Genomic DNA, 1075718 nt, shown 5'->3' with positions numbered 1-1075718 from the left:
GCTTGTTGTTGGCCTTGAAGAACTCGGCAGCATCCTCCTCGGCGCTACCACCGATCTCACCAATCATGATGATACCGTCTGTCTCCTCATCCTCGAGGAAGATCTTCAGGCAGTCAATGAAGTTGGTACCGGAGAAGGGGTCACCACCGATACCAACTACGAGGGACTGGCCGAGGCCGGCCTGGGTGGTCTGGTTGACAGCCTCGTAGGTCAGGGTTCCGGACCGAGACACGATACCGACACGACCACGCTTGTGGATGAATCCAGGCATGATACCAATCTTACATTGGCCCTACAACATAGAAAACGAGCATATCAACACTCCGCAGGTCCTTGCCATATCACAAATTCGGATGCGAATGAACTTACAGGGGCGATGATACCAGGGCAATTGGGTCCAACCAGACGGGTCTTGTTCTGAGTCTTCAAGATATCCGTGATGCGAACCATGTCTGTTGATTCCGAGTCAGTTCTTGCGCAAAAAGAAGCTACATTTCGCGGAGCAAGGAGACATACCGTGCTGGGGAATACCCTCGGTAATGCTGAGAAATACGAAAAATCGGCGTTAGCGATGCTCAGTCACTGAATTTTCTTGAAATGGGAGCACAACTCACCAAACAACCAAGGGAACCTCAGCCGCGATAGCCTCCTCGATACCCGCAGCCGCGAGAGGGGGACTGTAATATATCAGTATCAGTTCCGACGACGGAAACCAGGGATCATGAATCCATACGGGACGAAGATGGCAGAGGCAGTGGCACCAGTTTCCTTCACAGCCTCGCTGACATTTGCGAAAACAGGTCTATCAAGGTGCATCGTACCGGCCTTCTTGGGGTTGGTACCACCGACAACCTTGGTTCCTGGGAATTGTAAGCCTCTGAACTCTTGTCGTAGACCCGCACAACCAGTATCAAGGGGTTAATCGTAATGTACCATAGGCAATGGCTTGTTCGGCGTGGAAACTGTTTGTAGCGGAAAAAAAGCAACGTCAGCATCTTTGTATGCAGCGGAAATGGGGTACGCAAGATATCGCCACAACATACGTTCCCTGCTTTCCGGTGAAACCTTGGAAGATAACCTTGGTGTCTCCATTGATGCGCAGGTTGTTCACAGTCTGGGAGTAGATCGAGCTTCCCTGGCTGTAAGCTCGTCGCTGCACAGCAGCGGCATTCTGAAGGGCAGAGAGGGTGCTACGGCGGAAAGCCTGCATAGTTGCCTGTGAGATGCGAAGAATAGAAAGATAGAGGGGAGAGTGCACCAGTAAGCGTGCTAGAAAAGAACTGAAGGTCTGTGGAAGCTTTGCAGAATATATCAAAATGACATGGGACACTTCAGCAGGAAAACGCGCCGGGATGGGTTTGGGGTTTGGACTTTTCGGGACAAAGCTTTAAGCGGATCCGATTTGTCGCGGCGGTCGGTTGGCTCCCTCGGCGTTCCTTTTTTCCTCCCCTGCTATCTGATAAAATTAATACCTGATCACATACAAATATCGCTGATAACAACTCTGCCCCTCTGTCAAGCGGGATCGTGACTATTCTTTCATCTTAGCTTACCTGGTCGGGACGATCAGCTTTGCACTTTATATTACCGTTCATAACCCTTGCATTGAGATTTTAGGGGTCTACTTTGATCTGCGATCGTCGCAGTAAACCATTCCACAATGGCGTCCCTCACCATGACATTGCCGCCACCATCTAAACCCAAGAACAGCAACGAGAAACTCCCACCAGAAAATGAACGTTACATGCGAGCTTGCTCTGATATTGCAAATGCGCTCATTCAGGAATATGAAGCGCAGAGGGATTCATCCAAGCCGAAGAAAGACATTAATCTCAACAAGCTGCGCGGCCAAATCGCGAAGAAACATCGCCTGGCTACGCAACCTCCCTTGACAGCTATTATCGCTGCCGTGCCGGAACAATACAAGAAATATATCTTACCCAAGCTGATTGCGAAGCCTATTCGGACGTCGTCAGGAATTGCCGTTGTCGCCGTCATGAGCAAACCTCACCGTTGTCCGCATATTGCTTACACCGGTAACATTTGTGTCTACTGCCCTGGTGGACCTGATTCGGATTTTGAATATTCGACACAGTCATATACTGGCTACGAGCCGACGTCGATGCGCGCGATCCGAGCGCGGTACGATCCGTTTGAACAGGCGAGAGGTCGGGTTGATCAGATCAAGTCTCTCGGCCATAGTGTGGACAAGGTGGAATATATTGTCATGGGTGGCACATTCATGTCTCTTCCGCCGGATTACAGAGAATCTTTCATTGCTCAACTGCACAATGCGCTGAGTGGGTACCAGACGGACAATGTTGACGAGGCTGTTCAGGCGGGCGAAATGAGCAACATAAAATGCGTTGGTATTACGATCGAGACGCGGCCTGATTACTGTCTGGATACTCATCTGAGTGATATGCTTCGGTATGGGTGCACCCGATTGGAAATCGGCGTGCAAAGTTTGTATGAAGATGTTGCGCGGGACACGAATCGAGGCCATACTGTCGCTGCGGTGGCAGAGACATTCAAGCTGGCCAAAGATGCTGGGTTCAAGGTCGTTAGCCACATGATGCCGGATCTGCCGAATGTCGGCATGGAACGGGATCTTTTCCAGTTTCAGGAATATTTTGAAAACCCAGCCTTCCGTACGGACGGTCTGAAGATTTATCCGACGCTGGTCATTCGTGGCACAGGGCTGTATGAGCTTTGGAGGACGGGTCGCTACAAGAACTACACTCCCAACGCGCTGGTAGATCTCGTTGCTCGAATTCTTGCGCTGGTCCCTCCATGGACGCGTATCTACCGTGTGCAGCGAGATATTCCCATGCCCTTGGTCACTTCCGGCGTGGAGAATGGTAACCTTCGAGAACTGGCTTTGGCACGCATGAAAGACTTTGGCACAACATGTCGCGATGTGCGCACCCGCGAAGTTGGTATCAATGAAGTAAAGAACAAAATCCGCCCCTCGCAAGTGGAGCTCATCCGCCGAGACTATACTGCCAACGGTGGTTGGGAAACGTTCCTCGCCTATGAAGATCCCAAGCAGGACATTCTCATCGGCTTACTGCGCCTTCGAAAGTGCAGCCCGACACACACTTTCCGTCCGGAATTCACCGGCCAGCAGACGAGTATTGTGCGAGAGCTCCACGTGTATGGCTCTGCGGTACCACTCCACGGCCGCGATCCGCGGAAGTTCCAGCACCGAGGATTTGGAACCTTGCTAATGGAGGAGGCCGAGCGGATCGCGCGAGAAGAACATGGAAGCCGGAAGATCAGCGTCATCTCGGGAGTTGGTGTCCGCAGTTACTATGCTCGTCTCGGGTACACACTGGACGGTCCTTACATGTCCAAGATGCTTGACCCAATTGAAGATGAAGTATTCTGACTCGAATAAGCACGAGAACGTTTTGTCTTTGTGTGTTTGATGTCGAGAATTGATATGATAATGATGATTTCTAAAAGCTGCGCTCGCAAAAGTCGGGTTCTGTCCAGAGTACATGGCATAATTGGGTGTTCTCAGGCGTTTCTTGCATGATGGCTTCAATCGCATGATGGCGTTAATGTTCCGATGCATTACAATTTCGATCCCCGTACATGTCTTGGCCACTACTTTCCATCCTTGGGTGTAAACATGTTGACAGTCCTTCTGTTCTTTCAGTTTCCAAAACTCGAAATGATAGGATTGGATACTGTTTTGTGCGGGGCCCAGTCTGCTATTCTGCAGTCCTCCTTGTAACAGTAAAATGTAAAGTTGAAGCAGCTCTATGTCAAACACAACGACACAATATGTACTCCGGACAAACCACGGTAAAGAAAGTGTGCTCTAAAAACCTCGAAGACAGGTACCGTTGAAGCAAGAACACCACACCTGATTAAAACAATCACGTACATCACAATCGCCGGAATGAAGGCTTAGCAAATAATGTGGGTTTTGTAATCGTCATCTGATCGACAGCCGTCGTCAGTCGAATCGGAAGAGATACACGCATTCATGAGCGTCCCCAGATGCACTCGACATATCCTTTTGTTCCGTAAAACGGACATAAATCAAATGGCGAGTTCCATGTTTTCTTGCGAGAAAAAAATATACGAAATTGTCTAGCTTAGCGAGATAGCACCTCTCCGGCGGCTTCTCATGTGCAGATAAGCCTGGAAGGCGCAGAAAACGAAGAAACACTGCCCACGACAATATATCAGCACATCCGCTCCATAGCACTTGACGTACAGGATGGTGGTGCGATAGACTTACAGCGTATATGATCACCGCGGTGAAAATCGAAGCCGCAACTGCACCGCCATCTTCGGGGTCGTTTTCCGATCCGGTGAATCCATGGTGTTCGCTCTGAATACATTGTCAGCAGGCCATCACAATAATCCAGTGTTTTCTGTGGTCGGAGAAAAAGGGCGGCCGAGGCAGCAAAGATGGTTGTTGAGCGAATACGGTAGGGCACCAGACGAACCTTGTATAATGATCCGAGGACGGACAGAATGACAATAGCGAAGGCAGAGATGACAACGCTGTATCGGAGGTATCTGTTAGTCTTTTGATCCGGTCTGGAAGGCGACAATAACCTACCAAGACCAGGCATTTAGAACAGATACAACAGGCTTCATTTTGACGTTGTCGTGACCAGAGATGCGATAAGTGATTGATAGACGTCAAGCAATGCGGTTTCGCTGAGGTCGATTTATCCTCGCAAAGATCGACAACTGGTGTAAGAGACGATGCGGGTGATATATCAAATACAGAGTCGATTGAGATTTAGCGGCTTCGCTCATGTGAGCTCAAATAATGGAGATGCTGGAGCTTTTGATGTTTGTACTCCGTATGCTCTGCCGCTTGCACTTCAGAGGGGAGGCGGAGAGCTCTAATTGATCCGCCTTAGCCGCATTTGGCATGTGAGGTCCAATGAGCGTCGTCTACCCGTCACTTCCGTCATCCACTGGCGAAAGCATCAATATGATTTCGATCTTCAACAATAATTCCATGAGACAAACAGAATTCCAGGGTCCTTCAATTGATCAGACGACAACGCACATGCTGAATCAAGCATTTCCAAGAGATCTAAAAATAAACTCAGTCCTCCCTGTATGGCGCGAAACAGATGGTCTGGAGTCGTCCGTGTACATGAACGTCAGCCGGATGTATGAGGATTACAAAACGAATATTGTCTGTGGGACATAATAAAAAAATTGATTGATTGTCACAGTTTACCTCATTACAGTTGACTCCCAGCTACTACTAGAATATGCCGTAGCAGAGGGTTTGATTGAGATTTGGGCTCTTATTCAGGAGGCATACCAAGCTTCTACCGAATAGCAAGAGGCTGGCATTGAACGCGTACCCGCCGGCTGAGTCTTTGAAGAAGGAAAAGAAAACGAGGAGAAAGACAAACGAGCTCACCATCCTGATGCGAAAGAACATCAGAAATCCGACGTTTAGGTGTAAATGCCGGATAGCAAAAGAAGCTGGATTCCGTCCATTCTCATTCTGTACTTCAGCACCGGAACGTTCGTGCCGGCCACGAACACGAGACTTTATCCTCAGGCTGACGATTCGACACTCAGTTAATGAGAGGCACCTTTCGCTTCGTATTGAACAGAGTTAGCTCATGAGCACATTATTGTATGAGTGATCTTCCTCATGGAGCTTCCCAATAGAGGTTTGCTCTATCTATATATATGCCAGCAATAGTTCCTGTATGAGACATATTCAATGCTGTTGATTCCACCGTACACACTCATCGAACGTTACACCCGAGCCACCAAAGATATCCAAAGCACTACCAATAGTCAAGTCGACCTTTCCATGACTGCTCAAGTGGACCTTTTCAAGATCCTGCAGACTTCGGGCCCCACCAGCGTATGTGATGGGTATTGAGCACCATTCGGCCAGCTTCGCCACAAGCTCTTCATCAATACCCTGCTGTAGCCCTTCCACATCCGCAGCATGAATGAGGAACTCGGAGCAATACGGCTCAAGCATTGAGATTGATTCTGGGACAAGGTTAGCTTCGGAGTGGTGAGAAGAACAAAGAAATTGAAGTATACCCTGGTTAATCTCCATTTCTGTGATCGTCTGCCAGCGGTTCATGGCCACGAACCATGTGTTGTCCTTTCTGCGACAGCTGAGATCCAAGACCAGCCTGGATCTGTCACCTCCTAGGGCTGTGAGAACAGACTGCAATCGTTCAAGAGAGAACTTTCCTTCCAGGAAAAGGAAGGAGGTAATTATAACCTACAAAAAGATGAGTTACAGATTCATTTTACCAAGCGAGAGCACACATGGTTCAACCATATACAGCCAGAGTGAGAAGAGGACCTACCTTGTCCGCACCCTGGTCAATCCAATACTGAGCATTCTTGTCATTTATCCCCCCCGCAACCTGTAGCCCTCCTGGCCACGTACGGAGCGCTTCTTTTGCAGCTTCATCGTTGCCAGGTCCGAGCATCACAACGTGACCACCACGCAGTTCATGCTTCCGATATAATTCTGCATAGTGACTGGCAGGGAGCTTTGATACATAATTTGTTTTTAGGTCCGAGTCCCTATCACTCAGGGTGCCTCCAACAATCTGTTTCACTTGACCCGAATGAAGGTCGATACAAGGCCGAAACTTGGTCATCTTGTCAGATTCAATCCGTTCCCACAGAATGGTTGCTGGCAATAGTGGTAACATCCACAGTTGTCTTGATAGGACGAGGGGCAGCGCTTATCTTATCGCACGTGACCAATAGTTTGTCCGAAAAAATGAAGCGGTCAAGGAGCTTCGAGCGATGACCCAGATTCTACTTACACTACGCCTGCACTAAACAAATCAATTCGAAATGATCGGAAAAAGAAAGAGAGATACAGCCATTGTGTCAAGATCGCCCAAGACAGAAGACGAAGAACAGTCCTCTACTGTCGCAGACACCTCTGCTCATGACCTGTTCCGGAAATTTTTCGAGGCTCAATTTGAGCCCTTGGAGTTGCCCGGTGGACAGATCAATCGCGAGCAAGAGTCGCAAGAGGACGAGCAGGATTGCAGTGATGGATTGGAGTCTGGATCGGAATGGGATGGTGTGTCCGAGGAGGATGAAGGCAACCACGTTGAGGTTGTCGAGCACCAGGATAGAGCCACGAAGGACAAGGAAATACTGGACAAGAAAGCCCGGAAAGCTTTTATGGTATGTTTTCTAGATGGGATTTAGAATAAGGCATGGTTATACTAAGCTCTACGAAACTGCCAGACCGCAAAGCCACCTACATTGTCGATGGAATCGACAACCACAAAACCTGCTTCTAAAATGACCAAGAACGAAAAGGAGGATGACGATGATGCTATGGATGCGGAACACCTAAAGAATGATCTTGCTTTGCAACGATTGCTCAAGGAGTCTCACCTTTTGGACTCCGCATCGGAACTTGCGCCAACCGGCAAAAACCGTCTGAAAGCGCTAGACCTGAGGATGCAGTCTCTCGGGGCCAAAACATCGCTCTATCACCAGAATATGCCTTCGTCGCTCCGTAGGGGGATCAAAGCCAAGGCACTGACGAAGGAGGAGAAGCGACGACGAGAAGCTAAGGAGAATGGAATCATTCTGGAGAAGCCGACGCACAAGTCGAAAGTCAGCAAGGGCCGGCGAGAACGTGGCATCGCAGGTCCTGGCATCGGAAAGCTCTCAGGTGGAACCTTGAATTTGAGCCAGCGAGACATTGCCGCGGTTCAAAGCTCGCGCCGGTCAAGTAGAAGAGGCACAAGTAGAGGAGGCAGAGGGAAAACGAAGACAAGGGGACGGCGTTAAGCCGACTCCCCAAGATGTTGGCACCTGTGTCGCCTGAGGTTGTCAAGTCACAAGGGTCTCTTGCAATCTGGCGATTGCCATGGCATCGTTCTAGGTCACGACAGAGAAGGTCCAGCTATGGACTGCCACTGCTATCCCCGGAAGGCTCTTGATGACTCTCGACCTGTTTGCGAAATTCTCGGTCCATTCCTTGCCACTATCGTCGCCACTGACGGAGCTATTGATCACTAGCATAGCCATTACTCGAGACAGCCTCTTTGAGCTGCATTAGCTTGCGAAGCCATTCCGCCGCTGTGCAGCAGTCGTTTCGCTATGTAACAGAGAGCGACGCCTGAAAATTGATATCGCTCCCCATTTCGCCAGTTCATTCGTGTGCCTCTAGTTTGGGACTAAGAAACCTTATTCTCCAGTCTTATTCTAGGAAATATTTGTCGAAGCACGTTCTAACACCTCAGTGGAAGTTTTGTGACTGTTCGGGTAAAAAAAAAGTGGTCCGAACTGGTGCACTGTTCCAGATATGGTGAAACCTCCGCTTTCCGGGTTGCGATAGGACTGAAACGCCCCCTGAATTCGAGAACCCTGTCGTTCACTTGTTTGGGATTAGTTTGTGGAGCCGTCACTTTTTGGCTTGCTAGTTGCTACAGAGTGCGAACTTTTATGGGGCAGAAGTACTCCGTAAGACTCTGGAAAAGCAATCAAGAGACCTATCTACTCCGTACCTAATCGTGGTTTCAGATCATCCGAGAAGCTCCAGGCCCAGCTGCAGAGACTGCTTTTTTAGTCTTGACTACTGCATTGATGACAACATGACATTGATACTCCGTATTTTCGCTCCAAATTCCACCGCCACAAAGTATCTTGACTCGAAGTCGAGTCTGTGACCTAGATAGTGTATGAATGAAAGTTACACGGTCTCTTCCGATCTCGCGAGCTATCTGGTTAGGCCTTGCCACCGCGACGCTCCAAAACCGAGAAATGACCGGATCTTCCCCCAGGTCTGGCCATGTCTGTGCCCTCCTTCGCCAATCGTCAGCACATACCAGATCTAGACTACCTATCTAAGTGACGTCTTGGTATCTAGAGGTAGTCCATCACCAGCAAAACTGTGGTTTTTGACTCGACGACCTCGTCCGAGGCATGCTCATAGTGCCGTGAATGCAGATATCAACAGAGAATCATAAGCTCAAGCACTCCGGCTCTCGCCCTCTAGTTTGACTGAAGGATGGTTTGAGCTCTCCGCACAGAAGATGAAGTGCCTAGTCTCATGTAGCTAGCTAACGATCTAATGCAAGTCGGAGTTGTAGAGGAACATGCCTACTGGCTTTCTCGCCGACGATGCACCCAAGATGTTCAGATGTGGTCATGGCGAGCCCCTCCCGGTTGCCACCATGTAACCATATCGACCGTAGCGTGAATACCATATGCCATAGTATGCATATGCAATACCTGTACTGGGGGTAGTACACGAAGAACCTACACAGTCTCTACCAAGCAATACTATCTACAGATTAATAATCATGGAGGTCTTGACCCCGTCGCTGTGATTGCTCAACGGCAACCTTCAGGTGCCTGTTTCAGAATCTGCAATAAACCCCTCTCGGCACGTCGCACCCTCGAAGGCGCTGCCAACGGCGCAGTCAGTGATTATCAGCAGACCAGCGAATCAGCCATCCACTGACATGACTACGAGTCAAGACTAAGACTTGAGATCTATCTTTAGTGTCGAGGACTCCATTTTGAATATAAGGAGTTTAAGGGCATCCTGTTGCTGGATAGGGAATGGTCGATCGTTCATCGAGGCCATTGCTGGTCATGTTGACTCGCAGAAGGTGGAGAATTGGCCTATGCCTTGGTTTTGGATACGGCCTTAGTTCCTACCTGGAAATGGTCCCAGTTAGTAGTGTCTATGACTTCTTGGTTACTAACGTGCTTCGGACAGGGAACAGAACGCCCAACACGCGAGGGAAAAAAACAAAGCATATCTATATGGCTCAATGATGAGAGTACTAATCAGAAAACAAGATGAAAACCCTGTCGATAATACTGAAGTTGATAACCTTCTCGGTGTAAGGTGGTAGTGTCAACGACCCAGGATACGTAATCACCGCAAGTAGTGCTCAACACCTTGCTTGGCATTCGGTGGATGGATTATGGATACCCTGAGCACCACGATGTCGCGATGTAAGACATTGTGGTTGATCTAAGAGACAGCGCAAACTTAATCTCTTCCGTTTTGACATCCGAGGTTTGTGGTTTGAGCCTGCGAAGGGGCCTTTCGGTCTGCCAAAACAATTCTCCCCAACAGCCTCATACCTCCTCATTGTTGGAGTGGGTCCATGATCACAGGAAGCGATTAATGCAAAGTCTGCTGACTTGGCATGACACTCCTTGGTTTCAGACTTTTTTTTTCTAGCTTCAACAGCAGTTTTGCGACTTACTTGGAAGACTATGGTTGATGGAGCGAGACTACTAAGAGAGTTTCTCGGATGTTTATCAGGATCCGGGATAGTCGATCAACCGAGGAGGATCTCCCAACTTCCCAAGCGGCTGTCTGTGTGAGGGGAAACTTGGAAAGCAGCGTTCTCATGGCGATCACGTTCGATTTTGGTACGCATTCTTCCATGAATAATCAGGAAGGACGGCCTGAGAAGTGAGAAGACTTCAACAGGCGGATTATTATTGGCGATATTATGATATGCAGGTTCCGCCTAACCGACAGAGATCGATACGATTCCCCGCAAGTTCTTAGCAGTTCGATGCTGCAATAAGGAGCACTAAAAGTTACTAAAGTAAGGCACGGAGTGACTACGGAGAGCCTAACCTGGTATGAGGCCTCTAGGCTGAGGCCCGAGGACACAACCACCCAGTGCATACGGAATGATAGTCGCATAATCTGATGGTGAAGGATTCGAGTAGAGAGAGAATTCGCATCAAAACTTGACTTTGCGACGGCAATAAGATAAAGAGTTCAAGAGCACTACTTGCACTCTCACTGTGCTTTGCGGGTAGATACGGACTCGTCTACGATGTAATACCAGCGGCGGGTGAGAGACCAGTGATCAGCACTTGTCTCGATCTTCAGAGCCTCGAGGTTTCCCTTATTCTCTTCCCAGCCGCCCGATTTTTCTCACTACGGGGGATTTTGCCGTCAGCATTGACACGGGTAGGGTAATCGAGTCCACAGTGCGCCCTAGCTAGGCTGCCTGGTTACCCTGCTAGTATCGACATACTCCGTACTAGTTACAACATCATATCATCGTCGTTCTTTCTCAAGGTTCTGGAACCTTTTCTAGTGGTTTCAGAACGGGTGATCAAACTGCACGTGCTGAGTCAAGTTACTTCGGGAAATACGAAAAAGAAATACGAAAAGAGACCCATAGTTGAAAGTTTGTTCACAGCCATGACAGATGTTGCCTATTGCTGTAGAAGACTCTGGGCAGTCACTATGGACGTGTGCAACAACCCATGCACCCGATGATGATCACCTAACCTGAAGCTCCTGACCATGATTACTCACTAGTAAATATACTAGTATATATGAGTGTGTGTCCAATTCTGCAGGTTAAGACCATGCGACGGAGAACCGCTAAGCATGTAGATACTAGTAGTAAATAATAACTACTCCGCAGTACGTAGACACTACGGGAGAAGTACCAAGATAGTTTTCTGGACGCTTTGAATTGTGAATGGAACTATTTTCGATCTAGGCTGAATTGCCTGATACGGAAAGAGTTAGGGCTTACAACACTCGTTTCCCCTTTACCCCTGGTGGATCTCAGCCGGTAGGAAAGCCTCTGGCATCAACTTTCAAGTCCCCCAACAAAGACTATAACACTTTGGACTACATACAAATGTATGTACGGAGTAGTTTCAAGCTTCCTCTAGCCAACTGAGAACTTTAGGTGACCTTGACCTTTGAGCTGAGGAGAAAGCTCTCAAGTTCTGTCTAAATACGGTAGACGTCAAAACCGGACAACAGCGTTCGTCTTCCCTTCAAGTACTCACTCTGTGCTATTCGAATCGGCGTTTGGGCCAGTCCTGCCCATGCAATCGAATCCCCGCGGAAAAGGTCTACTGACCGTCTCGAGTCATGGCCGCTTCATTAGCCTCCTATGCAGATCTCCCCTGTAGCATACCAATCACAACCTCCTTAAAACCTCACCTCCACACTCAACAGAGAAGCATCTGCGCTTGGGTCGTGATCTTCTCTGTAGGTACTCTCCTGTCGCACTCTCTGCACTGTTGGGTAGTAGTAGGAATCACAAATCCTTGAAGTCCATCGCTCAAAACTGTGGAGTGTATGCAGTCTACCGCCTCTGAGTAGCTGAACTCCGAAGCAATCAGTTGATACAGGAGCGATCGGACCAATGATGGTTGCCATTGCAGTGTCATCGGCTTATATAGACCCGGGGACGGAGTTAGATTGCCGTAGGCCCGCAGCAAGTACACATGCAACCATAGAAGTGTCTTCACATATGAAATGGAATTTCATTTCAATGTGACAAGTCAAAGCCGAAGTTCTAAACACAGCTTCTGCAGCATGACAGCGGACAAGGTGGTCCAGGAACAGAGAATGATAGTTCAAGCAAGCACTCTGAAGATACCATAACGTTGCCTTTTTTTATCAACCCTAGTCTAGCAAGGCAGGTTAGCTTAGTCGATCATCGTTATGATCCGACAGTCGAGTATAGACGCGTCTGATCACTTTCGCCCAAGGCAGTGAGGATACACAGTATCTGAGTGAATGGCAGGATGACATGTACAGAAGATGGCACTGGTATGTGGCAATTTGATGACCTCACTTCATAGTATCCAAGTATGCTTTGATAGTACAGAGTATGGAGTACCCTCCATAGATTATGTTCTGTGGCGAGAGTGAGGGCCGTCATCTCATTGCTACGATAACCCCTTCCAGTCACCATGATCAAGCCGGAATTGACCCCAAGTCAAAGGATCCCTTCATCATTTAATAACGATGATCCAGTATTCCGTATCGGCGATAGCCTGGATCAATGAATCATGAGTCTAGAACTTATGGTTTGAGCGTTGGATGATATGTGCTTCAACATTCCTCTGCTGGAGTCCAGTGTTCTCTTCAAGTTGGTAGATTGACGAGCCATTTTTCTTTGTTAATCTGCACGAAGATGATCTCTTACCATGGTGTTATTGTCTACTGATCATCTCATACCTAGCTGGCAGGCTGTTGTGTGCACTGTGGAGTACCATGTATGTTCCTAAGGTGCACTATTGCCACTGCCAGTCTGCCACCAACCGGCTCAGGTTGGACTGGGATTTAGCGGTACCTCATTGGCTGAGGGTAAGCGCTCATCTGAGTCTTGAAACACAGGGCGGATGCTTCACATTTGTTTTCCCGCGCCTGTTTTAACTGAATGGAGGCTTGGCATTCTTGAATATGGGGCCAAGAGTTGACCAACCAACGGGCAACGGCACCTTCCCGAGTACCTGTCGATTCCTTGACTGACAAGTTGATAGATCGCTTGATTGCACTGATCATGACAAAAGAAAAGCTAAAAGCACTACCACAAAAGTAAATGTAGCTAGCTCTACATAGCTATGACAAGTGCCCACGACAGAAGCTTGGTGTGTTACGTGATTTTAACTTGAGGTTATGGACATGTGATTGTCCCAATTTTGAGACTTTTAACTGCGCTCAGTGATCACGACTATATGTGCACTCTGGATGCAAATGGTTAAAAGAGACCAGATCATACGGCAGAGAAAAGGGAGGGCACTCAATTAAAGTAGCCGCTGAGATGATTAGACCTTTCTGTAAGGTACAGTAGGGTAGTCCGGACTCCTGACAGTCAGCTTGCAGACTGCACCTGCATCACTGCAGAATGACCCTCAAATTAAAATGCTATAGGCTGATTGAATGTCTGAAGGTAGTGATCTCTAGATCAGAGCGATGATCAATGGCTGTGGCTCTCTATCTGATCATATCAGGTACTGTAAATGACCTTGTCTACAAAATAAATAATCCGTGATTGATATAAATACTTTTGTTGCACTACCAAAGCATCACTCCTTTACATAATTGTCAATGCAATCATTCTTTACCTTCCATGGAAAGCCCCTTATTTCCTGTTTCGGTGACATATCCGAAATACGGGCTCCGAAAGAAGCTGGGTCCAAATTAGCCTCCTATCTCATTGATTCCAGAATGCAACTGTCCGGTAGTCGCCTTTGCCTCTCCCGATCTCCACTTCACTATATTCTCGGCAGACTGGGTTTTCAAGCTGTAGATAGACCTTTCGATGTAGATAATCTACAGAGTTGTCAGGCTACGACCGCAGTCCATCTATTGTATGGGCCATAGGGTATTTTTGTATTATCAGTATCATCTGGCCCTCATACCATTGGGACGTACAGCACAGCTTACCATGGAGTTTTTTGGGGCCCGGCCGTTGGCCCTAATAACGGCATGACTCTCTGTCAAATTTGGGCTTGACAAGCCCATTTGCAAGCAAACCTAGCTGCAGATCCGCACCAACTATCGGTTTTCGCTGTGCAAGAATACAAATAAAAATATACTTGATCCAGAAGAATCACCCGAAAGGCCCCCGGAACTCCAATAATAAGAAGAGGGGGCAATGGCACCCAAGTGCAGGGTAGGCAGGAAATGGGATCAATGGAAGTTGTCCTTGACCTGGGTACGGATTAGCCCCGCTTGTCACAAGAGGTACAGCCAGACGGTAAGTAACTGTTCGAATACTAATAATCTTTCAACTTGTTTCTAAATTCAGCCGGGACGAGTGGATCTTTCCATGTGTGTAGTGGATCATGGTTCCCAACTTGGTAAGGTGTAGTATGGTAAGCCGTAATTAAGCTGTAACGTACCACGTATTGAGGCTGCAAAGGTCCCCATCTATTGTTTACTTTGTAGGCAATTGGACAGTCCCTGGCGCCTGTCTCCATTTTCCCCTACCTACCGTACCTTTTATGGAGTTATCCGTGAGATTACGCCCATGGATTATGGCACTGGAAGCCCTGCTGTTTTTCTGATGGCGTGTCCACCAGAAGGCCCCAAGCACCTAACCAAGCGTACAACTGGGCGACTGGTCGGTCGGCGGTCCCTTTTCTCAAGGTCCAAAAAACCGATCAGTATTAGTTATTCTCATTATTTGTATATAATTATTATTCTGATAAAATATTTATTTAGTTGTTACTTGTTAGCTTCTTTTCTGTCCCTCTTCTTTTTTAATTAATTTTTTATTTTTTATTTTGATTTATTTCAGAAATATCAGGCTTTATTATTATTCTTATTATATTACTCCAACCATCTATCATTCGCCGTCATTGCGCTAGCCAGCCAGTCTTGCTTGAAATCACCTCCTCTCATATCCAACAACACTGTCAAAAAGGACCTGGAAGACCTACCTCATTCTTCAGCCATCTTACTCTCTCCCTTTCTTCCCCCCCTTTCCCCTCCTCTCCCCATCCAACTCGCATCAAACCTCCTTCGTTTCTTTTTCCTTTCATTTTCGCCGTGCGAGAAGTTATCATTCGAAGAGAATTGAAACTGGGCTGGCCCACCTCAACTCTCCGTAGCCCTCATTTTTATCTGATATCACTCTCCCGCCTCGGTGTTCCCCCCTTCTTTGTTGGCGAGTATAGCATCGTCAGCGCCTACAACTCTTCCTTGTCCTGGGAGGCTGGTACTCTCTTTACTGTGTCTGGATAATCGCTGCGTTTTGCATTCGACCGCGGCCATTGTTTCATACACACTCGTTTTCTTTTTTTTGCTTGATCTTTTTCTACTATATTCTTTATTTTCACCGATCTCTTCCCGTCGAGAGCCGTTTTAAGGGAAGTTGTTTTGAGTGTGCGTATACCCGCTTCCTTTGAATTTGTTTTCACTAGAAGCCATGACACCAATCCTTTCATCCAAATATGAACGGCTCCTTGGGCCTATTGCCGTCAGACCTATAATCTCCAGCGCTCGGCTGACGATTATCCGCAGATTACCTCTTTCACGAAAGTGAAAATGTATACTCAACATAGTGCCCAAATGGCACCCCCGCAAAAACCGGAGACGTTTATGTTGTCGAACGAAGCGCAACAAAGTCTCCCTCACGATGCGCAAGTCGCGCTTCAACAGGTTGACAATCGTAAGTTGATGATCTACTTTCATTAGCAAAGTCTTTGCTTCTTACTTGTTAGGCTATTGAACGCTTGCTGACAACAGTCATAGTGAAGTACTTCCTTCTTTCGGCGCCGGTAGACTGGCCAAGGGATCAACTGATTCGCCGATTTCTACTGCCCACCGGCGATTATATTTCCTGCGTTCTCTGGTTAGTTTGATTGCCGAGTTCAGCAAAGCTAAAAAGGTGGATTTTGTAGGCTGATTAGTGGCAGGAACAATCTATTCCACATCTCCGGCACTGATATCGTCCGATGCCTCGCCTTTCGTTTTCAAGCCTTTGGCCGGCCGGTCAAAAACTCGAAGAAGTTTGAGGAGGGTATCTTCTCCGATCTTCGAAATCTGAAAGCTGGCACCGATGCGACACTCGAAGAACCCAAAAGCCCCTTTCTCGATTTTCTCTATAAGAACAACTGCATCAGAACACAAAAGAAGCAGAAGGTCTTCTACTGGTACAGCGTGCCACATGATAGGCTTTTCCTCGATGCGCTGGAACGTGACCTGAAGAGGGAGAAGATGGGGCAGGAGGCGACCACTCTTGCGGTCAGCGAGCCGGCCTTGTCGTTTGAATTTGACTCGTCGCAGTCGTTGTATGAGCAACTGACAAAGGCACAACAAGCAAATTCATCATCCTTTCACGCGGGTACGACTTTTGGCCAGTCCAACTCCCCAATTGTTCGGACTGTTGACGCAATGCCTCCTCCCCAGATGGCTCCCCAAATGGCTCCTCCCGCGATGCCAGTTCTCCCAGACGATGCTGGCAATCAGGCGATCTACAGTACGATGCCCATGGCTCATCCCCTGACCCAGGCCATAATTAAGCGCGAGCCCGACTATGGGCAGATCCATTATGATCGCAATGGCATCCCGATTCGCATACACCAGCGGCATGCTTCCATGCCTAGTTTTGTTGTCGAGTATTCGCCCGCACCGTCCTTTGTTTCCTCACAGTACGAAGACTACAGCAACCGCGGCTTATCATTCGAACCCGTCACCCCACCACAGCACAGCATTCCACTTGGTCCCGAACCGGCCTACATCGCGAACGAGGACACTGGTCTCTACACGGCGATTCCTGACATTACGTCTGCAGCTGCCTTCAATCCTATGATGCAGCTACCGCCTTCGAATCTCGCAAGCGCTCCTTACCCGATGCCCGCCAGGACATACCATTCGAACGTATATTCAGTGATCGAGGGTTCTCCAACGTACAAGCAACGTCGTCGTCGCTCTTCAATCCCACCCAGTGTCGCGGCCACTGGGCATGCCCAAACGACATCCGCACCATCTCAGCAGATTGCGTATGCCGCTCATAGGCCTAGTGATCTTCGACGTTCCGTCTCAAATTCCGTAGCGCCGGCAGCAGAAGGGGAGGAAACACCTGAAGCTTCCACTCAGGTCGCAAACGGATATGCTTCTGCAGTTCTTCCACAAAGAAATTTGTTGCACGAGATGTCCCGCAACGGGACCCCGCTCTCAAATGTGTCGGAAAATCCTGAGCCGAATCCTCAGATGACGAGCCATCAGGATGACCTGGTCACGCTTCCCAATGGGGAAGCGTATGAGGCAGCTGTGCAGAACAGTGTTTCAAATAAAGTGGAGCGATTCGCTCCTGGCCCCGTTCGCCGCGCCCGAAGCGCTACAATGATGGAGCTAGGACCATATCCTCAGAAGTCCCATTCGTGTCCGATTCCATCGTGCGGGCGGCTTTTCAAGCGATTGGAACATCTAAAACGGTGAGTTGCATATTTTAATCTCCGAGTCTCTTTCGTTCGACCGCTTCTCTGGGACTATCTGCAGGGTGTTCCCCTGCCTTGATTGCTGTAGCCGCCGACTAACACTTAACCGCCCAGGCATGTGCGCACCCACACACAAGAGCGGCCTTACCCCTGTCCTTACTGCAACAAAGCCTTCTCCCGCTCCGACAATCTTGCCCAGTAAGTCTTAATCACCGCCTTACGTCATAGAATCCTCGCTCATTTTTCCCTTGCAGACATCGTCGTATCCACGAGGCTCAACAGGATGGCCAGCAACCGCTTCCTTCACACGACGAGGACCTTGAAAATGAGGAGAACGAACTTGGATCCGACAGAGATTCATCGCCTGGTGAAGCTATGCCCAGTTCTATGGTCAATTCCGTGGGCATGACATCGATGCCGTCGACAATGTCGTTGACCTCTGCGATGCCAAGCATGATGGCTCCCCACATGATCGCTTCTCAGCTCCTACAACAGCAAATCTGAGCAATTACCTTGGGTACGCAAACGGAACTTGGGAATGAAAACGGAAATTGACCACTTGCGTGTATATGGCTATGACCCTCTAATTTATCCAGGTGTCTCATCCCTTCCTACGCTTGGCCCTTGGCCAGACGCAGCATTCCCTGCCTCACGTCACTCAATGGCCCCCAACCTGCAGCAGGCTGGCGGGCTACTTAAGCGTGATGTGAATGTTGAATTTGAAATTTTTCGATCACTTTCATGATGCACATCGAGAACTTTTTTGGAGGCCCTCTGTTTGAGTTCAATGTGGATTTGTGCGCTGATGTGTGTTTTTATCCACGCGATGACTGCTTATCAGCTAGTGTTTGTACTCGGGCTCTGTATGTATTACGGTTGCCGCTGGCCTGGCTTCCATTTTGTCCGTACAGCCTGATTCTTGCGAACTGACACTATGGACACGCGACTTTAGCCAGTTTCTGACGTATGACATTTCTTTTCTGTCTATTTCTCTTTTGTCATTGTGTGCTATGTTCGAGAGTTGGGTTTTGCCTGTATTACTTTTTCCCCCTTTGTTATGGAATCTGGAAGATCGAAACGGAAGGTAATGCGCGATGCGGGCTGGGTCAGAACCGGCGTACAGCTTTTGAGGAAATTTTGTGCAGTATCATGTTCGGACCATCAATTCTGCTTGCCAGTCTGGGATGTGACCGCAACTCAAATCATAGACCGCCGTCTGAGAGATGGAGTTACGTTTAAAATTTGGAGTGGATCAGATGAGTACATAGATCACAGCATATCAATGGCATATCATTTATCATGTCCTTGCGTTGGAACACCTGCAGAGTAAACCCTCCCTAAGCTAATCCTGCAGAGTCTTCCGCATCACTAGGGCGCATCATTCGACCAGCTCACCACTGACCAGCTGCGTTGGTTGTCAGATCTAGATCATCGGGCGGAGTCACGTGCATCGTCTGCTGACGTCGGTCCGATTCTACAAGACACAAGATCACCAGCAGGAGCGACCTCCTTTTTGCTTTGATTGATGGTATTACTAGGTCTTTGCTGGCTATCTTGATGCAAATAGCTCAGTTTCGTAATTCCTCACCATTTTCCCAGCATGCTCCCATCCTAGCGAACCTGCAATAGTTCTCGTCCCTTATCTCCAGATAACAAGTTATTGTCTCTGGATTACCCCAGACTTATGCTATACTACCATTTCACCATTCGCTCCCACCAGCCTAACATTATCTTTCTTTTCTCGCGGTCGCTGACTTCAGAGTTTCACTCCTTGGGCACGGGATAGCCTTGTGTTCACAGGAAAAGTCGGTATCCTAGCTGTGTTCAAACATTTCGGAGCAGCGACATCATATCAATGTCGGGGACGGATGACCGCGTGGTGGACGAGACTTCTCCCCTGGTGGGACCTAACCGTACGGACGATGATGATATTGTGGACTCAATCACAGTCAGCCAAAGGCATCATGGAGTTCCCCAGGGTGATCAATCGGGGAATTTCGCGGAAACGAAGAGTAGCTGGTATCTTTTCTTGTTGACGCTGAGCATTGTTGGGTATGTCCATCCCCATATCTTTGAGGGGGACCTTTCCTTTTTTTGACGTCGCGGCGATATTGACATTATGGTTTAGTTTGCAGGTTGTGTGGTCGGTGGAGCTATCGAATGGATCGGTAGGTGGTCAAGTGTTCACTTTTGGGCGGTGGTTGTTACACGAAGACGGTGTCTGATGGTCCGATACATATGCAGCCTTTCCTTCTGTCCCTTGGAATGAGCAAGGCTCTGCTTGCCTTTGTCTGGATCGCGGGACCCCTGACCGGTACACTTGTGCAACCGTACATCGGCATTCGGAGCGATAACTGTCGGATATCGTGGGGTAAAAGGAAGCCTTTCATGATTGTTGGTGCCGCGGCGACCATTGTGGCGCTCCTTGCGCTTGCATGGGTGCAAGAGATTGTTGGAGGTTTTCTCGGGATTTTTGGCGTCGATCCGGCCTCTGATGGCACTCGGACGACAATAATCTTTCTAGCGACAGTCTTGATGTACTGTCTAGATTTCGCCATCAATACTGGTAAGCACATTTCCACCAAACCGCTGTCAGTTGGCGCATGGATGGTAATATTTCGGTACAGTTCAGGCAGGTATTCGAGCATTCATCGTCGATAATGCTCCCGCTCATCAGCAGGAATCGGCGAACGCTTGGGCTAGTCGGCTTACTGGGGTGGGCAATATCCTTGGATACATCTTTGGATACCTCGATCTGCCCAAAATCTTCCCCTTTTTTGGAAATACTCAGTTCAAGGTGCTCTGTGCATTGTCCTCACTGGCGCTCGGTATTACGCTGGGCATCAGCTGTTCTTATATCCATGAGCGAGACCCAAGGCTCGAAGGACCACCGTCCTCAGATAGTCTTGGACTTGTTGGCTTTTTTCGGCAAGTGTTCAAGTCGATCAAGTTTCTGCCTCCGCAGATCGCCAAGGTTTGTGAGGTTCAGCTTGCGGCCTGGGTTGGCTGGTTTCCGTTTCTATTCTACGCAACGACATACATAGGGCAGCTCTATGTCAATCCTATCTTCGAACGGCATCGAAACTTATCCGAAGATGACATTAATAAGGCCTGGGAAGAAGCCACTCGAATCGGAACGTTTGCACTTTTGATTTACGCAATAATCTCGTTTATTGCTAACATGATCTTGCCGCTCTTTGTTGTCCCGACATACAGGCCGATCACAAGGCCGGAGCAGGCTTACCCGGATACTCCAGAGGAGAGCGAACCCTGTCTATCTAGAAGGATGTCAATCTCAAGTCTGCCCGTCGGTGTCGCCTCAGAACCCGCCTTAGAAACCCCCAGCGGTAAGCCAACTGGAAGTGGAGATGAATCAACATGGTTATCGAAGCTGCAGATACCTGGGCTGACGCTGCGCCGGGCATGGCTTATCTCTCACGTCCTGTTCGCGGTCTGCATGTTTAGCACCTTCTTCATCTCCTCTTATCAGGCTGGATCAGTGGTTATTGGACTCGTGGGCATTTCGTGGGCCTTGACTCTATGGGCTCCCTTCGCCCTGATCTCCGCGGAGGTGTCCCGCATTGATGCGGAGCGTCGGACTCGGCGGCATCAAACAGAGATGGAAATACCTCCTGAACATTATGCCGCTGCGAATGTCGCTGGTGACCACGGTGATGGTGATGATTACGACGAAGATCTAGAGAACGGTGCTCGACCGCGACGCGCCAAGGTCAAGGACCAGGAGGAAAATCTTGCCCAAGCGGGCATCATTCTCGGACTCCATAACGTGGCAGTGTCTGCCCCCCAGATCTTTTCAAGCTTGATTAGTAGTGCTATCTTTAAGGCCTTCCAGAAGCCTAGGGGAGAGCCTTGGGATGACAGTGTTGGATGGGTGCTTAGATTTGGAGGATGTGCTGCTTTAGTTGCGGCTTGGCTGGCCAGTCGCCTTGGGGATCGCGCGGCGTGAATTGAATGTTCCATCATCTCGTAGTCGGGTATTTATCTCCATAGATAGGTACATTGTACTATAAATCCCGTTCTTGCCACAAATACTCTTTATCGAAGATCAAGTCTTCAAATTTTGAGATGTTAAAGGATGGGGGGCGGCCTCCGACAAGCCTTGTGGATATCGGGCTTGGCTTCGGGCGGGCGTCTCCAACATTGACGGCTACCTGTCCCCAAACCAAGGTACTTTACTTTACCTGATCCATCTATCTTTCCCATCGCAACATTCCACCTTGCCACTAATACTTCGTTTCGTTTGTGGTTTGCCCTTCTTGCACTGCATCTGTCAGTTATTATTATGTGCGCCTTGGTTTGGCGTCAGAGACTCGCAGCTGGGGTTAACCGCTTGGTGGTTGTGTGGACTTCATAATGGCGAGCCAACTGATGGGCGACGTCCTTCACCAGCTGATCCGTACGTCCTTCATTGCTGCTTTGATGTCTGCGCCTATGAATTGTTTGCTGTCATTTGACTGGAAACAGTTTTGTTATGGATCATGTAACAGTGATAGTGCCGTGGCTAACCTGTTGTCTTTGTTCTGCAGGGAGAGCCGCCGACTCGGACGAGCCCGATGATGGTACGCGCGTTGATCTCTTATACTCAGAAACCTCTGGGGTCGGTTGCTGATGAGCTATTTCAGATGTTCCCAAAGCCGGAAAGAAAGAGTTCTTCAGCTCCTGGGCTCTTTTCATCCTGATCATGCTGTTGATGTTTGCCCTGTTTACGAGTTATATACTGCAACAAAAGAAGATCCAGGCGGTCCACGAAACGGTTCTGTCAATCTTTGCTGGTACGTTCAACTTTGTCTCTGCTATTATCTGTCTCCCATAAGGGTCGGCGGTCGCTCATGCGCATTAACGCAGGTATGTTTGTCGGGTTGATTATCCGGTTGAGTCCCGAGTCGCCTATACAAGATAGCGTCACTTTCGACTATCAGTTCTTTTTCAACCTTCTCCTTCCTCCTATCATTTTGGCCTCAGGCTACGAGTTACACCAGGCGAATTTTTTCCGCAACATCGGCACTATACTCACCTTTGCTTTTGCGGGGACATTCATCTCCGCGATTGTGCTGGGCTTGGTTCTTTTCATCTGGACACGGATCCCGTTGGATGGTCTGAACATCTCTTTCGTCGAGGCTATATCTGTTGGGGCCACGCTCTCTGCGACGGATCCGGTGACGATCTTGGCCATTTTCAACATCTACAAAGTCGAGCCCAAACTTTACACGGTCATTTTTGGCGAGTCGATTTTGAACGATGCCATTGCCATTGTCTTGTTCGAGACAGCGCAGAAGTATGCGGACAGTGATGCTGGCTCGCTGACGATCCTCAATCTCTTTGAAGCTATCGGACTCTTCCTGCTTGGCTTCTTTGGTAGTATGCTGGTGGGCATGATTGTTGGGATCATGACCGCACTGGGGCTGAAATACACGCACGTTCGTCGCATGCCTAAGATCGAAAGCTGCTTGATTGTCCTCATCGCGTATGCCAGCTATTTCTTTTCGAACGGTGTCCACCTATCCGGTGAGTGTCTTTGGACCTTCTCCAGCGTCCCGGTAACTGACAGGCTTAGGCATCGTCTCTCTGCTGTTTTGTGGTATCACGATGAAACACTACGCCTACTACAACATGTCACGGCGGACGCAGTTGACCACCAAATATCTCTTCCAGGTCATGGCACAATTGTCGGAGAACTTCATCTTCATCTATTTGGGCCTCGATTTGTTGGTCGAAACGAATTTACAATTTAAGCCTCTGTTCATTCTTGTCGCCGTCTTTGGCATCTGCCTTGCCCGTTATCTGGCCGTGTTCCCGTTGTCCAAGGCGATCAATTGGTTCATCCGGTACAGGGCACGCCGTCACGGCTTGGAAGTCGCGGACGAGCTGCCCTTCGCCCATCAAGCAATGTTATTCTGGGCGGGCCTGCGCGGAGCTGTGGGGGTTGCGCTGGCCGCGGGGCTTACAGGGGTGAACGCGCCGGCGTTGCGTGCCACTGTCCTGGTTGTCGTCGTGTTGACCGTCATCATCTTCGGAGGTACGACTGCTCGCATGCTGGAGATTCTTGGGATTCGGACCGGCGTCGTCGAGGAGATTGAGTCCGACGATGAATTCGACATCGAGGTCACCCATGGGGGCACCTATTACAAACGGTCCGACACCGGCCTGGGATATACGCCCCGACGCACGGATTCTACCATTCCCCTGGACGGGATACGGCGATCAGGTCTCGGTGACAGGACCGGCAGCTATTCCAGTGGCAACAACCGCCGCCCTAGCCCGCCCCAGTCGGCTCGGGGCCATGCACGGATGTATTCCAACGCCTACACTTCCAAAGATGCGCGCGATAGATCATCGACGGCGACGCTTCTCGGGAACGGGGCTGGAATTCACAGCGATGGCAGTGCTACTAGTGAGGATGAATTCGGCCTGAGAGCCGTTGGCCGCGGCCGAGGGGCATCAGAGCCGGACCAAGCTGATGCATTTGATTTGGATATCGATGATGGTGCATCTGACGATGATCTACCCCCCTCTGCGCCGGCTGCGGCTTCTAGACTGCGGCGGTCACCGTCACAGGCACAGAATATGATGCCTTCACAAGCTGTTCCTTCGAGCGGAGCGTCACCCACAAGGAGAGAGACAGGACTGAGTGCGAGGGAAGCTCTTCGTGATTTGTTCTCGGGTGGGCCATCTGGCGATCATGCCGCCTGGTTCCGACAGCTGGACGAGGACTTCATCAAGCCGCGGTTGCTTCTAGATCAGTCACACCACAAGGGCCCAGGTGCCGTTTGAGCCACGATGCTATGTATATATACTTAATGTTTTGTTATCCGATTTTCCGGTGTTTCTCTTCATCTGATTCTTCTTTGTTTGTGACTCTGCAGTCTCGGCCTGCTCATAGATGGTAGGAGCCCGGGCTCAATTGCGCAGATTCGTGTTGTAAATTGGTACTGGGCTACATTTACGCCCGTGGCTTCATATTTTGCATTTGATTGGGACTTTGGGGTCTGGAACCCTGAAGGGTGGTGCTTGCAGTTTAAGCAACAGACTTATGGTAGTAGAGGGAGTCCGACCCCCCTCTTTGTCCCGTTTTGTCCTTGAGATAAACTTTCCATACAGAGTGGAAGATATCATCAATCTTATCATGATATTGTTGAACGTACCGATAAGCCGGCAACTCTGAGCCTCGGAAGACAGGCAATCAGTTCCGAATAGGCAAAACTCGCGCTGACTTGCGCCTTTCTCCTCATCATCGCTAAAGAGTCAACTCAAGCCATCGTCAAGTTTGTGAGCTAATGCACGCTCCTGGCTCTTATCATCGCCATGAAGCGCCGAGATTGGATGCTCTCTCCGTGTCAGATTGTTTCGCTCGCGATAGATAACTAACTAATTGAGTATCAGAATCCGGCCATCGCCACTACCACAGTAACACAAAGCATTGAGTTGCTGAGATTGGCTCCTCTGACTTCCCGTGCCTTTAGCTCAGCTGTTGAACCCCCACTCAGGAGGACAATATGACGACGACATTATGGTTGAGACGATGAATACTCCTTATCAGACAGACATTGGGTGAATGCAACTCCATGCAAGGGATCCTAGGAGGTACACCCCTCCTTGTCAGAACTCAATCCTCTCGTAACTCTACCTTGGGTCGCGTGCATATTCAGATGGATATTAAATATAGATACGCCAACGTGAGATGGATTAACTTCGATGACCTTTCTTGCTAATCTGCAGCTTCATGGTCCTCTCGTATTGTTAACTCGTATCTCACTTTGTGCACCAAGTCATGGTGGAAAATACTCGAGCTATGGACGTCAAGTCCAAGGCTGCGCCAACAGTCGATCCTGATATCGCTGTTGAGTCTGGTGACATGGAGTTACTGGGTGTGTGGCATGGTGTATCATCTGCAATGAGAATATGCTGATGGATATTGATCCTTCCAGCGACGCTGGGGTACAAGCAAGAGCTTCGGCGACACTACTCCACTACCCAGATCTTCGCGGTTGCATTCAGCATCATGGGATTGTTACCCTCCATTGCATCTACCTTGTCATTCTCGTTGCCTGCGGGCCCAGTGGGCATGGTCTGGGTAAACTATTTCCATGAGTTGCAGTGCGGAATTTGGAGTGTCCCTGCTGACCAGTGACAGGGTAAGAGCTTTGGGTCCCTGTCTGTGGACGCATTCGATCAGCGGTATTGACTGCCCTCTAGGTTGGCTCGTTGCAAGCATGTTCATCTTCATTGTTGGTTTGGCTATGGTACGTGATTTGACTGTATACAGAATTGACTGCCCGGTGCTGATCGTCTGTCTTTTCATAGGCTGACCTGGCATCCGCGATGCCCACCGCTGGCGGTCTTTATTTCTGGACGCACTATTTCAGCGATGAGAAATGGAAGAACCCGCTGAGTTTTGTCGTTGGATACAGCAATACCATCGGTCTTGTGGGTGGGGTCTGCTCGATCGATTGTGCGTGGAGCCCTCCCCCGGTCTGGTTGTGTCTGAGGCATATGCTGACGTGCAGGATGTAGATGGGTTTGCAACCATGTTGCTGTCACTCGTTTCCATCGCCCGCGATGGGGAGTGGACCGCTTCCCGCCCGGTCGTGTATGCCACATACGTCGCTTGCGTCGTTGTACACGGGTTGATTACCACATTCTTTGCGCGAATTATGCCGAAGATCCAGACGCTCTGCATCGTCAGCAACATCGGGCTCGTGGTAGCAACCGTGATTGCGCTCCCTGTTGGGAAGGCGATGAATGGCGGACCCGTCAACTCGGGTTCCTATGTCTTCGGACATGTTGAAAACCTGACCACATGGCCAGCGGGGTGGGCGTTTATGCTTGCGTGGCTGTCGCCTATCTGGACCATTGGTGCCTTTGATTCCTGCGTCCATATGAGCGAAGAGGCTACTCATGCCACACGTGCGGTACCACTCGGTATCCTCTGGTCGATCGGGCTATGTGGCATCCTGGGGTTTCTGTCTCTTGCAGTCATAGCAGCCGTGATGGATACCAAGCTGGACAACGTTCTGGGGACTGCTTTTGGTCAACCGATGGCGCAGGTAAGCTTGTCAAGCCCTAAAGGACACCCGCATAAGCCCGAGCTGATCACCGCCAGATCTACTACGACGCACTCGGCAAACCCGGTGCCCTGGGCTTCATGGCCGTTGTCGCCATCGTTCAGTTCTTCATGGGCCTGAGCCTCGTCCTCGCCGCCTCCAGACAGAGCTGGGCCTTCTCCCGCGACGGCGCCCTCCCCTTCTCCTCCTTCTTCCGGCACGTCAGCAAACGCATCCGTTACCAGCCAGTCCGCATGATCTGGGGTGTCGTCGCAGCCGCTATCATCATCGGCCTGCTCTGCCTCATCAACAACGCCGCCTCAAGCGCTCTTTTCTCCCTCGCCGTCGCGGGGAACGCTCTCGCCTGGATGACCCCCATCTTTGCGCGGCTCGTGTGGGGTGGCGAGCGCTTCCAGCCGGGGGAGTTCTACACCGGATGGCTGAGCAAGCCTATCGCCGTCACGGCCATCGTGTATCTCTCCTTCGCGATCGTCTTGTGCATGTTCCCCACACTGGGACCTGCTCCAACTCGTAAGTCTTTCCTCTCTGTAGGTAATAAAGGCGTTGTGCTGACAGACTTGAAAGCCGAGGATATGAACTATACCGTCGTCATCAACGGTGCGCTTTGGGGCGGTGCACTGTTGTATTATCTTCTGTATGCGCGTAAGTTCTACAAGGGACCGCAGGCGACGGTTGGACAGTCGTCGTCTACTCCTTCGGAGACGAATCTGGAGGGGTTGGTTGGGGAGAAAGGTGTCAATTGACGAGGGTACCTGTCTCTCTTGATCACAGGATGATCGTGTTGTTTCTTGTAATTACCGGTTTCCTGTTCGAATTGGATTACATCTACTGGCGATTTTCAGGCTGGATATGCAGGTGAGTTTCAAATCGATTAGTAAATGTTAGAAACACGTCGCTTCGTTAAGTATTAATAAGCCATGACTTCCCTTGTACAATAAAATAACTCTATGTAGACTATAGGCTACTGAATATAATCATAATTAAGGATTACATCTCGGCACCTCAATTCGTCAATTGCTGCTGCGCTGCCGATCTTCGCCCTCTACTCCGGTATTTCAAGAACGTATCGACCGGCAATCTTACCTTGATCTATTACAGGGCTGTCAGTGACGGATCTCGAACGGGCATAGGAAAAGGACTAACCCATTAGCTCAAATATGCGCGGAAGATCCTTCAATGGCGCTTTCCTGAACGGCGCATGGATGAGCCCCCTGGCGAAGAAGTCGATCGCCTCGACGCCGTCCTGGCGGTTTCCTACGTAGCTGCCCTTGATGCTGATCATCTTGACCACGGTTTTGAACACGGGGGCTTTCAGGTATGCGTCTGCGGGCATACCGATCGCGACGATGGTACCGTGCGAGCGGACGTAATCCGTAGCTTGCTGGAAAGGCTTCTCCGAGACGGCGAGTAGGAGAACAGCGTGGGCGCCTAGTGCGCCCGGGGTGGCGGCTTTGACGTCCTCGACGACGTTCTTGGATTTGGTGAAGTCGATGTAGGCCTAGGCGTCCCGGGAGACGTTAGTTGGATACGCGCAGACAATGCAGGCCGTCTCTTACCTCTGCACCGAGTTTCTCGCACATTTCTCGCTTCTCATCGCCGCCGTCGATCGCTACGACTCGCAATCCCATCGCTTTGGCGTATTGCTGGGCGAGAGAGCCTAGGCCCCCTCCTGCGCCCACGATCGCGACTGTCTGCCCGGGGCGTGCGCCAGATTCCTTCAGGCCCTTGTAGACCGTGAGACCGGCACAGAGGATGGGAGCGACCGCATCGAGGGGAACATCCTTTGGGATGTTCGAGGCATGAGTGGCTTTGGCAACACAGTACTGCTGGAAGGTGCCATCGACAGTGTAGCCAGACATGGTCGCCTGGGGACAGAGAGGCTCCTCAGACTGCTTGCAGAATTCACATTCCATGCAGGATCCGTTCAACCACTTGATACCTGCGTGATCGCCAATCTCGAAGCCAGTCACCAGGTCGCCTTTGGCCACAACAACCCCGGCACCCTCGTGGCCTCCGACAAGAGGCAATTTCAGCGGGAGGGGCCAGTCGCCCTTCATGGCATGCAGGTCTGTGTGACAGACACCCGAGTAACGGATCTTGACAAGGATCTGATCGGGGCCGGGTTTGGGCACGGGGATCTCCTTGTAAACCGGTGGATTGCCCTTCTTTTCGACCACCTGGGCCCATTGTTTGTCTGGTATGGTCATGCTGACTGGTGTTCTCAAGATGCAACTGTGAAAGAAGAAACAATTGGCCAGTCAAACGAGGTAAGAATGATTTTGAAATAGCAGCAAAAATGAAAATTGTCGAGTAGGCATGACAGATTTCGCGTGGTTCTTATAACTTTCAATAATGGAGAGATTCCCATCAGTGGCTCGAGGGAGGGGAAAGTAAGAAATCAGGTGGTCCATTGTCAGGTCCGATTCAGACTGTGACGTCGTTGGATTCATCTATGAAAGGCCGAGTATTTCATGAATGACAGCAGGGACTATACAGAAGCAGGATGAGCAGGGAAGATGAGGTGACAGGCGAATGGGCCCACTGAGATGCAGGGTGAACTGCTTATTCCCCATGCTGTCCGACTGCTCGGAACGTAACGGGAAGCAGAAACGTCAGAGATCTTCCTCATCTGGAAACACACATCTGGTTCTGAAGATCAATCCAACAATTTCCAGCTTGCAGTCTGCGTGGATCTGACCATATCTACCTATCCTCGGGGCCGGTGGATGACTGTCGGACACGCAGAAGACATCACCAATCAGGCTTGCACGATCTCATCATATTAAGAGTTCGGTGTTTCTCCAGATTGCTGCAAGGAGGACTTTCCAGCCGTCAGGGTCAATGCAAGAGTCCAGGTACCATATACCTTGGGAGAATCAATGACACTTAAATCTGAACTCAAAGCTGGCTCAGCCATGCAAGAGTCTCGGAACTAACAGTGTCGGGTAGATCGTAAGATCATGAGCAAGGAGGAAGCGAATTGATGCTACAATATATATATATATATTAACTATATATATATTAACTATATATATATTAACTCAGGGTGAATAAGGGATTCAATGGCCTAATTCATGGTCAGTTGGCGATGCGATCTCCATAGTATTTTTCTAAGACTGAATGTTTTCGCCTCAGGCATGACTACGGAATGATTAGTCCTATGCGAGGAAGAGATAATACGAGCTCAGTAGCTTCCGAAGGCTGATATTACGAAATAATAGAATCAATCTAGACGTATCCTTAAGGTACAAGGATATTGAAGTCCAGGAGAATACCACGCCCATGAGATGGTCGCCAGGCCGATATACAACAAAAATACTGCGTAGGGGAGCGAATAGGGCAGGTCACAACAGTCTGTATAATTCGCGCACACAGAAGCGCCAGGGCCATGCACCTCGTAGGTGTCTTATTTCCTGTGTTTCCCCAAGCTCCGATGCATAGACGGGTGGCTGCGCAACAACCGCGTCTACTTGGATATGGTCATTGGTCCTCACAAAAATTCCATGGAAGAACAAGATGAATGCCCTTCATTGATCATCGATTTTCTGAGCAGCAAAGTGCGTGGTGTCAAGCCATTGCTGGGGTTCTCTAGTCCTTGTCCAACAGTCCATGGGAAATCATACTCAGCAAGGCCTCTGCGGTTTCAGGTGACAACGGTCATCATCCACCATCATCAGCCGTGCCTTCCTTACGTTTGGTATAACAGGCAATCTTGGTGCTCCTCCATATACCCCTGCGCGTGGTATCAGGCGATGCTTGCAACAGAGACACATCACGTCTATAGAAAGGATTTGCAGACAGTGCGGAGTATTGGGATTCTATCAGAGAATAATAATGCCACGAGTGTCATTGCGAGTGTCATTATTAGAAGAGAATCAGTTGGATTCAATCGCCGTGTAATTTATGAGCATGGCGATGATGTTTTGAGTGTAATTACCGGTATCGGACACATAGGCTTGGCATTGAATACCTTAATCTGGAGTAGTGAATATCGCGCAAGGGCAGGTTGACAATGACAAAAAGGAAGCAGACCTTCATGCTCACTGCTTTAGAGGACTTTCGGATCGTTTCTCTTTTCCAACGCTGTCCCTTGCCTGACTGCTTCATCGAAGTGCAACCTATAGGTTGGTGCTTGCAAATTCTTGGCGAGTGAAGATCCAATCGATCGGCCAGGTACCTGGGATCAGTGGCGTACGTAATCCCAATACACGTACTGCCAGGCTGTACGTGTATGGATCGCGGACAGTGCCCAAAAAAGCGACGAAAGAGGAACAAGAAGAACAAGTAAAGTGAAGAGAGGGCAGAGAGAAAAACTTGGGCAAAGGGGGGGAAAAGGCTGGAACGACCAGTTCGAAGATCCAACAGCAGCATCATTATTATCATCATTATCATTCACTATTACTTCCTTCCACCTTCGACCCTTTCTTTTCTTCATCCTCCATCTCCATCTTCATCTCTATCATCCATTCTATCTTCATCTTACCAACTACATCTCCAACTTCTCCATCTCACTTGTCTCCCTATTCCCTTGTCCACAAGCTCCGTCAGCCGCACCACAGTGTCAATTCCCGATTCGGGAGAACCACAGGCGGGTGCTTGTTTTCCATCGCATCCGAACCTGAGCCACTCTGGCGCTGACGGGAGTTTGTTGGTTTGGTCCAACATCCACAAAGAGCTCGCCTTCATCCAATTATCCCCAGAGGTTTCTGTCAAAACGGTGAGGCAACCTCTTCTACTCTCATTTGTCTCTCCCCTTATCTCCCTTCCAACTCATCTTCCGACTTCACAACCTGTCTCATATGAACTGACGATCCATTTCCTTATTTCAACCTCTAAATCCATCTCTTCTTATACCAAATCCTGTCTCGGAGCTAATTCTTCAAGCAGTTGAAATCGCCGCGACAGGTGCGAAACGCGTGATTGCCCGTCCCTTTTGGAAGATACCTTTCCTCTCTACCCCCTCTTCGCTTGGACGACCGGCCCTGTTCAATGTCCACTTGACAAAGTCGCCTTTTCGAGCTTCAGCTACCTTATCACTGCTCCTGTTGTATTCGAATATTCGCCGCCGCGTTCTCCGGCACACGCGGCCATCATGACGGGGGCTCCGCCTTACAATCCCCAGTCTCCAACGCAGCAGCCTCGTTTTCCCGTCTATTCTCCTCCGAATAAGAACCGTTCATACTATCCCAACAATGATCAATACCAGCAGCACCCTCCTCAGACACCACCGGCTTTCGCTCCACAGCCGTCACTGTCTCGGAGTCCCCATTACTCGCATGCGCCTTCTCCCTTACCAGCTACACTACCTCCACTAAATGGTGGTGCTCCTCCGCCAGGGCATCATGCGGAGCCTTCGTCGCAGTATCAGGCACATTCATCCGCAGGGACGCCGCAGTTTTCATTACCAAGGCCATACTCAGCATCGGTGATGTCCAACAACGGCGCATCTCCCTATAACCACTCCACTCCATCTCACGCCCATCCATCCGCTCGCCTGGAAAGCCTATCACAATCGCCTCCAAAGAAAGAGACAGAACCAATCTATTCCATCGGAGGAAATGGCGCTCCTGGATACTCATCATCAATGATGCGAGAGCCCCGGCCGGCTTCTCCCCCTAGGGAAACGGTATGTCTTCACTTCGACCATTACCTTAGCCAAATGTGAGATGAGTACATTTACTGAGACTTTATCTCCATTGTTTAATAGAAACATGCTCGCGCCGCCGACCCCATGTCATTCGCCAGCATTCTTTCGGGTCCGACTGAAGAGAGCTCCCCTAAAAAGCAGTCCCTTCCAGAACCCCTACCCGCCCCGGCAACCACAATAACACCCGCACCACCGACCCTTGCCGCAGTGCCAGCCACGAGAAGACTCACCCCCCCTCCAGCGGCGCACGTTCTTCCACCTGCCTCCCAACTTAAAGTTAAGGAGCCGGAACCCATCTCTGCCACAGCCTTGCCCCGACTTGAGAAAAAGCCGAGCGCTGAAAAACGTCGTCGGAATGTGGAACAAGAACCCAAATCCGCCGAAGCGCTTCCTGTCGCATCCGCTAACGGTACTTTCGAACCGACGAAAGCCTCTCGAGTCTCCAGCCGCAAGACATTAACCGAACGTGATGCCGAAACCATCAACAAGATCATCGCGGAGATTGACAATGCCGACAAGAGCGATGTTGAGTCGCCTGGCTTTGAGGCAGAGTATGAACGCTACATCGTGACGAGCAAGAAAAGGGCTTTGGATGCGGAGAAAGCCGAGGGCATCAGGCGCAAGGTAGGCCTCTAACTTACATCTTTCCACATCTGAAATCTCAGTGTACTAATACAAAGACAGCGTCGCCGGCACGATTTCCTGGTCAAGCTCGGTAAAACTTTTGAGAAGCAGGCAAACGCGGGAGTGGATCGATTCCGGGTCGGAAACGAAGCGTCGGTCATTGCTGAAGTTCAGGCGAAGGAGGTCCAGGATGAAAAGGAACGCAAGAAGGACATGCAGCGGAAGCGGCGGCGTGAGAATACGGTGCGTTTGGAAATGCAGAAGAAGCTTGAGGCAGAGCGCAAGGCAAATAAGGCCAATGATGCCGCCGAGAAGGCCAAATTCCTTCGCGAAGCTGAAAGGGCCCAGAGAAAGATCAAATCGACCAAGCGAGCTCTTGAAGGTGTCACATCGCCGGAGGAAATCGGAGAGGTCACGCCGCTCGCTCCTAACCTGGAAGGAGGCACTACCAGCTCATTTCACATCGGTCGCAGCTCCCCGTCGAGGCGCAAGTCTGGACGCTCGGGAACCTCACGGCCGAAGAAATCCAAGGAGCAGAAGCAGGCCGAGAAGGATGCGGCCGAAGCTGCTTATGCTGCCATGGAGAATGATGAGCCCTTGCCTATCGCTCCCAAGGAAGATCCGAGGAAGGAGACACTCAAGAAGGAGGCCAAGGGTGCACGTTCCAAAGAACCCACGCCTGCGCCCGTATCCACGTTCGATTCGAAGGGTTACAATCAGATATATGAACAGATCTGGCGGGATATTGCCCGGAAAGACATCCCCAAAGTCTATCGCATCAAGACCCTTTCTCTCAGCACGCGTCAGGAAAACCTGCGGAAGACAGCTCAGCTTGCCAGTAAGCAGTCTCGCAAATGGCAAGAGCGTACGAACAAGAGCATGAAAGACACGCAAGCCCGTGCCAAGCGGACGATGCGTGAAATGATGTCCTTCTGGAAGCGCAACGAGCGCGAGGAGCGTGATCTGCGTCGTCTCGCCGAGAAACAGGAGATCGAGTCCGCCAAGAAGGCAGAAGCAGAGCGTGAAGCCAATCGTCAGAAGCGCAAGCTGAATTTCTTGATCTCCCAGACTGAACTGTACTCTCACTTCATTGGCCGAAAGATCAAAGGTGCCGGAGCAGATTCTTCGGGGGATACCGCTGTCGACGCCTCAGATGAGACCATCCAACCTGGCAAGGCCCAGAACCACACCATCGACCTGCCGCCTAGCGTCGCCGACGTGGGCACCAAAGTCACCAATTTTGAGGACCTGGATTTCGACGCGGAAGATGAGACGGCTCTGCGGCAGGCGGCCATGGCTAATGCCCAGAACGCCGTCAAAGAAGCTCAGGAACGAGCACGTGCCTTCAATGCTGAAGAGAACCCGATGGCTGCTCTCGACGAGGGTGAACTGAACTTCCAGAACCCCACGAGTTTTGGCGATATCGAAATCTCACAGCCTAAGATGCTTACGGCCAAGCTCAAGGAATACCAGCTGAAGGGTCTGAACTGGCTTGTCAATTTGTACGAGCAAGGTATCAACGGTATTTTGGCAGATGAGATGGGTCTGGGTAAGACCATCCAGTCTATATCGGTCATGGCGTACTTGGCTGAGGTTCACAACATCTGGGGACCGTTCCTGGTCATTGCGCCAGCATCGACACTGCATAACTGGCAGCAGGAGATCACCAAGTTTGTTCCTGATATCAAGGTGCTGCCTTACTGGGGTTCGGCGAAAGATCGCAAGGTCCTCCGGAAGTTTTGGGACCGCAAGCACATCACTTACACCAAAGAGTCAGAGTTCCATGTCCTTGTGACATCGTATCAGCTTGTCGTCCTCGATTCGCAGTACTTCCAGAAAGTCAAGTGGCAATACATGATTCTCGACGAAGCCCAGGCCATTAAGTCGTCTCAAAGTTCGCGGTGGAAGAACCTGCTCGGATTTCACTGCCGAAACCGTCTTCTGCTCACTGGTACCCCGATTCAGAATAACATGCAGGAATTGTGGGCCCTTTTGCATTTCATTATGCCGACCTTGTTTGACTCTCACGATGAATTCAGCGAGTGGTTCTCCAAGGACATCGAGTCTCATGCTCAAAGTAATACCAAACTTAACGAGGACCAGCTCCGGCGTTTGCACATGATTCTTAAGCCATTTATGCTTCGTCGCGTGAAGAAACACGTCCAGCAAGAACTTGGAGACAAGATTGAGAAGGATGTGTTCTGCGACCTGACGTATAGACAGCGGGCCTACTACGCCAACCTGCGGAACCGCGTCAGCATCATGGACCTCATCGAGAAGGCCGCTGTTGGCGATGAAGCCGACAGCACGACACTGATGAACTTGGTCATGCAGTTCCGGAAAGTCTGCAACCATCCCGACCTGTTCGAGCGGGCAGAGACAAAGTCACCGTTCTCGGTCGGACATTTTGCAGAAACCGCCTCGTTCGTCCGCGAGGGACAGAACGTGGATGTCCGTTACTCGACGCGTAACCTGATCGAGTACAGCCTACCGCGCCTTTTATGCAGCCCTAGCGGTCGTGTTGACGTGGCTGGGCCGGGCAATGAACAGGCTGGTTTCCGAGGCAAATACCTGCAGCACCTGATGAACATCTTCACCCCGGAGAATATCAAGCGCAGCATCGACGAGGATGGTGGCTTTTCATTCCTGCGGTTCGCCGACACCTCCATCAATGAAGCGTACGAGCAGTCCCATATCGGCGTCTTCGAGCGGGCGGTGCGCCGTCGTGGCCAGAGCAACAGACTGTCTCGCCTGAATGTCATCTACAATGACGATGACGAGCAGACAGCAAAGTCTGTGCTTCCTCATTCCCTCTTCAATATTGTCCAGCGGAACGATCAGCAGGCTGTCCGCGACGTTACCGTGGAGGGCTACATGCGGGATTTAATGAATGTTTCTGAGGCGACGTTCGAACGCGGAGGCCTAGATGTGATTGAACCCTGCGCGAGCCCTGCCGCATCGGCGCCTCCGATCACCATTTCCTGCTCTGGTCAAGCGGCCGTCAGGGAAATCCAGGGTGCCTTCTTCAACGTCTCCGTTCGTCATGTCCTCTTTAGCACGCCTTCTAGACAGATGGAGCAGCAGATCCTTGAGAAGAAGTTGGACCCCGCCCCGTTCTCGCTCCCACCCATGCTGCCGAAGCCGATATCCACCAAGGGGCGGTACACGCACATCGAAGTTCCATCCATGCGGCGTTTCGTCACCGATTCGGGCAAGCTGGCCAAACTGGACGAACTTCTACGCGAACTCAAGGCGGGCGGTCACCGTGTGCTGCTGTACTTCCAGATGACGCGCATGATCGACCTGATGGAAGAGTATCTCACCTACCGCAACTACAAGTACTGCCGCTTGGACGGAAGCACCAAACTCGAGGACCGTCGTGACACCGTGGCCGATTTCCAACAACGGCCCGAGATTTTTGTGTTCCTCTTGTCCACCCGTGCCGGTGGTCTGGGTATCAACCTGACTGCCGCTGACACTGTCATTTTCTACGATTCGGATTGGAACCCGACCATTGACTCGCAGGCTATGGATCGAGCGCATCGTCTCGGCCAGACCAGACAGGTGACCGTCTACCGGCTCATCACGCGCGGCACCATCGAAGAGCGAATCCGCAAGCGAGCCCTGCAGAAAGAAGAGGTGCAGCGCGTTGTCATTTCGGGCGGTGCGGCCGGCGGAGTTGACTTCAACACTCGCAACCGCGAGAGTCGGACCAAGGATATCGCCATGTGGCTGGCGGATGATGAGCAGGCCGAACTGATTGAGCAGAAGGAGAAGGAAGCTCTAGACCGCGGTGAGGTGTTTGGGGCTGGCAAAGGAGGCAAGAAGGCGGCTCAAAAGAGAAAGAAGGATCTTACGCTTGACGACATGTATCACGAAGGTATGGCGCGACTCCCAATCCATTTTCCATTGACGATATGAAGCTTACTCTTTCTTTTCTACTACAGGAGAAGGAAACTTTGATGATATCAGCGCGAAGCCTTCAGGTGCGGCAACGCCTGTATCAACTGCGGACAACATTGGCACGCCCTCGTCGACACCTGTTCCCAAGCGAGGACGAGGACGTGGCAGCGGCAAGGGATCGTCGAAGCGAGCTAAGACGACCACGGAGCGCTTGCGATTGATTGATGGTGATGGTGGACTGGAAAGCTGATGTGCACAAGACATTATTAGGTACCTACCCGCATGACTGAATGGGGCTACGGCGTTTTTTGAGAGACTACTGTGATCTTGATGGATTTGTGCTTATTGTTCGCGGCAGCTTATGTTTCTGCCTTGTATTAACATGTCAACTTTTGTTTCTCTAATCTACCTGTCACTTTTCGTGAAAGACGGCTGGAGGGGATGATGTGAGATGAAAAGCAAAGAGAGATAAGCTGATTGAGGTTGACGAGGCGATAGACGAGCATGCGCCTGTATGCGGCTGGTTTTCCTGCACCTGTTCTTCTTTTGTCCATTCATTATTTTGTCCTGATTGGCCATACGGTTATGACTTGGGACCCTGATCAAGAGTGGGGAAAATGTGCGCTTCTGTGGTGTACTCTTCTGGGGCCATGATTTGCCACGATGGATGCTGGGATGGGCTTCAGCTGAAGTGAAAGATTCTTCCTTGCTTGGGTTCATTCCTTGGGCGACTACAAAATCGTAGTGTATGAGTTCATGAAAAAAAAGTCGAGGTCATCATCATATGTCGTATGTTACGTTGCACTCCGAAGACGGACAGAAATGTGAGGAGACTTCTTCCTCGGCCACCGTGGAGGATTCCGAGGATATGCCGCGGGTGTTCCGTTTACCGTACTTTACCTTATGTTACCATATAACCCACCTTTCCCCAGTATCGGATCATACGGCAACGGTAATTCCGTAGCGTCTACAATCTTCATTACCAGCCAATCACCTGCCGCGTATTAGCAGCCACTCGCGAGGTGCATTTTGCCCGAACAGGATTAGCGGCATGGTCTCCCCCCTCCCCCGTCGGTGGCTGAGGCACCTTGAGGCAATGAGGCAACGGTCGAGTCACACATTGGCTTTTAGTCATCGTCCAGGTTCTTTTTTCTCGGTTTCTGCGACTGTTCTGCCCTTATACTGGGCGGCGACTGGATCCAATCTCCTGCTTCGGCGTCTGGAAAAGTAGTGTCGTCTGAAAACCAGACTACCCCGGTCTATTTATCCCTTTCGTATTTCTTTTCTCCCATTCATCCTCCCCTCCCAATTCGACCTTTTGCTTGTTATCTACCTTCCGTCTCAACACCACAAAACCAATTCTTGCCTCGATTGAGTCTCTGCTCGCTCGCTCGCCGCCGTCACCATGGAGTCTCTTCTCCAGCAGTCTCGGGCGATGTGTCCGTTCCTCAAGCGCACCTCTCCCACCACTCTGCGTACTCTTGCCACGGCTACCCGTCCCAGCCTCAGTCCCGGCGGAGGTACCATGTCGAACCTCCAGGTCATCGCTCGTCGTTGCCCTGTGATGAGCAAGGCCCTGGCTGTCCAAAGCGCCCGCATGGCCGGCGCCAAGAGGTTCACCTCCTCTGCCGCTGGTGTGCCGGGTATGAGCAGCAAGCATTTCCGTCCCACTCAGACCAGAAGAGCGCTGCACGGTACTGGAGGCAATGGCGCCAACCTGAGCCCAGATCTTTACAAGAACACCGACAGACGTGCGTACTTTCTCAGCGGATAAATTGAATATATGTAGCTAATTGATTCCGAACAGTCGAACCCACCTTTGGCAACGGCAAAGGCAAGACCCCACTGACCACTTCTCCCGCGGCGGTTTCCGGTCCCCGTCCTGAGGCTCCCGTTTCCGCTCCATTCAACTACAATGCTTTCTACCAGGGTGAACTGGAGAAGAAACACAAGGACAAGTCCTACCGCTACTTCAACAACATCAATCGTCTCGCCAAGGAATTCCCCCGTGCTCACACCGCCTCGGTGGAAGAGCGGGTGACCGTGTGGTGCTCGAATGACTATCTCGGAATGGGTCGCAACCCGGAAGTGCTGGCCACCATGCACGAAACTCTGGATACCTACGGAGCCGGCGCCGGTGGTACTCGCAATATCTCGGGACACAACAAGCATGCCGTGGCTCTGGAGGACACGCTCGCCAAATTGCACGGCAAGGAAGCGGCGCTGGTGTTCAGCTCGTGCTTTGTTGCCAACGATGCCACGCTCGCGACCCTAGGAAGCAAGATGCCCGACTGTGTCATCCTGTCGGACAGCTTGAACCATGCATCGATGATTCAGGGTATCCGTCACTCTGGCGCCAAAAAGATGGTCTTCAAGCACAACGACCTGGTCGATCTGGAGAACAAGCTGGCGTCTCTGCCGTTGCATGTGCCCAAGATCATCGCGTTCGAATCCGTTTACAGTATGTGCGGGTCCATCGCCCCAATTGAGGCTATCTGTGACCTCGCCGACAAGTACGGCGCCATTACCTTTTTGGACGAGGTCCATGCTGTGGGTATGTACGGTCCCCACGGGGCTGGTGTTGCAGAACATCTTGACTACGAGATCTATGCCTCTCAGGACACCCCCAACCCTCGCTCCATCAAGGGAACGGTGATGGACCGCGTGGACATCATCACTGGTACTCTGGGCAAGGCGTACGGGTGTGTTGGAGGCTACATTGCCGGCTCTGCGGCTATGGTGGATACCATCCGCTCCCTCGCTCCCGGTTTTATCTTCACGACCTCGCTGCCTCCGGCGACGATGGCCGGAGCCAATACGGCCATCCAGTACCAGGCACGTCACAAGGGCGACCGTGTGCTGCAGCAGTTGCACACTCGGGCCGTGAAGACGGCACTGAAGGAACTAGATATTCCCGTGATTCCGAACCCCTCTCACATCGTACCTCTTCTGGTTGGCGATGCCGAGCTTGCCAAGAAGGCCTCGGACAAGCTGTTGGAGGAGCACGGAATCTACGTCCAGGCGATCAACTACCCGACCGTGCCTCGCGGTGAGGAGCGCCTGCGTATCACTCCCACTCCGGGACACGTCAAGCAGCACCGCGACCACCTGGTGCAGGCCGTCCAGGCGGTGTGGAACGATCTGGGCATCAAGCGCACTAGTGATTGGGCAGCCCAGGGTGGGTTTGTCGGTGTCGGCGTGGAAGGCGCCGAGGAACAGAACCAGCCCATCTGGAAGGACGCACAGCTCGGCCTGGTCGAGTACGAGAGTCTGGAGCAGGCGGTCGAGCGTGAGTTCCAGCAGGCGCCTCGCATGCAAACCGCCGCTCCCATCCAGCCTGCTGCGGCTCCCGCTGCCTCCATCCCCGTTGGTGTGGCTGCATAGACAGGACGCTGCCTTATTGGGTAGTGTGTATCTTGCATATATAATTCACCTTCCCTTTGCACCTGAAAGATCTATGTCGTGGAGGTTTGGGTAAAGGATTAATATTCTCGCTCATTGACAATATAACCTTGTGCTCAGGTACATGCACTTAGTATGTATTCACAATTCCTTTCTACGAGGAACATTCACATATACGTCCGAACCGGTCTGTCATTACCGCACTTTTGAGTTCGATAGATCAATTCAAGGGCCAGTCTCTACCTCTAGCATTTCTCACAATTATAACCCCGTCGTAGAAGGCTTAGTGCATAGTTCAAGACATTGTAGGCCTCTGTAAGATATGAGTGACATTTACAGTCCAACGATCGCGCTATCATCTAGTTACAATGGAAACCCCCAACGCCATGACACCATGAGACAAGCGCAGAATTGCGGGAGACAGGCAATCCAAAACCCAACTTTTCTAGTTATCATTTTTCACATCTGACAAGGGAAAAAAAACCCACAAGGACAGACAATCATCTCCTTCCACCGCGGCTCACCTTGGGAAACTCCACAGGAACCTTGAGACGGGCAATCCGTCTCGCGGCCGCCTCGGCCTTGCCGCCCTTGATATTCCATTTCGCGAACTCGCTCTCACGTGGCTTATCGACGCGGCAGCCCAGTTCGCGGAAGTACTGCAGGATGGTGGCGCTCTCGAGCCTCAGGTCGTCGCGCAGGTCGGCGGGGTCGGTGGCCAGCTCGTTGGGCGAGTTGCCGCCCAGGGAGCTGGCGCCGCCGTCCTTGGCGGGCTGCGGAGGGATGTGCAGCGACAGAGCGCAGATGGTAGTGTGCAGGAAGGTGAGGTCGTTCTTGGTGAGGTGGGAGCCCTGGGGGGCGAACTTGCGGCGGATGGCGTCGATGACGGGGTCCGGGAGGGTGCCGGCGTCGGACTGGCTTGTAGTCTGCTGCTGCTTGCTGGTAGAGGCGGGGTTGCCCGAGGCCGAAGAGAGGATGCGGCGCAGTTCCTCGCGGGGCGGGAGGCGCTTGCTGCCTGGTCCGGCGGACGACTTGGGGTCTCGGCCGGAGCGCAGGGAGCGTGAAAACTCGAGCAGGAGAAGGATGAAGCGGAGGAGCTGGAGGTGGGTGGTATTGCCGGACTTGACGACCGCCTCGACGCGGCGGGAGACGTAGCGTGAGGTCGTGGCCACGGGGAGGCCGGCGGAGACGGTGTCGGCCCACTCCTTGACGCCGGGGAGCTGGCGGAGGGTGGCCAGCCCGTTGGGGACGAGCACGTCGATCGGGTAGACGTCAGCCGGGTGCGTCGCGTCCAGGTTGGCCTGCGGGATGGGCTTGTTGGCTTGCACCTGCGCCTGCACGGCGGCTGCCTTGGACGCGATGTCGGCCGCGGCGTCGGCGGGCATGGATGAGAGGATGGCCGACTCGGCGGCGTTGGCGGCACCCGCGGGCGCGTTGGACAGCTGTGCGTTCTCGGTCATGGACTGCGCCGCCTTGCGTGATTGTTTCGTGCCGAAGGTGTTGGTGAGTTCGGTGCGTTGCGTGCGCATGTTTTTCTATCGCAGTCAGCATCAGCCAAAAGAGTCGAGCAGCTGTACACAAAAGCAGAGAGCATACCACTTCCTCCTCCTCGCTGCTCTCCTCATCCTCCTCTATCAGGGGCTTCATCCTCCTCACGGCTCCTCGCACCGTCAACTTGCGCACCTCGATAAGCTGCCAGGTCTTCTTTTCCGGGTCCACCACGGCAACGTAGTGCTTAAGCTGGGAGTCAGCGTCCTCCTCCGCCTCGCGGCCCACAAAGTCCAGCTTGGGGTGCTCGGAGGATTGCAGCAGGAGCTCCGACGAAACAATCCCCTTGCTGCGATTTGCCGATGACGAAGAATTTGCGCGGGCTTTGAGGTACGGCGTAAAACGGAGGTTGCGTGGGGCGTTGACGCCGGGGGTGGTGACTGTGCAACCTGTCAATCGAATTGTGCATTGTACAGCAAATGTATATCATTCATACTTATCACAGGAGCCAGCTCGCTATGCTCATCTACTACACTGGCTGACAGAGGTGGTAGGTCCTGAACCTCGAGTGCGGGCTTCTTGCTGGGACGTTCATGGCGATCAGAGTCGCGCTTGCGCTTTTTTTCGACTTTATCAGATGGCATACTGTTCCTTTAGGAAGGAGAAAAGAGAATCAAGAGAGGTATTGGTGAATGGCGTGGTGTTGTAGCTTAGCTACGTTGGACTGAAATGTTCGAAAGGAAAAAAATTGCCGGGTCCAAAATTTGGTTCTCCGCACTCAAAGGCGGAGATGCTCGTTATTGGACACACGAACCAGAGCACGGTGAATTGGTACATGTCCGTTATTCTTCATTATTATTATTACCGCGACGACTACTGCTCTGCGCATTTCAAAGCTCTCAATTAGGATCTACGATACTGATTGGAATTTGTTGTCATCGTAATTTTTGCCATTTCATTTTTAATAAACTCTCGAGGGACACCTCTCCATGGCTCAAGGTCTCACTAGAGAACAAGACCTGAAGTAAGAAGCGAGCAATTGACCGGTCCTCATGCGAAACCCAAAAAGGTTCGGTGAACAAAGACAGTACAGGGATGAATAAAAATGAAGAATCACTTTTTCTTCAAACTTTCCCACCGACCTCTCCAGCCTCCACCGAACACAGTCGCCTCTCCGAGAAAATAAGGACACGGGTATGCGTATCCCACACTGTCTGATCAAGAGAAAAGGATATCGAAAACGTTTGAAGTGAGCCCGAGGAGGATGGAAGCAGGCTGTTGAACGGCGGACTCCGAATTCGACCACGTTTGAATAGGGGGAATTCAACCGTAAACAACTTTTCGTAGGAAATCGGACCAGACAGGTACCCATTGGAGCGGCTGGACCACGGAACGATCATAACAAAAAATCATCATCGTAACGTCGTCGGAATATCATGTTCGGCGTTCAACTTGAGCATCAACATGAAGAACCGAGATGGAGTGGGCGAGACGTTTATTTCCTGCAGAGGGGATTAGCACCAGGCCAGATCCAATTGATTTCCCATCGCTTTGATTCGTGATGGTGATGAAGGGGGAAACTCACGATCTGGCTCTCATCTTTCTTCTCTTACGCTTAAGGCGACGAACGCGCTTCTTTCTCCACTTGGCTCTCATCTTCGTAGATGGTTCGAGACTGAAGCTGGTCAGTCAATTGCCTGAAGATGAAAGTCTTGAAGGTGAGGGGGGGGTTCAATACTCACACTGCTGCGAGGATGAGAAGATGGTTGCAAGAAGGATGGAGAGCTGCGGCGGAGCAAGCTCTTTGTGTGCGCTGTGGCTGACTCAGCAGAGTATGCCACTAAGGGCTCGCTAGTGGTCCGGCCTCTCTGATTGGCTCGTCAAGGATGCACTGAGGTGGCTCTCTTTACCGAGCTTATATTACGTCAGCCGGATTGTTTGTTAACTACCATTGAATGCAGGACCTCGCCAACAGTTAGTCTAGGTAGTACTCGACCAGATGTTAAGACATGTCTATTGCTTTTGCTGTGTCTATCTCTCAGTATATCTACACTTACTGAAACCGTTACGGATGTGTATTGGCGAACTGACATCGATCATAGAGTATAGTTCATGTCATGACGTAAATGTTTGTCTATCCAACGAGATATTCAAAACGTTTCGTGGCTCCATGCAAGCGTTGATAGGAAGCCCTAACCCTACCTTCAAACACCTTCAGAATATATCAATAGGTATAGCGGTAATTGGGTGCAAGATCACCCAGCTGTTCTTGCTCCTCCGTAGTAAGCTCAACGGTAGCACCGTTGGCCATGGCCTGATCACGCTTCCGGTTGTCGTACCAGACTGCCGCAAGATAAGCGGTACAGCATGCTGCGGAGAAGCAGAGGAAGGAAAGACTGATGATATACCCATTCCGGTAAAGGGGTGCGTCCTTCTTCAGGAAGGAATAGGTAGCAATGATACCACCAACTGGTTATGGCTGTCAGCGATCACCCCTCTTACGTGTCGAGGGTATTGCAACTTACTGTTACCGAATCCGATCTGCCATGCTGTTCCCACGCCCCGGCGACGGTGTCCACTCAGGTTCATGGCGTACCAACATACGACGACGGCCATTGAGCTGTAGCAACCACCGGTCACCATGAAGAGTGCCCCATACTGGACATGCCGGTGAGCCACGCCGTGAACATTCAACAGGATCCCAAAGCCGCCCATGGCAATCAACATGGGGATCATAGCAAAAATGTAGCGGTGCCTGAACTTATCCGAAAGGGTGGCAATCAACATGGAGAAGCCGAACGCGGCTGCCCACGGGGCTACTGAGTAGAGTTGGGTTTTGATCGCTGGTAGCAGACCGTCAGCAGAGCTAATACTTGCAGGATTTTCACGACACATACGGGAGTAGCCATAAGTCCTGATGATGGTCGGGGCGAAATACGCATATCCTGCACGCTGTTAAGAATGGAACTCATCCAAGAGACATGTCGAGTCCAGCTCACCGTATGCCGTGACAATCTGGCCGAAATACATCAAGCCGCCAATGAAAATCTTATCTAAGAACATATTTAGCGAAACGCAAAACCAGAAGACTGGTGCAATACTCACAGTCCTTAAAGACAGCCAGCACATCACGCACGGTTAGCTTGACATCTCTGCCAGCGGCGCCGACGTCCTTTGCAAGCTTCGCACGGATGAACTCTCGCTCTTCGTCATTCAGCCACTTGACGTCTTCCGGGAAGTCTGGAAGCACGAAGAACCAGACAAGCGAAACAACACAGGTGAGGACGCCTTCGATGATGAAGACCCATCGCCAGCCATTGTAGCCTCGAAGCCCGGCCATTTCGCCAAGACCACTGGCGAGAAGACCACCGAATGCGCCTGCTAGGGTGGTGGAGCTAAAGAAGAAGCTGAATCTTTTCTGTGCCTCGCTGCGCTTATACCACATTCCCAGCAGGTAGAAGCCTGCCACGTCGCCATTGGTTATTGACTAGGCCAATTGTTCTCTGAGGAAACAGACTTACACCCAGGGAACATTCCCGTCTCAAACATGCCTATCTCATATACGTCAGGTCTCATTCAACCGGCACGTATATCTATATTCTGTGATGGGATAAATACCAAGGAACCAGCGAGTAGTCATCAAGCCGCCCCAGCTCGAAACCAATCCTTGACAGATCGTCACAAACCCAAATAAGAACATGCACAATGATACTGCGGTATGTCAGCAGTCTGTTCCCTATCGCACATCAAGACGAAGTACATACACCATACATGGGGCTTCAGCTTCTTCAGCAATATGTTGGAGGGAATCTCGAACAGGACGTACGGTACGAAGAAGATGGTCAAAGCAGTGTTGTACTTGTTATTCTCGATATTTAGATCTTTCTGCAGCCCGAGGATTGCGGCATTGCTGATGTTGACTCTGTGACGGCGCATCATAGAGGTCAGTTCATGCACGGAGCTCGGTGTTTGAGGATTGATTGCATACCGGTCCAGAAATGCGAGCAAGTACATGACACACAGACACGGCACGATATGCCAGTCAATCTTGGCCATCAACTTGCGCTCCGTAGTCGTGGTGAGAGGAGGGAGGTCTGCGGACACAGTATAGGTCTCGCCCTCGGCTTTGCCATTATCTGTTTCGGAGACGCCTATGTATGCGATGAGGGGTTAGCAGTCTATTTCTCAAGGGAGTGATGTCTCGTAAACGAAGAGAAAGATTATCAAGGACACACACTTTTTAAAGCCATATTTAATGATTTCAGGGCGCAATTATTCCCGCACCTCTTGGAAAAGGCTGATACCGAAAGCTGACACGACAGAAGGGGAAAAGAAGCAAGAAACAGCTACTGCGCAGAAGATAATGCATGTTTATTTCTCACTAAGCACGCACGGTGTGACCTTGGGCAGCAGCCGTGCGCCGAGTCAGGGACAATCAGCAGAGACTCAGATGTTTCTATTTGTCAAATCATATCTACCATTAACCGATTCTAGTCTACAAAAAATGGGATTTTCGGGGCTGAACAACCTACGCGATACATCTTTTGGGGATCGGCCACGGCCGAGGTGACTGTACTCCAACGCCAAGGAGTGAGCAAGGAGTCCAGGAGGGTCGATAGGTGCACCGATGCGGAGATAGCGCTTATTATTTGCGAAGGCGACACGTAATAATTCAATTGATAGACAAATCAACAGACTACTATGTACTAGTACTACTGAGAAGTAGCAACACGAGCATGTCGGTCAATTGACGAATCTCCAATCCTCAGTGCCGAGCGAGTCCCCGCAGATTTCCCCGGCCAAGCTTTCTTTTTCTTGGACTTTGGAGCATCTCCGCATTCCTATCCGCAGGAGAGGCTGGCTCTTACGAAGTAGAATGGGAATACTGTTTATTGAGTATTTTCATGGATATAACTCCATGAACCATGGTTTAAGAACTATAGTTTGGTTCCTAGGAGCTTCTACTAGATGATGTTGCATTGCACCCATCCTGATATCATTGCTTGGGTCATTGACCAATCTGGTCATTGAATAGCATCAACTCCGCATAGTATCGGGTTGGCGGGCATTGATGGTATTGCGGTAATAGATAAACTCCTCGCAAAGGAGTCATTCTGTCAACTTGCAATGCTAGGCCCATTGACAACGGGAAGACTGAATTGTCGATGGCCACTCTAGTGGACATGCACAATCTACGCGGGTATTGAAGAACGACAATCAGCTGAAAATCATCGCCAGGGATTCTGGATTGATATCAGTCGGTAATCATACAATCAGCACAGCTTGAAATCTCCAGGATTGACGCTATGCGAGATACATAAGCTGAGAAGGACCCATCGAAGACTAAGTGAGGGATAAATTGGTCGAGAAGCCGAGCAGCCGTCCTCTACAATTGAGCAGCTCACTCGCTCGACCCCTCCTCCACTGCCTTGCCCCATGCCTTCTCGAAAGCCGAGTTGTCCTCACCTACTGCGCTTGAACCAGCTTGGTTCAGATCTTGGGTATCCTCCTCGTCCACCATCACCGGGGCGGTGGAAGGCGTATCAGGGCGATCTCTTTCGGCAGCGAATTGTTCCGCTTTCTGCTCCGCGCCTGGCGGCTGGAAGTCAAAATTTGAGCTGTAGATGACGGCTGCGAAGGCTTCCAGATTCCGGACATTCTGATCCATGGCGGTAAGATACATGTTGGGCGGATTTGTGCCGTTGCCAATAACATGCGCCTGCCGTGCCATGACAGCCAGTACATTCGCGAGTTTCGTCTTGAGATCCACTGTCTTCACCTGTGGGACAACTGTGGCAACCGATGTGAATGATTGTGGTACGCTTTCTGACGCTTGTGGCGACGACTGGAATGCTTCCTTGATGCAATTTTGCATCAGTAAGTCAAAGCATTCATCGTTGAGGGCTTGCAGGACGCGGCCAAAGGTTGGCGATTCAATCAGGTCAGCCGTCTCATCGAGGAGATGTCGTAGAGTCGAGGCTGACTGAGACGTCGAGGGTTCAGTCACCCCCGCAACTCCCGACTCCTCCAACAAATGTTCCTCCTCTTCACGAGGAGGGAGCAGATAGGACAGCCATTTTCGGCTTCTATACCCGGGGAGTCAGCGCAGGAACCTTATCTTATGATGGAACTGTGGTTGGGCATACCTTCTATCCTCCGGAGTGTTGCCTTCCACCTTCTTGCGGATGTCCAGAGTCAATTCCGACAGCTTCCCCACGGAAATATCTTCCCGGGGGTTCAAAGAGCCAAACGCATCTGTGACCGCAGCCTGAACCTCGTTCATCAGGTCCTTCCAGCCACGATGGAGCAACCACCAGCTGAATGCAAGATATCGTCGGTTTGTCTCAAAATCATTCCCCAGGGTCTGAGTCAGATCATCGTCATCATGATCCTCAAGTTTGATCGTGGAGGCATTTGCTGGAGGAGTAGCCAGGGAGATCACACTGGATAGATAATTTCGGCGACCAAGAAGGTTGAGTTGGATTCGGGTGAAAATGGTTAGTAAGGATAAGGTGTAGATGAGAGTAAACGATCTGGTGACAGCTGCAGTTCCAACATTAGCTAGCCCGTCTTAGCCAGTCTTATAAGAGAAAAGACGACGTACAAGTGATCTTGACCTCGCTCCAAAGTTGAGTCTTGTTCCGCTTTACCCGTGCCGGCCCTTCGCCATCGATGCCTGGTTCTCCTAATTGACTTGTGCGGACAAACCCATCGCTCTGGAAGCTTGAGAGGCTCCTTCGATCATCATCGGCCACACTGGGTGACACCGAGCTCAGGTCCGACACAGTCCCCTCACCAGCCTGGAGCCGAGCCAATCTCTCCGCCCGCTTCTTCTGCAATTCTTTCGTCAACTGCTCCACAGGAAGGGCTTCGAGGATATCTTCCGCCGCGGTCGGCAAGAGGGCCAGAACAGTATAGGTACAGTCCGTCTGATTCTGTTCAAAGCGTCGCCGTAAACTAGACAGAGTCAGTCAGTCACCATAGCCGAGCACGCGAGCGGATGGATTCTGTCCATCTCATTTCGCCAAAAGACCGTGAGGAACTCAAAAAGGCAACATACTTTTCCCGGGCGATTCGATCGCTGCTCATCCGCTCCCGTGCCTCTGTTATCTTCGACAGCACATATTGTCCCGCGAGATAGCCAGCTCCAATAACGCCGGCCCCGATCGCGAGACCTCTGCGATTGCGTCGGAACCAGCGCCTAGTAGCTCCAATCATGATAGAGCTAGATGATGGAAGAGCAATGAAAGTCAAATCATTCAAAATAATGCATTACATATCATGAGATTTCAAGGAAGCAGAAAAAGTCATCAAAACGATGTCTTAATAGTCGTAAGTTGGAGCAACAGAGACACAGGAGCTGTTGGTTGGGAAACCCAAGACCAAGAGAAGAGCAGGCCTCGGCTAGAGTGAGTGGGAGAGATAACAGTAACGGCCGACACCGTGAACAGCGCCCGGATGAGGACCAGGTCAAGAATGGATGAGTCGCCGACGATCCTCATCTAGGTCATAATTGCATTAAGATTCATATACCTTTACATTACTCCATCAGTTAATCAGTTAATTTCTACATCTACAGCTATCCATAGACAATTATAGTACCTGATTCTTCAGTAGTCCGTTGCCGCATTCTATCGGCCGGGATCTCCCTCTACTGCTCCGTGGATAGCCTGCATTGTCTGTACAGACTGGAACTGTACCTTGGGGGTATAGATGTCACTGTCCCTCGTTGATCTTTCTCCATCCCTTCTTGGTCGTCTGCAAACACTCTGTTCTCATGGACTACATCATGCTTATTTTCCTCTCCAAGTCATTCGACCTGAGCTTATCGTGTTCCTGAAAGTCTCAACAGCGAATAACTACCTATCTCTCTAGAGAGGTACCTTAGTCTTTTCCCCCCTCTCAAACCGCAATCCACCTGCCCTGCTTTCCCCCACATCCAGGTCATTGAATCGGGACTGGTCTCCGTGATACTGGCTTAATAGTTTGCCGTCATACCTGGCTCATTAATATTTTTATGCTTATTGCTTGCTCCCTTTCGCAGCAAAGAAACAAGGCAGTGTCGGTTAGTGCTTAAGACATATCTCTCCTTGATACCGTACGACCCCTGCGACGATGGAGCCCCGCAGGACCCCTCCAGAGTACTTCCTGGAGATCTTCGCAGACACAACCACCGTGAGGGATGTATTAAAAGGTTTGTGAATCATTGATATCGGCTTGCCATATTATCATATATGTTCCCTATCCTCTATTAACAGCAGTCGTGTTGTCGCCAATTGTCCTGAAAACACTCCTGCCTAGCGCTCAGCTGACATCACTCCATCCCAACCAGGCATCCTCAACCTCATCTTCTTCCACCGTTACTTCCCATCAATTCGACCGACAACCTTCGACGTTCTTGACTTTACCCTCCCCGCCATCGACGATGTCGAGCTAGAAACTCTGATCGAATCCCGCATCAGCGCCCTGGTCCGCCAACACACATCCGCTACCAGCACCCATGAAGGCGGCAGCGGCGTACGCGGTCGCATCGCGGTCGAGTTCTATGAGAAGAAGCGCAAACGCTCCGGGGCGTGGTTCAGCGGCCTAGCGGGCAAGGGAGAGGAAGAGGTATGCTGGGAGGTGTGGAATCTAGATGTGACGATCGCCACGCCCCGGACGGAATCAGGTATCTACTTATAAAACCGATGTCCCTGCTACAGGAAGAGAACATATAGGCTGATTATCCCCGTCCAGAACGCGCCAAAGTCCGCAAGGCGATGGAGAACATGCTCCAAAAGGCCGCACTGAAGATCCTCGCGGTCGTCAACCGGGATAAAGATCACATTCCGCCGATCACCACCAGCGACTCCAATCCCTTCCCCTATCGAATCGTACTGAATCCCCGCTCGGACGGCTGGCAGAATCGGTTCGGCTTGTACTGAGACACTACATCGACTTGGCTTCTTTATCGCCAGATCTCCATGCAGGTATCCGCTGGTCTACGGCTCCTGCGTGGATCAAGATCGACTCTCCTAATAGATCGTCGCGCCGCGCCTGGAGTTGCGGAGTCGGTTGGTGATTTTATTTTTCTTTTGCGGCCGCTCGTTCGGATATAAATGTACATCACCTACGTTATCGCGACATGAAGCTCATTTTTGCGAAAGCCATCATGAAGGCATCATTGGACCTTACGAATGCATGCATGAAAACAAAGGACCGGTATGAGGAATGGCCAAAGATACTGCTCAATTACCCAAAGAGGCATGATCGCGTTAGGTAAAATTTCATCCAAGGATAAGTATAGCCATGTCCTGTCCTTTTTCAACAAAAGCAACCTCCACCATCCTACTCCGATCACGGCAAGTGCAAACAAGAAGTAGAATGTCACCGCCCCGCTCTCCCTAGTCGACCCCGATACCTTAAACCACTACTTCTCCGCTCACTCCGACAACTCGACTTTCGGATTGCGCCGCGCAGGCCATAGGCCTGACAAGGCAAGAATCGATGTTTTCTTTCGCGGCTTGTGAAGGGCAAGCCGTGAGAGACTCTATATGCTAATACCGATTCTTAGCAATGCATTTACTGCGACTTGGAGGCGGCATCGGCCTGAGCACGGAGGTTGGCTGAGGTAGATCCGCTAGCGAAGAAGCGGCCCAGCACAGGCTGGAGGAAAGAGTGGAAGACAACTTGAGCGCCGCTGCAGATGACGAGTTAGCATGGTTTTCATGTCATCGCGTCTACCGGGGCGGGCATACTTGGTCTGGGGGAGAGCCATCCACAGAATGAGGACGAACTTGAAGATGTAGTAGAAGGCTTTTTCACGAATTAGCAAAAGCTCCATAATTGGAAGAAAGCATCAGATTGCAAGAACTTACGGAACCAGTAGGCAGCGTTGATGGCACTCTCAACAACAGTCAGGAGGGCGTAAACAACCCAATACTATGATTCACACGGTCAAGTCAGTCTCCAATCGCTGATGATGGTGCATCACGTGCTATGAAAACAGCCTAGGCTGTTCCTTAGCAGGCGGCGGAAAGATCGTCTCCGCCTCCAAGGTGGATTGGGGTTCACGATCACAAGCACATACCGTCAACCACTGTAGCGATCAGAACACGGTCAGCCGCAATCGTTGAGTCTATCAATTACAGGGGCTAGGCAGCGGGAAAACTCACCTGAGTATCATCTGCCTTGCCAGAGGTGAACAGGGCATTAAGAGAGTAGTAGCCAGGGATCAGGAAACCGGCAAAGTTGACGAGGAACTCGCCAGCGATGTTGAAGAAGACCAGGAAGGTGTAGATTCCGGCCAGGCCGAGGATGACATAGACCTTCGGAACAGAGGTCTGGCGCTCCAGGTTGTTGAGGACAGGGTACTTGGAGAGCTATAATATCACCCCACGAACAAATCAAGGGTTAGTGGCTTTTCTTTATTTCTTTGCATTTTCGACTTTCTGTCTAAACAGAGAGATCGCTGAAGAAAAGAAAAGGCAAGGACAGGACAAAGGGTGTGGAGTAGAAGTAGTCGAAAGGCGTGCTGGGTCTATCATCGCCAAACACACTAACAAAGCTGACGCACAATAACCATCTACTTACCTCCTTGTCAAGCTGGGCTATGGTGTGCTGAGCACGATCCTGGAAAGTAGCCATTTCTGCTGGATTTCAATGGTTTAATGCTAAGTACAAGGTAGTAAAGGTAGTATTAAGGACTGCCTGAGGTGGATCGAATATAAAGATGAAGATGTAAAGAGAAGACAACAAGGGGAGAATGTTATCACAGCTCAAGAGGTTCGAAAGGGTCGAGCTGGCGGTTAAGAGGACGCAGAATGGTGCATGACGGTGCGGTGTGTCACGTGATTGGGGTGACGTCGAGTCCAAGCAAAGAGGCAGATGACGTGCGAGGCATCACGGTAGGTAGAATAGCTTGTTTACTCTACACAAGGCACCTTGTATCATGCTGTAGTATGCTAGCAAGCCCTTGCAGACCAGATCAGTAATGACCCAAGCTGTTCATAAACTACGGAGGGCTTTATATGTCCCTGCAATCTCAAGGAGAAAAGACCCACCTGTAGAGTGCTACGACGTATCATTGTCAAAGCGCATACGAGACATATGGGCAAAACTAAGTGCAATGCCATTGTTGACTGGGGTAGTTACTAGGCGAGAATCCCTCATAGTCACAGGGTCTCTTCGTGTGAGCAGGTCTAACAGTGAATACCTACTGCTTGGTGTCTGCTTTTAGGCAGTGAGACCAACTGATCGGAAGATTACCTACCACAACACAAATAATTGTAGACGAGTCAAGCATTGGGAATATCCATTTATTACCAACCCTCGTTGATCGTCGATTACAGCAGAAATGCCTCGAGTTGTTCCAAGACGAGCCTTGTTCTTTACAGAGAGCAGAAGTGGTCAACAAACTGAAATGAGAAACACTGAAGCAGGACAATTTCTGCCCTCAAGACATCTCAATATGGCATAACACAAAGGGGTAGAATAAGAAAAAGGAGATAATAAACAAGACGAGTCGCTCGTCTTGATTTAAACGAAGCATTGCGCCATCAACCAACGTCCATACGAGCCACCAGATCACAAAACGCCTCCCAGAAGCGGGATATGAAGATAAAAGAATCCGAAGCTAGAGGAATACATGTCAAGGGAAAAAATCGCAGGGAGCATCAGACGGAAAACTATGGAAATCACATCTCCGCTTGCGACGTCAGCGGACGTGAAAAGCAGACAATAATGCCGTGTCATAAACCTAAGTTAACCTCATTGGTTGGCATCATGCGTCTTCCGAGTCAGGGCCGCCATTTACAATTCCCGCACTATCCCGGTTGCTATTGTTGAACGTGAGTTTCAACTTTGGTTGCGTCGGAGTGGCAGCGGCAGGCGTCCCTGCAGACAGTGCAGGAGCAACAGAGACATCATTGCCAGATGATGACAGAGAGTCGTCGAAATCGGCAAACTGTGGGTAGTCCTCGGTTTCTTTTCTCAGCACCTCGACACATTTCGCCTGTCTCTCAGTCAGAAATCTATGAAGGCAAAAACAAGTAAAATGACAGAAGATAAGCTTACTTCAATATCGTTGGCATCCTGGAACAGGATGCTTCCATCTTCATTGTAGGTCCTCGCATTCTGACACAGGAGATGGATGTCATTGCGGAAGTCCCTCAGATTTTGATATTCCTCGCGGTTTATCTTCTTTCTGATCATCTCCATGGCGATTGGGTTCTGAATGATCAGGTAATAGTCGGGATACTGTGATTTAGGAGGTGGCTTCATAAATGGCTCGATGATCGAGCGCGTAACCGGCCCATCCTCACTGTCGGATGAATCCGCTGGCAGCTCTTGTTCCATATCCATCAGCGCCTGGTATGCGGTGTTGAGAATCCGCTGGAGCGTGGCTCGGTCCTCGCTACTCAAGGTTTCCACAGGTTTCGGTTGTCTGCCTCTCTTGCGCTTCGGTTGCGGGGTTTCCTCAACGGGCTCCTCTGCCTTGCGTTTAGGCGCAGGACCCCTACGACCACGCTTCTTGGGTTGCGGGGTCTCGGAGCTCTCACGCGATGGCTCTGGCGAGGACTCCACAACGCCCATGGCTCTCTTCTGACGCTTCTCCTTATTGATTCGGCGACGCTCGACTCTCGCTTCTTTTCGGGCGATAGCATTCTCGATCGAGTCATCCTCGGCATCCACAGCCATGAGCCACTGTTCTTCGGTAAGACCATCGTCATAGCGAGTAATTTTGCGTTCACGAGCTCCACGACCGGTAACCTCAATGTCAACTTCTTCTTGAACGGGATTTTCGTCGGCAAGATAAATATCCGGGAGTTCGTCTTCTCCCATCAGACGCGGATACCGATGGCCAGGACCATAACCATCGGTCTTCTGGCGTTCCTTGTCAATGCGCTGGAAAGTAATCAGCTCCTCGTCAGAGCGAGCCATGATGTCGTTCAGGTCGTCGTCGTCCATTTCGTCTTGCTCACCAAGCTGGTCAGCAGCCTCCGCAGTTTCGAGTAGCGTTCGAAGGAGCGCATCTCGCTCTTCGTTTGTGGACTTGTTGTCAAACTTTCCAGCCTGAATGACCTTGCCATCCATGTCAAGCTTGAACTGCGCACGTTCAAGAATCTTCTCTTCAACCGAATTTGAGCTGATCAGACGCAAGATGCGAACCTCGTTCTTCTGACCGATACGGTGAGCACGATCCTGAGCTTGCAAATCTTGGTGAGGATTCCAGTCTGAATCGAAGATGATGACAGTGTCTGCAGTCTGCAGGTTGAGACCGAGACCACCGGCGCGCGTCGAGAGCAAGAAACAGAAATAGTCCGAGCCGGGCGCATTGAACAGCTTCAGCAGGTCCGAACGGTCATCGGACTTGGTTGAACCATCAAGACGAAGGTATTTCATACCCCGAAGGCGAAGGAAATCCTCCATGATGTTCATGATCTGAGTCATCTGGAAGAACATCAAGACGCGGTGACCCGTGGCTCTGAACTTCGGGAGAATCCTATCCAAAAGCTCAAATTTGCCTGCGGTTCGCCAAATGAGATCGTTGGTTCCACGCCCAGGATTCATTTGATCTTCAACGGGCTCGAAAACGAACGGATGATTGCACAATTTTCTCAACTGCATCAGCATGTTGCTCAAACCACGCATGCCAGTCTTGCCTCCTTTGCCGTCACTGACAACCATCTTATTGTGCGTAACCAGCTGTTTATACAGCCTCGCTTGTAGAGCAGAAAAGCGACATTTGACGACACGTTCTTGCTTATCAGGCAGATCCTTCTCGACATCTTTCTTCAGACGTCTAAGCAGGAAGGGCCGAAGAACCTTGTGCAAACGACGGATGACCAGCAGTTGTTCTTCTTCGGAGAGTTCCATGCGATCCTGACCTCCAGTATTTGCAAAGGGCGTGTTGAACCACTCATCGAACGATTTGACCGATTTGAAGATGTTTGGCAAGACGAAGTTAAGCAGCGCCCACAACTCGGGAAGATTATTTTGCAAGGGGGTACCAGTCAAAATCAGACGATAACGGCTGGTGTAGTACTGAGACAAAGTGCTACTCAGCTTAGATTGGGTGTTCTTCATACGGTGACCTTCGTCAACAATCATGTGCGTCCACTTGATCTTGCTCAAGATTGGACGGTCCTTGATGATGTATTCGTATGTGGTCAACAGAACTTGGAAGTTACCCCAGCGGATTTGCTGCTGCTGCTGTTTGCGCGCATTGGGGGGACCCTTGTAGACAACCCTGGAGACACTTGGCGCCCACTTTTCAAATTCCAGATTCCAGTTTGTCAGAGTGCTGAGGGGCACGATAACCAAGAAAGGGCCGTTGTTCTTCTTCTTCTCAATAATGTATGTGATCAAGCTGATGGTTTGAATAGTCTTTCCAAGACCCATCTCGTCCGCCAAAATACCATTCAGGTTGTTGTTGTAGAGCGAAATCATCCACTGCAGACCCTTCATCTGGTACTCCTTGAGGGTACCGCCAACAAGAATCTTAGGCTGTTCGGTGACCTCTTCCTTAATACGGTGAGCGACAGCATAGTAGTCAATCTTGCGTCGGCCGCCCTCTTCGTCGTCATCGGATCCGATATCCTCTTCATCCTCTTCTTCGAAGAGCTGTTCATCCTCCCCATATCGTTCAGCTAGGCTGCGTTGCTGCTCCCTGACCGAGGCAGCAAGTTGCTTGAGGAAGCCATCGGTCTGTTTGAGGAGATGAGAGATACGCGAATCTTTGGCCTGTCCCAGAAGCTTCATGTAAGTCTCTTCATCGTTGGCCTTTAGGGCCTGAAGACGTTGTTTGGCAGTACGTTCGACACGTTTCTGCTCTTCACGCTCCATATGCTGGTGGTGCTGAAGCATCATGCGACCAAGCTTCTGCATACGCGTGCGCTGCTGATTAGCAGCATTCTGCAACTCGGCGCCATGGTTCAAAATAGCTTGTAGTTGATCGTATTGTTTCTTCTTCTCCCGAGTCTCGCGGGCATCGCGTTGCTGCTTCTCCAACTTTTCAGTGATTCGGGCTTCACGAAGGGACTGCTTCTTCATGCGACGGTGGCTAGATCGATTGGCAGTCATGCCGAGATTATCAAAGTGGAACATTTCATTCTGAATCTGTTTGCGGAAAAGCCTCTGCTTGGGCAGAAGATGAAGCATCTTGTACTCGATCAATGCCTTAAGCTTCAGCGAGTCATCACCGCTGGGTGTATCACTCTTGCTCGTGTCCCACACCCCAAGATTTGCAGGAAGCTCAGCGAGCTCAGCCTTTCGCGCATTGATTTTGTTGTAGAGGATCATCTCACGGTCCTCACGCAGCTGCTCCAAGTCAATGCCGGGTGGCATCAGAGCAGGAATGCGCAGGCGGTTGGCGCGAGAAGCATGATCAGTGAAGCTGACGCTTTTAGGGAAGAGCTCATAGGGCGACTGAAAGGTTTCATAGAAATCCTTGGACTGTGGCGCTAGATCTGGGGTCGGCTGCTCCGACTTGGCCTGAGTCACGCTTTCTAAGACACTCTCTGCGCTCGCGATACCATCTGAGGGAGTAGGAGTCTGAGCCTTTTTGGAGGCAAAAAGCTGCTGTTGGACACGCGGTGGTATTGTGAGGTTCTTGGAGAGCAGCTTGAACGCCAGAATCTGATTTCTGAGAGTTGTAAGCTGCTCCGCAGAGAAACTTCCACTGGCGACAGGTGCACCCTTCTGAGCAGCAGCAGGATTGGCAGGTTGAGATTGAGCGCCAGCCGGCGTTGAGGCATCTTGAGTGGGACCTGACGAGGGGATCGGGCCATTTCGACCTAAGTGGGGAAAGGAAAGTCAGTAAAGAGGAAAGCAAAGCTTTAGCATAGAGCTTGTAGGGCGATCTAACCATTGATACCATTTGCAGCTGCAGACTCCGGAGTCGCGCCGTTCAACTGCTGTTGACGATGTTGCGCCTGAAGTTGCTGCTGCGCGAACTGCCTTTGCTTTTGGTATACTTGCTGTCGCTGGACAGCAGCAAGTAGGTTGTGAGCTTTGAGGTATTCAGGGTCGTCGTGGCGAACACCCTGTTCCTGCATCTGCTTGAATTTCTAAGAAAAAGTTAGACGCGATCCTATTTGAATATCCAAGATCGAAAGGCATAAAAGAATAACCAAGATTCGTATCTTTCGATCCTGAGAAGGGGGAAAATACTATACCTGGAGGACTTCTTGAATATGCTGCTGCGTCAAATTTGGCGGCAGGCTCATGTTTCCAGCCGCCATATTGGGCGCTGACTGGAGTGAAGCCATATTCAAGCGCGTAGTCGATGTCTTACTTCATAAGCAGGACAAGGACGGTATTGGACGACTTGAACTACGACAAGACCCGCGACGGAATTGTGAAGAAACACGTAGGGGGAAGGGACTGGAAACAGAAAATGACAATTCGCGACGGTGGAGCGACCGAAAGCGCGAATTGGCTAATGTGTAGTAAAAGAAAACTCCTTCTGTCGATGAATGCGACTGAGAGCGACCTTTATCTAATAAGTTGCGACAGGTTTTGTGATGTTTGGCGTGGATCGGGGTGACCACCGGGCGGTAGGTGACAAAGCGAAGGCGAGCAGGAGGGTGGGGGGGAGGCTCAAGCACGATGGTGGAAGGGGAAAAAATGACTTCAAGTGAAGGGGGGTAGTTAAAAAAGGCGCGTTGAAGATCTGTATGGATGAAATGGAGATGAAGGGGACGGAAGTGTCGCGACTTTCCGTGCTGGTCGGGGAAAACTGGCGGTGCTCAGCCTGTGCCTGTAACAGAGAGAGGCAGGCGGCGAGACGTTGGAAGAAGATTTCGTGTTGTATCACGTGATCCTTGCTGATTCAGCTGCCGTCCGCTTTCAGTCTTGGCGGCAATATCCGCCACCAATCACAGTGAACGGACTTTATTTACAAGGTACAGAGAAGAATAGAGGATACCAACAGAGCGCCAACAGAATACAATTGAGGACTATTTCTATGAGCCACACCCCGATAATATCTGGTACCATCCCTTATCCCGATTGTTCAAGTCTTACTATACCGCTGTATAGTACAAGCCCGGCGTCCGGCGCCGCTGCCCTTGAGGAACAGTCCGTACAGCGATGAAACGCCTTCGGTCTCCTCGATTACGCAAAACAATTGAAAGACGAAGCTAGAAATCGCCAGTCTCTTTTGAGTGATCGACTACTTCAACGCAACGCCTTCCAGCAGCGTAGCAGTAAAAGTCGAAAAATTTTCATGAGCAGAATGAACGGAACGCCTGTGCAAAATGACTCTTGTGATAATTCGAAAGACAACCAAAGATTCCCTAACTGTGATGAAAACTGATTGCTCTTACACATCGCCCACAGACAGCATGGGCCGTTTCACAGGCGGCGGCGGAGGCGGCTTCTTTGCTCGCGAAGGCGGGGGAGGCGGAGGAGCTTTCTTGTTCAATGCCGAACTGTTCAAGGTCCCCGAGCTAGCTCTTCTGGAAATGGCATTCCCGTACGAAGGAGGGCTCGAGCGTCCCTGGTAGAACACGTCTGAATGGGAATTAACATGCGCAGTGGATTCCTCGTAAGAATCAGAATACGGATTATCTGGCATCATGCTGACAGGCCGAGGGTGTGAGCTATCTCTGCGGGAGACGAAATTTTCACTGGTCGCTCGTGATTGCCACGAAGATGAACCAGACGGCTGCAGGTGCCGCAACTGCGAAGGGCCCTCGAAAGTCGAGGTACGGTTCAAAATAGGTCGCTGGTAAGGCGTCTCCACTGGGTACGCTTCTGTCACGGGCAGAGTTGGGGGAACAGACGAAGTATGACGGTCTGACCTAATGATCGGTCGGGGACTAACCCCGTTGGTTAGCTCCTCATGCAGCGGCTCGTAGCGTTCATGATAGGAATGTGCGGTATTGGAACGGGCACGCCCGGTTCGGCGACCATTTGGCGTTTGCGATTGGAATTGGCTAGGACCCGAATCAGCTTCAAGCAAGCTCGTGCGCGAATAGTTTTGACTCACTCTGCAGGCCAATCATTTTTGATTTGGAGAAGTACTTCTCGGCACCGTTCGTGGTAATTGAGCTGCGCTTCGAGGAATGCAGCCAACTCTGCGACGCCTTCTACCTCCGCGTCCTTGATATCGTACATCCGCCTGTAAACGTCTTCGTTGGCCTCTTCGTACTTGACCTTCTGAGTACGCAATTCTTCTTCAACCCGAAAGTCCTCTTTCTTCGCTTTCTGCATCTTTGAGAGTGACGTATCGTAGGCCAATCGTCGGCTGTCAAGCTTCTTGCGGGCAGCCTGCTCGAGTCGTTAGAGGCCATGGTGTTCGTAATGGATAGACCCGTACAGAGCAAAATCGTACCTGGTATTCTTTCATCTGGGCTAGAGATCGTTCAAGGGACTCAAGATAGGTGGCAGTAGCTTGTGAGATATAGGTTTCCTGCACACGAGCAATCCGCTCCTCTGCCCTCCCAAACACTATTCGGTAGAAAAACAACGTCAGATAACCAATCGCTTGTCAAGCAGCAGGAGTAGGATGGTCGCTTACTTGTCAAACAACGGCCATATTCGGAATTGGCATCGAAATCCTCGCCATGGCTGACCATGCTGCTACCCAAATGAGCAATAGGCAGTGTTTTCTCCTTGTCATCTCCTTCGCTGCGCTTGGAGATGGACTTTAAATAAGCAATCAAGGATTTATGAATACGGTCGGCCCCTGGAGAGTGACAGATGAATAATGTCAGCAACGGGCAACATGAGAAAATCCCGTGCCATAGGAAGCAAATCTTGCCCACCTTCATGTTTCACGTTCATTTCGGTCTCCAGTGCTTTAAAGTCATCGGAGAGATTAGTCTTGACTTCACCGCCCATCCTCTCGCCTGCCCATTGCTTGAAGCGGTCGAGCTTTTTATTGACGTTCATATTGGCTGAATATGTAGTAAGTATAGGTGTAGACGAAGCGTTATGATGGAGGACACGTCGACGGGGAAACGAATGGGGGTTCCTTTTAAGTCTATGTAGGAACCGAATGCGGCGGTTGCAGATGTACAGAGGGTAGACCGTTCTGGCGATGGACTATTGCAATGAGAGATAGCAACTGGAATAGTCCAAAAGTCATGGATTGAACAATGGCGGCATTCAGTAAATTTAAGGCATATATTCACACTGAGCGAAAGGCAATAGGACTGGTTTTTGGGCAGAAGAGGAGGAGGTTGGGAAGGTAGAAATCAGGACGATTGTCCTCATGGGTGGGAATGCTTGGGAATTAATGGAGAGCAGGTCACTCGCCAGAGGGGTGAGTGAATGTTATTATCAATTTTAATCAATCCAAATAAATAAAAGTCTCTATCCCTACAATCATTATTCGTCAGGAGCAAAATATAAATATTAATTGATTTAATTACCCATAGTGGTCGAGGGATGGCATTGTGATTCTGTGACAAAAGTGCCAATCGCAGCTGTCTGAATGCGCCACCGTCCAGGTACAAACTCCGGGAGTCCAGAACAAATCAGTACCCTCCCTCCCCACCCTCCAGTTCCTTCTCTCCTCTTGGCAGCATTGTCTCATCCGGTCTCAGACATTCACACGGAGTACCTAGATGACAAGCGGAGTTGATACAGTGATACCAAAGTATGATTAATAGTGAACTCTACCTGTGATACCTTGCTATATGTGGTTCATCGACTATCATCATATTCATGGAAACAATGATTAACCATCGAACCAAACGAGTACTTAAGCTGTCGACCACCTAATAGGAGAAGGTGAGTGCATGTGGTCCATTCAGATGGGTATGATATCTGGGACTCCTGAAACCTGGTTATCTGAAACTTAGCTTCTTGGTTAGCCTGGAGTCTTGCACTGTTATTGTTAGGCTTCATTGGCCGTAATCGTATCTGTCTACAGAGTAACCTGTACTCATAGTACACGCGTTGGTGGGCCGCGCGTGGGCCGTTGTCGAGGATGACAGTCCCTTACTGGTGGATTGCAATTTCAGAAGTTCAAAAGGAGACGGAGCTTTGCCACGATACTATTTACAGAACAAATCAAGCTATCTGTATCTATACCGTACAGTACTCTAAACGCCTCACGAGGTATCAAAGGGAGAGCCAGAGACTGCAATAATGTATGGTCCAAGTCGGAAATATATTTAAAGCTGGTAGATTGGTAGACTTGAGGCGCAAAGAACTGATGGCTTAGATTGCGCGAACTCTACTATACAACATCTTCTGTAATGCATGGAAACTGGGAGCTGCAAGTCTTTAGAAGAATGAGAAATATATCTCACATTGGAGTGTGATATACATCTGCTCACTTTCACCTGATTACTCGCTGCAAAGTTAGACAGTCTGTAATGCATCCTTAAGAGAACTTAATAACAACATATCATATGCTATATGTGTCCTAACCAAGAAAGTCCATATGTATTCGTTGAATTTTAACCTATTAATAGAGTGAAGTTCACAAAGTGTATACACTGTACACCAACACATATCCTCCATCGGTCTTCCAACCTCAGCGCAAAAAAGTCATTTACCAAGCGCTCCCATGATGTCAAATGTACAAGGAATTAAAGCATACAGCATACAGCGTACAGCACACAAGAGATACTCATCTGTGCTCTCAGTTATTCACATACAGAAAGGGTCTCCTGTATATCCAGTGGGATTGGTCAAAATGAACGAGCTTGATAGCTATTTTACTTCATCTGGCCACAGAATATACTCATTTTCCGCAGCTAACACAGCATCAAATTCATTCCAAACAACAGCATCGTTGGTGGTCGAAGCACGGGAATCATTCAAAGCGCCGAATGGGTCAGGCTCGTAGCAGACGCTATCGTCACCAAGGGGCCGGTTCACATTCCAATCCTCACCTAGGCCAGAGTCAACCGAGACATTTCGATTCCGACAATCCAGAGCAGCAGCCGAGTATTGCCCCGGCGTCACGCCCATGACCTTTTTGAAAATGCGATGGAAATGACTGGGCGTCAGGTTGGCCTCGCTGGCCAGCTTCTGAAGCGTCGGTTTGCAGCCGTTTAGGACTTCCAAATTGATGGTTTCACAAGCCTTTTGTATCAACTGGACTTGTGGATTTGCCGCCCAATGCGTTTCCGGCTTGCAGCGCTTACAGGGCCTGAACCCCGCTGATTCTGCCTGTGAGGGTGTGTCGTAGAATCTGACATTGGCCCGGCGGGCAAGGCGAGCTGGACAGGATGGGCGGCAGTATATTTTTGTCGTCAGGACGGCGTAGACGAATGTATTGGCCGTTGCATCGCGGCTCACAACTGCTTGCCAACGTGCAGCAGCAGATGTGGATGGTCTAGCGGCCCTGGCCAGCGGAAGTATCTTCTGCGGGGCATCGTTTGAATCACCATGCATTTTGAGGTATCTCAGAAAACAATGAGATGAAGTGCAAGTAGAGATGCTAGTGATGATTCATGGGATTTTGCAACACTTGGTGTTGTTCATGGAATACGACAAACCCTCTCTGTGCAGCTCGCGCTGCTGATTGGTCACTTTGAGAGCAGAACCTCGTTTCCATAAGTTACCTAACAGGATCCGAATCAACTAAAAGGTAGGTATCCGACCTCCCTTATCTGTATCCAGCCAGAATCAGAATCAGTGAAACAGAACAAGTGGTCGTTTAGAAAGGAGGAATACAAGGGCTGGCTATTATATAATATCGACAAGTCTAGGACGGTGCATAACGGGAGTCGAGTGAAACTTGTCTTTATAACTCAGCTACAAAAGTTGGATGAGGTCAACTTCCGAGAATGAATGACCTCGGCGGTTGAAGTACATCTGAGAGAAGCCTAAAGAAGGCTTTTTGTCTTCCATGCTGGTAGCAATGCAGCAACAGCGGTAGTTTATTCTGAGCCATCTGCTCTGACCTGAAGGGTAAGTGTGCACACTCTAGAGGTTTGATGCCGCACGATGGCTCATCATGTTGAACACCGAATGAACGAGAAAAGGGAATTTTCCTTGATTACCACGAGGGTTCTTCCGCTCTTGCTGAGACATGTGTCATGTAATGCATCCCGAGACAGTGGATTCCAACCCATTTTTGTTCTGATCATTTTGGTCTTCATGAAAAAATTTTTGTTGGCCACAACCTTAATTCGCTAAGGACGTGTGGAAGATAATCCGCAGTCGCCTAAGTACATATGTCTCATAGCAGTAGAGCATTTTCAACCCGTCAAAAAGAACAAAACTCCGCACAAGATCACATTTAGTCCTTGGTCTTCTGGGTACCGCGGAGCAGACCAGTTCTCCGGGCAGCAATAAGACCGGCTTTTTGACCGTGGGCGGCGTAGCGAGAGATGGTAGAGGCCTTACCAATGTGCTGGTGGTTACCACCACCGTGAGGCTGTAAAGAGAATCCTTGTCAGGTATTGTTCGAGAAAAATATATATAAAATAAGTGAAGGGCAGATCTTACGTGATCAACGGGGTTCATGGCAACACCACGAGTCTTGGGCCAAGAGTTGCGCTTGACAGCGAACTTGTGCTTGGCACGAGAAGCCTCTGTAGATACTCGTTAGCAACCGACGCCCTTCAATTCTTTCCATACTAAATGAGAGTTCGGGAGTCTGAGTAACATACTGAGCAGAGGCTTGTCGGTACGACCACCACCAGCGACGATACCAACCATACCACGAGCGGTGTTCTTCACAACCTTCTTGGCACCACTGGGGAGCTTGACTCTGGTCTTGCCCTCCTCAGGGTTGTGGCCGATAACGGTAACGTAGTTTCCGGAGGTACGACCAAGAGCACCACGGTCACCAGCCTTCTCCTCGACGTTGGTAACGACGGTACCCTCAGGAACGGAGGCGAGGGGGAGGATGTTGCCGACGGTCAGGGCAGCGTTCTTTCCGGCGTAGATGAATTGACCAGTGTACATGCCCTCGTTGGCGATGAAGGTCTCGGTAACCATCTTGAACTTGTAAGGGTGACGGAACTGAACCTTAGCGAGAGGAGCACCACGGCCAGGGTCGTGGATGATCTCCTTCACAACGCCCCTGACATATCCATGGCGCTCAGCAAAGTCGAGCGTGCGGAACTGGGCAGGAGCCTTGTTGAGACGGGTGTGAGCCGCTGAAGACGGAAAAAAAAATATCAATCAGCATTTCTGGATTCTCGAGTGTAAAAGTTCCTGCAACGTCTGCGATGCAGGTTATTCATTTCATTGCGGTCGCACTCACTGAAAATGGATCCACGACCCTTCCTCTGATTACGGATCACACGACCCATGGCGACTTTCTATATGTTGAAACCTTTGGGTTAGTATTCAAAGAAAGACCGCCAGCGACCGTTGGTGGGAGTTTATCAATTTCTCGTACCTCAAATCGAAAATGGGCTTGTCGGGTTGGTGTTGAGAATTCGTCGGAGGATGGGCTGTGTGGGCTTTAGGGCGAGATCGCTAATCTAACCGAGTTGGCGCTAGCGCCATTTGGGCCCTGGCGCGGCTGTGATTTGCGCGCGGATAACGTGACGTCTTGACCTTCGTGAATATAGCCCTCAAATACAAATCATCACTTGATGCCGTTTTCCCAACTCCTGGAATAATGGACCTTCTAGGCTTGTGGTCTTCATGGCTATAGTCCTTCATTCCAGAGGAGTCTAGATGGATTGTCTAATAAAGGCTGACACCTATCCTCGATATACCAATGAAGTTTGGTACTGTCTTTACAGTTTTGCTTGGAGCAACCCTCTGGCTTAATGTGCTCGCTTAAATAATGCGTGGGCTTTCATTCGAATGGATCCAAGATGAGATGCATTTGCGCTTATTTCCTGCGACAAAATACGTGGTTCTCGGGTACAGGAGCACGCTGAGCTTCAACGACTTGGCGAATCCTGCTCCCAACCCCTCATTTATCCCTCAAACTCTTCTGGATAATATCAGATTATTGACAGTACCCTTCAGGCACAACTCTCTGTTAAGAATCGGTATTGTGCCGCAATTTTGGAGCTAATAGGCATTCCGATGGGCTTCTGTCATGGACAGGCCCAAGCAGTTGAGAGATTTGCCACGATGCATCTCAAAACTTTGAGAATCTCAGTACTTCAGAAAGTTCGTCTAGTCTTTTGACGAGAAGTCAGAATGTCTGCATCCAGTATGCTTTTTGGAGAGATGAGGATTAGATATCTTTGGAGCATGCCTGAATCGTTCTCCCTCCCGTACGTCCTCCTTGACGGTTCATCCTTCCTGTGATGGTCCGAGTGGCCCTGGTTGATCAAACTTATGATGGTCTTCAGTCGATTTTCGTCATTTTCGTTGTCTTTTCATGGAGGGTAAACCTTCCTGGCTACAGTTGATGCTCACTCCTAGGGAACGCCCCTGTGATGACGCACATAATCTGCTTCAGTGTCTCAATTCCCTAGGCTCAGTTGTATGCTTGTATGAGTGGTGCACCTAGAATCTACACATTTATAGCTATCTTTGAGTGAATTCATAAGAGATTAGAGTGTGCCTGAGCAAAAAACCTGTCACCGCCTGATATTGACTGGTACCATTCATAATGCCGGACAGTCCAGGCGCGTGGAAGCCGCGCTTCAACCGAGTAGCGTCAGTAAGGGAACTTCTTCGCGGCACGGACTTGCCCACCGTCACCTCGTCCTCGAATGCATCACGTCGAGACAGCACCCCAACCATGTCGAACATGTCTCTTTCCGACTCAGATCTCTCGTCGCTATCGTCAGCGCCTCCTTCAGAAGATGAAGTTGGTCCTATGGCTCTCGATGAGCCTGTTGGCATCACCAAGTACTTCAAGAAGGAATCCGAGTCTCCGCCGCCGAAACGGGAGCCCTCACCACCTCATGAATATGTTCTAGCTGATAATCCTGACATTGCAGTAAGTTTAGACAGTCGCTTGAGCTTACAGAAGCTCCCATCGATAGTCTGACGCGTCAAACTATTCGCTACAGCCTCTTTGCTAACTTGTCGCAACTTTATAGTTTATTGTGATGTTCCGCGCGCGTTTTCATGAGGTCTTCCCGCGATCGACGCCACACTTTGGACCCCAGGATATCGAGAGAGGTGTCGTGGAACTTCCACCAGGCGATTATATTGAGAGGCTTCTGTGTGCATTGCTCGGTCTCGTGCTGAATCGGAAGAAGGATGTTGAGTATGTGCACCTGGTCCCTATACCATCACATGGCTACCGCACCATTTATTCCTTATGCTCGTGCAAGGCTTTTGCGACCAGATAGCTAACTATTTCACGCTGATCCATAGCCGAGCCCACTACCAGCGACCACTTGAAGAGGCGATTCAAACACATGCCTCCCAATGGCCCAAGGCTTGGCAAGGAAAGAACCCCCTTCATGGGGGTCGCACCTTTGCAACAATGTCACCCGAAGAACGCGTATGCCAATGCGATGCGGATATTTCATTACAAGTCCAAGGCACTGATAGTTTGAATAGTTGACCTTGTTGAAGTCGCTGATTCTCTGGTCCCTTTCTTCGTCTGAAGCCGTTCAAGCCAAGATTAAAGAATCCTACAAGCAAGCCCGCCATGAGGACGATCTGAACCAACCGCTTTCAGTCCAACCATGGGGCCGTGACAGCCTGAAGCGTCGGTACTGGCTGGTCGAGGGTTTGGATGATACGCATTTCAGGTTATATCGCGAGAGCAACCCGGCCCTTAAGAACGTTACGTGGTGGAGTGTAGCTGGGAGCATACCCGAGTTGAAGGCAGTCGCAGACAAGCTGGATGTGGAGAAGAGTATACATGCGAAGAAGCTCAGTGAGCGGATCAAGAATGCCATACCTCGTTTTGAGGGCTCAGAGGAGGTACGCTGCTATCACCGCCCGTGCTCTAACCCTTTTTATTGACATCCTGCAAGAAACGCAAAAGACGGGATTATCGCATTGCCCGCAAAGCCGCCTTCACTCGACCGGAGCCTGGGTTTTCACTGTACGAAGGCCGGACTCGTGGCAAGAAGCTCAAGTACACATATTCAGATGACGAGGATATCTTTTCCGACGAGTTCCCCTCAACAAGACGATCGACACGGAACGCTTCCGGAATTTCAACACCTGCAGAACCTGCGGGGCCCAGATATACAGCAAGTGGTAGGCAGATACGCGCACGAGCGGGTGGCCTGTACGGTGAGAGCCTCCTTAGTGGCCAGCGCGGCGAGGAAGCCGAAGAAACCGGTAGACCGCAAAGGTCTCGGGCGACTCGCGCAAATGGCTATACGGACTACAACATGGACGATGAGTCGGACGCTGGTCACTCCAGTGGAAATGAGTGGCAGGGTGGCGCGGAAGAGGAAGACAATGATTTCGAAGGCGACGATGAAGGCGACTTGAGTGGAGACGAGTCGGTCATAAACGGACAAGATCGGAGTCTGGTGGTGCAGTTGAGATACGGCAAGGGAAAACTACCAAGCAGCCCTCACGAGCCTGTCGAGGAGCCGTCAGCAGAGAAACTTCAAAGTGCGGATGCAGACACAGCAGACACAGCAGACCCGTCAACGGCCCCTGAAACTCAGCCTATGAGTCAAGTGCTGGACTCTGAGACCAACAGACAGACAGAGGCGCAAGCCCCGACTGTGGATGTCGGGAAAATGCCCAGCATTGTGCCGACGAACACAGCTATTTATGAGCAGAAGGTCCATCCGCTGAATGAGCTTAACGGTCAACAGCGAGAGACGCGTGACGGTGCTGAACAGCCTTCCGGAACCGACTTGTCGCGAAATCAAATAGCTCCCATGAACGCTCCAAATGAGACGGGTTGAGAATTTCGTGAATCACGGCTACTCCAAGTTTCTTACCAAAAGCGATGTCTTCACCTGACACTCGAATAGTGTCCTGTGGCGCAGTGTTGCCACTTCCGAAAACAATTATTACGAATTCAGGCAAAACAGGAGTTTGTTTCCATCGAGAGTTTGTCAGGCTGTTGTTGAGCGGTATGTTCACTTCCCAAGGTCCATCTGACCTGGAGTTCGCAATGGTTTTTATAGCAGGATGATTTTATATGAGGCTCAGGGGACATGTCACACCTAGCCCAGAACTCGGCCGCTGATCCAGTCGCAAGGACTACTGCTGATTCAACACGTACCTACGCTAAATGTATATTATTTTTGACGCGGAATGAGACGCATCAAAAGCTTAGACGAGAATCGCGAAGTATGGTTTGACTTTTTGCTTGCATATTGATTACGCTATGCAATATGAAGTCATTGACAACGAAGAAGAAAAGAACGCCAAAGCCCTAACTCCAATAATGCAATGCGAGTCTGCGTCCCAATATTGGAATGTGATGCAGAGAGACCTTAATCTGCACCCGCATTCGAAAATTGCGCCGTGTAGAACTGTAAGAACTCCGAGAACGTCAGCTGCAGATCGACTTGATTCTTGAACCATATCTCAGAAATAGGTATATTCTTGCGTCAATGTCTCGCTTGACCACATTAAAAGATGTGCACTTACGTCTTCGACCTTGGAAGCAAGTCGAGGGTCTTTTGTTGTACGCAGGGGAGGAAGCTTCCAATTATTGACTTCGTACCACCACCTTCGTAGTCTGCTACCGAGAGTCTGACCGCTGAGAGAAGCTGTGCGGTTCCAGTAACGCCAGCCAGAAAGCGCAAGAGTCCAAAGAGTACCCTGGATGAGTGGTAGAAGAACCTAATATTTGCGACCCATTTCATCAGCATTCCAGCGTTTCAATTCATACAGCGACAGCAAGGTCTCTCAACGCATAGTCGAGTATCCGTACCTGGTCCCGAATGGTAATCCACGCAACTCGTCCCCATGTGTCGGCACCTCGCAAGCTGGCGAGATAGCTCTGTTCAAACCGCAGATCGGGTAAAGGAGGAAGAGTATGACGGCGTGGAACGGGCCTAACCATGCGACTGGGATCAACAATATCAGAAGGGATGCTGTCAGCTTCGGAGGAAGAGCGTCGTGCCACTGGTCGCTTCTCCGAGGCGGCGGTTGGAGGATTGATGTCGTGTCTCGGGGATGGATCCCGCTTGATTGAGGCGGTTTGGATGGTTTCTGCCAGTTCTAAAGCCGGGTCGGCCATTTTTTGAGAGGTTTGAAGACGCTATATAACGAGTATTCCGAGTGAGTTTGTGGATGTCGCTTATCGGGGATTGTTCTCGTGTAGGTACACCGGACTTTGGAGGTTATCCAGTCTCCTGACGCAACAAATCATAAGGATCGCCTGGACGGGTAACTTGGCCGCCGGCGGCCGATCTCACCACGGTAAACCTTTCCTGCCCCTCCTCAAAACACCCCGCCTAGGGTATTATTATTATTATTAGTGCTCCTCCTTCTCTTCTTCTCTTTCTTACTCCTTGTCACTCCGCTTCCTCCATTGTCCTTTTAAACATATCATATCGTCAATTGCAACAGGAAAAATGGCCGCTGCTCAGGGATACCCTTTGCTGTGCTTGGAGAACCCTCTTCTAGGTGCGTGTTATCACATCTCCGACAACGGACACAACTATGTAACGGACGTTGATTTGAGTATGCTGACTTTGAAGGGTCTTAGATATCCAAGCCGTCGGGTACGTCACTGATGGATGACATCGAAAAGTCTAAACCAATTGGATATCAACTGATTGAAACTTGCACAGTGATGCCGCTCTTCTGGAAAAGTACGGTCTTAAGGCCAACGATGCCATCCTTGCAGAGGAGAAGCACATGGGACTCTACGATGAGCTCCTTAGCCGTGATGCTAAGTTAATTGCTGGTGGCGCTGCACAGAACACCGCCCGCGGTGCCCAGGTATGCGGTGTAGATCACCTTTTTTCAATCTGACGCCACTGCTGATCGAGGATATAACCCAACAGTACATGCTCCCCGAGAACTCCGTCATGTACATTGGCTGTGTCGGTAAGGACAAGTACGCGGATATCCTCAAGGAGGCCTGCAACCAGGCTGGTGTCCATACTGAGTATCGTGTGGACGATGTCCAGCCCACCGGCAAGTGCGGCGTCGTTATCACTGGTCACAACCGTAGCATGTGCACTCACCTCGCCGCGGCAAACGAGTACAAGATTGATCACTTGAAGCAGCCTCAAGTCTGGTCTCTTGTCGAGAAGGCTCAGTACTACTATGTTGGTGGATACCACCTGACAGTCTGCGTCCCTGCCGTTTTGGCCCTTGCCGAGGAGGCTGCTGCCAAGAACAAGGTGAGCAAGATGCCCTTCCTTCTGCATTCTGCTCGATTGAGGTTGACGTTTTGCGATTCAGGTCTTCATGCTTTCTCTTTCCGCCCCCTTCATTCCTCAGTTCTTCAAGGACCAGCTTGACAGTGTCATGCCCTACACCGACTACACTTTCTGCAACGAAACAGAGGCTCGCGCCTACTCCGAGAGCCACGAATGGGGTACGGATGATGTCGTCGAGATTGCGAAGAAGCTCGCTCAGCTTCCCAAGAAGAACACTAGCCGTCCCAGAGTTGCTATTGTCACCCAAGGCACTCTGCCCACGGTTACTGCTACCATCAAGCCAGACGGTGAGGTTGAGGTCAAGGAGTTCCCTGTGCACGAGATCCCCAAGAGCAGCATCAACGACACCACCGGCGCTGGGTAAGTCGTCATCTGTCATTCTGCTAATGGTCAACGGAAAATTTGTGCTGACGGGTGTTGTTTGTAGTGATGCGTTCGCTGGCGGTTTCTGCGCCGGTGTTGTTCTGAACAAATCTTTTGAGGAGAGCATGGATATGGGCCAGTGGCTCGCTAGCCTGAGCATTCAAGAGCTGGGACCTTCGTAAGTTTCTCTTTCATCTTTCTGTTGTACCGAGGTCCTTGTCGAAAGTGGGCCATATTTTCGAGAGCCCGCGTCCGTTCACAACTGCGTCCAGTTTCATTGCTGGTGGACAACGGTGCAAGAATCATTTGAACGAATGATGACTAACATCATGACTTTGCCATATAGTTTCCCCTTCCCCAAGAAGACCTACACCAGCCGCTCATAGAATACCAACCACTTATTATATGGACGCCCAGCAAGCCATAAGGGGCTATTGCGAGCTTGCAGCATAAAAATATTCCTGGATGATTCAACCCTCTATACCCAGTTGTCCTTGACTTAACGTCTTAGACTTTTTTTCTTTTTTTCCTTTCCCCCCCCCTCTTTTGAAGACCACTTCCTCCAAAGATTGCGTACAACACTGCGCAGGTTTACGAGTTAGGGTACCGTTAATACGTGGAAGCCGCAGGCTGGTGACGTTCTCAACAACGATGTAATGAACGAATCTTTCGGTCTCATATATACTCAAAATTCAAGAAATAGAAACGAGCCATAAATTCAAGTCCCTTGTTTTGACCTCGACGTGACAGAAATTTGACGATATTCGCATTGGAATTTCAAATAGCTCTCTCCTAACAAACGGCAAAGTGGAAGCTGTCCATTTTCCACAATTTTGAAAGCACCCGAAGAAAGTACAAAGGATAGCATGGCTCGTTATTATTCTAAGAAGTAGCCGTCTCCATCAGCATGAAAAAGTACCAAAGGTCTACCCTGAAGTCAACTGTCTGATTCTCAGCAGATCCGACGTTTCGGTCCCATCGACGGGAGGGCCTCACCACCATTGTTGGAAGGTGGGATAGAAGATTAATTGCATGTAGTCAGCTTGTGTGAGATAACAGCAACAGTCGCGATCGGAGCTGCTCAATAGCCGACAAACAGTCCGAGCATTTTACCGGAGCTAGACTGAGGGAGAAAACAGTGCACATGATCGTGAGCAAGGTTGTCGCTTTGCTCTCCGAATCAGAACCGGACGATCCGCCCGTCCCGGATTGAACGATGCTTGAGAGGGCTGTGATCGCGTCCCGCGGCTACTGGTCTTGTTGTCAATTCACAAACCAATGGGTCTCGTGTGAATCACCCGCCCTGGCCGTAAGATGGAGTCTGCCCGATAGCACCGAAATGTGAAGCAGATCGACGATTGCTGGGACCAGAACTTGGGAAGCCCGCTCCGGAGGATAATGTACTAGCCAGGAACGCATCGTTGGCCCATGATGCATTTGCTAAGCCACTTGACATGGGCTGGCTTGGTACTCCGAGAGAAGGAGGGGAAGCCGCTCTTCCCAGAGGGCTTCTATCCCAGCCTGTTCCCGAAAGACCATGATAAGCTGCAGGAGTTGAAGAAGACATCCAAGGGGACATTGAGCTTGACCCGCCAAGAAGGTCGTGCATTGAGGTTTGTCCAACGAGGCTTTTCCGGAAGATGGGCTCGTTTGTGGTCATATCAGGGGATGCATGGTGAGGGTCTGGGCTTCTGGTGTCTGCTGTATTGGCTTGACCTGGATGTTGTCCCAAGCCTGGAGGCGTCCTTGGAGCCGAGGATCCACCAATGTCAGGTGACAGTCCGCTGCTCCAAATACTCGGAATACCGGGAAGGGTAGGACGAGAAGTGTAGGACTGGGACAGTGGAGCTGCTGACCCAGCTGTGGGGTTTGGCATTGAGAGCTGGAGGCCAGGAGGAGCAATCGGAGGATAGCGAACAGCGGCATCTGTCTCGCGAAGGCTCGAATTGAGGCCAGATTCGAAGAAATTGCTAGGTATTGATTGGTGATTGGTGTTTCGAGGGAAAGCCAGCTGGTCCGGAAGTGCGGGAGCGTTTTCGTACGTGTCCGACTCAACCAGTCGTTCGACCCCTTCGACAATGCGATGCATATTAGCGGACATTGAAGCAGAGGCAGATTGCGAACCGCCAAAAGTGCTCCTTGAATCCGCAACGTAATTTGCGTCCTTAGTGGCCTGCTGAACATCCTCTCGTTCAACGCTCGCCGTGGAGAGCGTGTTATGATGCCCGGAGGGGCTGGCGAAGAACTGGGAAGGAAGGCCCTCTTCTTTGTAGATAAAGGTCTTCTTATCCTCATCATCCACAAGGGCTATAGGAATTCTCTGAGATCGCAAACAGTATCAGTAAGTAATCGAATGATACAAAAGAACCAACAGGACACTTCGTACGTTGCTCACAACTAGATCAAGACCGTCAATCACGAATTCACGGATCCGGTACAGCATCTCAATGTTTGGATGACTTCTTTCGACTCCAACATCGGTCATTCGGGGCTTCTGCTGGCCAGTAGCACTCAAATAGCGACGGGACGCGGCGTCTTTGTCGAGCGGCGCAAACCCCAGAGTCTCCTCATCTTCTTCCAAGAGGTAGTCGATTTCCGGAAGATGAACAACGTCGAAAGTTGATGCGAGGAGGCTCAACGTATTGGCATAGATCTTCCAAAACTCCGTAATTTGAACAGCGAGAGGGGTATCCTTCTCTTCCTTATGTGCCACCAGTGAATGATTGACGATAAGGAGCCAAGAACTATAATGTCGTAGAGCAGGTAGTACGCGGCGCGCAACAGCGGTGACCTTGTCCGGTCCGCTCTTCGCGTCTTTGCTGAGCGAGTCTTCGACGGCAAACCTCTCCAGCTCTGCTAGAAGGATTTGGAGCAGCGTGAAAAATGTCTTAACGTTGATGCGCTGAAAAAATAGCCGTGAATTGGACACTGACTCTTCTGAATCCATCAACAACAATCTCAGTAAATGCGACGTGAGGGGCCTTACCATCGGGCTGCGTCCACGAGAAGTCCTCTGCTGCGATGTTAATGAGGCAGAACTTTTGAAGCGTCCCTTCAAGTGAGCGCTCCTTCAAGTCAACGGCTAGCTGGTTCAGAACTTCACTCTCAAGCTCATCATGCTCGGGAAAATCATTTCCTTTGTAGCATTGGGCGTGAAGATAAACGAACCAAGGGGCCAACGCTCGCCCCGGAATCCCTGCATCCTCGGGACGAATTAACTCTCTTTTACGCCAAGCATGGCGCACCTTTCTGAATTCTATCTCCAAATTACCCTTGGCAGATGGATGAGGCTCCTGGGCAGCTAGGGCTCGGTATAGGTGGTAAGTGGCCCGCAAGTGATTGCCGTCAGCGAGGGCTATTACTGCCAACTGGTTGTGCGATGCGCCTGAAGCAGGATAGATGGCTATAGCCAAGTCATAGTAGCCAATAGCGGGACCCCAATTGCGGTCCTTGCTCACCAGTTCGGTCTCGCGGTAACGCGACAGATCGCCAAGACGGATAAGTGTTGAATGGCATGATTGAAGGACACATGCACGGAGAGCGTCAGAAGCCTCGACTGGAGGCTGCGCCGATAAATCTAGGTAGGTAACAAGACTTGTCTCAATGAACGCCCTGGAAATTGACGGGGACGACGTTGCTCACTGTCAAAGTTGAACTTCCGCGCAACTTTTTCAAGCTCCGGGATACCTCCGAAGTGCGACGACAACTGCTGTATATATCCTCGATAAAATCTCTGGCTAGATTTGATAAAGTCAAGGTAATGCTTTTCGAGTTTGCGTCTTTCTACCGGCTTCTTCTTTGCATTCTCCTCGCGAAACTATGATACAAGCCACAATTAGTTAGTGGACCGCCTGCGCAATGTTATACAAAAAAAATTTGTGACACTCACGCGGGAGAGTAATTTGCGAAACCGGGTGTTAATTTTAACATGTGCATCCCAGAGTCGGGTTTCAACATCGATAGAGCGAGATGTTTCAAAGTCTTGGATTATGGCATTCTGACAAGCGGCGCGAAACCTGCGACGGACAGTCAGATCGATGTGTGCGCAAAGAAAACAAGCCAGCCTCAGTTTATGGACTCACTCGGAAAGGTAATGCGAGATTTCGGTAAACGTAGGCTCCTTCTCGGCAAGGCTCTTTAGAAGCTTCCCTTCGGCTTCAAGCGCAGTTCTATAGTGATGCGAATCAGACATGTGCCATTCTGTTGCATCGGAAAGTAAGTGAAGTACTAACTGCCACGCATTTTGAAACGCGGACGCCATGCTCAGGGTGGGCTTGATCGTGTTGTATCACTCCACCCTTGACTTCGCCCGTCAGATGGCTATGGCTGGCTGAGAGTCTGCGGGCGACGAAAGTAGTGAACGATCCATCAGTAGTATGGCGATTGGGCGCTAAAGAAGACGAATAGCCGGAATTGCAGAACAGTCTGCTGGGGTATCGGTCAGGAAGATGTGACGACAAAGTAAGCTGCGCGAAGATGGATGACGAGGGGTTGAGGCCACCGCTTATGGGAATGCAAATCCCATATCACGGCAACTTTTTGGATGCCCGTCTGCAAAAAAGAAATAATGAGGGATGGAGAGTGGAGTGGAGGAGTCGCAATAGGCACTGTTCCTGTGGCTTGCAGCGCATTGATTGGTCTGTGTCTCTGTGGCTGGTGTATTTATGCATGCATTGTTTAGCTGGTAAGTAATCGGCTTACATCCCTGTATGTAAGATACAGTTAATGCCATCATCCACAAGTTCATATCAACTAGAAGAATCAATCGGTCCCCTCATGTAGTTGTTATAGTAGTTCTTTTTTCACTCTCAATCTGAAAACATATACTCTAGGTAAACCACAACCAAGAGACCACAATGAAAGAATTTCTCGTTTCAACCAAGCGCAGCAAGCAATACCACTGAGCACTGCAGGAGTTCTCTCCCACCGTCCCAGTCTGCATCTCTCTCCACCAACCAGACGACACTATTGACCCTAGAAATTAAAAGGAGAACAGCCAACTCAGAGCCGGAAAGCCTTAAAACATGTCTAAACGCCCTCGCGTCTCAAGGGCCCCCTCACCGGGTCAATCACCTGAGACCTGGTCAAGGTCACCGTCCCCAGCATATTCAGCGCCATCTTGCGAACGTTCCAAGATACTCTTGCAAGACACGGACGAGCCTGCTGTCGAAGTGATGCATTGTTCACTTCCTCCCCATAGGGACGTCATTTTCTTCTCCTCCTATGAAGATTATGAAGTACACTATTTACAAACGCACGTCAACAGATGTTCAGAGTGTGGGAAGAATTTCCCTACAGATCGATTCCTGAATCTGCATATCGAGGAGAATCATGATCCACTCGTTGCTGCGAAGAGAGACAAGGGAGAGAAAACGGTTCGTCAGCCCTGTGAACATTGTTTTCTGAATCAATTACTGTGTTAACAAGGATCACGGCTAACGGGAGCCCCTGCGATGCAGTACAGTTGCTTCGTCGAGGATTGCGACAGGAAATGCTCTACGCCTCAAAAGCGACGGATGCACTTGATTGATAAACATATGTTCCCAAAGGTATTTTCCTTTTACGATCGCGATTTCTCATTGTAACTAATAACTAAGTCGCAGACGTACAATTTCTACATCGTCAACGACGGTATCGATAAGCAAATATCTATGCTGAGATCACCAAATACACACAGACGACGCATATCGGCTACCGCGCCATCACTGCAGGAAGGAAGGCTGAGAAACCGAAAGACATCCGAATCGCACTCACCTGCGGTCTCTCATGAAGTGTCCAAACAAAGCGTGCGACATGTAAGTCGGGAGGAAATGGAAATCACTCAACTAGAGGAGTCCTTGTCCGCGTTGCGATTTGTCCCGGCAAGTGTTAGTAGAAATCAGAGGAAAACCGGGAGTAAGCCTGACTAAATCCATGTAACAATACTTTATTCCACTGTTAGACTAATGCAAAAATACATCATGGAAACGACTCAGCATCTCAAGGTTGCGCAACACGGACATAAGTGTAATGAAGGCAAGCGAGAGTATACCAAATAGTCTTCTCCTCCCGTTAAAGACATACAAGTATGTTGACGACATTCTGACCGCTGGGACTGATAACGACAACACAAATCGACCGCTCGACGCAGCGAGAACGCCAGTATAGACGACACCTTTCGGATCTTCTCTCGTTCTCTGGAGCCTCCCCAATCCCCTTTTTAGCAGCAATGACAAGCTGCTCCGGGGCTATGGCCAGAAAAGACTGGAAAGCCACGACCGCATCTTCACCGTGTATGAGCATCCTGACTAATTTATACAAGACCCAAACCAGGTGGTGAAAGGAAAAAGTACCAAGAACAAAGGCCTCAAGCACAAAAATAGAAACATAATAGATGAGGGATTAATTCATAGACGCGGGTATATAGCAACATCACATATCATCCATGTCGATGAGACTGAAAGCATCAATGATTCACAGGCCAGTGAGCCGCGATGGAAATAACGATTCTGTTCACTTTGCAGTCAACAAGGTAGGGTACCCTAACAAGTTCGGAGAACAAATAGGGCGCTTGCAATGCTCCTTCTTCGCAGGGGAATGGGTTTCTTCAGCGGGCAGATCGTCTGTCGGAGTCTGGAAGGCTGCATGCGGACCGGTTCCAAAACGGACGGACAAACGTATTCCGGAAGTCATAGCTGATTTTCTAAGACATCAGCATAAGCATCCAAGCTTGACCCAACCAAATCAACTATCGCCCAACTTGTGTTTCCCTTGAAGGTCCTTGCCCAGACCCGAACAATAGCGACGCTTAGTTGTTTGGCCTTGTAAGGATTAGCCATAAATTCCATATCGGGCGCCCCTGGCGGGTCAACTGCCATGTCAGTCTCGTCCATCATGCTCTTGATCCACAAAAGTAATTTTCTTTCATGGTCTGACAACCTCTGCTCCGAGTGCGTAGCTGGTATTGAGAGTAGCCATCGGCTCAAGAGAAAAGCGCATTCCAAACTGCAAAGGGAATGCTGAATACTCCAGAAGAACGAATGGGTTCTCGCCACAAAGTCGATTCCGAGACGTACGGGGATGGACAGTGCATGGGCAGAATGCAGTAAGGCCATAATGAGACGTGGGCTCCTTGCTATGGGCGGGGACTCGCTTAAGGCCCTGGCAATCTGAACTGGGTCTTGAGTGATCAAACGACGGCAAGGGCCCAAGTCAACATGCAATCTGATGTAAGCGAGACCTAGAAGGGCAGTAGAGGTGAACGCAATCGGCCCTGCTGGATTCTGAGGATCAATGCTGGATTCTGGAGTGCGTTTCCATAATGCCTTCCAAGCGCTCAGAGAGTTGTCTAAAACAGCCAAGTCATCGGGTCTGAGACTTGTGCCTTGCATAGTGGGCGCAGATAGACACAGTTGACGCGCGAAAAAGATTTGCTGTATAATAGCGTGTATAAGGATATAGTTTCCGAGGGGCGAGATTGGTGCCGAAGAGTTCGAGATGCTCGACTTTAAGAACAGTTTGGCGAATGCCTCCTGGAAAGGAACATCCACCCCAGGCCGGGTGCGACTGAGCCGTCTCCACTGAGTCGCATTGCTCGCTTTCCAGACGTCGTGAGAGCATGGCATGTTTAATTTCAACTCCGCGTTCAGGATCAGAGGGGGGATGTTGTACATGATGGAGTGTAGATTGAAAAAGCAGTAGACGATGAGCTTTGTGCGTCTGTTGCCCTCTCTCCGTATCCACTCCTCCCAGCTGTTTGGGTCAGGACTGGTCGCTGGTTCGGAGAGTCCATGCTCTCGAACGAGCCTTGCCAACGTGCTTTGCAACGATAAAATTTCCCGAAGGAGTTCGGGATGTCTTTCCCAAGATGCAAAAACCGTGAGTAGCAAGAATGTGCGAATCACTTCCATATGAGCATCCGAATCATCTGATACATAGATTGAGGGATCGACAGGATGCGGCATAGACTGCTGCTGTTGCTGGAAGGGGCTACTAGCATGATTCGACATGGCCGACGAGCCGCGCGAGTTGTGGAATCCCGAACCGGGAGAATAAAAATTCCATGTCGGGCATGGCACTTGCTTGCTGTCTCTTCTTCGGAGGCGCTCGAGCAGTATTGTTTTTGCTGCGTGAAACAGGTCAATTCCTCGATTGTTTTCGAATCGATAATGCGACCCTGCTGCCGCTAGTGCGAGTGTCAGCTCAGGAGAGCATTTGGCAACCGAAAGTGTTGGGACATGAATAAAAGGAAGATGCTCATTCAGTCCGTTGATATAGCCAGCAAAGAAGCGAGACAGAGCGTGTCTTGATGGAGGTACAAAGCCCTTCGGGAGAATATAAGCAAACTCCTCAAGTTTGGAAACGAAGACCTGGCGGTCAGCGTTTGAGATATCCCATGCCGGACGTGGACCATCGTCGCCGAAACCTAGTCGATCATCCACTTCGTGGGATTCGGGTTGCAGTGAAGGTAAACGAGATCCAAAATTTGAGAACGACGGAGGATCGTCGGCCGAGCGCGGGTCATTCATGATTTCTGTACCTAGCCTGGACGTTTCACGAAGAGATGGCTTGGAGTCAATCGAGAGAGTAGTTGGCAGCATGGGTTCCTCGACAGTGGAAAACACTCCTGAGTCCCAGTCGGACGAGAGACCAACGCTTTCTAGAAAGACAGTGAAGTCCTGGACCGGATCACCTAAGTCAGTGAGATCAAGGATCGACGGTTCAAGCCCGTAATTTTCGGTGATTGGCCTGTCCGTGACATGAGGGATTGGCTGAGGAGGGCCGACGGTATGTGAAGGCTTTCGCATCGACTCAAGAGCTTCCTGTTGGCCTTCAAGAGCTACATGGCTGGCAGCATGAGACAGGAGATTCAGATCATATCCCCATGAGGGGTTGAAATGCGTTGTCTCTATTATCGGTGCTGGCTGGACATGGACCTCAGGCGGAGGCGGCGGGATCGGCTGTGGCTGGACTGGTATTGCATCTGCAAGCTCGAGCATTCGCGACTCATGATGGGCCGTCTGTATCATAGAGGATGGCGTCGAAGGCACCTCATGGTTACTGTGGTTTCGATGTTCTCGATTGGCCGCAGCCTCGGCGGGATGGACTAAGCGCTCATGTCGTACAAGTAGGTCGCTACAGAGTTTTCCCTCATATTGTTAGCGCCAGTCGAGACCTATGCAACGTAAGGTAACAGCCTACCTCCTTGCAAACGATTTGGAGCATATGTCACATGAGAACGGTTTTTCCTTCGTGTCTACGATAATGGATTAGCATTTCCGTTATTCCTCAGCGCACCCACAGGGCCAATTCCAGGGTTACTCAACGAGTGCGGAGATGTCGTTGGAGGTGCTCCAAGCGAGCGAAGGACCTGCTGCAATATTCGCAGGACAAAGACTTTCGATGTGGCGTGGCATTTTTCTTCTTCACTTTACCTTGAACAGTTCTCTCTTCCTCCATGGCGAATTGCCTTGGAATTGGAGCATATCCTCACAGATGAGCAACAGACGAGCGGGGAAGAAAAACTGTGGGGTCGAGGCATGAGGGGGGTTACTAGCTGTAAAGAACCAAAGGATAGTCAGTCACGTGAAGCCATAGTCCATCCGCACTGAGGGAATTTTTTCCAGAGCAGCACACGGCCACGCTGATAATAATGATATTGGTCGAATGTCGCATAGGTAGACATTCGGTCTCATTGATGGCATATATATTTATCTAACGCTCTGATAGAAGAATGTAGCTCATGTTCGTCCAACAAATTGTACTCCGTAGAGTTCTCCGTCCCTGACATGCAATTGATAAGGTATATACTCCATCCTACTTGCATATTTACACTCCGCCATCCCCACTGGTGCGGAGATAAAATGATTTACCCAATATCTAACCTTTCTTTCCTTCATGTAACTCTTGATGAGACTATCTCGATATTCGGGTGTCTAGTGTGAACGGAAGAGACGGGGAAAGGGATCACTAGTCACTACAGCAAGAACCTAACCATGGTATTACATGGAGAATGTGATGATGGCATTATAGCCCATTGGTTTGCTACTGCAGCTACTGATGGTGATGAGGAAACCCACATGGGTTTCCTTCCTCTTTATTTTAAGGACTGAATATACTACTGCACCATGTGGCCCTCAGCTGTAATCTATAAATTCGGCGTCACCAAAAGGCCCGGAGAACACTGAAAGTATCGATCCATATCGGGTTGGGAAAAATAAGACGAAATATATATTTGCATTGCATAGCACCCAACACCAACAATACCTACAGCACTTCGATATTCTCCGTCAGGAAGGTGTGTACGAGGCAGAGGATAATGAGTGAGTGAAATTAATTTATGAATGGTCCCTTCTCAATCGATAAGACAACCGTTACTTGGCCATGACTTCCGAACCATTCGCTACTCGGGAGGAACAGAAATATGCTAGGGCAAAGCACATCAATCCTTCTGCTTGTAAATTAGATAATACTACAATCATCATTACTTCTGGTTTGCAAAACTAGATCACTTATCTTTTCTCAAGAGAACCGTTAGATCCATGTGGAAGCCTATGTATATGAATACAGCTACTAAAGGGACAGCCTGGGTGAGGTAGGAACGCGCGACCCAATTTCTACATGTCAGCTTGAACAGGCTTGAGGGGATGCCAGGCCATTGAGTCGTGATTTCAATCGTTCTCAGGCCTGCACGCGGAAGAGCTGAAGTGCTTAGCTTTCAGCTGATATGGAAAGACACCACTCAAAGCGAGGCAGAGACACAGAATGAACGACCAACTGTGTGATTTGAGCTTCAAGCCTGGGTAAAGCCAGCATGAGAGGTTCAAACCAGCAGCGAATCTGAGTCAGGGATGCATATTGAATCCCAAGGTGACGGCGGAACCCATGGAGAGCTCTTAATGTGCCTGGAGATACGGGTCAAGACAGTTCGCCCAAGCTGGACTCTCAGCCACTAGATGAGAGCTTTATTTCGAGGCGAAAGGGCCCATGACTAGGACGAGACGATCTCATAGCTTTCTCCTACGATCTTGGAGAACGTGCGGATACAGTATACCACTGCTCATGCTCGCAGGCGAGACTGTGTTGGCCTGGTCCTGATGTTCTGGAACTCTGGTTTGCTCCATAGACAGCTCGTATGAAAATGCATGTGGGCCCAACAAAGTAAACTCCATCGTGTTGGAATACGGAACCCGAAGTATGAATGGACACAGTATTGGATGTATTGTTCGTCATTCCGAAAGATTGTAATGCAGATAGTATTCAGTCTGTCTCAGTCTGGGAAAAGTTTGAATATGGAGGAGCATAGTCCGCTGCTTTTATGAGGATCCCAGTCTTTCTAGGGGATATCTAGAAAGAGGGACATGACAAGGGAATACTGTGTAGATGGCCCCAACGAACTTAAGATCCATCCCAACCTACCAAATGGGAGTGATGGGCACTTGATGAATATGACGATCCGATGTCAAAATTACCTAGTGTTGAAGTGTGAACCCACCAACACTGATTCCGCAAGCTAAGAATAGCTCACTGAAATTGAATCAGTGAAGGCAATTATGGTGATAAGTATTGGGAAAGGGGATGGATTTAATGGAACGGAGGGGCTCTATTGTTTCAGACTGTCTGGCCCCTGACAAATCTCAGCAGCGCGGCGTGTTTGAGAAAATGATTAGATACTTCCGTTGCGTGTCGGAGGTATTGTCCCCGACCGATCGGGCCTCCACAGAGATACAGTTGTTGTCAGTGTCGCAGGAGGGGTGATCACTCAGCATTATATTATTATTACTTCTTTGCATGCTTATTGTTCATTTAATTATCCCTTGCGGACGAGCCAAAGAAGATAACATCTGAGTGTTTGATGTCCTTGTACTCCTACTGCTGGCGTCCTCTCTCCCTTCCCCGCGTCTCTCAGCTTCTGAGACTGCTATAGTGAAGCAGTTAAAGCCGGATCGTGAATTGGCTTAGCTCTTGCTTATCCAAAGCGTCAAGGTCAGATCAAAAGAATCAGGTATTCACGGAGGAGTTGTGTACACACAGTCATTACTTTCACTGTAAGCAGGCTAGTGATATTTTCGCTCCTTGTTATCCCTCTGGAGCTTAACCTTTCTTCTTTGCTGGCCACTCTTCGCTCTTCCTGCCAAGTGGGCTTTGTTTCTACTGGAAGGAACAAAAAAATGATCCTATAGACAGATTGACTGATCAGCGTCGTGATATAGAGAACTCTGGACCTCGCGCCGGTTGAAGTCAAACAGCTGTCAAAGTCGCACAGTCAGTCGGCCATATAGCTCTCGGGAAAACGCCGGTACTATGTTATGCCATTGAATCCGAGTGTATCCATAGGGCATAAGATCGCGCCAAAGCTCGATACAGTTGCGATACGGTCATTATAAAACAGCGTCCGCAAGATATACCAGCTATGTTAGCGTCGAAGATTCAATATTCGGCGCCTTTGGGCATGACAGGATCCCAGGCTACGGCACCAACATATCATATCGGACCATCGCACAAGTCGACAACGGGGACGTCTTCGCAGGACGGGATGCTGTTTACAAGCCCAACAGAGTCGGAGTTCTCCTTGAAGGATGGTCATGATGCCGTTCGGTGGGTGCCACCTAATCTGTCTTGGAGGTTTCCGCGGACGGCTGATTGCAACTTTTCCAGGTCGTGGGATGAGAAACAAGTGATCAACTGGTTGCACAGCATAAATTGCGGCCAGTATGAGTCTTTATTCAGAGGTACACATTGAGTAGCGGCATGGTACCCAGAATCTAATATGACGGAGTCACTGACGGTATCCAGCAAACAATTTCAACGGAGACAACCTTATTGAATGTGACCAGAAAATTCTTCAGGAAATGGGTATCAAGAAGGTCGGCGATCGAGTGCGGATTTTTGTAGCCATCAAAAAGCTCAGAAACAAGAGTGTCAACAATCTTAGACAAACAAACATGGTGAGTGAAGTAGTGTCACAGATGGAACCTCGGCTTACCCTGATGAAGAATCAACTCGCTGCACTTGAGGCCCCTACGTACGCTCCGACTTCAGACTCTCGACTCACCAACCTCCGCCAACGAAGTTCGAGCAATCGCCGTATGTCTCGCTTAGTCGACAATGGTTCACATGTCTACTCCACGGGAAAATCATCGTCACGCCCAGGGTCTCCGTTGAGAAATCAGCGGTATGCTGCGAACAGCCCAATGGAAACTGGTCGGAAAGAGGGTTATTTTGCTCATCCCTCCTCCGGCGGCTCGAATTCTGGCCGAAACCCAGGAACACCTAGCGACGGCGGCCATAGTCACAAAGGTGGCTTACATCTGAGGCAAAACCCTAGCATTGATGGTCTGACAATGGGTGCTTTGCCCGCAAATTCGCCTGTTATCAGGGTCATATACACTGGCGGACAGACCAAGGTGCTGGATATCAAGCATTGCAAGACCGCTGACGAGATTATACTGTGCGTCCTCAAGAAGCTGCAGCTACCCGAACACCAGTATCGCAACTATTGCTTCTACGTGCTCGACGGCTTGGAACCAGATCCCTCGAACTGTAGGCGACTTGCGGATCACGAACTCATGGAGATTTGCGAAGGGTCGAGCAGGTCCGAGCGCGGACGTCTCATTCTGCGGAAAATTCACGCTGGGGAACCAGATACTGATGAGCTCCGTCGTGCTTCTCAGCTTGCGCTGGATGAGAGCCAAATGACACACATGAATGCTCTGAGCAGTTCAAATGTGCGCAATCAGATTAAAATACAACAACTCACAGGTGAACCATGGCATCATATCAAACAACCATTGTCGCCTGCGTCTGCCCGGCACCCTCAGGGTCATACTGAGCATGACCCATCTCTCCAATTGAACACCGAACGCCCCTCTGTGGCCAAGTTGCGATCTTTCTTTGGGGCTCGCCCACCTAGCGAGATGATTATCCATGAACTTACGTCATATTTCCCCGGTCATCAGCGTGAGGATATTGAAAAGACCATGCGCATGTCGATTCGGAGATCCCAACGCCTCAGCCGGGCAGCAAGTCGCCTGAGCGTCCTCAGCAACACAAGCTATGCATCGAGCTTGAGGGATGCGCCCCCGATTCCGAGCATCGCTGACACCTGGCTCAATCCTGGGGCGCAACCTACACGAGCCTCGAGGCCGCTCTCGGTGTCCAGATTCAACCTTCCGCAAACATCATATAGAGATTCCATTGCCTCAAGCTCTCTTCAGCCTCTTCAGGAGGAGTCTCCCATTGAGCCGAATCGCAAATCATATGTTTCCTTCGATAGTGGATCGGATGATCCGAGTAACTCTCGCCAAAGCCTTCTTGATGAGAACGCGAGCGTTGCAGCGACAGATGGCGGATCTTTCAATGAGAGGTTGAGTGTCTTGGTGGCTGAAGATGGGGAAGAGGAGGACGATGGCCTTAACGAGTTCCTTTCAGGGAATAATTTTGCACCCAAGAACTGGATGAAGGGATCTCTGATTGGCGAGGGATCGTTTGGTAGTGTCTTCCTTGCTCTTCATGCGATTACTGGAGAGCTCATGGCTGTCAAACAAGTGGAAATACCTTCGGCGACCAAGGGTACTGAGTTTGACAAGCGGAAGAACAGCATGGTGACAGCACTTAAACATGAGATTGAGCTGTTGCAAGGCCTTCACCATCCAAATATCGTCCAGTATTTGGGCACCTCTGCGGACGACCAATACCTGAATATTTTCCTGGAGTACGTCCCGGGCGGCTCAATAGCCACGATGCTCAAACAATACAACACCTTCCAAGAGCCGCTGATTAAAAATTTCGTACGTCAAATTCTGGAAGGTCTTTCCTACCTCCATAGTCGAGACATCATCCACCGTGATATCAAGGGCGCCAACATTCTGGTGGATAACAAGGGCGGTATCAAAATTTCCGACTTTGGTATTTCCAAACGTGTTGAAGCCTCTACTCTTCTCGGTGCCCGAGCCAGCGGGAGCGGAGGTGGTCATCTTCATCGACCTTCTCTGCAGGGAAGCGTGTATTGGATGGCACCGGAAGTCGTGCGACAGACAGCCCACACAAAAAAGGCGGACATCTGGAGTTTGGGCTGCCTTGTCGTGGAGATGTTTATTGGGGCCCATCCTTTCCCTGATTGCAGTCAGTTGCAAGCTATTTTCGCCATTGGTAGCAACAGTGCGAGACCCCCGGCTCCCGAACACGCGAGCAAAGAAGCCATGGCCTTCTTGGACATGACCTTCCAAGTCGATTATGAGAAAAGACCCACCGCGGAGGAGTTGCTGCAGAGCCAGTTCTTGTCTGCACCGCTGGCGTGAGATGCAGCCCAATTTCAGACATGATTCAATAGCCCGTCGCCGCTCCTTGGATGATAGCGCGCTGCTCATGCTGTCCGCCACAAACATTAGACGTTTCCCAAGGTCCATTCCCTCTTCATTCCGAAGGCGTATCGAACTTTGCATCTTCCCTTTTATGAACTTGAATACCCCAGAGCCTTCCCGTCTTATTGTTCGCTTTCCTCTTTACCACTTCCTAAATGCAAGGCTATCACCTCAAAGGGCGTTTTGATATCCGGTAGAACTCTGATATTTCATTGATTGCATTTGTTGCTTTTCGTGTGCCATACATAAGCGGGCATCGCAGCTCTTGAATAGGATCAAAATATGACATCTAATGTCCGTGCTTTATGTTGCCTTGGGTACTAGATCACAAGAAGCTTAAAAGATCTTTCGCGTCTAATCACGGAATTTATGTTCTCGACGTGAAGGAGGCAGTCGCTCGTATATGAAGGGTTGCCACATGGCGCAGCAGTGCGAAAAATAATGTTCATGCATAAAAGTATGTTTTTTCAGCTCGCCAGGAAAACGTAAATTTATCACATGATTTCTATAATACAACTTGATTGCCAGTCAACATAAAATACAACATGAGCTAGCATATCGCTCAGAAGCCACCTGGTTCTTTGAGTCTGGCATGTTTGTCCCAGGTGACGAAACACATATAATCAGGTGGATAAAACTCGACGTCTAATCGACCATCTTTCCATAGAAGGGAATACCCATGGCGCTGAGAAGAAGACGGGCGTCCTTGTCGGTTCTGGCAGTTGTATGAATCGTGATGTGAGCACCAGGGATCATCTTTGGGGGGTACCTATTCGGAAAAAGTACGTTAGCCTGAGAGATACATGTAAGTTTGTTTGAAAAACCACATTTCGACTTACATGTCGTAGTTGACCTCGATTTCAGGGAAAAGAGCCACGTTCTCGGGCTCAAGACCGAACGTGATGTTTCCGCTGCTATCACCGCTGGTACCCTTGACACCTTCCCAGTCCTTGATTCTAGGCAGAACAACATCGACTAACTTTCCGAAGAAGTGGAGCATATCCTCACCGCGCAGTTCTGCTTTCACCGCGACGGTGTCTCTACCAGGCGCAATACCCCAAGTGGCAACACTGGCCTTTGATTTAAATGTCTGAACGCGGACATTGGAAATAGCCTGAACGGCCATACCAGCGACATGAAGCCAGGATGAGTTCTCCGTAGCAGCTTGCTTGACGTAGCTGTGGATGGTGATGCGCTCGAGCTGGGGAATGTTGTTGAAAGTGATGGGTTTGCGGAGCAGTCGTAGGACATCGCCGCCACGAGGCCCACGTAGCGGTCGGTTCTTGTGGTAAGGAGAGCTGTCGTCCCACTCACGGAGACGAGAACCTTTCGGTGGGGGTTTGAACCCGGGAGGGGTGTGAACGTAACAGAGGGTGAGAATGTCTGGAGAGATGGTCGATTCCCATGTCTGTGTTACTCTGGGAAGTGAAAAGGGGCCAGGAACAAAGAGTCGAGAAGAGGGATCTGATGGTGGAGGAGGTCTGTGAGGGTGTAGAGGGCCACGGTCGTATTTGGGTGAACGGAACTGATAACTACATTCTGGTTTTAGTATCAATGACCTCTTGAGCGAACGCAGCTTGAACTAGCAATGAAATAGAACAATAATGCTTACCGACTTCGAGGCAACTGTGTTTTACGCACCCTTGACCTCGCTACCGGATCAAATGACTTCACAATGTCGTCCGATACGCTGGCACTTAAAGAGCTTGACGACTCGAGGTCCCTAATTGGGGACTTCGACGATGCCTGATCTGAGGCATTGCGCCGCCAACAAATGCTCTGAAGGCGAGATGATGGTGCAAAGGCCCTTGGCAATGACCTTGCCAGGAACCTGGATGACTCGCTGGCAGCCATTGGGGTTTGAAGACGGGGTTGTTGATTCAGTCGATCAATATCGGATTTCCAAAAATTACTTCCGGCTTGGAGTCTCGGTAGGTCACGTGCAGGAACAGAGAAATTTGAGCCTGGACGATCTGGCATCCATGCAAGGCAACAAAGGTCACTCCGCATAACAAGAGGCTCCACATGTGATCAGCTTCATCACCCCGCCAAAAAGATAGCAAGCTAGATATACATTTTCTAGAGGTCTCCACTACTTCTGTTCCGGAATTATTCTCATGGCTTGTTCCTTGTTGCATTTTTAGCATCTTACGATTTATCTTATGTCATTTCTAGATCATCTCGATTTTGTCCTCTTTGTGACCCATGAACAATCAACATTACTGCTTCTAGTGCCGCAGAAGTCTTGTCAGAAGAGCTAAGCACCTGATATGCTCACTGACTCAACCAAAGAAATCATTCTTGCACTTGACAAGAATATTGGAGCCTGAGCTCACCTTTGTTGTTACTATACATACCCAGAGTCTTCCTCATGTCGCATCCTACTCGGTACTTTGGACAACGCACCTGTCTCCTTATCACCTGAAGACACTTATTGCCTCCCTTCGAATGCGCTTAGTGACATTTGCCCTAAGCCTTAAGATATGAGTGGCATTCATCGATTCCTTACCCGGCGCGAGCGAAATAGCAGGAATGCAAAACAGAATAAAGATGAGGTACGGTATGAGGGAGCAGCTTTCACCAGGGTCTATGAATGCTAATACGCCTAAGGCTTCGACGATATTAGCCCGTCCTCTTTTCCGCGGATTTTTCGCATCCGATCGCAGGCCGGAGCCAGACCAAGAAGAGCAGAAGAAGGTAAGGAGGAATTTGCCCTGGCTGTCCCCCGTGTGAGATGTTCACAACTTTCATAGCTAAAGATACTGGGGCGCCGCATCGCACAACTTGGCTATACTGGCTTGAAGGAAGAGCATTTTGAGTATGCGCTCCAGTCCGCTCAGGGGGACATTGAGAAAGCTTTTGATTTGCTCCTCATCTTGGAGGATTCGATTGAGGGTATAATCAGAGCGTACACTCCAAGTACGAAACTTCTTGGAGCAGTCAACCGACAGGGTGTTACCTGCTACCTAGACGCATTGCTGTTTGCGATGTTTGCTCGTCTAGATTGCTTCGAAGCGATCCTATACAAGTCGTTCAACGACGAACCTCGTCGCAAGCTCTCAATATTGCTAAGACTCTGGGTCAACATGCTGCGCTCAGGAAAACTGATTACAACAGACATTGTACGTATTGACCTTACTTACCTTTTGTTAATTCAAAAAGTACTGATATTATTGGGCTTAAAGACCAAGCATTTGCAGGATGCACTCGCTGAATGTGGCTGGGAAGATGCAGCTCAGCTTCGCCAGCAAGATACTTCAGAGGCTTTTACATTCATCACAGAAAAATTAGAGTTGCCTCTGCTCACGCTAAAGATGGATATCTATCACACTGGAAAGGAGGATGTGAGCAGCGACCACAAATTTGTCAATGAGAGATTGCTGGAGGTAGCGATTCCTGAGCCTGTCGATGGGAGGACAGTGACACTGGAGGACTGTTTGGAATCGTATTTCAACAATAGGATTGAGGTCAAACGCCACCTTGAGCGACGCAATACTGCCGGCTCAACCAGATCTTTCGATTCCACGTCCAAAGGCTTTACATCGCATGTCGAGACTGTTGAGGTCAACCCGTCTCCTACAACTTCTCCAACTCAGTTGAGTCCACTGCGGTCCGAGGACCCAGCGCCATTAACGCCGATAATAACCCAGTCAGAAGTAAGTGGCTCAAGCACGCCTCGAGGCGCCCACATTCGGCGGACCAGCATCGTCCAAGAAAGATTCGTACCCAGCTCAGAAGATGGAGCAAACGCTGACGGTGGCACTACCGCGAAGAGTCACTCCAGGAGAGGATCTTATAGAAAGGAAGTTATGATGCCTGCGTGGCAATTCTTCAGTCTGATACGTAGGTGCATTCGATCCCCAGCGTGTGGGAAAAGAAGGGATTCTGATTCCAACTCCTATAGCTTGGTACACAGATAACACCCCAACGAATGATGCCCAGGTCGCGGCGCATTTTTCGTCGAAGAGACCAATACTGGGAATGTGCTTAAAACGTTATTCCATGCTTCCGAATGGGAAAGCTGTCAGACTGAGCACATACGTCGATATACCCACGGAAATTGGGCTTCCCCACTTCATTCAAGATGACAATATGGACGCAGACGGCCCCATTTATGGAAACTTCAAGCTGTCTTTGCAAGCGTTGGTTTGCCATCGAGGTAACTCAGTCGATTCAGGTCATTACATCGCTATCGTCAGAGGCACTAGTGCTGGCGCACCTCCTGCCAGCTCTCACGGATCGGAGCCTTCCCCAGACGCTCCTAGATACTGGATGCGCTTCGATGACCTGGCAGAGGAACGCGTTACCCTCGTCGACATTGAGCAGGCGCTGAAACTCGAGTCTCCATATCTCCTGTTCTATCAGATACTGCCTATCAATGAGGATGCGGCCGAAGCAAATTTTGCCACTAACGCTCCTTCCTCCGTTACATCGGAAGATTTTGGTGAACTTGATGCCGCGGGGATTGTGCGGAAGCTCCAGACATTGTCGACAGATAATACTGATTTTGAACTTACATCGGGATATGTTTCTGGCCGGCCAAGCGTCGAAATTACCACACCAGAGGACCCTGTAATCGGATTGACGGATGCGACTGGAAGGCAACAAAGCGTAGCCTTTTCGAATCCCGGCGATTCAACCAATAATCTCCAAGTGCATCCTGTCTCTTCGAAGTCGCCACGGATCCTGCCAAGGGACTTGGAAGACAAAAATTCCTTTTCATACTCCAGACGCGAGTCCAGATCAGCCAGAAGTAAGCCTACCAGTCGTGCCGGGAGTCAAACTAGCGAAAACAGGATTAGTGCAACATTCTCTCGCTTCACGTCCCGGCGCAGCAAAGAAAAGTTCACCAGCGACGGCTCTGCGGAAGACGACGTCGACGACTTTGCTGTGGACAATGACCTGGCCGGTCAAACTGGAGAGATGTCCGAGCGAATCAGTAGGGAGAGGAAGGAAAAGAGCCCCCGACGCTCCAAGGATCACGAGCGTTCTAAAGGCAAAGCGAAGGATCGGTCGCGAGAAAGATTTGGAAGAAAGCTGGAGCGGGAGTGCATAGTTATGTAACACTGTTTCATTCATTGCATCTACTCTTTGCTACTAATTTTGCTTGGAACCCTAGGGGAAAGGCACTTGATACCCAACCATGATTTACGATGCCTGTCTTAGCGAGAGCGCATTCGCTATTCTGTTTTATCTTCCTGTATGTCCATAGAGCACATGCCACACTAATCGAGATAGATGAAGAAGGAGATGCATTAAGAGACGTTCGAAACAAAAACTCACTTGAAAGAGATGTAGTTCATGGATTTTCTTGTACAGAGCCGTAAAGCATATATATTTCTGCCTGAGGCACCAGGAACTCCGCCTTCGTCAAGCTCCCCCCAATCTAGGTGATCATTCATTTATGACCAGATGATCAAGGATCAACATCAACTAATCAGTGCTCCTCCTTACCTGCCAGGCTCGTCGAGGCCTCGCTATGATTTAAAAGTCTTCCTTCTCTTTTCATAAACGGCGCATCATGGCGCTGAATGCATCCAGCGGTTATGTTGCTCCCAGCAACTTGACCGAAGCTCCGGATGCCTCACTCTCCATGTTTGATGTCCGACGTGTTCAGCTGAAGTTCCCATTAGCTGCGGATTTTGTCGCCGCACAAGTTGCTAACAATGTGCTCATTCTGGCCTTATCGACAAATCGCATCCTCCGTATAGACCTAGATACTCCCGAAGACATTGACGGTAACTGGAACCCTCTCAGATCATGCGCTCTCCCGCTGTCCTCGTAGCAATGCTAAGGCGTGTTGAACTAGATATTGACCTCCCAAAGAAGTCCTCGGAGATCGGAGTGATTCGTCGAATGTTTCTTGACCCCTCTGCATCCCATTTGATCATTACTACGACTCTTGGCGAGAACTACTATCTCCATACTCAGTCCAGACACCCCAAGTCACTGTCGCGTTTAAAGAACGTTTCGATCGAAAGTGTTGCCTGGAACCCGTCGCTACCAACGGCTTCGACAAGGGAGATCCTGTTAGGCACTACAGATGGTCAGATTTGGGAGACCTACATAGAGCCGTCCACGGAGTTCTATCGGCGCGAGGAAAAGTACGCCCACTCAGTTTACAAACTTTCGGAGGGGTCACCTGTGACTGGAGTTTGGACGGAACTGGTTCCTACAACGCCCGAGCAGAGACGAGTGCTGATCGCGACACATGGCAAGCTACTATATTTTCAGGGGCGGGCAGGGAGGCAAGGCAGTCAAGGTATATATGCTGAGCTCTTTCAACGGGAGGTACCAGTGGCGCACGAGATTCAGAAACCATCTGGTGCCGCGCCGTCGATGCTGGTGATCTCCGCCACCGCGGTTGATGGGCATAATGCGGATAGTTACGCCGAGAAAGAGTTCGCCTGGCTCAGTTCGCAAGGCATCTACCATGGTCAATTGCCTTATGCTTCAGGAAAAGCGGAAGGGCCCTTTGAAGGCGCCAGGATGCTACCGCGTTCCATGTTTCCTGCGACGGAGTCAGCTCGTGGAGGCAAGAAACTAATCCAAGATCCTATCACCGCTATGACACTGTCACAGTGGCACATTCTAGCTCTTGTCGAAGGGAAAATCGTTGCCGTCAACCGCATGAGCGATGAAATCATCTATGAGCAAGCAGTACTCGAGCCTGGACAGAGTACGTTAGGGCTTCTGACAGACTCTATGCAGCATACATATTGGCTGTTTACCAGCAAGGAAATCTTCGAAATTGTTGCCGAGGACGAGGACCGGGATGTGTGGAAAGTCTTCCTGCAGAAGCAGATGTTTGACCAGGCACTTGAATACGCTCGTGGTAGCGCGCAGAAGGATGCTGTGGCTACTGCTTCTGGCGACTTTCTAGCCAGCAAGGGCCGTTACCTAGAAGCGGCCAAGGTTTGGGGTAAGAGTAGCAAGGGGTTTGAGGAGGTCTGCCTGACTCTGATCAATCGTAACGAGCATGACGCTTTGCGGAAATATCTCCTTACTCAATTATCGACATACAAGAAGTCATCTACCATGCAAAGAATTATGGTTGCGAGCTGGCTGATAGAGGTTTTCATGTCGAAGTTGAACGCTCTTGACGATAACATAGCCACCAAAGCTGAGTTAGCTGAGGGAGCTAGCACCGAGGATATCAAAGATGAGCTGAGCAATGTTCGGGCCGAGTTCCAGGAGTTTGTGAACAAGTACAAGGCCGACTTGGACAAGAAGACTGCGTACGACATTATCAGTAGCCATGGCCGAGAAGAGGAACTGCTCTTTTTTGCGACGGCGACTAATGACTACAATTACGTCCTGTCTTATTGGATACAACGCGAAAAGTGGTCCGAAGCACTTAATGTCCTACAAAAACAGACGGATCCCGACGTCTTCTATAAGTATAGCAGCGTGCTGATGACCCATGCCGCGACTGGTTTAGTGGATATCCTGATGCGGCAGACTAACCTGGAGCCGGAGAGACTTATCCCTGCGCTTCTCAATTATAATAAGACTGTGAACGTCCCTCTCAGCCAGAATCAGGCCGTGCGATACCTCAACTTTATCGTTGTCAACCATCCCAAGCCATCGGCTGCAGTACATAACACATTAATCTCAATCCACGCCTCGAGCCCTTCACCTTCGGAAGCGGGCCTTCTCACTTACCTTCAATCTCAGCCGTCTTCGCCCCCTCCCTACGATGCCGACTTTGCGCTGCGGTTATGCATTCAACACGAACGTGTGCAATCATGCATCCATATATATAGTGCGATGGGGCAGTATCTTCAGGCCGTTGAGCTGGCTCTGCAGCATGAAGATATTGAACTAGCCGCGATCGTTGCCGATAGACCAGAAGGAAATGACAAGCTTCGCAAGAAACTGTGGTTGCTTGTAGCGGAGAAGAAGATCCGGCAGCCAGGCACCGGAATCAAAGACGCCATCGAGTTTCTGCGTCGATGCGAGCTTTTGCGCATCGAGGATTTGATTCCGTTCTTTCCTGACTTTGTCGTCATTGACGACTTCAAAGACGAGATTTGCAGTGCTCTGGAGGACTACTCGCGGCACATTGATGCACTGCGCCAGGAGATGGACAATTCGGCTCAGACTGCACGACAGATCCGATCAGAGATTGCGTCGTTGGATATGCGTTATGCAATTGTGGAGCCGGGGGAGAAATGCTGGACTTGCTCCTTACCGCTGCTTAGCCGCCAGTTCTTCGTCTTCCCGTGCCAACATGCATTCCACAGCGACTGTTTGGGCAAGGAAGTCCTCGAAGGCGCAGGCGGGAAGAAGAAGTACATCCGTGATCTGCAAGGGCAGCTGAACAACGCCGATATATCATCTTCTCGAAGGGAGGAGATAGTAAAGGAGTTAGACGGGCTGGTTGCTGAGGCATGGTACGTTTTTGTTCTTTGCTTTTCTTGACCAAATGCGACAAGACCCAACTAATTCCGCCGACAGTATCCTCTGCGGTGACCATGCGATCAAGCAAATTGACAAACCATTCATCACTGGTGCCGACGTCGATGAATGGGCTTTGTGATTATCTCGAGACTACCTGAGATTCGAGGCCTCTGACCTATTGTTTTCTTTTCTTGTATTTTTCTTCCCTAGCGCATGCCGATTGATTCCCCTTTGGTTGCATACTCTTGGATTGAGCGTTCAGCATGATGTATAGTTAAGGGAAGGATTCATCTGTATTTGAGACAGTGTATCTATAAATGCGTAAATGGATCAAAGAAGACGTATCACGTGGCCTATTACGTGCTCGCCGTCGCGAAACAACGATTATGTCTGTCTGGCACATTCATGGACCAGAACGACCGTCAAGGCCCAATTAGTCTAGGGCAGAACTATCATACAAGCGTTAGGATATCTCAAACAAAGCGTAACAAGACAAGACAGAACACGCGATTCCGCCCCAGAAGCATCAATCGTGACAGAAGCCATATACGTGCATATGCATACAAAGTACTCATCGTAACAATCGCAAGAGTTCCAGATCTTTCGCGACGGCGGGACTAAACGGCGCGCAGTCCTCCAGGAACCGCAGCATCTCGTCGGTCCACCGTTCCCAGCCGACGGGGAGGGTCTTGCGGACGCGCGGATCAGGGTGATGGGAGATACAGTAGAAGAGGAGGACTTGACCGAAGAACCTGATGACGGTGCGTCAGTATGTGCAGCTGCAGTGCAGGTCATGACAAGACAAGACGAGGCAGGGGAGTGGGTAAGCTTACTGGGAACAGAAAGCGAACTTGATCGGGATGCAGCTCTTCATTTTGCGGAAGATGCCCCCGACCGGGGGCCAGTCCATTGCGTGGCGGAGGCCGTTGCGCATTTGCTCAAGGTCGTGGTCTGTGATGTGTTGCGGGATCCGAAGCGCTTTGTACAGGTACGGCCGGCCGATGTGGAAATTGGCGATCATGTAGCGGCCGCGTAGCATCGCCTCTGTGACTGCTATGGCAGGCGATAGGGGCCGGTTATGATCGATGGGGAGAGGGGAGATCGGGGCCGGGGGAGGGTTCGGGTCCATAGGGGTGCTGGGTTGAGGGTCAGAGAATTGCAGCGCGGGAGGGAGATTGATGCGCCATTGCTCGAGTTGGTGGCGAAGTTCGGCGTTGACGGCCGGGAGGGGGAAGGTTCCTGAATCGGCTGAGGATGGTGTTAGAGGCCTCGGGCAGCGCAGGAGGAACAGGGTCAGAGGCGAAGACTTACAGTAGAAGTACAGTGAATGGCGGATCCGGGTAAGGATGATACGGTGGGCGACCTGCGCGAGGAAATGGTACTGGAAGAAGGATTCGTCTATCTCTTGTGTAGGGGAAGAGAAGCGAGCTGGCACGAAGCCGACGGATTCGAAGCCAATAAATTTAGGGATAGGGACGAGTTCCTCGAGACGTAAAAGTCCACTGGGCGGAAGATGCAGTTCCTGTACAAGGATGGTCTCGTTCATGAGAGTGTTCCAGTATACCCGTGATTTCATGTCTCCTTCCCACTCGTCGAAATTGACATCATGGCTTCGATTGTTAGTGGCTGAAAGCATTGCATGCCCGGAAGGGAAGTCAAAGGACTTACTTGGTTAGCATTGATAAACAGCACGTAGCAGCGCGGTGAATCATGGCCCAGGAATCCATGGGACGAAGGATCTGGCTGTAGTATACACTTCGATATCAGGTCAGCAGGCGCTCGTTTGGGGAGAAATGAAGCACTTACGAGGACAAGAGGTAAAATTGACAGCTCTGGATGTCATTGTCGCACATCAGGAAGCCAATCCGTCTCCGAGCTTCATTGAAGAACCGTAAGCCTGGCGGCTCCTCTTGGATGACCCCCATCCACTCCGGCGGTTCAAAGCGACTGCTTCGAGTTCCTGGCAAAGGATAGTTTCCTTCCTGATGGCTCAGGACAGCCAGACAGCCCAAGGCCATCACATTCAGAACCAGGCAGGTTTCAATGGTGTAGCCGAACCCGCTCTCAATCGCCGCACCCAGTGTGAAAGCGAAATAGAAGGCCTTGTCCATGATCGGCGTGAACAGATTGAAAGTAGCAAAAAATGCGTCCGAAAGTCCCTTGATCATAGCAAGGGGCAGTGCTTCCAGCCAGTCCTCTCCGGCCTGCGGGGGATACGGATATGTATACATAGACAGATGGGGACGCTTCATCTCCAGGTCAATCACATAATTCCTCCCCAGTCGTTCATGGGCTTCGAGAAGTCTCTGGGGCAAGATCTCTCGAGCTCCAGGCCAGAGGATCACGCCATGTTGACTGAAAGAGATCGATACATGGCCATTGGAGTCTTTTGTATTGGACCGTTCATCAAACACAAAGTCATCCGGCTCCCCCATTTCGGGGGTGAGATGCTGCGACTGCGAGTTTGACAAGGCGGCATGCTTGTCACTGGCGCGGCCACTCTGTCTCGGGGTAGCTGCATCTCTCAGGCCCTCAAGTGCATTAAGCATCTGTTGATGGAGAGGCTGCATGTCATCACGAACAGCCGACGAGATGTTCTCGAGCTTTGTCTCCAAGCGATGGAGAGTGCTCATGATCAGACTAAGTGACTGATCTCGTCTGAAAAGAATGTCAGCGACAAGAAGCCCCCGCCAGGCGCTGTCATCCCTCGGGACTTACTTGGACGATTTGCGCTCATTGTAGACGCACTCCAGGCCGAGCGACTTGCACAGTCCACATTTTGGGCGCGATTCATCGCACCTGGTCTTTTTCAGGCGGCAAGTCTCACATGCCTATACTTATGTCAACGATGGACCTGATGGCATTACAAGGCGAAAAACTTACTACAGTGGCGATGAAGTTCCTAGGCTTCTTGACGGATCCGCCCAAAGATTGGGGTGGTTCTGGTGACAGGAGATCATTGATGGGCAACAGGCCATTGGGACTGTTATCGATAGGCTCTGGTGGTGAGCCACCGTGGAACAATGACTCCTCGTACGGACGCTTGCTCATATTGCATGGTTGGCAAGTCGACGATCACTTTTTACTTGAGGATCACTGATACATCATTTAACAATCTATCCGGTAGGCGCCCGTATTAGTTGATGATGATAAAATCCTTTAGGTACTCTCTATGGGATAAGATATCAGTCATCGCCATCCCGAAGCGGAAGAGTCTTTTCTCTCCGTCTCGGCGGTGGGTGCGGCCGAAGCCGACGAGCCAATCACATCAGCCAATTCTACGGAGTACATCGTCTCATTTGCTCTCTCTCCCTGGATTACTGATATCAGATAAGTATTTCAGCTTTGTGGAAAGTCTTTAGAGTATTGCGTGAACCGATTTTTGTGGATGAGTGGAACAAGCATCCGCTGCTACTGATACACTACATACATCTGGGACATCAGGACTGAAGATTCATCACCAAGTCATCGAGCTCACTGAAAAGCAGGCGAGAATTCCCATAAGTGAAATTTAAAGCCAGGTTGCAATCAAAAAGATACTCTGATAGAAGATGTCAGATGGAATGATTGCAGTCACACCTCCGCAATGTCGATGAGAAACACGCAAGATATGTCACAATCCCACTTTCCAATGAGACAATACTTGCGTAGATAGCAAAGATTACATAGCCGAGCCAGAATGAGACATTGTCAAACAAAGATGAGATCAGGTGGAATGTTGTTGAGGGGATACTGGCAGTTGGTGGATAATGGATCGTGAGGGTAGTGACATAGGCATATTCCTGCGTGCCTATGCAAGAGGTTATTCCTGAAGCTGACTCGAGAACCGTTTGCTGACGGCAAACACGCTGCTTATTGTGTAACAGCCACGGAAGCTCATGAACAGTACTGCGTAGACTGCCAGTCCCTCATGAAGAGGGCTATGGAGACCGTAGAACGGTCTCATATTTTTATCTATTGCTTGTCACTGGGCGGAATGTTACACCAGAATATGCCATCATTCTTCAGCAAGCGCAGGAGAGTACGTAGTCGACTCGTCAGACGAGGATCAAGGGTGGATCAACATGGGAGCATCAGTGGGATAAGTCTCATGTAGGGTGGCTATCTGGTGATTGTACTCCGCACAGAAAGGGGAGTATTCGTGATGCATCCTGGATGTGCCTTGTAGATCAGTCTGATAAAATGTAGTCAGCACAATAATCAACAAGTGCAAAGATGCGGAGGCCACTCAATGACTCAATCTAGAAGAAATGCGCGATTCATTGTTCTTTACGATGCATGATAATTATCAACGTCAATCTGGAGAGCTGCTAATGCGCTGATCTTCTTTTTACGTAGTTTTCAGGAGCAATTCAGGAGTAAGTCCCAATCACCCGAACTACATCGCTCTCGCTCTGACAGTGGGCTGGCCGTAACCCATGTCCTCGTGAACTGCTGTAACCTCACGCCAGTAAGGTACATCAATCCTTAACGACCACTCTACAATAAATACTGTTCATAGCTGTATTCAAGTATTTGGACACTTTACAGGTGACATTTGGGAGGTTTCAGAACTATGAGAGGTGAAACAGAAGAACTAGGAAGACGTTGCCTTTCTGGACTCACACAGCCGGGGGTAGCTAGATTAGGCGCTCACCGGCTCAACCATGCCATTACCTATATTACATTCTGTTTAGGGGAAATCGTAGACATCATACAAGCAAGACATGTCTAATTTTTCGTCACTTTGACTCCATCCTTCGCAAAGCTGGTCTTGTTAAACGAACACCAGTGCTCTTCACTCGTTGTCTCGCTGCTTCAGCATCTAGCCCTCCCTTCAATCCCGTTTGAACTATATCCGAACATTCAGAGTCCCAGTATGAGGAATTTTACCGTTAGTGAAGCGGGAGATGCTTGTGGGACGAGGACATCCAGCTCCGCTATCGATACAAACAGTTCAATGTGTCTGAATTCAGGGCTACTGCTACAACAAGCGTCGGTACAAAGGCCTGCGTATATATGACGACTCGATAAGTCTTCCGAATTGTTATGGATAATAACTTGGCGGTGATTGCACGTATACCGTATCCTAACGTTGGACGTTCGTGCAAGAAAACTGCGTCGCAAGTTGCGACCATGGACTTTGTAAGTCATCTTCCCCTGAGAATGAGGAACAGAAGCGTACCTCTGACCCTTCGCAGGCAAGTCTATCCTTGAAATACCTGTCCCAAAAGTCTTAGCTTGGAGTTGAAAAGCAGATAACCCTGTGGGATCCGAATATATACTTATGGAGGAAGCTACTGGGAGGCAACTTGGCGGGATCTGGGATGATCTGAAGCTTACCGATAAGTTGAAGACTGTGGAGGAGATTGTTGCTATTGAAAGAAGCCCCTATCTCTATCGTTTACGCGGTATGTCAAGACCATTTCAGATGATGGCCTTCTAAGTCTGGCAGAGAAAATCTACTTATAGAAGTCTCTACTTCGTGGATGACGCGTTTCTAGGGTACGAAAAAGCTGAAATCGCGAGTGATGCACCTCAATCACAGAGGAAGGAAGTCGAGAGTCATTTTGTGACAGGACCACTGTCCAATAACGACTTCTGGGACAAAGAACAGGCATCTTGGGGAGTCGATCGTGGCCCCTGAGAGCTACTAGATATCCGCCCGTGATGTTATCTTTTCTAAAACATGTTCACAGGGAAGTGCCATGAAGATTATCTCAAGGTAATAGCCCGGCGAGAGATTGCCTGGATTAGTCGTTATGCGACAGCAACGACTCGAAAACCACGACATGACATGTTTGTAGTTGCAGACTCGCGAGTCGCCCCGATTCCCATAACGAGCTTTACAACAAGTTTCTGGATGTTTCCGACTATCTTCTGCCGAACAATAAAGAGCTGAACAAGTCTACCATTTGGCACTGGGATACTCATGCTCTGAATCTATTTGTTGAGGGGAACAAGGTTACAGGATTTGTAGGCTGGCAGGATATTTGGGCTGGTCCTCTCTTCCTCCAAGCTCGACGTCCGAAATGAGTAGCTTACAATGGAAAAACCAAAGCTGGAATTTACCGAGTAACTACAAGGCTATCGAAGATAAGACGAGCGAGCTCTGATCCGGCTCAAGTGGAAAATCTAATGTATTCTGGGCATATGCATCGACACAAAGAGGACAGACCCAGTCCTCCACGAGATTTTGACTTACCTCACGGGCGTACAAGAAAAGATGCAGTAGTACTTTCTACAAACTCTTGGGATGACGATATTCTACCCTTCAAACGGTGCCTTATCCGTGGTGCGAGGTATGTTCTAGGTATACTTTAGATGCAATGTGACCAACTGATATACGAACCGCAGCCATTGGGATGAGAAGACCAACGAGGTGCTTGTCCGATAAAGTTCACTGATGAGGAGCTGAAAACACACTATCGAGAGGGCGAAGGTTGGAATGAGCAAGCAGACTTTTGGGACGCACTGCGAGGGTTTGTGGACCGGGATGGGTGGACTTAGAATCAGGATTACGAACGTGCTTTTGAAACCTTCGTTCAACTTAGAGAGCTTGCATTACAAGATCTAGAGGAGATGAGCGATTTCATTTTGAAAAGCAGACATGGTGGGCTGCGAGAAATATCTCTGGATAGATCACGCCTTACCATCCACTTGAATCGATATTCTATTGCACCTGATCCACTTATGGCCTACTTGCCACGGGATGTCCTTGAGAAGATCCTATGTTAGCATTTTAGACTCAATGGCGAAGTTGTCTTCCAGTCTCAAAAAAAGCTCAAGGTGAAGAGCAATAGATGGACCCCTGATTCTTGAAACCGGGGAAACACAGCCACTGAGCCAACCATACTCTCTGCATATTCTCCGCGCTCTGGAAATGCGGTGGCACCGTGGCAGGGATTGGCAAGACAGCACTTGATAAAGAGCGGTTTCCCTCTTACAGCAGGCCTCAACTCTCTAGGAGTATAATTCGGTCTGCTGAGACTCTCGAGTCAAGAGGCCAGTGCCAGAAATCCAGAAAATTTCCCAAAGAACGGGGAATAGATCCCACTAGATAGACAATGGATGCTCGGTCGTCTGCACACCTTCTGGCAATGATCCTAATTAACTTTGGAAGATTGCAGGTGATGTATGTCCGGGTTTACGTATTACCCCATATGGAGATAGAGTGCTGTATGAAAGTAAGGACAGTTACCTACCATAGGTTTGGACCTCTTTTGGACAAATCACATCATTGAGAGGTTAATCGCATTTTGACATTGCCCCATAATTGCCGCTGATGATAGGACCGAGGAGTTCCCATATTGACTGGGCGACCCGAAGATCGTGCGGGGTAATCGACAGACCAGTAGTATTTGCAACGGCAGGTTGCTAGATCGCTCTCATTTTTGAGGTTGCTAGTGCAGAAAAGAAGGCTGGTATCATGATTATTGGAGATCCTCTTCCGCCACATGGGGGAAAATTTTTGATCATGCGACTTCGTAATCGTCAGAATGTGGGAATCCCTCTGTTACCTCTTGCGCTATGGACATGCTGCTCAACGATCAGTCAGAATCATGCAATCATGTCCACGAATATTCTGGTAGGGAAGGGAAGGTAGACACGCGACCCGAAGATAGTCAGCGTAATTCCATATATTTTGTTTTGCATGGTTGACCAGAAGTATCGCTGATCTGAAGGACGGAAACTGTGTCCTCTCTGCCTGCATTCGCTATCCTTGCTGCTATCCTCAATTACGTCCAGGACGCACTCGGTACAAAATACTTGCACAAGGTATCTATGTAGGGTAGATCCATGCATTGGGGAATGTTCTGTCCCACCAGAGCAGCCAACCATACTTGCCCGTAAGTGTTTACAATTATCCAGAAGCGACTTGACTAGGAGCCTATGTGGGCTACCTTACACAAGGGAAATAACCCCTATGCAGTCAGAGAAAGAGGTCTCCACAGCCCACGGATGGGTGCTGAATTGGCTCTATCCCACCTTATTCTTGGTCAATGCCCGGCCGCACTGCTAATGGACATAATGGAATGGATTAGCACTCGTAAACATACGTATCTAAACGCAATGGCTGAAGCTGCTGTGGTGAATAGCCGTCCATCATTCCAGCCATGCATGCAAAATCCGCCAAACCTAACGGTCAATACGAGGAGCTGAATAGGCAAGAGGATGTGCTCAACCGAAGAATTAGTGTAGACATGGACGATAGGTCGGACTACTTCTCTGGTTGGTTTCAACTGGCGTTTACCTTGGAAGTTGAATGCGAAGTGATCCAACACGGACGCCTTGATCAACCGACGGCAACTGAAAGTGCCAGATGCCGAGTATGGCGAAGCAGGAGCGCCATGATTGTCAACTCCCAGCCAATATTTTGAGGAACAGTCCAGTACCATTGCGACAAGCATAGACGAGGAAAGTCTCCGGCCATCTCTGAAAACCCTAGCAAAGACGCATGCCTTTGGGGGAGAGGCCACCAAGGTATCAAAATACCTTCCTAGAAGGAATCTTCAATGAACGACTTGGTGCCACCAGAGTCGACAATCAACTAGAGGCAAGCATCAAGCTCATATTGCCCAATTGGGATTGATTATAATGACTTGAGAAGGTTGCCGGATCCGTAGGGAAGCATAGAAAGTGATAGAAAGTCATAGAATCACAAGAGTGCCGTCAGCCAACAGATAAGAGATCTCTTTTTGTAGTGGCAGGGAAACAGACCACGAGAAGATGGCGTGGTGCGTTTTGTATGGTTGAGAGGGAAGGAGCTTATCGCGTGATGTCAGCTAGAGCGGTTGATCAAGATGATGTCCGCAATTGGAACCATGGTGATCGGGAAGGTAAACTGAAGTAGCTACCGAGTTGGACTAGACAAAGTCTCCTCAACAGTTCAGAAGGTACTGTGTACCTGCTTATCAGGAGGTATATGTCATGCTCTCCATGATTCGTATGCACCCTGACCAATCTTCCAGTCTGCTGTACTTGTGAGTCGGTCTCAGGGCAACAGCAGCAAGCGCATCAGAAACACGCAACGCCAACTGCAAGGTCAAAAAAGTCTACACTTTACTCCGTAGAGACACATGCATACAGAAAGGAAGCGGTCAAGCTTGGGCTAACGTAGGGTGCAGCTCAAGGGCCTATTCCCGCTCTCTCACCGCCGAGATTGTGCACTTTGATGGAAAGTCAGTCCGTCCATTCCTCTGCCAGCTGTTGCCAGGCATGCGCATCCAGCATGCATGCCAGCCACGGCCAAGCCGTTTTCTAGGTCCTTTCCTTGACGGCGAGTCGAGATTGTTGTCTTCACAGTGACAGGAGCGGCAGCCAGTCGAATATTATGATTAACTGACCATGCATTGTTCATTCCTCTCTCCTGATGAATGTGTCAAGTGTCACCCCGCCCGCTGCTGTGGAAATCTGATACATTGGTTTCTAGGTGTAATTGCTTTTTGGAAAACCCCCGCAAATTGATACAATTCCATGATTGCATGGATTGTGTTTGAGAATCCCGCGCGCCAAAGGCTGTTCAACGTTGATTGCGCAGATCAGGTATCAGTTGTGCGACACAGGGGGTATTGCTTTGCATAAGCAGTATTGGGACCATTTGAGCCGGGGCCATACACATGAAAGTCTTATTATTATGATCCAGGTACCTGTTCCTGTTCCTATGAACTGGTTATCCCATATCTAGACCTTCGTTTGACTTTAATTAATGGTGATATAACCTAGAGAAGTATGACAGGGATATCAATAAAAATACAGTAGTAATATGATGCTAAATGCTGATATCTGTTCCTGAAATGACGTTTCCCCATGCTTTTCTCTGTCTCTATGAGACAGTTTGATCATTATCCTTGACAACCCCCAGGCTTTCTTGGGTCTCAGACTCTCGAACCAGGTGATCATTGGTCATTGCGCTATCCGATTTGGTGTGGCGTCATGTAGCCTGAATTTAGTATCAATTCGGCGGCTCCCTATTGGTTCAGATTGCAGTAGCGGCAGTGCATGTAGCCGAAAATGGAGTAGCCTTACCACCACCGTTGCTCCGCCATCGGCGAGGGAATTACTGGGGGTGGCCCATGATGCATCATTGTCTTCCATCATCCGGTTGACTGGTTCACCACCGAGGGTCTCGCCCAGCATCGACTCCCACATCATTGTTTATCCATACTCAGCAACCCTTGATGGCAAAAGCCATTGCTCTAGATGGAAGCTGTGGTGCAATTGCAAAATGGAGATAGAAATGCCAACTGGCTACATTATGGGCTTTTTGAGATATTAACTACTCATGGTGCTAAGGTAGTTATTTTATTTTTTTTATCACTCTAATGAAGCGTGTTCTCTTAAGACCCTGTTTAGTCTTTGGACCTGCAGGAACTTGTTTAGCACCGTTGTCCCCTTTGATTATTTGGTACCTATTATGTACGATGGACGGAGTATTTCCAGGCATATCTGATTTGCTATCCAGCCTACCACAGCTGCGGAACTCAGTAAACCAAGAATCAAGACAGAATACTAGGTATCTTATGCTTTTATCAGCTGCTCCACAGCAGGTCTAACAAGTAAACTCTGTTATCTCTAATGCATAACCGCTGATCCAAGTAGCAAATGTACACCTTGCCCTGGGAATCTGGGACAAACGTAGCAGATTCATAAGCATGTCAAATTGATCATGAAAGTCGCAGCCTGAATGATTCGGATCCGAATTTAGGCATAGGGAGGGAGACTACAGAAGACAAAAAAATCAATTGACAGTGCTCAGGAATGCCTGGAGAGTTCTAATTCCTTTCGAGTACCTGGGTGATAATGATTTTAATTACTGGAACGCTACGGACTGATACATCGTCATGTGGCCAAGGGAACAACAGTCAATTAGCCGTTCTCAACGACTTAAGGTACCCAAGTCTCAATAATGGAGCTAGTGATTTAGATTTGTTTCCGTAGTTCTAATAATGAGGATATTCAAGATAATAATGGAGACGACAGTGATGATGACGAGGATGGGAGGATTTGCTGTTGTTACCTGCCCATAAGGAAGGATGAATCATTCAGGGGGGTGTGGGGCCATTTCCGAAAGCAGACTGGACCTCCTAGTGCCGCCTGCGACCAGCGCCCATCTGCCAGCAATCAGGAAGGGTGGGCCGACCGGAGATCACCCCTTCGCGCGTATTGTCGTTACCTCGTTACCTAAGTTACTTTACCTACCAGTCACCACGAGGACAACGTATTGGTATGGAAAGTATGACAGCAGATTGGCTCAGGCGGAATCCACTTTGGATCCGCCTCGAATGTCGTCCAGTCGCAGGACGTTTCGCGCTCGTTCGGCCGCTTTCTCTCCGTCACTGGCCTGTTACCTTACTTCCTGCTCCCCCAAAGGTTCCGAGTGCCGTCTTTGCCTTAGGTAACGGAAGTGTATGCCTGCTGCTTCCCACCCCTCCTCCCTTCCTATTACATAACCATAGCCGGCCCAACAACCTGACATTATTGCTCATCGCTGGTCTATAGTTGCAGTCATACAGTACCCGCAATCTCCTTATCCATCCTCTCCCCATCCCTATCGCCTCGTCTTCCCTACTCCATACTCCTAGTCTGTCCTGTTCCTTCTCTTCTTCTCTTCTCCCATCGTCTCTTTCCTTCTACTCTTCCTCTTCATCATCGATTCGAACCCGCCTAAGCTTTTAAATCGTCCATCCAGCACTACCTACATACCGACCTAATTTGCCACCTTCCGACCGTCTGCTCAACAACTCCTGTCATCCTTATCCCGATCAACCACAACCCTCACCAGCCTCCCTTCTTCTCGACCTCAACCCGTTGCGACTCGATAGTGCTTCTTAATACCTAAAATCAGATCAGGTCTCTGTTTCTCCATCTGTTCTGAGCAGGTGCACTCGTCTTGTCCGCTTCGAGCTCTCCTCACCGCTGTATCGTCTCTTTGGCCTCCCGAACACCTCCAGCTACCGTGACTCATACCGCTAGTCGACCACGGATAAGAAGTCATTTGTGACCAACCTTTCTGCGACTTGCAATTCATTCCAGTACCGTGCTGCATTGCAACAGATATACTAGGCGTGAGGGTATCGATTTGTTTGAGCGTGAGATCTGCCTCGCTGTCTGTCAATCTCCGCCAAACCGGGGCCGGGTGCTGATATCTGGTTCTTCGACTTTGTTGAAGACGCCTGATACCAGTTGTCCATTGCCTTCTCTGGCCCTTTCTATATACCAGCTCTCACTTCTGCAAGTATTGCATTGCACGCCCTCTGGAACTTATGACTTTTTAATCCTCGGCTTCTGAGTCACACCATCTTCCTCGCCCTTCAGCCTGGTGTTCGAAGGCAGCTTTATAAGTTACGAGACTTGTTTGTTATACTTTGGCATTAAGGTTACGATATCACGCAGCGTTTCTATCGTCTCTCAATTTCTTCTCACCTCACAACTTCTCGTGTCCTCCTACCGGACATAGCCGTTCACTCGAAGCTCGCTCTCTCTTTATTCTATTCACTCTCATTCTGTGAAACGATATACAGATGAACCAATAACGGTCTTTATTATTTCCTTGCCTCGTCAAACCCTCCTTGGGTACTCTGAACCGCGCTTCGCGCCCACTCTCATCTTTCCTTTTTGTTATCATCTCCGGTATTTATATGAAAGTCTGAGTCAACAATCGGTGTTTCGCTTTTCATCTCTTTCGATTCTTCTGTTCCCTTTATTTGTTGGTCCTCTTCGGTGGTGAAGGTCCTATTGGCATTGCAGACCTGGTTTTCTTCTTGATCATATTTTATAGCCTGGTTGCTTCTTCTTGCTTTCTGTTCTGCATTGGCCTTCCGAGAGGTCTCATACTGCCTCGTCGGCCTTACCTCATTTGTCTAAAGAGACTGCTCTCACGGACCGCCACCAATCCTCTCTTCCAACGGACCTCATACCTTTTTTCAAACGAACGTCGTGCTATCCAAACCATCCGCCATGGATTGCTTGAAGAACAACTTTGTCAAAGGCCAGCTTTTGGATGGTCGTTTTAGAACTGTGGCTCCCTTGAACCATGGATCCTTTGGTATGGTCTTTCTCGCTACAGATATCAAGACCGGCCAGGAAGTGGCGATCAAGTGTTTGACCAAGGCACCATCCGATGATCCATCGGCTCCATCTGCGATGGACGATCGTTTTGAAGAGCTTCATTGTCACAAGCGCCTTGCCTACCATCCGAATATCGTGAATCTTATTCACTCATTCGAGACGGAGGCTCATTTGTACCTCGTTCTGGAGTACTGCACCAACGGCGATCTTTATGAAGCGATTCGGCACAACCGCGGTCCGTTGGAGACGGAGCATGTTCGCGATTTCATGCTGCAGCTGGTTAGTGCCGTTGAGTTCCTTCACTCGAATGGCATGTACCACCGTGACATCAAACCGGAGAACATCTTCTTGACGCAGGACGGCACGATGAAGCTCGGTGACTTTGGCTTGGCAACTCGTGCTGCTTGGTGTCATGAAGCGTGCGTTGGAAGCGACCGCTACATGGCCCCCGAACAGTATGACCCGGGTACTAATGGCTATTCGCCTGCCAAGGCTGATATCTGGGCGATTGGCATCTGCTTGTTGAATGTCCTCTTCGCTCGCAATCCATTTGCAACCCCCACGGAATCGGACATCCTCTTCGCGGATTACGTTCGTGATCGCCAGTCTCTGTTCGACATCTTCACCAACATGTCCCAGGATACTTTTGAGATTCTGAGAATTGCCTTGGCCATCGATCCTGAGAAACGCTCGCTCGCCGGTGTCCGTGATACCCTCCTGCGGGCGGTTTCCTTCACTACCGACGATGAAGTATTGGACGATTTCTGCACTGACGACCGCGAAGTTGTTCCTGCAAGTGCCAACCGCGAGCCTCTCCGAACCCCTTCGGTCCAAACCACTTTTGCGCACCAAGGCGATTCTTTCCCCTGGGCCAAAGCTTTGCAATCCAGCCCACCCCAAGCCATTCGCCAGCTGTCTGCTATCCCCGACAACGAGAGCTACTCCGAAGACCTCTTCCCTGCCTCGGAAACGGCTGGTACGTCTTGGTTCTCCGTTCATCACGGCACTCCATCTATGGCATCCGTTCTCGACTCCGCCCTAGGTGACTCTTTCAAGTCTGCCGCCTTCCGTCCGATTGCCCCTAGGTACCCGCCTCCTTCGGATCCTGTGCCAATCACAGGTTCTCTTCCGAGCCATGCAGCCAAACCGGTACCTTCTCTGTCCATGGTATTTGGGCGGAACAAGACCGATCAGATTTCGAAGAGCTGGAGCGACCTTTGGGATGAAGATGAGGAATTCGAACATGAGGACGCCGTCTTTCAGGATCGGCACGAGGCAAACTCCCGTAGCTGGAGCCATGAGAGCAGCACCTTGGATGTTCCTACTCCCGCGACTGGGCTTCGTGAGCCCAAGTCGTCCTCGCTCCTCAATGCTCGTTCTTCTGCGCAGGAGACGCCTTCCACCAAGCCCGTCGATATTACTGCCAAGTCACCTCTCCCCAATGTTGGTACTCCCGCCATGAGTTCGGCTCCTCGCTTCTCGCAAACCTCACCCAAGAAGTCGAATCTGGACAAGTGGGCTGCACTAGGCGACAAAAGAAGAAACTACAAACCTACAGAAAGATCATTCGGCCAGCCGAAGTCTTCAAACAGCATGAGTTGGCGAAAGGATTGGGGCCTTGGCTCATCTGGATTCGACTACGGATCTTGGGCCAAGAAAGATAACCTCGCGCATCAGGACCGTCGGCGTCGCCCGTTCCCGGAGAAGGGTAAGCGCCGTGATGCAGTGGAATCTCCAAAGGCCGTCAAGCCTTTCATTCCCAGCGGTTACGATGGAAGCGTCGACGAGGATCTTGATCTTGTGGGTGGCTGGCACGACCTTCACCTCTAATGCCATCACCGTCATCAGCAGCATCGTCTCTTCCCCTTGTGTCAAATGTCCTTCCGTCCCGTTGTTGCGTCTTATCCATTTCTGGAAGAAGAGCAAAGAAAACCTATATACGCCACCCCTTTTTTTTTTTTTTCCCCCTTTTTTTGATTTCCTCTTCAACACTTCCCTCGCCTCTCTCCTATTTCCATTGAGAAAAACAAAGTGCACTCTCATAGATAGAATTTCTTCTTCGCGGCATTGGAGCGCGTGGTCATGTCTATCGTTTTTATTACTGTATATTATAGCTCGCTCTGGAGCATGCAAACGGTGGCGGCGAACGGTTCAAAAGTGACTCACCAGCGGTTTAACCATTGGGATTGTATTCCAAGGAGGTTGGGTGCTCTGTTCGAGTTCAACATTATGTGTTCACATACTCTTTCTTCAACATCAAATGGTGCAATGTGTGACGGTTTGGCAATGGCACAGGGGCAAGGAGCGATAATGCAGGGCGAAAGAGATGGATGGTTTACGTTCATCGCCTGCTATTCATCGAATCTTCTGCACGAGTCCGAAGGAAAAAGCGGGAAAAAAAGGAGGAAGCTGCGGGAATAGCGACTATTGTTCTCTTCCACTTTCTGTCTATTGTTGGCTCCTTCAAAAGAGCCAATGCACTGTACTGTATGTAGCTAGCTAGGTGGAACAGCTGATTAGGTAGGCTGTGAAGTGGACAATAATCCCAAGGACTAGTCCTGAATCAACAATTTCTCGTGAATCGTTTCTTGCTTTCATTAACTATTCCTCTAGTAATTCAGTTAAAAGGAGATGAATCACCGCTGTGCATATAGCTACCTATCAACTCCTCCATGGGGATGGCATTCTAGAGGCGGTGACGAGGGTGGAAAAGGCGGTCACACACTGTTGGACGATTGGAGACGGCCGCAGAAAGCCACCTCAACCTGATGCAGGGACGAATTCCTTTGCACATGGGCTGCAATTGTGGACACAGTTTCATTTTTCCCTCGGACATGTCGAATTAACACTGGCCGTCGTTGTCTAGAAAAGCAATATTTGAAAGCCTGCCTTTCGCACCTCTTTATTCGATCTTCTTTCATTCTTTGCGACAACTGGCCCAAGCAAGCGCGGCCGAATGCACGCGGTAAGCCCATGTATTGATAAGCCTTCTTTTTCTTACTTTCACTTTATTCTCCGGAGCGCTGACGCCATAATGCATTACTCATGATTTGCAGAGGCCCAATGTACACACCATGAATATGATCTAGTCGACTAATTCAAAATATCTTTCGACATCCCTTTATCAGTGGCGACTTCAGGGTCAAGTGTGCTAGCAGGAAGTTTAGGGGATAACGGCTTTTGACTGAGCATACCCTTTCTGCCCCTCTGTCACGCCGTGTGCATGATGCTTTGGGGCCGATGTGTGGGTGCATCTCTCGTTCATTTGGCCACCCTTGCCCTGCTTGCGGCTGGAGAAGCGGCACGAGAGCACTCACAGCCACTATGCCTGGCAAGGGGCTGGCGGGATACTGAGGCCGAGTTTATTCGGTGGCCTGTCTGCATCGAGACTCGATGGAGCAGGGCAGGAACTACGGTCACTGGGGGGCCTTCTGTTACGGTATCGACTATTTCAGACAGTTCGTCGCCGACCAGCGCCGCCAGCCCTGCGACTGAACAGCAACACCCTGGTCAGGAGCAAGAGCTGGACACAGATTCGCCTCTCGATAACGCCAACTTCCTATCCTTTGAAGATTGGAAGAAGCAGAATCTAGCAAAGGTTGGCCAGTCGGCGGAGAATGTAGGGGGAAACCGGCGTGGTGTGGTGGCAGGGAATGAGAGCCGACGACGGCCTACAGGGATCAGCAACGCGCTGGATTCGCTGGGGGAAGACGCGGAGATTGAGCTTGACTTTGGTGGATTCGGGGCTGACGCGCCGGAGGCCGCGCGACCGCCGTCGTTTGGCTCGGGGGTTCAAATGGGAGAAAGCGCGGGGTCAACTGATAGTGGACTTGGTGGGGATGGGAGTGCCCCATCTCCTGGAGTTCTGCGGTCAGGCGGCTCGCGCAGGAAAGACGCTGGGACGACGTGCAAGGAGCGCTTTAATTACGCCTCCTTTGACTGCGCTGCTACGGTGCTCAAGACCAACCCCGAGTGTCAGGGCTCGTCTTCCGTACTGATCGAGAATAAAGACAGCTACATGCTAAATGAGTGTCGGGCTAAAAATAAGTTTCTGATTCTCGAGCTGTGCGACGATATCCTGGTGGACACTGTGGTTCTTGCAAACTACGAGTTCTTCAGTTCTATCTTTCATACCTTCCGGGTCAGCGTTTCGGATCGATATCCGGCAAAACCGGACCAGTGGAGGGAACTGGGGGTTTTTGAAGCCAGGAACACCCGTGAAGTTCAAGCCTTCGCGGTGGAAAACCCGTTGATATGGGCTCGGTATCTGAAGATTGAGTTTTTGACGCACTACGGAAACGAGTTCTACTGCCCTCTGAGTCTCATACGCGTCCATGGGACGACAATGCTGGAGGAATACAAGCATGATGGCGAGGCCAGTCGAGTTGACGATGAGATTGTTGACGAGACTTTGGAGCCGGACCATGCCGCCACTGACGCGGAGATTGTAGAGCAATTTGAAAATCCATCCGACGTTGGTGCCGAAACTCGTGAAGGCACGGGCAGGAAAGTGCAGGCTCAAACCCAGGATACTTGCCCGAACCCAGCACAAGGGCTGGAGAGGCTTCTGGCGAATTATGTAGATTCTGAGACATGCAGTGCGCAGGCTACACCGACGAGACCTAATGGCCAGGAAAGAACTGACGCAGCTGTTCAACATGACTCGCCTTCGAGGGACACTACGCCACCGGGACCTGAGGACTCTGTGCCTATTGTGCCCGGTGAAGATAATGGTACCAAAGACGCACCCGATGCTCGACGAGCTGCTGGACAGTCCGGAGCTGACGGCACCCCTTCTCCCGCTTCGACGGCAACCATATCTGAGCCCGTGCAGCACGATACCACGTCGGAAGCAGACCAGAAATCTACAGCCTCATCCCAGGAAGAACAAGTTCCTCCAGTAGACTCAACCAAATTTTCTGCAACTCAACCACCATCGCCTAACCCGACTACGCAAGAGTCGTTTTTTAAGTCTGTCAACAAGCGGCTGCAGATGCTGGAGTCGAACTCGACTCTGTCTCTTCTATACATCGAGGAGCAGTCGCGTATTCTGCGTGATGCGTTTAGCAAAGTCGAGAAGCGCCAGCTGTCGAAAACCTCCACCTTTCTCGAAAATCTGAATGTGACTGTTTTGAATGAACTGAGACAGTTCCGCGAACAGTATGATCAGGTTTGGAAGACGGTTGCGTTGGAGTTTGAAACCCAGCGCATCCAATATCACCAGGAGATATTCTCCTTGAGTGCGCAGCTGGGTGTCCTGGCAGATGAACTTGTCTTTCAGAAGCGGGTCGCTGTGATTCAAAGCATTATGGTACTCTTCTGCTTTGGCTTGGTCTTGTTTTCTCGGGGTGCAGTGAGCAGCTATATGGAGTTCCCCAGCGTGCAAAATATGGTGTCTCGATCCTATAGTTTACGATCGTCATCTCCACCATTTAGCTCGCCCTCCATGAGTCCCAGTTCTACCAGGCCGACGTCCTCATATCGTGGTGGCCACAGAAGGAATATTACAGACGACACGCAGGACAGTGCGCCGAGCCCCACTATCGCATACTCGCCGCCAACACCAACGTCGGAGACATCAGTGCCATTGGAGTCCATAGAGAAACGAGAACCATCTCCATGTCCTGGCGATCTTGAATTGCCAGACATCGAACCTCCTCAGTTCCGGTCGCAAAGTAGCCCTCCTGTCTTGAAGAGTGGCGAAGACAGCGACGACGGGGGTTCAGAGGCATCTGGATCCATGGAGGCGTGAGCACAAGCACGCACCTATTGGGCCAGCGACACGGCTCGGGGATGCTCGACATGACCTCTAGCCTCATAAGGAGAGCATTGTCTGAAAGACGAGCGGCTGTCACTCGGGCAATGGGCGGGTACAGAGTCATAAACAGTCTTTGTTGCAGATTTCGACGGCCCGGAATGCTAACTCTTGCCATTCCTGAGGGCTGGCTTACAAGCTGAGTTCTCAGGTTCAGCTGAACGCTAATCCAGCTCTTTGTCACCAGGACTTGCTCAGAATCAACCGAGTGACGTTGACTGGGGAACACTGGCCTCATGTGACTCCTCTATTTTCTCTATTCGGCAAGAGTACTCTGTACTCACTGCTGTAAACAACGGATGACGCAGTGGATGATCATTATATTTTCGTTTTATCTGTGTACGTTTTAGGAGTGTTGTATAGGACAGGGGCGGTTGTACACTTGTATTCGATATCATTGTATCTATGTTTATAGTATGTTTAGATACCGCTATGATTATGATTTGAATGACAGACGATGACCTATCGATATTCAATCATTATTTATTATTCTCGTTGAGCCTTCTCGTATCTGTTCATATGATGTCAAGCATAGCAATGTCAGGGTTCCCGGTGGCACACTGTAGTTGCCATGACAACAATCGGCACGGTTTTTCTTTCTCTGCTTATCCATCACTTCCTCCATCCAAGGTCATTCATTCTGCATTCATTCTACATATTTCTCATACATTACAGTCATCTCCACGATCTACACTCAGCACAGGACTTATAATCTCTTGCTGAAAGCTCCCTGTGAATACAAACGAGAACGCAGAAAGCGCGTCTGAAAATTCCACCCCTTTGTATACAATGGACTCCACACCCAACGCCCCTCTGGCCGACCGGTCAACAAACACCCACCTCGCTGCCGCGAACCAGGACAAAGTGAACGAGCTTAAGTCCGCATCGGGGAATCCGGACTCAATGGAGTACCATCGGTCAGTCCTGCAGGGTAAACTGCAGAACGAAGATAAGTGAGTTTTCCCGAAGTGCTTGACACCCGATTACTCTGGAGAGATGCGACGGGACGGGCAGCAAACTCTGTTCTCGTCATAAATCGTGCATTATTATTATGCTGGAAGGAAGATTTGAAGTACATGTCTGACAGTAATTGTGGACAGAAACCAAGCGAGCTATGTTTCTCCATCGGATGATATCATGAGTCCCTGCTCGAAGAAGCTGAGTGATCTGAAGGGCAAGCGCTTCAAGAAGTATGTCACCTGCTTGAGTCTGAATATCATTATTATATTTTATCTTTGAAGATGATGCTAACAGAAATATGTACAGTGCTGGAAAGCCTCAGTCGCTCTTCGCCAAGCTGGGCAAGAAGAACTTTGAGCAGAACACGGCGGAACATAATAACAAGAACCTTGGAGATGACAATACGGCCTAGACATGGTCAATCACTCGATAGTATGCGGAGCGGAGGGCAAGATGTCGCATATTTCACATTTTCCTCATGTTCGTGCGCTGGTCGCATCGTTGGAGGTAAAAAAGTGAGCATACATAGCATGACCGCCTCGGTCTCGAGTCCTCTGCTTCGTGCATCTACCATCTTTCGGTATCCACAGGCAGTGCCTGTGTGATTACGATTGGTTGACATTATAAGGCTGGCTCTGCTGCCTTTGGGTTTCTGGGTGCCTTGATTTTTCTGGTCTGGGGTTCATACGGAGATTATGTGGGATAATAGAGGAATTGGGAATGGACTCGTGTCTCTTTTTTGGTCTTTTGTCTTTGTATCGATGATCCATAATGGTAGCTTGGGAAAATAATGAAATCATGTCGCTGTCTTTGATACTGCTGGTTGGAGTCGGTCTATGAATTCGTCTTTCTCTCTTTGGCTCGGTAAACCGACAGAACCTCGGATCAACCATCCAAGCTGCAACCCCTTGGTATCGTAATATCTAATCAACTATCGGTTGACAAATAGGTGTCAATTGGTCGTTACATTTTTAACTTCCATCTATCTTATAGCAGCATCGCGCTCTGAGTCTGCCTCCGGACGGTGAGAACAGCGGGTCAGCCGAGGTTCAAAAACAGTGCTCGGCTGCTTCTCCGCAAACTGCGAGTACTCCGCAATCAGCTCCATCTTGACCGTCGTACGACCCTCTTTTGTTCCACACTCTTGCTCAGCTTTATAATCGTCTCTTTGCCCTGCTTCATCTATCCGGGCTTTTCGATTTTCTAGTCGACAGCACCTTGCTAGAGTTCATTTTCTCTCGTTGATCCCCCACATACACAACATGTCCGCCTCCACAAGAATTCCCCCCATCGCTCAGCCCTTTGTGAGCGATCGGGCAAAGAAGGTCCTCGACCTGGTATGTTGTCTCTTCACATCTTACCCCCAGCTACAACTATGCTAATGCTTTCCGCGGCGCTCAGGTTGAAGAATTCGTCGAGAAAGACTGCATCCCCGCCGATGCTCTATTCCATGCCCAGCTCGGCGAAGGCGAGAAGAGATGGCAAACTACCCCGGCTGTGCTAGAGGAGCTCAAAGCCAAGGCCCGGAAGCTGGGCCTGTGGAACATGTTCCTGCCCAAGAACCACTTCTCCCAGGGTGCTGGGTTCAGTAACCTGGAGTATGGTCTGATGGCTGAGTATCTCGGCAAGAGCAAGCTTGCTTCTGAGGTGGGTGATTCGGAGTCAGACACTTGCAAAGAGTGACGGCTAGGGTGCTGACGGGTGATTTTTTAGGCGACGAATAACTCTGCCCCTGATACCGGTAACATGGAGGTGCTGGCCAAGTATGGCAATGAGGCGCAGAAGAAGCAGTGGCTTGCTCCTCTGCTCGAGGGCAAGATCCGCTCTGCTTTCCTCATGACCGAGCCTGATGTTGCCTCGAGTGATGCCACAAACATTGAGCTGAACATCCGGCGCGAAGGCAATGAGTACGTTCTTAACGGATCGGTATGTGGACGTTCCACTCGCCTCTACGAAGAGCACTTTCATACTAAACCAATTCTCAATAGAAATGGTGGTCGTCCGGCGCTGGTGACCCCCGTTGCGCGATCTACCTAGTCATGGGCAAGTCCGACGCGACCAACCCGGACCCCTACCGCCAGCAATCCGTCATCCTCGTGCCTGCCGGCCTTCCCGGCATCACCGTGCACCGGATGCTGACCGTATACGGCTACGACGACGCCCCGCACGGCCACGGCCACATCACCTTCACCAACGTGCGCGTGCCCGTCTCGAACATGGTCCTGGGCGAGGGCCGCGGCTTCGAGATCATCCAGGGCCGCCTCGGCCCCGGCCGCATCCACCACGCGATGCGCACCATCGGCGCCGCCGAAAAGGCCCTCGAGTGGCTCATCGCCCGCGTCAACGACGACCGCAAGAAGACCTTCGGCAAGCCTCTGTCCGCCCATGGCGTCATCCTCGAGTGGATCGCCAAGTCGCGCATCGAGATCGACGCCGCCCGCCTCATCGTTCTCAACGCCGCCATCAAGATCGACCAGGGCGACGCCAAGTCCGCCCTCAAGGAGATCGCCCAGGCCAAGGTCCTCGTTCCCCAGACCGCCCTGACCGTCATCGACCGCGCCGTCCAGGCCTATGGCGCCGCCGGTGTCTGCCAGGATACGCCCCTGGCCAATCTCTGGGCCATGATCCGGACGCTGCGTATTGCCGACGGACCCGATGAGGTCCATCTGCAGCAGCTTGGGAGACGTGAGAACAGGTCGCGCCAGGACGCCATTGTCGCCAAGCTGAAGTACCAGAAGGAGGAGGCGGAGCGGTTGCTGTTGGCTAGTGGATTCCAGAAGCCCAAGAGTCATCTGTGATGACCTGGTGGACGTAGACATAAAATAATCGGACAAAATAGTATGCAGGACAATGAGAATGTCTTCTTTATATACCAAATACCAGTACGAGAGACTACAAGGGTGTACCATCTTCATCGTGAACAAGTAAATAGAGCATCTAACTCCGGTATCTAAAGTCAAAACATGTTACTACTTTTCGCTAGATGATGCAATTCATCTAAGGTATAAACCCATCCCATGGTATCCCCCACCTACCCACCAGAGACATGAGACAGAAAACCGAACAATCACAGCAAATGCATCACTCGCCAGCGAGTTGTCATAACCTTTCAGTAGTCGTCATCTTCCGCTTTCGTGCGCTTCGCCTTGGCCCTCTTCTTGTTGCCCTTGAAGTGTTTCTTCGAGTTGCCGCGCACCTCTGACACGTCCACTCCGCGTTCCAGCGCAACCATCAATCTCTCCTTGCGGCCGTTCAGCTGCTTTCGGATCTGCTGACCTTGCTCGGTGTACTGGGCGTTAAACGGCAGGGTAAGCCGTCCGGCTGAGCCCTTCGCGCCGGGGCCGAAGAAACCCGTGTCGAGATTCCGCGACCGCGACCCCTGGACGGCCTGGCCCTGTTTGGAGGATGAGCCTAGGGACAAGAGTTCCGCGTCGTCGTCGAATTCCTCGCCGCCTGCGTTGGCCTGGGCGGTTCTTGCGAGCATTTCCTGTCGGCGGGCCGGGAGATGGGCGGTGTCGTACAGCTCGCGGTTGTACTCGAGCGGGTCGATGGGCTCTTCACCATCAGGGACGGGGGGCGGGTGGCAAAAGAGAAGTTTACCGTTGACGTAGTCCTTTAGTACGTAGCGGGCCGCGCGCGACTCGTCGGGCTGACCTTGGCCGGTAGTAGCGAAACCACGAGCTCTGGCGTAGGCTCGCAGGAGATCGTGGGCGCTGGGAATGCCCGTGCCGCCTTCTTCCAGCGGCCGAGTGAGAATTTTCACGCCATAGACATCCTCCAGGAAGTGCTTGGGGATACGCTGCGCGACCAGACCAGCTGGACCAGTGAATTCGCGCTGCTGGTCGATGGGGAGGACACCATTCACCACCAGTTCGGCCTTGGTTGTTGCGAAGTTGGGGAAGACCAAACCGGGGCAGTCGCAGAGCATGATCTCCGGCGACAGGTAGAGTGTCTGGAAGTGTTTCGTCTTTCCAGGTGTAGCGGAGACAGATACCTTCTTTGCTCCGAGGAGGGCGTTGATGGTACTGGACTTGCCGACATTGGGGTAACCGACCAGACCGATTGTTGTCTTCTGCTTGCGCTGTCCCTCGCCATTGTCGTTATCCGGAAGTGTGCCCGGGGTTTTGGACAGGAAGAGTTCTTCCAGCTCCTCCACATCGAGAATATCCGTCCTCCGAGATTTGCGGTACTCGGGAAGCTCAAGTCCCCCATCGTGCTCAGTTTGTCCATCTCCTTCGGCTGATGCATCCTTGGTATCTTGTTGATCTTTGATGTTCATCGAACTCGTCGCATTGGCGAGATCATCGGCGTCCTCTTCCTCGCTCTCACTGCCTGTTTCTTCGGCCAGAAGCCGGGCCTCGTTCAGCTCCTTGGCCAGATGAGCCGAGAAAAATCGAAAGTTGATATTGTTGCGGTCGAAGTAATCAGCCCACATCTCTCGTTGTTTCTCAGTGAGCATATCTGCCTTGTTGACAAGCAAAAGGTTCTGCTTCTTGGGGTCGATCTCCTTCACATAGTTTTCGAGATCCTCCGAGCGAAACATCAATGGATTCCGAGCATCGACAATCTGTACAACCAGGTCCGAACGTTCAATGACTCGCCACAGCTGGCGCCAGACCTCCAAGTTCCGCTCAAAGGGCGTCATCAGAAGATCGTTGTTCTCCTGAAGCTCCGCAAGTCCTCTTCGCCACTCCAGAAAACTCTCCTTCTCCATCGTCTCCAGCTGATCCCTGGTCGTCGTGGAATCCCATTTCGGTCTTCTCGGCACGGTCAAGCGCCCCTTATTCTGCTGATGCTTCTTCCTGGCCGACTTCTCCTCTGACGCGGAAAGAAGAAAAGGGTTCTTTTGATCCGAGTGAATGATCTTGATGTTGCTCATCTTCTCCGCAGTAAAGTCGGTGCCCGCCAGTTCGGCGGTGCTGAGAAATTCATCGAGGGCGGCTTGCTCCGTGATACTGCGCATCTTCACCCACGACGCTTCTTTGGCAGCATTGGTGACATAAGTACTGCCATCCTGCGCGGTACGAGTAATAGCAGTATTATGCGATACTTTCTTCTGGCTCGATGCTTTACCCTTGCCGAATCGATCTTTCATGAGGGTGTTTCCCAACCCGACGGAATTTTTGGATTTTGCGAGAACCATGGTGGCGATGTGTGCAGCCCAATCCGCTGACTTCCACCACTATTAGAATGTAATTCTTTCCCTTGTATAAATAGAGTGAGAGCTCGTATCCAGAGGGAAAGAAAGGAAGTTTTAATGCTCGGAGGCAAAGCAAAACAGAGAAAAAGTGGTATTATTAATGATGGGTGAAGATTTCCAGAGAGAAAAAGAAAAGCCCCGCGCGGATAAGATAAGATGCTGAGTCATCCAGCATCGAGAATTGTTGGGACAAACAAGAACAATTGCCGAAGAAACAGGGAGATTCAAGGCTAGAATATCCGTTGCTCAAGTTATTACTGGCTTTCAGACTTCCTCATCATGACCCTCTGACTCTGCAGACTTCAGAATGTAGTAGTGACAACGATGTTTCTGCCCAAGGCATGAACCTGCCGATAAGGGACCACGTGACTCGATAACATCCCACTATCGCGAAATTTTGATTTTTGATCTCCGAACGAGAGTTGGAAAGAGAGTGACAGAGCAGATTAGACAGTCAAGCTTTTAGGGCGTCGATAATAATCAGATCAGCAAGATGCCTCCTCGCAAGCAGTGGATGTACGTTGACGGATCCGTTCCATTTGATGCTCGTCGGCACCAAGACTAATTCTAGAGCAACAGTGATAAGAAAAATGCCACCACATACCAGCTCTTTCACCGATCTCAAAATGATCCTTTGATTCACGACCCCGAAGCTGACGATCGTGTCTTGCATCCTGTTTCAGGGCCGCCGCTTCCAATCTCAGAAGGCTCGAAGCGGAGCAAAAATCTTTCGGATCTGACCAGCGAATTTGGATCAGACTCCGTTCGGCACAATGAGGGCGAGGCTGCGACCTATGGCATTTACTTCGATGACTCGAAATATGACTACATGCAGCATCTGCGGGAGCTGGGAACTGGTGGCGGCGAGTCGTACTTTGTGGAGGCTACGAGCAAGGGAAAGGGCAAGGCCAAGGGGATGAAGCTGGAAGATGCCCTGAAGCAACAAATGACGCTGGACGATACGAGGAGCGAGTTTGGCGCCGGCAGTGTCTACGGATCTGAATATACTTCGGACCTGCGCTCGACCACTTCATCATACTCTCGCAAACCGACATACCAGGACCAACAAAATGTCCCCGATGCGATTGCAGGTTTCCAGCCTGACATGGATCCCCGTCTTCGTGAAGTGCTCGAGGCGCTTGAGGACGAGGAATATGTTGACCCGGATGATGAGGAGGATGTCTTCGGCAAATTGACCGACCATGCGGAGGAGCTGGATGCAGGCGACTGGGAGGACACACTGTTCGACGAAGAAGACGAAGACGACGGCTGGGAGTCTGATGCAACAGAAAAAGCACCCGTGCAGATGAACACTACTGAGGCCAAGGCGGACCACGGCGGTGTTCCACTTCCTCCAAAATCAAATGACCAGGAGCCTGGAGAACTGCCAAGCCACGACACACCCGCTCCAGACATGGGCCCTGAGGACCAGGGATGGATGCGCGAGTTCGCCAAGTTCAAGAAGGACGCCAAAGTGAAAGCTGCGCCAGTAGCGCCGCCAAGCATCGTTCCTTCGGAGCAGCGCAGCACTCTCGCTTCCACCATCTTCACCGTGGGGGGCACGCCAATTCGCAGAAAGAAGCGCAAGGGCGCACTCACCAACCCCTCTGCGTACTCTATGACGTCGTCTGCTCTGGCCCGTACAGAAGGCCACCGGCTTCTTGACGACCGATTCGACAGGATAGAGGCGCTCTATGCCCTGGACGAGGAAGGCGAGGAGTACGACGATAACATGTCCATGGTCAGTGGCATGACTGGCATGACTGGTATGACCGGCATCTCCACCGCTTCATCGCAAGCGCCCAGCCTCATTGACGCCAACGGTCGCGAGGTAGCCCCGCGACACAACTTCAATGAGGTCATGGACGACTTCCTTGCCGGGTGGGATGATAAGACGAGCGCCCAGGCGAAGCGTAAGGGCGCCAAGGCCAAGAGAGGCAAAAACGGCAACGAGGCAATTGGAATCAAGATGTTGGAGGAGATCCGACAGGGTCTCGGGCCTGCTAGGGTGCCAGGAAAGGTTTCTGGCAGGGCATAATTCTCCTTAAACGAACTGCGACGATGCATCTTCATTTTCTCCAGCTAAAAGCTTTGGCATTGGGCGTTTCGGCATTGTTTTTTAGACCATATCCACACGTTATTTCATGAATGAAGTATGATGCGTTTTCTTTGCATCTAATATACGTCCATCTCAGAAAGGTAGAGGCAGTAGTTGAAAGTTCACCGCGACGAAGGGCTAGAATTCTGTACAAGTCTGCCAAGTGGAGGTCTTTCCTTCTCCTCCACCTATATATACAAGTGGCTCTATAATACATGGGTATATGGATTCATCCATTCCAAATACAACATCACAAATCTTCTCAGGCGCAGAAAGATCCTCTCCAGGAGGACGCAAATCATAGAGCACCCCCGACCTTTTCAACGATCCACATCGCCAATCGCACCTTCCAAGAGACTCGTCTTTCGGTCCGCCGTAGATCCTCGCGCGAGATGGCTTGGGAATCTTTTTGCAACCAATCGGTCTCAGCCCCCAATTTCCGTTTCAAATCCTGGTCATTGGTTACGACCAGCGCGCCGACTTCCAAATCCAGGCTGTAGCTGCGCTTGGTGTAGTTGCTGCTTCCGACAAATGTCATACTGGGGTGTTCTTCCTTTGGCAGAGTAATCCACAATCCCTTGGCGTGATAAGTCCAGCCTCCTGGTTCCCCAACGGTCCCGCGTCGCCATTCTTTGAGTTGGATGGAGTTTGTACGTTGTGCCTCTGCGACTCGGTCCAGAAACTTGGCTGAAAGATGTGTGTAGGCGGCAGGGAGCATGCCAGAAACCCCCGGAGAGCCATAGAATCCATTGGCCCACGGGGAAGCGGTAAGCACGGTACCTCGGGTAGTCGAGGCGGTGTGAGAGGTCGATGTGCTTGCTATGAGGAGAGAAGAAAGGACGGGATGTATGTTGAAGTAGCCAGCGGTAAAGAGCCAGCGGGCACCAGAGAAGACAGGGGAAGTAGAAAGAAGGCGCAGAATAGCTGTAACCGCGGGGAACTCAGTAGAAGTATCAGGCTTCAACAGCGGAGTGAACTGAGCCACAGGGTATACGAGTGTTTGACTCGACGAACCCCATTCAGGTGCTGGCTTAGTATTAGAGGGAGGCTGGATGAGGGGGTGCAAGACAGTCGTTGAATAGGCAATGAATTCTTCCGGGTCATCCAAGGGACAAGGGGCGCCGTTGGACGTCGGCCAATCCAGGAGGTATCCTGAAGCCTTATGTGGATCCGGTAGAACCTGAAAGCTGAGGCTGCACACAGCGTCATGTATTCCCGCATAGTAATCGGCCAGTTCTTTGTTCTGAAAGACATGGTACCTATCCAAACGATTGGTGAAATAATCTTCCGAGAGGTTCGCACTGTAAATAGATGATCAGCTCATCGTTATGCATTTGTGACTTAGATTACCGTACCCAGAAAGAATAATTTCATCATCGAAGCCATACAGCTTCATGTGTTGAAGGCCCCAGCCCTCGTTGATCCTTCGAGGGATCCATTTCTTTCTCAGTCCTGTCAGATTGGGGGTGTGGAACACCCGAATTTCAACCCTATCTGGCCCATGTTCAGCAACCAGAGATGCCAGGAGAGAAGCGCAAGAAGGGTTTGGAGTCTCCCGAGTCCCTCGTAGGGCATCGGTGAGGATGGATATTTTGAGCTTGGGATTATCCCGAAGCGCCTGGTTTATGGTTTCGATAAGCTCATGTTCCGCTTTGCCTATGTATAAAGTGGAGAGGTAGATGCGCTTTTTGGCATTCCGTATCTTATCCTGTATTCCAATCAGTTAACAAAAGACGGTGGTCTTCATTGATTGCCCCATTGCTCCTTACCTTGAGAGTGCTATAGAAACTTGCAGGGGAATCTAAGATAGTAACGTTGGAAGCTGGAACCTCAAATCGAGGCGCCACTCTATCCAACTCAACCGTAATTGTACCCAAAGGAGAGGCTGATGAGGGCGCAACCGTGCTGGCGTTTGATGTATAGGCGGAGAATTTGCGGTCACAAAGCCTTGTCCGAGCAATCGGCCTGCGCCCAGCGCATCGCAGAGCGTTGCCTCCAATGCGTTGAAACATCCTACCTATATCTTCTTGTCTACCCGACCGACAAGAGACTGCAAGATCAATAGCAAGACGCCATTGAGACCGACGTGTTCGCAAAAAAGATGGAACCGCTATTAGACACATCTTCGGCAGTTCGATGATAGAGAGCAAACGGTGCAAACAGTGTCCGCGCTAGACCGCATCAGGAGGCTCTTTCACCTCCGTCGTGACGGGCTGCCCGCATCCTATCTCGAACCTCAGCTTTGCAGACTGCCGACCAGCTCAATCGCTGTATATCGCTCAAGATGTCGACCATACTTCGTACATTGCGGAATTTGAGGAGGATTGGACTCAAGGTTGGTCGTCGGATCGAACTCGGAGCCTCGGAACCTTTGTGCTAATCTCTTTAACCCTGCACAGGAATATGGACATCAGATGCAGGTACGGTATCCGAAAATGCGATGGAGGGTGTCCATGAGCAGACAGAATGTTTTGTTTGGATGATGACTTACTCTCTTGCCCCTTCGGCTTCACTTTATGACAGTATATCGGTATAGCTTACCCGCAATTATCGGCCGCGACAAGTGACTAACGCAAGCACAATTTATAGGTGATACCAAAGCTGGCACCTTGATCGCTACCGACCGCTACGGCAATAAGTACTACGAAAACATGGAGGAGGAGCTTCCTCGTGAGTGATGCGAGCAAGTTGTCGATGGGTTGCCGTTAATAACTGTGACAGTCCGGACAAGATGGGTCGATTACAAGGAGAAGGAATATGACCCCGCGCAGATCGAGCCTGGCTGGTGAGAATATCTCGAATCATCACGATGCAATTGTTTCGAAATAAGACTGCTAAATCAATATGTTGTTCAGGCACGCCTGGCTGTCTTACATGGTGGATGCGCCTCCAACCCAGGACAAGATTTTGCAGACTGGCCTCCGCGCGTGGGAATTGCCTGAGCACAGGCCTAACCTGACTCTCAGCCGTGGCGCTTTCAAGACCTATTCGACGTTAGTATCCCCCCCCTATGGGAGTTCCCTCCTCGGACCTGAATTGTCCGCTATGAGACGCTCCTTCCGGTGCGCAATCACTAACTCTATTTTCAATAAAGTGTGAAGCCCAAGTACTCCGCTTGGACCCCAGTTGCCGCTCCTCGGTAGGTGAAATTTGACGAGATGATAGAAGTGGAGGTCAGGCATGGCTGGCGCAAGCTTCGTTTGGTTTCTTTGACCCTCTAGCCATTAGCTCTGTGGTTGGGGATGTAAATAAAGATGTTCTATTGCTCGTTCGATTCTATCAAAAGGATTCAAAGTTAAATTCCTGCTTCTCGCCTGACAGTCAGACGCTATATGTCCATAACTATCAACAAGAAAATATCATGAAGGTATTTTGTAGCCAAGAAATATCACAACAAATGGCTCGCGGACAAACCAGACAAGAGGTATCCTGGTGTTAAAGGACATAGAGGCCGGAGCCTATATTTGACCAATGTCGAATTGGTCGTCGATCTTCAAGCTCAACGCACCACCACAAAACCTCCTTCAACTTTTCGATATCCCCGCTTGCCTCATGAGCGCGGGAGAGCGCATACCAAGCCTCAGAGTTATCCCAGGCGGTGCCACGTTTTGTCAATGCCGACAAGAGGGCGTAGGCTCGGTCCCGGGCAGCGATACGGTTGAGCAGTTTAGGTTCATCCTCCTCAACGTCAGTTGCAGGAATCTGCCGGTTTGATGGCATTGGCCGATCCTCTAAATTGTCAAAATCCTTATTTTGAACCTTGTTCAAGGTCGCATTGGTCTTCTGAGCGGTAGCCGGTAGGTATAGCGTTGACATCTCCGCATGAAGATCATCAGCATCTGGTCGGTTCACAGGCATCTTCCTCTCCCAGATGTCGAGGAGTAGATTTGCCAGGCAGACGGTCGCTTTGACATGATCCAGATCACGCACCAACGCTTCCTCGAAGAGCTCCATTGCGTCATGAGGGCGGGATTGAGCTTGTGCCAAGAGCCCCCGTTCGGTGTGGAGGTCGGCCCAGAGCTCGTCACAGCTTTTTACTTCAGCCCAACCACGGCTTCTAAATGCTCTGGCAGAGGATTCCTGGGCAGCAACAAGAGCTTCCACACGGTCAACATGCTTGGCGGCCTCTTCGCACGCTTCTTGCGCATCCTCAAATAGCGAAGCGCGTCGATAGAGGCCCGCGATCAGGAGCCAAATCTTGATCAGGACAGCAAGAGCGTGTTTTTGCGATTGGACAGGGGAGAATTTGGTAATCGCTTTTGTAGGTGATTCAAATCTATATGGTAATCGAATGTCTTGCTCAGGTGGCTGTTTGGGATGACCCGTTGGAGGAGGCGCTTGTTTGCAATCCATGTTATGAGCTGCGGGTCGCAGAGGCTGCTTCGCGCTCTGTGGTTGGTTTGCAGTGCTTGATACCGCAAGACCGACAGCATCTTGAGCGACGCCTTCTCCGCTACCTGGTTGCTGCGGCATCCCAGTCCCGTTGGTAGCCGCGCTGACTCCGTTGGTCAGATCTTCAGTGCCATTTACGTGAGTCGAGCTTTGAGCTTCGGGCTTTTTAAGAGTACCGCTGCGCTTCCGTAATTTTTGCCGCGTCGAATCAGATCTGCCCAGCGGTTGTGGATTCTCAGCATTCCCATTCTGATCGTGAGTAATTTGGATTGCGGGCGCAAGATCGGTGTTGGGTAATTGCTCGTTGTGAACCGAAGGGCTGGTACTGAGAGGTTGCGTTTCACTGGTAGATTCGGCTTTACGTTCGGAAGCGCGTGAGGCTTTATGTCTGCCAAAAATACTTCCTCGTAGACTCTTTACTGTACCAGCGGCGCTTTTCGGTGGAACGAGATGCTCTGTTTGGCGGTCCTTCTGTTCATCAGCCTGAAGCTCCAGTTTGTTGAACAGCGTTGCAAAAAGGCTGAGTAGTTGATCGCTGTGGTTAACAGCAGCCTCGGGGCCCTCCTGGAGCTCAGTGAACGCTAATTGTGTCATGCGTGTCTCGATAATGCGCTCCTTTTCTCGGCCCCGCAGATGATCGATCAAAGCATGCCGTATCTCGGTAGTAGTTGAGGCGTCTCCAGTGTCTTGACCTTGCCTTTGTGACCCTCTCCTACCGTTGACCAACGATATAACGGCCCTGGGAAATTGCTCGAATGCAGCTTCACAGGAGCGCTCAGCAATGTCGTAGTCTTGTTTGGCACTGAGCAAGAGTGCAAGTAAATGCCAAAGGGGCACTAGGTCTCGCTCTCTGGACAGATCGGACTGTGGGCCGTGTGCTTGCGTATAGGACAGAGCCGATTTAACATAACCGATGGCACCATCCAGGTCTCGGCTTTCCGCGAGCAAGAGGGCGAGAGTATACAAAGATGAATAATTGAACTCATCACCGAGCTCTGGAGCAATGCTTCTTTCTAGATTCTCGATGGCCTCCGCACGGATATCATCCCTGTCTTCATTTCTGGGCGTCCAACTCGCCCAGTTTGCAAGCCCCGTCCCAATTGCTCTGTAAGCAGTGGCGATGACACGAGGAGACACCACCTGCGCATCGGCCGAATCTTGCCGGATGACGAGCTTTCCTTCCTCCCCGTTGTCTTCAATTTCTTGCACGTGCTTAGCGACGAACTTTTTCAAGATTGCAACCAAGTCTTTCGCTTTTTCAGCCTCCTTAGCTGAGCCGAAACAGACAAGCATAGATACTCCTTCTGCAAGCGTCTGGATCAAATTCTCGTCGCTTTCTAATTCACCATACTGTGCCGCTTTCTCCGCCCTTGCTTTGGCCCCGAGGACAATCTCAATGTAAGAATCGAGTGCTTTGACAGCGAGATCGAAATCTGCCAGAGCTGAATGGACATGGAATAGGCGACGCAGGATCAAGTAAGAGTGGTAGGTCTTTGTAGCGGCGCGATAAAGAATCTAAGGTACTGTTGGTCAACATGCCCCAGGCTGCATGAGGTTAGCCGGATAAAGCACGTACATCAAGAACATTGCGGCCAACAGAGTTTTGGCCGCCTTCACCCAGGTCTTCGTCGGTCCAATCCGGTCCACATAGTTCTTGCCAATTGCGGATCACTTGCTCGACCCAATCCTCTATTTGCTCATTCGGACTGTTGGCCATGGGAAATTTCACTTCACGCAGAAAGTTGGCCTCATAGATCGCTTCTACACGCCGAATCTCGCTGGCGAGTTGGGGACGGTCGGGACCGCTCGTCGGGGAGACGTACAACAACCCATTCTGAAGAATGGCGGTCAAGAGGTCGTAGTACGATTTCCAGGTTGCTGATTTCGCGGCAGGTTCACTCGGTCCCTCGGGATGTACAGCCTGCGCAGACGAATGCTGTTTGACGTAGGGATGGGCAGACCACAGCCTACATAGCTTCAAAGCTGTCTTAATGAGCTCAGAATCCCCAGAGTGTGTCCCTTTGACAGCTTCTTCGCTGGCAATAGATGCAGCCTTTCCTAGCAATTTCTCCGACCAATGTAAGAATTGCGAGCATTTCGAGGAGAGGGATGTGCTATGGCTACTCAGCCATGGTGTAAGTGTTTCGAGTATCTTCAGCGCGTCATGGGGTTCGGATACCATTGCCTGGGCAGCTCCTATACGTATGTCAGACCAATAAGCTGAGCGCACAAGAGCACTAACTGGCCCACCTTTCATGTAGCAGCCCTTAACCAGGCAGACCTCCGTCCATGGGGAGATATTCTCCCCCAATTTGTCTGCTACCTCTCCGAAGTCCCTCGGCAGATGAGCTGCTGCCAGGCCCGGTTCACTGAGGGACCAATGGAGCCAACCAAGGCAGACTTGAGCTTGGAAGATCTCTTCTGGAGAGCCATCTCCGTTTTCAATGGTAGATAGCAGCGGGGGTATTAATTCGGGCAAGGAAGACGAGGAGCTAGAGGATGATTGAGCAGTCGACGGTCTTTTCTGGTTGTATTCGGCAATCCGAGATTCTGCTGTAGCGACCTGCAGGAAACCTACCGTAAGGGAAAGTGGAAAATCAGCGTCTGAGATGTCAAGCAAGCAAGGAAAGCAAGGGAGGCCAGTAATACATGTCTCTTGAGGCGCATGTTTGGTCACCTTCCGAATAAGCTCGGGGACTTCATCCCATTTGTTCTGGCATCGCGCACTGTCCAACGCCACAATGTAGCGATGGCCCTTCTCAGAGACCTGACCCTACATTCAGCGTCAATGACGTGATATCCAGGCACGGCAGGTTGTTCAAATGTAGAGGGGAACACGTTGCCTGGCAGTCGTAACTCGGGGAAGACCGCACTCACCGTCATAATGGAGGTACGCTTGAAGATGGAGAAGAGCTGCAACGACTATGGAAGGCAGTAAGAATATCATCCATTATCCATGCCCAACCCCGAGGCTACTCTGCAATAGAATCACAGGATAAGAAATGAGAATGTTCCCCCAACAGTCCAACTAAGCCAATGAAGATAAACATCATCGGCCAGGGGAGACCCGCACGGGAGTAATTTACAAGCGTATGGTACCGTCACGTACCGAGGCTTCATGTGGCCCGAGCTTATTTTTTTCTGCTACCACAAAATTTTGTATTTTCCTTTTTGATAAGAGCAAACCTCGGAGGGACGACAGCCTGCGAGAAGCTCAGGTCATCAGGTGCGCAAGATGGCATCCACTACTCTGCGTGCTGTGACGCATCGGTTGACGGCCACGCCTGTCGATCAATTGCCTCAGATCGCATCATTCCTGGCAACATCATTGAGCGATTGCGGGGAGCTCCTGTCTGCGACACAGAATCAGAAGACGGGCAAGTCCGAATCTGACAATGCTGTGCAGATTCATAAGCTCAAAACTCGATTGGCCAGTTTGCTTCAGGATAGGAGCTTTGAGGGACGATGGACTGCGGTTGTTCTGATAAAGGCGACGGTGGAAGCTGGCCAGTGGGAAGTGCTTCGCGGATGCGAACCGCTTGTGCGCGGTCTCGTTGCGATTTTGGCTGTAAGTCGTCGAGGCGGTCGCTGACTAGCCAGGTCAATTGCTAATTCTTATTTGCGCAGAAACCGGATCCCATCTCTACGAAGAAAATGTGCATAATCACTTTGACACGGATCTTTCATCTTACCTACCAATATCCCACTCTTGTTCGCGAAATAACGACGCCGTCACTACCGGGGTTCATCACTTCGTCGTTGAACCTCATCTCGGTCAAGCCGTCCTCTGAGCCCGTCAGAAAGTTGAAGCCCAATACGCCGTTCTTGGAGATTGTCCTGAGCGCTTTCCTGGAGCTCATCGCAAGACACCCAACGATATTTCGTCCATTTTCTGCGCAGATTCACAGCATCCTCCAGGAGATCATTGGTGCAACATCTCCGACGTTTCCCGGCGCAACGGTGGATCTAGCGGAGCAGTTGTTCATCGCGCTCCACAATTGCGCACCGAAGAACAACTCCGCAGAGCAATGGAGGAACGCCTGCCGAATGACAATCTCTTCGGCTCACAGGGCCGCGGACTATGTTTTGAGAGGGGTGGTGGAACAGTGGGAGTCTGTCGATGCGACTTTGAGACAAGGCGCTCAGCCACAGGACTACAGCCAGGTGGTGGCTGATGCTGGGCCAGATGCGCTAGGACTTCCCGGCTGGGAGGGCATTCATGCCGGAGTGGAAAGATTGACGGTACTCTTACGCTTGTTATCCCGGTTTTTGACAGCACCGACGGCCTCCGCAGTGACAATTCCACTGGGCTTGATTTTGGATCTGACATCCCGACTGAGTGCGACCACTGTTCCAGCACCAGGTGCAGATGTGCCTGTCAACTTACAGATTGGCCGGGAGGAAAGGGACGGCCTCTGGGCTGAACTACCTCGTATCCACGCTGTGTGCATGGAACTACTTCTGAGCGCCGTGGATGCTCTGGAGACGGGCGTCGTCCCAGTAGCGCAGACGATCTTGGAGCAGGCCCTCTGGGTTTTCCGGGCCGAGAAATTCAACAAGGATGTCCGTGCCTCTGTATATGACCTTGTCCAGGCTTTGCTCCCACTTATGGGACCGTCAACGACGAAAAAGAACGTTTCGTCACTCACAGACGTCGTCCGGTCCTGTTGCTCTGACATCTTACCACCAACGGGTGACTCAGTTCCCTCCGCGGCGTCAGATCCCAAGGGCAAGGCAAAGATGAACCAGGCCACAGTCAACGCCGACTCGTTCTTGCACCCTGCCTCCAAACAGAGTCGACAAACACAAACTTCAACCACGTTCCCCAACCTGAAGCGAGCCGCATCCGATCTCCTTCCAGTCGTTCTCGCTTTTGTTCCCATCGAGTTCCTCCCCACCTCACTCCGCGCCGAAATCGATCGGACAGTCATCCTCACCTCAGACAAGACCGGGATGCTGGCAAGCGTGCTTAATCCAGTCCCGGCCATGAAAGGTCGCGGCACGGGCTCCAGCATCATGCCCTTCCTGGCGCGATGCTATTTCACCGAGATGGAGGTCGAGGGACTGATCAAACCCAGAATGCCCGTTCTGATGCACGCACCGGGTATTAGCGGGTATAGCAGCATGGCCCACGACGACGAGGATGAAGAACAAGAAGAGCAGACCACTGCCGCTGTGCAGCACGTTGCTCCCGAACTTACAGGCTTCCTCAGACCAACCGCCACCCCGACTATCCAGGGCAACCTGCGCACCACCGAAACGGTAAAGGAGCACGCGCCGTCCATGCACAAGCGGAGCCTGCCCGAGGAAACCAAGCCAAGGTTCCCAGCCGCGTCAGCGGCCAGTCTGACAGACAATAAAGCCGATGATGTGCAAGCGAAGAAAGCCCGGCTTGATAACGAAGCTGTGTCGGCCCAGCCCGCCCTTGGCACGGCCTCTCCTGCTTCGTTCACGGCCACGGCGGCAATCTCTATCCCGACGGCCTCTATCACGGCTACCTCTGCGCCGATGCCGACGAACACCATGAAGGCGGCTACGGCTGGTGCGGACGTTTCGATGTCCGGGACCGCAGTAGCTGCCGCGGAGGCAGGCGACGACGACAGCGACGATGAGATTCCTACGCTGAACATTGAGCCGGATACGGACGAGGAGGACGACGAGGAGGATGTGACGATGGATGGTTGATAGTGGATACTCTATGGATTTATTCTAATGCTACCTCACAGTGCATAAAATACACATACAGTTCGATAGAAATAGAAAACCGACCCAAATGGTTCAGCGCGATCGCGCTACAAAAAATATCCATAGATTCTTCAATCTACCCGTCTATATGTATGTATATGAATATGTATCTATATCTACGGCATACACACAACCTAAACCGCATTATAAAACCCTCAACCCTCTCTCCCAGTATTTTCCTCCATCCCAGTATCGAAACCACGGCTCCCTCCAACACCACCACCCCTCGCCCTTGGCCCCGAGCCCCAACCCACGGAGCGGACTAATGGGCAACGGCTCCGTCAACCAGAGCCCGCCCCGGGCAAAATCATCCGCGATCGAGGCGCCGGAGAAAAACAGCCACCAGAAAGCAAACATCACGTTAGCGGCGCGTCTGATGGGCCGCGAAAACCGGTATCTGGCGTTAATAGACCGCGCAAGCTGGTTCTGGATCATGATCCCAACAGGCTGCAGGAGGAAAAAGACCAAATGGGCGTGGGGCGTCGTCTCGGCGAACTGAGTATAGCTTCCGCAGGCGTGGATTAGGCCGCTGAGAGAGAATGCAGTGACGGCCGTTACGGTGCGTCGGATGCTGGGGCGTACTGCCAAGTGTTCAGGGAGCAGAGAGAGGAGGAAGTTGGCGGTGGAGGTGAACCCGAAGCGGAAGAGTTGGTGCCACCATTGACTCCAGCAGCCTATGAGGCCATGGTCGAGGGAGGGGCCGGCAAGCGGGCCGAAGGAGTCGGAGTAGAGCCAGGGAGCATCAAGTGGGACGCGCGTGAGGGCGCGCGAGGCGTTGGGGAAGGCGAGCGAGAGGCCTAGGAAAATGATAGGGTTGAGGGGTGTGATGAAGCTTAGAGCGGCGTAGACGCCGAGTCCGCTCAGGGTTTCTCGGTAGAGACGCACGAGGATGACGGGAATAGTCGGGAGTGGGAGGTAGGTGAAAGGGAATGGGCGGGCCGGGGCCGACGAGACCAAGCCCCAGAAGTATGGGTCGTGCATCATGAGGACCTTGACCAGGTCCAGGAGGAGATAGTGCTTGAGGAAGGTGAGGAGGAAGGCGTTCAGACGCGCTCGTGCGTCGAGCTGCGGGTCGGCCTCATTGCTGGTCTTATCAATTGCTTCACGGGCAGACCGCCCATTTCTGATAGTCCGTTGCCTCTGTAGCGAGTCAGGCAACGGATCCAAGGTGGATATGCGCCAGTTCCATTCTGGTCCTCGCATATTGAAGAGCAGGCCCAACGCCCAGTTGAGACGGTGCAAGAATGCGCGGGGATACGGCTGCCAGGCGAGGGTCTCTGACTCCCGCTGGGATGCATATTGCTTTGCCTTGAGGATGTGACCATTCGCAGCCTTGTCGCTGGACCGAGGCTTATTTTCGTTGTCTGGTGTCCGCACTTCGTCCGGACATGCTGCGTTACACGAGCGTCTCTCTATTCGCTCGAAATCTCTTTCGGCATCGTTAAAGACTAGAATCGTTGCACTCCAGATAGTCCACCAGGCTGTCACTAAGCCTCCCATATAACCATTCCCTCCCAAGAGCGCACGCCGGTGTCGCGTGACATCAACGGCTGTCCCGAGAATAAGAGCAAAGACGACGGGGCGAAGATATCGCGCTCCACGCCGCCGGGATATCAACAGACCACATAAAGGAAGAGCGGTGAAGACAAAGAGATGCCACAGGTAAAAGGGTTTGTAGTCTCCATGCTGGATGAGGAGCTCGAACTGGTCGCGGTTGTTGTCAAGGATTTGGCGGTAAGAGCTGGGTTGGGCCATTAGCAGTCCAGTTCCTTGATGTCAAGTCAAGGATTGTCCAGATTTTGACTGCCGATGATATATCCAAGGATGAAGATTTTTCAGAGAACTAGAGCCAATGTATCTTGATCAGACTGCGACTTGACTATCTAGATAGAATGTAGATGGAATTCAGTGGTCGATGCAGGACTTTGAGACGGAGAAAAAGCAAGGGAAACTCGAAGCGCAGAAAAAGTAAAAATGCACACAATGCAAGGGATGATGCTCAGGATCATGATGCAGGCAGAACAATATTCACCTTCTTCTCATTACCTCTTGCAGTATTCTTCATATTGCAACATTGATGCTTGATGCTTGACGCTTGACGCTTGGCCTCTTGTTCGGATGATAAAAACCTAGAATCGTCATTTCTTCTGCTTTTGTAGAGCAGATAACAATGATGAAATGACCGATCGGATGAGATAAGACTGACATCTTAAGAAATTCATACATTTGTTTCATGCCATCCTGAGACAGAATAGATGTGTTTGAAGGACTTTTTCACCATGAAAATATGCAGCATGGGTGTATTTTGTGTAAATGTATGGATACGTTGGTCATACAGGCTGCACTTGTAGTTAATCCATGCTGTGGAACAAGACAACAACAGACGGATAACTGCACCATGCTGGATCGCTACTCTTAGAGCGTGTTTCGACTGAATTCTGACGGTACATCTAAGCCCTATAACTCCTGGATGGAGACTCATCCTACTACTGCACACCAGTGACAGTGTCAATATAAGTACTCGGTAGCTGGTGCCCGAATTTGGATGCCTGGGGTTAGTGGCATCAACCTTGAATTTAGCTTAATTCAATTTTTCCATCATGAATTACGAGGATGACTGTTCTTCTTCCTCTTCTTCTTGATATCTCTGCTATGTCCATCGGCTAGGTCCACCCATGGCTGCTACCTCCTTCGATACACATCACGCAATGGTCCTCGAATCAAAACCATCAGAGTGAAAAAGTCCCACTGTGGATAATTCCATCCCCAGAATCTACCCAGAGATCAGATGAGCGGAGATTCCCCACCAGACATCAACTGGAGAAGTGACTCATGGAACGGAACGAACAACCGGGCTAAGAGCTATTTGATCCCCATAGGTACCCATGATCTCGTATTGGCCTTCCTTTTATGTGATCGCTGATGACCCTTATGCAATAGGGCCCCTTCATAACTCCAGTGTCAATGAAATTATGAACAGTCTGCTTCAGCCTGCTTCCATATCCTATTCCTGATCAGGCCATCTTCCCTGCATCTCATCTCCAGTGTCCAGTGCCGCTTGTGCATCAGGTCGATTAACTCCGTCTTCGCCGACTTTCAAGCCCCGCTACAAACTCCATGACCCTGACTCGGAAAAGCCGTCTAATCTCCTATCCCCATCTGCTCTTAACAGCTCCTCCCAGGTTGCCCTCGACGAGGTCAGCACTAAGACCTTCGCCAGTCCCCAGTATGCTTTCCCAACGTAGTTCCCATAATGATCGATCACTCCACCACTCCGTTCTTTCATTATCATCTTTGCGTTTCATCGGCAGAAAGGAGATCCGATCACAGCGAGCCTCGCGGCCTATGACGCTGTTGTATCCTTGTAGGTGCCCAGAGGCTAAGCTAATCACCATGTTCCCCTCATGCCTGTCGCCCCGTCCCGCCAGTTATTGGAGCTAAAGGCGCCACTACTTGCCGATTTCCCGAAAGACTAGATACTCATACTAAACTATCGGCGATAATAAAACAGCGGCTTTCTTCTTTAGGCCCAGTAGTTGTCTGATTCTATTCTAGTTGGGAGTTTGACTCGCGCACTTTGATTAATCTCCGAAGCTGCTACTTTTTCGGATGTACACAGTATGAACCAACCTCCGGCCTCCATTCTTCCTCTGTAATCCTACCTACCGACTGTCTTCTTTTTGGGTTGTTACGATAGTATGTATGATCAGCATTCTTGTACTATTCAAGCTTTGAAGAAATAGAGAATATCCCCACACTTGGTGGCTCTTCGTCCGGTTGTCAACCTGCACAATCCTATCCTTCAGCACGGATGGGCACCAACAACAGCCAGTCAGCTTCGGCTGATACTATCGAGCCTGTTCAACCTACTCGGATACCGCACTGGCGTCTGCTCTTTGACCAAGGTGTGCTCACCCAAGAGATCATTGATTATAGCTTCGCCGGTTCAGGCACAGAAGAAGACCCATACCTAGTCACCTGGATTCTCAATGATCCTCGGAACCCCCTCGAATTTCCCACGACGAAGAAATGGGTCTACACCATGGTCATGGCGTGGGCGACGTTAGCCGTGTCACTGGTCTCGTCGGCATACACTGGCGGCATGAAACAGATCATGGAACAGTTTGGCGTCGGCGCAGAAGTAGCAACTCTGGGCGTGTCCACATTCGTGCTGGGGTTCGCGGTCGGTCCCCTCATATTTGCGCCCATGAGCGAGCTCTGGGGAAGACAGTATCTCTTTCTGATCAGCTACTGCGGATTGACCATTTTCAACGCCGCGTCCGCAGGCTCACCGAACATTCAAGCGCTCATTATCTTCCGATTCCTCGCCGGAGCTTTCGGGTCGTCCCCTTTGACTAACGCAGGTGGTGTCATTGCGGACCTTTTCTCAGCGAGCCAACGTGGTCTGGCGATGAGTCTGTTTGCGTCGGCTCCGTTCCTGGGCCCGGTCCTAGGGCCCATCATTGGTGGTTTCCTGGGCATGACGGAGGGGTGGAAGTGGGTGATGGGGTTCTTGGCCATCTTTTCTGGCGCACTCTGGATCATCGCGGGCCTCATCGTCCCCGAAACGTATGCGCCCGTTCTCCTTCATCAGCGAGCCGTCAACCTTTCCAAGCTTACTGGCAAAGTCTACAAGAGCAGGATTGAAGCTGAACAAGGAAAGAAGACGCTTGGCCACTCTTTGAAGATATCGCTGTCCCGCCCATGGATTCTGCTTCTCCGGGAACCCATTGTTCTTTTGCTGTCAATATACATGGCAATCGTGTACGGAACTCTGTTCATGATGTTTGGCGCCTTCCCCATCGTGTTTGCCGGCCAGCGAGGCTGGAACCAAGGCGTGTCAGGGTTGGCTTTCCTGGGGATAATGATTGGCATGATGTGTGCTGTGGCCTTTAGCATCTTCGATAACAAGCGGTATATCAGAACCCAGGAGGCACATGATGGCTTTGCGCCTCCTGAGGCGCGCCTGCCTCCCTGCCTGGTCGCTTCGGTGGCCATTCCTGTTGGTCTCTTCTGGTTTGCCTGGACAAACTACCCTTCGATCCACTATCTGGCCAGTATTTCCGCGGGTGTGCCGTTTGGTTTTGGCATGGTCCTTGTCTTTCTCAGCCTCATGAACTATCTGATCGATGCGTACACAATTTACGCTGCCTCCGTGCTCGCTGCTAGCGCCGTCCTGCGCTCGGTTTTCGCCGCCGCATTTCCCCTGTTCGTAAAGTATATGTATAGCTCGTTAGGTAAGTCCCTTTTCTTTGGTGTTGCTGTTTTGGTGAAAGTTAATCAGGTCCAGGTATTCACTGGGCCTCGTCCATACCTGCCTTCCTGGCACTTGGCTGTGTCCCCTTTCCATTCCTCTTCTACAAGTACGGGCCTGTCATCCGAAGAAGATGCAAGTTCGCCGCAGAATCGGACACATTCATGCGGAAGTTAATGGAACGAACAGTCAAAGAACCACAGGAAGAGGAGAAGGAAAACCCGGGCGTCATGGCGGCCCCGAGCCAGGTAACCTTGGAGCCCACCTCTGCGGAATCAGAGGTAGATAGGGTTTCCTTGGACCGTGCTAAGCTCAGTCGGAGGCAGTCAAGCCTCTCAACCAAATCTGCCAGTTCATATGGGTCTAAGAAGATGGTGACATCGCAGGACGTCTACGATGCGAATCCCTATGACATTGACCGTGTCAACACGCGCGGCTCGTTCAAGGACTGAGCTCTCGAAAAGTAGCAATCTATATAGACTCTGCATGGATACAATGAACTCATCACCCTTCATAGACAGCGACATTCTTCTCTTCTGGACAAGGTAGCTCTACTCCGTACCCATTCCCTTTGCAGTAAGACCATGATGTGGATCACGTGGAACCGTGGCTTAGCGCGTTCCTGTCGGGCTGTCAGCTATTCCTAATCTGGTAAGGTTTGATCCACAAGCTTCGCTTCAATATGAATACTATGCCGTCGTCTTCTCCATATCTATCCCGCATTTGCGTCGCGTCAAGCGGACGTTAACGGACAAGCATCCATCCCTTGCAGCAAGGATGGGGCGACCCTTTGCTAAGCGGAACATCGACCAAGTGGACCTCACCGTTGACGACGGAGACACTACTCCCCAAGGGAAAAGAGCAACGCGTCCTGGTAGCAACACAACTGCTACCACTACTATCACTGGCCAACGATTCGGCGAGAGTACCGAGTTCGTGCCGCTAAGCCAATCGTCTCAGGCGATTATCCTAGACGGAGAGGACGATGCGGAAGCCGAGGATCTGATCCAGGGAAGCCAGGATGATTCCTCCTATGTTAGCTTCATGCACTACGGGAGCCTGCGAACCAAGATTGTGGGGGTCCGGTACTACGATGGTTACGCGACTGTTGGCGAACACGTGCTTCTGCATCGTGAGCCTAATAATCCGTATGACCGAAATGCGATCCGTGTTTTGAACGTCATGGGGAATCAGATTGGTCATATTCCCCGAGATGTAGCTGCTCGATTGGCGAAGTATATGGTAAGGGATCGAACCGGAGCTTCTGTAAACAAATGGCTTGGTTCTGGACTGTCGATTTAACGTCATTTATTGCAGGACTCGAAGTCGCTGTTTATTGAAGGCATCTTGACGGGAGAGATTGGCTCGTTTACGTGCCCAATTATGCTGAAGCTGTACGGTACCAGTCATCCGGAAGAGCGGCAGCGGCTGAAGCGCATGATGATTGATGATCGACTTCCCCTGACCGAATTTAATCGGTGGGAGACTCGCGAGCGCAAAGAGCGCGAGCGGGCGGAGAAGGATGTTGCTAAAAGGGGTCGCGGTCTGGCGTCGGGCAATGGACAGCAGTGGGAGGCTGGCGTTAACCCGATGTATGCCAACCTTTACGCCGGTGACGGTTTCAGTCAGACTGGGGAGAGATTGGAAGACATTATTGGCCAGAGCAGCACCTTTAATCCTCGTGATATTGGCCAGGTGACGGAGAATTTTGGTTTGAATGAGTCAGACTTAGTCAATATGCCTATGGCAGATACTCCCGCAGCGCTGTCTACTGAGCTTCTTCCGTACCAGCGGCAGGGACTAGCCTGGATGATCGAAAAAGAGTCTCCGCAACTACCCGGGCCTGGTTCTCAGGACGTGGTGCAGCTCTGGAAGAGAACTGGAAACAGGTTTACCAATATCGCCACCAACTTCTCAACGGCTATCCCACCCCCTCTTGCAAGTGGTGGTATTTTGGCGGATGATATGGGTCTGGGCAAGACAATTCAAATAATCTCATTGATTCTGGCCAACTCGCAGCCAAAGACTCCAGAGTCATCCAAGACCACTTTGATCATTGCACCTGTCGGAGTCATGAGCAACTGGAGAAACCAGATTAAAGACCATACCCACAGTGAGAGCACGCCAAGTGTGCTCATCTACCATGGTGCTGGGAAGAAGGAGGCTGCAAAACTCAACGAGTATGATGTGGTAATCACGAGCTACGGTGCTCTCGCTGTGGAGTACAACCCGAATGCCAAAGCAGCACCTAAGCAGGGACTCTTTGCCGTTCATTGGCGTCGTGTCGTGCTCGACGAGGGTCACACAATTCGAAACCCCCGAGCTAAGGGTGCGCTGGCTGCTTGCAATCTGCGCGCGGACTCGCGTTGGACTTTGACCGGCACGCCTATTGTGAACACCTTGAAGGATCTGTACTCACAGATTCGCTTTCTGAGACTGGCGGGTGGCTTGGAAGACATCGCAGTCTTCACCAGCGTTCTCATTCGCCCTCTGACCTCTGACGATCCAAATGCTCGTCTCCTTCTTCAGGCACTGATGAGCGCTATCTGCTTGAGGCGAAGAAAGGACATGGAATTCGTCAACCTCCGCCTGCCGGCCCTAACCTCGCGTGTGCTGCGCATCAAGTTTCATCCTCATGAACAAGAGAAATACGACATGTTCCAGTATGTTTCCTCCTCTGCCATTAAGTCGATGACCGGCTGCTGACCATCCACAGATCCGAAGCGAAAGGTATGCTTATGGACTTCAAGTCCAGAGAGAAAGGAGGTACCACGTATTCTCATGTGCTTGAGGTCCTTCTCCGTATGCGACAAGTTTGCAACCATTGGGCGCTCTGTAAACACCGCATCGACGCCCTGGCGGGTCTATTGGAGAAGCACAAGGTTATACCATTGACCCCGGAGAACATTAAAGGCCTTCAGGACATGCTGCAGCTCAGAATCGAGAGCCAGGAAATGTGTCCTATATGTCTCGATACACTAGAGCAGCCCGTCATAACCGCTTGCGGTCATTCCTACGACCGAGGCTGCATAGAGCAAGTCATCGAGCGACAGCACAAGTGCCCCCTCTGCCGCGCCAATATCGACGACACCTCCACCCTCGTCGCTCCTGCCGTGGGTCTCGGCGAAAGCGCCGATGACGAAGTTGTCGCAGACCCAAACAACCCAAGCAGCAAGATCGAAGCCCTGATCAAGATCCTCACCGCCCAGGGCCAAGCTTCCGACACCAAAACTGTCGTCTTCAGCCAGTGGACCTCATTCCTTACCCTCGTCGAGCCTCACCTGCAACGCCACGGCATCGGATACGCCCGCATCGACGGCAGCATGAAGTCGACGGCCCGCGACGCCTCCACATACAAGTTCTCCAAGGACCCAGAGTGCAAGGTCCTCCTCGCGAGTCTGAGCGTCTGCAGCGTTGGCTTGAACCTTGTCGCGGCCAATCAGGCCATCCTGGCCGATAGCTGGTGGGCCCCCGCAATCGAGGACCAGGCCGTCGACCGCGTCTACCGTCTCGGCCAGAAACGCGAGACAACAGTCTGGCGTCTCGTCATGGAAAACACCATCGAAGACCGCGTGCTAGAGATCCAGGACACGAAGCGCAAATTGATGCTGGCGGCCTTCCGCGAGAAGGATAAGAAGGTCGACGATAGTGCTACCAGGATCGCGGATCTGGAGAAACTCCTTACTTGACCGATAGGCCTTGGCCTCTTGTCTCTTCGTACTATTTACAATACTTAATACCCTATTTGTCTGTCTTTCTTTGACCTTTCTTCTGTTTGACTATATGGTATGGAGCATCTCGGGCTTTCCAACATCTAGACTAGTGATCGATGTTTCTCTTTTTTCTTTTTATGTGTGATTACTTCAATATTTTTCGGATTTTGTCTCGAATTTTCCTTTACTGCCGGTCAGAGTACTTGGAGACATTATCAAGACTTAGAATTCAAGAAAGCTATAATAGACTCCATTCTCAAGCTCGAGTCGCCCTACCACATTCACCGTTACGTTGGAATCATCAAATATTTTTAAGGATGGCCGTAATTCGTTCATTGTATTTCTCCTGAAGACGAAAAGAAAATCGACCACGCTGAAACGCCTTGCCTTGCCTGTGCAAAACCTAGTGATGAAAGTCTCCTACTGGAATTTCAGATTCAAAGGAGAGAGAAAGATGTCTTCACACAAAAAAAAGGAGGAATATGGAAAGAGAAGTATTAACGAAGAAGGAAATATGTAAATGATACACATACACAGAAGGGCACCAGGAAACACAGAGACAACCATGCTCGCAGGAACTGATGGGGATATCATGAAATCAGATGCTCGCAATCACAAAAAGCAAAAGAGAATCTATTCTAAGTTTAGCCATCCTGCGATCTACTGCGTCTTGCAGGAGCTTCCCCCGTCCTTCTTGCCATCCTTTGACTGTGCAGGTTGCGAGGTGGCCCCGTCCAATATTTGCATGGGCTCCGACTCAGCACTCGCACTGAGGCTTTCCATGCGTAATGGTGGGTCCGAGGACTGCGAAGACGGCGTGGACGGATCTGAAAGAGCGGGAGGGACCATGCCGTCGTGTTGCGGCGGTCCGGTCAGAGCCCGGTACGCAGGCTGAGTACCGTGGACTGCCCCATTTTGAGGCACGGCCAACGTTGCATTCGACGTCGACTGAGAGCGTGACAAGATGGGCCTATTCGGTGCATGGGCGAATGGGCCATCATCATAAGAACGAACAGAATGCCCATAATCATGTGACCTAGGGGGAGCTGTAGATGGCGGAGCTACTTGAGATGATGGAACCCGGGCTTGGTGAGCGGCCGCGTAGTGCATTGGCAGGTTGGGCCTGCCAGGCCAGCTTTGCCCTTGAGGCTGAGACATGGGCACCAAGTTGGAGAGTCTCTCCGCCTCTCTGCGTCTCGCCGCATCTCTCATGAGCTCTTCTCTCCTCTGTCTCTCAAAAATCAGTCGCTGGTATGCCTGGGGATCAGTACGCCTGAGCCGTTCCTCATCGAGCTCTTGCTGGACATCCTTCCGTTCCTCTTCTGTGAGTTTGTCATTGTCTTCTCTCTGGAAAGTCTCGGTGAGGGCGATCTTCCGAATTGCCCGTTCCTCGCCGTTGTCTTCTTTGATTATCTTGTCCAGCACATAAGGATCTTTCCCCACAAATTCGGAAATGTCATGCTGCTTTACCGCTTTAGCCGGGAAGAGATACTCATTGAGCTTTTTAGATGCCCAGCGAATCGGGTTCTTCTTGTCCACAACCCGAACCGCAAGCTGTGTCTTAAAGATGGCCTTGTTGTAGATAATCTCCTCAAATGTTCCTCCAGCGATGAAGCGGTAAACGAATACCGGTTTTTGTTGGCCTAGACGATATGCGCGTCCGACTGCCTGTTCTTCCCAGATAGGATTGAACGAGAAGTCGAATATCACGACGCGGTTCGCACCCGGAATATTCAAGCCCAAGCCACCCGCTCGGGTTGAGATGAGGTACACTTTTTCCTCAGAAACGGTATTGAAACTCTTGGTCGCCGCTTGTCGAGTGCTGATGGGCGTCTTTCCGTCCAGACGGCGATAACTACGATTGGAGACCTTGAGGACATGCTCAACATAGTCGAGAGTCGGTATGCTGTGAGAGAACACCAACACCTTGTCACCCGCCCTGATTGACTCGCTGATGATCCTGTCGAGAAGCTGTGCCCGATACGACAAATTTAGCGCCTTCATGTCAGGAACGTTGGCGAACAACCGCTCTTGCTCAAAAACCAGCTTCTCGGAATCAGGAATGCCCGCTTGCGTTATAGGTTCATCACCCGGTAGCATCTCATCCAAGCTTGACCCTGCCCTTTGCGCTTCATTAGCGCGGCTGAGAAGTTTGTCCCTGAAGCAAGCCGGATGGTTATTACAGAGCCCAAGGATTGCCATCCACGTCCAAAGCTTTGCAGTTCCAACTTCTGTCTTCCCCTGGACTACAGAGTCAACATAGGAATCATATGCTGCCTGTTGCAGTTCGGTCAAGGGAAGAGTGATGACAAATTCAACCTTTGGCGGCAAATCGCCCTGCAGCACAGTGATGGCGGCACGGTTAACTTTCGGTTCGAGAATCTCCTTGAGAACCTGAAGCTTCTTGAGCGACCTTCTCCTCTCATAGTGTGTGCTGTCCACGTAAAGACCTTCCTCGATGGGCTCTACATAGTTTGCCTTGAATTCGGGAAATTCCCCAAGATAACCTTTGGCAATCCAGTCCACCATGGTGAAGTAATCAGTCAAGTTGTTGGCAAGGGGAGAACCAGTCAGGGCGATACGACTCTTAGAACGAAACTGCACAGCCGCTAGAGATATTCCCGAAGTAGAATTCTTCATTTTATGAGCTTCGTCGGCGACAATGATGTTTGGACCCTCTAGAAGCCATTTCCTCACATTTGCATGTTCATCATCCCGTAGAGGTTTGCGCATCTTTTTCGTCTCTTTATTGTGTATCCACTTCCGGAATATGTCGTAGCTCATGATCAGGATTCCACCTTCTTCATCCCAGTCAGATACCTCTCGCAACCTCTCGGAAACTGCCATTGAAGCCGTAACTATTCTCACAAACCCAATACACGACTCTTCAGGAGTCCACATGAGGAACTCCTCGTACCAATTATCGATCAGAGACGAAGGACAAAGAATCAACGTTTGCGATCGGTGGAAGCATTCGGGGACCTGCTCGCTGATCTTCGGATCATTGGAAGCAGCCGCGGCAGATATAGTGTTAAGCAGCGAAATGACCTGCATTGTCTTTCCCAACCCCATCGTATGGGCGAGCAGACAGCCTTGTTGCTTCTCGTCCTGTATCAACTCCCGCCACATAAACTGAATGCCATTCAATTGATGCGGCTTTACGCGTTGACCAATATGCGGATCCAAGTAGATGATTGGGTCTCCAAAGCTCACTGCTTGACGAGTAGGATCGGTGTTGCTCACACCCATAAGCTTCATCTTGTGTTCAAGCCGTCTTCGCTCTTTTTCCTGCCGCGCTACACGCTGCTGTGCACTTGCTTGATTTCGTTTGACGTCTTGACTTTCTTTGACTTCCTTCTTCCGCTTCTTGTGAGGCGCATTGACATGTTCAGAATTTTCTCCTTCCGACTCATCGACATGCTCGCTTGAGGTGCGAGTGCTTTTTTCGCTCGGTTCTCTCGCGAACTTCAGACCCTTGCAAAGTCCTAGTCCCTTGCAGAGCTCTTTGTGGAAGACTTTGAAGTCAGCAATTTCGTCCTGGGCCTTGAGGATATGCTTCTTGCTGATCCCTTTTGATGCTGGAATGTAGATGCAATTAACCCAAGATATGAATTGTGAGGCGGTCCGCATTAATAGCTCGCTCTGTTCACTATCGAGTTCGGGTATCCCTATCTGACCTTTCAGAAGAATTCCAAGACCCTGACCGACAAGTTCCTTCAATTCACCATATTCGTATTCAGGTATCGATGAAGCCATCTCTTCACGCTCGCTATCAGGCATGGCTGCAATTAACTTTGCAAGCAATCTACGGCGATCGTGGCGTTCCTCGAGAACTTCCCAAGGGTACGACAGCAGACCATCGAAATCATTGTGGTCAGGCAGATCTGATGTGTTGAACTTGCGCGTCGATTTCGACCCTTCAGGTTTCCGGTTGATGATTTCTGGTCGCTTCGGAATCTCGACGACTACATTGGAGCTGAGTCGGGGAGGGGGAGATATCGAAGGACTTCGTTCGATCTTCAAGCTAACGTCATCCGATTCTGTCCACCTGGTTGGTCGCACAGGATTGAGTGGCGGCGTTTCGATCCTGAATTCGTCTGCTGAAGCTGGGGGAGAGTCCATTGTGAGGTCGATAATCTCTGACCGTTGCGCGTTATCGGAAGAGTCAGGAGAGGGTGAGCTGGTTGCCATGAAAGGCGACCTCTTGGCCCTTGATTTACGTCTGATTCCCGAGGGACTGATAATGTCATCATCGCTTTCGGACGTGGAGGGCGTCGACGCCGGTGTTGTTCGCCTTCTGTCGATGCTGTCCCCGTTTCCAGGGTTTTCAATAAACGAGGCCCCTCCCTGAACCTCGGAGTCGTCGATGAAGTCATCCTGGAGGTCAGAAGAGACATCGGATTCTGAGTGAAGAGACTCCTCGTCTGCGGCCCTAACCTCTGGTTTTGGCAATGGCTTTGTTTTTGGGGCAGAAGCTACCTTTGGCGGACACTTCTCTTCCTCCAAAACCGAGACACGCCACTTTTGCTTCTGTATATCGATAATAGTCTGCTCCATGCTTTGACACTGTGTTTGTAACTCCGATTTTGAGGCATATTCACTTCCGCGTATTGCTTCGAGCACTTTGCCTAACCGTTTCTCCAGCAAGGTCACGTCGCGATTGATGGCCTTGACTTTTTGGTAAGTACACTTCGCCCTTCGAGCTGTGACCCAAAGCTTCCGGGCCTTATATTCCTCCTTCGGTAAGCCATTCTGGCGCCACCGATTCACAAATTCAGCCATACAATCTTCGATTACTGAGTCAACCTCAGCGGGAGTCAGCTTTGCCGGTTTACTTTGAGCAATATCATCGCGTTCATTAGCAATCTCCTGCCAAGTTTCTTCATCAAACTCTCCTTCTGAGCCTGAGTCACCGTATAATGGGCAGACGTCTTGGTTGTCTTCCACGGCAGGATATTTCTGAAGGAGATATGAATAAGGATCGGATGGTTCCAGTGTTTGCGACGAGCCGGCAGCCCCTGCTTGTTCTAACTGGGGCCATTTCTTTATGTTCTCTTGTGTAACTGACACAGTTCCATTTGTGGCAGTGTACAAAGTGAAGAATTTCTCGTCGTGCTCACTGACCTTCGAGTGGTCATACGGGATCAGAGCCATCTGACTACTTTCAGTATCAGAGCTCAACTGAATGGGTTGCTGTCTGAAGAAATAGTTCATGCACTTTTTCACGAAGTGGCGCTGAGCGGTAGGCAAATTCGGAGGACCAAGCATTACGAACGAATGATCCTCCTCACCGGAAATAGATGGATAGAATAATTGCGAAGGCAGAATCCGATCTGGTCCAATGTACCAGTCCTTGTCTTGCGGAATGTTCGAGGACTTCGACGCAGGAGGGCTCCTTTGTGGTTCGGGCAGAGAGCTCAAATCCAGTCTGCGTCGCTTCTGTCCTTCAGCATCAACCACGATATGTTCATAAGCACGCACGCGTTCGCCAGGGTTGGATTTGTCTATACGTTGTTCCGCAGGCGGGCTACTAACGGCGGGTGGAGGGACGCTTGGAGGCCTCTCGCTGGTAGTGGTTGCACTTTCACTACCTTTAGCAGCAGCGGTCGTTGTAGTAGACTCGTCGCCCCTCAGACCACTGGAAGTCGCGGCATCCGGGGGAAAGGTCCTTTTAGTGTGAGATACTGTAGATGCTGAGGGGGTCATCCAATGCGGGCGCTGCATCAGATCCTGAGGAGTCGCTGTTGGCGGCACAGAGCTCTGATGAATAGGTGACGAGAACTCTTCGAAAGGGCCTGGAGTAACGGCTGTCAAGTGACTTGGGGTAACTGAATACCGACGGTCATCAAGTTGGGAAGCAAGCTCCACCCTAGAACGCTGGTATTTTTGAGAACGTCGCTGAAGGTAGCGTATTGCCATAAGCATAGAGCTACGATGGCCAATAGCTTTGAGTCCAAGCTCTTCCCGTAGAGTCTCCTTGTCGACATCATGCAACAGCACCTCCCCGGTTATCAAATTCTCTCGAAGAGCGGCTTCGAATTGGACAGGGTGTGGCCGAGGGGCCTGCGACGCAGACTGGGACCATGGCGTCTCAGGATTATGGCAGAGGAAGGCTACTACCTCGTCAACTGTCCAATCGAGGGGATCTCCTCCATCAGATTCCATTCCGCCTGGTGGAGCTAATTTTGTTAATGGAATCTCAACGTAGTGAGGTGAAGCCAGAGTATCTTACAGTAATCCCATCAGCAGGTCCAGCTTATCACCGAAATTGAGATTTCTCTTGAGTGATAAGGCACCATTTGGTCACAGGAAAGGCGAGATCTGAGAGAAGCGAAGGACGATCAAAAGTAAAGAAGAATTGGGCGGGAGAGCAAGAGAGTCGCGATCTCACAGATCTCGCAATTCACTAAAACCCTAGCTGCTAAGCATATGACATCACATTTCCAGCTGACTTTACTGATTTTGGGTTATGGAAGAATTCTGATGAACTTATCGCGTTGATGGAACGAGACGCGCCAAACTGATACTGTCAAAAAGAGAGATCGGCGGTCCGTTATCGCGATAGAGCTCTTTTTCTGCCGGTAGTCAAGGCGGTACAAGAGGCGGTGTACGGCGTAGTCCCACCAAAGCTCCGATGATTAATCGCCGACGGCCCCTCATCGACAGTATTAATAATGGCCTTTTCTTGCAGGAGACGTTGATTTATTCGCACCTGAACAGTCCTCAATTGATTTCAAACTCCTTTTCTGGGCTTCTTTGAGTGCTGAGATTCCACATTGCAGAATAGACACCGCTCTTCAAAATGAGTGACTCGATCTATACTAATTATCCTCCGGAACTGAACCCCGCACAGAAGGACTTCCTGGTGAAGGCTATCAAGGATTGGGCTACGCAGAATGGCTTGATGGTCCGACCTCCTCCTACGTTCATCTCAAAAGAGTCTGACCCGTATGGTGTACTGGCGACGAACGCTCCAGTAACGTTATTTCCGAGTCTCTTCCCAAGGGCATGCTTCGACGAAGCCAAGGCATTGCAGACTGTGTACAACAAGCTTTATGCTGCAATTACATGTAATGAGGAATGGCTGGGCACGATTATGGAAGAGTAAGACTCTGATGCTTTTCTGTGGCCTGGATTCAATGCAATGCTTCTTTCGGAGTACAGCATCTGTCGAAAGTTCTGCACTAAAAACTGTTTGACCTGTAGTCTGATTGACGTTGACGACTTCATCTCCCGTCTGTGGAAAGTTCACCTCTCAGTCAAGAAGGAGGGTTATGTTCAGAATTTGTCGCTTGGTTTATATCGATCCGATTACATGGCTCACTCTCCGACAAACGCGGACGCCCCTTCTTTGAAACAAGTGGAGTTTAACACTATCTCGTCGTCCTTCGGCGGCCTGTCTTCTCTGGTGCGAAAGCTCCATTCAGAGCTTCTTACCTCCCCGCCAGGCTATCCCATCTCATATCCTCCGCACCCACTGTTCGAGTCGAACGTACCTCCCGAGAACACTGCTGTGGAAACCTTGTCAGCCGGGCTGGCTGCAGCGCATTCTGCTTACGGGCCTTCGAAGTCGACCCCGGCTCTTCCCACGTGTATTCTGTTCGTGGTACAGGAGAACGAACGGAACATATTTGACCAGCTGGCACTCTCCAGACAGCTTACTACCGTCCATAAGGTTCCCGTTTTCCGACTCCTCAGTACCGAGATTTTGGATCACACATCGATTCCCGGCTCAAACGCCTCTAGGCCTCTCATCTACAGTCCCCCTCACTCACCAGACACGCGGTTTGAAGTGACAACTGTGTATCTCCGCTGCTTCTATGCCCCGACGGATTACACCTCCGAGCGTGACTGGGAGGCGCGGACACAGTTGGAGCGTTCTGCAGCGATCAAATGCCCCACCGTCCTGAATCAGTTGGCAGGATCTAAGATTGTACAACAAGTGCTGGCAGAGACTGCAGGGCCCGATCACCTTGCGAACTTCATGGCAGACACCGACCCGGCCACTGTCGCCCGCTTACGGGAAACATTTGCGCCTCAGTACGACCTTTCTTCAAACGGGCAGGGCCGAGAATTGGCTCTGAATCCCGAAACAGCTCTCAACCACGTCCTCAAACCGCAGCGGGAAGGAGGCGGCAACAACATTTATAAGTCTGCCATTCCCGGCTTCTTACGGTCAATTCCAGAAAGTGAATGGAAGCGGTGGATCCTGATGGAACTGATCCGCCCGCCGGCTGAGGCCAAGAATGTGGCTCTGAGGAGTGATGGCGAGGTACTCAGTGGCAAGGTCATTGGGGAGTTAGGTATCTATGGTACTATTCTCTGGGATCAATCCAATGGAAATGTCCTGCAGAACGAGCAAGGCGGGTGGTTGATGAGGACGAAGGCGAAGGATGTTAATGAGGGGGGAGTGGCCACGGGATTCTCCAGTTTAGATAGCATTCTTCTTTTCTAAAGTTCCTTCACAAGTCCTTTGTTAATGATAGATACATATCTTCGAATACTATAATCCTTTCGTATGAATCTGGTAGCCGATTTTTCTATACTCCAATTTCTTCTTCACTGTGCCAAAGACGTGAACGACAAACTAACGTTCTTCAACTTGGGATTCAGTCTTCTTCCAGCCAAATTAATATACAAGCGACACTCCATCTCCATGATAGCAGCATCCCCTGGATGGCTGGCCCACTCTGCAGCTAGACACTGTCAGACCGCCTTGAACCAGCCTCCACATCCCTCTCGTCGCCTATATCTCCCCCCTGCGCCCACACCGCCACGCCTCAGGGAGCTCCTCAGCCGGAAGCAGCCTCCAACTCCTAAGCTGGAGCAGAGAAGCCCTCTCCGACAGCTGCCAGAAGAGACTCAACGCCTCGCGGATTCGCTGACTAGGGACGTGGACCTCTCTACCATCCAGAAACAAATCCAGAGGGTAGTAGGCCGGCACGCCGCCCGCCAGAGTCCTGGAGCGCAGCCGCACGGCAGTAGTACGCCCGTCGCCAGGGCCTGGGCCCGGGGCCCTCCTGTACTCGATCTCCATAGTCGTGTTATACCTGATCTGGTCCAGCGACCAACGCGCAACACGCTCGACCTCCACTTTCCCCACGGTACGACGGTTTCTCATCCAGCAGGATAGCGCCAGTGGAGTCCTGCACTGGCGTCCTCGGCGCATGTTGAGGCTATTATCGCGCGGCCGCTGGGCTGCAGGGACGACCATCCGCGCCTTTATGTCGCGGTATGTGAGGCGTGGGTCTGTCCGCATCCAGTACTCGAGGAGCCAGGCCGCCGGGCGGATGGAGATGTATGTAGGAAGGGAAACGCGCGGAGGGGGCGGCCATCGCGGTCCTTGACGACTTGGCCGTTCTCGACGAGGTTTCTGAGAGGAGGGAGATCATCGAATATTGGTGCCTCCAGGCGGAAGAGGAGAGGGGGTAGATTGTTTTCGGAATAGGCTGCGTGGTGGGTGTTGACGCAGGTGTGGTATGGGCCAGGAGGGGCGTCATCTGGAGGTGTGTTAATTGGCATTATTTGACGTGAAACATGTAACACTGACGATGGCATGTCAACTGCTGCATAGCTGAGATGTAACATATTAATACCTGTGCCATTGTAATGCAGTAGGAAGGGACATACCAGGAGCATCAATAGGTGGAGAGACCATATCTTATGAAGATAGGCTTAGATGTGTTATTCTTGAAATACGATACTGAAAATGAAGAGTAGAGAGTAAGAATTGTTATACAGAAGGGAAAAGCAGGAAACTCTCACATTTATACCTGAGTGTTGAAGCCCTGTGAATATAACACCAGGAGTCAACATTGTGAATAGCTTGGGGCTAGGGGGTCCTTGCTTAAGCAAACTCTGAGAATATGTATATAGAGAAGGCATATTACTCTGAGAGTAACATACCTCTATGGACTGGGATATTTCTCTGATCTAAGTAACAGTGATTCTCAAATTTAATAAAGGGTACGCATAGATGTCGACGTTAAACTGAATAATTATACATGTTTATACGAAATCCGCTTAGCTATGACAAATCATGCTCAGAATTTAATGCTATAGAACCTGCAACTACGTTACCGGTCTGTGTGGCTTATACTGGAGGGAATGATCTCAGATGAAACTGTTCTTTCAATCTTGTAAGCAGCTGACTCTTAAGTTTGACATAAATAACAGACTTATATATAAGATGTCAGAAATGACTGGAGGTTTAGTCGTATGATCAATTATGAGCGTGTACTCCTGTTTGGCATCCTTGACTATTTACTGCGTCGTTTTAGGTTTTAAGTCTGTAAGTATACTCGAAAGACTATAAAATATATCATGCGGTAATCCAAACCAGCTGATGCCAGCGATTTTGATCGATGACTCTACAGCATTGAAGGGTTGATGAATTGAAGAAGCAAATTGATTTCACTGGTCGGCTCACTCTGCCCAAAGAGGAAAGTGCAACCCTTGCATATCATAGACTCGTGGCAGTCACGCTATCCGCGGAATGCCGCCTTGGCAATCAACCTTATCCGAACGACACCATTTGCGGTCCAGAGGCCCAGTGGACAGCATTACAGCTGTTGAAAATCAGAAAGCAAAGAAAGACACAAAGCTCAAACGATAACAATAGACACTGAAGCCCCGAAGTCAACTCCAAGGCCAAGTCCGCTCCAGCAATATTCCCTGGAAATCGAGGACTTCCTCCGCGTGAAGGGGTATCTGTAGAAACGAAAGGCCATCAGACAAAAAAGACAGACAGAAGACAAATTGACAAAGGCACACCAGACTCCCACTAACAAGGGGAAGTAAACACAGGAAGCGCAGTTATTGAAAGGTAGAGGTAGCCTCACATGACGCCCTCCACATAAGGCATTTCAAAAAGGAATCGCTGCCCGGCGTAATACTCGTTGAGCGCGACGTCGTATACCCATTTCAACGCGCCCTCGTCGGTAGGACGTGGGCGACAAATCAGCCGCAACGTCATAGGCTCGCAGATGAGGGATGGAAATACTGGATCCGGCGATGGCGGTGCAGTCGTACGAGAAATTGGGACAACGTTGATCATGTCATCGAGGTCGAACTTGCTGGCAAGTTTGGCGTACAGGGAATCGGTATTGCAGAAAGGTAGCGCCTTCTTGAAGGCCTTGTGCTGGCGCTTCATTTGAAGCCGGTGGCGCGTTTTCAAGCCTTTGGGTACGTCCTTGCGCAGGCCAGAAAGCTCCTCTTCGCAAGGGCGCGGCCAGTCGACTCCTTGACGCGATTCTTCCTTGAACAAAAAGTCGAAATTGCAAGGGCACAGGTCTCCATCATAGAGGGTTTTTTCCAGAGGAGAGTCGAGATGGCCCACCTCGGGAACAGTAAAAGTAAGACCCGGAGAACTGGGGACAGACGAAGGAACGGGAGAAAGGACAGGGGAGCTAAGAATAGGCGAAAATGGAACAGGGGAGCTTGGAAGAGGAGAAGGAGGACTTAAAATGCTAGTCACCGACTCCTCAGATGCTGCCCTCTGACCTGACGAAGAGCAAGGCTTGACGGAGGGAGCTGGCCTGGACGGGGGAGGAGTCAGAGGTAGGTATTCTCTGATGGGAGTGGCAGGGTCAAGGGCATCCATATCCACGTCCTCTTCAATCTTTGCCGCATCCCTTTTCTTCTTTGGAGTGCGTGGCCCACGATGCCCACGTCTCTCAGGCCCATAGTTGTCCGGAAGGGCGATGCGACCACCCGCTTCCCCGAGCTCAGGATTGATGAGCCCAGGAGTCAATCCACGGGTAGAATTTAGCACAGGGTCGATGTCTTTCTCTCTCATCCTTTTCAGGACATCTTGCTCAAGCTGACAACTGATCTTGTTTCCTGAGCTCCAGGCAATGAGGTGGAAAGCTTTGCGAAATCTGACATTCCGCTGCTGAAGAGCGTTGCGCTCAATTGCAAAATCCTTGTGCATCCGGTCAATGATGTCTTGTAAATGGATGCGCCTGTCGAGTCGCATCCATGCCTCGACTCTGAACTCCTCGACGTCAGAGGAAATGTGATCGGGAAGGATCTCGATGTCTCTGACCCATTTGCCGCCCACGACTTTCATCTTGGGCGGCTCTCGCTCTTTCTTCTCGTCCTCCTTTGTTGGCTTGAACTGATAGAGGATGGCTGGGAGATTGTCCCAGGACCAATCCTTCTGGTCCTCACGGAAGCTGGTAAAGTTCCGCGGGTCGATGGCTTCGGTGCTGCCCTGCCGAGGAGTTCTCTCTGCTACCGTATCAGGATCGGTTTCAAAGAGACAAAGGAAGTCGACTCACTTTTGTTGCCCTGAAGCTTCTCAGAGCTCTTGGAGCCCTTGGGACTCTTTCTCTCGATTTTACCCATTGTTGAGGGCTGCAAACCGATGTCAGCCATGCCAAAGAAACAGTGCTGAACCTAGGCATTGCTGGGCAACACTTGTGCACACAACTCAAAGAGCACTCATCACCACTCACTTGATGCTGTCTTGGAACTTGTTGCTGAAAGCTGATGGTTATGGTGATCTGTGGGAGCAAGCTGGTACTTGCGAATATGAAGTGGGAAGGTGTTTGAGGAAGAGAAATCCCGAAGAAGACAGATCAGGAGAATATAGAGACGAAGAAGAATTGGACTTCGCCATACTGAGTTCTGAGAGCTCCTCATTCTTTCGATTTCTCAATAATGCGGAGGTTGGTATAGTCGACTGAAGCGGGAGAAGTTTGGTTGTGCGATGGTGATGAAACGGAGTGAGCTAATATTCACTCGACATGCCTCCTCTAGTCTTTGTCTCCCTCGCCTCCTTAGCGAGCCCCTGAAAACCCCAGACTCACAAACACATCTTGACATGATCTGTCGGAAGATGTCTTTCTGAAACGCAGAATTTTTGTTCTTCAAAATGATACGCAGCTTGCCCATGTTACTATCATTTCTGGGTTGTCCGCCGCACTTCCTGGACGAAGCCTCTCGATACGCATGTCCGCTGTCATCCTCACTGACACTGCAGACCCACCCAGCCCCTGTCCTTCCAGCGCCGCAGGTACACCACGCGGTGGCTGGAAAGCTTCTTTTTTAAGAACAATACAGCTGAACAATCCTCATTGGTTTCGCTGAAAGCTGGAACATGGTAGCCGGAAATAGATCGCGTGGCTGGATAGCAGGTGTTTCGTGGAGTCTATTGTCTGGTCTGCTGCACGTATTGTAAGCTGAGAACAATTATATTGACTGCTGCTCGCTGCTGAATGGCCTCCCGTCCCCGGCAGGGCAGGAAGCGAGTGGAGATGGTGGGCCCGAGCTGAAAATCGCTTAGTCGGTGAGACTATTGTATTTGAGTATAATGAGGCTGAATAGGGTTTTGGTTGTGCTTCTGTGTTTGTCTAGAAGAAGACTAACCAGGCTGGTGGGCTGGTGAGGGGCTTGAGGGAGTGGAAGACGGTAAAGGGCCATGAAGTAGGAACTTCCATTTATAGCTGCTAGTCTCGGTCTGAGGATTGACTTTGAGAAGCAGAGCTGAGGTGTGTTTGAAGTACAAGTCAGAGAGGATGATTGCTGTAGGCGGAGAACACTTGGTGGGAAGGAAAGTCTTGTACAAAGTGTAAGAGGCCAATATGAGGGTAGATACATAGAGAAAGTGCTGGAATGAGGTGAATGAAAAAGTAATGTGGCATGCATTCCTACCTCTGTGAAACGAACTTGTACAATGTGCATGCTGCCTCTGTCACTATGTCCATGAAAACCGAAATCAAAGCAAAGCCTGGGATTCTCAGCGTAAACAACATTCCTGTAAAATCATCTCGAAGACCCAAGTACTCGTTACATGGAAAAGGAGATAGAAAAGAATTGAAGAAACAGGCAGCTTTACCAAACCTCAACGCCAGCTCCTGGAATGTACCGAAGACTCCCTCCAATTCGTCAGTAAGCACTCAGCCTTTCAAGACAGTAGCCCAAAAATCATTACTAGATCTTTTGGTGGACTTGCCAGGGTTCAACGTTTCTGTTACCCGGTGCTTCGTGCTAGCATCGTCGCCTGCTGACGACTCGTCGACACTCACTTCCCCAGCACGTCTGCGCTTCCGGCCCCTGTCCATGGTCACTGACGCCTCAATGTCCGAATCGTCAACGCGTCTGCGCCTCGATCTGGCGATTATGTTTGCCGGCTCCTGAGACTCCAGATCCTCATTGCGTCCAGGCTTCAGGGTATCTCTATCAACAACATCATAATCGCGGAGAAGCCAATCCTCGTACGACATGTGGTTCTTTTTCAAAAATCTCTTCAAAGTCATTGTGCGGCCAACAGTGTCGTCTTCATCGTGGAAGGGTTGGGTGGGAGGCTCGATGCAATGGGTCAAACCATCTACCTCGGGGTATTCGAAGTCGACATGCGTGGAGTCAATCGTTGTAGTTTGCGGCGATGCAGTTGCTCTCGTGTGGCTGGATAGAAATTCAGTTAGTATAGAGCTCGATCTAGGGAACAGCTGCAATCTTACGTATCAATTGCGAAATCTTGCTGCGATAAACTCTGCTCTGCTTCGATCTCGTGGCTAACGCGGGCGTTAGCTACGCTCTAGACTGAATTAAGAAGGCCAGGATACGTACCTGCTCGAATCCATTCTCGAATCTGCCTGCGAAGCATGAAGTGGGCCTGGACGGCGGCCTTTGCACTTCTCATCGAAGCTCCTGGAAGCGGTTTCTAGATTCGGCCTTCCCTGCTTCGTAGGAATGATGTTTTCTCCTGGTATCGGGATGCGTCCGCCGGCTTCACCCTTTGATGGGTCGATCAAGCCAGGCGTCAGTCCCCTGGTGGAATTATTCTGGGTATCAACTCCGATAGCCTTGAGCATGCGATCAATGTCCCAGATGGACTTTTGCGCGTTCCAATTAGCCACGTGGAAGGTGTTGCGAAAGATTTCCCTGCGAGACTCAATCTCTTCCGCGGTCAATGTGTACTTGGGATTGACGCGGTCGATGATATCCTGCTGGGTGATGCGACGGTCCAAACGCATCCAGGCCTCGAGTCTCCATCCTTCGACGTTGGAGGAGATTTGGCTCGGGAGAACGGGAAAGCCATTGATCTGCTTTCCAGTAATTGCACTGGTTGTTTTATAGACACGGTGTCTCGATTTGCGGTAGTCCGTTCTGGGTCTGAGGACGTAAAGGACGTCAGGCAAGTTTTCCAGACTCCAGTATATTTGATCACCATGAGGGGTGGTTTGATCGTCTGCAGCTGCTGGCTCGGGCTTTACCAGGTTCTTGTTAGTGTTTATGATCAGACATTTGTGCTCCACTAGTGATGAGGAGTCAGCGCTCGAAGGAACCGCAGGCTGACGATCAAGTCTTCCTTGAGTTTGAGATAGAACAGAAGGCTCGAATTTTATCCGAGGCCGGTGTTGCGGTGCAGCTTGAGTAGCAGAGAGAGGCGATGGTCCATGCATCAATTGAGAAACAGGCACTCTTTGGTAATTTGGGAGAGAAGGCAATCCCACAGGCAGGCGAGGCTGCGAGACAGATATTGAAGAGCGCCCACCCGTCAATTGCGCTCGAGTAGCGGACGCATCCTGGAAAGTCGAACAGGGGGGGAGTCCAACGGTAGTACGCAGGGGAGTCAGAGGATCGATTTGATAGTTAACAGATTGAGAAACAGCCGAAGTGTTCCAATCTCCCTAATTTAAGATACTTGGTTAGACATCTCATGCAAGATAACAACGACGGATGAATTATGGCATGTCGGCTACAACACTGAGTTGAAGCTCGTCCTTGAGCAGGCTTAAGAAGGAATTAACTTGCCTCGACGGTAAGAGGATTCGCTCGTTCCTCAAGTGAATAGAACTCTAGGCCGGTGTAAAAGCCTGGTCCTGGGAAAAGACCGCGGCTGTGATAGAGAGCTGTCTGACAGAGGCCCATTCGAGTGGAGATGTCCATTGGTTACGTATAGGTCGTCCTCTGGACACCGGGGACCACGGAGTGTTTGCGTTCTGATGTGAATATCTTTTAACGATGTAGGGCACTCTGAGAACCAAAGGGAATGAGATAAAGCAATGGATCCCCTGGGTGAATATGTTCTTTCACATGGTCAGTCCTGTTTACGTTTTCGCACATGTCAAGAGACTCACAAAGAGCAATCAATCGCAGTTAGTGAGGAAGGTAAAATGTGATCATAGACTAGGGGCTTTCCAACAAAAGTAGTACACAATTAAGAAATGCAAGCCTAAGTTAAGGATGCTATTGTGAAGAGATAAGAAGGTGTTCTGGTGGAAGAGTGAACGCGTCGCCAGTGATGATGGTGAGAGCAAGCGTCCTTGGGAGGATTGCAGAGGCGAGTAAACAAAACATCCTGTTGAGTCTCTGCCATTTTGCTTCCTGCATCAGACCGTTCATTTTCGTTCTTTTCCTCTCTGCCTCACTTCTGGCTTATACTGTCTCAAGCAATTCATCAATCTACGATCATGCTCCGGGTTAAGCTTTCCATTGTATTTTACTCTCTGTACTCATCTCAAATCCAGTATTTGAGGCAATAGAAAGTACAACTGGCTCGATAAGGATCAGATTATCAGTAAATACATCATCGCCTGCCCCAGGTATACTAGGCTTCAGGGATACGACGCGATGTCTTCTACCACGAAGGTGTTATCTGGTAAACTGGCGGTACTACAAATTTGAACTCCCTTTCAAGTATGCTAATCGTATGTATCACTCATAGTAGTCATTGCAATTTAATTGCTACCGGCATCTTACCGCATCATATTCATATACATTTGACGAATGCTCAACGTATAGTCTTCGAGCAGATACAGAGTGGCTGCAGACAGAGAAGGCATAGTTGCTTAAGGGCAATCTTGACGATAGACTATCAACAGGCTCAGTCTTCAGTTCTTTGAGACAATCTCGCGCCTTGTCATCTTCGAGTCCTGCGCGGTTCTGGGTGTTTCATTTTCTCTCTGCGCACAACAGAAGTATATATAAGCAAGCCAAGACTTGGGAGTCAATAAAGCTTGTCGCTTTCTACTCTACATCTCTTCTGCACCACCACAGCTGAAACCTGATTAAAAGCACAACTGAGATAGAATAGTTTACCTTATTGCTCGAGCATATCGAAATTTTACACCAGGCTCAATTGACTACTGTCCACCCATGAGCAGTCGCGCTACCCCTCTCCTCCGCCTGATCGAGAATGTAACCACCAAATCCCGCAATAAGAACCAACCCTTGCCCAAGAAATACAGCCTACAGATTGCATGCCACGTCAAACCGAACGCATCCAGCTCCCGAGAAGGTATCATGGCGGTGGGGGCAGAGAAAGTCGATGTCTGCGTTGCCGCGGTACCGAGGAACGGAGAGGCGAACGCAGCTGTTTCGCGGGTTTTTGCCCAGGTATTCTTACTCATGAGCACTTCGCCTATACAGCGTGATATTTCCCGCTGCTAATACCTCTCGTACTTGATAGATATTTGACGTTCCCAAGTCCAATGCGGAAGTAATCCGCGGTCTGAAATCGCGCGACAAGACTCTTTCTATCACTGACCTGGACATTGGGAAAGACGGAGAAGAGCAATTTCTAGAAAGAGCTCGCCAGAGACTCGAGGAGGCCATTATTAACTACAATTGATTCTCTAAGGATAACAAAATTCTGGTTGGATATGCCCATTATCTTTCTCAAGTGTCCCAGTCCGCTGTACCGTGACATCACACGGACCGCGGGACATTTTCCTTATCGCGCCGATCCGCAACAACAACTTTTTTACCTACCAACACAAACTCAACAACCCACAGCATACTGCGTAATCACAAGCACTACAATGACCTCAACAATAGACAAAGCACACAGCCTCCAAACGCGACCGACACCATCCAAGCGAAAATCCCCCGAGGAAACTAACGCGTCAAAAGCCTCCACCGCCAAGGTCCTAACCTTCACCTCCCGCAATCCACCCTGGACCTACCTCAAACTCCAACTGTACGCTCTACACCCACCACTCCACCCACGCATAGGTACTAACTCAGGTCCAATCGCAGAATCACCCAACCAGCGACATCAACAAGCCAATTCCCCCTCGACCCTCTAACCGCAAAAACTCACCTCACCGCCGCCCTCGCCCAGTTCCTCGGCCTCACAGGCACAGCCATCCCGCTCGACATCCTGAAAATCGAGCGGGAGAACCAAGCGCAGACAGTCTGGATCCGCGTCCCATGCTCGGACGCCGCAGCCGTCGTTGCTGCGCTGAGCTCCTGGATCGGTGGCGGCGGGGGGAGTAAATCTGCGACGGCGACCGGGGGGAGCGTGGCGTGGCGGGTGTGTGCGAAGGGGAATTACCTCGGGGCGGTGGTACATGGGTCTGGGGGCGATTTGTTTGTCCCCTAGGGTTTGGTTTTATTTCCAGGGAATTATAAACCGGAGATGAATGAGATGGAATGTCTATGCGTTTGAGGTTCTGTCGCGTCCCTGGGACGTTTGATGGACACGTTTGACGGACAGGGTGCCCCACGCGAACGTGCTCCGCGAAAACAGAGTCCCTGGATTGTCGACGAATGGAGTGCTACATACATGCTCCGTCGATCAGATGTGCCAATGGCATAACCGCCAGATCAGAGGCTAGGGTAGCATCAGGCGTGATAATGGCCAGAATACCGGACATCCAGGACACTCATGACGGCAGATGCACTCGGATGAGTTTGCCTTCTACGATCATACAATGGGTGGGTCGTCGCTTAGGTTGCGAACACAGATTTTCGTACAAATATTCACGACTATTGTATGAAATGATAGCATAAAAAACAGTCCCCCATGCCCAATATTCATAAACGAGAGATGTATATAAAGCTTGCAAATGCCCTTTTCTGTTCAGACAAAACACCGAAACTCGCATGCTCGATTGAAAGACGATCAATGCCGACGCTGTACAAACACGATAACCGATGGACTCTGATATACAGACTTCAATTTAAATCAAACTTTTTCGTCTTAATTCACTTCCGACCGTAGCCACCTCTCAAACGGATGCCTTGGCCACGCTTGTATCGGTCCGGGACCGCAGGCTTCCATCCCCAAACATGGTGGACGAGTTCGAGAGCCCCCGGGACGGGGTGTTGGCCAGGACCTTTGCCCGCAGCGCATCGCGGATATCCTCGACGCTGCGGTTCCTCCAGTCGGGGTATCCAGAGGTGCTGAGAGGGAAGAGGACGAGGTTTTCGTCCCGAGAGGCGAAGTCATCCATCTTGGGGGGCGGCATGGCGGTCATGATGTCGAGCTCGATGGCGATCTGTCTGCAGTATGTGTCTAGGGGGAGATCGTTGACGTCGTGGCCAAAGGGGTTCTCGATTTCGCTGCCGATCGTGGCAAGTCCGAGGATGATGTATGCGGCGACTGTGCAAGTTAGTTTCTGCACACATATGCGACAGGAGGGAGATGGCTTACCGATAGAGCCGGGAATAGTGATAAATTTCAGGGCGGGATAGAGTTGGAATGGAAGCACCAGGACATAGATCCAGGCAATCTGAGCAATGGCAATACTGTAGGCCACCGGTAGTGGCGTATCCAGCACACGTTCGGTTCCAGTGAGGACTTCATTCAAGGAACACAGAGCAGCAACTGGCGGAAGTAATCAGCAACATCGTCCAGACGCCAAATGGCACTTGAGAGGACGAGGACTTACTGGCTTGACTCTGGTGAAGACTGACGGACAGAGTGCCATTCGCAATGCAACGGTCAATATATGCAGACAAGTGATTGAGAATCTCCAGGGGCAGATGTCCCAGAGGCTTCTTTGAGCGCTTGACGAGCTTCCTGGGATTCGACTCGGCGAAGGAGACGCCGAGATATTCACCAAACGCCTTCCAGGAACTCTTCTTGGGCGGCTGAAGGTTTGTACGATCGTGGGCCTCCTTGGCAAAGGTATCCAGGTGTCCGACCAGGCCCGCCAGGTCTTCGTAGGCAATATCCGGCTCGAACCGCAGTTTGTGCTTTAGAGCGACGGCAAAGGCGAGGATGAGGTTCATGGCCGTTCTATATGGGTTAGCCCGGGTCACGATGTTATTCTGGGTGAGGCTTACAGTTTGCCCAGCAGGTCATCCTTCTCAAATTCACCTTCTCTTTCCGCCGTGTTGACCCAAATTGTGCGAGCAAGGTTGCGAGAAGTCTGAACCAAGAGCGCCCAATATTTTCGTCCATCTGCCCATCTGAGACACACTTAGCAATAAAACAATGGTAAGCTGCGGAGTTGACTGCATACCTCTCATAAGCCGTAGAGCTTCGGAACGAAAGAGCCAAACCGACGACAAAACCGAGAACCGTAAGGAGGATATTGTTAATGCCAACTAATGGTACGATCAGCCAGCGATACACCACATATTGCAGCCGAGCCACTTACGAGGATGTACGAAGTATGAGATGCATGTGATCAAAGTCGACCACGCCGCGACAAAGAGCATAGGAAGAATCAGTTTGGGCAAGACACTACCATGCATTCGAAGAAAGACCGGCCATTTCGAATGCTTATCGAGGTCTCGGGGACCGTGCTATCCACCCAGCAAATCAGTACCGGATCAAAACCACAGGAGCAAAACAGACAACACGTACAAAGTAGCTGTCAAAGTCATCGTTCTTGCGACGGTGAAAACTGAATTGACTTTCGCGGGAGTCGGCAAGGTTTGCGAGAAAGGTTGGTCGAGGCGTGACGCGTCCAACAGGTTCCTTTTCCTCGTGATTGACAGGTTGGTTGTGATGGACAGCATGGGCATGAACATTTGCCTGGACTGGAGGAGCAGCATCGGTCGTTGTGCCTGCACCTGCAGCGTCTGCAGCAGGTGGAGCCGCATGTCCCTCCATTATGGTAGACTGGAAGACAGAGGTGAGAAGTAAGGAGAGCGAACGTCGAAGGTTAAAGGATTAGTTCGAACGAGTGGAAGAGGAATTAAACTTGTAACCAGACAAGTCGGGATGATGAACGAATGTTGTAAGTCGAATCTCAAAAAAAGGAAACTCAAAGAAGGAAACAATATTAAAATATTGAAGGGTAGAGTGAAAAGAAGAAGAAGAATGGGATACGCTAGTCTAAATAATCGTAGGAAGGATCCTACGAGGCTACCTTACGGAGTGAACTAGCTGGTACTACTAGGTACTAGTCTACTACTAATATTAATCACATCGATCGCCCTCCGCATTGGAAGATTTCAGGTCTGGATTGGGGGCCAAGCGATGGTCTTTGACTGCGATGGAAAACTTGATTTGTTCTATTGTCCTTCAGCCTGGTCTAACGCCATCGACATTTCTATGGCACAGATCCCGTTCAGCTTTACTACTATCACCGCGTACGTCCAACCTCTATGCCACGTACTGATATTAGTACATACAACTTTCATGTATCATTGTACAACTGAGTACAGAGCCCAGACTCTCTCCTGTTTCAAAGAGCGCCACGCAACCAAAAACGTCAGCGCGGGAACTGCCGTTGCTTCTAGGCACCATCGCTCATTGGCCAGGATGCCTGCGGACAGTCTCGGGTCCAGCCACGCCGCAGTCCAGGCCTTCTTCACATGCACCAGTCAACGGCTCCTCCGGCGAAGTTTCGATTCTGAGACAGATGGACAACTGGCTGCCAAGTGGCTTGGATGTGAGCCATAAATATCTTTTGCTCCGAAAAGGGGCGTCCGCTAGAGACGCCTCCATTTAATCATTCAAGTTACTTGACTTTCCATGAATATATCTAAGTATATCATCTAAGATCTAGATAGAACTGTCGACTTGTTTATCCCAAAGTTACAGCTGTATCTGGCCTTCAATAACGTCCTGGTTAAAGTATCACCTAGGTAGCTGTAAAGGACTTTTTTGGAGTGTGTTAGTAGGTGCTCGAATCTGTGCAGCATTAGTAACCGCTTGTTACATAGGCAGCTGTGACTTAGCTTTTGCGCACTGAGCGAACTTTGCTTATGAATTTGCTAAATCCATACGCGTATCTGATTCCAATCGACTCAAGGCTGCTGTCGCCAGCCTACGACGAGCGCGTATACATCGTCTCACTTCAGTTCGTCCTCCCACAGCAAACATTTTCAAAGCACACAACCTAAGATTTGCTGGGGGGAAACTGTTGCCTTTGCTTATTTTATTGAGTGCCGATCCACTGGGGGAGGCGTGGTGAATATATTTTATACATTCGCCAATTACACGTACCACGCGCATTGACAGCAATTTTTAGAATTATAACCCTGATGAATTTGCGATTAATGGCTTAGATCCCATTTTAAAGTACAATGTCACTTTTTTGCGATCAAAAACAGATCAACTGACTCTATTAAATATCACTCAGAAGACAACTACGTTAACGCTTCAACCGGTCATCAGTTGGCACTGCCGAACTGGGATCAACCATGATTTCGAGTCATGGCGCTAACAAACGCTCGCAGAAATCAGGCGCTTGTTTGTTTTGGTAGAAGAAAAGGATGCTTCGCCAGTTCGCCAGCCGTTTTTCTCGCATCTGGATGCCAGACAAGCCTTCCTTTGGCGAGATCCAGAAACGGTTCCCTCTTCCTCTCCCTCAAGCAAGGAAACTGTGTCGCCTAGTTTCCGGTCGGGGATCAGATCTTCGCAGAGAAAGATACCTAAGATGTTTCGTCATCTGGGCATAATTCGTTCGAGATATGAGACCCAATAATACATTACTGTCAAAATATGGCCCACAGAAATACTCCTCCGCGGTCTGGCGTACTCTGCCGTCTTCTCGTCTAACAGGTTCAGGCCATGCATACTCTCGCATGTATTGATACCTTTGTATCACCTCTGGAGGGGTTGGACCAAGTAAGGCTATCATATCAGTGATATGTAGTCTATCAACGTAGCGACCTTGTTGATCATGGATATGCCGAAATAGCTCTTTGCCTTTGATCATATCCCACAATTGGTCTGGTATTAGTGGATGCAACAGCCTTGGACAACAATAGGACGCACCAGAACACCAAGATTCCAAATATCCGCAGGCATTTGCCACCCATTACCCAGTATCACCTCTGGCGCCCAATAGTGGTCCGGCTGAATAGGCCAGATGCCCCAGTTGTCGTCTTCCTCGAGTTTGGTTGCCAAGCCAAAGCCGACAAGCTGTGGTATACTCCTGGGGCTTTTGAGTGGCCCAAAGCCATTATAGGACTGATACACTGGTCGTCCCGTCGAATCAATCTTAAAAGCCATTAGTTTTTCAAGCTGAGAATCCATGAAATCAGCAAGCACGGTTGGATCCTCGAATGAGACCATGATGTTTTCAAGTTTTAGATCTACCTTAGGCAGCCGCCTAAACTCAGTATCACCGACGGGAAGCCAGGCGACGGTAAACTTACCCATATGAACTATCCTGCATTCTTTATGAAGATAGTCAAGCCCCATGAGGAGAGCACAAACGTATATTTTAATAAGGGGCAGTGGCATCTTTCTATCGTCAAAGCGCCGCTGATACGTCGACAATGGCTCCCTCATAGGTGGATATGCAAGACACGAATAAGAACCTTCTGGACCTTTATTCTCATAAGAGTCTAGTAATTTCATATCAGTGAGTGACCGCGATGTGATGGACCTGGTGGAAATGTACTCTTTAACCTAACGCTCATGATAAGCGGAACTCGCATAATTATTGGCGATTTTCAGTGCCATAAAGCTCTCTGGCTCTTCGATATGCCAGTCTGTTTGTTAGAAAGAGAGAGAGCTTCGAATTCAACAAAGGCTACACTTGCAGATCACGCGCAAGCCATACTGTTGAAGACACACCCTAGCCAACCTTGGCCAGAGTTTGGTAACGATCGGTGAGTACCTCTCCAGGCCTAACTGGGTAAAAGTACTTGGAATCGTATACTGGCGAGATCTCTTCATCAACGAGTATGACGGGCGGTAAAGGTGCCTCAGGAGAAGGCATGGGAAACGATTTGTTGCGAAGCAAGGCGGACAAACGAGGAATGGACGGCTTTATAGTGTGCATTATACAGTTACTCCCCGTAAGCCGACGGGAGAATGTGATATTGATAGTTGTCGAAGAAGAAGATCAAGAAGTAGACTCGGTCTCTCCAGTAGAAACGCAACATCGCATTTTACAACTGACCGTTCCAAGGCAATTGCCAAAAGGCTGAGGGACAAATGTTCGAAGAACTGCCCATGGACCAGCGTGAGTATAGGGTTAGTATACATCAGGGGTTAAAGGCTGAGCGGATCACCCGACTCGCCCAGCTAACCCTCCTTAGAGCAGCAACATCTGGAACAGGAAGCAGGCGCTCGCAGTTTTTGCACGTCAGATATCCCTAATGAAGATCTCATATCCATACGTCAATGAATGTTGCATTGGACTTCTGAAAATGAGTCGCATTGTGTCGGTTGAGCTGAGGTAGATGCAGTGTGCCTTTTAAAAATAGTCGATCTGTCCGATGACAAGCCAATTAATAGAGCAGAATTACCTTCGATTGAACATGATTATAATGTTGGCGATGCCTATTGCAACATCGGGATAAATTCAAGTTGTTATTCTGCATGATTACTTCTAATGAAACCTGAGTGGCTAATAATCCTTGGAAATTCGGCCTCTCCGGTCCCACTTCGACTTCCCCTCACGCCCTGCGCATGAGCGCACCCTTGAATGATTCGAATCAGCTACTGTAAGGATGTACATGAGTGGTTCTCAGAGTGAAACTCTCAAAACTGAATCAGAGTAGCAGGCACTTACTTTGTCGAGTGACTCGAGTCAATATCTGCCTTCAGACTGAATAAGGATTCTCCATCTGGTGTTTGTCTCATCTTAGACCCACAACCTTAGCACACTTTAGCAGCTATGGACCATGGAACCTGGAAGCAGCCTACGCACTCTTGATATTACTTGGGTACGACGTGAGAACAGTATGCCTGAAGAAACCACTTTGGCTCTTCGCACTCACCTCAGTCCAGTTTCCCCAAACGAAGTTGAAACACCAGATGAAGCATGCAGGAGAAGGGAACAAATGTGATTTGCCACTGTCTCGTCCATGAAACACTACAGGGGCACCCCAGCTGCAAGGCTGCAGAAGGCTCAAGCCGCAATCTACGGGGTACAGGGTGTCCGACCTTGCGCAATTTATAGCTTTTTATTTCCTTAATCCTCAATTAACTCATGACAATCGTGGTAGGCCCATCTCATAATCCTGCCTAGTTGATATCGGGGATAAAGAACATGTTTACCTTGGCGCTTCTTTAAGAGCACCTGGTATAATCTCAGCTGCAGTTGATAGAGGACTCGATGAAACGCCTGTTTAAACTTTCGCAGATATCTGCTAACTCTTACTGAATATTTAGAATTCACGTACGCTTTCCTTACCTCGCAGCTGAGATCGTTGACTGCTCTTCATTCTGAGTAGGGTAGTACGTCTGTATATCTGCAACCTTTCGCAAGACACATGTCAGCAAGCACAGCCTTTGAACCCAGAGGACTGCTTTCTAAGCCCAACCATTCAAACATAGCGATCTCCTGATGCAACAGAGGAGTTCTAACTCAAAAATCCCCGACCACTGTCCCAGTGAGCAGTTTATCTTCTTCAGCGTGGGCTTATTACATTCGCCTCAGATCCTCTGCCTGCACAACCTCTTATGCAAGTCAAAGCATATTTCCTCGCCGGAGTCTAACTCGGCGGGTTGAGAGCCAAGGGAATGGAAATCGACGTACAAGTGCGTGCAATACTTTGATCTCCTTGAGAGAAGGTTTATCCTCATGGAGAGTTTGGCCAGTGTAATGGAATTGCCAAAGTAGGAGTTGCTGTTTCAGTCATGACACATGTAACGAAACCGACATATTAGGCTCACTATGACGGAGGGCTACGGATGTCCGTCGTGGATCTGGAAGTTCTGTCAAGTTGTGATTTGGGCTGTTTCTTGGACGGACGACGATTGAAGTGATACTTGTTACTTGGTATATAGAAGTGAGGATGGCAAACGATACATAGAGGCATAGTATCTGGGGTGACTAGCCTTTGGAAGGTTCATTGATAGTCCTGAGCCATAGTAGTACGTATGTTCCGAAGGAGTGTGGACTTGGTGTCTCTACTAGATAACGTATGCATTGGCATATGAAAAGCTGAAAGTCCATCGCATATTCAGATTGTGGGTTAGATTAGATTGACTGTAGATGCAATATTAACGTTGCTATCAAAAGGACTAGTTTGCTTCTGGGGAAGGACAACTGGAATACGCCAGTTTGGTGGTTATGCTCTATTGCATCATCCTATACCCATCGTCATGACTATCTCTACAATCAGGGAGCAAGCCCGAGATGAGAGGTCTGGGGAATTCAGAGTGGTCCACACGGTCCCTTGGTCAGTTTGAACATATGTACCCAAGCTCGGAGACTCTCCTTGCCTGCACTTTCTAAAAGCTTCGTGAACCGCGTCGGATATTGTATCAAGGAATGAAAGTCAGGTTGATCCTCCTTCTGCTGAGTCTTGGCCCATGATCTGTAAAGTCTGAAAAGCTTCATCAGATGCTAACTAGCCAAAAAGCTTGGGATAACCACAATTTTCTGCAGAGATCCAATGGTCGCTGTCTGGACGATCGGCGCCCAGATTGCAAAAGATCGTCCACTATTGATATATGTGGAGCTAACCCACCTGGATCCGATCAGGCATGTCTACATTTAGCCATTTAGGGCAAGTCAAGTCATATCCGATTTTGAGCATTTAGACCAATTTTTGTGTTGTTGTATATGGCAAATGTCAAGAACTATCAGCCATATTCGGAAGCTGTGTTAATGTTTGACCTGAACTCCGGTAAGAAGAGTGCCTAGAAGGCGACTCCAGTGCATGGCTGAGTGATTTTTAACATAACACAGTTGAAGAGCGGGCTCAAAAGAAGGATACTGGGTTGGTGTGTGATAAACAAAAGATCTCATTGCTCTGATCAAGCCGGTGACTTCTGATAGCAAAGTTTGAAAGTTCAAAATTGAGAGTCCGAATTCAAGATATGCTGGTTTCTCCGGATAAAAGGAGAGACTTACCCAAATTTAAGTCAGGAAAAATGACCTTTGATATTGTGATTTCCGTCCGAGTGCCATGGGTGGCCAAACGATTACGAGCGGTTTGGTAGCTGTCATGACTCGCTGGAAGTTTGAGGCATCAACTTTACGGCTGCTTCATCCATGGTCAAGGGCTCTGCGGTATTCTTGGTCGACCGCAATCATTCGAGTATATGATCCGAATAATTGCTCCGTTTGTCAACCAATAAGCGAAGATAAACCTATAACTCTCCATAGTAGGGACCTCCTTAGACCTTAGGTCACTACTTGAGTGTACAGATAAGTACGAAGCATCCGTGTTCGGGTACCATATCTATACAAGGGACTGCAAGAGTCCAGATCCTAAAGGTGGGATTCGCTAAATGTTCGCTTACATCTTGGTGGCCCAAGGTCCAAATGCCGACATTCTGCCGGATTAGGTAGCGAATCAAGGGCCAAAGCCTACTGTAGACGTTTCAGCATGGCAAAATATATTCCACCATGGAAAAATCGCATTAGTTAGATGTTTGAGACGGTGAAAAGTGCTGTTAGAACCATAAGTTATTTGTGATACACTGATTCTATCTTACTTTTTGTGTGGAGGCGGGGGAGGCGGTCTGCGCTAACCCAGAGAAGCGAAGGCCCTCGTGGAAAAGTCGGAACCGAGGCAAAGTGGGAAGACTTGTTCGGCGATTCAGCCACTCTTACACTTGGGCCACACTCTCTTCCCTCTTAGTCTTTCTGATTATTGAGACAAAGTCTTGATTCATTGCTCCCCACAATGCTCCTGCCTTCCGCTTACTCCAAGTTCCACCACGAATCTCAGATCATCTAGATACCCCTTAGGTATCACCTTTTCGTAGCTGAAACAAGTCAAACGACTTCTGCTGAGTACTGAGTAGTCAATAGACCCCGCGAGTAAGGATGCAAGTGAGATTGCTTGGACCACGTATGGCTCGCCATTATTGGCTTCCGCAGCTGCAAGAAACTTGGTGGATCTCCAGGGGTCGGAAATTTAACCAATCATTCTGTCCTGGAATCGTCAAGTTTGGCGAATGATCCCAGCTAATTCATCTTTTTGACTTTGGAGTCTCGAGACTGGCCGGGATATAGAATTATCATTGACTTCGCTGAGAGAGCGACGGCGCAATTTTGTGTCGTCGTCGGCGATTTGTCGTTTAGATCTTCGACGGTGGAGTCGAAGGGGAACGATGGGTCCTGGATCTGCCTATAATAGCTACGAGCTACTATCTGATCCCAACAAACTTTCGGAGATACTACTACTTTTGCAACCACATAAGATGGACCATGGTGGCGACGAGGCATTATTGGATCTCTCCTGGAAATTCCGTGCAGCTGGCGACCTGGACTGGTCTGAGAACTATGGAACACACGTGGAGCCCAATATGGGAAGCTGAATCCCCACCGAAACTTGGCTCTCTGACCACAGTTGATTTAGGGCCAGATTCTGGCTGTTGGGCTCTTGTGTTGGATATTTGGCTCCGTGCGCAGGATATAACAACTGGCCAGCTGTCTCCTGCTGCATTCGTCCTCTAGGGTGCCATTTGATCCTTTGTCACCATCGACCTCGCTCGTCAAGACTCTCTGGATTGCCGAGGGCTGTCTTCAGAGCCTCTGGCTGTAAAGTCTCTGCTTGCCTCGCTCGCAGTTTGGCCCGAACATGGCTTTTGGTTCCGTGACTCTTTGATCGCGTTGATGACAGTCATGCTTGCGTGACTCAGACCATCCGACGACACCACTGACCTCTTTTCCTCCACGACTGGACCCTGTATATTTTCACGTCGATCAAAATCTCTAACGACGTCGCGACAATGAGACTGCCACCTCCCGAAGTGCTGGCTACATGGCCGATACCCAACTACGTCGATCCCCCCACTCGCGGGAATGGTGCCCTCATCGTTAATATTGTCTGTTTATCTTTCGCATTCGTCGTTACGCTTCTTCGCCTTTACACTCGCTTGAAGATTACGTATAGTCCCGGTCTTGATGATGTTCTGATTGTGATTGCCCTGGTACGTGATAAGACTCGGCGATGACAGATGCTGGACCGTTGCTGATCGTCTCAGGGCTTTGCCATTGCGATGTGTGCCATTACCTCTCTCGCGACGGTACGATACGGCTGGAACCGACATATGTGGGATGTCCCACCGACGTGGCTTACTACTGTCTCGAAACTCAATATGGTTTTTCAAATTCTGTTCTCGTTGTCTTCCTCTGTCACCAAACTTTCGCTCCTATGGTTCTGCAAGCGTCTTCTCGGCGCCGGAAGTAAGGGCCTTTACCGAACCTACAACTGGTGTCTTATTGGGGGAATGGCTTTTGTCTCCCTCACCTGCGCTCTGTTTCTGCTTTTCAGCATCTTCCAGTGCAAGTAAGTTAGTTGACAGTCTCATGCTCTTGCTATGACTTACATCTGCCTCATAGTCCGATTCATGCTTATTGGGATGTGGCGCCCACTTATCCATACCACTGCTTGAATGATGGTGCCATTGTCTTCGCAGCAAGTGTCATCAATATCTTCACCGATTTCCTCGTCACTGTCCTTCCTATGCCGTTGATTTGGAATTTGAAATTACCTACTCGACAGAGGATTGCCGTAATTTCCATCTTCAGCCTGGGTATTGTGGTCAATATAGCAGGCTCGGTTCGCACGGTGTACGTCTACAAGAGCATGGTCGCCTCATACGATACCACATGGCTGGGCTGGCCAGTCCTGCTCGCCGCGTCTGTTGAAATCAACATAGGCCTGGTATGTTCTCGGGATGAAATGGGTATCATTGTTCACGGCTCACAAATGACCAGATTTGTGCCTCTGCTCCGGCATTGCGACCTCTTGTCGGTTTCTTTCTACCTCGTCTTCTGCAAACTTCCCGCAACTACGCCTCTGGTACGGGTCGCAAGAGTAACAAGCTGTTCTCGTCAACCGGCCCCTCGAAAGCTTCGCGACTTGAGTCACGTCAGTATGGTATTGAGGGGCTTAGCATTGCGGAACCGTTTGAGGTGATGCGCACCGTCGAGATGGAAACATGGACTGAACCGAGGGTTTCCCACCAGTCGGCCACAGGAGACCATGACCTGTCTTCAAGCCGCACCCGAGTGGCAACACCGACCACTCATTTCGACCTGAAGAATGAAAGCACTGTGTACACTTCTCCGGGGAGTCACAAGTCGTCGGCGTCGCTCAATCGCGATAAACCTGGGTCACCCTTTGGGGACGAACACCTCATTTGAATGCCGCCCCCGTGGGGATTTGATGACCTGATCTTTGTTCTGAAAATAATATTCCTGTATTGTGTTACTCTACGCATTATTACGACGTGGACGAAGAGCTTCCACCCAATGGTCTGTATACCCTCTGACGAGGCGATTTCTTTGCAATTCCTGTATATATTCATTATTCCAATGTACACAATCTATGTCCGTCTTGTGGAATTAAGCCATCGTACCCATGGTGGTTCGACGGCTCTCGTCTGTTCTAAATGTGGTCTCACACGGCACCTCCCTAATAAGCCAACGGTAGTATTTAGGTTGAAGGCGAAGAGTGTGCTAAAGGTCCTAGTGAAGATCTTCAAGCTAACTGAGCTGCATCTTCTGGGGTCAATTCGTAGAGCCAAGATTGAGTGCATGTCGCTTGATCATTATCAACGTTCTAGATCGTCGGTTTGATACTCCGCAAATCATATCCTTGGCTTGTTAGTGCGAGAAACGGGCGATCCTTATCGTGCGGAGGGAGTTGTTGGCAGTGGGCATTATTGTAGAAGCTGGCAACGGGCATCTCTAAGGTACAGAAGGCCTTCAGCATGGGGAACGGGACATATCATCGGAAGTCCATTCCTCTTTCAAGACACCTATTCCCATTCCCATTATTAATAGGAATCAAGTGACTGACCGGCTCCATCCTTGCTTCGTACTCCATACTCCAATCTGCTGCTCCTTTACATTTGTGTGTCGCCGACAGTGAACGGTGGCTGCAAGCTCTGCTATTGGTCAAAAACGCCGACGAGCAATGACGCGCGGGGCGGCATTTCAGAAGCAGCTCCATCTGTGTTGCGGTCTTGCGATAGTCAACATGTATATAAGGACGCAAACCCCTGGTTTCGGTTAAGTTTTGGACTCGCTCTCATTGGAATTACTGCTTGACTTTCTTCTGTCATCTATTCTGAGTTTGTTGATCGAATTTGGAGCTTCAATTCTACCTCACTATTTCAGCGCCCTTGGAGCTCTTATCGCCGCTCCCCACATCTTTTATCTAGGTTCGGTGCTGGGTTGTCCCACTGGTATAAGTACGACCTTTCGCCTGCTGAACATTCTTCATCTTCAAGTTCTTACTCCGGCCTCGTAGAATCAAACCTCACAATGGCATTCCTTGCTCGTTCGACTCCCCGGCTCCGCGCCATTTCTCGCTTCCCTGTCGCAGCCCGCACGCTCACCACCTCCCCGCACCTACGAGCAGCTGCGAAGCCTTACTTTACCGATGAGCCCAGTGCTCCCAAGGTGGTCACCGCGATTCCGGGACCCAAGAACAAGGCCGCCACTGCTGAGCTGGACAAAGTCTTTGATGTCCGCAGCTTGAACATGCTGACAGATTATACCAAGTCTATTGGTAATTAGTACGTTCATCAGGTCGGCCGTTGTGGTGCGAGTTAGGCTAACATTGTTCCTAGCATTGCTGATCTTGACGGGAACGTGTTGCTCGATGTGTAAGTCATCATTGTCCTTTCAGAACCGAACATCTGCTCATGCAAGCAATGTCTAGCTATGCTCAGATTGCCTCCATTCCTGTTGGCTACAACAACCCCCACCTGCGCCAGGTCGCTTCCTCTCCCGAGATGGTTACTGCTTTGATCAACCGTCCAGCTCTGGGCAATTTCCCTTCGGCTGATTGGGCTCATGTCCTAAACACCGGTATCCTCAAGGTTGCCCCCAAGGGTCTTGACCAGGTTTTCACCGCCATGGCCGGCTCCGATGCCAACGAGACTGCCTACAAGGCCGCGTTCATGTACTACCGTCAGCAGCAGCGTGGAGGCCCCCAGGCTGAGTTTACTGCGGAAGAGATCGAGACCACGATGAACAACCAGTCCCCTGGCTCTCCCCAGCTGTCGATCCTTTCCTTCAAGTCCGCATTCCACGGCCGTCTCTTTGGCAGTCTGTCCACCACCCGCAGCAAGGCCATCCACAAGATGGACATCCCCGCCTTTGACTGGCCTCAGGCTCCTTTCCCCTCTCTCAAGTACCCTCTGGAGGAGCATGCACAGGAGAACGCCCAGGAGGAACAGCGCTGCCTGCAGGAGGTTGAGCGCCTCATCAAGGAGTTCCACAACCCCGTCGCTGCCGTGGTTGTCGAGCCCATCCAGTCCGAGGGCGGTGACAACCACGCCTCGCCTGCCTTCTTCCAAGGTCTGCGCGATATCACCAAGCGCAACAACGTGCTCTTCATCGTCGACGAGGTGCAGACCGGTGTCGGTGCCACCGGCAAGTTCTGGGCCCACGATCACTGGAACCTCCAGGCCCCTCCCGACATTGTGACCTTCTCTAAGAAGGCTCAGACCGCGGGCTATTACTACGGCAACCCAGCTCTGCGCCCCAACAAGCCCTACCGCCAGTTCAACACCTGGATGGGTGACCCGGCCCGTGCCCTCATCTTCCGCGGCATCATCGAGGAAATCGAGCGTCTGAACCTCGTTGAGAACACTGCCGCCACCGGAGACTACCTCTTCGCTGGTCTGGAGCGTCTGGCCAAGCAGTACCCCGAGCATCTGCAGAACCTTCGCGGCAAAGGCCAGGGTACCTTCATCGCCTGGGACACCCCCAAGCGCGACGAGTTTCTCGCCAAGGCCAAGGGCGTTGGTGTCAACATCGGTGGCAGTGGCATGAGCGCTGTTCGCCTGCGTCCTATGCTGATCTTCCAGAAGCATCACGGTAAGCATTCTGCAGCCTGACATCCCGGATGAGAAACTAACGTGTTACAGCTGATATCCTCCTGGAGAGTGTTGAGAAGATCATCAAGCAGCTGTAAGCTTATAGGGCTTCTAGCTCAACGGGGCAATTGGCTTTCTTTGGTCTTTTGATTTGCACTATTCGGCGTTATGATTGATTTAAAGCGGATATCTCACGGGTTCGAGTTTTTCGGAATAGCATATATGATGAGTTATATTCTAAAAGTGGTAATCGAATATGATCGCTTCCAGTGGATATTCTCCGAGTGTAGAGAGGGTATCGGCAATTTTATAACAAAGGAGCGCTGTAGAAACATCATTGACCTGAAAATCATCTGGAGGTCTAAGAAAGGAAAGGAGCAAACCCCTGCGCAAGCCCATTTACTAACCCGATGCCGTATGTATAACACCGAAACTCCAAGCTCATGCTGTGGTGAACAATTCGTCCACTTGTAGACACCCCTATATCCAAGCAAAATGTACTTCCTGCCAAGAACCACCAACCGAATATCTAGGCCTCCTCCTCCAACGCACTGCCATCCCTCCTACAAGCCGGTCAGTACCACCACTCACGCAGGAGCCGAGGAGATAAACGTACGGGATATACTTAACCCCCGAATCCTCCAAGTTCGTAATGACATCGTCTGGCAACTAAACATTTATAAGCTTCGTCCGATATCACTAGTTGATGCTGGAAAGTGTCAGCTCACCGATCCCGTCACTTTAACAGCATATGTCCCCGCCACGTATCCATCCAACCGCTGCCAGCGGGCGACCCAGCTAGTCGTCGGATCGCGGAGGGTAATCAGGCCCTCGAAGACCTGTGAGGTGCATTCCTGGATGGCGTCGTTGTTGCCGCGGAGGCCGAGAATATTATCGCAATTCGGGCAGCCTTCGCGCATGAATTTCTGCGCGTAAAAAATGAGATTAGTGGGTGTGATAGGGTGTTGAGGCGAGGTGGACGTACACTGTGTAGTTGGACGAGACAGCAAACCATGCAGGCACGCAGAGTGCGCTGCTGGCTTGGGGCGACGTAGAAGGACGAGGACATGGCTGGTCTTACTCTCTCTTCAGACTTTCCTCCGGGGGATGACTGAGATTGACGGTCGAGTGAGCAAGAAATGAGGGCTGACCTTGGTATTCTGGAGAAGGCAGCGGTCGAGGAGAAGACTGTCGAAGAACGGGAAAGGGAAATGCCAAGACCGGACGGAAATGGGCCAGACGGATGGAGGACTGGCACGCCGCCGCCAAAGGGAGCGAAAAAGAAGGAAGAAGAAGAACTCAGGAAGCGCTGACAGTTGATCTCTACCTTTCCCTTTCTTTCTTACTTCTTTCTCCCCTTTCCGTATTTATCTATCTCTCTGCGAAAACCTTGCGTTTGCTCTCTCCGATCCGTCTACCATCCGTGGAAATCGCCCTCGTGCCCATCTACCGATTCCATCGCACCCTTTCCCTCGGTCGATTACTACACTTCGCAGATGGCTTCATCCGATCTCGAGGCCGCCACTGCACTGAAAGTGCAAGGGAACAAGGCATTTGCAGAGCATGAATGGCCTACCGCAGTCGATTTCTACACGCAGGCGATAGAGAAGTACGATCGTGAACCGTCGTTCTTCAGCAACCGAGCGCAGGTATGTTTGGGGCGGAGCCGGTGTCTATACCAGAATGTGAAGGAAATGTGAGGGCAGATGCTGATACAGTGGGACACAGGCATATATCAAACTTGAGGCGTATGGGTTTGCGGTCGCGGATGCCACCAAGGCTCTGGAGCTTGACCCCTCCTATGTCAAGGTTCGTCGAATGTGCATTTTCAAGAAAATTTGTTGCAAAAATGGTGGCTAACCGTGCTGCTAGGCATACTGGAGACGAGCTCTTGCGAATACCGCCATCCTGAACTACCGCGAAGCCGTCAAAGACTTTAAAGCTGTTGTAAAGAAGGAGCCCAACAACCGCGATGCGAAACTAAAGTTGGCAGAGTGTGAGAAGCTCGTGCGGCGGTTAGAGTTTGAGAAGGCAATTGAGGTTGGGGAGCCGCCGTCTGCGTTCGAGGACTTGGATATTGATTCGATTGCCGTCGATTCCTCCTATGATGGCGTTCGCTTGGAGACGGAGATGACTCAAGAGTTCATCGATGATATGATTGAGAGGTTCAAGAATGGCAAGAAGATTCATCGCAAGTATGCGTTCCAGATCATCAAGGCTGTCAAGGATATCGTCTATGCGGAACCGACGATGGTTGAGATCGGCGTGGATGAGGGTACTAAGTTGACGGTTTGTGGTGACACACACGGTGAGTTTGGCTTTCTGCGCGGTGTCGGGTGACTTGCCCACTAAACATGGAGCTAGGACAATTCTTCGACCTTCTAAACATCTTCAACATAAATGGCTACCCCTCCGAGACGCATGCATACCTCTTCAACGGCGACTTTGTCGACCGTGGTTCGTGGTCCACCGAGATTGCGCTACTCCTCTATGCATACAAGTGGCTGCGCCCCAACCGCATCTTCTTGAACCGGGGCAACCACGAGACAGACGACATGAACAAGGTATATGGTTTCGAAGGCGAGTGCAAAGCCAAGTACAACGAACGCCTGTTCAAGGTCTTTTCCGAATCCTTCTCCGCGTTGCCCCTGGCCACATTGATTGGCAGCAAGTATCTTGTGCTGCACGGTGGCCTCTTCTCCGACGACCAGGTCACTTTGGACGATATCCGGAAACTGAATCGGCACAACCAACGACAGCCTGGACAGCAAGGGCTGATGATGGAGATGCTTTGGACAGACCCTCAGACCGAGCCTGGCCGTGGGCCCAGCAAGAGAGGCGTTGGCCTGCAGTTCGGACCCGATGTAACGAAGCGCTTCTGCGAGAAAAACGGACTGGAAGCTATCATTCGGTCGCACGAGGTCCGCATGGAGGGCTACGAGGTCGAGCACGACGGACGCTGCATCACCGTCTTCTCCGCGCCCAAGTACTGCGATACCACCGAGAACAAGGGTGCATTCATCAACATTGGGCCCGAACTTAAGCTTGACTTCAAGGTCTTTGAAGCAGTGCCTCACCCCGACATCAAGCCAATGGTAAATTCTGTCTTTTTCGATCTGCTCAAGCTACAAAGCTAACTCCCTCTCGATAGGCTTACGCGCAGAATTCCATCTTGTCGATGATGTGATATGACCTTTACGAACTCAGCACTGGTTGGCGTTTGTTTTGGATAGGAGAAAGATCTCCCTTGTTTGGTCAGAACATAGCGACCTCTGGTTATGGGAATTAGATGCTACATATGGATGTTTTTGGGATAACAGACGTGGTGTATCTATTTCTTTTGATCTATGTCTTTGATCCCTTGCATAGCGGAACAAATCTTTGTGGACGAGATCGGTACACGATAGCTTTTTGACCTAAAGTAACATTGACCCCAACACTTTCATCATTAAGCAGTTCTCTTCCTTGACCTTTTCAATGCAGGAGAAGGGGAATGTAGTCGCTCACAATTGCTCCTAAATCGAGTCACCTATGAGGCCGTTCACTGGGCAATTATCCGCCCACTTTACCCCACGCAGTCCAGCTCTTTAAGAGCTCCATCGTCATTCACCTCCAGCTACTCCGTATATTTCTTTTTTCTTTCAATCTATCAATTCTTCAACATCCTTTCTACCCAAAAGAATTGTGATTGAAACGAAAAAAAGATGGAATACGACCCCAAAACCCGTATGTTCCCCATTCTCTCTCAAAGAGGGGCACACCAATCTAACCCCACTCTGCTTCACACTCACAGCGCAATACCTCACCTCCGATCCATCCAGCTTCGGCTACGTCTCTGCTCGCGAACGGTGGCCGGTCATCATCGTACGTGTTTTCGCACTTTGGCTCTTTTATCAATTTACAATGACTGATCAGGAAGGGTATAGACCAGCGCAATCGATGATCTTCACCGAACCGTAGCCGACGTCACTGACGAGGAGAAACGCAAGGAGGGCAAGACTATCATTGAGGAACTGGCGAAGTTGAAATATGAGATCCAGCACGACAGGAAGCTGACGTATGTGATTTCTCCATTCATCTTGTATCGAAGAATGGCTAATTGATTGGTGTTTTTTATTAGACCGCTCCCCGATGATGGCCAGCCAGGTGTTGCCGAGTATAACCAGGAATTGGAGCAGCGAGGAACGCCCTCATGGCAGAATGCTTCATGGTTGTTCTCGGAATGCTATCTTTGTGCGTTTCACGGTTTTCATACATGCTAATACGGACGGTGCTGACGAAGACAGACCGGCGCATCAGTACCCTATTCGCAATGTCCAAAAACTGGAAGGGGTACGATGTTTTCTCCCGGCAGAAGATGTCTACGTTCAAGTCGTCACGTCCAGCGGTACTCGAGCTAGCAGCGCGCTACCATGAGCTCGCGCTTCACGCACAGAAAGGCAAGGGAGTAGATGGTAAGGCCGCGGAGGAGATCGAGCAAGCCGATCGATTGCTCTTCTCTGAAATGTGCGAGATCTGCCTGTGGGGTAACGCGACAGATCTTTCTCTTTTGACCTCTCTCACATACGAGGACATCCAGAAGCTGCAGGGTTCCAAGGCGCGCAAGGCGGCCGAGGAGAACATCCTCGTCAACGACCTGGATGCCGCCTTTGATGTTCTCGCCAAGGCGCAGAAGGAGAAGAAGGACGGCGAGCGCCGTGTTGATATTGTGCTTGATAACTCTGGCTTTGAGCTGTTCGTGGACCTCATCCTGGCCGGCTACCTCCTCTCGGCGGGCCTAGCGACAACCGTGGTACTCCATCCAAAGGTGATCCCGTGGTTCGTGTCGGACGTTACTCCGCGGGACTTTATGGATCTCCTCAACGCTTTGGCCGACGCACAGGGTTTCTATACGGCCCCGGATGAGACAGGACACGAGTACGAGCCCCTCACTGAGAAGGAATTGGCCGAGGTGAGGTTCCTGTTTGAGCAGTGGAGTGAATTCCACAGCGAGGGAAAACTGGTCATCCGTCCGCACGCTTTCTGGACCGCTGGAGGCTCCTACTGGCGGATGCCGTATGTCGCACCCGATCTGTTTGAGGATCTGAAGCAGAGCGAGCTTGTCCTGTTCAAGGGTGATTTGAACTACCGGAAGTTGACCAACGATGTGAGTTTCTCCTCAAGTCTGCGTACTAGTATTTGCTTTCATCGCTAACTCTATTTGACAGGCCGCCTGGGACCCAACAACCCCGTTTACAACAGCCATCGGCCCTCTGGGCCCCAGCTCCGGTATCCGCATCCTCTCCTTCCGCACCTGTAAAGCAGATGTCGTTGTGGGTCTGAAGCCAGGTGAAGACGAGAAACTCCGTGAGACGCAAGGCGGGAACGACCCCAAGGCCCGGAAGTGGGCTTGGAGCGGCAAGTATGCCGTCATCTCTTTCTGTGACGGCAAAGCGTAATTTTATATCCCTTAATTGAATAGAATAGACTTCGAAATATATAATCATCATATATACCAAGGCAAGCGTTCCGACTGATCTCTCAGCTGAACTCGGATATCAACCCCGTACGAGCCTGATTGCTTTTCGGCCATGGTGCTCGCTTCGAGCCTAAGCAATTGTGGTATTACCTTCGATAGCTTGCATCAACATCCGCGGCACGACTTGTCAGGTTCCTGCCAGAAGTGGATCACGCCAGTCCGAATAGATTTGCCGGACAATTTTTATAAAATTTCTGTCGCAGTACGATGTAGAACTTGCACACAAGGAGATGCCACCGTATGGATACACCATTGGTCCGGCCTATCTGCCTAATCTGTCAGTCACAATGCGAATTCGGCCCAGAAGCGAATGATCCTCTCCGATGTTGTATCTCGCATATTAGCATCGAGATCGTGACCGGTCTTGTTCCTGTCGTTATATGTGTATGGAGTATAGTAACAGTTGATCACTGGTATCTGGTCCATATTGTACTGTAGTCATGGTCAAAATCTATTCGGAACAGATAGGTATTATTCTCCAGGCCACGTACGAAGGAATGCTCAACGATCTTTCTCTTTAAAAGTCACATCACCTGTAGTGATTCAGGTCGTTCATACTGACGACGTTTCTTGGATAGAGGGAAAACGGTTCAAGCATGAATCGGCCACGTAGTATGTCGGATTCCACTCTGTTTGTACAAAGAAGTAGATTAGTTGTGGTGGCAGTTTAAGCCCACTCGGCACAGGGGAGCAGAACTCAGGCTTGGCTTTGCCTGCCTCGAGTGTCCATCAGCCTACCGTCTGTTTGGTAGTCCCTACCTATTTTCAACGACCTAAGTTTGATCGCCAGCCATTGCAATTTCATCAATTTGTGGCATTATCCACTTACTACTCTTTTTCATTATTTATCTGCACCAAAGATGACCGTACCTCTACATGATGACGCGATAAGCTCAGATATGGGCCCGCTCCCAGACCACCAGTGTTGTACTGCTTGCTCATGTCTGAACGAAGAGAAGCATAAACACTCCAGACAAACAAAGCAAAAGCTGAACTACTAACAAATATACAATCGGCACGGCCATCCAGCTTCCCTAGCTCAAACCCATTTCATCATGCATCTCGAAAGCCCCTTTAATAAGACGCGGTGAGATACTCCTTCAGTTCCCTGATTGTGGGAGACTCCAGGAAGAAAGAACTCTGGATATCAACCTGCAGCTCGGTCGCGAACTTTTCCTTCAGGACGAGTGACAGAAGCGAATCTATGCCAAGTGCAGACAACTCCGTTTCATCTGTCAGACAGTCCGGTTCCATTCCAGTCTCGGCAGCGAGGAGGGCTAGTGCGTCACGGACCAGCTGAGTGTTCGCCTTCCGCTCACATGCTGTTATTGGCAAGTCGACTTCCGGGGTGGGCGACCCGATACCTGAGACCTTCCGGTCGGACCCAGATGATGACTCTGTTGTCGCACTGGGTTGAAGCCGTAGCTGCGGCAGGTCTCGGGGCTGAACCTGGTGAGGCAACCGCCCGTCATCTCCGTCCGGGGGGTCGAAGAAGCGATTCATCAGTATACGAGGCAGCGGACGCAATGTCATCTCGCGGACATTTCCGATAACACGGTCCCCACGCAGAACGTAGACATCGCCGAAGAAGAAACCCGAACAGTTGCGGGCCGGGTTCATCTTTACATAGGATCGATACAACTCTCCCGGGACCAGTTCCTCGGCGAACCGCATTGATTTCCACCCGTCCATTACATAAATTGTATTGTGATGGTCGGTCGCATGACCGGCGTTGAGTACGAGTCCCGCAACATGGGTAATGGGGTCGATGTGGTGGGGAGGCGCCGTCCACCTACCATCATGGCTAGGCGCAAGAATCACATCAGCGACAGCTTCCAGGCCGTGCAGCACCGCCGACTGGATACCGCGATAGAGTTCTGAGTAGTCCACGATATTTTTGAAGAGTGTGTACACCAGATCCCGCGATACCCGGCTCGCTTGTCCGTGATCCGCCATCTGGTGTAGTGTGGCGATCCGGGTGGTCACCAGGTGGGCGTAGCCGGCCCATTCGTCCTGCCAGCTCTCTCTGTCACCGCATGTTACGACACCACTGGCCAGCTTCTCCTCTGGGGTCTGTGAGGTGTCGTCCAGGAGGTGATATAGGGACAGCTGCATCGCCATACGCTGGAGGTCTGCCTGCATGCGCATCCGAACCCATTGTGGTTGGGACTGATCTTTTCGTGGGATCAGCCCTTGGAAGACCCTTACTTGACCAAAATCCATGGCCGGAAGTGGTGATTCAGGCTTGAGGCGGGAGTACATATATCTCGCCAGTGAGAAAGCAATGTCCGTGTAGGCGAACTGCAGAAGGGCAATTTAGTCTAGCACACAGCCTGTCAGGATCGTTTTACGCGACTCACCACTGAGACAAGCGGGCGCCCACTCATTTTGTGCCCTGATGCAACCGCAAAAAAGTCCTTGTTCATCACGTCAGACTGTACCATGATCTCCCCGCCATCGGCCCAGAACGACTCCTCCAGAATTTGATGCACCAAAGCGGTGCGCAAGGATGGCGGTGCCGCGGAAACGGAGTCAGTTGCGGGCCGTTTATCCTTCACCAGCAGCCAGTCTCCGTTATGCTGGATCCAGTGGTTCTTCAGGTCCCACTGATAGGGTGGCAAGTTTAGCAGGCGGACCTCCGACTCAAAGGGTCGATACCACTCATTCCACTCCAGTGGAACTCCAGCCTCCTGAAGGGTGCACATGCTAATGGCCAATGTATGCCAGTTAGTCTCATCTGACCGCAAGCTTGGCACAATTACCTCGAGATCTGCGACAGTGGCGCGCACGGCACCCGAGTAGGTCGGGTGGACTCCAATTTCCACCCATGCTGTATGGGAGCCGGCAAGTCCCATATCCTGCGCTTTCGCAAGGGCTTCCGCGAACCGGACGGGCGCCCGTGTGTTATCCCGCAGGTATGAACTGGCGACTAAGGTCCTACCTTCTAAGGCCACGTCACCCAACGTGGGCGAAATAAATGGGATCTTGAGACTTCGGAAAGGGACCGACTTCGCGATTTCTTCATATCGATCTAAGATGGGCTCCATCTGCAAGGAGTGAAACGCAAACGGGACTTTCAACTTGGCAGTGCGGTACCCTTGTGAGCCTAGGGACTCCTGTATGTCTACAATGTCCTTGATAGATGCAGTGATTGTAATGCTTTGGGGCCCATTAATACACGCGACTTCATATGCTCGACCTTGCACGCAGCGACGAATGTCGTCGACGGTTGCCTGGACAGCTAGCATTCCATGGCTGTTAGCGGTGCACAGCGTCTGCATAAGCAGAGCACGCTGCCCAACCAAGAATATCACGTCGCTGGCGGACAGCACACCCGCAGCATACAGCGCGGCGTATTCGCCCAGACTCGCCCCGACAACCACGGCAGGCTTAAGTCCGAGCGTTCTCCAGAAGCGGCACAGGGCGATCTGCACGCAGACGGTGGCAAGCTGAGTCACCAGCGCACTTAATTGAGAGACATCGACGCCAGCATCTGTGATAGCCGGAAGTATTGAGCCAAACCCATTCTGTTGGCAGATCTCATCCAGGCGCTGGATTTGCTCCCGATATGGGGGATACTCTTGGAAGAGTTGCCCACTCACTCCCATGTAAAAGCTTCCTTGACCCGAGAAGACAAATGCGACTGAGGGCGGTTTGCTCACTAGTCGTCGAGTCTCCACATTAGGCAAGCGCCGATGCAGCCCTTGGACGATCTCGGTTATCGAGGCGCCATGGACCGCGATACGACACTTGTGATGTATGCGGCGGGCGGTGGTAGTGTACGCGAGGCTCGCCAGCTGTGTAGATGGGTTACCCTCCAACCAAGTAATCAGTCTTTCGAGGTTGCGTCGCAGGGAAATCGTGCTCTTTGCGGATACAGCCACGACGAATCGTGTCTGCGGAGGTCCATGAGGATCTGGCCGTACCGGCGGCTCTTCCAGCAGCAAACTGGTGTTCCCTCCCGCCGCGCTGAAGTTGTTGACCATGATGAGTCGTTTCCGGTCAGACCGGTACGGCCAAGGGATTGTCTCCATGGGGATGCGGACGTTTAGTCGCTCAAGATCCGGGAATCTGGAATTCAACACTGTTTTTATGCCCACATGCCGGGGGATTGCATTATGCTGCAAGATCAGAAGCGCCTTTATTAGTGCTGTAATGCCAGCCGCGGCCTCCCCGTGGCCCACATTGGCCTTGACAGACGAAATATACAGCGGATGCAGGCGTCGAGGCACCGAAGGACTGAAGACACGGGTGACGGATTCAATTTCGGCCGCATCCCCAGCCTGTGTGCCGGTGCCGTGCATCTCAACCAGGTCCACATCGTCCGGGCGAATGCCGGCCTGCGTAAGAACGGAACGATAGAGCTGCTCCTGGGTGGGTGCATGAGGATGAGTGATGGAGACGGCCTGGGATGAGTGGTTGGTAGCTGTACCCAGGATTACCCCAAGGATGTTATCATTGTCTTGCTGCGCATCGGATAGGCGCTTAAGGACTATAGATCCAATCCCATCGCCACGACAGTAGCCATCGGCGCTGTCATCGAACACCTTGCAGTTTCCGGTCTTGGATAAGAAAAAGCCCTGGCTAAGGCCCGCAAAGCTATCTGATCCCGTTAGGACGTTCAATCCCCCGGCCACAACCATGTCGGCCTCCCCGCGGGACAGCACCGTGCAGGCGATCTGGATCGCACTTAAACTGGCGGAACATGCTGTATCACAATTGAAGCTGGGGCCAGAGAATTTAAAAAAGTAACTGATCCGGCCGGGGGCAAATGCCCGATAATTGCCTGGTATAAAATACATGTCGATGCTCTGCCCGGCGTTTGCTTCGCGGTAGTCGTCAGAGCATTGGCCGTAGGTGGTCCCTACTCGGTCTCGGGTGGTTGAACGGGTGCGGTCAGGCACGTACCCAGACTGCTCTAACGCTTCGTATGCGGTGAGCAGTGCCAGGCGGTGGGTGGGATCTGTCTGTCCTGCTTCACGGGGGGACATATCGAAGAAGCCGGCGTCAAAGAGTCCGGGGCTGTCAATGAAGCAGCCGAACGGGGTGTGGCTCGTGTTTGGTCGTTTCCCAGTAATGTCCGTATGGCTCTCGACGTCGTACCGGTCGGCCGGAACCTTCTGGTGCACATCCCGTCCATCCTCGAGGAGCTCCCAGAACCGCTGCAAATCATCCGAACCCCCAGGCAACCGACAAGACATTCCTACCACAGCGATCTTGGAGTCGACGGCGCTCGATGGAGGGATAAGGCTATCGTCCAAGATCCACTGGCCAAGATCTTTTACGCTGACATCGCATTCGGGGTAACCTGTGTGCACTGCAGATAGCAAGTCATGGACGACCGGTGAGGATGGCCTGAATGCCTCGAGCTGCAGCTTCATATCATGTCGCCAGTGGGGAAACTTTGTGGCAGCAGCGAGAACGCTGCTCCAGCGAATTATACTAGTCAGAAGCACATATGTGGCCGATTCGAAAAGATCTCCTACACAGTCGCCCGCCAACGGTTGGCCATCTCCCATTGACAGCATAAGAGGAGCTCCCGAGAGACGTCGACTGGCAATGCCAGGGTGGACTTCGCTCACTACCCACGCGCTGTGTGTTCGGTCGTACAGGTGGGCTGCGTGACAGGGTCCTCCGTACACAGGCAAGGGGGCACGAGGAGCCGATTGAACCTTTCCGGGTTTGTTAAAGAACATGCGCAGTCGCGATGGCGGACCGCTGACGAACACGCTGCCATCTGGCTCCACGACACTGATGTAAACCTTGCTCGACGGCGGGCTCTCCTACGCAACGATTCATATCAGTTCCCTGTCGTTCAATTGCGTCATCGACATCGGCCTGCCTACCATAGAGGTGTTGAACATCTCCAGCTTTTCTTGCACCGTCTTCTCGTCCAATCCCCTCACAACCGTAGTCCAACTCTCCGGTGGCCCGTCCAGCCGTTGCGGCTCCAGGTCCTGGGACTTTTGATAGAGTAAGATACCGGCTCTCATAGCGATCCGGACGACCTCGGCTGCAGTGGTGGGCAGATCCAGCAATGAGGGGGATGCGACGATAGCCGTGGCGGCCAGAAAGCCCAACCCAAGCCCGGTAAGTAGTGATCTCTGGGCATCGAAGCCATATTCATGAGGTCGGCTCTCGTAATTCCTATCCCTCGTCAGATAGATCTACCATTGTCTGGTTGCGAAGGGAGCTCACCCAACGAAGAGACATAGTGGCACAAGACACAAGAAGACACACTCGAAAGCTCCGGACAAAGATCCCTTGTGCCAGTTGTAATTTTCAGCCAGGTCGAGAATAGACTGAAATGGGGGAATAAGACTTCTCAGTTCGGGTGGAAGACGGCGGATTTCCTCTCTGACCACCCGGGTGGTCTCCTCGAGAACTCGGCGCAGTACGACATGCTCCGGCGATTGTGAATGCAGCCGCAGGCGCCGGAGCAGATCTGGCAAATCATCATTGGGAAATTTGTTGCTAAAAAAGAAGAGTTTCATCCTCATTATGTTTGTTACAGCAGGCAGCGAGCCTACGCAATTTGTGCTTACAGTCAGGCTGGGCCGCGTCCGCTTCATAATATGATTTATCTTGGACCTCTACGCTTATAGCATACTGACTCTGTTTCGCGCCTCAGGTTTTCCGATCTTAACCCAGCGGCCTTGGCGCCACCCTCATTCCTTATTCAAAACATTGTCATGCTAGGGATTTCTTAGCACGGTCGCGTGGTGGGTTGCATCTGAAGACCCGGGCACAGTAACCTGGCCATCCGCTCATGCTGCGACCTAGTAGGAAACCTAAGCACATATCCGCATGCAAGAGTCTTACATGATCGCCCCTATGTCTAACTAGAATCCATGCCAAAGTCCGTTGACTACAATTCTACTGCTATTTGTGGCAGAAAGGGCCTCGAACAGGATGGCTCTGCTGGCTCTCCAGGAATGCAATGTCAGGCAAGCAAGGGCTCAGGGTGACCATGTGGATGGGGCATGACTCAGCTTTCTGCAACCACAGGGTAGTATAGAATTTCGAGCAGCCAGTTGCAGCCTCGAAGAAGCATCGAGGAGTTCCAATCATTTGCCGCATACTCCCTGCAGGTCTTGCAGAACACTCGGTACAGGCCTACAAAACCATGCATGCATAATATCAGTGACGTGTGACATTATCTCCGCCATCTTTCATCCCTTGAGTTAGCGGTGAGAATGCCACCTCATCCACTCTGCAAGGAGATAGATCAGCCACATGGCTGTTATCGTATCCTGCTCATGAACGGAAATTGGGTCACCTGAGCTGGACGACAATGGACGTCGGGCAAAAAGACTCTAGGAGGATTGACTCCCCTCTACAACACGTAGATAGCATTTAAGCCCCTCTGTCTGGGTCATTTCATATCAAGATGCTCGTGCAAAACGCCCATGGTACTCGGAGTAAGAATCACTGCGCCATGACCATCCCCCAAGAAACCGATCAATATCTCCCGATCCAGAGAGCCCTGCAACGCCTCAATGAAGCTGCTGAACGATGTGAGCAGACCCTTCTCAGTGACCAGGATAATAGTATAGAAAAATGCAGTGCCAGACAAACCGCTCGTGACGATCTGGTTCTGGAGGCACTCAAGTTCCTCCAGATTGCCCAAGGCCCTATCGACGCCGCCGCTACTTGTTTCGAAAGGGTGGGACATAGCAGCCCCCAAAGGGCTTTGGATGAAGGGATAACTGCTGATTAGGTTGATAGACGGCTCACCTCGCGAGCGTCCGCACCTTGCTGGAGATGGGAGTCTTCGAAGCGCTCCCGACGGGGGGAGTATCTCGCAGTACGACAGAGTTGGCGCAGGAACTGGATGTCGAGGAGTCTCTTCTTGGTAAGTGCACTCTTATCGATGATTGCCGTCTATTCACAGATAGACTAGCCCGTCTTCTGAGAAATTCCTCGCTGTACGGACCTTTCGAAGAGACCGGACCTGGCCAGTACCGCCACACCCCATTCTCCGAGGCGTATCTGCGCCCCGAGATCCGCGGCATGTTTCGATTCGCGTAAATGTTTCTCTCCCAATTTAATGTTCATAAATGCTGAGGAGCCGATAGGATGGACGACCATATGCCCACCCATCTTAAGCTGCATGAATTCCTCCAACGCAATGGCTGGCGGGAACCTTCGTCCACCACTGACAATCCGTACACGTATGCCCACAAGACAAACGGGAAAAGTATGTTTGAACACCTCTCTGAAAGGCCGGAGCGAATGAAGGCGTTCAATGACGGGATGACGGTGCAGGCGATGACGCCGCTGTGGATGATTGATCTGTTCCCCTGGAGAACTTTAGCCCAGTTCAAGCCCAGCCCAAGCAACATTGTCGCGGTTGATATAGGCGGCGGCAAGGGGAAGGCCATCGACCGGATCCGGTCTCTGTGTGATGGCTTGCCGGGGCGGTATATCCTGCAGGATCAGGCGCATGTGGTCAAGAGTGTAGATGGCTCATTGGATCCTGCGATCGAGAGAATGGCCTATGATTTCTTTACTGAGCAGCCTATTCACGGTAAGATGCGGTTTACAAGTGAATCTTTCGCTTTAGCTCATAATGTTCACCTAGGAGCTCTAACCTACCTCATCCGCCGTTGTCTCCACAACTGGCCCCAGGACAGCGTGGTTCGGATCCTGAAGAATATCGCTGCGGCCATGGAGCCAAAGAAGTCACGGCTTCTGATTGAGGAGATTGTCGTTCCGGCGGAGAAGGCCGGTGTCGAGGAAGGGTGGATGGATATGATCATGATGTCTCTGGGGGCCAAGCAAAGGACATTGAAGGAGTGGGAGATGGTGCTGGGTCTGGCTGGATTGGAAGTCAAGAAAGTGTATCAGATTTCGGGGAATTGCCACGGACTCATTGAGGCCCAGCTGAAGTGATCGTCTTATCTCGTGCCATTTGAGAACATACTCTAGGTGATCTCATTTCTTTTATCTCCGCGTTACCAAAAAATATAGACCGCATCCAAAACCCTCCAAATTCTTATCTCCAATATCACATCACCTGTCGACTAGCTGCCAGAAGAATCTACCCCAGTTTAATAGTAGGCACGCCCTTTCTCTCAAAATAAAGAAGAAAGAAGAGAACAAGATGTGGATCTGTTGCGCGGGGACAGCATCTCTTTCCTACAAGTAAATTACTACACTTCGCCAGGCTCCTCGAAAATATAAAATAGTGTTCAGCTGGATAAACCTCGAGAAACAGAAATGCCAGAACCGATTGGATTATTGGACAAAATCTGCTGCGAACCAGGATTCTCAAATACTCAAATCTAAGGACGTAACTGTTACTGAACCGCTCATGGCTTCCGAGCGGTTGTATTGTCTGCCTTTGTGGGAAGTATTACTGCTTCTAGTAATTCGCCGTCACCGAAGACTACAGAGTAGTGCGTATCATTGTTATGGAGATATAGGCAATTTGCAATATCTATGAAAAGAGACGGGAAACTAGTATTCCTTAACATAGCACAAACGAGTTTCCTAAGGGTATACTGGCCAATCACTGGACGTTCGGTAATCTCTGAGAAAAAGAGGGACGATGAAGACACATGAGAAAAGGCAAGAATCGTAATGTTGAAGAACTTCAGGGATATTAAAGCTGAGACACTTGGCATAAATCAGACCCCGACGCCAGTCCTTTAAACCCCCCAAACCCAACGCTTTCCCAAGACCAAAAAGAGAGAAGAGAGATATTAAATGAATGAAATGATCATGTATTGTACGCCTTCACAGATTCCTTGCCCCCTTCTTTGCTCTTGCGAGTCTGGTCCTTTCGCTTGAGTCGTGCTTGGGCAGCCAGCATCCGTTCCACCGGTATAGAGTCTCGTTGTAATGCAGCCAGGCTGTGTCTCTTTCCCGTTCGTTCGGTGAGACGCAGGTCCGCCAAGCCGGATATGGGATCCAAGCTGTATCTTGACGGCGCACGGCGCGCTTTTTGACGATGGGTACGATATTGTTGGCCCTCGTCGCGGTCGGCTAGGTGGCGCGCAAGGGAATCGAGTGTAGTGAGAGTCGGCAGATGCGTTTGATAGTCATGGTGGTTGTACTTCGACTTTTCAGCAAGTATCTCGGTAGATACGTCAATAGGTGCTAACTCAGGGGGCGAAGACGGCGGAATTGGGTCAGCAGCAGCGACCGTCGCTCTACGATAACGACGGCCCGGGGCTTTAAGAGGTGAGTCTGTGAAAGGCAGCTGTTGAGCATTGATTCCCTCCATACTCAGGGCTTGAGCAGCTTTTTTTAAATCGATATCAATGGTGGGGTTGTGTAGATTACGTGAGCGTCGGTTTTTCGAGCGTGGGCTCGGACTCGGCGGTTCATCGATCTCCTGCGACTCTTCGGTCTCGTTGCGCTGAGCGATGGTATGCCCAAAATCGTGCACTTGGACACCAGTGTAGTCCTTGTGCGGACTGTATGAGTGGCGGCTGCGGATCTTACTGTCGGGAACACGCTCAAATGCCGCTACCTTCAATTGGAGAAGGTCAATCTGGTCCTGCATACGACGTCGTTCTTCATTGAACGACTCTCGGAGGTCTTCTTCCATTTCGCGATGTTCCTGTGAAGCCGTTTTCAGGCGGTTACGATAATCCTGAATCCGCGCTTCAAGTTTGATCTCTCTTTGCTTGAGCTTCGCTTCCTTCTCTTTGCGTCGCCCTTCGTATTTGCTCATCTCTTGTTTGACTCTCGCCAAGGACTGCTTCAGTGTGAGATTTTCTCGGGCCAGCTCAGAGGCCTTCTGCTCAGAGCTTTGTGCAAGTTCCTTGAGTTTGTCGAACTCAACTTGTTGGAGTTTCATCTCCTCAATCCTGGCATTCGCCCGACTCAAAGCCTGCTGAGTTTTAAGCAGCTCCTGGCTTGGCTCGTTAGACGAGTTATTCCCTTCTCGTTTCTCCACGAATTCATCCACCTCAGTGCCGACAACACCATGCTGCTCTAGGAGCTTGCGTAGGGTGTTGACTCGATGCTTATACTGCAGGGCTAAAGCCGTCTGTTTAGTCAAATCTTGAACCAATTGCTCTCTGTCTGCCTTTGCGTTTTCCGCTACCATTGTGGAAGCGAGCTGTGTGACGTGTCGTTCCATTTCGGCGACCTTCACTTCCTCCTCCTTCAGCTTCTTAGCCAGACGCGAAGCTTCTGCTTCCTTCATTAGAGCGAATTTCTTGGCAGCGGACCGATACTGAATCAGCTTTCTGATTTCGTTCGTCGTTTTCGCGCGGTAGCTGTCAAACTCGGCTTTCCAGTATCTGCCAGACTGAGAGCGTGGGTCATCGAGATTGACGGTCTCGTCATCTTCCCTGGTCGCCTGCGGTGCCTCCTTTGACGCGGTGTCCGTGGAAGGATTGGGATCGACTTGTTGGCCGTTAGTCGTCCTAGAGTCATTGGGAGACTTGTCCCGAGAATCCAGTAGTGCTTGCGTGAGTCTGCTTCGCGGCTTGCCCTTGCTGTCTGAAGAACTGGACAGCCATTGGCTGCTTAGGTTGCCGGACAGATTCGTCGGCGTTCTGGACGATTGCGCGGACGCATCGTTTCGCTTTCTCTCATTGTCAACAACGCCGTCACCAAACGAGACTGTCTTTCGCCGATTTGCAGCAGTACCCGGTGTGACCAATATGCTTTTGGTCGGCGACACCATCGCGTTTACTGCCATATCCAGGTCCGTCTTGTCAGCCTTGGTGACATTTGTCGCGTGATAAGCAACTGGGGGCTTCAAGAGATCACTTTTGCTCGGCTGGCGACTCGCTAGTTTTTCATCCGACTTCGAGTTCTGGTCGCTAACCTCCTCGTCTTCCGCTCCTGGAGTGCCAAATAGGGCACTTTTAAAGGCGCGAATAGCAAACACAGGAGCTGGTGTTTCAGGAGGATCCATAACCTTGGAGTTGTCTAGGGAAACGAACAATAACACAAAGTCAGCGCGCAACCATGATGATTCCGGTCTTCAAAAAGATAAATGCAGGTAGTCGATCATTGGTCACCACCGACCATTGAGTGGGTGTTAAAGCTCAGGGCGGGCACTGATGGACACACCTGCGGAATGCGCGACGTGGTTGCTCTGTCCACTTATCCAGTCCAGCATTGCGTCTGCGGTGGAAACTCTGACTTTCAATTACCAAGCTGGATAAAAGACGCATCGCAACAGCGACGCCATTGGTGTATCAAGAGGGGTTCGCGCAGGGCGTGAGAGACGTGGAGCGCTGTGCTTTGTTTACGCTGCTCCAGCGACAGCGCTAACAGCTCAGGGCGGTGAGCGGGAAAACGACGGAGCGAGACTGGCCAGCCAATTGAGGGTCCATCAAGTGCCGATGGGTCAGTGCCTTGGTTTATATAACGCTCTTCCGTTAAGTTACTCTAAGCTCCATCCCGCCAGCCCAAGAACAACTCATTCTTCTCAACCTTGTCACCCCAGTCAGATATAGATATGTTCCTTTCGGAGATATAGAGGGCTGCAGCTTCGGCTGCATCTTTGTCACTCGCGTCTCACGTGGCAAAGACCTACTGAATCTGGGTTCAGACTTACTACACCGCCCACCGCCCCGCTATGCCTCACAAGCAGAAGAAGAATCCTAGCAATGTCCATAAAAACGGCTCTCCCCGAGCGGAGAGGAAACAGTCGACGCCGAATACCACTCCGCTTGCTCAGCCTGGACTAGCGACGACGAATTACCAGGAGATCCACCAGAATGAGGCCGAGGCGTTACGCTCAATCTATGGTGATGACTTTGAAGAAATTGAGCACAGGCCTTCTGCCTGGCAGGTGCGCTTGATATTCTCCGACTAGGTTTTGACGCGGCTGACATTGAGCATTGTAGCAAACGTCCGATGTGGCCTTCAAGCTTCATCTACGTGCTTCGTCAAATCCCGAGGTCCGTGTTGATTTGCTAGTTGAGCTGCCAGCGACATATCCCAAAACGTATCCGAATCTTTCGCTGGGTAATTCAGAGAACATTCGTCACAGGGCTAGGTTAAAAATTCAAGACATTATTCGAAACAAACCGAAAGAGCTGCTCGGCTCTGAGATGATCTATGAGCTCGCCGTGTCGATACAGGATGTTCTCGAGGACGTTGCCCAGGCGCGAGCCCAGGATAAGGATCTACCAAGTTTAGAGGTGGAACGCATGGAGCAAGAAGCTGCTGCCAATCAGCGTGCAGAGCTGGAACGGCAAGAAGAGCTTCGAAAACAGGAAGCGGCCACAGCAGAAGAAGAGCGAGCTCTGCAGCAGCTGTTGGAGGATAAGCTCAGAGAACGGACGAAGGCTCGACTCTCCAGGCGAAAGAGTAGGTCTTCTGGTGCAGGCCTCTCCGGCTCTGTCGATTCGGTTGACCACTTCCCCGACGCCATTACTTTTGATCCACCATTGATCATAAGCGATACAAATGAACAACCGCTAGGTTTTAGGGCTGTATATGGGAAGACACTTCTACAGAGCAGTCCTGGAAAGCAGACGTTCACAGTCAGACCCGTGGTGTCCGAGAGCCGCTCACATGCACCTCTTATTGTCCTGAAAGAGCTTTCTCTCGACGGAAATGGGACGGCACCGCTGTATTTTCGGGAGCGAATGCGTGCCAGTGAGGACAAACTAGAGGCTCTGAAAAGGCTACGACATCCCAATCTTGTGGATTTTATTGGTTTCAAGATATATAGGCCCTTAGAGTCCTTTGACGCCCAAGACAGCACCTGGAGAGTTTATCTTCTTCTTGAATATGCGAACAAAGGGTCCCTATCCGAGTTCCTGGACATCGTGGGGAGCGTGTCAGTGGAAATTATCCGTAGTTGGATGATCCAATTGCTCGAAGCTCTTGAATTTTATCATCGCAGCGGATTCGTGCATGGGAACATCCACTGCGGGCGCATACTGCTTTTCAGGAGCCCGCAAGGTGGCACCATTGTAAAGCTGCAGGGAAGCATTGAAGATGCGCTCCCCGATACGGAGAACAGCAAGAGAGCCCTGACGACCTCCAAGTCACCCTTCTGGATGCCTCCTGAGCTCACACAAGAAAGTTCGCCTCTAACAATGAAGACTGATGTATGGGACATGGGTATAGTCTTTTTACAGATGGCGTTTGGAAAGGATGTGTTGCAGCGGTACACATCAGCAAACGCACTTATGGGAACATTGGGTTTATCAGCACCTTTACAGGACTTGCTGCATGAATTTTTCAGACCAGATCCGAAGAAGCGTCCGACCGCTTTCCAGCTCCAACCCTTCGAGTTCTTCCGGGTCGACACACCTTTGATTGCTAGCACGAGTACTTCGAACTCGGTGTCACTGCCCAGACGCCCACGCCTTGACTCGACTGGGGGGCTTCCCGCTTTCTCGCGATACAACCAAGACTTTGATGAAGCGGGGCGTCTGGGCAAAGGCGGCTTTGGACAGGTTGTCAAAGCTAGGAATAAGCTTGATGGTCGGTTTTATGCTATCAAAAAGATTTCTCAAAGATCAGCCTCTGCCCTCAAAGATACTCTCTCGGAGATTATGCTGCTCTCGCGACTCAATCATCCATACGTGGTTCGCTATTTCACTGCATGGCTGGAGGAAGAGTATGATAATATCGACGAAGAAGCCATCTCATCGACCGAGGGTGATCCCTTCGCTAGTCGGGACGCAAACGGTTTTGGCTATAGCACTGGAGGGCTTGACTTTATCAGCTCCAGCGGTTACCCCAAGATCGAGTTTGCATCTGATAGTGAGGACGAACATGATGCAAACCTATCTCAAGGAGGTGGCACAGAGTCTTATGATGCTTATCGCGAGGAGAGCGCCGCGGGGACTGAACTAAGTCGAGTCAGGTCCGGTTCCCAGGGCAGAGCCCATCTGACAACTCTTTATATACAGATGGAGTATTGCGAGAAACATGTAAGTGTCCCTTGTAGTCGCTGAAAGGCAAATTGCTAACTTTGCCAGACTCTTCGCGACTTGATAAAGAACGGCTTGTACGATGATATCGATCGTTCATGGCGACTGTTCCGTCAAATTCTTGATGGGCTCAGTCATATCCACAGTCACGGCATTATACACCGCGATCTGAAACCAGACAACATATTCATTGATGTGGCAAGCAACCCAAGAATTGGAGATTTCGGCCTGGCTACCAGTGGGCAGTTTACCACAGCTGTGCGCTCCTCGACCACCGCTGATTTTGAAGGCAATCTTACACGAAGTCTTGGGACTACTTACTATGTCGCTCCGGAGATGAAGTCTGGTTTCGCAGGTCACTATAATGAGAAAGTCGATGTGAGTATAATGGTACCAACGGTAGCCAAGAGCCGGGTCGCTAATTTGTGGTAGATGTACTCCTTGGGTATAATATTCTTCGAGATGTGCCACCCTTTGCCCACAGGTATGGAGCGCGACCAGACTCTACGGGCGATTCGAGAAGAACATCATGTTCTCCCACCGACTTTCCAGTACTCGGAAAAAGCAGTGCAGGGAAGCATTATCGAATCTCTATTGAGTCATAACCCAAAGGAGCGACCATCTGCCTCGGAACTTCTTCAGAGCGGCAAGATTCCTCTCCAGGTTGAAGAAGAGACGTTTAGGCGAGCGATCGTGCATCTCCTCTCTGATCCGAATGCCCCCGACTACAAGAAGATTCTTTCGGCCATCTTCTCGCAATCGCCGAAAAAATATGAAGATATTGCCTGGGATGTGGACTCGCGTGCTGCTCCTGCTGCCAATGAGTTACTCGTTCAGAGTTTAGTCAAAGAGCGACTGACCGCTATATTCCGCAGACATGGGGCGGTTGAGACTACTAGGCAAGTGCTGTTCCCTCGGTCTCAACACTACAGAAGCGGGGCCGTTCGACTGCTTGACGCATCGGGTAATCAGCTTCAGCTACCGTTCGACCTCACCTTGCCGAACGCACGCTCTATCTCTAGACAAGATCCCTCGCTGGAGAAAACATTCGCTTTCGGCACAGTCTATCGCGAGATGCCCCATGGCAGTGAGCCCAGAACTCACAAAGAAGTTGACTTTGATATCGTATCGCACAATACCCTTGACCTGGCGTTGAAAGAGGCGGAAGTTATCAAGGTTCTCGACGAGATTATCGAAGAGTTCCCGCCGCTAAGGTCGTCGCCGATGAGTTTCCTCATAAATCATTCCGACCTTCTGCAGCTCATCATGGAGTTCTGCCGCATCACTCCCTCTCAGGTGCCGTTGGTCAAGGAAGTTATCAGCAAGTTGAATTTTGGCAAATGGACGATGCAGAAGATCAGAAGTGAACTCCGATCTCCAGCCATTGGAGTCGCCTCCACATCGTTGGACGACTTGGCCAGATTTGATTTTAGAGGTTCGTTTCACTTTTCCATTTTGCAAGACGGTGGCTAATGCCAAGTCAGACACTCCTAAGCAGGCTCAAAACCGGCTCAGGTCCATCATGGAAGGCACCGAGTTTGCTGAGCGACTGTCGCCCATTTTCGCTCGCATAAACATACTCGTGACGTACTTGCAAGGCTTCGACGTCAAACGGAAGATTTATGTCAATCCTCTTGGAAGTCTGAACGACAAGTTCTTCAGAGGCAGTATCCTTTTTCAATGTGTTTTTGATACTAAGCGACGGGACGTGTTTGCAGCTGGCGGTCGGTACGACCGGTTGGTGCAAGAATTCTCTCCGAAGGGTCGAACGAGCTGCTCTCAAACACATGCAGTTGGCTTCAATCTGAGCTGGGACAGACTTGGCTCGGCTATGCTAGAGTATATCAAAAGTACGACGAAAGCACCTACCAAGCATGTTGAATCGGACGCTGGGGCTTTTTGGAAGACCAGGAGGGTAAGTCAGATTCTTTCATTTGTGCCTGATTTTTATCCTGACATTGGCAGTGTGATGTGCTTGTTGCAAGCTTCGATGCGACAGTGCTGCGCACGATGGGTGTCAAGCTTGTGCAGGATTTGTGGGCTAGCGATATCAGCGCTGAATTGGCCGTCGACGCTTCATCATTGGAAGAACTCCTCTCTGAGTACAAAGAGCACAACCATAGCTGGATTGTCATTGCAAAACAAGATAGCAAGGAGCGAGGGTTCAAAGTGAGGTGTCTCGTTCCCAAAGAAGAGCTCGACATCAGGAGCTCCGAGCTCATCCCTTGGCTTCGGAACGAGATACGTGCACGTAAGCAACGCGAGGGCGCACCCGACCTGCGGCAATCGCGATTACCAAGTCAATCAGATGCGATCGCTGGAGCTAATGAAAGATCGAGTGACGTACGCATCTTGACCTCTCAGCACCGGAGCAAGAAGACGAACAGAAGAAACATCGTCGAGTCTGGTATGTCATATTCGCAGTTATCATCATTCCGTGAACAATTCAACTAACCGGAGATAGCTCTCGTTCGTGCCCGGGAGGTAGTCGAGAAGGCAATCAACGGGCCCATTGCCGCTATTGACACTCGAGACGACTTACTCGAAGCGATTAGGGATACGCGCCTGTCGGATCCAGAAAGCTGGCGCTCGGTCATTCAAAGTGCCCCGTTGACGGAGCGGAAGTACCTCAGTCAGGTCCACGAACTACTACTGGACCTTTCCAATGAATGTCGCGCGAATGATGGCCCCGACAGTGTCAGCAATGCCTTTATTTACAACTACCGGACAGGGTCGTGTCTGTATTATGACCTTGGGCGTGGAAGTGAAAAGTAAAGGATCAACGAGTGATGAAGTACCATGTTATGTTCTATCTGTATTGAAGTTCCATTTATTAGGCGTATGCTGTCTCCTCTCATTGTTTTGATAGCGAATATACCCGCCAGATGAACGCCCGAACGATATGACTAGTATGAAAATCAAGAACAGAAACAAATGAAGACAATTTGAGGTATCTTTGCTGTTGTACACAAGACCAATGGATTTTATGAGAGCCATGAAGAAATCAATCACTATCATCATCACTTCCGTAAGCCACAAGAGGACCGCCAGTATTCGCCGGGGCTTTTTGCGTCGTCACATTGCCGCCGGCCAATCCCCTCAGTGCTGCCACAGTTGAGCTTGAAAAGATACCACTGTTCTCTGATTGTGACGGAAAGGCGGCGGAAGAGGACGACGGCGCCGGCTCGATCATCAAATGCTGCTCTGGAGCCTCAAGCTGGCCGGCCCTGCCTGCGTCCTCCAACTCTTTGGTCCGAGCATACCACACATCATCCGGAGCCTCATACCCTTCCAGCCCAAAGCTGCCCTCGATCTTCTTCTTCTTCCGCGCCTCCGGGTCCCGACCCTCCAGCTCCGCGACGAACTCAGCGGGCAGTGCCCTCCGCACCGCTTCCGCCGCCTGCTCCTCCAAGCGCCTGGCCTCCCGCTTCTGCGCCAACGGGTTCGGATCCACCGTCGCCCAGCGCACGTTCAGAATCTCATTATGATCCAGACTCTGGTGCGCCATGGCCTCCTTGGCAAACTGCGCATTCGCCTCGTTCGTGTACGTGACAAACGCCACCCCGCGCGAGGTCAGCACCCGGATCCGGTCGATCTGGCCCCATTCCGCGAAATGGCGCGAGACCACCTCCTCGATGTCATCCGTTACATGGATCCGCCCCACATACAGCGTGCGATTCTGGCGCGTGAACGAGCCCACGCCGCCCATGTCGTCACGGTAGTCGCTGAACTTGTCCCGCCCGAAACAGTCCACATTGGGGTTAAAGAGGTCGTGCAGCGTCGGCAGGCGGTGGAGGTACTCGCACTCATGGCCCTTGGGGCAGACCCCGCGCGCGAAGAACAGGCAGAAGTAGGAGCCTGGGACCTTGTCCGCGCGTGTGTACCCGCTGTCCTTGGCAATGTTGCAGCGTGACGGCGCGGCGTGTTTCGAGAGATACTTGTCCTCGCGGTCGCCGCCGGACCACTTGTTGTACCAGATGTTGAAGACGGTGCCCGTCTGCGGGGGCGGCTCGGATTTAAGCGTTGCAGGGTCGACCTGGGGCCGGGCGGGGCGTCGTTTTCGCCGGATTATCTTCTTTGTCTTCTTTTGCGTGCCATCGGCGTCTGTGGTGGCCGCGACGGCGGTTTCTGAAGGTTGGGTGAGAGCATTTTCGTCACTGGGAGTGAGGCCGCTTGGCTCGGCTGATTCTGTTGGTAGAGATGTTGGCTCTGTGGCATGTGGAGGATCAACGACAGCTGTCTCCGCCATGGCTGCGGGGTTGAATTGTGTGGTGGTTGTAGGTTGCGAGTTGATTGTTGAGTAAAGAAAGACTGCGATGCCTCCAGGTGAAATCACGAGGCGATGTTGGGATTATGTAAGCGATGGGTCTTGGCGCGGTTTTTGCTGCAACAATTTTGATATGCTTTGCCAGACGGCGTTCCTGAAGCTGTATTCGGGACATTTTATTTCATTGTGAAGATTCTCTCGTTTCCCTGTCTAAGATAACTGCTATTATACCGACAAGGCCTCTTGGAGCGGTCTTCTTTCTCATTACCAAGTTCATATACATTCGAAGCGTAAGAGGGGTCCTGGGACTCCCCCACCGTCAAGATGGTGAACATTACAGACAAAATCAAAGAGTACGTTTTGCCGTATCTGCTCACAAGGCCAGGCAACTCATGTAGCAACTATGCAGGATTGAGGATGAGATGCGCAGGACGCAGAGTAAGTCATCCATGCATCTATCCAGAGAACCCCGCAGCTAACTCGGAGAACAGAAAACAAGGCCACAGGTGGGACTCCAATGCATGCGTACTTGAATCCATGTTCTGACTAGATCCAGAATACCATCTTGGTCTGCTGAAAGGGTGAGTATTGGCTTCCTGAGGCCTGTGCTTGCACAACACTGACCCGCGCGCAGAAAACTCGCCAGATTAAGAGCACAGCTGCTAGAGCCCACCGGCGGCGCCGGCGGCGCCGGCACAGGATTCGACGTGAGCAAGAGCGGCGACGCCCGAGTTGCTCTTGTCGGTTTCCCGTCCGTGGGAAAATCGACGTTCTTGTCCAAGATCACCAAGACCAGGAGCGAGGCTGCCGCGTACTCCTTCACGACGCTCACGGCCATCCCCGGTGTGCTGGAGTATGGCGGTGCGGAGATCCAGATTCTTGATCTTCCGGGTATCATTGAAGGTGCTGCTGAGGGTAAGGGGCGAGGACGACAAGTCATCTCGGCTGCAAAGGTGCGTCCGCTGAACCGTTTAAAAATGCTGAGCAATGATCTTCTGACCATGTCCAGACGAGCGATCTAATCCTCATGGTCCTGGACGCCACAAAACGCGCGGAACAGCGGGCACTGTTGGAAGCAGAGCTGGACGCTGTGGGGATCCGTCTCAACAAGGAGCCTCCGTAAGGACGCACGCAACCCAACCCCCTCGCACCGCTATACTGACTTCAAAAGCAACATCTACCTCAAAGCCAAAAAGGCAGGTGGCATGAAAATCACCTTCCAGACACCCCCCAAGAACCTCGACGAGAAGATGATCTACAATGTCCTAAGAGACTACAAGATCCTCAACTGCGAGGTCTTGGTGCGAGACGAGAACGGTACGCTCAAGCCAACGGCCCTTGGCTTATACTCCAGACTCCAGACCCCATACTAACAGACAACCCCAGCAACAATCGACGACTTTATCGACGTCATTATGAAAGACCACAGAAAATACATCAGATGGTACTAACCAACCCCTTCCCCTTCACTCACTCCATTAGACTATTACTAACCCACTAAAGTCTCTACGTGTACAACAAAATCGACAGCGTCAGCCTCGACTTCCTCGACCAGCTCGCCCGCGAACCCCACACAGCCGTGATGAGCTGCGAGCTCGATCTAGGCGTGCAAGACGTCGTCGAACGCATTTGGACAGAACTGCGCTTGATCAGAGTATACACGAAACGGTAGGTCCACCCCGACCCCTATTACAAAAATCCGTGGGGAATTGACAATCATGCAGGAAAGGAGAGGACCCCGATTTCTCAGAGGCGCTGATCGTGCGCAGCAACTCGACCATCGAGGACGTCTGCGACTCGATCCATCGGACTCTGAAGGAGACGTTCAAGTATGCTTTGGTCTGGGGTGCGAGTGCGAGACATATTCCCCAGCGGGTGGGACTGGGTCATGTTGTTGCGGATGAGGATGTGGTTTCGATAGTTGCCAAGTAGGCTGGACATAGTATGCTAGGATATTATGAATGAACGAATCCGAAGGTTGAACAGTTATCAACAGTCTAGAGTTATGAGATCTTTGGGCTACTTCAAGGTTCTGCGGTGATTGTCACTTTGGGGTGTAAGGTTGACATACACTAGTGCGACAATGGCAGTCAGGAAGGCAATCCTGATGTCTCTGTTGCAGATGTAGTGCTTACAGTTTGTTGACTACAGCAATTTACACGGTGATGATAAGAGCAAAATTCGTAATTGCGATTGATCAACTTATTAACAAAACTGATACCAATATATCCAGCCCGTAACCCATGACTCCAGAAAACAAGAATACGACCCAGCAATTCATTTAAGCAGCAGTGGCAGCGGCAGCGGCAGCGGCAGTGGCAGCAGCAGCAATGTTCTGCATGCCGATAGTGGGCTGCACACCAACACGCTCCTTGGCAAGCAGATCAACCAACAGAGGGCTGGGGAGGCTGTCCCGCTGGGGGTGGAAGGCAGCCTGGCTGGCCTTGTACTTGCGTACACTGTCAATGTAGATATCGAAGAGGTAAGAAGAGTCCAGAGGACCTCCCTTGGCTTCGGGATGGAACTGCGTGCTGAAGATGGGGCGAGACTTGTGGATCATACCCTCGTTGCTAGAGTCGTTCAGGTTGACAAAGTAGGGCTTCCAGTCAGAGGGCAGGGTCGACGCATCTACAGCGTAACCGTGGTTCTGACTGGTGATGTGGCAGCGTCCAGTGCTCAGATCCAGAGCGGGGATGTTATGAGCACGGTTACCATACTTGAGCTTGATGGTGCGAGCACCAGCGGCCAGAGCAAGCAACTGGTGGCCCAGGCAAATACCAAAGATGGGCACCTGGGAGGTCTCCATCAAGCGACGAAGGTGGTAGGTGGTCTCCTGGCAGTGAGTTGGGTCACCGGGGCCGTTGGAGATGAAAACACCGTCGAAGTGGTGGGCCACCTTGTGGATGGGGTAGTCGAAGGGGAACACAGTGATGCTGGCGCCACGGCTGACCAGACTACGCAAAATGTTCTCCTTGACGCCACAGTCGAGAACAGCGACGTGGCACTGAGGATCGGCTGCGCTCACGTGGAAAGGAGCCTTGGTGCTGACCTGGCGGACGAGGTGGATCTGCTCAGGATCGGTGAAAGCCTCGTCTTGGTCGGCGTCGTACTCCTCGCCAACGGTGATGCGAGCGAGGGAAGAACCCTGCTCACGCAGATAGGTGACGATAGCCCGAGTATCGACACCGGAGATGGCAGGAACGCCTTCACGAGCACACCACTCGCCGAGAGACTCGACGGCGGTCCAGTGGCTGTACTGCTCAGCCACATCGGCCACAACCACACCAGCAGCCTGGAGGTTGGGGGACTCGAAATACTTGAGAAGACCGTGCTGGTCGCGCTCAGCAGAAGGGACGCCGTAGTTGCCAATCAAGGGCTGGGTGAAAACCAAGATCTGACCACGATAGGAAGGATCGGTCAGAGACTCGGGATATCCGACCAGAGAGGTGGTGAAGACGGCTTCACCGGAGATGTTGGTGCGAGCTCCGAAGGACTTGCCGTGGAAGATCGGACCATCTCGGATCGTGAAGGTGGCACGCTCATGAGCAACACGCTGCTGACGAACAGTGGCCATGAATCGAGCCTGAAGAGAAGCATTCACGGATGTGAAGGCTGAAGCCCTGGCGGGCATAGCCTTGAAGACACGAGCAAACATTATTTGTTGATGGAGACGAAGAATTGTGGAAGCGAGCCTTTATGCGGGTGGTCTCAATAGTTTCCGGAAGCTTTCCAGAGATGATCCGAGATGTAGTCCTGAGGGTCATTATGTTAGCAATGATTTTATATTTCGCTTGGCCGGATGGTGGTGGCGGGTATGACATCCGTGTGGCCATGGGCAAGACAAGGACAGGACATACCTGAGAAGTGAAGACGGTGGGTGCCAAAACCATAAGCGCGACTGTGCTGTTACCAGTCACTGAATATCTGTTGATGGAATGGGTGTCTAAAAAGACATGAATCGATCAGAGAACGATGATGTAGTTGTGTTGCGGGGGGGTTGTTGATAGATGTCTAGGACTGACAGAGGATGGAGAGAAGAGGAGAGAAAAGGAAGAGAAGGAGAAGCGGGCGGGAGGCAGAATTTGAGGGCGGCAACAGAAGCTGCTGCAAGAGTGCGATCTTCGGCTCGGGTTGGGCGGCACGTGCCCCGCTACACCGACTGCCAGGGCCCAGAGGGGCTGATGGACCAATCACAGGAGCTGTATTTCGAGTTCCGGGATCGGAGGGGCTTTTCCGCCAGCCTTTTTTTTTTTTTTTCTTTTTTGTTTGTTGGCAACTCATTACGCTATGGATTGGGCAATTCTGCAGCAATTGATAATGCGATTATCTTCCTGATTGTGATCTCTACATACTTGGAGTAACTTAAGTGGATAGAGAGTCAGAGACACCGCTCATCAGATAATGCCTTGGGCGCACTAAGGGATCTCCTTCATCACAATGGTGTCATCATCAATGGCTTATCTTGAGATATGACTCACCGGATCTAGTCCCAACTCTCAACAGCCAAGATGGGTACTTGGGACACTTTTGACAATACGGTGTTTCATTGGTTAAATCAGAAAGATAATCCCTCCATGATTCCTCTTACCTTCTAGGGAATACACTAGATTTATCTAGTCTAATTGCTATGGACTAGCGAATTGGTGGCTCTGTATCTTATCATTTGACATCAGTGTGTCGAAATAATATCTGAAACAGCATGCATTCGTAGAAAGAGAAGGGGAAGAACCATCAATTTATCGGATCTACTAGATAACATTTTACAACGGGTACTTATGCTTCTGTGAAACCGTATCACTTGTCATTCCTGAGTAGGGGATACAAAATCCATCACCCTGAGCTTTCCGCTGCTGAGCAATTGCGAATCGGCGACTTTCAGGGCGTGCGAGCTTCATGCTACGCCACCTCAAGCATGACTGTAGGGGTACAGGGTAGTACTTTGTCGCACAGCTTCCATCAAATCGGGAAATTTCATCGCCGGGACCTCCAAGGCAAGACGAAAGCCATTGCTATATATCGAACACCAGGTTCCTCTGTAAAGGGTCATAATGTGGTTCCCATCGAGCAGAGTCTCCCTAGTAATCAATGGTTTGCTTCAATTACCTCATTCAGGCCCTCATAGCCATAACACTTCCAGCAGAGACCCTTGGCTGGGGTGTGCTGCCATTTCAATCCTACGAACACCAGCAACAGCCAGTCCCACAATCCCAATCTCTTCTAGAAGCTCCCGGGTGCGATGGTTCTGGCATTGTCGACCCCAGTGGCCGATGTAATGGCGACGGGCTTGTCGACCGTCCCCCAGACCACAGGGATCGAGAGGGATTCAAGTTCGAGAACCCGTCGACAGACTGCAAATACGTCTCGCAGATGCACATTTGGGACTCATTCAAAGATCTGGAGAAGGATATGAACAAGCTCTTCACCCTTATCCACAAGAACGTGAGTTTCACCGTGGTCGGACACCATCCCATTGCGGGTCACTACAACGACCTGCTGCATTTCTATGTCAATGCCCTGCGGCGAGTGAGTGTTCTGTTCCTCGACCATGCGGACAAGTTTGAGATCCACCCCCAAGCGATCCATGGAGGCTGTAATGAGCGATGGTCTGTGCAGGAGGTCAACTTCAGAGGGGTGATGAATTCAGGTGAATCTGCGTCAATCATGTTCAGGGAGCAGTGCTGACATGGGACAACATGCAGGAGATGACTTTGACATTGTCAACGTCTGGGTAACTCGATGGGATCAGGGGCAGATGGTGGAAATCCGCACGTATATCGACTCTGCCCGGATCATGGAAGCACTCCATAAGAACGAAATCTGGTGGAATGGAACCACTTTCCGAAATAATATTCACTACATGCCTGGCCCTGCAGGCATGCCTGACCTAAAGAAATTGGAAGATCTCATGGGGTATCCAGACGGACGAAAGTATGAAGGTTGAGATAATTGGTTTATAAATTGTTTATCAGTGTTAGCGAAATATCGACTGAAATCATAGCTCTGCACCTTGATTTAGTTATGCATTCATACTCAACAAATTTAATCAAAATGCGAATCAATCGAGAGTTGTGGATAAGCTATTGTTGTACAGCGAGAAAAACAAACCAGTTGGCCCCTCCGCAGCGTAATTCCCAGACCACTTCACATGAACACAACCAAAACAATCATCGTCCACCCCCATCTGGAGTACCCCGTACAACGCCCCCACAACTGAGAGAGAGCCTTCTACCGCAAATTATTTCTCAACGATTGCTGATGTGAAATGCTCTGAAACACCATGACCGAGCCAGGACCGCGAAAGCGCTCCAGAATCGCCTGCACATCATGCCAGTCGCGCAAACGGAAGTGCTCTGGTGACCAACCATGTAGCACCTGTGTACAGTTGGGGTCGGCCTCCGAGTGCCATTACGATATCGAATCTCGCAAGAAGAAAGATATCAAGGTCTTTCGGCCATCAGTCGGTCTATCGATGCGTAGACCTAGTGTCATCGAAGAGACACCCCGGCCGAAGAGCCAGGAGCAGTCGACTCCGGGGGACTCGACGAGCATCGACGTCAGTTCCCTCGAGGCCAATTCGGGCGCTGCCTTTGTGCGCAGGCTAGGTCTCAAGCTGGATCCGGCCAATGCGCCGAGGTTGCATCTTTTCGCCTGGAACGTCGGCGCTCGTCACCCGCCACCATCGTCCATGCCGACGTCGGCCTCGGCCACTGACGTGCCTATCGTGGACATCATCTCCCAGGACGAGATGCGATCATTGATGACGTTCTACTTTGAAAAAGTCGATCCGTGCTACCCATTCCTTGACCGAGATGTTGTGCTCCGCCAGGTCAGCAGACGATGGCTGCCTTCCTCGTCCGAGTCTGCCCTGCCATACGGGCCCTACGATGCGGTACTCTGCGGCATTGCGGCGCTCGGGTTTCTCTTCTCACGGCGACGAGCCGTCCCGGCGGAGTACCGAGTGGTCCAAACCGCTCGACGCATCCTTGAACATAGCCTGCTCGTCGACAACCCCCCGTCGGTGGACATCGTCACCGGCTGGGTGCTCCGAGTCGCGTATCTCCGCATGACAGCATCCCCCCACGTCGCCTGGATGGCCAGCTGCACGCTGATGCACCTTATCGAGGCGTCGGGTCTTCATCTCGAGCCCTTACCAGACACCTCCCTCGGCCAGACGACCACACCCTGCGCCCCAGAAATCCGCCGCCGTCTCTTCGGCATGGCCCGCCACCTCAACGTGTGGATCTCCTTCGAACTCGGCCGGTCCCGAGTCGTCCTGCATGGCGCAACCTCTCTCCCACCCGCACCACGGTCCCCAAACAGCCCTTCGGAGATCTTCAATCTCCTCCCCGTCTCGGAAAGCCTCGACCCAAAGCAAACCCAAGACGCGCCCGGCCTGGAGTCCGCCCTCGCCGCCGTCCTCGACGTCATCCACGTCCAGCCACCCTTGATCCTCGCGCAGTGCAACCTCATGCTCTGCCTGTACCGGCGGCTCCGCGCCCTCAACTCCAGCATTTCCGGCGACCTGCTCGACCGCGTTCTCGCCCTGGCCGGCACCGGCCTCCGCGCCGCCCGCGAAATGGTCGCCTCCGTCTGCCCCTGGCACCAGATCGCCAACGTCCCCTTCCAGATCGTCTGCACCCTCCTGGCCATCGACAGCCGCGCCTCGCTCGCCCTCCTGGGCGAAGCAATGCGCACCCTCCGCGAGATCGCCGCCGCCTACGACACAGAGGTCATGCGCGAAGCCTACAGCACCGCCTACCTGCTTATTCTACTGCATCAACGCCGCAAGGAAGAAGACACGCGGGCGCTCCGCGATGTTCTACGCGTCAACGCGAACGCGGCCGCCACGGCGCCGCAGGTCAGCATCGATGCTACTGCGGGGGGAGGGTCTACCTCGCTGCAGCGCCCAGCACAGCCGCCGCCGCCGCCGTCTGTGGCCGATCTGTCGGAGATGTCCTGGCTGGGCGACCTGATGATCGATATGCCGAGTTTGCAGAATTTCGATCTGGATCAGTTCCTGATGACGGATGTGCCGTGGCCGTTGCCGGAGATGGGGATTTGACGCGTTGCAGATTCGTTTTGGTTGTGATGGATATTTGTTCGAGGCAGTGAGATACCCTTGGCTTTTGGCTTACATTACTAGCTATGTTTCGTTTCAATGCGTGGCATTATCAGGACTTGGTCCCTCGAAGTAATATGTACATGGGCATCCCTTGGTATTGACATAAACTGAACGCTACTCGGCCTTGCCCTGCTTGTCTTTTCTCTTCTGGGTCCTTTTTCTTGTGCCTGCCGTCCGCACGACGACGCCAAGCTTCCACAGAACCCACAGCAGGCCCAGCCCAACGACCACGACCGTCCCCAGCTCGATGGTCCTGCCCCGGAAAAATCCACCATCCTCTCGCAGTCGCAGAACAGGGACTTCCAGCTCTTCCACAAGCTGATCCTTGCCCTCCGCCGGCGCCGGGTGTAATTGATAGAACATCGTCCGCGGGCCGAACAAGCCCTCCCAGCCGAGATTCACCCGATCAAACGGGTTGACACCCATCTTGGTACCGTCTTCCGCCGTGCAGGCCCAGAAGACAATCGGCCATGGAAGCGCAGCGGAGTGGTACCCGGACTCGGAGGGGGGCAGGTATCGCAGGTGCAGGGGGATCGTGGCGTTCCACTCCTCTGGGCTGGCATCCGGTTGCAGGGGCGTTGCGAGCTCGAGCAGCCAGTTTGAGCCCCAGCGGGAGACGAACCAGTCCGGGGCTTCGAGGTCGGTTTCTCCTGCGACGGCGCGGAGAGCGGCCAGATTGTGGGAACTCAGGAAGAGGGGGTCTGTTGTTGAGAGCTGGTATTTGTCACCGAAGATCCACGATGGCAGGGTCAGGTATGTGTGGAGGGCGCATGTCGCGTCTGGAGGTGCGGGGGGCTGCTTCAGCGACGCGCGGGGCAGGGATATGGTCAGGGTGGGATGGAGCCCAGTTGGAGCGGGGAAGGAGATGGTGTAGGTCGCATCAGCTGGAAGAGGATGATGGCGCGAAGGAAATGAGAATAGGGTTGGTTCTGGAACGGTGTCAGCTTGCTGGAAACTTCAGATGTGCTCCTGTATACAACGTACTCAACTTTTCGTCCTGTCCCACAACTCCAAGTAGACCACCCATTTTCAGTTCCTCGGGCTCGATGGCGCTCTCCACACCGAGAAGCCCGACCTCGACCTGGTGTGTATCTGCGGCATGCTTCTTGATCTGCTCGGTCCATCCTTGGCCCGGTGATTTCGACCAATACCCAGAAACGGTCAGCGCATGCGAGATGCTATCATAGTTGACATCCACCGAGTCGGCAGAGAGTATTGATTCCGCATGACGAAAGCATGTCTCGTCCGACCGGTCACAGAACTTGTGTTGAATGAAAGAGACGAGATTCTGCATGGAGGGGAGACGACTGTAGTACTGGAAGGCGGCAGTGGTAGCAAATCGTTCCGAGAGGATAGGAGGTTGGATAAAGGAGGACTAAAGAACTCGAGAGTTAGAGTGCATCCCGCGATTCAATGACCGACGAATTGAACTTACCCTGAGGCTGTCACATTCCAGCGACTCATCGAATACCTTTTTTAACAGCAAGCACAATCCCTTCCTGTAACCTACATTAACCACTGCTCAGAGAATACCTCTCGTAGATACGCACCCTGTCTCCCCCGATGTCCCAGGGGTATAGTAAACATGCAACCCAGGCGATATCCGACTGGAAAACGGCGCTCCGATCTCATAAGGCCGCTCCGTCACCCACCGGATGTGAAGCTCGTGACTCGATTTCAGAACCTGCCAGATCTATACAGGCATAAATCAGTTTAGCTCACTGCTAACTGTAGAGTCACCAGCTTACCTCTGAGGGAAGCTCATCAAAGCCCAATGTTGCCCGCTCCTCGCGCGCCCCGTCCAGGTGTGTAATGGACAGCGCATCGCTCGTTAGCACGGCCTGGTCAACGTGAAAGGGAGTTTCCGGTTTCTGGACAAAAGTGATTCTTCTCCGCATTTTTAAGCCGAGGTCTGAAGCTGGACTGGTAGATGGTTCGGTGCGAGAACGAGCTGTTGTCCTTGTTCTCCGCAGCTGACAACTCTGGTTAGCGTGTGTGTCTCCTAGGGCCGATAAGATAAGAGCTTCTTCACTTCGCGCATATGCTAGCATTCACTTCTATATTTTGTAAGCCCCATAACAGTCTCTTTACGGGTTATAAGTCTACGTTCTACTCTACCTAACTTGTCTTTCCCTCGGCTCCCCTAAAATTGGCCCCTCAACAACAACATAAACCCGAGACCAGGGACAAACTTTCTCTCACGCAAAAGAACCCCGGAGTCCACATTTCAAGGCTCTGACAACATCGGCGATTCGACCGGCTACAGCCTATCACTTCATTGGGCAGTCGAAATACCTCACTTTGTCAGGAGCCTCTAAAATACTGCCCTCCGAGTCAAGAGTTCCCAGACTCTGATGACTCTGCTGACGAGGACTATCCACCATCCAGCACCAGGAAGCAAAAAGAACACTCAGCCAGTTCTAAGCTAATCAAGATCGCTACATGCACTGCTACCTGCACCACCATGACTGCCAGTCCTTGAGAATGAGTATTAGCCTTGGAGCTTGCAGCCAGGTGCTATTATTGTCAACTCGAGCGGCAAGACAGACTACCATTAGTGGGACTTACTAAAACTTATCAGCAAAATTCTTGCCATGTGTGTGATTAGGGTGGAATAGATTCAATGCGCTATTCTACCCTATACGATCCTGGTTTTATACTATGATGAAAAGCAATCACTGAATATCCACCTTCACATACTCCCTCTCAACTTCCTCTTCCACATCCTCGTGTTCTTCTTCCTCTTCTCCCTCAATGTTCAATTCACTACTTGCGCCCTCCTTTTCCACCTCGTCCATTTCCTCGTCGGGTTGTCCAACTTCTCCCTCAACCCTAGGAAGTGCAACCCTCAGAACCCCATCCACCAGTCGAGCCTGGATCCCTTCCACGGCAACGTTATGGGAGATTGGCACCTCCCTTTCAAACACCCCCACGTGACGGCCTCTCTCCCCAACCAGCAAAGCCCTGTACATCTCTTCGTCAACTCCAGGACGGTGCACGACACCAGCCATGCGGAGGGTAGAGCGCGATGGGTCATAGGCGATGCTCAAATCCGATTTTTGAGCTCCCGGAAGCGAGGCGTGGATGATCGTTTCGGTAGACGTGACGAAGATGTCGACCAGAGGCGTAAAACTGGCTGTGTCGGGTGAGTGGTGAGAAGAGCGGAAGCGAGGGTGCATATGGTGGAAGTTGTAAAAATGATGGCCGAAGCCTCTGCCCCCTCTCCCTCCCGGACCTCGTCCTAGTCCGCTGAACATTCCCCATGCGTGGAATTGAGGGCCTAGACCACCTCGTCCATGGTGAGAGTGGTGGTGATGATGTCCGAGTCCTGGACCTTCGTGTGCAGCCCATCGGCTGAATCCATGCTCCTGCTCATGGCGACGGAAAAATCCGCGACCACCACGGCCACGGCCACAGGAATGACCGAATCGGAATTCTGGCTTATCTGGATGTTCATCACCTTCCTTACCCTTTTTGGCTCTTTCTTTGTCCCCCCTTTCCCCGCATTTTGAGGGCTCCCCGGAGCTGCTTTCGAAGCTGTCATGGTATGGAGGGGGATGATGGTGAGCAAAGAAAGGATGTTCTTCTAGCATGGAGATATCCCAGGCTAGGGGATGCTGACTGAAATGACATGAATGCTGCATATTGAGCTGGATGACTAATGATCGTATGTACTTGATCTGGTCTGTAACTCTGCCCGGTTGAGATTTCTACGGATTTGACTACGATATATATACCTATCCAGGGCCGCTACAATGACTGTCATGAGTCAACTTCTTGTATGTACACGTACACCTTGTGGCCTTGAATTGCCACCCAGGCAGACAAGTACTCGTCAGACTCACCGTGAAGACGTGATGGTACTGATAGGCAGAAGAGACTACGTATACTGTCATTGCCATAAATGATTATCAAGTCCGGGGAGGCAAATCGGTCTCGGGGTTTGGTAGTCTCCGACAGAGCATTTCTCGGGGTTTTCCCCGGAGACGGGCTCGGAGATCGGATATAGATCAAGACCCCAAAGATTATCGCTTGATCATTCGTAGGATACGTCTGTGATATGCAACTGCAGTGAGGTAAGCGTTCAGAATTCCAAAATGAAGCATGTATCAAGGCCAAAACTAGAAACTCCAATGAAAGATACATGTACAAGTTAAGAATGTGTTTGAATAATAAACTGTATCTAACTATATCAACATAGATATACAGGTCAACAGCGGACAGGACAGCAAGTCATCCAACTACCCATGCGTTTTCGCTATCTCCTTGATCATAGGGCTCGCAGCATGGATACGATCCCCCACAAAATAAACAGTCGGAATGGAAATGCACACGGCCGCAACGATCCCCAGCGGCGTGCCCGCCATCTCTCAGATTCTGGTAATCTCATGTCTTGCAATGGATGAAAGATATTTTTCGGCCATTTTCCCTAGGTAGTAACTTATCAATCTATGGTGAAAGAAAATAAGCAGATCAGAGTCATATAAGGGCCCTGGTTTATGCCTAGTTCTTGCTTTTGGTCCTCCTAAATGGAACACTGCGTTATTAGATCAATAATAAATCAACATAGCCTCTTGTTCCGGCTCGGTAAGGTCAATGATGCTTCTACCATGCAAATATATATCCTTACAGTATAAGCTCCTGTGGAGCACAAACCTTACGTTCATAAGTTTCTGCTTAATTCCTACCAGAGCTTTTACTATGCTAAAGCATTAGGCCTTAGACAAGGCATCCCAGACCTTACTTAACACGCGTCTTTCACTCTCTCCATCAGGATATACTCAGCGCCCACTACGTTAGGTTAAGAGGAGAGCTCCAAGAAAGGATTTCAGAAACCAGGATGTGAAGGATGTTGCCAAGCTGCACATGATTTAAACCAAGTTAGCCAAAGCAGATTGAATGGGGCGAAACCAGCACGCCATACAAAATCAAGTATTGTAACTTCACTGGCCACAACATACTATGGCCGGCATTTAGGTCTGGAATCCTCGCCAGAATCTCCTTACCATTTTCCAGTTATTAAGAGAACACTTTATTATGTAGCCCCTCAGGCAACTTAATCATGTTTTACACACCAACTGCTAACCATACAGCCAATAGTCTGCTGTAGTGCTAAAACGTCAGATTTAATATATCTCAAGTTATAGTTGCTCATTATATAAGCAAAGTGAAAGCAGATGTTCCTGCTATGGATAGGCGGGAAGAGAAATGAAGCAGAATGGAAATGATCAAGTATTCTGTTGAAAGGAGGGTACATGTTGTATCATGGCCTGCTTCCTTTCTTTGCTCTTTGATACATAGATGGCAGTGCCCTCTGTACATGCTTTTAATAGTTACGTAGCTAGCCACTTAGAATGCTTGAATAAACCCTGTATGCCTGCATTCTAGTAGCTAGGAAGTCACCCACCCCGCTTCTTAACAAGCTCTTGAACGCATTTAATGAACAGCCCTCTCCCCACTAATCTTCCAGTTTAAGTGTGTTTTGTCCAGCTTTGCTAGACTTCCGTAGCGTGGCGTTGTCTGTCATACAGATACATCACTCCATCAAAATCCATCAATATGAGCTTTGGATTCAGCGTTGGAGACTTCATTACCGTTATTGAGCATGCCAGGAAGATCCGAAAAGAATTTTTGGGAGCGCCTGCTCAATTCAAGACTATTACAGATGAGTAAGAGCTGCTCTTATCTTGTAACCTTGCTTGTATGGTGAAACTGATTCATGGTGGTTCTCATGGACTAGATTCAGAAACCTCTCATTCGCGATGCAAGATGTTGAAGTTAATTTATCCAGCAAAGAGCTAAATGTTCAAGAGAAAACCGAGCTACAAAGGATAATAGGAAGCTGCCGTAACCTCCTCGCTGAAACTGAATGGACGATTGACAAATACAAGGAGCTGGACGCTGATTCCAACAACGCAAAGAACATTCTGAAAAGGGCATGGAAAAGGTTGAGCTGGGAACCGGAGGATATTCGCGATCTTCGACTCCGTATCAGCAGTAATGTTGGCTTTCTCAACTCATTCAATGGGCGCATCGTTTGTTCGGATGTCACAAGACTGGTGAAACACCAAGATGATCAGCAATACGAGATGATACTTAACTGGCTTTCCCCAGCTACTTATGCAATGAAACAAAGCGAGTACAGCAGTCGACGCCAACAAGGAACTTGCAAATGGCTTCTAGATACACCAGAGTTTCAAAAGTGGATTGTCTCACCAAACCAGACATTGTTCTGCCCTGGTATTCCAGGTGCTGGAAAAACCATCCTTTCATCTGTCATCGTCGACGAGATTTATTCCCGATACGGAAACGACAGTGAAGTTGGGATTTCATACCTCTATTGCGACTACCAACGCCGTGAGGAGCAAAAGCTCGAAGACCTACTCGCAAGCCTGCTCAGGCAGTTTATCCAGGTGCAGACATCCTTGCCTGACAGCATAAAAATCCTTCACGATAAACACAGAATCAAAGCAACGCGGCCGTCAATCAGCGAAATACGCAGTGCTTTATATTCGATTTGCCGTCACTTTTCACGAATATATATTGTAATTGACGCTTTGGACGAATGCCAAACCTACGATGGGTCTCGGTCGAAAATTCTAGACGAGATATTCAACCTTCAGCTCCAATATCCCGTGGGATTCCTAGCAACTTCAAGATTCATCCCAGATGTTGTCGCCAAGTTTCAACATAAGACTACACTAGAAATTCGTGCAGCAAAGCCAGACATGATGAGATATCTGAACGCCAATCTGGATAAGTTACCGTCATTCGTCTCAAGAAATCCAGAACTACAGGAGGAGATAGTTACAGGGATCGCCAACGTTGTTGATGGGATGTGAGTTCTCTATGCTACTGTCTACATCTGACACCCAATCTAATATTGGATCAGGTTTCTCCTTGCCCGACTTTATCTTGATTCACTGGTAGGAAAGAAGTCCCGAAAGGCGATTCGCACCGCACTTAAGGAGCTATCTGCTGGATCAAAAACTTATGATGAGGCATATAGTAATGTTATGGAGTGCATTGACGCGCAAGTACCAGACCAGAGGGAGATGGCCAAAGACATTTTGTCGTGGATTACTTGTGCAACCAGACAGCTTACCACAGTGGAGCTCCAGAATGCTCTTGCCGTAGAGCTAGAGTCGTCTGAGTTCGACCAGGAGAACCTCCCTGACCTCGATGACATGGTCTCCGTGTGTGCAGGCTTGGTCACAATTGATGATTACAGTGGTATGATTCGACTGGTCCACTATACGACACAGGAATACTTCCTGCGAACATGGACAAGGTGGTTCCCAGATGCACATTATAGCATTGCGGCTTCATGTTTGACGTATCTCTCATTTGATTCTTTCAAAGAAGGTCCTTGTGCCGCTGATGAGGAGTTCAACGCACGACTGGAGAGTTACCCCATTTATTCCTATGCCGCCCAAAACTGGGGTCTACATGCAAGGGAAGTGTATCTGAAGGTCAAAGCGTTAATATCCAGATTCCTTCACTGTGGCCCAGCGCGTGCCAGTGCAGCACAGGTTCTATTGGCACGAGGTTCACCTTTCGGTGCAGGCAGAAAAACACAAGGAATCATGGGAATACATCTCGCGGCATATTTCGGCATAAATGAGCAAGTCATAGACTTTCTGAGAGATGAAGCATGTCGTAGTGCAGTGGATAGCTTTGGACGAACCGCATTACACTGGGCAGTGATGGGTGGGCAGATACGGACCGCTGAGGAACTTCTTCATGAAGGACTTGATGTGAATGCAACTGATACGGAGTACAAATCGGCCCTGCATTACGCAGCAAGTGAAGGCGACACTACGCTGATCTGCCTCCTCTTAAGTAAAGGTGCACTTACCGAGCTTAGGGATTTGGATGGGCAGACTCCCCTACTGGCTGCAGCAGACAACTTTAAAGTTGCCGCTGTAAAAGAGCTCCTGAGCGCTGGAGCCACAGTTAATGCACTGGATGCGATGAATCGAAATGCATTACATTTGACAGTGATTGGCGCAAGGCCAGACACTGTTTGCCTGGCAGAACTGCTGTTATCGCGAGGCATTAACGCTACCTGGTGCGATGTTGATAACATGACTCCACTCCACTATGCAGTCGCAACCGGAGGTCGCCAGGTTGCGGACTTACTTCTCCAGGCGGGCGTCAATATCAATTCTGGCATCGAGAGGAAAGTCTGGACCAGGATCGTCAAAGACGGGAAAATCCTCTACCAGGAACATCAGCTGGCTGACTCGGCGAAGCAGAGAATTGGGGATGCCGCCGGCCTCACGCCGCTGCACTTCGCAGCTTGCACTGGCCATTGTGCAATGGCAGAATATCTCTTGAGCAAGGGCGCTAATCCAAATGTGCGCTCTCAGAACGGGGACACGCCGCTACATTTTGCTCTGAGCCAGGGTATCAGAAAGAGCACCAAGAGTTGGAATATTTTGCCAGATGATGACGCCTGGACAGACAACAGGTGGCAGGTGGAACTTTCTGTCGATTACATATCCGACGACTATGGAGACGAAGCAGATGAGATTTGTCAGTATATTGACGAACAGCGATTTGGGGTATTCAAAGCACTCCTTGCAAGCAGCACCATCGACGTGAATATCCAGAATGCTGAAGGCGAATCTCCACTTCATAAAATTCAATTTAATAAAAGTGACGCTGAAGTGGTTTTTGACACACTACTCGCGAAGGGGGCTAATGTTTTCGCGCCCAACTTGAAAGGTCAAACAGCACTACACCTCGCGTGCAGTGCAGGAGCTTTAACAATTGTTCGCAAGTTACTTGACAGTGGTTGCTCCATTGAAACCGTGGATGCCGAGGGCCTGACAGCTTTACACTATGCTGTGCGCGAACATAGGTGTGACACAGTACGGGCGATCCTTGGCAAGGATGAGACTGCAAGTCAACAACTCTGCCTTGAAACAGATACACGAGGGCAGATCCTTGATGCATCACTATCTGAAATCTGGTTTCTGTTCCATTGATATGATCACAATTTCGCTTCATCTTGGAGTGAGACTAATGGATGTTGACGAAGACGAATCCCCAATAAGTTTATACTTGCGAGGATTCACACTGTCAGACGGGACATAAATCTCCCGCTTTCGTTTGGAATAAGGAGCCGATGCGCTCTGGACAAGCTCAGAAGGCTTGAACCTAGCACATCTAGCAATGCGCAGCTGGAGGGTGGATGTTGAACTCCTGGAGGCTCTATCAGCCTACGGCGTCGACTTGACCGCAAAGGACAAAACTGGGAAAAATATCTTGCACCACGGAGCTATTCATGGTACAACGAGCAAAGAGATCCTTAACCTTGCCTGGGGAATCAATGTAGCTGTGAATGACAGAGACAAGGAAGGCAAGTCTCCATTTACATATGCAACAGAAGCATTCAACAAAAAGCGGTTGCACACAGGATTTGGCTCCCCAGATAGATGGAAACATTCATTGGGGAACTTCAAAAGCCTAGCTAGAACCGGTGGGTTTGAGCTTGAGTTCTAGGCAGAACGTGTGTCTAGACATATGCATATATGCGTGAACCTGACATTAGATGGGATATCTATTTACGCCAAGCACGTGTCCATCTTCATGTGAGTCACTTATAGGTGTTTGATCTTGGCCTTGTGCTCTGTGCTCGTAGCTAGACATCCTAGATTTGCTTGGTTCCGCAAGTCTTTCTAATAATGTGCATATAATGCATTATATATTTTACATTGTATTCGGATCTGCGTGTCAACGCGGCCGGTTAGCACTACCCATCCTGCAACTTAAACCTCACATGCTTTTGTTGTTAACAGTCACATGCACTACAGTCATGGTTAGCTGCAGCACGCTAAAAACCTTTCAGCATCTTGTTTTCTTATGTTTTCTAGCTCTCCTAGAGTGAGCACTGTGTTACTAGCAACAATGCTTAGGGCATGCAACTCAGGCTGGATGTTGTGCCTACTTACTGCACCTGTAGAAGCTAAGAACCAGATCACAAATGGTGATGCATCAGGGACCTATGCCATCAGTTCGCAAATTGTTGGACTCTATGCATATACCTTGACCTAGAACAGCCAATCATCGATTAGTATTTTGTGTTGTTGACGGTCTGCGAATCATCATGCGACATCACTGGGGATTCTTCTGCGGTACTACCCCGGCCCAATCCGCCGCAGACCCTCGACCAGGCACTGGCGCAGGCTGCGGCGTACTGTCTAGGGGATGAGCATGAGACGATGCTTCGTGCGGAGAATGGTGTCTTGGGAGGCCCAGATACGAGTCATTCAGCTTCTGCTTGCTCGTGGAGCCAATCCAAACTGGATGAGGAGCGACACACAGTGAATCAGGCCCATACTTCACTCGGCCATCTAGACCGCTCAGAGGCTAGAGATGATCCAGATGCTGCTTGACTATGGCGCGGATGCGCAGGTAGTCGACCACCTAGGTATCCCTGTCTTGGCCCAAGCAGTGATTAATGGGAATCCGCAAATCATCCACTTATTCCTGGAAAAGGCAGGGGGCGCTGTTAACCAGCCGCTGCCGTCAGAAAGGTGGTATAATAATTCAAGTGTATACTGTCCCTTGGGCGGGTCATTGCTGCATGTTGCGGCATACCAAGCATCCCTGGAGACAATACAGTTACTGTTGAAAACGGGACTGACCGCTTAGCATAGGACGATAGTAATGCTCTACCCTTTCATTCGGCATGCCAGGCTGGGTGGATAGATGTGGTTGAGCTGCTCTGGTCACTTTCTGACTCTTATTATCTCGACAGCAAGGCGACTAAAGAGGGATGGACACCGTTTTTCCTGGCTGTGGTTCCTGCCTCCTATGATGAAAGCACAGTGGCTGTCTTGACCTTCTTGGTTGAGAAGGGGGCAGATGTAAATCCTGGGGCGGACTCCGCTATAGCCATTGTCCCAATACCTGCAGCTTACTCAAAAGTCAATGCCTAGCGGCATCAGCAGACATTCCTTTAATTCAGCTTTTGTAAACTCAGCCATGGCGCCAGGTATGCTTTTAGGTGTTTTTCCGGGGTATGTAGTTTGCTTTCGCATTATTTCTTTTAAATAGTGTTAAGGGACGTTCCAGATAACGATAAGGGTTTGTTTTGTTCGGGACCCAGCAATGTGAAGAATTGGGCGATACTCCACTCGACCAGAGACGGGGACGGGGATAAGATAGGACCGATATCTCCATAATCCAGAGCATCGATTTGGACGCAATCACGTGCCATGCATGGGAATTAGAACTGTAGAAGATTGGATACTTTTCTTTATGAATCATCATTTACGGACTAGGCGGGGGTTCCACCGCAGCCAAACTACATAGGATGCGGGCTACCGTATAAATACGGCCAGACTCACACCAGCCAAACCTCCCTTCCCCGTGCATCTCCTACTGGTGCACTACTACGCAATCTTCAGCTCATTTCTTGCTAGCTAAAGCCTAGCAATATGCAGAGGCAGCGGAAGGCCCACAAGAAATCAAGAGATGGATGTGCGCAATGCAAGGTGCGGCACAGTCGGGTAAGAGACACATTGATCGTCAAGTAGATCAGCCATATCTGACTATCCGTCAGTGCAACGAGGACCGCCCTCGATGTCTGAACTGTAAGCGGCTGTCAATTCCCTGCAGCTTCTCTTCACCGACCTTACCAACCATACCTCTCAATGACGACAGCCTTGCCGACCTTGAACTCTTGGACTATTGGTATCGTCATCCTCTGATACCTGGCTCGTCGGAGCTTGATCGGGAGCTCAAGCATGGTTATATCCGTCTTGGGTTCTCTCATCCCTATTTGCTTAACAGTATACTTGCCTTGATGTCTCTGAGGCGTTTTGGTGAGGACCACTCTTGCACGAGCTGGTATGCCCGGGCATTGGCGCACCAACAAGCTGCAATCAGCCGCGCCAGACCGCATTTCCAGCGCCTTGATAGTTCACACCACAAAGCCATCTTGGCGTTTTCCACCTTCACTTCCCTGTATGCTGTCGTGGAGCCTATTCATCGCCCGACTTGTTTCAACTCCGATCGTTCTGATGTCGATCCTATTGAGGACTTCCTACATGCTATTCAGTTTAGCAGACACACTACTGCTTTTGTCCAGCAATATCTAAGTTCTGTGGTCCCCTCAGACCCGTTTATGGCCTCGAAATATTCCCAGAACAGGCTTGAAGTTGCTTGCAACCTCGACGCCCATTTTCCACAACTGCCTATCCTTCGGGACTTTATACGAGGAATATGTGAGGGTGAGCATCGAGCTACTTGCCTGGATACTGTCGAACGGCTTTTCACATGCATGAAAATCCTTCTTGAGAATCCCGGCAATAATCATCACATAATGGCCATCTTTACGTTGGTCAAAGATATGAACAGCATATTCCTGGATATGTGTACTGCGCGGCATCCAGGAGCACTTATAATCCTGGCACATTTTGCGGCAGTGATGAGCCTGAACCAGGGTCTCTGGTTGCTCCAGCACTGGCCAGCTGTTCTTTTGAGATGTATCCGAGAACAGTTGAAAGACTGTGGAGGTATTCTGCGATGGCCGACGGGGATAATTTCCCAGAACAATAACGCTTCGCGATTCGCTGTACACTAGCATGGTTGAAATAGCTCCACCTATCTCATGACACCTTGCATTTCACTAATATACCTATAAAAATATCCCCTTTGTCGTGCTATGACTTCGAGGGTGGCCGCTCGTCTGTGATCGCCTTAGCTGAAACGGGAGACATGTGGTCAATTAACTGGCCTTGAGATGCCTGGTCACTCTTCAAACTGATTAATCCAAGATCCCTGAATCTGATATGTGGACCATGGGCGGATCAATTAATTGTTTCAAGAGCGGACGAAGGCTTCTATTAATAATGCTGGTGTGAATGTATTCAATTCAAATGTCTCGCGTATCGGCCTTGGAAGGTCATCCAGTTTGGACATGAGACCTGCTTTGTCGAGTTTGTGTTTAGGTGCTATGTCTATCTCGGACTCGTGGTTGCTGGAAACAAATGCCTAGCGTGGCCGTATCTATACGGGAGCTAGGGTCCACCACTAGCCACTCCATCCAATCCTGCAACTTTGGTAACTTTTATATTTGCTCTGAGACCCACATCGCAAAGAAAACCTCTGAGGGAGGTTGATATAGAGCAGCCCGAAATGATGTTCTTAACTCCGTCCTATTCCAACCTCATATATGTACGGATGATTAGAGTACCGTATCACTAATGGCTCGTTAGTCCTCCTGTTTTACTAGCACTGGCAAGCAGGCTTAAATCCGCAGAGCTTCGGAGTCCGGCAGTGCGGAGAGCGAAATGATGTAGGACATTGCCATAAACTCTGCCCCATGTCTCTGATCCGTACATTGGCCTCCTTGCCAATATCGTAATATATAAAGGGGAAAATTGCTCCCTCACCTCTTTCTGAATCTCAAGCAGCGTATCCAAATTCGAACATCGTTTCGACCACTATGGCAGCACCCAAGATCGTTCTTGTCACTGGAGCCAACACGGGCCTCGGCCTCGAGATTGTTAGGGCATTGTGTGGTAGCAATGACCCCTATGACATACTTCTAGCTTCTCGGAGTCTCTCAAAAGGGGAAGCTGCGGCCGAAGCCCTTAAACAGGAGTTCCCAACGAGCCCCAGTTCTGTTTCAACTTTCCAGCTTGATATCTCGGATGATGATTCCATCATAAACGCTTATCAGGCAATCTCCAGCAAGTACGATCGACTCGATGTGTTGATCAACAATGCAGGTAACTGCGTCTAGTCCACCTCGAAGATTTCACCATGCTGATCAGTCTGACGGGAAATTAGGCATCCAGCTGCCTAGTGGAGACACAATGGGTCGCCGCAAAGCCTGGAATGTGACCTATGATGTGAACGTCACCGGCACCCATATCGTCAGCGAGACCTTTGTGCCTTTGCTTCTGAGATCCGCCAGTCCTCGCTTGCTATTTATAACTAGCGGCACGTCGTCTTTGGTGGAGACAACAGAGCCGAATTATTTCTTTAATAGGTCACCCCCAGCTGGCTGGCCGAAAGATCAGAATATGTCCCTGTTGGCCTATCGGGCCAGCAAGACCGCTTTAAACATGGTTGTCAGAGACTGGCGCAGAGTATTGAATGAGGATGGCGTGAAGGTCTTCGCTGTCTCGCCTGGCCTTTTAGCTACAGGACTTGCTGGCGGTGTTTTTAGCAAAATGGGAGCAGCGCACCCGAGTGTTGGGGCAGAACTAGTTAAGGATATTGTGGAGGGAAAGAGGGATAAGGATGAAGGGAAGATTGTCAAGCGGGATGGTGTGCAGCCTTGGTAATAACCTTGGTCTGTTCTTGTCTCATTCTTCGGGACGTCTTTTGTAGCCTAGAGGGCTGTAAAGAAATAGTCAATCCCGGGCCTTATATTTACGCAGTCTAGTGAAAAACAGTGTCTGCATATGCGTTGATGCAATAGTCTCTTGCGCAAAAGTATTCCGAGCAAATATTAACTTTGACAGGTAGGTCTGAGACAAACGTCTTTGTCATGAAGACCCTTTCATTCGGCATGCCAGGCCGGGCTGACTCGTAGCATCTCGAGAGCAAGGCGACTAAAGAGGGATGAACACCGTTATTCCTGGCTGTGGTTCCTGCCTCCTATGATGAAAGCGCACTCTCTGTCTTGACCTTAATCAAGAAGGGGGCAGATGTAAATGCTCAAGACTATCTAGGGCGGACTCCGCTCTCGTTTTACATTCAACAACAGGGAGCTTACGCACGTGAGAGAGTTATTGATCTTCTCAGTAAACATGGCGCAGATACCGAAGTAATCGGCCATTCGGAGGGCAGAACCGTCAAGAATTGGGCAATTGAGAAGGGTGCGTGCATAATTGGGATAAACAGGTAACCATCCATAGTGATTATGAAGTTTAATGCATAGTGGCTATCTATACATGCATGGAACGGGTTGGTCAAGAGTTGTGAGTTGCAGCCAGCTTTAATCAAGGCTCACGCATGGTTTTCATGAACGGCTTGATATCTGAAATTCGGCTTCGGCGACTCCCAATTAGGTAATACCCACCGAACAAGTTGTACAGGAGAAAAGGCGGCAAATGAAGAGGATTAGATACATGTCAACATTCCAGCTAACGTTTCCTCCAGCAACTCAAGCAAATGCTTCTCCCAACTCTCCGGCTTCGGCGTCCGTGTCACCCTCCATGCCGGTCCATAGCGAACTTGGTGAAGTTCTACGTAATCGTACGAATCCCAAAAGATCCTCTCTTCTGCCCTTTCAGCCAGCGGTAGAGCGGCGCTGCCTGAGCCCCGTTGACGATGACTTTGGCCAGCACCGGAAACGTGACGCCGTAGTTGAGCTAGAAGAAGCTTTGGATCTCGTTGTCGGACCCAGGTTCCTTCCACAGGAACTGATTACCGAAAACCCCAGAATCACAAACTCGTCCCCGTACTTTTCTCAAAGCTGACGGTAGAGACCTTCCAGGCCTTGGCACTGGGACGTAAAGCTGCATTTCGAGGCAGCGTTCACAACCAGGATCACTTTGGGTTTTGGTGGAGAGGGGGAATTCAGCTCCTTTTTCAGTCAATTGGTAGGTTAGATGTATATACTCGGTACTTGAAGGCTATGGAGATGCGTGCTGTCCAGCTCCTTGAAATTATAGAATGCGTATTCCTTTGTAGCCATTGTTCGATGATACTATTTTCTCTTATATATGCACATAGTTCTACGGGTAGTAGCGCCGAGTCCATGTATGAGCCCAACGCCGATTGCTTTGCCGAATTGGACGACACTGTACATCCCCAAGCCAATTAGTTTCCCATTCAGTCTGATTTAATTCGGAGGTGGGAGGAGAGGTAATGAGCTACCGCGCTCCATAAAGAAACCCAGCCAGAAACCTCCCAGGGCCGGCACTGCGCACATCCACCAAAGCCTCCCGAATCAGATTCATCCGTTTACCGACGAACAATCTCCATGCTCTCGGATGTGTCTTTCTCCTTGATCGAGTTAAGCAGGTTGATCGCGTGCGGTCCCCCAAGCATATGCGCGATGCTGAACGGCAGCCCTAAACGGTACAAGACAAGGCTGCGAGACTGGTGCGCAGCAGGTGGGCCACGGGGAGATCGCAATGGCCGTGCACCAGGTTAATGGGTATATGGTGAAGCTGAGCACCATGCCCCAGTTGTGCCAGCGGTGAATAGCCTGGGAGAAGATAATCGGTGGTGTCAACGACCAGGAACTCGAGGTAGGGCTTGAAGTAGAGGTCCTCGGCGATGGTGAAGGTCAGGTAAGACGAGGTAGAGAGGAGGGGGAAGAACGCGGTGGAAGACGAGGGATACCTTTTCACTCAACTCTGCCAGACTATTCAGTAGAATTATCTTACATTCTACATACTGATGGTGATATGTGGTCATTGGCTGGAGATGCCATTCGGCGGGTTTTGCCAAAAGAGGTTAGTTAGGGTTGCGCCCATGAGGGGGCAGGACAGTAATCATTCTCATCCATCATGGGCTTCTCCCTTTCCACTACTCTCTGCATGAGCTTCAGCGAGAATGAACCGGCCATATGATATGATCGTGTATGGCGCCACCGGCTACCTGGGTTCTCTGGTGGTGCAGTACCTGTGGGCCAACAGTCCGCCAACCCTCCGATGGGCTGTTGCCGGCCGCAGTGAGCAGAAGCTGGTGGCCCTTGTCAACTCTCTAGACCGAGCCCAATCTCATCGCAAGTTGCCTCATATAATGGTTGCCACCCTCAGCGACGATGATCTTGGGCGCATGGCGTCCCAAACACGTCTGGTGCTCAACACGGTCGGGGTATGTCTGCAGTCTCCCGGGTTTCAGTCAAAAAGGCTGACAGTATAGCCATTCTGTAAATATGGCACACCCGTTGTGGTAGCCTGTATCAAGAACTCCACTGCCTACGTGGATTCCACAGGTGAACACGTCTGGACGCAGCACCTGGCAGCGCAGTGGCACGACAAAGCCATGGCCAACAAAGCAATTGTATGCCCGGCAGAGCCCTATACCAAGAGATGCTAATTGCTGACCGTCTGACGTAGATCATCCCCCAATGTGCCGTGGAGTCCAGCCCCCCAGACCTGATGACGCTTCTTCTCGCGCGCAGACTGCGCCGGCCTCTTGGGCCCGTCTTCTTCACAATCCAACATACCTGGACAGGGTACAGCGGGGGAACGATTGCAAGCATCCTTGCCGGTCTGGAGACGTACTCGCTCCGGCAGATGATGGCTGCCAGCGCCCCTCGCGCGACCTGTATCCCAAACGCCGGCCGGCATCACCCTCATCCCCCTCCGGTCCTGCCCGTCCGTTGGGATCGCTTCCTGGGTAATCTCACCTTCAATCCTTCGGCCATGGCGGATCGAGCAGTCGTCATGCGCACCTGGTCCCTTCTACAGCGACACGGGGAGCGGACCGAGCAATACGGTGAACGATTCAGCTTCCAGGGGTATACAACAGCGTCGAGCTGGCTGCAGGCGTGGTCCTCGTTCCTAGCCATGTCGGTCGCACTTTTTACTGTTCTCATATTTCCGCCACTCCGGTGGTTGCTGCGGTGGCTCTCACCGCAACCGGGAACAGGCCCGCAGGTGACCGGGGAGAATCATTTCGTGGAATGGAAGGCCACAGTCGCAGTGGATGGGGACGATGTGAGCCAACCCAGCGCAATGGGTGCCATGCGTATGAACACGGACGTGTATAGCGTCTGCGCAACGTTCGTTGGTGAAGCTGCCTTGACGCTGTTGGAAGTTTTGGACGGAAATGACAATGGCTCGATGATAAAGAGATTAGGAGGGGGGATTCTCACCCCTGCATCACTGGGGATGCTGTATGTTGAGCGGCTAGAAAAGGCCGGATTGGAGTGGAAGGTGACTGAAATAGGGAGATGAGTAGGGCATATATCGCTTGATTCCAATATAAGAGTGCAAAACACGAGTGAAAAACTACTCAATAGCATAAACCAGCTTCTTTCCGTCTCACGGATCCACGTCTTAACTATGCATGCTCTTCTCTAACTCCTTCTTCAGCTTCTTAAGTTTCCGCCGCAGCAGCCCAACCTTCCCCCGGCGGTTTCCCGGTCCCTCCCCCTGGGCCACAATCTCAATCATTGCACCGTTGAGCAATCCGCTCCCAACCCCAGCCCGGTTCCCCGGGCGAGAAGACACATGCTGCTGACCAGCCGAGTAAAAGCCACCCTCCTCGCCGCCTGAACAGGATGATGGACGCCCCCTCTCTTCAGAACGAAATCGCTCCCGCGTCACCTCGCGTTCCCACTCGTCAACCCCCAGGGCCCGTTCCACCTCCGTGAGCAGGTAGGATATCACCTGAATTGCCATTAGGATCTGCAGTGCACCGTAGTTGGTGGGCTGGAAACCGCCCCACTGCAACGGTGGGATAACGGGGTGCATCCGTTGGCGATAGTCCGGGCCCCCGGCCATTGATTGTACCGACAGTGCGTGGATGAAATGCGATATTTGTCTTGAGACGGTGGTATAGAGATCGAGAATCCGCGCGTAGCCAGTAGTAAAGAGCAGGGCTGTGGGTAAATCTGGGCTCGATAGGTCTCCTCGAACCGTACCTGAGGATGCAGGTGGAGGCATCTCGCGCTGCGTATACATGTCTACAGGAGAAAAACAAGACGAAGCCTGGCTGGAAGTGTCACTGTCAGGGTAGGTATGCGATGGTGCTTCACCCGTGGGAGTTGGACGAGATGTCAGGGGAGTGGGCAGAGAGGCAAAATAATTGCTCGTTTGCATTGCAATGTCGATAAAGTGCTGTGTTTTGTTAAAGATGTCAATCAATGGGTACCCATGGGCGAGCGTGTCGTCGGGTTGGTCACCGCCACAGGTGGTTAGTTTCGAGATAACAGCGGCTGGTGACGCAAACATCGGGCCCCATGGCTCGGCATGAAGAGATTGCTCGAGGTTGAATAACGATAGATTGATGTTGGAGAGCTCTCGCGTGATATCCTGCAAAGAGGCCAGTCTCTGCGGTGCGCATGTGGGGGGCATTGCAGGGGTATCCTGGGTGGTTCTGGTTTGATTCCCCATGCTGGGCATTTGAAAATAGTCGGTAAAATTAGGCAGCGGAGGCACGCTCTCCGATGTCCACAAAGAGGGAAAGTGATTTTCCCGCGAGCTATACCGCGGGCTTGAAAGGCTGAAGATATCCGACATGTTCCAATCTGCAACGGATGGAGGAAGAGATGGTACTATCTCAGCCATCTCAATAGCCGGAGGGGTGGGCTGAGTACTGATCTGGCTGGTATGAACTGGCTCTCTCGCACTTTCTGGACTGTCCTCTCCTGGTGTCGATTCTAAAACACTCAAAGATCGTTTGCGACGCTTTTCCCCCGCATTATCCAGGCGGCTGCTGCCACGCTTGACCACCTTTTCTTCCACGGTAGTCCTTGCTGGGCGACCGCTCCGCGATGGAGGACTCCAGATACACTGACGGTTCAATCGCTGGCATCGCACACACATGGTGCAGTTTTCGAGTTTTGTGCAACGCAACTTTTGAGCATGACACTGGTCGCAGGCCGCACGGCGAGCAGACGGATTCACAATGACTCCCACATGAGACAAGAGGGGTTGGGAGGGCATATTTTCCTTCTATCCAGAAGAATTGAAAGAAGGAAAACCACCGATAAGATTTTAGTTATTTATTTTCGTCCATAGCGAGGCAGATGTCCGAATAGGATGGTGAGAGACGGGAGTGATTAGAGAAAGAAACAGGTGGCTTATGCTTTAAAATAGAGGCTGTAGGCTGGATGCAGGACTTCCCTCGTATTATGATCCAGGGTGTTTGTGGCTATGCTGACTTGCATAAAAACAAGTAGTGGCAGGGATATGCAGCTTTAGTGGCGGCCTTCTATGCAAAGGAATTAGTTATGTCGCTTGCGGCCAAGCGTTACAGGAGAAGTTGGTAGGAGAAATTGGTAAGTAACACCTGCATAAGATTAACTAGTAGCAGTTGACGTCTGGATCCCACATGTATGTACTTAGTCATCGACACCAAGTGGATCAAAGCTTAGCTCTTACGCAATTTAAAGAAATACCAAGAAATTACATGGCTCAAGGCATGCATATCGCCTGGGATTATAGCACCTGTGATTAGGTTTCTACTATAATGACCTGACGCATGGTAGAACCCTTGTTGGTGTAGCGAATATACACTGCAATAGTTCCAAAATATAGAAGATGCGCTTCGACGGCTACCCTACGAGGATATTATTATTCCTGACCTGTAATTACGCTCCTACTGCTGCCCTCTGCCTCTTCCTCTGCCTCTGCCTCTTCCTCTGCCTCTGCCTCTTCCTCTGCCTCTGCCTCTTCCGGGGCCTGGTATGGGATACTCCCTTCCCTGCCACCGATTTCTGGTCTCCTCCAGTAAGTCCTGCGGCGTTTTACCCTCCGCATTTGGTTGGCTCATAAACATAGCAGTATCCTCCCCGGCAGCCTCCTGCAGAGCACGCATCATCTCATCCTGGAGCCTGATCTTGTTTTCAGTTGTCACGTCCTTATCTCTCCCATCACGGCGTACATGGTCATTCAAAAACCCCCGCGCTGCCGCATGAAAGGGCGTCTCGCGGAGAGAATTCTGAGCCCGGAAATCCGCCCCGTGCTCAATTAAGAACTTTGCCGCCGAGACCTGCCGCAAATTCTGAGCAAAGACGTGTAATGCTGTTTTCCCGTTGTTCTCGGCATGATTGATATTGGCACCGTGTGACAGGATTAACCCCAGGAGTGTGGTCTTGACGGGGTCACCCTGATGGGAGTGGTACCCTAATAGATGTAGGATGGTACAGCCAGAGCCATCGGGGATCCGGGTGTCAGCCCCGTATTCGAGCAAAGTGCGGATAGCAAGCTCCGCGTGCTGGCTACAGCCGCACATAGCGTGGCTTATAGCAGCATAGTGCAGCGGCGTGGATCCAGTGTTGTCAACACGGTTGATACCAGTCGAATCATGGTCAAGGAGCAGTCGAAGGGTCTCTGTGATTCTGAGCTGCTTATCCAGGAGTCTACAGTTAGAACCTCCAGGGCCGCTAGCTGCCCAATGCAGTGGGAGTCGCCCATCACTGTCACAGGAGGAAGCCAGGTCGGGACTGGTATTGTTCTTGTCACGTTGATGATCCAAGAGCAATTTAACAGCATCAGGATTGTAGAATAAACTCGCCAGATAGAGCGTCGTGACATCATACGCGTGACCTTTTGTGGTCCTGAACTGGAACGGTACCCTGGCATGATGGAAGTGTTGATGCTTCAGGTAGATATCGGCACCGGAGTCAATGAGCCGTTGAAGTAATGGACCATCGGCCCTCGACACAGCAAGCCCAAGCACACTGTCTTGCACCTGGCTTCCCCGCGGAGAGAGATCATTTGGCAAAGGGGGAACAACATCTGTCGCTGAACAGCACCGGTCGAGAAGGAGATGAATCAACTGATGGCCCCTCGCAAAGCGATCCCGAACCCACTCAGTCCAATGGAGACCCTCATCTTCTACTTCATCTGCGTCGTTGTCAAGATACATCAGCGACCTCGCAGCTAAGAGGATTGGCGTTGCTCCGGAGTCGTCTCTCTGATGCAAATCCACCGGCCCGAGCGGTAACCGATTCTCTGGACTGTCATGGCGGTCCAAGATAAAGCGCACCACATCAGCATTTGCCGCACCACATGCGTCGAGCAGCAGATGGAACTTGGGGTTGAATCTCTTGACAACTTCCGGGGCCGCAGCGTACACCTCCAAGAGGATGTAAAGAGCCTCGGGACTGCCGTACGAGGCTGCATTGAACAAGGTGTCCTCCAAGTAGGGTGTCCCAGGGGCGATCACATCCTCGGGAGAGCATGAGGCGATGAATTGACGGAGTTGAGGGAGGTCGTTCTGCTTGATGATGTTCACGAGGCGGTTTCTGCGCCTGCCAATCACTTGAGATGGGGATTCCGGGCGGTCGAAGAGGTCCGAGATAGGAGAACCGCTCTCTGCCATGATAATTCATTCTCCTTTTTGTCTCCCGTGCTGTTTTCTTCTTATGTCAGTAGTTCATCTGTGGAAAGAGAGAGTGTGTGTGTGCGAAAGGGGGAGATGTAAGAATACAGATGCAAAGTAAGATGAAGAGGGGGAAGAAGAGGGTGTAATCAATATATTAATAACTTGGGCGCCCCCACTAACTATACCTAGTACCGTAGTTCCTAAGCCCCAGCACTAACAGCTAGCTCGTAGTACTTGATCATATCAAGTCAAATACATACTGTCTGTGAATTAATTTAGTATCGAAGAAAGTAGAATACTAGGCTAAAGATGCCATGGCATCTAGTTAGCTAATAGTCTATAAGGTTGACATATAACTACTCATGCACTACGTAAGTTTCAACCGTGGATTTGAGTCTCCATCTCTGTTGTAAGACTTGACACTGCCAATACAGTAACCCAATTCTACGTCAACTTGGGTTTTATATCCCGCTTATAGAAATGGGCATCCTCATATACAGACTTTCCTCCAAACAGCTCAAGTATTACGATAAAACCATGGATCGGTCGGTGCAACTCCGTCTGGCCGCCAATTCTCATCGAACGCGCCATCCTGGGGGCTCAGCCTAGTGCGCGCATTGATGTTTGCAGTAAAGCCGTCGTCGATTGTGATAGTTCGCAGCGATGGCCAGAGGTACGCCAGATTGTCCACGGAGAAGGTGCCCTGCTCGTGGAGCCATGCTCCCTATTCCTCATTAGTACATCCATACATAGATCTATGTAGAGAGAGACATGTCTATATATCAGGGGAAAGGGAAACCAAAGTCATTCAGCAACTGGCCATAATCCGCATTCGGACTGGGCGACCCCTGCTCCAACTCAGTCTGGTATTCCCAGTAACTGTAACAAGTACTACGTGCCAGTGTGTATGTTTTTCCTACCTTTCATCTCCTTTCTCCCTCCCCAAGTTATATTCCCTCATGTAGAAATGGACTAATGTATACAGCCGGCGGGATACCTGTGATACCTTGGCGGCCGAATTTGGCATCACCACCGCCCAATTACTCGCCTGGAATCCGGCCATCTCGTCAGACTGCACGTCTGGGTTCTGGTTGGAGGAAGCGTACTGTGTGGGGGTTTCATCGTAAATATCTAGGTACATGTCTTCGTCGAGGGGCTATTCAAATGACATTCTACACAGAAATCCGCCCCGGGTAGAGTTCTGGCTCAGTAGCTGTATATATACTGGGACCCCTGGTATAAAGCTACTTTTCTCACTAGTTTACCTCCTATTGAATGGAAATTCTGTCTAGTTATATGGCTGGCTATCATTCTGGAATCCATATACCCAATGTATATTTCTAGATAAAGTCCAGACACCTCAACACTCTGACTCAGAGCTTGGTCAATACTCCAATGTTAGATTCTATAATATAACCTACTATATTATAAATCCATGTGCTGATACACTATATGGATGGGCCGTTAATAAGTGAATATTTAGGAGTGTTCTTCTAATGGTCTGGTGGGAATCACTGTTAGCTTCTCTGATACGACATCAGCTCTCCATATCAATCATGACACACTCCCACATTGATTATTCAGATCAAGGTCTTTAGGAATATAAACATATTATCTTTTTCTCTTCAAGAATCGAAACACGCTAGAATTTCAATCATAATATGATCATTTGATTTGGGCTGTACAATCTGCAATTGCCTTGCCACCGCTGACGAGATTTGATCAGCCCGACCCTGCTCAGATCTACAATTCTTGTAGCCAAAAATGGGGTGGAAATGATGGATAGTATGTCTCAGTGTTTGTACCCATAATCTTAGGTTAATGCCAAAAGGAAAGGTCTGGGTCGGTCCGGGCCGATAGAATCATCCAACAATCAATCCGTATCCGCCAGGCCGTGTCTCTTTTGGTACAATTTGATTGTACAACATCAACTCACCTTGAGCCTGTAGCGGTCCTCTTTTCCGTAAGCATCTACATTATCGGATTCAATACTTCGACAGAAACAAGCGTGCCTGGTCAGCTCAGCGCCTAGAAATGCACCATGAGTCACACCCTCGCCACTGGCGCCTAACCAAAAATATCCTCGAAGATAGCAACCAAAGCCAGCATCCAAGATACAGCCGCCATCTAGACTATGTTTGCGAAAATAAGTGTTGATGATCTTTCTTCTTCAAATGGATGGAATCTCATCCGCAGCGAGCGTTATCGCGGTCATCCAGCTCGCTGGGAGCCTTGTGACGATTTGTGGAAGTTAATTCAGCTGACCCCAGTGGTTAGTACGGTGATCAGTACCGCAGGGGTTCCCATGCAGTATAATTAGGGAGCGAGGTTGTCAAGGCGTGTTACCCTTCAGGTGAGCCACCGACCTGGTGCCGATATAGCGCGGAAACTCAGAGTCGTCAAAACTTTCCTCCAGGACCTTCCAAGATGTGTAAGGATAGCTTCATATCAGGAGAATTCGGCGACATACTGACGACGCACCATTTTCCTGAAGGCAATCTATACCACCAATTATTTACAATCGTGCATAGTTATATGTATGTATCCCAAATGTAGATGAAAGATCGTCCAAGATTCAATATCCAGAATAGGGATCTTCTCTAATTATATTTTGGCTACGCAAATAGTGGTCTGGGCGTAGCGAATAAGACTCGAGAAAAGTGGTTAGTGCCTATAGAAGGGTGGGTCAATCTGTGATCGTCCCACATATCGATCGGCAGGATCATCCATCCACTGATGCTGCTCTCCGCTACCCTATTTCTCAGAGCAAAGGCTCATCGTTCTTGAATGGTCTCAGAAGGACTCAAATTAGGTCCTCTACCCTTGGGTGTTATAGGGGCTGGGTGGCGGTTAGGCGACTCAAGTGCACAGGTACAGCCTATCTGGAGAATAACCCACCCATTATCCTAGTGAAGCTAGTTCCAGTAGTCTTGGATGGCTATTCAAGACTACTGGAATTTAGCTTCTGTAGTTTATACTCCTTGCATCCGCTTATGGAGGCTTAACCAATGCGGCAGGGCCCTGTGCGAGTTCTGAGCTTTAGGCTAGTATATCATGGAAAGATCTACAGGAGAATGCATTTACATTCTCCCTCCTCATCAGAGACGGGGTGTAACTAGTGAAAATAGTGACACATAATTGGTAGTATGTTACGCAATTGCGCATATGCAGAATGAGCCTGGCTACACAGTGAGTTACGCCCGCCTCAGATCCTGGTGTCACCTTTGTTGATCTCTAGCATATAAATAGAGCATGAGAAGCTCGCTCTCTGGGCACTCATACCCCTATTACTATTCTCCAGTAACTCTTACCAAAACATCGAAGATGGTACTTTTTGCTAAACTTCTCATTCTGGCATTAACTGCTGCCGCCACACCTATACTTCGCCGTGATGTTGCAACAGTTGAGAACGATATAACGCAAAAAATCCACCCGCAAATTACAAAACTAAACAACGACGTCAATGGTTTCCCCGCTAGTGGTTTAGCCGGAGCTATAAATATCCACAACGATTTCCAGAGCCTTGCTACTACTGTTGTTGCTACGATTGACGATATCAAGTCCACTGGCTCCTTTGGCACTGTATCTGGGACTACTATTCTTGCCGACGTCCAACTGCTAGTCCCCACGCTCTTGGCTACATTGAGTGCTATTGGATCTCAAGAACCTTCTTGGGCAGCTTTTCCAGGCGGCAAAGATCTGGTTCTTAGCGATCTCCAGTCTCTCCATACAGCCTTCCACAACTTCAACAACGCTATGAATGCAGCATTGCCTCTTCTTCTAAAAGCCGGGAGCCTCGCAATTCAGGCTCAGATGGATAGTGCCTTCACCACTGCAATAGCTCCCTACTCCGCCTAGGGCCATTGATTAATTTTGTGTCATCGGACAGCCGCCGTTGAGGGCATATAGCGATGATATATCCGGTTAGCTTCAAGTGTGGAGGAAATTGATGTCCGGATAGTGGAAGGTCATCTTACCGCTGGCAACGGGACTATTCTCAAATTCCCGCACCCCACTATGTGTTTTTAAATGTTATCGTCGAAAGTGGAGAGATACTTGCAGCCTCGTCTTATGGAAGGCACAGATAGGTATTCAACATGCCAGTTGCCTTACCCTTTTGGTCTTTTCTCAATCAAGAAGTATTACTTCAATTAAATTACTTTTCCTCCCTTAGTTACATAGGCCCATCAGTGCACTCTATATAGTCTGCAGGGCGTCTTGTCCTCAGAAACTACCAGGGAGGGGCCCACTGCGGGCTGTTATCATATCAAAGGACTTTGCCGTGCCATCCTAAAGCAGATTCTTGCTCGAAAATCACAGCTATCCAATAGTCGCTTGAGTACAAAAAAATAGTGGGTTTCCTTACATGGCGCTCATGGGTCTCCTCGTTTCAGCGCTATCCGTCTCCATCTTTGTACAGCGTTTTCTCTCGCAAGATTAGACAGTAAATTAAAGTAGGATCGTTGTTATTGCTCACACGTCTTCCTCCGCCTCTGAAAGAGTATATATGAGTTGAATTAATCATCTCCGATGGTAAAGATGGAAGGAAGCTAGGTTATCTTATATCTGCATATGCTGCCTAGGGCAGATAATCCACTAAGCCTGGTTTAACTGTCCTTTACAAGGATGGATCCTCTATGAGTAGACATCTCTGCTATATATCGATAAGCTTCTTTTGGAAAATAGACTCGTGTTCCGTTTACCATACTATTTCTCGGAGCAAGGGCTCATCAATCTCGAATGGTCTCAGTGGCTACAACGATGACATAAGCCTCCAAACACGGATCCCAAGTCTAGCAGTTAGCATTAAGTGACAGAACCAGGCTTACATTGAATGGGATTCAGCTTCACAATTCCTTTCCTAGCAAGTTTGTTTTCATATCACACATCCTCTCATCCGTTCCCCTCAACTGCCTTGCACCGATGCTAGTATTACGACTTGTAACATAATCAAAGGTGATACCTGTCCAACACGCTGCGAACGGCTTCCAAGAGGGTTTGTTCCTTCTGGACGGTAGCTAGGATATCCCAGAGTTGGTCTTTGCTTCCAGACTGGATATCCACTAGCAGTCCAAAAAGTGCACACTTGTAGCACTCCACTTCTTAAGCGACCAAGGCCGCCTCAAGTTCTCCGCCTTGCCATCTATCCCAGTCAGGTTTGTCAAATTTACCTTGGCGATAGCTAAGTAATCCAACTGACAGCTCCAAGTCAGGTTTGCCCCATTCATCGTCGTGCTGGCCAGATGTCTGCGATAACACAGCTTAGTGGTATTTATTCATTGAGCGCCCCGAGCCCTCCAAAGCGTATGAAACTGCCTTGGGGTTCTTGGCGTCCATCATGCTACTAGACATAACAATGAAATGTAGTCGCCTCGAGAATACATGTGTTGACGATCGGGCGGAATGTTCTGAAGAGAAATCTGGTTTTCGAAGAAATAGAAGAGTATATTAGTGCCTTGATGAGATAGCTTTCGACTTCAGCAAGAGATCGGAAAGTGGGCGGAGTAAGTAGTTAGCTACGTAACCGACCATAAAGTAGAGTAGCTTCCACGTGACGTAGGAGCCAAAGATGGAAATCGCTCAGCTCTAGGACGGTCCTGGTTTGGCAGCAGTCCTGCTTTATTAGTAGTCCTGATTTGACAGTTGACAGGGGGAGACACTGTCATGAGCCCACAGGACGGGCGCTAAACCAGATTAGGCTAGTATTGGAGTACATAGCCCCACACCAATCTCATCCATGGTCGCACGACGGAAAAGCGGAGATCAGCGGCTTCCTTCCCCACTAGGCTTAACCCAACGATCAGGTACCGTACCTAGGTAGAGCGGGTATGCTGAAGTACAGCCGGAGCAGACGGGAAGCCCTTTTAAACCCACTTCTCTAACTTGTGTGTACCACTTCGCCGGTCTTGCTGGCAAGACAAATCAAATCACGAAGAAAAATAATCTCTCATGATATTTACAGAAATGCCGCTCTAAGTGATAGTGATGGGGACTCCCTTTTTCAGTCTCCTAGTTGACAACCGCTAACACTAGCTTAATGTCTCAAATATGTCCCCAACCGGAGAAAGCATGAAGCATGTAAAACGTTTTGTCATTCGAAAGTTGTAATCAAAAGTAGTAGTGAGGTTAAGCTAGATGGTACCGTATTGGAGATTAGATATTTTGATGGTTGTCTTCCCTGAAGGATAGCCCAGGTATATAAAGGCAAGGGGAGATTAGGAGTGACTTGGGACTTTGTAAACTTTTTAAGCTCACCTTAGAGATGAAAAATAAAAATTGTACAGGATAAGCTGGATTATACTAGTGGATCAGATGTGATTCGACAGCCCTGAGCAACAGTCTCCAATTCATCTTCCTATTGAGGGTTGGCATAACAGGATCCAAGGTTATGGCTTCAGCCCTTCACCCGAAGCACCCAGACTCCCCGCTTGGCATCACAAGATAAAAAAAGGAAAAACAACAGCATGTTCTAACTAAAGAAAAGGAAAAAAGAAAGAAAAAAGATCTGAACTACGGTCGACTCGTCCGAGCGATCGATTAGTCTGATCTATAGAATCAGCTGCCTAAGTAAATACTCCCCAGAAAACGCTCTTAATATCGAAAATCGCGGTGCAGTATTGTACCAAGGCGCCATCGCCCGCCCGACATAGCCTAAGTAGCCCCAGCCACGTCCATTGCTCTCAATGCGAGCGGCTGCGTGTCATCTTCACTATTTGTGTTGTTGGCTTCAATCCACCCTGCAGTGACAGCCTCTTGAAGCGCCCAGCTGTGTCCGTCAGTGGAAAGCCATAGCTTCCGTATGCGCGGATGAGGAGGTTTCGTAGTCGCCAAAACTTCAATAAATTTCTTTAAACAATCTTGGTACCAGGGAGGCTCCTCCGGGAAGTCTAGGATTTGCAAACCATCCACACAGCAGGCGATCACCGATGGGCCTAAGGGTAATAAATCGCTCAACAAGCCGATTGCATCTGGAAGCGAGTTCAGGTCTGTACTGAGGCGGCGAATCCGAGCGGGTGAGAGATCCGGCAGGTATTCAGAATCCAATGCAGAGGATAGATCCGACGGGACCAACCTCACCATCTGAGAAATCAGAGCATACACCATCTTCAGGAGCTCTTGTGGACGGGAAAATGTCCGGTAGTCCTTCGGGTTGTAGTAGCAGAAGTACGAGATTACGGGAACACGTAGTTTTCGAAACTTGTCGACGATGAATGCTGTGGTCAGTGCGTTTGAGCTTATGTCTCCCATCGTTTCGGGACCCTCGAGCCATAGCGCCTCGGACGAGATAGAGGTGGTCCATTGTAGTAGACGATGGTAAACCTGGGCGTTCGTGGATAGGTAGCTGCTCTCCATAAGCAGGCTCGCCTCTCTCTCGGACGATACGTAATCAGTCATCCATGCCGTGTCTTCTAGGATGGTCTGAGTGGCCCAGCTTTGGTCGTCATGTCTATCTTGCTTGGACGCTTCGCATGCTACAGGAGCAGCATCAGGCATCCGAGGCCACCCGAGGCTGATAGGCTGAGAAGCATCACCCTTAGCCGCAACGCCTGAAATGTAATTCAGCAGATTCAACGGTACGGCTGAATGGGTGGTACCCAGCTTTGAATCCAAGTGTGACCCAACGATAAATGCCTGAACTAGGGCACCCATCCCCTCGCGCACCTCGTTCAATATTATTGAGTTGTTTTCATCACTCAACTCTTTGATATGATAGTCGAGGCTCTCAATCGAGCTTTGGAGTCGATTCCTGAAACTGCTCCCAAAACTATTCTTCCAGCGCTGAGCTCGCGAGAGTTGCCACTCCTGGAGTATGTGGATTAGAAGTCCGAATAGATTCGAATAAAACTTGATGATATGGGCTTTGATGTACTCGCTTCGACTCGCATTTCGGATAGTTTGGAATAACTTGTGCGTCTTGTCGGACAGCTTTTCGAGGCAGTCTGAGATTAGCTCAGCAATCTCTTCATGTTCTAATGTAGCCTGGATTGGGAGTTTCAGTCACACAATCTCTCGAATGCGTAAAGAGATTGAGCACTGACATTAATGCAGGCGGTTAACCCCCCGATTAAGATTGAGGTATACTTGTCTCCGGAGGGAAGCATTTCGAGGAGGTATTGATGGTTGGAGATCCTTGCGGCTACTTTCCGGAACCATTCTTTCACCCTGCCTCCCTTTGACTGTTTTTTGGCCTCCAATTCATCTTGTACCGCGCGCACAAGCCCCTTGAGCTTGTCCGCTGTCGGATCCTTGATAAGTTCAGCGAGATCTTCACTATGGCCCTTGCGCTTCTTCATAACCTCCTTGATGGCATCCTTCCAGGTGTCTTCAAGCTCCTTCGTTATGTCATTGAGGTCATTGAGTTCGGAGGACTCGACGAACGAAGGAGATCTAAAACTGCGGCCAGAATACATGACAGTCAGAAACCAAGACCGAAAAGCGAGTGTATGGCTTACACATTGCATTCTGGTGCTTTTTCGTTCCGATATATGCGAACGGTTTGCTCTACAGATTCACTGTACAGTCTCTTTCCTTCGCTCTCTTGCTTAACCTCCCGCCTTACATGCTCATTGAGGCCTTGCCTGTCATGTTAATTGTCAACGAAATCCCAGCTGATAAGACGTAGGCTTGGCAATTAAGGGCGAGATACTCACACCAACGGCTCCTCGGGCTGCTCTTTATTGATTTTGAAACTAAACTCTCGCAAATTTGCCAAAGCCTCGCCTGCCTTATGCCTGAATAGACTCATGGTGACTTCAGCGCAAGGTGAAGGGTAAAAATTGAGACCTGAATCTTGAAACAAATCTCGAACAAGCTCACGGGAAAGCCAAATAACCAGGGCAGACAGGCAAGACAATACAGGCTATCTGACTAGGCAATGCGGGGCCGTCTGTTCTTGGGGCTCGAACTCGCTTGGTGCTTTTTCTTATGATACCCAAGTACGGCTTATGGACAATCTTTGCCCGCCCAACTCGCTGTCAGCTGGCGCGAAAAAAGCAATATTCTCGTATTTCAGTTACATTCAGCTGTAAATTACCATTACTATGGCTGTGTGGAGACTTAGCTCCAGTCATATATCAAACCACTCCGCCAAAAGTATCTAGATATCCATCTCTAGCTAATAGAAGATGATAGTAGTAGCAGGGTCAACACGGCAGGGACATAACAGCTCCCATCCAGTGGAGTCCCAAACAAGAATGAGCAGAGTGCTCCCATTCAATGAAAGCGAGCCGTCATGTTGAGCTACTTCGATTATTTTAGCACTTGTCAGTGCGTTGATAGAGACACGCTGCTGACCACTTCAGACCCCTCCATGTGTGAGATTCTCTGGTCTCAATCTGGCGTTTGGGGCTGGGTGGGGGGAGGGGGAAGTGGGGGCGTGCGGCTGCGATAGAGCTTTTGACGTCGAATCAAGGTCCCAACGATCCCCGCGTTGACCAGGCAGTACCGCACGCCACGCAGTATTCGCTAGCCTTTGAGCAAACATGCATATAGCAAACAACTTTCGGAATTTCTTGCTGCAGCAGTTCGAGGCATTGAGTAAGCTCCAGTGGAAATCGCTGCTTTATTAGATAATGATGGATTTCTAGTCTATATACACGCCCCTCTAAAATATCCACGCACAATGATATCAGAATTTAGTATGGCGACTGCCTTCCTGCATAACTACACGGCACCTTTAAGACAGATTTTTAGTAAATATTGCAGAAAATCAGCCAGAATAGTTTCCCAGGCCCCTCTAAGGGCTATTATAAGCTCTGACAGTATGATATTTCTAAGAAAATTTGCCTGAAGATAATTCTTCATCTAATTCTATGCTATTTTCAATAAGATTAAGATTATGTGAGAGAGGTGGCTATCTAATCAGGATGGAGGTTGGCCAACCCTTCGGAGAAAGTCCGCATAAACTAAAAGCAGGTCGCATAAACTACAAGGTTAGGGTTGTGAGTCTGACCAATGCACATTGTTGATCAACTACCCCTCGGCGGGGCGGGACGCTCTATGGACCATGAGCCAATGCCCGTGGAGCTGTCGTCCCACCGAGCTTAATAAGGAGGCTGGTGTTTGAGGGCGAAAAGGTTGCAAAAGCGAGTTTGAGGGATGTGTGAACCTAGAACTCTAGGCTTACATATAAGAAAGGGTGTTGCAAGAAAGCTGACACACTGATTGCCTCAGAGACCTGGTGTGTTGGGTTTAAAGTCAGTCCTACCGTCTGCTTCTCTTTCTCAGCGTGCAGATTCTAAATTTTGACACAGGTTATCGTCCAATATGGCATCAGAGCAGACGTACGATTTCATTGTTGTTGGAGGTCAGTATACATCGCTGCAAGAGTCGCCAACATAGCTCATTGTATGATCAGGCGGCCCCGCTGGATGCACCCTCGCCGCATTCCTCGCCAAGTCTGCCAAACGCCCCAGCGTTCTTCTCCTTGAAGCCGGCAGCCGAAACGACGACAAGTTCCTCCGGATCGACGGTAAGCGATGGACAACCTTCATGGAAGAACAAATGAACTGGGGCTACAAAACAACCCCACAAGAACATTGCAACGGCCGCCAACTTGACTATTCTCGAGGCAAAGGACTAGGCGGATGTTCTACTATCAATTTTGGAGTGTACACCGTCGGGGCTAAGGATGACTACGACGAGTGGGCATCTGTGGTCGGCGATGAAACCTTCTCGTGGAAGAACATGCAAACACGGTTCAAGAATCTCGAAACATTCGCGGGGTCTATCGACGTTCCACAGAACCAGAAGTACGGTGGGCACCAGACCAGAGATCATGGCGACAAGGGTGGTTTGCGGGTTGGGTATGCCAAAGAGTGGGAGGATGATCTCTCGTTGGTTCTGGATGCCTTTGAACAGGCTGGGCTCAAACGAAACATGGACCATAATTCGGGTAACCCCCTAGGAATGGGTCTGTGTATCAATTCGTCTCACAAAGGGCTACGGACGACTGCGGTAGATTTGTTGTCTGATGCTCCTGACAACCTTTTTATTGTCACAGACAGTCCGGTGCAGCGCGTCATTTTAGAGGGCAAGACGGCTATTGGTGTTGAGACCAATAAAAAGAGGTGTAAGTCTCCGTCCAGACCACTTACTACCTTCTATCTTCCACAATCCTAACGTCTGAATAGATCTCGCTGCCAAAGAAATTATCCTCTCAGCTGGTTCCCTCGACAACCCCAGGATCCTAATGCACTCCGGCATCGGCCCAGCCAACGACCTAGCAAAATTCAACATCCCGGTCATTCAAAACCTTCCAGCAATCGGCCAAGGGCTGCGCGACCACCTCTTCGTGCCGATAATCCTAGCCCGAAACCCAGAAACAAACGACCGCAACACCTTCTTCCAAGACCAATCCGCCATGACAGCAGCGATGAAACAATGGGAACAAGATGGAACAGGTCCATGGGCCCGATACGCCTGCCAGCTCGGCATCGGCTGGTTCAAATCGGAGCAAGTAACCTCGTCCGCCGAGTTCAACTCCCTCCCACCATCTGTTCAAGACTTCCTCAACCAAGAGACAATCCCGCACTACGAGATCCTCACCCATTTCCCAGCACACTTTATCTTCCCACAGCTCTTCAACGATTACAGCTATATTTGCATGCTAGTCTTCCTCATGAACGAACAATCAACCGGCGAAGTCCGACTACAGTCATCTAATCCAAACGACCCACTCCTCTTCGATCCCAAATTCCTCGCCCACCCCTTCGACAGACGGGCCTGTATCGAGAGCTTCCGTCATCTCTGGGAATTAACCAAACACGAAGCCATTGCCAAGGATACCGTATGGACGATCATGGGGCCGGCGTCCGAATCGGATGAGGACATTTTGCAATTCTGGAAGGATAATGTCTCGTCTAGTTGGCATATGACTGGCACCGTGAAAATGGGCAAGAACGGTGCCGATGATGCGGCGGTTGACAATCATTTTCGTCTGTTTGGAATCGAGAATCTTCGTGTGGCAGATATGAGCGTTGTTCCTGTTTTGCCGAATGGTCATACCCAGGCTACTGCTTACGTGACAGGGGCGACATGTGCGGATGTGTTGATTCGGGAGTATAGGTTGGATGAGAAATGATCCACAAAGCAGAAAATTGCTTTGTTTGTATGGCGAGGTGCAATTGATCACTTGAATTGAGGTCTCGGTCTGAACATAGTTCATACTATTGCATGACTCTCTTTTGCGTGCTCGACATCTTGTATCATCGGGGTAGCCCATTCCAGTGTATCACGATTGCTTGAGATGCAGACGCCGAGACTATTGGGGCGTAAAGCGGTTCCTGAGAGAATAGGACCATGTGACATCAATATAACTATCAAGCTATATACATTGAAGATAAAGATTCCCATTCTATTCTGGACGGGAACTTTCCACTCGATCGTAGGAAATGCAAGTTGCACCTCTTCAGGAATTCTGTTTGTTTCACAAGTCACTAGAACAGCTCTTTTGCGGTCCCGGCTATTTTCCGGATTGTTCGGCAGAAGGTGGCTAATAACGGGCCCAAATATCGCCTTTTTGAGCCATTTCTCTTATCTGACTGGGGTTGAACGGACAAGTCAAAATCCAGATGGGAGTGGACACTCGCTGCGGGGAGGCAGCTTCACCAATCAATGGCGAGACTATCCTGCGACCCAGACGGGCCGTTCTGTCTGAGCACACTCCAAACGGAGCTTGTCATTGCTTAGTATGTGGTGCTCCGCCGTTTCGATGTAACCCTAGCCAGGGAGGACATGCGGCGTCCCGGGCGCGTATGAGGAAATAGGAGATAAGCTCTGTCCCTGGCATGATCCGCCAAGTTACTCTTAAGCCAGACCTCCGCACTTCTCTCCTCCCGCTCATATCACATCGCTTTATCTTATTGTCACCGCGACGCGCACTCGGCCATGAAGGAAAAGCCGAGGACCGAGCCTGCACCTGATGGCCAGGAGGGGGGCTACAGCTCCTTAATAAAGCCCCAGGCTCGCCAGCCATACGACCCTACGGTCGCCTTTGAGGAATATCACTATTATGCCAACAAAACCCGAGAGGAAGAATTGGGTTTGGCAGCGCCTCATTCCAATGTTCGAAAGCTCTTTCAGAAGGCCGCTCAGACAGACGCTCAGGATAACATCCCGACCACGACTCTGACTGAGGCTGACTTCAGAAACCCAGAGAGGCGGCTGCAGATCACCGATGAGGAGTGGACAAATGCAAGTCGTGCCTTCAGGTCTGCCTCGGCCGGTGCTTGTGAGTTGGAGTCAAGGTTTAGATTGGGGGGCTATCATCTGTGCTAACGATCTGCACAGGCTTCTTCCTCATTACTACTGACGTTTTGGGACCATACGGCTCGGGCTATACCATGGGTACACTCGGATGGGGGCCAGGTGTGATATCGTTTTGGTAATATTGACCAGACAGTGATACTAATTACAAATATAGGCGTCGCTTTCTATACAGTCTTTGGATTTATGGCTGGCTACTCGGGATATCTCGTCTACCGTGTCTTTCTTGGCGTTGATAGCTACGAGTTCCCAGCAAAGAACTATGGTGATCTGGCGTTCAGAACGGTTGGCCGATCTGGACGATATATTACCAACTTCTGCCAAGGTCTGGCGCTACTGCTTATTACTGGTCAAGTTACGATTCAATATGGACAGAACATCTCCCAGATGTCCAAGTTCAAGCTATGCTACGCCGTTTGTCCGGTGATTTTCGCTTGCGCAGGCTTCCTGATATCGCAAATCCGTACATTACGGGCCTATGGCTGGGTGGCAAATCTTGCCGTCTGGCTGAATATTTTTGTTATTCTTATGACTATGGGTGTTATGGCAAACTCTCCACCTAACTACACCGTCGCTGTACTCGGATCCGCGGGCAGTGCTGTGAACCGGGATACTATCCTTCCCGATAAGCAGGGCAACTATCCTCCCATTATCCATTATAGCAATATCCCTCCTGATGGACTGATCGGCTCAGTGAACGGGATGCTCTCAGGCGTCCTGGCGTATGCGGGTGTTCAACTCTTCGTGGAGTTCTTGGCTGAAATGAGGCGCCCTCGTGACTTCATTAAAGCGATGTGGGGTGCCCAGTTCTTCATTTACAGCGTATACTTGACCTACGGCTGCGTCGTGTACTACCTTCAAGGGCAGTATAGCTATAACCCCAGCTACCAGGGAGTGAGCGCCTATGGATGGCAGACGGCCGGGAACATGATCACCTTAATTGGTGCTCTCATTGCCGGTGGCCTCTACGGCAACATTGGTGTCAAGGTTGTCTATAACAACATCTTCTTGGATATCTTCAAAGCCCCCCCACTCACCACTCGAGTTGGAAAGATCATGTATGCCGTTCTGTGTCCGATTTGGTGGATCATTGCGTTTGTTATCGCAGCTGCCATTCCTGATTATATGGGCTTTGTTTCGGTCATCTCGGCATCTATGCTCCTCAACCTTACATATAGCTTCCCGCCTCTCTTTGCGCTAAGCTTCGATATCCAGAAGAACTGCATCCGACAAGGGGAGGGCTTTGATCCGAGCACGGGACACGTCACCAGGGTGGGTAGCACCGTTCAGAGATATATTCGTGGATTCTTCGCGGGCGGCGTCGTCCAAGTCGGCGTCAACATTTGGCATATCATCTATTTCCTAGCATCACTATCGATGTGTGGTCTGGGAATGTGGGCCGCTGTAACTGGTATGTCTGATTCTATCTATCCTTCAAACCTGTGGGAGACAAATCTGAACTTCCTCATAGGAATGATCGAAGCCTTTACCGAGAACCAGTTAACCTCCTTCACTTGTGTCTCGCCTCTTAACCTCAATGCATAGGGTCGTTAAGGAATACATTTTGCAGCCTTGGGCTTTGGGATATCACATGGTGCTTTCACCAGGCACTGTCGTTCGACTCATATCTGAAACACCGATCAGGACTTAGATTATTCTGCTCTTGCTCCAGAGACCTCCAATGAGTATCTCTCCGCCTCCTGTCTCTAGGTATGCATGCATTTACTGGTGGTCTTTTTCAAGATTTTACCGCTATCCGCGTTAAGAACCACATGGGTTTGGCGTTAGTAGAATTTCAAGGATTCCAGTCACTCATTGCTTATGTCAAACTTGTAAACGCTTCATGAAACACGCCGGTACAGACAAGGGGATTTGACTGCTAGATTTCGACAAAGTTTATAAGCAAACGCACCAAGAGTGCGAAGGGGATGCTTGGATGTATAAATATTTAGCCCAGACGGGCACAGAAGATCTAATTGAGGTTAAGCGCTGACAGTAGCTGATGTAAGACAGTTTCCTGCACTCTCTTAGCATGGTTTATTAATGCTGATTTACTTTCTAAGTCTTCCTTGCAGACTCCGTATTTAACCCGCATGTCTTTTGGATATGTATGATGTGAATGCTAACAAGGGAACCAAAGTTTTAGACTTGCTCATATTCCGGCAGATGATAATGGCACGGAATTCATCCTACCTCTACGCAGCTTGGTTACCCACCATACTAATTTTACTTACTCAACATACATACCAGAGTAGATAGCAGGATCAACTAAGACAGGGGTTTGGAGGGAGCTGAAAGGCAGGGCGGGGTGGGAGGGAGGTCCTCCTAGGGTACTGTAAGATGCAGTCAGCTTGACATCCATCAGTGATTGGATTAGCTGCGCCTCCTCCTGCTGCTTGTGATGGTGGTGCTTTCCTAGCGTGTTTGATAACGGGTCACTTGGCCAAATGGACATGGTCCAAGGGGATGCTTTGCTTACGCGCTGCTGCTTCTGCTTCACTTGAGCCCATTAGCTGGGCGCTCTCCTCACCTTAGTACGGACACGTCATGACTACTTTCTTTTTTTTTTTTTTTTGTCTGCTATACATTAGAGGACCCCTCAGGTTCATAGGCTCTGAAAACCAAAGTACTGCATCTAGACCACTCACCCCCGCAGGATCTAGCATCTCAAATTCGCCCCCGCGGCTACGAATCGGAGTTATATATGACTTTCTGGCTCCCTACCTCAGCTTAATCCAGATACCAAGCAATCGCTTCCCCAAGTTTTTTTTTTTCACTTTTTTCCAAGCCAGCCATACCTGCTCGTCACTATGGCCTATACCGGCGTTGAAACGTCAGTCACTCTTCAAGTGGTTGATGATACGGAACCCCCTTCCCCAGAGGAAAGCGGCACATTGGTCGTTACTGAGGAGGTCGAAATATCGGAACATTTGTTTCAGCCCATCAAATATACCTATGAGTGTTATAACTATGATGGCAGGGACTTTACAGAGACTCACGCTGCCCCCTTGAATCTCGAAGTTGTGAAAGAGGCGGAGCAGCTCGTCGCGGAGGAGCAGTCCTGCGTGTTTGAGATAGAGACGAGGGTCGAGGTCAAGCGGCCTCGGAATGGGGCTCACGAGGATGATTATGATTATTCACTGGACTGGATGGAGGTGCGCGGGATCAATGAGGCCAAGATGATAATTCACTCACTGCCATTGCTGGATGCTATTCGAGAAATTGTCAAGTACTACCCCAGGTAAGTCTCGTACACAAGGAAAAAGAAATGGTGGCATCAAGACTAACAAAGGCCCACAGCCAGAATCTCATCGGTGACAAGGTCACGGTCCACGAGCCGTATATGGTGTTGATCCATCACATCCGGGAACTGAAAGAGCTGAAGGCCCGATTAGAGAGCAGTCTCACCGCCGACTCCGATAATCGTATTCTAGAAAAGTGCCGCCACCTTCAGGTCCTGCTTGATTTCCTGAATCTCAAGTTTCAACGGCCGTTGGCCCAAGCTGACAAGCGACTGCTCAAAGAAACCCCCACTGTTGTCTTCGAGGACATCTGGTACCTTCTGAAGCCGGGAACTTTGGTCTACTTCCTCCATGATGGTCTATGGCTTGGTGGCGCGATTGAAAGTGTGAGTCGCAGGAGCAAAGACAGTGACAAGAAAGAGGCCTGGATAGTCAACGTCTTGTTCCAGGACGTTGACTTTTATAAACACGCGCTTGGCCGCGCTCCTTGTTGCATTATCATAGAGGCCTTTGACGGTGAGAAACTTGTTACCAGTCTGCCAGTGCTCCCATGCCAGTTTCATGACCGTCAGGACAATGGCGCAAGACGGGCAGCGTTTCAGAAAAGGGGAGCTTTAGTTGCTGACATCGTGTGGAGTGGCTATAAGTACATGAAATATAGTGGGACGACAATGGACAGGAAGAAGAAAAAGGTAACCGATCTTTGAACACACAAGAAGTGTTAACACAGTTGCTGACGTCCTCAAGTATGAAGGCCCTATTATAATCGGTCCCTGTGACCTAGAGATTGAGTTTCCCGAACACGACTGGAACTTTGATTGGAGTCCAACCGATATCGTGAATGCGAAGATCGGAGATAAAGATAATCGAGACCCCATTCATCCGACAATTCCCCTTGATCTGAACGTCGATGCCAGTGATAAATCGCTGCTTTCCGATGATCACCTCTTAATGATGGTCCCAGTCATGGCTGCATTTGCTTTGTCGACTAAGACTTGGGGTAATCTCTAAATATCAGGAACTGGTAGAAGAACATAGTTTTGCTGACGAAACGTACAGAGCCTGTGAACATTGACTGGGTTACGGAGATGGATAAACCAGATACCATCCCCGACGCAAACACAAACCCCGAAAACCTTGACATTATCAAAGCACTATCTGATCGCCAGATTAAAACAAAGTTTCCTTGGTCTGCAGATTTTATCAAGGATAAAGGAGAAGGCGTTGTGGTGCTGCTTCATGGTCAGTTAAGCGCTCGATTCAGGACAATTTCTCCCCTCTTAGCTGACATTGTGGGCACATGACAGGACCCCCTGGAGTTGGAAAGACATATACCGTAGGTATGCTATCTGGAACTCGCACTGGAAGATGCACGTCAAGATTCTGACACCATTGTAGAATCAATTGCAATAAACACCGGCCGTCCCTTGATGAGCCTGACAATAGCAGACCTTGGAGCCAGGGAAGACGCGATAGAAACCAATTTGACGAAATGGTTTGCACTTGCTCAAAAATGGCGGGCAATTCTGCTTCTGGACGAGGCAGACATTTTCCTCGAACGTCGAGAACACAAAGATCTCGCCCGCAATGGAATCGTTTCTGGTAGGCTCAATTCTATGCACCCTTTATGGATATGGGTCACTGACTGCATCCTCAAAGCTTTTCTCCGAAAGATGGAGTTCTTCAGGGGGTTGCTTTTCCTGACCACCAACAGAGTCGGTCACATCGATGAAGCATTCATTTCACGGGTCCATGTCATCATCGGTTTCGAGAAGTTGGACTCCAATCAGCGCAAAAAGATTTGGAAAAGCTTTCTGGATAAGCTCCGCGCCGAGCGGAAGGGCCAGATTCGGGTCACACCGGCCTGCACCAACTACGTGCTGGGAGACGAGATGAGCTCCATGGAGTGGAATGGGCGTGAGATCCGGAATGCGTTGCAGACGGCCATTGCCCTAGCCGAATATGACCTTCGTAGGAGCGAAGACTATGAGGAAGGGATGGAGATCACCGTTGAGGGAATTCACTTTCAGAAGGTTATGAAAATGAGCCGGTCCTTCCGCGAGTATATGAACAGCATCCAGCGGGATACAGAGGAGTATCGCGCCACAAAGTTTTACGGCCGCAACGACTATTTCCGAACGGATAACACTTCAACTGCCACGCATAATCCGAGACCTGCATAGTTCGCTGGGCGGGAGAGGAATAGTTTTGCATAGCTCTTGGAATAAAGCATGCCCTCCTCATCAGTCTGGGGTTCAATGTCTTCCCATCTATCTCATATGCCGATTCTGAGGCAGTGACATTTATCTCCTGCCTGTAGCTGTCATGCTAAGAGCTCCAGATATCTGAAACGAGTATGGCATGTTGTGATTGGCTCTCTCGTAAAATCATTTAGGAGCCACCTACGCTCGAATATTTCCCAAAATGGCCAAGTGCCCTCTTGATTTATGAGTTGATTATTTGCCCCACAAAAGCTTGGCTTCGGGAGTGTACATAGTAGCCTCGTAGGCACTAAATCTGGTAATAATTGAACGGACCCATAGGCTACACCCGGTCAGGTTATAGTTGGAAACTCACGACTTTCACATCGCCACCGCATTGTTGCCTAAACCTCAGTGTCCTAAAACAGTATCTATTGAGCGCGTCTCGGAGCAGATGCGAGCTGGGTTCAAGGAGGTGAACGGTCCTCACGTGCCTACCCATATGTGCTTTGTGGAAGTATAAAGTGGCCGACAGTCTCAGGCACAAGACCTCACAGATACTATCTTTTTCTTTTCAGGAGACTCCTGCCTTCTTCAATCGTCAGTTTTCACTCTCGAATCATGCGCTTCCTTCAACTACTCTCCGTCTCGCTTGCTGCCGGCGTGCTGCCAGTGAGAGCTTCAACCTGCCCTCCTTTCCCTTCTTCGATGATCGAGTTCTCCTCTGAATTCGAACAGCCAGATCCTCCTATGGTAAAGGCTGAGTATAAGACCAACTTTATCCAACACAAGTGGTAGGCAACAACTAGTGGTGCCCGCCCTCCTCCTGTCGTCAAACTAACAGAGCAACAGGAATCAAAACCTGTCGCACATCACGACTGGTTTCATCAGTAATTCGCCATCTCAGAGGTTTGTTCGGGTTGACGAAGCCTTCAATGGTAGCCTGGCCTCGTCCTTCTTCAATTACGCCAACACTACCCAGGAAGGGTTGGTGGACAACACTTTGACCACCTTTGGCCCCAAGTCCAATGAGCCAGCTATATGGAGGGGATTCGTCAACTCGAACTTTCCTTTGTTCCCTGAAGACATACTAGTCAAGAATGGTGCTGTTTTTGGCGGACTGATCCGGCGGCAATTCAACAAGGACCTCGTGGCAGCTGTAAGTAGCCTTTTCCGGATTCAGCTTAAAGCCAGGCAGAGTACTGAAGCGAAAATAAATCTCATCAGTGGAATATTATGTACCAGGGAGCTATTCCTGTCACCGTCTACGTGAGCAACTGCAACGTCGTGGTTGGGTACGACTATTTTTCTCCTGGATTGCGTACCCGAGTTATCACTGAATACTTCAACATCCAAGCCTGAGCTGCTTCTACATCACGGATTTGCGCAGAAGGAGCGGTAGAGTTTCTATCATCGGTTATTACACCAACTGCCCAAAAGAAACAACGTTTGGTCGACGACCAAACACCAAACTAGATATGCTCTCGTGAGAATCGATTAGTTGCCAAATTTCGTCTTGTCGATGACATGACAATCGAAATTAGTTAATCTGAATCGTGTGAAAGAGCAACCCTCAATCGACAAGTCCTCTGGAATAAATTTCATTGTATTCGAGAACTAGCTTGTCATGGACAGAAAATTATCGTCAACCTACGCGCCGTTCTCACGTTTAGTACTGTAACTTGATTTTCTCTCGGACGCGATGATTTTTCTTGCCACCTCCAAGACTGGTTCTCGTTCAGGCTTCCCATCTTATCGGGCGTCTCCCTGCTGTAAGTACCGCCCACGTGCGCTGACAGAACTCCAGGGCATTGATCGTGTGCAAATATGAGCGGCAGCCTGTATCCCGATGACTACAGCTCTCGGGGGCCCAAGAGCTTGAATCATGCGATTCACCATATGCCCCTGCCCTGGGATACTGTCGAACCCCTTTTTTTTGTGGTTCCGCAATTCCAAGGGAGTCAAGGACTAACCCTCTCTTGTCCTCTCAGGCTGATAGTAACTGATAATACTCGCATTTCATTCGCTTTAGTCAATCTCCCGAATCTGCCAAAACTCTTGCAAATCGACTTCGATTCTATCTGAAACGACGAAGCCTTTTTGCCGTATCTTGCGAATAATGCTCAATACTTTCTCCTGTGCACGACGCTTGAGAACGTGGGTTCCAGCCATTCGCAGAGGAAATAACAGGAGTACTGCTGGGATATATGTATCCGAGAGAAGACGTGGAGACAGATCCAAAATTGTGGCGACATGTTTGTCGACTTCACCTTGGTTAAGCTGAGGAATTGTCCGTGTCATCCAGCATGAATAAAAAGTAAAATTTCTGCAATGATATAAAAGAAGAGCGTGGTAAACGATGACGGCTAATCGGGTAAAAGGCTCTACGGGCGACGTTTGAAAATGACTTCCTTCTTGCCAATTGAGAAGACTTTTTTTGATCTCGAGTCCTTCTAGGGCAAGAGCATCCAGTGTGGTATCAAAGGGTCTCAAGTTGTGAGGAATGCTCTCAATTGTGTCAAAAAGTCTAGAATGTTTAGCTGCGCCCCGCAATCAAGTTAGTAAAAGTTGACTTGCCTTTTAGCAAATGTGGAAGTCTGTATCATCAACATGAGAATTTCCTTCATGGAATCTGGCCAGCTTTCTCGCGTTGAACTCCACTGCCATTGATCTGGAGAAAGTGTAATATGGTCACCATAAAGAATGGCTCTGTTGGCCTCAAGAATCCAGAATGCATCAATCAAGCTCTTCGTGGATAATGAATGCGGATTTGTAGGTTCCAACAGGAGCAGCATTTTTGATGCACCGAAAACCAAGTGGTTTGCGAATGAATTGCCGGATTTTTCAGCCATCAGCTGTGTGGATGGTTAGTGGAATTTTGCCATCTTATAAATATAATCATACCTCAAAAAGACCATGGAGAAATGTGCTCCAAAACACGTCGTCTCTAAAGACTCGATTTGCCGTCGAGATTGCTGAATGCAAATTTTGTATTGACCTACCGCAAGCCCGGAACGCAATATGCTGAGGAGACTCACGCTCACCAAATGATCTGATAGAGCCTTTCCTACTAGCATCCAAAGCCCCGATTGCGATAGCAATGTGCAAAAGCAGAGGGTATTTTCCAATGATAGTGACTATGTCTGCATTTGTGGCAGCAAAGCCTTTGCTAAAGTGGCATCGCTGAAGGAAGGATGCAAAATGATCCAGATATATGGCGTCGTCATGCTTCTGCACTTGCATGGGAATTGTACAAGACAATGCATGTCCCGAAACATGGACAAATTTCACTCCTGTCTGCTCTGGCCGCTGCGCGCGCACAGATTTTCTTTGTCCGGACGCATCTTTCACAGGGGTGCCCCCCATCACACTGTATATCATGTAAATTTGACTGGTCTCATTGCCACGGGCTAGTTCCTCAAACCTTTGCCCGTCGGTCCGCACAAAGCTGACAGCGCTTTGTGTTTTTGCGCTTGTCTAGAGGCCCAACAGTACGTCTTGTGATTTTGCTAGGTCGTTCACATAGCTCTGAAGTCATGATTCAACTTGTCATTAGATATCCAACTGTTTAACAAGGTCTGAAAAGTCTGATTCGGGCTTGCAACCCTGTCATGTGCCCATACACCTCGTGAGTGCAAGGAACTTGATGTGGCTTAGTGGGTTTATTTTTAGACTAGTCTGTTTAGGCACCAGTGATCCAACCTTGATTTGGATCCCAGGAAGCACTAGCAGGGATTTAAGAGGCTTGGCCATAGAGACCCACTGATCGGCAGTACTAACTCTAGGAAAAACATGGTACAAATACAATCCGTCTTCGCCTGCAGTCGTACCTTGCTATGGATGAGCCAAGCCTCCGCCATCGCCAAGAAGCAGGTTTCCACCCACGCTCAAGGCTACAGATCACTCGATGCCTCTCTACTTGCGTGTGATGCACTGTGTGGAGTTGCGCGGTTCCCTTTCCAAGGTTTCTATGGGTCTTGGTGTGTGATAGCCTGACCCCACAGTCTCCCTATGCTTGCCATTGGATATAGTCAGTGCTTCATTTACAACCATTAAGCTGTCGGGAAGGATCGCTGTGAGTTAGCCATGTGTTCTACACCCATCTGCCCTTATGCCGCGACACTTGCTTCTAATATGTTTCTTTCTCCATGTGGACAATGACATCATGGTCAGTGTATATCACTTGAACTGACGGCTTTAGCGTTGAGGTATGTATCAGTAGCTGCCTCATTGTCTCAAATCAAAGAGATCTTATAGAGTATAGGGATGCGGGTTCTACACACGCTATGCATTTCTGCAAGTATATCCTCTACTATTCAAGCCAGAGAAGCAGTCGAATTAATACCTATTACCATTCAAGCTTTTCAATAGACTTCTCAAAAGCACTCAAGTCAATCATACACAGGATACAATCAGTCAAACTCCTGCAACTGCTTTGCATCAGCAAGAGCCGGCCACCACGAAGCTCGATGTTTGACAAAGAATTCCGCCTCGGGTTTGGCATCATCAAATGCCCGAGGATCATCCAGCGTCCCAGCTAGAACAATCACACCACCCTCAAACTCCTTCCGATCGGCTGTTTTGTACAGCAGACAGCCACAGCTCCCACAAAAGTTGAGAGTCAGGTGCATGCCGCTCTCATGGGTTTCATGGTGTTGCTTTGCGGTCCCTTTCACAAGGCGGAAGTGATCCTTAGGGACTAGGATGTTGACGGAGCTTCCACTGCTGAATTTCCGGCAGGTGAGACAGTGGCAGACGGCCTAAAGCCAAGTTAATATGGAGTATGGAGTTGTGGTGCGGCAGCAGAGTCTGGGTTTGGCATACCTTGGTGAGAGGCTCGCCGCTAAATTCGTACTGGAGTGCTTTACAGAAACAAGAACCAGATGGCATGATGGAGGATGTTTGTGTCACTTGTTGTAAGTGATATTCATGGTAGAGATGAAATGGGAACGTAGTGGTGTCCAAGCTCGATATATAGGCTTTTATTAAAATCTGGACCAGGTCAGAAGACTATGTTTGTCTCGAATGCCATGTATTTCAAGAGAGTTTAATGTCCTAGTTACCATTCGAGAAGAGCGGTCCGATTTCTGGATTGAAATGTAGTCTGTAATCCGTATAGATGATTGATCGAGATCTACAGCGGGGCGGATTGCCGAGCCATTGTTGTATGTTCTCCGACGCCACTTAGTCGTTGATGGATCGTATGATCAACCAACAATCGTGTCAAGGATCGGAATCTAATGGATCAATCCAGATCTAGCGAGTAGAAGATGTCAAATGGCTTTCCTTTCTGTGTTGTTCAGATGATTGAGGATTAAGATCCCTAATAACTTTATTTTCTTCACACTCTCTCTGACAGGTGGCGGACTCGTTTCGGTCTCTAACACCACGAGGAGCACAAAACTGGGGATAGAGTGTAATCCACAGCTTTGATAGATTGGAACAGATCTCAGGTTGTAGATTCAGACATTTTTTCCTTGCTATTGTGGTCAGTAAGAAATCTCCAACCAGACAGGTACATGACGTCTATAATCACTTTGCAGTCCAAGTGGAACTCACATACCTCCACTCTCATGTCAAACAAATCGCATATCCTCCCTTTAAAACCAATCAAAGAAGCTTGTTCAAATCTAGTAGCCTGATTTCCCATCTGTGCTTGTGCTGCTTGATAATTCATTCTTTACTGTATTCAGTTCAATGTTGCGCCAGACGCGGGATTCAGCACCCTGGTTTAAATCCCAGTTAGCCGCTTTAAATATACCCCCAGTTTCCTTGGCTCCGTCCAAACACAGCTTAAATGCTGCCAGAGATGGAAACATCAAAAATTCACATCCCTGTTGAGCAAGAGTGCAATAAAGCTTATCTGCTTGGCAAAGTACTTTCTCAAGTCAAGCCATTATAGCATGGCGCTCTTGCTCTGCTTGGCGCATAGAAAGGTTTATATTTGGATTAGCCCACAGCACAAGCATGATATTCCCACAATGGCGAAAATGGGTGTGTAAAAGGGTGATCATGGCATCATATGCCAGATCTGTCGAGTTCTGAAGAGTCCTTGCTGCAGCTAGCAGTTAGATAAAGGTGCAGGAGATTGCAGTAGATTATAGCAGAACTTGTCGAAAATCAGGCATGGTGTAGAGATGAGAAGAATTCAGAGCAAGAAGCAGCAGCGGAAGCCGTAGCCTGGACTCCACCAAAGCACGGGCCGAGTAACGTCAGGCTTTTGGTTTCGGGGTTATATGAAGGTGAATTGAAGATGGATTGAAGGTGAATTACAAGTTCACCTTCCCTAGCGCCTGAGATGACATGTGGTTTTTTATTTATGTCTACAACAGTACAACAGCACAATCTCTCCATAGTTTTAACGGATTGGAACATATCTTAGGTTATGGAATTCGGACATTCTTTCCCTTGCTTGTTAAAGCCAGTGGGAGTGGTATCTAACCACATAGGTCTATAAGCCTATATTACTTTCCACTCTTAAGTACAACCAATTCTAAATAACACCATCTAAGCACATACGACCATAGGGTGTGGAAAACAGGGCTCCCCGTCCCTTTAGCTATACTTAAGCCATATATAGAATGCAGTCAATCCTTACGCAGCCCTTTTGACCCTAAATATGCAGCATGATACTTTTAGTGTGAATGCTGTAATAAGGGCTTTAGGGTGCTGGTGATAGCTTATAGGGGTAATAATAGCTCTAGGGGCTGATAAGGGCTCTAGGGGTTACATAGGAGAAGGAGTAACATCAACAGCCTACTATACAATAATCTAGTAATTCAGCTCCTATCAAATAAGTTCTATATCCTTATAGTAGAAAAAATAAAGTTAATAGTTATACTTACTAAATTTAATAACATTAATTCTCCCTTAGCTTCCCTTATACAGTTATATACGAATACAATCAGAAGTGCTCCTTACTGCTAGGTCTAGGTCCACCCTCTGGAAAGAGTTATTCTTAGCTACCAAACCACCTCTTATAGAACCCATTTCACTCTTTAGAAGTATATTTAGGGGCTTAGTAATTCTACCAGATTTAGGGAGAATATGTTCCTTGCAGCTCCTAGTTTTATTCTTTTGGAACTCAGCTTATTTCCCTAAATTAGGCATTTGGCGGCTACAGTTCAATATCCCAAAGGCAGGTACTGTCCCACGGAGGGTCAGGATTCCGCACTGAAAGAACACCATGACACCTTTACTGGGGTTGTTACAGGCCGATCTCAACAGATCTGGGTCAAGCTGGGAAAAACCAGGTGCGCCCTGCGCCGTAGATGTCCAGGGCGAAAGTGACTGGTGATCTGATATTTCCTCCGGGAATAAGAGCCTTGAAACCGTAGTTCCAGTCATTTTGTCCCCGGAAAGAAGAGCCACTCTTACCAGTCCAAGTATCAAGATGCTATCGGGGTCGCTGTGTATATATCTTGTCGTTCCTAGCTATCGATTATGCTTATTCTGGGACAACTATGGAGTGGTTCGGAGGCCAAACTATAATAGTATAGTGCATTTCCACAGCATGATCAAAAGGTAGCTCTCACTGTGTTCCATAGGTTTAAAAGATTCCCATGCCGCAATTAAGTGGAATAAATCTGGCTACGCGGTGCACATACAAGGTTGTAGAAAAAGCCGCAACACCCCAAGTGTTAATACTGACGAAATTGAGAACGTCAGCATGAGCATAAGGGTCTATTTGAATTTTTGAATCTTTCGAATAGACTAAATGTTGGACCACGATTACGCCCTACTAATAGCATCTAATACGGGGACAAGCTACGCTATCACCAAGCAAAGTTAAATATAAGGGATATATCTAGTAGGAGAGATAGAATGAACAGTACGGCAGTTATGCGCTGTCATGTTGCTGCTCACGGTGCAAAATAAGGTTCCCTTAGTACAGGTGAAGCCGGGGTGATGTGGCCACAGCCGCCTTAATTGAAGTTTACCACGAAACAGACTTCGAAGATCGCCGTTTTCATCTGTCAATTGCAAACAATGAAGTAATATCACAAAGTTGCAAGCCTTCTTTATTATTCATCATTATAAATGCCGAGCAAGCCCAGCTCTTGCTCAAGGCCCTATTTTCCCTGCTCAACACGTAAGGGCTCTATCTTCTTTTATATAAGAACAAGATCCCTAGGCACTGTAAACTATATTCAACAACAAACGCCATGGCTTCTAGTCTTTTATCTTCGCTAGCTTTCCTAATCACAGCAACCATAGTCATAGCAAACCCAACTGTGACCATCTCATCAGGCGTTGTGATAGGAACTACAGTCACACCAGTTAATCAACAAAGCGCTACTGCAGTAGTAAATGCTTTCTTGGGCATTCCATTTGCAAAATCCCCACCACAAAGATTCTCCCCTCCTGAAGCGCCGGAGCCATGGTCAACTCCGTTACAGGCACAGTCCCTGGCACCCTCATGTCCTCAACAAAATATTTCAGGTTAGCTTTCCTTAATCATACTGAGGAGAAATATACAATCTGCTAAAAACTAAATGATTTAGTCAACGGCCTCAGCTTGGAAAGACAGCTGGCACTTCCAGTAGCTGGAGATATTCAACAGAGCGAGGACTGTTTGTATTTAAACGTATATGCACCACAAAATTCGTCTTCGTCAAACCTAACGGAAGTCCTGTTCTGGATCCATGGGGTAAGTCTTCTGTACCAGTAATTGCAATTTATGCCATAGACTGAGCTATTCTCAAGGGAGATCTGATTGGCGGCTCTGCGTCTCAGTCCTTGTACACTGCCTCGCCACTGCCAATCAATGAGAACGTCGTGCTTGTTATTCCCAACTACCGTTTAAGCAGTATGTTGCATACCCAGTCTTCCTTTATAGCACCGAAGGACTGATCAGGCCTACAGTGTTTGGCTTCTCAAACTCCCCGGAGATTCCCTCAGGACAGCAAAACTCCGGGTTTCTCGACCAACGGCTAGCTCTCAATTGGACTCAAAACAATATCAAACAGTTTGGTGGTGATCCAAGCAAGGTCACAGTATTTAGCGAGTCCGCTGGCGGCTGGTCAGCCAAGCAGCTTCTTGCTATACCACCTTCGCCACTTCCATTTCAAGCAGCAATTATCGAATCAGAGGCACTTGAATTGCCCGGAAATGGAACTGCGAACTACCAGAATGTTTCGCAACATTTCAATTGCACTGATATCAATTGCCTTCGTAACGTTTCGATGAGCAGCATTCAAGACTATGTCTCGAAGAATAATCTGTTTTTTAAACCAGTTGCCGACAATGCGACTTCTGTCTCGGATATAAGAAACAGCATCAACAATGGCACATTTGCTAACGTATCAATGATCATTGGGACGAACAAGAATGAATTAAGCCAATTGGTGTTCCTAATCTCAGGCGGTGGCACTTTCAATGTGAACCAAACCTTGGACAACATATGCGCCGCAATCCACATACAAAAGCCTCTCTGTAACTTATTTATCGGGCAGCTTCAGAAATTGGTGGGGGGTAACTTGACCTGGCCAGACATTAGCCGGTATGACATTCGTTATTTCGCTCTGAAGAAATGGAAGGGGACGAAGGCTAATACCAGCGAATAGCATTGTTACAGATACAGTCTTCACCTGCCCTACAGGGGCCATCGCCAACTACACAAGTGGACATGGTCTCAAGGTCTGGCGATACCGTTACTCAGCTTCTTTGAATGATACAGGAACATTCCCTGGAGAAGGCGCGGTTCATGCATCTGAGGTACCGATAGTATTCGGTACCTATCCAACTGAGAATGCAACGGACCAGGAAGTTGCTCTCAGCAAGTATATGCAGCAGGCATGGGCCAGCTTTGCGAAGAACCCAGACGGTGGGCCCGGATGGCCCCAGATAGGTACGAATGGAGGTCTTGAACTGGCTGATATTGGTAGCGGCAATAGTTCTGGGGAAAACAACATCACATTTTGGGAGGCGGACAGTTACTGTGGCACTCTTCTTGGGTATGCTGAACAACTGGGATTTGCATGGTAAAGTTGCTATTTCTGAAGCCTACCTTTATTAAGGTCAGAATTCGGTCAGAATAGGATGTCTTTCTCTAACAATAGTCGTCTTCTTTATGGACATTTTCAGTATTATATTAAGATTGTGTGAGCTTCTGGAACGAGGCCAAATACGCAAGACTCATTTATCAGCTATCACATAGTTTTAGTGAAGGTGTATAACAAGTAGTGACTGGCCAGCTGTTTAGTTGCCCATTCTTCAGTGTGTAATAGCAGTTCAACATGTTTGTCTCACATACTAGGTGTTGAACATCACGGTGGCTGAAACCTATGGCAAAATTGGGGACAGATATACATGAAGCATCCCACCTCTGTAAAAGATAACCTTTAGTCAATCTTATTATCACTTGTTCTCAACACATACAAGTTCGAAATTTGCAAATGCAAATGCAAATATTCCAATGTCTTACGAATATTTATTCGTGCCGAACCCTAGATTAACTTATCGAATCAGACGTTGAATTGAAAACTAAGGCAAGGCACTATATCATGTCTCAGCAACAAATTTCTTCACATATTGTCATCAGCACTATTTCTGCTGGGCACCCCGTCATACTGTATAGGTCAGAAATGCGGACTTCTTGATAGATCTGTTTTGGTGAGAGGGAAAGGAGTTAAGGAAATAGACTAGCAGTTCACTTGCCGCACATTATCCATCGACGGGAACCTGACTGTTTGGAAAGCAGGCTTTCAGTTACGGTGTCGCAGTACAAACTATGTTCAAGCTTCGATTGGTTCGACCAAGGACAGGCTTGACAGATTCTAGTACAATCGCAAGACGGCAGCTGCTATTCCCAATCTACATTCATCCGATGGTGATGAAGAATATGTTATCGAGCCGCGTCCTCCCACACAAGTGTTAGTTTAGCTTAACTGATCTATAATCCAAATAAGGGAAGTTGTAGCAGAGAAAAGAACAATAAGACACCCAAAAATAATGTCCTAATGCAGGCAACTAAATGCTAACCTGAACATATTTCTCCGCATCTCATAACTTTGAGGATGTATAAACTGTCAAGATTTGGGGGACTTGATCTTGAGCGACATTTGCTCCACATGTATGCATCCCAGATATACGGCACGGACGTTACTTTAACCTACTAGTCTCAGAATACCTATCCAGGTAGGATAAAAGGGGGCAAAAAGGAAACAGAAAAGGCAAGAGAGAAAAATCTGCTATTCGATCGGATCTCTTCTTTGACAGGGACAACGTAGGAGGAAACACCGAGCATTCTATTCATCCTGGTAATAGCGAAATTTCAACGAAATCCGTCCTCTTCTGCAAGCGACAGTCGTCACATTTCCTATAAAAAGGAATACCTCATTATTTCCCTCTCGCCCTTCCTCCCTCTCTAAGTCCCTGAAGGATGTTTGTCCCCATCAGAACTGCCTTAACGTAAGACTAGAACCTAGTAGCCATGGCTTTTTAATCACCATGTACTTAATAGCAAATATTTTCTCCGAACCTCTTGACTCAGTGTCAGAACGAGATGTGGACGTGGGTATATCTGCTGCTGCGATATTTACTTCCGGTTGTCTTGTTACTTGTCCATCATCAACGACGCCGGACTTGACGCCGACGATCAGGTACAGAGCATGTTGGTGTACCTCTCTTACCACTGTGTCCCTATATGTATCCAGAAAACTCTTGAAGTAGTCATGTATCATAGTCAAAGAGTATGTGGCGACAACGGGAGTGGTAAACTCAGTATAGCGTTCAACCTTCTTTGTCCACCGACCAGATATACCACCTATTCCAGATATACCACCTATTTCCGCGGAGATAGAAGGTATGCTAACGTTTGCAGACACTAGTCTCTCCGTAGAATATCTATAATCCTTCATGGCGGATTTTGTAACCCACTCGGGGTCAATTTGAATCGGAGGGATGAGCCAATTCAGAGGGTAACCATAATCTGTTGTAACAGCTCCCAGAAGGTGACTAACTGGAGATACCGAGATAGGAATTGGGCTCCGAAGAAGATAGTACAACTTCGGTGTGTTCATAGAAAGTCTTAAGTTTTTAAGTCTGATGTTGATCTCTGAAAGTTTACTTTCTGTTCTTTCGCTTTCCGGAATTGATTTGGCAGCTTTCAGAGGTGAGGAGAGCGCTATTAGCTTTTCGATGGACCTGAAGAGTTCACTTTTTATGGCTTTCAAGCGGGGAGATTCGTGCAAAAGATTCCTCCCAAACCCTTGGCCAACTGAGTTAGCAAACTTTTGATCCTACCGGTAAACGAGTACAGACCTACCTCCTGTGGACTCTGATATATCGTTATAATCAGTGAGTTTGGCATCGATGCCCTGAAAGCAGTCTAGGATTGGGCCCAGAATGTAATCTATTTTTTCGGCCCAAGCAAGAGTGTTCTGTTCCAAATCGAGATCTGCACGCCATAGTCTTAGCTTGACGAGCATATCGTCAAAGAATACAGCATCATGAGTGCCCCCATGCTTCTGTTGGTCGAGAGACATGAGTTCCATCCGTTCCACGATCCCGTAGTAATACTGTGTTATAGATGGTAGTTCTGTCATAAAGCGCACATAATCTGATATAGATGGTAGTTCTGTCATATTGCCCACATAATTGGAAAACAAAAAGAGAACAGAAAAGAAACCTCATTCTAAGCTTGTCCACTACATATAAGTCTAATAGTATGGCTGTCATACATGGCAAGTCCGCATGCGGCTATTTCTGCTCTGTAGAGGCACTTTTGCCACCTCTGTTTGACATCATCGAACGTCAGACATTGACTAGACAGCCAAACACCGTGTGCAGTATCCTTGCGGAGTCATGGAGTCATTCATTGAATATGTGTCTCCTAAACAAATGGTCTAAAAAGACTACCATCGTCTGCGGCTTGTGGGTTTGGTGGGAAACTCGACATCTTGCTTCACCTGCACTTATGATGGATCCTCTGACAGCTTTTAGTTTATCTCTTACTATTCTCAACATCTTCCTTAACACCATTCCATCCGTTGTTGAAAAGGGTGACGCAATGTTCAATCTTGAAAAGAAGCTAAGAAGATTGCAGGATATTATATTTGCCTGTGAAAAAAGCTTTCATCTATGGATTGTGGTTTGGGATCGACCAGAAGAGACAGATTCCATAATGGCTGAATTGTTCAGCACTCGCGGATGGAAACATATAAAGGAGAGCAAGGAAAAAATTGAAATCGCTCTAACAGACATCCATGATTATCTATGCCTTGAGAAGTATTCAAACTTACAATCAGCGTCTTCGGTTGCGGAGTCCACAGAAATTCCAGCCCTTGCCAAGGTAAAGAAAGCCTTAGAACACGTGTTGACGTTACTATCACGACGCTTTTCTAAAAGAAAGAATAATGCTGTTACAACGATTCCAATTGGGTTGGATTTCGAGAAATTTCAGACTTGGAAAGACTACACAGCTTCGTTGGAAAGCGATGATCCTCTCCCACGACCAGATCCCTCAATTTTGCGCATGATCCTAGGGATACTTGGGCCCAATCAACTTCTTGACAAGAGAGTCAATGAATTGAATGAGGAGATTACTCGTTTACATAAACTATCCAATGACTGTTACGTATTAAAGGGTCACGGCACAGACCCACCAAAGCAGCGTCAGGACGTGAACGCAGCTTTGAAAAAGAGAAAGTTCAGGATTATTGCTCGCCAATTATTGTCCTCGATTCACCAGCAAAGCAGCCGCTTTCCAGTTTCTCTATGGAGTCTGGAACTGCTTTATCCGGAGGATTTTACGGACGGCGAAAGGGCAATTGACGAGATCATGAGAAGCTGCAATATATCTCTAGCTACCATGGTTAACGTATCACCAAATGGGCCGTTGATGTCCAAGGAAGTCAATCTAAAACGAATCGAAGGTGCATTCTTGCCAGAACGGTGTACAACGAGCGATTTAGCCACAGCCCTTATGGAGTTCTATACACAGCCCATCTATACGGTAGCAATACAGGACCTTGCAACTCTTCAACTGTATGCAAATGGAACCCCCCGCATATGGACTGAAAATTGGCGAAACTTGCTTTATGGAAGCAGGGAGGACAGTATAGTTCGAAACGCCTTTGAACTCGAGAGAGCCAGGGTAGCTGTTGGCTTTACTATGTGGATGATCCTACTGTGGGAGACGGATTGGTTCTCACATATCTGCAGCTGCTCATTTCGCTGCATCCTATTCCCGAACGAAGAAGCTTGCAGAGTGAGAACGGCAGAACTCCGGCGGCCTGAGCATATCTACTCACCACAAACTGGTTACAGCGAATTGACTTTAGCCGAACATAGAGCCGATAATGTCACAAACCGGCGAGCACCTCTCCATGGCGAGGATAACACCCCTCGACCTTCCGCGCAATGTCAAGTTTGCGGCCTGGAGGCAAGATTACAGGACAGGCTATACCTTTTCGGAATCCTTCTTGCAGAGCTCTTCTTATCATCACCCATTGAGCTTTCTCGTAATAACGCGGGTCATCTCACGCCAAAAGAAAATATTAATAGAGAATACTCATCAAATATGTCAATCATAATGGCGTTGCAACCGCCCGTGAAAGGCGCGGTAGAATTCTGCTTTACCAACGCTCATGAGCGCTATTGGATAACGCCGAATGAGGAGTTCTCCACCGGACGCGTGGAGCAACTACTTGAGAAAGTCCTTGAACCTATGAAGATTTACTACAATGTTGTCAGGGAAGGTTTTAATCTTCATCGAGAAGCTAAATTCTTTGAGCTCGTGCACAACTTTGAAGACAAAAGCTTCAATCGTGATTCTATTGATGCTGATGGTCGGACTCCCCTTTCCTGGGCTGCAGAGAACGGTCATGAGGGCACTGTGACGCTCCTACTGGATCAAGGATCAAACCTTGGCTCTAGAGATAAAAATGGTCGGACTCCCCTTTCCTGGGCTGCAGAGAACGGTCATGAGGGCACTGTGACGCTCCTACTGGAACAAGGATCAAACCTTGACTCTAGAGATAAAAATGGTCGGACTCCCCTTTCCTGGGCTGCGGAGAAAGGTCATGAGGGAACTATCAGGCTCCTACTAGACGAGGGTTCAAACCCAAATTCTAGGGATAAAAATGGCCGGAATTCCCTTTCATGGGCTGCAGGGAACGGTCATGAGGCCACTGTCAGAATCCTACTTGAAAAGATAGCAAATCCTGACTCCATTGACAAAAACGGCCGGACTCCACTTATATGGGCCGTCGAAGAGCGTCATGACAGCATTATTAATCTGTTAATGGAGAATGGAGCCAATTCTGGATGTCCACTTTTGTGGGCTGTGGAGAAGGGCCAAGAGGGGACTATTAAGCTCTTATTAGACAAGGGAGTCAATCCTGACTCTACTGATGCAGCTGGCCGAACTCCACTCTCAAGGGCTGCAGAGCAGGGCCATGAGAGCGTAATCAAGCTCCTACTGGACAATGGATCAAACCATGACTCTAGAGATAAAATGGGTCGGACTCCCCTTTCCTGGGCTGCAGAGAAAGGTCATGACGGCACTATCAGGCTCCTACTAGACAAGGGTTCAAACCCAAACTCTAGGGACATGAATGGTCGGACTTCCCTTTCATGGGCTGCAGAGAATGGGCATGAAGCAACCGTAAATTCATTACTTGAGAAGGAGGCAAGTCCAGATACTATGACAGGGATTGCTAGGGCGCCGCTATCATGGGCTGCGGAGCATGGTCATGTAGGTATCGTGCGCCTGTTACTTCTTAAAGGTGCCGACCTAGAGGCCCGAGCACCGGATCGTCTTAAGCCACCTTGGGCCCAAAGGGAATATTGGTATGGTCGGACGCCGCTGTCATGGGCGGCACAGAAAGGACACCTGGAAATTGTCCAGTTGCTCCTAGATAAGGGTGCTAACCCTGACCCGCGAGATCTATATACTTCTCGAACACCACTTATGTGGGCAGTAGAGAACAGCCAGGAAGAAATCGTCAAACTGCTACTGGAGCGCAAGGCTTTCCCTAACGCTCGTGATAACCAAGGGGCCACAACATTGTCGATTGCGAAAGCGAAAGGTCACAGAGGAATTATCGAGTTGTTGGACGAGAAAGGGGCTTACTAATTCTGAATTATGTCCCTCAAACATTGTCAACCAGACCAGTGCCGAATCGATTTATTACGTTGAAACACAGCTGGAGGCGTCTCACACATCTAGTTCATTTCGGAGTACATTCTTATTCGCCCCATCGGGGAATACTGTTCTGGGGCCAGGATGTTCCTTGGCATATGGATTTGTACTTGAACGCAATCGTTGGAGACTTTATCAGAAAACAGCCGTGCCCTTTTCGTACGTTAATTTCAAAAGCTTTGATATAGGTAAGAACAAGGAAGATATATCAATTGCCTAGTAAGCTCAGATAAGGCTCAGCAATGACGAAGATCAGGGGTTGCTGCCCTAATTGCCTACTGTGTAGATAGGATCCTTCCAGCGCTTTGGACACTGGCTCACACTCTTTGCTGGTTGATATTATTCGGTAGTTAAAGAAACCAAGGATGAGGCACAAGGGATTATCACTCATCAGGAAAGCTCGACATCAAAGAAAGTCAACAGTTTTCTTTTCGACAGTGCTCTGTATATCTTGTTGTTACTTATCCAAGAATATATCTCCATACTTAATACAGTTAATAATATTAGTGGTTTCTACTTGACTAGGGCAAGCTAGGAAAGGCAAAGAAGATGTTCTAGCAAGCACTACCAGGGTATTAAGAGGGTAATACGCCCAGACCATACGTCTACCTTAGGAGTAGTTAATAACATTAGTCTTCTCTACCGCAATCAGAGCAAGCTAGACAAGGCAGAGAAGATGTTTCAGTGAGCACTGGCAGGGTATGAGAAGGCACTGGGTCTAGATCACCATACAATGCAGCAGGTTGCGGAGGTTTTAAACGCCTCAAATAAATCTCCGAAGCTTCATAGATGGCAAGTGGTGTTTAAGCTTGGCTACAGAACATAGCTAACATTTTATACAGGAAACACCTTCTCTCTGTTCATAGCAGAAGGCAGTCACGCTAGTGTGCAATCATACAGTGCTAGATTTGGCTACGCTTGTACCTTTTGTTTGTCTAACACTGGATCTAGGAAACTCTGTCCTTGGGTTCACAACAGAAGGTGGTCATGGTCCTGACTATATAAGAACAGATTCATGTAGTATAATGCACGCCATATCCGACTAGGGTAGGATAGTCTTTCGTCCACGGTTCTCCATTCTTTAGAGAAGACGTAGTGTCTTCTGGTTTGCCGTGGAACGTATGTTGTGGTATTGTCCCATCGACGAGGCAGCAACCGAGTTCTTACTACATGCACTGTTTTCGTTTATAGCTTGGCTAGTTTGGAACTAACCCCATAGGAATACAAATCAAACAGCATTTTTTTTTTTTGGGGGGGTGGGGGGTGGGGGGAACGGTGTAGTTCCACTCAATACAACATATCTCGTAAAGGATTCTGAGGTTGAAGAGGGCGGGGTAAAACCTAGCTTGATTTGCCTCACCTGAGCAGCCAATCATTTTTCGCCGAAAGATAACCCTAACAGAAGGATAGCTGGATCTTGCCGTGTGAGATCTCCCAGCTATCGATGTGCCACTGCCAGTGCTACAGACTACCCCCTCTTCATCTGCTGTCTCTCTCTCTCTCCCTGCGGCTCCGAACAGAAGGATAGCTGGACGTTTGTCTTTCGCCCCTTCAGCTATCGCCTACGACCGTCAATACTACAGATCGCTCCCTCTCCTTGTCTCACCTTCCCCTACCGGGTCTCAGACAGAAGGATAGCTAGGCTTTGTGCGTTGGGTCTCCTTAGCTATCGTATGCGAGTATAGACATTACAGTAGTTGTTGTTATTTTCGTTTTATGCCCCGACCCCTCGCCTTATGTTGATTTACCACTGGACCAAAGTACGAATTCACACCCAGTCTAGTGTATGGTGTTTATAACCAACTCCTTAGGCGGATATGCAGGATAGATTCTATTAGACCCCTTTCTATCATCAACGCAACACGGGGGTACAGTACCAGTATTGCCATTTATTTATGTAGATGCTAGTGCTATGCTAAGTAATCTTCGGAACCGGTATTTGGCAATGGATTTAATGACGTTAAATGCTACTCACTATCTCTGTACGTAACGTCTATTTACGGTGAACCATTACTTTCCGACGAACTTGCTGCATCGTAAGGGTCTGTGGCGACCTATGCCTGGCCTCGTGTTCTTCAACTCTCATGGCGCGCGGCTTTGAAATCTCTGGGAATCGTCTCTGCAACGTCCAGTACCGCGCGTAAGGTGCTACTGCCTTCCGTGGCGTCTTTTATCTTACCATCCTTACCTTGACCTGCTCCTCCCAGCATTCAGATGTGGTTCTGGGGTCATTGTCAAATTGATTGATAATCCTAGATGTCCCAAATCAAGGTCTGATTTACGGATGGACGGCTAGACGCCAAGTTGCCAACGGTCAACACACGCGGGGCGGGGAAGGGTGTACGGTACCTTGACATGTCGCTCCTTGCACTGCTTACAGCCCCCGTGGGACTTGGCGTGGGCTCTGCGTTGTCTGGCCATCAAGCGCGGCGATTCTCCCGTACGCTCCACTGGAGACGGGGTAGACCATTGAATGGGTACGTGCGTTACGGTGATAATGGAGGGCGGAGACCACCAGCCGTCCGTCGTATAAATACGGTGGGAGCGGCAACTAACCTAGCTTTGGTAGCGGCCGTAGCGCCACTCAACCCCCAAGCAAAAAACCTTGTCCATCTCGCCAAGCCCGCTGCATCGTATTAATACGACAAGGTTTGCTCCATGCAGCCACAGGCCCACGCCATACATTCTAGGATGCGATAGGGAAGCTCTATGCCATATCCGTCTTGATCAGCAAAGGCAAGCAGTAGTACTATTTGGTCGATCAAATCTCCCCGAGATAATGGTCTGGTCTATTCATCGACTCGCTGGCTTTGTAGACAACTACTTAGGATGGATTCGAAGAGTTTCATTTTCTGAATACAACCTTGGAAGGTAAGCCACGAAGGGCAGTTCATCTGCACTAGATGGGACTAGCGTTCTGTGCCCTGCTGGGGACGGGGCTGCCGCCGGCAAAAAGACCACAAGCCTAAGTAACGGGCGGGAGCCTGGCCTTCTAGCCTGAGTGGTCGACTTGCTTGTCTACCAAGATTTGACATACTTCCTGTGCCCATGTTTGCCTAATATAGCCGCCATCGCGAGGGGGGCTTTCTCAAAATCCGTCTGGAGATATCGGACCTTACGGAGAACATCCCGCCTAGTAAAACTGCGATCAAATTAAACTTTGTAGCCCAACTCCTCAGTGCCTTTAGCACAGTTTCTTATTTGCTGAAGCAGGAGTTAAGCCTGCGTTCATTCCACCCGATCTAGCGATCGGGTGTCGAAAACCCCGGCTCCGGAAGTTCATAGCAGCATCCCAACTCTCGTGTGACACATAAAAAGGCGCATGAGAATGGCCAGTTCGTGAGATATGGCTATAGAAAAGCACTGAACGGAATTGCTTACTTTTTCCATTCATTACAGAGTACAACCAAAGTGACGGCAACAAGCGCCATGCGAGCCTGGAGACACACTTCCACTGCGCTGCCTCTTGAAAAGGGCATGACGCTTGTGGAAGACGAGCCCTATCCTTCCGGCCCTCTCAAGCCCAACCAAGTTCTCGTTAAAGTCAAGAGTGTGGGAGTCAACCCAGCAGACCCTACCTTCGCCGAGCTGGGCTGGCTGGCCAGAGCTCTTATTAAACCCAGTCCAATCCCTGGTATGGACTTCAGCGGCGAAGTGGTGTCGACTGGAAGCAATGTTACGTCTTTGAACCCAGGCGATCGCGTTTTGGGCAGAGTTGACACGCAAAAGGGCCAACCAGGCTCCATGGCGGAGTATACAAAAGCCGAGATTGAAGGTTGTGTGCCAATACCACCTGGCATTGACTGGGACCAGGCCGCGGGCGTCGGCACTGCAGCCATTACCGCCTACGAGAGCCTGGTGCTGAATTCAAAACCTGGCGATTCGGTCTTCATCAATGGAGGTACAGGCGGTGTCGGAACCTTTGCCATCCAATTTGCGAAAGCCCATGGGTGCAGGGTGGTGGTGTCATGCTCAACCGCCAAAGCCAATCTTTGCAAGGAACTTGGTGCTGACGAGGTAATTGATTATCGAACGGAGGATCTAGTGTCTGTCTTGAAGGGAAAGGGCAAGGTTTTTAACCTGGTGGTTGACTATGCGTATCGGGAGGAAACGAACCTATACAAGGCTTCGGATGACTTCTTGACCGATGGGGCAACATATGTCATGGTGCCTGGTGGGTTATCGGGTGCAATAATTAAGACAGTCAGCAAACACACGCTCTGTCCTTTTATGTTGGGTGGTGGGAGAGCCAAGTTCAAGGCATATTTCGCAAAAAGCAACCGTGAGGCTTTCCAGCAGATATCCGAATGGATGGCGGCTGGGAAAGTCAGGACCGTTATTGATTCCGTTTTTGAGTTTGAGGACATGCCCAAGGCGATTGAACAAATCAAGTCTGGAAGGAGCACAGGGAAGATAATAGTCCATGTATAGTCCGTCAAGATGTTTGCATTGCCTGGTCCACGGGGCGTTGCATTGGCTACCCTCATCAACATGGTGTGTATGCAATATCTTGGTTGAAGTATCATCTCTTTTGTTATGGACCGTGCCTTTCTTTAGATCGCAATCTGCCATATATTTGAACCAGCATATCTCGAATATTTGAAGTTATGTAGCTATATACTTTACTTTAACGTGAGGGTTTCCAGAATACGGAGGTTGCTCTCAAATATCGCGCTGTTGACTGTTTGCCTGCGAGAGGTATGAGATTTGAGAGCGAAGGACAGAGTCAGCCATCTATTCCTGAAGAATAATTTATGCTTTTGTGCTTAGACAATGGATAAGTGATTGCAAGGTTTGGGTCAAAAGCACAAGGGATTTTGTAACAGAATATGTGCATATACATCCATCTGACCCCGCCCCGTTGGAGTCTCAGACAGAGATCCCCCAGGCTGAGGCTTGACACCAGTGCAATGAGGCCCATCCTCAATGCTTGAACTGCAAGCGGCACGACATCACATGTAGCTTTTCCACACCTAGTCTCACCATCACACCGCTTAGCCAGGATAGCCTTGCCGATCTTGAGTTGCTGGACTACTGGCACCGGCATCACGTTCCAGTAAACATAACAGGGCCAGTCAGGCGACTAGAGCACAATGTTGTCCGCCTTGGCTTCTCCCACCACTACCTGCTCTATAGCATTCTTGCTCTTGCCGCTCTCCAGCTCTTTGACGAGGACCGGTCCCAGACCAGATGGTACGTCAGGGCGGTCGCACACCAGCAAGCCGCGATCACTCGGGCTCGGCCGCACTTTCAGGATTTGGAAGAGTCACAGCACCAAGCCCTACTGAGTTTCTCGTTTCTGACCTCAATGTATGGCTTGGCAGAGCCTCTCCTCCGACCTTTTCCCCCTGGCTGCCATCAACCACATTTGGACGCAATCAAGGAACTCCTGCAAATTATTCGGTTTGGTAGATGCTCGGCTGTGCTCGCCCAGCAACATGTCGCATTGTTGTCTGTTCGGACCCCTTCCTTATGGCGAAATACCACCCACAGCGGCTTGAGGCCACCCAGGGACTAGAATCAAAATGTCCGCAACTGGCGCGGCTACGGGTGTTTATAGACCGCCAGTGCAGAGATCAGGAGAGGGCCGTGTGTCTTGACGCTGCTGAGTCTCTCTTTGCCAGTATTGCTCGTCTTATGGACAATCCGGACGATCAGACACAAGTCCGGGCGATATGGGGATGGGCAAGCAACGTTGACAGCACCTTCTTGGATATGTGCTCTGCTCGGAATAAAGTGGCACTCGTAATATTTGCCCATTTTGCCGCCCTGATGAGTCTAGGGAGAGGCTATTGGTATTTGCAGGGCTGGCCATCGGTGCTCCTGGGACAGATTCGTGGCCTTCTGGAGGACGGTTTGGAGGATAACTTACGGTGGCCTGAGGAAGTTGTATTTGGGAATAGACCCCTCGTTCATCTTGCCGCATAGCGCTGCAAGATTGTCTCAGTCTACCATGCCTGGGTAGAGGTCTAGGGGAAGTACTAATGGCGCCAGCTAGTCTGTGCTTACTGTTAACATGTGAACCTAAATAGCTGCGCTGCTCGCATCATAGCATGTCAGTCTGGTTAAGACATAACCACACTTGCACGATTTCGAGGCTGGTAGGGAGAAGACTACTCAGGCGCTGGGGTTTAAGGGCTTTGTCAATGTCAGTCCAGCCCAAATAGAAGTACGCAAGGCCAAACAGGTGAGAGAAAGGGAGGCCCGATAGGGAGAAGAAGTAAGGCGGGAAAGAGGGTCCAGATGAAACCTTACTATTTGAAGGCATTGTGATCGAGTATCAGCTGGGAATGCTAACATAGTCTATCCCCTAATCTGGCGCCAAGCTGTTGACTTAGCGGTTTCGATACACCAACTCTGGCTAGTTATTTTTGTTAGCATAATCATTCACCTTCGGGGGCGACCCTAATAATCTGTTAGTGCCAGAGCACTCCTTTCGCTTCCGTCTTTGTATCCATGCGCCTGTTGAAGCCCTTGAACTAGCTCTAGGACTTCCTTTGCCAAGTCGCTGATTGAGAATGGTAACATGCCATGGAAAGTGTCGGTGAAATGGCAGGAGGTGGCTGTTATCCATTGGACTTTTTACTATCGGCGCAAACTTAGACAATAGCTAGACCAGCTTCGGATGGCTCCATCCCTCGATTTTAGTACTCTAGCTCTTTGGTTAACATTTTAATATGGAAGATCAGCCTTCGCAAAAACACTAGCAAAGTTGTGGAAATATATCTGTAATCGTTTTGGAGCCTTTCCTCATCCTTGCATGCCTTCTTATCTATATCCATATACTGTAAACCCCATCATTTGAAGCTACCCGATTTTGCCTGAGAGAATGGACATGTGGCTACACCTCTCGCCTTGATTACCTCCATGTCGAGACTCATCTCTTCCAATCCTTTTCCCTTCTGTGGCTCCGGCCCTATTGTCATTAAGTTGTATCCTTGAGGCAGATACCGGTCCCCGCCCGAACCAGGCATCCTGCCCCCGAATATTCTAATCAACAACGCCCCGGGTCCCCATTTTGACCAGAGAGTCGGTCGGATGTACCATGGTTGCAGGCCCTTTCTTTCGAAGTTGTACAGATTCGTTTCCGGGTTTGGCTTATCATGCACGAGTTTGACGGCAAGGAAGGAGGGACGTGGAAGCGCAAGATATCGAAGGACTAGCTTTCGTAAATTCCGGACGAGGCCCAGCACAATAGAGAGGAAAAAGCTGGGAGATTCGAGACTGCGGCCGTGAGCAACGTACGCTTTTTGCACTGGAACGGGGCACAGAACTTACCCAAGGCTCGTCCTCATGATATCATCCAAGTCAGCACCCAACATCTGCCGCACCACTGGTTTTATGACGCCGGGAAGCGCAGAATCCACGTAAACTCGGACGTATTGATCGTTTGTTGCGGTCGGTCTCGCGACTTCTTCCTCATAGTGGATTGTCCACTTTCTCAGTTCTAACGCGAACTGCAGGCCATCTTTCCACCCTTCTGCATTTGAGGGAAGCGCATCAAACGGGATTCCCATATCTTCGCCCAGGTTCTTGTGAAAAATGCCAAGGGCACATTTCTCAACATCCGTAAGCTTTCGCCACTCTTCTCTCTCAATCACATTCAGGATCTCGGCAAGACCATCACCTAAGGTGTGGAGAAGATCATCGTCGGTAATTTTGTTGGCACGGCGGTAGCGGGCATGGCTGAACGACGACAAGTTAGTAAACTAAACGAGAGGCTGCCATTCGCTTCCAGGGTGAATGGGAAGGGTGTGTGTCCTACGTACAGATAATTCATTCTCGCCACGGCTGATGCATAACGGTCCGAATCTCGAGGCTGGGACTGCGACTCCCGTAAGAGGATCTCCGTGTCCACAGCGCGTTTACCCGCGTTACGCCTGTTGTTCTGGCCAGTAACGGCGAAAAGCTTCGACATCGTCGGAATACCTCCGGCCTGTTTTTGGTAGTACGGCATAGGCTTAGTTCAGGTAATCCAGCATCGATACGCTTAGGCCAGCTAGCCACAGATGCTTTATCGTACCTTTAGTAGGGCCATTCGACGAGCCTTAGCAAATGCATATGGAAACTCCATTTCTTGCAGTTGGGCGATAATCGCATGAGCTTCTTCGACTGTCATGCTTGATAATGGCCTGCCGCCATTGACGAATGGGGCCTCTATCTTTGCCATGCGGCGGTACCGAAGAAGCTGAACCAGTGCCATATAGCTGGTGAGAGCTAGGACAATTGCCAAGGAACAATTGTTCCATAGTGCATGGAAAGCTTCAGCTGCCCCAGGCATCCTGTCAGCACTCCCTAGAAATTCTCGCTCTGAATCAGGAGAGGTAGGGCTATCGAATCGTCGTTTCGCTGCTGAATATCTTGATAATCGGGTGCAAAATAGCCAGACGCTAACTAAAACGTATTTCGCTTCAGGATTGCTTTCGAAATGATTCGAAAGGAAGTACCCGAGGGTGATCGAGGATATTTAAAATAGCTTCGAATTTGCAAGAGAGGACTGTGAATCACTATCCCAACATAACCTGATATGGAGAAGCAAATATTGTTTTCGGAATGGTTGGGCTTGAAGTCCCAATGCTGGTTATAAACGAGAATCGAGATATTGTAATCGAATCCCGTGCACCGAGGCTGCTCACCGAATCCCGACTCACCTACGAACAAATCATGCAGAGTATCATTTATGAGTCTAATAATTATACGCTGCTGATAATATTTGTTCTATTCTCGACATTGGACAGTTAGTCACGTTAAAGATGCAGCCAGAAAGTAGGGAGGGTCGAGGTTCTGGACATTCAAGGTCTGCCTTCTCAACCCTAAAATAAACGGGACCCTCTGCATGTCGGGGTGGCTGCCATAATTGGATCTTTTGAGATTTTCCACATTTTCAAGGCAAAGCCTATCTAGTATTCAAGTCTCTACGTAAACTGCATAAATTAAGGAGGTAGTAAATCATAAGAAGGTCCCATACCTCCGGTTCTCTGATTGGTTTCTGTGATCATATGTCTCCGATTACAATATCTCGGTCCCAGAGTCTCTCCTGTATATTGAACTCAGTGGATTCTCTTTTTATCTCGCGCAGCTTTGCTATGACATAATACAACTCATATTCCATGTTGGATGTCTTAACCCACCCGATGCTCGCCCATTGCATCACCGCCTGCATGACCTTCTACATCCTCTCCATCAGGTAATATTGCTATTAGCGCTCCAAGTCTATCAAAACCTGATTTAACAATCGCCCGCTAGCCATCATGCCCCTGTAGACTGGACAAAGGGGGGTTCTCGCGATATAATAGCACAGTTGTTCGATCCCTTCCTGTCAAGACCATGAATAAGGAGTCTGTATAGGACTTAGATAAGACTTGACTATCTAACTATAGCCGGTTTCACCTCTGTCCGGAAAAGTGTTAAGTCGAGCCGTATGCATAACGAGTCTATCAATAACACTTTTGAAATCGTCCAGGAAAACAACGTCCGCGGCGCATTTAAATACGATGTACGGCTGCTCATCAGTTAGCCAGGCTCTTTGTCTGTATGGAGACGTACCTTCCAAAAGGGATTGACTCCTTCATTTCCGAATAGCTGGCTAATAGTCACAGCTACATCCACGACCATGAACGCGATCGAGATAAGCATGCATAAGAGCAGTATCCCAAATCGTGGACTGATTCGGACTAATTCGACTGAAGTGAGATCGTAGCCTCTTTTGATACTGTATATCAACCAACATGCGGTGAAAATCCACCAGCCGTCTCTAAGGGATAATCAGTATCGCTGCATCATGAGCACAAAAACATTTCAGACACGGAACCCCATACCTTACAACAACTTCCCAGGGACGAGTAAAGGCGAACGAGTTGTTGCCGAGTCCGTTGAAGTATTCGAAGTTCAAGTAAATCTCCGCAACCCAGTATGGAGTTACCAGTATCACAGTGCTGATAAAGAATGTGCTAGCCAGTCGCGATAGAAAGGGTTTAATCTTCATCCACGAGACTATGTTATGAATGAAGTAAGATATGTACAGCAACGTGGCCGTAGAACTGAGATACCTATCTACAGGTTAGCCGTGATATTTTACAGATTCAGTATTCCCCGTTGACTCACCACCCGTACGTTGGATCGGCGCAAAAGATGAAGGTCCCATGCCCTAGAGAAAAGACAAGCTGGATTTCTCAGCTCCAAAGCTACTTGGTCAAGGGAGGAGACGGCATACATACCTCTAAGAGGATCAATTTATGCAGAAGCACGCCTTTTCGGATATTTGCCAGCGTGATCATAATTAGGATGATCAGCCCTCCAACAAGGAATCCTTGGCTCCATGCCTCCAGAATAACATACTCCAACCCCATGGCCGCTCGGCCATGCCTAATTGGACCATCCCGGCCCACGCTCCGGCTCATAGTGTCGGTTGGATCCTGGAGTGATTCCCAGCCGGCATGGCCACTGTGCAACTCTTTGTTCTTGTATCTTACCTCTCCACCGTAGCAAAAGCCTATTCAGGTTGAAGGTAAAGACGGCTCTAAATTGCAATGAGATCGTGGACCCACTGCGGAAGGAGGAGGGCTCCAGGTGAACAAAGCCATAGAGGCTGGGTCATATAAGAAGCTCGATCGCCTGGTAGCCAGATTTAAAAACAGGGGTTTGCCTCTCGCACTGATTGAAGTCGTGGAAATTTACACATTCGTTCAACCCTTGAACCATGTGCCGTTTAACTTTCTATTTACTGAGGGGGAGAACCTTCCGCGGTTCACGGGTCTCACTCCCAAAGCTCACTCTTGGAGTCGGCACGCGATCGCGACCGTGCTTGAGAACTACAGCGTACGTTGATTTGACAGACCAGCGGGTCAAGCGGTTTACGTAACCTCAACAGAGTTCTTGGCTGAGGTTTCACGAGTGGGAAGGTTTAACTCTAATGCGCGCCAAGCTCTTCCGTTGATACTCCCGTTGGCCCCTTTTGGGAGATTCAGCATGTCAGATTCGGAGGGTGTAGATGGACCAACACAATGGTACCTGGTCTCTTTCGATAGAACCAATGTCTCCTTATGCTCTCTGCAATTATTGATTGTTAGGCTGGCGGATAGTAATGAGACACCGCAGGCCCCTCAGGACCGGTTTATATAGCCCATCGCCATTGAAAAGAATGCCGTCAGGCCGTTGACTTGGACCTGCCGGAGATCTGGGTGCTCCAGCAGTGGTTGCCATGAACGGGGACGAAAGCAGATAATCGGCGAGCTGGAGTTCCCTATTCCATGCACAGCGCAATGAAACTCTCCCTTCTCAAGGTTACCGGGGCACCGGGGCAATACACTTCTACCCTGGTATTTGCAATGGAGATCAATATAATAGTATAGACCGGCTCAATCCTCACAATGACAGAAGCAAACCCCCAAAGCGCGCAGCAGATACAGAGGTCATCCTCATCGAAGTCTATGACCACCTTCCCGCTCGGAGATGCACGTTCGCGGGATCGCGCGGGAGATTTACCTGCATGCGCGGTACAGACGCGCCGGTAAAATCTGCGACGAAAGACATAATGCTTACGCTAGGGTCATTGGTTGTGGGTATTTTCATTCCGCGGACGGCGATGAGGGGCGGTCTTTGACGGAGGTAGAGCGCTGCGCAGTGGGTGCTTTCATAAAGCGCCTGGTGATGCGATGGAGATTCGATTTACGGGCCTGCCTAGTTATAAGTATGGGCGGAGATGGGGCGCATTTTACGGAGGAGTTGTGCGACTGGATAAAGTGCTCTGAGGGGGTTGCTGTGAAGCTCCAGGGTCGATCGGGTGATTGGCGGGCAGTTAATAGATTTAAGGATGAGGCCTTGCGCGGCTGTTTGGGGATGGGGCCGTGCCTGACAACAGTCATGCAGCAAAGGGGCTATGATCTGCACACGGCCTTGCCGGCGGCGCAGGACAAGCGTAGGCTCGATGACATAGATGCCATCTACGCTGAGTTCGCGCGGAGGACTATGTGGGGACTTATCCGTTCGATCGCCCTACAGCGGTTGATTTGTAGTCGCAGGTGTTGGGACTGGCTTGTTGAAAGCAGTGTCCATGGATGGATTGCGGTCAACCAATGAACGTTGAGTAAACGTTGAGTGTTGAACTACCGAGGTTTAAATTGATTACAAGATCAGATCACAATGTGCACTTAACTTCACAACTGATACAGTCCATCCAGCATAGTAGATACAGCGTTGCAATTGCAATTTAATCTGGAAAAATTAACGCGGTCCTCAGGCAAAACCGGTCTCTTCCCAAACTCGGAGTCAATCCAGAGATGGAGCCCCGCCGATCAAAGCGAGCAGGACGCCCTCGTCTGGACGCCAGCAGGGACGCCATCCTCTCCGAGGATCGTCGCGCCCAGGTCCGTCGCGCCCAGCGCACATACCGACTGAAGAAGGAGGCCTTTTTTCGAAATGCGACTGCCAGAGCCGAACAGCTTGAAGCGAGAATGCGCACTGCCCTTGAAGAGGTAACCTGCCTGTCCGAGGTCGCCACAGAGGCGCAGCTGCATCTCTCCCATCCTGATATCTATGCGCGTCTGAAGCGGCTTCGTGGAATTGTAGCCGATGGTTATGATCCCATCGTGACCGGTGCCCCTGCCGAGCCATCTCCGGATTCATCCGATCAAGGGCCAGTATTCGGCGCGCAAGTCCAATCCCCCAGACAATACCCACCTACCCCTCCTCTACCAACCAGGCAGTGCACCTACGCATTCCAAGAAGTGCGCTTCGCTCGTCGGTTACAGCGATACTGCCTCGAGCACGCCTTTCGTCTCTTCACGGAATTTCAGTCGGATCCGCGTGAGTTTCACCGCGTGTTCCGGCTCGTCCCCTGTGTGAGGGATCGGGGAAAGACCCAACCACGCTTCCGGCAGCTCTTGATGGGCGGACGTACGGATCCTCTGGAGGTACCGGGTCTACCCTTTTACAGCGTTGGCGGCGCGGGTACGCATTTCCCGGATGTTGATGAGGAGGGGAATGCGGTATACCCGGTGAATAGTCGGATGCCACGGCGGGTTTTAGGGATATTGCCGTGGGAGGAGCTGGGAACCAAGGGTGAAGAAGCACTGGAGGTCTATGGGCTTGGAGGGGAGTGGTTTGATAGTCGTGATGTGGAGGGGTATCTCAGGCTGCATGGGGTGGACGTAAACGGAGGTTTGTTTCCTACGCTGCGCATATCCAGTAGAGCAGCGGAGAGTGATCGCACTCGGTCCTTTGTCTTGGATGTCGAGGGTTTCTTTTCACGTGAGTTCTCCATACTGCGCGATTGTTCCTATGCTCATCGCTCCAGGACTCCTCTCTGGGCTTGTCATCCTTGGCCGCGCACCTGGGTTTAGGAAGACGGACGTCAGGCGTGCATTTCAAGCGTCGGTAAAGAGGATTGATCATATATAACCGGTAAGTCATCCTAGAAGCCATGTTCAATATGTACCTCGGAGCCTTCGGCTGATCACAATATTCTAGGGAAGGACATGATTACAATATAATCTGTTCCGGTCCGACTTGGTATAACGTCCTGAGCCGGTATCTTTATCTCCATTTTGTGATACCAAAATCGCTGCCAGCATGGCCTCACTCAAAGATCAATTACGGTCGAGCCCATCGACACCGACTGCTACCGTCCTGTCGTTCCTCCCATCCGCATGGGCGATCTAGATGACTAGGTCTACGCTAGCAACATCCTGGCCATCAACGCCGCCTACGCGACCGCCACAGCAGGCCAGCACCTGTGCTCCATCAGTAGCTATTGTGCGGCCCCGCCAGCTTATCCCAGAACCTCATCTGCCGCGTCGAGCGCATCCGCGATACGCAGACCTTCCAAACAAAAGGCATCTCCGCGTGGTCCAGTCCGGAAAAAAATCCAAACAGCTATGCCTGATCGCAACAGCAGATTTCCGTTGATGAACCGATTGACATGGTGAATTGTGTTCGACTTGTCCGCAGCTCCCTGTCCTCTCATCCTTGACGGCAGAAACAGAGACAGAGAAAACGCAAAAAGATCAAGACTGTCATTGTGCAGCAGATAGCTTTCCGGACGTAAATCTGACCGGATGATACATTTCGATAGATGTAATAACAGCTTCCACAGCTTGATGGCACCTTTTTAAGCGCATTTCCAGATTGGCCGTACCAACATGCTGGTCGATATAGGTTTGAAGTTCACCACCACTGGCTTCAGCGAACAGTAAACCTTGCGTGTTTTGGAAACGCCATGAAAATTGACCGGTTGTTAAAAGTAGGAATGAGACACAGAAACAGCTGCTAACTGGAGATTGTATTCCAGAATTACATCTGCAGTGGGTTCACTATAATTATGAGTCTTTATTATATGCTATATTAATAACCTCATAAAGATGATTTCTAGGTGTATATTTATTTTAAAGGTATATAGAGTAGTAAAAGACGAATAAGAGACTGATAATATCTTAGAATGGACCATCATTCATGGCCAGTCTTGTTGTAAGTTGCTGAAGGTATCATACTTATTCTTTAGCTGAATGAGTAAGTCCTGATTAAGAGGAATGGAAATGTAGTCATCCATATCCACATCAACACATTTTCAGGATCACCAAACATAGCATGAGCAGTGAATGCTATAATGGGAGTATGTAGTAAGTTATGGGCTTTCTCATATGCCTAGATCCTCACAGCGGACTCACATTCCCCCATGATAGGCATTTAAATGCCCATGAGAACTATATTATATCGCTTCCTTTAAACACCTCAAATGAAATTTTTGAGCATCCTAAGGGCAACTTTCCAATTAATTTCATTGTCTTCGGCCAGCAGGATAGTCAATGAACACATAAATCCAGCCAATATGCGTATTAGACGGACGCCAAGAGCAGAGAGGACTCCATTCCAGACATCTATTGGACAACAAGGAGTAGTGACACAGGATACTACATCTAAATCCAATGCAGCTTAAAGATCTACTAATACACTTAGGCAGACCAGAACAAGCATAACAAGCAGAACAAACAGGAAAGAACTAAGAGTGTTTAGAGTAAATGCCATTCTAACACATCAATCAGGATAACATTAAAGACCCAGAACTACAGGGCCTTGATAAAGCCTTAGCGAACTCAGTCTTGTCTGTTAATATATCCTTGTCAGATCTAACAGCTATTGCCTTAAATCGGTTAGCTTACTTTGATTTTAGGACTATATGGCCTGATTGCTCTGTAGTTAGTGCTTATTCCACCTTTGCACTTCCTAAGTCCTAAGTCCCAAGTCTGAGCCCAACCCCTCTTCCTACTTACAATATCTACATTGGTGTTGTCCTTTATTTTCAGCTCACGCAGTAGGATGGATATTACATCATCCTCCACATCATCGCTGCTCCAATAGTGTTTTACATCTAGCCTATCATGTCGGCCGTTCAAAGTGCCCCCCTTCCCCTGACAACCACATTTACACCACCCAGTGCGTGCCTTAGAGATCTATGGGCCGCCAGCAGTCCCCCTAGTCACAACTGGTGGATGAACCTGGGCCCCCTCAACACCACAAAATGTCTCCCGTCTGGCTGGGCAGCGACTAACTATTTTTCTCCTGGAATATGCCCCAGTGGCTATGTCATTGCGACAACCTCAAAAATCGTGGCACGAACTATGACAGAGACTGTCGCAACATGCTGTCCAGTGTAAGTTAACTAGCATCTACCCTGTTCAGCGGTCGAGCCAGGCTCACAGTAAACTTTCAACTTGGTTTTCTAGGGACCTTGATTCAAAAAACACGTACTCCATTCGACCGAGCGACGCAACGGATTCAGGGTTCTGGTGGGCGACTGAGGTGTGTGCCTGGGGACCTGCGGCGGGCACTATGACGCGATATGCCTATATGTCGTTCGACACGGATGGGAAGGAGACGAGTATGACTGGTGCTATGAGCAGCCCAGGCTCGTTCAATGCTTATGGTGTGGAGGTCCGATGGCAGTCAACGGATTTCACCACCCCGCAAGCCACTGTGGCCATGACTACCACCACACAAGCTACGCCAACCCAGACACAGAGCTCCACAGGAAGCTCATCCAGCCTCAGCACGGGCGCGAAAGCCGGCATCGGCGTGGGTGTCGCTGCCGGGGTGGTTTTAGCAGTGGCCCTTGCGCTGGGCCTACTATGGTCCCGGCGACGAAGACACCAACAGCCCAATGCGACGCACGGCCAGCCTGGGAATCCCGATTACAATGGACTGCCTGAATTGAGTGGCACAAGAGATAAACCCCTCACTTATGAAAAGGCAGAGTTACCAGCCAACCCTGCACAAAATCAGATAGAACTATTTGAGCTGGACGGGCAACATCCCAGATGAGAGTTATTGATGTAGCGACTTGTCGGAATAATGTAATCTAGCTCTTACAACATTATTTGTCTTGCAATAGGTCGTTCTTCCCACCGCATCTCCTGGCCCTGTAGGCCGATAAGCGTTACTTTGACAGACCGCATTGAAGTTGGGCATACGCGCTGACCAGGATATTAAGTCTAGTCACCAGCTGTTGGTCGCTCATCGCCAGTATAACCTGGAAGGGTGATATCAGTATAGTACTGACCTAGTACCTTATATGGATTTTGATGGTAACTGATTGCATGCACTCATAGTATTCACTGGTTATCCCATTCCGCATTTGGAGTCCACTTCAATGTCTTTGGCACTGACTGCCGCAGCGAGGCGTCTAGAAAACTTACCGACGTTCCAGTCAGTGCCGTAATAAAATGGAATAGTAGACACTGGAAAGCCGCCCAGGTGGTTGCAAGAAAGCTTGCTGGGACCTGGCAAAGATCAGCGTCATTATTCATCCCTCTATCAAGAACAATTCGAATCGCCTATCCAACCCCAGAGAAATTAGGGTTTGGCTGAAACCTTAACTTAGTAAGTTTAATGCTACATAGGATATGTTTGGAATGGCTAGGAATCATGGAAAAGGTGTGTATGGGTGAATCCTATCCACCACATTATTATACCCTTAGTGTTGGCGATGCTAGCAAAGGATTCTAACTAGGAGCCAGCAGGAACCAGGATTAAGTGGAGAACACGGCCTTGCATTTCCAAAAGATGTATTTGAATCCAGAAAATAGAATTCTAAGCTACGGTTTGAAGCTAACCCAGTTGGATAGGCTGAACTTTATCTGAGGCAGGGTCCAGGACCCCCAGCTTGGAGGCGTCGACCTAAACCCAGCCCTCCAACAAACCTCGCAAATCACCGAGACGCTGGGGCGACTATTAAGAACATTGCGAGCCGTACCCTCTACATCCCCTCGATCTGAGTCACCTGGCACGAATCTGGCTTGGACTGGGTCAGGGAAGCACCGCTCTCTCGTCCAGAAGATAAGACGCCCTTCTCCGCGTCCATCACGCTGTTTGTTCGTTTCCCTGTCTGAATTAGGTCGGGGTTTTCCGCTTTGAGTTTGGCAAAGTTCTTCTCTGCCTCCCAGTTCCAGATGCTATCACTAGCAAAAACAAGATCCATCTCTTCCAGCGTCCTTTGATTCGATTCAGGATACAGCGCCCACACGATGAGGATACTGAGGAAGTTTACTCCGCCGAAGATGTACAGAGTCTTCTCGTTGAGACGTTCAAAAATGGTCGGAAGGAGAAGTACCTGTTCGTGGAGGCTTTAGTACGGTGCACCGGTAATCAACAACTGCGGACTCGGAAGAATCCTTACCGTCCATCCATTACCGATCGACCATCCCACGACCCCCCAGGCATTACCGCGGGCACGGACCTGCAGGGGGAAGATCTCGGCAGGGTACAACCAAGGCACAGTCAACCAAGTGGCACCAAAGATCATGGTGTAGAGAAACACAAAGAAGGTGGCCGCACCACCGACACCCGCACGGGAACTTGGGTCGGCCTTCATGGTCGCACGGGCAAGACCTCCGGCGAGGAACATGCAGATACCCTGCCCAACCGCACCCCAGTAGAGGGTCCAGCGCCGACCAATCCGGTCCAGGGTGAAAACACAGATCAAGGTGGCGAGCTGCAACGAGAGTAGTCAGCCGGATAAATTCACGTCAACAAACACGGCGTGGACACGGACAGGCGTACCATATATGTGATATTGTTCAAGCCGGTCACCCAAAGGCGTTCTCCAGCCGAAATGCCAGCAATTTCAAATATCTTAGGGCCGTATATGGTGATGCCGGCGATGCCAATCCACTCTTGCAAGATTTGCAGCCAGATTACCAGCTGTACACGGCGACCTGTGTGAAGCTTGCCCGACCCGATGCCAAAAAACATGTGGAAATAACTCTGCTGCTTGGCGGTTTCCTTTTCCATATTGCTGATGCGAACGATATCATGACACTCGGCTGCGGCTAGGTCGCCATCTGTGCCACGCAAACGTTCTAGGATAAAGTGTGCTTCTTCCTCACGGCCCACTTTAACAAGCCAGCGAGGTGACTCGGGCATGAACCAGATTATGACAGCGAGGATGATTAGCGGCACGATCTGAAAGGCGATGGGGAATCTCCAAATGAAGGATGATGTTGGGTCATAGTATTTGGAAGTCCCACTATGGACGTTATTAAGACTTGTCGCGGACAGATAGCATGTCATGTGCATCACTCACAATTCAATCCAATAAGCAACAACGACTCCGAAGATGTTGAGGGTGAACTCCAGCGCGATAAACTGGCCTCGAGATGTATGGCCGGCGGTTTCGGTGGCCCATACGGGAGTGACGGCGTTCAATAAGCCCGTCCCGATACCGTTAAACACGCGGGCTGTAGCCGATTGTCAGTCTCCTCCGCGACGTTTAAGTCAAGGGGCAACGGACCGCAATACATCCACTCTGCATTCTGTGCCGAGCACTGCAAACAGGCGCCGATAATCGACCAGACGGCGCCCAGGCCGATTGTGGCAATCCGGCCATAACGATCACCGAACCAACCGCCAAGGAGACAGCCAAAGAGGGTTCCAGGAAGGTAGTAAACAGCAACCTAGATGGTCAAATATCAATCTTCAGCTGTGTTCTCCTTTTCCCCTTTCTTTTTTGGCATCCTAGTAGGGAGAACGGGAAAGATAGTCTTACAATGCTCCCTTGAAGCAGCGGTTTGGTCACCACAACACTGCCTTGTTGTTCATCAAAGTAGCCAAAACCCATCAATTCAGCATAGTTCCGATTTGTGTTCACACCACCCATCAGGCCTTGATCATAACCGAAAAAGAAAATGGAAATTCCGGCCACTATACAGACAGCATTGAGAAGAGATTGCTTGTATAGTTTATGGGCCACATTATGCTTGGACAGCGCTCCAGTCCAAACCATTGTGGTGAATAGCAAGATTATGATGAGTTTTTTGTAAGAAGAAACGAGAGAACGATATGAGGTAGAAGACAGCAGATGTCTTGACAGAGATGGATTGCAACTTGCCCCAGAAAAACTAGAATCTTAGGGTTGACAAAAGCTGGGGAAGAGTCGCGTTTTGAATGGCGGCGCACCTCTCCTAGACTGTCTGTGCCTGTATACAAGTCATCCAGCACCTGCGGAGTTCTTTAAGGTTTAGCTGGCCAGCCATTTGGGAGCTCAAGGCGAGCCTGATTGGGTAGATGAACACGTGCCCGCATGAATTTTTAGGGGTCTGATATTGTGGAGGTCACAGTTTGGTTCCTTGGAATGAACTCGTATAGTGCGTTTCCTTGCGGTGGCAATATGGAGTTGCTGTGAAATTCGGGGAAATTGCCCGAGCTCCCCGACACAAGCCATCCCATAAATAAATCCTCGGGGTCTTCGCCGCACATGCACCTTTACCCACCAGGTCTATTTTCCCTTCCCTCACTGTCGATGGCCAGCAATTCGTCCCCGGATTCAACTCGTAACCCGAGCACGGACGGGCTGGGGGAACCCCCGGCGAGGAAAAGACGGCGCGTCATTGGAGACGAAAGGGTAGGTTGTCATTGTCTGTCCCTTTACCCTTTCCCCACAAACCCCAAAATTCTTTTCCGAGGAGAGCGCTTTTGTGGAGATGAATCTCGGCCGGAATACATGGATATCTTCCATGATGTAGCGGTTGGCGTCGTCTTCGTGTGCCTCCTCGAAACCAGCCAATTGCATGGATTCGCAGAGAAGCTAACAATCGCAGACCACCCTGCGCCGCCAGGCGGCCTGTCAGTCTTGTCGGCTTCGCAAGGTCAAATGTGACAAGCAGAAACCTTGCTGTTCCGTCTGCAAATCCAGCGGCTCGACATGCGAGTATCCCGAGAAAGGCGCTGAGAACCTCACGTAAGGGAGTGGACTCCCCGTTTGGAGATCGGTCATACTAACGTGGCGCATGGCAGACTCGAATTAGCCACTCGCACCTTACTGGAAAAGCTCGATCAGCTACGGGAAGAAATCAGTGACCTCAAAGATACAGTGCATGGAGGAGGTAAGAACAATATCTTTTTTTTTTTATTCTTTTTAACAAGTTCGGAGGAAAGAACACCCATTCAGAATGCCCGGTATTGAGGAAAATGACAACGGACGAGGGGATAATCGTGATCAACTGACTGATGGGGCTGTAAAGACAGTGATGAAGGCCAAGCACGAGCAGGACAGCTCGGTCCACCGATGCCACGCAGTGTTCAGAAGGAAAGCAATACGGCGACGACTTTGCCTTGCCTGGAGAGCTCAGGAGATTTCCTTCAAATCCCGCCGTGCAAGATGAGCGCTGATACCGTCTTGACTTGGGAGATTTTTGGGGGGAAATATTCACAAGACACCTTGATCGGAGTGCTTTTCCAATCCAAAAAGGCCAACTCATCATCGTCAACTCAGAGAAACTCCAAGATGGTCTCGGCCGATGAAGCCGCGCCGACCAGTGGACTACAACCGCCGGATGATGAGCGAATCCCTTTCCTGATCGACAACTTTCTGCAAAATGTCCATACCAAGAATCCTATCCTCGATGTAGAATCCCTCGTGCAGCATGGCCGCAAGTGTGCGGCGCATGGCATTGGCTGGGACGGCCTCTCATGTCTCGTACTTCTGGCATGTGCGCTTGGTGCTCTCGCGAAGCCGTTCGACTGTCCCCCGGCCGCTCGGCAGTCAGCTCTGCCCTGCGCATCCGTCAACTCTTCCCCAGGAAGTCGCTCTACTCACGTTTTTGCACAGAATCTGCAGCAAGCTGATGCATATTTCACTCTCGCCTGTCGTCGTCTTGGCTCACTTAAGCACACCCTGCTAGGAGCTCAATGCTATTTTTTTGCCGGTGGTAGGTCACACCCTAGAAGAATCCCCAATGCTTATATCTTAACATTCCGAGTTTAGTGTACCTCATGTACGCACTGCGGCCTGTTCTGTCGTGGCAGTATTTCTTCCACGCGTCTGTTCTCTTCAATCTGCATCTCAAGGCGACGTACGGTGTAGAAGAGAGCCTCGTAGGGGCTCTGGGGGTTCCGTCACAACAGTTAAGTGCCGCAGATCGTAAGATCAGGCGGCTGGAGCATAGCCTGTATTGGTCGTGTTTCAAGTCCGAATGCGAGTTCCGTGTCGAGCTCCCTCTTCCACAGTCAGAACTCAGCCATGGCGAATACCCCAGCCTCTTCCCTTCGCCTCCGTCGCCTAATGCAACGGACGGACCTAGGAGTGCCGCTTCCCAGTCTCCTAACAGAAGTTCCATTGGTAGTGGTGATATGGCGCTGGATCCCTTCGATGTCGACCCAAGTATGGGCGAAGAAGAATGGGAACTACGACAGCATGCCAGGCGCCTATGCAACGAGGAAGAAAGCTGGTATTACTACCTTACAGAGATCGCGTTGCGACGCATCGGCAACCGCATCATCAATACTTTTTTCCGCCAAGATCCTGCTTCGTGGCTGGATATCAAACCACTTCTTCGCATAGGTCAGGAGTTTGAAGCCCAGGTCCTATCCTGGTCAGCACATCTTCCTCCTGCGATGCAACGCTATGAAACAACATCTCTTATTCGCGCACCGCATCTAAGTTCCCGAGATGGATGTGCAGGGAACCATGTCTCTCGCGAACTCAGCTGGGCGGTCGATAACAGGCTTGTTGAAATGCAAACGTGGCTCTATCAACCCTTCCTTTACTACCTTATTCACATCGGGGTCTATCCTCGTACATCAATGCACGATGGCTACGCAACCTATCGGTCCGCTGTTCCAGAGCAATCTACTCGCGATGGCCACATCAATAGTCTCTTGAATCCAGCTTTCACCACCGGGCGTCCGACGGCCACCTCCCACGAGTTCAATTTCCCGTCTTCTAACCAGTTCAACGTCTGTGAGGCGTCGCTGGATAATGAGGAGTTGACTGTCCTTCGGGCCCTGATTGCATCAGGAATCCAATGTAACCTTAGGACCTTGGACGTGCGTTCGGTCGGTCATCGCCATCATGGTCTATGGTATGACCTCCGAAGCATTATGTGCGCATCGCTCATTCTCCTGGCCGTTGTCAAGAGTGGGAATGCCGCGTGGATCCCCGGTGGTGCCGAGACCCTCTGGGGGCCCGACCCCGGCGGCACTCACGTCTCGGGCTCACTGGTGCCAATTGGGGGGAAGATTGGGAAAGTTCTGGCACAATTTGACTTCTGGGCGGGGGAGGCACCGGACCTGTTGAGACATCAAGAGATTCTGGAGCAGGTTGTTAGAGAAGTGAGAGGTGCATAGCTTTCTATCAGGTGTTGACGGCAATGAGCTGTTGTCCGGATGATCCTAATGCTATTCCGTCTGGGCTGTCCTCTACCCTACGTTGTTCTCAAAAAAAAGAGCAAAAGGATAAATAGCCGGCTCCATCGCCCTGATCTGTCTTTGTAAACTTTGAGTCGTCATATGCATGGACGAATGATCCAATGGCAGCGCACGCAGCGTTTTCTAAGTCAGGGCATTAGACATTATCTGTGCAAAAGGGCCAAATGATGAATGCAATCATCACGATTATTTTTCACTTCTGTAGTGCCGCTATTGTAACCTATGAAGACGCTTTATATGCGATAATGGTACAGGATTTCAGATGCCGGACCTCTAGCTTCGAACCCCAGCAATGAGTGTTTTAATACCATTTCCTGCCTTGACCTCCTCAAATGCCCCTTCAGCGTCTTCGAATGGTACGATCTTGGTAATCAAGTCCTTGACCTTCACCTTGCCAGTTGATATAAGCTCAATTGCCAGTTTATAATCACCTGCTGCGTATCGGAAACTGCCTCGAATATTCAGTTCCTTGGTGCAGGCTGCAGTGATCGGAAAGTTGATCTCCTCTCTACCCATGCCTCCTTGGACAAAGGTGCCACCCGGCTTTAGAACATGAATACCAGTGTGGACCGCAGCCTCTGCACCCGACGCCTCGATCACAACATCCGCCCCAGCTCCGAACTCATTAACCTGCCTCAGCCGTGACGCATCCTCTGCCGCGGACGCGCATTTATCCAAGAGGAACACCGAAGTCGCGCTGTAATTCCGAGCAAACTCCAGTCTCTGGGCCTGCACGTCTACCACCGTGATATGGGTCGCTCCGAACGCCCGGGCCACGGCAGAACATAAGAGGCCGACAGGTCCGGCTCCAAAGACGACGACCGAGTGCCCTGGTTGCACCATTCCTTGCCGAACCAGATGCACAGCAACACTGAGCGGCTCAACAAGGGCACCTTCCTCCATCGTCACATTGGAGGGGAGCTTATAGCAAAAGTCTTCCGGGAGGGAGTAGTACTTGGCCAAGGTGCCATCGTACGGGGGGGTTGCCGCAAAGGCCATCTCGCTGCATAGGTTATATTGTCCCGTCTTACACGACATACACCGCCGACAAGGCACACCCGGTTCAAGCGCGACGCGATCGCCCACTTGGAGTGTGGTCACTTCGGGTCCCACTTGTACTACGATGCCTGAGGACTCATGCCCGACGACCATAGGACGTTGCAGGATAAATTGGCCGATCCGGCCGCGCTGCCAATAGTGAACCTGGTACATAGACAGACACTCTGTTAACGCTTAAGCTTTTCCAATCCGCGTCGAGATCATCTCACATCACTGCCACAGATGCCGGTAAACTTTACGTTCACGAGGACATCATGAGGATCGCACAACCGTGGCACAGGGCGATCTTCAAACACCAACTGGCCGACGTCTCGAAGTACTAACGAAGTATTCTGTGATAAGGGGGGGTTAGATGACTATGTTGTGTCAGTTACAACAAACATCTTTAAGGATCCAGATAACTTACTGGCATTTCTCCCATCTCGAAGACCAAACCTGTGCACGCCGGGGTTACGGGGTATGAGTGAGCAATTTGGAATTTCTAAGTCAGTAAAGCGGCAAGCACATCTCATATATACCACTCTCAGTGGGCAGTTCGTTTTAGACTTGCACAGCAAGGAAGTGTCCTTCTACGCTTACGCAGATTTGGAGGAAAGGTATTAGCAAACCTCCCCGTGGAAAAGACGCTGCATGATTTTTGCGTCGGCGATTAATGCCGTTTTGGCCGGCTCCGATGTGCCTCAACACTGTTCATGTTCAAGTCACAGCAGACGGTGGAACAGCATGATTCCCTCCTCGAAGTCAGCTGGGGGAAGACTGGCCAGAATTATGTGGAGCTTTCGTTCGGGGAAAATGGCGAAACCGCCGGAACTCAATCATCCAAGCATAATCTGCCTGCTGATAACCCCACAAATGCGGCATTTCCTCGTCGTGCTTCCACTCCAGCTTACATGTATTCAAAAAGGAAAAATGGGGCAAGTGTGTAAATAGTGAAAATAAACAGATTGATCAAATAAAAAGGGGAACGAATGTGGGTGAATTTATTTCGAGTCACGTCGCGAAGGCGTCCGTAGGCCTGGCCGTTCCTCCCTGTCCTGAGTACTTCTGCCATCGGTTCTCCTTGGGAATTTTTCAGTCATACTCCCCTATGAAAAGGCAATTTCAGTAGAGCGGTTTGCGAATCACAATGCAGCCTTCACAGAACCACTATATCGGCATTGATGTTGGTACTGGGGGTGCTCGCGCCTGCATTATCGACGACGCAGGCAACATTGTCGGTTTAGCGTCTGAGGATATCAAGCTATGGCAGTCAGGAAAAGGTCACTATGTAAGCTGTCGTCTATCCATTATATGCCAGACTGTGAGTAGTGCTAATCCTTGGTCGGAACCGCAGGAGCAGTCGACCTCGGACATCTGGCGCGCTACGTGCTCCGCTGTACGTCGCGCCGTCAGGGAAAATAACATCCCGCCGACGATGATCCGGGGCATCGGATTCGACGCAACCTGCTCCCTTGCTGTCCTTTCTACCGAAGATGACAGTCCCGTGTCGGTCACTTCTCCCGCGTTCGATACCGACCGGAATGTGATCCTGTGGCTGGATCATCGAGCAGTGGAGGAAACCGAACGAATCAACGCAACAGGTCACAAAGTGCTCCAATACGTAGGAGGGGCGATGTCAGTGGAGATGGAGATACCAAAGATTCTCTGGCTACGGAACAACATGTCTGCGGAAAGCTTCTCAAGATGCAAGTTCTATGACCTGGTAGATGCTCTTACGCACCTGGCTACCGGTAGCGAAACTAGGAGCCTGTGTAGCCTCATCTGCAAGCAGGGATACTTGCCAAAGGAGAGAGATGATAGTGTGTCTGGCTGGCCTAAGGACTTCTTGGACCAGATTGGGCTTGAAACCTTGAGCAAGACGCATTTCCACTCCCTTGGTGGGATCAACGGAGAGGTGAGATGTCCTCGTGGCGCATTTCTCGTTGTGGGGCGGCAAATGAAACTGACCTTCAGTGTCGAGATAGAACGGTCGACATCTCCACGCTGGAGAATTGGCCGGGTGGTTGTGCGAGAAGGCTGCGCAGGAGTTGGGACTACCGTCGGGTATTGCCGTAGGCGTTGGAGTGATCGACGCCTATGCCGGATGGATAGGAACAGTTTCGGCTAAAGTAGAATTCGCCGAGCCTTCAATGAACATCGGATTGCGGGCCGAGGGGGAACAAGGATATTTTACTCGCCTTGCTGCTGTTGCTGGTACATCAACGTGCCACCTCGTCATGTCGCCCAGTCCTATATTCGTGCCTGGCGTTTGGGGTCCTTACCGGGATACTATTATTCCCAGCTGCTGGATGGCAGAAGGAGGACAATCTGCAACAGGTCAACTCATCCATCACGTCCTGGAAACTCATCCAGCTGCTGGGCAAGCGAAAAAGCTTGCTTTGGCCCGTCAGACTGATATCTTCACCTTCTTGAACGAGCGTTTGAAGGAAATGGCAGAGGAACAGCATGCTCCACACATTGCATACCTGGCACGCCATTTCTTTTTTTACGGCGACCTCTTCGGCAACCGTTCTCCAATAGCTGATCCAAGTATGGTGGGCTCTATTGTTGGTCTTACCAGCGATGTATCTGTGGACAGCTTAGCTATCTTATACTACAGCGCATTGGAGTTCATCGCCTTACAGACACGCCAGATCGTCCAAGTCATGAACCAGGCTGGCCATAAGATCTTCTCCATCTTCATGTCCGGATCCCAATGCCGGAATAACATCCTTGTGCACCTCATTGCATCCGCATGTGACATGCCGGTTGTGGTTCCTTGCTATGTCAGCGCAGCGGTTTGTCACGGTGCCGCGATGCTTGGTGCCAAAGCCGCAAGCTCAGATAAGCAAGGGAAGACGACGGATCTCTGGACAATTATGGATCGCATGAGTAAACCTGGAAAGGCTGTCTACCCGACAACTAACCGCCATGAGAAGACACTTCTCCTCGCAAAATACCAAGTCTTCATCGAGCAATGCCGCAGGCAGCGGGAATATCGAGAGTTGGTGGATAGAATGATCGCATCCCTACAATGATGGAGCTCACTGGGCGAAGGGATTTATCAAACTCTGAGGTTAACAAGCTCGATAACACGGAATAACTGACGATCCTGCAATCTGGAATTCATACCTCCAAAAATCTTTGAGTATCACAAACATGTGTACAGGACTAATGCTCTTACAGATGGCCTGCAATATTCCCAGTGTGCGTGATAATTCTCACATTGTCGTTGAGGCTGCTCTCGTATTCAACATTTCTGGATCCCAAGTCCTAGCGGTGTATCTAGGGAAGTTGTTGTATTAGACTCCGCATTTGACGCTACCGACAATTTGCATATTTCTGTTCCTCTAATTGGGCCCCAGCGAATGCAGAAAAAGGGACGAAAATGAAGGTTCTAAACTCCGAAGACACAGATCTTAAGATGTCTAGCCCTTATCCAATTGTTAAGCCGCCACAATACTCTTTCTCTTGCATAGTCTTGATTCAGCTCTCTTGATTGTCCTCGTGAGCAGCAATGCCAAGATACCAATATTTTTTTTCTTTTAATTGATTTTGCTTTATCACCTTGATCTTGCTATTTATTGGCATTTGTGTATAACATATTAGTGAATATAATTACTAAATAGAGTGGACTGGGGAGATATAAACAGAAGAACTGTGGGTTGTATTAGGGGAAGAGAGACGAGTAGATGCTAAGCAACATGTCAGCTAATGCAGGATGTGCTGCTTGAGTGAAAGGATGACTCATTCTTGTTTGCTCTCTTTATGCTTACTGGGTTGATTTTGTTTGAGACATGCTCGGCACTGAGATCGCTTTCAGCAAGGTGTCGAACCGATTATACCCATCCATGGCTGTTGAGAAGGATAGTCTCCACCTATTTGACTTGTACTCTTACGAAGCCCTAAGACGTAAAAAGTGTAAATTGCAATGAGAGGATACGAGAGGCAACTACCTTATCAATTGTAGGTAACAATGTAATAGCAAGAGCATAGTTACCAGCGTATCATCCTTAGTCATAATTTAGGCATTAACTTATAATTATTCGAAAGCAGAACTTAACTGACTAGTCAGTTATTTACATGAATGTGATAAATATTGGGGTTATTCATATTCATGTCATTTTTATATTCATAATCGCATTTCCTTACTCTTTCAGAGCCCTAATGGCTGCTACACAATGTGCACAACCTCATGTTCAATAATTGTGATATTAGATTATGGCACTATAACAAAACATAAGGAGAAACAGATGGTGTTGAATGAACCTGTCTCTAGGGTCCATATCTAGTAATTTATAAGGGCCTCGGTTCGTCATATAGTCCAACCTGGCTTCGGGGAAATCTAATTGGCCACATCCAGAGCAATGCTCGTGTTCGGACCATCCAGCCGCATTTGGGGAGACAATTAGATATAAACAGCTGGCCCCTTCTTTCTCGTCCATGTCTCTCTATCATTCTAATGTGGTGAATTGATCTCAATTTCTCTGAAAGTGTAAGTACCCTAGAAGCAACGGGAAAAGACAGGAAAGAGAAGGAAGATATGGCTCGAGTCCTCCTCACTGGTTCGTGTTTCACTTCGAGTGAATTCTACAGGGCCGAGCTTTAACTGATACCAATACACAGGCGGCAATGGATTTCTTGCAAGCCATATTTTGGATCTCCTCTTGGAACAAGGGTAATGCAATTTCTTTTGCCCCAAAAACAACATTGTTACTCACGTTGATCTTACGTGTTCGTAGATATTCAGTTGTGACCACTGTCCGCAGTCAAGAGAAGGCAGAGCAGATCCGTGAACGCCATCCATATGCATCCACCACACAGCTAAGGGTTATCATCGTTCCTGACTTTACGAGCGCCGGTGCTTTTGATGAATGCTTCAAATCCGACGCGCCTTTAGATGTGGTCATGCACACGGCGTCTCCCTTTCGTTACTCGATAACTGATATTCAGCGAGAACTCTTGGACCCTGCCATCATTGGGACTGTTGCGTTGCTGGAGGCAGTTCAGAAGAATGCACCATCAGTCAAGAAAGTGGTACGCTTCCCCGCAGCATGATTAATTGAAAAACACTTGACTTCAGTTCCCGTACTTTTTTCTAACTAATTACAGATTGTAACATCTTCTTTCGCATCGATCATCAACAGCTATAAGGGGAACAGCTGGGTCGATCATGTTTATTCCGAAGAAGACTGGAACCCAATTACTCCATCGGACGCTCATGTAAATGCCCTCAACGGATATAGAGGTTAGCATTCACTTCGTCACGCGAGGGATGTCCCTATATCTGAAACTAAAACTTCAATCTAGCAAGCAAGACTTTCGCCGAGCGAGCATGTTGGGAGTTTGTTGAGAGAGAGAACCCACGTTTCTCTCTGGTTACGCTATGTCCAACGTTGATGTTTGGCCCAGTTGTACACCCACTGCGCAATCTCGACGAACTCAACACGTCAAACCAGCGGATCCGAAATTTTATGGCAGGTGAATATAAAGCTGAAATTCCAGACACAGGGACATCGTTCTTTCTCTGGATAGATGTTCGTGACGCCGCCTTAGCCCATATAAGGGCGATGGAAGCTTCAGAAGTTATGAACAAGAGATTCTTATTGACTGCTGGTTACTTCTCAAACAAGGAGATCTGTGAAGTGATCCGTGGATCCTTCCCTGAGTACGGACCGCAACTCCCAGAACAAAACACGGACAGTGGCGGGTATCCCAGCGAAGGACTTTACGGTTTTGACAACTCCCAAGCCACAAAGGAGCTTGGCTTGACGTATCGGCCCCTATCCACAAGCATTACTGACACTGTAATGTCGCTACAAAAATTGCAAAACTAGAACGGAGTTCCTAAAGACTTTTGTATGGCTATTATTGAATGTTCAGTTTACTATTCGTTTAAAATATTAGAGACAACGTTTCTGAAGGAAATGCTAAAATACAGATCCCGTCCCGTTGCGATTTCTTGACTTGGAACGATCTACGGGGTAGTAGTGAGAATGATCTAACATTGTAAAGAAGAAGATTCGATTGCATAACTCTAGTCCTGTTACTATTCTATTTGAAGATAGTTAGGAATAGTACAACGGTATTACCTAGCCTGAAAACAATAAGGCAAATAGGAGATATATCTTATGTAGCAATGACTTCATTGTGTAAGGATATCATTCTTGAATATAGCAGCTCATAAATGTAATCTCCATCCTGACCACTATTACTATCGCTCCAATCACAATTACCACCGCCACCAACGGCTTCTACTGCGAGGTTTTTCCTTCACCAAAGGGGTGCTTTTGTTGATTAATCCCGCAAAAGACTGTGGAGAAAGTGGTACTGCTGCCTGGCAGTTTATTTACCGAGTCATCCACCCGTCCTTCGCCTTGCAAAATACCCACCAAGAAGGAAGAGAAGTCCAAGAAGAAGTCCGTCAAGGACATGTCCAAGGAGGAGAGAGTCAGGTCATCGAGTCATTCTTCTAGCTGGCTATAGTCATGTTAGAGAAGGTTTGAGAGACTAAATTATGTGCAAGTGGAGGAGATTCAGCACGACCCAAGGAAGGTAGGAGCTACATCAGAAAAGCATTTTATATTCCTAGTACACGAAATAAAATTCTTAGAATGAATTCACATGGATAGATTTTCTCAAACCCCTTGAGGACAACGTGGACGCATACTTTTAACTAATGGTTATCTCTAGCTAAAATCGTAGCTAGGTTTGAAAGGGCGTAGATGAAAGCTAAGTCATCACAAATCTTTAATTATGCACTTAGTCTTGAATAGGTTGAGGTCACCACTGAATGGAAACACGCGGACCATAGTTACAACATTAACAAACACATCCGCATGCAGCACCATTCAAGACCCAGATGACTTAGCTATGTGTAAACTTCTACCACTCATTTCCTCAAGAAGCAATGTCTGTGCCATGTTTGCAAATATACTGGATATTGATCCTGCCAAATATAACAGCATTGTCTATCCCCAACAGTACTTGTATTCTAGAGAAATAAACTGGACTTTACAATTAGATTCTGACATTTATTTAAAGTTAAAATCTAAATAGAAAGTTGAAAGTCTTGGATGCGTTCGGTCATGAGAACTAAACTCTAACTACCTGGATCATATGATGCTGGCTGTGTTGCCTGACATGAAGAGGGTATTCCTCTTCACTAGTATTAGATCACTGTGAAGTCAGTGTCTTATGACGGCTGAGTTGATCAGAGATAATTTATGTCCTAGATACAGTCCAGCCTGGAGCCTCCGCAATTTTGCCTTGAGTGAAATATGCGTTCAAGCTGTCGTCCTTGGGCAGTAACGGCTTAGGCGCCCAAAATCATTAATGCACACGTGGATGGCTATAGCCGTATATTATGCACTTACCTGATCAGCTAATTGTGGTCTTTGGAGGTCTACAGTCCCTTGGTCCTTAAACGATAAGAGAGCTTGCTGGGTAGAGGAGATGGAGGACCTAAATGGTCTGCAACTGCTGGATAAGTGACCAATCGGAGGTGGGTAAAATAAGCTTATATGGATCAAGACAATGAGCTTAAAAGGCAATCAGCCATGTTACTTCCTGTTAAGCAAAGCTGTAGCTAATTGACTATTGAGCATCTGTCGGCGAGGTATCAATTATATCATGGGAACTCAAGCCCCATCGAGTTACCTATTCCTCCCTTTTCCATTCGTCTATAGTCGTCAGCAGTATGAAATGTCGTACTCTGACTTACCGAACGCAGTTCCACAGTCTAAAAAGCTTTCTGTGATTGAAAGCGCCAAACCATTGGCCAATAGTCAATACAGGCTCTAGCTTCAGTCAATTATAGTTGTCATAAAGACTAGGCTCATGGCATGTCGCCACATTTTTTTCAACACACAACTTCTCTATGTAATTCACGTTCTAGACTCAATAGGCGGCTCAGGTGGGCCGTTTTCAGCGACTTGGGATGCAACCTTTTCCACGAGGAGGAAGCCTTCGTAAATCGGATTTGAAGTTGGCTGGATTTCCGCCATTTTATGCTCTAAACGCACAAGTTCACACCCCACCCAGGCCCCCGAGAATTAACATTTTACAAACTTAAGCTCCGAAAAGTGCCAGTTTGGTTGTTCAGTATGTGTCAATTTTTCCTGCATTCGGGTACACTGCCAGTCCAGATAATCCTTGGACGAGAGCTTCGAAATCTAGATCGCGCAGAGAATCATCATGACCTCACATGCCTGAGCTTGTTCATTCTCTAGGTGTTCCGACTTGGATCCTTCGCAACACATGAAAGGACAGTAATTGTATCAGATGATCCCCAATATAAAGAACTCGATTAACCCGTCAACCCTAGCCATCGAATAATATTTCAACCCAAACGACTATACCATTACGTCCAGCAAAACAGATTCGATCTTCACAAGACAATGCTTTATAGCTTTGCAATTTTATTCATCTGGTGCATTCTTTGCCGGCCTTCACTTGGATGGGGAGATGTCGGTCATCGTACGGTTGCATACATAGCCGAGCACTATCTCACCAAGGAGGGTGCAGGGCTGGTTAATGACCTCCTGCCAAAGAAGGATCGTTTCGACGTCTCAGACGCGGCCGTATGGCCCGATCACATCAAACATCGGCGTCCTAAAACTGCACCTTGGCATTATGTTGGTATGTCAAAACTTCCCCCTTAACAGATTAACAAGAAATGTTGATTGCCTGTATAGATGTGAAAGATGACCCTTTACATGATCACTGCAAGGTATCATCTCTTCCGTCGGACTGCCAAACTAAAGGCTGCATCATCTCAGCTATGGAAGATATGGTTAGGCTCCCCTTTTGCCCGTGATGAACCTATCGGAGCTGAATTAGCCATAGACCGTTCAAGTAAATGACGATAGCGCCAACCAAACAGAAGCTGTTATGTTCTTGTTCCACTTCTTTGGTGACCTCCATATGCCCTTGCATGTGGAAAATTACGATCGAGGAGGAAACGACGTCAAGGTCTGTTTTGATGGTCACAAAGATAATCTCCACAGTATCTGGGATACAGACATGCCACACAAGATTAACGGCATCAAACATAGAGATAAGCATAACGAAGAAAAACCGGCATGCCAGAAGTGGGCCAAGCATCTCGTGCAACAGAACAAACACAGGCCGACTACCGCTGAGTGCACGGATGTGACCAACCCCCAGACATGCATCAAGCCGTGGGCGGTGGAGTCCAATCGGTTGAATTGTGCTGTTGTTTTTAAAAGGGGGATCCCGTATATCACAAGCGAAGATCTCGCGGGCGAGTACTATGACGATGCCGCCCCGATCATCGAGGAACAAATTTATAAAGCGGGCGTCCGTCTGGCAGCCTGGATCAATGCCCTAGCGGAGAAGCGTCGCTCCAAAACCGCGTTTGTTGTGCAGGGAGATCGGTTAGATCTGTGACGCCCTTTTTGGCTGGATGATCCTCTAACAAAGACCGTGTTGGGATCAGTAAAGACGAACTACTGATACTGGTCCAAAAAAGCTGAAGGTCGCCCTTCGTGCGATATCCAATTGTGTTCGCGATCAATGGAATTATTGAGAGACCGGATTAAAAAGTGGAGGGAGTGCAGTGAGAAAAAGATTGGTAAGGTTTATCTGCTATTTATGTCTACAGTCTTGGTGTATTTAGGCTAGCCCGTTTCGACTGAGGTGCAGAGAGAGGTAATGAGAAGCATCCAACATGGTATTCATCATATTGATAAGGAATGCTAGGAGTCAAAAGTGCTTGGTCGGGCGTGCTGGATAGCTAAATGAAGGAGCATCATTGCGATAGAGATTCTCGCGCTGCACACGACCCAGACATAGGCGCTCTGGCTAAGCCACCACCGCTTCTCCTAATGATGTTAGGGTCAGCGGTCAGTTCCGTGCGGATACAGTTCAAAACGTACCCGAAGAGCTGCGCGGACATCTGATATGCTGCTAAACTCGCTAGACCTCTTTCCGATTCCAGCGACTGATCCAGCCAAACCGCATATGGCGAACCAGATATTCAATAGCTATCGTAGTGCCAGTCGCGCCGCCTACCGCCCCAAGAAGGTGGCCAGAAAAGCACACATACCATTGCGACGACCATCAGGCCGTCGTCCCAGCCAAATGCCTTCATGAGTCTTAGCGTCTTAGCCGGCCAAAACACTGCAGAACAACTTTCTTTAGTGTTTGAACTTGTGGGGCTGTTAAAAATAGAAATCTAGGATAGACTCTAGAAATTCAACAACTTGAAGTCTTTCTTAAGCCTGGAGAAGTATTCCTCTACTAATAGGTTATATAAGTCTTTCACATCATACGTATCTACAAGTGCAAAGACTCTCGCGTGAAGTTATAGCGTAGATATATCTAAGGAGATGCTATAAATCCTCTTCAGATATCCCTATATAATCTCCACTATAGAAAAATTACAAAAGTTTGTCAATGATATGCCTCAAGTCATTCACCATCTTATATATTCCTAACTGTGCTTCCTGCTATAATTGAGAGAGTTTAAAATTTTATTTTAGTTATATTACTTACCTTAAAATCCCTAGTACGCATAGTGTGTATGGCAGGTAACTGTGAGTAGATAACTACTTTAGGCACATGGCCATTGGAGGTTGAGGGCGTAGTCGCGCCACCGCCAGTCTTGTTCGTTAGGTGTTCACCATCATGCAGTAAGAGACAGATATTGGTGCTATATATCTTACTTATGATTTGGATGTTATTGGAGTTGTAGGAGACCCAGGGGTTATATTTTCAGACATCCCTATATTTAAGTGAGAAGGCGTATTCAATACTGGCGCAGTTGTCTGATGTTTAGAGGGTGTATGTTCACTCATATGGCAATGGGAGACATAGTTCTAGGCCCGCCTTGATAGAGGAACACTAATGTATGAGGTGCTGGTTACCAATGTATAAAGCCGCGGAGGAGGCGCTATTCACCGTGACAATGGACGTACAGGTATCCCTATCAACAGTGATGTCGTATAGAAGACGGATGGGCTCTTCCTCCTCCACAGGCATGTCTATGGGGATTTTGCAGATATTAGTAGGCCCACTCAGACCGCACTGTTTGTTGATTGTCTTGAGAATGGATTTATAGTATTCATCATATGCTAAGTATGGGCTCCACTGCATCATTTAGAATCACTCAACATAGCAGTACAAGCAAATTTCGTTATCCAGCATTTCATCAGTAGACTCTACTATAGTAAAGTCATCAATAATAGCTGCAGCTCCATGTTAGCATCTACACATATATGGAGAGTAGGGAGACGGGGGGCATGTGGGGTATACCATTGTAATACTCTCCAGTCCCTTTGTCTTTGCTGCACGTTTCATTGAAGCCAGCCCATATACGTGCTCCAAATACCACTGGGACACAGATACAAGTATAAGCCAGGATGATCTAGATTAGATAATAAATATTAGCATTAACAGTGCGTGGTGGAATATGTCTACCTTGGCATAGTGTCATAGTCACTTGGCAAGGCAGATGGAAAGTATCAGTATCCACTCAATTTCCAAACCCTCCCTCCTATCCTAGGCTTCATTAGTTGCCTGGTCTGGGAATTTCTTCCTTCCGGCCCCTGTCTCTCCTGTATTTAATTACAAAGAATATGATCCCCAGTCCTACCCGACGTCTTATAGGGCGGCTGCGACTCCCTCAAGCACCACTCTGGAGTTTCATCATTTACCGCACCACATACACCCCTCAATCCTACCACCAATTTCCCCGAATCATCGAGCTAACAAACTGGTTCATAAAACGGGAAATCCTCCACGAATATGAAACTTCTAAAGAATCATATGCTGGGCCCCCCAAAGAACTCAAAAACGACTACCAGCTGATCTGCACCAAACACCACCCCATCATAATCGAAGACCGCACCCAGCTGAATAGCATCTCGCTCCACGGCGTGCGATCCCACTTCGAATCCTGGATCGACGACCACGCCGATGGTAGAGGAAGAGAGAACCACAACTGGGGCTACTCTACGCAGCGCCACGTGTGTCTTGTCGTCGATGAGGAGGTGTGTCAGGCCTTAGGAAACGCTGATGCGAGAGTCATCGGAGGGGCCGCGGGGGAGTATTTGGAAAAGTGGTGGGTGAAAGCCGTTGAGCCTTGGCCGGAGATTGACGAGTGGGAGCGGGAGGCCACTGGCTTTGATGGGACGATGAAGGTCTCTGTTTTTGACCTTTTTCGGTTGTGGACTCATATGGACGATCCGTACCCGATGTGGATGATGAGAAGGGATGCGAATGGGTTGTATACTGGGTGAAATGATACCTAATCAAAGATTAGATAGTACCATACGGAATATGCAAAGCAAAATCACGGCTTATGAGGCATGGTTGGCTGCTGAAACCATCGTAGTATTTATTTGTCGCTGTTCTTGCTCTACAAGTATTGTTCCGACATGTCAAGGGGTTAGGGCTCAAGTAGCCAGCTTTGTCTGAGACATTGCAAATTTTGTGTCACTGAACCCATTAAGACTGCTTGATAGGGGTGCGTACGCAGTGTCATTGATCTGCTTTATTCTAGTGGATATTTGCAAAGCGCTGCAGAATTACAGGCAGCACAAAACGCCCTAGAAACGGTCTGGGGTCCCAACGATCAACCACTAGACGACCATCTAGCATAGTTGAAATAGTGATGCAATACAATGTTCAGTAGGATGGCAACGATAGGATGGGTGTATATCAGAAACATACAAAAAAATGACCAGTGCCGGGTTCGAACCGGCGACCTTTTCGGTGTAAACGAAACGCGATAACCACTACGCCAACCGGCCAATTGTTGAATTAACCGCCTTTTTTTGTTTCTATAAACAAAACATAACGAACGAGTCGATGATGGATCATACAATGGCTAGGACAAAACCGTGGAGAACCTGACCTATTGCTTGCCATTACCGACAGACGGAGCAATACCCTTACTCTATGCAATTGGAAGTCATGCCGCATGTGGTGGGAGCAAGCACGCTGATCTCACAATCAGGTTCTTGGTAGAGCATGGGGCGGATACAATTGTTTCGGATAGTCATGGCCACACTGTGCTGCATATAACTAGCTTACCGCTCCGTGCTGGTGAGCCTATCAATACTGCTTTACTTGACTTGCTGGTGTCGCATGGTGCTAGCGCGAACCATGCAGATAATGATAGGAACAAGACTCTTCACATCATGGTAATGAATTACACCAGGTGCAGGTGGGAAAGGTTCTACTCAGTCGAGGTGCTGGCGTTCATGCTAGGAATGTCAGGGGGGGCAGGGCCTTTCATGAAGTGACACGTGGGATTCTCCAGTCCCGGGAGACTTATGACAAGAAGTTTGAGGAGGTTATGGTTGCAGACAGGATCAGAGCGCAGGATGAGATGGTGACTATCCTGCAGGAGGCTTGTCACAACAAGTCTCCAGTGATACTTGGAAAGTTCTCTGCCCTTCAGTAAGGCAACAGATAAAGACATATTGCCTCCGCATACCGGATTTTAAAGCTGTCGATCTTGTCGACATTGGTTCGATGATAAGATTGACAGAGAAGAGGGGCCAATTTCAGATGCCGGGGACTCCCTGTCCATATGGCACTGCGAAAGAACCCAGGATGAACGATGGTCATATTGAACATCTCTGTATCTCATTAGTTTGGAGCCTAACCAGATAGGCGACTTCGACCTGGTCGCTAATACGGTTATCTGCCCGGGGAAGGGAATGGGATTATATATAAATTGAGCTTTGCCTTCGTCCAACATACCTTGACAAGACTTGTTTCATCTTGCAATAGCAACAATTTGTCTTATCGGAAACCGAATGTTAATGAACTGAACTTGTTAACTGACGTATCAAATATGACTTTCCGGGTAGTTCAGGGGAAGTATACCTAGCATTCAGGCGAGTCAAGAGTGACCAAGTTCGCCCTGAGGGGAGACTGAATAGGGTTGCAAGCCGACCACGCGGTGCTTGAGAATTGTATCTGGTGTTAGCGCATTAGTTACAACGATGTGTTATACCGAGCCTTCCAAAGGACCTATGATAGATACCCGAAAGCTGAATCTTTCGGTTGGCCACTGCTTGCGCACACTGGCAAAGTCAGACTAGATATATTATAATTTCAAAAGACTGTAATCACGGTAGTAGGCCGCCGTCATGCTCTGTTCAGATATATGCTAGTAGTCGTGAACAAAGCAAAGAAGAGCAGTCGACAGGGTACATGGCTGCCCAACTAATCCTGCCTTCTCTTTCTACAGCAATGAGCTAGGCAAATGACACTCTGTCTGTACTGGCTTGATAAAGCTGTCCCTGTCCACTTAGTACTAGTGTCGTCGTGGACTGTTCAAATCTAGTCTTAATCGGAAGAAATGTCTGTAGTAGCTTTATATGTACATCGTCAACAACGTCATCGCCATCCTGAGGGTCGGGCATCCTGATCAGCGAGAGTTCTTTTGTTCCAGCGTTATAAACACGAATGATACCCAGGACGTTAGACATCCCTCTCCGCCCAGCTTTGGATGAGCCCCCGAACAGTAGGTTCATACTCCTTCAAGATGACACTGTCTCCTACTAGGAATGTATTTGCATGGCAAAATGCCAATGGCGGGTCTTTCTTCATGAGTACCACCTCCCTCCATCCTAAAGCCTCTTCATTGACTGTAGTCAGATCCTCATAGAATTCACGGCAGCTGCGTATGTCCGCTGTGCAACGGTAGATATGCAAGCGGAGAAGCATCCGGCCAAGGGAAGCCTTGCATTCCTGAAGACGGGATCGATTGACTTGAACTGTCAAATTCTGGCGCTCTTTATCATGAATGATATTGTAGAGGCCGCTGCTGTCGCGAAGCATATGTTGGAGCATACCAAAATGTGCCTGAACTGGTTAGAGACCTTTGCTTCCGCGCTTGATGCTACTTACTCTACTGTGTGCTTGACCCCATTTCTAGGATAGAGTTTTAGCTCCTGTTTGCCTTCACATGGTTGCACCTACCTTGGTGGATGGGTTGTAATTCTCGAGTGCTCGCAGTCCATCAACTCCTAGTTGCTGATAGAGATTATAGACCACTTGGTCACAGAAAGGTCAGGGCCAAATCATGTGCACTTCTTGGGCTCTTACCATCAGCAGGTTTAATCACGCTGTCTACAGTGCATCCGAAAAGCTCCAAAATCTCAGGAACGTCAATCAGATAAGCGCCAACAAGTTCAGCACGACACTCATCCACAGTTGTTGATAAATCTGTGAAAGCTCCTGTCCAGGTTTCCCCTGGACCATACCAACTATGAATTGGCTTTCCAGAGAGTGGGTTCAATGGCGGGTGCTCTCTGTCAAAGTTGAAATGGCCCTGAGGGTCCTCTACAAGGAGCTTGCCTGTGCCATGGCCCAGTATCTCATGAAGAACTACCCAAATGTAGTATGCTGGAAAGCGGTGCTTCTGGAAACCTTTGCACTCTGATTCATGGATCATGTGGATGCCCCTGGCTCGTTTACTCTCTGCTATCATGCGGTTAGCAAAGATAATGTTTTTGAAACCATCTTCTTGTCTGATGTCGTTGTACTATCAATTGGAAGTTAGTCAACGACAGCACCTTTTATGCCGGCTAATCACTTACATTTGGAAGATTGATCCCCGGAAACACCAGGCTCGAGCAATAAGCCAGAACTACTTTCTCCTTAGCTCTCTATAATTCGGGAAAAGCTCTCGTTGATGCAACTCACTTTGGACGCTGGCAAAATCGGGAATATCAAAAAGCTCCTTCTCAAATGGGCCTTTTCCATTATTCTCCTCGTGACCTTCAGCCCAAGGCAGCTGAGGAATAATATCAGAGGCAATCTCAGCGAGCCTGCGGAGAACTTTGGTTCTCTCAGAATCTGATATTCCGACGATACCCTCGAACTCAGCACGAACGCCAAGGGGATCTCTGTAAGGCTCAACGAATCCAAAAACAGTCTCTACTTTTGGGGCCTTGTCCTTGACCCAGACCCTTTGTGCTTCCCTGTAGGAATTAAGGTTACCAGAAGAAAAGCTTTCTGCGATGCCTGCCAGCAGTTCCTGCTGTTCGCAATTGGCTGCGTACTTCATAGCTTCTCTCAGGCTCTGGTTGATCTTCTTGAGTTCTTCTTTGTGATCACCCCGAACCAAGCGAATTCTTGTGCCACTGGCAGAGTGATCATCGGGGACCTGAAGCGCGGCTTCATCTTCTTCGACTGATCCTTGCAGGATATCATATGTCCGGAGGGTACTTTCACCCTCCGTGGGGACGCTCTTCCTCAATCTAGTATTCTCGGGAAAGATTCTCGATGATTCCATTAGCTTGGACACGGTGGAGACCTCGTCCATATTTTCAAGGGTCCTATCTCCAAGGTAGTACGTGCTCTGGCAGGTGTCGCTCGGGACACCCAGACTATTGGGCAATGGTCGAAACAATGCATCTCGAACTTTTGCAAACATTTGCGCTGTGGTAGGATCACATTTCGCAAGCTTCTCCAGCTCATCTGGTGAGGTATCAGGGTGGAACTTTTGATCCCCAGAGCCCTACAACATTCAATTATCGAATGCACAAGACACAAGGGCGTATGTACTCACGAAGTAATTTCCAATATTGGAGAGAAAAGCCGCTGCATAATTAAGGAACTTTTCCACTTCAGTCATATCCACTTGCGCTCTCCCCGCTAGCTGTTCCCATTGACCATCACAGCTGTGGTGAAGGGCCATGATGAAGTCGAAAATATCGTTTGCTTCTGGGGACACTTGTCGAAGAATAATTCTTGTTCCATGCCATGCGGCCCTTGCTAACAGTCAGGGCAGCAGATAATTACCAAGCTGTTAGGGTCTCTTACCTGGCCGTGTGGTGGGCATAGAGCTTCTCTTTGCTGGCGAGGCCTTCAAATGAGGCCGCTACCGAAAGCTGGAAAATCTCGGGCTTACGCATTGTTACGGCCTCGAGGGATTTCTGGTTCCCGATCAGCCGGTTACAAAAGCTTAGCCCGGGGGAGACTGAGACTTTCCGAGAAGTAGTCAGGATGAGGAGTTGTTGAGTGCTGGTTGAAACCTTCTCACTCGACCGTCTTGAACAAAGCAGTAGCCTAGTAGATAGATGCGTGAGATTTGGGAGGATAATTGACAGCAACCACCCACTAACACATCTCTCTTCTCATGTGGGTAATAAAGGACGGTGCAGTGGGGTTGACAAGGACAACGCAATTAATACTGCCGCGGAATTAAAACATATGCAAAGCTTGGATGAGCTGCTTTCGATTAAATTTAAAGGCATGGTCGAGCTTATCACGGCTTTATTACTGGCGGCGTTAGCCCTTATCCTTGTCACATCTCCCCAACTCCCCGCCATGGCGGCTGTTGAAGCAACCCCACTAGCTGTGGTGGATTCATCCTTACCTGCTACATGAGACTAAACTTTTCTGATCTTATGGACCATCAGATCAACGCATCTGCTTTACACTTAGAGATCCAAATGAGGTGCTCTCCTGCTCCTGATTCTGTTGCGTGGGTTTTTACTGGAAAGGACGAACAGGTATCTGTGGACTATATAATCGCCCATGTCAAACCCGAGTCGGTAGGCTATTTAACTAAATATAGCTACAAGCTGGCTGCAGTTCAGCAAGGTCTCGGTATGTCTAGGGCAGCCTCAAGACATAGCTGCATGTCCAGCGGCAAGCAGGGCATGTGGAAGAACGCGCATATCAAGGCCACAGTTCGAGATTGACCTAAAAAAGAGGGAGAAGCGGTGTTTATATTGCTTTTCCCTTTCTGTTTTCAAGGAGATGTTGGCTTTACCGTTTCCATATATCCCTGAATGCCCATACTGCTGCATACACAGGTTTCAGCAAGAGATTAACTACTCTGCTTGTAGGTCTTGTTAATGTAGCCTGTTCGTTCTGCTGGTTCTCTTTAATAATCATTTCTATCTCTGGCATGAAGAACAGCATTATGAGAAACACAGCCTACCTATATATCACCATGCCACTAGCAGAATCAACCAGATACCTAACAACAGAGACGATCGTATGAAGATCCTCGGCGATCATGATGAGGCAGGCTATTGATGAGGCAGGCTATTGATGATATCACTATCAATTCCCTCAGCAGATATAGTTAAGGAAGACCTACAGAATAAGACACCACTGCTCAGAGGCACGACCAATCCGCCCCCTGCCACTATGGCTGTCAGGAACCATTGCGTCCCGCATGGTATTATCGCGCGTCTTCGATCGCTGGGACGAAACACAAAAAGGATAGGATTCCTTGAAGAACATGGCGAGAGCCATTTCGATTCTCTTTCTCTTGCTCATTATCGGCTTTTTCCGTGCGGCTCGGGGACTCCAGGTTCTCCCCTTCCGGTGGAGATTGAGGGCCTTCGCTTCTGTGACTGTCGGACATGTTGGTCTCGTATGTCAATTAGCGATTTCGAAGTCTGATATTGTTATGCTGTTTTCATCAGCTCTATATATACTTCATACCTCTTCCTATCTGTATCCTTATTCGTATACTTCAGTGTACGCTATAATAGCGTCCCCTCGGCCGAGCCCACCCTGGTCTCCTCCATAGAGTCTAAGGCTTCGGGGGATCCGTTCCGCTACAACGGCCCACATCCTCTCCATACGGTATGCAGTATTAGAAATGGTTGTTGAGGGTTTCATGAACTAATTGTACATTCTATGTCTGGACGGATCGGAAATTCATTGCTACACTCGAAGCACTAACCCTAGGATAATACCCTGGACATGGATGGATGCGTGAATTCTGAGTTACATCAGAGTCGGAGGTTTTGAATGAATTCGGAGTGAAAGATGTAGGGCGAGAGAGAAGCATTCCCAAGGATATTATTCTCATACAGGCTGTTAATCAGATATCCATTCATTTTCACATAGTTTCTCTTCGCTACGAGTGTACGGGGAGAATTGAAGCGGGAGTTGATGAGGCATCCATGATGCACGCTGTTGAAACAATAACCTAGATAATAAGAGCAGATAAATGAAAAAGGCAGGGCATGGAAGATAAGTCGAAGCCACAGCTTCAGCCGCTGTTTGTTAATGAACAATCAGCTGGCAGATACCAACATGGTGGTCTTAAATAACCTATTTCACCTGAATTCCTGGAATAAGTTCATGGCGGATGAGAATATATATTATGGAGTACAGCAAGAACGGGGAGAGAAAGCAATCCATACCATGGTGGATAGTTCGAAGCCCTAACTGCAGGGGTAAGACTGTAGTTATATGTAACTAAATTAGTTAACAATATTAGAACACCGCCCAAGATATACACTGATAGACTAATGTACTCAAAGTAGTTGTAAAGAAGCTGCATTCATTAAGCCAGAACATGACACACATACAGTATCAGCAGAAGAAAATAGTTGAACAGCCAGGGGCAAAAAATTAGTCAAAAAGACGAATCAATTCCGATGCGGGGAATCGAACCCCGAGCTGCTGTGTGAGAGACAGCGATGTTAGCCATTACACCACATCGGATTTTGTTAGAGAAATAAACAAACTTTGTATTGATAATCCAAAGCCAAGTGTGTAACACTCTCGACCTGGTAGTGGGCCCACCGGTCCGTGGCTCGAAGTGGGGCGCAATTGAAGTTGTTCCCGATAACCCTACTGGACAGTTTGATGTTCCACATCTTTTTGCACTCTGATCATTCTATAATAAACTCGACCTTTCAACAATCATCCGATGTGGTGTAATGGCTAACATCGCTGTCTCTCACACAGCAGCTCGGGGTTCGATTCCCCGCATCGGAAGACATATCATTTTTTGCCTTTCTTTCGACCAATCCTTTTTCAATTTTGCATACTGTCTATCTTGATCGACGAAACTAATTAATCTCTTCCTGGGGATCTTTTTGTTTCTGTTGAATGATATTTTTGAGTGATGTGATGCTCTATCGTGAATAGGTCAAGAACAACCAGAGTAAACAGAAACCCATCATTCCATTAACGCCAAAGATCAACCATGAATCGCAACGAAAGGACAAGATGATAAGGGCCAGCCCAAAACACAGAGCTGCAGATATCGTTAATTCGCCATGAAGAAGACCGTCACAGTCTGCAACCAGTGGCTCGAGACAATGCAGGACCTGCATCAAACTATGCCGACTTCTGTAGTCTCGCCTGAACCTCCTCCAACAACGCCCCTAGTTCCTTCCCACCCTCACCAGTCTTCCCCTCAACGTCCAGTCCGCGCTCGAGAATAGTCTTAGCCTCCTCCCAGCGACCCATCTCAGCCAGACACTTGCCCGCGCGCCACCAAGCCTTCACATTCGCAACAGGCTTGGAATCACAGCTAGCCTTGGCATCCAACATTCCCTCGGGCCAGGCCTGCTGCGCCATGTACGCCTGCGAGCGGTTGGCGTAGAGGCCGGCTAACTCGTCGCGGACCAGATTGACGGGTTCCCAGCCGGGACGACTCAGAGCCATATCGATGGCGTAGGTGTAGAGCTTGACGGCCTCGGCGTAGTTGGATTTGCGGTAGGCCTGGTTGGCGGTGTCACGGAGCTTGGTGATCTGGGCGCTGCGCTTGGGGTTGATGGGGAGTGGCGGAGGGGGGACGTTAGGGGCGTCGAGGGCGATTAGTGAGCGGTGCAGGTTGTTGAGGGCTTGCAGCTCTTCGTTAATGGCTGTGGTTTGAGAGGCGGATTGGCTGGATGAGGGCGGCAGCGAGATGGCTTTGGAGGTCGGGTCGAGGTGCAGGGGGTATTGGTGGAAGATGTCGATGCTGCTGGCCATTTTGATGGAAAGGCCGGCTGGTCTAATATGCAGGTTTGGAGATTTGCCAGTGATCCAGTTCAGCTGTTGCGACTTGTCAGTTTGGATACATGGTATGGAGTTATGTCCGGTATTGGACACTTACCAAAGCGTGGGAATTAAAAAGAAGCAGCAATAACTATCTCTTTCCAAGCCTAATCTTCTCGCAGACAGATATGGTGTGAAAGGGGTATCTTTGAATGGTCGCTGACTATTTACATTGTCAAGATCGCAAGCTGTCCTGAAGCTATTCGATACGAACGGAAGGCGGTGGCAGAACCCGCATATATGTCTTTATCAGAGGGATATCACTAACTATCCCATTAGTTGGCTTACGAGACCTTTCTAGGTAATGCCAATTCCAGGCGCCATGTTCAGGTTGTCAAGATTATTATGTAGAAGATTCCCAAGTTATATCAATAGCATGCCTCACTGTCAGGTTGACCCGAACCAAAAGGTAATTTGGAGTATCTATGAATATCCAAGTCCACTTCATAAGCTGAATACAGGCGACTCCTCTACCGCTCCTCCAAAATAGCTGCAAAACTAGAGTGATCGTAAACATCGTCAAAGGAACAGAAAAATGCAAACAATTTTGAAGAGGCATTGTTTCCCACGCCGACTGACTGCAACAGATATCATCGCCTAAAGTCAAGATAAGTAAATACTATCGAATAGATCTCGATAGACAAAAGGGCAACACACGTAAGGTCGTACAAGTATATGCGCCTGCAACACCGCTTCAAGATCAATACCAGAATTCAAAGACAATGCGCATGAGTCGACACCAAAGGACCGTCGTTAACGTCCATAGCCACTCAGGGTAGAGCCGTATTCAGATGGTTGTGCATAGTGTTGCCCGTGCGCCCCGCCGTAGCCGGTGTTGTAGTCATGCAGCACGCTCCCTGATCCGGTAGCAGTGGGATCGTAGGCACCATGCATTGCAGTTCGTCCGTTGCCATTTCCGAGGTCGTCTATCTCGCTTTGGTGAAGCAAGGCATAATCCTCGTCCTGATCATTACGAACAGAAGCACCCATTCCAGCACGTCCGGAGCGGAAATCATCCTCCTCTTCCTCAAAGTCATGCGCAGGGTTCGAGGAGAAAGCGGCCTTGCTCTGTGCAGCGAATGTAGGATCGGAAACAGCATCGGGAAGGGTACCGGTTCGGCGAAAATGCATGACATTGCGGAAAGACATCCAAGCGGTCGCAACAAAGAGAAGGCTGTGGACAAGTCGCATTAGCAAGGATACCGCCCGAAATATGAGGCTCAGAAGGAAACCTACAAGATCACAACCCCCAGAATCACAGTTGCCGTACTAATATTGCATTTGCTGGCGCTTCCGTACTTCCAGGCGTCACAGCCACTCTTCTTGTCATCTTTATTCTTATCGCTGTCACTGGTGCTCTTGCCCTCGGACTTTCCCTGCGCGACATAGCTTGCGACACAAATCCATGCAGAGAACCACAGAATCGCGTACAAACAGTCGACTGTAGCAAAAGCATAGACGTTTCCGAATCGTCGTGCGCGTGGCCACATGGGCACTGCGACAAGGTAAATCAGGCCGGGGATACTGAGCCAACACTTCATTGGCGCCGACATATTAGCTTCAAGCCCATGTTCCTTCTTCGCTGGAAGTACAATCAAGGACTGAGACTCACCAAGGCCCAGTACCAAGCTGACCGCCCATCGATTCCATCACCTTTTGTGAAGACGGCAATAGTCAAAGCCCATGCGAGAAAGATGATGAACCCTTGTACCCCATGAATGAGGTTTTTCGTTCGCCCGGGATTGAAGGAAGGTCGTGATACTCGCATGTTTGTGGGTGGAGGAGTGGACTGGGGAGCTGATGCTGATGGAACTTCCTAAGAGGAAGTAATTCGAGAGAAGACACCTGAATCCCAGAAATGGATATCTGATGTCCTTGATGATCTCTTTCTAACTCCCGATAAAGTATCAAGGCAAAAAGAAAGGGAGAAGATCGTTGTGGAATGCAGAGAAAATGATCAAGTGCGCTTGTTTATGCTCGGATTGCGCAGCGCAACGGGGCAACCCGACCGATGCCGTGGGGACTGCGGACACTAGGTCGAGACCCAACTGACGATATCAAGAGGAGGGTGTGCACCAAGTCGCAAATTGCGATATAGTGATGGTTTAGCTGATAAAGGATTTGAGAGGGGATAATACAGAATGAGTAAGAGATGAAGATGAGCTGGAATCTGGTTCTGGTGGATAGCACGCATTAATGTTCCTAGGAATTCTTCTGCCTCGTGCCTCTGTCCAAACTATATGTTAATTACCCGACATGCGTTGATCCTGTATTCCTGTATTCCACAAATACCAGACCCTCAGTGTATATTTTATGCATGTTTATACTGAGAGAATCAGCTTTGACTGGGTCATCTACTCCGTACTCTATTCGAGATCTCGACAAGAGTAATAATAATGCTGAATTGACCTGTATTTGCTGAGTAGCCTCTGAGCCACATTAGATTATATCACATCTGGCAACACAACTGCGCCGCTCTACGGAGTATTTGTGGAGCCTTTAATTCCTGATTTGTCTAAACAATGGTGTTTTCTCTTGACCTGACGTACTGCCAGTCCACGGTTGAATCCAAGCCAGCTTGATACCTAAGTCGACTGAATTACTCGACTGGATGACGATGCTTTTCGCTTTTAAGTGGATCTTTCAGAGGCGACGGAGCGAACGGGAGGCGTGTCCTTGGGCCAGAACCTTGTACCTAAATTCTCCTAGGAAACCGTTCTATTCATGGAAACACGGGTGTCATTTCAGCCACGCTTGGCTTCCACATGTAAGATGTGAGCATTTTGGTAGGATGCATAAGATGTACCCATAACGATCTAACCCAAGAGATAACCACTCCAGTGTGAACACCCTGGGTTATCACTGCTTTGATACCTCTAGTGATAGAATCGCATTTACACGAAATGACAATTGCATCTTATATTCGAAACTCCTTTGATCTGCAACGTTCATCAACTTCTCCAAAACGCCGCCCCATGGTCCTGTAGGGTACGAACCCGCAGAAATGCTAATCAAGAACATATGAAAGAGATAGGTGCAAGAAGCTCAATTCAAGCCTTTTTACCATGAGCTTCAGTGAAATCACTGAAAGCCATTCCAAAATGTCTAGCTGGTTGATAGATATGAGCATCCCACCACCACGGTAAAGGGTCGAAAGAAGAATATCGCCAGTTCTTCCAAAAAACGAGCTGACCTGCCTCGTAAGTCAAGCGTTCCAGTAATTGGATTGCTCGCGAAACGACTAGCACAAGCCGCCCACAATCGTGAGTCTTGAGCGCCTCGTAAAATCTCGATCCCTGGGACGGTGCCTTGCACATCAGACTACGAATTCCTGTATTGCTCGACTCCGTCGAGCACGTAGGCATGCCGTTAGTATGTGCAGCCAACACTGTTAAACAGCCAGCAGGAACCGAGCGGGATGCGTTTTGCAAGAGATGCCTGACGGCCGCTGCGCCTTGCGTGCAGCCTGCAATGTGGATGACATGACGCACGGAGTTTGTATCAAACACCTCATCGACCATCAACTTGACGCAGAGTAGCCCCGTCAAGCGCGGTCCGCATTTCTTCGCAAATCTCTCCATGAGTTTGCAGATAGCGATGGCGAGCGCTTCGTCCAGACGAGACCGGCCCCAGCCCAACTGCTGAACCGAGGGACGGATCCTGATCGCTTTGACGGAACCGCGAACCACAAGCACTTCGGCAAAGTATGTCCCCAAGCGGGTCTGTTGCAGAAGCATCCAGGGGCTATCCTTGGAGATTTGAATCTCGCTGACTTCGGTGTAAGTCTGGCTGAGCGTGCGCTTGGGCAGCACAATGACCTTGTTGTCAGCTGCGATGGAGCTCACTCTGCGCATCTGATAGACCTTGGTTGGAGATCGATGGAGTATGCTGTGGATAGAGGCGCGCGATTGCACGTGATGGGTTTCCAGCACGGGTAGATCCTTCTCGACGAGATACCGAATGAAAGACTCTGGACGATTGAACCTGTCTGCAAGTTCTGTGTCCAGATGTATGCATTTGCAGTTGGTCCGACTCTCAATCACTTCCTTGGCCATCGCATCTTCCATGACGGTAGTCTTGTCCGAACACGGCATCCAAACGTCCACTTTCTCTCTGTGTATGATGTCCAGCAGCTGTGAAATATATTGCGACTGTGAGATATTGTAGAAAGCTGCGAGCGTCCGGGACATGCTCTCGCCAGATCGGACGGAGGAATCCGTGATTCTCGCACCCACGACCCGGTGGCCTTCGTAGTACCAGGATCGTGCCACCGCCAGTCCGGGCGGGGTATCTATGCCCGTCACCAGGACGGTTTTGGGATAGAAGTGTACATTTCTCAACGCTGTCTTTCTCTGATGGCTCGGACACGAGCCCGACAGAAGCTGAGAAACAAACCCGACGATATAAACTGCCAAAAGAATGGCATTATCGAGGGGTAGTAGTACGAAAGCGACGGCGACCCACAGCAGATGGATTAGCATCCGTAGCAGGCTTTGGACAAAATGAAGGGTCTGCAGTTTTGGTATGGAGCCAAAGGCTCGTCGCATCGTCCTGACGGCCATTTTGTTGAGAATAAGCGTTGGAACTCGCAGTCTCCGATTATCTCGGCGTGGCTGGTTCTTGTGCACATTTTGACCCCTCCTTCGGAATGCAGGTGTAACCACGTCACCGTGCATGGTTACAGCTACTTGGTGTAGCTGTCATCCTGTTGTCTTTGACGTGTTATATCGTATCTTGTCTCCATTTATTGATCTTCTTTATTCTGAATTCAAAATTTGTTGCATGATTTTATAGCTGAACCAAGAGCCTTCTTGTTAGACCAACAGACCTTGTTGGGTTTGTGCTGTTTCCCCTGGTCGAAATCGGCTGTCGATTAACAGGCGGATCAGCTGTATTAGCACACATGCTGGTGAGAAGCAATTCTCAAAGCCATTTCCAGGCTCGACTTCCATGAACTATCTTCCAGAACTTTGATAAATGAGTCACAACGTATGCGCTATTAAATGGTAGATGCCTAGACCCCTGTCTAGGGTATCAATGCTCAAGTGGGCATTAATAATACCCGATGATGGACGAATCTGACACTTCAAAACAAGTGAAACAGGGAATACGGAGTAGTTCATGCAACATTAAGAGGCTACAGACGGCAAGTGAAGTTCTGGACTTTCAGTCAGCTCTCGAGGCTCACCGTGACATCGGCGTCACTGAATGCTCGGGGTTAATTTCCGTTTGAGGTAAAATGTGAGGGGGGATAGAGATCAGCCATAAGTCCGCGCATCTGATAACGACCAGCATCACTAAGATTGTTGTAGCCTACAACGCCTGAATGCAGGATTGTGGACATTGATAGTTTTAGGCTCCCACTTCATGTCATGACGTGCGCAACCAACGTAATGGTGTTTGTTAGTAGCGTTTGCCTTGGTTTGCCGATATACGAATTGTTCGGAGTTAACGTCTGCCTCCATTGGTTCTGACAGAAGCCCGAGTTTATTATTACATCGTCACTATGGGTAAACTCGGAGGTAGTCGAGTAAAGTGTTCAAATAAAAGGCAGCTTGTTCGCCCGTAAGCTTTACCATCTTCAAGATCCGACATCGCCCCTCACATACAGTCTTATCTTACAGCTCATAATGGCCTATCAAAGTCAGCGTCACCCTCGTCCTGGAGAGGTAAGCTATTTATTCGCTACATTTATTGTGCTAGGGTGAACGTCTGACACCAATCATGTACAGCATGAGAGCGGGAAAGAGATCAAGCTCCTGCATTTCATCTACGAACAACCCGACATTGATGAGATCAGAGGCAACCCGCAACGGGTTTTGGATCTCATCCATAAGTTCGAAGAGAAATATCATTTCATGAATGTGGGAGCCGCCAAAGGCAAGGTCGTTACCGATCTAATTGCTGAACTCAAGCCACATACGATGATCGAATTGGGAGGCTATGTAGGCTACTCGGCCATACTGTTCGGCGACGCCGTCCGCCGAGCCGGCGGCAAGCGCTATTTCAGTTTGGAACTGAACCCAGAATATGCCGCCATCGCCAACATGCTGATCGAGCTGGCCGGTCTGCGGGACTTTGTCCGCATTATCGTCGGTCGAAGTGACAAGTCACTGCACAAGCTGTTCACCAGCGGCGAGGTCAAGGAGATCGAGCTCATGTTCCTCGATCACTACAAGCCTGCGTACACCACGGACCTGATGCTTTGCGAACAGCTTGGCATGATTGTTCCCAATGTATCGGTTCTGGCCGCGGATAACGTCTTGCGGCCCGGTAACCCACCGTATCTGGAGTATGTCCGCAGCACGGTGGAGCAGAAGCGTGAGGCCGCCAAGAGGGGACCGATCAAGAGCTATAACAAAGAAGGCATGCCCCAGCGGACGGTCCAGTCTTTCCTGGGTGAGGAGGATAAACCCAGTTTTGAGGTGCTCGGGAACCCGAATTTAGTTTACAAGAGCACGTTACATCAGCCCGAGGGGTTGCAAGTGGGTTGAATCCATTCCATAGACCATTACACATTGCATTCGGCTGACATTTCCTATTTAGGACGCCATTGAAGTGAGTCGGTGTGTTGGGATCGAGGAATAAGTATAGCCATCGATTATGATTAGAAATCAATTCTGCGATTTGTAATCACAAAAGGCATCACAGTCATAGCAATCTTCAATTACGCGACTCTAATCTCCGAGAATACTTGCAATGGAATGGAAGACCTCAACATCGGCCGGCGGACAGAAATCCGAGACGGGACAGAGTCGGCTTCTGGATGGAGCCCCGCCCGCCGGATCCAGACGTTGCTGTAGTTGCCCCTCGCGAGGACCTTCCCCCGCACCCACTCGTTTTCTATGATGTCTTTGAGAATTTTATCTGCTTTCCAAAGTGGCACGGAGCGTTCATTCGGGGTATATAAGACATAAGACCAGAATCACCTTCCTGGCTTTCTCAACTGAATCTACAAGCTTTGCTCTATTGGTTCCTTCCTCTCCCTCCCTCCTAGACAATCATCATGGCCTCCAAAACCTGGAACGTCGGTATCGTAGGCTATGGCTTCAGCGCCAAAATCTTTCACATTCCATTCGTCGCAGAAGTCCCTCAATTCAAACTCTATGCCATTGTGCAGCGCACACCCAAGCCCGAGGACGATGCCGAGAAAAACCACCCTGGAATCAAGTCTTATCGCACCGCTGAGGACATGGTCAAGGATGCTGCAGTCGACGTTGTGATCATCACCACTGCTCCTGACTCGCATTATTCCCTGGTGAAGCTGGCTCTGGAGAACGGCAAACACGGTGGGTTGGTCCTTTTCTCGGGAATTTTGATCGCTCTTCGCTGATATCCAATCTAGTTGTTTGCGAAAAGCCCTTCACCCCCACCTCCCAGGAGGCCAATGACCTCGTTACCCTTGCCCAGCAGCAGAACAAGCTGTTGGCCGTATATCAGAGTACGTTGGAAAAGTCGAATTCGGCCGCGAAATCATGTTTCAGGAACTGACTTCGAGGTTGACAGACCGCCGATTTGATGCCGACTTTGTCACATTAACCAAGCTGGTGAAGAACGGCTCGCTTGGCCGAGTTGTCGAATTCGAGACTCATTTTGACCGTCACCGCCCTGAAGAGCCCGCCGCCGATGCTTCGAAATGGAAGAACAAGGTCATCCCCGGTGGCAGCGCCGTCTACGACCTCGGAAGCCATCTACTTGACCAGGCTGTTCTCCTGATGGGAATGCCGGATCGGATCACCGGGTTCGTTGGCTCTCAGAGGGCTGTGAACACGACCGGTTTTGAGGATTCGTTCACTGTTCTGCTGCACTATAACAATGGACTTCTTGTAACTGCCAAGGCGGGTGTCGTGAGTCCTGAGGAGAAGCAGTTGAGATACTGGGTTCGAGGAGAGAAGGGTAGCTTCAAGAAGGTGAGGAGTCCGATCACTTTTGCTCGGTCAAACGCTGACATGGTTTCCATAGTTCCACCTCGACATTCAGGAGGATCAGCTCAAGGCTGGAATGAAACCCGGAGCCAACGGGTACGCCCGCGAGCCTAGTGATAGATACGGTAGGTCGCATCCCATTTCAGTTTTTGGGAATCTCATGGCTAACGATGCTTGCACAGGAACCCTGACCACCATCCAGGACGGCAAGCCTATCGCTGAAACCTTCCCCACAGTGGAACCACCTACATACATCGAATACTATCGGAAGCTTGCCCGGGCTCTTGCCGGAGAAGGCGATCTCCCGGCCAGCGGTGCTGAGGCCGCCAAGGTCATCAGATTGATTGAGCTGGCGAAGGAAAGCTCGAAGCTTGGCAAGACAATTGATATTTGAATTCAACCAAAATGTACGATTTAGGACGCGGCGTGATATTGATTTTGAAAATAAATAGCAGTGATTTGCCTCTGAGATCCTACGCCCTGAGCTTATACTACAAAGATAGGCTCAATTGGTTCCTGTATCCCCAATAAACCTCGGAGTGGCCGCTGTCAGGTGGTCAGCAAATGCCGGAGTAACGGAGACGTACAGAGATCGTTGTTTGCAGCAAAGAAGTACGTAATTTTACGCTCGGCTGACAATACCGCTCAGTCATCGCATGACCTCATTTATTCTCCATATGGCCGCTAAACCCAAACCGGAATTTCCATTACCAAATGCAAATCCTCTGAATGGAAGAACCAGGACATTTGCAACATCAAAGCAGAGCCCGAGGGAAGTGAGCGTTTTGCTATACGGGGCCAATACGTGGATGACTCTCTCCAAAACGCATACTTATTGTCACTTTCCGCGGAGATGAGGGCATTTGCTGGGAAAAAAAAAAGAGAGATCGGCCGCCTTGGGAATCTCTCAGCGCTATGGCACTTATATAGGTATATGGCATGCAGAAATCTCACTTCAAGACGAATCTCAGGCAAGAATGATGTGCTGCTGGTCGCTGGACGGCATACATGAAAGTTGATCCCCTCTTCTCCTCACCAGTATTGGTTTCTCCTCATTTCAGGTCAGTTCTCCTCTCTTCCCTTCTCCAATTTACGGCACATATATACTTCCGTTGTAGCCAATTGTCTATGTCTCTTTTTTCCTTTTCGGCTCAGCTTGATCATGTTTATCCTTTTCCTTTCTTGTGAATAGCACTTGTCCATGAACGTATCACAGATCTTAATGTTACCCTAGACTACCGACTTCAACCTACTTGTTGTCACTGGATATCTTCGTGGACTTACGAGGCTCACAGTTGGGTTATGCCCTCTGACTTGGCAAAGAGTCATCGGTGACACAGCTTCAGTCATGGTGCACCAACCTCAGCACGCACCATCCCCCTCGAAAGGCTGTGACCTCTCTCGCTGGCACTTCGATATAGATGCCTATTTGAACCCGTATCTGCCGGCTCCACCGTGGCGCTGGCTGCCTCGTCCTGTCTCTCATTTCTTGGGATATAGAGGAGATCAACCGCCTAAGGCTGTTGGCAACTTGGTGATTGCCTTTTGGGCCCTCATCGGAGCTTTCTGTGGCGTCCTCGTTGTTGCCGAGGCCTCTTTGCATGTCCCGTCGTTCCAGGCACACCATGCACCCATTATCGTTGCTAGTTTTGTGAGTTACCTCACCCGTGAAATTCCAGGCTCCTGCTATTGCAAACAATACTGAGAGTTGACAGGGCGCCACGGCGGTGCTGGAATTCTCTGCCATCGATTCCCCATTCGCTCAACCTCGAAATATGATAGTGGGTCAGTTGGCAGCGAGCATCATTGGTGTAGCGATTGGGAAGCTCTTTGCCTTGAATCCCCATGCTCATGCCTTACCTCAGATGGGAGGAGCTCTTGCTTGTGCCATCACCGTCGCCTTCATGGCTATCACAAATACCACGCACCCCCCTGCCGGCGCCACAGCCCTGTTAGCTGTCACCGAGGCCTATGAACTGGGCTGGTACCTGGTTCTGGTGGTGATGCTGGGATGCGCGCTGATTCTTTGTGTGGCATTATTGATCAACAACATTCAACGGCGGTTCCCCGTCTACTGGTGGACCCCGCATAGCCTTGCGCGTCCGAAACCCGAGGATGCTGAAAGCGTCACGCTTGAGAAAGAACTGAGTGTCAAAACCGCTGAGTCTGAAGACAGCTCCACAGACACACCTGAGCAAATAATCATCCGACGTGGCGAAGTATTGATGCCTGACAACCTCTGGATCAGCGCAGAAGAAAGGGAGGTGCTGGAGAGGGTCTGTCAACGAATACAATAGATCTACTTGTCCCTAGCTTTCAGCATATAGAGAGCAGCGCTAGAGGGTTATAATGAAAAGTTACACATGATGCTTAGCCTCTTTTTGATCATGTCGAACTTTCCTTCGAACATCCCATCAATATCACTCACTCGGAGAGAGCTTAGGGCTGCTAATGCCTTGGGCTTAAGGCTAAAATCACGTGCCTGGAAGCTGCCCAATCAGGCATGGCCGCGCCACGTACCGTGTAGTGACGTCGCTTGACCAATGAGAACCAGGCCCACTGAACGAATTTTCGATTGACGGCCACAAGGTATCTAAAGATTTCTTTATCCCTTCCAACATCTTCTGGGCGTTGGTCTCCGTAGTTTGTCGCCATCAGGCCTCCTGTTCATTGAGACTAGCTTCTCAATACCATATAACATTCTACTTAATTCTCGAATCTAACCCGGTTCGAGTTTCGAGTCCCACTACCGATTCGCGGCTGAGGATTCGCCTCCCCGAAGATTATCGATAAGGGCTTCTAATAGAAGGTCGAGGATTGATTCTTGGATTTTGAAAACACCCCACCTGAAAGGCTTTCGGTCGCCCCTCTCTATTTTCTCCTTCCTCTCCCCGCTATCGATCCACTTTCGTCGAGCCTTTTTTCACTTGCGTTCACGACCCTACGCAGACTTTTGACCTTCTACCTGGCTTCTCCCTTTACCTCCCACCCTATCACCTCCCCCCATATATACCGCCAAAATGGTGTCTGCTTCCAAAGCCGCTCGTCTCGCCAAGCGTGCCGCCGATGGCGATAAGAAGAAGACCACCAAGTCGAAGAAGGATGTCAAGGGCGACGAGAGCCCTTTGGTTGACGCCGATGGCGAACCTCTCCCTACCGAAGATCAGCCCGCTACCACCGAGGAGAAGATGAAGGAAGTCGAGAAGCTCACGGCACAGATGGATAAGCACGGTCTGTCCGACCGTGTCACCACCGGTGTTCTGTCCTCGATGGCTTCTTCTCGCGACGTCAAGATCACCTCCGCTTCCCTCGTGTTTCACGGCAAGGTCCTCATCACCGACTCTACTCTCGAACTCAACTTCGGTCGTCGTTATGGTCTGCTCGGTGAGAACGGATGTGGAAAGTCCACTCTGCTCAAATCTATCGCCACTCGCGAGTTCCCTATTCCCGAGCACATCGATATCTACCTTCTGAATGAGGGTGCTCCTCCCAGCGACCTTGGCGCTCTGGAATGGGTCGTTACTGAGGCGCAGAACCAGCTGGACCGCATGGAGAAGCAGGCTGAGGAGATTTTGGAAAAAGATGGTCCCGAGAGCCCTATCCTGGAAGATCTCTACGACGTAAGTCCTTATGACTTCCCCAATACATAGCAATGTCGTGTACTAACATGAACCAGCGCATGGACAAAATGGATCCTTCCACCTTCCACACACGTGCCTCCCTGATTTTGACCGGTCTGGGTTTCAACAAGCAGACCATCCACAAGAAGACCAAGGACATGTCCGGTGGTTGGCGTATGCGTGTGGCCCTTGCCAAGGCCCTGTTTGTCAAGCCTTCTCTTCTGTTGCTGGACGACCCCACTGCTCACTTGGATCTCGAGGCCTGTGTGTGGCTGGAAGAGTACTTGAAGAAGTGGGAGCGCACTCTGGTGCTTGTTTCTCACTCCCAGGATTTCTTGAACGGTGTCTGCACCACCATGATCGACATGCGCATGAAGCAGCTCCTCTACTACGGTGGTAACTACGATTCGTACCACAAGACTCGCAGCGAACAAGAGACCAACCAGATGAAGGCCTACAACAAGCAGCAGGAGGAAATCGCCCACATCAAGAAGTTCATTGCTTCCGCCGGTACCTACGCCAACTTGGTCAGACAGGCCAAGTCTCGTCAGAAGATTCTTGACAAGATGGAGGCTGAAGGCTTCATTCAACCCGTTATCCCCGACAGAGTCTTCTCCTTCCGTTTCGCTGAGGTCGAGAAGCTTCCCCCTCCGGTTCTGTCCTTCGATGATGTTTCGTTCTCTTACTCTGGCAACTGGAACGACACTCTGTACGAGCACCTTGATCTTGGTGTTGACATGGACTCCCGAACTGCGCTGGTCGGCCCTAACGGTGTCGGCAAGTCTACTCTCCTCCGCCTCATGACCGGAAAGCTCCAGCCCATCGCCGGTCGTGTTAGCCGTCACACTCACTTGAAGCTCGGCATGTACAGTCAGCACTCGGCTGAACAGCTGGACTTGACCAAGTCCGCACTGGACTTCGTTCGCGACAAGTTCCCCGAGAAGAGTCAGGACTACCAGTACTGGCGTCAGCAGCTCGGTCGCTATGGTCTGAGCGGTGAATCCCAGACTGCCCTCATGGGTACTCTGTCCGAAGGTCAGAAGAGTCGTATCGTCTTCGCTCTGCTGGCCATCGAAAGCCCCAACATGATTCTGCTCGACGAGCCTACCAACGGTCTCGATATCCCCACTATCGACAGTTTGGCAGATGCCATCAATGCCTTCAGCGGTGGTGTTGTTGTCGTGTCCCACGACTTCCGTCTTCTCGACAAGATCGCCAAGGACATCATGGTGTGCGAGAACAAGACCATTCGCCGCTGGGACGGCACTATTGGCGAGTACAAGGATCACCTGCGCAGGAAGATGGTCTCCGAGGGTGCTGTCTAAAGCGCATTCCGTCTCTGCATTTTTGTTACGATTGGAACGTTTAGAGATGACCCCCAAAAAGTGCGGCAGGGAAGGAAAAAGTTTTCTTCCAGGAGTGATGACGTATCCTGGAGCCAGTCATATAGTGCTGACTTGCGTTTTTCTTTTACATATTTGTGTTGGAGATATTCTTCTGCTTTTTTCTCTCTCATTGTTTGGGTGCGCCTTTTAGATGGTCCGTTTTCATCCCTCTCATCCTCCTACTAGAGCTGAGCCGAGCCGAGCGTGATGGCTAAATTCCATGTTGCTTTACTTTTTCATCATCATCCCTATGATACCTGTTATAGACACTTCATATAGTCTCATTAAATTCTGTCGGTCATCATTGTAAGTCTGGCCGATGAATGACTATAATATCCATTGCACATGAGCTGTCTGATAGTCTTGACTCTATGCCCTTCTGATGTGTATGTAGTCTATAGAGTAAGGGTTATTGGACTCGATTCATCTTCCCTTTTAAACAAGATCATTGACAAAAGGTACATTGATTAATTAGGCTGCGGCTTTTGTTCCACTACCGAAGTCTATTCGAAGAAAAGAGGTATATTTCAGTTTCCTCACCACATTAGGCCTACGATGGATGTTGTTGCTCGCCAACTTGCCCCTCCTTGACCCGTTGCGCCACCAGCTCCCCGCCAAAGATATCTCTCGCCTCCCGATCCTTCTGCTCCCGCTCCAGTTTCCGCTTCTTCGCCTGCCGCTCGACTTCACTTTCCGAGGTGGCGCCTTCGCCTGCCGACGCGGCGGCGGCGGCAGCAGCAGCAGGGATCCGTTTCTGCCCGGCAAGGGAGATCTTCTCCGGGTTCTGGCAGTAGTAGAACTTCTTTCCGATGCGTTTGAGGTTCTTCATTTGCTCTGGGTCGGAGCTGAGGGGCTTATATGATTGCAGGAGGGCAGCGCACTCGTTGAGTGTGCGGAAGAGTTTCACGCGCAGGTCGTAGAGCGGGTTCCCCACTTGTGCGTTGGAGCTCTGAGCGGCTGGCCCGCCGAGTTTCGTGTCGAGGTAGTACTCAGCCATGGGGCGATCGGCGAGCATGAAGGCCGCCAGCCAGATCTGCGAGGGTGTGTAGAGGAAGTAGGCGTCTGTCATTTGGGCGGCGGTTTTGAGGAGTTCGCGGGTTGTGGTGTGTGCGCGGCCGATCCGGTCTGTAATTGAGGAGGACTTGGGAGCGTCTGGTGCTGCGGGGACGGCGAGGAGTCCGCGGCGTAGGTCTTCTGATGTCTGTTGAGGGAGGTGAGGTGCGGGCTGGCCCAGGCCTTCGGCCATGGCTTGGAGTTCCATGACGCCGCCTTCGAGGCCGCGGAAGGGGTGGCGGACGTCGAAGGTGAAGCGGAGACTTTGCATGATGAGGAATTCTGGCGCGATGATGTCTTCTGCAGTTGAGTCGCCTGGGACCTTTTCGGCGAACTGGCGCAGGGACATGTAGAAATTGTCCGTCTTGGTAGCAAGGAAGAGCGCGCAGGGCATGATAGTCTTGGGAGAGTAGGTCATTGGCGAGTTGCTGAGATAGAATCGACGGATGTATTGAATCGCAGTGGCCTGTTAGAGAGACATGCGACGTTAGTTATTTGTCGTTCGCGGTTATGCGCTTCAACACCAGACGGGGTTACGCACCCGCACTGTCGTCGGCAAGGGTGGCTTATACGTGTCTGCCAGCTCCACGGCCTTCTCGCAATAGAACCTCACTAACTCCTTCTCTTCTTCTGGTGTCAAACAGTCAATGTCCTTCTCTTCCGCTCCTTTGCCATCTCCGGTAGTCCCTGCTGTAGGAGTCCCCGCAGCCGACGAGTTGGCTGACTGTCGTGCCTCCCGCGCTCTCCGCAGTGCCGCTCGGACTCGTTGGCTAGCGACGGCATTTGTGTTCTCCCTTAAGGACCGCAAGGACGCCTCTGTGAAAGACCAAAGTTTATACTGTGACGAGGTGCGATAGATATCGTCCTCAAACATCCTGCTTTTGGTGGAGCTCGATCGTTAGGCCCCGCGGACGTGAGCAATGGCAGAAGTAAGAAGAGAAAAGAACAATATAATTGCGATAATAAGGTGGTATATTTTATACCAACACTAATAGATTTCCATCGGCGTATCAAGAGAGCAAGCTGTGTTGAAAGAGGAAGAATCGGGAGACGATCAAGCTGGGCGGAGTTTAAGAAAGAATGGAGACCCACCGCTTATCGATATCAGATTGTTGCCAGCCCGTCCTAGCTAAAATAAGCCCAGCAGCGACATTCTACAACGATGAAGTGTATTTCGGAAAGCCCGATATCAAGTTTATGGTAAGAGCCAGGAAATGGAAAGGAAGCATGAAGTAGAACGGCCACGAGAGCCGGAAACTAGCAAAGAATAATTCATGGAAACATGACATAAGGCAGTTATTGCTCCCAACGATAAACAATCATAGAAATAGCTTGGAATCTCTTGAAAATAGAGCGTTCGCCAGGCACCATGCATTCGATCGGTTTCATCCGCTATTCGTTGCTCAAAAATAGATCAAAGTGTCATAACGTCCTCACTCACGGCTCACCTAGGAGCCGTGCGGTAACATCACCCATATAAGCTTCATCCAATTCATAATCTTCTCCATTCATTCGATCAATGCCGTAAAATTTGAACGCCGCCACCACTCGATCCACATCGAAGCCCATGCTGCAGAATCGATCGATCAGGTCTTTGTTATATCCGTCGTACCTATTGACATGTATGAGATACGCTTCTCTAGATGCATTAGAAAAAGTGGCAATGGGTGGTTACGTACTTGGAAAGATCTTCCCTTTCTTGCTCCGCCTTGGACCTGAGCTCCTCTTGGCGGAGAGTTTCGTCTGTTGCTCCTCCACTACCCTCCCCAGCGTGTTTTCGGGGAGCCCCAGCGTGGATGACGGCCCATTCCCGGGCGACACGCTCAAACTCTTTCGGCCTTCGCAGTAGCATGGTGGCTACCTCTGCATCTTGCGGATCTTTGGGCTCAGGAGTGCTGAGTAAGGATTGCAGGGATAAAAGTGCGGATTTGATGGTCAGCACCGGCGACCACGCCGATGACAGCGTATCGAGGCAGATAGCGCCCTAAAGGAACATTAGAGATCGTCCCCTAACCGAACAGACGGCTTGAGGCTGACGATACTCACCGTTTGGCTGCTCACATTAGGATGCCAGACCCTGGTCACGAACTTCATGACAGGCGGTCGAAATGGGTAGTCGTTGGGTATTTTGATATCAATTTCGTAAGTACCACCTTCATACGGTGTACCCGGGGGGCCCGGAAACGTGCCACGCAGATGTGTTATATCGTCATCTCCTTCCACCGGTTCGGCAGTAATTTGCGAATGTGTATCCGCCCGAATATCCGCGATCTCCTTTGCGATACGCCGCGTTCGATTCGAAGCCATAGGTTAAGTGGAATGATCGATCGAGTGACGAATACTGTAAGCGATGAACCACGCTTAGGAGTAGATGATGTGGTTTGGTGAACCGAATTTGATCCAAACGATAGTCTCCGGAGTCGCTAACTATGGGACAACTTGGTACTTATTAGCAAGAGCGATCAGTCATTTTCTGTATCAATCTGAATTGTTAAGGCGAGCAGGGAGAAGGTGGGACGGGACGAGCCAGAGAAAATAAGTAAACATGCTTGTTGGTATTAATAGATGAAGGTATCTTGAGCCTCACTTTCTTTCGAGGAGTGGAGCTCGAGGAGAGTTGGATGAGGGGACGATAAGGCAGATGAGGAGTAGTTTGGACACTCACAGAATAGCTCAACAGAGCAGATATATGAACGCTATTTGCAGCAGGACAGCTTAAAGCTGAGGCTCTAAGGAGGGAGAATCAAAAATGCAAAAACCTTAGACTATATTGTGCTGTGTGTAAGGCAGAAAGCTACCTACCTTAAGCTACCTGACTACAGAGTGTTCTAGATACTAGGTAGGTCTACTGTAAAGAGGCCATATTTACTTGCGCGCAGCCGCCCGAGTGACGCTTGAATTCCACTATCATTCGCCAGTAAAAAGCATCAGGCTGCAAGGCTGTCAACCGTGGATCTTCCTACCCAGATTGGTAGTAGTGCTCTACGTAACATAGATGCCTTAGGCAAAATACAAGGCGGCATGTCACGTGTAAGAATGTTGGCTGCCAAGACCGGACCAGATGGCGACAACAGCTTACCTGAGAGCTCTCCGTCTGTCTCTCCAGCGGAAGCTTCACTCGCTCACTACCTTAACGCCTTCATCCACCCTTTATCATCAACCACCTCCCTCAACGACTCCTGCTGATATCAAGGTTATTGTCGTCAGGAGCCTAATTCTGGTACCACTCCTTAACTCTTTTCTGCACCGACTCTGGGAACATGGTATGTATATCAGAGCGCTTTCGTCATTAGTGCCTTGGTTGCCTTGTCCCGTTCGAGCCAGACTAACATGTCTTGAAAACAGGGTAACCAGCAGTCAAACATCGGTGGAGGCCCTGGTGGGGATGGAAGAGATGACAAGGATAAGAAGGTGAGTCGACGTCTTTGACACGCCTTCGGACGCCGCGAGTCCAGTAGCTGACAAAGCCTACGTCTCCAGAAGGAGAAGCCTAAGTACGAACCACCACCACCACCTACAACCAGGATTGGGCGGAAGAAGCGCAAGGCTGCAGGCCCTAGCACTGCGTCAAAACTTCCCGACATTTTCCCTACCTCACGATGTAAATTGCGATATCTTCGAATGCAAAGAGTCCATGACCATCTGTTGCTCGAAGAGGAATATGTGGAGAATATGGAGCGTCTGCGCAAGGCCAAAGCTCAGGCAACGCAGGACTCTGTGAGCCGAGGCGACCTGGATATTATGGACAGAAATGCGGACGAAAGGAGCCGCGTGGATGACATGAGAGGCAGCCCCATGGGGGTCGGCAACCTGGAAGAGCTGATTGACGATGACCATGCGATTGTCTCGAGCGCTACCGGCCCCGAGTACTACGTTTCTATCATGTCCTTCGTTGATAAGGATCTGCTGGAGCCCGGTGCCAGCATCCTTCTGCATCACAAGTCTGTATCTGTCGTTGGTGTGCTGACGGAAGAGTCCGATCCCCTGGTCTCAGTCATGAAACTCGACAAGGCACCAACCGAGTCGTATGCGGATATTGGTGGTCTTGAGTCGCAGATTCAAGAAGTCCGAGAGTCCGTCGAGTTGCCCTTGCTCCACCCGGAACTGTATGAAGAGATGGGTATCAAGCCGCCAAAGGGTGTCATTCTCTACGGTGCTCCTGGTACCGGTAAAACCTTGCTTGCCAAGGCTGTTGCAAACCAGACCAGCGCCACTTTCCTTAGAATTGTCGGAAGTGAGCTGATCCAGAAGTACCTCGGAGATGGTCCTCGGTTGGTGCGACAGATTTTCCAGGTTGCTGCCGAGCACGCGCCCTCGATTGTCTTCATCGATGAAATTGACGCCATCGGTACCAAGCGTTACGACTCTACGTCTGGCGGTGAACGAGAAATCCAGCGTACCATGTTGGAGCTTCTCAACCAACTGGATGGTTTCGATGACCGCGGTGATGTAAAGGTTATTATGGCCACGAACAAGATTGAAACTCTGGATCCTGCCTTGATCCGTCCTGGTCGTATTGACCGAAAGATCCTATTCGAAAACCCAGACCGTGAGTACCGTTCTAAGGAGCTTGCTGTGGCTCACTGACTAACAATCCACAGAAAATACCAAGAAGAAGATTTTCACCCTGCACACGTCCAAGATGTCCCTCGGAGATGACGTTGACCTCGACGAATTCATCAACCAGAAGGACGATCTCTCTGGTGCCGATATTAGAGCCATTTGCACAGAGGCCGGTCTGATGGCGCTGAGAGAGCGCCGTATGAGGGTACAGATGGATGATTTCCGTGCCGCTAGGGAACGGATCATGAAGACTAAGCAGGATGGCGGTCCTGTTGAGGGCCTGTACTTGTAGGTGGGGATATGGTCAATAGGTGCTTTGTGTCTACGTAGTTGAGCAAGATGGCTTCGCTTAAAGAGCCTTTCAATGATGTATTTTACCAGTGAACTGAGCTGCCAATCTCTATGGTGATGCTTATACTCCGTATAGTTCGGTGACGGTGAATTACGTGTGCACAGGTCACCCGAGCTGCCCTGAAGTCTCGTGTGACCCATACCCCGAGCACGTGACTGCCAAGCCAGTTACTCAGCAGCTTGATCTTGCGCGACCTATTTAATACTTTACATTAGTAGCTGGAATTCATTTTACCTTCACTTACTTTATCTTTACATATTAGTATTATCCTTAAGCACTTAGGAACTGGTTTTTAAGCAGTTAAAAGATGGAACCTACCGAGCCTAGTATTTGTCTTGATGATGACCTCTTTAGGTGTCTCACGGAGTCACGGTCTCACCCTCCCCTGACTACGAGCACGGGCGGACCACTCCCTTTTATTGCCCATGCCAGTGGCTACTTCAACACAATCTACAACTTGGGGAATAAGCCTTGAGCAATATAAGGGCTATGGCTCAGTTAGACCAATTGCCAATCGAAGTCCTTCTTTTCATCGCAGAGTATTTGCCCGGCCAAAGGGACATCAACGCTTTAACGCAAGTCAACCGAAATCTTTACCACCATCTGCATTTCTTTCTATGTCGATATAATGTCAAGCATCATCAGGGCTCAGCCTTGATATGGGCCGCCAAGAAGGGACATATCCGTTTGGCAACGAAGCTACTCAATGCTGGCGCAAACATCGCACACTTCGAGAGCCCAGCAGAAACAAATCATGACAGAAATACTCGTCTTTCGGAAATTGAGAACCCGCTCTTGCTTGCCGCCCAGGGTGGGCGTATTGCAATCCTCAAATCCATGCTTTCTGAGACACGGCCGGGTCAAGCATGTTCACCAGCTCAGCTGCGCACTGTCCTCCATTGGGCCATCCGCGCTCGCGACAGTGAGCTCGTGGAACTCATGATCCATCAAAAGGCCCCCTTAGATCCAGCAGGGGAGGAGCGGGAAGCGCTCTCCGCCTTGGGGGTTGCTGTAGTCTCAAGAGACGAATCCATCATTCCCCGTCTGCTCAACGCGGGTGCACGGCCAGGTCAGAACGAAGAACCGTGCCCCATCGCAAGGGCCATAGAAACTGATCAACCACAAGTCGTCAAACTTCTTCTTGAGCATGGTATCAGACTCAACAGCGATACAGGTCTATGCTTTATAGCAAGCCGAAACGACAAGATCCTACTCCAATGTTTCATTGATTATGGACTGGATTTGAGCATGGACGGCCATGCAGCGTTGTTCACCGCTATCATGGATGGCCAATACGAGATGGTCGAGTTTCTCATTGAAGAGGGCGCAAACCCGCATCTGGAGTGCGAATTATGGACACATGATGAGAATGGCTTTTTTGAGACACTCTTTTATAGCTCCATAGGGTTTGCTATTCACTTTCGGCGCCTGCAAATTCTGAGGCTCCTGCTAGCAAAGGGTGTCCTCCCAGGGCAGGGTGATTTGTGCTTAGCAGTGAAGAAGGAGTTTGAGGAGGCAGTGGCACTGCTATCCAAATTCTCTAACCAAGACTTACCCCAAAAGGAGAGTATAGAGAATTATCTCCTTTGGCAACAGATAAACAGACAAGATAACGGTCTTGACTTCGAGATCCCGCATAAGTCGTGGTTCGTTTTCGATTCTACTTTGCCTCAAGAGCCCGAGAAGCCGGCGGGTCCTTCAGGTTGTGAATGTGATATACTTGTACAATACGGATACTAGAAGACTATCACGTACTACCTAGTATCTTTTGTGCTGGTAATGTAATCTTGTATCTTATTTCTTCTGCATTGCCAAGGTAGGATTGTTTTCCAAATTACCATATAAACTATCAACCAGGCAAAGATTTGCAACAGGAATTAGCAGTCCTTCCTCCGTTACTTTGCTATTCTGTTTTGCCACCCCCACAGGCAAACATTGCACATTCGGAGTAGACCGGGATTGAATGGACATTGGAGGTGAGTTCTCTTCTAAGCGATTCACTGGGGGTTGGCTCTTCCAGTATCCACTACCAAGGCTTAATAAATCATCCTTTGCCTTCGTCTGTCTGGCAAAGTGACAAGAGCGGGTCGTCCCCCTACTAGGGCGGTATCCAGATGATTGCATTATCCTAATTGAGTTCTCGCTCATCTTACGTACTGTGACAGCTAACAGAGAGTCTTGTTCTGTCCTGCACTTAGTATTATTCGGATAGTTCTCCCTTGCCATATACCAGGTCAAGAGCTCTACCGACGAGCCACAAAACTTGATTCCCCAGGCTATCCTCTTCCATTTCCCCCTGCCGCCAATGGACGTTCCAGAACCAGGGCTCATCTGCAAGGGAATCTCGTTGGTGATGGACACCGTAATCTCATGGCGAATCCAGATCCAAAAGTTTGGACGGTCAATGCCGACTGATTGCGCGCTGATACCGTACATCTGAATAAGCTTCGTAGCTCCTTCGAAGTGTCGGCGATACTCTTGGCCTTGGGTCGCCAGGACCTCGTAGCTGCTCAGGATAATTACGGCACTTAGAGTATCATCCTCAGGGGCAGGGCTGCGAAGTTGCTGAATCAAGAGATTCAAGGCTTGGGTATAGTATTTGGTGGCGACCGGCACCCAGATTTCTCCGGAGGCCACGAGGCCCAGCTGTCTTGCCGTGAAGGCACAGACGCAGGTAAGAAGCAGCTCTGAGGTCAATGATCGACGCGCAACTATCTATCAACTTATGAAAATGTCCTCTATTAAGATTGAATCTCTTTGTGAGCCTTTCCATTTGCGGGATTTGGGGGATTTGGGGCATCCGAACATCGTGAAACCGGGAAATCCGTTCAAAGCGGCTGACCGAGGGTTTATATATCGAAGTCCAGTCAGTTCGATGCGGTAGAGATACACGGAACGTCACAAATACGGATTGTCAAGCAGATCAAAATTGAGCGCAGCAAGGCTCAGGTTGAGGCGCTGAGGACGACTTCCCATGAGAACCCTGTCAATCTGAGGAGGTTTTCCTGGAGGATAACATGATCTTCTTGATATATGAGGAATGGGGAATACCGCTGGAGAATATATACTCTGTCTTCCATCTCGGAGAAGTGGAGATTGCCACCATTTGTAAGGGTGTAAGTCGTAAGTGCGACCTTTTATGAGCACAGTTACTGATAAAAGATAGGTTCTACATGGCCTGGCATGCATCCATGACGTCCTTGATCTCTACCATGGTGCCATTAATGTGAGAAATATTCTCATTTCGGCAGATGGTGGTGTTAAAATAGGTAGGTTGAGCCGACTGGAGTATAATTCTGTCCCACTGACACTGCTAGCGAGCATTGGCAACAGTATGATACAGCAACTCGACCATCATCAGCAGTGCTGGGATATTTGGGCAGTCTGCTGTATGGCTGAGGCACTCTTAGGGCCGAAAGGTGATATGGGTACAAGGGGCATATTAGGTTGTCTCGCAGACGATTTTGTGCAGCCATGGCCAGCCGCGACTGCAGAGGATCTTCTAAAGGTGTGAGAGCTAGCGCTTGATCCTAGACAACAAGCTAATGAGTTAGAAAGGCATCCTTTCCTTCAATACAGCTCTGGAAGCTGGTGTTTAAGCAGGTCAAGAGACATCTACTTGATCACCGGTTCGTGGATGAGCTACATCCTGAGTGTGTGATGTACTAGCTCCTTGGTTTGCAGGCTAGCAGTTGCATTGAATATTGATTACTTCTTTTCATATTTCAAGTACTAAATAAAAGAAAATGTTGCTGTGCTGAAATGCACCTGACAGGGTATAGAAATCATGATACATAAAGAAAGGGACTGTTTTTGATCTGAGCTGTTGGGTGACATTGATGTCACATCAAGAGCAAGCACAGGCGGCGCCCCATGACGAAGCAATGAGGAGACTAAGGCAGGCTAGGCTTATTGTCCCTCCCATTTCTCTAGTTTGAAGTGGCTTTGCGGTTCGGTTACGACTGCGCGTTGATGGTGGCCGATTAAGGATCTATTTCCGGAGAGAGAAGTGTCCTGAATTGTAAGGTTCCCATTGAAAGCGCCGGGCCACAGTTTCAGCATGCCCTCATGGTGGCCATTGCAAACTGAGGATGTAAGCGCGCGTGTCGACTATATAGCCCCTATTGCAGAGGCTCAATCGTGGCCACAGGGAAATATGGCTTCTCTTGTATTGGGTATATAGGGTGGACACGTATATAGGGTGGACATAGTGATTCAAACCTGATCTCAGATTTAATCCTAACTTTGTTATTGCTGTTTCAATAGCATCATAATAACATGTTGGTGTACGCCTTTTATTTTACCCTCTTTGCCTTCCAGGCACTATCAAAAAGTGTTAAGTTTGTCTCCCCGTCGCAAAGCAAGACTTCATTTCTCATATCGCGGATTAGTTTCGACGAAAAAATCACGGTGGAGCTTGACGAAATAGATGACCGAGTGGTACATCATGTTTCCGTTAACTCTAATAATATGTTTGTGCCAAATAGATTGAACGCAAATATCGGCGACCAAGTGAGTTTAGGTTCCACCGCCTGAATCGTACCTTGACACAGTCAAGTCTGGAGGAGCCATGTTCCTCCATTGGCGAGTTCGATACAGGATTCAAACAATTTAATCCTGAGGACAAGAATAATCCTATTATCACCTTGACAGTCAACTCTCTTGATCCGCAATGGTTCTTTTGCAAACAGACTCAACCATCATCTCACTGTCATGCTGGAATGGTGTTTGCACTCAACCCAGGTGATAAGATGGGAACTTTCCTTCAGAATGCAAGGAGAGCTAGCAGTGACCCAGTTTCTAGCATCCTGTCTGGGCCTGTTCTGGGGCTTATTGCAAGCTCTGCAAGTCCATTTCTTAGTGTTTCCAGCCCTGCCGCCACTTCCGCTGCCACTCCTGCTTCCTCTTCTGCTTCCTCTTCTGCTTCCTCTTCTGCTTCCTCTTCTGCTTCCTCTTCTGCTTCCTCTTCTGCTTCCTCTTCTGCTTCCTCTTCTGTTGCTTCTTCCTCTTCATTATTTAGCCGGATTCCTGACAATGTTTCTGGCAATATAATTGCCCTGAGCTCTACCCACATTTCTTTGATGGTGAGTCCAGTGACAGTGATAACTGTAACCCAAATGGTTAGCTGCACTGGGACTACTGATCCAGCATCGGTTAGACGTTCGACCTCCATGTCTGATCTCACATCAGAAGGAGATTGGTCAACAGTTGCTCCCCTTGGTGCAAGCTTGTTTACTTTACTTGCTATGGTTATGATGTTATAGATTACCAGCAAGCTCCTTCACTTCCCACAATGCTTCTGTTCTAAATCTATCATTTGGTGGACTTGATTAATTTTGAATCTGATTTTCCCTGTTTAATAGTCTTTCTCCCTAGTCAATCAAAACAGATCGGAAAGGACACAGCCACCCAATCAGTAAAGTTAAAGAAATTAGTTAGGAATGTAAACAGACAAGGCACAAAGTAGCACTGGATAGCAATGCACTAGAGCCAACTTATTAGGAGCATTTCCAACTAGCACTTTGAGAATCATGCTTTCAGAGCGGTTCTTCTAGGCTTATTTCGAATCTTGACTACGCTAAAGAGCTTGTGGGTTGCAAAGTGTCTCTGCAGCGTATCTTTGTGAGCATATGTATACGCTTTTGCCCTAGGATGGCCAGGGCCACCAAGGCATACTGGGCATTCAAGCCCACTTTCACTCTTTAGGGGAAAAGGGTTTTTAGTGACTAAATCAGTGGAAGCTTCATTGAAATGGATTCTTTTCTGCAAAACTCTTGGCAGGTCGAGGTTGTGGAGAGCCAGGCACATCTCCAGGGATTGGATCTAGTCCTCCACTAGCTTGGTGTCATTAACTTTGTCCACATCTCTATTCTTAAACTCAAGGTCTGCAAGAGCTCTTCTCTCTGGTACTATATGTGAGGTGTCTGGCTTAAAAGTAATTGGCTGGCCCTGATAGTTGCCTTTAATGATGTGATTTCTAATGCCTTCAAAAAATTCTTCATATTGTTTCTCCTTGGCGGCCTTATGTAGCTTCTTTCTTTCCGCTCTGACTTTATGCTTAGCCTTTTGGAACTCCCTGTATAGATCTGTGTCGTGAGCTTTACATACCTGATGTTGTAGTGTGATTAACTCAGCCTAAAGCATGTCGCGCTAGTGCTTCAGACTAGTGAGGTTGGGATTCTTCTTATGTTCTTGCTTTTACTGATTGCTCAGATCTTACAGTACGGATGCATCATGAGTTAAACTTGAATTAGTAGCGAGCTTGATTAAAGAAGTTCTTGCAGGGGTTTCCATGAAGGCAGATTGGGTATCATCCTGGACCTGGACATAGTAGGCGAAGGTACCACTTCTCTTGTGGCCCATGATAATATTCCGAGAGTGCTCATCGAGATGTCCTACAGCTATGTCAACATGTATAAATGGCAGGTAAAGGGCATTCCTTACTTAAGTTAGCTGCAGCCCCTTTCTGGTATTTATACAGAGAGCCAGGAGTCTTTAAACCTGCTGACCTGCTGGTGGTTCTTATATTCCTCTGCTTGATCATATTGGTAAGCTAGTGCGGGATGAGTGATCCACCTTCCCTCAGAATCTTTCACAGGGTGATGAAATATTAGAATTTCCTTCATGCTCTCTTTGAAGTGGATCAGGGTGCTGAGTTGATGGGCCGGGACATGGGTATAGAGCTAGATATCTTGAGGCTTCTTGATATGCTCACTGGCAAAAGCATTGTCAAGAAAAGCATATTTCAGTATGTCTTGGATAACGCAAAGGCTAAGGTTATCATTCTGCTTGGTGTATGTGTAGACTGGTCTTTGAAAGATTAGCTGATTTTAAGCTGGGTAAGAGATTAGACTTATGGGACACCCCGGTTTCTCCTGCCCTTGTTTAACCTATGCTTGACTTGCATGAGCAGCATCTGATAATTTGGATCTTCTGGGTGTTTCACTATATAGAGTTTAACATCCTTTTATTTCAGTGAGTCATTGCTTCTCATGTATCCAGAGGACTTGATAAGCGTTCTAGGGTGTGTAGATGTTGAAGCCATCATCTTTCGCAATGTACTATGCTGGTGTTGACGCTGTACCGTGGTGAATTGCACTTTGCTGACAGCCATGAGATGATAGGTACTGAAGAGAAGATCATTGATGTTAACAGGTGGCTGAGTCTTTGCTCCTAAGTCAAGCTTGTACTCGTCGGTTAGTGTGGTGCATACAAGCTAGCAAAATCAGCTTGATCTTTATCTCCTGAAAATTTCCTTACCATAGTCATCTTACGCCTCAGTGCGTACGGAAAGAGACTATCCATTTCTTGGCACCAGAAGATTCTACAGTATCGTGCAAAAACCAAAAATCCTGACTGATACTCAACATTATGGTTATCCAGATACCAGCGAAAGAAACCTTCAATCACTCTCAGAGTGATATTCTTCAGCCAATAAGCAAGTCTGGAGGTTGGAGCTTCGATGTAAACTTCTGGAAATTTCGTTTGACATGACGGACATAACCCTTGGTAGTATCTGCGAGATCATCCTCAACCTTTGGCTCGGACTGCTGAACGAAGCTGTTCCAATCAATATCTGCTGTCTTTATTTTGCCTCTAACCATTGGAACTGAATAAGTCTGTATGCTGCGTGATCAGAATATATACACATGAACATGTTGGAAAACGACATCTTAAGCAGGAAGAAGAAGGCCCTTTATCTTTTTCCCCCCCTCCTTGTCCTTTTTGCTCTACTCCTTGTACTCACGGTGTAGGCGCCAGGCTCATCTCAAGATGTTCACAGCGCTAGGACAGACTGAGTAAGGTTGACTATTACTCATAAAAGCGGCGATTCACAGCGTGGAAAGGCCACAATTTCTGGCCCAAAGGCCACGCATAACCATGTCCTTTCCGTCGTCACCCAGACTTACTCCATAATATTGGACTTTTGATAAGCCGATATCATAGTTAGTATTCGCTGTAGATGCAAACGCCGCAAACATTGCAAAAGTGGCAAACGGAAGCTGTTGAAACATTATTGGCATCATCAAGTCATTTTCCGATTAGCTTCGAACACGCACGTTACAAGATTTCTCGATCACAATGGACGGGTTCGATGAAGAAGCATTCAAGAAATTTTTTCCGAGTGGCTTCGGCAAGCAACAAAAGCAGCTTGATGTGAATGCCCAGATCAACCGCACCAAGCGGTCGGAACTTTCAGCCAAACCAGATGGCGATAAAAAGGAAGACACTGACAGCAAACCTGCAATCGAAGACGCTCAAGGCGAAGATGACACAAAAGGACACGCCCGAAAAGCCGATTCAGAAGATGATTCCGACGACGATGATGACTCTGACGAAGAGGAGGAGGAGGACGAATTCCCAGTCTCTCATGAGCTTCTTATTAAGACGCATGAGCGCGCAGTGACGACCATGACGGTGGATCCGTCAGGAGCGCGACTGATTACCGGCTCGACTGACTGCACGCTCAAGCTCCATGACTTTGCCTCTATGACACCGTCCACTGTGCGCGCATTCAAATCCGTCGATCCGACTGCTAAGAAGCAATCCGCCGCCCAAGAAACACACCCGGTGCACTATGTCGCATTCAATCCTCTGTCCCCAAGTCATGTCATGGTCATTTCGGCGACGCCGCAACCTCGGATCCTGGACCGTGACGGCGATACCTTGACCGAATTCGTGAAAGGGGACATGTACCTGAGAGATCTTCATAATACCAAGGGCCATGTAGCGGAAGTGACTAGTGGCGCTTGGTCTCCGGCCGATTACAACTTGTGTGTCACCGCAGGAACGGACAGCACAGTTCGCATCTGGGACGCAAACGTCGGGCGATCGCAAAAGGAAGTCATTGTACACAAGTCTAGGGTGGCTGGATCCGCTGGTCGGAGCAAGATGACTGCCGTCGCATGGGGCTCCCCCAAACAGGGCGGTCCTAGTATTCTCGTCGCTGCTGCCCTCGACGGAAGCTTGCTGATGTGGGGCGGGAATGGACCGTTCACTCGGCCTAGTGGGGAGATCAGAGATGCCCATACTCGTGATACATGGACCAGTGGACTGGACATCAGCTCCGACGGAAGACTAGTGATCACCAAGGGAGGGGACGATACCATCAAGCTCTGGGACACTCGAAAATTCAAACAACCGATCACCACCGTCTCGCATCCGTCGAGTTCAGCTCGTTATCCGTCTTCCAACATTGTCTTCTCACCTACGTCGGCCAATGTCATTACGGGCTCAGAGACTGGCCATCTACACATCCTGAATCCAGCTACGCTGAAACCCGAGCTTGTCACGCCAGTCACACCTGGGTCACCTCTCATCACTGTTCTCTGGCACGAAAAGCTCAATCAGATCATTACTGGTTCCGCCAACGCCGAGACACATGTTCTCTACAATCCCACTATGTCGACCAAGGGAGCTGCCTTGGTCATGTCCAAAGCGCCTAAACGTCGCCATATCGACGATGATTCGTCGCTTACAACGGACCTGTCTGCTGGTATCTCGGGCGACTCCGTTGTGGTCGGATCGAACGGAGTCCCTCACTACAGCTCGGCTACCTGGTCTGCCCGCCATCCAACCATCGGGCTCACGGCTTCGGGTCGTTCCAGGGACCCGCGACGACCACACCTGCCGGCAACTACTCCTTTCGCAAAATCGCAGCCGGATGAACGGCATATCCGCGAAAATATTCCTCTTAGTTCCATGCGAGACGAAGACCCTCGCGAGGCGCTGCTGAAGTACGCCGAGAAAGCCGAGAAGGACCCGATTTTCACCAAGGCATGGAAAGAAACACAGCCAGTACCGATATTCCGAGAGCTCAGCGATGACGAGGAAGAGCAAGAACCCGATAAGAAGAGGGCCAAGCGGTGAAAGGATCGCCCCAAAAGAGCCTTTCTACCTTCCTGGTTTCCTGGCATTTTTACATTCTCCTGCAGCTTGGGTAGGTGTCCTTTCAAGCGCTAATGTATATATAGGCAAGATGGATGGCGTTGCGGGGGAACATGATTTTTCTGTTTAATGTAATCAGATCCAAAACTATCATTGATGGACTAGCATCAACAATTAGAGATACCCTCATCCGTATGCATTTATCAGGATTGTTATGCTTATTAGACTCAAGTAGCGGACAGAGAGTTGTCAGCTGGTGGGAAATTCGATGTTCGATGACGTTGGACGGGAGGGGCGTCCACCGACGGCTTTCCAGGCTGTTGTGGAGGTCAGACCAATAATGATCCTCCAGGCGGAAAATGGGCACTTCAATAGTCGCTTTCTCTCACTACCTTACTGAAAAAGGCTATGAGCTCGCACTTGCCTGTTTGCCTTAGCTTTGTCACTACTCACGATGCTGCGCTTGAGTCTGTTCTCATCCGCTGCCTTGTTGATTAGATCCTCCAAGCGATCGTTCGTATTCGCGCAATTCTAAATACGCGCCCAGTCAATCCTCCGACCATCCCGGTCGTTCTACGTTGCTCTTGAACGACAGCAAGACCACCCCTTTCTGTCCGTTGCTGGCCGACATCGTACCTCTTTTATTGTTGCCGGAGTCTCGTTTTGTCTTGGGAAGTGCAGATATAAAGCTTTGGAGCTTAGTAAAGTCACGGAACAGAATGCGCCATTTTTCATCAGCATGAGCGATTGTTTACGGTTGAACTCGAGCATCATTTAATCAGATCGGTTTCTTTCAGTGTCTTGAGTACATCTGTCGAGTTCTCATCCTCAGTCTTCAAGTCTCCGTGTTCCGCATCATATTGAGCAATTTGGCCCGGCTGATAACGATCGATTCGTCTCGACGTGTGTCAGCGGAGCTCTCGAAGCTCCTCAACCCGTTTCTTTCCCCTGCCTGGTCTTCTCTTTTTTTCTTTTTTTAACATTTGAATGGCTTCCTTTCAAGAGGAGCCCTTAGCAGCAGGCCTGCTTACGGTTCTTGTCGCTTCTTTCGCCCCTACTCCGACCGCCGCCGCATCCGCCTCTTCATCGTTTCGACATCTACCTGCGTCGACAACGGGCTCTGATTCGAACACTGGCGGTCACAATGGAGGACATATACATGAATGGTCGTCTCTGATTGGTATTGTGACAGCATTGGTGGGAAACGTACTCATATCTCTGGCGCTCAATATTCAACGTTACGCTCACATCCGGATCGAAAGGGAGTGGGAGCAGAGCAAGCTCCAAAGGGAGCTACAATGGAAACGGGCCAACTCGGGCCGGAATGCAGCAGGTGACTACGGTGCTACCGTAGGTGAGGAGGATGACAGGGAACCTGGACGCGAGAGAGGCCCGTTTCCTCGTTATCGAGACGAGTCTCCGGATTCCGGGCCAGAATTACCCGAGGACTTTCTAAGACGGAGCGACGAGTTCTCGGATGGAGAATCTGGCTCGCGCGGTCGCTTACGTGAGTCCTTTCTATCAGACCAAACTATTCGTCCTGGGGATAAGGGTTCGCGCCATGGCCGGCGCAAATCATACCTCCGGTCGCCGTACTGGTGGGCGGGCATTGTGCTCATGTCTCTCGGCGAGATCGGTAACTTCATGGCATACGGGTTTGCTCCTGCATCGATTGTATCTCCGCTAGGCGTCGTCGCGCTGATATCAAACTGCGTTATTGCTCCAATAATGCTCAAGGAGAAGTTTCGGCAACGCGATGCCGTGGGGGTCCTCATTGCAATCGCTGGCGCTGTGGTGGTCGTGCTCAGTGCCAGTTCGTCGGAAGAGAAAATCGGCCCACATGATATATGGGTCATGATCACGCGCTGGGAATTCGAGCTGTACTTGGGTCTGACAGCCTGTTTGATAGTCGCTCTCATGTGGGTGAGCCACATGTATGGATCGCGAACTATCCTTATAGATGTTGGGCTAGTCGCGCTGTTTGGTAAGTCTTAGTCATTATCAATGCGTCGTTCGATTGCGTGGAACCAAGTACTCATTCAGATATCAAGGTGGATATACCGCTTTGTCGACAAAAGGCGTCTCATCACTGCTGTCATTTACGCTTTGGCATGTTATTACATTTCCGATCACCTATCTATTGGTGTTTGTCCTAGTTTTCAGCGCTCTGATGCAGATTCGGTACATCAACCGAGCTCTGCAACGTTTCGATTCCACCCAAGTCATCCCAACGCAATTCGTGCTCTTCACATTGTCGGTTATCACTGGAAGTGCTGTGTTGTACCGCGACTTTGAGAACTACACCGCCGAGCGCGCCTCAAAGTTTGTCTGTGGTTGCCTTATGACATTCCTAGGCGTGTACTTTATCACAAGTGGCAGAGTCCGTGCGGACGACGAGTCTTCCTTCTCCATTGATGACGAGGAAGAAGCGATTGGGCTGCTGGGAGGAGAGCGGTATCAGGACAGCGTTGACAATGCCACTCCTGCACATCAACCCAGGACACGCAATTCAGGGCAAAGGCAACCAGCACCTGGCGAGAACAATCTACTGTCCCCGTCGGGATCTTTACTGAGCCATGGGTTTCAGGACGCTGATGAGGACCAACTCACTCCCAAGGGTGCTCTGTCTGCTGTTCCTTCATCTCCTGTCGGCTCCCTGACCGCGGAATCTCTTACACAGCCGTCTCCCGGGGATCCGTCTTCTTTACACTCTCACTCGCACTCACTATTGACGAATCCATGGGCGGACCACTTGGAACAACACGTTCAGGCTTCCAAATCCGAACCTCAACTTCACCGACCAGCCACTCCTCCGAAACCGTCCGAGCATGCCAACAGCGATTCAACAGTCCTCTTGCAGTTTCCGCCTGCCCCTGGCATTGAAGATCACGGTCACCGACCCTCGTCCCCATCCAAGCCCGACCACGTCGAATCGACTGACCGAGCAAATACCGTCCCCCAGACTCCTCCGGCAAGGAATTTGCGCAATTCCATATCCAAGCATTTTTCTCCCGGCCCACTTCTCCCTACCCTTTCTGCAGGTTTCAGTGCGGTCGTTGCCGAATCACTTCGCCGTGGCGAAACAAGTCCCATGAAAGAACGGAAGACGCATAAGCGGTCCGCTCGAAGAAAGCAGCTAAGTACTACTGTCGTCGACGGCTACATGCGCAACCGGGGCAGTGACTTCAGAGACCGTTCAGATGAGATGGATGCGGGTGTCGAGAATGACCATCACCTTCCAATCCAACGTGCGACTGCTCGACTCCATTCTACTGGGGATCTCCCGACGGCTCCTGGGACCGTTGGTGATCCCACCCCGGTTGTAGACTCAGAAGATCAGTCCATCAATCAGAGCGGAAATGGTATCACTACGCTGACCCGACTGCGCAGCTTGAGTGATTCGTGGAGTGGAGGTCTAGCATGGCTCGGTGGAGCTCTACGAAAGCCTAATAGCAGCAACAAGGTGTTGGACAATACGACAGCAGTCGAAGCAGACGAGAATGATGATAGCACCGAGACGCATGATGGAGAGGGCGGTCGCCAAAGCGGCGCAGATACGCAGGCGTAGGCCTGAAGGGAGCACTTTCTTCTCTGCAGCGGCAGGCTCATTCAGGTCGCCGGTAAATATTTTGTTGTTATTGTTGTAATAATGGGGGGTTAGCCGGTTTAATTCTGAGTCCATATATTTATTAGATATCGGTTCCTGTCGTTTAATAGTAGTTTTATACTTGGACATGGCATTGCTGGGTTTGGCTCCATTATATACATAACTATTGAGCCATTGTTGCGATGCGAGTCCTGGTAATAATTGACGTCCTATGGATACCATTCAACAATTCAGGGGGATCTCTTCCAGCCAGAGCAGTGACACATCCATTCTCCTCTCCCCTGGCTCCCATGCTTCCAGTCCCAGATTCCTTTACGAGGTACCGTAATGCGATCCTTGACCCCGGCCCACTATCATGGCAATTGCGGGAAATGATCAGCTAATGGGCGCAGGATTTCTCTTGTGGTTTCTGCGTTGACTTGCATCCAATGATTCCATAGGTGGAAAATACACATCTTGCAGCACCCTAATTCCCTTAGATCCCAGCATGGATCATTTAATCCTCGCCAGTCTCGACGCTCGTCTTGATAAATCCTGCAAAGCCCAATTAAGTCAGCCACTAGGCATTCATCCTGCTAAACTTTCATTATTAGGGCCTTGAATTTAGCCGTCCGACTGCTTCTCCGCATCTTGTCATCGCTGCAATTCCGGGGATATCGGCTCAACTCATTCCCCAATTCCTTAGCACTTGCGAGTTGCCATTGCTGTCCAAGACAGTTCCGTGGACTGTGGATCTTTGGTCCGTACCAAGCTGATGTATTCATTCGCCAATATATGACTTCCTCAACTCCCCTAAGGCCCTAACGGTGTTTTCGAGCCGGATTCATCTCCGCACTCGTCCTAACCTCCAACCTAAAGCACGATAGCTTGGACGCTTGCCTCTTTTCTGGCAATCGGTACAACATCGGTCCATTAGATTGGGATGGCGATGGAGGCAATTTATTACGATGATCTCTTATTTTCACCTTTTTTTCTGCTCCGAGCATGGCCTAGCCACATGCCGAGACGAGAGTGGTTACTGGACAATGGCGTGCACTGCGGAGATTGCAGAGCGCAGACTGCAGCAGCGTGGTAAATAGATAAATTGGCGTGCCTCCCTCGTGGATCAATTGTCCTTTTTCTTTTCTGGTTGTGTCTCTGCCCCCTGCATGGCTTGCTGAGGAGAGATCTCGCAATTACCGTTTCTACAAGGAAAGTTTGAATCTGTCCACTTCGCATAGGATGGTTGGAACTTTCCTCTCCAAGAGCTTGCTGCTCTTGCAGCTTGTTTCGGCTTTGTCTACAGGACAAGCTGCTTCGACGCCGCTGTACAAAGATGCCAGTGCGTCTGTGGAAGAGCGAGTGAGCGATCTTCTGGGCAGGATGACGATCGAGGATAAGATGGCCCAATTGATGCAGGGTTCGTTGAAGATTTGCTCCCTTTGCTCTTCAATAGTCCTGTTCATTGACAAGCTAATTGGGCTGGTTGCAGGTGATATTACCAATTGGATGAATTCTACCAGCGGAGCATTCAACTACACCGGTCTTGTCGAGAATATGAAGATGAAAGCGGGATCGTTCTATGGTAGAGAAACCGGGTCCTGACTTCACACGAATGATAGCATTGACGATGGTTTCCAGTTGGCTATCCCGTTTCTTGGGATTGGATTGCTACCAATGTCAAGAGAGCCCAGGATTATCTCATACATAACACGACGCTTGGAATTCCGGCGCTTGTCCAGACTGAGGGTATGGCTGATTATACGGTTCACTCTTGTCAAATGCTGATGGCAGTCGATCGTCTATAGGTATTCATGGTTTCTTGATTGGCAACGCGACAGTCTTCAATTCTCCTATTGCATATGGCTGCTCCTTCAACAGAGAGGTATGTATTCTGCATATTGTTGCCGGAGGCACATCTAACACCGAGTTACAGCTGGTCCAGGAGATGGCCAAATACGTCGCCCAGGAAGCTCGTACACTTGGTGTCACCCAGCTCTTTGCTCCTGTCGTGGACCTGGCTCGTGAGCTGCGATATGGTCGGGTAAGCCATGCGATCGATCGTCTATCATGTAGAGGACTAACGTACCCGCTCCTAGGTCGAAGAAACATTCTCCGAAGATCCATACCTTGCAGGAGAGATGGGCTATAGCTATGTCAAGGGTCTCCAGAGTCTCAATGTCTCTTCAATGGTCAAGCACTTCATGGGATTCAGCCAGCCTGAACAGGGAATCAACACTGCTCCTGTTCATGGCGGCGAGAGATACCTGCGCACAACGTAAGTGACCAAGGAACAGGATATGAATGAAACACTGACCTAGAAAGCTGGTTCCCGTCCTTCAAGCGGGCGATCATCGACGCTGGCGCATGGAGTATCATGAGTGCTTATCATTCGTAAGTGTGTCTTGACGGTAACCTTAAGAAGCTGCTGACAACCTTTGCTTAGATATGACGGCATCCCTGCTGTTTCGGACTACCATACTCTGACCGAGATCCTGAGAGGCGAATGGGGCTACGATTACTTTGTCATGAGTGACGCCGGCGGCACAGATAGACTGTGCTCGGCGTTCAAGCTCTGCAGAAGCAACCCTATTGACATGGAAGCCGTCACTCTCCAGGCTCTTCCTGCCGGCAACGACGTTGAGATGGGCGGTGGTTCCTTGTAAGTTCTTATCTGAGATTTGATTGTTTGCTTGCTGACAATATACAAAGCAACTTTCAGAAGATCCCTGAACTGGTCAAGTCCGGCAAGCTTGATATCAAGACTGTCGACACCGCCGTCTCAAGAGTGCTGAGAGTGAAGTTCGAGATGGGCCTCTTTGAAAACCCCTATCCCGCCGCTCCTGTATCTCAATGGAACAAGCTCATTCACAGCAAGGAAGCTGTCAAGCTGGCCAGGCAGTTGGACAAGGAGTCCATTGTTTTGCTGGAAAACCACAACAACACCCTTCCTCTGAAGAAGCAGGGCAACATTGCCGTCATTGGACCCATGGCCCATGGATTCATGAATGTAAGTGCCGCTTTGCAACGCTTAACATCGATGACACATTGCTCATACCGACTAGTACGGAGACTACGTGGTCTACAAGAGCCAGTACCGGGGCGTCACTCCCCTGGACGGTATCAAGGCCGCGGTTGGTAAAAAGGCGAACATCCACTACGCCAAGGGATGCGAGCGATGGAGCAACGACCAGTCCGGCTTCGCCGAGGCCGTGGAGGCAGCGAAGAAATCCGACGTGGCCATTGTAGTCGTGGGCACATGGTCGAGAGATCAGATGGAGCTGTGGCAAGGACTCAACGCAACGTGAGTCACCCCCAGTTGAGCGAAATACCCTGCATCGCCAACTAACCCTTGACGCAGGACCGGCGAACACGTCGACGTAAACGACCTCTCCCTCGTCGGCGCCCAAGCCCCCCTCATCAAAGCCATCGTTGCCACCGGCGTCCCCACCATCGTCGTCCTCAGCAGCGGCAAGCCCGTGACGGAGACCTGGCTCTCCAACTCGACCGCCGCCCTGGTCCAGCAGTTCTACCCCTCCGAGGAAGGGGGCAACGCCCTCGCCGACGTCCTCTTCGGCGACTACAACCCCTCCGGCAAGCTCTCTGTCAGCTTCCCGTCCTACGTCGGCGACCTCCCCATCTACTACGACTACCTCAACTCGGCTCGCTCCATCGGCGACTCCGGCTACGAGCTGCCCAACGGCAGCCTCGTCTTCGGCCACCAGTACGTCTTCGGCAGCCCGCTCCCCTGGTACCCCTTCGGCTACGGCAAGAGCTACTCGACCTTTGCGTACGGTCCCGTCACCGTCGACAAGTCCAACGTCACCGCCTCGGATACCATCACCGTCAGCGTCGACGTGACAAACACCCACAAGAGCATGGACGGGACGGAGGTCGTGCAGGTGTACATCCAGGATGAGATTGCGTCGGTTGTCGTGCCGAACCGTCAGCTCAAGGGGTTCGAGAAGGTGGTCATCCCCGCTAAGAAGACCAAGACCGTGAAGATCCAGATCAAGGTGCAGAATCTGGGGCTGTGGAACTCGGCGATGAAGTATGTTGTTGAGCCGGGTGCGTTCACTGCCTTGGTGGGGAGCAGCTCCGCGGATATCAGGGGCAATGCTACCTTTTACGTGCAGTAAAGTAGATGCAGTTGTGGCTTTTGTTCAGGTGGTTCCAACGTTGTGCGTTTGGGGCAGGTGTATATAGTTTATTAAGATTTACTTGTCAACATGTCCAGAGGTGGGACACATGGCATTTGGTAGATTGGCGTATGCTGATAGGCTGGAGTATCCATGGACTTATCGATAGAGTCTGTGCTTCAACACAGGAATATATTAACATGACAATTCGTCGTTGTCTATTGATACTAGCCAATCTTGTGTTCAATGGTGAAGGAAGCTTCGACTGTAACATATTTTGAAGACTCTGAGGAATATCGCCTAGAGTACCCCTGTCTAAGCACAACCTGCAACCAAGATGGCGTGGCCACCTGCCCAGCTAGCTACCAATGAGGCGCTAGCTATCAGAGGAATCCGCTTTCGTCTCTGGCCCTACACTTTCATTCTCCGTGTCGCCATCCGATTTTGACTTGGCGCTCTCGGCCTGCTCCTGGGTACTGGGTTCGGGATTAGGAGTAGCTCCGGACTTGTCACTGTCCTTGACTGTATCTGCGGTAGAAGAAGGACCCGCAGCGGCTCTACCCTCTGCCCGTCTAGTCTTCGCTCCTTCCTTCAATTTCTCCCATCGTTCTCGGTAGCGGCCCAGGACGTCCCGTAGTTTCTCGTTCTCACGGCGGACGCGCTCCAGCTCCTTTTCGTTCCGGCGCATGCGCTCTTCCAGTTCCTTCATACGCTGGTCCGAGTCAATTGCAGCGGAAGGAGACACAGCGGCGGAGGAACCCTGGGCACCGTAAGGATGGTCGGGCCAGGGGCCGTTGTGGTGGTGCATTGCTTTCAGGGACTGCTGCAAAGCCATGGAGGATGACTGCGCATTGACTTCCCACATGTGTAGCCGTTTGGAGAGGGTATCGGATAGATGCTTGAGCGCCTGATTCTCCATCTGCAGTTCCTCCATCGTTTTGGGATTGTGCAGACTCGTGAGTTTGTCCGCGGCGCGACTCGCCCGGCCACGTGAGCCCGTCAGGCTCTGGCGTAGCTCAGGCGATGCGGGAGTCTCGCGCGCATCGACAAAGTCATCGTCCGCCTCATCGATGCTGGTGCGCCGGGCTTCCTTCTCGGCTCGGGTGAGGATGCCGGCGTACGAGACGGTCCCCCCCGTGGTAGGCACGACGTAAAACGATTCTGCGGTGTTCCCTGCTCCGTTGCCGTTTGAGTCTCGAATCGCACGGAGGGCGGCGCGGGAGAATATCTTGCTGACGTCCGGCTCGGTGAACTGGCCGACTGGGTCAGAGGTTGCTTGATGGCGATCGACTTTGGTGTCGGCGGGTGATTTGCGTCTTGCGGAGTCAGACTGTGTGGATGTCTCTGATCCGAGCGGGAGACCGGCAAATGCTAGAGGTGCAGAAATTTTAGAGATGAGACCTTCAAAAGTCGAGTAGAAGCGTTGGAAGGGCTCCTCGGAGGGTGTTGCTTTGGTCTTCTGCCGACCTGGTTCGACCGCTTCCGGCGGCACGAATTGCTGAGATGTGATTTCGGTAGGACTGGTGACTGGTGGGGACCAGGGTTGTTTTGATGCAGCTACGCCGCTCGGACGGTCCCTTACATTGTGGGCTTGCGTTCCTCGTAGTCGTGACTCTCCGGTCTTCAGCTTGCTGGGACCCTCGATCATCCTCGCTCCCGCCTGTTGCGAGGATACAGTCGGGGAAACGGGAGAGGCACGGCGAGGCTGGGACGGTATTCCTCGTGCAGAGGCCAGGTTACTGGCAATAGAAGAGGTTTCTCTTGCCGGTAACCGAGTGTTGCCAACCAATCTAGGTGGCTGCTGCTGCGCTTGCTCTGGCGAGGTCTGGGCTAACTTCATTGTCTCCGATTCTCCAGTTCCGGTCTGAGCAGTGGCAGCGGATGTAGTACTGACTGGATTCTCATGTTGAAAGCGAAGGATTTGAGCGAGCTTCTTATGATGCTGCTCGAGCAGCTGGAGAGTACGCAAGGCCTGCGAGACAGACAATGAACACCGCGTTAGATCTTGACTGAATGTTGAATTTCAGCAATGCAAATGTACCTCACGATCGGAAATATTTTGGGCAGCTGTCGCAAATTCGCCAGCAGCCAAGTCGTGCTCCTCGCTCGCTGCCACAGGATTGGCTTTGCGCGTCTCTAGGACGGCGTTGCGGGCGTGGGTATGAGCCTAATTCGGTGGGATTAGTAGGAGAAAGTACTGCGGAACATATATGACTAGCACATACCAGGGTGAGCGGCGCAGTCTCCATGGCTGCTGCATAGATACCGGTTGTACCTAATGATCTGTTTGTAGTTGCCAAAAGCAGCTCAGTGAGATGACAGGAAGAGTAGGAAGAGATAACTTTGATAAGAGGTCGTGACGCCATACACAGACCGCCAAAGTGAGATGAGCCTAAGGCATCAAATGCAACCGTGACATTACCATTACCTTTACCTTTTGCAATAGAGGTCCTCATCCGGACAATCACCTCTAGCACCCTTCAGGAAGGGGAGGAATTTGGAAGTACTACCATTTACTATGTAACTTGTCGAGTCTGTACTCTTGCCCCTGTCGACCATAGATGATTGATCTAGAATCTGGATGCCAAAAATATGTACTGTACCATAAAGAAAGCCACGGACTCCACTCCCAATCCAAAAATAAGCGTGGGCCGGCTCCAAAGTAAATTACGAAAGGGTAATACCGCTTCATGACAGTCATTACATGCTGGGCGTCCTCAGTCTCACCGGGGAGATGGTAATACACATACGGGAGCTTTCTTGCTGCGACGTGAACCTGTCGGCGGCCGTCGTCATTTTCCCGGCTCTCCCCAGCTTCTTTTCCATCGTGTCCCTCGCTGACTTCCGTTCATTTTGATTCATTTTTATCTACTCTATATCTACAAGTTCTGATCCCTCAATTTTAGGGAAGGAAATACCAGCACATTCACTCCCATTTGTTGTGAAACATGCTGCTGGGAATGCGGTCGTCCACAACCGCTTCCCCCCATACTGTTTCTTCCCCCTCTTCCCTATAATTGTACAGCCTGAATTCCAGCCACCGGTCCTTGATGGACGCTTAGGCAAGAATTCTGTACTTCAATTCTGCCACACTCAAGAACCGGCTTAAGATTTCCTTCGGATCATTGATTGGACTGGAGTGAACATTACTCACATTCTGCGTCGGCTTCTCGACCCGTCCCTTCGTTTCCTTCCCTTTTGCGCACTCCGCTATATTCCTCATGGAGGAACCCACAATCCCGGAGCCTCCTCCGGTTCCCCAGACTGAACCACAAGGTTTCAGTAAATCCAATCGAACTTGGACCACTCCCGCCGACTTAGACACCATGTGGAGCTCCGGCCGCAGCAATGGGCGCACGTCAATCTCATCCGGTTCTGACAGACCTAAATCACAAGCAGGCGAAGTAGCCGAAACCGCAAAGGCAGGTTCCAGCGGGTTTTCCAAGCTACTGAATGCTCGGCGGAAGCGAAAGAAGGAGAAGGAGCAGAAGAAAACGGAGGAACTGTCACTAGTCTCGGAGAATGACCAGGACCTACAGGAGAGTCGATCAAACGAGTCTCGCGGCGAGTCCTCGTCGGCGAATGACAATCTGAGCCCGCCAGGAGAAGTCATCAATCTTCTAACTGACGATTCTGAGCCTGATCGGTAAGCCTTGACGCATAGCTCCTCTATCATTCAGGAGAAGCAATTAATTACTGACCCTCTCCCGTTACCTCTGAAGGACTCCTCCTCTCACTACTCGAAATTCCCATACTGGCTTCTACACTTCCTCCTCACCATTAATCAAGACTACCTCTGTGGACCCGAATGACACCGACGAGGCGCTGGCAGACGTCGAATCCGCCGTCAGTGGGCCCAGTGCAACTGGCTCGGAGACTTTCCTGGAAGGAGAACTCTCCAGACCCGCTACCTCATCGGGTCCTATGTTGAGTATCCCAGAGGAGCGCAGCAGTAAGAAGCGCAGCGTCTCGCCGGGCAGGCGACTGAAAAGTGCGTTTAGCTCAAATTCAAACAAGAAGGATTCCAGTCGCGAACGAGCATCTTCCACCTCGGGCGAGAGCAAGAAGAGCGGCGGCCTGTTAAGCAGAAGAAGCAGCCTCTCGTCGAAGCGCAGCCAGACCATGTCCATCGAGCCCCCGCCTGTACCCACACCAATTCGGACGGATGTCAAGGAGGACAAGCCTCTGCGGGTTCCAGAGGGACCCAACCCGCCGAGAACGCCGCCACATACTGCGCATCCTGCACCTCAAACCACCGTGACCCCTCCCACTCCCACTAATGGTCGCTCAGAGTTCCCTAAATTGTTCTCCTCCCCTGACATCACAGAGTCTCCAGAGTCCGTCAAGTCAAAGGACCTACCGTCAGGCGTCGTTGTAAGCACGTCTGGAAACATGATCTCGCACCGACGCGTGCGGTCTGCATCCTCTGCGTCTCACAAGCCTAGTAAACTCTCAAACTCGATATCCGCGTTGACCCCTACCGCCGAAGAACCTAAAGCTACTTCCAGGTCTCCGTCCAGCAACCAGCAAACTGGTTTCTTCTCCTCCGTCTTTTCCGCCGCTCAGAATGCCGCGTCGACTCTGAGCAGCAGCCTCAATCCACAAGCCAAGGCGCGAACAGTGGCCCAACCTGAACCCGCAGCCTCTGACGAATCACCGCCCAAGGGCACAGCGGAAGGCTCAAAAGAGAATGAGAGGCCACCCGAGGAGAGAAAAGCATCTGCCATCGATACGCTGGGGTCTGGGGACTTGAATTTCAGCCATCTTGGCATTGATGCGCCTTCTGGCGGTTCTGTTTCGACTCCCGATGGCGTTGTGATCACGAAACCTGATAGGGCACCCGAGAAACGTGCCGCATATCAGAAAGATGAGGAGGCAGCAAGACTTGAGGATCAACACGCTGCGCGTGCGGTCTATATGGCTTATGAAAAACCTTCTGAGCAATCGTTAGCGCATCCGGCGGAGGAGGGCCTGGAGTTGCAATCAACCAACTCCCTTTCACGCGCGGATGGCGGAGGTGATCAGACCACTCCGAGCGGTAGCATATTCGAGGGCGAAAGTGGCACTCGGCCTCATCGAAGCGGAAGCGTGCGAAGTCGACTGGCTCAGAGGCGTCATCGAGGCTCTTCCGGTGCGACCGCATCAACGGTAGGACTGGCTGGGGCTAGCGCCATTGCTCTGGGGGTACCGGGCGCCAATGCCAGTGTGCCTCGCCTGACAGGATTCGCTGTGGCGAGCAAGAAGAGAAACCGGGATTTCCATCAACTGTTCCGTAGTGTCCCCGAGGATGACTACCTCATTGAAGATTACAGCTGTGCCTTGCAGAGAGAGATCATCCTGGCGGGGCGTATCTACATCTCCGAAGGGCACATTTGCTTCTCCAGCAATATCCTTGGCTGGGTTACGACTCTCGTCATCAGTTTCGATGAAATCGTCGCCATAGAGAAGGAGTCAACCGCGATGGTGTTTCCCAATGCAATAGCCATCCAGACATTGCACGCTCGTCATACATTCCGAAGTCTACTTAGTCGAGAGTCCACCTATGACCTGATGGTGAACATCTGGAAGATTAACCACCCGGCCCTCAAGAGCTCCGTCAACGGAACCAGGGTTGCGACCGGTACCGGTGATAAAACCGAAAAGGCTGGCGAGAGCGAAGTCGAGAGCGATGTTGAGGAGGAAGACGAGATCTACGACGAGGATGAGGAGGGCGACAATGCTGAAAGCGTCTTCGGACCAGGAGGCGCCAGTGCGAACGGCAGCGAGCGCTCACTCCCTACGAAAGGACTCAGTCGGCAAGCCTCTGGTCTGCTTCAGAATGGCAATGGTACAGCGCCGACTGCGATGCCCAACTCCAACGGAGAGTCGAAGTCTGGCAAACCAAGTCCAGGTGGTGATGCAGATGCTGACTTCCCGGGCCCGGCGACTCACCCGCCAACGGAGTATACCGAGCCCAACGGCCAGTATGACAAAGTCATCAAAGACGAAATCATCCCAGCTCCTCTCGGTAAAGTATATTCTTATGTCTTTGGACCGGCATCCGGCTCGTTCATCCCCAAGTTTCTTGTTGAAAACCAGAAGTCGGGCGAACTCCAGTTCGAGAGTGATAAGAAAGGCCTTACAAACGAAAGCAACACCAGGAAGTATTCATACATCAAACCGCTCAATGGCTCCATTGGTCCCAAGCAGACCAAGTGCATCAGCACTGAAACCTTGGATTTTCTGGACCTAGAGAAAGCTGTTCTCGTCACCCTTTCAACACAGACTCCCGATGTGCCTAGTGGGAATGTATTTTGCACCAAGACCAAATATTTGTTCACATGGGCACCGGGCAATCAAACACGGTTTTTTATGACTTGCACGATTGAATGGTCGGGCAAGAGTTGGTTGAAAGGTAACATCCGCTTTCACAGCTTGGTAAAACGTGGACTAACGTTAAGAACGTACAGGTCCTATCGAAAAGGGTGCCATTGATGGCCAGACCACATTCGGCAACGAGCTTGTCGCTGCCCTCAAAGCCGCTGTTGCTCCCCGTGCTCGTGGCGCTGGCGCTACCAAAGCAGTTGGTAAAAATGGTAAACGTAGAAAGGCCGATACGGGCCCCGAAGAGGCAGCCACTGTGGCCTCTAACACAACTCAGGAAGCGAAGGTGTTGCAGGCCAAGTCTTGGGGTTTTCTGGAGCCGGTCCATGGGCTGCTGGGGCCTGTTGTGGATATCCTGAAACCGGCGTTGAATGGCAATGTTGCTGTTCTGGTTATTGGCATTTTGCTTTTCATGGTCTTGTTCCGAAGCCCTTCTCAAACCTCGCGGGCGTCGCATGATATAGGATGTCCTGGTTATTCCTTACCTCAGCGGCTGGCTGCCTATGAGGAGATGTGGCGAAGGGAGGAGAGTGAACTCTGGAGCTGGCTGGAGGATCGAGTTGGCATGGAGGGGATGGCCTTTCCGGCAGCTAGCCGACCCACCGATTCCCAGCTGCGCCAAGGTTCCCATCAGCTGCAGGACAAGCTGCGCAATGAGAGGATGTCTGATCGCGAGATGAATCATGCTATCAGGACTACTCGCGAGCGGCTCGACGTCCTAGAAGAGATCTTGAGCAGACGGAACTCGCAAAAGACCACCGACGATGAGGCGCTACATCGAGAACTGTGAATATCCATGGAATGGATCACAGCCGTTTTTCACACACTCATCAATTTCACATCCGCCTTCTTGGTTGACGATCAGCCGAGACTTGGCGTGTCCCTCATTTGATTTCTTTTTTCCATCAACCTTCGTGACTCCATAACTTTGTTAAGCGGGTCGTTTGCTCTTCGAAATGGCTTACCGTTCGTCTTCATTTCTATCTCTATTTTGGACAGCGATCAGCTATTGGCGTGAGGTCCAGTCTCACTTTTTCCCCAACCATTGTCTCCTTGCTCATATCTCTGTACAGTTTGCTTGAGCCTGCATATTTGGATTTGAATATCTTGTAGATGAGCGCCCACTGCATGTATATATCACCGCTCGCTTTTCTTTTTTTCCTCTCTTGTTTTCGGACCCTCTCTTGGGTTGGATAGGACGATTTCTACTTCGCTCAGTGCATAGAATGCGAAACAACTTTTGTCAAGGTACAAGTCGAGGTCACTACAGCTGGTAAATCCGTATTAGTAAGATCATGCTACGGAGACATGGAGGCTTATGATGTTGGAGTGTTGGAGCAATCACATCAAGATTCGGAAACAAATGCTCTAGACGGCCCTTAATCATGATAACAAAATCGCTAGCAAGTAGTCAAGCAAACAAAACTAGATACCAACGCTCTCAAGCACGCAGACAGGACATGAACGGAATCAACTCCAGGATGCCATAAATCAGAGCCGTAATTATAATGCACATGTATAATGTGGAAGTAGGATTAGATGTATTGAATAGGTGATTGCACAGGCGGATATAGTACATGGCGACGGCGAGCACCGATGACCCGAGCGATCGGGTATATTCGTAGTCTTCGTAATGTAGTGGATAGGGGAAAGAGAAGGAGAATGACGTTGTCAAGGCTATGATGTAACCTTCAACGGACGTTGGTCGAGCGACATACGCGACTGATCCAATGACTTCCTCAGCTCGATTGATTTGCGTATCTCCTCCTTGCGTTTGTTCTTCTGCATCTTCTTCGCGGCTTCCTCGGTGAGCTGCTGGCGGAAGAGACGCTCGACGACGTCCTTCTTGCGGGTGCGGCGGTCGCCCATCATGATCAGGACGCCGCCCGTGATGTTGCAGGTGATGGAGCAGCAGAGGATGACGGTTGTGAGGGCGAAGGGGCGCACGTGATAGTTGATGCCCCATGTGCAGGCGCCAAGGGCGATCTGGAAGAGGGAGTGGCAGTCGAGGAGGACGACGATGGCGATGAGGAGGCGCAGTGGGAAGGCGTGGTGGGTGTATGTTTCGTGAGGCTTGTAGAAGGTATGTGATTTAGCGAATTTCTCTTGGTGGTGGATGAGTTTGCGCTGCTGGGTGGGGTTGAGCACAGAGTACTCGTGGCCTTCATCCTTGGGGTTGTCGCCGAGTTCAACGTCGACGTCTACTTCGCGGCGCTCGGGGAGGTCGTTCTTGTCCTTGAGCGCCGGGAGGGCGCGCTTCTTACGGATCTTCCAGGTTAGAAAGGTGTAGTGCGCAATGAAGATCATGTGGTAGGTGTCGATGGCTCGGAAGGGGGCGAGCCCGTCACCCATAACCGCGAATAAAGCCACGAGGACGTTGTCGATGACATTGATGACGTAGAGTTGCTTTCCTCCCACATTGATCCAGCCTTTTTGTATGTTAGCGTCGAAATTCGGTAAAATCTGGGGAGCAGGCCATACCAATAAGGAACAGCACCCATGCAAGACCAAAAAGGGTGATAAGAGTTGCGTATAGAGTAACCAAAAACCCGAGCGCTGTCGACAAAGCTGCTATCAGCCACGAACCAGAAGAGCAGCCGAAACATGCACGATGAACGACTTACGTTTCGATACGTATTTGCCAAATCCAACCATGGCCCGCTTGAAGGCAGAACGTCGCGAATGTAACATATGTCTGACCCGGTCGTTCAACTCCTCCAGCTCTTCCTTTGTCCATCCTTCCAACGTCATTTCCTCAGGAAGAACAGCAAATTGGCGCTCGGGGCCCTCATCTAGCACAGAAGAGAGGCTGGTGGCTAACGTTGGACGGGTCTGCTTCGTGTCCGTCTCTGTTGTTTCATCTCCCTCGGTCTCTGTACTTGACTCATCACGAGGGCTGGGCGTCGACAGGGTATATGTGGGCATGCGGTTGATCCAACCACCTAGGTTCGGAATGAAGAGAGAGTTTTGCACGTTTGTGAGGGTAGATAAAGCGGCTACTTCGGGGTCTGCGGTATAGATTTTACCTTGATCAGCAGCTCGTCACATATAAAGCTTCGCTTACAAGTACTCACCAATAACGTCCAGCACATCTACCATGTGAGGGTGATATTCATTGATATTCGGATTTGGAGGCGGCGTGACAGGAACAGCGCCATTAACGGTTGACGCGCGGTTCCGCGAGAATCGATTGAGAGCTGCTTCGCTGGTCCGACGCAGGACATTCCGGCTTTCTCTTCTTGGAATTACCGGTGGAGGAGGCTCAAGGTGCACTGTCGAAAAGGGCTGGGAAGAAGGAAGCTCGCCAATTGGACTGTGAGGACTGGACGGCTCCTCCTTCAGGGAATACATGGGCATCACGTTCGTCTGATCGCCTGTCGTCAACAGCGTAGGAGCGAAAGAGTTGGACGCCGACCAACGACCCGGACGAGGCTCGGAGCTGCTACGCCGGCGACCCTGCCAGACAGCATCGCCATCGTCGCCATCGCCACCATCGCGAGTTCCATCATTCGGCGGCCCATCATTTTGAACGGCTCTGGTAGCGTCGGGCCCTAAGATATGAGAATTTCTTCGAGAAGCTAATGCATCCCCAGATTCCACGCCCAAAGTATTACTGTTGTCCGCATTTAGCTGCGCCTGTAAATTGAGGCTATTGATTGATGGTGGGCGTTGGATGCGGATACTTGGACGGCGCGAGCGGAGTGATGCGGCACGAGGTCGGAGATATGACGTTGTCCCTCCAGGAATCGCATCGTTGGAAGACGGCGGGTGATGGTCGTCAGAGGCATCGGAAGAGCCGCCCACAGGCTCTATGCGATCCATTGGGGTTAACTGAAGAAAAACAGGAGCGATGTCCTTTTTGTCGAAGATGAGGTGCAGAGGACAGGTGAGAGTTTAAGAAGGATTTGCAGAGGCAAATAGGATGAAGTACCAGCCGGACACTGGGCGAGGCAATGGTTGAGTTCAGGACCAGAACCAGCAACCAGCCATTCACATGTCCGACAGAAGTCCGGACTCCTTGACTAATCAACCACTTCAGGCCTCTGGGGTATCATCCATGGCTCTCTCAGGGCTTATCAATCTGCCTCTTTAAGTCCGGTTACTCAGAATTCACTAAGGCCGTCTGCAGTCCCCACAGCTACCTAGCGATGTCCATGTCCGGTTGACGTCGAGGCGCAGGAGATCGTCCTGGCAGACCATGGTCTCTCCAAGGATCGACCAAGCGCGATTTTACTTGCTCTCACACTTTGTCATCCAAGACTTGCTGTATTAATTATCACAAGCCGCTGAAATATAGTAATGCAATAATAGATTGCTGTTGACGTCGAATTATCGGCTAGTCTGATATATGAATCGAAATCTGCACTGGAGGGGAAAAGGTTGATGCCTGAGGCCAGAATTTATCTGACTATTAACAAGGGCAAACTAGAGAGGTATGTTGAGTAGAAAAGCACAGAATCAACGGATAATTATTCTAGCACAGTACATGGTCTAGACTTGAGCATGCCTTAGTCAAGAAAAATTGAAGGTAGTAGATTCACCACTCTATATACTATAAAGTAAATCTATCCTACATTCACTTACAGACTTGTGGAGTAAACATATAAACGCCCTAATCTAGTTTGTACGCATCTACCTTGCTATTCTCTCTTCCGTCTATGTAAACATATCTCTTGAGAGCTTCTCTTTGGAAGACTCTTTAATTAATCAACCTTTCAATAAAGTGTGCATTACTGAAACGGTGCCAGCGTAACTAAGTGTCAAGCTCTGATATTAGAGGATGGGGGAGCAACGCAGCAACCGTACGTCAGTTACCTGCATATTTGGTTCTCATTAATTAGATCTCGAAGACCTGCCAGGGATCTCGCACTTTAGAACACATCCTGACAAGTCCAAAATGAAGTCTCAGACCCTCAAGTGTGATACAGCCCAAAAAGCCAAGTGACTCTGCAATGGTACTGATTAGCCTATTGATGCCGAGAAAGAAGTGCTAATATATCGCAATAGTTACAGTCAAAGAGCCTAAGCCGCAAACAAAGAAAGAGTCGGAGGTGCCGAGCAAAAGGATGAACAGCAATTCAGGACCCAATGTCCTCGTCGAAAAGGCAAAACTCCCAAAGGAAGAAGAAAATCCTGCCGTTAGCGAGAATAACGAATCGAGCCCCAAGGTAAATGACAAGGCTATTAGAAGATTCAAGATTGGCCAGATAGTAGATTCGACAGCTGCAGTCAAAGACCTAGCAGTCACCAAACAAGCTATATAAAGAATGTTGGTCAGCACTGCAGCTGGCCTGTCGCTCCTGTCGCGTCCTTCGATGCTCGACCTAGAGTGCAACCCTCTGCCTATGTGACAACTCGGCTGCACTCAACCTCTATCGCACCCTTTGTCAGGCAGCCTCAAAGCCCATTCTGTATACATATACAGGCGGGAAATCAACCCGGCAGCCACTCCGGTATCCATATTCACATCCATAGTATACAGTACAGTACCCAGCGGGCAAAACCCTATACGGAAGCATCCTTCAGAGACATGGCGTGGATGGTCACACAGAATTTCCCGGGGGAGTTGTTTGCCCAAGAACATGGCTGTACAGCCCCCGAAGTTTCTGTGGCATTTTGCGTGAAATCTTTGCCATCCCTCGGTGACCCAAACTCATCTCGAAGAAGGAAGAGCATCTCACAACAGCTCAATTCGGTAATATGATGATTCATGAGTGGTGGAAGCATCAATTGAGCGTGTTTAAACCAAGTAGACCCATTCACCAGGTGATGCAGCCGCCAACCCGGACGACCATTTTTCACTCCAAACCAAGGGGCATGGCCACAAGGCACAGATGGTTGAGACTCCACTACAGGTGACGGATCATCCCCTTTGCGGAAACCCAGCGCTCTGAATCTCTCGTCGAGTATTCCTTAAACGGGACATGGGAAGAGTTGCATGCCAGGATCAAGGAGGAGTTTAAGATGGTGGAGTGTCCATGGCTGGAGAACAGGAAACACCGTTAAAGCTCTACATACTGCAAGCCAGAATGAGGTTCTCGCAAGTTGAAGGAAGATAGGCCACGGAGAGAGTCGGTTTCGACGGTGATCACAAAGGAAACTTTATGGATGGCAGTCAACAGCGATCGAAAGTGCGGTGGGTTTGGGTAAACTGTGGAGCCCAGCTCCGATACGAGCACGAGCTCACTACCTAAAAGTGGCAAGTCTGGGATCTGCCATAGTGGTCTTGGCTGCGATTTAAAGATGCAGAAGACAATGCTGGCAACCCATGAATTCAGGATGTTTACTCTTGCCTGACTTATTTATCATGATAATATCATAGAAATTCGTAAATCGTACCATAGCTCACCGCAGTAACTATTAGACGCGACAGTATTGCTCCAATGTTTGGTACACTAGGCCTACTACCCACCGGAGAGTGGATAGCAGTGATGTCAACACCGTCCAGAACCTGACATTCTGTCGTCTGCTTTGGCGGAGGAGTCCTAATGGAAGCTAAGAGAGCCCCTTCGATCCCCCTAAGGCCCAGGAAGGCTTAGGTGGATCCGAAGCCTAAGCTTAGGGGCCAACCGCCGATGACTCAGGGCTCACCGCCCCCCAAGAGTAAGTCAGAGGGGGCACTATGAGGAGTGCATCCTCAGGCATCAACCTACCACAAGAAGACTAGCGTGCCACTGCCCGCTGCTGCTGCCCTTTTTCTCTCGCCTTCTCCTTTCTCCGTCTCGACTTCCCATTCTACCTCCCAAGGCAAATCTTCAATTGAGATCAAACCCAGGATTTCCCCCTCAACTTTCCGTATCTAGGGCACCAAGCTACCCTTTTCCTCCCTCCACCCCCCTCTTCAAGTTCTTCCGGTCCCAACCGATCAAGTCAAGTCAAACGTCAAGTCCAGAAAAGAACAGGCAGGCCACTTCAAGCTTTCCCTGAGTCCGTGACACATCAACCACACCCGTGCATCTCGTCAAGTCCGATCAACAAACCACACCTACTTTTGTGTCATCCGTCTTTCAAGATGTCTGCTGCCGCCGAGAACCAAGCCGACAACCAGGTCCCTACCACCACCGAGGCCACCAACGGTACTGCTCCTGCTCCGACCCAGCCCACCGATGCTGCGGCGGTCAGTGCCGATGAGGGACGTCGGCTGTATATTGGGAACCTCGCTTACGCGACCACTGAGGGGGAGCTCAAGGAGTTCTTCAAGAACTACAAGATGTGAGTTGCGGCCCCCTTGCTGAGCTTCATTTCTTCTGTCTTCGCTTTGGATCCTTGAGTGTGCTGGTAGCTGCGGGAACGGATAGTAGACCTACTACTGTTGGGGTAGATGCCGCCACGTGTGTCACAGCACTGAGCACACCACCGCGCCACTCATTGGAAAAGCTACACTTGGGATCTCAATCACCTCATTAAGACCGAATTTTTTTTTTTCTCTCTCGTAATTGCACTCAAATTCTAACTCATGGTCTCTCTTCAGCGAAAGCACCTCCATTCCTGTGAATCCCCGCACTAACCGCCCTGTTGGCTATGCGTTTGTGGATCTCGCCACTGCTCACGAGGCCACTGCTGCTATCGAGGAACTCTCCGGCAAGGAGATCCTTCAGCGCAAGGTCTCTGTTCAGCTGGCCCGCAAGCCAGAGCCTGCCGAGGCTAAGGCGGAGGGTGCTGCAAGTGGCGGTGAGGGCGCCAGTGGCACTGAAGGCCGCAAGCGGGCAGGTGGTCGTGCCCGTGGTCGCGGTCGCGGCCGTGGCCGTGGAGGTCGCTTCGGTCGTGGAGGTCGTGTAAGTCTCCTTTACAGTTTGAACGGCTATCACGACGTCTTGCTGACAATGTGACCCAAAGAACTCACAGAGCGGTCCCGCTACTACTGAGGCTCCTACCAACGTTCCCGGTCAGGTTGACCCTCTGACCGAGGTCGCCAACGAGGCTACTAATGCCACTGCTGCCGAGTCTAAGCAGACTGGCAAGCCTCGTGCTCCTCGTCCTCAGAAGCAGCGTGGCCCCCCCGAGGATGGCATTCCTTCCAAGACCAAGGTCATGGTAGCTAACCTGCCCTATGATCTGACCGAGGACAAGGTACGTAGTTTTCTGAGTCAACCTGAGCTTGGTTGTTAACTCTCTTCTTCAGCTCAAGGAAATCTTTGCCGATTACCAGCCTGTTTCCGCCAAGATTGCCCTGCGCCCCATTCCTCGTTTCATGATCAAGAAGCTCCAGGCCCGCAACGAGCGTCGTAAGGGTCGTGGCTTTGGTTTCGTCACTCTCAGCTCTGAGGAGCTCCAGGAGAAAGCCGTCAAGGAGATGAATGGCAAGGAGATTGAAGGTCGTGAGATTGCCGTCAAGGTCGCCATTGACAGTCCCGGCAAGGAGGACGATGCCATTCCCGCGGCTGAGCAGACTGAGGCTGCCGCTCCTGCCGCTGAGGAGCAGGAGAACACTCCCCCAGCTGCTGCTTAAATGTCAAGATCGTTCCAGTCCAGAACAAGTTTCTCATTTCTCGGCTGATGAAAGTCAGTCGGGGTCAGTGATGGTGGAGAGGTGATGGCCAATGCGCATGGATAATTATATTCATAGGTAAAGCATCGTGAAGATGCTCTTTTCGACAAAAGTTTTCTTTTTTCTCGATTAAAGAGGCTGGGGAAAAGCTGTGGATATTATTTCCGTTCGCCTTGGTCGGAGGGGACGCAGCTCCGAGTGATGATGATGTTTTTTCCTTTGTTTTATATGGGACAGCCAAACTGGCTTCCCTACCCGGAGAGATGACCAACGGCGTAGGATCTCGTGATGACGGGAGACTCGACCTTTTCTAACGAATCTTGCCTTTATTCGCTGTATTGTATCTTAGCCACCATTTAGCTTATGAAATATGCCGCAAGGCTGGCCTTGATTATGTTTCTTGTATTTGTAGTCTACTTTGGATGACCATTGTTATCTATCATCAGTTCCGTGATCATGATTCTTGATAGTGGAGTTTAATCGTTTTACGCGGTATCTTCCCCGTGCTCCGTCATATTTGGTAGTCCGATGGAAGACCTCTTGGCGCTCATTCTCGACCAGGAACCTGAGGTCAAACAGTCTTCGTCCTTGGGCAGAGAGACACTATTTAGTTGATTCTGGCGTATTTGGATCAATATATTACTTGTCTGCTTATTTGTCTATCATTATCGAACCCATTGCTCTACTCTTCCAAATCTTGCATTGTGGCCACCAAACAGCTTTTGTCGAGGGGCGGCCCCGCCAATAACTTGAATTAGGGAACCGACGACGGCTTAAACTCCAAACACACCAGTGCGTTTAGGGGGTTAAGAGAGCCATTGTCTTCTGATCTGCTCTCTTTTCTATTATTCCCGTCCTTTTTGTGATTTACACGACGTCATGTCTCGAATGTGGGAGGTTGATCCAGAAACGAAGGCCAAGGTCTGCAACTGCCTCCTGGTTTGCGGCGATTGTGTAATATCGAGATAACCAGGCTGACTCTGATGATTTTCTCTAATTAGCTTCTTCAAATCTCCAAGACAAATGGAAACGACAAATGTTGCGACTGCGGTGCTCCTTCGCCCCAATGGGTTCGTCCACTCTTTGACCTCACGTCAACCCCCGCACCATTGCCCCAAGTTCAATACACATAGTTGGATACTTGGACAATAGTCTGACCTAGCAATCCTGCCTAGGCCTCACCTAAATTCGGAACCTTCATCTGCCTCAACTGCGCCGGCACGCATCGTGGATTAGGTGTGCATATCTCCTTCGTGCGCTCCATCACCATGGACGCCTTCAAGACCTCCGAGATCCTGCGCATGGAGAACGGAGGTAACGACCCCTGGAAGACATTCTACGACAACCACCCGATCACCCAGTCCGAAGGCCGGACCTTCGAAGACTCAACCATTAAGGAACGGTACGAAGGCGAGGTTGGCGAAGAATGGAAGGAGAGACTCTCCGCCACCGTCGAGGGCCGCGAATACGTCCCCGGCCAACCGAAGCCCAAAAAACCAGCCGCGGAGCCATCCACATCACGGTCGAGCACGCCATTCACGAACACGAACATGAACAGGGGCAGCGGCGCCGGCTCCCCCGCCTCGTACGACGGTCTCGACGCTGCCGGCGCGAGCAGGAAAGATCGCAACGAGGCATACTTCGCAAAGCTGGGGTCCGAGAACGCAACGCGCTCGGCCTCCCTGCCGCCCTCGCAGGGCGGGAAATTCACGGGCTTCGGCGGCGGCATGCCCCCCACGGCAGGATCCAGGACATCCCCCGCCCCCGGGGCTGTGCCGGGCCTAGACGAGTTCCAGAAGGATCCGGTCGGCGCGCTAACGAAGGGGTTCGGCTGGTTTACAACTGCTGTCGGGAAGAGCGCGAAGACGGTGAATGAGATGTATATCCAGCCGACGGCGAAGACGGTACTTCCCCAGTAACTGTCCCATATGGAGAAAACATAGGCTAATGTGTACTTTAGATAGCTGAATCGGAATTTGCGGCCCAGGCGCGGCTCCAGGCCGCGCAGCTGGGGCAGAATCTCCAGGTTGGCGCACGCGGCGCCGCAGACCATCTGACTCGCTTTGTTGAGGGAGCTGACGAGGGCGCCGCCGCGGCGGCCCGGCGGCGCCAGGAGCCCGAGCGGAAGGATTTCTGGGATGAGTTCGCATCCTTAGGGGAGCAGGACAGTCACCGCCGGAACGCGTCGCGGTCGAGTGCGATCGGGACGACGGCTATCAGGCCTAGTGGTGGTGGGCCGAGTGGGGGGCCATCTGGTGCTGGATCTGGGGCTGCGACGGGGACGGCGTCTTCGGGTGGAAGAGGAGGTGACGAGGGAGGGTGGGATGATAATTGGTAGGCTGGTGAGTATGTACTTGCTGGTCGTGATTGTTCTTGGGTGGTTTAGAAGTCATTTCAATGAGCGTTTTATCTTACTACATGCCAGGAGAGACGACAAGTATATCTTCATCTGCTATCCAATAGTACATACACATACATCTTATTATGAGTAGTAGAGTTCGTAGTATACATTTTGTAGTACAGCAGGGGGTGCGCTGGAGCTATCAATAAAAGCCTCCGCGTAACTCCGCAAGCACAGCCTTCTGCCTCTGCGCGCTCATAACCTCAAACCGATCAACCGACATCACGAACGTGCCCCGACCCGCACTCAGACTGCGGAGATGCTTCAGGTATCCCACCATCTCCTTCAGCGGCACCTTCGCCGTGATGGTGCGGGGCCGGTTCACTGCGGTGGGAATCTCGACGCCGACGGAGGGCGCCTCGAAGGGATCCGGGGGTGCGTAGATTCGGCTCTGGTCGATGATGACGGGTTCTTCAACGCCGATGGATGTGGGCGAGACATCGGTAGCTGTGATGGGGATGTCCTCGTCGAGAGAGACGATGTGACCACCGCGGGAGGCGGAGATGTCGTGGACGATGGAGCCGAGACTGGCTTCGTCGACGCTGATGATGACGTTCATGACAGGTTCCATGAGCGAGGTTCCTGGTCTTGGCTGGGTGGGCGAGGGGAGGAGGTCCCGGAGTGCGGCGGATGTGGCGAGGCGGGCTGCGGCGGAGAGGGCGGAGGGGGTGGTGTCGGTGCCGAAGATGTGTGTGGCCGGGTCGAGGGTTAGAGTAACGCGGGTGCTGTGCATGGGGAAGGTGAATTGGGGCCCGCGGGCGAGGGCAGCCAGGCAGCCGTTTTGCAGGGCTGTGCGCAAGGTGTGTACGTCTAGGCCTGGTGGGAGGAAGGGACTCTCCTCGGTGCCTTTCTTGGTGCGTTCGATTTGGAGGTCGGGGGCGAGGATGATGATTTGGTTCCCGTCGCGGGTCTCGACAGCGAGAGCGTCCGGTCCAGGGGCGGGCGATGTGTCTGGGTTGAATGGCTCGACTAGGGCCGTGCAGCCGGCTTTGCCCTTGCGGCCGGCGATCTCCTTGTCGAAGATCTTGGTTACGGCGGGGGATGGGCCCAGAGGCGTTTCGCGGTAGCCGATCTCGATGCGGCCCATGGTTGCCTTGGCCTTGAGATCGTTGATTAGGCGATCGCGCGCGATCTCCAGATGGAGCTCGCCCATTCCGCTCAGCAGGGTCTGCCCGGAGTCCTCGTCGACGGTAACATGGAGACTGGGATCTTCACGCAGGAGGAGCGCGAGACATTCCTGCATCTTCTTCTCTTCGCTCAGACTGTGTGGCTCCACGCTGGCGAAGAAGACGGGAGGTGGCACGTTGATGGGCCGCAACTGTAGGGTGTTGAGTGGCTCTGGCGGTGTCGCTTTGTGGCCCGCGTACGAGACGAGCGTGTCACCGGTCCGGGCGTGTTTGAGGCCTACCACGACGCCAATGTGGCCTTCGGGGATCGAATCCACTTCCACCGCATCGTTGGCGTACATTTTGAGTAAGCGCGGGGCGCGCTCCGAGACGTTGAGGTTAGTGTTGAACAGGACGCAGTGGCGATCCAGGGATCCAGAGTACACCCGCACATATACCAAAACCCCTCGTTTGGCGTCATTGACTACTTTGAAGGCCAGGGCGCAGCCTTGCAGGTTCTTCATCACATTCTGGGATTCTGCATGCGCGACGGACTTCTTCTTCGGCTTACCCTTGGCAGATGCGCTCTTTTCGCTCGACTCTACAATGAGTTCGCCCGAGAGAAGGCGCTGCAAGCCTCCCTGGACCCCTCCAATGCTGACCTCCGGGTCGGGGGCCTCGAGCGGACTCGGAAGAAGGTTCACCACGGCATCCAGCAGGGGCTGAACTCCGATGTTGCGGAAGCTGGCACCCGCAAAGATGGGGACGATGTTGCTTTCTGGCTCCTCGAGGAGACACCGGCGCAGGCTCTTCAAAATGTCTTGCGGAGGAACGGCAAGATGGTCCTCGTCGCAGTCCAGGAACTTCTCCACCATTGCCTCGTCGTGCTCGCTCAGCAGTTCGACAAGCGCTATCCGGGCGCGTCGGAGCTCCTTACCGAGCTGGGCCTCCTCGGCATCTAACTGCGTAAGGCTCAGCATCTTGACCACCTTGCCGTCCCCTTCTTGCCATCGAAGGCCTTGTAGGTTGATCGCGTCGGCCACACCGACAAAGCGACCATTGCCGTTTTCAAACCACGGAATTTGACACACAGCCGGGAAGCTCCCAAGTCGGGAGCCTACCTCTCTGACCGTCCGCCCAAATGCAGCCCCATCTCTGTCTAGTTTGTTGACATAGACAATCCGGGGGATGCGATACGTGCTTGCTTGGTGCCAGACTCGCTCCGTCTGCGCCTCGACACCGGCTACACCGTCGAGTATGCATACTGCGCCATCTAAAATGCGCAACGATCGCAAAACCTCGAATGTAAAATCAGCGTGTCCAGGAGTGTCAATGAGATTAATCGTATGCGATGTCGCAGATCTTAGGGTCTGCACTTCTTGATTATCACTTTCCCCAGCTGTTGGCGGCCAGTGGAAGGTAATGGCCGCCGATTGAATAGTGATTCCTCGCGCACGCTCAGCAGGGAGAAAATCAGTGACTGTAGATCCCTCATCCACATCTCCTATCCTTCTGGTAAAGCCACTATAATAGAGCATACGCTCCGTGGTGGTCGTCTTGCCAGCATCAATGTGGGCTATGATACCAATGTTCCTTGTTCGATCCAGAATCTTGTCTTGCCATCTTGACGTAGATGTCGAGAAGCCCTTTGATTGATATTGACTCCGAAATAAACATATTTTGTCAGAGATTGCGGACCGTCCTGTTTCCAACCCAAGGCGCTTGGCAGCATCAACAGCTGCTCTAGGACGATTGCAGCGCACCGCCTGGGGGAAGCTGCGCAGGAAAGGAGCTGCAACCATGACCGGATATCATTGACAATATATTAGCATTCAAGTATTCATTCTAATTTCAGGCTAAAGGGAAAAAAGACAAAGGAATGGAGGAGATAAAGCAAATTGCGCGAGAAGAAGGTTCAGAGTGGGTGATACCTTTATCTTCTCTCCAGAAGCAGATCAGTGAGTTGAATGCCTGGCCAATCAGGCGCCGCTCCTCCCCAGCGACGTAAGGTAGTACTACCTCCGCCCCATGGCTTCAACGCTTCCCTCTCTAGGCAGAGCTCGTCTCCTCATTTTCTCCACGTCGTGGCGGGTTTTTCTTCTCTCTTGTTCTTTCCAAATACTTCAATAAGATTTTGTAAGGGTCTACAGGTATTGTTATATCAATTCAGTTTCAACCTCCCTGGTCGTCGTCTGAACTAACAAGGTCGCGCCCGCAGCTCCGTGTAGACGTGGTTGCATCGCAGCCAGAAGATTACCAAATCCGCCTGAGGCATACATAACAACCCATGGACTATTCGGCCATAACTCAGGACCCGGATCATCCCTCGGGCTCTGATCCCTGGGCATCTCCTCGAGCGACTCAGGCATCTTACCCTGCATCCAACAACAACGATATTCCCTCCTCGCCGCTACCCCCGCACCATCAGCCCGGATACAATGGCGACCAGGAGGGCGATGACTCCAGACCAAGATTGTCCGAGAACGGAGCCCCCGACTCGCCTGATCTGTCTGAACGACTTCAAAGTGCGCAATTAGGAGACCCTGACTATGCTGTTGAGCAGCCACCGTACGCTACGCAAGCCCAGTATGCGAACGAACCTCGGTCTCAGCTCCCCGCGCGGTATCAAACCGGAGCCAGGCAGAATGCCAGACCTGGGCCTGCGTATAAGATCCAAGCTAAAATTACGGGACTGGAGAGGACGGGAAAGAAGGATCCTATCCTACGATTTGATGTTCATGTAAGCGGTGTTCTTGTGGTAGACTGTCTCGCCTGCAGTAAAACAAACTGACGCTGGCCTCCAGACAAATGTCCCCAAATTCAGAACGACACAGTACCGAGACGTTCGGCGTACCCATGCTGAGTTTACCAAACTAGCAGACCATCTGATCTCCGCGAACCCGGAGGTTCTCGTCCCCGCAGTGCCGCCTCCATTGACCCCCGCCGGGGCAGGGACCGAAGAGGACGAGATCCGAGTCAAGGCGTCGATGCAGCGGTGGCTCAACATTGTTATGAGCAATGAGATTCTTATGCAGGATGACGAGGTGGTTCTGTTTGTCGAAAGCGACTTTGGCTATAGCCCCGTCGTTCGAATGAAGCAGCCTGCAACAGGTGTTCGGAGGAAGGTCCTGAAGCAGTTCGCGCCGCCGCCTGATGATACCCCTGAGCTGCAGAATGCTCGGCCTATTGTGAAGATGTTCTACCTTGGAACCATGGATGCCAGCCATAAGGTTGACCGCGTGGTCAAGGCTCGTCGAGGTGGGTGGCTCGGTGTTTTTTTTCTTTTTGATTTTGGCAGGAAGAGAATTTACTAATTGAAATTCCGCTCAGGGCTCGGCCTCGCTGAAACCGATTTCGGCGTCAAGTTAGGGCAGATGCACGTGCAGGAGACACACCCCGGCCTAGCCAATGCCTACAAGAAATTGGGAAAGGTTATTCAGTCGGTTGGAGACTTCCACGCGGTCCAGGCGACAGCCGAGGCGACTACACTTGAAGATCCCTTGAGCTATCACTCCTCAGATGCCTTAATTGTCAAGGAAACACTGACTAATCGTCACATCCTTCTGCGCGAACTCATCCAAGCTCAGCAAGCCACCCGCAGCAAGCGTGCAGCCGCGGACCGACTGAAAGTCAGCTCGTCGGTTCGGCCGGAGAAGGTCGACGAAGCCATCAATGCCCTGGACGAGGCTCAGAGCCATGAGGACTATCTGACCAAGCGGACACAACGTGTCACTTCGAACCTTCTTCTGGAGAAGCGCGCCTGGTTTGAGCGTACCTCGAATGATATGTTGAATAGTCTGCGCGAGTATACCCTTCGCCAGATCGAAGCGGAGCGGAGAACCTTGGCTACACTCGAAAGTGTTCGTCCGGATATTCGGTCTATCGACTCGACCGGTGGTCTGAGCCGCCTGGGCCGTGAAGCACATCCGGCTGTCCGCCGGGCAAACCTCGCTTCCAGTCAAGGTCCTAAGGGAGACGCATGGAGTGGGATTCCGCGCCGTAGTGACAGCCTCGGGCGCAGCATGAGTGGTAGCTTCGTTGCGCCGGCAGCAGACGAGGACGACGAGACTAACGGGCAAGGCATCGCCAAAGGACGATTGCGGTCTCCCAGCGGCGTTGGCTCGATCGTGGGGGACGATGACGAGGACCGACTTGATGCCAAGAATGCCGCCAGTCGATTAGCAACCAGCACATTTTGATCTATTTCTGTAGATTATGGACATGATGTTGTTAAGATTCCCCTGTGACAACTAGTTTACTTCTGTGGTCCTTGCCTAGGCCAGAGCGCGCCTTGTTTGAGTTCCAGATGAATTATGCCCGTCGTTGATACTGTATTTGTTCTGTCTGTTCAACACAAGAGTACCATCTTTCCAGTCGTATCTGACATGCTCAGCTCGACTTCGTCTGCAAGTTCTTCAAACTCTCAGCCATGTCCGGCGAAAACTGATTCCACCGCTCAGCGCCATCATCAGGCAGATCAAACCACGCCACCTTCTCCTGCATAAAGAGATGACATGTCGGCTTCGGGATTTTCGCTTGATGTGCACTGTCGATGGTCCCTGTAGTCACACTCAGAAGCTCGGGCTCGTAGTCATACTGCATACTGACGCTCGATCCGCACTTTGGACAGAACCCGCGGGTCGCAAAGGCACTGGCTCTCCGGAATGAGGGCAACTTGCTCTTGTCCCAGGTGAGGGAGCCTGGAGCAAAGGTCGCCCAGCTCTGGAATGGTGCGCCGGATTGTTTGCGGCAGATGGTGCAGTGACAATTTGTGACGTTTAACGGGGGCTGGCTGGCCGTGTAGGTGACGTGGTGGCAGGCGCAGCTTCCTGTGAGGAGGTCGGATGGCATTTTGTAACAGGTTCTGGGTGTTGTACTGTGCTGAGCTTGCGGTTGGTGATCACTGGGGATTATTTACATTTTGAACCGTCAGGATGCAATCCATGGGTGGGAGACCCTCTGCTTTTTGTCAAACTGATTACCGTGGTGGACGTCATGAGGGGTTGTCCTCCTCGTATTTGGTGTACTTCTGACATCGTATCATGTCATTTCTGTCTCTGATACCTTAGGTAGGACTGAGTTCGTATGCAGTGCTGTCCAAACAAGCACTCCAATCAGCTCCTTCACTAATACTATCCCCAAGCAATCATTTTGAGGATTGATGCTCTTCTCTGAAGTTCCGTCGGCCCCCGCTCCCCACTCTCAACAGCTGTCGAAGCTCTGATTGAGTCTTGTGCGGCGACGAGGGCCCATCCTAACGCTTGATTTCAAAGCAAGGGTGTGTGTAACTTGGAAATGTGTCCGTGTTGCATTACTATAATTCCTTGCAGATCTATATAAGTGTGGTTAGGTTCCCACACGTGTTGCTCTCAGAGTTACTGTCTAATTACTCCAAGCCATTTAGATACATAGAAAGATTCAATATGGCTCCAAAGGTTTTTCTGTATGTTCAACCGCCCTGACGATTTTGATAATACTCACCTTTGACTCCGTTTTCCAGCACAGGTGTTACCGGGTACATTGGCGGAGATGTCTTCTATGCAGTCTCCCAAGCACATCCTGACTGGCAGATTTCTGTCCTGGTTCGCAACAAAGAAAAGGCGGCTCAACTTGCCAGTAAATACCCCAATGTCCGAATCGTGCATGGAGACCTGGACTCCGCCGACGTGATCGAGGAGGAAGTCAAGAATGCAGATATCATCTTCCGTACGTGAGCATCCTCTGCTGCGAGCGACCATTGACTCACGACGTACAGACTGCGCCGACTGCGACCACGTCGCGTCTGCCACTGCTATCGCCAAAGGCGCTACTCACCACACCCCTGAGAAGCCCCTCTGGTTAATCCATACATCTGGCACCGGCATTCTGACCGTCGAAGACTTCCGCGCTAACACCTGGGGAATCGAGCGCACCAAGGAGCACAATGACTGGGACGGAGTAGACGAGCTGATGAACCTGCCCGATGACTCTTTACACCGGAATGTCGACAAGATCATCATCGGGGCCGGCCAGCGTGCCCCCGACAGTGTTAAGACCGCCATCGTTTGCCCCCCTACCATCTACGGGCCCGGCCGTGGTCCCGGCAACCAAAAGAGTGTCCAAGCGTACTGGCTGGCTTCTGCCGTACTGAAAAGGAAGAAGGGCTTCCTTATCGGCGAGGGCAAGAATACCTGGCACCAGGTACACGTCCAGGATCTCACCAATGTCTACCTGGCCCTAGGGGATGCCGCGGCGGCAGAAGGCGGCAAGGCCACCTGGAATGAGCAGGGGTACTACCTCGCCGAGAACGGGTCTTTTGTCTGGGGTGATATTTCGCGTGCTGTGGCCAAGGTGGCTTACGAGAAGAAGCTGATTCCGTCTCCTGATGTTGAGCCATTGTCAGACGAGCAAATCACGGAGCTGAATCAGTATGGCCTGTATGCTTGGGGGAGCAACTCGCGCGGCCATGCCATACGCGCGAGGAAGCTGTTCGGTTGGACGCCTCAACAGCCTAGTTTGATGGAACTTATCCCTCAGATTGTCGAGATTGAGGCTAAAGCTTTGGGACTGATGTAAGTGTCAGAAAAAATATGCATGGTCAACATATTTCATGAAAACGACTGCAAAATAGGCTTTTGGCGTCGGATGTGTGGTTGTGAATGGACAACACCGGACTGTGGTCATTCCTTTTCCATTCAGCTATAAATGTTGATAGCAAAATGATTTCGTAATGACAGCAGATTTTATAAGAGATCTATCGTAGTAAAACAGGGAATAATCGAGGAAGAAAATAACCTACAATGGCGGCGGGATAACCTAAAAAGCTTAGCGCCGAGAAATACATTAAGCGACCCAGACGCGCCAATCGCTCCATAGCCGCGATCCTCCTGCATGCTTGGAATTACGTTTTGCTGGAGCTCTCTGTGGTTCTTTGATCGATTCAGCAAGCAACACCACCACTCGTCTCCGCACTATTTACCACCGCAGGTTGTCCTCTCCATCGTATCTTTCTATTCATCTCACATATGCATTTCTGCATTTAGTTGTTGGTTTGAATTCTGGCATGTACTGACAGTTTCACCTACAAAGACCCGCTCCATGAGTTGCGACCTGTCGGAAATTTCGCGGTTTTCTCTATGAGGTGTTAGATTACACGAAGCTGTCATGGCTCCAGGTGCTGGAGGAAAGAGGAAGAGAGGCGACAGATCGTGGTCTGGCGACTCCGGCAACGACGGTCTACGGCCTTCCCCTCACCGACCGGGCAATCTCAACATGGCGCAACACAATCACGGCTCGCATTCAAATCACCCTCGTGACTTTCCCGAAACGCGCGGTCGCGTACGGAGACAGTCTAGTCGAGGCGGGAGGAACAGTAATAATCTCAGCCGACGACCTAGCAATGACATTCCGAACGTCACCGCTGGACAGAAGGATACGGCCATGTCTCCGCCTGCCAGAGATGTGCCTGATGCGAGCCAGACAAACGGGGTTTCACCGACGGTAGTAACAGCTAGTATACAGCCCTCGCCGTCTCCTGCGCCGAGCTTACAACAAACGCCCGCACAAGCGCAGGCGTCCCCGAAGCCTCAGTCGCAGTCACTGCTGTCGCCTGCTCCTCCCGTCAAGCCTCCGCCGGGTCCACCGCCGCCTTACGATTACGAATATGTCACAGATAGTGTAGTTGAAGATTGGACGTCAACAGGAAGACAGAAGGTCATTACGGATGGCGTGCAGGCGAGGAACCAGGAGGACGCGTCGACATTGGCTTCGATCTACCAGGAACTGATCCGGTCTGCATTCTACGGCCGGTTGTCACCCACCGAGGCCGGAACGGCGATCAAGGAGATTATTGGTGAAGAGGTTGCAGCTCAAGATGTTGATTTGGTTGACGGGCAATCCTCAACAGTTCTCGACACACGCTCTTTGTTTCTGGACACCCTGTCTATTCTTACTGATGCCGATCCTAGCAATCCTGCCTTGAGACCGTTGGTTTTCTCCACAGGAATCAATGCGGCTCTTTTGCGCCTCCAACTCGAGACTCCCGTCCTTCAGACGCTGGGTCTTGTTCGTGACACCTTTACTCGCATCGGCATCCGTAAACAAACCAATCTTCTGTACCGACAGTCCAACTACAACTTGCTGCGGGAGGAATCGGAAGGGTACTCCAAGCTGTTGACTGAGCTTTTCACCACTAGCAACAACGAACCACCCACCAGCGAGGTCGTTGAAGATACCTTCGAGAGGGTCAAGGCTATGATAGGGGCCTTCGATATGGACGTTGGCCGTGTTTTAGATGTCACGCTCGATGTCTTCGCCGCAGTGCTTGTGAAGCAATATCGCTTCTTTGTTAAGCTTCTCCGAGTTAGTTCCTGGTGGCCCAAAGACGATATTTCCCGCACACTTGGTGGTGATGACCGAGATTCTGGCCTACCAAATTGGGCGCTACCAGGTTCCGCAGGATGGGCCACAACGGACGAGGAGCGAGCTGAGATCATGCAAGCCAATGAGCAGCGAGATCGCGAGCTTTGGAGCAGAGTCAGAGAGATTGGTATTCGAGCCTTTTTCGAAATTGGGCGGAAGCCGATCTCCGAAGACGAGAGAAAGCGTATATTTCCAGAAAACACGAATCTGTCAGAAGAAGAGATGGAAACACGGAAATGGATCGAAGAGACAGGAACTCTACCCCCCAAAGGGAACAGGGTCGCAGCGCAGCTTCTTGGCTTCAAGCTTCGCTTCTACTCGTCGAAAGCGCGGGACAAGTCAGATATCCTCCCCGACAACCTCATCTATCTGGCGGCCCTTCTGATCAAAGTCGGTTTTATCTCGCTTCGCGACTTGTACCCTCATCTCTGGAGGCCTGACGAATTGATGGACGACTTGAAGGAGGAGAAAATGAAGGAAAAAGCAGAAAGAGAAAGAGCTGCGCGGCCGGGTGGAGGTGTAAATGCTTTGATGATGGCTGGTGCTCTGTCAGACGATACGTTACCAATTCCACGCATTCGGGAATCAGAACAACGGTCATCCACTCCTGCAAAGGAGCAAGAAGCGGACAAAGGAACCCCACAGAAGACGGATGAAGATGAGCTGCCAGAGCCCTCGGATCAGAAGGTTATGCTGCTAAAGAGTCTGCTCGCCATCGGAGCCCTCCCAGAGTCTCTCTTTATCCTAAGCAAATTCCCTTGGCTTATGGATGCCTATCCCGAACTCCCCGAATACATTCACCGTATCTTGCATCACAGTCTGAGCAAAGTGTATAACTCACTGCGTCCCTTACCGACCGCCGAGGAGCTCAGGGAACAACAGCAAATACCCAGCCAAGACCAGGGAGGTGTGGCAAAAGGACAGATTCGGCTGACTTCGGCGCCTTCAAGACGAGTCCTTCGCTGGGCTCAGCTCGACAAGGATGACACGAATGATGGGACCGACTATAGATTCTATTGGGACGATTGGGCCGATAATGTCCCAGTCTGTCAATCCGTTGATGATGTTTTTGCTCTTTGTTCATCGCTTCTGAATATCTCCGGGCACAAAATTGGACTTGACCCCAGTCTGTTAGCTAAGCTTGCGAGGATCGGCAAATCGAGCCTTACTCAAGATGACTCACCAGAGAACAAAGCGCGCTGGCAGGATCTCTGCAAACGTCTCCTTGTGCCTGCGATCAGTTTGACCAAGGCAAACCCCGGCGTTGTGAATGAGGTCTTCGATCTTCTTGGATTCTTTCCCAGAGCAACAAGGTACAACATCTACGCAGAATGGTATTCTGGACAGACATCTCGACTGCCGGATATCAAGTCCGCTTTTGATCAAGCAAGAGCCGAGACGAAGGACGTTCTCAAGAGGCTGAGCAAAACAAACATACGACCGATGGCTCGCGCACTAGCGAAGATTGCCTTTGCCAACCCCGGTATCGTGATCAACGTCGCCATCAGCCAGATCGAGTCTTACGAGAACCTCATTGAAGTTGTGGTAGAGTGTGCACGCTACTTTACATACCTCGGGTATGACATTCTCACCTGGGCGCTAATCAACTCGCTTGGCCAAAATGGACGAAGCCGAGTGCAACAGGGCGGCCTGTTGACCAGTCGATGGCTAAACGCCTTGGCAACATTCGCAGGCAGGACCTACAAGCGCTACTCTATCATGGATCCTACCCCTGTCCTTCAGTACGTTGTTGAACAACTTCGGCAGAACAACTCCACGGATCTTATCATTTTGGAGCAGATGATTAGCTCTATGGCTGGTATCATCACAGATACAAACTTCAACGACGCGCAAATTCAAGCTATGGCCGGTGGTGAGATCCTCCAGTCACAGACCATCCTACAACTACTCGACAAACGGCACGAATCGAAAACAACTTCGAAACGACTCATGAAAGCTCTGACAGTATCGAAACTGGCCGGACAATTGCTTGTTGCAATCGCCCAGGAACGCTGGACGTGTATCTACAAGGCTACGGAGGGAGACTCTGAACTCAAGTTACTAGGCAATGTCTTCGACGAGATCCATCGCATCCTAGCGCAGTATCTGGATCTCCTACGCAGCAACCTGTCGGTGGATGAGTTCGATTCTTTTGTTCCCGACTTGGCTTCTCTCATCAAGGAATTTGGTATTCAGCCTGAGATTGCGTTCTGGATCCGCCGACCCAGCGTTTCCCGCAAGGTTGCGGATGCTGAAAAAGCAATGCAAGAGGAGGAAGCTGCAGCTGTGAGGGCCCGCGAAAGCGAAGCAGCGCCTATCAAATCCGAGGATGACAAGATGGAAACGACAGATGAGGGTGAAATGAACGGCACTGCGGATGAAACCGCCGACAACTCTATGGAGGTTGACAAGGAGCAAGTAGTGGCAACCATTGAGGGAGACAGCAACCCTACTTCAGGGCATCCAGGTCAACCGACATCCTTTAGTCCAACTCTGAACCCAGTGATGCAGGATCTGGAGGATCAGGTGAAGTCAGTACTGACACCCGAAACTTGGGGAGTGGTCGGCCTGCATTTTTACGTCATCTTCTGGCAACTGTCGCTTTACGACGTACATATACCCCAGAAGGCTTACGAAGATGAAATCGAACGCCAGAAGAAAAAGGTCGTGGCCATCAACAGCGATCGATCCGACATTAGCATGGCCGGCACTCAGCGAAAGGAAAGAGAAAAGAAGCAGATAACCCAACTGCAGGAACGCATCTTGGAGGAAAACAAGGCTCATCTGAAGGCTTACGGTCAGACAAGGGCAAGACTACAGAAGGAAAAGGACCGGTGGTTCGCCGGCATGCGCGGGAAGCATGATTCCCTCAACGTCAGCCTGCTGGAACAGTGCTTCCTGCCCCGTTTGCTGCTGTCACCCATCGATGCGTTCTACTGCTTTAAGATGCTCAAGTTCTTACACACGTCCGGCACACCTAACTTTCGTACTGTTGGGCTGTTAGATCAGTTGTTCCGCGAACAGAGACTTACCGCCTTGATTTTCCAATGCACCTCGCGCGAAGCGGATAATCTTGGCCGGTTCTTGAACGAGGTCATTCGCGACCTCGGTCGCTGGCATGCCGACAAGGCTGTATATGAGAAGGAAGCTTTTGGTACGAAGAAAGACCTGCCTGGTTTTGCCATCAATGTCGATCCGGAAGGCAAACCTACCACGTTCTTGGAGTACGAGGACTTCCGCCGGCTACTGTACAAGTGGCACAGACTTCTCGCTTCTGCGCTCAAGATCTGTTTGAATGGAGGCGAATACATGCATATTCGGAACGCGATCAGTGTGCTCAAGGCAGTCGTGCAGCATTTCCCCGCTGTCAACTGGATTGGTCGTGACATGCTCACTAGCGTCAACAACCTTAGTCAAAACGATGAGCGAGACGACGTGAAAATCCCTGCCGCATCGCTGATCGGCGACCTGAATCGCCGAGAGAAGAAATGGATGCTACCACAAGCCTTCATGGTTTCAAACCAACCAGCGGGCAAGGGACCTGCACCAGCAGCTGGAAAACCCGGGACTCCACGGCCTCGATCCACTACACCAGCGTCCCTGAATGCTGCAGCGCCCGAGTTCAAGCCCCCAACATCCGCGGAGTAAGTTGACACCTGGACACAACTCCCATGATTTAACAAAAGTTTCTAACAAAGTCATGCGCAGACCTGAAGGCGGCCCCAGACATGAAGTGACTAAAAAGGCCGAGGTAGAAGATGGGGAGATCGAAGACGCTAAGATGATGGATCTATCAGCTAAGGACACTGAGCCAACCGATCAAGCTGCCCAGAAACCAGCAGAAAAAGCTGAAGTTGCGGCACGCCAAGGCGAAGAGTCCACCGTCACAGAGCCTCATGAGACCACTAGCAGTCAACCTACGTCCGAGAAACCGGCTGCCTCCACTGAGGTTCATACAGAGGTTGAGCTTCCCTCGCATCCACGAATTTCTGACTCGCCAGCCGCATCGCAAACGGCCACGAAGGCTTCGGAATCTGGACGCCTTCCTAATGTTCCCAGACGCCCGGAATCAGATAGAGCTCCTTTCAGCAGTCCCAATATGCGCCCCCAATCGCAGATACCCAGTCGCCCGTTCCGTGGTGATGACGGCCGGTTGCCACCGCGCTCGGATCTCATGGATGCTCGACGAGACAGACAGTCAGACTTCCCTCGGGGCGGCCGGTTCGGTGATCATGACCATAGCCGGTCGTTCGACCAGCCTGGACCGGAAGGCAGAAGCTACGGTCGTCTTGAAAGAGACTTTCCTGGCAGACCCCCTGCAGACGAACCCTTCCGGGGCCCTCCATATCGTGACGGACGTCTCACCCGTGAGGCGGACTGGCCTGACCGTCCTGGACGCTTGCGTGGACCTCCAGATTCTCGCGAAGCTCCTTCGTCACGGTCTGTACCACCTGGCCCACAGACCCACCCTGATCGCGCAGACTTGATTCAAGATCACCCTGAGCGCGGTGGAGACGGATATCGGCGCGGCGAGCAAATGCGACAAGAAAAAGATGACCGAAGAGCTTTGCAAACACGGGGTCTTTCACCCCCAAGAGCCGACCTTCCCAATCGTCCAGAACGATTCCCACCTGATGACCGCCGTTTCCCCTCTCACCCTCAAGCGCGTTCGCGGTATGACGATACACCGACCGGACCCCGCAATGACCGGCAATCACGGGCCCCTATGGATGCCCCCGAGCCCAGGGAGCCTGGCATCGACATGAGCCATGGCCGATTACGTCAACCAGAGCCAACATCAGACATTCCATCTGGTCCACGGGTAAGAAATCCATCCGGACGGGGTGGACGCACCGCTTCTGGTCTCTCGCATGCTACACCGTCTTCTCCTGCCGGGGCCCCGGATCGTCAAACCCCCACTGGACCAGGTCGCCAAGGAATGCGAGGCGCAGCTGAGCAGCAGAGTTCAACCGGCCCGTCCTCGCCAACAATCGAGAAACTCGATGCCAGTGGAATTCATCCAGATCGTCTCAAGGCTCTGCAACAGCAAGCCACCGAGGACACTTTTGGCGGCAGTCCACGCCCTCATCAACCTCCGTCTCCCGCTTCAACTGTTCCGCCATCCGGACCTCGTAGTGGCCTTGCGCCGCCGTCGGGGCCGTCCTCAACCAATCGCGGACCACCGTCAGGCCCTGGTTTCGGTGGTGAACGTGGAAGGGGGGACAAGCGGTTCGCGGGGATCAACAACATGCTCCAGCAATCGGGCGGACCTGGAGACCGTGGAGGCCCTGGCCCGCAAATTCGTGGTCGCGGCGCAAACAGACAATCGAGTATGGGTGGTCCCTCGCCCCAAAGCACTCGTCCAGGAACACCGGGGGCTTCGGAAGAGAGTAGCCGATCGGGTTTATCCAGTCAAGGCCGTCCTGATCTTCTGACCGGCCGACCTTCGGCTTCTTTTACGGAAGACGATGGTTCTTCCAAGGGTCGTGTCGGCGGCGGACGAAATGAGCCAGTGGAAGAAACGGGATCCGAGTCAAGACGGTCTGGCAGAGTCTCACACGACCGGGAACGGGAACGAGATCGGGGTCGGGATAGAGAACGTGATCGCGATCGTGAGCGTGAACGCCGAGGTGGTCCGGACGAGGATGGAGGCCGTAGTAGCAGTCGCCGAGAGGAACGAGAACGGGTCCGAGACTTTGAACGCGAACGTAGCCGGCGCGGTGAGACTGGAGGAACCGTCTCTCGAGAGGAACGATTTGAGTCTCGAGAGACCTCGCGACGTGGAGCCGGCTCGCGCGAAGAAAACCGTCGCCGAGACCGCCGAGAAAGGGAAGAGAATCCCGAATTGGGGCCGGGCAGCCATGAGCACGAAGGCCGTCTCCGACCTCCTTCTTCGTTGGGAGGACCACCACCTCCGCCGCCACCACCACCTCCCCTTCCGGTTAACGCGGAGGAAGATCGAAGATGGGGTGCAGGCGGCGGTGGCGGCAACGGCGGCAACGGCGGCCGTGAGATACGGGACAGGGATCGAGACCGGAATCGCGACCGGGGACGGGATCGGGACTACAATCGCGATGGGGGAAGCGGGGGACCTCACCGAAAACGAGGCCGACCCGGAGGAGATGATGGACCTGGTGATGGAGGAGGTGGTGGAGGCCGAGGAGGCATGCGAATGGGAGGGGAAAACAAACGGCCCCGGCGAGGGCAATGAATGAGAAGAGAAACGGGCTAGCTTTTTTGTTGTATGCTCCATTCATTCGAACACTGTGTTTCCTTTCTTCGTTATCTCATTTGGGGCTCTATATCATTGCATTTGTTGGACGGTGTTTCGTCGTTGCATTACCACCAAGCCTACGTCGGGATCTAAGGGATTCTTCTTTTCGTTTGTGGCCCTGAATACTTGAATTCAATTCATAGGCGTGTATTATTGAAGACAGCAGAATCATCAGATGGCAGAATGACATTGTTGCTTAGTATTTCTCTCCTCTGCGTATAGCGCTGAGATGAAGCTCCTGGGACCAACAGTCGTTGTCACGAGGGCTGCTTTACTGTCTGTTTTCCAGTATTGGGGAGTCTCCCTCAGCAACATCACTTTTACCCCCACTCCTTTCAAGCTCTTGAATCGAACCGTCAAGCCATCACTATTCTTATTATCCGAATGCTATCCTAGCTCAAGAATCACAGGCAGATCGGACCGACACCCCGCGTTATCCCCCGCTCTCTGAACCGCCAAGCGCCGGTTAAACCTCGGACGCTGCTCCGTTTCCTTTTTCATCTAGCGTCATCGACGCATCGGTCCCTGAAGCCTTGACTCCTGCGATTATCCACGGCTGGCGGGGAATATCATGCGAGCACTAGTGGGATTGCTTCTCCCGGCCGTGCTTGTTATCATTATTCCCTGGTTAACTACAGATTATCCATGCTAGTGCGACAGTGCTCACAAGGGCCGTTCCTGTCAGTTTCATTTTAATACATAACCATCTACTAGGAGTAATCATTGCCTGTTTCTCCACCGCTGGGAGAACTTCGGGCGTTCCAACCGGTGATCCACCGGCTGGAGAAGCTCCATCTGTGATGCACTGATGCTGACATGCTTGAGGTGCAGAACTCCAAATTGCTGCGAAATAATGATTCCGCAACTCGGCTGCTATCTGGAACGAACAGTTCAACCCACCGGATCCTGAGATCGCGACGGAGAATTCGGGACGGTAGAACGAATGAATAATAGACATGGTTTGTTTCATCTTCAGTTCATGATTACTTGTTCTTTTTCCTTTTGCAAGACGACAGCCCGCGCGCAGTTGGGGATTTTGGAGTATGCTTAGACTGGAGATACAGCCGCAGTATATCTAGTGCTTGGTTTCCCCTCAATAATTCAACTTTTTATTTTACTCTGTCGTCATTCTCCTCACATGGTTTCTCCTTCCTCTCATCATTGTGTTGCTGGTTATTTAACTCTCTTGCAATTCTGAGAGCCGTGGTTCATCTTTGATTATCGTGTTTTTAACCCGAGCCGTTGATCGGAGGGAGCCATTTTCTCTGTTCTTGTAAATACTTGATCGTTCATTCACCATGGTCCAGTTAGATGTCGAAAAGACCATTGAGGAGCTCACGCTTGGTGAGAAGGTAGCTCTCACAGCTGGTATGTGATCGCGCAATTCACATGTGATTTCTAACCATAGATGGATGAATTTTTGGTGGTATAATTCGACAATCGAGCTAACAGGAATAATGTTTACAGGAATTGATTTCTGGCACACGGCTGCCGTTCCCCGTCTCAACATCCCCAGTCTTCGCATGTCCGATGGCCCCAATGGTGTGCGCGGTACACGCTTCTTCAATGGCGTCCCTGCCGCCTGCTTTCCCTGCGCAACCGCGCTGGGCGCGACTTGGGATACTGAGCTCCTGCACGAGGTGGGCCGACTGATGGGAGAGGAGTCTATTGCCAAAGGCTCGCATATCGTGCTGGGGCCCACAATCAACACCCAGCGTTCCCCGCTTGGAGGTCGAGGCTTCGAGTCGTTCGCCGAGGACGGTGTGCTCTCCGGCATTCTAGCGGGACACTATTGCAAGGGTCTGCAGGAGACGGGCGTTGCGGCTACTCTGAAGCATTTTGTCTGTAATGACCAGGAACATGAGCGCTTGGCTGTTGACAGCATTGTGACGATGCGCGCTATGCGCGAGATTTATCTCTTGCCGTTTCAGCTGGCGATGAGGATCTGCAAGTCTGCCTGCGTTATGACAGCCTACAACAAGATCAATGGAACCCACGTCAGCGAGAACAAGCAGATCATCACCGATATTCTGCGCAAGGAGTGGGGGTGGGACGGCCTGGTTATGAGTGACTGGTAAGTTTATACCTGGTCAATGCTGCATGACTATGTGGCAGAAAGATATTGACGACTTTCAGGTTTGGAACATACAGTACATCCGATGCCATTAATGCTGGCTTGGATCTTGAAATGCCAGGCCCAACCCGCTGGCGCGGAACCGCTCTGGCGCATGCTGTTTCATCTAACAAGGCATTTGAATTCGTGATGGACGAGAGGGTTCGCAACATTTTGAATCTGCACAACTTTGTCGAGCCATTGGGTATCCCAGAGAACGCACCTGAACAGGCCTTGAATCGGCCTGAGGATCAGGCTCTGCTTAGACGAGCGGCGGCAGAATCCGTGGTTCTCATGAAGAACCAGGACAACATTCTGCCTTTAAAGAAAGAGAAACCCATTCTGGTCGTCGGGCCAAACGCCAAGACTGCCGCATACTGCGGCGGCGGATCAGCGTCCCTAGATGCATACTACACTGTGACACCGTTTGAAGGTGTCTCGGCCCAGAGCCAGGGTGAAGTCAAGTTCTCACAGGGTGTCTACTCGTACAAGGAACTCCCCTTGCTCGGTCCTCTGCTGAAGACGGACGATGGCAAGAAAGGCTTCAAGTTCCGCGTGTACAACGAGCCCCCTTCGGAACCCAACCGCCAGCTCATCGATGAACTGCACCTTGAATCCTCCAGCGGCTTTCTGATGGACTACAGGCACCCCAAGATCAAGACATTCACCTTCTACGTTGACATGGAAGGCTACTTCACGCCGGAGGAAGACGGTATCTACGACTTTGGTGTGACAGTCGTGGGCACCGGCAAACTATTCATAGACGACGAGCTTGTCGTCGACAACTCCAAGAACCAGCGGCAGGGCACCGCCTTCTTCGGCAACGCCACCGTGGAAGAGCAAGGCTCCAAGGAACTCAAGGCCGGCCAGACCTACAAGGTTGTCCTGCAATTCGGCAGCGCCCCAACATCCGACCTCGACATGCGCGGCGTAGTCATCTTCGGCCCAGGCGGGTTCCGCTTCGGCGCTGCTCGCCGCGTCAGCCAGGAGGAGCTCATCTCCAAGGCGGCGGAGCTAGCCTCCCAGGCCGAGCAAGTCGTCATCTTCGCCGGCCTCACCAGCGAATGGGAGACGGAAGGCCACGACCGCGATCACATGGATCTGCCCCCAGGCAGCGACGAGATGATCAGCCGCGTGCTGGACGCGAACCCCAACGCAGTGGTGGTCATCCAGAGCGGCACCCCGGTCACCATGCCCTGGGCCCACAAGGCCAAGGCCCTCGTCCAGGCCTGGTTCGGCGGCAACGAATGCGGCAACGGCATTGCAGACGTGCTCTACGGCAACGTCAACCCCTCCGCCAAGCTCCCGCTGTCCTTCCCCGTCCGCCTCCAGGATAACCCGTCCTACCTGAACTTCCGCTCCGAGCGCGGCCGCGTCCTCTACGGCGAGGACGTGTACGTCGGATACCGCTACTACGAGAAGGTCGACCTGGCCCCTCTCTTCCCCTTCGGCCACGGCCTCTCGTACACTACCTTCTCCCGCTCGGACCTGTCCCTCTCTACCACCCCAGAGAAACCCCAGCTGGAAGACGGCGAGCCCATTACTGCTACTGTCTCCGTCACCAATACCGGTAGCGTGGCCGGCGCCGAGATTGTTCAGCTGTGGGTGGCCCCGCCGCCGACTGGGGTGAACCGCCCCGTACGAGAACTGAAGGGTTTCGCCAAGGTGTTCTTACAACCCGGTGAGACGAAGAAGGTCGAGATTGTGGTGGAGAAGAAGCTCGCGACAAGCTGGTGGGATGAGCAGCGTGAGAAGTGGGCTTCGGAGAAGGGGACGTACGAGGTGCTGGTGACGGGGACGGGAGACGAGGTGCTTAACTCCTCTTTTGAGGTCGGGAAGACGCGGTACTGGCTGGGATTGTAAACAGTTCGACGCTGATGGTTACGAATGATGGATGATGACTTGGTCTTTTTTCTTTTTCTTACTGTTACGTTGTTATGGTTTACTTGATTCATTGACGGAAAATGATGTACCTCGGGATGAGACAAGACAAGTTGAAGAGATTGATACCAATAGATATGGTACAGTCATTCGGTTTTCCTTTTTGTTCTCAAGTAATTCGTGGTAGCCATACATAAAGTAAACGCTTCCCCGTCCACCACATGCAGCAGATTTCATAAACAGCCGTAATCGAGTTGAGTAGACGCAATATCTAGACAGATCGCAAATAACAGTTACAAGCAAGTCGCTGTCTGGAAAAACATACTGTGTAATATCAGAATAAAATTCACAAATCAGCCATTACAATTAAGCACGCTGTCAAGCCAGATGAACATTAAGCGAGGACCGTGGTAGGGCATATTCCTGAAGCAGAGTACATCTAAGGTATCTAGCTGACGATCCGATTGAATCCCGCCGTGTCCCTGCTGCGAGACGCATTGCCGGGCCTGTGCCTCCCCATGTCCAATATGGACATCTTCCTCAGCAGAGAATTGGTCTTGGGGGGAAGCTGAGCCTCAGACTGAGACCCGGACTGAGATCGAGAATGGGAGGGTGAATGAGTTTTGCGCTCTTTGGGATGGCGCTTCAGGCTCGCCAAGCTCTCTTTGGAGATGAGCGATCTTAGAGACCAGAAGGATGAGTTTTTCTGTTTTGCGGAGGCTGGTAGTGGAGGCTCGTCGGACGTTGGGGGAGCAGCGGCGTCTTGTTCTGCAGGTGAAGCGACGTTGCATCTGATAATGCCGGTTTTCATCTTCTCCATGACGGCGAGCTGGAGGTCGCTGTTGCGCTGTGCTTCTTCAGCGTCTGTCATGATATGGACGACGCCGCTGCTGTCAACGATCGCGGAGGGTTGGTCGTCGCGCTTGCGAATGCAGGTAGCGCCGAATTCGACGAAATTGGATGGTAGGTGGTTGGCTGTTATCTCTCCGTCATTGGTCTCATGTGCTTCGGTAGTATTGCTCTGCGGTACAGCTTGGCAGTCCTCGCAGCGTGGTTTGTTGTTGAGCGGGGCGGTTTTGGTGCACGGTCGGGAGAGGCTCGGTGTCCTCCCGAGGTTGATTGTGGTCTTATCTGGACTGAGGAATACTTCGACGTCATCTGAGACTGTCTCCTCGTCGGTGGAGAGATTAGGGCTGGACTCGCCCGCCAGGAAGGCCTCTTCGGACTGTGCTGGTGGGCATTCCACGGAAATCTCTTCTGTAGTTGAGTGTTGATCTTGCACATTTGGAGCAAGGCCCTTGAGAGAAGGTTCAATACTAGATAGTCCGGTGCAGAAAGTCATGTCGCTGCAAGTTGTGGCAGGCGAGCTAGCACTCGTCGATGAATCGTGATTGGAAGAAGAGTGGAATCCATGCAGGTCCTGGAACGGAGAAGTCGAAGGAGGTTCACCCGTCAGGCTGGAGACAGGCTGAGTATCTAGCTCAATAGCAGAGTCATACTTCCTGATGTCGTTGTTGCATTGGCTCTGCTCTCCTGGAGCTGAAACCGCAGCGTGGACCTCAACTTTCTCCGGCGGGTGGGAGGCATCATGGCAGGTCTGTGTTTGTCTGATATCATGTTGAAATTCTTCTTGCTCAATGCTCTTCGCAAGCAAGACACACGACCAGCGGATCTCACGCTCCAGTCGGGGAGAGATCTTGCGACGCTCAATCAGCACAGATCGGCGCCTGAAGATAATGGGTGTATGTTTCAAGTCGTAATATCTCGAGCATTCTTCTCGCCGCTAGCATCAAGTCAACATCTATTTCATGTGTTCTGATTTGGTTTAGCTGCGCTTACCTGCGAGCTAAATAGAAATGAGAGAGATTGCTTCGTGCTGATGCTCTTTCTTCTCGAAAGAGCAGGCTCCATGTTGTTGACAGTCCAGTCAAACCAGTGAGAGCTGAAAGATTGTAGGCAAGCGTCGAGGAAAAGAGAGAAGAGATCAAGAAAACCGATGAATCACAGGGAGACCAGCTCTAATGATTCACGGGCCAACGTTAAGTATGCTTGTAATGTGGTCTGTGAATGAGGATGGCGCCAATGGTGGGAATGAGGGGAGCACGAATCACAAGGCTTGCCCTATGGACTGTGCAGATGGCAAGATCGTCTGGTATAATCAGTGGCGTTTATTGTCGAATGAAGTCCAACGAGTGTTGCCACGATGGGGCTGTTATGAAGCGATGGATGGACTGGTATGCGGGGGTTGCTCGGTCAATGTCGCTCTAATAGTGGAGTGAACGAAGGAACGTGCAGCTCTGCAGCTTATGCCGAGTCTGGACCGTGAATTTAGTGAGAGACAGCCAGCTGGATATCATGAGCTTTGCGGGAAGGCAATAGTACAATGAAACGATCGTCAGAGAGATGCAGATGAGGTATCAAAGGAGCGAGAGGGTGGGAAACGAATGACGGTTAACGGCGTCAAGGTTCAGGCAACCAGGCCAAAGCATGCAGACAGAGAGATGGATAGAAACATAAAAGAAGGTTGTAGATGAACAACAGCACCTTCTGTGGGAAAAGAAGCGAGAAAAAGCAGGGTTTAAACTCGTCAATGTGTCTGCAGAAGTAGTAGGAGTAGTACTACGGCCCAGTGAGCATAACAACAGACAGTGGAAGAAAAATAGACGGTTAGGTAGTGATGGTCTCAAGCATCAAGGTCACACTGATCAAGCTGTGTAACTCCTTCTGTCCCCAGCACATCAATCAGCAGGGAGGGAAGGAAGCACTGCCAACTGATTTGCCGGGTTTAAGATGGTGATTTGATCTTTGAGACGAGATCAACGACTATTGAAGTCATACTAAACAAGCAAAGTACTATCTATATGATCTAGTCGGGTATAGAGGTCACTGTCTTCAGCCATCTGGTTACTTGCATCAGCTCCCTCCAGACATAGTGCATCTTACTTACTTCTCTTTCCTCAACGTACTTTTGCACTCGCAATGCACAAGAGAAAGCAATTACTGATCATCTCTGGAGTTCCATGGGGCCAAAGTTGGAGTTGGCAAGGGATCGACAGCGGAGTGATGAAAGGGATGAATCAAGGGGGGTTTATGAGCAATTCGCCCTGACAACGCATGTCGTTGTCAATGGCAATCTGCAGTGCTACAATGGCACCCAACGCCGTTGCAGGCTATCGATATAGCTCCAAGTCTCTACCTTCGAAGGGAGTACTACTGTGTACTTGCGTGGTCGTTTGTGGTTGTAGAATATTGGATTGAATTGTTAGGGTTACTGGTTGCCTTTCTGCGCCCTGCGGTATGATATCATATTTCTCTATGATCTACGAGAGGTATCGGACACACACCTGAGCATTCTCCGAATGGAGGAATTACCCAAGTACAAGTAGAGTACATAACTATTCTGATTGACATCATGCATCATTGCCTTTTTCGTACAGTTTAAAGCTCATGGGCATCTACACACGGTCTTTTAACTTGTCCAAACAGAAACGACGATTGCAATCGCTATATACTGTACATCGTATTATGCACGTCTATGCCTATGTTGAAATGATACTGCGTACTAAAAGGTCTCCCACCACCCTCACTTAGATCTCTGCAAGCGCAGAGGAACGGGTCTGTCAGGGCTTGTATGATGGAGAGCAGTTGGATGCTTCTTTACAGCCTTACCTGTTGAATAGGTTACGAAGGAGGCAGTTGGATGCTCTTCCCTCTGATGGCTTAAGAACTGAAAAGATAAGAGTTGCACCGCTACTCCCCCAAGCCGCCGATGTGCTCGGAAGCAAGCCCTCGAATTCCCTCGGAGAGTCTTCTCTTCACCGAGAGGAGATCCGGGACACTTGCTCCCCAACAGAGCATCATGGCGGATAATTAGAGGCTGCAATAAATGCGCCAGTGTCGATTCGGTCGATATGCATCCCGCTTACCACGCAGTGATATCCTCGACCTCCGCCTCTCCGAAAGTGCTGCTCTTAATTAGTTTGTTAACGCCGTCGACGGCCACTGCACCTTCGACAGGTGGCTTCGCCATGATGTCCGGCAAGACTTCTCGGAAGAATTCCAGGATGTAACGGTTCACCTGCTCGAATTGCAAAAGGAAGGCATCGTGACCTTCCGGGCTTTCAATTCGCTTGAGTCTCGAGTTGGGGATGCCAGCCGCGATCTCCTTCTGCTCTTCAAAAGTGAAGAGTCCATCGGTCTCGATTCCAAGGACCAGGGCTGGCTGTTCAATCTGTGATAGTGCCTCCTTGACGGGATCCTCCGATCCTGGGCTGGCCCGGTATCGTGATACATCATGAGTGTCGAGCTTGCGTGTGATAGCAATGTAGCAATTGGCGTCGAATCGTTTTACAAACTTCTCTCCCTGGTATCGAAGATAGGACTGTGCTGAAAAGTGGGTGGGAGGCCGCTTTCTGTCGCTGTTGCTGACGCTGTTGCTGACGGGCGTGCTAAAGGTCTTCGTGCCGGAGAACTGAGGATCCATATACTGGACTTCAGAGGGTTGCTGCGGCGCAGGAGAGTTGCACTCGCTGGAGGTCCGGGAAGTCATGCCGGCCTTATGACCATCATTATGAATGGCCCAGTGTTCATTCGGCGGGGTCGGCAAGCGCTCGGTGCCATTGATATTCTGCCTCTTCGATGGGTCGGGAACGTTTCTACCAAAGCGAGACTCGAAAGAATTGCGGCTTCGGTAGGTCAGAAGAGCGGACATGCGCGCCGCTCCCAAACCGGTAGCTGGAGGGTCATCGAATGAATAATAACCGTCCTCATACTTGGGGTCACTGTAGATGCTTTGCCGCTGAGCTTCACCCCAGCTGATGCACCATGCCGAGTGGCGGGCGGAGGTGGCAATTGGAACAATCGCCCGGACATAGTCTTTGCCGAAATAGGCATACTCAAGGGTCAGCATGCCGCCCATGGAACCCCCGACGACGGCTGCAATCTGCCGGACGCCCAGATCGTCTAGGACCATCTTATGAATTCTACTTGGGTCAGCAACCTCACGACTCAAGTTTTGATGTATGTGCCCACTAACCTCACATCATCGCGGACAGTCGTAAGAGGAAATTCGGGGCCATACAACCCCTTTTCGGGATTGCCATCCTTGTAAGTCACGGCACTTGCGCTTCCATAAGGACTACCCAGACTGTTCAAACAGATGACGAAAAATCGCGATGTATCAAAGGCTTGACCGGGACCTCCGAGCAGGGGTCCCCACCAGTCGGCCACATCGGCACTTCCGCTCAGAGCATGGCAGATCACCAGCACGTTGTCACGGTTGGGGGACATCTCACCCCGCGTTGTGTAGGCGACAGGAACATTGTAGAGGGTCACACCCGATTCCAGGGTAAATGACGGGATAATAGCGATAGACTGATCCGTGATGAGTTCCGCATATGGGTTTTCAGGCAAGGAGGCAACTCTCTCTACGGGATTTAGTAGCTGTTCACCAAGAGACCATGAAAATGAGGGGCAACTAGAGAAGGGCAAAAGTGTGTGAAAAGGGGGGATACTGACGGAATTTTCCAGGAGCGCCGTTAGTTTCAGGCGCCATTATGAGCCTGTTGACGCAAGAAATGTAACAATGAATGGAAACGCAAGAAATAAGTGAAAGAATAGGAAGTTATTCTCAGCAGCAAGAAAAGAAGACGTCGAGAAAAGAAATTGAAAAAGTACAGAGGAAGAGATGCAAGTAGGATACCTTAACTCCGATAATCGGGGCCCACTATGACTCCGCGGGGAGATCTCGTCATATTGAACCTATGAGAATGTCTGCGTTCTCTTGAAGCGGTGAGAACACAGTTATTTGCCACTACTATGCTACCGCCTTCTGATGACTCATGATTGCTTAACCAGTTGATGATAGAGGTGGATCATGGAGCATTAGAATAATGCCAACCTTTGCAAGGCACCTGTCATGTAAGGTTGTCCTTTTTAATTTCAACACTTAAGGTAAGGAAGACATATCCAGACATCTCGGGGGACATGATTCCTTTACCGAATCAAGGAGTTCACGAGTAGTCTATCCTTCCGAGATCGATGCGGGCATCATGCCCCTAGTTGCGCAAAAGTTGGTTTTCGATCCTTTCACAACTACAAAAAGTTCCCTCCCAGAAGGGAAGAACACTGGATGACTTAGACGTACTGGCGACATAGGAACTTGTTGAAAAGAGAGCCAGACAAATTTTGTACCACATGTTTGAGACCCGAAGAAGCTTACTTTTCTCGATATTCTGGACCTAGCCACAGTTGTTCTGATTGATGATTGCATCTCTTTCCGGCGCGATTCCAGTTTATAAAACGGCCGCATCATATTCTGTCTTGCCCTCTTAAGGATTTCTGTTTGCTTCAAGTTCATACATAACTTTTAGGATTGGAAGCAATGACTATCCATGGCAGCTGCTTCGCTGGTCTTGCCTCTCAATGTTACTGGTGCTTTCATCCGAAAGCTAATTCAATGACCCAAACTCCATGAATGAACTAGAATTATTGTCGCCTGATGAATTTGTCCACTGTGGGCAAATATACCAGAGACAAACATGCCGTTCCTCTGACTAGCCACTTTGAGAGCAATAGTATGCTCCATCTTTATTGAATACGAGGACCCCCGCATCATAAGAGTCATCGGTCCCTCATACATAAACAAATAGATATTCCTCTAACAGAAGCAGTCTTTCAGCTCTGTACTATATATCTTGTTCGCAATTTCAAAGGTGCACTAGACAACAGTGCCCAAAAGCTCGCCACTATCGTCCCCAACATGGCAACCAGAAGCATGCAGAATGACCTTGCAGTCAAGTTTCGCAAGCTACATGTTCCCGGAGAGCCCTTGGTTCTTACAAATGTCTACGATGCCGCAACCGCCTCAATCATTGCCGAGCATCCCTCGACGAAGGCCATCGCTACCGCCAGCTACGCCGTTGCCGCCTCTCAAGGCATCGCAGACGAGAAGTTGACTTTGTCCCAGAATCTAGCAACTGTGCGCTCAATTGCCGCTGTTCTGAAGCCCCATGGTGACGGCCTCCCACGCATCCCATTCACAGTGGATATTCAAGACGGCTATGAAGATGTTGCCGCTACAATCAAAGAAATTATCGCTCTGGGAGCCGTCGGCTGCAACCTTGAAGATTTTGATAATGCCAACAACCGACTGCGGCCGATGTCACAGGCTGTCGAGCGGATTCATCTTGCCATGCAGGCAGCGAGGGACGCAGGGGTGCCTGATTTCGTGATCAATGCGCGGACAGATGTCCTTCTCAAGCATGATGGGGCAAACGGGGGATCAATCGAGGATGCAATTGAAAGAGGAAAAGCTTACCTGGAGGCTGGGGCTTGTACAGTGTTCGTCTGGGGTGGATCTGCGAGGGGAGGGGTGTCCAAGGAGGAGATCCAGAGGCTGGTTGAAGCTTTTGATGGAAGATTGAACGTCAAGATGAACTTACAGGAGGGATACTTGACCCCACGAGAGATCAAAGAGATAGGGGTTGCCCGGATCAGTCTTGGACCTGAGTTGTATCGCGCTGCAATGACAGCATTTAAAGAGAAAGCTGACGCGGTGTTGGCTTACTGTGGGTAGAGAGTTCTCCTTCTCAGGGTATATATCTTAGTGAACGATTCGAACTCACGCTATTTCGAGAAATGTACCTTTACCTACTGAAAACCAGTCCATATTATTGTCAATAATGGTATTTAAGGTCTACAATAATAACATGGACTCTTCGTGATTGTTTATTGCTATGGAACCCGACTAACCTATTCTGGCAGTTCACTCTCAGTCCACTATCCATATTGGGTAAACCTGGTGCCAGCACTAGTACGTAAGTAGTCTAGCACCTACATCATTCCGCCTACTGCTTCCAACGACCAACACTCGGAGCTACCCTACGCTGCAAGGAATCGCATCTTGTCAAGCGACACCCAGTCATGACAACCACTACCTAGCTCAACCTCACAGAAAATTTGAATAAATTATACATGCTCTCATCCTGCGACGACGCGCTACTCCGCCACAATGACTGATTATTGGAGTTGGAAAGTGACCGATCTGAAAGCGGAGCTGAAGCGGCGCGGTATTCCGCAGACTGGTCTGAGAGTCAAACAAAATTTTATCGACAGGCTTCTGGAAGCAGATGGCAAGCAAGGTGGTGAAGCTCCGAATGGCGAATCGGCAACTTCTCAAGATGCGCCTGGAAATATCGAGCAGGCGACGTCTGAACAGCCCGTGCAGGGACCCGACGCCGTCGATTCTAAACCGGAAGAGCCGAAGCCGCAGGTGACAGCGCCGGAGTCCGAAGAGCCCAAAGCGAACAATGAAGTGAAGCGATCGCCTGAACAGCCTGCGCAAGAATCAGAGGCCGTCGTTTCTCAACCAGAGGAGCCGAAGCCGCAGGCGACAGCGCCGGAGTCCGAAGAGCCCAAAGAAGACAGAGAAGTGAAGCGATCGCCTGAACAAGGTCAGGAAGTGCAGCAGCCGGATGTACAAACAGAGCAACCTAAGCCCGAGCCTCCAGTGGAGGGACCGACAACCGATACAAAAGCGGAGGTACAAGCGGAGGAGACATTACAGCAGACACAACCTGAAATTTCTAGCATGGAATCTGAAGTCAATCAGGCTGCAGATGCCGGAGCTGGCGGCGAAAGCAGTGCGCCTTCACTTGCGACACCACAGCTAGAAGCTGAGCACCCTGCCAAACCGGTCGAGCAGGCTCCCGGAAGCGCAGAAACGGTGCAGCCTGCTCCTGCAGGACTGGACTCTAAAAAACTTTCGGATTTTGCTGAGAAGACTGCGGCCCAGCTATCTGCGGCGAATACCGGGCTGTCAACGCCCCTCCCCATGGAGGAGATAATCGAAGACACTCGGAAACGGAAGCGCCGCAGTCAAACTCCGATTCCAACACCGGGGGCAATTGCAAACAAAAGGGCCAAGGCACAGGAGGAGTCGCCCCGAGTTCTACTGCCTGAAGACCATGATGTTATGGATGTGGAAGAGAGTCCTGGAAAGAAGGCCGCCGCCGCAGAAGAGAACGAGCAGGCCCATAACCAAAATGGAGATGCGCGAAATGCTCCAACTACTGATGCGACTCGCCGTGTATCAATAAGTGATGACGTGCGGACGAAGGGAACTGCCCCAATCAAGCAAGATGCTCGTTTCAAAGACCTTTTTGCACCGGCAGACAGAGAGCAGATTCGCCCCCCATCACCTCCGGCAGATACGGCAATCGAAGATGCCGAGGTTGAACCTGCGCTCCATGTCGCGACCGAAGCGCTGTATATCGATGGACTGATGCGCCCTCTCCAACCTACTGCTCTTAGAAACCATCTTGTCAGCATCGCGACAGCCCCTGGCTCATCACCGGATCCTGACGTGATCGTTGACTTTTATTTGGACCCCATCAAAACGCATTGTTTTGTAAAGTTCGCGAATATATCGGCTGCCTCGAGAGCGCGAACAGCCTTGCACGGTGTTGTCTGGCCCAACGAAAGCAACAGAAAAACTTTGTTTGTCGATTTCATTCCCGAGCAAAAGCTGCAGCAATGGATCGCAAGGGAGGAAGAATCGCGCGGGCGCGGTGGACCCCCGCCTCGTTGGGAGGTTCGGTATGATCGGACCGACGATGGTGTCGAGGCTGTTCTACAGGAAGTGGATGCTAGGGGTGTCGCTTCGCGTCAGGCTCCCGCTCGAGCCTCGACTGACTTCTCTCGTCCGCCTCCCTTGGGCCCCAGAGCAAGCATGGGTAATAAGGACAGACGTCCTAGCGGCCCTCCACCCCCAGAGCCTCGTCCTAGACCTGGACAAGGATTCAAGCCGTTGGATGATCTCTTTGAATCCACTACAACTAAGCCAAAGCTCTACTACCTCCGTGTCCCGCGCGAAGTGGCCGACCGACGTCTGGATCGGTTTGATGACCTGCTGCGGAAGGGACCATTCCCGCGGCGTGGTGGCGACGAGACTAGGCGAATCTCTTTCGAAGACGGTGACCTCTTCGTTGACAACGGACCGGAGTATGGAGGCCGTGGCAACGGACGGCGCCGTGGCCGGGGTCGTGGAGGCGGCATGGGCGACTCGTGGAGAGATGACCGACGAGGCCGAGACTAAAGCCCAGAGATCTTTGACAGCTGTAAGGCTGAAAGACCAAATACTGTATTACCTACATTGCATCAAAAGTGCCACTTCGCGGGGCTCGGGACGCAACCTTGATTTCACTGATTTGTTTCCTTCTCAACGAGACGACCGATCGCACACGTGTATATTAGGCATGAAGATTTGTCACAATGCAAACCGAGCTCTCAAGACTGAGCAGAGCCTGTTTTGATAATGAGAAGATCCCCTTGAATCTGTAACGGTTTTATGCTGCTACCTAGTTATCAACGCCGTTTAGTGATTAGTCAGCTATTTTTATGCTTGGAAAGGCTTGACTAAAGCTTGGCCATTAACGGTTAGACTACTATTGTACTGAGAGAAGGGGGGGTACCTAATCTACCATGTTTCGATATGCTGGTGCCTGAGGCGCAGTCTCTGTGATGATCCATGTGTCTCCATTCCATTGTTATTATTAGTCGGATCTTTGTGGCTGTACCATGTATGAGAGCCTGCTGCTACCATGAACCTATGAATCAGTAATAATAGTCAACAAATCATACGCAGAGCTTTGAGATTTCTTTCTATTTCTCGTAAATCCCATTTGGGTTCAATCAAGGCGCTTGCAGTTTCTTTCACATGGATAATATACCTGTTCTCCCTTGTATGTCCAAGAGCTCATAACTCTTTTCACTGCGCTACCGTTTGTACCTGACCTCCTCCATCGCCTGTCTTCATCACCCCCTGAATCAGACCGCATCGCCAAGTACTGTCGTCGTCGCCCGCGACCTTGCCGAGTAATATTTGCCCTCGTCTACTGGTCCCAGGGGTTGTTGATCTGCCGTGCCGGGACTAGGCCGACTTGGCGGATAAGATAGAGATCCATACGCTGTATAATCAATAACTTTTTGGCAGCCGGATCGGAGATTTAATATCTTTCTTCTCTTTACCACTTTCTTTTTTCCACTTTTAAGCACTCTCTCTAATATCCTGACTTACGCGAGCATGGGGTGGCCGGTTTGTAATACAACGTTGGAGGATTCAACGAGTATGCCTCTCCCGTTTTGTTGTAATACGAGTGCTGGCTAACCGGGGAAATGATTATTGACAGTCACCGAAGTCGACTTATGGGATGGCGGTCTCACTTTTCATCAGTTATGCCTCATCGTTGGCGGTGCTTTCGCTCTCATCGCCGGCGCGGTCTCCTTCTACTTGATTATGAGCCATGCGACGCACTATAGCAAGCCGATAGAGCAGCGACAGTATGATTTACGCCCCCACTTTTGCTTACCCCCTCTACACGCGCTTGGAACTAACGTCTGGTGTTATCTTGTCTAGTATTATTCGAATCTTATGGATGATCCCCATCTACTCTCTCGTCGCTTGGCTGAGCACCTACTTCTACAAAAATGCGGTCTACTACGAGCTGATCGGCAATTCCTATGAAGCGTTCACGATTGCCGCCTTCTTCGCCTTACTCTGCCACTACGTTGCGCCGGACCTCCACAGTCAGAAGGAATATTTTCGCGGAATCGCGCCGAAACAATGGATCTGGCCTATACCATGGCTTCAAAAATGCTGCGGCGGGGAGAAAGGGGTGTGGAGGGTACCCCGGAGCGGACTGACATGGTTCAATGTAAGCTGGTTTCGCAGGCACTAATCATGCTGCGATGAAATACGAGGCTAATATCGCTATGCTGCATAGGTTATCTGGGTTGGAGTCTTCCAATACTGTCTTTTGCGTGTGTTGATGACGATCGTCGCGGTTATCACCCAGCACTTTGATGTGTATTGCGAGGAGAGTTTGAATCCGGCGTTTTCGCACATATGGGTATGTCTGGATCATCCGATTATCTCAAGCCGTGTTCTGACGACCAGCAGTGTATGGCAGTGGAGTGTGTTGCTGTTTCGATTGCAATGTACTGCCTGATCCAATTCTATTACCAGATTAAGAATGATATCAGCCAGTTTTCGCCTCTCCTCAAGATCGTCTCCATCAAGCTGGTGATTTTCCTTTCATTCTGGCAGTCTGTGAGTTGAGCCATTTCCTTGCAATTCATGGCCTTTGCTGACTCGGCGGCTCGGGCAGACCTTGATCAGTTTTCTCTCCTCCTCGGGAGCTATCAAGCCGAGTGGTAGAATAGCGCAACAGGATCTCAAAGTTGGACTCCCCAACCTACTCATCTGCCTGGAGATGGCGATCTTTTCCATCCTGCATCTGTGGGCATTCCCGTGGAAGCCGTACTCTCTCGCAAACGCACATGCCGATGAGGTGACTGACTTCTATGGCAACGGCAAAGCGACTTATCAGGGTGGTCGCTGGGGCATGAAAGCTCTCGTTGACTCGGTCAATCCGCTCGATTTGGCCAAGGCCGTAGGTCGCAGCATACGCTGGCTCTTTGTGGGGCGTAAGAAGCGGACGCTGGATCCCAGCTACCAGAACCAGAGCGAAGTCATCGGTCTCGATACAACCAGCAATGGCTCTGGGACAAATATCACAGCCTACCAAGGTGCGGGCGCTACGATGGCTGGCGGCAGACCGGCGCACTATGGGACATCTCCGGACGATGAAGGCCAGGTTCTTCTCTCACACGCGCAGCCAAATCCGACATTGCAGTCGACTGGCGACCTGGCGCCTCCACCATATGATTATGAACATGATCGGCTAAGTAGCGTGTCCTTGCTGGAACCTTCACCATCTCATTCCCCGCAACCGTATTCCCCCTACGAGCCACACCACAACAACCCTTACGAGGTACCGGACACCAACGGCCTCCATCTACACGCAGGCACCAATATCCCCCAATCTCAGCAGGGAGCTACCGGTCACCATCCGTACGATCGGGATTATCTGCAAGAGCAACCGCCTATACCTATGCCGGATCCGTACCAGCCCCCGCCTGCCCACTTTGACAATGACCACAGCCGGCGATAGACGATCGTCCACGGTAATGACCCTGAGTTGCAGTTTGCCTCTACCTACTCGACCCCGGGAATGATGATGTTTCGCCCTCCGTTTCCCTTCATTCATGCCACGAACTAGCTGGCTTGTTCCTGAGGCACCCTTTTGCCTTACTTTTTTTTCTTTTTTTTGTTGATATACCCTTCTGTCGTATTCGATTTGCGGCAGTTTTCTTCTACTCTGGTTTCATCTCTCCTTCTTTGCTTTGTGCATGACGTAGGGACGCTTGGGGCCAGTAAGTTCTCGCCTCCGTTTTGCTATGATTCACTTTTGATGAAACGCGGGGTTGCATTGGATAAATTTCTTTGTACAATAGCAGTTGACATATCAGTACGCTTGCCGGTGCGTATGCAATTATTATACGAATCGTTCCTTTCGCAATGAGAGTGGTAGTCGAGCTCTGCTAGTTCATATTTTGATTCACTTCTAAACCCTCATTATAAAATGCTTGTTCCTACGAGCGAAACGCCAAAACGCCACCGTGAACCATAAAGAATAAAGATCGAGCCGCCATCAAGAAAGCGCAGGTCGTCACGTGCACTAAACTGGCAAGACCGCACTATTTAAGAGTCATCCCCTCTCGCGAAAGAAACTCATCTTCGAGCCGATTCTGCATAGCCAGCTGAGTCTTCCGCGACGCATTGCTCTGTCTGATGTTGTTCATGATAGCGGTCTTGTGGCCTAGTTCGCGCATGCCTTTGATGCTATTACCCAGCTGTCCCAGCAAGGAGACCAGGAGGACGTCGTTTCTCTGGGCGAGGCTCTCCGCCGCAAAGGCGCTTCCCGGTTCTGGCGTGAGGAGAGACAGATGTGATAAGAGGGCGTTGATATTCCGGAGAATCGGGTGCGAGAGGGGAGGTTTTGTGGTTCCGGTTAGTTGGCCTTCGGATGACTGGGACACACTGGCGAGATAGGACTTAACCAAGGAGATTCGAGACTCCAGCGTTCGGATGGCGTTGAGGCGTGTATTAAGACTGGCGATTACTGCGAGAGCCGAATTAGCTGATAAGCTCAAGATACTGAAAGCACGATGATCTTACGTTCTTCCTCTTCGTGAGACAGTACGACGGTGTCGGGCGACGGCTCGGCCTGGCCAGCCTCGGTTTTCTGGCTAGTCTGGGCGTCCTGTTGCGCGGAAGCACCCAAGCTCGAGCCAGACGGTTGAAGAGGAGCTGCTGTCCTTGCGCTTCTCGCAACCGTGTCTATGCCAATCATCTCGGCTTCCCCCGTTTCGACTGAGAACGGCAGTTCGCGGAACCGAATGGAGAGCGACTGCTCCTCACCGTCTATCTGCATCGCCTTGCTGTTCTCTGCCGCATTTTCACCTTCATATACGCTTTCGTAGATGGTCAAGGGAAGCTTGGCGCCATTCCTCGATGCAGCTTGCACCTGCGATGGGTGGAATGCGAGGAACACGGCAGACTCGTTGTAGCTCTGGAGGATCTGGCGATGGATTGGCAAGTGGGATGCGTCCGGGCCAGAAGGAGAGGCTGTTGACCACCAGCCTACGAAGTCGAGGGCGGGAGACTTGTGTACATCCTTGACTGTTGTAGAAGGCCTAGTTAGCTAGAACTGATGGAGATCCTGAGTACAACCTCCTCTCTTACATTGCTTGACTCGCTCGACAAACCAATCGTGGAGAAGCTGCAGTTCGCCGTTGGTTCCTTCAGTTACGATGCATTCAAATGCGTGCTCTAATGTAATCACACGTCCGTTCTGTTGTCCCAAAAGAGCTCCAATGACCGGTCCTCGTTGTGATCGCGCGGCATGACGGGTGATGTGATCTGAGATGGTGAGGAGAACCAGAGGGTGTAGTTGGATATGAAGACCTGAATCGGACGATTTCTGGGATACTAGAGAACCAGTAGATTCAGCCATGACTCCGAAGCTGCGTAGAGCAGAATGTTAGCAGGACGGATTAGAAAGACACTTTTGATATCATCATCATTGAAAGGCGCTGTTGACAGCCAACTGCCCAAGCTGATGGAGCTACGGTTGGTGTTTGCGCTGTTTGCAAAGCCGCTGAGCTTCCCCGCTGTTGTCCGGACCATCCACAAAGTCCAAGCTTTTCCATTCGAAAGTGTCCCCCAGCAGCTTGACAAGCCGTTAGGATACTCTGTTATTTAGGACAAAATGGCTGTCCCGTCATCGTACGACGAAGTCAAAGCTCACCTGCAGCATGTCCTGGATGATTCTTCGACTCCTTTGGACATTTCTCTCATCGACAAGCTGAAGCTGGAGCTTACGGAGACCACAGATCGTAGGGTTCCTGGCACCCTTCTGACACTAATCTCACAGCTTCTTCCGGTCCTTCAGGAAGATCCCACGCCGATCACCACTCTAGGTATCAAGGCTACAACCTACTTCACCTTCACGGATATCCGCTCCGTTGAGCCTCCTATTGATTTTATCGCGGGTTTCAAAGCACCGTCGCCACCTGTCAACCTGTTGGCTCTAGCTCTCCTCAGAAAGGCAGGAGCAATTCCCAGTGATGCTGCCATAGTTGCTGGTGATTCTGAATTGGTTACCTCGCTTGTCGAACTATGGCTTACGACTGCTTCGACGGCCGTCGCTCAGGCTGCTTTTGACGCTCTCTGGGCTCTACTGGAGATTGATTTAGCCAGCCCGCTGGAAAGCGAAACACATACCCGTGGGGCTGAAGACAGCACGGGAGGTCAAGGCCTCTTCTGGAGACGAGTCTTCACTGACAAAAATGTCTATGGGCGCCTCTTCTCCCTGTGCAGTCTCACCGACAATGGACCAGGCGCCCGTCCGCAACGGGAGAGGACTGTCTCCCAGGGAAGGCTTATGGGTTTCATCGTCAAGGCAGGTTACCTACGATGGGACTTGATTTCAAGTTCTCAGATTCCGGAGATTGAAGCTAAGTACGATACCTCGAGCATTCTGCATTTTGCAGCTTGTCGGATGGTCGATAAGAGCGATTTCTTGATGCACATGACCTTACTGAACTTCTTCCGGGACCTCCTTGAAATTGAAGCTCCTGGCTTGAGAGCTAGAGTCTATGTGCAGTCTGCGTCGACTTTCTCCTCACCGGCCCTGGACTTCCTGATCTCTCATGGGCTGCATGGCAGCGTACTGGAGTTATACCTGGATGAGACCAAATTGGATACCGTGGATTTGCAATACACGCGTGGCCCCATCATGGCTTATATTGCACAGTATGCGGAGCTATATCCCAATCACTTGCTGCAGAGTCCAAGTAGCCTGCTGGACAAGATCGTCTCGCGGATCTCCGAGTCGCTCGCTATCTCGTCCGCTCAATGGGCGCATGGGCAAGCCCCCGCCGGTCAACTTGCTGTCCTTGCCTCCTTACCGCGTGTGTTACTCATCGAGGCCGCTAAGCACGGCGTCAACCCTCTTTTGGCTGTTCCAACAAGTCCCCCCTGCAGAGAGGCATTGGACGCTCTGGCCAAAATACTCCACGGGCCGCAGAAACTCGACTGGAGCGATTCGATGGAGCTGAATACTTCTGGTCAGACACCTACTGACTGGCATAAAGAAGCCGCAGCGGCCCGTATCCTCTACTTCATGTATCTGAATGACCATCCGAACTTCTGGACGGATATCGTAGCTGCAGCTGACATCTTGGCGATGAAGGATGTTCCTTTAGCAGCTATATCTTTCATGAAGGCTGTTGTCACGGCTAATTGGCAAGTGCTGTCGGGGGCAGTCATATCGCCCGTCCCTGATACTTCCCGGTATCAGCTGCCTTCGGAAGAGGCACTAGGCACCTTATCTCCAGCTGCACAAGGATTGCTTCCTTCCTCGGGCGTCTGGGCTATCCTTACACCGCCAGCCTTGACTATACTGCTGCCTTATTTGTTCAAGCCACCGCGCTCCTATGCGGAGTTTGTTTCAGGTGGAGCAGGAGACACTCAGAACATTGTGTGGAAAGTTGCCACCGCGAAATACGAGGTTCTTGTTGCCTTGTACAACCATTTGAAGGAGACGGGCGGCCAAGTAACAGGTTTCGAGGATATTGTTCGTACGTTAAGACAGCGAGTCAACGAAGGTCCCTGGGGACCTGTTGCGCAAAATACTGCTCGCGTTGCGACTGTAGGGATGTGAGAATCTCTGTTTGGAAGCGCTGCAACTCTACGCAGATATCGAGCTCAAAATGCACAGATAGATTACGAATTAATGACGCTTTTATATTCCCTTCAGGCAAACGTAGCTAGAGATGTGCACGCAGTGTACTTGTTAGCCTTAGTATGCATCACGATCTGTAGGGTTCATTTCCGATGCCCTGGTTTCCGAATGGAGAAGTCCATCAAAGGCGGTGAGGCGGGAGCTCCGCCGGAACTTTTTTTCGTCCTTGCTGTCATCACAGCCCGAAGCCACATCAGGTCTTCAGGCGGGCGCTATCTATTTACTCGGACGGGCTCTTTGGTAAATGGCGGACTGAGTAATTGGTGACTGCTCCAGAAGTTCTGGACTTCTATTCGTTCCGCCGTCCGGCCTGCAAAGATGTCTCGATTTGGAGCAAAGAAAGGCAGGAAGCTCCCCGGTGCAGAATTTACCTGGGAAGCCGATCCTGGCGGGGAAGCAGACACAGCGCCTACACCTCTTTTTCCTGTACGTTGGAGCGACTCTCCGATAATTGTCTGGCAGAGGGCTAGGATTACTCACACCATGCGTGCAGAGATATAACATTCCTCGCGCGAGACCTTTGAATCCTCGCGAACAAAAACAGGTCGATCACTACCGTGCTCTGCGGGATCGCTTCCACGACGGTCCCTACTACTCCGTCCTCCAGTCTACCTCGGTCACGGCAAGAAAAGATGAGGCTACTCGCGCGCACTTTGACCCTTTCCACGGAATGCCTACGTATTCGGGCAAGTACCAGAAGCAGAAGCGGGACCGGCCGGAGTTGAAAGGACGTCCGTATGGTAAGTGTCGTCCCGGCGGGATATATGGGGTGGGGATAACCGCTGACGGGTGGCTAATTGACCGACTGCAGTCATGAAATTCTTCCCTCGCCAGCTGTGGAAGACGATTCAGCCGAACTTCAACCCCTCAGCTGCAATGGATGGATATGTGCCACATGGACCTCGCATCGGGGTGAAGAGGGGATTTGAGGATGAGGAAGAGGAACATGACGTCGAGGAGACCAAGCGGAGGAAGGGCGTCGACGAAGATGAGGATGCTGAGCGAGAAGAGCGGGAGGAAGAAGGGGATATCTTGGACCCAGATGAGGATCAGGAGGAAGAGATCGTCGACAACGACTTCGAGGATGATGAAGACGAAATGGGCGGGGACTACAATGCAGAACAGTACTTTGATGCGGGCGACGATGAGTACGGAGATGACGGATTTGCAGACGGCGGAGGAGGAGGTGGAGATGAAGACACCTACTGAGGCACAATTGTTGAGATACCCCATCTTGTTTAATTTCTATATTCTAGGGAGCAGCGCATGGTCAAGCATATCGGAGGCGCTTGAAATTGTTTTCATAAGATTACACAGCGTTATCAGTCAGACCAGGGTTCTAAGCCCACGTCAGCAGCGAAATAGCCTCAAAGCAGCTTTCGTCTATATATTGGAGAAATAAAATATTAACAAACACCACGTCTCTATTACACGGATCGGAGCACCTAGCATGCGGAGAAAGAGGTACCGAGTACATTGGCAGGCATCTAAAATTGCGGCCTCAGGCCAGAGCGGCCCTCGAGATGATGTCATTCCGAACTTCGGCCTAAGGCCTCCAACGGCAGAGATAGCTGGAGGGGCAGATATGGCGACAATTTGCCCCGCGGCAATAGCAGTAATTGTATCCCAGAATGAGCGAGAGTCCGACCCAGGAGCCCCCTACGCGGACGGCTCTTGTCCTGTATGGCTCGGAGACAGGAAACTCGCAAGAAGTGGCCGAAGAGCTTGGAGCGCTGGCCGAGCGCCTACATTTCGTGACTCATGTCGCTGAAATGAACTCTGTAAAGGCTGTGCGTCTACTTTAGGCTATTCCCTTGCTTCTGGTGTACCTTGCTTACTATCCTGCACAGGAGTTGCTCAAGTCGTTTACTTTTACGATATTTGTTGTGTCGACGACTGGCCAGGGTGAAATTCCTGCGAATGCTCGGTCGTTTTGGAGATCGTTGCTTCTAAAGAAGCTGCCGCATACTTTCTTGAGCGGGGTCAATTATGTTTCGTTCGGATTGGGCGATAGTTCATATCCCAAGTGAGTGACTTCGTAGATGTTGGTATGAAGGCATTGAGTGTCTGACGCGATCAGGTTTAATTGGGCTGCGCGGAAATTGCACAAGCGTCTACTCCAACTCGGGGCTAATGAGATATACCCCCGTGGCGAGGCTGATGCGCAACATCCAGAAGGGTAAAATTTGAATTTGCCTAGACTGCTCTACAATGACTGACTGGATACTAGACTTGAAGGCACATTCATTCCATGGATTACGGACTTTCGTAGCCACTTGCTAGACAAGTATCCGCTACCTGAAGGGCTGCATCCGATACCGGATGACGTGCAACTGCCACCTAAATGGATCCTGAGATTGCAAGAACAGGCCACAGCAAGTGAAGAGCCTACGGAGCAGACTTCAGTGAGCGAACAGACAGCGTCTGACGAGTATCCGGGGTTGACTCGGCTGGATCACGACGTGAGACCGATCCCGGATGCATTGACGGCGACCCTGGTTGATAATAGACGGGTCACACCACGCAGCCATTGGCAAGATGTGCGCCAGATATCGCTTACGGTCTCCGAGGCGGTCACCTATGCTCCCGGGGACATGGTTTGCATCACGCCGAAGAATTTTGATGATGATGTCCAAGCGTTGATTGACATGATGGGCTGGGGAGAGATGGCTGACAAGTTGGTATCGCTGACTCCTGGCGAAAAGCTCCAAGTAGCAGGGGAGCTGCATGCTCCGCCGATCCCTGGCCTTGAGAAGTATCCCAAGCTGACGCTGCGAGCGCTCCTGATGGACTACATTGACATCAGAGCCATTCCTCGGCGGTCGTTCTTCTCGGCCATTGCGCACTACACCAGCAACGAGATGCATAAGGAGCGACTCCTCGAGTTTACGAATCCCGAGTACCTGGATGAGTTTTGGGACTACACCTCACGGCCGAGGCGAAGCATCCTGGAGGTCTTGCATGAGTTTCATTCAGTCAAGATCCCATGGGAGCATGTGACGGCGGTCTTCCCTGTCTTTCGAGGGAGGCAGTTCAGCATCGCCAGCGGCGGCGAACTGAAGAGGACATCCGATGGGGGAGCGAAATTCGAGCTGCTGATCGCCATTGTAAAGTATCAAACGGTGATCAAGCGGATCCGAGAAGGGGTGTGTACAAGATATTTGTCCGTGCTGCGGCCAGGCAGTATCCTCAAAGTCCAGCTGCAGCGCGGGGGACTCAGCTCATCCGTCAACCAACTGGTTGGCCCGACTGTCCTTATCGGACCTGGTACCGGTGTCGCGCCCTTGCGCTCAATGCTCTGGGAGAAAGCAGCTTTCGTGAAAGCGTACCGAGAAGAGCATCCGGATGTCAAGCCCCCGATCGGGCCTACAATTCTTCTCTTCGGCGGCCGCAATCGCAGCTCCGATTTTTTCTTCGAGAATGAGTGGCAAGAATTGAGTGACTTGGTCGACTTGCAGGTCTTCACTGCGTTTTCACGAGATCAGCGACACAAGATTTATGTACAGGATATCGTACGACGCAATTTCGGGCTGTTTTTCAGACTGCTACACGACATGAACGGATCGGTGTATATCTGTGGTTCATCTGGGAGGATGCCACAGGCAGTCAGGGAAGCGCTCATTGAAGCATTTGAACATGGTGGGCAAGCCTATGGACAACAGCTCGACCGACGCGGAGCTGAGGAGTATTTGATAGGGATGGAGAAGAGCGGGCGGTATAAGCAAGAGACTTGGTAGCCTGGTAGGCCTAGTGTCATGGGTTGTCACATGCTACTGGTGATATGGTGGTCTGGAGCATATACACTCCAAAATACATAGATTAATGAAACGCATTGAGACCACGGACTGGTATCGACAACATCAAGGTCATCATTATCTTTTTTCTGACCGACATCAGTAATCTGTTCTAAGGCCCTGTTACTCCGCAAATAGCCATTGCTCAACCCCAGCAATGTCCATTGTCCAAGAGTCCGGCGTAGTAACCTCGGTTGGAGACGGAGGGGCTTGCGGGCGATGATGCTGCGGTTGGTCTTTCTCGGGCCGCATCGGCCATGGGGTTATTTTCTGCACTATTTTGCCCTTCTCCGCCTAAGTCACCTGCGCTCAATTGGCCCCAGACTGCCTTGGGACTGAGTCTCTTCCGACTTGCAATTCTACTTTTCTTTCCCAATTATCGGGTCTTCTGTCTCACACCATTGAGTGGTAGTTTTCTTTTCAAATTCACAATGAGCGGATTGCGGATTCTAGTCCCTGTGAAGAGGGTGATCGACTACGCGGTGAGTTGCATTTTCCCTGGAATACTCCGTTCTCGGTGAAGAGTCAGAGCTCCGAGGCTACGGCCGGACCTGAAGACAATGCATCAATGACTCTATACCATGACATCCGAGGATTATCCATGCGTAGCAGTAATTCTGAAGTGATTCTAATAATCTCTCGAAAGATCAAACCCCGAATCAACAAGACCCAGACCGGCGTCGAAACCGCCGGCGTCAAGCACTCCCTCAACCCCTTCGATGAGCTCTCGATCGAGGAGGCCGTCCGCCTCCGCGAGCGCAAAGGCCCCCTGAAAGTCGAAAACATCCTCGCGCTCTCCGCTGGCGGAGCCAAGTGCGTCGATACGCTCCGGACAGCCATGGCCATGGGCGCGGACCGGGCCTTCCACGTCGAGGTCCCCGAAAGCAACGACGGGGGCATGGAGCCGCTGACCGTGGCGAAGCTGCTGCAGGCGGTGGTGAAGAAGGAGAACATTAACCTGGTGCTTCTGGGGAAGCAGGCGATTGACGGTGACCAGGGGCAGACGGGCCAGATGCTGGCGGGTCTGCTGGGGTGGCCTCAGGCGACGCAGGCGAGCAAGGTCGAGATCAAGGACGATAAGGGAACGGTGGAGGTGACTCACGAGGTGGATGGTGGTGTCGAGACGCTCCGGGCTCAGTTGCCTCTGGTTATTACGACGGATCTGCGGTTGAATGAGCCTCGGTATGCTAGTCTGCCGAACATCATGAAGGCGAAGAAGAAGCCTCTTGAGAAGAAGAAGCTGGAGGATTTCGGGGTTGAGGATAAGCGGCGGTTGAAGACGCTCAAGGTTACTGGTAGGTTTCTTCTTCTCGATGTAATGCACAGTGGATGCTGACTATGACAGAACCTCCTGCGCGCCAGGGCGGCGGTAAGGTGGAGGATGTTGACGGTCTGATCGGCAAGCTGAAGGAGCTCGGTGCGCTGTGATTGTGATTTCAATCGTGTAAATGAGCCTGACGTATGCTTGATCTGTATGCATATTCTTTATGATTAGACTTACTACGGGGACTAGCCAGAGCTAGATCTACTTTTGACAGAACAACACCATGACTCGGAAACTTGCAGCTGCTACATTGTAGGACTACAACCGAAATTGAAACCCGGCACTGAATTCAATACCACATGAACCCAGGTGATAGATCTCATGTATATTTTGATGTCGGGTGTCCTCCGTTCGCATGGATCATGCGAACATCTTAGCGTGCGATAGTGTTAAGCATAGCCGGCAGACGGCAACTTTCGTCCTCTCGTGGTCACAGACTCCATCCCCTGCTCAGAGTTTACACTTATCTACTGCTCTTTACAAAAATCGTACTGTTGATGTGTACTGCTAGAAAGTGATACATCACGATAGACGTCTCGTGAGGCTAGTCTTGTGCCGGCCGAAATGAGTTGAGGTATCTCGACCGATCGATTAGCGGTCTGTGTTCTCCATCCCGAATCGGGATTTGTGGACGTACTCCGTACGATTTTGCTAGTCGTATTGGGGCCTATGTCTTACAGTAGTTTGTTTCAGTTGATGACCCAGGAAATAGGTTATGGATATGAAGTGGCTTTAGGCATGGAGTACGCTAATCTAGGTAGATCCCTGAAGCGATGGATACATAATACACGCCATATTGTGGCGATTCGCGAAAAAAGTGGACGATCTAGTTAGTTTATCGATCCGTGGACGAAAGCTAATGTGTGTCATCTATCACATTTGAGATTCCAGACTAGGATCATGGAAGGTTTGCATATCCTGGCTTGCAGGAGTAGGAGATTAAAGACGGGATAAATTAATTGCTTTCTTTATTGTATCTAGTTGTTGGGATTGCCATTGAATGATGCTCTGCGTAGGCCGTATATGGTTGGCTGGGGGCGTATCATTGATCATTTGTGGAAGATACTCGGAGAACCAGATTGACGAGATTTGGAACTGGCTTTTGTGTTTAAATCTCAATTGCCAGTGTATCTCAACAGTGACAGAGTCTCTCGAACACACCGATGAAAGAACTCCACACGAGAATGTGCAGGTGAAGACAACGAGACTTGACAATCGTGCAGGTTGATGGTTGACTCCTTCTGACAGCGGACGCATCGAGCTCAGGGACGCAGACAAGAATGAATTATCACAGCTTAATGGCAAGAAAGCTTCGGAATGCGGAACTATTGACTGGACTACCGTACAGACGGCAAACTAGCTACTGCGTGGGCTTCTGGGGCCTGTCATGAAACCAAGGGATAAATTGAAGCTTTGTCCTGCGGTGGATCGAACGCAAAGGGATTCATGATCGATCCATCATTTATTTGATTCGCAACAAGGTTAAAATAATCTATACAGTAATAATATGGGATAGTCTGGTGTATACTCCGTATCTACATAGAGTAAACAGATAATGGAGTGGTTGGGGCCGAAGGGATGGCGGTATTGGAGCTGTCATATGTGCCTAACACAGTAGTGGGCGTCAGGAATGCAGGGAGAAATTTTCCCTTTGGCTATTTTCGATGGGGGAATGGAATAGTCAAACTCTGTCAATGGGGCGATTTCAGAGAGTTGGAGACTATCCTTGGGCGCAGACCGATGGATAGAAGAAAAGAAGAGAATCAAGTTGGCTAGAAAGTATGAAAATCTAGACCAAGACATTAGTGATCATTGCAATCAGTGGTTCAGTTCCAGGTACATCCATGAATCATGTATTCAACTTGACGTGCTCGACGACGATGGATTCCATGCGGTATAGGGTGAGTTTTCTGTGGTAGAAAGGAGGGAAAGAAAAGAATGTCGTTTGTTCTTGTAGACAAACACATTGTCATAGTCAATAATCAGACAGAAATGGACAGAGTACAGCATGTAACTACCGTACCTAAACAGCGGTAGTAGTACCTTAGCACTTACAAATACTCCTCATTAGTGATCCATCCGGCGTCGCCGATCGCTAAGCCTTACCAATATACTTAAGTTAGCTTCCTACTAGTCCAGAAAACAACTAGGTTCGTCCCATGATGACGCCCAGGTGAAGTTGATGATGATGATGATGATGACATCCATCACTTGCACTTCCATTTCCACTTTCCCATTCCCATTATTTTCTTCTTCCTATCGCCTGCTATTTCTGCTTTTTTCTCCAGGTCCAGCCTTGGCGCCACTTTGGGTTCCAACTATCCTTTTCCGATCCAGCCGCGCCTTAGTTGTCCCTGGTTTTTCTAATTAGGTACTTATATGGACTATCAGGTTTAAATATTGACGACTATTATGTACGACCATGAACTATGATGAATGAGACGAATAACACTTATAATGATATATGACCATACTCCCTCCTCATTCCTTTATACTTGATTCCTTGAAGGTCTTCACTATTAGCCTGATATAGGTAGGAGCATCAAGTTCCTACAGGGCCTCCCTTGTCTCCTTCGCCTGCATACCTTGCTCGCCCTCAAGGTATTATTGAACCTCATCCCCATCTTCCGTTCATCCCCGTCGGATTGTTTCTGGTCCCTTCTTTATTTATTATTTATCTATTATTTTCTTCTGTTGCTCCTGGGTTATTGGGCAGGTAAGTTTGGGCCTCTTCCCTTGTTCTCCCGTTCCATGGTTACTCTTCCTCTCTTTTCCTCAGACCTTCATCTTGCGACGGCATCGCCACTCTCTTCCGGCCGTTGAACACGGATAGCGCGGAGTGACCAGTGACTAATATTTTTCCTTCTCTCATGTAGCTCAGCGCATTCATATACATAATACAGTTCAGCGCCCTTGATTTCACCATTAGTTCAATTTGTCTCCTACCTTTGTTTTAACCTTAGCTGCATTCCAAAGCTTGTTTGGCAAGCATACCTCGGCTGCGGCAATATACGACACTATACCTAATTCCTCCGCCTTTTTACATTCCATTGTCATTTACGGGCAATTCTCGTGGCGCATATTTACCGTTCCCGTCGCGATTTGACGGTTTTGGATTTCTGATCTGAAAATATAGAGTTGGCGCCTTCTCACGCTCAAGGGACGTGGTCCTGTCCGTGCGAGGGCTGTAAATTCGGCTCATAGGGCTCCCAAATAGTCGTCACAATGGCCCCCTCAGTTTGGGAAAGGGCCAAGGTGGGCGGCAAGAAGGGATTCGACAAGGCATGGAATACGGTCGATAAACTAGGGGCGCCGGTGAATCGTTTGTCGAATCGCGTTGGAGCGGAGGCCTTCTGGCCCATGACTCTCGACAAAGAAAGCGACAAAGCAGCTCGCATCCTGCGCAGCTTCTGCAAAGATGGTTTCTATACCACAGAAGATTCAGAGCGGAACGGTACGGACAGCGATGGGAAGATCAACCGTCCCAAGGGTAAGCAGCGAGTGATCAAGAAGATTCCCGCGCCAGTGATCCAGCGTGCAGCGGGCCTCGCCATCTTCACGACAATGCGAACGGGTTTATGGCTGAGCGGTTCGGGTGGAAGTGGTGTGCTTTTGGCTCGCATTCCCGAAACAGGCGAATGGAGTCCACCCTCCGGTATCATGCTGCACACCGCTGGTATCGGTTTCCTGGCCGGGGTGGACATTTATGATTGCGTGGTCGTTATCAACACCTTTGAGGCGCTGGAGGCATTCAAGAAAGTGCGGTGTACTCTTGGAGGAGAGGTCAGCGCCGCGGCTGGTCCCTTCGGGCTCGGAGGTGTCCTGGAGTCGGAGGTTCACAAGCGACAGGCACCCATCTGGACATATATGAAGAGCCGGGGTCTATACGCTGGCGTCCAGGTGGACGGGACGATCATCATTGAACGCACAGACGAAAATGAGCGATTCTATGGCGAAAGGATATCCGTCACCGACATTCTGGCCGGCAAAGCGAAGCGGCCACCAAAGTCCATCAAGACCCTCATCCAGACGATTAAGGCCGCACAAGGTGACAGCGATGTGGAGGAGAATTGGATTCCTCCCCCCGGACAGACGCCGGGCGACGTCGAAGTTCAGCCAGCGACTCCGTTCGGAGTCCCTGATCCTGATGACCCGGATCCATTCGGGGTAAAGGCTCTGGAAGCCGAAGGCTTATTCATCCGCGAAGCCGGGACCCGATCGCGACCGTCGCAAGATGTCTTTGAATTCAAACCGAGTCCTCATAGTCCCATCTATTCCACCTTTCGACGGAGTTTGGATAGCTCCCCACGCAGCAGTTGGAGAGCGAGCGTTCAGAGCCATGCCAGTGTGGATCGAGGGACGCAGACCGACGTGGCCCCTTTTACTGCCTCTACGTCAATCAGCCGCGCTTCATCAAGGAGCACCCGTGCAGATCGTATCGAGCGCAGTCCGTGGGACGCAGAGGACGGCTGGGATACCGTGATACCGGAGCGGCCGGCGCATCTCACCCGACATCGAGAATACGACAGTGATCAGGACTCCGTGGACGATGACTATGAGGTCCACGAGGTCAGCAGTGCTACCGTCTCCAAGCGTGAGAGCACCACTCCGTCTTCCCCTGTGTCCATTGAGGACACAACCGCTCCTCCAGAGCTGAAACGTCATTCGCCCACATTCACCCGAGCCCGGCTGGTCACCATTCCCAAGCGCTTGCCTCCTGCTCTACCACCCCGAAATCCTCATCGGGACCCAGTTTCACTGTCACAATCGACACCTACTTCTCCAACTTCCTCCACTTCCTCCTCTCCAGACGGCAGACGATCCGTGGCGTCCCACCCTGATAACTCAACTATAAATGTCTTTGCCCAGCTTCCTCTCCACCCTAACAATTACTCCTCGTCGAGTCTCCTGTCGAAAGAGACTCCTCAATCGCACAACCAGGTGTCCGCTGAGAAAGACGAATTCCACTCTGTTGCAAGCGCTCAAGCATCGGACGATGAAGCCGAACCTGATACCGCGACCGTCAATGGCCTTTCTAATGAAGGTTCTCATGAAGAAGTCATTTCTGACTTGACTCAGAGTGACCCCACAGCTTTGGAAGCATCAGAACCAGTCTCCAAGACCGAAGCGCAGGAGTCTGCTCCCAAGCCTGAACACGCGACTTTGGAAGAGGCAAAGTCTGTGTCCGAAAATGGAACCCACAGAGCTTTGGAGCCCACTCAAAGCGTGTAAGACATTTGTTGGGAAACTTCTGTTAATATCATTGTCTTCCTCTTTCAGTACTCACTGTATATAGACCTTCTCCTATCTCGTCATTCTTGCATGATTGTTAGTTTGGACAGGCGCATGCGTGATTGACTTCTGTCTGCTACCGGCATTCATTACTTGTCTTGTCCGATCTTCTGGAGTGTCTTCTTCTTGGTTCTTTTTGCCTTCTTAGCGTCCTGGCATTTGGGAGGATGGGCGTCATGGTTAGTTGGTTGTTAAGTAGAGCATTTCTCGACCAGAACAGAAAGCTTCTGAAGTTTGAAAATTTGACTTAATGTCTTATTATGATCTGGAGGTAGTTCCTAGAAGACTTCAGTGTCTCACAATAATAGACCACGAGGAACATATGATTCTCACCTGGTTAGATTCAAATCTTCTCACGGGAAAGACAGGAACGAAGACAGACTCAAGACTGATATTGAAGACTCTACCCCTGAGCTCTCTGACGCCAGTCCTGAAACGGAAGTTTGAATGAGCCATGAGACAATTGTTGGTGTCGCCTTGCCGTGCCAACACAAGCATTGTATTAGCAAAACCAGAAGTTAGACAATACTATTCATTATCCACACAAGGATTACTGATACTCCACTGTTCAATTCGTTTAGATTCTGGCAGCCAGTGGATCAGCTTTGATCATTCCCCAGACTAAATCCACTAAGAGTGCTAGACCCCTTTTCTGCCTGAAATGGTGTCTGCTGGAGCAGGCAGCAGCCCGCATTGGCGCCTGGATCGTCAGGCCGCTACTTACTAGTTACGGGGTCGGAGTGTGATAAATAGAACCACACAGCACCACGAAGAGGACGCTCGTATTGCCTTCTCAATTCTTCATCTTCGTCGTTTTTAATTTGTTTGTAGCACTGATAAGTTACTGCGTGGTCTGTGACCATTTCATACCTTTTCGATTCATTCCGCAGAGCTCAACTATATCCTTGTTTACTTCCATTGCTTGCATACGGAGGACATCTCGCACTATCTTCTCAATGGCACCACGAACATTCAAAAAAGCCGTCATCGCCGTAAGCGGGACGTTCCCGGGCTACAAGCAAGGTACGCCGTGCCTCGCACCGCCTGACCGACTGTAACGACGACAGGGCTAACTATCTCGGATTCGCCAACAGCCGATCTGAAGGCTATCGTCGAGGGACAAGGCGCTACATTCACCTCTACAGTCTCAGAGGGCTGCACACATCTAATCACAACGCAGAAGGAGGCCGAAAAGGGGACGGTGAAGTGTAAGTTGTCCCCGCTGTCTGTAATCACAGCGTTTGCTGATAAGCGCAGACAAGCAAGCGCGTAATGTTCCTGGGTGCGAAGTTGTCTCTTTGGAATGGCTGTTGGACTCACAGAAGGCCGGGAAACCACTTGCTTCAAAGACGTATCTTTTGACTTCTGGAGCTGCGTCCGTGGAACAGGATCAGAATGGAGGTGCTAGCACTAGTGCTACTGCTACTGGCGCTACCACTGCTTCCAAGACGAACAAGAGGAAGCTTGCTGATGCGAATGCTGATGCCGCGGATGGCGCAGCGGATGTGAATGGCGATAGCAATGGCGATGAAGCGAATAAGAAACAGAAGGATGCGCAGAAGGCCAGTGCCAAGTCTCTGAATGTTCCTGTTGACGAAGGATGCACGATGCCTGGTATGTACTTGCTAGGAGAATGGTGGTTATTGGTTGTGGCTAATTGGCATAGGGTCGGTCTTTATTGAAGACTCCGGGCTGATCTGGGATGCGACGCTGAACCAGACGAATTCCGCGAATAACAACAACAAGTTCTACCGGATTCAGCTGTTGGCTGATACCTCCGGGACAACCTACAAGACGTGGACGCGATGGGGCCGTGTCGGCGAGTTTGGATCGTGCGCACTGCTGGGTGATGGGACGTTGCAGAGAGCAAAGGCCGAGTTTGAGAAGAAGTTCAAAGACAAGACGGGTCTGAAGTGGGAGGATCGGCTGAGCACGCCTAAATCCAACAAGTACACCTTCATCGAGCGTAACTATGAAGAGTCGGACGATGAAGACGACAACGCGGGCAAGATGGATGTTGACGAAAAGGGCGATAAGAAACCAGTCGAGAGTACCCTGCCTCAGGCAGTGCAGAACCTTTTAACCTTTATCTTTAACCAGCAGCACTTCCTGTCTACTATGGCGTCCATGTCGTACGACGCACAAAAGCTGCCTTTGGGCAAGCTGAGCAAGCGGACCTTGACGACCGGATTCCAGATTCTGAAAGATCTGTCTGAACTCGTGACCAATCCTACCCTGGCAAGCTCGAGATACAACACTACGTTCCAGGATGCCGCGCAGGATCTCAGCAATCGTTACTTCACCACCATTCCGCATGTGTTCGGTCGCAATCGGCCTCCTGTTCTGGCTACAGATCAGCAGATCAAGACCGAGGTTGATCTGCTGGAAGCACTGACCGACATGGGTGTTGCCAACGAAATCATGAAGGAGTCTCGGGATGCCGAGATGATGAACCAGCTAGATCGCCAGTACCAGGGCCTGGGCATGCAGGAAATGACTCCACGTAAGTCTGCCGCATCCGTATCCTCTTCTGACAAAAGCTGACTCCTGTAGTGAACCGTTCCTCCGCTGAATTCCGTGAACTCGAAGCCTACCTGAACAATTCTCGCGGCTCGACGCACCATCTTCGCTACAGCGTGAGTATCACCCCTCAAAACCAAAATCTCAGGATACTCACAGCAAACAGGTCATCAACATCTTCCGCATTGAGCGCAAAGGGGAAGAGGATCGATTCAAGTCTTGGTGTTATTCGAATCGAACGAACAGCAACCGCCGTCTTCTCTGGCACGGATCCCGCAGTACCAATTTCGGTGGTATCCTAAGCCAGGGTCTTCGCATTGCACCACCCGAGGCCCCCATGTCAGGATATATGTTCGGCAAGGGCGTCTATTTCGCCGACATGTCAAGCAAATCGGCAAACTACTGTGTGCCCTACAACAGCGCCAACATGGGTCTGCTGCTCCTCTGCGATGTCGAGCTTGGAAACCCCATGTTCGAGCAGTATCAGGCCAACTTCAATGCAGGAACGGATGCGAAAGCCCAAGGCAAGATCGCGACGCTCGGAAAAGGGCAGACTGTCCCGGCGGGATGGAAGGATGCAGAATGCCTCCATCCGACGCTCGCAAGGGTACAGATGCCGGATGTGTCCAAGTCTACGATGTTTGGCAATGGTAGTCTGATGTATAATGAGTACATTGTGTATGATGTTGCGCAGATTCGGCAGAGGTACCTTTTCCATGTCCATATGAGCTGATGGGCTTTCTTGTTTTGGGTTGTGATTCTTTCCTTTCGGTCATGGCTCGGAGTTGGAGTGGCTGAGGCGTTTGTGGTCGCATAGCGATGGACTGGATTGCTTTCTTCTTTCGAAGACTTAGCTTTAGATTCCGCCGGGCAAAATGAGTTGAATTAATGCTTGCGAATAATACAATTGGGTCAATAGCTCAATTCCAGAGATAATCTAACCAAAGTCCTCTGCAGACCATCTTGGCGGTAGACTGCTTGGAGAAAGAGGGGGGGTGTTGCCCAGGACCAATGTTCTGAAGGGATAGCGGATGAGTAAAGTGACATTGATTGGTTCCTGCGCATGTAAATTTGTCCTCATACTTGTAGAAACCTTGCATGATGTAGATATTCTCTTATCATGTCTCGGCATGTAGGTAGGGCTATATATTTGACTCAGCGGGGAGATATGCATTAGTTAACTGTAACCCTGGACAAGAGTCTTTGCCGGTTTGGCATCCTCTATAGTCTGCAACAACATCACGGACTCTAAACAACTCCAATTCAATTGACAATGAAATAGCAGGGCTGACTGGAATATTGATCGCGGAATGCAGCTGATCAGCGACTATTAACCTCGGTAGTGTTCTTGTTGGTGTAAATTCTGGGGCCTGGGACTATTGTTATCGCAGCTCCACTGTTTGTTGTTATGTTACATCGTCTTCCACGAACCAATCAACAGTCACGATCAGCATGGCTGCTTATGACTCGATCAGATCCCCATTTGAAGCGCTCCTTCGCCTTCGTTGATGTTGTTCTTATTCCAATGTTTATTCAGACGGGTCGAGAGGCGTATCATGTTATCCCTTGTACCCCTTCTATCTGTGACCGCTGGTCTCACGTTGACCGCGGCAGCACAGTATTTCCCTCCCACACCAGAGGGTCTCAAGGTCGTGCATTCGAAGCACCAGGAGGGCGTAAAGATTTCGTACAAAGAGGTATGATGCTTTACCTAGCCTATGAAAAAAAAATCTAACTGATCTAGCCTGGTATTTGTGAAACCACCCCGGGTGTCAAATCGTACTCTGGCTATGTGCATCTGCCGCCCGGCACGCTGAACGACGTTGATGTCGACCAGCAATACCCCATCAACACTTTCTTCTGGTTCTTCGAGTCGCGCAATGATCCCGTTAATGCACCGCTGGCCATCTGGATGAACGGCGGGCCCGGCAGCTCGTCCATGATCGGACTGCTGCAGGAAAATGGCCCTTGCCTTGTTAACGCTGACTCCAACTCAACGGAGATCAACCCCTGGTCATGGAACAACTACGTCAACATGCTGTACATTGACCAGCCGAACCAGGTCGGGTTCAGCTATGATGTCCCTACGAACGGGACCTATAATCAGCTCACCAGTGCGTGGAATGTCTCCGCATTCCCGGATGGTAAAGTGCCGGAGCAGAACAATACATTGTATGTGGGCACGTTTCCCAGTATGAATCAGACGACTACGGCGAATACGACAGAGAATGCGGCACGGTCGCTCTGGCACTTTGCGCAGACATGGTTCTCCGAATTCCCCGAGTACAAGCCGCAGGATGATCGAGTGAGTATCTGGACTGAGTCTTACGGTGGGCGCTACGGGCCGTCGTTCACTGCGTTCTTTCAAGAACAGAATGAGAAGATTGAATGTGGCATGTTACCAGATGAGTATCATTACATTCACCTGGACACTCTGGGAATTATCAATGGGTGCGTGGATCTCTTGACGCAAGCTCCGTTCTACCCCGCTATGGCGTACAACAATACCTACGGCATCGAGGCGATCAACAAAACCGTCTACGAAAGGTCAATGAATGCGTGGAGTAAGCCTGGTGGCTGCAAGGATTTGATAGTTGAGTGCCGGGAGCTAGCGACCCAGGGAGATCCCACCATGTCCGGGCGCAATGAGACGGTCAACAAGGCCTGTCAAAAGGCGAACGACTACTGCAGCAACCAGGTGGAGGGTCCCTACACACTCTTCTCCGGCCGTGGCTACTACGATATCGCGCACTTTGAACCAGATCCATTTCCGCCACCCTACTTCCAAGGCTTCCTGAACCAGAACTGGGTGCAAGCCGCGCTGGGGGTGCCCGTCAACTTCTCCATCTCAGTGGACAGCTCATACAACGCCTTCGGATCGACGGGCGATTACCCGCGCTCCGATGTTCACGGGTACCTCGAGGATCTCGCGTATGTCCTCGACTCGGGGATCAAGGTGGCGCTCGTCTACGGGGACCGGGACTACGCATGTCCCTGGAACGGCGGCGAAGAGGTAAGTCTGCGAGTCGACTATGCCGATTCGGATTCGTTCCAAGCGGCCGGCTACGCCCCGGTCCAGACCAACTCGTCGTACATTGGGGGCCGTGTGCGGCAGTACGGCAACTTTTCATTCACGCGTGTCTTCGAAGCAGGCCATGAGGTGCCAGCGTACCAACCCCAAACAGCATATGAGATCTTCCACAGAGCTTTGTTTAACCATGACATTGCGACGGGAAAGGTGTCACTGCTGCAGAATGCCACCTACGCGAGTGAGGGGCCATCGTCGACGTGGGAGATCAAGAACGAGGTACCTGAGAGCCCGGAGCCGATATGTTATATCCAGTCACTGCGGAGTACTTGTACCGATGAGCAGATCCAGAGCGTGGTCAACGGGACAGCTTTGATTAAAGATGGGATAGTTGTGGAGAAATAAGTGGATATTTACAAGGCATGTGGATATGACATACCTTATGTAGATACCGGGTATACTTCGTGGATATATGGTGCTTCATCAACCCCGCATAGGCAGTTCCGCCACAATCCGGTTTCTTGAACTGCAACAAGCACTTGACAGTCGATATATTTAGAACACATGGCTTAGCTAGGCTATACTCTATTGCTACTATTGCTTCAAGTGATTGGCGTTCCCTGAAACCGACTTGATATCATACATTGACCAATCGAAGCTTCTCGAACATTCTATACCTCAGGCGGGGAACTGGGCCATCAACGTCACACGTCACTCCCCTCAGCGATTCAAGATAACCGGGCCATCAGCCCAACCACTTCTCTCCCTCTCTTCCTGTCAACAGTTCTCTCAAACAAACGTATTAAGGTGGCTTTGTACTGTGCATATATTCGTAACTCATAATCGAACTGTTCGCCGTTGACTAACGACAATCGTGCAACTGCAACAAACTACAAGCCTCATCTTATCGCCAAGAGGAATCTTCTACGTCATTCGAGATTCCCCTTCAGCCTACACCAGTCTTCTCCTCCACAACGCAATACGCACTATCGCATGACGGGTGCAATTGTGCCTGATTATTTTCCCTTGGTCTAATCATTTATATTATCATTGTTCTCTTGCCTACGATCAACAATTTGCCGATAACACACAGCACACTGAACATAGACATACGCAATGGTTGCGGAAACAAAACTATACGACGCACTAAGCATCAAACCCGATGCCTCACAAGACGACATCAAAAAGGCCTACCGGAAAGCCGCTTTGAAATATCACCCAGACAAGAACAAAGATGATCCAAAGTCGGCGGAGAAATTCAAGGGTAAGTTGCTGCCGATCACAAGGCTTCTGTAATTAGGAGGGTGAGCCGTGCTAACAAAAGCAGAGGTCTCTCAAGCCTACGAAGTCCTCTCCGATCCCGAGAAACGTAAAGTCTACGATCAATACGGCCTCGAGTTTCTATTGCGCGGGGGCCCGGCACCCGGACCCGGCGGTGCCCCCGGTGCAGGCGGATTCGAAGGTTTCGAGGGCGGCATGCCTGGCGGGTTCTCCTTTGGCGGGATGCCCGGCGGCGGGGGAACCCGCACGTTCCATTTCTCGACTGGTAATGGCGGCGGGGGCGGGTTCCGCTTCAGCTCGGCGGATGATATCTTCCGAAACTTTGCGAAGGCGAGCGGCGGCGGTATGGGCGGTGGATTGGACGATGATGATCTGTTCAATATCCTCGGCGGGCTAGGTGGTGGTGGTGCTCGTGGGTTCAGGTCGAGTCGCGGCGCTGGCGCTGGAGCTGGTGGTGCTGGCGCTGGCGCTGGCGGTGCAGGAGGATTCCAGCAGGCGAACCGGGCGCCAACACCCGAGCCGACGGTCGTGGAGAAGGAGCTACCGCTGACGTTGGATGAGCTTTTCAAGGGGACGACGAAGAAGGTGACAGTGAAGAGCAAGACGTTCGATGCGAGCGGGAAGCGGACCGTCCAGGATGTGACGTTGGAGGCCAATATCAAACCTGGTCTGCGGACGGGCTCGAAGATCAAGTACCGCGGTGTCGGGGACCAGGAAGAGGGCGGACGCCAGGATGTCCATCTAATCGTTACAGAGGTAAGTCTTTGCAATTTCGTCACTCAAAAGTCCAAGTCCGGATAGTGCTAACGGCCGAGTAGAAACCGAACCCCAACTTTAAACGCCAGGGCGACAACCTCATCACAACAGTCGAACTCTCTCTCAAGGAAGCCCTGACAGGCTGGGAACGGATCGTGCGCACCATCGACGGCAAATCCATCCGTGTCTCCAAGCCTGGTCCCACACCACCAGGCTACGAAGAAAAGTTCCCGGGCCTGGGCATGACGATATCAAAGAAACCTAGCGAGCGCGGCGATTTCATTGTCCGCGTGAACGTCAAGTTCCCGGCTAGTCTGACGACCGCGCAGAAGGATATCCTCAAGGATGTACTGCCATGATTTACATTTGTCTACATGATTAGCATTGACGGCGTTTGGGAGTTGATGGGAACGACTGGCTTGTTTTATGATGATATGAACTTTTTTATTGCTACTCTGTCGAAGAGCTGAACAAAAACCTTTTTCCATATTCATAATTGAATATGAATTTCTAAATGTTGGAAGCTGGTTTGAACGAAGAAACTGATGCGAAACTATAAACCCATTCCGGCTTTGTCCCGCTCAATCCTAATGTCAGGCTGCCTTGAAAGGGGTCTGGTTCAATATCCTTACCGCATACGTATAGCAAACACCAGTGGGCACTGAGCACATATCCACCATTTTCGAAGGAAGCTTGCCTCACCAGATGGTATCTAATCAGCTGCAGGAGAAGAACCTCCAAATTTGTGTTCGATAGAGAGGTAGACTAGAAATAGAAAATACTCGTACATACATTCCTTAGTGTCAGAAATCAATGGCTCCATCTGCAACTTGATGTTCGTAATAGTGCACATATTTAACTATGGATACAACTTAGCACCGCTTATAGTGATTTGTTTTGCTGGCGTTGCAACGGCCACGCATACTAAAGGAATAGGTTTCTGACTTGAGGTCATGGAGAAGCGTACCCATTGCTATTTGATGACCGGAGTTGATCTTGGCATGAGGGAGTAGTATCTCCAACATCGTAATACTCTCATGGGATTGAGAAAGTCGTAAATCATAAAATGAGGCCGTTGCCATTACTAAGCATGTTTGCACTGTTTGTATTTCCTTCCGCAACAGTTATCCCCGTGTAGACAATTTTCGAGTTGGGATCCGAACGAGAAAATTTAACGATAGAGGAAAACATTCAACGATGATGAGAGGGAAGGGAACACCATGTCAGCAAGATCAATGTAGAATAAGGTACCGTTGTGTGTTGCAATTAAGTTGTTCGAAGCTGACCAACAACCATCCGAACAATCCTCTCAATAAACCCTACCGACATGTGTGATAGGGCCAGCGTAATCTAAGGCAAATAATTGCATGGGCTCCAGCGAGACAACGGCCCTCGGTATCTCCTTTGGCGGCTTAAGGCCCACGAGTTGACATTGATGGCAACTCTGGCAATATTCCACAAGTGTCTCATAGCGCCGCGGCCAATAGAACCTCCGGATCGCTCTTCCCAAGGAGATTCACGGGGCAAAATGGCCGTGGATGTCATGCAGTTGGTATAAGATCGGTGGCAGTTGACTCTGCAGGACACAACGTGCCCATTTCCCACTCGCCGCTCGGTAAGCTAAGAGATACTCACCTTCGACGTTCACCAACTTTGCTTTACCCAATGCCGTGCACGATTGAAAACCAAACCGTTGAGCAACTCCAACGTCCTGTTGACACCTGGGTGGCCATTCTCGTCGTGTGCAATCTGCAATGTCTCGCGAAGCAAGGAGTGAGGTATGCAAAGGAATCCATCTTTTGTGTACAGCAAGCGATCACGTATTTCATATGGTAAAGCAACTGGCACTTGGGATTCAGAGTTTGTGTGGATCATTTGTATAACCCTTGACCATCTGTGATCTGCTGGATATCCTTTGATTATCCGGTCTTTAAAATCATCCGACAAAGCAACTCCAATCATCGTGGTTTGTTCCGGTCCATCGGCATGGAACGCATGACCAAAGAGGATATCGAGCGGATCTGTATCCAATGTCGTCGGGTTGGGGTCATCTTTTGCAAAGGAAGGTAATCGAGATAGTGCGTCCGGCACGATATGTTTCTTCCCAGGCTTGTGAAACAGCCAGGTGCGCTGCAGTAGTCCCGCCGGCATCTTCATGTTTAACACCAACTTTCCGTCCCTAACACGCCATCTGGTGAGTGATGCATGGGCGCTCATAGCTTCATCGTCCATCGTAAGTGACAGTTCCGTGAATTATTCCAGGAAGGGCCTTGGCCATTCCCCTTTTATGACGCTAGCATTGGAACGTATTGTCGGTCAGATACTCATAAATCAATCAACACCAATATCCATCAGCCATCGCACCATATCCAGGCGCCCGAAGCGCACAGCTTTCATGAGAGGGGTTTCACCCTTGGCGTTTGGTAGGTTTGGGCTAATCTGGGGTGTTTGTGTAAATGAACTCCATGAATTCCACGCCATGTGGATTTTCCACCGCACAATGCCATGAGGTATCTTGACAATTGCTGTCAATTCCATGAGCAATATTACAAATATGTTGACGGAGTCGGTGTGGAAGGGCAACTGTGAATACCGGCAGAGGTGAGCCCGCTCATGCGACTGAACATATCGTCGGAGGTTGTGAGCCACAAGCCGTGGATGGATCTGGTCCAAAATAGGTTCGAAGATCAGTTTATCACCTGTTTGTGTGGCAAGTGTGATAATCCTTTGAGTTCCTGCAGGTTTGACGTTTGCCTCGCTGGTAACATGCAGGTTTGTTGCCTGGCTTGATGGTAATCTGAAGTGCTTCTCAAGGGCCGAGCACCAGTCTTCATTGTTATTTGCATGGATAAGCCCACGTCGTAAGATGTTGGCAAGCGAGTATGGCCGACAGGTAAGTCTGTTTCGGATTGCTGTGGAGCCAGATGATATGCTCTGGCATATCAATGCAACCGCCAGTTTCCAAATCTGCTTTCCAAGCCCACGGAAGGGAGACAAGACAAATAGCCACTGAAGACGAAGAGCAAGTCTTTGATCCATCAGAATTTACCCAATTAGGCCCAATTCCGAAAAGATTATTGAAGACAACGACTGCATCCCAATGACTATGGCCTCCGAGAGCCAGGTTCTAATCTCTCAGCTCATCAACAATATGAAGTAGGATCATTTCGCGCTGTCATACGGGGTCCCGTCTGAATCTTTGGAGAGCCATGTGATCCGCCTCGCCATAAATGAAGAAAGGACACTCAATAGATCAGCACGATCATCACACTGACATGCAGTTACGCTCTAGCAAGCAAGACGGCATCGATTGCTGGAAAATCCCTGACCCCATAATCATCCATTTGACATCGGCCAGGGCTCGCACTACAGCTAGGAAACCTCTTTCTGGGTTCGCAGACCTCGTTTCGGCGTTCAATCTGAATGAAAGTAACATGATGATCCGGGCTTTGTCGCGGAGCGTTGGACACGCTACTGTTCCCGGAGCAGTGTGGATGGCCTGGTACTAGATGCTACTTGAGTGTGCCAAACCGGGTCTGACAGCCGGAACGTCAGCAAAGCTCACATCATAAGTCTTGTTCGTTCTTGGGTTGAATAGAAGCCGAAACGAAAAACCACAGACACGTTCAACACCGACAAAACGCAGCCAGATTGGCAACAACGCGGGGGAAAGAGACACTTACGCGAACGCACTTGCGCCTCTTCTTTGCGTAGTGTTGGCGCGACTTCTGCCGGCGGCCATTGACGGCAAAAGGGTTACGGTAGCGGTGCTGCGGTCCCCCTGAATGTCGTCCTTCTCTGGAAAGAAGAGCATTCGTTCATGCATTGCCCGACGTTGTTGCGACCTTTTAACCTTTATGAGTCTGTTCCAGTCGTCTAGGCTGACCAAGTGGGACGCATCTCCAAAGATGTCCTCGCAAAGGGACTTGAAAGTACTCTGGTCCGGATGGTCTTGGCCGCGTGCCCTTCGTCACAGACCACGCAGCCAAACCATCCGGACAAGATGGTCTCGAATCGCTTCCTTTCCCGCTGTTTTCAGCCAGGGCCGAAGTCGTTTGGTTCGCCAACCGTGGTATCGTCGTCGACAGTTTTAGGCGCCTGTAAATCGGCTAGCTCCCCAATGGCTAACACACTATCGTCATTTGTATCATTCGCGCCATCGCCATCATCGCCATCGTCCGCGCTCTCCACCTGCCGCCCCTTCCCCTTGGGATCCACCTCATACATTGTGCACAGGGCCCATGTGGTATATGAAGACAGGACAATGGTCCGGGTCGTCTCCAACCTGCTGTCATCCAATGCCTCTAGTCGTGTCTCCAATTCAGCCAGCGTATCGATGGTCAGCGACTTCCGGAGGTAGTCGGACGTGTGATCAAACTCCCAGGCGGGCCGTTAGCTCGACCAGCCACTTATCTATTAGTGCATCCAAGCCACTCCCCCAGACGGGCCTCTTTCAGCGAACTGCCTTTTCTATCGCACATGGAGTCATATCCATTTCCCTAATAGGTAACTCCCTTTCCCCAGCCGCGTTGCCGCTCTGGATTCCCATATATTCGGGCATGTGCGTTGGCCAGCGGGCTGTTCATCGACCAAGAGAATCGTTTCTTAACGACGGTCTCTATTCCTAGCTCTGCGAGCCGGCGTATCCAGATAGATTATGGGTGCTTCAAAGCAGCGCGAAGGATCTGCCTGATATCTGGGCCCCACAGTGGTTGTATTTTCCGTTATCCCAACTGGATGGAAGTGAATCTCCTGACCCCCTGCATGGGTAGTGATCGTCATTGACAGTCTCCGCGACCTCCTGCAACGACGCCAGCTGTTCGATTGCTAACATGTTGTCATCCGGGGTTTCGTCATCACTGTCGTCCGCGCCGTCGACCTGCCGGCCCTTGCCCTTGCCGTCAACTTCGAACACGGTGCGAGTGGCCCATGTGCTGTATGAAGAGAGGACTGTCGTTCTGGACGTCTGCACGTCGCGATAGTTAAGCGCCTCAAGGCGCACCTTGAGCTCATCGAGTGTGTCCACCGTGAGCGGCTTCCGCATATAGTTCGGGCTGTGTGCTGAGTTCCCATGGAACAGCAGGATGGTGAAGGCATCGCCTAATCTGTCCGTGAGCTCTGGATCCCATCTGCAAGGGCAATCTGGCGGCTGCACCAGATGCCAAATTGACTCTTGATAAGTACCGCAAGCGCCCATAATGCCATCTTGAGCTTCTCTGCGGCGCAAGGAGTCGGACTCGCTAGGGCTCATCAAAGATGTGAAGGGCCCATCGATATGTCCCTTTAATTCTTGCCGGCTGAATTCCGCCAGGTAGAGCAGAGACGGTGTGGCAGCAACTGGAAAGGTGCCCCATAAATGGATACACAGATGTAAACATGAATAATGACCACTCTGTCAAGTGTTTTTTTGATCTAGACAGACTGACCCCTTTGCACTCTTGCGTTTTGAAGAGCGACGAAAGCTCACCGAAGGAAGGTCACGGTGGTGGCTGAAGCCTGCTGGCAAGAATAAAGGCAGTCCGCGAGTATAGGATGCTAAACGTGTCAGTGGTTGTTGAGTATCTCTCTTAGGGGTGTTATGGGACTAGGCAGCCTCCTGCTCGAGCGGATAGAACTCTTTGTCTCTGCGACATGGCGCCCAGTCCATTGCCCGGAAGGCAGCCCCAGATTGTGCCTGTGGCACAATCGTACTGGAAGAAGAACCCTGTTCTTCCGATTGCGAGGATACCATACGCGCGGCGTCGAGGGACGCGGCTGCTTCGATGCTGTGTGCTGAGGTATCTCAGCAACTGGTCTGCCCCATCTGACCAAACTACATGCTGCCCGTCGCCTTCTGTCGACTTGCATTGTGTAATCCCCTGTGGAATACACCCAGTACCTCGGTTTGATGATCGTGTCAATCACCTCTTCCAGCGAGTGGACTGGATATAGGTTCTTGATGGTACATCGGTTTGAAGGGATATAGGTGTGCACTACTCGTAAATCCGCAGATCCTTTCGTCTTCGGAGGAGATTTCGTTCGCGCTCCCCAGTCCGAAGACATCTTGACCAGGATTCCCGACTCCACCATCTCAGGGATGATTCGGGTTGCAAACTCTCCTTCTTGTCGGATGTGTTTCGGTAAAAGGAACGGTGTTTTCCTCCAGCTACCCCCACGGCATTGAAGTCCAAAAGCCCCTGGCTCTTCCAGATCGAGCATGCATTGCCAGTGGTCGTATGCAGTTTCCCGATTGGTTTGTGCGGCCCTGAGGTCGGTCTCACGCGTTTTTTTTCTCGACTTCCAGTTGTGTTGATCGTAGGTCTACTACCTTGATTATATGGTCACGCATGGCGGCCCATACATGTGTTCATCGCCTCCCAGTTTCTCTGCCAGTGAACATGTGAAAGACGTTGCCTCGGACCAACGGCGTCCTAGAAACCAACAAAATAGAACCGCGCGTGTGACATACCCGTTGACTGGGTCAAACACCCGGTTCAAAATGGACTTCCACACTCCACTAAAGCCTCCTCCGTCGACACTGTGTGTGTCCCATGCTGCATGCTGAGGTACCTATGCACCTGGGCCAACCGTTTCCCAAGCCTTGGCCACTTAGGCACCGTTACCTCCTCATGCAGCATTAGCTGCTGACCCATCTCTCGACAGAGCTCATACTCTTCTTCCGCCGTCGAGCGCAGAAGCTCGATGGCCTGCCTTTGAGCTCTGAGACTTACGCGGTAGGGGATTTCTTGAAATCTTTCCAGTTCGCGCTTTTCAGCTGGAGCCGAATTCCTCTGCCTCATCCATGTCTCTATCATTGGCCGTTTCGGCCGTCTCCTGCAACAATGCCAACTGCTCTATAGCCAGTGTATTCTCATTGGGGTTTTCATCCTCGCTGTCCTCGGCTCCGTCAACCTGGCGGTCTTTACCTTTGCCCTTGACTTCGGTCACTTCGGTCACGGTGCATGCAGCCCATGTACTATATGACGAGAGGACAATTGTTCGCGACGTCTCCATGTCATGATCGTCAAGCCGCTGCAGTTGTGCCTCCAGGTCCGCAAGTTTATCAACAGTAAGGGACTTCCAGGTGTAATTTGAAGTGTGGGCCGAGTGCCCGTGGAAGAGGAGGATTGGGAATGCATCACCGAACCTCACCATCAGCTCTGTCAGCCAGGTGTCGATGAGGGCAGATGGACAGAGAATGAGTGTTGGCCTATGGGTGTGTGCTGGGTCTTTTTCCGCTCGAACTGATGCATACCACATCGTCGTGATAGCCGTGGTTGTTTTCCCGGTGCTGCAGGCATCGGCAAGGATGCCTGTGGCGACCGGGCTCGCTTCTTGTCGAAGCACCCAACATGCCCCTGAGAGTTGCCATTTTTTAAGGGTTGTGGCCGGTTGTTTCATATTCGAAGGGACCACTAGAACCGGGTTGAGTGGATCGAGTGCGAGTTCCTGGCAGGCGTTAGGGTTAGGGTTAGGGAGGATTTCTTGAAATACGGACCTTGCACCTCGATGCCTTCGCGGTGTAGGGCTTTCAACTATTTGCTGATGACGATTCCTTCTCTCAGGGCAATCGGATTTATGGCCTTTCTGATGGCTGGTTTGACAGACAGGACAGGTAGGGCACTCATCTATGATGTGTCCCTCTTCAGAACCAATCCTCTCATGAGTTCAATCGTTCGTCCAATCCCAGAATGTCTATTACCGCCGTGGGCTACCTGTAAGGTTTCACGAAGTAGCGCACGCGGCACGCAAAGACATCCATCAACTGTGTAAAGCAAACAATCGCGTATCACATATGGCAAAGCGACTGACACTTGGGACTCGGAGTTCCTGCGGAGTATTTGGATAACCTTAGACCATCTCCGATCCGCTAGATAGCCCTTGGCTACTTGTTGCTTAAACTCGTCTGACAAGGCAATACCGATGATGGAGGGCTGTGATGATGTTACACTGTGGTTGTTAGCATATGATTCTCGCGGACGGGGAAGGGGTAAACTCACCATAGCAGTTGGAGCAGACCACACATTCCGCATAGTCCAGACGGAGGACCTATACTGGCGGGTGACCAGCGGCAGCTGGGGGAGCAGCCACGGGGCCGGCGGCCGGAGCATTCGCGGGGGCTGGCGGCACAACAACAGCCACCATGGGAAAGTCGCAGTTTCGACGGAGATTCTTAAAGACGTTCAAATACTCCGTATCGCTCAGTGCCAATAGGAAGGCCGGTTGACGGCAGTGATGCGAACGCAAGGGGGAGAAGGTGTATAGGATAAGCGAATGTGGAATAAAGTTAGAAAACGAAAAAGAAGAAGACACCATCTCGAGAGCTACACGAAGCTACATGTGGTGTACAATGCGATCTTAAGCCAGGTAAAGGAAGGAGGGTAATCTGGCCGGTCCTCTCCAATCCAAGGATGAGTCTCCAATCGTTAAGTGCAACAGAGTACAACATGTTGCTGGGAATTGCAGGCATGGAGATCTGAGATATTCTAAGGGGCGAAGCTCGTGATATTCTTTGACACAAATCAACTGAAAGCAACGAGCATTCAGGTGGCCCAGTGCCATGCCCATGGGGGCCAGAGTCGCTGTCGGATGCAAATGACTTGCCCACACACGATCACACCAGGGTATAGATCTTTGAGGAATTGGAGTCCCTGAGAACTCACTTTGACGCTTGAGAAATTGAGCTGTCCCGCCTAGCTCCATGGTGTTCTTAATAAGGAGGGTAGGTCAGGAAGGTCTGGCTGCACAGTTGCCGAAGACGTAAGTAACCTTCGCTGGGTGTTGGTCCATGTAGGGTCGCGTGACAGGCCTTGGAGCATTCGGCGACACAAGTTGCCACTATTCAAATTTCACGATGTTGGTTCAATGACTATCAAGCGGACAATGCGGTCGTCGCCCAGGAACTCGAACCACCATTTCGCGTCCGACTCCGACTTGGGATACATGCGCCCACTCTGGTTTCGATGACCAGTGTTGGCCAGCCAGGCTTGGTTCCTTGCAGCGGGGTGAGAGCGCATTTCGTCCTTGGAAATGCGTTTCTTCAAGAACTGCGCGAAACTTGGTCGGACGACTTCGGAAACAGCGCTCTTCTGTCAGTTTCACGATGGGATGGTTCGCGCGAATCCATCCAACAACAAGGGACGTCTCTATCTGATAACTAAACTCGTGCCATCCCGATTGTTCTTTCGCTGTGTGAACTGTGGGCCGGAGGTGCCATGTATCTCCGCCAAGCACCATGGCAGCATACAAGCTTAACTCCCCCTCTTCCTTTGTCATCTGTGCTCATCTCCAAATCCTCGCACGCAGGGACTTTGGTGGGGTTTTCTGAGGCTTAAAGACAACCTCATCTTCGGAGAATATTTCAACTTGACAGTTTTCAATCCAATCTCCCGAGTCCTGCTCGAGCCGTTGCATGCTCGTGTATGTTCTGGTGACGGCAGTCGAAGTCAAGGAAGCTGAGGATGGAGCTAACTGGGAGCCGGGACCGATGTTTCTTTGCAATATTAGGCATGAATCTAACCATGGTTAGATTGAAACTACTAACCAGGTTGGACATATCAGGTCACGGTTGGCGCGGAGATTCTCGAAGACCGTGACATACTCTGTATGACTGAGCGCCAATAAAAAGCCAGGGCGACGGTAGTGATGGTGTACTGATCGACCATGTATGGGTCCCTAAGCTTTGGGAGCTCCTCTGATTGCAGATATCTGGATGGTAATGGCCCTTGCGTCTTCTTCTTGGCTCTACCATCCAATGAGCTCGAATTCGAACGTGAGAGGAGAGGGCATAGCGTTCCCTGCTCGAGAACAAAGGGCAGGATTGCGGATGCGTGCTGCTCCCTTCCCCTCAGGAGCGAGGATCAATTGAAATTTGCCGCGGCTGATGGTTGTTCGCGATGATACGCATTCGCCTGCCTGAGTGTCAGTCCTTGCCTTGAGAGACAAGAAGAAGTGGTAATAACTTACCTCCCGAATATGTTCAGAAAAAAGCTTTTGGCACGCCACTTCGTGAAGCTATCTTCCTCACGACTTAGTAGGTTCCTCGAATAGTGACTACAGAGACTGATCGTTCCTTCGCTTCTGAGCAATAAAACTGGCCGTGACGCGGACTGTCGTTCGTCTCAGCCTATCAAGGATATGGCACCCACACTTTCCGAGTGCATGAGGGATATGCACAACTGCGCAGTTCGATTGTTTTCTCGCCCCAGATGTGTTGGTGTAAAGGAGACTTTGATGTGCCTATGGGACTGGCCATAAGCGCTCCAGTAGTCTTTGTTTCGATTGTCTAGAACAAAGTCTAGACGAAAGACATAGCAGACCCATACTTCACGCCCATGGACGGTGAGTCTTACGTCGTTTTCCACGCACGGCGTGTAGACTGGTAAACTTTTCTGGAACACAAGCTTTCTCCCTCCAACCCCGATCCCATGCCGCTCCCCTGATAGGTACCAGACGGGTTGAGAGATAGTCATACCCTTTTTAAGACGGATGGTTTTTGCGCGAAGCAATCGGACAACAAGGGATGTCTCCATCTGGTAACTAAACTCGCGTGCCGAAAACATGGACTTTTATCCATATAGGCAGTACAAGCCGGGTCAATCATCATCTGATAACATCTCCTTCATCAACTGGCGTAATGGCAGGATGAGAGCAACATTGGACCAAGCTCCAGGTATTTAAGGTAAGATGGCTATAATCATGTCAGAAAGAGAACTAGTTGTTAACTCGTTAATATGGTAGTAAATCTTCTTCACAGTCTACTAACCGAAGTATTTCGTCGTCGTCTTTTGGATATGTGTGATCGAGGGGGAGTGACAACCACAAAAGCAGTCAACTGAACATTAGCTGTGGTTGAGAAAACATGCCAGATTGTGTCAATTGTCACGTCAATCAGTCGCCTCAATATAAGCATTCATATCGTTGAGAATCCATTTTGGCGGTTATAGTAGTCGACTGCACTGACTTTCCTGTATCATATTAGCTCTAGTCATGCGGCAATCTAAACGAGTAAATACCTGTTGTCTTTGGGAAAATCCAAAGAATACAAAGGTAAAGAACCCTCACATCGGCAATTGAGGCAATTCTCGTAGCACATTTCTTTCCAGAAGGTATAATCAGCTCGTGGTTTCCTAATCATGTCATGAGAGACCGCACAGGACCATACGTTCCATTAAGGAACTTGAGATCGTCCATGTATCGAGAAAGTTGTTCTGCAACATTGTAAGTCAGTCCGAGCTCTGGGGGAAACCGAGGAAATACATACCTGATTTCGCAACGGAGAATACGTCTCCAGATGAGTCGCTTCTCCGTGATAGTCCGGGGTCTTTCTCGGGGCCCTCGATCCTGACCTCCATTCTGGGTCGCCCAAACCGATTCCGGCTCTTTTTGCCCTATTTTCTCTCGTCCTACCAATCGTTTGGTTCGATTTTTCGTTGCGGTCCCTGAGACTATCAAGTCTCTGGTTGACATTAGCCAAAGTAATGCCTTGGAGAACGTAAGTCCATACCCTTGCTTTGCCAGCCAGGAGCGGCCATGAACACCAGTTCAATATTTGAGATAACCAGCCCAGTCCGACTCGTTCGTAACATCTTCTTTATCCCAACCAGACAGGACGTAAAGAGGAGTCCCAGGTTCACATTCGAGCAACTGATTGGCCAATATATTCGTGAGAGTTGTTCCGCTTAGGCTTCGAGAAACGCTTGTCGTCGAGGAAGATGGAGAAGTTGCTCAAGACTTCAGACAGCGGCGACGACCAGGTGGCTGACCAAACGCCAGGCCGTACGGGTTGAGGTTCATGTATTGAGACTGGTGAAGGGATGGAGACGGATCTCGACTGAAATGAATTCATGATGTACGAACTAGGAAATCCAATAGAGAGTCTGATTACTCGGGAGGGCCAATCAACTCAGACGGTTTGCGACGCCAAAGATGAAGGACATCCATAGGCAAGCCATCATCGCAGAACATTCTGATGACTGTAATGTATATAGCAAGGAAATGGATGGCAGAGGCATGAGTGAGCGACGGAGAAGGGTGTGCCTGAGGGAATATTTATGCCAGTGAAGTCTGCGACCAAGCTGCAGTGAATATACAGCAATAAATGGCCTAGGACCTCATTCAATAGTCTCCTCTGTACATACCGTCTGAAGACGTATTCACTTTGCTTGTTTGCCAGACATCTCTAAGGAGTGAATAGCATGACCGGGTAGCTGCGCCATAAGATTGAACCAATAACATCTGCCTCGTCCGCATGAGTATAAACTAGTAAATTCAGCTGTAATGGGCCATGGTATATACAAGAAGAAGCAAGTGCAAAAACCTGGGACGAAAGACGCTCAAAGCCGGCAAACGGACATCCCTGCAATGCAAACGATCAACCCAATCACAATAACATCTAGCAAATCATACATCAGACCTGGACACTGGACCCATCACTCTTCTTGCAGGAACATGCGTTTGCTCCCGCGGCTATCTGCGAAGGAGTTCTGGCGTAGCTAGGAGGGACATCCAACGCCGGATTGCGAGCGAAGAAATTTCTAGGGCGGAGGAGCACAGTCATTGGCTCCGCAGGCATGATAGGGTAGTCTTCAGGAGAGGGGAAGTGAGTGAGGCCGAATGTGTGCCAGAGGACAATATCCGTGTTGTCAATTGAGCAGTTGGGGCCCGCTGATTCAATCCACGCTGGCAGGCCTTCGGAGGGCTCACCGGAAGTCTGCGGGACATGGCGACCTGCAGGGTGGACCTGGTCATCGGAGTCTGGCATAGACTATTAGCTTGACTGAGCGCACAAAATCGCAAGGGGATACTCACATTTGGTGACATGCACAGCGTGTCTGGCAAAGCCGGCCCGCTTCCAGACCAACCCGCCTTCCTTGGGAAGCAGTGAGGGAACCTCCCGGCTGACGAGCTTGTAGCAGACCGGCTTTTTGCTGTGGGGGTTCAGCTTGTTTGTGTTTGCCATCTCCCAGGTTCTGGAGGTGGCCCCGTTGTAGTCCGACATGGCCTCGAGCGGCGTGGTGAATTTGGTCTTCTTGGCGTAAAAGGCGTTGCCGTACTTGTTCTCTGCGCTTCCTACTTCACCAGGGCCTCGCTCTGCATCCACCTGGAAGACAGTGTTGTTTGGACCGTCAATGTTGGGGTCGATACGCAAACAGAATAAGTGCTGGTGGTTATGAGCGTTGACGCCGGGGTAGACCTCGGTACCCCAGCCCTTGGTGTCCTCACCGGGGTTCATGGCGTAGGTGTTAAGAATACCAGTTAGTTTGATATCGAGCTGAACGGTGCCGTCTTGGTGGAAGATCCAGTAAACGCAGTACTCGTAGTTGGCGGCGGTGAAAATGTGTGAGATGATCAGCTTGCGTCCACGGGTGACGATGATGGAGTCGTCCCGGAAATCGGTGTGCTTGAAAAGGATACCGGCATCTTCCTCATGAATGCAAATGGCGTTCTTTACGATGGTGCTGGCACCGGCACGGTTGACAAAGGCGGCATCCATGTAGTGGATAGCACCCTTGCAGTCACATCCGAGCGACAGGCTGTTGGTCATGTATCCACCGCCGTACTCGCCTAGATCGAAAGCGTGTTTGCGCTGATGCGGATGCTCGGGGTTACCGTACGGGACGACCATTTCTGCCAGGGAGAGACGGTAGAAGACTGGTCGAACATTTCCTTTGTCATTGAAGGTGATGTTATTGAGCACAATGCCTTCACGGTAGTTGAAGCCAACGTGGATACTCCAATTCTGCCACTGGATGGTGCGTCCGTCCAGCTGGAAAGACACGCCCTCAGGCTGAGTGATATGGATTGGCTTAATGTCTGTCCGGTAGCCGCCATCCTTCTCGATTGCCGCCGGGTGGTAGTTGTTTGCCGGGGCCCTACTGATGGGCCGTCGTACTGGTGGGATATCGATGTGGATGATCTCCTTGGTCTCGGCATTGTAGATCGGACAAAAGTCCAGAGGAAATGTGTACTGGGAGTCATCAACATGGGGCCGGTAGTACATCAGCGCCTGCTGCAGACGGACGTCACTCCCAAAGCGCTCATCGTAGCCGATCGTCCAAGCTATGCCAAAATCAGAAACACTCCACCAGCAAGTCAAATCACACAATGGTAACTCACGGTCGCAGTAAACCTTGTGCATATCCTCTTTCGGAATCCCCAGAATCCCACACTGCTCAATCACCTTGGGATCCTTCCGAACAATATGCTCAACCTCCTGCAAATCCTCCATCGTGATAAGCGGCTGCACACCCGGCGTATGCTTCCAGGAGACGATCTTCTTCTGATCCAGATCGACAATGCCATCGTAGACCTTACCACCAGGCGCGATTACAACGACGTCGGCAGCACGCGCTGGTCGAGGCACATTCTTAGGATCTGCGAGCCAGGCCATCATTTCCGCCTTCCGAGGCTCATACAGAGTCACCGCGTTGAAATTGACCTTGCCATGTTCCTTGTGGATGATAGCAACTGCCGTGTCGATTTCTTTTGTTGACAGAGGGTCAAAGGGATGAGGTGGAGGTGAAGAGGCGCCGACCTGGTAGGCCAGCTGCTGAAGGCGCTCAAGAACCATACTATATCACAATGAGGATGTTCAGGATGAAGCAAATGAGTATGGCTATTGATAGAATAAGGCTGTTGCAAAGATGCCTGACTGAAGCACTTAGAACAAAGATTCTCCCCAGCAGGGGAGGGAGCAAAATATAAAACCGCAATCATGACTGCATGATTGCATTAACACCTCATCGTCGACCACTGATGATGGCTGCTATCACACCGATAAGAGGCATGGATCGCATTTCCTGATTGGGCATAGCGGGCAATGTGGTGTACCTCAGCCCAAAGCGGTAATGGGATGCTTGTCTTGGTGCTTCCATCTCGAGTCAAGTTGAGTATGTAGCTTCGTTCAGAGAGCGGGGTATCTCGTCGCTGGATCATATCGGATGCATTTGCTAATAGTATTTCTCAATCTTCGTGCATACGGTGAGAAATGCATACCAATGGCCTGCGGGGATCTTGGAACCTTGCTTCGGATAAGGTACGGCCTACAGAGCCAAGCTCACACCGAGCTACGTGTGCCACCTTTGCAATTGCGCCTCAATCAAGGACAGGAATATGAGCTCGGACTGTCCCCAGAATCGTGATCGTGGACCTAGAGCGTTTGGGAACCAAAGGGACAAGGACACTGGAGCTTAAAAAGGATTCATTTGTGCCACCAAAACACCGAACACACCATCCACGAATACTGCCAACGCAGACTGGTGGTACGGAAGTCACAGACCCTCATGATGAACCGAGAAAATCGAATAGCGGATGAAAAATGCAAAAAGAAATAACAATGAGATAGCACAAGCTGTGCCACAAAGCTATGTACATCCATCATATCGTATCAAATCCATGTCCCACCACCAAAGCGAAAGCCATCACATACTGCGATGGACCATGAGGAAAGGCGAAGAGGAACGGTGGACGCCGGTCAACGCACCCAAAGCATTGCCCGAAGGACAGGAGACAACAGGAAGAAGCCTATACAGGACAAACGAGGCCCAAGGAGAAACCAAATGCAAAAGCATGTCATAAACTCCCTCCGAACCTTACCCTGATTTAACACCTTACAACAAGAGAAGCAAAGTATGGACCCGATGAAACAAAGCTCATGCCTTCCCTGTTTGAAACGCCCCCAAGACTCCACCTGCACCACCAGGAGTCAGTGCACCACCTAAATTCCCACCGTGATGTTGAGGAGTTTGACGACCGGTATTGGGTGTGCTCGGTGTCCCGGCTGCCGAGTAGATAGTGGCTCCGTTGAGATTCGGTGTTTGATGAGGTTGCATATGATATGTCAGTGCAGGCATTTGGCCGTTCAGACCCCAAATTTGCCCCGAGTACTTAGCCTCATCGATCTTGCCATTAAAGATCAGCTGACGCATCTTCCAGTAGATCTCGCCCGTGACGAGTGAGTCAGACCCCGCCTGATGCGCAATGCCGACCCGCTTCACACCGAGCTCGTCGGCAATGTCCTGAAGACCGGACTTTTGGCCCAGGCTCGTCAAGATCTGCGCGGCGGCTGGAGTCAGCGGCGAATCGTTGACTGCTTGGTTACGTCCTGCATGTTTCATCAAGTATTTGATGTCGTATAACGATGGAAAGAAAATCTTCAGAAGTGTGTGAAAGTCCTCCTCGCTCTCTGGCAGAGATTTGCACAACATGATCTTCATTAGGTAGCCGAAATCGTAGCCGGAATGGAACGAAACCCAATGTACATCGTCGAGTAGGACGAGTCCAGAACTGATCAGAAGGGCTCCAAACTCAAAAGGATCGATACCATTCTTTTCGTGCATGTTGAAGTCAATACCGGCCTTGGCGAGCATGGCTGTCGATTCCTGCGCATACATGTCGTTCTCTAATGAAAAGCGGAAGTTGAACTGCCATGTGCACGGGGCGGGAACCAGGCTGTTTCCCAATGGCTGTCCGCTTGCATCTGTAGCATTGGGCGGAGGGACTTCCCCGTCGGCAGAGAACAAGGTAATCCCGAGTTGGATCATTTTCAAGAGGTCAACGTTGCATCGAAGGGTCTGGTAGTGATAATCGGCTTTATTCGTAAATGATCCGATGGGACGAGCGACAATGCCAGGGAACTCGGTATCCTGTGCGAGGCATCAGTACTTCGGCTTCTAGTCAGATCGCTTTCATCCCAAGGCAGCCATACCATGCTGATGTAAGGATACTTCTCGACCAATTGCCGTAAAACGGCCATCTCCTGGGCTAGATTGTGTTTCCATACATCCCGTATCCGAGTCTTCACGCCGCCCGCTTTCGTCTCGAGAGCTAACCGACCATCGTGAGTCTGAAGTAATTGCTGTTGCTGCATCTGTGCCCCTCTCGCGAAACCGATCTGGGCCGCATGGCTCGCCAAGCCAGAGCCCCCTCCATCACCAGCCCCCGTAAACCCGGCGACAGACATGCCGTTCGCAATCCCTGTCCCTGATAATGTAAAAGGATTGATGTTAGTGTTCGGGTTGCCGGCCGCAAAACCAGGGTGGCCGCCAAGGGAGGGAGGAGGGAGCGCCGTGTTGGCCGACTGGGCATGGGCCGGATGATGTTGAGCTTGCTGCTGTTGCTGTTGTTGTTGTTGGAGATGCACTTGTTGTAAATGTGTATAAGGACCGCTCAGGCCAGAAGGCCCGTATCTGCCGACAGGAGGTGGCATATTGTCGTCTGCAGCGCGGGGTTGTAGTCAGGCATCTGATATTCAAGAGGAGTGGAATCGATGGGGTTCCAGTTTCGCGCTGGAGATTCCTCGCTGCTGCAGAACCACAAAGGCGGACAAGCTCTCGTCGCCGAATCCGGCTTAGCGCAGCTGCCCGAGTGCCAAGCCCTCTTCTCTTGTCCTGTACAGCTTCAACTTCTCCCGTTCCTCCTCGGTGGAGACTAATTCAGAATCACCTTACTTTCGCCTGTTCTCGCGAACCTCCGGAACTTCGGAGACACACCCTCACCTCCGTCCTCTTTCTACCCGCCAAATCTGCATACATTCCTCCCATCCTCATCACTCAACATGGCCAACCCCACCGGCTTCGACATCAACGAATTCAAGGCCGCGGCCTCCCCTCGCTCGGTCTATGCCAAGAGAGATCCCTGGGCCCGATAGTACGGTTCCGATAATCACTCACTATCCAATTGAGCATTTACTAACTCTCCCCGCAGTGAAGCATGGAGATACAACGGTCCCTTCAGCCGCTTTAACCGCTTCAAGCGTATCTTCCCCGGCTTCGGTATCGCCAGCGTCGCCTTCGCCGGTTACTGCGTATACGAGCACTTCTTCCTCAAGGACGAGCACCATCACGGTGAGGGACACCACTAAGCGTGCTTTCTGGAAATGAGATGGGGAGGATGTGGGGTGCATGGAACTCGCGGCGGAAGCACGCATACCCCGGCTAAGGATGGATGCGCTGCAAAGGTCCATGGAGAACGATGTCTTCATTGCTGTGGGACTGCGTGAGCTGGCAAGGCAAGCTGCACTGCCGCTGCCGTGGGGTTGGGATGATGAGGCTCTCGATCTTAGAGATGGCGCTTGGGATGATTGTTTTGATTGATGTACATATGCTGTTTGTTCTGTTACACTAAAACTGCTGATTTTTCTTCTATTCTGCGGGTCTACGGTGGCCGTAGGATTATCTTTTCATTAGCACAATGTTTCGGATGTGTGAATCGAGAGTGTAAATTGAATTGGATGAACCATTAGAGTCGTCAAATGCATTAACTTTTCAGGGTCATGAACTGCTACCTCTCCCGTCTATACGTGTAATACTCTATTTACCGCGGGCCAATTATTCCTCGAAGACCAACGCAACACCATCGTCACCAGCGGTGACGACCCTCTTTCCATCAAACCCTTGAACAAAGCCCATAATGCCTCCCGACTGCTCCCCCTCTGGATTCTCCACCAGGCCCAAGTGGCCCTTCCACTCTTTCAATAACCCCTCAGCTGCAGCTGCAGTTCCGCCACGAGCATCCCAACGTCTGACGACGCCGTCCATGCCGGCGGAGGTGAGAAGCCACGGGCGTCCCTGCGTAGCCGCAGCAGCGGGGCGACTCGCGAGAGCGGCCAGATTTGTTTGCAGGAACTCCACCTTGACGACTGCGGCGCCCTCGTGGGCTTCCTTGATATGCCGACGTACGGCGAACCGGTGCGCGGCATCGAACAGGGCGATTGAGCCGTCGACCGAGCCTGCGGCGAGAAGGGTCAATGGCGGAGAGGAGAAAGAGAGCGTTTCGATGCCATCGCTTTGAGCCTGCAGCGAGGCCATGATCGTACCAGCAGCGGAGGCGCCACTTGCGGCTTGGTTGGCAGGGCCTTTGGCTTTGGACTTGGCGGCGCCACCGGCGGACACAAGGCGAGGAAGACCGACGACCTTGATGTGGCCCTCGGCTCCTCCAACGGCGGCAATACCACCGCCTGGAGAAATCGCGATGGAGTACAACCCACCATCCACGGCGAAGCGCTGATCCTCGGCGGTCAGGCCGACAACGGCGCTGGTGCCGGCTGAATAGGAAATACCAGCTGCCGCCGCGGCGCCCCAGACATCGTAAACATAGAAGCTGCCGTCTTCGGAGACGGTAGCGAGCAGATTACCATCAGGAGTCCACGCACCAGCCGTGCAGGACGCAGTGTGCTGGAAGAAAGTCTGGATCATGGAGATGGGCTCGGCGGAGTCGTTGTGGTTAATACGGAAGACCCAGGCGCTGCCGTCGTTCGCACCAAGAGCGATGACATTCCGCTTCTCCTCATCGTTATTGGGACAGGGGCAAACGGCAACCCAGTTGATCTCCTCCACCTCCTGAGACTCTGCGACAAATTCCCACGAGAGTCCCGTCAACTGGGGCGAGTTATCGCGCCATGCCCGCAGCCGACCGTCCAAGCCCGCCGTCACGACATATTCTCCTTTCGGTTCGGTGAATGCGACCGCATTGACGGTATCCGCGTGCCCATCCAGCTTGGAAATAGGCGTTAGCGATGTTCGTTCACCCTTTGGTTGCGGATTCGACTCGTAGCTCTGGGGGAGGACAGGCCGCTCGTCGCGAGGCGTCGAATCGAAGATGTAGGCGGTATCGTCGCCAGATCCAGTGATAACGATATTGTTGTGAACCGGGTGTTGTGCTACGCAGAACACGGAGTCTGAGTGGCCGTCGAAGTGAGCTGAAGAGTCGTTTTGCAATGTAATTTCTTGGTCCTCGTATGTCATGGCTTGGTCTGCGTCCTCGGGATCCGAGTCCATAGGGTGGTCTTCATCGCGAGTGAAGATCTCTTCCGCCTCGTCGGCCTCAATGTAGGCATCTTGGTCTGCCTCACGGTGGGGGTCTTGTGAAGAGGACATTTTGGAAGTTGATTGAGGACTTGAAAAGAGTAAAAGGAAAATGGCCTCTGAAGAGGACGGAAGGATGAAGGCAAAGGCGCTCTCTGAGAAATGTGCTGATCCGGGAGGCCTTTTCGCTCTCTTATTCTCAGGACACACTGCAGAAGATTCTCCAAATCCTATACAGAAGAGCTTCGAATGTTTTTTTCCTTGCTGATCAATCAGTATCCGTCCGATAAGTCAACACCCCGCTTAGAAATTCATTTTCTCCCCGCGCCCCTATCAAACAATGCAAACATCCTATTCGCTGTCTTTTGTTGGGCAGACTGAACTTCTGAAGAATCGTAAAGTATACTGTGCTGTTTTGTATAAATATATCATAGTACGAAGATACGCACGCTATATTTCGAGACTTATCTACCCAGAACATCAGAATCTAGTTGACTGATTTATAACTTGGCTCCAGCCTTTCTCCGCAGCTCCTTCTCCTGGTCACGGAGCAATCGGCGCAAAATCTTGCCGCTCGGGCTCTTGGGAATTGCATCGATGAAGCGGACTCCTCCCTTGAGCCATTTGTGTCTGGCTTTGTGGTCCTCCACATGCTTCTTGATAGATTTGATAATAGCTTCATCGTCGTTGCCAGCGGAGGCTGACTTGACCACGATGGCCTTGGGCACTTCACCAGCGGCCTCGTCAGGAATAGCGATCACGGCGCAGTCTGCGACTGCTGGGTGGGTGAGCAGATGAGCTTCTAGCTCCGCTGGAGCGACTTGTAGGCCCTACGATGTAGCATTAGTCAATCGAAACTGAGTGCTAGCGAAGATATACATCTCAGGGGTTGACAGACCTTGACCTTGATCAATTCTTTGATTCGGTCGACGATGAAGATATGTTCCCTACCCTTCGGGCTCACCCGAACGACAGCCTCATCACCAGTGCGCATCCATCCGTCCTCGAATGTTTCCTTGGTAGCTTTCTCATTGTTCAAGTAACCCAAAACCACACTTGGGCTACGCACAACGAGTTCACCGGGTGTGTCGTAGCTGGTTACCTCCTTGCCCTCAGGGGTCATGATGCGTACCTCGACACCAGGAAGCAAGGTACCGGATGAGCCGAGGAATACGTCTGTGGGATGGGTCGAGCAAACGACAGTCGATGTCTCAGTAAGACCTACGTTGTCGGGGTTAGAGTCCGAATGTATTGCGCTTTGATTCGAGTCAATGCTTACCGTAGCCCTGACGAACTGTGACTTTCGGATAAATCTTCTGGAAATCGGCCGCCGTCTCCATTCCTAATGGTGCTGCACCTGTGAATAATGTTGTGACCGAGCTCAAGTCGAACTTGAGGCACACATCCTGGTTTCGCAGCATGGTAATAATGATTGGAGGGACCTTAGAGAAGGTATACCCGGTCAGCATTTGCTCTATCGTATCTTCGATGTGCGAGTTGGTGCCACTTACCAGAAAGAGGGCCGTGATCTTGAACTTTTGAATTGCAGAGAGATACGATTTGAGCTCGAATTTCGGCAGGACAATAACTTGATCGCCTCTGAAAGGCCCGGCATGGCATATAACCACCAGCGCATAAATGTGACTGAAGGGTAGAAGACCCAGCGCGATGTCGGTGTATCTTGGTCCGCCAGCTGGAGTCAGGGAGTCCCGCCATGTTTTCTCGGCGGCTGTAATTTGCAAGGTATTCGCGATGACATTGCGGTGAGAGATCATGACCCCTTTCTTAAAACAAAATGAAACATCAGCGTAGTCGGGTTGTAGAGTGAGAGTTCGATTTACTTACAGGCAGACCCGACGTTCCACTAGAGTAACACAGGAAAGCGGTTCTACGAGCACCTTCACCTGCGCTCCAATTCAACCTTTCCACTTTGGGGAGCGATTTCCCGGTCTCTATCAATTGAGACACGGTCTTGAAGCCCGATCCAGCCTCCTTTCCACCACCGGCCTGGGGCGGTACTTCCAGCAAATAAATCCGATCCTTCGGGAAGCCGATCATTGCGGCGGCTTCCAGAGATGTAGGAAGCAGAGGAGCGCAGGTAAATAACGCCTTTGCCTTGGAGTCAAGCAGCTGATGCTTCAACTCGGCCGCCGAATATGCCGCATTGGCCGGTGACACGACACCGCCAAGCTGGTGGACAGCCCAGGATAAGGGCAGCGTGTCAATCTAGAACAGCCAGGAATCCATGATTAATATTGGCGATTCCTAGCGATCCAACATCAAAGCACTTACAGTGTTCAAGCTGAAAATTGCCAGAGTCTTGTCCCATTCGGTGCCGCTGTTAGGTGCCCAGTTCAACTCTTTGGCAAGCGCCCGAGACAGATGGTCGACGCGTTCAGAAACCTGGGAAACAGAGTAGGATTTCCCCGTGAGTCCGCAGGTGTACGGATCTCTCGACTGGCCAAGAGGGTGACGGCCATATTTCTCACTAAGCATAAATTCGCTGATGGGAATGTTATCGGGAATTGGGGCCAGCTCGCCCGCCGTGGCTGATGGGAGAAAGACCATGGTTGTCTGATTCAGTAACCTATGTGACCTGCGAGAGGTTGGAGAAGGGAGAGAAGATGAGGGAAATGGAAAAAGAATTGAGGGCTGAAGCAGGGAGTCCTCGATTATAATGATTAGTTATACTGTTTACTGATTAGTCTAACTCAGGGGGTCAACAGCTTTGGACGTAACTGGGCAGTTGGGGAGGTCTTCTTTTTTTAAGTACTTGACTCCGGGTTCTTTTTTGGTGGCACTGCGGGGAAAGCTTCTATGCTACTTTTCTAGTTCGGTGTATTCGGTTCAACTGGCCTCGACTCCCGTGTTACCTTACCGAAGATATAGAGATATGCATGAACACGAGACGAGGCTGATGAAAGCCCTTTGCTATTCACTTATCAGTGGTAATGGTTTACATTTATTGTTCGAAATGTATATCATGCAGTTATGACCAATTTTCTGCCAGCATCCAGGGATCCCAATCCCACATGTCCCTGCATAGACGGAAACTCTTCGCAGTCTGCGGAAGAAAAACAGCCGAGGGAAATCTCCAAAATCTGGACAGAGTTGGAGTCTCCAACTTGGGCTCTTGGAATTGCGGTGGCTTGAAAGGGGTCCACAGTAACTATTCTTACTAGGACTATCTAGTATTAACCCGCACAGGTACAGTTTAGCTCTGGGATCTACAGATCCATGGCCGGAGGAGGTGCTTAACAAATACAGTTATGAACTTGTAGTACAGAGTCGTGCCTTTTACGTTTTCCTCAACAAAAGAAGCGCCAGAATTAGCTTCTGGTATTGCACAAGTCATGAACTCGGAAGTAAATCAAAGCCCATAGTAGAAAATATCCTCCTCCAACTGGCAAGAATCCCTCATCAACCCTGATGTTGATCAGCGATATATACCTTATCGTCGAGGCATGTCATATGCTCTGTTGGCATGGAGTCATTGGATGGACTACAATGACTATTCTCCTCCTGATCGTAGAATTGACATTGAGCTGTTTTTTCTTTCTCGGCCTACTTCAACCAGTGGTTCTTGAGTTGAAGTTTGTGCATTAGCAGACATCATGTCCGTGGTAAGCAATCCATTGCGGTCTATGACAAAACCTGTGATCATGATTGCTCTATGGAACTGGAACTGAAAAGCTTTTCATAGAAACACATTGCTACCTCGTAATTGCACAAAAGCCGCTTTTCTTCCTAATATTCTTTCCTAAGCTCATCAAAAGAGTCCCTTAATTCCGCCTGTTCGAAATTGGTGCAGTGCATCATGATCAGACTTTTCAGCACCATCTTATCATAGCTATATCCAGAAATATCAATTATTGGTAAGATGTATCTGACACCTTTTACACCCTATCACTTTCCTGACAAAAATCCTCCCCCAATTGCTAATCTTCCCCTGTAGTCAAGACTGTAAACATCAGTTACCTTCCTCCTGCCTCTTTCCCTTCAGGGTAAGGCGCCTGTCTCGTGACGATCAGTGATCAAGATTCCAAGCAAGAGAGTAGCTCTGTCTTCCTCTCTCATCTTTCTTCTTATCCCTCAGGTCGCAGCTTAGCAGATTTATCAGATTCAATGAGGGGAACATCAACTATATATTCTTGACAGACTTAGGGATGCGATTTGTTTCGCCTTATTGATACCTACCAGCTTCCCGTCTCCGTCTCAGGAATTCTCAATCGCGAGCTGGGCCTGACCTACTACTATCTCCTATATACTTGTTTCAAATTCCCTACCCTCATTGTGCCTATCTCGGGAATACTCGATTTCTGCTGATTGAAGTTCGGAGATTTCAGAGACAGTTCAGGTTTGAGCCTGGGATATACATTCACGACGTCATTCTACCCACAATCTCTGCTAGAATCGTTAGAAGCTGTAAGTGAGCGAAGCAATTCTACATGCAGTTCGTCTTATAGAAGCCAGATCCATCCCGCCTCTCAGTGAAAAGCATCCAATTTTACAAGGCAGTATAGTATGAGCCCAAGCAGGCCGGCCAGAGCTCCGGCACCCAAGCCCAAGTCTGTGAGGACGGGTCGCATACGGAAAGTTCGGTCCACAGGTAACGAGTCCAATTCATCCAGCCTCCTGTTGCGCTATTCTCCGCATCCGGGGTCTTTCACACATATATCTGAACTTTACCAGTCTCACCTAGTGCTGCCTCGCAAATCGTGACTGCAAATGATGTTACGGAGCCAGCCCATGGCCAGCCTCCCGCATGGGCTGAGGTTTGTATTCACCGACCCCATTGGAATATTGGCTGACCCGGTCTTCAAGTGCCGCCCAGAGCTATGTGATGCTCTTCCATGGTTCCGCGCAGTTCAAGGCGGCTCTTACCACTGTGACCATCTGTGCTGGGGGTTCTTGCTGGACGCTGACTGCGGTGTTCGCTCATACATTGATGAAGAGGTGGTAGTTACAAGAGTGTAAGCGCAATCCTGATTCTAGGGCATTCCTACCTGCCGTACCTAACAAGACTAGCGGAGGAGGTTGCACTAAGGACACAGATGGCAACCTCGTCCTTGTTAGAGATCAAGGCAGCGAGGATAGTGCTGTCAGTAGTCTCATCAATAGCATGAACTTGAGGGTTCCAGTGGGCCTTATAATAGGTGGATCTTCTTCTTGCCGCCAGAGTAACCGTTCCTTTTCTGATTTGACGATTAGGAGACCGCAACACACTACTCGGAAGAAAGCTACCACACCGATATAACGTAATGGATTATTTTCGGGTTACGAACGTCTGGTGCGAGAGGATCGGAGGCAAAGTGGGAGCCAAAGTTCGCTTTGAGAAGCTGAACCTCTCTGCAAAGAGCTGGTGGGCAGCCAAAGGCTCTGCCGCTCCTCTTCCATATTGTCAGCGCCCTGAGATTCAGGCCGAGATCAAGCACTGTGTCGCTTGCCAGACAGCAAGTCCACGTATATACAATGAAGGCTGGATGTGCCTGCAGCCCATCTGCGACAGCTTCTGGACAATCAACGGCTTCGAAGCCCCTGTGGACCTTACGTTCCATCTCAACTTCCTTCATACTCGAACTCCTCCTGCTCCTGAGGTAGTGCCACACCACGACCTGGTACCCGACCTGCTACCAACGCTAGAAGAAGATGGAGAAGGCGTCAGCTATTCTCGAATTGCGTGGAAGGGTATTGTCTGCCCACGTTGCCAAAAGTGCATATCCAGAAAGTATTGGCACGGTTGGAAATGCACAGATGAGCTCAGTCTGATCTCGGGAAAAGGCGAGACAAGCTGCACCTTCGAGAGAATGCTGACCGTGCAGCCGGTCTCTCTACGATCTGTTATTGATGACTTTAGCCTTGGGCCGAACAAACGTGCTTGTCATTTTGACTCCAAATTTGCCGTACCAGACATTGATGATGAGACACTCTTTCCGTATAGAAAGCTGATCTACCGAATTCCAGGCGTAGGCAGCATTACTCACTTTGTCGCCAATAGAATAATCAGTACTCGTCCCAACGGGCCAAACGATCTATTTCGACAGCTGCAGGTTTCTGACTTCGGGCTGCGTCGTTATCCATTACAGCAGAGTGTTGGTAAGCGAGCGAATTTTCTCCTCTGACCATCCTTGTTCTTCTGATCAACAGATATCCAGTGGCTGGAACCCTCACCGCACATTTTGCTGTGAATTATGTGAGTTGCCCATGGTGTGCTGAGCCCTCTTACAACGCTGAACTTTCTCAAAGGGGATGCCATACAAATATATTGTATCAGTGGACTCCAGGCCCTTCACTGATGCTCCGGATGAGATCATGCGGGCCTTGGGTCGTTTGACGTGGGCGACTGAGCGAGCTGTAGCAGGCAGTGGAGATAACTTTCTTCCGCCAAATGAGCTACTCATGCTTGGTTATTTTGAAGACATGAAGATTGGTGTATGTCGAATGCCATGTCTGTGCCTAGCGAGTTGCTGATGCCACACAAGTATCATGACGATGGGGAGTCGTCTCTCGGACCAACGATCGCCACGCTTTCTCTGGGTGCCAAGTCGGTCATGTCGATTCGAATGAAGTACAAGTACTACAACGGCTTGTCGAAAACCAAGACACTCTTGAAAGATGACCCCGTATTGGTGGGTTGTAGAATGGAAGCCGAACGACGGAGTCTCAAAAGTCAACTGGCCAATGGCGAGATTGACCAAACAACATACGACAGTCTGCGGCGCAAGGCCTTGCAGAAGGGCAAATGCGGAGAGGCTCCCATAGGTATCAAGATGGAGCTCAACCATGGGGACTTGGTAGTCATGCACGGCGAGAACCTTCAGAAATACTACGAGGTAGATGGAATCCAAAGTCGCGCATTATTAAGAAAATATTACTGATTCTTCGATAGCACGCGGTGACTCCAGACAAGAAGCTACGCTTCGCTCTGACCGCTCGTTATATAAAACCAGACCACGTTGAACCAGAGCACCTGCCGAAAGGCGAATTTACACTGACACCTGATCAAGTATATGATGGGAAATGAAGCACTTCCCACCTCTGGGAGACAGTGCTATAAAAGTTTTATCTTCGCAATATATGGAGTAATGCCTTGCTTTTTATGCTGTTATATTTCGATCGGATGCGCGATTTTTCCGCAATACTGTTGTCTTATTTTCAAATTTGCGATTATGATGCCTGCTTCGACTCTGAATGCTTTGGGCTCTATGATGTATCATTTACCGAGGCTTATATACCTAGCTGTTGAAAATCACACCATTGTTTTCTCCCAATGCTAGTTCGGATCAGCTTCCCAGCAGCCAATTCATGGATCTAAATAAGTTGAATTTAGCTGCCGACATGAACATACGAGCATGAGGGGAAAAGACACATTATAGTTCAGCCTAGCAGCAGGATTACCTATGCACAAGGTTATGTTCCTTCAAAGGACGTGTAACTTGAACCACGATGTAGACTGGGATATTGGTGTGATACACAAGGTATATGTTTTCAGTCTGGTTTCCCCGTTGACGGAGCAGTTTGAACTTTCGAGACAGAACTAACAATACAGCAGCATGTTAATTGGTACAATAGTTAGTTTGTTAGTTAATTAGTGGACTTGTCTGAGTCAACGAGTCAGATTGTGGTTGGTTTCACCAATGATTTCGTGTTGCTGTGCTAAGGGCGCAGGAGCTGAATGAGGATCTGTCGGCCTTTTTGCAGCTTGGGTATGTCCTTTCCAACTGTCCGTATTCAACTCTTTTTTCTCCTTATTATTTGATTCATATCGAGGATAATCATACTAGTATTGAGTGCTTTGTATATCTTGTTGGTTCTAATAGCGCAAGTAGTGCATTGTTTCTCCACAGCTCACGTGGCTCCGCAGTCCCTTGGAACATGACAAAGCATGAGAGCACACACACGTGTGGGGAATAATAGTATTATTATTATCATTGTCCTTGGCCATTTGCTGCTAGCTCTTCGACCTGAACCTAACTACGAGCCACTTCCGAGTTCCACTGGATTGTCCCGCGTGGGTTGTCGCCTAAGGCCCAAGGCTTCAAGGGATACGTGACGATCGGGTCCGCCCACCTGAGCCTCAAATAATCTAACAGCAAGACTTCTTTTCTCCCTTCGAAACACATCGGGTTGATCCTGAGAATTGATCCATGTCGGAATTCCCCCTTTCCTACTTTGTCCTTTTAATTTGACCAAGTTCGACTGTCTTTGTCTCCGTCGTCCCGCGGCAGTCGACTTGCGCTGCATACACCGCAGCACCGTCTCGAACACCAAGGGAGTCCGAGAGACTCAATAGGGCGGGTTTGCAGCCTTCCTCATCGTCGCCATAAATCCATCGGTCGCGTGCTTTTGGAGTCCTCGGGCTTTACTAGTCGTGGGCTTTCTTAGGGACAATGGCTCACTATCAGAATGGCCAAACGCCCTATTACGGCCAGTCCAGCAACCCTACCTCGTCGTCCACGCAACCTCCCTCGTCGAGTCGCTATGACCACTACTCCAATGCACAACAACAGAGCGCAAGTTCTCAATTACGGAGGATGCCCAGCTATAACGTGGGGGATGACGCGGGTCTGTTCGGTGGAGGTTCCAGTGCTCAACACGCCCGAACTGCCAACGGGTCTACGCGATATACCGGGCAAGCCAGTAATTATGACACTGAGCATGGACAAGGGTCCTATAGCCTTGCGAACAGCGGATACGACGACGTCTCAGGACCGCGATACGCGCATATCCCCTCCGGCGGGTCGTCGCACGTAACGCGAGACAGAACTTCATCTCAGTCTAATTATTCCTACCAATACTCGTCTATCGCCTCTCCAACGCAGTCGGCCTATAATCCTCAGCAATATGCCCTCCCACCTACTCCATCGCAACAGCAGCTAGGCTACAATCCCCTCACATATAACAGCTCCAGCGCCAATGCTTATACCGCTGGTGCGACCGCTTCCCATCAGCCGTACAATCCAGCAGCGTATCAGTCGGCGAGTCTCGCTGGATACGGTTCCCCAATTGTCCAACGACAGCCGAGTATAGCGAGTTTGTATGCACAGTCTCCGCAAACACCGCAGACATATCCATCTCAGCCATCCCTGCCACCTCCCCCTCCCCCTCGAGGACCAGATCATCCCTACGGAAGCCGCGCATCGGCCCCGTATCGAACTGACTCGCCAGCAACCCAGTATGGCTTTTCCACTCAGTCATCTGCCTCTCTAGCATACAATGTCGCCCCACCAATGAGCCCTACCGCACCTTATCCTCCCGCAAGCTCATTGACCACAACAACCAATGCATCAACCTTCACTCGCTCCCACGCCCACAGCTCACAAGTTCCCCTTTATGCTGGGGCGCAATCGCCCCATCACTCGGGTGCCGCTATGGCGCCTTATCCTGATGAGCTCCCTCCAGAACCACCTGCGCACTCGACACCCGCGGAAGACTTGTATGGTAAACGACTGAGCTTCAGCCGTCGCGGGTCTGGGCGGTCACTGCCTACGCCACCAATTCAGCAAGCGCAACCGCAAACCTCTCCGCGCCGGACAGATACGTTGACTCGACATCCTCAATCGCGGCCCTTGCCCGGTCCCCCAATCGATGCAGACAGCGATTCATCGCCGCTCGATGATCTCAATGGGATCGGTGAAAGGGATCCGCGGTCGAAGCAACCAGTAGGTTATGATGATTTGATGAGGGAGGTGGAAGCGGCTGTGATAGATGGCCGTATGAGTCGGGAAACACGCTATGGCATTAGGCCACCGCATGTTGACGCTCAGACCTCACGTCAAGAAGAATATGACCCTATTCCTCCCGTTACTGCCACCTCGAGTATGCGATTGTCTCCTGACGAGAGGCACACGCACACAAACGGCACATTGGCGACCGGCACAGGCCAGTATGTTAACTATGATGCGTACAGCGACGACAGTGATGCGGAGGCCGCGGCCGGGCTGGCCATGCTGCAAATGGCGGACGAGGAGGACAGGATCCAGGCCGAGCGGGAGCAAGCGCGCACGCGGCGGGAGACTAATGCATCGATCATCAGTGCCTATGGAAGTCATTCATCGGCGCGAGCGCCATCACCTCGCCAGGACTCTCGTCAAGATGAACTCCATTCCACCGTGCCCAATGCGACGTACGGTGGCAATTATTATGGGCGCCATCACTACGATGCTGACATAGATGAACATGCAGACGAGACTCGCGATGAAGGCGTAGATCAAGCCACAAGGCTAGGCCCCTCCGACTCCCTCCGCAGCTCCAACGTTTCCGCGGATGACCGCGGCGAGTACTCGGATGATTATGACTACTATCCTATGCCCCCTGATCAGGTGCACCAATATTACGACTACGTTTCCGCGGCGCGGGTCGATGCTGCAGGCACTGGTGGCCTGTCAGAGCCTGGCGCCTACGAGCGTCGCATGAGCTTCGATTACGGCGACGAGGCAGAGGCCTATCCCGATGATGTACATCACTCAGGAAGTGAAGGGTCCGATGTAGGAGGGATGCCAGGGGAACTCTTTTTCCATCCCGGGATGCGGCCTCTGCCACCGGCCCCCGTCGAACCAGCGAATAACGCAGATCTTATGCCCCATCTGATGCCGGCTGGGACATATAGGACCCAGGAATCGGGTGAATACCCGGAAGAAACCCAGTATACAAGCCCTCAGTACCCTGTTTCTGCGGATTCGTTTGCGTCGACCGTGTCCACACCAACATCCCAAGTGCCACGGTCGACGTCTCTGTCAAGTCATCCTATTGGACCCCGGACTGACCCCCCTATCAGATCCAAGACCGATGCGGATCGGGCGAAGTACAAGCAGCAGCTGGATCTGCTTCGACAGCAACAGCATGGCGCCTTTAAGCTTGACGCGGCCCAAGAGGCTCCTGCGATACCCCTGGACCTACCCACGATCCCTGCAGGACGTCGCAAGAAGTTCAATCCGGCTAAACTGTCCTCGGACCAATTCAGGAAATGCGTGGACCCTTGGGCGCTCAGTGCCATCCTTGCCTGGATTCGTGATCTGTGCGAAGAGGAAACCGACCTGAGAAAGTCGGCCATTGTCGAAGCGATCGTCGCTTTGTTCACTCACAAGGTGCCAACGATGAACATCGCGGATGCAGAAACACTGGCTGCGCGAGTCGTCGAGAACATGTTAGAGCAGGAGGCTTTGGTGAAAGAAGAGGAATGGGTCAAGTTCGGCAACGGGACTCTGTCGGGAGTCTTGTTTCAAATTACAGGCACTGGTTGCTATTCGCCCCTGCTACATGAACAGGAAACCGAGATTGTCGGGCGCTGCTATTCGCACCATTGCATGCGGACGCTGAAGAAGGTCAACCTGAAAGCGCACAAGATGGCACCGCAAAAGAAGGTTGAGGACTGGGTCACATTCTACAAGGTTCCGAAGGAAGTGTGGGAGGCTTATCCGAAGAAAGAGGTTGACCGCCAGAACAATCTGCACGAGATTGTCACGACTGAGGATGCCTTTATTGGACAGCTGGACGTCCTTCGTGAACTCTACCGGGATCAGTTGGCAAATATGCAGCCTGCCATCATTCCGCCGAAAAGATTGCCGAAGTTCCTGAACGATGTTTTTGGAAGGGTAGATGCGGTCAAGAAAGTGAACGAAGAGTACCTCCTCGCGCAGCTCAAGTACCGGCAGAAGGAACAAGGCCCGTTCATTGTCGGCTTCAGTGACATTTTCAGGGAGTGGATTCGAAAGGCTAAGATGGTGTATATTGACTACGCGGCAACCTTTCCGTACGCCAACTACCTTGTTCGTAAGGAGACCGAGAGAAATGCCCACTTTCGACAGTTCTTGAACCAGGCTCGTGAGCACAAAATGTCGAATCGTCTCAGTTGGGATACCTATCTCAAAGCTCCCATTACTCGCATTCAGAGGTACACATTACTGTTGTCGACTGTTCACAAGAACATGGTCAAGGACTCCGAGGAAAAGACGAACCTGGCACAAGCTATTGAGGAGATCAAGGTCGTGGCGCTGGAATGTGATAACAAGGTCGGTGAAACAAGCAAGAAGGTCGATCTGATGGAACTGTCCGCCAAGCTGCAGCTTAGACCGGAGATGAAGAAGGAAGTAGAGCTGAATCTGCAGCACCTTGGTCGCGAGATTATCTACCGAGGAGACTTGCAGCGCCCTGGGACCCGCACTCGTTTCCTCGTGGACACACATGCCATTCTTTTCGACCATTACCTCGTCCTTGCCAAACTGTCCACCACCCGCGATCCAACGAGAGGCATCAAATATGAAAGCTACGATGTGTCCAAGCTGCCCATTCCAATGGACCTTTTGGTGCTCGAGAGCACGAACGATGATCCTGTCGTCAAGTCTTCCGTCCGAGGGGTTTCGACGGTCACTCCACCGCAAGCCGCGACTCGTGGTGCAGCTGCTGCACCCCTCATACACTCCAACAGCGGCAATTCGGGTAATTCTACGGCTTCTTCTTCCGGAAAGACAATGGTACCAAGCACGGTGCTTGAGAGTTCCAAAGACGACAAGATCCTATACCCGTTCAAGGTCAAACACCTTGGGAAGAACGGAACCTTTACCCTATACGCATTTTCTGCGCAGAACCGGCAGGAGTGGTGCGAGAAAATAATGGAAGCTAAGACGAAACATGCTGCTGCTCTCTTCACGCAGAACGCCGAGCCCTTCCGACTCCGTGTGCTGGCTGACACGGCCTTTGCCTCTTCCGATCATTCAGGTATCTCCAAAAGAACAGTCACCATCAAAGGCACCCCTCTGGACCGAGCCATCCGGGAAGTTGAGGAGCGGTATGGGGGTTCAAAGTCTAGGCCTGTGCCGGTTTGCCGAACCAGCGTCCATTGCGCCACTGTATTCCAGCAGCCTCCAGGCCGGATGATGTGTGCGGTCGGCACTGATTACGGCGTGTACATTTCCGAGTATAATGACCCTCGTGGTTGGGTTCGAGTAAGTTCTTTCGATTGTCGTCTATTGTCATCTTCTAAATTTAGTACTAGGCTATCCCGATCATACGAGTGTCGCAGATTGCGGTCTTTGAAGAGTTCAATCTCTTCCTGCTGATTGCCGACAAGTCCCTAATCGCATACCACTTGGACGTCGTATGCCCTGCAAGTGGGGTTTCCTCGCAAACAACTAAGGACTCTGCTCGCCGGGCACCGCAGAAGCTATCCGGAAACCGGGAAGTTGGGTTCTTTGCAGCAGGTCAGATGAAAGACCGTACTCTGGTGATGTACAAAAAGCGTGATGGACTGTCGTCGACCTTCAAGGTGCTGGAACCCGTGCTACAAAAATCCGCCACCAGTAAGAGTCGACTGTTCCATACCCGTCGCTCCCAGACCGAGTTCTTCCGTGAATACGACGAGTTCTACATCCCTGCCGAGAGCTACGGGATCAACATGTTCCACTCATCGCTGGCCATCTCCACCCAGCGGGGCATCGAAATTCTCACCCTCGACAAGAAGCAAACCTGGTCCGTCCCCGATTTCCGGTCGGAAGCCCCAGAGGCACAAGCGCAGCTGAACAGCATCGCCCACCGCATCAGTAATCTGCGGCCCCTCGGAATGTTCCGACTAAGCGACAGCGAATTCCTCGTCGCCTACACTGACTGCGCCGTGTACGTCAACAAGCACGGCGACGTCTCCCGCAGCGTCATCATGGAGTTCGTCGGCCGCGCCCATTCCGCCTGTCTGTACGGGAAGTTCCTGATCCTCTTCAACGAGGACTTTGTCGAGGTCCGCAACGCCATGAACGGCCGTCTGAGGCAGGTCATCCCAGGCCATAACGTCGTCTGCCTGGACGACGGAAGCAGTCTGCCCGGGTCAGGGGCGAACACCGTCCCGACTAACTCGGGGACCTCTATCAACCTAGCCAGCGGACTGTCCAACGGCGTCGCAATGGCCAGTAATGGCCGGACCGTCAAGATCTGCATGCAGCATCCGGAATACGAGAGAAGTCAGCTCGTCCTCGAGCTCATCGAGAACGAGGGACAGAAGGAGTAACAGTACCCGCTCGTTCTCTGCATCTTTCGTTTTTTTCTCCTTCCTACACTCTCGTCACTACTTCCTTCATCTACCGTTTCAAACAACAACCTGATGCTGATAAGCTCACGCACTATTTGACTCTTTAATGTCCTTATTATACCCTCTTGTCTCCTAGTGACTGACATCATATACCTCTCATGATTAACGATGTTGATACCAGTCTATTGATGTACATACATCTGTTTCAGATTTAACATTCAACGCGATAGAAGCATTGAATTTTTCCAAGTATTTGTTTAAGGACTGGCCTCGGTGCACAGGAATGCGAACACATTGCCTTCGTGGTTTATATCAGTGACTGTAAGACTACGCTCCAGACTTGAAGGGTATATACGAAGCTGTAACCACAACTGAATTCAGATCTCAGAACCCCAATAATGCCTACCAGATATGCAATATACACTACCAAACATAATGATGTGAACATTGATGTCGCCCAAAAAACCACCGGATCCGAAGTTGACCTCCATGAAAAATGCTAGAGCACAAAGACGAATACGAATACCAAGACTATGAGTCGAATTCGACAACTTTACTGACGACCCGGTCCTCATGTTCAGGATCTGATGTCCGTCGTGCTGATGTGTCTGCATGCGAGGTATGACCACTAATACCTTCGCCTGAGCCCCGGTGTCCGTCTTTGCCATCCATGAGCGAGGCGGTATCCTTCTCGCGGACACTGAGCACTTCGGCTCCCTCGAGCAGGTCACGGTCTGCGTCGCGGACGCTGCGGCGCTCAGGGTCGGCTCCGTATGCCCCAGCGCCCCAGCTAGATATTCCTCCGACCATGGCGGCCGAAGCGGCGGCGCCGGTGCGGGGATCGAAATCGTCCTCCTCATCTTCGTCGTCTTCTTCTCGACCGAGAGCATTGCGCTCCAGTTCCCGTTGAGCCTCGTCCATTCGCTTCTTGACTTCGGCTGCCATTCGGATGCCATCGGAGACGATGTTGTCCAGGACCCCGCGGAGACCTTTGCCTGGAGGGACGATGCCGCCGGATGCCCCGCCAACTGGTGCACCGGATACGGCGCTGGCGTGGGGTTTAGCCGCGCCAATGTTTGAAAACGTGGTGAGATTCGACGAAAGGGATGTGGTTGCTGATACAGGGTGGGGATGATCGGAAAGATGGAACGATTGGGGGAAGAAGGTCTCAAAAAATTGCTCCAGCAGCTCATCAGCCAGAATGACCATTCGGAAGGTGGGAAGGGTGATATGAAGGGGATTGTTGGGATCAAGCGCCGGATTGGCAGCTTCTGATGTCTTGCGATTATGCTCTGTGTTGCCATCGGCACCATGCTCGTTAGCTGGTGGTTGCGGTGTTGCAGTTTCCTGGGGTTTGTTATTGTCTTCCATCTCGATAAGATCCTCATCGTCATCATCTCCAATAGCAAAGGAACCCATCTTGTCAGCTGCCTCCTCTATATCGTTGGCGGTTTCAGTCGTCTTCCCCCCGGGGTTGCTAGGATCAGCATACTCGAAACATCGGCGGATGAACGAGCTGACGCTACCCAGGAATCTTTCATCGGTGCTCAGCTTATCCCGTTCCGGGTGATTCCGGTCATTCAAATCTTCCAGAGACTGACTCGGGGTGATGGTACCCTCAAAACCTCGGCGAGAAAGGAAGAGCAACGCTTCTGACATCCGAAGTATGCCTTCCCGGTCGACCTTTCCATCGCCATTGTCATCATACAGATCGAAAAAGTAGTTAATGCTATTCATGATGTCCCGAGTGCCCTTCAGCCGTGCGAGGCCATTAACCACGTTTTGCAAGCTTAGGCCTTCGGATGGATCCGTGGCCCATTTGCGGAAAAGCCTTTGCATGAATTCGTGGTCTGCAGGTTCAGGCTTATTAGTCATGCTAGATACCCATTTCCCGAAGCCTCTAAAGCTGCCATTCATATCGGCCGATGACTCCTTTCGCGACGGCCCGGGAGAATCGGCAACAGCCCATTTCGCTGTAATAGCGAGGAAATCGCGGAAAGCGTCGTAGTCCATATGAGTTGGGCTGGGGCCAAGGCCCACACGGCCCACCTCTTGGTCTATTGGAGGTCCGAGTATTGAGGCCCGTTCGGCCTTTTTCTTCTCCTGACGCTTCTTTTCCTCGTCGATAAGCCTTTGCCTTTGCTGGCGGTCATACAGCACTTCGTAGAATCGGTCATAGATCAGACCCAGATCATCCATGCTGAGGCGTTTGCTGTCTGGGCCAAGGTTCCGAATAGATGTGCGTTTAGCAAAACTCTCGATATTCTCAAGGACCGCGTCCTTGTGCTTCTCACGCTGTTCAGTGATGGTGCTATGTGTGATGCCGGAGAATTCTTTGAAAGCAACAACCATCAACTCTTGGAAACGCGTGATGGCTCTCAGCTTTGGATTCTCCGATCTTGGATGTGCCGACTCATCCAAGCGCGAGAAGTAAGATTTGAGGACTGAAATAAAAGACCCGTCGTCTTGGACATCCAGGAGCTCTTCGCCGTTGATGCGGAGGATGGCGAGGCCGACCTGAAAGAGTACCTTTGGGCCTTCTAAGAAAAACACATCCAACACCCGGAATGCAAAGACAAGTGGCATAGAGTTGATGTATAGCGAGAGGAACCAAGGAAGCGAAACGACGGATAGCTGAACATCAGACTTGGAAAGGTGGTCCCACAATACCGGCATGGTCTTTTCTACCAATGATTCGAACACCTTCTGATCCAGCAGGGTGCCGTACATGGTTGTCGAATAGTACCCTGGCAAAAGGCGATCGCACAGTACGGACAACAGGAAAAAGGCTTGCGTCTCTGACATATATCTGTGCGCGTCAGCAGCGGGTGGTAAGCAGGGTAGGGGCTCGCATACATCAACAGAGCTGCCACAACAATATTCATAGCCTGACAATATCCAATCTCCGCATTAGTCCAACTGTAAGCTGTAAGGACTCTTCGCAGCCGGCCAATGCCCTCTTCACTTTGGAAGCCGGGGTACTCTGGGAGACTCCGGTTCAGGTCCTTTTCAATTTCGTCGATTGCTAAAGACTCCTGGCCGGAGAATTTGGCCAGAGTATCCGTGTAGAGCTTGGGAGACCTCAGCCGAAGGTACAAAGACCCCGAGGTCACCTCCCATATCTCCCCACGCAGACGATTTGGTAGACCGACACGAATTAGCTTATGAAAGGTTGGCTGCCGAACCAGGGTTGCGTTCCGGCCATTTTCTAGATCGCAAGATATCTTAATGAACGCTCTTTATCCAATGCAATAGTCCATACCTCTGAAGTATTCCCCCCATAGTCTCATTTTGCTGCGGTCACGCAGTTTGCGAGCATCACCCGGATAACGGAAAATCATCCCTAATCCCGCATCTGGCGGTTGGCGCGCTTCCGCATTATCTGGATCCTGGTCTTTAGGCTTGGCCCCGGAAAGCAAGTATTCCGAGTAACAGTCATTTACAACCATGCGTAGGTTTTCAATCTCCTTCATCGCTTCCCGCAGACCCTTCTTTAAGCCATCACAAAATCGTTCGCAGGCCTGCCTGCTCCCCACCAGCTGGATGGTGAATTTCTGCGGAACAAAATTCGGAGCTTGCTGCTTTCCCAGGGCGCTATTCCACGTAGTCAACGCGAGCGAGAAGACATGGCTGAGACTATTCAGCCTTTCCACCCGCCGGATACAGCAGAGCGGAAGGGTGAAACCATTGCCAGAAGGCCCGGTGCCATTCGTCTGACCGGTCCAGTGCGTAGAGGCACTGAGGGTTGAGGACGGTGCGAAGCTAGTCGGCTGTGTGGAGAAGCAGAGAAAGCGTTCGCTCAGATGGAGCCTTCCAGCATACCGATTGCCTGAGCGGTCAAGAGGCCGAGACTGATCGCCTTGAGACGCGGCGGACGGGGAGGTATGCGGGACAGGAAGGATTAACTCGGCGGTTATTTCCTGCAATGGGTTTTGGGAATCAGGGAGACGGAACTGCTGACGGAAGAGGGACGCTTTGGAGGGATTACGATCGGAGGATGTCAGAGTCGGAAGGTTGAAATTGGCCGGGTCGATGAAAGACTGGGCTTTCTGAACGAATGACGACCACTGCATCATGGTGTGCACAGAGTTATTGAGCGGATGGAGGACAGAAATAATAGAATGCTGATTCAAACCCTCCCGCTGACCACAGGTGCGGGATGCTGGGAGCCAGGTCCGGCGCGAGCTGACAGCTATCGAAGCTCAGACGGCAGTCAGACTCGGGTAGGGAATTTGGATGAAAATCCACACAGGATCGTATAGCAAGTGTGGATCATCGTAGAAACAGGCGCAGCATGCTCGAATACAGACGAAAAGTTGCGACGAATTCCTAAGTCCGACGCTGATGTTGTTGTTGCCCGGAAGAGGGGAATGCTGAAAGACGGTGGGTGTTCCTGGCAGGCATCCGCAATGACTCACGTGACTGACGATGTGAATGAGACATTAAGCACCACTAGTCCTCGTCGATCGCTATCCTAGTAAAATGTTAGATGATAGTAGTAACTAGTGTTATGATGACGGGAATCAAATTGTAATTTATCGTCTCGGAAGGCCAAAACCAGATGGGTTAGATTTGCTACAGAGTACTACCCAACAAAAAGACTATTGCCTTGCTGCTGTTCACTACTAACTAGTGGTAACAAAGCTTGCTAATCCACGACATTATAGAAGACTCAAAGAAACGTAATGGTAAGCAAATGGAAAGGCGACGAGTGTGAGACAAACTGAAAATACCGAGTGAGTGTGGGAAAAAGGCATAATCTGGATCGCAGAATAGGCAAATTCAATGAGTCGTCCACCGATTACTCAATAGGCCTAAGCTCCACCAAGCCAACCTCTTCAATTGGCACAGAACTGCTGTCTCACGTGTCCTATCAACCAATCCGAATTGTTGCACACGACTGTTTACTGCTTGGTGTCGGACACCTCGACGGTTTCATCATCACTGTAAGCGGGAGGAAGCTCGTCGGACGCCTGAGTCATCAGACCCTGCTTCTCCGACACAGCTCCTTGCTCCACATTCTCTGTGGGAGTGGAGCGACGGCGCCGTTGCCACAGGAAGACCACAATCTGGCCGGCCAACATACCGAGAGCGCTGGCGGCCAACCCGGCAAGAACACCGAGAACCGCGGGAACAAGAATGAAACGGACGATGCGGGAAACGGTACGTTCCCAACCGCCATGATGCATATGGTGCATGTGATGGTGGTGATGAGGGCGACCGTCAAATCCGAAGGGACCCTCATCTCCTGGGTGAGGGCGGCGACCAGGTACGATATCGTGATCAGAATCGCCATCTGGGCGGTAGGGGTGTAGCATAGGACGAGAACGACCACCGCCACACCCAAAAGGTCTAGGCCTCATTTCAAGAACACGCGCCTTTGCGGCGGAAAACAATCCGCGAATGCGTTCAACCAGAAGCTTGCGCAGACACTTGGGCTTTCCGCGGCACTGCTTCCACGAGACGCGGTTCGGAGCCGTATCTTCGAAGTCGGTCTTCGCCATATAGATGTTACCCTTGAGGTCATTGATGATAGTGATGGCAACGGTATCGAGTGGTACGGGATGGCCGTCCAGATCGAGGACAGTGAATCGAACAGCTGACAGCTCCATAGGAACGTCATTTGGCACACCCAGAGGCATGAACTCGACAGCGTATCCCAATGAGATGGGGTCGGACTCTGCTCCGTCAGGCTCCCGGCGCTGAACAGCAGTGATAACGGATGGGGGAGGGGGCGGGAAGATCTGATGGCCATTGACCTGCAAAGCACCATCTTCGATAGAGAAGTTCAATGCCTACAGCAATTAGCGATACGTTTGCAAAACAATAGGTTGCAACAGAACGGAAAGCCGGACTCACCAGAGAAGTGAGGAAGCCGTCAGTCCAGCTGACATCTCCATTCTCATTCACTTCACGGAACGGGCACTCCTTGCAAACGAGTTTGACCTGCTGTTGCTGAGCAGTAAAGGCCTCTAAGGGATGAAGGCCAGTAAAATCACCCTGTGGAGCGACATCACCACCATTTATCTCGGGAACGACTAGAAATGCATTGGCGCCAAGGGCGACGGCGCTGCCGAGGAGGAACGAACGAAGGTTCATTGTGTCGGCAACGACTTTTAGAAAGCACACATGAGGTAAAAGTTACAAAAGAAGAGAGTCAGAATGAAAGGAAGGCGTCAAGAGTCAAATATCTGATGAAAACGATGGCTGATCGAGAGTTTAGGTTGAAGAAGATGATCACTTTGATGCTTATTGTTGTCAGGAGGGGAGGCTAAAGAGACGTCGATACAGTTGCCTACTGTCTGCTGCTTTTAATTCGCTGCGGTGGCGCAGGGCGGAGGTAGGTGACGCAACGTGATCCAACTAGTCCTGTTTGGGTCAGATGCTTACGACTCTTTGTTCCGGAGAGTGGAGTACGAGTCACATGTAACTGATGCCTGAAATAGATGGTGTTTACTGTTACTGTGCAGAGTGCCACTCCATTGAATCTATTTACTGAGTACGCTGTGGCCAGTCAATGCTTGCACAAACCCATAGGGCTGGCAAAGACGTGATTCGCGTGGACTAGATTGAGTTTGACATTCAATGTTGAAAGGCCTACTGGCAAAAGCACGCTCCGATGGAAGAATCTAGTCCCAACGCCAAAAGCTTGTTAAATATATGGAAATAACGAGACTAGTCATCCAAAAGACAAGAAATCGGAATCAGTCCTTCGAACGATCTCCCACTCAGCAGCCCGCACCGCCTTACATTGCGAGAGCGGACATTGGCGCAATCTTGTCAGGGGATCGTGTGGCATCATATTGGCTCTATTCCACGATCGACGCTCTCCGTCAGCAGAGAGTGTGGAAAGTATGGACAACAACAGGACCAACACCGTCACAAAGGGCAGCCACAGCGTTCCTCCCATGGCGGTGTAAGGTTTATGTGAAACTGTTTTCAGCACGGGACCAGCGTCAGCTTCAGCTTCCAGTGACTCGCTCCCATAGTTCGAAGACTGTGACACTAACAGGGCTTCTATGTTCTCCTGCTGAAGGTCGCCTTGTTCAAAGCTCTGTTGCTCGGCTTCATTAAGAGGCCACGATACAACTCTGCTCCTGAGCACAGGCCGAGTCACACTGACATATCGCGGCCTACTTACACCAAGCTCTCGAGCGTGGTGTGTCAGCAGTTGGGATTTGGCATATGATTTTGGAAGGTATACAGGATCCCTATAGCGGCCTCTTCTTCCGTTCGAAAGTAGGAGCTGTGATCGTCCTGATGCTTCCGGGGACTCTATTGACGGGATTGTTACCGGTCCGTCCATTTGGTAGGCAACAGTTTGAACTCCACGTGAAATTGTAAAGATTGTTTCTGCCGCCTTCATGCAGTCTCTCGGACATGGAGTCTCATGCGATCCATGGTCGCTTGCTCCAGCATCGAATGAAGGATTTGCCTCGCTGTCCGTTTGAATGGGACTTGCACAAGATTCGGCCGATCCCTGTTTGCGATCTGGAACATCAAATGAGGCACTTTCTCCGCTGGCAGTTTGAACGGGACTCTCACAATGTTTGCGGACCTTGGTTCTCTTGCGTGCAAACTCAGAGTCCTCCACTTCTTTTGTGCGCTGCTTTCGTCGCTTTCGCCGTTGCGGTAGAAGATCCAAGTCATACGAGCTTGCCGGAGATGATATCTCGTGACAATCGGTCATATGACATTCCGTTGGAGATGCCTCTCGTTCGATGGACAGAGCTGATAGACTGTCAGACAAGTACGCCATTTCTTCGTCAAGGGTAGCACCACATATTGACTTCGTTTCGTCCACGCTGAGCACCTCACTTGAACAGTCCATTGCACTTTCCTGCAGGTCCAGTCGCCGATATCTAGACGAACATGTCGCGAAGGTTACTTTACCCCCCTTCCCGGAATCTGTAGTACAATGCGTCTCGTCATCTGCTCCGTCATCTGTTGTTAATCCCACTACAGACTCTGACACCTCGCGTATGCTAGAGCTTGACGCTTCAGAACTGGACGCTGCAGAACCTAATGTTTTTGGGTTGCCTTTTAAAGGCCTGCTCACTTCGTTGAGCCATTTCAAGACCTCGCTCTTGTCATCCAGGTATTGGGCAACTTCATCCACTTGCCGTTCCCATTCTTTGCGCTGATTTCGATATTGCTCGATTTCGCGCTCATATTTGGCGACAAGGGCGCCCTTGCTCCGCAAGCTGGTCTGCAGATCGTCAATTGTCCTGTCTCGGAGCTCCAGCTCATCTTTCATAGCTTTCCAATCCTGCTTGTACGATTTGATTAGACTTCTCTGCTCTTGGTTCTTCTCCTCGAGCGCAGCATTCGCCACCTCGGCGTCGCGTATGTACTCCTCCTTAGCCTCGCAATCCTTCTGCGCCTCTCTTAGGGCAGCCTTTGCGTCCTGCAGCTCTGCATTCTTGCGCTCGACCTTGCGTAGTTCTTGGTTGAGCGATTCGTTCAGCTCATCGTAGGAAGCCTGGAGTTCTTCATTATCGCGGCTGAGCTTAAGGTATCTGTACAAGTGCTTCTTCTCGATTTCGGAGAAGGATTCAATCTGGTCGACTAAAGTTTTGCGAAAATACTCAGCTTTGTCCGAAATCGAGACATTCCTGTCATTCTTGACATGTCTTACCTGTTCCAGGAGGAATTCGAAATCGGCGAGTTGATCGAGGGGATCCATGGTTGGTGACTGTTGGGTGTCTTCAGTATAACCAAAGTGTATATATAAATGACAAAGGTTGGATTGAAATTTGGAGAGGGATTAGTCGAACCGGGAGAATTCAACGTAGAGTCGAAGTTGCGGTCAAGGATGGGCTCAGGTACTTATATACAACTAGTTATCTACAATGTTGCACTTACCTCGAACACGCCATCTGGCCGAGGGGTGGTGATAGCGAGTTGAAGACATCACATATTCAGCCTCAAGTAGCAGGTCTCATAAGTGTCGGTTGAGTGTATAGAATGTCTCTGCCCAGGTCGTTGTTCTTTGTTCAAGGTTGGCATGGCGGAAGACAGCCTGGACAATCGAGCGACATTGAACAGCACAAAGGCATTGTCTTAGACACCTGTACCAACGAGTATTGATTGGTCCAAGACATCATCCGGTCACTCGGCAGCGATCGGATCAGGTGTCTGCAAGGTTGCTACCTTACATGAACATGCCTTGTTTGATATTTTCACACTTCAACATTTTATCAGTTATCATATTCTCCCGGAGTAAAGCGTAGCATGTCTTATAATTATACCGTTGAGTAGGCGGCAACTAATCTATACGGGTACAACAAAGAAAAAAGCATTCTTTCAAAACTATGCCCGAATCAGAGCTTCGATTTCTTCTGTCCTTTGACGTTCTGAACTGCGTCCCCGGTGAGCAGGAAATCCGGATACTGCAGCTGCCCGTACGCCGCACCGCCAGACGACATGCGCCAACTCGCACCGTCAACTACCGCGCGTCAGCCTGAGAATTTTGATTTGATTCGCACAGAAGACAACCTACCGACGAGGACTTGGCCAGAAACATAACTACCGGTATTTGAGAAGAGGTAGACCGTCGCATCGGCAATATCACGGACAGAGCCGAAACGGCCCAGGGGTTGGGATTTGGTATATGATTCTTTTATATCGGAGGGCAGGAGGCGGTCGAGACCCTAGGAATGTTAGATACACAATTCGTTACCCCAGGTGAAGGGACGATGTACCTCTGTGGACTCGATTGGCCCAGGAGCGATGATATTCGAAGTCACCCCGAGCGGACCATACTCGATGGACACGGTGTGAGACAAGGCGTCGATGCCGGCTTTGGCGACGGCCACATGCGCCTGGAAGGGCGTTGCGCGGTAGTGGAGCGTGGCGCTGATGAAGATGATGCGTCCACCGGTGCCGAGCGGCGAGGGCCGCACTATGAAACGGTTAGATACGGTCCAAGCTGGAAATGGGATGACGTACGAGTTTTCGAGTCGACTCTGTGCTTCTTCGCGGATTCGACGAGGTGAGGAATCGTCGCTTTGAGGGTATTGTACGACCCCAGCACATCGATATCAATCACCGACTTGAAAGCATTTACCGACAGCTGCTGGATAGAAGCCAGGAAGTTGCCAGCTGCACCGGCGCTATCATGGACTCCTGTTAGCAAAGCGCATCGAACGCGACGGGGGGCGGCCTACATGACAAAGTCGATCGCCCCGAGCTCCTTGACGCAGCGATCGACCGCATCCTTCAGATCATCGTACTTGCGGACATCAACTGCGCCAATACCGATGACCTTGGCTCCTGGACGAACGGTGGCAATGTCCTTGGCTGCCTGTTCGGTTTTCTCGACGTTTCGGCCGACGATGCATGCGTCCGCGCCTAGATGGACGAGGGCGCGGACCTGCGCACTGCAGATGGTGCCTGCGCCACCTGTGCAGAAGACCACTTTGTTTGCTGGACGTTATGTTAGCGGATTAGTTGCTATGAGTTCAATGGGAGACTCACTAAAGAGGCCCTCCTTCCAGGAGTCGCTGAGGTAGTCTTCGGTGGGAACTGGCATTTCTGCGTTGACAATGTTGTCTTGATTGCACTGGTGATCAGATTCTAGCTTTTGACAGATCAAAAGTGTTCAGACCCCTGATAGATGAGTTGAAACGAGATGGTAGCTCAAGTTAGTGCATTAGTGTAGTGCCAGCTAGCTGTCTTCCATACCCCACAGCGGCCAAGATGCCGCGGCTGTTCGATCGGGAGCCTCGGAATGTCCCATTAATGATTAGTATTTAGCTCAACCTCAAACAGCACCAAACGTAGTGAAAGAACCTAATATCTGATGTCCTCTGTAATATCTTACGATTCAGGTAGTCAATCGGATTTCATGCGTTGTGTATTCTGATAGCGCGTGTGCTGTACAGATATGCCCGTCACATGGCAATTCTATGCTTCACACGGAGCAGATATTGACAGATCAAGACGTCTCTCACAGTAGATATCTCAAACTTGCCAATTAGTCTCCTTCAAAGTGTCTCTGATTACTGCTCTACGGATACCTACTTTTATGCATACTTAGCTTTCTGCCTCGAACATTCTATGTGCTGCTGCCTCAGGCTGTCAGGCACAAACAACAAGCTACCTAATTGGCGGTCTGCCATTGGACGGTCGGCCCATTATCCCGACGTCACTTTTTTGGCTGCTGCTCCACTTTCCAAGAGCTCCATGATTATGATCCATCTTCTTCCGCATCAAAATCACGCGTTGCATTGTCTGCGACCATATCAACAAAAATCGACATCTGTTGTGACATTGTGAGAATCACTACTTTTGTCATCAACGTGCATCTAACATAATGGCGTGCCCTATCACCGTCACCAAATTCGTCGGAACGGTGTCCTTGGGCATTCTCACAGTAAGTCTCAACACTGACCATTCGTAGATTTGCGCTCGACTTTATAACTCCATAATGTCGGATCAAGAGACTAATAAGACCGCCACAGGGCCTATCCTACTCCACCTCCGCTGTCACAATCCCCTCCTTGAGCCTTCTCCCCACCTCCGCCAACGCTCTCCGATCTCTGAACGAAGTCAAACGCCTCAATCGCAAACATGGTTTACGACTGACAAACATCGCCAACGGCTGCCTCATCTTTGCATACTCTGTCTCGCCCAAGCACCGTAAACACCCCTACCTCATCTGGATGTGCGTCGCGTCCATTGTCGGGTCATACGGAATGGACTTTTGGTTCCACCGGGAACTCGGTCTCAAGGCCTGGGCTCAGAGTCTCATCCAGGACTCTGGGTGCATGTCTTTCTCTCGCAGAAATGGCGCCAAGAAAGACGAGGACCTTGTCGTTGTTGAGGCCGAGGAGGAGTCGGTGAATGGCGAGAGTGTCCGTGAGGAGATGGCCCGCGAGAGACGGCTGCAGTGTGCTAGAGCCGTGTGCTCGGGGCTTGCGCTTGCTATGGGTATTGTCGGGCTTTGGGGCGATAGGAAGTGATTGACGCAACGGAGGCCGTTTGCAGTTGATCAGGATGATTTGTCATGTTTGGTTATGCTTTTCCCCACTCATGTACTTTTTTTCTGCCTTTCTTCCCTTTGACAAAATTTTCCTTATCTATACGGACTTGCGGTATGTATATTGGTTGGAAATGCAAGGTACGGTGTCTGGTTCTTTTGGATTCGAATGGAAGCAAGCGTTTGTAACTAGGAGCTAATAGAAATGATTGAGTGACTATCTCCACACGCAGAACAGTCTGCCTAGTATTTGACAGTATTGAACCCATTGAAATTCGGGAGAGCAGTGCGAATCTCCGCCAGATACTGAGGTATACCGCCCGTATAATTCCCCTGCTCAAACACTTTGCCAGGGATGCTTCCACCCATATACGTGGATTTGGTAGTAGGGAAGAGCGAGATGTCCGAAAGTTCATTGATCCGTTTCTTCCAAGCGCGAGCTGATTCCGGGAGAGGATCAATATACTTAATCCCCTGACGCTCAATCTGCTTGATCGCGTCTGCAACCCATCGGCCCTGGACCTCCACACTCGTGGGCCCGTTGCTGAGCAGTGTCGGTCCCTGCGGTCCATAAAGATGAAACATATTGGGGTACCCGCTGACCGTCAAGCCGAGATGCGTGTACGTGCCGTCCTTCCACTCGTCTTTGAGGCTCGTGCCGTGGATGCTGGTCAGTCCCATGCTGGTCATACCGCCAGTGGTGACGTCGAATCCGGTCGCGACGCACACGACATCAACCTCGTGTACTGTGCCATCTTCGAGCTTGATGCCGGTCTCTGTGAAGGCCACGACGGGATTATTCCTGATATCCACCACCTCGACATTCTCCCGATTGAACTGCTCAAAGTAAGTTTCCTCCAGACAAGGACGCTTGACGCCGAAGTAGTGCGGTAGCTCGCGGGGCGCGAGCAACTCTCGGGCCTTGGGATCGCCAATGCGCTGGCGGACCTTTTTGCACCAGAAGTCGTACACGATGCGGTTGGCTTCAGCGTCGAGGAGAACGTCGCGGTAGGTGGCGACCCAGAAGCGGAAGCCCCCTTCTGCCCATAACCTCTCGAGAAAAGCTTCTCGTTCTTCTTCGTTGTCTTCCCATAAACTCTTCTCGGAGAATGTATACAGGAATCCCGCGAAGGCCTTCTCGCGGAGCGAGAATAGCTCGGGATACAGTGCTTTGGCTTCTTGCTGAGCCGCGGCGGATAGGGAGCGTTTCCGCATGGGGATGGCCAAGTTGGGGGTCCGCTGGAAGACCTTGAGCGACCCGGCCTTTGGACCCCAGGCCTGCGTGACTTGGACGCCTGACGCACCGGTGCCGATGATCGCGCAGCGCTTCCCTCGGACATCAATTGTGTGCTCACCCGGCCAAAAGGAAGAGTGGTGGACGATGCCCTGGAATTCGTCCATTCCCGGCCACTCGGGGATGTACCGCTTTGCAGAGAATCCAGCGGCTATGATGAGGTACTTTGAGGACGCCATTCTCCCATCGGCCGTTCTGACGTGCCAGCGGCCCTCATCTGTGTTGAAGCGGGCCTCCACCACCACGCTGTTGAAGGCGCAGTCCTTCTTTACCTGGAGCACCTGGTCAACATGGTCAAAGTACCGTCTCAGCTCTTCATAGTTGGGGTAGTTCGTCGACCAAGTCCAATCCTTCCAGGTCTCTGGAATGGAATACTGGTACTCTGGAATCTCCGAGTCCACCGCGGCTCCTGGATAACAGTTCCAGCGCCAGGTGCCGCCAACATCATCGCCGGCCTCGTATATGACGGTCTTCAGACCCAGCTTTCGCATTTCATGAAGGCAGTAGATGCCGCCGAATCCAGCTCCCACGATCAGGACATCGACGTTGAGGTTATCAGCGTAGGGTCCAGTCGTGCCCCGACGAGAGACATATTCACTAAGTTCCTTCCTGATATGCATGTTTGATGTTGAACTATGAGTCAATTTCTTTGATCGGGTCTTTTGACAAATCTTACGTGTAACCGACGATTCCAACCCTGCTTTTAAGTATTCGTGAGCTCAACACTCCCTATGCAGCTCACGAATCATTCAATGCTCGTCTAGGCAAACATAGCCAACCCCTCTTGCTCGCCTGGACAAGGATCACCTGTGCAAGTCAATGTAGGATGTGCCCTGACTGGGATTGTTACGCTGACTGCATGAAGCACGCATTATCACCCCTCAACCCAACCGAGGCTTTTCCTATCACAGTGGACATACTCGACTTGCTTTCCCCTCTTGACGCACTCAGCGTAGGGGATTCATACGGGGATCGAACGGCGAGTTACCGACAAGCATGCAAGGTACTTCTGCCAGTACATAGACGCGGAGCATAGCTCCACTCCTGTCCTCGTCTTCCCCGCACGCAAAAAGCAACACCACAAACAATTGGCAGACAATCATCAACACATTGTCACTGGCTTGCATACCAGTGCGGATCCGCACTGATAGACGTATTCTGGCGGGTGACTATCGCAGTTTTGACCGAGGTGTCTGCGTGCGGTTCCGCAAATTCCGAGTCCACTGTAGCAATCAGTAGGAGACACTTCAGGTCCAGTCCTGACTCCAAGCTGCCCGTAGCTCTAGCCCGCTTACTGATTAAAAAGTGCAATTCGTTGGACAATGGATGCTGTCCACCGAGGTATGGTTGTTATATTATGAGGGGTAACGATGCCCGTTATATTAAGCTCGATCGCTCAAGCAAGGACGGGATTTGACCACAAATAACTGGATTTCTACTTCTCAAAATGGCTTCTCTTTCTCCTCAGGCAGTAACTGCCCTCAAAGAGAGAGTAGATGCGGCGTGTACGGACCAGGAAAAGGGTATCCCAGGTGCAGTGGCGGTGGTCGTCGGCAAGGATGGCAAGGAGCACTTTGCGCATGCGAGTGGAAAGCGTGGGTATGGCTCTGAAGAGCCGATGACGCTCGACAGTATTTTCTGGATTGCATCGTGCACGAAAATAATCACGGGGATTGCATGCATGCAGCTTGTCGAACAGGGGATATTGAAATTGGATGATTCCGACCAGGTTGAGAAGATATGCTCCGAGCTGAAAGAGGTGAAGGTGTTGCAGGATGATGGGGCTTTGGTCGAGAAGCGTAGGGGAATCACATTGAGAATGTTGTTAAACCATACCGGCAAGTAGACGCTTCCTCGTGAAAGCAAGTACTGACTGACTGGGGAAAAAGCTGGCTTTGGCTATACATTTTTTAATGAAAAGTTGAGAGACTACAGCAAGCCGGTTGGTTACGACGAGTTCTCAGGACACATCTACGATATGCTGCAGCCATTGGTTCATCAGCCTGGGGAGAAGTGGGAATATGGCGTGCGTTCATCAAGCTAGCACAGCTGCTCCTATTTCCCTCATCTAATTCATTCTAATTCATGCTTAAGGTCAACATCGACTGGGCAGGAGTCCTGGTGGAGCGAGTCACAGGGCAATCATTGAACGAGTATTTCCACCGCAACATCTTTGAGCCCCTCGGGCTGAATAACATTTCGATGTTTCCGTCGGCGTCAATAAAGGAGAAGTTGGCGTACATGAATCAGAGAGACGCTCAAGGCCAGCTCTCCGGTCGAGACCACCTGCTTCGGCGGCCTCTGGTTGTGCAGACCGCTGAGGATATCAAGACCTGCTTCAACAGTGGTGGCGGGGGCTGTTTCGCTAAACCGCAAGAGTACTGTCGTATGTGTGTCTTGTACTATGTTTGCCATTCTGAGAAAATACTGATAGTCCGCTACCGCGCAGAAATCCTTGCCACACTCCTAAACGACGGCATCTCGCCGATCACCGGCAAGCAAATACTTGAGAAAGCGACAGTCGACGAGATGTTCCGCAATCAGATCCCGAATCTTACCAACTTCGCAGCCCAAGCAATTCCAGCCTCAAAGCCTGATCTCACCAATGCAATAGGTCATCTTTACCCATCGTCGACACCTCAGGGGTGGGGACTCACATTCATGCAGACCGGAGGACCAACGGGACGGTCTGAAGGGACGGCGCACTGGGCAGGACTGGCGAATCTGTGGTGGTGGTGCGATAGGGAGAAAGGCGTCGCAGGGATGATCTGCACTCAGCTCTTGCCCTTTGCCGATCCTCAAGTTTGGAGTCTTTGGCAGGATGTGGAGTCTGCTGTCTACCGTGGTCTGGTTCAGGATTAGACTCTCTCTCGTAGGCGTAGGGTTTGAGCAGTTGCTTTTGATTATTTCTAGATGATTGGCCAATTTACCGTTCATCTGCCAGCCTGTGTTTAGAACTCTATACTTCCGGTGACCCGAAGGCTTCAAAGTTCATGGACGGCCACTCCCCATGGGGTATCTCCGCCCGCCAACACGCAAGTGGATATAGTAACCGCCACCGCAATCCAACCGCCAACCAGAGCACCACTCTGATCCAACGGCTCTATCTAGTGCGTCTAGATTTGGGCATCGATAGACCAGTCAAGTCTCGTGGACTCCTTCCCCTAACACTAAAGTCCGCGAATCCCCAGACCCCGCATTGTCCTCTGGCTCGAAGCTTCAAAACCCACCTAACCATGAGGTCTCCCCCCCATACTGTATCCCCAACAAATATCTCTTAGCTCTCTCCCCACAATAGCAATCGAACCCGGTAATAGCCGAATCTGTATGCAGGCAATTATTAGCGTTTAAGGAGTTGATTTCAAGTGCCGCGATGGAGCCTCACCGTCGACGTCAACACCACAGCTGCGATCCATGCCGGAAGGGGAAGAGGGCGTGCGATGCTCCCGCTCGCAGAGACCGGCACGGTTCAACTTCATCGGTATCAGGAACATCATCAGCACGCCAGGAGGTGGCCAATCGAAGGGTGCTAGCAGAGAGCAATCTCAACATCCCGTGCTCGAACTGCAGGAAATACAATCGAGAATGCACGTTCAACTGGTTAGTTGAGAACCGGGCCGCCGCGCGGGGGGTTCGAAAGCAGAAAGGTCGCAATGCGAGCAACTTGCCTAGAGCGGAGGGAGACGTGATTTCAACCCGCTCGGACTCGGGACAAACGAGCCTGTTGGACGACATGCTGTACTCCTCCTCGTGGCTATCCAACAGTACCGGGAATGGAGTGTCGTCGAGTAGTTCTGTTGATCAGCCGGTGACTTGGTCGATGCCGCCGAATGCCGTCTCAATACCGCTGAGAAGCAGGGACTCTGAACTCGACCCGTTCAGTATCATGCTTTGGAACGCGAACACAGCACCGGTGCCGCCGAGCAATGCGGAAACGTCGGGCTCGGCAGAGGACAGTTGTTCGAGCTTTGACTACTACCAGCAGAGCTTGTCGAGCTCGGGACCGCACTCTCTCGATGAGACTCTCGATTTGCTCCAACAGTTTGATGATTCAAGTCCGGGGTTGAGTGGTTCTTATTACTCGTCGTCCCCTGGCTTTGTGATACCGGATAGCAGCGGTGACGGTCTACCAACGTTCTCGGCAGACAGTCTCTATCCACCTGGGAACAAAGACAGTCTATTTGTTCTTTCCGATAATATTTCAGACAGCTATGCCCGCTCAATGATGACTCAAAATCTTATCCGCATATACCATGACAGCATGGAAAATGCATTGTCCTGCTGGCTCACAGAGCAGAACTGTCCCTACAACACTGCAGTCTCCCCATACACCTCCACACCGAGCGGGCTCTCCAGTAAAGCGCAAGCGGCATGGGGACCGAACTGGACGAACCGGATCTGCACCCGAGTATGTCGGCTAGATCGTGCGTATTCCTCCGTCCGTGGTCGAAATCTGAGTGCCGCAGAAGAGAAAATGGCATCGAGAGCTCTCCACACCGCGATCATGGCGTTTGCCTCGCAGTGGGCACAGAAGATGCCGAGAAGCCATGGCTTTTCGTCGACCTCGCCCGTCGCGCAACACGAGCGTGTCATCCGGGAGAACCTCTGGAACCAGGCGCGACGTGCTCTGGAGAATGCAGCGGGTATTCCTTCTTTCCGGGTGGCTTTTGCGAACATCATCTTCTCCGTGGGACAGCGTCCGCTCAACGTCGATGAGGATATGGAGCTGCATGAGCTGCTGGAGAATGACAGCGCGCCCTTGTTCATGGAGGCGGCTGTGCGACAGCTCTTTTCCATCCGATATAAACTGACCCGTCTGGAACGGCAGAAACCAAAGTCGCAAAGTTCGCCGCAGCAGAGCAATATCGATCTAGCCGGCATAGCCGATACACCCCCTCCCCAGACAGATGCGTTCTACGCCGACCCCGAGCACCAGGAAACCGTCAACCTTCTTTTCTGGCTGGTGGTCATGTTCGATACCCTGCAGGCCGCCATGTATCAGCGTCCGCTGGCCATCTCAGACGAGGACACTCAGATAACGTCCGTTGCGCCGTCGGTCTCGAATGCCAAAACCGACAGCAGCGTCGACCTCGACGGCTGGAACATCACATACACCCGCGCCCTGAAGGAGAAACAAGACCTGTGGGGCGACTTCTTCCTCCACAAGCGGGCCGCACGCCAGGGCTCGAACCCGCCCCGCTGGCCATGCTCTTACGAAGAAGCCGCAGAGATCCTCTCCGATGCAAGCCCCGTCAAAGTCCTTCTCTTCCGACAAGTCACTCGCCTCCAGACCCTCGTCTACCGTGGCGCCAGCCCCGAGCGCCTCGAAGAGGTCATCCAGAAGACCCTCCGCATCTACCAACACTGGAACACCACCTACAAGCAATTCTTCCAGAGCTGCAACGCCAACCATGATGACCTCCCCCCGCGCATCCAGTCCTGGTACGTCATCGTCGCAGGACACTGGCATCTTGCAGCCATGCTGCTAGCCGACACCGTGAAAGGCATCGACGAGGGCCGCCTCGGCCTGGAAAGCCGCCGCGAGGCCCGCACCGCAATCGACTTTGTGTCGACCCTCCGACGGGACAGCGCACTCGCCGTCGGGGCCATCGCGCAACGCAGTCTGCAGGGCCGGGAGTCCCTCGCGAACCGCATCCGCTTCTACCACGACGCCGTGAACGAGGCTGCGTTCCTGGCCGAGCCGTGGACGCTCGTGCTGATTCGCTGTTTCGCCAAGGCGGCGTACATTCTTCTTGATGACATTACGCCGCTGTCGCATGGCTATAGGCCGGACGATCCGTCGGAGTATGCAAGGCGGAACTGCGAGTTCTGTATCTCGGCGTTGTGGTGTCTGGGGACGAAATCGGATATGGCATTTGTGGCTGCGCGGTCGTTGTCGAGTCGGTTGGATAGGAGGCTGGGGAAGGGCACTCCTCCGGTTTGTTCTGTAGGGGGGACTGTCCGGATTCCCTCTATGCCGCTTTTTGATGAACGGATATCGGGAGAGTTGGGCAGTATCAGTATCCCAGTTTCGTTGTAGGCAGTCACTGAGAACAATATCGTAACATCTGGCGGTCTTGCTTTCGTCTACCTACCTTTATATGTATTATATCTGCGCTGTGGTTCTGCCCAATGACGACTGGCCTCATTACCTTCGAATTCGCTATTTACCCGATTAGGTCAATATCTAAGACCTTACTTAAAGCCATCATCTAGTAGATACCCTTTATGGAATTGAACCACATGTTCCCCTTTAAATCACCCCAGTCCCAACGAACCTCCTCATACTCAATATACACAGCTGGCTATAACCTCCAAAGCCGATAGCAGTGGACACCAAGACTGGTCTCGAGGTCATCTCCCCTTCCTCGTACATCAGAAACAGCACCGAGAGTTTGGACGTTATTAGGACCCGGATACTGTGGCCTAAAGTGTATCCATAATATTACTCCGCACTCATAAACATATTGTTCATCCAGGGTACAGCCGAATAGTACCCAGGTCCTACTTCTACGTAGCATAGCTTCCCCATAGACTCCACAGTGGCGGTGGGGGGCGGGGGTGGAGAGTGATCATCACTCCACCACATATATATCTATGATAGTGGTATATCCCGATAGACAGACATCAACACCGAGACACAATCTTCATCATTAAAGTTAACAAAATGCATCTCATCCTCATCCCCATCCTCATCCTAATTGCCATCCTCCCCACCCTCCACACAACCCTCCGCACCCTCTCGCTCCGCCGAATCCCGGGCCCCTTCCTCACCCGCTTCACGAAACTCTGGTACTTCAACCGCGTGCGAACGGGCCACTTCGAAACAGACAATATCGCCCTGCACCGGCGATACGGGCCCGTCGTCCGCATCGCCCCAGACCACTACAGTATCTCCGGACGCGCAGCCATAAAAACCGTCTACGGGACGGGGAGCAAGTTCACCAAGTCCGCCTGGTACGAGGGGTGGAAGCACCCGGATCCAAATCGGTGGACTTTGTTTCCTGATCGGGACATTAAAAGACATGGTATGTATCATATCACCAACTTCATATCATTTCATAGCACAACTTCATAGCACACCTCGATGGAATGCTGAGCGATTGTAGCGGAAACGCGCAAGCGGTTCTCGAGCCTCTACTCCATGACATCGCTGGTGCATTACGAGGCGTTTGTGGATCGGTGCGCGGATCTCTTCTGCAGGCGGCTGCGGGAGTTCGCGGCCCGCAGCGAGGAGTTTAATCTCGGCCATTGTTTCCAGTGTTATGCGTTTGATGTCATTGGGGATATTACTTATGGGCAGCGGTTTGGTGAGTCGGCTTGCGCCTTGTTGGGCTATTTGCTTGCGGGCTGGCTAACTTTGGGAGGCTTCCTCGATCGCGGAGAGGATATCGAAGGGACGATTGCCGCGCTGCAGCGGCTGATGACGTACAGTACCCTTGTGGGCATATACCCCGAGTGGCACCCGCGGCTTTTTGGACCACTGAGCTGGTTCAGCTGGTCTGGTGCGGCGGGGAGAGAGTATATCATGCGATTCGTCCAGGAGAAGATCAGGGGTCTCTCTGTAAAGACTGACCTCGGGCAAGTCGAGCGCGGGCCTCTGGAGACGCAGAGCTTTGTCGAGAAGATGATCCTGGCACGGGACAAGGATCCGGAGAAGGTGACAGATTACCATGTTTTCATGATGGGGTTGTCGAACGTCATTGCCGGCTCGGACACCACTGCCATCAGTCTGTCGGCTATCATGTATTATCTCCTGCGTTATCCGGAGGTCATGGAGAAGCTTCGGCGCGAGATCGACGGCTTTACAGCGCAGGGAAAGTGCAGTGACAGAGTCACCTTCAGGGAGAGCCAGGAGATGCCGTATTTCCAGGCCATGATCAAGGAGGCGCTTCGCATGCACAGTGCCACAGGCTTGCCTCTGTGGAGGGTGGTTCCAGACGGCGGAGCGGAGATCAACGACTATTTCTTCCCTGCTGGTACGGTGGTGGGGATCAACACCTGGGTGGCCCATTACGATGAGGAAGTGTTCCCGGATGCAACGACTTTCCGTCCAGAGAGATGGATCGAGGCGGAGAGTAATCCGGAGAAGCTCAAAGCCATGAACGAGATGTACATGCCTGTAGGTCTCCTCTACTTCTCTCGGATGTAGCATACTGACGACTATAGTTCGGCCTCGGGACTAGGACGTGCCTTGGAAAACACATCTCCATTCTGGAAATGTCGAAACTCATCCCCCGGATTGTCCGAGACTTTGATTTCAGTATGGAGCTTGAGAATTGGGAGACAGAGAACAGGTGGTTTGTGAAGCCGACCAACTTTAGTGTCCGGGTTAGAGAGAGACCAGTGGCTCGATGAACCAAAGTCACGGCGTAACTCCCAAGTTCAGTTGCCGGTACTCCATGATCAATCCATTAATATCCCTCATATCACTATGATCGAAGCGAGAGAGTCCCCGCGCTGATGGCAGAAGACATTGTTCATCGCTATCGCTGGCGATGGTTCGGGCAACGACGATGCGAGCCAACTGCCAGAATTCAGGTGCATACCTCACAAAGCCGATCTTCTTCCAGATGGCCTGTGGTTGGTCGGGAACGTCCTTATCCTCGGGTTGTCGTGCGTTCCATATTCGACGCCAGTTGTCCAAACCAGTTTGGATCGGGGCGAGGGTCGACTCGAAGACCAAGGAGTTTTGCAGGTAAAATGTCAAGGAATGCACAGCTATATCGTTAGCAATGTTCCAACATAGAATAATCAACATACCTTGTATAGTCGTAAACAGATTCAGCGTTCCCATCTTTGAGAACTCGAGAACAGAGCGGTCATCCAGCTCTCTCTGGCATATCCGCCGTACGACACCAGCGACGGACAGTCTCTCAGACCAGAAGATACACCGTTCCCACTCCCTGAATGAGTAAAAGCACTCTGTAGCCGTGTTTGCCTGGAAGCAAACCTCGTGACAGGCCATGTCCATTTTGAGCTCCGAAACCACCATGCGTGGCGGAGTGTGGTGGAAGATCGCCATGGCGGCATCAATCAAGAATACATACGTCAGAGTCCTATCCAATTAGCATTAGTGGCGTGTAACCAAGCCGAGACAGACGTACCGGATCAATTCCTCCTCAATGACGAACTGCCTCCACCACGGCTTGGACGGGCTCTCCAGCCGTAAGTTGCGATGCGTGGCCGATTCAAGCCCGATGTCTCTCGCCAGCTGTTCTATTAGCAAGATTCGCAGATAGAAATGGAATACGCACCACGACCAGCGTCGCATGACGGTGCCTCCTCATCCGCCCCTGCGCCTCCACAGAGCCCTCCCTCTTCTGCAGTGAGCAGACAAGATACGCAGCCTGGATACATTCGACGCGCTTCTTCATCCCTTCGGCGTTCTTGTGTAGTGGACCCGTCGACGTATCTGATGTCTCTCTCTCCATAAAATACTCATCGCCGAATGTCATTTCTTCAACGCTGTCCAACCACATCTTGGCCGCTTCGTTTTCTTCCTCATGCGGCGACAGACATGCCCCAATAATCACCATAACACACAGCAGAGCGGTCCGTGCCGTCTCCGGATCGAACGACGGGCGGTGCACGATGGGACAGCTGGGGTACCACAATGACCAGAAATATTCCAGGAAGCGGCGGATGTTGCTAGCTGAGAAAAAGGCGGCGCAGGATTGTTGGACGGCAGGGGACCAGTCCAGTTTGATGATGGTTTTGTCTGACTTTGTGGTGATGGTTCGGCGGAGATGTTCAGTAATCTCGCGGGCCTTGTGAATGAGGATATCTCCGTTACTGGATGACAGGTCGATAAGTGAGGGGTCGATAGTTTCCGGCAGCAAGTCTGCACCATGCAATTCTTCGTATGCTCTTTCGTGCGGGTGTTGGTCAGCCCCCTTGAGGAGCTCCTGCCGCTGCTTGAGCGTCTCGCGATCCAGAAACGTAGCCATACCATTGGCGCTCGTAAAGTAGGCCAGATATTCCAGCCTCTCAGCCACCGTGATGCTGTCGGAAGCCAGTGGTGGTGCAAACAAGAAGTCCAGCGCGGAAAAGTCCATCGAGCTGGGGAGGTCAGGGAGGTCTCCATTTCGGTTTGAACAAGATGAGACAACGGCTCTCTCGCGTTCATTCTGTTGATCTAGCTGATATGACTGGAAATTTTCAGAATTCTCCACGACATCCTCCGGTTCTCTTACTCTGCATGTCCTTTCATGGCGTTTCAGAAGGTCTCTGTCAAGGCCCATTAGAGATGCTACATCATATGATCAGAATCATACTTTCGTGTGAACGATCTCCGACAGAGCGCACAGGCAAAGGGCCTGATATTTTCATCTGCTGCTATTAGTTACGTTCGCGGTCCGAGTCGGAAAGGTAGACATACGTGACCGAAGGTGTCTCCGGAGATGCTCTGAGCGGCTGAAACTGGTGCAGCAGTATGTGCATTGCCACGGACGATTAGACATAAGGACCTGAATGAATGAAGTTGATAGCGATGGATCAGATCATGCCAGGGCTGCAGGTTGAGGTCAAGCGCCAGGAGAGGAGGAAATACGAGGAATCCGGAGGTGGGGAAAACTAATCGATGCCTAAAGCTACAGAAACCGTTGACCAGTTGGCGTCTATTGTAAATATCTCCATCCGCGTCAATGCTGCGTACAGCCTCTCAGCTTGTCCAAACGAGGTATCTATAATTATGTACTGCATAGATCAACGCATCATCCCTTAGCTGACGCTAAACAGGTATTTTCTAGCGAGCCTTTTAATTCGCCAGGATCCTGGCTGCCATGGTTGATTTGTCTATCAGTAACCTAGCACAAGCTGTGCGCCTCAATCAACAGCAATCAGCCTTGTCACCCTTGTCAGCCTTACCACCTAGTTAACTGAGCGGCATGCCCCTCATTTCTTTCAATCATTGCCTGTTGGACACAGCTCGCAGCGTAGTACTTTGCAGTCATCGCATTTGGTACCTACCGCCAGGAAACTGACTGTGCTTTCCATGGATCTCTTCTCAGCGTTTGGTATAGCCAGTTGGTGGATGACCGGAGCTACGATTATTCTTGGAATTATCGGGACTTGTTCATAGCTTGGAAATGGTGATATCGCTAGAGTTATCTGGTCGTTAGCACTGAGTCGAGTGGTCATTGCCCAGAACTGGGCTCTGGTTCGCTTACTCGAGGTCAAGCTGAGGTACAAATGTAGGATATATTCTCGAATACAGTCTCCCAGGCACTTCGGGCAGGTCCTCGGGGATCTACAAGTTCTTTCAAAAGACTCTTTGTTTTGACGAGGAGGGTATCCAATGCCATATAAGCCAGTACAGTGATTGGCAGGGCTAAAGTCTCTGCATGTATTTTAAGAGTCTCTCACGGTCTAGTCAAGGAGATAGATGCATAGATAGACATAAGAATACAGCCTATGATCTCCTCATCAACATCATCTGTCGGCAACCCCAGCCCAAAACTACACGTCAGCACATTCTCCTTTCCAGGTTGTCTGCGCAACTCATCCTGCACGGCCAGAACAGCCACACTCGACGTTCTCCGGAGGCGTCGCCCGCTAGATCAGAGAGATCAATGAGATGAGAGGGCCAGGAGGTTCCCAAACCGGCGATGAGGACCTTCCCGGCTACACAATGAGGCCGAGTCCATGCGGAGGTGTGCGTTGATGTCTGCTGAGACCAGCCTACAGGATTCAGTAAGAGCCAGCGTCCTTGGCGCACTAGTGGTATATATACACTTATGTGCTTATCCAATGATATATACAGAGATATACAGAGTATACAGAGTATACAGCTAGACTAAGGCTGAGGCAGCTGGACAATATGCGCCTCGCCCAACTCCCCCTTGACGACCATCACCAGCTCATCCACCGCGGCCAACACCTTCACGTACGCCATCACCGCCACACAGTACCGGCGATACGCCTTCTCCCTAATGAGGTCAGTCTGCAAGGGCATCACCTCAGTCAACTGCGAACGCCGCCAATACTCATAGCAGCGTTTCGTCAGCGGCGTCGGCAGCACCTCCGGCAGGGGATCCCCCGTCTTGATCGCCTGCGCCACAACCCCCAGCACAGCCATGACGTCCGCGATGGACCGCTGTTCCAGCACCCCGGAAGTCCGCGACAGCCGCTCCTGCAGCTCGAGCGGCAGCGTCGCCGAGAGCAGCAGCAGTCGGCCCAGGTTCTGGTTGAGCGCCTGGCAGAGCGACTGGACCTGCCGCAAACTGGCGCTGTCGAAGCGGGAGCTGGAGAATTCCAGTCCGAGCAGGGCGATGGGGCCGTTCAGCGCGGCGAGACGCTCTGCGACCTCGATAGACAGCTGCTCCGCCATGCGCGGGTCGTTGTTGGGGCGTGCCCAGCAGGAGAGCAGGAGGGCGTAGTGGTCTGTCAGCCGGCGGAGGGTGTTGGACAGCGAGATGCAGATGTGTCGTGCTGCCGAGGGGGGGCGAGGGAAGATCTGAACGATCAGTGCGGCGGCGAAGCCGACAAAGACCAGGACCAGACGGCGCCAGAAGACACTGTAGCCGACGCCCGGGTTGCCGTACTGAGGGATTTGTCTGCAGTGGTCAGTATGCATATAGTCAGGGGCCATAATGGCAAAGGGGCAAAGGGGAGCTTACATATCAGCGAAGCTGTATCCGATGACGAGGAAAAAGGTTGCGGCGCTCATGATGGTCGCTTGCAGCATTGCCGGGCTGAGAAATAGTCGTCCCCACATGAAAATCAAAATAATCGGAACGGATATGGCAGCCAGTCCGTACGGATTGCCCGGTCCATGTCCGGAGCCGATATACCAGGCGACCAGTCCTACGACGCCTCCGATGACCGTGCCAACGGCCCGGCAGATGAGCGAAAAGGTAAAGTCGGACATGTACACCAGCAGCGTGGTCTGCCCCATGATGAGTCCCCAGAGGCCTTTTTCACGGTAGTAGAATCCCGCACTCGATGGAATGACGGCCGGCACCGCTAGGGCGATCGTCAAGACGACCATGCGCAAGGCAAAAAGACCCTCGGCACTGACAAACCAGTGATACGTCCCCAGCACCACGCGTCCGAGGCCACTCCGCTGCTTGACGCGGTATCCCCGGCTGATCCGGCGGAAGAGCTGCTGTGTCTCATCCGTCTGGTCTGCTGGGTCGTCCGGGTCCGGGTCAGACGATTGTCCCGCGACCGGAGTGCGAGCTTCCCGTCGCAGCACCCATCCAACGGCGTATTCGATGCTGGTGGGAAACCACAGACGCGGCTTCGGCCGGGCCTCGAGGAGAGCCACGATCTGCGACAGGAACTGGTCCAGAGCGTCCGCGACGGAGATGACCAGCTCCTCAAAGGCCAGGCCGGCCATGACGCTGCTGATGGACGTGCCGCCAATGGTATCGAGGCGCTTGAGGCTTCCACTTTCATCAAAAATCTCGCCGTGTTTCTCGATCAGCTTCTCGGTGGTCTCCTCGGCAAAGGCGTCCCGCACGGTACGCAGCTTCTCCAGGAGTTTCTGACACTCGTCCAACCGATCCGCAGCCCGCGAGCCCAGCCAGCGGTGCGAGTTGACCGCGTGGATGCACTCGACCGCCATGCCAGCCACCTCCTCGCAAACCTGCAGAATCTCCCCGCTGGATTCCCGCAGAATGGCATCCGTTCCGGACCGCAGGGCCTCTGACTCGGGACTGGTCATAGCTTCAACCATCTCCAAGCTCTCCATCATCTGCCGCTGTCCGACTTCCCCTTTGCCTTCCTGTCGGGGTCCATCCGAGGTACTCACTGGCGTCCCCGCCTTGGATATCGCCCGGACGCGGTCCACACTAGCCCGCGCACTCAGCCGGTTGATATGATAATCCAGCAGTGACACCGTGCTCACAAGAACCTGCCGCACAGGCTGCCTCAGGCTCTTCACATCGGCTGCATTCCACCGGCCGCGCGAGAAATCCAGCGGCAGGAACCCCATCGCCGGCTCCATGGCCTTGTATCCAGCGATGAGCTGGCCCTTGAGCGCCATTAACGTCTTCAAATCCAGATCCTCGGCGTGGGCGGCCGTCAACCTGAGCGGCTGCTTGGCCAACCCGACAAATGCCTGCATACCAGCCAGAACGGCATGCGACGTCGACTGCGGGAAGAGCAGCAACGAGGCGACAAGACCCAGTCCCGCGCCAATCGCCGCAGGGATGATCAGGATCTTCGGCAGCGTCCCACGAAACGAAGGCAGGAGTGGGCCTACCGTCAGGAACAGATCGCCAATGATGGTCCCGAAGATCTGGACGAGCGTGAACTTGGGATTTGCGGCGCGCAACCGGGCCTATTCATGTCAGTCACCCTTATTAATCAAAAAGAGGGGGGAACTTACCAAAAAGTAAATAAAGACACACATCATAACAAAGTAAATGACCGAAACGCGCGCATCAAGCATGAACCCGTCATAGATGAGCTGCGACTGCACGCTGGCCGCACTCTGGCCGGTGGCATTCGCCTGTCTAGCTGCCTCCTGTCCGAGCGCCTGCAGACGGGCCATCGTGTCCGTTTGAGGACGAGCGGCCAGCGCGGCTTTCATGCTGATGACGCCCCAAGCCCAGGCGAGGGCCATACCAACCAGCAGGGTCAGCGTCCCCAGGATATAAATGAAGAGGATGCCTGACGGCGGATTGATGAAGAGAACCAGACTATCAAGTTAGCATCAAAAATGAATTGTATGGCTAGGATCAACTCACCATCCGAAAAACGTGGCTGTACCGATAGTTCGCAGAGTGGGATGGATAAAGATCAGGATGGTGGCGACCCATGCTGCGGCTGCGCAGCGAAAGAGGGTTTTGAGGTCGTGGGAATTGAAATGGAGCCATCCCGGCAGTGACTTCTTGCCGGGGGTTTGTGAGGACATTGTTCTCTCGATGGTGATGCAATGGCAATGTCAGGAGAAGAGAAGAAGCAGGAGATGAATGGACGAGAAAAACGCGGAGTTTTTTAGAGTTCTTCTACTTGGTGGATACATTCCTGGAGCAGTCAGGATCGACAACAGATCGGCAAACCTCCATTATGATGAAATAGAAATGGACTATCGGAACTAAGATCTACTATTAATGAGACTATCTAAATTTGTCTGAAACTAGCTATTTGCTCTTTGTGCCGAAGCGCGGCTTTTCTTCTGCGCAAACTGGGGGAACTAGTCAGTTACCGAGGTATCTATGCACCATGACTATGGAATGTAAGCTAGACTAAGAGTGCATCGCGGACCCGTTTTTCAGCCTAGTGGAGTCGATTTCTTTAAACTAACTGGTTATACATTCTGTTTTCGCTAACTCACGTTCCTTGTCTTGATCTAATGTCTTCACTCGGACCCGGAGGCCTGGAAGAAGAGCGCACGCTATTCGAAGCAATCCAGCGCAACGACATTGCTACAGTTACCCAACTTCTAGACAATGGAGTCTCCCCAGATGGGCGCACTTTAGACTGTTCCCCACTGCACGAGGCCATTCGGTACGGCAGACATGAAATCATCACACTACTGCTCCAGCATGATGTCCACGACCGCGCGGATGAGATGGGGAGAGATGCCCTCCATTGCGCAGCAATGAAGGGAGATCCGCAGATCCTTGAAACGATTATCCAATTTTATAGGCAGAGAGCGTATAGCTTTTTTGGTCGGGCGGGTGCGCAGGAAACGCCGATTCATTTTGCAGCAATGAGCCGCAGCCTGGAGTGTGTGCAGGTGCTGGTTCGCGAGGAGGCGAATATCCATGATGTGACTATGGATGCAGAGACGCCGTTGCATTTTGCGGCCGGGGAAAGGAGTGAATGGGTTGAGGAAACGAGGGAGGATGAAACAGCGGTGTTGAAATACTTGATTGCCGCAGGGGCAGATATCAATGCTCTTACTTCAACCAGGGAGAGCCCGCTATGGTACGCTGTTCAGGCAGACAACCTTCCTGCTGTGAGGGAGCTACTTGCTGCATCAGCAGATGTCCAGCTCCGCAATATCTATGGAGAGACTGTGCTGCATGAAGCGGCCTATCATAGTTCGCTAGCTGTGGTGCAGGTGCTGGTAGACGCTGGCGTGGATGTCCATGCCCGGAGCAAGACAAATGGATCTATCCTGCACCGCGCAGCAGAAGGCGGTCGTGTAGATACTGCGCAGTGGATACTCGATCATAGTCGCTTGACTGTGAACGAAACTGGTAGCCATGGCTGGACCCCATTGCACTCTGCTGTTTTTGCGTACCAGATAACTATGACCAAGTACCTTCTCGAGCACGGCGCTGACCCAAACATCGGATCAAATCCTGGAAACCACACGGCTCTACATTATGCCGCGTTTTCACATCGAGCGGAAGCCGATTCCCCACTGGTCCGCTATATGATCCAGTATGGCGCCGATGTCAACGCGGCCGCCGATTCGCGCTGCTTCTCATCCCCAGGACAGATAGGCGAGCGGCTACACGAGTGGTTCTTTAATCCAATACCAGACAGGTGGGAACTCGTCTATCCAATTCACTGTGCTGTTTGGGCAGGTGTTCGTAGCAGGGTGGAGGCCCTGCTAGAAGCAGGGGCTGATATCCATGCCAGAACAAGCATATATGGCAGTACTCCCCTGTACCTGGTAGCGCGAGGTGGTGGACTTGAAATGGTTCGCTTTCTCATTTCCAAAGGCGCGGATCCCGAGGCAAGAGACACTGCTGGCTGCAAGATGGCGCATCATTTAGCGTTTAGGTTACGGCAGACGCCTAGGATTGCATGGGAGTTTCTGGTGGAGAATCAGTTATGGGATCCGTCGACGGTGGAGAAGGATTTGGAAAGAGCCAAATTATATGAACAGATGTTCAAGTGTTCTAAGGCGAGGAAGATATCTAACCGGTAACTACCTACCGTCAATTACATGAGAAGAAATTGTGCAGCAGCCGCTTTCATTGCTACGGTACGATGTGTTCAGCATGGACCCCAGCTCAGGGGTCTTGCCCCAGACACTATCGCTGCGTGAGGTCTGCGAGCACAGATACTGAGTATATATCCATCAGCTATTTATGAAGGTGCAGATGGACGTACCTGGCCGTTCTCCAGCAAGGAAATCAGCTACTCTAGTAGTCAGGCACTCATCTGCATCGCGGTACCAATTGATTGATCAAGTGAAGCAGCATGATTGACTATGTTAGAAACACTGATAAGAGTCTCATCTCCATGGTACCTTAGAACAGAGGCTTATACGACAAAATAGTATTCTATTGGACACCAACCAAAGAGGAGAGGTTAGGAAATATGTATTAAAAAGGTGGATAGATATACCTACTATACTGTACGACAAGCTAGAAGGCTTAGGAGAAACATTCGCATATAAGGACATATATATATATATATACAAGACAAAGCCACAAGTAGCTATTCCTACACACGCCTGACCCATAAAACATCCTCGGTATAACCCAACATCTCACGTCTATCATCACAGATCCTTGCGTACTCAAGCAACAATCGATACGTATATATCTGCATATCTTCGGGGCGGAGAACCTTCTCCGCCCACTTCCTGCCGTTCAGGGCAATCTTTCGCGCGGCGTGGTCATGGCCAGGCCCGCCGTATCCAATAAAGTACTCCATTATGCCGTAGATTTCCAGAAATGTCAAGTCCATGGGGACGAAATGGGCCCACGGAATGAGTCGAGAGTCGTGCCATTCCTTGTAAATGGTTGCTTTGATGGGAAGAGAGGTTGAGAATAAGAAGGCGAGATACCGTCCGCTGGTGGAATTGCCATCCACGTCAGGCAGATATTTGTAGCCGTACTGCTTGTCCACGGGCATTTCGGGAACGAGGGTAAAATAAGGTTCCGTGTAGGAGCAATGCGGATCTGTCAGATTGTACTCACAGCGCTCTCCGGGAGCACAGGAATAGCACCCTAGATGGACGAAGCCAGCATCGACATGTTCCTCCACAAACTCGCGGAGGCGACCAGCACGACCCGAGGCCAGATGGTAGTAGTCATAGCTGGGGAGAATAAAGTTCAGAAAGTGAGAATTGTTCTGTTCGGCAGCGGCGACAGATGTGCTATTCAACATGGATAGTAGGCGATGGCGGTGGGACCCCGTCCAGATGTTGGCTCGGTGTCGACCTCCAGACGCAGTCCCGCGCCAAATCAAGGAATCTTTCTTCGATTCCCATTCACCGTCGTGTTTGGTGCCGTCAGAGTGTCCATTGTCCTTGGACCAGTAGACAGCGGGAGGGATGAGGATCTCGTTACTGACTGCCAGCTTGGATCCTCCAAAAAGAGGAAATAACTCATGTGTTGTTGAAACGGACTCTGGCTCGATGAAAGCTTCATGAAGAGCCTGCATCTCAGGGCGCCAACAGATATCCTTGGACTTGGTCCAGTTGCGCACATAGCCATTCTGTGAGTGTTGCAGAAAGTTTTCCATGGCTACAGGCAAAACGACATCTGGGTTTATTTGGTGACCTTTGCGCGACGGACTGTGCGGCGGGCAGCCCACACGAGCCCTGTCCCAGAAGTGACCATCATTGGAACTTAGGAAGTGAGGTTCAAATGGCTCAAACTTGTCTTCATTTGTAGCAGCTGTGTATTCTGTGATAAACTCTGCAGGACTTTTATCTCTCGTCCCTTCTCGGCTTGCACGTTCCTTGACCATGTATTCAGATATGGCTTCCGAAGGCACAACGATTCGGGATTCATCCATGGGGTTAACGGGCATGTCGAGGTCAGGAAGATATCGCTCGATGCTCCGCACAAGATTAAGCCAAGAGTCTAACCAAAGTGCTTCGTGGTCCGTAATAGCTGTCGCTGTACGGTTGCTAACAGCGATGCGAGGTTTGAGACTCTGTGCCTGTCGTCGGATCTCCTTCGGTTGGAGGCCCCAGAATGGGTTCAGGTCATCATAGATCTGGTCAAACAAATCCTCGATAATGAGCGCATCCTTAGACCTGGCGAATTCGAACCACTCTTTGAAGCCTGGTGGTGGATGTCGTCCCCGACGGCGACGATACTGGTCTGTTGCCGCGTTGAACGATGTTGCCTCCTTTGCAAGCAGTGATTGCCATTCTGCATCGGCTTTCGTGATGAGTTGATCGATAGGATGGTCTCCTGATAATGATGATGATGATTCTGCGTGGTTGTATGGTATATTAAACGCTACCTGTTGTTTGCTCCGACTGGCAGACCACCAACACCCCAGAGTAAACGAGATTCCTAACAATATAATAGCAACAAATTTGAAATTCAATGATGAACGTTTCACCATGTTGGAGGGGGAATGCATTGACAGAAAGAGAGGGTGGCTTGGGAGAATGATCACGACACGGTGACCCCAGTCATTCAGTGCGACAGTGCCTAGTCGGACACAGGTTCTGACTCTGTCCCTAACCCATGTCGCCAAGCATGAATCTCGAACTTTTTGGACACAATCGAGTAGGTAGCTGCGCCGCAAACTGTCCCAAGCTAGTCCACTATCCATGTAGCTACGGAGCCCCACGGAATCCAATGATTGGCTGAATTCCAAGTCACATCAAGCTCTCGAGTGGATTATTTTCGACTGGTAAGGCATTGATTGACTTTTCGGATAAGGTTAAGGTTAAGATTCCCCGGCGTCGTGATATTGATGAGAGGGTTGAATTCGATGCAATTGAAGGTATTTCCCCTTCGTTTCTCCCAAAGTCATCACTCCGGAGTATGAAGCAGGTACGCAACGATCATGTAACACCTGCATTTCATGCGTTGATTGTTCGAACCCATGCGCTTCGAGGATAACTAATTGGCTGGAAGAATACGCTCAACCAGCGCTAATCAAGGATTAAGGGAGACTACTGCTGCTACTGCGCCTGTCGCAGTTAGTGCTATAAGCATGGTTAACTTCGGAAATGGCCGGCCGACTTCGAAAAAGGGACACCAACATTGTCCAGTGCCCGGAATCGTTTGCTTTGTCATCTTCTGACCGGAAGATGTTGGAGTTGTAAAGATTATGAAGTAGCCACACTTGTAGAAGGGAAATGATGTCTCGCCAACCCTTGGACCGAGACCCATAGGACTATGTTGGCGCTAACGGCTCCCTAGCTGCCTAGCCTTCCTAACGACGCCATAGTTTCAAGTTCTCGAGTGGGGTTAGTCGGGGAATGAGCCGTCAATAACATCGAGTAACCTTGTCTGCCTTAGTACGGGCCTTTGGGGCCCTTTTGGAGTCCAGGAGGTCCCAACTGGCCCAATCATAACTCTCAACCCTCATGTATTTGAAGTATTTGAAGTATTTGAGGTATAGTTGTAGTTGCTCGTCCTACCCGTCGTGCATTTAGGAAGCCTTAATGTAAATTTAATATGAAAGCGGATTGACATTATGCTTATGGTTGGTACCTTTCGGGTCTCTTAAGCCGAATGTGATAGGACGGTCTATCCCATTCTCCGATGGAGTCGTCCTGTTGAGTTCAATGTTCTAATGTATATCGATCCTTTGGAGATCTACTCCTCCCTCTGGCACATGGCCATAGTACAATATGATAGGATATGCTGCAATCTCTTTCCTCTCATGAGTCATTCCAGTTAGTCTTCCTCGAACAAATTTACCTGACTCTTGGGTTTGGGTACTGCAACTCTTGGAATACTCTACTCCTCACGGTGGTGGCGTACGTGATCCCACATTTCCAAGAGATTATGGGATAGAAAGGCTGGTGGTGTAGCGGTTAGCGACTTCAGCGTTACATCCATACCCAATATATCTCGCAGTCTACTGCACGTTCACTGTGCCATCTTTTACTATCGTGAGACACTCGGGGAATTGGACCAGTCGTTACCTTGTCCCCTTGGTAGTTAGCTAAATAGGATATTGCTGGTCTAGTCCAAGACTCCAGAGTTTGCCAACGCACTCGGTTATAGAAGGCAGTGTTTCAACGTGGCAGTCAATGGCAGTCAATGGGTTGGGGTATAAGAACGCTCTCTCTCTCCCACCCTTAGCAGTTATATCTAGACAGGTACTCGAGAGCATCCCTTTATCAGTGCCTTGAGCGTTGGCCCGAGTTCAATATTCTGAAACCCATCCAAAATGCGCGCAACTCAACTTGCCCTCCTTACCCTTGCCGCTTCTGCAAAGCTGGCCACCTGCTTCAAGATTCCCGAGGGAACCACGGACGGGGTTTATAAGGCCTATATCAACGAGAACGGTGTTGAAGTTCACGAGCCTCTCCTCCCAGAGGACATCGTCCCAGTGACAGACTCCGAACAACTCGAACCAGCCCATTTCGACATGGCAATGGCAGCAGACCCTAGTTTCAGTGCTTGGTGGTGCGGCTGTGGTATAACCATGTAAGTGGCCAAGTCTATCCAGTACTTTCAGCCATTCTAAGTGCTTTAATGTAGGAATCATGGTGACTGCGACGCGGCGGTGCAGGCCCTGAAGAACCAGTTCGGCTCGGGAACGGTTCAGATAGGAGCAAATCTGGCGTGGTATTCGATCAGCGGCAGCGTGGTGGCATTCGCCTGCAACAAAGTTAATGCAAGAGCGGAGGCCAGCGCGGATCGTCTCACTAGGAGCCTCCAAAGTATCACAGATAGGTGTGGCTGGTACGTTCCGGGGACCACGAGGTTTGTCACAAACCTATGGCTCGATCCATACTGGGGATATATGAATTACCAGCCTGGGCTGGACTTTTGCACCATGTCTACCAATTCTGGATCTAACAGATGCTGATACAGAGGCACTCTGGGTGTCTCGACTCTGGAGATAAGTATGGGCCAGGCCATCCTGGGAGATATTGCTGGCCAAGCATTAGTGTTAACATAATCACTGTCCTTCAGATCCTTTCATTTTCATTGTAGGAGTAATCACGTAGATGTCATTTACCTTAAGCACCAACCTCTGGGAGTTTTGTATATTGAATGTGAGTGTATTGTCTAGAGTCGTATGTCTTGCATGTTGACATTTCTCAGGTATGTATATATCTTTTTCATCTGACAATTCCGCTTTATGCAGTAACCTGTATAAGGAATGGTAGATTCTGTAGACTATCCCTACACGCTTCTTTACCATTTTCCCCATGCTAGTATTTGGAGCACAATGGTGCCATGCATTTGATATGCCAGAAGGAATGTCCTTCCGTCACTCAGGCTCAATAATGGAGCATTGACCCAACCGCACTGTATACCGGATCTGGTTGATATCTATTTCGATCTATGTCCAGAACAATAAATCTACCATCAGAGCTTCCCCTTCTCAGGAACAGATACTGAGACAGAATCAAATTCAAGTTCAACAAGCAACATCCCTTCGACTACATCCTCCTCCCCATCCTGAACCTCAAACACCCACTTTGCGCGTCCCGCGCGCGGACTCCGCACCTCCAGCTCCATCTTCATCTGCTTGACAAACGCAACAACCTGGTCCTTGGCAATAGCCTGGCCAGGCCTCACCAGCAACTCGATCAATTTCCCAGACAGCGGCAGCACGATATGCCGCGGATTGGACGGGTCGCCGCGACGATGGCCCGAGACGAGGGCGCTTGCTGCGGTGTTTGCGCCTGTGGCTGCGAGGTGCAGTTTGTACGGGATGGACGCCGCGGGCGTGGTGTACTCTATCTCGGCCGTTAGGGAGGAGGGGAAGTCATTGCGAAGTACGCGGGAGAGACGCAGGTGGTGTCGGGTTTCGGTGTCTTGCGAGGTTGGGGTTGACGTTAGTGGGGACAAGGAGATGCTCCATGCGTCGCCGCGGCGGAAGAGGAGCGAGGATGTTGGCAGCTGCAACGCCGGTTTCGCTGGCTGGTTCGACGAGACAAGCGACGCAGAGATATGTTCGCCTGTCCCCAGGACAGACGGCAGATTCCTCTCCAGCCACTGCGTGTCGGTCCTCCCCGCTAAAAAGTCCTCGGTTGCGACAATCCCCCGCAGGAGGGGGAGGTTCGTTTTGACGCCTTCGACGCGGGTGTCGCTCAGCACGCGCCGCGCCTTGCGCACGACGGACTCCCAGCTCGAGGCTGTGACGATGATTTTTGCCAGCAGGTTGTCAAAGTCCGAGGCTACAGTTACTGGAGGTGCCAGGTGCGTGTCGACGCGGACGCCGTGGCCATGGGGCACGAAGAAGTCGGTGATTTTGCCGATGCTCAGCGCGAAGTTGGCGCTGGGGTCTTCGGCGCAGAGACGGAGCTGGATGGATCGTGCTGAGGGTCTCGACATAGACTCCGTCAGGATTTTCTGGAGAGGTTCTCCTCGCGCCAACCGCAGCTGCGCCTGCACGAGATCCACTCCCGTTACGGCCTCGGTGATGGTATGCTCCACCTGCAGCCGGGGGTTGATTTCGAGGAAGTAGAATTCGGGCGTGGTCTCGCTGACGAGGAACTCGAACGTGCCGAGTGATCGGTATCGGATGGTGAGGGCGATGCGCAGCGCCGCCTCGATTACTTTCTCTATGATCGACCGGTCCAGAAGGGACGGAGCACACTCGACAATCTTCTGGAACCGCCGCTGCACGCTGCAGTCTCGTTCGTGCAGGTGGTGGACAGTCCCTGTCCCGTCGCCGAGGACCTGCACCTCGACGTGGTGGAAGCCGTCCACGGCGGCCTTTTCAACGAAGACGGTCTGCGAGGGGGATTCGTTCCGGGCTCTGGCCACCAGGTTCGCCAGCTCGGATGCTTGGTGCTGGTGGATCAGCCGGATGCCCCGTCCGCCGCCCCCGTCGACTGCTTTGATCATAACGGGGTACCCGACTCTCTCGACGAACGCGCGGATCTCATCCAAAGATTGCGCGGAATGAGATGGGAGGACTGGTACCCCGCAGGATGCAGCGAGCGCTTTGGCTTGCAATTTATCGCCGGTTTGCTCGAGGATGTCGGCCCCCGGCCCGATGACAGTCACCCCAATCTGGTGCATGCGGCGGGCAAACTCGGCGGATTCGCTGAGGAAGCCGTAGCCTGGGTGGACAGTGTCGATGGCATGTTCCTGACAGACTTTTACAAGCAGGGATATGTCGAGGTAGGAGGCTGCAGAGGGCAGCGAGATAGTCTGGTCGGGGTGGCTGAGGAGACAGTGCGATGTGTCGTTTGGGGTCGATAGGGCGACTGTGTGGATGGGGGGTGAAAGCTCGCGGGCAGCTTGCAAGATGCGCACCGCGATCTCGCCTCTGTTGGCTATCAAGACCTTTTTCATTATGGATTGAGATGCATCGATTGGTGGTGTCGTGTACATCCCAGTCTAGATATAGAGATATAGATATGGGGAATGATGCGGGGAACCTCGGTTCTCGGTTCCCCGCATTCTTATATACATTCAAGCATCTTGCAACGAATCAGTACATTCAAGTATTGGACTAATCTACAAAATGAAAGACGATACAGCGTCCAAACGCCTCAATCAACTCTCCTCCCACCTATCCGCAGCCCAGCTGCCACCAGACTACTCCGACGTCCTCTCCACCATCAACACTCTCAAAGAAATCGCCGCAACCCCCAACCCCTCTCACCGGGGCTACGCGCGCCAAAAACAAGCCGGCAAGCTCTGGGTCCGTGAGCGCATCACCCAGCTCCTCGACCCCAACTCCTTCGAAGAAATCGGCTCCGTCTCCGGCACTGTCACCTGGAAACCCACCGGCCCCACCACGGAGGTCCCCGAAACCTTCACGCCGAGCAACAATGTCCAAGGCTTCGGGAAGCTCCAAGGCCGGCGCGTCCTCCTCACAGCCGACGACTTCAGCATTCGCAGCGGCCACGCAGACGGCTCCACGGCCGACAAGACAATCTACGCCGAGAAGCTAGCCATCGCGCTCAAACTGCCCGTCATCAAGCTCGTCGACGGCAGCTCCGGCGGCGGCAGCGTGACCACCATCCGCAAAGAAGGGTGGAGCTACCTCCCCTATGTGCGCATGTACGCGCAGGTCGTCGAGCAGCTGAACAAGGGCATTCCGAATCTGGGGGCTGTCGTTGGACCCGCTGTAAATCCCTCCCTTCTTCTTTCCTCTGTGCTAGACTAATGATGATAGATTGGTCTCGGCGCAGCACGCGTCGTCTCGTGCCATTTCTCCGTCATGGCGGCGGATATCGGCGCGCTGTTCAATGCCGGCCCGGAGGTGGTCGCCAACGCCACCTTCGAGGAAGGGCTAGACTTTCAGGACCTGGGCGGGCCTATGGTGCACTGCACCAACGGGACGATCGATAACCTTGCGGCCAACGAGGCCGAGTGCTTTGAGCAGTTGCGGACGGTGCTCGGGTTCCTGCCTAACCATGGTGGCGAGGCGCCTCCGGTCCTGAATTGTGAGGATCCAGATGATAGAGAGGACGTCGCCTTGCGGAGTGTTATCCCGCGTCGTGCGGCGAGGATGTACAACCCGTACACGATCATCCGGAGCGTGGTGGACGCGGGCTCGTGGTTTGAGATTGGGGGGTTATGGGGCCGGACGGCGATCGGGGGGCTGGCGAGACTGGGTGGGCGGCCGGTGGGGATCATCGCGAACAACTGCGAGGTGAACGGGGGTGCGCTGGATGCGGCCGGGAGCCAGAAGCTGGTGCGACTGCTGAAGCTGTGTGATGTGATGAATCTGCCGATTGTGCAGTTCGTTGACGTCCGTACGTTTTTGTCTCCCCCTTGCAACTGTAAAGAGAAGATGCTAAGTGCTAATGTGTAGCGGGATATGCGATTGGGACCGTCGCCGAACGCAACGCCACGATGCGCTGGGGCGTCGAGCTGGCCAAAACCTACTTTGCTACGACGACTCCCATTTTCAACGTGATTACAAGGCGTGCGTATGGTGTCGCCGGGGGTATTATGCTCGGTGCAAGAGACCCCGTGGTGCAGGTTGCCTGGCCGTCCGGTCAGTGGGGATCACTGCCGCTGGACGGGGGAATCGAGGTGGGCCATCGCCAGGAACTGCGAGAGGCGGAGCAACGAGGTGGGAAAGAGGGCAAGGCTGCACGGTATAAGGAGTTGGAGGAGGAATATCTGCGGCTGATGAATCCCGTGCGGACGGCCAATGCGTTCGGGGTACAGGAGATTGTCGATCCCAAGGATACAAGGAAGATCTGCTGCGGATGGGTCAGACATGTGTACGAGGTGTTGATGGCTGAGCGATTGGCTTTGAGGAATTGTGGGAAGATCCAGCCTGTCTTTTCATAACAGTCAACTGATGCTACGGAGTGTTCTATAGAGCTGGCCTAGGGTAGCCATATCGGAAGGTACGGAGAACTGGGCTAGCAAGGGTTGTATCCTCAAGAATATGATTCCCGGAAGGTTCGGCTACCAGCTCAACCGACAGACTGTAACAGTCCCCTTCCCCTGTGCCAAATGTGCACGCAGTCATTGACGCCATTCACTAGCTGGACTTGTTCGTCTAACCCGCAAGGAAAATAGAAGAACCGTTCTTCCCAGCATCTTGCGTGGTCTCGTTGGTTTTTATGCGCGAGACATCCTGCATAACAGTACGTTCTGCATAAATTTTGTATCTTAGTAATGTACTTACATATCCACCCATCTGGACTGAGATCTCTTGAACGAGGAGAAGCCTTCTTCTCCCATGAGGCTTGGATTGGAAACTCTAAGGCCTCTCCCGGTGTGTTTGTACCTACACTATGTCTTAATTTTGACCTCCATTTGTGGCTCAGATGACCCTTAGAATAAAAATTCACTATCTCAAGTAATTGACAAGGACAGGACTCAGTATGCCATGACATCTCCCCATTTACTTATCGTCAACCTTCCAACCAGTCATTGTGCCACATCCATGATCCCCCTACTCGATCTAAGCTGTCCATCTCAGCTTATATCGTATACCAGCCAGTCTAGCACTGAATGGAAACGCCGGCGTACAGAACCGAGTGACAACCAGTGTCAGGCACCTTGAACGAAGACCCACGGCAGTTGTTTCCACTCCACGTTTTCACGGTGCAGCCACTTATCACATTAGCTTCTGCCTGGATCAAGGCAACGAGGGCAAAAGGTGACTTACTTCATGGAAGGCACCGAAATAGACCGCTTGTTGGTGACAGCAACACACCGATAGGAGCCAGAGCCGACAAGGCTGATCGAGTCAACTGGGCCATCGCAGAGGTCGCCGCCCCAGAATTTGGCAGTAACATCAACGTTGCTCGCCTCAACGTCCATCACGTTGGTCTCAAGGGGAGACGCCATGAGGGCAGCGGGGAAAATGCCGAGGAGCAGGGTGGTGAAACGCATGATGGAGGATTTGAGCTTCCTGCTTTCCTATAGGAAGAGGACAAGGTTCCTAAGTAGAGGTCAAGATGATTGCAAGTAATGAAGTAATGGTAAAAGATCTCACAAGCAGGAGGATGGGGTCCCTTTTATAGTTTTTCAGTGTGTCCTTTCACACGGCGAGTTGCTGCTCCCCTAAATCAGGTATGAGTATGTATGCAGACATATCTTGCCTAGCCTCGCTGAGAGCACAAGGAGACTTCCCTGACGCAAGGTTCTTGATCACCCCTGTAAGCCATGGCGGATAATGATACGCCATGAAGCAGCTGAGGTGTTCGAGTAGCTCCGTAGTCTACTGCGCCACTCCACAGATAATGCTACCATGGCAGGGTAGGTATATCATGTCTGTAAAAACGACGCATATCTAAGTGTGGACTTACTGAACATAACGCACCCAATAATTTGCGAAGCCCTCACTTGAGATAGTTGGATGGGCCTTGATGGCGAGGACATTATGTGAGGAAAACAAATCTTGTGCATGGATTTTTTCCCCAGTGTAGTAGGTATTGTAGATTTTTATTTTTATTTTTAATTGTTTATTTATTTATTTTTAATATACTTGGCACTGCTGCTTCAATCTCTTGAGAGCGCCACTGAGCTCTAGATAAGCGCCATTGTGATGAAACCCATATAAGTCTGGACATATATGGCTTCCTACAGAAAAGGACAAATATTGCACAGAACTCATGCTGATATTATACATAAGGGCCAGCTCACAAACCTATCCAATTACAGGGTATAGAATATCAAGCCATATAGACATTATTTCCATGATTGTCTGATTATAGATTGAGTGAAAAGGCTCAGGGTGCTAGCTACCTTCGTCGTAATACCATAATTAAACCCCGCAAATACGAAACAACCTGGCGCTGATAGAAGCGTTAACGGAATAACCTAACAACTGGACTCTCTGTTCAGAAGTAACTCGAATAAACCAGGAACGTTTTAGTGCTTTTGATGGTCCCCTGGCACCCGAAAGTCCTCAACTATCTATAGGCACGGCGCCATTCTAGTGTGGCCAGGTCATAAGCTAAATCAGTCCCACCACAAAGAAACGTCAGTGGCAGTAGGAAGATAGCAGAGGACTACATTGCTGGTTGTTCCATTCATTTGTACAGTCAGTGTACCCTTGCCTTGAGAAGGGATACCTGTATTGACATTTCTTTTGGAAGCTTCAACGTGCTTATCTCTGTTCCGATGGCTATTTTCAGCCACTTCCCGAGAGCTGCCGCCAAGGTTAATCACCTTTTCGAACACCTGGTTACACCCACACTCTCCCTTCGTACTATGCGCTCCGCCTCTTGATAGATCCCCCTAGATCCACCTCTATTAAGCCAGTTGGCAGGGCTCCGAGACAGCCTAAACTAGCGCTAGTGGAGATCGTACAAGCAGTGAGCCTTGTGGGTGAGCAAACATACAGAATAGCATGAATGTCACGGTCTATGTCACTCCATCGATCAAGACTCCGCAGTTCATCCATCTAGCCTAGGGAACTTACTAAGATGGCCAGTTATCTCACTATCAATCTGTCGGCTTTCACTAGGTCTGACTGGGGTACTTTGCACCAAAATTCTGAGGACGTAAGTGTATATAGAGCGAGGAACCGACATACCAGTGTTGGCAAAATCTGGATAAGCAGCTATGCGGAGCCCTTATGCTATGAAAACTGTGCCAATAAAGACAGAGACCTCGGCAGGATGTTATCCCCTAGAAAATGATCTGCTAGAACGACAGGATCTCACAGGGATCACCCCTGATCCCTGCACTAGCTTCAAAAGTCCGGCCCTGTTGTGGTTTGATTCACATTCATAACCCCACAAAGTCCAACAATCGTTGATATTTTCATAGAGAATACCATCAGTGTACTATCCAATTGCCATAACTCTTGGCCAGAGCCTATCTCTGGCGGCACAGTGTGGTCTGATTCACCAGTATGCACTCAAGTATGAAAGACTCTTGCGATCAATCTCAGTCATTTTCAAATAGCCGAGCTGCCCTGAGCAATGGCATTGGATGTAAACATGTTGCACGAAACTTGTTCCCAGAAAACAGAAACTTGCTGTTCCATGGGTTTAGTACTTTTGTTCTGTTCCTGTAGCCAAGGCACAACGGAGTTAGACCCACGTTCTTGGCCAGCTTCCGTAGCCAATATACTCATACACACAAGCTAGCTTGTGGATAATTAGGGCGCTTAAGGAGCAGGACGTCGGTTGGCGTTAGACTAACTTATAAGCCATAGTGTGTTACATTAGCCTAAGGCAAGGCGTAAGCCACCGACATGAATTTGAGGATTTGGAGGCAATCTACTCATTTATTAGGTAACAGATATATCCACCCTCTCTAAGATGAATCCATCATTGGGAGGTCTCTATCCTCGTACCGGATGATGTACCGAGTTGGATGGATATGCTGATGGCCGGCACGATATAGGCGAATGATGAGAATTAAGACCCAAGTAGTCAGGATGACCGCTGTCTGCTATAAGTTGTTCATGACGGTGCCATGCGGCCCATGTCATTAGAAAGCACATGATTCCATACATATGTGGCTTCATAGGTGGAGTAGTATGGCAGTGTCAGGCTCCGAGCTATCAGCTTTGTAAGATCCTAGTCCTAGTCTTGGTGCCCATCAATATACTGCATTCATAGAATACTAGATAATAGCGAGTTTTCCGCCATAATCCAGAGAGCCTTGATTCCAGCTTAGGTTCTGAGCGAATATCAGCGTCCGCTATAGATTATTATGGAGTACATCTGATGTCACAGCTCTGTGCCTGAGCTGCGTGAGTCTCATATCACGATAGTATATTGCCTCACCTAAACATACTAATTATCAACAGTATTCTCAGAAATGTCTAAGACTAGTCCATGGTGTTCATCCGGCCGTGCCGGTGTATATCTCTAGATCTATGCATGTTTAGATATGCTATCTAATGGTAGGCCTGTTATGTACCGTTCTTCGTGGATATGAACTTGGGGCTCCGAACGCCAAGTTATGATATTACCATTCCAGGCGTAGACTGCATGCACCCAATTAATGGCCAGTGGATGAGTTGTTTATAGTTTGATCTGAACCTTGATCTTCCTCTCCACTTTTAATCTATATCAGAAGGATCGGGTAAATCTTTTTCGTGATAAGTGTCAGTGTCATGGTTGCCTTATTAGCTGAGCAGGACTATTACCATTACGTACATGATATATCATATGTATTAGTGACAGCCGGTAACAGTAGTTAGCTATCCGGGGTGGTAAGCATAACCCTGTGAAGCTATCCAAGCCATTCCTTGGCCTAGTGCGGGGATGTGGATATAGCTGCCTAAAGTCATTGACCACAACTGTAGTAACAATACTCACTCTATTCATTTGTCTGCGTAGCCTAGTTTCTTTTTCTATCAACACTGAAAGAGAAGATGTCATCTGAATTCTGGTGAGGTCCCATGTATCAAATGGCAGAGGCTGATGCATGTAACTAACAACAAGAAGCCCCGTCTATTCAGTGAGTTATATCCTGAAGTCCTTGGATAAAGACATTATCCTAACAGCATGAGCAGCCCTTCTTCAGTGCTATAGGATGCACAAGCGCGATTGTCTTCACAGCCTGTGGTGCAGCCTACGGGACTGCAAAGGCCGGCGTGGGCGTTTGCTCCTCGGGGGTCCTGAGACCCGATTTGATAGTTAAGAGTATGCCACCAGAAATCCTCCCTAGAGCAACAATGCTGATATGGTCTAGACATTGTGCCCATCGTCATGGCCGGTATCCTCGGGATCTACGGCCTGGTTGTCTCTGTTTTGATTGCAAACACCCTCTCTCAAAAGGCGGCTCTCTACACCAGCCTTGTTCAGCTGGGTGCAGGTCTCTCGGTTGGACTATGTGGGCTAGCTGCTGGGTATGTTTTGTAGAACTCTATCGAGTCTCAGCTAACCTGGTCAGGTTTGCAATTGGAATCGTGGGCGATGCGGGCGTGAGAGGAACGGCGCAGCAGCCTCGGCTTTATGTGGGCATGATACTCATTCTGATCTTTGCTGAGGTGTTGGGTAAGATTTCTTGTCTCTGCCTCAGGGTTCATGAGACTGATGCAGTAGGAAGGCCTGTATGGGTTGATTGTGGCTCTTTTGATGAACTCTAGGGCGGCACAGCTGGAGCATAAATGTAGCTGACTGCAGATGCGGTTTGGAGTTATGGAGGTAGGACGAATGAAATGAGAAGGCTTAAACATGTACAAAGAATGGTATGCATCTAACCTTTCCAGTGAGCCAACAGACGCGCCAGGCTCAGGCTCGAGGACTAATGGCTGAAGCAATTGGGTTATCTAGCAATATACAGACACAGCGGCATACAACACATTATGGCAATTGGTATCCGGCACCCTGAAATTCAACCCCTTGCAGTCGCCGCCGCTCCATGTCGTTATGATACAGCTACTGTAAGTTTATTAGCACATAAATAATCTTCATCCTGCAATCACATACCTGTTGTCAAGCACTCGAATTGACCTCTTGTTGGAGGGAACGAGGACGCATCGTTGGGAGCCCGTGCTAGTAACGGCAAAAGAATCGTCCGCGCCGCCGCAGGTGTCAGTTTCATACATGTCAAATACGGCTAAGCGGTTGGACCCGTTATTTGCTGACTGGCTATTACTGTTACTCGAGGTGGTGGAAGAGGGAGGATTCGTCGTAGTGGATGTCGGATTGTTGTTGGTGGTGGTCGTCGTCGTGGATGGAGTTGTAGTATTAGTGCCACTTAGCGACGATGCTGAGGGTGTTGGTGATGATGATGATGATGATGATGATGATGATGATGATGATGATGATGATGAGGAGGAGGATAAAGCCGAGCCGCTGTCATTTTCAACTCAGTCCCATCAGTCCAGCCGACAATATTGAGTTAGAAGAACACTACCTTTGTGCATTATCGTTCTTATGGGCTGCGCGGCTGCCCAAAACGCCCCCTACAACCGCCGCGACCACGACGATCACCAATACCCCCAAACCGATGACAATCCACCTCCATCGCGTTTTCTTCTTTGACTCAGCTGCATCAGCGGCTATGAATGGTGGACCTGTTTCTGTGGCCCATTGCGTCGGGCCAGTTTTATTGACAAAATATTTATCGTTGTGCCCAGGCGGGAAAGATGAAGGCTGCAGCGGATGGACCACAAACTGCGGGGCGCTATTGGGTTCTTCCTCGAGATAGCGACGCTCCTAGATCGTTGATGTCAGTTACTGGCTTGTGCTGTAAGCAGGAGAGACTGACCATCGGAAGCCTTTTTTGTCGATATCAACCAGCAATTAACACGCCGGGGAGGTGCGGGAGGGGGATTTGGGGTTGATAATAGTACCCGTCATGGGTCAGGGATTGGGAGAGGAGATGGTCAAAGATATTTAACCCAGCAGCACCCTGTTCATCCGTCGAGAGCCAGGGCCTCTCTATGGAGGGTTGCTCCCTGCCTGATTAAGTATAGCACCGGGTTACGGGACCCATCGAGTACATATCTTAGCTCCTTCTGCTCCCCTTTTCTAAGTAGCCGTCCAATATGATTAGTGTTCCTGCTTATTGGGCTCCACAGTAGACTTGAAAATCTACGCTAGACTAAAGGTCGGCGCCAATTCTACCAATGCCCGCGCTCCTTGGCAGCCGGAACATAGGACTCTTTGTAGATCTGTATGGGACAGAGGCTTAGCGCCGCAGTGGACCTCATCAGCTCGTGAGGTTGCTAACAGAGGCGCTGGGTTGCAGTCCAGCATGGCCTTGGACAAGTTTGATAAGGGCAGGCCATCAAGGGTAATGTGATACTATCTAAATTTAGTCAAAGGGGAAAATGAAGTAGTCGTTAGCGTCATCATATTGCAGTAAAGGTGAAGGCAAGTCAACCAGAATTGGCATTGCATATATGAGGATCACGAAGCAGCAGGACAATATACATAATCAGGATATCGCTCGTAGAGCTATACATCATTGAGAACCAAACACTTGTCTAGGCCAAATTCTTCAAACCCCAGAATACATTCTGACCATGAGGATTCCTTTAACCACTTCACTCTGAACTTGATACTTGCCACTTTATAGGACAACTTATCGCGTCTCTTTGCTGTACTAGGACTTGGCTTCAATCTCCCCCAAGAAGTTCCTCCTATAGCAATCACAGGCCTGTCCACTAGGCATGAAATAGGCCCTATCTCCCAGCCTACGTCGGTCCCTTGTCTCTGAGTGTTGCCTTTTTGACCTGTTGGGAGATTATGCGTCCTAGAAGCTGAAGCTGAAGCTGAAGATGAAGTTCCCCTACGCACGAAAAATCCGCAGAAACGCCGGGGCGTGTAATTCGACAACCCCAATATCTGTGGCCTCTCGCAAGGATGTTCATATACATGCTGACAAGTAAAGATCTTTCCCCGGTATACCTGGTTGTCGATGCTCTTGGCAAATGCGACCAGAGTGACCTCGGCATTCGGGATCTGAGGTTGCTCATTTCGGGGACCCTCGAGATCACAAACAAGGTCAAGTGTCTTCTATCCAGTCGGCCCGAGGTAACATTTACACCAGGCTCAAAACTCAGGAGACACCGGGAGCGGTGGTGGAAATCAAACGCCCAGTGTCCACCGGAGCCGGTGAACGCCCGCCTCAACCACAAGCTCTTGGAGCTCGAGCGTGTCAACGGTTACGCGCAATCATTCCACCAAAGAATATCTGCAGGACTATTTTACGTCTGAAGGTGGAATTGGTCAGCATCATATAACCTAGACAGACATCCCATCAATACCATGACAAGACTGAGACAGAATATCTATGATCTCCATCCAGGCGTCGAATCTAAGGAGTTTTGGGTCAAGCATCTGTGCAAGGGTAGGATCTATCGTCGGACTATGGGGCAGCAAAAAGAGCATTTCCTCCACTGCCTAGAAAGCTTAAGCGTAATTCATCCGCTTCAAAGCACAATCTTATCACTCTGAAAGGTCTTACTGAACACCAAGGTATGGCAGCTTCCCCCAATTGCATTAGGTACTAATGGTAGTAGTTGACACCAGGCGAGAGCCCTCAGCTTATCGCCTTCTTAAGGGATGCGGAACGATTTGTATTCAGGAATCTGTCTGCTGTAGAGCGAATCTCTCTACAGATACCCGACTGTGCACTCGCCTTCAGCCCAAGCAGAAGCACACTCAAATCCCGGTTCTGGAACGAGAGCATTTTATCGAAAAAATCACCGGTGTTCGAGAAACTGAGACCCTTGTCTGCTGACACTAGCAGCGGAAAGCGAGATAGAAGGGGTGCTCTTCTCGTCTGCTGGAAAGCTGTTTGCTGTACTGAGTTGACGCACTACGGTAGTCCAGCTGTGGGACGCTGTTACCGGGTGCCGTACCCAATTATTTGACCTCGAGAAGAAGGGTTGAGCTGACTTGTCCGCGGTCTTTTTACCGCATAGCAAAGTTTTCGCTGTTCCATCTGGGAGTATATTGCAGCTCTGGAATGTTTCCACTGGGGCGTGTAGGCAAAGGTTTCGAGATACCCGACCATGGCACTGCCATATCTTTGACAATCTCGCCGGACGGTGACACTGGTATTCGGAGCGGAGACGGTGCAACTCAGGGATATTGATACCGAGACGTCCAAACCGGTCTTTAGAGGGCATACTGAAGACGTCTCCTCACTCGCTCGGTCACCGGACGGCAAGACCCTTGCTTTGGCTTCGTCTGCCAAGACGGTAAGGCTCTGGGGTTCGGCAGTCGGGGCCTCCCAGCAGATCTTTCACGAAGACGAAGGCAGTACCCCCTCGTTGTGGTCTTTTCGCCTGATGGTAAGAGCCTGGCTGTGGCACTCACATGGTCTCTTCGTGGACATGGTCAATTCATTTCGGCAATGAGACTCTCGCCAGACGGAAGAACCGTCGCGACAGGGTCGCTTGAAAATACCGTGAAGCTGTAGACCACCGCGAGGATGCATCGACAGACGCTCGAGGCCATACAGCTATGTATCTTAACCAATTTCTCCGCAGACACCAAACCATCGCCTCGGTTGCATACGACTACACAGCCCGGATCTGGGGCCTTGCACAGTGCTCGGAATAGGGCCTGGGACCTGCACGCAGACTCTGGAAACGACAGAGACCAGCCCAGATCGATTCTTCGCTAGCCCTCTCCCTCAATTGTAGTATGGCTCTCATCGGCACGGTTTGGGACGGGGCCCAGTTGTATGATGTTTCGACGGGGACATGCAAACTGAGCACGCGGAGGTCTCCTGGACAGCAGCTAATTCCCCAGTGGCCACTTCCCCAGACGGCAAAACCGTCGCCTTGGGCACAAACGCTGAGGTGGAGCTCTGGGACTATCATTTTCAGACGACGAGCGATCCTTGACAACGATCAGGGGTCGTACCCGCTTGGCTCCATCCCCGACGCGGACTTGTAAAGGGACCTGTTATGGGTGAGGAAAGAGGAGCTGAAGCTGCTTGTCCTGCTGCCTGAATACAGGGGTCTGAGGCTACACTGGGGCCGAATAGGGTTGCATTCGCGGGGGCCAGTGGTCAAGTCGTTTTCCTTACCTGGTCTAGTGGCCAGATGTAGTTATGTGCACGTTCTGAGGGGAGGAATGACTCATACTGGAGATGGGACTTGGCCCGGAAGTGGAAGATCTCTTGCTGTGAGGGTTTGTGTTTGTGTAGGCATCTTTGAGGAAGTGCTCTTTAGTTCTTGTAGCCTCTAGTCAATGCCAGGTATAGAGCGTTGCGAGTAGACAGGCCCTAGTCAACTTAGTATCCACCTACCTTTGCAGCCATAGAACAGCTGAGAGGAATGCACTGTGGTGTGCAGTAGCTGTAAATGACATGAAATGACTTCATGCTTAGGCAGTATGAGCTAAGCATACTTATCTATTTATCCCTGCAGCATGGAAGCCATTGAATAAAGTATAAGTCATTGAATGTGATGCTTTATTATTATCATCAAGGTAGAGCCATTAACATGCCAGATAACTGTAATCCCATCACTATTCAATAAACATCTACAGAGCTAATGATGAAGAAACCCTGAAACACAATCCCAAAAGATGGAATGCGTTCACCGCCCCCAAACCATGTCTCAGATAACCCCCAAATATAGCTCTACCGTTCTTTTTTTCCCTTTTCTGTAAGATCTAACCAACTGCAAAAGTCAAATACTTGTGAAACCCCTAATCTAATCCTCTTTACGGCATTGCAGGCCACCGCCAAGATGCTCCACTGCTAGCTCACTTAGCTCGGTTTCAGGCACCCAAGTTTCGGGATGGGATCCACAGATGTCTGTCTGTTTGGCTTGCTGGCTTTGGGTGATCGTTCCAATGTTCGAGAAGGATTGTGTTAGGGTAAGGCATTTTTCATCGTGCTAAGGTAGTCTGAGATTGCAAGGATGGTGTATATGGTTGGGTATACTGCGATACACGAAAAAAAACATAACAGAATTGGACATCAAGTTAAACAGGGTATGGTATGTGCAGACAAAAGATCAAAGAAATAATAAAGAAATAGGAAAAGGAGGGAATAATCAGATAACCGCCTGCGCCTTGCGACTGTAGCCCAGTCGGTGTCCACCACCGCCAGTCCAGTCGGTCCAGTCCATTCTATCTTTCCAATTCAATGAGATCAAAGGAGTGTCGCCTTTCACTAAGGAGAGGACTGATCGGCCAGCCGAGGCGATCCCGCTCAAAGTCAAACTCCGCAGATCGCAATCGCGACCTCGTATCGTAGACGGCTGTAGTGTAGTGTAGTGTATATAGTGTAGTGTAGTGTAGTAACTCCGGAAATGCATGAGGAACCCTCCCCGCGAAAGAGAATCCGAGCCCCGGCCGGCGGGACGATCATCGAATCATGGGATTTTTTTTTGAGTTGGTTTTCATTCCCTCATCGCATCACAGATCCTGGACGATGGCTCGGTAGGGCGAGTCGTTCAGGATCTCTGATGGTAGGGCTCGTCGATAGTCTCTGGGTTGCGCAAAAGGCGACGAAGATGATGAGGGCCGACGGAGTTTGAGTGACTGTGTATTGTTAGTATATGCTTTCGCCAATAGACATGATTCTGCCATAGACATACCACACAATCAGGGCATTTTCCTCCCTCGATATTGGCGCGGCCACGGCAGCCGCGAGGATAGTTGGCGCACGAGAACATGTTGATATTGGTCGAGAGAGTGATCACGACAGGGAGAAGCGAGTGTTGACAGCAGTGATTGAAAGGGATTTAGGAGTCGCAGATAGAAAGATGGACGTTTTGGTTATTATTGTTGTTGCCCCTTTCTCCTCCACTAAATTTTTTTTTTCCTTCTTGTTTTTCTGCCTTTATTTTTTGGCTGGTTTTAGTGTTCTTTTTCCTTTCTAGGGCTGAAATTGGGCGTCAAAGGAAAGGCTCCAGTGCGGATTTGTCGCAATAGAAATAGAGTCGAGAAGCCGGAAAATAAGGTAATAATAATAATAATAGTAATACCTCCCAAAATAATGAACGAAGGGGGAAAAAAAAAGAAAAACTAAGCCACACGGCGCAGGCTGACGTCAAAAGCACCGAAGAGTGTCTTGCAGACAGACAAGAAGGAGTCTAGTATGGTAGCTAAAGCACGCTTGCGAGGCCTGGTCGATGGTCTAGCTCCGCCACAAAATTAGCTTGCCAGTGGCAGTTGGCAGGTAGACTCGATAGTTGCAAAGATATCGAAATGATGCAGTGAAATGAGTGAAGTCGAGCCCAGCTGTTCAGGGAAAAGGTCCAGAAGTAGATCGAAGGTAAAAGGGGTTTATATATCTCATATCTACATTGTAGAAAGATATTATGGAGACTGGACGGAGCACTCGGAAAGTGAAAATCCTTTATTTTGCCTCAGCATTATGACACTTAATGAATTCGATCCATCTGTAGATTAAGCCAATCATTCTACGCACCGATTCAACGGCTCAACTCTGACATCCACCACAGTCAGCATGACAGCTCTCTGACAGGCAACACTGGGCATCACCGACTCTACTGTCTTCTACTCTCTAGTCGTGGCTGTACTTGAAGGCCTCACTCCGCGTTTTCCGGCTGTCCAGGCAGATTAATTATGTGTTATATTAGGTCATGTTAATATGGAAAGTTGGCATGGATAGTATCGAGTGATCTACACAGAACATCAGTGCATCGGCATACAGAAAATGACTCGCAGCGCCATGGTTAGACAGCAATAAGAGTAGAATTAAGACTCTCTTTCATATTTCTATCCTACCTCACTCTATGTGCTCTCCTCAGCCATGCTCAAACAATGATAAGCACTGTTAATATCATCCATCTAGAACAGAGTCGAGAAATTGCACGATCCACCGCCCCCAACAAGTTTCACATAGACATGGTCCTTGGTACCTGAGCCATATTAACCTGGTCTCCAGTCCAGGTCACACCAGCAAACTCTGAATTTTGAACCTTCTCGAAGCTCTGGAAAATTGGATGGATGGAGTCTGGATCTGGATCTGGGCCTTGGCTCCACCAGGACTATGACTGTGACTGTGCCTCGGAAGGACTTGACACGGAACACGAGAAGTCTACAGCCTCATGCTGTACGAAGAAACTCCGTAATTGAGGAGATTCGGAACTCCGTCATCGTGCCTAACATCTCCTCGGAAAAGGAATAGAGTACTGGCCAGCTTGATGCAATTGGTCACTTGATCAAGGTACATGGTACACTTTAATAGGTAGACGACCAGAGGCAGGCGGCTTATCCCGCTCCCGGAATCATCCAAATACTGGTTGCGCACTATCATATGACACTCGGCCATACGAGCGAGATTTTTCCACGCTGTGACAGGATCTGAGATAGATTGGTTTCATGAGGCGAGGCGGAGCTTTTACCTTGGAACGAACTAGCTTTAGTGACTGACTAGTTAGGCCCGGAGCCGACTGGCGCGATTTAATGACTAGTGGGACGGGGAAATCTCTGCTTTTCCGATCATAAGTATGTCTTGGATTAACAACTCTGTATTGGCCACGGATTGGATTCATGAAGATCTTTACGCGTTCATTAGATTTATTCTATGATTGACTCGGTAGACACATGTTGTAGACACTTGGATATATAAGAATGAGGGATTACACGGCTCGTTGATCTTTCCGCTCCTGGTCATCGTATCTCAGCCTCCACCTAATCATTAGACTTCTCGCGGCTTTGATTCCAAAGGTTCTAGATCCTTGCGTGGCGCAGGTGACCAGAGGACCTCTGCAGACCATACGGACATTATTGTTTGTAGTACGGTGTCGCAGCCGGGAGGGAGTACCCTAGAGCCAGCCTTGGATCGGCAATTACTACTTGTGAGAAATTGACAAGGGCTGGGCAGATGCCTCGTCAGCAGGTGATGCAGCGGACCCGCTTTCGGGAGGTGTTCTAGAATTCTAGAAGCATGCTGCGTAGCGGCTCCTCGACTTGCACTTCAATCAATGCGGCTACTACTGGCTAGCCGCTGTCTGCGATCATACAGCCGCTGTGTCACCGCCTGGCTCTGCGCTGCGGGCTGTGGCCCAGGTCTACAGATCGATACATCGGGATCGACATGGGGCTGTCCCGAGATCGCGATCTTGAAACAGCATGCCTGCATTTCTGACACAAGGCCACTGCAGGTCATATCGAACGGAGTCAAACGCTGAGCAGCGATCGCAGCACGAACCACGCCCCCAATCCGCCAATGACCATGCCCACCAGAATCCGACGGCCCTCCCAGGTCAACCCCAGATACGCCAATCCACCGACCACCAGCTCTTTGCGTCGCGCCTCAGCTCGTTTGCGTTTCCAATCCCGGTCGATCGGGAACGGAGCCGTCGGCTGCTGCTGCGGCTGCTGCACGTCTGTCGCAGGTGCAGACTCTGAATCTGATGGACCGGCCTGGACTGTCCGTAGGGCCAAGGCCGCCGCCAGTGCAACGGCACGATGGTCCGACGTCGGAAACAGAGGCAGCGCATCGTATCGGGAAGGCGTAACCGTCGCCGTCGAAGAAGAATCCAGATACAAGATCCGGTCGCACCAGCTAGGCCAGCGACTGTGGACAAACTTCCATTGGCGCGGCTCGTGCGCCCCAAGCTTGTACTTGTACGTCGGCGGGAAGGAGATCGGCGCTTCAGACAGGCCGTGGAAACACCGGCTCTTTTCCCGTTCACGCGAGAGCTGGTCGTCGCGCAGCAGCCGCGAGTAATGCAGCGGGTTGCTGGCGTCCACATCCAACAGCGGGAATCGCCCGAAGTCGGCCGGCTGCGGCATCGTGTTGGACGTGCGGTAGTTGAGGTCGCCGGCGAGAAAGAGGTAACCTGTTGTAAACACACCGTCCCCGTCACCCTCCCCTTCACCCTCCCCGTCACCTCCCCCCGTCGTCGTTGACGAACCGAGCAAAGACGCGCGCTCCGATTCCTCTGCGATGGGTCGGTCCTCAAAAACCAACCTCTCCACGATCCCCCTCCAGTCCTCATTCCGGCGTTCGACCGCATCCTCCGCCGGAGCAAGATGCGCCGCAACAAACGTCAGCGGCACCGTCGTCCCGGACTCCAACGACCAGCGCAGCCTCGCCCCAACGGCCCCCTTATTCCCCATCTGCTGCAAGCCCAGCCCGACCCCTGCGGTCTGCACCGACGCGATCCGCCCCGCGACGTCCGACCGCGCAAATACCATCAACCCCGTCATCCCTACGTGCTCCTCCGACACAGTGACATACTGCGCATCCTCCCAGCGACTTGCCGCCGCGCGGTCGACCACCTGGCGGAAGGAGGTAAAGTAGGGTGTTACGTAGGAGCCGCCGAGGAAGGCGTCGGCGATCGGGGCGAGTTCCTGGACACTCAGGGCGATAAGGTGCGGTGCGGAGGTCACTGTGTGGGGAAGGGCGTGGAAGAAGTGGGCAGCGAAGAGGTCGATGTCGACGGGGTTGCGGGCGCAATTAAACGTGAGGATGTAAACGGTGAGTTTGTCCATGCCTGCCATCTATATTATTGCATGCCGTAGATGTTATGTCAGAAAGTTTAGGTTGAAGTTAGAAAAGGGACTGGGCTGTTCCTCTGGGTAATTGTAGACTAGTGGTGAGCTTGCTGGATGATCGGTGACGTCGTTGCGCCAGAGTACGGAGTAGCGGTGTCGGTGTCCACGTGGTTCGGTCCATGGTTAAACGGAGTACACTTCTATTCGCACCCAGCTGCAATTGGCTTACGCAAAAAGATAGATTGAAAAGTAAGGTACTTCTATCGGAAGAGTAAAAAAAGAGCATGTGAAAAAAGAATGCATCATCCGTGAATCGAACACGGGCCTCGTCGATGGCAACGACGAATTCTACCACTAGACCAATGATGCTACTTGTTGTTGAAACACTCGAATTTGACTCTATACGCTAATTACCAATACCGACATTGCTGAGTTCCTCCAGTTCACGTATCAAGCTTTGCTCCCATAAGGCTCCAATCAGCTGGGTTCAGCTAAGATGATATGTATCCAGTTCAAACGGTATTTGATGTCCGCCAATGGAAAGACACCTCTTCCGCTGGACAGATACCAGACTAGCGTTGCTTTCATTAAGCAATCTCTGTGAAGATCTATACACAATCAGGTAGATCTATGCATCGACAAATCTAATTCTGCCTTCTACAGCAGGTTTCACCACAGGCAGTGAGTCTGACAAGTTGCGTCCTACGACAGTCAGACTCCGGGCTCGCTCAATGCCCAAGGCATGCGAACTGCTCTCTGAATCGCCCCGGTATGATTCTTCGCCGTGTCCGAATATGCTGAGGAGTAAATCTGTATCCGTCATCGCCGCTTCCTCTTTGACAACGGTCTCCAGCTGAGGAAACCAAGTGAAGCCGTCGTGTCCCTGCGCGATAAAGGAGGGCATCGCGACAGTATACGTACGCCGCAGATCAAGCGGCTCAAGATTACCGTCTGGTCTTTCCAGTTGGACGTCAATGATACGGGATCCCTCGGGCCGGTGCCAGCTCGCTACAATTCTTAGTCCCGAGATCTGAAGGAATCGCCCATCCGTGTGCTTATCGGATACAGAATTCTCTAGCGACAGACGGATAATCTCGCCGGGGAGCTTCTTCGCAAGGAGGGCATTCCCATATGGACAGATATCTTACGCTGTCAGACGGGCTTTTATCAGCTGCGGAGGGTCAACATACTGATTATATCTCTAACCCGTAAGGGCTCGCAGTCTGGGACAGTCGCTTTTAGGATCTGGTCAGATCGGACCGCGCCGCTGTTGAAGAAGCCCACGTCAGTCTCGTACAAAGCTCGGACCGCATCTGCCAGCATGTTGCCCAAATTTGTCTCCTCCCTCCGAATCGTCAAGTTACGCCCGTCGAGGGGAACAGCCAAATGCAGTAGAGGCTTCTGGGCCAGTGATCCCACTCGTTCATGGATGGCGTCCAGCGTTTCGGTGATGTTCAGCGGCGGCTGTGGCACTGCTATCGCAGCTTGGATATCGGTGTATTGTCGTACTTTGACCGTCAGTTTTTGGCACGGCAACTAACCTGATCAATCACCCACATTTCACTGTAGATCCTATCACAGCACCGTTCTCATCTCTCCGGATAATGAGCCGTATCAAGGACAACGCTCTCCAGTCAGTCCCGCTTTTCACCAGTCTAATGTCGCCCTCGGCATCAGGGACCATCCCGTTCACCTCGACGTCGGAGACTTTGCGTCCTTGTTCAAGATTCTCTGCTTTGAAGTCGGTATCGCCGGCAAACCGTCGAAGCACATCATGATCATGACCACCAAGCAGCAAGTCGACCCTGCTATGCCCGCTGGCGGTCGCATTAGCGACTAGCATATCCTCCGGAACGCGCATGTGCGTTAGCGCAATAACCAGGTCACATTTCTCACTCAGTCGGAGATGACGAGCCAGACGACGCGCAACCTCCACCGGCGACTCGATTACGCAGGGTGGGAGATCTTCACAGTTCGAGGGCCAGTCACTGTCCCCCAGTGACGGGTCAGCTGCAGTAGCTAACTCAAAAGACAAAGTCTTGAAAACATCCACGTACGTGCCAGCAAGTCCCATAAACCCCACCCTGAGCCCATTCTCCAGCTGTCGCACGATGTATTCCTGCGCAGACCCGAGAAATTTCTTCGTCACACCGAGTTGGCGATGAAATACATTCGAAAGCAACCAGGGAAACTTCACCCTGCTGGAAAGCTCGATCAATCGCGCATCGCCGAAGTCAAAGTCTGGCACTCCCATCAGCAAGAGCAGAGCAGCGCATGTCTAGACTCGAGGTTCACGGCTCGGACCATGGTTTCCGTAACACCCGATATCAACACCTACGAGGTCCAGAACCGGACAAATCTGCTCGCCTTTCAAGACAGTTGCCTCGAGGGACGGCGAGAAGGCATCCCCGCTGAAGAGAGTCAGAGTTTGGGCTCTTGGGTTGGACGCTGCGAAGTTGCGTTGCAGTTGCAAAAACCCCGCAAGCAAACTAGCAGGGGGAATGTGATACTAATGGTGGTAACTTGTAAGCCTGGAGCGTTCTTAGACTGGAATATTGTTTAATGCTCACAACATCATTGAAATGGACGAACTGGACCTCCTCAGACTGCATTTTGGCCTGGCGTGAACTTGCGAAGGCTGGCCAGGAGCTTGCGGCCGACATCAGAAGAAACTTGAAGAGACTCTATCGGCGTCGCACTGCATTCGTGTTGGCAGTCTCCATCAATACGAGATGTGGGTGAGTCATAGTGAAAAAATTTCCCCTTTGGGCAAAACCCCCAGAGATATACTATATATATAGATTAATTTTGCTCTGTGTTGGCACTACATACAGTGAATAAGCAGTCACAAGACGAGACCCACACTTTCTTTCCTATGTGCATGTATCTCAAGCAGATAGGAATACCAAAGCTGGAGAATCTTCAACCGTGATCAGCTGCTGCCGACGCTCCGGCGCGAGATGATATAGACATCACACCAAATAGTCCAGGTGAGACAACGCTACTCCTGCAGCGCTAAGGCTCGCCCCAGATGACTCTACAACCATCTCCGTAGTCGGCGCCTGCAGTGCACAAAATGTAACGAGATTTGGACCAGAATTACATATTATGCTCACAATAGTTATTTACACATGTGTCCGACTCTACTTTTGCGTGCTTGGACAACGTAGATATCCAGGAGCTGCCGAAGTTGAGGAAAGGGTTCAGCGCATTTTGGAATGGTTGCCTTTCCGGATTGTGGCAGACAAAGACAAGGGAGCGTAGACTTTATACTGGAAACATCGAAGGCCTAGTATGTTGAATCTAGGCTCAGACAGGACTATGGAACTGAGGAAGAACTGCACAGGAGGTAATCAAAGAGATATGACTACCAACAGATGGGCTGAGAACCTGTCCCCATCACATCAGACAGGAAGACTCTTGAGAGGGTAGGCGATCCAAAGCAGGCTGCTATAGCCCCACTCCTTCATTGCCAGAATGGAAACCCTTGGTGCAAAAGTTGTCTGTTCTAGTGCACCGTCACGCTGTCATATCCCCTATACCGACTACTGAAGAGCATGTGATGTTGCGTCAATTGAGTACAAGACCCATAAATATTTACAATCTGATATGAATTGAATCTATAACATTGAATCGCAAATCGCTTATCTGACAAAACGCTATGCATAGTCTAATGCTGATTACAACGAAAACAACCCGGTTCTCCGCTTGCCAGAAGGATAAACAACCAACGCCGCAATAAACAATCCAACAGTAATGCCGATGGCGGTCTGGATCATACCATAGCCCAGACTGGTCAAGGAGGTTCCCGACGCGCCACCCGACGAATCGGCGGTGCCTTTCCGGACCGCATCCGAGTACTCGATCGCCGACAGAATCGAGCCGGACGAGGCCAGGCCCGATGGCACCATGGTGAAGATACCGGGGATGGTCGAGCTCACCGCGTTGCCGTGCCAGAGCCGGCTGTACAGGTTCGCCAGCAGGCCGATGGTGAACGCGCCGACGGTATTGGCGACCTGCGACGATGAGCCGAGCTTCTGGGTGCTGAAATAATTGGTGATGTAGCCGGAGGTCCCGATCAGGACCATCATGGGAATCTGCCGGAGCTTGGCCTGGTTGATCAGCGCCGCGATGACGCAGTACGCGGCGACGAAGGGGAAGTGAGAGGCGTAGGGGCTGCCCCATACGCTCTGCCGGGCGCAGGTGGTGTCGCTGGTTGCGTTCGAGTCGATGGCGCCATAGATGGTGGTTCCGACGGTGACGCCGTAACCAAGGAAGAGGGAGTAGAGGATGGTGTACACGAGACGGATCGAGCCGGCGATCATCTGATGCGACTGAAGCTCCAGGCTGCTCGTCAGCACAGAGAAACCGGGCAGGATGAGGGCGATAGAGGACTGGGTGATGGTGGCGTAGCAGAAGACCGGGTCCGAGGTGCCGGGGTACCGGATGCTGCCAAAGGCGCGGGCCAGGAAGGAAACCAGGATGGCGGCCGTGACCTCGAAGACGTTTGAGTAGAGGGCGGAAAGCGGAGCGAGAACCAGCTGCATGAACCCGACACAGCAGCCCAGCACGAAAATGATGGGCATGTCGATCGGGCGCGCTGAGAAGCCAAATGGGCCGACGGCGGCCGAGCCCACGCCATAAAGCAGGATCACCAGCCAGCGCGGATACCGCGGCTTGCGGTCCATGATCTCCGTCAGCTCGCCGATTGCCGTCTGCATGTCCGTCATGTCGTGCGTCACCCGCTTGTAACACCCGTGGACCTCTTCTAACCGGCCCAGGTCCAGCCCCTGCGGAACACGGACCAGCTTGACCTCGGCGGTGCGAGTGTACGGATCGTCAAAGGACATGATCATGCAGCCGGGAAGGTACATGAACTGCGCCTCGATGTCCAGCACGCGAGCCGTCATCTGCATGTACTCTTCCAGTCGGTGGGTGGGGGCACCGTATCGCATAAACGCACGGCACAGTTGCATGATGTAGCGTTGACGGACGATGATGTCGGCGATGTGATACCGCAGCTTCACCTCGTCGTCGTTCCTCCTCTTCTTCTTCTTGTTGCCCTTGGCGCCCTTGGTGCCCTTGGTGCCGTTCTTGATCTCTGGCGGCGGGACGTTCGCATTGGCCCAGGCCGACGCGGAGCCGATGCGGCCCATACTCATCGACGCATGGATCAACGAGGCGGTCGAGCTGTTTCGGGATTTCTTGTACCATGCTTGCGGTTTCTGTCGGGGAGGCGGAGGACTCGAGGCGGATTGGGGCACGCCGGGAGTGGGTGTCACCGTGCCGGACAGCGTAGGCGTGGACTCGATGTCGGACTCGGGGGCGGAATACATGCTGTTGGTGCGCGAATGCTCCATCTGGCTCGCCTGGAGCCGGAGCAGAGCCGACAGCACACCTCCTCCCAGGAGCGGTGGGGGCGTATTGCCATTGGCCTCGACGTCTGTCCCGGCACGGTCCGCCAGCGTCGTGGCATCCGATTCGGGCAACGAGCTCTCCTTCTCGTTCGTCTCTGCGTACGGTTTGCGATGGCGCATCTCGGCCAGACCAAAGCCCTGCATCAGCTGCTGAGCTTCGGTTTCCACCGCCATTTGCAGCTTGGACTGGTCGGAGAGTCCCGAATCCTTGTTGTCTCTGAAGATGGCCGCCAATTTCTCGTCATCTCTTGAGCCCAGCTCTTCCATCGGGACCAACGAGGAGCCCAGCCCGTTCGCATCCTGTCCCTCCGGCCGGCCTAGCCTGTCTGCCAGCCGCCCGGTTTTCTGTCGGACTGATCGGCTAGCCTGCAGCCATCGATCTCGACTGAATACAGACGACGATCTGGTGGACCGAACATCCTGCTGCGAATCTTCACGATGGCCCTCCTGACTCTGGCTTCCCTGGGTGGACGTCTTGCGATGCACTTCATGGACGGGAGTTTCGGGTTGCTCCTCTAATGGCGGCAGGTTTCCTGGTAGATCAGTAGGCGAGTCTCCCGACTGACCCGTGTCGGTTCCATCGGCTCGAGGTGTTTCTGCACTCATGTTGACGGGGGATAGGCGACGGAATAAAGCTCTAGTGGGGAATCAAGCACGACAGGTCACTAGATGCCCGATGACTCGATCCAGGGCATCTTCAGATATGTCAGAGTATGGAGAAATGGGGTAGTCATGAAGACAGAGCAAATAAAGAGGACATAGGAGGCTTGCTCTCCTTTCTCTTCTCCCCTTTTTTCTTTTTTTGGTCTTGCAGTAGCAAGTGGGACTCAAAAGGAGGTCATAACGGAGGAGTTATGATTTAGGAGCACGGAACAAAACGGCCGGTTCATGGGTTTATTTCTTAGTGTTGTATTAGTCTGTATCCTTCTCCTCTCTACGGTACGCTCTCGTCGAGATACAAGGAAATGGACCCGTAAATTTGCGTGGCCGGTGGGGCTGCACCACGCCTCTTTTCCTGTCAGGTTTCAATTTTGAACACCCCGGGTCTCGGCAACCTAGAAATTGTTACTCTTACATAGTCAAAGTCCGAAAGGACATCGGCTGTCATACACAGTAGAATGATAGAAAATGCATGCTATGCACTTAATACGTAGATCTCATGCATGCCAATGACTCCGTGCCTGGCCTGATCATTCCTTGCAGAAACGGCGGAGCTTGACGACGCCTCCCACGGGGTGGCTTGCAGACGACGAAAAGGCAGAGTTCTAGACCCTTCCTTGCAACTATCTATAGCGGGGGAGTAAGCCTCAAATAGAGGACCTGAAAATTTCTGTAATTAGCGCCTTCCCCCGTAGTCTAAGCATTTGCCTCCTGTGTCGGGACTCGGGAGTCTGTACCCGTGGTCGCTGTTCCCAAGCCCAGAGGACCGCCAACTGGTCGTGGTGGCGTATAATATGGGCATAACTGTATAGGACATTTATGCAGGATATTAGAACCAATCAAGGGAACGGCGATGAACATCTCATCATAAGCTGCATACTGGTACAAACGTCAATCAATACAAAAATCTGAGGAGCTCCTCGTCCAATTCGCTGAGAGTGCGATACAAGCCCGTACTAGGTCAAACTGGTGGGTCATGCCGATCACAAAAGACTCGAATAAGGTACTGCACTTGCTGTTGCTCTACATGGTTACTTGGAACATGATATCACCCCGCATCATGTTGGATCCGCAGTTTGCTGACTGATATCTACTCGGAGTAGTGAAAGCCATTCTATGTGTTGTCGCTCTCTGGCTTGTCAGCTCCGCTTCGCTCACCTGCATGAGAGGGGAATAATGGAAGAGCAGCGGCCAGTAACAACTATCATCTAGAAACCGACTCAATGTCATCGAGGAGATCGACTAATTGTTGGATTCTGAGTGACTCTTTTGACTGAGAGATGTCCAATATATTCAACTAGGAACCGGCGTGGACGCTAGTACAACTTGCCCATCTATCACACTCCATCGATGCGTTAAACCACCAACAGAATCGTAACCCAAAATGCCCTCATCCAGCCCCTCCACCATCGCATCCATCTACGGGCGGCAGGTTGGCTACGGATGTGGCGGCTAGGGATGTGCATGTCCCTGCGCGGATCCTTGGGCTGTCCATGCAGTGGGATCAAAGCTGGGTAAAGGATAAGGTGTTAGCCGGGTTGGTGGTCCAGAGGGGTGTATGTGAGTCCTGTGTTCCAGGTGAAGGAGTACAAGGTTGAGCAGGCTGGAGAGCTGTTCGAGCAGGCGGTTTCGGGCCCTATGTTTAGGAATTTCGGGGAGGGGTGAGTAAGGGACAGGGCGAAGAGATTGATTGTTGAGAGGTTTGTGGAGGAAGCTGGGGAGGAGGGTGTGTTGGTGGATGAGGTCAAGATGTATATCGGTGTTTCGGCCAGCCGTGACACTGATCCTCTCTACCTGCTAGCAATCCATGATTTTGAACGATTGTAGGTTTGAGGTAAGCCAGTAGTCTTCATAGTGGTGATACTGGTGACCTCTTACCACTCCACGCCCAACATCTGCTCGCATACCCACCGTGCTGTCTTCGTATGGAGACTATAATACTCCTCACCCTCTTTGCCCTTGCCATCGGCTTCATTCTTGGATGTAGACATGCCGAGCGCCTCGAATATAACCAGCTGATCTCGCATATACTCGTCCACACAGGGCTGACGTCCTGCACATCTACTGTGCAGCCGTAGGTCATACAACTCATACTCAAAGGCATCCACGCATCTCTCCACCAGTTCTGTAGCTATACTCCTATCATCTGTCGGTCGACCTTTTCGGCCGAGTGTCTTTCTCAGAGAACCCTCCGCGTGAGCGCCGAAAAGCGCCTCTCGACCTATCTTGAACCCATTCGATGTATATCCCACGATGAGAAGGTAAATATGTGAGCGGTGGTGCGTTCTTTCTGAGACATGCAGATTGATAGGCACAATCTCGTCGTTTTCATGTGGACTAGCTGGTGGACCCGCACTTCCTCCTTTGACTATCGAGGAGGGCATTTTTCGGAGTCGAGTGCGCAGCATACGCATGGTTTCATACTCGATGAGTTGGCGGACAGTTATAGGCCGAGAAGTATTGTTCGATGTTTGCGAATTCCCCTCTTTTCGATGCGCATGCTGCTCAGATCCGCCAAATAGGAGAGTATCCGGTGCCAAAACCGTGATATCGATATGGGTGATCCTGCCCCTCGGGTATCTGTCTAGATCGACTTGAGGAAACCCATAACGAGACTCCTGGTTTCTGCGCATTGGGTGAATGACGAACGTCATCTTCCCCAAACTGAACGGTCCAGTCGCCCATCCTCTCTTGTCCAGACGGACGGCGAGCGGTGGAAGCCCAACCCTGGCGAAATTCGGCACCAGGACCTGCGAGATGTAATCATACGACGGCGAAAAGGATACATTTGTGCCTCCTGTGATGCTCATACGGACGGGCTGTGGTTCTTCGTCCGATAGACAGCCCGCTGTATGAAGTAGATACGGGTACAAAGCCTGAAAGACTAGTGATATAGACCCAGCTGTTGGGAGGTGGATGGTAATGTCTCCGTTTTGTCGAACGCAGGTCTCTGCATCTGCTGGGGGATGATAGGTCAATGAAGACGATCCCACCTCGGCGCCTGAGACGGCACTCCCGCTGACGTCTGCTAGGTATTTGATGGCAGCCAGATGGGATGCTTTGAGACCCTTCTTGCCGGTGCGGTTGCCGCGAATGTGGTCGATTGTGATGGGTTTGCCGGTGATGGTGGAGAGGGCCAGCGCGATACGCACTAATTGACCTCCTCCTTCGAGAGTGCGGCCATCAAGGTGAATCCTTTCTCGTCTGGTTGGAGATGACGACATATCTGGCTGTTCGAGAGGACCTTGTGGGGTGCATTTATCATTTTTGGTAGAGGACATAGTATGTTGTCGAACGGGAGCTAAAATGTATATATATATATGCACTTTTGCGGGGAATATTCTATCAAAACAACACACAATGCTGCCTATATCTTTAAAGTGATTCTAACCTTTTACGGGTCGGTGGCTACTGTATATCTACGTGACTCACGGTCAGGCCTGGACTTCATTGCATGACTCAATAAGTGACGCATCGGCAGGTTTCGAGGATTCAGCCGTGGACCAAATCAACTTATTCTGAGCTACCCTGGTATCACAAATGCGTTCAGTTAATGAAAAAGAATAGACTCCGCAAATGTAGTCATGTTCGAAAAGGTACTGCTGCGGCAACTGGACTACTATATATCCATAACAAACCAGGAACAGGGCAATAGTCATGGTTTGACCACTGGTTGGGAGAGTTGTTCATTACAGGATTGAGAAGTATTTCTGACCTCGGATGGATCTCCTGCTCATAATATTACAATGACAGTAAGCATCATCGCCTCGTAAGCCCTAGGCTCAGCCTCGGAGTCATCAAAACCCCGCAGAGCCTCGTCAGCCTCGTTTCTATTCCTAAACCCACAACATCCCTATAGCTGCATTCAACCGGACTGAATTTCGCCATGTCCCTCTCCAAACTCCCAAACGAAGTCATCTTTCTGATCGCCACTCATCTGGCCTGCTACAGGGACCTCAGGGCCCTTGTCCTGTCCTCTCGTGGATTGTTCCATCTAGTGAAAGGATATCTCAGGAAACACAGCTACCAAGCTTGTCATGGAGACGCTCTATGCTGCGCCGCCGCCCATGGTGATGAAGGACTCGCTATGGAACGTCTAAAGAGGATGGCACTCGCTGCCGAGTCATTTCCGGGCCCCCGTGTAAGCAACCCGTACAAACACCCTCTATGCACCACCAACTGGAGGGTCGAGGATACGGTCCTCATTCAGCGTGCGCTGCTGGTAGCCGTGCAAGCTGGTTCAAAGCGCGTAGTCAATCTTCTTTTGGATCACGGCGCGCAGACCATCTTCCGGTGTCCGGCGGGCTACACTAACAACATCCCACCGCTCTATCTCGCCGTACAGAACGGCCACGAGGACCTTGTGGACCTTTTATGTGGGAGGGGAGATTCCTGCTACGGGTTGAATACGTGTCCGCTTCTTTGGGCAATCGAGCATAATCAGCGCCGGATCATTCGCACCCTACTGCGCCACGGATCGTGCGGTCATTGTTGGTATGTTCTGCCGATGGCAATGAATCGCAGAGATACGGACTTGTTGCACTTCCTGCTGGTGAACGGACTCCACGGAACGTATTATGCGGGTGATGCCCTGTTTGCTGCAATCTCCAAGGGGAGCCTAGAAATGGTTAGACTATTCATCGCCCACGGCGCGGATCCCAACCGGCTGGGCGATTGCTACGACAGCAGGTGGGAGAAAAATCACGTCCAGCTTCTTCAGAAGATCGATAGTCGCTCCCTTCTGGAGCCTGGCGACATGGAGGATAACTTTCTGAGTTGGTGCAACGGCCTATGCGTTGAGGAGGAGCCGATGTACTGTAGTACCACCTACGTTGCGATTTATTATGACCAGATGGAGATACTGAGGTTTCTACTCGAGTATGGGGTACATCCTGAGACGGACGACATTCAACTGGCGCAGAAGAAGGGGAATCAAGAGGCTGTCAGTTTGCTTTCTCGATTTTCTTATGAAGATGTACCGCAGAAGAAGTCCTATCGTCATGGGTGACTCAACGAGTGATCACAAGGGACTCATATCGGAAGACAGATTCTCGGTGTTTCCATACACAGGGGAATATCACCTGGGGACGATCAGTAGTTCGCTGGTTTGAAATCGACCAACCGACATTCTTCCGGGTCTAGTCTCTCTTTCATGGTCATGGGTAGAGGCAGAGGTTTGCAGGGAACTTGGCTGTTGCCACAACTGCCAATGTTCATAGATATTGAAGCAACAAGGAAGCTGCGCCTGGGATCTGTTGCCGTCATGTTGCGTCTATGGTATCCCCAAGCACCTTCTATTTCGGCGCGGTTGCCATTGTCAACACCATGCCCCAACGATAATGTATCTCCATGTTGTAGAACCTCCCTCACCCATACTCATCCCTTAGCTCACATCAGTACTCAACTATATCTCCTTCGAAAAGATCATGCCAAGGATGCCCTCTATATCCCTAACCGCAAACGATCGCCTGCGTCGAAGTCAGTCCGCTCGGTCCATCCGCAGGTCGCGTAAGTCTTCCCTACCCTCAGAGCCCTTCGACCCGTCTATTGCCAGACAGCATGCCGCTGCAGCTGCCTCTCGCGCCATGCTGCGCTCCTCGGACAGATCGTCTGCAGACTCTAAGCACTCGTATGACCGGCTAGGTGGCCTGGAAAGCATGGCAGTCCCATCGAGAGGACCACCCCGGCCGCCCCGTCACACGCAAGCTTCGGCCAAGAATCCATCAGTCGAAGACGCTTCACCTTCTTGCCGATCCGTTGCGAGCTATATAGAGAGCCGCGACGATGACCTCACTTTCTCGGCGGCCTTGCCGCCCATAAGTGAGTTTCGAGGCCTGGATGGTCGTGACTCCTCGTTGCCCTCCTCCTATCGCCGGCTTCGGAAAGCACGTTCGATGTTCTCAACCAGACAGCGTTCTTCGTATATCTCTCACGAATTCTCATCTGATGCATATGCTCGGAGGATCAATGACGCAGAGCAATTTGACATGCCCCGCTCGTACAGGACGTTGAGGCGCTCCATGTCTTTTCTGAGAAGTGGTCAATCTCCTCGAGCCATCCGCCACACGCAGAGTCAAGAGGCAGCTGTCCAACTCGCACGCAGTCAGTTCCAGGAGAACATGGTCGGTCAGCTCAGTAGCCAAAGACAATCGTCCATCACCACGCTCAAGCCGCGACGTGAGCATAAACCCTTCAGAAAGACATTTCGCACTACCAGCGGCTCGGGTATGGACACAGACGCCTCACCCTCGGCGGGGCAGTCCAAAAGAGTTTCTTCTCGCGGAAAAGCGCGGGCTCTTTCTTCGTCTATCAAGAGAGGGTTGAAGCGAGTTTTGGGGCTGTCAAAGACAGCAACGGCTCCAGGGCAAGCGGAAGCTTCACCCTCCTCACTTCAGCAACACGATTGTGGCCCATCATCGACCATATCTGACGGAGATTTTAGCCACAGCGAGGAGTTTGACCATTCCCATGAGGCCATCGGCCACAGCAGACCACCCACGGTGCGGAGTGTTCGAAGCAATGAAAGTCTTGCGACTTCCCGCTCTCGTGTAACAAGTTGGGCTGACTCAACCGTCGCAAATACGATCACAACCCGCAGAGCACCCGAGCGTGACTATCTGTCCATCATTAACGAGCAAGGAGACTTTAACGGGCGTGCCAGTTCCGAACTTCCGCCAAGGCCAGGTCCAATACGACCAGACGGGTCCATCGACAGCAAGCACTTGTACGACGCGTTGTTAAGGCGGATCGGCAGAGAAGATACGCCCACTCCCAGTGAGGAGCTTGTAGTCGACCAAGTCAAAGAGCATCGACTCATACCAGCGCGCACGTCTTCCCTTCACCCCAGGCGCAGCAAGCAGACCATCCGCCAGATACCAAGTGATGCATCGATTGCGAGCTCCAGGACATTTGCCACGGCCAACGCAGGTACGTCAACTCCTCAGAAACAGACGCAGCGCCATCCCCGGTCGTCCATGCCTTCCCGAAGGATATCAAGTGCGCCGAAGAAAGCGAGCGCAAACCTGAAGTTCAGTCCAGTCGGCAATGCAGAGGAACCTGCCGCTGCAAGTGCTGAAGACACGGAGGACGATTCCCGAAGCGTGATCGTCGCCAGTCATGCCGATCCAGAAACTCTCTCCAACTCTCCTAGCATCTATTCTCGGACCACCAGTGGGAATTCTCCTGAAAGGAAAGATCAGGTTATCGATTTGTATTCGTCGGAAACGGAGGATGAGCCAGGGATAGTGACTATCTATAAAAGCCAGAGGACCGCTTACGGCTCCCCCAAGCGTATTGCTCGCTCTTCGTCTAGTGGAACCCGAGTGCGGCCCAGTGCTGAATGGAAACAATGGATGTCTTCACAGGTGGCAAGATTCGAGACAATCGTTCCCCCTAGAGACCACTATAGAGAGGATGCACAGATTCACGAGGAGGCAGGGGACTTTCTATCATCTGCTCCTCACCAAGTCTCCGGAAACAGCGAATCCTCGTACACTCAGACAAGCTCTCTGTCTCAGAGTATTTTCGAGGGTGAAATGGAAACCGGCGGCAAAGTTGTACCAAGCAATAATTTCTCCCGGCCATTCAGTCGGTCGTCGAGCGTCCGCACGATTGTACCTTCTAAAAAAGAGCACGCAAAAGAGCAGTCTTCTCCATCCGCGGATTCGGTCTTCTCTTCTCCCAGTGTGAAGGATTACTCTCGGGGGTACACTTTGCCTACCACGGGAGTACGCACGCGCGAGAACGAGCCTGCCTTGTCGCCAATGCAAGCGAGATCAAGCAATCGACTTCAGATACTAGATTCTCCCACCCCTAAGAGGCGTGGAGTGGACTCTCAGCAGACGGAATTGGCAGGTGAGCGGTATCGCAGGTACGCGGCACGGCGTCTGACAGTTTCTTCGGATTCGAGAACTCAGCAGTGCCGCTCAATTAGAAGAACGACCAACGAGAATGCGCGGGCTGGCGAGCGGCCGGATAATTTGGGTCAGTTTGGAGATCCACACGACATGCCTTCGCCGATGTCAAGCAAGCACATGGTGGAAATGTTTCTGAGCAGTCGACGGAGGCAAATTGAAAGTAAGATTTCGGAAGACGGCGCGCAAGAGGAAGCCTTTGTGTGATTTTATTCAATCTGCAGCCAGAGGATTGCATGCCGGGTCCGAAACATTTCGTCACTTTCGACATTCGAGGTTTGATAGTGGCGCTGTGATCAGATCATCTGCGTCTTTGGCGCTTTATCCAGTATACTTCCTGTATTTACAAATAGGAGTCAAATTGAGTTATGACAGCCAATAATTCTCGAGTACTCCAAATTCACTTGAGCTTTTTAAAAGCTATCGACATAGACACACAGGGTATTGCTTATTGAACATAGTTAGCTGGAAAGCTCCCCTTGACTCCTCGCAGCTCCCCCTCCCACCAGTCATCGTTGCTCTCCGTCTTCTGCAGGACTCGAATTCGATCACCCGCACGGAAGGTCAGGTCACCGGCACTCTGACCCGCAAAGTCATAGAGGGCAGTGACGTACAGCGCTCCGTTCGAGGAGCCGGCGCGAGGGGGCGGAGGCGGCGGCGGCTTCTTCTTCGCGGCTGCAGCGGCAGCAAAACCCGGAGATGATACCGTCGAACCACTAGATGCTTTTCGCGGGTTGAGACTGAAGTAGTCTGATCGCGAGGAGGGGGAGAGCCCGGTCAGCGGCGTTTGGGCGTATTCTGAGCCCGGGACGGGGAGGTGGGAATCGCTGTGCGGGGTCGCTGAGGGGGAGAGATGCGCGCTAGGCACGGCAAAATTAGACGAGAGGGAGGAAGGGCTCAGATCATTCAGACGGGGTTTTGTCTCGTAGACGGGAAGGGGCTTGGTTTCGTAGTTTGGCGTTGGGGCGGGAGGGACTCTGCTGTTACTGGTGCGTTCACGTTCACGTTCACGCTCATGCTCACGCTCACGCTCACGATCGTGATCGCGGCATGGCGAGGGCGCAGATGGCGGCAGTGGTGGCACTGGATGTGAGGTACCTGCACCTGCACCCTGTCCGCTTGAGCGACGGCGGAAATTGAGGCCGTTTGTGAGGCGGCTGGAAAGGGCGTTGGCGTTGCCGTGGTCGTCTGGGGCCTGGGACATGCGGACGACTTTGCCGTTGGCGAGGCAGCCCAATGCCTCGATTTCCTGCTGAATTGGGTGCAAGTCCCGTTCCCATTGAGCGATGATGTCTTCCATGGGTGGAGCGGGGGAGGGGAAGTGCTCCCCCTCGCAGTAGTTGTGCACAACGGTGTAGTAGTTTGCTAGCATGGTGTTTTGGATCTCGATCTGGGTGGCGAGCAGCTGGGGGAGCAGGGAGAATGCGGCATTGATTAAGGGGGGGAGGCAATTTCGGAGGTGCTCGTCTGCGGCGTGGTATTCCTGCTGGGATTAGATGGGGATTGACGGCGCAATGGCTAGGGCCTTACCTCTCTGGCTTTTGCGAGATCGGTTTCTGCTTTGGCGAGCGCGGCGTTATCCCGGTCTGAGCGCTTCGTCTTCTTGGTGTAGCTGTCCACGCGACTTTGATAGCGTTCGTAGTCGAGCTAAGCAACGTTAACCTCGAAGCCTTAAGTGCCGAGAAGGGGCTAAGCGACCTTGCGATCATCCCGCTTCTTGATGGTCTTCTTCAACGGAGCCAGGTACTCTTTCGCCTGAGAGGCGGGCCTGATCATCCGCTGATCCACGGCATTCAGCTCCTCTGCCAGCTCCTTGCGCAACTCTTCATATTCCTCTCGCAGTCGGCGCGTCCTAGCTAGTGTTGCTTCTGGCGTTGGGGAAGCTTTCGCGGTGGTCGGATCGGAGGACCCAATGATGGGAGCATAGATACCGTCGAACTCCACGAGCATTCGTTCTTGATGTAGTAGGATGGATGACCACGCATCGCGCCAGGCACCTGTCGACTCGACGATCTATTGATGGTGAGTTCGCGAATGACTCGCGCGTGGGGGGATAGGATAGCCGTCTAAAAATAAGAGGAAGACATACCCTGCCCAATAACTTGTCGGTCTCATCAAAGTCCTTGAGAAGAATGGCTACCTGGCTTTCATCTGCGGATCGTTTCATGAACCTGCCAAACTGCCTTTGTACACTCTGCATCTTGTAGGTTGGTTGAGCTTCTTGATGCTATGTGGTGATAGGGGTTCTGGCGACAGCGGGGAAGGAAGCTAAAGATGTAAAGTAAAGAGCGAGGTTAGATTAGATTGCCATGGATAAAGAGACGATCTTCAGGTTCCAACGGAGTCAACAATCGCGGGGAAGGGAGCTGAAGCGAAATAGTCGGCAGAAAGAAGCATAACATTAACGAAGGGAGAAGCGGAAGAAGGAAAAGATGGAAGCAGCCTAGATGACGCAGCCAATTCGCGTCCTGCCTCAGATCACAATGATACCTAATAGTAATATGACTGTGTTTCAGCCTGTCCTGTCATCAAATAATATCGATGTCTAGACCCCGCCACAGAACCCTTCCCAGTTCCACTATTTTTGTAGCTGCGATCTATGTTATGGCGCGGCATCCATGGAAATTGGCAGGAGGTGTGTAGATCAAGGCTATTTCTACAGCCATGATTGGCAATCAAGGCTGGCATGGATTGTCACATTTCGACCGTTGGTCATTATGACCATGCGTACCAGAGAATTTGACTGCACTTTGTAGATAGAGGAGCAAGTGAAACAATGAGGTATAAATAATTTAACAATTATATTGTGATGATTGGGAACAGGGGACGTTGCACTTATCACGTTCAATACGCGAACCACCAAAAAATCGAGACCGCCAACTGGCCAACCCCACAGTTCGGCCTCAGGCTGCAGCGCCTACTTTCTCTTTTTTTGGTTCCGCGTTGTCATCGCGTCCTTCGCTTGGTTCAACAATCAAGACCCGTCAACACGGTTATCTCCTTCTCTGGATCCGATGGTGCACCATCAGAGGGACGCCAACCTCTGGCCATGTCGATCCCATTATCATCAGCAGCAACCCCGCGTGGCACCGGGAGTCTGAACGTTCCCGCAACGCAGAATACCGCGCCCGTTATCAAGTTTCGATGTCTCTTCACCCATGATGTCCGACGCAAAGCGAAGCGCTGGCACGATGGCTTCCTCCGGTACCATACATTTAACAAGCGGGTTATGGTCTACGATACCACCGGCTATTTCATTGGAGATTTGCATTGGCGACAGGACGAGGGAATTCAGGACGGAGACGAGCTGGAGCTGGACAAAGGCGTGCTGATCCAAGTTTGTGAGCCGGTGGAGCAGACACAGACAGACCTGTCAACGCTGCACAACAATAAGAAGAAGACGCAGGAGTCACCGACACAAGCAGCGGAACCGTCAGCTCCCTCATTTCGTGCCTCTGCTCCCCACCGGTCCTCGATGTCCTCTCAACAGCCGCGGTCCCTCAATGATGTCCTAGGCATTCGGAAAACACATGCTGGCTTGTCTGTTTCACCCTACGAGGAACGCCAACGTCAGAAACAGAAGGAAGACAGTCGGCTAGCGTCTGAAAGAGCGGCAAAACGTCAAAAGACCGCCCCGGCTGAAGTACCGACTGAGCGTCAACCAAGGCGCTTGGTCGCCAATCCACCGGTTCTCGTAGATTTGTCCGATTCACCCACCGAGAATGCAGCAGAGAGACCACAGAAACCAAAAAGTGTTCCTGGAACTGTCGCTCTGCCGAAGAAGAACCCTATTTCAAAAGGGCCTGCTTTACCGGTACTGAAGGATCCAGTCGTTGATGTTCAGCGCGACGTTGGGAAGCATCAAAACTCATCAAACAATGCCCCGTCTTCAGCGTCAAGATCATATTCAGCGCACTCATATTCGGAGGCGCCAACGAGAACACTCCGCTTAGCCACAAGCCAGCCTCGTAAGAAGCTCATGTATCAGGCATTGCTCCCTAATCAGACACCTGGAAACACAGCACGTACGGTGCCCTCGGGCGCTCAAGACAGGAAAATCGTGCCACCACAGTCGAGATCGCAGTTAGTATGTGCTCTGAGACATCACCAGGGCCCTGGCTAACTTGTCTAGCGAGATTGAACTTTTTCCGACTGCGGATCCTACCTCGACTAATATGGACTTCATACCGACTGAGTCTACCATGTTCGTTCTTGAAGAGGTGGCTGACAAGCCAGTGCCCGATCCACCTCAACTTCTCCATAGAGAGCGGCTGGGCTGCCCTGCAGCACGAAGTCCAGTGGAAGCTACGACGTCTGCAGCGAAGGCGCAACCCTTACAACCCACAACAAGCAATAGCCCTGGCCAACTGAGCGTGCCTGGATCATCCTCAATCAACCAAAGTGCCAGGACGCAAAGCATGCATCCACCGAAATCCGCGTCCAAAGGACTCCGCAAAGCCCTGTCTGATCCGACAGCGTTGACAACGAGCACCAGCGTGCAATCACGGTCCCTGCTATCCAGGGGATCGGTCGACATATACCCAATCGAGGAAAATCCGCCGGAACAGGGGCCTTGGACGTCCGAGGCTCTCGATCTCTTCGACTTTTGGCCGCCAGGACGGCCGAAACCCAGCTGACTGTACCTCGTTTGCCTTCTGAACCATCATTGCAGCCTGTCTATTCAAGATGTTATGACTATGATACCCTAGATGCATGTACTTACATGAATAAATCGCGACTATTTTCTTACAGGCGTCCACTCATCTACGTACTCTTCTTCACCAACACACCGGAAATATACGGTATCGGGGACCGTCCAAACCACCTCTCCAACTCCACAAGCTCCCACCCCCCATCCCTGTCCGCCGCCGCTCGCAACGCCGTCTCCGTATTCCGATCCAAGCAGCAATTCCCAATAAACCAACTCCAGCCAAAGAACCCATACACGGCCTGCATCGCCCTCGCCACAATCGACCCCTTCGCCGTCCGCCAGGGATTAACCACATGTTCCACAACAAGCAACTTCCCCCCAGGCCGCAGCAGCGCATACAACTCCCGCGCCGTCCGCTCCAACTCCGGCACAGAGCACAAAACCCGCACACACACAATCGTATCAAAGACTCCGCCCGCGCTCGCCAGAACCTGCTCCACATCCACATCCCCGTCCCCGGCGGGAAGCAATCCCTCCCTCTGCAACTCCGGCACAAGCTCCCCCGCCGCAGCACCACAGGGCAGAATATGGTACTTCTGTCCCAGCCCCTCCTCTTCCGCGCGCGCGCACAGCTCCGCATGCAGACCGCGGCACGGCTCCGCGCCGTAAATCGCCTTGATGGCGGGTGCGCGCAAGCGGAGGAGCGGCATCTGCGTCCCTGTCCCGGGGCCGACGTCTAGCACGACACCCGAGGCTCTGGCTAGAATGGGAGGGATGAGGTCCGTTGAGTTTTGGATCTGAGGTGGCTGGAGTGGTGATTGATCTTGATCTTGGTTTTGTTGTTGGGCGCTTGGGCGCGCGGCTGGGCACGTAAAGTATCAGTACTTCGTGGCTATCACTATTGGTATTAGATTGAGGACGTGAAGAGCGAGCGTACAGCTGAAATCAACCCAGAAGCGGCCAAAGGCTTCGTCGCGGAGCTTGCTTGTTTGCAGGAGGGGAGCGAGTACTTCGCCCCGATGGAAGACTGCTTCGAAGCAGACTTTGGTGTAATCTGTGGGTGTTAGTATTTTTGTGAATGCATGTATAATGGGTTTATAGAGTAGAAATGCAAGTATAGCAAGCCTAGTTCAAAGCACTACAACAGTTGCGCGCATCTACCCAGGAATTGAGAAGTGCTGTTTCGTAATTGTGTATGGAGTGTCGCAGCCGCCGAGGTAAAGACTTACAGGTCATGGCCATAGCCAGCAGCTGACCAGGTTCAATCAGCATCCGGATCCATTCTCTCGTGGTGGGTTCATGAGCCGTCATGTTGATCTTATGTTGGTGTATATGCGTCTACTTATTTGTCGCTCGGAAGAGAATATGGACGTCTGTAGAGTAAATGAAGATGATGGATAGATTGTGGAGAGAAACACCGGATAAATGCTACGGACAATCCCCGACTCGCCGACTCGCCGACGCACACCCCGTTCAGGAAACCAACTCGGTGTTTGAAAATAGCCATGGCCGATAGGGCCACATAGCAGATAGGATGATATAAACTACAGGGTGAGACACTGTTTGGAACCCTTGATGTTCAATTCATGTTGGTGCCTAGAACACTTCCTGCGCCTTGCCTCTATGGCAAGCAGAGCTAGAATCACAATAATCAAGAACACTGACGGCCAACAGCAACGTGGTGTTACAACCCTATTATGACCAGTCATTCTCACCGTCATTACAGCCTCCGAAATGAGCCAAGATCACAGAAAATGGAAATGAAAAGGATACAGAGCGGTAGACTTGTGCATTACTGGCACAGAATTTGTATAATGGGAAGAGTCAAGCCAAAACGAAGGATCGACCGAGGTGGATGTGAGGCTGATGATACGAACATAAGGAAAAAGAGGCCAAAAATTTCATGATGCAATGTGTGCAGAAGAATGGCAGAGAAAGAACAGGCACCGAAGAGTAGGGAGAATGTTCACAAGGATAAGTTCCAAAAGTCGACGGCATGAGTATGCGAGTGCGTATGACGAGTTGCGATAGCTGAATGCAGATACTCGAACATAGAGAAGAATGAAGACGAAGCTGGTCAAAAGACTCAGATGCTGATTTGCACGCTTATCAGATTTGCAGTATATCAACAAGGGGCCAAATAATAGTGCGAGGTTCTGCACAGAAGAGACTCGTGGACGTCAACAACAGCACAGCTGCTGGTTCAGTGATGCGAGTGGATTCGATTGACGCGTGGGCTATAACGACTCGTCCTTGAAAGTGAACTGACATCGTGCTTGCCATCGCAGCAAGCGCGGACGTTCTCCAGCCGATCGGAGTCTTGTTCCATCATACGCCGAAAGTCTTCTTCGCTATCACGCTCGTGCAGGCTGTCCGCAGGAAGACTCCCCTCGTGGATACTGGAGGTGGCATAGCCCGCCCGGCTTTTACGACCAAAAGATCCCTTAATCGTCGTATTGAGGATCGTGCTGAGACGGGATGTCGACCCCTGTCGGCCGTCATCAGGAACCTGGAGGCTCGATCCCTGTGACGGTGCACTCAGCGCGGGTGATACACGGCCCGGGGTTGCGGCCTGCCGTACAGACATGGCGGATGCAGCACGCTGCTTGGGCACATTGCGGACAGTACGGCTCCGCGACGAGGAAAAGGACATGCGCGTGGTCTGCTGGGACTGGGAACGGAATCCGGGATTGAACTCATCGATATCTTCCAGCGTGACATTATTATCCTGGCCTTCCCCAGATTCATCCGAGTTTCGAAGCAGAAGATACGAGAGCGCATTGAACCAAGTCTCGTGTCTCTGGCTAGTTGTGGCCGTGAATCGGACCCGGCGGCCTGGACTGACGACTTCTAAGCTTCGGCAATGAAGACCTGGCGGATAAGGGTTGTCGTCAGCCACGACTCTAACAGCCTCAATCGGCACACTCTTCGTCCGCAATTGATTCTTCCCAGCAGTTTGTGGGTCCTGTTCACTCCAGTACAACGTCCGGGTGTACGGATGAACCCAGAAGTAACGACGGTGCCTTGTATTGGAGACCTCCCCAGTCACAGTCCTTCTGGTATACTTCCAGAGGAACTCGCCGATCATAGTCTGAGTGATGGCCTGTATCATGCGAGGATCTGTTCCCGCTGCGTAACCGTTGGGCACGTGATTGGGATAGGCTTGGGTGTTGAAACGTTCTTCAAGCTCTGATGCAAATGAAGAAACGGATGATCTGCGGGACACTTGACTTTCCCGTCTGAACTGGGCTCGCGAAGTGTTTGTCTTGGAGGAATGAGCCTGAGTGCCAGATTCGCTTGGAGTCCATGGGCGCTGGGTGGAGTTTGATCGGTATGCGGAAGCCGGCGCCAGCGGAGGACCCATCAAACCAGGAGACGGGGACCGTTGTTCCAAGGACTTCTTTTCGGCTGCCATGATAGCTTCCCGGTGGTCCACGGGTAATGGTGGATGACTGAGGCTGTGCACACTAGAGGACAAGCTCGTAGAGCTCCCTGGGCGACGTTGAGCAGATTGGAGAGATGTCGTCGAAGCATGTTGAGTGGGACGAGGACGCGCCTTTGGCGTTGCAAAGGGCGACGGTCCAGCTTCCTTGGCTTTGTCACTATCAGGAGGAGACAATGGGCGCGACGAGACACGTTCCATCAGAATCTGATCAATTTGTTTCGATGACAATATTGTCTGGGCACCAGAATCAGCCTGGTTGGATTGGCGTCTCTTGTCGCGTGACACGGTGTTGCCAGAGATAGTGCCCAACGGTAAGGCGCCAGACTTTCGGTCTTCTGTGTCAGCAACTGCATCTTCGCTTGGGATATCTCTAGCGATCGACATGGAGTCTGCAGGTCGCTTTTCTTGCACGGCATCCCTCAAGTGCGCTGGGGGTATATTCTCATCGGCCAGCTGCAGACCGGGAATGATTGCAACAGGCGAAGTGGCTCCCACAGGAAGCGTCTCTACCGACCGGATTAACGAATATGAGAGCTCAGGTAGTAGAGAAACTGGCCGTTCGCGGATTTGTGGTGCAACAGGCTCAGTAGACGCTGAGCTGATATGGGAGATATCCAGTTTGGCGCTTTCAGACTGCACCACCTTATCTTCAACAATCACAACAGGCTCTGGTTCGGAATGCAATTTGGATTGGAGAGCTGCGATAGGTTCGGTCTGCTCAGCAAGTATCGAAGAAATCTCTAGCTCCGGAGACTCCATGCTTGTAGAGCGGTCTGCAACAGAGATAATAGGTACAGGTTCGAGCTCAGGGAGTGCTGCAGCAACGGGTAGGGTTTGTTCCGAAAAGATAGTCGAGACATCTAGTTGTGGAGTCTCCGTGTTCGTAGCGTGGTCTGCAAAAGACAGAACAGGCACCGGTTCTGGCTCGGGAAGAGTAACGGCAACGGGGACTGTATGTTCCGAGAAGACAGTTGAGACGACCATCTGGGGAGCGGATAGCTGCTCAGTTTCTGGAAGTCGTGCCATGAGAGGCTCTGTAGACTGAGAGGATATGGAGGACAATGACAGCTCCCTCGGCAGCGAAGGAAGTGCAACCGGTTCAGTTACTCCGCCGATGAAGTACGATGTAGTCAATTGCGGTAATACCGGGGCCACTGGGGGAGTCTCCTGGGATGAAATCGACGAGAAGTCTAGCTCAGCGACTGGAGGTGCAGGAACACTGGTCATCTCTCGTTCCGCGCCTGATGCATCGTCCCAAACCATCTTCGGTGGGGTCGGCACGCTGGGTACTTGATCACCATTTGACTCGGCGCCTGACTTGAGAGGTGTCCATTGGGTCGCAGAATTGACCAGTTTGGGTGGCTCCTCGGTGGTCATGCCGGCTCCAGCACTGGATGCAGTTGCCCTCGTTGGCGTGGCTGGTGCAACAGGCGCAGCCTCTTCAACCCCGGCAATTACAGGAGTAGCAGACTCCGTAGGTTGCCAGGGATCAGTCATCATGCCTGAATCGACCATCGTGGGCTTGGCCGGTACGTCCAGAATGGCCTCCGAGGGTCGTCGCGAATCAGCCGTAGGAAGCATACGGGGAGTGGACGCCTGGGAGTTAGCGCCAAAAGTTCCATCCTCATCCTCGCCGCCTTCAAGTTCTGCAAGTTCCTCGAAAAGACTGTGTCCTTCTGGGGGAGCCGAATTTTGGGTGAAGCTAGTCGCAGGCGACTCTCGTGCACTGGAAGGCCGGCTACTGTAAGCCATAGGGGCCTCTCCAGACGGACGGATTTTTCTGAGGACACTCCTCTTCTTCCTAAGCCTGTACCTGGGAGCGTGTGCTTGACTGGGGGACGCAAGAACTTCATCGACGTCTTCATCTTCATCTGCGGAAGTGGATGCCGTGCTGTGATATGAAGAACGGTCACGAGCCTTGGCCATGATCAAGGACGAAGAAACACGTAGGCGAGGGGTCCTCTGTACAGTATCCTCAGTCTCAGTCAGCTCATCAGTGTCAGAACTGCCATCAGCCATGCTCTCTATGCCAGTCTGGAAGGCTTCGCTTTCAGTTGCAGTTTCCCGCTCGTTGGCAGTCTCAAATGCATCGTCGGCCTCGGTAGCAGTGTGGTAAGCGTCGCTGGGGTAGCCAGAGGATTGTTCACCGGAACGGTCGCGAGTCAGCGAGGTCGAAGCGAGGCGTGTCGGGGTTGCATCGACGGCGTTGTCCTCCCACTCTGCGTCTTGGATCTCGATCTCAGTCGTCCCCTTGCGGCCAGCTCCGAGCAGATCTGGTCTCGCAGGTTTTCTGAAGGCATCTGGCTTGGTCTTTTGACGTTTGTTGGACAGACCTGCCGGGGCCACAGCTTCGCGGCGACGTTGTTCGATCTCATCCCGCGCCTCTTGTAGCATACGCTTCAATTCAATCTTTTCGGTCTTCTCGCGATGAATTGTACTCTTGAGATTTTGGATCATACGATGAGCATGGCCGAGGGAACTGCGCAATGTTTCGGTCTCTAGGTGATTGTGACGCGGTGTGAACTTGTTCGGAGACGGTGGTGGTGAGTTCTCTGGAGTCGCTTGGTCGTCGTCCGAAGAATGACGGTCTCGTGGCACTTCGAGCGTCGCATGCGCTTCCTGCTGACGAAGGCGCATCGCAACCACTTTGGCAAGCTCTTCGTTCTGGGAGTTTAACTCCTCAAGCTTCTTGTGAAGGGCAAGCTTCTCGGCATCTCCTGCATTGAGGTTCCTGCGCAGGAGGTGAATCTCAGCATCGTTGGCTTTCTGAGCAGCGGCCTGTTCCTCGATCAACCGAGCATTGGCCTGTTTCAACTCCTCCAGCTCCCGTTCAATAGCGTTCTTCTCTGACGTGACGGTACCGAGGGCGCTGTTTAGTCTGTTTTCGCGATCGGCGGCCTCCTTCATCGCGGTCGTCAGCTCGTGAGTTCGAGTTTCGAGATTCCAATTCTCGTCCTTGTAGCGCTCCTCGCTCTCATCCAGCGCCCGGATTCGCTGCGCGTACCCTTCTGCCTCCAGCTCGAGCCGTGATTTCTCAAGATTGGCATTCTTCAACGCCTCCTCGCGCTCAGCGAGCATGGCCTGCAATTGACGAACCTGGGCCAGGAGGGAAGTAGAAATCTCGGTCGCGAATTCAATGTCATGGACCCGGCTGGAGGGTTGGTTTCGTTGTTTCCGTGACGGAACGCTCACCTTGCTGGGAGAGTTGGTCGCTTGGCTGGCGAATAGGACGGGACTGAGTGGCGACTGTTGCTCAGAAGATCAGTATCTTGACAACGGTACAGAAAGTGTTCTGGCCTTACCTTTTGATCAAGCGAGGGCGTGCCCAGGTGGCCTTCATCACCACCCGCCAGACGTTTCGGAGCTAGGAAGGCTCTTGCAGTCTCACGACCAATTTCATTGTACTCCCTTTCCAGTTCCACGAGCTTCTGGCGCAGATCCGGTCCGATCTGGTTCTCATCCTGCTGCTGCTCTACCTCTTTCAACTTTTCCTCGAGCTCTCTCTGCTGTTCTATGAGCGCTGTGCCGAGCTTCGAAGCCTCCTCAAGTCTGCGCTCTGTCTCCGCAAGATGAGCTTCAAGAGCTCGTTTGGCCTGTGCCGGAGAAGGTGCATTAAGACTGAACAGCTGCGTGTCAAAAGATGAGTACCTATGCGCATCGCGGGAAATGCGCTCCTCCGTTTTTGAGACGAACGGGTCATCCATCGAAGTCATTCTGGAAGTAAGGCCTTGGCCTTCCGTGTATGTGATGTTGTTGCCTGTTTAGGTCGTGCGCACCACGTGGTGGTTCCTATCAAGCTGACCAAAATAAGGAAACAGCCGCCCTTGAATGCCGGAAACTCGTTGCCTCGTTCCTCGTTATCCCGGTCTCGATTTCAAAGCATCATCTGATCCGTCCTTCGAGCTTTCACGGTTCGGTATTCTCGATTTTCTGGTCGTGCGACCTACAAGAACCGGCGACGACGAGATATCCGGTGCCTGAATATCGAAGTTGGATGCGACAGTGGAAACGATAAGCGCACCGGTCGGTGGGCAAGGTGGCAGTGTCCGAGAATTGAGTTGGCAGAGGAAGATAGCGCACCAAATATCGTGAAATATCGAGAGAGAACGATCGCAAGCGAATGCGACCCTTCAAATCGAGCGATGTTTGTCCGGTAAGAGGGCCGTAAAACCTGCACTGGCGACGCTGATGACAACAAACGCGTTGTGGACGTAATGGGGAGTGTGCGTGGATGTAGCCAAGGTGTTGGACCAACCACAACAGACTAATGCAAGTTCAACACTCGGGAACGAGCAGCAGTGGTGAACTGGCAAAACAGGGAATATGACTCAGATAGTGGATTACAAGGTTGGATGAAGGACTTAGAATCGACTACGTCGTACAATTGGGCATTAAATCGGATAGAAAAGAGAATGAAAGAAAGGGAAGTAAAGAAAGACAATAGATAAATTGGGAATGGTGGACGAAGGGGAAAGAAGACGGAAAAGATTCAAGGAAAGCGAAAAGAGGGGAAGAGAGTGTATGAAAAAAAGAAAAAAAAAAAAAAAAGAAATGAAAAAAGAAGTCTAGAGAGATAGATAATAAAAAGATGATAATGGCTGTCTAGATGGACAACAACGAGACGAGAGCGACTCGTTGGGTGGGGAGACAAAGGAAGGAAGAAGAGAAGAGAGGGAGAGAAAGAGAGAGGACAGAGAGTGGGAGGAGAGCGAGGACTGGAGTAGAAGTGGAGTGAGGCACATCTGTTTGTTGCTTCAATCTAGGATAATAGTATGGGCCGTGCGGGCGATAGTTATTTCGTTTTGTTTCTATCTACTTGCGAACATCTTAATTGAGATCAAATCCCAGGATATGACAGTGCTGGAGAGAACAATAATGATCTGATATGTCAGAGATCAGAGATCTAGCTTACCGTTTGAGCGCTCAAATGGTACATGATGACGAGGGAGGATCACTAACTATTTGACAGGCTTGATCCATAATCCATTGTTATTGTTGCCAATGTCCAATAATCCACGCAACTAAGCAAGGCTATGACAAAGACCATACTTTAACTCTTTCATAATGGTAGATCTCATGAATAGTGCGCCGTTTACTGGTTGCCGTATGGAAATAAACGTGGTCAATTGTCCATGTTTATTTACGGTTCTGCCCAAAGTACTACTAAGGCTAAGGTACCACCACCTTCCCATGGTCCGTTATCCATGGATCGCGTCCCAGGAACATGGATGGATGCCCAAGGCCTCAAGGCGCTCTAACAGTCATGTGACACTTGTAATTAGTAATAATCACGTGGTCTATGATAATGGTGTGCTCTCTTGGTCTATAAACGGCAGCTATTCTCCGCGCCACAGCACGATAGTTCTGTCCAAGGAGACATTAGTCCCAAGAAAGATGGCGGAAGAAACTCAAGCTACAGACGCTGTTCCTCAAATCTCCTTCAAAAAACGCACCAACAAGGCCAAAGCCAACTTCCGCAAGAAGCCCGATACGCCGCCACCCGCTTCAGATTCCGACTCGGATTTCACATCGTCCGACGACGAAGAAGGTCGCCGGATCAAACGACGGCGCAAGAACGCCGCAGTGACTGCCTCTTCGGCTACAGCTGGCGCGCGCAGAAATACAGTCGAAGACCAACCCGCCACCGAAGCAGCCGCTATTCCCTTGACCTCGAGTAACGATGCGACGAAGCACTCCAACTGGTATGACGAGGAGTTGAGTGAGAAGAACCTCTTAGGGACGACAAGAGCTCGACCGACATCAGGAGCTCCATCTGCGCCCGATGGCACCTATAAGGGCTCCGCGAACTATTCGTCATTCATCCAGAAGAATCCCAATGCGCCTACCAAGCAGTTTGGTCCTATCAAAGCGCCTACCAACGTCCGTACGGTGACAGTCATGGACTTTGCGCCTGATGTATGTAAGGACTGGAAGCAGACTGGGTTTTGCGGTTTTGGAGGCATGTATTTCTTTTTCTTCCTTTGCTGACTGGTACAACTCTTACTAACCGTCCCGCAGATTCCTGCAAATTCCTTCACGCTCGAGAGGACTATAAACAAGGCTGGGAGCTGGACAGAGAATGGGAGATTGGTACAAAAGGCAAGCAATTGAGTGGTCGGGTCGTCTCGAAGCGAAGCGGCGACTCGAAGAGTGTGGAAGATGATGAGGACGATGAGGACGAAGAACTTCTCGAGAGCATTCCGTTTGCATGCATCATCTGCAAGAGCTCCTATAAAAATCCTATCATTACGAAATGTGGCCATTACTTTTGCGAGTCATGCGCCCTGCAGCGGTATCGGAAGAATCCCTCGTGTGCTGCATGCGGGGCCGGCACTGGTGGCGTCTTCAACGTCGCCAAAAAGCTGAGTCACTTGCTGGACAAGAAGAGAGAGCGTGCGAGAAAACTACGAGAGCAAGCGATCGCAGAGGGTGAGGAGGTCAGCAGCGATGAGGAGGAGGGTGACCAGGAGACTTAGTTTTTTCCTGCTCTGCGATGACCATTCATGAATGGCATGGCACTGTATCTAGTTGCGCTGGCCGCAAGGTACGGAGTATACAATGTATAAAAACAAAGCGAATCATGCTTCGGTTATATATTTTCTTATGTCTCTTTGATCTCGGACAGAACAGCCACTGCAAGTTTTGACTGCTGTTTTAAGCTTGCGCGCTTTTCCGATTTCTTAAGCTTGTCCACATATGGTTATCTTTCTAGGCAGCAACAAATACCACGAACAAACTACCAGGTAGTCCTGCAAGGAATGAGTATAACTACGTACTTCAATTTGATAATAATACTCCGTGATCTAATCCGCAATCTGAGACAGTGGTGCATAATGCAAGTGACCATGCTCCACTGACGTTGTATTCTACCTGGGTCAAAAAGCCTCACATGCAGCAACGTCCTACCAAATAGATAGTCGATGGACAAGGGCCAGCATCATTGTGAGATGCCACAGTGACTATCAGCCCCTATATTTAGATTTAACAAATACAGGGGGTAAGCAAGGCCTAATGAAGAAGAGTGAGCAGTCTTGAGCCCATGACCTTTCGCCCTTGTTCAATACCTACGTCAAACTACTCTGTCTTCTTAACTCACTTGATCGTCCTGATGATCTGGAGAATCAGTTACTTGGCTCGTCCATAACATTGGTTGAAGAAATTGACCCTGCTGATCAGCGGGATATCAGCCTCCACAACTTCGCAAACGCAAACTCATGGCATCATCGCCACAAAGAAAGGACAAGAGAAACATCGCAGGAAGAGCCACGGTTGCGGTGCCAGGCCACTTACGTACACACCGAGGTGGACAGAAATCTTGTCTGGGACAACGCCACGTGCGAACCTTGGTACGTTCCCCAGATTTCAAACTGCCTTTGAGGGCCTCAGAACCAACTGCCTGCTCCTCTCGGCGAACCGGCAGACATCCTCACGCTGTCAGACTATGATCACATTTCATCCCTCAATGCGACCATGATGAGCTTCGATGGACGAACAGACTGTCAGGGGCCAGCAAACGCCCTTCGCGACAATAGCGTTCTGAGCCGTCTGAGCGAGTTCAGTCCTAATATCCACTTTGAGCTGTCGAGAGCGCCAAGCTTCCCCGCTAAAGACGCTAAACCACGGGAGAGGTCCAGAATGGGTGAAAGACAGACGCGACTGGTTGACCCCTGGCCCCTGGGTCCTGGAGGGTCTCTTGTGTTTAGGTTTGGACGAGTTACTGGTTAGGTGACTGCCTAACGCTTCCAGTTGCTAGCAGTCAAACACAGACTTTACTAAGTGGATAACAGATACCTAGTACGTTGTAGTAAGTAGCGTGGCTCGGCCAGTGGAGAATAAGAAGATGCCCCTCAACGTCAAGCAAAATCCAGGGCCAAAATGAACCCGCCCCCAAAGGCCCCAACTCGGGACCCGTGGTTGAGAGACGAATCTACCTAACACTAATCGCCCCCGAGTCCAATATGGACAGGTCCCTTTTTCCTGGGTTGCCTGCTCTGGCCTCTGAAGCTAATACAAAGTTCACCCTTTCCGCTCCTGAGGTCTTCTTTTCTCTTCAGTTTCTGTTGCCTTTGGTTTGCGGTTGATATCTTTCCCTGGCGGCCTGCTCTCACCCGGCTTCTTTGCTTGTCCCCATACTACTTTTAATATATCAGGCTGGTCCCTAACTCAATGGCTAAACTTTGATGTTGATCTCAGGGTGTTATTGTTTGGATACACCATATGTGCGATCGTGGTTGGTATAGCGAGTCATTCATATTGGAGCAACAATCACAATGAAAAGCAGTTCTCGAATCATATGCTGCGCGACTCTGCTGCTCCTAATACCGCTCTATCTTGTAAAGGTGCACCTGGAAGATTTCTGCGACACGTACCGTGCAGGCACATACCTGGTCGACTGGGCCAAATCGCGATATTCCCCGCAGACCGTTCCAACCATCCCTCATGGACGAACAGGCGACAAAGTTATCGTCATGGCTAAGCTGGAAGAAGAACACACGGAGTGGGTTGAGGAAGAACTGCCAGAGTACGTCGAGCAATCCTTGCCCCAAATCATCTACATTACTAACAAACATCGACAGCTGGCAGCGCGCAATCTACACCGTCAACCCCTCCAAAGCAACCACCGCAGACAACAAGAAGCTTACCACCCCGCTGAACAAAGGCCACGAGTCCATGGCCTACCTCACTTACCTAATCGACCACTACGACGCCCTCCCCTCCACCATCGCCTTCCTTCACTCCCACCGCGCCGGCTTCTTCTTGGCCTGGCACGTCGACGCTCCGCTCCACGATAACGTAGCAGCCATGCGCGCTCTCCAGCTCGACTTCGTCCAGCGCAACGGCTACGTCAACCTCCGCTGCAACTGGAACCCCGGCTGCAAGGCCGCCCACCGTATCAACCGCCACATCACAGACCAGGTCTGGGCGGAGATTTTCGATGGAACGAGTACCCCACCGCTGAATGCGACGACGTCCCCTGCAAGTGCAGAAATGGCCGCGGATGCAGCGCCCCAGCAGAAGTTCCTGGCGAAACCGAAAGAAGTCGGCGCCGCGTGCTGTGCGCAGTTCGCCGTGTCGCGGGAGCAGGTCCTCCAGCGGCCGCGCGACGATTATATCAGATTCCGGCAGTGGGTTATCGATACCGACAAGGACGATGCGTCGAGTGGGCGGGTGATGGAGTTCCTGTGGCATGTTATTTTCGGCCAGGAGGCTGTATAGTAAGTTTGGCTGACTATATTTTCCCCCGACGAATGTGGGTGAGGGCGGGGCTAACTTTTTTTTGTAGTTGTCCAGACGAGGAAGTTTGCTATTGTCAGGTCTATGGGAAATGCTGAATTCGCAGCCTTAGCCTGCGATGTCCTTTTGCTGTTGTCCTTTTGCGATGGCGTTTATATATAGACGATTGTCATCTGAGATACCTGGTCGCTTATTACCCTGTACATATAGACAAATTTGGTATATTTATCAGAAACCTGACATGTGTCTTACCAGGACATCATTATTGTGATGAACGTGTTGAAGTGTTAAAGTCTTTTTCTGGTCATACAGGCACATCGTTACCCACTAACTGTCTCAAGTCACACGGACACGAAGCTCTCATTTAGACTCCATGTACTCCTCGACTCGCTCAATGAGATCCGCTTTCTTTCCCGCTGTCGAGCGCCCATGAGCGGTCAGGAAGTCCTTGAGAACCGCTACAGTAAGCTGTGTCACATATCACCCGTTAGCAACCTTCAGACAGTCGGCATGCAAGCAACTCACCTTCGAAAGGCTTCCTTTCTCATAGTGAAGCCGGACCTCGACCTCCACTCCTTCAGGCCCGCTTTCTGACTTGATCCGTTTTGACGGATGACCGGAACCTTCGTCGCCATCGGCGCCTCGATCTTTGGCGCTCCGTTTCGCCAAGGTGCTCTTTGGGCCATGCGCTGCCGGTGCCGCGTACTGTTTCTCTAATTCGTCGGCCCACGACAGGACGTACTCCCCAGCACGCTGGGACAGGTTAGTCAAGCTTCGTCGCGAAAAGCGCAGAGACAAAGAGAACAACTAAACGGAAAGTAACCCACCTTGTCAATCTGGCGGTATTTCGGTATTGTTTTGTCTTCGGGCTTTTCAGGAAGGTCTTCATCTAGTGCAAGGGCCTGCAGAATGCGATAATGCCATTGGAGCGCTGCAGGGTACAATCAGCATTACTCGTCAATGAATTAGAACCTCCCAGCTTACATGGATTTGGATATTTCTGCGGTTCGTATGATGCCTTGGGAAGCTGCAGCTGTTGCACGATTGTCCGCATTTGGTCGATCAAGGGCTCTGGCGCTACATTCAATGTTGTTTCGGGATTTTGTCGAACATCGTCTGCGTATGGTAGGGGTATAATCCACATTCCAGGAGGAAATTTCTGGACGCCATTTTCGTCGACCTTCTCTTCACCCGCTATCATTGCGCCCAGCACTGGGGCCGCGTTTTTGCGCGGAATGAACCAGACAAGAGCCATTTTGTGATCCTTCAAGAGCTTCTGGTGCAAAGCAGAGAAGACACGCGTTGAGCCCACGTAGTCCTCCTCAGAAGGGTAGATGAAGAATGGGTGCTTGACGTTGGCCCAGAAAGGGAGAGCGGAGAGTGGCTTGAACCCAATGATACGGATCACTGGGTCGCCGAAGTGTCTCAGGGCCTTTTGCTCATCGGGAGTGAAGGACACCTGATCGTTACCGAATTTATATGCTTTCCGTATCTCTGACTTTTCAACGGTGCGAGCAGTATCATCTGCGATCTGGGTAGTTACTCCTTTGACGATCTGAGGCTTCTCCCCGCCAAGCCAGACATAACAGCTGCGTGCAGGTGCCTGGCGTTTGAACAAGAGATATCCTGTCACTGAGATCTTGAAATTCGGCCCAACCTCCAGGGGCATGTTCGAAAAATGCGCTCGTCGCGGGACCGACCGGGAATTTATGCTGGACAGAAGGCCGTTCAGCAGCGAAATCCCATCTCCGGAGGCAGTCGACGCCTTTGAATCGTCTTTCAAGTACAAAGGAGCCTCTGCATCAGTTGGTGAAGTTCTGTAGATGATATCCTGTACAATGTGAGCCACAAATTCGCCTACAGTGACAGTCAACGCCGGCTCGTCTTACGTCGTAAAACTTGGAGCTGTCGAACTCATGCTCGGGCTGAGAGATCGGAAACAGCTCAATGGTCACCCCCAGATCGTAGAGATCTTTCGCGCGGACGGTGGCAGCCGATCGCTGACTCTTACTATCCCCGTGAGGGTTATCATTGTCTGTGACGATGAACAATCGCCGGGATAGAAAGTTGGGAGCTTTGGATGTGAATATCTGATTCGCACAGAAAAGTACATTGGCCATGGAGACCCGCTCTTTCGATGGCACGAGCACATTTCTTGCTTTCCCTTCGTCCTCTGCCAGAGCACGGAGTTCTTTCACCTCCCGTGCTGAAGGGACATCTAGATCCGTAAAAAGGTAGCAGTGAGGATACGATAGATCCCCACGGCTGTTCTCATCCTCGTCGTAGAATTTGGACGCCTGCGTCCCGTACAGTAATACGCCGATCATGTCATGAGGATTGGATATAATGCGCTGTTGCATGAGGTGGTATGCGCATTTCAAAGCCGCGGTGGTTGGTGATTCTTCCACTCTCTTCTTGGTGTCAGATGATGGACGCGAAGTCAACATTGAATCGCTGACTTCGATGGCGAACAGAACGGCGTCCTTTACTGCTTTGTAGCCCTGAGAGCCCTATTTAGTGTATAACGCCTTGACAATGGCAGGATTTCGCATACAGTCTCATCGATTTCCTCCTCCTCTTCCCCTGCCTCATCATCCCGGTATGGATTGTCATCAGCCATGATGAGCCTCTGTAGTAATGAAGGGATTTAAAAAATTAAAGCCTAGGAACGAAGGAGCAAAAAAAACAAAAAGTACATTGAAAGCAAGAAGATATGGTCGGTATTTACATCACCACCTCCTTCTCTGCCTTGAGTCCTACCGCTCTGCTGCCTGCATGCCCGCCGCCTTCACGAGTGACGCGATCTCATCAAATAGGAGCAACGCGGCGAAACACGAATATCACGTGATTGTGCCAAGGCTTGCTGACCCCAAATCATTGCTGATTGGCCGAAACTTCTAGCTGCCGCTGTTCCGTCATCAACCACCTGAGTGCCTAGGTACCTACCTGGTTCTCCAGTTACAATTCCTTCTTGCCACAATTCTTTCATTGAGTGGTCAAATACTATTCGGTGTATTCTGTGGGCTCCAGTGTGGCTGATGATAGACAGATAGACAGCGGCCGACCTTCTCGAATACATTGTCATCGCACCTCTCCATGGCTCTCCGCCGGCCATTAACGCTTCCGAGGCACATACTGAATGGAGCTTGTTCAGGTGTGCGATCAAATCTGTCTCGCACCGCTCTGACTTATGTGCAGGAGCAGAGGAAGGGCCTTGCAACAGCAGTTCCCCCGGTCACTCAAGATGCAACAGGGTCCAAGGGCCCCACGGCAATGGTCTTCCTCAACATGGGTGGGCCATCAAAAACTGACGAAGTAGAAGATTTTCTGAGCAGATTATTCGTATGCACCGCTCAATATACCCAACCCAACCACTCTGACCGAGACGCGACTGACAATTTTTGTTTTCGTATTCCAGGCCGATGGTGATCTGATTCCTCTCGGACGACTTCAATCCTACCTCGGCCCGCTCATCGCTAAGCGCAGAACCCCAAAGATCCAACGGCAATACTCGGATATTGGTGGAGGCTCGCCGATCAGGAAATGGTCCGAATATCAGTGCGAGGAAATGTGCAAATTGCTGGACAAAATCAATCCCGAAACCGCCCCTCACAAGCCTTACGTCGCATTCCGATACGCCGACCCTCTGACGGAGGAAATGTACACAAAGTTATTGGAAGATGGATTCGGCAATGGGAGAGGAGGGCGCGCTGTCGCATTCACACAGTACCCCCAGTACTCATGCTCCACGACGGGTAGCTCGCTGAACGAGTTGTGGAAATGGAGGACCAGACTGGAAGGCAAGCGTGCAAATGACGACATGGACCCCTCTGGTGCCATCCAGTGGAGTGTCATTGATCGATGGCCAACGCACCCCGGCCTCGTGGAGGCTTTCGCCCGGAACATTGAGGAGCAGCTGAAGACCTACCCGGAGGAGAAGCGGAACGGTGTCGTCCTCTTGTTCTCAGCCCACAGTCTGCCTATGAGTGTTGTCAACAGAGGTGAAGCTTCCTAACCGATCAACAAGATCTTCTCGCTAACACATCTCCTAGGTGACCCATACCCTGCTGAAGTCGCTGCAACTGTGCATGCTGTCATGCAAAGATTGAATTTCAGCAACCCTTACCGACTGTGCTGGCAGTCCCAGGTGGGACCGTCAGCTTGGCTTGGAGCCCAGACTAGCGATACGGTCGAAAACTATGTCAAACGTGGACAGACCGATATCATTCTAGTTCCCATTGCCTTCACCAGCGATCATATTGAGACTCTGTACGAGTTGGATTTGGAAGTGATTAAGGAAGCAAACTCCCCGGGAGTCAAGAGAGCCGAGAGTCTGAACGGCAACCCCATTTTCATCCAGGCACTAGCAGATATTGCCCAAGAGCACCTCCATAAGGGAGAGAAGTGCTCACTACAGATGACTCTGCGCTGTCAAGGCTGTAAGAGCGACCGGTGCCTGGAGCAGAAGAAATTCTTTGCTGGTGACCAATTTTCTTCTCTTGTAGTTTAGTTTATTTCTATTATGGCTGTTCTTAGCCATTGTATACAATGTTAGGAGCCATTTTCCTCGGGGCGCTAGGTTGTGCTGTCATACGAGGTGATTTATTCGCGGAGCGCAGCAAAGCAATGTATATTGTTGAAGAGTCCGAGCATATAATCTCATTGCGTTGGTCTTCAACGGTTGTGACCTCTATATATAACAATATTGAAGGGACCATTTCCCAGAGTCTCTAGTCAACCTTGACAGTTATTTTGTCACCATGCAAAGCCGCACCTGTGCAACAACAAATCACGATCCGGTCGTAGTGTCGGCGTACCTTATCGAGAAATTGCCCGAGATTAGTCCAACTGCTCAAATCTCAACGCCTGATAAGAGTTGAACAAACTCTCATAGCGTTGGTTGATGATTTACGTGGTTGGTCGGGATCGGGCTGACGCAAAGCCCAACGGCGGCGAACTCACTCCAACTCCGTTCCCAGTTCTCGTATCGAATTTATAATTGGTAATCATGAGTTCATGACAGCCATGTAGCGTACGTCCACTTCGGCCCCCAAGCTATCTCCATAATCATCACGATTCCCTTCATTCTTGGCCATCCCCTCGCTTGATCATTACATTGTTTCGTCCCAGGGTTGAGAGCCGTCTGTGTTACATATGATTCCCAATCTATTGTTATCATCAATGCCGCCAAGCAAATCGCGAATGTAGATTTCATACTCCTTTCACCTCGGGATTTAGGAAACTTCTCATTTTTTATCGAATTTCTTTATCGCCAGCGATGGAGAACGAGGAAGCGTTTGAGGCTGATGCACAGCTGCACGCCAGAGCTGTCTCGTCAAATTCCGGCGTTCGAACCACTTCAGGTGACAGTATCAAGGACACAGTCCGATTGCGTGTCCACGAAACAACGCCGTTACTAGCAGGCCATGGAAATGCGGAAGGCTCTGAGCAGAACGCAGCTAGCCAGAGGGCCGGTTGCTGGAATTTCTTCAGACGGCCCCATGTGCGTTGAGACAATGCTCCCGATTCAAACCCATCCATCGCGTTCTGATCTCTTTCTAGGTCTTTTGGTTGTTTCCGTTTCTGCTTCTCTACATGCTAGGGTTTGCTGGTGTTGCCGTCCCCAAGATCAACCTGGTTCTTTCTCTTGTTTGCAGAGACTATCTTTCCAAGAAGGCTTCACAGGATCCTAGCTTTACGTATCTGCCTGTTATCATTGGGGAAGACAACCCCCAGTGCCAGGTGCCCGAGGTGCAGTCTCTCGTGGCTCGATTTCAACTCTACCTCAATTTGATTGCAGGAATTCTGTCCGCATTGGTCAGTCCGCGGCTCGGTCATATGTCAGACCGTTATGGCAGGACAAAGTTGATCGCCCTAAGCTCGCTTGGAGCTGTGCTTGGTGAAACACTCACAGTCCTCGTAGCAGCCAGGCCGGAGCACTTTTCCATCAACCTACTCCTAGTAGGCGCTGTACTGGACGGCATTGGAGGCTCGTTCACCACGGTATTGGCCCTTGCTACCTCTTATGCCTCCGATTGTACTGCCCCAGAAAAACGTAGCGTCGCATTTGGCTATCTTCACGGCGCTCTCTTTGTTGGATTGGCGTCTGGGCCACTCATTGCAGCGATCGTCCTGAAGAAGACCGGGGAGATGATATACATTTTCGCTGCGGGCCTGGCGTTCCATGCGCTGTTCTTTTTCATGGTTCTGCTCGTCATTCCAGAATCGCTGTCAAAGGAGCAACAGCAAGCTGCGCGAGAGAAACACCAGATGAGATTCACTCAAAAGGAGACTGCTGGCTGGTTTTCTCCTTGGTTTCAACATCTGAACCCAAAGAACCTCATCACACCACTCTCTATTTTGTGTCCGCCTGTTGGACGTCCCAGCTCTCTTTTTCCTAACCGCAAGGGCGCAAGCCCTGCCCTGCGAAGAAACATCATACTTCTTGCTGCCATTGATACAGTCGTATTTGCTGTTGCCTTTGGCACCGCCCAGATTGTGGTTATTTATGCTGAGTTCATGTTTGGATGGGGAAATGTCGAATCCAGCATCTTCATCTCGGTCGTCAGCACTGTGCGCGTGCTCGTTCTTTTCTTGGTGCATCCTATCGTCACACGCATCTTCCACAAGCGTACCGCTGAACTGCGCGCTATCCCCGGCTCCAATAGGGTGGAGCTTGTGGTTATGCAGATATCCATATTTTTCGATTTTCTTGGCTATGTGGGATATGCACTTGGACGAAGCAGTGCGCTTATGACACTATCGGGCATTGTCGCCGCTCTAGGAAGCCTAGCTACGCCTACGCTGCAATCATCGTTGACCAAGCACGTGCCTCGTGATCGAGTCGGGCAAATACTCGGTGCTAAAGGACTCTTGCATGCTCTGGCTAGAGTGATCGCGCCTACTTTAAGCAATCTCGTCTACAGCCTGACAGTGGGCAAATATACTCAAACAGTCTTCGTTTCTCTGGCGGCTGTGTTGTTCTTGGCAATCTGCAGTAGCTTCTACATATCACCAAGTGGTTCGGCATTATTCCCCTCCACATAGTAGATACGAAATGCTAACGCTATGCAGTGTCCATTGACGAGTCTCAGCCAAGCAGTCCTCTACTTGAGGCCAACGAAGACGGGGAATTGGATGAGGACACTCTCTTACGGTCTTAGAATTATATACAAGGTGGAATTAGTGATAGACCATTTGCTGTAATGTGTACGTTCTTGGTTTCGGCGTACGGAGTGCCTTGAGTAGCAATGGGTTCTGAATATCAAGATCGTTAATTCATACTCTCCGCGATGAAGCCTGGAAGAGCTGGCTGCGAAGATATCTCTATCCTTACAAAATAAGGGATACTCTGGGAATTTTTATATCCAACGGTCAGTTATACAGATTCAAGGGTCGCAGGAAAACAACAGAAATATAGCAGATTCCTTAGATTTGATGGTGGTAGTCGTATGATCCTAGCTGGATCCGGAGAGCGATCGGAGGACTACGGCACGCGACAAAGCCTGCAAGTGCACCCACCGTATGCAAACTTTCCGCTGGAGCTCAGGAAAAGTCCACTGAAACTGCCCAGTCGAAGCTCCAACCCAATTGTGCCCATTGGCTTCCCTCAACTTTCTTTCGGGCATTGTCCCCATTAGTTGAGCTTTATCTTGGTTTACTGTTCATGTCAATGCTTCACAGGTGATACCCATAGAACCTGCCGCCTGCGGTGCAATAGGTTCTACCACCATGCTCTCGAAACCAACCAACAGTCCCCCGGCTGTCCCGTCTCGAAATGCTCTCCGGGTTCTGCGTAGATTAGCCCTTGCCGGCTCAACCGTGGGCAGTTTTTGCACGGTCGCAGCCATCACCTATGATGTCCATCGCCGAGTCCAAGTCGCCGAGCGCATTGTCGAGAATAAACGGGCCCTGCAGACATCCGCGCCTAATTACGATGCCACATCTGCCGCGAAACGACTCGCCCGTATGATGGAAGCAGCGGAAGCGGGTGAATTTATGGGACTGGCGTCGTTGAAGGAGGCAGACAGAAAGATACGAGAAGGGCAAGCTACCCAGGATGACGATGTGCTAGCTTTGCAGCAGGAGGGCTTTCGACGTCCGGGCATGGGGTTGGAGGATCCGCGAGTCGCAGTCCAGGTAGAGTCTTACCTGGAAACTGCACGTTCGCAACTTGTCGATGCGCTTACATCACGGCCGAATTATGGGAGTGGCTTGGATCGAAGGGATTTCGTTCCTCCCGAGCAGGTCCGGGTTGCGGACGCCATGGAGCGGACGAAAAATGCTATAGAGTTAAATTATGGCAACTCACCGGTTCAACTTTCGGATGCATCCGTGGAGAGCGACGAATCGCCGAGTGAAGAGCAGGTTCTTGTCCCGACACGGATGCAGGAACTACTCGATCGCGGTCGACCCATTGAGGCGGCCCAATATTTCCTGAACGCACATTCCGCATCATTGAATGGCATATCTTCAGACAGAAAGGATATGGCTGTGAAGATATTCTTCATCAATTGCAAAGAGGACAATGTTTTTATTGCCAGAAGTGTGTTTGAGCGGCTCGAAGAGGTGGATAAGATCACACCCGAGATGTGGAAGACGTTGCTGCTGGCTTTGGCGAAGAAAGGTTGCATTGAATCTGTTGCGAGCGTTTATACGCGATACATGCGCAAGTTCCCTTGCCCTCCGGAGATGGTGGACGTTGTGCTGCGGAGTCTGCTTGAGTCCCATCGACTCACCACTGCGAAATGGTTTCTCTTCCGGAATCTACAACATGACCGTGATTGTGGCTTGTGCGGAGCCTACCTCTCTGGTCTTTGGAGGAAGACAAGAAGCATCGAGTTGTTGAACGGGCAGTTAAAGAAGATTTTGACAATTCTTCCCAAGTTCGAAAAACAGCCTAGCGACAAACTGTTCAACCCGGTGATCAAGGCATACGTTGAATTTGGGCGGGTTGCCGATGCCGAAGCTCTAGTTCATGATATGACGACTATATATGGGCTCCCTCTTCGTTGCCGAACACAGGGCCTATTGGTGTACGCCAAGGCTCTGAACTGTGACTGGGAGGGAGTTGACGCTGGACTGCAAGAGATGCACAGGCTCAAGCTGACGAAACGACGGCGAGATTTTCTTCCCATTTTTGATCGAATATTTCTCGAGTACTGGGTCTCACATTCGGGGATTGAGATTCGCAATTTTGTCTTCCGGTACCTGGATAAATTTGACATAGTTCCCGACCGAGTACTTTACAAGCATATCCTGGAGGCCTTTGTGGAGAAAGGGGACAAGGAAATGATTGCTGAGTTTACAAGTATGGCGAAACAACGATCGTGGAACATCCCCATAAACGAGCAGCAATTCTTGGAGATACTACGGTCTCGTCGCCTCGCATTGGAAGGAGCACCAGTGGGGTTCTGGCAAATGCTGCAGGCAGCGCGTGTGAAGTACGGGCACAGCTCCACGTCTCAACGTATTATGGGCTATGACCAACAGTCATTCCCTTTGCCGGAAGTCAACAGCATGCCATATACACAAAATCCGCTATCGTGGTACCAGAGAACGATGCAAGAGACGACACCGTCAAAACCTGTCGACCAATATCAGAAACTCCATAAGCAGATGGCACATTATTTGCACGCTGGAAAGCTGAAGGAAGCATTGAGGTGTTTCCAAAATGCTAAAAATGCCCGGTTTCAGATGAGGCAGCTTCACGTTGAATTGGCGGTCATAGCGACTTTGCTCGAGGACGGTCTCAGTGCAGCGCGTACTCTCATCGAGACTGAATGGCGGAGTATCCGTCACCTTGTCCGCTTCTCTCCTATCTTCTTCCGTCAAGTCATGGCGGTCGATGAGGATGCAACTGGCCACATTATCCAGATGGCAGTCCTACGCTTCTACCAGCTTTGTTGGTCTACGAAGCACATGAAGGTCAAGCACCACCTTACCGTTGCGACATGCCGCCGCTTGATCTCCCAGCATAAGCCGGAAATTGCCCTGGAACTTCTGACGGCCGTGTACATGTCCCGCTATAGATTTGCAGCGACTTTTGACGGCGTTTGCATGAAGATGTTCGCTCGCGCCTTCGCCGCGACAGACAACATTCCAGGCTTACGGTGGTGTATTCTTACTGCTTTATCACGCGATAGTGCACTCAATCGTGATTTTGTGGTGGAAGTTCGCCGAATCTTGAGCACTTTAGGTCCACCTTCCGTGGAGGGTACCGTTGCCGGCCCTGTCACCCCTGAGCAGCTGGAATACCTTCATTATATCGCCGATCTGCTCGAGGAGAAGAACGAGGGGTGCTCCCCGTTATGGGAACTCAAACATGACGCTACACTCAAGCAGTCATCGAGACAACAGTTGAAGCAACCTCTTGACGCGAGACGTCTTTTCAGTCAGTCCGATGTCCGCGACACAGTCAAGGGATGGGACGAAGAATACGAGCTAGAGGCAGTGCTGGGTAGGATTGACAATGACCCGAACTCGATTGCTGCTCGATGGAACGAGACTCGTCGTTCTCATCAGAAGAGACGGGTTTATGACGATCGGTCTGATGCCATCTAAGGCATGATTGCAATTGCAACCCCTGACTGCGCCCTTTATTAGATCATGCGATAGGCTCCTTCGCCACTGTATATATACTATTGACCCTGTACTTTATTGTGCGGTTTTATTACTGCTATTACTACTCATCGGAAAAAGAATAGAGATGATGAGATTGGATACAAAGATCAAGGATATCGCTGGAACCCTTGCTCCTTTTGCAGGCACCAATGTTGAACGGTAGCCAATAATAACCATCGTGATTAATCGGATCACATCAGACCAGAAGATGCTCTTTTCCGGTCCCGATCCAGTTCTTTGATACCTAATTGATCATACGGTGTTCCTGGACTTTCTCACCAATAAGAATCAGGCGCCGCGGAGAGAGGAAAGTCTTTCACATGTCACGCCACTGCCCACTCTTGGCCCCTTTCCAATAAAAACACTTAAACTCAAAGTCTCCGCTCTTTTTCTATCTCCGCCATCCCATCATCCTCTTCATCAATTGCTTACCCTGCTGCTGAATCGCCGTCGCTCAGAGGGGGAAAGAAATATGCACCGTGCTTCTCACCAATTCAGTCGCTCCCATTGATTTTGCTGACCGAATTCCCTCCCCACCATGGCCACTAAATCTCCCTCCTTAGATGCGGACGAAGTCCGTCGACTCAAACACAACCATGCCGATGTCGTGATTATAGGCGGAGGGATTCTGGGCTGCGCGCTGGCAGTCGCATTAGGACGACAGGGACGGAGAGTCATCCTCCTGGAAGCCTCGTTGAAAGAGCCAGATCGCATTGTGGGCGAATTGTTACAGCCTGGCGGTGTACAAGCTTTGGAGCAGCTTGGTCTGCGCGAGTGTCTGGAGGGCATAGACTCGATACCTGTGGAGGGGTATTATGTTTCATATTTCAAAGATACCGTGACGATCCCCTACCCAAAGCCTACCCCCACGGCGCCCCCGCCGGAGGGCCGCTGCTTTCACCACGGCCGGTTTGTGATGAAGCTGCGCGAGGCCGCCATGGCATGCCCCAATGTCAGTGTTCTCGAGACCAAGGCGACGGACCTGGTCACTTGCTCGCACACCCAGCAGGTTCTCGGTGTCGAGTGCACGTCCAAGGATAACGTCCGGGCCTGCTACTTTGGCCACCTCACCGTCGTCGCTGATGGCTACGCCTCCAAATTCCGCAAGCAACATCACCCCCATACCCCCAAGGTCCGCTCGAGGTTCTGGGGTCTCGAATTGATTGATACGAAGCTCCCGAAGCCTTACTATGGTCATGTTTTGCTGAGCGATAATGCCCCGATACTCCTGTACCAGATCGGAACCCACGAGACCCGCATCCTCGTCGACATTCCCGAAAACCTCCCATCAGCGTCCGTCAAGAATGGTGGAGTGAAGAACCACATGCGAAACGTCGTCCTCCCTTCACTTCCTGAATCCGTCCAGCCGGCCTTCATCGCCGCCTTGGAACAAGGCCAGCTGCGATCCATGCCGAATTCCTTCCTCCCCGCCGCCGCGAACAAGACTCCAGGCTTGGTGATCCTCGGTGATGCCCTCAACATGCGACACCCGTTGACAGGAGGCGGAATGACGGTCGCCTTCAGCGACGTGGTGACGCTGCGCGATCTCTTGACCCCAGAGAAGGTCCCTAATCTTGGCGACACAAAGCGAGTCATGAAGCAACTCTCGACCTTCCACTGGGAGAGAAAGAAGTCGGCCTCCGTCATCAACATCCTCGCACAAGCACTCTACGCTCTATTCGCCGCAAATGGTGCGTTCATCTCCCCAATCCTTTCCTCGCTCACTCGCCCCTGAACTGAAGCGCAGTTAACTAACTTCCCACCAACAGACCAATACCTCCGAGCCCTCCAACGCGGCTGCTTCCATTACTTCCAACTCGGACTCATCGACGGCCCCGCCGGCCTCCTCGGCGGCCTCATTAAAAAACCTTCCGTCCTCTTCGTCCATTTCTTCTCCGTCGCCCTCGTCTCCCTCTGGGACCTCCTCCGCGAATACCCGCCCTACCTCTTTCCCGTCGCCCTCTTCAAATGCATCATGACCTTCTGGACCGCCTGCGTCGTCATCTTCCCATACATGCTAATTGAAGCTTTCTGCTGAGCAACACATTTGACATCATGATTAGTAGACGCTCGCGGGGTTCTGTATGGCGAGAAACCCGCGCCCTCTGCGTCTGTGTGTCTGCTTTCATCTTCCTTCTTAACTAGGTTTTCCTCTTATGTCGATAAAGATTTTCTAATTCTGTTCATCTGCGTCCATCTTATGTAATTACTTATTAACCCCATGTCGTCATACTTCTCTCTTGTGCTTGACTCTCCGACAATCCCCTTTCTGGCTGGCGTGTTCTGCTATTTCTGACGAAGATATCCTCAAGAGGTCATTGTTACGCTCTGTATGGATGCCATTGATGTATAGACGTTCCGTGTATACAGTTCGGGAAAAGAAGAGCTATAGAACCAAGACCCCTGGCCGATCAGCCTTCATTGATCTGCTTTCTATACAATTTCCAAATTTCCACATTTATTCATTGTCCATCCTGACTGGCATAATATCTAACACACTCACAAACACAAATTCTTTCGCAGACAAGAAACACAAACAGAAAAAGTGTACACTGACCCACTCGCCTGGCTCCCTGCTATGATGGTATAGACGATCATGATGATGATAATGCCGATTGGAAAGCAACCACGAAAACCAAGCCGACCACGGTTTAAACAGGCAAAACAGAATGAAAGGGAAAATAAGGTAACCAGACTCTTCACTGGTTCTGTGTATCGGACAAGCTCATTCAATCCACTGTATGTGTTTTTGGGTTGGTCGTAATATTTGCTGTATGTCCCCTGTTCTCTTTTTGATAAACGTAAATAGAAACCGAAGACGGTGAAAGGAAAATGCATAGCCCGCATGCAAGGTAGACGGACACTGAACCACAGAGACAACTAAAAGGCGCAAATGACAATCCGAGGGAGATATAGTCAACTCCAAGGGACATGGCCAAGGTTAGAAACGTCAACATGTCGAAGAATCAAATGCAACAAACCGACGCAGATGTCGTATGCAATTATGCAAATCCCGCAAGTAATCCACGGATAGACTTTCAAGACTGCCAAAGGCCGCAGTCGGACTTTGTAAACGCCGACCAGTGAACGGGAAAATAGAAGACGAGCGAAGACAATTGCAAACTCAGAAAAGAGGAAGGCGACGCAATATACCTCCCGGGTCAGTTGAGCTGGAGCAATCCGCAAATATGAAGACAACGTCGAGGATACCGCCTCTTTTATACAGAAATGATAGCTCCCCCAAACATGCAAACCGCGGCAGCAATTTCGCTTTAATCGACGAGCCAAACAGTTCGGAAATTCTTCGTAGGTGCTGTACAGGTGCCGGATGGTGGTATAAATGCTCGGTGACGGGTCAATTAGAGATTGCCCACAGAAAGAACGCCGCGGCCCAGGTTGACTCAGAGATCAAAGTTCATAATACTAGCTTGGAGAGAGGTTGAGGAACTTCGAAGCAAAAGTGAGAGATCATTTTGCCTTGCTCATCCGCCTTTCCTCAACGACTCATCCGCGGGCAAAGGCTCAGCACCCGCATGGAAGCTCGATCGGGGCTCCATTGGCTTGGCATTCTTTTTCTGCTTTTTCTTGGTCGTCTGCCATCCATTGCTTCCATGATTGCTAACCGAATCATGAGTCGGCGCATTAATACCGTTGGGCTTCCGGGGCGCATGGGCAATATGCCGTTCTTTGCTATCCCCCGGCCCAGACGAGATGTTGTGTGGACCGTCGTGACGGTTCTTAGGCTTCGTCTTGTGGGTAGCGGCGTTCAATTTGCCAGACGAATCCGCAATATTCGAGCGACGTTTGCCAATCGCTGACGGCCCATTCGGGTCTGCTGCCGGCGACGCTCCGGATGGAGGCAATCCTCTTTCTAGGCCAGATTGCTTGGAGCGGGAGCCATCCTGATCCGATATCTCATGGCGCGGCTGAACCTCTTTGAACCTTTCTGGGCTAGACCTGGGTGAGGTGTCGGTGACATTCTCTCCATTGGAAACATGGAGATTTTGCAACCTGCTCGAGAGTAAACCAGGCTTCCCGTGGTGCCCATTAACCCAGACGTCAGTTGCATTTCCTGACTTGGGCGTATCGATCGCCTGCCTGGTAAAGTACGCTGATTCATCGATCTCGACAGAGCTATTGTCCTGGTAGTCCTGGGAAAGGGAGTCGGAGATGCTGGCCGGGGTGTCCGTGTTGCGATCGTCGGACGCAGAAGTACAGTGGCTCATAGTGGCGTACTGATCATAAGCCTCTCCGGAAACCGAAGTGCGCTGTTCACTCAAAGGCACCGAGCCGTCCACTATCAGAGGGCCGTTCCGGTCGTGAGAGGCCACTGGTCGAGGAGTGGCTCTCTGATATGATGACACGGACTTAACAGAGGGCGCAAAACTGCTCTCAGGCGGCGAGCCAAAGGCCTCATTTGTAGGTATCGTGGACATGTATTCCTGCGGGGCTCCAACAAAGGGCAGAATGCTGCCATTCTGCAGTGCCAGACCTACCGGGGCTGACAAGGGCGATAGCATGGCATTCTGATGATACATTTGCAATTGCGGAGAAGTGGCCAAATAGTACCCCATGTACTCAGACGGTCGGTTTTCATCCAGATACGGTGTACGGGACACGTTAGGAAGACTGCTAGGCATAAAGGAATTCTCGTCTTCGCTCTGAGTCCCCTCCGGGGGAGATACAGAATTGTTGCGCTGTTTTGGGAGATGGGAATTGTCGACAGGCTGAGCGACGGAATACAACGGAGCAAAGCTCGGAAGAACTGGGGAGTTCGCCGGCCGCGCCGGCTGTGACTGTGCCCTGAGTGATCGACCAGGAGAGCCATTCGCTATGGACTGGCGGCGCGGTGTACGTCGGAGCTCGGGGGAAGCGGTTGCGGCAGAGGGCGACGGGGGATTCGTGCTACTTCCCTGCACGGGAGTGACAGCGACCGGAAGATAGGTGGAATTATTGTACGCGTGCGGACGTAGGTTCGCGCTGAGAGGCGGATGAGTCCCGGACCTAGACCGAGACCCATCATCTACACTCGACTCAGGCTGCGGCTGTTGCTGCTGAGGGATGGGGAACTGTATGAACGGCTGGCGGATGAGCACTGGAGGGGGCCTCCCTGTGAGTAGCGCCTGGTTTTGCAATTGCAATCGCAATTCCTGCTCCTGTGCTTGCAGGATTTGGATTTGCTGATAAAGGTGATCATGCAACAGGTACTGTGCGTGCTGCGCCTGTAGAGATAATTCCGTAGCACTCATGCCAGGATTTAGCTGGCGGAAACCGTTGGGCTTGTTCGGTGTATTCGATGAACGGCGGCCTCCGGAATGGCCTCCGCGTGTATAGTGATTCGGATGGCGGCCTCCACGACCTCCACGGCTGCCCCGGGAAGGATGCGGCGGAGCCGTCAAGGTAGGTCGTGGTTGGGGAGGCGGTCGCTCCCATGATCGCTCTTCCTCCGGCGGGTATTCATACTGCTCACAGCAATCCTCGAGGTTGCCCTCGGACACTGCCTTGAAAGCCCTACGCAACTCCATATGGACGCCTCGAAATGACGTGTCATCCGCTGTATTGCCCAGATTCCTCGACGTGTTAAATGGCTCTTCGACGCAGAGACGATTGTTCTGGAGAAGGTGCCACCCCTTCTCCTCTTTCGATATCAACTTGCCTTCCCGTACGGATATCACGTACTTCTCATAGTCGAGCTCATGGCCATAATACCTGAAGAATTGGAAGAGCAGCTCCCCGAGCGTCTGCTTGTTTTTTCGCCCATACCCCACGAGAGAGCTAAGATCATCGTCGAATGAGCAAACTAAGCCATCTGTTGTCACTCGTTTCTTATGAGGTCGTGCCTGGAGACTCGGGAGCACGGGAGGTTCCCGTGTTTGGAGGAAATTGATAATCAGGCAGATCCAGGTATAGGAACTTAATGTGCCTCCGAGTCCTACAGCAGAATCGTTACCACGAGATGTCACGAGGATACCTGCTCAGAACGGGGCAAATCTTACCAGCATCGTTAAGAATCCTCCGTTTTGTCCAGTGTTTGATGATCATGGCCAAAGGCCGAACACGCTCGTCGATTTCGACATACGTTCGCACCATGCGCGTATTTTCCAATGCCAAAGTGTTGTTGACATTCATATCACACGCAAGACGTAGCTCCGGATCCCAGATCTTCACGATTGGGACTTTCGCATGTGAAACACAAACGACCCTTTCCATTCCATCTGCGGGCATTGTCAGTGAATGGTGGCAACGAACATCAACCTGAATCCCCTTACGTTTTGCGAGAACTTCAGCGAGCAGACACACGTGTTCCAGCTCTTTATATGTCGTTGTTATACATATGTCCACTGCTACAGGTCAGTCCTCAAGAATTTCCAAAAGCGCACCATGACCACTCACCGTCTGAATCGCTTGAGCAGAGCTTATTCCCAGACGACCCAAAGACATGAACTTTAATATCGTGACCTGGCCACTGATCATTGAAGAGTTTCTCCAGCTTTCGAACCAGCTGACGCCGTCGGTCGTCGCTCTCCGCGGACGGTAATAAACGATCGTATACCTCCAACATATCCTTAGTCAGTCTCTTCTCGTCCTCTGCTTCAAGCCGCTCTTTGAGACCTTCCTTTTCCTCCGGTAACAGATCAGCACCTATTGTATAAGGCATCCTCCGTCGGAAAAAGGCCATTGCTGTTTCATATTTGCAACCTGCGAACGGTTTTCGTAACGACGGAGGAAGGTGTATTGACTCGGAATGGGTCGAGCGTGGCGAAGTGCTTCCGTGAGGGGGGGAAGGCGTCCTCGAGCGGAATGAAAGATTGCGCGTATGTTGATATGGGGTGGAAGGGAGGGAATTCGACTGTTGTGAGGTTAAGGGAGGACGAGAATTTGCCTCTGTAGAGGTATCGGTGGACAAGTTCCACGGCATGGTGGAAGGCTTTCCCAACGCTATCGGAGACTTTCCACCTGTGGTCGAGGAGAATTTAGCATTCTCATTGGTATCTGAGATCATATAGATACTACTCCAACGTCGTCGAGCAACGTTGGCTCCAAAAGCAGATTTGAGGGGGCCGTTGTTGATCGAATTGGACGCCTAGTGTGCGAACCTCTTCCCGCAACTCCGGTCCGATTCAACTTCGAGCCGAATCTGCAACCAGAAGCAAGCCACCCAGCGAGTACTATGCGATTGCTGATTCTTCCCAATGGCGATTCGTGTTCGGCAGACGGTACACGAATCTATGAAGAAGGCGAACAACCCAGGGGGGGACAGAAAGTCCCAACGCGGAGACCGACAGGCGAGCCGAGTTAGCAAACTCGGATTTTTCGCTGCGCTTCCGATGAACGACGAACAATGCGTATCCGTTGGTGACGATATACCTCCTGGCAAAAGATTTCCAAGCAGACGATGAGCCGAAAATTCAACAGGATGCGAACGGGAGCAAACGAGTTGGTGTTCCTTTGCGGTCAATCGGGAATGTCGGGGCTCGATGACTGCGCATCGATCGTCTAAATAGGTAGAGGAGCTTTTTTAAGGGGAGAGCGAACCACGCTTAACCAGGAAGTACGCGCTCTCCAAATGACCACACAACTTAGAACAAGAAAAAAAAAAGGTATTGTACAGAAAAAAGCGAATCCTCTTGGTATCAAGTAAAGGACCAGCCTGAACGGGTTTTTTTTGTTCCTGATCGGGGGTACTGCGGGTTTCGCACACGTTGCTGAGGATTCGACGGGGAAGGGCAGCGCGCGGGAGGGGAATGAGGTGGTGAGCCTGAACCAGGGGGCATTCAACTCAGCGTACGGCGGTAAGTCAAGGCCAGTGGCACAGCCGACAATGGACTGTGGGGGGAGTCGATAGATTCCACCAATTTCATTCAGGTGCAGATAACAGTCCAAAATGGCAATTTCAAGAAGGGAAAAATGAAAAAGAAATGAGAGGAAACTGGAGACAGGATAAAGAGAAATATCGGGAGTTTCAGAAAGAAAGGGACAACGGAACGTGGTGCTGTAGTGATGGGAAACACTTGTTTGTTCGGATTCAATCTCAAATGGATAGATGGCAGGGTGTCCCTCAATCCTGTTAAGGAGTAGACAGATCCTATAGTCTGCTCTCTGATTATGGCAGGTGCATGGGGGTGTCTGGGAGACTGAAGGGTCTTGAAGAATAATAAGGCAGGTATTGACTAGCTCTTGCTTCAATGGACGTTTTGTTATTATTGTTTCCCTTTATCATTATTGAACCCACATCCACACATCTGCCTGAGGCAGTTAATTACTCCCCCGATATCAGGGGTTATTTCGATCCTCAGTGCATAGAAGTGTAGTTCAGCTTATATTCTCATGTCTAAGTAGCCTTGGAGTCTCTGTCTGAAGGTTAACACCACAAAGGTACTATAAGTTCGAGACACGACAGAATTTCCACGTCGCGAAAACCATCAGCCTCAAGATATTACAGGTGGTCTGCCCCTCAATGCTACTACTGTGAATAAGTTATTAATCAATAAGGTACTCCAAGATCAAGATAAGGCCAGAGGTGATTTATTATTCAAGATTCCCTCGCTGTCTTTGATCTTGTTCTTTGTTTACGTTGGGAGACAACATCCTGGCTGGTTCAACTTTCCACTATCAATAGTACCTTAGTATACGAGGCCACTGTCCAATATTGATCATCCCATCTCCTTTCTGCCCTGCGATTCTCGGACATCAGCACAGACTAGCCACATTCCTCGAGGACCTGTCTCGGCCCCTGCTCCGGATGTGTCTAGGGTTGCGGGCACGTGTTACCGTTGCTCTACCTTAGGGTCTTTGGTCTTGACCGATGACAAGCGCCAACGGGCACACGGTGATGCTCATCCTCTGCAATGACATCCAGCATCCTCTTTTGCCTTGCATTGTACATGAAGATCGTTCCAATCATCTTCTTATTGTCCTTGAATTCCCTTTCAATGTCTGATTGAGTGATAATGATTCCGCCGGGACAAATTTGCAATGTATCAGATAGATACTCCATGAAAAACATTGGCGTTCCAGACAATGTATCTCGGGTCATGCCTGTATCTTCATCAGCCTCCATTCAAACGCTCCAGAAGGACCGAAACTGCCCATAATTCCTATCGAGCCATGAAGGGAGGACCAGTTAACCCGATCCAGCAACGGAGCCAAATGCGGGAGCATGACTTCGGCGAAGGACAAAGGAGGCTTTGAAGCCACAGAAAACGATCCGATAATTGGCTTGGGAATTGGTAACTGCCTTTACGTAGACTCTAACGTGGAATGGATCCCGGCCTCGAGGAAGACTTGTTGGAGAGGTAATATGCAAGAGTTAGAATCCACGCCATATGTTTCTAGAAGGTCGGTAGAGCGGTTCGCCTTGGCTATGGGCTAAGTGTAGTCGATGAGACAAGAAGATATTTAGAGTTGATAGCGCCTGAATTGAGTACTCGAGACTGGGGACCGGTGTTTGTCACTGGAAGTTGGCTCCTAACAAACAAATAAGCCTGCTGTATCAACTTGAGAAGATCGCCTCAATGAAAATGGATAGCAGTCCTTACTTATTTTGATTTTTTGGAATAAACATTATGAGGTAACCAGCAATAGAATATTAACGCACACATAGTCTGACATTTAGGCACAGTCTACACTCTATCTACACTCTACCTGGTATAGAAGAGACCTACGTCATTCCAACTCCAGTCAGTCTTTTGAAGAGTCAGGTGTGAAAATGCGATAGATCAGTCCGCCAATGACAAGAAGCCAAGAATGCACTCATTTTGAGCGGTCGTAGAGACGACTGAATGCAAAGGAAAACATGGGGCTTCTCACCTACATACCTACCTTAGGTTACTCCATAGTGATTGAATGCTCAGACGATCCAAATGTAGTCGCAAGGGTCCGAGTGCCATCCGGGATCAAATTGCCCCACCATCCTCTCTTTGGCAGTCAAAAGGTGCATCTACTGCTTACAAGTCTAATGCTCTGAACTAATGATATTTGCATGCCGTATGGGTTAGAGAGTTAAGGTTTGCTGCTGTTGTAAGAATACGTCGAATGCAGAGTCTGAAAGTTGGACATCTGCAGTGTGATTTAGGAGTAGTAGTTACAGATGGTGTACATGTTGGGCTGATCAATACCAAGAAGAAACAAGGTGGGATAGCCACCTATCACTGAACCGGGTGCAAGCTTGAACCGATATGGTTAGGTGATGGCTATTTCCCCAGAGTGCAATTATCCTTCTGAGAAATAAGGGGATACCTGTTCATAGTTATGAGCGAAGACCATGTTGATGTCTGTCGCCTAGGATGGCTATAAAAGACGAGCTATTTGCTTGTGACCGTCAAGGTTCAAGGCTTGATATGCACCATGTAAGGACTAGACAACAGCTAATCAGGTTGAGCTGCAGACGAGGATATCGAGAACAGAGAGGTAAGTATCTTTAATGATTCATTTCAGTCATAGTAAACGGATTGAGATGGCGCGGTTGGAGGCTGGGATCTGAGATATGCTCTATTTAATCCCCACGAGGTCTGAGCCGAGTGCTGGAGTCAGTTAATCAGCATTGTGTGAAAATGTCAAGTTGCCAAGGTATTGTCATTTGCCGGAAAATTTGGCTTATGACCTTGTCGTTGCCAGGCCTTGATTTGCTTTGCTTTTAACAGAGGGGAGCAGGGGACCAATGAGTGATTATGAGAGACAAGCTGGTAGTATTTTAATATGCACTATGAGACCATGGCTGAGGATTGCTGGATAAAGCCACTGTACAGTCACTGTACCGAAGCTCTCAATCATCTGACAGAAAGAAATGGAGTGTATCACATTATCTAAGAAACTTCCAGCACATAACTATTAGACTGAAGTCTGATGAGTAATAACGCCGACGCAGCACGAAGGAGAAGATAGTAATAGATAGATACCAGATATCAAAATTCAGTCACCGAGCTCATAGCCGTAAAATGTAAATCATTAAGGGACTCATATGTCTCCAAATATCCATAGATAGCCCAGGAGGATTGAAACTGAGTGTGGGACAACTCCATAGTGCGGTGGATGGGCCGGCGCTAAAGTGTGCAAATTAAGGACAAGACACTCACAAAATTTCCGGTTACCGGCAGGCCTGGAAGAGTCACAGTGGTGAAGATGCAATGGTTTTCATTCACTGAGGAATTATGGCTGTAATTCAATGTATACTGTAGTATCTAGTTCAGCTGATCTGACAATGTATTAGCACAAAGAGAAGAGTATATCAGCAGGCAATATTCTATTCCAGAAAACCTGCACATTAAGCTAGTAGTACTACTCTTGAGTAGAACGATGTATTTAAATTGGGGACCCCTGGTGCTATGTACTAACTAGATATAGCACTGTGATTACGATGCTACAGAGTACGTACCTAGGTACTATCCGTGCCATACGCACCCTCACCACCAGTGGTGAGGGTGCGTATGGCACGGATACGGAGTACCTACTCCGATACCAAGATAGATACAATGAGGTTGTACCTGTGTCTTTTGCCTTCATGATATAAATCGATGTGACCATGAAAGTTTACACGGCACATTAAGTTGAGGATCTCCTTCTTAGATGGATTACCTCTCTAATGATGTGGGATGAGAAATGAGAATTCCGTCAAGGGTAAAAGCTAGGACGGAAGCCGGGAAGAAGCGATTCCAAACGACCCGGCCGCTCACTCCATCACCAACCACAAGTAGGCAAATTAGGCCGGATGTCCACCACTCTCTTTTTTTTTCCCCCCTTCGCATGTCATCTGTGCAATTTTTTTTTTTTTCCCTTTCTCCAAAGGTCAACTGCAAGTCACAGCAGGTAAAATCACTCAAGGTCGAGGAATAGCGTCACTTCTTCAATGTAAGTATATTTGACATGCATAAGTATTTTTTCTGAGCAATATTAGATAATGTGCTGTAGTTATAATTGTAGTTCTGTCATGCGCTTGATGTACGTAAGGTTATTATTTATTATTATCATTTCTAACCCTCACTGAAAACTGTTGCCGGTCAAGAAAATCAAAATTCCTAAGTACTCCGAAGTAACTCTTGTGCAGCAAAGGAAAAATAATCCAATCCCACGCTTTCTCTTCGCTTCTCTCCTTTCCTCTCCTGTCTGGTCTTGTCCGATTGTCCCCTCCTCGCTCTCCCCTCCCCTCAGTGTCTCTCGGGCCTTACTACCTTAGGTACTCTCTCTCTTGTCTGACATTATTATTGTCCGGCCCCATCTTCTCTACTTTCTCTCCCCTTTCCCTCTTCCCTCTCCTCTCACCTTCCTCCATCAATCCTCTCCATTCCTTTGGAACATCCCCCCCCACACACACGCCAGACTCATTTGTCTGTCGGGTCTCAAGGGCGAAAAGTCGTTGTTTGATCGCATTCTGCCTCGTTCACTCGTGGTAGAGCCGCCTGGAACTCTTTAGAGAGGGCAATCACTCCTTTTGTAAGTCAATTCGGAACTATATTTCCAATATCATTGATTTCTCACTCCCCCACTCCAACACCTGTTTGTGAAGAGGAAGAGGGAAACAAAATTATGAAAATGGGGAAATTGAATTTATCCACATGCCTGTCGATTTATTCGCGCTTTTTCTACCCAATTTGAATACGACATGATATGGCGACTGGAATGTGTGGTGTCTGCCGATCGTTGGGGATATGAGGAACTTTTTTCCAGAGCCAAAAAAAAAGGGTTTCTCGGCTGCGCAGAGTCAACTTTTGGGATACGCCAGGAATAAGTCGGTCGATGTCATCGTTGCTCGCCATCCTCGCTTTTCCCTCGATCGCGCGGACACTCGACAATTCCAGTTTTCCTTGCGCTTTCTGTTGCTCCGTGTCGACCGATGGGTGCAATTCTTTCTTGATTTACTTTGGGGGCTCACGCTTACCTATCACTACATTCAAATAGATCTCTCGTGGTTCCTCCGAGCAGATTAACTCCCCTCGCCGCCGCCGCCGTCGCCCTCGCCGTCAAGGAAACCCAGTCGCGATTCCTTCTGTTCAATATGGCGTACTATGAGCCTCAGGGTTGGCAAGCACCTACTGCGCGCCAGGCCTCGTGGGAGCATCCCGTTCAGCCCCCATCGCGGTCAGGTATGCTCAGCGCTTATCCGTCCTTCTCGTCGACGAAGATTGCTTACGGTGGTATCCTCAGGATCGAGCTCAGTCTCTCAACGGGATGACATGCCGGCTTTCTCATCACAATTTGACGGTACGGTTCTGAGTCCTCCTACATCAATACCCCTTTGCCCCTTCAGCAGCGAAACCTCATGCGCGTCCCAAAAAATGTCGAATCTCTCCCCGATACACTGATTGGAGCCGTGGCGGGGACGCTTAGACTGTGCGGTCAATGCTCTTAAGAACTCATCGCTAATGGTCTGCAATAGAGGTCGATCGTGCGATCGATAATCTCGTCAAGAGCGGGAAGCTGTGGACAGCTCCCCGACGAGATTCGATGCCCATGGCGATGGGCCGGCCTTACCCTGAGTACGGTATGCTAGCCTTTTAAACCGCCTCTGGCGCGCGATAACTCCTAACACCAGAATTCAGATCCGCGTGTGACGGGAGCCATGGCCCAGCGTCACCATTCGATCAGCGAGTTCGGCAACCCTAACGCCCCGGGATACTATGCAGCCCAGCGTTTCCAGAGTCGCCCCAACGAGGTAGAGCAGATGATGCAGGCAAAGCGTCGGATGGCAGCACAACGCGAGCGGGAGCTCCGCAACTATCATCAGGAGCAACAGTACAACCGAAGTACGTGGTAGCATCTGTCTTTTTGGATATCTTTCCCCTTGTTTACTTGATATTCCCCATGATTCAATATTCACATTCATGTAATCGCTGTTTTGTATGATACTTTGGGCTTTTGACCTCTTTCCTGAACATGAGTTTTAATATTTCTTCTCCCTAAAGGCCTGCTTGCCGAAATGTCTGGAAACAAATCCGATCGCTCGCTCAGCCCGGCCGCTGTGAGTGAGGAGGGCCGTCGAGAACTTCTAGCACGCCAGCATAGGGCTCTTTACGGAAACGAAAGCCCGGCCTTCTTCCCGCCCAACACCTTCGACGACGATAACTCCCGGCCCGCGAGTCAAGCAGGCGGTACTCCGTCATCCGCTGCCGGTGTACGTGGCGCGTCTCCTCGTGGGATTGGCCCTTTCGGCATCTCGCAGACTCCAGTGCAGGGCAACACCGACAATGTCGCTCAAGTTACTGCTGGCGCAGCCTCTCTCCAGTCCCCCTCTCGCGCTAACAGCACTTCATCCCCGAACGCCGGCATGAACCCTGTTTTCGGAAAATTCGACGGCTCTGACCAGCCCCCGACCTCGACTTCCTCGCCTGGTAGGGCCGACTCGCCCTCCTCGAGGCAGGCACCCGTCAAACCCAACGCTGGCGCGATTGGTTCCGTGGGCCCGATCGGTTCTCGCCCTGTCCAGCAGTCAGGCCCTTCCCAGATCTCCAATCCTGCTCTTAGCAAGCGCTCCACGACCCCCTTGCCGTCCCCTCTTGGCTTTGGCTTCACTTCCAGTGACGGAGTCGCCTCTGGAGCGAGCAACGACCGTACGGCCTCTTCTGCCTCAAATCCTGTCGCCTCTACCTCCGCCACAACCGCCGGCGCCAAGGAATCCTCCGGGAGTGTCGGTCTGGGCTGGGGCAATGGCAGCGGTGTATGGGGCTCCAAGGGTGGCCTAGGCGTCCAGGCTTCCGTTTGGGGTTAAGTCGCATGACTGTATCAAAAGCTTCTAGCCATGCATTTGTTCGACATCTGTTCAGTGGTATCGTGGCGTTCTTAGGTTGGTTTCCCTTTTTTTTTTATGTCCTATTTATTTTCTCGAAATATTGGGACAGAGCATGGTACATATTCGGAAGAAGTGGCTGGAGCAACTCTTGTCTAGCGCTCACTTCGTTCAATCCATATGTGGACAGTTAATTTGGTACATGGTTTGTTTACTGACTAAGGGACTTGGTTGGCCTGTTGGTTTCGGGAGTCGGTATATCCCCGTTTGATTGTGTTTGCATCCTGTGGTCTTCAGTCTGTTACCATGACCTCTTTTTGTTTGTGATTTGCCTCCATTTGGTGTTGCATATGTCTCCTTCCCCATTGATTCATCTTGTTTTGGGTCTCCGCAGTTCTTGGGACGGGGAGTGAATTTGCATGTTTGTGGGTGTATTCCATGGGACTCTTATCTCGGCTCTTATTACGGGGGGTTTCCAGGTGTTCCATTCCATTGTCGGGTTTCGGTTGCGAGTTTGGTCGAGGTTTGATCTTTTTAATTTCAAATAACTGGGGTGGGGGGGTTACCTAATGGCCTAATTCTTTGTTGTCTACCCGTTTCTTTGGGCTTCTCGGCTTGGGCCTTCGGAAAAGGGATGGTGTGAAGCTGGCCAGTCTGTCTTTAGGAAAATGTTTACGGGAGTAGGTTCTGAATGTAATGTTTCCTGGCAATGTTTGTGTTTCTTATGTACCCGTCTTCGTTGCATTGGAACTTTCTACCTACTTCATTGAGTTATCCATTCTGAGCCACAAACGACCTACATCCTCACTGTTTATGCAAAAGAGGTTGTTGATGCACTTTTGAGGAGTGGCCTCGTTCATGCTAGATCTAATAAAATGAGCATGGTAAAAGTTCAGAACTCAAGGAGTACTCAATCTCCAGTGGAGAGTAGATCTATTCTAGTGTGAGACTATGTATTAAGTAGGATCATGCACACGGAATGAGACCAAAGGAAACTTTTGCGCCGACGAAAATGCCCATGTCTCAGGGCATCGTTATGTGCACGGAATTGGACGGGAACAAACAACAACATTCTCGTAAAGCCATGATCAAACGGCATTCGAGTGACGCTCATCAATCGCAGCCGCAGTGCGGTCATCATGGTGGGCATCATCAGCATTAGCATTATGATTATTGTTAGAAGCCAAAGTAGCGCGGACAGAGTCGATCTTCGCCTTCGCCGTGAAGAGCCCCGCAAAGCCACGTTCCTGGTTCTTGCCGAGCCAGGGCTTGCGGGATTCGCCCAGGACTCGCTTTCCGAGGAAGTAGATGAGCTGGCCGACAATGATGAGGACGAATGCGATCGGGTACATCCAATGGATGTGGTAGTGGAAGACCTCGATGCCGATGCAGACGCCCCAGAAATTCATGGTCAGCAAGGAGATGTTGAAAAAGGCCGCGGACGACAGGCGGAACAAGAGAGGGGCCATGCAGTAGAAGAAAGCGAGACAGAGGGTGTATCCGGTGAAATAGCTACCGACTCTGCTGTTCCAGACAGCGATCTGGAAAGAGTGACGGTCGAAAATACCGGCCTGGACGCCGTTGATGATCATACCGAAGAAGGCCATCTGACCAAGCACTTCGTACACGGGGCGGCTGCTGACGAAGTATTCCTCTCCGGTGTTGGTGAGACCGTAGAAGCTCGCACCCAACAACGCAAAGAGGTCACCTTTGATCTGGTTGCCGCTGGAAATATCGCCTCCGTTTGAGCCCGTGATATGATCGGATGCAATCAAGACACCCATCCCACCGATACAGATCAAAATACCGAGAATCTGTGTAATATGATACCGCACGCGCAAGAAGAGGAAAGAGATAAAAACGACGACGGCGATGGCCCAGAAGTTGATCAACTGGGCGCTAAGCATTGTCGTATAACGGTATGCCAGCACAATGAAGTAATTGCCCTCGACATCACAAAAAGCCAAGATAATGTCTGTTTCAAATCATACAAGTCAGCATTGATGTTGCACTACACAGCAACGGTCTAATCACAGTGACTGAAGGAAGTAGAAAGAAGAGGGCTATCTCACATTTCCAGCCGTCACGCCACATCAAGCGGAGCCAGCCCTTGAAACCATAACGGTAAATTGTGTAAGGTGTAAATATGAGGTTGAGCAAAACGTAATTGAAGAAAGACTGAAAAGCCGGAATCGAGGTACCCTCCTGACTAAGAAGGGTGCTGAAAGTACTTGTGGCAGTATTTGTTATGGCCAGCACTTGCCTATAAGTCTAGTGTCAGAGGTTTGTCGCGAATTCGCAGGCACTTGCAATGAGTCTTACCCAAGTATCAGCGTGATATAGAACTCCTTTGTTGTAAAGTACGCCCAGAATCCCCTCTTTTGCGTATCGATACGATCCGCAACGGCTTCAGAGCCAGAGTCTTCCTCCCGCGTATTCTCGTTGACAATCACTGGATCGTTCTGCTTGGGAGGCTCGAAGTATGGAGACGTGATGACGTCAGGAGACGCAGACGTGGTCTGCACTCCCACAGGGTGTTTGGTATCCGACATTGCGAGTCTGAACTGTATTTACAAAAAGCAGGCTTAGACACAGCAGATGCTCGTTAAGACAAGAAACTTGAATGATGCGATCAAGAGAGTTGCAGAAGAAGCAGGGTTGTTAATGGAGGGAGCTTTTTGACCTGAACGAACGCAAAACTCCCAGAAGTCGCTCGCCTTGGGTCGTAAGAGGAGGCCTCTACTCAGAAGAGTTGAAGACAAAGTCTGCACAGGACTGAAGAGGAGAAAATCAGAAACCTGCGCCGAGGAAAAAGAAAAGTGGGCAGAGGTGAAGCGGAGTCGACTTTTCCTAATGCGGTAATTTTCACTACGGGAACGCCGTCAATATTCGATAAGAAAGGTCTCGACCTCGTGTGGGCTATGAACCAATCAGACAGCGTCCTACTGGCACCTTGCATCTGTTTATGTCAGCAGGTGGGCAGGTTCTGCCCAAGGCCACCCCTGCAAAAGCCAATCATCATAAGGCGGCAACCGATTCCACAGCTGCTAAGCATACTAAATGACGGCCCTAAGACATTTTGATGATGGGGCATGGACGATAAGGTTAGCAGAACGCTCAGACCCATCAGATGGAGGTGGACTGGGGGTGGTACTTGAAGAGGATGTCAATCCAGCAATGCAGATTGCGGAGTTGTCGAATTATTGCCTGCAGTATCAGCAAGGATGTAATTGCTGTGAAAAGCCACCGTCAATTTGACGACTGTTTCATGTACCCTGTCGAGCTGTTAGCAAAGGCGAACATCGGTTATCGCCGCACCTGTCCAGACTTTCTAGTTATAGTCACTTGACTTGATATATCTGCCTGAGGCATGAATTTAGCCCAAGTTTCTTACTGTGCTCCAGAGAGATATACGGAAGTAGATCATGTTTTAATTCAGGTGACTGAAGGGACATATCGAACGATATGTCCCAAAATACAAAGAGGGCGTGATCTTTTGACGAAAATGTCAGTTGAAACTCTTTGGGTATAATATACGCAAAGAGAAGCTTCGGCAGCCTGCACGACCCTCGTCAATGACTGTCGGCAATTAGGAGTCCATCCTGCTCAGGCACTTGACTCCCTAAATCTCATGAAGCCATGTGACTGTGTTGGATTGGCTCGTCGAAGTTAGGTATCTCGTCCAAGATGGTACATGCCCATCGTCGGTATGGCAGAACAGATGCACATCAGATATCGGGAATGCGATTACATGTGGCATCCTTACTAAGGATGGAGCATTCGTGAAGAGTTTGAACGTCGAACTTACGTACCATGGATAACGTGGGGAAAGGGTGTACCTATTAGTCTATTACCCTATGGTTTCCAGGAACTTTAAGTCACCTCGCAAGTCACAAGGAAAGAACGCCCATTAAGCTTCTTTCCTTCCGAGCCCTCTACCTTAGGCGGCCCCAAGCCTGACCCATCCCCCCTGTAGAGCTTCTTCTAGAGCTTCTTTTAGTGAGGTCGACTTGATTACCCTTAAAGCCTTGTTTCAGATGAATCGATCGTACATTTTACTACTCGCTCGTACTACCCCTGAGGCACTGACTCGCTCAGATGTCCTAGTTGTGACTACCATGACACGTTTGACCGATCCTCCGGTACCTGAGAACTGCATCTATTAGATAGAAGGATTCGTAGTAGTTTATGTGTTTTCATGATCATCTTAATTCCTTGGATTTATTTTTAGTATTAGTGACATCTTCGGCTCCTAGATAAATGATAGAACACCTCCTTACTACAAGAAATGACAGGAGAGAGACCCCTGTTATTGACGTGAGGGCACGTCATCCCAACCAAACCTTTTTTTTTACCTCCCTGTGCCCGCTCTCTTGCAGATCCCTATATGGTATCTACCTATCTTTCTGTCTAGTTACCTTGCGTTCCCGCATCCGAACCAAGTAGGATTCCAGAAGGCTTCAGCCAGCTTTATCCACCTATTGTCCACTGCTCGTTCATCGTGTACTTCAGAGTAGCACTTCATCGGCTTCACTACCTTACCTTAAGGCCTGACTTCCTACCACCGCTATTCAGCGGAAATCTCACTGGTTCGCGGCACGAGGAGATAAGAGCCCGCCTTAGTATTCTCAGTCTCTACGGTCGCGTGTCTGTCGCTTTTCTGCGCGCTCGCCGAACCCAAAGTGAGAAGTGGAAGAAAAAATCCCAGCGTCCGCCGACCGCTGCCGAGGCCGTCAGGTGGTCCGTCCCCAACTCAGGATCATCATCATCCGCAGCACAGCATCAAACATCGTTATCGTCGCCTGTTGATATCATTTCCGATCCTTATTTCCCCCTCAGAAATAATACTCTTTCTGTCGCTCGTCCACGCGCAGTCCTCGTTCAACCCTGGACAAGGCAGCGGCTGCCCTTTCTTTCCACTCCCCCGTGGCGGTTCTCGCGCCGGTACACTCGTTTCTTTGAGTTGTTCCGGTTTGAAGAGACGCCACCTCTCCTTTCTGCCACACCATGGCGTCGGACTTACAACCACCCAACGATCGTAAGCGGGTCAAGGTCTACGAGCTGAGGGATAATGACTGGTTTGACCGAGGGACTGGGTTCTGTATGGGACAGATTCTCGACGTAAGTCTCTGTTGCCGCTTTCCCAGTCAGCGCAAAGACGTCGCCCATTGTCGGCGCGAAAGCTGCGGTTGACCTCGCGCTGAAGATTTTCATTTTTCTATGACTAACATGGCATCTACGCTCTGTAGGATGAACCGCGAATATTCGTTCAGTCGGAGGATGAGCCCGATCGGGTGCTCCTCGAGACGAGAATCACGAAGGACGATGGCTATCAGAAGCAGCAAGGTCAACCTGCCTCGCGGCCCTCATCATATCGCATCATGAACCGAGAATTCAGAGGCTAACGCTTGTGCGCTCCGAACAGAGACCCTTATCGTATGGACAGAGCCTAATGGAACGGACATGGCATTGAGTTTTCAGGAAGCGGACGGCTGCGCGGCTATATGGTAAGGCGTTCTGTCGACGCCCACCTCTCAGCTTTGTCGCTGACAAGTTACCAAGGAATTTTGTGAATAATGTCCAACAACACCTACACAGCTTGGCAGCAGCAGGTTAGTTGATATCCGTCCCCGTTGCTTCCAGGTCATCGTGGCAGATCCCTGTGTGACCGGTAGAACTGATTACGTCCGTTACTAGACGATGCCTTATCCGACGACCTCGAGAGCTATCAGTCAATCATGCTACCTCCGCCTGAGCTTGGGAATCTTCCGGAAATCGATCACATCATGAGGGCAGCCAGCGTCACTCAAGCCGGTCGCGACGCGCTGTCAAAATTTGTCATTAGAGACGAGTATATTCCGAAACTAATACCTTTAGTCACTGTCGCAGAGGATCTAGAGAGCCTTCCGGATTTGCATCGACTTTGCAACATAATGAAATCGCTTATTCTCCTCAATGACAACACTATTATTGAGACAGTCGTTACCGATGATATTATTCTGGGAGTGGTCGGGGCATTGGAATGTGTGTGATAATCGGCCCCTCTGTCTTAGTCGTTTCTCGCGGGAGGTATATGGCTAATTCATCTCAGACGATCCCGAATTTCCTACCCACAAAGCCAATCATCGTCAATATCTCGCAGATCAGAGCCGTTACAAGGAAGTCGTTCCCATAAAGGATCCCATCATTCGCCGCAAGATCCGCTACACATGGCGCCTACAATACCTGAAAGATGTTGTGTTGGCTCGAATACTGGATGACCCGACATTCTCTGTCCTCAACTCTCTGATTTTCTTCAATCAGGTGGAGATAGTGAATCACATTCAGTCGAATGGACCCTTCTTGAAAGAACTCTTCTCGGTTTTTGACCCTCGGAATACAGATTTGAAGCGCAAAGATGATGCTGTGCAATTCCTTCACCAGTGCGCTGGAATCGCGAAGAATCTACAGGCTCCCGCGCGCGCCAATCTGTTTGCGAACTTCATCAATCACGGCCTTTTCGCCGTCATTGCCTTTGCCATCAAACATCTTAACCCAGCCATGCGCACTACAGGAGTCGATCTCCTTGTAGCTCTGCTTGATCACGATCCAATCATGATGCGCGGATATATGCTCAAGGCCGTCAACGAAAAGAAAACACCCCTTACCGATACTCTGATCGATCTCCTGCATGCCGAATCTGACCTTGGTGTGAAGAATCAGCTCGCAGATGCGATCAAAGTTCTATTGGATCCTCAAATTCCTTTGCAGGATGCCATGGGTCGGGCTGGTCCCGAATATTTCTCGAAATTTCGTCCTAATATTCTCTCGGATGCGTTCATGCAGAATCACTTTGATGAATCCGCTAGAAGACTCTTTCTTCCCCTCAGACGGCTTGAGAATCGCGCCGACTGTAAGTACTGCGTGCATTGATTGGCCATTATGCTCGAACGATACTAACTGCTACAACGACTTCGCAGTTAACGATCTCACGTTTCAAGAAGTAGCCCTATATTCACATCTGGTTGATATCCTCACATTCTTCGTCCGTCAACATCTCTATCGAAGCCGTAATGTCATTCATAACGAGGGCCTTGCGCCCCGAATCGCCCAGTTACTTGGAGTTCCTCAGAAACACCTCAAATTAAGTGAGTCCATATCCCAATCCTGCAGGCTTTACTTCGGATCTCTGACGTCGTGCCCCGTCAGCCGCTTTGAAGTTCTTCCGCACCTTGGTCAGCCTGCAAGACACATTCTATCAGGCGTTAATGACGCACAACAACACTTTTGGGCTGATCCTAGACATTGTCTACGAAACCATGCCTCGCGACAACCTCCTCAACTCAGCATGCCTTGAGCTCTTTGAGTTCATCAAACGAGAGAATATCAAACCCATTGTTCTTCACATTGTTGAAAAATACCGTGAGAAGATCAAGGATATCACTTATGTTGACACCTTTCAGAATCTGATTCTGCGCTACGAGCAGATGCAAGGCTATGGAGCAGAGGCGGACTCAACTCTTTTTTCACAAGAAGAGGAAGCGCGAAAATTACAGGCGAATGGCCAACGCTGGCAAGGGGTCAAGGAGATGGATGCTGCTGAAGAGGAATACTTCAACACATCCGATGACGAAGATGAGGTAAGATGCGCCCAGTAGTACAGAAATCTTCCACTCGCTGACTTCTAATTCTCAGTGGCAGCAAGAGAATCGTGTTCATGGTGCTGTCGTTGTCAACGCGCAGAATGGTGCAGCTTCGCCAGTAGTGAAACCCTTGGTTGATTATCCAGACGATGATGAAGATGAGAATGCCATGGACACAAAGCCGGAAGCCGACGAATTCCAGGCGCAGCCAACACCACAGGAAGAGGATGCGACTGCCGATATCTCGTTGGAGACGCAGTCTACTCCGGTTTCTCTAAGCAAGACTCCTCCGGAACGCCTATCAGAGAAGCGTCGGCGCGAAGAGGAGGATGACGATGAATTGGTCAAGCTAACCTCAGGGCCAAAAAGGAGGAGCTCTACGAGCAGCAGCTCTGGCAGTGCAGGTCTTCTACGGAGAAAGCGAGGCATGTCAATTGGGACTCTTTCTACTGCCGAAAAGGGATCAACTCAGAATGTTTCGGGTGGTTTGGGTGGCGCAGCGCCTAAACGAATCGCTATCAACCTCGGTCCCGCAGTCAAGCCAGCTACATCAGAAACTGAGTCGAACGATTCGACCTCAAGTCATACGAGCAATGAGAAAGAAAACCTAGTTGACAGGGTGAAAGAAGAGGCTTGATGACTTCTTCTCTTGTTCTCATGTTCGGCTGCTATTATCGTGTGAGCAATATTCGACCTGAATACTGCTCTTGTGCTTGTTCAGGCTACGGGATCATTCTCTCTGTTTGACTTCAAGTGTCCTCGCCTTAGAGATACCAGATGATGCGATCATCATTTTGCGCTTTTTGACCTTCAAAAACCAACATCTGACTGTGACGGTCTGTTGTATCGTTTTGATCCCATTTTACACATTCTTCCAGTTCTGGTATTCTTAGACGTTGTGTATCAACTTTTTTGTTGATGTTGATGGTTTCTGGCTTTTCATACCACAGCCTCTTCTCGCAATCATGTCTTTCCGATATGAGTCGATCTATTATATCCCCTTCGCTTGCCTGTTTGATATCACGGTGTTGCATTCTACATTTTGTTTGTTTCATACGTGGTGTGCTGGTTGATTTTGTCCATGGCTGGCGAACAAGGGGCTTGAAAATCGGAATTACTATATCAGCACCTGCAATGCTGTTGCATTAGCGCGATTTAGGATTTTATCGAAATCCAGATGTTTTGGGTTTCTTTTCATCTACATTTGGGGTTCTTTACAGCATTGGTACTGGGAGGGGAATAGGGCTGGATGGAACGAGCCGCAATGACCCTCTGTATGTTTGGAATGAGAAGCGGCAGCAAGAGGTCTTTCCATCTATGTACCTCGTCTCGCTTCATTCCACAACTAGGAATTATCCTAGAGGACGATTAATGGACGAACTATTGCACAAGTCGGTGCTTATTTTCTGGGAAAATATTGACTGCATATATCTGTCTGCGCAATGATCATATATATATCTTCGATCCTGATCATTTTCTTACCAAGCCAAAATCGCCAATGAGGATAGTGTAGCATCATGTTGTATGGCCGAAGACATCGATACTGGCTAGTCCCTTATGATCGACTCACCATATGCCGACCGATGTTGTGAATGTAGAATCCCAGAATCACTGATACTGAGGCGGAAATGGTTAATGGGCTGCTCGCAGTCGGCCATCCACTTAAAGCAAGGCCTCGAACTGAGTGTAGCCAAGCTTAGTTTGGTTCTGGCTTGAATCAATGGACCCATGATGCTTATCTGGGTCATTATGGATGCTCATTGCAAATTGTCAATTGGAACGTTGTCATCCTCAAATCGGATTTCAAATGGTTCAGTGGATACGTCCTAAAGCCGAGGAACACCATCTATCTACAGCATTGAAGTCAACCGCGACTATTCCGCATTCATCAATTCAATAGCGCAGTTAAATATCTCATGCTTCGCCGGTATATCGCCTCGCAAATATACCGCCCAACAATCCGGAAGATGTCAACATCACCCCAGCCGCGCATCACGCCCGACACGTTTCTGCACACAGTTTCCCTGCGGAAGAGCAGGCCGGGTTCCACCCCGTCTTCGTTCCGGGTCACCATTTTCATGATCTCAGGGAATCCGGGGCTAATCGGATACTACCATATCTTCCTGTCGCTTCTTGCTGACAAACTGGGTTCGCGCGGCGCGCAGATTCAGAGCAGTAGCCATGCATCTGAGTTTCAGATCTATGGACATAGCCTGGGTGGGTTCGAGCTCGACCAGCCCGAGAATCTAGAGGCGGGGAAGCGCTTGTTTGATCTTGAGGACCAGATCTGCTATGTCCAGGGGAAGCTTGATGGGTTCCTTGCGGGCGCGGAGACTAAGCAGAAGGTTATTCTTGTTGGTCATTCGGTGGGCTCTTATATCGCCATGGAAATTCTGAGGAGACATCGGGAGAGGTCAGATGCTAAAGCTGGAGCTGGAGCTGATAAGGCCGATTTCGATATCGTTGGCGGGATCATGCTCTTCCCTACTGTCGTGGATATCGCCAAGTCGCCTTCTGGGCAGAAGTTGACGGTGAGTTTCTCCCCTGGTTTACGGTGTAGTTGCTACAGTACTGATTCGAGGCAGCAATTGCTCTACTTTATACCTCAGCTGGCGCTAGTCGTTGGCTTTCTGGCCCGGGTTCTGGCAACGTTACTTCCAGGCGCTCTGCTGCGTGGTCTAATCAAGAATGTTATGGGGTCGCCACCGGATAGTGCGGTTGGGACAACCGCGGCGTTTATCAAGAGCAAACGTGGCGTTAGACAAGCTCTGTTCGTTCCCGTTCCCATTTCCCGTTCATTGCATATTAGTGTTGGGAGAGCTTCTAACGGGTGCAGACACATGGCCGCTGACGAGATGCGGACCATCACCTCGGACAAATGGAGCGATGATGTCTGGGGTGTGTCGACAGCCAACGAGCCGCTAACTCGATTGTTCTTCTACTTTGGGCGAAATGACCATTGGGTTGCGGAGCGGACGAGGGATGAGATTATTGAGCTTCGAGGGCGTATAGAAGGTGGGCCGACGATGTCGGTTTGCGAGCTTGGGCTGCCGCATGCGTTTTGCTTAAGTGAGTGGTTTGCTACTTCTCTGGCTATGGGTATAGGCTAGGTACTGACAAAGGATCCTACAGGACATAATGATATTATGGCGGAGAAGGTGGCTGATATGATTATGGATATTGTGTCGGCTTGAGACGGTCAAAGGCGGTGCTTCGAGGTGCAGAACTATTGTCTGGCTTGATGACTCTAATATAGACCAAGACGAGTGATGAGCAAGCGGGCTTTGCCTGTATCTGATACACGAGCATGGACTCATATCAGGGATCATGTCTATCATTTCCAGCAGCATGGCTTCGAGCCATGCGGACCTTGAGGAAAGGTCCGTTGCATGTACATACCCATACGAGATAACACATTGCATGCCATCAACTTTGGGATGACGGAATAAGCAGAGGTCAAAGATACTCCAGTTTGGCCTCTGTCACAATTACCACCAAAGCGAACAGTGAAGACACTTGGGTATCTCTATAAACAAACTCTATCACTCTGGCAGATTTGCCGCGTAACGACATCAGGGGAAAGCAGAACGATAGATACGTATCCCGAAATGAGGCCTAAGAGTTCCCCTGGTAGGGCAGTCCTGCTCTTCTGAACAAATCCCCCAGAACATCCTGTCGAGGTTGCGGTTCCGCCGCCGGCGTCTCCATCGGTGTCTGCTGCCATTGCTGTTGACCAATATTGTGCGCCTTAACACTCCATTCATCGTCCTGTGCTCTCTGTTGGCCAAAGAGGTCCTTCAAGGAGATCTGACGGCCCATAGGAACACTCGAGTACATTTCATCCATGGAGCCAGCCTCAGCGGCAGCAGCAGCAACATGAAGGCCGTTCTGACGCGCTGCATCTAGTCGCTCATGGGCGATCTTCAGACTCTGGCCTGCATGAACGGCGCACTCTCGGATCATATGGGCGTTGATTGTGCGTGTTTCGGCTGTCGAGTTTGGCGGTGGCTCGGAGAAGATCCAGAGGCCGTAGATACGGACGTCGGCGGGATTTGCATTCTTCTGGGCACCATTGTAGTCATTATTGTTGTTCATGCCTTGGGTTGTATCCATGTCATAGTCGGATTTGATGATGACATATTCCTCCGTAAGCTCCACGTTGTCTCCGTCCGTCAACAGAATATCAAAGTTGTTGAGGCCGCGTCGGTTCAGCACAAAGACGCTGTATCGTTCCTCCCCTAGCTTTCCTTGAGATAGTTGACAGACAAATAGTGAGCCCTCCACGCCGCTTTTTTCCCACTGTCGGGAGGTCGGGTTGAACAAGTAAACCACTGCGTATGGAGCGAGAGACAGAATCGAGTTCACAGAGGGGTTATGGCGGCGGAGGACAGAGAGGTTCAGCTCCTCGTTGGAGCGTAACGGCGGGGGAGGCATGTGCTGTTCTTGCTGTTGTTGCGTGTCGGAAAAGTAGTTTGGGTAGTCGGATTCATAGTCGGAGGGTTGCGTGCCATGGTGATTGTGACGATGATTGTTGCCATTGCCATTGTTCAATCGTCGGGGTTTGCGGGTCGTCATTGTGAGAATATGTGTAGTGGAGGGAAATACTCATACAGTTGTCCCCTGTTGACTCGTAGTAATAGAGGACTGAGAATATATCACTTCAAGATATGGCTGGAGGAAGGGGTGGAAGTAGCTAAACGAGAAGATTGGTGGATGCGGAATATCAGTGACGTTGATGGAGAGGATAAAAGAATGCTGGACCCCGCGAACAGATCAAGCGGAGCACCTACGCTTCAATCATTCCCGATCAATGCTACGCGCCATTCTGCTGTGTTGGAGACAAGCAGCATCAGATAGCATCTTTGTATTGTGTGTTATAAGCCGACCTTTCCTTGGGCAAAATTATATTTCCGCCGTCCAAGGACCGCTTCATTTGCCTTCTTGCCATCGCCTGTCGTCATTCGTATCGACCTCCTCCCGCCATCCGTCCCATCGCCGCCGCGTCGTCCTCTTCTCCCCCTCCACATTCAGACCCCCGCATTCCCGCTAGACATCTCGTGACGCAGGGACAATTCGCCGGTTCCTGATTGACAGTCAGACGCATTTAAGATTCAGTCCCGATGACTTAGACCGTCACGCGACGCCCCTGTTACTTCCCTACCTCTCTTTGCGCCTCGCGGGGCGGAATAGAGCCTCTCTCGGAGGCAGACTCCTGGTCCCTTGAATCATATGCGGGGAACAGAAGGAATATATATAGACCATCGTTCGAATAATGGGCCGTGTTTCGGTCAGATCCTCACAGCATGAGTTCAAACACCGATCAGTCGGGGTCGCAACCGCCCGTGTCTGCAATCCCCGGTGGGTATCAAAGCGACAGTGGCAGCAGCTCCTCCGGTCGCCATCCCGACGAGCGTCATGACCCGTTCGCGCTTCCTAAGGCTGTCAAGGCGAGAAAGTCGGAGTATACCCGCGAGCAAACGCTGCGCGTCAAGGTCGGCACATGGAATGTGGCCGCCATCCGTGGCACGGAGGAAGATATTGGAAAATGGTTCGTAGAACGAAAGGGTATATGCGAACAGCTCTCTGGTCTGAAGCTGCAAGATCCCCGAGATATGTCCGATGGGACCGATTGGGGGCCGGGGGATGACGCTTCGAAAGATGCTCAGGTCGGCCAGCCGAAACGCAAGGGATTCCTCAAACTCCCTCCGTACGAACCGGAGAAGGTCGGACTCTACGTGCTCGGATTACAAGAGGTTGTTGATGTCTCGTCGGCTGCGGAAGCATTGAGGCCATACGTCGATCCAGGACCATCGAACAAATGGAAGGCGGCGCTTGAGAAAGCCCTCCCAGAGGGGTTTCAGCTCGTTTCTGAGACTCAGCTGGTGGGACTCATGCTTTTGATCTATGCGGCTCCTTCCGTTGTCGAGAGCATATCTTCGGTTAGCTCCACCAACGTGGGCACAGGACTTTTGGGCTACATGGGCAATAAAGGTGCAGTAGCAACGCGCCTGCTGCTCGGTGAAACGACTTGTCTTGTTTTTATCAACTCGCACCTTTCCGCTGGCTCGGATAAGAGTAGCTTGGAACGGCGCAATTGGGATGCATCTCAGATTGTTGGACGCGCTAAATTTGACCCCATTGACCCAGACAAGGGCTTGAGAGAGGATCCTGGGGATAGTATTGGAGGAGAGGATTTCGCATTTTGGTTCGGTGACCTGAACTATAGACTTGAAGATATTCCGGGAGGTGACGTGCGACAAGTCCTCGCTCGGCATACGGAAAACGAATATGACAAGAGACATATGCCGTCACACCATGTCGAAGGGGAAGTGCAATCATCACCAATGGTAGGCGTCGAACACGATAACAAACTGGAAGAATCATTTCCAACCTTATCCGACGAGGATATCGACCCTCATACGGACCCGTCTTCGCTACAAACTACTATTGCATCTCTGCTGCCCCATGATCAGCTTCGTATGCAACAGAAGAAGAACAAGGCTTTTCATGACGGTTGGAGAGAAGGGGACATTACTTTCTTACCGACATACAAGTATGATGTAGGGAGTGTGGCCAGGTTCGACTCTAGCGAGAAGCATCGTGGGCCGAGTTGGTGCGATCGAATTCTATACCGGACACGCCACGACAGACTGAGGCATGAAAAGCTGGTTCAAGAAGCCGAGAAGTCGAGAAAACGGGACGAAGAAATGAAAGCAAGAGGCTTGGATAAGGCAGCTGCTGATGACAACGTATTATTTGACTACGACCCCGACGTGGATGGTGCCGACAGTGGGGACGAGTACGACCCAAATAAGGATAAATCGAGCGACAGTGCTTCGGTGTCTTCCGACTCTGATAAGGATGAGTGCTGTCGGCTCGAATATTATGTGTCACATCAAGGTATTCTATCATCGGACCACAAGCCTTTGACTGCTGGTTTTACGATCAAGTATGAAGCTGTCGACCCTTATCTGAAAGCCAAGGTACATCAAGAAGTTGTACGGGAGCTAGACAAGGCCGAGAATGAATCGCGACCTGGCTTGACGATCGTAGTCGATACACACGGAGAGGATCCCAGAAAGTCCTCAACAGATCCGAATGCGGTTGACTTTGGTGATGTTTCTTTCGATATACCCATTACCCGCTCGCTCACTGTGGCAAATACGAGTGGCGTGCCCGCTACTTTCCGACTTGAGAGGCCCGATCATAGCAGTGAACAGAAGACACCATCATGGCTGGAATACGAAATTGAAGCACCCACTCACCATGAGGAAGATAAGAAACGGAAAACGAACGAGCGTACTCTGTTTCCCGGGGAACTCGCCAACATTGATATAACTGCACATGTTCACGATATCGAACATGTTCGTTTGCTGAACAAGGGTCAACTCAAGCTTGAGGACATCCTTGTCCTTCGGGTGACCGGCGGTCGCGATCATTTCATCTCTGCTTATGGGCAGTGGTTACCTACATGTTTTGGTCGCAGCGTGGAAGAACTTACCATGATGCCCGAAGCTGGTGCGCGAAGCTTGTTGAAAAGGGATAAATCAGAAAAAGAGCGTGATCATGATGAAACTGGCCGCCTATCAGCCCCTCGTGAGCTTTTCCGCCTGACTGAGGCTATTTCAGAACAGTCTGAACGTGCCATTGCTGAGTGGGGAATGACAAAAGGTGATTTCGACGAAGAGTTGCCCCCATGGGCAAAGGACCAGGGTGCTGGGTGGCCATTTGACCCAGATACGTGGACCTTGACGGATAAGGAGCAACGATCTCGGCACTTGGCTTCAGTCCGTGAAGCCTTGGACACTAATCAAGACTTCAGGTCTATCTTCGCTCCCGAGGTAACCTCGCTCCATCGATTAGAGCTTCTGTGTGAGACCTTGTTGGCCTTTCTTCGTTCCCTGAGAGATGGAATAGTCACGGCTCCCATTTGGGAGAAAATGGAACAGCAGATGGTTACGCGTGAACGGACTAAGTCACCTCCCCTGTCCTGGGATGAAACTCAGGCATGGGTTCTAGAGACACTCGCGTACTCCCCCGCTCACAGCGTTTCCTTCACATTCGTCACCTTTATGCTCGCCCACATTGCCAACGAGATTGCCCCGTTGCCGTCTACGGCACCAGCGCTGCCTGAAATATCGAACCAACAGCATCAAGACAAGAAGAGGGATAGTGTCCTATCTACCAGAAGCGGACAGCCTCCTGATCCAACAGCAGCTGAAACAGCAGCCTCGGTTTCCGGGGGCAGTGTCAAACGCCGACCGCGTGTCTTGACAGCGTCCAGCTTATCGGGCCTTCAAGCCAACGCCAGTCATCGCCGACAAGCAGTCGAAACCGCTTTATCTTCCATTTTTGCTTCCGCTCTCATTTCTGCCAGTACTGTCCCTAGCAAGGACAAGGAGCGGCGAGCCCTCGAGGAAAGAAAACGAAGTATTATCGAGCCGTTCCTGAAGACGGTTGGGGTTGATAACATGGGTCCATCGGGTGGTGCTCCGTAACCACCCACCCCTATATAGACTTTTCTTACTTTGCTCAAACACGTCTGTCGCGCGATTCGCGCTTCGGATAGGAGGTTCTTGTGTCTTACTGATAGAGCTGGGCGGTCTGTTCTCTGTATATCACGTCTGCTCTCATGTCTTCTTTTCAGTACATTGTTAGATTATATAATCGTCGTGCGGTGGCATTTTGGTTTGCGCATTGCGAGACGCAAGGCTGGGATCATTGAGTCAATAGACATATTGTCACTTTATCACTAGGATTACGCGTAGCTTGAGTTAAAACCGCTGAATACCAAGACAAAGTAAACAGAGGATGCTCTTCACAGGACGCCATCACCTGTCCAGATGTATTGAAAGAACCTCCAACCCCAGTACAGATCACAGATGCTGACGAAGACAAAGACAAAGAACAACAAAACAACAACATTGGTCCATATTGACCAGTGAATGGATAAACGCCGGAATCACACCCGATGGCTGTGAAGCCAAACTTGTATCATGATGCTATACTTTCCGAAATCATAGTCAAAACTATCACACTTCCATTTGCTATTGATACTCCCGAATTGGTTTGAGCGCTGGACCACCGCCCAGGTCCTGTTGGGGAGTCCTTCTGAACTGCCTTGACGAAGGTCTGACATCTCGCGGCACCTTACCCTTGCTCGATCTCCGTGGTGGCTTCGAGAGCAGCATGTCTTTGCAATATTGTAGACATCGCGTTGATAGCTGAAACGGGAGGCGTGCTAGGGACATGAAGATTTGCGCGGGGAGCAGGATAATTGCATATATGCTATTGAACAATCCCGATAGAGCACCCAGCGGCCGACACGAGCCGGAGCGTTGCGCCGCTGCCGCCAGAGCAATAGCATCATGCACTTGGGTTTCGAGAGCTTGGAATTTTGCCTCCGTCTGAAATGAAGTGAGCGCTGTGCGTTTCTCGTAGCGCCGAACCGCGCGATTCAACGCATCGATCTCCGGTTGGAAGCCTTTGCGGATTTCTGTAGTTGCTTGCGAGATGAGATTTTGGAGTTGTTCCTGGTCTCCTGGGGGTTTTGATGATCCGGACGGCAGTTGAGCCGCGGCTGTTTCAGCGACGTGTGCTTCGAGTTCGTCGAGTCGCTTGGCTAGGTCCTTGATCTTTTTGGGGTCCAGTTTCTCGTCGTCGTCGGCAGATGCAGCGACAACGCGCTGAAGATGGAGTGTGCGCGCCTGCACCATCTTCAGCAGGTGAGCGAATGGCCGAATCTCTGACGCCAGTAGGAAAATAGTTAGGTTGTAATTGGAGACTAATCCTTCCGATGGCCGCGACAATTTAGATCTGATAGCATGGAGTAGCCATGTCCCGATCATGGGGAAGATGAAGCACGATGCAAGAGCAACAATTTCATGGATTTGAAGCTCCCTACTGGCCTCGGTGACAGGACTGGGGGCTCGTTGCTCCCGTCGAGGCTCAGTATCTGTCGCATTCCTCCGTTCTACATAGATTTCCTCATTGTCATCTGTTTCGAGTTCTACTTTTGAAGTGACAGAATCGTAATATATGTCCTCGTGCCTCCTGTTCAAGGCCTGAGCAGAGCGATACCATTCCCTGGTTCTTCAGTTAGGAAGAGACATGTAGAATGCGTAGAGGGCATTTAGCTCTTACCATGGTAGTCTCACCGACCAGTTGAGGAAGATAGCTGCCAGAATCAGCAGAGTGATATCTGTTACGACTGCACTTCCATTTTTAAAAAAGATACCAGCAATAGCAGGCAATAGTGCCAGACCAAGAGGCGCAGATTGCCAGTTCGATTCCTCGTTCGGCAAAGCAATGTCCCCTTTCTGAACTACACGTGGGAACAATAACTCGTCAGTTGAGGAGCGAATCGAATTTCGGGCTTCAGATACTGAGTCCGAAAAGCTTGAATTGCGACGTTGATCCTGAATGCTCGACGAGCCCTCTGCAAAGGTTGCAGCACGGGTCGGGACTCGATGGCGGAGGTTCAGGGATCCGACCGCGTGGACGTGGGGTCTGGCGCTCTCGATGGGGGCCTGGGGTGAAACCGATCTCCAGGGTTGTTCTGGCATGACGGTAGCGGATCAGGTGCTGCAATCCATATGAATCTTGGGAATGATAGAGACTCAGATATACCTCATGGTATACCAACGTACATGCCAGGAGGTAGAGTTTGAGAAAAGGAATCGAAGTTCATGCCATTTGGGCGCGCTTTTTGCAAAGATGTTGATCCTGCTTGGATGTTACATTGAACCAGACCAAGCGCGGAGAGAGAACGCCAGCGGTACGTAATAGCGACAACATGCGCCACGAAGGGGCTGCCAGAAAAAGCAATAACAAAACCTACCAACTACTTTCTAAGGTTATCCCAGCCCCTCGAGTGCTCGTTGAAGCAGTGTTTAAACAATGTATCTATTCGCTTAAAGATTGCATGGAAAGGACTTCTCTTCCATCAGTGGCCAGCGTGGAGTTTGGACTTGACCTCGGGAATCTAGATCTGCAACTGCTGGAAAATGTAACCTACAATCAGAATCATCAATCATGCGGGGTTCGAAATCGATTCTCATCAGGCCTCTCCGCGAAGGCCAATTGTCCAAAGCAGTCAAAGTATCTCGAAGTCTGAAGAATGTCTTGCTCTGACAGTGTGGTCCATTATCCTTTCCTTTCTTCTAGGCTTGGAGATGTCGGGTTAGCCATGTCATGACAGTCATATATTACTACGCGGGAGTAGGCATTACCTCGCTCCTTATAACACAAAAAGGAGAAAAAGGCCTATGAGAGGTACTATACCGTCTCCAATCCCTGGATAGCTGCGTGTGATCTTATGATGGCATCCAGCCGCCTGTTGATTTGTCGGGACCATCATATGGACATTCCTTATCGACGACACAAGATGCCGTTGTATGCTTTCTGTGAAACCAGGAGTCGAAGTCTCACAGCGACTGACCGCATCCCAGGGGCAAAAAGGCCTTCGAACCGGGCCAGACTAGGGGTCCTCAGCAGTCGATTGTGTTGAGTCTGTTGATGATGGCAAACAGCGGGCTTATTGACACCCGAAAAGGGAATGGTTCCAGTATCCGCTGGCCGATATCCCAGTGACTCTTCCATCCATCGCCGCCTCAGAAAGAGCTTAGAAAGCCCATTCTGTCTGACTTTGTCTTCACCATTCTTTATTCAAGTCGATCTTCTCAATAGTCGGGTGATGACTTTGTTCAGGTTGCAGTGGATCTCGACATAAGCCCACCCGGCACCGTCATGGATGAAGTCATTGACTGAATTACTTGCTCTCCCTCCCCATATGCGTCAAACACGCCCTTAATTTTTTCTTCACTTCTCAGCTCCATTGCTGTCTATTCGCATATTCTCCACCTGCTGAGATCTTCTGAAATGACTGTCTCAACAGAGAGGGGGAGTGGAGGGCTTCCGCAATCTACACTCAGTCTTCGCTCGGGATCTTCGTCCTCAATAAGACATACGACTTTTCCTCCTGTCTCTTGCTGCCCCCCTGTGTACCTCTTCAGATACTACTTGTGATTTCCTTCCTTTAACTGAGCAGTGCTGGCTCATTGCTCCTGCCTTTCAGACTTCAAGAAACTCGCCGTCGATTCGATCCACAGAAGAAGCATTTGTGCACGATATCGGCATCTCGATCAGAATCTTTAAGGCAAAGCGTGTTTGCCTCTAAAAGGCAGTCTCTGTGATGGACTCAGCTACAACAGAACGTAGCACGCAGGCTGTGGTCCTCCCCGTGCTATCCTCCATCGCAGTTGTTGTCAGTATTCCTCCGATCATCTTACACTGGAAGAACCGTAATTTCCCTGCTACTGCCCTCATTTGCTGGTTTCTTATCAGCAACATCTTCAACATTATCAATGCACTTATCTGGCCAACCGACGATGTCGATTCATGGTGGGATGGTCAGGGTCTTTGTGATATCGAGACCAAGGTGATGATAGCGAGCTATGTCGCCGTACCGGGGACTCTGGTGTGTATCTTCCGAAGCTTGGCCTCTGTGCTCGACACCAGACGGGCTATGCTCGTCCCCAGCACCAGCCAGCGTTGGCGTAACCGTCTGATGGATATGTCATTCTGTGTGGTCATCCCGGTGATTGCAATGATTACACATATTGTCTACCAAAGGAGCCGATACTTGATCTTCGGTATTTCAGGGTGCGTCAACAACTTTGATCAAAGCTGGGCGAGCCTTGTGCTAGCGTTCATCTGGCCTCCTATAATCTGCCTTCTGGCTGCTTCCTATTGCGGTATGAATAAGGCACCGCCATGCTTCTCTGCTCATGACTGACGACCACACAGGGATAACCCTTTATCGCCTTCACAAATATCGAAGCCAGTTTGGGGACATACTCAACTCTGCCAACAGCCATCTGAACAAGTCCAAATTCCTGCGTCTATTTTTCCTTGCGTGCATCATGCTTTGCACTATTCTGCCAATTCAGGCTTACGTTGTCTATCGCAATCTTATGTACAATTTGCCCTGGCATCCATACTCGTGGAGCCGCCTCCATGGGCCACACTCACCATGGAGCATCATTCTCAAGATTCCAACGCAAGGTCAAGTCTTCTTTGACCGCTGGATTCCTATCGCTGCGGCATACGTGCTTTTCATATTTTTCGGATGCTGCAAAGATGCTTTGAGATTGTACCAATCCGCTCTATGTCTCCCGGGCCTGGGGAGATGCCTTTCTGGTTTGCGTACTTTGTCGCAAGACACCTCGGCATCCATTACTGAAGGGTTTACAGCGAGCCGTGCGAAATTGCTGTCTTCTAGGAAGCAGTCCTCTGGAACGGGGTAAGGGCTATCTTCTGTCATCACCGACACCTGATTTATCTTCATGCTAATACAGTCCCAGAACAACGACCGACTCTACCACGAGCGGGAAGATCACCTCCAGCCACGAGGATATCGAAAAGGGTGCCGCGCCCCGACAAGAGAGTTCCTATACAACAAGGTCGCGCTGGGTCTCGCTTCCGGGGTGTCTCTTGAGGCGCACATTCCTTTCAGTCCGGGAAACAGCGACCTCTGACCCAACATTTTCCGTTCCAGCCACCACAGTTTCCACTAACGCCTGGGCCGGTACGAGCCAGAGCCGTGGTAGTAGTGACTTCATACATGCCCCAGTCGGACCGGATTCTATTCGCGTTAAGCAAGTGATTAGTCAAGAGAGTGAGCTGCAGGTGTGAGCTTCACCCGCTAAGAGCACAAGTCCTCCGATCCACAGTCTCACAAGAAACATAGCATGTGCGGCATGTGTGGGGTTCACCAATGGGTCCTTCATGTGGACACCTTGGATATGCGATAGGAAAGTCATCTTCTTCTGACTGACAACTCGTTCCATTCCTTTTGTCATATTAACTAGAGCAGATACGCAGTAATATATTTCCTTTCTGAGATTCTTTAATCCTCCAAATTAGAACCATACATCAACATACAGGGTAATTCTTTCCTTCCAGTCTCCGTAAATTGCAGTCAACACTAGCAGAATCAGGCAATAACAGACGATGGGGACTCGAAATGACTGTGTCTCTTGCCACCGCAATGGAAGAACACTCAATAGATTAAGAAAAAAAGAAGCCAACTTAAGAGCGGACGGTCAAAGTAGTGTCATTCAAGGGTATATTGGTACAGCACGGCAACTACAATACATGCAAGTCAAAGGGAGCGGCAGCCAACTGTCGGCTTCACCGACAAAGCGGAGATGTCAGACAAGATTCTTAACGAAGAGCGATCTACCCCCAACAGGAAACAGGAACCAAAAACCCTACCCCACCGATCATTTCTCTTCTGTCCCCAATTGTCCTCTAAGCCGATTATTGGGAAGAAGTTTCAGAATCAGCAGCGTCGGGGTTGTACGGGCGTTTGAGGACCTCCAGCGTCCCTATACCGGCATGCATCAGTATGGATTCTTCTCACATGGAGGTGCATGAATAGATAGCTGGCTTACGTTGCACAATGCTCAGGGCGGGCTGTCTCTTGCCATCTGCGTCTTCGTACGAACGCATGGTGGCATCGCCTTCAACGTACACAAGGGTTCTGGTAGAACAAGAAACGATCAACATCAGACGCAAAGTGCTCTCAGTCTGCAACTATAACCCAAAATGCGCTGGGTACACAGGTAACACAGATAGAGCTGCAAGTATGATAAGCGGAAATACTCACCCCTTCGGCAGGCTGAGAATGAAATCTCGCTGCGAACCCTCTGGCTGGAAGCTCGAGACGCGGAACCAGCTGGTCTGCCGATTATCCCCTTTGCCATAGGAAGTGCCCACCGCATATTTGATGACGTCTTGACCGGTTGAGGTGGCGTGCAGCTCGGGCTCGGCAGCGAGACGGCCAGTGATGATCATGCGTGCAATTGAGCGCGGCGAGGAGGTGCTGAAAGAGCGTGCGGAGAGAGCTGCACCGGAAGAGGCGCGCAGGAAGGGGCGAAGAGACGAGTTGAAGGCAGACATGTCGCTCTGAATGGATGGAAAATATGTTAATTTGAGCTTGAGATAGTAATGAATAGGTAGGGAACGTTGAGGAAGAATGATACCTTGTAGGTGCTAATGATGGTCGATAGTGGTCCTCTCCCGACTCCGCGATGATGCGCGCGGTGAAAGTCACGTGAAGACGGATATACTAAGGAGTGTTTATCCTATGTCTATTCCTACGAAGTACCTCTGATAATCGTTGCACAATATTTACTAAGCGAGAACTTGCTTCTTTTACGCTAATTTATTGGATGTTAATTCATCTCTGGGGTCTATTCGGAGCAGCAATTTTTCAGAATCCGAATTTGTCCATTTAATCTTCTTCTGGCATGGAGCTACCTATGCATGCCTTCATAGGTGTCCACCAGATTACCCAGACCTCGGACAAGCCAAAAGGATATCTAACGCGGAAGTAGTTCAATGAGCCCAAACATAGTGGTTGTTTCTCGCGCGACTCCACTGTGAGATGTCAAATGCAGGACACTGCCAGCGCCTTTGTTCACGAAGGGAACTGCGAACGAGTACGTGCAACTACGATTGTTCAAGTACAAGCTATTCAAGTAGTAGACCTTCAGCTTCCGCCTTTTCGGACTCATTGCTGCATCGGTCGTGCGTCCCGCTATTGTTATCCTGCTGCCAACCTTGGAAATCTTAATACATACCGATTTCTCGGCATTTCCCTGGCATTATTTTCAACCTCAGAGAACCAATTGTCGCAATCCCGCTGCTGTGGAAACAATGGATAACTCGGCTAAGCATATTCAATAAATAACTAAGTCGGAAATTAAAGACGATTCCAACGAACAATCAGAAGATAAAAGCGGCGGAATGCCCACTTCTCAAAAGACAGTCCCGGCGCCTAGGAAAGCCGAGAGATCAGACCTGTCATTCCATGCAGCAGATCATCCTACTGTCCTAACTAATGAAGGCTAACGATACTAGCCTGATCAACAGAGATGACGACCATAGCAAGGCCCACTCTAGACGCGAAGGTTATCTAATCGGTTTGGGTCCTCGCTAAAGATGAACTGGCCAGTGTGAAACACTTGAGCTGGACTTGCTACTGGCTCCATGCGTACTGCATCCATCCTCAAATCCGATATGACTCCTCATCATGTCATTTGCTGCGCGAGTCATATTCGCACTGTTGTTGTGAATCAGATTCTGAATACTTACGCTACTCTTGACTGTCCAAATCAACCTGTCATACCGCCTGGAATGTGAAATTAACGCCACAGGTATTCACTTGTAGTGATAGCAGGCCATGTTGATATTGAATCCCTTGAACAATTATCCAATGATTGTCGTCATAAAAACACCGATAGCCGACCCCTCGATTGCCCAAGGGACAGGGTCAGGGAATTCGAGACTCCTTCCTTGCAGATTACATTAACCTTCTTTCACAAGCTCAGATCATGCACAGAACCCTGGAATGATTGTCTGCAAGAAGCCCATTACCTGACCGCTGGTAAGGACATGCCTCATAGGGGGTTACGTGGCTCACTGTGGCTCTCTGATCGTTAGTTTTATCGCTTTTGCGAGATACTGATCGTAGATCCCTGCCTAGAAAAAACAATTATCACGCATGGCCCCCGACGATGCAATTATTCGCTTTTTTTTTTTAAATCCCCATTCAGTGGAACAGCTCGCTTTTCGATGCGCCCAGTCTGCCGTGCGTCTCTCATTTGCATGATTCGGTGTACCGACTAGGGAGTTTATCCCTACAAAATATTATTGCCAGCTCTCTGAGCACCTAGGCCATAAGGACGCTGCTTTTCACTTTCGGGGCGGTCACGCCGAGAAGGGCGATATGATGTATATCAGTACATATATGTCTGGAAAGACTTAGATCTCTTTTTCGTCTCCCAGCTTGTTCGAAAATTGACCGTCACGTTTACTCCAAAGTAAAAGCGCAGCTTTGGCACCGGTTAATGTTGTTCTTGATGGCCATTGCTCACGGTGAACTTAGGGGCCAAAGTATGTGAAGAACAATAGGAAAGATCTGTCGACACTATCTCAGAAGTACTCGTCAGCGTCACCAGCCTGCTAACTTCGGCAATTGTCTCTATCGATCGCGTTTGAGATCATTACAAACTCACCCTCGCTGTCAAAATGAGATTGCTGCCTCTCCTTGCTTTGGTTGTCTGCATTATATCTCGGTCATCTGTTTTTGCAGCATCAATACCGCATGTTGGGCGCGATAAAATCCTGCCAGTTCGTGCTCTAGAAGTCCGAGACGAATCGCCTACTACGACAATATCAGGGAACCAAGCTCCAAGCGGTTCAGCAACGAGCGCAGTAAACCATACGACAGTCAGAGTGAACTCCACAACCACTTCAAATACTACCGCGCCGGCATCAACGACTATCGTGTCGCTCAACACATCAACTGTTTCTGAGAGTGGGTGCATCCTTCCTTACTGGGACCTCTAAAAGCTAATCTTGAGAAGATGGAACAGTTACGCCCGCGCCTGGCGCCCTTCCGCTTGAGCCCCAGGTCACTCCAGCGTTTGGGGTTGGCGGCTTTATCCTTATTGCTACGGGAGCCATTCTTGCATTGATAGGAATACGTAATTCATGGTAGTACCGTCGGAATCCCGCCTGTAAAGAGTCCTCTGAGCTAACATATCTGACCCAGGGTTCAAGTTTTCTTATCTGCCGCCTTTCTTACAAGCTTAGGAGTGACGGTAAGCCTATCGCTTGACAAGCCTAGTCGCACTGTTCACTGACGAATCAGGTCTTGATTGTATATGTGATGAACTCTCCTGTGCGTGTGGCGGTACAAGGAGCGTATCTCGTGGCAATTTTCTTCACGGGAGTGACATTTGGAGCGCTTTCCATTGTGTTCAAGGAATTGACAGAAGGGCTTGGATGCCTTCTGGGAGGGTTCTGTGTCAGCATGTGGCTTCTTTGCCTAAGGCCGGGAGGACTTCTCACGGACACAAATGCCAAAGCCGGGTTCATCGGCGCAATCTCTGTCGCATTCTACGCCTTGTCCTTTAGTCATCACACGCGTCCTTATGGGTTGATAGTGTCAGCTGGCGTTTCGGGAGGTACGGCTGTTGCCTTGGGAATTGACTGCTACAGCCGGGCTGGATTGAAAGAGTTCTGGCTCTATATATGGGGTAAGTGCGGCGTGTGTTGTTGTCACCCACAATCCTACTCACTTTTCATAAGGACTCAACGAAGATGTATTCCCTCTGGGGACTGAAACCTACCCAATCACTCGCAATATCCGGGTAGAGCTTGCGGTCACAGTGATTGTTGCTATCTTAGGTGTTGTGTCGCAGCTCAGACTGTGGAAAGTGATCAGAGAGAAGCGAAGCAAGGAGGAAGCTGTCAAGAATGAGGAAGAGAAGAGGAAAGAAGAGGCCGAAGATGAAGTGGCCCGCAGGCTCGAGGAGAATAACATGCGGGAAAGACAAGCATGGGAAGCTCAATACGCGAATGTGGAAGCAAAGCTCATGCCGGAGCTTGGAGACGGCACTCAATGTGCTGCAGATAAGGAGGATCTTGAGAAGGGGGACGTGGCCGACGTCAACAGCGTTTCCGGTTCATCCCAGGTCTCCTATCGCTGCTCTGACTGTAGAAAACAGGAGGGAAGTGAGGATTCATTCTCAGATGCGACTCGGGCTACAGGAAATACTGAAGTCGAGAGAGATGGAGACACGACTGAGAAGACAACTGATGGCGCATATCCAATGCCGTTCAAGGTCTTTGACGGGGCCGCCGCGGCGAGAATGATAGATGACAAGGAATCTGATGTGACTGCCATGGCTGGCTCAGACACCGCGACGGTACGCTCGAAGCGCTTCTCCGGAATGACACTCTGGAAGAGGATGTCTATACAGAGCAGCCTGAGACCTGCACCATCACAAGAAGCCCTCGCGCATATTGATGACAAGTCGTTGGTATCTGCACAAAGCGCTATGGATGACCGCAGTGACAGAAGCTCGGATTGTCATAGCGTTGAAATTGAATCGCACGAGGATGCGGTCAAGACTCACTCGGAGCCTGAAATAGCGGTGCAAGGAACTGCCATTCCCTCTGATAGACGCAACAGCAACGTGGAAGTCGATAAAGGTGAAGGAATCGAAGGTGAAGAAGAATGCCTCGCCAAACAGGAATTAGTCCTTGTGCAAGAAACGGACGCTCATGGAGAGGAGGAAGGCTTGCTCAATGTGGAAGGAAGAGACACTTCTACAGATAGCATGATACAGAAGCAATTGAAAACAGAGGCTCAAGACGTTGGCCAGAACGAAAGTCATCCATCTGATGACAATGGGGGAAGTCTGCAAGGACTTGAGTCTCGGCCGGATAGCAAGAAGACAGAGGACGAAGAGTCAACGACGCAAGCTGATGGAGTTTGTCCACCATTGCCTTCTCGAGCCGATGCGAAGGCAGAAGAGGCCTCTGGGAGAACACAACGACAGTCTTTAGAGACCCCCAAAGTTTTACAGACAAACGCCATAGCCGAGACTGCAGACTGCAATGACACAAATTCGATCGAAGAAAATACGAAAACTGGCCGCCCGGAGGAGCAGAATCTTCAAGTTCCAGGAGAACATACCTCATTGAAGACCCCACCAGGCACAGAGAACCGTCAAAGCCAAGTTAGTGCTGAATTCGAGAGCCAGCGACCCTCGCCGTCGCATTCCAAACCAAAGAATAAACGGAAACCGGAAAAGCCCAAACTGGACGCCAAAACAGTGAGACATCTTCCGGAGCGGACATCGAGGGTAGTCCAGACCTATCGCACGAATGAATGGGCCAAGCATCTTTGTGATGCAGAAATTCCCGAGCCAGAACCTATCGAGCCTATCACAAAGGATGCAGCAGAAAGCCCTATAGAGGCTGAAGAGGCTCCTGCTCCTGTCAATGTCGAGGCGCTGTTGCAAACACCTCTCACTGCGCAACCACAACCTGCTGCCAATTCGCGTGCCAGCACCGGAAAAGAGCAGCAGAGCGCAAATGAGAGTCAGCAAATATATAACGACTACAGGCTGCGCACAATTTCGGCTATCAGTCCACAAAGAGTTGGAGAAGCTCAACCAGTGGACAGGACGTCAGGAGTACCTTCCACAATCATCTTATCGTCCACCACCCCTCTCCCAAGCCCGGTGTCCTACGGCGCCGGGCATAATGCTCTCCCAGTCGCATCCAGCCCACCTATCCCGGCTGAACAACCTCAAGGGGACCCTGGGCTCACCAAACCGAGATGGAAAGGGCCGCCACCCCTCCTTGCAGTACGAGAGGATATGATGCGGAGTCGGGTTTCGTCTACTTGTCTCAGCCTTGATCCATGGGCGTCGCGGAACAGCCCTAGGAAGTCTGTTTCAATGGATTCTTCGGCCCAGAGTTCCCCGACGACTTCATTTCCCGAATCAGGGGATGACATCCCCCTCTCTCGTCGCCGTGCAATGCTGCATCAACAAAAAGTCCAGAGCCCGCACATAAGCATGCCAGTGTCAGCCCCGAAATGGAGTCAATCAAGCGTATCTCGGCCTGGAAATGCTCAAGCGGTCATGGCCGCGTGGAGAGAATCCATTCGGGAAAACTTGAAGGGTAAACGCAATCCTTTGGCGAAAGAGGATCTACCAATGGGCGGGGCAGGCTTTGGCCCTCACGCTACGTTTCCTTTTGTAGCACCGGGGCGGAGTGCCTCCTCCCTGCAAGTGAATCTCGACAGGGCGATAGCCGACGGGATGCAGCGTGGGAATATGAGCGACTTGCATCGGGAAGCCATGCGACGCATGCAAGCCAGGGCGAATCAGAGCATGAATGGGCGGTAACACTGCACTTTTACACAGATAGACCGATAGAGATGATCCCGGATACTCCGGGGTAAAGTTACGCCCTAGGGTACTCCGTACAGACGCGCAGTCCAGACCTGATGTTTCAGCTTTACACATGTTTCACGGGAACAAGCTTGATGTCTGTGATAAATAAATAATGTTTAGTTTCAAGACAGTGATCCTGACTACCTATGTTCCTTGGAAAGCGTCTGGTTAGATCAGTTCCATGAATCAAACAGGGAGATAGTTACGCAAGAAAGACCCATTCTTCGGATGACCTAGTGCATCCTGGACGATCCGGACGCCTCACTATCAAAAACTTCGATACACTGGGCCCCGTTTTTCCATTCGACTTGTACTAGTCCTTAGGCACCTATTAGATAGTTTGGCAAGGAATAGTCGATCTGTCCGAGCGATCCGGCAGACAAATATAGGAGCAAATCCAGGGGCTTAGGGCAGGGGACAGTCCGTGATGGTGATAAATAAATAGTTAAATCAATCTAATCTGCACTGTAGCAGTGTTTTCCCTTCTCAGTTTCTACCCGTGGGGTAGACTAGATAGAGACAAACATGCCTGCTGTATGAAAAACTGCAGGACTGTGACAAGTGGCTCCTATTCCAATCTGAGACGTTCGACAGGTGAGAACTGCATGGCAGAATGCAGGTAATGAAACAGCCATCCACGTCCCTATATTCAACTAAAGAACTCATAACCAATAATAGGAGGTCGTAAGCGTGGATTTCCTGAAGTACAAAGTACATACATAGCGTCATACCCTTGAAGCTTTCTTTATACAGGAGAGACTAAGGTTCCTTGGAGATGGGGGAAAGAAAATTGAGGCGTCTCTCGGGCCTTACTTGGGCTATTGGATCGTCTTGGTCATTATTAACTATCCACCTCTGCTCTTAAATTTTCGACCTATATCAGTTGTCGCGTCTTTGCTTGTTCTCTTCTTTGAATTTCTTTTCTCTTCCCTTTTTCCCCTCTAACTGTACAGTCTTGTTGGGAGAACCACTTCTATTGAGACACAGACCTGGTTGGCTCACAAACCATTGAGAATTACGGATATATAGAGCAATTCGAATCAAATCGAATCGGATTAGATCATTCCATCTCTTTTCTCTGACTATCGCACTTGACCACCATCATCCTGAGCATCAATTCAAACACCATCAGGCATCAACATCGAGGGACTACCGCGTCGATGTCATTGTGCACTGCTCGGGCCTTCCATGTCCCCTGCCTCGCCCCTTTCTGAGTCTTGTCCGCCAATCACAGCCTCCCCAGCTGCACACCACCGCCTGCCCTTTTTCTCCTCTCCTCCGCCGTCATCATCCCTATTATTACTATTATTATTGCTCCTACTAGCGATAGTAGTGGTAATATCCAGGCCTCCCCCTAAGCCATTGCGACGACCATTTCGTCCGCTCCTCTACCCCTGTCGTCCGGTGGCTCAGTCCTTGTTCCCAAAACGGCGTCTTCAACGGCCTGGGAACACTCGCACATACTATCATCGCCCGAGGCTGAAGAGAATTCCACTACTTGCCTCCACCGCCATCACACGCACCATTCTCTCGAGCCCGACCGTCGTGCCTCATCATACTCATCGCAGTCTACCGAATATCCCACTCGAAACAGCCTGAAAAAACCCACACTCCGGCAACAACAACTCCAAAAACGGACGCGTTCATTGCTGACCACTACCATACTCCGACCCCCCGCAGTCCGACTCGCTAACCCAGTCAATTACGTACCCCGAATTACTCCAGTCACCGTCCCGCATCCGCTGCAGATCTCGGACGAGCACCTGCCTCTGGAAGCGCACAGAGACGCGTATCCGCTTCTGACCATCCCTGAACGACGCCGCAGTCGGTTGTCACAATCTCCAACTAGCTTGGTAGTAGAGCGCAGTCAGGGCGAGGCCGAGAGTGGACGCTCCAGCATCGCAGTGCCTCGAGGGCAGAGGCGCAGTGGCACATTCGATCGCCATTCCGCTCTGCAGGAGATGTCCGAACAGGCGGAACACAGCAACAATGGTACTCAAGAAGAAAAAGACCTGAGGTCTCCCGAACGGGCCCATCTAGCCCAGGATACACTCGCTGATCGACAGGGATCGTTGGGACCGTTGCATGGGGATCGTCCGCGCCATATACCGTCACAGATTTCCCTTCGTTCACAATCGCAAATCGCCTCCATTCCCTCAAATACTGGTGCACCACCGACCGGCGGAGAGGCTGAGGTCGCGGAGGAGTTGGCATGGGGCCCCGCGCATCCTTGCTACCCTCATGTCAATCCACATGTTCCCATCGGGTCGCACGAATACCTCACGACTCGAATTATTCGAATACGACGCGATTGGATGGTGAAGGGGGATCTGGCGCCGACATTCTCGAACCTCTATCCTGAGATTCTGGACCCGTTACTACCGGAACAGGAGTTTCGGCGGGTGATTGCGACGGTGAACGACGAACTCATTAAGGCCTTTGATCCGTTCAGTTTCCGCAATCTGGTTGATGGCGCGCTGGGTCTGGTCACAGGTTGGTTGTGGGAAGATATCGGTGCCTCTGGTATCAAGAGCCATCTGCGACGGGTGGAGGATTGGCTTGACAAGTGGAATCGCGAGGTCGGCGCGAAGGATGGGGTACATATATGGAGCCTGCGCCGGACGGCATACATGTCTTTGGACATCCAAATTCCGGATCCCAAGGTTGGCATCATCCACAGCGAGGGTGTGTCACTGCCGGGGACGAGACCAAGCAGTGGCGTTGGGCTTGGATTCTAAGTTGCAACAAGTCAGGTGTACTGTCATCTGGGACCTTGTCTTCTTTCTCTTTCCTCTTATTTTAATACCTTTATACCTCTTTTTAATTCTTGTATACCCTCTGAAACGGCCGTTGTGCGTGATATCTAGCGGGTTTGAAGGCGAATTCGGAATACTGGGCTTTTTACTTGTTGGATCTTGTCATCTTCATGATATCCACATCCGCAACTTCAGACTTGTTTCTCCTAGAGATTGAAATCTGTTGCAGAGGACATGCCGATCTGTTCATATGCATGTCCGGCGTTGTGTCCAGGCTATCTGCTGTTAAATTATGCAGCAACCGTCAACGGAGCCTCACACTTCATGTAAATACTTGCTAATAACATTGTGAGACTTGGCAGTAATTTGATGAATGATCGACTTTATTGATGGTATTCGCTTGGTAGAAATGTTCTGGACTAAACTGACCGACTTCCCCACCTTCGGCCCCAATTTATCCTGAGAGCTTCTCCGGCAAGATCCCCAATTTAATCCCTCCCTTCTGCCAGGGCACCCATTCCGACGCCCTCCTTTCCCCCTTCCAGTGACCCCATATTCAAAATGCTCTCCGGCATTCTCGTCTTCAACCAAAAAGGCGAGAACCTCATCTTCCGCGCCTTTCGCAATGACTGCCGTCCGCGCCTGGCCGACATCTTCCGCATCCAAGTCATTTCCAACCCCCAGGTGCGCTCGCCCATTCTGACGCTGGGATCGACGACATTCAGCCATGTCAAGCACGAGAATATCTACCTGGTGGCGGTGACCAAGAGCAATGCCAACGCGGCATTGGTGTTTGAGTTTCTGTACCGGTTGGTGTTGCTGGGGAAGAGTTACTTTGGGAAATTTGACGAGGAGGCCGTCAAGAATAACTTTGTTTTGATTTATGAGTTGTTGGATGGTGAGTAGTACTCATTCAACTGGAGAGGCCCGAGTGGAGGATAACCTTTTTTTTTTTTTTCCCAGAAATCCTCGACTTTGGCTATCCCCAAAACACCGACCCGGACACACTCAAGATGTACATCACAACGGAGGGCGTCAAGTCCGCCATCGTCAACAATCCGACCGACTCGAGCCGGATCACAATGCAAGCTACCGGCGCGCTCTCCTGGCGCCGCGCAGACGTCAAATACCGCAAGAACGAAGCCTTTGTGGACGTAATCGAGGACGTGAACCTACTCATGTCCGCAACGGGCACCGTGCTCCGCGCCGACGTCACCGGCCAGATCGTCATGCGCGCCTACCTCTCCGGCACCCCGGAGTGCAAGTTCGGGCTGAACGACCGCCTCCTCCTCGACGGCGACAGCGGCGGCGGCGGCGGCGGCGCAGGCTCGTCCTCGTCCTCGCACGCCCCCTCCGGCGGCAAAGCGACCCGCGCGGCCGCCGGCTCCGTCACGCTGGAAGACTGCCAGTTCCATCAGTGCGTCAAACTGGGCCGCTTCGACGCGGACCGGATCATCTCGTTTGTGCCGCCGGACGGCGAGTTCGAGCTGATGCGGTACCGCGCCACGGAGAACGTCAATCTCCCCTTCAAGGTGCACCCGATCGTGCGCGAGGTCGGCACCACCAAGGTCGAGTACAGCGTCGCCATCAAGGCGAACTACAGCTCGAAGCTGTTCGCGACGAACGTCGTCGTGCGCATCCCGACGCCGCTGAACACGGCCAAGACCACCGAGCGGACGAGCCAGGGCCGCGCCAAGTACGAGCCCGAGCATAACAATATCGTCTGGAAGATTGCGCGGTTCTCGGGCGGCAGCGAGTACGTGCTTACGGCGGAGGCGACGCTGACCAGCATGACGAACCAGAAGGCGTGGAGCCGGCCGCCGCTGAGTCTGTCGTTTAGCCTGTTGATGTTTACCAGTAGTGGGTTGCTGGTGCGGTATCTCAAGGTGTTTGAGAAGAGCAACTACAGTAGTGTCAAGTGGGTGCGGTATATGACTCGTGCGGGCAGTTATGAAATCAGGTACCTTTCCTTCCCCTACTACGCGAAGAGCGTGACTAACGAACTTGCAGATTCTAGTGCTTCATCTGCATTCCCGTCATCTTCGCTACGATCATTGAGCTGGGTGTTTGGCGTTCGGATCATTTCATCACTACCATCAGCATGTCCGGTCTTATTTAGTTCAAGTCCTACAAATATGATAATAGACTTTCTGTATAAACCCGAGTCATTTACGAGAACAATTACATTATGCCATGAGGTTGGACAAAGAACGCACCGCATAATGAACAAAGAAAGATCACAAGTTCTGGTTGCACACGGAATGACATCAGATAATGAGATAGAATGTTCAATAGTATTATACATCGGCACAATATACAGAGAGGATAGATCGCAGTCAAAAGCCGGGTAGACAATTCACGACGCGATTGCAGATAACCAAACACCGAAGAACCGGAAGATAATAAATAATACAAACCACTGTCGTAAACATAGGTATGGTCGAAAGTAGAGTCGAACGGACGTCGTAAAAATACATAGCACATGGGATAGAAGACAGGTATATCCATGAATCAGGTATCAAGTTCAGTCGTGGCAAAAGTCGAAGGCGATGGAAGCAGAAGAGAGAGTTGCTATAGCCAACTCTCGTCGATTCGACCGCGAACCATCCGCCGTCCGCGTCGCAATCCCACATTCCCCTCGCCAATGAGTGCCTCCCACCTACGCCCAATGCTATCCTGATCCTTGCCGAGTTGGCGCGCGCACTCGTCCCAGTCGCGCTTGGAAAGCTGAAATTTTTCCAGGACAACCTCCACAAGTTGCCGGTCATCTTCGGAGGTCCATGAATCCGGCCCCATTTCTTCAATTGACGGTAGCGCTGCGTCGGGATCAAACTGCGACTGCGAGGAGGGAGACGGCGAGGGCGGCAGCGGTGCGCGCACCTCGTCGCAAAGCTCTTGCGGCCGTCGCTGCACAGAGGGCGGCGATTGTGTGGTTGGTGGTGAATTGAGAGAATAAAAGTCTGATCGCGATAAACCCAGGGGCAGATCGTAGGGGACGTAGCGTCGACGCTTTGGGGTGGAAAATCGAGCGCGCGGTGTCTGAACTTCTGAGTCTGCGTCGCTGTCGGCTTCGTAGCTGGCGCGCGTGCGCTTGTTTGCGCCACGAGAGGGTTTTGGTGATGGTTTAGGAGAGGATGGTCGGGAGCGTGTTTGTGTTTTTGGCTTTCGCGGCCGTGTGGAGGACGTGGAGGTTGTGGAAGATGCGAGTGCGAACGGACTCTGGAGACGTTCTGGTTTGGGTCGTCGCGAAGACGGTGCGGGAGAGCCACTAAGAAGAGATTGAAGGGCGCGACAGGTTCCTAGTAGCCCGTTGCTTGATGGAAAGAAGTCGTTGTCGGACGGAGGAGGCGTCGAGAAAAGGCGATTGGGTGTGAAGCGCGACCGGGTTGAGGAGCGTCGCATGTCGCAGGGAAGCGCAGAAGGGAGCAACATGGTTGCGAGGTTGGATATCAAGTGTATCAAGCGACACGGAATGAAGGATTGTATAGATAGATCTGATAGTGGTGGTGTTGAATGAAGGGAATGGCTCTGTGGGTGCGCGCCAGAGGAATGCGCCAGCGCGCGAAGTGTTTTGCGCCGGGGGAGGTCCAGTCGGCAGTAAAACGCGATAGGAAAATCAAAATGAGTGGACGATAGTTTTCGAAATGAGCGCTGTCGAATGGAATAGTTTCCGAGATATGCGATTGATTTGGTGGATGAAATAATGATGGAGGATGAAGAGAGTTGTGGGAGTTGAGGTGGAAACAATAATAATGTAGCGATAATTAAATTTTGGGGGGGGAAAGAAGGGAACCTGGTGGATAGTGGGAGGGACACTGACACAGTTCACTGTCACACAGTGGAGTTCCGCAAGCGGCGATAGGCTAAATAACAATCAAATATGGAGGGAAATTAGATATCAGATACGCTGTGGATACCCAAAGAACATTTTTAGAATCATGAATAAAGAAGTGTCTGCAGAATCCTCAAGCGCTTTCTTTGCAGTTGTTGAAAGCTGGGGCACTCTCTGAAAGGACAAAGACTCCAAGTCCCTTTTCTCTTGGTTCGCTTTCTGCTCCTTGATGTCTGTCTCCTGACAGGATGAAGGCCCCGTCTTATTTCCCTCGTTCCGCTCGAATTGATGCTGCCTTCACCAGATTCATGAACTACTTATCCCCCTCTGTCTGATCTACAGTCCCTGTCTACATACACTATGATATTCATTGACTCCAACTGAGACACGAGGGGGAGAGGGATGAAAGTTCGACCTTGCATCATAGTCCCCAGCAACAAGCCACATTTTCGATTGACAACGGTCATCCGGTGACACGCCATGAAGTCATTGCTTCCTGGACTGAGCCGCTCGGAAGGATCGGGTGAGCATTGCATGTGCAGCTGCATGTGCATGTTCGTTGACATTCTATTAGCGTGTCATAAGATGAGGTTACAGGCCAAGACAGTTATGAAAACACCTTCCAGAGAATTCTCGAAATCAATGAAATCACCTTGAATAGAAGTTACCAGGGAGAAGAACTGTATCTCTGAATGCCCTGGTTCGAGGTCTCAGGGAACATTGTCCCTCCATTCTTTCCCTCTAGGATAGCATCCTGCGGTTCAACCCAATCCTCTCCAGCAGCAGTAATAAAGACCATCCTAAGCCCTGTAGACTTGCTCATTTCTCTCAACTCATCCACCATCCACATCGGTCCTCTTTCTTCTCCCAATTCTGGTGCACATATACGGGATTCATCCGAACCGCGCGGTTTCCTAATCAGGTAATATTACAAACACGACACGAGGCGCGTCGACTCGCGTTCAGTTCGCGTTTTCGCGTTGACCAATCAGAACAGCACTGACACGCACACTCTTGGGGCTCGATGCCTGGAGATCACGGCCACGATTTCCACTTAGTTAATATGAAGACAACTGAGCTAGTAACGGTGGAGAGCCTAAAACTTCGCTACTTGCCGTACGGAGTAGTACTGGAATATGTCTTCAGTCCCTGCCGACCTGCAAGGGTACCATCCCATCTTATCGGTGATATCGATAGGGACCACGATAGTATCAAGCCATCAACCCACCATCCGGGAGTCCCACGCTTGTCCCTTACTTCTCCGAGACATCCACATTCTTGCTCGTGGAGAAACTCACTTTAGGTGCTTGAGCCTGATAACCTTCTAATCAATTTGTTCCTCTCTAGGTGGCGGAGACTCTCCTTTGTCCCTTCAGCCTTGTGTTTCACCAGACATACACAGCCAGGATTTGCCTGATTGAAACCAGGGACACCCTGTATGGTTATGATTGGCCTTGCTTGATCTGACCGGATGCAAATATATGCTCGTGGCGCTGCCTGATCCTTTACGGCCATAATTCATCATCTTGCAGCTCACAGTGCATTATTCTTATGGTTCTGGGAGCATACATCATGCTTAGCTCAAAGCCACAAGCATGAATCTCTTTCATACTGCCTGGTGACAGGGCCCGTAATAAAGACAGCAACGGCATGCACCTCCAGGATGGCGATCCTAGACAAAGAGATTCATGATCCTCGAGGGCCAAGTCTACGAAAGGAGCACAGGGCGTGAAACAATCTTTGCTGCCCTTTTCAATGAGCAATATTCATCTGCGTTACGCGTCAAGGGCTTACATCGTCAGGCAACAGAGACAGAACCCAGGGCAGAGTCTAGGGTGACAGCTAAGAAAACTCCTATCCTCCCGTCGCCCGGACAAACGAGTCCCAGCCTTCAACAGGCGCGACCCATGCAAGGGATCTAGATCCACTCGCCAACAGCTATGGTCAACATTCCGCAAGCACGATGATACAAGACATGCAGTGACGCCCCGCAGCCCCATTGAATCTTGAATATTGGCATATGGGTGAGCTACTCGACTGTCATGGCAGCCTTCGCAACTCCTTGAGAGCTGCATTGCAGATTTTCAATCAATGCGCATCACACGGGGCTATTCGTCGAGTATAGCTCATAACTAGTATCATGCTTATACGCACATCCTAAACCGCCTAGCGGCACTCATTTCCAGGTAGTAACAAGGCTGACTCCTTCTGGCCAGTGACCAGAGGGAAGATCGCTCCCGATCCATACACATCCCTACTGTCAGAATTAGAACTTCGGTCCAAAATGTATCAGTCTCCTCCGTTGGGATACTTTCGAGTGAGTCACTAGTAGAGCTGAAGGTGCAAGGTAAACGAGCGTTGTGGTCAGGCGACCATTGATATTCCTTTGTATACCTCCTAGCTTGGCTCAAATTAGCTGTAAAACTTCAACTACGTCCCAGATGGCCAAGGCTGCAGGAGTAGTGAGTGTGCTATCACAAATATTTGCGGAAATCTGGTCTTGTTTGGCAGTGCAAGTCCGCCTCTAATCATGCTGGGCAGCCTACAAAGTATTACACTGCCAGTGCTTGACGCTCTTTGTGTTTACCTCACGGGGAGCTTAGCCTATATACCGCCGAGACAGTTATTCTTCTTCTGGACGGATCCGATGTACTCTTAGCAGACAGTACTTTATCATAGAACTACTCACAAGCCAGGATTACTTACAAATCTCTAAAGTGTTTTTGATGGATCTGTTCCATCGCCAGCTCTTCAGGTATTGGTTGTAGGAATTTGTCAATATCATTGACCTAGAAGGAGTTCTCTAGGTTGACTTGGTTGACTTGGTGGGCAGAAGTGTATCTATCCTAATATGATGGATACTAACCAGCAGTTTCCCAATTGATGATACTAATGATAGTATTTCTGTGCGTGAGGACGTTGAGGCTGCTAAGATCATTATGAGTAAATACTAAAGCCCAAGTCTTGCTTTATTGTTTAATAAGTTCCTGAATTTCAGGGTTAAGTCTTGAATAGAATTCCATGCCCATGCGTAAGTGCCAATGGAAATGGTATCAAAAAGACCAAAACGCAGTGAAGGGCCAGGAATACAGCAGTCAAAAAGTGACCCACCATCACAAAAGCAACACCCATGCCTTCCAGGTGAAAGTCTCGCGTCTTGCGGACCATGTCTGCTAATTGCAAAGAAGTTCGCCTTTGAATCCTCACTTCATTATACCCAGCCTTTGCCAATCATGTCTCCCTTAATCCTTTCCATATAAATTGTACGTCCACCGAGAACAAGTAAATGCGCATAAGCTTTTTGGTATTGGGAGATGTATATTGCGATATGAAACGCATGGTTGATGCTTCAGACACCGGTGGAGAGCGGTGCCATTGATTGGTTTGGATGCGCTCAACGAAGCAATGGACGGCTAGGAGGGAGGCCCTTCCTGACTCGACGACATTATGGCTGTATTCCCTAGAAGGAAAGTGTTTAGGAGAACAATGTAGATAGATGATGGTCAATAGCGCTCGTCTTAGGTTGGTTTGTGCTGAAGATATGGGTAATACCTTATATTCTCGCCGTTATCAGAGCTATTGGATTGGAATGCCATAGCTTCCAGAGATTCAAGCCCATAGTTTGTCTTAGATATTCTTCTGTGATCAACGATCTAGGAATCTCATTCAGGATACTTCACTAAGATCTAAAATCTTTGTCATCCTTTTGGCTTCTCTTGCCTCCCTCCGTACTGATAGATCTTCAACATCGTGACGCTCGCCGACCTGAATCAAATCCAGTTTTTGACAATGTTCGCGCCGTATATCAAGTGCTGCCGCTTCCCGGTGATACTATTTCTGACCTCCTCATAGACCTCATTCTCGAGTTCCTCCCAGGTGTTCTGAGAACGCTTCTTTCCTGTTGAGCCATCGTTGATATTCTTCAAGAGGGCAGCATTGGCATTTGAAAGATCGGGGATTATAGATGGAATTGCCCACTCATACTGGTTGAACTGTTCGCTTTCATCTCTGAGTACTTCAGATTGCTCAAAAGTCGCCGTGCTTTGCCCGGAAGAATCTAGATTCCTTGCTTCTGAGTCAAGCTCGGAAGCATCCTTTTCCAGATCATGGAGTTGATGTGAAGGGTTATCTAGTTGACCGTGTGGCGGTAGGTCAGGGTCAGAGAGTGTCGGAGAGGGATCTCTGCGAGGTCCAGGCGATATTGATTCCTTTAACATCGTCTTTTGAGCGACACTTACCCTTGGAAGAGCTGATCCAGAAATCTCGATTTGCAAATCCTTTTGGGAACGTTGGATCTGAACCACATCTCCGTTCGTCTTGCTGGCTTGAATCAGATTGTAGAGCTCGACCATCAGTGGCTCCTTCGGTGCTCGAGGCTTCCAGTCCCTAATGGATCGCTTGTAGAGCGCTTCAAATGCCTCTTTATGAGCAGAGTTGGTAAACCAACAATGACCCAGTGCTTGCTTCACGTCCATGCGTTTTGTTTCATCGAAGACCAGGAGACGCAGAACAAAGTCTTTCGCCCGCTTGCCAATCATGTTACAGGTCAAATTCGCCTCGAGCCCGTTGAGGGCACCTTGTCGATTGCCCTGGCTGGTTTTCCGCTCAGGCAATGGAGAGCTGAAGGGAGGCTCCCCAGTCAGGAGCACGGTCGTGACACAACCTAGGGACCACAGATCCACGGCCTTCGTATATCCTCGTCGGCTGGATCGAAGGACTTCACTAAGACAAGAGTCAGTATATCAAAGTATGGGAGTCAGAGATGCACTTACGGAGCACTATAGTCATACGTGCCGATTTTCGTGGACATTCTTTCAATTCCTGGCTGTACCAGCCTCGCGCATCCAAAGTCAGTGAGTACCACTCTGCTCCCATCCGCCAGGGACGTCATGAGAATATTGTCTGGCTTCAGATCTCTGTGAACAATATTCTGTTCATGGAGGTAATCCAGAGCCATAAGAACCTGTCTCACGATCACGGCGGCTTCAATGTCACCAAGCTTTCCACCTTTGTATTGGATGAATGAGAACAAGTCTCCAGCAGTCACGAGGTCCTGAAAAAGATATCTTTCTTCAGTTAGTGCGAACTTTGGATCTCACTAAGGTTCGTCTCACATTGTATTGCTTGATCGGATCACCTTTTCAACCCCAATAATATTTGGCTTTGATTGTCCGTTAGTGCCCTTCTGATGAGATTCGAGCAAAACCTACGTGGCAGAGCCTTGCCAGGATCCTGGCTTCCCGGTCATATATTTCGAGTTTCTCCTGGACTTTTCTTGCCATGTGTCCATTGTGTACGCGCACTGCAACTACGCGATCCAGATCCATCTCAAAGAACCTGGATCTTTGACCGTCAAACTCTTCAAGAACCCTGTCTTTCAAAATCCGGAGATCAACAATCTTGCATGCAAGCTGCTGGCCAGTCTCTCTGTTGAACGCCATATGCACCTGCCCATACGCCCCGGATCCTAATTTTCGCTGCGTAATTGTGTACTGATCCTCAAAAACCTACACGCAATCAGCATGAGTTCAAACTGTAGCAGAAAATAAGGCCTACCCTCATCTCGACTCTCTGCAGCACGTCAAAGTGATCCTCTTCTCTGTGACCGTCACGTCGGTACAAAAGGTGGACACTCGGGGACAGTTTCAGAATATCGCCATCGCTCAGGAGAAAGCTACCATTTCCCTTGCCCATGGGATACTCGTTCCACGACGTGCCGTTCAGCGAGATATCTTGAGCGTATACCAACGGTGCGACTTCGTCGGGATTCTCTTGGTCGAAGATGATGGTGTAGATTCGGAGGTGACGGTTCGAGATGAATGGATCGTTTACAATGTATTGGCTATGATTCCAATTAGCATTGAAGGATTCGGAGGAGTGACTCAGTACCATCGTTTCCGGTCTCGACCGACGTATATCTCGTTATTGCTGGATACATTTAATGGGTTGCTTGTCTTCCCAGTTCGTGGGTCCACTTCGAGAAGTGTACCGACATAATAGCCTGGACAGGATGGCTGGCGCTCAGACATTATACAAAGTAGAGATGAGGGTGGTAAGGAAATATGGACGGCCTATGAGTGCGGGGGAAAAGACTGTAATCATGCAAGACTAATGATGGCGGTTGTCGCTGTCAAGAGGTTCAGGAGACTTAAGCAGCTCATATTACCTCCTAGTGGAAGTCAGGTGCTGTATGCAATAGTACTAAAGTCGCTGGTCAAGTTTGCGCGTCGAAAAAGTCATCATCCATTTCAGCTTCGTTTCATTCAATTCTATATCATAAAGGACATCAATGTTCGCAAATTCTCAATCATCAATTGTTGACACTGATACATCTCAACGACTACTTTCCCTGCATCCTTCGAATGCGTTCCTCCGCTGCTCTAGCGCGGCGCTCTCTCTCCAGTCTCATCCTCATCTCTGGTGTCATTCCCCTCATTTCTTCTTCTCTCTTTTCAGATGCCGTCTTTTCCATCGCTCCTAATGCTCGGCCTCCCGCTTTTCTCGATTCTTGCAGTGAGGCTGCTCTAGCAGCTTCTTCCTTCTTTAATCGCTCTAATTCGGTCTTGCGCCTCTTTGACTCTTCCTCTTCTGCTGCTTTTCGCTCCCTTTCTGCGCGACTATCAACTTCCTCCTTGGATACCGCCGTTGGGACCTTGGCAATGTCCCAGTTCCATTTTGACTCTCCCAGTTCATGTCGTGCAACGCGGAATGCATCACGGGTAGCTCGATCGCCGGCAAGCTCGAAAGCAGTTCTTCCTTCGCCGTTGACAATCGTTGGATCAGCCTCGGCCTTTGTAAGGAGGGCCGAAACTACCGATGGGGAATTCAGATTTGCTGCAAAATGCAAGGGAGTAGGACAGCGGAAATTTTGCGGAGAATCAGATGGACGGAACGTGAAAGATGAGGGTATAGAGTTTTTGGAGAGATAGGACATCAACGCTGGTACTTTGGACCGTCGAATCAGGGCTTGGATCTGAGATGTATGCAATATAGCCTCCTCCTCCTCCTTCGACACTTTTGGCTTTTGCTGCTGCGGCCGTGGTGTTGGAGGCTTCAACGTTTCTGCCCTCTGTTTTGCCTCCGCTGCTGCAAGGGCCGCTTCATCGATCTGGCTTACTTTCACGCGAGTAAGTTCTTTGAAGCATCTCATAAGCTCGACTTGCGTGGCTCGACGAGTGCTGAATGGGAACCCTCTTATTCTGGGATCATTCTGTTTCAGAAATTGACCCTCATATTGTCCAAATAGAATCCTTCGGTTCGTATTGCCAGTCGCTCGGATGAACAACAGTTGCGCATTATCGATCATCTCCTTCCAGTCTCGCAAGAGCTCTCTGATCTCCTTCTCCAAAGCAGCCTCGTTATACCTTCGAAGGCTAGAACCAGCGGAATGTGCTGCGCCTCGAGCGGCGTCACTAGCAGATTGAGAACCACCCTGCTTCCGTCTCGTTGTATAGCGATGGAATGACTTGTGGGCGATGACGCGGGCCTGCCGCTCAACGCCACCTTGTTTACGATGAATTTCAGGGGCCATAGAGACCAACATGGCAGCGAAATGGCCACCTCCTATCATGCACATGAAGATATGCGGACTGTGCGTAACTCCATTCGCTTGTTGCTGTGCATTCGGTCTTTGTGTCGGTAGCGGCGATAGTTGCTTCTTTCGCAACGAATCAACGAGGTGTGTAGGCTCATCTTGTTCGTCATTCGAGAACAAAGCTCTATAGACACCTAGTGATGTGCTGGATGGCAACAGCGAGCTCGAAAACCAGTAAAGAGGGCTCCTGCCAGCCGGCTTTTTGCTTGGTGACTCCTCCGCCACTTCAGCTGCCTGGGCTATCCTGGCCTGCCTTTTCAGCAAGGCAGAGAGCTGCACGTCTTCTTCGTCGTCTTCCTCCTCTGACGACTCGGAGCCAGATATTGACTCATCCAAATCTCCAACCGCTTTAGCAAATTGTGCCTCGTCTAACGTAGGGTTGCCTCTAGCTTGCGCTTTGATGTTGAATCTGTGGTGGTCCGACCGAACGTGCTCTCGTTGTTCTTGTACATTCAGAAAGGAGACTTTGCAAAGGGCGCAGGATGTGGAAGTAGCAATCACCGGATCTAGAGTCGACAGATCGAGCGTTTCTCTAGAGGGTTCGACAGTATCTTCCACGGCTATGGATTGGTCATCGCCCTTGGTGGTTAAAGTCGAAAGAAGTGCCTGAGGAAGATCATATACTAATGAGGATCAGCTATACGCACACGTAATCTAGAACATGAGAAGAAAGTGCATACCATATAGAGGTCTTTTCAATAACTCTTCCACCAAAGAAGTATCTGCGACCATTGCGTTGTCAGGTAGTTTATCCCAGAGTAGGTTCGATCGCGGAGATGCAAAGCACTGCGGCGAATGTGTGACCCTCCAAAAGTGATAAGTATACCGCCTTCGTGTGGGGCTACACTGTATTAGGAGAATACAGGCAGCAGTATGACGATTTTAAAAGATTTCGTGTCATCTTATTCTGACGAAAGCGTTCTAGAATTTTCCGGGCAGTCATATCTTGCTTTCCTTACTGACTCACGAAGGAGACTTAGTCATAGTGGCTGGGTAGTGTAGGAGTCTTTACATGTACGGAGTAGCTCAAGCGGGGACCCGATATGGCAATTGATGACCGGCAAAGTAATTGCTATGATCGCACAACAGCCAGGGCATTACACAATCATTTATGGAAAATCTACGAGTAGCGGATGAGAGCGCTATACAGGCATCATAGTCCTAGTTGTGACTGGGTGATTGGGACACTGATGAACCCAGGATACTGAATTATTTGACCATTTCTCCATTAGGGTCGCGCTTGATATATGTATGAAATCGGTTACATTCTCCATACATCATGTTCGAAAGCCGATTTTATATGGCATTATCTGGTTTCTTACGTCAACTATCGCGAGCTGCATACTTCCAATCTCAGGGGGGAAAAGAGAGTCAAACTGCGCTCTGATCATCACCATTTAACATGTACAGTAGTGCATAGTACAGAGATTGTTAGACAACAATTGACGATCGGTGGATCCCCAGGAAGCCTTGACTTGCAAGGCATTATTACATCATCGAGTATTGCTCAAGATAAGAGATTATACGTAGATTATAGAGCAGGGTTCATAATTGATAGCTGCAAGCTTAAATCAGCCTGAATTGGTCTAGCTATCTTGACTATGCTCGCCTTTCAGGCTGAGAATACCAGCATATGTCTTCAGCTCCAATAATTCATCCTCAGAAATTGACTCTCTGATTATTGATGGGAGTCATAGAGAAGGTGAGGAAATGTTATGCCAAGCGACCCAAGACTTTTTCCGAACTGACTCATGGTTCTGGCCTCAATTCTTCGGAAATAAGCAAAGGAAGGTTTATGTCATTATTTAAATCGCAACAGAGAGTATTATACTTAACGCTTTTTTTTTTTTGGAAACCTCGACGTTGTTGAGTGGAATAGAGCTGTACATATCTTCAATTTCGAGGTGCCCATTGAGTATCATTGCCTCAATCATTCAGTATAGGTAGTTCCAACTCGAACCTAGGTCTTTGAACTGATACTACCTTATTTCCGAGACGCCGGCAGCAGCGAAGCTTGGACCTTTAGTAATCAAGCTGCAGCTAGTTTCTTATTGATTCGAATTATTCTCCTTGCGCCCTCAGACAAAATCCGCCAGTCTCGTATTTGAAATCACTGGCATTCTGAGTTCTTAATCTCAGCTAATTCCCTCTCCTTTCCTGTTGCCAGACGGTTCAGGAATCTTTGGAGTTGGGGTCGTTTGTCCGGATACCAAGATGCTTGATGGCAACCCCCAGGTGATCCTGGGGAATTTCCATTCCGCACCAGTTTCATCATCGACTTTGGACTCTCCGTTCAGTCCGTCGAAAAAACTTCAGCCTTTCTGTGGTGATGTCGAGGGTTGGGGTCCAATAAGCAAATACAGATTTGATCTTACACCATGTTTCCTGGATATTGGAGTAGCTTTGGTTGCAGCATGGGGCTTGCTCATGGGAGCAGGTGCCATATGGTTCTTGTTGAAGAAGCGTGCGCCTCAGCCCGTGTCGAAAAATTGGCACTTTTATGCGAAATTGGTAAGATCTTCTTCTTCAAATGGATGTTGCGACCGTCCGAGCCAGATGGTTATCTAACAGAAGCATTCCTCGCTATTAGATTGTGCTGGGCGCCCTAATCTTCACGACTGCCCTTCAAGCCGCGATTCAAGCCGAGTCCGCTCCTCGTCTCTTCTTGGTTGATTTTCGCTTCTGGAGTTCCATTCTGGTGTTCGCGTCTCTTGGTGTGATATTTGCAGTTCAATATTACGAGCACTGGCGCAGCAGACAGCCCAACGGCGTTGTCCTGTTCTACTGGCTCTTCTTTACCATCGCTTACGGCATCAAATTACGGTCGCTGGTCTCACAAAAGGCTTACGAAGATCAACTCCCATACTTTGTTTGCATCAACGTTAGCCTCGGCCTTGCTCTGTTGGAGTTTGGACTCGAATACCTGGTTCCCAAAAAACAAAGTGCGTACGACGCCTTGGGTGATGAGGATGAATGTCCGTACGAGTACGCCGATATTTTCGCAGTCCTCACCTTCAGCTGGATGACACCGTTGATGAAATTCGGCTACAAGCACTATCTTACTCAGGATGATCTTTGGAATCTGCGGAGGCGCGACACTACGCGCGTCACAGGGGACACTTTGGAGGAAAATTGGGCGGAAGAGCTGAAGAAGTCGAAGCCGTCTCTGTGGTTGGCGTTGATGAAATCGTTCGGTGGCCCGTACCTGCGCGGCGCAATCATCAAGTGCGGAAGCGACGTACTTGCCTTTGTTCAGCCGCAACTCTTGCGCCTCCTCATCGTCTTCATAAAATCATATAAGACTGATGAACCTCAGCCCGTGATCGGTGGTGTGGCCATCGCGCTGGCGATGTTTTTGGTCTCGGTAACACAGACCATGTGTCTGCACCAGTACTTCCAAAGGGCATTTGATACCGGTATGCGCGTCAAGTCAGCCTTGACTGCCATGATCTACGCCAAGTCTCTAAGACTTTCGAGCGAAGGGCGTGCATCCAAGACCACAGGTGATATTGTCAACCATATGGCTGTCGACCAGCAACGCTTGTCAGACCTGACTCAATTCGGCATGCAACTCTGGTCTGCTCCTTTCCAAATCACTCTTTGTATGCTGTCCCTTTATCAACTAGTCGGTGTAAGCATGTTTGCAGGTATTGGTGTGATGATTCTCATGATCCCTCTGAACGGGGCGATTGCCCGAATGATGAAAAAGCTTCAGATCGTACAGATGAAGAACAAGGACTCCAGATCACGACTGATGACTGAGATCCTGAACAACATCAAGAGCATTAAACTATATGCCTGGAATACAGCATTCATGAACAAACTCAGCCATATCAGAAACGATTTGGAGCTGAACACTCTTCGCAAGATTGGAGCAACTCAATCGATTGCAAACTTCACCTGGCAGTCCACCCCATTCCTAGTCTCGTGCTCTACATTCAGCGTTTACGTCTTGATAAGTGATCAGCCTTTGACTACAAGCGTGGTGTTCCCGGCCTTGACTCTGTTCAATCTGCTCACGTTTCCGCTTTCAATCCTGCCTATGGTTATCACGTCCATCATTGAAGCGTCCGTGGCTGTGCAGCGTCTGACCGACTACTTTACTGCGGAAGAACTACAAACTGATGCGGTCACATTCGAGGACCCAGTGACCCATGCTGGTGATGAGTCTGTCCGTATTCGGGACGCGGCGTTCACCTGGAACAGGTACCAAGGCGACAACGTTATTGAGAACATTGACTTTAGCGCTCGCAAAGGGGAGCTCAGTTGCATTGTCGGGAGAGTCGGTGCCGGTAAATCCTCCTTCCTTCTGTCGTTGCTAGGTGATCTCTGGAAGACCGAAGGCGATGTTGTTGTTCGAGGCCGTATCGCTTATGTCGCGCAACAACCATGGGTGATGAATGCCAGCGTCCGTGAGAATATTGTTTTCGGACATCGGTGGGATCCTCAGTTCTATGACCTCACAGTTGAGGCTTGCGCTCTGCTTGATGACTTTAACAACCTGCCCGATGGCGATCAAACTGAGGTCGGTGAGAGGGGCATCTCCCTCTCGGGTGGACAAAAGGCTCGTTTGACACTTGCCCGGGCGGTATACGCTCGTGCAGATATCTACCTGCTTGATGATGTGCTTTCAGCGGTCGATCAGCACGTCGGTCGTCACCTCATCAACAAGGTACTTGGTCGGAATGGTCTTCTCAGCGGTAAGACCAGGATTCTGGCCACCAACGCTATTCCTGTGTTAAAAGAGGCCGACTTTATTGCTCTCCTAAGAAATAAGACCTTGATTGAGAAGGGAACCTACGAACAGTTGATGGCTATGAAGGGCGAGGTGTCCAATCTCGTACGCACAACGATGAACGAATCGGAGGACGAAGGTTCCAGCAGTGACGGCCATGATCTAGCTAGCCCTGAAGGCTCGGAATCCACCACTGTCCTTGAGAATGCAGAATCAGAGGCATCGGATATGGAAGCTGAGCAGCAAATAGGATCACTTCTCCCCATCAGATCCGGCGCTGTGACTACTCGGCGGAGATCGAGCACCGTCACGCTGCGGCGTGCCAGTACGGCGAGCTGGCACGGTGTTCGGCGTAAGCTTGGTGACGAAGAGAACGTCCTCAAGAGTAAGCAGACGCAGGAAATCTCGCAGCAGGGTAAAGTCAAGTGGAGTGTTTACGGAGAATATGCCAAGGACAGCAATATTATCGCTGTCTGCTTCTACTTGCTCACGCTTCTGGGAGGGCAGACGGCGCAAGTTGCTGGTAGTTTCTGGCTAAAGAAGTGGTCTGAAGCCAGCGAAGTGCAGTCTCACCCGAACGTCACCAAGTTCATTGTTGTTTACCTGGCTTTCGGTCTTGGGTCTTCCCTCTTGGTTATCCTTCAGAATTTGATTCTCTGGATATTTTGCTCGATTGAGGTATGGCCTGAATCGTATCACAAGTGAAGAACTACACTAATACGACAACAGGCTTCTCGCAAACTGCATGAACGCATGGCATTCTCTATTTTCCGCTCTCCTATGAGCTTTTTCGAGACTACTCCGTCTGGCCGGATCCTGAATCGATTCTCAAGGTAGGCTGCAGTTCTATACGCTGTTGATGTGATGGCTTACGACGTTGTTTAGTGATGTGTATCGGATTGATGAAGTCCTTGCTCGTACTTTCAACATGGTATGTGAAAAGCCGGCCCTCTAACAATTGGTCACCGCTGACATCGAGCTAGTTGTTCAGTAACTTCGCAAAGGCACTTTTCACGATGATTGTGATCGCTACAAACACCCCCGCCTTCATTCTGGCGATTTTCCCTCTGGGCTACGTTTACCTGCGGTACCAGAAGTACTACCTACGAACCTCACGTGAATTGAAGCGGTTGGACAGCGTCACTAGGAGCCCGATCTATGCTCACTTCCAGGAGTCGCTCGGCGGCATCTCCACGATCCGCGGCTATCGACAGGAGAACCGGTTTGCTCTTGAAAACGAATGGCGCATGGATGCGAATCTTCGGGCTTACTTTCCATCCCTCAGTGCCAACAGATGGTTGGCTGTTCGTTTGGAATTCATCGGTTCGGTTATTATCCTGACTTCCGCGGTGCTTTCCATCATCTCGGTCGCCACTGGCAGTCGTGTGTCTGAAGGCATGGTCGGTTTGGCCATGTCTTATGCTCTCCAAATCACTCAGTCCTTGAACTGGATTGTTCGACAGACTGTCGAAGTCGAAACCAACATTGTGTCTGTTGAGCGGGTTCTTGAATACGCGAACCTGCCCAGCGAGGCCCCTGATGTCATCTTCAAAAACCGCCCGGCTATCGGATGGCCCGCTCAAGGGGCGGTGACCTTCAAGGACTACAGCACGCGGTACCGTCCTGGACTTGATCTCGTGCTCAAGGATATCAACCTAGACATCAAACCTCACGAAAAAATAGGCGTTGTTGGTCGTACAGGTGCAGGAAAAAGTTCGCTGACTCTGGCGCTCTTCCGGATCATCGAAGCCGCTGGTGGCAGCATCAGGTGAGAAAAACTGCCCGATCTACTTGTCTTTACAGTTTCTGACGTCTTTTATAGTATTGATGGCCTGGATATTTCTACTATTGGCCTATCTGACCTGCGGGGACGTCTTGCCATTATTCCCCAGGATCCTGCCATGTTTGAAGGCACTCTGCGGGACAATTTGGACCCGCGGCATGTGCATGATGACACGGAGCTGTGGAGTGTCCTAGGTATGTTGGCCCGGTTCGCTGCATTCCCAAGCATTGATTGACTGACTGACCCCGTAATTGTGTAGAACATGCCAGACTCAAGGAGCATATCGCTCAAATGGACGGTCAGCTGGACGCACAGATTCAAGAAGGAGGTAAAGTTCTCTTTTGCCACCGCCATGCCCACTCCCCTTTTGAGTCCTTGCTTAAACTAAACGCCCGAGTACTAACGTGATGGTGACAGGATCTAATCTTAGCCAGGGCCAGCGTCAGCTGGTATCTGTGGCGCGGGCGTTGCTGACACCGAGCAATATCCTTGTGCTTGACGAAGCAACAGTAAGTGGCCGTTGACTACACCGTTTCTTCCTGTACATGATGAAGGTTCACTGACGGCTTGTAACAGGCGGCAGTCGACGTGGAGACGGATGCGCTGCTCCAACGCACCCTGCGCAGCAGCGTCTTCCAGGAACGCACAATCATCACGATTGCGCACCGCATTAATACAATTATTGACTCTGATCGAATCGTGGTCTTGGACAAGGGGCAGGTCGCAGAGTTTGACACGCCCGCAAACCTGATCAAGCGTGGCGGCAAATTCTATGAGCTGGTCAGGGAAGCCGGTTTGCTTGACAGCGATGGAGCAGCGCTTGTGCAGTAATCTAATTTCCACCTAAAGAGGAAGCTGATATTGTGACTGGCTGGGGGAACCGGATCGATTCTTCCAGCTCGGGCCGATCCCTTTTTTGTCTGGACTACTGTATAAGGAAGGCGAAAAATCTGATTCCCTTATCCTCTTTCCTGGTTTGTGGGAATCGCCCTGTTTCAGCGAGAGTACGTACCGGTACTCTGCAGTGCATGGCGAACTCGAGGACACAGCTCTGGGTCGTCTCAGCCAGCTGTCGTCGCAGCTTTGATCTGTAACAAAGTCCGTGCGCCATTGAAGAGGGGCCTTCTTGGAGACCTTAGGGTGATCGATCACCGATCTGGAGGCGCTACGATAGAATCCTGATTTACAGCCGGCCTTAGTGTCAATTTCGGCTCCGGAGGGGGAGTGGTCTGGCCTGGAGGCGACAAGCATTGAGTTCATGATGTCAAGAGGGGTTTATGATTCCCTGTTTTCAGCGTCATTACGGAGTATAGTCAATCTGTGTACAGAGTATCTACAGTGTAGGTGGAGGGATTGCCTTCCGGTTGCATATAGCCATATAAAAGTTGTTTGTTCCAATGTGCACGCACTCAAGAGTAGCGGTGTAGGGAAGCAGCTGGGAGGGACCATGCAGAAAATGCAACTAACTGGCACGTAACGATGTTGTCTAGGGTGAGAGAGAGGGACACTGTCGCTGTCAACTACTGACAGCCATTAATTAACCATTTCTTGAAGCTGTATTACAAGTTTACAACCCCCGGTCATCTGAATAGTGAACGCCAGCCACCGAGCTGGAGTACCCCGCCAAAGCAGACGTGACACACCCAATAGTAGCGCAATTCAAGGTTTTCCTTAGAAACATGCAGAGACTCATGGACCAGATTACCTCTTCTGAACTCTGAAATATTCTTTCGAAATGATATAGTTCGATCTGTATTGAGAAAACGTGTGGAGAAACAGACCTCACTGGGTAGAATGGACTCGCGAGGCTCAGACCATGCTTGGGCCATTCGCGGTCTTAGTTCGTACGAAGGCTGCTTCAAGGCGTGCGGTCTCAGTGGACGGAAGCATGGATAAACTTCTTAATTTGTCATCCCTTGCGTCCTTATAGATTGTTGTCTTTGCCATTCATCTTCGACGTCTATCAAAATTAACTACGGGGGACCAAGCACTATCTCTTTCTCGCGTGGCGGACGCTGGGCCATTGCCCGACTTACTCCGTAGACTATGTAGTCCGTACCATCTGTATGACTATAATGATACCACAGCGGGACGCGGGACACTTAAGTTGCAGGAGCCGGATCCATCTACGAAAAACATACTTGGATAGTACTTGAAATTACAACCACTTTAGTTTAGTAGAGGAGTAGTAGAAGGATTGAACGAAGGGCCCCGCTTAGATAGAATTCAGATTCAGATCTTGCAGGGAAACCCGGCCGTGCCGTCCGTCCGTCGCAGTGAGAACCTGGTTTTCGGGTTGAGGTTGTTCGCACATCTAGCAGTTGGCGGTATTTGCTTCAGTGATTTGCAGTAGAGGGTATAAAATCTACCTCTGGGTATGGCTGACGGGTTATTACGCACTTAGTGAGATAATGACAGTCATTTGCATACACTCTTCTTCACAGAGTGAGACATTTGAACTGATACTGGCAATATCTGACATCCTACACTGTACTCCGTAAGCATACTCTGTACTTAGTAAATCCCCGAATAGCATGGCACAAGGGAGACCAGCCGCAACGCTCAGGCCGTTTTGATTTTTATGCGATAAATGGACCTGAGGTCGCCCATGAGACGTATCCCAAAACATAAACTTCCAGGCGCCGTGGTCGAAGATCGCCAAGCATCATCCTTGCGTCGATGCTCGCATAGTCGAGTCGATCCATCACCGAGTCCGTAGTTGCAGGACTCATACAACAGAATAGTTAAATGATTGTGCGATGGCTGGAAGCTGTGCGACACTGGCATTGATGAAAGGTGGATATCCCCAGGATTCTACCAGTGACATGCATATATAGTGGATGGGTCCCTGACAGCTGGCAATGACCGATTTGTCCGGTGCGACTCCAGCTACCGGAATCAGTTTGGGGATTGCTGGCACTCTTGCAAGATATTATTTATCACGGTGGACACGAACATGTTCGGTTCGACGCACATGGAGAATGATGATAGAGATAGAGTTGCCTGGTCTTCAGTCATTCCAGGAACCTCAAAGCATAAACTTGTGGAGATTTCATCATAACCCGTGTGGTCTTGATCTGCGCGTCGCAGTTTGAGGGGTCTTGTTCAACAGACTTTCGTCCTCTGCAGGTCGATCATTCAAATGAGGAGAAAATAGCATCGCAATGGTGCGCTCAATCGGGTTATATTCCCGTGCCAGCAATGCCAGAACTTGTTCCCCGGGATGCTGTTCCTGGAAGTCCTCAGCCATTTCCCTGTACGGGACTTTTGTGCTATATCCACTTGCTTTAGCCATCTAATCTAGGTACAGGAAGTAAGTACAGTGATAGATATTAGGCGTATCTAAAGAAGTTGAAATGTACTTATGAACTTTATAAGATTAGATCCTCTGCTAAAGCAATTATCTCACCTTTTAATAATTTCACTAAGTGTACCTAATATTGGTTGATAGTTTAATCAATTAGAAATCGATTAGTGGATCTTAACTAAATCATCAGCAGTGAAGAGCGCACCTTCCCTATGAGTCTGTTATGACTGTGTGGTAGATAGAGCTTATGGAGAAGGGAGCTCACCTTCTCTACAGGAGCTTCCAGGGCCAGCCACATTCTGGATGTGCAGGTATGACTTGGCTCTCACGCACCATGCAATGGAGAGGGTCAAACAAGAGAGTCGAGTTTTGGGTGAAATGCCCAGGCAACGGCTTCAGTATATATTTCTAGATTACACGCCGTTTGTCAACACGCTATCTCGCTAAAGGTCGTCCTCTTCTCCCAGGTGACCAACAGTGAATATAGCTTCGCTTTGGACCATCCTGCCTCCGCAGAGACCCGACATCTTACATCTCTCTTCCTTTCCATGCAGATCGAGTTTACGCTCGCCAGGGCTTGCATCTTCGTCACTCCTTGGTGAACTTTGCACAAGATGCCTAAAGAAGGCCCTCAGCAACTACAAAACTATGATTTCTCCCTGATGGGCTATGCCTATCAACTCGAGGATTATTCATTCGGATACCTGCCAAAATGCTGTCCTCGATTACATGGCGAAATCGTTTGGAAACGATATGTAGAAACGCTTGTCTAGCCGCGTTTTCATGGGGATGTTGAATCCAACCCCGCCAAAATCGGACGGATTGAAGCTGACTATGGGGTGGTCGGTGTAATACCACTGACTTCCGCCAACAATGAATAATTGTAGAAGACCCAACGCGGCTCAGTAGGAACGTTGCTGCCGAGGTCTGTTCTGAAAAAAGAGTCAAAACCAGCCATTCATGTAGTTGTCCAGAGAGTGGAAGAGACCACTAATGGAGGGCTCAAGCTCTATACTTTGACAGACGTTGATCCCACAGTGGAAATTGTGCCGAATTCGCCGAAACCATGCATGCCAGCAAGGTCAATTTTGACCCGCATTTGCCCCACACTAATGAGGCCTTCACCAGATATGCCTTACCCGTCAAACGCAATCAACGAGCAGATCGCCAACATCAGCCGACATTGGGAGTATTTCAAAAGACACGAGAGCTCCTACCTCTCATGGAGGTTCTTGAAGCCAAAGATTCAAGGCGTGAAGAGCGGGTGACCCTTGTCAGAATGTACAAGCGACTAGCCCATGCTGGTGGAAATGCCGCCATATCAGTAGCAGTCATTTCAGCGTCGATTCCACAGGTTCTCATGTCCTAGGTGTAAATTTGGTATCTAGTATTGTTAACAGGTAATTGATAGATTTATCTGGATCCGTGGTACCGCATGCTCCATACAATACTCTGCACCATTCGAGAGGGATGATCCCTACTCTATATAGCTTCCCGGATTCCCTAATGGTTCATTCAGACTTCTCTGCAGTCGGCACATCCGGCCGATAAATTGTGGCGAATCATATCCTCATCCTAATTTATATGCATGCATGTCCCACATCCCCGGAGTACCAGATTGTTGATTCTGGGCCAGTCCGCGAGCAGGAACAGGGATGTATCGAGTAAGTTAGCCTGTGACTACTGCATGATGCTGACTCTGTGCGGTTAGGGCTATACTTAGTACTGAATTCTGCAGGCGACAGGCGTTGATTGGTGGCTTCAGGTGTTGTGTACAAGTTTCAGGATATTTGGATACTAGGCGCTGCTGTTGTGCGGGCAGACGAGCCATTTAATCTGGTTAATGTGGTGTAACAAGAAGCTGCTTCCTGCCATGCGTATGTAATCCACCTCATAGTGACATGCTTCTTGATGGGTTCGTCAGAAGGAATCAATAACAGCGAATACTACTGGAGCATCAGATTAGCATCTCCATAGATTTGCGAGGTGGGGGAGCGACAACTCGCAGTGGCCATTATAGTTCATCACACTATACTAGCGGTTCCATGGTTCAGTTGGCCTTCCGCCCATACCCGCAACTTAAATCAGTGTACCATAGTCCATGTTATGACGGGCGCACAGAAAAAGGGATACATAAAATGACAATGAAATGGCGTACGTATGTGAGTCTTGTGTTCTACCCTCAACTCTTCATTCTATAGTACTCCGACCTCTGGGTACTACCAAATCGTTTATGATGATCGTCCACAAAATATATCTGGTGCGGTGGAATGGACATTCCACGGAACTCTAGAATAACTAGCGTAGATCATGGGTTACTCAGTCCAATCATGAACAGACACTCATTTCATCGCTAGGGTAGTTAACCCAGTCGGAAAATATCTTCTTACCCGTCGAATCAATAGTCATTTCGAGGAGAAACAATGTGTCATATGTATGCCATTATTATTGCTCATAATCTGCAGTAAGGTACAACCCCCCATATCCGCGTTTACTCTGACTGGGCACAGAAATCACGTCGCACAACAGACGCCCTAATCCCCATCGGTGACTTGCATGCTTAATTCTGCAGAGGCTCGGCCCGGTCGCATGGGTGATGGGTCCTTTATGAGATATATATCTATCACCACCAGGATGACCGGAAACCAGGTTTCTCGTGCAACTGAATATTGTAAACAGTCGTCATTCATATGTAGAATTAGGTTCTCTCGTGCCAGGATAATACCGGTTTAACGAAAGCGTTCTAATATGGAATTCCTTCACGAAAGTGTAGACGAGAAAAGCCATTGTGAGACAGGTTGGACTTGGGCCCCTGGCCCATGTGGTGATAGCGCACTGCACATGCTCCATATGGCAGGTCCAGGCTTGCAGCAGCTTCATTTGAATCAGGCGTGCTGCGAGTACTTATGTCGCAGTTCCAACTCGCAGCGTCTTCAGCTCCACGGAGCCAGCCACTGTGCCGGCCTGCCAGTATTTGTCAACTTTCTGCAGGCCTCAAATTCACGGACGCACCACCAGGGATGCTTTGGCCCTTCATTTCTCCCTGCCAGGGAAGGAGAGAGCGGGCGGTGATAGCACGCGGCTGAAATGGCTAGGGTCTGCGTCGCCTTGCAAGGGAGCTCATCCCATCTACCTGGCACTTGGATCCCCGTCCCTGACACAGGAAAGAAGCTGACGCAGGGGAAAGGAGCGAGGCATTCAACTACCAACACACAATGTACTTTGCACAGGCAGTACTTTTGCGCCAAATTGATTGTAGGCATGCACAGGGACAGCTTGGGAAAATAAGTGCTCTTAGCGTAACCCAGGGGAAGGGAAACCGGATCGGTTCTCAGGCTATGGACAAGAGATCGCGGTTGGCGCTCCAATGATTGCGCATGTCCGTCAGTGTGCGAGTATCAGGTGGACAGCGGGGAGTCTGGACTCTGGAGGATTGACATGGCCTATCGTACTTGGTTTTGATGACAAGCGTTGACGACGTTCGGTCCGCGCTCCCCGGGCCGTGCCCTGCTACTATCCACTTATCCCGCTATCCCATTGGGCTGTGGGTCTTTGACTATCAGTTTTCCCGTACTTATGCTTGACCGACGGTGCAATCAAGTTCCTTGTAACCATGAAGTCTCTGTGACTAACCCCTTGGCACTCTGTAATGGACATAACAATCGACCCAAAAAAGGTCATGCTAGTAACGAAACGGTCAATGATTTCCAAAGTGACTACCTTACCTAAAGGCAGACAGGCAACTCTTTTGCGATTCCCCTTTCTGGAATATGCACAATGCTGCTAGTGTCTATGAGGGGCCCGTGTCTTTAAGTATGTTACATTGACCAGTTGGCTTTGACAGTAAACCGTCCTTGAAACCATAGCACAAAGTACTGCGGATGACGACAAACCTCAAGCCCCCAAGGCCTTCGGCTACTTATTCTCCCTAGACCAACCGGCCCGGTCCAACGTGACCCATTCTTGGGCTCGATTTCGAACCCCTCTCTCAAACTCCACTCACCAACCCCCCCCTCCATCCTGTTCCTAGCAGTTCGGAGACTTTTAATCCATACACCTCTATCTGGCTTTTCCAATGACGCAATAGGGCTTTGCTGCATCGTTGGTATCTGCATGGGGTTGTCTTGATTTACATCGAGGCGTTCGATGATAGAGCAATAGTGTAGAACTACGTATTCTCGCCGTAGATTGCGCATGTATCATTCATTTTTCTTCTTTCGCGTTCTTCAACACCCTGTAAAGATTCCCAATAAACAGTACTCCCCGGTCACTTAGCTTGACCCAACAACCTGTTTACTCCGTAGCCTTGAGGGCTTACCAGGAGCCAACCTCGAAAACTCGGTTACGGCGGAACGTCATTGGTTGATTTATTTATCTCTTCCGTGAATAAGTACAATCCCCCCGCCGGCGCGGGATCTGCCTGTCGGCCTTATCAGGGGTGATGGACCGGTGCATTGGGAAATTTTCGTCATCATTGTCGTGTGAAATCACCATGGCGGCAGAGGTTGTGGTCGCACTCCCGCGGAGTTGTAGGACATTGAAGTTGAATTAGTCTCCCCCTGTGCCCATTATTTGGGAAGCCACTCGCTTCTTCTGACAGTGACAGACAGGGCTATGAGGCTACAGGATCCGAAGGCTTGCGTACGTTACCCTTTATGGTAGCGGCAGCTACCGACGGTGGGTATCACACCCACATCGCTCAGGAACTAGAGATAGTAGCGCCTTGCTGACAGTGATAGGTAGGCCCAGTCGAGAACTCAGTGGCTGTCAATCAATCAAACGGGCAATCCGGTCTCGCGTTTGGTTGCACGTTGATCTCCTCCATCAAGGCTCATGGTGAAAGTACCCCACCATTCCTGATATACGAACATCCAATGGCCAAAAATGGATCGTTTGTTCGGTTTCATCCTGTGTATGGGTTAGCAGCCAGTCAGAATTCGTGATGCATTGGACTCGAGTGTGCAATTTGGTACTTTTCATTCTTTCGGCTCCGCGGCAAGCGCGCGCTCCCTTGCTAGATACCATGACCTATAACGATATCACTATGATCGGTGAGGAATTTCCCAGAGAAATTAAGTTGGTCTATCTTGGGAGTGAAGAAGAAAGTCCAACGTCCGCCTGACAACTGACAACTGTCATATCAGCTAAGCAGGGTAAAGGTTTGACTTTGCTTGATTGTGGACGCATGCAGTCGTGCATGATTAAAATTTTTCGCCAACGTCCCTCATGAGTCGTGACAACAAACGTGGCGGTGAGCCTTTTCCACAATGCCTTACATCATGTATATCATACAGTTATATTGCACACCGTTCCCATGTACAGAGTCTGTCGCTTGGCCACGTTGACGGTTGACACCGCCAGATGTATGGATAATGTCATCGGTCGGTCATGCCAACTGGCGAGTAGTTCGAACTGGAAGAGATCATGCATCGTGCGTCTTGAATTATGCCTGAATCCCAGGTCATCAATCCGTAATAGTTGTCTCAATAAACGGGTTCCTGATCCACCAGTCTAGACTCTGAACCCTGTCACAGCAATCAAAGTTCGGAGTCTGGCAGGTAAGGTCGGTCAGGGGCTTGGTCATCTGCTTGCTTGGCTGAGAGCCACTTAGGGTATAATGTCTACAAAATATATAGTACTTTATGGTGGCCCTCGTATTGGATCGCATGGCTGAAAAAAAGGAAACAAAAAAAGGAAACAAAAAAAGAAAGAAAGAAAGAAAGAGCAGGGGAATAATGGGCGATCCTCAATCTACTCGAAGCAACAGAGTCATTATGTACTATCATTAGATTCAGAGTACTTATGCACGACTCTGTTTGAGAGTTCTAATGAACAATTGTTTGAGATTTACTCCCTGATCGAAATATACAACCGTGTCATAAACTTGGATCGGATGAGATCTTATCAGCAAATTCTGTGTCATGAGATGACAGTGGAGTGTCGCCAAGTGCTCCTTCATTGTGGATGATGGTCCTGTTGATTATTAGGTTACTAAATATATTTCCGAGCGACATTAAGGTAGCATTCGCCCTTTTGTTGTTGACTAGGAGGTAATCCCTGAGCTTCTACTGGACCTCATCCATGCTCTAGCTGAATATGGCCGTCTTACTCCTGATGCCCAAATACAAATCCTTCAAGCTGCAACGTTGACGTTTTGTGCCTTCGAAGATCATCTCGACTGTTTGAGAGTCAGACTAGCCTGTCATTCCCTAGACGGTTACTAGCGATATAGCCAAGGATAGACTATAAGAGTTACCATGTCAGCGGTGCCTGAAAAGCCCGGGCTACCCGAAGTACGGACAAGGACCACACCTACTATTACTCTACCATGACCACGCTTATAGTAGCCTAGTACTTTGCGTACTAAGTACTGTGCTCTTGAACTAGTTACTAGTGTGCGCATCATGACAAATTGTCCCAATGAGGAAGCCGTATCTGGTCTTGGCTAAGGATCGGACTTTATTGCTCCTCGGGGTTTACTTTACCTTTCCTTTGGATCCTGGGTTGAATAGAAGCTAATTCAGTGACAGGCAGTGACGTTGAGGAGTCGCACTCGTCCAGGGTTGGGGCTAAAATCGAGGTCATTGTCTCCTAGATCGTCGCGAATAGATGGCTGATGAAATCGCATTGGCTGCGGTGAGGTCAGTGGCAAGTAACCTGACACTGCAGACGAACGTCAACGTTGCTGCCATTGACATCAAAGCCCGAGACCTTGGTTTTCCTGCTATTGCTTTTTCGTTGTCCCTGCTACCACAGTACCCAGTACGGAGCACTCTTTTCGACTGTCAAGTAATAGTGACGAATTGACTGGGCCCTATTGAACTACTGCGTAATTAGATGGAAGATGCCATCCCCCGGTCAAGGAAAAGGAAAATGTTACTGTTAGAATCCAGCTTTCAGACTGCTCCCCCGCCCTGATTTGTCGACTCGAATCCCATGTTGATTCTAGGGTTTTCTTTTCTTTGTTCAGATTAGTCAGTAGTTTGTGTAGGCGCATAAGTGGCGCAAATGGAATTACCCCTTTTCATGATTCGGATCTCATCAGCCATTGTACTTCGTAGCTCAAAACAGTAACCATTCTTCATCCGAACCTCCAATAATAACATTTCGAACTCTTCACGGTAGACAGAAAATCGTACAAAAGTCAAAACTCTAAGGGTTAAAGCTTACGACCGATTTGGGTTCTGGATTTTCCCCTTCCCAGGATGCCGGGTTATGCACAAGCCTCTTCAGGGCCATCTCCCCTCCAACCTTCCTCTGGAGAAAGCGCCCAAGATGCTTCTCAAGCTCTCTGATTGGCCCATGTCCCCTCGACTAGCGTTCGGGGCACAAGTCGATAAGATCCGTCCATGATCAGGACGGCCCCGGTTCCTTCCCCCTAGTCAATCGTAATCTGGCGCCAAATCCAATCCACCATTAGTCCGTAGTCATAGTCTGTACCTTAGCTTAGGTACTTTGATCGGTTCCCTACTCGCAATCGTGTCTCCTTTGGGAGTAATGGAAACTACCTATAGGATCAACTCCGTAGAATATCAGAATTCTTGTCCTTGCTGGTAACCCTGTCCCGTATGATGCCATTATGCTTAATGTGTGTGCAGAAGTACGATGGGAGGGCCGTGAGGTCAATCATGGAAACCGCTAGAAGCGTGAATTCGAGTTTACATGCTCGATGAGTGTAACGCCTGGTGGCGAGGAGATCTCGCTGTCGTTGAATATTGAGTACGGGGTATTTACCAAGATTGTGCGTGCGTTATCACGTACAATGTGCAAGACGCAGGATGTGGCTAGTGATTTACTGACTGTGGCCATGACTCGGGGTCTCCGAGCTCTTCGAGGCTGAGCAGCAACGGATTCTGCGTATAGGTATGCTCAGGTGCAGTAGACTTAGCCACACAGTATTGTACGAGGTACTGGATCGTCGCTGTTACGCTGTAATTGTACGTATGCACGTAGAGGGGCAGTACATGGTGCGGAAGACACATGGATAGGCTAGATACGGAGCTTTGGATGCTAATACTTACTTCTTGGGGCTAGATTGCAAAGATTCTGGTCCAAGCGTGCGCGATGTGGGACTTGGACGAAAGGAAACCACCCTGAAGTTTGATTCTGAAGGTTACGGGTCTGTGGCCTGTGCACGGTATCTTCTTTCTTCAGGGAACAAGTCTGTTTACAAATCGCGGCTGTGGTTCTGGTAGGTAGGATATTTTCTGGTTGATCTATGGAGTCATGTCGTACAGTATGCAAATCAACCGGGGAAACTGATGGAGAATACTGGAAGGATTGGCTGAGGTTTCTGTCAGTTTGGGGTACTCCACGTACTGTAAGTAGAGGGGACTGTACAGAGGAGAATGGATAGGTATGCTAAGAATTGTGCGCTGAAGAAGACTAGACAGAAGTACCGAACAAGAGACTAGGCGGGATCGGGATTCAATATCCATAGGTAAAGAAGAAATATTGCTCCATAGCATGGCGCTCAGTCCGGGAAAGATGTCAACCAATTTGATCCACAGGCAATATCCATGAGAGCACGTCGAAGCACAGATGAGTATAAGTTACCACTGCATGGGCAGCAATTCCAACTGACAGCCCCGATCCCCAGTGTTTGGAAAAACAAACGATTTTTATCGGGAAGCGACTGGCTGTCAAAGACTGTTTCTAATGGCGAGCGGGCCCCAAGCGGACACTGCTAATGGCGTCCCAGGAACTTTATCCCCCAGGCCTAAGTGGCTGTTAAGAGTCCTGACTAACCACAAACTAGTTGATCTGTTAATAAAGCAACTCCCCCTTCTGCTATTATGGCTCTGGTGCTCTTGTCATTTTGTAAAAATACCCGTCGAGTACTGTATAGACTAGGGACGATTACTTACTCAGGCAGACTGACCAATATGGGCTTTTTTTTTTTTTTTTTTTTTGTGGGTTGATTCCTCCCAGGCAGGTATAGTAATCATTTGTTGTAGATGTGCGTTTGATGGCCATCTGAGCAAGTACTCTATAGACATCGAGTCTGAACTTTAGATGTCCAATCTAGAGAACAGCGTTCCTGTGCTCTCGCTATGGAGCAACCATCCGTAAGCCACGGTGCTTTTGAATAGCATCCTCCGAACAAAGCCTACCTACTAGTCGAGCAGAAGGCTTAAGGAGTGGTTAGAACGATCTACAACTATGGGTAAATATGAGGAATATGCCCATGCAAATAATGGCTGCCAAAAAAAAAAAAAAGAAAGAAAAGAAAAAGAAAGAAAAAAAAAGAAATAATTTTGATAAATAAGGAGGAAAGAAATTCATATAACAACTATAACAACTATAATAACTTACAAAAAGAAATAAATAAAAGAAGTACGGATACCGCCCTACTACTGCATGTCCTTGCCTCAGAGATGCAGCCCGCAGCTCTGGACCAGCGCTTTTTTAGCAGCTGTAGACTATCTTGCGTTTCGAGTTTGATGCGCTCCAAGGATCATCCATGTTGGCGGGTCATCCACTAAGTCGGAGTCTCAGATGGCCAAATCGGGACGGGCCTTCGATTCGATGGCAGCTTGACTATGAGAGAGGGGTCTCAAAATGAAATAAAATAAAATATTAATAAAAATAAGGAAATAATAATAATAATAAATTCTGAAAAAAAGTCCCAGATGGCGCTTCTAGTTCTTGTGGTCAATATTCGATCACTATCATCAATATCCAGCTGGATGCACAGGCATTCCAATCTCACATCGCCAACACTGAAAAACTGCCAGTTCCCCCGTCTCAGAGCTCCAATCCTTCTTCTTCTCATCTACTTCTTCTCTCCTTGAGGATATCGAGTGTTCCCTTGAGCTATTGGGTAACCCCTCATCTGTCAATCATCAATTGTCCTTTCTCTTGACTTGACTTCGTGTCACCATTCTCATTTACCATACATATCCCCGGAGCAGAAAACAAAGAAAAGGGCCAAGTACTCTTGATCTAGTTCCAACTCTGTTGCTGCTTGTAACACCCGCCCATCTGTGTGACGAAATCGGTTGCCAGCATCCATCTTGCAGCATCTCCCACCTTCCCGGGCCGACCTTGATTGCTTGCTCTCGAGCCCCGTTGGGTGTTTGACCTCCGTTCTCGTCTGGGTGCATCCTGTGAGTAGCATGCCGTCACTTGTCACGCATACTGCCCCCTCTCAAATCTGTTTGATGGGCGTCAATCTGCCTCGAAATGGCTCGTCTGCCTTCAGAAGCAAACTACAGTAGATGGCGGGGTCATGGACTCGAACCGCAGTGCTGGCTTTCGCTTGCGTCTGGACGTTCTTATTTCAATTTTGGCCTTTCTCATTGCTGTACCTTGTTTCCCCTTGAGGCTTCTGGCATGCTGCACCTTTCCAAGTGTCAAACCAAAGCTAATCAGCGGCCTTTGGCGTCCTGCCATGGCTTCACTAGACCTGGATCTCTGCAGCCTCATCACCATCTCGGATCATCTGGGTGTGATCTCGTTGGAAGACAGAACAAAGACCTCCAAGTCAATATATATTGCCGTCATCGCAGCTATATACTCGCCCAGAACTCGACGGCATCTTCATGTGTTGAACACTATATACCTCTCGGCAATTCAGTAACCGTACTGCCTGAGCAACCTTCAACTCCAGATAATCCAACAATATACCTGCTCAATCGCGACCTGCGTTACCTTTGTCAACGTTAACCTCTCGAATTACACAATGGTGTTCAGCGCACCTGCTCCTGGGGTGGGCTCCAGCAAAAGGCCAGCGTCATGCATGCAGGACGATGTCAACGGCTGGGATAATGTCCCGGTAAGTGAGACCCCGTATTGGAAAGACATACAGAGCTGACTCCTGCCCTACATAGCCCATGGGTCTATCCGTGCGTTCGTCGATCAACATCCCTTATGCCCACTACGCCATGATCTATCTGGACAACATGGGTAGACTCAAGGTAACGGAGTCTCCGTCTATCCAGGAGCAAAATGGGACAGTATTCACACCCGAAGTCCGTGAAAGATTTTTGGAAATCCTCGGGGCCAAGATCGGGTATCAGCGCCCCATGGTTCGAAGTATGTAGATCTTCTACACACAAGTTCGATATTCCCGCTGATCTCATTTGAACAGGGCCGTCAGGTGCCGATGCCACACCATATAGCTATGATCCTCAACAACCGCTTGGTCACTTGCCCTACCGTCAGAACAAGCGGCGCAGAAACTCCCCAGCCCACTCTATGTACGGTGTGTCGCCATCCGTTCAGTTCTCAGGTCCCGTTGAGGAAACGCCCTCTTGTGGATCAGTGGACATGGTCGGGCTCGAAATCGGTGATACTCCCAAAGTCCTCGACTACTATGAGAGATCTTTGAAGCATTTCCAGCAGCTCAACTGTCGTCAGATTGCAAAGGCATTCATTAAGTTCATCGAGCCAAGAAAGCAAGTCAAGCACCCCTACAACGGAGGTAAACCCCCCGCGGGAGCCCCTCCAGGTAAGAAGGGGGACCCAGAAAAGACAAAGCCCGAATGGTGGCCCGCCGAAGTGGTTCACAAGGAGCCGGATCATCTTCGAAAGGATCGTACGTGTACCTCCCCAGAAAATCTCCTGTGTCAAGTAACCTGCTGACATATTTAGAACGCCTGTCTCTGTTGATTCATATCATCCGCAAGCTTGGAAGATTCGGAATTACCACGGATCAATTGCAGGAAATTGCCCACGACTGCAAGCGGCAGCTCAGAGGCCCCCACAGACTCCAAATCTTGGACGAGGTCTTCAGAGTGAGGAGGATGGAAGAACGCTATGAAAGAGGAGAAGTCGGTACGTGTGGCATTTCCTATCCATGGAATTCATTTTGACAGCTGTTGACGAGCCTCAGATGCCAACACGATCGTATATGTTGTCAACCGAGAGTCGAACCCGAAAGAGAAAGATGCTGAGTCCAATGTTGATCCGGACCAGAAGCATGAACAAGAAGACGATAATGCGGATGAGGCAATGCCCATTCACCACTCTGAGGTGAACTCAGACAGCATGATGTCGAACTCAGTCGAACACATGGGCATGGCGGCACCAAGTCGCGCAATGAATATGGGAGATGACAGAAACCAGTTGTTTCCTTTACCCGAGTCTTTGAGCTTCGGCGAGACCCCCCGGGATGATCGGACCTTCTTTCCTACGACATCTGAGTATACCGAAGATTATGCATCTCAACAGATGCTCAGAACCCCTGCAACAACGGCACTGGTCAGCCCCAATGAGGCACCTGCCGCTTTCGATTATTTGACACAGGCACCCATCACCTCTTCCGCTCCGGAGCCGATTTCCCACCACCGCCAAGCACCCCTGCCCATGCAGCACTCGGCTAGCTTCGACCCTTGGGCGCCTTCATTCCGACAGAATCTCTTCAACCCAATGGAGTATGGTACTACACCCAGTCACGCCATGTCTCAGCCTACTATGTCATATCAGCTTCCCATGACCCCGACGTCTCATCCCCAGGAAATGCCTCACATGGCTCACAGCCTGCCGAACCTGCCTCAAGACAGGCCTTCAAGCATGGATAGCATGAGCATGAGAGGCCCTTCTTTCCGCACAGGATCCTTGAGTCATCCTCGTGATCCATCGCAGCAGGTCCCTCATTCTAGCTGATGTGGCCACAAGTGGATGGATCCGGACGGTTGGACTCAAATAGACCAAATGCATGATGTTAAATGATTGATCCTCGACCACTGCTTTGCCTTCCTGCAGCCCTGGAGTTTCGGTTTACTGATGATGGTTATCCCGACTTTTCTTCTGCTCCTTTCTCAGTCCCTGACTTTGTTGTCAATGCGGACTTAGCCATCAGGCTTGTTCCACGCCAAGTGGCTGCCATGACACATCGAACGCTGGAGCCTCCGTGGCTTTATATGGCAGGTACCTGTCAATGACTTCCAATTCTTCGTTTAGTACATATAGTCGTTGCTTGTTCTATGTTTGACTATGTCTTTTTTTTTCCTTATACATACGTTCAAAACTTTGGTTGGAGATAACGCCAGATGGCGTGAGATGCAAATATGGGTGATGTTTTTGTGTTTTGTTCATTTCAACTCTTTTTTTTTTTTTTATAATGATTTAGACAATTGGCAGCGAGGCGCTTGTGGCGAAGCTCGTTCTCTTTGAACGCCGATGGGCTGGATGAGAGGTAACGAGGCATGAAGGTGTTTCATTATAACAGCGATCGGTTTTTGGATTAGTTTTGTTGTTCAAAATACAATGATCACTATGTATGATTCTGGACTTTAAAGTGTAGGGGCATACAGAGTAGTATGAAGGGTGGATCTAAACGCGCGGCAAGTGGCGCTAGCACCTATTCAGTTGGCGCGAGTGTTGACGCCTTCCCGAAGCCCAGAGTCTCCAGAGACCTAGATGAGCGACGGCAACAACGAGCCCGTATCGCCTCTCTCCACCGGTCTACCACGCCGAACAGATAAGAATGAACTGAGTATTCGACAGACGGCATATCACTGGGCGACAAGTTTCCGCAACTGTTCATCCAGCGGGTTCGCGCCGCGATTCGATGGCCGTTGGCACGGAGTTCACATCTCCTCACGCCGCAAAGTCGAAGTGTTTGGCCATCGCCAACCTCTGGGACGAGACCAGCTTTCGACACCGGTTTCTCAGCAGCCCCGTCTTCTTCTCTTGAACGCGCCGAGGCCGGAAATTAAGATACAAAGGTATTGCGTCATGGCTTTTCCTGGTTTGGAGTTCGATATGCGTGAGCACTTTGGGTTCTGGCATTATCTTCCCCCTCTGTTGTGTTGCTTCGCAGTTGACAGTCTTTCTCCATTAGCTTCTCAAACTAACTGCGTTGTTACGCCCTCCGAACTGTTATTGGAGGTCAGTATTTTTAGGATACTTGATTCACCAGCTTCCTTTCCGTGACCCATAAAATCAACCTCCTTCTCCGAACAAGACGATAAAACGAATAGACTACGACTCGACACCCCTGGTGAAAAGGTACTGAGATCTGTCAACGTCTTTGCCACCACGTTACTCGGAATGGCAGGCCCAGCGAACCCGTTCGCTGGCCTCGCCCAGAAAGATGGAACAACGGCCCCGGCGGGTCGAGGGCGCGGTGGCTCATTCAGTCGGGCTACTCCCTACCAGTCCAAATCATCCAACGCGCGTGGCCGAGGCCGAGGGGCCTCGTCGGCAATGAGATCTCTCCGTGGTCATGGCCGAGGCGCTGGTCCCGCGACTAACACCTGGCGCAAACCAGACTCAAACGCGGCTCCCGCAGGAGCTGCCGCATCGCCTTTCTCCCAGTTGAAGCAGAGCCAACCCTCCTCTTCTCCATTTCGTGGACAGGCTCCGCAGCAGAAACCGGCATCTCCTGGTGTTGTGAATGGCTCGTCTGGTGCATTCGGGGTACCCTCTGGATTTGCTGGTAGTATGGTCGATTCTAGCAGAGACCCTCGACTACAATTTCCGTCAAATGGAACGAATGGTGTGGATGGCTCTGCTGTGCCAGTGGAAGACATAGCAATTCTGAACAGTTACAATGACCGATATGAAAAGGTAGGAGATTCTTCCATGCTGGATTTTCACCATTGGCTAGGGATTCTGGACTGACAGCTTGCAGCTCAAGCTTGATAGGGCGAAGCAAAGGGAACAGGCAATCAGGAAAGGGCAGATGGCGGATCCCAATCAACCTACTTCCCTGAATCAAGCAATTACACCCGTCGGCACCTGCACAAGCATGTGTCCCGAGTTTGAGCGGGTTGAGCGCATCGTCCAGAAGATGGTAGACAAAAGCGAAAAGGTACAGGCAGATGATGTCGTATGGGTGCTTATCCAAGAGCTGACTGTCTGTAGTTTCTTCATCCTGCGACAAACACATTGCAGAATATGGAAACGAAAATGCTCAAACGCTTCAGAAGATCAGCTGCTGGCTACGACGAACAGCTTCCTTCTGATATTCGCACACCGAAGGCACTCCTTCAGTCAACCAACTATCTGATTCGACATATCCTTGGTGGTTCTGAGCCTCTTGACTTGATTCACAAGTTTGTCTGGGATCGGACACGATCGATTCGTAACGATTTCTCCGTGCAGCAACTCACCCAGGAGGAGGACGTGAAGATAGCAGTCACATGCTTGGAGAGAATAGCCCGGTTCCACATAGCGTCTCTTCACCTACTCTCTAGTCCTGCGAATGAAGAGCCTTTTGACCGCCACCAGGAACGAGAACAACTCAACAATACCATGTTGTCGCTGATGTACTATTACGACGACAATCGAGGGCGCATCGCGTTTCCCAACGAGGACGAGTTCCGGGCCTATTACATTATATTCTCCATTCACGACCAGCGACCGGATTTAGAAGCCCGCGTCCAGAAATGGCCTGCAGAGCTACGCAGTTCGCCTCGGGTTCAAGTAGCCCTTGAATTGTTCGCCGCTGCTGGCAACACATGGGAGTATCAAGGCACCCTAGATGCCAAACGACCCAACGCCATTGCACAGGGTTTCTACACACGCTTTTTTCATTTGGTTGATTCTCCAGCTGTGTCGTATCTGATGGCCTGTGTTGCCGAAACCTATTTCAACCACATGCGCCAAACGGCTATCCGTTCAATATGGAAAGGATACTGTCGTTATCCCGCTTCTCAACAGCACAAGAATGAGGAGTGGACCGTCGACGAACTGACCAAAGTCTTACACTTTGATGACGACAGCCAAACAATTGGATTCTGTGAAGAGCAAGATCTACAGTTTGCTGAAAATGCTCATGGTAATCTTTATCTGAACTGGAGCAACCGTCCAGTTGACTCGATTGGTACGTGTGATCTCGACAACACTCTCGCCTTCTTTCCTTCGTTCACTGGCTCTGTTTTCGCCCCACCGGATTACGGCAGTTATACTATTAGGCGTCTCAATGTCGGCCGTATCTGACTTCGACTGACACATTGAATCAATAGCCTTCCAGCCGTCTTCCGAACACTCATTCTCAGAAAAGTATGTCGAGTCGAAGCGAGCAGGCAGAAGCATGGTTGCCATCATACTCGGCTTGAATATAAAAGAAGCGGCAACTCTAGGAATGATCGACAGCTCTTTTCTGCCGCAGCGCTCACTGGCACTACCAGCCCCCGAGCCAGAAGCGCCCACTGACGACGATGCCCTCTTTGTGAGTGACGATGACAATGAAATGCGACCTCCAGCCATCCAAACGAACGGTAATGTCTCGCAGGGCGCTGTCTTTACTGAGTCTCCCACATCAGCTTCAAGCCTGCGCAACGCATTCACAGAACTTTCACAGAGTACGACAAAAACAGAAGCGGCACCTACGCAAAGCAATCCGATTTCTTCGATTACACAAATGACCAATATAACCCAAACTCCCGAGCCGGCCAATACCTTTTCATCCTTGTTCTCTGGCACTAGTTCAACCGGTGCCACAACAGCGCCCACAGTTGCGCCTTCTAACCCGTTTGCTAACATATCTTCGCCCTTTGCGCCGTTTAAGACGCCGGTGACTGAGCAGAAGGCCCCAGCCTTGCCTGCTGCATTCAGTAGTCAGCAACCAACCTCGACCTTTTCGACAGGAGCATTCAATTTTACGCCAGGAAAGCCTGACACAGCCCTTGCATCGGCTACTTCCCAGTTCAAAGTACCAAACCTCTTCCAGCCCTCTACAGCGCCTACAGCTTCACCATTCGGCCTTCCTCAAACACCATCAATATCTAGACCTGATCAGGCTCCTGGCCAGACTGCTGCTCAGCCCTCGACAAGCATTTTTGATACTGGCAAGCCATCCTCTGCTCCGCAGATTTCAAGCTCAGTCTTCAGTCTCGCTGGTCAGAATGCTCTCCCCGGAAAATCGGAAGCTGAAAAGCCTCAACCAAGTCTCTTCAAGCCTGCGGAGACCACGTCCCCACCATCCCCGTTTGCGCAAGCAAGTAACCTGTTCGCTCCAGCTAAAGACGGTATGTTCTTCTGTCCTACGACGTCGTCCTTAGCATAGAATCATTGTGAATTCTAATGGTCTCGACAGATTCACCGGCAGCTGTCCACCCTGTTCATTCAACCAATGTTTTCTCGTTTGCGAAACCTGCGGAGATAAAGGCACCCAAACAGAAACCAGCCGATGCGATTGAGAGTCTGAAGTCTCCACCGGAAAAGGAAGTCCTGGAACAGAATGCACTAGCAGACGAAACTGTGCCGCCTCGTGCGGAAGATGTCGCTGAGCAGCAGCAACCTCGGCCAGTATTCACAAAGGCTAGCTCACCTGAACCCGTTAGCGCCACATCGCCCTCTTCTGCGGAACCTAGCACAGTGGGTGCTGTTCAAGAAGAAGTTCCCGTTCGCGTCTCTCCTGAGCCGACCACAAAGGAAGACGGAATCTTAGGTGAGTTGCACCTTTAGTCACATCCATCACTGTTCCTTTTACCTGTCGGGTCTCTCTGACATGCATATAGTGTTAGAAGATGAACGACGCCTCGCTTGGCTAGACACCCTGAAAGAAGCTGCCGATAAAAGGCGACAGACCTTCTCGACAAGTCGCAAGCGCATTCTCCACGAAGAAGATGAACAAGAACTGAAACAGAGCGAGCCAAAGGCACCCAAAATAGCCAAACCTGAGGCTCCTACTCCACGCAAAGTATCTATGGCATTGTCTTCGATTAAACCTCTTCCCAAACTTCCCATATTGGAACAGATTGAGGCCATGACAGCTCGAAAGCCTACAAAGGAGGAGAAACCTGAAGTTCCAAAGCCTCGCCAAGTTGACGAAGATGAACTCCTCCTTTCTGCTGCCCGAATTGCCGCAGAATCACTCAGGAGCGGACCGAGGCTTCTCGACCATTGGTCGACATACCCTGAGCCTCGAAGCTCCGTTTTCAGCCCTCGCAGCAGCTTTTCATCTTCGCACTCTTTCTCCCGAAGTCAGTCGCCGAATTCATACCAAGTCAATGGATACGATGTTGCTCTTGCTCCTGATAGAGACTTGGGACTAGGACGTACCCTGTCCCGAACGGAACAGAGAATTCGCCTTACCGGGGGCAAGGGCCTAGCATATAAGCCGCTGAACTTCACACCGGAGAAGAAAAGTAAAGGAGCAGGCAAGAAATAGGTGTTGTCATAACCTTCTGTTTCATATTGAAGCGTGAAAACGCTTGCAAAACAGCCCATGGCGATCTTCTGTTTTGCTGTAAACTTTCATCTCGATTGCATTATGCGACGGCGTTTTCTGCGGATTTTGGTCTTCTGATAAGGGATGTATCTGCTACATTTTGGAGTTTAACAGCCGGCGCTGCAAGTGTGTCGTACATAACTGCATTATAAGAATACCCTATATTTCTGTGACGAATTATTCCTTCAAGCACAAGGAGACATAGACCTGGAAGTTGACTAGAGAGAGACGCTCACTAAATATCGATTGTGGTGCCTCAGGTATCTTTAGTCACATGATCCCATATTCGGTTTCCAATGGGCGCATGTATTGTCCTTTCGCATCTTGTAACTGAGAACTTCTAAACAAGACATATCCAAGCTATCTTGCTGACTTGACTGCTCAGAAATGGACAGTTAAGTCATTACTTCTGCACAATTTTCTCAACCAAGGTCCACAGTCTTTTTCATGTTGGACTACTCCAACGGCATTTCGCCTCTTCCTCTCTGACCAGGCATCTTCCTACCACCTCGGCTCTGCCAAGAGCCAGGAAGGCAATCCCTCTCTCGTGCTTAGCGCAGCTGTCTAGGCTTCAACACAGAGGAATGCGAATCGCCACATTACAATTCGCCCCCACCGTGGGCGACGTCGACGGTAACATCAAAAGGGCCAACGAATTGCTGAAAGGCGGCAATGTGGTCGGGGGCGCTCAAGCCGGGATTGAGAGCCTGAAGCCTGACCTCCTGGTGTTGCCCGAACTGGCTCTGACGGGTGAGTACCCAGGAACAGGAGGCAGTGGACTCTAGTTTTGTGATGTCCCTATCCGAGCTGTAATGGTGACATGTTCTTGTTGGCTAGGGTACAATTTTCCCTCGCTAGAAGCCATCCGGCCGTTCCTTGAGCTGGCGGGGAAGGGCGTATCAGCTGCATGGGCCCGTGAGACGGCTACGCGTCTTAGGTGTAAGGTGTGCGTGGGGTATCCCGAGATTGAACTAGCAGCAGGTGGGGAGTGTAGCGCGCAACCGCAGGAGAAGTACTATAATTCCTTGCTTGTTGTGGATGAAGAGGGGGAGGTGCTGCTGAATTACCGCAAGACGTTCCTCTACTTCACGGATGAGACGTGGGCGTCTGAAGGCACGGCGGAGCGAGGGTTCCACGAGCTCGTCTTCAACTCTGGTTCCGCTGGAGGAGATGTGCTGATGTCTAGGGTGGCTACGTCGTTTGGGATCTGTATGGATATCAACCCGTATAAATTTGAAGCTCCCTTCACGGCTTGGGAGTTCGCGAATCGGGTCATCGACTCCAAGTCCCAGCTGGTTATTCTGTCGATGGCCTGGACGACGTTTATGAGCCGGGAGGAGCTGGATGCGCTGGCTGATAAGCCGGATTTGGATACGTTTAATTACTGGATAAAGAGATTTTGGCCTCTAGTCAGGCAGAAGATGCGACACGATGTTGATCTAGGATTTGACGGCCATGAGGCCGAAAGTGCAACGGAAAAGAATATTGTCATTGTCTTTGGGAATAGGTGTGGAGAGGAGGGATCGGTGCGCTATGCGGGGACGAGTGCGATTATCGCTATTACGCAGCGTCCTGGGGTGGTGCAGGACGGCGACGCTGGGGAGGAGTTACCGTTCGACGTGAAGATCCTTTGCTGGGATATACTGGGTGCGACGACCGAGGGCATTTGCTTTGCTGATACTACAGCTGATCCGAAGACGGTGTTTGGATTGGTTAAGGCGTCGCAGACGTGAGGGTTGCAGCTTCTTTTGCCGCGCTAGAGTACACTGTCTGGTGTATTCTGACGGTGTACATGATGAGACATCTTCTGTTGAGCATGGGCGAAGAAGACTTTCACATTGGTCATATGGTTTCGACTCTGACTGTCCGATGTGTTGGAATACTTGATATGATATCAGAACTGTCCAAACCTACGCAGCGTTCACTGGGTATCTGATGCGAAGCAGCCCGAAGTCAATAGGGTTAACCTTGCCACAAGCGGCAGCAATCATGTGAATGGTTGATAATCATCCTCCTCCTGCATCCATGTGACAATGAAAGACACCATTTCTAGACTACGAATATGAGAATTTACTGCTTCGCAAATTCATCGAGACAAGTATGCACGAGCGATTCACCTGTGCTAGCCCCTTGAGAGAACATTTTAGTACTACCTACCGATGCGAGACTGGCGCCCATACCCTACTGGGACGGACCCGGATGGCAGCGATGACGGCCTATCTCATGACCGATGGATCAGCAACCTATCAGACGGTCTGTCTCAAGCCAAGTCAAACAAGGGACGCGTATTAAAAACAATGCAACCTTCAGAGGGAAGCTAGAGCAAAATGATCTTCGAGAGTAAGCTTGAAGACTTTTGATCGACACTGCGGAAAGCACCATCCGCTTCAAGTGGGAAAGTTTGGTTGTAATGTGGATGTGCATGTGACACGAAAGGTCAGATGGAGTCGCATTTGAGGTAAACTGAAATTGACTAGGTATTTGCAGACAAGCAATAGTTGAACAAGCGTGAGCCAAAGATATCAGGTGTGAAGCATGTTCAGATTTCGTCTGTATCTGAGGATCTGCAACCACGCACGTTGGTCGAGACTCGAGAGACAGAGACCATCAGAGACATGGCTACGGCATGGCATGCATCGGCGTACATCCCGCTACTGTACGATGGCGTTCTCCAGATGGACCGTGCTCCTTACCAGCACCCTAAAGGAGGGTCGGCCCGACCGGGATGAGCACTGAAGGAGTGAAGGTACAGAGTACTAAAGGTATGATGCTATCTATTCTCTTGAGACCAATGGTGGTTGTTGAAAACGGCCGCGACTCAGTGCATTCACTAGGTCCGATAGACAAGACATCTTATCCTCCGTGTGCTCGTCATGTCTCTCAATAACCAGGAAACCTCCATACAATTGCTTGACAGTTATCATGCTGATTTGGTATGATAAATAACCAAAGTCTTAAAAAGTTACACGTGATCCCGGGTGAACCCCTCCTCCGGCAACCGCCCAGCGTAATCCGAGCAACCAATCAGCGATGAGAGAAGCGACATTGGCAGAAGAGGGGGCACGGGATTGGAGCACATGACATCCAAGAACAAAGAGGGAGGGTAGTAAAAGAGATAGCTAATGGGAGAGATATTGAATGCTGGGCAAGAGTTGACTCCCCTTCATTAACAGCGTGGAAGGGGAAGTTCCGGTGGAGACAGCGAAAGCCCATTCTGCTGGTTCTTGAACGGACCAAGTCAGGTGATATCTCTACGCTTCTGGTCGTTACGCCTCACCGGACCACTGCCGCCTCGACTGTTCTGCTCCCATTATCATCCCTCGCCACGTGAGCGCTTCTCTCTACTACTCGACTCTACTCCTCCAAATATCCCTTCTTTCTATTGTAAAAGCCGCCACTTCTTTCTGTTCGTTTTCTGATCCGGTCCATCCGTTGTCTTTACATTGGACGTCTCCTTATTGAGTCTTTCCTCGCGAACAAATTCGATTATTGGTCTTCGCGATCGAACTACGATATACCTGCCTCTTGTTGTTGCCGTGGCAGGTGACTTGCTGTCAGGTGATAGACAGACCATCCCAAGGTACAGTGAGCTCACTCCTTCTATTCGCGACTCTCTATCTTTCATTGCATCTTCCCTCTGCTGTACTCCACTATTTCAGAAGCTTCAATAAGGCCCCAGAAGCATCTCACCATGCCCTTCTCTGGGCCTCTGCCTCGTCCGCCGTGACCCGGATGAGGTCGATTTGTGATGCTATCCTCTCTTCCCCTGTTACCTCGGTCGCAGAGACGTCATGACGCGTTTCTGATGTCGACTATGCGACCATGAGGTTTTCTTTTCTGACTGATGGTTTGCGCATCAACTGGCTTGTTGGCGCATATTGATTCCATCAATCTAATTGCGTATTGCATGTTCCTGGGATTTCAGAGTCATCCAATGTCTGTTTTGATGCTATGGTGCGGAGACACAGCGCGTCCAGCCTCACGCGTCTTAGTATATTCGCTTCTCACTTCTCAGCATATCAATATCTTCTTTTTGGTGGATGTTTACTCGCGAGAAATATTCTTTTTTTCCTTCCTCACTACCCTGCTTTATTTATTTTCCTCGCTGTTAAACTCATTACTTTTCTGGACTTTCCGACTCACCAAAACCTGGACCGCAGGGAAGTTCCTAATGCTACATCTCCTTTGGTAGCTGTCTGCGGAAACCTATCTCGAATCAATACATTTGCTCTATCTAAAGGGTCGGTTTGGCCCCTGGATACGCACTATCATGGCCGTTGCTGACTCGGCCAACCTGCAGGGTGCCGACCTTACATCCTACATCATGTCTGACCAATCGCTGGGTGCCTCGGATGGTAATATAGCAAACAAGCGAAAGCGCGAGGGTGATGACAGCGCGGGCCCGGATCCTCAGCGCCTGAACCGCTCTTCCAATGGAAGTAGTGGCAGCATGCCTGGCGCGGATCCTCAGAACAACTTCGCACACAGCTCTCTTACTTCCTATGATGCTCACGGTCTCCCTACCTCTACTTCAGAGCTCAACATCGACCAGCAGATCCTCCAACATGTCGGACCACAGAACGGTATCTCCGATGAGAATGCTCTCACTGCCAAAGCCGCATTGGCCGCGCACAATCCTCAAAACAAATACCCGCCTCCCCCCGAACCTTCTTTCGACGCCAATAATCTCGCTCATGGGTTGACGTTCGGAGATGACATGGGTCAGGCTATGGGCCCTACGCATGGACACAATTCGACCGCCGCAGCTGTCTACGCTGCGCGCGAAGCCCAGAGTATGAATCAAAAACCGTCCGTTGGTTCCCCCGAGTGGCACCAAATCCGCAAGAATAATCACAAAGAGGGTAAGCTGCGGGAGTTGTTTTTACGGTGTGACTTTTGAGCTAATTCGATTTCAGTGGAACGTCGGCGTCGTGAAGCCATCAACGAGGGTATTAATCAGTTAGCGCGTCTGGTCCCCAACTGTGACAAGAACAAAGGCGCCATCCTACAGCGTACAATCGAGTACATCTGCCAGCTGCACGATGAGAAGAAAACGATGAGCGAACGGTGGGAGCAAAACAACATGACTACAAGCCATGCTATCAACGAGATCAGCGCTCAGAATTCCAAGTTGAAATTGGAAGTCAACCGCCGTGGAGATATCGCACAAAAGTGGCTTCAGCGCTGTCGCGACGCAGGTCTCGAGTTCGATGACTACAACGACGCCGAAGAGCTCGAGCCTCTTGAGGTCGACCAAGGTCAGGTCTGACGGCTGAATTGCGCTTCTGGATAGATGACTTCCCCTTTGCTTCTCTATCTCATGGTCATACAATGTGCTACGATCTGTTCTTGTTCGGAGGCTGAGATTCCAACATACCCGCTCTTTCTCTCCGTTAGTTCGTTTTCAGTTTCATTCCATTCTAACAAGCCCCGCGAGAAGCCCGTGATTTGGGCTCGGTTGCAGTTGCCGTCTTGATAATTTCCTGATGTCTTCCATCTCGTCACCGCGTCTGGAAGAAGACAGGTGACCAATGATCTACAACCTTAATTGTCCAGCCCGGTGTCGCTTGCCCGGCGCTTCGTGATTTCTCGTTTCCGTCGTCTGCCTTCTTACGCGTATCTTTTACTCTTGTGTGTTATTTTTCTATCTTAAGGGTCGGCGAAACCAGGGTTGGGAATGGAGCCTGCGATATCGCGTTATGGGAATTGCAAATTCGATCTCTCAGATTTACACAGGACCTTCGTAGTTTGATCTTGTTTTCCGAAAGCCAAATGACAAAACGCTGTTCATGGAAGATCCGGCTCCCTCGTCAATGACAAGCTTAGTTCATGAGGCAATCTTAAGGCAATCTTACAAGCCATAGCCACGATAGTCATTTGGTTCCACTGATGGGAATAAAAACATCTGAATATGTCTGAATGTCCAAAAATATGCGGAGAAGTGAAAGTAAAGGGGCATAACAGACGCAGACAGGGTACGGTCCCAAAACAAACTGCTTTTCCGCGACAACCGAGGCGACCAACCTACTCGCACCTTCCCCACGCCACTAACTATTCTGTACTCTACAGATTGGACGAAGCGGTAACCGAGGACCCGGAGCTTGTCCCGACATTCTTCACTGCCAGGGTACCGCCGGACTGGCCAGTGATCCTCACGTCCACGGTATCCTTTCCAAACCCACTGCTCTTCTCGAAGAAGTTGTAGGAGGTTCTCGTGGTCCCTTGCCAGGTCTTCCCGCCGTCGGTGCTCACCTCGAGCTTCGCGACGGGCTCGTTGGCATTGACGACCTGCATGGAGAACCAGTAGCGCGAGGTCCCCTCCTTGTTCTTGAGGACGAGGGGCGAGGTGATGCCGCAGGGGACAAAGGACCAGGTGATGTCGATGATGCCCTTGGAGACGTCGGCTAGCTGGGTGAAGGCGTTCTGGAAGAGGTCGAGGTGGTCAGGCTCGCATTCGGGGCATTCGTCAACCACCTGGGCGATGTTAGCCGGGGGTTGTTTGATATGATTGAACGAAGAAGGAGCATACCATTGCTTTGATTGTTTTACCGTTGGGTCCTTTCACGGAGACGCAGGCACCGCATTGCGCGGCGTTATTCCATGCGGCGCCTGAGTAGGCCGTTCCGAAGAGGCCGGAGGGAAGCGTGTAGCCGGTGAATGAGCAGGTTCCGCCGGAGATGTTGCCGCCGTAGAAGGTGGCTTTGCCGGAGTGGGTGGCGCCTGATGAGGAACTGCTGCTGCTGGAGGAGGATGCAGCAACAGCCGCCTTGTCAATGGTCTCGGGAGCGGCGGTTGGAGACTCAACAGGGGCTGCCGGGACGATGGCTTGTTCCTGGGTAGCGGGAGAAGAGGGTAGAGCAGATGTTGTTGACGACGAGGAAGAGGAAGCATCGGGAGTGATATCATTCGCAGTGGGTACCATGGGCCAGGGGGACTGGGATGGAGCCTCTGGGAGTTGCACTGGGGAATTCATGGACGAAGTTGCTTTATCTGTCGTTGGGACGTGGTGGACGCCCTTGGTGTACCCCGGCCGACACCGACCATGGGCGCGCCCGAGCATAGGGCTCGCAGAGACCGATGCGGCCGCGACCAGAGCGGCAACGCATAGACTGGTGAGACGCTGATATATCATTGTTGGATGTTGATATGTCTTGGAGGCGAAGAAGCTAGAATGGAAGAAAGGAGTGTGCAGTCTGTCCTAGACTGCTATTCAGACGCAAAGGGTGACTGGAGACTCTGCTCCTGTTGCAAGTAATGAATGACACCCGGGCTCAGATCCCAGAAATGAATGTAGTTGCTGTACCAGACAGAAAACTCAAAGAGTGACTTGAAGAGCGGTGCAAAGAAAGAGAGCAAGAAAAAGAGAGGACCTTTAAGGATATATCAATCGAGAAGAAAGGAGGGTAGAGTCCTCCTCCAAGGGCTGAGTGACTGCCCATATTGCCTGAGACTAAGAGGGATTCGATGGTGAAACAATAATCTAACGCAATATAATAAGATGAACAATTCGATGAATGCAGACATTAGCGCAAAACGTGTAATGAATCAGAAGCCCTAAAACACCCAGGCATTTATCGGGTTGGACGCCACGGCTTGCTAGCGGAATGAAACGTCCGGCGTGGATAGCACGCATTGAACCTCCTGAAGCTGCTAAAGCTCAGCGATCCGGAACCCAGCCGAGGGACTGAAAGCAGGGGAATGGTCCGTTCTTTTGCTTGATTGCATCGGACGAAGGGTCAAATGATGCTGCATCGACCATTTTCTCCGCAGCCTTCGACTCTTAGCTCTGGCCCTTGAAATTAAACGACTGGCCTAGCCCATCACAGACAATCGGCGCAAATTCGGCGGAAATACGGTGGGCAGCAGCACAATTCAAAGCCTCCAGTTCTCAATGTGGTGACGATCAGATTGTATCCACGAATGGCTGCTTCATCATACTCCACGCGGGCCATATCGGATATCTCCAGAGAGCCAAGGTCTTCGTACGTCGTTGCGAAAGTCCCTGATAGTGGGACTCAACTTGGACGCGTCCGTAGACAAGATATTGAAGTTCAAGATGGTGAGAGCGCGCCTCCCCTAGGCGATTTAGCAACTGTAGTTTATTTGAGTGGACACTAAAATTCGATGGAGAACTTCATTGAAGGAAAAGTGGCGATGAACATGACGAGCCTGATCGATTCGTCAAGTGTCTATCTAAAAGTAGTCTTGCGCCAGCTTGGAGGAATGATACAAGAAAGGGTATAGATCAGAAAGAGAACAGTAGTTGGCAGGTAAGCAAGGCAGGTCAAGAATCTCGTCAGAAACTTCAAAACGATCATTTGGAATCCCACATGATTTCGTTCAATTTCAAGAGCGCATCAGCACTGGCTTTCTTCGCAGCCATAAAATCTTCCCGATTATCAGCTCCGCGAGGTCCTCTGAGAATTTCTGAGAAGCAAAGGTCAATAAGGACCTTGAGCTCATCATAGGTGAGCGGTTCGCCGTTGCCTGCAGCCAAGGCCTTTTCGCCCTGCGCAGCGAACAGCTCCTTTTCATCTTTGGCGTACTCTAAAGTCTTTTCCGCGCCATCCAAGAACCAGTCAAGGAATTTTGCACTACGCGGAAGTGCAACGACCTTGTCAGGATTCTCTGGTTCCTCTGTTGTGGAATCCTGGGCTTTTTCCACGGTCGGGTCAATAATTATATTCTTGAGGTTCTGCTGTAGAACGAGGACGTCAAGTTGCAGCCGCAAGGCTCCATTCTCATTCATGGCCCCAATGTGACGTGTAGATGAAACGAATGCTTGATCAATAAATCGAGCAAGACCCGAGGTGATGAACCAATGTTCAGCGGAGCCAAGATACGACGAAATGTTCGTATCAAAGGCGATCAAGTCATTGTTTAGCTCAAGAATCGTGGGAGATGCGGCTGTCGGCTGATTTACAAGGATATGCCACCAATTCATGTTCGAGTTCGGTGAAGGTGTCGTGGGTTCCGAATCACGGTTACTGGGAGGGTTGGGGCCAGCCATTGTGCGAGTCAACATGTGTATGACGCCGCATCGAATATCGATGTGAAGAGCAAAGAGAGCGGTCGAGGCTAGATTACGCAGCGATTGAAGAGTGGTATCAAACGCGTTGGCCGTTTCATGATTCAGCGGCAGATACACTGGCTGACTTATGCTGTCCCGCCTCGATTTCATGGCTCCAATCAGGGTCCACCGACGAGGAGGTGCTCTTGTCTCAGACTGTGGCTGCCGCAACTCTGAGGCTGTGATTCGGCGCAGCTTGGTAAGATGACTTGCAAGCCATTGCTGAAAAAAAGTCAGCCAGGTTTCGAAAAGCAATGGATCAGACTGAGTTTGTGACAAAACTTACCATGCTATTGTAAAGAAGCGACAATGCTACCACTGTTTTGGGGTCAGATATAATGTCGTACGGTTCTAATGATACCTCGTCTGTGCGTTTGAGCAGAAGCTCAATTTCCTAGGATAATCAGCGGCTGATCTGACGTTCGAAGACTGGCAGGAGAGGGGAGAGTATCTACCTTATCGATGAGTTCTTTCTTAGCGTCTGCTGGCCCCTCCCAGAGTTCCCGAACTGTGTCATGAATATCACCAGTTTCGGCAAACTCTGCTGCGGCCTTGAGGCGGACTTGACCGTGATTGCGAGGTGAGACCTTCGTGACAATAGCTGGAGAAATATATGAGCTTTTGGACCATCAACTTGGAAGGTAGTGGCTCTTCTAACCTTTGTACCACCCACAGCACTTGTCATAGTAGGTCACAATCTGGGTAATTAGAAGCTGTGTGAAGGCTTGATCATGCGGAATGCTGGACAGCATTTTACTAAACTCCCATATGATTGACATGAATTTGACAGTTCCCTGTTGTATTTGAGGTTAGGAAAGATCGACCTGGACGATATGAAAACGCAGGTACTTGCCTTGAAAACAGGCCGAGGGGAGGATTTTGACCATTGAGGATCTTCCGTGAACGCGTCTGGCGCGATGAAACTAAGAGTACAGAGATCTGTGACTGTCTCATCCAGTTGGGGAAGAAACACGTTGACGAGAAAGTCATCCAAAAAGGACGTTAAAGTGCTCAGAGCAATGTCCGCATCCACAGGTACTATGTCTTTCAATCGTTGTATGAAGGACAACGAAGGCGGAAGAAGAAGACTCATGTTGAACACGCTGGGTTCAAGGAGTATCTTATGACCGGTTCCAGAATTTCCCTGCCCGTCTCGTGAACTGTCAGTCGGTGTGCATTTCTGCCTGGTTTTCGACACTAAACCAGGAACCGAAGTCTTGAGGATCTCATCCAACTCGTCTTGTTCCGCTTGCATTTCCGTGTTTTGCTCTGATTCCGAAAGTTTAAACAATTTCTGTAAAGTGTCAATAAGATTCGGTGATGGCTAGACGTGTCCTAAGCAGACGCACCTTGTTCCTATCCCTATGACCTGCATAGATTTGACGTTTAGCATCGGCTTCTTCTTCTCTGAATCGGAAGGAGGACTCTCCGTCGGTGGCCAGGTAATCGTGCAATAGGGAACGAATCTATAGAAACTGTGAGCTAAACGGCATTGAAAGGGCGTAAGCTGAAGGAAGACCACTAACCTCACTCTGATAGAGCTTCCACAACTCTTTGAAACCACCTGTGAGAGAACTGTTCTTAGGAATACCCTCGCGCTCCACGATTCCGGCAATGGCGTCGTGGAGGACACGGTGACCTTCAGCAATAGCTTCAAACTTGGCATATAGAGTCCATAAGAACTCCGTCAAAACATGCCCGCGTTTCTCAATGGCCTCTGTTGGCAGACTGGTCTTGCTATCCCCGGATGCGAGGCCTCGGCCCAAATTTGGATGACGCGCGTCGACTTCTGCATTTGTCTTATCGACCACTGCAAATAGCTCAACTGGGAGCCGCTGTTCAATGCGGTCAACTGCTATGTCCAAATGGCCCATCTTGTTCAGCGCCTCAATTAAGAGTCGGATATAATAGAACGTGTCAGCCTCCGGGTTTCGAGATGCGTCCTCCACCAGGGGCGTGGTGGCATCCAGCTTCCCAAGAAAGGCGTAGACAGGCTTTTCCCAGGTTGCTACTCCAGTCCAGCTGGAGGCGTTTGCGGTGCCAACATCTCCCTCCGGCGCTGGCGGTTTCCACCGACCGGAGCAATAGGGGGATTTGAGGTACAAGTGATCATGCAACTCTTCTATCAGGATATCGGTCAGAGAGATCTCTTGGTTCGCAAAGTAGGCGCGTATGTCTGCCAGAGCTCCGATGTTCTCCAGCTCGGAGCGCCGTAATAGTCGGAAGGCATCGTGAAGCACCTCGACAGCACCAAGGAATCGCTTGTCGGATATTCGGGACTCTAGCTTCTCAGGTAGTGATTGTATCTCCTGGATTTGACTGAAGAGCTGGATTAAGTCATCATATTTCTGGGAAGACGTCGCTAACCCCTTCAACTCGGGCTTCGTATAGAGTAGCCCAGCTTTGGCGTCCTCCAGCGCATGTTTTAGATTTCGGACTCGATTCTGCGAGCTTTGTATATTGGACTGGATCTTGTGATATGTACCAATGGAACTGTTAAATCCCTGGTGATGCTCTGATCACTATGTTCAGTATTGGTTTTGACAAGGACCTGATGGGATGACCGACCATTGACGACAGACTTCAAAGTCTTCTGGATCTGCTGATTCATATTGAGAAAATCAGGTTCGCGATCTGCTTTGCCCAATGTACTCGTGTCCATCAACTGCAACGCTACCTGCACCGGTACACAATCGTCGGAGGCCACGAAGCCCCAGTCGCGTTGGATCGCCTGAAGGATATCTGAAAAAAAAGTTAACCATCCAGATCCATTATGCAGACAAATTTCCTCATTGACATGGGTAGAATAGAATGATGAATGGGCCGCCAACCTTCCATAGCTTGAGAACCCCCGCCACTGCTTACGGGTTTGGCTCCCTCAGGACCACTCCTCTCCATACTGCTGCTGCTGGCCACCCAGCTAGTCTCTCCCCGTGCTCGACCATCCCGCAAGCCCGGCGGCCTCCTTTCTGAGTCTGTGTCTCGTGTGCGCGATCGCGACGAGGAGTTCTGGCGGTCTCCTTCCCATCTCTCACGGCGCCGCTCCGGCGAGGTCGAAGGTGAAGGCTCTTGCGAGGACTCGTTATAGAAACCACCATATCCACCCGGACGCCGATCTCTCCCCCCTGAATACCCATTGACAGCTAAGTTGCTGTTGCTGCTCCCGTATCCGCCATCACTCCGATCGTATCGATTGCTTTCGGAATATCCGTATCCGTCGGCGTAACCGTTTCTGCCGTTCATACCAGAGGATTTATTTGGGAAACAGTAAGAGTGCTGATTTCTGAGAGAGGGCGGATCAATAGGGTGACGACGGGAATGAATACGGAGGAGGAGCTGTCAACTGGGCTCTCGATTGTTGGCGCTGTCGCAGGGTATCAAACAGTGGGGAAAGCAGTCATGATCGGTCCTAAGGCTGCTAATCTGAAACCTATAAGAGGGACATGAGATTAAAGTATTCGACAATGGAAGTTAAGAGGTTATTGTTCAGACAATCGCAACAATAGCACACGGTACGGAATGTGATTGTTTGAAGAGGGCCAAGGTCTGGGTCCGCAGCTCATAAGTCGCAACCGCCTGATTTCCCCACACAAGCTTCCCAGCATCAGCAAGCCACGTCGGGGAATGGCTACGTACATCCACTGAAACGGACATCCTACGTTCATAATTCTAACGACTGACAGGCACTATGATCTAGCTCTATGTGTTCTCTAGAATCGATTCTAGATTACGTTATTGTCTGCTGCTATTCAAAGTCACATGAGCTACATTCTGAGATCAACTCAGATCTATTTAGTGATGGGTGCAGTCTCTCTCTGAAGCCAGCTTCGAGTGAACTCATCATTCTCAAAGAAATGATGGGTTTTATCCCAAACCTCTGCGTGATAGTCGTTCACCCACTTGAGCTCGAGGCCGCTGAGCAGAGATGGTTCAATCAAGTTGCGGCCAATGGGAGCCATTGTGACATGTTCAAAGCCTAACCACGGCTTGTCGCCAAATTTATGAGTTGTTTCTACCTCCCGCGCCATAATAACGTCTGAGGATATGGTGTTAGCCTAGGTACAATCTGCGCGAGAGACAGAGACTCACTCTCAATTCGAATGCCGAACTTGCCGTCCTCGTAGAATCCAGGTTCTATGACAGTTAGTTCTGAGCCACAAATAGCGAGTACAAACGACCTACCGTCTGAGATGACGTTACCGGGAGCAATTGGAACTTCAGTGTACTGTACGCGAGTGCCAATGCCAATAGGGCCTTCGTGCACATTCTGCCAAAATGTCAGAGGTGATGGATGAGCAGCGAACCCAGGTTCTTTGCACTAACCAGGTATGAGCCAATGCCATGGCCTGTGCCATGAAGGTAATCCAGTCCTTCTTTCCACAAATACTGTCTGGCAAGAGCATCGAGCGCAAAGCCGCTAGTGCCCTTGGGAAATACAGCAGTATCAATGGCAATCAGGCCCTTGAGCACCAGGGTGAAAGCCTTCTTCTCGAGCTCTGTGGGTTGTCCGAAATGAAACGTTCTCGTGACGTCCGTGGTTCCATCTAGATACTGAGCCCCAGAGTCGCAAAGATAGATAGCATCCGGGTCAATGATGGAGCAAGTGCCTTTCTCTGGCTTGTAGTGGATAACGGCGCCGTTAGGTCCAGTTGAGGAAATAGTGTCGAAGGAAAGACCAGCGAAGAGATCGTGCTTGGATCTGATCTGCTCCAACTTATCTGCGGCATCCACTTCATCAAGAACAGTCTTCTTGTTGACCAGCTCGTTTTCAAGCCACGCAAAGTATTCGATCAACGCGGCACCGTCTCGGATATGGCAAGCTCTCATACCTGCAAGCTCTGCGTCATTCTTGACAGCTTTAGCGTCAGCGATAGGACTCCGGGTTTCCTCCACATGCTCCTCGCCTCCCAAGCTGAGGCTAAGTGCCCAGGATGCTTTGTTGGACAGGAGAAACTTTGCGGCCGTTTCCCCAGCTTCTTGCTTTCTTGCTTCACTAAGTGCCTTAGCATCTGCAAAGATAGAGTCATACGGCTTGATGGCAACGTCCTGGCCGAGATGAGCTACAACTTCTGGGGTAATCTTGTCATCGTCGATGTAAAGATCGGCTTTTGTAGGGGTAATGATGGCGTATGCAAAGAACACCGGGTTGTAGGGAATGCTATCATCTATTAGTTAAATGAAAATCAAGTTTGAGTGGGGCGATGCTTACTCGCTTCCTCTCAGGTTAAAGAGCCAGGCAATTTCATCTAGCATAGCTAATCTTCTTGTTAGCCATTCATACTGCACCTGGTTTCAGGTCGAGGGTCGGGTAGCGGTACAGATGACGAATCCAGCTGTCTTCTTGTTCTCCAGCTCCTTGCGCAAACCTGCAATTTTCTCCTGGAAAGACTTTCCTGCGAAGTTATCCGGATGAACCCTGACCTTCTCTCGTGGAGGTGCCGGTCTGTCTTTGCCCCAAACCAGGTCGACCAGATTCTGCGAAATACCGACCAGTGATGAGCCGTTCTTCTTTAAAGTTTCCGCAAGACTCCGTGCGCCCGCTATATCGTTTCAGTAATCAAAATTCGCGTATGATCAATGGCATCGCTTCTCACTCACAAGCCGTAATCAGAGATGGGTCGACTCCAACGACTTTGCCGCCTTCGGCCTGTTCGGTGGTCCTGAACAGAAGGGTCAATTTCTGATTTCAGGGATCCATGAATCATTCTCGGAGATGCCTACCATTCTTGCCAAGTTGGAACATTCTCAACTCCCCTCTTTAGCAGCACCCAATTGCTGTCGAGTTGCTTGGAAGCCTGGTTGAAGTATCGTCCGTCCGTCGATAGGGCGGCCTTGGTCATAGACACGATGGCTGTCCCTGCAGATCCAGAGAATCCAGAGATGAACTCTATGGGTACGGTTGTAAGTCCAGGGTTGTCCCGCGGTCGTCATATGAGCAAGCAGCTACATAAGGGAAGGTTCACGGGTAGATCTAACCTCGGCGGCCGTCACAGGGAGCGATGTATTCCGACTGGTGGCTGTCTTCCGATGGAACGACTTCAGCAAAGTATGAGTGATGTTCTAATTTGTACCATGAACGACAAGAGGGGGCTATGTGATATCATACTATATACATCGACCTTATGTTCCTGCATTAACTGCCTCAACTTCGCTAGGCGCTCGGTGGTATTCACGGTCTCCATATCGGCAGCGAAGCGTGCGACAGCGGTGGAGAAACGCTTTGTTCGAGAGATGGGTAGTTGACGGGCTGGTCCAAGAGCTGATAGCTTGCAAAGGCGAATTGGAAAGCGGAAGCCAAGCATCGACAGGCACAGGTCAGGAAGGTCGGTATGCAGTTGTCCGAGATTCTCAGAAGCGATCCGAGTGACGCACGACAGCAAATGCGGGGGTCGGGGGGAAGGAAAAGGTTGGGAGACTAGAAGCAATCTTTTGGAGTCGCGTGTACACTGTACAAGGGCCGACACTACTTGACTGACATGAAAGCGAAATATGTGGCCAGCAAGATAAGCTAGTCTAGTGGAGTTCTGAGATAGGCTGGAAATTTGGAGACTGTGCTCCGTGACCATGCTCCGTACCTTAGGTAGTCCGTAATGATGTGGTATTCTACTTTCCAACTGCGGATGTGGTACTCCGTACCGTACCTACGGTACGGAGTAGGTAGGTAGTACCTTAGGTACCTACCTTACTGAGTTCTGTTTGTAAATTATACCATAATACAGTTGTAATTCACAGCATTTCTGTGGAGCAACCCGAACTAAGGTGCCTACCTATAAGTACTGGTTACCAGGCAGTAAAGGTCAGTACCTTTTAGAGGTACTGTAGAGTTTGTACCTTAATGATCCAAGACCATTAATTCCGTCGTCTGGACTGAGTACCTTCGGGCCCCGTCAGGCAAGGAGAATGGGTACGGAGTATGTCTCTGTACCAACGTGGGTGCTATCCGATATCCCAATGTAGCCAGATAGAAAGATCGAAGAAACATTACCAGCTAGCACTTGTATCGGTAAGGAGTAGGATGTTGAGCTGTGACACCTTGAAATAAATCATACAGGTCACATGCTCAAAACATTCACTGTTTTTCTTTACATTACGTAGACTATCTACCCCTCTTGAAAGCCCACAAACAACATCCATTTTCCCCTCTGACTTCTTTCCCCTCCATCCCATCCCACCTTCTCACCGCCTAACATTTTTGTGATAGTGATATCAGCACGTGACTCCCCTTTATCATCTCGTCAAACAATCTATATCAGAACCCAGCTCTCTTAAGAGGGCCATCAGAGTTCTGGTCATGTCTGCGGACATTCAAGGCCTTGCTCCAGATGTGCAGCACATCTTGAATGAGGCAAGAGAGGTGAGTGTAGATCTTGATTCTTTTCACGGTTTTAAGGCTAACTTGTCAAGCTTGTCTCTCAACTGTACAGTCCAGAAAATGCAGGCAATCCCACTGAGATCAAGTTTATCCAGGAGCGTTTGCAGTCGCTTCAGAAAGGTCCTGAGGCATGGTTAATTGCTAATGATCTGCTCAGTGCTAATAGCACTGATATGAGATTTTTTGGCGCCTTGACTTTCACTGTTAAAATCAACCTTGACTGGTAAGTGATTAATTGAAATGTCTGTGGAGTTCAGCTTCTGACATTGTTGCAGGCAGAAACTCAACCAGCATGATGTTGAAGAGCTTCTTGGTCGGTTGGTTGGCCATTATGCTGTGCTCGTCAACTTAGGCGAGCGGCCTCTCGTCATTCGAAAGCTGGCCACAACCCTGGCAACCATCTTCCTGAAGCCGGGTGCTCCTTGGACTCGGGCTATCTGGAACGTAGCTGCTTCCCTAGCAGGCAGCAAGTATGTCCCTGAAAATCAAACTCGGTCTGTCGATTTGCTTAATTCTATCTTGCCGGCAATGTCTCAAGCTCAGATCGTTGCATTGCTCTATTTTTGCAACGTATTGGGAGAGGACATAAATAAATGGAGTCCTGAGTTCCGCAAAGAGGTCGATATTCGGCGTGCGGCTGAAAATATCCAGGATGCATTCGTGGTTGTGGAGTTTGTTCTGCATCACTTCCTCATGCAGGAATCCTCCCATGACTCCTATGACCCTGCACCGGGCATCGAAGCTCTCAACGCGTACAGCGTAAGTTCACCTTGGGCTTGCATTCTTCATCATCTATCTGCGTGATTATCTGACACTTATGTTATAGTCATGGATGTCCGTGCAAGGTGGAAGCTTGTTTCGAGACACGATTTCGGCCTCCCAGCTAACGTCGGCCACCAACCATGTCGTCCAATGTCTAAAAGTTCCTGGGTTATCAAAAACTGCAGCTCAGGTTGTTGTCGAAATGATGGATTGGAGGGATAATATTTTTGGTCAAGATCACCTTGAAGCTGTCCTGGCGTTCATCATAAGTGATTTTGGGACCACCCATATTACGTCGCTTCTAGACGGCGATTTCGAGGCTGAGAATATGACATTTTTGGAGCTCCTACTGGCAATCTCGACTCTCAAACAGAGAGAGATCTTGACGCAACCTTTGAATCCTCAATACAATCAGATTCTTACCTTACTTCATGCTTTGTTGAAAGCCCCCGGCTATGCTGCAGTGGATGACTTGGCGTCGCCACTTGCCATCGAATGGTGGACCGAAGTTGCCGACGATTTCCAGGAGATCATCGCTGATTCAGAGGACCAACCTAACTTTGAGCCTGCCAAGCAAAATCTCGCCCGTGCAGCTTTGGACTGTTTTGAGAAGCTCAAGTATCCGACTCCAGAGGAGCTGCAAGAGTGGAGAGATGATGATCGCAGTGAATTCAGTTCGTTTCGCCGTGATGCTTGCGACTTTATTCTGGCCATCTATCCCATTCTGGGCGTGGATTTAGTTCGAGTATTTCAAGAACGCTCGAGGACTTCTCTTGCAGAACGAGACTGGAGAACTTTTGAGGCTGCGATCTTCTGTATTGCTCAGCTTTCAGAGGCCGTGGATGACAACCAGCATGCAGACGATTGTTTAAACGCGATCTTCTTTTGCGACGAGTTCGCTAATCTCTGCAGGGGTGAAGGAATATTGATTCCAGACAAAGCTCGCCAAACTCTAGTGGATATGCTAGGAAGATACCAGTCTTACTTTGAGCGTACCCATGCTTTGCTCCCTCTGGTGCTTACTTTTCTGTTTGCGTCTCTTGACGTCGCCTCCTGTGCGCCAACTGCTTCCAAGTCTATCTCTCACCTCTGCAGATCGTGCCGTAATGCTTTGACTTCTCAGCTCCCAGCATTCCTAGATCAGTTCGATCAATTTCGTCACAAACCGACCGCCACAGTCATGACGATGGAGAAAGTTCTGGAGGGTATAGCTGCCATTATTCAAGCGTTGCCTACGGATGAGGACAAAGCACAGTTCCTTGAGAGAATCCTGGATTATCTCCGTCAACAAGCAATAGTGGCACGGGATGAAACCGCTCGCGATTTGCCAGATGCCGCGTACAGCCGCTCTCTGTTAGTGTTGCGCTGCATCGCAAGTATCGGTAAAGGTCTCAGGACCGAGAACGAAATCGTCCTGGAGTCTAACGACAGCAGCAATGGCGACTCTCACTCGCTTACCTTCTGGAATTCCGGTCGAGGCGCTACTGCTCAGAGTTTGATTATTCAATCTATGCAGCTACTAATGACCGAAGTTCCCAGGGATGCGAGCACGATTGAGGCTGCCTGTGATATACTGAAGGCTGGCTTCACTGAGAAAGCAGGTCCTTATGTGTTCCCGCCGATGGTGACTGTTAGTTTCGTCAGAAGCATTCCTTTGGGCAGCGCGGGCACAGATATGGTAATGGGCACTGCTTCTGCATTTTTAGCGTCTCACAGTGCACACCCGGAGCATATCTACGAGGAGACAGTCGCTTTGATTGTCCACGTGTACGAAAGCATTTGCCGGATGCAGGAGATGCCAGGGTTTTACGACCCCGAAGTTGCAAACAGTGGCATTGATTTCCTTACTCGCCTGGTCCCCAAGTATCATTCTGTCCTCTTCGCGCTTACTTCTGCGCCGCCACCGTCCGGCGAAAGCGGTACATCGCGGCGTCCCGTGCTACAGACGATTCTCGACTTTACTCTACAGTCCTTGCAAGGTCCGGAACCACTTCCTCTCCGCTCAGCCTCGCAGTTCTGGGTGAGCGTATTGAGTCTGCCGACAGATCCCAACGAGACAGACCCCGTCCAGGTTGCCATCAATGAGTATCTGCCGTCGCTTTGTCGCGTTCTGATCATACAACTTGCGGGCCGCTGCGCTCGCTCGGATATCGAGCACCTCTGCGATGTTCTCAGGAAAGTCATCTTTAGACACCAAGGCCAAGCTCGCCTCCATCTTTCAACGGCCCTTTCGTCTGTGGACATCGACGTCTCCCATGAAGGGCAAGGCCATATTTCTCCTCAGGAGAAAGAGCGGTTGGTTTCGTCTCTCATAGCCGCTAGGGGTATCAGAGCGCACACGAACCAGCTGGCACGTGGCTTTTGGATCAAATGTCGTGGAGCAGGCTTTGATTACATTGGTTAATGGCAATCGGGGTTGCATATTTGGCGGAGGTCCTTTAGGGAACAACATCGACTCAATAGCTCTACTCGCGACTGTCTGTCAAGCATTCGATTCAAAGTGAGGCTTATTTGGTCTTTTATCGTTGGTGGGCGAGTTTCTAATTACGGTAACAATAGGACGGTGAGTACGCCGCAAGGGATCCATTGACAAGTGGCTCGTTGCTTTCGCTGAGACTACGGGATTCGTGGATACCGGACCAGGGGGATGACCGATACATCTGCAGTGGAACCGCCAAACAGCTACACAGTCCACTCGCACTGCTGATATTGGTGATTGCATTTGTTGTTTCTCCTCATGTGGGTCGATATGGACAGCGCGGCGCAGACTCCAGCCACTGGGGCGGTGCAAAGAGACTGTCTTAGCTCGTTAGGCTGTTGGCAGTTAATTGTAGATAACTAGGCCAATGAACAAATTGATTCGTCCGCGTTTCATACTCTCCTCTGACAATTAATATCCGAACTTCGTCAGGCTGATCTGCTCAACCAAGTGGCACCTCCCTGGCTGCTTGAGTGGGGATAGGACACTCGAAATAATAAGTGGCATAGGCGCTTAGTCGTTTATCAACAAACATTTCATTTCATACTTCACGAGGCATAGCTGTGTCTACAAGATTCCAGGAAACAAGGGAACAGCGATAATAATACAATATGCCTCATATCGCAAACACACCCGAGTCGATGCTGTCTCGCTCGGATTCACTGAGTCCAGCCACGACATGCAGAGGCGTGACCGCAAACGGCCGACCTTGTCGCCGTGCCCTAGCTGCCTCTGCAGGACCGGAAAAGGACACAGCTTCGGCTTCAATGTACTGCTGGCAACACAAAGACCAAGCAATACCAGTATCAGCGTCGAATAATCCGGGGACAATCCGTCCCTCACAAAACCAAAACCCACAGCCGAAGCCACGGACGAGCATTGACACTTTGATGGACCGGCTGGGAGTTCTGGAGATCAACGACCCACAGGCGCAACCGGCGGAGTATCGACGCCGGAAACCCAAAAAGCGGACAGTATGTTGCTGTTTCGAGATCGTGGAAGACGTCGAGAACGAGCGGCCTCCGAGGCCTGTAACAGTGAGCGCGACAGCCGACACTCGTCCGTCGCGGCCTATGCAGCAGGTATCGTCCGGCTCTTATCCAGGACGACCTAAGCCGGCGGCCCAGAAACCATCATCACAGTCAACATTACTCTCGCCTCGGCCAACATCCCACCGGCCGTCGCTGCAATGTAGCCCGGCATCTTCCTCATCACATACGACGACCCTCCTCGCATGGATTCCTCCAACACTAACCCCGCAAACAACATCTTGCCTGCTCACGGAGCTGGCGAAGCCCATCTCCGAAGCGGACGAGCCGGGCTACATATACATGTTCTGGGTGACGCCGTCTAGCTCCACGTCATCGCCGCCTTCCGCTGAAGTCGCCAGATCGCTCGTTCCGGAACCACACAGACCAGAGTACGGTCGCCGCGTCAGCGACGCACTCAAAACAGCGCGCGAGATGAATGCCCTAACCTCCAAATCGACCAGTCAGGCATCAGGTACTATCCGCCTGAAGATTGGCCGGACGAGTAACGTGCAGCGCCGACTGAATGAATGGTCGAGACAGTGCTCGCACCACCTGACTCTGATCCGTTACTACCCATATACACCATCGACACCGTCACCATCGCCGTCACCCGCTCGATTGCAGACTGGACGAAATCGGGGGAATGGCTCCGCCGCCTCGGAGCCGGGGAGGAAAGTCCCCCATGTCCATCGCGTGGAACGACTGATTCACCTTGAGCTGGGAGATGTCAGGGTTCGAGATCTGGGGCGATGTGAGGAGTGTGGGAAAGAGCATCGGGAGTGGTTCGAGGTTGCAGCAGAGAAGCAAGCGTTGAGACGAGTGGACGAGTGTATCAGAAGATGGGTGGAGTGGGCAGAAAGTCAGAGGGTGTGAGGACATTCGCTGCGACTGCTGCATTCAAACGACTTGATGGTAATCATGGATTCCAAATTTCTATCACGTATTAGCCATTAGCCCACTCTAATCGTATCCAGCATCAACCCAAACATACAAGAGCTTGAACATCGCTCAGATGGGAGGTTAGCCGTAAAGACAAACAGCCCTGCACTCCAATATAACAGGATCTTCAAGCCGATTCCTCCTTAACTTTCTCTGCATCGTACTTATTGAAACCATTCGCCCCCTCCCGTTCACGATTCTTCTCTCCATCACCGTCGTCGCTCAAATACCGCCTCAGCAACCACCTCCCAACCACAAACGTCGCCCACCCCCAACCCCACAGAAACAGACCTGCGACGGTCGTCGCAACCAGGACAGGCCCCAGCACCAATAGCGCAAAACAGCTAAACACCACCACCGCTATGCCGCCCGCAACCAAAGCCCCAATCAGAAAGATTGTGACCGGAATGCACGAGCAGACAAACTGGCAGAGCAAGAAGGTCGTGAGCAGCGGATGCGCGAGCGCGGTCTCAAAGATCGCTGCGCGGAGATGGGGAGGGAGGATGTAAGTGTCGAGGAAGGTGAGGATGGAGTAGAGGACGACGAGAACGGACGAAATGATCGGGTTCGTATTGTTGTCCTCGTCTTTCCCACTTATTGTGAAGGTATTCGGTAGAGGACTGTGCGGTTTTGGCGTTGGCACTGAGGCTGCATGCTCTTCCCTGCCATTCTCCAGCTGTTCTTGCTTGGTCTGTTTCTCCTGATTCTGCGACTTGGGGTTCTCCTCGTGATCGAATTGGGAATCTGGCCGAGATAAGAGATCCATTGGGTCCGTCATTACGGATACTTCGTTCGTCCCGAGCTCTTGTCTTTCATTTCACGGCTTCGATGTCGTTCGTGTCGATAATGACTATGACATGCCCCTGGAAACGCAACAGGGCAGGTCAGATAGATGACATTGCCTATCTGGGTTAGATTGTCTTACCGTACCGTCAGGGTGTTCAATTTCTGCGTTTGAAACAAACATCAGTATTTTACCGGTGTAACCTCTGGGGTCGCGGGTCCCGCGTACTCCGTAACGTAGGGACACAGTACTCTGTACCCTGACAATTATCAAGGGCACCCAGCACAAAGTGTCCTCAATTGAATAGTGATCTCAGAATTCTTGATTGACTCCCAGGAACAAAGTATCTTCGCAGAATGAGTATATTATCCCGTGATACTATTAGCTGTGTCTTCAAGCAGATTAGCACCTCGCAGTAGCAGCATCCGCATGATCGACGGCGGGAAAAAAGTGCCTGTGGGGTAAGGGTACCATCTGCACTAAACTGTGACACTAAACAATTTTCAGATTTTGTCATGGCTGCTGGCCACAACGAAGAGATCGTCATTGAATTAGAGTATTTCTCCATCAATCCTCTACAAGAGTAACGACGAATGCACAAAATACCCTAACCATATGTACCTGAAGTCTTGAATGCAAAATGCATAAAAGAACGCTATATCAACTTTTCCAACGCCCATATCATGACAAGAACAGAAAGAGAATCACAAGTAGAGAACAGCAGTGCAATTACCATCCTCTCTTGGCCAATCGGTCGCCCTCAGGCATCTGAGACACATTGATACCAACCATGGCCTCACCCAGACCCTCGCTGACTTCGGCGAGGACCTTGGGGTCCTTGTAGTGAGTCACGGCCTGGACAATAGCCTTGGCGCGTTTCTTCGCATCGCCAGACTTGAAGATACCGGAACCGACGAACACTCCGTCGCAGCCCAGCTGCATCATGAGTGCGGCATCAGCGGGAGTGGCAACACCACCAGCGGCGAAGTTGACAACGGGAAGACGGCCCTTCTCGGCGGTCTCACGCAGAAGCTCATAAGGGACCTCAAGCTCGCGAGCGTAGGCGCGCAGCTCAATCTCGGGATCAGTGGAGTTCTGGAGGATGGCACGGGCGCGTGCGATCTGGGAGTTGACCGTACGCATGTGCTTGACAGCTTCAACAACGTCTCCGGTACCGGCCTCGCCCTTAGTACGGATCATAGCGGCACCCTCAGCGATACGACGGAGGGCCTCGCCCAGGTTGCGGCAACCACAGACGAAAGGAACCTTGTAGTCATGCTTCTTCACATGGTAGACATCGTCGGCAGGAGTAAGGACTTCGGACTCGTCGATGTAGTCAACGCCAATGGCTTCGAGGATCTAACATTTACTAAACGTAAGCGGCTATGCAGACTAACCACGGGAGAGAACGCAGCCTTACCTGGCACTCAACAAAGTGTCCGATACGAGCCTTAGCCATGACAGGAATGGTAACAGCAGCCATGATCTCCTTGATCATACTGGGGTCGGACATGCGGGCAACGCCACCCTGGACTCTGATGTCGGCGGGGACTCTCTCCAGGGCCATCACGGCAGCGGCACCGGCCTCCTCTGCAATGCGGGCCTGTCATGAAAGTCACATTAGCGCCGAAGGGCTGGAATTATTGTGTTGAAAATTTCTCGTACCTGCTCTGCATTGACGACGTCCATGATCACACCACCCTTCAGCATCTGAGCCAAACCGGCCTTGACAGTAAAGCTGTTGGAGGCCGAGGCGCCATTGGTACCGTTGGAAGCCATTGTGTGTATTTAGAAGGGAAAGGTGGTAATATGAGAAGTGAAAGAATGAAGGGGAGAAATATATACGAGAAATGGGTAGTAAAGAAGAGAGAAAATAGCCCCAGCAAAACCGAGTTCTTAAGAAGACCGAAGACGGAACTTGTGAGTGTGAGTCAAGATAATTAACCTCGACCGTTGCCTTGTCGCCTCCGAAGAACCACACAATTCCCGTATCCGTCACCCACACTTTCAGGTCCCCGCCGAATTATGTCCTCTTACCATCCGGCCGCGGCATAGTAAACCAATCACAGTGCCTGTGCCCCTCCATCTCCCCAGTATGTTTTCCATCGTAAATCTGCCAATCTGCAAAAACGCCGCTTGGTGGGCGGTTTCCCGCGGACTTGGCCTGAAAACGTCAGGAACACCTGGAAATGCCAAGCATTAGCTTCTGCGAAAACAGTATCTCTACCGTATTTTTGGTAATATTAGAACGGTCTCGAACTACCTAACTGCCAAGCTGCATTTATTAGTAATCCTTCATCTAGCCACTGTTATCAGACGCATGTTGAGTACTCCGTAGATACGTAGTGATATGACCCGACGACCATGATACCAGAGGACTTAAACTCAGTCTTTTGGGCTTCATAGTGGGTTCTGAATGAGGGGAGTTGGATGCTAAGTAAGATATGCACAATGCGTTCCATGCATGATAGCTACCTTGCCCTTATGCGGAGAGTATCCCATCAATTAGCTGCTCACGTCGTCCATTTCTTAAGTAAACCTGACATCTCACATTAACTTCCTCTTCTGAGATTACGAAATCGATTCAATACTCTAGTCAGATAGACAGTAATGAGCATCAATTCCTGGATGCCTGGACATATAGTTCTCGCCTCATCCCCGAGTGCTGTTAGCCAGCAGCTGACCGCCCATTGACGTCACATCAGTGTCGCTCCATCTCCGCATGCCGACGCGAACACTCCAGCTTCATTCCACAAGGACCGACTCCCCAATTCAGCTTCTTCTCTATACACATCTAGACCATTAATCTGTTTACGCCTCTACAGCTTCGCCTCTCAGATACAAAAACATGGCATCCGGTCTTCTAAGCGGTTTCGCTCGAACCTCCACCGTCCTCGGCGTCGGTCTCGGCCTGTCCTTGTCGCTACACCCCTTGTCTCCATTCCGTGCTTCCCCAATGCAATGCCAATACTCAACTCCGTACTACAGACTCGACACGCAAAATAGCTCAGAAACCGGATGGACCATCGATCGCAATGACCCGGTCATCGCCAAGCAGGGGCACACCGGCCCTCGCACGGCATCCGGTATTCTGACCGCTTCCAATATGCGCCAGGTGAGCTTGGGGAGTGTGCTTGGCTTTGTGGTGGGGTTGGGATTAAGGGCATTTTCGAGAGCGTTGGTCGTGCTGCTGGGAATGGGGATTGTCGTGATTGAGGTATGCGGATCCTGGAGACATTGTGTTGCTTGTGGTTGTGAATGGTGCTAACTACGAGGTGTGTTGTAGTGGGCCGCTTCGAAAGGATACAATATCCTCCCTGTTCGGACGATACAGAAGTATGTTAAGTCGGTGGATGTGCAGAAGGCTGTGACGCAGCATATGCCGTTCAAGCTGAGTTTTGGGGCCACTATGGCACTGGCTGCGTTTGCGCAGTTCTAAATGCAACAACGCACATACCAGACGACCCAGGTTTTCTTGGCTGGATTCGCGTGTGTAAAATACTCAGGGAAGAGAAAACTGGACGGCTTGGTGTTTGATCACGACCTTCGAGATGATCTTTATCAGTTAGGTCCCTCAATTGTGATATACAGTGCTATACAGGGGTATCATGAGTTATGCAAAGACACCACATTATATCTCATCCATCACCCCAATACAAGATCTTCCAGGACTCCCTCCATTTCTTCTCGCGACAACGGTACTCCCAGTATTTCCATTCCGCTCGTGTCCATCCGTGATGTGATCATCTGATGGTCATGAAATTCTTTCAGGAGGGTTCGGAACATCATTTCGGAAGATGCAATAAACTCTTCGGCAGCCTTCTGGTAGAGCATGCGGAACTCAATACCCATCTCATCGTTGACCCCGTCTTCTCTTCCTGCATGGTTGTCCATCTCGTCATCCGAATTATGACCTTCGTCCATCATACATAGCAGTTCAGAGAGAAGTAGTCGGTAGAGATTCCGCGCGTTCTCCGGAAGACTCTTCAATACGAAGCCAACACCGTCTTTACCACCAACGCGATGGCCTTTGCGTCCAAGCAGGTTGTGGACCTCTTCCACAACATCAAACTCAGCGTCAAAAGCGGCAAATGTTGTGCAGTCGTGAAAAACGAAATTAAACTGATCTCGAAGGCTGATATCCCACATCAACAGAAAATTCGGGGTATCCGCCGTGGCAAGTAAATGGATCTTTGGCGTCGCAGCCAACCGCGCAAGGAGGGCTTGGTTCGTTGCTCGGCGGAGGGAAGGGGCGTCGATCGCATTGATCAGTACGGTGATTGGTCTCTGGGAGGGGCGAGATTTCAGGGTAGATTGCAACAACTCCAATACCTCTAGTGGCTGAGACCCCATCTTCGATGGAATGTCCGCACCTAGGACAGCGGTCACGATGGTGGCGAAGATAGATCGAATGGACAGGTTCGGAGTATGCCCGTTGACGACTACTATAGAGGGAGGTGAGGCGCTGTGTCTTTGGTAGAGCCAGTCTGCAAAATCATTGAGAAGCTGACGCTTCGAGCCGTAACCGTAGAGGCAGATGTTGAAGTCTTGATTGAACTCAAAATCCCACTGCGGAAAGGACCGACAATGCAGGTCCAGAAGGAAGTTCTTCTCCTTCTGGCACGGGTCTGTACATCCGGCCGACTTCTCAAAATACTCCTCGTGTGCCAGGAGATTCACTTTGTTGAGGGTATTATTTGACGTCCGCGGAGGGCCGGCTCTGTTCTGGAAGAAATATCGCTCATGTGCCGGCAATTCTCCCTCGGGAGTAGGTGAGCGCTTATTTTTTGCACCTTTCGGCCTCCCTGCACGACGTTTCGGCGTCGCTGTAGTCTTGCCCTCGGCTGCCTCTTTCGTGGTGCCTTCAACCGTTTGGATAATCCCGTCACTATCGTCTACAGCGGTGTCAGGTGCGTCGCCCTCATCTTCCAAAATTTCCTCTGCTAAACGGTCTGCACCGTCCCAGATCTCGTCTTCATCCTGCTCCAGCAGCAAGCGAGCGCTTTTCTTCTTCGCAGATCGGTCAGCATTTCGTGCTCGGTTTGGCGTAGAAACAGCCGTCGCTTCTGTAGGTGTTGAAAAGAGAGCTTTCGCCTTTGATCTATGTGTAGGAGTTTTCAGGCCTGATTCCTTCAGCGCTGCGGGAGTTGCTGAGGTTGGTTTTTGTGGTGTTGATTTGACCCGTTTCGAGGGCGTCATGTCGAGGGATCGATTCGCGTCCGCATTTCCATTGGTAGAGCCATTGATCACCGCAGTTGTTCTCTGCCTCTTCGGCGTTGAGACAGGACGCTGCCCATCGTCTGAATCTGGTTGCTTTCGTTTCATTTTAGTAAGAATGTACCAATCACAAAATCGCTAGCAAAAGACAAACGGAGATCAAGTACCATTCACGCGCAGCAAAGGCTTCGACCGGTTTGAGAAGGGGAGAACAAAAGGCCGGGAAGCAAGGGGGCAGACTGTAGATGGATAGCTATGTTGAGCTTGATGAGTTCTGTGTCTTTAGCCGCGTCTGGAACGCGACAAAACGAAGCCAGCGGGGGCTGTTTCTCCGACTCCCGCGATATCGGAGCTTCATCATCAACTGCGAATCTGAAAGGGAATTATCTCACAATCTACCGCTGGACTAGGGTTTCTGGCCTTTTCAGAAGCTTGACAGTGGTCGCTCCTATTATCTATCTCGGCATTGGGGTCGATATTAGCTAGACAGGTCCGACTTTGGCGTTTAATTGCCCGAGTCACTTGTGAGTCACTTTCCGCCGCTGATACTATATCTTCCCGCATCTCCATCTGTTATACTCCAATTTAAACAGCAATTGAGTGGAGTTGCGCTTTCTGGCACTGTTGCTGATTCTTCTTAGGGATATTTGAAGATATTCATGGTTTCTCCGGCTCAGCCTGCAGCCGCAATGGCTGCTTTCGCCAGGATGGTGAAGGGCCAAGTGCGTAACTACTCTGCTCCTCTGGACATGGCCATTCCCGCCTCCAAGCAGAAGTACATCCCGTCCTCTGGATCCTACCCGAAGGGATTCCTCGTCTCCGGTACCCATGTTGGTGTCAAGGCCTCCAACACCAAGTTCCCAGACCTGGCCTTGATCTCCTCGGAAACCCCGTGCTCGGCTGCTGCGGTTTTCACCACGAACAAGTTCCAAGCGGCCCCTGTTCAGGTCAGCAAGAAGACGCTTCAGAGCCGCCAGGGACAAGGCATTCGATCGGTGGTTATCAACTCGGGCTGCGCCAATGCGGTCACCGGTAAGGGAGGTCTGGAGGATGCAGTGAACATGGGCAGCAAGGTGGACGAGTGCTACGGACTCAGCGAGCCCAGCACGCTCGTCATGAGCACTGGCGTCATTGGACAACGGTACATTTCTCATCCATACTTTCCGAGTTTGCAAAAGGCCATGAAGATCTGACTAGCCATGACCTGCCAGACTTCCCATCTCCAAGATCCTTGACAAAATCCCCACGGCACACGCAAACCTCGCATCCACGCACGACGCCTGGCTCACCACCGCCCGCGCCATCTGCACAACAGACACTTTCCCGAAGCTGCTCTCGCGAACCTTTACCCTCCCCTCGTCCCCCGGTCGCACCTACAGCCTCGCCGGCATGACCAAAGGCGCCGGCATGATCCACCCGAACATGGCCACTCTCCTGGGCGTGCTCTGCACCGACGCGCCCATCGACCCGTCCGCCCTGCAGTCTCTCCTCAAGCACGCCGTCTCGCGCTCCTTCAACTCCATCTCCGTTGACGGCGACACAAGCACAAACGACACGGTCGCCATCCTCGCCAACGGCGCCGCCGGCGGCGCCCCCATCAGCTCCCCCGCCTCGGACGACTACACCGCTATGCAAGACATCCTCACCTCGTTCGCGCAGTCGCTCTCGCAGCTCGTCGTCCGCGACGGCGAAGGCGCCACCAAGTTCGTCACCGTCCGCGTCCAGAACTCCCCGGACTACGAGTCCGCCCGTCTCATCGCTTCCACCATCGCCCGGTCTCCGCTCGTCAAGACCGCCCTCTACGGCCGCGACGCCAACTGGGGCCGTATCCTGTGTGCGATCGGGTACACGCAGGGCGTGGCCCCGGGAACGGTCGTCCCTGAACGTACGAGCGTCAGCTTCAACCCTGTTGATGGGAGTCCCGTGCTCAAGCTGCTTGTCAACGGTGAGCCGGAACAAGTCGATGAAGAGCGTGCCAGTGTCATTCTCCAGGAGGAGGATCTAGAGATCGTCGTTGACTTGGGTGGTGGTGAGAAGGGTGAGCAGGGCCTGGGTGGTGAAGAGGCTGTCTACTGGTTCTGCGATTTTAGCCACGAGTACGTGACTATCAATGGGGACTACAGGACTTGATTCCAAGAAAGAGAGGAAATATACCATTGCACGAGATGTGTTACATTCGTATATATACCCAACGATTCAGCAACCCAAACCGTTCTGTGCTGACGCCTCCAATGTGTAAATGTTTAAGTGGTCAGATGTGATCTGATTGAAATCTTTTGTTTTCTAAATATGGTTACAAACTGAATGGAACGCTATGTACAGTTGTGGCTCTCTTTTTGACGAAAAAGATCCCAGCATGCAAGAACTCCCAACTCTGACAGTAATACAATCATACATGCAGATCCCTGATATTTCCGCCGCAGATTCCAGCCACAACAGCGCATCCATCCAGAAATCAACGAGGAAGAATCAAAGGAAATTCGATAAAAATTCAGATTCCTTTCTCATACTCATCAAGGCGTCCCCTGCTTAGTTACCGGGAACAAGGCCCTTGAGGCCCGATCCGATATCGCCTTCACGTGCGGCAATTTCAAAGTAGCCGTAGATGATACTAGATAGACTTTGCGTTAGTGACAGAATCGCAAAAATGGTTGGCAATGGATATACTCACGTCACGGCAAGGAGGATACCAGTGCCGCTGCCAAGGGCGCCGAGCAGGTCGGAGGTGACGGAGAGGGCACCAATGCAGGCACCGCCAAAGGCGGCAGCAGTAGGAATGATTCTCTTGAGCTCCTTGTACATGCTCTGTTCACGGTGGCCGGCCATCACAAGACCCTGGTCCTTGAGCTGCTTGGCGACGTCGCGAGGGGCAGAGCCAGAGACCTCGATCCAGGTCTTGGAGAAGAGGGCACAGGCGACCAGCATGAATGCGATGTACACGGCCGTGTGAATGGGGTCAAGGAGAGCCTCCTTGAAGTTGAGGGGAGGGGACATGTAGTAAGCGATACCGGAAGCAGCGTGAAGCTGGGCAGAGCCATCGCGGGGCTCCCAGACACCGAGGAGTCTGACGAGGAGGTTGTCCGAGAAACGAGAGTACAGCATCTGGCTGACGAGGAAGATGTTGGAGCACAGAGCGGACTGCAGCATGATGGGCATGTTGGAGGTGTAGAACAGGCGGACGGGGTAGGAGCCACGCATGCCACGCTGGCGGGAGGACTTGACGGGGATCTCAACACGGAAGCCCTGGAGGTAGATGACAGCAGCGAAGACAAGAAGAGTAGCCAGCAAGTTCATGACGTTGGGCAAGTTCTGGCGGTAGAAAGCTTCGCGCAGAGCACGCTGCTTGTCGGGCCAGGTCAGGAGCAGGTGGAAGAGAGCAATGATGGCACCCTCAAACTCGGGACCACGGCCAGTGTTGATGGTAGTGGGAGAGAAGGCCTTCCACACAATCGACTCGCAGATGTTGGTGGCAATGAAGAGGGAGATACCGCTTCCAAGACCGTACCCCTTCTGGAGCAGCTCATCCAGGAGGATGACAACCAGACCAGCGACGACGAGCTGAACGATCAGCAGGACGCAGATACCGGCACCAAGATCACTGGGCTGGCCGTAGAGACCAGTCAGCACATAGACACAAGCCTGGCCGAAGGAGAGGATAATGGCGAAAAGCTTCTGGGCGGTCTGGTAAAGTTCGCGATCGGTCTTAAGGTCAAGGTTGACATCGATGAGGTGGGTACCAGCGAGGAGCTATGACAGTGACCAACTGGTTAGCTGCTAACCTATTTCCGAGAATCAGAAGCAAACCGGCCGAAAACATACCTGGAAAACCATGCCGGAGGAGATGATAGGGGTGATACCCAGCTCCATCAGGGTACCACGGTTACTGGCCAGCATCATACGCAGCCAGTACAGGGGGTCCGAGGTGTCGGATGAGACAATGCCGTAAAGAGGCATCTGACTCATGACCAAGAAGATTAACAATGTCAACTGGCCCAGACAGTCAGCGATTCAGTTCCCCGTTATCCATCAGAATGAACAACATACCCCCGTCCACATCAACTTCTGGTTGAAGGGCACCTTGGTTTCAGGAGCTGCCACCTCCGGCAGGAGGGGCGTAAAGGGCTTGATTAGATCAAGAAATCGAACTATAAGTCAAACTCCAGTCAATATGGATCAATTGGCCCGAAAACGAGAGCTATCGCAACGGGAAATGCGATCGCGTGCAGAGGCGACTCACGTCCGCTCATGGTGGCTGTCGACCTCTCGTGTCACCAAAACAATTATGGGGAGGAGGAAAGAAAAGTAAGATGATGCTGGAGCTACAAAGCCAGCTGAAGGAGCGAAAGGTGTTGAAAAAGAACCAGCTAGGAAGAAGGAGAAGAGAAAAGAAGAAGGGGGGGACTGGAATTATTGCACACAGGTGAGGGAAGAGGTGAGGTCGAGGAGGTTTGGTTTGGGGCCCGAAGCAGAGAGCACTAGGACTAAGACAGTAGACGCCTCGCTGGCCACTTTACTGTCTCCAGCCACGCTAACCCCGTTGAGGCCACCTGGTCTTCCCCGTTAATACCACTCCACATGATTCATGAGGAGGAATTGTGGATGATATTAAGCTTGATATTCAGATGACTCATTGTACATGCATTAGTTAACTATGCAGTGCATGGATTCAGCTTGATGTTGACGGATATCCAACACGCTTCACTTGAAATCCCTCATTAACCGACTCAGACTACGTGTATTTTCGTTATTAACGTCCTTTGACTGGAATCTTTCTAGTGGGCTTGCTAACTTTTGATGTGCTAATTTCCCTCATCAAGGGATTCGATTGAAGTAGTATATATCTATCGACCAGACTAGTGGCATAGGAGCGGTGATATATCCGGATATCCTAGCTCGCAAACTCCATGATACTGTCAAGCGCAAAATCAAGATCCCACAAGACTAAGGCAATCGTCGACAACAAGTTCAAGTTCACTCAGCCGTAGCTTCAAGCCTCTATTCTCCTCCTTGATGACGCCGAGGACGCCCCATGCCTCCGAGGCGGGCACCCCATGGCAGATATTACATTTGGACGTGTGACCCATCCACGAGCTGGTGATACCCGTAGACGCAAGTCCCTTCAGAACGCGGTCGTACGTAGACTGGCGCACCGATGGCGCCTGAGCCGGTTTCAACTCTTTTGTACTCGGCTGTAGAGGGGTCGACGTCGGGATAGATAGAGCGACTTGAGATATGTTGGGTGACGGTGCGATCGTTGAAGTTGGTGATTCAACGCCATCGCGGCGTGAGAAGATACTTTCCGCGAGGCTCTCATCGCCAGAGTCGAAGCCCGAATCGCTCGTATAAGTGCCATTGCTGGCTCGCTTCAAACTGCGTTTCGGTGTCTGCAATTCAGCCCCGATGTCGGAAAGGCTCTCTTCGTCGCTCGATCGAACAAGCATCACGCTGCGTCGACGCGCGTCATCTTCTCGCCGGCGCAGTTGCCTTTCCTGCTCGAGCTCCTCGGCCATGGCCCTCATAGCCTTTTCCTGTTGGAGTACCTTCTCTGCCATCCCATCAAGCTGGACTTTCAGGTGTCCGACCCGCGTTCGAGTCTCTTCCAGTTCTTCCTGCTTTTCGTTCTTCTCCGCCAAGGCTTCGTGCAGGGCGAAAGTCCTCTGCTTATAGGCTGCCTGCAGCCGTCTAAGAAGGTTATCGGCGTTGGTTCGTAAGGCACTGAACGCTTCTTGTCCGTCGAGGTCGAGGGATTCTGGTGGGAACAAGGCAGCAGTTATGTCCATATTGAGAATCTCATCATCTGCAGGTTCGGGAAGCTCCGGTCGGCCCTCTCCCTGGCGCTTGAATGCAAAGAAGTTGAACGGATTCGTCGATGTGACTTGTTTGAGTGGTGAAGAGGCCCCGGAACGCTTTGGTACACGATTCAAAAATGTCCCAGAGGGTGCCAATCCCAGGGCATCCTGATCCACTGACTGGGGCACCATGGTCAGATTCACCGGCTCCGACTTGCCCTGAAACCAACCCGATAAGAGTCTCGCGCCTACTTCGAGTGTCTTTCTGGTAGAGTTCTCGGACGGCGGACTCGAGGACCTGACTCCGTCGACTAAGTCTTCGTATGTTTTGGGCTGATCTGCAAAGAGCTGCTTGACCGATAGGTGCGGTTGCCGGCGAATAATCTCAGTATTTGCCCGACGGTGGAAAGATGTATGTGCGGATGTAAGACGGTTTCTCTCCGGCAGTGGGGTTAATGTATCGGTTATCCGTGATGAGGGAGTCGGAGGAGTGTCCACCGCGTTCTGGTGGGAGGGCTGAATATCTTCGTCGGACAGACGGCAGTTATCCTGAGCAACAGAAGAAGCTGGAATTGAGGTAGGTTCGAGGTTGTCAGTGACGACAGCAGTCGAGCCTGGCATCGACGAGTGATTGCAGTCCTGGAGCATCGTGGAGCTCGAGCTTTGACTGGTCACTGGTCACTGGGTGATAGGGGATATGGCCAGGAATGGTAAAGGTATGCAAGCGATTGCACCACTTGGACAACGGCTGGAATGCCACGTCGATAATTGCCCGTTCAGTCCAATAATATACGGTTGCCCACGTCAACCATTGAACCGGAAAACAAAAATAGGGAGGGACAAATTCGGCTACTCTGTACTCAAGCCCGTGACATATGACCGAGAGATCTGTGTAAATGTGCGGAGAGGTAGGTAAAAGGGTGCAGCGATGATAATATGAACCACCTGGAGAACTTGAAGGGTCAGACTCAAGGAATTAAGTCAATTCAGCCTTAAGGAAAGTTAGAAAAGGAAATGTAGCAACAGTAATCAGTCTAGGCTGGAGGGTGGGCGATGATCATAACGCCAAGCGATAGCAATCAGGAGAACCCACACGTGCCCCTGTCAGGTCCAGGAGGAGACTAGAGGATCGGAGAAAGACTGCTAGTGTCGATAATCGATAGTCTAGATACTATCGAGCTGTTGAAACCTTTTTGAGGTAGTCTTTTTGATGTGGAAGCCGTTAGACCATTGAAACATCAAAATTCCTTCCGTCTCTAGTCGAGCATGCAAGTATGCGGCTAATTTGATGCCATTTTGTAGAGCTTTCCCCTAAATTTAACAGGGACCGCAGATTTCGCGAGGCTGGGGGTTTTAGCGCCGATAGAGAATAAAAACAAGAGGATGAAAATAATACTCGGACTTGCCCTCCGCAGATCATCGAAAATGCGGTGGCTGGGGATGGAACAGCTTCCCTCCTGCTCCACAGGATAACCTATTGACTGCTAGATTTATCTGACCCTTCATCTCAAGCCGCGTGGACCGAGCCACTTTTTTTTTTTGCCTCTTCCAGGACAGATCATTTCTGTTGAGCGTATGACGACCACTTTCTTGTCGTTGATGGGACGACGTCACTCGTCTATGGGATCCTACCAAACTGGACGGCGTAGTGAAGGATACCATATAGTCAATGTCGTAAATGAGACAATGGCTGATGCTCTCCTTCAAGACTCAGAAGTGCAATCGTTTTTTGCGGGGGCCCCGCGGCAGATTGATTAAACAACATGTTGACGATGCCATAATACGCTACGGTTTCACTCTTTGATAAAGGCTAACAGGTGACAAGCAGCCGGGAATGTCTATGATAACCATGGATGTCATCCTTGGACATCCGTGGTTGCGGCTTAGTAGTTCCCCTGACACTACTGCCGCTCATCAGATGCCAAAGATCAATCATCGATCTATCTTTTCGCAGATAACAGCAAATTTCTTAGAGTGGTCCTGGTTCAGTCGCAGAATTTAAGTAAATTGCCCCCAAATATTGCACTTCTGTGGACGCTCGATGATCGATGAATTCGCGCGCCATAATCATCCCCAGAAGGCCTTATAAGTTTTCCGCAATACCCTCATGTTGAAGCGGCCACCAACACCAGGATCATATTGCTCCTTCTCTGCTTCTCCGCTTCTCGTGTGCTAGGACTTGGATTAATCCGTCCTGCTGATGAAAGCATCTCCCTGCCGCAGATTCGAGGGAAAGGAGAGGTCTGCTGCATGACAGCGCGCTGCTTTCCTCCTCTACTTACATGAATGAATTAAGTTGATCTCTTGTTTTATTCTTGTAGCGGATCGGTGACTGCGTTACTTCTGGAATGACCAACACCCTAGTTGATACGCCGACGTTGAAGGTTTCCTGTCCGAGCCCCCTCCGAGAGATCGTGAATTCTTAACAATGTACCATCGTGTCGTCGGAACTTTCAGTGACTTCACCATAGTCACATGAAAGGTAGCTGATCATGCCAAGGGAGAGGCTTAATATAGGTAGGGTTGCATGTTGGATCAATCGATAAGTCCATACGAGGCCGCATTCCTGTGCGTGGCGCTGTAAGGTTCCACGCGCAACTGGGTCAAGCTTCGTGTGAAGACTGACCCTGTTGACCAGATAGCGCGCTATCTCGATTGCGAGTTGCGGCAGCTATTCGATGTGGATAGCAGTGGCATATCTACTCAGGATGTCAAATCCCGAACCAGGATTCCTTGGGTTCTTCCCTTGTTGCTTCCCTGGATCTCGTCAATCATGACGGTACGATGCATATGCAGCCCAGATGGGCGATCTGCATTCTTAACATGTCATACCCTCATCTAACGGTTAATCCTCCGTTCATTGCCCTATTCGACATGTTTAATAAAGGTATCTGCACGTAAGAGCAACGGCCGCGTTCGTTCCTCACAATCGAAGCTGAGTTTCACGTCAATGAGTGGCTAAGCGAAGGCTGCCGTCATGCAAACCCTGGCAGCTTTCTGTCTGATAGCTGACATCAGCAGCACCACTTTGGTTGTTCTCCTGACAGTCCCTGCCATTCAAACCTTACTTGAATCTGCTGTGAGGCGCTTTCATGGGTTGAACCGGTATCTTTGCGAATACTACGTCGATCAAGATGGAGAAGCGGATAGAGCGTCAATTGCCGCGTCTAGAAAGAAGTTTGAGAGGGTGTTCATTATGATCGCTGTCATCATTGGGGGTATAACAGCTTCAACGCGGGCAATTGTGCCTGGAGCAATGTTTTCCTTCAACATCTGGGCACAGATCGTTCACTGGGTGAGTAACTGCTGTCTATGTCCACGTATGCATATGTCGGGCATGGGTTCTAATGATCATCGTTGCTAGCTTCTTCAACTCATTCAATCGACGGCCCTTGCAATAGAGAATTCGCCCACGGCTCGGTACTCTCTAGGATGGAAGCAAGCGCTCAGTGCTTCGGTCGCCATCACTAGCCTTGCATGGGAGCTGTTCGCAAGATACAAGATTGGCCTTTTGGATGATCTCCACTCTTACACAATGGGTGTGGAAATTGGTGCAGCAATACTGATTGTCATCATAGGTCTCTCGCTGCCTCGGCGTCCTGATGTCTACCGACATGGAACCTTGGTCGACAGAGAGCTTACTACGTCCTTTCTAGGCCGCATGACGTTCAGTTGGACTGACCTCCTAATTCGACAGGTTTCTCGCAAAAGTGGCGGTAACATTGACCATCTGCCGGAGTTGGGGTTTGACACTCGAGCAGAGAACCTTCAGGAATCTTTCGCGCAATCACATGCTAAGGCTTCATGCCATGGAAAAGGCAGGACTCCCTTATGGAAAACCCTTGTGTTCTCGAATCGCCGGCATCTATTGTACCAGCTTGCTCTTTCAGTCCCGGCGAGCTTCCTTGCGTTCGGACCCCATCTTTCCCTTCTTCAGATTCTTCGGGTTCTCGAGAAACGCTCTGGGACGGAAGACGGTACTGCTGATCTTTGGTTCTGGGTGTTGGCATTAGGGATATGCACAAGTCTATCGGCATGGCTTGAGGTTTGGATCGGCTGGATTGCATCTAATAAACTTGCTATCCGAGTGTACGAGCAGCTCTCCGCTGTTATGTTCAACAACGCCTTGCACTCGATAGCATCGAGTCAAGACGATCTAAAGGGCAACGGGAAAGAAGACTGTGCTCAAGGTACACAAGTTGCTGTGAATCTTGTCGCTGTGGATGTGCCACGAATCGCTGGAATTGCAACTTTCCTCTACAGCTTCGTTTTAGCGCCGATGAAACTCGGAGTCGCCTGCGGACTCCTGCAGCACGTCCTTGGCTGGAAGAGCCTCTTGGCGGGAATGACTACTTTAGCCCTCCTCATGCTTCTGAATCATGCCTGTATGGCAAGATATACTCGGGCAGGGAAGGATCTGATGGCCTGTCGTGACCACAAAATCATCGCTTTGACGGAGGCTCTTCGTGGTATACGACAGATTAAGTTCTCTGCGGCCGAGGATAGGTGGGAAGAACAGCTGAACCAACTCAGGGATGCAGAATTGCTTGCCCAGGCGACCAGCTTTCGGTGGAATGTGATATGTTTTTCCCTTTGGGTACTGGCCCCAATCCTTCTGTCTGCAGCATCTCTCTCCGTTTATGCTATTAGCCATGGAGAACTTACGGCATCTGTTGCCTTCACCGCAATTTCCGCTCTTACCTCGATCGAGACTGCTTTGTCCACCCTTCCAGAGTTAATCACAAATGCAACGGATGCCATGATCAGCATAAAGCGCATTGGCAACTTTCTGGACACCCCTGAGAGAAACTCTTCTATAGTACCATCGCCCAGCATCCGCTTCGATAACGCCACAGTCGCCTGGCCAGATAGCGCTCAAATCAGCGACGTTCCCTCAGAAACATACTTTCTGCTGCGAAACTTGACTGTACACTTTCCTGAACATGGATTGAGCCTTGTGTGTGGCCGAACAGGCGCTGGCAAAAGCTTGTTGCTCGCTGCGATACTCGGCGAATGCAAGATTCTGGACGGCACGGTCAAAAGGCCGTCAGCCATATCTTCTAGAAGCATGTACAAGCTTCCCCGTACCGGGCAGGATTGGATAATAGACTCTGCCACGGCTTATGTTGCTCAGAGTCCGTGGATAGAAGCAGCTACGTTCCGCCAGAACATCTTGTTCGGGATGCCGTTCAATGAGGAAAGATATAGGAAAGTCCTCTTCGCATGTGCTTTGGTCCGAGATCTGCAAATCCTGGAAGACGGTGACCTTACTGAGGTCGGACCGAATGGAGTGAATTTGAGCGGCGGGCAGAAAGCACGTATCTCTCTAGCCCGTGCTCTCTACAGCCGCGCAGGCATCATAATCATGGACGACATCTTCAGCGCGGTTGATGTTCACACCGCGCAACATCTGTATCAGCATGCTCTGACTGGCGAACTCGCAACTCGCCGGACTAGGATCCTCGTCACGCATCATGTTCGACTCTGTCTACCGCAGGTGGACTACGTGGCTTATTTAGACAACGGGAATCTCATATTCGCTGGATCTTTGGCTCAGATGCGAAACAGCAGCGTACTTGGGGAGCTTTTTGGCGAACAATTCGATGTGGATAACACGGCAGCTGGGTATGAGAATCCTGAAGCATCGAGGTTCCAGGACAGTTCACCTTGCTCCAACGAAAGATGTCGAGGCTACCCCGCAGATCATGGGTTAGCGGAGCATCCACGTGTTTCTAAACACTCTAGAAAGTTTGTGGAAGAGGAAGTGCTTGAGAAAGGGGCCATTCCTTTGAGCGTCTTTCGTGCATACATCCAGAAATGCGGCGGATGGCGGGCATGGGTCGTGCTGGCTCTCTGCTTTGCCACATATACTGGCCTGGTGCTCGGAAAAGTGAGCTTCCCCTGATGCTATATTTATCGATAGTTTCAAGTACTTTCTGGAAACGTCAATTGACCTTTCAATAGGGTCGGTGGCTGGGCTTATGGAGTGAGCAAAAAAGCTCACTGTTAGCCTCGTCTGGTGTATCGCCTGAGCTACGGTTCTACCTAGGAGTATACATCGCCCTGTCGGCCATCGTTTGGATAGTAGGCTCATTGAGGTCCTACCTTGCACTCACCGCATCGCTTCAGGCTTCGCGACGTCTTTTCAGCCAAGTATTGCACGCCATCCTCCGAGCACCACTTCGTTGGCTGGACACCGTGCCGCTAGGCCGTATCTTGAACCGATTTACGGCAGACTTCAACATGATTGACTCGCGTCTAGGGTTCGATACAACACTTCTGTTAGGTGAGGGCATGCAAGCACTAGGCGCGGTCATTGCTGGAATATTAGTCAGTCCTATCATCATCATCTTCTCTGGAATTGTAGCGTGGGTGTGCGGCTGGTACGCTCGCCAATATCTGGCCACCGCACGACAATTGAAGCGTCTCGAAAGTATAAGCCGAAGTCCTATCTATGAGCTGCTTGCTTCTTCAATTAGCGGGCTCTGGACGATCCGTTCCTATCAAAGGGTTGATTCATTCGTCGATAGAATGCATGGGCTGATCGATCGACATGCTCGTGTCTACTGGAATCTTTGCCTCTTGAATCATTGGCTTAATCTCCGTATCAACATCAGCGGCGCTCTGTTTACGACTGCAGCGGCAATGACATTGACTCTCCTGCAAGACCTGAAAGCGTCATCAGCCGGTTTCGGGATCAGTTTTATCATTCAGCTGAGCGCAGCGCTTGCCATGGCGGTCAGAATGTATGTCATGTTCGACTTGGACATGAATTGCGTGGAGAGAGTGTTGGAGTACTCTGACATCAAGACAGAACGATACGATGGCCAAGATGCCCCGGCTGCATGGCCGTCCAAAGGCCGTTTGCAAGTCGAAAATCTATCAGTGGGCTACGCACCCAATGACCCATTGGTTCTCCGTGGGATAAGCTTTGATGTCGAGCCCAACGAACGAATAGGTATAGTAGGTCGTACCGGTGCAGGCAAGTCGTCACTGGCTCTGGCTCTTTTCCGGTTTCTCGAAGCTCGGGAAGGGCGCATTCTCATCGATGGCGTCGACATTAGCCAGATCAAGCTTGGTCATCTGCGTCGTCGGATGGGTATCATCCCGCAAGATCCGACATTGTTCGCCGGCACGATCCGGTCGAACCTCGATCCTTTCCAAGAACATGACGACAGCGATTTGCTTGCTGTCTTAGATCACGTACAATGGTTAGCACAAGACGGTAGCAGGCCCTCGGCGGGGAAGGAAACAGCGGCTAAAGGGCCCAGCTGCCAGTCATCATCTTCGGATTTGCTGCAAGAAAAGACGCATCTTTCTCCCCTCGACGCCCGTGTCGCAGGGGGAGGGTCGAACCTTTCGCAGGGCCAGCGGCAACTGCTCTGCCTGGCGCGTGCCATGCTTTCCGCACCCAAGATCCTTGTGCTGGATGAAGCCACATCGGCGGTAGACACTGCTACTGACAAGGTGATCCAGAAGTCTATCCGGTCCGATTTTGGGCAGGGGTCAACAACGATGCTAGTGATTGCGCACCGTATTAGTACCGTCGCTGACTTTGATCGGATTCTGGTGCTCGACGCAGGTAAAGTGGTAGAATTCGCTTCTCCGCGCGTTCTCATGCAGCTGAAGGACGGGATATTCCGGCGAATGGTGGAAGAGGATGGAGAGAGCGAATATCTCAGAGGGGTGATATTCGGCAACGTCTCATTGTAATGTACACTTACATAATTATATACACTGTAACAGTCTCCTATTCGATATAGAACCATTGATCTTAAATAATGTGTAGGGGGAATGGGACCATTGATTGTTTGGGTAGAAATGGCTGTAACCTCTGGGAGCTCCATTGCCATTGAATCTTCTCCGCACCGAGTCCTCGCCTGTTTTCGCTTCTACCATCATCTCCATCAACCACCACCACAAAGAGAGGCACAACATGGCACCTCCAGCTGTAGCCGCGTTGCAGCATCTCTCAAACGCACTCGCAACTCCCGAGCAATTGTCTAGCTCCTCGTCGTCCATTGATGGCGTCACTCCCGACCTAGAGACGTCCCTCCGATTTGCGGGCGCGCAGCTTACCCAAGCTGCTGGCATCCTACTGCGCCTGTCGCAGGATATCATTGCGCAGGCCATCGTGACTTTCACCCGTTTCTGGATCGGCCCTGAAGGGGGAAGCATGCGTATTTATTCGGTGAAGGTTTGTTCTCTGACATTCGCGTCGACAATTGCTGTGTCCTAGTACCTAACCAAATGCGCTCTCCCAGGACGTCTCCGCCGCTGCTCTGTACTTGACCGCGAAGCTTTCGTTCCAGCCGACCTCACCTCGATCCGTCCTCAACGTCTACAACTTCCTCTTGTCCAAAGAAGCGTCTCCACTGTGGTTCGTCAATCCCAGAGGAGTAACAGATAAGCCAGCCCCGGAAACGTACGTTCTCTCCGAAGGAGGCTACCAAACGCAGCGCGCCGTCCTCCTCCGAATCGAATCGGTCATCCTTCGCACGCTGGGCTTCAACACGCATGTCGCCCTACCACATACAATCGCCCTGACGTACCTGCAGACCCTCGGCGTTTCTTCACCGGCTGTAGCCCGGAGGGTTTTCGAGCACTTGAATGGATCTCTCTTGTCGCCGCAACTACTCTACGTCACGCACCAGCCGAATGCGCTTGCCGTCGCAGCTATATACCTCTCTGCTCGAGAGAAGGGTGTGAAGCTGGTGGATGGGGAGTGGTGGGAGGTCTTTGACGTCGATCGGGAGGAGCTGGGGTTCCTGGTTGTGGCTATGGGGAGCTTGGAAGGATTTGCGAGGGCGGAGTTCGACAAATGGAAGACACGGACAGTGCCAATGAACGTGGAGGAATTGGAGGCTGAGATTGAACGACGCAGGATGATGGAGGAGGGCGAGTGAGGTAGTGGAATTACAGCTCTGACAGTGTCAGGGTTCATTCATCTCGATCAATCAGAGGATACCAGCCGCCCTGAGTGTCACAGTACGCTCTGTGTTCCGAAACTTCAGGCAGACAAGCTGTTTGCTGTTTCATCCGGACCTTGCTTGGGCTTGCGGTCGCTAAATGCTGGGATATCTCATGGACGACCTCTTGACAGTATCGATGACACAAACCCATGGCGTCACTCGTGGTATTGTGTACCTTGAGAGGATCTCTTATTGAGAGCGCGGACGACTTTGGCTCGCTCTTCTGCCCTGGCGAGATACGGGACTGAATCCATACAAGCATGTATATGGCTAGACGTCTACCTCAAGAGACATGATTTCGTCATCGTCAGTGTCATGTCAGTCAGGTGAAGCTGATCATTCGACCGGCCTCCTTAAATATAGCTATAGACAGAACAATTACTACTGAGATCAGCTCTTGTCTTTCCCGTGATTTCTGTTAAGGTGGTGGTTGTGACGCTGCCTAAGCCACATGATGTAGCCCCGCGTGAGGAACATGGAGGCAGTTCTGCTCTCCGCCACTTCTGTTGATCATCATCCAATCTTCAACAGCTCAACACAACTTGACTACAGCTCACGTTATCCATTCCAACCCTCAGGAAGATAATTTTCAAGGATCCCAAACAGATATCAGCACGCAGTAGCACGCAGTAGCACGCAGCAGCACGCAGTCAAAGTCAACGATGAACATCCTCCATTCCACCTTGTCAACCTGGCGGGACCGTTTGGCCCCCGTCTCCCGCACCTCCACCTTCCGCACCACCGGCCAAATCACCCCAGAGGAGTTTGTCCTGGCGGGCGACTACCTCGTCTACAAGTTCCCGACGTGGGCCTGGGCCGACGCCTCCTCCCCCGCCAAGCGAGTCTCGTACCTGCCCGCAGGGAAACAGTTCCTGGTCACCCGCGGGGTCCCCTGCCATCGACGCCTGAACGAGAACTTCGCTGGCGATGCAGGCCACGAGGACGAGATCGTCCGGGACATGTTGTCCGGTGCAGACGCGGACGACGGCGACGGGTGGCTGCGTACAGGCGGGGGCCGCGATCTGGCCGAGAAGCAGGCGGAGCGGATAAAGGATGTGCGGACGGTGGATGAATCGGGGAATATGGGCGAGCGGGAAGACGACGAAGAGGAGATCCCGGATATGGAGGACGACGATGATGACGAGGAGGCGATCATCCGAGAGCCGGCGGGCAAGTCAACGACGCAGTACGTTCTCTTATTCCATCTATGTAAGCTGTGTTTTCACTGACATGTTTGCTGAAAAGGCCGATCCGCACTTATAACCTCTACATCACATACTCGAACTTCTACCGCACCCCGCGCCTCTACCTGTCTGGCTACCTTTCGCCCTCCGAACCCCTCCCCCCACATCTCATGATGGAGGACATCGTCGGCGACTACAAGGACAAAACCGTGACGCTGGAGGACTTCCCATGGTTCGACGGCGGCGTCAAAATGGCCTCCGTTCACCCTTGCCGCCACGCCTCCGTCATGAAGACCCTCCTCGACCGCGCCGACGCAGCCCTCAAGATCCGCCGCGATAAGCTCAAGCAGGCGCATTCGGCGGCTGAGGCCAACAGGATCAACTCCGAGCGTGGGCTGGAGGGCTTGGTGGATGAAACGCGGGGCCTGTCGCTGAATGAGCAGCAGGGGCATGCGTCTGGTGGAGATGAGTGGGAGGTGCTTCAGCATGACGAGGAAGACCAGGTTGCTATCCGGGTTGATCAGTACCTGGTTGTGTTTTTGAAGTTTATCGCTAGTGTGACGCCCGGGATTGAACATGACTTTACCATGGGTGTATGATTAGCTTTGGGGGGATATGTTGTGCTTTTTCTGGTGGTTGTTTGGCGTTAGCGAGGAGTCATTTCTGCTTCCGATTCTATGAAGATATGACTGGAATGAGACGAGACAGTTCACTATCTCAAATTCTAATAGTACTTTATTTTCTCTCCTTGGGATCACCCCCGGCAGCATATACGCAAAGACGATATTGGATTGAGACACACTTGAATTATACTATACTCTACTCCCCGTCAGGAACGTATAGAAATAAAATATCTAATACAACCGATGCACTCGTGGCAATGCCGACAGATGGAACCGGTCGATAGGAAGAAATTTGAACAGGAACAGAAAGGAAAGGAAAGGTCGGAGTAGAGTATAAGAGACACGCGGTGTCCCTGAGGAAGCCATTATACATTAGTCAGGTTGCGGCCCGGACGCCCCCGTGCACTTGTTCTGATGGTTCAACTGCAGGTGCAGGAATGATCAGCGGGGTGTGCTGGTGCTGGGGCAGGAGGGGCAACGACAGGAGCTTCAGGGACAGGGGCGGGAGGCGCCGGAGAAGGAGGAGCTGGGGCAGGAGTTTCAGGAGTCTGCGCAGGAGGCGCCGAAGGAGGAGCGGGGGCAGGGGGAGCGGCGACAGGAGGAGCGGGGGCAGGGGGAGTAGAAGTAGGAGGAGCAGGAGCAGGAGGATGAGGCGGAGGGGTCGAAGTAGGCGTCTCTACAGGAGGCATAGGCGGACTAGGCTGAGGAACGTGCGAAGTCTCGGGCCGCTCGGAGTGAGTCTCCTCATAATCATGGTGAAAGAAATTCCCAAAGGAAGCGCTGGGGCCGCCGGGGATACCAAATGTGGCGAAGTCGCCTGCGTCGGTGTTGGTGCTGACGCCCGAGTGCGAGCCATTCTCATCGTTGCCCGCATCGCGGTCCTCCTCGTTGGTTGAGGAGAAGGAATCGCCTTTGTTAAAGGTTGGTCCATCGGGGATGCCAGCGTTCATGAAAGATGCGGCGCCCGTGTTGCTGCTAGAGCTCGAGCTCGGGCTGGAGGGCGAATCATTATCATCCTCATTCTTATCGCAGTCCTCATCGCGTTTCTGATGGTTGCTGGAGGAGAAGAAATCGCCTTTGTTGAAGGTTGGTCCGTCTGGGATGCCAGCATTTATCAAGGATGCAGCATCGGTGTTACTGTGAGTTGACTGCCTTTTGGCCAGGCTTTCGACCTATTTCTTTCTTAGCATGAGGAGGCAGCTGGAAGAGGGAAACAATGTGTGTCATGTCTTACATCAGCGATAGGAGCCGAGAGTACAGCAATAGGGCCAACCGCGAGCAGGAGGCACAGCAGCGCCGAGAGCTTTTTGACGTTGTGTCTCTTTGTCATATCGATGGAAAGAATGTAATGATAAAGTTCCGAAAAAGAAAAAAGAATGTCGTTCTGATAGATAAACGAATGACTGCTCTCAGCGAGCGGAAAAGTCAAAGAATGGATGATAGATAGACCACAACGGCATGGGACAGGAGGTCTTTTATATCTGCGTTCATCTTCTGTGCAAATGAGTCCTGTACCTTCGCGAGGCAGTTTCACATCCTTCGTAACCAGCCACCGAGATCCGAGCTCTTGACATGTAAGGCATTAAAATGAAGACTATTCTTAGTCCGATAATTAGCTAGGAGCATAGGATGAGGGGTATATCAGCGTATCCTCCGGACTCGCACTGCACATGCAGATGCAACGAATATACATCGAAGGGCAAAGGGATGAGACAAGAAGAAATCGTGGCTTCATACGCCCATTCGAGGTTGATGCCATGCAAGGGCGGCTGAGTTATTGATACGCCAATGACGAGTCAAACGCCAGTGCTCGGAACTTCTTTAAGCAGCACTGCCTGATAAGGTTTGTTACACATCGCGAAAGTCAGATTGTCGACTCAAACTTGAAGAGATGAGAATAAGACGCTATCTCAATATCGTCGTTCTAGTATGCCACAACGGGAAGAGAAGTATGGGCCATCAATGACTCGGATATATATATCACATTGCATATGACCTCCTTAAAAATCGCTCATAATGTGCGTCGAACAACAGGTGTATCATCGTAAAATAAACAGAAAGGGGGTCAAATTGTAGAACGACTCGTGAGAAAATATGCAAGTGGAAATGTGCACGCCTCAAGCTTTTTCAAAGTCCGAGGCCCCGAACGCAGTGCCGAAATTGGTCGTGTTTTTGAATTTCAATTCAGGAACGGACTCAGTAGGGTCTGCATCTGCTACCTTCTCATCGTCCGGCTCGGGGTCAGAGGAGCGGCCGATGGCTCGTCTGGCCTGATCGAGGAGTTTCAGATCCAGCTCCTGTAGGAACTCGCTGTCATGCTCCTCTTCATTCAGTAGGGATAACGGCCCCTTGAGAGCGGGATCATCAGGTACGTCCGGAAAGTAGGAGTCGGAATTTTCTGCAGGCTGTCCAACCATCGTCGCCCTAGGGGCGAAGGGCTCTTCTTCCTTGCCCTGGACTCTGGTTATCACGTCACCGTTAACCGAGGTCTGCTCTGTGTCCGCATCGGCATCAATGAGCACCATGGGAGTGTGCCCAGCATCCTTAACTAGATTCACGTCGGGTGGCCCAAGCTCGGACAGTTTCAGCTTCAGGCTGTTCTTACGTTCCGAAGACGTTTTCGAACGATCGGACGACCCTGGGGATACGTCCATTGGCAAAGGGGACGGTGGTGTTATCACGCGGGCGACTACATCGGGGGGTAGCGCTGAAGATTTGAGGGTAATGCCATCTAGCTTGCTGTCAAGCTTCTCGATTGGGACGGGTATACTCATACACGCGGAGAGTTCGGCTGCACGAGCCTTGGGGGATAGCGCCGCATCTAAGGACGGCGCAGTGAGTGGCAGATGCGCTCCTTGCTCCGTGATCGACGCGAGGTGGTTCTGACCATCGATCTTTTCCACATCGTAAAAAACCCTTGTGGGCCGACTCGTAGGGCTGGGCCCCTCCCACACCTGAGCACTCATATAACCGTGGCTGCGGTGGCGCTCAATAGATAAATTAGGGGATACCGGACCACCGAAGGGGTTCAAAGAGAACCCAGCAAGTGTGCCAGGAGCCGAATAGTCATCGTTCGGGGTACCTTTGCTCTTCAACAAGGCTTCTAGTTCTGAGATTCTTAGTTTCAGTAGCTCCCTCTCCTTCTCCCACAATTGCCGCTCCTCTGCGAAAAGTGCCCGCTCATTCTCGAAGCTCGCCCTTTGGCGGTGGAGAAGCGTTCGGGCCTGCTCCAGATAATTGGCGCTCAAAGCCGAGTAAGAGAACTGATCGCTTTCTGCTTTGCCAAGCACCCGCCCGTGATCGAACTTGGAGGCGGGGTTACTGGTCGAGACCGACTGTGCACGGCGGATGGGGGTTGCTGTTGGCGAAAAGCGAACCTCCTTGTAGAGGCTCCCATGCCCATTGGGAACCTTTGCAGTCGTTGGTTTCATGGTGGCGGTAGCCAGACCGTTTCACGTGAAACAATTGCAGGGCCGTCTTCCAGTTAAAAAAGCCTCTCCTGTCCAAAGGGATGAAGAGGTGGAGATAAAGAGAAAGAAGTAAGGGAACTTTAAAGACAATAAAAATAATACAGGGGAGACTAAGCACTCGAATCTCCACGAAAATTTGCCAATAATCAGCGGGTTGTCAATGATGCGTGAGGATTATCAACTTGGTGTTCTCTGGGAAATGGAAACAGCATCGCCAGGGCAGATCTCCACCGCATGAAAATTAAAGGGAAAATCCAGATGCAGGAGACCACCTCAAGGTACAGACAAGAGGGGGCAAGGGGTTCGCTAGTCACAGCGTCGTCCTGTACGACGTAGAGTGGTTAATTTTCGACCGACAACTAGCGTATGAAGCGGTGCCTGAAAGCGTGGACAAAATATGTAAGAACTCCTCAGGCACAGCGTGGCCCCATAGAAGGAGCAGCAATAGCGTTGTCAACTGCTCCGTAGTGTGGAGGTCGAATGTTGAATTGTTTGTAGCCAGCCAAACGTCGGGGGACAAGTGGACTAGGGTAATCTTTCACCGCAGCGATAGTAGTTCAGCGCATCATGTTACCAGAAGAGGAGCTGCTGATAAACGACCGCAGACTGAAGCATTTATATCAGTTTTCAGAAAGCGGGTCGACGATGGATGTCCCACATTTATGCGGGGGAATCGTGTGAGACGTACCAGACTAGCACCTCAGTCTCCTACCGACCTTTATGAGAGTGTAACCTCAGTGCTCTTTCAACGAACTGAGGCTGTCGAATTCGGGCGCCAGCACGGAGATGATTGTCGACGAAGGATAGAGAAAGTAGGATAAATCGATGGTTATATCTCCAAATGGATGCCAATCGCGGAGGTATGCATCAGATCTTGGGGAATCTACAAAACCGGAGGTGGTAGGGGAAAGTAGGCGATCACGAGAGACGTGATGACGTTATGCCATACAAAACCCGTCCAACTGACGATCGATTCTCCTCAATCAGGTGTCATTTGTGAATTCTTGTGTCTGTGTAAACATTCTAATTGAGAATAATTTGTTATTCTTGAATGATCATCCGAACTCTATTGTAGTCAGAGTCAGAATGGTACTTGGAGTTGGGGTTGGGTCGGCCGATCATGCCATGAGCTCAAGCAGTATGTTTGGCATGCGGATTTGGCCCTTAAGACCATCATATAATCTTGCTTCCTTTGATATTAGTATTAGTATAGCACTGATATAAGTACAGGGAGCGGATATCTATCCAATCGGTTTATAGTCTATGTGAGGTGAGTACGCCCAGTCAAAAAAAACTCCTCCGTGCCAAACCCTTCAATGTGAAAGCAAACCATCCAGATGAGAAACATGAAACATTCCACGAAAAGCAAACCAGCGCCATGCATTTCCTATCCGAGCCTCCTGCGCCAGAATAATCCCGTTAGCTCCAAGTGATTGACCCACGCCAGGCCGAGATCGGACAAGACTCAATGTCGGCTATGCAGCGCATAACATCGGGACGTCATCCTGCAGCAGTCCCCAACCGTTCATAGACTCTAAAACGAACGATGGCATATGATGCAAGATCTGACACTCCAAATGAATAAGAATAAAAGAAGATTTTCAAGTTCCGTCAAAGAGAAGGCCGACCTTGCGACGACCGACTTCCCCTCCTCAACAACCTCTGCGCCTCATCCATAACATGCCGATGAATCGACGGCAACGGAAAGAAATGCAGATCCTTCCTCATCGCCCCAAACACTGTCGCCAGATAAAGGACCCCACGAGCCGATAGCTCGCGCCCACCCACAGAAGCAGACGGATAGTAGAACCTCGGATCCAGATAAAAGAAGACACCAGACCACTGCGGCAGCATCTCCATGAGCAACCGTCCAGCGCGCTCGTAGTCCTTCAACATGCGCTTCGGCACCCCCGTCTGCGAATGCACAAAGAAGCAGATCTCGAAGCCGACGCTACGAATGCGGCTGCGCGCCGTCGCGCTGAGGGTATCCAGGAACGCGCCGAGACGGCTCAAATCAAACGAGTTCAGGAAGAACAGGGTGTGGCGCGAGTAGAGGAAGTCCTCTGCTTCGTCGTGGATCTGGCGGTTGACAGATAGCAGATTGCGCGCCGTGCCGTCCTGCCCTACCCAGCTGGGACACATGGAGAGGGCGCGGAACCGTCCGCGTGAGGTGAAGCTGTTGCCACGATCGTTGACTACGATCAGCGGACGGTCCGTGTATTCATTAGGGACCGCCAGGGCATATTCGTAGATCTTCAGACGGAGCTCCGGAGGTAGTCGAAAGAAAGCCGACCGCTTGGGAGGTGTATTTCGAGGACTCCATGCCCCGATTTGTGCGGATTTCGATGTAGAAGCGATGACCTCCAGCATATCAAAGTCCATCGACACTGTAGCTTGATATCATAGAACGAATGACAAGAGTAAGAGGTACAAGGAACTCTTTATCTTTAGGAATATCCCAGTGTGGGAAAAGCTCCCAGTGACATCAGACAGTTCACAGAATAGATAAATCAAAATGATATCAGAATTCAACACCTCATCCAGTCGTCTCTACAAGGGTATAAAGATAATGATATGCAGAAGAGAGAAAAACGCTGAGAAATTTTGCAGAGACCCAATCGCCTGGAATATATGAATCAGAGTATTCCAAGCTGATATGCACCGATGGACTGACAATTGAGTCAGTATTCGGTAAGCAAGTAAAGAAAAAGAGAGAGCAGAAAAAAGAGCATCATACCACTGTCCAGTATCCAATCAGTCCAACATCCGCTGTCGTCGTGCCTCCACCACAGGCTGGGCTATCAAGGATCAGCCTAACATTCTATACCTTGAGTCGGGCCGACCGACGTCTGGAAGAAAAATCCTGCCGAAAACTTTGACTCTCTCTGCCATTTTCGATCAAATCGGATGAAATGATGGAAATAATGGGGCCTGTCCGACGGTCAAGTAAAAAAAGAGAAAACTCAATTTGGTATGGGTCTTTGGTCAATGGGGTTCTTCCATTGCTCGGCTTCTCAAAATTGAGTGGCAAGAAACGAATGGAGACGGAGATGTTCGGGATCAGTCGCCGCCATTTTTTCCAGTGATTTAGAATAAAGTATAGAACCTTTATTGGGCTTGTTTCTTTTGACGTCGTCGTGGAATATACCTCTCTGGGCAGATCTTTATGAAGTAATCAGATGACAGGATGCAGCATTCATTGTATAGACCCAAATACAACACATAGAATCTCTTAGCCCCTGTCACGTCCGTTTGTAAACCCCCAATGTCCATGCAGCCCGGAGGACAGCCAGACCCCAAGCCATACCGATGCTATCGCGAACGACATTCAGCTTGCTCCCCTTGACCTCTCTCCAGCCCACGGGAACCTCTGCGACCGGGATATTCGAGAATTCAGCCAGCATGAGCATCTCGACGTCGAAAATCCATCCTTCCGAGTGCATATAGGGGATGATATAAGGCAGCGAGGCCCGCGAGAATAACTTGAACCCACACTGGGTATCTTTGATGGTCGCTGTTTTGGGAGGCGTCATAAGCCACAGTATTAAATGAAACGAATGCATCAGAAAATTGCGTAGTTTCGAACGCTGTGATCGGGAGTCCGACGTCAGCCTTGCTCAGCTCACGACGGGAGCTACAAATCATACCTTGACAACAGCCTCACTACCAACCATGTGCGCTCGCGAACCCACTGCTACTCCACGCCCGTCCGAGTCCTCAATGTGCCGACAAGCAGTAACCAGCTTACCCAGATCCTCAAACTTGCTCGCCCCATCGGCATCGGCGAACACCACGTACTGACCGCGGACGTGCCGCATACCATGCGTAACCGCCCCGCCCTTCCCCCGATTCTCGGCCAGAGTCACCACCCGGATCGTGCCGGGAGGAATATGGACCCCCTCATGGGGCGTCGGCGTCCAAGGACCAGCGTACCCCTTAGGATGTAACGAAAGCTGGTGGTCGCGGGCAAAAGCAAACGCGACCTCCTCCGTCTTATCCTTGGACCCGTCGGAGACAATGATAATCTCCCAGCCCTTCCCAGATGGAAGCTTGCCGTTAGGTGTGGCCGTTGTCGTGGCATGGCCGTTCGCATGGCCGTTCGCATGGCCGTTGGCCGGTTTCCGCTCTCGGACTGCATCTCCGGCCCTCTCGTTGGAGGTGGATGACGCCCCTAATGTCCCATACACCCTCTCCAGGTAGTTGACTGCCTCTTCTAGCATGCCAGCCAGACGGTCCTCCTCGTTGTATGCGGGGACCACCAATGACATGAATAGCTCCGCCTTCTCCATATGGGAATGGTCAAAGATCCGACCGGGACGTTTCTGCCGGTCCAGGGCGTCTTGCCAGCAGGGCAGTTGTTCGGGTTGGGTGATTGCTCCATCCTTGGAAAGGGTGCGGTATCGCTTCTCCTCTGGTAATGGCTTTCGCGGTTCGGGTGCGACTAGGTAAAGGACGACGTAGAACTTGCACGGGAATGTGTCAGTAATTCTCAAGACCAAATGTTGGCATAGGAGGAAAGAAAGCCGACAGGAGAGCATACAAGGATGAATGATCCCAGGAGGGTCGCGGATATGGCAACCAGGAGGACGGCAAGAGGCACGCTGGCTAGCAATTCTGTGCAATGGACACACGTCCCAATCCACGATTCCTCAGCCATAGTAGATATGACAAACGCGTTTGTAAATGAAGAAAAATGTTGCAATGATAATCACAGTAGCAGTAGACGAGCTCAGGCGCTCGAGATACAGGTCAAGACGATCCCTTGTTGGTCGGCCATGCGACACGGAGTCTGTCTGGTCAGTAGTACTTGCATTGAGAGTTGAAGTCGCTACAGACAATGGCCGTCATGCGCGGAATGCCATGAAAATTGGGGCGGAGGACCGGATAGCCAACTTGTCCTTTTGGTTTTGGGTTTAGTGAGTAGTAGATAGCTGGTTGCAAGTACCCGCCAAGTGTAATCGGATCCTTGGGATCCTTTTTTAGATAGGTGGTCCTTGACGGGCCGCAATGCTTCAACCCCACAACAGCCAACAGGCACTTACGTATACGGCCACGCACTATCTACTGGATACACGGAGATAACTAGGTAGATGTACACGTATGGCATGGACATCCTATCATTGGCGGACGTCATTTATGCGAACATGCTCAATTGCAAAAGGTTATTTTCTCATTTCATAGGCTCCAAGAATGGGCATGTGCGGCCCAATCACACACAAATCTGTGCAAGGGAAATACGGTGTGAAAACGTCCTGGGGAAAAGGGAGATCGTATCATCACCAGCGACAACTCAACGAAGCTGTCTTATCCAATAGATGTTCACATAAGAAGCGAGCGTAGGATCCAAAAGGAATCCAGTTGACTACAAGAAGTAACCCATCTGGGAATAGCACGTGATAAGTAAGAATGCAACTTCGACAAGGAGATACCTCTAGAAGTATCATTCCGGGGTAGAGTAGGAATATGGAAGAGTCTAAGATGAAGTCTCAGCGAAGATACCATCTTAGAAAATTGAATGTTCATGAATTGCATTTGCGAGGGAGGGGTATTGCAAGTGTTTGCTTCGCACAAGCGTGATCTGGCAGGTCCAGCGCAATGGTCACTTCCTAAGCGCTCCTGACGAGTTCGCCTTGCGCGGGCTGTCGTCGGGGATTGTGTGACAAGTCGTGTTGCCATTTTCCATTCAATTGCTCGTCCTTGATGTACAGCCATTGACGAGACGCCTTATTCCTAGGTTGGCATCGTCGCACTCTGGGCTTTGACAGCTTCTGATCGACAGCCCAGGATCTCGAGCGCAATTGGCGAAACTGTGTTATTACTTGGCGTAAGAGAGAAGCTGAACCCTCAAGTGTCAGGCATTTCCGAATCGCGGGTCCCCGGCTGCGGGGCTGCGACTTTGAAAGGATTGTTCTGCTCCGCAAGTTTCTCAAGTTGAAGCGCAAGGGGTGTCACCGAGAACTTTCGGGAGACGGGGTCGTATGTCATCCAACGTTTGAACTGTACCTTTGTTAGCATTTTTACACTTTTTTTTTTGCTGCGGTCCTTCAGACATACCGTCGCCAGCTTCACTCCCAGCCAAAGGCACCTGTACATCCTGGAGACGTTCAGAGAGGGTAGCTCAATGAAGCGCCCCTCATCCTCAATGAGGGAATCCTCAAAGAAATGAGGCGGGAAGTAGAGTTTACTCCAGAGCTGACCACGTATGAAAAAGTCCTCCGGCAATTGTTTCCCCTCTTCCACAGTAGGGAAAATGGGACCTTCGAAAATTCGAATATCTGCATCATCGCGAATCATGGTATTGAGAAAAGTGGCGATCTTTCTCCACGGAACGAAAGCTTCGACGTATTCTATGCTGCTCTTGCCGTTAAGTGCTAGACACCAGAGGAAGGCCAGCGAGATATGCACTGTGGGATAAATGTTCTTGTTTCCGATCTGGTCAAGAAGGACAGACAAGGTTTGGAATGTCAGGCACGACGCGTAAAGACTAAATGGCGAATACCCTCGACCATCTGCGGATGCCATTGATCCATCCTCGGTTAAATGGAGGTCACAAGCGGAAGTGGACGTTTTTGCAGACGTCGGTTGGGTCTCCAAAGCAGATCTCCCTTGATGGATTCCTCCCGGGTGGAACTTGGCGGGTAAGGCGGCGTCCGGGTGATTGTATTCGAATATGGCTGCGAAATTACACGACGACATGTAGACGCCCTGCATCTTAAAGGCGGCCCCCATTCGGCCAACATGAGTATCCAAGTGTGCCAAAAACTCCTCTGCTGATCTGTAGAACTGAGGCGCCGGGTTGCGATAGAAGAGATAGCCATGAGCCAAAACAAAAGCCGCAATGAGCGGATAGTGATGATGTGCTTTTGGCGCATTCAGAAGCGGATTAAACAATGATGGTATGCTTTCCCTCGTGCTTGGAAAAGAGTGCACGCTGACTAAAGACTTTGTATAGTAGAACAGCTGCTGGACTACATCCGGGCGAGCTAGGACGGCAAGGTGATGTTGTATCCTGCCAACATCAGGATTCCTATCCGCCGCCTTGTTGTACCAGTATCTGGCGACGCCAGCCCAGATCTCGCGGTCCCGCAGGTCCAACTCTTCTACTGCCATTCTGTATCGTGCTAAGTCGCCCAGGCATTCGATCCAGGTCTCTTCAAATGCGCGGACACTTTCTAATAGCAAAGTCATCATCGAGTAAGCCATGTAAATGAAAGTCAGCATATGCTCCAGGGAGTCAGGGAGCCGATGGCGTAGTAGCTCTAGGAAGGAATGGATCCCGTAACGCCACATACGAGCCGGCATGGCATATTTCTCTGCCAGTCTTTTGAGCATAGGACTTGCAGACGGATGTTGTGATGCTAGAAAGAAGTCGTGATGCTCGTTCAGCAGCGTTCGATGTAATGCAATCAGGGCCTGCCATTGGAGTGGGGACAGCGCAGTCTTTGACTCAGACTGTTGCTTGTCGATTTCAATGCACTTTTTCTCCACCATGACTAGCCCGGCGTAGATTCCGCGTACTTCATTGATCAATTGCTCTTCTGTTATAGGATGAGTTTCTGGCTGTAGGAAGATCCCATGTGATGCTGTACCTCCGGCTACCGCAGAGTCACCTCCAGCGGATTTCTGATCAAAGCTCAATCCTTCCACGGGTCCTGCCGGGTGCCCCTTGGGCCGCGCAGCGAGTTTCTCTTGCCTGACACTCGGCTGAAGGGTCGACACACTTCCATGCTGAACGGGGCTTGCACGCATCTGTTGCGCATTGGATTGCGACACCTCTTGTCGCCACTTCCCGGTAAGGTCGTCAGCGGAGCTTGCTGAAAATCTAGGCAGTCGCGTATCGCTCTTCGACGGACTACTTCTGCGATTTCCAATTTCGCCTCCTATCCGACTGCCGGGGTTGCCTAGCATCTGGGAAGAACGTCGTTGTCGGGTCTTTAGATTCTGCTGGCGACCTTTAATGGAATGAGGTGACTCAGCCTCCATACTCCCTCCTGAAGCGAAGCCTTGGTTGCTCAGATCTTCCGAGTCCGAGATTTCTGGCATAGCCCCCGCTGAATAAGGCCTCTTTACAGAGATCGAGGGGCTAACGGAGTGTCGAGCCGGATGAGTGATCGGATATGCCACAGGAGACCCATTGTCGGCAGGCAAGCGACCAATTGATTTCCTAAATAACTCAGTCAGTAGATGAGAGGCAAACGGACAAATACTTTGGAAGAGGCATAATGGAGTCGCCGACGGAAATACTTACTTGGGAAAGTCGCCGGTCTTATTTGCGAGCTTCGGAGAATCAATCGATTGGGCACCGAATTGGTCCGCCACGCGGTCCTTTCTACTGATGTGGACGTTGGGATGATCTGGAACAATGCCCGAATGCTGGTACATAAATCCGTTGCTCATTATTCTCAAAGGATTTTAGAGTCGATCTGGAGCATGTCATCTGATTGAATTCTCCCATCTGTATCAGCTGATATGATCCACATCCCAGCTTAGAAGAGAGGTAACGGATGAGACGGAGATTGGCAAGAGGGGCACGAATCTGTGGTGTCCAGCTGTTGAGTGAGTACTAGGCAGAAGGAGCACAGACACACCAAGGGAACACAGGAAAATGACGGAAACACAGGCACAGCTTTGAATCTTCACTCTCAGTACACAACAAAGATGAAATACAAAATGGAATATGAAAACAAACAAAACGGTATTGGTCAAAAGGATCAGCTGCACTCACGACGCCAGGTGAAAAAAGTCCAGTGAAGGATAGTGATGACGACACTTACTTGAGGAAGCTCTTGAAGCAAACACCAGCTTATTTATAGCGTTTGATCAAGACAAGGTTGAGCGCGACGGACAATGACGATTCTAGATACCAGGTAGGTGGGCAAAGGCAACCTAAACTAACAGGCTTCCATCCAATTTGGCGAAAGCGAGCCACACAAGTAGGTAGGTACCTTACTGTGCCTTACTTCCTGCTCCTGCCTACCTTAACTCCGGATCTTAAGGTAGAAACACCGAGGCTAGCCTGGTAACTAGGCCATTATGTTTCCAAAGCTGGTTTGTGGAGAGATGAAGGCAACGCAAGTTGAGGATTTAAGTTGTCGGATGACCGAGGAGAGGGCGATGATGAATGGATGGGATGCTGTTAATAATACCATGAAACTAACCGCAGGAAATAAGCGGGATGAATTGATTTCACAACAAAAAGGTCGCTTTGGCCTTGATGAGAATGTCTACCTAGTTAATGATACAGAGGAGACAAAATTCAATAATCAAGCCCCGATATTGGCGGATAATTGGCAGAGTTATTGTTACTTTTTCATGATCTTAAAGATCGACCTGGTTGCCTGACCATTGTGAACCTTAAAATGGTCTACATTATCACCGCAGTTGAGCATCCCTTGTCCATTTCTTGATCTACTTGAATAATTAATCAGTCAATTCTACAAAAATGTTGAACCAAAGTTGCTAATATTCTCCTTTTTTCCCAATGTCCAAGGACAAATCAATATTATTGACATACCTACTAAGGTAGCCTAAAATGCTGACGATCCACCAAGGAATTTTCTCGAATATCAAAACATGAGCTAGACGAAAGACAATATTACAAATGCATTTCTCCCTTATCTCCGCCATATGGAAGGCAACGATCGTCTTAACTCCAAGTATTCACCCTTCCTAAGATCATTCACCAGCCTTACACGTTATCTCACCTAGAATACCATCAGAGATCGCACTGAAGACCGAACTTACTGTGACTTCAGTTTCGTCAAGGCCCCGTTTCTGCCGTTTACCGATGGTAAGCACAAGGTAAACAGTCAACTGGTGAGGATCAGCATCGCACCCTTGGAACTAAGAGTGGTTTGATTTACAACAGCACAAGAACGATGCAGCTATGCGCTACGAGACAATCAGGAGCGGCATTTCCCATGGCCCAGTAGATATTCAGTACTCGACATATCGCCTTAACGGAAATACAAGAGTGATTCGGATCCATCTGTAGCCTGGCCGTTTTGCCTTGGTTTACCCAGCTTCTAGACCTTATCCATAAACCTCTGTGCACTGCTAACCGCATTTTATTTCCGATCTGTGCACGGCCATCCTGAAAGACCGCGACAAAGATAGGTATACAGGGCCTTCTTTAACCCAATAAGGCAATATCAGGCAGCTAGGGCATACGGATGGAATATCCTCATATGTCTAGTATGACGAAGGCTGACCCACGATCAATAGGCCACGTGCAACATGCTCAGACCCAGTGGCCCAAAACAGAAAACAGGCAAATTGAGGCTTTTCTGTCCTCTTCCCTGGAACGCTAAACGGGCGGATCCTCCAGAGGAGGCAGATGGATTTTGACCGTGGGGACACTAATGAAGACACTCCATTTACGAAGCTTCTGGTATACCATGGGTAGCACGGACGACAACACAATAGGCATGCAGGAAGGGTACCTAGCAAATATCATCCGCCAAATCATAGTTATATACCACTTCCCCTTTGCTCATAAGGAGAAGTAGTACCTAGGGATGGATGTTTGTTTGCCAGAAATGGTTAAGTGCGGTGAACAAGCTACTTTATTTCAATGGTTGCCTTGTCTGTGCGACTGCGAGACTGCGGCCCATTGCCCCCTTCCATTGTAGGTATTAGCAATATCGGCGACAGCGTTCTGAGTTAAACCAATGACATTGCATATGGATCTCACGAACCCCTTCGATAAACGTCCAGATCAGTATTCATCCTATTATGGAGTACATGGTACCTTACTGCAATCGAGTAGCTTTGATGGCCCATGTCAAGGTGTATGTTGCCCGGGTAAAAGCGCCATGCAACCGTGCATGGTCCCTCCATTGTAATACATAATATAATGCCTTAGGCACATCATAGCATAAGCTGACCAGTTGACAGTTTCAATCTTCCAATATGAAAATACGACGCCATCTGGTGTCATTGCGCAGCCATGCCTGGCCCGAAACTTACATCAGGATTCCAGGGAGCGTGATCACGTAAATGGCCAGTTTTCACGCGCATGTTTGCCTGCTACTTTGAGTCATGTCTGGAAGGCAACGGCACCGCGAGATTCTAGTAGTGTTTTGGTGACTGTGTGTTGACTGCCTCTGCCGTGATCATAAGATACCTATTATTAGGCCACCACCTATCACCCCATCATCCTTTAGTTGCCTATCTACGGAGTATGGTATGATCGAACGACGTGACCGCGGAACGGATATGGTCATCATCAGCATAGCCGCAAATGTCCGTCTCAGATGTATTCTCTTCATTACATGGTTCAGTGTCATCGCTGCTGACGATGACGCATGCACGGAGCAAATTATGCATTATTAACCGAATTCGTCTATCGTGAGTCATAGTAGGCTATTAGGATTCTGCTCAAGCAACAAGAAAATCCCAGAGAGAGTCACACTGACAGACCGAAGCCCGACAAACAGGCTGACTGTGCCTCCCGACTAGACTCCTGGACCGGTAACTGCGCTGAAATCCACATGTATGGTGTTAGAGGCGCTATGCAAAGAAGCCTGAGAGTAAAAACTGTCTCGAAGTTATTGCAAGACACTCGCTGAATTTTCTTGCTACCCCTAGAGGATGTTCCATAAACTGTGATGGCTTGTGAGGGGCATAATGTCGAAGTCGGAAATGCCGACCTTTAGTGAAGCTTCTGTTTTGCTATTCAAGGCCGCGGCTACAGACTCTAGCCATTCCAGGGGAGCCGCGCTTTGGCTTTCTCGCCAAATGACAGAGTATACGCGATCTGAGGATAGCCACGGCAGCAGTTGGATAAAAACGTAGTGGGAAGTAAGGACAGGCATATTGAAGCAGCCTGGGGTGTCAAGACAAGTAGATTCGCATCTAGACAACGATCACGTTAGCGCTATTCCTTATCCGAATCTGATGCCGTACCTTGGATTTGACGACTCCACGACACATAGGGCAAAGGGGCCGTCCCTTGACCCGAGCTTGATCGATTCGACTGGACGGCATGTGCTGCTCAGCGCACCAGCGGCAAAGTATCGCGTGACCGCATGGAATTATCACGGTGTCCACGAGTTGACTCATGCAGATCTTACATTCGAGATTGACGGTCAATTCTTTGTCTTCTTTGGGTTCGGGACGACCATCCGTCGTGTCATCGAGGCCTTTGGGAGTTGGCGGCCCACAATCAACGATGCCGTCGTCATTCAGCGAGTGCTGTCGGTGACTTCCATGGACGGCACTACCAGTGCGCATTCTACTTGTGTATGCTTGCAGCTCCGCCAATCGTTGGATCTGGACATGATCTTCTGGCGTGAGATACGTTAAGTAATGCGGTGCTCCGATCGCCATCGTAGGACCAGAGCTTGTGGCAGTCGCCACCGCCGGCACTCTGGGCACTTGAGATGTCGAGAGGCGACGTGGGAGCTGCGGATTCGTTTCACCTGAAGGGCGCGTGCGTCGACGTGTAGTCTGGCCGACGGATGGAGCCTGCTGCTGGCCCGGCAATGAGCTTGCGGTGGAAGAGGAGCTCTGCGTCCGATGGTGCCGTCTGGGCTGGTTGGTCACCGGTGAAACGCCCCATTGCGGAAATGGCATATAGGGATTGGGACGGGTGTACGATGGTGGAGAATAGATAGGTCCATATCGCACACCTGCGTAATGCTGAGTCTCTAGATGTGCGGGAGTATTGACCGTTTCTGGCGGTATCATTTGGTAGGCTGGCGCTGTCACGTTTTGTGGTCCTGGGGGCTGCAAGTTGGATCTCTGATGCACTGCGACCTGGTGGCTATTTTGAAACAACGACCCCGGTGGTTGAATAGGAGGCGTCCGTATATGAGAATAACTGTGTCTATTGAAATCAACGACATTTTGCGGATCCCAGTAACGCAGGCTGGCTTCCTGATGGCTTCGACTGTGGTCGGTTATATCTCCCCACAAGGAGTTCTGGCCTCCTAGAACCTCCCCGTGGGTTTGTTGGGCCCCTGCATCCATCCCAGTTCTTGTGTGCTGGGAACTGGGTGGCGGAAAGGCGAGGTCTCCATCGTGTATCAAAGCGAGGTACTCATCGGCAAGTGAAGTTGCAAACGGATTGGTACTCGAACCTTCTCAAATTGTTAAGCCTAAGATATTGGTTCTAACCGAGGCTACGGGTACTCACTTTGACCGTCGAAATGAGGATTCGTTGAAGCGTCAACCGCACCTGATGCGTTATTTTGCGTGATGATTTGCGGGTCCACAGTCCCATGGCTGCTGGGATCCCGCATGTTTGAGAATGTTGGAGGCGCCATATTGCTAGAGTCCCCAAAAGTGGAACGAGATAAATGCACATCCATGCTCGAAGGGATCAATTGATAGCCCGGGTTGCAGGTGTACTGCGTTGCGGGTTGGTAGGTCAGTAGCGTTTCGCTCAGGAGCTGCAAGTGGTTTAGAATTCTCGCGATCCCCTGATGGATGGCGTGCAGTTCCTCTCGAAGATTATCGATGTTATCGTGGCGAGATTTTCTGCGATACGGAGATCTCGTCGGCTCTAGGGAGATGGAAGGAGGAAGGGTGGAGGAGATATCGAAAGACAGACTGCGTGCGTTGGCACTTGCAAGATAAGCCTCAGCAGAGTATTCTGGTTGACTGTGAATGAAAGCCTGCCTGCCGGGACGGCTAGATGAAGAGTGAGAACTCCAGTATTCTAAATCACAAGAGCTCAAGCCAGTGAGTAATTGCTATAGTGAATGAAGCAAAGCAGGAAATAAATACACTAAACAAATGTGGTCAAGCGACTATAAGAAAAGCTGCATATAATAACCAAACACAAAGAACTCAATGAACTAGTGCATGAACGAGCTGACGAGGTCGGGAATGGGGGGGAAGAGAACACGGACCCTGGCACTTCCAACAGTACCTTGTAGAAGCAGTTGTGGTATGCCTCGGTGTGTTGCCGGCATTTGCAGATGACAAGATCCTCCCATAAGAAGCACTCGGATGAATGTCCAGACACGAGCAGCAGACAGGTGAGCTCAAGTGGAGACAGCCGATGGCATGCTTATGGATACAACGGGGATTGTTTGATAGAGGAACCCAGGCTAACATGATTCAAAGTAGTTATAGATAACGTGCAGATGGGGACAGATAGCCTTATTCCAACCAGATTCTGGCGTACTACTGTGACAGTGTCAATATTAGTCACAATGCAGATGGCGGACAAGTCCCCAGTGTCTTCTTAAATAAAGTGAGAAACATTCGATCATTCGCCTTAAGTCAACGATATCAATTGGCTGGAAATCATCCTGTGGATTAGTCTTAAACGGAGCTCGGAATCAGGACCCTTCAAGGCCGACAAGGCCCTATAGAAGGGGGCAAAAAAGAAAGGATTAAGGAGGAGGGAGATGAGAGGATAGAAGGAAGAGTGAGAAGAGAGCCAAATAGCCCCAGGAGGCAACAGAAGTTTTGCCCTGATACTGCAGCCAGCCCGGTGAGAACTAACAATGGTTGAATGACACGCAATAGCAGGGGCAGGGTCTCCGGGAGTTATTCGACACAGGCCCGTGGATGTTGCCTGAGAAGGATCCTTGATAGTAATAGTAACCAGCCAGGAGCCAAACGGAGCAAAAGTACGACCGTAACATACGTGGGATCTCTGACGTCTGACCAACGTTGACGAAATCGAGACCGTACCGACCGTCAAGCGAAGTCGGGAAGATGCGCGAGAGACGGGTCTGCACTGCGCCGCAGCCAAAGATGGATTGGGGGAAGGGAAAGAGAACCTTCACTATTAATAACGGATGATGAGGGGAAGGCGAGCAAGGAATGGACAGAAACATAAAAGGACAATGTCCAAAGCCGTCCAATGATCAAAACCGCCAACTGTGGCGGGTGGCAGGGAACTGGAAGCGAGAGGAGCTCCATAAAGCAACGAAGCTCCTTTGGCGGGTGTCAGCATCTATCTGACCCCGCAGGATGATTGATCAGACAGAGTTGTATGGCTGATTATACTCCGTAGACACGTAAACTAGATATCCGGGATCAGGTATGTAGGTAGGTTATTAGCCGAGAAAGAGATGAGTAATGATCTATCGATTGGCCATCCGGGTAGTCCGTGATCCTAGTGCTACCTACTACTGTAGTTAGAATCGCTTCAAGGGGAATAGTTGAATTGATTATTATTATTATCAAAGAATGAAATGATGATGATAAGACTAGACGGAAAAAGAACTTGTAAGGAGATCCCACGGAGCAAGAGGAAACGAACACGGGGAGTAATTCCCGCAGCAATCCGTCGACGTCATTTATCGCTCTCTCACATTCTCCACCGAACTCTATCGTCTCCTCGAATGTTTTCCTACGGTTTTCTGGCGCGAGACGGTTCATGTGATGGTCTGTTATCTGTTTGAGATTCCTTGGGTCACGCGGTTTATCTTGTGGTAAGCAGACTCGCTTCTCACGAGTGCTTGACCACCACACGCGATTCATGAGGAACAGGCTGTGGCTGTCCGTGCGGCATCTGCATCCAACCTGCTTCTCCAATCCCAGCGCACCATCAGTCACAATCAGGTCAATGTCGAGCTTCACCATTCCTCTTGATGAAGGCAAAACATCTGTGTCTGTGCCAGTCAACTCCCTGAGCAATTTGAGCAAGGAGGATCTCCTACGTTTTCCAGCCTTTCAGATCTGGCTTTCAACCCTTCAACGATCCTTACAACGACAACACCATCCATCCCACGAGTTCAACCACAACCCCTATGTTTTACGGAAGATAAATGTTCAATCTGTTGATCACTTCAAGGGCGGCAGATTGGGGTTTATTAAGCTCAACGCAGAAGTTTCCAATGGAAACGGGGAAACTCTCCCGGGGACGGTCTTTCTGAGAGGTGGTAGTGTAGGAATGTTGGTAAGAATGACAACATCTCATCTCTGTACGATGCGAATCAGATTACAAAAACCTTGTTAACTGATCATCATGATGCTTGTGTGATAGATGATCCTCCAGCCCGACGATGTGCCATCATCGAACGAGGACGAGAAGCGGGCGATTCTGACCATTCAACCCCGAATCCCGGCTGGCTCCCTAGCTTTCCCCGAGATCCCAGCCGGTATGATTGATGATAGTGGAACATTCGCCGGAGCAGCCGCGAAAGAGATAGAAGAGGAAACAGGATTGACAATACCCCAAGGCGAACTTGTCGATATGACCTCTCTGGCGCTGCAATCAATTTCGGAGCCAAAGGACGGAGAGTCTCTGCAAAGGGCGGTCTATCCGTCCCCCGGAGGGAGCGATGAGTTTATCCCCTTGTTTCTGTGCCAAAAGAGGATGGCACGCAAAGAGATCGAGAGTCTACAAGGGCGACTGACGGGTTTACGCCAGCATGGAGAGAAGATCACATTGAAGATTGTGCCGTTGAAAGATCTTTGGAAAGAGGCATTGCGAGATGGCAAGACACTTGCCGCATGGGCACTATATAACGGCCTGAAACAGGATGGAAAGATTTGAAGATGGCCCAGCATTGTAGCCAAAGCCGATAGGAAGATTGGCGCCTGCAGTCTCTACTCCGGAGAATATGGATAAGTATGTATCGACATGAATGGATCCTCGATCTCGTCTATATGAGGGACGCAGCCGTACACCAAAGCCGTGAATGAAGTGCGCATTTAAAGCTTCAGCTTCTTCGCCAGTTCGATGCCCTCTGCTAATGTTCCCACGCGGGCATCGATTGCATATCCCTCGGCTTCGAGTCTCTTCAACTCGGAAAACAATGTACCCAAGGGCAGTGTGAAGCACTCGATAAACTCATTGTCCTCGAGTTGCGGTTTAGGATCCTGGTTTTCAGGAAGCGACAGATCCACACGCACATGAACCATATTCAGATTAGTGTTACACATCCCCGGATCTGTGATACCTTCAATCAGTGTCTTGCACCACGCTCGGAGGATTGAACCCGGCCTTGATCACGGAAATTTGCGTAGTAGTCATCAATGCATCACTCACCATTAAACATGAGAGTGCTTGTCTGCTCCGCTACTCCCACATAGCCTGTCTCCTCCCTCAGCTCGCGCACCGCACATTCCTCGACGGTCTCGCCGGCGTCGATAAGGCCAGCTGGAACTTCAATGACCACTTTATCGATAGGCGGCCTGTACTGTTTCTGCAGCAACAATTCAGGGCCTGTTGGCTTGTCGATGATAGTAACAATTCCCACACCATCGACATCGCAGCCCGGTGGCCGAGTCTGTCCCAATTAGTACTTCATGTAATACAACGCAAGGTCTTCGGCCACGAAGGATGTCTTGCTGCTCAAGTAAGGAGAAAGCCAGAAGCCTTCTGCTGAGTCACAATGCAGACTCGCAGTGACATGGCGTCATAGCGCCATCCTGAATGTCCAGCATGGGCAGAATGAATTATCTCAAGACCCGTACAGGAGCCGCACCGGGCAAGTAGCAGAGACGAACTTACCTGTCTCTCTGCGGACTCCCAAGTCCTTTCCACACCATTTGGATCAGTGTACGTGGTCAGGACCAACCTGGTCCATTTGGCATTATTGTTTTCCTATCATGTGGATCAGCCCATACTTCGTTCTTTTCACCACAACGAGGTAATTCCGGTAGAATAGAAGAGGTCGGCGCGAAAATTGCGCCATGAACAATACACCGCACTTAAATTGCCCTCCAGGAACATCAATTGCATACCAATGGAGCTCGTGATACGAATTTTGACTTGGCGTACTTGGGATCAGACCCGGTCATCTTTTGGTGATCGTAAGGTAGCAATGCCAATTGAGGAAGTTATAGTATACTGGAATCAAGAAGAGAAGAGCCGATCCCCTATCACTTCAGATGGTGATGGTATAATGAGTGATTTGGGCGGTCAGGTTTACCACTGGTGACTAGAACTATTTATGTTCAATGTCGATGGAGCATGAAGTATGAAGTATGGAGTATGGCCAAACTACCTGTATGCCTTGGCCAAAAAGGAGGGGCCGAGGCTAAGCCCCTTTCAGATCGAGATAGGGCCAACCCTGGTTTTATCTCATTCAATGCATGAAGACAGACTGCTCAAATAACTGTGCTTCAAGCAACCCCGAATTGCTATCCCTGATCAGGACCTGAAATCCACTTCAGCTCTTTGGGAATATCTATTCCATTTTCGCTGTACTACTATCGGGCTATCAGCGTGGTGCTGACCGCTTCTTACAAGGTCAGCTCATGCCTGGGCCATGAATTGTAAACGTCCTTCTTCCTTATTCCAGTCTGGACCAACTCTAGACCATCTGTGTCCGCTAGGGTCTGCTCATTAATGGATGCTCGCCAAACTTTTCTTCCTAGTGACCTTCAGTGACCGACGAATAAGTCATTTTGACCGCAAAAAAGGTCAGCTGTATCTCAGTAAGAGTACGAGTGGCTAGGAGAAGACCGGGGTTCTTCTCGGATTCTGAAGTAGCCCTGTACTCGGTTATCCAGCACCCTTAATAGTGTTTCTCCGTTATGTATCGTTGATCCGTTGAAATCCTTGGGAGATCGCCGTTGATATAATCGTTGCACTTCTCCTCTTTCTTACCATTATGGGGATTCTGGCCAACCGGTTTTTCATAGTCAGTGGAACCCAGAGCAAGTATATCACTTTATATAGTGTTTGGTGACTCTTCATCACGAGGAAGAACTAAATGTCAGACAACCTGACATGCCAACCTTTGTCAACCAGGGACTGTCGAGCGGAGAGGTCCGACTCAATGACACCCTTTTCATGGATGAATATCACTGCATCGGTTGCTTGCCGGGAAAGACGATATCGACATCTGCATTGAACAGTCAACAGGCCATCTTTCACACAGGACTCCAGATTCCCGTTCGGTTCAGTTCGAAGGTCGACATGGTCATCGTAGCAGCAAATGCACAGGGCAACGTATGCCTTCCCTAACGGCTATGTATTTTGACCTCGACAAGAGCTTTGACACTGCAGATGATGGACCCAATTAGACAAAGAGAAATTCAAACAATCTTGTTGCTCAGCCTGTGGACAATTGCGAAGTCAGACATCGATAACAAGTATTTGTACAGTCGGTTGCTCAGTGTTGACATATGTCCTTCGACCATCGGCATAACATAGCGCCTGATTATCGACTTCCATATTGGACTTCTGGAAGACGTGATATGCTGATTATTTAAAACACTAAATGTTACAAGGCAGCGCGCTGAGAACCAAAAGCCGGTAATCGGATCCTTTAGGAATCAGAGAGAGGTCAGACGTTGGAATGAGGGCATGGACTCAGCATAGCAGGCCGAAGGACCGACAATTGGCATGAATGGGGAACCACAGCAGGCAGGCTTGGCGGGTGCATAATAGAGGGGCCTCAAAAGGCTTCAAACAGGGCTTCAAGGATAGTCAACGAAGCAAATCCAAGAAGCAAAAAAATAAAGATGAAAAAACAAAAACATACAACAGCCGGGATTCGCTGGTGGTCACCCACCCAACTACTAACCGGCCGGCGTGTGGCTTAACTACGGCTGAGCGGACGGGAAGCCCTGTTCTCCACACCCTATGGTCGTATGTATCTTAAACATATTCAAATAGACTTATATAGCTCTAGGAAATAGGTCAACGCTGCTTTTAATGTCGCGTAACCTAGGGTAAGAACGCTGAGCGCGATATAGAAAGGGTCAGAAGCCGGATGAGAATCACCCTAATCCGCACGACCATCATATTGACCTCTTAGTCCGCATAAAGATATACCCTGATTCGACGATCCTTCCTTGTCTGAAACCGTCAGTGGCTTGGCATCTACACCTAGCCACCCAGCTTGCTTAAACCAGAGCGATGCAGTATGAGCACATTTGAATTGTCCTCGTCTGACTATCTCCTCTCACACATGACAGTAGGGAAAGGAAGAATACCGTCGGAATATCAATCGGGCCGGAAAGAACACGGTTGGTACAAAATAGGTAGATGAAAGCCAGTTCGTGAAGAACAGCTATGGGTGACGATTTGGGGCACTATCCCCAGAATCCGACGGCCAGTCATTCTGTGGGTAGAATATAAGCCAATCAATCCTCTATTAGTTCCACGATGACGAAATGCAACCTCAAAGTCAGAGTCGATATTTGAGATCTTTTACCAAAATAGTCTCTGTGTTTCCCGCCAAATCTATGATACAGCTTACGATCTGCACTATAATATGTTTCTGTGTTGAAAGCAATTGACCCAATATATAAAGAGCTCTACGTACATTAAGGCACAGGAAGAAACCAAGTAGCTGCCTAGCGACCTAAACACTAAGACACGAGGCCTGGCACTTCAGGCATTTGTTACAAAAATCATATCGTAATAATCGGATCCCTCCTCTTCTTCCTGTGCAAGCTAATCGTAATTTGATAAGACCACAGTATATGGCTTAGTACTAACAGTAGTCAAACTCCCGTTGCCCTAGTTAACCTGAACCGGGTCTCAATCATACGAAGGGAATACGTGCCATCTCTTCTAGATAGGATATTACAAAAGGAAAAGAACTTCCCAAACGACAACAACTGAAGAGAATCCAACGAAATTCATAAGTGGGGAGAATTGCACACTATCACTATTCATACACAAGATTGACAAGTGACCCGACCTATCTAAGCCTCGCCCATCTTGTCGGCCTTCCTCTTCCGTTCAATTAATCCATCGGCCTCAATCAACCTTTGGGCCTCAATCAAAGCGGCGATCCGGCCAGAAATACCGAGACTTGTGTTGAAGTAAATATCGGGTCTGCGGGGGTAACAAGTAACATCGAACCCCTGGGCTTCACGAAACCTCTTCCACAGCGTGCTGAGCTTCGCCGAGTGAATGGTTGGGTAGCCGGTAGGTACCCAATTTGTTCTTAGGCCAGATTTAACGCAGGGGTGCACGGCTACCACAAATTTTGGCGTCGTGTGGCCGGTCCACCGTGCTTTGACTGTCTTTGTTTCCTGGCAGTTTTCTCCCTGGCACTTGACTTCGAGCTCGACTGGGAGCGTTCCAAATTCTTCTGCACGGAGCAGAAGCCATCTGTCAAACTGGTCGAGAGGCTTCTCCTTTAAATCCGTCTGGGTACAACGCGAGTATCTTGTCAGCGGATTGAGAGGTAGGAGGCTAGCGTTTTGCATCTTGCAATCTGGCCTGCCGCAGCCGGACCGAAAATGATACCAAAGTACATAACGACTCGGGTCAAACTTTGACCAGTAGGCAAAGGGGTCGTCCAGTTGCTCCTTACCGCATTCAGAACATTTTCGTGGGACAATATCATTCGGAGATTTGCGAAGAATGAGCATATCATCGACACAGGGCTTTCTTGGGCGAGCAATCATCCAACCGTAGGCAGCCAAGACTGAAATTGCGAGCGTGAGAATGTCTAAAGTCTCAGGGCTACCTTTGCATTTCTGGAGGAGGTAGAAGGCAACCTCAAGATCAGTTCGACTCGATATCTTGCGCCTATTGAATTTTAGACCATCTTGTGCCTGCATAAATTCAACCAGAGGATCAGGAAGATCCTCCCAATCCCAGCAATCTGACAGTTGAAACTCCGTAGAAAATTCGCTTGAAAAATAGCCGACACTTCGTGCGCCGATGACTTTTATGTGATGAGCGGTGATAGTGATATGGGGAATGAACGCAGATAGAAGCTCCCCCAGATCATGCCAATAGTTCGCTATCTTGCGAAGGCGGTCATTCCTCTATTCAAGTTAAGCGTTAAAGGGGTATATAGGTAACATTCTTCAGGTTGTTCATACCAGGATCGTGTCGTCTGTAGTGCTTGGCAGATTGGCAGTTTCACTTACTTGGCCAGGTTTGAGTTGAGCCAGAAGCCTGAACACTTTTTGAACAGACAAATTCTCTTCCTTTGTAGCACGGATGCGATGTGATGTTTCCTCAAAAAGAATAGCTCCAGGGAAAGCTTTCTTTAACTGGGCCACAGCTTGGCCTTTCCACTCATTTCTTTTAGCGCTTATTGTTCGTGGCACACATAGATTCCGAGGCAATCGAGGATCTAGCTCGTAAAAGTTTGGTGAAACTTGGATGCCACCCAAGCTAGCAGCGAGAGCCAACGCTTGATCTTGTGGTGAGCCGAATCGGCGACGCCAACCTTGAGTCTTCTCTCCGTCACTCTTTACGTACATAAAGCGCTGAGGGTGCGCGACAAAAATGATAAAACGTCTTAAAGACGCTTTGTCAGGCGTCAGCTCCAGATACAAAAGCAAGCCTGCAAAATCACCCCAAAGACGCAAAGGCTTGAGGTCAAGCTTCTTGAGCATTCGTTGGCGAACGTTGGCACCCCAGCAGATCTCGACCTTTGCCTTCATTGCGACTCGGAGCGCAGAGACAAACTGTTCATGAATGTCGAAGAGATCTTCGGGATAATTATCTTTGCAGTGTCTGCTGATATCTCTGCGAGCCAGATGATCAAAAAGCAAACAGTTGTTTGTTGTTGAAAACCCAGCGTCATGGAGCTGGGCGATTGAGGGATTTGAAAGGTCCTCGGTTTTTTGGCAACGGGGGTCATCTACAGAGAATGTGGGATTGTATAAGTGACACGCAACTGGAGCATTCAGCTTGCCACTCGGGCGAACCAAGAATTCTCTGGGTCGAGTGACACCTCGCGCCTTCCACCAGGAGGCTTCATTCTCTTGAAGACGCTCATAAGCTTCATCTAGATTCCAACCTGGTGAGCAGGTTTGCCCTGCTTTTGGGTTGGCCTTTAGAAATCCCTATTTAGACGGCCACGGCACTTACCATCCGCTTCTTTCAGCTCTCTGTCCCATTGCATCTCGAGACCTTGGATAAGAGGAATGAGCTTCTGGACATAGATCAGCTCCTGGCTGGACAAAGCTTGCTCAGGATCTGGCAGCCAGAGATCCCGGAAGAGGCGAACTTTCTTCCAGCTCTGCATGATGAAAGTGGGTTGGCACAAAGTAAATCGCTCCTGAGAAACTCATACACTGGAAAGGCTTATTCTGGAAGTGAAGTGCATTGTAGAAGGCTGACAGAAGGAGAGATGGATGGGAAAAGAGAAATGGACTACAGAAAATAGCAACGCTCGTTCTTATCAATAGGGTATCATTCACTCCATTACCTTATACACCAGATTGAGACCAGCCCCTGAAACTAAAATCTCTTCTATAGCTTGACCTGTATTCACCATTATTCACTGTTCATGGTGACATATCGGACTTACCTATTGCTTACAAGACACCCATGTGTCTTCAGAATTCCCCTTCGCTCCCAACCACTATAAATAAACTAGAAAAAACAAGTACATGAGCGCCGTGCTTTGTATTGTATGCCTTTTATTAAAAGAGTACAGCCTCACCCTGTGGTATTCTCGTCTCTCCTATAACCTGAGCGTCCTTAAGTCTAGAGAAATCTTAAAGCTCAAGAATTCCGTATAGCAGACCTAAATCAAAGCAGAAACCGGACCTAGAGGCCCCCAAGTTCTAGGGTTTGGCTAAAGCAAAATTAGATGTTGGTGCTAGACCTCGTAGTCTTTCTGGTAATAGGTAAGGCTAAAGATAGGAAGGAACTGTCACACCCTGGGATCCGTCTCTGCTGTTCTTTGCTAGTCACTGCTTTTGGGAACTCGAAGTGCTATACCCGGTACAGGGCGTATAGGCTTATGCTTGCCTAGTATACCGACCCGGTATCCTAATCATCAACACAATAAACAATCCGACCAGGATCAAGGATATTCAGAAGATGACAGAAGAATAAAAATAGTAGAGATAGAAGCAAGACCTATTAAGTCCGTATGCTCAATAGTAAGAGAGCAACTGACAAATCAGACTAGTGGACTTGTACTCAAGTGAAGTAATTTTGAACGCAAGGAACTAAACTAAGAGTGCTAGATACAGTGTTAACAAGTATCCTTATATATTTCCTTAATCACGACTCCTTCACGACTCCTGTTGCTACTCCTGGAGTATCTATGGGGTAGATCGTAGAGTAGATGCGATACCCTTATCTTGGCAATGTCCGTTTCCTGAGGAGGCAGTCACGTGACGCGGCGGCCGAAATAGGTTTCCTGGAGCAATTCACATTGTACTGCATAAGAATTCAGGCACTAGGACTTGTGGTTGGTTGTCCTGCTGCTCATCACTCCTTGTCCTGCGGCTGTGGTGTCGTAAAGGGAACCTTCTGTTTATCAAGCAAAAACAGTATTGATGTAATTGGTAAGCAACCCGCCATTGTGTGCCAGCTGCCATCTCCTGTATTCCATATAACATGGCACTTTTTCAAGGCTTCGATATCTCGACACCCAAGCTCTACAGGGTCCAAGTTTAAGTATGAGGAATAGTATATATATATAGAGTCACACTATTAAGCTATAGCGTCCTAGTACAGGTATATACTTAGGTAACATAAATTACATGTGACATGTATTTTTGGTAATGTTAGCTTTATGGTTATCAAGAGAGCATCAATATTTCAAGGCCTTATAAAAGAGTATTTATATGCTTTAGGGTATATGTACTCTAAAATATCTTACTTACATAAATAGCATAATATGAGCATGGTTGAGATATCAAAGTCTTGAAGGGTGCCATTTTATATGGAATCCAGAGATGAGTGGCTCGGTAGGGTGGACAGCTCAGTTGGGAGTTACGTTATAAGTTAGGTCTTACTACACCAGATTTATTTGTTGGGTAGATAGAAGATGGTAACTTAAGATTATAGATACTCTTTAGAAGGTAATTTAATTTATTATAGCATGCCTTATAGGCAGTAATCTTCGCAATGGCATCCACACTGTGTTCCCTTCTCTACGATCTATAATAGAATTTTAAGTGACATTGGAGGTTTTACGAAAGAAATGAATAAGCCTTACATACAGTATAGTGCCCAGCTGTCTGTCTCCTATTTGATTGTATTTTTGATATTTCACACTGAAATCATTACCTGCTGCAATTAAGCGTGACTTGGGACAGAAGCCAAAAAAAAAAAAAAAAAAACCAAAGAAAAAAAAAGCAAAGGCCCGAAGCGCGAGTCGAACGCGCGACCTCTCGCACCCAAAGCGAGAATCATACCTGGTTCCGTTGTTAGTGGGGACATTTAAAGTGGCGAAATATATGAAAACATACCACTAGACCATCCGGGCAGTTGATGTGGCAAAACTCAATCATTATCTACTGAAACTAGCCGTGACTTGGGAAGGAAGAGGGCAAAAAAGAAAGGCCCGAAGCGCGAGTCGAACGCGCGACCTCTCGCACCCAAAGCGAGAATCATACCTGATTCAACTGTTAGTAGGGAAATTAAAGTGGCGTAGTATATGAAAACATACCACTAGACCATCCGGGCTGTCAATGTGACATAAACTAGGATGTATAATCCTATATGCTATGGATGCTTCTAGGAGTGAGGATCCGAGGAGCCGATCACTCGATCACTCTAATCAATCAAAAAAAGAATCTAAATGTTCCCAACTGTTTACAGACTCTTCTCCCGCAGTAGTAACTAGAGCCTCACAATAAACAGATGGATGGATGACGCCTGTTCCCTAGCCTCCAGACATTTAGAAGAGGACATGATCCCATATTATAAGAGGCCTGCCATTAAGCATGCATCTCAGCATCTGTCTTCACCCGCAAGAAATATACATTAATTCATTTCATCAGTTGAAGTACCAAATATCTCTCCAGTACTCCGCACTACATCTCCCAGGGGACCTTACCATCAAGCCCATGGGGGAGTCAGAATGGGAGAGATACCTTGGCTTCTGGCTTGATCCAGGCCTCGCCTTCGTGAGCCACTATCAAAGCAGTCACTAGCCTACAAGCGCTACGCAGTGTATCAGGATCTACCTAGGGGGCCCATCTCTTAGGGCCATGAGACGGATTAATAACCAGTCATCATACACCAGTTCTTTTTCAGTGTTTCACCATGGTAATATCAACCATGCTCACAAAGGAACAGAGGTAAGGAGGAGGCGGGGGAACTTATATATCCAGATCAGTGAAATTATAGGTAGGAAGGCTGGGGTATTCCTAGGGTAAAGAGTGAGATAAGTAAGACTAGTTTACTTAAGACTTAGACCTTGATATTACCTGTGGGTGAGTCACCCTGTTCTTACCTTTCTTACCCTTGTCTTCGGAATTTCCACCTATATCACCCACTCTCACCCTAGGGCAGTCTACATTGCTTTCTAAAAAGACAGGGGTGTCAAGGGCACTTTAAGCATTGGCTATGCCCAATATGTGGCTTAAGTACGGCTGAGCGGATGGGAAGCCCTGTCTTCCACACCCTATGGTCATATGTGCTCGGACTTGCTCTGCAATAAATTGTATGCATCTCGTCTTACGCATCAAGACTGTCTAAAGCGGCATCTCCATAGTTCATTTATCTCCTGTCATTTGTATTTCTCATGGCCCCACTTGCAAATATTGCCTTTGGGGAGGGCAACAATGGAGGCAAGTATGGAAGCCACTGCCATCAGAAAAGAGCTGCACAAGCTGGGGAGAGCAGTTTCCAAGACATACAGAGCCACGGCCAAGCTACAGAATTCAATGCAATGCGGGGTAAGTAGATAATGATTGGCAATGTTTTGACACATGAATACCGCTCTATCTTGCCTTGATACAAGCAGCATCTGTCCAGACATATCCCCCTTGCGTCGAAGATGCATATCAGCTGGGACAACCCAGACGAGGCTTCTCTAGATACTGTCTAGTGTAACAGTGCATTTACAATCTCTATTATATACCCATGCTATCCTGTAGACATAACTTGCAGGAGTTGGAGGGTAGTATGCACTTGCTGTCCTTCTGACAAAGACCACAAAGCCCTCTTCGTGAGTTTGCTGTTCCAATGTAAACCGGCTGAGAGCCCCGCAGTTGGAATCAAGATCTATGCAGACCTCATGCAAGCGCTGTTCGCGATTGCTCTAATGGCGTACGGCCACAGTCATGTATTTTACCAACTATCGAAGGAGAGCCCGATGCCTGGGTACGTATTCAAGCTCAGCTGAGTACTCCTGGATAGGTCACAGAATGTGCATCTTCTTGGGCCACATAAGGGTCTCCTTGCATTAGCATACGATTTCAATTTTCAACGTCAACCATGTATCTAAAGGCGTCTGAATGTGGTGCGCCATAGAACCTGCGCTCGCATGGGTCTTTTGCCGACAATACTCCAATGTGAAATGATTAGCGACTGGCTCTCGCTACTCTATGCTATCTACAGCGGACTTGTCGGTGCAGTAGGTCTACGTTCTACAACATGAGCCTTCAGCAGAGCACATATTCGACTTCAAAGAAGCAAAGAGTTTGGAAGTCTCAGATAATCGAGAGTAAGCCTCTATTGTGCAAATACAGACTACATACACCGAAAGGCATCTGTTTGTGTCCATGAAAACCCGTCTACGCTTGAATGTCGAGTGCGATGCACGAGTCCCGGCCGAGCTAGAAATTTGGGGGTATTCGAAATAAGTGTGAAGACCAGACCCATGGCGGAAGAGCTACGCTCGTACGCCCGGGCCCCATTGAAAGGAAAGATGCAGTCTTGCAAGTGTGGGGTCCTGACCACCGCTTTGAGCAAGAAATCTTCTCAGAAAACTGAAAAGGCGGACGAAAGGAATCCATTCCAGTGGCTCCCTAACGACCAGGGCGTTCGCTGTCATAACATCGTGTGGGGAAAAAGTCGAGCTGGATGCAGAAAATCTAAGTCGTCTTAAGCGCTTTCAATCTGCTGAAGGCACTGTTCGAACTCGCTCCAATCCTTCATAATCACCTTAGCACCGAGTTCCTCGAGACGCTGGGCCATCTCAATCTTCTTGTCATCACCAGGGTAGCTGCCGACGTAACCAATGACTGGAATACCGGCACGGATGGCACTCAGAGCACCAGACTTGCTGTCCTCGATGGCAACCACTTCTTCGGGCTTCTTCTTACACACCTCAAGGGCATGTAGGTAGATAGCAGGATCAGGCTTGGAAGTGGGCTTGGGGAGGGAGCTAGCAGCGCTGAAGATGAGGTCCTCATCGAAGTATTTGTCCTGTCCAACCTTCTTGATGGAGGCTTTGACACGGCGCAGGGCGGAGGAGGAGACGACAGCAAGGTCATACTTCTTGGCCTTGGAGATCTTCTCCAGCTGCTCGTTGGCCCCAACGCAAGGCTGTGCCTTTTCGTTGAGCTTGCCGATGACCTCGTCCTCCTCCTTTATGACGTACTCCTCAAGTTCTTCCTTGGACATCTCAAACTTGTATTTGGCTTGAAGAGAAATCATCATTCCGCGGAAGTTCTGACCAACGAAGTCCTGGATCAGCTGCCCGCCGGTGTAGCGATCAGGGATGTTGCGCTTCTCAAGGATCTCATTAGCAAGATCCGCGCATGCTTCGAAGGCCAGCTCTTCCGACAGGACAAGGGTGTTGTCGCAGTCGAAGAAGATTGCCGTGATCTGCAGCAATGGTAGTGTGGTCAGCAGCTCTGTGGATCCATGATTTCATGTGAGGTAGAGAGCAACAAATGACTGACCTTAGGCATGGTGACAGCTGAGCTTAGAGATTCTGTGTTATAGGGGTTGTATAGAATCGTGTGAAGATGTATGGAGAGCTGAGGTTTTGCACGAAGTCTGCTTGAGGTGAGATGAAGTGCGATGAAGTGGGTAAAGTAGCCGTGAAGAAAGTCAAATTGGAAGTTGTTTGGGTAAGTGGGAAGGGAACGATTCGTGGGAGTGGATTGGATCGGGATCAAGTAGGACGCAGGTGGCAAACAACAACGGCTGCCCACAATCCTTAAGTAGTTTTGGAAAGAGCTTTTCGAAGGACACTTAATACTAAGCTGGGGAGGCAATGACCCCCATTCAATCCACCGGTGATTCCAAAGGGGACGAAATCAACAGAAACACATGTCTGTTTTCAAAGTATTCACCTATCAGAGCTCGAATTCCGACTATGATACTATCCGGGCAGGAGCGGGACTGGTGGGGTTCCTGATACCTGAGGTCATACCATGACGTTACTTCGGCTTCTGCGACTGAACGTGTTGAATAATAGTATGGAGGCCGGCCTTGATCGCGCCGAGGGACGGGGGCCATCGTGGGCTTTGCTCACTGGGTCAGACGCTAGAGGCGGTCTGCTAGGCCTATGACAACAAGCACCCGCTGCCATTCTCGTTTCAGTAACGCTCAGTTTCCTCGTTCCGCTCTACTTGATTTAATCTAGTGGTTTCTCTGGATGGAAGACAGAAAGCCACTGAGCCAAATCGAATAGATCGAGTCTAGGCTGCCTCAGATATAATGGAGTATCGCCTGAGGCTATTCAGACTTTTGTGGCTTACCAGGCTTACCAGGCTTACCAGGCTTACCAGGCTTACCATAGTGGGTCTTCCCAACCCATTGTTTCCCTGTCTTTTTCTTTCGTCCTCTTCGATGGCTTTCTTGTAGTTCTCTGAATCTTGGAATCTGATTTTCAAGATTGTACCACTCCATACAAGCAAAAATATTCATCTATAGGATGAACTCAATGGGAAGAGGGATGGGGAAGACAAAGTTTGTAATTTATTATACGTCTTAAGGGTGCTTCTATCTGCAGACGCATGACTGGGGTGCCTCAACACAATATATATGATTCATGCGAAAGACTCAAATCGGTCAAGATATCCCAGGATCAAAGACCCAAACGCTGGCACTAGGACAGGAAGACAAGAGTATGGCCGGTTGTCACACTCATGGAAAGCTCGTCCACGAATAAGCTGAATATGTTGGCCTTCTGTTGCGCTTTACTGCGTTTGGTCTGGCCATGTTGAACTAGCTTGGGCCTTCCCATGCCTGTGATTGTAACTTGCATGCCCCGCAGTCTCCTCCGACTTGATCATTCAACGGGTTGGGCGGATAGCACACGGTCTTGTTCACCACATAGGTACTTGGGCCCCTTAGCTACACAACTGTAGGTAAGCCTAATGTACCCAAGATACATCAATACCTACCCAGGTATTAAGGTATTGTTCTGGCGTAGGTTTATATAGAAGAACAAGCCACTCAAGCAGTAGGGCAAAAAGAATTAGCCTCTTAACCCGGCAAAAATTCCTTCGATGCTAATTGGCTCATGCTTGCACAGTGAACTTAACCATCCAATCAATCAGGTTAGGCCCGTCCTCTGCTAACCCACACTTTGATGTGGGATAATGTGTATGCGGTATGTATCTTATTTTTTCTTGTTCCTATATTATTATTCTGAAGTATTATCCTGGGAACCTCATTATTGGTGCTTATTGTCATTAACTAAACTACGCCCCTTTTGGTTTCAGTCTGCATTTCGTTTCACAGGAAAAAGAGGCAATGCCAGAAAACACGGGGGGTCATTCCGACCAATTTCCTGTGTCCGTTTCATCGCTTCATTTCCCCTCCGCAGCGCAATCCATTTCTCAGACTTTGTCGTCGCTGCGACGATCAGCGCTGTCTATTTCCAACCGCCTTCGTTCAATTGAGTCCGATGCTGACTTCGTTGCAGAGGTTGCCGAGCACTACGGCTTGCCTCTAGTCGCCAACGAAAGATGCGGGAGTTGGTACATTTCGCCGGATATCAAAGCTGGTAGTGCCTATTTCAAGAGCACGGACGGCCATACCGGTCAGTGGGATTTTAGTTTTCGTAGACTGAATCTACAAATATTACCACTTGCTCGGCAACATGGAGGGTGAGTGAGCATTGACTATCATTGTTATCGCCTCCCGCTGAAGCTTGGGCTGGTGTTGACTAAACTGCCAATGATCACTGCAGATGTATTATTGTCGATTCCACGCGTCGGGGTAAATGTAAGTTTGCTTTTGAATTTTATGTTCAGTCCGCAGCCTGGTCTTACGAGGCGCAGTGATGCCCGATGCCTTGTCTAAGACGGTTCCAATATGGTGCGCTGTCATGAATCGAGCACTTTTCCCATCCGATGCTGCATATCATGCAGTACGGCTTCCGCCGAATTATCTAGGCGCCTCGGAGGAATCGCAGATTGAACGCCGGATTGATGGTTTCGTAAAATCGCTCAAGGTATTCTTTCCAGTCTACCATCACTATACTCTTTTTAGCCCAGCAGCTTTAGACTGACTGAAGATTCAGGATCTCAAACTTGATCTGGATGATCTCAGGCAGCAACTTGGAAAGCCCATTCAGGTGGCATGGGCCAATCGGTCTTATTTTTATCCTACCGATCTGCACAAAGGACCCGACTATAACCTTTTCGTTCTCTGTTCTGCGTCCAAACGAGTTCACGGAGCAGAAATTTCAGAGGGTGGCTACATTCAAGGCGCAGGTGATGACAGCGAGGGCTGGGCCCAGGGTTTGACTCCGCCAGTCTTCTGGGCCCACAAAGCGACTCTCCTGAAGACGCCCGAGGAGGATCTGCCCGAACTGGTCGAAGAACTAGTGAAAGAGCATCGAGGTCAAGATACTGCTGAACAAGCCACATTGGTTGCGCCTACTCGGAATCTTTATATCGCTCAAACGAACGCCAGTATTAACGACAGTGGTCTCTATGACCTCGTAATTGATTGCAATGGCAGACCCGAGGCATCAGAAGGCGACCCAAAGCGGCTCAACCTTGGATGTAGGTCGTCAAAACTGGGAAGCCGCGACTTGAGACAAGAGCTCGATAAGGTTCGAGCTTTTGTCAGTTCCCAGCTCGCCTCCGATCCCTCACGATCACTACTGGTTACGTGTGAATCTGGTAAAGATCTCTCCGCTGGTGCTCTCCTTGCTATCATATGTCTATTCTACAATGACAATGGTATGCCATCCTTCCATGCACTCACTTGCTTTCCCTATCTTTTTCCCCTACCTCACTTTCTCGTCCTCTAATTTTTCTAATGGTTCCCAGGATCATTCACAACATCCCCGGCGAGGCGATCAATAGACAAGCAATTCATACGACAACGTCTTGCCTGGATCGTGTCATCAAAACATGATGTGAACCCGTCGCGCCCTACACTTCAATCGGTCAATGCATTTCTGATGGAACGACCGGATTATTAAGACTAATAGATTGCATCTTATCATTAACATCGGCGCGCGGAACGCTACATATCATACAGGATAATTCTATTTACTCATTTTCAACGGCCTCCACGATAGCTCCAGCGCTTCCTTGATCGAGGGCATTCAGTAGCGCCATATCCTCCTCACCAATCTCAAAATCGAACACGTTGGCATTAGCCACAATCCGCTCGGGGGTGTCACTCTTGGGCAACGGAACCCATCCTTTCTGCAGCGCGTAGCGTATCAAAATCTGTGCCGTCGTCCTTTCGTACTTCTTGGCCACGCCGACTAGCGTTGGGTCATTGGCTTTATAGTTTCGCACGAGCGGGGAATAGGCTTCAACGACAACGCCGTTCCTCTTGCAATATGCATCAATGACTCGCTGTTGGCACCAGGGATGAAGCTAAAGAGCGCATAATGTCAGTATACCTTAGGTACTGGCCATAAACGAATCTACTTGAAAGAGCTACTCGGCCGTAGAGCTTACCTCAATCTGGTTTACGTGCGGCGGCCAGACCTTTGCATATGCCTTCATCTCCTCGATGTGCTTCACCCCAAAGTTGCTCACACCAATGCTCTTCGTCTTGCCTTCCTCCAAAAGCCTCTCCAAGGCCTGCCAGAGCTCTTTCCGGCCGGCTGAACCGGAGCTTGAGCTATGAATGAGGAACAAATCCACGTATCCATCCTGACCGTCAATCTTCTCGACGCTGTCTAGTAGCTTCTGGTACGTAGCTTCGGAGGACCCGGCTGGGCTCAGAATTTTCGTAGTCACGAAGATGTCGCTGCGGGGGATGCCGCACTTGCGAAGAGCTTCCCCCACCTCCTTCTCATTGCCATAAAACTGGGCGGTATCAATGTGTTGGTATCCCGCTTCAAGGGCCTTCAGTGATGACTGGACACATTGGCCGGTGGGAGAGCGGTAGACACCAAACCCAAGGCGGGGGATCTTGACGTCGGAATTGGGAAGAGACAGTAAGTCTGTGATGGCGAGTTTCGAAGACATTTTGTTTGTGTATTGATGGGAGTCAATTGGTAATGGTGACCGAGGAAATGCGCTCGAATATATTCAGGTTCTGAAGCTTGTAAGTCGGCGAGAAGAATGTCTCGAACTCTCGATGACATGGACATGGAGCGGGGAGAAGAAGATTTGGTAGGGGCTTCTGGTTGGTGTCCAGCCCCTCCAACTTGCCCCGCCGTTGGTCTTGGTGCAAATGATATCATTCTCTGGGCTTCTCAGGCAATTACTTTATTGTTTATTACTGCCGATTGGACTAGGCACTTTTGCTTGCAGATATGCATTATTTCTCCTGACTGACTGTATCCTCATCGTTCTCCTGTCTTAAGGAACACTTCACCTTGCGATATGAAACAGAATCACTCTATTTTTGCATCTCCGAATAGTACTCTCCTTAGATCCCAGCCAGTTACCTCCTAATCTTTAGCATGGTTGTATGCAGTGATTTAACTAGGTGTTAAACAGTGAATAATATAGTAGACACCATACTTTTTAAGTCATATTTGTATGAAGGAATATAGTGATTCATTCTATATCATTGTGACAGACTAGATAATAAAGCATTGTTCTGAGGTAGTTAATTACTAAGATAGTCTTCTTTCGCATATTCTATTGTAAACTATGATATTCCTCTGTTGATTATACAGTGTTGCGTCTGTGAATATACTGTGACTATTGTCACTATTCACAGAAACTATCCTGATAGAAGAGGGTATTTAAAATAGCAGTATTCAGGAACTGTGAATCAAACTGGTCTATGAGGAATATATATAGCATCTTTGTGTTCTTTCTACTTCCTTTCCTTCTTTTCTCCTTTTCACTCATCCATTGCCATCTCCTCTCCTCTACTACCCTCTCCTGACTGCCCATCGTCTCTCAAGGTTCACTGGTTCTTTCCACTCATCCATTGCCATCTTCTCTCCTCTACTACCCTCTCCTGACTCTGCCCATCGTCTCTCGAGGTTCCCTGATTCCTTTCCTTCTTTTCTCCTTCTCACTCATCCATTGCCATCTCCGCTTCTCTACTACCCTCTCTGACTCTCTCCATCGTTTCTTCAGTTTCCGAATTCGTTTCCCCCGTTACCTCATTGATCAATATTGAGATACTCAATTTGTGCTGGCTCCATCTCATTCATAGGTGAGTTCTATGATATTTGGAAAACTGACGTCACTGTTTGCTTACGTGTTGCGAAGTCTACAGAATTTCTGCTCTCTACAGTGCAGATGGAGATTGCTGGACCACGACAACAGTTAACACAACCCAAGATGGAATGTTGTCGTCATCCGAATTGGCCCTTACAAGTCTTTATCCTCCCACAGACTTCACTAGTTTTCAAGCGTTGAAAGACGCGGTAACAGCAAAAGCTACAAGTTTAAGACGAGGGGAGCATCACCAATATCAATACATCTCACTAAAACATGTGGCGAGGAGAGATTTTGAACGCATCGAAGCAAACCGCCAGGAACTCGGGAGTGTCGTCCGCCTGACGTATTTCCCTGATATTCAAAACCTGATCATTAAAGTCCCGACTCGCGAGCACGAAATTGCTCACACAAACATCGGCCAGTTCATCACCAGAAAAGTTGATCGCATGAATATTCCATTTGTTGAGTTCGTGGCTCTAGGGGCTACAAAATACACTGGACCTACGAGTTCCAGTAAGGAATGCGATTCCTCGTGGACCAATACGTTACTCAGACCCAGAGGGTGGCCATATATGGTCATCGAAGCTGGTGTATCTGAGTCGATGCCCAGGTTGTGGGCGGACGCAGCCTGGTGGTTCGTGAACTCGAATGGTGCTGTCAGGCTTGTTCTGCTCATCAAGATCGACGTGCAGCGAAAGATGATCACTATGGAAAAATACGATCGGACCCGCGGCCCGACGACTCGATCGAACCCCCAAGGAGGCCCGTGGAGACCCCGAAAACTTACAACAGTTACCATCAATCAACAAGTCAACCCAGCAAATATACAAGTTGACGGAAGGAATGCCACATCTCGTCCTCTCACACTAGAGTTCGAGCTCGTGTTTGGCCGCCCCCCTAACCCTCCACTTGAAAGCGACATCACGTTCACAAACACCGAGCTCCTAGAATGGTCTCGGGTAGTCTTCCTTTAGTCCTGGGTACCTGTCGTCCACTCTTCGAGCTTGCTTGCTACAAGGCTCCAGATGCCCTGTCTCCATTCTATTCAGATAGTACTTAGATGAGGTCTCGTTAGGGCCGATTAGTACCGAGTGGATATGTGAAAACCAGAATGCTGCCTACCACACAAGGCAGGACTATGATCAACCTTCTTGATGCCGTTGATAGAATAATTTTTTCTCATCGTAACCGAATTCAGATGATGCAAGTGGAATGTTCAAGAGAATGAGGCATAATTGCATACCAAACTTCTCATAGGTAGAACCCCTGAAAATCTCGAAGAGTGGACGACCGGGTAGCAGCCGAAGTCTTCAACCATGGTGGTTGCTGTGGGGGCCGAGGGGATGGTTTGTTGACAGCCAAGTATGATACGGAGTAGATAATCCTCCGTCTTGCAGCAGGTGAGAAGTACAGCCACTAGAGTCTTGAGAATTAAAAGTGGTGTCTACTCTACCACTGACTGTCCAATTGTGTCTCATATTCACATATCACAGTCAAAGCTCCCATCTAGACTGTTCTGATCTCCATCTGATACCGAATCCAGCCACCCTCAAATCAGTCTGTCGTGAAGATCTTGCCCTTTCCATCCCGGGCTAGTTTATCGGGGAGCGGGTATCCCTCTTGCAGGTTAGGTACCTTTAGGTACTTCCCCAATCTATTTTTGATTTATTATCGTCTGTTCTTGTCACTAACAGGCTCAAGGAAGGACAAAGGAAAAAAGAAACTCACATAGAACCGACGGCCCTGGATGTACTCGATTCTTTCCATCACTCATCATGTTGACGGTTGAAAAGTCCTGGGTTAATGTACAGCAGAAAACTTTTACTAAATGGTTGGTATATGCTCCAATACCCCCTCATTGTTCCTTTGTTTTTGTTTGATTGAGACGGTGGTGCCCCTCGTTCGCTGGATAGTTTCTTCTTGATCGCGATCTGTCCACTTTCCCACTCTTGATTTGGGCGTCAAACCTACCCTGGCTGACAAACTCCTGCCCCGGTAGGCTTAATGACAAGATCAAGGTTCGAGGCATCTTGATAGACGACCTTGTGACCGACCTTTCCGATGGCGTGAGTCTCCCCCTACCTCCCCATAGCCGATTTCTTTGAGAATCTAGACATTGATCGGCCAACTCTCCTAGGTTATCCTCATCCACCTGCTCGAAATCCTCGGCGCAGAATCCCTCGGCCGTTATGCTTCCAAGCCCAAGCTTCGCGTGCAAAAATTCGAAAATGTCAACAAGAGTCTTGACTTCATCAGAGGGAGGCGGATCCAGATGACGAATATCGGAGCGGAGGATATCGTCGATGGCAATCGGAAGATTATTCTGGGTTTGATATGGACGCTCATCTTGAGATTCACTATCAGCGACATCAACGCGGAGGGCATGACTGCTAAGGAGGGTCTTCTGCTGTGGTGCCAGAGAAAGACCGCCTGCTACGAGGGGGTAGAAGTCCGCGACTTCTCTACCAGCTGGAATGATGGTCTTGCTTTCTGTGCTCTCCTCGATATCCATCGACCGGACCTGATCGATTTCGACGCCCTGGACAAGAATGATCATCGCGGGAACATGAAGCTAGCGTTCGATATTGCGACGAATGAGATTGGCATACCTGATTTGCTGGATGTGGATGACGTCTGCGACGTTGCAAAACCTGACGAACGGTCGCTGATGACTTATATCGCCTATTGGTTCCATGCGTTCTCTCAACTGGAAAGGGTGGAAAATGCGGGTCGGCGAGTTGAGAAATTCATCAACAACATGCATGGTGCCTGGGAGATGCAGAACTCATACGAACGGAGGATGAAAGAACTCTTGCGTCTAATTAGAGCTCAGCGCGAAGCATGGAAGAATGCATCGTTCGAGGGAACTTACAAAGACGCTAAAGAACAAGCTCGGCAGTTCTCCTTATACAAGAGAAACGAAAAACGACGATGGGTCGCCGAGAAATCAGACCTTGCTGCTCTCCTAGGTAATATTAAGACCAAACTCAGCACCTACCGGCTTCGTCCGTACGATCCGCCAGAAGAGCTACGCCTCGAAGTCTGTGACCAGGAATGGGAGCTATTGACTCGCGATGAGCACGAGCGGAGCCAGCTCATCAACGAGACTATTCGGGACATCAAGAACGCTCTACGCCGATCCTTCGCGGACAAGGCCAATGACTTTGCACTCACACTGAAGACCTTGTCACTTGCCATTTCTGGTCTTGACGGCGATGTAGAGGACCAATTAGAGCACGTCAAGAGACTCAATGACAATCTTCCTCCACTCGACGCTTTCTTAGAAACCATTGCGGAACTTGACGAACAGTGCGTCGAAGCGAATATTGAGGAGAACGACTTCACAACATATACCTTAGATGAACTTTCCTACGAGCTGAGCTTAGTCAAATCAAGTATCTCCAAGAAGCTCGCGTTCCTCGAGAACCAACTAGTTGCCCGCAATATGACCAACCTGACTCCGATCCAATTGGAAGAGTTCGAATCTGTCTTTAGACACTTTGACCGTGATTCATCGAATACACTTCACGAGCTCGAGTTCTCTGCGGCTCTCGCTAGTCTTGGACTTGTATACGACGAGGAAGAAATGCATCAGGTCTACGTCGAAACTTGCGGGCCGGCCAGGCTAGCGCAGAATGCTGGCGTCAGCTTTGAGCAGTTCATCCACTTCATGGTCAGCGTGACGGAAGATCAGCATACTGCAGAGCAGGTCTTTCAAAGCTTCCGCGAAGTTGCGGACGGCAAGGTATGTACCTCCACAACCTGAGGGGTTTCGCTGCAGTTGCTGAGGATGCTGGCTAACTGATCAATTTGCAGCCCTATGTCACAGAGCTCGACCTCCGCCACTCGCTCATCCCGGATGAAGTCATTGAGCACCTTGTTCAGACAATGCCGTTACATCAAGGCCCAGATCTTCTAGAAGATCGAGACCTTCCCAAGTATGACTATATCAGCTTCATGGAAAAGATGATGGAGCATAACAACAAGAACAAAGATAGCTCCTCTGTCAACGGCGACCACTAATTGGATACATGCGATTTCCGTTTCAGATTGCCTTTACTTTTGCCTTCAATACCTTTTACTTGGTTTTTCCTCGTGGGTTGTTACTGGAGTTTGGCGGAGCGAAAAGGGGTCTTGGTCTTTCGCTGAGTGACAGTCTCAGCCATGCATACAGGACTTGAAGCATTGATTTTGTCTGTTTCTAATTTCTTGTCTTGCATGATTATTATTATTCTTCGTCCGTGCATCGCTGTTTCACGTCTTGTTTGAGATGTTCGCGATTCCAGCCGTGTATACCACCATTCAAGTCAAAGTAGAGTAGTTGATGAGTAGAAACTTCTGCTAGGTGCTCTCCTTCTGACGGTTAACAAGCTTGGATCAAATTGCAAGTTCGATAAAGCATCTGGTGGTACGTCGACTGAAACATTGAAAAGCGGTGCTACCACAGAAGTAGGATCAGCGTAATGAGTTCGCACTGAACTTCAAATATAATAATCGTCTGGTTTTTTCCTTTCTTCTCTTAGTATTTAAGGCTTACAATCCCTCAATTCACCCTTGACTTGGGTTATTGGTGGATCTCATCCATGCTGTAGAGATCTCAACTTTGTGCGTAGTATACTCCTTAGAATCACATGACCTAGGCTTATTCCTGGTCTGGGTCGCAGCTTAACCGTCTGATACAGCAACCAACAATCTTTCATCAGAACCAATTGACAGACATTTTTCACATATTGCTTCTAGCAGATTATCCAACCTCTATCGTCTAGCTCTTTATAGCCTGATCGTCCGCCGTGTCCAAGATGGACCGTAGTCTCGATGAGATCATTGCCGAACGCCCTGTAAGGCCTCCAGTACCTTTTTTCAGCTTGCACTCACCGAAGAAGTGTCACTTTGTTTATTAACATGAAAAATTGTATAGCAGAAACAGAATAGAGGTCGCCGTCCTCCTCAAGCTCAAGGTCGTCGCCGTGATGGCGTGAAAAAGGTCCGTCCATATATCGTCTGACAAAACAAACCATCACTCTCCCAGGTCGGCTGTGCTAACCTCCTACTTTTCGAGCTTCTAGGTCCTCCCTCCTCTTCTCCTTTCGAACCTCCCTATCGCAACATGATCAGTACAGATGCCGTCGTTGGTCTTGTCGTCCTGTCTTACACGGCCTCAAGGCACGCGAAAGAAGCCGCAGATTGATGGAGCCGTTTCCAGACTGCATATTTTGATATCCAGCTGACCTTGTCTCTCTTTTTGCGTCACAACAGTCCTATAGAGAAGAGCGAGTCGATTTAGATCTGTAATTGTCCCCGCACAAATCACAATATGGAATCTGCGTTTACTGATAGGGTTACATTCACAGTGATTGGGTCCACGACAGATATGACGACGACAGAGACAGTGCGTTTTAAACCTGGCTTCGTGGCGATTGTCACGGGGGATTTGCGTTCCTCTTTGGTTTTAACACAGATTTCTTTCAGCCCGCCCTGCTCGTGGTTCCCGACGTCCACGCGGTGACCGTTACTCCCCTTCGCCCGATCGGTATGTCTGGCTTGAATTTTACTGCTGAAGCCCTTTGTGGCTGTGACTAACTCCTGACGCAGCGCGTCCACCGGAGCAAAGATTCGCGTTGAGAACCTTCACTACGACATTACGGAGAGCGATCTGGAGGTAAGCGCCGATCAAAGGAGCATATGACATGTGGCGCTTGATCAGTTAGCTGATGAGCTCTCTTTTTAGGATCTGTTTACTCGGATCGGACCTATCTCAAATCTATCTCTCGTCTATGACCGGGCTGGGCGCTCCGAAGGTGTTGCCTACGTTACCTACAACCGTGCGAACGACGCGAGGACGGCGATCTCGGAATTCGATGGCGCAAATGCTAAAGGGCAGCCTATCCGTTTGACACTAGTCGCCTCTGGCGGTGGAAAACGAGACCGCAACCCATTTGACAATGTCGAACGGCCCAAGGGAAGTCTTTTTGATCGCATCGAGCGGCCTCGCGATGCCCGAAGCTTGAGCCCCGGAAGTGAGAATGGTGATGCTGAAGGCGGAGCACGTCGTCGCCGGGGCCGTCGCCCTGGCGGACGCGCAGCCTATCGCCGTAGCGATGTCACGAAGCCGGCCCCGGAGCACATTGACCGGTACGTGCCAGGACAGCGATCGCCAGTCCGACGAAGCACCAATGGCAGGCGGCAGGGGGAGCGGCGAGATGATAGGAACCGAGGCGAGGGCCGCCGGAACCCTAATGCCAGACCTAAGAAGACACAGGTCGAGCTTGATCAGGAGATGGATGATTACTGGGGAGGCGCAAATGCGGGTGCTGGCGCTGCTGACAAAGAGATTGCGCAAGATGAACCTCAGCAGATTGCCCCAGCTACGTCCGCTGCGGCTGGTGACGACGACGTTGATATGATTGAATAGGACGTTACCTACATTACGGAGGAATAAGGATGGTGCCTTGGCACACTGTATTCAATTTTTCTTGCTCTTTGCATTTCTCAACTCAATCAGATTGGAACAACTTCGTGTGCGCAGTTTTCCTTGACGCTGGGCGTGTAATATGAGACAACTGGTTTCGCATGTATTATGTAGTACTGTTACATTATCTCGATCCGCGGCTCAGAGTCTGCATTGTAAAGGTAGGTGTTCGAAAGGCCCCGGTTTATATGCTGATTATAAACTGGACACGTGGCGAGCATAGGAGTCGCGAGACCCAAATGAGTCAACGGATAGCCAGTATTGAACACAGACCTCGTCTCGTGGAAGCAAGGGTCACTGTAGGCTGGGAAACTTTTCCATAGGCGCAGAAACCTCTGTATCTACCGCCACAGCCCGTAGGGCTCCCTGCATGCTTTCCAGAGCTTGATTGTTCCATCTTCACTTCCTGTGCCGTAGAGCTTGCCATCAGGAGAAAAGCTGACTGACCAGATTGGGCCGTGGTGACCCTTTTGGACCTCTAAGATTGCAGGTTAGCGTGGCCATAAGTCTTAGATGATGGAAGGTTCCTATGCACATACCGAGCTCTTCTTCGGTGCGTAGATCGTACACCCGAGCCCAGGTATCGTCGGCACTGCCGGTGACCAATCGGCCAGTATCATTGTTCACAGCGGCGCTGGCGGCTTCGTATCGAAAGTCCATCTTCTTCAAAAGCCGCCCGGGTGTGACGCCATCGAAGAGGTAGACACTCTTTCCGGCCGCAACGGTTAGGATACCGGGGTCATTGGGTCGAGTGGCGAGGGTGTTGAGCTCGCAGCTACCTATCGTGCCTTCGACAGCGTACTCCACGACAGGGTGGCGAGAACGAAGATCCCACCAGCGGATCTTCCGATCCTCTGCGGCTGTCGTGAGGATGTTGTAGTCTTGATTCCAGACGATGGACTTGATCGTGCCTCCGTGCACGCCAGGCCCAATCTCATAGCTCGTGATTGCACTAGCTCCGTTGCCGTTCTCTGCGGCTGATGGGGATGTTGGTGATGAACTGTTACTACCACCGCTACGTGTCAGATCAAAAATACGTAGCTTTTTCTCGAAGCCTCCAGTGGCCAGAATTTGAGGGGACGATTGGATCGGGAATGCCACCGCTCGACAGATGTGTGAATGCTGTAGGGTGTGCAAGCATTCACCAGTATGAGTATCCCACACCTTCCTGTGGATTAGTGTTAGTAGTCCCGTTGGTGTTGCCGCAGGACGAGGAATCTTAAAACATACGCGGAGAAATCTGCAGCCGCAGTTGCTGCAATGTTGGCATCCGTCGAAAGACGAGCTTGCCATACAGCTCCCTTGTGGCCAAGGAAAGTGCCAATCCTGAGGGGTAAATCTTAGCCAAGCAATTGGTAATGATAGAAGAGACAACCAACTAACCAGTCACCAGTAATACCATCCCGGAGCATCGGATTGTTGTCTATCAGAGAAGTTTAGCTTAGCCGCGATGCAGACATTGCGTCGGAAACAGGTACCTTTGCAAGCAGAAATTAGATAGTACTGGTCGTCCTCTACAAGAGAGGAAAAGTCCAGATGAGGCACTGGACGAGAATGTCCATGGCAGGTCAAGGGCACAACTTTAGGGATATCTATTTATCGTCAACACACAGCCGAAGAAAAGCTCTCTGAAATGAGAAAGCTTACCTGAGGCCATTTTAAATGTTGAATGGTCAATATGTACCGGATCTGTGTCTGTTCGCCTAGTGGTGATTGGTTGTTTGCTTTCAAGCTTGGTGCGGCCGTGAAGAGGGTGGTGATCAATGCTTGGACATAGGCTGGAAACTGCCTATCAACGATCAAAACATGAATTGACAGGTCATAGAAGTCTTCAGACAGACGTCAAGAATCAATATAGGTAATGATACAGGGAAGGATTCGTCAATTTCATCAAATCATCAATATAGATTGGCGGGGTAATCGTGATGAGGCAAGCGGAAAAGAGAAAGAAAAGTTATAAAAAGCCCAGTAGTAATCCCAACCGTACACAGAAGTAGACTAAGTACTTTATCAGACCAGTTAACGGAAGCAAACAAAGGAAAGACTCCGACTCCAAAGAGGCAAGGCAGGAGTCTCGAGGGATACTGAGTCGAGCAAGTAAGTCTTCCTGTTCTGATAGCTCCGTTCGTTGATACTCCAAATTGTCGGAGTTTCGTTCAAAATCTCCGATTGCTCACCCTAGACCGGAAGCAGTAAAGACGGCTAGCACGTGACGTGTATACTTCGACTTCTGAGCTGGACAGATAGTAAGTTGCATCATAAATGATGTCGTTTCATGAGGTAGTCCGGCTTATTTCTATCATCATGACCTCTTGTTCACCGATCTTCAAATAGAGCTCTAGTTAAAGGGGCATGTATTTGACCTTCTCCCTTGGTTCTGTTCACTCACAGGACGTACTCCATCTTACGTACAGATATACCGCGTCTTTACTATGCACAAGTAACATCCAGTGACCAATGATAAATGCTCCGTTGACAGTTGTTGACTACTTAGACAAGCTTTAGAATCACTACTGTAGCGTATCTATCAAATAATGAATCATGCTTAACCAAAGCCTTGATGGTGAAAGTCTTACCCCTGAATCAATTCTAGTATCTTCTTGTCACATGTACCTGGCTTTCACCGCCCACATGATATGATGCATGCTGTTCTCCGCACCTGCTGTTGTTGTTGGCTACCATGAGTGCCTACCAACGGGAGGACTTTCGATCCTACAATTACTTTACCTCGGAAGAGAACGTTCTCATCAATTTATTTCCTGCCTTGCTTGTTGCTTCCTTCCTACAGAGCTCTGCGGTAGCAGCCTTTATGTATGCCTGATTTCAAGATCTCCGCTTCTTTGGAGGGCCACGGCGATGATGTAAGAACGTCCCCGACAATGACTCTGTTCGCCGCAAATGGCAATCCCCATGCTTTTCAGCTGCTGACTCTTGTTTTGATTCTCAATTTCAGGTTCGCGCCGTGGCCTATCCGAATCCAAATGTAGTAATTTCGGCTTCTCGAGATGCGACCGTTCGGCTGTGGAAGCTGGTATCTACCCCGCCGCCTGCTTATGATTCCACCATCTCCTCCCACGGCTCGGCTTTCATCAACGCTGTAGCATACTACCCTCCAACATCCGACTTTCCTGAAGGTCTCGTGCTTTCTGGCGGTCAGGATACGATAATAGAAGCAAGGCAACCAGGGAAAACTGCAGACGATAATGCTGACGCAATGCTCCTGGGCCATGGTCACAACGTCTGTGCATTGGACGTGTGCCCAGAGGGAGGCTGGGTGGTAAGCGGCAGTTGGGACTCGACCGCGAGGCTGTGGAGAGTCGGTAAATGGGAATGTGATATGGTCATGGAGGGCCACCAAGGCAGTGTCTGGGCTGTTCTGGCCTATGATAAGAACACGATCATTACCGGTGCGTCTATCGCCTCCTTCCCTTCATGTGCCAGATAAAGATATAATATGCTCATTCTTTGACCAGGCTGTGCCGACAAGATTATACGGATCTTCAATACCTCAGGAGACCTTGTTAAGAGCATTAAAGATTCTCGCGATGTCGTTAGAGCTCTATGTAAGCTTCCTGCTTCACATCCCTCAGGCGCACACTTCGCTGCTGCAAGCAATGACGGTGTCATTCGACTGTTCACCTTGCAGGGGCAGCTGGTTGCTGAGCTTCTTGGTCACGAAAGCTTCATATATTCTTTGGATGTCTTGCCGACAGGCGAGCTGGTCAGTTCCGGAGAAGATCGAACCGTAAGAGTATGGAATGGCACACAGTGTGTGCAGACAATTACCCATCCTGCAATCTCAGTGTGGGGCGTTGCTGTCTGCAAAGAGAACGGCGATATTGTTACAGGTGCCAGTGATCGTGTCACGCGGATTTTCAGCCGAAATGAAGAGCGAGTGGCCAGCCCGGAGGTGGTTCAACAGTTTGATAAAGCCGTCAAGGAATCCGCAATACCTGAACAGCAAGTCGGCAAGATCAACAAAGAGAAGCTTCCAGGCCCTGAATTTCTCAAACAGAAGTCCGGTACGAAGGAAGGTCAGGTGCAAATGATTCGCGAAGCAGATGGTAGCGTTACGGCCCACACGTGGTCCGCTGCTTCGCAAGAATGGATTGCTGTGGGTACGGTGGTTGATTCTGCTGCTAGTAGTGGGAGAAAGATCGAATACATGGGACAAGATTACGACTATGTCTTCGACGTGGACGTCGAAGATGGGAAGCCTCCCCTGAAGCTTCCATACAATATTTCGCAAAACCCATACGAAGCGGCCACTAAATTCATCCAAGATAACGAGCTGACTATGAGTTACCTAGACCAAGTCGCGCAGTTCATTGTCCAGAACACGCAGGGCGCAACCCTTGGGCAATCTGCTCAAGAATCTGCGCCCACTGGCGCTGATCCCTGGGGCCAGGAGAGGCGTTATCGCCCTGGAGATGCCACAGCGGCAGCGGCACCGCCTACGCAATCCTTGCCTGAATCACGCCCTAAGGTCCTTCCTCAAAAGACGTATCTCTCCATCAAGACAGCTAATCTCAAAATCATTGCCAAGAAACTACAGGAGTTGAATGACCAGCTCGCATCCTCCGGGTCAAAAGACTTATCTCTCAGTCCTCCTGAGTTGGAGACTGTAGTTTCGCTGTGCAGTCAGCTGGAGTCTTCCGTTGCCCTCAAATCATCGCCCGTAGTGGACGCTGGGCTGAAGTCATTGTTTAGAGTTGCAACCACATGGCCTGCCACCAGCAGACTGCCTGGCTTGGACCTGCTCCGCTTGCTCGCGGCTGCAACACCCCTGGTTGCAACTGCAGACTACGATGGAAAAGATCTTGTTTCTGGGATCCAGGCGAGTGGCATATTTGGTCCACAGCTGAATGTAAACAATGCCATGCTGTCTATCCGAATGCTGGCGAACCTTTTCGAGACCGACGCCGGTCGTCAATTGGCTGTGAATAGGTTCGACCAGATTGTCGCGGTCGTCAAGTCAGCCCTGAGCAACAGTGGAACAGCACCGAACCGCAATCTCACCATAGCGGTGGCCACACTTTACATAAACTTCTCGGTTTACTTTACCTCTGGAGGGAGAGAATCGGCTCCAGAGTCATCTGAGCGGGGTCTGGTGCTCGTTGGGGAACTGGTCAAGCTAATCGCAAGCGAGAAGGATTCGGAAGCTGTGTATCGTGCCCTTGTCGCCCTAGGAACTCTTATCAAGGTGCTAGGCGAGGAAGTGAAGAGTGCTGCGAGGGAGATTTATGATGTGAAGGACATCCTGGAGAAGGTGTCAAGCTCGGGCAGTGGGAAAGAGCCTCGGGTCAAGGGTGTCATTAGCGAGATCAGAGAGGCGATGTTGTAGATTATGACAAAACACAGCACGGTTTGAAGGATTTGCGGGACGACATCGCGATTGGAAGCATTTTGTCTACGCCAGCTCAAATCGACCGATAGACTCTTTGAATGGCATTCAATAAAGAGCGCGCATTTATATCATACAAATTCCATAAACTTTGTACATAACGTCGTGCTCAATGAAAACGCCGGCGTAGGATTGATGGTCTGAAAAAGAGGACCTCCGAAACCCGAAACCGTATCTGCGTTGCAATTCATAAGCAGCGCAGTGCAGCCATTATAGCCGCCCTTCGGCATCAACACCAACTTCCACGATCTGGTCGATGCCAGGATAATCTGGACAATCCAATCCGTACTTTTCCACGATACTCTTGGTCAAGAAACGACCACCGACAAAGTGCCTGCCGCGGTAATATTTCACGCATGGCTTAGGGGCCGTGAGACTGATCAGCGCATCGGGCATAAATTTGGATCCCGGACCCTCCTTGGGTGGACCACTCTGAATGTCCCAAGAGCTGGGCGCATCGACACTCAGCACAGGGACGGACGACGACTCGATCTGGGAGACGATGGATGGGAAGGGGTCGCGGAGGGGACCCCCGAAGGAGAACCCGAAGATGGCGTCGACGAGGAAGTCGGCGGACTTGAGGGCCTCGGTGAAGTCTGGCACGAAAGGGACTGATAGGTTTTGTAGCTGGGTTTTGAGGCGCTGTTGATGCGAGATGATTAGTCTTGGTCCGTTGGGAGCGGTCCCGGGGGTGGCTTGCCTGGTACAGCTCATTCTTCCCTTCTTTGGGATAGTGGACTGAGGGTGTATAGCCGTACTGTGCCAGATGGCGAGCGGCTACTAGGCCGTCGCCGCCTTTTGAAGCGCGTCAGCGTCTGCGTTGAGCTCTTGGTTGCGGATGGGATGAAGCGTACCGTTGTTCCCTGGGCCACAAACGACGAGGACATTCTTGCCAGCGCTTGGGGGATGAAGGCGATAGACTATCGCAGGTGTGTTAGTCTCTGTTCCTTCTTATTTTGAATGTTAATGCCCCACGGCGTGAACACATGCCTGCCTGAGAAACGGACAGTCCCGCGAGTTCCATCAATTGGTCCAAGGACCATCCGCCCATCTCCATCAAGTCCTTATCGAGTGAGGCAGCATCTTTGGCTGAGATAGCCTGGAATATACGATGAGCTAGGTAGCATAGTTTGGAGTTAAATGCTACCTACCTTCAACGACATTCTGGCGGTCCTACTGTACTGTCGAACTGCTGTGGGGAGATATCGTTTTGTGAGAACAGAGCGGAACATACAATGCAAGATATCAAGTCAATTTAAAAATCAGTTATGATAGCTAGAAGCTCAGTCTAGAGTAGAGGAGGTGCAAGAGGGATATTTATATCTGTCTATTGTGTGTGGGTATAGTAAAGATGGACATACCACCGGTAGAGAAGTACACTTTCATATACTCGGTAGAGAGATACATGCCTGTCAGTCGCATTGCATCATTGCGATGTTTTGTTCCCCACCACCGGCACTAGTACTTTTTCGGTATGTCCGGAATAACACATCCTCCGTAGTTCAATCTGAACATCCGCGGAAGTCAAGTGAAGAGGCAGGGCTCGATTCAGCGTTGCTTTATTTGTTTGCCGGTTACGAAGGTCAACGATTCGAAACAGTCAAAATGGTCGTCAGAATCCGCCTCTCTCGCTTCGGCAACAAGCACCAGCCATTTTACAACATTGTTGTTGCACAGGCTCGGTAGGTCTTTTCCCTTTTGGTGCTTCTTTTTTCTTTTTTATCGCTTTTGAACTGTTCGGCTGCTTGTCATCGACAGCTAGATTAGATTGATGGACAATTGCCAACCCAGTGACTGTCAAGAAATTGCTAATTGCCTGTTCCAATTGTAGGTCCGCTCGAGACTCGAAACCGCTTGAAGTCATTGGCACCTACAATCCTATTCCACAGCGCCCTACGAATCTATCCGAAGAGGAAGCTCGGCGCGCAAAACCATTCAAAGAGGTCTCTCTTGATCGCTCACGGGCAAAGTACTGGCTTGGTGTTGGCGCACAGCCCAGCGAGGGTGTATGGCGGTTATTGAACTTGGTACGTGGTTGGCAAGCTCAAGAAATCGGAGCTCTTCGCTGACTGGAACGATGATGTTAGGCCGGCCTTGTTCAGCCCAAGTCTAATGCTCAAAAAGAATGAGCAGACCCTTCTTGTTTTATTAGGCATGAGAGCTCAATCGGTTGAGACGGCTCTGTTTAGATCGAGAATACTTCGATTCGTCTGGTTGGGGTAGCGATTTACTCTCTTTCTGGCATGCAAAACGGCGTTTACGAGAATTGTTATTTTCTGGAATATACTTGGGTTGAAACCAATTTTGTACATTATGCGGTCATGATCGTGGTTTCGGTTAATTTTGCGACGAATAAAACGATCGGTTGATGCAATGTTTGGGGTCAGGGGGTACCTTCAATTTGTGCCTGAGGTTTGAATTTCTCGCGCTGAATCGACTGATACAGCAGACTGCGATCTCAGCCACGAGGTCTAGGGTAGCCTGTGAGTGATCTCGCTGTCACTGTCAGAATGTCAAAACGGTCCTTTTTTCCAAGCGTATTGTGATTCCGCCCCTAGGGCTGCCCCTCCCAGAGACAACCCTCTTCCTGAAAAAGGTTTTCACCTTTTCATGCCTCATTCTTTGTTGACGCCGCTGAATGGTCCGTATAACCTAGGAGGCACCTGAGAATGAGAGGTCAACCTTACCTTCATTCCTCGACGCGACTAAGAAAAGCCAAGCACTGTGATGTCGACGCCAGACTCGTAACTTGTACGTCAATGTAGTGGTGTCGTGAGCATTCAAGAGGCTGACAGGAATGTGTTACGCTTTGGTTTGAAGTGACGGTCTGTCGGCAGGCCAGAGCCGGTTGTTATTATTGTCATTGATGACAGGTATATCCCTGTCGATGAAGCTTTTGATGGAACATCGAAATATAGTCAAATAATCGAAAGTCTTGAGCCAATGGGTTCCAGAGTCCAGATCTCAGGCCAGCCAGGGGCCACTCTGTCAAATTTCCCCAGGATTCCCCTTTTCCTTACAGCCAATCCCTGTGATTGATAGCCACCCTCCCAGAGAGATCAGAGAGATGAAGACACGCCGTCTAAGTAGCGACATAGGCGTAGGGCCAGTATGATGATTAGTGGTTGCGAAGGACTAGACTGGATGATCAACATCAGAGTTTGGACTTTCCATGAGTCCAAGGCAAGCCACATTCGCCATGAATTCCTTTGTGGACATAACCAGGGAGACCCCAGCAAGGTCCGGGGGCAAAGCTTGAAGTAGACATCTAGGTAATCTTCGGAGTCATAGTTGATAAGTGTTCATGATGAGTCTATGACTATGTTGTCGGACGTTCCCATGTCTGCTGGTTCATTATCATCCACATAATATGAAATTTCTGAGCTCCCGACCCTATTTGGGAGACGGAAGTCGATGGATATGAGACCATTCCATGGATGTCTGACTGAGGATATCCAGAGTCATCAACAGACGACAACAACCTTCCTACCTTGGTAAGATGATCATGAGTAGAGCGATCTGTTTATGAAATCATTCCATCATTGTCCGTCATACTTGATGCGAGTAATAACAAACTCTTATGGATACCGTAGGAAGTGTTCCTATACAGACGGCTTAGCTACAACCAGAGTCGAGCGTCATTGTTCTTCAAATGAGACATATCAGGTACTTCGTCATTGATTTAAGACAAGGAGCGAGATGGACAGTACGGAGTAGTTGCCTCATGCCAACAAGATGAAGCAACAGGCAGAGATGATAAGTGATAATTCACAGGGCTCCACCTTTATGCACGACCTCTGCAACTAATGGGACACGCACTTCCCCTGCGGCCTGCCCTGGACTAGGACGGACTCTAAGTAAGCCTATCTTACGGGGTAGATACTACTAGCACCTAATGTTCGCATCCGGACCGTTCGCTGTGGATTATCTAAGACACCCAACCATTCTTGCTGTTCTCGGTATGTCCCTCATTACGCTCCGTATTCCACAAAGTTCATCAAAGACATAGTTGTAGTATGAATATGCTCTCCATCAATTTTCTGCTTTTCGTATCGGTACTCCGTACTCATCAGACAGTCTAAGACTCTCAGGCCCAAACTGACGACCGACGCTCATGGGCTCTTGATAGCGCGTCGTGTCAATTTAACTTGCTGGGTCGCGCTTCAGCTGAGTTGGGTCTAGCAGAGTCACCTACGCCATCTGCGGTTCCTGATTGGCTTGCACACTCTGGATGAATTATGGATGCACTCAGAGAACCCCTCGATGTCATTCGTTCCTTTCATCATCACACCCGATCCATCCTCATCCTAGGTACGGAGTATAGTCGATACGGAGTACTGACTCAGAGTGTAAGGTAGGGTAGTTTTCGACCTTCGACTCGTGGGACGGAACCAGACTCGATCCGTGGGCCACACGACGCACAGCCTACTGAGACTGAGCGACAGTCTATCTACCGTACGTTTAGGTAGGTATCTTTTTCTACGAATCTTGTGGAGCGTATACAGAAGGAACGATGAATTCGCCTAAAAGTACCGGAGCTACTGTAGGTACCGGAATCCTATGGATTCATGCGTAGTGCTAAGTACTATCTATTGGTAGTACACTGTAGTTGTCTCTCAGCACCAGTTCCGGACTTCAACTAGACACTCTAGGTACTCGTAATTGTTCATCCCAATTAATGCGATAATTCGCTGTTATTATTCATCCTTCAAATGCGCTCTTTTTCTTTTTCTTTTCCCTTTTCTCTGCTTCCACACATTTAGATTAATCATTATCACCACAACCATCATCTTCTTCTTCTGCTGTCATTCGCGTGTCCCTTGGATCATTCTTCGGTCGCCATTCATCTTATCTGGGTCACTACCAGCCGGCTAGACTAGACTAAGTATGCCATAGGTAATAATCCTCCTCCGCCTCCCTCCTCCTTTTACACTACCACCCCTCTCCCCCCCCAAAAGTTCCAAACTTTCCCTTCCACACCTACCGTAGTACTTACCAGGCAGGCTACCCTTACACCCACAGCCAGTTCCACTCTCTGTACTCGGTACTGCCCGTGCAATTACTGTATCGAACCACCGCCTTCCCCCCTCGACGCACCCCCCCCAAACCTCTCTCATCTACTCTTTGTACTGCACTCACTACTATTCCACCTTTACTCTTCCGTTCTCGTCTTCTCGTCCGATCTACCTCGCCCATCCATCTTCCTCCTTTCCTCTTCCTTCGCCTCATCGCCACCAAACACCCCATTCTTCTTGTTACTTTTGTGGATTACTCATTCCTCCCTTAGTTAATCGATCTTTGTCAATTTTATCACGTATCGATCTCTTGTGCGACTCATTCTCAATACAACTTCCCTCGGTCCCCTGTCTTCATATTGCCTCCTTCGCCGCCAAAAGCTGCCACAGACCTAATCGCGCTCCTTTCGAAGACTCGGTCGGTCGCGTTTCTTGATGAGGGCATAAAGAAATCACAACGTCGTGTATCCATTTATTCTTCATATTTTGGCGCGTCATCTTCGTCGACCTGAACTATTTTGACGCTCTTGCATCGTATCGCAATATTCTTGCTCGCTCCGGCAGACATACCTTCCCTCCTTTTCTAGACACCCCGCGACTGTTTTTCATCATCAACCCTGCGAATACATTGTTATCATCGCACACCTGTATTGTGACATTACTGGTCCTCGAGGCATGAGTGCCGGTTCGAGTCAGTCTACTCGTACGAGTCCAGGTTCTTACAGTACCACTCAGCGCACGCCTTCCGTCTCGTCGGGCGCGTCGCCTCCTCAGCAGTCGCTATCTTCCTCCCAGCCGCCCTCGACGGCCCAGAATGCGATGTCGACCGACGTGTATTCTCCCACTGCCTCGCAAACATCGAACCCTCTAGGCGGCTCCTCGTTTTCCTATCCTTTCTCTCCGCTCGGCCACTCCTTGCCTTTCGACAGTGTCGCGCCTGGCAACATGCGTTTAACTGATTCCGATCGGTCGGCCCAGACCCTGAACGGCTTCGCTCGACCCACAAGTGGTAATACTGGCGGCGCAATTGTGATGCGAAAGTTGCCCCGAAACACTAGTCGCGAGGCGCTGCGCAGTATGCTGCTTTTTGCGAAAGATTTCGTGGATGCGGATTTCTTTCCTGTTGAACTCCCGGAGGATCACGGGTACCTGACCGCCATCGCGCGCTTCAATACGATGGCTGCGGCTGAGGAAGCCTGCGCTCTACTTGATGGCAAGCCAAACTCGCAGAATGATGCCAATATGATCGTTGAGCTCTATCATGGACCGGTCCCGTCGGCGTTGAACCCCCCGAGGCGCAATACGATTGATCACACCGCGAATCGAAATATGTTGGGTAATGGCCACCTGTCGCGGTCTTCCCGATTCAACGGCACGTTCCAAAGTCTTGAGAAGCTGGCAGCGCCAAATTCGTCCCTGCAGTCGAATGGCGACACATTGACCTCGAACTCAGAGTCAGGATCTCGTCTTCAAAGCATATTTTCTCCCCAGTCCCCGATCGGCAATGGCGTTCATGACCTTCCGCGCGTTAGTGGTAAGTCAATGATCGACCAGGATCCAGACGAAGATACGGGGGAGCTACTCAAGGATCCCGTTGGCTACGCCGAGAACGGTCATTCTTCGGTCGCCCTGCCTCGACGTTCGACGAATCCTCAGTACCCCACCAACCGATTCGGTAGCCTCTCTCTGTCCACCAACATGGCCTCCCCGCCTCTGCACAATTATGCGCCTGGCGGCCCAGGGCGCATGGGGGTCCCGACACCTTCCTCCGCCTTCCCTCAGACAATCAATGGTAACACTATGATGGGAGGTCATGGATACCCTTATGGTAATCAGCATACTCCTCGTCATAGTCTTCCCGCGGCGAATCCGAACGACTTGAATCCTCCCTGCAATACCCTCTATGTGGGTAACCTTCCTCCGGACACCTCCGAAGAGGAGCTAAAGGCTCTCTTCTCCAAACAACGCGGATACAAGCGCCTGTGCTTCCGGAACAAGCAAAACGGTCCCATGTGTTTCGTTGAATTCGACGAAGTGGCCATGGCTAGTAAAGCGCTCAATGAGCTTTATGGATACAAACTCTCCAACAGTAACAAGACAGGGATTCGCTTGAGTTTCTCCAAAAACCCACTGGGTGTCCGCTCTGGTCAGCCAGGCAGCATGAACGCGTCCAGTCACCTTTCTGCCCAAGGTTCGATCCCGGGTGGTAGCAGTCTCGGAGGCGTTCACAGTCATATGTTCTCGACGGTAAGCGGCCCTCCACCTGGGCTTGCTGCGCCGCCGGGACTGTCGATGCCAATGGCTTTGAGAAACAATGGGGCCATGCACCCGCCAGGAAATCCCCACGCACCTATGCCCACCAATGGGTCGTTCAACTCAAACTCTGGTTTGGGGATCAGAGGAAACAACATGAATTCGTTGATGTCCCCGACTCCGCCCCTCACGGGAGGTGTTGGCGGCACTTCTACCGGATCAAACGTGGGAGGCTTCAATTCTTTCTATCCTGACTACATGATGGGTCGGTAGATGGGTCTCGTTTTCTTCTCTGGAATTAATGTCCGACATGTTTGATGACAATTGAGGGTTTCAAGTCTGGCGCATTGGGAGTCCTGGATTTTCATGAGCTAGATCAGCATTCGGAGGGCTCCCCGTTACCTCCTGGGAGTAAGGACTACGGTATTCTAGCCTTGACTGCTTGCTTTTTAAATCTCCCGTCCGGGTTTTTTGTTCTTTGTTTTTCATAGCATGGTATTGTGGGCGCTTTTCTGATGTCTTTCCCTTGGTGAGGCTGCACTCCTCTTCGGCTTTGTGCTGTTTGTGTATTCAGATCCCGGCAAAGCTTTCGGGTATTCGCATTTGCTCAGGTTCACTTGTTTTTGTTACTCGAGTTACTCCACATACCCAGCCTTTTTTTTCTTTCTGGTCTTCCTCGCACTCTCTTCTCCTGTGATGTTCTTTTCTTCCCCTTACTTGTAATTGTGCTCCTGTTTACGCGATATCTCATTTCTCAGCCTCACCATGGGAGACAAACAGTGTCCAACTCGAGTGGCCTGATTCTAGTGGTCTTGTCCTGCGTTCATGATTCCCTCTTGCATCGGTTCTTCTTACGGCCATTCTTTGATCTTCGTGAGGACTGCCACTGCCTCGTCTAACGCCGGTGGAGCCTCTTGTGTTTGACTCTTTTCTTCTTGCCCTGGAGGTCATACTACCCTTCTTGCTCGGATATATGGTTGACTTGCAACTCGCCTCGATTCCAAAATGGATGAAGGAAAGCTTGGGAAATTGAAAAACAAAAGAAAGAAAGGATCAAAACAGAAAGCTGGGATTCGAGCGAGGAATTTCCGACTGCGTTGCTCGCCAGTCTGCGGCAAAAGCGTCGTATGATTTGCAAGATCATTATGGCTGGCTCCCGCAAGGATATATGGCCAAAAGATGAACCATTCGTGAGGCGTTGGCTTTACACGGTTATACATCCATCAAGATACACTTCTGGGTTCTTTTATCTGTTCCTCAAGCACTTTGGGGGGGCGTGATCGGTGCTTATTATTGTCGTTGGTCCCTGGTTTGTAGCGGATTGCTCTATTGTGGCTATGATCAATTGCATGTTACTTTATTCCCCATTGTGTCACCTTTAATTTTCTTTGCTTCTCAAGCTCTGTTGGCTACACTGAGGCATGCCGAGGGACACTGCACTGTGTCTGCTAACATGCACTGGCGATGTTCGATCTTGCTTTCTGGCGGATTGCCTTCTTACTTACTTACTTGCTATGCTAAATGGAAAATTGTAGACGACTTCTTATACTATGTCCTGTGCCACCTTTCCAAATTCCTAACCGAAGATGCAGAGGTAGTATATCACCCCATATAAGGCTCAAGGAGGGCTCGACAGTGCTAGTTGTATCACGTGACCTGCACGGACCACATCGTGAGAGCCGAAAAGTTTCTTTTCCAAATACCCGACTGTCCTTCTTCCACTATCACAAATACCAGTGCTGTACTTCACCACTGCCTCTCGCAGACATTTTTAATTCTAGAGACGCTCAATTGCTCGTGTTCAAGCTGTATAAGCTCATAACTGCGTGTTCCCTGGCTTTGTCCCAGAGCAACAATACTCCCCTCCACCTGAGACGTGATTGAGAATGCCTCCACGAATACAAAACCAGCTGGTCTCTGGCTCTCTCTTCCCTCACCTCTCCTCTACTTCCTCATCCTCTTCAACCTCTTCCACATGTATCTCCAAGCTCTCACAATCATGCTCCTCTCGTCCCTTTTCCTCCTCGCCCGCCTCTCAGACCAGACTGCGGAATGAGATGTTCGCGTGGATCAATGGCGAAGGTGCTGCATTGAAACAACACACGCCGGGACGGACGAATTACATTACCCGCCTCAAGGGCAACGCCGGCAATCGGCCCTTTCCTCTGAACCCTAATTTCGTCAGTGAGCCCATACTCGGCGAGGAGCTGCGCAATGAGATCCACCGGCGGGTTGTGGACAGAAAGCAGAGTGTGCGTGCCGTCAGTGTTGACCTTGGGGTGGATATGCGGCGAGTAGCAGCCGTTGTTCGGTTAGTAGAATTAGAAAGGCGATGGAGACAACAGGTATGCATGCTTTCATTTTCTTTCTGCTCCGTTCCGGCTCTATCGGTTATTTCCCTTGTGCGATGGCATGGTACAGTGATGAGAACAACAAAAAAATCGATTAGTCTTTAAGACCCCAAGCATAACCAGCTTGGGAATGCTTACAACTCCCATATCTGATTTGTGCCCATGTCTCGTTTTTGGTTGAAAATTTCTTGTCTCGGCAGCCTTGGATTGTTCTAACACGATGCTTGAAATTCAGGGGAAGTCGCTAGCATTGCCATACGCTCGTGCAGTCCACGAGATGGTCCCAGTCACAAACCTCCGCAATGACCTGGACGCTCGACCCCACGAGTCCATCAACGATCTCCCCGTCCACCGCCTCACTGATCCCCAGATCTTCTACCCCGTCTCCGAGTCGAGGCAATTCAACCGTGTTGACGCCGGTCGCGTGTTCTCCGCCGCGCCCGCCCTGCCACACAGGGAAGTCGGGCGCGATGCGGCCTCCCCCGACGAGGCCATCAGCAAGATCACACAGGACCCATCCCACATCGAGCGAGTCGGCAAGGGCGACGACGAGCAGCAGGTCCTCCAGCCCGCGGACGTGCGCATCCCGCACCCGCACCTGGTTGCCCACGAGCGCCAGATGCGGTCGAACCCCAACGAGTTCCGCGAGAACATGAAGCTCTACCGTGAGCGGCTCCAGCGGGAGGAAAAGATCGAGCAGGAACGCAAGAGACTCGCCAAGGAGCGCGCCGAGCAACGGCTTGTCCGCGTGCAGCCTGATTCCTCGCGGTTCGAGTTCCGCATCAAGGATGTCGTTGTCAGTCGCGAGACCACGGGCACGGATGGGCGTGGTGGCCGGGCTCCCGGTCGGAGATACGGTGTGCCTACGTACGACCGCAAGAAGGGACAGATCAAAATCCCTACTCGCGTGGAGGTCTAAGCCAACTATTTCTGACACCGTTGATCCATATATGATGAGGGAAGGTCTCGTTCTGCTTCTGCATTCATGAGCTGCTCTCGGTCAGGGACGTAATGTACTGTACAAATATTTCGTGACGGGTTTGTCGAGCATTAGCATTGTACTTATATTCTGCCATGTTTTAACAATATCAATACCAACCATGAGCTCCGAGTTTAACTCCCAAGGGTACATATGCGTACTTTCGACTCATTCGGTTTTGCAAACGTCAACCCCGACCACTCTGGTTACAGCTGAATGATCAAGTATAGTACTAGGTACAAACGTATGCAGCTAGACTCATTAGTCAATCGCATTACCAATCGCCGGTATCAGCACGTCAATGCCGGTAGAGACCCTAGGCTAACTAATAACAACAGAGTATGCGAATAACAATGCGGTGATGCATGGATTCACAAAACAAGAAACACAGAACAAGACATCTCCTTTCGTATGCGAGAGCATGTCGCTAAAACAGTGGTAGTATATACAATCGAGGATTTATGCCGCTCAACAAAGGAGATGTTTGTGGTAAACACTGGGAATGGACGGACCAATAAGGTATGGGCATCACATATGATGAAAGGAGTAATGGCTATGCTGGGTATCCAATGGAAGATACAGAAAAGCGGGACGTGTAAGAGACTGGAGGTAACAATGTGTAATATCTAACAGAGGAACTCTCCTCGTACAAATCGCGTGAGTATAATGGTATCAAAGGGAGACGTTGAGGCCTGAGTTGCAGAGGGTGCAACTGGCTACGTAGCATCCAGAGCTTGGTGCTCCTCATCGTTAGAAGGTTCAGTTGGGTCACCGACGTGAACGGACTCAAGCGGACTGGCCGGTGAATCCAGAGTCTCGTTGCCCTCGCCACTACCACTTCCCGGAGGTTCCTCAGGAAGGATATCCACGGGCTTGGTCAATTCGGGAACGGTGGACTTGCGTTTGCCCGCACCAGGACCTGCGTCGAGCTCCCGGGCCGTCGCGTTGACTGCTCCAGATGACGAGGAGGTCGAGTTTCTGCTGGACACGCCATTAGCGCCCGTCTGCAGAGGGCTGGTGAGACCTCCATCGGTGGGAGAAGATGACTGGGGTTCGTCGGCAAATCCTCGCCATTTCCGCCAGCCTTCAAAGTCAATCAGAGCTTGCATGCAGCCCCATTCAGTCACCTTCTGCTCCAACCAAGGAAATCCAACGGGCTAAAAAGAAACGGAGAAAGTCAGCCATTAACCCGGAACGAGATGCGCAAAGCGTCCAAAATGACATACCTTGGTCAAAAAGTCATTGCAGCCAGCAGCCAGAGCCTCATGCCGATCGCTCTGCAAACTACTGGCGGTCAGAGCAACAATGATAACGGGACTCTTGAACAGAGACAAGTCATGAAGAGTGTCCTCCTCCGACAGCGAAACCTCAGATGATGCTTGGTTCACTTCCGGCGACAGAGAGCTGGCACTCGATCGTCCCGAGGCAGTCTTGGTGAAGACACCGATCCCGTTCAGGCGCTCGAGTCTTCGAATCTCCTTGGTCGCATCTAACCCGTTCATGACGGGGAGTTGGATATCCATCAGGACCAAGTGAAACCCACCCTGGCGCCATTTCCTCACCGCCTCCTCGCCGTTTGCAGCGCACTTCCAACGGACGCTGAGCCGCTTCATGAAAGCTTCCAGGAGCTTCTGGTTGATGATATTGTCTTCGACAATGAGGACGTTGATGGGAGGAACGGTGCCTTCAATAAGGCCGCCAAAGGCAGCGTTTGGCGATTGGCCGTTGCCGGCCTTCTTCGGTTTTGTGGGACGCGGGCGCGGTGAGGAAACACGCGCTGGAGGCGTGTGGGTTTTGGTCTGAGGCGATTCGGGAGGAGGACCAGGCGGCGTAGGGACTTGGGGCGCTGTTGCGGGAGGTTGAGGACCCGAAGCCATACTAGAGTCTACATCTAATCAGTAAGAAACGATATCTTAACGGTCTAAAGAAGAACAGTAAGGGTCCACGCGTACCTTTTGCAATTGGCGCTGTACCAAGCATTGTGGGGGAGTTGGTAGTATGTCGAGTGAGTGGTGGCCGGCGGGAATGTCGGTTTGCTCTATTGCCTGGTGAGGGTAGCGGAGGCGCCATACCAGTGGTGAGAATAGATATTGAGGGTGCCGTATGGGCGTTCACGCTCGTAGATGAGGCCGACGGATGAGTGGGGGGCGTCGGGGCATTTGGGTTTGCAGGCATGAGCGGAAAGTACTCTCCATGCTCGCCCGGTTCCGAATGGTGATAATATACAGGATGGCGGGGGGAGGGCTTCGGCGTTCGCCGTTGAGGGATATCTATGACCAACGCTTCGTCCACCGTCTGACCACCAGGAAAGTACGTGTCAATGACCACACCTAACGGTTCCTCAGGACTCAGTATCCGCTCGGGCGTAGACTGTCGGTTGGAACCTTCTCGAGGAGAAATGCGGATCATGATATCAGGTGAATCAAATGCTTTCCCCAAAGAGTTGGCGTACTTCATGATAACTTGATCGCGCAGCTCGTCGACAAGCGAATCTTCCATGGTCGGTACCAGGGTGGCCGAGCCCCCAGGCCGTTTGACCCAGATTTTTCGAGGAATCATCTCAGCGTTGACTGTGGCAGGGTGACCGCTGCTCTGGCCGAGGTTATGAGAAGGCCCAAAACCCAAAAGACCGCTGATCAAGTGTTGATGTGAGGCTGGAAGAAGCGACTGACGGCGAACCCCAATGGTGGGGCGCTTCGGAAACGGGGACGACGACGGAGGACCGACGAAACGGGAGGCAGATTCTTCAGAAGAGTCCTCGGCGACAGCATCCAAGGACGGAGTCAATTGAGATTCGAGTGGTGGCACGCTGGGACTTTCTCGAACTGGTCGGTAGGCAGCTTGAAGCGAGCTTGCGCCAGCGGGCCCTGGCAGCGAAGCCGAATGTGGAGGAGGGGTCGCCGACGCTGAATGTAGCGAATCGTCGCCAACGGGAGTCTGTGGTGGAGAGGGCTTATTGGCAAGCTCTGCGGTCAAGCTGTACTGAGGATCGGAGTCGTTCCGGATACGTTCGTAGCCGTACTGGCCTTCTTGATCTCCCTCTGGCGATTGTGACTTCCCTATGTCTTTTCCTTCGGTCGGCTGCTTGTGCCGAAGACTCCTCACGAATGTCGGAGACTGCTGAATCGAACTGTTCTGTGATCCTTCTTGATGTGAGTTTGCGCCCGATCGGTCAAAGTGGGTGAAGTACTGATCGCAGCCCGCTGAGGAACCAGTGGCAGGACCAGGAATCTCGCCGGGGGTACTGGGATGATCGAGGGGTATGGAGGAAACTATGCTGTAGGCGCGGGATTTGGCATCCCCTTCTCCTTCGTTAGGGGTCAAGAGATGAGGAGGTAGGGAACAGGAAAGGTCGGAGGTTGAGTTGGGGTCGACTGGCGGATCCGCTCTGGCGGCCGCCTTTTTCTGAACGTTAACGGGTTTCTGGTTCTGTTTTGGATAGGTCGTAGCCGTGCTCGATGATCGCCGCAGAAGCTTCGACTTGAGCAGCTGCGACAGCCGGCGCTCAGGCATGATGACGATCCACCACAGTAATGTCTGATAGCTCGGCTATCAAATATTATTGCACTAAAAAGAGAGATGGAAAAAATGACAGACAGGCAGGAAGAAAAAGAAAGGGGAGACAACCGAGAGAGAAAGTCTAGAACACAGACGACAACAAGGAAAAGGAAAAAACAAAAGAGAAAAAGGAAAAGAGCACTGCGTTGTCACCTCATTCTCTGCAGTCGTACAGTAATATTGTCTTCTATCGAAGCAGCAGCAGTAGCAGCAGCTCAGCGGTCTGCAAGTGCAGTTGAAGGAAGGAGCTTTGAAGAGCGACAGGAAGCTTATTTTCTTCTTTTCTTTCTTTGTTATCAGCTCTTCATATTCGATCCGTGGAACCAACCACCTCAGGAGCTGAGAGGCTTGGAGAACTGTGGTTGGGTTGAGGGGAAAGGAGATGGTTGGAGAGGCAGAAGAAGTAAATAAAAAGGGAGCTTGGGGCCTGAAGCTCGTGTATAGAGAACTACTAGAACATACAGATGTAGGCGGAAGAAACGGGAAAGTTGGAGAAATAAAAGACAGAAACAAGTAGATACGATCTATCTACCTTGTATGCCTCTAATTTACCTGAGCAGGGATCCAGTGATATGACAACTGAAAAACAAAATCACGGACAGGAGAGAGCGCGCTTGGACCATATTCCTGACATTATCCAACGGTTTACAGCTACCAAGTGTACCGAAAAACATCATGGCACCAGTTGATTTGATGGGCTCAATATAACAGTGCTGTTTAACAATCGCCGATCTTACCTGAATACCTAGGGTAACTACTAATAGGTAGGTAGCTCGACTTACCTATGTACTAGGCGACATCGACTTGAACCTCGGTCTATATAAATTTTATTTCTTGATGCACATTGAAGTTCCAGATGGAGAGTATTTGGGCAATTTCCAATTTCCAATGTTCTTTTATCCTCTCTATTTCTGTAGCTATCTAGATGACGCTCCTCAACCCACTTCCACTCAGTTATGCGTTCTCATTCAACTCAGGCTGCTCTACAACTTCGACTGAACCTCGCCGTTGGTCCACCGCAATCTGACTCTCAATATCGCAAGGCCTCTTCTCAGTATCATTCACCTGCTCAGACTCACTCCTGTGCATACTTAACATCTCGTCAATGCTCAAACCAGCAGCTTTGGCTTCTTTTCGCAATTTCCGGTATCGAATGCGCCAAACTATATGGCTCACGTAGATGCCGGCTTCCAGGACGACCCTATCGCATCAAGGTCACTACTCATTCATAACAGCCAATGCACCTAAACGGGTGTAAACTTACACTATGATGTACATGACTCCTCCGAGGATATCAAATGTGCCCTGCGCGGCTTCGAGCAGTCAGCTTCCATCCTCCGCCTTGGACGAATAAGCAGCATACCTAATGCAAAAAGAGAAAAAAGTCCTCCCAAAGTATCAATGGACAAAAAGAGCCAATCTGTGACGCAGTAATTAAAGTGTGTCCACCCAGAAACCCTTTGGACCACTTACTAAAACCAATCACTCGCCCGTCTCGCTTCCATAGCTCAAAGTACGGCGGTATAAGCCCCGACGCCAGCAGAACAGCAGCAACGACGCCAACGACAATATCCGGCCAGGTCACACCTTTATTGTAGGGTATCTACGCGACGATAAGTATGTATTCCAGCGAAGGAGCCTTAACGGGTGCATTACGCAGACGTACTCGCAATGTGAGAATCAGCAACGCCTCAATACCACCGAACAGTGCTGCTGTGCCAATTACCAAGGAGATTGCCTTGACTTGGCTATAGTTGCTAAGGGACAATGTCAGCCCTGAACCATATCTAAAGGTGAAAGGCGTTACCCACTGATTATAATATAAAACCTGACCCCAGCTGACTAGCGAAAAGAAGCCAAATATCTGCGGCTGTATTTGCAGCGGTATATTCACTTTCTGCAGGATGAAAGTCAACATTTCGAGCCCCTCTCGATCATGGAATCACTTGTACCTGGAGAATCAAGTATGCTCCCATGGGCACAGCGCCTATATTCAAAGAATAAGCTATCGAGCTTCGGAACAACCCAGAGGACCCAAGTGCAAACATACAAGAAGCCCATAGGAACATCATAGACGGTGGCAGTCCGTCCGTCTTCTTCTGTCGCCAATTATACCATATTTGCGGTATAAGCTGAATGCACCAGAGAACCGTTCCGATGGTCCCTAGTACATTGGATGCCACCGTGACGTTTTCGGTATCAGCCATACTTGTATAGAGTCGGGTTTCAGTGACTATAAAGCTCCACTCCAACAACTTGTCCACCAAAGTACTTAGAGGATAGTTTCGGATCAATAAAGACGTATGAGCCCGGGGTTATATGTCTCGGACAACGATCATCCTTCCACAAAAAAACAGAATGAAAAAGTGTGCGAATCTGTCCAGCCTTGCAGTAGAAGGACAAATCTAGTGCCGATGTCAACGCAGGTCAATGCACAACAGAGCAAGCATCACGATGCCCTGTGCCAGATAGCTACGTGGTTTCGTTCAGTTCTGCACCAGAAGCTTAGTTGAAGACAAGAAAATCCCTTCTGCCCTGGAGAGATAAGCAGACAAGCTCTGGACACCGAGGCCGTATACGACTCCAAGCATTTTGATGAGTTTCCAACTTTTCTCGATACAATCAAGAATCGAGATCATCCCAATGCGGTCTGCACGACTGCACATCAGACATAGCAGGATCCATTTGCGTGGCAGCAAGAGTGTGGTTCCGGCTCGCGGGAGAGTCATCTCATTGGGGGATCCGACAATGGAGAACTGGAGATTGGTCTTGGGAACTAAGACTAGACAGGTAAACCACTGGAGAAGAAGACACCCACCCGCCGCCTAGGGAGCTAGACTGTGAGCCTTGACCTTTCAAGTCTGACTCCTGACTCTGAGTTGTGAGCGATTCAGTGGGCGCTACAGATGGGACTTAGTCAGGTCTTTCCTGAGTGGGCGGGGGTGCCTCGATCTAGACACACCCAGCAATACAAGAGAAGCATAGAAGCGTTCCACGACTTCATTTGGAGGAACAATCTGGTCGATATCATTTCCTACTTGCTCTTGATCCTCTGAAGCTTGTGAAAGTTTCGAGCCCTACATCACATTGAACGAAAATTATGTGAAATTCTCCGATGCTGGACGCAACGTCCCGCGCACGTGGCACCTACTGAGCACGATCTCGAAATACTCGACATTTGGACTGGGATCCACGGCAATGCGATCTTGAACCTATCGGACATAATGGCTATATATTGCTTCTCCACTACAAACGAATAAGTTCGACATCTCTCTAACAGCAGGTGGAAACCGGAAAGAAATAAAAAAAAACAGCTACACATCGAACCGTTGGAAACACATCCGAGGCATGACAAATGGAAGACAGAACCATGAAGGGTAAGCGCGCAGATGCCCGCTGAATGGAAATAAAAGATGGAGAAAAACCAGCAGACTGAGAGAACGCACCACTTAGAATGGGATGCCACAAATAAGCAGAATCCAAAAGAAACCATCAGACATAACATGATCTTTTCGCGGAACCAGATCTCGGGCCGAGTGATACTACTCGAAGGGTATCAAATACGAAAGCTTTTCGCGACAGAATGGCGACAAAAGTAGGAATGACCAGAAGAACAAGAAAGGGAAAAAAGTGCGCTCCAACCGAATCACAGCAGAATCAGGTAATTCGATGGAGCAATACCGGTCTCTCCGTTGGATTTTCTGGCCTGCCACCATCTGCCGCTGACATCCGACACCTCCAAGATTTCATGTTTGCTGAAACTAATTTCGTTGGCATCTTCAGGATTGGCATCGTACGAATATATCGCTTTTGCCTTGTACGGGTATTCTGTTGGTTGTGGGACTTCGTCCTGACCGTTGTTGTTCCCAGCAACGTTGCTGGCAGATGGGTTGCCGAAACGAGGCTGGGAGGAGCTGCGGTTTTCTGAGCCAGGAGCACCACCAGGATAACCTGACACCGGAGATGACGTTTCGAAGCCGTTGAGTTGGGCGGAAGTGTACATCTGGGGTGCGCTTGTCGACATTGTCTCTGGGCGATGACCAAAAGCTGTAGACATGGGTCGATTTCCGTACGCGCCGCTACTTTCTTTGTTGAGGGCGAACGAATCGATAAAGCCGCGATGCGTAGCTTGAGGAGCCGATCCAAAGTAGAATATCCACACGACCTGTTAAGGTTAGTTTAGTACGACAGAATGCTGCGACCGCTAGAAGGTCAACCAGGAATAACCTACAATGACCATGGACAAGAGGATGAATCCGGCAGCTGCAGCTTGCGACGAGGATTCACTTTCGTAGACCAGAGTATTGACCGCCAAAGTGGTCAGCACTAAGCCTGTTGAAAGATAGCCCACAACCTGTTACCCATCAGCGCCGAGAATCCCACGCCGAGGTCGAGAAACATACCGCTACCCCATAGGTGAGACCGGTGTCCGAACCAACAACAGTTGTGACCCCGATAATACAACAAAACATGTAGGCGACTGCCCACCATGAGTAATTGGGATAATCCGTCTTGATATCCGAGATGATTGATGCGATAAATGCGATCAACCACGCAAGCTAAAGATCGAGAATGTGATTAGTCACTAGTCACCAGTGTCCATGCCAATAACCCGCATTAGGGACGACGTACAATCGAGATGGAGATGGTCGCGAGCGCAAATGGGTCGCCTAAAATATTGCTTGCCCGAAACTTCGCCATTCTTCTCTGGGGCTCCGTATATGGATTCGGTTTATGAAAGGACGGAGAATGCTCCGAATATGCCAGCATGAACGGTATTCGCTATATACAGTGTCGTCGAGCGGTTGGATGTGGAGGATTCGATTTTTGTTCGATTCGACTCGGTCGTGATGCAACAGCTATCACAAGCGACAAGGCAAAAGCAGGCCGATATTCTAACACGTTATTTCTTTCGTGAAGTCGAGATGGTATAGGTCGATATCGATTGAAAATGATTATTGATCTAGGTGAAGAGACGGACTTGAATGTAGAAAAGAATGAGACTGGGCAAAGAGTCAGTCACAACTCGCAACGCAAATGGAAATGCAAATGCGCATAAGAAGAAAAAGACATCGACTACAGAACATTGTAATGGACGCAGCAGGAATCGGGTCAATGACAAGGGAGGGAGGGAAAGAAGATGAGGTGACGTGTAATCGTACCTTGCGACACGATCCAGGTAAAAGCGAGTGTATGTCTTACGATGACGAAAACTGGTGCAGATGTCGGCGTGAGAGGATTGACCGAGAATCAAATCGATACTTAGAGATCAATCGAATCTAGCATGAGGCTGGTGGTATGAAACTGAAAGCAAGCAAGAACCCCTTGCAGAGACGCGGAGAGACAACAACAGCACCTGGCTGTAGGGAACGAAGGTGGTGTTTGAAACGTTAGCGGGAAGAAAGGAAGAAAAATCGAAAGATAATAGAAGAATCAAGGTGAGGAACGAGTGTAAATCGACGGGTGTAAACCAATCGATGAGGAGGTCGAAGAAGAAGAAGAAATAGGTGGAAAACAAAGAAACAAGGACAGTATGAAGTGAGAAAAGATTGGTTAACACTAGTACGTCTCTAAGAATGATAGAATAAGAAGATGGTGATGATGATGAAGATGGAGATTAACGGATGGAAGACAGAGCCTTGACCCAGTGTCCGGTCGGGAAAAGGAGAGTTGATCAGTGAGTCGACTAGTCTATCTACGGTAGCACATTCTCCGTAGTGGGAACCAAGTGGGTGAGACTTATGTAGATATCTCAGGTCAACACGAGAGAACAACGTAGAATAACTGACCAACTACTTTGTCTTTATGGGATCTAGATAAACCATACGAGCCTTGGGAGTTTTGCAAGACAGCTACGGAGTTCATCGGGTCAGATTAAGACCTATGAGACTACCTGCTACCCTTACTTTTGGATCACAGTACCTATGCAGTCGCAATACTTAGGTACGTACAAGGACTAAAGGGCAGCCCTGTACGGAGTCTCATCCCCAGGAACCATGCTGCTTGTGGGCCATGCCAATGCGTTCCGCAAGGCAAACAGACAGACTCGTACTCTCGAAAGTTGAGAATTGATTCTGGTCTCAATGGTCTGGTCCTTTTTCTCTTTCATCTACCTCTCGGTACTACGTACAGGATTATTAGTATCATTTCCCCCTGGCAGGTCCAACGACTGAGGAGGAAGAGAGGACCTGATTGGAAGATGGGCGAATTGACGGAGCACCAAGAGGGGCAGCTGGGGTAGGTGGAATAAGTGGATGTAACGACATTGACCAATGCTCATTGTTTCTGTAGTTATTATTAGCGCACGTCGGCAATGATCCTTTGTTATTTCCCTCTTGTCATTGCGACGTTGCGGTTATCCTTGTATGCTGACTTGGTTTATTTTTTTAATTTTTATTTTTTTTCTTGGTCAAGGATTCTTCAGACCAGCAATACATATATGGAGTAGCTCTGCGATATCTAAACTAGAGTCAAAACAGGCTCGCAGATCAAATATGAAACCAACAATGTTGAGTCGGAACCATGGGCCAGCAATGAATCAAAATGAGATCTTGGAATTTGGAAATTTAGGATTGCGCCAAAATCGCACCATGCACAACAATAATGGGTCCTACTAGCGACCGAGGTACGCAAAAGTTCTCAAGCAAAAGAAAAAAAGGGAAAAAAAAGGAAAGGAGTAAAAGAACCATTCCAGTTTCAGCCTCAGCAGTTGTATTTTGTGCAATTCATTTGCTTGTGCTCTGAAGGTTCTAGACCTTTTTTTTATTGTGAGGCTGATGCATGTGGCACAGTGGTATCCATCGAGTGGCTTGACACAGGAGCAACGAAATAAGGATTAGCATCCGTTAATCTACGAAACATACTCACTGCGAATGGAATCAATCTTCCCTAGACCCATATTAATTTCGAGGAAATTTGACTCTGACATTAGATATCATCATGATGGGTCAAACCACCCGAGATTTCAGCATGATCGTCGTCTTCCATACTACATGTTCTAGATTCTACAAGGGAACTCTGTGCATTGACTGGATGCCGGACAGTCCGGACAGCACGGCTCGTTGATCCCGCTCCGATGATCGCTGTGAAATCGTGCCTGTTGATACTCGCAGACGAGTTGAATGCGAAACCCAACGATAGATCGCCTGGAGACTTTTCAGCGAAACTGTCAGCAACCTTGTGCGTTGGTTATCGAACGCAACCACTGAAATACCATTTCACTTTGGACGATCCATCCCAAGCCTTTGTTCTTCGATCTTTTGCTTGACAGGCATAAGCATATCCGAGTTCTTTCCGAACCTTGCGAAAACAAGCTTTCGAATGCTGATATTCGACATTCGGTAAAGAGCGACCAACTGTCGTAGACTGGGAGCACCAGCGGGGAAAAGGACGAAAAGCGGTGATCCCTGGGAGCCATCCGGCTTGAACTTTTCGTGAAACATCTGTTTTCCCTGAAAAAGCATTTGTTTGAATGTACGCTTGTATATCGCTCGGGTGATCTTCTCGATCGGAGGCGACAGTCGGGTTATGTCAGCCAGTGTTTCCGAGGGTTCAAACCCAAGGCTGAGGTACGAAACTCTCATTGAGTGCAAGAGCGCCATGGCAGCAACGATTAACAGATCGGTGATCCCTCTGGGCGCTCCAGGAGCTGCAATGCAAGGGTCAATGTGGTATCCTTGGTTGGCACCAAGACGTCGGATAGCCGCGAAGCCGTTGGCTACACCATCTGGGCCTCTGGTGTAGATGTACATCATCAAGGCTGGCATTGAAAAAGGGTCATACACCGTGATGAAAGCCTTTGCGCCGGCAGCACGATTTCGCTTCTCGCGCCATGAGTCATAAACCCTAACCAGTTCCCTCTGCACATCCAGATCCTCACCCTGCGCCGGTACGTATAAACCCAAAGAGATGTTGGCTTTGCTCGGATTGAGCAGTTGCTTGCTTTGTACGATGATGCGTTTCCCCGCTCTCTCGTTCAATACATCATTGGTCATGGGATTGAGCACGCGCTCGGTGCCGAATTGGATGGTCGTCCATCCATGTTCCTTAGCGTATTCGGTAAACACCTCGCTGGCACCGATGAAAGCGATACTCCAGCCGAGTCTCCTCCGGTACTCCTTGAACTCTGCGAGGACATTGGCGAACCAGCCCGGCTCGCACAGGGGATCGCCCATGACCAGAGCAACCTTGTTATGCACTTTGAACGACAGGGCAGCAGTGCGCGCTCTATTCACGAAGAATTTGTACCTAGGGTCGAGAACACTCATATGGGAGACCCGCCCGTACCTTGTCGCTAATTTCTCGATGGCACGAACAGCTGCGAGATCTTCAAGTGTGAATATAGCCGCAGATGCCTGACGTGTGCTTTGCGAAGTTGGTCTTGATATAGGTTGTTTGCTGGGGGTGGATACAGAGTGCCGCCAGCCATGCAGCTTGGCGCTTTTTATCCGTGGCACACATTCTTCACCCTGGACAGCATCATGGAGAGTGTAGCTGCTACCGCTACTGATGCTAACAGATGAAATATCCACAGTATTTGTCGGATAATCAAGCTGACGACTCAGGATTTCACTGATCTCATCCACCAGGAGGGTTTTCTTCGTGGCTTCCTGCTTCAGCGTACAACGCTTGCATCGCTTCTCCCCCGTTTCCTTTGTCGGCATGGAATAAAGATGAGAAATTGACTGCTCTACAAATAGCAAAACCAGGATCGAGCTTCGTTGAAATCCGAGGTGTAATTCACGACCGGTGACTGACATATGTGACACTTTTAGGGTGGCGGGCGCGAATCAATTCTTATATGACCGTACTCCATTCAGAGAACCCTCCATTCAGAGGCGCGACCCGCGGCGTATGATAGGCAGTCGAGTTCTCCGGGATATGGATTGGTCTATGGGAGTAGTAAGCTTTGTGGCAACTGGTCCGTCTGTGGAGTTCCTATGGTAGTCTGTAAACGGCTCAAAGCTTGGAGACCCTGGATACCTGAAATTGATGCCCGCACACCTGAAAGTCGTACTCTAGTAGGGCAGTGTAACTGCCACAGTGGCCAATTGCAGGCATCTGAAGTGCGACTGGGAGATGCGGATGTCCCCTACTTTGCTTCATAAGTCTCAATTAAATAAGAGGGAAAGGTCAAGTATCAAGCCGAGCAAAGGCCGTTGAGGGATCATCAAGAGGACTGGAATTTTGGACCCTGGGACCCAATGGGCAGTCAAGGTACGGCCAAGCATCTCTGCCACCTTGTTGGGCTCCTTGGCAATCGCTAGGTAGTTACTACATACAGTACTGCTGCAATTGTTCTTCAAACATAATGGCCTGGTTCTTCAGATAGTATGGTTGACTAACGGGACGTGAATTCACTCTGACCTAGACCCGCTGTAGCATATCTCTCATATCGTAGTACTTGAGCTGTTCTATGACGTGAGCCAACCACGTCCAAAACCATGGATGTGGGCATACGTAACGGACGAAAAAGCGCGACCCTGAAATGGAGGGTAGGAAATGATGCTGCTTTCGGCAGGTGTCTGGGGCACTTGTTCTCCGTTCTAAAGGGAAGCAGGCATGGACCTTGGACCTTGAACTCCGGATCCTGTAGATGTATGCGGGATATATATCTTCATTTTACCCAAGGATTTATTATGTTGTCTTAGGATTGGACAGAAGGAGACTGATGCATGTAGCTACGAAACAATCACCTCTATTCCATTTTTAATAGAGGTACCAGCGGCGACATTATTTTCTGCCTGCATTCATCGACACGTCATAGCGAGCTTCTGATATCAAAACCGTGGGATAGGAGAAAGTCGAAGCTCTCTCAATGACTACACCACAAAACGTACCACGGCGAGTAAGACTGAAAGTATAGGCCAGGTAGCTCAAACCTTCAAACTTTTTTTGAAGACTTAACGGTTGACAGTGGCATTCAGCCTCGCTCCCTTTACCAAGGACAGCACCTTTTCATTCCCTCATGTCTCGAAGAGATCTTGCTACCTTTTCTCAGCGGACATTTTAGTGTGTCTTGGTCGCAGTATGAGTAAATAAAATGCACCAGCAGAAGAATGTAAAACGTTCAACTGACGGCCCGAATCTATCGACATGAGCTCCGCATTCGACTTGTAGAAACCAACCAGCTTACAACACAAAAAAGTCCAACCAGCAGAAAACAGAATGGTATCATAGAAAGTCAAAACTCAAGCCGCAAAAGAAACCATACACAATCAGCCTCATATCTCTCTCGCCCTTCTCTCCCTCACCACCTCCTCCCTCTTCACCTCCCGCTCTACATCCTCCAGCCGTCCCTCCCACTCAGCCCAGCACTCGCCGCTTCCCACCAGCCCAACTTCATACCAGCGCTGCAACACCCGCGCAGTCCGCACGCGAAGCTCAGATATCTGCCTCGCCTGTTCGTCCTGGGTACGAGCCAATTGATCCAGGCGCGGCTGCAGTTGGACGAGAGCCGCCGACGCCTGGGCGTCCGGGACAGGCAGGTCATTTAACGAAGTGAGTCTGGACGCGGTCTCAGGGAATGCGGACGCGTACGAAAGGACAATCGAGGCGAGGTTCTGGGTCGTCAGGTTCTCCGGGACGGACTGCGGAGGTGTCGGGCGGAAGAGGTCAGGGAAGCGATCATCTGAATCCGGTCCTGTTAGTTTGGTTCATCTGCAAGATAGAGAGGAGGAATGCTCACGGAGCTGTAGAACATCTCGTACGGAGGGGATATTCCTGCTGAGGTTCTCGAGATCCTTTTCTAGACGTAGGAGGCGCCGCGAGACTGTGTCGTCGAGGGAGGCTGGTTTGGCGGGCGCCGTGGGAGTGCCCGTCCAGCTTGCATCGCCTGTGAGGAGGTAGGTGAGTCTTTGGAGGCGAGCTTCGAGAAGCTCAATTGTGGCTCCGGCTACCGCGTCATTTTCAAGAGCCATTCTACAGGAAGCAGGTGACAATTGATGCTTGGGTTATGTGTTTTGGTCCTTGGAGCTAATGCTCTGGTGATTTGGTGAATGGGTCTGGGGATGCAAACAAAGCATACAAGCAAGACTCAAACTGGTGGTCTGCCTTTTGCTGCCGTACACTATCGAACTCTTGAATGTTTATGACTTTTCAGCGTTTGTGGTTTAATGTACTGTTATTTATCGACAGGGAATAAACAAGGCAACGCCAAACTAAACAGTAAAACGACTTCCTAGAAATTGTAGCGTCCTTCATTGCGCGTAGATTAAAGCAGGTATCGAGCGCAGCCCCTTCGCGTCAAGTCGACTGACAACAGACTTACAGAACTTGATATATCCCTCCTGACCCCTCCCACGCTCTCTGAATGAATCATAAGCCACCTTGAGAGGAAAAAGAGTGGAAGCCGGTCCGAAGAATTTCAAGTCATCCTGTAGCAGGTACTCCATACTGTGGCAGATCAGCTTCGAGAGAGTAAGAACCTGGTTCTGCTGGTATTCCACACTGCAGAACTTTGCAGGTATACAGGCTTCCACAATACTGCTAAAAGTCGCCCTGAGTTTGTCAATCTCCTTGAGACAAACGATGCGAATAGCCCAGAGGTGGGTGCACACATTCGCTGTGGTAACGCTCGGATACCAGAGAGTGTGGCCTGTAATGCCAGGGTTAATCGCCTGTGCTGCGTGTACTCCGGCCGATATCTCGTATGGGGCCCCTTCTTCGCGCTGCAACATTTGCTCCCATTGCTCAAGTCGATCGATACACTCCACAAAAGCGAAACAAACTTCGGTGACATTGTCAGCTGAGCCGTCGTCTGGGTTGGCCATGAGTTGGTCAACAGCGTTCAAGTAATTCGGCATAATTGCGACTTCACTCAAGAAGTCCTGCATGAGTGATGTGTTAGAAAATGCAAAGGGTATAGATGCCCATTGCTTCTCAGCAAGAAAGGTTGGCTCGCGAAAGCGAAATGCGTCGAGGACCTTAACGTGCGTCAGACCTCTGATAATCTCTATCTAGACAACTAACCATGAATCATACTAACCAGGAGAGGTCGGAACCCTACGAAGAGCTTGTGCAGCAACCCGGCCTGGTAATGATTAGGTCCATGGGCTTTCATCAATTGACCCACACCCTTGATGTGGGTTGAAATTCCCGGTCCCATTCCTGGAAACATGCCCTATATATGAATATTTCCTGATCAGCACCGCTCTGGTACCCTTCTGAAATAAAAGATTCTCACCTCAGCTAAGCTCAGACACATGATAGAGGCGGCTAGTTCTGCATTGAATGGCTGGCTTACGGCCGCCAACTGCCTTCTCAATGCACAAATTGCTGCAGAATAAACCGTTGTAGCGTTCAGACTCGAGACTTTTTGAGGATATTTATTGGAAGCAATCGCAAAAGCCAGCGCTTTCAACGAGAGAAAGAAAACGCCTTCCTTGCTCGAGGTATTGGCAAGACGCGGGAGAACCTCCACCCAGGAGCCGCAGATTCGTGAGGAGCCATTGTTATTCGAACCATGAGACAGAAAAGGAAGGTCATCTTTTGGAATGTAGTTTTCGACCACAATAAAGGCCAGCTCTTCCGGTGAAGCTGAAATGATATCCGGAATCTTTACAGCAGCGAAACTATGCTGAGCAGTGGCGTCATGCGAAATCTGCCGCGGAGGGGTACTCTTGACTGATTCTTGGCACGAATGTGACGCGCCAGTAGCTCCATTCTGCGAGAACTGATTTTGGTGCAATGCCTCAGTTGAAGGTATGCTCTGCTGGACGAACGTCCACTCCTGCGGGTAACCTGGACACTTGCGCCCAGTAAGTGTGCATTGGCTGCATTCCGGGTGCTTCCCATCGCACTAAAAGATAAGAGCTATAGCATTTGCTTGAATCCATTAAGAGACCATGCGAATCTCACCCCTAATTTCCTCTGTCTACAGTTTCCGCATACTGACTTCTGCTTGACTTTCATGACGTTATCCACAGCTCGAGGACATCACTAGGCCAGATAAAGTTCTGTCGATCAGTAACCAACGTTTTCAGCCATAATTGTAATGAAACGAGATGAACCCTGAGACATCCGTCACTCCGCGCATAGAATGTAGTCGGAATCCCACATGGCACTCCGCATTAGAGACATGCATGAGTTGGCCACCCACTAACCGTGTTTGGTTAACAGTATTTGTCAATTGAGTCAGCTCAAGCTACAGACCAAACCATTTACGAATGCACGATATCATCACGACAGTCATTTTTGAATATCGCAAGAAAGAGCGCATAGTCCCCGAGCGTCCTGTTATGCAAAGCTTACAACTATTTAAGAGGGTGCGGCGCTTGTGCGAAGCTCCTCCGGGAAATGACTACTATATTCTGTATAAACACCAGCGCCTGCCGCATACTCGGTGACTTTATGAAACACCCAGAGCATCATTCTATTTCCACATGAACTTTCGAGAGTCGGCACTCGCTTCCTTCTGCTATAAGACCAAGCAAGAAATGGCCCCTGCAAGCTTCACAAGTTCTCCGGACACCACCTTTGTCGGAACCGCAACGGCCATCATCGACATCGATGGTGTAACCTTTCTCACAGAGCCCATGTTTACCCCAGCAGGAAGGAATGGGACACAGGAATCAATCTGCTCAAAGAATATTGAGTCCCAGGGCTTAGGCTAAGAAGCTTCCGCCTCCGCCAATCGACGCCATCCAGCTCAGCCACGAGGAAAGACCACCCACATAACTTCGACCAGTTGGGCCGAGACGTCCTCACCGCCGCAAAGTCTTGACCACAGTTCACGGTGCGGAGAATCTGGCGAGTCACCCTGGTGTCAAGGGGCATGAGGTCTTGGGAAACCACCACGCTAACCGCGGGAGGAAAGATATATTTGCTTTCGCTGTTGTGCCACTGCCGACTGGGCCACAGCCCATAACTATGGACGGCGAGTCCAGTGCCAGGCTGCTGCAGGCGGTGAAATCTGATGTCCTTGTTCCAATGCACTATGAGCCTTCGTGCGTTACTCAACTTGAAAGGAACTTGCGCAGGCCTTTGAAGCTGCAGGTGTGCAGCACAAGTCGTGTTAGTTGACTCCGGGCCGAAGAAAAAGGTTTTGTAGGACTGTCAGTTCACACCACTTCGACTGAACATAGCACTGTGTTGTAACAATACCATGGATTGACTCCTAGATTTCTTGACCAAGTAGATCTGTTTCATCAGTCATGATTCGTTATAGTTGAAATAGTCTATCGCATGCAGAGCAACCTTCTCCTTTCAGGCGTGCGCTTTAATCGTTCAACCTCTTGCTCTCATCTATGTTGAGTCCATAGTTCGGGATGGTTGCACAGCCCCAGCTGCGCTCAGTATACCCGGTCTGCCCCTTTCCTGCATCTCCTGCCCAGATTCCATCTCATTATCGAAAGACGGAATCTCATAGTCAAATACATTCACTTTTCTACTGGCTGACGGATCGGTAGTTGCCAGTTGGGGGCCTTGTTCCTCGAGTCGAGACGGAGACTCGCCTTCACCAGAGATAGTGTTTGCATTTGAAATTTGCTCCTCCATGGGATCTCCAGCGGCTGCATCGTCAAATTCCGCGTCGAATGCGTGATTATCCGCATCCACAAAGGCCTACACTCTGGTCAGCCGAAGATTCCACACACCATCATTAGGGTTGCCTTACTTGAAGTTCGGCCGGTAGCGGATTAGCCTGAACGCTCATCGCGTTAGAATTGGCATAAACGAGAAGGACATTTTTGGACTCTTCGCGAGCAGCGTGAAGCACTTCGATTTCTCGAACTTTGCGCGCAGTATACCCGACGATATCGGCAGTGCTTGCTGCAGCCTTGCCCTCTCGATTGCTCTCTGCCTGTCGGGCCTTTGCATCGTCAGTAGAGAAGCTTATTCGCCACCATTGCCACTGATCGCCTGCGCTAGGCTGTAGATCTGTCGCTTGCTCAAAGTTGTGGGATGTGACGGGTTTGAGGACATAGGTTATATGTGGCTCAGTACACACGCCGCGCAAAGTGTACCGATGTTGTGGTGGTTCTGTAGGTGATTCCGAAGGTTCAGTGAGGAATTTGGAGTAGTTTCGAAGCGTTTCGGCAACCTTCTGTTTCCTGTTCTCCAATTCTGTATTGTACGTTGTCAGCTTAAGCAATGACAAAAAAACTTGTAAACTTACCTTTCAACTTGTCTTCGATTTTGCTTGAGAGATCTCTCAACTCTCCGGCCAATCTTTGCGCCTCGGCATTTGCTGCTTCCGGTGTCAAAGTCAAGTCACCTACTCCATTGGCAAGACTTTTGGGCAAAGTGAAAGAAGCAGCAGCGGCCGCTTTCTCGAGTATCTCCCTAGATCCAAGCCCTCTATAAAAGACCGATTTTGAGACAGAGAAGCGATTCATCAATGTTTCTAACTTGTTAATATCTTCGTAAACTTGAAGCCGTCGCGCACGAAAATCACGCGCCAGGTCCTTGCAAGTGGCGAGGTACCGATCCGGGTAGAAGACCGCCGGTATCTTAACATCCACAGATTTCGCCGAGTCGGAGCTATCCAATTTGATCATCAAAACTTCAGCCACATGTTCCAGCCACACATCATCTAGCTCTTCCCCTGGTCTGTCGGACCAGATGGTCCGATCTAGCACATCGTAGAGAGTTTGGCCATGATCGGGCTCCACAAATGGGTCAAGGATGAAGAACTCTTTTTGGATTGGCGTGTCATACACCGAAAGAGGACGCTTGAATGCGTTTGACGAGAACACTGTTGCCAATTGGTTTCCCGGATCGGCTCTGACGGCGGCATCCTGCCATTTCTCCAAAAATTGACTGATACCACTTTCAGAGTCATAAGATACCACGCTTTTCAAGCTCGAAAGAGCATCGACGCTACCAAATGCGCGGTTTGTCGCATCTAGAAAAGCAACAAGTCTTTGAGTTTCGTAAAGGATGTCGTCCCAAGCCGTGTCACCGTCTTGCGCATCTTGCATTGTAACTATCTTAGGCAAATTGATCGGCTGACCATTCCACCACTGCGGATCATGACCGTACTTCGGGAGCACCTTGTTTCGTAGAAGAAGAGCCTCTCGCGCCAAAGGGATTGAATGCAGGATAGTCAACAGCCCGCCCAGGTACAGATTATCCTGGGATGGGCGAAGGAACGCCGGTTCATCTGCTACTCTTCTGCGGTCTGCGGGGTCCGGGCTGATGATGATCTCTTGCGCACTGGAATTGAAAAGAGTCATTGCCCATGCGCCTTCATCGTAGTGATCCCGCGTGGCTTTGCCGAAATTCGATTGATTTAAGCTGGTGATTCCCATCTCCTGCTGCCCCAAGTTCTGGTTCAATGACATTGCCACTGCTTCCTGAAGTTCACGCTCCTCCTGTTCAGCAAGTGTCATACCTGTTGCCTCCGCTACACCTGAAAATTTACCATGTCAGCGAAGCGGCGTAGCCATCCTTAATGAAGCACCCTACCTGCAGCACTGTGAGCAGGTCCCGTTTTATGCCCCTGATACTGCGTGACCTGTGCTTGTTCATTCAAATTCGACATCGACGGGGGGCGTGACGGAGGAATGCCAGAGGAGGTTCCGACAACAGGGTCTGACTGTTCAATCTGGAAGGCTGCGAGGCAGGACTGTTAACGGAGCCGCTATGCTAGTATCCGGCGGGCGTTGGTATGGACATACAGGGTACTCTCTCGTCATGTTGAAAACTACTCGGCTAGAGCGTAGCAAGTCCGCGGTCAGTCTCAGTCTCGTAAAAGCTCAATCATCTCCAAGAGTCACCTCTAATTGGGGCGGAGTCGGATCTTCAAAGTATGCGTTGATAGCTTTATTCGAGTTAAGGTCGTTGGCCTGCAGAGTGTCTGATGTCAGCGTGCAAAGTATAGAAGGGTGGCTTATGATATCTGCTTACCTTCAGAAATCGTATTGCATGCTCCCGCGACGTGCTTGTGAAGTTCACAAAGTTCGTTATAGCTTCCTCTGACGGTTCGGAGGCCATGCCGTAGCTCGCACACAGAAACTGCAGAGGATTGCAGACGAAAAATTGGCGATGAGGGCAACCAGAGTCTAGTAAAGAGCAATGAGATCAGAAAAGAACGAGGGCTCAATCAAGGAGCTATGTCAGTAAGTGGGGAGTTGTCTGTTTGGATGTCTCCAGTTAAGCTTCCCCACCACATGACATCCGTCGGCCAAGCCCACTTCCATTGCCATCTTGAGGTAGCCTGGATCTACGAGAAATCACATTCACACAGCTAACTTTTTCGCATCAAGAAACAAGGAAAATTCCAGTAAAATGAAAGAAACGGTCAAGAACCACTCAATTTCGGGAAAATCCATAGAACCTAGATTGGACGCGATGATAAGAATAGGAACAAAGGATGATACTTTTCACTGTCCTTATGGATGTGAAGGGTACTCAAAGAACTATGTGAATGAAAGATGTTTCAAATGCCACCATTCCAAGGATCATATTCAATCTTTTATTTTACTTGCAATATTATGCACCATGGGAGATGACATTTAATCCCTTGTGGTTTCTCCCTCAACGCTCGCTCAACATCTTGGTTGTTGATACTGAATCCAACAGCTGGCAGTCAACAACATCAAACCTCATCCTCTTTCTGCAATATTTCATCGGTTTCAATCTCAAGGCTTCAGGTAAGCAAGAAGACACAATGGCAGAGAAGAGACGAGCGCCCGACGACTATGTGGAGGATCAGACAGAACGACCGGAGCCCATGACGTTCAAGAGAGTACGATTCCAGCTTCCTCGGAATGAAGAAGGGGTTCCTGAGAAAGACGTTCCAGCTACAGATACAGATGACGAGCTGATGGCAAGATTGCGTGTAATGCGTGTGAAGGAGCTGGTTCACGACATTCTGGCTGCAATGTACTACGACTTCCATCAACTCTACTGGCTCCGCAAATACCTCATGCAGAACCATATTAGACGCTTTCCGGACCTACATTTCTACAAAACTCAACATCAAGAAGCAACCTGGCTATTAGACAGAGCTATTCGCCAGGAAATGCTTGCGAAGGTAGGCCAGACAAGCGGTCACGATTGGACTTACACATCCAAGCAGGAAGCACATCGTGTTGGCCAATTCATTCGACAACTTAGTTGGAAGATATTGGCCATATGTGCACTCTCAGAAGCCTTCCGGTTGGCACTTTATACAGAAGATCAAGTGGTCTGGGCAGTTTTGATGCTCAAGATCAGGGAAAACCGAACCAGCATTGACGCCTTTGCGCAGTCGCGAGGCTTGGACTGGCAAGGCCAGCTATTGAAACATGCGGACAAACAGATACCGGGGCTCCAACAAGCACTGATTCCGAGGCTCGATCTGGCTCAGGAGCACTTTCATCATATAATCATTGCAAATGGCTCTCTTCGAAGGCCTCTGTACGAAGGACACAACCAGATCAACATCGACCAAGGGAATATATTCAATCCCAGCTACTTCAAAGACAAGAAAGACCCCACGATTCGCGTTCCCGATCGCGACGGACCTTGCGATCTCTGTTATGCAGAGCGCGAATGCAATTGCAAGATATCTCGCCCAACTCTTGCAACGTGTTTGGTTGAACTTGTTAACTACCCTCATAAAGGAATTGGAGTGCGGGCTCTGGCCAGATTCAAGAAGGGAGGCATCCTTGACGAGTATGTCGGGGAGCTTCGGCCTGTAGACTACAAGGATGATCGTGTATACGCTCTGCTGCACGAATCCAAGATGGTTGAAGGTCATCCAGTTGCTTTGATCTCGGCAAAACGGTACGGTAATTGGACTCGGTACCTCAATCACTCTTGCAAGCCGTCGACAACGTTTCTCAAGATGACTGTTGGCAAAAAAACCATAGTTGCTGTCCAGGCAGTTAGGGATATTGACATTTTCGAGGAGATTACTATTGATTATGGCAAAGGCTACTGGAAGAATAGGAAGTGTCTTTGCGGGGAGCCTGGTTGTCGCTCGCAGGATGCCACAGAAGAGGAGACTGAGGCTTGAATTCTCATCGACTTTTCTCGTTAGTCCATTGATTCTGTACTTTACGGCACTTGTCATGTTTGTGCTGTTGGGATTAATATTCAAGCACCACTATTATTCGGTTAAATCGAGCTGCTACTCAGAGGTATTGTAATGATCTAGTTGTGGGTCTGGTGTTTATTTATTTGCCTTTTTTTTACGGAGTACTGCTTCGGCTAGCCTCGGACTCCACTAAGTGAGATCTCAAAGCCTTCAAATAGTCTAAGTCTAGTGAGGTAAACTAGTCTACTCGACACGGAGTACCAAGTGGTTCACTAGTTGTCAACAATAGGTTGATGCTTTCCTCGGGAATAGTGACCTCTCATCAACCCCGCATTTGCTGCAGCCGGCACGTGCGGGGGAAGCATTAAGGGAGCCTCAACCACTATGAAACCAAACAGCCAGGCACACTTCTCAATCCTTGCATGATTCAAATGAATCAGTATTGCTTGTTAGTATCCTTTTGAATTCTTGAGGTGGAGTCTTTCAATCGAAGTGAGCAGAATAGAGAAGTATCTTGCGATCCCTCAAGACAGACCCGGAGGAAGGGGTCGTGTACAGGACAGCTGAGGGCGCGATTCACTCTGGCATCGGATTCCATACTCGTCTCTGCTCGCGAGTGCTATGAACTATTGATAGCATGCGCATGTTTACCGTGCGTCGCGTGGGGATTCTCCCTAGTCAAAACTGGGGGATTGGCTTCTCCTTGAGGGCTATCCAGAATGTGCCTTCCGCACGACGAGGGTTGCTCACTCAGAGCTATGCTTGTGGACCAAGAGATGTGAGTACGCATTATGGTATTAATAGTACCTATCTGAAGCAGGCTGACATTACCTCGATATCAAGCCACCTTTGATTGACTCTACTGTTGGAGACCATTTCGCCAGTATTGTCAGCCAATATGGCGACAGGGAAGCGTACGTGAACTTGAATTTGCACGACAATTATGCTAGACTCGAGCAACATGGCTGACTCTGTACATTGAAAGTGTCATATCAAAGCATCAAAATCACAGATTGACCTACGCCTCACTCGATGCCAAAAGTAATGCCCTTGCGCGGGGATTGGAATCTGTGGGTGTGCGGAAAGGGGAGCGTGTCGGCGTCATGCTTGGAAATTCCTCGGAGTACGCCATCGTATGTCCTCTGTCCTCTAGACACTTCTCATGAGCTGCGTTTGTTTTACTGGATATTAATCACATTTGAATCTTGCAGGCGACCTATGCATTGTTCAAACTCGGAGCCATCCTGGTATGTTCCAACATGAATGGCCGATTCAGATGAACAATTGTCCACTGAACCACGCCTCTCAGGTACCGCTTAATCCTTCTTTCAATGCAACTCAAGTCATCTCGGCGTTAAGTCACCTTGGAGCCGCCCATTTGATCATCAGTGCCGAGTCCAACTTACCGCGGAAAGACCCCCGGAGCAATGTCCCACTACTCAAGCACCTTGTTCAGGACCTCCATACAGGAAAAATAGAGTCCGCAGTGGTGCCTTCACTGAAGAACGTCATTTTTGTTGACAACTCTTCCGGCAGAGTCAATTGGTCCGACTACAGAAGCCTGACGCCTTTCACGTCGGTCATATCCGACAACATCGCTGATGCGAATCCATTGCCTCCTCAGCACCTCTCGCCTAACGATGTAGTGAACATCCAGTTCACATCAGGCACCACCGCCATGCCCAAAGCGGCATGCCTCAGCCACCGCTCAATCTTGAACAATGGTTCTCAAATTGGCGATCGAATGCGTTTAACCGCAAAGGACATCGTATGCTGTCCTCCACCTTTGTTTCACTGCTTCGGATGTATTCTGGGCTACATGGCAACCGCTACTCACGGCTCCGCCATTGTATTTCCCACGGAATCCTTTAACGCCCGTGCCGCTCTGAAAGCCGTGCAGGAGGAAAAATGTACTGCCCTATATGGTGTGCCTACCATGTTCCTTGAAGAGCTTGGCCTGCTTCAGGACGGCGAAGTTGAACACAAAGGGTTTGAGTTTCTCCGGACTGGCATTGCCGCTGGTAGCAGTATTCCAGAAGCGCTTATGAAGAAGCTGCATGAGGTCCTTAATCTCACAGAATTGACCATCTGCTACGGCATGACAGAAACTAGCCCCGTCTCGGCCATGACAGCAACCGACGACCCGCTAGACAAACGGACTAGTACTGTTGGTAGACTGATGCCTCACGTTGAAGCCAAGGTCGTGGACCCAGCAGATCGAAGCAAGATCCTCCCCGTCAACACCCGGGGCGAGCTGGCTGTGTCCGGATACTTACTGATGAAGGAGTACTGGGGCGATCCACACAGGACCGCCGAAGTGATGATCGCAGACCAAGAAGGGAAGATCTGGATGCATGTAAGCCACCCCTCCCCAAGTGGCGTTCCTAGACTTTAGGCACCGTAAGGTAGCAGGGCGTCTGACCGAGGACCGTAGACTGGCGACGAAGCCTCCATGTCACCGGATGGCTACATCACGATCACGGGCCGTATCAAAGATCTCATCATCCGAGGAGGCGAGAACATTCACCCTCTAGAGATCGAGAACTGTCTCCTTACCTGCCCCGGCGTGGCCGATGTGTCCGTCGTTGGTGTTCCAGACGAGAGATACGGCGAGGTGGTGACTGCTTTCATCATTTGCAAGGAGCAGGATCGCAGGACAGTGACCGAGGACAAGATCAAAGAGTGGGTTCGCGAGCGATTGAGTAACCACCTCGGTAAGCATCTCCTGCCTTTTTCACCTAGTGGCAAGGCATCCTACAATACCTCGATATGCTAACCAGAATTATCCTGCTAATAGTTCCGAAATATGTGTTTTTCCTTTCACATTCCGACTCTTTTCCCAAGACTGCGAGCGGCAAAATTCAGAAGTTTAAGCTGAAGGAGACTGCCATCAGGATTTTGAAAGAGCAGAGCAATGCTAATTAGATGCTGAAGAGGAACCGAGGTTATTCTACAACCTTTTGAGTGATAACGATCGTTTTCCAATAGAGGACTTACAGGAGCGTATTTGTCGCATTGAACATATTCTTTGCCATTCCTCAGTCATCTTTACCATCATAAGGACTGTCCTGACTAGAGCTCGAATAATCTGGATATCCTTACAGAAATCTTGAAATAATGCTTAAAATCCAACAATAGCAATTTCTCTGTACCGAGACAAAGCAAGTAGCCATTCTCAAAATTGCAGCCATTATATGCAGGCGAAGCAGTGTCAATACCAAGACAATATTCGAATCAGTTACACGTACAACCGCGAGAGGATGACTGAACAGTCTGCAGAAAGATGCTCGAATAACACACGCAAGCATCGCGCTAGATATAGTGCTGGAAGAAGCCTTTCTTCGCTGGGGGCAGATGATTGTGAACCTTTGGATAAACTATGCCGTCAACTTCCTCAAAGCAATTAGACGGCTTGCCTGGTTCGGGGCAACAACATTCAATCCTCTTGACCCAGCGATCGTTCATCACATCGCAGATGGTAGCCCTTCTCTCCGGGATAGGATGGAGCATCTGTAGGATGAGACGCCGAAGAGGTATTGTGCGAAGTTCCGAGAAGAATTTCCCGATTTTAGGATATACATCCCCTGTGATAATTCCATCCGGCTCGCTTCTCAAGAACTCTTCCCACCATTTGAGATAGCGAGAATACCCGGCGTCCTTTTCTTCTGCGGCTGCCCATGGCGTACCGCAGTGGAGCATGGCAAGGCAGACGATGGCACAAGACCATATGTCAAGCAAGCGTGGGTCGTAGCTTCCTGGGGATCGAACCACGGTTAGGAGACCATAACATAAAGTAGCAAAGGGATCTTACGGTCTTCCGCCAGAACTTCTGGTGCAATATATGGCAGGCTGCCACAAACACCTGGGCGACATTTGCGAATCTTACCAAAGACTTCCGCACGTCCTCCGTCATATGACTGCAAATCTTGGTGGACCTCACTGAAGACTTTGGCGCATCCGAAGTCGGTGATCTTTAGATGACTGTCTGCTGTCAAGAGCAAATTTTCTAGTTTGATATCGCGGTGCGCAATCCCAATACTATGTAAATATGCGACACCTTGGAAGAGTTGTTTGAACAGACACAGTTCACTTTCGAACGAAAGATATCGTTGTTGCACGATTGTAAACAAGTCCCCTTGACTGCAGTATTCCATAACATGAGACCAACGGCCTGCGTGGGAGCAGAGTCGAACAGTCTCCACGATATTAGGATGATGCAAGCTCTTGGCGATGCTGAACTCGAGTTTGATCTTTCTGTCGTAAGCTTGCAGGCTCTCTTTACGACTTCTGCGGAATTCCTTCACCGCATAATAGTGCGGTTTTCCGGGTCCTTTCCCGTGCATCAGTTTGACAGTAGCCGTGACACCTTTACCAATGACCTTGCCCCGCAAGCCAGGAATGATGCTGGTGTCGACAAATTCGTCACCAAGTTTGCAGCTATCAACTGTGAAAACCTCGGGAGGAGTTGCATCTGCAAGCGGAGACTTGCCTTTCCCGTCCACTGGAATCGAAAAGCCTGGTATCTCGAAGTGATCAGGGATTGTGCCCCATGTGCGAGATTTCGCGAGAATCAGAGAACTGCCAGACCGAGATTCAAGGCGACGACCTGATTCCTTAACTAACCCCGAAGATGATGACTCGCACTGTTCGTTGATGCCTATGATGAAGATAAGTTAGATATTTGCAAGACATAATCTCAAGCGGCCGCACGAATTCGCCAGGTGACGGTTTTACATACTATTGGCGTCGTTCTTAGTGGAGATGTCGAGGGCAGACTGCATAGCCGACTGGTGTACATCATCAACTTTAGTTCCTAAACGATGAAATAGACCTCTGAGTGAGATAGATGCGAGGTTGAGCGACGCTTGTTTGGGAGCCGGATTGCTAAATGAAGAAGATGATGAATGGTGCTGGGGACAGCTGAAAACCAACTGAGGTGATGTCGAGGCTGTGGTCCCCGTCTTCGCAGTCTTCAATGTATCGAGGGCCAAGGCGCTTCTTTCCTTCCTCGAGGGTCTGGCCTCATTCGAGTAGCATGGCACGTCGTCAGATCTCTTATATGCCCAAAGACTGCAATTCAAGCTGTCTATTTCGGTGCTACGTTCAGAGCATCCAGTATGGATACCCCCTGCTATGATGTGTGGACTTGACTCTTCAGAACAGAAGCGGTAATAATAGCCTGGTTCATGCCCTTGCATCACTCCTCTACCAGAAGGCGAGGAACACTCAGACAGAGTCATGTTTTGTACTGTAGTTGCTCAAGAAAATGAACAAACAGAAGCAGACTGATAAGTGAATTAGTTGAATAAATGTATTAAAGTATAATGTAGCAAAGTCTTGTTTTTTGAATGATCAGGAAAGCGCAAAGGTAACTGCGAGAGATAAAGAGGTGAGGAAGGAGAGGAAAAGAGTAAGATGGAAGAGGTAAGGGTGGGCGACGTTGTGCCGCCGACTCGAGGATGTTATCTCATCATTGCACCGACACTTGGGAGTCATATTGCTGGCCTAAGGCACGACATCACGACATTATGCTCGCATTTCCTCGTCAAAGACGCATGACTGACTATTCGGCATATATTGGCAGAATGTGTGAACATAGCGCAATATCCATCGCGTTTTAGGAAGTGCATAAATCGGATGTCTTGCTACCTGACTCGATGAAGCATGGAGTTGGTAGGTTGGCGTCAGTGAAGGGTAAGGCGCCGTGCATGATCTTTGCCGAGACAACGAGTCTCGTCCAATGATCAGAGCACGATCAAAGTCCAGTGAATTGAGGTGTTCATACTAAGCAAGCAATCAACCATCCGCTGGCCTTACCGAGTGAGCCTATGGGTAGGTAAGAAAGTTTCAGCGTTCTTCCAACTGGCCAACTCCAAGTATTGACCACCCACAGCAAGCCCTTAAATGCGATTATAGCATTTCGCGGGAATAGAATACCCATGCCATGCATTCAGAGGCCGCTTTCCTGGCTGTCACCGCTGTCAGAAGCTCCGGCGGCACCGATACGAGAAACTGCAAACTGCTGGAGGTGCGTTCCATTGCTTCCAACTTGAATGGCTGAGTGCCAGCCTTGCGCGAACCTGCGAGTGGCACACGGATGTGGGAGTCACTAAGCCTGGAGATTTCCGCTCCTGGATTGATCGAAAACCCGCCCGACTGTTCGAACTTCATTGTCAGAGACGGTAACTCACGGCCATTAACCGTTCAAAAATCCTGTATGCCTGTCTCTCCCTGCAAGTGCGACTTGATATTCCCATCGTCAGTCTCCTCAACTATCCATTCAGGCTCTTCATCGTCAAAGTAACGCTCCTGCTCCTCAGTCCAGTCATCGTATTCATCATTCTCGTCAACTTGCGTGTAGTCAAAGTCGCAGTCTTCTCCTTTCAAAAAACGCATCGTCATTTCCCAGCGCCAAAGCTTTTCAGCTTCCTCTTTGCTTGTGGGTATCTCGTCAGCGTCCTCCGCAATGATCTCCCCGCTTGGACCACGACTATAGCTGAACATCGCATGGGGGTTGGGATTATTGAGAGCATCAAGCTTGGCCTCCGAGCGTTGCAAGTCCGCTTGAAGAATACCGGAAAACCCTTTCGCTCTCCCTTCGGCTTCTCTTTCTGCAGGTGTTTGGAACCGGCGGATTAGTCGATCGTATAGCAACGGGTCTACAGGAGCTGAATATTAGCTTATGAGGCCTCTTATCCAAAGAAGCCATCAGTCTGTTAAGCAAAACGAGGATAGAGCAAGCGGACCGGCGAGCTCGAGATCAGCGGAGAAGTACTCCGGATGCATGTCCAGATAGCGCTTGCGACGGTTTTTCACTCTCATGGCAGGGGACGGTTGCACTGAGCTGGACTTGACGTTCCGCTGTGCGCCGTCTGACTTCATGTCGAATCCAGTACCCTTGGGGAAATGAGGCATGTCTGCACATAAACCAATAAGCGTGAAATAACATATGGTTAGCAGAGAGAAAGCAAGATGATGAAGTGGCTGTTGAAGAGCCAGAAGAACCGCCAGCAGCTGTTTTGAGACTAACCAGTTCGAGTAATTCCCAAGAAGCACTGCGGAATGCTGCGGGCGGGCAAATTCACTTCGTCTCCGCCGCCATCAGTCCAGCAGCGAATAACAGTCCACAGACAGCCAGACGATGGATATTCGGCATTCTATCTGAAAAGAGGTCATGTAAGAGCTATCTACTCCTATTTGTTTCATATTTGCCATTCTGATCCTTACACTGGCCCTCTTCTTTTCCTTTTGGGCTGCCATCTCCTATCAGTGTCTTGTTCACATCCTTTACTGTTCGAGGTCGAGCGCGATGCTATGATATTGAAATAGCCAGGCCCTTACATTGAAGCCTTTCAGACTAGCCGCAGCTGATTACTTCGACAGTTGGTTACAGAGCCGAAACAGACACGTTGTCGAAAGCTGGACATCATGTCTTCTCCCGGAGGAATGCTCCAGCGTGTCAAGCTTGAGAAGCTTCTGCCAGGTGTGGCATTGCTGTTCCTCACTGCTTTCTATTCCCCTGTCTTTCTCTTGACACTGTCACCGGTTTTTGGCTCTGCACCGTCCCATATTTTTCACGGGTATGGAGTAGCTGTCGCTGCCGCTGCTGGCTGGTTCTTGAAGGACGTGATCCATCGGCTCTCTGGTCGCAGAGCAGTATATTTGGTCCCCGTTCTCGCATTCTGGGTGCCGACCATCCAGTATTTCATGTTTCACCAGAGCTCATCTTTCGGGAATCCAACCGGCCCATTAATTATTGATATATTTACCTTTTACCCTCTGGTACTGGTTTCTGTGGCCTGTGCCGGGAAACTACTGCAGGCGGGCCTGAACATGAGCCAGCATGGAGACCTTATGACAGAGCATATTCCCCTTCTCGGATCCTATGTTATCTACTCCGCAGGAGAAAATTTCTCAAAAGCGTTTATCTCGAAGTTCATTGGCTTGACCTTCTTTCTGAGCCGTGGCGGCCTTCAATTGCTGATTGCGAGCTTGTATTCGGCTACCATCCCATCCAAATGGCTGGTATTAGCTGTTCCATCTATCCTCTTCTCTCTCACGTCTAATGTGCACATGCCCTTCAGCCGCACAACTGCCGCTTTGAACGCTGCTATTAAAGTGGAAGGTTATGAACTTCTCGCTAGACAGGATTCTTCCACAGGGTACATATCTGTTCTGGAGAACTTGGAAGATGGCTTCCGAGTGATGCGGTGCGATCATAGTCTCCTTGGCGGTCAATGGACAAAGATGCCGCGCAATTACCATCCCGAGGTCAAGGACCCCATCTATGCTGTGTTTGCTATGCTCGAAGCCATCCGTTTGATCGAAACCGACCACGGCGAAGCGCGCGTGGATGCCAACAGCAAGGCTCTCGTCATGTAAGCAACCATATCACGACGTCAAATTTGTGGAGGCAAGGCAGTCAGCTAACTGAACCTTTTAGTGGACTCGGGGTAGGCACCACCCCCGCTGCCTTGATTACGCACGGCATCGAGACCACAATCGTGGAGATTGATCCGGTTGTGCATAAATTCGCCGCGGAATACTTCCACCTACCCTCCAATCACATTGCAGCTATTGAAGATGCTACAGTGTTTGTGAAGCGTGCCCAGGAATCCCCCAACCCTGCTCAATATGACTACATTGTCCACGATGTCTTCACGGGCGGGGCGGAGCCAGTCGAGCTCTTCACAATCGAGTTCATCAAGGGTCTATATGACCTATTGAAAGACGATGGTGTTATTGCCATTGTAAGACCCTCCCCTCGCCTACTCAACTCCGTCACCTCATCCACTGATAATATCTACAGAACTACGCCGGCGATATTTCACTTTACCCAGCTGCACTCACTGTGCGAACAATCAAGGCAGTCTTCCCGTCGTGCCGAATCTTCCGCGAAGACGCAGCCGCAGATGCCAAATTCGATTTCACCAACATGGTGATCTTTTGCAAGAAAAGCAACACGTCCCTTCGCTTCAGGGACCCAGTCAAGGCCGATTTCCTGGGAAGCAGGTCTCGTCAAAACTACCTTGTGCCCAAGCACGAGGTTGACCCAGTCCAATTCGACAAGATCGAGAAGGGCGGAAAGCGTGTTCTGGTTGCGAAGGAAACGGGCCGTCTCCATAAGTACCAGGATCGTGGTACAATTACCCATTGGGAGATCATGAGGACGGTCATGCCGGATGCGGTTTGGGAGAATTGGTGAAACGATTTATATACTTGTGAATGTATTACTATCAATCTTCTGAAAAGTTCGGTTGCTTGCACAGCTTTATTTTGAAGAATGCTGCGACGTATTTTGAAATTCCGGCTCAGCCTTATGTTCATGAAAGTATGCGACGTATCATAAGCTTGAAAAAAAAAAAGTCGGAAGACATTGCTACCAATTTCTTTGCGGCTAGCCATCACAAGACGCGCACCTCGCAGACCAACAGTAATCGGTGGTGGTGGCCATCTTATGATATCATTCAGTTGGATGAGATGTAGCTTCGCAGATAGACAAAGGGAATATGTGCTAGTCAGATATGTCGCCCAACTCTAAGACTCCTAATCCACCGTAACAGGTTATTCTGGTATCGAAAACAAAGAGCGTCGCCAAGCCGATATCCTCGATACTTGGAGTATGTACTGAACGGGAACGATAAAAGTACAATTAAAAGGGCGCTTAACTCAACTCGTCGGAATTCAAGCCGACGGACTTCCACGCGGACTAGTTCCAGGTTTCTTGACCAAGCCTGCAAAGAAATTCGCAAGCGCTTGGTTGTGCGCCTTTTCATCCCCCGGTGACGAAACGACCTCTTTTCTCTGGACTCGGCTAGCCTCTCTCTCCTGGAACAGATTAGCAACAAATCCGAACCGAATCTTCCAAATCAATCGGGTAGCTTACTTTGAGTTTCCGCAGCATATCGTCAGCGTCGACTTGGATACCTCCCATGTTGAATTGCACTGGCCCGATGTGCTCGTTGACCCGACCGTTATCTTCCAAAGGCGACATTTCAAGTTGAGGCACTTGTTTTGTGGAACGGTCTTTCTCATCTTCCAGCTTCAGTTGCTCCAGGACTTCTAATTGCTTGCCAAGGAAGCTCTGCATGTCCAGCGTCTCCACTTCGATCTTGTTCGCGCTATTTTGGCTTCCGGGATGCGCCATCGCGGTATTGCGCTTCGGATCTGTGATCGTTTGTTCAAATATTGTCACAGCGCTGGTCCCGTCTTCGGCACCGATTGCGCTGTCGTCCTGAGGCTGATCGGCGGTTCCAGTAAGTGACTCGGGAGGATCCTGGATCTCAATGGACCAAGCAGTTGAAACACCTTCCATATCAAAACCCTCTCTGATAATTCGAATCTTGCCCCATGAATCCCAATTCGGAGGCACTAAAATCTTGTCTCGATCAATCACATTGTGCTTGAGCGATTGTCGCTTCAATAACGAATGTATCTCAAGGGACGAATGTATCAAGCTCTGCAGGGAGTTGGCGAGGAACGGGGTGGTATATATCAACGATGCGCCATCTGCTAGCGGTTAGCACAATTTCTCGGAGGCGTTTAGGAGAATGGACACTCTCACGTTTCAAAAGAATAGTCCTCATAAACTGAAGGATGAAGTCAAACTCCTCTTCACGCCATCCGTGATCCTTCTCCAGTTTCTCGATCTTATCCGCCTATTCAAGTCGCAATCAGCCCTGTCTGGTCCGTTCACCATGATCTAGCGCCACATACCCCTTGACAAACCACACACATGGGGATCCCAAGTCCCTCATCCCATTCACCAGGGCCGAGGGGTATCGTCACTGGTCCCCCGGAGCTGGCCAATCCTTGCGTTCCAGCTGAACCAGGATCCATGCCCCTTTTCCGGTCCTTCCATTCCGTCATGATCTCTTCCATTACAACCTTTGTCTCATCGTCAAGGGAGATGAGAACATGTCGCAGCAAACGAACCCATTCCCGCAACCTTCGAACCCATGTCCAGGGGTCTGACCAGTCGAGCAGGATTACGACTAAAGTTTCTGGGACTGATTGAGGAGTTAAGAGCGGCTTGAGGAGCGGTGCAAAGGACAAGGACGGTTCAGAAAGTAGATATGCAGAGACCCGAGCTAAGGTATCTGAGGCGAAAACGACTGGTTAGCCACCATAATCATCACAAGAGCCCGATCTATGATAGCGCTGTGGGGTAAAGGCCGGAGAAAAGTCGAATTACCTTCCTGGTCGGCATCCAGGACGTCATGATATGTGTATCCTAATGCGAATTGATTGGCGACTGGCGGCAACCTTCCCCTGCGCTTCTCGCTGATCAAAGTAGGATCCGAAGTGTCCGCGGATAGTGTCTCTATAAACTCCCTCTGTGATTCGGGAGTTCCTCCTGAAGTGAATTTGATAGATCAGCAAGCCGGTTCAGAGCTTCAACTACAACCAAGGGATGATAGAGAACAAATCAGTAGCCTGCGCACCTAATATCAAAAGATTCTTCTCAGGCAAGCGCTTTCCATTTGCGACACTGTCCAGCATGGACGACCAAATGTTTTTCTTGGGGCCATCTTTACTTGACGGTCGACTATTGTTTCCAGACATTATGTCCAAGATCGACCCTGCTCAACCTGTGCTGACCATTCCAACTAGTTGAATGCTTTATCAGAGCTCCGACCTGCTTAACGCGTCGATCTTGAGGCCTTGCGCACAGGGAAAGGAAAGAGGCGGACAGGGCCAGGGGATGTTCAAAGAACGGTGCTGTAGCTTGTGATCCTGCCCGCAAATCGACGGATGAATCGAACTTGAGAGTAAACGATACAGTCAACAGGTTAAGTCCCGAAATGTCCAGTTGTGATAGTAAATGGATGTTCTCCTCTAGAGCAAATTAAAGTCAATCTGCTTAGATGTAAACAATGTTTCATAATATTATGAGTTTCCCGCTCCGTCTCTGCGGGTGGGACCCTGCGCGGAGCCCACCCGTGATACCATGGCTTAGGAGCTTTTGCGACTGTCAAGCTACCTCGTTATCTTCACTTTTGCCAAAGACTACATACAACAACCTGTCAACTACGAAAGTCGACTATGAACGCTATTCGTCAAACTCAAGCGCTCAACAAGCGCGAACTTGAAAATGCAGTGTACGTTCTTTATCTTCTGAATCTTACAGCTTCACGTTACTGACGTGATTGAAATTTCCTAGCCCACCTGAAGCTTCCTGGCACGCAGATTATCGGGATACGGCCTACATTTACATCGGGGGCCTGCCATTCGATCTCTCAGAAGGCGACATTATAACAATCTTTTCACAGTACGGAGAGCCAGTTCATGTGGATCTGATACGGGACAAAGAAACCGGGAAGAGTCGAGGGTTCGCGTTCCTAAAATATGAGGACCAGCGCAGTACAGATTTGGCTGTGGATAATTTGACCGGGGCAACAGTCTTGGGCAGGGTGCTTCGAGTGGACCATGCGAGATACAAGAAACGTGACAACGAAGAGGACGAGGATAACGTTGCGAAACTGATGGGCGAGACTACTGATCGGAACGCAAGGGGCGAGGATACTGATGACGAAAGAAGACGCAAGAAGCGAAGGTCCAGTGAATCCAGGGAGGATGAGGCGCGGAGTCGTCCCCTGCTCAAGGAAGAGAGAGAGCTTCAGGAGTTGATGATGAACCATGATGACGAGGACCCTATGAAAGAATATCTCATCGAAGAGAAGAAGGAAGAAGTGGCGCGAGCTCTTGAACGGTTGAACAAGGAGAAGAAGCATTCTCGCAGACGAGATTCAAGTCGAGAGCGATCGAGCCGTCATCCCCGCCATCGTCATCACCGTCACCGAGACGAGGATCGATCTCGCTCTCGAGAACGGAGACATCGGCGTGACCGATCCAGAGAGGAGCGTTCCCGCAGAGACAGATCATCATCGCGGAGAGAAAAGTTTTACAGGGAGAGATCGCCCGTGCGCTCCCGCTCCCCAGTACAACGAGGGGATCATGAAAGAGATGATCGTCGACGTTGATACGGAAACAAATGATCCATTGCTGCTGCGCCTGTCCGTTCTCAGGAACATGCGTATCAGGCGTCAACTTGCAGTAGAACGAACTTCAACCCGCCTCCTCGAACCTGTGGATTGGGCCTACCCAGCGCACAAGAGGTCCTGCTCATCTTCATCAATGGCAAGAAGGAAATTGGCGTGGTCCTCAATCAATACGTCCCATATTGTTCGAATCGTATCGTTGGAACAGGAACAGGTTTTCGAGGAACGATAGATTTAACTATTACATTACCAGGTGCATATTGTCTATACTATGCATCAATTTCAACCCGTGATATCAATGCAGGGAGAAAGGAGCGGCCTCAACCGGCCCCGAGATATCGTTTCCAACCCTCTCTCACGCAATGCCGCTTCCCATCGTCCCCTTCGCGAATCACAAATTTCTCCCATCGCCCATCTCGGCCAGAACCTACTACAAGTATGGTCCGATCGTCGGGCCAGCCCAGGACACCTTTTGACGGTCGTGCAAACGATGTTCCTAAAGGGGGAACGTAGAGTGACCCTGGCGGCGATTCTTCGCCAATCTCGAAATGGGCACTCGCGAAAGAATATACGTCAGAGAATACTCGTGGGAGTAACGGAATTTTGCCTAAGATTCCCCATTTCTGGTTTGCCCCTTCCTCCGACGGCGAGGAAGGTGACTGGCTTCGGCGGGACTGATTTCGTGGATGGGGGATATCGAACAGATGGAGCGTAGACTTATCCGATGTGACAGCTAGTATATTGTTCGAAGGTGAAATCGCAAGTGAGAAGATCACCGCATGGTCTACTCCTCGTCGTAGTTCGGCCATCTTTGTGCAGTTGCTCGTAGAAAACACTCGTATCAATGTACCCTGAACAGTAACAGGTCAACCATGTATAGACTTCGTCACAGAAGGGGGCGATTATAGTACCGCTTCACTCGCTGTTGCCAGCACTTCACCGTCGGGACTCAACGCCATGGCACGCAGCGGAGTACTATGAGCAGGTATGATGCTGACATTTCCCGTTTCCAGCTCGACGATCTGCACCTGCCCTGGAGATCTTCCTGGGAAAGCTAGTAACTTTTGCCCTAGGCAAGCCAGACCGATCGGGTTGTCGGTCGTTTCGAAGACTGAGAGCTTCTGTGGAGGATTGGAAAAAGCGAAAATGTGTATGCTATTCAATAAAGCCACAACGATCCGCGATTTCGATAGACGAACACCAAGGACGGACGTACGGAACTCGAGTGTTATGACTGCTTTTTGTTTTGCATCGTCCCAGATCACCAACTGCAGAGTCCCACGAGTCAGATTTACCAAAATATGCAAGATGTCCACCATAAAAAGCTGCGCACCTTGTTCTGAGGAAATTTGGGATTTCTTCCTCCGCCAACGATAGCCAGGTAGTTTGACTGGCCTAGCATTACCACTACACCTATTCCAGCATTGAAATCTGCATTGTCGTGAAGAAAAGGGGAGTTAGAAATGGCGCATCTTCAGAGGAGGATGTATGTACCCCGTGATACTTTTAGCTCACATGGATTCGCATTGAAGACTGTGGTTGATCGATCAAAATTTAGCTGTGCTGGCTTTGCGACGCAGATCTCACGCTGTTGATCGCTGGGAGTCGACTCTTACCACAAAATCCGGTATCCAGCCCAACAGAGAAGCAGCTATTGTCACTATTAAAGCTAGCAGAAAGAGAATACGGCCCCACGGACTCATCGATAACCTGTCGAGTATCCATAGTGATAGGCGATGACAGGAGCCATGAAGGAGAACCTATAGGTACTAGTAAATATTTGGAAGGATGTGAATCAGTGCCGATGAACAGTATTTGCTAGTGCACGCTGAATGAAGAACAGACAAGAGTAACGCCAGGAGAATATTGTCAACTCAAGAACGGCTCGATGTTGGATAAAGCATTTTAGATCGGACCTTGTGATGAGGCCGCCAAGCTAAGGTCTCGGAGCAATGACGAAAGGTTCAAGCTCCCCCAGAATCACTTAGGTACACAGTACGTAGTGGCTGAGGTATCCGCAGGGTCATACTTGGAGGTTATCATCACATGATCAACAAGTGCTATCAACCTGGAACGCATGTTCTTGATCAAATTTGGAGCTTGCACTTAAACGACTGTCAGTGAGAACAGAGGTCTTTTGTGCTAGTGTTTGAATGTTACACACAGTGCGGATCTGGTCTCATCATTAGGTCGAATAATGAAGCTCTCAACAAGCAACGCAGTTATCTTCGCCTCTCATGCATGAGCTGTCGACATCAGCTTTTCAATCGAGAACTCAACACAAGTGCGGCGCTAGGCTACCTCTAGAAATCATCATTGATATTCTGCAATACTAGCCAAGGGTAGAGAAGATGATGCTCCTCTAGGAATCCTTAAGAAAGCGTCCATGACCTGGTCAGATCGATTGTTCGAAGAATGTATGAAGGTTGTTCGTACAGTTGAGCCAATATCAGCCTGCTTCTGTTGCCAGAAATCCTTGAACAGATTAAGAGTTTGGTTCTGTATATAGCTGCTTCGACTTCTGATCAGTCTTAGTTGAGGTATCCATTGTGTTCAAGCTCAGCAGGGTGCCGTGCCATATTTGCCTCAGGCAGAACATCAAGATGACAGAGGACAGTATGGTAGGTACTGTACCTCAGGCTTGAACTTTTGATACAATAAATTACAAAGTATACGCTGCATAAAGCCAGAGAGACCCACCACTGCACCGAGTATCAACCCCTGAATTGAATCCTTGAGTGCCTTCGCATTACCTAGGTAGCTAGCTGTTTTGCATGACCTAAATTGATAATAAAATGTCATTCGAGAGACCTTAACTTACAGTGTAAATTGCTAACTGCAGAGAAAGGAACTCCCTACTCATCCACATGGCTCTCATCAACTAAGGTAGGTCTGCGCTTTCAATCTGGAGAAGCCAAAACCAGGATAGGCATAGTACATTACCAGTCAACGTAAGAGTAAAACAATAAGGTACTACATGGGAAGGCGTGTTTGGGCTTTTTGGCTGTGGGTGAAATGGGATGTTGTTACCATACTGTAAGATCCACTGTATTTGCGTACCATGGAAACACCGATACGGTACCTGGACCTTCCCCCTAAACTAGCTACACTCAAGTCTCCAACTGGTCTGTTGCTCACTCCATTCGATCTCAGGAGAGACACAACAGCATCCATCCATCTTTACCTTACTAACTTCCCCAGTTCCCTACTTTGGCTTCATATTCTCAGTCTCTGGAGCTGCCATTCGCTTCCCCCCCTTCTTCTTTAATCTCATCTGGACTCTCTCTTTTTGCTCGAGTTCCCTCCCTTATCCCTTAGCCCACCATGTCGTCGGCTCTCAACGCGGTATGTTGTTTGGCTTCCCCTTTCTGGCCTCTTGACTGAGGAAGACAATCCCGCACTTCTTCATCCATTCCGCACCCATTGTTCCGATTGGGGTTCAATTACTACGACTCATATATATACATGTGTCTCTGTTGCCTTACTCTGAAGATCGTAATCTGACATTCCACATAAGATTCGTCGCAAGAAAAATGTCAAGAAGGGTATCCAGTTTTGCTTGATGGTCTGTGGTGCTAGCGGAACCGGTATGTTTCGAATCGTCTACCAGGCCATTGTCCCCAATACTGATCTGGTATCTTCTTTGAACAGGACGTACAACCTTTGTCAACACCCTTTGCGGAAAGAAAGTCCTCGAGAGCAAGGATGCCGACGATGCTGCCAGCGCTCACATTGAGGAAGGTGTCCGTATCAAGCCTGTCACAGTCGGTAAGTTACCATCATTGCTTACCCAGAAGGAGAAAAGGCGCTGATTTCATAATTCAAAGAACTCGAATTAGACGACGAAGGCACCCGAATTTCCCTCACCATCGTTGATACCCCCGGTTTTGGTGACCAGATTGACAATGAAGCCAGGCATGTAAAAACCAGTCCCGCATGTGCGCCCCAAGACTGACTGTTCTTCAGCTTCGGTGAAATCGTCGGATACCTCGAACGCCAATATGACGATATTCTTGCCGAAGAATCGCGAATCAAGCGTAACCCTCGCTTCAGGGACAACCGTGTCCACGTCCTCCTCTACTTTATCACACCCACAGGTCACGGCTTGCGCGAGTTGGATATCGAACTGATGAAGCGTCTTTCTCCTCGTGTCAATGTCATCCCCGTTATCGGAAAAGCCGATTCCCTCACCCCTGCCGAACTCGCCGAGTCCAAGAAGCTCATCATGGAGGATATTGAGCACTACCGCATCCCTGTGTACAATTTCCCCTACGATATTGAGGAGGACGACGAAGATACAGTCGAAGAGAACGCTGAGCTGCGTGGGCTTATGCCATTCGCGATTGTCGGGTCTGAAGACTTCGTTGAAATCGATGGACGGAAAGTGCGGGCCCGGCAGTATCCCTGGGGTGTTGTGGAGGTTGAGAACCCCAGGCACTCCGACTTCTTGGCTATCAGAAGCGCCCTGCTTCACAGCCATCTCGCAGATTTGAAGGAGATCACCCACGACTTCCTCTACGAGAACTACCGTACTGAAAAGCTGAGCAAGAGCGTGGACGGTGCTGCCGCGTATGTTGCTCCTCATATCTACTTTCGTTTTGTTTCTATTCTTCTGCATGATACTGATTCCCAGGTACAGTGGTCACGATTCCTCTATGAACCCCGAAGACCTTGCCTCTCAATCAGTCCGCCTCAAGGAGGAGCAACTCCGTCGCGAGGAAGAGAAGCTTCGCGAGATTGAACTCAAAGTGCAGCGTGAAATCGCCGAGAAACGCCAGGAATTGTTGGCCCGCGAAAGCCAACTCCGGGAGATCGAAGCCCGCATGGCACGTGAGGCCAGCCAGAACCAAATGGCCCTTCAGCCCGAGGCTGCCAACGGGGATGCTTAAATTTCTTTTTGTTCCATTTCCGAAAGCAGTTCTGTCAAAGCGGGACACAGTTTTGCGGGCTCGGACCGTCTGTGCTAACTTAATGGAACTTGTGGCACAGCGGGTTGTAACTGTTCATGGGGTTGATATTGACCGTCTATTCACGTTAATAGCTTCGTCTTGCTGAGTGAGGGAGGACCAGGGAAAATGCAGCGCTTCATTTCTCGCTGACTGACACCATTCCTCTATTTCATAGAGCGGTATCTAAGACCAAGGGATGGTATCTGGCTGTTGCTCCCGACATTTGTTTTTTCTCATATTTACCTCGGGACTTATATTTCTTCTCATTCCACTGGGGATTTGGCCGATCTTCAGAGTCCATGTTGCAATGCCCGGTGTCCGGAATAGCTTTTTCTAATCTTTTACAGTTGCTGCTTGTAACGCTGACTCCAATACCTTTCTTTGCTCAGTTCTCCCTTCTCCTTTGTCTTTTTTGTCAACCGACACCTGTCCCATCTCAGCAGCGCCGCAAGATTCCCTCTGTTGTCGTTTCATCCTTTGTCCGCTCTCATAGCTTACGTCATTGTCTCTACTATCATTCCATGTTCAAGTTGAATAGTAGTATATGAGGAAGAAAAGTACATTCTGTACTATTTACTACGTAGTTGGATCGAAACCCTTGCGCATGTTTGTTCTACTTACCAAGATTTCCACAAGGACGAACCATTTCTGCCAGCCTTGAAAAGGCCAAGAGGAGAAAGGGCTGGAGATCGACTGGAAGGATTGTTATTTAATGAACCCCGGGGGGCCAGCGCAGCTTCCCTCGCGATTGATTGAGCTAAGATTCTCGAGGAGTCACATGGAGATGTAGGGAGACAACCGGAATCGAACAAAAAGCGGGAGAATTTATATGTAGTGAAGAGAAGGTGAAAGAGTATAAGAGCAATGGGAAAAGGAACCGAACACGGATAAAGTATGAAGAGGCAGAAAATGGAAGAAATCGAAGGAACCAAAAAGCAAATGGTATTTGCGCTTCATTGTACACAGCGGAAGTAAGCAGATGCTGACCTGACACAGATCAAATGACCAAATCAGCAACACACAAAACATTAAGATCTGAGAGCTGAGCGATATCCTTTGAAAATTCGAGGGAGTCAACAGCTGCTGAAAGCAAGAGTCAAATGCCTCGTGTATGATAAGACGACTTTCTACGGGAAACAGAAACATGTAATGGCATCGAAGGACAAAGGCTCTCTTTTGATTGCACCAGCCATCCAAGCGCCTTATTGTTGTTGGGGCTTGTTCCAGAAATCCAGACTGGCTACTACATCCTCGCCTCCTTCGTCTTCGTAGGCGTACAAAATCTGAGGTGGTATTAGCTATCCATTCAATCGGATAATAATGTTTGAAATATGAACACACCTCTCTTGTGGAAGAATGCAACATCCGGATGTTCTTTCCAGTCATGATGTGTATCAGCTCACTCGTCTCAATGTGGCGGATTTCGATGAAATTTGGTTCAAAGGCAAGGATATAAGGATATGATAGGGCAAACGCATTGGGATTGCCCTCCCATGAGATCTTCCAATCCGGGCGAGCTCGCCACCCGTTTCGGTTCACGAAGAACGAGAAGTCGCTGTAGTTGAGCAAAAACTCGCCGTTCATTCGCTCGATATGAATCGGCTTCACGTTCTCCTTGCGAGCGACGAAATCAAGCGAGGTATCCGCCTGATCCAGAAGGGACTGCGTCTCAGTAGTCTCAAGACTGACTACCTCAAAACCACGAGCGCATCCCACACAGAGAGTTGAGCGGAGGAAATGGATGGATGATGACTCTGCCGGTATGTAATATTCCTAAAACGAAGTAATGAGTTCAACAGCCCCAATGCAATAGTGTAGCAGAATATACAAACCTTGAAGGGCTTTAGAGTATCCTGACCGCTCTGGAACATCTTGCTGACGGCAGATTTCTTCTTGCCCTTTGCCAGGTTGTCCATGGGCTCGTAAACCTTGATAGTCGATGACAGAGCGGATGTCTTGACAGAGCACACCAAATGCCGTCCAAGCCCAATCCCCGCTTTGAAAAAGTTCGCGTGACCTTGAATCTTCTTCGGTCGCTTTGCCACTGAATTTTGACCCTCCGCAAGCTCAAGCGCCTCCATCGGATAGGACGAGAGTGTTTTGTTCGCTAGCACCAGAAGTAGTTGGTACTCCTCCAAGGTGTCAATTTGAGTGACCTGGCTAGCGTCCAGTACCCGTCTCGGCTTGGCAGACTTATCCTTGGGCCAACGCTCCGAGATGAAAATGCCACTATCAGTGCCATACACCAACTTCCTCCCACCATCTGCCAAGAAACGTTAGCGAAATCCGCACAAAGGCTACTACGCAAGAGGATAGTATTGGGAGTCGAAACGTACCAACAGGGACAAGGCAATTCACCCGGTTTGCAGACGTGAAAAAATTTGAACACAAAACAGTCTTGTTGTAGAAGTTACTGTTCCGTTCTCTGAGCTTTCTTTGTTGCTCTTCGACCATCTCGATGAATTTTCTTCTTTGTGTTGGCGACGTGGCATAGAGTGTCTGCTCGTAGCCACCCTTGCCTAGATGCCGAAAGGTTATGGGCAAACCATCTTTTGTGCTGGGAGGATTGGCGGCAGGCTTGTTGGAGAGCAAACTGGACGACGGTCTCTTGGGGACTCCAACCTTGGGAATCACTTCGTCCATTTGTGCGATAACCAACAGTTCGAGGGGGATTGGCTTCCGATAGACACGATACTCCTCGCGCTTGTTGACGACTTTGATTCTCACAAGCAATACTGCATGGTCGAAGAGATACGCAGTTACTTCGGAACTATCTGTTGGAGCCTTCCTGAATGCCATCTTAGTGAGCATTTGACGATTCTCCTCAGTCAATTTCAGGTCGACGTAATCGCCGGGGTTAAACTTCAGGGCTGAATTCAGCTGCACGAGGTTGAAATGGTTCTCGGCCCTTCCGCTCTCCGCGTTAACACGCGACAAGAAATCTTTGATTAGTTTGATGGCTTTGGGAATATCTTCTTTGTCTGGATTATCATCCTTCGTGTTTTTCACAACCCCTTCGAGAAGCAACGGATACCTTGCCAGACGAGTGGTGGGCTTGGTCAAGTAGCCGTTTAACTCTAACTTCCGCGATTCCTTGAGCCGTTCAGTCTCTTCGACAAATCTTGCAAAAGCAGGGTTGGATGCCTTCTCCTTCTCAAACTCATATTTACCATAGAGCTGGTTGGCACCATACTTGATGAAAGGGTCAAAGTTTGGTACATGCTGGAGGAATATGTCACCAACAGTCTTCACCACAGGACTTTCCTTTTGCCTGGTGTTGAGCGCTTCACACAAAGCACCATTAACTTTCAGAACTTCCAAGCAGTTGCCGAACACTGTTCGGATGAATTTCTCGCGCCGATGCTCCGGGATCGGGGATTGGTTTGCGTTGCCAGCCGAACGCAAAGGTCTCATCCAGAAATCTCGCAGGTACTCCAGATCCTTGACAAAATCACGTTCCGTGTACATGATCTCAAAAATGATTTCCTGGCGTTTCTTTTCGCGATCGTCGATACTGTCAGAAACTTCCTTGGGAACCATATTAATCCAGAGTTTCTGATTATCATTGTCATCATCGCCGTGAAGGCTGGCCTTCGAGGCGGACGTCCGTAAACCTGGTTGCGGCTTGAGATTCAATCTTGCCTGTTGTTCCAGTCTTCTTGGACACGCAATCGAATAGCACAGACTATCGCGCGTGCAAGTGGGCGAGTAACATTCTGTCAAAAGCGTAAAAACTCCATTGACCTCAGAACTCGGCGCCTCTTCTCCCATGGTTTCCTTGAATTGATAGATTTCCCCCGGAGCGTCTCGAAGTCGGTGATCGTACGTCACATCGTGGAAAAACTTCTGCGCATCGAGCGCTCGCCCCAGAAGAAGAGCAAGATTTCGATCATTTGTCTTGATGATGTGAGCAATAAGATCCACGGCCTCCGCACCAGAAAACGCATTTTGATAAGACAAGCCGTTCTTCTGTCGTTCTCCAAGCGGAATTCTCTCGCGAAAGACATCAGCGACCCGTGAGAGTAGGGCGGGATACACCAGTGGGACCTTGCTCCGGCGGGAATTGTTGGAAACTAAAGTGGTCTGATTGCTGGGCCTGTGCGTCATCTGGCTCTGCATGCTCATGGTCCGATCCGGCACGATGGTCGACGCCATAGACATAGCGCGGGAGTTTGTTGAACCATCACTTGGCGGTCGCGGCCTCCCGTTTACACTATGAGCGCTCGTAGGCTCATCTTCAAACTGATTTGTCGGGGGGTGACTTGGGCCAGATGGTTGCCTCCTTGTAGGGATCACCCGACCTGTCTGCGTGGTGTGGGAATGGTCGCGATCCATGGAGTAGGATGTCAGTGACATTGCGCGTTCATTCGCATGCCTCACTGGCACAACACGTCCTTGATCGGTTACCGGAGTCGTCGAGCTATACGGTTGTTGGCGAAACGCGCTTGCAGAAGTATGATTGAAACTGCTAGGTGGCGGCTGCTGATACGTCGTCGGGCCACCCATTCGCGCCATTGACCTTGATCGGTATGCATCCGAATTCAGAGCCGGGGGAGGCATAGGCCGACCGTATCCCTTGGCATCTGGATACTGTGGACCAGGGGTGGGTCTCGAATCTAATCGTTGGGGCTGGGGATAGACATAACGCCCAGGATATGGTCGCGGAGGATTGTGGGAAGATTGTTGAGGAGCCATGGCGGTGGGCCCTGGGTATGCTTGATAGTGTCCGTTCGGAGCTGCCGGTGTGTAGCCATTCGGTCCCTGACGAGCCGGTTGCGGAGGCGGCCTTTGCATTTGAGGATGTGCCACATGCGACGACATTGTGTGGGCGCGATCTTGTGAAAATTGGGGCGTCTGCGAGTTCATTGTCTGAGAGCGACCAGGTGGCGGTGCCCCGCCGAATATCTCTGAGAATGCAGCGTCGCGCTGAAAAGAGGAGGCATGTCCATAAGGCCGGTAGTTCCGGCCCTGTTGGCCACCGAGATCGGCCATCCTATCCCTTTATGCTATTTTCCGCTTCTACCTCTGAAAGTGTTTGGTTGTGGATATGAGCCAGCCCAAAGAGACAGTTCGGTACGGTGATGCGAAAGCGGTCGTATAAAACGTTCAAAGCGTCAGGAGGTGATCGTTTTAAGTCGTGGAGAGGTAGAGAGCCGATGTCGTTGGATTACTCCAGAGGCGACAGTTCACAGCTAGCGAAAACGAGAGTGGAAATAAAAGCAAGCAAGAGAAAGAGAGAAAGACGTGACACAAGGATTCCCTCGGACTCTCATTCCTTAATCTGAGTTGGCCCTGTCGCAGATTCGAGCCTGGAGAAGGTCTTGAGTGGTGTGTTAACGATCGAAATGCGCCAGGAGCCTTGAGCGCAACCGCAAGCTAGAGCCCCCGCTAATCATAACCTCAGCATTCTCCCTAGGACCAGCCAATCTATCGATATGAGCAGACTCCTGGGGGGGTCGGGAGGCAAAATTTGATAAACACCAAGCCCTAAACCGGAAGAGATCTCGGGATAGCGAGTGGGAGCGCGTGAGAAAGGAGGGGCGCAGGTGTTAGGGAGGAGAGGTAGTAACAGAAGAGAAGGAAGAGGAGGTAAGAGGTGGTCGTAGTGCGTGCCGTCGTTGATCGATGTTGCAACGATAATAATAGCCACGAGATATGACAAAGCAAAGTATCGAGGACGGGGGAGATTGATGAAGAACGGGACCGTCTCGAGATGGAAAAGCACGGGGGGTTCAATGTTAGTTGGGTTGAGGAACAGGCACATGTCGCCCTTTACCCGGAGTGGCTAAGCCCGGGCGGTGGTGGCTCTGCGGCGATACGAATTACATTACACCTTTAACTACGGTGGCCCGCAGCGAACAACTTGGTCAACTCTCGGTCTACTGGGAGATAGTTCTACTACCGGTACTTACCTACTGTCGGCCGTCACTCGCCTAAGGAAGTACATATCGGTCTGTCTATTTTGCTTTCTCTTGTTTCTCTGGTCGCACTCTTCTTTTCCACCGGACTTGAGCTCAAAGCTCTGCCTCAGTCCCGATTTCTTACCCCTTTCCACACTGCCCTGACGGTTCGTCATCACAAACATACTCAAAATGGCGGAAAGCGAGCTGGCTCCCAAATTCGCGCCTTTTTTCTCCTTTGTAAGTCTTCCAATACAATTTGTGGTGGGACTGCTTCGATCATAGAAACGTCTACTGACTGGAGATCGCAGGCGGGAATCGCATCTGCAGTGAGTTCACCATAACTGCGAATCGTTCCACTACGCTACGCTGTACTAACAACCTCTCGAAGATGATTTTTGGGTGTACGTCTTAATTCAAGCATGTACGAGATGAGAAAAGATGGGATGAGACACTCACAACGTTACAGCTATGGGAGCGGCGTATGGAACTGCAAAGTCTGGGATTGGTATCTCTGGTGTAGGAACGTTTCGGCCGGATTTGATCATGAAGGTTTGCAGTTTTCACCCCGCGAGTTCCAGAAAATTGTGTCAAGTAAACTTTCTAATTGCTTGACATAGTCCTTGATTCCAGTCGTCATGTCGGGTATCATCGCAGTCTACGGTTTGGTCATTGCAGTTCTCATCGCAGGAGACATGGCACCGCCTCCAACACAGAACATGAGCTTGTACACGTAGGTCATGCCACATAGAATTCATGCTGATGGTTCTGTTATTGATGTCTGAGACCAGAGGATTCATGCACCTTGCATCCGGGTTATCGGTTGGCCTCGCGGGCGTGGCCGCCGGATATACCATCGGCATCGTTGGTGATGCGGTGAGCAACTTAGCGAAAATGCTTGTTTCTGACTTTGATGCTAACATTTTCTTGAGGGTGTTCGTGCTTACATGCAGCAGTCCCGAGTCTACGTTGGGATGATTCTTATCCTCATTTTTGGCGAAGTTCTGGGTCTTTATGGGTTTGTCTTCCCGCCAATGCGGCACCAAAGACATCTCAGTGCTAACTGCTGTCAGCCTAATTGTCGGTCTCATCCTCAACACGAACAGCAAATAAATCCTCCTCCTTCTCCAAGCCACGCCGAATCCTCAGTGATGTACTTGCAACTCGAACTGCGTCTAGATCGACGTGCATAACTGCGCTGGTACCTCATAGTGTTATATAATTGCGTGGCCAGATGCATGGTTTTCTTTGCTATGCTAAAGGCGCACCGGTCTCCTTGTGTCAAGGGACAATTTCTGCGCTTGAGATCTTCTGGCAGCTTCTCCGTATGACTCCTCAGGGCCTTTTTGTACTAGCTCCTACTCCACAGTCCTGGACATGAAGATTTAATACCTTACTTACATGTTTGGCCCCCGAAATACCATGGATATTCAGTGATAGCAGCAGATGTAGTCATAAAACCCATGCACTGCAACAGGGATCTGTCCGATTACGCTAGTGGTGCATGCCGAGTCGTTGACAGGCTGCCCCGCCAGTCGGTAACGTCAGAGCCTTGGTGCTCCGTGAACGCCGCCGTGGACCATTGCTACTTGGTTCCGGAACCAGAAAAAACGAACTTCAGCAAAAGCTCTTGTCCACCTCCGATGAAGGTTTAATCAAGGCTTCCCTTGCTTTATTGAGCATTTTTACAAGTTATTTACCGATTGATATTCCCATTTCTGCCTGCTTCTGCCAGTAGCCTTCGAAATTGCAATTCGTCACAATTAACAGCTCCTGCGGCGTTCTTTTTCTACCCCCACGTCCATTCCCCGCTGTCCTCGAGACATGATCTCTTGCCATCCCAATGGCTACAGGAAAGGCCGAGCCTTCGACACATAGTGACATTCAGAGCTCCTCTCCGTCATCCAGAGGGGTGGACACTCCCTTGGAAAACGTTCATCAAAGAGAAAAGCAGATGGTTGCTTCTATTCGACCCCCTCATCAGAGATCAGTAAATCCTTTTGTCATTAAAGACCGGCCGGAGGAAAAGCAGCTGGGGATATCAACTCGGAGTCTTCGTATTACTGATTTTTCGCTAATCAAAACACTTGGTACCGGTAAGTCTCGACGCGAGTGGCGAGGTCTGCAGTGCGCGATGTTGACAGTGCTGGGGTGCATCCAGGTACATTTGCACGAGTGTGGCTGGCCAGATTCAAAGACGAAAAGATCCGACGAGACAATGTGTATGCACTGAAGGTTTTACGCAAGGCAGATGGTGAGGATGCATGTGAAAGCTTCTATCCTCGTCTTTGATCGGGCTGACTGGCGAGCGATTTTGGGACTACAGTGATCAAGTTGAAGCAAGTGGAGCATGTGCGCAATGAGCGAAAAGCACTTGCTGCGGTTGCCGGTCACCCTTTTATCACGACTCTGATCGCGACATTTTCCGATGAGCAGAGCCTATATATGCTGGTATGCAAGCCACCGCGTCTTGTGACGAACGGACCTTCCCATGCCCTGCCTTCTGCTGGTCCTCGTGGCCGTCGTATTTTAATGGTATCCTCGTCTGACCTTCTTTCTATATAGCTGGACTACTGCCCCGGAGGTGAGATCTTCAGCTACCTTCGGCGTGCGCGGCGATTCAACGAAAATACCTCGAGGTTCTATGCCGCCGAGATCACACTAACGATCGAGTACCTGCATGACGTCGAGGGCGTCGTTTACCGTGATCTGAAGCCAGAAAACATACTCTTGGACGCTGACGGGCATATTAAGCTCGTCGACTTCGGATTCGCGAAGCAGATCAACGATCGCGAGACATACACTTTATGCGGCACTCCAGAATACCTCGCTCCTGAGGTCATCCACAACAGTGGGCATGGCCTCGCAGTGGACTGGTGGGCTCTCGGGATCCTCATCTACGAGTTTTTGGTTGGGCAGCCACCGTTCTGGGATCAGAACCCGATGCGCATCTACGAACAGATCGTTGAGGGCCGCGTGCGTTTTCCTCCGAACATGTCGCCCGCAGCCCAGAACATCATATCATGTCTTTGTAAGACCAATCCAAGTGAGCGACTTGGACACATATCAGGTGGCTCTGCGAGAGTTAAATCGCACCCTTTCTTTGAGGAGATCAATTGGGATGACTTGTTCCACCGGCGTGTGAAAGGGCCCATCCTCCCGCGAGTTGACCATCCCGCAGATACTGGAAACTTTGAGGACTACCCCGACGAAGATGTGAGGGGTCAGGCCATTTACACCGATGACATGAAGAAAAAGTACGAAGCTTTGTTCAGCGACTTCTAAGGCGGCGATCTCAACTCGGGATACCGGTCTCTCCCCTCTGATACGCATTCAACATGAGAATCATTGTAAAAAGTCGGGATGTCCGCCACGACCGTTTACGCTGATACGGAACGCTCCTGCCACGACGTTACGAATTTTTTGTATTATCGTTCTGCACCGAAAGTTCAAAAGGCCTGCAGCTGCCCACCAATCCACCAATCCATACAACTATATACAAAGAGACAGAGCAATGCTGTCTTCATTTCTCGATTGCTATGTCAAGGTTATTGATGACGACAAAGCCGCCCTTTTCTTTTTCTCCTCTGCATGTGTCATGATGTACAATGCAATCTACCATCGTTTCTCTATATAATATATATCTCTTGTCTCTCATTGGGACTTCGTCAACTTGGTTTGCATGTCTGTCTGTCACATCATCTGGCCTATGTTTCCTGATTTCTGGAATGTAATACCCACAGGCTTATGAAGGCGGGATGAGTGAGGAATTCAACATATTGGGCGGGTTGAATATAGCTACCTGTAATTGCAGCGTTTTCGTACATGCAACCATTCCTCTTATGATCTCTACCATTGAATGCACCGCAGAAATACGAGGACAATTAGCTCATTCTTCTGATTACATAATATACTTCATAAGATGTATGTGCAATGTATGCTTTGTTCATGAATAGTAGAGTACCGGCCAAGCCGTTAGCTTGCTACCGAAATGAATCACGGGTGGCCAATGCCATGCCGTCATCCAGTCAAATTAACATGATAAGGAGAGTGTCACCTAATACTTGACCACTCATCCTTGTCCTAGATGGCACACATATGCTGCCCGACAAAAGTGACAGGCAGCGCTGTGGGTCGGAGTTGGCTGTACACTCACATGCCACGCCTCCAGTTTGAATCTGGACTGCGTTCAAGAGTCAAAGGTTGACTTGCATGCGTCCAGACGGTAAGATTAGACAACTGTGCCAGATTGAGAGCACTTGAACGACGTCTTCATCCTTGAGAGGAGGCGCATTAATGTACTGTTGATGGAAATCACTGCCCAGATATGTTCAGTGGACTCGAGTCTTGGTAGGTACCGAAGTGATACCAGGGCACGCGCAGGTCACTTGCTGAGGCTTCCGCATGTGCTTCGCTCTGGCCCAGGAGCCTGGGCGGAGAGTTCTGCCTGTCCACAGCCTGACAAGTCTCAGGCTAGGATGGTTGTAACCAATGACACGATGATGTCGCGCAGCCGATGTTTAGAGAGCCGGGTCTGTCTTCCATGATCCTGATGAATAAAGTCAGTCAAGCCTGTCTCCAGCGCATCAACATGCGAGGAAAACGTACCACTAAAGTCGTGTTTGACAAACGCCATAGGGTCATCCAGATCGCCCGCTCCCATCTGATTAACACCCGGACTGAAACTGGTAATCGGTAGGACCACGACGTCGCCGACCTTTTTTAAGCCCCGTTGGTTGGTGAAATCCTCGTATGTGACGTTATGAGTCGACCCCGGTTCGATGCTGAAGTACTCCGGGTCGTTGAAATATCTGAACACCGCATCCGTCCAGGCGCCGGGCCCAGTAAACTCCACGATAGTCTTGTCCATCTTCCCTTCCTTGAGGACACCCTTTTTCTTCATTCGCAGTGCCTCCTCGGTAATGTATGCGACGATATCGCGGAGGATCGGATGCCCGGGCTTAGCCTGGATGGTCCACTGGCAAAATTGGATCCGGCGCGAATACCAGTCGTGCCAATCAGGCCGGTCGGGGTCGGCCTCTATTCCGATCACGAAACCGACCGTGGCAAGATCCAGCTCCCCAGGCAGCCAGTCGGCGGCGGGCTTGAGCGCGTAGGTATCGATGTCACTGTAGATGCCTCCACGGGCTAGCAGAATTAAGTACCGAAAGAAATCAGCCTTTAGGACAGGCAAGGGCATCGAATCGTATGCCTCGAACACCTCCGGGACCGAGCCGTAGAGGTACTTGATGAGATGTCGCTGAGTGTCGTCGGGAATCACTTCATGGACGAACCCGGGGTGCAGTTCTGTCCAACTCGCTTCAGCGGGGCGAAGATCTTCGGCGAACCACATGGATGCTGGTGTGTACTTCCATGTCTGCCAGATGTATGCGGGGAATCTGCTTTCGAGATCGTAAGGGAATTGGTAACGGAGTCGTTCGCGCAAGGGGGCAGTGGGCGATGGCTTCAACGGCTGCTGTTGTATATCCTCTTTCTGACTCGTGGTATATTCATCTGCTGCTTGACTGGCGTCGTAGACCGTCGCTTCCGTGTTGAGAACGGCGGGTTCGGCGGATGGTGAGGAATGTACGGATCGAAGGAGGACAACAAATGTAATCAGGACGACGGCCGCAATTAGCGACTTTCTGAAGGTGAGCATTGTTGCGCGGGAAAAATCACGGTAGCGCGACGAAAATCGATTGGATAGATGAGTTGTGAAGATAGATCTAGATCTCCTCCAGGGGGTGGTCGCCACGAGCTTCTCCACAGGCTCCGCAGACGATCAATGCAGGAGCTGAGTATTCGGATAGGGAGGAGAGGAAAGATCCGAGATCGACTCAATTCAGAGCCTGACGGCGGCCAGACATATCTGCACCTATTATGGGACAGTATGAAGGATTGTGAGGATCGTGCGAGGGGGCTTGCGCAATCAGAATCGGCACACTCGGAGACAACGGGAATGGAAGAGACTCCCGAAGTATTCGTCACTCCCAAGATTGAATGAGGTCAGTGAGAGCAACGAGCAAACACACACAAGAGCTGAACACAATGTACAGCTAATGCTCAACTCAGCAGAAGAATATGTGCAGACCAGAGAAGAGAAAAAAAAAAAAAAATAACGGGAAAAGGGAGAGAGGAAGCTTTGGAAATAATATGAATTAGGAGAAAAATTTGGTGGAGCCCTGTAAGTAGGACAGCCGTTAAAAACTGGTGGCGTCCGACCTTTGGCGCGGATGGGCCGATAAGGATCAGAGGATGACGACGATTGGCTTGGGAGTACGTGTATTAGTGTATTGACTGTAGTGGTAGCTTAATTGGATTAAGTCTTCTCTTGTACCACTCCAATTTGTACTTTTACAGCACACAAAGCACAGAGATTGAAGAAATACACTCCGTTATTATATGCTCTCTTCTCTGGATGTGCTATTCGGCATTACCGCAATGGGAAGCGGATCTACAGAGTACTCCCTGGCCAAAATTGCTCCCCTGCCATGACACGATGTCGTCGGTCTCCTGGGTCGGCAGGAGATAACCTCCAAAGGGAACTTCATGATAAGGATTTGTATAGAAATGATGAAATCCTGGTTGAGGAGGTTGTATTTTGCCTGGGGTGGGCGTGAATTTGGCGATGGCGTTGGCCGTTTCCGGCGATGATCAGCTTCTGTAGCTACGTAGACTCATGCCCTCTTCTTTTGAAGATTGCAAGCTCCACCATCTACGGAGCGTTCTGGATCTTGAAATCGAGCTGGACGCTCTGTGACTCAGACAGTTATGTTACCCTCCCATCTTTCAGTCTGATTCTGTTCGTTTCTCAGCCATCAGTTGGCGCACTGAAGTATGCCTGTATGCGATGGTAAGGTAGTTATGGGTATTCCTCAATCTTCCAAGCCGCGTCATTGCGATCCAGATTGACAGGGGAGGGCTTCTGCACTAATCTGCAACAAAGACTTGGCGTCTTAGCTTGTGTGTAGTTAGTCAATTTGTTTGCAAGTGATTGGACAAAATATAGAGTACTCGAGGAACACGAGAATGTCCTTGAAGTCGAAAAGTCAGTGGTTGAAATGCGATGATCACCAGTTTCAAGTAGACGATTGATCCCAGTACATATTTTAGACAGGTTTCAACAAGGACATCTAATCATAACTTGCCATAATCAATTGTTCATTCAAGTGTTTCACATGCTGGGGTTTTACCATCCTGGAGGAGTTGCAGCGAGCTCCTCCAACTGGAATGCGGGGCCAGCATACACATATTCAGAAGCTCAGATGCTGATACGTCATACGACCAGATGATAGAATGATTTCTAGAGCTGTGTTCGGAAAATAAAAGTGTTGATAAATCTCATTCATCATTTGATGACTCTTACTATGTCCGTTGTAAGCACTAGCATTCATCGCTGAGATAGTGGACACGTGTAGCCGGACCGGATGTTGTTTGGATTGATCCTGTCATAAAAGGGCCAGTGTAACTGTTACAACTAACAACCATGGATTGACCTATTGATTCAGGAACAATCCAGTCCGAATACTACCCGACATCTCAGCCTCTGAGAGGTACATCGACCAGTGACCACCTCATACTGCGGACTGAGCAGTGCTTTTACTTTCTAACCAAGAAATCCTGCCATGACGAGCGTATTGTGCCATTATTCTTCCTGGCCAAAAATAATAGTTTCCACTTTCTCTGTCTTATCTTGAATTTGAAGCAAATTTCTTGCGCTTTCTGGATTGAATGGACTGTGCCATGTACAAGGTAGAGTAGGGAAAACAAATACTGATTAACTGTAACACCATGCTAACCACAATTGTGAAACGTGAAACGCAAACGAAGGTCAACTTTTTAGGGGGTGAGGGAGTGTTCTGCATCCGTCTCATTATTCTGTAGCCTTAAAAGCATGCTTACCCTTCATCCTCAGCGTCCCACTGTAATAATACATGATGAATAGGAACGGCATGCAAGTCAATAGCAGAAGGGCCAGTATAAATTTTACCTATTGGCTCTAAAGCAAGTTATTAGGTGCTCAACAGTGGAAAGCTGGCACAGCAGAAAATGGCGAGTGCTGTAAGAATGAACGCTGCGTAGATGGTGTGGAATCCATCAAGTAGTTGACTCTTGCGATAGCACCCCCGGAGTTGACAAGGGCAAGCTATCGAAAGTGTCGCGGAAAAGGATCGCCGTATTAGTTGGGTAGTGAGACTTTTGCTTCCGACAGGATCTCCGACGGCACCATGGCGACGTGGACAACGACCCAGGGAATTTGTTTTCCGTAAAGCTCAGCTTTTCAGGCATCGCAGGACGATAGCCGCGTATACCTGATTAAAAATATAGGAAAGTGGACTATTAGTCTCGTGTGTCTGAAGGTTGGCAAAAGCAGGGAGAGGGTGTGCTAACCAAGGGATACTATGTTGCCGGGCGAATTTATAAGTCCAAGCATAAAGACAGAAAGACTAACAAAAAGACTAACAAAAAGACCTCCGTACTGATGTCAATGTCTGGAATGAGCTTATTAGTAGACATGGAGCATGCTAGAGACATGAATATAACGCTGAACATGGACAAGGTTATGATTGTTATAATGAACTACTTCCGTAACTAAGACTACTTTACAGGCTTTCCAGGATCATGCCTTTGAAATCTAGTCACAAGAGTGTCATCATAGTGATGAGCATTGTCAGCGCAGCCGGGATCGGCTGCTGTTTAGGATTCAGTTTATTGACAGGTGCTTCTACAGGCTTCGAGCGTTAAAATCTGGTTAAGGAAACAAACGAGAAGCAGAAGAGGTTGCGGCATAATTCGTAATTTGCCATGGCTTTGGGTGAGGTAGGTATACTAAGGTAGATATCAGTAGGTATGAAGGACCCGTGGACATCAAGATGCAAACAGTCTAAGGATGGGCTTGCATTATTGGCCATCAATCTTGAAGTGTTTAATGACAGGACGTAAGTTTGATCGAATGAGAGCGGTATTAAGGCCCCACTATTTTAAAATCTTCAGCCAATTGCTCTGCTTTCCGCAACAGTAGCGAGGTTTAGCGGAGGAACCTGTGATTGGCTCAAATTGAGCTCCGGTGAGGTACCTAAGGTACATACTCTGTAGGTACCTTGTTGATTGTCCTGGAGTCCACGACTCTACATAGAATGCGGGTTTCTTCAAACCTGCAGGCCTCGGATCTTCTCCGTCTTAATGGCTAATAAAGGAAATGGCGTTCTGGTTGGGTATTAGGGTACAAGGAATCGAGGAGTGGTTCGACAATTTGAAATCTACTGGCAACTTGAGGGATCTTTCTTCATTATGGAATAGCCAATGTGTCGAGATATCAGCATTTGCACTACATATCTGAATGTGTGGACATTGTTCTATACGTATTTGATTAGCTTCATGACCTGGGAAGTCCTGGCAGCTGAGAGATTTCGCGCTTCTGTGGAGGATGAGCTAGCCTAGTGGATAGTGTAGGGTCACTGGGGTGTTCAGGGCCCTCAGGCATCATAAAAAGGCACGTGAACGTTTTAACCACTAACAATCCACCACAATTTATATTGCGATCTTGGTAAGTTTGACTGGGCACTTTTTCTGCAACTGGATTGGAGTGATCAGCCACCTTCTGTTCCGCAGAGGTCTAATCCTGGAACCCAGTACTCGGTACCTGTTGGTGCCTTGATCGTCCCGTCTGTCCCTGAGTAGTTGGCCTCTTGCATCCTGACTTCTGTGGCGTAGCAACGGCTGAATTGAGTTTTTGGCAGAGCTCTTATTACAGCCTCAGGAGGCAGCACACTTCCAAAAAAGCACCGTGGTCTGCCGTTCGGCTTTGGCGGCATAAAGTCTCAATGGCTTAGTTGATCTTCTCTTCCCATACTTTCCTGAGCATAAGCTAGACCAATCAATTCCGCTGGAGCCATGCATCGTTGACATTGCTTTCCGTTGACACTTTCTACCGCTCTCTAGAGCACATGTTTGATTAACGCTCGTGGGCTGGTCGATCGCTGGGAAAGGATGACAGGACGCCTCCTTTCCACTTTTACTACCAACAAGGGCCAGCTCACGTCTTCTGTTAATTCTCTGCAGCCAGAGGATGAGACACCATCAAAGCCCTGGTCGGCTTTATTCATCTCCAGACCATTAACGCGAAAGAAAATTATCATCCTTGGAATAACAGGATTCCTGGTAATAGCGATTATCGTCGTGGTGATAGCTGTTCCGATCGTCCTCCTGCGTCACCCAGAGACTTCTGACGACGCGAGTTATCATGACGAGTCGAATCGACCGATTTACGCCATATACAATTTCCCCGATCCTGGGATGATCCGTGTCAATAGCACGTGGTATTCCTATGCAACCAATGCGGCCATAAATAATTCTGACGTTGCGCACGTTCCGGTCGCTACATCTCAGGACCTAAAGAATTGGACGCGGTTAGACAGTTACGATGCCATGCCTACATTGGCAGGTTGGGAAATGGGCGTGAATCACTGGGCTCCAGATGTTATTCAACGAGTATGCCACAGGCCATAACGGTTCTTTGAGGAATGTCGTATTCTGACAGATTATCTACAGAATGATGGTAAATTCGTGCTATATTACTCTGGCGAATTGAAGAACTGGAAGCGCCATCACTGCATTGGCGCCGCAGTCTCAGAGAAGGACGACCCCCTAGGACCCTACCAGCCCATCTCGGACCCTCTTGCTTGCCCCCGGGAACATGGCGGTGCCATTGACCCGTCGCCGTTTCGAGACTCAGACAGAAAACTGTATGTCACGTACAAAAATGATGGAAATAGCATCGGCCACGGCGGCGACTGTAACAATGGGAAGAAACCCATTGTCAAAGTCTCCATCATGCTTCAGGAGCTACAAGACGACGGTATCACCCCAGTTGGGGATCCAATCGAGATTCTCAGGAACGAAGAGGAAGATGGGCCTCTGGTCGAGGCCCCCAACATCATCCAAACCGACCAGGGCTATTATTACCTCTTTTACTCTTCTCATTGCTTCACTTCTCCAAAGTACGATGTCAAGTACGCCTACTCGACGTCTTTGAAGGGGCCGTATAAGAGGGCCCCTCGCGCCTTAGTCAAGACGGGGGACTTTAACCTGACGTCTCCGGGAGGGGCTACCGTAGCTCCTGATGGGACATTTATGATATTCCATGCCAATTGTGCGCCAAAGAGATGCATGTATGTCACGGGAATAGATATAGGTGCAGACAACTTGATCACACTTAGTGGACTCAGGTGATGTCATGCTGGCCATAGAATGGAATTGGATGCTGGAGATAATTAACTCTTAACATACTGTGATTTTCCAGCCTGTTTAGCCCCTCATAATGTGTGCATCGTCTTGGAAGGAACCTCTATAGTCCATCCTCACCAAAAAATACCTTCCGGTCGGACTTTTAAGACTCGGCAAGCGGGAGCACCGGACCTGCCAAACTGCCAACAGCCAATCAGATGTCTAAAAAATGACGCCATTAGCCCTTTCGTGACGGGCGGGGCCTTGGGATCGCTCTCCGCCTGCGCAATACGGAAAGTGAATGAAAGCCGCGGGTTCATAAACACTGTACTCCGGAGGTCAGAATGATGACTTCTCCACACCCGTTCAATTGCAGTTTAATTTCCTTTGGAGTATTCAGCTATTGCCTGATAGTTGTCTTGCTTTGATTCTGTCGAAAGAAATGAGCTCTCTCCGAGGCGTGGCACGCTCAGCTCCTCGCGGTCTCCAGGCCGTCGGACTGTTGAGACAGAGCGAAAGTGTCGCGGCCAGTTTTACCACTGCAAGAAACCAATTTCAAATCAGCGCACTGAATCGTCGCTTATTACATCCAGCTCCTGCTCGGAAGATACAAAGTGCCACCGCCGAAAATCTTCCAGCGCGAGATTCATCGAACCCGGCACTCTCATTTCCTTGTCTCGACGCCCTGGAAGCGAAATCGGCGCTGCTATCGGCCAGATCAATCGAGTCGGGTCCGGAGCCTTCATACACGACCGGACAACATGAGAACTTCCACTGCGAGGAGCCATTGCTACTAGACTGGGGTGGTGTCTTGCCAGAGTTTGATATCGCGTACGAAACATGGGGTCAGTTGAACGCGGACAAGAGCAACGCTATTCTATTACATACTGGTCTGTCGGCGTCGAGTCATGCACATAGTACCGAGGCCAACCCTAAACCGGGATGGTGGGAGAAATTTATCGGCTCTGGCAAGCCGTTGAACACGGACAAATACTTCATTATCTGTACAAATGTTATTGGGGGTTGTTATGGGAGCACAGGGCCGTCGTCGATCGATCCGTCCGACGGGAAGAGATACGCAACGCGGTTTCCCATCCTTACACTGGACGATATGGTTCGAGCACAGTTTCGTCTACTGGACTCATTGGGAGTCCAGAAATTGTACGCCTCCGTTGGCTCCAGCATGGGTGGGATGCAGAGCCTTGCGGCGGGCGTGTTGTTTCCCGAACGCATAGGAAAGATTGTGAGTATCAGTGGATGTGCCCGGAGCCACCCGTACAGCATCGCCATGAGACACACCCAACGCCAGGTGCTGATGATGGACCCGAAATGGAACCGTGGTTTCTACTACGACTCGATCCCGCCTCATTCGGGAATGAAACTCGCCAGAGAAATCGCAACAGTCACGTACAGAAGTGGACCGGAATGGGAGAAACGGTTCGGGCGCAAGCGCGCCGACCCCAGCAAACAGCCGGCCTTGTGTCCTGACTTCCTTATTGAGACCTATCTCGATCATGCCGGCGAGAAATTCTGCCTCGAGTACGACCCAAATAGTCTGCTTTACGTCTCCAAAGCCATGGACCTATTCGACCTCAGTCGGTCGCAGCAGGCAGAGACCAAGAAGCGCAGACAGGGTTTTGAGGCCCGTATCGCCCAGGGTGGCAAGACACTCCAATACAACGATGCCTCGTGCAGCTTGACATTACCCGAAAAGCCTTACGAGGAGCAACCCTCCACAACCGACTCCAGCTCCTCGGCGGACGAGTCAGTCGCCGCAGGCGAGCAACCAGATGCACCACCCGCCGACCTCGTCGCCGGACTCGCGCCGTTGAAGAACCACCCGGTCCTGGTCATGGGTGTTGCCAGCGATATTCTCTTCCCCGCGTGGCAGCAACGTGAAATCGCCGAGACTCTTCGCGCGGCTGGAAACAGGAACGTCGAACACATCGAGCTGGGCGAGGACATCTCCTTATTCGGACACGATACGTTCCTGCTCGACTTGAAGAATATCGGCGGTGCCGTTGAGAGGTTTTTGCGCTAATTGGCGCTTGTACAGTCTATATTTTGTCCAGTGTCTGTGCCCCTGTGGCACAGTTGATGATGAATGACACGATGCATCTGAGCGTACATTTTTATTTTAGTATTTTATTGGATATACGTTTCAGCATTTATGTACATCACCGTTCAATTTAGTCTAGCTATTTAATCCATGATTATCCGTGTCACAGATCATAGATAACAGACGGCCACTAATAAACAATATCACAGCCCTCAGATTAGCTCTCAGGTTCTCATTGGTTTCCAGGCATGAATAGCTGCGTGTGTGTACACGTGATGGGCCGGATACCATACAACTTTGGCTTTTGGTTCATCCTCGTCATCGGGCTGATTTGGAAAAAGAAAGAAACAAGAAAAACAAAAGAGTGCGTACAACGGTATAAATGGGTAACAGAGAACTTGATAAGCTGTAGATATTAGTCTAGTAGACTTCTAGAGTCATTGTCTCCCAGCAAATTACGGATTCAATGGCAATGGTGTTGCGGTATCAATCTGTCCATCAGCATCTTGAGGACGGTCCGAAACCAAGTTAATGGACACAGGGCTGCGGTTTCACAGCACGTCATCATCTGCTTCTCGTGTTGACAGTTAGCAGGGCCAGAAATGGCAGTAGTTTTGGCTGATAGTACGAATCGAGATATCGAATGAGATCTCTGGGCAGGTATAACTAGAAAAGTGAGTATGCGAAACGAAGAGAATCCCGCTGCCGGCCATATCGGATTGAAAACTACCTCAGTAATTTTCGGCCCCTCATCGGTAGCTCCGCTCGGCATCGTTTCGTTATCCGCGAAACAGATGGGCAATGACACCTCGGAGTTATGCAAGGATTGTCGTCATCGGCTCTGGCGTTGAGGGTCTCGGTAATCTAGAGTCAAAAAACAAAGAGAGAGAGAGTGGGAAGACAGGGGTTGAGAGACTAAAAGGAAAAAGTAAGAGAGGGAAAGAGAAATGTATGTAGAACCTGTGCGAGTTACGGGAGCCCTGGCAGCATAGATCCCTGCGTTCTCAAGTATCTTGAAGTTATATCCAATGCCCAATCCACAACATAAGAGGAAGGCATCGTCACCAGAAAGAACAGGCGGGCAGGATGATCGCGCTGGCAAAGCTTTTGCTCTCGGAATCAATATTATAAGGATGAGAAGAAGCCAAACTTTCGCTGCTCTCTTGGATCTCTGTTCAACTCAGTCACCCACATCTAAAGACCACGTCTTCTTCCATTCCCAGCGCAGGCGCCGCGAAGGATGAAGTCCGTGGTCTGGAACACATTTTGGTTCAGTTGTGTCATGAGCGCTCTTGTGATGGTTTTATCGTCATCGAGATAGGAAAGCTGTCTTCTCAAATCTGCGCCGGATACTGTTAGACAGCAATCACTGTTAATTGGCTAACAGTGCACAACTTACCCATGTGGTTGGAGGAGATGGACATCTTGTGTTGACAACTGTCGGAAGAGTCTCGAACCTGTTGGACGCGCCTGGTCGAGTGCACGTGACCCTACATCATGGTCCCACTTTAAGTAAGCTTCGAGAAAGTCCACCGAATGAGCCGACTACGTCAATTGCATAGGACATGATTGCATGTTGAGTTCCTCCGGGAGGGCTTTGTCGTATACATTCCAGGTCACTCGGTCGGTCGGTCAGTCGTGTGAAGCATTGTGTCCCTTGGAGCGAATTATCGCAATTGTCACACTTCTACGTCAATTCCGAAAAACTAAACGATCAAGCCGGCTCTGATACTTGCGTCAAATGTCCTCGTGGCTCCAGCGCCAGATTGGCCAGCAGCAGGCTCAGCTTGCAGTCACTGCTGTGGTATCTGGAGCGGCCGTTGCCGGCGCAATCTTCGGCTACCAAGCTCTGAGAAGGAAAGAAGCTGTGCAGCATCTGAAAGCTTCAATCCCTCCAATTGACGAAAAGTATCATGCAGAAAAGGTAATCTATCTGTGCCAAGTCAATTCACTGAGGGCTTACGCTGATTACTGCTCTACTTGAAGCTCACAGAGTACGGTACAGCGGCGTCATCAACACACTTGAATAAAGAGGACGAACGCAGCGCGGCTCTTGCGCGAAGAGCGCAAGAGGGTGACTATGATGACGGTTTGTTCAGCCTCTAGCGGCCCTTCCCTGGTAATCACAATGCTGACTGCACGGCCTTTGGCCAGATCTCATACTCGAACAACTCGCCCGTAACCGTGTATTTCTTACCGACGAAGGCCTAGCGAAACTCCGTTCATCATTCATCATTGTGGTTGGGTGTGGTGGTGTGGGTTCTCATGCTGTCGCCTCGCTTGCCCGCTCGGGCGTCGCGAAGATTCGCCTGATTGACTTCGACCAAGTAACATTGTCCTCTTTGAATAGACATGCTCTCGCTACCCTCGCCGATGTGGGCACTCCCAAGGTGCATTGCATTAAAAAGAGATTGGAACAGATTGTCCCCTGGGTCAAGTTTGACTGTAGGAACGAACTCTTTGGTGGATCCGCTGCTGCAGATCTACTTGCTCCGTGGTCATGGGATGATATCGACAAGGGACGAAAGCCGGACTACGTGCTTGACTGCATCGACAATATCACATCAAAAGTTGAACTGCTGCACTATTGCCATTACAACTCTATTCCCGTGATATCGTCAATGGGAGCAGGATGCAAATCCGACCCCACGCGCATTATGGTTGGCGACATCTCACTGAGTACCGATGACCCTCTGTCGCGCAGCACTCGACGACGTCTCAAGCTCCTGGGGGTTAACTCGGGCATTCCCGTCGTATTTTCAACGGAAAAACCTGGTCCTGGAAAGGCTAGTCTTTTACCGCTTGCCGAGGAAGAATTCGCCAAAGGACAGGTTGGTGAGCTCGGCGTGCTGCCCGAATTTCGGGTTCGCATTCTTCCCGTCTTGGGAACCATGCCTGCTGTTTTCGGATATACCGTTGCCAATCACGTCATCTGCGATATCTCAGGCTATCCTAATGATTACAATGTCGGCGGAAAAGGCCGGGAAAAGCTCTATGATAGCATCATTGCATCCCTACAAGGATTACATGAAAGATTGGCTCGGGCTGAAGTTGGGCAGGATCTCATTGGGCTTCGTATTCCTATCAGCAAAGATGATGTTGGATACCTTGTGGAGGAGATCTGGAGGGGCAGGAGTGCTATTAGCAACCTAACTAACCGTTTGATATTGGTACCCTGGCAACGACCGGCTCGGGGCTTCTTGCCTGATCCAGAGTGGGAAAAGGAAGGACAGAAGTTCATTCCAATTGATTTGAAGAACCTCGTTTGCATGACCAAGGAGGAGGGAACTCGCCATGAGCGGGAGGTCCTCCGAGGTGGAAAGGATGTGACAGAGGTATATGACGAGAAGGTCTTGGAGAAGGTCAAGAAACATAGGGAAGAAGTGGAAGTTCATGAGAGATTCCGTTAATGTAGTATAAGCAGCTGTATAGAAATTGTACTCACGACTCTGACGGTCTGTTACTTACGACTTTATGTGTCTGATCTGCCATAATACTTGGCTATTGTTACGACCACATCAAGATAAAGATGGATTACATAACCAGAGATCAGGCGATGTGGCACTAGCCCCAGAAAGGAATAGTTGATCAAGCCATCCACTAACCCGATCCCCTGATTCAGCCTCAGGCTCCACTCCGAAGCTACGCCTTAGGCGCGTGCTAAGAATAAGACAGCCGATGAACGAAGTCGTCACAAGGGAAACCTGCTTCCTTCCATCTCGCCATTGACCGCTACAGTAGTTCCATGCAGGTCAATGGTTTATTTGTTCAGCTCACGAGTATCGTCTTAGGACATACCTGCGAAGTCTCCGACCTTGCGTGCAACTGAACCATTGCGGATTTCATCGCCAAATCGCCGATGCCTGGCGACTTTCCGCCCATGGCGGCTCACGCAGACAGGGAGAGCCTAGAGAACTCCGACGACTACTTAGACGATGGATCCCCACCACCGCGGCCAGGCTACTCCTACCGAATAAATAGGTACACTCGCCCGCTCATCGACTACGTGCGCAACGAATGGCAACCGAGCGCCAAATACACCTCCCTCTCCGCTTCCCCCGACGGGTCTGACTCCCCGCAATGGGTGCAGATGTTCATGTCTATGGTGACGGCGCCGCGCTTTCGCCGATACGCGATTATATACCTGGTGCTCCTGGTGTCTTGTCTGGGGGGGTGGCTGTTTGTGCTCTCGCCGCGGCTGGAGGAACAAGAGGCGCTGCTGCACTCGTTGGACCCGTCGACTAAGGACGATGTGGGGGGTTGGTTTGGTATGAATGCACTGCCGAGATTCGACAATATTACGCAATTGAGGGATCTGGATACTTCGTTGCTGCCTGCCGTAAAGGCGCAGAAGGACGGACAGCCTAGCTCGCGGAGGTTGATTTTCATCGGAGATGTGCATGGCTGCAAGGATGAGCGTGCGTTCCCCTTTTCCCCTTTCTCCCTTGTGTCTCGTCGTACTGATTGATGTGGGCAGTGGAATTCCTTCTTGACGAAGTCTCGTTTGACCACGACCGCGACCACCTCATCTTCACCGGCGACATGATCAACAAGGGCCCCGACAGCCCCGGGGTCGTCGACCTGGCCCGCCAGTACGCCGCCTCCTGTGTCCGGGGGAACCACGAAGACCGGGTGCTGCTGCTCCGCCACGACATGGAGGCATCGAACACCCTCTCGCCGGACTCGGACGGCGACATCAGCCCAGAACTTTTCTTCGGGCTGAAAGAGAAGGAGCGCGCTGTCGCGCGGCAGTTGTCCAACGAACAAGTGCAGTGGCTTGACGCTTGCCCCGTCATCCTGAACGTGGGCCAGATCCCGGAATTGGGACAGGTGGTCGTCGTGCATGGGGGCTTGGTGCCGGGCGTGGACCTTGACAAGCAGGATCCCTCGAGCGTGATGAACATGCTGACCATCGATTTGGATACGCATGTGCCTAGCTCGACGCGGCACGGGACGAAGTGGACCAAGGTATGCGCTACGCTCCGTTAATTTCCCCGGCAGATTGCTAAACTTACAATGGTAGCTGTTCAATAAACATCAGTCTCTGCTGTACTCTAGTCTGAAGGGTTCCGTGCCGGACCCAAAGTCGCAGGTTATGACTGTGATTTACGGCCATGATTCGAAAAGTTCCTTGTCGCTCAAGACGTATACCAAGGGTCTGGACTCTGGGTGCGTCAAGGGTGGGAAGTTGACGGCTATGGTTGTCGAAGACGGCGGGAAGCAGAGCGTCATTCAAGTGAGATGTCGCGATCATCGGAAGGAGTAGTTTCGGATTCTCATGCATTGTCTGGTGTTCGGGCGTCTACATTTAATCCCGTCAAGGGATCATTGGATATAATACGGATACATTTTTCGCTTGGTACTTATCTTACATTGTCCTCGGAGTTTAACAAGTAGGAACAAATTGGGATCTGATGACAATGGAGAAAAGACTAAGAGGGAGCCGAGCGATTCCAACTCCCATCAACGTCCCAAACAACCGGCTTCGTAAAATCTTCGTACCACACTCCACCCAGCGCATTCACTTTGATATACCCGAAGCGGAAATATTCCGGATCCTCCGCCCTACGTCTCGTCCAGTTGAACGATTCTACTGATCCATCCCCTGAGCGGAAAGCATAGAATCTCTCCACGTCGTTGACAAGCACACTAATCCCATCCACCTCGTCAGTTAGATTCTTCAGGAAAGTGAAGACGATCTCCTGCGCAGAAACAACCAGAGGGGCGCCGATCTGCGGAAGCGCACTTCCCAACTGCGCACCGTCAAGCAACGCGGCAGGCGTCTGGAGAATACTATCGAACCCCCAGCGGGCTATTCCGTTGATGAACAATCCCACCAGGAGCCCGGAATACAACAGACTCGGCCGGGTCTGTAATGTCGTCCCGGGAAGGAGGAGCAAACTGAGGATGTAGTGGTGGATGCGGAGGTTCATGTGCGGCACCACAAGGAGCGCGAGGACGGCGGCGGCCAGGACGCCGTAGACAGCGAGCATTTTGGGGAGACGGCCTTCGTTGCGGAAGGCGATGGCCTGCGTAATGGAGATGCCGCATAGGAGAGCGACGATGATGATCAGGGCTGGTATGGCGCCGGGCTGCTGTTGGATATCGTGAGGCGTGAGGCGAGATATGGGGATCTTGTCGAAGGTGTCGGTGTTGAGGGCGCCGACCCAGCAAGGCCCCAGCCAGAGAATTGTCTTGTCCCAGTGGGCGTCTAGATCTTTTAGAGTGTGCCTGACGCAGAAATAGTATAAGGCGAAGCCGACGAAAGCGCAGGGGAGGAATCTGCCTAGAGCGATGGAGACGAGCTCGTAGTAGTTTGGAGAATAGGGGGGATCGGACGAAAGGGCGACTTGAAAATAGACGATGAAGAACATCGAAGCGTAGAATGCCGCTGGAGAAGTGATGAACAGTGAGAGCAATGCTGAAACTACCACGGAGAAGGCGAACAGCGGCCAACGGATGTCCTGGCAGTCAAGTCCACCATCTTCTGCGGACCCCTTCCCATCAAAAGTGAAGGACAAGGGAAAATTGGAAGGAAATGCAATGCTTGAGATACCGTTCTTCTCTACAGATAGGAAATTGGACTGTTCACCCGTCCGACGGAGAACCCCGCAGCCGCCTTTGGCATCACTAATGAGTCCTGCATGCAGCGCAGCAGGACAGATGGCAGAGTCACCGCGATACACACCGTAGCCGCTGCTATGCCCACCTCCGAGCTCACCCCCGATGACGAGAGTCCGGTAATTGATCTCCTGCTGGCCAATGAAGTATGGTTCGAGAACCATTGCGGCTGAGCAACTCGCAGGGCAGCGGAACGCAAATGCGCCGTCATCAAACGGACGACATGCGTCACCGTTTAGACCACAGTCGGTGGCATTGGCCCTATATCTTCAGCGTGCGTCGTTTTGAGGATGGAAGGAATGGTCTTAGCTTACCATAGTCGACTCTGACAGGATAGCTTGACGGGTTCCTCATAGCCCGTTACATCTGAGCCGGGAATTGCAGAATGTAGCGACGCTATGAAAACAACTCCCCAAAAAACCAGGCAAGACAGAAGAAGCAAGACCTTGCGGATAGTACTTGGAAAGAACCTCTGCACCAAACGCCCTGGCGCCGTCTGCCAGCGGGGCAGCAAAGGCTTGATCTGGTATATATGAGGGGGCGAAGGCCCCAATACCCACGACCAGACAGCAGATACGGAACACGAAAATCGTCTTGAAGATCTGCGATGTTGTTGTTGATGCTCATGGACTGGCAAGAGCGGTTCCCTCGTGTATTGTTCCTGACCGGCTCGTGCCGAATCGGTGCTCCCGCGAGCTACCGGCATAAAGTGGCTGACCTCGGAACTTTCTTCATCGTGGAGGACTTCTAGTGGATAGTCCTGGATTCCACGCGGGACTTTCTCGTAAGAAGATGAATTTCCAGAGCTTGAGATTGATGAGGACTCCTGGTCTGGCAGCATCTTCGATTCTGTAATTCCTGTCCATGATAAGAATGGGTGTCGTGGAGGGGGATCAAATAAGATCCAAAAGTTAGTGAGGATGGACCCACCTTAGTCAGATATATTTATCCATACAACGGAATAACGGCCAGACATAGTGCCGTCTTGATTCTATACATCCTTCGTTCACAGAGAAATCAAAATGAACAGCAAAGTTATATTAAGCGCATTTATCACACGGAGGATATGACCTCTAATGAGCAAAAATAGTTTGTCAACATGCCACATTAATCGTTAGCACACGAGAGGGTATCAAATCAGCAGATAACCAACGTAACGGGAGTGAAAAATCGTCAAATCGTTTCCCACATCGCCCACCAGGCTATTTCCTAAGTGAGCCATGATAAGGGGTACAGTAATTATGTTCAGGGGTCTTAAGGGTTGCAGTCGTCGTAAGTTGGCACAGCAAGGAACGCTTGCGAAAAGTTGTCGAAAGTTTGATAGATTCAACCGTCCACTGCAGGTCAATGCTCTAGGCAAGGACCAACAGTATCGTCGTGATTAAAGACAGAATAATGACTAGACAGCGGAGCGGCCAAAACGACGACGGCCACTATAGAACATGTTAGATTGTCATGTTGTAGATTTGTCGAGACAGTCAACTTACTAGTAGCCATCAGCGTTGGCGCCCCTCACGCGGAAGGTGAACCACATGCCCTAGCAGGTGTTGTCAGAATCAGGATCCTTGGGTTACAGACTTAGGAATACGAACCACAAGAGCGGAGGCGAGCCACACGATGGCGGAGAGGAAGCTGAATGCTTCAGCAGCCTTCCAACGACCACAGGAGTTGGTGCTGTAGGTGTCAAAATGCCAGCGCCAGATACTGCCGCAGTTCAACTTGTGGACGGCATCGACAAGAATGCCGAAAGCGGCAAACCAAGCGAAAGAAATGACCACATCAACTGTAGATTTTTCCTGTTAGCGACAAGGTATCATCGCGCGTAACAGGGCAGGGAGATCAGACATACATGGCCAGGAGAAGAAGCCAGAAGAGAAAGGTATCAGCCATATGAGACCGAGTAGTATGGATAAGCCGGCGACGACTTCAGTGTAGATCCACCGTGCTTGTGGCCATGCATCAATATGCGAGAACTGATGCAGATAGTAGCCGATGACGCCTGCGACGACCTTGAGTTACCATAGTCAGTTGCGCTCCATTCATTTGATCGGTCTGGGATGCATACCGCAGCAAAGGCGATTTCTGCGACACGCAGGACAATTGAGATTAGACGTGAGACGACAGGCATTGCGATATGGGAGATTATTGGATTAGATGGTTGTTGAAAAGATGTGGTCCTTTTTTTTCACAACGAATGACTTTCGAGGCCTTGGTATTATAGACGATAGTTTGAGAATAGGCTGACTGAAAACGAATCTCACAGAGCGTTAATAGAAGAGGAAGGGGAAAGGAAATAAAGAAAAAGGGAGGCGAATGCAGTTTAAAAGCTTCGCCGGCGCAGTCGTCACACCTGGTGATGATCATCGCAAGTACTAGTCTTTTTTGTCCGCTTCTTCCATGTGCTTCGGTGTCGTCTCTGCCATCTCTGCCATCATCGCATGGGCACCGACATCTTGGTCTCAAAACGATTGGCTGCCTGGGGAAACCCTCCGGTCTGCCCAATTTTTCTGGGCACAGACAATCATTGAACCTTGACCAACTCTAACGTTGACTACAGTGGTAACCGGGACGGGTTGACCGCTCATTTGAGTGATGATTGACATTACCGCCCCAAGGCATCATGCGTTGTCCTCGAACTAGAGTCTTTACCGAGATATCTCGACAAGGATTACTGCAAGAATTGACTGCACTGCGCTGTAAGTATGGTTGTACCATTGTCTAGAATTGATAGTTGCGGCAGTGCCACAACTAAGGCTGAAGCTCTTCTCCACCAGCTCCACTACTAGGCCATTTCGGGAAAATACTTCTCAAAGTATACCAGACTTATTCTCAGCTTCATTTTTGGGTGAGGGTTATTGTTCCATTCATTTCGAGCTCTTAGACGACCGTCATAGAAATGCATGTAAAACACAGAGTACCTCATATACCTCATTACTTCAGTGGTGTGGATAGAAAGATAATCTAAACCATCTTAGGCTGAAGGATTGTTATTGTTTGGATGACGAAATCCAAGACTCCTTGCTGCCTGACGTCATCCCAGAAACCAAATGCAGCAGCCTGGAATCGTCTGACCATCGCCTGGCCTTCACTCCCCCTTCAGCCCTAACGCCGTCGACGTAGCTCTTCCTCTAGTCCTTGGCATGGATTGAGATAATTTAGCAAACACTTGGCAGCGTCACTGTAACAGTTTATTGACCAGTCTCACTCGGCTTTCAAGAAATCGCCGTAAATTATAGATGTTAGAAGCCTACTAATACGCGATCAAGAATTACCAGCAAACCAGAACGCCAAAACCAATTTTGTCAAGTAGACCCTCTTCTATCATTCTCCAAGAACCATTCCATAACCGTACGAAAACTCCCTTTGGCACCGCTCTCAATAATATCCCCATGGCACGGAATTAACCGATTAAAATCCCACTTATCGATCCTCCTCATTGACTCCGTAAACGCCTTCCGATCCGCACTCGACAGAATATACCACGCAAACCGCTTCTGCCACGTGGCCGGCGGCTCCGCCGACATCACAGTGTTGATAATCTTCGCAAAGATCCCCGATGTCGCGCCCTCCTTCGCCCGCGAGTACTGCTCCCGAGCGGGGAGATTAAACATGAGATCCGCCTCGATGAGTGTGCGCGACCGCTTATGTAGGAAGACTAGCTCCCGCGACGAATGTCCGTACACGTACTCGGACTCAAACTCCGCGTCGAACTCCTCCGAAATCTTGCGGGGTCCTTGATGCTGGTCCTCTTTCCGGAAGACGTGCGAGAACGGTGTGTTTTGGTACTTTGGGTTCGACTGCCGTTTCTCCCAGAGGCCTTCCGGGGCGATGATCTCGGCCTCGGGATATGCTTCTTTCCACGGGGTGAGGTGGATATGGTGCTCGAGATCTAGTGCCGCGATGTATTTCACCCGGCCCATCTGAGAGATCATCTCGCGGACTTGGGGGGTGAGGTTGACCGGGGAGAAGACGGCGAGGGAGCCTGAGGGCAATTTGACTGTTTAAGCTCGGTCAGATGTGTGGAATCGATGATACTCTCTTTGACAGGACTCACTCAGTGTTCCCCGTGCTCCAAACTTGAGACGGCCAAATCGTGCGAACGGCAGACTTAGAGTGATGATGTCGGAGGTGACATTTCGTATCACCATCACATCTTCTGGGTTGGATGGGAACAGCTGAGGCATGATAGGCGCTTTTTCTTTTGTTTGAACAGCTGAAGATGTCAATTCGGGCCAGAGCTCAATTGCGCTTCCTATCGCCTGTAATCAAGGGGTGCCTTGGATAATCAGGATCAAGGTAGTAGCTCAGCTTCGAAACAAAATTCATCAGTTGAATCTGGTAAACTACGAGAAATCTAGCCAATGTTGCGTGACATGAGCTGTTGGAGCTGTCAGTTTCTGGTGGGGGCGGCAATGACGTCGGTGCATCTTCCGTCGGAGAATTGATCATAGTTTAGCTCCAACGTATAGGATTAAGCTAAAATAAATCATGACTTTTCAGGAGTGTCAGCAACTGACATACGATCTTTGTTTTTATTTGGTTGGTGTTAATGCCATGAGACTCGGTAACACTTAAGGCTACAGATGTCGTTGCCCCCACACATGGAGGGATGCCACGAGATCCAGTCAGGTTGTCGTCGGGTCTATATCACAAATGTCGAACGTGTAGTTCTATTCATTGCAGCCTCGAGATGAGTATAACATCCAAAACAACATGGGTATCGCTTCTATACAATAATCACACATCTGAGGCGAACAAGGACAAGTTGCCTTTCAACTGTACCAACCACCGCCCGTCGACTGTGACTGCTCTTCGGGGCGATGCTCGATTATAGACTCCTTGATATCATATACCTCAATGAGCTGGCGCCATGTTTCAAAATCGAGACTGAAGATAGCCTGGTGTTTCTGGACTCCCTTTTTCTGGGCCTCACTCGGGGCGTACGGTTTCGAGGGATCTAGGGGTTGAACAGATCAGCTCCACAAGCCGCTCAGAGGTAGACCGGCAGGGGACTTACGTAGAGTGGGTAACTGCCGACTGTCGGTTGATATCCCGACAGTCCCATCTCGTACCAGGAAGCTGACATAGAACAAGTTCTCCACGCTTTGCCCAAATGACCTCGGGTTTATGCAAAAGTGAAAAAGAGGGACTCCTCCGTCGTCAGCGACATGATACTTGGCCATGACTTCCTGGACAAGCTCCTCTGTAGGCTCCTCCTCCATCTGAGAGAGTATTCTATCCACAGTGTCTTGGCCGTGGGTTACCGTTTGCGCGAGCAATTTGTTTATCTTGGCGCACATGGTCGTGAGGTTCGACGTCTCCTGCCTGTCGAGGTCCTTCTCCTGGAGCTCCTGTGGTCGAACCGCCTGCGATGGGTCAATGCGCTCTCTCGCTCGACGTTGCGTCACTAGACGGGTGCGCTTCTGTACGGACAACGGCCCCAAAAGAAAACTAGAAACTGAAGGCCGGGAGTTATGGCGGAAGCAGGCAGCCCGCCCCAGCCAATCCCAGTTCATTGCGTCTCCAGTCTCGTCATCGCTCTCTTCCGGATCTGCTCGACTGCGGCCGGAAGGACGAGGCCGTCGACGCTGCGTGCTAGATGATGCGGCGTCTGGATCACTTGGGCCGCGGCGCATAAACGATATACACTTGGACACAAACTCGTCGACATCAATACCCGCGGACGCATCTCCCAAGGTAAACTGCGCTGTTTTCTTATACCCCAAATCTGCGGCAGTCACCAGGAGACGAGAGTCGATGGTCGCATCCGACGTTTGCTTGACGTTTTGGAAGATCTCATTGGCCTTTTCGATGGTCTCTCGAATACCGATATTCCCTGCTTGCATGTACTCGTTCCTGCAGTCTGCACCAGTGTTAGAATATGCGGTTTCCTTCATGCTTGTAATTATATAAGTGCTAGAAGAGCAGAATTACCATTTAATTCTCGATGCAACTCTCGCAGTTCCCTGCGAATGCGCCTTCTCTCATTCTCATCCTGATCTGGATCGTAGTACTTCTTATCTTTGTCCCATCGTTGAGACTGAGACAGCTGGGATTGACTTCCCTGGATGTTGGACGCTCGCTGTCCCAGTCGCTGGCGTTTCGCGTTGGCGCCTGAAGATACCATGGTCTGGGTCGTGGCCCTCTTACGGGCTATTGAGGAGTTCTGGCGGTTCTCTTTATCTGAGGAGGATTCAGGCGACGAAGATCGACTTTCAGCCTCACGAGCACGCGCAATCCCTGCCATAGTCTTGGGCTAGGATTTAATGACAAACGGAGCACAAAGGAGTAGAAACGTGGTGGCGATTTGATAGGGTCTAGAGCGGTGAGCGCGACGAAGCTGAAGGGCTGAAGACCACAGTGATGAGACAAAATTTCAATTAACCTGAAGAAAAATATTTGGCGACAATATAAGCTCGGTATTATCACCTTGAGTCAACACCGATGCGGTTTCATACCCTAATCGAGTGGAAACGATGGCAGAATACGGAGCATCATTATGATATCTGCCCGCGCGACGCGTGCCCGTTCCAAAGCGAATAAGAACCCTCCACTATTACCTCTTTGGCTGATAGCAGTCACGTGATTATGGAAGCTGATCCCCCATCATCATGCAACAAGCAACCAATCAGAAGTGCTCTTACGAACTTCCCCAGTTGACCCCACAGCGAAGTCGTCGACCTTATCTAACCTATGTACCTTACTTGGAGACTCCCCGACCTCCTTGTCACACGGAACGGCTAGGAAAGAAGTAATACTGGTGATGAGGGACTTATAGGTCTCTGGACTAATGGAGGCATTCACGTTTGCCGTGTCCACGCAGGTGGACTTTCCAATCCATGTCAAGATGTACGTCTGGATTAACGCCCGACGTGCGCCGAACCTGGAAAATAGGAAGCTAACCGGTTCAAAGTGGCTCCCTGGAAGGAAAGCAGAAGCAGATCCCACTTTCAGTCCTATACAAGCGACCGGACCTGCGACACATCGGCTCCATCCAGAACCCAACGTCCGACCTGTTTGTGACAGTTCAACTATGGTCAGATTCCAAGCAACTGGGTGTACCCATGCAGAGTTCGTACAAGACTTTCAAGTCCGTTCGAGCCTGGAATGAATGGCTACAGATGCCCATATCCATCAAGGATGCTCCTCTGAGCTGTCAACTTGCTATCACTATTTGGGATCTCTCACCATTTGGCGGCAAAGGGGCTGACGGTCACTACATACCGTTCGGCGGAACAACAGTACCACTGTTCGATGAAGATGGTAAGCTGAAAACAGGACGGCAAAAGTGCAAAGTATATCGGCATAAAGCAGCAGATGGCTTCTCGTCGACGACCACCCCATCGACTCCACCTCCGAAGCGACGCAAGACCAGTGCCTCCGACGTTCTTGGCCCTTCAGTCGAGGAAACGGAGCTGGAAAGAGTGGAGGTGTTGATCAAGAAACATGAGATGGGGGAAATACCCCGAATCGACTGGATGGATCAGATGGTCTTCCGCCAACTGGAGAAGTTGAAGCTGAATGCTGAAGAAGCTGCGAGGAAGAGGGCGATCCGTCTCAAAGCGGCCAAGAACAAAGCGCCAGAGACACCAGGCGCTGACGGTGTAAATTCTGATGAGGAGGAGATAGATGATGAGAATTTCGTCCTGTATATCGAGTTCCCGCGCTTCGATCATCCGATTGTCTGGACTGACCACCAGTACCCGCCCCCTCCGATCTCATCGTATTCTCAAAATGCGCCCGCCAACCCTAATGCGGCCCTGAAACCCATTCCTGAAGTCCGCTTTGGACCAGGAATTGAAGGTGCGAATGGTGACGGTGTAATTCGAATTTACGACCCGGAAGTCGGTCTGACGGGAAACCCCTGTGAGGACAAACATAGAAGGTTGATTCGAAGCCATCGGACTGGCATCATGGACCGTGACCTGAAACCCAACCCTAAGATTCGCGACGAGCTTAACGTCATTGTATCATATGAGCCAACTCAGGACCTTACAGCAGAAGAAAAAGATCTGGTCTGGCGTTTCCGGTATTACCTTACCCGTGAGAAAAGGGCGCTCACCAAATTCGTCAAATCCGTGAACTGGCGCGACGCCGGTGAAGCCCAGCAAGCGGTAGAGATCCTTCCTAAGTGGACGGAGATTGACGTTGATGATGCACTGGAGCTTCTTGGACCGACTTTCGATAATACTGCTGTTCGTTCCTATGCTGTAGACAGGCTTCGAAAGGCAGACGACGAGGAGCTGCTCTTGTACCTTCTGCAGCTGGTACAAGCGCTGAAATATGAGGAAAGTTCTCGGGGCGACACTGAAGGCGCCGCCCATGACTCGTCCTTGGCAAATTTCCTCATCACCCGCGCTGCCAACAATTTCAAACTTGGAAACTATTTGCATTGGTATCTCATGGTTGAATGTGATGATACTAGCCCCGGCACCCTGTCCACTCAACGCAGACTTTTTGCTCGAGTAGAATACTACTTCATGGCCGAGCTCGAACAGGTCTCCCCAGAACACAGGAAGACGCTATTGCGGCAGGGTGAGCTTGTCGCTGTACTCACGAAGATTGCCAAGGATATCCGCTTCGCTCGGGAGACTCGACCTCTGAAGATCGAAAAGTTGAAAAAGTACTTGAAAGATCCCAAGAACGAACTCGTCCATATCGATCCACCACTACCTCTTCCATTAGATCCAGAAGTGTTGGTGACAGGTTGCTTTCCCGAAGAATCTAATGTGTTCAAGTCCTCACTGTCACCATTGCACATTACCTTCAAGACGTCTGAGGGACGCAAGTATCCCATTCTGTTCAAAGTCGGTGATGACCTCCGGCAAGATCAACTTGTCATTCAGATCATCATCTTGATGGATCGTCTACTTCAAAAGGAGAATCTGGACCTTAAGCTCACCCCTTACCGTATCCTCGCGACGAATGCCACAGCTGGCGCTGTCCAATTCATACCATCAACCTCGCTCTCCGCCGTCTCTGCAAAGTACAAATCCGTTCTTGCTTATCTCCAGGCAAACAATCCTGACGAGAACGAGCCTCTTGGTGTCCGCAAGGAAACCATGGACACGTATGTTAAGTCCTGTGCAGGATATTGTGTCATCACCTACCTTCTCGGCGTTGGAGACAGACACTTGGAGAATCTTCTACTTGCACCAGACGGTCACTTTTTCCACGCAGATTTTGGATTTATTCTGGGTCGAGATCCCAAACCCTTCGCTCCTATGATGAAACTCTGCAAGGAAATGGTGGAAGGTATGGGTGGTACCACCTCCCCTCAATACCTCCAGTTCAAGCAGCACTGCTTCACCGCGTACACAACGCTGCGCAAGTCGGCAAACCTGATCCTCAATTTGTTCAGTCTGATGGTCGACGCCAACATCCCTGACATCCGTGTGGAACCGGACAAGGCTGTATTTAAAGTCAAGGAAAGGTTCCACCTCGAGATGACAGAAGAGGAGGCCATCCGCCATTTCGAGCAACTCATCGGTGACAGCGTGAATGCCATATTCGGTGTGGTCATCGATCGGCTGCATGAATTCGTACAGGGCTGGAGAGCGTAGAGTTGAGTTTAGATTGACTTTGACTAACATCAAATCGTGACTTCCATTTTCTGATGTTGGCATGACGTGATTGGTGTACTCAGGAGTTACGGATGGATGTCACGAGAATCTGCTGAATGATACCCTGTATAGAAGCTCTGTTCTATACTGATTCTTCCTCTACTTCCACATAGATCATCAAGACACTAAACTCAAAGAATTGTAGTATTTTGTATTCTGCGCCGTAGCACTTTTATCGTCGGAGATCGGAGACTCGAACTCAGCCTAGTCATCGTCCGCTCAATTGGCATCTCAGAGCCGTTCGTGTTGCTATCCTCCAATACCATAATGCGAAGGTAGTATAGAATAAATATTCGTCTGCGAGATTCTTGCAGCCTACCTGTCGCCGCTTTTGCTCTGCGTCGCGGGCGTCTCCGAACATTCCATAGCGGATTGTCTCACAGCCAACAACCAGGACGTTGACGGATTGTGAATCCATGAAAATTTTGAATTGATCCTGATGTCCTTGATATCTTTGGTGTTAGTGGAAGAGAGAGCGTCGGTCCGAATAAGGCAACTATCCCTCTTCTTATCTCTCTTATCTTCTTCGAGATAACATGCCACCGCCTCTTTCACCGCTTTTGACTACTTCTGTCAAACCCAAAAAGCGCAAAGAAATGCGGAACATCCCAGCATGTCAACGGGGACTACAATGCGTTCCTTCTTCTCACACTTCGGTCACCTCTCATCTCGATAATGTTCGAGACATTATTACACCATCATCTTTACAGACCACCTTTGCAGATCTCCAGTTGAGTGGTCTCTTTGCGATGGCAGCCAAATTCATTCCGCGGCAGGCATTTCCCAGCTATGCCTCCATTCCAAGATCATATTATCTTGGCCATCACAGAGCCGGATTGAAGAAGATGCAGAATTTGCTATCTTCTATTGACTACGTTATCGAGTGCCGTGACTACAGAGTACCCGTAACATCTATTAACCCAATGTTTGAAGAGGCTTTGGGAAAGACAAGGCGGTTAGTAGTTTACACCAAGCGGGACCTGGGTGCGGAGCCTCGATCATCTGCACAGCAATTGGTAAGTCCAGGAACAAAGTTTAGCTCATGATTGACATGATAACTGACGGGTGCTTCTGTATGTAGGCCGAAAGGACTATCAAGAAGTTTGATTCGAGTAGTGCCGTGTTTTTCGTCAGCTCCTCCTCCCGCGCGGATGTCAGTTCGATTCTGACACATTTGCGAAATGATGCTGAAGGGCCTGATAAGCTCATCGGCTGTCGCGTGATGGTTGTTGGGATGCCGAACGTCGGCAAGTCCACCCTGATCAACAATCTGCGCAACCAAGGCGTCAGAAAGGCCAAGGCTGTGCAGACGGGAGGCCAGCCTGGTATTACACGGAAGATTGGGACACCCGTCAAAATCATTGAGCGGGACAATGGAGCACATGTTTACGTTTTGGACACTCCGGGGGTTTTCATGCCCTATGTGCCTGATGCGGAGAAAATGCTGAAATTAGCTCTCTGTGGTTGCGTGAAAGATTCAGTAATTTCACCAGTCACATTGGCGGACTATCTTTTATATCATATTAATCTGCATAACCCGGGGCAGTACCAGCGCTGGTCTCAACCTACAAACGAGATCTCGCCTCTCCTGGACAGCTTTGCTCGGCAAACTGGTCTCCTTGCCAAAGGAGGTATACCTAACATTGATCTTGCCGCACTTCATTTCATTCAAAAGTGGCGATCTGGAGAGCTAGGACGTTTCATACTTGACGATTTACAGGCAGAGCAGCGCCGCATCGAAGAAGGAGTTGAGAACGACGTGGGTATCAGTATATCCCAGGCCTTGAAGGCCGAGCGAATGGCGAGAAAGCAGCCTGCCTCTGGTTCTTAAAGCAACGAATGATATAATCAATTGTACAGTAGGACATATACCTCTCTGTTGGTATCATTAGTGAGCATCTTTTGTGCGCCCCTCAAAATGCATAATGTTATGAACCCAGCATAAATAAGAACATGATATAGAATGAAAACGAGGACAGACAACAAATAGGAAGGATGACTTAACGCCTGTTGGGAGGAGGAAAACCAGAAATGTCGAGCACAGCAACCCAAAAAACCACAATCGGCCTAAGAAATTTTGTCCAGCAGGCGTCGTCGCCTCCGGTCCACAAGCTCCTCTTGCACTTCTTCCAACGTTGGCAACCTCCATTCAACCCCATCGCCAGCGTCGCCGGGAAGCGGCTCCCACCCATCCTCCACATCACCGTCCTTCTTCCCTCGTAGATGCTCAACAGCCTCCTTCTCCTTCTGCCTCTCATACGCAAGCAACGATCCATCCTCTTCATCCAGCCCATACCCGAAGTAATTCGCATCAACCTTCTTCGTAGCAATATCCCCACCCCGCCCTTTTCCTTCCTCCTCCTCTTCCTCGGGCGGCCTTCTCCCCCGTCGCGCTGCAGCCTCAAACATCTCTTTGACACCAGGTAACTCCCTCGCGCGCCCAAAGTACCGATACCCCTTCCCACCACCGGGGATCTCCCGCCCCTCGTCATCATACACACGTCCCGAACCACGCATATAGTTCGGCCCACCCAGGTTCCGAATCTGCATTTCCCACGCCCATTTCTCGCGCATCAGCTTGTTGATTTCATCGTTCAGGTCACGGATCTGGTAGTCGGATAGACTGGACTCTTGGATGCGGGACACCTTGCGCGAGATTTCTTTGAGGACTTGGCCTCGCCATTTCTCGCAGCTGGGGATAGAGTCCACGGAGGTGATGGCTTTGGGCCGACGCGTCCGTCCAATGTCGATGATTCCGAGATCCGCGGCTTGTTGCGCCCGGAAGCGGAAGAGCATCGACTGTGCTTTCTCACTGTTACGTGCCTGTTAGGAAAGACGTGCGGTTAGCATGTTGACTGTGCAGTTTGGAGACAGGATGGTCCGTCGCTTATTCGCGCCCAGAGAATTTGTGAGGGACTCACCATGATGATGCACTGGACGAGACGAGTTCAATTGAGATGCAATGTCAAAAGGAAGATGGGGGGAATGGGAGCCCAACAAAAGTACTCCGATTAGACTTGAGAAGCTTGAGTGGGGAGTGGAGATTCCGCTCAGCTAAGCGAGCGTTAGTTAGAAGCGCGCGGCTGTTTACGGAGTTGAGCAGACAACCATTCAGAAAGAGCATCTTCTAAGACAATCCTATCGTGGTATTATTCAAGTTTGTTTCCAACAAACGCCACTAAGAAAGACACGACTCTCCATAAAGTTACTATTATATCAAGATCGATGGTTCCAAAGTGATGGAACGGACTAAATGCAGACAGCCGCCCTTAACCAAGAGGTAATGATCAGCACAATCAGCAAACCCAGCATGTAAATCATGAGACGCATGAGGCAAGAAAAACATATACAAATCAAAAAGAGAAATCTATTAATAGGTCATCTCCAGGTCCGATCAACACCGGACTCATTCATAAGTGTCATTGCATGGGTCTCTCAGGAAACTGTAGCAGGATCAACCTGCTGTATCATAATCCTCAGAGGAAACCTTTCGTGTTGCTCGGCATTCTCTGCGGCAAGTCACTCGCCCCGTAGACACTGCTACCCCTTCTGCTTCCAACATCGCTGAAGGTCACATGCGGCCTCCCAATCGTACTCCCTCGTTCGGCGCGCAGGGTTTTCAACCCATCCAGATCACGCTCTAATCTTAATGCCTTGTCACGTGCTTCACGTAGCTCCCTTTCAACTCGGCGGATCTGGAGCTGCGCCTCCGAGTCACTTTGCTGAAGCTCCTCAATGTTGCGAAGCAGACGCTCGATCTTTTCACGCCCCTTGTTGACGTCTTCCTCCAGTTGCGCGTTCAACTTGTCGCGCCGCTCCAACTGTGACTGAAGATCCTTGACTGTACGGTCGACATTGCGCAGTGACCGTTGTTCCGAGCTGTGCTTGTTCTCTTGCTCTTCGAGATGTGTCTCCAACTGTTTGATTTGACTCGTCAGTATCGTGGACGAAGCATTTCCGTGTGCTTAAAACCTACCTCTTTGATCCTCTTGTGGAGGAATCGAACATCCTGACTGCCTGTCGAGTAGCTCTTGGTCTCTAAATCGACACATCGCAACTGCGACTCCTTGAGTTGTTTCTCTAGCGCAGCCTTATCCTTGAAGAGCTGAGCATTTGCCTCCCTTTCAGCAGTGACTTCCTTCTGCATTTCAGTCACTAGAGCTTCGGCTCGCCTCATCTTGCCAACAGCGGCAGCTGAGACATCTTCTTGTTGAGCGAGTTTTGACTTCAGCTCTAGGAGCTCGCGGTCCATACTGGCGGCGTTGCGCATAGACGGACTTTCGCCCTTGGCGAGTTCCTCCAGTCTCTCGGCAGCCTCAGCCAGCCGGGCTTCAAGCATCTTCTTCTCCTTGAATAACGTGTCACGCTCTGCCGTAATGTCGTCAAACGAGGTTCGCAGACTTCGGACTTGTGAAAGGAGGGACACAACTCTGCCTTGGGCTTCATTATGGGCGTTGACAGCCTCATCACGAGACGTAGTGACATCCTGTAATGTGATCTCCATCCGAGCTTTTTCTTTAGCCCAAGTGGAGCTGTTCAGGACTTCATTATCCCACTTGCTACGGAGGTCCTCCAGTTCCTCCCGAAGACGAGCGTTCTCGCTACGAACATTGAGCACCTTCTCTCGTTCCATCTCGAGCTCATTGTTGAGCGTAGAGAATTCCCTTTGGTACTTCAGCCTCGTCTGCTCCATTGAAGTTTCTTTGTCTTCGATGTCGATCGCACGCTGATTCCTGTAATCTTCAAGTTCATTTTGCAAGCGCTGTTTCGCTTGAAGGGCTCCTTGCAGCTCGGCTGCTTGATCCTCCATCCTAGCCTCTAGCATCTGGGTCTGTCTTTGCAGGTCTTCCACAAGAGCATCCATCTGTTTGCGCTCAGCCATAATTTGCGCACACGTCTCCTCTGCCTCTTGGGCTTGTGACTTGGCAAACTGCTCCGCGCGACTGGCTTTTAGGACGGCGATTTCTGCTTGTTCGAGCTTGTTGAAATAGTCATCCGCCCGACTCTTGTACAAACTCAAGCTGGAAGCGAGATCAGCGGACTTGGACGTTTCCGCATCCAGCCGTATCTGCAAGTCGGAGAACTCCTCGAGAAGCTGATTCCTGCTGACGGCATCCTGCTCCCTGGCAACCTGCAACTCTTGCGCTTCGGAGAGTGCGTCTCGCAGTTCCACCTCAAGAGTAGCTTTTGCTCGTTTGAGCTTCTCAAATTGCGCTTTGGCCTCGGTGAAATCGGCCATGGCCTCATTATGGACTTTGAGCAAGGATCTTCGAGACTGTTCCTGAGAATTGATCAGATCATAGAGCTCCTCGTGCGATTTTGCCTGAACGTCACGCAGCGATAGCTCTCCAGATCGGATGCTTCTCTCTAGGGCGGAAACTTTTTTGGTGGAATCGTCCAGTTGGTCATGAAGGCGGCCATTTTCGCGCTCCAAAAGCTGCATACGTCTGAGAGACGGGCTCTCATCCTGCCATAGGTCTCGGACAGGTTTGAGTTGTTCGAGTTGATTCTGGAGATGACGGTTCTGCATCTCGCTCACCTGGAGTTTGTTCTGAAGCTCTTCGATTTCAGTAGCGAGATCCATGCGTTTCTGGTAGCCGATAGTGTCCACTGTGCGATCTGACCGACCAGAATCCATTGTAGCTTCGTTGAGATTCAATCTCCGGTTAGGTGTCGTTGGGGTAGCGAATTTCTTGACGAGACCATTTTCTGAATTCTTTCTCAGATGTGTCGGGGTACGATTACCGGCTACCTGATTCTGGTCAATCTCTTCAAGCAATGCACGCTTGGATGAAGAGTAACGGGCGTCCAGCTCCTTCATCTCGTCCTCGTGTCGACGCCGCATTTCTGCAAGTTGGCTCTCTGCTCGATTATACTTCTCCTCCGTCACTTGAAGTTTGCTCTGAACGGTATCTAGCAGTTGGGCTAGATTTACTTTCTCAGCCAGGTCTGGCTGAATGGACTCCCATGATTCCGGCGGCTTGTCTGACAGAGGCTCCACGAACTTGTGTAGAAGCATCAGCTGGCGGTGTAAGGTCTCGATTTCCTTGTGGGCAGTGTCGAGAGATCCCTGAAGCTTTCGTGTGTTTGCCTGAGCCTGAGTTCGCAACTGTCTCTCTGTTTCCAGGTTCCTGTTTGCTTCGGCAAGTTGTATACCGGCAGTTGAGGCGGCCTTCTCAGCATTGCGACTGGCCTTATGTTCCCTGTTGACCTCATGGTTCAGATCCTCCAGACTCAATGACAACTTTTCTTTCTGCTTCTCTAAAGACGTAATGGAAAGTTGCAGGTCTCCGAGTTGTCTAGTCAGTTTTCTGTTATCTTCTTCCAATTTGGCCTTTTCCCTCTGCAGGTTCGTTATGCGGAGACGCTGGCTCTCGCTGGCCTTTGAGTTGGACCTGGCAATGTCCAGATTTTTCTGTTGGATCTTGGTCAAAAGAGCGCGATTGTCGTTTTCGGAGGCTGTGAGCCTGCCTTTAAGCGTAACCAGCTCTCGTTCGAGGCGCTCTTTGTGCTGGTCATGGCGAATGCGGAAGTTTTCAGACTCTGCAATTGCATTGGTAAGTTCTTGCACTCTCACTGAGAGACGAGATCGCTCTTCCTCAACATCCTCCAGCTGACGCGCCTTTTCCTCTAGATCTTTTCGGACGCTATCCAGACGCTCGTTGGCCTGCTTCTTCACATTTCGCTCGATCTCAGCCTCCGCGTTCAAGCGGGCACTCTCCACTTTGGTGAATCTATCGCGAAGTCTAATAAGCTCGGCCTGGAGCTCCTTGCGAGACTGCTCCGCAGCTACTCGCGCTTCAGTCGCACGGCGAAGCGAGTCCTGCTGAATGTACATCTCTTTCTCTATGATGATCTTTGATTCATTCAAGGAGGCGTACTTATCCCTGAGCTCCGCAAGATTGTGCTCAGCAAGCATTTGGACATCGTCTCTCGACTGTCGCTCACGGCTAAGATCGGCCTGTGCCTGAAATAGTTGATTCTTTAGGTCGTGAATTTGCTGCTCAAGCAGTTTCCTACTCTCGCCAGCCTCTGCATCCTCAGAAATCTTCTCTTCGAGAAGCTTCTTGACGTCGGCGACCTCACGTTCAAGCTGACTTTTTTCAGATTTCATTGCGTCCGACTCTGCCTGCAGCTCTCGAAGTCGCTTCTGCATATTATCATGGCGTGTTGACAGGGCTCCTTTTTCCGTCTCTAAGTGTTCCTTCTCTTCTTGATGCTTCTTGGCGTCATTTCGCAGAACAGCAATTTCACTTTCTTTTCGTCTGAGCATTTCCTCATATCCAGTAGATGTGGAGGAGAGATCAGAAATCTGTTGCCGGATAGAACGATTCTCCTCGACCAGCTCCTTGATCTGCTTTTTCGACTGCTCCAGATCTTTGGATGTATTTGCAAGCTTGATGTCAAGATCCTGGTCCGTTTTGAGCAATTTCGCTTCCAGGTCTTGAATTTTGCGGTCTTTGAGACTCAGGTGGCTTTGGAGCATTTTTATTTCCTGGTCTAGCTCCTTAACACGGGCTTCCTGCTCGGCGACAGAGCTCTGGGCCTCCTCCAGTTGACGGTCAAGGGCATCGAGGCGGGCCTGTAGATCTCGTTTCTCGGCTTCCAGCCGTTCAATGATCTCGCCGGCCTGTTCGAGCTGCGTAATGCGATGGCTAAGCTGCTCATCAGCCTTTTTCTTTGCGGCTATCAGAGTATCTAATTGGTCCTCGAGACTCTCTTGGTCCGCAATGGCTCCAGCCAGTTTTTCGGTTAACTCGATCTCACGAAGCTGCAGTCTTTTGAAGATCTCCTCTTTGTCAAGAGCCAGGGCTCGTTCGCTTTCAAGTATGTGTTGGATTTTCTGAATCTCAATCTCCGTACGCCGTCTTTCTTCATCAAGCTTCTGGCGTTCAGCAATGTCCTGCTTCATCTTGGCTTCCAGCTCTTTAATCTTTTCATCCCGTTTCTTGACTTCATTAGCAGTACGTGTCTCTCCCAAGAGAGGCTTCATCCTCGAGAATAACCGCCACCAGGGATTCCGCTTCATATCTAAATATATTTGGAAGTTATGCTGGATGATTCTCGTAGCCTCCGCCCGGTATAGGCGTTTGTTTGAAATCCGCCGCTGGATGAACCCTCTGGCTGCAGATTGGAACTGAGTCATGATAGTCCGAATGAGCTGATCCCGTTGTTCTTCGAGCTCGGCCAAGACACCCGCTCGAAAGAAGACCTTTGTCCGACCTACACGGTACCAGGCCGGATCTAGACCAAGTCTTTGGAGCATATTGTGGGCGACACTCTGTCCATCCATATACCCTTTGGGCATGTTGGGACAGAGAACTTCATATCGCTGTCTGAATTCCATAAATGAGAGGCGATTCGGGAATCCTGTACGAGCAATTCTGATACCTTCAAGGACACCATTGCAGCGTAGCTGGTCTAGGACAAGGGGAGCATTTAGCATCTTGGGACGCTTCTTGTGATTGGGTATAATACAACGAACGAAATGAGGATGGGTCTGATGGAGTTGGTTCATGAGACTTGACAGCTGCTCTTTATGCCGCTGTGCAACGGTGCGGAAAAGACCTTTCTTGACTCTGCTTTTGGGAAGGTCATTATCCTCATCCGGGTCGCCGCAGTCAGAAAAGAGGCTGGCGACATGTTTGTCTTTCGATCGTGCAAGGAGACGTGTCACGTTGTCATTCAGAGGGTGCTTATTTTTCTCAAGCCATCCCTCGGTGTCGTATTCTACCTCAGCAGCGTAATGAGTCAGAACAAACCCTTGGCTCAAGCGGGAGGCGCGATATTTGGGGGACTTTCGGTCCCAGAGTGAATGCAGTTTGTCTGTGAATGAGCGATCTGTGGCTTTCGGCATAACGCTGTCCTCGTCCAAGCATGAGAAGATACCAATAGGGTTCGTCAGCTCGATCAGATCAATAGTCGGTTGCAAGTCTTTGCCAAAGTCGATGAACTGCCATTCGATTTGCTCCCGTGCATACTCTTCCTGCTCAAGGACAAACATGTGATGATTGAAGAACTGCTGCAGCTTCTCATTAGTGTAGTTGATACACAGTTGCTCGAAGCTGTTGTTCTTGAAAATTTCGAAACCAGCAATATCCAGGACGCCGATGAAGAAGCTATCATCGCCAGCCATGGTACTGCGATCTAACCGACTATTGATGCGGTTGACAAGATCCCCAAAGCCTCGCTCATAAATACCTTTGGCGAGAGCGTCCAGCGCCAGTCGAACCTGCTCTGGAGTTTGGACCTTTTCCACCCACTCCCGGCCTGCCTTTACCCTCGGATGGAGCAGCGCTTTCACAAAGGGCTCTGCCGCTATCCCTAGCAACTGGCAAGCCCTCTCGACGCTATTCAATGGGTCGGGGCCCAAGGCAGCTTGGTCTGCACGCAGGCTTTCTTTGACAATAGTGATATTCCCCAGATGGAGCACCGCTGCAACCGTCCGAAGAATACACATCTGGTCCTCTTCGGAGAACTTCATAACGTGGAATGCCTCGATCAGCGCATTCCACTCATCCACGTCAGACACACCGGCGATGCTATCATTACCGTCTCTGGTGTACGCAAAATTCTCGATGTGCAAGTCTGCTAAGAGCAAGCTTTCCCGCATCTTCGGGTCGGCGCCTTGCAACAGCTGGTAAAATATGTGATAATTTCTCTCATGACTGTTAGGTTTGACCACTCGAGATTTCTCGAGAAGATACCAGTCAATCGAGGCACCGGAAATTTGACCAGAGCGGGTGAATTCAATGCGTATAAATTTTCCAAATCGAGACGAGTTATTATTTCGGACAGTTTGGGCATTTCCAAATGCCTCCAGTATTGGGTTTGCCCTCAAGATCTGCTGTGAGAGTGTAGACAGCTGCTTAGATCCTGAACGAGCATAGGGAGTATCGGCTGTCGCCACTGCTGCAAGGTACTGAATGACCTTCTTGGTATTCTCGGTTTTACCAGCTCCGGATTCACCGCTATGCTCCAATGTCAGATATTTTAGTTCTCACGAGCTTCTCGAGGAGAAACATACGTCACTAGAATGCTTTGGTTCTCACCCTCTTCGACGAGATTCCGAAAGGCTTCATCAGCCATAGCGAAAATGTGAGGTCGAGTTTCTTCTCTGCTCCGACCTTTGTACATTTTCACGTACTCGTTTGTGTAAATCGGCAATGGACAGTACGGATTGATTGTGACCAAAAACAAGCCGGAGTAAGTCTACCGATGGCTAAATCAGACCACAGGGCCTCGTTTCTTAGGGACCATTCGGGACAACTCACATATATCAGATCTGCCTGGTACCGGGAGTGCAGGTTATGCACCACAGATGCCTCATTTAAATGGGTGAGTTCTGCCATATCATCGGCCTTGTCAAACTTCGCCGGATTGACCTTATCGACTTGGTCTGCTTCGACCTCTCGTTGCTGCCATGGCGATGAGCGTGAATTTCTTTATGAACTCGATGGACTTCGAGTTGTCATACCTCTCCATCTTCACTCTGGACCAACAATTTCCCATCTCCTCTTTCTTCTAGAACCAGACCACGAACAAATGCTCTCTCGGGGTGACGTAACCAGACGTATTTGTTCCCTGAGAAGTCATTGTCTCCTTCCAGACCTCGGATCTCGTCCACCCCTCGTCGTAGTTCTTCTGACTTGATGAACTCGGGCGCAAATGTCCCCGATGTCGCATCGTTTCTTAGAGAATTCGATCTCTGCCGGGTCACGGTTCGTTTGAGACTGGACGGTGACAATTGCGAAATAGACGCCGAGTTTCGGAAATGACTCTTCCCCTCTTCGAACTTCGAAGGTGACGTTACAATGGCCGACTTTGGCCGCAGGCTTCTGGTCTGTGGAGTAGATGGCAAAGCAGATGGAGTTGACCGACCAAAAGGGTTGGCACGCTTTGGTGAGGCATTCAACTGAGAAGGTAGCATTTTGTCGTCGATTCAGTGCAGCATCATTCGTAAACAGAGCGGGACAAGGATAATGTAATCAAGGTCATAAAAGGGCTCTGAGCATGAGGAATTGTCTCTCTAACAAGGTCATTAATCTCCAATGATAAGGGAAAGCCAAAACATAATATAAAGACAAGGCAAAAGAAATACTGTGTGCTTTGAGAACAAAGAGATGCAGACGGAGACTCAGTAAGGCATGAGTGAACACAGCTTGAACCCAAAGTACCTGCACATCTGCATTGTGATGGGGCCCACTGTTTGTTTACATCCGTCATGCTCTGGTTCCTCAGGCGGCGGAGCAGATCTTGCGCTAGTCCCGATATGTCTGTACGCTGGTCACGTGGTTTTCGCGGCACGAAACTCGATCCTCAATTCTCGCAAAGGCGCTTCACTTCTCCCGTCTCTGACGACCCTCGTTTCTCTCCCCATATCTTACACCACGATCGTCTGAGAATAGACATAACCATAGACATAGCCCTATTCTCATGTGTCATTTATGGTTTGAAATGTGAAAAAGAGTAGTCTTCTGCTCTTAGATTTAGTGTCTCCGATCCACGACTGCTGACACTCATGCAAAGCTGCATACTATATGATGTGCGACGCCTGAATCCGTGAAGCTAACACAGCTCGCGTCTTACTTACACAGTACAATACAGAATCTTACCGGAATCCTCTTGTGTTGAATTACCTCACTTGATTTCTTACCCAAGCATGCCGCAGCATCCCCCAGCGCCTTCAATAGGCGGTCCGCCTCACACCCAGCAATGGTCTCGCTCGCATATTTTTCCGTCGACTTCCATGCCATCTTCACTTGCTCCCCATATACCCTTCAGTCAAGATATCTCATCGGCTCAGCAGCCACAAGACAACGGCAACCAACCCTTCAACTATAACGGCTTGACCAACCTCAATATGACTTCGAATCTTCCTGGTTTAGGAGGTCCTGTAGCGGGATTACCTCTACCACCACCGCCTTTTCCCTTCATGGGCCCGTTCACGCCGTCACAGTTTCACCCTCATTCGTTCCCACCCATCCAGATGCCTCCGTTGAGATACCCGCCATTGCCGTTGCCCGCAGCCAACAGCCAAGCGCCGAGTCGCCCCTCATCGCGTGATCTCCGTTCGCAAGCAAATTCGATGTCCATGAATGGTGCTGACTCTCGAGCCACCACAACACCGAGTACGCGGAAAGATTATGATCGAGAAGAAGGTGAACTTACTGATATGGAAGTGGCCATGCCGACGAGCTCAGAGAACGCAGGCTTGTCCGGAACCCGAGCCGATGCAAGACCGTCAACTCTGATGCAGCAAAATGGGTATGCGACAGGTACATACAATACTACGACAGTGGCTGGTAACAAGGAATCCAGAAGGAGCCCCGCGACAAAAAATCGCGACGCGTCCACCTTGGACCTCGAAGAAGGCGAGGCATCCTCAACTGGGTCACACATATCGGCCAGGGAATCTGAGTCACGTATGTCGCTTGGGCTCACGTTTGCTAGGTGGATTCACTAATTTTGCGCAGCGTATGATCCTCCAGGTTCTGTCAATCCTGAGCCATTTGTGTCGAACGGTGCTCCCGTCGCTTCACCCCACGAAGATAGACCTTTCGCACTTACAAGAGACGTGTCAGCATCGCACGGAAGCAGGAAATCAGTGGCACAGCTTCGAATTCAAGCACAAGGCGCGCTTCTACGCTTAGCGCCCCACAACATTCGTTACAGTGAGCTGGTAGGAGAGGGGATCAACCCGGCTGTGCTTAGGCAGCTCTATGAGGAAGTTGGAATCAGAGTCCCTACACCACAACTAGACGGTGTATCTCCAACTATCAATCCGCCTACCAAGCCTGTTGACGTGCCAGTAAAACCGGCTGCTGCTGTTCTTGACTCGAGTTCGAGCAGCAATGTTGAAAATGGACCTGCCTCTGTGACCTTTGATCACTCTAAACGAGAAACCGAAATCCAAGTGGCAGCAGCGGCGGCGGCAGACACGCCTGCCCCTGTTTCTACCTCTACCACCCAGCCCAGCACCATTGCCAAACCGTTAGAAAGAAAAGAGGTCATTGCGCGTATGCTTGCTGCAAAAGCTGCCAAGGCTTCCGGAACGCCCTCAACCCCCCAAACTGACTCTGCAAAAGAAGCGCAACCATCTGAAAGCCCGGTGTCTGCCCTCGTTGGGAAAGGCGCGCCTGCGAGTTCTGGGCATGAAATCCCTTCTAAAGACAAGGACATACGCACAAGAGAGAAGAATAAGGCGAAAACCGAACTAGCCCGACAGCGAATCGAGCAGCTCAAGAAGCAGGGTTTGGTGAGAAGTCAGCAAAAAGCGCAAATAGATTCTTTGCGTCATGAAGAGATACCGCAAAGCAACGGAAGCAGTCCCGCCCCAGTGTCTCAAGCATCCCACACCCCGATGATTCAACATCCATTACCTGATAGACCTCCCGACCCAGAGTCCACTGCTCCCTCGCGTATTCCTGGGCTGTTCATGACAGAGTCATCAGAGCCGTCTGTTACACGCGTTCGTGGCTTGGTTGTTGATTCGACGCCACAGCCCCATGTCAATCAGCGCAAGCGTCCAAGAGCATCTGATTTCGACGAGCCTTCATTTACACCGAAGAGGTCCCATAACGGAGTAAATTACAACGCTTCAGAGGGTAGACTGATCATTGATATCAGTGATGATGAGTTTTATGGGGATGACGAGAACGAGGAAATGGAGATCGAGCCCGCCGGGAAGACATCGCTGGAAGGCGGCTCAGTAAGTCCCGAAGGTTTGTCCGGAACAGTTCCTTCATTGGCCGACCTTCTTCCTCAACGGCCGACTGCGTCAAGTCAAGGAATTTCCGCCTCTGCTACACCCCAAAGTCACAGAAATCATGATCAAGAAGACCTCCGGAAGAAGGATCTCGAAATACAGGCAATGCGTCGGCGAATCGCTGAACTTGAGCAACGGAAAAAAGCGAAGCTAGCAGCGAGTCGCACACAATCGCCTCGTCCTTCAGAAATAGCGGTTTCATCTCCTGCAATCAACCCAGCTTCAGTTGATCAAGGACATCAAACTACCATTGTCATCTCGGAGCCTGTGGCTCATAAATTACCTCCTCAAGTGGCTCTCTTGGAAGCTGCTACCGAAGCCATTTTTTCAGTTCCGGCAAATATTTCAGATAACCCCGAGAATCTTTCGTCGGAATCAATCGCGCGGATCTCGGCCCTCAAGGACGACGCCGACTACCTCGAGGAGATGCGCTCTAAATTGTTGCGTAAGAAGGAAATTGAATCAGGTGTTCCCGCTCTGGATGCCGAGATTCAAAAGTCTGAAGCCCGGCTTGCTGAAGTCAAAGTAGAAGAACAAAACCTCCTCCGTGATATTGCCAAGGGGAAGGAAGGGAGACAACAACTTCTAGAGGAGCTGCATAGTCTCAACTTGGAGTTGAATGGCCTCACTCTAGAAGAGCTGGAAATAGCTGAACGTACGTTGGATGCAAAGGAACAAGTCCAAGCATCAGATGCAGGTACGTTTAATCTGCTGTCCCTGATTCCGTCCTGCATTCTTGTTATTGCGGACTTTGGACGGATACTGCTGTGAAAGTTGGAGCTTACATGACGCATAAATCTCGTTACAGGTTCAACAGATCGTCAAAGCTCTGCGGCAAGGCATGGTTCCGCGATGCCAGACGTCCCGGCTGCCGAGGCGCGTAGTCAAGGTGCGGCATGTCCGGCCCAAGGTTCTCCGGTTTCCCGTCTAGCATTTGAGGCGGGACCCGCTGCTATTTCAGATCTTTCTATGGATGCGGACGAGTCTGGCGATGCTGTGGACCCTGCAAGCGATGCAGCCTCTTCTTCCCCATCAGAATCTCTAGGCTCCGCGATGGATGAGTCCGCTGATTCCAGTGAAGACTCTGTGGAAGCTGATAGCGAAGAGCCCATGGAATGCGAAACACCCACGCCGGAACCTAGTGTGCATGAAGCTTTGAGCGGCATCCCAGCCACAGATCGGAAGACTGTGGAGGACGAGATAACTCCTGACCAGACTCTTCCGGAACGGCAGCGGACTCCGCATGCTCCTGATGCAGGGAATACAGGGGATGTATTACCCCCCAATGCGGATGAAGTTCAAGAACTCGAAAAGCAAGTTTCTCGCGGATCTTCCATCTCCGACGCATACGAGCCACCAGAGCCCGAAGCGGATAGCAGCCCTGCCGATTCCGTCTATACTCCTCCTTTCAGCCCCGTTTCTCTTGCTTCCGTAAAATCTGCAGAGGTTTCTCGGGTCGAAGGAGCTGATATGCCGCTAATGGGAAAGGTTCAGGAACTGGAAGTTCAACCAGAAGCCAGCTCCCCGCATGGGCTCTCGAATGTGCGGACTATCTCTTATTCGGGGAGGAGCACTGCTGACGGCTTTGTAGAATGGACCCCAGGAGAAAGCTCCCAGATTCACACCCTACATTAGCCCATTGAGATGGTTCAAGGCTTACCGCTACCACCCTAGATTCACTGAAAATGTCTCGGGCGGCTTTCGATCCCTAACATATAGTCATAACATCGATTCCGAAAAATATCTCTGTCCCTACGAGGCTACTGGCGGTGTCTGCAATGACCGGTCATGCGACCTCCAGCATTTTCGTGACATGACTCTTAGCGGTGCGTCGACATATTTAGACAGAAGCATTGCAGCATTCCTCATGTCATAATCCGATTCATGGCCTGGCCCCCAATCTTCCCCATCGTCCCCGGTTCTTCCTTTCCTGATTGCGTTTCGTTTCCCATCCTGATTTTTCACTCCTTCCGTTCTTTCATATTTTCTGCAGTTCCCGAACACAGCTCTAAGACATTGTCAGTTTGTTTCAAATGCGGTGAGGAGATGCTGACACACAGTGATGTTGATTTCGACAGATGACAAGATCCTTGTCCAGATGGGATCCCTTCGAGAGGGCAAAACGCCTGAAGAGAAGGACCAATATATCGCCGGGCTGAAACAAATCATCAATGAAATGCGGCGCGACAAGGTGAAAGATTTCAATACCGTGGCCACGGAAATTGCTGCATACCGTAGACGCTTCCTCCAAGATCCATCCCGTGTCTTGCCCTTGTAGCAGGATCATGGTACGTGTTCGTCTGATGGAAGAAGCTTTTCCTCTACCAAGGTGAGCCGTGACACTTCTGAATGCAAGTGAAACCATCCTGAAAAATTATTCTTCGCCTCTTGACGCCATAAACAAAATCTCCTCGTACGACTTTCTGATACCCGACCCTCGCTCGCTCTGTTTGTCATCAGAGATTTTCTCCGTCCATATGTCTAATGCATACGCACCACTTAACCTTCTATAACTCTGCTTTTAAGATGGATGGACTCCTTGGTGTTGCCGTCTCATCCATAACAGGGTGTTCTCATTCTTACCCTGTTGATCTGTGCTTATTGGTATACACAAGAGCAGCATGGAGTTTTGGTAGGATTTCTCAACCATATTTCTCTAGCAGCGGGGCGTAAGCAGTTCGCCCTCCACTTCGACCATCACTAGGCCGCGGATCCAGAGTGTCTGCGGGCCATGAGGATAATATCCATATCAACTATTGAGACTGCAATGGTGCGGACTGATCAGCGAGTCCCAGATTGCTTTCCCTACTCGACGGGGAATGGAAACTGTACAGCTGCCACTATTGGGTGGTAAGAGATACATAGTGATAGTGAATTATCAAATCATTCATTCTCCTTTCGAATCAGAGTATAATCGTACATCTTGGTATCCAATCCATTTTTCCAAAAGTGTCCACCTACGCCCGTATCCCGACCAAGAGTGAAGGCCGGCGGATAGCGTCTATCGGGCACAACAAGGCGCAGACGGGCATTTGCATAAACGGAGAGAGACGAGCTTGTCTGATAGACGATGAAGTATCAATACCACAGTGTCGCTAGTAGACTCTGAATGTCATCACGAATAAATATTCTTGGCTCGTGTACGGCCCACTCAGCACTTGAACAGCCAAATTATATCCCGATCATTCGATCCCCTTATCTTCCATACTTAGGGCTGTGCAATTCAGCTACTGAACACCAATTGTAGACTAAACTGAATAGAAACCCTTGTACTTTGTGGGCGAGTATAACCTATCCTGGGATATTGAGTCATAGTTGAGAGCGTCAGGATCATTCATGCATTGTATATCGCAGATTCTGAGTCATCTGATTGCCTTGGTTTGCTTCTGCATTGGGACCCCGACGTTCTTACTCTGTTTGGGCATGAAGATAGGTTGGTAGGTTAGGACCTGGTCTTTGAAAGATCAATTGATGGAATGATAATATTTTTATGCGGCATTTTCTTAATTTAGTAGGTACTTTGTAACAATAACCTATATGTTGTGTTCATTATCTGGGTACGCTGCCACGTGGTGCAGGAGGATATATTAAATTATTAATAGTCAGCAGTATGACTAAAGTATGGCTCTCACTTCTTCAGCGCCATATCACGCTGAATGAATGGCGTTTAATTTAACCATCTCACGTAATGAAGAATCAAATATAGGAGACAGTTGAAGGATCACTTAGTTTATCCAACGGCGCCAAACGTCATTTTTTAGGGTTGGGGGCTGTCATCTTCAGCGCTTATTTTGGACCCCATTTCGGAGGATAGCGGCAACCCAGAATAGGATTCTCGTGTAATGGCGCAAGACCAGATATCTATTTATGATGCTGAAGGTTCAGATTAGAATAGCTTCCTCCGAATCATGCAATAGAATTGGGGGCGGATTACAAGTCTTTGTTCTCCAGGGTACGGAGTAGATAGATCTTGGCTTGGGGGTCGGGAATACCATGTGGCTACTGGCACGGAGTATGTCCGGGTGCTGGTGATTACTCATGTACGGGCTGATAGTTGGGATATGTATGGAATAGAATGCCATTTGCATGTGGATCGTGGAAATCCTTGGGACAGGCTCCGTAGCCTTAAGGCAGAGGCTGTTTCATCATTGTGGTTCAGAGCTGAAACAATTCCTCTAATAGTGGAGGCTGCAGGATTGATAATTGGGAACACAGTGGATCTAAAACCACTTCAAGAATTGAATTCATAAACAGGAAAAGGATTAGCTCAAGGCAGATTCGGGTAAACCTTGAATGCCTGACCGCGACTCTGGCACTTGCATCGAACAAGTCCGGGCGCAACACAGCCTGCCCTCGTATTTGTCACCGAGTCGGAATTACTTAAGTGTGAAGTACGGTGCAGAGCTGAATTTGAATTTCTAAGCTGAAGAAGCAAGTCGTAAGATAGAGACCGCTATTTTGTGCAGGGAATAGGGTTGACTGCATATAGATCCCGACAGAAAGGGCGGTGGAATCCATGGAGGGGATGATGCATGTCATCCTTGCTGTGATCGACTGCGGCTCGAAATTGTGATTAATAATAATACTAAGATTGACTAGTTAACTAATATTTTGATAACTGAGACTAGTCAGTAGTACTAACTAACTAGTAACTAGTAATGTGCCACAATAGTCACCTTGTCGAGGTTTATCCAGTTTTCGACTAATGATGAAATGGCTGACCTCCATGTGTATACATCAACGGTTAGCGTCGTGCTTTATGGAGTAGACAGCAGATATCAAAAGAAAAATGAATAAAAAATAAAGGTCTTAGAATTTGTTCCTGATCCTAGAGTGAGAACGAATATTCCTCTGAATTCCAATAATGAATTCTGGTTCCATGTGGCCAGTCCCAGATTTTCTGGACAAAGTATACTTTGAGAACGGAATATGGCACGCGATCTCCAGTTAGGCAACCCCGGGCAACAAGGCTCCCTGGTCCATGCCAATCAGCATTCAACTAAGACATGGACTACAGATCTTGGAGTCACAGCGCGGCAGGGAGCAAATTGATTAACACAGATCTCAAACTCAGTCAAGCATCAAACTGCAGTCATAAACAGTATCAAAAACAGTAAATTAAATGACAACCCCACTGCCGTCAGGGCTACTATGAGCTGAGACCAGCTCAGCTCATTGTAGCCCGCTGCTCTTGCATCAAAAAGTGGTACAATCATCAACATAGCGCTGCATCCAAAAGACATTCCAGGTCTATCCAGTTCAAGTATGCAAACCTTCCCAAAACTAACCGTAAACTCCTATGCCCATGTTCGTTTCATGTTTCATGTTTCATGATGTATCCATAATAGTGCTTCGCTCACAATGACAACCAAACTGAGAACAAATCCAAATACAATATACAGCAGGCAGGCGCAGCCATCCTGAATTTCTGTAAGCACAACTTGTCAGCTTCGGCTCCTCAGTATCAGTACAGCGGCAGAAGTTCTTACCTAGGTGTTGTGCTTTAGAAAAGATACTACTTGACAGGCTTGCAACTGGAGCACACGATGTGGTTGCATTCTGTGCATCTCGGCTGGACATTGTATACTTTCGGCCCGTCGCCGCAATGGCAGCAGATGTACATGTACGTCTGGCTGTAGACATTGTTCATGTTTGTCGCTCGACCCGAGCGGCCGGCGAAGTAGGTCTCCGGGAGATCCTCGTAAGACATTGATGGGCCGTGTAGGCTGGCTTGACGATTCATGTGTAGATGCCTTCTGTTGGAGACAGTAACAGCGTGGTAGGAAGATATGTCGTGGCAGCCGTGGAGGGAGTCGTTGATGTTGATGCTCAGGTTCTTGTTCATGTCCTCGGTAAACCAGGAGCCAGGCATGATTGGGATGGAAGAGACGATTGAGCGAATGATTTTGGCGATGGAGGAGACGAATAGTAGTTTTGAGAGTCTTGAAGACAGTGTTATATAGAGGATGCTTGTTGTATGGAATGATGAAGAATGAAAGAGTGACCATCATGAGGGATCGGAGCATGTTTAAATATAAAAAACAAAGAATGACATGATGAGAAAAACATGAATCACGTCAAACAATGAGCAAGGCAGCTCACAAGGGCACAAGTGTGGCTTCTCCCAGGCAAAAGCCCCGGACATCCAAAATGCGCCCCAGGTTTGCAGCGAATCAACCTTCATCCTCAGGCATATCATCAGGCAAGCAAGCTAGCAGAATAGCTTAGTTGAGCCTGCTTGCTAAGAGAAGTTAGAGACGGGGGCCATTAGCATCCTGGATGGCAGTAGATCGAATGTGGCTTGGCGGGGTGAATAATGGGTCCATCAGTGCCTAGATGCCATCTCGAGAATGACATTGAAGTCATCTCTGAATCAATTTGAGAATATCTGAGTAGAATGACCGCTAGAATAAGCACTCGCGTTGACTCAGGCCCTCCGTGAGGGTCCACTGTCTATGATGGAAAAGGCGGAATCAGCAGTGGCTTGGACATGTCGCTTTGCCCGAATGCCCTCTGATTTCCGCCCTTTTCATCTCAAGCATTGAACAATCTTGGGATTTAGTCTGCATTCTTCTTGGCCCATTTGCGTTTCTGTTTTTCTTTTCCTTGACTCTTAGGATAGTCATCCGTTTGTACTCCGCGTGTGTTGCCTGCCGAAAGGACGTACTAACTGGCAGCGGCTCTCGAGAACGACTCCACTCTCAGCACGTTAGTTCCAGCGGATTCAGGCAACGATCCCCCTGATGCCTGGTTACCTACAGCACGAGGCTCCTTCGTGCATTCGTCCTTGCATGATTCGTCGCGGAAATCGTCATGAAAAAAAAAAAAAGCAGTCATAGTTCCTAAGGCGCTTTCACATTGGCGCTGACCGTTAGTTTTGCTCACCAAATGTACTCGGAAAGCCGTTTTCCCTGTAGCATTTGTCGGTCAATTCCTTTTCGGCCCTCTCAGCAGTAAGCACAAACAAGGCTGCATTCCACGTGCTCCTGCTGCCTAAGCTGTCATTTGACCATTCAGTCATCACTTTTCGCGTCTTACAAGATCCGTCTCTGATGACGTTGAATAATCTATATTCTATCTGTTCAACGTGGAAGATGACTAGGGAGCAGAGTGAGGGAGGATGATTCATTGCCAACGATCATTAAAAATAGATGGTGATGGTTATACTGTCCCCGCCCTCACATCATCTCTCCCGTTCCATTCTTTGTCTTCGTTATTATTATTATTAGCAGCATGGTTTCGGACTGCTACGCTGCATCTACTTGGCTTAGGTCAAATGCATTTGATTGAGACATTTCGCCCCAGTTCCGGTTCCTGAAGGTATTCCCAATACAGCCAGGTTTCACGAATTCCTTGTCGGCCATCGCTCGAGTAATCTGTAACTATGTCCCAACTGATTATGCTCTCACTTTCATTTTGGATTAGTGAAAGTTGTTTACGATTGACATCTTAGTCTAATAGCCCATCTGGGTTAACCGGAGGCTATGGAAGTCGATGTTTACCTTTATCATGAGAGTGACGATGCTCGTATACAGAGATGACCTGCAAGTACAGGCAGAAAAATTCATGCCTGTAACTGGAATGCTCGCTAAACATCGACCCGTTCCGCTGAAGGTGCTGTGAGGGCAGGTTCATCAAGTGGATGTGGAACGTGGGCAGATATGGTCGATCACGGTAGACCCGGGACTCTGTATTCTCAAGCCACAATATCGCAATAAAACCATAGAATTAAGTGTCGCATAATAAAGGTACTTGAGACTGAAATCTTAGTACTGACTGCACAGTCCGGCCTTTGTGTACATGAAGGAAGCACATGACTACGTCATGTCTTTTGTTTATGATGTTTGCACTTGGTGATCATTATTATGTTCCTGAGGCTGCTTCAACATCATCGTAATCCAAATCTTGACCTTTTCTTTCATCCAATCCAGTGCATACATAACAAGATAATATTAATTAGGACTTATGCACTGTTCTCGAGCGGGCTAGTAGCCTGTGTTTATGAGAGTTGATTCAATTTATGATTGATACCGGTGCCTCTGGCAAAAAACTCTACCAAGTCTTCCTATCTTATCACCATTCCTCAATGCACAGGCGATCGCAAAACATTCTGGAATTAGTTTCAAATGGCACCTCGTGCCGCGGATAAGCGCGTTAATCTCGCCGTTGCCAGAATCATACCTCCCATCTTGATCGGTGTGTTTGGTTATGCCAGTTATGCTATCACGAAACCATTATGCGGTCAGCATCCTCTATCCTAATTATACCAGCCTCAATCCAGTCTAATATGAATCTGAATAACAGTCGACTATCTCATACATCCTGCCCACCGTTATAATCGAAGGCCTCGGAGCGGCGCTGGCGCCGCTATTCTTGCCGTTTATTACGTCCTGCTGATTCCTGTGTTGGTCACGTATCTCCGACTTCTGTATAACGTTGTCTTGAACCCTGGTTATCTGCCGCGGGGTACGGCATGTTCTCAGAATCAGACCGACAGTGAGGGGTCAAAGCACCGTCATCGAAGACATCGTAGGAGGAAGAGCGGACATCATCGGTCCAAAACGACGGAGAAAACTGATAGATCTGACAAAGGCGACGTTGAACGAGGACTTGAGTACAATGCGGGAGCAAAGGCATACCCTCTGGATGCAGAAGGATTGGAGAGCTTCTACACCAAAGATGTCTTTGTATGTCAGCCGGATGGGAGGCCGGTGTATTGCTCCACGTGCTGTCAGTTCAAGACTGACAGAGCGCACCACTGTCGGGAGGTTGACCGATGTGTCCGCAAGATGGATCATTTTTGCCCGTGGTATGTCAGAATACACCGCGGGCTTTTGCACTTGCAAGGAGACTAACCTGCTCCGAAGGGTTGGCGGCGTAGTCTCGGAGACTTCGTTCAAGTTTTTTATCCAGTTCATCGTATATACGATGTTCTACTGCATATTTGTTCTAATCGTCTTTGCGATATATACGGCCGAGCTCAGGCGGGAGGTAAGTGCATGATCTGGCTGACCTAGAAGGATTCGCAATTAATGCATCATCATTAACAGGCCGGAAGAACCAATGCTCATTGGATTGTCTGTCTCGCATTGTGAGTACATTACCTCACTACGACATGTAGATCCACCCTTACCAGACAATAGGAGTTCTCTTTTTGGGTTTTTCGCCTTTGGAATGACCATAAGTTCTGTGCAACTTGCCGCCTATAACCTGACAACGATCGAGAACCTCAACCGCCGCTCGGTAGTGTGGACCTTGGCAATACGCGTGCCGAGGCACATCCTCAGCAAACGCTGGGCACCAACCTTCCGTACAATCACATACCCTCTCCCGCCTGTTCCTCCGGCTGAGACAGAAGTCGCGCGGGAATTTCCAGTCGGAGAACAGCATGTGTTCGCGATCCTACAGACCCTACCGGGAGAAAATCCATTTGACCTTGGAAGTCCGCTGAAGAATCTGCAGCAAGTAATGGGATTTTCTTTGCTCGAGTGGCTTCTCCCTATCAAGCAAAGTCCTTGTGCGGACCACAGTAGTCACGAGAGCGCCTTTGCCCTCGGGCCCGTTGTGACAAGGTTGAAGAAAGAGGCTGGGTTAGAAACTCCCACAGAGTCCGAGTCGGCGGACCCTGCGGGTGCCGAGGAGATACCACACCATGGACAAAGACGAGGAAAGCATAGACGGCGTAATTGAACTAATTAATTATCACTTTTGTCCTCGACCCGAATGGGGATGCCTGACCTTCCTGTGGCTCCTGTATCGATACAGCTTTGGTCCCAAGTTCCTAAATATACTTAGGTCACAGGATGCTTTTGCACGAGAAGATCACATGGCACACTATAGAGTATCAATCTTGTTCAAAAAATTGGCCCACAAAGGCTATCTGTCCGTGACCTCAAATAAAAAAAAGGTAAACAAGGCACAAAGAGCGACAAGGAAGCAACAACGCCACTGAATTTAGGCACAGAAAAGGTCTACAGCCGAAGATACTCGCCGAATAAAGAAGTAAAAGCAGTCAACAAGCTAGTAATACATCGAGCAGGCGCAAAACAGATAAGACAGAGGTTATCTCGATACACGCGCAGAGACAAAGTCCCGTCATGAGTCAATATGCCAATTACCCCAAGCGGCTCAATACAGACGGCAGCCGGAGCACAGAATATGGCCGCAGAGGGTGCATCGGCCCGAGCTTAGGTCGGGATTATTGTCTCCGCCGCAGACGCAGCAAACCCACCAGCCGGTCATGGGGGGTCGGGCAAACTGGTGCGTTGAGAGGAATTTGGGCGCATGTGCATACTGGGATCTGGGTTGAGGGGTTGGTATCCGGCCAGAGGTGTGATTGTAGCTGCGTCGTTGTAGGATTCGCAACGATGATCTTGAGGTTCGTCGGGCGGGATGTAGAGGGGTTGTGTAGTTTGCAGATTCTGGGCAATGGGTGTGGGAGGGGAAAGCGACAGCGAGGAGTGGAGAACGAAGTGGATAAGACATTTTCTAACTAGCTAGGGACCTTGGAGTGGTGGTGTACACGAGTCAAGGTTTGATAAGGGCGTAGCAAGTTTAGGTCTCGTAGAGGGAGCATGCGCTGGTATCGGGAGATTCGACCGCGGTCACGATGAAGCACGGAAACGAACAGTGAAAGTGAAGGGCTCTACCTACCATGATCTCAATTATATATGCACTTCATGCAGGCTGAAGGCTCGTCCATGAAGGCGATCTTGATTGCCTTGAGGGACAACAATCGGGCCGAAAGCAATGAGCCACAAATTCCTGCATCGGTGAAGCGATCCGCAAGGTAGGGCAAAGAAGTGAATGAAGCAGCTTCTGATGTGTCACCGGCTGTGGCTTGAGCCTGTGGCCAGGCAACGCATGCTCAATGGGAGTGAGAGCAACTCATGGGCTGATAATTCAGACATTACTGTCCTGTTGCAGACTGTTCATCAAAGACATGGCACAAAGTAGCTATTGCACCATGTCACATTGAGTACGCTCCGAAGGGGCGGATGGTGGCTTGAATAAGGTCACAGCTTGGATAAGGGCAAATCAGGCACCAGGAGGCGGTGCCTTCGACGTATAATATCGAATGGTCCATGGAGAGTTCATACAGAGCAGAAGGATCGTGCCCTGTTATGGGTGCCCTTGGGAGGGCATTGTGGCTAAGCACAGGCTCATGTTGGAGACCGCGATCGATCATATGGATCTTTAAACGGTTCAGCGACAGCAGGTGAAGTTGCTTAAAGTGAGTGGTCCTGTACGGTAAAGGTTGAATACTTCGAACATACCCTCGCAACTCTGATGTACCAGGTCGAGTGTGACTCTTGAAGCGCGCAAGCGGCATGAATAGCCACTTACCAGTGACGGTGCTCGGCAAGATGTGGAAGGAGGATGACCTGGGCAACAGAAACGAGACCAGTGGTTTCGCGGCACGCGGAAGAACATCCGGAGCTGTAGGATCTTTTTTGCCAGTGCATTGAGATTGAGGTCACAGATCCTCCAAGGAGATTTCATTTTCCAAGTCTCCTGTGGTCCACTAGGGCGCCAGTGAAGCTCATAATTGAGGAGGATCACGGCCGCAACAAAACACCGACTCGTTTGACACTTCCTGGCGAAACGATCAAAAAAACAATGAAACCGGGTCGGTCCGCAGTTCTTGAGACTTGGTCATTACAGTGATACTGAAGAGCCAAAAAAAAATGCCTCATCATTTGCTCCTCTTACCGTCCAATGAAAAGTTGGACAGATTGGCTAAATCGATGGAGCGGAGAATGTGTATTCTCGTATGGGGCTACCGATCGCCACGGTCAGACATGAGTAACAGCCGTAATCGATGATTGATCGTCAGTTTCAAGGGGTCTGGTGATCCGATTAGTATCCATCTATCAGCCGATGGCCATTATGGCAGTGACGGGAAAAGAATGAAGCTGCTAACTTTGAAGCGTTCTGATTGACTGACGAAGGGAATCAGCAATGGGGCAAAGCCACAAAAGCGCCCAGTTGCCCCAGGGCTTGGCTCTGCATCCATCTGGTGGACCGTAGACTTGTCGTCGTCTCGTCAAAAGCAAAACATCAGTAGCTTGACTGCCTAGCCTGTGTTCTGTAAGGAATATTCTCCACTTTTGTGACCTCGGTTGCGATTGTAGCCAATGTAGTGTGAGGTCGTTGGGTTATGGTTTTCTAGAAGGGAGGATGGACGGGAGAAAGGGTGAAACCGTCGGATCGGATGAGGTCATCATCGTGTGCCCAATTTGAGGGCTCGCGGGTGGATACAGTAACTAGTGCTTTAGCAGACACTTACTGGGTAATTCGCCAGGGCAATTGGGTGGGAATTTGCCTTCTCTTGAAAACGTGAACTCTAGAAGGTTGCATCCAGAAACTCTCACCGGGAGACCATTACCAATCCTCCAAGATAACCCTGGAGGCTAGAGGTAGTGGTTTTGAATGGCTTATGGAGTACTCCATAGAATCAAGCAGTATTGAAGCTGGCGCGTATTACAAGTGGAGGACAGTGGAGCATCAGAGACTCCTTCGCAGGCTGAATGAAATTACAGTAGACTCAGCAAGGGTCAGTCAGGTCGTATCAAAGAGAAAGAGGGGGTAATAATATGACGACAATCTTCAGATAGTATCGTCGTTGATTTGAATGGTCGAGTGGGAGGAATTGAGTTGCGGAGAACCAAAGGTAAGGAAGGTAAGTGGTGTAGATACGTAGTAGACTGTAGCCGAGATATCTGGTGCCTCAGGTATCTGTGTACCAAATGATCCATGGAAGAAGACACACATCCGCCTCCAGATTTCCAGCGGGAGAGCATCCATGGTAGCATAAGAGCACTAGTAGCCACAGAGATTCTACTACTAGGTATCTAGATATATGAAAACATTGGGCATACAACCTCTTGACCATCAGATAGTCATTGGATAGATACCTAACATCATCCACATCCAGAGTTGCTTCCTCTTATTGGATGAAGATGAGGAGCAGAATCTAGTGAAGATATCCCCACCTTTTGCGCCACACCCTTGCAAAAGATAATTAATAATTCATCTTCCATAGCAGTACCGAGTAGATACATCTCGTAGATAGCACCTAGATGGATAGTTATGGATGCACTACGGAGTACTTCTCATGGCACTGCTACTATGAAATAATGGAGATACTGAGAGTTGAAACAGTAATCGTCTAAACTGCTCCATACAGACAACATTGTATCAAGTTGGTGCCATCGACTCTCTTCATCTTCATACATGGAGGGGTACTTTCGATGCTATCATTCACAGTCCTCGGATTTCCTCTTCATTTGCTTCGCCTTCAAGCGTTTTCGTCTGCACATACAAATAGACAGCTACATTCCTCCTTCCTTCAGGCGAGAATCTCCCTTGCTTGCATACTTCCTTAGTGCATAGTACCTAGTGCATACTTAGTGCTTGCCCAACGATTCCCCGAATCCCCACACAGCCTCTCTAGCCTTGAGTCTAACTGTCCAGCTACTTGCCTTTTGACCTTTTCCGTGATCCATTCCTATTTTTTGCTTTTTGCCCCTCCGCCGCCGCCTCCATCATCATCATCAACATCATCATCACCGGCTCCAGTCTATCGTCTTCAGGTCTCGGCCTGCTTTACCATTCTGGCCTGGTGCCCGAGATATTTCCTTTTCAATTAGAAGATTGTCGAACCAGCTTCCCTGGCCTTCTTCGGGCCCGATTCCCCACCTTTCCTGCATACACATTCCATTTACTTTCAAGCTCCTCAGCCTTTTTTTCCCCTTCCTGCTCCCGATCGAGGGTTTCATCCACACCATCACCAACAAATATTTGTCGCACGCTCTTCTTTTATTCAGATACCCATTATCAACGGCTTACCTGCGGCTTCCTTGATTGTGGCATCCGAATCGAAAGATAAACACTCCTTTTAAAGAGAGAGTCATGAACTCTTCAGTGCGCTACCGGCCCTTGTCTCCGAGCGGCCACCGCATGGTTGACCCCATGCGTGCCTCGACCGGAACAGTGCCTCTCAGTTCCTCATATGGTCACTACGAATCCTCCATGGGTCATCCGGGATACCCAGCCTACCCTTCCGATCTCCCATTAGTGACCCCCTTCAGCACTCCATACAACCCTCGTGTGTCGCACGAACCGAGACTCGAGGTTCAGCCGATTTCCTCGACAACATACCGGGACCCTGGTCACTCCACCAAGCTGAGGACCGAGTATGCTATCCGTCCGAGACCGCGGAGCAGTACCACTTCCGCTGCTGAGATCCACCATGCTCCTGTCCGGCTCGATGTTCCGTCATCCGGGAACAGACATTCCCCTGTCACAACGAGCTATCGCCGGTCTCCGAGTCCTCTCCCGGGTCATGAACGGTATATTGTTCCTGCATCCTCATCACATCACGGTCGGCATCACAGCCGGCAGTATCCTACGGATTATGCAAGTGATACTGGCCGACTCGACCCTCATGCCCGGAGAACGAGATCTCGAACGGGCCATGGAGCCTACCGAGTTCACGACCACGGTCACCGATCGCGCTATCCAGCGCCTGGAGGCTTCCGCAAGGGAGAAGACATTGATGACTACGATGCTTACTCTTACACCAACCCTCGGGAGCAGTTTGAAAAGGATTCGGTCGCCAGGTTGAAATACGGTCGGGGTCCATACCGCAAGGAGAGGCCTTTGAGCATGACAGGGATCGAGGACCAACAGCTGCTCCCAAAGAAGGAACCGCGAGCCTTGGGACCTCCTCCCTCGCAGAGAGGTTTCGACAAGCTTGATCGCGATGCGCGGTCCCGATCGTCGGTTCATGGGTCCGTCGGGAGCGACGTCGACCCGGCGGAACCCAGGAGAATGTCATGGCAGCGAAGACCCGTCTCCTTGCATCAGGACTATGACGATGGTTACTCTTCCTACAGGAGTGATCATGAAGGCCGCCGCCATCACCAAAGTCGGCGGCATGACGATGATTCGGGTAGCCGGCAGTCCTACGATGAAAGACCCCCTAGGAGGTCGGCCAATGCTACAGACTCTACGGCACCATTAACAGGAACGGGGCTGGGAACCGCGGTTCTGGCCACTGGTTATTCTGATGACTTTGACTACGCTCTTACCCCTAGAACCGACCGCCATCGCTCTCGTGATTATGATCATCCTGAACAGGAACACCACAGGCGCCGCCGTCGGTCGCACAGACCATCAAGACGGAGAAGTGAGAGCGATTCTGAAGGATACACGTCCGACGAGGATCTCAAGAACTACCGACGCGAACCTTCAGCTCGACGGCAACCCGGCGGTTCCGACTCATCTTCTGGTGGAAGCAAAGACCCAGGATCGCGGCATTTGACGGTCGAGAGGACACATAGGCGCCGGAGCTCACGCTCGCTGCATCGTGGGGGGAATGGTTCATTGAAAAATGAGACGAGCTCACGCGAATCGGGCAGCAGCCAGGAGGATTTGAAGAAAAGCAAAGAACCGGATGCCCCTCCAAAGGGCATATTGAAGCCTCCTCGAGCCAAATTCCCCGAGGAGCCCAATCCTGTCAGGGAGGGAGTAGCACCCCTGAAAGACGCCCATAAGAAGGGAATCCCTCCCGGAGCGCGATGGACCAAGATCGATCGACGACTGGTAAATCCGGCCGCTCTTGAAGCTGGAAACGAACGTTACGAGGAACGGCCTGATTATGTCATTGTCCTGCGTGTGTTGACCAAGGAGGAGATCCAGGGGTACGCCGTCAAGACGCAGGAGATCCGAGGTATGTGTTGCTTGCTGGTCGACAAGATCCTAGAGTTGAGGCAACTCCAACTAACCGCGAGTCAATAGATGCCCGTTACCAGGAATACCTGAAAGAACGGCGTAAACGCAGAGAAGAGGATCGTCGCCAGGGCCGCAGGAATGACAGCCTGTCCAGTGACGATGAGGATGAAGACGATGAGCCACGACGTGCAATTGAGGGATCAACCGAATCAAAGTCTGACCCTAAATCATCAAGTCAACCAGTGATGGATGCCGGTAAAGCATAGGCTCCTTTTTCGTGGCTTTCTGGTCCTGCTGAAGCACCCCGCATCGTGTCACCAAGGCTTGAATGATTATTGTTCATGATACGATCCACATGTGAGCCTCTTTGAGTTGTTGTTGAAAATTACATGTTCTTTGACATTCGCATGAAATGCATGAAGCCCACGCAAGAACAGAGTGTAGCTTGTGAGAAATAGATTTTTCAATGTCTCTCTCTGCCCTGCCTTAGACCTGACCAAGACCACCCCGCCCAAAGCAAACATTTTCTCGCGTCTGACCGAGCTAGGTTTGCCTGAAGCATACCTAGGTCCTCATGACTCCTTCCGTAAACCGGCCATTTCGGAATCAATAAACCACGAAAACCAGTCCAAGGATGGTTACACCATGCAACCTGGCAGCTTTGCAGACTGGTCCTCCGAGGCAGTGAGCCCGAGCCTACCTAGTATTCGGTCAATTCATTTCTTTCCTTGTGCAACATACTTCGGGCAATTCTGTGTATGGAGTAGTACAGAGATGACTTCACTTCGTCCTCTCCCTGTTTATAGTCATTAATGACGGACAACGACGAGCGTAGACATATTAATAGATAATTCCATGCCAAAAACGTCCAGAAAAATCAGGCCGGTCACATGATATTCCTCCTATCTTCTGTCACTACCGCACATGCAGGAACTCGGAGATGGGGAGTGGGATTGGGGGGCAGAAGTCCAGTCTGACTCTTGGTTGGCATCATAAAAGACAGTGAGGCAATTGTTTTTCGTCCATTTATTCTGAAAGGGTAACCGAGGACAGCATGGCGAGTTTGCATATGTCAGTAGTTAGTTGATATTCGGTATCTCGGCCTTCCGTAGTTATGGAGGGAGGAGGAGGAGTTTGATGGCAAGTTGGGACGGTCTGGACTGCGCCACACAGGAAGGGAAATGCTACATCGCTGTAGGAAATATCTCATGCAGAGGTCGAAGAGGGACTAGTCTAGATAAGGTGCGCGTACAGACGGTATCTTGCGATTTGAGACTTGACTCTAGAGCCTTGACAGGTGAGACCATGCATGATCGAGGGATCTAGTGAGTACTTTTTTGTCTTCGCCAATCGCTTGGAGTGGATGTATCCGGAGATGGAAATAATGGTGCGGGACGTGCCGTTCTTACTGCAATGGCTTGCTACGGCAGAGTTGCTCTTTGTGGCAGGGGCTGTGTAAGGTATCCAACAATCAATCCCTTTATGTGGTGCTGACCAAATGCAACTAAGGTGCCGACGGCCGGCGGAGTACCTAGCGTGCTGGCCAGTCGCCACAGCTGTCAAGAAGAGAGGGAGAATGTGTGGGGAGTATCAGAACCGGGGTCAAAAGGGTCAAGATGATCCTTGTACAATACCTGCGTCAATGCATTCGTTAGATATGATGTGCGATTTAACCAGCCAGACACGGACTACGGAGATGGGCATGGTGCGATGGGCGCCGATCTACAAAGAGTGTTTCAATCAATGTATGTATGGCGATTGATAAGCAAGGCTGATTCGTTTGTTGCCGTCGCCATCGTGGTGGCGCCGACAAGTCGACATTCCTTGACAGGGAGTGATAGGTGTCACTTTGGGGTAGCATCCTGGCTGGTGGCTGCTAGTTTAGATAACCAGCACGTATTGAGGCCGGGAGTGGAGGTCGATCCCCGAGATAGTCAGGCTAAGAGCTGGTAACTGTCTTTCGGTTTTCCGTATGGCTGTTGATCGCGAAGACTCACGTCCGCAGTACCTGTGGTCATGAGTACCTGATCGTGAGTCTAAAGTACGAAGTACCAGGTATCCACCCAGGTATGAAGTTGATACCAAGCCGCTAAATATACAGATGACGACAGGCCGCACGGAAGATCCCCCAATGAAATGCGAAGAGCTGAACTCCTCCGGAGCGAAAAGTGTGAGAACAACTATTATTGATGGATTTAGTGCCCAATCTCGATCTCTACTAGATTGAGGGCAACTCTCCGTGATAATTGCATTGTGTGTGTGTGCGCGTCCTTAAAACTTGAAAGCAGTTGTCTAAGATAGGGACAATTGAGTCGATTCTACTGCGATATGTCTAAGAAAGTCGTTCCTGAAAGGGTATGGAACAAGGATCATCCCATTTCAACACGCTACGTGGTCAACTTTAATGGACCATGACATAACGCCCATTCGGCATGATCCATCCACTGGGCAAATGGGCACTTGACTGGTAAAGCGGCGCGAAGCTTTTGGACTGCTCACATCATGGCCTTGACGGTTTCAACTGTCGGTGAATATTAGAGTTTATCAGTTGATGGATGCTTTTTCTCAACGGCGTCTCACAGGATATTTTGGTTACCTGCATGATGATTTTGAATTCAGGGACGAAAGGAACTGTGCCTGCGAGGTAGTTCTCATTTTCCGCTCCACACCTTGTCCAAATGCTCTCTCTATCCGAGGTGATCAATTGTGGCCCCTGGGTCTAGGCTATCTACGCGAAGGACAAAACCAAAAGTGTAAAGGGAAAAAGCAAACCAGCTAACCTAAACTCGACATAGTAAACATTCTGTACTCCGTATTCGACTCTGAATGGCCTCGGAAGCCCACTGACTGGGGCCGATTATCTGCCGATGGCCCGAAGCTACCTCGTCTAGCGCATTACTCCTGGAATATTTTGAAATTCGTATTGGAAATTCTGATTAAATCGAAAGTTCGGAAAAGTGCAACGAGGGAGACAGCAGGAAAAGCACAGCAGTCTCCAAAATATTGCAAGGTCATTACCTTCTTCGATTAGACAGAAAACAACTTGACCGAGCACTAAGTTATCATCTTTGGTTCTGATCAGTGTGTCTCATCCACCTCGAGGCGCTTCGATTAGAGTACTTCTTATTGGTTCAACCTGATTCGGTGCATCGGATTAGGCGTCGCTTGTACACTTTGTCTGGTGTGTTTCATGCACGAGTCTTCGAACCTTTTCTTACAAATGATGAGTTATAATTACGATCCCTGTCTGTCGATCATGAACGCATCAGTAAAAAATAATAAAAATTTCCATACCTCGTTTCCCTCGTCAAAGAACTCATACCCACTTGGGCGCGGTTCGGCGGTTCCATTAACGGTGCATATCAACCATGGATTAGTTTTGACAGTCACAACTTTCAGAGGTCCCGTCCCAACACTGGCGCGAGCTAAAAATAATAATGAAAATAGAAATTGGAAATGACTCTGTTCCAGCTCTGTACATCCTAGGTCATTCGAGGTCGGATGGTGGGGCCGTGGTACCGGTGCCTTTATTAGGTTTGGTTCATTGGTACCGACCCTTAGGCACTACGTACTAGTCTACTACGGAGTAGATGCTGTTGATAGGAACTTCAGGTAATAATGAGCTCTAGAGCTCTAATCATCGATCACATGTTTCTGTAACAGGCGTCTGATGATGAACCAATGATGGACGGCAAGTTTGCGTTCTGTCATGATAAGTATGTTATACGCTCGCTGTATTGGGATTTAATAAAACAGCCCGAATATCGTGGTCGGTACACCCTAGTGACACTACACATTGAACGTACTTAAGCCACCGCGGAGATCGGCATCCAAGAACGCTTCATGTCAGATCTGATTGGTGGTGCAATTAGGTCAAAGTATGTCGAGAGCTGAAAGGCAGATGATCAGATTTTTCTTGTCCTTTGCGCCGTGAAGCGAAGCAGTATGGTGTACCTGAACAGGTACTGTCAGCTTCGGAGAATTCCGCCTGGATGATGGACAGCCGCCGATTCCGTCATCGCTGTCTGATTGGTTAGGTCAGCCAACAAAAGGTCTTAATAACAGGTAATAAGCTAATCACAGCACCCATTACGGAGTCCTGGTTTATAAATGAAAACTTTTGAAAGGGTTGCCGGAATTGTTTCTTCTTGTCCATGACCACTGACTGAAGGCGACAAAGGTCTACTTGTGGGTAACTTACAGTAGGTATGGATATCTAGGCCTTTTGTCTTTGTTCCAGACAACTCCACTTCGGGCCCGGACTGTGATCTGCTCCAGTCTCCAGGCCTCCAGCCTCCATCCAGGTGCGGAGAAATATGTTGTGGATACCACTGTTCTATCCTCTCATTCAATATCCGATTGGGCCGGCTGGTTTGTACAGATGGCAAAATTAATTGAGCCTTTTCATTCTTTTTCTTCTCGCTGGCTTTTGCTTTACTATTATTATTATTATTATTTTTTTTTTTTTAATTTTGCTCATCATTTCCTTGGACTCACTGTTTTGTCCTCAAGATTGCGCCATGCACTGTTGTGTATATCTTCATAATTCATTTCAATATCTCTGGGATTTGAATTTGAAAAGGGTTTGAGGATGAGACATTCTCACATTCTTAAGGAGTTGCAAAGCATCCCGCTCGGACCATGCTGGCAGTCAAGGTCAATAACAAACAGTTCATTAACCAGTTGTCTAACAAAGCATTGCACACTTGGTCATTCTAGAACTAGCTCAGAGAAGTAGCTCGTCTTGCCAAATACTGAGCCATGCATAGAAAATTCGTTCCTTTCAACTCATATTAATCAATAATGCCCAATAAAGTGTTGACGAATACCTAGGTCTTTAGCAGTTCTTTGTCGCCTTTCAACCTTAAATGAAAGCGGTGGTTCGGATAACGGAGTCAGCAACCATCATCCTTACGCCAAGATAAGGCCAAGAGGATCAAGATTTCTGGTTGTTGTTTGCCTGAGAATCGCATCGCAATGATCATTTCGGGCCTGGCAGGCCGTTGCTGGTTTCTTCCCCAGCCATTAGGCAATTAGACAGTATCGGCATGAAATAAGGAATGGCCGTCTACCCGGTATAGCCTAATAGAGGAATGGTTGACGGATAAATAACGGTGCTCTGTGCCTGCGCCGCTGTTGTGTATGATATGGCGCCAGGTAAGGTAGGTAAGGTATGGTATTGCTGATTTTCCGTCATTGGTTGTCCCGATCGCTGATACTAAAGGCTTTATTGATATTGATATACTCCGTAGAACACGGAGGAATCTTGCATGACATCAGAAGCGCGGGTAAGTGTACAGATTTTGTTCTCCAACACGAGGCAGTAAGACCACAATATGTAGGGACAATAAAGTGTACCCCTGAAGAGATCTGCCGAGTCTTCAACCCTCTAACATGGATTCTAGCATCAATGCATGCTACATTGACATGCCTCCAAGCAACTGTTACAGTTTGATCTCTCTAAGATGTGAACTGATATCTCTGGGCCTGACAAAGATTCCTTTGTGACTTTTTTTTGGGATCATGGACAGTTTACACCAGATGGTGCATGGTGGGCCCATGCAGATGATCATCTCCTAAAATGCGCTAGTCTAAACCTACATGGACTGGCCAACAGGGAAAAGAAAAAGAAAAAATACAAATTAAAAAAAATTTTTTTGAATCATCTCTTTCCAAGCGTTTCAGGTTGTACATAGCAGTTAGCAGAGCTTGTGACTTGCAATTTGCAAGGCTGCTTCCATAGGTTACTCTGTTTTAGAGAAGAAAACATTTTTCATCCTGATGAGGCAGAGTTAAGGTGTTTACTGATTGCATCTATTTGAGATGTTAATGAGTGCTCTCATAAGTCTAAAGTCTACCTCAAGATTTCACATTATTTTCTGATAGTAGATTGCACCTCACATGTTAAAGGTACAGCTGTACCTAGGTAGATTTGTCAATTACTCCATCTGTTCAATATTAATCTACAGATGTGGAACTTGAATCAGATCATCGTCCAAGCTTCAGCGGTCCAGCTAGTACTCCGACGTCCGAGAACCGATCGAGCTCTGGCTTTGAGACATGATTGCTACTAGCGCGTAGTCGTAGCTCCATTGAGTCCAAGATTGAAACCGTTGATCCGCCCAGGGATAATCGAAAGATCCCCTGTCGCCAGAGAGGGGTTTGGCTACAATAGTCTCCATCGTTCTGGGGAGTGGGAGGGACCCCTGGAGCCTTGGATCGTATCTACACTATTTTGTTTAGTGAGCAAACTTCGCACCATAGCAACATCGCTTTGTCTCGAAACCATTTCATCAAGATTCAACGCTGTTGCTGTGGATGACTCTAGTCATTTTTAGTGATCCTGATGCGATCTATCATCCTCAGGAGCAACCTAAAGCTTTGCTTGCTATCTTTGGACTCTGAATGGCACCCAAGGCGCCAAGACCAGGTACTGTTTTTGTAACTGTCCCGTAGCTCCGGCCATCAGATGGTTCCATTGTCTTTTGCTGAAGCTCACCCACCTGCCCCTCTTTCCATTTCTGTCTCATGAGAGGACTCAAATCTTCTCCATGGCATTGTTCTGGAACTGTTGCAAAGAGAAAGGCCAAATGAGCAATCATGAATTCCAATGTCTCAGAAAAAGTTAGTTACTCCTTGAGGCTTGACAAGACAAATGGGAGGCTTGAAGAAGGGGTAGTTCAGGGGGGTTACGGGAGCTATGTGTTAAGCACCCTGCATCCATCCCACTGAGCTTTGCCAATGGCTACTCTGACGGCTCAAACCAAGAGGGATATGAGCACCGTTGAATGCCATCGTACCGAGAGGCTCCACTATCGCCGACGCTAAACCAAACTAGGTTGTTCCTTGATCAAAGGGTCGAGGACAGTCTCTGGAAAGTGTCTGGATAGTGGGAGACTAGATACAGTAAGTACTACAGAACGGTCTATGTGAAACCTACAATTTTATCTCATCAAATAATGAGCGTAAAACCAGGCGCGATGTTACCTAAATTTGGGAGCTAGGGCTTACGACGACCCCAACTAGCCCTCCGTCTAAATGTCTCCAGGGCCTCGATGGCTCAGCTCCAGCTTGGTCTACAAAGACATCTGATTTTCCCTAAGCACCTTGGCTCTTGGGCTGATGTCCATCGTTGTATCTGATTTGCTGTATTTTTTGATGGGCAGTCCAGAGTGATCATTCTTCATTTGATCTTTCTTTGTGAATTTCCAAGACAGAGTTCCAAGCCGGTGGCCTGCTCAGATTGGTGTTAGAGCTATAATGCACACAATAAGATACACTAAAAGGCACACATATTTATTGGTTCATCTTTTCCATGGAGACTTTTGACATGGTTCAATAATTCTTACAACTTTTTATTATAAAAACATCAAGATTGACAGCCAGCCAAGATATTTCAGGATAATACTGGTTAGCAAGTCCAACACTGGCAACACAACCTACGAATTCATTGAAGCTTGGGTGAGGGCGTGCCCTCTTCTCACTCTACCTTTGGCATGATTTCTAACTGTCGGAAATCGGAGCCATTTAAAATCCTGGATAGTGCGCAATAAAATGCCTCTGTTACATTGTGGCTGGAAGCTACCTACTCCCTATGGCACTAATAATTCCTTTGTTTTATCATTCTTGAAAGGCTTGAAGGGTCTAAGGTGGGTAGTTGACCAGCTTGAAAGTACAGAGTACGAAGCGAATGGAGGGGAGGCGTCACAATCATGACCTACGTGGGAAATGCCAAGACTCACTAATTATTCAGAAAAATCTGATTGCATGATCGTGCATAGTGGGTCTCATTTATGGGTCTCGACCATTCACAGATTGGCTTTCTTAACGAGTCTTAGGTCGTCTCGAGAGGTCGAGGACGAAAAGGAACCTGTCTTTAGCGTGATGGCTACGGCTGTGACGGCATATGATAGGACATCGAGTCGACCTGCCTCTGTTTATTATCTGACCATCCGCGGAGGTTTGCCCTTTCGAAGACGCTTGTCTGTAGACTTGAAGCATCCCATCATAATGCACAATGCAGGAGGGTTATCACTGGGAAGCAACAGGATTCAGGAGCCTACAATGGACTCGCTGGGCAATGATTGATCAGCCACTTTGCGCTTATGACCTGGGGTTACACAATGGTTTGCGAGAGTTGTATCCGCTTGGAGGTGAATCACCCGAATGGGCGCCGTTAGGCTGTTTCGAGTTTATTTGAACAGGGCCGGAAGGCAGACTAGATAGCTCGATCACAAACTATCCGAGCTGAGCTTGGCATGAGAATATTATCTTGAGATTCTGATTCGGTCTCGAGTCGGGAGGAGCAATTGAAGAAGAAGAGATTAGCAAAAGAAAAAGAGAAATACGATGAAAGACGGAACAAATTACCAAACACGCGCCATGGCCAACTGTGGATGGATCATGGATGGCCGGGAGGGGTGGATTTGGCGCCACCCGTGGAAACAAGGCTGACGGCAGCAAGTAAGATCGGTCGACTCTATTACGGGAATGTAACCAGATCGAGTCATTACAGTTAAGTGAACCTTCCGAAAGTCTAAAAAATGAGAAAAGAGAAACAAAAGCCAGCTGGGTTATGAGAATAATGATAGTAAGTATGGTTCAAGAAAGACCAATATCAACCTGCGAACTCGACAATGTTGGAGATATACAAAGTCGGCCGATCAATTTGGTACAGAACAGGCCCATGCATTACAGGGTGGAGGCTGTCAGGGCACGGCGCAGCTCAGTTCGTGCAAAGGAGGGCGTAAATCCAACACCCATCATTGACTAGATTATTTGCTATCTAAGTGTCCACCCCTACATACTAGAATCAGATTATTATGGAGTAAGCCATGATGACTACTGTTTTGCTGTTGACCAGCGCAATTAATTACCTGGAGAGTTATGTACATATCCCCAAATGCTTATATGAGGAAAATAACACGTGTGATACCTGAACTGGGATCATCTGCCAGCTTGAACATGGAACACAACATTTACTTCTCTAAGAGAAAAGAAGTAGGTAATGTTGAAGTTAGGCTACTTGCCTTACCTATGTAACATTGTTATTGTTATTGTTATTGTTATTGTTATTTATTATTATTATTACAGACATGGTAACCTAACCTGACCACTGCAGGTATCATAATATTTCGTTAGCCAAGCGACTAACTTACTGTACGGTGCCTCTTCTTCCGTTGCCAATCTTCGTTATTCCAGACCATCCATGACCAACGATCTACTGAGAGCAAATCATCCATCAAAAACTTAAAAAGACTAAACAACTGCAGTGCCTAGTCTAGCGCGTGGTGGATATCAGAAATCCAGTAATGCCAAGGATATTCTTGAGCACTTCAGAGACAAGAGTCACAGGGGAAAAAGAGGATCAATAACCTCTATTAAAAAAAAAAAAAAAAAAGAAAGAAAAGAAAAAAGAGAAAAGAAAAGCTATCAACAAAGGATAGGGCTAAAGGAGCCTGCTTCAAGAGTGTTTCCACCCCTAAGAAGGGTTGCATTTACCAAGAGTGGTTAATACAATCAGAAGACAGAAGAGTGGAAGCCAAGTAACTACTCATCAAATGGTAATTATTCTGCCCAAGTCCAACACTTGTGCCACAGCTTAAATTGTGGGCACACACCTAGCCCAGACACATCCATTATGTTGGCATTTACCATCATTTCAAGCAGGTCTCTTAGCAACATGAGTAGTGGCAGGTTCTAATCACCTAGCTGCATATCCTCCCCCAAAGCTCATTTTAGCCATCTTCTAGCCATTCCTATATCATTGTTCCTAGCCTCTGATTTAGTTTACTATTGTCCGTAACAATAAAATGCTAGCACTAATAATAAATGTGATCATAATACCACACACGATTACTCCGTACATTGGCCCTACTGCCTACTATAAAGGCCCCGGAGATTAATGGACCACTGATAGATGTACTTCTTGAGATCGTTTCCTTTCGCACCCCTCTTCTTCAATTTATCCTCGTATCTTGTGCCTACAGTATATCGAGTCTTGTTGTGTACTCTTGAGCACAGTTAACAAGGAAAGGGACGCGAACCAAGGCTAGAGAGAAGCTCGAATTCCCATTCCTTTATTTCATCAGAGCTAGTCCACTGGCGGCTTTCTCCGACTTAAAACTGACTTGCTTTTTCTCGCTTTGTTTGTGTTGCCTCAATAGACTGAAGGAGCAGGAGGTCTGGTCTGTCTACTCTTCTTTTTTCCATTACTAGCAATCTTTGTCCTACCCACTCAACCGCGTCCAGTTCGGGGTCGCTGTGACGTCTATTGAACTGATCAACCATTTGTTTTTCCCTTTTCTCTTTCACATAGAAAAGAGGAGAGGAATACTTAGCCTACATGCAGTGATATCAGGTAGGTTTTACTCCTGGAGTTCCTTAGTCTGGCTTTCATCTTGCTCCATTTCTGCAAGCTGCACATCATCATAACCCCCAAACATACTGTCCGGCAAGAACCTAAACAGATTGAGCTCTTGGACCAAATCCCATCGAGTCATTTTGATTCTTCGCTCCCTCAGTCCCTCGTTTTTTGTCACATTCTCGCCTGCATCCTGCATCCATCCTAGTCAATATTACACCACCTTCCCGCTAGTGACAAGCTCATTTCTGATATACCCTGTTTCCCACCACTCAGCTGTTCCCTCTGGCGCTCTCCTAGTCCCCTTCAGCTTCGTTGATTTTTTATTTTATTTCCGCCGTTGCTCTTTTTTTTTTGCTTTTCTTATTATTTCATTTTTTATCCATTCTGTCCTTTTAGTGTCCAGGTCTTCAATTTGCCTCCATTCCTGATCTGGGATCGCTCGTGCTGGTGCTGATGACCCGTCTGCCTGCCTGAAGGACGGGCCTCGTGTGCAGCTAAATAACCACCCTGGACCCTCCACATTACCACTGCGACCGTTGACACATTCTGAGAGATCTTCCTCCCTCTCATACCCCAGTCCAGAGCCACTCAGCTCCTGCGGGCCACTCCCGTTGTTGTCAGCCTCCCTTTAGCTTCCGTTCCGTCCCAACTCTGTCTATCTGTGATAGCGTTTCGGAGTTATCGTTCTTGTCTCTCAACCTAACCTTCATCAAGCTCTCGCCGTTCACATCCCCAGTCTCCTCCTAAACTCCAGCAACAATACATTGAGATCATAAGAGGCCGGCAAAAGAGCAGAGGAAAGAAGCCGATTTTTCAACCGAGGCCGCTGAAGGTCACTCACGACCGGCATGGTTCATAGTGAACTAGGTCCTCTGCCTGCACCCAAATACAAGGACGAGCCTGTCGACGGCCACGTAAGTTTTACTGTTACTTTCTTCCTTTATTTTTCCCTTATGTCTGTCACCTTGTCTTGTTCAAGGACGATCCCCGCATCTTTTGCCTCTTGCCAACGTGGGTGGAATAGCGTTGGATTGCATTGCCTGTTGCAAGCACATACAGCAGGCAGCTGTTTATCTGGACCTCTTCGACAATTCGTCTGTTCCTCAATTGTACGGCGTGTCTCTTAGCAGCGTGTTCTTCTATAGCGCGGTTACGCTGCTGTCGTCGGCAAGACCCGGTCCTTTCCTAAGGACGTGTACTCTTGCTGCTTTTGTGTTCGGTACCCCCTCTTTCTCAAGCCATATTAGCACAACCTTTTGCCGAAGACATGAAAATAGCTAAGGCCTAACCACAATTTCCGCCTTCCTCTGCATGGGTGATGTTCAGGCCAATGCTTGGTTGAATGTTATGAGTGTCCACCTCATGGTCGCCGCTCATGGATCTCCCAACTGGCTTGTGTCATGAACAATGATCCCATAGGGAAAGAGGCCAGTGTCTCTGAGAGGGGCAAAGCTGTACACTAGTCTCATCCTCTGCGTCTACTCTTCAGGAGGCAAAGACTTCCATTACCACCCTGGACATCAATTCAATGCCACCTGTCGCAGCACATTATGTTGATCTAGACGCCTGATACACTTTCTAACTTTGTTCTCTCAAGATTTTGCTTTGACTGACCCAGCTGTCAATGGACTTTCAGATCAGGCACTCGACGATTGGACACTCAGATCTACATAATTCTCATCTGCAATACCCTCGTTCAGCAAGCCTTGCCCAGCCGCCAAAACAGACACCTGGTTCTCCTCTTCAGCCCACCACTTCTCTACCTAGTGCAACTAGTGCACCATACGCGTCCCAAGCCTTGGGGAACCACATTTTGCAGCATCAGCATCATACCTCCCATTACGCTCAACCGACACACGAACAGAACTACTACTCATCCAATCCCCCCTATAGCACAGCATCTGCATCCGGACAGTATTCATCTAGTGGTATGTGACTCTGATACCAACCTCTTTATCTGGGTACAAAGCACGCAGGAATTGCCTTTCACAGCCGCTGATACCCTGCTAGGCCTTCCTGAAATCATGGCGTCCACCGCTCAGATGCAGAGGCCTTATCCTCCGATTTACCACACCCCACAATCAAGCTCTCCGGCATCAGTCGCTTCTCAAACACATGATCAACATGGCCGAGGTCTTTATGCGCAATCATCGCAACTGGCGCCACAGATGTATGGGTACCAACCATATCCATCTATCAACCCTGTACAGCCTCCTCCATACGCAACGCACACGTCTCCCCAACAGCACCCGCTCACATCGCAATCTATGATTCTGCCTCATCATACAAGCACTGTACAGCTATCTCATCAGCCTCCCCAAACACCCTCTGTTACTATGGCCCCCAGTCCTATTGCCGTCACGGCTTCTCAACCGACACCACCCCAGAGAGCAGTGTTAAGCCCACCGCATTCTGCATCAGCTGGTGGTCCCCTTTCCGCCAATAGTATTCACCATACAACCCCAAGCGCCGGTGCAAGCTCCAGTGCAGCGCCGGGCCCAATCCCGGCGACAACTCCTCTCGTAGTGCGACAAGATAGCAACGGAGTCCAATGGATCGCTTTTGAGTATTCTCGAGATCGTGTGAAAATGGAATATACTATTCGGTGTGACGTCGAATCTGTCAACGTGGACAACCTTAGCCAAGAGTTCAAGACAGAAAACTGTGTCTATCCTCGGGCTTGCTGCAGCAAGGACCAATACAAGGGCAATCGACTTGTTTATGAGACGGAGTGCAACGCCGTCGGTTGGGCTCTTGCTGATTTGAATCCCGCGCTGAGAGGGAAGCGTGGACTCATTCAACGAGCCGTCGACAGCTGGAGGAACAGCAACCAGGATCCTCGACTTCGGAGCCGACGCGTGAGGAGAATGGCCAAGTTGAACCGGCGTCAGGGCATCCCTGCGCAACCCCCTACCCACATGGCTGCTGCTCCTACTGTCCCTCCGGGCATCCCAGCTGGTCTTGCTGCGCCCAGTTCCCGCCCCGGACTTGGGCCGTTGCCTATGGGTCCCCCACAGCTACACCATCACCATGCTCAACCTGAAGGTAGTGGAGGGAATGAGGATGTCAGCGGTATGTTTCACCACATGTGATGTGTTTGAAGTTCATTCCATTCTATAACCTATAACTGTTGTTGGATTTAACAACGGTGTCTATGATCGATAATCATGTAACAATCTTCATTGCACGACCCTTTCGTATGGATACCACCGGCTTGGGTGATTTTTCTTTCTTTTTTTTCTTCATTGCCTCTGCTTATCTTCAAAGAATTCCCTTCGCTTCTACCTTCTGCATATATTCTTGTCGTCCCTGGTATTGTCATACTTGATGTACTTTTATTATCTTCTGGAGTGGTTCTCTTCTCAATTGGCAACCCATACCCAATCGCGTTCTGTTTACTGTGTCACCATGGGTGCTGGATCCCTCTACGCCTCGAACTGTGATGTGCCATGTGAAACTGAGCGTAGGCTAATTCTATATATTGTCATACTATTCATAATATAGGTACCACTGAGTTTTCGAACGGTACCGATCGTCAGCCTGCTGCGGAAGCTCCCCTCACGTCAGGACATACAGCCACAGATATCCGCACCGCACAGGTCTTCCACGGTTATCCTACATTCCCTACATCTGCCAGTGCAGGAGGTGGCTCTAGAGGGCCATCGATACCCCCCTTGATACGAGACAGCGGACTAGGAGGCCTGGGGAGAAATGCAGCTGTTGCGACTTCAGTCCAAAAGGCTGAAGAAGACGAAGACGACGATGACGAACGCAATCCAAGCCATGAAGCACTCTTCGGAGCATTGCCTGACGGGAAGCGGCGCAAGTTCATACTTGTTGACGACCCGCAAAGGGGTTGTCGCGTCCGTGTCAAGGTTATGCTGGATCAAGTTAACATGAACGAAATTCCGGACTCATACCGCATGTCTAACTCGGTGTATCCGCGGACCTACTTCCCCGTGCAAATGAAACATCCACGTGGTCGAGCCGTTCCTGGAAGAAGATATTTCAAGGACGACCACCAAATGGATGGCGACCAAGAGACTGCGACGGTCGGAAGGATCCTAGTTCCAGCACCCCAGACAGATGATGGCGGCGAAATCGCTGTTCCTAAGCTGACTAGAGGACGGCACAGGAAGGAGGTTCTTCTCAACGACTTGGGTTACCGAATGAGTTGGAGCCAAAGTCGAGTCTTCGCTGGGCGACCGTTGTTTCTTCAACGCTCTCGTACGTTGCTGTCCCACTTGCTACACTCCTTGCTGCGTGGCGGTTCCCTTCCCGCTTGCGCCAGTGAAGGAATATTCCGTAGCTAACTTTATTTCCTTGCTTTCTTTTTTGGGAACAGTTGACGCGTACCGGAACAAGATGCGCAGCACCATGCTAGCTGCAGGCCAAGATCCCTCCTCCATCCCTCGCCATTTCGAGACACGGGCCGGAAAGCGAAGATTCCTCGAGCGCAGACAGCGCCAGGGGATGTCTGCATGTCAACGGAGCGCAGAAGAGGTTGGACCCTGAATGGAACAGACGTGGGATAGACTTTGTGCTAACAGCCTGGGGCTACCGCATTTTATGATTGTTCTATGATATTTTATGATGATGTGGCCAGCTACTTGCTACGACGTGACGACACTATGAAAATTCCGAACTTGCCGCACTGTCGAGCAGACAGATTCTTGGCAATGCGATCACACACGCCCAAAACGGCGGATTTGATCGTTTTGAAGTCTCTTGATGAAGGGATGAATAGGTTTTCATTAACGGGGCAGGCGTTTGAGATGATATTTGACTTCTGCAATGATTATACAAGGACTGTGATGACTATGAATATAAGGTATGGATGTGAAAATGAATGCAATGATGGATTTCATTTCTTCTCTTTCGAGATCTTTTGACGTGGATGAAATCAATCATCAAGGGTCAAAGCCTCATGATAGTAACAGAAACTGAGACAAGCAATGATCACATGCGGTATTTGAGCCAATCAGGATGCTTTGCCCTTCACGGTAATGGAGAGCCCTAAGGCAAAAATGGAAAGATGCATGGTGCAGCAGAGAAGTTACCTTACCTGATTGAGTTAGATAGGGTTACCTTGGTTCCGGAAACGCCAGTGGTAAAAATAAACCAGCCTCGGGAGGATGGTACGACTCGTCTTGCCTCGCATCTGTCTGCATCCGCTCACGCAGTTCATTGCATTTGTATCATCGTCATTAAATTAAGATGGATTGTTCTTGGTCGGCAGTTGGAGGTTTCAGATCCTCCAAGTTACAAGAATATTAACCCCTGTTGGATGGCATGAATCTATTGACTTAATGTATCTAACCTCGAGGTAGAAACATGTTATGTAGTCCATCTGTCAAAAGATGTACGTATTTGTCTATCTGATTTCTGTCATTTGACTGCGCTAATTGTATTTCTCGCGTGGCGTCAAATAGTATGGATTGAATTAATCTATTGAAAATGCCGGCTGCAGTAAATGAATTTCAGTCTGACTACGTAATTTTCGCTTCTCCAGTTCTCCACGCTGGGGTTTACCGCAACCAGGGTCTTTGACTTTGAAAAGGGTAGAAGAGTCCCTGACAACGTGGATCCTACTCCGTAGACCCTCAGCGGCGAATCAGCAACACATCGTTGGGCTTGAGACCACGATAATTACTGGATTATGGGAAGCAAATATGATGAGAATACAGTAAACCAATAAAACAGCAAATGAGTGCATTCTAAATAGAGGCATAGTGATATTTGGAGTGAATCATTGTGATAGACACAAGGCCGACGGACAGCACTAAATCAGGTTGTCGGGGCCACCAGCCGACCGTCAGCAGCATCAACATCATCAGCATCCTCAAAGAGTCTGTGCTTGATTCGGCGGCTGGAAAGTCATCCTCTGTACGGAGTAAAATCATAACATACAGTGTTCCGCATGCAGTCACTAGTTTTCTTTCCCCTCACATTGCTTCTTTCATGTTCGTGAATCGGTCATTTGAAGCGACCTTGCCTTCTTTGTCTGTCTGAATTCCATCTCGCTCCTAAGGTACACTCGGTCAACTCTTAGTTTTCGGGAATTATTCGACTTCCTGTACTCTGTATCAAACAACGACATCGACATCAACAGCGACGACTATTGCGATGCTAGCTTAGGCTTCCGCCTTCTGGCGTTTTCCCCTCGCATGATTAGACACTGTCTACTCCTAGGTAAGTGTTCCTCTGACACAAATCTTATTGGTGTCTGCCGATTCCCAAAAATATCCTGTCAATGTCGCATTCTTCTGCCATGCTTATTACGGAATGCTCCTCGCCCCGGATCTGTCTAAAGGAATTCTTCGGCTTATCGAAAATTCATGAACTTGCAGTCAAGCTTCCATGCTCCCAAGTTCCCACCGCTCAATATTTCGCACTTTCTTTGTTCTTCCTGCCTGTTCCTGAAATATCACAAGTTCTCCGCTGTCATCGCTTCAAACCGTGGTTCGACTCGGTGGCCTGTCCCGCTAATTCAGTAGGTATTATTAGGTGTCAGTTTCATAAAAGTCGCGGCCTGGACCGGATTAATTAAACGTGATCGGTCAATCTGATTAACTTTCTGGCGCAACCTGGCTCTTCCATCAATCTGCCTCCTTTTCTAAATCCAGAACCATCTTTCCTTCCCATCATTGGCAGTCGAAGCGGACATCGGTGGTTTGTCTTGACCTACCACAACTGCCATTTCGTGTACCGGAAAGTGCAGAAGAATCCATACAAAAAGAATACGAGCGTGCTGGTTGTGCTTTGAATTATGTCCGGTCCCAACCGGACTTACAGTTTTGGCGAGGGCGACGACGGTTCAGCACATCCATCTTCCAGAACTCATGCCATGCACTCTCAGTACGACGATGTCTCCCAGATCTCCGACGGAGCCCGCATGAATCCGACGAATGGTCTGGGAATGGACCACGGACTTGCCTCAGTGCCGGAGGACGGCCATCGGGGATGGGGTCGGGGTCCAGAACCGTCACCCTCGATACTTACAGGTTCATCAGCGACCCCGGGGTTGGATAATCTGGGGCCAGGGGCCGTTGGAGGCGGCATTAGCGGTATTGCTCTCAGCGTTGCCAATAGCCACGATCGTTTGAGTGGAGTGGAGGCCCTCATGGGCACAGAGGGCCAGGAGGCTAATATTCCTGCAGAGCGAGGGTTCGGTACCACGGGCTCCGATAACCCATACATCCCTGCGCCGCCGGAGCATCGATATTCGTACGGTTCTAATGTCGCTTTGGGGGCAGCCGCTGCCCCGGCTGGACAGTTGACCCCGGGTCAATCCGTTTCGCATCTCAGCTCGTCGAATCCATCGCAACGCAACCTATATGATATCCCGTATCAGGGTGTAGGGGGTCTGAACGCCGGTCCCTACCAACGGCACTCGGCTTATAGCTCGAATGATCTGCCTGTTGATATCAATCCAGACGAGATCGTCGATGATGGTGATGACGGTTTTGCGCCGGCGCCAAACTCCAGATCTGGAGCTCGCATTCAGACCGTTCCTGCGGCGGCTGGAGGTGCAGCAGCAGGTGGGGTTCTGGGGAATCTGGGAGGGCTATTCGGGGGCAAGAGTGCTGCCGATACATCGTATGGACCGGTTCCGGGAGCTGGTCTTGAGGCTGGAGAGAAGGGTCGCTGGGTGAAGCCGAAACCTGGAGGGGGTAGCAGGAAGCGCGGATGGATTGTGGGGGCAATCCTGGCTTTCATCATTATCGGGGCCATCGTAGGAGGTGCGGTCGGTGGTACAATAGGCCACAAAGACAATGCGAAGTCATCCTCGGCTTCCTCCTCTTCCACACAAACGGCCAACGGCGACACAAGCGCCAACGGGGATCTGGATAAGAACTCCGCCGAGATCAAGGCCCTGATGAACAACAATAATTTGCACAAAGTCTTCCCCGGTATTGATTACACCCCGTGGGGTGTTCAATACCCGCTGTGTCTAAAGTATCCTCCATCTCAGAACAATGTGACCCGGGATATGGCTGTGCTCACGCAACTAACAAACAACGTGCGACTCTACGGTACGGACTGCAACCAGACGGAGATGGTCCTTCACGCAATCGACAAGCTCGAGTTGAAAGACATGAAAATCTGGCTCGGTGTGTGGATCGACAGTAACGAAACGACGTCAAGACGGCAGCTAGATCAATTGTACAAGATCATCGATGACGCCAAAGATACTTCCATCTTCAACGGGGCTATTGTTGGTAATGAAGCCCTCTTTCGAGCAGGAAGTGACAAGGCGTCCGCGCAAAGGACCCTCACCAACTACATGCAGGAAGTGAAGGACTACTTCAAAAAGAAGAACCTTGATTTACCAGTCGCAACGTCAGATTTAGGTGACAACTGGGACGCAACCTTAGTTCAAGCGGCAGATGTTGTCATGTCCAACGTGCACCCTTTCTTCGGAGGCATTCCGATCGATCAAGCTGCGGCTTGGACGTGGCAATTCTGGCAGGATCACGATGTCGCCTTGACCAAAGGCACCAACAAAAAGCAGGTCATCTCTGAAGTTGGCTGGCCCAGCGGTGGAGGAAATGATTGCGGGAGCGGTGCTAATTGCCCGAACGACACAGCGGGTTCAGTGGCTGGCATCGACGAGATGAACAAATTCATGGAAGACTGGGTCTGTCAAGCCCTGGAGAATGGCACGGATTACTTCTGGTAAGAACCCTACAACCGCCTTAAGCAGTCGACTGGTTTCAAGCCCAGCGACTAACAAATTCCCCAGGTTCGAGGCATTCGACGAGCCATGGAAGATCCAGTACAATACTGCGAACGAGAATTGGGAAGATAAATGGGGTCTCATGGACGCGGCTCGTAACCTCAAGCCTGGCCTCAAGATTCCCGACTGTGGCGGCAAAACGGCCACTCGGTGACTGTGATGTCCCGTTTTCGATTTGACGCTCGATACAATAGCTTTTGGCACCGTTTCCCATCCATCTATCTTTGCACATGAAGCCTCCCCCAGCCCATTTCCTTCTATTTTATACATCCTTGACGACGCATATCCTGACGAACCTTCACAAGTCTTTGGCTTTTGGCGTTGGTCTGCCTTTTCTTTTCTCCTTGATTGTGTACGTTACCACCTGTTGAATATTCTCATCCTCGGTCGGGGTCAGAGCTCCAATCTCCGGTTGCCAGTGATTTTCGCATGGCTTTGTTGGAAACTTTGTCTCATATTGCACATGGACACTCCTTGCTAAGATACGCTTGTTGATGATTGAGGGCACATCTGTATATACCATAGCAGGCTCTCGCTGGGGTTTAATTTGACGACCATTGAACCTGTGGAATGTTGAGTGTTTTGGGATTGTAAGAAATATCAATCGCCATTGTGACAGTGGTAGTAGTCTTCTACTCTACATACTTTTATATAATCATGAATCATCAGTACTGTCTCTATGGACACAAAGGGGTATATACTAGTCTGTCTATCTGAGTCCCGCGCGCAGAACCCACCATACTCGTTTCAATCTCAGTCCTTCTACAAAAGGTACAATCGCATATTCCAAAACGCATGCTCATTGCTTCCAAAGGTAGGGATTCGCACTGACTCCCTGGTGCCGAGATACCGACCCACAATCTCGGACTCGATCCCCTCCAGGGGACCCCCGAAGAGCAACGGCGGATTAGATGAGAGCAATTGCTCAAGATGCGTCCGTTCCGCACCGGGACAGTACAGGAATGACCGATCGGAGACCTTCGCAAACCCCTCGGGGTGATCGAGAACACTGATCCCGAGCAAATTGAGAAGCGACCGGTCGAGCTGGTTGAAGACAGGATCTTGGGCGTAGGCGGTGATCGAGGGACAATATTTCTCTAATCAATGGAGACGTGCACTCGTCAGTCAATTGGTCTTTCCATACGAGGCGCATGAATATACTGATCGCAACAATCGACTTACTGATCGACTCCGTTACGCACACCAACGCAGCGAGCTGATACAGCGACACACTCCGGCGATCTACCCACCCCCCTCGCAGAAACCCGCTCGGGCTTCCAAGGCCAATGCAGACGATGTTCTCCAGTGGAGTCGCGCGGGCATCCGGATCAGCGATTGAACTGGTCCCTTCGAACCTCCTCCGGAGTGTATCCGCCATCACGCGCCATGTCTCCGATCCCTCCCATCTCTCGCGGTACCCATTGAACTGGGTTTGAAGGTCATCTAGTGTCAATTGCGATGGGGCTTCGGCTGGGATCAGCGACGGGGTTGACGACTCTCCGTTGGCGCTCTGGTTGGGGCGCAGCGCCCGTCGCACGTTTTTGTTGGTGGTGACGTGCGTCCAGCCGTCCGCGTCGGTGACTTGCAGGCGTTTCTGCTGCTGGAGTTTGGAATCGGTTTTCCTGGGACGTCGTGTGTGCGGCATCTTGTTATATATGTTGTGTCTGATTGCCTTTGGAGAGTATGCACAGTGATGTGATGCTCACGCTGCGGGTGATTTTTGTTATCTTTATCGGGATGGTTATCGGCGGTGGGGTGGAGCTTATCGTGGATCTTATCTTATCGGACTTTTTTTAAGTCTCATCTTGTGAAGTCTCATGAGCTACGCACTCAAAGATTACGAGAATGTGTCTAATTGAGTGAAATTATCATGTCAGCTTGGGATCTATGCACATAACTGAGAATAATACAGTATTGGATTGGTGCCCACAATGGTAGACTATGAGCTTCGAATGAGTTGCCGGAGCGTGCTACCATCCGCCAGAACACATTTATTCCAAGTCCAATGTCAAAACATCCGGAAAATCGAGATGTCTATGACTGTCATACTAATCGCCAGTATTTTCGAGTCTTTCACGAAGCAGGATAGAACGAAGCAAGCGTTACTCACTCGAATTGATGTGCATCCATCACAGTGATCGCCCCATACTGCTGCACTCACAGAGGATCTCTAAGCGCCCAGCCCCATGACATCTCCCCTCTTCTAGCGTTAAGATAGGGGCGCTTCCACCTCCTTTGCTCCACGAATCATCGGCTCAGAATGGCTTCAACCATCCCTGCCAGGACGTGATGCCACTTGCAGCCCAGTGTCTTGGACGCCCCTTCGATCCAATCCGATGGCGAGATTGGTTGTCCCCTCACGGGCGCAACTGTTGCCAAATCTCAACAGACCTCTCAAGCGGAGAGAAATGAGGCAGACGCGACCGCCAATTTTCCATCTTTCAACCTGCGGGTGTGGTCACATCAAAGTCTCCTGCATTCTCACTCGTCCAATTCTATTCGCCTGCGTGCAGTAGTCAAGTCAGGATGTGAAATGCTGCTGCAGGACCTGGCCTTCGGGCTTTATTCGCTCTCTTTCAAAAAGACTTGAACGCCCCCCTAATTTGGTTCCTCTGGCTGCTGCTCGCGAAGCTTATTTTCCCTTTCCTCTTTGATGATGATCATTCTCTGCGGTTCGGACGGTTGAACTGTTCGCGAACTCCTTGACTTGACTCGAACACTCCCGTAGGAGTTTCACGTCCGGAAAGTAGACGGTCGTTCTCTTTTGTTTGCAGGACTACTTCTGCTGTTGCAGTTGACTTCATTATCCCTTGCCTTCCGTGAAGGTCTCACATACATCATGGTGCTTCAATTTTCGATATCGCAATGGGCAGCGCTCATCGCACTGCTGTGCGCTGGACTGGCCAACGCCCACACCGTCATCACATACCCAGGCTACAGAGGAAACAACCTCCACACCAATGGCACTGTCGAAGAGTCAAATGGTTTGGGGCAAGCTTACTATAATGGCTCGCTAATCTATCCCTACGGCATGGAGTGGATGTATCCTTGTATGAACTACCCGGCTGGCCTTCGAGTCCGTCCATGAACGTGTGCACAGCTAATGGATAATCGTATCATTTTGGCAGGCGGAGGCATGCCGACGAGCACTAACCGAACGAAATGGCCGGTCAAAGGGGGCGCTGTTGCCATCCAACCTGGCTGGTTCCAGGGTCATCAAACTGCCCTCATCTACATCAACCTGGGCCTGGGCACAATCCCTCCGAACATGAGCCATCCTATGGTCCCTCCCTTCCAGATCACAGGCCCTACCAATAACCCTTACCCTGGTACTATCTGTCTGCCACAGGTCCCACTGCCGGCAAACATCAGTGTGCAGCCAGGGGACCACGCCACTATTCAAGTTATCGAGACTGCCAAGCACGGTGCAGCTTTGTACAATGTATGTCCCCTGCTCTTCACCGAGTAACTGAATCTGACCATGATGCAGTGCGTGGACATTGAATTCGCGGAGCCGTCGGAGGTAGAGGAAGTGACGCGTAACAACTGCTTCAACTCGAGCATCATCAGCTTTGGCGAGGTCTTCACGACAACGTCGCTCACATCGGCGGCAGCGCCCAAGCCGTCGCTGATGAGCATACTGCCTGTGTACATGGTAGCACTATTCAGCTGGGCGATGATGTAGATACTAATTTCACTTTGGCTGTTGTGGTTTGTCTTTGCATTACATACCCAGTTTGAGTGTCCTATTTTTGAACTTCGCGAGACTTTCCTGACACCTCACACTTTCCTTGCGAGCCTCGCATTCTTATCCTACAGGCGTTATAGGCTACGAACCCCATAACCGGAGCAGATACCTATTGATCAAAAAGTCAAGATACAGCTTCAGATGCTAAATTGACTAATTATTATATACCATATATCCAAATACGAGTCTACAGGTTCATTACGTGTTCATTCGAGACTACGCACCAGGCGCAGAATCGCATTGGCAACCTCATCTGGACTCTCCTGAGGCGCCCAATGCCCAACTCTATCAATCAACCTCAGGAACCTAAAGTCGCTGCACACCTCCCCATTCACCATCTTCTGCAACGCCCCTGGTTCCTGGTAAATTCCCCAGTCCATCTTCCCTGACACAAAAGCACAGGGCACCTCGATTTTCTTGCCCGCGAATGTGTCGAAATCCCGTGTGAACCGACCATCCGCTGCCGTCCGCACTCGATACCAGTTCAGCCCGCCCTGGAACCCCGTCCGCCCATACTCCGCCACATAAACGTCCAGATCAGAATCCGGCAGCCAAGCCTGCGAAAGCTGCTGAGCGTTCTCCGGCTCGTTTTTCATGTCCAACGCGATGGCTTCGGGCATGGTAGCGTCCAGCGGCATGATGTAGTAGAATGGTAGCTGGAGTAGTTCATCCGCTGTCCAGGACTTCAACGGACGCGGGTAGTTGCGCGTGCACGAGCCGCTCTTGAGATGAAAGTACCCACGCAGGAACTCGTGGAGTCGGCCCGGGGTGAGGTTCATCTCGTTATTTGCAGAGGCGGTGGAGTAGTACCATTTGTAGTGTTTGCGGTTGCGGTGGGCCAGCTCGGTGTGGATGCTGTTGCTGGCGACGGATTCCATGCCCCCGTCGCTTCCTGGGGTTCCGTGGTCATGGTCATGGTTGTTGGCAGTGTTGAATGGCAGCGCTGGCGTGCCGTTGAACGGGTGGCTCAGCAGGAGCACACTCTCGAAGAAATCCGGTCGGATCAATGCGCACATGGCGGCGGATACGGCGCCGCAGTCGTGGCCCACGATGCAGCGCACGGAGCGGTACCCCAGTGCGTGAACGAGAATCACCATGTCTCGTGCTAGCGAGGTAAGCGAGAAGGTGGACAGGTCTACCTCGTCGTGGCTGCGGGTGTCCCAACCCGTGGTGCGGCCGAACCCCCGCTGGTCGGGGGCGACGGCATAGTATCCTGCCTCTGCGAGACGGGGAAGGATCTTGCGCCACGAGAAAGCCAGTTCGGGGAAGCCATGGAGAAGCAGGATCAGAGGACGGTTGCGGTCGGGAGAGTAGCCAGCCTCGAGGATGTGGAAGTTGAGGGCGGAGGTGGAGATGGATCGACTGGAGACATGAGGGGGAAGGGGGAGGGATGCCATTGTTATTTAGATATCACTTTGCTTTGGATGTTGATGGTGAGATGTATCTACCATGCAATAGTTAGCACGAGCTTTGTGCATTCGTATCGTATCGATAGATAGATGTCTTGTTTGTCTTGTTTCCTGACTCATGTAGATCTACATTTCTCCACATTAACGCCGAGTATATATATGTTGGAGACTCCATAATGATCAGCCATATTGATTACCCGAACATCAAGGCAAAAAGGCAGACACAACTCAGTTGTTTATTGGTAGCCTTATTTTCAAGGTACCGACTAGGTGGAGGTGACAGATGCAACCTCAGGCACCGACACCCACACCAGCCTACATCATCGATGCCTTACAGAGGACATCAATCCTGCAGCAGCTCTGCAGTACGTAAGAAGACCTTAATCTAACTCTGTTGGAGAAACTCTAGATCCTCATCAAGACAAGAAAAAAGTTAAAAGAGAGCCGATCCACCAGAGCGACCAAAGGGGAGAAAGAAAAGTCGGCAATGCTCAATCGCTCATTGATCTGACTTGGATCGGCCTCCAGTCCATGACGCAAAGTGTGCCCCTTCGATCCGCACTCACTCACATTTTGCTCTTGATCGGCATTATCCCCCTTCTTGGGAGCTGGGACTGGCAACTCCCCTCTGTTCATCGTCATTCGGAACTGACTTCTTGATTTCTTCATTCGAGTTTCGCATCAATTTCGTCCATCCTTCTTTCACCCCTGTTCCTCTAATTCGTCTCCCTTTAACACATTCTTTGAGGGATCTTCCGGCCCTTTTTTCCGCATCCCCCCTCTCGTTGACAACGCAGCACATATTGCCGGGCAGTCCGAGGACTTTTCAAACGTGACGGGGTTTACGGCTAGAAGAGCTACCAATAACTACCTGTCGCCTGCTCTGCATGATCTGTATTAAGGTACAGTGGCAGATAAGGCACGAAGAGCAACCCGTGTCTTTGTCGACGTCAGCTTCCATGTCCGCCGTTTGAGGGCAGACGCGACAGTATCGAGTTTCTTTCGCTGGAGGACCCAACATGTTCCGCAGAAAGAGAAGCACATCTCGCCATCAGGTGAGCTTTGCAGTTTAGGCGTATTTCGCAAATTAAATTAAAATTGGCTGAAGCTGATTCTTATTGCTATCCTCTAGCCTCTCTCTACGGTAAACTCACAGTCCGCCCAGTCGGCTGCCACCCATGCCTTCCTTAAATCCCAACCGTCCTCAAGCAGCCTGTCTTCTGCTGCGGCGGCGGCGGCTCTTCGAAGTCTCACACCTACTCCGACGCCCGTGGAAAATGTCCAGACAAAGAGAATGCTTCAAAGACGGGCCTCCGTAACTTCGCAGACCAGCATGACAGGTAGCCTCCGTCCAGGCAGCAGGACAGCCCTTCGTCGCAGCAATAGCTCGAGCTCCATGAGCAACAGGACGTTCCGAGAACAATCCCCGCATCGACCTGCTACCAGTAACGGTCAAGTGGATGTCGTCCCGCCCCTGCCGTCCATGCCTCCAGGACTTGCAGGCCGGACAAATCCTGTTCGACGCTCCGTCAGCCTGGAGCCAAGCGTGCGTTTCAATTCCTCACCCACACATAAGACGCTGGGTCGCGGTATGAGTGTCGACAGATCGCTGCGATCGTCCTCCAGCCAGTCGCCCATCCAATCCCAACCATTGTCTACCGTTCCCGAGCTCGAGCGAACAAGCAGTCGGAATTCAATCAATTTCTCATATCCGATGACTGGTCGACCAGTCTCTCCAACTGTCTCACGTCCATTTCCCACACAAAGTGAGGCCTTGACCAATGTGCCGCTCAATCATGAGTTGTCACCCGCCGGGTCCCCGAATGCTCGGATAGCGAAAAGCCAGGAAATGAAGAAGGCAGCTGGGCTCATTACGGGAAGCCCCGGGAGAACCGCCCCTTCCGTTGGGACCGCTGTCGCAGCTGCACAGGCTGCTGTGGTACCCAAATCCGATGGAACGGGTCACTCACCTGTGGCCAATCGTTTTGTCAATCACCGAGAAGCGGCCACTAATACTCATGCGCAGAGCCAGGCTTCGCGACAAGTATCCTCTCATGCGACGGGGCCAAAGCGGACGCCTACTGTACCTGAAGAAGACTTTCAGGGCGAAGAACGCGCGGGACCAGATGGAATTGGGAGCCGCGTCAATCATTCGCGCGCCGGGAGTGTTTCGCCTATCGACGACCTTGTGCCCAATTCCTCGGAGCATTTGTATGCAGCGGAACCTTCAATCATCAGAACGCCAGCGACGCCAGATGAAAAGGATGTACGCCCTACTTACCCTGTCCAATCCATGGAGTTGAATGAATCGGCAAGGCTAGAGAATGGGCTACAGCAATCCCCCATCCCTTACTCCAGCAGCAGCCCGGGTAGATCTGCACGATTTTCATCTCAACTCGCGGTGACTGGAATTGCTGAGCATCGACCTCCTCCGAGATCCGTTTCGCCGGTCAAATCCGCGCTGAAAAATGCTCGAAAAAGCTCATTGTCTCCTGATGGGAGAAACGGAGGTGTTCTCCGTCCAGGTCCATCAATCAGTGAGCTATCCGACGCCACTTCTGTGGCTTCAGACGATGGCTCTAGACTTGGCTACCGTAGGAAGGCTGTCAAAGTAAGCTTTGACGATGATACTGAAATTGTTGGAGTTGCAGCGAGTCCGCCAACCTCCCCGGAGGAATTAACTCCCGAGCCCCCTGAGAAATTCAGGTCCAGAACTGGATGGTTCGGTGTTGTTAAGCGGAAGACCTCTCAGGGGGATACCGTGCATCCTGATGAGTTTGATGAGGTCTTGAAGCCCCGACCTGCTCTCCCTTCTTTTGGCAGTATAAGAGGACGCCGAGAGGACGAACCTGAGCCGGCACAGCCGGACTTCAGTGACAATGAGTCTACCGCCTCGTCTGATTTCGATGCAGTGGTCTCCGGCTGGTCTGTCTCAAATGACCATGTCTCAAAGGACCATGCCGTTCAAGGCATCATGTCCAACCCTTCCGTAACAAATCATCAACCTGGCACAGAAGTCGATGACATCGCCCTCGCTGATTCCTCTCAAGGCCCTAAAGACCAAACGAGTAGTGCACTTACGCATGATGGTGACTTAGGTCATGAGCCGGTGTCTCAAGTTTCTCAGGCTCTGAAACCGTCAGTAGCGCATGCACACTTAATGCGAGAGCAGGGACCATTAATGACTCCAGATGTGGAGTTAGCGCTACAAGGCGTGGCGGCCCAAACAACCTCACCTGCTGCCGAAAAAGGGCGTTCAAGTCTTGAGATATACAGGGTTCCCGGTGGTTTCCCGCGAACCTCGTTAGAACTTGACCCCAAAGCCGCTAGTAAAAGGACGGGCAAGAGGAGATCACGTGGCAAGTCTATCGATGAACGTATGCCAAATGGCAAGGAGAGCGATGACGAGTCAGGGGAAAGTGTTTACAGCGACGCCGAGGAGGGCGTCGATGGTGATGGCTTTGGCTCAATCAATGCTATCGTGGATGCGCGCATAGCGCAAGGCAAAGACGGCCGGCCTGTTGATTCTCTCCTCAACAACACATTCTCCAAAGACGACACACGCGGATTCGGAGCTAAGTCCACCAATGGAACGGCGAACAGGCTTGGAGAGTCAAGTCAGGCTGATCCTGCGCAAGCGCAACCTGCCGACTCTCCCACCTCCCCACAAGCATTTCCTACACGGTCTACAGTTCAGACGCAGACGACCGCCAATGACATACATTGGTCCGCACGCGCGAGTCAACCGAAGCGGCCTATGTCAACAATAGTATACAGTGATTCAGGGCTTCGTGACGATGTTGCGAAGGATGGCTCATTACGCGAGCTATCGGGTAACGGCACTTCTGTTTTACGTCGAGCCGATTCTGAGCGGGCGAAAAAGAGGCCTGTGTCATTCGGGCCGGTCATCCAAAAGGAAATCGATCCAGCGCCTTCTAGCGAGAGACTTATTAACGGCAGAACACCCTACATGCCTCAAAGGAGAATGTCCACTGGAAGCGACTCATCCAGCAGTTTCATAAGGTCCACGCGCCGTGCTAGAAAGGGTGGACAGCATACCATGCGTCGCACCATGCGGGGAGGTCCTCCGATCCGGGCCATGCCACCGTCTCCCGGCCGGGCATCATCACCTTCCATAGAAAGTCGGCCTCTTTCTTCGGGGTCGGTCACAGGCACCATGCGCACTACATTGCGGAGCAGTGGACCCAAGAACGACAAGACTTCGAGCTTCTTCTCTAGCAGGTCTCCGAGAACGAAGGCTACCAAGACAGCCACGCCTCGTTTCGTATCACGATTCCCAGATTCCGATGACGAAGATGCTGATTTCCAGCAGCGGAAATTTCAACGTCGATACGATGATTCTAGTGACGATGAGCCAGGCCGTGTGATGCACACCCTCCGCCCGGTTCGCGGCATTCCTCGACGGCAGGGCACAAACGACGGCGATTCCACGGAACTGGAAGATAGCTCTGAGAACGAGGGACCAGCCACCCCTGCACCAGCAGCTGTCTCCAAGAAATCTAATATTCCTTCGCACGACCCAGGACTTGCTGCAGTGGCCAGGTCGCGTGGAATGACAGAGGAGGAGTTGGATGAGTTCCTCCACCGTCCGGCAAAGGGACGAGTTTCTGGAATCCTGGGCCGGTTCACATTGAAGAAATCCAGGCCGCCCATGGAACACAAGGCCTCCAAGTCCAACCCGGGGGACCTTGTTCACATGAGGGAGGAAAACTTGCTGAATCCCGGTCGGGGAACAACGGTCACAACTGTTAGTGCCAATCACTCCGGGGCTTCTCCTTCGAAGCTCACCAAGGGAGGCTTGAAGAAAGCGAACGGGAACAGCCGGCCAACGGACTCCGGGCGCAAAGGGTCAGAAGCCGCAGCGGATGCTGGAACTGTGGCGGAACAGCACCCAGTAGCGGTGGGTGCATCTGGAGACGGAATTGCATCTATTGCCCACCATAGTGAGCCCACCGCAGGGGACAGCGCAGTGAATATGCAGGGCTCCGAACCCGCACCTCCGCGCGAGGAGCCACACTCGGCTAACAGCAATGGCAGCAATAACATCAGCGCGAAGGATATCGTCTTCCCACAGGGAGGCCGGAAGAAACGATTTCCTCGTCTTCGAAAGGCATTCGGCATGCGCAGCTAGGGGAAGCCGAATGATGTCTATTCGCTTCTTCCACTACATATATTAAAGCATATTTGCTTGTAATCTATACATACTTTGGCAGGTTTTTCCCCTCTGAGAAGGCTTCTCCGATAGCTGCATGTGCTATGGATTGGTCGAGGTCCCGACCTTTCTCACGTTTCTACGATACTACGAATTACTACGCCTTGAAAGGAGGGAGCTAGTGCTCCCTATTTGCCGTGATTTCAATACTTTGCTCCCATCCGCCCATTAATTTAATCTGTTGTGATACCTTCACTTCTCTCCACCGGCCACGGAACGTGTGGACGAATTGCTAATTATTATGACTCCTACATAGGAGCAGGCTTGATTTATTTTCTTCTTGTTGTCTCTTCTTCTTCTGTGTCGTTCTTCTACAATTTCTGAGGTATGTAATAATGATTTTTGGTGGGACACGGGTTTAGGAATATGGATAATATGGGCAATGGGCAAAGGGTTGAGGGTCTTAATACACCGTACTAGGTTCGAGGAGTTTTGGCAAAAAGATTATCACTGTTGAATAGAAGGAGGATCAAGGACATCTGTAACATCTAGGAATTATCTACGGGATATATAATGCCATTTTTGAATTTGATGAAGAAGACATTCCCACTTTCTGATGGATCGCTGATTTCTTCAGGCTTTCATTAGGGAGTACTATCTAATAGCACCTAACAGCACGTAACTTAAGCCTGAGGGTCCAAGTACCGAGTACGCAGCTTGTGCCATGATTACTGTTGAGCTTCTTAATGCATGCAAAAGTACCCGACGATCGGCTGTGTTGACCCGTGCAACAACCTCGGGATGGGAAGCTAGGAGACATGGAAACGAGCTCTTTGCTGTCCACCCACGAGTCCACTTCCCAGTGATTCCGATCTCGTGCAAGGGCCCCACACGGCAAACCAGAGGGCCAGAAGGCAGACACGACAGCCACTTACACCAACCTCTTGCTTTTTTTGGTCGGGTATCTATCGATAAACATGGGAATGCGTCTCAAAAAGGACGGCCGATGCTGGGGATTGGGTTGAAGCTGTGGCGAACGACTGTCCGTTATTATTATTAATGTTACCTTGCTGTTGGACAGCAAGGTAACGAAAAGGGATACAGCTCAAGAAATTCGATGGCTGGCGGGCGCTTAGTAGAGCACCCGTGAAACTAGAGCAATCATGATGGAGATCAGAAGCACTGGGGTGGAGCGCTTCAGATCAGGGCTGTCAGCCCGTAAGCTGCTGGTGGTCTTGAGAGGGGAAGGCGACTGCTGATGAAACCCCAACTCCAATAATGGAGCTCCACGAATATTGTCTGGATCAATTGCAGATGGGCCAGAGCGGTGGAATCTGCCAGAAAACTGTAGCTAGAATTAGGAGCAGTATCTCTTCAATATTCTCTGTTGATTCTCTCCATCACGCAGGAAGAGACAGCTCAATGCTGCTCAATATCGAGTTGGTGAGGAGAAGAACCGCGCAAAAGCCACCACCACGGTCGATCGTCCCAGCCCCAGTAACGCCAAGGGATCCAGATTCCCGATTCGACCCGGGGAGAAGTTGAGGTTGCCATGGAGATTGGTGTCTTTTTTGAGTTTCAGCTCTGTGCAAGTGCCATGCTGGCCAGCCTCCAGACTTTATCACCGATTGCATTATCATTATTATTGGGTGTACGAAGTACGACGAGGAGACGAACTCATCCCACGGGCTAGAACACATTGTCGTCATGCATGTGAAGGTTCATCAGTCTGAATGGGACAGTAATGTTTTAGTAGTTTGTGATTTGTATTGTTTGGAAGCATTGTTGGCCGGTATGTTGATGGGGCCGTTCGTATGCAGCAGGATGTATGGAGTAGGCCGATGGAGTCAATCAGAATTAGCTATATATATCCAGCATCAATGACCTTTGCAGTTAGCACATGCTTTTCCTTGAGCATAAATTGATCCTCATGAGACAAGAGCTGAAGAGAATAATTGTGATTTCCTTTCATACCGTTTGGAGAAGGCGACTATCACCCGTAACCTCGGATAGATGAAACCCCAGAGGGCGTTTCTGAGCGGGAGGCTGGAAAAGACCCAAACGGGCAAAGCGCAGTAAACAAACGCGTGGAAACAAGAAGCAGCAGCATTGGATGGAAGAACTGATGTGATGATTGACGGATTGATGGATTGACTGAATGTTACGATTCTGTTGCTGTATGGGGAGGTTTCCTGGGTGTACTCCGTAGAAAGTAAGGTGTTTGTTATGATTAGATACAGTCGCAGTAGTGAACGACTGCCTCTCCCTTCCTATTTCAAGCCCCTCATCCTCTTCTTCTTCTCCCTTTCTCTTCTCTTCTCTCTTCCATTCCTTCTTCCTCTTCCTCCCCAGCATTTCTGAGTTTATCTCACATTCCCCCCTTCCTGCCAACAACAGATTAGATTAGATCTATCTAATCTTCAATCTAATTCTCACTCCCCGCGAGAAAGACTTCTCTTCCAGTAAAGAGTCTTTTCTTGTCTCGCCTTTCGAGTTGTTTCGCAACAGTTCGAAAGGGATTCGAGAAGAGACGCCCAAAGGACAGCCAATCTGGACTTTGACGCCCGCGTCCCCATCCCCTTCAGTGTCTTCCCGTCGTCGTACCGGAGTGACGCTGTTCCTGAGACTACTCTGACTAGAGTAGAGGGAGAAGTCAATCTCGATCGTACTTCGCACGTCGAACGGGAAGATACTCGAACCTCTGCTCCTCTTCCCGACTCTCGTGTCTACGGAAGAGAAGAAGTCGATATCCATATCACCAAGGACCGTCTCCCCGCACCTTCTCGCAAGGGTGACGATTTCCAGGTTATCTACGAAGACCGTGCCCACAAGGATTCTCGTGTTCCTGAGGTAGACCTTTCGCGTCAACGGTAAGCATTTGTTCCTTTGCACTGATCTCTTTTGTTTTATTGCATTTTCAACGGCTCGTGGAGACTCCTTTGGTTTTCATTTGTTATTTTCCCTTCCCTATTGTCGTTTGAGCTGTGGTGATTTGTTTTCTGTTGATTTTCCCCGAAAGGCCTCGTGCTTCTGCATCGATCTACATTTCCAGTTGGAAAAGTGGAGAGAGTGAGAAAAACAAGGCGACAGGGGAAAAGCAGCAAAAACAAAGCAAAACAAAACAAGACAAAACAAAACAAAAACAACACAAGCACTAGAAGAAGCGGTGACGCCTTCAAGGCTGCATCAGCCGAGAAAGTGGCACCACAAGCCTAGTCTAGAGCGGATGAGAGATTGCGAGCTATCAATTTACGCAATAAGCCCGGTGCTTTTGCTCGGCGGGCCTAAATTGATTAGCCGCTCCATCCAATCTATTTACGTGGCACAAAAAGACCAAAACAAATGCAGCCAAATCAAAACAAATGCCCCCCCAAAAAAAGAAATTGACATCCAATGAGCGGTGTCGGCCTGTTCCCTTATCCTATCCCCCCCCCCCTCGTGTCTCAATCCATGGTTGTCTTGTCTTTCTATTTCTTGTTTATCATTCTCTCTCGGATAGGATCTAACATTCTCCCCCGTTCCCACCCCCAGATACCGTGAACCCACTTCTCGCTACGCACCTTTACCTCCCAAGCCCGTCTACGACCAGGCTCTTGAGTCCCAGCTTGACATCACTGAGCGAGAGTATCGTCGTCGTACCGACCCTACTTACGACGTCAACCTTTCGTACGGTCGTCACCAAGCTCCCGTAGACTCTTATCAAGCCTACCAGCCCCAACAGACTTCCGACGTCTCTGCCCAACGGTCTAAGACCGAGATCGACGTCTCCTACGACAAGGCCTTTGCTCCTAAGCCTCTCGAATCTCGCAAGGGAGACTCCTTCAGCCGCCGCGAGCTTACTGTAGAGTCTGTTCCTTCTCGTCCTTCCTCCGTCGCTTCGATCTCTCAAGTCAAGGTCCTCAAGCCTTACACTGCTATCGACCAACCCCCTGCTCGCAAGATGGGTTATTACGACGACGACGGTAACTACCACTCCTTCCGCCGTGGTGTGGAGCGTGCTGTGGACCGCATCACGCATCCATTCCACCACCACCATCATCATCACCACGATCGTGAGGAAGTAGTCATCGCTGACGAACGTGGCCCAGTTCGTTACCGTGATGGCGTCCGTGAGGATGTCCGTATCGTCGAGCCTCGCGCCGGCAGTACCACTGCGGAATCCGTCCCCATCCCCTGCCACTTCATCCGCATCGGCGACATCCTGATTCTTCAGGGTCGTCCCTGCCAGGTGATCCGGATTTCCGTCTCTCCCCAGACCGGTCAACACCGCTACCTGGGTGTCGACCTTTTCACCCGTCAGCTGCAGGAGGAGTCCAGCTTCGTCTCCAACCCCTCCCCCTCGGTCGTCGTTCAGACCATGCTCGGTCCCGTCTACAAGACCTACCGCATTCTGGACCTCCACGAGGATGGCACCCTCACCGCCATGACCGAGACTGGTGATGTCAAGCAGGCCCTGCCCGTCGTCACCCAGGGTCAGCTTTTCCGCAAGATTCGCGATGCTTTCTCTGAGGGCCGCGGTAGCGTCCGTGCTCTCGTCATCAACGATGGTGGTCGTGAGCTCGTCGTTGACTACAAGGTCATCCACGGTTCCCGTCTGTAAGCATCTAAGCCTCTTTGGGCTTAGTTAGATTGGGAAAACGGAACAGGTTAGTTTATCCGCTTTGTCACCCATGCAGTCCAGTCCTATGAACCATGGTTTCGCTTTGACCCAGGGGAAATACTTTCACATGATGCTGACGTCATTCTTCTAGTTACGAATCTTCTATCTGCTGAGCGAAAACGATAATTTATATGGTATGGCAATTGTTTGTATCTGACATGATGGACTACACGATTGGAATGGCCTCTTGATGAAAAATGAAAAGAAAAACGACAAGCACGACCTCTTGGTTCATCCCAGATTTTCCTGTATCAGTCATGGCCACCTTGTAACTACAGCTAGATCATAATGCTACTTTTATGTCCCCTTGATTGCTTACTTAGAAGTCTATGCTGTAGGCTTGCAGTTACATTATTGATTAACTGTTCATTGTATATTTTCCCATATGAAGAGTCGTTGTCATTAATGACGCTAGTTCAAGGACGTCTGACCATCACCAATTTAAATTGCTAGATCGCTCTACCAGCGGTTGGTTGTTGACTGTCCTTCCAGTTGAAACATTGAATTCATATAGTTCACTTAGCAAACCAGAGTAGCATCAACATCAACAATATATACCAAATATAATAAAGCAACCAAGCCTGTCCGTCCATCCATATACTCCTGACCTGACCTGCCGAAAGAAAGAAAAAAACCTATGAACAGCAAAGAGTCGATTTTGTACAACCTGCGCCTTCCCATCTCTGCAAGTGCATGAGAGACTCGTAGCAAAATCAAATAGTAAAGGTGGAAGGGAGAAGAGGTAAAAAACTGAAAAGAGAGGCGAAGGGAATAAAGAAAAGAAGAGGATGAACCAACGCCGTCTGGCCAGGAGCATCTTTATAGGGATCCTGAAGAAAAGTGGAGCAGAAAAGCATACGCCGAACGCATAACCAGTGTATCATGGTGGAAAGCATTATCTGAAGCGGAGCGTAAGGAGATGATTCAACATGTCACATCGCAGGTCGAGTATCAAGATGCTGGATCACTCAGGGTGAGAAATGCGCTGATGCCTTGAAATCCTGGTAACGCCGTAAGTCGATCAAGTTGCAAAAAAGGGATGATCCAGAAGCCATATTGTACATGTCCACATGCGGAGAGAAGAGACGGACAGGGTATCGCTTATAACAAAGCCCTAAGTGGAAGTCGGCCAAGAAGAGAGGCACATTTATGATCATGAACACGAATCAAGGAAGGACATCCTCGGGTCGAAAGGGATGACAAGGATCGTCACCTTTCCCCGAATTTGCCGTATTCCTGTTGCCACTTCAGTAGATGACGCGTGAGGACATCCATCATTTCAACGCTGCTCAGATCTTTAAACTCTTTCTCCTTGGAAGCCTGACCAGACCCTGTTTCGCTATCAATGCTTGATGTCCCTGACTCCACTTCGTTGGTATTCGAAAGTAATGCAGTCTCGATTTGATCCATCGTGGCCTTTGTGAGAGAGCCATTTGGTTGGTCTCCATTGCCAGAAGGGGTGGAAGTTTCGCCGGCAACAGCCATCTCGACCTGCATCCGGGAGATGAATTCAAGGATTCCAGCAACTCGTCTCTTCATCTCGTTCATGGTAGTCCGTTGAGGGTTCATGTAGCGCGGCCTGCTCGGTTTTCCAGAATCTACATTGTAGTGCGCTCCGTTGACTGTCCCCACTCTCGGCGAGTCCCCACCGATATCGTGTGATTGCCCCCGGCGTGGAGAGTCAGCTCCATTTATATCTCGATCCCTGGTATATTGGTTACGTCCGACCCTGCCACCACGGCGCGCAGGTGGGCGTCCAGACTTGCGGGTTGACGGACGGGAGGGAGCAGGTTCCGGAGCAGGTGCAGCGGTCTCCGGGCTAGTTTGAGGGGGTTCATGGTCTTCCACAGTGGCTTTGGTCGGCGATGCCATCTCACGGTCGGCATCTGCTCGTTGCAAATGTGTTAGGTCGAGAAATCCCAAGATAACTACAGGGCTCTTACCTTCACCATTTCGCCTCTCCAACTTTCCCTTCTTGCGGCTCGCAATCTCCGCGGGGTCTGTTTCGGGTTCTTCAGGTTCTTTGATGGGCTTTTCACGATGACCCCGCGGTGCCACCCTAGAGTTTTTTGTGCCGTTGCCATTAACGTTCGTCTTCGACTCATCTTCTGATGCAGGTTGGGATTCTGCGTTTTCTGGTTTTGAGACAGCGCTTGGTGAAGGGGAACTTGTACGCTGGCGCTTCGTCACCTGCTTGTGACTAGGCGGGGAAAACGGGTCAGCAGCAGCACCAAAGACCAATGTTACTTGGGAAGGGCCGTCATCCGACTCACGCTTCGCTGTCACTTCGACTCCGCTTGCCTCGTCGGAGAGCAATGTCCTCTGCAGGGGGCTGAGTATCTTCCTTGCTCTCTTCGATCGCTCGCCGGAGCTGCTCCTCTTCGTCATAAGCTGCATCACGACTATTCATGGTTGATCTGCGTTTGGGGTTGGCAATCGACTCGTTCTGTCGTGATTTGGAGTCTTTCGCCCGTCGCGAATTATCACGGGACGAGTCACGGGAGGTTGCAGGGGAAGGTTGGATGGGGGCGACTGGGAGGTACTGCGATGAATATTGTCTGCGAGAGTGTAAGCACGACGGCCATATAGTTGAAAGATGATTCCACGTAAGAGCATCGCGGTTGAGGTGGGTGAGAATTTAGAGCATTGGCTCAGCCTCGACGGGTAACGAAGAGCCTGACGGTATCGTCCGGGCAATTCAAGGCCGAATGGACGCGGTAAATCATAGAAGGGCAAATCCTTGAAATGAAAGTAGAGAAGAGGTTTGAAGACATACCCGTTGGACTCATTCTTGATTCTGTGAAGATCTTTCCGACACTCCTCACAGAAGTATTCGTCGGGACTCATCGCTTCATCCATAATTCCCACGCAGCCACCGTGTTGCCAAACTTTGCAGGAATCACACTGGATGAACATGCTACCGATGTCGTCGGACATCAGGTCCGATGAATCTGCGGAAAGATTCAACGCATGTTGATCCTTGAACCCAACAGCCACCCCGTTGCGACCGAGAGCCTCCCGCCGAGAGGGAGGCAGGCCTGGGTAGTCTTGCTGCCCACAAAGACATCGGGTAACCTCTTCTTCTTCGTCACCCTCTCCGTCTTCATCCTCATCATCCTCCTCCCCGTTCAATCTCAGATTGTCATCATCTCCCCGGGAGCGCTGGCGCTGCCGTGTTTGTGGGTAGTCGTTTCTTGTGGCACTGTCGGCATCATCAATGGACTGAGAACGTTGGGTCAAAGATCTCTGAGGCGACGAAATTTTATGGTTCGACCGAGTGCTTCTTTCGCGAGTCAAGGAATTCGACGAGCTGGAGGAATTTGTATGCTGAAGGATGGCGGGCGAGGGTTGGGAGGTGCGGGCGCGAGAAGAGCGACGAGGAGTCATGGCGGAGGACTGCGAAGCGAATGAAGTACAATAATTCTGGCAATGGGACGATTATGGAGGATAGGTTAAGTATTTAAGAGTCAAGCAAGGCACAATTATAAGCAGAAGCTGCCCATGTGCGAGCAGTCGCACGCGGGTAAGTAGCTGGGATTCGACAGCGACGACTCGTAGGAAAGGCGAAAAAAAGAGAGCGAAAGGACCGACAAGGCAAAGAGTAGGAGCTGGCGATTGAGACACGAAGTTGAAAAAGAATCCAAAATGTAGCGTCTGCGAGCTCGAGTCTGAGCCGAGGACTACATAATCTGCAGATTTCTGTTTGTGAGGGTGGAGGGGAGGGAGACAAGGGAAGAAGAATGAGATGGGGGGAGAGGAGAAAGCGAGTTTGGTAGCAGTAGCAGTACTAGCAGTAACAATCCTAATCAAAAAAGGCGGACCGCAAGCGGGTTTCTTTTTCTCTCCTCTCCGGGCTTTTCCCCGCTCACCATCTACCAGGTCTCGTTTTGCGCTCCCCGAACCTCGAGACTCAACTATTGCAAAGAAATTGCTATCATCTTCTTGATGTTCACATTACATCTCGCCTGGTGTTTTCAGAGCAGAGTTGCTTCCGATGGTGTATGACTGAGACGGCTGACCTCGTTTGACAGAGCCGATGATGGCATCGTCCATTCCGCCATTCATTCCACTAGAAAACCCCGCTTATCAAGCGTCGACCGCACGCAACGTCCACAGCCTGCCTCCTTACTACCTACCGATTCGAATTTAAACAAAGACTGGAGATGAGCCGGTTCATTGGGTGGACAGGGAAAACTGAGTTCTCCCACTGTCCAGGTAGTTAGAGGAGTTGTCGCGAGGAAGCCGTCCTCCATGAACGTTCAGGGAGCTTAATCCTTGCGGATGTTGCCATCATACAAGAAGAGAGCCTCGTTTCATCACCACATTCGCCGGTGGACTCTGAAAGAACTCGATGAAATTGTTCAGCTATGGAAGATTGATCCCCATCTTAAGGTACTGCTCCTTTCTACGAGTGCATGAGCTTTCAGCTCCAGAAGTACCATAGCGTGTTCCTTCAGTAATGGTTGCCCATAGAGCGCTTGGGAATAGGAGAGCATCACATAAAGGTAACCAATGTATGAGAGCTGTTCTTGCGAGCAGTGCACGGTATGGTGCCTGTTTCGATTCACAGCTTGTAGACGGTAGTTTTAATCAACAGCTGGACTCGATCGTTGAACTTGCCATCCGCTAGAGTATTTTTAAAACTCTGAGGTATTCGACGAATGTCGTGAAAATAAGAGTCTTCCTGCCAAATGATCATTGATACGGTTGAAAAGTACTTCCCAACTCATCTTCAGGAAATATTTGTAGAAATAGAAAATGTGTATCCTGCCTGCGATGGAGACTGTTCGGTCCCGAAATGGAATAGCGCTGGTTGAGGCCTCAGGCGTCAAATCGGAGCCTCAGGGCGAGAACCCGCAGCTCCAAAAAGAACTATCATGTACGGAGATAGGTTGTTATTACTCTTATGGTCAATTTCACCCCTCCATCGTCCATCTTCCTTTTTCTAATTTCTCCCCTATCAATAGCTCCTTTTGATTGTGAATACTTCTTTTACTTACCATTCCCTTCTTCTGATTCACTTCTTCTCCGAGCCTTTGGGTCTGTGCAGATCTTCGTGACACCCGGGTTTCTTTCTACTGGGTCTTTCCCGAACCTCTTGTCCGGCTATTTCTCCAAAAATTTTGCATGGGCGTTTAGTGCTGATTAATGGTCACTCGCTTTGTAAGTTGCATCAAGCTTCGTGAACAATACTATAGGGATTGCTTTGGCTTTCTCGCTACCTGTGGCTTGATCTTGATTCAAGTCTTGATTACTCTTGATGTTCTCTGGGGGCGTGCCAACAGTGACAACTAACTTGTGGGTGCCAAACTACTTCGGTTTAGGTTCCTCTCCGTTCTCATCCCACCCCCTCTCTTTCCCTACTCGGTATTCGCAACGCGACCAGCAGAACGTCATATATTCTTGACTCGGGACTGTTGTCTGACTTTTGGGGACGAGGCAGAGGTCGACAAGCAAGAATAGAATTACCCAAGAGTCTCAGAGGACCTTCAATACCTAGTTGTGGGGCACGGTGATTCAGGGGACAGGGAACAGAAAAAAATAGCCCGCCGTTCGGCTGTGGTCGTCGACGGTTACTGAGCTGAGATACCTGCATGACGATGACTGCTACGTTGAGTATGTTCCTCTCAGAAAGGATGTCTTCTCTTCTGGACGTCTTATCATGCCGGTCCAGCACCAGCCGGATGGGGAGTGTTTGGAGAGGAGAGAAGACCACTGCCAGCTAGATCCGTTGCTGATTCTGTCCGCCTGCAGATGGGATGTATAACTCAGCTCCAGATACTCCGTCGCCTGTTTATCCGGACAGGCTCATTCGGCCCCTTCCTAAACGGACCCTACGGTCTCGGTTATCGCCCGAGGCTGCCGACTCAATCCTCTACCCTCCCGCACCCCCAGCGACCCAACTCTTCTACGGAACCTCTGCGGACCATGGAGAGGTTGTTAATGACAGCAAAGTCTACGTGCAACAAAGTCTAGACACGGACGCGCATGATCATATTGCGGAGCGAGAAACACACCACACCTATGAAAACAGCCTCGATCTAGAGAGCGGTGACGAGGACGGTCCGGTTGTGGTTCGTCGAAGCGCCGGTTTTCGCGGGTCGTCTCTCTCGCCGTCTGCTGCAAGAATTCAACCCCATGCACCTTCTGGCAAGGTAGAAGGATTACCGATCAAGTCTCCCTCGACAGGTCCCGACGGATACGATGCCTTCGAGAACACTAATAACAAGAAGAAGCGCAAAATCCCTACTCCCGGAAATTTGGGCGGTCATCATTCCACACTCTCCCCTGAATTTGCAAACATGGGGCTGGCAAGCTCCGCACAGGCGGCGTCAACCACGATTCACGAAGTAAATAACGTTGGCACATATTATGGTACCGGCAGCCCCGCGTCTCCTGGACTCGGCGGTATTTCGGGCCCCGGTAGAGGCCGTCTTGGGCGGCATCCATCTCGCAGTGGTCCGTCAAGAAACTCCCTGTCGGTCCATTCTCAGATTGGCTGGCCCGCGGCCCGAGCAGCAGGTCGCCGGGATGGCATGTTATCCACGTCGGCACCCGCAGGTACTTTCTATCCCTCCCCTTTGGAATTCAACACATCCCGGTGATTATCACTCACTCCGTGTTTAGGTGACCCTACAGCAAAATCCGACCAGGGTATCATTTCCGCCGCCATAGCGAACGCTGCGGCCTTTTCCTCTCCTCCACGAGGCCAGGGGGGTACCAGCTTGCTTGAACAGCAAACAACACCAACCAAGACACAATTCACCTTCACCTGCGAGTCCGATTCGTCGAAAGGTATGGCTTTGCAGTCTCAAAGTCTGTATCCAGCACCGCAGCGTTCGTCCGCACCGCTCGCAAGTCAAACTCCGCGAGGCATCTCCACACAAGGAACCCAAACAAGCCCGAGTATGGCGGCGCACGGCAATCAACAACCTCAACATCCTCATCAGCAAGCCCCTGGTGCCGAGTCACCCGGTACAGGTAAAAAGAAGAGGCGGTCACAGGGGAGCATCTACGCATTGGCAGCCCGTCAACGCAAGATTCAGCAACAGTATGCTAATCTCCACCATCCCCCAAGTCCTGAAGATATCTGGATCTGCGAGTTTTGCGAGTACGAGAGCATTTTTGGTCGGCCACCCGAGGCCTTAATCCGGCAATACGAGATCAAGGATCGCAAAGAGCGAAAGCGACTGGCGGAAAAGAAGAGACTGCTTGAAAAGGCCAAGATGAAGGGCCGCAAGGGCAAGAAGGCCACTAAGAATGCGGCGAAAAGCGCGGCGGCTCACCAGACGGTATATGATCAAGGATACGATCGCGCATCTGTCGATCATTCTTCTGTCGCTGGCCACGGAGCGCATGACGACGAATACTTAGGTCATGAGTACGACGATGAACCCCTTCCCATGCCACCGCCTGCACCGCCCAATTCCTTCAAGTCGCCGCCGGCGCCCGGACATCTAATCAAGCCAACGACACCCCCGCCGCATATGCAGGCAAGCATAGATGCGGCAAGTACTCGACCACCCTGACAATGGGCGCAAACGGCCTTGGGGGTCCACACCGTTCGCAACATCTTCCGACTGATTCCATTTTCGAGGGCCTTTCGGATGGTGTTCGAGTGGTACATTTACCCCCATGATGAAGGTCGCTGCTCATTTTCCTGTTTCAACTTTTCTTTTTTTTGCGTCGAGTAGTCTCTCCTTGCCTTTTGTTTTATCTTGGTCTAAGTTTTAGCCTTGATCTCTCAGCTGTTCTTTCCGCAGGTTTTGCACTTATGAAATCCCCTCTCCAATTACATATCTTGATGAACATCACGACAACGTCACGAAGCATTGAATCCAGCAGGTAAACTGCACTTGCATCTATGTTAGTCATGGTCAGGTCCTTTTCATCTGGAGGGCCACAGCATTCTAGTACGCATATTGGGGTGGCATGTTCGGTTGGGTTTGAAACGGCAGGATAGTCGGTGGAATTATGGGTTCTCGTATTTGGTTCTACAGAGAGAAGCAGCATGGAAAGGTGCATCTTGGGTCGTTGGTTGGCGCTACAGATTGTTAGTTGTCGAGAGTTTGTTGAGTTAGAGCAGAATGATCAGTCGATCAGTGTCAGAGTAGCAATGTGAATATCGTTTGGGGTTGATTAGTTACTCGATTGGACAAGGCCCATAAGGGATCACATCTTGCCTGGATGGTCCAAGATGTCTGATCGTGTTTCCATCTATGAAAAAAAAGTTTGCGCAGAGCCATAAATAGATTTAAGCAGAAACTGTCAACCAGTCAATGCAGTTTGGCGCTTCCGATGACACGAGCTGAATTTAGCAGATCGCTGCCACTACAGCCGCCCAGTTTGACATAGATCTTAATCTTGCAGCGTCATCCAATAAGAGAATTCTGTCTATCCAGCGTCTGAAACAACGGCTTACTGTCGTTTATCGCATGGGAATGCTTGAGGCCTGGAACCAGCTTAGCCGCGCGCGAAGCAAAAAAGCCAGGCGCTGTCATGCTACAGAGCAGTCTGTTTCAGGACAGCTCCAGCAAGGTCGATCCGATGGATGAGAAGAAAGACTTGGGAGAAATGGTTGGAACGACAAAGAGCATATTGTGTCGGCTCTGAAAGAGAGTCTGTATCAGAACTGTGTCCAATAAGTATATAAAGACCAAAGACTCAGTACCAGGACAAGATGAATAACAAGTGGCATTCACACAACACTCTTTCTACTTCCTTTTTTTTTTTTTCCCTTTTGATCACACTTCATTGATCGTCTCTTTGTTCTTTGTCGTTGGAAATTGTTGAGGCGTTGCTAGACTAGGGTTTCATTCATTGTCCGGTTGTGGCATAACAGTCTTTGCTCTACGAAGTCGGCTTCCAGGGGACTCTGAGAGACCTTGAAATACTCTGTCACATCTACTCTTTGCGCTGGACGCAATATACTGTCAAGAAGACTTTCACTTGGCTCAATCGCGATTATACCTTTCCTGCACCTTCAACCACGCCTACATACCACACCCACAGCCGACACATAGCAACCTCACTTGACACCACAACTTAGATCCACAGAATTCTAATGTGGTTCCTCGCCTTCAAGCTCCTCCGCATCGGCGTCAAAGAAGCCAAAAAGCACAAGGCCAAGAAGAACGCCTGCGACACCACCACAACCGAGTCCGAAGGCATCAACCTCGACCGCAACACCAACATGCCTTTCCCCGCCGATTCCACTGCCGCCCGGAATCCCCTTATCACTCTCCTCGAGACCATCCTCCGTTTCATCCAGTTTGTCTTCGGCCTCACAGTTATAGGCCTCTACGGGCAGGATCTCCACGGGGCAGGGAAGGCCGCGAAATGGGTGTATGCGGTCGTCACCGCGCTCCTGGCCACCGTGACAGCAGCCGTCTACCTCGTCTTGCCGTTTTTGATGAAAGGGCGGACACCGGTGGCGCGGCGGGTGAGACTGCAGCTCCCGCTGTTTATCTGGGAGAGCGTGCTCTGTGTGCTTTGGTTGACCCTGTTTGGGATTTTTGGGAAGATGTATATTGGGGATTATAGTGAGGGTGATAAGGTGACGCGGATGAGGCATGCGGTCTGGGTGGATCTGGTGAATTTGGGGTTGTGGGTGGGTACCATGGGGTGGGTTGGCTTGAGGTGGTGGAGGGGGGTGAAGGGGGGACAGGAGGGAGGGGAGAGGGAATTGGAGGATGTTGAGAAGGCTGGTCCTTAGATGGGTTGAGTAGCTAGTTTTGGGGTGAGGCTGCTGGTTGTATTGGACGTGTTAGGGAACTGTTGCTTGCTGCATATTAATGAAGAAAGGTGGTCGATCTCAAGGTGTGGACGATGAAGAATGTGAAGATATACAGGCGATAACTTCATAGATGGAGACAATCATATCCTGAATACACTGACACAAAACACCCAACTCTTCGAGTCAACTGCAGTCCTCCAGATGCCCAATCCATGAGTCTCCACAGCCCGAGAACAGGAACGCCAGGCTAGTAAGCAATTCGTGTGGTCATCAATACATAGTTCCAGGCCGTTAGAATAGAGTACAAGCAAGCGAAGATGTTAGTCGTGATAGTCCCATTCACTGAGCGTGTCATAATAACACCGAGGCAACTTTACTGGTCCCAGATTCTCGTCCTCCGGATCAATCTCTTCGTATACGAGCGTGCCGTTCCTGCGGCGCTCTTCAATCTCCATACCAAGCAGGCTCTCCAGCCGTGGTAGTGGCGAGGGCGTATAATGGAAGAAAGACCGGGGTATTTCTCCCGTGCCGGTGAGGAAGCCGTCATCTGACTCTGCCGCGTTGGCGTTGTACTCGCTTGTCATCGAGACATCGACGGAAGTGGGCGCTGTTGAAGCATTGCCGTTCGAATTGCTGAAGGTTGACGACTCAAATGTCGTACTAAGACTGGTTCCCTCGCTACCGAAGGATTCCTGCCCCTGTTGCAATTCTTTTTTATCGAAGAAGGAGGCCAAAAAGATCTGTTCCTCCCACATTCGCTTCTGGAAGAGAGCTCGGAACTCTGCATGAACGATGGCTCGGGGTGGTGGCTTGTAATATTCAATATACAGGTAGCGAATGTCGCGGAACTTGTTGGGAATCTGTGACCGGAAGCCCATGGTGAGAGGCGCGGTTTTGTAGCTCGCTGTTCGCGGCCTGAGCTTGAGAAGAACTTTCAGATTGGCCAGAAAAGTCGGTGGCAGCTCAGGCTGTTCCGCTGGCATGATTTCTTCAATGTGTTTCGGTAGTGGTATTGCCTCTGTGAGCGTCCATTAGAGGTCGACGCGATGGTTCAACATACGGTGCTCGAGGCATCCCCAGATAGGCATATGGCCCGAATAGAGGGCTTACCTTTCAGTTCCGGAGACGGGCTGCGAGTCACTTCTCGCCAATCCGGCAAGTGTACCTCGGGCTCGACATATTCCTCTGTCTTCTCTGCTCTTTTTATGAATGATCCACGCTGCGGGCTTTGAGTCCGAGTGGACTTGAAACCAGAGGTTGACTGGGAGGACTTGCGACGAAGGATGACGGGTCGCCGCTTCGAGCCCTTTGCTGTCTTACTCGCGACAAATTGCGTCTTCTTGTGACTGTGGCGACTAGTAGATACATCTGTCGCAGGAGTGATAGTAGTCGCTGAGCTCACTGCTTCGCAAGTACTGTTGTTATTATCATTGTCGTCTGTTATGAGCCAACGGGTCGTTTTATGTGTTTCTTTCGGTGCGGCATTGGGTTTCTTCAAAATGGAATGCAGTGGCCCTCTATGAGCTACTTGGTTGTTGAGACGGTCTGGCAACTTCCCCTCGCTCTTGTTCTTCCTCAGAGATGGATTTATGTCCGATGAGACCTATCTCAAGTTAGTGGGGAGACCAATAACGACACAAATCACTCGAAGATGGCCATGTACCTCGCTCACTTTTGAAGTGGTAGACTCAGAGATGCGCATAAACAACTTGGCCACAGTCGCGCCGGGAAGAGAGATGCGAAGGCACTCATTGCTCCAAATCCGCCAAAAGAAGTTCTCCAATCTGTATCCAATGATGCCTTCGAGCGCTGAGGGCTTGACATTGTAGGCTGATCATATAGCTCAGTCACTTTGAGTCAAAGGCGCGATCTTAAGGAGCAAGAAAAGGTACCTTTCCATAAGTGCGTAATGTCCTGAACATGCACTGGCATCGAATCATCAAACGACGACGGGAGAGTCTTTGCAGTCGAAAGCAAGCCTTCAGGAAGTTCCTCCATATGGGACATGGTACTGTGTGAGGGGGAATGGGTAGAAGTAGAGTAGTCGAAGAGAGAGATTTATCTGAGCCTGCTCATGGTCTGAAACAGTTGGAAGAATCGTTGGACAAGTTGTGTATGATGATATCAGACTGTTATCTCGAAGCCCACAGAACCAAGACGAATATGAATATTCACGTATGTAAACAAGACATCGCGAGAAGGTTGGGATGTCAGGCCTGGCTGTGATTCCAACATGAACAAAGCAGACAGTTCTGAGGTAAACAAACACAAGAGGTGGCAGGGAGTTGAAGATCTGAGGTGAGGTGAGGATCAGTTAATAGTACAGGACTCAGAAACAAGTACAAACAGCCGTCCGCAGCTCTCATATGAGAGTCAGGCACCGAGGACTCAACAAAAAAAGCATGGGTAAATTGCTGCAGAGTGTTCCTAAGAAGAGGTAGGGTTGGATTCTGTTTGTATATCTGTAAGTTTCCTCACACCTAGGCCTACAATGCGAGACAGTGCTGCCAGGATTAGTTGTTTTGAACTACATACAGGAACACAACGAGTGCCATTCTCTGGGGAAGGGCAAAAAAGGCAGAAAGAACCGGGATGAGGAGATACAGAGTAAACGTGGGCCAGAACAAGTACTATGGAATATGCTGATAAAACAGTGAGAGAAATATGGCTAGGATCGGTATGGGTTCATGAGATCCTACAAGAGAGGACGAGAAATGGGCAGATATAAAAAGAGAGGGATTCAAACAGGCCTAACCATATTATTTAGATGCTGAAGTACATGAACTTGACTGGAGTGGTAGAAAAGTAGTGTTGGTGATCATGATTAACCAGTGATTAACACAAAACAGCGTCAAGTAATGTCATTGACCTGCGCCATCTCAAAGAAAGTTTCTGGTTTTTACCTTCCGAGGGATTTGGAGCGGCCCGGATAGAGATCCATCCATTGTTGGTCTTTTGCCAACGTGATATCTGGATCCTTGATTTTAGAAGAAAAGTAAAGAACAAGAGTTACCTAGAGTTTGATCATGAGACAATGATGGTGAGGCGAATGAGGATGGAAAAAGGACGGCAACGGTCCACCAGGAAGGAAACATTCTAGAAGACTGGACGATGATTCGAGGAGGGCAGTAGGTATCTACTTATATTAGGTAGACTATCAGATTTTATAATTGGATATAGAATCAAACTAAGAATCAGCCAAGTGCATGATAATTGATCATGTATCTTTTTGACCAATCTCGTAGATAGCAGACTAGCCGGATTGTGACAGGATGAGTGACTCTATATATATTTCAGTCGGTTTGAAACACACTTAGAATCATCTAAATATTATCTGAGAACAGTCTTGTACCTAATGTCTCATCGATTAGCGTTGATGAATATCTTATGGAGCTGGACTTTGATAACTGTAGGGCACAGGCTGCCTATCGTGGATACCTGAGGCGCCAAAAAATCAGGCACCCAGGCACCCAGGCACCCAGACCCAGATGTCGAGACGGACGAACCAGTGAGCGCTGATTATTAAGATACCCCGGACGCTGCGTCCGGCATCGGGTGTGATACCGAGTAATTGCCGATTTTCTGGTCGTGACTCAATTTTTCCCTTCTGGGGTTCTTGTTCGCTTTGGTATTTCTTTGATACCCTCTTTTGTTTTTCTTAGTCAATTTGCATTGTGTTCTTAAATATAGCATACAATGTTTGTATGTTCTCCATTATTCCATACTACTGTTCAATGGCTGACTTCTGAAGAAACGCACCGGATCTTTGCTGCTTCGGTGCAGAGCATCGCGAGCCCCCGTTATCGGTCGACCCTTGATCCCATTATCAACCTCCTCTACCTCTCTGTCTCTATGTCGTCCTCGATCCTTTGCCACTACCTCCCTTCGCAATTACGCTGAGGCATCCTCCCCGGCCACACAAACCTCTCCTTCGCCGTCGAGTTGGCTCGCCCCCGATGCCGCCCCCAGCGTTCCCCAGACCCTTACCGAGAAGATCGTACAGGCATATTCCCTGGGTCTCGCCGAAGGCCAATACGTCAAGGCTGGAGACTATGTGATGCTGAGCCCCCATCGTTGCATGACCCATGACAACTCATGGCCGACCGCGCTCAAGTTTATGGCAATTGGCGCATCCAAGGTCCACAACCCCAACCAGATTGTCATGACCCTGGACCACGATGTTCAGAACAAGAGCGAGAAGAACCTGAAGAAATACGAATCGATTGAGAAGTTTGCCAACCAGCATGGTATCGACTTCTACCCAGCAGGCCACGGTGTCGGCCATCAGATCATGATTGAGGAGGGATATGCCTTCCCCGGCACCGTCACTGTGGCGAGTGACAGTCACTCCAACATGTACGGCGGAGTTGGTTGTCTGGGCACTCCCATGGTTCGTACCGATGCCGCGACCATCTGGGCTACCGGCCGTACCTGGTGGAAGGTCCCCCCTATCGCAAAAGTGCAGTTCACCGGCACCCTCCCTGAGGGTGTCACCGGAAAGGACGTCATTGTTGCTTTGTCAGGTCTCTTCAACAAAGACGAGGTTCTCAATTACGCGATTGAGTTCACTGGCTCGGAGGAGACCATGAAGAGTCTCTCTGTCGACACCCGTCTGACCATCGCCAATATGACCACCGAATGGGGCGCTCTGACCGGACTGTTCCCCATCGACTCGACCTTGGAGCAGTGGCTGAGACACAAGGCCGCTACCGCATCACGCACAGAGACGGCGCGCCGATTTGCCGAGGAGCGTATCAACGAGTTGTTCGCCAACCCCACCGTCGCTGACCGTGGTGCCAAGTACGCCAAATACCTATACCTGGATCTGTCGACCCTCTCGCCCTACGTTTCCGGACCGAACTCCGTCAAGGTTGCCACCCCGATTGACGAACTGGAGAAACAGAAGCTGAAGATCGACAAAGCCTACTTGGTATCCTGCACTAACTCGAGAGCATCGGATATTGCCGCCGCGGCCAAGGTGTTCAAGGACGCTGTTGCCAGGACGGGTGGGCCTGTGAAGGTCGCGGACGGCGTCGAGTTCTACGTTGCGGCGGCTTCCAAGGCTGAACAGAAGATTGCAGAGGTGGCAGGTGACTGGCAAGCTCTGATGGACGCCGGCGCCATCCCTCTGCCAGCGGGTTGCGCTGTCTGTATTGGTCTCGGTGCCGGTCTCCTCAAGGAGGGTGAAGTTGGAATCTCGGCCAGTAACCGAAACTTCAAGGGCCGCATGGGTTCGCCTGATGCCAAGGCCTATCTTGCCAGTCCTGAGGTTGTCGCGGCCAGTGCACGTATGTCTCTCCCTATTGGTGTACCTTACCTGTAAAAAACCGCTAACTCTGGCTAGTGAACGGTGCTATTAGCGGACCCAGCATCTACAAGCGTCCTGAAGACTGGGCCGGCGTTTCCATCGGTGAAGGCGAAGTGGTCGAGTCCGGTACTCGCATCGACACGACTTTGGAAGCAATGGAGAAGTTCATTGGACAGCTGGATAGCATAATCGAGTCGTCGAGCAAGGCCGTGATGCCGGAAGAGTCGACTGGCTCCGGTTCCACCGAGGTCGACATCGTTCCCGGCTTCCCCGAGAAGGTTGAAGGTGAAATCCTCTTCCTTGATGCAGACAACATCAGCACTGATGGCATCTACCCTGGTAAGCCTCCTCAGACAGACAATCACGCTGTTTGCGCTAACGAACATCACAGGCAAATACACATACCAGGACGATGTCACCAAGGAGAAGATGGCGCAGGTCTGCATGGAGAACTACGATCCTGCCTTCAGCGGCATCGCCCGCGCAGGAGGTTTGTTACCTTCCCTTTCTTGTCACCTCTTCATCCCCCAGAGTCTAACACGAATAAACAGACATCTTCGTCTCCGGCTTCAACTTCGGCTGCGGCTCCTCCCGCGAGCAAGCCGCCACCTCCATCCTCGCCAAGCAACTCCCCCTCGTCGTCGCCGGCAGCATCGGCAACACCTTCAGCCGCAACGCCGTCAACAACGCCCTACCTCTCCTCGAGATACCCCGCCTCGTGGAGCGCCTGCGCGAAGCCTTTGGCAGCGAAAAGCAACCAACCCGTCGCACGGGATGGACCTTCAGCTGGAACGTGCGCACCTCCCAGGTCACCGTCCAGGAAGGCCCGGGCGGTGAAACCTGGAGCCAGAGCGTACCTGCTTTCCCTCCAAACCTGCAAGACATCATTGCCCAGGGCGGATTGGAGAAGTGGGTGAAGAAGGAGATTAGCAAGGCTTGATCGTGCCCATGTACTTTTTTTTTTTCCGTCAGTGTAAAAGTTCCCTTTCCCCCCCTTTCCCTGGGTGCATTGCGTGTCGAGCTTGGACTTGGACCTGGAGATAGTCTGGATGATATGATATCCCTTAGATGTTAGAATAGCCGGCGGAGAATTTTTCAATCCGAATAGATACTTTTTTTTATGCCCTTGAACAGTTATGGTAAGTAGTACCGCTAACTAAAGGTGCTTCCTGTACAATTGGCTGGACCGAACCAATTTCATGCCCCGTACTACCCCTGATGATATTTCCACTGATATGGAGAACGATCCGCTTTGGAGTATAGCTGAATGGCTCGGTAGTTGAGACATGACATGATGGGAGGATCCCTTTCATCGCAGAACAAAACACAATTGACAAGTCTATTGTATGCGGAAGAAAAAGAAAAACCAGACAATGATTTTGTTCCCAGGTAAAGCAATAACAAATGACGATTTTGCGCTTGAAAAGTACTCCCTCCCGAGAAGACAATCCAAAGTCGCGTAATACAACCGGATGAGATATTTAGTGGCAGCTCACTACCGAAAGGAACAAATCACATCAGAACGGTCTATAGCGCATCCAAAAATCCCATACATCGCTTCGTGAAGAACTGCAAAAAATAGAGCATCGAAATTAAGACAAGTCACACGTCCAGATTAGGTCAAAGTGTATCCACCATCAACACGGAGATCCGCACCAGTAATGTACTTGGATGCGTCACTGAGCAGGAATGTCACGGCGCCCATCAGGTCTTCGGGAGTGCCCATCTTCCCGACAGGAATGAGAGAAGTCCATTTGTCTCTCAGATCGGGCCTTTCATCGAGAATTTTGCGGGTCCTATAGAGGTTGACGTCAGCCTGTCGCTCAGAGTAGGAAGTGGGAGACGGTGGCTTACAGAGCAGTTAGCATGTATCCAGGACTGATGCAGTTAACTCGAATGTTATGAGCGGCCCATTCCACAGCAAGAGAAGCGGCCAGATGACGGACGGCAGCCTTGGCGGCATTGTAAGGAGCCTGGGGTTGAGGAACGTTGACAATGGCACCAGACATGCTTCCAATCATGACCATGCTGCCCGGAGCCTTGCGTTCCATGAGATGCTTTGCAACACCAATTGCAAACAAGTATGTACCATCAACGTTGACACCCCAGAGCTTTTGCATGCGGTCGTAAGGGTAGGAGATGGCATCAAAGTTTTCAGTAAAACCAGCGGAAGTGACCAAGTGATCGATGCGGCCGTGCTTCGAGATAACTTCCGCAATTGCGTTATTTACAGAGTCAGGATTGGCCACATCGGCGTAGTGAGCCGTAACGTTGGGCATTCTAGATATAGGGAAGAAATGTCGTCAGGAACTGGCAAAAAGCCTGAGAACCGCCAATTGACTTACTGTTCCAAGCCAGGATTTTCCTTCTTGAACTGTTCGACGAGCTTCTGAGCCTGCTCTTCAGCTTCCTTTCCTGTGGCGCATTAGCTGTGATTCTGGAAACCATCCGATGCAACTAATGGTCTGAAACTTACGGTTTAAATCAACAATGGCCAAATCAGAGCCGGACGCAACAAGTGCCTGAGACATGACCAGACCAAGACCGCGGGCTCCTCCTGTCACCAAGCTGACCTTGTTTTCTAGGGAGAATTGGGCAAGGGTGCGCTTGAAGTGCATTCCTCCACGGCCCTGGACGATCGGAGTACGAGGCATGTCCGCATCGGCGGGGTATTCAATTACGACGCTCTCATCAGTACGCGCGAATCGCCCTTCCACTTCAGCGGAATCTTCCGAATCCTTCTTTGCATCTTTCGCGCGAGAAATTGTGTACGAGAGAGGTCGGAAGAAAGTCTTAGAGGCGGAAGGCCGGGGAGGAGCAGCGAATGCAGCAGGGCGAGGAGTCTGACTGAGAGCTTTCCTGGCCAGACGACCGACAGTAGGTTTGTACATCGTATATGCGAGAGATATGTGGATAAAAGATTGTCCTTAGCGCGATGCTATCTCCAGGAGGGGAGACAGTAAACAAAGGTAAAAGAGGCTTGAGGGAAAGAGAGGGAAAGTCCGAATAAGTACTCTAGGCGAAAAAAAAGTACAAGTATCAATTAAAGGCATCTAATTACTGATGCTGTGTATATATACAAGAGAAGAGCTGGATCAATTGCGGTGAAATAAGTACATGGAATGGAACTCCGCAACGGGATATCCGATGGAACAGACAAGTCAGACAGAAGGAATTGCAGGCGTGACCCGGATGACCGGGGGTATGATTCAGGTCAAAATTTCCCATTCGTAGGTTTCTTTTTCTGGCAATGTTTTCTATAAAAAAGTTCTTGTTTATGTATTCCTGGGCGATGTCAGGCGGCGGTGATGGAGGAAAACCATGGGCCAGACCCCAACCGCCATGCAGCGATCTGGACCAAGATCTGCCATGCAGTGGGGTGTTCTACCAGATTTCCAAGCCACTGGCCCGTTAGGCATCCCGGCTTCGTCGCCGCGCTGCCCATTTTCTTTCCGCGTGACTCCAACACGGTCCCTCGATCCTCGCGAGGTTTCACCAGCTAGTAGAAGATTCTGTCCATTATCCATCTTCCGGTATTGGTTGCTTTTATTTTCATTTTTATCTTTCTATTCTTTTATGTTCTCACTGGCATTGGCATTTCTAAGGAGTATCTGGATGTGTCCTCTATCTACCCCTTGCCCTCGTGTGCTTGTGAAGGAGAACAAGTCGTACCCAAATAATGTTGGCCATCAGAAGTAGGAGAGATGTCGGAAGTACCTCCAATAATCGCTAATTCTATAATAGTAACCAAGTAGTAGTTGCAGTAATATTGTCAAAACTCAATTCAACAATACTGTTAAGTCTGTTGACGGAGTGAGTAGCAGACAAGGATTGATCATGCACGCCACCGAGTCAACCATTATGTCGATGTTTATCATCAGAAACATTTCATTCGATATTTATCACGACCTCTCCTTATCAAGAAAAAGTAAAAACTTACTTCGAGTGCTTCAATTTTGAATATCCTGCATGCGTGCCAATGCCAGCATCCATTTTATGGCAAGCTAACCGCTGCAGCCTGCATGTACTCGGTCACTGGTACTTGCCTCCTGTTAATTATATGCAAATGTGCATCAAAGGCGAGGAGGAGATCACTAATGTATTTGTCACATCTTAGCTGGTCCTGTCGCGACCAAGTCTAAGCACTGTACTCCATAGCACAAGAGGGATTGAGTGCACTTAGGAGCACGGTGTGGTCTGCTGTTACCAGGAAGAATCCTGTCCAATCTGTGGCATCATTCAAACTAAGGACTTGGGGGAAGTGGAGTAGTGCCCAGTAGTGGATCTGCTACTCCACAAGGTTCGTCTCCGGCTGGAACGGTAAATAATGACCACATCCCAAACTCCCCCGCACGTCCCATGTCCAGGAGCCTCATGCTCTCCTTTCATGGGTCTGTCTTGCTTCCACGACCTTCGCTCCACCAGAATGGCCAGGGTGGTCTCAAGACTTTTCTGAACTGTGCATATTTTTAGTACTTTTGTGATGGTTTTAAGCTGTGCCATTCGCTACCTTATTATTGGCAGTCTTTAAACAGTACGTATAGTTAAATGTAGGATGTTTACTAATCCTTTTGATGCAGACATGCCGACTCATGACCAAGGTTACAACATATGCAGCTCCTGTATTTGAATCTAAGGCAGATATCTACGCCCAAAAGGGAATCTGGCAAAACATATCGACGTACACAGTACAATGTCCGTCCCCGATCGGTCCTATCCTAGCTCCAATGGAAGGTTTGTGCATCAACTGGAAGTCCCTTCACCTTCCTCTGCGAATTCGACCAGAGGAGTACCGCTCTTGCATTGATCCTATAAAAACACGTCAGTCATCCACCACTCTTGAAGCTGAGAGATCAAAAAGCGGAAGTTCTGGAAGCATAAGGGAGGGTGTTCTCGAAGCTTGACGTGAGGGCCCGTGCTTCTGTCGCAGCTCTCCAAGGCTTCCAAACTCCAACCATGATGGTCCGACTTGGCGCTAAACCAAAGGGCCCCATCGATCAAGTGACCAATCAATAAACGGGAACGATGCGCAGGGGGCAAAGACAATAAAAACAAAAGCGCAAAAAAAGAGACTCGTGACCTACCCCTTTCTGATGTACCACTTTGGAGATGGTTCCCTTTTGGGGGCTGCGAATTACTGTTTCCATCTTCATACTCTCAATTACAACCAGCGGCTGGTCTTTTTCCACAACATCGCCTGCCTTGACCTCCACGCGCAGCACCTTGCAGGGCATCGGGGCCAAGACACTGTTGGTGACATCCTTCATGCCCAATGCTTTTTCCATCCATTTGGCCCGTGGGATCGTTAGGCGGTATTGAGTACCTCGCTGGAACGCAACGACGGAATCCCCATCTTGTACCACAGTCGTGTCAAGTCGAGTGTGGGGAAAGAAGGATGTCACGACTTTGGATGCGGGATCGCTATGGCTAGTCACTTGCTCGAAAACACGACTGCCAACCTCGATATCAAACACATTGTTGCCGGTCTGCTTGACACGAACATTGAATTTGGTGCCATCTTTCCGTCCCGGTGTCAGTTCTGCTAGTGTAATCTCTCGTACTTGATAGCTGGGGCTGAATCCGACAGCGGACCCTTCAAAGTTTGCCTGCTTCCCGGTCGCTGATTCGGAGTTGTGGTGTAGACAAGCCAATGCCACTTGTGCAAGTACCTCATCCTCAATCGGGTCCTTGATGAACAATTCATCACGGTGCTTTTCAATGTAACCTGTCTCCACCTCGCCTTTGATGAAATCTGGGCTTCTGCAAACGGATTTGATGAACTCGATGTTGGTGATAGGGCCTGCAACCTCATATTCTTCCAAGGCGGCTGCTAGTTTACGGATTGCCTCTTGCCGCGTGGCACCGCGAACGATCAGTTTTGCAATCATTGGGTCGTAGTGAGCTGAGACTTCATCTCCCGCGACGAAGCCTGCATCTATTCTGACGTCGTCTGACGTCGCAGGAGTGCGAACGTGCAGTAGAGTGCCAGAGTCCGGGATGAAACCTTGGTCCGGATTTTCTGCATATATTCTAGCCTCGATGGCGTGTCCGCGGTGAGCCATTTCAGCTTCAACCTGATCCTGAGTCAATGGCAGAGGGGCGCCCTCCGCGATTTTGATCTGCCAGTGGACGAGGTCCTGACCGGTGACCATCTCAGTAACGGGATGCTCAACTTGCAGCCGAGTATTCATCTCCATAAAGAAGAATTCGCCAGTGTCGTTGTCGAAAATGAACTCGACGGTACCAGCACCCTCGTAGCCTACAGCCAGCGCTGCAGCTCTCGCCTTCGCCCAGATATCCTTTCTGGTTGCGTCTGGTAGATGGGGTGCTGGAGACTCCTCAAGGATCTTCTGATGCCGTCTTTGTATGCTGCAATCTCTCTCTCCCAGAGCGACACAGTTCCCGTACTTGTCTGCGAAGACCTGAACTTCGATGTGACGTGGTGTTGTAATGTACTTCTCAACCAAGACGTGATCGTCTCCGAACGAGTTCATAGCTTCTGATTTCGCAGACTGCAGTTGAGCCTGAAATTCGGCTTTAGTCCTGGCGATACGCATCCCTTTCCCGCCGCCACCTTTGACTGCTTTAATAAGCACAGGGTATTTGATCTTATCGGCCTCGGCTTCGAGGAAGTTCACATCTTGATTTGAGCCGTGATAGCCAGGAACGCAAGGTACACCTGCAGCTGTCATGATCTTCTTTGACTGGCTTCAAGCTATTAGCGAGGCGTAAAAGATGGACCTTCGTGATCGGCATACCTCTTGTCCCCCATATCCTCGATTGCTTTCCATGGGGGACCAATGAAGACTAGACCAGCTTCTGTGCATTTCCGCGCAAACTCCGAGTTTTCACTCAACTACAGACAACAGTGATAAGTGTACAGCGATCGTTTAGTCGTTGGCAGACACTTACAAAACCGTAACCGGGATGTATCGCTTGGCAGCCTTCCCTCTTAGCAATCTCGATGATGCGGTCACCATCGAGATATGCAGAAACTGAGCCGAGATTAAATGCAAATGGTGAGCTCAACGCATGCTGAGCATGTCTGTCGGGATCGGTGTATAGCGTTGTCACTTTAATGCCGTATTGAGAAGCCGTGCGACCTACTCGTCTATAATCTGGTCAGTGGATGTTAATAAAACGTTAAACCATCGTAATCATACAATGCTATCTCTCCTCTGTTGGCAATAAGAACGGAGTCCAGTTTCCTCTGTGGCACATGAGTACTGGCGGCAGTGGACGCTGCTCTTCGTGACCGTCGAGCTGCTGTCGGGCCCATGCGGGAAGAAATGCGGAGAAGAGACGAGAGAGCCATAGTGACAAATTGCTGCTGCTAAACAGCCCTATGTTGAATTTCTGTGCAGGTTCTTCAAAACTCTCAGCATAGTTCAGATACGAGCGAAAGTAGCTTTGAGGAGCTCTCCGGGAGTCTTAAGAAAAATAACGCCCTGGCTCAAGTTCTACCGAAGCATGACAGTAACATCACCCCCTTGAGCCGACGCAAAGCGAAACTGCGGGGAAAATATATGCACGTGACCCTACTCCACCCTGCAATCCATCTCGGCAAGTTCTGCTGGGCGGAAGTCGAAGGGAGACAGCGATCAGCCCCAAGGCACGACGTCACCGTCAATTTTTTTTTTATCTTTTGGGATCGTTTCTGCTATAATTGAGATCAATTGGGATATACGGCTCGTTTGCGCTTCCTGATTGCAAAGCCACTCTTTTCCTTTCTCTCTCTCACGAGGCCTATTTGTCGCCACGGAAAATTTCTGCGCTCACTAGGTCCTTCCAAATTCCAGGCGGCCAAGTTACGCTTTCTCGCCGACGAAGCGGTGCAATTTTATCGCTCTGTGATCTGACTTCGCCAACGTTGTCTCGCCTTTCGAAATGTCAGATGACGAATATCTCGACGAATACGACGATGAAGATGTTTTCTGGATTGAGGAGCCAGATCCAACCATTGCTGTTAGTTTTTGCGCTCGCTGCAGTTTCTGGTTAATTAGCGGATGTGTCCTCGATTATGCTGACGAGCGGATAACGCTATAGGATGACTTGGCTGAAGCCGCTACCCACGACGTGTTGTACTTTGATGATCCCTCCCTCGACGTAGAGGACGTTTACAGTGATTGGGACGAATTGTCCGATGATTATTATGACGACGACCCAACCGTTGAAAAGAGGCGACGGATGATGGATGTATTGAAGAACAACGGATATTCTGGAGGAGTCTTTGACGATATTAAACGACAAGGATTGCTGGAACAGAAGACATTGGTGCACCGGCTACATCGCGGCGGAGTTGGCGCCGAATCACCAGCATTCAAGACAGACCAGGCGTCTTTTCAAGCGGTGGTGTGGAAGAGCTCCGATGATGAAAAAAACACGGTCAACTTGTATAAGCCGGGTGATGGGGAGAAGGTTGCACTGCTGAAGAACTGGCGGGAGGTGTTCCGGCATTCTCATCCTGCCAACGATCGACTACGTCTGCGCAAACTGGGCCATCTCAAGGTGGACAAGGAACATAACCGCTCACGATTAATCGGCACCATATTGCAAAAAGAAAGTCAAAAGGAAGACAGTTCAGACTGCACCTCTGGCGCTTCGCTTCATAATCTTCGCGAAACTGATGCTGCCTCCGACAATAGCCTGGCATCGACTCCTCAGGAGTCTGTGTCGTCGATTCCCCTACACAGGATCAGAGAGATGGAATCAATCACCAGTGTGCCGGTCGTTCCCGAGTTGAACGACTCTGCGCGCTCACTTGAAGACCCGGAAATGGACGATATCACCACGAAACGAGGTGAAGCCGAACCGACCAATGTTGAGGGCAACAATTCATCGCTTTCTTCCGGGAAACATCGGAAACGTAAGGCGTCAGACCTTGCCGAGGAGCATCAGGATACCAGCATCGATGCTCCCAAGAGGTTAAGGTCAGAAAGCAATGTATTGAACACAGCTGGCAAAACAGGGATCGCCGCGACTGCATCGTCGGGCCCAGCCAGAAGGTCAACCAGGCAGAAGACGAATCAGAAATAAACCGGTTCATGAACCGACATGGCCCAAGCTGGCCTATACGTATATTTAGATAATACAAGAATTAGATGCCAAATGATATCGGAATTCTTCTATACATTCATCTTTCATACAGTCCTTCCTCTATGCATATTCTTTGTTAAAAGCGCGCCCGATCACCATCCGTCTGATCTCACTAGTACCGGCTCCGATCTCGTAGAGCTTCGCGTCTCGGAGCAGCCGCCCAGCAGGGATCTCGTTGATGTACCCATTACCGCCCATAAGTTGAATAGCATCCAAAGCACACTCGGTGGCTCTCTCGGCAGCGTACAAGATGGCGCCCGCGCAGTCCTGCGTGCGGATCGAAACCTCGCCGGTAGCTGCGGAGTTATCGATATGTCGTGCCGTAGCATAGGTATAAGAGCGCGATGCTGAAAGCTTGGTATACATATCTGCCAGCTTTCCTTGAATAAGCTGGTTGTGGGCAATGGGAGTTCCGAACTGTTTGCGAGTATGGGTATATGGGAGCACGAGGTCGAGGGCTGCTTGCATGATTCTATTAAATTCCAATTAGCGCCATCATCTTCAGAACATAAATAATTTTCACTGCGAGGGTAGCCTACCCGAGTGGACCAGCGCTCAGGACAAGCCGTTCGAGATCAAGACCTTCCATGAGAACTCTGACGCCCTTGTTCAACTCCCCGAGGAGGTTCTCCTTGGGGACGAAGACATCTTCAAAAACGAGTTCTCCGGTGTTCGATCCACGCATACCGAGTTTGTCAAGCTTGCGCGCGCAGGAGAAGCCCTTGAATGTCTTTTCCACGACGAATGCGGAGATGCCCTTGGAGCCCTTTTCCGGCTCTGTTTTGGCATAGACGACAATATAGTCTGCGTCAGGACCCTAAATCGTAGTCAGGGTCAGTGCCAGTGCTCACACGAGCTGCTGTAGGATTAATTACTACTCACGTTCGTGATCCACATCTTGGTGCCGTTCAGCACCCAACCACCGTCGACTGCTTTAGCAGTCGTCTTCATACTGACAACATCAGAGCCTGCGGAGTGCTCTGACATGGCCAATGCTCCGACCTTCTCACCGGACAGGAGCCCAGGGAGGAACCGAGCCTTCTGGTCTTCAGTACCGTTCAAGGACAGTTGGTTTACGCAGAGCTGCGAATGTGCTGCGTATGACAAAGCGATACTCCCTGCAGACCAAACGAGTCAACCTCAAGTTCGAAAGCAAGCCTTGAAGAGCCGCAACAGGGGCAAATACCTGAAGCTCTGCTGAGTTCTTCCATCACTACACAGTGCGCTTGATAGCCCATGCCAAGTCCACCATACTCCTCGTTGGCAGTGACACCAAGAAACCTAGTGAAACACAATTAGTTCTTGTATGGGACGAAGATGCCTTGAAAGCACTAACCCGGCGTCGCCAAGTTTCTTCCACATCTCTGCCGGGAACTCATTCTGTGAATCTGTCCGAGCGGCGACCTCCTCAGGTATTTCGCGCCCTTGAATACGCATAAGTATCGGAGAAAGGCAGATATAACGTGATAATCGGAAGATGAAAGGTCCACCACATACTCGTAAACTCTTGTACTCGCTCTCTCAGCTCCAGCAGCTCATCCTCGGTGGGCGGTACGAATCCCTTGGGATGTTTGGTTGCCAACGACCTTGATGCGGGGGTGTAGATGAGCGGCGTCCTCACCCTGCAAAGCGTCCGAGACGAAGTCCGAAATAGAGACGCTACTGAAGCCATAGTGAACGAGAATAAACACTCTTCCAAGGGAGATTTGAGAATTCTCAGGTGGCGCAAGAGAATGATGAATATTAGCAGAATCAAAGCCGAGGATGGTTGCATTTACATAGCGATGCGAGGCGGAAAGAAGAGCGGGCCAGCGGCGGGTAAACGCGGCAATCGTCGCTGTTTCTTCTCCGCAGCCGTTAAGCTGGAGTCTGGGGACTCATCGTCATGCCCTTCCTTTTTTCTTCTCCATCAACAACCCGCGGCCTTTCCTCTCTCAAAGTCTTTTTCCACGTTCTTGAGGACATTGTCCTGTCTTCTGAGACCACTCTTAGAATTTCAGGCAAGGCCATGCCATAAATACCCCCGGTCACCTGCTGAACATCAACATTTCCTTTGCTCCACAGTCATCCCCGCAATGCGTGCCCCATCTCCGCTCCTCCGGGGCTTGTGCTCCAGAGCAACCACCCTTCCGTATCCTCGACGACTCCCAGCACAAAGAAACCTGGTTTTAGCATACTCTCGCATCTCGTCACGATCTGTGGCCAACTATACACATCCGCATCATGCCAGCGCCATTTCCGTGCTCCCCACTGCGGTGGACACCACCACCGCTGAATTCCAGGAGAACGCGCAGCAGATGAGAGAGCTGGTGGACCGAATGGCTAGTCTACACAAGACCATTGCACAGGGAGGGCCGCAAAAAGCTAAGGAGAAGCATGTCGCTCGAGGAAAGATGCTCCCGCGCGATCGTGTCACCGCGCTGATTGATCCAGGGACGTCCTTCCTGGAGCTTTCACCCCTAGCTGGCCATAGCGTCTACCCCGGGGAAGACGTTCCCGCTGGAGGCATTATTACAGGCATTGGCCAAGTGGAGGGCGTTACCTGTATGATCGTGGCTAATGACAGCACTGTCAAGGGAGGAACATACTACCCCATTACCGTAAAGAAGCACCTTCGCGCGCAAGCAATTGCCCAGGAGAACAAGCTTCCATGCCTCTACCTTGTCGATTCGGGCGGTGCCAATCTTCCCCACCAGGCAGATGTATTCCCCGACAAGGAGCATTTTGGACGGATCTTCTTCAACCAGGCTAGAATGAGTTCACTCGGGATCCCTCAGATCTCTGTGGTCATGGGCCCCTGCACGGCTGGAGGCGCCTATGTCCCAGCCATGAGCGATGAGACTATCATAGTCGAGAACCAGGGAACTATCTTCCTGGCTGGTCCTCCTCTGGTCAAGGCAGCGACGGGTGAAGTCGTCTCCGCGGAAGATCTGGGTGGTGGCCAGCTGCACAGCACCATCTCCGGTGTCACGGATTACTTGGCCGTGGACGATGCCCATGCCATTGTCCTCGCTCGGAGATCCGTCGCCAATCTCAACTACCCTAAAACAAGCGTACCTCAGGTCTCCGCAGATACCATCAAGGAGCCGCTGTATGACCCGGCCGAGCTCGACGGCATCGTCGGAACCAACCTCCGCCGGCAGATACCAGCGCACGAAGTCATTGCCCGTATTGTCGATGGCAGCGAGTTTGCGGAGTTCAAACGTGACTACGGGACTACCCTTGTGACTGGATTTGCTCGTATCTACGGCCACCAGGTCGGCATCGTCGCAAACAACGGCATTCTATTTTCCGAGTCTTCCCTAAAGGGAGCGCACTTCATTGAACTGTGCGCTCAGCGCAAGATCCCCTTGCTATTCCTTCAGAACATCTCCGGCTTCATGGTCGGAGCAGATGCGGAGAAGGGCGGGATCGCTAAGAACGGTGCCAAACTGGTGACTGCAGTGGCTTGCGCGGACGTTCCCAAATTTACAGTTGTGTTCGGCTCCAGCGCGGGAGCAGGAAATTACGGGATGTGGTAAGCGCCCTTGCTATGCTGTATTTACCTCGAAAGGCACAGTGCACTAGGCTAACTTTGCTCCGTCTCCTATAGCGGCCGCGCATACTCTCCACGACTGATGTTCATGTGGCCCAACGCGAAGATAGGTGTCATGGGGTCCGAACAATTATCTGCTGTCATGGAGGCAGTCGGTAAAACCGCCGATCCCGAACTGAAAGCACGGATCGACCGTGAGTCGGAAGCGATATTTTCTTCCGCTCGTCTCTGGGACGATGGTGTCATTCCGCCAGCACAGACGAGACATGTTTTGGGCCTGAGTCTTGCGGCTGCTCTTGGGGGCAGAGTAGACAAGGATGTGCAGACTCGTTTTGGTGTATTCAGAATGTAAACCTATAGCGTAATTCAGCGGTCATTACTCACGAAAATCGCTTTGTGTACGTTTCATATAGATTGGACCCGTATTCCAGTCAGTAACGGGCAGGAAGCGAACTGTGATGGAGCGGTCAAGTCGGCAAATTCCTCGATTCTTCTAGAAAATATGTGGTATACAAGAATAGTAGGAACATGATACCAAGCTGATGCAATGAAGTCAACCCGATTCTCCTGGAATCGGTTCAGACTGAGCCTCTCAGGAGACCAGGGTAGACAAGAACATGAGGAACGTTGATACCAATTGCAAGAACAACACGGGAGGGACGGTCGAAGAAGGGATAAGAGAAAATCATCAGGAGAGCACTCGACAACTTTTCCAGCCTTTAAAGTCAGGTGGCAACTTGTAATAATGAGAATAGCTCGTTATAGTTGAACAACATTCTACCGTTGGGAAGAGCACGTAAATGGCGTATAGTGTAGCATGATATGGGGCACCTCGTGAGGAAATTGTACGCAATTGATGGGTATGTGTGAGTGTGAAGGATGTCTGTCGAAGCTCAAGATGTACGAGCAGTGATACACAGAACCGATGGACAGGAACGAGCAGGAATTGGACGTTTTGGTGGGGGGTTCTTGCTGCAGTCGTAGCGTTGGTGCTGTTGTCGATTTGGGATTTATAAGATAACGCAGGGGCCCTTTCGTCGTTTCTTTTCTTTCTTCTTATCGTAACGACCGGCGCCTTCACGCTTTCTCGCTGAATTGTCGGAGCCACTGGACGAGTTTCCCTGCATGTCTTTTCTGATTATCTGCCGGCAAAGATCAATAAAGACCTCGTTGACGTTCGCTCTCCTACGCGCTGAAGTTTCATAGTAGGGAGCATTACCCCAGCTCTGGGAAAGTGCGAATGCTCGAGCTCGCGGAACGGCGCGGTCTTCCTCCAGATCGGATTTGTTGCCCACAATGACAATGGGGACTTTTTCATCATCCTTTATCCGGATAATCTGCTCTCTCAGCTCGGACAACTCGTTCAAGGATGACATGCTGGTGATAGAGAATACGAGCAGAAAGCCTTGACCTTGCTTCATGTAAAGCTCCCTGGAGAGTGAAAGAAACAGGGTTAGCACCACGTGGCGAGCTGAAGCTGGCGTCTACATGATAAACATGTTTGGTTGGAAAAGCGAAGAAACCATCGGCAAAGGAGTGAATAAGATAAAATTACCTCATAGCGGCTACAGAATCACGTTAGCCAAAAGGTCATAATATCAAACAGCGGGCGAACTTACTGAACTGCTCGGTCCCTGCCGTATCGAGTCTTTAGAACAATCCAAGCGTCAGTACTCCCAAGCTAACAGCAGTGGCAATTCTCCCAGACAGTAAGATCCTGCGAAAACATACATTTCCAGAATACATTGCCGGCCCTAGAAGAGTCAGCATTAAAAGCGCGGCGCAAACGTCGGAAGCGACTTACATCGACCTCAATCTGCTTTCGATAGGAGTCTTCAATCGTGGGATCATAGCTTTCGATCCACACATTCTGAACGAATTGGGCTGCGGAACATCAGACGGTGTACCTCATTGGTGGTGATCCTTGAATTGGCAACGCAGTTCTCACAGCGAGCAAGAAGGGGGAACAAGGGTGGAATGAGCATGAGAAAAGCACGTACCAGTAAGACAGCTTTTCCCCACACCTCCTACAGCGCAGACAATCGATAATCAGTTAGCCGCAAAATACCTTTTGGGCGTCTTCCGGCAGAAGGAATATATCTACCTGCGCCTAGAACCACAATGTGATATTCCCGTCTAGCAATTGACACATAATAATATCAGTAACCTGTTACGCAGTCTCCCTCAGATGAGGATATCTCTGACAGGACGACTCACTGGGGCCGCATCGAGACTGTACGGACTCTTTCGATAGACAGTCACCCTTTTAGACTTCGCGCAGGTTGTCAGTGCATAGCTCTAACATCAAAGGCACGCAATTGGAGGTGTGCGTTATCTACCTGTCAACGCTGTCGCCAATGTGCTTCGCAGAGGGGTGTAACCAAGTTCGATCGAATTTCGGAGTGCGTTCGGTAGGGTATGTCAAAGGCTCGCTGCTGGTATCCTCGTTTAAATCGTAGCCGGTCGGGTAATGGCCTGATTTCCTGGCTCCCAATGGAAGAGCAAGGGCGAAGATACGCGATCCGTTACATCAGTTTCCAATGCCAATTGCGAAGCAATTCCTCCGACCCAGGGTTATATCGAGCCCTTTAATCAAATCACACCCAGAGGTTCGCCGGTTCGATAATGAGGGACGGTGGTGATTAGGGAACGATGCGCTCGAAAAAAGAAAAAAAAAAAAAAAGGTCAGGGAAAAAGAAGGTTGATGTCAACAGATTGGTTCCAACGTCCGGAGGCTAGGCCGGGCTAGTCTGGTCACTCCTGGTACGACCGAAGAACGGGTGTGGGGAGAGGGGAAGGAGCGATAAGAAGCGGTTCCGTTTCGGAGGAAGGCTTAAGATCAAACAGGTTACTGGACACGATGCAGAATGGTCAACATGGCACGCAATGGAATTGCACGCAAGGGAGGTCACTGACCCTTCCCCAGTTTTCTGGTTTGAACTCAGAATCCGAACGTGACGACTAGGAGGCGGTGAGAATGTGCGATGGTTGTGCGGACACCACGGGCGATCCAATATCCGCGATTAAACTCTAAACCTCAGGAAAAGAAGCGAACGGCCGTGGAATTCTCTTGGAATTCCGTGAGAACTCGATAGGCACCCCCTGTCTTAATGGCATTATTTGGGTCAGCGTTGCAACGAAAGGTTAAACGGTGATGGAGTTGTGGTTACTGGTGTCTCCAAAGGACCTATCAAACTGGCGATGGTGGTGTTGGCGTATGTAATGATGTATTGCTGAAACCACCAGGGAGTGCGGCTTTTTTTTACCCCATGTTCTTCCTGAATCTGGGGAATTCTAATCCAGGAGAAAAAGAGTAACCGGAGAGTCGGTCCTGAGTCCTAGTCATCGACGCTCAGGATACATTTTCACAGTCAGATCAAAAGACGGACGTATGGCACGCTTGGGTTGAACGCTGCCACGAACGTCTCAGATCCACGGGGAAGGGAAAGAGATGGCGGCAAGTCAAACATGACAATGCCATATTGATGATTACTAGGGAAACTCATCCGTCATGTTCAAATGATGTGACCAGGCAACCCCTCTGATACACCGGGTGGAGGGAAGGTAAGGGAAACGACGGGAGTGTAGAGATGAAGGCCTAAGTTGGGCTACTTACAGTCCGAAGTGAAGTCCAATATTCGGCTGAAATAGGAAAGAAGTCACTCAATGAGATAATCGATAGAGATTAATAGGACTATTTGTGGCGTCCAGGATGACAGAAGGTGTCTGCTGGGGTTTATAATCGGGCACCAAAAGCAGGTTTTGTGGGAACGGCAGATTCAGTAGATCCAGTATGTACATACTCTCCAAGATCGTCCGTAGGTGTCTTCGGGGAATCATTGAGTTATAATGATGCCAGAGGATTGAGAGTCATAGAATGAGAATTTCTGCTTGGCGCTTCAAAATCGAGAATCTACATGATGGCACCAGGGTTGCAGACAACCTCCCACCATTCAATGGAGATGCCAGGAAAGTCCTTGAAACATACACATATTTTTTTTTGAGAGAACTTACCTGTCAACTCTTTTCCGACATCGGCTCAGTAGTTTGTCTGCCATCGCGGTTGTATGAACCTATCGGCTGGGTCTAGAGCTGCAGATAATTGACGTAGATGATGTTGACAAACATGACAACTCAGTCTGCCAGGAACACGTACCTAAGGTAGGATTACGCCAGACGCCATTACATCCTGAAGCGGCACTGTACATTGGAAGGCCATACTAACACCCGAGCATTGGTATTCAAGGAAGAATCATTCGGAAAGAGGGGCATGGTGAGGGAGCGTAAGTCTGTGCCTCTATCATATGACTGACGCTTGACAGGTCGAATCATGACTGGGACAGATCTCGATGATAACAGTATATGTGGATACATCGGAGATATTCTTATTATCTGTACAGATGCAACGTAGTATGCGGGTGCCTGGCATTCACTCTGCGTCTGTCCATCAAACACAGACAGGACGCTCTGCCAATCATTGTGTCACACATAGGTAGTCCGCACACATCGTCAGACATCCCTTCAATTTTCCACGGGGATACGTTTGCATTTTGTGGTCTGCTAGCCGCTATAGCCTCGACACAATGATACAACATGGCCTGTCTTATGGCTTCTTAAGGCGGATGTCATGGTACCATTGATGAGAATGTACCACTGAAGCCAACACGATTGGAAAAGTCAGGCAACGCAACATACTTTGTAAGCGCTATTTGGAGCTGAGTCTAGTTATGGACAGATCTATGGTATATAACTGAACGGAGAGTTGGCGCAAGCTCTGACGTAATTGTCCAACGGATACCAAGCAACCAAAAATCGCTGAATCCATAGTATCCCCGTACATCCACAGCAAAATAGACGGGAAGACGTGACCGCTATAAAAGAATAAAAGGCATGGTAGCAGCAGGTTTTCCTTGAAGCTGTAGGTTATATCAAGCCGTTGGTCTGTCTGACTGCTATGTGCCCTTGCTTTCCGCTATATTCTCCGGAGCCGTACCGCTCAAGAGCCTCAAAAACGTGTCCAAACACCTGTTGGTCCACGTCTCTTGCCCAGAGGAAATCCAAGTGCTCATAACTTGGAATCGACTTGGCCACGGTGCCTTGTGGGAGCTCTCGCAACATCGCCCCGATATCAATCAGACTGTCACTTCCACCGTATAGGAGAACAACCGGGGTCTTGATGTTCCTCGTGGGGTACTTGACCGGTTTGTAAAATCGTTGACTTGCCACAACGCTGAACGGAGCATGGACTTCATCATCGTACATTTGAAAGGTCCTATGCCGCATGATTTGAAACCAATGCACCACCGACTTTGTGCTAGTGAACGAATAGAGGTGCAGGTAACTTGCCAGCTTCTGATAGCGGCTGATGTTCTTGCCCTCCCAATCGAAAAGAATTGAAAGCGATGCGTCGATTATTCGAACGAAGATTGGAGGGTAGAGGATTGTCTGCCACATAGGGGTGGAACTGAGGATGCTGCGTCTACCAAAGAGGAGAAACAGAAAGTTAGGTGAAGCCTTCATCAACGAGTCCACGATACGATTCCGCAGTCCTGAGGGCGCCATTGCAGGTGCAAGGGCTACAAAGACGTCTATCTGCTGATTGAGCAACGGATGAATCGATAGAGCCGCAAAGGCCTGTGCTGTTCCTTGCGAGAACCCGATATACGACAAGGAAGCCTGTCCTGTCACATTCAGAATGTAGTTAATGCTGTCGGGGATATCGTAGAACGCAAACTCGTCCATCGAAAAGCCCCAGAACTTAGTGGACAGGGGAGAGTGACGGATAGACTTCTTAGAATATTTGTTGCCACGATTGTTCCCAAGCCAGACATCGTATCCTCTCTCCACTAGCTGAAAAGGGAGACATCGTTGAGCATCCGTCAAACACACCCAGACTTCGCTGCACATCAAAAGACCGTGATGGAGGTAGACAACCTTTTTCTCAAGGGTTCCCTCCCCCCGGTTGACGAGGCGACCTTCCTCGCCTCTGCGATAGGCCAGGCGGTGTAGACCTATCAGAAAGCCATCCTTCGTCTGCACGATGTGCTCCTCCGCCTCATATCCGAAAATGGCACAAATGTCTGCAAAGTTGGAGGCCTGCGCGACCTGTGCAGCGATCTGCTCCTCGTTGCCACGCTTGTATAGTCTCTCTGCCGGGATCAGGAAATTAAATATGGCCTTGGAACGATTGTGACAGAACTCGATCACAGGCTCCGCTTCTCTAGATTAGCCCCTTATCCTCAACGTGCCTTGAATAGCAATTGGAGGCTGTGAAAACTGAGACCCGAGGCGCCTCCTTAGTATACTTACGCAGCAAGAATGTAATAAAATGTATGACCCATTCCAGCAGCACTAGAATCAAGGACGCGAAAAGCGCAAGGTATTCGAACCAAAACAGTCGTCCGATCAGTGGCATGGCCATGGTGATGTTATGTTGACCACCTGCTCTGGCGGATGTGGTTCAATGAAGGGGATTGGAAATAACACTCGCAGTCATCGGCGCCGACTAACATGATGCGCTGGATCAAGGGTCAAACGAGAATGCTTCATGGTCAATGGTTCGTCTTTTATGAGATCAACCAAGACCTCGACGTCATGCGGCATCGCACCGTCCATTTTCATGTGATGCTTACCTAATCCGGGGACAAGCAGAAGCCAAAGAGGGCTAGCCCGGATTTTCGCCGCCAAGGAGATTCCGACGATCTGATACCAGACAGTTTGATTGTGGTTCGTCAGGACAGCCCATCGACGCGCTTTCTGCACAACTGCACGATGCCGAGCTCATGCAGAGATATAAGTGAGTAATTCTCAATTTACTTATAACCATTGGGGCGTTTCCCACGAGCCACGTTCCACGTCCCTTCCGTGATTCTCACCATCAATGCGACATATCTGGATGCTAATGAGTTTGGCGGCTTTTCTCAGGAGACGCACTGGCGCAATGCCTGCAAGAGTCGGACTGCATCATGGTCCAGCGGCACACCCCGCGTGAATGCTTGAGCACCCCTCTCGTCGATGAACTGCCTATGAAATGCCAACAGCTGCGGAAAGGATTCAGCGAGTGCAAGTGAGTGGAACCGACGTATGTGCTGTAATTGCAGTGGATAGCGCTGACAACGGGCACGATCTAGGCGTGGGTTGATCGACATGCGAAAGCGATTCCGTGGAAATCAGCCCATTTCAGTTTCCAGGGAGCTCGAAGGAGGCAAATCCCAGTCCCACCAGCAACTATACGCCGGCAAGCCCGCCTTCGAAACCGTTAAGGAGATCAGTGGAAATGAAGTGCAGATGGACCCTGAGAAGACTAGGGGACTATAATTTTCAAGCTCGCGACTCACGATACTGGCTAGATGCCTACATCCGCTGTCCTGAATTAAACCACCTTTTTTTGCTCTCATCTCCTGGCATGGTTTGGAGTTTCCAGTTGGCGGAATGTTTGTGCTTCCCGATTTTTGTGTAACACTACTGGTTTACGGCATATGACTGTACATACTTTTGAATTATGGCTTTCCGGCGTAAGTACACACTTCATTGTGAACTATCATTCGTGAAATTCTACAGACGATTATTGCGTCTTCTTTGTGTTTAACGCAGCGGCAGAAGGTGCTGAGTAAAGCCACGCAACGACGAACACCAAGAAGCCAGCGATGACGGACCACAGACCCGCAATCCAGACCCATCCACCGCTGATCTTCCAGCTTCGGGGGTACTCGTTATGAGCGAAATGACGAACGGTCACCTCAAGTTTTTCTTCGATGTTGGTGAGGAACGGACGCTTGTAGTTCACTCGGAAGGAGAAGATTCCATGCTGATCGGGTGTGGTGAATCGTGTGCTGTAGACTGTACTGTTATCCGTTTGGCGGACGGGTTCCAAGTTCAAGCGATGGAAGGGAGACAACATGGTAAACTCAAGCTGGACGGCATCGCCAGTCGGAACCCTGAAGGGCACGTAACGATCATAGTCGTACTCGGAAAGCTCAATGCTAAAGACCTATTGAGAAGTGTGAGTATGCAAAAAAGGCAGTGGAACCTCAAAGGGCTGTCTCGTACAGTTTCGTTCTTGACCCGATAGATCTTAGGGTTCAGCTTCTCGGGAGTGATTTCACCATCTTCAGCCAGATGATGCTCAACCTTTCCGACTTTGAGCACTCCGGTTTCTTTGAATGTCCATGCGGTAAGCTGCTTGGCGAACTCCTGGTTGACCGTCTCCGTCTGCTTCCCATCGCCGGGAGCCCTGACAGTCGCAGAAAACCACTGATCCTGCAGACTCTCCACGGAGCCCAGGACAGTGAACCGAGCAGAGTTTCTAGCCTGCATGGCCGAGACCAGAGCCAACTGCGAACCTGTAGCTGCAACATCCTCAACTGATGACGCGTCCTCCTTGGGGTTGTAACTGTATGCAGTGGCGGGCGCTCGCAGAATAGGCGCGATGAGAGGGTTTGCGTCACCTAGGGTGTGGGGGACGGCCCTGGGAAAAGCTACGACGCCTTCCCCATCAAAGAAAGCCTTGGTGTCAGACCTCAGCTTGCCTGGTCGCTGGAGTAGCAAGACATCATGCTTATCAGAAGCAGAGAGTGTATCGTAGTTGAAGTGATCGACGGTGACAGAGGAACGATCGACAGGGAGATGGAGATCGAGCTCCAGCAGCAACGAGCTGATAGCGCTGGCGGTTGTGGACTTGCCGGACAAGGCGAGGAGGACGTTGCCGTCCTTGTTCAGGAATTCAAGGATGTTCTTGGGGGTAAGGGAGGGTCCATAGCCTGGTCAAGAGGTCAATTGAGATGTACAAAGCAGATCATATGGACATTTGTAAGTGTAGCGCTCACCCTTTGACTTGGGAGGCAGAAGAAGTAGATGGTCGTAGACTCGGTCTCCAAGCTCGAACAGGCTGAGCTTGTCATCCTTGGGGGATTCGAAGGCGAGGTTATATCCTCGAGCTACCAATTAATGGTTAGATTGTTAAACGCAGAAGTTCAGTAAGTTAGAGCACCTTCTAGATCTCCCCATAATTTCGAGTATAATTCCTTTTCTGCGGCATCTTCCAAAACAACCAGCAGACGACTGCCCGAGCTACTTAACGCATGCACACCTGCCAAGAAGCAGAATGCCAGAAGAGTGAGGCACCACCGCATGGTATATCAAATTCCGCACAGCGGAGCGGGCAATTGACTGAAAGGAAAATCGCTGCAGTCCAGGAAAGAGAAGGGAAAGAAGAGGGAAATGAATTGATAGAGGAGAGTATCCTCTGGAGGAGCTTCGTCAGTTGCGTTTAGTTAGAGAGAACGGGCAACGTGTTTGGACCGAGAGTGCCAAGACCTCTTCGCCGCTTTGAACTGCGCAATCGTCGGCCGTCGTCGCTCACAACCTCCATTCGACGATATCCCGCCTCTCCGTCACGATACCCGCCCCTCTGGCGCGATTTAACCAAGTCTCAAACAATTGGAATTCTCGGAAGACAGAATACGTGATTTGAGCCGAGCTTCGCTCAATTGATTCTTTGATCCAATCCGTCCGTCACGCTCCACGACCTTCAACCGAATTTCGCAAAATCCTTTTGATCGTCGACCTCGACCTTCGTCTCACAACCATGACTACTCCCCAATTCTGGTCGACTCCTCTCCGGTACCTGCGCTGGGCCTCGCATGAGAAGCCAGCTATCTTCTACTCCTTGGTCGTTGGAGCGACAGGTCCTCTCATGCTGGTCACCCTTCCCCCCATCAGACGGTTCTTCGGTGATGTTGACCCGGAACCTATTCCATTGACCTATCCCCGTAAGGACCTCCGATATTTTCTGCTTTCCTTATGCTCTTCTGCGATGTATTCTCGGTCGCTGTGGCGCTCGCATGCTAACATATTCAATCCCTAATCTCAGTTCCCCAGGGACCACGGAACAGCCCGCAAGGCTACGATGACGAATAGAATATTTCACGGGGAGAACGAGCAAAATTGATTTGACTTGCTAGAATACTCTTCACTTGGGCAACTCGAGTTGTAACAGTGTCAGACGTCGATACGCTTTGTCGGGCACTGATGACAGACAATCCATTACCGGGGCTGCGTCAATCGGAAGTGCTTGCGGGTTATCATCTTTTATATTGAGTAACCAACGCAGAGCCTTTCAGGCCGTTTACCTACCACCAGATGTCTTCATACTCGTGAACCCCCATGTTGAGCTTGACAGTGCGAGTGCAGCGGTGTATTGTACATGAAAATGATTTAGAGCGCAGGCACTTCCATTCTCGTTTGAACTGACTTTTTTTTACTTCTCTGCATATTCGCATCTCCTTCGAATATCGCTGCATATTGCAGGTTTGATTTCGTCCCTCTTAGATCACATCTCTTGCGCAGATGCCGTTGTAGGCGGAGCCCATCGAGCAGGTCCGTGGCTTCACGAAGCTCCTTAATATGTCTTGTCTGGCTCAAGGAGTGTCGGCGACGGGAGTCGTTAAAAATGAAGGAAGACGCAACTAAGATACTTGGGCTCTGAAATTGGGATTTTCAGCAATCGTGCTAGAAGTTAGACGTCGTCAACGTGCAGCTAAGACGACTCATTACTAAACCCGCGTTTGCCGGATCTTTAACGCATTGAGTAAACTAATCGTTGATGAAAACGTAGCTCCGAATGCCTCGTACCTTTTCATGTTTTACACCTAGTTTGACCAGTCTCTGGAGAGTGAATAAAAAAAGGGCCGACGACAATGCTTGGAGTCGACCTTCAATAACCTGAGGGGGAAACAGCGATTGATTGCCGAGTGTCAACCATAAACATCCATTGAATAGCCACAGAAAGGAATAACGCCATATATGCTCATATCTACATATAAATCGTGGACAACATCACCCAAACATCCAAGCTCCTAACTGATGCTTTTCTTTTGGATCAGCCAGATGCTCCCATCAGAACCAGGACTGCGATAAAAGGCCGTTACACTCCTCGACCCGAACGAAAATAAACCAGAATAAACATGAGAAAACAGACAACCAGGACACCAGCGAGCAGGCAGATTGGGGACGTTCCTCAGGACAGGAGAAAAGTATATTGAACAAAGTGCTCGAAGACCGCCGATACAATGCAAAGCCAAAAAGCCACCTTTAGGAACTCGTCGCAGAGAGGTCTCTTCCAGCCATCCCCATCAATGGTATATGGCAGGCCGGCATCAAGAGTTGGATGCCATTAGCCAGCCAAGGAAAGTATCGGCGACTAGCGCCGCCTGAGATGCCAGGTGAAATGTAACGGAAATTCCAAGGTTTATCCGCGGCGAATTGTCCCGGACTATAAGAGTGGCTCCACAAGCTTGCAAGTCGGACATGAAGGCTTTTCTCAAGACATCCCCTCCGGCTTGGAATTCCCCAATGGCAAAATAAACAAGACAGAGACCCCGTAGAACAGCCAGGACTAATATGCGCAGTACTCCAGGATGATTCTGTAGATTCATTATTTTCCAGGGTTGATTTACCCAGGATAGCCAAGGGTTTGTGACGGTTCCTTGGAGGTATCATGATATAAGCAGGGAAAAAATGGCATCAACTTTTGTCTCTCTACCGGGTTCGACGCGGGGCCTGGCTCTCTCTTGTTGCCTGTGGCCTGTTGCGGTCGAACTCCGGGGTATATCTGGGATCCATTCCTATCCGGGGATCGGGAGCTGTTGTGGCAGGGTAAGTCATTCCAGAGGTGACCGGGGAATAGTCCGACTCAGTTTCATAGCCAGGTCCTGTGTAGCGTGGAGCATTACTTCTCCCGTTCTCATAGGGGTAGCCAGTGTTGCTCGTGTAGGTGTATGATGGGTGCATGTCGGCAGACACTGCGGGCTGGCCTGGAGCAGAGTAAGGGACTTGCGGAGGGTAGGGATTCTGTCCTGCCGCAAAAGGCGAATGACTTGAAGGATATGATGATGGAGCTGTGTATGAGGGGCTCTGGGTTGCACCGTACGGGGCCTGAGTGTATGGATCCACATAGGGTTGACTAGGTGGTTGAGAGTACGCAGGTGGTGGAGATGGGCCTGCTTGCTGGCGCACTTCATGAATAGAAGAAGATGCGTAAGGCGCTGGGACCACGTTAGGGGTTGGACGAACGTTGTAGTCGTGAATGTAACTACCTCTTGGATAGCCTTGGTCAGCGCGACGCATGACGTCTGCTTCCCAGCGAGCGGAGTCCGCTTTGAGATCAGCAATCATTTCCTAAACGTAACAGTCAGCTGAAGTCTCCTCTTTCTTCCTTTCACTGGGCTTTCAATAGATTTCGCACTGAGAAGGGGGGGGGTTTGTTTTCGACATACAGAAGTCAGATTTCGATAAGCACGGATGAAGTAACCCTGACGACCCTGTTCGCAAAGAGTCAGTAGGAGAGCAAACGGTAGGTTTTGACAGATTGAACTGCCTGGGTGGATTTTAAGATAGGGGAGACTGGGAACAGACATTATGGTTTCCGGGTCTTACGAGTGCATCATTTCCAAGGTAACGGCAAATGTCTGCTTGGATGACTTCCCGGCTAATTCCATCACCAGGGATAAAGTACTCGTTCTGACGCTCCGGGCGTCCTTCATATCCATGGCGTCCAGTCATTTTGTCCCAGGGAGTAGGTATCCGGTATTAAGTGATTAAATGCAATGGATCCAAGTGGCCACAACGAAGTCCAGGGCGGTATAAAACAAGTAGCCGAGGTATCCAGGAAGTGGGAAGTTGATAAGATGCTCTCTTGGGTTGATTGCAAAAGAAACAGCACAAGTACGGTTCTATTAGGCCGTGTCCAGGGAACTTCCAAGGCTGATGGTCAAGGCTAATCCGATATTTCCTTCCGCCTCGCAAAAGCACACGCTTAAAATGCAAGCTTCAAAGACGTGAACTGCTGGTTTGGTGATTATTACCAGGAAAAGTAGAAATCCAGGTAGTGCGTATTTGTCCACGGACGGCTGTCTAAGGGCTGTCTTCCAAGATCCTGAAGTGATTTCCTTTTTGTTTTTCTCTCTCTAGAGTGATTTAGATTCAAGGACCGGGACCAAGTCATGCAAGGGAAAAGTCGAAATTCAGGCCGGAATGGATGACCGAGGATCTAGGAGAGCGGGGATCAGGGGTGAAGCTTTGCGTGGGGTTTCTCTCTCCGGTTTGGTGGTGAGTCTGGTACCTCCAACACTTCAAGATTTGTATGAGAATTCTTCGGGCTGGCCGGGGAAAAAAATTGCCAGGTTGCGCACTAGAAGGGACAGAAGGGAAGAAAGAAGAAGAGGAACAAAATATCTACGTGGGAGAGATGAGAAAGGGACGGGGAGATAAGAGAGGCTAAACACGCCAGCTCAGCGCACAGAGGGAGAGAGGGGGTGTGGGCATTGGCACATTGGCAAGGGAAAACAAGGGCTGGTGGGTTGTGTTTGTGCTCATTCGATTCGACCAAGGGCGCGGTTGGCCATTTGGGCTGTTGGGCCGGCGTATTGGGCTGCCTAACCTTGTCTGGTGCCACGACGACTCCACCTTGTCATTGGTGAGAATTCAGAAAATAATAATGATCGAGGCGAAAAGAAAGGTAAAAAGGAAGAAAATACGAAAAGGAAAAATAATAATGATTAAGAACTGGCCTACCTTGTTACCTAGTAAGCAGATACTTACTCCGTACTGTACGAGACTACCTCAGTTCCAAGGTACCTACCTGTCGAGAGAGGACTGACATCTGATGACTGTGTTAAAGTGTCCCCAAGACATGCATGGTGACAAATACGGCCTGCAAAAGAGGAATTTCCTAGGTGTAGGTAGTCGCGCTTCCCGAAAAAATAATGTTTGGACGCCGTCCGTCTGGCCAGTAGTGTCTAGATAAGGCAGGAGGCAAAATGAGACTCTTCGGGAAGTCTTATTGATGGTCTATTGGCTATGATTCAATAGATCAGGAATATGAAGAACCTAACTCGAGTGATGCAGATCAAGGTGTCAAGTTGCACTGAATATACCTGCTGTCATACTACCTAGCCTTCCAGCCAGCGGATAGAAGAAGAGGTGGGAAATTTGAGACTCGAGAAAGGCAACACTGAGTTGGAGGTAGATAGAAACATGCACATAACGTATCAACGGAGTATCTAGAGGCTGCGTAGCCGCACTATGATACTCAATGCTTTGTCCGTCCCTTTAGGGGTGATAAGGTAAATCTGTCCCTAAGTCTTTTCCAGTTTTCGCTTATATATCTGAATCATTGTTTAATCGACCGAGTGACTCATTTCCGTAGCTCGCACTTCGAAGAGTTCCTGAAAACACCTCATATGCATGTCCAGTTGTTCCAGTTTGGAATCTATTGTACAGTTTCTAGCTCAAGATACTTAATATTATTGTCAGTACCAGTCAGCTACGGAGGGAGGATTGAGCACTGAGGAACTGTAGCTGAAGAAATGGCAGACCACATCGAAGGAGGGGCGTTGGGGATTGGCCCTCAGTGCTCGGTAGCAGGCAGATAATCGGCAGAGTGCACAGTTGGGCAGAAATGCGTGGCGGGCTAGAGGGGCCTTTGGGCATCCCAACCCGCTCATTCGTCGATCAAGCATATGGACCCAAGGCTTCAAGTGCGCCAATCTTAAGGTAACAAATGTACCCGCACCGGGCCGCTAATCTACCTCTGGTTGTGCTGGGCGCTTTTCTACCCTTCTTCCATGGATGAAATTCATCATGTGAGAAAGTGGTACTTTTGAGATACTGGAACTCCAGTGACAGCCGCCTCAGTATGGCCGGTGCATGCGAGGTACTCTTGGAAGTTGAAACCCCTGCTTTGTTGTCGCCTCTGATGGTGGTCATCATGATCTCCTGTGGCCAATAGCTTACTATGTCCGTTCCCTCAACTAAGGTACTTACTACATCTACATCATCGTACTTCAGCACCCTCGCTTGACTTCACTTGGTTGGCTGCGTGACTAGTTTCTCTTCATGATGATACAACACATTCTTCTCAGTTTTCCAGAGTACGCAACATCCTCGCCTCCTCTGGCTTTTCTCCTTCGATCTTGTTTGTAAGGTGTCATTTAAAGCATGATTACGTGATTCACGCTTTACTGGAAACCAGGACAGCAGACTCAGAACTTCTGGTACAGGCCATTTTCACAATCGAGTACAGAGTTGATGAGCGAAATTCCCTTTCCTTAGTCCTTACACTACTGCATTGATGGTCGCGTGCCGAATGGCGCGCTCGTAATTGCCTTGTACACCCTACTAAGGCTCTTCTATTCTTCAAAGACCATCACCAGACATGGCGTCTTCATGATCCATGCCTTGCGAGCGGTAGAAGTGCTGAGACACACATATCTGCTGCTCAAATGATATCGCAACAGGTGTCCTCTCTGTGCTGCATGATCTCCATTGGTTGATGCATCTATCCTTCGGCCTTGCAGTTGCATGGAACACAAGTTGCCGAACTGAGACCTACCATCCTTTGCCGGGCCTCCTGAAGCTCTCTGGTCAACGATGGAGTCAACCTAACTACGGAGCGCTCAGACGTGATTGTCTCGTAGTGCCCTTGCTCGGGAAGACGCCTTGATTAATTGAGGACAACGTTGTTTCGACTGTTTCGCTTTGAACTCTTTCGCTGCGAAGGTGTGGTGCGCGAATCGTGATTAGTATTAGCTGGTCACGTGGCTTTAAACCTTCTTCTGGAGCACATTTACGTACTTGCAGAGAGATATCCAGCTGGAATAATCTACTTCAGCGCATTTGAACCTATAGACCTCCATCCGCTCAAATTCTGCCTGCCTAGCTGGGCGAGAATTTGTACACAGCTCGACATGGACGCATGGCTCTCTCCATCAATTCGGAACAGTGGATTGTCATTCAGGTCCATGTTCAACCGCATCGGGGCTAACTGTTTCGGGTAGTAGCGCGGATCTCCGCCAAGATATCCCGAACCCATGTCTTTGGAGTCGTCTTGACGTGCTCGACAAGAACCAAATTTTCCAGGCCAAAACATGGTGCATCGACGACGTTACACTCACAAATTCAAGCATAGCGCTTGATACATACAGACTTCGCCATGACTATGGTACAGTCCGCTTCGACATGTCTCGCTCGTCTCCGGATCCCTCTGCCGCTCTGTCGTCTTCGCCCAGCAGCTCTCTGAAACGCCCTTCTCAGTTCACTTACCGCCAACTACAGCTTCTTCGTCAGGGTTCAACAGCGACTCCACTGAGGGTAATTGCTCATATTGACTTAGATGCCTTTTATGCACAATGTGAGATGGTACGGCTGGGAACGCCGCAGGAGACGCCTCTCGCTGTACGGCAATGGGATTCGCTCATCGCCATCAATTATCCGGCTCGATCCTTCGGGATAAGCAGAATGATGTCAGCCAGCGAAGCGCAGAAGCATTGTCCCGAGATCGTTCTGCAGCACGTTGCCACGTTTCGCGAGGGAGAAGGCGGGAAATGGGCTTACAGGAAAGACGCATTCAAGAATATCAGTACAGATAAAGTATGCCTGGATCCGTATCGTGCAGAATCCCGAAGGATCCTGAAAGTGATGAAGGAAGAGCTTTCAAGGTGGCACGCGGACCTCATGGACAGCGAACATGGAATCGGCTTGCACTATCAAGTCCAATCTGCTATCCTCGAAAAGGCCGGTATTGATGAAGTATTTATCGACTTGTCGCCGCTCGTATACGCTTTATTGCTTCAGCGGCACCCGGAACTACGTATCGGACCGCAGGGTGACGAACGCATTGCTCCGTTGCCTCGCCCTCCGACGACGGCGTTGGAATGGAGTACCGAAGACTGCTTGATAGACCTTGACGACAATGAGACGGAAGTTGATGATCCTGACTGGGACGATATTGCCATGCTCATAGGCTCGGAGATTGTTCGGTCAGTCCGGGCAGCTGTATGGAACAAGCTCAACTATACCTGTTCTGGGGGCGTCGCCAGAAACAAGATGATGGCCAAATTGGGAAGCGCTTGTAACAAGCCAAACAAGCAGACAATCGTCCGAAACCGCGCGATTCAGAATTTTCTGGGAGGCTACAAGTTTACCAAGATCAGAATGCTTGGAGGCAAACTCGGAGACCAGGTGGCTACTCTCTTCGGTACAGAGCAAGTGAGCGATCTGCTACAAGTGCCACTCGAGCAGTTTCGTGCTAAGCTTGATGACGACACTGCCAGCTGGCTCTACGGAATTATTCGTGGTGAGGATAGAAGCGAGGTGAATCCAAGGACTCAGATCAAATCCATGTTATCCGCAAAGTCATTCAGGCCGAGCATCAATTCCGCAGACCAGGCCGAAAAGTGGTTGCGGATCTTCGCGGCCGATATCTACGGTCGCCTTGTTGAGGACGGTGTGCTTGAAAATAGACGCCGTCCGAGAACCGTCGCTTTGCATCATAGACAAGGTGGTCAAGTACGCTCTCGCCAACTTCCCATTCCAGGTTCAGCAACAATCGACGAGAGTCTTTTGTTCGAACTTGGTAGAACATTGCTCCGGCAGGTCATAGGCGACGGACGTGCATGGCCGTGTGCCAACCTCTCCTTGAGCGTCGGCGGCTTTGAAGATGGAGTCAACAAGAATCAGGCGATAGATAGCTTTTTACTTCGCGGTGAACCGGCGAAAGGTGCCGCTCAGGTCACGAGAAATCCTGACTCAGCGGGACGCACAGGATCAGATCACCATGTCGAAAAGCGGAGGAAGATTGACAGCAGCGGGATCAGGCGCTTCTTCAATTCACCCTCTGAATTTGCCTCTGAAGCTATCTCCTTTTACTCAGATTCAGCACAGCCCGGTGAGAAAAATGAAGATGACGGTACAGGTGCCCTTCAAGGCGAGTCATCCTTGCCAGGTGCTCAAGCGATAGCGACTTCATCCGCCTCATATACCTGCAATAGGTGCCAGAAATCTCTCCCAATCGATGACCAGAACGAGCATGAGGATTGGCATTTCGCCAAAGATCTCGAACTTGAAGAAAGACAAGCAACTAGAAAGAGTCAGCAGGTGTCGCGTCTGAATACTTCGGATACGCCTCAAGCTCGTGGAAGAGGTGGTCGAAGTGCTCGCGGAAAGCCGGAGAAGGGACAGACCCGGCTCAGTTTTGGATGATGGTTCAATTAACTCTGGCTCTAACGTCTGACAGTCTCCCGGTCTACTAGGTAGCGGCCCTACTGCGAATGGTGTGGGCATATCAATCACGCATTATTTGCCTAACCTACGAAGGTTCAAGTGTTACCGATATCAATCCCACTCTTTTAAGCTTGACTGATGGTGCCTGATCGTTTCCTGGATGAAGCATTCCACGATCTATGGATTGCGTTGATGTTATTGCAAACCTTTCCAGATTATTAGATGTGATTACCTCAGAGCTTTTAGGAGATTATCGGTCTGCCCAGTGTATAATCATCGTGTGTAGGAGCGTCATTCCCGTCAATAGCCTTCTTAGGGAGTTTAACATTGTGAGCCAGAAAAGCATTATCCACGCTTAATTGGCTGTCTGTGGCTCTCCAGACTTGGTCTGAAAGCTGCAGCTTGAGCCTGGCTGTGCATTGAGGCGATAACCCCTAATGTCATCATATAGACTTTTGCTCGTTACCACTATATTGATCAACTAAGATGTTTCAACCAAGAGGTCTAACGTGTAGCGAGAACGTTAGTCTACGGTTGAATATATACCTAAAAGATTGCAGACAGCATGTCGCTCTTTAATCAATGCCATTGCCAAGCGAGATGCCGTAGTTTTCATCTTATAATCATCAATTCGGTCAGTCCAAATAGCTCATTGGTACCTGAGTTGACCCAATGTCAGCGAACCACGGTTCAAGAAACCGTGCAGACAGAAGTATGAACCTATTTTCAAGGTCGGCATTTTTACGTCCTGCTTTAGTTCCTATCGAAAATTGTCGCAGCTTCAATTTCTTTGCTTGATTGCTCGTGTCTACGCCTCAACGAAAATGACTAGTTAACTACTGCACGGCTGCATGACATCAGCAACGCAGCCGCGGGGTCAGGAACTTGTTCGTTGGCAAGGCTCAATCCATGCTCTTTACGTCGCAGCAAGCTACTCATCCTGTAATTATTTTCTGGCCCTCGGCAGCTTCTGAAGTTTATCATCGACCGACTTCGTTCGATATTTGCCAGCGGTCGTCGGACCCATCTATTACCCCTCGTGCAGTGCCCCTCACCAATGATTTCGATGCGTAGAAAAGCACGACACAATAAAACCGCACTACTTTCATCGCTCAGGTTCTATCTCGCTTCAGTGGTGACAGTCTTGCATCTCTCGGATTTTGGATATGTCCCGACGAGCACGAAACCATGAGTACTACGAGGAGGACCTCTACGAGGAAGAGAGCGATACCTATCGACGTCCGCGGCGGTCTCGACGCGAGCGCTTCGCCGAAGACGATGAATCACAATATGGACGTCGAATGTCCGCCCCGCTTCCCGTGGAAGAGCTGGAACGCCTACACATACGAGAACGGTCAAAGCCCGACTTTATTCGCGAGAGCTTTGATCCGCCGCGGAACCCTGGCCCCCTGGCTGTGATGCGAGAGCGGGAGGAAAAAGAGATGGACACGGCTCCGCGCGAGACATTGAGGGGTTACGAGCGGGACAGGCATGAGCGTCGTGAGCAACCTCGGCATAGGAGAGCCCCTAAGGAGGAGGACATTTACTTCCATGAGGAATTGGAAAGACGGAGGTATACAGGGGACGAATATGACGAGGGAGAAGTTGAGCTGCAGAGAGAAAGGCCGTCGAAACCGCGACGTAATCTGGATAGCGAGGAGGAATTCGTACGCCTACGTCGCGACAAGAGAGGGAGGAAAGGCTCGCGGATGAAACACTCGGAATTTGAGATTGAGCGAGATGAGCTTTATCGCCGTGGGCCTGATTCCAGGCGGGAGCATACTAGGCTCCACAGTGATGTTAGAGAACGTACACCAGCAGCACACTTACAACCGAGATTTCAACGGCAGCCGGATGGAGACGAAGAGGATGAAGAGGATATTATTATCCGAAGAGATGAGCGGAGGAGGGGTCGAACGGGGAGATTCAAGGAAAAGGAAAATATTACCATACGAGAAAGAAGGATATCGACGTCCCCGGAGTCGCCAAGTTCGAGAGAACTCTCGCAAGTTCGGAAGTCTCATGTTACATCTCGTGAACGCATCAACGATGGTAAGTTGTGACATTTAGGCCTCAAGTCGGATGCTTATCTCCCGTCCGTCGCAGGTTATGAATTGCCTCGTGCACCACGCGCACCCAGTCCAGAGCCTTCTTCTCCGAGTAGCTTCGAGGAGTTGGAGATTCGTCATCGGTAAGCCGATAATCATTCCATTGAAATTTGAAACACATTCTTACTTCTGTATAGTACACGAGGACGCCCAGCAAAAGAGAAGATCATTATAGAACGACGCAATGATGCTTCACCTCCATCCATCCTTTCATCTTCGGAATCTGACAGCAAGAGTGAGAACGAAATCGACATCACTCACGCTAAGTTCAAGACTTCAAACCGACAAGAGGACGTTTTAATTATGGAGCGTCAACCCCAACACCACGAAAGTGATGAAGAGGTCCAAGTCTTCGAGGAGGAACAGTATACCCGACGCGATGCGGGAGGGCCCCAGCGGCGGAGCACACCCACAGTCACGGTTGAAGATAAAGCGATAATCCGGCTTGACTCAGGAAGCCATGGCAGCGCAGACCAGGAGATGCGACGGGAGCGGCGTGTATCCACACGGCGATCCCGATCCGTCAACGGCCACGGAAGACTGTCTGACGAGACAATCGACCGCAAACATGGTCGAATCGGACGGCGATACATTGGCGTAAAAGACAAACGAGATCGTCTCTGGACAGAAATCACCAAGGACCTGGTGGTCAAGGAGGCCATTGAGCGGGCTGGCTATGAATACGAGGAAACGGACTCGTTCTATTACATATTCTCGTATCTTGGATATGTGAGTCTAGGCCCTCTTGTCCAAGCCCACACTTCCCCTTCTAAATTTCGTGGCTGCCTCCGGCCCAGCTGACAGCTCTCCACAATCATAGGACGATATATCAGCCCTTGTCGCACTATCGGAGGACATCCGCCGTGCACGACGCCAGCGAATTCAGGAGATCAGTAGGGAGCGAGCCTCCATGCGTATTCCATTCGCACCTGAACCAGTCACACCCGCTCCCGTGTTACCGGGGAGGCCGGTGTCTCCGCGTCTCCGACCTCGGGATGAGCGGAGACTGAAGAAAGAGCGGGAGCTCATTATCGAAGAAGGACGATGGAGACCAGCTCCGGCTCCGTTGAACAGATGGTGACGGAGCAAGTTCGCTCCACCGTTGAGAATGACTGGAGTGTGGCTTCGTCAGACGGTCGGTCCGTCGTTTTCAATCCTCTTATGATTCTGAGCCTGAAATAGATACCGACAACAGATACCCGAATTTTTTCCCTTCCTGTTTGTCAGTTACCTCTTGAGATTTATCGCTCTATCTTTTTCCGGGTGCTCTTATGACCATCAGCAGACGCATGTTGGTCTGTCAGGTCAGCGAATGCACGCCCCTGGTCTATCTAGTACTCTGAAGCAATAGTAGGAGATCAAGGGCATGCCCAGCTCGTATCAAGAGTAGCTGTCAAATGATATTCGAGGAATTGATAGATATTCTCAATCAACCACCTTATCCACACCTGACTATCCCGCAGCCTTCATGAATTATTTATATGGCAGATGACGTGGATCCACGGAGAACCTCTAGTGCCATTCGATATGTTCCAAACATGCAGTCCAAGGCACCGAATGACCGATCAACTGTCTCAGAATTTGTGGATACTGTATTAGCAGGGCAGGACCCATACTCCGTACTTGCTTTCATGTATGGTAAATGATCCTGCTTGATGCATGTTACCAAACATGATGTGCGTATTTTGTACTATGCATCTAGCGAGCGATAGTTAAGACATACGGAGTACGACCATAGTGTGGCAAAGGAGACAAAATCCTCCACCAAGACTCCATTCACACATTAGGTAGTTCAACTACCTTGAATAGCTATGAGGTGTTGATCAGTTGTGCAACCGATGTTTTGGTGCCAGTCGACTTAAGGCCTGCAGCGGCAAGGGATGAAAGATACAGCCTATAGTTCGTTGTGACAGCCAAACACAGCGATTCCAAGCAGAACAGCTTACTCATCGGAGTCCAAAACTTCGATGTACCACAGTACAATTCCACTCCATAACAACTCCAAATTTAGGACCAGACGCGAAACGTATTGCCATGACATAAAAGGAGGTGGGGGGCAAGGACGCCACAGAAGTCAAAGATTGGTTTCCACAATGGAAATATATCAGCGGAACGGGAATGGCTGCATTGGCACAACGCATTAGGCTAACTTAGTGGTCAAGTGTCAACTACAGGTGCTATTTTAGTTCTGCCTCGTTCTGTTCGCTTCGGCTTGTTGTTGTTCTGCGTCTGATGGGGTTTGACTCCGGTTGGAATCTCTGTATAACCTCCTAGGATGAGAATGACAAAGATATGAAGGAATGAACCGCTCCTACTTCTGCCAGCTCACCCGTAACCTGTCTTTCTTGAGGAAATTGATTGAGCAGAGAGCTGAATATAGTTAGCCGGTGTTGGGAAAGGTCCAGATAGTGTCGGGACTCTATTGAGTAAGGGATCGGCAATGGCCAATCGGCGAATCGAGGGGCATTCAGAATTCCACTTTTCATTCCTTCAGCCACAATCAAAAGAAATGAAGGATGGAGGATCGACTGGTTGTTGGAAAGCTAGTGGGAGCGGTGAAAATTACGAATGTCAATATTTTTGTACTTAGTCTAAGGTACCACCATTACAGGTCCTGTTCTAGGTGTCTAGAGAAGCTTCCCAACAGTTCTGTATGCTGACAAAAGCCACATGATGGTAAACTTCAAGTCGCGTACAAAGTCATATGCCTTGTCTAACCCCAAGTCGAACCAGATATGTAGAACAAGCTCAGGAGGCTTTCCACTTGTGGTGGCCAAGTTGGCAGATGCCTTCTCCGCAGTATTCTTGAGAGTAGACTCGGACATAGGGCCTTGTAAGTCATTGTCGTTATCTACCTACTTATTCAGGGTGACAATATTAAGTAGTACCTGCGGAGTAGACGTTCCTTGCTCCCATGACTGCCTGTCACTTCCACCAAGCTCAAACTAAGGAAGGTCGCGAATGAGTCAACGAAGACCAGAAAGAAATTCAAAAGGCGGGGCTCGCTTCCTTATCAATCGACGAGACATGCCACTAGAGACTATCTTAGGGTTGTCGTCACTTGCTTTTGTACGACTTAAATGGTCAGAAGTAGAGTTTGATTGTAAGTGCTGCAGGCTGCAGCGATGCAACTCTCGCTTCGCATAAGTGCGGGTTCCTTCGTCTGCAGGAAGCCGGAAATTGTGGGAAGCATATTTTATATTCTGTACGTCTTTGGTCTGATTGGCCTTTTCAACCCTAGGGTGATTCGTTGTAGTTAAATTGTTCTGTTTAGTCACATGAATAGCACTTGAGCTGAGAGTGCCCAGGTAGCGATCATATAACCAAGGTGACGTCGTAAATTGATTTAATTGAGCAAGTTCGCGCAACCGTTCCCGAACGTCGGGGTGGAATGGGATGATGAGATATGATCTTCAGGGCAGTAAATCAGGGCAGTAAATAGAAAAAGATAGGCTGCGTATAGTGTCTCAACAGGGACATGGTTCCAATAGTGGGCATATCACGAACACACCAGAAATATATGTTCAGCTACATCAGCTGATAATAATAATACTAGTGACATCGACAGAGTTGCAGGTGGATTGCTATTGTATTTCCACGAAAAGCATTACACTGTGAACACAGCAATTGCGTGCCTTTAGAGTTCTAGATCCAGATCGCCGGCTTGCTTCTGTGTTGTCGTGACACCTAAACTTTCATGTGTGTTTGTCATCACGATGATCTCATGGATGTAGCCTTCATGCGCCAAAAAGCATAGCAGTTTCACGTTCCTGTCCCTCTGCCGCTCGAATCAAAGCATGGGTGGAAGATATATTTTGGGTCATGAGTCCATTCAGTCTAGGGTCTATCATTTACAACATCCATGGATTTCCTCGGTGGCCGCCCTTGGGTACCAGTACGGGATATCGAAGAGGTACCCTGGTAGGGTAACATAGCCAACCATATACCACGTACCTTAAATGATGCTTGATTATAAGGCCAGATGCAGGACGAAGCATGAGAGCTGAGATTACTTCTATCAAATGCTCTAAGTACAGAATTAACATTCTAGACCACCCATTTGTTTCCAGAATCCGGAAACCCAGTTGCCAAGATGGTGCTCCACTTTTCTAGATACATTTTCCTGATGTCGTTGTGCGTGGCTGGGAAGTGATGATTCAGACTTGGAAATCCACTCATTCTAAAGCTCTCCTTCAGATACTGGATCAGTTTTTATTCTCAGGCCTCATCTGCTTGATCCAGCTCGGACATCCCTGAGCATTTACCTTAGGAACGGAGTCCAGGTATATCGCACGGTATGTGCGATTTGGAATTAGTACCACCTACAGTGTAGGCTTGGTCCCGCAGAATCCAATGAGAGTTTTCATATCGGAGTCCGTGCTCCAGTCTAGGGCGCTGAGTTGCTTGGAAATTAACGGTATGACCGGCAGATCCCATTTTCCAGTATCATCTGTAAGGTAAGTTTTGTAATTACTTAAATACAAATTATGCATGTGAAAAGCAATATGAATAGTTGAAATAGTCTCTCAAAGTTTCAGTCTACATTGCAGAATGTAAAGTTATTGAGATCCAGTACCCGTACGGAGAGCACCTTACGTATGCCCAAGTTATCAAACCGCTGAACTGTTGAATGGAATGACGCGGCCGATGGAGGGATAAGGTATATCTCTTAGTTGTGCCACAAGGCTTTGGTCTAAGAAATTGATATTTATGATTTGATCCAAAGTAGTCAGATAATACCATGGCTGTGTCGAAGCATGCCAGTATGATTATACTTTCAACGTACTTAAGCTTCGAGCTTGACTAAGATCTATCTAAGTGGTTTCAACTTGACATTCATTTGCATCGGGAAACAGCGATTCACATGAAGTAGGTAGGTAAATAGACCTCATGTAGCAGCATGTGTAGCAAGCATTGATCATTATATAAACACTTAAGGCAGCAATATGAGGCCCGTTGCTCCTTATGATTTTTTTACCCGGAGTACAGAGTAAGGTACCTACCATATCATCTACCTAACCCCCATTAACATATAATAATACTCTTTTTGCTGGAATGTATTTTTCTACAGATTGTCCAATGGGCGGCTGAATCTTGAAATAAACGCGCCGACTGATCTTTGATCTGGTAGAACATTTTTGCATTATTAATGGTCGAAAAGTGCTGATTAGACAAGTACATAGACTGATAGACAGTGCTTGAAGCTAACAGTGTCCTATCTCAGACTCAAACCAACCTTATTATGGCAGGAAACTTAAATAGCATCGGCATCCTCAGGGCCGGTACCAGCAGACATCACCGCATCATGAAGGCTGAACGTACCCGTTTCGGAGGGTCTACAAAATCTTCATAATAATCAGTCACATCATGTCGTACTTATTCCTTTAGGAAACAAAAATCCACAAGCCCTTCTCAAGAAAAAAGGCTGTCGCGGTCTCCCAGTCTGGCCAGCAGAGCTCCACTGCCTTGTGGGTAGGATGCTAAGGTCGGCACTAGGTATGTCAATTTCTCTCACATATATCCATGAATGTGCCTCATATTTCCATTCCCCAGGTACGGAGTACGGGATTGGGTTTCAATTTCAAATTGCAAGGTGACCTGCTTGTCAGATATGAACTCCCTTTTCTTCTCCCTTGAGCTTCAGGTTTGTGCTGAAATAGCAAATTACTGTAGCAAGAGACGCAGCTTACGCAAGTATTATTTCCTGGGATCCATCTTAGAGGCTGCTTTAGGTGCGCTTTGAGAGACCGTATGGATCCACTTATCCTGTCACAATTTAGGCCATTGTTTTTGTTTACAAGTACTTACCGTATAGACATTCCTGTCATTTTAGAAAGGACGGTAAGGTATAACAGCACCTCAATGGTTCAACTTTATAATATCGTACCACAATGTATTGATTGTCTTTTATTTATTATGATTATTCTTATCGTTATTTTTAAGTTTGGAGACTACGTACCTAGTAAACAAGATCCCGGTCTACAAGGTGCTAAATACTTGCTTCCTAAGTTCCCAGTTTCCACTGCAGGACGAAAATTAATTCACCCAACCAACTCGCAACCTTATCATTGTTCAATCCTAATCGACTCTCCCGCTGTCAAACCACATCCTCCTTCTCCCTCATCCATCTCATTCTCTTTCTGATTTCCCGTTTCTGTTGACATCCGGGAATTTCCACTCGCTTCTTCTCTGCCTGTCTTTCGTTCTAGTCCTTCGTTCTAGCTCCTCCCACTTTCCCAGTCGCTCAGCTATCGGTCGCTCGACATTCACTCTGGCTCGTGCCTAGGAGCCTCTCGTCGGCTTCTCCGGTTCTGCCAAATGCCTCGTTCTGAGCCCCGTCACAAGAAAAAGCAGGTTTAATTCCAACCTGAATCCTTGGAGACTTTCCAGCTTCAGAATAATCCTGTGAGTGCCTTCCTGATTGAACTTGCACCTTTTCTTTTCTCTAGGTGCCATCAAAACCCTGGCTCATGCTGGATCGGCACGACTAAACTACTCTTAGGTTCCAGAGGTTATCTATCTACGGGACTGGGGACGTTCGTTGGACAATCAACTATTACACTCTCTGAGGTGTTGGACCTATTTCGACATCATTTACCCACGGAGCATATGCTCTTAGCGTCTTAGAGCTTACCATAAACGCTTCGTCGATCTAACAATTATTCTATTCCACCTGCCGACCATCAAATACAGAATTCCTTGGTGACAGGACCAGGTGCACATTGAGCATAATCAGGGGAGGGACAGTTAAAACGATTGGACAGTTTCAGAAGTCTGCCGAACCAGAATTGCACACGGACAGGACACAAAAGTAGGGGTTGGAATACAATATCTCCTAATCTGCACCTGCCAATCCAATTTCGCCATGTTCTTCGACTTGAGTCTTCTGCTGCTTGCTTTACTTGCATCGCCAGTTGTTTCCGATATCACGTACTGCTCTTCCGTGAACACCGGTTCCTCGTTCTCTGCCAGTAGGTAGCCCCAACGACCTCTCTCTGCCACCAAGTGATATCTGATCTTTTCTCCTTACAGACATCAGCATCTACCAGTCGAATGGACTCTGCACGCAGACCTGCAATGCTGATTATGCCTTCGCAATCCTCCAGGGTAAAGAATGCTGGTGCTCGAACATAGCCCCCAACAAAGCTACGAACACCGACATTTCCGATTGTGCCGTAGGATGTCCAGGATATCCGACAGACAGCTGTGGAGATGCCTCTAAGGGCCTGTATGCTTATATTCAGATGTCTGTACATAATCCTTCAGGCACAGCAGCTGCTCCATCGTCAACAGACACGACAAAGTCCACGGTCAGTAGTCTTTTGCATTGAACTTCGTCCCCACGCGACTCATCTATTGCCGACCACCCCGAGGAGCCCTTGAACTCTCATTGCTAACGTCAGTATAGTCCGACAAATCCAGTACACAGACCACCGACTCTAAAACAACTACCACAGCACCTACAACTACTCAAGATACTGTTTCGGTTCAGACTATTGCTGGTCAAGTGAAGACTATAACAGTCTCGGATGCGAAACCAGCTGCGACAGCGACCTCATCCTCGTCGGATTCACAAAATGGAGGCTCTGGAGTTTCGGGTGGAACTATTGCCGGCGCTGTTGTTGGCTCTGTCGGTGGCTTAGCGGCAGTCATCGCGATTATCTTCTTCGTCCTTGCATCCAAACGTCGCTCGCGAGCTCAGAGCCCCGATCCGAGCGTTTCGAACGTTCTGCTCGACGGAAGGCAAAGCAAGGGCTCTCAGATGAGTATCGTGAAGGGCATGTTCTCTGATGGGCATAGTCACACGTTATCCGCCGGGTCTTCGATAACACCCCAACGTATGCCAACTTTCACTGATAACCGCTTGAAAACGGACACTGTACTTTATGGGGGTGGGCGTCGGGATAGCGACGTGTCACTCCAGGATAATGAAGACTACTCGCGTCCGGTGCTGCGGGTTAGTATTTCCCGTGTCGTGCGCACATCTTGACGGGTTTGGTACTAATATTTCTTTCATAGCTGACAAACCCCGATTAAGCACGGAATCCGTGCACTACGAATTTCTTTGCTTTTATGCATATTGGAAGCTCTTTACCTTGTGAATTCAACTTGTGCGACTCGGCGAAATCAGCGGTCTTATGATACCCAATTGTCACATAGTCCTTCTTTTCTTCCTTACATTTGAAGCATTGGCCTTTTTTCGGTCTTAATGACTGCAAGCTCCCGGGCATTCAACTCGTCTATGGCTGCGATTCGGAACATCAGTGGAGCATCGGCGAGTATATGAACGACAAGTCAAGTCAAGTCATCCTAATAGGGGTACATTTTCATTCCTCAATGAGATACGATCCTCATTTCCAGCCTACATTCCTTTTGAGCTTCACACTGTTTTGTTACCACTGAGCATTGTGTACTTGTGTACATCAGAAAGTGCATGGCAGCTGTGTTATTGGTGGGAGTACATAATGGGTTTCAGACTGCTTGATGCTAGTGTCATCATTAATCCCCTAGGGAATTCTCCTCTTCCCGTCTTATTGTTCGAGTGCATTTCTCATTCGTCAGAGCTCACGAATTTCCTTCAGTTTCTTGTCAAAATAGAATTGTGAGCCGGATGAATACAGAGTAATTGAGACTTCAAGTTCTCAAGGTGAGGCAGATGTGTAATAGGTGTACCGTATTTCTTTGAAATGGGACTAGGCACGCCTAGTGCTATGTGATATCATTGCAGCAAAGATCTCCAAAAACAAACTTGCGGCTAGCAGTTCGATTGTTGAAACAAAAGCAAGAAATGAGGCAAATCAGACTAAAACAGACCGACGCCGTCCAAAGAACCCAGAAGACAAGTTCCGACCATTCCCAACCACGGACACCTGAGATCAGCAAGCACCGCGAGGAAAGAAAAGGGACTGGATAGTACATACCTCCCATTGACGCACTCGACTCGGACAGTTCTATGCTCATTCTCTCATCACAGTCTAGATGACAGAGGATCTGTTAGCTGCCCGCCGCAAGAGATATTTCAAGACAGCCGGGGATTCCAGTGCGAGATGTGCAGGCACCTTACCATAATTATCCGTCTCGGTGACGTCCGCATTGCCCTCCTCGACGAGAATCCTCACGACCTTTAGCCAGCCGACCTTAGCCGCGAGATGCAGAGGAGTCAGACCGCCAGGACCTAGCGCGTTGACGTCTACTGTACTCCTGGAAAGCAGCAGACGCACGATACTGGGCATGCTCTTGTGCAACCAATAGTGCCCGTTCTGGCGCACCGCATGGTGGAGCTCTGTGAGGCCCCATTGATCGGGGATACCAACCTGGATTCCATGCTCGAGCAGCGCGGCGGCGATCGATACGCTTCTCTCCGCAATTTCTCGGCCAACATACTCCATTGATTGGTAAACCGCCTGATGACTGAATTCCAGGGCGGCATGGAGGGCGGTTTTGCCGGCGTGGTCCCTAATGTTGATGTCGATACCGGCTGTGATGAGAATTTTGGCGAGTTCGGCACTGCCCTCGTAGAGGGCTGACCAGAGAGCTGTCTTGCCCCTTGTCGACTGGGAGGAAAGCAGTTCAGGGTACTTTCCAATCAGGAATTTAAGGACATCTGGGTGGTTAGTATTTGTCGCAGCATAGTGGATTATAGTTCTGCCATCCGGGCTAATTTGTCCAAAGTCTGCACCTTTGTCAATGGCGGCTTTGATCACGTCCAGACTGCAACAACTAGCAAGGGTAGAGTGGATGGGGGTGTCGCCGGCGATGTCAACACCGGCTGTGATGAGAGTTTTGACGAGTTCAGCGCTGCCGTTATAGATGGCTGACCAGAGAAATGTCCTGGCAGATTGGGAGGAAAGCAGCGCAGGGTACTGTTCAACGAGGAATTCAAGGACATCTGGGTGGTTAACATTTGTTGCAGCGTGGTGGATCGCCGTCCTGCCATCAAAACTGGGTTGTCCAAAGTCAGCACCTTTGTCAATGGTAAGTTTGATGACATCCAGACTGCAACGACCAGCGAGGGCGTGTGTGACCCTTGCTTGAGTATAATCGGCTCCCATACTTATCAGCTTTTTGACTATATCATCGCCCATTTTTATTGCCTCAAGAACAGGCGAGTTATATGGCGCGCACACGTCGTTCAAAGCAGGGTTGGCCCCGTGCTCAAGCAGAAGGTCCACGGTTGGCTCGTCCTTAGCGCGGACTGCCAGTGAAAGCATGCGGTGTCCGTCCAAGTCATAGGCGTTCGGGTCGACACCTGCTTCTAGGTAGTTTCTTACCTTGTTGAGTTGATGACGCCGGATGGCCTGAACGAGCGGCTGGGAAGGCACCCTGTGCGTCCGTTTTCGAGTACGAATACCCTTTCCATCCTCGTGAAATGTGATCCGCTGTCTGTACTCAGCTTCATCAGCGAGGGCATACTGCTTGGCAGCTCTGGCTAGGAGACGTTGCAACGTACCGTTGAGCCTCCGGGAGGTTTGGCCGAGACTGGCCACCGATAGAGGATCTAGGTGGTCAGTGATCGCCAGGAGAAGTTCCATAGGCAACTGCTCAAGTTGTGGCATTTTTGCTTAGGGAGTCACTATTTGCTTGAAAGATGTCAATGGAGGTGGTCAATTGTGCGGATTGTATAGAATATCTTTGGGTGATTGTTGAAGGGTTGAGTGATATGTTGGCTGAAAAAGACATGGCACATCTGTGAGCTTTCACACTTGCTTTATATTCCTCCAAGTGAGACATCCCTAATGTACTCTCTGCTTTCCTGCACGACTATGAGTCAATAACTTGTGAGTACAATAGAGGGTTTGGAGATCCCTGACAAAGACTCTTAAGAGACATTGTTCATTGGTGCACATTATGGAAGCTCAGAATGAAAGACTCTTTAAGGGACGTTGCAAGACTGTAAGTCTCACAAACTAGATTTCTCAATGGCAAAAACTTTTCCTCAACGGCGTCGTCAATGTCGAGGATGAAACTCGAGGAACTACCGAAAGAAAGACCTTGTCCTTTCGTCTTCTGCGAGACATCCCTTTGCCCGTTGAACAAAGAGATTGTCAATGGCTTTGTACATTTTCAGGACTAGAGCGGACTGAATGCCACAGACCAAGGGAAGAGATGTATCTTAAGGATATCGAAGGCTCCGAAAGTAGCTGCACCGTGACGAGGTGACAAAGAGTCAAACCTCATCCTTGATGGGTAGCCAATAACTGTCCTTATTTTTCTTTATCAAGACATGCGCTGTAAGAGAGTGTCTCTCTATTGTAAATGAATGAATCTATGTGAAAGTCAAGGCACGACAAAGCAATAAAGACCACAAAGCATTGTTGTCCCCGTTATTGCAGTTCCACCTTATCAATGTATGACTGTGCATGTATCTTGCAGAGCCAGCCCTTCAAGGCCCACACAATCCTGTCCATCATCTCATCAGTGAAGTTCTTACCGAAGAAGACCCCCTCCTGTGATCGTAGGTTTATGTCCTTGACGTTAAAGTGGAACCGCGCGAGGTGATCTGCATCTTCCCATTCATCCTTTTTAGGATGTGGCTTGCTATATTTTAGCACACCATAGGCCTCGCCCGTCAAGATCCGGTTCTGAATCTCGCCGATCCCTTTGCCTCTCTCCTTTGCATATTTTTGCTGAGATGCGCCCAGAGCTCTGTCCACCATGGTTTTACGATGTCAGATCGCAGCCATTCGATCCATTCATGGTCGTCTTGCAGCTTCAGTGCCTCCTGTAATTCTCTCTTGGTACTTTGCACTTTCCTTCCTTTCGGGCCCGTGTCTTTCCGTTCGGTGTCTGGTATGTCCGAGAAGTCAAAAGAAAATTGTGGTTCGTCATCCATTGGTGGATGTTGGAAATGTGTTTCTAACAGAAGGGTAGATGAGCAGGGAAGATGTAGATGGGGAGATGCGAAGGGGAAGATGAGGCTGTATATAGAATCATGCTTGATACTTTTAATGAGCAGAGTGAACAGAGTCAAGGTCAGTAAATAGTAAGAATGAACTGAGATAATAGTAAGAGAATAATGATATCTTTATATTATTCTTAACCATAATTTCTCTTACTTCTCTTTCACCTTACCTTTCTTTTAGATTAGAAACAGACCTACTACTATAGATTATGGCTATATTATAGTATTAATATAGTTCTCTTTTAAGATATCAAAGTAAACAGAGTCATGGTCAGTAAATAATAAGAAGAAACTAAGATAGAAGTAAGAGAAGAATAATATCTTTAGGGTAATACTATAACTATATAACACTCCCCTATCTTTATTTTTCTCATTGCTAGAAGACAAAGCGCTGTCCGCATTTCCCAAACGGGCAAAACATTCCCGACTGGGTTCCCCCGCTCCCTGCCTCGGATCTTGAAGATGTATCTGCAGCTCTATCCTTACGACGATGACATCATGAATGATATCGAATGAGTTGCAGACTCACCATGGGATCTCGAAAATGGGGCTGGCAGCTGGTGAGATATAACAGTAGATGATAGGAAAGCTCGCTGTCTCTTGTCTGGGATGGCTCTCCAAACATTGGATACAGGGAAGCCGGATGGTTCTACAACATGCGCACCGGCATGCTGAAAGGCCAGTGTCCTGATGTTGCTACTGCTACAACAAAGCTGAGTGGTCAACGCTAACGTGGTCGCAGTACACTATAAGAAATCGGATCCGAAGGTTTATTCTAACCAATGCTATGGTCTTATCATGTTGCTCTCACCTTCATCCGCATCTGATATCTGCTTCTCCGCACCGAACGTAGTAAGTTCAAGCAGGTCACGATAGAGCATATCTTTGGAAACACGAAGCAGAGAGAAGTCCTGCTCGATCACACTCCTCGTGTCCGTGTTTGATTGCTTTTTTATACCACAGAAGACATCCTTAGAGATATAATCCCTTTCATAGATCTTGTGGCCACTTTTGCCCTCCGAACAGGCGTAGCTACATGTTGTATGTCTGTTTTCATTTATATATCGCTTCACAAGGCACATGAGGATGCAGATATTCGGTATGCTCGGTGACTGGTGGTTGTCCGGTCTGGCCCTGGCTGCGCTCGTTGGGCTTTATTTCACTTTCGATCGATCCCAACGCAGAGAAGTCTGGCCGAGAATAAGTCTTCAGAGCCGCAAAACGTCAGCTGCTGGAACGCCTCCAAGATCTGTATCACCCGACAAGAAGCCAGGGATCGGTTCTGTGTCCCAAGTAAACTATGCCAATGTTTTACCACCACAGCGTCGGCAGGCCCTCGCTGCCTTGCGAGAGAGCCCGGCAGAGTCGAAAGAGATTGATGAAGCCGAAGTCAGACGATTCATTCTGCCGATGACAATGGATTACCGAAATTGTCAAGAAGAAAGGTATACTCCGACAGGGTTCTCAGTAGAGGAGATCAAAAGGTTAGGAGACTTCCCGGACTATGCAGCCCTAAGTGGCGTGCCTTTGCCCCATCCATACGATGAATTTGTCATTGACAAGGCCCTACCGAGGCCATATCGTCCGTTCCGGTGGACATACCATCAAACCATGTGTAAGCCTGCCTGACCAGCAACAAACCGTCCACTAGAAAACCCCCGAAAGCGGATTTAGGAGCTGACAGTCGGTATTTCCCTACGTATAGCACTAACGAAAATGGAAACGGACTGGTGGATTGAGCTCGAAGGCACATACAAAGCTCGAATCGCGCAACGCAAGGAATTATACGCCAAACACGGCTCATCACTGCTCGGCTATCTTCCAGGGTCTGAATTAGCCTGCAAGGAATTGATGGAAATGGTCTTGCAGTTTCTGTGCGCCCGCTATCCTCAGTACTTCTCGCTAGAGGGCAAGAGGATATTCAAGAACAAGATCCTCGACACCGAGCAAGACATCAGAGCCAAGCATCCTTTGGAGGTTCTCCTCGACAATGTCCCCGAAGACTTTGCGATCATGCTGCGGGATGCGGAGACAGGCTTCTATTTCCTCCGCGCGGCAGTGGTTTGCTCTGCTCTAGGATGGAATGTTGGATTGAAACTAGGGCTTCAGCTCCATCAAATCCATGAGCCGATTCCGGACTATAAGGAAAAGATGCAATTCTCTATGGATCGGTAGGTCCAAGCTACAAGGAGAGCGGCAAGCCCAAGGGGTCGCTGACAAGTTCTCTGCTAGGTTCTTCTCCAAAATGCCAACAGATAAACCAATCCAGAGAGGGTCCTGGGGTCTAGAGGTCGGACAGCCTCTGTATATGCCCCCGGGGGATCCTCATGAGAAACTTCGTTTCTCTCAAGACCCCAGCCTGCAGTTGGCTGATTGCAATCTGCGAGTGGATTGGCAGACACTGAGACGTCTGCCTCTGTCGGCAGCGGTCGTCTTCAACTTCAAGGCACTATTCACGCCCGTGTCCGAATTCCGTGATGAACCATGCGTACCAGCCTTGGTAGCCAAGGTCCTCAAGGAAGGAAAAGACAATCTGATGAAATATAAGAATACATGGCACGTGGAGCATATCGTGCTTCCGAAGCTTGAAGAATGGGCTAAGGAGCAAGAGGGGCAAGGTCTCGTAGACAAAAATTGGCAAGTGGCTACCTTGGACGAGAGCCCTTGGTTCAGGAACTGGGAGGACAAATGGCATCGCCAGCAAGGTTTTTAATTAGTTTGTTTGAGTGGTCCAAATGATCTTCTTGGTGCTTCTGTATAACTGTATAATCTTTATTATCAATGGATACCAAGCTGCTTCTAGCTATACACATACCTACAGCAAACAAGAACGCAATCTACATGATATGTAGAGTCGAGGTCATATTGAAGCAAGAATATTCGACATGCTGCACCAAGATCATCACCTGGTGGCGGTTTGGTGAGGTTTGCCATAGACTTCTGAACTCAATCGGAGGTCATTATTTTGCCCAGGAAGTTCCAGCAACACCACATATTGGCTCTGGCTTCCTTAAGCTTCGACTGTGACTCTGGATAGCTTCAATAAGCACCTGGCGACGAGGATGCCTTGAGTCCGCTTGATAATGAGGCGCCCCCTGTCCTGTCTAGCTCGCGCCAGTCTGACTGGCGCGAGCGCGTGAGGAGCTGGATTGGCAACGGGGTACGCATCAGTCCGTATATTGAGTGACAATGGCGGCCAAGAATTGTAGCGTGTCAAGAGATTTTCGAGATGCCGATTATGGGGTCCAGTGACCCGCTCACTCGTCCTCAGCCGCCCCGCTAGACCGTGACTCGCTATCGTGGCTGCCTTGGTCGCTCTCCTTATCCAATTCTTCCAGTTCGTCGGCCAATGGACTGATGCGCTCGTCCAACAAATCCAGATCCTCCAACTGTTGCCGTGCCGGTAACTTCCAAAGACTAGTACCGCACACACGGTCCTTCGTCAGAAGATCGTCGACAAACTGATCCATATAGGTAAGCACAAACGTGTCGCGCACTCGTCGTTTCAGCTTCCGGTAGTCGAGAAGGAGTGGTTCCAGTGTCTTGTAGACGTCGACTGGGTCAAAGGTCAAACGCACGTAGAACGCCGCCAGGGCGCGGAGGTATTTGAAGTCCCCCCGTTGTCCAACCACGCCATTTCGAGCCTGATCCTCCGCCGCGGCCTCTGTCTCTTCGTCACTGCCCGGATCGGTGTAGTTGAGATATTCCAAGATGATGTCACGCTCGGGGTTGAGTTGCAGCAACTTGAACGCAAGACAAAGAAACGGAGTGGGTTTCTCGGCGACACCATATGTACCGCCGATAGATGTCAATTCAACTGCGCGATCGCAGAGTGTTGCTGCGTTTAAACCGAAGCACTGTTCTTTCCAGTAATATGAGTCTGTAATGCGGTCGCGAACGGCTTTCTCGAACAATGTGGCGGGGTTGACACCGCGGACCAGGGGCCCTGAATAGCCACGATTGTCAAGGAGGGTACTCGCATCAGCACGATGGGAGGACATGTTGAATAAAATCGGAAAGTGCCGATGTGGATGCGACTTCAAAGGTTGTCCGCGAAGAAAAGACCAGAAACTTTGAAAAGCAGGAAGATCAGCTGTGGCTGTGGCGCCGAGGCTGTGCCAAGACGGAGACTCTTATCGATAGTCGCACGGGCAACCAGCGGAGAGGTAAAGCGGAGGAGCTGGTGATGCAACCTGTGTCTCAGGTCCGCTGTTAGCAGGTTTTGTGGCTTCAAAATACAGACTTTTATCAATAACGATCTTGATGATTTATGGTATATAATTTAATTGTGTATGGTGGTGTTTATATTCGTGTGCTCGATGCTCAGTTCATGCGTCGCTGTCTCTCGTGCATCTCAGGAACATCAACACATATTACCCGAAACGGAAACTAGATCGGTCCAAGCATACCGACTGATGTGCACTTCAAGTTACACACAGTCATGGTGCTTCTGTCCTCCTCAACAGTCTCAGTCATCCTCTCCACTGGCGTGGTCTGCCTATTTACTCTTCTCCTTTTTCTGTCCGGCTACGTTCTCCAGCAACAGTCTGTCAGAAGCATCCAGAGTGCTCTTCGACCTCCCACGGTTCCAGACCCGATCACCGGCCACGGATCAGCAGCGTCGTCATTTCAAAAACGCGAGCAAGATTTTCTGTCTGATCTGATACCTGAGAAGCAGCAAAAGCATGTCTCTCATCATGCGCAGCCTGGAGCAGGAGGCAACTACGCATATCTGCAACTCCTGTCCTCGCCCAATCCATCTGATATCTGCTCCGCAATCCTCTTCTTCAAACAACTTGCTACAAACGACACAGCAATAAATGACCGATTATTTATGTATCCTCGGGAATGGGATCTGCTGTCATCAGACGAGGTTTCGCACTCCGTCACAACAGCTCTTTCTTTGCTCCGAGCCGCAAGCATCAAGTACAACGTCTGGCTTCTCCCCATCGACATGACGGCGGCCACGTCCGCGGGCTACAAACCGACAGATACCAAACTTCTTCGTCTAGGCCAGATCCAGTTCATGCAGTACGACAGTGTGCTATATGTCCGAACACCCGGTCTGTTGCTCGACACTGCCAAGCTAGACGAGATGCTCCTCTCCCGGCCATTGCCCCTGAAATATGATAAGAATCGTGCCGAGTCCTTCAATAATGAAGCGTGGATCCCCATGCCTCTTAGGCCGGACCGTGATGCTGTGCTTCCGCCGGTGTACCTGATCACGGTCAACAACGTGAAGAACGGACAGATTGAGGCCCGCGGCCATATCCCCAATGTAGCTCTCCCGGGCTTCGGGGGTCTGGTCACCAGTCCCAGGGGTGTCCACTCACCTGAGGACAAGGGTAATGAGCCCGATGATGAACCAGGGTATGTCTTCTTTGAGCAGGATGGGGAAGGTCATGTTCAGTGGGCGCAGAATCCGCTGTTCGGTGCCTGGAGAGCACAGCAACATGAAGTTTGCGAAGGCGTCGACTTTGATGAAATTGCTCATGATTAGCAACATTTTTCTTATGATCGTTCGTGTGACCATCTTGCGTGCTCTTGGTTTGGTTCTTGGAAGGTGTTTGGGTATAATTACACTTTGTGGCGTTATCACTTTGGGAAGTAGGAGTGTTCTACCTACCTATATATATACGCGAATGCAAATACGAATAGTCATCATTCCATACCACGTATCTCTTATCGGAAGTGTTGCCAAATTTTAAGATTTAGTATAAGTAAACACTATAGTCTAGGAGACTGTCTAGATGTTCAATGCCGTTCGTTGCGCTATCATGAACAATGGCCAGCACATGCAATCAATGAATGCCATGACCTGGTTCCCCTTAAAGATAGCCTAAACAGAAAGAAACATTGACAGTCTGTCCACCTCAAATGAGGAGCGAACAAGATGACGGAAATCTGCCGGGATATATTATATATGACAGGAAAGAAAAAGGAATCATCGAGGAACGTTGATCTCGTAGCCCAGCAAAACCTCGGTGGTATTGCCTTCCCAGCCTCTATTACCACTTGTCGAGATCATAAACCGACAAGCCTGGTCAATATATAGTTGTGATATAGTCCCTGTGCGGTGCCCAGGGATGATGAGAAAAGGTACAGTGGAATGGCGGGCGACTTGCTCGTGTTTCAAATCGTACAATCGAAGAATATCATGCGACGCACTGGAAACAATTGGTCAGCCGGATGCGATGACGGTGAGAGACAAAGATACTGTAGTAGTTAACGAAGATAAATAGAAATATTACTCACCAAACAATATGTCGCCCGTTGGGCATCGCCTTGAGCGCCGTCACCGGTCCACTTCCCTGGGGGAATTTAAAGGTCCTCTCAGGCTCTCGTAGACCTTTATGAAGACTGAATTCCTCCACAGTTCCATTTCGACGCCCTGCATAGATATAATTCCCGTCCGGAGACCAGCATGCATTCATGCACCATGGTGGAGAATTGTAGGGTGTGATCCGAGCAACGGGATCGGCTTGCCGTCTGTCCCATACTCTGATTGTGCCGTCGATGGACGCGGCAAGAAAGGTGTGATCTGTTACTACGTTCGACTCTTGCTGTGTTGATGCAGCAGACTCTTGGGTCTGTGAATGTGGCTCTAATTCCTCCGCGTGTGGTAGACCGTTCGTCACCGGCTGCGACGGAACGTTTGGAAGCTCAGTCCCCAGAGATTCGGTCATTGGGTTGGTCGTGGTAGCATCAGCACTTGCGTTGCCGGCTGCGGTCCCATTTTGTTGATCCATCATGTCGGGCTCACCATGTGCATCGGCATCAGCATCAGCATCGGCATCTGGAAGAATGCCGTTGGCAAGAGCTTTGCCAAACTCGTCATCCTCATCTATTCCAAACGCATTTCCCGATGTCCCCGCACCTTCACCACCGCCGCCGTCTGCATCGCCGAACAATGAATCAGCCCCGCCAAAGAGAGAATCTGCTGGGGATCCCGCCTGCGGGTTTGCAGCAGCGCCACCTTCACCTAAATCGTTCGATGTATCCATGGAATTGAAGTTGTCGGTGCCGCTGGCATGGTAGTTTGATGAGTAGGTGCCATTCGTCTGAGGCAGCTCTGATGTATCTTTTGGAACAGGAATAGTGGATTCTGGCCGAATCTCGATCGCCGCGACCTGCCCGGCGCTGGCACCAAAGACACGCCGCGTCTGTCCAGTATTCAAATCCCAGTCAAACACTCGCTTGTCCCAACTCCCGGATAGCAATGACTTCTCATCTGGGGTCAGATGCAGTACCGAGACGGCCGAAGTATGCTGCTGCAGGAGAGCGATCTCTTTCCCCTCATCATGACGAACTGACTGCAGACGGATACTGCCTGACTCCAACCCCGATAATAGCCATAGGCCTTCGCTATGGCTAGCTAGGGAATAGACTGGTGACACCGCGTGTCCATCCATGCACTCCCAATATGTCATCAACACGCCAGCCTTCATTACGCTATCGACGAAGGGATGTCGTTGCGCCACGGTCAGCATCAATTTGCTGTTGACTGAATCGACCCAATTGAACTTTCGTACATATCCATCAGACCCTCCGCTAAACACCCATCGCATGTCGGCTGTTGCTGTCACTGCGTTTATCGATGTACTATGAGGGGCGGCCGTGGTCGGTACTATGTCATAGGTGGATGCTGTTAGACATTCCGGACGAGCTTGAGGATGAAATACGGAGGTCAAGTCGGATGTGATGTTTGTAGAGCCAGGGGAGGTCATTGGAATATCAGGATTCGCTTGAGATGCGATACCAGGCCCTTCGGATGCGCGGCTGGTATTTGAAGGGCTTTCCGCATCTTGATCGGCGTCGGCATCTCCATCGGCATCATTATCATTCCCTGCGTCATCTGCGTCTCTCAGAGTGTCTTCCATTTCGTCGTCCGAGCTTCCATCTTGCGAGCCTATGTCGCCTGGTCATCAGTAACTCTTTCAAGAATCGTGGGATAACGGGTGAAGGGCTCACCCGCAAGATCTCGATCATCGTCGTCCCCGATTGAGGTCATTTTGACGTCGCAGAACCCCTTGCTCCTGAGATTCAGAGTCGCAAGCACCGAATTTATGAGTTGGAGCCTATCCTCGATGCGTCAATCGCTATGCAGTCCGAACAGTTGGGATTTGCGATAAGGCGCAGGGATGCCTCTTGGGTTGGGTGGAGGAATTGCTGCGAATTATGGACTCATGGCTCAATTCGAACATGAAATCACTTCTCCTGGGCTTTGGAGAGATAAATCCAGTAGCCACAGTATGAAAAATCTAGGATTGATACTAGACTCTTTATTCATGTGCCTAATGAAGCCATTAATCCTCTGCCGATAGAATGGGCCAATATCCATTTTCCCCAGATGTCAGTCACGTTGATTGCCCGCTTTGTGCCTAAGGCCACAACTGCCTATCTTGGGTTAGCGCCATGATGGGATATCAGAATCGCCAGAAACCACATACTTTCCCGTCTCACTGATCTCCAGTTGACTTTTGATTACTTTTTCTCTTTCTCTTTCCTTTTTTTTTTTTTTTTGGCCAATGGTCTAAACCAATCAGAAAGAGAGAATAATTGATCTGGGCCTGTCAGGGTAGTGGACTATCACAAGGGCAAACAGCAGATTGCAAACGATATGGAACCTTCAACCTGTATAGCCGACGGGATCCAAAGAGATAAGTCTGGGATGGCACATTGTACTTGAAGGGATATTCTGAGTCTATTTATTTCAATATATTTTATTCATGCAACCTTTTCAAAGGCTGTTCGCATCAAAGCATAGCACCACAGTTCTCATTGTTGGCATAGAAAAGCTTTCCTTTATGGGATGATAACCGCTATGGGGATACAGGTAGTCCTGAAAATAAAGGAAGATATAGTCCTGCAAAAGATGCTGGGCTATTGATTTCAGATTAGCGTCTGTGCAGAGACGTTTGTTTAATATAAAAGAGGACAAAGAGGGTGATGAAGACATGACGGACTGATAGGGCAGCTTGATTTCGTTTGCATCTCACTATTGTTTCCCTTGTATCCCACCCTTTCCTTCTCGGAATTGTTGTTCAATCAAGACTGTCACTCTTTCCTCATCCTTGTGAATACAAACTTGGTTTCCCCTTCACTTCTCTCTTCCATTGCATGAGAGCTTCACTACATTTTTCAGCGAGCACCAATACTGTTTGATCCTCAGCTCACCGTATAGCAATTCGTTCTTGTCTAATACCGTTTCAAACCCATCATCCAACTTATTCCTGTCCTGCACAGACTTTTCTCGTTAACGCTCACGACCGGTTATAGCCAAGATGGATTCAGAAGATGAACATATTACATACTCCTCAGAAGAACTTCATGAGACGCTAACGAAGCTGTCCATTAGTCCCAATCCCGAAGCTAACCTAGCGATCAGAGAATATTACCGCAAACTGGTTAATGGACAGAAAGACCCTTGGCTCCAAAAGCCGGAGATACCAACACCTGAAGAAATTCTACCGGGATCTTCAGACGAAGAGTGTGTGGAGCTCATGCCTAACAGGATAGAAGGTCCCTGGAGCTCCAAAGAAAGTTACTTGAGAGCACATTATGAACTCCTTCGAGAGGATGCTGTTGCTCCACTGCGAGATGCGGTGGCCTACGTCCGTAATGACCCGCAGATGATGGACTCTCGAGCTGTATCGATATACGAGAAGGTCAGTCTTCACTCTTGCTTCGCACCCTCAGGAAAGTCGAATAGCTGCTTACCAGAATTTGACTTAGGTTTACATGACTGGCATCACATTCGCCCAAACGGGCATTGCATTCCGAATCCGATTCTCCACTAACAGATCTGGAAAGAAGATTGTTTGGGAATACTCTAAACGGTTAATTACTGGATCGGTTGTTGCACTGTCTCCTGCAAATGATTCTTTCCGAAGCAAGTGTGTTATTGCTGTTGTTGCTGCGAGACCCTTAGAAGGGGTCAAGCAAGAGCCTCCGGAAATAGATATCTTCTTTGCCCAGCCCGAGGACGCCAATTTCGATCCTCATCAGGAATGGACTATGGTAGAAGCCAGAACAGGCTACTACGAGGCTATGAGACATACCATGACTGCTCTCCAGAGACTAAACCGTGAAAGGTGAGTGAACATAACTGGAAAAGTAACTCAGAACTAGCTGATCCCCACATTAGGTTCCCTTTAGCAGATCACATATGCGGCCTGGATCCCGATATTGATGCCCCGGATTATGTCAAAGAATCCCCTAACGTGGACATCCAGTCAGTTATTGGCCGAGGGGACGAAGAGGCAAAGATCAACCTCTTGGAAGGTTGGCCAGAATCGCCAACAGGTGATCTCGACAAGTCACAGTGGACAGCACTGGAGCAGATCCTCAGCAAAAAATTAGCCATCATCCAAGGCCCCCCAGGCACCGGGAAAACACACGTTTCTGTGATTGCCTTGAAAATTCTGTTGTCTAACATACAGCCTAATGATCCTCCTATAATAGTTTCCTCTCAAACAAATCATGCCTTGGATCAACTTCTGCGACACATTTCGGTTTTCGAGAAGGACTATATTCGTTTAGGAGGGAGAAGCAACGACCCCGAAATCAAGAAGCGCACTCTGTTTTCTATCAGGCAAAATGGGCCGGCAGTCACAGTCCAAGGTGGCATGTATGGCCCGTCAATGAGGAAATACAAGACTCTGGTGACTACAATTGTGGAGTTGCTGGAGGCTTTTAGTCAAGAAGACGATGGGGCACCTCTCTCTTCGAAGCTTTTTGCGAAGCACGGGCTGCTGAGTGCAGAGCAATGCGATTCCCTTGCAAAGGGAGCCAAGGGTTGGATCCGTCCTGGTGCTGACGAAGATACTGATCCTCTAATTGCATGGCTCGGAGATCAAGTGGTCAAGTTCCAGGTAAAATACACGAAAGAGAACTTTGGCTTTGATGAAGACGAGGTAGACCTTGAATATGAACAGCTCAAAGAACTCGAGGCGGAGCAAGGGTTTGAAGAGGACGACTACGAAAATCTTAGAGGACAATTCATCTTTCTGCACGAAGTGATGTGCGGATTGGTTCCTGCCACTCTTCCAGAGACAGCCAGTCTGGACTACCTGGGGCACTCTGATATGTGGAAGGTCCCACTCAAGGCACGCGGTGCGGTTTATGATGCGCTACGGAGCCAGCTTAAGACGATTCTCTTGGAACAGTTCCGAAAGCTCGCCGCTGCCTACACAAGGAATTGCGAAGATCTTCGGATTGGAAAGTGGGAACGAGACTACCCCATTCTCCGGAAGGCCAAGATCATTGGTATGACTGCGACAGGCTTGAGCAAATACAGGGCCCTGATTTCTAGTGTGAAACCAAAGATCATCCTGATCGAAGAAGCAGCTGAGGTCATTGAGGCCCCGATAGCCGTTGCCTGTCTTGACTCGGTCCAACACATGATACTCGTGGGCGATCACCAACAGCTCAAGGGTCATTGCGCAGTGCAAGACCTTGAAGGTGAACCTTTCCATCTGGATGTGTCCATGTTCGAACGGCTTGTGAAGAACGGAATTAGGTACGTTACTCTAAGCCTCCAGAGGCGTATGGTGCCGGAAATTCGCCGCCTGTTGGAGCCTATCTACGGAGAACTGCAAGATCATCGGAGTGTCCTCCGGCGTCCAAAAGTCCCGGGCATGGGCGACCTCCGATCTTTCTTTTTCTCGCACAGCTGGCCAGAAAGCAGTGACAGCCTGGCGTCCAAATACAACGTGATGGAGGCGGAAATGATCGTGGGATTCTTTGTTTACCTTGTACTCAACGGCGTCTCGGTCGACAACATAACTGTTTTGACGTTCTACAATGGTCAGAGGAAGAAAATATTGAAGCTGATGAGGAGTCATTCGTACCTCCAGGGCCAGTATGTCAAGGTCGTGACGGTCGATTCATTCCAAGGAGAAGAGAATGATATTGTCATTCTCTCCTTGGTGAGAAGCTCAAACGCAAAGGGGATCGGGTTCCTGTCAGTGCAAAACAGAGTCTGCGTTGCACTGTCCAGAGCAAAGAATGGGTTTTATATCTTTGGGAACGCAAAGCTCCTTTACACTGCCGATGCCCTTTGGCGGAAGGTGATTACCATCATGGCCAGCGAGTGCCCTTGCCGAAGCATCGGATTCCAACTGCCTTTGACGTGCCAGAAACACCGCAACACTACTCTCAAGCAAGGTTGGTCTTTCTGTTCATACGATAATGGTCTCAAGAACTTATGCTGACTCGGGGTGTTGAAGAGCCTTCGGACTGGGTAAAAACGAATGGTGGATGCCGACAACCATGCGACGAGCCACTGGATTGTGGACATAAGTGTGCCCTTCAATGCCATAGGTGAGTCATCAGACGGCTTTGACGCCGAGCAGCTCCTACTGACGCAGTGTCTTTCAAGCTTCCCACATGATATGGTCGAGTGTGAACAGCGTTGCAACCTCCGAATGCTTTGTGGTCATGTCTGCGACAAACCCTGTTCGGGAAATCATGACTGTTTCTGCAAGTGCGAGTTGAGTTCATCGATGTTATCAGAAGTGGAACCGGCAAAAGTGGCAGGGTCTTCGATTGACCATCGGCCGAAGGTCTCGACGGAGGAGGAACTAAAGAAACAGGCAATCAGAGGCTACCAAGAATTTGCGCAATGGGGAGCTAAGCAGCAAGATATTCGTTTGCTCAGAAGAGCAAACCCGAGAAGCTTGGCCACGATGCAGAGAGAAAATCACAATGCTATTCTGACCAGCGATTCCAGCTCAACGCGTCATAGGAAAGGAAAGAAGAAGGCCTCTGCAGTCTCTGCTAAAAAGGACGGGATACCGAGGGCCGCGCAACAGGGGACGCTTCTGGACGACTGATCTGTCGAAGTCAACAGTGCATGTTGATATTGCTTGTGGCAGATACGAGCGAGCCTATCCCCGTGAGTTTGTACGATAGTCAGCTGGGTGAAGAGAAGGAAGAAGTATGGAGCAGATTCGGCCTAGCAAAGTTTCTGCAATATCATATGAAACATCGAAGATTTTGAGTGCTCTTTTTTTCCCGCCAGGGCGTCTGTGATCCCTCAGATCATTGTGTGAGAAGGCTTATAGGGTTCAGGAGCAGAGAAAGTCTTAAGTACTTTAGGGCTGGACTTGAGCAAATGTAACCAACCCCCCCTACCCATAACCCACAACGATAGGTAGAACAGCTGCGCAGGTGCTCTTTTGCTGTAAAAGGTCATAGATACTTGCAGGTAACCTTAGATCTTAGAGATGGAATCAACGGTAGCCTTAAGGGTCTTGACCCACTCTATGGAAAGGAACTGATCGCGGAACTGGAAGCTGTTCTGTATCTAACCGAAGTTATCTACCCGAGGGTAAAGTGCAAACAGATCGATTGATTACTCTTGATATCCATCGTGTCTAGTTGATATGATAGATCCCCAGTCCGGTGGCATCCTGCAGTCAGTTTGAGAATAGTGCTGTTTTACTGTTGTTTGTTGTTCCGGTTCAGATACCAGCCAGTACTTGGTACTTACTACTACAGTTTGGTGCAGCAGATCCAGGCCCACCTAACTAACAGCGTTCCATGTTTTTGTGCCCCCTTTCATTTTCACGCTGCAATTTGTGTCTGGCATCTCGGCCCGCCAATTGGAATCCGACGCCCAGGCTATCTCCATGGTCCGTCAGCCTCCACTTACCTACCTACATTATGGTCCTTACCCTTGCCTACGGAGTAGACACCTATTATTATTTCCTTCCCATCTATCTATCTAGTCTATGGTCTGGATGGAACAGTCGAGAATCCCGCCAGTTCCTTTCTTAATCTTCACTAGCTCGGTTGCGTTTCCGGAACTTTCCTCAAAGGCATGGGTGTGTTTGTGTTACTTCGTTTACTACAGCTAGTACCTCCTAGAATCATGCTATACGCTCTCAGCCCTCTCAGGTACTTTTCCTGAATCTTCTGGCTGGCTCGATCCGGTACACAAGCCACATAGTCTGTTATACACCTACATCGTCCACAACCCCTCTTTGGGCGGCCGATTACCTGGGTCCCTGCCGCCTCTTCCCTCTGATCAGATTATGAAATTTAGACTATCATTACTCGCTTCGGATTTCCATTGTCACAGCGGTCACAATACCTGACCGCTCGGCCCTATCCACATGGCTGAGTTTGTCCGTGCTGAGATCTTGGGTACGAAATTCGAATACACTACGAGGCATGTTTGTTTTCTGCTCGTTGCGCTTGGTCTTGGACCAACGGCTGCCGAGAAGATCAAGGTAGTCCGGCTAACTACTATGATTTAGATATGTGAACCCGCAGCCCATTGGTATGGGGTCTTTTGGCCTCGTCTGGTACGTACTTACGACGGTGGCATTGCCCCTGCTTACTGACTTTTGAAACTTCTAACTGCGTATCGTTACTAATAAAGCGTGCACCACCAGCTCGGCCTTCGATCAGATAACCCAGCAGCCAGTTGCATTGAAAAAGATTATGAAGCCTTTTGACAGCTCGTCTCTGGCTAAGCGTACATATCGGGAAATCAGGCTACTGAAGTATCTTCGACATGAAAATGTATGGCGTCCTGATCCTGTTGCCGAGGGGGAGGTTGACCCTGGATTCTAGCTCATTTGCCTGCGCGATATTTTCATATCTCCTTCGGAGGACATGTAGGCGACTATTCTCGTGGCATCTTCGCCTTCTTTATGTTCAATGCCTTTTGCTGGTATACTGATATCAGGTTAGCTACATAGCTACAGAACTTCTAGGGACTGATCTCGGACGCCTGTTGAGCATCAAACCTCTTGACAGCAAATTCGCACAATACTTCATCTACCAGATCTTAGTATGAACGCCGACGCTGAGGATGACACCAATATGCCTTGCTGACTGTCAATAGCGAGGCCTGAAATACATCCATTCCGCCAATGTGATTCACCGTGACCTGAAACCAACCAACATTCTCATCAACGAAAACTGCGATTTGAAGATATGCGATTTCGGTCTCGCCCGGCTGCAGGAGCCCCAGATGACCGGCTACGTTGCAACCAGATATTACCGCGCCCCGGAAATCATGCTAACATGGCAGAGATACGGAGTTCAAGTGGACGTTTGGAGTGCCGGCTGTATCCTCGCTGAGATGCTACGGGGTAAGCCGCTTTTTCCTGGAAAGGACCACGTTCACCAGTTCCACCTCATCACAAATATCCTTGGAAATCCTCCTGATGCGGTGATTGAGAAGATCACCAGTAAGAACGTAAGTCGCACGGGGACACTTGACTCACTAATCCAAGATTCGCCTCCTCACTGATTTTGACATATAGACTGTGAACTTTGTTCGATCTTTGCCGTCACGGGAGGCTCGAGACTTATCAACTGTCGTCCCGAAAGATACTGATTTCGATGGTAAACACCCTCTGTGGAAGATAAAAAGAATGGCTGGACAGAGATAATGACACACGCCTCTATAGCCATTGACCTTCTCAAGAAGATGCTGGTTATCGATCCCGACACAAGAATCTCCGCCCAAGACGCTTTGAGACATCCCTACCTGGCTCCGTATCATGATCCTACGGACGAGCCTGTAGCTTCAGGGCCTTTCGATTGGTCATTCGACAGAGCAGACCTCCCGAAAGAGACTTGGAAGATTATGATGTCAGTGTTTGAATTCCGTTCACCTTGATACTTGACTGATGTGCGACCGTCCTTATAGATACTCCGAGGTTCTTGACTATCTCAACGTTGACAACCCAGCCGACCCAGCCACGTTTGATCCATCTACCCCCTTTGATCCTAGTGCTCTTGAGCGAGGGTTTTCAGAATTTCTCAGTGATTCCGGCCAAATTTAATTTTAAGGCTAATTGGTTGCGCAATCCTCAAGCCGCCCATTGTCTGTCTAACCGGCCAAGTGACTAGGTAATGGTATTTTGCAGAAGACGGTTCCATGGAACATGTAGATCGTCCACCCAACCTCGAAAGTCGGTTATCCAACCGCAGGGCTGGTGAGAACTCAAAAATACTGCCGTTACGCCGAAAGTGATTCTTTCGTGATGAGATTGACATCACAGCACGTCAAGCCTTCTTTCCTAATGTCTGAGCGAGATATCCGAGCCTGAGATTTTTATTTTCATGATTGATAATGAAAGTATTGATGATCCTTTTTACTTATTCCTCAACTTGCTCTGTAGAAGTGCTCAACCACTGTACAAGATAGGAATCCTCTTTTTTCCTTGTCTGTGTACCAATACTCACTAACAAGTCCCGCCATTTGGCTGGAGGTAAGCCATCAGACCATGGAATTGAGTGGCCTGACTCGAGCTCTTCAGAACTGTGTTGTTTTGATATTGCTTTTCGTGTCCCATTCTTACTCATATCAGAAGACAACATGTTTTTCAACGCTCAAAATCTCCTGCTTGGCTCTCTCGGTCTCGCATTACTCACAAACCCTGCCAATCCATCACCAGCACCTACACCTGCGAACCATCCTGTGAGATGGGCCCTCCATCTCTATCAGAACACCCGGTGCTCAGGAGTAGATACCGTCTACTCGGGCTCTTGCTCACTCACATGCGAGAATGAGATCTTGAACGGTGGTGCGTTGGGCTACATCAGTGTGATGCAGCAACCGGCTTGCGAGGTGGTTCTGTTCAGCGATGAAAATTGTAAAAGGTCGATTGGCACTATTGCGCCGCATAGTCCGAGGAAGTGTCAGGTTCCCAAAATTGAAGGGAAGAAGGCTGAGATCCGCAGTTTCGAGGTGAGGTGTTAGTGACAGCGTGATTTAATAAATGTCTTGTCTGTATGACGTATGGGTGTTTATTGCAATTTAGAAGATGTGAGAGATTAAAAAAACAAAAAGTTCTCCCAATGGATATCCCAAATACTCCAGAAACCAGGAGACAATGAGAACTACGAGACTGTACCGCTATTGTCCGCGCAGGAGAACGCTTGGTCGATCCGTCCGTTGTGGTACGCATCCATGATCTGCACCACTACCCCATACGTGCCTCCGATAGTCATGAAGACCCCCAGTAGAATCATACCCACATGTAGACCGTAGATGACGAGCCGCCCGACACTCCCACGCCGGTAGTGCTTGTGACTATAAAGCCACAGCCACCCTGGCAAGCAGATCGCCAGCGGCGCATAGCAGAGACTCCCCACCAATGCAAGGACATACGTGAAGATGGGAATGGCGCTCGCCAGAATGAATGAGATGGCGGACAGGGTTACGGTGCAGCCCAACCAGGTCCCCCAGTGAATGACGGTGTTTGCCTGGAGATGTTTCGAGTGGCGCAGGATCCGCACGAAGAGGTACTTTGCGCCGACGTGCACGTACAGCGCGCCGCTGACGGCGAGGCCGGGGAGGGCGATGCCGTACGCGACGCGCTTGACGGTCTCGCCTGCGCTGCCGAGCGAGGGCGAGGCGATCCACTTCCCGCACCAGGCGTAGATGACCAGGCTGAAGGCGAGGTAGGAGGTCGTCACGAAGCTCATGCTCAGGTACACGGCTTTGGGGTAGTCTCTGGGCGTGCGCATCTCGGAGATGACGGGAAGGAAGGCGGAGGTTGCAGCGCTGGAGCAGAAGATTGTTGCTGAGGCGGTGATGCCTGCGGCGAAGGTGGGATGGCCGATGGCGCGGAAGCCGAGTTCGAAGGGGCCGGTTTGGGGGGCTGCGGCGGGCCGATCGCGGGTTGTGACGCCGATTCTGCACGAGTCTTCGTCAATTTGTTTGTCCTGGAAAGTGAGAGTGGGGAGACTTACACAATGATAAACACGGCAGCGAAGACGCTGAAGAACCCAACCCAGGTGAGCCAGCCGACATGGGCGAACTTGCGGACGCTCGCGAAGAGGGCCACGATGGCCGTTGAGACGAGAGACCAGTACACGGTGCACATTGCATGACGGGACAGGGCATTGAAAGCAGCCGAGACGCCGATGATGCCGGAGGAGGCAGTGATCACATAGGCCAGGATGAACATCACGCCTACGATCTCTCGCATGAGCGGACCCCAACGGCCTCCGGCTAGATGCACCATGTCCACGATCGAATGGCAGCCGGGATATGAGTTTCGGAAGTTGCCCAGGACAATAGCGCCATAGGCGTTGAGGGTGCACCAGCCTACAAGGTTGACGGCTCCCGGGAACGCACCCAGGTCATACATGACCGAGGGAATGGAGAGGATGCCGGTAGCAAAGATCACTATAGGGTTTAGTCAGAGCATGCCATAGTGTCAAAGCAGATATGATATACCCTTGAGGAAGATGACAGCGGCCTGAAGCCAACCGACAGTGCGAAAGTCCACCTGGCCCTCTCCTTTCTTGAAGATCTCAAAGCTATCTTCACCGGACTGGTACTTCTCGGACTTGGAAACCGCGACATCGTCTGCGAACGGTCCAGCGGGCGAAATTTTGAGGTCTTTGGCCTCAGCAGGAGAAATTGACATGGTGGTCGCAGCTCAATTAGAATGATGGTCTGCGAATCCAACTTCGCCATATGTGTCGTGGATGTTGGGTTTTTATATACCCCATCATTGCCATACTGCTCACTTGGACGACCAAACTGGTTTCAGGACACACGATAAGGTTTCCATCCCAAGCATAGACTACAATCATGATATCCCATAGGGCATTGATAAAACCAACCGGTCTCCACGTGCCGATCCACATTCTACAAACAAAGATAAGAGGATGGAAAACGCTAAACCCCATAGTTGGAGTAATGATGAGCCAAAAAAACGATGGGGTAAGGAAGATTGACAATCATTTTGAGGATTACAAGTCGTAACTGCTAGTCACTAACATAGGAGTCTGGGGTAATTTCAGTATCTGCAGCTTCACTTCTGGCAGTTGGAGTATCGGAGGAGTGTTGGAGACGATCCATCTGTTGGCTATCACTGATGGCATTTGAGCACCTTGAAGTTTAATACCTGAGACAGTTGATATCAATTTTGGAGAATTGCCATAGTAATTAAGATAAGCGGACTCTATGTAATTATTTCCTGAGAATGGCTCCTGGTTCGGCTGGCATGAGCGCGCCTTCAGGTGCTGGGTTTTCCTTCTTGAAGATATCGCAAACCTGCTCCATAGTCACGAATTCCACTCCGTCGTGCTTCTTAAAGTGCTCGATGAGTCTTTCATGCATGAGAAGCACAGGTGGCCGTCCAGAAACGTCGGGATGGATTGTGATTGGGAAGATGAATGTGTCATACTCCCGGTAAAAATAGTCAAAGTGATCGCGCCAGATGTCTTCGACATCACGAGGGTTGACGAATCCATGACTGTTCGAGGCTGCTTTGATGAACATCATCGGAGGCAGGTCGTCGATGTACCAGTTTGCAGGGATCTCTACCAGCCCCGTCTCCTGACCAGGAACCAGAGGCTTCATCCACTCTTCTGCTCTCTTGCTGTAGTCGATCTTGGTCCAGGAATCTCCTGTTCGCAGATAGTACGCTTGGCAGTCTTCGTGGCTCATGCTATGGTCGTACTCGATCCCGTAGTCCAAAAGCAATTGAGCCCCTTCTTTGCTCGTTTCCCACCTACGGCTCTGTATCAGCAGGAGGCTATTTGCAACATACAGAAAAAGAACCTACCACGGGGCAACGCTTCCACGAGGTGGCTTTCCGCAGAACTCGGTCAACATCCGGTAGGTTTTGTCTAGGACATCCCGCTGCTGTTCGAACGTCATGTCCTTCGGGTTCTCGTGCGAATATCCATGGAGACCGATCTCATGGCCAGCGTCGCGCACGGCAGCCATCTCTTCGGGGAATGATTCTAACGAGTGACCCGGGATGAACCATGTCGATTTGATACCGTACTTGTCGAAGAATTTTAGAAGACGCCTCGTGCCGACAGTGGCAGCCCAAATTCCTATTCATGGCAAGTCAGCAACTGAGCAACCCCTAGAATCCACATTGACTGCATGAATCACCTCTGCTGATATCATTTGTTGAGTCTTCTCCTCCGTAAGAACCAAGCCAGCCGGCGACTGCATCGACATCGACGCCATAAGTGACGAGAACGCGCTTCTTGCCCATTTCTACGATTTCCAGCTTGTGTCGAGGTTAGAGAGTTTCGTTGGTGGAGGTGTAAATGTGGGAATATAACCAACTCTAAATCGTCGGTGAAGTGCCACAAGGTCGTGTCCAAGGATATATATTGTTGGTTAGAAGTATTTCCAATTAGGCGCAATGATTTCGACTAGTCAGTCTCGGATCGTTCGATTTGAGTCTGTAGCAAAAAAGGCAGGCTGGACGCTTATCCTGTGCGGAGATGGGGGAATTTCCCCTCATCCCAGGATAATGGATCTGATAGCAGTGACTATTCTGATATGGTAAGGCTCATTCGGCCGTTAATCATTATTGATAACTCCAGCCTAGAAGTGGGGCCCCGACAAGGAGAAGACTCCAAATATCGTCTCCAACATGCATGATAAGGGAGCTTTCTGTGCAGTTGGAGTTGTTCAAGTTGGAGTACGTCCTTCTACGGCGATAGCTATCTTGAGTGCAGCTCTCGAGAATGAGGTTGTGTAACAGATTCTTTTCTTCAATCTCTCCAAGACATCGCTGGCCTCTTCCACGTGTCCAAGTTGTGCATATCCCAGGCTCATCATGTCAGTCCTGTTTACCTCGATTTCCGCGTAAGTTCGATCTCAGCATGATAGACTATAAGGACAGAACTTACGAAGCTCGTACAGAGACAACCCTGTGAAGAAGGAAGACGCGCAGCTCCTTCTGAATAATTTTGGCCTCTCAGTCAACCCCGATGAAGCAGATGATTTCCATACTCTCCTAGCAGCCGTCCATGATTGCGCAGAGGACGTCGCGAAACTACCAGATTACCAGCCTGTACCTGATCTATCACGTTATCCACGACAAAACATACGGCGACCGTCGCCGGAAGAGCAGGCTTTTGGTCAGGCGTGGGCGCATAAATTCTTGATCAAGGGTGACCCCGATGGAGGTCCCCTGGCTGGAAAGACGGTCAGCTTGAAAGACTGCATTGCAGTTGCTGGCGTCCCTCAGCTACTGGGCAGCGATGTGATTCCGGCTTGGACACCAATCACCGATGCGACAGTCGTTACGCGACTCCTGCATGCCGGCGCTGACATTCTGGGTACCTCGACATGCGAAAACTTCTGCCATTCCACCGGCTCCTATACTAGTGCTCAGGGTATAGTCGAGAATCCTTTTGCGGCTGGTTATTCTGCCGGTGGTAGCACATCTGGCGGGGCTGCTCTGGTGGCCGGTGGCTTGGTGGATATTACAATAGGTGGTGATCAAGGTGGGAGTATCCGAGTGCCCGCGTCACTATGTGGCTGTATGATTGCCCCAGATAAGACAGTTGAATGCCTCACTGATATTCTCCCGCAGGCGTTGGTCTGAAGCCCACACATGGCCTGGTTCCGTTCACCGGTATTGCAAGTGGCGATGCGGTGAATGACCATGCCGGACCACTGGCTCGGAACGTGCAAGATATTGCCCTCTGCCTGGATGCTATCAGTGGCTATGACGGAATAGACGACAGATCGCTCGGCAGTCCCAAACCCGGATCAACAGCGTTTGCTCAGACACTTCAGGCAGAACCGACGAGGCTCGACGGCTTCAGGATTGCCTTGTTGAAAGAAGGATTTGAGCACGCGGCTGTCGATCCCGCAGTTAGGGACTGTGTCAGAATGGCCGCCCAGAAATTCAAAGAGCTTGGTGCCATAGTTGAGGAGATTTCACTCCCCGAGCACTTGCAAGGCCCCGCCATCTGGACCATTCAACAGCGCATAGCAGGCTCCATGAATCTCCTGGGGAATGCCCACGGAAGAAGAGGCCTGTATCTGACTGAAATGGAGCGCGCAAGACTCCCGTGGACGAACGATAGCTATCAGAGAGCCTTTCCAGCAACGAAGAACGTCATCATCAATGGGTTGTACCTTAGCTCGCGGTTCCCGGATCTCTACGGCAAAACCATGAACATCGGCCGGAGGCTTCGAGATCTCTACGAGACGATCTTTGAGAAGTACGATGTGGTGATCATGCCTACTACTCCGGTCGTTGCACCTAGACACGGGAAGCGTGGTCTTCCATTGGAGTCGGTGAAGCCGAGCATGGGTCTCACGATAAATACTGCAATTTTTGACGTAACTGGCCAGCCCGCAATGTCCATTCCTGTTGGATTTGCCCCTGCCAAGGACGATGCGGACGTCCAACTGCCGGTGGGGATGCAGATTGTAGGAGGACTGTGGCAGGAATCGAAAGTCCTGCGAGCCGGTCATGCATGGGAGACCCACTTCAACTGGAAGGAGAAAATTTTACAATGAATGTTTAGAATAGATAAGGTCAATTCGACAATACCTGTTGTAGAGGCTAATCCGAGTCCGTGTGAAGTACGTTTTGCCTTCGGTCTTTGCCGAGAGTCTAGTTGATAATATAGCCACCATCAACAACCATAGCATGGCCCTGCACGAAGGAGGCAAACGTCGAACATAAAAAGAGAACCGCATCTGCCACCTCTTCTGGCTTGCCCATCCGTTTCATCGGCGCAATATCCACGGCAGGCCGTAACCGCGCACGTACCTCCTCATTGCCGCTTGTCATCGGGGTCTCAATGACCCCCGGACAGACACAATTCACGCGGATACCGTCCGCAGAATAATCTATTGCATCGGCTCGAGTCATGCCGATAATGGCGGCTTTGGAGGCACAGTATGCTGCTGTTGTTTTTCAAAAGAGTATCAGTAAACGCTCAAGTAGTATCTCGAGTTGAAGAAACAGGAGCGCTTACGAGCTTCAGGACGTGAGACAATCCCCAGCTGACTGGCGATATTGACAATACTCCCCCGTTGCGGCTCACGGCCCGGATCATGGCTCGGTAGAGGATCCTGTTTGAGCATCTGCTTTAACTCTGCTCTGGATGACAGCCAGCAACCCCTGTAATTAATGTTGGTAATCCGGTCAAAGACCTCCGTGCTTGTCTCTGTTGATCGACCCGAGTCCCCAAGTATCCCGACGCAGTTCACTGCATAATCGAGACGACCGAATGTGCTCACCACTTCATTCATAAAGGCCTCGACGAATTGCTCATCCGCCATATTCCCTGCTCTCACTACCAGACGAATGTTGGGGTGGAGAGAGAAAATAGCATCTCGTGTCTTTGTCAGAGAGGATTCGTTGATGTCTGTTATGGCTACTCGCTCGCATCCTGCGGAGGCAAATGCTTTTGCAACAGCTGCACCAATCCCTAGGAAATTTCAGCAACAAGGGATTGCCTTTTCTGAAGACTTGCTCGAGACGATGTCTAGGGTAGATAAGACTGTACCTGTTCCGCCAGCCCCTGTGATGACTGCAACACCGGGGAATGAATACGTTCGCACCATAGCTGTATTTTTCGAGATAGTATCTTCTATCTCGCTATTGCCGACGGTGTTGAAATCGCTTAACCAGACCCCAAGTATCCTGCTAGATAATGATCTTGATGCTTATCGTGGGAGTGGGGTAAGGAAGAGCAGAAGGTATCTAGTTACCTATCCGTTGGGGTCATCTGCTTTACCTACCTAATTATCTATCTACCCCGCTCAGCCGTTGGAGTCAACCACGTACTGTATAGTACTCCGTACTGTATAGCCTGTATTCCCATGTCCCCCTCTGCTCTGCCCCCGGTCGCACTTTTCCTCTCCGAGTCCAACCTCCAAAGATTCCCAGTCACTAAGTCCACTTTCTCAACCTGGTCGTCTCCAAGTGGAGAGATCCTCTTTCTTTAGTATCAATCCCAGAATTAATTATTATTGTATTGTTATGCACCCCAAATGTCTTGATGCTGTCTCAGTCGTCGCAGCCCACACGCGGCCCTCGTCGCTCAAGCGTTGGAGCAAAGACTCGCGTATGCGTCCATTGCGGTCGGAACTTCAGGAGAACTGAGCATCTCGAGCGGCATATCCGTACTCGTAAGGACCTCTCCACTCATCTCCAACAAGCCTTGCTTTTTGTCTCCTGGCAACTATACTGTAGACATGTCTTGCTGATGGCTCTGCTCAGATACGAAAGAGAAGCCGTTCGTCTGTTTCTGCGGGGCGGCTTTTACACGCCGTGACCTCCTCAAGCGGCACACACGTATCTTGCATCAAGACAATGACCTCGCTTCACCTACCGCTCAACCTGAACAGGTAGCCAAGGATCAGGTTCATGTTCAACCAGTGGGAATTCAGGTGCCGAAGCAGGCTGAATCCCATATTGCCCAAGAGAATCATGATGCACAACCTATGCCGCGGGCAGAGGTTCCTCTCCCTGTAACCCCTACTATAGGGCAATGGCCCGGCGCCCATCCTGCATCGTATCTGGCAGGCGAGCAAAATATGCTCCACGACCGTGGTGACAATACGGGTCTGGAGACGCATCCAGTAGTGGCTCATGATGCGGATATTCTTCAAGCGGCACAGCTACTCCTCCCGGGTGCCTATCGAGACAATCAACCCGTTGGTAGGTAATCGGGCGTCATATTGACCAATCATTGGATTGCTAATTGCTCCTAGCGCAACCATTGCCATATCTTCCTGAAGAGCTGAACCATTTTCAGGATTTCACTCATTTTCTGGACTCAATTGGCTTGCCGGCGGAATGGGTTCCCACCGAAGGTGAGATCTCGCAGGTTCACAGCGCAGTGCCTGCTGAAGTTCCCGATCCTGGCCGAGCAACGAGAGAGCAGCCTAGCTCAAGTCGTCGAGGCCAGACGAGGGGATCCCGCGATGACTCGCCCTTCAGATCTTGGCTGCCCTCGGTACCGCCAGGTGACCAGAGCCTCGGAACCGTATCGGATCATGGTATGTTACGAGAGAAACTGAAAAGGAGCTGTTGTGTCTGACGTCGATAAGAACCTCCCCAGACAGCAACGAATTATTCGCCTCTTAAGGTGAGCGAAGAACAGAGATTACGGCTCGCAACCTCTCTAGAGGAGTTCCGTCACTTAATTCCTGACTTTGTTTTGCCGTCTCGGCACACGCTGACGAGATACTTGACCTCATTCTTCGAGGGCTTCCATACTCACTTACCTTTCATACACCTCCCCACATTACGGATCAATGAACGCGCGCCAGAGTTGATATTAGCCTTCTTGACCGTGGGTGCTCAGTATCGGCTGGAGCACCGGAATGCCGAAAGGCTTTTCTACGCCTCAAAGACAATCTTATTTCACAGGCTCTCCAAAGAGGCGCAGCCCTCCACTGGAGGGTCGTACAGCAATGCCATCCAGATGCCACTCTCTACTGTTCCGGGGACATTTCACCAACAAGCACCCTCTTCAATTCCTCTTCCTTTAGGCAATGCTCCGGGATGGAGTGCCTGGCGGCAGATTGAAAACATCCGCACCCTGCTTGTCTTGATGGGATTTGCAAGCTGGGAAGGACCCGAACTAGTTCAGGAAGCCTTTGCTCTACAGCACTTACTAGTGAGGTGTTTGCGGGAATTTGGTTTAACTGAAAACATCGCAGTCACTCCGAGACATTCGCCTATGCATTGGCATGAGTGGGCCGAGGACGAGTCCGTTCGCCGTACTCGACTTGTTTCCTTCTGCTTTGTTCATGTCCACAGCATCGCGTACAATATCTACCCAGTGCTTCGAAGTAGCGAGGTACACTTGCGCTTGCCCTGTTCCACTCAGGAATGGAAAGCCGCCACTGCTAGTGAATGGGAGGCCGCGCAAAAGGAAGTTGGCTCGCAGCAGTTGTTCTTCCAGGATGCGCTGGCTCTACTTCTGCAGAAGTCACGAACGCCTGTCATGTTGGATCCGATCCCTTCGCCATTAGGCAACTACATTCTGCTCCATGGCCTTCTACAGCGCATTCATCTGGTGAGCGAACTTTCCATTCCGAATGGTGACCAGTCATTTTCATTACCCACAGAGGAATTAAATAAACTGGAGTGAGTCTCGCTATATATCTAAATGAAATAACACGCCAAACAGCAAACTGACCATTGCACAGGAGGGCACTTCGTTCCTGGACTTCTGTCTGGCAGCAAGCACCGGAATCAAGTCTCAATCCCCATAATGAAAATGGCCCCATTCCATTCACGTCGAGCTCACTTTTGGGGTTGGCCTATGTCCGTCTTTCTTTGAATCTAGGGCCCTACCGCCAGTTAGAGACCAGAGACCCATACGTTATTGCCGCGGCGCTGCATCGATCACCGCGACCCGGACGAAGCTATCGACTAACGCCTGCGCTGATCTATGCTGCGCACGCATTAAGCATTCCTGTACGCCTGGGAATTGACTATGTTGCACGTAGTCAAGCTTTCTTCTGGAGTGTCCGACATTCTATTGCCAGTCTAGAGTGTGCCGTCCTCCTGAGCAAATGGCTACTGTCCCTAGCAGAGGCTGGAAATCAAACGACCCTGAGTGGTATGAGGCGACTCTTGCCCGATACTCTCGTCGATTGCTAACTCGTTAACTTTCAATTTTAGAAAATGAGAGTCGAATCCTGCATTGGACACGTTGCATAGTCGAAGAGGCATATGCTTCAATGGATCTAGACGAAGGGGACACACCCCCAAGTCAAGATCCACGAAGCCTTGGATCTGCAGTTATCAAACTTTGGGCCCGCCTTTTCCGGCGAAACACCCAGTGGCCCTTCATTAACGTGATGGGGGAAAGTCTGGAAAGGTACCTGTCCTTGATCAAGCAGGACTGAAGACGTGGCAACAGACACAAGAAGGAAGGAAGGAAGGATAACTCCAGACCTGCTTCGGAGTGACCCGGATAGTATCGAGCTCATTGAGTCCGGAACGTCCGGGGCCTTACTTCTTGCGACTCAGCGACACCAGAGTGGCGACTTTTATGCCATCATTCATTCAGATTTCGGGTGTAAAGGTCTTGTCACAGATGTGCCCACTTACTCGGGTAGCAATTGCATAACTGGAATTACGATAGTTTTGGATACCAAGGGTTATTGGCGCATAAGGATCCAGTGTCTATAGAACATTTACGGTACATAGTGAGCTCCTTTTGATTTTGATCAGGGACGTGTATATACGTGTATATGAGAAACAATCGCGTATGAGTACATATCATCATCGATTAATATACTACCTTGTGATTAAGCGTTAATCCTCCTTAGAATTATTCAAGTAACAGGGCATAATGCTAAGGAAAGTAGCCCGCTTAGTCAATTACAGCAACACCATCCTTCCATCGTATTAGGTACTAAGGCCATGAGGATCTACTTCTTGCCTTTGCAGGCGGCTTTGAAAAGAATGCAACATACAGTCCTTTTTGACTTTTTACCAGACCCTTCTCCTGCTAGACGCCGTAGTGGCAGTACCAGAAGCGGAGCTAGACGTGGCGGTCGACAAGGGAGACGACGCGGAAGGCGACGCGGAAGAACTCGGGCTCGTCGAAGAGGAGTTGCCACCTCTAGTAGCACCCAATGGCCCGATGGTAAGATTACCGCAGGGGGCCTGAGGCGCCGAGACGCATCCCTTGAAGTAGCGGCCTAGCTGGCCGCGGCTGGTGCCGTTGGAGAGCACGTAACTGGGGCTGTACGCGTCCACCAGCGAGGTAACGTTGCTCTGGAAGATGACGGCCTCCTGGGTGGTCGCGAGGTAGGCGGCGTGGCTGGCGTGCTGGGCGGCCAGACGAGCGATCAGGAAGGAGACCTCGGGGGCCTGGGTGTAGCCCTCGAGCCCGATGAGGGCGGCGGAGACGTTGGACTCGAACGCCTGGGCGGTGGTGAGGAAGACCTCGCTGCTGTTTGGGGCGGGGAAGGTGAAGTTGCAGCCTGGTGCGGTGAAGCTGCTGATGCTCTTGCCGAGTTGCTGCGTGGCGCGGACGCCGAGGCGGTTCTGCTGGTTGATGCCCTGCAGGTTGGGGGCGTAGCTTGCGGTGGAGCTGTTCAGCGCCGAGCTGAGGAAGGTCTGGTTGACCGGGACGGAGGCATAGTATTGCTGGACCAGGTATTCGAGGGCCCAGGCGTACTGGACTACCTGGGCGTCGCCAGACTGGGGGCTGCAGAAACTGTTATTCTGGGCGGCGGTGGTGGCCGCGCCGGCCAGAATGAGGCCGCTCAATGTCGTGAGGATACGCATGGTGAGAGTTAGAGAGTCACTTCGTTTAGACTGAGTGATGCGTCTAGGCTGTACGAGAAGTTGATATACTTCAAAATTGAAACAGAATACAGCTTGTGCCAAGCGTACTTTCGCCGAGTGACTCTCTTATAAGCTCCCTCGGTGGAACAGCCCAAAGTCCTTGCAGTCATTATGAACAACGACGAGCTATTCAACCGGTCATGAATGCAACCATATGATGAAATCTGGACTATTCCCGCGTACGATTGAGTTTGTTCAAGCGGAATTCTATGCGCATAGAGCTGTCTTCCCGGCTCCGTTGCATCATCGACACTGGTCACTAGAAACAAAGTTCTTCGGATCCAGTCGCAATTGCATACCGAACAATGGTCGAACAACAAGAATACTTCGACCTAGACTCTGCGATTCGGATTCTTCTGCATGGTAAGAACCTGAGGGGTACGCGTCCGTCTGTTGAGATATCCAATCACTTGGCCACCATGATCTCATGAATGGTGGGCGGGGGTCCCGTACGGCTCCGAAAATCTGGAGCCCCGATATCATGTCCGGAACGGTGAGGCCGAGTCAAGGGATCATCCATCGTCTTTGAGATTCAGTAGCATTGTTTTTTCAAGATTGGCCATCCAAGATCAAAATTTGCTGCTGAGGATCCGAAGAGAGTTGTTTCAGCCGTTAGAAGTAGATGTTGTCGGTGACGTTCGTCTCCTACCCTTTTGAGCATGGATGGTTATGTTGCGCTAGTCCCAAAGAAGAAACATGTGAATGACTGAGGCATCATTCAACTTCCTACTATCCACAGTGCACAACTCAGAACGAAAGAAAATTGTAGCATTCTCAAAATAATAATATGCGGTCTTGTCGAATACGAATATGAGATGTAAGTAAGGAGAAGCATTCTAATCGCCATATGTGCTAGAATACTAATACTGATCAGTCCCAAGAATAAGGTAGCCTCCCAAAAAAAGATATACGCGACTTTTGGTCCCTATAGCTGTAACAGGAACCCAAACGAGGAAGAGAAAATGAAATGATTAACAGGTAGTATGTATTGAACTCTATGAGTCATCAACAAGGCGCTTGTTTTCCCATGCCTTTTTCGCGCCGTCCAGGAGGACCTCTAGATTGCCACTGTTCTCGCACATGCTACGGAACAGCCCATCTGACTTGTTGATCAGCGTCCACGGATGATCGTACTCGATGACCCGGCCATGATCAAGCACTAAGACTTTATCATAGTCAATGATGGTTTGCAGGCGGTGTGCAATTGTGATAATGGTGTTCTCTCGCAACTCTCGCAACGTTTCTTGAATCTTGGAATCAGTGTTGTAGTCGATAGATGCGGTCGCCTCATCCATCATCAGGACCTTGGGGTTCTTCAAAAGAGCGCGCGCAAGGCACAGAAGCTGCCTCTGGCCTTGAGACAGATTGGAGCCTGATTCGGAGACTTGAGACTCCAGGTTGCGGAAGATATTCTTATTATCTTGAACAGCGGCACTATCCACGTCGGCTCCATGGGTCGATATGAGGTGCGGTTCAGCGACTGACACGGTGCTGGCCGTAATAGGAGTTGCCGATCCTGACGTCCCCGAACCGATGAGATGGACACGACGAAGGGCTGTGAAGATCTGTTCATCGCTGAATAGATTGAACGGATCAAGGTTGCTTCGAATGGTTCCTGTGAAAAGAGTTGGATCCTGGGGCACAATGGTGATTGCCTCCCGCAAATCGCGGAGTCCAATGGTGCCGATGTCTAGTCCATCAATGAGAATCTGTCCCTGCTCTGCCTCAAGTCCCCGGAAAAGCGCAAGCGCAAGGGAGCTCTTTCCGGCACCTGTGCGGCCAACGATACCAACCTTTTCGCCGGGCTCGACTGCAAATGACACACTTCGAAGGACAGGATCAAGGTCAGGCCGATACCGGGTAGTATAATTGACAAATTCGACGGCGCCTCCAGTGGGCCAGTCGGCGGGGGGCCTCGAGTCGACAATTACTGCCTTGGCTTCTTGATCAACGTCAAGGTACTCCTTCACTCGTTCAACTGAGTTCATGCTCTGTTGAACCTCCGAGTACAGACGAACCAGCCACAGCACGTTCTCGGTGAAAGTGACTGCATACGTGAGAGACAGGCCAGCAGCACCAGCGTCAACTTTCCCGATATTGATCAGAACGAAAGCGGCAGTGAAGAATGAAACTAAGGCGCCCGTGATGTCCACACGGAATGCCAGCCAGCGATTTGCAGCCCAGAGATATATGTGGGGACGGTTGTAGGCGTTGATGCGCCGGTGGTTGTCGATTATGAACCGAGGACCATCGCCATACGCACGAATGGTGACGATGCCGTTCAAGGTCTCGCCGAACTGCTGGTAAAGAGGACTTCGCTGTACCGACTCCAGTCTCTTCATATCACGAGACGCGTTGAGATAAACAGCCCCTAGAGCGAAATAGATCATAGATATGAAGATTGCCGCGATCAGGAAACCAGGAGTTATAACAGAGATCAAAATCACTATCATGATGACGGATGCCAAGCAGTGAATCATACCAATAGCGACAGGGGCGACTTCTTGGTCGACAGCTTCTATATCCTTGGAGAACCGGTTCATCAACTGACCCAGTGGGGTTGAATCGAAGAACTTGAACTTGGCATGCATTACGGTATCTAGAAGGCGCCTGTGGATCCGGGAAGATGCGTTGAGAGAGCCCCAGAAGAGAACACCCTCCCTCAATAGGGAGATTAGGACGTAGCCAATTCCCAGAAGTGCGTAGACACCCAAATAGTAGGAGACATTCACATCGCCATTGGTCGCTGGTTTTCGTTGTACACCGAACTGGGGAACGTAAGAGTTGGAGGTGCGCGGAACACCCCCAGCATTGAATGACGGGTACTTGAAAGCTGTCGCAGCAGCGTAGGTGCCGGCATCAACCGAGCCGTTTTCTTCAAACTGATAGGAATTCGCCCACTGTCTGATCCAGATGTTGGTCGAGACAGATCCTAGTTGCTGCAAGCTGAAGACAAGAGCAGCACTTATCCAGTAGTACCAGGGACCCATCGATCTGAGGTAAAGCCGAATGGTCGACCACTTGATACTCCCAACAGCTTTCGATTCAGTCAGCTTCAACTGTGCATTGTCCCCTTTCTGATCCTGCGTAGTCGGTTTGCTAGAAGATCCGTTCACCTTTCCGTTTGTCGAGGGCTGTTCATCTGTGTGTTCATCACCCGCGTCAGATGGCATGCGTGATAAACGAGGGGTACTGGCTCTCGAGGCGGGCCGAGACTTGAAATAGTCTTCACCAAAAACGCCCGAACTGGCGACATCATCTGGGCGTCCTTGAGCGGTAATTTTACCATTGTCGAGGGCGACGACAAAATCGGCTTGAGGAACTGACAGAGCGACGTTGTGAGTCACAAGTACACAGGTTCGGTTCATCATCAATGGACCTCTGAGAGCCTCTCGGAAAATGTGCTTTGCTGTGTGAGAGTCCACAGCACTGAGACAATCGTCGAGCAATAGATGACGAGCCCTGCTGTAGATAGCGCGAGCCAGTGAGATTCTTTGCTTCTGTCCTCCAGAAAGACTGATGCCTTTCTCGCCAACCATGGTTTGATCGCCCGCATCGAGAATAGACAAGTCGCGCTCTAGAGCACAAGCTTTGATAACGGCCCTATAGCGACTCTCGTCAAAAGGTGAAGCGAATACAATGTTCTCTTTGACCGTAGCATTGACAAGCCATGCTTCTTGTGCACAGTATGCGACACTCTCAATGAGTCCAGTTTGGGGATCAACAGGCAATTCAGCTCGATTGGCCGTTCCGCCAGGTAGATGGACTCTGCCTTCCAGCAATTTCATTTCACCCAGAAGTGCCATCAATAAGGATGTCTTTCCGGAACCTGTAGGCCCAGCAATAATATTGAGTTTACCGATATGGAAGGACACGTTCATACTGATCAAACGGAAGGCCTCGCCATCGTCAGGGGCGACTCCATGGCTGTCTTTCTTGGGAGTGCCCCAGGAAAGAGTAGCGTTCTCCAGTGCAATCTTAGGCGGTGTTTCAGGATCCGTGCGTGTGCTCAATATGCTGTACTTCTCTGTCTCCTCCTCATTGAGATACGTATCCACACGGTTTAAGGAGACTTTTGATTCTTGAACATGAGCAACCATATCAGCCAGCTGATCCAAGGGTACGCGGAGTAGGGAGAACATCGACAAAGCCGGGAAAGCGACCGATGGCGTCAGTTTCTTCTTCTCAACAACCGTATACAAGAAGAACGAGGTGAAGGTGATGAGAATTGGTGTCCCGTACCAAACCGTTGCAGCGAATGACCACAGGATGTAGCGCTTCCGTAGCGATTTCAACTCCGCTCTGCGCTTCTCGTCAATAATATCTTGGAAACGCTGTTCCCAAGCGAAATATTTAACAATACGAATGTTTTGAAGGACCTCGTTGGTCGCGTGAATACGTGCATCCGTTCCAGCCAAGATCTGGTTCTGCAACCTAGCGAAGCCTTTGGCAATAAAAAGATTTACCGGAAGCATAAAGACCATGAGAACGATGCCAGCGAACGAGCTGAAACCAAGGAGTCGATACAGAAGCGTGACAGCAATTATGATTTGGACCGGAACGCTAGCCCAGAGGAAATGAAGATAGGCGCCCACTTCGCTGACCTTAAAAGAGTCAATGGCCATCAGGTTAATGATGGTGCCGACATTGGCTAACTGAGCCGGATCTGCCTTGGCGGAATCTGCTGGAGCTGGAGTCTCAGAGTCCACTGTGGTCTTCTTCTTCTTGCGGCCAAAGGAAAAGATCCTGTTCTTTTTGCCGTCCTTCTGAGGTTCTTCCTTCTTCGGTGCATCAGGAGAGGAACCGGCCTTTCGGCGCAGAGCTTTGGCGTAGATTTCGCCGATAATGATAGCGCGAAGCTTGACACCTAGCTTTCGACCAATCCAAAGAGCCTGTCCATCAGCGACACCTTGGATAGCTCCAGAGCAAAAAAGAAGGATCGCGTACAGCCAGGCTGCGTTGGCGGTGGTTGATCGGGGATCTTCGACATATTCCAGAATAACTTTGAGAAGGAGGGTCGGCAGATAGGTGAAGAGATTGGAGAATATCGTCCATGCACCCTGGAGCAGGAGCGTGCCGTAGAAATAGCGCCCGAGCCTCCAAATTAAAGAGCCTTTGGGATGCTTACGGCGAAAGTCCTCCAAAACTGTAGCAGCTTTTTGTGATGTTGTTAAGTTCCACACGTCGTCTAGTTCAAGCGGCTGTCTGTAGCCCTTCCAGATCAGTGGATCTAACCAGGAGAAAGTTAACAGTGACAATAAGCTGGCCTTGGGATGTCTCGGCGGCTCTAATCCATCTTCATATTGCACCAAAACTGCCTTGTTACCCCTGCGTGTGGTCACAGCAATGAGCACCAGGAGTGTCGACAGCGCAAACTCGACGGCGCTCAATGTCAAAGCACGTTTCGACAAGGGGTAAATGACGGCCGACCGAAACACAAAGATGTTGAACAACCATTGCATACCATAAAGGGTCGCAGTGTGGTTCCAAAGCCGAGGAGACGATTGCAGCTTCAAAGCGGACAGAGTAAATCGAATCAGCACTAAAAACAGTATATAGCCCCATGAAATCAGCTTTCCCACAGCTGGAAGCGTCCCATTGTCGCCCCAGGCATTGGCGCTCAGAATGATGACAAACGTGGTCACTAAGCCCATTAACGCGGCTAATTCCAAAGCTATGATGGCGATTTCTCCACGCGGACGGTCGATCTCCGATCGCGTCTGCTCCAGCTGCGTCGCCTTGAATAACATCGGATCGGTTTCATCTCCTTCCTCTCCGTCCTCTTCATCAACTGGTCCGGCACTGGATACACCATTCTCGGTTTCATCGTTCACGAGGACCGTGTAAGCGATTCCCTTCTTTTTCACAACGTAGCGATGGACAACCCGGAGTACGATATACAATAAGGAGAGACCGCAAGCTGCTAATGGAAATATAAGTTGCAGATATCTGTATTAACTCGAAACGCGTTAGACCGAGATAATTCTTTGCGAGTTGCAGGAATAGGTGAGTGCTCGAGAACATACTTGCGCTGAAAGCAACGGGAAACGTCATCAACGGCCCAGATGGGACCATGGCATTCTGGCAACATTTTTATGTTGGGAAATATAAGTAGCAGAAGTAGAAACGAGAGCCACGTTGATTCTTCCACCTCACATCCAGGTGCTGGGACCTAGCCGCGGTGGATGACGTCGAAGCGTAAAGAACAAGAACTTGCCAAAGCTATTCGCGTTACTGATAGCTTTCCGACATTGAAGTGCAGGATGAGCCTGACATTGCCGGGTTTGCTTTTAAACGGACGAAAAGCAAAGATATTTAGGTCAAAAGATTCAAAAAGAAGGAAATTGAATACGAGGTGGTCAAATCCAGGTGGTAGCGGAAGCCGGAAGAATCGAATTCGACAGTATTTACTAAGAAGTATCTGAAGACCGATAGTGTAATACTATTACAGTGGGTGGGGAAGGGGGCGGCGAGCAGATTGGGATTAGAGCACTAGAGGCGCTAACTCCCTACTAGAAGGAAGAGAACGATGCAACCCAGATCGATGCCTGGGACCTTAAAGGTCTCCACCAACAATGATCTTGTTGTGCTATTCTATCAAACACATGCATCATTGTCCGAGTGTGAGTCAGACTGTCAAGAGCCAACTGCATCTTCTCTGATGTTAGGAAACACAAAACGCTTGATGTCGCTATCACTGTCCCAGTCAAAGTAGGTGTGGAGGGCCACCGCTATCCGATAGCTGCGTAGGAAACGGAGGCCTTATCATCACACTTCTTGGACGATGGTAGATTTCAATAAGACTCGTTCCATCAAAATCATAAAGACCATCTTGCTATACTTGTCCCGTCTCTTGTCCTCTATCGTGACTAGATATGCACAGGATACATCTATATTCCCGCTATAAAGAAAGCCAGCATCGCAGCAAGTGATGGACCATCAAATCACTTGTTGCTTCCTGCAGGATCTTCGCTCGCTCATCACACCGACTCCGATAGAGAGGTATACATACTCTGCAAAAACACATTTCCAATTACAAGCAACTGCAGATCAATCAAGACTAGTGCTGGCACCTCCATCATTTCCGACTCGTCTCATAAATTAGGTTTCCGACGGAGGGCGTTATTGTCAATGATAGTCGCGCGCTAGCCAGGGTTGTCTCCGTTTTGGGGGCTCGCCGCATGACTCACTGGAGGTGCCTGTGCTCCATGATCGCATCAAACAATGGGATGAGATGAATGAATGCGACAGTGACAAATTGACAAGATACTGTCTTATTCGCGTGATATCATATCCACCCACACTACCGTCCCGTTATTACGACGTACTAAGACAAAGGAGCACTCTCTTAACTCCGTGCTTGCTTTGATACAATACTCAACCGACTTGGAGAGCTTCTCTTATTCCCATCTCCATCTTATGCAGGATTGACAGATGTTATCTGACATATAGCAGCACATATTTGACTTGGTCCCAAGTTTCTGTTACATTGCAGCGAAGGATCAAATTAGCAATACAGGCTTTATTATGTTTAAATCATGTACTAGCAGAGAGGATCGTCTTCAGCTGAAATACAAAGCCGGCTTAGTTGGCTACTAATTAGACATAGCAACAAGGGCAAGACAGGCAGATAGAAGTCGCAAAATTGTGTGATCTTTACTTATTGAATTCCGCTGTGAAGTAACTGCTCCAAATCAGTCACATTCCTGCCATCTACACCGTGAAATTTCTTCTTAGTCTTCTCAAAAGACTCTGAGTCCATATGCTTTCCAAAGAATTCCAGCATCATTGTAATTTCCGCCGGGCTCAATTGCTTATAGTCTACTACCTCGCCACTCGAGCTAAACTGGCAGTACACTCCATCACTAGCAAGGTGGGAGAATGCCTTGGAGCGATGGTGAGTGTTTGAGGGATGGCCAGCTCTGCGATACCTGTTCATCTTTCTATTGCAGTGTTAGTATCATACAGATGCAAGCTGTCAGGAATACTCTTACTATGCAAGACATGATTTAAGTGATCTGTTTATGTGATATGATGAAACTCTTGACTGTATTGTTAAGAGAGAGTGTGTAGTCAAAGGGAGGTGAAGACCTCAGAGAGGTGTGGTGAGGGGAAGCTGATACTAGAGCTATTGCAGAGGTATAATAGCATCAACTACTACGCCGTAATGGGCCTACCCAAGGAGATATCGATGGTCTGACGTCCGAGTCGATGTGTAAGATACAATTTCAATGTCGGAATGGACATTGAATGAAGGAAATTTTCTGATTGATGCTGTAGAGCCTTCTGATAATTTGCCGCCTAGATAGACATGGCTGCCTACCTGGCTACCCTCTGGCCCTATATAGACGCTGACTCTCTTTTGTATGCAGCAATTTCTCCTATTCCGGTGTAGCGCCACCCCGGGTCTTTCCGTCATGGATTGCCACGGCGGCACCGTAACCCAAAGAGGAAAGCCAATAGCCCAAACCTAAGACAGCCTTTGATCGTTCAGGCCCATGTATTCCCTCCTCCGTTCTTTTGTGTCATTCACTAGTATTTGCTTTTTTATTCACCTCTGACAAGGTGCTAGCCAGCTTACTCTGCCGCCTCTTTTCGGCCTACCTGCTTTGCAACGCCCTCGTTGACAGACCACCTCCGTCCCTCTAATCAACCCTCGCGAGCCGCTTCCACTCTTTGTCGCCGCCATGGCGGAGCGTATTTTGATGAACGAATACAAGGCGTTAGCTAAGGAGGACTGGGTAAACATCGAGGTACGCTTAGCCTATTATATGGATATGTTCAGGTTACGGGATCAGACTTTGGAAATCGCGGACCTTGGGGAATACCTGATCTACTGCCGCCTGTATCCTTGCAGATAATGACATCCAGTCTGACATGAACGCGGCAGCTCAATGACGAAGACATCTTCAACTGGAATGTCGGCCTTATCGTACTGAACCCAGACTCTCTGTACTACGGCGGTTACTTCAAAGCGTCCTTGAAGTTCTCCAAGAACTACCCATACTCCCCGCCTGGTGAGCGCCTCTTGTGTTCCTTGTCTTCGTCTCGGTCAGCACTGACCTTCATAACTTCTCATGTAGAGTTTCGGTTTCTCCGCCCTCTTTACCACCCCAACATCTATCCAGACGGCAAACTCTGCATATCTATCCTACACGCGCCCGGTGAGGATGAGATGTCAGGCGAGCTGGCTTCGGAACGCTGGTCGCCAGCTCAACGTGTCGAGTCTGTCCTTATCTCGATCCTATCGCTCCTAGATGATGCGGAAGTGTCATCGCCTGCCAATGTTGATGCCGGTGTCATGCTACGAAAGGACTTCGAATCTTACAAGGCACTGGTGAGGAAGGATGTGGAGCAGTCGAAGAAGGATATTCCTGAAGGGTTCGTCATGCCTACTCATGAGTCCTCGATGAAAAGACCAACAGAAAAGGCCGACGATGCAGACTTCTGGGCCGACAGTGAAGTCGACAGCGACGTGTTCGGGGGAAGTGACTCAGACGAGGACTTGGATCTTGACGACCAGGATACCGGCAGTGACGATGAGGAAGACGACCATGATTGATGGTGACTTTATCGCTGCTTTCACGATTTTTAGAGGAGGATTTTGCTTCTTTTGATCACGATCCTTCCACGGGTCTCATTTCTGTGGCGAAGATATTACGGGCTTTCTATGCATAGCGCAGGCGCATCGGCGAGCTACGGGCTTTTTTCATTTATTCACGGTCATATTTGTGGCACATTTTATCCATTACAGCTGGGAATCTTCGCTTTCTATCAGACAGTTGTACCAACATCATCATTACTGCTTTTTTTTTTTTGGTTCATTGCCTGAATTGTTCTTGCTGCATTGTATATCTACGGATGCAAGGAACTTTCCAAGACACATTCCATTCCACTATGATTGTATTCATTTCTACCCCGTTTGGCAAGACCTCAAAACAGCCTTGGACTCTTCTACTGTAGCGGATGTCCTTTCCCAAACATTCTAGCACGGATATAAGTCAAGACGTCACGACAACAGCCCCTACCTATAGCAAGTCCTAGTAAAATTCCCACTCCCTCCTACCTCAAGCCCAAGGTACCAGGTCACCAAACACATGGTCCAACTCGTCAAAGACCACTATCCATGCAGATACCCTTGCTCCATCAATCCCATCCTCCTCCGTTTCCATTTTCTACGTGTCATACGACCCGGACCCCATACGTTGACTTGTAAGTTGCGACTTTAACACAATAACCTCTCAAGAGTCACAGAAACCACACGGGAAAAAATATTGTGCCACGAGCTAAGGTAAGTGCCCTTTTCGGTTCATGCAGCTCCGTCGCACGTCGTACAGGACTAGTTTCGGGTAAGCAGAGGGAATGCGTGGGGTCAGGTGTGCGTCAAACGCAGTCCCAGAATTGGTCTATGTTAGCTCTATCTACTGTCATTATTATGGCTTCGCATATTGTGTCTTTGCGGGTCAAGGAGAAGATGCTACTAGCTGTCTGAAGTCTTTCCGTTCAAGGCTTATGGAGGGAGTGATTTGAACAATTTTCATAGGACGGGGAATTAAATATCACGGAGATGGGCCAACAACCACTTCTTTGGGCTACGGTGGTTCGCCTTTTGCTGGAGGAGTATTCAGAATCAATCACGCACTTCAGTAGGAGAATTGCGTAAACTAGAAAGAAAACCATATGATGGTGCTGATGTCCGCGTGACACATCCTTGCGTAAGTACTGATCTCAAACAATTTATCAACGAGTTTCAGAGCTCGAGATCATCTCATGTACAATTGACTAGATGCTGAATCTGAGTGGAATTGTGGATTCTTAAAGTTTGCCAATCAGATGAAGGGCGCAACAAACCTCTAAATCAGTCATGAAAAAGTATGGGTTGAGGACGTGTATACTACGGTAGAAATGAGAGTAAATAAACGATGCAATCAATGCATCAACAACTGCATATAGCCAGAGCAAAAGACAAAACGTGCGCCAGTGTTCCCTCATCAACGGCCTGTTCCCCAGTCCCATAAGATGAATACATGCCCTTGAACCATGAGACTCCACATCTATGCAATAGCAGCATCATGAATCTCGCTGTAGATAGCACCAAGCTCCTCGGTGAGCAGTTTCTCAGCCTTGTGAACAAGACCCTCGAAGCGATCCTTGACGGAGGCAGTGACCTTGTAGCCGCCATTTGCAACGATGTCGGTGTAGTTGGAAGAACCACCACCGTTCCAGGCAAGGAGCTATAGAAGCTGTTAGCGCTTTCTTCTTTTCACACAAGTAGTGTCGAATCATAGAACTGAAACTTACGTTGGGAGTGTCGGACGGGATGTCTGTGAGCGCGCCCTGCGTAGCAATGGCGATGATATCCTTCTTCAGCTTCTTAGGAGTGAGCTCATCCACAGCAAAGGCAGAGTCCTTAGAAGGCTGCAGAGAGACAAAGTAAGCCAGCAGACCGGCAATGTGGGGAGACGCCATTGAAGTGCCGGAGATGGTATTGACAGCATGCTTAGAGCCAATCCAGGTGGAGAGGATGTTGAGGCCAGGAGCGAAGATATCAGTGCACTTTCCATAGTTGGAAAAGTAGGCACGCTCATCTTGGAGCGTTGAGGCACCAACAGTAATGGGATTCTCGGCAGCTGCTGGAGAGTAGTTGCAGGCATCGGCATTGTCGTTACCGGCAGCAACAGCGAAGTGAAGACCAGCTTCAACACCGGCATTGACAGCAGCTTCAAGGGTCCTGGATTTGCCACCACCAAGACTCATGTTGGCAACACTGCCCTTGAATCCTTTGATCTTACCGTCCTTGGCATCCTTGGCCTTCTTGAGGTGAGACTTGACAGCCCACTCGACGCCGGCCACGACATCAGACATTGTACCAGAGCCACTTGATCTGAGGACCTTGACGGCGTAGAGGTTGGCCTTCTTAGCGACACCATACTTCCGACCGGCAATGGTTCCAGAGCAGTGCGTTCCGTGACCATTACCATCAGCGTCCTCATCATCGGTAGGAATGGTTTTGCCCCACGTGGCACGACCTTCGAAATCAACATGGTCGACGTTGATGCCGGTGTCAATGGTGTAGGCGTCAACACCCTCACCGCCCTCCGATGCATACAGGTACTTGTTAAATGTACCAAAGGAGAGGCTGTCACGATGAGAGATACGGGCCAGACCCCAAGGAGCGCTCTTCTCGACAGTGGGACTCTCCATAGTGTGAACCTCGGAGTCCTTCTCGATATAATCAACCTGGAATGAGGCCGATTAGCTTATGGCTCCAGGCAGTGACTAAGTAAGGGTTCTAGAAATCAGGCCACTTACATCAGGGTGTTTGCGAACTTGCTCAATAACATCTTCATGGAAGTGTCCTGAGTAGCCCACAAGCGAGCCAGCGATGTCGAAGGTGTTCTTCAGACCGAGGTAGGCCTCCTCACCGAACCCGAAGAGGGACCGTTTTCTCAACTCGACCCGCTCGTTCTGAGCACTGTGGATGTCCTGCACCCAAGAGTGATGAGCAGCCGCGGACACAGCATCGACGTGCTTCTTGAAAACAACAATGTAGGAGTCTGGGACCTCCTTGGAGTTCATGGACGAGAGAATGGGGGCGGCTCCATTGTGGATGGAGTCAACAACAACAGGGGACGCCGCGGCGAGCAACGGGAGTATAGAAAGGCCGAAGTAGCCTTTCATGATGGAAGACTAGGACAAAGAGTCAGGAAACAGATGGAATGATAAGATGAAAGATGGAATAGGTGGTTGAAGTTGGATGAAGGAGAGATGAAGGATGACGGCGAGGATGGGGAAGGTTGGAGTAGAAGAAGAGGAGAACTGCCTACAAATGGACTCCTCAGCAGGCAAGGGCAGCAGAGGATGATGCAACCGGGGATACCGTAACTTACGGCAGATGACCTGGAGCACGCAGCCTGACTGGCTGTCGATCAGCCCAGTTTAGCGCGGCGGGTAAGACCTGGGGTATGGCGGATTGGCGGTAGGTAACAGAATGGTAATGGTATTAATCATCGGCATCATGATATGGTAAATCCTTCTATCATGGTACGTAAGATTCCCCTCAACCTGGAAAGATAAGAGCACTAATTACGGATTGCCCTGTATTCGTACCAACTTACTCCGTAAGGCAGGGTCAGTACTTGCTATCAGGTACCTAGTGACTCGGAGTGAGGCGTAGCCGGGTGGAGCAGAAGGCTAGCTACCTAGGTACTAGGTAGTTGCATCCTAACCTATCATTCCTCATGTGCAAGGCAGATATTAAGAGTGACTCAATCATGATAAGTTGACAGGCTCATCAGCTGAAGATGACGTTGAACAGTAGATTCAATTTTACGCCCTCATAACAACTTCTGCAGCCTTAACTGAGTGTTCCCTGTAACAAGGTACTTACCTAGTAGGTACCTGAGGTTAGGGAGTATACACTGCAGGTACCTGTAGCATATACTTAGCCACCGAGAGTCCAGGGTTCTTGCGGAGCCGAGTTTCAGAAGAGCAATATATCCATCCAGTCGCGTGCTCCTTTCAAGTGCTCGCCTGACAACTAAAATAGCCAGGAAATCAGGTTGATCGACCTGAGTAATGTTACTAGGTGCCTGACTGCGTACGGGAGTGATACCCGCATCTTACATAACCAACCGTGGAACCTGAACCCTGATAAGGACTCCGTGCTTATCGATATCGATAGCTGTCCAATAATAGCTATCAGCCTATCACACGGGAATGGCCACTTTCGTCACCTGATGGTCTCCGCTCGAGGAAGGAAGATTGGACACTCAGCCACAGATTTCGGTTTGGTGTATTTCACTGCGGTCGTGAGGAGAGAAGGGATGCTTTGAGTGACATCGGAATTGAGCCAAGGATTGAATTCGATAGTATGTAAGCCCAAGTCTATATTCGAAGCTGATAAGATTCCCTGAATTGGTAAGCTAACAGGAGCTGTCTACCCCTCGTTAGGTTTCAGTCATCATTATCGCACTGTTAGTCGTCTGCTGGCCAGCAGGTCCTCGTTTAATTTCTCCAGGCCAACTTGGTAGCAGTACACATACCAATGCAGACCGCCTTCATCATAACGCCAAGAGCAGGTTCATGGTGTCTGATGGTCGTTGGCCATCAGGTCGATAGTCGAGGGTAAAGCTTAAGCGGCGAGATGAGCAAGCCTACTTCCAACCTTCCTCCCTCCACTTCCTCGTCGACGGAACGATCAGCTGCTGCCACCGAATTAGCGCCACTTATTCAAGAGATCAAAGCTACCTGCGATGATTGCGACAAGCAGACGTTTGCCTCGCAGCAATTTCATACCGCGACTGAATCTTTGCTACGTCTGCGTCACACTTTCCTTGATAATGATCGTCCAAGAGAAGCCCAGGAGGCCTTTCGACATCTTAATGGCTTCGAGACGCTACTGCAGCTTGCGAAGAAGCTCTCGCATTTGTACGAGCCGACAGATTTATCTGCAGAAGAGAGAAGATCTCTCTTGACCCTCTACAAAGATGCTTTAGCCGTCCTGGCTGAGAGCCTGAAGGGGAATTTCGGGAACAAGCGTTACTTCGCCAAACGGATATCAGGCGGAGGTACAGCAGCTCTGCAGGAAGCACTGGACATAATAGTCCCAAAATTTAACAGCGCTCAAAGTGATACGGAACAATTTTACGGTGGCATCCTGGCCGCGGCTCTCTGCCAGGAAGCGGTTGCTGGTATCTTCACGACACTCAAAGCGAAGTTTCAATCCGTCAAGGAATTGCTTCAGCAGGATGTCAAGGCAGAAGTTGATCGACGCATTGGGAGCTCGGAGACCGTCGAGGTGCCGGAACTTTTGGGTCCGTTTCTGAAAGGGTGGTTGAAGCAATCGGCGTCTTCTCCTTCCGACTACAGAGTTCAGAGACTAGTTTTGCCCGCCTGCCTGTGTCAGTTGGCTCACCAGTCTCAAAGAAATCTGACAACGCTGCACACCACTGGGATATTAAGTTCAATACTGCCTATTCTGTTCGGAAGTGACCGCCTAGAGTCAGAGAGAACAGTTTACCAGGACCTGGCTCAACTTCTCTGTGCTCAAGGGTTGACTAGTCTGGAGGATGCGGCTACCTTGTATCGGCAAGCCCATGGTTGTGCAAGAATGTTGCGGTTCCTCGTCGATGTTATAAAGTGTTCCAAAGAACCCCCGTTGATACAGTTCGATATGTCACTCCATGGGTATTCCTCCTTGGAGTTTTCGACCTTGGGTCGACCATTCCCTCCCGTTACTTCCTCAGGCTACACTATTGCAGTGTGGGCCCGATTTGATACGTTCGATCCAAGTACACACACTACAATATTTGGCGCCTTTGACGCGAGTCAATCATGTTTTTTACTGGCGTATCTCGAGAGAGACACTCGCAACTTTATTTTACAAACTTCAATCAGAGGAACTCGCCCTAGTGTTCGATTCAAGTCGATGGCTTTCGAACCGAACCGTTGGTATCACATATGTGTGGTTCATAAAAAGCCCAGGCCACCATCACATTCCCGGGCTTCTTTGTTCATTGATGGCGAATTTGTCGAGCAGTTAAGGATTGACTACCCGTGTGTGCCCGTATCTAATACTCCTAATCGATTGCCACGTGTGCAGGCATTCTTTGGCACCCCTCAAGATTTGGCGATGAAACTTGGAAAGGCTGTCTCCGTATCACGCTGGTCCCTGGCGAATGCGCTCCTCTTTGAGGAAGCCCACAGTGATGATATGGTTGCCGTCTTTTACAATCTGGGCCCTCGATATTTTGGCAATTTCCAAGATTGCTTGGGCTCTTTTCAAACTTATAAAGCCTCCGCGACACTTAACCTGCGAAACGAGCATCTGCACCCCGGCAAGGAGGAAGAGTCAGACATCGTCACTGCGATTCGGCGAAAAGCAAGCGTTCTGATCCGTGAAGGGTCGATCTTGATTAACATCTCACCTATGTCCGTGTTAGATGATGACGATAATAACAACATTGATGAGTCTCAGCTCGTCAAGAGTCTTTCCAGGAAAGCCATCAAGAATCTGCATCTGTTGACGAAGGCGGGCGGCAATGCAGTAGCTGCCAATGGCGCCATTCCGTCGTTGAACGACGCTTTGACGCAGGCACATGGTATGGGTGTCTTGACAGGGGATCCGGTTGTTTCAGTCCCTCATTCACTTGACGACGTCAGTTGGCGCATCGGAGGTTGTGCGGCGGTCCACCTGAGTCTCGTGCACGCCGCAAAGACCAAGGAATGCTTGACACTTGCGGTTGAAGCGTTGTACGAAGCTGTACAGGACAACTGGCGAAATAGTGAAGCGATGGAAAGGGAAAACGGTTACGGGATTCTTGCAGCGATACTTCGAGATAAATTTGGGCTGGGGAATAGTTCCGCGACAAGTAGGGCTTCTAGCATTTGCTCTAATCTCGAGGAACGGTATGCTTTGGGTCTTGACCTTCTCCGACTGACTCTCAAATTCGTCGGATATGATTGCGAGCACCCCAACCGATCGATAATTACAAATCCACTGGCCTACAGGGTGTTGCTCGTGGATCTTGACATCTGGAGACTAGGGGATTCCGCTCAACTGAGTTTATATTACTCTCAATTCTCCACATTCGCCGGCGAAAGTAGCTATCGTCGGTTCAATGCAAAACGTCTCTCTCGCATGCGTAGGTTCATACCTTTCCCTTTGCGCGTTCTACACTTCTTCTCTTGCTGACGATTTCTATAGGCGTCAACAAGAGGTTACTAGAGGCCCTCAAGGGTGACGAGTTCACCTCTGAATCCCTTCGTCTTCTAATTTCTGCTTTTCGATCTCTCATGGAAAGCTGTCTTTCAGCAGATCTCCTCCGTTCCTTGGCTCTCTTTATCACTTATGCTATTCATAAGACCAGAGAACCGAGCAGACTCCAGAAAAAGAAGAGTCTGCGGTTCACCGCCGGTTCTCAACAGATCGCAGCATCGGCGGAGCGAGGGGACTACGTATCAAGCACAAAGATAGCAGTTGAGATGCTACGAATGTACACGTCTGTCCTCTGCGATTCTCATGACCTTACCCCACTTAAAAAGTTTGCGCGTTCTGTGACGAACAAGGTATGGGAAAAAGTCTCCTACATTGTGTTTTCATCGGCAGTCCTGACCTTTTGCTGCTGTAGTGGCTTCTGTACCTCATATGTGAGGATGAACCTGAAATCGTTGCCCTCGCAACCAAGATCTTAGCTCGGTTGATAGTCAGCCACGGTGATGTCTACAGTAAGAGGTTCTCCGAAAAAACTGGAGGCTATATTATCATGCGACATCGTCTGAGAAGCTGGTGGAAGGTACCCGCCATATGGTGTATTTGTCTCGGCATCCTGTTTGGGCTTGATGGCGGCGATATGAGGCTGGATCAGCCGTTCAATCGACCAGGATTGATACAGATCCTATCGTCAAATGGCCAGCCCCGAGTTGCTTTTCCTGAAATTCTCCCCGTACTCATGGAAATGATGCAATTGGCATTACAAAGTGTAATATCGGCTGACGAATTATCTTACTCTGGTGTCCATGGCACCAAGTCTCCGCGAGAGTCCCCAGTTCGGCTTGAATCTCCTCTCGCGTCCTTGACTACACGGGTGACTGAACTCACAAAGCAAACTTCTCTCCTGGACGCCGTTGTTGGGTTATTTGCTGATTTACATCAGAAATCTGCCGACTTCCGAGACTTTGCTGCACAGTCAGATTACGTCCAGTGGTTGCTATATGTGATATTTCCGGTTGTTGCTGGTTCGAACGTTTCAAGCACAGATTTTGAACTCAAGTCTCGTGCTGCTAAAAGCAATTCTCATAATCATACTTTACCTGTTCGACCGCGTTCAAGTGGAACAGCAGGATTGCACACCACAACAGTTGAAGGGTCGAGCAGTCGGGATGGACAAGCTGGTCCATTGCGACGCGGATCATCTTTCATTCTTGTCTCATCAGATAGAACCAAGTTCTCCACTTCCTTTGCGCGTATACACAAAGCTTTCATACCACTCGGGCCTCCTCCTGATATGTCCGCTACAAACCATCCTCTTGTGCAAGCAATTCTAAGTCTAGTTCTATCTGTGTTCTGCGATCAATTGCTGGAGCGGAAGGATTTTGCTGGACTTGGTTTATACCTCAAGACGCCGACGAGTTCTCTTGAGCAACAAGCGTATTTCAACTCCTGGATATTGCGAAACCTTCTTTCCAGACTGCGGGATGTCACAATCTCTAAACCGCAAGTTATTTTGGAACCGCGAGCGCTTTCAAATATAGGACGTTTTGCAACCCATATTGGAGAAGCAGTATATGAGGGCTGGTTCATTGACGGCGCAACTCACACCCTCGAATTTGTGGGCACAATCCTGGAATACCTCCAGCAGTCGAATGTTTCAAGTTTGAAGAGTGTAAGGCTCTGCAGCCAAGCGGTCACAACATTACGGTCCACTCTGTTCCGTGTCGTTCTGCTCAAGTTATCAGAAGTCGATGACACAGAGGCCTGCGAGTTTTTGAATCGTTTGAGCTATTGGCAAGTGGTCCTGCTTTTCGAAGGTGAAGTGCCATCAGATTATCTGCGGCTTTTGTGCTATCTCCTCTACACAAAACTGATCAGCCGAGATTGGGACACTCGCCTTGCTGCAGCGGGCTTGTGGAGAGTTATTCTCGTGCAAAAGCCCGCTGAGATGTCTGCTATTTTGAGTCAGGCTGCCATTCCCCTGCAGAAACGGCTCTCTGATGGCTTTGAAGTCCTTGTAGGTATGGAGGACAAAGCTTTCCTACAATGGGTCGATGGTCATCAGGACGATCTCAATGCATTGTTTCTCGGGTTGCTGTCTAGGTCATGGGAAACTTTCGTCCAAGAAGAGAGCTCAAACATTGACTCTTCAACCCGTGCAAGAGCCTCCAAGCGCCAGGAGAAATTGCGACACTGGAATCAGTTAGAAAGACTCAGCGAAGAAGTGACACGTAAACACGAGACAACGTTTCCCCATTGGGTCTCAAACATATCGGCGTCTGAGTTTTTGAAATATCAACGAGCGCTGCAGGATCAGCAGGATAACTCAGTATTCATGTGGACGGCGTTCTCTCACATGACCCTGGATCTAAAGCGGTTTGGAGGTGTCCTTGCAGAAGACAAGGATAGGAAATGGCGCCTAGACCAGACAGAAGGACGAAGCCGTATGCGACTTCGTATGGTTCCAGATGAGTCGGGAGAACGACAAGATTATCAACCGAAAAGGAAAGCATCGGAGCCCCCAGCTATCAAAATCGACACCCAGGTGCAACCATCACCCAGCGGTAATACAACGGGCTTGACACCTACGGTCTTGGCCCCAGAGAATATGGACGACAATCAGCAGGATGCCCACTCGGACAGTAGAAGTGTCCTGGAAGAGAGCTTCGAGATGATTGATGATCCCAAGGCTGACCTCGAAGACTATGAAGATAAAAACAGAAAGGTGATGCGAAGTCTGCATCGCGGCGATCAGGTTGAAAATGTTTGCAATATGTCTCGAATTATTGGCTTGGAAGCATGCGAGGGCCTGTTGATCCTTGGCAAAGATCATATCTATATCTTGGATAATTTCTTTCAAAGGTCGGATGGTGAGATAGTGAACGTCTGGCAAGCACCCCCGGATGAGCGTGATCCCTACGTTCGCATGATTGCCGGCAGAGAATCCTTTGAGCGCAGGACACAGGAACACGAAACCAGAAGCTGGAAATGGTCTGATCTGGTCAGCGTTTCCAAAAGACGATTCCTTTTCCGTGATGTCGCTCTCGAGGTCTTCTTCACTGACGGTACCAGCTACCTGCTGACGTTGATCTCTTCTCGAGCCCGAGATAATCTATGCAGCCAGCTCGCGAGCAAGGCTCCGCAAGTGACGGGTAGTGCTGGCCACTCGCGGCCGGAAGACGTGTGGAGATTTGAAACCCTTCGTAGCCAGGAGGATGCGCCGCAGTCCCTCGGATCCAAGTTTGCCAGTGTCTTCGGTCATTCGCCTGTGCACCCTGCCACACGGAAATGGATCAAAGGCGAGATATCCAACTTTCATTATCTCATGTTGATCAACACGCTCGCTGGAAGGACGTTTAACGATCTGACACAGTACCCAGTCTTCCCGTGGGTGCTGGCAGATTACACTAGCGAAGAATTGGACTTAACAGATCCCAAAGCTTTTCGTGACCTGTCAAAACCTATGGGATGCCAGACACTGGAGCGGGAGGCCGAATTTAGGGAACGGTACAAGGCTTTCGCAGAAATGGGCGACGGGGACTCTCCGCCATTCCATTATGGAACGCACTATTCCTCGGCGATGATTGTCTGCTCGTATCTCATTCGTCTGCAACCTTTTGTAAAATCATACCTCCTCCTCCAGGGTGGAACATTCGATCACGCCGACCGTCTCTTCTATTCCATTGGAAAAGCTTGGGAATCGGCCTCCCGTGGCAACATGTCAGATGTCAGAGAATTGACCCCCGAGTTCTTCTATCTTCCAGAATTTCTCGTCAACTCCAACAAGTACGATTTCGGTCTTCTCCAGAACATGACAACAGCTATCGATTCAGTGGAATTGCCGCCATGGGCTAAGGGCGATCCGAAGATTTTCATCGCAAAGCATCGCGAAGCGCTGGAAAGTCCTTACGTGAGTGAGAATCTGCATCATTGGATTGACCTCGTTTTTGGCTGTAAGCAAAAAGGAGAGGCCGCAATTGAGGCGGTCAATGTCTTCCATCATCTTTCATACCAAGGGGCGAAAGATATTGATAACATCGATGACCCTGTGGAACGGCTGGCCACAATTGGTATCATTCACAACTTTGGCCAGACACCGCACCAAATTTTCACCCGACCTCACACTCCGAGAGAAGACACACGGCATAAAGTTCCACGGCTCGATCGCCTAGCTGAATCGCTTACACAGCTTCCTCTTTCCCTGCTAGGTAAGGCTCCTTGTCTGTTGCGGTTCTGGTCTTGGGCGCTAATGGTGGATAAAGATATCGGAGAACAGGTTTCGACCTTATCGATGAAGCATGACCGCTTGCTTTGTGCTGCTCCGCTCAGATTGAATATCCCTCCCAACTACGACAAATATATGGAATGGGGATTTTTTGATGGAAGTGTTCGGTTCTACTCTGCGGACAGCCGGAAGGTAACTATGCGCACGCTACTCAAATGGGCTGTCTCAGATGTATACTAACAAGCACAGATTCTTGGCCATTTCGAGCATCTACATATTGGGCAATTGTCCTGTACGATTTTCGCGGACTCCCGGACATTGGTCACCTCGGGCACAGATTGTGTTGTATCGATATGGACATATAACTCAACTGCCAAATCTGTAGACTTGCAGCCCGCAGGATCACTTTTTGGACATCGTACTCCTGTCAATGTTCTCGCCGTCTCACGCTCGTTCAGCGCCCTGCTTTCCGCCTCCACAGATGGCCAGATCATGCTCTGGGACCTCAATCAGCATACTTTCGTGCGGGAGCTCCCAGCTAGCGGCCTAGTTGACGTAAGTGATGCCCGCCGATTAATGTTGCAATCCTGCTATTCTCGACAAAGGTTGACCTCAGCCCAGTGTGCCCGGATAAATGATGTAACGGGAGAGATTATGGTTTGCCGTGGAAATCGCGTCAGTATCTATACACTGAACGGAGCGCTGTTACTCGACCAAGACGTGTGTGAATCGATTGACGATCGTGTCATGTCCTGCGTGTTCTACGAAGGCGCGGATAATGAGTGGCAGGAACGCGAGCTCATCTTCACAGGTCATAGAAAGGGGGTTGTCAACGTGAGATTCCCTGACTCTTTTCGAAGCTGTCCTTTCTCTCCCTTTGGGTTGAAGGCTAACGTGCAACCTCAAGATATGGAACAAGATCATTCGGGACGGACGTTTCGAGTTGGAACTCATTCGGCAACTTCACCACATTGACAACAATCGAGACAATGGCGCCAATATCTCCGCGGGAATCAGCTGCATTCTGGCCCTTCCTCATGTGGTGTACACAGGTGATGAGGCTGGAAGAGTGGTAAGTGGCTCATCAGTCTTTATGATATGACACAGTAAGCTTATTCTCTTGAGCCAGTACGAGTGGAATTGCGTTCAACGCCGTTGAAGATTTTCGCCGAGACTAAAGAGGCACTCTACTGTGCTACTCGAGCATGTTGAGCAGCAGATATCCCGGGTAAAAAATCGCTCTCACCAGTCATCTGCTCACGAGCTGCAAATCGCCTTGACCGGGTTGGCCTACATATCCTTTAATCAGTCATGTCCGAAGAGGGCTGACTGAACCGTATGTATATAGTATCAAAAAGCACGTATAGATAGACGGGAGACATGCGGCGGCTATTTTGCCTTTGAGGGGAAAACAAAAGTTGTTTAACCGTGATTTAGTTTGCCATTGGCTTTCGGTGAAGAAAAAAGGGCACCTAACCACCTAGACTATTTGAGCATGGCCCAGTTGGGAGCAATGAGTGGAGCGTCCATGAGCTATCCGGACATCGGAGCACTCTGCACCGAGAAATACCACCTGGTTCGTGAAGGAAAGACAACGGGGAGAGCGGGATAATTGCTGATGACAATGGATGGAAGAGAGCACTTGTAGATCGGCTAATTCGTTTATTTTGAAAGAGGGAGGAACATACGTGGTATCTAAAGAGGTAGACAGTTATGATGGATGCCGACCGGTTATATGTGCAGAATCATGTCATCCATGGGACATACCGTCATAACCCCACCATCCCACCATTATCCAATGTTTGCATTTCCATAGATTCATCGCTCCTTACCAGCGGAAGTCTCTCGCCCGCCAATCTTGCCCCCTCCCCTCTGAGTTAGTAAGTGAGTACTTCAATTCTCCTTTCGCCACGTCTTCCATCTTCGATCTTCTTCCCTTCTTAAACAGTTCATATATATCATTCACACCATCTATCATCTGACGCCTTCACTTACAGATTCAATCTCTCCTGTGTTTGATAGCTTGACTGCCTTCCTCACATAACATACATTACATCACAATGTCTTCCGCTCTCGAACAGCTCAAGGCCACTGGCACCGTAAGTCCAAAGTGAATTATTTCGTGGCCTTTTGGCGCCACATCAGGATGGGATCGCTAATCACTAGGTCTATCGTCTGTACAGGTTGTTGTCTGTGACTCTGGTGAGTTCTTTCTATCATTGCGGGTAGATGACTGCAAGGATATAAGCTAATATCACGTCTCTATAGGTGACTTTGCCAGTATGTTTCCTTCGTCCCGTTAATATTGCTCAGCCTTGCTTCCGATGTTGACTACTCTGCAGCCATTGGCAAATACAAGCCTCAGGATGCTACCACCAACCCCTCCTTGATCCTGGCTGCTTCTAAGAAGCCCGAGTATGCCAGCCTGATCGACGCTGCCGTCCAGAAGGGCAAGAAAGAGGTCCGTCATTCTGTGAATGACCGCGCTATATTGATCTGTTACTGAACCCCCGACAGGGCAAGACCCTTGACGAACAGGTCGAGGCTACTCTCGACAACCTTCTCGTTGAGTTCGGCAAGAAGATTCTCGAGATCATCCCCGGCAAGGTCTCCACCGAGGTCGATGCCCGTTTCTCCTTCGACACCCAGGCTTCCGTCGACAAGGCCCTTCACATCATCAAGGTACGCCAGACCTGACCGAATCAACAGGTGACGAGACATCGCTGACTTGTGCAGCTCTACGAACAACAAGGCATCTCCAAGGACCGTATTCTTATCAAGGTCGCCTCCACCTGGGAGGGTATCAAAGCCGCCCAAATCCTGCAGTCTCAGCACGGCATCAACTGCAACCTGACCCTCATGTTCTCCCTTGTCCAGGCCATTGCTGCTGCTGAGGCCGGTGCTTTCCTCATCTCCCCCTTCGTCGGCCGTATCCTGGACTGGTACAAGGCTGCGCACAAGCGCGACTACAGCCCCGAGGAGGATCCCGGTGTCAAGTCCGTTCAGAGCATTTACAACTACTACAAGAAATTCGGTTACAAGACCATCGTCATGGGAGCTTCCTTCCGTAACACCGGTGAGATCACAGAGCTGGCTGGCTGTGACTACCTGACCATCTCGGTATGTTATCCGTCCTAATTGTCGCCGGAATTACACTAACCTAGAGGTGTAGCCCAACCTGCTCGAGGAGTTGTACAACTCGACAGCCCCCGTCCCCAAGAAGCTCGACGCCGCCGGCGCTTCCAGCCTCGATATCCCCAAGCGCAGCTACATCAACGACGAGGCTACCTTCCGCTTCGAATTCAACGAGGAGGCTATGGCCGTCGAAAAGCTGCGCGAGGGTATCTCCAAGTTCGCGGCTGACGCCGTCACCCTCAAGGAGCTCCTGAAGCAGAAGATCCAGGCTTAGATTGGGAAATTGCCTTGATCTGTCTTGCTGTTGAATTCTGCTTCTTTTCCTGCGAATGTCTTTTCTTTGTTAAAATTTGGCGGCATGAAAAATTGGCCTCGTAGATATGAATGAATCATGTAATGAATTCTCCACGTCATTTGAAATGGCGTGGCATATTTTTTTATCAATATATCTTAGGTCCTTGTAGTTTCTGTGTAGGCTTAATAGAAGGAACATGTTCGGAAATTAGGCCGAAGCATGATGGTCGGAAAACAGCTGGAGCTGTACAATACCCGAGGTACGTCATCTGGAATTGAACCACCTCTTCACTCAAAGGAGGCTGAGGTTATTAAATGATTTTCGTGCTCTTATCTAACGCTCATTGTTAGGAACGCCGTACAAACACAATCGAGATAACAAGAATTATCTAGCTTCAGTCATTGCTTAGATACTGGGTTGCACAGCTTGTTGGTTAGCTTACAAATAATGATCACGGGATTCCGGGTTTAGTATGGCAGTGATTTCCGCGGATCTGCAGCTCTCGCTCAGTTAGGATCTAGGAGGTAATCTGTATCCGCAGTCGAGACCGAACGGCTTATGAATCGATTTCTGGAAAGGAATTATATTTGGTACTTGGTACAATACAGTACATACCCAGCGTTCCGAAGTACTGAGTAGCCCAGTCGTCGACTACATGAAGAGCTGCCAGCTTATCCGTGCCCTTTGACACGATAATACACAAACAAACGTCATTCCGACGACCCCGCCAGCACAGGTGGGGGTAACCATTTCATCGCTTTTGAGAGGCCAGCAGCTCCCCAAGGGCCCCAATGAGGAGGGGCAGTCAAGGCGGATGCATCATGGATGGAAAGCAGACGAAATTGGGCCGATTGGAAACCTATCGAATACGGAGTAGAATGATACTGTGAATCCACCCTCTAGTAGTAGCTAATAGGACTTGCTATATCCTGACCTAGGTAGTTATTTAGTAGTAGAAATTACCCCTCGTCCCAAGGTTTGCCTCTCGATTTCTCCTCGCCCTTTTCTTTTCATCATCATCTCTGCCATCAACTTTCTCGAATCTCTATTCAAGTCATATCTCACAAGACACCGTTCACACCGTCAAAATGGTCAAGGCTGGTAGGTGACTTATACTTGTTTTATATTGCCTTTCGTATTTTTCATTGGTTTCTTCCTGTAGTTGGGATCCACGATCGACCGTGGCCGGGGACCTTGATTGAGCACATTTGAGCACCTTGCGATCCGGCCCTCAACAGCTTCCTGGCCTATCATCCGTCGTCGTTGGATCCCAACTCTGGGGTAACTGAGCGTACTGGCTGCTCTTAATGGATAATGGATGCTTCTATTCGCTCCTGACTTGCTCCTGATGCTTGCTGGCTTGCTCTGGCCTACATGGCTAGTGGGAGTTGGGAAGCTATGGACGGGTCCTACCTTATCTGATGCAACCAGTCGTTGCACATGAGCGATCCAAACGAGCTTCTCCCGTTTTCTGGAAGCTTTTCGTACTATGTGCCGTTCCTACCTTTGCAGGATGACTGACTTTCTTCTCAGTTGCTGTCGTCCGTGGTGACTCTAAGGTCACCGGCACTGTCACCTTCGAGCAGGCCGACGAGAACTCTCCCACCACCGTCTCCTGGAACATCAAGGGCAACGACCCCAACGCCAAGCGTGGCTTCCACGTCCACCAGTTCGGTGACAACACCAACGGATGCACCTCCGCTGGTCCTCACTGTACGTTCTCTTACCAGTGATTTCTTTGAAACTGACAACTGACCGACGTCCAGTCAACCCCTTTGGCAAGACCCACGGTGCTCCCGAGGACTCCGAGCGCCACGTCGGTGACCTAGGTAACTTCGAGACCGATGCCGAGGGTAACGCCGTCGGCTCCAAGCAGGACAAGCTTATTAAGCTGATTGGTGCTGAGAGCGTTCTGGGCGTAAGTTTTTTTGCGGACGGTATTGCATCGATTTGACTGTGAGCTGACAACAATGTTAGCGGACCCTGGTCGTTCACGCCGGTACCGACGACCTTGGCAAGGGTGGCAACGAGGAGTCCAAGAAGACTGGTAACGCTGGTGCTCGTCCTGCCTGTGGTAAGTGCATCTCAGTCTATAGACACAAAGGCGGATGTACGTTAACTTGTCGTCTCTTTCAACAGGTGTTATTGGTATCGCCGCTTAAGCGCCAGTCGACTTTGATTAGCATAAAAGTGCTTGGATCATCTTCAGAACGGGAAGGAAAAGCAACAAAATTGCTATTTGTTCACGTACCAGGAAAAAGAAATCCAAGAGAGGAGTCTGCTCTTGACTTGCAGCTGACCAGAGCTACGTGCTGGATAGCATTCACGAATTGATGTGCTTTTGTAATGAAGTAGTTGCTGTGCGAATATAGCTATTAATTTACTTGACAATGGAATGATCCAATATCTATCAAAACATTATTCCCTCATTGCCAAATCTCGGTACAATACATAGTTGAATGACACCTATCAGTATCGCGCATTGGGACTGCCCCTGGCTAGACTATTAGCGGCTTCCCCCACAGAAAGTCAGGTGGCCCCAAACTGGAAGCTCTCCTCACGAGTCACCTCGACCTTATTTCCCCATCACTCTCTTCTGTCTTTGCTTTTTCTTACTTCTAATCATTTTCATTCAAGATTTCCTAAAACAATTGATTGTCGCTGCAGCAATCATTTTTCCTCCTTCCCCATCAATTTCTTATAGTCCCAAGTCTTCTGTGGCTTCCTCAGCATGCCTTTGGAAGCCCGTGTGAAATCTGTCCTGTCGGGCGACACAGTTGTCCTATCCCATGTCACGAACCCTGGACAGGAACGCACCCTTAGTCTTGCATATGTCTCAGCTCCCAGACTGAGGAGAGAAGGCGATGAGGTGAGTCTCTGATTTTCTGCTGTTCAATTGCTCTACCTAGCTTTGTTGCTTTAAAATCTCGGTCTTCTGGTCTCTGGATAGGTGGCCTCTACTTGCACCCATCCAGCACCAGCAAACCCAATTGGCACACTTCATTCTACACATTGCTGTTCAGAAATGGCTTGCTCTTTGATTGAACTGCTATTCCGAATTGTCGCTCACTCATCTCTAGCCATACGGCTTCCACTCCCGGGAATTCCTCCGCGAGGTCCTCGTGGGTAAAGTAATCCAGTTCCAGGTCCTCTACACCATTCCTACCGGCGCCAAGCGTGACTACGGCACAATCAAGCTCCCTGGCTTTGATGCCTCCCTGCCCGATATCAGCGTGCAAGAAGGATGGACCCGCGTGCGTGACGAGGCCGGCAAACGCAGCGACGAATCTGAAGAGACACTCGCATATCTTGAGAGACTCCGCGCTCTGGAGGACCACGCCCGTACTGAAGGCAAGGGTATGTGGGCCGGGGCGGATAAAGGCCGTACAGAGACTAGCTACGAGGTTGACGACGCAAAAGCTCTGGTGGATGAGTGGAAGGACAAGCACCTCGAGGCCATTGTCGAGAGAGTTTTGAACGGAGACAGGCTAGTACTGCGCCTGCTTTTGTCGCCCGATGAACATTTGCAGACGGTTGTTGCTGTTGCGGGAGTTCGGGCCCCGGCCGCGAAACGGGTCAATGCGGAGGGCAAGGAGCAGCCCGGTGAACCCTTTGGGGACGAGGCATATCAGTTCGTCGAGACGCGCCTTCTGCAGCGCAAGGTCCAGGTTTCCCTTCTCGGCGTCACTCCCCAGGGACAACTGATCGCCACTGTCCTCCACCCCAATGGCAATATCGCCAAGTTCCTCCTGGAAGCCGGTCTTGCCCGCTGCTTCGATCACCACTCAACGTTACTCGGAGCTGAAATGGCAGCTTTCCGGCGCGCAGAGAAGGAGGCCAAGGATAACAGGAAAGGCATGTTCGCTGGACTTATCGCGAAAGGTCCTGCTGGCGGGGCCGCCGATCAGGATTACATTGTCAGCCGAGTGCTGAACGCAGACACTCTGATCCTCCGCAACAAGGCCGGTGAGGAGAAGAAGATTAGTCTGAGCAGTGTTAGACAGCCCAAGCCGTCCGATCCTAAGCAGGCACCTTTCCAGGCGGATGCCAAGGAGTTCGTGCGTAAGAAGCTTATTGGCAAACACGTCAAGGTCACAATCAACGGCAAGAAGCCTGCGACTGAGGGTTACGAGGAGAGGGACGTCGCAACCGTCATTCAGGGCAACACAAACATCGCTCTCGCGCTTGTGGAGGCTGGCTTTGCTTCGGTCATTCGTCACCGCCAGGACGACGAGGATCGCTCCCCTGACTATGACTCCCTGCTTATCGCCGAGGCGGAAGCTCAGAAGGACGGAAAGGGAATGTGGTCTCCCAAGCCCCCTAAGCCCAAGCAGTACCAGGACTACTCCGAGAGCTTGCAGAAGGCCAAGATGGAAGTTTCGATCCTGCAACGTCAGAAGCGTGTCCCCGCCATTGTGGACTTCGTCAAGTCAGGATCTCGTTTTACCGTTCTTGTGCCCCGCGAGAATGCCAAGTTGACCCTGGTCTTGTCTGGTATTCGTGCGCCCCGCTCAGCTCGCAATCCTGGTGAAGCTGGTGAACCTTTTGGTCAGGAAGCCCATGACTTGGCGAACAAGCGCTGCATGCAACGCGATGTCGAGATCGACGTTGAAACCATTGACAAGGTCGGTGGCTTCATTGGCACTCTGTACGTCAACAAGGAAGACTTTGCCAAGGTCCTCCTGGAGGAGGGTCTGGCCACGGTTCATGCCTACTCGGCAGAGCAGTCCGGTCACGCCACCGAGTACTTTGCAGCCGAGCAGAAGGCAAAGGAGGCCCGGAAGGGTCTGTGGCACGACTGGGATCCAAGCAAGGAAGCTGAGGAAGCTGAAGAGGAACCTGCAAATGGTAGCAACGGCGTGGAAGGTGATGCTACCGAGCGTCGTAAGGACTACCGGGACGTGATGGTCACCTATGTCGACCCCGCATCCGGAAAGATCAAGATCCAGCAGATTGGCACAGGCACTTCTGCCCTGACGGAGCTGATGAGCGCCTTCCGTTCTTTCCATTTGAACAAGGCCAATGAGACTCCGCTCCCTGGCCCACCCAAGGCCGGTGACTATGTGGCTGCCAAGTTTACTGAGGATGGCGACTGGTACCGTGCCAGGGTGCGTCGCAACGACCGTGAAAAGCAGCAGGCAGAGGTTGTATACATCGACTATGGTAACTCTGAAATCCTCCCATGGTCCCGCCTCCGACCCCTGAGCCAGCCCCAGTTCTCCGTCCAGAAGCTCCGCGCTCAAGCTTCAGACGCCGTGCTCTCCTTCGTGCAGTTCCCCGTCTCCGCCGATTACCTCCAGGATGCTGTCAGCTATCTTGAGGAATTGACGTATGGTCGGACATTGGTCGCCAATGTCGACTACGTCGCTTCTGACGGAACGATGCACGTTACCTTGTTGGATCCTTCCGTATCGAAGAGCCTGGACCAGAGCATCAACGCCGAAATTGTCCGTGAGGGCCTGGCCATGGTTCCCCGGAAGTTGAAGGCCTGGGAGCGTGCTGCCAGCGAGACCCTCTCTAACCTGCGTAGCGTCGAGGACGAGGCTAAGCAGGAGAGACGCGGTATGTGGGAGTATGGAGACCTCACTGAGGACTAAGTGATAGGCACCGTCAAGGGGAATGGCTTTGAAGCTTGGGACTTGGACGAATGAATCGATTGTACATTTACGGGCAAGGTAAAATACATCCATGCCTTTGAAAAAAATTGGCCGTTCTGCTTTTGGCCAGTCATATTCTTCTGTATTTCTTGATGATATCCCTTAGCATACAGCATAGGATGTCCCTGGAAAGGTTCTAATAAGAATAGCCAAAATGAGGCATTTGATACGATCATTCGTCCACTATGCTTCACGCTTGTCGACCTGCTTGTCGATCAATTCGTAGTGTTCTTCTCATTGTTTGCTGGCGATGATCATTGACTGCATAACTGGATCGGTCATTTTTTATGCTGACATAATCGCCCTTTTATGCAGAGCAACAAACAACTTCTTTTCCGACGACTTCCAGCAGGGCAAAAGATCTGTTCTCGGTCCTTAACCGCATCACTTCTCGCTGCTGGATTTGCACAGTGAATATCGGCGCACCACTGGAAATCTATTGCATTTGAAGTGCCGACGCAGCAAGACTAGCCGATCCGACAAAACATCGCCTTTCTTAGCACATCCGGGCTTGCCGCGGAGGGGTGTAAGACGAAGCGAAGCGCTGTTTACTTGTCAGCACCAATTCACCCCGCGACCCTTGCTTTCGCTTTCTTATATCGCGCATCTTATCTAATCAGTCTGGGGTAAAGGAAAAAAAAAAGAAACCGAGCGGAGTCTCCCACGCAGCGCGGAAGCAGGCACCGACTTCAGAATGCCTTTGTGGCGTACCAGATCCCACCACAGCCAGGCGGAGAGCGATGCCTCCTCGTTACAACCGGCCGAATACGCTGAGAACGACCCGGCTGCGTCGGCTTCGCAGGCGGCGGGCACGGCGTGGCTCGTTGGCCACCTAAATCACCTCACGCAGGACCAGGAGGAGAAGCTCAAGGAGTTCAAAGCGCTGTGTGAGCGGAATGGGTACTATAAGCCTGAGGGGCAGGGTGAGGATGGAAAGGCCAGTCACGATGATGCGACTATGCTGTGCGTTTCCCCCCGTGTTCAAATTCTCAATTGGTTCTAGGTTGGGAGTTGTGGAGGAATAGCATGCTGACGGGTGTTATGTTGTTACGAACAGGCGGTTTCTGCGCGCGCGCAAGTTCGATGTGAATGGCGCTTGGGGTCAGTTCAAAGATACAGAGGATTGGCGCCGGGAGAATGCCATCGAGGAGCTATATGCGAACATCGAAGTGGACTCGTACGATGCCGCGAGACGGATGGTGAGTCTGGGCCCAGTGCTTAATGAGCCCGTGGATGAACATATTGCTGACCCTGGTTCGCTGTATGGATATAGTATCCGCAATGGACGGGTCGTCGGGACCGGCGCGGTATTCCCATTTATGTGTTCGAGATCAAGCATTTGAACAGCAAGAACATGGCCGCTTATAATTCGACGATGACTGACCCCGCCTCGACGGCAGAGACGCACCAGTCCTCGACGGTGCCGCAGCGTCTGCTGCGCCTTTTTGCCCTCTACGAGAACCTCCTCCGCTTCGTCATGCCCCTATGCTCTCAGCTGCCGCGGCCTCACCCCGAGACGCCGATCGTCTCGTCAACGAACATCGTCGATGTCAGCGGAGTTGGGCTGAAGCAGTTTTGGAACCTGAAGGGGCACATGCAGGATGCGAGCGTGCTAGCTACAGCGCATTACCCGGAAACCCTGGACCGGATCTTCGTACGTCTTCCCCTTCCTTCCTTCCACCCACCTATTGACTCGGCTGTCTAACATCTACCTACAAGATTATCGGCGCCCCGGCCTTTTTCCCCACCGTCTGGGGCTGGATCAAACGCTGGTTCGATCCGGTCACCACCTCCAAGATCTTCATTCTATCCGCCGCAGAGGTGAAACCTACCCTCACCTCCTTCATGGACCCCTCCAGCATCCCCAAGCAATATGGCGGCGAACTCGACTGGCAGTGGGGCGATATGCCGAACCTCGACGAGCCCGCACGCGGACTAATCGGCGCGCTGGAGATCCCTCCTGCCGAAGGCGAGACCAAGCCCTCTTTCACCAAGGGACCCGTCCTTTTCAAGGGCGACCACGTCGAAATTCTGGGCAAGGTCGACGGCAAGAGCAGACAGAGGACCGTCCCCGTGCCTATGCCTTCCAAGGACCAAGAGAACCAAAATACACCGGATACAGAATTGCAGGCCAAGTTGGCTGCTACGAGCTTAGAGCCAGCAGCATCATCAGCAGAGCAATCCGACGTTCAGTCGGAGAATGAAAAGGTGGCGTTGGAGAACATTGCCGCGGATAAGGTTGCTAACGGGAATGCTCAGACGGTATCTGCTTAATACCACAAACATAAATTTCCTTTCGGTTTTCCATTTACTGGTCCAGGTCAGGACCAGTCCCTTAATCTACATACACCAGGCGTCAATGGGGGATTACATAGACCGACCGATCAAGTTGACCGGGGCATGTCATAGAAAGACGATTGCATTTATTCCTTGTTCAGTCGCATATTGCAGATGTCCCTTCGGCATCTTGCATACGTTACTTAGTGTTTGCTATCGGCGGCGGCCAACGCAACATCAACATCGAAATCAACACCGTCAATCGATTAACGAGATCATCTTCCAAGTCCGCTTCTTCTATCCAGAGTACTTGCATCATTTGATTCTCTAAGTCTCATAGGCTAGATTAGGTGAATAGCAGTGCAATAAACACAATCATGAAGAGAAGTTATATAGCTTGTTTCTCCCATCTTTTCTAGGTCGTCTTCCACAGCAGATTGGTCTGCTTTCTCCGCACCTGTAGTTTGGTCAGTATTTGAGTGATGTGTGGTACAAGCAAGGGAAAACGTGGAACGACTCGGAAACTTACCATTGGAGCCAAGATAATCACACCTACGCTCAACGCCAGAACAGTCATGATGAGCTGCAACTTGGAGAATCCCTTGCCGAGGACATCGAATGCCTGGCTGGGGCTGGCTCGCGTGCCAAAGACGTCCCCTCCAAATGCGAAGATCAAGCTTGTACTCTCGAGCAGAGTCGGGCTGGAGAGGACGGCCTTTATGCCTACAACCTCGCGGTTGTGTGTGAGGTACCACTTCCCGTCGAACTCGAGGACGGGGTTGTACTTGAACAGACCCTCTTCGGCCTCGGTGGAGGTTGCGTCCCGCCCGACAGGTCGTCGGGGGTCTAACACCGGATACGGAATGCCAACGATGGAGTTCGAAGCTGGGAGTGTGCAGAGAAGTTGGCGGGTTGTAATACCTTGACGGGTTTGCGTGACGGCCATGTGCGAGATGGGTTCCGGGATGATGAAGGATTGAGAAACCACATGAGGCAGGGGCAGGATGTCAGTGCCGTGGATGCTGGAGTAGTTCGAAGCAGAGCCCAACGGGCCCCGGTCGTTGGGGAGCGGTGACTCGTAGAGCTCCGAAACCACCAGCTGATAACCCTTGGCGTCTGACGGTGTCGCTGGATCGCCATAGAAGGAGTAAACAAACCAATTCTCGGAGATGGCGGAAGCAATAGGTTGACTGGTATCAACGCCCTTCTGACTACTGCTGTGAAGAATCTTCCCGGAAATGGCATCCAGCAAGTAGAAGGTGGCCGTGTCTTTACCCACAGCCGTGATCAGAGCCAGGTTCTGGTTCAGGTACTTGTAAAGAACCGATCGGTCGCCCAGAACTTTGCCGATAGAGGCCACAGGGTCGTGAGCGGGGCGTGCAATAGCGCGAATGATCCTCTGGCCCTGAGCAGGAAGGAATTCCCAGACAGGCGATTTGTTGTCGGCGACGCTCCATCCCAAGACACGGCCATCAGCGCTGAGAGTCACGAAAAAGCCAGATTTATCCAAAGGTTTCACTGGCACACCATCTTCCTTGACGCCAATGGTGATAAGGTTTGTAGCGTCGTTGATGACAGCGATAGAAGCGATCTTGCCTGAGGCGGGCGTACGCTTGATAACAGCCCCAGACGTCGTGTTCAGGCTCACTGAGCTACCGTCGTCGACGTACACAGTGGCGTAGCCTGGTTGAGTGAGGATGGCCTTCACGTTCCAGCTGTCTGATTCAGCAGCCTTGACACTCCAAGAGACAGCGCCGTGATTTCCCGTGTCGACGCCATACACTCGTCCATTCTCAGTAGCTACAACGACAACTTTGCTGAGTCCAAAACCGTCAAGGCTCGACACTTCGTCGCTGAGAATACTAGTCAGAATACGCTTAGGTAATTCCTTCAGCCACTCTGGAAGGTGTTGCAAGTCTTTGGCGTGGCGCTTGACACGATGGACATAGGCCTTATATAAGCTCTCATGCCCCTCAACTTCCAATTCATGAGCGAGATCTTCCTGGTATTCTTCCTCAGCCCAGGAAGCGGCAACCGCTCTATTCAGTGCCTCGTATCTCGTCCACTCAGTCTGGCCGTTCCGAATGAGTTGCCAGTCACCCGACGACAAGACTGTTGCGGACCGAACAGCGACGGCGTCCCCCTTGGCGACTACCTCTGACACAGCATGTTGAGCGTGCTCAGTCGTAGGCGCCTGCAGCAGCCATCTGCCGAGGACTCCATGAGAGGCAGACGAGACAACCACGGCCTCCGACTGAGTGATGCGGGTGAAGTAGACATTGGCGTCAATGTTACTGGTCGCGAAGGCAGATTTCTCTTGCACACGAGGAAGACTGTATGCTTTGGAAACAGTCGCCGAGGTCAGATCAATGTGATACACTTCCGCCCAGGAGCTGGAGTCCGTTTCATAGTGGACAAGGAAATGCGGCAACGAGTTAAGCTTCTTCGGGGTATGGACTTCAATCGACCTGATTTCCTCACCGCTCGTGTTGTCGATGTTGATTGTATTGACTTGCTTCAGACCAATTTGATTGATTTTCAAAGCCTTCTGTGCCTTGTCCGTCCAAATGATCACTGGAGAAGCGGTGTTTGCGCCGACGAAGAGAATCGACTCCGGTCCAGACACATCACTCTCCGTGCTCAAAATGTGCTGCTGAGTCTGTCGGCCGGTGAGGGGATCCAAGGAAGTGACTTTGATCTTGTAGCCCTTGAGCATGCCCGACTGTAGAGAGATGTAGAAAACCTCAGTTGCGGAGGATGATATTTGCAGGGGAATGTCACCACTGAATCAACAAGCCAAAGGAAGGCATTAGCAACGACAACATATTTCGCAGGGTGATTCATAGTACCTAACATCCTTGAACTCCCACTTCGCATCCCCAGATTCAGCATCCAGTCTCCGGAGGACACCTGTCTTGTCACCGTACAGTGCGATCGCATCTCGGGCCGATGAAGTCGCGCTGGCATCTTCGAGCTCCAAGAGCTCGAGGTCGACCACAGGCTCACCAGCGAACCAATTCTCCCAAATCAATTTTCCGTCCAAAGCACTCCATGAGGAGATATAGTCGCCCACTGCGCTGACAATCGCATTCGATCCGTCGGAAGCACGCAAGAATGACTGGAACTGGCCATCGTCCTTCGAAAGCAATGATCGCGAGACGTTCTGTCTCCAAACCAGTGAGCCATCTCTTGGGTTCACTGCACCAAGAAGTAGCTTCTGAGAGAGGGTATAGAGCAGTGAGGCATTAGAGGACGAGGAAGGCTTGAGGAAGAAAGTCGAGTGTGATGAGGGAGTGCCCAGGAGCGCATGGTGGAAATCGATATGATTGACCTCATCAGGATAAATGGCCACCGTTGAGGGAACGCATGAGGTGAGCAGCAGGAGTGCCACCCGTAGCCACATTTTTATAACCTCAGATCCAAAGCGGTCATTGGAGGTGTAAGGTGGGCTGCTGGATAGTAAGGAGTTGGTGGTCGATAGGTAAGGTATCTGGCGGAGATGATGATGCCGCTGTTGATTGGTGGTGCGGGCGGTGATGAACGCTGAGCTAAGGTGAGCTCTACACTAAACCTCTCTTAAACTATCTTATGCACGGACTATTTATCCCACAATAATGGCAATTGAAGAATGAGATATTGATACACTATATACAGGTAAACTGATAAGTCACATGAAAGTTTGGAAGTAACCCCTTAAACTTGGCCAAAGCACGCCTTGTTTGCTGCTTCAACAACTTTCTTCTCTCCCTCAGTCATGTCACTGGTTACTTCCCAAGGCTTTGTGCCCATACCCATGGCTTGCAGGCCATCGGCGTTGACGGAAGACCAGTCCAATGCACCCTTAAAGCCTGCCTCACCCGGACCTCCAGCACCGGGAAAATCCCAAGGTGGTGAATAGGCGAGAGCTGCGTTCCGCTGCTTGAGGAGATAATTCACATTCATCTCGCACATTGGAGTGGCAGGAATATATAGGACACTGGAGTCACCCTTGCCTTTATGTTCCTTGTCCACGGAATGCAACGAGTCGCAGTGCCAGGCGACATAATCTCCTGGTTCGACCTCTGGGACCGAAACCATTGTGGCGTCCAGCTCAAGGTGAGGGTGGGTAGCTGGATTGTATTCTTGGCAAGCACCTGGAACGGCGCCCGGAAAGGTGGCGTCCAGGTTGGGCTGCAATGTCTTTGCATCGAAAAATGGACGCAGAATGGTATAGGCTGTGCTCTGAACGAGCATGGGGCAAACATGCAGCGAGCCTTCTCTAGGCGCGGTCTTAGACATTGAAAGCCAGCCCTGGAAGAATCTCAGCATAGAGCATGCTCCCGCTCCATTGTACAGATCCATGTTAGCGGAAACGCGGTGCTTCGCGTCCCAAGGGTCGTATTCTTCCCATTTGCCCTCCAAAATCTTGGTGTAGACCCGGGAATACTCTGGATCCTCCCAACGCTCGAGTGAACCTCCATCCATGTGGGGACCAAGCGAGAATTTGCCATCTCCCGGCTGTCTGATACGCAGGCGGTCCGCATATGTCAGAGGATATCGGGTGGATATCCGAGTCGCAGGGTCAGATGAATGCCAGAGACGCTGCAAGAAACGCTGAGTCTCGAGCATGTTGGGATGTGCTCGAGCCTCGGCCTGCGAAGGAGTCCAGTACAGCTCAAACACTGCGGGCGAGTCAGGCGGAAAGGCCTTGACCCGCTCCTTGTTGGCAGCGACATATTCTTCAACCCTGTCTTTCCAATCTCGAGCTTCTTTTCGAGGGATCACATTCCTGATCACGACAGATCCGCGGTGCCATATCTCAGCAAGGAGTTTATCCGAGACTCTGCCGGACACAATATCTGCATATTCTACCGATGGTATAATCTGCCAGCAGTCAGCATCCTAGTGAAAATAATGGCAATGAGTTACGGAATGATATACATCGCTGCCCTTGGCCTTGATCTCATGCACCTCTTTCTCTAGGCTTTCAAGCAGTCTCTTCCAGCTTTGCACCAGAGCCTTCTCTTTTTTCTCGAACAGCCTCTGTTTCAGTTCCTTGAACCGCGGAGGCAGCGGTTCAGGCTTGTAGTCAGGTCGCAAGCTTGGAAACACACTCGAAATGTTCCCAGCGGTCTTGGTCATATGTGATGTTGATGTTGACGTAGAGGCAGCACGAACGGCTGCTCTAGAGAGAAGTTTGGACGCCGACATACTGATGAAATGCTTGCTCGTAGTAGAACGTTGGTCCGTATTCCATATTTCAACTCCCGGTCTTTCCCTGATTTATATACACATTGTTGCCATCGGTATGACAGTATACATCGGTGGAGAACTGGGCGGGATACCGTAAATGGCAGGCGGCACGGTTTCCAAATGAGGCAAGTATCCGCTCTGAGTGTGGAGTATGGGCAGAGCGACATGAACATCAGAACGTGCTCTTCGGCTTTCAACGCAAGGCAAATGGATACGATCTACATCTAAATTTACCATAGAAGAAACGGGTAGTCATGCGGCAAACTTGGATCTAAAGTAATGTTCTTGTAGAAGTAGAGCATCATTACCTCGGGCCAATTCAACCCCGCGCATCCCCTCAATACCCCATTCAAGGTGATACGACGAGGAGGAATTAGCAGAATGCTCCGATGGCGGGCTTGGATTGCTATGACATTTAAGCCTGGGCCTGTCAACTTTGGGAGACAGTCCTCTCCTCAACCAAACTCCACCTTGAGTCTTCGACATGGCTTTCTCCGTCAAAGGAAAATCTGCCATTGTAACAGGTGCAGGTTCAGGTACGTAAAACAATTCAGACATCTCAGACCCTCGCTACATGTATATATTGCTAAACTCCTGATAGGGATCAACTTATGTTTCGCCAAACTCCTGCTTGAGAATGGGTGCAACGTCCTAATCGCAGACCTGGCCCTTCGACCTGAGGCGCAGGTGGTGGTGAACAATTATTCCAGTCAGTCAAATACACCCAATCGAGCCGTCTTCCAAAAGACAGATGTCGTCGACTGGGAGCAGCTAGAGGGAATGTTTGAGGTTGCGGTGAGAGAATTTGGTGACGTCGACATTGTATGTCCAGGTGCTGGGATCTACGAACCGGTACGTCGTGCACGTCTGCTCTTACCAGATGCGGACAAGTTTTCAGGTTCATGATTCATATCTTTGAGCTGTTTGTTGATGGCTCGCAGCATTGGTCCAATTTTTGGCGACCTCCCGGGACTTCAGAAAGCCGTGATCCACGAGATGGAGGTCGATATGCTTTGCTGGACATCAACCTGACACATCCGATCCGCACGACTCAGTTGGCTATATCTCACTTTCTGCAAAATCGAAGTAGCAAAAGAGCGAAGCATATCATCCATATTTCCAGTATCGCGGGGCAGAGCCCGGCACTGGCCGCGCCGATATATGTAGCTACGAAACACGCCATCAATGGCCTGGTGAGATCCTTGGGCAAGCTTGACAGCAAGTTTGGCATCCGTGTGACGGCTGTCGCACCGGGGGTCATCAAAACACCTCTATGGACGGATCATCCAGAAAAACTGAAGATGGTCGACGATAAAGCCGACGAATGGGTAACCCCAGAAGAGGTGGCTGCTGTGATGCTGGCTCTCATTCAGCAGGACAGTGTCAGCGAGATTATTGGCGACCAATCAGGCCAAGGCACTCAATTCCCCGTGCAAGGAGGAACCATCTTGGAAGTCTCCAAGAGCGTTCGCGCTGTCAGTCCATTCAACGACCCCGGACCAGCAGGACGACGGGGAAACACTGTGTCGGATATGAACAAGGTAGAGGATGAGGTATATGATCTGCTTTCAGAGGAAGGATGGGGAGCGCCAAAGATAAAGCTCTAGCTTTATTTCAGTGGGGAATATGACGAACACTTTGATAGTTGACAATATACTCTGGAGTATGGAGATAGTTACTGTGTGGATCCGTAGATAACCGTGAGATAAGCAGATGATAAGTCAGCCACGCTAAACCCAGATGGGCCGGAATTGCCCTCCGCTTTTTGTCGCAAGTCTAGGCTGGGCTGGCACCATCTCATCTCCAGTCATCATCCCCGGCCTCCCCGATGTAGCCCCTTCAAGTTGAACTTCTTGCCTTCAGATCTTTCACTCGTTTACCTTTTCCTTAGGACTTCTATTTCCTCTCTGCTGGCCTGAGTTGTTGTTATGTTGGACGACCCCCATCGCCTCTCCACTTGGTGATAACAACTTGTAGAACCGCCCTCGTGCCCACTACCCTTATCAGTTCGAGGATCATCTCCCACCCTCACCAAAGATGATGGGAGAGGATGCTATGGTCGGGGTCGGCCCCGGCGATGGACTCCGGAATTCGTCGCGACGGTATTGTTGATCTGACACCGTTCTATATGTTACGCGAACCTCTTGCTAATCAAGTGGCAATCATGCTTAGACGTGGAGTACGGGGAAAACGAGCATCCGGGTTTCAAGGTGATGCCAGTTGGATCAGCTGCGTGATCAACCTTGTCAATACGAGTGAGTTATACCGGTTGGGACATCAGCTCCTTATGTTTCCAGAGCTGATATAATCGTGACTCAACAGTCATCGGTGCCGGCGTTCTGGCAATGCCGCTCGCCATCTCTCGAATGGGGATCGTTCTCGGTATCTGCGTCATTCTCTGGTCCGGAATGACCGCTGGACTCGGCCTTTACCTTCAGGCTCGATGCGCACAGTACCTTGACCGGGGCAGTTCGTCTTTCTTCGCCCTATCGCAGCTCACATATCCCAATGCGGCCGTCGTTTTCGACGCTGCTATTGCGATCAAATGTTTTGGAGTGGGGGTTAGTTACCTCATCATCATTGGTGACTTGATGCCAGGTGTGGTACAGGGCTTCGTTGGTAGCACTCCAGCATATGACTTCTTGGTGGACCGGCATTTCTGGGTTACTGCTTTCATGTTCGTTGTCCAGCAACTCTCAAAATTGAGCAGGACCTGTGCTGACGGCTCATCCCAGGTTGATTGTCATTCCTCTCTCCTATCTCCGACGTCTGGACTCACTGAAGTATACGAGTATCGCCGCTCTGGTATCAATGGGCTACTTGGTCATACTGGTTGTCTATCATTTTGTAAAGGGAGACACCATGGACGATCGGGGCCCTGTCCGTCTGATCCATTGGGCTGGTCCCATCCCGGCTCTCAGTAGTCTCCCCGTCATCGTCTTTGCGTTCACGTGTCATCAGAATGTAGGCCGCCTGCGCGACAATTTGACTCCTGACATATCATGCTAACGCTGGAAGCAGATGTTCTCTATATTGAACGAAATTAGCAACAACAGTCACTTCCGGGTGACAGGCGTTGTGCTAGCCAGTATCGGAAGCTCTGCAGCCACCTACATTCTCGTGGCTATCACAGGCTATCTCTCTTTCGGAGACAACGTCGGGGGTAACATTGTGAGCATGTACCCACCAGGTGTCTGGGCGACCATTGGACGTGCCGCTATCGTCATGCTTGTTATGTTTTCATACCCGCTTCAATGCCACCCGTGTCGAGCGTCTATTGACGCAGTGCTTCGCTGGAGACCCAAGCCTGCTGCTGGAAACGAGAACTCGCCTCACCGTCACCCTCTGCTCGGGCCAAGGGGCCACCGTGCTCCCGAGCCCATGAGCGATCTGCGGTTCTCAATCATTACGACGACCATTCTTATCCTAAGCTATATCGTGGCGATGACCGTCTCCTCGCTCGAAGCAGTATTGGCCTATGTTGGTAGCACCGGAAGTACTAGCATCAGCTTCATTCTTCCGGGCCTTTTCTACTATAAAATTTCGTCTCCTGACTCGCCAACCCATCAGCGACTTATGAAAGAAGATGACGAAGCAGTTGAGAACATTCTCTCCGACGACGACAATGCCGACGAAAACGATATCGAGGGCGGCCAGAACCTACCACTTACCGACAGCGCAATTCTCCGACTTACCAACCGACACTGGCGCCGAGGCTTGCTGCGGAAGTTGAGTTTAGCGCTCGTGGTATACGGCATCGTTGTCATGATCGTGTGCTTGATTGTGAATACATTCTTTATAGCTTCGCACTGAAATCGTCGTGTCACTATGATGGTTATGGCAGCTCTGTCATCGTCTCCCTTTTATGATAAACTCGGTTCGAATTATTCCTTTACTTTTCTCCAACTTTGACTTCATCATTTTCTCGGAGCGGGCGTGTCTGGACAAGCTTCCGTCATTTCAAAGAGTTACTTGGCCTGAAACACCTTCCTTTCTATATTACCTACTTATTTACTTGCTTGAAACTTTGTCGCGGCGATACCATCCATAGGCGTTGGAAGGTCAGTTTGGATCGGCCTAGCTCATACGTTTACATTTTCCGTTAAAGGTCCTTATCTTACTACCTTGTTTCATTTCTCCTCAGATAGATATCGGGTTCATTCCTTTGAGTCGTGAAATCATCAGATCACGACCTTTCTTGATCAGACGAATGGTGTTTGCTTTGATAGTAAGATGGCAATCTATTTGGACTACTTGCTGAGAGGTCATTCATGTAGTCCTACATTCCACGTCTCTGTTCACAAATCATTGCTTGATATCCTGAATATAAGCTACTGTTCTCGATGGTACTGGTCAGAGGAGAAAAAATTGCCCGATTTCTGTTATGATAATAGAGATTCGATCATCATTAAAGCCCCGACTGTAGCAAAGGTGCAGGAAAGCAGAGTGCAAGGGGGAACGCTCATTAATAAAATACGGGATGAATCATGGTCGAGGGGAGCGAGTGTAAAAATAGTTTGAGGTTTGCTAGTTAGCCTTGGAACGTTGCGGATTAAACGGCCATAGTGCTGTCATCTTGAGTGGTTATTGCTAGATTGTTGGCGAGATTAAGGATAGAGAGTGTGCTTTGACCATCTTCAAATTCGACCGGTGGCCACCGCGTATCCATATCGAGATTACTTACTGATTATTCTGGTTGTTCAAAATCCGCAGAATAGCCAGGAACAGGTTGAGGATGTCCAGGTAAAGGGAGATCGCAGCGGCAATCTCCTCCTCAACATGGTAATGGCGCATGACCAGCTGAGTATCGACGAGAATATAAGCCGAGAAGACCAACGCCGCCAGACCACCGTAGATCAGCTCGGCGGTGCTATTGCGCGGGAAGAATGCCGCCATGAACCCGAAGAGAATCAGGAACCACAGGGCCCCGAAGAGGTAGGGCATCCAGTTCGTGAAGTCGTATTTGGTCTGGCAGGCGAACAGGGTGAGCGCGACGAAGATGCCCAAGGTGAGGACGAGCGCTTGGATGACGATGCGGGCGTCATAGAAGGAGGTCACGACGCTGATGGAGTAGGCTTCTAGCAGGGTGAAGCCAGAGAGGAAGAGGAGGTTGGCGGGGTAGCTTTTGCGCTTCCAGTACGTGACGAGCATGAAGCCGAGGGCGCCGAAGACGGAGACCATCATGAGCCAGAAGTTGGACTGGATCCAGAGGCGATAGCTGTTGCTGAAGAAAGAGATCGAACTCATGATTGTTGTGAGAAGGAGCTGGATGGTCCTGATCGCGGAGATGATTGTTAGTTGCCAGGGGCTGTATGTATAGCTTGCGAGGGGAGCTGCTTACAGGATCGCATAGACCTTGCGGATGAACTGCATACGGATGGGCAGGGTGCCCTCCGCAACGGTGCCGCCAAACTATGGATTACAGTCAGCATTGTCATCTATCGATGAGTTCGGGTTGCGTTGCGCGTACCTTGAAGTCGTCGGGGACATTGTCGTTCTCACTGCGAGGCGCATCACGGCTCGCGGTTGCCTGATAAGATGGCGGGGCCTGAGGGTAAGGATGGTCCTCGAAGGAGTCCCTTTGAGGAGCTGGTTCGTATCTGGCGTTGGCAGCCATTTTGCTGCAGTGTCGAGGCTGAAAGATTCTCTGTGTGAGCAAGAAGATGGCTGAAAACAATGAGACCTCTAATGGGCGATGATGGCAAGGCGACAGATAGGCTCGATATGATGAGGGCCCAGGGAGCTTCCAGAACATGTGACGTCTTCTATCACGTGGTACCGCCGCAGGATAGAACGAAGTCGAACAAGTCGTAGAATATGAAAGAAACAAAGAATTACAAAAGAAGGCCATTAGAATTCGTATTTTCAGTGATCGTATTATCTATCTTCTATATTCGTAAATCATGGCATAAACAAATCTGTAAGTCTTTGACCAAAATGCTACCGTCAAGACGCCAACTATGTGCAAGAAATCGGTTCATAGAACTCCCCCAATGGTCCATTACTTGGGTGTTCTTCGAGCGTTTGTATCTGACAAGCGTTCTGGCACAGCTTCATCTGTGTCGGTATCTTGTCTAGGGTCAACTTGATCATCCTCCTCTTCGTCACTTGTGTCATCGGTAGTTGTCGGACCATGGGCTGCAGAGGCCGCAGTCAGTTGGTCTGGACGCTTCCTCCGCTCGAAATCTTGAGCGTGAGCAGCCGCCATGAGCGAACCAACGCGAGAAAGGCCGCGAGGACGAGTAGCCAGCCCTGGTGTAAGTGGCGTTCCCTGTTCAATGTCTGCCGGAGCGGACAGAGGCGTGGTCGCGTGTTGATCCTGAAGCTGCACATCCTCTCCGGGACGATCCACTTCGACCTCGGGAGAAGCCACTTCGTAAGGCAGAGGGACATCCCTTGATGCTCGGAAAAGGAGAACGTTGGTACAGTGTTCATTTTCCACACGGAATATCGTCCAGACGCCCCTCCGAAAGATCTCAGACAGGGCGACCATAAAACTTAGTAAAGCTGAGTGTTGCATATCCCTGGCAAAAATAGCATAGTAAATCCAGTTGAAACGTATGATGACATCGGCGACCATCGCGGCGTAGTAGACCCAAACCTTTCGGAATGCCAAAACTTCGCGCAATAGCGGATGTCTGGCATAAGGGTTCCCCAAACTCCAGTCCATAATCAAGTCCCAAACCGAGGTATAGACGGCGTTAAGCAAAGCAAAAGTGACAAAGGGAGCCTGGAACCGCGTCATCCTTTCGATACGGTACATGCTCAACGTGGCGTAATAGAGGACTCCGAACATGTATTTGCCAAAATTCACGAGATGTGGAAATACGTTTCTAGTATCCGCATAACGACGGAGGCACTGTAATGCTCTCCAAACCGATGGTAAGCACTGGAAGAACCCTAGGAGCCGGGAGTGGGATGAATTGCATTGCGGAGCATTGTTCCAGTGATGTGCGTAAAGACAGAAGAATAACTCGATGTTCTTTCAAACATTAGCAAATTAACCTTTTAAGATGCATTGGATAGAACTCACCCCCATAGCGTATGTTTGCGAGCAATACATATCGCCGAGGAAGAAATCGCGAAACTCGACAGGGTATAACCCAGCAAGTATAAGACGCCACTATTGTTGTCAGCTGAATCTTTTTGAAATAATGCAAATGGCACTTACGTTTGAATATGCCCACCACTTTCGACTTCTGTGGTATAGCACACGCGCAGGCAGGAACAAGATAATCATTGTGAGGCCGACCAGTACAACAGGCCAATAGACATACATGGAATTTATGGTGAGGAAATTCAGCCACATAAACAAGCCTAGCATGAACATGAAGAAGCAAGGTAGCTGTCAAGAGTTAGATCAAATCTGAGACACATGAGGCAAGGGATCGTACCTCGGACAATTGACGCCAATCAAGAGCATGCCGCGTATCATATTCAAAGACAAAAACGTAATTTATCTTAGTCTTAGTCCAGATCATGCAGTCGAAGCAGAAGAGTAGGAAGTGAAAGACAATAAGAAAGTAACCGCCATATATCTGCTAGAGTTAGTTATGGAGTCATATGTGACAGCATTGCCATCTTGTCCCGAGGCGACACTGACCTGAAGTAAATAGCTGGTTTGGACCTGCACACTAGGGTCCGAGTGCTCAAGGTGCCGACTAGCATAGATCAACGACTGGATGCCGAACAAGACACCGGCCATTGAAAGAAGTCCGGCACGGAACGTGTTTGGCGAATAATCGCCCGACTTGTTGATTGTATGGCGAAGTTTGGAGATAGTGATTTTGCGATCCCCACGCTCGAGATAGCGAGCATATAGGTCTTCGGTAGCAGCCATCAGGTTCTCTACGACTTCACTTTGCACGAACCACGCTTTGTTGACTCTCTCTGACATGTACCTCATCGTAGGGCGTGCATTGACCAGCTTGTCATATTTCTTGTTGATCTTCCGAAAGGCAGTGCGATTAAGGTAGGCATACGCCTTCAGCAGCTCAAGGCCGCGATAAAACTCTTGGAGTGCATACTTCAGCTTCCGCTTCGCAACCCGATAAGTAACTTCATCGTTCTGTGAGTCCTCTGGTCGGCGCATGAAGTCTCTGCGACCCGAAACCGCCTCAGGATTCTGCGATTGAAGTGCGGCCGTAGTGTTCATCTCCGCCAGCGCTTTGGAATTCTTCCCAATGCGACCACGCCCCAGCAATGTCTCCTTCAGATGAAAGGCATTGAGAGCATTCAATGTGCTGAATCCATTCGACCGATGCGCCTCATCTTTCTTGAATTTCGACTTGGTGCCCAAAATCTCTTGTATCCGCCTATCTCGCATGATATGCAGCTGTTGTCGGAGGACCTGTAAGCGCTGGGTGGCTTCATCCTCCTTCATCTGGTAGAAGGATTCGATCTTGGCCAACTCGCCATCCAGAAACGCAAAAAATTCATCCTCTCGTCGTTCAACCTCTGATAAGGGAGTGTCAGTCTGCGCGCGTTTCTCGGGCGGTACCCAGTCCGGCTGCGAGAAGACACGCTTGAGGATTTGAGAAGTCCTCGTAGTGGAAGGCCCAGCCAAATTGTTTCTCAAGCTTCCGCCTCCCTTGCTCCCGGCGTGCTTTGCGGCAGGACTCTTACTGGCGGCATCCTGACACAGACTTTGATTGGTGTCACGCCGGGACATCACAGGTGACGGGGTCTTCGGTACACTTCGACGTATTGATCCGTTTGGGGGCGAATAGGACATATCATCCTTTGGATCGAGTGCTGGGTCAGGGAGCTCTAGAGAGACCAAATCCGAAGCTGCGCCATGCTGTGGAGGTGACGCTATAATGCTGCCATAACTTCCCATGACCGCGGAGAATCGCGATCCCGGGACTCGCAAAGGCTGGCGTTCATCGCGTTGGCCAGGAGTCGATCTGGACGTCGTCGTCGCAAGGGCATCACCCCGGATCGGGATTGACGGACTGCGGAACGAGTTGGGAACTTCAAGTCTCTTGTTGTTGTCTGAGATTTGACCTGACGAGGCGCGAAACGTGCCAGAGGGTGTGATAGGCTGATCCCCAGGTCCAGTACCTGTACGTTTGAGAGACGGATACCGAGGACTTCGATTGGCCTTTTGAATGGCCCGAGCGATAGCTTTGACTTTTTTCTTGCCCGTCTGCCCGCGGAAAATCGTATGTATCAGCACGAGATCATTGTGGTTGAGGGGTAAAATCCATGACACGGAAACCTACCTTGTAATCCAGGTATTTAGCACGCCATTCAGGAACCAATTCCTGTTCTAACTCTCTGTTGACCAGTCGTATGTTAGCTGTCCGGCGTTTGTGCGGGGGAATGGAGATTGGGGATCACGAACTTGGCGAACTTCATCCTGGGGCGCAGACGGGATTGTGCATGATATTAAAAGATGGAATGAAGACAAGGGGCCTGGATGTTCAAACTTGATTGGATCCCATTGGGAGCTTATGGAGGATCTGCCGAAGGATGAAGAGGGCGTTCGTCTTCGCCTAGAAATTGCTGCTAGTAGGCTGCTAGTGATATGGTGATATTACTTGCAGGCCGTGCACTTTCGCTTCGTTCAGTTACAATTGCCGGGGATAGTCTGTCTAGTCGGGGAGGGGAAAACAGCCATCACACCAGGAAAGGGAGTGACATATGAAATGTCCTAGATAATTGGAACAGAATCACGAGTGCGAGCAGTGCGCAAAAGCCCCAAGAGACAAAGAATGAAGATCGGAGGAGCTAGAGAAAAAAAAAAAAAAAGAAAAAAGAAAAATAACTTTGGCAAAATCGCAAGAAAACTTCAAACTGGTTGAAAAAAAGTCGTCATCACGTATTCTGGGCAGTTTGAAGCTGCCAAGAAGTAAGTAGAATCTAAGGCGGATAAGGTAATCCTCCTCACACACAAGTAAACTGGAAGACGGCATTCAATTGAGTGGAAGATGGTCCTCCAGCAGTCTAGCTACCTACTAGTGCTAGTATTTGGCAGTACCTTAACCAGACAATAGAGAAAACGCACGCTGGTTGGTCAATCACCTTAGACAGGCGCACGTGCAGCATGCGATGAATTCATTTGTGCATCCACTCCGGGCTGCATTTGTATCAGTTTCAGACAATCTGGTTGGCTGGTAGATATTTACTATTATTTGGAAGAATAAGTGTATCTCTCGATCATCACTGCTCGATTGAAGTGGATTTCGATCCATCGCATATCTAGAGGGCTCTACGGCTCCATGGCCAGAATGTCATCAGAGTGGTTTTGATCCGTTGAATCCATTGGTTTTGCGCTTCAGGAACCAGGTCGGCAACCTATTAGAGTCACCGTTGTTTAGTCACTGTAGACATGTGACTGCGTGATATGTGGTCCAGGCACTGCGGAATGGCATCAAGCGACTTGGATCAACTCATCAAAGTTCAAGTCCGCAAACTGACAAAATGCGAATGCATTGTTGAAAGTAAACTCTGAAAGCACTAGAGTCGGGCCCTGAGAGTCTCGTGCAACTATCTAAATAAAGGTGATGTTCATGCATATCGCCTGACTGGGCGGACTCCTACATACCAGATATCTGCGCAACGCTGCCAAGACTGGTGGCGTCACTCAACAACTTTGACTGTTGTTTTTCTTACGGGTTGCGTCATGGAGCGACACTATCAATGATCGTCTTCTATGAAGGTGTGAGAGCAACTTGATCATTTTCAACAATCATGCAGAGATAATTCAGTTTCTGGCCTTCATCACTGTTCTGATCCTAAGTACATGCCGTCTGACTGTCCCTTACGGCACGCGTTTACCAACGGTCAACAGGGCGCTCGAAGCGCTCATGAGGTGGGTAGCGACCCGGGTCGTACTCTGGAGCACCCTGTCGGTCGATATAGTGCTCATCGTACATGCGTTCGGCATTTTCCTTAGCATGGCGACGAGCGCGTATCTTATCCGCTTCATCGAGTCCCTTTGTTTCGATGAGTTTGTCGACCTCAGCACCGACAAACCCTACCAGGGCCTCCTTGGCGAAAGCATGGCTGACGGGCTTGCCTAGCAGATTGAGACGCTATTAGTGCTTGCTAACACACTAAATAGGGTGCCGTATACTTACCCTCTCGACGCTGGTGGTCCTCCCAAGCCTTCATGCCGGCAAACGAGGCAGCTCCAGCAATGAGCTCATGAGACAGGCTGCTCTCGTGCTTGCGCTCGCCGTACACCTCACGTTGAGCCTCGTCGGATTGCTCTGGATGATCGCGTCATTAGTCTTTGAACACGGCGAGTAAAAACGGAATGGAGGGCGAGAAGTGAACGGGACCCATTCTTGATCCTAGCAGGAGGGTTTCCCAGAGTCACATTCAAGATTGAAGTGAAAAGGAACGACTTACCCCAGCCCCAAGCCATTTTGAATCGATAACAAGAAAGAGTTTAGGAATCTAAAGGTAGTTCAAAGTGTTGCGATAGTTGTGCGATGGGATAGCCCCGGACCACAGGGGGGAGGCAGTCTGCTCAACTTATATCCCTGCACATGGCGGGGTTATCAGCTAACTCAGGGGAGTCCTCATTGCCCCTCTCGCGCCATCGTCTCAGCGTCTATTTTCATAACTCCACTGCCTGAGCCTTACGAGGTTGGCAGGGAAGATCGGATGGGTCGTCTTGCCCCCCCTATCCTTGAGTGTGGTGCGAAGGAAAACAGTCCGGAGTACAATGATGGTAATGGTATGGCATCACCTCTCTACGCAGCAGTTATGCACTACTCCTCCCTCCGACCCTCCCATGGTGTTTCGCATTACGTGAATAATGGTGTATGCGCCACAGCGTCTATCCAGCTTTGGAGACTTGCAAGTTGTGTCATTCGACTCGGAGTTGGAGGCGTTTGCATACGCCAGTTAGTGGGAGCGATTGCTCCACGAGGAGGACAGGAGCAGTTTCAGCTGGAAGAAGATTGCTTCAGATTTAGGCAGTAGCATTTACTGTTCGTAACTGTATTATTACGAGCAACACTCCCGTCTATTTCGGAGCCGACTCAGAGGGAGAATGACCCTCTCTCCCATGGTACCAATCCCCAACTATAGTACCTAGCTTAGAATCCATTAGACCAGCGCTAGCATATTACAGCCTTGAGTATTTCCATACAAGTCGAGACTCAGTCGTCAGCCTGGTAACGAGTTCTTACTACGCATGTAATAATAAACGGAGGTAATAGATAGCCAACACTCCTCAGTTGACTTAATCCAACGGCGGATAGACCGGGAAATTGGGTCTCTCGCTCAGCCTTACTTTGGATGAGCCATAATATCCACACTACTGTATTTAGCACTTAGCAGTATCGACTCAGCTAGTGATTGCTGGGATCGATTTACCGAATCGCCGAGGAATTGGTGAGACCGCCAAGCTCTCTTGTGAAAGCTTGTCTATCGTACAGTCATACGAGCGCTATCCTCCACAAAGTCCATTGTGTAGTATGTGCATCAGCATATCTCTACAAAAAGAGATGCATCCCTCCGGTCACTAGCGAGAGGGTGGAGCATATCTCTCTTCATACAAAATGCCACTACGTACTTACTGGATGCTCTCCACCTCAAAGCTCCATAATCGGAACCACCGTCAATAGTCCACTACGAGAGGCTTCCACGTTGCATCATGCATCCTCGCCCCTCACAAGTGGCGGTGTACTATTATCAGCTCCCTAAGCATCGTGGCTGAAGCTGGATGGACTCAATGGAGTCAAGTCGGTGAAGGTGAAACACGAGCCAGACATGTTGTCGTGTTTACGGGCCAAGCAGGATGAAGCGGTCTCTTGACCGTTCACTCATCCAATGTCGTCCTTGACTCCGCAAGCGAGCTGAGTGTGATACCTTGTACTTGTTACCCAAGGACCCACTCCAAGGAGCAGTATCAACTTGGGAAATGACTGCGAGCCTGATAGGGCAGGTCTTTTGCCCTTCGCTTGTGCATACCTTTCCCTCCGATTTTCAAGCTCATCTCGGACAGATATTGTCCGCTCAATCAAAATGTAGGAGCTCATTGCAAGACTGATGGGCACCGGGTTCTCTTATCGGAGTTTGCATCTGAAGCTTTAGCGTTAGGAAGACTCGGAAATGGATTCCAGAAATTTCAGGCAGAGTACTACAGCGGTGGTGTTGGCCTGATTTATAAGGCATAAACTGAGCTTGAGCTCTAGGACGTTTTCCATCACCAACGTCATGACTGATTCTTGCTCCTCTCGACGACTCCTTGCTAAGTGCATGAACAACAGCAGTGCGACTCTTAAACTGACACGCGTGAAATACTCTATCATGCTATTGATCATCTTAACATCTGATTGAGAGGACATAGTCCAACCTGAACCATTTACCCCACACTGATAAAGCTCACTCACAGCTACCTACTACTGAAAACAACATCTCACCAACAACCGGACCTACCCAGTCCCCCTTCTGAACAACGATAAAATGACATCCAAAAAACCTCCCTCGCCAGCCGACTTCCCCTCCCACCACACCGTAACCATCACCCCTCCCCAAAGCCCACCCCGCGCAACCCACCCCGCACCGCCAAACATCCTCCTCCTCCTGCACGGCCTCGGCGACACAGCTGCAGCCTTCACCTCCTTCGCGCGGGCCCTCAACCTTCCCGAAACAACCGTCGTGACGATCCAAGCGCCCACACCCCTCCCCTTCGACCTGGGCGGCTTCCACTGGGGCGACGACGTCTCCTTCGACTCGGCGACAGGCACTCTAGACATGGACGCCGGGTTCAAGCGCGCGACGACCCTGCTCGTCCACGAGGTAATCCGGGGCGTGCTGGTGCAGAAATGCGGGTATCGGCCGCGGGAGATCCTGGTCCTGGGGTTCGGGCAGGGCGGGATGGCCGCGTTGGTTGCGGCGAGGGAGATGGCCAACAGGGAAAGGACGCAGGGTGCGAGTGCTGGGGTTGATGCGGATGCGGATGCGGATGCGTCTCTATCCGGAGTGATTTCCATCGGGGCGCCGTATCCCCTGTCTGGGAGTACGGTGGGGAGGAAGAGCCGGACGCCGGTGCTACTGGTGGGTGGGCGGGAGCCGACGGCTGTGAGTGATGGGGCTATACAGCGGACGAAGCAGGTCTTTGAGTTTGTGGAGGTCCATCAGTACGCGCGGAAGGGCGATGGGATGCCGCGGAACCGGGAGGAGATGATGCCTGTTATGCAATTCTTTGCGCGGCGGTTGCGCAGTTGGCAGGGTGTACCCGAGGGGAGTGTGGAGATTACGTGAATTAATGATACAAAAAAGAACAGTAGAAATGGTACTGTACAGTCCGTTGATATAGAGATAGGCGTCTAATTAGGTGCGTTAATCTAGCTCTTCAAGAGCTTTCCTGGCTTGGTCAATGCTTTGACGGGCTGTGTTGGCTGGCGAGTCTTCTTCAACCCGTCTTCCTCCCTCCTGCGCAATTGTACGCAGGTGCTGCTCTGTCTCTCTTAAAGCTGTTCGGCCATCCTCCCGGACTTCTTCCTCCCAGAAGTTTCTGGCGGCATCCCATTTTTTCTGCTGTCGCCGCAGCGAGTAGATCAACCCCACTGCGGCCATTGTGCCTGTCTCATAGATGGAGGCAGTGGGGAGCGAGATGTAGGTCAATGCGGAGAGTGCGGTTGTCAGCGTCGTAGTCGATAAGCTGAAGAGCACGAGTCGTTGCGCCAGAGCCTGCAACGACGGCACAGTGGTGTCTAGGAGCTTTGCTCGGCTGTTTGTTATCTGCGGCGGCCAGGGCTCCGCTGGTTGCGCTGGAGTTGTCCGAGTCTCAGAACTATTCGAGTCTTCTTTCGCAGGCTCAGCGGGCAGATCTTCAGTTACGATCCGGGGTGCTTCAAGCACGCCAGCCTGCTCGAATTTGCCCGCAGTCCAAATCACCTCCTTCTCCGCGCGGCAGAGATACTTCTTCTCCAGGATCTCAGACGTGATCATGCCAATGTCGTCCACTCGCCAGAACAGCTTCCACCATGCGAGGCCTTTCCACGGCTTGCTTGCGAATCCTTCTTCGAGCGAACTCTGTAGCTCGGTGTGAGCCCTCTCCGCCCATGAAGATACAACTCGGACCAGTTGCTCGCGGACCTGGTCAGGGACTGACTCGGTCTCTTGCTCCAGAATCCTCCTGTTTTCCTCCGTCATCACACTCGTCTCCGCGGAATCAATCAGCGCCTCAATCAGAGTCTTCAGGGAGGGGTCCAAGGTTCCTGCTTCTGTCCGTAAGGACGACAGCCAATCCACAACCGGCTGCACACCACTCTGATGCCACCCCCTCTCGTACAGCGACGCGTTCTGCACGGATTCGCGAAATTTAGCCAAGGCGACATCAGCTTTATCGAGGTCCACAAAGCTTATGCGATCGCTAGCTGATTCCGCGGCAGCGCCAGGCAGTGCAATAGCTCCGTAGACCAACCGCGCTTGTTTCTTCAGGTCCGATCGAGTGACCAAGCCACTGTATGCGAGTAGACCATCTACGCCCCTGCCACACACAATACTCCTGTGGACTGGATACCGCACTGCATTGTGCCGGCCGGACTGCGATATGGGTATCGCCACCGTGGGCACCAGGAATGTATCCGCGGAAAGTTGTGCGGGTGAGAGGTCCGTCTCCGCGCCGAGCGTAGATACCAGAATTTCAATGTTGCCTTTCTTCAAGATCGACGAGGGCACCGAGATCGTAGGTAGGAGGTCATTAGGGATCGTCTCCGACACTTCTCCGTATCTGTCAACCTGTCAGCGTCTCACTTCCATTATGGTAGCGAGGTTTAATACCGAATCAGCAGCCCCCGCGACATATCCGCATCCTCGGAATCTAATACATCCTCCCAGGGTTCCCGAGAACTCAAGGGATCAGCAAGTAGCAGACGCACGAGCCTGCGAGCAGCGTTCGCGTCATTTAAACCGAGCACTGTAAACGAAGCCATCAGTTAGCCACTATTACAATCTCTCTCAATACCTTCCACATATCAACATGAACTAACCAGCTACCCGGATAAGCGGGACTTCTGACTCCAATCCACGCAATGCAAGCTGTAATCGGCTGATATTCACCTGTTCCGGCGCGGCATCCCTGACCCGATTCAAGGCTTCATACAGCTCCCTGAACCGTTCTGGCACGTTCCTTCGAGCACTGACCAAAGTCGATGTTGCAAGTTGACGGCGGCACACATTCGCCGAGGGTATCGATGGCAACGATGGGAGGTGTTTCTCGTCTCGTCGCGGAGTGACATTGCCGCGGGGACGCGTTGTCACGCTTCGTCTCCAGATTGAGCAGGATGGGCAGTAGAAGATCAATCCATTGTCCGATGGCCGCGACAGGCTCTTCGAAATCGAGCTGCGGAGTTTGGGAGGCATTGACTCGACGCGCGTGGTATGCTGGTGAGCATTTGGAGAGGGGAGAGTGAACCAAAGCAAGTCTTCCGTTCCGCAAAACGGGAATTATCGAGTTGTCTTGGCGGCATGACAGTTGACCAGAACAACATGGGTTACCACAAAACCACAGTCTTTTGTGGTAGTCGGCGGGGATTTGGTGAACTCTCATAGTGAAAATTGCCGATAAATGTTTACAGATCTCTCTACGTCTACCATATATGTCATTCTGGCCAAAGAGTGGAACACATTGGTTGTATAGACAACGGTACAACCCCAAGAACCAACAATATCCGCTACCATATACACATAGCGCAAAGAAAACCATGGTGTATCAATTCATCAGCTCGTGTAGTCGAGGCGTCACGGACGCCTCGAGAATTCTGTGCAGAAATTATAGCTGTATCCACCTGGCCAGAGTCGCAGTTATTCGCTCGTCACATTCAACCAAGAAATGACAGGTTGGATGCAAAGGGAGCAGTTTGTAACCTTGTTTTTCCTGCGGACTCACTGGACTCCAGGCGGTCAAAACTTAGGGACCTTCGTACAAGCACCGGCAAGCATTGAGCCCCCACGACGGACAGATACTCTGCCGGAAATACTACCACATGGACGTGACCTAACCGATTCAGGCTTCCCGAATCTCCCGGGGGGCATCTCTTTGCCGACGAGACCTTCCAGAGCCAGCCGACCTGTGCTTATTAGGCGATGAGACCTCTTGCCGGGAGAAGAGTGGACTTACATGCTAATTCTCCGGGCGACGGTAGCCAAGCCGGTGTCATTGTCTGCCTCCTGTTGTGCACGCTCAAGTGCAGCCCGTCTTTCCTCTTCGCTTCTCTTGATGACCTCCTCGTGCGAGGGTGGAAGACGCTCGTTCTGCAAGTCAACCTTGCGAGCATCCTCAAAGTTGGTAATGGCCTGTTTGATTCCTTCGGCACCAAGCATCAGAGTACCAGCAGGGAGACGACCACCAGCAGCCGTCTTGAGTTCAGTAACTCTCTCAGACTCCTCCCGCAACACCTGGAAGACGCGCGAGAGACGTCCGATGGCAAGAATCTTGTTCTTGATCGCCCGCCGTTTGAATTCACTGCTCTCCACGTCCATTGGGAGCGGAGGAGAAGGAGCGGAAGGCGATACGGATGTGGGAGTCTCGTCTTCGAGCTCCTCCTTAGAGCAGGTATTGAGGATGGCGATGAGCATATCGGTGATCTTCTCACCAACGAAAGGAAGCGACCACGTAAACACGTCCATGAAGTTCGGCAACCAGTACGGGTGAGGCGTGCAGTTGAACTGCCGGATATTCATGACGTTATTCTCGTACTTCAGGACGGCAGCCTTATTGTTGTAGACATCCAAGTAGTTGGGAGCACTGAAGATAGTCATCACACTTGGGAATCCGGTCGTCCGAGTCTTTCGGTACATGCGATATCCAGCGTCCTGCGCCTCATGTGCTCGAATGATCGACAACAGGTTGTTCTTTTCAAGGAAAGCGCAAGCCGCGGGGTACGAGAAGAAGTAAGAGCAGCCTCGAACACTGTTGTGAACAAAGTAATCTCCCGTCTTTTCTTGTCCGAACTCTTCAAGCGGATCAGCCCAGAGGATATCGCACATCAAACCGTGAGTCGGGGGCTCTCTGAAACGATCGATCTGCAGACGCACATTAGAGAAAGATCAAAAAGAAACATTCGAACAGCTTTGAACGCACCGATTTGATATCTTCAAGAGTGTGAAGTTCAGGACTTAGGCCGCCATGTATACACAGGAATTGTTTGTTCATCACCGCCGCCAGCGGCAACGAGCAGAATGACTCAACGCAGGCCTCATAGATACGCTCGCTGTATTTATGCTTGCATTCCAGCTTGAAGGTGAAGTAGTCCGTGAGATGCCTGCATTCATGGTTGCCTCGGAGCAGCCAAAGTGTATTCGGGTACCAGATCTTCAGGGCCCAGAGATATAAAACGCACTAGCCGATATCAGCTTCACCGACCTTCAGGTCTCCCGAGTAGTCATCTCTCACCTCAATGCTGAAATAACCTCTGTCGACATAATCACCCAGGAAAAGGTACCTCGTCTCGGACGGATCACCACCGACTTCGAAAAGTTTCATCAAGTCATAGTATTGACCGTGAACGTCGCCACAGACTGTAATCGGCGCATCCATCTCTAGCAGATTAGGTTCAGATCTCAAAATCTGAGTTCCGGCATGTATGATCCATAGTGCCTGCTCCTCTGTAAGACGACCTTCCCGATAGAAATGTTGTTTCAGGAACTGGAGGTTGGGCTTCGAAGGATCTTCAGGAGACCAGAACATGTCATCCGTTGGAGTACTTAAAGCCGGCGCTTGCACCTCTGAGTCCGCAGAATTGGTTAGAGATGGCGAATGTTTACAACGCAACAAAGACTCAATATCAGAGCATACCTTTAATCACTCGTTCCAGAGTGGAGACCTGAGTGCCATCCTCCATGGTGTGTAGTGTGAAGTCGATCTCCGGGACCGGCTTCTTGTCCCTCACCGCGCGCGCCAGTGCTTGATCCATCTTGCGCAGCGTGAACTAAAAAGTAGTACGACTTCAAAGAAGCAAGTCTGCGGAAGATTTTCGGTGCGCAAGTGGACAGATCAAGGAGAAGGGGGCAAGTTGGTTGCGCGGAGGCAAGTTTGTGGTGGGGTTAAACAGCGGCGGGATTTTACACACGAGACGAAGGCCGGATCGAGGAACTGCCTTGACGTCGGTGATCAAAAAGATCAATCGTCCGGTCGATGATGGACTTTACTATAGGGAAGAAAGGACAAAAGCGTAGAGAAGAAAAGGGTCGATAGTGAGGAGAAATTATGGATATGAAACCTTGGGATTCTTAGGATACAGCCAAGTGTATTGCCTTTTCCTAAAATAGCGTAAAGCTGAGGTGACCGTGGGTCGCGTGGCGGAAAAGAGATAGACTGGATAAAGGAAGGGTGAAGACAAGGTATGTATGAGCAGAAAAGCAATTCAGTAATGGCTCTTGGGCAATGCAGGATTATTGGGGTGGGCTGAGAGAACCTGGCAAAAGATGAGGGCAGGTCTTTTCTAAGGTCTTTGACCAGGCTGGAGGCTCTAGTACAGCTTGATCTGGGTCAGGGATTTGCCAACAAGGAACCTACCCTGACTCGTCTGATGAAGTCAAGCTGCATTTCGCATGGATTTACGGGTTCTAATTGATCTTGGACCGTTTCATTGGCGGGTGCTGCGATCAAATACGTAAGGTTATATGTCTCATTCATCTATCATCGGCCTCTCTTGCGTCGACGCCGGAGACTATGATTCCTTGAGGCAAATACTACTACTGGAATTGTCCCTGGAGTGCGGGGATATCCGTCCGATGGTTCATCCTCCTTTGCCTTCCCCACGCCCACATTCTGACACTCTAGACTCCAACGCGTCTTACTTTCTATCTCGTTGCACTTCAATAGAACCAAATTGCAACAGCCATGTATGAATCATTCCGTACGTATCTCAATAACCTCTTTAAGAATTAGCCATTAGTAGTACTGACGGTGCTCTCGCACAGGTCCTCATCCGCTTCTTGCCCAAGTCCCCTTGACAGTCTCCCCGTTCATCAATCTGCCTACCTCAGTCACTCTTCCCTACACCTACAAATCAGTTCCATCGACTCTACCTCCATCTGTTACCGTTGATCCCAGTAATCCGGACATCAAGGCCCGTTATGTGGTCTCCCCAAGCGGCGAGCATGCGGCGCGCCCAGAAGAGATACTGGCCTCTTGCAAGTCGCTGGAGGAACATTTGAACAGGACGCGGATCGAGGCCGAGAACGCGATCAAAAAGTGGGAGGAAGCGATATCGCAAAGAGACCTTGCGGAAAAGAGGCGTGTCGCTCCCGGTTGGCTGGATCGAGATGAGAAATTGCTTCAACCCATCAATCCGGCGCCGGCTCCATCGTCAAAGAATCAGTCAAACCATAGCTTACTGGACAGCTCATCCGGCAACCAAAGCTCGTCTGGTTTTCCTGCCATGGTACCTCGCGATGAGGGTGAAGAGTTGGATCGCGCTTTTGGAGGGTTGGATGTGAAATAGGCAACGGTGCTATGCCAGACAGATGACATCAGAAACTGAATTCCTGATATTGCTTGCACAGATGTCTCCGGTCAATGGAGCGCATTTCAGACTTCCACAGTGAGGACGACCTTTTGACCAAAAGAGTGCGCCATGTCCACCGGAAGCGCCTCATCGAATGGCATTCAACGAAGCAAAAAGAGCATCAAAAACATACAACAGCCGGGATTCGCTGGTGGTCACCCACCCAACTACTAACCGGCCGGCGTGTGGCTTAAGTACGGCTGAGCGGACGGGAAGCCCTGTTTTCCACACCCTATGGTCGTATGTGCTTTCCAGATGGAAGTAGACGGTCTAGAAACTGGCTCATTCCGACTGGCTCTGCTACAGTACAACGTCCCAAACTTGCAGATTGAAGTGGAAGCAGGCTTGAATGACCACAAACCCCCATTAGCCGCCATCGAGCAGCAATTTCTCTCATACCCGCCATCGACCCTACGGGGTCGGTTGAGTGAGCTGCACTTGGCTAAGTGAAAGCGCGCATGTATGCTAGGATTAGGTCGCAATGAGCCGGATGTATATTTTGGATGCGCATCTGGCACTCCCCGAGCCGCTCAATTATGTACAACCTCTCGGATCTGATACATCCCTTACATGATATTTCCTAAATGATAAAGCTCTACCACTCCCCTCAGACTCGCTCGTATGTCGTATTTCATTCTATGTTTCCTGTGAAAGCTCAAGTGTGAGGCCTGACGTATCTGGGCAGAGCTGTGAAGCTCTCCGCCGTGGCCCTAGCTCCCGCCCGGCCCCTCCAGATAACAATCACCGACCAACTTTATCTTCTGGTAAATTTCCTCCAACCACGCAACAAGTGGTACTATACACCTGCAAGCCTTTCTACACCCTACCCAAATAAAAATGGAGCCTCTACGATCAGCCCCTGAAGCGTCCTCATTCGTTCTCTTGGCCGACCACCAATCGCGCACGCCCGCGTCATTCCACTCCGGCCCTCCAGTCCTCCACTACCACAGCAAGCAGTGCAAGCTGGTCATCCTTGAACGCGACCTCCTCTCCACACCAGCCCTCAATGCGATCCGGGGCTCAAACACAACAGCAAACGGATCTAGCGACCATACTTCCACTGCTGCCGCGAGCAACAATGTCGCCGGCGACGGAGACGAAGGACAAGAGAACGAGCTCGTCGTGGACGGGGTAGATGTCTGGGTGACATCGGAGTGAGTCTGCCATCATCCACACACTACAAAGCTCTCATACTGAACCAATCGACAGTAAATTCCTCCTCTACGCCCCCATCGTCGCGGCCGGCGTCTCAATCCCCTACCCCTCCATCTCCCTCCACGCCATCCAGCGCCTCCGCCTCCCTGGCAGCACCGCCGAAGTCCAAGGCCTGTACATGCAGATCGCGAACCCACCCGCTCCAGGGACGAACACCGAAGACGACGAGGAGGAAAGCATCACGCTGACGATCGTCCCGCCGACCGGCGCAGAGTATACCGGCGGCGCGACCACAGCTGCCGCTCCCTCTGCTGAGGATGCGATGGAAGACCAATCCGAGAAGCCGGAGGAGACACCGGTGCAGATGATGTATGGGGCTGTATCGGCGTGTTCGAATCTCCATCCCGATCCAATGGAGGAGGACGACGAGGAAGGAGACGGTGACGAGGATTCGCTAATGCGGTCTGGTTTCGTGACGATGGGGAGTGCGGATGGCGGCCTGCCGCCGCCTATGGATGGTAGTTCTGGGTGGATCACGGCAGAGAATATGCATGAGTTTTTTGATGAGGAGGGGAATTGGATTGGTGGAGGCGAGGAGCCGTCGCTGCCTCTTGGGCCTGGGGCGGGGACTGTGAGGCAGCGCGAGGGCGAGGGTGAGGGTGCGGAGGGTGGTGATGGCCAGGGAGAGGACGAGGAGACTAAGTGGAGGAGGACAGATTAGGTGTTGCTATTATGCGGGATGAGTTGAGTTGAGAGGGCGCAAGGCAAATCCACTTGCAATATATGTGTACTTCCAGAACTGGGTTGGCAAAAGTATTCGTGGTCCTACCGCTGCTATTTTGACATATGGGAAAACACCTTACGATGGAAATGACGAAAAAAAAAAGACACTATGCTACACAGTTGGATTGATTCAAGCTGCATCTATCTAACACGCGGATTTTACGCAGTCCGCAGGGATGCCTAGGAAGCTATCAAGCAAGGAAAGAAACAAAAACCCGCCAAAATGAAACGACCCAATAAACTCCATAAGCTGCTAACCAAGCAGAGCAGACCCGACTATTCTTTCAAGAAACCGTCTCCATCGTATAAACTCCCAGGAGTTGCAGCGCCAATTCCTAGTCCTATTGTCTTCCCCGTAGGCGTCGTGATGCCTTTTTTGGGTGTGTTTTGGCTCGACTTGTGCGACGTCCTGTCGTCCGTAGTTGTTTGCTGAGTGCCTCTGCGACCGGATTTCCTTACGCATGACGCAGAATCATTGGGCTGGGTTGTCGGAGCTATACGCTGAGCCTTTCGTTCTGTATCATTGTCTTCCCAGATGGTGACCATATTGCCGTTGCATGTGCTCAGCCTTTTGTGCACGTCGCACGAGAGATCCTCCTGGTCTTGCTGCTGCTGAGGCGTGTTGTCTAGAATGGTAGCGCTGCTTTCGTCATGTGGCAAAGGATCCGTAGCAGCAGCAATATCTTTGGTGTTGCTGTAAGGCCTCAAAGAAAGAGGGCGATTACTCGAGGAGGCTTGCTGTATTGACAGAGTGTCGTTCTCCTCGAGCGGAACCACAGAACGAGGACTACTGCTGTACACCATCTTACTTGGCAGCGTGCGTGGCCCCTTGACTGCCGAACGACGCGGACTGGTTTGCGGCGAGGCGTTCTCGCGGGATGTCGGCGAGCTTGCATGGATGGGAAGTAGCCAGAGGGAAGCATTCTTATCAGGAGACGGTGTCTGTGATAGGGAACCGTCGTTGCTGGACTGTAGAGATGTCATGATTTCTGGTAGAGACTTGTCGCTCCCCGCAGGGCTCAAGAAATCGTCGCTCGAGTCAGCTCTGCTATGCTTTCTTTTCTTGGTTGGGCTTCCGTCAGGAGTGGAGCAGATATCTGTGATTCGTGGCCGGGGTCTTTGGAAGTCGTACGAGTTATTTTTGTTCGCGGAGAAGGTGACAACACTTGGATTCACCGGGGGAATACTGTAGCTGGTCGGACGCGGAGCTTCTGGTCTGCGCCGGCTCAGGTCTTCCAGCTCCTCGGGCTCTTCGGCCATTGGCGAGAATGCCGGGCCCCCAAAGGTGATGGGAGGGTGGATCGAGATTCGGACGCAGTTCTGACGTCTGTGGCCTTTTCGATGACCTTGGGTATTCTTCAAGGCGGAGGTCAATGGTGGCTTAGAAGCATTGTCCGAGTTAACCTGTGTAGATAGTTCTGGCACATAAAGACTGCTAACCCTCCTTGCGGGTGCTCGAGGAGGGTGAATTGAGATCTGTGAACTCGCGCGGCCAGCGTAGAAAGGGTCTCCGTCTGTACGCCTATTTGCGTACATGGAGTGCCGGTGCAACTGACTGAAGTAAGGCAGCAGCGAGCCGCTGTAGCCTGTTGCACTCAGATGCGGGGTCATGTTCGGGTCCAGGTGCGGCATGGAGGTGACCTCCCTTCTGGACTGGTTGGAGCAAAGAGATTCACTCCTCCTAGGAGGAGGGCTGACGCGCTCTGTTTGGCTAGGACTACGGGCAGTTAAACTGCGGCGAGGCGACGTACGGTTTGGTTCCAGCCTCAGAGCTTCAGGAGTAGGCGAGGTGGCAGGAAAGATGAATGGTGTAGGATATGCTGAGTTTGATGCTGCGAAACTTCGCCGCTCAGATTCCATGCGGCCGACATCGTTGGCGCTGAAAGGTGTGAATGTTGGGCAGGGAGGCAATGCTGGTGAAGTGAAATCACTCTCGATAGCAGTCGAAGTTCTCCGGCTGTCGTCCAAGATGGAGCTGTCCGCCGTCTCCAGACTCAACGATGAGAACCGCATCGAATCATTCTTTGAAAGGCGGAATCGGTTTGGGGGATAAGCCGACGGCGGAGGAGGCACTGGCTGTTCTGGGATGGCACCGGCTGTCTGTGTCGTAATACTTCCACCTCGTACTCGAGTAAAAGGCAGTTCGAACCCTTCATGATGGTCTTCCATAACTGGGAAGAGGTTGCCCGAACGCTCTCTCCTATGCACCGAAGGCATCGCCACTGACAGAGGCCGGATTGATGGTTCGGCGAGGCTTCGTTCTTCTTCCTTTTCCGGCGTGTGTCTGGGTGTCATCTCTGTCGGTAATTCCAGGGCACCTTCGACTGCCGAGACGGATACATGGTCTTTGGCCCTGGACCTGGAGCCTTTGTCACCGGGTCTCTCGGCTGCCTCTGCAAGTGGAGCAAGGGGACCCGGAGGCCTTGATCTGAGCAGACCTTTCAGCTGCCGGGTTGATTTTGATCGTGAAAGCGAACGGCCCAGCGAACGGGCCTTTTCAGCGAGTTGAGAAGATGCGTCTGAGTTCACTGTGGAGTAAGTGAGGCTTTCCCGACTAGCTAAAACGCCCCATTCGTTTGGCTTTCCGTATGGCAGTTGTCCGTATAGTCTCAGGGCAGAACCCTCTTCTCGAGACAGTGATGTTGCCGTGTCCGCTTCGAATGCTCGTAACTGTCTAGCGTATCGACCCTGACCATCGCTGACTGCCTTTAGTGAACGTCGCTCCCGACGGGCTTTTATCCAGACGAGTGTTCCCACCACCGCGGAAAGGATGAAAAGAGCGGCGCACACAGCAGCCACCGCAATCACGGTGGCCAGCGCCGGCATCGTCAGTCGCCTTCGCCCCTTCCGTCAAGTAAGCAGACACTGATGCTGATCAAATCTCAAGGCAGTTCGGATCTTTTCATCGCTTGTTTCAGTGACAGATGCTGCTTAGATCGGTCCGGATCTGATGTCCTTGAATGAATGGTGAAGCAGACCAACACCCCTGTGGGCGACAAATCCAGGAGGCAAAAGAAACGGATTCAGTACAGGATGGAAATTGTGGCACCTAGGGGGATTGTGCGTTTGTTAAGGAGAAATCAAGCTGAAGCAGAGGAATGTATGGCAGCATTGCGGCGGACGCGCGGAATGCTCGTCATTGTGCAGGCTGACCCTCATCTTGTAATCAGTGCAGATGGCAAGCACTTGATCTATATGGGCTTGAGTAGTAAGAACCCAGATCACATCTTGATAAAAATCTGACCCCCCGTGTCATGTTATAATGGTCTTCCAGAGAGAAGAACTGTGGTTGTGTTGGTTGTTAGGCAAACTGTCCCGACCATTATGCAGGACAGAATAAGGCCCAAATCGAGCATTCTGAAGCCAGCATAACTCTTTGAGTTGATTGGATGGCATGATCTTGTCAGGAATGATCATCTGTATGTTCCCATACTGTGGCCGCGCGTGTCGTCTCTCAACTACGACAATATGGCCAAAGCAGAATCGTTGTTGTCTGAGAAAAAAGTACGAGTACTCGCAAGCCGATGAACTTGTCAGTTATTTCTCATAGCCTGTCTTATATGAACTCAAGGTTTGGTATGCAGAACAATTGCCAGGCCAAAGATCCCATCCGACCCATTTGTTGTTTGTTTTGACTCTTATCAGTATGGAGGGCCATATAAATCACGTGATCCACGGCTGTCCTGATTCGGGCATCCGACCTCCAACGGGAGGGCCGTAATCACGGGGCTCGGATCATGGGGAAACGACCCACAGCATCCACGTCTCCCCCTCAACCCTTCTGACCCTCTCGTGTCCTCTTTCTAAGCTGTGCAGGAACCGGCAGACAGGCATTCACTGTTGTGGCTATCGAAATCTGATATCGGAAGATCATGGAGCCTCCTTTTACTTCTGAAATGAAGACTGACGTCACAGCTTTCGATATTTCTCCGAGATGATAATCTCCTCGAGACGCAATCCCGCGGATTATGTTCAGCCACCCGTATTAACGCCATGTCTGGCTGGCTGCTCTGGGGCCGCGTATCGTCATTTGGGTTCAGTCGATCCACAATGGCCAGACGCGGCGCTGCTCTCAAACCTGAAGGTCCCACTGAGCTGCTGGATGCCCCCGTTAGTAGCTCCGACTACCTTTGGGACGCATAGATGTGTCTGGAGGGGTGCACCTCGTCGGGTGTCTGTAAGCCCCGTGTTTGGGTTCTGGAAGGTCCAGCAAATTGTGATTAACGACCTTTTCAAAACGCCTTATCATGAAGACGGATGAGCAGCAGTGTTATCCTTGCTGACCCCCACCATCCTGTTACACCGCTTTGATGCTATTTCTACTCCGTATAGCTTGATGCTATCCCCGTAGCTTCCGCCCCTCCTATATAATAGACAGCTGTTATTTTCTGTTTCTTCGTTTCTCCTTCCTTTTCAATTATCGTTCTCTCAGTAGATTGTACTTTGTTCCCTTCCTACTCCGCCCGCCTTTCACAATGGCTTCCAACCCAGTCAATCAGAGTGGTGGTTTTGTACACGAAAACACCTCCGCCCCGGAACATCCGAGCTTGATGCAGATGTTCTCTCTCAAGGGCAAAACTGCCATTGTCACGGGTGCTGGTGCTGGCATTGGTCTCGCCGTGGCTGAGGGTCTGGCTGAAGCAGGTGCCAACGTTGCCTTGTGGTGGAGCACCAACCCTAAGTGTGCAGAGCGGGCGGCTGAGATTGCTTCCAAGTATGGTGTACAGAGTGAGTATATGCTCAGAGCTTGACTTTATTCCGGTCAAATAGATGGGGCAGAGAGAACCTAACTTTTCACAGCCAAGGCCTATCAGGTCGATATTACAAACGCCAAGGCTGTCCAGGAGGCGGTTGATCAGACTGTGAAGGACTTCAATGGCCGTCTGGACGTTTTCATTGCCAACGCGGGTATCCCTTGGACCAAGGGACCCATGGTTGACGGGCCCCTTGACCACTACTCTAATGTAGTTGACATTGACTTGAACGGTACCTTTTACTGCGCCAAGTACGCCGCTGCTCACTGGAGGAGGCAGAAGGAGGAGGGAACCGATTTGAACGGCAACAAGCTTTCCAACTTCACATATGGTAGCTTTGTGGCCACCGCCTCCATGAGTGGCCACATTGTGAACTTCCCTCAGATGCAGGCCGCCTACAACGCTGCCAAGGCGGCTGTGATTCACCTTTGTAAGTTTTGGCAGGGTGGATGCACATTCATGAACATTGCTAATACAGTCCAGGCAAATCTCTTGCCGTGGAGTGGGTCAAGTTCGCCCGTGCCAACACCGTCTCTCCCGGCTACATCGCTACAGAGATCTCAAACTTCGTGCCCGAGGAGACCAAGAGCATCTGGAAGGACAAGATCCCCATGGGTCGTGAAGGTCGCGCTGAAGAGCTGAAGGGCGCCTACCTCTACCTGGCTTCGGATGCTGCCAGCTACACCACCGGTGCTGACCTCGTCGTTGACGGTGGTTACTGCGCACCATAAATTTGGATCAGCTGGGGTTTAGCATTTCATTTCATTACTTTTTGGGCGGCATTTGCTCTGATAGAGTATATACATGATAGACGAATGAACAAGCATCTTGGATATGCCATTATAAGCGATTTGAGGCTAGCTGAGGGTAGTTGTATTGACATCAAAGGATGAGTCGCAGGAGTTCGGACATGGCCTCATTTGCTCCAGGAATCATTGAACGTCGTCTATGAGCACTATTAGCGTGATCGCCACGAATCCTCGCAGATTTAATCCGGCAAGGTCCCAGGGCTACTCATAGAGTATCAAAAATCAGACCAACTCCGCGTGACATTCCCACTCCATTCTAACCCGTCTGCAATGCGTTAAGCGCGGTAGGCTTGCCTCCTAAGTACACGGCCATGAACAACTCATTCGTCTCGAACACACCGTTTATTCACGCATGACCTATCGCAGACTCGACGCGTCTAACTGCCTGATCCACAAAACGATCTATTGACGCAGTCAACCCTCGCCCGTTGTCTATGCGATGCTGGAGGTCTCGTTCCCAGGCCGCTATTGGCGGAGAGGGAGGCTCAAGGATGTGCTCGTGCAGTACGGACGTTTGCGGATCAAAGTATTTGGCTAAAGGGTCGTCGTCGCTGGCAGCTTCCAAGGTCGAATTGGGATCTATCGAGCTCATCTCAATCTCTTCCTCGCTGCAGGATCGGAGCACATGGTTAGCAAGCCTCGGAGCGGTGTTGGGAGTATAATACTCGCATCCTGGCCACGGTTTCTTGGTCCCTTACTCGGGCGTAGCTCCATCGCTGGCACCAGTGTCTTGGATGGCATAGTGAGAGGGCGTGTGAGATGGTCTTCCAGTGTACACAGAGCACGAAAATGCATGATAGTAGCAGGCAGATGGCTGGAAAGAGATTGACGGATAGTGATTCGGACATGCCTCCTGGCTTCTGGCAGAGAAGAGAGGAACTTTTGAGACGGGAGTATAAATTATGCTTGATCTGCTTCACGGGAACTTTCGCTTCTGAGGATATTGACATTCACTCTGCGGTGCATCTCGCTGATCTACTCATGAAACACTTCGACTCTGTGTATTGCTGATATCTGTGACTCGGACTCAGATGAGAACAATAGATTGCACAGCTGAACCTCGCCTTTCAGCAGACTGATGATGATGCTCATTGAGCAATAGCAGTTATCAGCTGTTCTACAGTGCTGCGATTACAAGTACGACACGACTTCCTACTAAAGGTGTCTTCAGAGCAGTTATATATAGACCAACCAACACACAAATCAACCTCAGACTGTCTTTTTTACTTTCAGAATGATTAAAAATGACTAAAATTTCGTATTGAGATTGGATTTGCTTATTTATACGTCTTCTTAAGAAGTATACATTAAACCCTCAGACCTTCTGCTTAGAACCAAGCTCCGCAACAAAAGCAAACGGACAACCACTTCTCACATACTATATCTTTTTCTTACAAGACATACCTGGCATTCCAGTCTCATTAAAAAAACAGCCTTTTCATCATGCTACCCATGACTGCAGAAGTGTAATATCAAGCGGACAGCCATTTGTCGTGATGGTCTAGGGCATCGGCATGTGACAGAATCAACCCCATAGATCAACTGACTTGCCAATACAAGAAACCAAGAATGTATACCGCAGCCCAAACTCATGACAACGCAGAACAAGCCTGATTGAAATCATTCAAATCAAGTGATGGAGTCACATTTCTTATTTATTCTTGTTGTCTGTAGTACATATAACGCAGTTGAAGACTGTATCGCATCTAAGATGGATCCTAAATCAATCACACTGAAGAATAAATCAAAAAATCAAATATACATATACAGCGAATGAATGCTACTCTCAAAATGTCCCAGCCAGACCCCGAAGAACAAGAAATGGCAAGTGCACCAAACAAACGAGGATGCTAAACTAACGGACATAGAACTCCTCCCTCGAAGAAGCCCTGCACTGCACAACCTGCAAACTCGCCCAGCTCCCCCGCCCATCCCTGCTCACAGCCCTCGCCACAGGCCTCTACAATCCCCGCCGCGACCCGCCCTTCCTCCATCCGCAGACAGTAGAGATAGACGGCGTATCCCCGCGAACGATACCCCCGGAGCCGCAGGTACCGGGGTATCAAAGACTGATGACGCCGGCGCAGCACGAAAGCTACAGTGCTGCTTTGGGAGAACTTACCGAGCGAGAAGCGGACAGAGGGGACGAAGGCGGGGCGCTCTTTGCGCGGTATATGCTCGATTTCCATATCCATGTGCACTACCTCTCGCGGCGGGGGCTGTTGACACTGTGTCGGGATGTTGAGGAGGTCCATGAGCTGCGGCGGTGGAGGTGGAGGGTTGCGTTGGTGGATGATTTGCTTGCGGGTGCGGAGTATCCAGGGAAGGGATGTACGAGGGGAGGAGGGAAGAGAGGGGTGCGGCCGCCGAACGAGAATCCGCATCTGTCGATGTACCAGATGGCGCTGTGGAGGCGGAGGTGGATGGCGCGGCGGCAGCGGGTGGACGAGGTGCGGCTCAAGTGGGCGGCCATTGTTGAGGAGAGACGGAAGCAAAGGGCCGCAACGGCCACGACGATAAAAGTGAGGTTGCACTGCTCGCGGGAGGGATATAAGACTTTCATCCGCGAGGTTGAGGTCGAGGGTGGTACGTTTGATCAGCGTGACATAACTTGAATAAGACGAGATTTTCCCCAACATGCTGTCATTGAAACGCTTTTAGGAAACATTGCTCTACGTACAAGAACACTTGCAATCGAGGTAGAAGACAAAACGGGACCAATCGAATGAATGACAACAGCTGCATGCCGGACCCAGAAGAGGCTGGAAAGAGACTGAATCACGGCTGAGAAACCAAAAACAACGCCGAATCTTTCGTGCCTTATAACCAAACAAGCTATGCGGATATCAATTGACCAATGAAAACCAGATATACGGAGAGAAAAGTCTTGAATCGTCAGAATGTCACAAGAAGTCAAAAAGGTATACTGCAAAGGAAAAGAGAATCCAGCTCAAAGAGAGACGCAAGTAGTGTTTCTGACGCTACCCACAGTAGTGAAATCGTTCCCGGGCACATTCTGATGCGCCAAGTGCAATCCCTGGACAGTACCTGCTGTAGGCACAGTGCGCTTCAGTCAGTTCCTTACACATTCTCCTCCGTCCCCGTCATCGCAACATCTTGAGATTCCTCACGGATCGGCTGCTTGACATCAACCGGGTACTGCTCCAGACGGGACTCAGTCGGTGGCATACCATCCGGCTGCTTGCTGTCCCTGTCTGGGCGCTTCTTTCCCAGTCGTTGGCACCAATGCTCGGCGCTAACAAGAGTATCATTGACCACGCCGCTGACCTGCGCCATCATGTCCAAACCCTCCTGCGCCAGCACCAAAATGCGGTGAGCGCCGAGCGTCGCGTCTGAGCTGGACGCCGGCGAGTCGGGAGGGGGCTGGGACGTCGAGGCGACCTGGAACCGATGCGGCAGGGAAGTAAGATGGCGACGGACCAGATGGCGCGCGTTCTCCGGTAGAGCTCCGCCAGCGTACTTGGAGACGACATCGACGACCTGTTTCAGGGTCGAGAGGACATCCTCTTTGACGACCTGGATACGCTGCGACAGCAACGAGGCGTCACCCTCGCCGTTCTCCCGCCTGGCGCTATCCCATTCCTTGACAGCGCCCTGAAGAGCGATGATAGCCTTGCCCAGCCGGCCGTTGGCCCACCGCAGCCAGGTCAGGCAGTATTGCAAACTGCGCAGGGACTCCTCGCTCATGGCGACGCCCAGGCCGGACGTGGAAATCATCAGCCGGCTCTGCCAGGTGGCCGGGCCCTGACGAGAGGACGGCCGGCCGATTTCCTCATAGTTCGGCGACTTGTTATCGTCATATGGTGGCAGCGGCTCGGAGTGCGACAGGTCCGAGGAGCTGCGCATGCGCTGGGAGTCCATGGTGTCGTTCTCGTCTGCGAGCCCCTTCTCCACGTCCACGTCTGGGGGCTGCTGCTTCTCAGCACTTACTTTCCGTCTCTTCTTCGCTGGGTCCGTGGAGTTGGATTCGCGCCGCTGCAGAGCCCAACGGAGACCGCTCTCGACACCGGTCTTGCGACCTACGGTTCCGACAGTGTTGGCAACAGGGGAGCCGATGTTGCGCTCGATAAACTCAGCGCCAGACTTGAAACGAGGCGAGTATGATTTGGACGAGGTATATGCGGACATAGACCCGTTGATCGCCGAGGAGATCAGCGGATGGGTAGAGGTAAGCAGGGACAGGAGGGGTTCAGGCTGGGGCTTGGAGTCGGACGGGGTATTGGAGGGATTCTGTTGCGTTGAAGTTCGAGGGGATGGATGTCCATAATCTGCAAAGCAATTAATGGTTTTGTCAGCTTGCCATTTGACAGCCAAGAGGAGAGGAGATATTACCCGCACGGAGCCCCTCAAGCGCCTGAGCTGCCTCTATATCATCCATGGAGAGAACACTGGTGGCCCGACGAGAGCGCTCGTCGACCACGGAATGGTTATCGACTTCCATCATGGAGGATGGAACATGCTGAAACGAAGAGAAAGCGGTAGCTGGGGCGGAGAAAGGGGAGGAGGCGGATGAAGAGGAGTGGGAGGAGGGCGTTTGCGTCGTGGTGGTGGTGGAGGTAGTGGTAGCGGCGTCTCGACCAGACGATACGAGACGGGCTTCCATGAGAATAGCGCTGTTTGGTGGTGTTATTTTTATGATTCCAATCGAAGACTAGGGTATCCTGGATCAGAATTAGTCCTAGAGAGCCCTACTTGGGTCCTCCGTATCGAGTTTGCACCCAGCACAGTCACTACAACTATGTGGTAAACTGAACCAGGGGTGGCGTTCGTCCTTGATCGGTATGTGATTGACGATCACAGACGCTCCTAATAGCTAAAAATGGGAGGTAATAATGGCCAGCACAAGCATGAAGCGGGAAATGAGGATTCAGCGTGGGCGGTGATGGCGTCGAGTGATTGATCAGAATCCAATTACGGCGGCGATGCTACTTTCACGTGAAAGTAAAAGAAGTGGCCCAACGGAGAATGTCCGGTCAAGATTAGTATTCTGATGAGGAAATTGGACCCGAATTTACTCTCTTGCCAATTATTATTATTCTAACTCCTATACCATCCTGATACCAGACAATAATTTGCTCCAGCTTCACCATCTGGTTGCAGTGACAGGAGCCCATGTCATCCAAAATAGGCTGAATTGTGACGCGGAACATCCCCTCTCCACAATCTTCATTTCCTGCATGGTTCTTGATCGTCATCGACCCCCCCAAAACGGATCCCTCGACGACGGTCTCGCTGTGATTGATGGATCTTAGCGAGTCCATCGGCATGTCCATCACATGCTGGTATTTTCGGTATTATTGATTACCTTATGATCGAGCCTTTGCCCCTTGTCTCGAGTGCTGTACCCCAGCACTTTTGCTTCTGATCCTCAACGATTCCCGTTTCTGGAAACTGCCGTGACATGTGATGGGTGCTGTAATGCCGCCTGACCGCCTTCTGCGGTATTGTGGCACGTGATTGTATTCCTCAAGGCGACAAGGCAACAAGGTATCAAGGCATCAAGAGTTTGGAATACCTACCCCAGCGAGTTCTGGAGAGAATCCAAAGTTGTGTACACATATATCCTAGAGACTAGACAAAGTACGTAAATGTAGCCGATTACTCCACGGAGATCCCGTCCTCCTCGGCGTTCGCATATGCAGCAGGCATCATCCCATACAGCATCGCTTCTACAGCATCTTCCCCTTCATATTCGTCTCCATCATCGGACTCCTCATCAACAGCGTCCTTCGCCGTAAGCTGACTGATAGCCTTGTGACTGACCCGGTAGCAAGCCAGAATTTCATTGGTTACAGACCGGGACGGTAAGTTGCTCGCCTTGATCTGGCAGAGGATCTCACCAAAGGCATGGATTGTGAAACTGGAATGGCTATGCTTCCGGTACGTGTACGAGGCCAACAGCCGAAGCCATTCATCCTTGCTATGTCGCCACATATGGATCATCGGATGGTCCCCAAGGGACGGCGGAGGGATCTGCCGCGCTTCCGCTGCCGCCTCGCGCGCAACGGGCCAGAAGGAGTTCTCCCCTGAAATAGAGCTGATCCATTGGCTGTAGAGTCTTTCGACCTCCAGCTGGGCATACTTCAGCGCAGCGCGAAGCTGCCCGTGCTCGCTTCCCCCTTGCTTCTCGATCTCAGCTTCCCGCTGTGCCTCGTTCCACGGACGGACGAGATCTTCATCCCGATCGTACACGCTGTCATCCTCCGGAAACGCTCGCTGCAGGTCTTCCAGCACTGCATGTCGCTCCTTACGGGCTATCTCGAATTTGAGGTAGTCTATGATGTTGGTTTTCTTGTGTTTGCGTTCCGCGTTCTTGTACGCGGGAATCTCTCGAGCCTTGGGGCTTATCTTCTTCCGGTATTGCTGCCAGGCCTGCTCTGACAGGTGCACCCCTCCTTTGCGGCCGTCGACCAGATGGCTGAGCAGACAGGCCAGCTCCTTGGCTTCGGCCGAGTCAATCGACTCGTCGTATACAATCTTCTCATGCTCAACGGTGCATCGGCCTAGATTCGAGGTCGTCAGGTTAAAGGTAAAGGCACTCTGAAGAAACTCGTCCGTCGATTGTACGTCCCTCATGGGCACCGAATGTTTTGTGAGTCCAAAATGTTCCGGCGGGAACTCCTCCGTAGGCAGGTCGGAATTCTGAAAGTGCTGCACGATATTCTGGTCCCAGCATATCCATGGTGTATCTCCATCGTAGTCGCCACCAGACAGCATATGTGCCAGTGGAATGTGACCCGTAGTGGGAAAGACGATGACATCCTTGAAGTGCCGAAGCTCCGGTTTCCACACGGCTCGTCGACGCTGGATATCGGAGGGCACGTGAGCAGGGAGACGACCGACCAGAACGTCCATGCCGTCAAGGAGGTTGTCCTCGAATTGCCCCCGGGCATCGTGCCAGTTGTTCGAAAACCCAAAATGTACCTCGTTCTCTTTCAAAACCCCGTACGGGTCTGCAATGCAGAAGGCATAGGTGGAAAGCGGGACTTCGATATGTAACTCATCCACATATAGGTCAAGCAAGTCTCTCAGGCATCTTCCCAGCCGCTTGCGTAGGGGGTAGAAACTCCGTGGAGCGAACCCAGCTTCGGTAAGCCTGATAATGGCTTCCGCATCGTTAGCGGTCCACTGCTCCAGGCGTTTCATCCTCTGGCTCATCGCCGACGATGGCTCGTCGGCGATAGGCTTGATCTTCTGGATAAGGCTACGGCATAACACAGCGCTGTTAGACTCCAGTGCGCTGGCAAAGTCTTGAGAAATTGCCCTAATGCCAACCCGGGTGAGCTCGGCAATGTGCTCCCTAACTTGTCCACCGTGCTCCAGAATGGCAAGCAACTGAATGTTCAGTTTCGCCGGGTGCAAGGGTTTGGACCATTTGACCACCTCAAATGTCAGTTTCTCATCATCAACCGGTTCCCGCCAAGCTTGCGGATGCGGCTGGATCTTCAACTGGGAATCTGATATCTGGATCCAGAAATCATCACCTCCTACAGAAATGTCGGAGTTGTGGCGGTCCACTATCCATAGCCCTTTAGCACCCGCAATTCTTCCCTGGAAAGCGCTAGGGGTGTTTCCAGTGATTCCTAACTGATCACAGATTGCATTAGCTAAACCTCTAGACATGAGAGCGCAGCCATCGTTCATGACTGGGCGGTTTGGTACATCTCTGAGATGCAAGATCTGCCATGGCTTCAGGACAATTGTAGCATACGCTTTGGACAGTCCTAGCGAGATCCGCTGAAACAGCTTGCAGTTGGACTGGCTCACATTGGCCTCCGGGGGCATATGCCAGTCTATCAGCGCTTCCAAACTCATCGGTGTACGACTATCGCTCTCTTGGCCTTGAGGAGCAATGGATGGCACCGTGCCCGGGCTGTACACAAAATCGACACCATCGATCGCAAAGAACTCCACTCTGAACCTTGGCTCTGTATTCTTGACTTTACGCTTTGTCTGAACCTCCTCCACGTAGAAGGGCCGCCATGTCCTCCCCAGACATCGATGAACATGCTGGGTGAGCCACAGCGCTAGACTCTCGCGCAACAATGTTGGGTGCGAGTTGAAGCGTAGATGTCGCGGTGGCCGCGCCGGCGCAGGTATTGTCAAGCTGAGGAATCGATCAGATCCAAAGCGTCGGCGGAACCGGCAGGTTCGCTCCGTCTTGAAAGGATTCAACCTGAATTTGAGGATGCTTGGTTCCGACTCACTGCACCAGTCCAAGTCGCCTGTAAGGATGACGATCTCCGAGTGCTTGTCCGTCTTGAATGGACCAGTAGCCGCTTCCCATGCTTTGCTGGTCGACTTTTCTGGAAGTGGCTTCCCACATCGCTGACTATGGCCTTCAATCCACTTCCAGAACTCACCGTATGACTTGAAGGACATGCTGCTCCCAACTACTATGCGGTCCAAAGGGACATCCCATGCTCTACCAACCCGTTCCAGCTCGTACCGATATCGCAGAGGAATCGACTTTGGAAATGGTTGCTCTAGTGAGAACGGCCCACTCTGCAGGAGCTGTTCCATGATTCGTCCCTCAATTGAATGAGGGGCTTCCTCCGGAGGCATTTCAGTCATCGTTCCTGCATTATCCATGGTCACGTTCATCTTGTGGCCGATCAAATGCCTCACGACTGAGCCTTCGCACATCGAATCCGAGTCAAACATGGGCTCAGTGGCGTCGGTAACTGTCGGGGTGAACGAAGTACCAAGCTGGCGCCGGGACTCACGGCCAAATGACGTGGCGACAGTGGAGAAGGTAAAGTTCAGTCCTGCATGCGTGCCAGATGCCGTGTCATATCGCTGAATATCGTCTGGAGCGGTAAGCTTCTCGAGAAATCGGGATGGTTCTTTGGCCCTATCCACTGCCATAGGGGCCTTAAAGATATGAGCGGACTCGTTGACCATTCGCGAGGAACCGGCGTCCCGATTGTCCCTGCCCAGAGCTAGGAACTCAAGCTCATTTCCATCCGCAGGGGCGTGATTTTGAGCGTTGGGATTCTTCACAGGTGAGTTGGGAGCGGTGTGATAGTCATCGTCATCCTCCTCCTCTTCTTCAGGAATTCTTCTCTTAACGGTCCTTAACACCGTGCCTGGTGAGATCTGCATACGATTGTCATCTGCATAGGCGCGGACTGCGCCTCTGCTCAGCAAGTATATCTCGTCATCCACGAGCTTCAACAGATACGCAAGGCGCTCGTCCTTCTCATGTGTAGGAATGACGGTAGGATCCGCGACCATCAATTGGTCCCTCCTTGACAAGGCTGAACGACTCTGCGATATACGGCCCACATCACTGCGCGTATCCAAATGCGAAGTTGAGCGAGAATGGACCCATTCCTCGAAATCGTTCAAGATCCGGTCAAGGTCAACCTCGCGGTTGAAGTAGAGCCGTTTGAGGCCTTTATACGTGCGCCATCGAGGAGTCTGCTCATTGCCGCCAACTGACGGCGAATAGATTCGAGGATTGGGGATTTCAAGATGGAATTGTTCGTTGAGGATTTCGATCAATTGATATAGCTCTTGCCCGCTCTTGACAGGAGTGCGAGGGATGGCCATGTCTTTTTCCGATAGGAGGTAGCTACGGCTAAGCAATCCATCCAAGCTGATATGAGCTCGTCAATGGATAGAATTCGACCCCTCCTTGGCTGTGCTTTTATCGGCAGGCAGTTGTCAACCGGCTTACAGAGTGGTAAAGTAGCCAATTATCGTCCCATACTCTGTATCCCAGTGGATGAAACAAATGACGGCATGGACCCGATGGAATTGATCATCATCAAGAGAACAAGAAGTGACAGTCAGAGTTCATCAACTGAGACTCCTGGCGAAGGGCAGAGAGTGCAGAAGGTACACAGTCAGCTCGATCAATTCCAATCGACTGTGGGGTTGAGGGGAACAATAGATCGATTCACTGATACATAAGTACGACTCAACCAGCTCATTCTCTTTCCGTCTTGACAGCGGTACGAAGTACCTTGGAAACTTTAAGAACCTTACTTATCATTATCGTCACTCAATTATCTGACAGTCTGTTCCTTGATTCATAAGAATAAAGAGAGTTGACGGCGTCCGTCATTTCCATGATCCACACGAGCGATTGGCGCCTCTGTCCATTCATTCCCAGCAAATTATATTTCTCGGATACTGGCGCCTTCCGCTGCGGATCCATCATGAGAAGTCAGAGATACAATGCGGTTAATCTTGCTTTTTGCTTATATTCAGGAGGATCCTCTTAGGGAGTCCATTTTATGGACCACGATGTTGTTCCGAGCCCTCTTAGACCCTCGGCATCCGTTGCGGTTGCTGGGTAAACAAACAACGTGGAGCACGTTGTTTCCACCAAGCCAGATCACTCAGGCTGAGACGAGCCACGTACTATCGAGGGGGAGAGAAGACTGGGAGAGGCCAAGACAGTCATTATCAGGTATAATCGAAAAAGGTCGTTTAATAATGTCCTATGAATACCGAAAGTAACGTATTGCGCACATGGTCATGAGAGAAACGACATCACAACAACCATGCTGCAACGAAACGATTCCACAACCATTGGTCCTGCTCTGCCAACGCCCAATCGCCCCGTCTTGGAGACTTTGGCCTTGTTTCGTGTCGCTCACGAATTGTTGTAACGGTCCAGAGATCAGCCTCAGCGGGGTTGACGCTCTTGCATCGGGTCACAACTTTGTATCCAATGACAAGGAACAGATAGAGAGGAAGAGCGATATATGACGTAATCAAAGTCATATAATCGAATGCTTCTGGATGAGCGGCTAGCTCTGCGACATCCAAGCCTCTCATCAGTGAAAGGAGAATGCAGCTCATCAGAGCAACCCATGACCCGCAAGCGCCGAAGGGAGCTCTGAAGACCAGCGCCGAGTCGGGAACTTTTTGGGCCTTGCGGGCGCGCACAAATGAAATATGCGTGATCAGGATTGAGATCCAAGTGAGAAGGCTGAACATGGTGATTATGTTGACAAAGTACCCGAAAAGAACCTTGGAGTCGTTGTAAATGTTTAGATATGCCAATGATGCTAGAATTGCGCATGTGCCTAACGAATAGACGGGTACTCCCCTACTATCGGTTCTTGAGAAGAAGGAGGGGGCTTTTTGTTCCTGCGACAGCCCGTGGATAGTCTGGGTCGCCATATGAAGGGCTTGGTTAGCAGCTGATAGGACAAACAGCAGAAAACACGCATTTAGAATGCTTGGAAGGGTCGGTATATGGGCCATTCTGATTGCTACAACAAAGACGGAGACAGTTGTCGGCTTGGAGGCGTTGCTCGCAAAGGCCAAGTCTTGGGAGTCGTATGGAATGAGCATACCGAGCAGCGTTACGCTGACAATGTTGAAAATGAAGATTCGATAGAATGTGAGCTTGATGGCGCGCCCTGCAGCCTTGGGCGTGTTTCCGGTTTGCAGCATGGTCATCCCAAGGAGCTCACTACCCATGTATGCGAATATTGTGGACGGCATCGTCTTGCAAACGGCTTGTAGCTTTCCCACCACTGCATGATCGCCGTAGGGAGCAAAGGCGCCTGGGTCTCTCCAGTATCTGAAACCCCGTCTATCGTGATCAGGCCCGCCCCCAAGTGCAATGACCATCGAGAGCACTGTAAGCGCAAACAAGACCAGGACTTTGAAAGATGACAGGGCGAACTCGTATTGCCCGATGAAGTGAGCGGCAAAGTAGTTCAGAGAGCCGATAATTACGAGAAATACAGTGACCCAAATCCCAGGGTTTACATCCTTTGCATCGAGCCAATATGATATCACGAGCGCCGCCGCAGTCAATTGGTTGGGAGTAACAACCAAGTATTTAAGCCAGTAGCTGTTGGAAAGATTGTATCAGCGTCTCAGCTCAGTATAGACCGATCATGAGGGGAAGCCGTGCCTCCAACCCAATGTAAAGCCAACGGCAGGGTCACAGAACCGCACGACATGATCCACAGCCGTCGATGGCTCAGGAAACCAAGCTGCAACCTCTCCTAGCGCACACAGGGTCAAGTAGACAACCATACCAACAGCCGTGTAAGAAATGACAATCGCGGCAGGCTTGACAGGTCAGCATCGCGACCCTATATCATCTTGCCTAAGACGAATACTAAACCCGGCCCTTAGACAGTGTTAATGCAGCTCATAGGCGATCTATGTTGGCTGTGCCTTACTTTGAAAGCGTGTTTCCGGCTCCAATCATCAATCCGGTGTTGATAGCTCCGCCGATCGCTAGAGGTCTGTGAGCCAAGGCTTCGAAGCCTTCTGAACTGCTTGAGAAAGACAAACCGATCATCGTAGTTTGGCGTGGTATCAAGACTCCAAAGACTCGTATCCTTGTGGAGCCAGACTCACTTGATGCTGCTTCATGGAGACTTCGGATTCGGTTGCGGATCGAGTGTTGTGCATTATCCTGAGACATGGCTGGCTGGCATCCTTCATTTGGCCTCCGTCTGATCCTAATGAAAAGTAGAGAATAGCGAGATACATGCTGATAGTCCATTTGGGGAAAACCGAGAGTGTTAGCGAGTTCTCAAGGGCCGAAGGCGAACAGAGCTGAAATAAAAGTGGAAGGGACGATAGACACTGCATTTTCCAGTGCTGATGCCTTGCGGATGAATTCAAAAGCCAGCCTTGAGACTGCAGTTGCATAGAGCTGGGGATCTATAGTTAATGCATTCTGGATCGCATTAAAATAAAATTTCAGAGGGGTTTTTCTTTGGTAAGGACATCAGACCGAAAGAATCTAGGAGTCTGCAGGAAGATTGAAGATGGTTGACCTTGAGAAAAAAACCCAGTTCTATGATTTGTTGGACCCGGTAATGAAGTAGAGGTGGTGGTATCAATGATTTGTTTCCCGACTTTCCCCTATAGCCAGCGTCTAGAATAGAAAAGAGACAAAAGGATAATAAAGACATCAATACAAGTCAAACGCCAGCACAGTCTAAAAACCGAGGGGTGAATCACATAAGAGGAGAAACAATGAGGCGAGTCTCAGGACCAGAGCAAAGCCAGTCTGCCCCGGACGACGCAAAATCGTAAATACATGAAACTTGGCGCGGCTTACAGGGCACGTCTAGCGTCGCCTTCTGTCGCTGCTGATCTTGTTCAACATGGAGAGGACCGCTTATCTGCTCATGTATAGCGAATCGCTCGACTCAGCCCGGGGGAAGATCCGAGTGTAGAGTGAGTCACTAGACTCTGTCCGCGGGAATTCCCGTTGCTGAGCTCTCGAGATGGTACGGTCTGTGTAGATACCCTTCGCGGTGCCTCTAACGACCGTCTCAAGATAGGCTCGGAAGTCGGTTGGTCTGAAATCGGGATAGAGCTCCTTCGCGTCCAGGTAGCCCAGATACTTTGCGTATTCCGGGTTGTTGTCGCCGCGAATACCCCAAGACAATTGGTATTCGGCAAGGTATCGAGGAATGAATTTGACTGGGTCAAAGGGATAAGTCTCGCTGGACTGGCGGGCCGCAAGAACTCGAGTGTAGACGGTCTCTTCCGAAACCTGTCGAAAACAACCTGTTAGACAGAAATCCCATGCAAGATGACCAATGACACCTACATAGTTTCTTTGAACCTTCTCCTCGCCGATCTCCTCGAGCAAATCGTAAATCTGGTTTTGGGTCATGACTGTGTTGTACGCGAAAACCATCCGGTTCAATGTCCGATCATCCACGATAATTCTGGCGATGTAGCGTCCGATATCTCTCAGGTCCGTCAAGGCAGTGCGGGTGTTGCCGTCTCCCACGATCTCGTTGTTTGCCGTGGTCATGGCATAGTCTACTCGTCCGGACTCGAGTCTAGGGTACGAAAGCTGGTACCACCAACCAACATCGACAATGGTGTATGGAAGCCAGAGTTGTTTGATGTGATTGTAAACAGTCTCTTTCTGGAGAGTAGAACCACACGTCAATACATCTTCAAAATTTACAGAAAGTGACAGTCCGGATGGTTCAGCCTACCTCATCTCTCAACCACATGATGCCGCCGGGCGGAGCCACTGTGATAAAACCGCACGGGACAAATCGCTTGACACCAGCCTTCTTCGCAGCTTTTGCAAGAGGAATCTGGTCTTGTTGTTCGGCGGGACCGACACAGCTGATGACAATATCGATATCTGTAAGCGCTTCGGCGAGTGACTCCTCTGAGCCTCTCAGATCGCATCTGCGCACTTGGACACCTCGATCTTGCAGGGAAACAATGGCAGGTTTTTGGACCGATCGGGGACGAACAAGCGCATAGACTTCCTGTAAGCAATATTGCAGTCAGAATACGTTGCTATCCTTTTCCGAGAATAATTCAGCAAGCGGGAGACTCACGAAGATTGGGTTCTCAAGGAGTCCATTTGCGATTGAGCCGCCAGTCTCACCGGCTGCTCCAACCAGCAAGACTCTAGTGCGCGACATGATTGAAATGTTTCTAGAGTTTTGAAACTTCGTGCCAACGGGGTGTTTGGAAAGATTTTCTGCAAAGCAAGTGGACTGTGGAAGGGTTTAAAGCATGTAGCAGAAGGAAACGAAGATAAAGAGTTTCCAACTGTAGCAGATCGAGGATCAGTCGACGTTATAAAATGGCAGCGTCCCACCCAAGGATGACTACTACCCACAAATTCCAACCCAGAGTGGCCAGTAGTGGGTCGAAGGTGGATATTCAATTCCCAAAAAGAGGAGCGCTGTATGGATATGCGTTGTCTAAGGGGGTTTCAGTCATTCAGCCCGCTGCATTGAGACCGATCAACCACGTCTCTTCAGGTGAGGTTACCCATGAACTCGACGAGGTTTGAATTCTATTGTTGTATTCAGAGAGCGTATGACTACAGATCTAATTCTTCGACGATGCTCGGAAGGCCGGATTTTTTAAGGACTCCCACGGGCCGGTGGCTCGGGAATGGAACCTAAATGGACCCTACGTCATTCTCACACGGCTTCCCGGACAATGGAAGAGTATCTACCATCAAAGACCCATCATCATTGGGAAACACTTCATTTCTGTTGACGGTTTGATGGTGTCGCTATTTGCTGTTTGGAATCATCTCTACCGCCTGTTAGCCAGTCCGCTTGGTATCTAGCTGTAAATATCATCATCTGATCGCACGACCATGGCGCGTTTGCCAGCTATTTACTGCGTAATAACAGGGCAGACTCGTTCTGCTTTCCTGGATATGCACGTCAGGGTACGGAGTAAATTGGACTTGACTGTTGCAGATAATAATGCGGGGAGAATCCGATTCAACCCCTCCTTTTTTGCATTAACGTTGCAAGCCCTCTGCGACTTGTTCTTGTTGGTGCTGTTTTATGTGGTAATCGCTCCCTAATCCTCTGGTTCATGACTAACCCCCCACGTCACAGATCTTCGGATCTGCATGGCGCTTTTTCAGCAGTAGCCAAGAACACTGTCCTCACAACCTTGGCCTGGTGACGACATACTTATGATTATGTTACCTTGGTAGTACATCATTGGTTCATCATCAACCTGCAATAATGGACCTTGACGCTCACGTCCCGTGGTTAACTTGAATCGGTGCCTTTCGAGGCAGATACAGCCCCAAAAATGGTCGGAGGCAAGGAGTACGGAGAAATTCACGTTCCGAGCACCCAAAATGAGGGCCAACGGATTAGGGTACTCCGTACCTTGTGATAATCAGTTCCAGTCAATGAGAACGTTCAGATTATCCTGATCACCGCGGTTCAGCAGATTTCCCCGCACTATTTTGACGTTCAAAGTCTGATATGACTTGAAGTCTTGAGCAGATCGCCTTTCACTTGGTTCAAATGAAACGCCATTTTTCAAATAGCCAGACAGTTTCAGCCACAGGGTCAAGGGAGGGCCAGGGGCTTAAAACGAGCTGGGTCCTGGGAGTGGCAGTGGCAGTGGCAGTGATCGAAATTCAGGGCGAGGTGCTTGGCCTCCCTACTTTTCCTCATGCTGCAACTGCCTAGTACGAACTAAGTGCGCGCTTCATGTGCAAATGGAAGTCTAACAATCAAGCTCATTGAGGACTCGGCGCCCTCGGGGGAGAAGCGCAATTGGCTGGGACCAGATAAAAGCTAGATAATACACTGTGTGCTAAGTGCAGCTTAAGCATGCCAAGTGAACGGCGTGATACCCGCGGTTGACATTGTTATTTGTGAGTCTTTTGGGCATCAAGGAAATATGCATGTGAGAAGTGGGTAACTACTGGATGAAAGGAGAGAAGACTCTATGTGAGTTTTCCCTGCAGGCACAAATGAGAGTCTACGCCTCTCGTAAGGCTCTGCACAAAGGTTCCTGTTACCTCCATGAGTGCAAGCGAATATCTCTTACTTGCTTTCCAAGTTTCTACCAGTATGGATCAGATTATACCTAGAGTAGAGCACCGAGCAAATCTGCGAGACAGCACTATTGGCCACGGTCAGACTAGGTCTAGATGATTATTTAAAGACGGCAAACCAAATTGAGCCTAACATAATAGCTCAGATGGCGTGCATTCAGGCAAATGGGTATTCGACGCCCCTTTTACTTATAATCCATAGATGAGACGACGACGTACTGGTATAAATACCTCTCCAGAAAGAAAACTACGACAAACGAAACTTTGACGATCCTTGCGTCAGGTCAACACGGCCAGCGGTGTCTGCGGGACCGACTTGCATAACTACGACGGCATGTTCGATGCACAGATAGGCAAGAACATCTTCAGAACGGAATCAGAGCTGACGACTGTAGTTTTCCGCCATCCTCGGTCACGAACCAGTCGTCGTCGTAGCAGAATTTGGGTCAGATGTGCAGGGCTTCGCCGTGGGCGATGGTGTCCCAGCAGACAACTCAGAACTATGCTGAGAATGCTTCTACTGCCGACGCGGACACCAACTCTTTTGTAAGAACTTCATTGTTTTCGGTGCGATGGATGATTGATGGCGGTTTCGATGCCTACGCAGCATACCTGCCGAAGACGGTCATTCGCCTCGGCGGTCTCTCTGGCAGCCTGCGTGGCGCGCAGAGTGAATACGGTTGCTCCTTAGATGGAATCGCGAGTGCTGATGTTTGGTGCTGGCCCAACAAGGGTTGTTCTAGCCCATCTACGTCGTCAAAACGGCCATATCATGTTGTTGTTATCGCCGCACAGGTAGTCAAATTGCCCGTGTCTCTCAATGTTGCTGGCCAACATATCGACCTTCCGCGGGATCAGGCCGCTGCGTCTGCCATATTGGACAAGCTGCACAATAACAATCCGTACACATTCGATTTTGTGGTTGAGGCGACTGGGAATGTTACAGTCCTTGAGGGCTCGATCAGCCTTGTCCACAGGCAGCTAAGCCGGTAGCTTATTGCGTCAACAACAATATTCGTCGCACTTTGCTGTCCAAGAAGAACTTCGATGGTGAAATGGGGGTCCTAGGATCATTAGCGGTATGAACAAGTCCCCTACTGGCATTGACTATCTTAGTCCGTAGAAGAAATCCGCCTTTCGTATCTGAATCATGAAGCTACCTCTAGGCAAGGTGGTGAGTGTGTGAGTGGCATTGTAAACAAGACATTCCAGAGGAGTTGCGGCAAGCCTCGAGGCAAAAGGCACCCATGGCATTCGACTAGATATCCTTGGCTTAGAAAATGATATTTGTTGTAATATCAAAATTCGATCAAAAGCAACAGGTCTTGCTGCGATCTACTGGAATCAGCGACGCTGCAACAAAATTCGGAAACCTAACGGATGGAGATGGGGAGAAGGCCCCCACTTCGGAATTCATGGACATAAAGTTGATCAACGCGATGTTGAGCCTCGTGATTTGTGAAAAGATAGATGGAAGGAAATAAATGATTCTATCATTGTTTTACTCAAGGAGATGCTGTAGATGCTGTACTCCGTAATTGTTGATGGCTATAGAACATGGGCGTCCGTCCATCTGATCAGGGCTCACTAGTCCGATGTCCGATGTCCGATATGAAACACAAACCTTTAAGCGAAATGGAAATGAGCCGGTAGACTACGCCTTACGAACTACATCTTGGCAGAGCATTCTCAATGGGTGCAAAACGGACACAAAACCGGTGAAATGAAGAATGTGATAGATCAGCCACTGCGCTCTTCTCTGCATAGTTAAATTGGCTTGATTCTTTGGCTGGAAAACCCTGCCGCCCTCTTGTTCGTCCACTAAAATTATCTCGTTTAAACTTCGGGCATTTGCTATCCGTCGAGTATCAATCAACACGAATGGCGGGAGTTGCCGACTCCTTGGCACATCATCAGTTCAATCACAACGATACTACCTACCGCTTTAGGCTCCCCGACGCCGGGAAGTGGCATCTTGATCGCAAAAAAAAAGTGTTAGCACCAACTGATCGAGTCCCCGACTTTTAATGCCTCAGGACGCAAGAATGCTCTCTTGATCAGATTGCCCGACCGGGCGCTTCGTTTAGCCCTGATGACCAGGATGTCGAGTCACGTCGTTCCAATGGAGCGGCCTCCGGGCTCTTGAATGTGGTTCACTTACAGCGGATGGCTTGACACTATTCCCCCTCCTGCTCCGTTTAGGCTGCTCTTGGCTGTCCATGTGGAGAGGCATAGCCGGATTACCCTCCGGAGGGAATCATGTATCTCTTTCCTGAGGCCTAACATGTTTTTGGCTGATGGTTTGGATTTGTTCCTTCGCCTTTCGCTCCGCAGCTGCCAAGCGATTACTAGCAAATATAATTGTTCTAGCCTCTTTTCACGAAGCAATAATGTGTCCGGAGTGTTTTAGTCTACCTTAGTACTGTGCTTTTTATCACTCACACTGTTATCCCCGTCGCTTCTACTTTTCTCTTCCTCTTTGCTCAACCCTCTCCATATCTTGCCGGGAGAGAATTCCTGATAAGATCCCTTGTTCCACGTCCTTGGTTGCGACTGCATCCATGGATGAGAAACCAGCAGTCTCCGAGACCAGCAATGGCTCGGATGTAGACTCCCTGTCTACTGCCGGTGCTTATGAACAACACCGGGAGCGCCTCAGGGACGCGAATCCACAAGGGGTGACCTCCCATCGGTCAGGCGTCAACGTCAAGGAAGCCGAAGAGGAGTTCTCAGAGCTGAACAGGCAATTCTCTACCATCTCACATCAAGCTCATCGTTTGTCCAAGCAGATTTCACGAGCTTCCAGGCCCACAGTGAAGACGGAAGATGTCGAAAGGGCCGACAATCCAACTGACTCGGACGAGCCGTGGGATCTTGAAACCGCTCTGCGTGGTAACCGGGACGCGGAAACAGCAGCTGGAATCAAGAACAAACGCATAGGTAATTTCTTGAGCGCTTTTGTTGCTCTAGAAGGTCTTCACTCGTACTGACAGCTCGTAGGAGTGATATGGGATAACCTTACCGTTCGCGGAATGGGAGGAGTCAAGACGTATATCAAAACATTTCCAGATGCGATTATTGACTTTTTCAACGTCCCGGAGACGATTATGCACATGCTCGGTTATGGCAAGAAGGGAAAAGAGCTCGAAATCTTGAAGGATTTTCGTGGAGTGCTACAACCCGGAGAGATGGTTCTTGTTCTGGGGCGTCCAGGATCAGGCTGCACCACATTCCTGAAAACGATCACAAACCAGCGGTTTGGATATACTAGCATAGACGGCGATGTCCTCTACGGTATCTTCGACGCAGACACTTTCGCAAAGAGGTTTCGCGGAGAGGCTGTCTACAATCAGGAAGATGACGTTCATCAGCCGACACTCACAGTCAAACAGACCTTGGGATTTGCACTAGACACGAAGACTCCGGGAAAGAGACCTCTGGGAGTTTCCAAAGCCGAGTTCAAAGAGAAAGTCATTAATATGTTGCTCAAGATGTTCAACATTGAACATACCGCCAACACCGTGATTGGAAACCAGTTCATCAGGGGCGTTTCAGGAGGGGAGAGACGTCGAGTGAGTATTGCAGAGATGATGGTCACATCAGCAACTGTCCTGGCTTGGGATAATAGCACTCGTGGGTTGGATGCTTCGACTGCTCTCGACTTTGCCAAGTCACTGAGAATCCTAACAAACATCTACAAGACTACCACTTTCGTGTCTCTTTATCAAGCCTCTGAGAATATCTACAAGCAATTCGACAAGGTCCTGGTGATTGACAGCGGTCGTCAAGTATTCTTCGGTCCCGCCTCTGAGGCAAGATCGTATTTCGAGAGTCTTGGTTTCAAGGAGAGACCTCGGCAGACTACTCCTGACTATTTGACTGGCTGCACAGATCCGTTTGAACGGGAATACAGCGAAGGCCGAAGTGCAGACAACGTTCCGTCCACGCCGGACTCGCTCGTGGACGCATTCAATCAGTCCTCGTACAGTGAGCGACTCACCCAGGAAATGGATGCTTACCGAAAGAAGCTCGAACAAGAGAAGCATGTCTACGACGACTTCGAGATCGCTAATCAGGAGGCGAAGCGCAAATTTACTCCCAAATCTTCGGTCTACTCGATACCCTTCCACATGCAGATCTGGGCGCTGATGCAACGTCAGTTCCTGATCAAATGGCAAGACAGGTTCGCTCAGACGGTCTCTTGGATTACCTCCACCGGTGTCGCCATCATTCTAGGTACAGTCTGGCTGCAACTACCCAAAACTAGTGCAGGAGCATTTACCAGAGGTGGTCTTCTCTTCATCAGTCTGCTCTTCAACGGATTTCAGGCCTTTGCCGAACTCGTATCGACGATGATGGGTCGCTCTATCGTCAATAAACACCGGCAATTTACCTTCTATCGGCCAAGTGCTCTGTGGATTGCGCAAATTCTGGTTGATACAACTTTTGCAATTGCACGCATCCTCGTCTTCAGCATTATTGTGTACTTTATGTGCGGCCTTGTTCTCGATGCAGGCGCCTTCTTCACGTTCATCCTGATTATTGTGCTTGGGTACCTCTGCATGACCTGCTTCTTCCGCGTCATTGGCTGCATGAGTCCTGACTTCGACTATGCCATGAAGTTTGCCTCTGTGGTGATCACTCTGTTTGTTCTGACGTCCGGCTATCTCATACAATGGCCTAGCGAGCAAGTGTGGCTGCGATGGCTGTACTACATCAATCCGTTCGGACTGGGGTTCGCCTCGCTGATGGTCAACGAGTTCAAGCATCTTACCATGACATGTACTGCTGACTCGTTGGTGCCCAGTGGCCCAGGCTACGACAACATGGCAAGTCGTGTGTGCACACTTGCAGGCGGTGAGCCGGGCTCGGTCATTGTTTCAGGTGCGAGCTACCTCGCAAAGACGTTCAGCTACTTCCCAGGGGATCTGTGGCGAAACTTTGGTATTATGGTTGCACTCATCGTTGGCTTCCTGACCCTGAATCTGTACCTCGGTGAAACACTGCAGTTTGGGGCTGGAGGCAGGACCATTACCTTCTATCAAAAGGAGAACGAGGAGCGCAGGGCCCTGAATGAAGCCCTGGTGGAGAAGCGAGCCAATCGGGAATCTAAGGATCAATCAGCTACGAATCTCGAGATCACCTCCAAATCTGTCTTCACCTGGGAAGACGTCTGTTATGACGTTCCTGTGCCATCGGGCACTCGCCGGCTTCTTCGATCAGTCTACGGGTACGTGCAGCCGGGCAAGCTGACGGCGCTTATGGGGGCTTCAGGCGCCGGCAAAACGACCTTGTTGGATGTTCTGGCCGCCAGGAAGAACATTGGCGTGATCGGTGGCGATATTCTGGTCGATGGTGCACCACCTCCCGGAAGTTTCTTGCGTACTGTGTCTTACGCAGAGCAGCTGGATATCCATGAGCCCATGCAAACCGTACGAGAGGCATTACGCTTCTCGGCTGACCTTCGCCAGCCGTACGAAACACCACAATCCGAAAAGTACGAGTATGTCGAGGGCATCATCCAGCTTCTTGAGCTCGAGGATCTTGCCGACGCGATTATTGGCACCCCGGAGACCGGCCTCTCAGTCGAAGAAAGGAAACGCGTTACCATTGGTGTGGAGCTTGCCGCCAAACCAGAGCTACTGTGAGAAGTCAAAAGCCCAATTACTCTGGCCTCAGGCAAATTACTAACTAAGCACAGTCTTTTCCTCGATGAGCCCACCAGCGGGCTGGACAGTCAATCGGCATTCAATATCATTCGGTTCCTGCGAAAACTGGCCGCTGCCGGACAGGCAATTCTGTGTACCATCCACCAGCCGAACTCTGCCCTATTTGAGAATTTTGATCGCCTTCTCCTGCTACAGAAAGGAGGAGAGTGCGTATACTTTGGAGACATTGGAGAAGACTCCCATGTCTTGTTGGATTACTTCCGCCGCAACGGAGCCGACTGTCCACCCGACGCAAACCCGGCGGAATGGATGCTCGATGCCATCGGCGCAGGCCAGACTCGCCGAATTGGAGATCGAGACTGGGGAGAGATCTGGCGCACGTCTCCCGAGTTGGAGCAGGTCAAGAGAGAGATTGTTCAGATTAAGGCTCAGCGAGCGGAGGAGGTCCGACAGAGCAGCGCCTCGCAGGTAGCTGTCAAAGAGTATGCCACACCGCTGTGGCACCAGATCAAAGTCGTCTGCAAGCGAACCAATATCGTCTTCTGGCGATCGAGGAACTACGGCTTCACAAGACTATTCAACCACGTCGTCATCGCCCTGGTCACCGGTCTCGCATTCCTGAACCTAGACGACTCCCGTGCCTCCCTGCAATACCGAATCTTCGTCATCTTCAACGTGACCGTCCTCCCGGCCATCATCCTCCAACAGGTCGAACCCCGCTTCGAGTTCTCGCGGCTCGTCTTCTTCCGAGAATCCGCCTGCAAATCATACAGCCAGTTCGCATTCGCCCTGTCCATGGTCATCGCCGAGCTCCCCTATAGCATCCTCTGCGCCGTCTGCTTCTTCCTCCCCCTCTACTACATCCCGGGCTTCCAAGCCGCGTCCAGCCGAGCCGGCTACCAATTCCTCATGGTCCTCATCACTGAACTCTTCGCCGTAACCCTGGGCCAGATGATCTCCGCCCTGACACCAAACAGCTTCATCGCGTCGCAGCTCAACCCGCCCCTCGTCATCATCTTCTCGCTCTTCTGCGGCGTCACCATCCCCAAGCCCCAGATGCCCGGCTTCTGGCGCGCCTGGCTCTACCAGCTCGACCCCTTCACCCGCCTCATCAGCGGCATGGTCACCACAGAGCTGCACGGCCGCACCGTCTCCTGCGCCGCGAGTGAGTATAATCGCTTCCAGGCCCCGGCGAATCAGACCTGCGGCGAGTACATGCGGCCGTTCTTCGAGCGTGGGGGGCTGGGATACCTGGCCGACAACGCGACGCAGGCTTGCGAGTACTGTGCGTATAAGATCGGGGATGAGTTCTACGGCGCCTTTTCTATGAGCTTTGATACCAGGTGGCGAGACCTGGGGATCTTCCTTGCCTTTATCGGGTCTAATCTCATCATTTTGTTCTTGGCGGTGAGTTTATCCTTGGTTGTCGATTCTGCGATACAAGCTGATTTATTATTTTCTTAGTCCCGCTTCCTCAACTACAATCGCAGATAACGTGGTGGAGCAGCATTTATGAAAGAGGGAGTTTAAAAGCGCACATGCATTTGATTGGTTGCTGCATAACGTCTGACGTTCTCAACATCTCCATATTTGATGCTACCAAAGGCTGCAAAATGTCGTTAGACTGCATTCATGTTCTTAGATCCATAGATCCTTCATCGACCCTAAGTTGATTCAGTATATATAGCGGAAACTGCGGGGAAATGCGAATTAGCCATCTCATAAATGATTTTCCATAAAGGATGAAAAACATACTTGAGATTCTCCCGATCCGTCAAATCCAAAAACGCAGTAGAATCCAGATCTCGTCCCTCAAGTCCACCCTGCATCTGCGACTGGATTCGATCCCGCTTCTTGTTCTCCCACCGGAGGAGAAGGCCAAGTACGGAGATAAGAACGACCTCGATCAGATGCGAGACGATCATGGACCAGATGCCGAGGGTGTAGGTTGGTCTGCGACAAAGTCAGAGGGGGGCAATTCGAGCGAGAATTAATCAACGATGATGATCGTGGTATAGATGGGAAGACAACGTACTTCTGACTCGTCTTGTAAAAAAAGGGACCCGCAATGTTCCCAGTACAGTAGCCCAGAAAGAGGACTGCGTTCGTGACGACCTTCTTTGTATGTCCTGCATCATCCTATTAGACCGTCACTGCTCCGAGGAAGAGCATCACGCAGAATGGGACAGTACCTGCAGTATTCGCGATCTGCATGCTCAGAATCAAGACAAAGGCTGCGTTGTATGGTCCCGTGAGATAGTAGCAGATCAGGCGGCCGACTTTCTGGTGTAGCGGGACGAAGCGCAGGCCAAAGGCGCCGGCGATATTGGGGAGCAGGAATAACAGGATGAAGACACAGCGACGGTTCTCGAAGCGGTCGTTGAGGTAGACGCAAAGAAGGATGGAGAGTGCGATGATGACGCCGTAGGGAATCTATATTAGAACAGTGTTACTAAAAATTCGATGAATATCGGCTAAAATAGAGAACAACCATACCTGCATCAGGGTGGTGACCAGAGTTGAAAATCCAAAGCCCTTGATGATCAAGGTGCCGAAGTTTGAGATACCGCCATTGGGAATGTTGCCTGTGTAAATTAGATGCTGGTCTGTGTGACGAGAGGATAATACTCACAGACACAACCTAGCATGAAGAAAATGTATAGTTTGTAGTCCTTGAATGCCTCTAGAACCTGGTAAGGCTTGAGATGCTTGTTCTCAACTCCTGTCTGGTTCTCTCTCAACCGTTCAACGGCAACTCGTCGTTCCCTGGGGGTAAGACCCGGTGCAGAGACGGGCGAATCCGGAAGGAAAATGAACATAATTATGCCCCAGGAAGAGCAAAGGGCGCCGCTGCACCTCAGTTAGCAAGTCACCATGTTGCTAGTTTCTAGTACCTTGGACTTACATGACGAGGAATTCGTACTTCCATGATGGAAGCGCACCCTTGAGATGTCCAATCCCATAACCCAACAGGCCACCAAGTGCAATACCAATACCATTCGCGGTATACCACAGGCCAATTCGGACAGGCTGCTCTTTTCTTGTGTAAAACATGCTGGTAATCAACATAAAAGCAGGGTCGGCGCAGGCTTCTGCCGCGCCTCCTAACGCTCGAAGAACAGCTAGCGTGGTGAAGTTATGGCATGCTGCCTGGATCATGAGGAAGACTCCCCTGATATTCATCAGTATAATGCTTTTTGTAAAGAAAGGGAGAGGGTCTGCCCGGCGCCTCGGTTGTACATACCACATGAAGATATTGGCGCCCAGGTACTTTCCTATCACCCACGCAAAAAGTTACAATTCTATCCTTCCACATGGCAGTATGGAACACGTACCGATCGGCAGACGCTGCAGGAGAAAGTTCGTAGGGAAAGCCCAGGCCAGGAAACCAAAGTAGAATATACTGCTGAGCCAGCTATACTGAGTTCCATGGAGCTTGAGGTCATCAACGATTCCGAAGATAGCTGCATAGCTCAGTGTTGTCTGAATATCGAAATCGAACATCAGTCCAGTCAAGTGAGAATTACTTTCAGGCCGACATACCTTATCAATGTAGAAAAATGCATAGCAGACGGCAAGGTATGGAAGGATCATCAAGTCGATCTTCCACAGCACTCTTCTCGCCTCGGCTGGATCTACCTCTTCATGAAGCTCGTCCGGATCGTTAAACAGAGCCATGGCTGTGTCGCCATCTATTTGTTTCGCCGTCTTCCATACTGGTTCAAGTTGAGTATTTTCGCTGTGTATAATAGTGGGCGTCTCTGCAGCATTGATTTTGGAGCCATGCTGTGGCCCGGTAGATCTGTCGCCCATATTGCCTTCTCGTTGCTTCGTCTCTGCAAGTCAGCGGTGGTATCGATGAGCAGCTGAAAATGTAGACGTCTCAGAGCCTATTTCTGGGTGGAAGTTGGATCCAGTTGGTATTTGAATGGGAGTAGCTTGATATATCCCCAATGCCAAAGCGGAGAGCTCATTGCCCAGGTTCTCATATCATGCCATAAGAGGCGTAGGATAACCGTCACAAAGGTAAATTCCATATGAGGAAGTATCAACGCTGGAGCATCTCCACCCCACCCCAAACGAGCCAAAGATTCTATCATACCCCAGGTTGGAGCTCACAAGCTTCGGCCTTGCTTCCGGCACATTTTGCGGGGTTGAAAGCTACAAACCAGTAGTACGACGTGGGGGTTCGACATCGTCATGCAGCCGTGTTGGCCATTGAGCGATTCAGAGACCTTCGGGGAGAATGCCAGCACCAGCACAAAGAACTCCTTGGTTCGCCGGTCTATTGGTCAATGTTAAGATTCGCGGTGATGGACAAGGTGACATTCCCGATGCGGAGTAATCGAGCAGTCGGGGTAAGACCGAGAATAAGGCGTGTCATCCTCGTCTGGGAGATGATAGGTGGAAATCGTTGAACTTCGTAGCCGATGTGTCAGTCATGACTCTTCGTTCAGTTCCAGCCAATTTTGATACGTCGGTCAATATTAATACGAGGTCGATGATTTTAGAATTGCCGAGTTGATGAAGGGATGAAGCTTATGGAGATGTGGAGAAAAACGATCAGCACCAGGAGGCGGGGGATGGCCTGTGGCCCTGGGGTACCACCAGCGTGGGGGTCGAGAATGGAAGATTGTGATATTGATACATAGATAGCAGAAGAGGGAGAGGATTTGCTCCGTACTTTATACAGACTGGCCAAAGTTGAAATGCTTTTAAGCCCCCAGCAGTTCAGGTTCATATGTACAAAAGATATTGTAGGAAAATCAATCGATCATATGAGAAATTGAGAGGAGAGGTGCATGGTTGGTATCAGCAACAAAATGAAATGCAAGACGAGCAATGAAATAACCGGCCAGGAAAGCTAATACAAGATTCGGGTCTATCCAGCATTCTCCTCCCGGATATTATGCTGCCCAACAATGGCGAGGAAGACTTGGTCCAATGTAGTTTGGCTGACAGAGTAATACTGGACGCCTAGAACAGCCTTGCTCTGCTCCAGCTTCGAGAATAAGGTGCTGACGATGCTGTTGTTGGCAGCTCTTGGGCCTCCTTGAACCATAGGCCATGATTGATATCTGAGTTCGCGTCCGAGCTCTTCTTCCTCGGCGACAGGACTCTCAGCATATGCAGTGATATCTGTCTTCGAAGATGAAGACGCCGCTGTTGCAGGGATACTGAACCGTAGCTGCCCATGATAGGTCTTCTGCTCTATCATGGCACCAGGGAAGTTCTCTTGCACCCAATCGCGGATGCGTCCCATAGATTCGTCCGTAGTGTGCGGTGCCTGTGAATGGACTAGATGGACATGATATTTGTTGCCGTACTTCTTTCGCAGGTAATCAGTTGTCCCCAGCGCCAGCATACGCTTGGCCATAATTCCTGCCCGGGTTGCCAGCGCATCTGCCTCCTCCATGGAGTGGGTCGTCAGCACAATGGAGCGTCCAGGAACTACAGACGCCAATGTCTTCCACATGACACGCTTTGAGGCTGCGTCCATGCCAGAGCTAGGCTCATCCAGCAGCAGGACTAGAGGGTTGCCCATCAAAGCAATACCGAGAGAAAGCTTACGCTTATTACCCCCTGACAGTTTTGTTGCCATGCGGTGCTGGAAAGTAGTAAGCCCCACAGCACGCATTACTTCCGTGACGTTGTGCTTCACATCGGCCACACCACGGATGCGAGCATAGAACTCCAGGTGCTCAATCACGGTCATTTGATCCATTGCATCAAACTGCGGACAGACCCCAAGTTGGGAGCGTGCTGCTGCACGATTCTTCAAAACCGAAACATCGTTCACAAAAATATTTCCTCCATTGTCGGAAGGTACCATATCACCGCGGATGAGAGATATTGTGGTGGTTTTTCCTGCTCCATTTGGCCCCAAGAGAGCAAAAACTTGAGACTTCGGCACCCCGAATGTCACGTCATCCACTGCGACGGACTTCTTGAACTTCTTCGTGAGGTGCAGAACTCGTAACCCGTCGGTTGCGTTTTCCACTCGTGCTAATTCAGCGGCAACGTCTCCATCGACAGTATTCTTCTCTTCCACCTGGTTCTGCTTGACTTTTCTCCTCATCTTGGAAATCACAGGCCCTCCATCAATCCAAAGAAGCAATCCAAACAGAACAAGGGATTGACAGATCAGATAGAGGATTGGGCCTCCGTAGAGAGTGATTTCACCCGGGTACGAGGCGATTTCTCGTCCTCGACATAGAATAGAGAACGTATTCAGCGAAGTGAACATTGCTCGAAGCAGATTCCCCGATGGTGCAATGAGACCAATGGTAAAATGCGTTATCTCAAGGTACTCATCGACTTTCTGGGTAGGTGCATATGTCAATACTGACATGTAGGCGATGAAGTAAATCAAGAACAAGACGCACTGTCCGCCGGCCGCAATTGCGAAGGCCGCAAGCTGAGACTTAGAGAAGAGAGATACCACATATGATAGTATCGTTGTGCACAACCCGTAGAGGAAGAAAACGACAAAGAGATATTCGGCATGGTACCATATATCCGACACGGCCCTGAAGATGACTATTGCAACGACGCTGGATGCGACGACAATGCAGAAGTCAAATACCAGGTATGCTAGCCAAAGCGAGACGCCTCTCACCCCGTTACTGAAATGCAACGCTCGGACATTCTTCAGACGCTCAACGGTGGGGTAGAGAGCAAACAAAGCAGGGTATACCGACATAGCAAGACCAAAGTAGACGATCAGCTGCAGTGCCTTCCCAGAATCTGACTGCCATGGAATGTCAAAATACTGGAAGTGGAAAGAGATAGGCACGTTGGTCAAGAAGATATCCATCGCATTCTGAGTGACAGCGGATAGCGGGAAGTGACCGTTGTCTCCCTTCCACGCGAATGTAGGCGCAGAATATGTGTCTCCCAGGTAGAAACCGCCAGGTGTTATGTTGGCATAGATTTGAGATATATAATCTTCGAATTCCGTGAGACTGTTCACCAGGTGAAATCGAGACTCGAGGTTCAAAGATGCATTCTGAGCCGACTCTATCGGACCAGATAGAGAGCCAATGAAGCTCTCAAGAGCGGTAGTAGACACCTTATCTCGAGGACCAACAACAAATTTGAAGTTGTCCAGAGACGCCAGTGACACGAAGCCAGATGCATGATATGTGCTATCACCAGAACAACCTGCCTTTGTAATACCCTTCAGGAAAAGAGTAACAAGTCCGGCCGCAACGACTGGGATGAGCAAAGCGGCCAAGTATGGGATAGGGTTGCGGCGCAATATTGTAACCCTCTTGCGAAACAAATACCACGACTGAAGGAACATGCCAATGCGTTTTCCGGTCAAGAGCTGAAGCCTTTCACTGCCACCTCTTCCAGGGTTCCTTTCAGTGTAAGTCGTTTCCTTCGGTACGGCGTGAGGCTCTTCTCGTAGTCTCTCCGAGTCCAACTCTTCTGCAACTTTGAGAAAGACATCCTCTATCGTCGGCCCGCTGACGCGATATTCTGTGACACCTTCTTCTTCTAACATTGACATCAGACGAAAAGCTTCTGCGGAATCCTTCGCGAAGTAGACGGTATCGTCAAAATGTACCTCTTTTGCGATACTGTCGAACTGTGGACCAGATGCCTTCTCTGAGCCAGGGACATTGAGCACATGAATTCGATAACCAGAACCCAGTCTATCCTTTAGCTCAACGCTCGAGCCCTGCGCCTTGAGCGAACCCGTGGATAAGATTGTAATGTGATCGGCGAGAAGGTCTGCCTCATCCAGAAAATGAGTGGTCAATAGGATTGTCCGCGATCCTCTTTCTGCAAGAAGGATGTCCCATATTTTGGCGCGTGCAATTGGATCAATTCCAGATGAAACCTCATCAACAGCGCAAATCGACGAGCCGCCAGTAAGCATCATGGCCAATTGAACTTTCCGTTTCTGACCCCCCGAGAGCGTCTTCGAACGCGAGTTCACCTTCTGAGCCAGGTCACAGTCGTTTAGCAATTTCAGAAGCTGCTCATTACTGTCCACTTCTCCGGTGCTCTTCAGCCTGTTAAATATCTTGATATGCTCTTTCACAGTAAGCGTATCCCAGAGAACGTTCTTCTGTGGGCAGAGACCAAACCGTCCGCCGGAGTCGCCGTAGTCCACATTGATACTTCCGGAGGTGATTGTCGTCAAACCCGAGATGGCATCCAGTGTCGTAGATTTGCCCGAGCCATTTGCACCGAGGAGGACCACAATTTCTCCTTTCCTAACGTCCATGGACAGGTCGTTCACGGCCAGCACACTCTGTCGGCTGCTTCCAAACCGCGGAGCTACCTTGCGGTAGAACCAACTTGGCTGATATTCCTTGGTAAATCCATTTAAACGCACAGCGGTCGAGCCGTCGGAGTTCACCATCCTTCGACTCTTAGACTTGGTGCCATAAAGAACTCGCTCGATTACGGCGGCCAGCAGGGGATAGACGATGATTTGAACAATCAGTAAAATCCAGAGGGCTATACCAGGAACTGTCCACGGATTCTTTGGAGCTGCGCGCACGAGGTCCGTAGCGAGACCCTGCCTCTCCCATCGAGCCATGAGAACAAAGAAGTAAACAAAATTCATTGGTGGGAATAGAAGACTGAGAATGATAACAGCACCGTTTGTCGAAGCAGGTGCCAGCTGCGCGATTACTCCCAAAATCAAACAAACGATAACGACAGTGATACCGCTGAGCTGAGCCTTCCTGAAAAACGAGGCGCCGAATATGGAGAAGGATGACAATGCGAGACCCGCCAGCACGTTGTAGATTATCACGATTCCAGCCGAGGTCTTGCCGTACACCCCAAATTTCAGGATTACACCGGAGATAATCCATGCAGGGCAGTACACGATATCCAAAGCCAGGTGTGCCGCAATGAACCGAGCAGCTTGCGATTGCCAGTGGGAGGTGTTGGGCATCATGCAATCTATCAGCTGGCTCATGCCGAGCTCTCGTTCCATCGCTATAAGCCCAGTAAGCTGGTACGTGACGCCCACAACTTCAATGAAGATAGCCACGGCGATAATGTCAATAATGGCGCCCATGTAGCGGGTCCGGATTTGTTCCTGTCGTTCTTTTTGGGTAAGGGACGTGAACGGGTATTCCTCAACCTATACCAGGATTAGTTTGAGCAGGCCACAAGCAGTATATTCATTAAGCGTACGTGACTCGGTAGCGTGCCACCGTTGTTGGTCGAGTTGACCTGCGCTATCGCCCAGTCAATCGAATGCTGGAACGGAAGGAGGTAGGTCTCCTGATCATTGTCGTTTCGGTTGACTTTGATCCCAACACCTAGCGAACCGTCCGTACGAATGGAGTAATTCCAGTATCCGTTTGGTCCTTCAGTGGGAGAAGAGTAAAAGATAGCCGCAGCTATGCATGATGACACTCCACGAAGCGACGTTCGACACAACTCTCGTAGCTCATCCTCCGACGAAAGAATATGCACTTGCTTTGCGCTGGCCTTTGGGGGATCCGCAACTTGGTTGATGACTTGCTCAACATCGCCGCCAGTCAGGCCATTGTGGACGAATACCACCTTGTCTCTATTCCCTGAGACGGCACCTAGCGCAGCTCCTAGCGAACGGAGGGGGGTGGGACTGCCGACGCCATACTCTGATGGAGGAATGAAAAGGTTCTTTGCGAAGGATCTACTTCAATTAGTGACGGCCTTTCATCTAAACAACGGGCAACTCAGGTAATATACATGAAAGCAACGAAAATCACTGGTAAGACCAGAGCCCTGAGGGTGGTTGTGACTGATGGGCGCACAAGGACGATGAGTAGATTCTTGACTGTCAGCGTCCAAGTCTGCCTAAGGAGGAGATTCAACATGGTCGCCTGCGGTTCGATAAACAGCGATATCAATCGACCCCGGAGCTCATCCTCGATCTCATAAGAAGCAAGAGTGAGCGTTAAGTTTGAAATTGATGAGCGCTGAAGCCATCGCGATTATTATTGAAACGTCTTGCGATTAGCGCAAGACGACCAGGCTGATGGTGTCTAAGCGACCTCGGCGCAAGAAGCTGGGGCCAGTGTTTCTTGGATCTCCTGGCATGGCAATCTAGGTGTACAGCACTGCCCACTGGCTAGGCACCTGCGATCGATTCACGGAACGGCTGTCATTGGACTGGACGCCAACGTACCATATCAGATCGTGCCGACCAAGACAGATTGGGTTGGCGCCCAGAAACCGTCTGAGGGGAATTTCCCCGTTACAACATTCAGCCACCTTGTAAGCGAAGCCACGTCTTCCAGAATTTTCGTATGACTCGAAAGACTTACTAATGTCTGGTGTCGTCATGCGACATAACACTAGTCACTCTGGAGCTTTTGTCTACATTGCTACAGTTGCAAGATCCGTTGCGTCTGTTCACTCATCCAGGTAGCATCGTGTTTCATGAACCAGGTAGGCCTATAGGATTGGTGGCTCTATTTCCAGAGACATTGCTGAGGTTCAAGCTTCACGGGCATTTCCTTTCGAGGGGACAACCTCGACGGGGGAATTGAGTACCGATCACCGATCATGATAGCTCGTTTATTGTAGGACTGTCTGGGATTAGTAGAGGCCAATATAATCCCCAGACGACAGTTCCCGTTGCCAAAGCAGTAGATGCTGACTGTAAATGGTCTCTATTCCGGTCTCAATGCGTGCGCCAACAAATGTCGATTCCCGAATATCCGTGTGCAAGTATAGTAGTATAATACATTTCGCCAAAGTCATAATACAGACAGGATAGAAATTGCTGCAATTCACCGTCTCTGTCTCCGTGGACCGGCTGAACGCTGACCGGTAAGAACGGACTTCTGCCGCAGGTAGTTCGACACAATGTTCTCGACGCTTCTCATATCGTGCCTTGGCTTCCTGTAAATTGGAGAGAGGTAAATATTAGCTTCACTGCACAGGAGGAACCTTCTTCCCGGTGGTGCCCATCATCGTATGGTGATACATACCTCATGTAGTACAGTCTCGCTCTTCTCTTCCTCTTCTCCGTCCTCTGTACAATTTCCACACTCTCGACGTTTGGACTGAAGACCTTCACGGCCATCTCTACGCCAACCCTCGTGAGCTCATTCCGGAGAAGAAAAGAAGTATCAATGCCCCGCAAACGGATGCTGAGACACACGCCCGAGAATGGGTCTCCGTTCTTGAATGTCACACGGAGAATGTCGCCCACTTTCACACTTCGGGGGTTTCGGCGGTAGTCAAACAGAGCCCTACGCTCACCAGTGGGGTCAAGAGCGGCTAGTTGAGATTCTGTCAATGCTGCGACGGGGTCTTTGCAATTTGCACGAGGTGTCGGGGGTGGTGGATAGACTTTGAGCTTCTTGCGTCCTGTTCTTGGATATTAGACAAAGCAAAAACGGCGAAAAGTCTGACGATTTGGCTCAATTACCAGCATTTGGTTGCAACCGAGTAGGTATTTGTGAAAGAAACGACTTTGGGAGTTTGGAAGGAAGAGGTGCAGGCTCTGGCTTCGGGGAATATGTCGTGCTGATGGACCGGCTGAACTGGGGTCGCAGCAATCCGTCTGCCTTCATAAAGGACCTCGAGCAGCCCAGCTGCCGCAATATAGGAGAAAAGGTCGCCATCAGTGTAGAAGTTGAGCGTGATGGTCAGCTCCTTGATTGTGATAGAATCTGGTGAAGACCGCAATTCTCGCTGGCGGAGGTTGATCCGGTCCGGCAGAATTTCCGCCAAGCCTCAAATTGCCTGTTCGGTCTCACCAAGAGTTCGATATGCCGGGGAATTTTTGTCCAGAAAGTAAATTCATCTCATCTCTCGAACTGTTCTGAATCCTCCTTCGGTCATCCAGTATCTTGGTTTGCCATTTCATAAAAGCGCACTATCCTCAATTTCGCTTCCAGGGCAGACATAAAATGGCGCAAAGCGCCGTTGGCAGGCTCTTCCGTTGCCAGACCAGCAGCTATCTGCGTCAATCCATTGGGTCTATTACACAAAGTCGTACATATTCACATAATGGTAAGCACTGGTCTAAATCAAACAGCAGACGATCTCGCGCAGCAAAGGTCACTGACCTGATTTGCAATTAGCAATTCCCACATTCCCTCCGACATCTTCCCCCGAACTAGACCAGGCCCTCAAACGTTTCCGAGAAGAGCTTTTCATACCTTTTGGCTTGAATACTGAGCAAAGGAGGTTGATGTTTCGAAAGAAATATGCGGAGAAACTTGAGCAGCAACCCGTGACGGTAAATATTGGCGACAACGGTGAGCCTTACCAACTTCGGCCCATGGATCCGCTGTCCAGACCACCAAAGAAAGAATTCAAGGACGTTGTCTTGCTCATGAAGACGAAGCAAGACTGGCAGAACCTTGCACCTTTTGTTGGTGGGCTACAAACGTCGAAGAGAAAATTGAGCCTCGCGAACTGGGAATGGACTGTGCGCAAAGCTGGTGAGGCCGACGCACTCGGTGCCATCCTCGAATGTGCGAAGCAGGTAGAACGGACTGGTCTTCGCTTGAACCACAACGGAATTGTCCAGCGTATCTTCTTCGAGCTCCACCGGAAAGCTCAGAAGGGGCAGTTCAAGGATCCCGCAGTCTCCAAGGCTCTTGGCATGGCCAAGCAGTTTGCCGCGCTGATGGAAGCTCCGGAGCATTCCCGGAGAAATATCAAGAGCATACAAGAAGATCCCAAACGACAACCATTTGTCATCGGTACTCTCCTTGAGCTTAGCGCTGCTCGTGCTGTGAATGAACTGGGAGGCAAGGATGAGTCCGGCGATGTGCATGCCTATGCTCAGCGCCTCATGGCGAACTGGGAGGCAGGTAACTTTTTCCGCGATGTCACGGACTGGTTTGCAGTCGATCGCATGCTCCAGGAGAACATGCCTATCTACAACGGAATTACGCTCGCACTTCAGGTTGAGGGCGTCGCAAATGACAAAGCTGTGTCCGGTCCTCTGAAGAGACACCTGAACCACTTGCGTCTATTGATTGCCAGCCAAAAGGAACTGGCCCCCGAGAAAGTCCAGCAAAAACCGACGCTGGGCTATCAACAGAGCCAGCTCCTGCATTAGTCTTGACACTGTTGCATCACCATTGGCTGTTTAATGATATGTATATTACCACCTTAGAAATTTGTCTCAATATTGTATTTGCCATTCATCCTATCTTGTGGAATGGCAGCGCTCGCCGCAATGAAATCAAAGGACTAGCGATCCATCTTCAAAACCGGCAGTGGCTCAGTAGCCTACGGGGGTAAATGAAAGAAATAAAAGGGCACGCTCGAAATACATGCGCTGTCAATGTCATAACCCGAGATATGGATAGTTTCAAAGAGAAAGCTCCAGGGTGTTGTCCTCTCGTATGCGGCCCCGCGACGAAAGATTGGTCTTACCAGAGACAACAGCGGGGCCGGAAACAGTAATCTATTCGGGAGCAGTCAGTGAATGGAATAAGACAAGGAAAGGGAAAGAAAAAATCTGAAAGTATGGCACCCACCTGTCCTTCGAGTGGGTTTCCATCGGACACGCCAGTCAAATGAAGCTCAACAGAGCTCAAGGGGGCGCCAAAGTGGCTCGGTCCCGTGGAGCGTCGGTAGTCAAAGACGTTGGTCTGGGAGACAGCACCTGCCACGCCCGCGCCAGTCAGGGCGTACACAACGCGAGCACCTAGGAAGATTTTAAGATCTGCCAGTTGCGCTGATGTCAGGCGCGCAGCCGGGTCGGCATCAGCCCGATGGGAGACACATAACAGGCGGAGCTTCTCGAGGGAGAGTTCAGCGGTTGGTCCGATACTAGCAACCTGATTTAGTAAGCCACGAGAAGGCATGACTCCAGCATCTAGTTTGCGCAGCTGGGACCAGCGGACGATCGACGTCAGGACACCGGCTTGGGGTTCCATGTGCCTGGCATGATACTCGGACATGGTGCGGGAAGAAGCAACAATGACGGTAGGCGATACTCCAACAGTAGCCAAGGCAAAATCAACGCCCTCGCCAGCAACAGAGTTGAGAGCGATAGAAGAATTCGAGAAAAGTGCACTCATGATCTGGCACAGTGGGTATGAACGTGAGAGAGAATCGATCGAAAGGACCAGATCGTCGGGGTTGAATCGCTGATTCCGAGGCAAGGAGAAGGTCAATCCCGCGATTCCGGCGACAAGATTCTGGTTGGAGTTAGTGGTGATTGCAAGGGGAAACGGTCAGACGAGAAAATTAACCTCTGGCTGGAATTCAATGAGATCGCCCACTTGAGACTTGGTCGGCCATACAGTGGTCACAGAGGGCGCAGGAGAGTTGGGGTCCCAGCTGGGAACATCTAAGCCGGTCAGGTCCTTCTTTTCCTCAACCAACTCATGCCATACGGCTACCTCCAAGCTTCCCTGAACATCTCCTGGCACTTGATTCCAGTCCATGTGCTGGCTTCCAATCTTAGCGACCCAAATGACCTGAGAGAGTTGTTTGTTGTTCTTAGCCACCAGGGACAAGTCCAGGGCACCGGCCTCGGCAATTAAAGCATCTGCCTGCGACTTTTCTAGGTGACCAGAGAGAACTTGAGGTTCGAGGTTGTGAGGGATAATAATCGTCTTGAAGCCATAGAAGGCACCAGCTAAGTATCATCAAGTCAGCTCGATAAGTACTTGGAAGAAGAACCGAAGGGCCCGAACCAAAAATTGCAGCCAGGAGCTCAACCGAGTCTGTCAGACACACAGCAACCGATTTGACGCCAGATTCCTGCAGACGATGGCCGATGACATTGATTTCCTGTGTGACTTGGTCCAAAGAATGCTCGACGGCTTTCTTTCCAAGCACCGTATAGATCTTCCCTTGTTTCCCAGAGATTGCACCACTCTCTGACACTGCACCACGCACAGCAGCCTTCCAGATATCACGGAGGTCACCTCTTCTTCCACTCGTCCATTTTGGTGCACCAGGGTCCTTGATATTGAGTCCCGATCTGAGTGGGTATCCGTGCGGAGTCTCAAGGCTTCTATATGCCGCTGATTCTCCAGGTTGACGTACAGGGAAAGCTGTTGATTGCCGAGCGAGTAAGAAAGGGTGGATATCGGCGTCTTTCGACGTAACAAATGAGTATACGGTGAACGCAATCAGAGCGCATGCGATCAAAGTCGTGTAAATGTTCCAGTCAGCTAGAATATCAGAGGCCAAGGCATCCAGTCTCGCCAAGGCTGACGACTCTGAGGCCATTGTGCGAAGCCCTTTGAATTTAGAGGCTGGTCTATCAAACCAAGAGCTACGAGTTAATTAGAGGTTGGTTTTAAGACGTCGTAGTCCCCTTCAGAGATGGATGAACGAAATGACGTGAGGGGGTTCAGCTGCTTATGGAGTCGTTCTGGATGTGGGGAACGGACCGAGAGCCGCGTCTAGCTTACGGGGGTTAGCTGAAAATCTCGCGGCAGCGGCGTCTGTTGCCTGTGAACACTAAGCAGTCATTCTTGCTATCTTCTTGAGCGTCGCGTCAAAACAATACACACACATTTCCGCCCAGCACATCTTAACTCGCAAGCAGCTGTTGCCATATTGGCAGTGATGGTCCAGGTCGACCATTGAGACGCCTGCACGACCACACGCAAATGTGCACACGATTTAAGTCCAGCTCGTCAGGTCGATTCAAAAGGTAAGTTTTAACGCACACACTGATCGCTTTTTCTTCAAGGTGAGTCCCTCGTAGTACTATTGGCGATCATAATTCGTGTTTTCTGATCTCAGCTAGTGGCCTTTCTGTTTCTTTTCTGGCAAATATCAATGGCGTCCCAATCTGCTCCATCTACACCCAGAGCCGTATCGGTGCTCGCCCCTGTCCCCGATGCCTCACGGACGCCCGGAAAATGGCGCCATCCTCGTCTCAATGAAGTTGTAAGGCGACAGAATGCTGGAACATTCGGAGATCGCAATATTCGAAAGCTTATTTGGAATGGGGCTGCCTTGGTTGCGACCTGGGTATTCGGAAACACCGTCAAATCATAGTGAGCGATAGCCCAGTTGGTTCGAGCATAATTGCAATTTGATCTTTCTGACCAAGATTCCGCAGTTCGCTCCGCCTACAGAACTTGGGCCAGTACCCCGCTTATCCAGACCTCGCGCTGCACGTCGTGCAGCTCATTCTTGCGTTGAACATCCTGGTTGCATTATACCCTTTGTTCCGACCCAAAGATGACCTCTCCGATATCCCTCTCACCCCTACACAACGCTCCCTCCTCGGGCTTGATCCGTCCGCGACTCCACCGCTTACACCGGGGACTACGTACATTACACCACCGAGGTATCGACTGTCTGCCTCAAGAACTGCGACTCCAGCGAGCAAAGGTGCATCGTCGCCCCTATCCGGAAGTGCCGGTCTTTCAGGGCGTAGACTTTCGTCGGGCGCATCATTTTCGCCATCGACAAGTCCTCTACTGTACAAAGCCGTTTCGAATGGAGGCAAGGAGAGCGGGCGACGGCCAAGTTTCGGGTCTTCTTCGACATTCAGTCGCAGCTCGCTTTTTGGGGAGTCCAGCATAGGGCCAGCGAGTCCTTCGCCTGTAGGGGGCAAGCGCGCGAACCTGGGATTGAGTAACAAATGGTTGTATGAAAGAAGTAGGCGACTCTCTGCTAGTAACGGGAGTCTATAATTCGGGCTGTTCGGCGTCGGCGCAATCACGAATGGAAGGGATTGTGTACTTTGAGCTTATTAGATTGAGCGTTAATTTCACAACCTACATAGAGGTTAACAGGTCTTGAAAATTGCTTTGCTCCTCCAACTAGTAAACTCCGGTAGCGTGGTCGGCGGATTGATTTAAGCTCTTAATTGTGGCTCTTTGTTCAAACTCGCATCATGGCCGAGCTCCGTGTCCGTTGGTCCAAAAGGTAACTTCCCGCTGAGACGGCCCAGCGAACCACAACACCAACATACAATCAGCTTGCCCACACTTGGCACTTCCATTTAGCGATATATATCAGAAGAACCTCCGCGAGAGCGCTTGAATTCTGTATTGAATCTTCTTCCTTTCCCCTGAACACCCTATGAAGTTATAAACTCATCAACCTGCGCCGGTGTCGCTTCACTATGGGAGCCTCGGAGTCGAAGTTGGTCTTCAAGCAGGGAATCTTCCGTCTGTCAGAGGAGAAGGATATTCCTGCTGATGATCCTTACTGGTCCAGGGTTTGTCTCTCTTGTCATAAGATCTGGTCTCTTGTCACCATCCGCTCGCTAACTGCTTCGGCGTAGTTCTGGGAGCTCCCAGAGTCGACAGAGGATGTATTCAGCTTATTCACCCCCGCAGATATACGACGGACGCGCGATCATGCATTACCTAATTTGGAGACACTATTACTTTCAATAACCTCTCGTCTTACCTTTCTGAAGAATCATCCGTCTTTTCCAGATGCCGACCTCGCTCCCGAGAGAGACGTTCTCAACTGTATCCGCATACTCACACGCATCCTTCCCTTCATCTACGAGGCTGAGCACCTAGAAGAATGGGAGGAGAAATTCTTTTGGGGTCGACGCAAGAAGAATACTAGAGAATCTCGACTGGAAGCAGAAGTCCTGTTTGATGAAGCGCAGGCTGAAGGGCGCCAGGAGGAGACGTTGCCTCGGGCCAATGACTACGAAGATGTGAAGCCCTTGGCCGAGGAGTTGATCGACAACCTGCTGGATCTTTTATTCTATACGGACTTTACGATCCCAAAGCTCCCAACGGCTAAGGGTAAGGTATCGTACTCGATATGGCAAAGTGGTGTTGGCTGCAATACTTCCATGGGCTCCAACAAAGAGCTCGAAAGCAACCGGTGCGAGATTTTGCGACTATTGCTTACATTGACTGGAAAGGCAATGTACATGCCGCTGAGTAAGGCTCTTTGCCTTTGATATGGGACCACCGCTGACGACCCTGCAGGTCTCTTACCTGTTCAGGGTGTTAAGGCTATTACCTACATTGCGACCTGCCCTGACAAGCAAGTCGTCCTCACATTGCTATGCTCATTGCTAAATACTGTATGTACAGCGATGTATGGTTCTGTCTATTGACTCATATTGACCACGCTCTCACGCAGTCTATCAAGTACAATCCTGCATCTTGGAGAGTTCCATATGACCATGTGGTCTGGAAGGATTCCAAGCAGATCTTGGTTATATACTGTCTACAATTTCTTCTTGTTCTCCTCCTATATCCTATCCCAGAGGATGGTCGTGGGACACCGCCGAAGAACTATTATCGCCATTACTTTGGTCGGCTGCACCGACCGCAGGATTTTCAATTCCTTGTCGATGGCATGACGAGAATCTTGAACCAACCTGTGGGTCTGCATTCCCTAACCGGCTGTGCTTAGTTCTGATGAAGTGGCAGATGCAAGTCACGAACTCTTACCTTCCAGGCAGCCAGAAAACTATCAAATGGGCTCCGGAAATGCTCATCTTGTTCTGGGAGGCCCTTCAGTGCAACAAGCGATTCAGGTCATTTATCATTGACTCAAGCCGCTCCCATGACTTCGCCATTCTCTGTATCTTTTACGCTATCGAGTACAAATCTGACGCATCCAAGCAAGGCGTTGTGAGAATGTGCATCTTTATTTTACAAACAATGAGTGTCGAACCGAATTTTGGAAAAAGTCTCAACAAGAAATTTGAGGCTCAGGAGACATTACCTCAGAACATTCGTGTTCCGGGCTTCAAGGGTACCTATGGTGATTACCTGGTTATGGTCTGTCTTTCGCCGAATTCATCATGCCGAACTGTGCTAAACGTGTTTTAGTCCATCCATACTCTGCTTACCGCAAGCAAAGGCAAGCTGAATGCTGTCTATCCAGCACTTTTAGCGATCATCAACAACGTGGCTCCTTACTTGGAACATCTTTCACCAGCCACATGCTCCCGACTTCTGCAGCTCTTCTCCTCGATGTCCGCTCCCAGTTTCCTCCTAGCTAACGAAACGAACCATGCCCTCCTAGCCTCAGTGCTTGAATCCATAAACTCGATACTTGAACACCAGTTCACCAGTAAGTGTCGCTATGCCTTCACTTGCGTAGCGGCTTGGCTCGGTGACTGACTGTCGCAGAAAACCCGTTCCTAGTATATGCTATTCTAAAGTACAGGAAACGTTTCGAAGCCGTCCGAGCCTTCACTCTCGAAAGTGGACAGCAAGAAATTGAACGCCAAAATGAAAGGAGAAAAGCTAAAGCTGCATCTCGCGACTCGTCCTCTAGCCCTACCCTGTCGCAGGCTGAAGAGGATCCTCATGTGTCGTCGGGTGCACGTTCTCCCTTGACTCGTATTCCTGAAGAGAATAGCCCTTTCGCTATCGGCGGTGACGAGTCGGACGACCAACATGACGGGCAAGACACGCCGTCACAGTCTTCACCCTCCCTGCAGAACTCAAGACGGCCGTCAACCTCATCGGCTGTCGATGAAAGTGTCCCACTACAATTACGGGGAATGTCTGAGAAGGCCAGAGGTAAGATGCCTGCTGGGCAGCCATCGTTCTCCCGGCAGAACAGCATCACCAGTCAAAGTAGCATGTCCGCCATTTTCTCCGCGTCCAGCGGTTTTACGCCGACTGTTGCTTGGGTAAGTGTCACTCGATTGTGTGCGTGTAGTTCAAGTCTAATTGTTCTAACAATCCCACGTTTAGCTGGAGTCGTGGCTACCAGAGCTTCCTCTTCACACTATTCTCACTATCATTTCGGCCATTGCTCCTCACATTCCCGATTCGGCTTTCCAGACTGCATCAAGCCCGGAAGCTCGCACTTTGATTGCGAATCTTCCTTCCTTTGCAGAAGAGCTCACAATCCAAGGGCTTTTATCAGAGCCTCCACCTGTACGGGTACATTCTTTTGAATGGTCAGCTCTGTCTTTGGGTTGGTATGAGACTTTGCTGTGGGGCTTCATCTTCTCTAGTGAGATGGTGGTTGGCACAGCATCTGGAGCTACCCCCGGCACTGTTGGCGTGTGGAACGGAACAGGAATCAAACTCTTCAGGGTTCAGGAGGCGGCCGCGCAAGGTCCAAGTTTGCTCGCTCCCAAAGGCGCAGTCGACGCGGTTGGAAGCAACTTGGTGCAGCGCATCGGCAGTTTGAGTCTCAGGCGCAGTAGTACACAAGACTCGCAGAGCGGCTCAAGGCCACCATCTGTCCGAGAAGTATAGAGCATTTGGTCCCTTTTGTATTTCTTCTCCCAACCGGCTGGCAGTGTTTGGGATATGTGATGTTATTTTCAGATTCATAGGCTTTCAAAGCTTCCCATTAGGATCATCTGATGCTCTGGACTTGTAGATTGCTGGCCATGTTTGCTGCTGTATAGTTATCGACTGTGGCTAATCCATATATATTCTACGACGGTTAGCCAATCAACCGGTCTCATCTGATGGCGTGACCGAGAGAACTCAAGTCCAGATAGGGGAATTTGTCTTACATTTATTTGGGATAAAACCCATGTGCTTGCCCATCGTACCTGTGTTGGCTGATGAACATGGCTGTGTTGAGGTTGTACTCCACGTGAGACAGGGATTGGCTCCAAGTCCTGTCTTGGCATCAATAAATACTTGGTGTTGGGGGCGATCGTCTCGACTATCACATCCCATTCTGAAAACATAATCGCGTTCTAGTCTCGTAGAAATTGTTCCTGATCTTAGAATTCTCATTCAACAGAGTATACTTGCTTGGTGCTCACAAAGAAAAAATGACTTTGCTGCCACACTCGCTGCTTGTCACGGCATCCGCCGTTATCCTCGCATTGCCAGATATGGTATTGGGGCTTCCGACAGGCCTTCAGAACGTCCTCGAGAATACCCATAGAAGTCAGGAGTACGGATATCCTACGGACTTTACCAGAGGAATTGTACCTGTGAGTTCTCAGTCGTTGTGTTCATGCAGTTGTTGGAGGATAAATTGAGCTAATCGAGTGCGATTTGCTTTGACATAAGATTCCAGTTCATTCTCACAAGTAAGTCAACACGGGATTTTATCAATCTTTAAGAATTGCTCTAATTCTTTGGGCAGCGATTATTGGAGAGATGTGCCTTTCTACTCCGGTAAGCCAGCAGCATTTTAATTACCTCACATTTTCTGCATGGCCTTTGTCTGATCTCTTTCAAGCTCTTTCAAAAGGATGCATCTCAACGGAAGCAGATGTCTGGCTGTACAACGGTACACTCTATGTGAGTAGAAAGTCATCAATAAGCGATGTTTGGCTTCTCCTAACATCGAACAGGTCGGTCATGACACGTCTTCTCTAACAGAAGAGAGAACGCTGGAATCATTGTACATTAATCCAATTCTCGATGTTCTCAAGCGCCAGAATCCTCGATCGCGTTTTGTGACGTCTCCTACCCACAAGTGAGTTAGCTTCGTTGCGTCTGGCTTTCACAGGACTAATGATCTTGATCAGTGGCGTGTTCGACACTTCAGTCTCCCAAACGCTTTACTTATTCATTGATGTAAAGACCGCTGGACAAGAGACCTTCAAGGCTGTGATTGACGCTTTGGAACCACTCCGTGAGCATGGTTATTTGACAACCCTGAAGAATAATAAGACCATCACCAACGGCCCCATTACCGTGATCGGCACAGGCAACACGCCCTACGACATGGTTGGGCCTGTCGCAGATCGGGACTACTTCTTTGATGCTCACCTCGAGTCCTTGAATGAGCCTGAGAATGCCGGCATCACAGGCCTGATCTCTCCCATCGCGTCTACGAGCTTTGCGCATGCCATTGGCACAGTTTCGCAGGGTGAGCCTGAAGCGATATTGACAGAGAAGCAGCTCAGCACTCTCCGCTCGCAAATCGCGACCGCAAAGGAAAGGGGCATTGGAGCCAGATACTGGGAGACGCCCAGCTATCCCATCAGGACCCGTAATTCGCTCTGGAGAACTCTGCTTAAGGAGGGTGTTGCGCTCCTGAACGCTGATGACCTCGACGCTACGGCCAGTTATTTTTGAACATTATGATAAGCTCGACTGTCAAGTGTCAATAACTCCACCATGTTTTTGCCTGCATTTGGGTTAAGTGCATTTTGCTCACCGAGCAGTCTTATGTCATGAATAGAGCGAGCATTCCAATGGGGACACTAATTGGAACTAGTCATATAAGCCCATAATAATAAACTTGTGAAGAGTCTAAGAAAGAGACCTCCTCTTTTGTAGAATTAATTCTTCCTTAACCAGCCAGAAATCCATGAGAAAAATGGCACGTGACACGCCCGTGTATTGGAACGCGTCTGATGCTGGAATTGAGCTCACACGGCTACCTCTTCTCTTGAATATCTCAACCTAATAAGAGCTTCTGACGGCTCAAATGTCGAAAGTTGATGTCGACCTGGGGGATTCCTTGGCCAAGGTGCTCCCCACTGGGGTAAAGGTGACGATCCGCCATATCTCGTCGGTCCCAAGCCCGTGTGCGGCTCTCTTCGCAGCTCCACCAGGCGAAGAACCCGAGTTGACCTTCTGTGAGAATCATTTCCTCGCAGTCTCCATTAGTGCCGATGAAAGCGAGGAGTCAGAAGTGATCGTCTTTGGGATCGAAGTGCTGGTCTACGGCACAGCGCATTTGACGACAATCTTCGTCTCCAAGGCCGATTCAACTGGCTACCTGCATCTGCTGAAGAATGCGCCCAAGGTCTCACTTCTTAGACTTATCTCAAATGCGTTTTTATCGTTCCTTGTGCAAACCCGCCAACGGCCAGGTGTCCGGTTGATGGTGTCGTTGTTTGCCCGCGCCCAGAATCAGTACTTGTTTCCCGCAAGCATCGAGAACCCTGAAAAGCATGTCTTGGATGATCGTGGGTTGATCAAATGGTGGTGCCGTGTTATTGACCCCATCCTACGAGAATATGAGCCCGAAACAGGCTCTCATGAAAAGGCACTTCTTGATCAAACTAAGGAGTCGGCGAAGAGTTCAGCAACAGCGTTTCTGATCGTTCCAGGATGCGACAAGTTCGAGACTCGGGGCTTCTTCCCAATCACAGCGAGGTCTGATGACAAGGATCGGCCGAGATGGTTAAATAGCTATCCTCTCCATCAGCTCTGTGATAATCCCAACGCTCCGCCCCGGTGTCTCGTTCCTCGCTTCCCAGATGACCCCAAGACGCGCTTCCTGATCGACCTGGATGATGAACTACCAGAGTCGACGCGAGCTGAAGGCTCCAAGGAGAATTCTGGTCATTGGCGAAGCGTGAAGTCTCTTGCGCAGTTTTGGGAGATGATGTCCTTTCGACAGGAATGCTCGGCCGGTCGATTAGTTGGGTTCTTGTGGCTTGTCATTAATCCGCCAGGTCTTGTCAATTCAGTTCAAATGACAAGCTCTCGTGTTGCTTCGCGGGATGTTGAGAAGGCTCTTCCTGCATCTGCAGAGACAACCCACGATGAGACCAAACAAAAGGATGAAGCTGCGTCTGCGTCTGCTGCATCGCAACCTTCCACAAGTGATCTCCAGACATCATCAATCGCCCAACCCAGTGCCCCGTCTTCTGATACCCTTGCCAAAGTACAGCAAGCTACGGGCCCCAGTGCGTTCTTTTGGCCAGACACGGGCAGAGGACACGCAGTCCTGAGTGAGGAAGACTACAAGGCGGCAATCAACTTTCTTATCGATCAAGACTTTGACACCAAGGATAAAGCTATCGCCAGCACCAAGGCATGGGCCGAGAAAGTGGCCTCGCTCGCTGATCAGCTTTGGGTTGGTCAACGGGTCGAGGGGAGAAATACTACGACGGAGTTAAGTCAGAAACCTACGGACGCTACAACTGTCATCAACACAACCGTTGTTCGAAAACGCAAAACGGCTGATGCGGAGAGCGACAAGCCAGGCGAGGTAGGAGGTGCGCCAGGGGATTCTGAAGCGGCCAACCCAACTCCCGCCCAGTCGAATCAGGCATCTGGCGTGAATGTGCTCAATGCCAGCTTGATTCGGAAGAAGAAGAAGACATAGGTTCGCATCACTGCGCTCTGCATGGAATGGCGATCTCGGAGTTCGGCGTATCGTTTTTTCTCTCGAGCTGGGGCGACAGCTACATAGTTCAGCAGGGTATTGGCTGATTTGGCGTCATTAAAGCAGCGTATGGAATTCGCACTTGGCATTGAGGGATTCGCTTATTTTTTTTAAGATATTGAAATCTCCATTTGTTGTTGATTTGAGTCTACGGTGCTATTGCAAACGATCAAAGATATAATAATGGAAACAAAT

General features: G+C 50.3%; 358 protein-coding genes and 8 non-coding genes across 366 annotated transcripts in view; 191 read left to right on the top strand and 175 right to left on the bottom strand.

Annotated features, from left to right (window-relative positions):
- The window catches only part of Aud_006305 (succinate--CoA ligase (GDP-forming) subunit alpha), a gene marked incomplete at both ends in the record, with an annotated part of 1419 nt that extends 209 nt beyond the window's left edge, over positions 1-1210 (bottom strand). The window contains 7 exons of the mRNA XM_043291208.1: positions 1-292; positions 370-452; positions 517-542; positions 615-677; positions 734-860; positions 934-962; positions 1044-1210. The exon at positions 1-292 is cut by the window's left edge and continues 209 nt beyond it. Of these exons, the coding sequence (XP_043147143.1) occupies positions 1-292; positions 370-452; positions 517-542; positions 615-677; positions 734-860; positions 934-962; positions 1044-1210 (787 nt within the window). The remainder of the gene's footprint in view (positions 293-369; positions 453-516; positions 543-614; positions 678-733; positions 861-933; positions 963-1043) is intronic.
- A 450-nt stretch (positions 1211-1660) lies between these two features.
- Aud_006304 (Elongator subunit ELP3) lies at positions 1661-3391 on the top strand (the record flags this gene model as incomplete). Its single annotated transcript, XM_043291207.1, has 1 exon — positions 1661-3391. The coding sequence occupies one exon, from the start codon at positions 1661-1663 to the stop codon at positions 3389-3391; it is 1731 nt and encodes a 576-aa protein (XP_043147142.1).
- A 713-nt stretch (positions 3392-4104) lies between these two features.
- Positions 4105-4620, bottom strand: Aud_006303 (uncharacterized protein; the record flags this gene model as incomplete). Its single annotated transcript, XM_043291206.1, has 4 exons — positions 4105-4182; positions 4256-4348; positions 4467-4524; positions 4583-4620. The coding sequence occupies 4 exons, from the start codon at positions 4618-4620 to the stop codon at positions 4105-4107; spliced, it is 267 nt and encodes an 88-aa protein (XP_043147141.1).
- Positions 4621-5719: 1099 nt separating this feature from the next.
- Positions 5720-6632, bottom strand: Aud_006302 (1-(5-phosphoribosyl)-5- ((5-phosphoribosylamino)methylideneamino)imidazole-4-carboxamide isomerase HIS6; the record flags this gene model as incomplete). Its single annotated transcript, XM_043291205.1, has 3 exons — positions 5720-6003; positions 6058-6244; positions 6333-6632. The coding sequence occupies 3 exons, from the start codon at positions 6630-6632 to the stop codon at positions 5720-5722; spliced, it is 771 nt and encodes a 256-aa protein (XP_043147140.1).
- Positions 6633-6834: 202 nt separating this feature from the next.
- Positions 6835-7794, top strand: Aud_006301 (uncharacterized protein; the record flags this gene model as incomplete). The annotated part of the gene is made up of 2 exons (XM_043291204.1): positions 6835-7176; positions 7240-7794. 2 exons carry the CDS (start codon positions 6835-6837, stop codon positions 7792-7794), a joined length of 897 nt encoding a protein of 298 aa, XP_043147139.1.
- An 8005-nt stretch (positions 7795-15799) lies between these two features.
- Positions 15800-18198, top strand: steA (sexual development transcription factor SteA; the record flags this gene model as incomplete). Its single annotated transcript, XM_043291203.1, has 5 exons — positions 15800-15923; positions 16007-16106; positions 16171-17691; positions 17809-17892; positions 17949-18198. The coding sequence occupies 5 exons, from the start codon at positions 15800-15802 to the stop codon at positions 18196-18198; spliced, it is 2079 nt and encodes a 692-aa protein (XP_043147138.1).
- A 1351-nt stretch (positions 18199-19549) lies between these two features.
- On the top strand, positions 19550-21661 carry Aud_006299 (putative sucrose transporter; the record flags this gene model as incomplete). The annotated part of the gene is made up of 4 exons (XM_043291202.1): positions 19550-19746; positions 19823-19862; positions 19939-20260; positions 20322-21661. 4 exons carry the CDS (start codon positions 19550-19552, stop codon positions 21659-21661), a joined length of 1899 nt encoding a protein of 632 aa, XP_043147137.1.
- A 407-nt stretch (positions 21662-22068) lies between these two features.
- Positions 22069-24486, top strand: Aud_006298 (bifunctional K:H/Na:H antiporter NHX1; the record flags this gene model as incomplete). Its single annotated transcript, XM_043291201.1, has 5 exons — positions 22069-22111; positions 22242-22274; positions 22338-22487; positions 22561-23220; positions 23270-24486. 5 exons carry the CDS (start codon positions 22069-22071, stop codon positions 24484-24486), a joined length of 2103 nt encoding a protein of 700 aa, XP_043147136.1.
- Positions 24487-25483: 997 nt separating this feature from the next.
- On the top strand, positions 25484-27520 carry Aud_006297 (putative GABA permease; the record flags this gene model as incomplete). Its single annotated transcript, XM_043291200.1, has 7 exons — positions 25484-25580; positions 25641-25746; positions 25811-25955; positions 26017-26164; positions 26227-26759; positions 26816-27287; positions 27342-27520. 7 exons carry the CDS (start codon positions 25484-25486, stop codon positions 27518-27520), a joined length of 1680 nt encoding a protein of 559 aa, XP_043147135.1.
- Positions 27521-27819: 299 nt separating this feature from the next.
- Aud_006296 (zinc-dependent alcohol dehydrogenase) lies at positions 27820-28984 on the bottom strand (the record flags this gene model as incomplete). The annotated part of the gene is made up of 3 exons (XM_043291199.1): positions 27820-27866; positions 27921-28275; positions 28334-28984. The coding sequence occupies 3 exons, from the start codon at positions 28982-28984 to the stop codon at positions 27820-27822; spliced, it is 1053 nt and encodes a 350-aa protein (XP_043147134.1).
- A 2885-nt stretch (positions 28985-31869) lies between these two features.
- ino80 (chromatin-remodeling ATPase INO80) lies at positions 31870-37201 on the top strand (the record flags this gene model as incomplete). The annotated part of the gene is made up of 4 exons (XM_043291198.1): positions 31870-32403; positions 32485-33048; positions 33109-36928; positions 36996-37201. The coding sequence occupies 4 exons, from the start codon at positions 31870-31872 to the stop codon at positions 37199-37201; spliced, it is 5124 nt and encodes a 1707-aa protein (XP_043147133.1).
- A 1155-nt stretch (positions 37202-38356) lies between these two features.
- hemA (5-aminolevulinic acid synthase HemA) lies at positions 38357-40335 on the top strand (the record flags this gene model as incomplete). Its single annotated transcript, XM_043291197.1, has 2 exons — positions 38357-38702; positions 38759-40335. The coding sequence occupies 2 exons, from the start codon at positions 38357-38359 to the stop codon at positions 40333-40335; spliced, it is 1923 nt and encodes a 640-aa protein (XP_043147132.1).
- A 518-nt stretch (positions 40336-40853) lies between these two features.
- Positions 40854-42485, bottom strand: Aud_006293 (DNA-directed RNA polymerase I subunit RPA49; the record flags this gene model as incomplete). Its single annotated transcript, XM_043291196.1, has 3 exons — positions 40854-41888; positions 41950-42290; positions 42338-42485. The coding sequence occupies 3 exons, from the start codon at positions 42483-42485 to the stop codon at positions 40854-40856; spliced, it is 1524 nt and encodes a 507-aa protein (XP_043147131.1).
- Positions 42486-44065: 1580 nt separating this feature from the next.
- Positions 44066-46091, bottom strand: Aud_006292 (putative MFS transporter; the record flags this gene model as incomplete). Its single annotated transcript, XM_043291195.1, has 10 exons — positions 44066-44310; positions 44367-44684; positions 44739-44786; positions 44841-44894; positions 44947-45303; positions 45363-45392; positions 45460-45552; positions 45606-45763; positions 45830-45992; positions 46079-46091. 10 exons carry the CDS (start codon positions 46089-46091, stop codon positions 44066-44068), a joined length of 1479 nt encoding a protein of 492 aa, XP_043147130.1.
- Positions 46092-47242: 1151 nt separating this feature from the next.
- On the bottom strand, positions 47243-49059 carry Aud_006291 (peroxisomal biogenesis factor 3; the record flags this gene model as incomplete). Its single annotated transcript, XM_043291194.1, has 4 exons — positions 47243-47927; positions 47988-48384; positions 48446-48798; positions 48902-49059. 4 exons carry the CDS (start codon positions 49057-49059, stop codon positions 47243-47245), a joined length of 1593 nt encoding a protein of 530 aa, XP_043147129.1.
- Positions 49060-49956: 897 nt separating this feature from the next.
- Positions 49957-50765, top strand: Aud_006290 (autophagy-related protein 101; the record flags this gene model as incomplete). Its single annotated transcript, XM_043291193.1, has 3 exons — positions 49957-50035; positions 50174-50509; positions 50578-50765. The coding sequence occupies 3 exons, from the start codon at positions 49957-49959 to the stop codon at positions 50763-50765; spliced, it is 603 nt and encodes a 200-aa protein (XP_043147128.1).
- A 637-nt stretch (positions 50766-51402) lies between these two features.
- On the bottom strand, positions 51403-52467 carry yop1 (putative membrane biogenesis protein (Yop1); the record flags this gene model as incomplete). The annotated part of the gene is made up of 5 exons (XM_043291192.1): positions 51403-51520; positions 51579-51636; positions 51699-51762; positions 51996-52202; positions 52414-52467. 5 exons carry the CDS (start codon positions 52465-52467, stop codon positions 51403-51405), a joined length of 501 nt encoding a protein of 166 aa, XP_043147127.1.
- A 1135-nt stretch (positions 52468-53602) lies between these two features.
- On the bottom strand, positions 53603-58064 carry Aud_006288 (putative RSC complex subunit (Sth1); the record flags this gene model as incomplete). The annotated part of the gene is made up of 4 exons (XM_043291191.1): positions 53603-53833; positions 53896-57617; positions 57689-57890; positions 57999-58064. The coding sequence occupies 4 exons, from the start codon at positions 58062-58064 to the stop codon at positions 53603-53605; spliced, it is 4221 nt and encodes a 1406-aa protein (XP_043147126.1).
- Positions 58065-59146: 1082 nt separating this feature from the next.
- Aud_006287 (BAR domain protein) lies at positions 59147-60720 on the bottom strand (the record flags this gene model as incomplete). The annotated part of the gene is made up of 5 exons (XM_043291190.1): positions 59147-59762; positions 59816-60096; positions 60161-60276; positions 60347-60514; positions 60594-60720. The coding sequence occupies 5 exons, from the start codon at positions 60718-60720 to the stop codon at positions 59147-59149; spliced, it is 1308 nt and encodes a 435-aa protein (XP_043147125.1).
- Positions 60721-62493: 1773 nt separating this feature from the next.
- On the bottom strand, positions 62494-63180 carry mpt (putative DNA repair and transcription factor Ada; the record flags this gene model as incomplete). The annotated part of the gene is made up of 1 exon (XM_043291189.1): positions 62494-63180. One exon carries the CDS (start codon positions 63178-63180, stop codon positions 62494-62496), a length of 687 nt encoding a protein of 228 aa, XP_043147124.1.
- An 850-nt stretch (positions 63181-64030) lies between these two features.
- On the bottom strand, positions 64031-65051 carry Aud_006285 (60S ribosomal protein uL2; the record flags this gene model as incomplete). Its single annotated transcript, XM_043291188.1, has 4 exons — positions 64031-64168; positions 64240-64325; positions 64404-64895; positions 65003-65051. The coding sequence occupies 4 exons, from the start codon at positions 65049-65051 to the stop codon at positions 64031-64033; spliced, it is 765 nt and encodes a 254-aa protein (XP_043147123.1).
- A 1268-nt stretch (positions 65052-66319) lies between these two features.
- Positions 66320-68543, top strand: Aud_006284 (uncharacterized protein; the record flags this gene model as incomplete). The annotated part of the gene is made up of 5 exons (XM_043291187.1): positions 66320-66652; positions 66756-66925; positions 67036-67165; positions 67225-67593; positions 67647-68543. 5 exons carry the CDS (start codon positions 66320-66322, stop codon positions 68541-68543), a joined length of 1899 nt encoding a protein of 632 aa, XP_043147122.1.
- A 537-nt stretch (positions 68544-69080) lies between these two features.
- On the bottom strand, positions 69081-69832 carry Aud_006283 (DUF1770 domain-containing protein; the record flags this gene model as incomplete). Its single annotated transcript, XM_043291186.1, has 3 exons — positions 69081-69128; positions 69238-69432; positions 69524-69832. 3 exons carry the CDS (start codon positions 69830-69832, stop codon positions 69081-69083), a joined length of 552 nt encoding a protein of 183 aa, XP_043147121.1.
- A 337-nt stretch (positions 69833-70169) lies between these two features.
- Positions 70170-71734, top strand: Aud_006282 (adenosine kinase; the record flags this gene model as incomplete). The annotated part of the gene is made up of 7 exons (XM_043291185.1): positions 70170-70221; positions 70304-70319; positions 70389-70539; positions 70605-70946; positions 71008-71345; positions 71413-71526; positions 71695-71734. 7 exons carry the CDS (start codon positions 70170-70172, stop codon positions 71732-71734), a joined length of 1053 nt encoding a protein of 350 aa, XP_043147120.1.
- A 908-nt stretch (positions 71735-72642) lies between these two features.
- Positions 72643-75609, bottom strand: Aud_006281 (uncharacterized protein; the record flags this gene model as incomplete). The annotated part of the gene is made up of 7 exons (XM_043291184.1): positions 72643-73668; positions 73735-74285; positions 74335-74925; positions 74991-75165; positions 75238-75364; positions 75431-75517; positions 75581-75609. 7 exons carry the CDS (start codon positions 75607-75609, stop codon positions 72643-72645), a joined length of 2586 nt encoding a protein of 861 aa, XP_043147119.1.
- Positions 75610-78016: 2407 nt separating this feature from the next.
- Positions 78017-80786, bottom strand: Aud_006280 (FTFMHR domain-containing protein; the record flags this gene model as incomplete). The annotated part of the gene is made up of 3 exons (XM_043291183.1): positions 78017-80462; positions 80529-80583; positions 80654-80786. The coding sequence occupies 3 exons, from the start codon at positions 80784-80786 to the stop codon at positions 78017-78019; spliced, it is 2634 nt and encodes an 877-aa protein (XP_043147118.1).
- A 2953-nt stretch (positions 80787-83739) lies between these two features.
- Positions 83740-86626, top strand: Aud_006279 (STE11 family mitogen-activated protein kinase kinase kinase; the record flags this gene model as incomplete). The annotated part of the gene is made up of 3 exons (XM_043291182.1): positions 83740-83924; positions 83985-84058; positions 84123-86626. 3 exons carry the CDS (start codon positions 83740-83742, stop codon positions 86624-86626), a joined length of 2763 nt encoding a protein of 920 aa, XP_043147117.1.
- Positions 86627-87334: 708 nt separating this feature from the next.
- On the bottom strand, positions 87335-88543 carry Aud_006278 (mitochondrial 54S ribosomal protein uL5m; the record flags this gene model as incomplete). The annotated part of the gene is made up of 3 exons (XM_043291181.1): positions 87335-87458; positions 87529-88221; positions 88302-88543. The coding sequence occupies 3 exons, from the start codon at positions 88541-88543 to the stop codon at positions 87335-87337; spliced, it is 1059 nt and encodes a 352-aa protein (XP_043147116.1).
- Positions 88544-89172: 629 nt separating this feature from the next.
- Positions 89173-91753, top strand: Aud_006277 (ubiquitin C-terminal hydrolase family protein; the record flags this gene model as incomplete). Its single annotated transcript, XM_043291180.1, has 5 exons — positions 89173-89244; positions 89300-89386; positions 89443-89811; positions 89875-90532; positions 90594-91753. 5 exons carry the CDS (start codon positions 89173-89175, stop codon positions 91751-91753), a joined length of 2346 nt encoding a protein of 781 aa, XP_043147115.1.
- A 457-nt stretch (positions 91754-92210) lies between these two features.
- Positions 92211-95231, top strand: Aud_006276 (vacuolar protein sorting protein DigA; the record flags this gene model as incomplete). Its single annotated transcript, XM_043291179.1, has 3 exons — positions 92211-92427; positions 92499-95085; positions 95150-95231. The coding sequence occupies 3 exons, from the start codon at positions 92211-92213 to the stop codon at positions 95229-95231; spliced, it is 2886 nt and encodes a 961-aa protein (XP_043147114.1).
- Positions 95232-95663: 432 nt separating this feature from the next.
- On the bottom strand, positions 95664-98143 carry Aud_006275 (putative C6 finger domain protein; the record flags this gene model as incomplete). Its single annotated transcript, XM_043291178.1, has 7 exons — positions 95664-95844; positions 95926-96340; positions 96404-96702; positions 96761-96847; positions 96899-97750; positions 97811-97923; positions 97976-98143. 7 exons carry the CDS (start codon positions 98141-98143, stop codon positions 95664-95666), a joined length of 2115 nt encoding a protein of 704 aa, XP_043147113.1.
- A 9888-nt stretch (positions 98144-108031) lies between these two features.
- Positions 108032-109972, top strand: Aud_006274 (putative serine/threonine protein kinase; the record flags this gene model as incomplete). Its single annotated transcript, XM_043291177.1, has 1 exon — positions 108032-109972. The coding sequence occupies one exon, from the start codon at positions 108032-108034 to the stop codon at positions 109970-109972; it is 1941 nt and encodes a 646-aa protein (XP_043147112.1).
- A 1393-nt stretch (positions 109973-111365) lies between these two features.
- Aud_006273 (Sad1/UNC domain protein) lies at positions 111366-113894 on the top strand (the record flags this gene model as incomplete). The annotated part of the gene is made up of 1 exon (XM_043291176.1): positions 111366-113894. The coding sequence occupies one exon, from the start codon at positions 111366-111368 to the stop codon at positions 113892-113894; it is 2529 nt and encodes an 842-aa protein (XP_043147111.1).
- An 852-nt stretch (positions 113895-114746) lies between these two features.
- On the top strand, positions 114747-115329 carry Aud_006272 (Spo12 family protein; the record flags this gene model as incomplete). Its single annotated transcript, XM_043291175.1, has 3 exons — positions 114747-114910; positions 115058-115147; positions 115224-115329. 3 exons carry the CDS (start codon positions 114747-114749, stop codon positions 115327-115329), a joined length of 360 nt encoding a protein of 119 aa, XP_043147110.1.
- Positions 115330-116179: 850 nt separating this feature from the next.
- Positions 116180-117715, top strand: Aud_006271 (acyl-CoA dehydrogenase family protein; the record flags this gene model as incomplete). The annotated part of the gene is made up of 4 exons (XM_043291174.1): positions 116180-116254; positions 116319-116564; positions 116631-116843; positions 116906-117715. 4 exons carry the CDS (start codon positions 116180-116182, stop codon positions 117713-117715), a joined length of 1344 nt encoding a protein of 447 aa, XP_043147109.1.
- Positions 117716-118026: 311 nt separating this feature from the next.
- On the bottom strand, positions 118027-120060 carry Aud_006270 (ribosome biogenesis GTPase LSG1; the record flags this gene model as incomplete). Its single annotated transcript, XM_043291173.1, has 1 exon — positions 118027-120060. The coding sequence occupies one exon, from the start codon at positions 120058-120060 to the stop codon at positions 118027-118029; it is 2034 nt and encodes a 677-aa protein (XP_043147108.1).
- Positions 120061-120610: 550 nt separating this feature from the next.
- Positions 120611-122155, top strand: Aud_006269 (ribosome biogenesis protein LTV1; the record flags this gene model as incomplete). Its single annotated transcript, XM_043291172.1, has 2 exons — positions 120611-120633; positions 120697-122155. The coding sequence occupies 2 exons, from the start codon at positions 120611-120613 to the stop codon at positions 122153-122155; spliced, it is 1482 nt and encodes a 493-aa protein (XP_043147107.1).
- A 358-nt stretch (positions 122156-122513) lies between these two features.
- On the bottom strand, positions 122514-124227 carry Aud_006268 (CDP-diacylglycerol--glycerol-3-phosphate 3-phosphatidyltransferase; the record flags this gene model as incomplete). The annotated part of the gene is made up of 3 exons (XM_043291171.1): positions 122514-123516; positions 123571-123923; positions 123985-124227. 3 exons carry the CDS (start codon positions 124225-124227, stop codon positions 122514-122516), a joined length of 1599 nt encoding a protein of 532 aa, XP_043147106.1.
- Positions 124228-124499: 272 nt separating this feature from the next.
- Aud_006267 (complex I NDUFA12 subunit family protein) lies at positions 124500-125358 on the top strand (the record flags this gene model as incomplete). Its single annotated transcript, XM_043291170.1, has 7 exons — positions 124500-124550; positions 124615-124635; positions 124739-124745; positions 124805-124885; positions 124937-125000; positions 125071-125208; positions 125310-125358. 7 exons carry the CDS (start codon positions 124500-124502, stop codon positions 125356-125358), a joined length of 411 nt encoding a protein of 136 aa, XP_043147105.1.
- A 292-nt stretch (positions 125359-125650) lies between these two features.
- Aud_006266 (putative filamentation protein (Rhf1)) lies at positions 125651-129490 on the bottom strand (the record flags this gene model as incomplete). The annotated part of the gene is made up of 5 exons (XM_043291169.1): positions 125651-128122; positions 128184-128803; positions 128858-129181; positions 129257-129380; positions 129485-129490. The coding sequence occupies 5 exons, from the start codon at positions 129488-129490 to the stop codon at positions 125651-125653; spliced, it is 3546 nt and encodes a 1181-aa protein (XP_043147104.1).
- Positions 129491-129842: 352 nt separating this feature from the next.
- Positions 129843-132292, top strand: Aud_006265 (uncharacterized protein; the record flags this gene model as incomplete). The annotated part of the gene is made up of 2 exons (XM_043291168.1): positions 129843-130175; positions 130235-132292. 2 exons carry the CDS (start codon positions 129843-129845, stop codon positions 132290-132292), a joined length of 2391 nt encoding a protein of 796 aa, XP_043147103.1.
- Positions 132293-132496: 204 nt separating this feature from the next.
- Positions 132497-134107, bottom strand: Aud_006264 (wax synthase family protein; the record flags this gene model as incomplete). Its single annotated transcript, XM_043291167.1, has 1 exon — positions 132497-134107. The coding sequence occupies one exon, from the start codon at positions 134105-134107 to the stop codon at positions 132497-132499; it is 1611 nt and encodes a 536-aa protein (XP_043147102.1).
- Positions 134108-136163: 2056 nt separating this feature from the next.
- Positions 136164-138058, top strand: Aud_006263 (MFS transporter; the record flags this gene model as incomplete). Its single annotated transcript, XM_043291166.1, has 2 exons — positions 136164-137589; positions 137643-138058. 2 exons carry the CDS (start codon positions 136164-136166, stop codon positions 138056-138058), a joined length of 1842 nt encoding a protein of 613 aa, XP_043147101.1.
- Positions 138059-138383: 325 nt separating this feature from the next.
- On the top strand, positions 138384-141295 carry Aud_006262 (DEAD/DEAH box helicase; the record flags this gene model as incomplete). The annotated part of the gene is made up of 3 exons (XM_043291165.1): positions 138384-138848; positions 138924-140269; positions 140323-141295. 3 exons carry the CDS (start codon positions 138384-138386, stop codon positions 141293-141295), a joined length of 2784 nt encoding a protein of 927 aa, XP_043147100.1.
- A 684-nt stretch (positions 141296-141979) lies between these two features.
- On the bottom strand, positions 141980-147484 carry Aud_006261 (putative SNF2 family helicase/ATPase; the record flags this gene model as incomplete). The annotated part of the gene is made up of 1 exon (XM_043291164.1): positions 141980-147484. The coding sequence occupies one exon, from the start codon at positions 147482-147484 to the stop codon at positions 141980-141982; it is 5505 nt and encodes a 1834-aa protein (XP_043147099.1).
- Positions 147485-148121: 637 nt separating this feature from the next.
- On the top strand, positions 148122-149774 carry Aud_006260 (glutathione synthase; the record flags this gene model as incomplete). Its single annotated transcript, XM_043291163.1, has 2 exons — positions 148122-148423; positions 148526-149774. The coding sequence occupies 2 exons, from the start codon at positions 148122-148124 to the stop codon at positions 149772-149774; spliced, it is 1551 nt and encodes a 516-aa protein (XP_043147098.1).
- A 291-nt stretch (positions 149775-150065) lies between these two features.
- Aud_006259 (uncharacterized protein) lies at positions 150066-150488 on the bottom strand (the record flags this gene model as incomplete). The annotated part of the gene is made up of 1 exon (XM_043291162.1): positions 150066-150488. One exon carries the CDS (start codon positions 150486-150488, stop codon positions 150066-150068), a length of 423 nt encoding a protein of 140 aa, XP_043147097.1.
- A 53-nt stretch (positions 150489-150541) lies between these two features.
- On the bottom strand, positions 150542-150841 carry Aud_006258 (uncharacterized protein; the record flags this gene model as incomplete). The annotated part of the gene is made up of 1 exon (XM_043291161.1): positions 150542-150841. The coding sequence occupies one exon, from the start codon at positions 150839-150841 to the stop codon at positions 150542-150544; it is 300 nt and encodes a 99-aa protein (XP_043147096.1).
- Positions 150842-152156: 1315 nt separating this feature from the next.
- Aud_006257 (uncharacterized protein) lies at positions 152157-153667 on the bottom strand (the record flags this gene model as incomplete). Its single annotated transcript, XM_043291160.1, has 2 exons — positions 152157-153550; positions 153601-153667. 2 exons carry the CDS (start codon positions 153665-153667, stop codon positions 152157-152159), a joined length of 1461 nt encoding a protein of 486 aa, XP_043147095.1.
- Positions 153668-155220: 1553 nt separating this feature from the next.
- Aud_006256 (uncharacterized protein) lies at positions 155221-156729 on the bottom strand (the record flags this gene model as incomplete). The annotated part of the gene is made up of 3 exons (XM_043291159.1): positions 155221-155728; positions 155785-155838; positions 155894-156729. 3 exons carry the CDS (start codon positions 156727-156729, stop codon positions 155221-155223), a joined length of 1398 nt encoding a protein of 465 aa, XP_043147094.1.
- A 1696-nt stretch (positions 156730-158425) lies between these two features.
- On the top strand, positions 158426-158900 carry Aud_006255 (DUF167 domain-containing protein; the record flags this gene model as incomplete). Its single annotated transcript, XM_043291158.1, has 2 exons — positions 158426-158665; positions 158739-158900. 2 exons carry the CDS (start codon positions 158426-158428, stop codon positions 158898-158900), a joined length of 402 nt encoding a protein of 133 aa, XP_043147093.1.
- A 190-nt stretch (positions 158901-159090) lies between these two features.
- Aud_006254 (uncharacterized protein) lies at positions 159091-159653 on the top strand (the record flags this gene model as incomplete). The annotated part of the gene is made up of 2 exons (XM_043291157.1): positions 159091-159248; positions 159308-159653. 2 exons carry the CDS (start codon positions 159091-159093, stop codon positions 159651-159653), a joined length of 504 nt encoding a protein of 167 aa, XP_043147092.1.
- Positions 159654-160281: 628 nt separating this feature from the next.
- On the bottom strand, positions 160282-162116 carry Aud_006253 (UPF0187 domain membrane protein; the record flags this gene model as incomplete). The annotated part of the gene is made up of 7 exons (XM_043291156.1): positions 160282-160655; positions 160707-160880; positions 160945-161294; positions 161342-161467; positions 161521-161605; positions 161659-161806; positions 161868-162116. The coding sequence occupies 7 exons, from the start codon at positions 162114-162116 to the stop codon at positions 160282-160284; spliced, it is 1506 nt and encodes a 501-aa protein (XP_043147091.1).
- A 2076-nt stretch (positions 162117-164192) lies between these two features.
- On the bottom strand, positions 164193-164531 carry Aud_006252 (uncharacterized protein; the record flags this gene model as incomplete). The annotated part of the gene is made up of 1 exon (XM_043291155.1): positions 164193-164531. The coding sequence occupies one exon, from the start codon at positions 164529-164531 to the stop codon at positions 164193-164195; it is 339 nt and encodes a 112-aa protein (XP_043147090.1).
- A 5571-nt stretch (positions 164532-170102) lies between these two features.
- Positions 170103-171522, top strand: Aud_006251 (uncharacterized protein; the record flags this gene model as incomplete). The annotated part of the gene is made up of 4 exons (XM_043291154.1): positions 170103-170303; positions 170358-170662; positions 170716-171040; positions 171094-171522. The coding sequence occupies 4 exons, from the start codon at positions 170103-170105 to the stop codon at positions 171520-171522; spliced, it is 1260 nt and encodes a 419-aa protein (XP_043147089.1).
- Positions 171523-172647: 1125 nt separating this feature from the next.
- On the top strand, positions 172648-174307 carry gatA (4-aminobutyrate transaminase gatA; the record flags this gene model as incomplete). Its single annotated transcript, XM_043291153.1, has 4 exons — positions 172648-172901; positions 172956-172991; positions 173048-174210; positions 174261-174307. 4 exons carry the CDS (start codon positions 172648-172650, stop codon positions 174305-174307), a joined length of 1500 nt encoding a protein of 499 aa, XP_043147088.1.
- Positions 174308-174738: 431 nt separating this feature from the next.
- Positions 174739-175278, bottom strand: spt4 (transcription elongation factor SPT4; the record flags this gene model as incomplete). The annotated part of the gene is made up of 4 exons (XM_043291152.1): positions 174739-174772; positions 174826-174878; positions 174938-175135; positions 175195-175278. The coding sequence occupies 4 exons, from the start codon at positions 175276-175278 to the stop codon at positions 174739-174741; spliced, it is 369 nt and encodes a 122-aa protein (XP_043147087.1).
- Positions 175279-175705: 427 nt separating this feature from the next.
- ppt1 (protein serine/threonine phosphatase PPT1) lies at positions 175706-177396 on the top strand (the record flags this gene model as incomplete). The annotated part of the gene is made up of 5 exons (XM_043291151.1): positions 175706-175858; positions 175938-176018; positions 176082-176517; positions 176574-177304; positions 177361-177396. 5 exons carry the CDS (start codon positions 175706-175708, stop codon positions 177394-177396), a joined length of 1437 nt encoding a protein of 478 aa, XP_043147086.1.
- A 517-nt stretch (positions 177397-177913) lies between these two features.
- Positions 177914-179647, top strand: Aud_006247 (damage-control phosphatase ARMT1 family protein; the record flags this gene model as incomplete). The annotated part of the gene is made up of 6 exons (XM_043291150.1): positions 177914-177935; positions 178003-178073; positions 178136-178266; positions 178330-178442; positions 178496-179355; positions 179417-179647. The coding sequence occupies 6 exons, from the start codon at positions 177914-177916 to the stop codon at positions 179645-179647; spliced, it is 1428 nt and encodes a 475-aa protein (XP_043147085.1).
- Positions 179648-180801: 1154 nt separating this feature from the next.
- On the bottom strand, positions 180802-186227 carry Aud_006246 (type I iterative polyketide synthase; the record flags this gene model as incomplete). Its single annotated transcript, XM_043291149.1, has 4 exons — positions 180802-182028; positions 182088-185510; positions 185574-185874; positions 185926-186227. 4 exons carry the CDS (start codon positions 186225-186227, stop codon positions 180802-180804), a joined length of 5253 nt encoding a protein of 1750 aa, XP_043147084.1.
- An 890-nt stretch (positions 186228-187117) lies between these two features.
- Positions 187118-188622, top strand: Aud_006245 (uncharacterized protein; the record flags this gene model as incomplete). Its single annotated transcript, XM_043291148.1, has 4 exons — positions 187118-187393; positions 187456-187582; positions 187622-187754; positions 187806-188622. 4 exons carry the CDS (start codon positions 187118-187120, stop codon positions 188620-188622), a joined length of 1353 nt encoding a protein of 450 aa, XP_043147083.1.
- An 829-nt stretch (positions 188623-189451) lies between these two features.
- Aud_006244 (uncharacterized protein) lies at positions 189452-191815 on the bottom strand (the record flags this gene model as incomplete). The annotated part of the gene is made up of 2 exons (XM_043291147.1): positions 189452-191622; positions 191767-191815. The coding sequence occupies 2 exons, from the start codon at positions 191813-191815 to the stop codon at positions 189452-189454; spliced, it is 2220 nt and encodes a 739-aa protein (XP_043147082.1).
- Positions 191816-192277: 462 nt separating this feature from the next.
- Positions 192278-197369, top strand: cpcC (putative protein kinase (Gcn2); the record flags this gene model as incomplete). Its single annotated transcript, XM_043291146.1, has 7 exons — positions 192278-192493; positions 192549-194594; positions 194643-194972; positions 195027-196029; positions 196079-196509; positions 196560-197001; positions 197059-197369. The coding sequence occupies 7 exons, from the start codon at positions 192278-192280 to the stop codon at positions 197367-197369; spliced, it is 4779 nt and encodes a 1592-aa protein (XP_043147081.1).
- A 229-nt stretch (positions 197370-197598) lies between these two features.
- On the bottom strand, positions 197599-198843 carry cwc2 (active spliceosome conformation promoter CWC2; the record flags this gene model as incomplete). Its single annotated transcript, XM_043291145.1, has 1 exon — positions 197599-198843. One exon carries the CDS (start codon positions 198841-198843, stop codon positions 197599-197601), a length of 1245 nt encoding a protein of 414 aa, XP_043147080.1.
- Positions 198844-199185: 342 nt separating this feature from the next.
- Positions 199186-200793, top strand: Aud_006241 (putative GTP binding protein (Gtp1); the record flags this gene model as incomplete). Its single annotated transcript, XM_043291144.1, has 9 exons — positions 199186-199214; positions 199271-199299; positions 199418-199442; positions 199496-199814; positions 199871-199980; positions 200033-200178; positions 200248-200305; positions 200365-200529; positions 200586-200793. 9 exons carry the CDS (start codon positions 199186-199188, stop codon positions 200791-200793), a joined length of 1089 nt encoding a protein of 362 aa, XP_043147079.1.
- A 349-nt stretch (positions 200794-201142) lies between these two features.
- On the bottom strand, positions 201143-202516 carry cpa1 (carbamoyl-phosphate synthase (glutamine-hydrolyzing) CPA1; the record flags this gene model as incomplete). Its single annotated transcript, XM_043291143.1, has 1 exon — positions 201143-202516. One exon carries the CDS (start codon positions 202514-202516, stop codon positions 201143-201145), a length of 1374 nt encoding a protein of 457 aa, XP_043147078.1.
- A 1430-nt stretch (positions 202517-203946) lies between these two features.
- Aud_006239 (nuclear transport factor 2 family protein) lies at positions 203947-204802 on the top strand (the record flags this gene model as incomplete). The annotated part of the gene is made up of 2 exons (XM_043291142.1): positions 203947-204505; positions 204561-204802. 2 exons carry the CDS (start codon positions 203947-203949, stop codon positions 204800-204802), a joined length of 801 nt encoding a protein of 266 aa, XP_043147077.1.
- A 336-nt stretch (positions 204803-205138) lies between these two features.
- Positions 205139-206923, top strand: Aud_006238 (putative C6 transcription factor; the record flags this gene model as incomplete). Its single annotated transcript, XM_043291141.1, has 1 exon — positions 205139-206923. The coding sequence occupies one exon, from the start codon at positions 205139-205141 to the stop codon at positions 206921-206923; it is 1785 nt and encodes a 594-aa protein (XP_043147076.1).
- Positions 206924-207097: 174 nt separating this feature from the next.
- Positions 207098-208881, bottom strand: Aud_006237 (uncharacterized protein; the record flags this gene model as incomplete). Its single annotated transcript, XM_043291140.1, has 5 exons — positions 207098-207912; positions 207968-208358; positions 208419-208482; positions 208534-208676; positions 208732-208881. 5 exons carry the CDS (start codon positions 208879-208881, stop codon positions 207098-207100), a joined length of 1563 nt encoding a protein of 520 aa, XP_043147075.1.
- A 777-nt stretch (positions 208882-209658) lies between these two features.
- Positions 209659-210576, bottom strand: Aud_006236 (Hsp20/alpha crystallin family protein; the record flags this gene model as incomplete). Its single annotated transcript, XM_043291139.1, has 1 exon — positions 209659-210576. One exon carries the CDS (start codon positions 210574-210576, stop codon positions 209659-209661), a length of 918 nt encoding a protein of 305 aa, XP_043147074.1.
- Positions 210577-212542: 1966 nt separating this feature from the next.
- Aud_006235 (ankyrin repeat domain-containing protein) lies at positions 212543-215976 on the top strand (the record flags this gene model as incomplete). Its single annotated transcript, XM_043291138.1, has 3 exons — positions 212543-212652; positions 212724-213821; positions 213876-215976. The coding sequence occupies 3 exons, from the start codon at positions 212543-212545 to the stop codon at positions 215974-215976; spliced, it is 3309 nt and encodes a 1102-aa protein (XP_043147073.1).
- Positions 215977-216163: 187 nt separating this feature from the next.
- On the top strand, positions 216164-216493 carry Aud_006234 (uncharacterized protein; the record flags this gene model as incomplete). Its single annotated transcript, XM_043291137.1, has 1 exon — positions 216164-216493. The coding sequence occupies one exon, from the start codon at positions 216164-216166 to the stop codon at positions 216491-216493; it is 330 nt and encodes a 109-aa protein (XP_043147072.1).
- A 2617-nt stretch (positions 216494-219110) lies between these two features.
- Aud_006233 (uncharacterized protein) lies at positions 219111-219584 on the bottom strand (the record flags this gene model as incomplete). Its single annotated transcript, XM_043291136.1, has 1 exon — positions 219111-219584. The coding sequence occupies one exon, from the start codon at positions 219582-219584 to the stop codon at positions 219111-219113; it is 474 nt and encodes a 157-aa protein (XP_043147071.1).
- Positions 219585-220445: 861 nt separating this feature from the next.
- On the top strand, positions 220446-221292 carry Aud_006232 (uncharacterized protein; the record flags this gene model as incomplete). Its single annotated transcript, XM_043291135.1, has 2 exons — positions 220446-220731; positions 220793-221292. 2 exons carry the CDS (start codon positions 220446-220448, stop codon positions 221290-221292), a joined length of 786 nt encoding a protein of 261 aa, XP_043147070.1.
- A 2224-nt stretch (positions 221293-223516) lies between these two features.
- Positions 223517-224868, top strand: Aud_006231 (uncharacterized protein; the record flags this gene model as incomplete). Its single annotated transcript, XM_043291134.1, has 3 exons — positions 223517-223780; positions 223829-223969; positions 224026-224868. The coding sequence occupies 3 exons, from the start codon at positions 223517-223519 to the stop codon at positions 224866-224868; spliced, it is 1248 nt and encodes a 415-aa protein (XP_043147069.1).
- Positions 224869-224970: 102 nt separating this feature from the next.
- Positions 224971-226461, bottom strand: Aud_006230 (uncharacterized protein; the record flags this gene model as incomplete). Its single annotated transcript, XM_043291133.1, has 1 exon — positions 224971-226461. One exon carries the CDS (start codon positions 226459-226461, stop codon positions 224971-224973), a length of 1491 nt encoding a protein of 496 aa, XP_043147068.1.
- A 750-nt stretch (positions 226462-227211) lies between these two features.
- Positions 227212-228964, bottom strand: Aud_006229 (uncharacterized protein; the record flags this gene model as incomplete). Its single annotated transcript, XM_043291132.1, has 2 exons — positions 227212-227354; positions 227389-228964. 2 exons carry the CDS (start codon positions 228962-228964, stop codon positions 227212-227214), a joined length of 1719 nt encoding a protein of 572 aa, XP_043147067.1.
- A 3327-nt stretch (positions 228965-232291) lies between these two features.
- On the top strand, positions 232292-232825 carry Aud_006228 (cell wall mannoprotein 1 family protein; the record flags this gene model as incomplete). Its single annotated transcript, XM_043291131.1, has 1 exon — positions 232292-232825. One exon carries the CDS (start codon positions 232292-232294, stop codon positions 232823-232825), a length of 534 nt encoding a protein of 177 aa, XP_043147066.1.
- Positions 232826-235618: 2793 nt separating this feature from the next.
- On the bottom strand, positions 235619-237713 carry Aud_006227 (uncharacterized protein; the record flags this gene model as incomplete). The annotated part of the gene is made up of 4 exons (XM_043291130.1): positions 235619-236947; positions 237007-237355; positions 237421-237546; positions 237619-237713. The coding sequence occupies 4 exons, from the start codon at positions 237711-237713 to the stop codon at positions 235619-235621; spliced, it is 1899 nt and encodes a 632-aa protein (XP_043147065.1).
- Positions 237714-239233: 1520 nt separating this feature from the next.
- Aud_006226 (GMC family oxidoreductase) lies at positions 239234-241049 on the top strand (the record flags this gene model as incomplete). The annotated part of the gene is made up of 3 exons (XM_043291129.1): positions 239234-239273; positions 239325-240038; positions 240100-241049. The coding sequence occupies 3 exons, from the start codon at positions 239234-239236 to the stop codon at positions 241047-241049; spliced, it is 1704 nt and encodes a 567-aa protein (XP_043147064.1).
- Positions 241050-241855: 806 nt separating this feature from the next.
- Positions 241856-243778, top strand: Aud_006225 (uncharacterized protein; the record flags this gene model as incomplete). The annotated part of the gene is made up of 3 exons (XM_043291128.1): positions 241856-242198; positions 242258-242335; positions 242391-243778. 3 exons carry the CDS (start codon positions 241856-241858, stop codon positions 243776-243778), a joined length of 1809 nt encoding a protein of 602 aa, XP_043147063.1.
- Positions 243779-245043: 1265 nt separating this feature from the next.
- Positions 245044-247658, top strand: Aud_006224 (uncharacterized protein; the record flags this gene model as incomplete). Its single annotated transcript, XM_043291127.1, has 6 exons — positions 245044-245474; positions 245534-246167; positions 246223-246475; positions 246535-246717; positions 246783-246815; positions 246874-247658. 6 exons carry the CDS (start codon positions 245044-245046, stop codon positions 247656-247658), a joined length of 2319 nt encoding a protein of 772 aa, XP_043147062.1.
- Positions 247659-248297: 639 nt separating this feature from the next.
- On the top strand, positions 248298-249038 carry Aud_006223 (uncharacterized protein; the record flags this gene model as incomplete). Its single annotated transcript, XM_043291126.1, has 3 exons — positions 248298-248470; positions 248529-248835; positions 248904-249038. The coding sequence occupies 3 exons, from the start codon at positions 248298-248300 to the stop codon at positions 249036-249038; spliced, it is 615 nt and encodes a 204-aa protein (XP_043147061.1).
- Positions 249039-252088: 3050 nt separating this feature from the next.
- On the bottom strand, positions 252089-252566 carry Aud_006222 (GFA family protein; the record flags this gene model as incomplete). The annotated part of the gene is made up of 2 exons (XM_043291125.1): positions 252089-252436; positions 252501-252566. 2 exons carry the CDS (start codon positions 252564-252566, stop codon positions 252089-252091), a joined length of 414 nt encoding a protein of 137 aa, XP_043147060.1.
- Positions 252567-256321: 3755 nt separating this feature from the next.
- Positions 256322-257663, top strand: Aud_006221 (uncharacterized protein; the record flags this gene model as incomplete). The annotated part of the gene is made up of 3 exons (XM_043291124.1): positions 256322-256326; positions 256516-257178; positions 257243-257663. 3 exons carry the CDS (start codon positions 256322-256324, stop codon positions 257661-257663), a joined length of 1089 nt encoding a protein of 362 aa, XP_043147059.1.
- A 4549-nt stretch (positions 257664-262212) lies between these two features.
- Aud_006220 (ankyrin repeat domain-containing protein) lies at positions 262213-263757 on the top strand (the record flags this gene model as incomplete). The annotated part of the gene is made up of 1 exon (XM_043291123.1): positions 262213-263757. The coding sequence occupies one exon, from the start codon at positions 262213-262215 to the stop codon at positions 263755-263757; it is 1545 nt and encodes a 514-aa protein (XP_043147058.1).
- A 3495-nt stretch (positions 263758-267252) lies between these two features.
- On the top strand, positions 267253-268254 carry Aud_006219 (NAD(P)-dependent alcohol dehydrogenase; the record flags this gene model as incomplete). Its single annotated transcript, XM_043291122.1, has 1 exon — positions 267253-268254. The coding sequence occupies one exon, from the start codon at positions 267253-267255 to the stop codon at positions 268252-268254; it is 1002 nt and encodes a 333-aa protein (XP_043147057.1).
- A 2366-nt stretch (positions 268255-270620) lies between these two features.
- Aud_006218 (uncharacterized protein) lies at positions 270621-272104 on the bottom strand (the record flags this gene model as incomplete). Its single annotated transcript, XM_043291121.1, has 4 exons — positions 270621-271047; positions 271102-271509; positions 271593-271759; positions 271847-272104. 4 exons carry the CDS (start codon positions 272102-272104, stop codon positions 270621-270623), a joined length of 1260 nt encoding a protein of 419 aa, XP_043147056.1.
- A 3997-nt stretch (positions 272105-276101) lies between these two features.
- Aud_006217 (uncharacterized protein) lies at positions 276102-277221 on the top strand (the record flags this gene model as incomplete). Its single annotated transcript, XM_043291120.1, has 2 exons — positions 276102-277071; positions 277118-277221. The coding sequence occupies 2 exons, from the start codon at positions 276102-276104 to the stop codon at positions 277219-277221; spliced, it is 1074 nt and encodes a 357-aa protein (XP_043147055.1).
- A 2164-nt stretch (positions 277222-279385) lies between these two features.
- Positions 279386-280137, top strand: Aud_006216 (uncharacterized protein; the record flags this gene model as incomplete). The annotated part of the gene is made up of 2 exons (XM_043291119.1): positions 279386-279469; positions 279499-280137. The coding sequence occupies 2 exons, from the start codon at positions 279386-279388 to the stop codon at positions 280135-280137; spliced, it is 723 nt and encodes a 240-aa protein (XP_043147054.1).
- Positions 280138-281071: 934 nt separating this feature from the next.
- On the bottom strand, positions 281072-283096 carry Aud_006215 (sugar porter family MFS transporter; the record flags this gene model as incomplete). Its single annotated transcript, XM_043291118.1, has 6 exons — positions 281072-281425; positions 281492-281806; positions 281875-282340; positions 282398-282551; positions 282605-282767; positions 282860-283096. The coding sequence occupies 6 exons, from the start codon at positions 283094-283096 to the stop codon at positions 281072-281074; spliced, it is 1689 nt and encodes a 562-aa protein (XP_043147053.1).
- A 516-nt stretch (positions 283097-283612) lies between these two features.
- Positions 283613-286437, top strand: Aud_006214 (transcription factor domain-containing protein; the record flags this gene model as incomplete). Its single annotated transcript, XM_043291117.1, has 5 exons — positions 283613-283714; positions 283911-284050; positions 284107-284195; positions 284334-285020; positions 285077-286437. The coding sequence occupies 5 exons, from the start codon at positions 283613-283615 to the stop codon at positions 286435-286437; spliced, it is 2379 nt and encodes a 792-aa protein (XP_043147052.1).
- Positions 286438-286791: 354 nt separating this feature from the next.
- Aud_006213 (NAD(P)-dependent alcohol dehydrogenase) lies at positions 286792-287989 on the bottom strand (the record flags this gene model as incomplete). The annotated part of the gene is made up of 3 exons (XM_043291116.1): positions 286792-287721; positions 287787-287933; positions 287984-287989. The coding sequence occupies 3 exons, from the start codon at positions 287987-287989 to the stop codon at positions 286792-286794; spliced, it is 1083 nt and encodes a 360-aa protein (XP_043147051.1).
- A 714-nt stretch (positions 287990-288703) lies between these two features.
- On the top strand, positions 288704-290594 carry Aud_006212 (FGGY-family carbohydrate kinase; the record flags this gene model as incomplete). Its single annotated transcript, XM_043291115.1, has 3 exons — positions 288704-288844; positions 288911-289471; positions 289542-290594. 3 exons carry the CDS (start codon positions 288704-288706, stop codon positions 290592-290594), a joined length of 1755 nt encoding a protein of 584 aa, XP_043147050.1.
- A 1505-nt stretch (positions 290595-292099) lies between these two features.
- Aud_006211 (SDR family oxidoreductase) lies at positions 292100-293393 on the top strand (the record flags this gene model as incomplete). The annotated part of the gene is made up of 5 exons (XM_043291114.1): positions 292100-292121; positions 292183-292234; positions 292299-292593; positions 292669-292804; positions 292867-293393. The coding sequence occupies 5 exons, from the start codon at positions 292100-292102 to the stop codon at positions 293391-293393; spliced, it is 1032 nt and encodes a 343-aa protein (XP_043147049.1).
- A 2562-nt stretch (positions 293394-295955) lies between these two features.
- Positions 295956-296967, top strand: Aud_006210 (S1/P1 nuclease; the record flags this gene model as incomplete). Its single annotated transcript, XM_043291113.1, has 3 exons — positions 295956-296196; positions 296253-296350; positions 296404-296967. 3 exons carry the CDS (start codon positions 295956-295958, stop codon positions 296965-296967), a joined length of 903 nt encoding a protein of 300 aa, XP_043147048.1.
- Positions 296968-299156: 2189 nt separating this feature from the next.
- Aud_006209 (uncharacterized protein) lies at positions 299157-299819 on the top strand (the record flags this gene model as incomplete). Its single annotated transcript, XM_043291112.1, has 1 exon — positions 299157-299819. One exon carries the CDS (start codon positions 299157-299159, stop codon positions 299817-299819), a length of 663 nt encoding a protein of 220 aa, XP_043147047.1.
- A 440-nt stretch (positions 299820-300259) lies between these two features.
- On the bottom strand, positions 300260-300332 carry Aud_006208. Its single transcript has one exon. It is a non-coding gene; the product is annotated as a tRNA-Val (tRNA).
- A 1684-nt stretch (positions 300333-302016) lies between these two features.
- On the bottom strand, positions 302017-304457 carry Aud_006207 (dipeptidyl peptidase III; the record flags this gene model as incomplete). The annotated part of the gene is made up of 8 exons (XM_043291111.1): positions 302017-302400; positions 302446-302469; positions 302518-302591; positions 302644-303082; positions 303138-303187; positions 303244-304060; positions 304112-304313; positions 304366-304457. 8 exons carry the CDS (start codon positions 304455-304457, stop codon positions 302017-302019), a joined length of 2082 nt encoding a protein of 693 aa, XP_043147046.1.
- A 2488-nt stretch (positions 304458-306945) lies between these two features.
- Positions 306946-307017, bottom strand: Aud_006206. The gene has a single exon. It is a non-coding gene; the product is annotated as a tRNA-Glu (tRNA).
- Positions 307018-307221: 204 nt separating this feature from the next.
- Positions 307222-307293, top strand: Aud_006205. Its single transcript has one exon. It is a non-coding gene; the product is annotated as a tRNA-Glu (tRNA).
- Positions 307294-307638: 345 nt separating this feature from the next.
- On the bottom strand, positions 307639-308277 carry Aud_006204 (uncharacterized protein; the record flags this gene model as incomplete). Its single annotated transcript, XM_043291110.1, has 1 exon — positions 307639-308277. The coding sequence occupies one exon, from the start codon at positions 308275-308277 to the stop codon at positions 307639-307641; it is 639 nt and encodes a 212-aa protein (XP_043147045.1).
- Positions 308278-309096: 819 nt separating this feature from the next.
- On the bottom strand, positions 309097-310111 carry Aud_006203 (uncharacterized protein; the record flags this gene model as incomplete). Its single annotated transcript, XM_043291109.1, has 3 exons — positions 309097-309517; positions 309580-309878; positions 309956-310111. The coding sequence occupies 3 exons, from the start codon at positions 310109-310111 to the stop codon at positions 309097-309099; spliced, it is 876 nt and encodes a 291-aa protein (XP_043147044.1).
- Positions 310112-311393: 1282 nt separating this feature from the next.
- Positions 311394-312905, bottom strand: Aud_006202 (uncharacterized protein; the record flags this gene model as incomplete). The annotated part of the gene is made up of 1 exon (XM_043291108.1): positions 311394-312905. The coding sequence occupies one exon, from the start codon at positions 312903-312905 to the stop codon at positions 311394-311396; it is 1512 nt and encodes a 503-aa protein (XP_043147043.1).
- Positions 312906-313973: 1068 nt separating this feature from the next.
- Positions 313974-314931, top strand: Aud_006201 (O-methyltransferase; the record flags this gene model as incomplete). The annotated part of the gene is made up of 3 exons (XM_043291107.1): positions 313974-314012; positions 314076-314828; positions 314890-314931. The coding sequence occupies 3 exons, from the start codon at positions 313974-313976 to the stop codon at positions 314929-314931; spliced, it is 834 nt and encodes a 277-aa protein (XP_043147042.1).
- A 418-nt stretch (positions 314932-315349) lies between these two features.
- Aud_006200 (putative NAD binding Rossmann fold oxidoreductase) lies at positions 315350-316662 on the top strand (the record flags this gene model as incomplete). The annotated part of the gene is made up of 5 exons (XM_043291106.1): positions 315350-315632; positions 315689-315784; positions 315850-316253; positions 316306-316393; positions 316451-316662. 5 exons carry the CDS (start codon positions 315350-315352, stop codon positions 316660-316662), a joined length of 1083 nt encoding a protein of 360 aa, XP_043147041.1.
- Positions 316663-317616: 954 nt separating this feature from the next.
- Aud_006199 (HPP family protein) lies at positions 317617-318565 on the top strand (the record flags this gene model as incomplete). Its single annotated transcript, XM_043291105.1, has 2 exons — positions 317617-317919; positions 317984-318565. The coding sequence occupies 2 exons, from the start codon at positions 317617-317619 to the stop codon at positions 318563-318565; spliced, it is 885 nt and encodes a 294-aa protein (XP_043147040.1).
- A 723-nt stretch (positions 318566-319288) lies between these two features.
- Positions 319289-321213, top strand: Aud_006198 (ATP-binding cassette family ATPase ARB1; the record flags this gene model as incomplete). The annotated part of the gene is made up of 2 exons (XM_043291104.1): positions 319289-319888; positions 319945-321213. 2 exons carry the CDS (start codon positions 319289-319291, stop codon positions 321211-321213), a joined length of 1869 nt encoding a protein of 622 aa, XP_043147039.1.
- Positions 321214-321823: 610 nt separating this feature from the next.
- Positions 321824-323200, bottom strand: Aud_006197 (TFIIH complex kinase subunit CCL1; the record flags this gene model as incomplete). Its single annotated transcript, XM_043291103.1, has 2 exons — positions 321824-322792; positions 322868-323200. The coding sequence occupies 2 exons, from the start codon at positions 323198-323200 to the stop codon at positions 321824-321826; spliced, it is 1302 nt and encodes a 433-aa protein (XP_043147038.1).
- Positions 323201-323763: 563 nt separating this feature from the next.
- Aud_006196 (E2 ubiquitin-conjugating protein UBC1) lies at positions 323764-324633 on the bottom strand (the record flags this gene model as incomplete). The annotated part of the gene is made up of 3 exons (XM_043291102.1): positions 323764-323938; positions 324006-324310; positions 324373-324633. The coding sequence occupies 3 exons, from the start codon at positions 324631-324633 to the stop codon at positions 323764-323766; spliced, it is 741 nt and encodes a 246-aa protein (XP_043147037.1).
- Positions 324634-325387: 754 nt separating this feature from the next.
- Positions 325388-327181, top strand: Aud_006195 (proteasome regulatory particle base subunit RPT2; the record flags this gene model as incomplete). Its single annotated transcript, XM_043291101.1, has 4 exons — positions 325388-325546; positions 325672-325737; positions 325807-326875; positions 326928-327181. The coding sequence occupies 4 exons, from the start codon at positions 325388-325390 to the stop codon at positions 327179-327181; spliced, it is 1548 nt and encodes a 515-aa protein (XP_043147036.1).
- Positions 327182-327730: 549 nt separating this feature from the next.
- On the top strand, positions 327731-328981 carry Aud_006194 (ankyrin repeat domain-containing protein; the record flags this gene model as incomplete). Its single annotated transcript, XM_043291100.1, has 1 exon — positions 327731-328981. One exon carries the CDS (start codon positions 327731-327733, stop codon positions 328979-328981), a length of 1251 nt encoding a protein of 416 aa, XP_043147035.1.
- Positions 328982-329546: 565 nt separating this feature from the next.
- Aud_006193 (uncharacterized protein) lies at positions 329547-329932 on the top strand (the record flags this gene model as incomplete). Its single annotated transcript, XM_043291099.1, has 2 exons — positions 329547-329603; positions 329774-329932. 2 exons carry the CDS (start codon positions 329547-329549, stop codon positions 329930-329932), a joined length of 216 nt encoding a protein of 71 aa, XP_043147034.1.
- A 1677-nt stretch (positions 329933-331609) lies between these two features.
- On the bottom strand, positions 331610-332414 carry Aud_006192 (uncharacterized protein; the record flags this gene model as incomplete). The annotated part of the gene is made up of 2 exons (XM_043291098.1): positions 331610-331703; positions 332035-332414. 2 exons carry the CDS (start codon positions 332412-332414, stop codon positions 331610-331612), a joined length of 474 nt encoding a protein of 157 aa, XP_043147033.1.
- Positions 332415-335323: 2909 nt separating this feature from the next.
- Positions 335324-337111, top strand: Aud_006191 (WD40 repeat domain-containing protein; the record flags this gene model as incomplete). The annotated part of the gene is made up of 1 exon (XM_043291097.1): positions 335324-337111. The coding sequence occupies one exon, from the start codon at positions 335324-335326 to the stop codon at positions 337109-337111; it is 1788 nt and encodes a 595-aa protein (XP_043147032.1).
- Positions 337112-338116: 1005 nt separating this feature from the next.
- Aud_006190 (DUF803 domain membrane protein) lies at positions 338117-340697 on the top strand (the record flags this gene model as incomplete). The annotated part of the gene is made up of 2 exons (XM_043291096.1): positions 338117-339113; positions 339181-340697. The coding sequence occupies 2 exons, from the start codon at positions 338117-338119 to the stop codon at positions 340695-340697; spliced, it is 2514 nt and encodes an 837-aa protein (XP_043147031.1).
- A 1260-nt stretch (positions 340698-341957) lies between these two features.
- Aud_006189 (putative beta-glucosidase) lies at positions 341958-344854 on the top strand (the record flags this gene model as incomplete). Its single annotated transcript, XM_043291095.1, has 11 exons — positions 341958-342135; positions 342208-342300; positions 342357-342464; positions 342524-342600; positions 342652-342759; positions 342815-342993; positions 343041-343109; positions 343162-343377; positions 343428-343725; positions 343781-344019; positions 344077-344854. The coding sequence occupies 11 exons, from the start codon at positions 341958-341960 to the stop codon at positions 344852-344854; spliced, it is 2343 nt and encodes a 780-aa protein (XP_043147030.1).
- Positions 344855-345230: 376 nt separating this feature from the next.
- Aud_006188 (uncharacterized protein) lies at positions 345231-347103 on the bottom strand (the record flags this gene model as incomplete). Its single annotated transcript, XM_043291094.1, has 3 exons — positions 345231-346826; positions 346896-347021; positions 347080-347103. 3 exons carry the CDS (start codon positions 347101-347103, stop codon positions 345231-345233), a joined length of 1746 nt encoding a protein of 581 aa, XP_043147029.1.
- Positions 347104-348075: 972 nt separating this feature from the next.
- On the top strand, positions 348076-352007 carry Aud_006187 (uncharacterized protein; the record flags this gene model as incomplete). Its single annotated transcript, XM_043291093.1, has 3 exons — positions 348076-348500; positions 348577-351248; positions 351304-352007. 3 exons carry the CDS (start codon positions 348076-348078, stop codon positions 352005-352007), a joined length of 3801 nt encoding a protein of 1266 aa, XP_043147028.1.
- An 887-nt stretch (positions 352008-352894) lies between these two features.
- Positions 352895-355039, bottom strand: Aud_006186 (DUF2985 domain-containing protein; the record flags this gene model as incomplete). Its single annotated transcript, XM_043291092.1, has 4 exons — positions 352895-353646; positions 353699-353773; positions 353842-354225; positions 354292-355039. The coding sequence occupies 4 exons, from the start codon at positions 355037-355039 to the stop codon at positions 352895-352897; spliced, it is 1959 nt and encodes a 652-aa protein (XP_043147027.1).
- Positions 355040-358229: 3190 nt separating this feature from the next.
- Positions 358230-359666, top strand: Aud_006185 (RNA-binding protein; the record flags this gene model as incomplete). The annotated part of the gene is made up of 4 exons (XM_043291091.1): positions 358230-358429; positions 358689-358992; positions 359063-359287; positions 359340-359666. 4 exons carry the CDS (start codon positions 358230-358232, stop codon positions 359664-359666), a joined length of 1056 nt encoding a protein of 351 aa, XP_043147026.1.
- Positions 359667-360584: 918 nt separating this feature from the next.
- Aud_006184 (GTPase-activating protein GCS1) lies at positions 360585-362043 on the top strand (the record flags this gene model as incomplete). The annotated part of the gene is made up of 4 exons (XM_043291090.1): positions 360585-360626; positions 360707-360775; positions 360881-361609; positions 361666-362043. The coding sequence occupies 4 exons, from the start codon at positions 360585-360587 to the stop codon at positions 362041-362043; spliced, it is 1218 nt and encodes a 405-aa protein (XP_043147025.1).
- A 205-nt stretch (positions 362044-362248) lies between these two features.
- Aud_006183 (mitochondrial elongation factor MEF2) lies at positions 362249-365014 on the bottom strand (the record flags this gene model as incomplete). The annotated part of the gene is made up of 1 exon (XM_043291089.1): positions 362249-365014. The coding sequence occupies one exon, from the start codon at positions 365012-365014 to the stop codon at positions 362249-362251; it is 2766 nt and encodes a 921-aa protein (XP_043147024.1).
- A 485-nt stretch (positions 365015-365499) lies between these two features.
- On the top strand, positions 365500-367411 carry Aud_006182 (retromer subunit VPS17; the record flags this gene model as incomplete). Its single annotated transcript, XM_043291088.1, has 3 exons — positions 365500-365952; positions 366017-366470; positions 366543-367411. The coding sequence occupies 3 exons, from the start codon at positions 365500-365502 to the stop codon at positions 367409-367411; spliced, it is 1776 nt and encodes a 591-aa protein (XP_043147023.1).
- A 190-nt stretch (positions 367412-367601) lies between these two features.
- On the bottom strand, positions 367602-368063 carry Aud_006181 (GFA family protein; the record flags this gene model as incomplete). The annotated part of the gene is made up of 1 exon (XM_043291087.1): positions 367602-368063. One exon carries the CDS (start codon positions 368061-368063, stop codon positions 367602-367604), a length of 462 nt encoding a protein of 153 aa, XP_043147022.1.
- A 572-nt stretch (positions 368064-368635) lies between these two features.
- On the top strand, positions 368636-369767 carry Aud_006180 (putative nucleoside-diphosphate-sugar epimerase; the record flags this gene model as incomplete). The annotated part of the gene is made up of 3 exons (XM_043291086.1): positions 368636-368655; positions 368713-368918; positions 368968-369767. 3 exons carry the CDS (start codon positions 368636-368638, stop codon positions 369765-369767), a joined length of 1026 nt encoding a protein of 341 aa, XP_043147021.1.
- Positions 369768-370355: 588 nt separating this feature from the next.
- Aud_006179 (putative THO complex component (Rlr1)) lies at positions 370356-377823 on the top strand (the record flags this gene model as incomplete). Its single annotated transcript, XM_043291085.1, has 2 exons — positions 370356-375256; positions 375321-377823. The coding sequence occupies 2 exons, from the start codon at positions 370356-370358 to the stop codon at positions 377821-377823; spliced, it is 7404 nt and encodes a 2467-aa protein (XP_043147020.1).
- A 1361-nt stretch (positions 377824-379184) lies between these two features.
- On the top strand, positions 379185-381862 carry Aud_006178 (beta-glucosidase H; the record flags this gene model as incomplete). The annotated part of the gene is made up of 3 exons (XM_043291084.1): positions 379185-379254; positions 379354-379960; positions 380023-381862. 3 exons carry the CDS (start codon positions 379185-379187, stop codon positions 381860-381862), a joined length of 2517 nt encoding a protein of 838 aa, XP_043147019.1.
- A 466-nt stretch (positions 381863-382328) lies between these two features.
- Positions 382329-383791, bottom strand: Aud_006177 (uncharacterized protein; the record flags this gene model as incomplete). Its single annotated transcript, XM_043291083.1, has 2 exons — positions 382329-383663; positions 383720-383791. 2 exons carry the CDS (start codon positions 383789-383791, stop codon positions 382329-382331), a joined length of 1407 nt encoding a protein of 468 aa, XP_043147018.1.
- A 2011-nt stretch (positions 383792-385802) lies between these two features.
- met2 (homoserine O-acetyltransferase) lies at positions 385803-387434 on the bottom strand (the record flags this gene model as incomplete). The annotated part of the gene is made up of 3 exons (XM_043291082.1): positions 385803-386862; positions 386916-387306; positions 387398-387434. 3 exons carry the CDS (start codon positions 387432-387434, stop codon positions 385803-385805), a joined length of 1488 nt encoding a protein of 495 aa, XP_043147017.1.
- A 1206-nt stretch (positions 387435-388640) lies between these two features.
- Positions 388641-389456, top strand: Aud_006175 (isocitrate lyase/PEP mutase family protein; the record flags this gene model as incomplete). The annotated part of the gene is made up of 1 exon (XM_043291081.1): positions 388641-389456. The coding sequence occupies one exon, from the start codon at positions 388641-388643 to the stop codon at positions 389454-389456; it is 816 nt and encodes a 271-aa protein (XP_043147016.1).
- A 435-nt stretch (positions 389457-389891) lies between these two features.
- Aud_006174 (SAP domain protein) lies at positions 389892-391976 on the top strand (the record flags this gene model as incomplete). The annotated part of the gene is made up of 1 exon (XM_043291080.1): positions 389892-391976. The coding sequence occupies one exon, from the start codon at positions 389892-389894 to the stop codon at positions 391974-391976; it is 2085 nt and encodes a 694-aa protein (XP_043147015.1).
- A 987-nt stretch (positions 391977-392963) lies between these two features.
- Positions 392964-394893, top strand: Aud_006173 (OSTA/TMEM184 family protein; the record flags this gene model as incomplete). The annotated part of the gene is made up of 6 exons (XM_043291079.1): positions 392964-393006; positions 393070-393220; positions 393297-393594; positions 393664-393789; positions 393840-393989; positions 394048-394893. The coding sequence occupies 6 exons, from the start codon at positions 392964-392966 to the stop codon at positions 394891-394893; spliced, it is 1614 nt and encodes a 537-aa protein (XP_043147014.1).
- Positions 394894-395479: 586 nt separating this feature from the next.
- On the bottom strand, positions 395480-396798 carry Aud_006172 (COP9 signalosome complex subunit 6; the record flags this gene model as incomplete). Its single annotated transcript, XM_043291078.1, has 3 exons — positions 395480-395904; positions 395961-396464; positions 396528-396798. The coding sequence occupies 3 exons, from the start codon at positions 396796-396798 to the stop codon at positions 395480-395482; spliced, it is 1200 nt and encodes a 399-aa protein (XP_043147013.1).
- Positions 396799-397053: 255 nt separating this feature from the next.
- Aud_006171 (uncharacterized protein) lies at positions 397054-399009 on the top strand (the record flags this gene model as incomplete). Its single annotated transcript, XM_043291077.1, has 1 exon — positions 397054-399009. One exon carries the CDS (start codon positions 397054-397056, stop codon positions 399007-399009), a length of 1956 nt encoding a protein of 651 aa, XP_043147012.1.
- A 399-nt stretch (positions 399010-399408) lies between these two features.
- Aud_006170 (DNA-directed RNA polymerase III subunit C31) lies at positions 399409-400299 on the top strand (the record flags this gene model as incomplete). The annotated part of the gene is made up of 3 exons (XM_043291076.1): positions 399409-399516; positions 399584-399830; positions 399902-400299. 3 exons carry the CDS (start codon positions 399409-399411, stop codon positions 400297-400299), a joined length of 753 nt encoding a protein of 250 aa, XP_043147011.1.
- A 422-nt stretch (positions 400300-400721) lies between these two features.
- Positions 400722-402827, top strand: tah18 (NAPDH-dependent diflavin reductase; the record flags this gene model as incomplete). The annotated part of the gene is made up of 4 exons (XM_043291075.1): positions 400722-400880; positions 400941-401116; positions 401171-401269; positions 401321-402827. 4 exons carry the CDS (start codon positions 400722-400724, stop codon positions 402825-402827), a joined length of 1941 nt encoding a protein of 646 aa, XP_043147010.1.
- Positions 402828-403315: 488 nt separating this feature from the next.
- Positions 403316-404312, top strand: Aud_006168 (electron transfer flavoprotein subunit beta/FixA family protein; the record flags this gene model as incomplete). The annotated part of the gene is made up of 3 exons (XM_043291074.1): positions 403316-403366; positions 403531-404179; positions 404230-404312. The coding sequence occupies 3 exons, from the start codon at positions 403316-403318 to the stop codon at positions 404310-404312; spliced, it is 783 nt and encodes a 260-aa protein (XP_043147009.1).
- Positions 404313-407433: 3121 nt separating this feature from the next.
- Aud_006167 (lipid-binding SYLF domain-containing protein) lies at positions 407434-409440 on the top strand (the record flags this gene model as incomplete). Its single annotated transcript, XM_043291073.1, has 1 exon — positions 407434-409440. One exon carries the CDS (start codon positions 407434-407436, stop codon positions 409438-409440), a length of 2007 nt encoding a protein of 668 aa, XP_043147008.1.
- Positions 409441-410456: 1016 nt separating this feature from the next.
- On the top strand, positions 410457-412753 carry Aud_006166 (putative poly(ADP)-ribose polymerase PARP; the record flags this gene model as incomplete). Its single annotated transcript, XM_043291072.1, has 6 exons — positions 410457-410523; positions 410595-410708; positions 410758-411114; positions 411167-412003; positions 412054-412136; positions 412187-412753. 6 exons carry the CDS (start codon positions 410457-410459, stop codon positions 412751-412753), a joined length of 2025 nt encoding a protein of 674 aa, XP_043147007.1.
- An 823-nt stretch (positions 412754-413576) lies between these two features.
- Positions 413577-415453, top strand: cp1 (putative carboxypeptidase S1; the record flags this gene model as incomplete). Its single annotated transcript, XM_043291071.1, has 2 exons — positions 413577-413717; positions 413765-415453. The coding sequence occupies 2 exons, from the start codon at positions 413577-413579 to the stop codon at positions 415451-415453; spliced, it is 1830 nt and encodes a 609-aa protein (XP_043147006.1).
- A 711-nt stretch (positions 415454-416164) lies between these two features.
- Positions 416165-417444, top strand: Aud_006164 (putative DnaJ domain protein Psi; the record flags this gene model as incomplete). Its single annotated transcript, XM_043291070.1, has 3 exons — positions 416165-416312; positions 416376-417085; positions 417148-417444. 3 exons carry the CDS (start codon positions 416165-416167, stop codon positions 417442-417444), a joined length of 1155 nt encoding a protein of 384 aa, XP_043147005.1.
- A 3676-nt stretch (positions 417445-421120) lies between these two features.
- On the bottom strand, positions 421121-423283 carry Aud_006163 (uncharacterized protein; the record flags this gene model as incomplete). The annotated part of the gene is made up of 3 exons (XM_043291069.1): positions 421121-421462; positions 421872-422422; positions 422701-423283. 3 exons carry the CDS (start codon positions 423281-423283, stop codon positions 421121-421123), a joined length of 1476 nt encoding a protein of 491 aa, XP_043147004.1.
- Positions 423284-423835: 552 nt separating this feature from the next.
- Aud_006162 (uncharacterized protein) lies at positions 423836-424465 on the bottom strand (the record flags this gene model as incomplete). The annotated part of the gene is made up of 1 exon (XM_043291068.1): positions 423836-424465. One exon carries the CDS (start codon positions 424463-424465, stop codon positions 423836-423838), a length of 630 nt encoding a protein of 209 aa, XP_043147003.1.
- A 1448-nt stretch (positions 424466-425913) lies between these two features.
- Aud_006161 (uncharacterized protein) lies at positions 425914-428418 on the bottom strand (the record flags this gene model as incomplete). The annotated part of the gene is made up of 3 exons (XM_043291067.1): positions 425914-426153; positions 428219-428274; positions 428328-428418. The coding sequence occupies 3 exons, from the start codon at positions 428416-428418 to the stop codon at positions 425914-425916; spliced, it is 387 nt and encodes a 128-aa protein (XP_043147002.1).
- Positions 428419-429473: 1055 nt separating this feature from the next.
- Aud_006160 (peroxisomal copper amine oxidase) lies at positions 429474-431636 on the bottom strand (the record flags this gene model as incomplete). Its single annotated transcript, XM_043291066.1, has 3 exons — positions 429474-429820; positions 429875-431125; positions 431183-431636. 3 exons carry the CDS (start codon positions 431634-431636, stop codon positions 429474-429476), a joined length of 2052 nt encoding a protein of 683 aa, XP_043147001.1.
- A 1081-nt stretch (positions 431637-432717) lies between these two features.
- Aud_006159 (CCR4-NOT core DEDD family RNase subunit POP2) lies at positions 432718-434273 on the bottom strand (the record flags this gene model as incomplete). Its single annotated transcript, XM_043291065.1, has 2 exons — positions 432718-433710; positions 433773-434273. 2 exons carry the CDS (start codon positions 434271-434273, stop codon positions 432718-432720), a joined length of 1494 nt encoding a protein of 497 aa, XP_043147000.1.
- Positions 434274-434621: 348 nt separating this feature from the next.
- Positions 434622-434927, top strand: Aud_006158 (NADH dehydrogenase [ubiquinone] 1 beta subcomplex subunit 3; the record flags this gene model as incomplete). Its single annotated transcript, XM_043291064.1, has 2 exons — positions 434622-434713; positions 434771-434927. 2 exons carry the CDS (start codon positions 434622-434624, stop codon positions 434925-434927), a joined length of 249 nt encoding a protein of 82 aa, XP_043146999.1.
- A 466-nt stretch (positions 434928-435393) lies between these two features.
- Aud_006157 (WD40 repeat domain-containing protein) lies at positions 435394-436941 on the bottom strand (the record flags this gene model as incomplete). Its single annotated transcript, XM_043291063.1, has 1 exon — positions 435394-436941. One exon carries the CDS (start codon positions 436939-436941, stop codon positions 435394-435396), a length of 1548 nt encoding a protein of 515 aa, XP_043146998.1.
- A 428-nt stretch (positions 436942-437369) lies between these two features.
- Positions 437370-439437, bottom strand: Aud_006156 (acyl--CoA ligase; the record flags this gene model as incomplete). The annotated part of the gene is made up of 5 exons (XM_043291062.1): positions 437370-437699; positions 437768-438090; positions 438149-438653; positions 438715-439095; positions 439162-439437. 5 exons carry the CDS (start codon positions 439435-439437, stop codon positions 437370-437372), a joined length of 1815 nt encoding a protein of 604 aa, XP_043146997.1.
- A 1956-nt stretch (positions 439438-441393) lies between these two features.
- Positions 441394-443893, top strand: Aud_006155 (uncharacterized protein; the record flags this gene model as incomplete). Its single annotated transcript, XM_043291061.1, has 9 exons — positions 441394-441478; positions 441562-441644; positions 441694-441842; positions 441898-442025; positions 442081-442965; positions 443025-443062; positions 443116-443301; positions 443352-443702; positions 443759-443893. The coding sequence occupies 9 exons, from the start codon at positions 441394-441396 to the stop codon at positions 443891-443893; spliced, it is 2040 nt and encodes a 679-aa protein (XP_043146996.1).
- A 1366-nt stretch (positions 443894-445259) lies between these two features.
- Aud_006154 (putative Rho guanyl nucleotide exchange factor) lies at positions 445260-450865 on the top strand (the record flags this gene model as incomplete). The annotated part of the gene is made up of 2 exons (XM_043291060.1): positions 445260-449813; positions 449864-450865. 2 exons carry the CDS (start codon positions 445260-445262, stop codon positions 450863-450865), a joined length of 5556 nt encoding a protein of 1851 aa, XP_043146995.1.
- Positions 450866-451417: 552 nt separating this feature from the next.
- On the bottom strand, positions 451418-454962 carry Aud_006153 (GTPase-activating protein; the record flags this gene model as incomplete). The annotated part of the gene is made up of 3 exons (XM_043291059.1): positions 451418-453695; positions 453743-454094; positions 454149-454962. 3 exons carry the CDS (start codon positions 454960-454962, stop codon positions 451418-451420), a joined length of 3444 nt encoding a protein of 1147 aa, XP_043146994.1.
- Positions 454963-455790: 828 nt separating this feature from the next.
- Aud_006152 (uncharacterized protein) lies at positions 455791-456985 on the bottom strand (the record flags this gene model as incomplete). Its single annotated transcript, XM_043291058.1, has 2 exons — positions 455791-456681; positions 456746-456985. The coding sequence occupies 2 exons, from the start codon at positions 456983-456985 to the stop codon at positions 455791-455793; spliced, it is 1131 nt and encodes a 376-aa protein (XP_043146993.1).
- Positions 456986-457565: 580 nt separating this feature from the next.
- Positions 457566-459572, bottom strand: Aud_006151 (uncharacterized protein; the record flags this gene model as incomplete). Its single annotated transcript, XM_043291057.1, has 1 exon — positions 457566-459572. The coding sequence occupies one exon, from the start codon at positions 459570-459572 to the stop codon at positions 457566-457568; it is 2007 nt and encodes a 668-aa protein (XP_043146992.1).
- A 637-nt stretch (positions 459573-460209) lies between these two features.
- Aud_006150 (SDR family oxidoreductase) lies at positions 460210-461420 on the bottom strand (the record flags this gene model as incomplete). The annotated part of the gene is made up of 6 exons (XM_043291056.1): positions 460210-460334; positions 460389-460539; positions 460591-460790; positions 460838-461001; positions 461056-461314; positions 461366-461420. The coding sequence occupies 6 exons, from the start codon at positions 461418-461420 to the stop codon at positions 460210-460212; spliced, it is 954 nt and encodes a 317-aa protein (XP_043146991.1).
- Positions 461421-462203: 783 nt separating this feature from the next.
- Aud_006149 (uncharacterized protein) lies at positions 462204-462852 on the top strand (the record flags this gene model as incomplete). Its single annotated transcript, XM_043291055.1, has 2 exons — positions 462204-462263; positions 462352-462852. 2 exons carry the CDS (start codon positions 462204-462206, stop codon positions 462850-462852), a joined length of 561 nt encoding a protein of 186 aa, XP_043146990.1.
- A 260-nt stretch (positions 462853-463112) lies between these two features.
- On the bottom strand, positions 463113-464783 carry Aud_006148 (flavin-containing monooxygenase; the record flags this gene model as incomplete). The annotated part of the gene is made up of 1 exon (XM_043291054.1): positions 463113-464783. The coding sequence occupies one exon, from the start codon at positions 464781-464783 to the stop codon at positions 463113-463115; it is 1671 nt and encodes a 556-aa protein (XP_043146989.1).
- Positions 464784-465610: 827 nt separating this feature from the next.
- Aud_006147 (serine hydrolase domain-containing protein) lies at positions 465611-467025 on the top strand (the record flags this gene model as incomplete). Its single annotated transcript, XM_043291053.1, has 4 exons — positions 465611-466001; positions 466053-466189; positions 466258-466549; positions 466613-467025. 4 exons carry the CDS (start codon positions 465611-465613, stop codon positions 467023-467025), a joined length of 1233 nt encoding a protein of 410 aa, XP_043146988.1.
- A 511-nt stretch (positions 467026-467536) lies between these two features.
- On the top strand, positions 467537-470203 carry Aud_006146 (putative transcriptional regulatory protein; the record flags this gene model as incomplete). Its single annotated transcript, XM_043291052.1, has 1 exon — positions 467537-470203. One exon carries the CDS (start codon positions 467537-467539, stop codon positions 470201-470203), a length of 2667 nt encoding a protein of 888 aa, XP_043146987.1.
- A 627-nt stretch (positions 470204-470830) lies between these two features.
- On the top strand, positions 470831-472521 carry Aud_006145 (cytochrome P450; the record flags this gene model as incomplete). Its single annotated transcript, XM_043291051.1, has 4 exons — positions 470831-471191; positions 471273-471473; positions 471531-472285; positions 472333-472521. The coding sequence occupies 4 exons, from the start codon at positions 470831-470833 to the stop codon at positions 472519-472521; spliced, it is 1506 nt and encodes a 501-aa protein (XP_043146986.1).
- Positions 472522-472528: 7 nt separating this feature from the next.
- Aud_006144 (transcription factor domain-containing protein) lies at positions 472529-474221 on the bottom strand (the record flags this gene model as incomplete). Its single annotated transcript, XM_043291050.1, has 4 exons — positions 472529-472884; positions 472927-473222; positions 473271-473377; positions 473421-474221. The coding sequence occupies 4 exons, from the start codon at positions 474219-474221 to the stop codon at positions 472529-472531; spliced, it is 1560 nt and encodes a 519-aa protein (XP_043146985.1).
- A 1739-nt stretch (positions 474222-475960) lies between these two features.
- On the bottom strand, positions 475961-479026 carry Aud_006143 (uncharacterized protein; the record flags this gene model as incomplete). The annotated part of the gene is made up of 4 exons (XM_043291049.1): positions 475961-476720; positions 476784-478450; positions 478499-478811; positions 478860-479026. The coding sequence occupies 4 exons, from the start codon at positions 479024-479026 to the stop codon at positions 475961-475963; spliced, it is 2907 nt and encodes a 968-aa protein (XP_043146984.1).
- A 441-nt stretch (positions 479027-479467) lies between these two features.
- Positions 479468-481000, top strand: Aud_006142 (uncharacterized protein; the record flags this gene model as incomplete). Its single annotated transcript, XM_043291048.1, has 1 exon — positions 479468-481000. The coding sequence occupies one exon, from the start codon at positions 479468-479470 to the stop codon at positions 480998-481000; it is 1533 nt and encodes a 510-aa protein (XP_043146983.1).
- A 521-nt stretch (positions 481001-481521) lies between these two features.
- On the bottom strand, positions 481522-483384 carry Aud_006141 (putative capsular associated protein; the record flags this gene model as incomplete). Its single annotated transcript, XM_043291047.1, has 1 exon — positions 481522-483384. One exon carries the CDS (start codon positions 483382-483384, stop codon positions 481522-481524), a length of 1863 nt encoding a protein of 620 aa, XP_043146982.1.
- Positions 483385-485172: 1788 nt separating this feature from the next.
- On the top strand, positions 485173-485910 carry Aud_006140 (uncharacterized protein; the record flags this gene model as incomplete). The annotated part of the gene is made up of 3 exons (XM_043291046.1): positions 485173-485432; positions 485487-485711; positions 485823-485910. The coding sequence occupies 3 exons, from the start codon at positions 485173-485175 to the stop codon at positions 485908-485910; spliced, it is 573 nt and encodes a 190-aa protein (XP_043146981.1).
- Positions 485911-486323: 413 nt separating this feature from the next.
- On the bottom strand, positions 486324-488303 carry Aud_006139 (putative pyruvate carboxylase; the record flags this gene model as incomplete). Its single annotated transcript, XM_043291045.1, has 1 exon — positions 486324-488303. One exon carries the CDS (start codon positions 488301-488303, stop codon positions 486324-486326), a length of 1980 nt encoding a protein of 659 aa, XP_043146980.1.
- A 133-nt stretch (positions 488304-488436) lies between these two features.
- Positions 488437-490223, top strand: Aud_006138 (acyl-CoA carboxylase subunit beta; the record flags this gene model as incomplete). The annotated part of the gene is made up of 3 exons (XM_043291044.1): positions 488437-489045; positions 489094-489676; positions 489736-490223. The coding sequence occupies 3 exons, from the start codon at positions 488437-488439 to the stop codon at positions 490221-490223; spliced, it is 1680 nt and encodes a 559-aa protein (XP_043146979.1).
- A 662-nt stretch (positions 490224-490885) lies between these two features.
- On the bottom strand, positions 490886-491279 carry Aud_006137 (uncharacterized protein; the record flags this gene model as incomplete). Its single annotated transcript, XM_043291043.1, has 2 exons — positions 490886-490997; positions 491053-491279. 2 exons carry the CDS (start codon positions 491277-491279, stop codon positions 490886-490888), a joined length of 339 nt encoding a protein of 112 aa, XP_043146978.1.
- Positions 491280-494724: 3445 nt separating this feature from the next.
- Positions 494725-495441, top strand: Aud_006136 (H(+)-transporting V0 sector ATPase subunit c; the record flags this gene model as incomplete). Its single annotated transcript, XM_043291042.1, has 6 exons — positions 494725-494741; positions 494798-494810; positions 494866-494995; positions 495045-495201; positions 495246-495349; positions 495398-495441. The coding sequence occupies 6 exons, from the start codon at positions 494725-494727 to the stop codon at positions 495439-495441; spliced, it is 465 nt and encodes a 154-aa protein (XP_043146977.1).
- Positions 495442-495660: 219 nt separating this feature from the next.
- Positions 495661-496198, top strand: Aud_006135 (uncharacterized protein; the record flags this gene model as incomplete). The annotated part of the gene is made up of 2 exons (XM_043291041.1): positions 495661-495738; positions 495821-496198. 2 exons carry the CDS (start codon positions 495661-495663, stop codon positions 496196-496198), a joined length of 456 nt encoding a protein of 151 aa, XP_043146976.1.
- Positions 496199-497583: 1385 nt separating this feature from the next.
- Positions 497584-498022, top strand: Aud_006134 (uncharacterized protein; the record flags this gene model as incomplete). The annotated part of the gene is made up of 2 exons (XM_043291040.1): positions 497584-497629; positions 497697-498022. 2 exons carry the CDS (start codon positions 497584-497586, stop codon positions 498020-498022), a joined length of 372 nt encoding a protein of 123 aa, XP_043146975.1.
- Positions 498023-501187: 3165 nt separating this feature from the next.
- On the bottom strand, positions 501188-501447 carry Aud_006133 (uncharacterized protein; the record flags this gene model as incomplete). Its single annotated transcript, XM_043291039.1, has 2 exons — positions 501188-501313; positions 501370-501447. The coding sequence occupies 2 exons, from the start codon at positions 501445-501447 to the stop codon at positions 501188-501190; spliced, it is 204 nt and encodes a 67-aa protein (XP_043146974.1).
- A 2476-nt stretch (positions 501448-503923) lies between these two features.
- Positions 503924-505252, bottom strand: Aud_006132 (putative inositol 5-phosphatase; the record flags this gene model as incomplete). Its single annotated transcript, XM_043291038.1, has 1 exon — positions 503924-505252. One exon carries the CDS (start codon positions 505250-505252, stop codon positions 503924-503926), a length of 1329 nt encoding a protein of 442 aa, XP_043146973.1.
- A 292-nt stretch (positions 505253-505544) lies between these two features.
- On the bottom strand, positions 505545-505615 carry Aud_006131. Its single transcript has one exon. It is a non-coding gene; the product is annotated as a tRNA-Gly (tRNA).
- A 259-nt stretch (positions 505616-505874) lies between these two features.
- On the bottom strand, positions 505875-507858 carry Aud_006130 (bifunctional metallophosphatase/5'-nucleotidase; the record flags this gene model as incomplete). The annotated part of the gene is made up of 6 exons (XM_043291037.1): positions 505875-506389; positions 506437-506754; positions 506804-507234; positions 507304-507524; positions 507585-507755; positions 507817-507858. The coding sequence occupies 6 exons, from the start codon at positions 507856-507858 to the stop codon at positions 505875-505877; spliced, it is 1698 nt and encodes a 565-aa protein (XP_043146972.1).
- A 1068-nt stretch (positions 507859-508926) lies between these two features.
- Positions 508927-511269, bottom strand: Aud_006129 (threonine/serine exporter family protein; the record flags this gene model as incomplete). Its single annotated transcript, XM_043291036.1, has 1 exon — positions 508927-511269. The coding sequence occupies one exon, from the start codon at positions 511267-511269 to the stop codon at positions 508927-508929; it is 2343 nt and encodes a 780-aa protein (XP_043146971.1).
- A 1928-nt stretch (positions 511270-513197) lies between these two features.
- On the bottom strand, positions 513198-514547 carry Aud_006128 (putative RNA 3'-terminal phosphate cyclase; the record flags this gene model as incomplete). The annotated part of the gene is made up of 1 exon (XM_043291035.1): positions 513198-514547. One exon carries the CDS (start codon positions 514545-514547, stop codon positions 513198-513200), a length of 1350 nt encoding a protein of 449 aa, XP_043146970.1.
- A 662-nt stretch (positions 514548-515209) lies between these two features.
- Aud_006127 (F-box domain and ankyrin repeat protein) lies at positions 515210-516331 on the top strand (the record flags this gene model as incomplete). The annotated part of the gene is made up of 1 exon (XM_043291034.1): positions 515210-516331. One exon carries the CDS (start codon positions 515210-515212, stop codon positions 516329-516331), a length of 1122 nt encoding a protein of 373 aa, XP_043146969.1.
- Positions 516332-516758: 427 nt separating this feature from the next.
- Aud_006126 (uncharacterized protein) lies at positions 516759-519443 on the top strand (the record flags this gene model as incomplete). The annotated part of the gene is made up of 1 exon (XM_043291033.1): positions 516759-519443. The coding sequence occupies one exon, from the start codon at positions 516759-516761 to the stop codon at positions 519441-519443; it is 2685 nt and encodes an 894-aa protein (XP_043146968.1).
- A 241-nt stretch (positions 519444-519684) lies between these two features.
- Positions 519685-521436, bottom strand: Aud_006125 (BAR and SH3 domain-containing protein; the record flags this gene model as incomplete). Its single annotated transcript, XM_043291032.1, has 4 exons — positions 519685-520719; positions 520767-520883; positions 520935-521249; positions 521326-521436. The coding sequence occupies 4 exons, from the start codon at positions 521434-521436 to the stop codon at positions 519685-519687; spliced, it is 1578 nt and encodes a 525-aa protein (XP_043146967.1).
- An 849-nt stretch (positions 521437-522285) lies between these two features.
- On the top strand, positions 522286-523873 carry Aud_006124 (uncharacterized protein; the record flags this gene model as incomplete). Its single annotated transcript, XM_043291031.1, has 2 exons — positions 522286-523319; positions 523369-523873. 2 exons carry the CDS (start codon positions 522286-522288, stop codon positions 523871-523873), a joined length of 1539 nt encoding a protein of 512 aa, XP_043146966.1.
- Positions 523874-524000: 127 nt separating this feature from the next.
- On the bottom strand, positions 524001-525198 carry Aud_006123 (class I SAM-dependent methyltransferase; the record flags this gene model as incomplete). The annotated part of the gene is made up of 3 exons (XM_043291030.1): positions 524001-524749; positions 524825-524941; positions 525117-525198. The coding sequence occupies 3 exons, from the start codon at positions 525196-525198 to the stop codon at positions 524001-524003; spliced, it is 948 nt and encodes a 315-aa protein (XP_043146965.1).
- An 892-nt stretch (positions 525199-526090) lies between these two features.
- Positions 526091-531045, bottom strand: Aud_006122 (putative nuclear migration protein (ApsA); the record flags this gene model as incomplete). Its single annotated transcript, XM_043291029.1, has 2 exons — positions 526091-530578; positions 530635-531045. 2 exons carry the CDS (start codon positions 531043-531045, stop codon positions 526091-526093), a joined length of 4899 nt encoding a protein of 1632 aa, XP_043146964.1.
- Positions 531046-532726: 1681 nt separating this feature from the next.
- Positions 532727-533808, top strand: Aud_006121 (U2-type spliceosomal complex subunit CWC24; the record flags this gene model as incomplete). The annotated part of the gene is made up of 2 exons (XM_043291028.1): positions 532727-533282; positions 533351-533808. 2 exons carry the CDS (start codon positions 532727-532729, stop codon positions 533806-533808), a joined length of 1014 nt encoding a protein of 337 aa, XP_043146963.1.
- Positions 533809-535602: 1794 nt separating this feature from the next.
- Positions 535603-536548, top strand: Aud_006120 (DUF3431 domain-containing protein; the record flags this gene model as incomplete). Its single annotated transcript, XM_043291027.1, has 2 exons — positions 535603-535853; positions 535909-536548. The coding sequence occupies 2 exons, from the start codon at positions 535603-535605 to the stop codon at positions 536546-536548; spliced, it is 891 nt and encodes a 296-aa protein (XP_043146962.1).
- A 378-nt stretch (positions 536549-536926) lies between these two features.
- Positions 536927-539186, bottom strand: akuA (putative DSB repair complex subunit Ku70; the record flags this gene model as incomplete). The annotated part of the gene is made up of 6 exons (XM_043291026.1): positions 536927-537034; positions 537092-537319; positions 537394-537497; positions 537551-538397; positions 538456-539067; positions 539121-539186. The coding sequence occupies 6 exons, from the start codon at positions 539184-539186 to the stop codon at positions 536927-536929; spliced, it is 1965 nt and encodes a 654-aa protein (XP_043146961.1).
- Positions 539187-539662: 476 nt separating this feature from the next.
- On the top strand, positions 539663-541076 carry Aud_006118 (ferrochelatase HEM15; the record flags this gene model as incomplete). The annotated part of the gene is made up of 3 exons (XM_043291025.1): positions 539663-539908; positions 539985-540567; positions 540619-541076. 3 exons carry the CDS (start codon positions 539663-539665, stop codon positions 541074-541076), a joined length of 1287 nt encoding a protein of 428 aa, XP_043146960.1.
- A 768-nt stretch (positions 541077-541844) lies between these two features.
- Aud_006117 (putative tetracycline-efflux transporter) lies at positions 541845-543729 on the top strand (the record flags this gene model as incomplete). The annotated part of the gene is made up of 3 exons (XM_043291024.1): positions 541845-542069; positions 542129-543587; positions 543641-543729. 3 exons carry the CDS (start codon positions 541845-541847, stop codon positions 543727-543729), a joined length of 1773 nt encoding a protein of 590 aa, XP_043146959.1.
- A 568-nt stretch (positions 543730-544297) lies between these two features.
- Aud_006116 (pentatricopeptide repeat protein) lies at positions 544298-547129 on the top strand (the record flags this gene model as incomplete). Its single annotated transcript, XM_043291023.1, has 1 exon — positions 544298-547129. The coding sequence occupies one exon, from the start codon at positions 544298-544300 to the stop codon at positions 547127-547129; it is 2832 nt and encodes a 943-aa protein (XP_043146958.1).
- A 598-nt stretch (positions 547130-547727) lies between these two features.
- On the top strand, positions 547728-549227 carry erg1 (squalene monooxygenase erg1; the record flags this gene model as incomplete). The annotated part of the gene is made up of 2 exons (XM_043291022.1): positions 547728-548880; positions 548959-549227. 2 exons carry the CDS (start codon positions 547728-547730, stop codon positions 549225-549227), a joined length of 1422 nt encoding a protein of 473 aa, XP_043146957.1.
- Positions 549228-550671: 1444 nt separating this feature from the next.
- Aud_006114 (PAP/25A associated domain family) lies at positions 550672-554108 on the bottom strand (the record flags this gene model as incomplete). Its single annotated transcript, XM_043291021.1, has 4 exons — positions 550672-553121; positions 553186-553404; positions 553459-553530; positions 553583-554108. The coding sequence occupies 4 exons, from the start codon at positions 554106-554108 to the stop codon at positions 550672-550674; spliced, it is 3267 nt and encodes a 1088-aa protein (XP_043146956.1).
- A 6072-nt stretch (positions 554109-560180) lies between these two features.
- On the top strand, positions 560181-561890 carry Aud_006113 (uncharacterized protein; the record flags this gene model as incomplete). Its single annotated transcript, XM_043291020.1, has 5 exons — positions 560181-560268; positions 560330-560386; positions 560562-560666; positions 560725-560928; positions 561088-561890. 5 exons carry the CDS (start codon positions 560181-560183, stop codon positions 561888-561890), a joined length of 1257 nt encoding a protein of 418 aa, XP_043146955.1.
- A 1106-nt stretch (positions 561891-562996) lies between these two features.
- Positions 562997-564460, bottom strand: Aud_006112 (DUF914 domain membrane protein; the record flags this gene model as incomplete). Its single annotated transcript, XM_043291019.1, has 3 exons — positions 562997-563883; positions 563981-564171; positions 564231-564460. 3 exons carry the CDS (start codon positions 564458-564460, stop codon positions 562997-562999), a joined length of 1308 nt encoding a protein of 435 aa, XP_043146954.1.
- A 2455-nt stretch (positions 564461-566915) lies between these two features.
- Aud_006111 (SMEK family protein) lies at positions 566916-570167 on the top strand (the record flags this gene model as incomplete). Its single annotated transcript, XM_043291018.1, has 9 exons — positions 566916-567029; positions 567158-567254; positions 567334-567415; positions 567471-567520; positions 567606-567932; positions 568000-568800; positions 568868-569035; positions 569097-569527; positions 569583-570167. 9 exons carry the CDS (start codon positions 566916-566918, stop codon positions 570165-570167), a joined length of 2655 nt encoding a protein of 884 aa, XP_043146953.1.
- Positions 570168-571446: 1279 nt separating this feature from the next.
- Positions 571447-572724, top strand: Aud_006110 (bifunctional triacylglycerol lipase/ester hydrolase; the record flags this gene model as incomplete). The annotated part of the gene is made up of 4 exons (XM_043291017.1): positions 571447-572061; positions 572116-572300; positions 572367-572599; positions 572663-572724. The coding sequence occupies 4 exons, from the start codon at positions 571447-571449 to the stop codon at positions 572722-572724; spliced, it is 1095 nt and encodes a 364-aa protein (XP_043146952.1).
- A 421-nt stretch (positions 572725-573145) lies between these two features.
- Positions 573146-574105, bottom strand: Aud_006109 (Dcp1 family protein; the record flags this gene model as incomplete). Its single annotated transcript, XM_043291016.1, has 1 exon — positions 573146-574105. The coding sequence occupies one exon, from the start codon at positions 574103-574105 to the stop codon at positions 573146-573148; it is 960 nt and encodes a 319-aa protein (XP_043146951.1).
- Positions 574106-574833: 728 nt separating this feature from the next.
- Positions 574834-578028, top strand: Aud_006108 (phosphatase family protein; the record flags this gene model as incomplete). The annotated part of the gene is made up of 1 exon (XM_043291015.1): positions 574834-578028. The coding sequence occupies one exon, from the start codon at positions 574834-574836 to the stop codon at positions 578026-578028; it is 3195 nt and encodes a 1064-aa protein (XP_043146950.1).
- Positions 578029-578577: 549 nt separating this feature from the next.
- Aud_006107 (uncharacterized protein) lies at positions 578578-580095 on the bottom strand (the record flags this gene model as incomplete). Its single annotated transcript, XM_043291014.1, has 2 exons — positions 578578-579616; positions 579674-580095. The coding sequence occupies 2 exons, from the start codon at positions 580093-580095 to the stop codon at positions 578578-578580; spliced, it is 1461 nt and encodes a 486-aa protein (XP_043146949.1).
- A 1628-nt stretch (positions 580096-581723) lies between these two features.
- Aud_006106 (pheromone receptor) lies at positions 581724-583225 on the top strand (the record flags this gene model as incomplete). Its single annotated transcript, XM_043291013.1, has 3 exons — positions 581724-582285; positions 582338-582833; positions 582895-583225. The coding sequence occupies 3 exons, from the start codon at positions 581724-581726 to the stop codon at positions 583223-583225; spliced, it is 1389 nt and encodes a 462-aa protein (XP_043146948.1).
- A 627-nt stretch (positions 583226-583852) lies between these two features.
- Positions 583853-584494, bottom strand: Aud_006105 (single-stranded DNA-binding protein; the record flags this gene model as incomplete). Its single annotated transcript, XM_043291012.1, has 3 exons — positions 583853-583920; positions 583987-584075; positions 584202-584494. The coding sequence occupies 3 exons, from the start codon at positions 584492-584494 to the stop codon at positions 583853-583855; spliced, it is 450 nt and encodes a 149-aa protein (XP_043146947.1).
- A 2598-nt stretch (positions 584495-587092) lies between these two features.
- Aud_006104 (uncharacterized protein) lies at positions 587093-593093 on the top strand (the record flags this gene model as incomplete). The annotated part of the gene is made up of 4 exons (XM_043291011.1): positions 587093-587098; positions 587253-587640; positions 587693-590227; positions 592036-593093. The coding sequence occupies 4 exons, from the start codon at positions 587093-587095 to the stop codon at positions 593091-593093; spliced, it is 3987 nt and encodes a 1328-aa protein (XP_043146946.1).
- A 579-nt stretch (positions 593094-593672) lies between these two features.
- Positions 593673-595128, top strand: Aud_006103 (AP-2 complex subunit mu; the record flags this gene model as incomplete). Its single annotated transcript, XM_043291010.1, has 3 exons — positions 593673-594009; positions 594075-595071; positions 595122-595128. The coding sequence occupies 3 exons, from the start codon at positions 593673-593675 to the stop codon at positions 595126-595128; spliced, it is 1341 nt and encodes a 446-aa protein (XP_043146945.1).
- Positions 595129-595682: 554 nt separating this feature from the next.
- Aud_006102 (uncharacterized protein) lies at positions 595683-596543 on the bottom strand (the record flags this gene model as incomplete). Its single annotated transcript, XM_043291009.1, has 1 exon — positions 595683-596543. One exon carries the CDS (start codon positions 596541-596543, stop codon positions 595683-595685), a length of 861 nt encoding a protein of 286 aa, XP_043146944.1.
- Positions 596544-600713: 4170 nt separating this feature from the next.
- Positions 600714-602972, bottom strand: Aud_006101 (FHA domain-containing serine/threonine-protein kinase; the record flags this gene model as incomplete). Its single annotated transcript, XM_043291008.1, has 5 exons — positions 600714-601665; positions 601716-601996; positions 602154-602450; positions 602500-602785; positions 602833-602972. 5 exons carry the CDS (start codon positions 602970-602972, stop codon positions 600714-600716), a joined length of 1956 nt encoding a protein of 651 aa, XP_043146943.1.
- A 311-nt stretch (positions 602973-603283) lies between these two features.
- On the bottom strand, positions 603284-605269 carry Aud_006100 (putative C2H2 finger and ankyrin domain protein; the record flags this gene model as incomplete). The annotated part of the gene is made up of 2 exons (XM_043291007.1): positions 603284-605160; positions 605218-605269. The coding sequence occupies 2 exons, from the start codon at positions 605267-605269 to the stop codon at positions 603284-603286; spliced, it is 1929 nt and encodes a 642-aa protein (XP_043146942.1).
- Positions 605270-606751: 1482 nt separating this feature from the next.
- On the top strand, positions 606752-611886 carry Aud_006099 (ATP-binding cassette glutathione S-conjugate transporter YCF1; the record flags this gene model as incomplete). The annotated part of the gene is made up of 9 exons (XM_043291006.1): positions 606752-607048; positions 607128-609950; positions 610002-610105; positions 610158-610203; positions 610256-611040; positions 611095-611249; positions 611315-611383; positions 611473-611564; positions 611632-611886. The coding sequence occupies 9 exons, from the start codon at positions 606752-606754 to the stop codon at positions 611884-611886; spliced, it is 4626 nt and encodes a 1541-aa protein (XP_043146941.1).
- A 3542-nt stretch (positions 611887-615428) lies between these two features.
- Positions 615429-615731, top strand: Aud_006098 (uncharacterized protein; the record flags this gene model as incomplete). Its single annotated transcript, XM_043291005.1, has 1 exon — positions 615429-615731. The coding sequence occupies one exon, from the start codon at positions 615429-615431 to the stop codon at positions 615729-615731; it is 303 nt and encodes a 100-aa protein (XP_043146940.1).
- Positions 615732-625046: 9315 nt separating this feature from the next.
- Positions 625047-626971, top strand: Aud_006097 (uncharacterized protein; the record flags this gene model as incomplete). Its single annotated transcript, XM_043291004.1, has 5 exons — positions 625047-625139; positions 625195-625399; positions 625455-625901; positions 625958-626140; positions 626199-626971. 5 exons carry the CDS (start codon positions 625047-625049, stop codon positions 626969-626971), a joined length of 1701 nt encoding a protein of 566 aa, XP_043146939.1.
- A 756-nt stretch (positions 626972-627727) lies between these two features.
- On the top strand, positions 627728-632429 carry Aud_006096 (putative leucine permease transcriptional regulator (SAC3); the record flags this gene model as incomplete). Its single annotated transcript, XM_043291003.1, has 7 exons — positions 627728-628035; positions 628291-628879; positions 628944-629123; positions 629177-630137; positions 630280-631284; positions 631353-631706; positions 631777-632429. 7 exons carry the CDS (start codon positions 627728-627730, stop codon positions 632427-632429), a joined length of 4050 nt encoding a protein of 1349 aa, XP_043146938.1.
- Positions 632430-633073: 644 nt separating this feature from the next.
- On the top strand, positions 633074-634222 carry Aud_006095 (putative protein N-terminal asparagine amidohydrolase; the record flags this gene model as incomplete). The annotated part of the gene is made up of 2 exons (XM_043291002.1): positions 633074-633239; positions 633327-634222. 2 exons carry the CDS (start codon positions 633074-633076, stop codon positions 634220-634222), a joined length of 1062 nt encoding a protein of 353 aa, XP_043146937.1.
- A 2537-nt stretch (positions 634223-636759) lies between these two features.
- Aud_006094 (putative HLH DNA binding protein (Penr2)) lies at positions 636760-637758 on the top strand (the record flags this gene model as incomplete). The annotated part of the gene is made up of 2 exons (XM_043291001.1): positions 636760-637351; positions 637406-637758. 2 exons carry the CDS (start codon positions 636760-636762, stop codon positions 637756-637758), a joined length of 945 nt encoding a protein of 314 aa, XP_043146936.1.
- A 794-nt stretch (positions 637759-638552) lies between these two features.
- On the bottom strand, positions 638553-639621 carry Aud_006093 (putative extracellular cellulase CelA/allergen Asp F7-like; the record flags this gene model as incomplete). Its single annotated transcript, XM_043291000.1, has 2 exons — positions 638553-638963; positions 639019-639621. The coding sequence occupies 2 exons, from the start codon at positions 639619-639621 to the stop codon at positions 638553-638555; spliced, it is 1014 nt and encodes a 337-aa protein (XP_043146935.1).
- Positions 639622-640803: 1182 nt separating this feature from the next.
- On the bottom strand, positions 640804-644802 carry Aud_006092 (exocyst subunit SEC8; the record flags this gene model as incomplete). The annotated part of the gene is made up of 9 exons (XM_043290999.1): positions 640804-641781; positions 641846-641953; positions 642015-642160; positions 642218-642353; positions 642413-642853; positions 642909-643025; positions 643086-644074; positions 644128-644301; positions 644391-644802. The coding sequence occupies 9 exons, from the start codon at positions 644800-644802 to the stop codon at positions 640804-640806; spliced, it is 3501 nt and encodes a 1166-aa protein (XP_043146934.1).
- A 545-nt stretch (positions 644803-645347) lies between these two features.
- Positions 645348-647861, bottom strand: ampp (aminopeptidase P; the record flags this gene model as incomplete). Its single annotated transcript, XM_043290998.1, has 10 exons — positions 645348-645595; positions 645649-645693; positions 645742-645826; positions 645883-646717; positions 646769-646814; positions 646878-647099; positions 647158-647219; positions 647281-647446; positions 647536-647595; positions 647666-647861. The coding sequence occupies 10 exons, from the start codon at positions 647859-647861 to the stop codon at positions 645348-645350; spliced, it is 1965 nt and encodes a 654-aa protein (XP_043146933.1).
- Positions 647862-648850: 989 nt separating this feature from the next.
- On the top strand, positions 648851-652097 carry Aud_006090 (putative importin 13; the record flags this gene model as incomplete). The annotated part of the gene is made up of 4 exons (XM_043290997.1): positions 648851-648913; positions 648964-649154; positions 649207-649690; positions 649758-652097. The coding sequence occupies 4 exons, from the start codon at positions 648851-648853 to the stop codon at positions 652095-652097; spliced, it is 3078 nt and encodes a 1025-aa protein (XP_043146932.1).
- Positions 652098-652783: 686 nt separating this feature from the next.
- Aud_006089 (uncharacterized protein) lies at positions 652784-654076 on the top strand (the record flags this gene model as incomplete). The annotated part of the gene is made up of 1 exon (XM_043290996.1): positions 652784-654076. The coding sequence occupies one exon, from the start codon at positions 652784-652786 to the stop codon at positions 654074-654076; it is 1293 nt and encodes a 430-aa protein (XP_043146931.1).
- Positions 654077-654269: 193 nt separating this feature from the next.
- Aud_006088 (seipin co-factor family protein) lies at positions 654270-654920 on the bottom strand (the record flags this gene model as incomplete). The annotated part of the gene is made up of 1 exon (XM_043290995.1): positions 654270-654920. One exon carries the CDS (start codon positions 654918-654920, stop codon positions 654270-654272), a length of 651 nt encoding a protein of 216 aa, XP_043146930.1.
- Positions 654921-655655: 735 nt separating this feature from the next.
- Aud_006087 (pyridoxal 5'-phosphate synthase subunit PdxS) lies at positions 655656-656705 on the bottom strand (the record flags this gene model as incomplete). The annotated part of the gene is made up of 3 exons (XM_043290994.1): positions 655656-656285; positions 656347-656529; positions 656592-656705. The coding sequence occupies 3 exons, from the start codon at positions 656703-656705 to the stop codon at positions 655656-655658; spliced, it is 927 nt and encodes a 308-aa protein (XP_043146929.1).
- Positions 656706-657774: 1069 nt separating this feature from the next.
- Aud_006086 (uncharacterized protein) lies at positions 657775-658365 on the top strand (the record flags this gene model as incomplete). Its single annotated transcript, XM_043290993.1, has 2 exons — positions 657775-658143; positions 658213-658365. The coding sequence occupies 2 exons, from the start codon at positions 657775-657777 to the stop codon at positions 658363-658365; spliced, it is 522 nt and encodes a 173-aa protein (XP_043146928.1).
- A 206-nt stretch (positions 658366-658571) lies between these two features.
- On the bottom strand, positions 658572-660251 carry Aud_006085 (origin recognition complex subunit 2; the record flags this gene model as incomplete). The annotated part of the gene is made up of 1 exon (XM_043290992.1): positions 658572-660251. The coding sequence occupies one exon, from the start codon at positions 660249-660251 to the stop codon at positions 658572-658574; it is 1680 nt and encodes a 559-aa protein (XP_043146927.1).
- A 551-nt stretch (positions 660252-660802) lies between these two features.
- Positions 660803-662273, top strand: Aud_006084 (bifunctional ornithine acetyltransferase/N-acetylglutamate synthase; the record flags this gene model as incomplete). The annotated part of the gene is made up of 2 exons (XM_043290991.1): positions 660803-661284; positions 661355-662273. The coding sequence occupies 2 exons, from the start codon at positions 660803-660805 to the stop codon at positions 662271-662273; spliced, it is 1401 nt and encodes a 466-aa protein (XP_043146926.1).
- A 399-nt stretch (positions 662274-662672) lies between these two features.
- Positions 662673-664390, bottom strand: Aud_006083 (translocon subunit SEC61; the record flags this gene model as incomplete). Its single annotated transcript, XM_043290990.1, has 5 exons — positions 662673-662754; positions 662815-663890; positions 663963-664130; positions 664188-664288; positions 664381-664390. The coding sequence occupies 5 exons, from the start codon at positions 664388-664390 to the stop codon at positions 662673-662675; spliced, it is 1437 nt and encodes a 478-aa protein (XP_043146925.1).
- A 678-nt stretch (positions 664391-665068) lies between these two features.
- Positions 665069-666580, bottom strand: Aud_006082 (uncharacterized protein; the record flags this gene model as incomplete). The annotated part of the gene is made up of 1 exon (XM_043290989.1): positions 665069-666580. One exon carries the CDS (start codon positions 666578-666580, stop codon positions 665069-665071), a length of 1512 nt encoding a protein of 503 aa, XP_043146924.1.
- A 2329-nt stretch (positions 666581-668909) lies between these two features.
- Aud_006081 (putative ABC bile acid transporter) lies at positions 668910-673645 on the top strand (the record flags this gene model as incomplete). Its single annotated transcript, XM_043290988.1, has 3 exons — positions 668910-669227; positions 669297-671822; positions 671897-673645. The coding sequence occupies 3 exons, from the start codon at positions 668910-668912 to the stop codon at positions 673643-673645; spliced, it is 4593 nt and encodes a 1530-aa protein (XP_043146923.1).
- A 223-nt stretch (positions 673646-673868) lies between these two features.
- On the top strand, positions 673869-674838 carry Aud_006080 (putative cyclin; the record flags this gene model as incomplete). The annotated part of the gene is made up of 2 exons (XM_043290987.1): positions 673869-674129; positions 674197-674838. 2 exons carry the CDS (start codon positions 673869-673871, stop codon positions 674836-674838), a joined length of 903 nt encoding a protein of 300 aa, XP_043146922.1.
- A 728-nt stretch (positions 674839-675566) lies between these two features.
- Positions 675567-676687, top strand: Aud_006079 (ATG3/ATG10 family protein; the record flags this gene model as incomplete). The annotated part of the gene is made up of 2 exons (XM_043290986.1): positions 675567-676090; positions 676150-676687. The coding sequence occupies 2 exons, from the start codon at positions 675567-675569 to the stop codon at positions 676685-676687; spliced, it is 1062 nt and encodes a 353-aa protein (XP_043146921.1).
- A 443-nt stretch (positions 676688-677130) lies between these two features.
- On the bottom strand, positions 677131-678041 carry Aud_006078 (putative cell wall protein; the record flags this gene model as incomplete). Its single annotated transcript, XM_043290985.1, has 2 exons — positions 677131-677883; positions 677946-678041. 2 exons carry the CDS (start codon positions 678039-678041, stop codon positions 677131-677133), a joined length of 849 nt encoding a protein of 282 aa, XP_043146920.1.
- A 787-nt stretch (positions 678042-678828) lies between these two features.
- On the bottom strand, positions 678829-680142 carry Aud_006077 (uncharacterized protein; the record flags this gene model as incomplete). The annotated part of the gene is made up of 1 exon (XM_043290984.1): positions 678829-680142. One exon carries the CDS (start codon positions 680140-680142, stop codon positions 678829-678831), a length of 1314 nt encoding a protein of 437 aa, XP_043146919.1.
- A 1650-nt stretch (positions 680143-681792) lies between these two features.
- On the bottom strand, positions 681793-682563 carry Aud_006076 (uncharacterized protein; the record flags this gene model as incomplete). Its single annotated transcript, XM_043290983.1, has 1 exon — positions 681793-682563. The coding sequence occupies one exon, from the start codon at positions 682561-682563 to the stop codon at positions 681793-681795; it is 771 nt and encodes a 256-aa protein (XP_043146918.1).
- An 860-nt stretch (positions 682564-683423) lies between these two features.
- Positions 683424-684838, bottom strand: Aud_006075 (dolichyl-phosphate beta-glucosyltransferase; the record flags this gene model as incomplete). Its single annotated transcript, XM_043290982.1, has 3 exons — positions 683424-683768; positions 683829-684644; positions 684722-684838. The coding sequence occupies 3 exons, from the start codon at positions 684836-684838 to the stop codon at positions 683424-683426; spliced, it is 1278 nt and encodes a 425-aa protein (XP_043146917.1).
- Positions 684839-686025: 1187 nt separating this feature from the next.
- Aud_006074 (uncharacterized protein) lies at positions 686026-688578 on the bottom strand (the record flags this gene model as incomplete). The annotated part of the gene is made up of 3 exons (XM_043290981.1): positions 686026-686178; positions 686236-688345; positions 688430-688578. 3 exons carry the CDS (start codon positions 688576-688578, stop codon positions 686026-686028), a joined length of 2412 nt encoding a protein of 803 aa, XP_043146916.1.
- A 3459-nt stretch (positions 688579-692037) lies between these two features.
- On the bottom strand, positions 692038-693449 carry Aud_006073 (C3HC4 finger protein; the record flags this gene model as incomplete). The annotated part of the gene is made up of 2 exons (XM_043290980.1): positions 692038-693263; positions 693320-693449. The coding sequence occupies 2 exons, from the start codon at positions 693447-693449 to the stop codon at positions 692038-692040; spliced, it is 1356 nt and encodes a 451-aa protein (XP_043146915.1).
- A 2077-nt stretch (positions 693450-695526) lies between these two features.
- On the top strand, positions 695527-696643 carry Aud_006072 (putative NUDIX family hydrolase; the record flags this gene model as incomplete). Its single annotated transcript, XM_043290979.1, has 3 exons — positions 695527-695576; positions 695635-696043; positions 696131-696643. The coding sequence occupies 3 exons, from the start codon at positions 695527-695529 to the stop codon at positions 696641-696643; spliced, it is 972 nt and encodes a 323-aa protein (XP_043146914.1).
- A 158-nt stretch (positions 696644-696801) lies between these two features.
- Aud_006071 (MutT/nudix family protein) lies at positions 696802-697893 on the bottom strand (the record flags this gene model as incomplete). Its single annotated transcript, XM_043290978.1, has 4 exons — positions 696802-697040; positions 697139-697379; positions 697604-697696; positions 697837-697893. The coding sequence occupies 4 exons, from the start codon at positions 697891-697893 to the stop codon at positions 696802-696804; spliced, it is 630 nt and encodes a 209-aa protein (XP_043146913.1).
- Positions 697894-699577: 1684 nt separating this feature from the next.
- On the bottom strand, positions 699578-699697 carry Aud_r0022. Its single transcript, XR_006253272.1, has one exon. It is a non-coding gene; the product is annotated as a 5S ribosomal RNA (ribosomal RNA).
- Positions 699698-700755: 1058 nt separating this feature from the next.
- Aud_006070 (uncharacterized protein) lies at positions 700756-703046 on the bottom strand (the record flags this gene model as incomplete). The annotated part of the gene is made up of 3 exons (XM_043290977.1): positions 700756-701832; positions 701890-702818; positions 702890-703046. The coding sequence occupies 3 exons, from the start codon at positions 703044-703046 to the stop codon at positions 700756-700758; spliced, it is 2163 nt and encodes a 720-aa protein (XP_043146912.1).
- Positions 703047-705122: 2076 nt separating this feature from the next.
- Positions 705123-705248, bottom strand: Aud_006069. Its single transcript has one exon. It is a non-coding gene; the product is annotated as a tRNA-Pro (tRNA).
- Positions 705249-705323: 75 nt separating this feature from the next.
- On the bottom strand, positions 705324-705448 carry Aud_006068. Its single transcript has one exon. It is a non-coding gene; the product is annotated as a tRNA-Pro (tRNA).
- Positions 705449-707815: 2367 nt separating this feature from the next.
- Positions 707816-708627, bottom strand: Aud_006067 (HAD family hydrolase; the record flags this gene model as incomplete). The annotated part of the gene is made up of 2 exons (XM_043290976.1): positions 707816-708541; positions 708619-708627. The coding sequence occupies 2 exons, from the start codon at positions 708625-708627 to the stop codon at positions 707816-707818; spliced, it is 735 nt and encodes a 244-aa protein (XP_043146911.1).
- Positions 708628-710422: 1795 nt separating this feature from the next.
- On the top strand, positions 710423-712106 carry Aud_006066 (initiator tRNA phosphoribosyl transferase family protein; the record flags this gene model as incomplete). The annotated part of the gene is made up of 5 exons (XM_043290975.1): positions 710423-710778; positions 710862-710896; positions 710953-711125; positions 711195-711861; positions 711952-712106. 5 exons carry the CDS (start codon positions 710423-710425, stop codon positions 712104-712106), a joined length of 1386 nt encoding a protein of 461 aa, XP_043146910.1.
- Positions 712107-712176: 70 nt separating this feature from the next.
- Aud_006065 (aldo/keto reductase family protein) lies at positions 712177-713112 on the bottom strand (the record flags this gene model as incomplete). Its single annotated transcript, XM_043290974.1, has 2 exons — positions 712177-712512; positions 712597-713112. 2 exons carry the CDS (start codon positions 713110-713112, stop codon positions 712177-712179), a joined length of 852 nt encoding a protein of 283 aa, XP_043146909.1.
- Positions 713113-714395: 1283 nt separating this feature from the next.
- On the top strand, positions 714396-715244 carry Aud_006064 (uncharacterized protein; the record flags this gene model as incomplete). The annotated part of the gene is made up of 1 exon (XM_043290973.1): positions 714396-715244. One exon carries the CDS (start codon positions 714396-714398, stop codon positions 715242-715244), a length of 849 nt encoding a protein of 282 aa, XP_043146908.1.
- An 801-nt stretch (positions 715245-716045) lies between these two features.
- Aud_006063 (alpha-actinin, sarcomeric (f-actin cross linking protein)) lies at positions 716046-718293 on the top strand (the record flags this gene model as incomplete). Its single annotated transcript, XM_043290972.1, has 4 exons — positions 716046-716101; positions 716270-716336; positions 716408-718015; positions 718087-718293. The coding sequence occupies 4 exons, from the start codon at positions 716046-716048 to the stop codon at positions 718291-718293; spliced, it is 1938 nt and encodes a 645-aa protein (XP_043146907.1).
- A 776-nt stretch (positions 718294-719069) lies between these two features.
- Positions 719070-720682, top strand: Aud_006062 (putative RNA binding protein; the record flags this gene model as incomplete). The annotated part of the gene is made up of 7 exons (XM_043290971.1): positions 719070-719108; positions 719189-719254; positions 719527-719558; positions 719622-719659; positions 719729-719804; positions 719863-719929; positions 719999-720682. The coding sequence occupies 7 exons, from the start codon at positions 719070-719072 to the stop codon at positions 720680-720682; spliced, it is 1002 nt and encodes a 333-aa protein (XP_043146906.1).
- Positions 720683-721080: 398 nt separating this feature from the next.
- Aud_006061 (WD40 repeat domain-containing protein) lies at positions 721081-722396 on the bottom strand (the record flags this gene model as incomplete). The annotated part of the gene is made up of 6 exons (XM_043290970.1): positions 721081-721217; positions 721279-721907; positions 721970-722065; positions 722123-722162; positions 722218-722331; positions 722387-722396. 6 exons carry the CDS (start codon positions 722394-722396, stop codon positions 721081-721083), a joined length of 1026 nt encoding a protein of 341 aa, XP_043146905.1.
- Positions 722397-723552: 1156 nt separating this feature from the next.
- Positions 723553-726083, top strand: Aud_006060 (WD repeat PLAP family protein; the record flags this gene model as incomplete). The annotated part of the gene is made up of 3 exons (XM_043290969.1): positions 723553-723600; positions 723693-724146; positions 724213-726083. The coding sequence occupies 3 exons, from the start codon at positions 723553-723555 to the stop codon at positions 726081-726083; spliced, it is 2373 nt and encodes a 790-aa protein (XP_043146904.1).
- Positions 726084-726353: 270 nt separating this feature from the next.
- Aud_006059 (NADHX epimerase) lies at positions 726354-727306 on the bottom strand (the record flags this gene model as incomplete). The annotated part of the gene is made up of 5 exons (XM_043290968.1): positions 726354-726785; positions 726844-726938; positions 726998-727063; positions 727134-727242; positions 727295-727306. The coding sequence occupies 5 exons, from the start codon at positions 727304-727306 to the stop codon at positions 726354-726356; spliced, it is 714 nt and encodes a 237-aa protein (XP_043146903.1).
- A 442-nt stretch (positions 727307-727748) lies between these two features.
- On the top strand, positions 727749-728272 carry Aud_006058 (mitochondrial 37S ribosomal protein bS16m; the record flags this gene model as incomplete). The annotated part of the gene is made up of 3 exons (XM_043290967.1): positions 727749-727825; positions 727975-728170; positions 728231-728272. The coding sequence occupies 3 exons, from the start codon at positions 727749-727751 to the stop codon at positions 728270-728272; spliced, it is 315 nt and encodes a 104-aa protein (XP_043146902.1).
- A 3561-nt stretch (positions 728273-731833) lies between these two features.
- On the top strand, positions 731834-733684 carry Aud_006057 (cell cycle RNA binding protein whi3; the record flags this gene model as incomplete). The annotated part of the gene is made up of 1 exon (XM_043290966.1): positions 731834-733684. The coding sequence occupies one exon, from the start codon at positions 731834-731836 to the stop codon at positions 733682-733684; it is 1851 nt and encodes a 616-aa protein (XP_043146901.1).
- Positions 733685-735297: 1613 nt separating this feature from the next.
- Positions 735298-736681, top strand: Aud_006056 (mitochondrial 37S ribosomal protein mS45; the record flags this gene model as incomplete). Its single annotated transcript, XM_043290965.1, has 2 exons — positions 735298-735756; positions 735998-736681. The coding sequence occupies 2 exons, from the start codon at positions 735298-735300 to the stop codon at positions 736679-736681; spliced, it is 1143 nt and encodes a 380-aa protein (XP_043146900.1).
- Positions 736682-737457: 776 nt separating this feature from the next.
- On the bottom strand, positions 737458-740254 carry Aud_006055 (ssk1 response regulator receiver; the record flags this gene model as incomplete). The annotated part of the gene is made up of 3 exons (XM_043290964.1): positions 737458-737898; positions 737968-738626; positions 738694-740254. 3 exons carry the CDS (start codon positions 740252-740254, stop codon positions 737458-737460), a joined length of 2661 nt encoding a protein of 886 aa, XP_043146899.1.
- A 999-nt stretch (positions 740255-741253) lies between these two features.
- Positions 741254-742506, bottom strand: Aud_006054 (PQ-loop repeat-containing protein; the record flags this gene model as incomplete). Its single annotated transcript, XM_043290963.1, has 8 exons — positions 741254-741500; positions 741564-741612; positions 741663-741719; positions 741773-741902; positions 741966-742056; positions 742111-742196; positions 742252-742286; positions 742350-742506. The coding sequence occupies 8 exons, from the start codon at positions 742504-742506 to the stop codon at positions 741254-741256; spliced, it is 852 nt and encodes a 283-aa protein (XP_043146898.1).
- A 1439-nt stretch (positions 742507-743945) lies between these two features.
- Positions 743946-745000, bottom strand: sho1 (osmosensor SHO1; the record flags this gene model as incomplete). The annotated part of the gene is made up of 4 exons (XM_043290962.1): positions 743946-744464; positions 744531-744653; positions 744703-744858; positions 744932-745000. 4 exons carry the CDS (start codon positions 744998-745000, stop codon positions 743946-743948), a joined length of 867 nt encoding a protein of 288 aa, XP_043146897.1.
- A 2516-nt stretch (positions 745001-747516) lies between these two features.
- On the bottom strand, positions 747517-748962 carry Aud_006052 (uncharacterized protein; the record flags this gene model as incomplete). The annotated part of the gene is made up of 1 exon (XM_043290961.1): positions 747517-748962. One exon carries the CDS (start codon positions 748960-748962, stop codon positions 747517-747519), a length of 1446 nt encoding a protein of 481 aa, XP_043146896.1.
- A 1560-nt stretch (positions 748963-750522) lies between these two features.
- Positions 750523-751218, bottom strand: Aud_006051 (putative nuclear distribution protein RO10; the record flags this gene model as incomplete). Its single annotated transcript, XM_043290960.1, has 2 exons — positions 750523-750929; positions 750987-751218. The coding sequence occupies 2 exons, from the start codon at positions 751216-751218 to the stop codon at positions 750523-750525; spliced, it is 639 nt and encodes a 212-aa protein (XP_043146895.1).
- Positions 751219-751497: 279 nt separating this feature from the next.
- On the bottom strand, positions 751498-753211 carry Aud_006050 (uncharacterized protein; the record flags this gene model as incomplete). Its single annotated transcript, XM_043290959.1, has 4 exons — positions 751498-752223; positions 752286-752420; positions 752484-753098; positions 753191-753211. 4 exons carry the CDS (start codon positions 753209-753211, stop codon positions 751498-751500), a joined length of 1497 nt encoding a protein of 498 aa, XP_043146894.1.
- A 1332-nt stretch (positions 753212-754543) lies between these two features.
- Positions 754544-757234, bottom strand: Aud_006049 (uncharacterized protein; the record flags this gene model as incomplete). The annotated part of the gene is made up of 7 exons (XM_043290958.1): positions 754544-754861; positions 754914-755362; positions 755415-756650; positions 756707-756853; positions 756919-756952; positions 757018-757086; positions 757148-757234. The coding sequence occupies 7 exons, from the start codon at positions 757232-757234 to the stop codon at positions 754544-754546; spliced, it is 2340 nt and encodes a 779-aa protein (XP_043146893.1).
- Positions 757235-757748: 514 nt separating this feature from the next.
- On the top strand, positions 757749-759242 carry Aud_006048 (SET domain protein; the record flags this gene model as incomplete). The annotated part of the gene is made up of 1 exon (XM_043290957.1): positions 757749-759242. The coding sequence occupies one exon, from the start codon at positions 757749-757751 to the stop codon at positions 759240-759242; it is 1494 nt and encodes a 497-aa protein (XP_043146892.1).
- Positions 759243-759900: 658 nt separating this feature from the next.
- Aud_006047 (putative AMP-binding enzyme) lies at positions 759901-762188 on the top strand (the record flags this gene model as incomplete). Its single annotated transcript, XM_043290956.1, has 7 exons — positions 759901-760041; positions 760107-760177; positions 760249-760396; positions 760475-760510; positions 760573-761619; positions 761698-761977; positions 762061-762188. 7 exons carry the CDS (start codon positions 759901-759903, stop codon positions 762186-762188), a joined length of 1851 nt encoding a protein of 616 aa, XP_043146891.1.
- Positions 762189-762575: 387 nt separating this feature from the next.
- Aud_006046 (putative serine/threonine protein kinase) lies at positions 762576-764044 on the bottom strand (the record flags this gene model as incomplete). The annotated part of the gene is made up of 3 exons (XM_043290955.1): positions 762576-763018; positions 763075-763920; positions 764002-764044. 3 exons carry the CDS (start codon positions 764042-764044, stop codon positions 762576-762578), a joined length of 1332 nt encoding a protein of 443 aa, XP_043146890.1.
- Positions 764045-765467: 1423 nt separating this feature from the next.
- Aud_006045 (uncharacterized protein) lies at positions 765468-766178 on the bottom strand (the record flags this gene model as incomplete). Its single annotated transcript, XM_043290954.1, has 2 exons — positions 765468-765922; positions 766010-766178. 2 exons carry the CDS (start codon positions 766176-766178, stop codon positions 765468-765470), a joined length of 624 nt encoding a protein of 207 aa, XP_043146889.1.
- Positions 766179-766691: 513 nt separating this feature from the next.
- On the top strand, positions 766692-768468 carry Aud_006044 (spermidine synthase; the record flags this gene model as incomplete). The annotated part of the gene is made up of 3 exons (XM_043290953.1): positions 766692-767641; positions 767707-768013; positions 768073-768468. The coding sequence occupies 3 exons, from the start codon at positions 766692-766694 to the stop codon at positions 768466-768468; spliced, it is 1653 nt and encodes a 550-aa protein (XP_043146888.1).
- A 479-nt stretch (positions 768469-768947) lies between these two features.
- Positions 768948-770828, bottom strand: Aud_006043 (dynein family protein; the record flags this gene model as incomplete). The annotated part of the gene is made up of 6 exons (XM_043290952.1): positions 768948-769091; positions 769150-769772; positions 769828-769921; positions 769980-770362; positions 770458-770619; positions 770708-770828. 6 exons carry the CDS (start codon positions 770826-770828, stop codon positions 768948-768950), a joined length of 1527 nt encoding a protein of 508 aa, XP_043146887.1.
- A 480-nt stretch (positions 770829-771308) lies between these two features.
- On the top strand, positions 771309-772246 carry Aud_006042 (uncharacterized protein; the record flags this gene model as incomplete). Its single annotated transcript, XM_043290951.1, has 2 exons — positions 771309-771364; positions 771427-772246. 2 exons carry the CDS (start codon positions 771309-771311, stop codon positions 772244-772246), a joined length of 876 nt encoding a protein of 291 aa, XP_043146886.1.
- Positions 772247-772584: 338 nt separating this feature from the next.
- Positions 772585-773666, bottom strand: Aud_006041 (phosphatidylinositol-3,5-bisphosphate binding protein HSV2; the record flags this gene model as incomplete). Its single annotated transcript, XM_043290950.1, has 3 exons — positions 772585-773115; positions 773176-773532; positions 773598-773666. The coding sequence occupies 3 exons, from the start codon at positions 773664-773666 to the stop codon at positions 772585-772587; spliced, it is 957 nt and encodes a 318-aa protein (XP_043146885.1).
- Positions 773667-775588: 1922 nt separating this feature from the next.
- Positions 775589-777153, top strand: aspA (putative septin AspA; the record flags this gene model as incomplete). The annotated part of the gene is made up of 5 exons (XM_043290949.1): positions 775589-775609; positions 775782-775851; positions 775916-776036; positions 776231-776833; positions 776898-777153. The coding sequence occupies 5 exons, from the start codon at positions 775589-775591 to the stop codon at positions 777151-777153; spliced, it is 1071 nt and encodes a 356-aa protein (XP_043146884.1).
- A 1262-nt stretch (positions 777154-778415) lies between these two features.
- rom2 (putative Rho guanyl nucleotide exchange factor (Rom2)) lies at positions 778416-782205 on the bottom strand (the record flags this gene model as incomplete). Its single annotated transcript, XM_043290948.1, has 4 exons — positions 778416-778496; positions 778555-778986; positions 779046-779476; positions 779550-782205. 4 exons carry the CDS (start codon positions 782203-782205, stop codon positions 778416-778418), a joined length of 3600 nt encoding a protein of 1199 aa, XP_043146883.1.
- A 1100-nt stretch (positions 782206-783305) lies between these two features.
- Positions 783306-784226, top strand: Aud_006038 (V-type proton ATPase proteolipid subunit; the record flags this gene model as incomplete). Its single annotated transcript, XM_043290947.1, has 8 exons — positions 783306-783353; positions 783425-783442; positions 783505-783517; positions 783583-783665; positions 783734-783846; positions 783905-783989; positions 784046-784131; positions 784187-784226. The coding sequence occupies 8 exons, from the start codon at positions 783306-783308 to the stop codon at positions 784224-784226; spliced, it is 486 nt and encodes a 161-aa protein (XP_043146882.1).
- Positions 784227-784956: 730 nt separating this feature from the next.
- Aud_006037 (cAMP-dependent protein kinase) lies at positions 784957-786398 on the top strand (the record flags this gene model as incomplete). Its single annotated transcript, XM_043290946.1, has 4 exons — positions 784957-785209; positions 785275-785367; positions 785440-785564; positions 785679-786398. The coding sequence occupies 4 exons, from the start codon at positions 784957-784959 to the stop codon at positions 786396-786398; spliced, it is 1191 nt and encodes a 396-aa protein (XP_043146881.1).
- Positions 786399-787581: 1183 nt separating this feature from the next.
- Aud_006036 (glycosyltransferase family 32 protein) lies at positions 787582-788772 on the bottom strand (the record flags this gene model as incomplete). The annotated part of the gene is made up of 1 exon (XM_043290945.1): positions 787582-788772. One exon carries the CDS (start codon positions 788770-788772, stop codon positions 787582-787584), a length of 1191 nt encoding a protein of 396 aa, XP_043146880.1.
- A 4331-nt stretch (positions 788773-793103) lies between these two features.
- Aud_006035 (glycoside hydrolase family 43 protein) lies at positions 793104-794345 on the top strand (the record flags this gene model as incomplete). Its single annotated transcript, XM_043290944.1, has 2 exons — positions 793104-793604; positions 793665-794345. 2 exons carry the CDS (start codon positions 793104-793106, stop codon positions 794343-794345), a joined length of 1182 nt encoding a protein of 393 aa, XP_043146879.1.
- Positions 794346-794781: 436 nt separating this feature from the next.
- Aud_006034 (homoserine O-acetyltransferase family protein) lies at positions 794782-796380 on the top strand (the record flags this gene model as incomplete). Its single annotated transcript, XM_043290943.1, has 1 exon — positions 794782-796380. The coding sequence occupies one exon, from the start codon at positions 794782-794784 to the stop codon at positions 796378-796380; it is 1599 nt and encodes a 532-aa protein (XP_043146878.1).
- A 1759-nt stretch (positions 796381-798139) lies between these two features.
- Aud_006033 (tRNA threonylcarbamoyladenosine dehydratase) lies at positions 798140-799808 on the top strand (the record flags this gene model as incomplete). The annotated part of the gene is made up of 3 exons (XM_043290942.1): positions 798140-798322; positions 798385-798487; positions 798553-799808. The coding sequence occupies 3 exons, from the start codon at positions 798140-798142 to the stop codon at positions 799806-799808; spliced, it is 1542 nt and encodes a 513-aa protein (XP_043146877.1).
- Positions 799809-800257: 449 nt separating this feature from the next.
- On the top strand, positions 800258-801664 carry Aud_006032 (putative serine/threonine-protein phosphatase; the record flags this gene model as incomplete). The annotated part of the gene is made up of 3 exons (XM_043290941.1): positions 800258-800816; positions 800876-801366; positions 801422-801664. The coding sequence occupies 3 exons, from the start codon at positions 800258-800260 to the stop codon at positions 801662-801664; spliced, it is 1293 nt and encodes a 430-aa protein (XP_043146876.1).
- A 166-nt stretch (positions 801665-801830) lies between these two features.
- Aud_006031 (LCCL domain-containing protein) lies at positions 801831-803860 on the bottom strand (the record flags this gene model as incomplete). The annotated part of the gene is made up of 2 exons (XM_043290940.1): positions 801831-803280; positions 803334-803860. 2 exons carry the CDS (start codon positions 803858-803860, stop codon positions 801831-801833), a joined length of 1977 nt encoding a protein of 658 aa, XP_043146875.1.
- A 558-nt stretch (positions 803861-804418) lies between these two features.
- On the bottom strand, positions 804419-805147 carry Aud_006030 (MARVEL domain-containing protein; the record flags this gene model as incomplete). Its single annotated transcript, XM_043290939.1, has 5 exons — positions 804419-804452; positions 804507-804556; positions 804612-804802; positions 804869-805028; positions 805085-805147. The coding sequence occupies 5 exons, from the start codon at positions 805145-805147 to the stop codon at positions 804419-804421; spliced, it is 498 nt and encodes a 165-aa protein (XP_043146874.1).
- Positions 805148-806321: 1174 nt separating this feature from the next.
- Aud_006029 (uncharacterized protein) lies at positions 806322-807203 on the bottom strand (the record flags this gene model as incomplete). The annotated part of the gene is made up of 2 exons (XM_043290938.1): positions 806322-807016; positions 807074-807203. The coding sequence occupies 2 exons, from the start codon at positions 807201-807203 to the stop codon at positions 806322-806324; spliced, it is 825 nt and encodes a 274-aa protein (XP_043146873.1).
- Positions 807204-807791: 588 nt separating this feature from the next.
- Aud_006028 (non-structural maintenance of chromosomes element 4 family protein) lies at positions 807792-809266 on the bottom strand (the record flags this gene model as incomplete). Its single annotated transcript, XM_043290937.1, has 3 exons — positions 807792-807976; positions 808037-808882; positions 808954-809266. 3 exons carry the CDS (start codon positions 809264-809266, stop codon positions 807792-807794), a joined length of 1344 nt encoding a protein of 447 aa, XP_043146872.1.
- Positions 809267-809809: 543 nt separating this feature from the next.
- Positions 809810-812582, top strand: Aud_006027 (phosphatidylinositol 3-kinase VPS34; the record flags this gene model as incomplete). The annotated part of the gene is made up of 2 exons (XM_043290936.1): positions 809810-809868; positions 809933-812582. The coding sequence occupies 2 exons, from the start codon at positions 809810-809812 to the stop codon at positions 812580-812582; spliced, it is 2709 nt and encodes a 902-aa protein (XP_043146871.1).
- A 596-nt stretch (positions 812583-813178) lies between these two features.
- Positions 813179-814473, top strand: Aud_006026 (putative GTPase MTG1; the record flags this gene model as incomplete). The annotated part of the gene is made up of 2 exons (XM_043290935.1): positions 813179-813658; positions 813724-814473. 2 exons carry the CDS (start codon positions 813179-813181, stop codon positions 814471-814473), a joined length of 1230 nt encoding a protein of 409 aa, XP_043146870.1.
- A 236-nt stretch (positions 814474-814709) lies between these two features.
- On the bottom strand, positions 814710-815566 carry Aud_006025 (pre-mRNA-splicing factor ISY1; the record flags this gene model as incomplete). The annotated part of the gene is made up of 2 exons (XM_043290934.1): positions 814710-815465; positions 815564-815566. The coding sequence occupies 2 exons, from the start codon at positions 815564-815566 to the stop codon at positions 814710-814712; spliced, it is 759 nt and encodes a 252-aa protein (XP_043146869.1).
- Positions 815567-816118: 552 nt separating this feature from the next.
- On the bottom strand, positions 816119-823572 carry Aud_006024 (type II myosin; the record flags this gene model as incomplete). Its single annotated transcript, XM_043290933.1, has 5 exons — positions 816119-816559; positions 816619-822613; positions 822670-822854; positions 822917-823060; positions 823120-823572. 5 exons carry the CDS (start codon positions 823570-823572, stop codon positions 816119-816121), a joined length of 7218 nt encoding a protein of 2405 aa, XP_043146868.1.
- Positions 823573-824304: 732 nt separating this feature from the next.
- Aud_006023 (uncharacterized protein) lies at positions 824305-828688 on the top strand (the record flags this gene model as incomplete). Its single annotated transcript, XM_043290932.1, has 5 exons — positions 824305-825067; positions 825119-827107; positions 827219-827952; positions 828002-828236; positions 828489-828688. The coding sequence occupies 5 exons, from the start codon at positions 824305-824307 to the stop codon at positions 828686-828688; spliced, it is 3921 nt and encodes a 1306-aa protein (XP_043146867.1).
- Positions 828689-831925: 3237 nt separating this feature from the next.
- Aud_006022 (uncharacterized protein) lies at positions 831926-832282 on the bottom strand (the record flags this gene model as incomplete). The annotated part of the gene is made up of 1 exon (XM_043290931.1): positions 831926-832282. The coding sequence occupies one exon, from the start codon at positions 832280-832282 to the stop codon at positions 831926-831928; it is 357 nt and encodes a 118-aa protein (XP_043146866.1).
- A 2254-nt stretch (positions 832283-834536) lies between these two features.
- Aud_006021 (DHHC family palmitoyltransferase) lies at positions 834537-836100 on the top strand (the record flags this gene model as incomplete). The annotated part of the gene is made up of 5 exons (XM_043290930.1): positions 834537-834651; positions 834715-835219; positions 835278-835401; positions 835461-835501; positions 835554-836100. 5 exons carry the CDS (start codon positions 834537-834539, stop codon positions 836098-836100), a joined length of 1332 nt encoding a protein of 443 aa, XP_043146865.1.
- Positions 836101-840324: 4224 nt separating this feature from the next.
- Aud_006020 (uncharacterized protein) lies at positions 840325-842414 on the top strand (the record flags this gene model as incomplete). The annotated part of the gene is made up of 2 exons (XM_043290929.1): positions 840325-842146; positions 842215-842414. 2 exons carry the CDS (start codon positions 840325-840327, stop codon positions 842412-842414), a joined length of 2022 nt encoding a protein of 673 aa, XP_043146864.1.
- A 12124-nt stretch (positions 842415-854538) lies between these two features.
- Positions 854539-857029, top strand: Aud_006019 (uncharacterized protein; the record flags this gene model as incomplete). Its single annotated transcript, XM_043290928.1, has 3 exons — positions 854539-855586; positions 856019-856741; positions 856860-857029. The coding sequence occupies 3 exons, from the start codon at positions 854539-854541 to the stop codon at positions 857027-857029; spliced, it is 1941 nt and encodes a 646-aa protein (XP_043146863.1).
- A 2254-nt stretch (positions 857030-859283) lies between these two features.
- Positions 859284-861408, top strand: bgt3 (putative cell wall glucanase; the record flags this gene model as incomplete). Its single annotated transcript, XM_043290927.1, has 2 exons — positions 859284-861193; positions 861261-861408. The coding sequence occupies 2 exons, from the start codon at positions 859284-859286 to the stop codon at positions 861406-861408; spliced, it is 2058 nt and encodes a 685-aa protein (XP_043146862.1).
- Positions 861409-862016: 608 nt separating this feature from the next.
- Positions 862017-862899, bottom strand: Aud_006017 (SRR1 family protein; the record flags this gene model as incomplete). Its single annotated transcript, XM_043290926.1, has 2 exons — positions 862017-862351; positions 862437-862899. 2 exons carry the CDS (start codon positions 862897-862899, stop codon positions 862017-862019), a joined length of 798 nt encoding a protein of 265 aa, XP_043146861.1.
- A 1194-nt stretch (positions 862900-864093) lies between these two features.
- Aud_006016 (copper acquisition factor BIM1-like domain-containing protein) lies at positions 864094-864939 on the top strand (the record flags this gene model as incomplete). Its single annotated transcript, XM_043290925.1, has 3 exons — positions 864094-864304; positions 864383-864696; positions 864745-864939. The coding sequence occupies 3 exons, from the start codon at positions 864094-864096 to the stop codon at positions 864937-864939; spliced, it is 720 nt and encodes a 239-aa protein (XP_043146860.1).
- A 269-nt stretch (positions 864940-865208) lies between these two features.
- Positions 865209-866399, bottom strand: Aud_006015 (alpha/beta fold hydrolase; the record flags this gene model as incomplete). The annotated part of the gene is made up of 1 exon (XM_043290924.1): positions 865209-866399. The coding sequence occupies one exon, from the start codon at positions 866397-866399 to the stop codon at positions 865209-865211; it is 1191 nt and encodes a 396-aa protein (XP_043146859.1).
- A 1031-nt stretch (positions 866400-867430) lies between these two features.
- Aud_006014 (uncharacterized protein) lies at positions 867431-871563 on the top strand (the record flags this gene model as incomplete). Its single annotated transcript, XM_043290923.1, has 2 exons — positions 867431-867466; positions 867544-871563. 2 exons carry the CDS (start codon positions 867431-867433, stop codon positions 871561-871563), a joined length of 4056 nt encoding a protein of 1351 aa, XP_043146858.1.
- Positions 871564-873763: 2200 nt separating this feature from the next.
- On the top strand, positions 873764-876184 carry hexA (putative Woronin body protein HexA; the record flags this gene model as incomplete). The annotated part of the gene is made up of 3 exons (XM_043290922.1): positions 873764-873789; positions 874053-874454; positions 875116-876184. 3 exons carry the CDS (start codon positions 873764-873766, stop codon positions 876182-876184), a joined length of 1497 nt encoding a protein of 498 aa, XP_043146857.1.
- A 1269-nt stretch (positions 876185-877453) lies between these two features.
- On the bottom strand, positions 877454-879631 carry Aud_006012 (putative transcriptional regulator (Cti6); the record flags this gene model as incomplete). Its single annotated transcript, XM_043290921.1, has 3 exons — positions 877454-878444; positions 878518-878802; positions 879021-879631. The coding sequence occupies 3 exons, from the start codon at positions 879629-879631 to the stop codon at positions 877454-877456; spliced, it is 1887 nt and encodes a 628-aa protein (XP_043146856.1).
- Positions 879632-882003: 2372 nt separating this feature from the next.
- Positions 882004-883773, top strand: Aud_006011 (uncharacterized protein; the record flags this gene model as incomplete). The annotated part of the gene is made up of 2 exons (XM_043290920.1): positions 882004-882805; positions 882872-883773. 2 exons carry the CDS (start codon positions 882004-882006, stop codon positions 883771-883773), a joined length of 1704 nt encoding a protein of 567 aa, XP_043146855.1.
- A 1535-nt stretch (positions 883774-885308) lies between these two features.
- Aud_006010 (MARVEL domain-containing protein) lies at positions 885309-885959 on the top strand (the record flags this gene model as incomplete). The annotated part of the gene is made up of 1 exon (XM_043290919.1): positions 885309-885959. One exon carries the CDS (start codon positions 885309-885311, stop codon positions 885957-885959), a length of 651 nt encoding a protein of 216 aa, XP_043146854.1.
- A 341-nt stretch (positions 885960-886300) lies between these two features.
- Aud_006009 (GATA-like domain-containing protein) lies at positions 886301-887987 on the bottom strand (the record flags this gene model as incomplete). Its single annotated transcript, XM_043290918.1, has 4 exons — positions 886301-886998; positions 887091-887583; positions 887644-887810; positions 887873-887987. 4 exons carry the CDS (start codon positions 887985-887987, stop codon positions 886301-886303), a joined length of 1473 nt encoding a protein of 490 aa, XP_043146853.1.
- A 1689-nt stretch (positions 887988-889676) lies between these two features.
- Positions 889677-892228, top strand: lysF (homoaconitase LysF; the record flags this gene model as incomplete). The annotated part of the gene is made up of 5 exons (XM_043290917.1): positions 889677-889682; positions 889732-891268; positions 891325-891627; positions 891680-891778; positions 891840-892228. The coding sequence occupies 5 exons, from the start codon at positions 889677-889679 to the stop codon at positions 892226-892228; spliced, it is 2334 nt and encodes a 777-aa protein (XP_043146852.1).
- A 675-nt stretch (positions 892229-892903) lies between these two features.
- On the bottom strand, positions 892904-894179 carry Aud_006007 (putative D-arabinitol dehydrogenase ArbD; the record flags this gene model as incomplete). Its single annotated transcript, XM_043290916.1, has 4 exons — positions 892904-893084; positions 893143-893568; positions 893634-893703; positions 893765-894179. The coding sequence occupies 4 exons, from the start codon at positions 894177-894179 to the stop codon at positions 892904-892906; spliced, it is 1092 nt and encodes a 363-aa protein (XP_043146851.1).
- A 1852-nt stretch (positions 894180-896031) lies between these two features.
- On the bottom strand, positions 896032-898603 carry Aud_006006 (acetyl/propionyl/methylcrotonyl-CoA carboxylase subunit alpha; the record flags this gene model as incomplete). Its single annotated transcript, XM_043290915.1, has 5 exons — positions 896032-896097; positions 896373-897996; positions 898047-898144; positions 898201-898399; positions 898452-898603. The coding sequence occupies 5 exons, from the start codon at positions 898601-898603 to the stop codon at positions 896032-896034; spliced, it is 2139 nt and encodes a 712-aa protein (XP_043146850.1).
- Positions 898604-899175: 572 nt separating this feature from the next.
- Positions 899176-900324, top strand: Aud_006005 (uncharacterized protein; the record flags this gene model as incomplete). The annotated part of the gene is made up of 2 exons (XM_043290914.1): positions 899176-899253; positions 899335-900324. The coding sequence occupies 2 exons, from the start codon at positions 899176-899178 to the stop codon at positions 900322-900324; spliced, it is 1068 nt and encodes a 355-aa protein (XP_043146849.1).
- Positions 900325-900444: 120 nt separating this feature from the next.
- Positions 900445-902056, bottom strand: Aud_006004 (isovaleryl-CoA dehydrogenase; the record flags this gene model as incomplete). The annotated part of the gene is made up of 6 exons (XM_043290913.1): positions 900445-900856; positions 900924-901201; positions 901267-901502; positions 901571-901665; positions 901721-901808; positions 901882-902056. 6 exons carry the CDS (start codon positions 902054-902056, stop codon positions 900445-900447), a joined length of 1284 nt encoding a protein of 427 aa, XP_043146848.1.
- Positions 902057-902459: 403 nt separating this feature from the next.
- Aud_006003 (putative 3-methylcrotonyl-CoA carboxylase, beta subunit (MccB)) lies at positions 902460-904271 on the top strand (the record flags this gene model as incomplete). Its single annotated transcript, XM_043290912.1, has 2 exons — positions 902460-903901; positions 903977-904271. 2 exons carry the CDS (start codon positions 902460-902462, stop codon positions 904269-904271), a joined length of 1737 nt encoding a protein of 578 aa, XP_043146847.1.
- A 658-nt stretch (positions 904272-904929) lies between these two features.
- Aud_006002 (putative RAS small monomeric GTPase (Rsr1)) lies at positions 904930-905904 on the bottom strand (the record flags this gene model as incomplete). Its single annotated transcript, XM_043290911.1, has 6 exons — positions 904930-905350; positions 905475-905484; positions 905539-905567; positions 905651-905673; positions 905724-905803; positions 905868-905904. The coding sequence occupies 6 exons, from the start codon at positions 905902-905904 to the stop codon at positions 904930-904932; spliced, it is 600 nt and encodes a 199-aa protein (XP_043146846.1).
- Positions 905905-908842: 2938 nt separating this feature from the next.
- Positions 908843-910340, bottom strand: Aud_006001 (sterol esterase; the record flags this gene model as incomplete). Its single annotated transcript, XM_043290910.1, has 2 exons — positions 908843-910134; positions 910229-910340. The coding sequence occupies 2 exons, from the start codon at positions 910338-910340 to the stop codon at positions 908843-908845; spliced, it is 1404 nt and encodes a 467-aa protein (XP_043146845.1).
- Positions 910341-910690: 350 nt separating this feature from the next.
- Aud_006000 (PET191 family protein) lies at positions 910691-911236 on the top strand (the record flags this gene model as incomplete). Its single annotated transcript, XM_043290909.1, has 3 exons — positions 910691-910715; positions 910844-910985; positions 911050-911236. 3 exons carry the CDS (start codon positions 910691-910693, stop codon positions 911234-911236), a joined length of 354 nt encoding a protein of 117 aa, XP_043146844.1.
- A 247-nt stretch (positions 911237-911483) lies between these two features.
- Aud_005999 (dolichyl-diphosphooligosaccharide-protein glycotransferase) lies at positions 911484-913050 on the bottom strand (the record flags this gene model as incomplete). The annotated part of the gene is made up of 4 exons (XM_043290908.1): positions 911484-911909; positions 911969-912678; positions 912745-912855; positions 912909-913050. The coding sequence occupies 4 exons, from the start codon at positions 913048-913050 to the stop codon at positions 911484-911486; spliced, it is 1389 nt and encodes a 462-aa protein (XP_043146843.1).
- A 455-nt stretch (positions 913051-913505) lies between these two features.
- Positions 913506-913837, top strand: Aud_005998 (NADH:ubiquinone oxidoreductase subunit NDUFA3; the record flags this gene model as incomplete). Its single annotated transcript, XM_043290907.1, has 2 exons — positions 913506-913689; positions 913791-913837. The coding sequence occupies 2 exons, from the start codon at positions 913506-913508 to the stop codon at positions 913835-913837; spliced, it is 231 nt and encodes a 76-aa protein (XP_043146842.1).
- A 1620-nt stretch (positions 913838-915457) lies between these two features.
- On the bottom strand, positions 915458-916480 carry Aud_005997 (putative transcription factor RfeG; the record flags this gene model as incomplete). The annotated part of the gene is made up of 3 exons (XM_043290906.1): positions 915458-916096; positions 916195-916239; positions 916355-916480. The coding sequence occupies 3 exons, from the start codon at positions 916478-916480 to the stop codon at positions 915458-915460; spliced, it is 810 nt and encodes a 269-aa protein (XP_043146841.1).
- A 3456-nt stretch (positions 916481-919936) lies between these two features.
- Positions 919937-921958, top strand: Aud_005996 (DNA-directed DNA polymerase eta; the record flags this gene model as incomplete). The annotated part of the gene is made up of 1 exon (XM_043290905.1): positions 919937-921958. One exon carries the CDS (start codon positions 919937-919939, stop codon positions 921956-921958), a length of 2022 nt encoding a protein of 673 aa, XP_043146840.1.
- A 1187-nt stretch (positions 921959-923145) lies between these two features.
- Positions 923146-925168, top strand: Aud_005995 (uncharacterized protein; the record flags this gene model as incomplete). Its single annotated transcript, XM_043290904.1, has 4 exons — positions 923146-924031; positions 924086-924170; positions 924225-924816; positions 924908-925168. The coding sequence occupies 4 exons, from the start codon at positions 923146-923148 to the stop codon at positions 925166-925168; spliced, it is 1824 nt and encodes a 607-aa protein (XP_043146839.1).
- Positions 925169-930952: 5784 nt separating this feature from the next.
- Positions 930953-932077, top strand: Aud_005994 (WSC domain-containing protein; the record flags this gene model as incomplete). The annotated part of the gene is made up of 3 exons (XM_043290903.1): positions 930953-931058; positions 931120-931397; positions 931496-932077. The coding sequence occupies 3 exons, from the start codon at positions 930953-930955 to the stop codon at positions 932075-932077; spliced, it is 966 nt and encodes a 321-aa protein (XP_043146838.1).
- A 985-nt stretch (positions 932078-933062) lies between these two features.
- On the bottom strand, positions 933063-934643 carry Aud_005993 (F-box domain and ankyrin repeat protein; the record flags this gene model as incomplete). The annotated part of the gene is made up of 1 exon (XM_043290902.1): positions 933063-934643. One exon carries the CDS (start codon positions 934641-934643, stop codon positions 933063-933065), a length of 1581 nt encoding a protein of 526 aa, XP_043146837.1.
- Positions 934644-935411: 768 nt separating this feature from the next.
- On the bottom strand, positions 935412-935744 carry Aud_005992 (uncharacterized protein; the record flags this gene model as incomplete). Its single annotated transcript, XM_043290901.1, has 1 exon — positions 935412-935744. The coding sequence occupies one exon, from the start codon at positions 935742-935744 to the stop codon at positions 935412-935414; it is 333 nt and encodes a 110-aa protein (XP_043146836.1).
- Positions 935745-937075: 1331 nt separating this feature from the next.
- On the top strand, positions 937076-938702 carry Aud_005991 (heme-dependent oxidative N-demethylase family protein; the record flags this gene model as incomplete). Its single annotated transcript, XM_043290900.1, has 3 exons — positions 937076-937604; positions 937695-938160; positions 938222-938702. The coding sequence occupies 3 exons, from the start codon at positions 937076-937078 to the stop codon at positions 938700-938702; spliced, it is 1476 nt and encodes a 491-aa protein (XP_043146835.1).
- Positions 938703-939246: 544 nt separating this feature from the next.
- Positions 939247-939990, bottom strand: Aud_005990 (PRP38 family protein; the record flags this gene model as incomplete). Its single annotated transcript, XM_043290899.1, has 1 exon — positions 939247-939990. The coding sequence occupies one exon, from the start codon at positions 939988-939990 to the stop codon at positions 939247-939249; it is 744 nt and encodes a 247-aa protein (XP_043146834.1).
- A 440-nt stretch (positions 939991-940430) lies between these two features.
- Positions 940431-941489, top strand: Aud_005989 (uncharacterized protein; the record flags this gene model as incomplete). Its single annotated transcript, XM_043290898.1, has 1 exon — positions 940431-941489. The coding sequence occupies one exon, from the start codon at positions 940431-940433 to the stop codon at positions 941487-941489; it is 1059 nt and encodes a 352-aa protein (XP_043146833.1).
- Positions 941490-941933: 444 nt separating this feature from the next.
- On the bottom strand, positions 941934-944000 carry Aud_005988 (WD40 repeat domain-containing protein; the record flags this gene model as incomplete). The annotated part of the gene is made up of 3 exons (XM_043290897.1): positions 941934-942156; positions 942245-943898; positions 943961-944000. The coding sequence occupies 3 exons, from the start codon at positions 943998-944000 to the stop codon at positions 941934-941936; spliced, it is 1917 nt and encodes a 638-aa protein (XP_043146832.1).
- A 1273-nt stretch (positions 944001-945273) lies between these two features.
- Positions 945274-948825, top strand: Aud_005987 (putative DEAD box helicase involved in nonsense mediated decay; the record flags this gene model as incomplete). The annotated part of the gene is made up of 4 exons (XM_043290896.1): positions 945274-945657; positions 945725-946083; positions 946137-948157; positions 948506-948825. 4 exons carry the CDS (start codon positions 945274-945276, stop codon positions 948823-948825), a joined length of 3084 nt encoding a protein of 1027 aa, XP_043146831.1.
- Positions 948826-950109: 1284 nt separating this feature from the next.
- Positions 950110-951795, top strand: mpkC (mitogen-activated protein kinase mpkC; the record flags this gene model as incomplete). The annotated part of the gene is made up of 9 exons (XM_043290895.1): positions 950110-950165; positions 950254-950301; positions 950392-950521; positions 950573-950616; positions 950693-950792; positions 950847-951203; positions 951271-951352; positions 951418-951601; positions 951660-951795. The coding sequence occupies 9 exons, from the start codon at positions 950110-950112 to the stop codon at positions 951793-951795; spliced, it is 1137 nt and encodes a 378-aa protein (XP_043146830.1).
- A 1060-nt stretch (positions 951796-952855) lies between these two features.
- Aud_005985 (putative neutral amino acid permease) lies at positions 952856-954393 on the bottom strand (the record flags this gene model as incomplete). The annotated part of the gene is made up of 3 exons (XM_043290894.1): positions 952856-953654; positions 953711-954149; positions 954201-954393. 3 exons carry the CDS (start codon positions 954391-954393, stop codon positions 952856-952858), a joined length of 1431 nt encoding a protein of 476 aa, XP_043146829.1.
- Positions 954394-954941: 548 nt separating this feature from the next.
- On the bottom strand, positions 954942-955983 carry Aud_005984 (polysaccharide deacetylase family protein; the record flags this gene model as incomplete). Its single annotated transcript, XM_043290893.1, has 3 exons — positions 954942-955485; positions 955540-955816; positions 955878-955983. The coding sequence occupies 3 exons, from the start codon at positions 955981-955983 to the stop codon at positions 954942-954944; spliced, it is 927 nt and encodes a 308-aa protein (XP_043146828.1).
- A 573-nt stretch (positions 955984-956556) lies between these two features.
- Aud_005983 (putative amidase) lies at positions 956557-958256 on the top strand (the record flags this gene model as incomplete). The annotated part of the gene is made up of 3 exons (XM_043290892.1): positions 956557-956585; positions 956643-957265; positions 957319-958256. The coding sequence occupies 3 exons, from the start codon at positions 956557-956559 to the stop codon at positions 958254-958256; spliced, it is 1590 nt and encodes a 529-aa protein (XP_043146827.1).
- A 97-nt stretch (positions 958257-958353) lies between these two features.
- Aud_005982 (SDR family NAD(P)-dependent oxidoreductase) lies at positions 958354-959312 on the bottom strand (the record flags this gene model as incomplete). The annotated part of the gene is made up of 3 exons (XM_043290891.1): positions 958354-958649; positions 958721-959176; positions 959255-959312. The coding sequence occupies 3 exons, from the start codon at positions 959310-959312 to the stop codon at positions 958354-958356; spliced, it is 810 nt and encodes a 269-aa protein (XP_043146826.1).
- Positions 959313-959749: 437 nt separating this feature from the next.
- Aud_005981 (uncharacterized protein) lies at positions 959750-962615 on the top strand (the record flags this gene model as incomplete). The annotated part of the gene is made up of 6 exons (XM_043290890.1): positions 959750-959879; positions 959971-960411; positions 960465-960752; positions 960804-961848; positions 961911-962326; positions 962389-962615. 6 exons carry the CDS (start codon positions 959750-959752, stop codon positions 962613-962615), a joined length of 2547 nt encoding a protein of 848 aa, XP_043146825.1.
- A 589-nt stretch (positions 962616-963204) lies between these two features.
- On the bottom strand, positions 963205-964008 carry Aud_005980 (ferritin-like domain-containing protein; the record flags this gene model as incomplete). Its single annotated transcript, XM_043290889.1, has 1 exon — positions 963205-964008. One exon carries the CDS (start codon positions 964006-964008, stop codon positions 963205-963207), a length of 804 nt encoding a protein of 267 aa, XP_043146824.1.
- A 1055-nt stretch (positions 964009-965063) lies between these two features.
- Positions 965064-969818, bottom strand: Aud_005979 (putative ABC bile acid transporter; the record flags this gene model as incomplete). The annotated part of the gene is made up of 1 exon (XM_043290888.1): positions 965064-969818. One exon carries the CDS (start codon positions 969816-969818, stop codon positions 965064-965066), a length of 4755 nt encoding a protein of 1584 aa, XP_043146823.1.
- A 2937-nt stretch (positions 969819-972755) lies between these two features.
- Positions 972756-973630, top strand: Aud_005978 (putative ubiquitin conjugating enzyme (UbcC); the record flags this gene model as incomplete). The annotated part of the gene is made up of 3 exons (XM_043290887.1): positions 972756-972821; positions 972959-973085; positions 973152-973630. 3 exons carry the CDS (start codon positions 972756-972758, stop codon positions 973628-973630), a joined length of 672 nt encoding a protein of 223 aa, XP_043146822.1.
- A 1492-nt stretch (positions 973631-975122) lies between these two features.
- Aud_005977 (S8 family peptidase) lies at positions 975123-976749 on the bottom strand (the record flags this gene model as incomplete). The annotated part of the gene is made up of 3 exons (XM_043290886.1): positions 975123-975302; positions 975370-976308; positions 976381-976749. 3 exons carry the CDS (start codon positions 976747-976749, stop codon positions 975123-975125), a joined length of 1488 nt encoding a protein of 495 aa, XP_043146821.1.
- Positions 976750-978214: 1465 nt separating this feature from the next.
- Aud_005976 (Beige/BEACH domain protein) lies at positions 978215-986166 on the top strand (the record flags this gene model as incomplete). Its single annotated transcript, XM_043290885.1, has 8 exons — positions 978215-980714; positions 980777-981138; positions 981201-984990; positions 985045-985199; positions 985257-985562; positions 985629-985841; positions 985915-986079; positions 986137-986166. The coding sequence occupies 8 exons, from the start codon at positions 978215-978217 to the stop codon at positions 986164-986166; spliced, it is 7521 nt and encodes a 2506-aa protein (XP_043146820.1).
- Positions 986167-987067: 901 nt separating this feature from the next.
- Positions 987068-988416, top strand: Aud_005975 (sedoheptulose-7-phosphate:D-glyceraldehyde-3-phosphate transaldolase TAL1; the record flags this gene model as incomplete). The annotated part of the gene is made up of 7 exons (XM_043290884.1): positions 987068-987106; positions 987191-987209; positions 987276-987287; positions 987350-987468; positions 987525-987689; positions 987744-988127; positions 988180-988416. 7 exons carry the CDS (start codon positions 987068-987070, stop codon positions 988414-988416), a joined length of 975 nt encoding a protein of 324 aa, XP_043146819.1.
- A 1109-nt stretch (positions 988417-989525) lies between these two features.
- On the top strand, positions 989526-990599 carry sod1 (superoxide dismutase SOD1; the record flags this gene model as incomplete). Its single annotated transcript, XM_043290883.1, has 5 exons — positions 989526-989538; positions 989971-990150; positions 990204-990355; positions 990415-990511; positions 990577-990599. The coding sequence occupies 5 exons, from the start codon at positions 989526-989528 to the stop codon at positions 990597-990599; spliced, it is 465 nt and encodes a 154-aa protein (XP_043146818.1).
- A 569-nt stretch (positions 990600-991168) lies between these two features.
- Aud_005973 (putative transcription factor (Snd1/p100)) lies at positions 991169-994034 on the top strand (the record flags this gene model as incomplete). Its single annotated transcript, XM_043290882.1, has 2 exons — positions 991169-991306; positions 991518-994034. The coding sequence occupies 2 exons, from the start codon at positions 991169-991171 to the stop codon at positions 994032-994034; spliced, it is 2655 nt and encodes an 884-aa protein (XP_043146817.1).
- Positions 994035-994788: 754 nt separating this feature from the next.
- On the top strand, positions 994789-996368 carry Aud_005972 (SEC14 family lipid-binding protein; the record flags this gene model as incomplete). Its single annotated transcript, XM_043290881.1, has 4 exons — positions 994789-995057; positions 995152-995293; positions 995368-995748; positions 995814-996368. 4 exons carry the CDS (start codon positions 994789-994791, stop codon positions 996366-996368), a joined length of 1347 nt encoding a protein of 448 aa, XP_043146816.1.
- Positions 996369-996786: 418 nt separating this feature from the next.
- Positions 996787-999774, bottom strand: Aud_005971 (uncharacterized protein; the record flags this gene model as incomplete). The annotated part of the gene is made up of 3 exons (XM_043290880.1): positions 996787-996828; positions 996901-999154; positions 999221-999774. The coding sequence occupies 3 exons, from the start codon at positions 999772-999774 to the stop codon at positions 996787-996789; spliced, it is 2850 nt and encodes a 949-aa protein (XP_043146815.1).
- A 290-nt stretch (positions 999775-1000064) lies between these two features.
- On the bottom strand, positions 1000065-1001561 carry Aud_005970 (DUF1479 domain-containing protein; the record flags this gene model as incomplete). Its single annotated transcript, XM_043290879.1, has 2 exons — positions 1000065-1001234; positions 1001292-1001561. 2 exons carry the CDS (start codon positions 1001559-1001561, stop codon positions 1000065-1000067), a joined length of 1440 nt encoding a protein of 479 aa, XP_043146814.1.
- Positions 1001562-1002087: 526 nt separating this feature from the next.
- Aud_005969 (putative short chain dehydrogenase/reductase family oxidoreductase) lies at positions 1002088-1003210 on the top strand (the record flags this gene model as incomplete). Its single annotated transcript, XM_043290878.1, has 3 exons — positions 1002088-1002139; positions 1002205-1002455; positions 1002545-1003210. The coding sequence occupies 3 exons, from the start codon at positions 1002088-1002090 to the stop codon at positions 1003208-1003210; spliced, it is 969 nt and encodes a 322-aa protein (XP_043146813.1).
- Positions 1003211-1003640: 430 nt separating this feature from the next.
- Aud_005968 (putative amino acid transporter) lies at positions 1003641-1005416 on the top strand (the record flags this gene model as incomplete). The annotated part of the gene is made up of 5 exons (XM_043290877.1): positions 1003641-1003705; positions 1003776-1003858; positions 1003926-1004280; positions 1004339-1004567; positions 1004625-1005416. The coding sequence occupies 5 exons, from the start codon at positions 1003641-1003643 to the stop codon at positions 1005414-1005416; spliced, it is 1524 nt and encodes a 507-aa protein (XP_043146812.1).
- Positions 1005417-1006283: 867 nt separating this feature from the next.
- Aud_005967 (Bax inhibitor-1 family protein) lies at positions 1006284-1007220 on the bottom strand (the record flags this gene model as incomplete). The annotated part of the gene is made up of 3 exons (XM_043290876.1): positions 1006284-1006878; positions 1006945-1007015; positions 1007074-1007220. The coding sequence occupies 3 exons, from the start codon at positions 1007218-1007220 to the stop codon at positions 1006284-1006286; spliced, it is 813 nt and encodes a 270-aa protein (XP_043146811.1).
- Positions 1007221-1007604: 384 nt separating this feature from the next.
- Aud_005966 (SPX and EXS domain-containing protein) lies at positions 1007605-1010963 on the bottom strand (the record flags this gene model as incomplete). Its single annotated transcript, XM_043290875.1, has 7 exons — positions 1007605-1008585; positions 1008637-1008726; positions 1008775-1008948; positions 1008998-1009141; positions 1009207-1010751; positions 1010828-1010882; positions 1010959-1010963. The coding sequence occupies 7 exons, from the start codon at positions 1010961-1010963 to the stop codon at positions 1007605-1007607; spliced, it is 2994 nt and encodes a 997-aa protein (XP_043146810.1).
- A 1418-nt stretch (positions 1010964-1012381) lies between these two features.
- Aud_005965 (DUF3759 domain-containing protein) lies at positions 1012382-1012977 on the bottom strand (the record flags this gene model as incomplete). The annotated part of the gene is made up of 3 exons (XM_043290874.1): positions 1012382-1012626; positions 1012688-1012819; positions 1012962-1012977. The coding sequence occupies 3 exons, from the start codon at positions 1012975-1012977 to the stop codon at positions 1012382-1012384; spliced, it is 393 nt and encodes a 130-aa protein (XP_043146809.1).
- Positions 1012978-1015028: 2051 nt separating this feature from the next.
- Positions 1015029-1015829, top strand: Aud_005964 (alpha/beta hydrolase; the record flags this gene model as incomplete). The annotated part of the gene is made up of 1 exon (XM_043290873.1): positions 1015029-1015829. The coding sequence occupies one exon, from the start codon at positions 1015029-1015031 to the stop codon at positions 1015827-1015829; it is 801 nt and encodes a 266-aa protein (XP_043146808.1).
- A 78-nt stretch (positions 1015830-1015907) lies between these two features.
- Positions 1015908-1017935, bottom strand: Aud_005963 (uncharacterized protein; the record flags this gene model as incomplete). Its single annotated transcript, XM_043290872.1, has 3 exons — positions 1015908-1017303; positions 1017354-1017489; positions 1017563-1017935. The coding sequence occupies 3 exons, from the start codon at positions 1017933-1017935 to the stop codon at positions 1015908-1015910; spliced, it is 1905 nt and encodes a 634-aa protein (XP_043146807.1).
- Positions 1017936-1018578: 643 nt separating this feature from the next.
- Positions 1018579-1020487, bottom strand: Aud_005962 (serine/threonine-protein phosphatase 2B catalytic subunit; the record flags this gene model as incomplete). Its single annotated transcript, XM_043290871.1, has 5 exons — positions 1018579-1018642; positions 1018693-1019597; positions 1019656-1019913; positions 1019968-1020299; positions 1020370-1020487. The coding sequence occupies 5 exons, from the start codon at positions 1020485-1020487 to the stop codon at positions 1018579-1018581; spliced, it is 1677 nt and encodes a 558-aa protein (XP_043146806.1).
- Positions 1020488-1021416: 929 nt separating this feature from the next.
- On the top strand, positions 1021417-1022020 carry Aud_005961 (uncharacterized protein; the record flags this gene model as incomplete). Its single annotated transcript, XM_043290870.1, has 2 exons — positions 1021417-1021432; positions 1021497-1022020. The coding sequence occupies 2 exons, from the start codon at positions 1021417-1021419 to the stop codon at positions 1022018-1022020; spliced, it is 540 nt and encodes a 179-aa protein (XP_043146805.1).
- Positions 1022021-1022209: 189 nt separating this feature from the next.
- Positions 1022210-1022329, bottom strand: Aud_r0021. The gene has a single exon (XR_006253271.1). It is a non-coding gene; the product is annotated as a 5S ribosomal RNA (ribosomal RNA).
- A 591-nt stretch (positions 1022330-1022920) lies between these two features.
- Aud_005960 (Voldacs domain-containing protein) lies at positions 1022921-1023959 on the top strand (the record flags this gene model as incomplete). Its single annotated transcript, XM_043290869.1, has 2 exons — positions 1022921-1023237; positions 1023293-1023959. The coding sequence occupies 2 exons, from the start codon at positions 1022921-1022923 to the stop codon at positions 1023957-1023959; spliced, it is 984 nt and encodes a 327-aa protein (XP_043146804.1).
- Positions 1023960-1024297: 338 nt separating this feature from the next.
- On the bottom strand, positions 1024298-1026847 carry Aud_005959 (uncharacterized protein; the record flags this gene model as incomplete). The annotated part of the gene is made up of 1 exon (XM_043290868.1): positions 1024298-1026847. The coding sequence occupies one exon, from the start codon at positions 1026845-1026847 to the stop codon at positions 1024298-1024300; it is 2550 nt and encodes an 849-aa protein (XP_043146803.1).
- Positions 1026848-1028496: 1649 nt separating this feature from the next.
- On the top strand, positions 1028497-1029506 carry Aud_005958 (putative carbonyl reductase; the record flags this gene model as incomplete). Its single annotated transcript, XM_043290867.1, has 3 exons — positions 1028497-1028749; positions 1028822-1029205; positions 1029259-1029506. The coding sequence occupies 3 exons, from the start codon at positions 1028497-1028499 to the stop codon at positions 1029504-1029506; spliced, it is 885 nt and encodes a 294-aa protein (XP_043146802.1).
- A 1869-nt stretch (positions 1029507-1031375) lies between these two features.
- Positions 1031376-1032199, top strand: Aud_005957 (uncharacterized protein; the record flags this gene model as incomplete). The annotated part of the gene is made up of 2 exons (XM_043290866.1): positions 1031376-1031412; positions 1031469-1032199. 2 exons carry the CDS (start codon positions 1031376-1031378, stop codon positions 1032197-1032199), a joined length of 768 nt encoding a protein of 255 aa, XP_043146801.1.
- A 466-nt stretch (positions 1032200-1032665) lies between these two features.
- Positions 1032666-1034208, bottom strand: Aud_005956 (putative clock controled protein (Ccg-8); the record flags this gene model as incomplete). Its single annotated transcript, XM_043290865.1, has 2 exons — positions 1032666-1033873; positions 1033938-1034208. 2 exons carry the CDS (start codon positions 1034206-1034208, stop codon positions 1032666-1032668), a joined length of 1479 nt encoding a protein of 492 aa, XP_043146800.1.
- A 995-nt stretch (positions 1034209-1035203) lies between these two features.
- Positions 1035204-1039160, bottom strand: Aud_005955 (RNA dependent RNA polymerase; the record flags this gene model as incomplete). The annotated part of the gene is made up of 1 exon (XM_043290864.1): positions 1035204-1039160. One exon carries the CDS (start codon positions 1039158-1039160, stop codon positions 1035204-1035206), a length of 3957 nt encoding a protein of 1318 aa, XP_043146799.1.
- Positions 1039161-1040108: 948 nt separating this feature from the next.
- On the bottom strand, positions 1040109-1041885 carry Aud_005954 (putative amino acid permease; the record flags this gene model as incomplete). Its single annotated transcript, XM_043290863.1, has 2 exons — positions 1040109-1041426; positions 1041764-1041885. 2 exons carry the CDS (start codon positions 1041883-1041885, stop codon positions 1040109-1040111), a joined length of 1440 nt encoding a protein of 479 aa, XP_043146798.1.
- An 831-nt stretch (positions 1041886-1042716) lies between these two features.
- Aud_005953 (aromatic alcohol reductase) lies at positions 1042717-1043998 on the bottom strand (the record flags this gene model as incomplete). The annotated part of the gene is made up of 4 exons (XM_043290862.1): positions 1042717-1043097; positions 1043155-1043481; positions 1043555-1043839; positions 1043912-1043998. The coding sequence occupies 4 exons, from the start codon at positions 1043996-1043998 to the stop codon at positions 1042717-1042719; spliced, it is 1080 nt and encodes a 359-aa protein (XP_043146797.1).
- Positions 1043999-1046376: 2378 nt separating this feature from the next.
- Aud_005952 (uncharacterized protein) lies at positions 1046377-1046895 on the top strand (the record flags this gene model as incomplete). The annotated part of the gene is made up of 1 exon (XM_043290861.1): positions 1046377-1046895. The coding sequence occupies one exon, from the start codon at positions 1046377-1046379 to the stop codon at positions 1046893-1046895; it is 519 nt and encodes a 172-aa protein (XP_043146796.1).
- A 1568-nt stretch (positions 1046896-1048463) lies between these two features.
- On the top strand, positions 1048464-1053065 carry Aud_005951 (putative ABC transporter; the record flags this gene model as incomplete). Its single annotated transcript, XM_043290860.1, has 4 exons — positions 1048464-1048842; positions 1048903-1051546; positions 1051604-1052978; positions 1053036-1053065. 4 exons carry the CDS (start codon positions 1048464-1048466, stop codon positions 1053063-1053065), a joined length of 4428 nt encoding a protein of 1475 aa, XP_043146795.1.
- A 136-nt stretch (positions 1053066-1053201) lies between these two features.
- Aud_005950 (putative MFS allantoate transporter) lies at positions 1053202-1055384 on the bottom strand (the record flags this gene model as incomplete). Its single annotated transcript, XM_043290859.1, has 10 exons — positions 1053202-1053235; positions 1053327-1053524; positions 1053607-1053700; positions 1053764-1054004; positions 1054068-1054156; positions 1054204-1054421; positions 1054477-1054743; positions 1054816-1054846; positions 1054907-1055054; positions 1055115-1055384. The coding sequence occupies 10 exons, from the start codon at positions 1055382-1055384 to the stop codon at positions 1053202-1053204; spliced, it is 1590 nt and encodes a 529-aa protein (XP_043146794.1).
- Positions 1055385-1056453: 1069 nt separating this feature from the next.
- On the bottom strand, positions 1056454-1061407 carry Aud_005949 (putative ABC transporter; the record flags this gene model as incomplete). Its single annotated transcript, XM_043290858.1, has 3 exons — positions 1056454-1060683; positions 1060737-1061223; positions 1061280-1061407. 3 exons carry the CDS (start codon positions 1061405-1061407, stop codon positions 1056454-1056456), a joined length of 4845 nt encoding a protein of 1614 aa, XP_043146793.1.
- Positions 1061408-1062325: 918 nt separating this feature from the next.
- On the bottom strand, positions 1062326-1063165 carry Aud_005948 (mitochondrial 54S ribosomal protein bL19m; the record flags this gene model as incomplete). Its single annotated transcript, XM_043290857.1, has 3 exons — positions 1062326-1062437; positions 1062527-1062908; positions 1062970-1063165. The coding sequence occupies 3 exons, from the start codon at positions 1063163-1063165 to the stop codon at positions 1062326-1062328; spliced, it is 690 nt and encodes a 229-aa protein (XP_043146792.1).
- A 288-nt stretch (positions 1063166-1063453) lies between these two features.
- Positions 1063454-1064616, top strand: Aud_005947 (uncharacterized protein; the record flags this gene model as incomplete). The annotated part of the gene is made up of 2 exons (XM_043290856.1): positions 1063454-1063556; positions 1063628-1064616. 2 exons carry the CDS (start codon positions 1063454-1063456, stop codon positions 1064614-1064616), a joined length of 1092 nt encoding a protein of 363 aa, XP_043146791.1.
- Positions 1064617-1064871: 255 nt separating this feature from the next.
- Positions 1064872-1066748, bottom strand: Aud_005946 (uncharacterized protein; the record flags this gene model as incomplete). Its single annotated transcript, XM_043290855.1, has 4 exons — positions 1064872-1064967; positions 1065041-1065706; positions 1065761-1066149; positions 1066208-1066748. 4 exons carry the CDS (start codon positions 1066746-1066748, stop codon positions 1064872-1064874), a joined length of 1692 nt encoding a protein of 563 aa, XP_043146790.1.
- Positions 1066749-1067306: 558 nt separating this feature from the next.
- On the top strand, positions 1067307-1068172 carry Aud_005945 (uncharacterized protein; the record flags this gene model as incomplete). Its single annotated transcript, XM_043290854.1, has 2 exons — positions 1067307-1067527; positions 1067593-1068172. 2 exons carry the CDS (start codon positions 1067307-1067309, stop codon positions 1068170-1068172), a joined length of 801 nt encoding a protein of 266 aa, XP_043146789.1.
- Positions 1068173-1068606: 434 nt separating this feature from the next.
- Aud_005944 (Hid1 family protein) lies at positions 1068607-1071682 on the top strand (the record flags this gene model as incomplete). Its single annotated transcript, XM_043290853.1, has 8 exons — positions 1068607-1068702; positions 1068769-1069390; positions 1069439-1069536; positions 1069596-1069838; positions 1069889-1070242; positions 1070294-1070537; positions 1070597-1071105; positions 1071170-1071682. 8 exons carry the CDS (start codon positions 1068607-1068609, stop codon positions 1071680-1071682), a joined length of 2679 nt encoding a protein of 892 aa, XP_043146788.1.
- A 533-nt stretch (positions 1071683-1072215) lies between these two features.
- Aud_005943 (uncharacterized protein) lies at positions 1072216-1073476 on the top strand (the record flags this gene model as incomplete). The annotated part of the gene is made up of 5 exons (XM_043290852.1): positions 1072216-1072380; positions 1072467-1072479; positions 1072536-1072693; positions 1072747-1072871; positions 1072924-1073476. 5 exons carry the CDS (start codon positions 1072216-1072218, stop codon positions 1073474-1073476), a joined length of 1014 nt encoding a protein of 337 aa, XP_043146787.1.
- Positions 1073477-1073831: 355 nt separating this feature from the next.
- Positions 1073832-1075463, top strand: Aud_005942 (H3 histone acetyltransferase RTT109; the record flags this gene model as incomplete). The annotated part of the gene is made up of 1 exon (XM_043290851.1): positions 1073832-1075463. The coding sequence occupies one exon, from the start codon at positions 1073832-1073834 to the stop codon at positions 1075461-1075463; it is 1632 nt and encodes a 543-aa protein (XP_043146786.1).
- Positions 1075464-1075718: the final 255 nt, after the last annotated feature.

The sequence above is a fragment of the Aspergillus udagawae genome (assembly GCF_001078395.1).
Source record: "Aspergillus udagawae IFM 46973 DNA, scaffold_4, whole genome shotgun sequence".
NCBI classification, from domain to species: Eukaryota; Fungi; Ascomycota; class Eurotiomycetes; order Eurotiales; family Aspergillaceae; genus Aspergillus; species Aspergillus udagawae.
The sequence above is the reverse complement of the archived record's forward strand: the minus strand, read 5'-3'. Positions and strand labels throughout refer to the sequence as shown.